A 1003812-nucleotide genomic window follows, 5' to 3' on the forward strand; every position below is an offset into this window, starting at 1 on the left:
AAAACCGTTCAAAATGTTAAAAAACGTCATTAAACCTCAAAAATTGCAAAAAAAACGAGATTTTTTGTATAATCGTCGATTAACCTGAAAAATTGTAGAAAAACCTTATTTTTGTGTTAAATTGTGGTAAAACATGAAAATATATATAGGAAAACCTTTTTTCTATGTTAAATTGCGGCAAAACATTAAAAATTGTCTTAAACATCGTAAATCGTCGTAAAACACTGAAAGTTTTTGAAAAACGGTTCAAAATGTGTAAAAACGTCATGAAACCTTAAAACATGAAAAAAAAATGTTTGTGGTTTGCCTGATTGAACTTGCCACGAAACTTGCCTGAACATTATTAAATTTGATTTATTTAAAAAAAAAATTACTTGCTTTAAGAATGTATTCCGCTAGATACTTAGTAACCGAGTTATTTGTTTCCGAGAAAAAACCCTTACGCATTTCCTAACAGGACTGTAATTCTACGGTGGGAGGACTTATCTGTCCAAATAATCGTTTTAGGGTAAGTGTCAAAATATGCTTCTAATACGAGCAAGTTTAAGTGGTAGCAATACATGTCTTTGAAATTAGTCTCGAGCAAAATCGCTTGTTTTTTTATGAATATAATTAAAACCATTTTTAAACTTATTTTAACTGACCGGCACGGATAAGTTTCAGACAATTACGTCCATCTTTAGACATTTCTTCTCCTGCTTGAAATGGCATAGTAAAAAGCGTGCTTTTAACTTTAAAATTAATAGAAAATACAATTTTCTATTGTGACCCATTTTACGATTTGGGAGGCGGGATCCAATTATTGGACAAACACCTCAAGTAGTTCGCTACGTTCTGTCACTTCGGAAGAGATGTTCGGTTTCATCGGGATATGTTTGTCCAGGTCTTGCTGGCATGTGTGATTTCGTTGCGATCCTGATTGGGAGAGACTGGCGTTCGTCACTCCTGAACACACTGAACCCCAGATTCCTACTCAGCTCTCTTAGCTTTTTTCTCACCTCAAAAAGTATCCCCAAATATGGCATAGGCTCTGAAAGAAATTATTACAGTTTTCTCGCATTCTTGCCATCTCTTTAAAAAATACCTAAGTCGATCGCTCAATAGGTAGCCATAATTACATTGAAATGTCAGTTATTTTCAACGTTTAAACGATAGGGATTTTATTTCGAAAACGTAACCACTCTTTAAATGAACTTGACGGCCTCCATGGTCGAGAGGTATGGCTCTCAACTAGCAATCCGAAGGTCACGGCGTGCGCAAGTAAATGTATAGTATAATAATCTATTAATCTATATTATACTTGCGGCACGCTCGAGAGCGGAAGACACTCTCAGTATTGCAAGGGTGTAAGACCGCTATTCAGAATTCAAAAGTTGCTCTAAATGGCTTTAGTCGTGTTTGGTGACCAGATCCGAATAGCCAGGTACTCTCCAGCCTTTATCTTCCACATATCCTTCCTCCCAACATCCCTCCATTGGCAATACCATACTCTCACTGGGTCCAGGTGGTTGGAAGCAAATTGGGATTCTTGTTCGGTATAGGTACACATAAAAAATAATTATTTTTACCACAGCTATGAATGTCAATCAAGAAGAAAGCATAAATTCAAAGGGTCAGAGGTAAAATACACAAACTTCGGGAGGCGATTCTAAGTAATGGTAGAAATAAAAATGTTAAAAAAACTTTTTTCGAAATCTTTTTTTTTTTCATGAAAAAATATTTTTACATAAAAGAATATTTATTTTTCCATACAAACAATTTAGCTTGTTTATCTTAAAACGACCTTAAAAAGTTGGAATTTATGAAAAAAAAAAATTCTGCTACCATCATGTAGAATCAACTCCCGAAGTTTGTGCACTTTACCCCCGAACACTCTGTATAATATAATAGCTTTCGATATATTCTCTTTTGTTACAAACAGCTCCCCAATAAATACCAGTAAATAGATCACCTTAGAGTATTATTGCATACTACGCGACACGCTACAATAAAGGCACGATAATACTCAATACATTACAACTACCAATTATTTATAAAAATACTAGTGGCTCCCCCGCAATGCTTCGTTATTTCTAATGTCTTTCTCGAGCGTCTCCGACTACTTACAACATTCACTACTGTATACCACAATGTTATTGTTAAAAAACTACATTACATCGACTTTAATTCGACTCCGTATCTCATTAAGGTGCAGAGATATTGAATTAAGTAATCCTGTGGTGTCCCCGACTTCTTCTGCCATTTAAATATATTTAAATAATTCTGGCACTAATAACAACAAACTTTGAAAATTTCAGCGATATCGGTCAACTACTTATCGAGTTTTGCGAGCACAAAGATACGCAGGCAGAGTTTTTATATTTTAAGATTAGAAACCAGTTAGAATTTAACTCAACCAATTGAAAATAATTTTATAAAATTATATGACTTCAAATTTGTGCTTGTATGTATTGTTACGTAATAAAGTCACCCTACATAAAAAGGATGCTCACTTTAACCCCATTTTCCCCATGCAAACGGTCGCGGCGTACGTGACGAACCACCCAGGGTGTCAACGGCTCTAAACTCATCGCTACCCGCCGCGCAGCAGTCTAAATTTGACCCCGGCCGCCACAACAGTGTGATCCGCTCGCAGAGCAAACTGCAACGCTCGCCATATTTGCCGCGCAAATTACGCATTAATAGAAACAGACGTGATCTTGTTCTAGTTTATAATTAATATCACGCGCAGCCAAGTCACAAACATGTGCCGACAACACCACTCCAGCTTCACTCGTCGGAGCTTTGCTTCCGGTAAATTCCATGTGCACCGCAATATCGACTTGACCGTTGCGTACCCCGGAGACGCAGAACATCTACAGCTCGACACGTCATGCCGCTACCCATCATCAGAACCTGGAAATCCGTAAGCTTTCTCGGCATACCCTTTATTGTGTTCAATTCCATAAACTTCATGTAAAATCCACGCTTCATCCTGTTGTTACGTTTGAGAGAGAGAGTAGAGATCCAATTTAACCCTGTGTTTCTTTAAAAGATGATTAATATACCTTGTGCCTCCTACTCTTGTGTTATTATTGTGATGGCCTTCTCCAAACTCCTGACCGATGAACGAACTAATGAATAAAGAAGTTCCCCACCCCTGATAGTATCCGAATCTCATCTGCTTACCCTTTCACTGAGCTAGCCAATTTATAACCCGGGTTCAAGTCCCGATGGGTAACCGAAACTTAGCAGTATTTATGGATGAGAAATCTGAAAAAATAATCGTTATTATTTTATTATTTAGATCTCGTCAACAGCGCCACCTATCAGGTCCAAAGCTATCACATTTTTCAAGGTGGAACAAAACATACACATTCAAAAAATTTCATTGAAATCGGTTTGGTGGTTTTGGGGATCAGCGTGTTTGAAACTACTTTACCGATTTTGCTGAATATTTCAAAATTTGTTCTTATTAGTGTCGGGAGTGTTTAGAAAATGGTTTAAATGGTAGAAGAAGTCGGAGACACACGTGGAAGACTTAACACATTATCTCAGCACTGAAATGATATTATAGTTATTTAATTGTAATAATATTTTATACAGTAGCGAATGGTAGAAAAGTTGGGGACGCCCGAGGAAGACTTATCATTATCTCTGCACTAGAATGAGATACGTAGTCGATTCAAAATCTGTAAAATGTAGTTACTACAATATCTCATACAGTAGTGAACGGTAGAAAGTGAAGAAGACATGAATCAAATAATTATTTGTTGTAAAATGTACGTAAGTTATAAACGCAGAAAGAAGTCTAGTGAGGATATACGACATAATGGTTGAAGAAATAAGTAACGCCTAAGGAAGACATGGCATGATCAAATTAATCAAATTCTTATGTGTGGTAAAATGTGGCTTTTGTGATGAACAAAGAAAGGGGTGTAAGGAGAATATAGGACGTGTGAGTGAATGGCAGGAGAAGTCGAGGATGCCCTAGGAAGACACTGCTTGTTCAAGTGAAACTAATACTTATTACAATACAATAATGTTATTTCCACATTAAAAATGCCCTCAGCTTTCAGGTACACTAGAACTCACAAACTCGCAACTTTACTCCGAACAATTCATAAAAAACGTCAGCTAATATTATAATAAAAATACCGTAATATCATGCAAGATTTTATTATTTTGTTCTATTTTCTTTGGATTTACGCCCAGCAGGGCTTTTATATCAAAACATCATATACCTAGTGAGCTAACGAAAATTATACACAAAGTTTTTAACGCATAAAATAACGTTAAACTGATAAACTAAATATGAATCAATATTAGTAAAACATGTTACAACAACATAGAAACTAGAACAATACTAAAATTACATTACCAACGCTACTCTCATGTGTAAGATTGAACCAAGTACTGGTATTGATTAGGCTTATTTCTATAAATAGAGTCAGTAAATATGTCAATAGTACCCCAAAACATTTTTCCCAGATCATGCATGCTATTGGTTAATGTCTAATACATAGTAGTTTGTATATGTATTGCAGAACATTTATTGTTACATTTTATTTTGGATTGCTAATCGGTATATGGAATTAAATAGTGGTGACGATAAGTCTAAGACAATAAGATAAGGCTGTAAGTTAAGTTGTTAATTACTCTGCGTAATAAAACCAGGTCTGTGATAATTATCCTTTCAGACAGCGTTATTAGATGCAATTGATTCATCTAACTCACAGTTAGAATTTTAAGTTTAAAATTTATGTTTCTAAAAAATGTGTGCTTAACTCGTTCTGTATTATTAGAATGAACTTTATACAAAGGGGACCAAAAACGTGAATTTTATTCCACTTGACTTCTAACAAATGAAATATAGAGCATTTTTATACAATCTAAGGACTTGAAATCAATTAATGCAAAGGAAGGTCTTATTTACTAAATCTTTAATGTGTGTAATGAAAGTCAAGTTTTCATCAAATATTACACAAAATTATAATCATTGATGTCCTCCCAAAACAAACGTAACTTTCTTGGACTAAAAAAAGGGTCCAATAACTCATCATAAGGGAATTGAAATATTTGTCTCCAAGTTTTATGAAATCCGCACTCGAGGGCCCATGTGCGGTTTAGACGAAGGCAAACATACCTACTTAACTATAAATCACATATTTTATGGAAAATTTTATTTATTATAAATAATTATACAATTTTCCAAAGAAATGTCACCATCTCAATGACAACTTTCTTCTGGCAGGTAGGTACCATAATATTGAAAAGATGCAAATAAACACGACGATTTCAAAATTGAAAAAGTATTTTTTTTTGTTTTTTAATGAGTTTTAGTATTCACAATGTACATTTGTTACGTATAAATTTTATTAATTAGCGACCGGTTTCGACACGTTCGTGTCATTAACTAGCTATTTTAAAACTAAATTTTTAAGGGCTAGACAGCAATCTCCTCACTCTAAACTCGGATAAAACTAAATTCATCTGCTTCAGCGCAACTCAAGCGGGTCAACCTAAAGAGATGCATAACATTTTTGTACACCATTGCAATGCCATAAATGTATGTAAATGTAGTACATTAGAATGTGTGGACAGTACTAAATATCTAGGAATTATCATAGACAAATTTCTGAGGTGGGATAAACATATAGACTTAACTTCCTCAAAAGTCAAGAAACTTACACATCTTTTCAGGGCTATTAGAAATATTCTCTGCATTAAAGACATGAAAAGAATTTACTTTGCCATGTGTAATTCCTTATTAGATTATGCTTCCTTAGGTTGGGGAGGTTGTACTAAAACAATACTTGATCCCTTAGCAAAAGCTCAGAAATCACTTCTTAAAGTTATACTTAAAAAACCGTTCAGATACCCTAGTGATTCATTGTTTGAAGAGTTTGGTGTTCTATATGTAAGGCAATTATACATGAGGAAAATCATATTACATACCCAAAGAACGCGTCACCAATACACTTCCGTACTCGATTATCACGATACTAGACATGCTAAGAGGAACCCAGTTGTTCCTCCCACCACTTCTTCATCCTTAGCTCAAAGAAAATTCTCATACTTAGGCCCTAAATTGCTGAATCTTATTCCCGATGCATGGAAATCAAAAAGTGCTAACATTCTCCGAAATCTGGTAAATAATTGGCTTCTGATCTTGGGGAGAGATGAATGCGAAAATATGCTAATTAACAGTCATTAACTTGCTTTTCTTAAATGTCGTTTTTTCGAACTACCCTGTATTTTATTTTATACATTTATAATAAAATACATTTCGGTTCATTTTTGAACCAGAAATTTTAACAGTTTCTGCCGTCGAACGGAAGTTCTCTCTGAGTACTTCCTTATTGACTGAGCGTAACGAAATCTTATTTTATGTCGACTTCTTGCATTTAGCCTGTCTGTAAATGTTTTATTTCCGTTTCAATATGCAGGCCGTTAGGTTTAGTAAATATTACTTTTTCAATTTTTTGTATTTCTTTGGCATTCACTATGTAACATTTTCTGGACTTTTTTTGTTTTTTAATGAGTTTTAGTATTCACAATGTACATTTGTTACGTATAAATTGTATTAATTAGCGACCGGTTTCGACACGTTCGTGTCATTGCCAAGCATATTTGTGAGATCAAAGAATTAATTATTAAAGAAAATAAAGCTGTCACAACTAAAATTGACAAAAACATTGAAGATATTAAAATAAATGCGGAAATAAAATCGTATGCGGAAATAACAAGAAATGACAAAAATAATGTGGAACCACCAAACTGCAAAAAACATGAACCAATAGTCATTGTTAAGCCGAAAGATAAACAACAAAAAAATACAGTTACAAAGGATGAAATAAAACAAAATATAGATCCAGTTAATTTCGGTGTCACCGGAATAAGAAATTTTAAACAAGGAGCAGTAATCGTAGAATGCAAAAATACAGCTGCAACAAAGAAGATGGAGGAGCAAATAATCTCAAAGATGGGAGGAAAATATGTCGTGAATACACCTAAACCTAAGAATCCTAAACTAAAAATCATTGGTTTAACAGATAAATTTACTCCGGAAGAAATTGTATCGAAAATTAAAATGCAAAATGATTACCTCGAAACAATTGAATCAAAAATTGAAATAAAATTTATAAAAGAAGTCAAAACGAAACGAGGTGACGTTAACTACATCATTTTCGCGGAAGTTGACGGAAAAACATACCATAGAATGTTACAAGAAGGCAGAGTAAATATTGGATGGGACAGATGTCGAGTATTCGACAACATTTCACTTTTAAAGTGTTACAAGTGCAATGGCTACATGCACAAATCACAAGATTGCAGAAATGAAAAAGCATGCACTCGTTGTTCCGGAATACATGACGACGACAATGAAAACTGTCAAAACGACATCCAATGCATTAACTGCAAGAAAATGAATGATCGACTAAAATTACAACTGCCAACTGACCATTTTGCTTGGAGTGATGAACGTTCTGTGCACATGAGAAAAATTGAAGCGGAAAAAAAGAAAATCGATTTTTTATGTCACTAAAGACCTGCTCTATGGTAAACAGTAACATAAAATTATCTTCGGACAACCAATCAGATAACGAAGAGAGTTTTTACATCCATAACATACAAAGTTCGCCTGCTCACCATGAAGAGTTATCCGCCAGAGCCGGAAAAACCATCAATATAATGCATCAAAATGTACAATGCATTCGAAATAAAATCTTAGAATTAGAAAATATTTTGTGTGAAAAAAATATCGACGTTTTTTGTGCTAGCGAACACTGGTTACAAAAGGGTGAAGCGACATCTATCAATTTTAAGGGCTATAAATTAGGTTCTATTTTTTGTCGAGAGAGCCATATTCATGGAGGTGTCTGCATCTACCTAAACGAAAACATTGCTTTTACAGAACTAGAAAGCGTTAAACAAATAACGAAAGAATTTGTATTTGAATGTGTTGGTATTGAAATCCCAAAGCTTAAAATGATAATTTGTACAGTTTACTATAATGACTCTGATATAAATATTTTTTTTGAACAACTTGAACTATTATTAAACAAAATTTGCAAAAACAACAAAAAACAAATAATACTCTGCGGTGACTTAAATATTGATACAAGCTACAAGAACAAAAACGCAGATTCACTCAAAAACACACTAAAATCTCACAACATACGCTTGATTATTGATAAACCTACTCGTATACAAGGAAATAAAAAAAGTATAATTGATCATATAGGTACAAATATATCAAAAAGCTCTTACACATGGGAAGTCATAGAATTAGCTGTATCAGATCATATGGCACAGTTAATGCACGTAAAAACAGAATATAATATAAACCAAACGTGGTATACAAAAAAACAATTATTTAACACAGAAAACACAAACATTTTTAACAATTACTTATCGTGTATATGTTGGGAACCACTGAAATCCTTTGAATCCATTAATGACAGCTATGAATACTTCATTAATGAAATAAATAGTGGTATGAAGCTTTGTTTCCCCTTTAAACAGTATAAATATCCCCAAAAACGCAAAATAAATTGGGTAACGACTGGTATTAAGATATCTATTAAACAAAAAAGACATCTGTACATGAAACAAAAAAACACAAATGACCTCACAATCATAAACAATTACAAACAATACAAAAAAATTCTCAGTAAAGTAAAACAGGTTGCTAAACGGAATTACAATAGTAAACGAATTCAAAACGCGCAAAATAAAACCAAAACATCGTGGAACATAATAAAAGAGAACTCAAATAATTCTAATTCTAAAAGTAAACCAAAAATCTGTCTTAAAATAAATGATAACCTGGTATCAGAACCAAAAAACATTGCAAATGAATTTAACATTTTCTTTGCACCACCGCCACCACCACAAAACACATCTCTACATCCACAATCTGCCAAAACAGTCAAAAACAAACAGTCGCGATCATTCTTTATAACGCCTGTAAACAGGGAGGAAATTATTAAAATCATCGTAAAACTGAAAAATAAAAGCAGTGTCGGCACTGACAAAATCCCTATAAAAATTATAAAAGCATGTGCAGAAGCGTTAAGTTACCCGTTGGAAATATTAATTAACAAATCTTTTGAATCAGGAACCTTCCCAGAACAATTAAAACAATCTATTATTGTACCTTTGTATAAGAAGGGTCCTAAACAGGAAATCTCAAACTACAGACCGATATCCTTATTACCAAACTTTTCAAAAATATTTGAAAGAGCCATGTACAATCGCATTTATACCTTTCTCGAAAACTTTGAGATAATATGTCCACAACAATTTGGATTCCGTAAAGGCCGTTCAACAACACAGGCAGTTTTCAATTTTTTGAACAAAATTCTAGAAAATATTAATATTAGTAAAAAAACTGTAGGTATCTTTCTCGACCTCTCAAAAGCATTCGACAATGTTGATCATGAGCTTCTTCTAACTAAACTTGAACATGTGGGTATTAGAGGTCTAGCATTAAAATGGTTTGAATCGTACTTAAAAAATCGTCAGCAGAAAGTTCAAATTTCAAATATCAATGAAAAAATGGTCCAGTACATGGTAGAATCTAAATGGAGAACAATAAACAAGGGTGTGCCACAAGGAAGCATTCTTGGGCCTCTCCTCTTCCTTATCTATATAAACGAACTTCCAATAATTGCTGGCACAGAATGTTCAATGTTTGCTGATGACACCGCTTTGTTGTTTGAATGTAATGGAGACGTTGACGAATTTAACAAACAAGTTAACGAGACTTGCCAATTAATTGCAAACTGGCTGTTATCGCAACACCTATCACTCAACACAAACAAAACCCAAATTTTAAAATTTTGTCCAGTGCAAGCTACACCGATAAATATAAATGTAAACATTAATAATAATATTATCGAACCTTCCCAAACCTGTTCACTACTGGGAATGGAATTAGATATAAACATAAACTGGAAAGAACATGTCTCAAAAATTGTAGCAAAAATCAGTAGTTTTTCTTATGTTCTGGGTACCTTAAGAAAAATATTAAACACCGAATCAGTAATAGCCGCATACTATGGTTATGTATACTCAATAATAAAATACGGTATTATTTTTTGGGGAAACTCGGTAAACGCTAAAGATGTTTTCATCATACAAAAGAGATGCATAAGAAAAATTACAAACTCTGATCGTTTAGACTCATGTAGACCTATGTTTAAAAATCTGAAAATACTGACAGTCACAGACATATATATATTGGAGTTATGCATGTTAGTGCGATCATCTACAGACAAGTTCCCACTAAAAAACTCAACACATAAATACGCTACAAGGCTCACAGAAAACTTACTAATACCAAAAGCAAACAAAACAATATTCCAAAAAGGACCATACTACATGGCCATTAAAGTATATAATAACCTTCCACATAACATTAAACAAATACAAGATACACACAAATTCAAAACGTTACTAAACACTTTCCTTGTTAATAAATGTCACTACACGTTGAGTGAATACCTCACGTAAATGAAACACCTATTTTTATTGGTATATATATTTGTATTTTTTTATTTTTTCGTTGGTATATTGTTATTTTATGTGTATAAACATTGTAATTAAATAAATGTGGTTAGCTGGAAGAAATGGGGTCTACTCATAAGCTATACCTTTTGTAATTTTAATTTTACAATAAATAATTTTTGATTTGATTTGATTTGATTAACTAGCTATTTTAAAACTAAATTTTTAAGTGCAGAAATATGGGGTTTTATTTAGTTTGGTTCTTTGGTGGGAGGGGATTTGAGGGAGGGGGAGAGGGTTGAGAGGGAAACGGAGGGAGGAGTCAACATAACGGGGAACATTGTCAATAGAGGTGATTTGCAAGGTGATATTATTTTATTAAATATATTAATGCTTGAATAAATTTTTTTGTTGATTTCTAATGTTTCTAATGCGCACAAATTAAAATATTTATTAATGTTAGAATGTTTAAACTTAGTTTTATCCCGTATACACTTTAGAGTGTAATGATTGTAACTCACAGTATGTAGGTATGACTACTAGAAATTTCAAAACCAGAATTAGGTAACACGAACTATGTTAAAAAAATAATAATTTCTCCGAGTTCGCTAATCATTTGATAGAGACAGGCCATAGCTTCAACCGGGATAAAACTAAGTTTAAACATTCTAACATTAATAAATATTTGAATTTGTGCGCATTAGAAACATTAGAAATCAACAAAAAAATTAATTCAAGCATTAATATAGTTAGTAAAATAATAGCACCTTGCAAATCACCTCTATTGACAATGTTCCCCGTTATGTTCACTCCTCCCTCCGTTTCCCTCTCAACCCCCTCCCCCTCCCGCAAATCCCCTCCCACCAAAGAACCAAACTAAATAAAACCCCATATTTCTGCACTTAAAAATTTAGTTTTAAAATAGCTAGTTAATGACACGAACGTGTCGAAACCGGTCGCTAATTAATAAAATTTATACGTAACAAATGTACATTGTGAATACTAAAACTCATTAAAAAACAAAAAATGTCTAGAAAATGTTACATAGTGAATGCCAAAGAAATACAAAAAATTGAAAAAGTAATATTTACTAAACCTAACGGCCAGCATCTTGAAACGGAAATAAAACATTTACAGTCAGGCTAAATGCAAGAAGTCGACATAAAATAAGATTTCGTTACGCTCAGTCAATAAGGAAGTACTCAGAGAGAACTTCCGTTCGACGGCAGAAACTGTTGAAATTTCTGGTTCAAAAATGATCCGAAATGTTTTAATAATGCATTTCTGAAAACGTTAGTTAGTTTTTTGTTTAAAGAATGCATTCTTTTGGTAAAAACATAGAAAGCATTGACTATTTTTTTCCTTAATGGTTTTCCAGAATATATGGTGGAGATTGTATCCCGTATCCCCCCGTGAAGAACCGCCACTGATTAATACAATTTATTAACCTCTAGATTTTATCTTTCAAATTAACACATTTCTTTAACTCAATGAATGGAAGAGAAACGCCCCCAATCTAATGTTAAAAAAGGTTGCTTAGTTTCCCTAAGGCCGTAACTTGCAAACCGTAAAAACCATTATTTAAAGTATAAAACGCTTTCGTAATCAGCAAAATGTACGGAGAAGATACTTTAACATTATTTATTAGGGCTTTCCGATGTAAATGCTCCACACTTGGAAGTTGCACAGGATGGAATACTGCCAAATTGATACATTACTGAACCAAAGTGGATAATTAGATAAATAAATACAACATATCTCTACCGTTGAAGTAAGAAGCTTATTTTGTTCATGACCAATACTAACGTTTTGGTCGTGAATTAATTCACTTCGTATTAATAATATATGAACAAAGATATAAAAATCTTAACAGTGATTCTTCGTAAAATCACACATGAAGTAAAATGGACGTTTGCCTTCACGGTAAATTAATAGGTCTTATTATTATAACATCAATTTCAGAATATTTTATCGATTTGCCTTGATCATGGCGGTACAAAAAATTTTCGTTGTAATGCTAAAATATTTTGGATATTACCATGTTCCGATGTCAAGTAAACAAAGATTTAATGGCAATTGGAGCATAATCGTGTACACAAATAAATATTTTTATGTTTTCCGGTTGTATTATAATTTAATTTTACTAACACTGAAATAATTTTCATAAATAAATCTAGAGTTTGCGGTGGCTTACGGCACATGAACAATTATGGACAATCTGTTTTATTTTTATCTCAAATGTGTCAACTATATTTTTTATCTTACACATTATATGCTACTGCAAATGTGTCAACTATATTTTTATCTTACACATCATATGCCACTGCAAATGTGTCAACTATATTTTACTCACTCATTCTGATCTCAAAACGGTCACATTATTACATTTGAGTTCAAATACAAACAAAAAATAGTAAGGCTGTCAAAAACACTAATTAAAAACCAAAAATTTCACACGTCGAAACAAACAGAGCGGACGATTATTTTGTCGGTGTTTTTTTCCTTCCTCTCTTCGAGGGGATTAAAAATCCGTAAATATTGTGAAAAAATTGCACTCATCAATTTATTTCAATATTGAAAAAGCAGTTATAAAAATGATTATGTCGGTGAAGTGTTCAATTGAAAATAAACAATTCGCAGTGAATATCATTAATTTGTCAAACCCATTCAACACAGAAATATTGATGAACAATCATTATTCCCAAATAAAATGATTGAAAAATGATGTTTGCAATTTTTAAAGGAATTCATTGCATTCCAATAATATTTTGTTCTAATATTTTTGGCTAATTTACAAAATAATGTTGTTTTGCACAGAAATTTTTCTCATTGTTTTCTCATATTATTAATTTATCGCTCTAAGTTTTTGAAAGCTGTAGAAAATAGATTTAACACATTTTCCGGTAACTGTAGACTGGAAATATATACATTGTTTGAAATTTCTACATTCTAATGTTAAATATAAGGTAGGCCTTTATTTAAAACCTTGAATATTTTGCTTCCATGTTTATAACTTTTAAATGTTTATAACTGATATGTCATATCGGAAGAAACAGGCCAAATATAAACTTTATTTTTATAAAATTTTTAATATATCATTGAATGAACTTTGTGGATATCGATTATAATTAAATGAAACGAAATAACTTTTTAATCACTTATTTTACCACTGCATTTTTATTAATGCTGACCGGTTCCGGAACAACCTTATTTATACAATTTTTACTGCCACATTTAATTAAATTTATAATAGACGAATTGATATTATAAGTAATAAATAAGTGTGCTTTAATTTAAAGACCATCCGGGCAAGATATTATACTTTTACCTAAAATTAAAGAATAATGATCGATGAAAATTACTCTTAGCCCCTTGATCCAAATTTCTTCCAAAATTAATCTACACGATACGATCGCTTAGTTTTGATTGATGAAACCGACAATCTGCTTTCTATAACAAAACAATAGAATGTTGTTGTCGTAATAATTTCAACAAATTCTTATACATAAATAGGATATATAATATATAATAATCTCACACCAAGCTTTTCTTCCCATTTCCCTCAAAGTCTCTCAGTAAAACTATTTCCTACAAAGCTCTATGATTTACAGCGTTCGAATAATGATTAGCTGTGTTTATCTTGGAAATATTCTTCTACAATAACACATTAATTCACGCGAATGTCAAAAGTTTTCTTCGATTGTCTTTCAACAAAAACTTAACAAACATTTTCATAGAAACGGGGATTGAAAATAGAAGATAACTTAGGGGCTAGCTTATTGTAGCCGACACCTACCTTACCACGGATTGAAAAAAAATTAAAATTTATCGTCTTAACATTTTTTTAACATGAAATTTTGTTACAAGCGAACGCTATTATTTTCCACACGTAATCGCTGCAAGATGGTTTTGTGGATCTTTACTAGCATGATTTTGTGGGAATTATAGGACACGTTACCAAATCAGAAGGTATGTGCTGCATGCAACAACCTTTCTAACTCCTTCCCTTGTACCATATAAAATAATTGTATTCCACTTTCCTAACTAGCTAAACTACCTAACCGTAGTGTACCGGAAAAAAAACTATCTTATTCTTGTGTAATCTAGCACGGGCTACACGAAATTCAATGAGGTTAAGAAAATCAGGGCTGTCTATATTACCATTTATAGTTTTGAACATAAATATGTGGGATTCAATTCTCCGGTCTGCTAGTTTTAAGTCATTGTAAGCTGAACCCTAGTTCGCATTGAGTATTGTGAATCATCGTGCTGTCAGGGGCAGTGGGACTATTTGAAAACTGGTCAGCGAAAAGCACCAAGAACGCTTAATTCTCTTAAGGGCCTAAACTCATTTTTAATTTTATAACGTCAGCTATTTAAGGTCAAATAAAGGGAAGAGCCGTCAGGTAAAATTCCTTTTTTTGCTAATTTACGTCACTTTCATATTTTCACAGTTTTGTTTCCAGAGTCCATTGACCATGGTTTTCGGAAAATAATTAGTGCATTTAGTAAAATAACCCAAAAATTCATTATTGGGATGAAACAAGTTCAAAGTGAAATTGTTTATCAAAATGTATACGTAACAAACAACTAATTATAATTAATTAACATCGCCTTCCTATTTTTTGACGTTATTATTTTTGAGAAATTCCAGTATTTTTTACAAATTTCCCGTTATTTTTTTGAAAAGTGGTGTTATTTAAATAAAATTTTATATAATATTCTTTTCCGTTATTTTTCAGCAAAAAGCGATCTAAAATTTGTTTTAATTGAAAAAAATGCTAGCTTGCGGCATTTTCGACATGAAATTAACTGCACCCTATTTTACTGTCAAAATCATAGACCAAGAAATATTTACAATGTTTGCTTTCTTTTTTATACAAAGGTACCAACTAAAATATTGCATATAAAATAGGAAAATTCGCATAAATTACCATCATTTAACGCGACTGATGCGCATGAAAATGCCAAAATTTCGAGCTATTGCAAACGCGAAAACTTCAGTTCTCAACAAACATTGAAGATTCATTCATCAAGATTACCAGTATTAATTATAAGCAATAATTAGTCATCCGAAATACTAATACAAATTGAAAACATCTCCCGAGTAAAAATAAATGCCGCCAAAGGGAATGCATAAAACCTTGTTTTATAAACGTTAGTTTATCATTAAAAAATAATTACCAGTATTATTAATCATCTCACCGTATCCATATATTATATGATTGTAGCAAGCAACGTTGGGAAGCTCAAATAGATCCTGAATGATTTGACGAGGTTTGGCATTTGGGAAAGCACTTTCTTAATGAGTTTAATGGATCAGCGGTGAAATGTCAATAGGGTGCCGCACCTTCTTCCTAAATATCAAATATCACATTTGATATCAATAGACTAGGCCCAGCTCGTGTTACCTACCTATAAAAACCCAAGGCAAAATATGAAAATACCTTTACTGTGTACATAAATAATACTAAAAGTTAAATAATACTTCTACAGTATCTTTGCTTATTAATACTTCTTATTACAATTATGGGTCGCTTGCGCCTAAATTATAAATATTAACGAGTAAGTAATTTGACAGGCATGAAGAAATTTTCGTGGAAGCGAACCGTGGCCTAGGTAAAAATATGGTGACAATAAATTGTTAAAATATTATAGTGATTTATTTTGGGGGTATTATGAAGTGTTGAGCTTGTTTGACGACATAATGATGTCCGAAACGTTGGCTAAAGAAGGAGGTAGGGCAACACGGCATAATACCCCAAAAATAAATCTATTTAATCATTATAATAAACAATAATTAATAGCTTGAAACACCTATATAAATTGAAAAAATCTTCCGAGGAAAAATAATAAATGACGTCGACGGGAATTGAACCCGATTGCCGGTCGAAATTCCGTTCCGTGTTAAACAGTCAAAGAATTCAATAAATACTAGTACAACAATCATTTCTTATTATATTTTATTTTTCGTTAATTTTCCACCTGGAAACCAACAACCTTATTTTAGTAGGAAAGGCATTGTTAAATACTAAATTTCGTACTAGGTGGCGTCAAGATATAAATATCTTCATTCAATGGTGAAATATTTTGACTTGTCAAATGTAATTATTTTTAGAAGTTTTTTTACAAGACATAGTAAATGTAATAAATAAATAATAATTTTAAAAATAAATAATAATGTTTGACGTAGCATAGTGGCTTAGTGGCTTAGTGTACCAGACGGGCAATCGGAAGGCTGCTAGTTCGATTTCTGTCGGCGGCATTTATTTTTTTTCCGAAATTTTTTTTCAATTTATATGGGTGTTTAAGGGTAACAATTATTGTTTTTAACAGTTTGTTATCCTTTATGCTTTGCATCAAAACTTGTAAACATGTAAGACTTGTAAACATAAATTTATCTTTAAAAAATCGTGAATCAAAACTGTCAATTATATACACGGTGTCCGGAAACTCGTAGTACAAGCGGGAAACTGGAGAATCTACACCACATGGGGAACCCAAAAAAACATAAAATTTTTTGATTTGAGCATTTTCAAAAAAAAAAAAAAAAAAACCAAAAAAAAATATTTTTCGGCTATTTTAGGGTTAAAGTTTTTTCTGGTGTTAAGGGTTGAATAACAGATGTTTTGACCCTGCAGAGCAGAAATATTTTATGATTACACCGGGTTAAATGAAGGGTGATTTCAAAATAATGCTTCAAATCCGAGTTTCTTCATTTGTTTTACTTTCAAATAGTTTTAATTAGTTGGGTACTTTGATCTTCAGTAATAATTTATAAGAATTCGATTAAAAAAAAAAAAAAAAAATCAACTTCAAACTCGATTTACTCGATAACGAAAGCTCAAATAAAAAAAAAATATACTACAAAATCGACTCCAAATGTGATGTAGATTCACCAGTTTCCCGCTTGTACTACGAGTTTCCGGACACCCTGTATATATATATATATTTTTTTAAACTATTTTCCCTAATTTCATGACGCCGCAAGAAAATGAATATTTTTCCACAAAAATATACATAATTTACCACTTTTTGATGAAAAGCATGTATACTCAAGTTTTGGTGTTTGCCAACAGCGGTCTAACTTATTATTATGTATTCCTTTTTTTTAATTCAATGCCGATAAATCGAAGTTTATCGAAACATAATTTTACATTTTCACACGACAAAAAAACGTAACAACAATATTAGTAGTTACCATAGTCAATTTTCTATATTATCATTCTTAATGATTTTTTTAATTCGTTGTTTTTTACATTTGTATTTTACAGTGTTTTACAAAACTGAGTATTATTCAAGTTGATTGTAAGAATTTAATTGGATGTTTTACATTACTCACTTCACAGGTGTAAACTGTTCTGATGTATGTGACAGGAATGAATGGTAAATATTTATTTAAGATAAGAATTAATAAAGTATGTTGTGCGTAAAAAAAGAGGAAAAACAGTACATATTTAGACATGAGGTTAAAAAGGCGACGATTAGGTAACATAAAGAAAAATAAAATAACATGAAGTGAAAATGCAAGACAGTACCTTCTATAAGAATGAAAAGTTCTATTTAATGCGGTCTTCAATATCCTTGTGATCTTTTTTCATTAGCCAATGATGTTTTTGTTAAATAAATATAAATTATTTATTGCTATGGTCTCTAGGGGCAGTTTGTTATCTCCCTCGACTAGTCTCCCGATTCGGCCCGCCATGCCGCCAAGACCTAGATAAACCACATCCTCAGTCACCAAGCGTACCGAACCACTTAGGGTGGCCTATGGCAGGGGTGTTGGTTATCAAATAAATATATATTATTTATTGCTATGGTCTCTAGGGGCAGTTTGTTATCTCCCTCGACTAGTCTCCCGATTCGACCCGCCATGCCGCCAAGACCTAGATAAACCACATCCTCAGTCACCAAACGTACCGAACCACTTGGGGTGGCCTATGGCAGGGGTGTTGGTTATCAAATAAATATATATTATTTATTGCTATGGTCTCTAGGGGCAGTTTGTTATCTCCCTCGACTAGTCTCCCGATTCGACCCGCCATGCCGCCAAGATCTAGATAAACCACATCCTCAGTCACCAAACGTACCGAACCACTTGGGGTGGCCTATGGCAGGGGTGTTGGTTATCAAATAAATATATATTATTTATTGCTATGGTCTCTAGGGGCAGTTTGTTATCTCCCTCGACTAGTCTCCCGATTCGACCCGCCATGCCGCCAAGACCTAGATAAACCACATCCTCAGTCACCAAACGTACCGAACCACTTGGGGTGGCCTCTGGCAGGGGTGTTGGTTATCAAATAAATATATATTATTTATTGCTATGGTCTCTAGGGGCAGTTTGTTATCTACCTCGACTAGTCTCCCGATTCGACCCGCCATGCCGCCAAGACCTAGATAAACCACATCCTCAGTCACCAAACGTACCGAACCACTTGGGGTGGCCTATGGCAGGGGTGTTGGTTATCAAATAAATATATATTATTTATTGCTATGGTCTCTAGGGTCAGTTTGTTATCTCCCTCGACTAGTCTCCCGATTCGACCCGCCATGCCGCCAAGACCTAGATAAACCACATCCTCAGTCACCAAACGTACCGAACCACTTGGGGTGGCCTATGGCAGGGGTGTTGGTTATCAAATAAATATATATTATTTATTGCTATGGTCTCTAGGGGCAGTTTGTTATCTCCCTCGACTAGTCTCCCGATTCGACCCGCCATGCCGCCAAGACCTAGATAAACCACATCCTCAGTCACCAAACGTACCGAACCACTTGGGGTGGCCTCTGGCAGGGGTGTTGGTTATCAAATAAATATATATTATTTATTGCTATGGTCTCTAGGGGCAGTTTGTTATCTACCTCGACTAGTCTCCCGATTCGACCCGCCATGCCGCCAAGACCTAGATAAACCACATCCTCAGTCACCAAACGTACCGAACCACTTGGGGTGGCCTATGGCAGGGGTGTTGGTTATCAAATAAATATATATTATTTATTGCTATGGTCTCTAGGGGCAGTTTGTTATCTCCCTCGACTAGTCTCCCGATTCGACCCGCCATGCCGCCAAGACCTAGATAAACCACATCCTCAGTCACCAAACGTACCGAACCACTTGGGGTGGCCTATGGCAGGGGTGTTGGTTATCAAATAAATATATATTATTTATTGCTATGGTATCTAGGGGCAGTTTGTTATCTCCCTCGACTAGTCTCCCGATTCGACCCGCCATGCCGCCAAGACCTAGATAAACCACATCCTCAGTCACCAAACGTACCGAACCACTTGGGGTGGCCTCTGGCAGGGGTGTTGGTTATCAAATAAATATATATTATTTATTGCTATGGTCTCTAGGGGCAGTTTGTTATCTACCTCGACTAGTCTCCCGATTCGACCCGCCATGCCGCCAAGACCTAGATAAACCACATCCTCAGTCACCAAACGTACCGAACCACTTGGGGTGGCCTATGGCAGGGGTGTTGGTTATCAAATAAATATATATTATTTATTGCTATGGTCTCTAGGGGCAGTTTGTTATCTCCCTCGACTAGTCTCCCGATTCGACCCGCCATGCCGCCAAGACCTAGATAAACCACATCCTCAGTCACCAAGCGTACCGAACCACTTGGGGTGGCCTATGGCAGGGGTGTTGGTTATCAAATAAATGGTGCCCGTAGCAGCCTCCCAAGTTGTAAGACTGAAGATTAACAAACTCATTAGATAGTTACTAGGCAGGAAATTTTGTGCGATATTAAATTTGGATAGAGAAAACCCCATCATAGCGTACAGCAGATGTAGTTACGAGTTAAGACATACAAGTATGTTGTACATATATTAAAATTACGGACCCATTAAAAGTTAATTAGATTATGTTACAAGGCGCGAAAAAAAACATTACAATTTATGAATAAATAAATTGTCAAGAACTTTATGCACACGAGAAATGTCTTCGGAGATGTGTAGTTATTAATCGTATTTATTAATTTCCTTCTCGTCTAACAAATCGTATTCATTCTTTTCCTTCTCATATTACAAATCGTATTCATTTATTTTCCTCTCGTATTACAAATTGTATTCATTCATTTTCCTCTCGTATTACAAATTGTATTCATTCTATTCCTTCTCGACTAACCAATCGTATTCGTTCTATTCCTTCTCGTCTAACAAATCGTATTCATTCTTTTCCTTCTCGTATTACAAATCGTATTCATTAATTTCCTTCTCGTATTACAAATCGTATTCATTAATTTCCTTCTCGTATAACAAATCGTATTCATTCATTTCCTTCTCGTATTACATTTCTTGGAAACATTTATTCGGACCGTATAAGCTTTGGAAGTTTTATTTGTTAGTAAACATTACATCAAATAATAAATATGATAATATAACGTTTCCTTAAAATTTTACGTGTGCGTATGAAAAGGAAAGAATCATATTTGATATCATAATAGGATGTCGAATATTCAATACGAGGAAGAAACTCTTTAGGGGAACATTCCACATTCCATTCCACTGAACAGAAAAACAAATAGAAGTTGGCGTTTTTGGGTGCCCGAGGAATGCGAAATTCTTCCTTACTTCGGTGGAAAATTTTTAACACATTTTTAACTGTCGAAATACTTTCTTAAGTAGATATTATAATTCATAGGACTGGGGCTTGGAAGACAAAGAGACAGAGAAAAAGAGTTTTCTTTTAGATCGGTATAGATCACACATCTAGAGAATATGTGTTTGGTGATATCGAAGATCTTTTGAGAAATGTGAGAGTTCTGGATTTGTTTCTTTGCAAGAATATTTTATTCTGCATATTTTTCGCTTTGAAATCTGATTCCCACGTTTTTTGATCAACGAGATGTTTTATCTTATTCTGTAAAATAACTTGGCCTAAGAAAGGTTGGTATCGTCTGAATCAGTGATGCAGAACCTTTCTTCCTCACTTACTAAAATAGTAACTTTTTAATAAATCAATCAGTTAACACACAAAAATAGCGCTAACCAATAAATGCTGACAGTTATTATAGAAAATTAGATGGTTATTTCGGGCGGCTGATTCAAAGCAGGAAGACAAAGGTATATCGATTTTATTTTATTTTTTATAATTAAATTCAAAATATTAAAATGCAGACATTTACAATGTATTGTTACATTGATCTCCATACTAGGCAAATGTCTGATTAATGGTGGCCAATACACTATACTTATTTTGTATAAAGTGTAAAACTAATAATCGTGTTTCAAACCCTACACAACCGATAACCAACCCTTAATGCAGAGTAATGGTTGTTTAAACATTATGAATACATGTAGTTTTGAATAGATGTAGTTTGGAATTAACATTTTAATTTCTTCATAAAGTATTGCGGGCCGTCGGTTGTACATCACTGAGCTAAACAAACTATATGAATTTACATAAAATACTGTTTTATTATGTAAATGCTAAAACCCTCTAACTATTGCGTCACTGGCAAATGTCTTTGTTAAATAAGATGATTAACGATTACTTTATATTTACATTAATCGCTCATTTCAAAGAAAACTATTCTAATGTAGACATACATCTTGCTAAAACTACACGCAATTCATGTAATTTTTTTTACCACACAAGGATCTCAACAGCCCGGAGTCTGTGGAACTATGGTATACCCAATTTCAGTATGGTGTGAGGCTGAAGATGGTGGAAGGGGAAGTTGGTGGGTGAAAGAAATGTGGGGAAGTATTCAGATCTTGTCTCTAAACACAGCTAAAGCCATTTCAAGCAACGTTTCAATTCTGAACCTTTGACCAGGGCTCTTACTCTGAGAATATATTCAACTCTCGAATGAGCTGCAAATATACAAGGAATAATATGTAATTTTAAATGAATTAATTGTGATGCAATACAAAATTAATTAAATAAGATTTGCTTGCACATGCCAGGATTTGAGTCAGAAAGCTCCGGATTGCTAGTCGAGTGTCTTATGGAGCGAACCGCGTTTGCGATAGGTTATATCCTTTCCCATGATTCGTGGTTCGACTCGCGGTTCCTTCACTAAACATTACAATTCTGAATTGTGGGCTTCCACCAAGACGGTATCTACCACTCTGGAAAATTTATAGTCAGGATTTTTAGAATTCTACAATATCAACTATACAAATCTAGGGATGTATTTTCAACTTTAGTAGGGAACATAAATTGGAAAATAAACTAGAAAGGTTTTGAATGAAATTGATTTGTAATCAATCCCACCAATCCCACATTTGCAGTCGTCCTTGAGTTGACTGCTCTAAGAAAAGGTTCTGGAGAAAAGTAAGGCCGACATAGTGTCGAAATAGCGAGTCCCTAAAAGAATATCCCATTTCACGAAAGCGAACGGAGATATAATAAAGTTGATTAGTCAATCAACTCCAGAAAGATAAACATTCACAAAATGGGAGAAAATGCCAACGGTTTCTTGCAACAAGAGTATCACCAACAAATTTACTACATGTCATTAGAGATGAAGATAATTCTAATAAATTTGAATTAAACATGAAACAAAAAAATAAAAAGGAAACGGTTTTAAGTTTAAATCGTATTTGGGATCTTTGCTTTACCAGGACAATGCCAACTAATCACTAGAAAGAGTCAATAAGTGTCACATATAAATAAAAATCGGAAATGTTCATTTGAGACACTATCTAGGATACAAACTAGTTATTATATAGTTATTGTTTTTTTCTGAATTTAAAATATGAGAGCGGCAAAAATGACATCAAATAATAAGGTCACAGTGGTCGAGTGGTTAAAGGCGTTTTCCTGGTAAGACAGAGATCCTGGGTTCGATTTCCGTTAGTTTTATTTTAATTTTTCTTTGTCTTGTTCTGTTTCTTGTTTCGTTTAGATTTATTTGTATTATCTTCTTCAATGTTTTATTACATTGATGGGTATGACCTTCAAAATTTTAAAGAAATGTTATTCTAATTATAATTGAATATATTATATTTTAAAGTGATTAACTTACGTGTTTCTACAAATCTTGCAATGTTGTCGTACCTCGGTAGATAGCTTTTCAATCCTAATTTTCAGAGATGTTTGGAGAAGGATAATTATTGCATAAGGCAAACCGGGCTACAAAAATCCTGTACTTCGTGTATAATTTTGTTGGTAACCAAAATAATGTATATCCTCTTACAAAGTATGTAACAAAGAGAACTATTTTAATCAGTATGGTTACACAACTATGGAAGGTCTAATAGGAATAGTTCATCTTCATTCGACATTCAATGTATCAACTTTGAAATATGTTGGGTACGATGACAGCAAGATGCCTGTTTTTCATTAATTTTACAGTATGGGGTAGCCATTGAAATCTTTTGACTTTTTCTTAGAATTGTTAAATGTAATTTGAAACCTTTTGGAGGGGTTTAACGGTTTTTAGCAATTATTTCGAATAGAAGGGGTTGTTTAGGGATTTCTTTGACATGTTGAACGGGGGTCGTATTTTGGCAGTGGATATTGCTGAATTTTTGGGGTTTATATTGTCATCTAGGAAATTATACTGGGCGCTATGTCATCATGTGTCATAGTTTGAAGGTGGCAGCCAGGTTTGTACACAATGTACTCTTTGCATTGATGGGACCTCAAATTTTATTACCTTAATTCTAATTTTGGGTAATTTATACTTTGTGATTGCTATAAACCACGAGTTTTAAATTATGTATTTGCCTGTCAACCTAATTTAAGACTCGTGGTTTATTATAATATATTATTTTATTTATATTTTGAAGTCAAACTTTCTTCTTCTTACCATATCTGTTTTTTCGGACTAATCTTGTTCCTTTCTGTTATTTTTTACCAAATATGTATAACATATGCAATGCAACCAACAGTTACCAATCCTTATGTGTTAACCCTTTATTATTAAGTACATGTATCTCTTACTTTATTTCTATTATTATAATTTTAACAAGTTTACTTATCAATCATCAACTCTTTAGGTTTGAATCTATTTTATTTTTTTATTCCTTCATTCATATTCTTTTCTTTTATATCTGTAGTTGTACAAAATATGTTTGTCAGTTTATTAAAATGAGATTTTCTCCTAGTTGGACAGACAAAAATCATTAAACGAAATACCATCAAGTTAATTTCCTAAAAACAATACAATAAAATAAAAATTTTAAATGTGATAAATTGACATCTAGAATTAATAAACACTGTCGTTGGAAATATTGCGGAGATAACTATTTTTACAGTATTCGCTCTTAGATAATATAATAATTTTATATAGCTCATGAACATGAAAAGCATCTTAGCAAGTCATACCAAACCCTCATCTTCCGTTATCATACAAATTCAAAAACATGACGTTCACACGCTTCCCACCTTACCTACCACTGAATATATTATAATTCCTAGAAGAAGATAACAGAATCTGTACTGATTTGAAAGAAAACTGACGTTTCCATTTTAGACGAATACGCTAATAATTTACGCTTTAATCCTCCCCTAGGTCTCAGGTAGACTACAGAAAGTCTCTGTCCAGGAAAGAATATTAGTTTGAAAAATGAATGTTTCTTTGTTTGTCCCGTACGCAAAAATGTAATATTTTAAAATGAAAGTTATTAGTGCCAGGGGTGTTTAGAATGGTAGAAGACGACGGAGACGAGCGAGAAAGTTATTATTGCCAGGGGTGTTTAGAATGGTAGAAGACAACGGAGACGCTCGAGAAAGTTATTATTGCCAGGGGTGTTTAGAATGGTAGAAGACGACGGAGACGCTCGAGAAAGTTATTATTGCCAGGGGTGTTTAGAATGGTAGAAGACGACGGAGACGCTCGAGAAAGTTATTATTGCCAGGGGTGTTTAGAATGGTAGAAGACGACGGAGACGCGCGAGAAAGTTATTATTGCCAGGGGTGTTTAGAATGGTAGAAGACGACGGAGACGCTCGAGAAAGTTATTATTGCCAGGGGTGTTTAGAATGGTAGAAGACGACGGAGACGCTCGAGAAAGTTATTATTGCCAGGGGTGTTTAGAATGGTAGAAGACGACGGAGACGCGCGAGAAAGTTATTATTGCCAGGGGTGTTTAGAATGGTAGAAGACGACGGAGACGCTCGAGAAAGTTATTATTGCCAGGGGTGTTTAGAATGGTAGAAGACGACGGAGACGCGCGAGAAAGTTATTATTGCCAGGGGTGTTTAGAATGGTAGAAGACGACGGAGACGCTCGAGAAAGTTATTATTGCCAGGGGTGTTTAGAATGGTAGAAGACGACGGAGACGCTCGAGAAAGTTATTATTGCCAGGGGTGTTTAGAATGGTAGAAGACGACGGAGACGCTCGAGAAAGTTATTATTGCCAGGGGTGTTTAGAATGGTAGAAGACGACGGAGACGCTCGAGAAAGTTATTATTGCCAGGGGTGTTTAGAATGGTAGAAGACGACGGAGACGCTCGAGAAAGTTATTATTGCCAGGGGTGTTTAGAATGGTAGAAGACGACGGAGACGCTCGAGAAAGTTATTAGTGCCAGGGGTGTTTAGAATGGTAGAAGACGACGGAGACGCTCGATAAAGTTATTAGTGCCATGGGTGTTTAGAATGGTAGAAGACGACGGAGACGCTCGAGTAAGTTATTAGTGCCAGGGGTGTTTAGAATGGTAGAAGACGACGGAGACGCTCGAGAAAGTTATTAGTGCCAGGGGTGTTTAGAATGGTAGAAGACGACGGAGACGCTCGAGAAAGTTATTAGTGCCAGGGGTGTTTAGAATGGTAGAAGACGACGGAGACGCTCGAGAAAGTTATTAGTGCCAGGGGTGTTTAGAATGGTAGAAGACGACGGAGACGCTCGAGAAAGTTATTAGTGCCAGGGGTGTTTAGAATGGTAGAAGACGACGGAGACGCTCGAGAAAGTTATTAGTGCCATGGGTGTTTAGAATGGTAGAAGACGACGGAGACGCTCGAGAAAGACTTTTAAATACGCATTATCTTTGCATTGGAATGAGATACAGAGTCTAATGAAAGTCAGCATAATGTATTTTTTTTAAAATAACATGAGGATTACATAATGGTACGTGAAGTGAGTGGTAGAAAAAGGCAGGGATTCCCGAGGAAGATATGAATCAAATAATTATTTGTGGTAAATTGAGATGTGAGTGATGAACGAACAAAGAGGTGTAAGGCTGTAAGGTGTAAGGCTATGACTTGGAAGTAAATGGTTGAAGAGGTCGAGGACGCCCGAGGTAGACATGGCACGATCAAGTGAAACAAATACTTATAACAATACAATAATATTATTTTGACATTATAAATGCACCCAGTTGCCAGATACTCTAGAATTCACCACCCTAAACCATTTATATTAATTCCCGAGCTACGCCGGGTACACGTTAGCATAAATTTCTTATTGTATTATATGTGAATACCTCACAAGAGTCTCAACTGGAACCAATGAGACTCTTCAACTAGTATGTTGTAAAGCCGAAGTGTTTTTTTTTAATTTTTTTTTTATAATATACCTATAGCTGTTTCAACGTTCAAGGCCATCATCAATCTTTGGTTATCTGCTCCATTCAGACGACTTATTTATATATTGTGTTCCTGCAACTTGCGACCTCTGGATTGATGGTCAAGAGCCTACGCCTGCACCACGGAGGCGGTCAATTTGATCAAATTCAACACAAGTACCAAAGGAAAAACTGAGACTACTTCCGTCACACGGACACGCCCAACACACAATTTCATCGGTTTATCCCTTCAGAGTTACTGACGTATGTTGTGGACGGTGCCTTAGTTCTCCACAAGCCATCGATGATTTCAGTTCTGCAGAATATCATCCTGTCAGTGTTAGACATAATAATATACGACAATATTGTAACCCAATTACGTATGGATGGTGTTCGGGACAGATGGATGATAGGCTCCGGGCCATATAGCTTGGGATGGCTTGGACAGCTTGGGTTAGCTTGGGGTTGGCTTAGGAATGACTCAAAGCTGGCTAGGAACTTGGCGCCCGCCCAACTCGATGTTCGTAATTGACAGCGAATGATAAATTGCTCGAACATTTTTAAACCGGGAATTTATTACGGCGCGGGCGGCATAATCTACGAACACCGAATTTTGAAAAAAAAGAGGTACAGTTTTGCAGATTTATTCTATACAGATCAAAGTCGCAAAAGCAAAAGAAGTGGTGACGATATGACGGTGTCAAAATATTTGTATAACATAATATTTTATAAATTATATTTAAAGGTACGTGTAAAATCGTAGTTAACGTTATTCTGAGAAAAATAGGTATTTTGTAACTTTATTGGAAAGCCAATTATTTTTCCTGGTTATAGTAATATATATTTTATATCAATATCTTACCTACGCACAATTTAACACTCGCATAATAATGATAAAAAGAATAAATAAAAAAAATATATTTTTAAAAAAGTAATTTTTTAACTTGATGGCTGCTTAAAACACAGGTAAATGCACGGCGTTTTATTGAGGTACATCTTTTAATCTTAATATCCGTATTTAAGTTAAGTCTTTTTAAAAATGAAATGTGACAGGTTTTTTAAGAACAATGTATTTTTTTAAATAAATAATAGTGAGATATCACACAAAACCTGTTTCTTTTATTTTTGTCTATATCAATTACCTCTTCCCGTTTAATGGATAATTCCTCCAAGAGCACTTATTCATAACCCATTATTAATCTCACCCAACAGATTTTCCTCCATAACCGTGATTTTCGTCCCATATCTATCCAATAGTCAAATACCTACTAGTCATAATAGTCACTTCGCAAAGTGTCTGCTTACAATTAAAATGGAAAAATACGTTTGTTCAAAATCTTAAGTCTCCAAAAGTTTTTCACGTATTTTATAATGTTGCATTCAAAAATGCGTATGTTTTAATATATTAATATGGATGTCATTTGTGACAGGTAAATTTTTTCTTATATTAATACGTTAACTTAAAAGCAAAACGAGCTATTGTTTCTCTATTTGCACAGACAGATTGAGCCACAGTAACGCTTGGCGGGGTACAGATAGTTTATTATAAAAACATTATTTTATTTCAACGTTAGCACCATCTAGCGACCGGAGATCAAACTAATTTCGTATCTTTTATTATAAATCTCAGTCAACAGATTTTCCGTCATAACCGTGTTTCCCCTTCAATATCTTTCCAAAAGTCAAATACCCACAATATTTTTTTTTATTAAGTACGATAATTAAAAAATCAATACCATACGTCACCACATCACAAGGTTTCTACTCTCTATGAATCATTAGTTTATCTTAAAAATAGCTCGATCTAGCGAAAGACGATCAAACTAATTTCATAGCTTTAACAGTAAATACAATTTATCTTTTGCAAGTAAGTATTCATAATCTTTTTTCTATCTTTCACTCACCTAAAGAATGGAATTTGTAAAAAATATTATTATTATGAGGGTGATATCTTTTCTATTCCCCACGGGGTTTAAAAATGCAAACTGTTTTAAATTATTTTCACATTCATAAGAGAACCAATATCAGGAACACCTCATCTGCACAGCCCTGGGAGCCCCATGTGGATGAGGGTCTCCAAGTCCCCCTCCTTAATGACCACATCATAAGTCTCGCGGAATCTTTTTTTTAAGGCATTCCAACCCATTCAAACCCTTCCATTAATTATCTCCCCCAGTACGACGCAAATGCCAAAACCCAGTATAAAAAACCAAAACAAATCCTACGTAAATTACCCCCTAATTGCAGCCATGTTTTATTGCAACACATTGAATGAATATTTCAGGCAGCAAAGATTTGAACCATTATAAGTTAACTAATTTGCCTGCAGATGTCACTGCTTTATAAGTAAGTTTACTTTTTACCAAAAAAAATATTTATCCGCAAAGCTCATGGATATTCGAAGTTATAGTAATGTGCTGTATCACCTATTGTCAAAATTAACAAGACCAAGAAAATGAGATAATCTTGAACTTTATGTTTCGTGGAAGAGATTAACGATTTTGTGGGCAGAGGTTGAAATGGAACGATTTTGTAAGAATCAGAATATTATATTTTTAAATTTTTTCATGTCTACCGGGTTTTACTTAGATAGGCTCTCACTTCACAATGTATAGATTGCTATATTGTATTTTATATAGCGCCACAAAATTTTCAGAAACAATTTAATTTATTTTAAGAAAAACAGACACTTCGTTTTAATCATTTTTATTATTTATATAAAACCGAATTTTTTTATAAGCATCGAGACTTACTTCAAACTAAGTTACAAATGTAGACATAAAATTACAAAAATATTGATGTAATGGGGAATGAATGTGGTGAGAGGGGCGTGGGGTTACAATGGAAACAAATTAAGCAGAGGATAAAAGGTTTTCTGACTATTTAATAATTTTTTATTTATTTTTATTTTAATTTTATTTGCTTTTTTATTTGGTTTTACGCCCAGTGGGGCTTTTACATATTTCTTCTTTACCTTATTTTTACAACTACTGAAAGTTCAGTTTATTTAAACGGATACCATTAATATTACAGTGTAATCTCTCTAAACATAATAGTATGGTTTTTTCTAATAAATGATCAGCAAATTAGGATATTTTTTTGTAAGCTATACCTTTTTTATCTAGTTTATATATGTATATTCTAAAACTAGTTATAGCTCTTAAACACCTAAGATGACCTTTTATAACAATTCCTCGAAGTTTTATCTACATAAAAAATCCACAATCTTTTCAAGAATTTAGTTTACACAGCAGATTTTTTTTCATTTAGAAGCGCATGGCTTTTTGTTTGATGTGTTAACTTTGAGTTTATTATAAACATTTTCATTTACAATATTTTCCAGGAAAGGTAACAAACTTAATGTAAGTATGATAGTTTCGTGATATTTTAAAATAATGTAAGTACGACACAAGAAACCTGACTACCTGAAGCCAGTGGGACTATGGTTTTCCCATATATTAGCGATGTTACATAATCAGTATTATTGTATGTAGTGAGGCTGAGGTAAGTAGAGTGAGAAAGGAAATGGGGAAGAAGAAGGCTAGGAAGTACTTGGCTATTCAAATATGGTAACTGAACATGGCTAAAGACATTTAAAGTAAGGGATTCGGAATGGCGGACTTTTAGTAGGGAGATGATGCTTGTGTCTGCCAATCCAAAATGTACCTACTACGTACTACATGGTATTTTCCAATAATTAGACATTTTTTATAGCTGTCGCCGGGTTTCGAGCCCTTGTCCAGTGGATCCGTAGGCGAGGATTAGTGACCTTTGAAATTAGATGGACCTCTAAAGCAGTGTGCCGTGGCACACTGGTGTGCCGTGAGCCGGATTCAAGTGTGCCGCGGTCAAATTCTATGTATTTGACATTTTACAATATTTCATTATGTATTTAATACACAATGACAAATTATTTTTCATAATATTGTCTATTTTTCAAAATGTAGTATGGAATTTTTGTAATATTGTGTACTGAAATGGGAGCCGAATATGAATCCCTATTGTTTTATACTGAAATTCGTTGGCTATCTCGAGGCAAAGTTTTGGCTAGATTGTTTGAACTTCGTCACGAGGTGCGTGAGTTTATTTTATATAAAATATACACGAACTATACCAGCGCCTCGATTATGATTACTGATTGATTAAACTTGTATACATGGCTGTATTGAACTTAATAAAAAAATACAAATTACAAGGGTTGAAAAAAAAATCTAGTTTGGCAGAAAGAGTCGAAAAAGGGATGTTTGGAAATGTACCAAAGTACAGTTGAAAACAAACATTTAATTGTGGATCTGGCCCAACAACATTTAAGTATGCTCCAGCACAAATTTGATTTGTATTTTTGTTCCATTAATACGGAACAATAAGATTGGATTTGAAATACTTTTTCAACCAATTCAATAAATTTTACGGGAGCACTGCCCCTTTATAATTCGTGAAGAATTTACAGATTTATATATAATGACATGTCTTTAAAACTTCACTTCTCCAAAGTTCCATTAGATGTTTTCTGGATTTACATTATCTTATACGAATATCCTCGCATTTTTGACAAAGCAATCTTAACAATAAATGGAATTTCAACGACATATTTATGTGAGCAAAGTTTTTCAACGTTTGTAGAAATTAAAAAATGATAAGCGGTCATGAATGTTATGAATATAAAACTTTTGTGTTCATTGAAACAAGCGCAGGCATCACATTAATTTATTATTATTTTATAATAATTAATAAATTTGCTATAGTTAGATGTATGTATACTTTTCAAATAAAAAAACAAAAAAAATGTGTATCAATTATACCTTTATATTTTAGCTTTTGGTGTGCCGCAGAATTATAGGAAGAATTTTAGTGTGTCTTAGGTGAGAAAAGGTTGCGGAGCACTGCTCTAAAGGACATGTAAGCTTTCATATATCATTAAATTTTTAAAAAGTTACATGTATATTTGTTTTTTTCATGTTACTTGTCTTAGACCTTAGACAATTATTATTTTCTAGGTATGTTTGTTTGTATCATATTACTTACCTTAGACAATTATTATTTTCTAGGTATGTTTGTTTGTATCATATTACTTACCTTAGACAATTATTATTTTCTAGGTATGTTTGTTTGTATCATATTACTTACCTTAGACAATTATTATTTTCAAGGTTTTGTTTTTCTCACGTTACTTACCTTAGTTAGACCTTAGACAAGGACTAACTGCGTCGCCAGCTTCCAAGCTGTTTTTATAGAGCTTACAGGGAAGAAACTTTGAAGTAATCAGAATAAATTAGAAATATTTACATTCAAGCTTACGTGTAACCGGCGTTGCTCGGGTTATGAAAGTAATCAAAATGTTTTTTTTTGCGTTTGGAAAGGTTAAATAAAAATTAAATGTTTTTTAATGTGTAGATTAACTCTATAGATAAAAAGGCTTTAAATAGAATTTAGAATTCCTTAGTAATCTCGGAAAGAGATGGAAACGCGCCGCAGTTGAAATTTTTGCCTTGGTATCCCCTTGGGGAAGGTATGTGGTGTGATTGAAGTCAAGGCGCAAACCATTGAATGCTTATGATATTTCGGTATTTTCTTAAATTAAAATATTTTAGTATTGTTTAAAACTGAAGCATTTAAGCATAACAGCTATGTGTACTCAATGTGTATCATTTTGGAATTTAGTCGGAGTTCAACAACATTACATTTCAACAACAGCTCCACTCCAAACCATATAATTCTAAACTAAGAAACTTGATTTGACTAGTTGTAAGTACGTACATACCTACCTTCAAATGTGAAATGACAGGCTATAGAAGTACCTGAATTTTCGGAGAGGGTAAATATAAAAAAGTTTAATTGATGGGAGGAACTATTGAAGTTCCTCCTTATAATTTAATTATTATAAGTGAACTACTAATAATCGTTTGAGAGAACTTGAAATCTGATAAAAAATATTTAAGTGACGTGGCCTTCACAAATATATGTTGCTCATTTTTGAACCCAATAAAAAAGTTTGTTGATTTTATATTTTTGAGTGAGTATCGCACATGAATACCAACCGTCAGGAACCAGTAGGACTACGGCATCCCTCATTGAGGTATGTTGTGAGGCTGAGAAAGTATTTTAAGATGTCAAAATTATTATCCATTATATATACATACATATATATTTTTTTATTTTTTATTGTTTATATAACGCCCAGAGTACCACATTAAGATGACAGATAATTTTGAAACATACGAAGAAATGATAAAAATCATATCACAAAAAACAAATGGTAGAAATTCGCAATAGGTAGAACACTTGGCTAAGTCTTTCAATATGCAGTCAATGTTTTTGGGTTCGAGTACTGAATAGTAAATTTGTCTATCTATTTATATAAACAAGAGCCTCCGTGAGCCGTGGCTGGCGGGCGGGTAGACGCGTGGCGGACACCGGGCGGACGGAGTGGATTTGATCTGTATACTAATCTGTAGTTTTATTCTGAGACAGATGAAATTTTGCTTGTTTTTAAATATAAGAGGAAGGTCACTGTCTACAATTGATTGTGTAACTGGAGCAGTCCGCTCCGGGCGTGTAATTTCCAAGGCACCAAGGAAACAAGAAGCCAATGTGCTGGTAATAAGTATGTTGTGAATCGAGTATTATGACACTAAATAATGTAATCAAATTTTCCAAAGATAAAACGTTCCCCACTAGAACGACATAACAGAATAAAGTACCACTAATCACAGTAATTACTATCACGAATCAATACAACAAGCAATTCAATAAAATATGGCGACGCTCATCTTGTTGCTACCTTGACTTAACCTTTAGCTGATACCTGCTGAGCACGATTTGAAGAATACAGACAAGTGCATCCTTGTATATAATGACGAACGTATTAACAATTACCTTATCGAACACACCTGTAGAGATCAAGCAGAAAGACACAAATAAGCATGTCTTATATGGTAACCAGGGCCGGCCCTGAACAAACGCCGCCTAACGCGATTAAAATTTTGGCACCCTTTCGCAAAACTAGTAGACGCTTAGGTAGGTGATCACTTTAATCAATAATATTCAGATGAATTGTATTTCTGTATAGCGCCGTTTTTTATGAATAATAGTCTCATTAGCTATATGTTATGACTGTTAGGTGTTAAGTATTATCAGCGCCCTGGCGCCTTATCAATTCGGCAGCCGGAGCAAACTGCTCCAATTGGTAACCATGTTTGTTAATTATTTTATTAAAGGCAGTTTAGCAGGTTTAAATTGTAAAATAAATAGTCAAAAAATATATAATTATAAACACAAACGACAATTTAAATAATTAAATCTCTATTATAAAATTAACTGAAACAAACATCCCTTGAAAGTAAGGAAGTGATTTAAAGAAAAATCTATATTTTTGTAACAATGTAAAATCCTTTGACTTACTCCAGTGCGATACTGAGAGTATCGTGCACTCCGGAACGTACCGCAAATTTACCTTTTATTGTTATTTATTTTAATTTGAATGATTAAATTGTGAAATTATGCAAATTAATCAAATTAAATTTATTTGAGCACGCTGGGATTTGAACCAACGATCTCCGAATTGCTAGTCAACAGCCTTACACCTCGACCACTGAGCCCGTCAAGTTAAGTTCTATCTTGTTTACATTGCATTTTGTCGTATGTGTTGAAATCTGAGTGTTTCCTTCGTTCTATTAGACAAATTTATTATTAATTACATTTTACATTATGCCAATACAAAATTTTCAATAAAAGAGTTCTATCTTGTCGTTCCGACTTGAAAACTCTATCATCAAATAAGACTTTTCGTATCTGTCGTCAAATATTTTATTTTGTCATCAACCCGCCCACCTCAAGTCACAGACACTATTGTGTATTAGGTACTAGAACCTATTTAAAAAAAAACATAATCTTTCTTTAAAAAGACCTTCAGATATTTCAGTTTCGTATTGCCGTATCGTCAATTTCCGTCGCAATGTTGACGATGTTTGTCAAATCATCTATTTTTGTTGAACATCAAAAATAAATTAAATATAAATGATGTAAGGAAAGGTTAATTTAATGACAATAAAAAAATTTAGAACACCCTTTGACCAAATACAACTACGTCAATGAGAACACCTCATTGAATGTAAAAAACATTATTAATGTTCCATTGAGCGAAAAATCGATTTCCAACTTTGAATACGTTTTTCTGAAAGACCCTTGTACAATAGAACTGGGGTGAAGATTAGAGTTAATTAATAAAGATTTAATTACTTTAATCACATTCAACTTGTAACCACTTCGTGGAATTCTAAGGAAGATTGTGTTAATATTGCAATTTTAATGAAGTTTTGATTTGAAGGCTGCGTTGAAAGATGAGCAAAATTATAATAATAACATTCCCACTCATAATTATAACGCATCTTGCATTATAGAATAGTTACGTACACATGCATACATTATTGTAATATAACAAACCTGAACAGGATATGTAATTCATACAACAAACACAATGCAGTCACAACTACACTGTTTACTAAGCGACTGACTGCCGATAAGTGTGGGTAATATATCATGTAATATGTAAATATCCCAGCAAAAGTAGGTAGCAATGGCGTGCATACCATAATTGCTGAAAATCTTCGCCTCCCATAAGAAAAATAAACCATAAATAGAAGACAAAAACCGCGACCAATCCCTGTTCAAAGTGTTTTTTTCCATAAATTTGTAAATATATGCTTAGTATGTAATTACGTACTGTTTCTTTCTGCAATAAAAAAAATATATATGTATATATGTAAAAATCACGTATCACTGTGTTCGAACCAGCTAATATTCGAAATCGCCCAACCGATTTCAATTATTTTTTTGTGATTGTGTATTGTTGGATCCAGCTTGAAAGATAGGATAGTTTTGGATCCGGTAGGTGAAGTTGTTGTCGAGATGAAATTTTTTTTTAATTGAAAAATACATAAATCCACGAATTTTAACTTCCTTAGATAGAAGGCGGTCTGTGGCAGGACATCGTCCGCACGGACCCTCTGGTATTTTATTTTTATTTTTTAAACTTAATGAGTAAAGCCACAAATTCTAATATTTAATGATTGAAGACAATATTTGTGACAGTATTAGTAACAGAAAAAGATTCGATCATATCTAGGAATTGAACCAAGGAACTCAGCCTTGCAGGGGCTTTGCTCTACCACTGAGCTAATTTTCCCCTTGGTCATATTTAACTGTATCGTACTTCAACTACTTCGTACTACCGACATTCAACAAAATCTTCATTTTACTAATGCATTTTTTTACTGGCTGCTATCTTTGGGTGTCATTGCAAGATTCTACCTGAATTAAATGCAATCTAGATAGGGTATTGGAAAAAATATGTTCAAGTTTTCGCTCGAGAGTCGCTAATATTGTCTTCAGTGATTTTTTTGTCACGATGACGACAAGGATAAATAGTTTCTCTTTGACAGGTGTATACTTTTAGTTGCAACCCGAATAATAACTTATAACAATGCATTGAGATACAATGAATCTTTTTATATCGTTCTATCAATTGATTGTTTTTCCAACAACTGGTAATGATTATAAGGAAATTGTTTACATATATAAAGCATCAATCACCCAACACAACTAAATTTCCAATTTGGGTGGCGCCGGTATGGGTACCGCCGCCCCAAAAACCATTTATTGGATAACAAACACCTCTGCTATGGGTCACTCCAAGTGGTTCGCTATGTTTAGTGACTTGGTGGCGTGCCATGTTTGGAGAGACTGGTTGAGGGAGATCTTTCTACCTCTCCAGCAGGTAACTCTCGACCTATCGCCCTGAACCGCAATGGGAGTGTTGAATTAGAATGTACAGATTCCTACCCACACCTCATACCTTTTTTCTCTCCTTCCTTTTCTTCAAAAACCTTCCGTTCAGCATATCCAAATATGACATAGGCCCTAAGGGAAATTATTTTCCTTCGATAAAAAGCTCTTAGCATAATTTATATCAGCAAGCAGCACAACAAATCTAATCACACAAACTGCCTAGTCCTGCATATAGGAATATGCACATAGATTAGGAAATCTACTATTTTTATATATTGCTTTGTAGAATATTTTGTTTTTTTATGATGTTGTTTATATAAATATCTTGTTAAAAGAAACATGTAAAGGCGCAGCTGGGCATGAAATTCAAAATAATTAATAAACTACCTAACACGGGGAAAGGTTTCAAATGCTAAAATATTTTGACATTTCCTTGTGTAGGTACATAAAAAATATGAAAATTTTGAAAAGTTCGATTAAAAAAAATCGACTACATATGTCCTACCATTTGTCATAGAGTAGTGCACGCCACTGGTAGGTAGATACCCTAAGGGTAGGTGGGAAAATAGCGGTTGATTAACGAATATTGAACCCCACTTTTTGTATGCTATGTCAGTACTTACAGTGATGTTTTTGCCTATCCAATAATCTGCTAGCATTTAACTGAGATAGATTAAATGCACAATTCTCCGTACTTATTTGAAATTTAAATGCTATAGGTATGCGGTATGCTAATTTAATTGGCGAAACATAATTACGAAGAATGTACGTGTTGGTTGGACTTCTAATTATTGTGTGCAAAAAATACAGCGAAGATTTTTTTAAAGATGAATCTACTTTAAGGATTTAATCCATGAAGCAGATAAAAAAATTGTACAGGTCGCCAAAATTCCAAAATAAAGGTCGTCTCGATTTTCATTAACGAAATGTTTGTTTGACATGTTTATAAAAATAAGAACTAAGGCACACTTATTAATATGGAAGATGCATTAAGATAGTGGAAAATTTCCTGATCGTTTCGGGCAATGATTCCTTCTGAAATGTGGTTTCTTTCAAGGGCGACATAGTATCTACTTATATTTGACCTCTCCAGAGTTATATTAAGGGGCCGCCAAGCAGGTCAAACAGCAAATAAATATAAAAAATCTTGGCACATAATTAACGAGTACCCTATTTCAAAACACCGAGAATAAATTAATAACTCCTTGGAAAACAAACCAACGAACATATTAAAAACAAAAGAAAAGATTTATTAGTCGTTTTACAAAGCGTCTTTCGGGTTTCATGTATCCGGCAAACCTAAAGACAAGCAATATACTCGTACATATAACAGTGCTCTAAACGTCACAGATAGAAGAGACGGATTGTATCATTGTCTTCATTACGTCGAATTGATCTATTTTTTGCTGGAGCTTCTTGGAGCTGTGTAATTTGGTTTTCACGATTTAAGACCTTATTCTAAACAGGAGAAGATAACTTTAGAAGCCTTCGAAGAAGACAAATATGTAAAAAAAAATTATATCCTCTTTGCAAATCGAACCAAATATTCAACATTCAGGTACGGAACCTTACTGAACGACTTTAGTCTAGTCTAATGTAATATCAGAACATCGTTCTGTGAACAATAGACCCATGGGTCCAAAAAAATAGGTTTCTAATTTTAGCTTTAATTTTAATTTAATTTTTTTTTTAATAAAAACAAACATTCCCGAACTACGAATGGCAATATTTGAAAAACTTCTACTATCGTTATAAAAATTTTGCTTGTAGTTTGATGGATGTAATGAACGTACATATGTCTAAAGGTGTGGAAGATTTGTTCGCGCATGAAAGAGATAGCATGATTGTGCCTTCCTTCAAGTAACTTGTACAATAGTGCAACCAAAGATATTAGAAGAACGAGATATGCTATGTTGACCGCCGGACCGTAGGCGGAGTACTACCTAATTAGGGTACTTTGAATACTATCGAGACGTGTACGCACAGAAATCTGTTCTATGTATTAGTGCGGATACCTTAGCGTAAGCGAAGGTGTGCAGTAGTATTGGTGAACAAAACCGGCGACACTGGGCAAAACAATTCCACACAGTATGAACTGCTCATAGCACATCTCGTTCTTCTAATATCTTTGAGTGCAACAGTAAACAGTGTAAATAATTGACCTACACTCTGTCAGTAGTCTACCGTCTACCCATTTTTAAAAGTACTCAAAGCTCATCCGATAATTATTAAAAAGAAGTACCTACCCCAAGTAAATTAGTAAAGTACTTGTACTACAATAATAAAATATATCATTTGATTATTGCAACGGTTCTCGTACCATGTAAAAATAGAGTGTTTGTATTGCAGAAATAGATTATCTGTCTGTACATCCGTGAAGTTGCGAATAAGGCCTCAGCAGGTTCTGTTTTGTTATTGTTTTTCAAAGCTTTATGACTAATTAGCGCCGTTCTGGAGGATGAAGCTAGCCAACAAAAAACTCCCACTTTTCTGAAAAATGATTATGATCTGGCAATATGCAGAATCACCATTAAATTGCAGGTGTTGTTAAAATTTAAAACATTGAATGATTATTTTTGAAGTGAAGCGATTTAGACGAGCAGCTCTAACAGAGTAAATAATTAACTTTTTCACAAAATATAGAGAAAATTTAAATAGATCTGGGTGCTGTGATATTGATCGGTTATGTGTGTAACCTTGTCAATGTTTTAGAATAGCTCTTTTCTGCGAAATGCATTTTTCACAGTTTTTTTTATTATTGGCCGAATCAATTTTTTTTAATAGTACCCTTACCATAATATGGACCTATTTTTATTTATAATTTTAAAATTATATATTGCGAATAACTTACAATATTTTATAAACTTCACCCAGTATCATTAGTTCATTGGAGAGGAATTGAACCCACAACGCAGCCACTAATTGGTCTAATTATTATTTTTTACATTAGCTCCACACAACAGTCCCTGAAAATAAATTCCTAGTGGCCTATGTCATCTTTGGGGATGCTGTGTCTTTTTATGGAAGGATGTTCTGGGAAGGAAAAGGTATGATGGATAGGTAGGAATCTGGGAGTCAAAGTGTTCTGGAGTGACGTACGTATGAATCCTCCCCTCCCACTGCTGTGCAAGGCGATAGGTCGAGAGAGAGTCCGGCTGAAGAGGTTAAAAGGTCTCACTCAACCAGTCTCTCCCGATTCAGCCCGCTACGCAGAAGGTGGGCAAACCAATCCTCACCCCATGAACCCGGGCTCCGCTGCTAAGTCACCAAACGTAACTAACCACTTGGGATGACCCATGGCAGGGGTGTTGGTTACCCAATAAATGATTCCCGGGGCGGCGTTACATATACCCGCAGCCCAAATTAATACTAACAAATCGTTTTGTTTAATTTTAGTATTAAGAAATTCTATCGTTCAACATGGTATGTAGGTACTAAAATACGTAATACTAAAATAGGTACTGTGAAGGCTGCGTATAAACAGGAGAATAATGCGAGAGCCAAACTACGAATTATGGGAAGGGAACGAAAGGTTTCCAGTAATTCATTGTTTATACGCAGTCTAATACAGGCTTGCAACATTTTGATATCAATGTACAGGTACATCTAACAATATGTGGTTTTATTACATCGTGTACAGTGAAATTTAGTTAAGCTTTTCTAAGAAATTTTTACAACAAGGAGGTCCTGTTTATTTATATTTGTAGGCAGAAGAAACAAGGGTGATGAATGCGATAAATACAATACGATTTTTTTTTTTTTTTTTTTATAAATTTAATTTAGATTAAATTTGATAATATTATTATTAAGAAAATGGCCTTGTAAGCCGAAACAGCTGTCACAATAATAAAAAACTAAAACACTTGCAGAACTTAATAATAATATTATCAAATTTAATCTAAATTAAATTCATAAAAAAATTAAATGGAGTTCTACGAATTAAACACAAAAACAATAAACAATACGAGTAGTCAAATAGTCGTTTGGCTAACTTAACTAACATGAGCAGGTTCTTCGAAACAACAATCTCAGATATATAAATGAAGCACCCGGCATAACGACAGGAACCGGCAGAGAATTGTTAAATATTAACTAATAAAATCTTGTTGGTTAGCAATTACTTTAAAAAAAGAGTCCTTTTAAAAATGATGACAGAAATCCAAGTTTGTTTTTCTCCAGTCTTTTGATTTCATTGAGGATGGTTTTAAAAAATGAGGCTAGGTAATACAGAACTTAGTGATGTTTTTATTTTTTACATTTAACATTTCAAATAACAGTCCCAACAAACCGCTGATTCTCGGACCGTCACCTTTTGTGCAAATAGAAAATCTAGTTGATCAAGTATTACAGCCTCTAATTGGTCTAAGGAGAGAGTAGAACAAAACTCAAAGTAAATATTGGAAAAACTACATATCTTACATTTTTATCTGAAACATTTTTGAAGGAAATTTTTGCATTTTGTGCTCCATAACTGAAAGCTCTTATAAAATAATTCGACCCCATTTACAATTATATAATTGTGCTTGAATTTTAAAAATACTTTTTAAAATTCATTCATTCTCATTTTTTTTCAATCCCAATTTAATCTGATAAAAGTCACAGCCATGATATTAGTAAAAACAATAGAACGAACGAGTATATATGAAAAAAATGTGAATACAATATTTAAATCACTTGTAAAGTGGTACGAAATATTAAATACTGTAAATTTATTATTATAAGTAGCTAGGAAAAATATGGGTAAATTTTGATAATCTGTTTTTCTCCATATTTTGATAGTAACAAGTTTTAGTGGCTTAGTTCGAGTGCCTCGTGATATCAAATGATATTGGAGCTCAGTTACTATGTCCATAATAATTTATGCTAGACACTTTGCCAAATTGACAACCATCCTCTATTCTGCCCTTGAGCCGAAATGTTTGACATTGATGTAAGATAAAACCTGCCGCTTTCACATTGGTACAACTTACAGAATATTGTTAGGACCCAGGGGAAAAGCTGTATATGAACGCGATACTAACTGGAATATATGAACCATAAAACTTTGTTACAGTGAACTCTGGTGTCATGAAATTTGGAACAATTATCACCATATACGCTAAAGTTAACAAAGTTGAACAATTATCACCATACCCGCAATACTCAAATAATTATTAAACATAGTACAAGAGAGCATCTATATTTTTTTGTAAACCATTTTTTTTTAAAATTACTATTCGGAAGCAGTTTCAGATTCAACAATCCATTTGCTGTACCTAAAATATTTCTTATGTTAACATTTGTGAAGATAGAAAACCAATGGAAAAAAGTGTTAAGGTTTTTTAAAGAGTAATTAAATACATCTAATTCTGCTTCAATTCCTCTTGTCATGCTTTTCTGTGCTAGAACATCTGTTCTGGCATGTTGTATTAAGTTGTGGTGACGACTACGGCCGGAGATTTTTTTCTTGAAGAATGTACTATCGATGGAGTTATGCACTATATTAAAAGAATGTATTGTAAGATTTGTAGAAGATCTTATTTCTAAGCTAATATATGCCAGTACAGACGTACAGAGTACAGAAATATCCTGGGCTCTGGGACCAAAAGTTGCGGTTTGAAATCCTGGCGAAGCGTTAGTTAAATGTTTAATTACCTTTGTAAATATTTAAAAAAACAAATAGAATGGTGCTTATCAAAGTGAAAATGTATTGAGAGAGCCATGCAAAAAACTTTTTTTTTCTAAGCGGTGTTCACCAGGAAGCAATAGGTTTAAAGTAGTTTTGACATTCGCGTGTAGCATTAGTTACAGATCGACGTACTTATCTCAGCACTCTAGAGGGTAGCTAATATAACTACAAATAAAATAATTCGAATTTTAAATAGTTCGTTAGTTCCTCTCTTGGTCGCCTAGTGACAAATTGTTGTAAGATTATCATTACACACCAACGGTGTTAATAAAATATGTGGTGAAATTTTTATTCAATTGATGAATGACTGTGTATGTGAAAACCTTACTAATTGAGACGTTAAATAGAAACTTTAATAAAATAGTTCATGGAAAGATACATTAGATATATACATTGCTTATCTAGTCAAAAGGGTTGATTATCTGTTGTGTAAACATGAATTAATAATAATTGCTCATTGAATATGGGAATTTTCCCTAGTTATTTTAAGCGTCCTAAATTTTTATTTATTTTGAAGATGTCTTAAAAACAAATACCATTTTAGTCACAAAGTAAAATTACATTTTATATTTAATATGGGATATTTTATTTTCAAACATGAAAAATACTGATCATAAAGAAAAATTCCACCTAACTCAAAATTCAAAATACACAGTCCAATTCTCTAATATGCAAGAATATTATCATTTCACTTTTATCTTGTTTATACAAATAAAAATTATAATAGGAAAAGCAATGAAATCAGGCGTTTTGAATTAATTTTGGCACAGTATAAACGTTGATTTTATAAACAAAGTTTTCACATACATATGCAGAAGGCATTTATGGTGTTAAAAACATTACTTTCTTAGAAGTTTTATTAAATTCACATGGTAAAACTCAATTGAAAAATAATATTTTTCAATAATTTATCTTTTAGGGTAACACGAAACTATGTTCGCAATGTGAGGTTATTAAAGTATTAAAACTGACAAAAAATAATACAAAATTCATTGAATTGTTGTAATATAATAGTGAATTCGTCATTAGAATAGAAATTCTTAACGAAAACATGTTTCAAATCACACATTACAAATCACAAATAAAAGTCATTTTTCCGTGAATAACAGGCGTATGCGTAAGTCTGCTAAAGGTCTATGTTGTCAGATCTTTCGCAGACATTTTTACTAGTAATAATTCGAATTAGAAGTTGTACGGTCTTTCTACAGTGTGCAACAAAAACACCGTTTAACGGTTGTGAAATGATTGTTTATTAGTAAGGCTGTAAGTAATTAGGTGTACATATTATTTTAGTCATGCATTAAATGCATAAAAGATATTGAACTTTTTAAAAATACAATTTGACCCCTTTTCCAGTTGTGCTAGGAGTTAATAATTTATCGAATAGCATTTGTATACAGACAAACCGATAAATCAAATAGATTGTCACTCGTTAAAAACAAAAAAGACCATCCTCTATCATAGATCTATGCAAAACGTATAAAGGCGTAGTCTTCTTGGACTTTTACAATGCTCGAAAGAATAGGCAGATATCAGCCATGTCTGTAGAGCGACAGAGTACATGAGACAGTTTGACAACAGGTTTCACATAAACTGTATCACGATCAGATATTTAATACTAAATCGCACTGGTAACGCAATGCTGTGATAACATCAAAAAAAATGTACCGCATTTTGTTTTCATCTTGGATTATACCCATGTATTATAATGTAACTGCCACTTGTTTAATGTTAGTTGTTAATTGTACGTTATTAAATATTTCTTTGGTAGTGGTAGTTATTGTGTATTGTCTTGTTCATTTTTTTATTCATTCTTCTTTCGTATGGTGGGGAGTCCGAGGGGGACATTTAGGTCTGCGAGCAAGTCTAGGGCCTCTGGCGTCGCCATATGGACCTCATCAATCCCGCCGGGGAATGAGTGGAGCGGGCATTCGTTGACCACATGTTCGGTGGTCTGCACGGCTCCACATTCACACATCTCTGGCTCTTTAAGGCCCCATCTGTGCATAATGTGGGCACAGCAGCTTTGGGAGCACCTTAACCTATTGATGGCGGACCAGGTTTTGGGAGGCAATGAGAACCCAGGCTGTCTCTCGGTGGGGTCCTGTATGAGATGGGCATTTTATTCATTAATATATTATCATTGGTTATTGGTATAAAATATTATTTGGTAACGCAAACCTCGCTGGCTGCTTTACCCTTGATGAGGCACCATTTTATAATTTTATGTGACAAAATGTGTATGTAAATCAAATTATATTAAGTTACACGAATTTACAATGAAATATTAAGAATTAAAATACAGTAAAGTAATATAAATAAAAATTTTAAGGCCGTTAAAAAAGGAAACAGTATTTATGTAACTATTGGTCCGGTTGTGTGTAATGTGTATTATGTAGGTATATTATTTTATTATTTTAAGATAGTTTTTTTTGTAATATCGCCTTTTATGTTTTTAGTCGATTTCTTAATAATTTTTGCGATTTTTTTTATGAGTCGCTTATTTTTGTGTCAACCGTAAGATTGTTGAATTCCTTAAAATGTGAACCATTGCAGCTGGTTAATTAAATCAAAGTAGAAATTGCGTAACTAAACATATGTTGTTTGAGAATTCAATACAAATAAACATTATTTGTGCTGTGAATCAATGCAAAGTTTTGTTTTTCACTTAGTCGACACAAATTACTTTTTTTACTAAATTATCAAAGAAAGAAAATGCTTTGCTGCTTGACAATCCATATTTTTTTAAATATAAACTGTTTTTATTTCTGTTGTCCTGAAGAAGGTTGAGTGCAACCGAAACCGGTTGAAAACAAAGTAAAAAGAAATCATTTATGAAAATGTTACATTACAAAGCCCATAAAACAAAATAGTGTTCTTATTATTTTTTATTTAACAGATACAAGGAATGGACACATTCTGCGGGTATTTTTTGTAATTTGTTTTTGGGGTGTTATGCCGTGTTGCGCTAACTCCGCACATGTGCCCTAATAATGGACACTGTAACGTTGTCCGAAACGTCGGCTTAAGAAGGAGTTAGCGCAACACGGCACAACACACCAAAAACAAATAACAAAAATACATTTGGCCGTGAAAATCTTAAATCATATTTGACATTCTGCGTTGTTTTTTTCTCTCACTAAAATGGCGACAATTTATACAGCTGTCGATGTAACACTTACGGTTATAAAAAGAAGAGTTAAATAATGGGAATTATGAAACATACAGAAATGTACAAATCGCAAACAGTAATTGGAAATAAGTCAGAATTATCCTGAAAAACAAGACTTTTTCAAATAATTTACTCAGCTGCACAATCAGTCTATTCAAAGAAGAGTAAAAAACTTTCAATTAATAATAGGCCACCTTTATACCTAGTGCTCTAACAGGTAACTACCTACTAACCTGATTCACTAATCAATTCGGTCATTTTATACTACACTACATGATAATGTGGCGAAAACAAAATTATGTTAAGGTAAGTACCTATTTTTGTGTGTGATAAAGACAACATTTTTTGTGAGATTAGTTTGAAGTGTAATGGATCTTCAATGATCGTCGCAGGCATTTCGTTTTTTAATTTTTTTGAAGAAGAAGATAATACTAATATATCTAAACGAAACATGCAACAGAACAAGACACAGAAAAATAAAAAAAGGTAACGGTCTCAACTGGTAATCGAAATATATTACATAGTTGGGTACTCGTATAACCTTCAAAAGTTTATAGAAAAGTCATTCCAATTAACATTAAACATTTATTTAGACTTTTATAAAAAATCAATAGGTGTCCAATATAAATAAAAATTGGATATGTTTGTCCGAGACACTATCTAGGTTATCAAACTATTCTTTAGAACTTTGTGGTCAATTAAAAATAGTTGAGGATAATATTGTTGACTATGAATTTGAAATATTCGATTACGTTCTAGTGACCAAGTGGTTAGAGGCGTTGTCCGGGTAAGACAGAGATCCGGAGTTCGATTCCCAGTTGAGACCGTCACCTTTTTATTTTTCCGTGTCTTGTTCTGTTTCATGTTTCGTTTAGTTTTATTAGTATTATCTTCTTCAATGATATTTCATTGATGAGTATAACCTTCAACACTGTCTCCACACTGTAAAGATAGAAGAACTATATCTCCCCCCTTTGGGTAGCGTTAAGGTAGGGGGAGTACGAAGGGATTTATAAATGCGGGTCTGGAAGAGGCCCGAATTATATGAAAGTGAAAAAAACAGGGAGAAACGGGAAAATATCAATAATCATTATTAGAAATGTGGTTTTCCTTGCTCAAGTAATCGCATTTTAATAAAGGCTAAACAATACTAACTACCTAGTAATTTTTAAAAAAGCAAGCTATTATCATTTGTATAACGAAATGTTTAAATAATTTGAGATATGCTTTAAATTGCAGTTGATATCTGATTATTAGGATATAAAGGTCATGAAGTGCAGAAGATGTATATAATACAAATTCAACACGAAGTTATGTATTTGTCTGCAGTATAAAGCACCTGTAACCTTGAAATAATAAACAAATAATTATTGCAGTAGCCATTATATTCACCTGAACATGCGACTCGGAGATGTAACGTGTACTTTAATTCACTGAAGCCGGTTCGGTTTAACTATTATAAGTTTCTTAATCGTTCACAATCGGTCCACGAATAAACACTTCAATTCCAGACCTCTTAATTCTCCTAACTACTGCAAAAAATATTGTTTTTAATGTACCTCTAGAATAATTCTCAAACATCATTACCCTTATGGTCAATTATATAATTGAATTATTACATAACCTTGTGATTGCATAAACTTTTGGTTATAAAAACTCAAGGAAGTGGCTTCTTGCTCAATCAACATTGTTAATATTTATCTCCCCTTGTGTTTTTAGCATTCAGTCTAAGATTTCATCGTATCTTTGGTGGATGTTCTTTCAAGTTGTTCAAATATTTAAGCAGTGTGTGAAAAAATGTTTCTAATCAATGATTTAAATGAACCTACATCTCTCAAGTGATAAACGTACGTGTTCAACCGTATAAAATTGTTGTGTTGTGCTTTGTTTTTTATTTGGTGGTTTCGTAATTTGATTTGATGTCATTAGGAAACCTAACAATACTATAAACGAATTAGTGGGTATTTCCTATAAGCTTAAATGGTTTAATAATTTCACAAATCATTAACATGGCAACTGCAAATCATAACAGCAATTCTAAAAAAAATCATTGTGATATAAACGTTCCACATGAGGAGTCAGAAAATGAAAAGATCCCAAAAGAGCCGAAGCCAAGTTTCTTAGAGAGATTAAAAATACTTCGCGGGTATGTGACCGTAGAGCCTCTCCTGGCTTGCTACATTATGCCGAGTGTTCTAGCTTCTCTGGCTGTCCAGAATATGAACTTAGAAAAGGCTTGTCGGGTGAACCAAGGTTATGGAGAAGACATTTGTGCAGATTTGATCAACCAAAGAGTGGAAAACCTTACGGAAGAAGTCCAACAGGTTCAAACGCTCGTGGCTAACATGGCAGCTTGGAAATCACCTCTGCAAACTTCTATACCAGCTCTGATGATTATATTTATAGGAGCGTGGAGTGATCGAACTGGATTAAGGAGGCCGTGTATGATGATGCCGATTGTGGGAGAATTCTTGACAAGTGTTGGTCTTCTCTTGTGTACTTTTTACTTGCTGGAGTGGCCTTTAGAAGTGGCAGGAGTTATAGAAGCTCTTCCTCCTGCAATGACCGGAGGGTGGACTACAATGTTCATGGCCGTCTTCAGCTACATTTCTGACCACACCACCATTGAAGATAGAACTTTCCGAATTGGAATAGTGAACATCTTTGTCAGTATTGGAATTCCGATCGGAACAGCATTGAGTGGAATATTAACGAAGAAACTCGGGTTTTATGGTGTTTTTTCTATATCGATGAGTATTTACGTAGTAGGATTTGCGTACGGCGCATTCTTCATAAGAGACACCAGGAAAGTGCAGGAGAAGAAGCAACATAAAGAGATGTGTGGCGGTTTCTTCAACCCAAAGCACGCGACGGATACTCTGATGGTAGCTTTCAAACCCAGAACTGGGACCCGGAGACTTCGGGTGATGCTGTTGATGTTGTTGTTCATTGTTTTAACTGGACCAATTTACGGTATGATACTATCAAGAATTTCAGTTCGTTTTAAGTTTTTTTTATTTATTTACCTATGTACTGGAAACGTGGTGGTGTTTTGTATTTACATCAATGTCTGGTACAAACCTTTTATATTATCTGATGAACGGCTGTTTGTTTTTTTTTTAATTTAGTTACTATTCTGTTATTTAAATAGTTTATTGAGGATAAGTTACAGTAACCTAAATACTCAAACATCATAAATGATCAATTTAATTCTAAACCAAAAGAAAGGACGAAAATTTTTTTCGTCCTTGTGACTTTCCAAGCTTACAAGGACGAAACCGTCCTTGTGAGCTTGTATTTTGAATCCCTGTAGCATGTACCTTTATTTTCACCGCACATCAAAAATATTTGGATTTCAAAATAACATATTTTTTCAGAATATTCGGTTTAAAAAGAAAACCATTTATCATTTTTTGTGTTATAGTTTTTTTAATTCAAAAAGACGCTCTAAAAAGTTTGCGACTATTATCAATAATCCATTTAAATTGAAATGTTTCCAAACAGGTGCTTCAATAAAAATAACAATGATTTTAAACAATTGCAACAACAAACATTGTAAAAAACACTCATTCATGATTTTTTACGTCTCGACCGAGAAACACACTTTCATTGATTTCCCACAAGACGGCTCCCAACTTCCCACACAGCGGCTCTACAAATCTACAACATTTCTACTGTTATTGTCTACCAACATTCAGTGTTTGCAAACAAACAGTGGGTGCAATCAAAGGATGACAATTGTTTGAAATTGACTGCGTTTTTACTTTTTCTAATAGAAACTGAGCTGTGCTGGAAAGTTGTATGCAAAAAGATGTCTAAAGTGTCACTCGGTCTGGGATATGGATCAGTCGTGGGAGAAAGTAGTTTAACGAGATGAATAATCGACTGATTAATTTCGAATGTGTGTCTATTAGTGCGTGAGTGAGACCTGGTAATGCGACGCAATCAAATTAATGTCCTAAGACAAAATAATTTAACGTTCCTCACCTAGTACCTACATAAAATTTTGTACGCTCAAATAATATTTATCATTTTCTTACTAAACATTTTCTGATAAAGAAGTAAAATTATGAAGAAAAAAAACAATTTTATGACCAACTAACTTGGCGGCCGAGCGATAAAGATTCTTGAATCGTGAGATTGCGGCTTTGAAACCAGGCAGATTTGCCTTAAATTTACTATTTTTTTTAATGCAACCAAACCAATAGGACGATGAAAAAAAAGGTTTAAAACAAATTACTATAACATTTTTCATTTTGAACGACAGTGAAATACTTTGTATACACTTTATTTAGCACAGAACATATTATATAACAATTATATTTAAACCAAATACATCAGAACTTTTGTTTAAAGAATTTGAAATGAGAAAACAAATTACATTACATTTCTACGATGCAACATTACAAATTTAAAAAAATGATTTTGTAAATATAACTGCACCATTTAAAAATAGTAGAAAACTTATACAAACGTCGATTCTCCCAATTTCAAAATGTAAACAAAAAACAATGGAGAAATCTTAGTATACGAGTATATATAATATTTTTTATTTTAAATTTAATAGTAGAAAGTCTCCAAAATATAAATAACAATAAACATTCCTTTAAAAAAAACACGCTTAAAATGTAAATTGAATACTTTGACATGTATAAATAAAAAAATTACACATCCCCCATACATACAAGCCGAGTTTTTTTATGGTGGTACTACATCTTGTATTAAGAGAAGTGATTACTACATTTTCTGTAAATTTTGTAAAATTATTTTCTGAATAAATGCTTAAAGATGTAGTGTAATTAAATTTAAATTTTCAAGTATAGGTAGTTACCTAAATAAATTATTCTATTATAAATAATATCGTATTGGTTGACGCTGGTTCACCATTTTCTATGTTAATTCTGGCACTTAAATTATAAATTGTGATCCCCTTCTATTGATGTTTATTGGCCTGATTGTTGTTCAAACGCAGACGGACAGAGAAAAATCTCCCACTACCTTCATCATCACAACATATCCAAACTGAGGGTGCCATAGTCTCACTGGCTGAAGAAGATTAGGAGCAGTTGGGTTGGGAATCTTGTGCGGTATTCAGATTTGAAAAAATAATAATATCGATAATTTTAAGAGGCAGAATAACATGATAGTTTAAGTACAAAAATATGAATGTGAATTATGCAAGGATTGTATGTAAAGACAAGAGTAGTGTGGCGGACCATCCTCACTGCCTACCTTCTGAGTGAAATGCATAATGACGATGGAAATACCCTATCTCGTCGGTTCGCCGGTTCACAAGGTGCAGCTAAAAATTACGTACTTATAGTTATCTTCAAAGGTGTAATACGCCAGAAAAACCCTATTCATTATTTGCATCCGTGAGAAACTCTCACGCTAAATACCATATTAAAATTATGATCAAATGATATTAAATAAATAAATCTGAATGTAGAACTTAATTGACTAGAATATGATTTGAATTGGTCAAAACAATTTTCATTTTCCGAACACTAAACATGTTTTTTATAATCCTATCAGCAAAAACATCTTTACCTGGTTCCGTGTCTTACCTTGCGTTCAGTATTTTGTTAACTTTATTCCAATTTTTGGGAGATCAGTAGTTGTGTGGAGAAAAAGTATTTTATAATTATGGTCAATGTGCTTACTTCATTGTCCTTATTATTTACAGTGTGCATTGAGTTAATATTGACAGAACTTTAAACTACCTGTCAATATTTTCGCCCTATTTGCTTTGTTGACGTCTGCGGAAACATAACCTTAAAGAATGCGAATAACGGCCGCTGTTCCCAATCCTAATAATCAAATTCTAAGCGAATCACCACTGCACTACGTAATTCCAACACACAATAATTGCTTAAGCAAGCCGCCCAGTCTAAGCCAGCCGGACAGTTGGATTAGCCATAAGCAATATTTATGGAAAAAACTAGTTACAAAAAGTGTCGACAGAGTAAAAAAATACCGCGAATCAATGGTCAAATGTCACTCTGACAGTCGCGCTCCTTCCAGTTTTTTGTGTTGCATTTGTCATTATTATTTTGTGAGAAGTTCTTCGCACGCTTTGCTTTGATCTCCATTTTAAGGTTTGTTTGGGTTTGTTTTGCTGTCGCACGGAGAAAAAACTTACGTCGATCTATCAAATCAAATGGGAAGTCCCGATTGTGGCATCACGTTCAAGTTGTCACTTTATTTTTAATATATAATATACGTTAGTTTAAAAAATATGAAATACCAGTTTATGAATAACGGTATTTAAAAGAAGTCATGTGTATTAATAAGAGCTACAATAATTAACTCTTTAATATTAATTTAACATAGAAAGTTTTTAATTTGATATCATTTTATTGTCTATGGTAATGTGCGGTAGTGTGTGGGGCTACCTAAGATTTTCAAAGATAAAATGATTGGGAACAACACAAATCGAACGTTCCCTACAAATTGCTTAAAAATCGCTTGGCTGAGCAAAAACAAAGATTTGAACTTAGATAACGATTAAAAAGTTGCGAACAGCGGCCGTAAAGCTATCATAAGTTGATTTACTTTCATAACTCTGGAAAGTCGAGATGTAATACAATTATAAGTTAAATACAATCTCATTCCGCGATGAAACTGAATTCAAGGGGCCTTGATATGTCTTTTATTATCTTCCTATTTTTTTTAACAAATAGAGATAATGATATCCTCACTGGGATATGAGATGCTGAGGATTTAATTTACATATATATTGCAATTGATCAAACGATTGTAAACCGAAACCATCATTCCTACAGCTCAACCAAGATGCACCTGCCGAGTGCTCGGCCGAGAAATGCATTCGGCCGAGTTCTCGGTACAATCACAGATCAGCACTCGGCCTAGTAGCGGTCGAGTCATTCAGGCGAGACAGTAGATAGAAGCAAGGCCCAATGATTCGGTCGAGTATGTACCCCCTCCACATGCATATTCAACTAGATGCTTCAATCGCTCTCCACTCGGTCAGTGTGATCAGGCGAGTTGGTGAAAGAAAAAAAAATGGATTGCGTGACGTTTGTTGTTGTAAAACTATCTTGATTTTCTCTTTTTGATGAGAGATCAAAAGATTTAACCGTGTTAACGACACTTTAAACTAATCTCTAAGCACTGACTCGCCCACTATCTCTTCTACGAGTAATCATATCTACTCTCCAAAAAGTTGCTCGGCCGAGCACTCCGCAGGTGTAATTCGATCTTCAATACATATATATAAATGAGTGATGTGTAGAAAGAAATAAAAACAATAGCTCGATTTTAAATTATAATTTCCATTAAAAAATTAGATATGAGCTTCATATGAAAATAAATTTTTCTTTATTTCACAGGTGAAGTGGGAGTAGCGTATCTTTTTGCGAGATACAAATTCAACTTCAACGAAGTGGATTTCAGCATTTTTTCCACATACGCCGTCATCATGAATCTACTCGGTAAGAACACATTATAGTCATTATCGATTAAGCTATATCTGTATTCAACTGCGTTATATTATGTGTGTTATCAATTGATTACATTTATGAGGATACCACTGCTTTGTAGTCGGTATATTGATTCTTAAATTATTTTGTAACGTTATTTTTAATGGGTCAGTCTTTCTGTGCAGATAGAGAAACAATAGCGCGTTTTACTTTTATGTCCAACAGATGGCGCTGTTTAAAAAAACCGTGATTTTTTCCTTTTACAAGTGAAATCTATATAATATAAGTACCTATATAGAAAAATGCGTATTTGAAAGTAAAGTTGTGTCAAAATTTCAAAGCGATCGGTGAAAAACTTTCGGAGACTTAAGATTTTGAAAAAACGAATATTTATATTTTTATTTATATAGATTACATTGAAGGAGAAATTAACGTGTAACATTATGTAGATTACATTGAAGGAGAAATTAACGTGTAACATTATGTAGATTACATTGAAGGAGAAATTAACGTGTAACATTATGTAGATTACATTGAAGGAGAAATTAACGTGTAACATTATGTAGATTACATTGAAGGAGAAATTAACGTGTAACATTATGTAGATTACATTGAAGGAGAAATTAACGTGTAACATTATGTAGATTACATTGAAGGAGAAATTAACGTGTAACATTATGTAGATTACATTGAAGGAGAAATTAACGTGTAACATTATGTAGATTACATTGAAGGAGAAATTAACGTGTAACATTATGTAGATTACATTGAAGGAGAAATTAACGTGTAACATTATGTAGATTACATTGAAGGAGAAATTAACGTGTAACATTATGTAGATTACATTGAAGGAGAAATTAACGTGTAACATTATGTAGATTACATTGAAGGAGAAATTAACGTGTAACATTATGTAGATTACATTGAAGGAGAAATTAACGTGTAACATTATGTAGATTACATTGAAGGAGAAATTAACGTGTAACATTATGTAGATTACATTGAAGGAGAAATTAACGTGTAACATTATGTAGATTACATTGAAGGAGAAATTAACGTGTAACATTATGTAGATTACATTGAAGGAGAAATTAACGTGTAACATTATGTAGATTACATTGAAGGAGAAATTAACGTGTAACATTATGTAGATTACATTGAAGGAGAAATTAACGTGTAACATTATGTAGATTACATTGAAGGAGAAATTAACGTGTAACATTATGTAGATTACATTGAAGGAGAAATTAACGTGTAACATTATGTAGATTACATTGAAGGAGAAATTAACGTGTAACATTATGTAGATTACATTGAAGGAGAAATTAACGTGTAACATTATGTAGATTACATTGAAGGAGAAATTAACGTGTAACATTATGTAGATTACATTGAAGGAGAAATTAACGTGTAACATTATGTAGATTACATTGAAGGAGAAATTAACGTGTAACATTATGTAGATTACATTGAAGGAGAAATTAACGTGTAACATTATGTAGATTACATTGAAGGAGAAATTAACGTGTAACATTATGTAGATTACATTGAAGGAGAAATTAACGTGTAACATTATGTAGATTACATTGAAGGAGAAATTAACGTGTAACATTATGTAGATTACATTGAAGGAGAAATTAACGTGTAACATTATGTAGATTACATTGAAGGAGAAATTAACGTGTAACATTATGTAGATTACATTGAAGGAGAAATTAACGTGTAACATTATGTAGATTACATTGAAGGAGAAATTAACGTGTAACATTATGTAGATTACATTGAAGGAGAAATTAACGTGTAACATTATGTAGATTACATTGAAGGAGAAATTAACGTGTAACATTATGTAGATTACATTGAAGGAGAAATTAACGTGTAACATTATGTAGATTACATTGAAGGAGAAATTAACGTGTAACATTATGTAGATTACATTGAAGGAGAAATTAACGTGTAACATTATGTAGATTACATTGAAGGAGAAATTAACGTGTAACATTATGTAGATTACATTGAAGGAGAAATTAACGTGTAACATTATGTAGATTACATTGAAGGAGAAATTAACGTGTAACATTATGTAGATTACATTGAAGGAGAAATTAACGTGTAACATTATGTAGATTACATTGAAGGAGAAATTAACGTGTAACATTATGTAGATTACATTGAAGGAGAAATTAACGTGTAACATTATGTAGATTACATTGAAGGAGAAATTAACGTGTAACATTATGTAGATTACATTGAAGGAGAAATTAACGTGTAACATTATGTAGATTACATTGAAGGAGAAATTAACGTGTAACATTATGTAGATTACATTGAAGGAGAAATTAACGTGTAACATTATGTAGATTACATTGAAGGAGAAATTAACGTGTAACATTATGTAGATTACATTGAAGGAGAAATTAACGTGTAACATTATGTAGATTACATTGAAGGAGAAATTAACGTGTAACATTATGTAGATTACATTGAAGGAGAAATTAACGTGTAACATTATGTAGATTACATTGAAGGAGAAATTAACGTGTAACATTATGTAGATTACATTGAAGGAGAAATTAACGTGTAACATTATGTAGATTACATTGAAGGAGAAATTAACGTGTAACATTATGTAGATTACATTGAAGGAGAAATTAACGTGTAACATTATGTAGATTACATTGAAGGAGAAATTAACGTGTAACAATTTTATGTAGGCACCAAAAACTTTAATGAATGAACACAACATGATAGGCTAAATTATTACTTAAACCATTGGTGTTGAAACATGTCGATCTTTTTTGATGAAATAGTGATGTATACAACGTTGTTTTATTTTATTTTATTTAGGCTTTAACCCAATATCTAATGTTCACACCATGTACAATTAATTAATTAAAAAAATTTTAATACTTATGTACGTACTATAAAAACAAATAAACATACGCAAAAATACAAGCAATATACAGTGTTCCAGTTAAGTTGCTAGGATATAAGAAAAAAACAAAGAAAAGTTAAACAGAAAACAAATTTAATTATTATAAGGCTATTTTAAAATGTATAAAAGATTCTGAAGTGGGCCCGAAAAGATTATCAGCGTCAATGAATTTTTTCATAACGACTGCAAGCTTAATCAGAAATTTTGCTTCAATCCTCTTCCACGCAGTCTATCCACCTCTTCGTAGGCCTAGACTTCTGGATCTCTTTCACTGTGCTGTTCTAACCCACACAATCTTTCCCGTCCTGCTCCAATCCTCTTCCACGCAGTCTATCCACCTCTTCCTAGGCCTAGACTTCTGGATCTCTTTCACTGTGCAGTTCTAACCCACACAATCTTTCCCGTCCTGCTCCAATCCTCTTCCACGCAGTCTATCCACCTCTTCCTAGGCCTAGACTTCTGGATCTCTTTCGCTGTGCAGTTCTAACCCACACAATCTTTCCCGTCCTGCTCCAATCCTCTTCCACGCAGTCTATCCACCTCTTCCTAGGCCTAGACTTCTGGATCTCTTTCACTGTGCTGTTCTAACCCACACAATCTTTCCCGTCCTGCTCCAATCCTCTTCCACGCAGTCTATCCACCTCTTCCTAGGCCTAGACTTCTGGATCTCTTTCACTGTGCTGTTCTAACCCACACAATCTTTCCCGTCCTGCTCCAATCCTCTTCCTAATAAATCTTAAAATTTGAGTAATACTTAAATACTCAAGAATGGCAAATCGAATTCCAGGTACTATAGTAGCAATCACCGTATTCAGCCGTATCTTCAAGATGAACGACGCTATGATAGGAGTTCTGGCGGGCCTCAGCAAGATATCGTCCAGCTTCGTGTACGCCTTCGCCCCCACCAGGGCCTGGTTCTACGCTGGACCGATCGTGGACTGCTTCAGTGCAACTGGCATCATAGCCATGAGGTCCATCGCCACTAAGCTTGTGGAGCCTGGAGAAAGTGGTAAGGTCCATCATATACTAATATTATATTTCAAATTAGAAACACTAAATGATCGTCATGACAAAAATTATAGTAAATTTATTTAAAAATATATAAATAACTATGTGGAATCCTCTCTTTTGTTCACAATCAAAATCAATATACCGTCTACTAAAAACTTTCGAAACTTTCTATATTCCTTTCCATAGAACTAACTTAACATTCTCCCAACCTAACTTCGATTACTGTTGACTTGAGTAGTATTGTGGTATCGTATGTTAGGTTAGGTAGGAGTTGATAAATACTTGAACATTGATGAGAAGGCCCGAAAGCAGTATTACACTAACAAACATTAATTTCATACACTTTATTTTATCCTTTAGACTGCTTAATTATTGATTTGCTAGTTTACTTAGCTTACATGCATTGTGTGAATGTAGGAAGCTAATTACACAGATGTTTTCGTTACTAGGTCTGTCACTAGAAGTGGTAACGTTCGCCAACGTTTCTTTCAATTCCTCTTTCCTGTTGAACTCATTTCAAAATATGCTAAAATGCCCGAATCTGTCTCATTTATTATAGGTTTAAGATTAAAACTTTTTTTTGAAATGATGAAAATGACATTGTTTTGAAAATAATCGATATCATCAAAACACGACACAAGATAAGTACTTCTTCTTCCTTTATTAATAACAACTCTAACTTCGATTATAATTTTATAGAATCAACCCACTAATTTCAAACTGGCATGAATTTAACGCGGGACAGTGAAATTTTCACAAACTACAATGCTGTGGAAGTTTTAAAATTTACGTTTCTCGTTCTGATCATCGTTGTGAAAAATGTGTAATTTAAATATATTCATTTATAATTACTGATTTTAAAAACGATGTTAAGTCCCACATTCCAAAACAATTTCAACTGACTACAATATCACGTGGTCGGTGTGACGTCAAATATACTTCAAAAGTGGGCGGTGAGCCAGAAAAAGTTGGGAACCTCTGCTCTAAGCGATTAAACTAGATTAATTAAGTAAGAATAGTAATTTAGAGATAATTTCAGAGAAGACAATATTCTTAAGGTAATTTTGATACCTTTTGCCTGTTTAAACAACGAATTTAAGAAAATGGTTTAAGATTTTCTCGGCTAAAAGTACCTATTATCGTGATTTATTTTTCGCTTATTATGTCGTATTACACTTTCTCCTTCTTACAGCCAACGTTTTCGTTCTTCAAATTCTTTTCCAACATTACTTTGGATTTGTTTCGGAAGTTCTGGAAAGATCGAAAAACGCTTCGAGCGCTCTTAATTACGGAGGCAATAGATATCCGGAAAAAAACCCAATTAATATGAATAGAGACAACGGGGCTAAGCTTTATAGTTATTGGTATCTAATACTTGACGGCTACATCAAAACTAAATGCCGAAAACCACATTGATTTAACTAATCATACTGAAATAACGGCCCTATGAAGATTGATGCGCGTAACAATCGCTTTTACGTACATAAAAACACATTTAACCTCAATCTACACACCTCCCCTGATTATGGACACTGCAACGCTGTCCAAAACGTTGGCTTAAGGCGAAGCTTAATGCTAAATCACTATTTTGATTAATCTATATAGCGAATAGGTGTAAATTATGATTACCAAAAAATATGCTTTAGATAAATTGAAGGTTTTCCTATCGTTTCGCTTGAATAGAATACAAATAAAATAATAAATTACTTAATAAAATATATAAATGTTAACTCTTAAAAAAAATATTTTTTCAATAGAAATGTATGAATCGTAAAGGAAACAACTTTCAAAAAAATACAGAATTATAGCTAAGATTATCTGTAACAGTTTCACTCGATTAACTTTTTCGATTTCTTATAAAATTATTTACAAAATAAATAAAAACCAGTTTTTTGCTTGAAATCGAACGCTTCTAGACTCCGTTTTGTCAAGCAATTTTAATGCCTATTACCTACAGTATAAGGTATACTAAGAATATAGACATTTTTGGCTTGTAGCTTCCTTTTAATAAAGAGGATAACATGGCATAATATCCCAAAAATAAATCACGATAAAGCAAATATCCATTTCGTAAAGACCTACCTATCTCACAGCTGAGGGTCAAACACCGTGTGGGTACATAATAATAAGTTGATAATATTGCATCGCTCACATCCTTCTTCTGTCACTTTTCCAACTAAACTTTTTGCAACAAAAAATCCAATTAGTCTTGAATAGGTAATAAAATGAACTTTTTACTGTGTAACCTTGTGAATGTTTACCTCCGTCAAGGTTACACGTCTATTAATAACGTCACTTCTTCTTTGTACGATTAATTATATTCTTTTTTATTATAACTCTAGACTGGTTTACCTACTTAATTTCATCGACAAAATAACGGGGACTTCAAAGAAACCTGTTTAACCAAATCGATCTTTTGACTGATGTTTTGCCAAACAAAAATTGTCGTACTTGACTTTTTCGAGTAATATTATATAAATATCGATGAAGTTAAAATAAACTCCAAGTTTGTAATAATACTATCCTGAAGGTTAAGGTATTAATAAAACTAATTGATTTCGTGTATAAATTTCATTACAGTGATTAAAAACAAAATAAATTGAACAAAATAAAGTGTGAATTCAAGCCACAAAATTAGTTTCTTTCTTCATTAGTTTGATAAAATTATTTTAAGTGATGTATTATGACAAAACAGAATTGCCACAAGTTTTATGATATAATGAAATTCATTGAAGACTTTTAAGTGCTCATTAAAATTGCATTACCAATCAATGGCTGATTTTTTTACTTGTGTTTTTCAGGCAAAATCCACTCTCTGTTCGGCGTGTGCGAGGCCATTGTTCCCATTATCTACAGTCCTCTCTACAGCCAAGTCTACATCCGTACTCTACACACCGCCCCCGGAGCGTTCTTCCTGTTGGGGGCGCTATTGACCGTCCCTGCTGTGGTCATCTATTTGTAAGACAATCGAAATATTAAAATATGTGTTCGATGCCATCGTGCCGATCATCTCAACAGCCCCCCCTACAGTCAGGTCTGCATCTGCATTCTACACCGCCCCGGGGCGTTTGGGGGCGCTACTGACCTGCATCTATTACCGTGGTCATCTATTAGTGAGGCAGTTGTAATATTATAATATGCGTGCGAGGCCATCGTCCCGTCATACACCGCCCCCTCTACAGCCAGATCTGCATCCGCAGTCTCCACACCGGCCCCCGGGGCCTTCTTCCTGCTGGATTACCGTGATTACTGACCATCCTTGCTGCAGTCATCTATTTGTAAGACAATTGTAATATTATAGTATGCATGCAAGGTCATCGTCCCGCTATACACCGCCCCTCTACACCCAGATCACACCGCCCCGATGCGTTTTTTCTGTTTGGAATATTGATACAAATATTTAATTTTGATATTAAACAAAAGTAAACAAGAGTTTTCTACTCTGGGACCAACTGTAATAGCGACTTCTAATAGTAAATCTTTGATTAAATAATAAGAGATTAGATCAAAAGAAGGAAATAAATGAGTTTATTCATCAAACAAATTTATGATAGAGAAAAACATAAATATTGAAGTAAATTGATTAAGGAAATTTACCTCATTTAACAACAGATTTCACGAAATAATTGTAAATTTATTCATAGCAAGATGAGTCGTTATTTTAAGATCTTACGTACCCTATTATGAATGCGAAAAATTAGTATCCAGTAGTTTAAACAGAATATAAAGTAGTCTCCAAAATGAACTGGATACAGTGTAGGGAATTGAAAAAAAAATCAACTAGTAAAAAAAAAAAATTTACCATAATACTCTATTTTAAAATGTCAGATATTAATATCCGCTTCCAATATTTGCATTCATTCATTACCGAAAACAAAAGTAAAATTAAAATAAATGTATTTGAATAAAAGTTAATATTATGACGTCTCTTAATAAAGTGAATTATTTTTCCAGTTCTATGTACATAATGCAGAAGAAGGAAGACTTTGAAGAAACTGGGACCGAAATGAAAAAGAGCAATAAAATTTCAGAAGACAAGGAAAAATATGCCTTTGATAATGAAATAACCTCCCTGTGATTTTTATATTTAGATTTCTTTGTATTAGAATTTTTTTTAGCTGAGCAGATTGAAAATAATTTATTTAAAAACCTTTTCAATGTCATAACGACCACCTGAAAATATAGGATCCATTTTATTTAAATTTAATAATGTATGCATAAATTATGTATTATAGAATAGATTATATAAAAAACTCTTTCCATTTTTTTAAAACTTGAAAGATGGGTAGATGTCTTTGTTGTTTCACATAATATAGTTTCTTAAGCAAATTAAAATATTCCTCACTTTGAATTGACTTTATACAGTAAGCATATTACTGACTCGAGAATTAACCCCTTCAGAACTGAATTAAAATTGGCAATTGTAGAACTTGTTTGATGCTTGATAATAATTGATATTGGTAATTTTGCTTCCAATAGTTTAGAAGTAATTGTTACTTTCGTGTAGGAAAGATTTTTTACTGGTTGATTTTTATATTTTGAAATATAATTTTTTGGTTTGGCTGAGGATTGAAACTTTCTTCCCTGGGACTGTCTTAAACTGCTGTAAACTTAAAAGGTTATTAAAACTTATTTTTTAAATTAACTACGTTAATTGCTGTATGTATGCTGAAACCAGTATACCTGCATTATTATTTTTCGCTCTAGATAGGGAGAAAAGAAATCGGAAATCTGTGTTTTCTAATATTCACACGGTCTGAAAGGGTTAAAATAGATTAAATAAAAAGGGAAAGTAGTGCTAACGACACCATTTAAAATTAAGTTATTTTCACGCGTTGTTTTAAGATTTGATACTTTCACAGAATTAAGGAAATTCAGCTTTTTATTGGACGTCCGCTTTATAATATTTTTCCATGCGCTGTTTGGGAAATAAGTTTTGTGATAACTGAACATATTTGTATTTAGGTCATTGAGGTATATCTACGTAATTATCGTTGACCACAATTTTGACATTATTTTGATAATATAACAGAAATTATCTTAAGTTATTTCTAAGTTAATAGTTTTATTCAAGTCTGACGACGAATTTATTTGTTTATTTATAGAAAAATCTCGATGTTTAAAAAATAATTTTAAAAAATTAAATTAAATTTTGCTCCAATTTTTTAACAAAATATTACTTTGCACAAATTGTAAGAAGAGTCATATTAATTGTTGATATTTTAAGAGTAATCGTTAATAACTTTTGGTTTAATTTTGATAAAATTACTAAGTAGGTACTTTGAATAAAGGGATTTTTATTGAAGAAGATGATAATACTAACAAATCTAAACAAAAGATGGAACACAACAAGACACAGAAAATAAAAGTATAACGGTCTCAACGGGAATCTAACCCAGAATCTCTGTCTTACCGGTATAACAATTTTATCCTGTTTCATTTAGATTTGTTGGTATTATCTTATTCTTCAGAAACTATGTGTGTCAAAAACAGAAAAGATTATGAAAATCTAAAGTAGGTACCCATGCAAATATTTATTGTGTATTAAATAGGTACCTGGATTAAAAATAATTAGAAGGATTAAAAAGTGGCTAGTTAGTATGACAGTAGATTGTTTAGTGGGCAAGCCGGCGGGGTATTTTCACAAACAAAGATACCTACGGTTAAAAACGTATAGAATAGATAATAGATTGTTTTGTGGGCAAGCCGGCGGGTTATTTTCACAAACAATGGATACCTACCTACGGTTAAAAACGTATAGAATAGATAATAGATTGTTTTGTGGGCAAGCCGGCGGGTTATTTTCACAAACAATGGATACCTACCTACGGTTAAAAACATACAAAATAGATAATAGACTGTTTAGTGGGCAAGCCGGCGGGTTATTTTCACAAACAATGGATACCTACCTACGGTTAAAAACGTATAGAATAGATAATACACAACAACAATACATATCACTGACAGCTGTCGAGTTTTTTCTGTGTCTTACTAGAAACTTATAAATAGAACAAAAAAAAACAGTGTTTTTAAACAAGTTTCAGTATACTGCAACATAATTTAGTGCACTACGTTTATTTATTAATAATCATTTCGAAATCATCGTAAATATTCACCATTATTATAAAATTTATAAATCAATTTGTTTAATAATCAATTGTGCACAGTGTTCCCTACGTCTCGCTCTAACAAGTAACAGGATAAGGTATTCTCTCCCTCGCACTTACTGGATAACACTTGTGGACGCTCCCGCTACCTACTTGAGTTAATTACCTGTACATTGCGAGCAGGGTTGTCACTCATATTATTTTCTTATAAAAAAAAAAAAAATTAAATTTAACTTTCGAAATGAATAATAATGAAGCAATTGCTTTCCTAAACAAAGCTAAGGAGGAGATTAATAGCATCCACAATGCCATTACCGATCCTGTCTTAAAAATAACAAAAGACCAAATGGCAAAAATACTCAGTAAACTTTCTAATCTATCTGGAACTATGCAAGACCTAGGAGTAACTGTTGGAGTTCTTGAAGGAAAAGTTATGACATTCGAAAAAATCATTGAAAAGAAAGTATTACCACAGGAAACAACGCCAATTTGTGAGGTGCTCGCTGAGATAGAGGAACGCAAGACCCGCTCGAAGAACATAATTTTACTCAACGTCCCCGAGTGTAATTCGAACTCAACTACAGTGAGCGTCTTGGAGGATGGAAAAAAGGTATTAGCAGCTATTAGTGAAATTAATAGCGAGTTCAATCTAGAAGATGTGAAAATTTACAGGCTCGGAAGTAAAATTCCAAACAAAACCAGGCCAATTAAATTAGAATTTGATGAAGTCAAACAGGCGAAACTAATACTCTTTAACAAAACTACTCTGTCCAATGGAATTATAATCAAACCTGACAGGACACTACAACAAAGAAATCACTTAACTGACCTCTGGAAAGAATTAGAAGAGAGGAAAGAAAAGGGCGAAGTCGATTTACGAATCAAACATTTCAACGGAATTCCCAAAATCATCAAAACCCAAGCAAAAAACTAAAAAACAAACAGAACAGATTTTCTAGACTTACAGGATATTATCAAAATGTACGGGGAATGCGTACAAAATTGCACCAACTTAAAACTAACTCCCCAATCTTCTCACACGATATTCTGTTTTTAACTGAAACATGGTTAAATGCTGATATCAGCTCGTCAGAATTAGGCCTACATCAATATACCACATATCGTTCTGATCGAAATTCTATTACGAGGAAAAAGTCTAACGGAGGAGGTGTGATGCTGTGCGTATCCAAGAATATATCATCTACTAAATTACCGGTAAAACACAAAAGTGTTGAACAAATTTTTGTATTGCTCAATATACCTAATGGAAAAATTATTATTGGCTGTGTCTATATCCCACCTGCATCGGATTTGCAAACGTATAAAAATCACAATGAGGACATAGAAGTACTCAAATTCAAATATCCTAAAGCAAAATTCATTATTGCTGGTGATTATAACCTTCCTAACTGGACCAGCCAAGATGACAACGGACCTGCTACAAACCAAGCCGATTTACAGTGTGCTAAATGTAGTGAAATTCGTGATATGTCTTTATTTTTGGGACTAACTCAATCAAACAAGATTTTCAACTTTAACAATCGAATGTTGGATTTAGTGTTTTCAAGTGATTCGAAAATAGTGGTTGAGCTATCCGACGAATTATTATTACCATTAGATCAACACCACCCACCGTTGGACATTATCATAACAAATAGGCCTTTAACATCTTCAAAAAAAACAAGTGTCCCATCGTATAACTTTTCCAAAGCTGAATACCATCATATTACGGAGTACCTTGCCCAAACAGATTGGTCCTTTTTAGATGAGGAAAATAATATAAATGATCAATTAGAATACTTTTACTCGATTTTAAATACCTCTATAGAACAATTTGTTCCCAAGGTTAGCTTTACATCATCTAATTATCCGAAATGGTTTACAAGGGAACTAACTAATTTAATTAATAAAAAAAAATGTATCCACAGAAAATATAAACATACCAGAAATTCTAACGATTATATAGCATTTACTAAACTACGAAAACAATGTAAAGAATTATCAATAAAGTGCTATAGTGACTATGTTAACGTAATTGAAAATGAGGTACATCATCACAATGTGAAAAAATTCTGGAATTTTACTAAATCTCAACGAAAAGACAACTGTGGATATCCTAATAGCATGTTCTTTAAAGAAAAATGTGCCGACAGTATTGAGGGTATAGTTAATCTTTTTGCTGACTCATTTAAAAGTGTCTACGACAAAGATATTCCCATCAAAGCAGTCTCCAGTACGTCAGTGGAAGAGTCATTAAACCTAAGTCAATGTTTCATAAAATTAGATTCCATAGAAAGAAGCATAAAAGCACTAGATAGTAATAAATCTGCTGGACCGGATGGTATTCCTCCCATATTTTTAATAACTTGCATTGATAGTTTGATATATCCCTTACATAAACTTTTTAACAAATCCTTAGCGTCTGGCTGTTTTCCGGCTCTGTGGAAAAAGAGTTATTTAACGCCCATTCATAAAAAAGGCGACAAAAGCGATATATCTAACTACAGACCTATTTGTATTATGTCTGCTTTACCCAAACTTTTCGAGTCATTAGTATTAGATACCATTGTAAAACCTATCAACAATATTATTGTTCCTAACCAACATGGCTTTATCAGAGGTCGATCTACCTTAAGTAATTTAACTATCTACAATAATTACATATCTGAATCGCTCAGTCTGAAACAACAAGTGGATTCTATATACACCGATTTCAGTAAAGCATTTGATAAGGTTCGACATCATATTCTTATATCCAAACTCCGACTGTTAGGCATCAAAGGTAGTTTATTGACATGGATTATTAGTTACCTCAGTAATAGAGTTCTTTGTGTCAGGATTAATTTTATAGAATCCTATGTATTCGAGGCCACAAGTGGTGTCCCGCAAGGGTCCCACCTTGGCCCAATATTATTCTTAATATTCATTAATGACATTGTAAACATATTTAAAGATGTACAAGTCCTACTTTTTGCAGATGATCTAAAATTGTTTAAAAGAATACGAAATATATATGATTGCCTAATTTTACAAGCTAATTTAGATAAATTTTTTAAATGGTGCGAACAAAATATGTTATTTTTGAACATTGAGAAATGTCAAGTAATACGATTTTCCAGAACTCATTCTCATATCTTACATGAATATAATTTAAATAATGTTAAATTAACACCAGTATCACAAATTCGTGACTTGGGAGTTATATTCGAATCAAACTTAACATTCACAGCGCATATAGATGATATAACTAATAAGGCTTTAAAGATTCTTGGCTTCCTTTGTAGAACCCTAACTGATTTTAAGTCCTTGGATTGCATGAAAACACTCTACATTTCACTAGTTAGAAGCCAAGTGGAATATAATTCACCTATTTGGTCTCCTTTCTATAAAGTACACTCTAACAAATTAGAACGGGTTCAACACAAATTTCTTAGGTACTTAAATTTCAAGCTTAAAATTCCAATAGAAAACATTAATTATGTAAATTTGATGAATGGACTTAATTTAATTACGCTGTCTGACAGAAGAACCATTTCAGACCTAATTTTATTATACAGAGTCATGAACAACCTTATTGACAGCCCTGCCATCGTTGCTGCTATTAAACTCTATGTACCGACAAGAAATACTAGACAAAATACAACATTCTTTTGCGACACATATAAAACCAACTATCAGTCAAACTCACTTACCAATAGGATGCATGATTTGGGCAACAAGTTTGGTGGTATTATAGATATATTCCATGATTCCCTTTATAATCTTAAATTCAAATTAAACCAACACTTTGTGGAATCATACAAATTATTGTAATAGATTTAACGATTAGATATGTTATTGTAATGTTTTATATTATATTTTGTTCTTTGTTATTGTTAAATATTATGTTGTTTAAAATGTTTCTTTACGCCATATTCTTCAAAAACTACTTGTATATTTTTTTAAAATTCTTCACTTTTATAACTCTTAGTATAAATTCTAACTCGATAACTTATGTAAAACTTATTTATAATCTATGTAAAAGCCCCTATGGGCGTATAACAACAACAATAAACAATAAACAATAGATTGTTTAGTGGGCAAGCCGGCGGGTTATTTTCACAAACAATGGATACCTACCTACGGTTAAAAACGTATAGAATAGATAATAGATTGTTTAGTGGGCAAGCCGGCGGGTTATTTTCACAAACAATGGATACCTACCTACGGTTAAAAACGTATAGAATAGATAATAGATTGTTTAGTGGGCAAGCCGGCGGGTTATTTTCACAAACAATGGATACCTACCTACGGTTAAAAACGTATAGAATAGATAATAGATTGTTTTGTGGGCAAGCCGGCGGGTTATTTTCACAAACAATGGATACCTACCTACGGTTAAAAACATACAAAATAGATAATAGACTGTTTAGTGGGCAAGCCGGCGGGTTATTTTCACAAACAATGGATACCTACTCACGGTTAAAAACGTATAGAATAGATAATAGATTGTTTTGTGGGCAAGCCGGCGGGTTATTTTCACAAACAATGGATACCTACCTACGGTTAAAAACATACAAAATAGATAATAGACTGTTTAGTGGGCAAGCCGGTGGGTTATTTTCACAAACAATGGATACCTACTCACGGTTAAAAACGTATAGAATAGATAATAGATTGTTTTGTGGGCAAGCCGGCGGGTTATTTTCACAAACAATGGATACCTACCTACGGTTAAAAACATACAAAATAGATAATAGACTGTTTAGTGGGCAAGCCGGCGGGTTATTTTCACAAACAATGGATACCTACTCACGGTTAAAAACGTATAGAATAGATAATAGATTGTTTTGTGGGCAAGCCGGCGGGTTATTTTCACAAACAATGGATACCTACCTACGGTTAAAAACATACAAAATAGATAATAGACTGTTTAGTGGGCAAGCCGGTGGGTTATTTTCACAAACAATGGATACCTACTCACGGTTAAAAACGTATAGAATAGATAATAGATTGTTTTGTGGGCAAGCCGGTGGGTTATTTTCACAAACAATGGATACCTACCTACGGTTAAAAACGTATAGAATAGATAATAGATTGTTTAGTGGGCAAGCCGGCGGGTTATTTTCACAAACAATGGATACCTACCTACGGTTAAAAACGTATAGAATAGATAATAGATTGTTTTGTGGGCAAGCCGGCGGGTTATTTTCACAAACAATGGATACCTACCTACGGTTAAAAACATACAAAATAGATAATAGACTGTTTAGTGGGCAAGCCGGCGGGTTATTTTCACAAACAATGGATACCTACTCACGGTTAAAAACGTATAGAATAGATAATAGATTGTTTTGTGGGCAAGCCGGCGGGTTATTTTCACAAACAATGGATACCTACCTACGGTTAAAAACATACAAAATAGATAATAGACTGTTTAGTGGGCAAGCCGGCGGGTTATTTTCACAAACAATGGATACCTACTCACGGTTAAAAACGTATAGAATAGATAATAGATTGTTTTGTGGGCAAGCCGGCGGGTTATTTTCACAAACAATGGATACCTACCTACGGTTAAAAACATACAAAATAGATAATAGACTGTTTAGTGGGCAAGCCGGCGGGTTATTTTCACAAACAATGGATACCTACTCACGGTTAAAAACGTATAGAATAGATAATAGATTGTTTTGTGGGCAAGCCGGCGGGTTATTTTCACAAACAATGGATACCTACTCACGGTTAAAAACATACAAAATAGATAATAGACTGTTTAGTGGGCAAGCCGGCGGGTTATTTTCACAAACAATGGATACCTACCTACTGTTAACGTATAGAATAGATAATAGATTGTTTTGTGGGCAAGCCGGCGGGTTATTTTCACAAACAATGGATACCTACCTACGGTTAAAAACATACAAAATAGATAATAGACTGTTTAGTGGGCAAGCCGGCGGGTTATTTTCACAAACAATGGATACCTACTCACGGTTAAAAACGTATAGAATAGATAATAGATTGTTTTGTGGGCAAGCCGGCGGGTTATTTTCACAAACAATGGATACCTACCTACGGTTAAAAACATACAAAATAGATAATAGACTGTTTAGTGGGCAAGCCGGCGGGTTATTTTCACAAACAATGGATACCTACTCACGGTTAAAAACGTATAGAATAGATAATAGATTGTTTTGTGGGCAAGCCGGCGGGTTATTTTCACAAACAATGGATACCTACTCACGGTTAAAAACATACAAAATAGATAATAGACTGTTTAGTGGGCAAGCCGGCGGGTTATTTTCACAAACAATGGATACCTACCTACTGTTAACGTATAGAATAGATAATAGATTGTTTTGTGGGCAAGCCGGCGGGTTATTTTCACAAACAATGGATACCTACCTACGGTTAAAAACGTATAGAATAGATAATAGATTGTTTAGTGGGCAAGCCGGCGAGTTATTTTCACAAACAAGGATAACTACGTTTAAAAACGTATAGAATAGATAATAGATTGTTTTATTGATTTTTATATTTTTACAAACAATGGATACCTACGGTTGAAAACGTATGGAATATGTAAAGTTATTTCTTATTATTTTGATCATAGTTCGAAAAATCTGTAATTTCAATATTTTCATTCACAAGTATTGATTTTAAAAACGATCTAAAACCGTCCACTCCTGAACGGTTTACGGCGATATGACTGATAGCCCAGCTACACTACTTCGTCGAAGCGTCGAAGCGAGTAGTGTAGCTGACACTGTAGAAACTGCTACTGGCTGGTAAGACGACTTGTCACTGACGCTGATCGGCGTGAAATCAACGACGCCATATTTACGATTAAAAAACGAAAATGTTATTTGGTGGCAAATCAAAAATAACGTGCCATTACATCATTCTATAAATTGTATTAATTGGATTAATATTTCATGATTTTCGTAATTGTTTCTTAAATATTTAATTTGGTTCGGGTGAAATTTTGACAGTAACATCACTTGTCTACAAAATTATATTTAAATTTTATTTATGTAATAAAATAAAACATCGAACGTTATAATCTATGCTACTATAGATTGTGTTAATTTTATTATGTTTATTAAAATACACTATATGCATGTTGAGCTTTTTATTATTACAACGAATTATTTGTTTGTGTTTGTGTCAAGTACAATATGGGATTGGATCATCGGTACTGTTGGCACCTAGCATCGTGCTACCTACCTTTATATCCTTTGTAAAATTATTGTGGCCTTTTGAAGGTACACCCACCCTGTCCCACCCCGGTATAGGTGACTTATGGTCACCCCTTCGGAGCTCTCGCATGAATCTAATTTTTTTGAATAAACGGCTCTACAATTTATATAAATGAAGCTAGGCCTTCAAAGTCCCCGCATACGGTGTTATGAAGCGGTATGCAAGCGCTTACAAGTACTAAACTAAGGACAACACAGAAAAATAAACAACTAAACAATCAAGTTCAAGTGTCAGGCAGATAGTTGGTGGAGGGGACCCACACTCCAGTACCTGTAAACACATAAAAGTAAAGTAAACAATAGAGTGACGGGGGAGTTTCGCCGAACCACGACTGGCAGTCCTGTTGAGAAATTGGTGGTGGTTGGGGCGACTGGTGCAGGTCAGGACTTCCACACCCCTTAGCCGACCACCCGGTGGTGCCCTGAAGATAAGTATTGGAAAAAGAGGGATAAAACCCTAAAGAACCTAGGGAAAAGAAGCGTCAGGAGGTCGGAGGCAGGGTGGAGGTTACCCCAGCCCGCACAGTCACCCCTCTGACCACCAACGCTCATCAGGGGTGGCGCAGGTGATTGGCGGAGTCCCCCGGTAAGAAAGAATAATAAGAAGCTCCAGTCGTGCATGCGGGGACGAGGCCCGTTATCCAACCCCTAATGGGAAAAATAAACAAAACAAAACAGACAACGGAGTTCAGTTCTCGCCTGTAAACTCGTTGCTGTTACTAAAAAAAAAAGAAAAGAAAACCGGAAAAAAAACATGTAAAAAGAAGAGAAAATAAGAGGAAAAATGAAAAACAATAATCAATCCAAAAAGTGCCACATAAGGGCAACGGTAAATAAGTAATAACAAAAGTAAAAGTGTAAAAATAAGATCTGCATGGTCTGTAAAGAGGACAGTAAGTATTGAATAAGATAACAAAGTAAAGTAAGAGAGATAATTAGTAAACACAAATATATAAGAGTGCTTACAGTGTCTGTAAAAAGAAAAACAGTGTGTTAACCTTGACAGGAAAAAAGAAACATATGAAGAGAAAACAGAAAATAAGAATTAAAAAGGACAAGACAAGTTAATTAAAAAAAACAAAATATAAACGAATGGAAATCATCTGCAACAGCTGGTACAGTAAGAAAAAGAAATAAGATAAGAATAATAAAATAAGAAAAACAGAATAGCATATACAATAATGAAAGAGTTGCAAAAGAATAAGTCATGGCGCAGGAGCAGTACACCGGGAGTTCCCAATTATTACACTAGTCAACGACTCTAAGCACAGGCCATCTCTCAACCCAGATCCTAGTAAACTTCCTCAAACATTCGAAATTCACACTGTTAGAAACAAGATCGGTGTTCCACACCGGTCTAATGGGGACATTCAGACCTTCTATCATTTCGTCTCTGGCATCCTTCAAAATCTCACAGTGCCACAGAATGTGCTCGGCCGACTGGTAATTATTGCCACAAGCGCAATTGGGGTGGGTGGACAGGGCAAAGCTGTGAAGCCTTCCCCTGAATTCCCCATGTCCTGAAAGGAGCTGCGTAACGTGATGGTCCAGTTTGAGGAAGGCCCCTTCCATTCTGAGTTTAACTGAAGGGAAGAAGGAGAAGGTCCATCTTCCCTTGCTCGACCTATCCCAACGGACCTGCCACTCTTTGAGCGACAGGTCCCTCATCGTTCGGAGCAGTCCTGGGAGAGTTCCTGGTCCACCCGGTGTCAGGACGACACCAAGGTGGTTGGCCGGGGATCCACGGATTAATCGCTGCTTCGCTAACACCTCCCTAATTTCTAGATCGATTGGTAATATACCAGCCAAAATTGGCAAAGCGTCCGAAGCAACGGTTCGATATGCCCCAGATAGTGCCAGCAGGGGAGTGCGCTGACCACCAGTGAGAGCAAGAAGTATTAAGCAGTTATCCAGGCGATGCTCCCAAACAGAGGCGGCATATGCGACTTGCGCAACATATACCCCCTTGTAGAGAGCGTGCAAAGCCGGTCTGCGAAGTCCCCACTCTGCCGTGGAGATTCTTTGAAGCTTCAGAAACAGCGACTGAGCCCTGCAGGATACATCTTTGACATGAGCCAGAAAGGAGGACGATCGATCTAGAGTGACACCTAAATATTTAACGTTATCCACAAATTTGATATTAGTGTCTCCCATACGGATGGTAGGGTTTCTTGTCTTATTGAAAGAACCCTTCATCAGGAGGCCCATAGTCTTCTGGGGAGCGAAGGTCATTTTATTCCTCTCCCCCCATTTAAGGAGGGTGTCCAAACCTTCACCAGCCTTACGTTCGACTTCTCTTCTGCTGTCCCCAGATACAAGATACATTTTATCATCCGCATAGTCGATCATGATACATCCTTCAGGTAAGGGTAACCTAGAGGAGTCATCGAAGGTTATGTTCCAAAATTTAGGACCTAGTGCGGAGCCTTGAGGACACCCCATATCGGTTTCACGTTCAATAACAGTGTCACCATGAGAAATGATAACAGTTCGGCCCGATAAATAGTTGTCTACTGACTTAAGTAGGGTTTTTGGGCAGTTCCTATTTTTAACCTTGATACGTATCATGTCCCACCATGCGAAGTCGAAGGCACCAGTTATATCGAGGAAGATTGCAACTACATACTTCTTTGTACAAACCTTCACCCAGTTAAGCGCAAATGAAATGGCGTGCACGGTGGATCTACCGGAGACGAAGCCAAATTGGAGATCACTAGACGGGGAGAGTGATTGTTCTAGATATGCCGGATAAGTTTTTCCAGGATCTTGCCAAGCGCTGGAAGTAAGGTGATGGGCCGATAGGCCTTGACATCAGTTAGTGGCTTACCGTTCCCCTTTGGTATGACCCTGAGCACGCCTCTCTTCCATTCAGAAGGGAAAATTCCTCTTCTCAAACACGTTTCCATCACTTGGAAGAGCTCCTCCCTAGCGTGGATCCAGACTTGCTTCGCTATCACGCCATTAAGTCTGTCATGCCCTGGTGCCTTCTTAGGACCCAAACCCTTAATTATTAGGTCGATTTCTGCTCTAGTGACTGGAATGACTCTATCCTCTTGGGCGAGGTCTCTAGGTGGAAGCCGTGCCAGGAGTCTAACCTGTTTATGGTGGTCACTTTCCCCAATTACTGATTCTACAGGAACTAACTTGCCCAAAAGTGTATTGAGAGTAGAGGCCACATCTATCGTCTCAGCGTTCCTACCTTCTGTGATCCCAATGAGACTAGACAAAAACCGATCCGATCCTTTTCCGGATTTTTCAATTGCGCTGTGGATTTCCCACGGGTTGGCGTTTCCCACATTATTAACCCAGTCATGCCAAGCAGCTCGTTTCGCAAGGAGAACCGCCTGTTTGAAAGTTGCCCTGGACCTCCTGAGAGCTGCCTGAAGGGTAGCTGTCTCCTCCTCCGTACAGCATCCCCTCCTGGACAGTCCCAAGGCCCTGTAGGCTCCTTTATAGGCCCTCTTCAGCGAAGTCAGCTCAGGTGACCACCACGGCGTTCTAATTTTCGTCTTTGGGTTTGATCTGCCCAGAGAGGAGTCAGCCGCAGATACAACGGCAGAATTGAAAAAGTTCCCCAAATTGTCCGGATCACTAGCTGCTACGTGGTGAAAATCCCTTAATGTATCTCGTAGCGCCTCCCCAAAGTTATCCCAATTCGCCCTAGAGGTGTTGAAATTCCAGGAGGATCTCGGAGTTTCAGTTTTCTTAACACCTATTGTAAATGTGATTAATCTATGATCCGAAACTATTGCGCATTCATGGACCCTCCATTTAGATATCCTGGCCGCAACTGATCCAGAGCAAAGAGTTAGATCAATGTTGCTCTCTCCCATTGTGTTTGAAAAGGTAAAGAACGAACTCTGTTCGTTAACGATACAAAGGCCTTGCGCAGCAATAAGGTCTTCAACGGCGTCAGTCCGTGATCGTACTGAATGGTTTTTATTATTGTCAAACCAAAGAGGAGAGCGAGCGTTAAAGTCCCCTCCGATAACTACGTTACGACCTTTAAGCGCGTTTAGGGCGCGCGTCAGACTCAGGATATGTGGTCCTACCGGATTCCCCCATTTAAAATAGACTGAGATCAGATAGATCTCAGTATCAGCAAATTTAATACATACACAGGTTTGGTACACATTAGACAGCCCTGCCAGAAGGAGGGGGCTGATCAATGATGTATTGACCAGAACACCCGCCCCCGGCGATGAGCCGACTTCGAGTACCGCTCCCGGAAATTCAATTGGTGTTTTACCTTCCCAGGTGTATTGCTCCTGTATAAGCATTATGTCAATATTCAGGTCAGACATGACCCGCTGCACATCCAGTGTGGCCAACCGGGATCGCTGCAGATTGATCTGACCTAAGGAGAGAAGATTAACAGGAGCCATAGTCAGTCATTCTGACTTGGGCGTTAATAGCGGCCAGTTGGGCAGGGCAATCCCTATCCCCAGTGGGGTGGTCAGCTGACTTCCTGAAACGGGTACAAGTAGCACAGACAGCGGGAAGTGCCTTCTTGGGGCAATCCTCATGAGAATGACCCACAGCGGCGCAGTGGCGACATGTTTCCTTTTCCTGAGAGCAGGATTTACTAATGTGTCCGTACTGTTGACACTTGAAGCATCTAGTAGCTCCAGTATAATCCCGGGTGCGGCAGGCGTTCCACCCAAGGAAGCACATTCCGCTGTCTAGAAGGACTTTGCGAGCGGCAGGATGACATGTCACCACCATGTTCATGGTGGGGATGTCGCGCTTGCCAAAAAGGGAGACTCGCCGCATGGTACGAAGATGATCTTCCAAAGACAGTGTTGTCTGGCCTGCAAGGTTGTTTGAATAGATCTCAGTAAATAATTCTGGGTCAGCGGATTGTTATTACTATTTTGGGAAGGCGGCCCAAGGGGTTGATCATCTTTAAACCACCTGCTGCGAGCCTCGCTTCTGCCTTCTTAATGTTGTCCAAACCCTTCACGTCCTTGGCTTGGAAAGCCATACCAGCCCCTTTAATCTTTCTGGATCGGACAATCTGGAAGTCATCCTTCCTGGGATTCAGGATTTTCTCCAGGGCCTTCAGTGTTTGCTCCGAAGTTTTGCCTTCAGGGGCATCTGGGTAGACCAGTACGGTCAGAGGCTTCTTGGGGATCGGGCGTTCAAAGCCGTTAATCAAGATCTTCTTGGAGGCAGGCAGGTTTGCCGCCGCATTAGCGTAGGACATAGACTCTCTGGTGGGAGCAGTACTCGAAGAAGCAGGACGCGTTTTGATGGCTTGGTCGAGTTTGGTGGACAGAGCTGATTGGGCGGACAGCATCTCGTCAATCGTCGTGCTTCTCGTAGACAGGGTGTTTAGTTCCAACATCATCCTAGTGATGTCTGACATTAGATCATCAAGTGTAGTGTTTATCAGGCTTTTATCGGCCTTGTTTAGTTTGTTAAGGCCATCCATACAAACAGACCGGATTTTCTGACATTTAATCAAGGCTGGAATTGCCTTCCACTCCTGGTTGGTCGGCGAGTCGCTATAGCGGACCCGTTTTTTGTTTTCCGCATTCGGGGTGGTAGATGGAGCAATCGAGGGCATCTCACACGCGGATGAGTCGCTGTCGGAGTCAACCGACTGTGGTTCCCTTTGTGTCTTTGGTTTCAGCCTTTTTTTAGTCTGCGACAGTGCAGAGGTGGAAGCAGTGGGGCTCAAGAGGTCTTGGATCTGCTTAACAATTTTTTCCGCGTCCCCTGGTGGTCCACTGGGTTGCCAGTGGGACCACGCGACTCGCCCGACAATTCTGAGTCGAGCGGCATTTTTTTCGAAAAAGTGGGGAAAATGCAAAAATTTACCCCAGATTTTCAATTTTCCCCAAAAATGGGGAAAAAAAATGGGGAAAATTTTATACCTAAACTTCGATCAAAAGTCCAAAAAAGTGAATAATAAGAAAGTTGGTCAATTTACCACTGAATTTAAAAAATTCCAAAAAGGGTATCAAAATAACTGTGTTCTCAAGGAGTGGACACGTCCTCCTAAAAGTTCTTTCGTCACTTTACAAGAAATCGACGTGGAATGTTCTAGAATTATTACGCACGTGGCGAGCACTTGAACACTAATAACTAGAAAAGTATTACACCCACAGAAAAAGTAAAACGGACACTAGACGCAGAAAAAATTTCTGCGTCGAGTGGTCTAGGTTTTGTTATCACTAACACTATGGATCACTCAGAATTGGGGCGATCCTCGGGTAACACCGCACAACAAAAACTTAAACTCTCAGTTTTATGCTCATAGAAAGAGTCAATCAAACTGAAAATTCGCACTAAGGGTGCGGAACCACAAACTACGCCCTGTATCAATAGTAGATACAGGGATTTTTCTTTAGCACAGCCAAGATGGCAATTAAACGTAAAAAACACCAATTTGTTTTATAATGGAATGGGTTAACACTTTTAAACACAAAAAACAATACAGGCGGATAGCCCGTAAAAAATGGCACCGACTGGCACTATTTGAGGTTTGAAAACTTTGTTCCGTAACCGGTTTGTAGAGACTTGTTGTGGAGCAAAAATTTCGCTGCGTTCTCACACGGAGGCGAGAACTGAACTGTAGTTGTAGTGTTAATAAAGGACGATCGTCTTCCACCGATGAAGTGGGTATTAGGACGAATTATCCACGTTCATCCCGGTAAGGATGGAATAGTTAGGGTAGCTACTGTTAAAACTCAATCTGGTTCGTTGGTTCGACCAGTGATAAAGCTTTGCCCGTTACCGGAAGAATAAAATTATTATTAGTGATAATTCTTAAGATATACATCTAAAATAGAATACGTTTTCATTTTCCAGTTTTGTTGTATTTTATTTTTATTTTATTTACCATTGGGATCTATATATATATTTTTTTTGTTGTTGTTTAGATGTCTATACTCTAATTCTCGTTTTGTTTCTTACTCAGATTCTAGATCAAAGGAGTTATTAGCAATTTTAAATATTTTTCAAAACCAAAATTTTTGTTATGGTCCAGGAACCATTATTCGAAAAGTTATACTTAATTTAGTAAAAGTTATTTTTGAAGTGAAACTTCTTTAGGCGCGTAATGGATTTTCGATGGACGGAGTAAAACCGAGTCAGGATCGACACGAAAATGCGGGTACCCCCACCACCGCTCACCGTTCACTGTCCCTCTCTCACCATATGCGCTTGTTGAGGTGGGGGAGCCGCTCACGAACGTTCTCTCTCTTCTCTTCTTTCCTCTCTCTCAGACACCAGCGAACTGCGCCACGCCAAGCATCAGCTGCTTGGTTAGTATACTGCGTCGTGAGTGTAATACGAGTGAAATACGTAATTGATTGTGGTTCATACGGTTTAACAAAAGAAGTTTCACTTCTGTCTTGCGTAGGCTTGACACACCCACTTTTTTTTTAATTGTTTTCTGCGAGGCATTACGGATACAACTTGAATGAACAATTTACCTATGTATATATTTAAATTTATCTTTTATTAAATTTTGTATCATAATTATTAATTCGTTCAAATTAGGTGGGCGGAAATGTTGGCACCTAGCATCGTGCTACCTACCTTTATATCCTTTGTAAAATTATTGTGGCCTATCGACCTCTCCCCTCCTCTCCTCTCCTATGCCGACGTTAGTTGATTAAAAATATTCGTCCTGTCAACATCGTTTGATTACGGAGCCCCCTTTATCGACCGTGTCGAAATCAAAGCCATCGTGAGCTCGCGCATGGTGAAATTTGTGAATTGTTGTGAACCAGCGCAAAGAAGAATTGAAAACCGTGGAAGAATAGAAAAGGGTAAGTCGGCATTCCGAACCTTTCCATTTCCTATGGTTCCGCGTTGCGACGGTGCTATATCCGTCCCCAACAGGTACAATATTGTATTTGTATGTTTATTCAAATTCATATTGCGTATGTACGGCCGCAAACAAATAATTTGTCTTAATATTGCAGAGCAATACATGGCAAACAGTTTATTTTAATAAAATAAATTAATTGACGCCAACATGAACACGTATAATATAACTAGTTTTTAACCTTTAGTCGTTTTTAAAAATTAAAGGATTACCGGAGGAAAAAGAGGGTTCGAGAGAGAAAGACAGAAGAGTTTGAAATTGGCTGGAAACTAAAAATGATTCTAAAAAGGAAAATTGCAAAAATGTCGTTAGGTATAATAATGATTTTTATGGCGCCTTTTTGTTATTATTCAAGGGCGTTGCTGAACGTTAACCAAAACAAACTTATGTATAATATAATATATAGTAATATATTGTAATAACTAATAATAGAGTGCCGTCATAATTAGTAATAGTTGTTATGAATAAGTATTTGACACAATGTTACGATACTTACTTAGCCCATAGATGTGTTAATAGGCTGTTATTGTGTGTGGTTTTTCTAAGTACATTATTGACTGTTAATATGATTGAATAGTGGGTGGCCAAGTTTGACTTTGTTGGTCTTTGAAGGCCAACGCGCCAGAGTCCCTTCCAGTGGTTGAACTGGAAAAGAGCTCGCCAAACCGACCTACCGACGGTAGAGCATAATTCTCCATTCAGGGCGGGGAAAAATATATCCCATCTACATGATGTTTGAAAGGAAGTTGCAAGGTTGTAGAATGAAAGTAATCTGGATAAACTTTGGACTGGCCGTAACAAATTATATTTGATAAATTTCACAGAGAAATACAAAAAAGGTGAAAACTTACCCCCATCGACCAGAACGTAGAATCTATCTACCCTGTCTAAAATAATAAGAACGTATTTAGTTATGAGGAACGAACACTGAGTGCCGCGAATGGCGGAGTAGATGAATCAGCCATGTAGCTAGAGGACGGCAGCATCAGGATGTGGCTGGCCGACGGCCCAGTGTGGTCCAGCCAGTAGGAGTAGACGGCATCAGAAAGGTGGCTGGCCTACGGCCCAGTGTGGTCCAGCCAAGAGGAGTAGACGGCATCAGAATGTGGCTGGCCTACGGCCCAGTGTGGTCCAGCCAAGAGGAGTAGACGGCATCAGAATGTGGCTGGCCTACGGCCCAGTGTGGTCCAGCCAAGAGGAGTAGACGGCATCAGAATGTGGCTGGCCTACGGCCCAGTGTGGTCCAGCCCTGAGTAGACGGTTAATCCGTAAGTTGCCCTTCCACGAGGCAAGGTGGAACTTAATAATGCTCTGAATCAAAATGCACACGGCGAAAACAGTTTATCGGCAGAAATAATCACCGATCGCTTGGATAAACTATGATTACCCCCACGGCCACACATGGTAAAAACGTTTTCATTATTCACGCCACCCGGGGCGAATTCCACTCGCGGGAAATATGACTAGACTTCTAATCTCGAAGCACAAACTGAACATTTCGGTATTAATCGCAAATCCATGAAATAACTTTCGATTAGGGCCTCAGACCTCCAGAAATAATAATTGACCCCCCGACCGGACAGCCTGTCTCCCCTCTCACCGGCCGGGAAGTGCCACCATCTTGAATTTTTTCTCACTTCCTGTTAAAGTTCTAAGTTGCCAGAGCATAAACAATAGACAAGATAAATCACAGATTTGACAGGTTCTTACTTAGAGTGAAAATCGTATGTTATTTTCATAACATAGTCTATAAAGGTCCTTACAGATGACTCAATTTGGTTGAGCGGTTGTTATCAATCTTGTTCGAGTCGAACCGTGAAAGGTGCGTTGTACGCGATAGAGTTAACACTCAAACACACAAAGGTTGAACCAACCAAATTGAGTGGTCTGTAGAGGGAATTACTCCTTACCTGTTCATCAAGTTTAGAAGATTATTATGTAAAGATGATGAATGAATTAAACGAACTTATATTTTGTAATAACACGTAATATAATCTCTATAAGACGGGTGGCCGTTGGGTGGTATACAAATGTACAGTTTTTTTCGAGGTTGATGAAAATTTGCACACTTGACCCACAAAACAGAGGAGGGTCACTGTCACCCTAAAGAAGTAAATTGATGATACTCAACAAATTTTCGAAGATTTGACGAAAATTAATGTCTATTTTTGATTTCGAAAAATTCGTGGATTTGATATGTATACAGTTTTATTGCAAGGTTGATGAAAATTTGCACACTTAACATTCAAAACTAGAAAAAGTTCACAGTCTACATTAGATTTAATAAAAACCCTCTGTGAGCAACCCCGGGGAGTTTAGCTAGTATAGTATAAGCATGTATAGAGAATGTGTAATAAATGGTAGTAGAATAATTTATCACGTTTATTTATTTATTTATTGGATGATTTTTATAGCGCCGCTTTTGCGAAATATCACCTCAGGGGCGCTGTACAGTTAATGCAGATATTACAAAAAAAAATAATATAAATATTACAAATTGAAATTAAGTTAAATAAAATGAAGTACAGAAACAGGTGACACGGAGATGGAGAGTCTGCTGCAAGAATCCTAGGTGGTGAGGAAACTGGACCGGCTGCTGCAGCGAGAGAGTCCACCGCGTCCACCAACAGTGCCAGCATGAGGTTCGTCATCCTTCCAGGTATGTGTCTGCTGCTAATAGAGCGCTGACACAATGTCCTCTCATGGATTCCAGACCTTGGCAGCACCGCTGTGACATTCGACGAAGGTAGAGGATGGAGACTCTGCAGCAAGAATCCCAGGTGGTGAGGAAACTGGACCAGCTACTGCAGCGAAAGAGTGCACCGCGCCACCAACAGTGCCAGCACGAGGTTCGTCATCCGTCCAGGTATGCGTCTGCTGCTAATTAAGCGCTGACACAGTATCCTCACATAAATAACAAACCTTGTGACGCTCGGAAAGTCCATCTCCTTGTACACTTGTTTCTGGTGATTATGTTAGTGGTGCATTGTTCCGAAATAAAAGGCGGCGGACGGAATAATAAATCACCTTGGGCACTTGTTAGGGCTTTCACTGTTTCCAAGAATAACATTGAAAACATCTGGCGTACAACAGTTACCGATTCTCGTCCCAAGTTCAACTTCAACTTCAGCGAATTTAGAATGTTTAAATATTGAAGACAATATTAGTGATTCTTTAACGCAAATCTGAAACAGAAAAATCAGAAAAGGAAACGGTCACATCTGGGACTCGAACCCAGGACATTATTAGTTCTTATTCGAAGTATGATACAGTTAAAAGTGACCGATGAGGATAGGGTCCCATTAGCGCAGTTGGTAGAGCATTGTCCCGGAAAGACAAGGGTCCTGGGTTCGAGTCCCAGATGTGACCGTTTCCTTTTCTGATTTTTCTGTTTCAGATTTGCGTTAAAGAATCACTAATATTGTCTTCAATATTTAAATATTATAATTTGAGGTTTAACTCAATAAGTTATTCCGAAAAATAAGAATTTAGAATGTTTTTAGCACAATTTTCGATTATTCATTTTTGAAACACTGCACTCTAGTCACATTACTATTAAGTTCTGATTACTAATTGGTAAGTTAATTTAAAATGTTGATTCACTGATTTTTTAAATAATTTCAAAGGGATGTTGCCTCGTTTCCCTTGAAAATACTAAAAAAACACAAAGCGGTTGGAGACGGCATGACGCGTCCAGCTGCCACAAAGGGCGCTATACGTTATTCGAAAAAACTTGTTAATTTTTAATTCAACTTTCATTACTTTGGGAAAACTTGAATTTTGTACTTTCATATTAGTGTGCTATTAATTCGTTGCAAAATGATTTTTCACCACCGTGAATAAATATATTTGGACAAAAATAATGTTTGTTTTTGTTCTTTTGGTGTCCTCAGGTTTTTTATATATGAGCACAGCACAAGAGTCTGAACTGCACCTAACTGTTCGTACCCAGTGAGACTATCGACATCAAAGCGGCTATTAACTCTCTCTTTGATGGCTTAGAAATGTAATAAAATACTTAAATAATTTTTAGTTTTTTTTTTTTAATTTCTTATTTGTATATTTCACTTTTCATGTAATCAAGAACGTTTTATTTGCTATGATTTAACGAACGCGTAATATACTTTACCAACTAACCTGTCAGCGTTTTTTGGTATCCCGAAAACGACTTGGAATGTTTTTGTTGTTTGTAATTATAACATCTGTAAACTGTTCATACAGAAGCTACGTTTTGGGACATTTTTATAATTATTGATCAAAACACAAATTAGAAACGTATTTACGAAATTAGTTTAATTTATTATTTGCTAGGACAAACTCGACCGTTGGTCTGTCCAGTACACCAGAGTCGCGCGTCGTTATTTGCTAGGACAAACTCGACCGTTGGTCTGTCCAGTACCTATACCAGAGCCGCGCGTCGTTATTTGCTAGGACAAACTCGATCGTTGGTCTGTCCAGTACACCAGAGCCGCGCGTCGTTTATTTTTGTACACGGCTTCTTTTCTTAGGTCTTTAAGATTCTGACTTTATTTTAGGATATTGTGTCATCTTAGTTTATGGTGGAAATTCCAGAAATTCCTATCGCTACCAATAATCAGTTTTTATTATCTTTACCGAACTGGGTAAGAAACTGAGCACTTATTATGTTGACTTAAGAATCGCAACAATGCATAGTGTCCTCACGAATCATATTGTATTCCTAGTTATATAAATAACAAAATACCTAGGTTTTTATTGTAGCTAGGAACCTACTTTAGACGCTATGTAGTTTCATTTTCAAAGAAGCAAGTCATCTTCCATGAATGTAGGAAGATTTGAATACAGTGCAACTGTGCTAGTATTAGTACAATTTGCGATTTGTCGATGGAAGCGGCATGACCAAATAGCACCGTTGAAATTTTGTAATTTATTTCTTTTTTTATATCTGAAACCTGAAAAAGTGATAAAACATTTTGGGAAAACCATTTCAGAGGGTGATTTTTTTCATATACGAACATTACACATGGTGTCTGGAAACAAGTAGTAAAAACGGAAACCCGGTGAACCTATAACACACAGAAAACCCCAAAAAACTGTATAAACATGAACTGAGAACTTAGATTTTTTTAATCTAAAGAGTTATAAAAATGGATGGTCTACGTTTTTACACAATTGAAAAAAAAAATGACAGCTAAGGTATTAATGAACGAATATTTTTTAATTTGAACACAATAAATTCCAATAAAAAGATATTAATTTGTTTTAGACTACTTTAATTTTAATTGTACTCTACCGGTTTCGGAAGCACCCTTCCTTCTTCAGGAGAATATCAATATTCATAAGTTTTAATATTCTCCTGACGAAGGAAGGGTGCTTCCGAAACCGGTAGAGTACAATTAAAATTAAAGTGGTCTAAAACAAATTTATATCTTTTATTGTAAATTATGACGAGCCACAAAGTAAATGCTTATTAAAAATGTACAATAAATTCCAACTCAAATTACTCGAAAACGTGAAGTAGATTGAACAGTTTCCCGCTTTTACCGTGAGTTTCCGAAACAACGTGTATAATCGTAACTTGTAACGTTGGTTTAGTACACACATCGATATTTTGTATTTATATTCTGTCAACATTTATAATGATATGTAAACCAACGTTCCGCATGAAGGAACAATAAATAATAATTAATTTTATTCTACGCCAATAAGGATGGATGCATGATCACATCGAACAGCTAAAAATCTCCATTCTTTACAGGGCTCGAGATTTATTTGATATATGGTTAATGAATAAATAAAATATTTTTTTTTAGGCATACACAGTACACATTATTACAAGTGCTAAAGGTGGGTATATTATTTTTTATTTTTTTTTTATTTTAGTTTATTTAGGAAACATACAGTTTTACAAAAAATAATTGAACATAAAATATAGAACATGATTTAAACCAGTTAAGTTCCATTTATAATATTTATAAAAGCTATAAATTAATAAAAAGTAATAAAGTACATAGTGTGTGTGAAAAATGATTAAAAAGAGAATACTAAACAATACAGAAGTAATATTTTTAACTTAGGTACATAATAGTACCTTTCAGTTTTGATAAATGTAATATAATACAATCTGAGATGGATGTATTGTGAACATCGTAATTTTATATAATATGTAAAGTACCTTTAAATTTTGATAAATATAATAGTATATAAGTTTAGAGAAAAATTGTAAAGAAATAGTAAAAGTGATTAGGAAAGTAGTAATGATAATAAAATAGTAAGAAGTATGGAGAAACAATTTTAAAAAGAATATGTCAAGAGATTTTTTTTTAGATCTGCCTCGCAAGAAATCCGCATCACGGGGGAACCATCATTTTTTCTTAAAAATATGTTGCCGTTTTTTGTCCATAAATATTGGAAGTGGTTTTTAGTCTTCAGATCCCTTGCTTTCTTCAGTAAAAGTTTATTAGAAGGTGTGAGGTGGTCATTGAGGAATATGCGGCTTGCTACTCCTGGAAGGCCGATGTCTGCTGTGGTCAGGGTCCGGTGGCGACGGGCAGCTGTCAATAAAGCATCCTTGCAATCCCGCCGAAGAAGACGTACGATAATAATATTGGAAGTAGTTGTGGATGTTGGTACAACTTTTGGAGTTGTAGTTGGCCATGGTCGCACTCTTTGGATAAAATCAATGTCATTTTTTTGTATTTGGAATCCAACCTTCTGGGATATATTTTCCACGATATTAAGAAGGTTTTCACTTTTAGAAGTTGGCACTCCGTGAATCTCAATATTACTCAGTCTATCAAATTGTTCTCGTTGATTATTTTTGGTATTTACTTCCTTAATAATCTCCTTTAAATTAATAATTTCACATTCGAGAGGGTCAATTTTAGCGATTTTACTGGTTAAAGTTAGTACTTTGCCGTTTAATGTTTCAACTTCCGTAGATAAGAATTCTACTGATTTTATAATGGGTTCTAATTGTTCCGTAAATTCCTTTAATTTTGTGTCAAGTCTACACATAATGTTTTTTTCTAACTCCTTAAATTTTTCAACGATGGTTTTTGTAAGTTGGTTTACGATTTCATTTAATTGTAAAGGTTCTTCAGCGCCTTTGTTTGCCCTCGTATTCTTCATTTTGGAATGTCGAGTTTATATTAAATGTATTATAATGATATGAGAATATTTTTGTTATACCTCCAAGAATTATTGAAAGATGGAGCTAAATAATATTATTATTATTAGCTTTGTGTTTGCGCCAAGAGATGTCACTGTAGAACTGTTTTTAAAAGAGTTGTTAAATTTTATTAATTTAGAATTTAAATAAATTGTTCGTTTTAATTGTAGTAATTCAGCAACTTTTTTGTTATTTAATTGGAGTTTTTATTTTATTTTTTCTTGATTACAGTTCACATTCAGTTCATTTGGTGTTTTGTTTTTTGTTTTTTATGTTATGATCACTTAACCTCACAAAATGTCGCAATGTTACGGCGTGATTTAATAATTGTTATGGTTTATTATGGTTTAGTTTAAGTTTAAATTGTTTTAATTACAGTTAACTTTCGTTGCTGTTGTTATTAATGGATTGACAACTAACATAACCTCGAAACATATAACAGAGTGTGGCGATTAGCACAAAATTATGTTTATTTTAGTTTTATCACTTTTGTTCACTGTATTGGGATAATGTATATTGTTGAATTTAATATTTTAATTCGAGTTTCACAAATAACACACTTTACATATAGTTTACTAGATTTTTGTAGGAGCGAAATTTGTGCTTGTTCACTGTTTTAGTATTGTAGTATTAATTTTTACATAGTTAAAATACATATTGCGTATGTTTTTTTTTATAAGAGACCCCGAGGAAAATAATTCTCCCTAGGGCCTATGTCATCTTTTTGGATGCTGAGTATAGGGTTGTCTTAGGAAAGGAAGTTCTTGGAAAGAACAAAGGTTTGTGGGGTGAATAGGAATATGGGGGTCAGTACTCGCTATTAATACATAATGGATCGAGAGAAGTTATTGAAGAAAAAGAGGGTTTATTGATTTCAAATATTGACCAACAACGAATGTGGCTTGACCCGAGCAGCCTGACTCGTCCTCAGTCCAGTCTTCAGTCATCGGGAGTTCCGGAGTGACCGCTGGCACACGACTTGACCTCCGTACAGGATCTTCGGTACCCGTCATCTGTCCTAACTTGTGTATTTCCCTTCATCATTGATTTAAAATACACTAGGAGGACCATTGTTCGGGCAGCATTCAACTCAATCAAATTCAAAACCGGGATCTCCAAAAGTATCAATGGAGCTTTGAAAAATTTAATTTTATATCTTCGGAAACTTTTATTATACCCCACTTATCACACCATTTAATGTTTGTTGTTTTCATTAAAACACTTATTTGTTTTGAGAAACATTTATTAAGAAGGTTACTTATTGACATAATTACAGAGTGTGTCCGATTCCGGATAAAATCATGACATAGATAATTTATATGTCATTAACATTTTCTACGCAACACAAAATACAAACAGCTAGCAAGCGCCAGATGAATAATGTTATATACATGACACTTTTATAAAACAACATAGTAAATTCAGCGTTATACGAATTTTCTGTCCTAAGTAACAAAATAAGAAATAGGGACTCCTACATTTTACACGGTTAAATAGGAATCATTCGGATAATTTATAAATATATTATACTTAGTTCAAGCAACTTTGGATTAGTTACTTATTACTTTTAGCACCAGAACGATACTGAAAGTATCACTCTGGAACATGCAGCAAATAAACTGTAAATTAATACATTTAATTGAATGAATACTGATTAAGTGTTGCATTCTCGTCATGTTACAAAGAACCCTCTTTTTAATTCCATACCAATGCCCTTTGCGGATGTCGTACATCGTAAATTATCCAAAATATTTACTTCCATAAAAACCTGCGGGTCCAATCTTCAATGATTGACAAGGAAGTGGAAAAAACACACGATACTCGGCAATCTCTGACCTGTTGTTTATTTGCAATAATGATATAAAACGTTATCAAATTGGGATTCCCTGAATCGGAGAATAACAATTTGAAAGTTTATCACTTTAGGATTAGTTTGGTCAACGGACCAAATTTTAGAAAGATATTTTCTAGAAGTCCGTTTATTTATGTTTAAAAATCTCACAAAAAAAGTCTTATTTGACACTGCTATTCATACATAGCATAAATATCCATTTTTTCATAACTTAACATCCATTTATATCTACAAACATACGTAAACAATAAACATCTCGTACATAATATATCCATAAAAAATCCTAAATAAGCATGAGATTATCTCGATGAATATCAAAAAAATCCACGAAACTCTCAGAATGCCTCATAATTTCTTATGACACTTCAGAATATTATTTTTTTTTCATAAATTTCTCATAATTTTTCTTAATTATTAACAATTTCAAGATTTTGCAATTTTTCATAACTTTTCTTTATTCAGTGTAGTAATACCCATTGCCCTTCTTAACAATAAAAATCCAAGAAAATCTGTAAATATATCCATATGGATGGGATAAACATCCACAATGCTCTTAATTATTCATTAAAATCAATTAAAACCAAAAATGTGCATGAGCCTGTGGAAATTTCCATAAATATTATCAAAACACTATAAAATAACATTCTAAAATAAAATCCATAAATATCCATAAATGTCGATAAATGTTCGTAAATGTCGCAAAATTTCCATAACATCCATAAAAATCCTTAAAATTCTATACATCCATAAATATCCGTAAAACACCATAAATATCCAAAATTTTATAAATATCTACAAACATACTATGCATATATCCATAAACATCCTCAAATCTGATTAACTACCCAACGTCTGCCGTACAAATATTTTGAAAACTGAAATTGTTCGGTCGAATTATTGTGCAAACGGACTGATTTGACGAAAATTCACACCTAGGAATCGTCTGATTTGACAAATCCTATTTGACACAGAATCGGCTGATTTGATAAAGAATTGTCCAAATTAATAAAATTGACATATTTTGCTTAGTAAATATTTGTAAATATTTGAGTACATTATCATTGGTGTTGGATTTTGGCATGTACAAAGGGCCAAAACTCTCCAATTTTCAAGACCAAAAAAATCTGCAGGGTCTAGCATTAAAAAAAACACGGCAGCGGTAATTTACCTGCCAGAAATAATATTTACGCTAAACGTACATTGATCAAACCGATTTTATAGCATTATAAAAGCTTCTTTCGAAACCGGTTAAGTGCTTACGTACGTACGGTAGCGACTGTAGCGAGTAGTTATGGGTAGTAGGTAGGTATTGTGTACGTTTGGTATTTCTTCAAACCCATACCATAGTACCTTTGGGTAACTGTTGTATGCTGCACGCAACAAAGTAAAATAAACCCAGAAAGTCTATCCATTCAATAGAAAAAGTGTTATCTTGCAAGCACATCAGAAACATCACAATTGAAATGCTCAATGTCTTTTTATGAAATGGATTTTGTCTCAAGGATTCAAGTAAGTACCTCTATTGAGCACCTCTGCTCAGTCGGATGGCAAAATATTGCTGGTTTTACACAACTCAAGATTCTTTTCAAATTTAAGTTCCATTCAAATATTACTAACCTAACTACGAGGAATCTGGTTCAAACTTTGTGAAAAGAAATTGATTTTTGAATAGGTTCTTAATAACATTAATTTTCAATAATTTTTAAGAGAATCTAAAAACCTGTTAGAATTGAAGTATGCAAGCCGCCTGTATCACGTCATCTTAACATTTTTAGTAACTTTATTTACTTTGTGATAAAAAAGGCGTAATTAATTAAAGTAATGTCCTCTTCGGACTGGTTTGGCAATGTCACATAAACCCGTTCGAAGGACAGTGCAGGAGAATCATATTATTGTTAACGACAAATAATGTGTAGATACGTGGCGCGGTGTATAATACAACATCGTTTTGGGAATAAAATTTGGAGTAAAGATATTTTTAAAACCCCATAAGGTGTTAAAGATACAATTTTCTAATATGACATTAAGCCCATGAAGACGAAAACAGGTTTGGATCCAATAAAATAATGCATTAGGTTGAAATTTACGGTTATCAGGTTTCAATATTGCACTTCTTGCTAGACGTAGAAACTTTCCAAACTTAAAGGTTTTCAATTCACATATTCCTAACCACTTCTTTTCACTATTTAACTGCACAGAATGTAGTTACAAGAAAGCTATACTATCATATCATTTCAATCAATAATAAAATAACCTAAGTCTACTTATAAGTTTTGCACGTACTTGGGAAATCTATACGGGAATAGGAAATCTCAAATATTGAAGTCATTCAAGTCTATGAACTTGTATAGAACTGAGAAAATGCGAGAATTGTTGAGAGAAAGTAAATAAGGAATACTAAGGGGAGATTGGTGGGTGATTTTTATAAGTAAACGATAAATGCATTTGAAAGATGAATGATTTTTACAATTAAAGAAAACATGATCAAGAGTCTCATTTTCCATGCCGCACTGGCAGAGTGGACTATCTAGGACCCGGATTTTAAACAAATGGGATGCAATGGAGCAATGACCAATTCTCATTCTCGAGATACAGGATATAAATCTTTTGGATTTTTTCTTGCCGTGGAACCAAGGTTTACTTAGAATATGATTTTGAATTCCAGCATAAAAAGTACCAGTTCGGGTTTTCGTATTAGTCCAATTTTCTTCCCAGGAGCGAATCATGTTGGATTTAAGAATTGGGATGACGTCAGAGATAGGAATTCTAAAATCTAAAGGATTAGAGCCAAAAATTGTTCCAAGTTTAGCTAGAGAATCGGTTTTCTCGATACCCTCAATTCCTAAATGGCCAGGGACCCAAACCAATATTGTCTCGAAATTTAATTCATTTAAAGATTTAAGGGTGTTTCTGATATTATAAATAATAAAGTCTTCTGGTTTATGGATATTTGAGGAAATTTTCAACACTGCGCTTAGTGAGTCAGTGCACAGTAAGGCTCGTCGAATATTGAAAAGCTGGATTTGACTCAAAGCTTGTTCAATTGCGAAGCATTCTGCAGTAAATATAGAAATTTCTTTAGGCAATTTATAAGACAAATCTAAATCGAATTCGGGAATGTGTACCGCAGCTCCACAATCTTTGTTATCAGACAAATGCTATCTGTGTAAATGAGTGAAAATTCTGGAAACTTAGAAGATGTAATGTTTTTAAATTTTTCCTCAGCATTTTGATTAGATGAGGTTTAAATATCAGATCGGAAGTCTGAAGTTATAACATTGGGGATATAATTGATAGAATCAAATGGGATGGTGAAAATAGGAAGGATAGGATCTTTTTGTAGATTTTGGAGGGAAGAAGACAGAGATTTGAATGAAAGAAAACTTTTTAGAAGGAAAGGAAGTCGATTTTTATCTGACGATCTTTTTTCGTTATTTAAGTTATTGAACAAATAATCAAGGCTTTGTTCTAAAGGGTGACGCGATATAGAAAAAGATTTAAAAATATATTTATCAGCCAGGAATTGTCTCCTCAAAATTAAGGGGGGATCAACACATTCTACCTGGAGAGAATTAATTGGAGAAGATTTCATAGCTCCAATAATTATTCTGAGCGCTTTGGACTGAATACTTTCAAGTTTTTTGTCCAAATATTTAGGAAGAGGATCGAAAAGAAATGTTCCATAATCCAAATGGCTTCGCACTAGAGCACCATACATTAATTTTATGGTATATTTATACCGTTTATAATAAATGAAACTCACTTAATGACAAGAGTTTTAACGTTTACTCTCAAGTTAGTAGGTAGGTCATTGAGGAATAATGTTTTCATAATTTTTGGAAAAATGTGGTTTTTACGAATGAAGAAATATGTTTTGGCGAAAATAAATAACTTTGTATACACCACTAATTACTTCCAAAAAAATTAATACTAGAATTAGGGAACACCTAAAAATAATAATTATTCTGTATTTTCCAACCACATTTTGGAAACAAATCATTCTTTTGTTTTACATACAAACAACAATGGGTTTACAATTAGATAACTTAGAAAAAGCGTTATTTAGTCGGCTAAATAAAATTATTAATGCGATGCACTACGTAGTAATGCGAAATCATGTGTTTTTGGTTTGAAAATTTGGTCACGCAGGCATAATACACAGACAAAATTGGTAAAATAGTGGTAGAAATAAAACCCCCTGAGGGGTATGTGTGGTAAAACCACACATGACCGAATTACGAATGAGTAAGGAGATCCAACGACAATGCAAGGTAACGATGTAAGCATTATGAATAATTTCAAGCAAAGACGCGTTTTGATAGTCTACACACGTACCTACCTAAGACATATTGACGGAGAGATTAGGTATATTACGACGCTCAAGTGATTGGAAGTAGAAGTTGGGGAAGTCCAAGAAAGGCTTGTTTTTATCATCGTTCCTTACTACAGTTGTAAAGCCATTTATGAAAGATCAACGAAGCCTTAAAACAACAACATCGCAACCTTTCAAATCTCAGTATAATGCGAAGTCGTCATATTATAGACATAGTGATAAGATCAAGAGAATATAATAATTATATAGAAGATGTATGAATTTGGGTGAAGCGATTTTATCTGGGCCACGAGAGTGGTTTATGGCAGTGCTCCGCAACCTTTGCTCACCCACGACACACCAAATTTTTTCCTAGAATTCCGCGGCACACCGAAAGCTAAAATATATAGGTATTAAATTGATTTCTTGTTTTTTATTTGAAAAGTATACATACATACATGTAACTATAACATATTTATTTTTACGCAATCTTAATAATTATTATAAAATAATAATAAATTAATGAGCGATTGATTGTTAAATTAACCTGTGCTTGTTTCAAGAACACAAAAGTTTTATATTCGGCTCGATTTTCGAAAGCGCAACCCGAAGTTCTTGGTCAAGACCTTTTAAGCATGACCGATTATCATTTTTAATTAATATAAAAAAAAGCGTTGAAAAACTTTGCTCACATAAATATGTCGTTGAAAATGGAATGCTTTGAAGGAAATGCGAGGATATTATTTTTTAACGTAAATCCAGAAAACATCTAATGGATCTTCGGAGAAGTGAAGTTTTAATGTCATGTCATTATTTAATTCTGTAAATTCCTCTAGAATTTGCAGAGGCAGTGCTTATGTAGAATTTATTGCATTGGTTGCAAAAGGATTTCGAATCCAATCGTATTGTTCCGTATTAATGGAATAAAAATACCGACCAAATTTCTGCTGAAGCATATTTAAATGTTGTTGGGCCAGATCCACAGTTAATTGTTTGTTTTCAATTGTACTATGGTAGGTTCTTTGGTACATTTCCAAACATCCTTTTTGCAACTCTTTCTGCTATAGTTCATTATTAAGTTCATTCAAATGCTCGAATATATCAGCCATGTATGCAAGTTTGGCTATCCAGTAATTATCATCGAGGTGCTGATATAGTTCGGGCGTATTTTGATTTAAAAGAAACTCACGCACCTCGTGAAGAAACTCAAACAATCTAGCCAAAACTTTGCCTCGAGATAGCCAACGAATTTCAGTATAAAACAATAAGGATTCATATTTGACTCCCATTCGTGCACAGAGTATTCCAAAGATTCGCGAGTTTAGGGCTCTTGATTTAATTATGTTTACGATTTTAATACATTCATTCATCGTGTTCAAAAGTTCCTCCGGTAAATTTTTGACCATCAATGCTTCGCGATGTATACAGCAGTGTGTAAATTGTAACGTTGGATTTTTTTGTTTTACACAAGAGACAAAACCCTTTTTACTATCCGTCATTGCCGCAGCGCCATCCGTGCAAACAGCAATGCAATTGCTCCATTTAAAATTATACATTTTTAAGAAATCATCGGTTACTTGAAAAATTTCTTCACCGGTAGTTCGTTTTGAACCTCCTTACAAAATAAATAATGTTCTTTAATAAAGTCCTCGTTAACGAAACGTACAATAGCTATCAACTGTGCTTTATTTTTAATATCGGTTGTTTCGTCGATCTGAAGCGCAAATTTTTCAGCCAATAACAGTTTTCTAATCAGTGTTCCTAATATATTGTGAATACGTCTTTTAACAGTATCGGCAGACAATCAAAAATAGACAATATTATGAAAAATATTTGGTCATTGTGTATTAAATACGTAATGATATATTGTAAAATGTCAAATACATTGAATTTGACCGCGGCACACCTGTGTCTGGCTCACGGCACACCAGTGTGCCACGGCACACCGGTTGCGGAGCACTGGTTTATGGCACTCTCTCCTTTCTGCCCACGCTTTAGGATAAATGCAAACTTCTCTGACAATATCGTTTTATAATATTGTAAGTAGAAACGAGTGGAGTTCAAAGAGTTCGTAGAACTGGCATGTAGCTGATATACGAGTAAATTGTTATAAGATTTTTTTAGAAAGAGAAGAATAATCAACGGAGATTATGTGACCTTTTGGACAAGAAAACTTTTAATTATTTTTTTTATTCAAGCGACTATTTAAACATTATACATACAAAGTATGATAGTGAATATATGTATATATTGATGAAACACAACCCAGAACACAGCGTAATACAATTTTGTTGCATTACGACCATGCTGCAGCTCATGCTCCAGAGCAGCCGGGGTTTTTGGTTTTTAATTTTTTTTCTCCATTTTCTTTTCTTTATTTTTCTTTTTTTTTCTTTTTCTTTTTCATTTATTGTCTTTTCTTTTCTTTTCTTTTCTTTTCTTTTCTTTTCTCCTTATTTTTCTATTTTTTTCCTTTTTTTTCCCTTTCCTTTTCTTTTTCTTTGCCTTTTTCTTTTTCTTTGTTTATATGAAATTATAATTTTTTTTCTCTTAATGTGTTTTCTTACCGTTTATAAAAAAGACTTGTTTATAATCTATGCATATCATTAAATGCATGTAAAAATTAAAAAAACTATCTTTACAATCAGCCGCTAAATGAAAATCTCTTCACTTCCAATTGGTTTTCTGTCTCAAATTCGCCAGATTAGACTTGTAGCAACTTACATTTGTTGTTACCAAAAATATTACAAATTCTACGATCTTACAAATTAAAAAAAATTATTTCTGTGTTAGGGTTTTAGACAAATGTGGAGTTTATAGATATTTTACGGTATCAGAAATAAACAACTCAATATAAATAACTGAATTTAAAAAACAGGTGTAAGTGAAGTCGATTTTAAATAGTTTGGGAAATCGAATTTAAACATTTGAACATGACATTCGAACAACGTTGGATGAAATTAATTATTGAAAGATGAAGAAAGGTTAATTTAAATAAATTAATCAAAAATACTACACTTCGGTACTACTCTTACTTTTCAGTTCTACAAACATTTTAAACTACCTACGAATGGGAACGAATCTAGATAATAACCACACAGTTGTGGTCGCAGAGAAATTCCAAATTACTTTTTTCATTTTTCCATTATTGCTAAAATACTCACTGGACTTTCCATAACAAAATTTGTAAATTTCTATAATTAGATTTTATTTATACTCGCAACTTGTATAGGTACATTTAAATTTAAAAATGATCATTAACTTTGAATAAATCATTCCTAGCGGTATGAGGTCTTCGGCATAAAAGATGGTGATTTGCTAATCTATCACTTATGTATTATACAGGGTGTCCGGGTGTAAAATGCACAAACTTAGAAGTAAAAAAGAAGGAATACTTTTTTAGAAGTTTTATGTTAGTTATCAGGTAAAAAAGTTAAAATGATTATACGGAAAAATAAATATTCTTTTATGGAAAATTATTTTTGTATGGGGGAAGAAAAAATATGCACGGAGAAAAAATAGTATTACTAATATATTAAAAATCTCTTTTGCAGGCCGTTTCCCGATAAACATATAGTAAATTCCTAATATGTCAGAAAACGTGTTCATGTACCTGCATTTATTTGCCTTGATAAATATACATAATGACGAAATGCGAAAACATTAAGATTTTTTCAAACACGTGTTCCGACATCGTCATAATACATTCCTCTTTAAATAAAAGTTTAACAGGAAACCAATCAATGCATTCGTTAAGGGCCTTCAATCCCATTTTTAACCGTATTTAGAATATTATGAAGACCTACTTAATAAATTACCAATACTCATTTTCCCGAGTGGAATTTCGAAAAATGTTTTTTTTTATCTTTTTTACTTCTACCATCATGTAGAAACACCTGCCGAAGTTTGTGCACTGTAACCCCAGACACCGTGTGTAAATAATCTGACGCGCTAGTTGATTAGTTAAAAAGTCGGTTTTATGCGTGTTGCATTACGTGTGCCTGTTTAGTGAGAGTGCTGCAGTCAACACAATACGATGTGAAACGTGAATAGTCCTACGTATAGGTTGTGTTTTCTTTTTGAATTCCTCGAACTCGCTAGTCGTGCCTTTTGTAAAACGGGCCAAGTTAATAGAAGCCAATTTTAAAGTAATAATTATATGATTGTGAATGTAGGTTCTTGTTAATAGTAGAAATTATTGATAGTTAATTATTTTAGTAAAAAAAACGTTACAGATACAACTGATATACAATATTATATGTTCATAATAGCGCAAACTCGTTATCACGAGATATTATAATTCCTATTTTGAAAAAAGACAATTGAAATGAATTTCAGTTAAACTATTACATTACACCTACCTACTTTAATCATTGAAGACAATGTTAGCGATCCTCAAACGAAAATTTGAAACAGAAAAAGATACGGTCAAGACACTAAAATATACAAGAATTGTATGACTAAAGATTTTCTGCTTAAGAAAATGCAAATTATTACAAACAAAAATATTTAAAAAATAAGACACCATTGCTACAACAAATCAATACTTAAATTATATGTCCTGTTTTCCTTCCTCTTCTTCTATTGTGTGGAGGAAAGAATGATAACTTGAATTAGAAATAACAAAAATATAACTTCACGTTAAGTGTGTTTTTGCTCAAGGTCAAAGAGCCGGTTGTCTAAATTTGAATCTCACATTTTTGTCGGTCAAGACACTAAAATATACAAGAATTGTATGACTAAAGATTTTCTGCTTAAGAAAATGCAAATTATTACAAACAAAAATATTTAAAAAATAAGACACCATTGCTACAACAAATCAATACTTAAATTATATGTCCTGTTTTCCTTCCTCTTCTTCTATTGTGTGGAGGAAAGAATGATAACTTGAATTAGAAATAACAAAAATATAACTTCACGTTAAGTGTGTTTTTGCTCAAGGTCAAAGAGCCGGTTGTCTAAATTTGAATCTCACATTTTTGTCACAGAAGCTACCACAAATTACGGGAATACAAAATCTTTCTTACAAATAACGCGCGGCCGCAGAGTCATACTGACCTTTTTAATTATTATCTTTTATATTTTATGCTCAGTAAAAATTGTAGGTAGTAATACTTTGTAAAAGAGACGATGATAATCGTACTTCACTCTACAAAAAATTATTTCTCATATTATGAGGAATTTTCATTAGCTTTCCAAACTTTCTCGAGATGAGGAAAAGAAATTTGAAATTTAATCAGTCTTGTTTTAAATAGAAGTAATGTGTTATTATTGAACTGAAACCAACCGCAGTCTTTATAATCACACTGACGCTTAATGATTACTGTGGATATTAAACTACAAAATTATGAAATATTTCTACGAAACAATGTTTATGACACTTGTGAACGTAGCTCTTTTTATAAATGAACCTCTGTGTATCGTCTTCAGTTTGTTTTGCGCACATCAGGAACTTCCACAATTCTGCGATTCAATGTTATGCTCAATTTAGCAGTTCAGTATTCAGTGTCAGTGTGCGTGCAGGTCTTGTGCATGTTGGCTGTCGGCGTCTGGTCGCGGCTGCTCGGTGTGAACGAATTTACGATGAACCGTTTATAAACATCACGAACTTGTACAGTGGATTTGATATACCTGTTAAACATAAAATGCATCGCATTCAAGTATACGCTTGAGATTTGTAGATACTAACAATACGTTATCGATAGTGTACCTGTGTTACACGTATATACGAGTGATTTAATATAATAAGCGGTAAAATGGAAGACAAAGCTGAAAAGGAACCCCAGACGCAGTTAGCTGATATGAAGAATGGGTCCAAAGACATGGAAGCCAACCCAAGTACTGCGGAACCAAAAGTATGGAAGAACTCTTCCTTTTGCGAAAGGATCGGTATTATCAGAAGATACATCACCGTGGAGCCCATGTTGGCATGCTACATCATGCCCAGTGTCATAGCAAGTATTGCGGTGCAGAATCTCAACTTGGAAAAGGCTTGCAGAGTCAATCAAAACTACTCCACCGAACTCTGTGACGATATCATAACGCAGAGACTGAATGGATCTATGGAAGAAGTCGAAGTTCAGAAGCTGGTGGCTTATATGGGGGCATGGAGACTACCCTTGCAAACGGCCCTTCCAGCCATCATGATCCTGTTCATTGGACCCTGGAGCGACCGCACAGGCAAGAGAAAGCCTTGCATGCTGGTACCTATCCTGGGAGAGTTTCTGACCGCGGTTGGCCTAATTTTATGTACATATTATTTCCTCCAATGGCCCCTGGAAGTGGCAGGGGTTATAGAAGCTCTACCGCCGTCTCTAACTGGAGGCTACGCTACCATGTTCCTGGGTATCTTCACGTATCTAGCCGACAACACGACTCCCGAAGAAAGGACATTCAGAATTGGTGTAGTGAATACATTCATATCCTTGGCACTTCCTGTGGGAATGGCTTTGAGTGGAACATTACTAAATGCTATTGGATTCTACGGGGTTTTCACAATTTCAATTGCATTCTACGGCGCAGCGTTTCTGTACGGATACTTCGGAATCCACGACAAGAAGGTCGTAAAAGAAGTTGGTACGAACCACCAGAAAGAATTGAGTTCTTGTACCCAGTTCTTCAGCTTGGTCCACGTTTGGGACACCTTCATGGTTATTTTTAAGAAGCGCGCAACAAATCGAAGACTTCAGACGATTCTTCTCGTGGTGTGCTATATAATAGTGTCGGGACCGGTTCATGGTCAGTATTACACGTTTATTTATACATAAATATTTACGGGTAAAACCAGAATTCTGTTCATCGCATTAGATGAGATAATATTAACTGCAGAGATCAAAAGGTTAACGAAATCTTATCGAAGAATATTACGAAACAGAATTTAATTAAAAATATTAAATAATTTATTAATTCTGTGACTCGCTTGTTAAGAAGGCCATTGTCAGTTTTTTGATATATTTTTTTGCGATTTCTTAAAATCTAAAAGAACCTTTCGATTTCTAGAAAGGATTTATCGATTTTCGGGGGCCAGTGGTACACAAGAAAATCGTTTATCTTCTAAAAAAAAATCTACGTAAGAACTGACATTGGCTCTTTTAGAAGCAATCCACAGAAGTATTTTAAGTATCTGGTAATATTATCCTTGTATCGAGATGTTTATTTTCAATTTATAATTATATTTCCAGGTATCGCTTTTTCTCGTTCCTTGCACAAAAAATAATTGCAGATTTTATGCATAAAAATCTTCATCTTTAACTTTTTCTTTTCGTGTATTGTCTACTATTTGAATATTGACGTTCATAGTTAAAAAAATGTATAGCGTTACGCGGTGCAGCAGAAAATTAGAAGCGCTTTTCTAGTTGTAACTTGTGCTTTTGAAACAAACTTTGATCTTATCTGAATAAAAGCAAGTGGAATAAATTGCACCATCTGTCATCTGCCATCTTCCATCTGCCACCTGGAAATAAATGAAAGCTCGACCAACCTGATCGCGAGTCTTTTGATGAATACATTGTTTAAAGGGAATCAATTTACATAATTATATAAATGTGTACAAATACAATTAGAAGGTGGGAAATATGGGAAGAATATTGGAATGTTTAAATATTACTCCAAAATTTATTCATTAAAAATAATATACGAATTACCACATGATGGATAGATTGCGTACTGTATATTTTTTACGATACATAAGAAAAATCTATTTCACACTGTATGTGTGCTAATTAACATCGACGAACATATTTTCAATAACTTTTGGCAAAATACGATTTAAAAAAAAAAACAAATAGGTTGGTACCAGCGCAGACCCATGAATAATCGCGGGATAGTATGAATTCGTGACAAATCAGTTCCAATTACGAGAATGAAACAATTAAAATATTTTTTTCGAAGGAAGCAAATACTTGGGGTGTGATAATATAGAAGTTGTCCGTGGGTAAAGTACGCTGATTCTAAATTACGGTAGAAGTAAAAAAAATAAATGATTTTTTTCTGATTTCCAACTGTTTTTCCTCCCAAAAATATTTTCCTTTAGAAAATATGTATTTTCTTCATACCTAAAATCTACCTTAAAACGTTAAAATTTCTAAATAAGTCTTGCATCTTTTTTACTTGTATTATCATGTAGAGTCACCTCTTGAAGTTTGCGCACTTTACCCCCCGAACACCTTTATTAATAAATGATTTTTGATGCACCACTTTTAATGAATCAAAACTAATCAATACATGACAGCCAACCAGGTTTCGCTTAGAATTTTTCTGTACTTTATCGCTTGTCTAAATTCTACATCAAAATCAAAGCATATTTGTTCATATTTGAATTCATTAAACCCATTAAACCAAAGTTAAACCAAAGACAACCGAAAAAAATACAGGTAAACAGGCAACACGCAAAGTCCCGCATTGAATAATTTCACCTACATAAATAATAACACATAAAAAGTAAGATTATTTTAAATGAAACCATTGTTCACACAATCAAGTTCTGATAAACGAATAGCAGTGATGCATGGAACTGGTAGAGCAGTAACGAAGGTGGGAACTCGTATATTGAATGCTGTGGAAATAAGATCCCCGAGGCACGTCACTTTTTAACAATACTTATATAGGACCGTAAAACAAATGAGGATATTCGAAATGATTCGGTACAAGGCATAGAGATAATTCAAGTTGGGGCAAAAGTAATGTCATTATGTGAATGTGCCATCATTTTTGCAAATGGAGTCAAATGTCATTGTACTTTGGTATTTATATTGTAGATAGATAGAGAATCAGCTGACAATAAGCAATAGAGCAATACACACCTGAAGAACGCAGAATTATTGTTACTGCTTATTTGACCAATTTCCGGCCAAAAATAAATTAAGTACTATAATACTTTTGGCCGTGAAAATCTCAAACAATAACCAAATTTAAGTTTATATTAAGTTCTGGAAGTATTTTCGTTTTTATTATTGTTTCGGCGTGCAAGGCCATCGTAAATCAATGGTTATGCTACATTTTTATTTGTACGATGTTTATTGTGCTGTACCGATACTTTTTGACTTACTTAGAAAACAATTGTGTGAGATACTTGTAGGTTTTAGTCCTACTTTAAAGTAAGTTAAGGTACCATTTTGTATTTAAAAAAAAGTGTTACGGCCATTAGCTAGGAAAAGGGTAGGGGGCGGCATTTTTTTTACCGGGGTGGCTCGCCACCGCTCAATATCTCGCTATCGGTCTAGCGGGAAGACACCGGGCGGCACCAGGCGGACACCGGGCGGCCACCGGGCGGGCGGCGCGGATAGTTTTTTTAATAGCCCAGCTACACTACTCGCGAAGTTGATCGAAGTTGACCGAATACGATAGTGTGGGCACGAACTTCGCTTCGCTTCGGGCAACTTCGCTTCGCTTCGCCCGACTTCCGATTGTTGTCGGTAAATGCGCCCGAGTCAAAGGACTCGAAGCGTCACGGCATAAATAAACCAATCACTGACTGGTTGGACTGAGTTACTCGCGAAGTTGCACGAGTGTGTGGGCAGGCACTTCGAACTTCGGCTAACTTCGTCGAGGACTTCGTCGAAGCGAGTAGTGTAGCGGCCGCTTAAGGCTTCATAAGAATAACGGGGTTTGCTCGACGTTCATATTTTAATTATTTCTGATGAACGTATTACTAAAATCTCATATGTTTCTAGAGGGATTTTTTATTATTTGAGATTAATAAAAACAGGACCTTACCATTAAAATATTGTTTGTAAACCGGTTGCAAAATATTACAAAACGTTTCTCAACTATAAAATCACCGATGAGCACCAGATTTTATTTTTCTAGACGATGAATTAGTAACTTCCCGAGGGATCCCTCTAGAAACATTTGACATTTTAGTAATACGTTCACCAGAAATAATTAAAATAAACCCCCCGGAAATCGATTTTCCAGGCCTGCTAGGGCAAAGTTGACCGTAGTTCAGTCCATTCGCCGGTCCGCAAACCCGAAATATTTTATGCTGTTATTGTTCGCATGTTTTACTCAGTCTCTTTTCAAATTGCATTACAATTAATATGAATGTATTAAGCCCCAGTATATGCTGTTTGGAATCGCGATTTGGTTAACACCCACCTCTTTTAGTTTTCATAACTGCGCATAGGGTTTTGATTGTCGCTAAGATAGAAATTTTAGATATTTCACTTCTTGCGTTTGCTACATCTGTTGATATTGTTGAGAACTAAAATTAATTTTACCAAAAGTTGGTCATATGATATACTCATACTCTCCATGTGACATGTAGTTAACAAAATTCGCCGTGCATTTAACGGCAACAAGTAGTAAGGGTCGACTTGAGTCCGCCGATCGTTAGGTATTTGGTATTTGATAAATAAACTTTTATTTCGGTGGACAAATACTAGCGACGTTACTTGACCTGGACACAGTGGACACGCGCGGGAATTAAAACGCCTACAATTCTCAAACTAAGGATATTACAGATTTAATTAATTAAATCTTTTTTATATTAAATTAAAATGTAACTTATGTATATACTTTTATAAAATGAATACATATTTAAAAATTTCTCCTATAAAATTAAACCCATTTTTTTAAAAAATGAATTAAGGTTTTTCTTGTAAGATTTATGCATAAATATATTAAACCTACTTTTCTATACATAACATACACTTATATATAGTATGCTTATAATAATTATATACCACAAAGATAATTTTTATTGTTTTAAGCTTTTTTATATCAACAGAGTTTGAACTCTAGATTCCTCCTAAAGACTTGTAAAACAGAAGACTTTTTTAAATTATTTATTTATTCATTTAAACAATACAATATAAAGAGTTATCTAATATGCTTGCAATATAACATTATAATAAAAATAACGCACTCGTGGCTGATCAAAGTATTAAATATATATAAAATCAACCCCATTATTATTAGCTTTTTGGAAAATATTATGTCCTTTTGGAATACCAATTTACTTTTCAATTTAAAAGGTAAGAAAATAGTAATACCGGGCATTTCAATTAAAAGAGGGATTTTTCAAGGAGACTCATTGAGTCCTTTTTGGTTTTGCCAAGCATTGAATCCTCCATCTAAAATGTTCATTAAAAGCAAGTTTGGAATAAAAATAAAAATTTCGCATTTGTTATGGATACCTATTACCATAGTACCTGTGGGTCAATCCGACGACGACAAGATAATGACATTCAGCGTAAAGGCGGTAAATGCGAAAACAGAAATCTGCAATACCGACAATTTATTGCAATTTTGTAAGCTACAAACTACCACAACACAAGCTACATAGCTTATCTCCCGTGTGCAGAGATCATGCAACATACATCGCGCAACATTCCTCACGTCTTTACAGCACTCGGTTTTTATCGATTCCTTACCGACCCGTGGGACGATTGCCTAAGTAAGAACTGAAAGTAGGTGGGTATGTACTGTACTCACACGTCACATTTCACTGAACCTAACGGCTTAGAAGGCAAGTGTGATATCATTTGATCTACATAATAATATTTGTGCAGGGGAATACCAAAGACGTGAGTGGATAATAATTGTTTCGGTTAGTCACAGATGATTAAGGTGACCTTATTAATTATTCAGCACAACGAACTGTGCTGGATTTACTTTTAAAGAACGGGGGAAAATGTGAAGTTTTTTCTTTTATACATTCAATAATATTATTATTCATCAAGTCTTAAAAAACAGTTTATTTATAGCTACAGCCATTTCCCATAGTGCTGGGAAACTAATACTTGGGTAATTAACATTGACATGTAATTGTTGAATTGAGTGGATCATATTAAAAACTTATTTCAATCCTATTCTTATCTTTGGTTGTCTCTTTGTAAACCTATCCAGGGTGTCTAGCACTGTCTATCGATAAAGGTTTATCAAAAATGTCGATAACTTGTCATCGTTCCCAAAGTCGACTGCAGCACGTCAACAAACAGACAACGACTAAGTGTTCTTACCTTATTCGTCGTGAACTGTTTGTACGTTGATGATATGCAGTCGTGCTCGGGAAAAATTTATTGAAATTATTGATAAATTCTGTGTCCATAAACTGTGCTAAGTATCGTAATCATTTTTAAAAAAATTGTTTCATGTTTTTTAATACTTATGTATTTTTAATGCTTGTAATTTTATTTCTGTTATATCTTTATCATGTTCACAATTATCTCGCAACTTAAAGTTACACTACCTATATTTATGTAAAAACCCTTTGGTTGTAAAATAAATAAACGAGTTCTGCTGTGTTTACAAGGCTTTATCAAATTGTTTGATAATGCCTTCTAAACAGAACATACATATCAAACTTTTTGATACTACCTTCAGAAATCAAAGCACCTGTGAAGCGTAATAATACTTACACTCATTAGAATAATTAAAAGCTCGTAAAATAGTTGAATTATAAAATAATATTATATTAAATTAAATACAGAAATTCCTTGATTTAAAAGTTGTACTGATTTTGTGAGGTCAGAACCGACCGTTCGATAGTTTATAAACAATAAAGAAATTTATTGCGGTCACGGGGTGTTTGGTAAATAAATAGTGCGTTTACTTATAAAATGTACATAAATCGTATAAATAAAATATCAATCAATATTTTTATTTTTTTTATTTTCAGGAGCGGGAAGCGTTCAATACTATTATGCTAGAAGAGCTTACCAGTTCAATGAGGTTGACTTCAGTATATTTTCATCATATACTATCATAGTGAACTTCTTTGGTAAGTTACCATTATTTACATTCATATTGTAGGTACTAGGATATGATTGCAGTTTAAAAAAATTTTAAACTGTGCACTGTTGTAAAATATATAATAAGAAATTTAAAAAAAATCAAGTTTCCTTTTTCATATTATACACGGGGTCCTGAAACTAATGGAACAATCCGGAAACTGGTGAATCTACATCACAGAGAGAACCTAGAAGAATATATATTGATTAAAAAAAGTATAATTGAATGTTTTTCCAGGTGTGATGTTCGCGCTATCAGTATTAAGCAAATACTTCCAGATGAATGACTGCCTGCTAGCCGCCATAGCCTGCCTCTCTAAGGTGATGGGAAGCTTTGTGTACGCCTTCGCCCCTTCAAAGGAGTGGCTGTACCTTGCTCCCATAGTGGAACTGATGGGGGGAACTGCAGTCATTGCCATGAGGTCCATGGCAACTAAAGTAGTAGACAATAACGAAGTTGGTAAGTACTTCACAATCTTTGCATGGTGTCATGAAAGTGCGTCAAGTACGACGTTTTTTGTTACACATTGTACAAATATTGTAAACTGTTTATTTACCTAAGATTATTACCAATAAAAACGTCTCGCATCATTGTTTTCATACCTATGCGCTTGTGCTACTTTGCGTACATGCGCGTCATGCACGTCAGTCTCCCCGCTAATGATGTGTTTGTTCATCACTAGTATATAAGTATAATTCAATATATATTTACCATAGTTATTTCTGAGTTTAATCCATTAATAATGAAATCTGGTGAATAATATAGTTTCGTCTTATCGGAAAAAACGGGGTTATTTCCTACTGATTATTTTTTAACCCCTTCAGGATAATTTGTCCGGTTTAACGAACCAACAGCTGGTAGCCGTAGTCTATTTGTTCGCTTTTTTAACAGCTCATATGGTCTCATGGAACTCGTTGTATCTCCCTTACTATATTGGTAAAAAATATAATCTTAACGGTTTTAGAAAGTAAAAATACGCCGCTACATATTTATATAGAAGTTAACCACATAATAATTAAAATGTACACCTTATATGAAACCAAATCTTCCTACCGCAATTTGAGATAAATTTATGAATTTCAATATCAATTTTTATTAATTATTTTTGTATAAAACGATAAAAAAGTGCAGTGACAATAATATGTATAATACATTTGAGTATTAAAATATAAGTTTGTTTCGTTATCAGTTATTTTAGTTCTGTTTTAATAGGAGCAAGGTTAGCCATTTTTAAAACTTTTTATGCTTGCATAAAAAAATATATTTCAAAAACAATTTAAAAGCCTATTTCATCACCTTTCAAAAACAGTTTTCATTTTTTGGATGGGTAAATACAAAGTTTAAAAAAAATCAAATTTATATTGATGACAAAATGTTTAATTTTTTGGTTATTCTCTGGGAATTGTTATTATAATATTTAATAATTTTTAATTGTATGAACGAGATAAAAAGTGAAGTGACATTAATCTTGCAAAATCTTTAAATAAAAGGACTGTTTTCTTTGAAATTATAATTCTTTGAAATTTTTCGATGTTTTCATTAAAAACGACAGATTTTTTTTTTCAACATTATTCATGTTTGAAATTAAAATATTGCAATATTTAAACGTCAAAGTATTTTTCAAATACAAAAAACTAAAAGGTAATTTTATCTAGTTTCTTAAATAGTATTTGTTTTTACGACATCTTTAAAATGAATAAAAATATATAACATTTAACATACCGACCGGATAAATCATCAAAATGATAATTCATCACAACTTTAAAAAGTTGTATAAAGTCATGGAAAGTGATGAAACAGAAACTTTATTAACTGGATTAAGTAGGTTAGGTTTAATTTATTTTTTTCATCGTTTCTAATGACTTTATATCACTTTTTAAAAGTGTGTTGAATTGTCATTGTGTTGATTTGTCATGAAACCGAAATATGTATATCTTGTGTACCATCTTTACATTAACTATTTTACGTTTCAATTAATAAGGTTTTATCAATTAAATTAAATTTTCAGCACGTTTTTTAGTTAAGACCATAAATGTGAAGTTGCTAAGTAGGTTAATAACTTGGTATAGTGTCATTGATGTATTATACTTAAGTCAATGTATAAGAGTGTGATGAAAATGGGTTAGGAACTTGGTGCTTAGTAGATTTTCGTAAAAAAATGAATGTGTTTAATTTATGTGAAATAAACAAAAGCAAACGAGTCACTTTGACAGATGGATTTTTGGAGGAAAAACAGAATTTAGGGGAGAAAAAAATAGGAAAACAATGGGATTAAAAAGAGTTTATTAATAATTTAAATTAGACGAAGGCTTGAGTAATAGGGTGAAGATGTGAGTGGTTGCTCTATGGTGAAGATTGACCTGATGATACCCAACCTCTGATAAGAGAGGGTACCATAAGAAGATGAGTAAATTTTTGTAGAAATTTTGCAGTAATAGCGTAATTAGAATATTATTAATCAACCAACCATCTATTGAAACATGTTTGTGCATATAAGACATGCTAGGATAATCTTTTTCTGTCATATACCTGAGAATGTATATTTTCTTTTAAAAAAAATTTGAGTCACTTCATTCAAAATGTAATTTTATAATAATTATTAAAAAATATAATTTCGGATGTGAGTACATAAAATTATATACAATATAACTTGTGAATAGGCACGTAAAACACATAAAATACTTATTTTCAGTGCATTTTTTATTAATATATGTAGACATTCTTTCAATAATTTGTGGTGTAATTGTCAGCATTGTTGCCTTCGAAGCTTTGTTCGTGGTTTTATTCTTAGCCGTGGGCCTCTTTAAAAAACTTTTATTTCTTTTTAAACATAAATTTATTTTTTTATTTAATTTAATTTTAATTATATCCCTTATTTTTCACGAGCCTGCGCTGGTAACATCATAAACATTGACCAAAAATATACACATAAATGAACAAAATTTTGTTAATGAGTAAACATTTCACCGACTGAAACCTGTTTTCAACCAACGAATGCTGAAGGATTATTTTTATTATTTCGACCCACAAACATGTTTTGTTATTCAAGCATATTTTTTCGAATTCTTGGTGTAGATTTCTGTCAAGTTCTTCAATACATTTTTGTTTAAGAAAAACACTTTCATGCTATCTGTTGAAGCATTGAATGTTCACCTTTGAGTTCATAAGCAGACGGGGCATCTCAGACTACCTTGAATTTATTGCAGGTCATTGTACAGATACATTATAATTACAATTAATTAAATCCTTTGTAAGTGAAGCTAAAGACACAAGCATTAATAAATCTTAAACAAAATCATTATTGACTGAAATAAAAGAAAATAAATTATTTTTAATAAAACGGAATACGGGTTAACACATTAACTCCCTTCTTTATATACAATGTTTCCACAACACAAATATTTGCTTTTTTAACCTTTGAAACTTGATTCTTAAATCAAAAATGCCCTGATTTGAAACACGGTAGTGATATGGCAAATGGTTATAAATGCAGTTTTGGTCATTTGTTCATTTTTAAATTTCTTCCATAGAAATGTTCCAAATAAACTTATCTATAATTTAACGTGACAAAAGTATGTATCTATAGAGCTGCAATTTTAATCTTTATGAAGTTTTGAAAATATGTCACTTAATGTCATCGGAAAAATGCGTTTAACGTGATGTGGCAAAAGAACAAAAGTGTTTGTGTATTTTTTCAATACAACAGATATCTACATTTTGTGTGTGACTAAACTAATGTTTAATGAAAAATGATTATTATTTTTGTTATTTTCTTTTAAGAAAAACTACACGAAAAAGTATGATATGGCAAAAAAATGTATGTGCTTAAAATGTCATATAATAATAAAACCCTAATATGATTAAGAAAAATAATAAGGAGATTGTGTTGGGATGCTAATTATGCATCTTTTTATATGTTAGGTTTGAAATAACCTTTGATAAAAACTTTGTTTTTGCTCTCCTATAAAATTGTGTCAGCAGCAAATATGTATAACTCTTTGCCATATCACTGCTGATTTACATTGTATAATGTTTTCCAATACTTATGTGAAGTTTTTTTTCCTCCCTTCTTATAAGTGAGAACGTTAAAAAACATACATAGTACGTACAAAATTAATAGTATATACATTTTTAATATTACCGCTCTGAAGAAGGTTATCGAAACCTGTAAATGACAAACATTTTCATATTAGGGAAGTGATAATTATCACCAATAATTAAAATTAAAAATGTTTTCAGAAATTTTAAATTAGTCACACATACAAAGTGATTGATTTCTACAAAAAATATGAAATATTCAATGTGAACTTGTGAAAGAGTTTAAAATAATTGTGTATTTGATTTGAATTTTAATATGAAATGAGCTATTGTAAATTTTTTCAGGTAAAATCAACTCTGTCTTTGGAGTCTGTGAGGCCCTCGTAAACACCGTCTATGGACCAATCTTTGCAGCGTTTTACGCACAAACTGTTGAGACGTTTCCGGGAGCATTTTGCATTCTTTCTGCATTTTTGCTAGCACCCTCCGTCGCCATATTCCTGTAAGTACCAACTAATCTTGTTAGCGACATCATATGTTGCACATCAATGACCTTTTGACATGTGCACCGATTCATTGTTACGCGGATGACAGTACAGTTCATGATAGCTTTTTGTTTGATAAGCCCCCAAAGGGCACACAAACTCCAACGGCTCGGAGGGCTTTGAAGCAGAGAATGGACGGTTATCTCGAGAGTATTTCCTCCTGGGGTAAAAATAATCTCGTCGAATTTAATGTTTCAAAGACCCAATCCTGTCTGATTACGTCTAAAAGGGATCCAAATGATAATCTAGTCTCCTTCAACGGAAGCAATCTTCCGAACAGGCCTTCCATTGATATGCTTGGTGTAACTATAAGTGACCAGCTCAGGTACGGGGGCTCCATCGAAGCCAGAGTAAAGTTGGCCTCTCAGAAGCTGGGCGTACTGTACAGGGCCCGCAGATACTTTAATAGTACACAACTGCTCACCCTGTACAAATCGCAAGTGCGCCCTACGGTCGAATTTGGCAGCCATCTCTGGTCTGGAGCCCCTAAATACCTGAAAAAAACCCTTGACTCTGTGCAGAAACGGGCGGTCCGTTTGATAGATTCCCCAATCTTAACAAACGGACTGCAATCTTTAGAGCACAGGCGTCAGGTAGGTATGCTGTCCTTGTTTTATCGGTATTACAATGGAAGATGCTCTGAGGAACTAGCGTCATTGATCCCTTCGGCACCGGTGCGTAGTCGGGATACACGCCAAACGCGCGCCCAACATTTGTACACAGTTGACACTTGTCACATGAGAACGGGTCGCTTCTACGATTCGTTCTTAAGTTTAACAGCTCGGCTGTGGAACGAACTGCCGGCCTCTGTGTTTCCTCCCTCCTACAACATGGGACTCTTCAAGACCCATGTTCACTCCTTCCTCTCCACAAAAAGACCCTCCACACAGCATCCCCAAAGATGACATAGGCCCTGAGGGAAATTATTTTCTTCAGGGCCTCCTGTGTGGAGTAAATATAAAAAAAAAAAAAAAAAAAAAAATATGATGCGCGTATTAATAAGTCCTGATTGTGCGCTATGCACATCAATTTACATAAACATTGGAGTAGTATTTTATTATTACTATCGAAAATACTGTAGACGTATTTTATTGTATTTATATTATGTAGCGTGTTTTTGTGATTTATATAATTTTATGCAATTTATGATTTGATAATTAGCATTAATATTAAAACCAAATCAAAAATAATTGAAGTTTATAACTGTGAAAGGGAAAATAACGCCTAACTAATTATGTATAAAGGTTTTTGTCTCCGAACTCATTCTGTCTCAGTTATTCATATAAGAAATTACCCTAAAATATTGATAATAAGTCCAACATCACTAAAATATTGGCAATATTTACTTGTATTGACTGGCATCTCTGGCCACAAGAGGCGCTAGTTTAACGTGGCGTAATCGTTCATAAAATCCATTAAAATGTATTAAAATGAACCAAACCTCAGAAGTCATGTCGCTGGGAGACGCTAGTGTAGAATACTGCCATCAGAATGTATGAGATATGTCAGAACTTGGAGGTATTACAACTGTTCAACAGTATTTAATATGAGTAATTCAGTCAGCCGTGAGGATTATTAACTAATGAAATTATCATAATACAACATTTCTTAATCTGCCTTCTGGCAACAGCACAAGAATAAATAAACACCTAATGAAAATAAATATGTATACCAAGACTTGCAAATAAATTGCAAGTTTAGAAGAGAATTGAAATTGTACAGCAATATAATTTAATATGAACTTGACTGATGAAGACTGATCTGGTTGACATATTCATTTTCAAACGTCTTTGGATGTACCCATGGTAGGAAAAGAGAAACAGAGCTCACTCGCAGATGAAATGGGTTGACGACTTAAAGAAAGCCACCAGCTTCTGATGGATGAGAGAAGAAGAAGAAAAGGGAGCAAAACTGGAGACATCTGAGTCAAAATGTCGACATCTGAGTTCAAAACTGGAGACATCTGAGTCAAAATGTCGACATCTGAGTTCAAAACTGGAGACATCTGAGTCAAAATGTCGACATCTGAGTTCAAAACTGGAGATATCTGAGTCAAAATGTCTATTTCAGAAAGATGATGAAGAGGGCATTGACTGATAGAGACCTGTATTCTTATTTGCGATTACACGAAATTCAACATTTTTATACGATTTTTGCAATTTTCACGAGAGCAAAGTGAAATTTCAAATTTTGCAAATTTCAGGCAAATAATGGAAATTATCTTCTTTTGGAAATTTTTGATGTGTATTTAAAAATAATAAAAAAGTAATAAAAATTATGTTTTCAAAATATTTCTTGTAAATATGAATAGACATAAAATTGAACAAAGCTAACTTCACATCGAAAACGCCGAGTAACTGCTATTCATGTTCAGATTTGAGAAAAAACAAATAACGATGTTCAGCCACTTTTTGTAATAAAATAGTTACATAGTATAAAACCACTTTTTTGCAAAATACCACAGGTTTTAACAGAAATAATTCGAAATTTCCAGGTCCCTATCGACAGATAATAGTTGTTTATTTTAATTTCAGGTACATGTATAAGCTGCAGAAGGTGGATGACTTCAACGGTGATAAAGAAAAGGACGCTAAAGACAATCCTGGATTTGAAAGAGAAATGAGCCATTTGTAAACAATTCTAAGACACAATATGTAATTACATACAACTAGATTTCTTCCAACTGTGACATTGAAAGATAACTAATCAAATGTGAAATTAACAGAATTCAAAGACATTATTGTTGTACTTCTTTAAAGTGTTTATGGACTCGAGCGATGTAGATTTCCAGGCGTTTGGTTTTAAATTCAGCCGCACTCTTTCCAAGCATCATACCTCCGAATATTAATACAGAAACGTATAAACTTTGTTACTGTGGTAAGCCAATAAATACACTTATATAAATAAATATTATATCATATTTTTAGATTTCATAAAACAAAAATAAATTATTCTTTAAAAGTGCGAATTCTGTATAATATTTATAACTTATAGTTATTTGGGATAATATTGAATATTACTATCTCTGTATGTTGTCTATGGTCTACTGGAAATGTCTAGAATCACAGATATTTAAAATATTCAATTATCAAAACAAATTATCCAAAATTCAAATCATGTAAACAGATGTTGGATTTTTAAAAAACAATACAAAATTATGTTTGCATGAGACTTCACAGTACAACACATTGTGTAGAATATTCAATGGGATGTACATTAGTGAAATCTTTTGGTATTCCATAGAAGCTTAATCAAGCTAGCGACTAAACGTATTCACAGATAGCAGGAAGTTCAAAATAAATTAATTTTTATTCATATAAACCACCTATAGCTACTCAATTTTGGAAAGCTATCTCTAAATAATGTGAAGCGAAGCTTAATCAAGCTATAAGTGGTTATGTACATACATGTCAGGTTTTCACCAATGTCAATTTAATACAAAGCAATTAGATTTTAGGATCGAACCTTGAAATAAAATATATATAAGAATAAAATAAATAAACTGTTCAAAAGGTTTATTTCATTTCTTAAAAAATACAAAACTAATTTATTTAAAACAATCTAAAAACGTAATAAACAAACAACTGTGATTTAAACCTACAATTCATTGATAAATATGAATGTGTAATACAAAAGTTGTATTCCAGTAAGTAATATAATATTATAAGTAATATGAAAAACAAAAATATTTTAATATGCATATTGTTAATTTCAATATATTATGTAGCTTTAATATAAGTTAAGAATGCAAAGTATGTAAAAAAAATATCTAGATAATTTAAAAAATTGTTTCAGGTTTATTAGGATGTAGGTTGGCCATATCCTTGCGAAATGATTTTTTTTTAAATAAAAAATATATATAAATATTTTTTTACGGGTTTGTTTCATTTATTACAACATAGTTTGCAGTTAACACTTTAGCTAAAGTCAAAAACTGAGCCCATCTGCTGAAAAACAACTTTATTGCAATAACGCTATTTTTTTTCAAATCTATTAAAACTATAAGTCATTTTTTCACACCAAAAATCTTTTTTAAATCTCAACCACAGAAGGTAGTCCAAGCCTAGAGTGATAGCACTTCATTTCCGTACAACGGTCAAGTCAAGTCAATTTGAAACAGAAGGCTTATGTGGTCGGCGCTGGGAATATTTGTCATTATTTTAACTTTTTATGTGGACATGACAATACAACACACCTTTAAAAAGTCATTAAAAGTGATGAACAAAAAAAACTACAATATAAACCTTACCTACGGAACCTATTTAACCTAGTTTTTTTAATCACTTTTTATAACTTTATATCACTTTTTAAAGGTGTTTTGAATTGTCATGTTGATGAGTTATCCAGTCACCATTGAAAATGGTCCTAATAAACTCAGGAGTGAAACTGACACTTGATAACTGATTTTATTGAAACACAATGTTAAGAAAATACAAATTTGTTGATTTACAGAAAAAAAGCATTATTTTTTATTGAAGAAAAAGATAATAATGATAAATCTAAACGAAACATGAAACAGAACAAGACAAGGAAAAATAAAAAGATAACGGTCTCGACTGGGAATCGATTCAGGATCTTTGTCTTACTGGGACAACATCTTTAACCACTCGACCATTGGGATTAATTATTATATATCATTTTTGTCAATCTCATATTTCAAATTCAGAATTAAAAATATTATAACGCAACTAATTTTTCCCATATTTTTGACAGCTATCTTTTTGAATGATTACAAAATTTTAAAGACTTGGTTTGTAATCTAGATAGTGTCTTGGATAAACATATCCGATTTTTATTTATATGGAATATTTTTGGTTTGTTTTTGTTTTACCTTTATTGTATTCAAAAATTTTTAATAAATTGATTAAAAACCATAAAATTATTTCCTATAAGTATTTGAAATACCTTCTCGCATATAAATTTATTTGATTTTCAATATGTACAGGTATGCTCACTACAATGTATAGTCAAATGAAATGTTTAACAGCCAATTTCAGAACAGACATTTTTCAAATAACGCTATTTTTCTGCAGGTGGGCTCAATTGCAATTATTTTGGCAGTACATAAATACACGGAATAGATAATCCCTAAACGTGCAATCTATGCTGGTTTGAAATTTTATAATCTATTGAAAGAAATAATTTCTATACTTGAAAACGTTTGATCGAAAATTATTGGGCTCACTTCACACACACAGGCATGCCCACAACACACATATTTCAGTTTAAGTCTTCAGTATGGTAGTATTATAATAAATTGAAAACAATTTATTAGTAGCATTTGCACACCAAGAGTTGACTAGTTGAATCAAAAAATATCAATCCATACAGTTGGTAAGTACATTCTTAAAACAAGCTTTCACCGTGTGAAATAATCTGTTGTTTAAGTTTTATAGGGTTTAGAAAAACAAAGCACAGAGGTCAGGTACAGTTCTCAAGTGCAATCACTTGACATTCATTCTTTCACAATATCTAAAACATATTCAGTCTAATATACAAAAGCACTATCTACATATTATTAAATATTTACAAATGAACAATTCCAAAAACAAAACAAAAAAACATCAAGCCACATACTCATCAAGGAGCTTACAACAACAGCTTATAACAGTAACCAGAATCTAGTGTGTGCGTTAGGACTATTATACAAGCGTCAGCTCGGTTTTTTTTATATGTGAAACCACACAAGAATCCCAACTGCTCCTAACCGTCTGGAGCCAGTGAGACTATGGCATCTCCAATTGGGGTATGTTGTGAGGCTGAAGTTAATGGCGAGAGGAAGAAAATGGGGAAGAGGAATGTGAGGAAATACCTGGCTATTCAGATCTGGTAACAAAAACGGCCAAAGCTATTTTAAGCAACGTTTCGATTCTGAATGGTGGTCTAACACCAAGGCAATACTGAGAGTATATGTAAATGTATGCTCTGGAACGTACCGCAAATATACTATATATATTTTTTTTTAATGAGTAAATGAGAAATAAGACAAATTAATCAAATAAATTAACTTGCACACGCCGGGATTTGAACCTGCATTCTGCGGCTTGCTAGTTGAGAGTCTCTCTAGACCACGGAGGTCGTCATGCGCAAGTCACACTATGATTGGTGGTTACAGTTAACGTGTTACTGTTACAGCTCACTGATGAATATGCAGCTTAGCATATTGAATACACAATTCGTTTCAAAGTCCTTTGTGACAATTTACAAAAAAAAATTTTTATGTGCAAATTGGATATAAAAATCGTATCAAAAATGTAATACTGTCAGATTACGAAAGTATATTACATATATTTAATTTTATAACCAAGTCAAAGGAATTAAGGCAAATAGAAATGGGTGAAGTGAACACAGACACTTATGAACCAATAGTAATCCAAGAAACAACTGCGCAATTCCAGAGTGAACAGATACATTTAGGTAGAGGAGATTCAAACAACACTACATTATTTGATGATCATTGAATCGTATCAATATGTGCAAAATCTTGAGTTTTTTACATTTGAATAGTCCCCGTTACATCGAATCTAGGATCGTTTCAGCTTTTGATCAAATTGTGATCAGCTAACAAGCATAACATGATGTTTGTGCTTAACAAATGATTGAACTTAAGTAACATGAACCTAACAGATGATTTAACTTAAGTAACATAATATGCCATCTTCCATTCAGGCAAAACACAATCACTGGCGATATCAAGTTCAGTGATTAGTATTTTTGTATAGTGCAGTTCAAAACATAGAGCTGTTGAACTATTTGTAGTACTTGAAGAGTTTTTATTAAGAGACAAACACTCACAGGCCACAAGTAACTTGACAACATTTGATTTGCTCCTACTTCCATTATTATTAGCGAATAATATTGCTTGTGCAATGATGGATGAGGTAAGCTAGCAGAGAATTGAACAGGTGATGCCTGGGTGGGGTGGGAACCCGCAGCCTTGGACAACTTGGCAAATAATTATATTGATCACACACAAACTCAGTCATTGGACAGAAAAATACTCTAGATATAAATCCATTTCCTTCATGGTGAACTATTCATTTCATATAACAAATCACAAAATGAGTCTATAAAATGTAATATTAGGCTCTCCTTTAAAAGAAATATGCAAGTATCCGATTGTATACAAAGAATCTTGACGCCTTCGCCATACTTCTGCAAGGTTAGTACACAGGCACACGTTACTAACATTTTATGAGCTCATCGGAGACACCAGTCTCCCGCGACCAACTGGTCTAAGTCATTACCACTCACGTCGTCAAGACTTTAAACATTGCGGAGCAATTAATAAATATTTTATCCACTCGAATGATTGATGTCAGTGAAAGTGTGTTAAGGGTCGTACTTGACTGACTTTCACCAGTGATTCCTGACATTATTTAGAGTAGAAAATGTAAATTAAATTTTGATCTCCGGTGACTTTCTGGATGTTTTTTTTTCAAATTTTTTTTATTTTTTTTATTTTCCACATTTCGACACCGGTCACTCAGCCGAGAAAATACCCACCACCTCACATCTACCCCAGTTGTCCAATTCCTACTGATTTTCTATGTTTTTATCGAAAAACAAAAAACATCAAAAAAGTCACCAGAGTTACACCAGAGTCACCGTCAGATAAAATTTCATTTCCATTTTTTACTCCAAATAATGTCAGGAATCACTTGTTAAAGTAAGTCAAGTACGTCCATTGACACCCTGTGTACATTTACCATATTATTTAATTAATACCATTCCTCAAAATATTAATATGGAAACACATGAAACTGCTTACTGCGGTTTAAAGCCAATGCATCCACCTATATTTCACAGTTTATCCCATATTTTTATGTTCTATAAATTTGGCACGAAAACGTTTTTGCAAACTTGCCATAATATGCCATAAATCGCTTGAGTGGATATAGTAATATATTTAGCATCATCGTCACTTGTGTCAGACATGTTGTAACAATGCGTGTGCTTTAGATCAAGGCTAGGAACAAAACAATGACAGCTACAGCAGTTGTGAGTGAGGTTATGAAAGCAAGTTTTGAAGTAAGGTGGTGGCGACGCCTGCCTCATGATTTCGAGTGTGCGCGACAATTTGACAAGCGATGAGAATACACAACATCAGTATCGGATACTTGCCAATTCCTGTGGAAGAAGGGCCTTAGCAAACTTAAATGGTTTAAAATTTATAGGGCACGGTTTTATTATTATATATTGTCTTGATGACTGTTGGAGGACATTTGAGTCCATTGGCAATCAGTAGATTGAGGAACCTTTCGTCTTGCACCGCCGTGAGTTTGATCTTCAGGGCAATGCAGTTCTGCATTATTTCCACGCAGCCACGGAAGTCACGTTGTCTCACTGGAAACAGAAATTCTTCAGTATTAATTTTGTTTGAAGTTGACTGATTACCTTGGACCAAAGAGTTCAGAGAGTTAACACAATGCAGCACACATTCACAACCACAAGTAAATAATTAAGCTGTAAAAGGAGGAAAAGATCGTATAAAATCAATCAGGTTGTGTCCTATTATATATCTATGAATATATTATATTTAAAGAGTTAACAATGATGGTGAAATTAGATTTGGATTTCTCTAAAAATGATGAAGTAATTAGCTTTCAAAGTTAGCATTGGTAAAATGTAAGCAATTGTACACACACACTATAATTCATGATTCAAATGGCAATGCTGCAGTACCGCGGTGCTACCATGATGTCAAACGATTCAAATGGCAATGCTGCAGTACCGCGGTGCTACCATGATGTCAAATGGCAATGCTGCAGTACCGCGGTGCTACCATGATGTCAAATGGCAATGCTGCAGTACCGCGGTGCTACCATGATGTCAAATGGCAATGCTGCAGTACCGCGGTGCTACCATGATGTCAATTGGCAATGCTGCAGTACCGCGGTGCTACCATGATGTCAAATGGCAATGCTGCAGTACCGCGGTGCTACCATGATGTCAAATGGCAATGCTGCAGTACCGCGGTGCTACCATGATGTCAAATGGCAATGCTGCAGTACCGCGGTGCTACCATGATGTCAATTGGCAATGCTGCAGTACCGCGGTGCTACCATGATGTCAAATGGCAATGCTGCAGTACCGCGGTGCTACCATGATGTCAAATGGCAATGCTGCAGTACCGCGGTGCTACCATGATGTCAAATGGCAATGCTGCAGTACCGCGGTGCTACCATGATGTCAAATGGCAATGCTGCAGTACCGCGGTGCTACCATGATGTCAAATGGCAATGCTGCAGTACCGCGGTGCTACCATGATGTCAAATGGCAATGCTGCAGTACCGCGGTGCTACCATGATGTCAAATGGCAATGCTGCAGTACCGCGGTGCTACCATGATGTCAAATGGCAATGCTGCAGTACCGCGGTGCTACCATGATGTCAAACGATTTTCAGCCGGCTGCAAATATCAACGTTTTGATAGCTATTCAGTATTTTACAAAAATTTTATAAGTTCTGTTTCAGCATACTCAATTTTATTTTTTTATGATAAGCAACTATTTTATAATAAGCAACTATTTTAAGAACTACAAAGTATTCTCAGTCCTCCTCACTAGTACTCCTGTACCGAGGCGGACTGTAGCTTGTTGTATGGGTGTTACATCATGATTTCCTCACTGTCTACTACATAATTTTTATGATTTCCTCATCTTCATGTTTAGTCAGCTATATTTTGATGTCCTTTTTAAACTCTTTTATCTGTATGTTGTTTTTAATTTCATTTGAAAGGGCATTATATAGTTTTGTAGCATGGACATTATGGTTTTTCTGGCTAAATGATGTATTTAATTTTGGGATGTTCAGTTGATTTGATGCTTTTGTCCTTGTAGGGTGTGTTGGTCAGTAAGGTCCTGATTTTGCCTTTAAATTTGAGTAGCGCATTTTTGGCGTAGAGTTTTTTAATACCAAAAACATAAAAGTTTTAAAAAATACTTTAGATGGAGTTCTTAAGGGGCGCTTCCAGGATTATTTTTACTATTACTTTTTGTGTTTTAACGAGTTACTTGCTCGTGTGGGTGTTTCAGACAATTAATATGAAACATTTGTAAATATGGTGAAATTTCGTTGTAGGAGACAACCTCATCGTAACTATAATAATACCATATCTGGGCTGTTCCGTCAATGTTCAATCTATTGCTTGATACATGCTCGCACTTGTCTAGAATATGCGTTGTATGCCTCTGGGAATCTGGACGAGCCTATTAAAGAATCTACACAAATGTTTGAGCAAAGGGTTTATTTTTTATTATTTTTTTTTTTTTTTCTTTGTGCTATGCATAAATAAAATCTTGTCTTTAAAACATTAATTTATCAAAAAAATAATAATTAAAGGGTTTATAATAAACAAATAACTATTATTACAAAATCAACCCGTAAAAGTTTATTTCACTATAATACCTGTCTTTTAAAACTAAAACTGACATTTATTTCATATATTAACTACTGTTATGTCATCCGATTCTGAAGAAATGCGTATATGTCAGCGTGTGTGTACGCGATTGCCACTAAAGTTGATAGAATGCATCGTCATTGACAACGAGTCTATTTGCGTATATGTCAGCGTGTGTGTACGCGATTGCCACTAAAGTTGATAGAATGCATCGTCATTGACAACGAGTCCATTTGCCGTGTTTCAGCTCGATCGGATGTCGAGAAGTGGGTTGATTTTCGTTTCCAAGTTTTTTCCCGAAAACAAAAGGGAAAATAAAATAGATGTATTTAAAAGTTTAAAGAAGTTAAGCAGTGTTTTCATTTATCAAGCACAACACTACTGCGGAATTCCACCATATTTTAACTGCCAAGAATGAAGTTTTAGTTAAATACACACATTGTATTAAATACACACATTGGGATTCATTGGTTTAAACGTTAGAGCCAGTATTGCAAAGGTTAAAGAGGATTAATGGTGGTAAGATAAGATATCTGTCCTGATAATGGACACTGCAAGGCTGTCTGAAACCTCAGTCAACTCAATCTCCCAAAAACCAAACAAGTACTTACTAATAACAGCCGGATAATTGCAGTAGATGATATGGATAAACAGCACTTACGTCGATAGTCGAGCAGTGCCCCGATCACCATCTTGTAGCAATGATTCATTTCAAAACCTAGTATCATCTGCAGCAACCGCAGGATGGCATCTTCCTGGTGGTCCTTTAGGGCACTCAGGGAGATGGCGAATAAACTGTAAACAGAAATCATTTAATCAATGGACATAACTAACTAACCTGTTATATGGATAGCCCACTTCTCAGGAGGCATTTCTATTCTGAATCAAGTGACTACCGATGCGGCGAGTGGCTGTATATCCTCGGCATCCTATTATGATCTCCACGGTATGAAGAAGAAGAAAGACTAATTCATATTATATACTCTTCTGTCATACTGATTTTGGATATGACCCCGATTCATTAGATTCACTTGATTGTGCCACGTCTTTCTGGGATCAAATCTTTGCTAATTTATAGGATTAAAAAAGCAATTAAATTAAGTCAACAATAGAAATAAAGGAAGACAAATCAATCTTCAAATGGCTCTCCCAGGGCCGGCCCTATGCAAGCGCAAGTGGAGCAGTTCGCTCCAGGCACCAAGGACCCGAGGACATAAAAAGTCGCTTATATACTTAACACCTAATGCAGTGCCATTGAGGTTTTTACTAGCGCCAATGTCATCTATTGGGATGCTGTGTGGAGGGTATATTATAGGGAAAGGAAGGAGAGGAAGTTCTAGGAAGGTGAGGGTTGGGTAGGAATGTAGGGATCAGTGTGTCCAGGAGTGACGGACATCCCCCCCACTGCGGCGTAAGGCGATGGGTAGAGAGACCAACTGGAGGGGTCAAAGGGTCTCCCCAAACCAGCCTCTCCTGATCTGGCACGCCATGCAACTGGTGGCCAGGCACATCCTGAACACACCTGGCAATGGGCTTTCATTCAACATATGCAGTTCAATTCAACAAGTTGTTCAATTCAACAAGTTGTTCAATTCAACAAGTTTTCCAATTCAACAAGTTGTTCAATTTGGAGCAGTGAATAAGAAATTGTTGGAAATAATATATTAGTTATTCAATAAGAATAGTATGTACAGTGAAACCTCTATCTATCGTTCCTCGAATAATCGTTTTCCCGGATGTATCATTTATTTCTTCTAGTCCGAATTCATTTCATACAAAAATAGATCGCATCGATCGTTTCTATGTCCACCATTTTCCCGCATTCATCGTAGGAATTACGTCGCGTATTTGATATTTTTTGTCTATGTTTAAACGGCGCCAGACGGCACTCGTTACGATGCGCGAAACTTTTGAGAGAGAAAGAGAAAGAATAACAGTTTGTCGCCGCCATCAGTCGCTAGTTGTCGTCAGTTGTCGCTAGATACCCGAACTTAGTGGAGTGTTTGCAGTTATCCTTTTTGAGATTTTAAACTATTTTAGAAATGAGCCGTTTGATGAAAAAAGTACGTACTCTTCAAGAAATATTGAAAATTATCGAAGAGGTGGAAAAAAACCCCGCTGAAAAACGCATCGATATAGCCAAGCGTTTAGGAATCGCGGCATCCACGATAAATTCTATTTTCTTGAAAAAAAACGAAATTCAGGAGCAAATTCAAAAGTGCAGAAAATCTTCGAAAACTAGAAAAACCAGTAAAGAATCAAAGTTTAGCGAACTGGAGAAAATTCTTATCTCTTGGTACCAAATTTGACAAATTTTAACAATTTTGTTATACTTTCGACGACAATATCCCAACTTGTGGGATAAAAACTATCGAAAGCTTGTGTGACGCAAGATTGACGGAGACAACAAAAGAGGTCGATATTGAAGAAGAGGAGCCGCTGCCTGTACCTTCATTTTTAGAAGCATGCACCCTCTTTGAAAGATTGAAAACTTTCTACTACGCACACTCAATAACTGATGCCGAAAAGAATATCATTTGCAAAGCTGAAAATATACTGTTGACTTGCGGAAATAAAACAGTAAAAAAACAAATGTCCATGAAAGATTATGTATTTACAATGTAATAAACTTGGTTCTGTTTAGCTTTGTATTTTTTTTAAATAAATACATTTATTTACATCTAAAACTTATTTTCTTCTTATAATTTTAATCTACCAACGGTTATGCAGATTGGGAGGACGGTATCTTTACTGGATCGTATCTCCTTGTGTTTTGTCCTCTTAATCCCGCATTCATTGTTTTCCCGCAATCATCGTTTATTTCGATAGGTCCCTTTAAAACCAATAGATAGAGGTTTCACTGTAGTAAGTATTCTGCTTACAGTATGGAAGTGTAGACCCTAAACCAAGGATTTACAGTATGGAAGTCTGGACACTAAACCAAGGACTTACAAACAAGTTATTTGCTTCTGTATTCATTGCTCATAGTTCTATGTTTAACAAAAACGGCGCTCCACAAATTAACAATTTAATATTATGAGGTGAGTTTACTTACTGGTCTTGTAAGAAGTTCCTCAACGGGTCACACTCCTTGAATAATGTCTCCGCTAATTGCTGGTCTGCAAACCATTCACTCAGCCAGCAGCTTTCCCAGAAATAACTCATCAAATACCAATCATTCTTTGTGTCACCAAACTTCATAGAGTACTCCTTCAAAATAACCACAGACGCCTCGGACTGACTTGAAACTGTTTCTCTTATCAAATACTTCATCATATTCTTGATGTGCCACCTTATCATCGAGTTCTTATCATAAACATCCATAAATATTTCGAAACCTTTCTTAACATTACCTTTCATCCAGTAAGCTTTGGCCAAATAGTGATTGAAATTTGAATTGGCAAGCGACAATTCTGGTTTGAGAGTTTGGTAAAATGTTTGCAAAGACTTCACCATTTTTAGGTTACCTTTGAAAGAGTACACCGATAAAACTTCTGAAATAATTTCAACTGATGGACACTGTTCATTCTGTAAACACTGAGATATTAAATATTCCACATCGTAAAATGCATCAGAGTCCAATGCACTCAATATCATTGAATCGATTTGCTGTATTGAGAGATTGCTTGTATCAATTTTAAGTTTGTTACACTCTGATAGGTTTTTAAACTTTGTTTTGAAGTCTATTTTCCAAGGATTAGTGTATGTTGGGGTTGGAGTATTATTGTCTTCTTTGTCTTTATAAGTTTGTTTCTTTGCACTCCATTTCAACGCTTTTTCCTTTACCAACTGTACAGTAAAGTCGTCTATTATGTCTACGGTTGTCAATTTCTTATTATTAGTGTGAATATGGTACAAACTATTGTAGAAAAAACAATGAACATTATGCAATTTGTATTTTTGAAGAATTGAGGTTAGGAACATTATGTTCTTCGCGGTCACGGTACCCATTCTATAAAAACTGCATACACAATGAAATACTCTACGTCTCTTCTCGGATAAGTAACTTTCCACACCGTAATTTAGAGGAAAAACACATTTTTGGCACAATTAAGACGATGACATTGTTCACGAATTGTCGCTACAAAACTGACGTTTCGCTACAAAACAAATACTGACATCTGTGATTTTTATGGTGAAATATATATTTATGATCTTTATTATTATGATTTTATAATTTTCTTTTTCAAAATCTTATTGGGATAAATAAAATACACACAATGGTTATCGGGATAATACATAATAATAATATGTATTGATTATTGAGCTCTTCATCGTGTCTTCATTATTTTAGGTAATTTGTTTGGATCAGACCAGAAAATCAGAAAAAAACAGTTGATTTCATAGAAAATCTGCTTTGGCCTAGTCTGTAATTTCTGTGTTTTGAACAGAATAAGAAATAAATTATAGATAGTTTAGAATGCTCTTACCTGTGTTTAAAGGTGTTTTTTTTAAGTGTTTTTTTAGGTGTTTTTTTTATACTTTAATTAGCGCCATCTATGAACGAGCAGATGAATACATAATTTTATATTTATCTTTAATTATTTTTGCCGATAGATGTCAGGGGTGTAAGGATGGAAGCTTATGGATGGAAGCCGCGTTCTAAAATTTCAGTTTTGGTTATCAATTTTTATTGAACGACAAAAATTATTTGAAAAATTTGATCAACTTTGTTGAAAGAGGATTTTGTCAATATCATTCAACAGAGAGTTGATCACCTAAAAATAAAATGAGCGATGGTGAAATGATGACACGGAAAAAATACTTTATCCTACTTATACATGGAGAAATATACATCAACGTATTCATAGTGCTTCCGACAGTGGTAAAATAACTCCCTAATCAAACAGGATTGACATGTTTTCTTCGTCGGGATAAACGTATGATGAAAAATAACGTATTTAAAAATAGAAAAATAAGTACATAAAGACAAAATTATTACAATAAGCGGTGATTATGAGATATTATTATTATAAAAATACGATAAAAATAGCTTAAACTAATATAAAATAGGTAATTGTTGCATTTATATACATAACAAAAACTTTTATAAACGAACGTAACGTTCGGTTATCCGGTTTTGCATACGGAAGAAAAAGCTTATCTATTATTTTGAGCAAGGAACCAAGGCGCTGATAATACCTAACATAGCGCCTTTGGGGGTTTTTACTTGCGCCAACCCTGCCTCATTTATGTATTTATATTTGTTTATTAAAATGTAAATGTTTGTTTGTTCAAAATCCTGCATCTCCAAAAGTTCTTCACCGATTACTTTTAAATTTGGACACAACCGAATACGCGTGTGTTTGTATATACCTATATTATATAGATGTCACCTGTGACAGGTAAAAACATGTTTATTTTAAAACAGTGCCATCTGTTGGACATAAAAGCAACAGGCGCTATTGTTTCTCAATCTGTACGGCGAGACTGAGCCACAGTAACGCGTAGTGGGGTACAGCAAGTAATAAATAAAATAGTTACCTAAATAGAACAAGGTAGAAACTCCAGGAGGAACCTTATCTAAGCAATGTATCCCCGAACCAACTTGTAAAGTTTTTCGGGATACCCGTGCTCTGAAGATTTTATACTTCTCCCTGGTCCGCAGTAGGCTGGAGAGTGGTTCGCTTATCTGGAATCCTCATGAGGTGGGGTGCTCCCTCATGTTGGAGAGTAAGATTTCTCTACATGAGGGAGTACGGCCACTATCCATGGTTCTACCCGACGAACTTTCTTCTGGGCATGCTGGGACTTCACTCCCTGCAGCTCAGAAGGGAGGGGTATGCCGCTACCCACTTATTCAGACTGCTGCGAGGCTATATTGAGAACTCAGCCATTTTGGAGCGCGTGAGTCTCTATGTTCCAGATGACTATCTTAGACAACGTCATCATAGATTATTCTATCTTCCTGCCTGCAGAACTAACCTGCCAATGGTTCTCCCGGTAGGGAGGAGTATATTGCTCCTGAACCAAATCTCCTCCGAGATTGATATATTTGGCGTCAGTGAGGAGAGATTCAGAAGGGAAATTCTTCTGATTCTTGAAAGAGTCTCACCACATTGACGAGATCTTTCACCACTGCCTGAATTTTTTTTGGAAATTCCACATTTCTTGAAATTTATTTTTCTATGTATAAATACTTAAAACAATCATTTGTAAAATTTATATAACCTAATTTCTTATATGTATTAAATCCTAATTTGTAATTGTGTTAGAAATTAATAAAAAAAATATTATTATTATTATTAAAATGGGATAAAATATGCTCCAAACATGTCGTTGAAGTTCAGGAGTAGTTCGAGGTTGTAGTACCTATAATAAAGTGGCTTGGCCGATATAAAGACGTTATAAGGAGATTTATCCGACACAATTAATCAATGTCGCTCAACAATAGCTATTAATAATTGATGATACCCTGTATCCTTCGACGGGCCCTCTCTAAGCTATTTATAGGTAGGTACTCCAACTATGGTTATACACCTGTAGAAACACGACAGCGACAAAATAATCTCAGGATAAGTCCATATTTAACCTAAATGCCATAAGTTTTTGCAACTATTGGACAGTAGAAGAAATTCCTACAGACTGTTAGATACAGTATTGTCCTGGTGAAAGTCCACTAATCGGCATCGAAAAGCTGCGCGTTGTTTGAAATGATATTAGCCGGGTTTGGTGACCAGATCTGACTAGCCAGGTACTTCCCAACCATCTTCTTCGCTATCCTACTACCGTCAGCCTCATCTCATAACATTCCCCATTTGGGGATGCCAATGTCCCACTAACTCCAGATAGTTGGGGCTCTTGTATGACTATATTATATCCGTGTCAAACGACATAATATTACCACGATCAATTCGTTAGTCATTAAAGGAGAAGAAAAACAACTCTCAATGAAAATATGGAAAAGATAAAGACAACTAAAATCAAAAGGTAACGGTTGCAACTGGGTCACGAACCCCCATTCTCTAGCATTACCGGGACTGGCATCTCTACCAGTTGAGCTATTGCCACCTTAAAGGTAACGGTTGCAACTGGGTCACGAATCCCCATTCTCTAGTATTACCGGGACTGGCATCTCTACCAGTTGAGCTATTGCCACCTTAAAGGTAACGGTTGCAACTGGGTCACGAACCCACATTCTCTAGCATTACCGGGACTGGCATCTCTACCAGTTGAGCTATTGCCACCTAAAAGGTAACGGTTGCAACTGGGTCACGAACCCCCATTCTCTAGTATTACCGGGACTGGCATCTCTACCAGTTGAGCTATTGCCACCTTAAAGGTAACGGTTGCAACTGGGTCACGAATCCCCATTCTCTAGTATTACCGGGACTGGCATCTCTACCAGTTGAGCTATTGCCACCTTAAAGGTAACGGTTGCAACTGGGTCACGAACCCACATTCTCTAGCATTACCGGGACTGGCATCTCTACCAGTTGAGCTATTGTCACCTAAAAGGTAACGGTTGCAACTGGGTCACGAACCCCCATTCTCTAGTATTACCGGGACTGGCATCTCTACCAGTTGAGCTATTGCCACCTAAAAGGTAACGGTTGCAACTGGGTCACGAACCCCCATTCTCTAGTTTAACCGGACTGGCATCTCTACCAGTTGAGCTATTGCCACCTAAAAGGTAACGGTTGCAACTGGGTCACGAACCCCCATTCTCTAGTATTACCGGGACTGGCATCTCTACCAGTTGAGATATTGCCACCTAAAAGGTAACGGTTGCAACTGGGTCACGAACCCCCATTCTCTAGTATTACCGGGACTGGCATCTCTACCAGTTGAGCTATTGCCACCTAAAAGGTAACGGTTGCAACTGGGTCACGAACCCCCATTCTCTAGTATTACCAGGACTGGCATCTCAACCAGTTGAGCTATTGCCACCTAAAAGGTAACGGTTGCAACTGGGTCACGAACCCCCATTCTCTAGTATTACCGGGACTGGCATCTCTACCAGTTGAGCTATTGCCACCTAATTGCAATCTGTCATTTTTATCAATCTCATACTTCCATTTTTAAATTAATTTTTAATTACAAACTTTTTTTTAATTAAACTTTTATTTTTTTACAAGAAATTTGTTTATCCAAACACAATTGACAACAGAGTAACAATAATTCATATAAAATATTTTTTAATTTTATTTATTAGCTACTAAAAAATACAATTACAGAATAGTGAATATTTGACTGCCCAACTGGGAAAGTTTCTCGTTTCAGCACAATCAAATTGATAGGTTTAATTAATATGAAGTAGGTAATGTAATACAAATACATTTACTTTGTACATAACATTAAATTATAATATAAGAAATAAGTTAGGTAAGCATCTTAATTATTTCATTGTTTCTATGAGATATGTGTAAGAATTATTATTTTAAATAGTATACCAACATTTCTTTTTCACAATTACCAATTTATATTTTAATTTAACGACGTACCCCCCATAAAAAGCGAAGCTTGTTCGTAGGGGAGTATCTTCAATTATTTCACACATTATGGCTTTGTTTGCATATCTTTTTGTTTTGTTTGCATCTGAAAATGTTTAAAATTTAAATGGTGTCTGGATAAACTTTTTCAATTTTATTTATATGTTACATCTTTGGACATTTTTGTAAGTCTAGAATGAATATTCAATTTATCAAGATTTACTTATTTAATATTTAATCACTGAACAAGATAATTGATATCAGCAAATCGAAATGAATGATCATTAACTTTTATTTACTTTATTTAATGTTACCATTTTTGTCACAAATAAACTACAAAAATCTCTATTCTTCATGTTTTCATCACGAAATAGTTTTCCTTCCACTAACACAACGTCACTCTCTAAACAAATGAATATCCTCTCTTCTTTCAAGCCTTATCTAACTGCCTACCCTCCGTTCAACATCTCTTTTCTTCGAAGTCTGAACATGACTCCAATCCTCCATATAATTACTAAATTGGCCAATTTAAATAAAATAAATATATGTACAAAGGGTGAACGCCAGAGATATTTGGAAAAGAACACAACGTTACACATTTCTAAAAGTTTTTTCATCCTTTTTTTCGATATTTTGGACACAAGATGGCGGCAGTCTCCTGCGATTGTCACGGTGACATATCCTCGTTTCTGTCCGTGTGTATAAAAAACAACAAGTTTTTCCTTTTCCCTCAGGACTGGTTCACATCAAATGCTGGACTTAGAAGAGGATCTATTTCTTTCAGCTTTGTGCAGTGCTATTATTGAGTGATTCTGATCCTTGTGTACACTGCTCAGTGCTCACACAATCAGGCTTTTAGAGCTGGGTATCGATCTTTCGAGGGTGACCACAGTTTTAATATTTTTATATAATTAAGAAATAAGTATCGTGGTGGATTTGAAAACAGATTTAGTATTAGTCAAACTATTGGGTTCGTAGATTGTCGGCGATCAATCCACGTGTGTTCCTACTGGACAATTGAACTAACATCACCCGAATTTGACTTTTTTTGGAAGACAGATACAGACTTTTTTCAAAAATTGTGGTCTTGCCACGGACAACTCTGTTGTACGTTGGATTCTCTCTTACCACGGAGCCAAGGACATCAAATATGGCGTAGGTGTAAACAACATTTCCAATTATGCATACAGTACACCATTGTGCTGAAAAATAATAACCAGATAGATACGGGATGCGTTTTATGTTCCAGGTCTTTGTTTTTTTAATAACTTTCAAATGATATGCAATTTAATAATTTAAATTATGTTGATTTTTTTTTTTAAATTTATTATTTAATAAATGTATTCATGTTACATTTTTGAAATTTTTTTTAACTACCATACTAGGCTAATGCCCGTGTTATGGTAGTTATACATGAAATAATAATAAAAATAACATAAGAGAACTAAAAAATACTATTTTATAGAAAAATAAGTATGCAAGTATGAATCATACATGAAATAATAATAAAAATAACTTAAAAGATTGATTAAATGGTATTTAAAATTACGCGTGTATTATAATGTCGGTCAATTGGCCGCCTCTGGCCATGGCGTAAAAGTGAGCTCACATTTTTCATAACATTTTCGCAGACTTCTGACTTTATTTCAGCAATTTAGTTTCGAATCTTACCCTTGCATAGAGGTTGTGGTTGGTTTATAGGTGTACACCTTTTAAGTAAAAGCTATGTATAATACTAACCGAATAATGTCAAAGAGTGGTGATGTCGACTAGCCCCTTCGATTCCCTGATTTGAACCCTCTCGATATCTTCCTATAGGGGTACTTGAAGTCAAGTACCCCTATAGGAAGATATCGAGAGGGTTCAAATCAGGGAATCGAAGGGGCTAGTCGACATCACCACTCTTTGACATTATTCGGTTAGTCATGTAATTTTCTCCGCTTTCAAAATTGAAAAAAAAATTAAATATATATTTCAAATGATTTCAACACGTTGTTGCTGCCTAAGATGCTCCATTATATATTGTTATCAACCACTCTCTACGTCTGTCAAATGCCAACTGACAAATGTCATCCTAACCAATATGCGACCAAACAAAATCGACCTGGAACATAAATCGGATCCTGTATAAGAAAAAAATCTGACTTTTACTGACCTTTTCTAAAAAAAATAATGGGAAGTTTTTTCCGTTATCTTTTACATCCCTTGGGAAATATCTAGGAGTAATCTTGAACAGGGTTTAGGGAATAAGGTAAGTTCAAGTGACCAGTAAATTTGGGATATCCGATTTGGAAAATTCGCTCCGCTGGACGTCTCGTTCGCTCGGTCAAACTCAGTCGCAGATGGCCGATTAGTTCCATTTAAAGACGAGGCAATCGCAAATTGGTTGATTTGATCTTCTTAACTGATATAGATTTTGTTTAGGTCTCTGGACACTTCGGTAATCTGATACAGTTTCTATATAAGATTTAATAATAACTGCGAACGGGCGGTGCGATACAGCGACTGGCGGCATGGTGGGATGCGGGCTAATTCTCCCTCGATTATAATTGAACTGAACTTAATAGATACATATTGTAAGATCTGTTGCAAAACGAACAGAGTTTTTTTTCGTTCATAGGTAGGTACTAAAGGTTCGGCACAAAATCCAAAATTCATCATCAAACATCGATTTGCAAAAAAAAACACTTCTGATTTATCAATACAATATATCAGTAGTCAGAATAGAAATGGAAAATAATGCAGTTGACATATTTAGATAATTGCACGATGACAGCACGATAACATGTTTTTGTAAATATACCGGAATAAATAAATAAATAAGACCGGTCGGTGGCTGAGTTGACATCGCGTTTGGATCCCAACCAGGCTAAGTGTGTTCAATTCCTCGGCTGGCTTAGTCCTCCATCACAACACAAGCTACGTTTCCCGCTTACTGGGGTGGTAGTAGGAGATTTTCAAATATAGTCAGGTTATTCGTAACCCGGGAATGTTTGCCATTCTTAAAAAAAATATATCTTATTTAATATATATGTTAGTTGTAAGTCTCTAGTTAGCTATAGTTGTAAGTATTGTGTATTAAGATATAGCTGTATTATGTATTAAGATCCACTCGGTCATAAATATGTAATACTTTTAAATCACTAGTTATAAATCTTAGTTATAAGTCACTAGTTATAAATTTTAGTTTAAGTCACTAGTAATATATGTTAGCTGTTAGTAATTAGTTATAAGTTGTAGGTTAAATAAATTATATTATAAAGTGTCCTCAATATGATTAATCCAAAAAAATGACGCTACAGAAATAATAATGCCTCAGCACGGGCAAGCCACCCAGTGAGGCCAACATTACCGGAAAACTTTGAAATGTAAAAAATATTGTACCAAATAAAAAAAAATAAAAAAAATCCAATCATTATGGTCACAATGGTCACCTTAGTTTGCCCAAATAACCCACGCGCTGAGCAACAATTTGGACACAATGTAATCCAAATAACGCAACAATTAAACGTTTATTCAGCCCGGCCAGGACTCCTTTCATACTCCCTATGGATGTAGGTAAAGGCTATATAGTCGCTATCTATCCTTCCAACCAACCACCATCTACCCAACACCATCCATCCTTCTTTCCTCTTACTTTCAATGATATTTGAATGCACCACTGTCAGATCAAGGTGTGGGGTTAACAACATTTGGTATACCTTTACCGTAAAATCTTGATTATTTATTATCATAACAGTGTCACCTTTTACCAGAGAAGTTCGTGGTCGGGAGCACTCAAATGCGTTTATAAACTATTTTTTGTTTCCTGCTTCTACAGCGTAATCGCTTACGTAACAGTTTGTGATTTGTGTCATAATGTTGTTATAATTTCTATTTCAGTTTATGTAAATTAAAAAACGCTAAACAAAATATTGTTTACTTTATCCGCCATAACATCCCTAGCATGTAGGGTGAAATAATACAAAAAAAATCATCCCGTTAAGAACTTTTTTTTTACTCTAATACATGTATATTTATTTTAAAGTGTCTTTAAAAACATAGTTTTACTCAAGATTGAACCCTCCTACCCAGGAACTGGAGTAAACAATTCAACTCGCTAAGTACCGATCGGGTACGACCGATATTATTTTTTTATATTCACTGCTGTAATGTTATCCGATTTCAAGGGAACGCGTATATATCTGGATATGTGTACGTGATTGTCACCAAAAGATAGAATGCACTGTCATCGACAACGAACCTATCTGATGAGTTTCAGCTCGATCGGATGTCGGAAAATGGGTTATTTTCGGCTTCGTTTGTAAATTAACATGAAGCAAAAGTCATACCCTTTTTAAGTACCATTTTTTAATTTTTCCTAAATATAACGGTTTCAAAATACATACCATTCTAGAATGCGAATGGCCAAATGATACAAATACTGACATTCACCTCATTTCAGTATTTGAGTATCTCATACATATCGTGGCCTACTCTGCACTAGTCCGGAGCTAGCAGAACTATAACTTCTCCAATTAGGTCAAGAAGAAAGGTATTTAAATGAAGGTCTATTTGTGGCTTTAAAAATGTAAGTTTGTTAAATGGTTTCTGACTCCTGAGCATGACTAGCTGCTAGCCCACCTGATTTGTGGGGCTATCCGATCCATCGCCCTTTGATAGCGCACAAAGACGGTACTGATTGTCATTATCCAACCCACAATCCGACCATCTATTTACATCGTTTTTTAAACTGTTCGAACCATTGACCAAGGACTTACCTACTACGACAAATTATTATGTTATTATGCAGTTCTAGACTTTAAACGGTGCATTTGGAATGCGTTATGGAGAACAAACAATAATTATAAGAGATCTAATAATCGAAATAATTTTGTTTGGTCCTTGTCAAAATTATTGGAGGTATCAGTACCATCTTCAGCCTTTTTTATGTATCAATTTTATTTACAGAACAGTCGACGATTGGTAACATTTTGTACACTTGACGTTCAAAATAAGAGGAAAATTGCTGTCTACATCTGATTTAGAAAAATCTCTATGTGAATCCCAGCTAGAACTGGCAACGCATCTGAAGCAAGCGTCCTGTATGCATTGGAGAACGCTAGCAGGGGAGTCTGTTGGACCATTTCGACGAGCTGTTGACTAAACTAACTAAATAGTGTAACAAAATGTTAAATTTCGGAAACAACTCCGAACGCTTGTTTACTCGATTTGGTATTTGCAGTTAAATTTTACTCTGTGCGCCTTTGTTAAAAGGATAAACTAATTAGTAAGCAGATTTGATTTCCGAAGACTAAAAAATGATATTACAATGCAAGTTGCCTGTATACTTTCAGATTCATTTATTGACAAATCACAGAAAGGAAGACGGTTCCGGTTTCCCTGATGGTCTGGTCTCACAATTCGTATATACATGGTAGTAAAAAGCTATACATATAATGAGGTCTTCTCCAAACTTCAGTCCCCCTTGTCCATGCCACACCGTCGTCCAGGCCTCTAGCATTCTAATGGAATTCTAAGCATGTAGCATTGTAACACCACCAGTAATGTGAACAATACATGTGTCGCGTGTTCCAAAGCTCGGTCACAACATTTATCAAGTGTGACATGATCGTGGCATTGTGCGAGCAAAGAGCCGAGTATCTAGTACCGGGATATTAATGATGGACGAACAGAGAACAACAGACAAAGGCCAACATTGGAATAAAATTATTATGCACACCGATCTAAACCAGGTAAAGAATGTCGATATATTCAATTCATATCAAAAATACGTGTCATTTATATGGCGTAAGAATTTTCTTACGAGACCATTATAAAAGCCTACAAATTTGCTAGTTTTTTGTCTAACTATGAAGAGCTTTTTGTATAAAAATATTGTTTATTTAGCTAATATCCGTATGGCCCGTAAATAAGCTGTTTTCGATGCAAAGTTTAAATGATTTCTATTTTTTGATTAACATATATAATTATTTGTATTTCACAAAATAAAATTAGGTTTAAAATAAATATTATACAGGGTTTTCCAATAAGAGGTGTTATTTTGAATAGCCCGCTATTTCGGTAGATGTTACTTTTGAAGCTGTCATTTTTTAACATTTGACAAGTAACTAAGTCATTAATAAAAATGGAAAGATACACGCTTCAACAACGCATTGAAATTATTAAAATTCACTTGAGTGAACCAAATGCAATTCATCTTGAGTGATGAGGCCCATTTCCAACTCGGTGGCTTCGTCAACAAGCAAAATTGTCGCATTTGGGGCTCTGAAAACCCAAGAGTTATTGTTTAAAAGCCTCTCTATCTTCAACTTGTGACTTTTTAGTGCGGTTTATGGTCCGGCGGAGTCATTGGACCTTACTTTTTCGAAAATGAGGCTGGAGCAACAGTTACGGTGAATGAATTGGGCTATCGAGAGATGATTAATGATTTTTTATGTCCGGAATTGGATGGTATTGATCCGGACAGCGTTTAAATTCAACAAGACGGCGCTACGTGCCACACAAGCAACGAAACCATTGAACTTTTACGATTAAATATCAAAATAACACCTCTTATTGGAAAATCCTGTATTTTTCTATACGCAGCGCGCCGGGCGAAGAAAATGAAACCTCTTTTGAACAAGTTTTAAATTTCATGCCACGATACTATATAATGTTCTACTGTGCTCTACTAAATAAATAACAGAAATGAATACATTTAAAACCAAAGACAACTAGAAACTAAATACAAAAGTATAAAACTACCACAGACCGCCTCAGGACAGGACAGGCAGCTCTAGAGATGAGAACTGTGAACGCTTTGAATTCATTCTTAAATTATGTTTGAACTTACACTATGTACAAAACTACAAACATTGCCATAGCAACTAATAAAAATACCTAATTATTGAAGACAATATTAGCGATTCTTAAACGAAAAATCAGAAAAAGATACGGTCGCATCGGACATCTACCCTGGACCCTCGCCTTGACGGTCGTATTCAATTTAGACAGTGTTTTGGATAAAATTATTTTATTTTTATTTTAATGTACGACATCTATTTACTAGATGCGTCCGTATCTTTTTCTGATTTTTCTGTTTCAAATTTTCGTTTAAGAATTGCTAATATTGTCTTCAATAATTAAATATTTCAATTAGAGGTTTAGGTTTTCTGAATAAATACGGTCAAAGAACTCTAAAATACCTCGTTCCAATAATTTACAACATGTTACCAAACTCAATAAAAAACTGTGAATTGACTCACAGAAGGAAATGTATGTTAAAAAATGGTTATGTGAAAGAATTTTTTGTACTAATGTAATTTTGTGTATATTTTATGTACTTGTCAAAATTGTATATGTATTTAAAAAGTAATTGTTAAAAGAACCCGTTGATAAACTGATATCAATCAGTTTAACGGAACTTAATAGTAAAAATACTGTATTTTTGAAAATTAATAAAAAAATTTAAAAAATAAAACCATTGATTATTAAACTTAGTCAATGGGTCAAATCCATTAAATTATTTAACACAAAAAAAAAACTATTTGTTCATACTGCAGTATACTAAATTTTTTTTTTTTTTAATTTATTTCTGTCACTAACGATATTAAAATAATTTTAGCTCTGCGGTGATTTACGTGATCAAGACGTGGTCGATTATTCCAAAAATCGATAAAAAATGCTCGAAGGTCAATGATATCGAAATTAAGAAATCAAATTTTTTAAATCTTTTTATGTTAGACTTTGTTGTATTGGGGTATACTGTGAGGCTGAAGGTAGTGGGGGGGAAGGATATGGGAAAGAGGAAGGGGGGTACCTGGCTATCCAGATCTACTCACCAAATACAGCTAAAGCCATTTCAAGCAACGCTTCAATATTGAATGGTGGTCTTACACCAGGGCGATACTAAGAACATTTTCCACTCTGGAGTGTGCCGCAATTATACTACATATATTATTTTAAATTAATGAATTGTTAAGTAACACGAATTCATCAAATAAAATTTCCTTGCGTCGTTCTTAAAAAGAAGCTTCGTTTTCCATTATTAAAAGTTAGTGATTAATTATAAACATTATTTGACTCCCAATGTTTCGATTATGTCCATCGCTAGTTAAACAGGTACTTAAATGACAAACAACAATGGTTTAATATTGATGAACTTTAGAAAACTTCTTATGTCGAACACAGTTCTTAATCAATATTATAAGTCTGTTTTATCAATCCAGCCACGGCTAACCGACGGATAATCATGATGTGATGATTACTAAACTTAATCTTGATAAAATTGTCGTAATGCTTCATTAAGCGAATTAACTTGTTCATTTAAAACCGTTCCACAACATCTTATTTATGTTGTGCCTACGGACCGTGAAATACTAAATAAATATTTTGGTGCAATCCCCCTAACTCAGTGATGCTATAATTAAAACGTGAATTATTTCATTAGCTAACCTATGATTATCTTATTTACTTAAGTGTTTATGAACTTTTCGTTATTACGTATGTAATTAAGGTCATCGTTGAAGTAAAATAATGTACCTTTTACGCAATGATGGGCATGAAGATTGCTGTGTATTTGACAAGAATAATCTCTCATAAATTTTAATATTTTTTCTTCAAAATGTCATGTAAGGTTTTTTTGTAATTACGCCAAGAAAACATGAACAGTTTGTAGATGAGTGGTCTTTGGCAACAGGTTCACAACCAGCTATCGCGGGTTCAATCAATACAATACTTTTTTATGTGAGTACCTATTGCATACCATGGAGCCAGTGATCATGGCATCCCCAATTTGGGTATGTTGCGAGGTTGAAGGTAATGGCGGGGGGGAGAAGTATATGGAGAAAGGAAAGTTTGGCAGTACCTGACTATTCAGATCTGATCACCAAACACGGCTAAAGCCATTTCAAGCAATGTTTCTATTCTGAATGATGCTCTTTCTTCAGGGCTTTTCTATATTTATGTACGCACTCTGTTATTTGAATCCGCGACTTCCGGATTCATAGTCAAGGATCGTAACCGCTCAACCACAGAAGCCGTAAAGATTTAATTAATTGGTGAAGATTGCCCCGATGATATTTAACCTTCTATAGGAGAATCTTCGAAGAATAAGGATAATAATAATATAGAGGCAGTTAGGATGATCTTCTGTTGAACTTAGAGAGTCAGAGTATTTGTAACTTTATGTTGAAAATATCATTTAAAAAATTAAGAATTCTGCATAAATTTTTTTAAAACAAACTTCTTTATACGAAAACGATTTGATTAGCTTTTTAAATTTTATATTTCTTTTATAATTTTTTAAAACTGTTGAAAATTTAACCCCACTGGGGTATCCCGTTCTAAGGTCACATTATACATGGTAATTTGAGTGAATTATAAATTTCTTATAATTTTATAAGCGTTTAGGTTCTATAAGCGAATCAAACATTCCCTTCTCCGTCAAATCCTCTGGAGCGGGCACAAAACCGTGGTTTAACCATCGCTGTGCTGAAGCTGTCAGACTCAAAAATACGGCTTTTAATGCACTCCGGAAGATTAGCTCCATGAATAACCTTTCGGAATACCGAAAACGGGCAAGGGATTGTAAGAGAGTTCTAAATAGAGCTAAGAGCGATCACGACCAGAGAATTGCGAAAAAGCTGGCTGACTGCCCCACTGGTAGCCGTGCTTTCTGGTCACTCGCTAGCTCGATCGGAAGAAATTTCTGCAGAACCACTTTCCCACCTCTGACCAAGCCTGATGGTCGGCTGGCTAACTCGGCCCGCGAGAAAGCTGAATTATTAGGCAAAATTTTCGCGGAAAAGTCAACTCTTCAAGATAACGGAGAGACTCCCCCTTCCATTCCGCACTGCGGTTTTCAAATGGAGGAACCGAAGATCCGGAACAGAGAGGTTCTCCGAGTCTTGAACGAGCTGAAAGTCGACAAAGCCAGTGGGCCGGACGGAATACCTGCCTTGGTCCTCAAGAGGTGTTCTGCAGAAATGACTCCAGTGCTCGCGAAATTATTTAGGCTCTCTCTCAAAGGTGGAAAGGTGCGAGATCTTTGGAAAAAGGCAATCGTCCACCCAATCCCAAAAAAGGGGGACCGTTCCGACCCTTCTAACTACCGCCCCATAGCCATCACTTCCATACTCTCGAAGGCATTAGAAAGGGTGGTTAACAACAAATTGCTCACATATCTCGAGAATAACAATATCCTAAGCGATCGGCAATATGGATTTCGTCGAAACCGATCGTGTGGCGATCTACTTGGATATGTAACGCATATTTGGGGGCGGTACATGGAACGTTTTGGTGAAACCCAAACCGTTGGGTTGGATATCTCCAAAGCCTTTGACAGAGTCTGGCACCGGGCGCTTATCGGGAAATTACCATCGTATGGGATCCACCCAACCCTGCATAGTTGGATTGCGGACTTTCTGAGGGGAAGAACAATTCAAACCGTGGTTGACGGCTCTTCTTCCTCACCGCACCAAATCAATGCGGGGGTGCCACAAGGATCTGTGCTGTCTCCGACGCTGTTTTTATTGCACATCAACGATCTCGTTGAATGTGCACCAATTCACTGCTACGCTGATGACAGCACCGTTCACGAGGGTTATCTTTTTGACAGGCCCCCTTCCACCTATGATGTCCGAACAGCTCGGGAAGTTTTGAAGCGAAAAATTGACCACCACCTAGAGATGGTTCGTGCCTGGGGTAAGGCCAACTTGGTCAGTTTCAACGTCTCAAAAACCCAAGCGTGTCTGATTTCGGCAAAGAGGGAGATCAATGACTGTCTGGTGCAATTTGATGGGAGCACTCTCCCCAATAAAGACTCCATTGAAATGCTTGGAGTTACTATATCAGACCAGCTCAAGTATCGGGGATCCATAGAAGCCCGAGTAAATCAGGCCTCCAAAAAGTTGGGCGTCTTGTACAGGGCTAGGAGATTCTTCAACAGTGACCAGCTGCTGACCCTGTACAAGTCTCAAGTCCGCCCAACTATTGAATTTGGGAGCCACCTTTGGGCTGGTGCCCCAAAATACTTGATAAACCTGCTTGAGTCTGTGCAAAGGAGAGCGATCCGTCTGATTGACAATCCATTGTTAACAGACCGATTGCCTTCTCTGATGCATAGACGCAATGTAGGCATGCTGTGTCTGTTCTACAGGTATTTCAATGGAGCCTGCTCCAAGGAGCTAGCAGCATTGATTCCTGATGCACCGGTGCACGTGCGCGAAACTCGACGGACACGAACTGAACACCCGTTCACGGTTGACGTTGGCTTCATGAGAACGGGCCGTTTTTACGACTCGTTTTTGTGTAAGTCGGCTCGTATGTGGAACGAGCTACCGGCATCTGTTTTTCCTCTCTCCTATAATCCGAGCCTCTTCAAGGCCCGCATTAACAAATCCCTTCCTACAGCCCCTACCTTACTCCGCCTCACAACGCCGCCCAACCGGGTGGTGACATAGTTCCCCTGTCTGTGCACTGCACAGGCAGGGACACTCTTGTGAGGTGTCACATAAAAAAAAAAAATAAAAAAAAAATAAAAAAAAAATATAACAAGAGCTAAATAATAGAAGAAAAACATAACATTATACAAGTAAAATATATAGTGGAAAAACATAACATTATACAAGTGAAATATATAGTGGAAAAACATAAAGAAGAAAAACACAACAGCGTTAATCTTCAAGTTCAATAGGGAAAACTAATTATTTTGTAGTTAGGTACTTGATAAATCCCAGTTTATTCACTGTTAGAGTTAGGAGTGAAATGAACAGTATAAATAAAGAAATGAAAACTTATTTTGCTTCCACTTTATTACAATGTTTAATGAAAAACACGTTCAAACTAATCCAAATCAAAATGCTTGCCTTTTAAGACCGTGTTTAACATATAAAAAAAAATCTCCCCAATGAAAATATTTTCAATTGTAATGAAAATAAATACTCTCTAAAATGCATTCAAGTCGAACTAATTCAAACTATATAAACATACAAAAAGTAAATAAACTATATAAAAAGTCATAATAGATTATGTAATGATATATTAAAGAGTCTCTCTCTATGTAATATCTACCTGTTAACTGTTTAAGTATACTATGTAATGGTGTAATTATCTTAGTACTCCAAGAAGGTTACATTCTATTCGATTTTTGTAAAAAATAAAAAAAATAATAATGTTTCAATACATAATTTATGTGTATAATGAGGAAATATATACTTTGTTCCTAATTGCACATTTATAAACCAACTACATTGTACATTGTTGATTTCCCTAAAATTAAATAAATAAATAATGTCAACCTAAAAAGTGATGGCCTTGTTCGATAAGTCTAAATAATATTCTGTTTATTTATATACATACCTACCTAATGGAACGTTTACTATTACAATCATTATTTTCTCGTTTTATCAATATATTGAAGATATGATAATAAGTGTTTCGAGTTATAAATTAAAGCTAATTATTAATGAATACATAAAGCAAGAACCAAAATAACACGACAGTCCCCTCCAACACCCTTCAAGAAAGTAGATAATGGTATGCAATTACCAGTATAAATCGTACCTCACTAATAATTCCCCCCCCGAATCCAAAACATAATGAACGAAGTAAGCTTTTTGCTGAATCATTCATAGTTCTGCACCAATAACACGATATCCCGTCAAGGGGTTACACTTTACAGAATAATTAAGCAATTAAAATAGTTAACAAGTTATTAAAGCCGAGTCCTGAATTCTGAGTAGAATGTCCCGATAGTCATATAGTGCCGCATCAGTGTCAAACAGGCAACTGCTGAACTACTGAAACACGCAACCATTACCATCGGCACTAAAGCTTTTATTCTGTCCAGTGCCGGATTACCGTGAGGCAGGAATTGTCCGTGGGCCCGCAACTTTTAGGGGCAACAAGGTATGCTTTTTAGTACTAACTCCACACATTGCCTCGGTGCTTATATTATCATATTTGGGAATCGTGTTTTAACGAAAGAAAGGAATTAACCTGGGTCTCAAGAAATACCGGCAAATCATTCCGAGCTTTTGAACACGAGAACGAGTCACAGAAGTAACCCGTTCTGCGTGACAAATAATGTCTACTATATATTTGGCATGTTTCTCGACTGTGCAGTGCACCGGTGCCGAAGGGGTCGACGACGCTAATCCCTCGGAGCATCTTCCATTGAAATACCGGTAGAAAAATAACAGTATTCCCACCTGACGTCTGTGTTAAAAAGACAACAAGGGGTTTTTTTCTCAACTTATAAATCGGTTGAACGGAGAAAGAAGGATAATATGTGACGCCGAAGTAAATACTAGGAGCAGTCGTGGAGGCGCTCGAATGAATTGAACGACCGAGTGAATTAATATCGAGTGTCAGATTAATAGAAAAGTATACATATGATGATATGTCAATGTTAATGAAGGTGTGCCAGGACAGAGTTGTGCGGCTGACTATTATTATTCTCTCCGCATACTCGTCCGGGAAACGGCGTGGTTGTCAGATAGTTATGTTGTGTGATCAGAAGTGGGATGGTTTGGGGTGTGGGCTTTGAATTTTTGCCCCCCAGGTTTTAGACTAGAACTCTAGAGCCTAGTGACCTCCTAACTACTCTAGAGGACTTGATCCGGAACTGGTTCTGCCAGATGGGATAATAACTAATAACCAGCATTTCATTCGCAGCGTCGCTTAACGTATTTATTAATGAGCACGAGGAGTTATAATTGCTGGATTGGAATCCGTTCCAGGAAGGAATGAAGATCTACATAAATACTTAGTATTATAAATATACATTATTTACTACCGATACCTCAACTGCGGAGAGATGTTGAAGTGGCAAAATAAATTTATGATGGTATGTGAATTACATCATGACTTATGCAGGTACGCTAAAAGGTTGAACTCGATCAATTTACTGAGAATACTTTTTACAAAAGTCAAAGGCCCACTTTCTTAAATACTAAAAGTAATACTAAATGTTTTTTTTGGTGCAATTATTTTTGTATGTACATATTGTTGGTTATCTTACGAGATCATTTGATGAAAATAGTACAACAGTTAATTCCTCGATGCTTCGGTGTCTTCACTGTCTTTACAAGTCTGATATTATGCACATTGTTCGAATACAACACTTTATCAAGTATCATTGGATCTGTACTTTACATTGACGTATTGTATTGTGTCGCTATTTGGTTTATGTTTGTAATTTTGTACATTTGTCGTCTATTTGTTCGTTCTGAAGCAATGCTAGTCTGACCTTGGCCACCCTTCACCCCGACATTAAGACTTCCTTTCCGAAGGGGGGTAAGAAGTACACTTACCCCAAACAAGAGTAATTTTTACATCAAATACTGTATAATTTAGATAATCCTAGAATCTCTTGGTACATAATTGATAATATTAAATAATAACTATCAGAATCCGAAATTGATTTCCTTTCCCCTTGGATACCGAGTCTCTACTCAAAAAATCCTCTCAACAAACAAGCCGCGAGTGCGGTCGTAATGGGTGTATTAAAACGGTAGTTAGTATCAAATTTGAGTGATTTTGGACAGGGAAAAAATATATATGGGGGACCGCTTCGCGTCGTACGTGATTGTTTTATCTTCAGGTAGGTACGCAAAGGTTAATAAGGGTTAGAATAATCGAAATATCTCTTGACAGTATTGGTACTCATTCTATAGAATGGTAATGATGAAAAGAACAGTAAGTACAAGTACATTAAAAGCTTCAGTAGCAGGATATACTGCCTTTACAACATAAATATGTGGGTACATCAGATTGTTTGGTGAATCAATATCTTCTCCATCAAAGTGTTATGCATTGTGGGGTTTGTTATAAAAGCAGCCTTCTGTATATTCTCGTTGTCTGCTGAACTCCTGGCCGAGGATGTGTTATAAAATAATTAGATGAATACTCGATACAACATAACACCACTTTCAGACTTATGTAGTTTCCTTTGTTGATGAGACAGACATTATATTATGCCCGCATAGGTGCAGTCTGGTAATTATTATGTTACACGTATAAAAGTTTCCTCGATTTCTCAAAGTAAAAGAAGGAAGACAATACATCTATGGGAATATTTAAATAATGAAGTGAATGTGAGAAGACTAATCTATGTTGAAAGTATTCAACAACAACTTTTTTTAAGTGTTCCTTATTGTGGCGATTGTTCGTCTGGGATAATGGCGATCAATATCAAGTAAAATATATGATATTTAGAGAAATATTAATAAGAACTCTGTTGGGTATAGAATTGTTATATCTTGTCTTGTTTATTAGAAGTTACATGCTCAGAAGGTAGGTTAATAAAGAGGAGGAACACAAAAGTCATTTGGTTTTATACGTATGTTCTATACACTACCATGTATCATTCATACTTACCCATAACCTAGCCTACATTCCTTTACACTTACATCATTTGTTTGACAAACATTACAGCAACACCCGTTGAAGATTACTTAAAATTTGTATTTTTCGTAATTTTTTTGTAAGTGTTGTTTTTTTCGATGCAGGGGGATAGTTCCGGAAACCTTTCAACTCTTGTTCAATTCTGAGGTCTCCATGGATGGCATGAACCTAACGGGGCACCCGATATTCGAGATATAATAAAGGTAACGATCATATTTACCCACAGTATCTTAAAAACGAAACAACCACGTTGTTGCTAACCGGAAGAACTTCAAAGAATGGATTATTCATGTTCTGTAGCCTCCGAAAAACACCAAACACCGCAAAGGAGACGTCGATAAACAAATAACAAATTTAAAACCTTCAAAGGGAAATGTACAAAGTCTCGCCGTTCTGCAATGTAACAACAAATAAATAAAAAAGAAAGTACCCCTATAGTAGAATACGAGTATTGCATCTCCCATTCTATTGTTTGTGTTCCTTTATAAATCTCTGAAGGCTTTTGTTGCCAGGAATTTATATGTCTATATAACTGAATGATGCTATTTCCTTATGGCTATTGAAAAGGTAGGAACATGGTTCTCCCGGTCTATACGCGTCTTGTTGTGTCTGGTATTATTTGTACATGCTTCATCTCCCGATAGTTCACGTGTAACTTCGCTGTTTGGTTAGTTTCATCGCCCCCTGAGCAATTAATTCGATTTAAATTATGGGTACCGCGAGTAGTATAGTATTATAATGTTCATATGAAATGAATTTCTTACTGTTTTAAAAAATGATTAAAAGTGAGTTTGTGGATATTATTTGTAAGAATCGTTTATATTATTATCTACTAGAAAAATACAACTGACTCTGAGTACTGGGTTCAAAACAATTGGCGTAAAATACAACTGACTCTGAGTCCTGAGTGCAGGAGAATTGACGTAAAATACAACTGACTCTGAGTCCTGGGTTCAAAACAATTGGCATAAAATACAACTGACTCTGAGTCCTGAGTGCAGGAGAATTGACGTAAAATACAACTGACTCTGAGTCCTGGGTTCAAAACAATTGTCTTAAAATACAACTACCTCTGAGTCCTGTGTGCAAGACAATTGACGTAAAAATAAGAGACCACTGATTTCCACAATAAGTACCTTCAAATATAATATCATATACCAAATCGTAAATATTGGAAACCGATTTGTCTGTTCGTAGAACTTAAAACTAACGACCTATAACTAGCAAATTACAACTATCAACCATCAACCAACAACAGAAACTAATATATTATATAAATAATCTGATATGTTTTTAACTGTTAATTCTTGCTCCTTATTAAGAATAATATATTATTCACACATTACCTGCTCGTTTTATCATCTGGTTCCTCCCTCAATCAGCACAATTTTATAAGGAGTATTTTTCCTCATTGAAAAATTGAGTAGGTAGATTGATATGCAGCAATATAGCATATTCTAATAGCTAAATGAATATTCCAAAGTTCCAGAGCCCACAGTGAAAATAGCCAGATGCTTCAAGATAAGATTATGTATATGTACCGACCAGAAATACAAGGTAAAATAGACACCTTCACACACCTATAAATTTCGCATAATTTTGGTAATTCCGTTTTAATAATGAAATGAACCCTTCATTCTCTATTTTAATTTTATTTATATATATATATCATAATATTTAATTTTATAATTTATTAAATAATTTACACTGGTGGCGTATTCATTTTTATAACAGTATTTTATTTTATTTTTTAAGAAGAATTTTTTGTGTAATTTCACATAGGTATTATATGTTTAATTCGCGTGTTATGCTTTGTAACTTATTTTATAAATAAATAACATGTTCTTGCTCTACCATTGTTACTACAAGAAAAAGTTAACTCAGATGTATATTAATTTCGTCCTCTAGGACGTAAATAAATAAAGAAACTAAGAAATTAGAAACATTAAAGCTGTGCAACTTTCAATACGCCAGAGCTTTCCTTCAGAAAGTTTGCTGCTTAATGCACACAGAGATTAGAGACAGAGATTAGCAGTTAGTGCTAAGGAAGGGTATATAATATTATGATGTGTTATGAACAGGACAAAACAACAACAAAAAGTTTAAAATACATCACTATCAACCTACGCAAGTAGGTTCACTGTTGCTTCAGAGAACCTCCCTAACTGTAGGGCCAAGAGAAACATAGAGATTGTTAAAAATGATAACCATTCTAATTCTAATACTCAATCTCAATTTCTCTCCCAACAACTCCAAAACCTAGATAAAATCGTAAATTGTATAAGTTTTTTGTCGAAATGGATTACAGTTCCTCGGCAGCTAATAAATTAGCATTAAAGTTCAGTTAGAGGCCAAGGTGTTGAGGGATGAGCCAACAGGTACAATCAGCGACCTGTAATTATCCGTTTTTGATTAATAAGGTCTGTTAACTTATTAAAGCGAGCGATGAGATTTGATGAGCGGCTCCAAGGGTGTATTTTAAAAATCATCAAAATGTTGATTGAACAAGATAAACGTGTTTGTAATAAGTACAGTTATTTGTGATTGTCACAAACTAATCATTTATATAAGTAGTCTGCATTCCAGTTGACCGGGAATTTTGAACGATTACAAAATTATACATGGTGTCCAGTAACTAGAAACACGAGCGGGAAACTGGTGAATCTACGTCACATAACGTGGAGTCGAATTTGTGGTATGACTACGCGCCATACGGTCTCCGCGGTCGACGGGTAAGGCTATCGATTTTATTTGATCAATTTGTGTTATTTCACAATTTATTCATTTCAAATAAGCTCGAAGCTTAAGAATTTTAAGGTCAATTTTTTTTTAAAGTCCTCCGCTTCGGGGACTTTTGCTGCAATCTTAATTTTAATCTGCTGTTTGTTGTATTTTGAAACGCGTCGAACCAGACCCGACCCCAAAATTTCAAAAAAATATAATAATGGACACATAAAAAAAAAGTTTTTTAGGTTCCCTGCGGGATGTAGATTCACCGGTTTCCTGCTTGTAGCACTAGTTTCCGATCACCGTTTATAGATCTTGATGAAGTTGTTTTATAATGGATTCGCTAGATACTTTCTTATTGATTCACTAATACGCTATTATCACGTGGTTGCTTGGAGACCAGTGGCTTGGGCCGTCGCCGTACGTTGGGCAATTTGGCAGTAGGGTGGATCGCCTTCAAATCCCACATCGGCCACGGTCTTTCTTTTTAATTTCCAAAAATGAGCTACATTTCGTCACATAATTATTTGTACTACACATTGTGTTGAAAGTTGCCGTCCTCAAAATAAGGAAAAATATATTACTTGTATTATATAGGTGCTTTCATTATTTATTCAAAGTTATGACTTACTTATTGAATATTGTAAATATCATTGATAAGATAATTTTTAATAAATTTAAATAAAACATCAAGCAGAAAAAGACATAGAAAATACAAAGGTAAATCGTTGCAATCGTGCTGAAAAGAAATATGGGAATTAATGGAGGATAACATTAGTACGTAACTCTTAAAAAATAAAATATGAGATCGATAAAAATGACGGAAAATATTTAGAACACAATAGTTCTATTGGGAGATTATTGATTGTCCCGTTGAGATAGAGGATCTGAATTACATTCGTAGTTGTGACTTTTATCTTATGTCTTTTTTTATATTTCGTGTCTGGTTGAGATTTTATAATATTATCTTCTTTAATTATGAGTGATTACCATTTTTTTTTATTATAGGTTGAAGGAGTTTTTCTCTTTAGCCATACAAAAAAACATCAAGTGGAGGACATATAGGTATTATAAGTGCCGAGTATTTTAAATTACATAATAGATTATATATTTAGTTTCTTAACATATGCTCGTAGATAAGTGATTAGATTCAGGTGTGCTTACACAAATATCAGGTTATTTTGTGATTTTACCTGTGAAATAAAATAATTTGCTTATGAAAACAAAAATAGTTTTAGTTTGGTCTGAAGTAAGTTTTATGAGAACATTTGTGAGGTACATATTGTTGAGTGTTATATCGTCCTATTTACAATATTTAACTTCATTTCTCACCTTCCATCTATTTTAAATTAATTTTGCTTCATTTCCGTCTTTGGACCCTGTCACTTTATATTTCACGTCTGTGTTTCATTTTATCATAATCTAGATCAAAAACATTGTTATCAATTCATTGCTAAAAATTATCGCATTCTATATCTAAAGGCCCTACAATTGACACCATCTTTCCCTTATTGTGAGTTCATCTGAACTTGTTATAAGCAATATCAATGTAAAGTAATATAACACATGTGTTTTATTGGAGTTATATTCATTGACCTACAAACTCCTGTGCGAAAACCCCCTTGTTTTGGAAGACGAAAGAAGTTAACTAAGGGCTCGACTTACGACCGATTCCAAACCTCCAGAGAACAGACAAGGGACCATTTGAAAAAATATCGAGGAAGTTTACAACATGTCAGGTTGTTGTAATATCAACGAATATGTTGATAAATAAATATTATTATACAGATTAGTACCTTGAATATGTGGTACGTACAGGTGTACCTTGAAAAATAAATTCTTTAACCTGTTTAACCCAACGAAAATATCCATCGACAATATCGGTATCCAAAAGATTGGTAATAAATACGATTAACATTATATGTTTATCAGAACATCTCATCCCTTGTAAATCACTCCTAAAGTACCCGATAACATCATCTGGTGAGGCACCATCAAATGGTAATTAGGTGTTATATTATTATTAATGGATTCATTATTCCACTGCCCCGGGCTAACCCTTTGATCTTCCCTTAAACCCATCCAATAATATACATTATCCATTAAACGAGATTAAAATTACGTAAAGTGCTTTATTTTTTATCGAGACTTGGTCCTAGATGTTATCTAAACCAATTGTACATCTAGCTGTGATGTTTCATGTTTTTTAAGGTTTTTATCAAAACGATACGTTATTCTTCTATGTACCATGCGCTTTTTTATTTTATAGAATTAAGGCAGGTTTCGTAATGCACGATCAATGATGATTTACAGCATAAAATTAAAGAAAATAATCATAGCTTAGATAAGCGTAATATACTTCATCATTTAAACGGTGTCCGGAAACTAGTGGTACAATCGGGAAACTGAGGAACCCAAAATACTATTGAATATTTCGATACATATTTGATCGGTCGGTGGCTGAGTTGGCATCTCATCTGGGTCCCAGGCGTAGTGTGTTAAATTCCTCGGCTCGCTAAGTCATCCACCACGGCACAAGCAACATTTTCCGCTTACTTTGATGGTAGTAGGAGATTTTCAAATGTTATCGGGTTATTTGTAACCTGGGATTATTTATCTTCCTCTAGAAAAAAAAAATAATCTCACTCTTCAATTTTTTCTGAAATTATTGAATCCGGATCTTTGCTTCCACGCATTTTAAGAAACAATACGCAGCTGATCGTAACACCGCGTCCGTGGCGATAATTTTTTTCAAATTTGACTTAATAAATTCCAACTTCGGACTCCATCTACTCGAAAATTGAAGCTTTAATCAAAACTAGCAATGCTTAAAAATTGACTTCAAATTTAATGTAGATTTCTTTACAAGTTTCCCGCTTATACCACTAATTTCCAGACACCATGTATATGAACAAACTCCCAAGCTCCGAGCAAGTTTTACTCTTTCGTAGCGAATTCAAAGACATTTTTTTTAGAAATGGAAAAAAATAAACTGTTTTGTACAGCTACTGCACAACATCTCTCTGTCTGGAACAGTTGGTTCGTGGCATTCCCGAATTGCTGACGGAATTTTGCGTTGCAAACAGTGGCGAAGGGAAGGAGTTAGGGAAGAATAACTATAATTAATTTTCTAAAATTATCCAATCAGTTTAAATAGTTTTTCTAATCCCATCGCGAGTAAGTCCCATCACGTCCCTTCTATCTCAGAAATTTACACGTGCCGTCAAAATCAAGATCATCGAAAAATTCTCCGCTGACAAAGACTGCTTTGAGTGCCAATCTCCGCTGACAAAGACTGCTTTGAGTGCCAATTCTCCGCTGACAATGACTGCTTTGAGTGCCAATTCTCCGCTGACAATGACTGCTTTGAGTGCCAAATCTCCGCTGACAAGAACTGCTTTGAGTGCCGATTAGTCGCATTTTAATTTTCCGCTGTCGATGTCTATTTTATGATTAGTTGGCTTTTAATTCTCCACTGACAATGTCTGCTTTGAGTGCCAATTCTCCGCTGACAATGACTGCTTTGAGTGCCAATTCTCCGCTGACAATGACTGCTTTGAGTGCCAAATCTCCGCTGACAAGAACTGCTTTGAGTGCCGATTAGTCGCATTTTAATTTTCCGCTGTCGATGTCTATTTTATGATTAGTTGGCTTTTAATTCTCCACTGACAATGTCTGCTTTGAGTGCCAATTAGTCGCATTTTAATGCTCCGCTGACGATGTCTATTTTGAGTGCCAATTCTCTGCTGACAAAGACTGCTTTGAGTGCCGATTAGTCGACTTTTAATAATAATTTATAGAGCGTGTTCAAAAGGTGAAAAAATAAATTCAGTAGTTAGTTATTTAATATTAATCAATTATTATTTCTAATCGAAACTATAGTAATACGTGGAGTAATAGCTAATAATGTTAGTATTACAAATCTACTCTGAAGAAGTCACGCGTTTGTCTGAAAATTTGTGTAGTTGGCTTTACACTAAAATAAAGTGGCGTTGGTACCTATGCAAAATATATAGACAGCCTCTGTGGTAGAGGGGTAAGGCTCTCGACTAACAAGATGGAGGTCACAGGTTTAAATCCCAGCGTGCGCAAATATTTTAATTTTAATTATTTGTGTTATTTCTCAATATAATCATTTAAACTAATATACAGTATATTTGCGGCACGTTCCAGAGTGGCCGATACTCTCAGTATCGCTTTGGTGTAAGTCCCCTATCCCTGGCTGGACACTGTCCCGGGCAGTGTGTGGGGTTACGACCATTCTGACTAAATATGCTTCCAGCACAGTGCGCGTTGGGAAAGGGTTAAAGACACTGTGACCTGTCTAATTCAGAAGTCAAAATATGGATTCAGATTTTTTTTACGTCAAGGATACTTGATTAAAAATTCCTGAGCAATTTCATAGGCACTTCTAGCATTACGCCCCAGATATTATATTATTCCGTTCGCTATAAAGTAGTAGAGTTCATTGGCCCGTGTATTGGTGATACGTAAAATTAAAATAAAGAATGGATGGAGATGTCTCTTCTCAATTTGCCCCGTGAAATCGATTACCACTGGGTGGTCCATCGTGGTGGATTGTGCTACTTGAACGTGCTACAAATACCTTTCAACTTTCAATTAAATGAAATTGTATAATATTCAATACGGTGAATGACATTTGACAATATTACTTGATGATCAATGTTCACATTCAATGGCATCGGAATTATTGGGACATTGTTGTTCGGGTTGATATCGTGGGTGTCTTTTGCTTATCGAGATTCAAGTAACGTACGTTATTTGGAATTTTTTAACTTCGTTGGCTTTTCTTTAATAATCTTTCTTAGAATCAAGATTATAGTACAACACAATACATTCTTGTTGTGTTGTAATAATATTATTTTGTCATAATGGACGCTGTACTTCATGCCTTCGTTCTTTGACTGGTATACATAAGCGCAGTTCCGCAGAGTTGTTCGGGGATGCAGCCTGTAGGGTAAAGATTGTTCTGATAATACAATAATTATATTTTTATTACGCTCTTTTGTAAAAAAAGGACCCAAAGGGCGCTAACCTCCATACAAAATCTTATATTATCCACATTATCGTGGAATTTGTCAAAATATCAGAATACTTGTACATAGAAACTACTTCTAACATTACAAAAGCAATAAATCTATTTTTTAGGGAAAAAATGAATCTGTTCCAATTATTATTAATTCCAGGTAAAAACCGGATTGCAGATTATGAATAATTTTACAGGTTTCCTGATAAACTTTTTAGTAAATTATGAATATATTATCGTGATGTCGAAATATGTGTTCATGAAAATTCTTTGTATCATCATGAAGGAAAATCGATAAAACATCCTTGAAATAATGTTTTGTTAATAAGGCCTGTTCATTTATCGTGTGGGCTAAAATCGATTTATCTCCGTGTATTAACGCCCAGATAGGCTTGAACCTGATTTTTACAGTTTTACGATTTTGATACGGATAACTATATAAATAAATATATATAAACAATATGTTTTAAATAACTAAACAGTACCTACTAATTATACATATATATATAAGGGCATATAATATGTGTATATGTGAAAGATAAAAGAGAAACAAGATTTGACATAAATAAAAAAAAAAACAATATACAATAGCAGCCCGTATGCAATACTCTAATTTTATAAAATATTACAGTATTTGTCTCAAATACGGGTAAACTTTCGTTATTAAATTTGCATGAGTTACATATATTATTATTTATGACTCTCCTGATTTTATGATTATTTTTTCAAATGCAGGGAGAGATTCATTTGTCTTCAGCTGACGATTCAATGGATGTTTAGGTAAAGGTAGGTAAATGATATTGCAGCATTTCGAAACCATTCTCAATCTGATAGTATTAATACTTCAGCGTCTGGACGGTGTAGGCCCTCTGATTGGTCAAATTTAAATTGTCTGTTTCGGTTAAATTCCGCCAACTTGAAAATGACACGATTTCATACTAAAATAGGATCGCCTCATAATAATACGAGATTTCTTCAAAAGCATCGTTTCTCCTCATATAATTTTTGGATAATATCAAAGAAAATATATTTTAGAAAGTTCATAATCCATTGGATTAATTACATTACAGTGAAAATTATCCACAGTTACGTAATTATGTTTGACGTTTATAAAAAAATCACGCGATCCTTCAATGGCCGATACGCACGGCTTTAGATTAGATCGCCGACAGAGCGCACCTCTGGCGGTCTAAAAACGAACCAAATGAATGGCGCGAATATTTAAATATGCAGCTCACAATATTTGAGTACTTACGATTAACAAGCAGATTTCTTCTGGAAGTTTATCACTTTGTAATGGCATTTTTCATTATTATTTATTTTTTTTTTGTTTATTAATTATATCTGATTTTATATTGACATTTTTTTTTTTTTTTTTTTTTTTTTTTTTTTTTTTTTTTTTTTTTTTTTTTTTTTTTTTTTTTGCTATTTGTTAGCAAGGAAAGAAGGAGTTAGCGCAACACGGCATAACACCCCAAAAACAAATAGCAAAAATACTTTTGGCCGTGAAAATCTTAAATCATTTATATTGACATGTTTTCTAATTTCAAAATTATTTATTTGCGATGCTTTATATCCTGAGTGAAGTATTTTAAGACCTGAATTTTTTATCGAAAGTGTGATCATTATTCAAAAGATGATTTGCAAATTCAGATTCACTATTTCCATTTAGAGCCGTGCGATATTCTTTAGTTCTGACTTCAAAATTTCTATTGGTTCTACCTTTGTAAAAGAAATTACAATCATCCCAGTTGAGTTTTTAAACTCCTGATTTTTTTGTTCAACTGTCATTCTTATTAAGAATATATTTCTTCATTGTTATTAGTGTAAAACGCCAGTTGAATAGTATCAGGATTGTTTTTATATATAATTTTAGAAGTATCGTTATCCACAAACAGAATTCTACGCCATTGTTTATTTCTATCTTTAGAAAGACCGTTTGAAGAAAATATGTTTAATTTTTTTATTTAGTATTTCAACTATCAATTTATTAGAATAACCGTTATTAAATGCTATTTGTCTTATGGATATATTGTTTTAAGGTTGTATGCTATTTGTTTTTTTCAGGTCTTAAAATACTTCACTATAAATAATATATAAATTTTGGAAACGAGGAAACATGTTAATATAAAAGCAGATATAATTAACAAGATTTTTTTTATAAACTCTCTTTTAAATATTTTCCCACTCAACTGGTCTTTCCCGTCTAACGATATTGTAATTCCTAATTATTATAAACCCAGCCTACTCTTACCCCTCCCCCCTCCCTCCTTCCACTTCTTCTTTCCCAATTGCAATCTATATTTAATTTTTGACTTCGGTGTATACACAATAAAATGTAAACATTATATTTATTTATTTATTGGACAATTTGCATAGCGCCGCTTTTGTGAGATATCACCTCAGGGGCGCTATATTGTAATAATCTACCTTTATATATAGATTTTTACTCTCCTGATGATGTTGTATATATAATCTAACTTTAAACTTTATTAGATACAGTAACAGTTGTAGGTAAAGAATTACCACCAGTTGGAGTAAAATTAACACCTTTTAATTAAACCGACTTCTAATCTCATCGCACAATTACCCTCCTTTTATTCATAAACACGGGTACAATTAATCAATATGTAATAATCTATTATTTAAGTCAACTTTGTTATAACTATCTTTAATTGTGACAAACTAAACGATATTGATTCAACTTATAGACATTGACGGTTGTAACACATATTTAAGCACTGCAAGTCTCCTATGAGCTAATTATATTAGGTACCTAAGATAACAGTTAATATCAGTTGTAGACATGTAGTCAATAATAGTGTTTCATTTGAAATAATCCATCACAAATACGTAAAATTTAATTTATTCAAACAACTGTCATTCTTATTATGCGTAAATTTAGCATGTTATTATTAATTAACTCCTTTCTGTTCCGTGTTTTAACAATATATATACTCACCCTCTCTCTGTGAACGTCCTAATATCTATCTATTAAATGTAACTGTTGTTAATATCACTTAAAATGGGCGAAGCCCAACGAAGAGCCGCCCGCAGGGCCTAGCAGAAAAAAACCCGCGGAGCGGGTTTTTAACTGCTAGTCCATATAATAATATGAGTGGGTGAGAAAATCTCTCGGCCAACTATATAATTATTTATCACTTGTCATTTGTGGAGATTTAACACGACGTTTAGTAGCGTTTCGAAATACGCTACAGTCTTCTTTCACCATCTCCAGGCTTATATTTTAAATCCCCGTTACCATCAAACTTCACTTAGATTACTTACCAATTATTTCGTAATTGTTCAGAGCCCTTTGCCTTATAAATAATTACGAAATAAACTTAAAGGCGAGAGTACCCACTACTCACTATCTAACTACTAACTTCTCACTGCTTTGAACCATTGCCTACCCGAAGCAGTGTTATTGTAAACAGAAGGCATAATATTATTAACTTTGTATGTCCAGTGATTGAGAAGACTCTGGAGTGGCCTTGGTGATATCAAAAAGGGTCAAATTCGTTCGGTCTAGTAAATTATTTGTAAACGAGAAACAGTTTCTTCTAGCCGCAGTGAACCTTAAGGCCAAATAACCAGTTTGCGGAAATTCAATTTTCGTCAAAAGATGGTTCTAGCGTTGTAACAATCGAGAGATGTATCGTATTCGTTTCACTTTTTATCCGTATATTTTATTTTTGAAAAAATAACATATTTCCCAGTAAACTCTCGCTTGAAAACTTAGTTAATTAAACTCACGCTCCAAGCTCTCCCACATTTCTCCCAGGTGGGCAAATTCCCCGCTGCTGAGTGAAATTTAACGCGACAAATCGCTCGCTAATAACATTACCACCATCGCCATCACGGTGGGCCTTTATTAGGCCATCAGCGAGCAGCGATCAGCGATCAGCACTCGCTTTGTTGGCGGGCAAACATTATCGCAACTGGCGCCAAGACTGCTGTCGGTTTGTCGCCGCTGTCAACGGACCTGTCAGATTTGACAGCCGCTGTCAGATGGCGAAATCAGCTGATTTAGCGCGCGAGGGAATGTAACTCAAATTTAACAATTCGTTCGGGGAAGGGTTTATTACATTATTGAGATGTTTTTAATGAATGCAAATTGCAGTTTGACAGATACAATGAAATATGTGCTTTATTTGATAAATCGAGATGATTCTGTTACATTGGAAACGCGTCAGTAGTAATAATTAGATTGTTGAGATTCACGCTGAATTAATTTTATCTACTTTACCTAAGAAATTATTTTACTACACACTGTTATATCGTCTAGCAAACTGTTAGATGCTGCAGACTACAGTATACACTATCTCACATCAAAATCAGGAAATAAATTGCTAGGTTCTCACAAATAATATTTATTTTCACTAAAACGCCAGAAGCAGAAGCATTTTTAAAGCTCACCTTTTTCAACAGTAGTATTTATTCTTAAATTTTCGATGATTTATTTATTTATTCAACAGTTTAACACGGTTCCACCACTTTTCACAGTCATCCGTCTTTTGTAGTATTCAATTTGTGGTTGGTAATTACAGGGGGATCCACTTTATAATATCTGGTATTAATAATAATGATGAATATTGTTCGGGTGGTTTAATTAACTATTCCTAGATATCAACAAGAAAAAGTGCATACCTTCCATCGACATAAAATGACATAGAATGTGTGTCTAATCTGGAATGGAACTGCGAATGATTCGATTTGAACTGATTTTTATTATTTTGTGGATACAACTGATTATATTATTATTTTTTAGGTAGTTCTTAGTCGATGTATGATGACACAGTTAAATATGACCGAAGGAAATAGGGTCGGATTAGCTCAGTGGAAGAGCAGAGCCCCGGCAAGGTCCTGGGAACTTTTGCGACCGTATCTTTTTCTGATGTTTCCGTTTCAATTTTTCGTTTGATATTTGTTAATGTTGTCTTCAATTATTAGATGGTTATATTATATCGCAGAACGCTCCAGGTTACCTTCAAGTTTAAATGTTTACCGGTAATTTGAAGGGTAATTTTTTAATGATAAATTCATGTTTATGAGAAAAGGTTTGTATGCACAGCACTAAGGATAACAAATTATTATAAGCAATAATTATTTACAAGAAATACCTGTACAAATTGAATTAATCTCCCGAGAATGAAAAACTGCGCTGACGGGAATAGACTAACTGACTAACCACGAAGTTACGTCTGCTTGTACAAACCCGCTAAATAATTTAATATGTACTAGTATTGTTCATTCAACAATTATCGCTAATGCTATTAAGTTATAATTAGTACATGAAAAATCTACGTTAGTACTATAAAAATATATGTTAGTATGCATAATACGTCATTCCTAGTCGCCACTAAAGGCGAAGAATGAAATGCAGAATATGTGGTTGTGTACCTATACCACCTATCGCCTAGCAGCCCAGTGACAAACTCCAGAACTTAAATATTCGGATCCATGCACTCCCAGGAAAATTTTACTACCTGGAATAATTTCGCCAAAATGCTTGTAGCGAAAATTGTAGAAAAATAAAGTGGCGACCGTATATTCGTCGCCAAATGTCGGTGGTCGCCACATTTGCCCTACGATGGTCGTCAAATAGGCGGTGTGATATATTCAAAATAGAAGTATTATAGTAAATTAACTTGTTTTTTAATGGTTTGATTTTATAGCGATGGTCATAACGTATCTATCATTATTTTTATACCTGTCTATATTACAAATATTTACCTACCCAAACAAGTTAATTCTTAAGTGCGCGCTTTGTAATAGGTTATAGTAAACAATAGATTATTGTTTTTCTATGAATAGGTGATAATAAAAACGCTGGTTAAGCTAGGGAAAACCATGAAATTAGCAAATAAACTTTTAGTAAAATTTGTTCTTTCTAAGAACATAAAAATCTTCATTAATTTTAACAGTGAATGTGCCATTTTCAAATATTTATTGATGACAATAAAATGGATTTACCTCGTCATCAATGCTTAATGCTTATCAACTGTTGCATGGGTTGGAAGACTTTTATACTTGTATAATTCTCTTCTCGAAATGCAGGATTTATAAATCAGGGTATCTAACACGGTCAATCGATAAAACCCTATTTAAATACGATATTGACTAAATCCTTCATCTATGGTCAGTAAGCGATATTTGCGAGCACGGTCAGCATACGATTCCGTTGGTCGGTAAAATTAAGTAAATTAATATGCAAAATCATTTAATGGGAATAAATAAATAAACCTATTTACGTCATTTTATTTACCCCTCCCCTTTTTATTTGGTATAAACTTCAATATTTTCGGAAAAAACCGATTAGCTTAGAAAATCAACTGTAATAGGCACCTTCCTTATTTCTGGTTATGAATTGGCTTAAAAAGTGATCCCTGAATTACTATATTTTGGAATGATATTGTTCCAGTTTCTAGAAAATATCTTTTAAGGACATTTGGATGGATAATTTTTATTTTTATTATTTATTAGGCTTTGGATCAATAATTGTTTTTTTGTTTATCTCTTATTATTGTTTCAGTTAATTTTATATCCTTTTTTGTTTTTTTTTTTAAATCGAGAATCAAGTCAATTATGCCCCCTGCTCTTTTAAAATTGTGAATTATTATGAATAGTGCATAATTTAGTTTTTAACCTCGCAAAGGAATTTTTCCGATCGTATGAAAAAAAGATGCTTGCGGAATATGGCACCAAGAAAATAAGGAAAATAAACATTTTGTCACCAGAAAACAGCACAATTTGCTCCGATGCTTGAACTCTTGTGTTGAGTGCATACGTACCTAATTATGAATCACGTAAAACGATTAAAGTGTTTAATTTATCCTTTACTTATTTGCCACATTATTTATCATTTTGCGAATAACGTAAATTTAATCGAACTACCATTTACAAGAACATATTACCGTCTTCACTGGTCACCGTTTATCCAAGATTAAACAAATAATTGCCATAATGACAGGGTATCATAAAGGTCCTAAATAATGTAACGCCGTACCTGTGCTGTGCACCTCGTTGCCCACTCTGCCCTCCCTGCCCTCCCTGCCCTTCCTGCCCTCCCTGCCCTTCCTACCCTCCCTGCCCTCCCTCCCTGCCCTCCCTGCCCTCCCTGCCCTCCCTGCCCTCCCTGCCCTTCCTGCCCTCCCTGCCCTTCCTGCCCTCCTGGCCCTCCCTGACCTTCCTGCCCTCCCTGCCCTCCTGGCCCTCCCTGCCCTCCCTGCCCTTCCTGCCCTCTCTGCCCCTCCTGCACTCCCTGCCCTTCCTGCCCTCCCTGCCCTTCCTGCCCTCTCTGCCCCTCCTGCAATCCCTGCCCTCCCTGCCCCTCCTGCACTCCCTGCCCTCCCTGCCCTTCCTGCCCTCCCTGCCCTTCCTGCCCTCCTGGCCCTCCCTGCCCTTCCTGCCCTCCCTGCCCTCCTGGCCCTCCCTGCCCTCCCTGCCCTTCCTGCCCTCTCTGCCCCTCCTGCACTCCCTGCCCTTCCTGCCCTCCCTGCCCTTCCTGCCCTCTCTGCCCCTCCTGCAATCCCTGCCCTCCCTGCCCCTCCTGCACTCCCTGCCCTCCCTGCCCTTCCTGCCCTCCCTGCCCTTCCTGCCCTCCCTTCCCTCCCTGCCCTTCCTGCCCTCCCTGCCCTTCCTGCCCTCCTGGCCCTCCCTGCCCTTCCTGCCCTCCCTGCCCTCCTGGCCCTCCCTGCCCTTCCTGCCCTCCCTGCCCTCCTGGCCCTCCCTGCCCTCCCTGCCCTCCCTGCCCTTCCTGCCCTCTCTGCCCCTCCTGCACTCCCTGCCCTCCCTGCCCTTCCTGCCCTCTCTGCCCCTCCTGCACTCCCTGCCCTCCCTGCCCCTCCTGCACTCCCTGCCCTCCCTGCCCTTCCTGCCCTCCCTGCCCTTCCTGCCCTCCCTGCCCTCCTTGCCCTCCCTGCCCTTCCTGCCCTCCCTGCCCTTCCTGACCTCCCTTCCCTCCCTGCCCTCCTTGCCCTCCCTGCCCTCCCTGACCTCCTGCCCTCCCTGCCCTCCCTGCCCTTCCGGCCCTCCCTGCCCTTCCTGCCCTCCCTGCCCTTCCTGCCCTCCCTGCCCTCCCTGCCCTTCCTGCCCTCCCTGCCCTTCCTGCCCTCCTGGCCCTCCCTGACCTTCCTGCCCTCCCTGCCCTCCTGGCCCTCCCTGCCCTCCCTGCCCTTCCTGCCCTCTCTGCCCCTCCTGCACTCCCTGCCCTTCCTGCCCTCCCTGCCCTTCCTGCCCTCTCTGCCCCTCCTGCAATCCCTGCCCTCCTGGCCCTCCCTGCCCTTCCTGCCCTCCCTGCCCTCCTGGCCCTCCCTGCCCTCCCTGCCCTCCCTGCCCTTCCTGCCCTCTCTGCCCCTCCTGCACTCCCTGCCCTCCCTGCCCTTCCTGCCCTCTCTGCCCCTCCTGCACTCCCTGCCCTCCCTGCCCCTCCTGCACTCCCTGCCCTCCCTGCCCTTCCTGCCCTCCCTGCCCTTCCTGCCCTCCCTGCCCTCCTTGCCCTCCCTGCCCTTCCTGCCCTCCCTGCCCTTCCTGACCTCCCTTCCCTCCCTGCCCTCCTTGCCCTCCCTGCCCTCCCTGACTTCCTGCCCTCCCTGCCCTTCCTGCCCTCTCTGCCCTCCCTGCCCTTCCTGCCCTCCCTGCCCTTCCTGCCCTCCCTTCCCTCCCTGCCCTTCCTGCCCTCCCTGCCCTTCCTGCCCTCCTGGCCCTCCCTGCCCTTCCTGCCCTCCCTGCCCTCCTGGCCCTCCCTGCCCTTCCTGCCCTCCCTGCCCTTCCTGCCCTCCTGGCCCTCCCTGACCTTCCTGCCCTCCCTGCCCTCCTGGCCCTCCCTGCCCTCCCTGCCCTCCCTGCCCTCCTGGCCCTCCCTGCCCTTCCTGCCCTCCCTGCCCTCCTGGCCCTCCCTGCCCTCCCTGCCCTCCCTGCCCTTCCTGCCCTCTCTGCCCCTCCTGCACTCCCTGCCCTCCCTGCCCTTCCTGCCCTCTCTGCCCCTCCTGCACTCCCTGCCCTCCCTGCCCCTCCTGCACTCCCTGCCCTCCCTGCCCTTCCTGCCCTCCCTGCCCTTCCTGCCCTCCCTGCCCTCCTTGCCCTCCCTGCCCTTCCTGCCCTCCCTGCCCTTCCTGACCTCCCTTCCCTCCCTGCCCTCCTTGCCCTCCCTGCCCTCCCTGACTTCCTGCCCTCCCTGCCCTTCCTGCCCTCTCTGCCCTCCCTGCCCTTCCTGCCCTCCCTGCCCTTCCTGCCCTCCCTTCCCTCCCTGCCCTTCCTGCCCTCCCTGCCCTTCCTGCCCTCCTGGCCCTCCCTGCCCTTCCTGCCCTCCCTGCCCTCCTGGCCCTCCCTGCCCTTCCTGCCCTCCCTGCCCTTCCTGACCTCCCTTCCCTCCCTGCCCTCCTTGCCCTCCCTGCCCTCCCTGACCTCCTGCCCTCCCTGCCCTCCCTGCCCTTCCGGCCCTCCCTGCCCTTCCTGCCCTCCCTGCCCTTCCTGCCCTCCCTGCCCTCCCTGCCCTTCCTGCCCTCCCTGCCCTTCCTGCCCTCCTGGCCCTCCCTGACCTTCCTGCCCTCCCTGCCCTCCTGGCCCTCCCTGCCCTCCCTGCCCTTCCTGCCCTCTCTGCCCCTCCTGCACTCCCTGCCCTTCCTGCCCTCCCTGCCCTTCCTGCCCTCTCTGCCCCTCCTGCAATCCCTGCCCTCCCTGCCCTCCTGGCCCTCCCTGCCCTTCCTGCCCTCCCTGCCCTCCTGGCCCTCCCTGCCCTCCCTGCCCTCCCTGCCCTTCCTGCCCTCTCTGCCCCTCCTGCACTCCCTGCCCTCCCTGCCCTTCCTGCCCTCTCTGCCCCTCCTGCACTCCCTGCCCTCCCTGCCCCTCCTGCACTCCCTGCCCTCCCTGCCCTTCCTGCCCTCCCTGCCCTTCCTGCCCTCCCTGCCCTCCTTGCCCTCCCTGCCCTTCCTGCCCTCCCTGCCCTTCCTGACCTCCCTTCCCTCCCTGCCCTCCTTGCCCTCCCTGCCCTCCCTGACTTCCTGCCCTCCCTGCCCTTCCTGCCCTCTCTGCCCTCCCTGCCCTTCCTGCCCTCCCTGCCCTTCCTGCCCTCCCTTCCCTCCCTGCCCTTCCTGCCCTCCCTGCCCTTCCTGCCCTCCTGGCCCTCCCTGCCCTTCCTGCCCTCCCTGCCCTCCTGGCCCTCCCTGCCCTTCCTGCCCTCCCTGCCCTTCCTGCCCTCCTGGCCCTCCCTGACCTTCCTGCCCTCCCTGCCCTCCTGGCCCTCCCTGCCCTCCCTGCCCTTCCTGCCCTCCCTGCCCACCCTGCCCTCCCTGCCCTCCCTGCCCTCCCTGCCCTCCCTGCCCTCCCTGCCCTTCCTGCCCTCCCTGCCCACTCTGCCCTCCCTGCCTGCATTCACAGCCGTATTATTACCGTCATAACTATCGTTATCGTGAACTACGAGACGTAATGGCCATTTTTTTTTAATCAGTTTTTGCGATTGCTATATTTTTTCAAGAACACTTTTCAAGTGACCATCAAGGTTCTGCCATATTAGTAAAATTATATGGTTTAATAAGTGTCAACACTGAAATATGCATCATTATGATTATTATAATAACAGATTTATTTTTAGTTTCGTAATAATAATTCTCGATTTCGCACTCTGATTTTCAAATAGGTTAAAATAGATGCGTGCTTTTTATTCCTGTCTTTCCTGTCTCGAAAGTTTATCGTCTGATAAATAGCAAATATCCTGTGTATTTATAATATATTTAAAAATATATTAACTTTGGGATTGCTTTGTGTGGGTTTTTTTGAGGAAAGTAACCTAGGCTGGATATTATCGGAATAATATTACTAATAATAACTTTGTTCTACTGCAAGAATTCTTAAAAACCATTAACTAATTATTTTGTTTGGTTTTACGGCCAGCTGGGCTCTGACCTAACTTAACGTGTACGTTAACCTAACCTAACCTAACTAAATTATTATTCTTTTCAGGTGGACGGCGAAATATACTACTTAATTTAGTTTTATTCTAGGTACCAAAACGATATTTAAAAAAAACTTGTTCTTAGATTGGGTTAAAGCCATGTAATTAGTGCACTCACCTTTGTTTCAAAGTTTGATTTATATAAAATACTCCTCAGTGAAGGTGTTGTAGTTTATATTCAACCATAATAATATGATTATCTTCCTAACTAATATGTTTTCTGATCTTCTAAAGATTAAGTAGATACTGTTGAATATAGTAATTTCATCTCCCTGGAATTAACAGGCCACATCATACGTCCAATTATCTACACTCCATCAAATGAATAGGCCGGACTTTCCCTTTATTTTAAGGCACTATACATATCTATTGAGAAGAAGGGATCTTTGTCCTTTGTTGCTCTTATTATTTATTAATCCCTATCACTAACGTCAGTCCATTATGCAACACGTGCGTATTAATATGAGATGCAGGAAATGTGGGTCACACCTTGTCAATGTATTAATAGAAACTGTACATACTCTATTAGCAATCTCTAGTAGCAATAAATTCTATTCGAGCGCAGTAAAACGTTGGTCCGGTTCGTAAATTTCATGATTTCAGCGGGCTGAACAGAACTTGTCATAAAAGTTCTAAAACTCAGTCTAAATTTCAAGATTTTCATCTTATTTTGAGGAAATTTGAAGGTGTTATACTGAGCACTACCATGAGTCTAATGCCATTTCAAGCGACGTTTCAATTTTGAATGTAGGTCTTTCACCAGTTCTAAATTGATAGTGGTGATCAGAAATGTTATGACAGACTTTAAAGTCTCTAACATTTGTTACAACACAAAACGGCGAACCACTTCATATAATATAATGTCTATGGAGGTCTATTAACCCCTATGTGAAAGAGAACTGAAAAGAATGATCTGTATATCAAAAGTCGACATGAGCAAATATAAGTGACATAGACATAACGAATACCGCCAGGATAATACAGTTGGAAACATGGACACTTAGAGCAAGTGAATAGGCCCTACAAAAATGGGCTACTATGAACACGTTGCTCACCAAACTGAGGACTCCAACCTGGAGAAGTTCATGTTCAAGTGGAAGATAGTCAAATAAGACGAAGATCAGCAATTGGCTAGAGTAACCAAGTAGCACTAGGGTCTCTATAACTGCGGCGAAGGGAGGAGCCTTGTCCACCATGGGAATTGGAGTGAGGGTCAAGATACTCAGAAATGAGAAACCGACTCAAGACATATATTGACAGTACGGATCTACTAAAGCACAATTTTATTAATTTGAATACGCCGGAATTCAAACCTGTGGCCTCTGAATTCATAGCCGAGGACCTTAACCACTCGACCATGAAGGTCGTCACATCCTAATGATTTATATTCTTAAATGGTGCAAGCTGGTAGAAGTGGAACCAAAAAGTCATTGGAATAACACTTCCTATTCATCACAGAGCGGGAATCACCAAAAATCATTTCAAGCCATAAAAGTAAAAGACCCAACGCGCATCTATAATTAATTACTCACTAACAAGCCTTACAAGAATCAAATTAGGTATTTCAGGTAGTGCCCATTAGAATATTTTAATAGTTCAATATTTTACTAACGACAGGTAAGGAACACCTTCAGCCCCGCTATCAATCAGGGCTAAACGATTAAGGTGTTGATGGCTGGAGAACAAAACCGTTTATAATGCGGCGCTTTTTCTATCCCAATTAGAGAGTGGCTATATTAGTCTGTACCCAACATGGCATTCCTTCTTTTTTTTATGTTGGCCTGATCCCTGTTCCTGATTCTAGTTCCCATGGACCAAGTCTTCTGTGGTCTTCACTGCATTGAATAAAGATAACTTTGTCCTGTAAATGATGTAATATGTTTTCGGGTTTAGTTTAATTATATCCTGGTAGAAATCAGTCACTTTGTGGTTTGTCATGTTAATGAAATAGAACAATAATAAATTTCTTTATAACCACGAATTTATTTATTTATTTAAGACTGATCGGTTTCTCTTAACACAAGCATCATTGATTGAGTACAAAATTAGAATTAAATAGTTTAAATTTGTAACCCGATAATGGTTGTGTTAAGCGAAACCGGTCGGTTATTATAAATAAAATAAATTTGTGGTTAAACACCAAGGTATAATTATTTTATTTTATTAATTATTTCTGATCTGATCAATTATAGGGGGCAAAGCTAAGAAGAATTTGGTGACTGAAGAACATTTTTCAGGAGACCGCTTAGATCACAGGTGAGGGGGGGTTTTCCACACAAAATATGTTTGCTTTGTTTCCTAGAGAAAAACACCATACATAATATTATCTTCTTATTACATATTTTTCTCTGTTTCCTAGAGGAAACACCATAGATAATATTATCTTCATTTTCATATTTTTGGAATTTTTTTTAATTTAGCTTTTCTTATTTCTTGGTTTAATTCGTCTTTTATTTGGTTAAAGGCTGTTTAAAACCTTACGAAAAAAAACTGAAATTATTTTGAGATCAGTAGCGGATGAAGGATCTAAGTAGGGGAATAGAGCGTTGTATTGTTTTGAGTACCGACCTATCTGGCGACATCTATATTATGTACATAAACACAGTATTTAAGAATTTTTAAACTTTGAACCGACGATATGTCAGTATCAATATCTGAATTTTGGTAAGCTTTCCAAAGGAATATAGAAAGGCCTGTAAGTAATTAGTTAGCGGACATTATAATATCAGTAAAGCTACACTGTAAATGTACCATTCACTTCCTGTCATAAGCTTTACTTGAGATCTACGTGCATTAACCAATTATTTTTCTTACACCTAAATCCTAACGAAATTCTTTATAATTGGCTTAGTTGAAGTATTGACAACGCAACCATAATATTAACCAAAACTTAACGAATCTATTGAAACATTCATAAGGCGATATTATTTGACTTTGTTAAGGCGGTGAAAGCTCAACAGGATTTAATTATCGTTCAATAAAAGCTTTTGTACGAAGGTCGGCCGTGTTCGATTTCTTTTTAACGTTTAGTTACAAATTGAAATGTTAATCGTTGAACATCGCCGTTGTTCGAAATATTGTCTGTTAGAGGGCCTATTCTGTTTCTATTTAAATACCACATAAAATACCGTAACGAAAGAATCAAATGTTGTGAAGGGTTAAATATATTAGGGCCACAGAATTTGAATAGTTCATCAAATTTTAAATTTCTATTCAAGTTCTGTTATTATTTCAGTTCTGTAAAACAACTACCATAGTATAGTAAAATTTAGAATTAGAAAAGAACTTTCACGGAACTTTGATGAAATCATAAAATTTATACAAATATTATTCCTTTCAGAATCACTGAATCACAAAATTGGTAGATACAATTAAATAGATTTTTTCACACAGAAAATAATGATATAAAACTTATAAACTGTTTCATAACAGACTGCATCTCCCATGTAATATATTATCCCTTATAATGATATAGCCCATAAGGTTTCGTTCCTTAGTGCCCGTTACGCCACTGCGTTGTATTAAAGCTACTGCATCTCGTCGCGGCGTCGGCTTCCCTTTTGACGGTATTGTCTAAAGATAAAATATCGATTTATTCCCCCGATACTCCTCGGATATATTCGGCATCCATTGTTGCTACAAGTCCCCTGTATTATGCATTATATAAAGCAGTGGCTCCTCTCTCCCGTCTCTGTAGGAACCGAAACACGAATACTGTAAATAATGTACTGGAAGCTTAGAAGCTTCCGTGCTTTATTCATAGGGGCATATTCATAATAAATAGTATGACGCTAAACATGTAAATGATTTATCGACCTCCATTTGCAGTGAAATGGCAAACTTTAATTCAATCATTGAAATATGATCGAAAATATCTTTCAAATACACACGTCTATTATTACTTTGAATATAAACGTGTAATTCGGCAAAAGTTTTCTATAAAAATTTGTCCGCCTTTTAAGCTTCAACAATTTTCCGCTAGGGATTTTCCGGACGCTAGGGGTTGTAGTGTTTTATGAAACCTACTTTTGGCACAGCGCCCAACAGGCTCGTTGGTCTAGGGGTATGATTTTCGCTTAGGGTGCGAGAGGTCCCGGGTTCAAATCCCGGACGAGCCCAAATGTTTTTTTTTTCCAATTTAACAAAACTCACTATTTTTTTTCTTAAATACCTCGATATTTGAATTTTTTTTTCCGTTGGGGTCGATATTATATCAGTTCAATATATTCTAATGCTTTAAAAACTATTTGAGTTTCGATTGTGTTTTCGAGAATTACCAAAAGCAAATTTGGAATTGCATTCGTTCCCGACCTCCTATCGATCTGAAACTCTGCATTGTAGATACATTTTGTTAACTTGGTTTCTATCCCGCTTACACACGCGGACACATACGCATTTTAAATTATCATTATCAATCATCATACATATTAATTTCGGTTGTGCGTATTTCCTGTGTAACTCTGATTCAATGAACTTAAATTTGCTTTTAATTTAATTGTCGTTTTCAAAATTGTCTTATTGAAGATTTGTTGGGGCAATTCTCGCTGGAATTTGCTTCAATAATTTGAACTCTGACGGGATTTCGTGATGAGTTATTTGTTTATTTATTTAAGATGCAAGTACTTTTAAATAAAAAATAAAACATTTTTTACAAAAAAAAAGATTATATCTTTACGTCCTCCGTGGTTGAGCGGTAAAGTTCTTAAAGGAGGAAAGTAAATTATATTTGATCAATGTGTGCTATTTCACAATTTATTAATATAAAATAATATATAATATACTTGAAAGAGTGGAAGATACTCTCAGTATTGACCTGGTGTAAGACCACCATTCGTAGTTGAAACGTTGCTTGAAATGGCTTTAGCCGTGTTTGGTGACCAGATCTGAATGAATTTTTTATATTTACCATTTTTAAAAACGTGTTAAATGCTTTTTATTAAGTTCTTTCGGTGCTATTAAAAATATCTTGTAATTCTGTATTTTGGTTTCCCAAGCTGTGTGCGCGTGGTGGAGTTTATAAACGAATTGAAATTGACATTATCATTGCAGAGAAAAAAGAGACTCTATTAAGAAAGTGAAATGAAATCAATTGCATTAATGCAGGGCTGTCAATAAGGAAAAATGACATCAGATACAAATCTTCTGTCAAACTGCTTTATTCATTTTAGATTTTTCACGAAATTGGGCTACACAAATTAAGCTATTATTATTCATGGGTCTGCGGTAGTTAATAAATGCACTTTAACTCCAATTAAAATTCGTACCTCCACCTCACTGATGGTACCATCCCTAGAAGTTTAATCTATTCCGATTTGATTTGAAAAGGGGCGTCGCCAATTTACGTAAGACTTTTAGAACTCTCAAAAGGTCTTCATAATTGACTACCTATCGGAAAGAAACAATTTAGACATTTTAAAAATGTCACTCATAAAATGGTACCGTAATATAAAATTTCACCGTAATATAAAATAGACCTTACTTCGGGCACTTAGAAAACAGTTTCATGGGTTTATTTCTTCGGTGTGAAATGGAGACTTTCATAATAAACTTAATTCAAGAACGTTACAAATATTATTATTTATCGTCCATTTAATAATGTAGTTTCTTCCTTGCGCGGTGGACTGCGCACGGTGCTGTTTGATTTAAAAGTGCGTTGCGTGTAATGACGCTGCGTTAAACCGATAAATCATAAAATAACGACTACATAGAAAATTGAATACGAAAATTGCCATGCGATAGCTACAGGGTGCTTTAAAAACACGTTAACCATGAGTATAAATCAAACTTTTATTTCATGTCTGTTGTAGCTCATGTTCGCTTTTTTTTATAATGTGACCGCACAAGAGACCCAACTAACCGGAGACATAATATCTATGGTATCTCTAATAGAGTAAGTCGTGAAGCTGAAAGGAGTGGGTAGGTGGAGGCGATAAAAAATAAGTTTGTGAAGTACCTGGCTATTCAGATATAGTCACAAAGCACGATTAAAGCAATTTCACGCAATCACTTGATTCTGAATGGTGGTTTTTCATAGTTAAGCTAACTAGGTATGTCAAACCAATAGTCTTTTTGAAACAGCAATCACTTTCCAACGGTGGCCAGTGGCATCATGAATTATTACAGATTTTCTGACTGAAATCCAAACCAAGTAGGTAATTTTGGTTGCCAATGTCATTTCCGTCATTAGCAATGTGGCTTTGAAAAATCATTTGAAAAGAATTGTTTGTTCCATATTGTCAATAAAAAAATCTGAGAGTGGGAAGAAACCGTTATCTATTATTAAAATATCGAATGTTAGATAATCATATTAAATGGAAATCTATTATTCAAATAATAACGGCAAAATCTATTTACAACAAAGCGATCTTTTTGATTTTGAAATCACTTGACCAGCATCGCAAGAAGCCGATTCCTTTTTGAGATAAAATGTATCACATGAACTTTACTATTACAGTTAGTTGCTGCGTAAGGGACTTGATGATCTCTGCACTGTGCGTAAATAGCGGGAGGCTGCACCGCCGCCAGATGTAACGTGATAAGGGAGATGCCATGATAAGGAACGGAAGAATTCAGATGAAATCTGGACCGATAACGCACCGTATTCATGAGGTGAGATGCTGGAGTCGATATGCCAAACCCTATGGACAGGAGTAACCATTAGACCAACGCTCCGTACAATTGAATGCAATCCCAGTTGTCATATAAACCGATTTAGCAAACGTAGAATTTAATACAATATGATATTCGTTATTATTTATTATTAGATTATATCTTGTTGAAGGGAGGATTAAAATATGGTGTACAATATTCGTTGTTTCAAAACTGCGTCACATTAGGTTACAGTCATTATCTCTAGGTATAAAAATTCAGCCTGCTTATGTTTGTGCTCGCAAAACTCGAAAAGTAGTTTGTTGTGCAAAGTTTGGTCTTATTACTGCTAGGAGTGTTTACGAGAGTGGTTTGCATGGTAGAGATGTCGGGGACGCCCGAGGAATACTTTACGCAATATCTCTATAATAACATTGTGGTATACAGTAGTGAATGGTGGAAGAAGCCGGAGACGCCCGAGAAAGACATTAGCATTGCGGGGTCCATGGGGGTAATATTATATCGACTGGTAGCGCCTTTTCGAGATTTTCAAATTTGAACGATTCACGTCAAATGCCGATTTGATCAGCAGAAAAGCATAACAGCATGACCGTTACGCTCAACAAGTTATCACAATTTGCTCAAAGACTAAAATGGGCTAGGAATTAGTTTTGACTGTCAAAAAACACCTTCGTGCTTCCTTGAAGTCATAAAATAAGTAAGAATAAACTAGTCCCAGTGGGAGCTCGTACGGACATCACCGACGTTCGTCCTCTTCCTTGTCTGACGTCTTGTTTGAAAACGAAAAACGATCTCTCGGCTGTCTCTCTGTCTCTTGCTGTGACAAGTATTCAAGAAACGTGATATGGGCGGATTTAGTGGTATAAAAGTCTGGCTAATAGTGTTTGAAATTTAAAATGTAGAAATTGATTGAATGATAATGCCCGGCAAGTTTAGTGTAAAAGACTGTTCCAAATGGGCAGGAACCAAGGGAATTAATTCAGTGGCAACATTGGTTTCCATTCAAATCTACATTTTCGAGTGTGTACAATCTATTCAGTGCTTGCATATTGCACAGGAGGGTCACATTTGAACATGTGATGGACTCAAATTTTTGATATGAAATAGGACGAAAACACGTTAATTTCAATGTCATCCCTTTTTCAGAACATTTTAATATAGCATTTTTTTACAATTTAATATCAACCATATAGATTGGAATAATTTGTCATGATCACTGAACCAAAAATCCATTGAAGTCAGACCTAAGCCGAATTGAAAAAGAACTGATGACGTAAATATTTAAACAAGACTATCGGGAAGTCCTAGACTATGACAATGAAATTATTTATCTGTTCAATAAATTTTTGAAAAAGTTTAATCAATTTCACAAAAGTAGGGAAAATTTTAATTCACTTTAGGCACTAACGATTAGTTGAGATTTTGAAGGTATTTAAATTTGACTAGTTTAGACTTTCTAGTCACAGATGTCTGATAAACTTTCGATTAGTCAGGTAGGTACTTACACTTACAATTTCAACACATAAATATGGCCTCAAATGAAAACAAAGCTTTTTAATATTAATTTTAACAAAACATCGTGAGAGTGAACTGACAAAAACAACAGTTGCGAAAATAATGTGTAATTAAAAAGTTATTAATGTTCCATCTTCATCTAAATAGAGTGTTTTCAACAAGTGCCTGTCTCGAATTTAAATAAAATTAAATCTATGGATTCGTCGAGTACTAGATTTCTATATGTGGGCAGAAATTGAACCTTATAAAACAATGAGACGGATTAAATTAAAATCACCTCTGTCTAACTGCCTACCCTTTTCGAAAATGTATAGTACTATATACTTAACGGATCGTGATTGAGACATCACCTGTAATGATGCGGCCATAATTCACATTCTGTTTTAATTTCAATATATTATAAAGTACCTTCTGTTTATGATCTACGGACTGGGGCCGGAATCCACGCATTTCACTTTTCGTCCAACCCATCCTAAAATATTATGTTGTTCATTGAAAACAGAGGGGTGGTATTGCAGTGATTCTCAAAGTGTGTATCAAGCACATTGTTTAGAAATCTGTGCAGCGTTACAATCCTTTCTGCCTCTTTTTGTGAAACGACAACAAGGTTTAATCTGCCAAATGCATGAAACCATAGACTTGCCCTAACATGAAATCTGGGAAGCATTTCAACCAGCTGGAGGCAGCCACGTGATCGTATTTCTGCACCAAGAGGGTTCGAGAATGCTCTGAATAAACTACAACATTGGTCGTACATTGACCGCTGAAGAGCGCTTATTAATATAACTAGAGTTCGTTAAAGTAAGATAAAGATTATTTGCAGTTTGTGCGACTTTTCTGCGTAGGATCTGAATGTTAGTTTTTAAACGAACCGCCTGGCGTAGCGAAGCCAAAAATGAATGAAGTGGATAAATAATTACATGTTATTTGAAAGAACCTAACTGTACAAAATATTCAATTACAGAAACAAGCCCGAACATTTATTTACTGAAATTTGCGCGCCATTGTAATAAGGAGTAGTAATTCGTAAGCAGATTTTATTTTCGATAATAGTGAAGTTACAATCTGAATTGCCTGTATACTGTCAGATTCATTTATTCAGGTCACGCCCACTTGGTTTATTCCCCTTTCTCTGATTTGCTGGTCTATTAATTACTGATAAAATAAATTTAAAAACATGATATTTATGCGGAAAGTTATGCATATTTATGTTATGCAGAATTATTTTTACATTTAAGAAATTCTATTTTATAAGCGGTATTTTGTAAAAAAAAAACTCGTTTATAGCTCCTTCTCCCCTCCGGCCAAACAAATTTTAATTGGAATAAAACTTTTTGTTGAAAACTTTCCCCTTTGAGTCTTTGCGATTTTAATGTCCATTATCCAAAGTTTTTCTAAATTGCTAAGATCTTTTCAATGTTTTCTGCAAGAACTCATTAGCATTGTATCAAACAAATTTTAATTTTATGTTATTAAAAAAGTTATTTTTTATTAATTAGTTAAAGGTTTAAGAACTTTCGATATAACCGTTCCCCATCTACAAAGTAGCCCAAAACAAATTGTTTACAAACGATGAGTATTATCAATAAATAAAGGAGCGCACGCGGGCATGGTTCGGTTAGTTATTAATCCCGAGATGAAGATATTATAATTTATATTTTATTCCGGCACTGCATTAGTTCGATGAAATTATCAAGGTATTTGATTTATGGTACGCGATCATACCTACTTGGACAGGTTAATATAAACATAATAATACATTATAAGTAGTAAGATTGTTAGTTATGGTTGTGAGGTAATCCTCGGAATCTCTCTCGGATGCTGTGGAATAACAACTACTGCTACATTCCGAAATTGGTCTTGAAACGGAGAGTGGAAGAGGTTTTTATAGAACGTTGGAGGTTTGTGGCTGATGAACATCCAAAAGTGGACAAATATTCGAGGACTGGAAGAGATGCTTCATTTAACTGAGGACAGGATGGTCGTGAAAAATCCGTAAATATAATGGCAAACCGAAATGATAATATTAATGGTTTAATAATATTTAACATTAATTTTTTTTGTTGCGCTATCCTTGTAGGATAAACGGTCAACATAACTATTAGATACAATTAGTCAATATGAAGAAATGGTTAAAATTGTGACAAAAGTTTGTGGCGTAACGATAAACAAGTCCGCAATCTCTCGACAAAATGTAAGACAAATAATGTGTAACCCCCTTAACTAATAAACATGTTCGACATTTTGCATAACTGATAAACAACCATTTACCATACTTGTATGGTTATTTATCAGTTGTGTTAAGTTTAAAAAAATGTTATTAAGGCTTTAAATCGTTAACCATTGATCAGTACCTGTTCCTTACAACTGTGACTCGTCTTCCGTTACTTAGTTGGCTGATATTTTGGGTTTTAAGAAATAATTGTCAGTTCTAAAATGCCCGGTATATCCTATCTATCACCTACATCTGATCCTATATTACCCGTTGTACAACATTCTAGCTTGCCATTTGGGACTCCACATAAGAATGTTTTGTAATTGTTTGTAAACCTCCAACACAAATCAAAGCAAATAGACATGCTAAATATTTATAAATGTAATACTACTTTTTGACTGTATAATTTTCTGAAAACCCTCCATCCAAAATATTGTTCGTCTCGGCACAAGATCTCCTAGTGAGAAGACTAAGAAAAACATATTCTATTTTATCGTTCATTCATCATTTATTCAAATCAAAATTATCTGCAAAACTAACAATTCCCTAAGAGATATTGATATTTTCCTCTATACCCTTAAATTTAAAACAAATCAAATTAACCTTACAATTTACTTAAACCAAATCAATTATTTTTCATAGTTTGTCTATCCTTTTCATATTTTTTTACTTATAACTTAAATATCTACTTTCTTCCCAACCAGTAACCATAAAAAAATATTTTAAATGGTACATAACTGGTTTATTTTATACTCAATATCTTTAATTGAATAACTATATTTCTCCTAAACATACTCAAATAAAAATGAATATATTTTCTTCTAACAGGGTCAAAATTACGCAAGGTGTCCGGTGGTAAAGTTCATTAACTTCATGAGGTGATTTCTACCTGATAATATCTGGAAAAAAGATTTTTTTTAATTTCGAAATGCAATGTTTGCAGGAAAAAAGGTCTAATTGTGTGGATGGATAAAAATATTCTGCGATGAAAAAATATTTTCGTATGGGAAAAATACAATGGGATTTCGAAAAAAGTTATTTGTCTTTTTTACATCAACCATCGTGTTGTACCTCCCGAAGTTAGCGCACATTACCCCCCGGACACCCGGTATGATAATTGATAAAAAGTAGCATGTAACATTAACATAGTTTTCTCATAAGGTCATACATTTTGTACCTAAAACATTTAATAACAATAATATTTAATATGTTTATCCGAGACTTTAGAACTTTGTAATCATTAAAAAATACAGCAGCCAAAAACATGGAAAAAATTAGTCGAAAAATAATATTGTTAATTCTGAATTTGAAATGAGATCGACCATAATGAGTAGTTAAAGACGTTGTCCCGGGTAAGACAGATATTCTTAGTTCGATCCCCAGTTGAGACCGTAATCGTTTTATGCCTTGTTTTGTTTCATGTTTCGTTTATTCTTATTACTATTATCTTTTTCTCCAATGATATATTACATCGATGGGTATATCTTTCAAAAGTTTTAGCATTAAAAGAAGTGATTCCAATAAAATTCAATTACCTAATACTTCCAATTATTCCTTGAAGAAATGTTATTCTTTCGGATAATACGTTCTTCCTGTACAATATACTATGCATTCTCTTGTTAATTCATTTGTGAGTTTTATACGCCTGTTCATGTTATGTACACAATATAATAATAGGTATACGTAGCTTCAAAGAGTCAGAACTGCCGACAGGAAAAAGGGACAAAAGGTAACAGGACGTTGGTATGTTATTTCCTCATTTCTTACCTCGTATCATACAACAAAAGCTCCGGTTCATTACACGTAAGCAGATAATAAAGCCTAAAGCATAAACCAAAAGAACCAGGGATCAAGAGGCGTGTTGGTATTAATTAATTTATTCCCTGTCTTTTCTGATCGAAACTACCTACCAACATTTTATGTATTTACATAAACCGTTGGTTCTGTTTTTTTTTATACCTGTTAGTAGTAGGTTCCTAATAACTAGCGCAAAGCCGTGAAAAATTACGGGATAGTCTGAATTCTTGGCACATTAGTTCGAAATTTGAAAATAACAATTAAATTGAAAACAATTCCTAAAACGTTCAACCAGAGTTACCATCACAGACACAATATCGAAATTAGTATTTTTAGTGAATTGATTGGTATTTTGAATAAAGACGGAATAATAAAATTGTAAGATTTTTTGTGAAGCTGAAAGTATTTAAAAAAAAGTATTTGCCCCAGGATCATAGTTTTCAAAAAATGATCTAAAATTTACCTTTCGAATGTTAGTAAACATAAAAGTTACGACATCTTTAAAAAAATCCTCCTTTAGCCACTCATCAGGTCAGATCACATATCTGACCTGATGAGTGATATTTTTAAATTTTATTTACTTAAATTTAATTTTACATTATAGAAACAAACAGTACATGATTTACAGTGATGAAACAATATACAGGAGTTAGAAACTTCATGTTGGGTACCTATGATATGTTTCCTTGTAATATCTGCTAAGTGGTATGTTTATTCCTTAATTACCAGGTGACGTGTGTAGTATGTAGGTGTGTGTGTGTAATGTTAGGGTGAGGGTGTGTGTGTGTGTAATAGCCCTGTGTGCGCATTGAACAGTTTATATTATTGACATGATGCCACGAATTTGGGCAGTGGATCCGAAAAAATGTCAATGTTTGATGATGGACACTAACGCCGTCCGAAACATTGGTTAAGAAAGGGAAACGAAACACGGCATGATAACCCAAAAAATAACCAAGTTAATACCTTTGGCAATGACTCAACATCACATCCCGGAAAAGATATCCATGTAAGAAAACCGACTGACGATGTTAATTGTCAAAAGTATTAACTTGGTTGATTTTTGGGTTATTATTCCGTGTTGCGCTTCCTCCTCGTTTAGCCAACCTTATAGTGCCTATCATCAGGACAGATCACATATCTGACCTGACGAGTGATAATGGACGCTAACGCTGACCGAAATGTGTTGTTTTCCATTTCCTTACCACGATGTTGTTTTTATTTATTATTATATTATATCTCCATAATGTATTGGTGAATAACCGTTTTACGGAGAACATGAAAAATAAATAAATAAATAAATATCGCTTTATTTATATACCTACTTGTATGTAGGCAAACAATAAACCTTCGGTACAATGCTTGAATTAGGAATAAACGTCATATAAAATATGATAAATTAATAATTAAAATCAACTGGCAAAATGATTAATCAAGTCACTTTCAATTCATGAAAAAATAATCTTTAATAAAATCTATGTTTATTTTGCATTAGATATTATTAATGAACACAATGTTTGTCAACTGTTGCACGATGTTATACTTGTTATCAATGTACCATGCTTGTCATTTTAGTTTTCTCAACCAATTTATCAAATTTCCAAACTGGTTCAGAGAGAATAAAAATTCACTGATCATTTCGAGATAAAACTAATTTCAGTTTTTTTATTTCATTTGATCACCTTTATCGTTTCGTCGCTAGATGTCGTTGGTGTAAAAATAAAACTGTTCGTCACTGCTGTATATTTTATTTGACTTATTCTAGAAAGCAGGCAGAGGCGGATTTGCAGTCTTGGCCGCCCTAGGCCCCAGACCATGTAGCCGCCCCTTTCTCAGTACCCATCATATTGACCAGGAGTATCCAAACTTTTCAGTAAGTTCCTAGGGTCAAAACCGTTTTAATTTTCCTGCCATTATCATTCATAATTCATGGGGTGAGATTTGTCCAGGTCTTGACGGCGGATACGTCTGCCCACCTGCTGCGTGGCGGGCCGGAGCGAGAGAGACTGGGTGAGGGAGGCCTTTTGACCTCTCCACTCTTGACCCATCACCTTGCACCGCAGTTGGAGGGATGTATTCATACGTATGTCACTCCTGGACACACTAATCCCCGGATTCCTACCCACCCCTCATACATTTTCCTTTTCAGAACTTCCTATCCTTCCCTTCCTTAAAAAGACCCTCCACACAGCATCACCTAAGATGACATAGGTCGTGAGGGAAAATATTTTCCTCAAAGCCTCCTGTGTGGAATTAATGTAAAAAAATACGCTTGCTAAATTCGCTAGTTCAATTACTGTATAATTGTCGATTGTCGAAGGCCGGATTGATGACATTGGCGGGCCGTTGTTCGGAGACCCCTGATATAGACTATAGACTACATAATGAATTTACTTTTTTGACAACTTTTATCGAAATCGATTCAGAAATTTAGTTAACTATAATAGCTGCTATTTTGTAATACTTTCTAAGGTTTCAAGGATTTGAATAAAACATTTAAAACAGTTTTAGGTTTAATTTATTTAACTAGTTTCAGGTTTATTCTCATACAATAATATATAAGTGTTTCACAGTTACAATTAGGGTTGCCAGATACGGGCTGGATAAAAAGTTATTATTAAGTCTCCAAACAAATAAAAGAAATCAGCACCTCTTTTAAATAAAAATCAACTTAAGGTACATATTCGAATATAATAACTAAACTTAAAAGACAAATTAAAACGTTGGTAAAAATATTTACGTAAAGCATTATCTAACATTAAAAAAAAACTGAACTCAAAACAAAAATCTGGCAGTTACAATTCTCGTCTGCACTTAAGTGCAGCAAAATCATTAATTAGATCTTCCCAATCCAATTTCTTAAAAAATCTGCTTCTATGTTAAGCAAAGCAAGATTGTTCAGCCTTTGCTCCGCCATTGTTGTGCGTAAATAATTTTTTACACGTCGTAAACAAGAAAATGATCGTTCTCCAGAACAGTTACTGGCGGGAGTACACACACACATTCGAAGAGCAATATCCACGTTTGGATAAATGGTTTGAAGATCTTCAGTTCGTAACCATTTTAACAAACTGACAGCATTGTTTCGATCCTTATTTTTCACACTGCAGTGAGCACGAAAATGGAGACATTCTTCTGAAAAATGGGCTTCTAAATCACTAGAATAAATCATTTGCAATGATTTTGCCTTTTCTTCGACTTCAGACGGGCTTAGTTTTGTCAATTGAGTAATAAAATTAAATTTATTGTAAAGTGATTTGTAAGCACCCAGTCGTTTTTTTAGTTCTGCTGATAAGGAATCGATTATTACTAAAAAAGTAGGGATTCTGAAATTTTCGCGGCCGTTTTTTTGTTGCATCTCTTCACCTGTATTATTCTCGCCAGGAAGTAGCTTAGGCTTTCGATTGCGTCGAAAATCTCTTTCATATTCCTGTAAAAAGGACAGTTTTTCGGCTTGGTTTTCGAAATCATCGAAATTATTATGATGTCACAAATCCGAACTCCGTAGGCTACTTTAGAACAATGCTAAAAAGAAATAAAAATCCTTTGCCTCTTAATCCTATTCCTACGTTCCTCCACCCCCCCCCCCCCTTTTCATAGATTTTAACTAAAAATATATATATTTTTATTTTTTAAAGAAAATACCTTTATAATGTCACACTTTATTATTCACTCATCATCATCAGTGGAAAGTTCATAATTGGCATAAATAACATCTTATTATTGTATTATTTTATAATCTCTGATTTATTTATTTATTATAGCTCTGTGTGTGAACACGCTATTATGCATAACAATACCTAACGCGGTTCAGTCACTAGCGCAATTGAATCACGGTAGGGATTGGAAATACGCAAGCGGGCGAGCGACGGAGCATGATAGGTGTGGCGAGAGCGGCTGCGGGGCGTGGGGGCGCGCTGTGTGCTGTGTGTAAACACGCTCTTGCATATCGCTATTTCGTACGTCCAATATTTGGGTACTTAGGAAGTAATTTCTTGTTATCATCTGCGACTTTTTTGTCACGATTGGCCGCCCCTAATATCTGGCCGCCCTAGGCCCGGGCCTACATAGGCCTAAGGGCAAATCCGCCTCTGAAAGCAGGTAAGATATTTTTCTAAAATTTTGAGTTGTTGCCTAAAGTAATGTATTAGCTTTCAAATGGAGATGTTTTATAATCATTCAAGTCTGTCACGTTGGAAGGAAAACGTACAAAATTATTTATAACCTCAATTATTCTTGAAAAATGTTGCTTAAAGTCCCGAGGAACGATACAATAAGAAATTCTTCACATTTTTTTATTTTAAAAACATTTTTTCCTGTCTTTTTCGTTTTCTTCGTCCATTTATTATTTTAAAATTATATTTATTAGGCTTCCCGGCTTCGATCAACCTGAAGTAGGTAGGTACCTACTTTCCATTCAATTTATTGGAGTAAAATAACTTATAAACCTCATTGCCACATTTTTTTTAATTTCGAACTCCACGGAAGGTCTTATGTAAATTGGTGACATCAGCTTTCTTACCGATCGGCAATATCAAAATTCTGGTGGTCATCGTATTTTAAATTTACTCGTAAAAGAAATATACACATTTCTCTTTCTTAACTTAAAAATAAATATATAAGTATATTTTAATTTAACTCGCTGATCTGAAGAGCAAATAGTTTATTCTATTTACTGATGTCAAGGTATTGGGTAGGAGATTGTATATGTGTATGTGTACAGTGTGTACACCCTCGTGGTCTATGTTTCTTTTACCACGTTCAGTCTTTGCTGAATGTGTGTATAGTTTATTATCTTGGCTTGTGTAGTGTTCATGTATTTGTGATGTTTTTTATAAATGTTGTGTTGGTGTGTATAAATCCATTTTGGATTTTGTAAATTAATAAGGAGATAAGATTAATAGCATATGTTATATTTGTACAGTTTTCTGCTTTTCACACATTTCGTTTCTTGGTATAATTTTTTGGTTGGGGTCTGGGTTATAATTAAAACGTTATTTATAACATTATTCTGTATCGCCTAAATATGTAATGTATGTGTTTCACATTTATATTCTATTTGGGAGGCGGGTTTGGATACCGCTGACGCGGGAACCATTTGTTTGATAACCAACACATCTGCCATAGGACACCAGGAAACAACCGGGAAACTAATAAATCTACATCACAAGGAGAACACAAAAAATAAATTTATACAGCATTTATCTTTTTTTATTTTAATATCTGCTGTTTTTTAAAACTTTTACTTCGACGCATTTTATTTATTTATAAACGGTTACATGTTAACTCAACACAATGACAATTCAACACTCCTTTAAAAGTGATATAAAGTCAATAAAAAGCGATGAAAAAAACTTAAAAACCTGACCTATTTAATCTAGTTTTAGTTTCATCATATCACGTCCGGTTACCACATTCACCAGGTTCCCGCTTGTACTTACTACGAGTTTCCGGACACCGTGTATAGTCGCCTAGATTTGTTCCGTTATAAAAATGATGATTTTCGCATAACTGAGTCTTCCCAATGAATGTAATAATACTATAACAAAGGCAAGTACTATTTGCACTAATATTATTTCAGTGTCTCGAGGGGTGTGTTTAGTAAATATCGTATATCCCCAGGCGATGTGGGTCATGTTATTATAAAGTCAGTACAATACGAGTAGGTACCTAATACTTTTGGATCCCGATCATTTGTCCGGGAGCTTTTTAGACCTCTTCATTTTACCAACATTTCAATGTGATTTCAACACTTTGACACCCGGGGTCTAACGTTTGCCATTTAACATTATTTTTGTCAAAACACCAATTTTAAGAAAGGGAGATGATTTTCCATAATACTATATTTATACAACCATTCCCTAACGTGTTTTTGGAAGTATTTCATAGAGGATTTCTATGAAAGGGACATTTATCTGTTAACCTTCATCAGTCTTCTATCACAAGGAAAATGTCAAATTTGTTTTACTTTATGACATATCTATGCCAAAAATATTAATTACTTTATTTTTAGATTACTTTGCATGAGTGATCTAAAAATGTAATAAAAATCTAAAATCTGTCCCTTTCGTAAATACCTTGCTTTCTAAGGGATAATATTATACTTTGAAAGTGACGTTCATTAAAATGTACAAAGTAATTACCATAAACAAAAGTTGTAAATTTTATCATGACTTTTTATTTACATACGTCATCACCGTACATGACTCCCAACTGACCGGAGCCAGTAAGAGTCGGGGTATATTGCGAGACTGAAGAAAGTGAGAAGGGAAAGAGATGGGAAAGCGGAAGGTCGGGAAGTACCTGGCATCGTCCTGAAAGTAAAAAGGAGTTATCATTTGGCAAAGAAGTACCTATCCGTTAAATTATCAGGTTCAATTCACTGGATTAAAAATATTCCTCAATTTTATCATCGTATGTTCAAGTTTTATATTCCAATGCGTTAGGTAGGTAATCTCAATCACTCCACTTCATTTTATTTCATCTTCCTTATACCCCAGAAATCTTCCATATATCCATCCATCTCAATTCAATCGATCCTGCCATAGAACTTTTTCCCCCGTGCTCCGCGTGTTTGACAGTAGCTCACAGCTTCCCAAAGCATTGTTCCCTCGCTGACAGCTACAAGCATTAGGTACTATTCACACGGCGCATTGCGAGCAATCACAATGGCCGCCACGCCCATCCTGCGGTAATTCATGTTTTGACAACAGCAATAATTATTATTATCCCAGCTGCTTCTATACACTTGTGCACTTACTCCATTGTACCAATATGTATGTTGAGGGACCCAGCACGGGACTCTATAGCTATAGATGCCTGTGGTTTCTATTCAGTCCTAAGAAAACACTCAAAACGATTTTCAATATTATCTCATAGAGCTTTGATCATCCTTGTTACTTTCAGATTATTCAGAATTTTGGTAGGTATATAACTACTCACATGGATAAAAATGAGTATGGCTGATTTATTGAAATCCTGGTAAAAACGTGATGGTAATCCATTTTCTGATCAAATATAAGTCCATTCAAAATTTATCGGAATACGTGTTCATGCATATGTGTTTTCCTGATAAATATTTATTTATTTATTACTTCATTAACGCCCCTTTTAGGGGTTTTTACATATAAATAGTAAAACATATATATTAATACAGTACATATTTACTATACGTAACTAAACTGTCTCAGTAACAATCTTTTGTAATTGTTAAGTGATAATTAAAGATGTCCACTAACTCGGTATAATTATTTCCCTCCATAAATATTCTGGGCAATGAGGAATACATATGGTAGTTAGTAACCGAATTTCTGCTTTGAAATAATTCCCTACTTCTAGTATTACGTAGCGGAATCCGATAGCTTATCAATGCAAGCAATTCTGGACTATCAGATGCTATTTAGAAATACTAAGTAAACGAAAATCCTTCTATTAGACAATTTAAGCATATTCCTTTCATTTAAAAGAGTGCTGTAGTTCAACAAAATTGCTGGAATACTCATTTTAAAAGTAAAAAAAAAAACGTAAGAATTTATTTTGTATTCTTTAATACTTGTGCATGGATATTTTAATGTGGGTTCCAGACGGGAGAATTGTATTTAATTTGACTTCTAACAAAGGCAAAATATAACAGTTTAATACATTTCTAGTTAACCTAGTTATACATACCAACATTGGTAAGCCTTTGTTAAAGATTTCCGTTATGTGGTTGATTTTATTGAAAAGTGATACCAAAGTCTTTAATTTGTGTTAATGTCTTAAGATTATTGTTATCAATGTTACAATTAAATATCACTAGTTTTTTTTGTTCAAAAAATCTAACTATTTGACACTTTGAGATATTTAAGTAAATTCTGTTTTATTGCACCATATTAACAATTTGTTGATATTATCATGAAGAATTTTAGAAAAACAGAAATATTTTGAACAATTGTAAAAAAATGAGGTCACCAGCAAAAAGTAAAATAAATAGATGATGATTTTTTTGTAATATCTTTTATAAACAAAATAAACAATATTGGACCAAGGTGTGAACCCTGGGGGACTCCACTGGTTGCATTATTTTTTTCTGACTGTGGGGATTTTATTTTAAAATTTATTTGTCTACCAGTAAGAAAGCTCTTAAACTAGGCATATCGTGTTGCCCCGTATACCAAGCTTTTCTGGTTTCCAAATAAGAATTTGTTGGGAAACTGTATCAAAGGCTTTTCTAAAATCAGTGTAAACAGAGTCCACTTTTTTCTTTAAAAGCATTAGTTATAATTTTCATAAATCCAAACTGGTGAGGTGATTTTACAAGTTTTATTGGTATAATTTGTTTGTCTAGCATAAGGTATTCAAAGAGTTTAGGTATGGTGGATTGAATGAATATCGGTCTGTAATTACAAACATCACTTTTGTCAAATAACTATTTTTCCACTTCATTCTACTAGATAAAAAAAGATTAAAAAGTTTACTCAATGGAAGAGCAATTACTTCGATACATTCTTTGATAAATATTGTGGGGATGTTACCCGTTGGAACCTATCCAGAGATTGTTATTAGGACGAAATGCAACAGTATTAGTATTTTGACGTGCTCTGCCGTCCTTACTATACTTTTTTAGGAATTCTGTCGATTCATTCGTTAAAGGCCCGCAGTCCCGTTTTTAAAAGGAATACGAATAATTTTACCAGATTTTCAATAAATTAGCAATATTTTGTATCAGTAAGTTTTCTCTGTTAACTATTAAAAGTACCGGGAAATAGTTTAAATTAAGAAAAATAGTAGGATTTGTTTCTGAAGCCAACTGGGAAGTTATTAACCTTCATAACATAACACCCAGCCAGGTTATCTATATATATCCACTACATCTGATGGCTTTAGGACACGATGTTGCGGGTTCAAATCGTACGGTATACAAATATATGTAGATAATATTTTAAATTTCACGCTAATTTGTCCGTCGATGGGTGTCTCGAGGATTTGTTGACTTTGATAGATCTGTAAAAAACTGGGTCCATTGGATATTATACTACTATGTTGTTAGGTACATACCTACCTATGTTAAAATGGAAGTTACAAGTGGGAATATGCAATAACTAGGACTGGCTGATCAAATTTCTTCTACTTCTTTTTTTAGGATTGGCTTTATTATTTATTTTCTTTATTTATCTAATTCTAGGCTTTATTATTTTTTTTTTTGTTTATCTAATTTTCCTTTATATTCGAGGGTTGAAAAATATGCATATGGAATAATATAAGGGTTAAATAAAATCGTAGTCTCAGAGACGTAGGGAGTACGTACGTCATTGACGAAATTTTTTCCCTCTCACTCTTATATGAAAACGAAAAAGACAGAAGATACTAGAATCTAGACCTCTCTCTGGGCACTAGACACTAGACATGACTAAGTCATAGGGTCAAATTATACATGGATTGAATTATATACATGTGATTTGAATAATTAGGTAGGTAGGTACTAAGTACTCGTGGCAGGCGTATATCGACTGATTGACTTCTTAAAATGAGAATATTGCGACCAAACACCCAAATGTCAATTTGGGAAAAGTAGACAGAATTTGGGAGGCAGGTGTGAGTACATCCGCCCCAGGAACCATTTATTGGATAACCAACACCTCTGCCACCTGGTCACCTCAGGTGGTTCAATACATTTGGTGGTTTAGCAGGGGTGCCCGGGTTCATCAGGTGAGCCTACCAGCTGCGTGGCTTGCCAGATCTGGGGAGGCTGAACGCATCGTCTTGCGCCGCAGTCAGAGGGATATACATATTATGTTCGTATGTCCTTCACTCCTAGAGACCCTGATCACGAAATTTCTACCCACGCCTCGTACCCTTTTCCTTCCTAGAACTTCATCTGCTTCCTTTCCTTAGGAAAGGTCATTCACACAGCACCCCAAAAGATGACATCAGTTGAGCCTCTTGTGTGCGGTTAGTGTAAAAAAATAAAAAAATGCTGAATAAGGAATTAATAAAATTTAAAAATCAGTTTCAGTGTTTCAGTGCCGGCAACCCGGGCGTTTATTTAAGGTTGGTTCTGTACAATTTTTTTTTTTTAATTAAACTCCTCACTAGACAAAGTCTGTTCTGAGGCTGGTAATTAACAATTTATATGTATATAAACCAAATGTTTAGTAAAAAATAGTAAAATAAAAATAATAAGAAAAAATAGTTAAAAAAAATGCCGTAAAACTTTCCTTTTTTTACCAATTTCATAATACATACGTAATATTACCTTAAAAAACACAAAACTACGCTTATTAAAATCGATTAGTGATAAGTTCTTCTAATATCTTTGGTGATAATACTGTAAAAATTGTTCCAAAGGCAAGTTCAATGAATCAAGCAAATAGCATCGTCACCTTGTTGCGGTTTACCGAGTCCAAACGATCGCGGCACACTCCAAACGCACATCTCAAGCAATTCCCTACCACAAGGCCGACAGACTGTGCCGCGTATCGAGCAATGACCTGATTAAAAATTCAGCTTATCAAGCGATTGTACATTATATTTTACACTACCTACATTATTGTAGTCCGATCAACAATATCCGCAATTCACTCATCTGGCTCGTTGGTCTAGGGGTATGATTCTCGCTTTGGGTGCGAGAGGTCCCGGGTTCAAATCCCGGACGAGCCCAATTTTTTTGTTTGCAAATTGTTTTTTTTTACAATATTTTTTTTGGTCTGTCTTTGAAAACGTTATATTTGTATAAAAGATTGTTCAGTTTTCTATGACTTGAGTTATATATTATGTATTTAATTAAACACCAACCGATTTCAACTGACCTTCAATCGTTCTCGAACAAATTGGCTCATTTACATTTGTAGCATAACATATTACATAACATCATTTCAATTTATTATTTTTTCATCTAGGTCTGAATTTTTACTTTTATCTTCCGTTATGTCAATATTATTATAAATACTCGTGAAAATTCACGCGATTTTAATAAAGACAATCAAAATAACTTTCTGTTAAAAATATAGGTACCTACTCACATAATCGCTTGTTTTAATCATTTTCAGTTATTTTTGTAATGTGGATTTTTCATATTATAATTTATTCACAGTCTCTCTAATAAGCTCATGGTAGTGGAACATAGTTATAATATTATGATATAATGATCTCCTTCGTATGGGCCTGTTCGAACCTTCAGTTTGAGAACTCTGTCATAGAAAACATTTAACTGTAGAGGACTAGGGACGCATAAAGATAGCGTCGTATAAACTGCAGTCTCTTACAAAGGTTTAGTTGAATTTCTATTGTGTTTCCATTTTACATTACGAAACAACGGTTTTGTTTGCTTGCCCTTATTATGTTTTGTTCTCAGCAAATAAATGACGAAATACGATTAAGGTAGACACAAAACTGCCAGATTATACAAATATTGTTAACAAAGCGAGGAGTTTGTGTTTCAAGTGTTTAATCATATTTCCAAAATAAAATCTAATTCATATAAAAAATAAATATGCGAGTGGTTTCACTATAGTTTTGTAATGCCTTCAGAAGGAGAAACTGCTGTCACGCATAATAATAATTACACAGCACAACTTGTTCATGATTATTGCTTTATTATATAAATTAAATGATCATATTTTTGAACCTTCAAATAAAAGTTTTATTTTCAAAGTCTGCATAAAACAGCAGTAATTATTTTTTTAATTGATACATTAGAATTATTTATTTAAAAATATATTATTTGGTAATGTGAACCTATTTTACTATTTTATGGGACAAATTATGTACGTAAATAAAATGGACTGTGTTGAAATTATTTACTGCGTATTACAAAAATTACAAATGTAGAACACATAAAGGTAAATGAATAATTTTAAAAAAAATGAACAAGTAGTAGCAATTACAAATAGTAGAAATAAGAACATAAAGTATTTATATTGATTATTTAGAACAATAAGAAGAGGGTCGTGGAGGCAGTGGCACTATTTTATGACAACTGTCTTTAGTGATGTTGAAAATATGAGCGGTCACTGCAGCATCGATTATGAGTAAATAGATACTCAACTTTATTTAGTGACATTGAAAATGTCAGCGGTCACTGCAGTAAATAAAGTGATTTACAGAAAATACTAATACTAATAACGTCAAAATAATGGGGGCGAGATATTTAAAAAAAAACACAATTTATCATTGTTTGCGGAAACCCTGGAAATTGAACCGGGACCTAATATAATGTACTAAGCAATTCACTTTATCTGATAACGATTCGCCTTCTATGAAATGTTTCTTTGCCCGATTTCCAAATCCTATTTAATATTGAACGAAATACAGAAAAAAAAACTGCTCAATATTTTACCTCTTTTGCCCTTTAAATAACCTGGTTCACAATTAATAGCCAATAAGCGCTGGATATCTGATCACGATTGAACCCAGGACCTCTGGTGATTATCCTGAATACCGCAGGAATCACTTTGACCCAGGATAAGGCCTGATCCTCAATATCCAGATCGTCCTCTATCATCATGATGCACTTTGCGGATTAAAAGCACCACGAGGGATGCTATTATCCTGTCTTCCAAATTAAGGAGAGAAATTATTAATGTGATCGTGTATGAATGGATGGAAGGTTTATGGGGCGAATGCTAAAGAAGTTATAAGTGAATGCGATCCTTGCATGATTGTGTGTGTAGATGGTTGCATGAAGATATTACATAGGAAGGAATGATATACAGAAATAATTGGGAAAAATTGTAAAGAAATAAGTACCGAAAACAATTTTTTATTTATTTTTATGTTTATAAGAATCGACAAAGATAATGAACCGCCATACAACTCTCTCTTGGCACCCACTCTAAATCACATTCATACATACTCTTTTGAACATGACCTGACTCGAGTATTTGTTCATTTGCTCGAGACATGCCTTCCTCGGACGTCCCCAATTTTTCTACCATTCACCATGCACCACTTAAAAATAATATAAATATGTAGATCATTCGGACGGAGAAACTACTGTGGAGGTAGTGGGAGATTTTCAAATATTGTCAGGTTATTTGTAACCCGGAAATGTTTGTCTTTCTTATAAAACACTCCTAACGCTGATAAGAACAAGCTTTGGAAGCTTCATCGTAATCGGATAAATGGTATTGGAACGCTTAAGGGACAAACATTATATAATATTAGTTAGAAAATAAAAATAAAACTTGGAGTTCTACAAATTAAACTTTAAAACCATAAATTAATAAATTATTTTTACACCATTTCCATCACCCGCTCCACACGTCCATATCATCTAAGCGTATTTTTCTTAAGGCGATGCACTACATAGTGAAATAATATTTTGAATCGAGCCGCCATCAATAACACTCCTTACGTAGATGGCGATAAGGCTTAAATTCCCGCTTAACACCATCCAGCTGTTTTGATTTAGGCAAGAAAAAAATATGGCCAAAAAGTGCCTTTTATTTTATTTTAAACCTTTTCCGATCATTTTATAAAAAACTTAATTTTCCACTTTATACAATAAAACCATAACCGAAAATGGATTATAAGTAGGAGATTTTGAACTTTAAAGCAGTTTTCATAGGCCTTATAAATTATTTTTTTCTGGGCTTACTAAAAGACTTAGGTAAAAACTACTCGATTATTTCAAAGGCCAAGATGTATTAAACCTACTCGTGGTATTTATTTAAAGCATCTGAAACATCTCTAGGCGACCAAATTTTCAAACCAAAAGCACATGATTTTGCATTACTACGCAGTGCATTGCCTTAATCTTATGCGTAGTCTTGCATTTTTTCTGTATCTCCACATTGTAACTCGGTTATTTTATTTTTTTTTTTTAATTCCTTTATTTTTCCCAATTTTTACATTAATTACATACAATATTATATAAATCAATACGAATAATGGGAACCCACTAAGGCGCAGCCTGTGCGTGGGTAATATATTTAAATTATTATTTTATTGTACCTAGAAATAAACAATAATTATAATAAAAACAAGATTACATTTTGTCTAAGCGGTTTGTATAAAAAGTGTTTATAATAGTGTATAGTGAAGTTATAAGTGTTTAGTGTAATATATGGTGAATATTTATGAGAAACATAAATTGATACAAATTAAATAAAAAAAGTTTCAACTGCTGTATCAAAAAGCCATAATTTTAATTATTTTAAATATTGAGGAAGTTTAGTAATCACTTGAATATTTTTCGGTAAAAGATTAAAAGTACGAGGTCCAATGAAACTGCAGTGTGTTTGCATTTGTTTCGTGTTCGTTTGGGGGGTATAAAATACATTATTATTTCTAATGTTGGTTCTGTTTTCATTTATTTCGAATTTATTTTTGTTTTTAAAGATGTATTTCATAGTTTGCAAAATAAATAGTTTACGGAGACAGAATATTGAAGATTCTTTGTATAACTCATCTGTTGAAAATGTTCTTTTCCGACTATACATAACTTTGATGATATAATTTTGAATTATTTGTAAAGGTTTGATATGTGTTTGAAGCGCACCGCCCCATCCTATTATTCCGTATATAAGTGAAGATTGCACCAAAGAAAAATAAATAATTTTCAGTTTTTCAACATTGAGCACTTCTTTTAGTCTGTAAAATGTGTATGTAAGATATCTTAATTTACAGACGGTATTATTAATTTGTGACTGCCAATTTAATTTTGTATCAATAACAACACCTAAATATTTAATCTTTTAACTTTTCCGAGTTCAAAGCAAGATGAGCATATTTCTTGATTACAGTTAACGTTATGTATTCGAATTTTAAGGTTATTGGGGGGTTTATTTTTACTATTTTTAGAAAAGGTTAGGTAAAATGTTTTACTATAGTTTAAGAAGAGTCTATTACTTTTGAGCCATGATGAGACATATGTAATACATTTTGTTGCGTTCAAAAAAGTTTCAGGCCAGGATTTTCCATTCACTATTATTACTGTATCATCAGCGTAAGATACAATTTTACCAGGGATTATAACATCACACAAATCGTTTATGTATATTAGAAAGAGAATTGGGCCAAGCACAGTTCCCTGTGGTACTCCATTTTTTATTCCTGTTTCAGTACTATAAAAATCCCCTATTTTTGTTTTTTGTTTTCTGTCTTTGAGGTAGCTAGTAAGAATTTTTAGTGTATCATTTTTTAAACCTATTTGATTCATTTTTTTTATAAGTAGATTGTGATTTACCGTATCAAAAGCTTTTCTTAAGTCTAGAAATATATTGAAGACAATATTAGTGATTTCTAAACGAAAATCTGAAACAGAAAAATCAGAAAAGGAAACGGTCACATCTGGGACACGGGTTGAATCTTGCGATCATACATAAAGATAGTTGCCAATAAAAATGTGCGGTGAAAAAATGAAGACAATGTTAGTGGTTCTTATTCGAAGTATGATACAGTTAAAAGTGACCGAGGGGAATAGGGTCCCATTAGCTCAGTCGGTAGAGCACTGTCCCGGAAAGACAAGGGACTGGGTTCGAGTCCCAGATGTGACCGTTTCCTTTTCTGATTTTTCTGTTTCAGATTTTCGTTTAGAAATCACTAATATTGTCTTCAATATTTAAATATTACAATTTGAGGTTTTACTCAATAAAGTTTTTCCGAAAAATAAATATTTATTCTAGACTTGCAGAAAAGTCAACAGATGTCGCACATTAAAAATAAAAAAAAATAAGATAGGTTTATCTAAAAAGACGCTGTCTGAATTGCATTTAGTTCGGGTTGAATCTTGCGATCATACATAAAGATAGTTGCCAATAAAAATGTGCGGTGAAAAAATGAAGACAATGTTAGTGGTTCTTATTCGAAGTATGATACAGTTAAAAGTGACCGAGGGGAATAGGGTCCCATTAGCTCAGTCGGTAGAGCACTGTCCCGGAAAGACAAGGGTCCTGGGTTCGTGTCCCAGATGTGACCGTTTCCTTTTCTGATTTTTCTGTTTCAGATTTTCGTTTAGAAATCACTAATATTGTCTTCAATATTTAAATATTACAATTTGAGGTTTTACTCAATAAAGTTATTCCGAAAAATAAATATCTAGAAATATAGCTAAACTCTTTTTATTTTGATCAACAGATGTGTATAATTTTTTTAGTCAGATCGAATATTGCATCTTCAGTGCTTAGTTTTGTTCTGAAGCCATATTGATTTTGGGACAGAATTTTGTTTTGTTCTAGGTAATTCATTATTCTATTTTCGATACATTTTTCAAATATTTTTGAGAGGTTTGAGACCAAGGAAATGGGTCTGTAGTTGTCTAATATGTGCGTTTCTCCCGATTTGTGGATTGGTATTATGATAGAGGTTTTTAATTGTTCGGGAAAATTTCCCTCTTTTAAAGATATATTAAAAATATGTAGCAATGGAGTTAAAATGTAATGTTTTATTTTTTTAGTGTGTTATAGATAGTTTTATCACATATATGTCTGAGGTATCTCCTTTCTACAGCATTCAGTATGCTAAATTTTCACAGGAATCTTCCCAACTGCATAGAACACAGGATGAATTACAGCATCCTAATCTCTTCAGAAGATACCTCCTCTTCGTTTAATGAACCACTGACCATCGTAGATTAGCCACCAATTAAATGGATCTCTCAGTGGCCGCTGATTGCTGGTTTAGACGGGATCTGCATAGTGGTGTCCTCACTTGCCCCTTTATGGAACGGGTAGATATGGGTGCTCGGACAGGTCTAAAGCCGGGAATACACATGCCTGTAGCTGGGACACTTGCATGCAAGCTCCTTGCACGTGCCAGCTACTATCATGTAAATACGCTAACTTGCATGCCTGTACCTGCCTTGCAAGTAGATTGCACAACATTTGATTTACTGGCATGCAAGTTGAGGGAGGGGACGAGGGGGGCTATGAAACCGGCATGTGTGAACGTCACGACAGGTACGGGCATGCCAGTAGCTCAGTCTCTCATTAAATTAGCCACACATTGTACTGCCAATTGCAATACGATGATATTTAATTCACTTCGAATGTTTTCCATTGCCAAAAAGCTTGAGACTACTCAGTCTCAGAGTGATTTGAGACACGTACTGTCTAGTGACTGGCATGTGTATACGTCTTGCAAATACAGGCATGCAAGGACGCAACTTGCATGTAAGTTTAACTTGCATGTGTATTCTCATTGCGCCAGTAACTTGTACATGCCATTAACATGCATGCAAGCTACTGTTCCATTTTACAGGCATGTGTATCGCCGCCTTTATGGGTAACTAATAGGTAACTACACGGTGCAGCCGACTTTGCGAAAGGTAATGACGAAAAATGGCAAATTGAAAGATAATTAATAATTAAGTGGGTACTTGTTGTCTTACAGGAATGTGGACACGAAGTATGTTTTTCGCATCTTTCTTCTTTTTGTATACAAATTATATCAACTGTATTTATATCATATACGACTTGAGATGAATATTAATTTTTGTATTTTATTATTCCGGGTTGCGCATCATCCTTCTTTAGCCAACGTTTTGGACAGCTTTAGAGAGTCCATCAACAGGTCAAATACATAGATTGTGGTGAACTGTGTGTTTATGTATATAGAAGTGATAGGTATCGTGTAGGCGCGGGCCGTCCATACATGCTGTGGATCCTTAGCGACCTAATGTGATTTTTATACAAAAACGGCGCTGTGAAAAATCATACAAATTTTATTATTATAAGACATGCATATTATCTACCGTTTCTGTTTACGCACAACGAACGACACGATACAAAGAGCGCTGGCGAGTCTAAATACACATACATTCTCAAATACTGCGAAGCGCGTAAAACACACTGTGGTGTGGAAGCGATCTGTAAACCGTATCCAAGAATGCTAGAACGTAGAACGCAGGTTATTTCCGCGCATTAATAATTATAGTGAAAACCATATCAAAATCCGTTGCCCAATTTAACTAAGACTTTTTTAAGAATTAAGCAAACAGAAAGATGTGGATTATTTTATACCATTTAGAGATAATTAAAATAGCGCCATCTATAAACGAGAAATTACTTTGTTTATTGCCACGATTTTTCATTTATTTAATTTGTTAAAACCGACCGGTTTCACTTAGAACAATCTTTCACTGTGGAACGATATACAACTATACCAAATATTATGAGGTCCGGTAAGTTGCCGTTTGGTCTAAGACTAAAGGAACGGGGTTCCATCAGACTTTCCACCCAGGGATCCAGTAGGCCGGCCCTGTGCAGTCGGAGCAGTCCGCTCCAAGGAGTCAAGGAGAAAATACGCTGATAATAAACCTAAGCCTAACACCTAATAGAGGGCCCTGTAGGTTTGTACTAGCTCCAGGCAAAGCAGACTGGCCCTGGTTCCACGGGATCTCTTTGCGGCGCGGTGACGTCGCGGATTCAATCCTCTGCTAGCGAAGTCCTTATTCAAGTTACATTTTCTGCCTGAAAATAAAATGTATGGTTGTAGGAGCAATGCCAATAGCATCAAGTTATAAGATATCTAGGAATTTTAATTTACTTTTAATTTTATTTTAATTTTAAACGTTGCGAGAAAACCGAAATTAAAAAAAAAGTGAAAATAGCTAATTTGGCAGTGTGTACTTTTACTTTAAGGCTCCGTAGTAAGCGTTAAAAAAAGAAGAAGATGGTTTGAAAGGGAGATATGTAAACAAGAATGTAAATAATTTATGAATGAAAATATTTAATAAAACAAAGACTCGTTTAATAGAGCAAAAATCTCTCGACAAATGCTTAAGTTTATTGTTTCTTAACATATTTTTTTACGTTAGAATTTTTAAAGTTGCTTTTAAAGATTCAATGTCAATTTTGTTCATACGTATAACATGTTAAATAACCGAACAAAATATGTTTTTGATAATTTTCGGAGCATGCTTTGCGATTTTCAGATGTTATCTTCAAAACAACAATTTTTTTTTCAAATCTGCCTTTTACTAAGCGCCTAGCATTGTGTAAACCTTTGAATGATAAAAAGATACTTAAAATATTGTTTATGAATGCAGATTACGAGCTTTTTCAATAGTAAAATACAGCACAGTCAGTAGTTACGTACCGAAATCGTCGAGTACCTTTTAATTTACATGCAATTAGATGACAGAAGGTAGATTAAAATGACACATTTATTTAAAATTATTCGCCCATTTCACGCTTCGTTTTTTCCACCATTTCCTGTTGCATTCACCTTTCAAACCCATTCGATCAAATGTAGATAATATTATGTATGCAATACAGTTTATAAAAATAGACCCTAATTTGACCATGTTATCTGCCATTGTTGGCATTGTAGCCTGGACGTAAAATTAATCGTGCCGAAAGGGGCCGCGCCGCCCGACATAATTAGTAGGTATGTTATGGTACGATTGTATGGATAAGTTATTATATTAAATACAATTATTTGTTAGCAATTGTCTGTGTGGGATTGTACGGACTCTGCAAGCTGAAAGGACGTAAGCCTATTTTTCAGGAGGCAGGAAAGGTGAAAAGGACCTATATGAAATCATTAGCGCGATAGGTTTTGCGCACTCAGAAATGCATCAAAGACTCTGACTGTCGGTTCCCAATATTTGCATCGCTTCTCCCTAGTCGCTATCGCCTTGGTATATGGTGAAGACAAAGAAAGCATCGACTATTTTTTTCTTTTAGCAGGTTTCGGGAATATCTGGTGGGGATCTCCCCCTGTGAAGAACCGCCGCTGGGGTGAGGACATATTTGTCTCATCCTGGCTATGAATTCGATAATTGCGTTGTTACAAATAACATTCCCATCACTAGTTCATACAAGTGGATAAGAAATTTTATGACGAGACCAGGTAACATGATTCTATAATATGAATGACGGCGCCATCAGCAGAAAAGATCTCAGTCCCACGGTTATAAAATAATAAATACAATATAATGCAGCCTGAACAAGATGCAGTGGGCACTATCATGTTCCAAATAACAAGAAAGCGAAATGATGAGACAAGAAACACGGTGTCTTTTATCTGTATTAATTTGGTGATAACGATTATAATATTCATGATTCAGTTGTATGTAGCTTAAACAAGAGACTAACGCCCTATCTGCCTAATGTGCCGCTAACCGCCGATTTACAGTTAAATTACCTTTTTGCTTGAGATTTGATACTTCCATCTCATCGAACAATACATCAATGTTCCATCTTCTATCATTAATTCTCATCAAATAATGAACTTATGCACATCCCGAATGTACCTACATAATCTGAATAATTAATTGATGGACTCAGTAACATGGTTTGTTCTAAAAATTGTGTGATAGCGGAGAGACCTTAATTTTTTTCGGGTAATTTTCCCTTTTTTCTTGTTTGAATTTATATCAATAAATCAATGATTTCTAATTATATTGTTTGAACCTTCCGTTTAGGGAACAAAAAATACAAGTAACTGTAAAAATTAAGTTCGCAGAATGGTAGACTCATTTTGTTAGGAGCTCAAAGGTCGTGGGTTGAAAACAAATAGATGAAAGGAAATATTGAATGTATCTACCTAAGAACCCGCACTTTTTATGGGATGTATTAATGTATGGGTATATACTATGAATTAGAGTAGTATACTCTCAGCATGTTCCTGGTATCAGACACTTATCAGAAATTGTTAATTTTATTCCGTTTTTACTAAATTATTTTGAAACTCTTTAGTTCGGTGTCTTGGTCAGAAAAAATGATGCCTGCTACAAACCACTCCTTGCTTTTCACTTCATTTTTTTATGTTACTTTGAAAATATGTTCACTTTTCAGCAAATTACTATTATTTGTTTCCACTCATACTTTTCACTATTTCCTGTTCCTACGAGTATGTATTGCAAATGAGCGGATCGGTTGATGCGTAATAGGAACCTAATAGGCAGTTCTTGCTACTAACCTTTAATTTGATGTTGTTCATTGTGGTAAATGTTCTGAAAAAAAAATAATAAGAGATATTCGTACATTTTTTTGGGTTTTTTTAAATTTTTTTTTTTATCCTTAAGAAAGTTGGAGAATAAAAAATATTGTTAGTAACAACTCTTTTAAATATCATTCCGAAAGCAAAATGGTGGCTGCAGGCCGTCTGTTCTTATTGGCAAGGTATTTTACGTTGTTTTTTGTCTTTAAAATGAGTTTTTGTTTCAAATGTTGGTTTTAATTTGCCAAATAATAAATTACCATACTTTCATGTGATTTTAGAGTTTGTAAACAATTTTAAAGTTATCGACGATAGCAAACACTCTGTAGAGTGTTTGCTATCGTATATATATATATATATTTTCATTGTCCTGAAGAAAGTTGAGTGCAACCAAAACCGGTCGACCTATATAACTAAAAAAAATTGGTTTAAAACAAAGCTTTTTTTTTCATTTACTTTTAAGGTTGTTTGTTCATCACAATGAAAATTCCTAGAAAACAACCTACTACTCGATTTGTTCACTGTGGTCAACATAGACTATAGGGGTACATTGTGGTGCTTTAGTTATTTTTCGCCAATTGCACATTATGACATATAGACGACGGGTTACGAAAATATTAACGCTTGTACCAAGAGCACATGTGCAGTTGGAAACTGGGGATATTTCCGATACTGACAATGAAAATGAATTACATGGACCTCTCTCTTCGGCTGACTTTTCTTCTATTTCACCTCCTCTCTACTTTTTTATAGAACGTTTTCATCTACTCAATAGTTCCGACTCTGGTATTGTTCCGGATGATCAAATGAATGTTGTGAAGTTCAACATGAGCTAAAAAATCAAGCCAGAGGTGTTCCACCGACTACAATTTTAAAGAAAATTTTCCCAACGTCATGAATAACCCAATTATGATAATATTCCTTTTCTTCTCAGACTAAGACACCAGCATCAGTTATATCATCAGCGAGGAAAGCTAGGTCCAGGAAGTAGGTAATTTCGGCTGCCGAAAGGTCAAAGAAAATGAACAAGTTTGAGCTGAATATTAGATGAAGTCAGAGACGTCTAATTAAAAATGGCAATAAAAATCATGCGCAGGTTTCAGGTTGAGCAACGAGAGTTGAAATAACAAAGAGCAGGTATCCGTTCTATTACAAATTTACAATGGACCATGAAAAACATGATATGAAAACATTCAGGATAGATTAAGAACACAAGCATGTTGAAACACGTCATTGATAGTAATACGCACCTTGAAATTTGTATAACTAATCACTAAGTTCTAACAGAATAATTAATAATATTATGTAGAAATTACGACTATACCGAGTTATGTTTGACGAGCGGTTAGTTATTCAGAGTTGATAAGTAGTTATCTAATAACTGTAAATATAAAGCTCAGTTTTTCTGATTTTGTAAAAATCAATTCCCAGAATTTGTGTTTCTCCCACACAGAGAAAAGGAGTATTGCTCATTTATTAAGAATTTCTTCAAGTAACCTATTATTTTATTCATTAAAGGCTTACAATCCCGTTTTCAACCGGATTACCAATAACCTGAAGAGATTCTCCCAATTTCCCCGTGCGTAGTGCGCCTTCTAGATTTGAAATGGATTTAAACTGACTACTATGTTTTCAGATTTGAAAAGCAAAGGACTTACCAACCATTGTCGTACCCTTTGCCTTCCTTCTTCTATTATTTCAAGACTCACAACAGTTCAAAAAAGGGTTGCCGTAAATTCGGTAGTAAGAAAGTATAAATGCTTTCCCGTACCTCTAAAAAATCTAAAAATATTTTTACTTAATTCAGTTAACAGTAAACTGAGAAAAATTTAAAGAGAAACTTAAAATAATGAATAAAAACGCTTATCGGAAAAGATAGTAAAACATTTAAAGTTGATAATCCAACGAAAGAAAATAAGAAATAAAACCCGACCATTGTAAGTGATGGTTTCAACATTCCTTTTTATAATATTTCTCTGTAGCTTTTATCCGAAGATGCGACTTGTAGGTGGGTTTAGGCAAAGTGCAGACATTTTCAACTTGGTTGGCGAAACAGCTGTCAACACAGGAGAAAAGAACCCCAGCGGAATCGATAAATCACCGGGTCGCTCGTAATAATCGCGATGAAAGAATAAGCGCAGTCCCAGACTCTCAAGTCACATTGCACATCACACTGAAAAGACTTTCACCAGAAGTGTAGTCTATATGATTTGGAATTTAATTGGCAAATAAAATTTACATGAGTTGTTTCGACTTCTAGGCCACTACAACCAAGAGAAATTAAATATCTATTCAAAAAAGATTTTCGATAATTGAAAAAGATTGATCAATTTTCCCAATAGTATAGAAGAGTGGACCTTACTCCGGGCAAATCAGACACATCAATAAACCCACTTCTCTTTAGCCAAGACATTTCAACTCCTAGGCCCACACTGTCTAATGAAAAATGTTGATATCTTAAAGCATAGAAGTTGTTTAAATAATTGCTTCATTAAAATAATTAATGTCGTTATTAATTTTATATTTATTTGTAGAAAAAAATTCCCAAACAACTTTCATTGTTTTAAATTTATTTTTTTAGGTACAGGATGTCCGGGGGTAAAGTTTACAAACTTCGGGGGTGATTATGCATGATGGTAGAAGTAAAAAGGATAAATTACATTTTCGAAATTCCACTATTTTTTTATAAGATTTTCTTTTATTATTTTTTTACTTGAATTGTAGAATCACCTTCCAAAGTTGTGCCCCTCGGAATAAAAATAATTGAAAGAAAATCAGGTAAGTTTTTATCACACATCTTCGGATCTACCGGATCTGCCCTGATGATGGACACTGCAACGCTGTCCGAAACGTCGGCTAAAGAAGGAGTTAGCGCAACACGGCATAACACCCCAAAAACAAACAACAAGAAAGAAAATCAATTTGCCCTTGAAAAACGTCGAAATTTTATCGTGATGAAATTATTGTTAAAATACCTTTCATATTTTCAAATTAACAAATATGTACAAGTCTTGACGTTATTTCACATTTACATTATAAATTTTACTTTGTTTTATATTATTATCTGTAAATATTCCACTATACTAAATTAAATTACCCATGAAAAGTGTCCTCCTCGACACAGTGAACTCTTACCGCATAGAGGAGAACAATAAACGATTGCTGTAAACAAGCAATATGTTTGACAGAATAATAAAAACTTAAAATAGTAATATTTTAAAAAGTTTGATCCATTTCACTGAAAATGTGGGAAAAATTGATATTAATTCGGCAACAGACTCGTCCACACTCATCTGCAGCCCCTGCTATTTTTACCTCTTCAGTGGCGCATGAGGAGAATTGAATCCCCGGCCCTGGGCCGGTGGGGCGTCGCGCCGCGCGACCTGCAGATTTATGATTGCGCCTGCGCTCTGACAAGAACGTGGGGACCTCTGTACTCTGTACCTGTACCTGTACCTGTACTCTGTACGCCCAGAAGATAACTCGATGTCTGTCTTTAGTAGTTTGGCGAAAGCTGCAGATGGATATCGAATATCTTCATTTTCGTGACCCTTGAAATTTAATCACTTCATATGATTCTCATGAAACTCTAAAGAACGGTTAAAACTTTGCGCACGTGATTATTATACTCTGATACACGGGGTTTTTACATTTCATAACCTCCCTTGTTATAAACGCATTCCTTGAAGCCAATAACAATAAATTTAATGAAATAAATTAAAACACTTTGTTTTTACCACGGTAATCTTTATTTTTTTTAAATCGACATGTTTCGAAAACGATGTTCTCTTCATCATGTCCCGATGAAGAGAACATCGTTCTCGAAACATGTCGATTTAAAAAAATAAAGATTATCGTGTTAAAAAAAATGTTTTAATTTATTTCATTAATAAAATGGTGCCACAAAGTGAATTTGCAAAATTTGAAGAAAACAATAAATTTGTTTTAAATACACTGTACAGGTTGTCCGGTAAGTAATGGATTACTTTTCAACTGTGAAAAAATGGTACGTATGTTGGACATTTTTGAAATTGCTTAAAATTGACACCCTTGCTGTTTCAGTTTCAAGGTAAAAAAGGAAAAAAAATTCTCTACGTGTTTTAATATTTGAGTCGTGCTGTCAGAAGTAGAATAGTGTTGTTTCATTTTTTTTAATTTATTCAGTGTTTTCATTGGTTTTTACAGTTTTTAGGTGTGTTAAAATCACGAAGCCAGGCACATGCCCGTGTTGTAACATAAATAAATATGTTTTTTTGGTTTAATTGAATCTTCAAATTGCAGTGTCCCACCATGTGTTAACAAGAATAAACGTAGGAAACATGCGTGGCTCAATAAAAACGTCAAAACTTAATAATTATCAAGAGATAAGACGATCTCTATCATATTCCCAGATGCCCGTGGGCGTTAAAGAGTCAAATAGCGACCATACAAACAACTTATTAGATGAAAATACCACGCATATTTCTACCAGGTGAAAATCAATTCCCATCGAGTAGGGCTACATCGTCAAGTCGCACAGTCTACACTCTACACTCTACTTGTCACTACATAACCACCTTCACCGCCCGCAGCCTGACAGACAAAATTGATTTTAATTTCAATTTTTTTATTAAAACATCGTAACCTTACAATTATTGATAGAGTAATTGAATCCGTCAAACTAAAAAGCAATGGAATACAATATTTAAGGTTATTTTTAATAATTTACTGGAGGAAGAACCGATTATTATGCACGGTGTCCGAAAACTTCAAGTACGAGCGATAAATTGGTAATAATTGTATTTTACTATGTAACTAACTAAATAACCATCATGCCGTTTCCCGCAGGGGTAGGCAGAGAGGACGGACCGCTAAACAACTTGATCTTGGCACACACTTCTTGCCTCATTCACATGCATAGATCGTCTCACGCATACTCTTGCAAGGCCCGAATCTGGTATCTGATTCACTTGATCGCGCCATGTCTTCCTCGGGCGTCCCCGATTTCTTCTACCCTTTATATATTCTCCTTACACTCCTTTCTTCGTTCGTTCGCTCTACATGCCCAAACAAGCTAAACCTCCCTTTTTAAACTTACTCATTACGATTACATCAGCCTTGTATTCTCTGCGGATGTCCACATTTCTCACACGATCACACATGATTTTACCACACAAACGACTCGGGGATCTCATAGCTACACCATTGAATTTGCTTTCATCCTTCGTCTGCTAATTACATGCCTCACTGCCATACATCAGGGTAGGTACCAGCACTCCATTGTGTACTGCTAGCTTCGCTTCTTTGGACATTTTTTGTTTTGTTTTTAAGGAGTTTATAAGTTAGGATGAATTAAAAAAATTAATAGGCGATATTATCACCCGAGCGACCGATTTTTCACAAATTTAACAGAAATTTTATTTAAATTATTTTTTTCATTTGTATAAAGGTAAGCACTTTTTGCAAATGCATAAATAAACTAGGGACTCGATTCACTCGAAAACAAAAGCTGAAATTGAAAAAAAGTAATATCTACCCCACAATCTATTCCAAATGTGATGTGGATTCACCAGAGGTTTCCCTGATATACCAGGAATTTTCGGACACCATGTATACCTACAAGAGACTTCGCAGTACCTAGTACAAAAGAATAGCTCCAAAGTAGTATATACGTTCAGTATCGCCCTGGTGAATGACCACCATTCACGATCGAAACGTTGTTTCAAATGGTTAGCCTGGATTTGGTGACCAGATTTTAATTGTCTGTTAATTCCTCACCTTCCTCTTCCCCATCTCCTTCCCCTCCTCACTACCTTCAATTTCACAACATACCACAATTGAGAATGCCATTATCTCACAGGATCCAGGCGGTTTGAAGTAGTCGGAACTCTTGTGCGGTCCTCACATTAAAATAAATATTAACTGTAAAAAGAAGATGACTCAATTTTAATGTATTTTTTAAATTACGAGGAACGACAAATACGGGGAAACCCAATAATACATAATTCTAGGAAAGATTGACGTAATATGATAGATGTAGCATAGGAATATACCGAGCTTAAAAGTCAACGTAACTGGTGGGTACAACATCAATATCGCACTGGACGCAGCCTGTAGATGCAGGGTGAAGATTGCCCTTTAAATGTCAACCTCCGATGAGAGAACACCATAAGAAGAAGACCCAATTGTTCCATCGTCTAGGGTCAGTGCTAGATGGCAACCCTATTAATTAAAAACAAAAAAAAATATGATAAGGAAATGGGAAAGAAGGAACTTATTGGGAAGTACGAACCAAATCAAGACTAGGACTATTAATATATAGTATGCACCATACATGGATGGTATTAAATGATTATGATTAATGTACAGGGTGTATTATTAGCACCTACCCAAAAGATTAAAAAAGCTATTATGAGCCGTAGAGCTATACAAATAGAGGTGCTATTACGAGCTAATATCTCGTCGAAAAATGTTCACTATTAAACGCGATAAGCGGTGCGCCTGACCGGATCATTAGTTTTAATTAAGTGTTGGAGGTCAGTTGTAGGTAAAAAAATGGAACCTATTTTTTTCGCTTCATGTCTCATCTAAATATAATTCAGCAATGTTCCGAGAACATTTGGAGTAAAAATGTAGACATAAATTTGCTGTCCGATGATATAAGATTTCTAACCCAGTTCGCCGTTATTGGGTACTGTCAATCGATTCACAACACACTGTTTTCCAGCAGCACCGCACAGACCGTAGAGCGGTATCACGTGATCCGTTGCGATGTATGGCAGTGTGCTCAGTTCACGTGACCCGCGTTTTGTTTTTTGAAAAATTATATCTAATGTTTTACTTCAAAGATGCTAGGGAATCACAGGTTCAAATCTTACGGGTACATGGCGATACCCCCTGTGAATCGTTTTATGGGCGAATACGTCTGTGAACCAATGGATTAACTATGATTGCATTCCAATAAAATTGCATCGCCTCTTCGGATAGTTGGAAATGCAGTGAGCAAGAGGTGAGAATAAAATAATTATTACTCTCACCTTCTCGACATTACATTTCTCTCCGTTTAATTTACCAGTTAATTGTAATTACCTGCTCGGAAGTGGTATATAGTTCAATACTTGAAAATGATTTGAATGATTCCTTTCAACGACTTTACATAAATCGTTATTCGTGATACGATTCTTGTCGATTTTTCAATAATTATGATTAAATCTAGCTTTCGAATAAACACCGTTAGTAAACCTTAAAGAAAATAAAGAGTGATTGAGATTTACATCTGCTAAAAATTTGAACGTAAACAATACATATTGCAAATATAGAATTATTATTAAATAAAATTATAATGGTACCTCATCGCTTGATTCCCACGATCAGCCCCAATTTTGAAAAATAATAGATAATTTAATTTGAATAATTTAACCTTTTCCATTATATTACAATACGCGGGAAAATTTCACATCACGCACAACACAAAAACTTATATTTTTAAGCTGTCGTACCCTCAAATTAAATATACCAATCCTAAGAGAACTTATGTAATGTTAAGCGAGACTCACATAACATGCGATATTGAAGACAGCGAAGTTACTTTTCAAGGATATACAACAATACGCTGTGATTCCTACAGTAGACACACAGGGGGAGCAATAATAATTATCAAAAAAGACATATTATATGAAGTTATATCTAACACAAAATACGAAAAGAACTGCTGGATACTAGCGATCAGGATAACTTCTGGATATAAGAAAGGAGTATACGGAGTAATTTACCATTCTCCAAATGCAAGTACCAAAGACTTTTTATCATTTATAGAGAACTGGTGCACCCAAAACCTCGAAGAAGAAGAAGATAATATCCTAACTGATGACTTTAATATAAATTTCAAAAATTTGAATGATACATATACTAAAAGACTTAAAAAAATTATCCAAGCATCGGGAATGAAACAACTTGTTAAAAGTGAGACACGAATAACGGATAAATCCAGGACGTTAATTGACCTTGTCATATCCAACAGATTAGATTTGAATGTAAAAGTTCTAGATGAGCCAAAAATAACCGACCATAACCTTATCCACATTACAGATAACACAAAAAGAACTAATACGAAAACCAGCAAAGTAATAAAATACAGAAATTATAAAAAATATAACAGTGAAAGGTTAATTGAACTTCTGGGTGATATGAATGAATTTCATCAAATGGAATTTAATGAAAAGTCTAAATCATTAATAAATAACCTTTAAGAAGTAATCGACCAGCTAATACCAATCCAAACTACTAAAATAAGAGGAACAAATAAATGGTATAACATAGAACTACAATCAATACAATATGAAAGAGATAGACTGAACAAAATTGCAAAAATCTCAAGAAACTCACAAGACTGGAAAGGATTCAAAAATACAAGAAATAAATACTCAAAACAACTGAAAGTTTGTAAGAACGATTACTTCAAAAATAAAATTATCTGTGAAAAAGGAGACACTAAAAAAATGTGGAAAACCATAAAAGGAAACTGAAGATAAAGGGATGAAACATGACATTGAATTTCCGCATCAGATACAGGGTAGCATACAGAACTGCTCCAACAAATATTTTGTAAACAGCATAACGGAATTACATCAGAGTATACCAATACTGAAGGAAGACAACCGCGTGAGAAATGTTCCCCTAAACCGAGAAAAACTTGTGTTTAAAAAGATTGATGAAACATATCTTTTACTGATTCTAAACAGCACCAAATCAAAAGAGAGTCCAGATGGAATAAGTTTTACAGTTTTAAGGGATGCAATGCCAGTGATAGGACCTCATCTACTGAACATAATAAATGAATCGTTAAGAAGTGGAAAATTTCCAAACACATGGAAAACATCTATTGTGATCCCGATTCCGAAAGTTGTTAATACCAGAAAATGTGAAGAATTTAGACCTATAAATATGTTACCAAAATACGAAAAGGTACTAGAATTTGTAATAAAGAAACAACTCGTTGAGTATTTGGAAAAACATCATATATTATGTGACGAACAATCAGGATTCCATAATAATAAGTCTTGTGAAGCTGCAATAAACATTGTGATTGATACATGGAAGAAAGAAACAGATAATAAAAAAAATCACCATTGCAGCATTCTTAGATTTTAAAAGAGCATTTGAAACGATAGAAAGGAAAAAACTTTTGGAAAAATTAGAAGATATAGGTCTTTCTGAAGTAGCTCTAAATCTTTTCAAAGAATATCTCCATGAAAGAAAAAGTGGAAAGCTCAGAATCAGAACCGATAGAAAACAACCTCGGTGTTCTACAAGGGTCGGTATTAGGTCCAATTCTATTCATTATTTACATTAATGATATAATTAAAACCATAAAACATTGCAAAATTAGATTATTTGCAGACGATACATTAATCTATATTTCATGTGAAGAGTACATAGATGCAATCAATAAATTAAATGAAGACCTACAAAATATAGCGAAATGGCTGAAATTAAACAAATTAAAACTGAATGTCAACAAAACAAAATATATGGAAATAGGCAACAAAACGCATAACACAGAATTAAAATTGACAATTAATGGCGAAAAAATTGAAAAAGTAAATGAAATTAAGTACCTGGGTGTGATACTAGATTCAAAACTAACTTTCGCAGCAAATTTTGAATATGTGCTAAAGAAGGTATCTAAAAAAGTCAATTTTCTTAGAAGATTAAGAAATAAACTAAATGGAAACACTACAGAGCTGATTTATAAAACTATAGTTGCTCCACATTTAGATTATTGCTCTACTATGTTGTATTTGGCCAATGAAGGAAACTTGAACAAGCTAGATGTTATATAGAATAGAGCTATGAGATGTATACTAGGAAAAGGAAAATACGCAAGCATAGATCAAATGAGAGAACAGCTAAATTGGATTTCTATATAAAAAGAGACTATTATTTAATGTGTTAATTTTTGTACATAAAATCTTGAACAACCAAATGCCAAAATATTTTAAGGATGAAATTGTTTTTAATAGAGATGTTCATAATTACGAAACCAGAAATGTAAATAGGATTAGATTGCCACATATGAAAAAAACAAAATCACAGAACTGCCTGATGTACAAAGGACTAAAAATGTATGATGAAATGCCTGAAAGTCTGAAGAATGAATGTATTAAAAAATAAATGTTATATTTATTGTAAAAATATGTAAAATTACAAAATGAAATATGATCTTGTTTATATTAGTTTATATTCAAATGTATAAACTAACTCAATAAATAATAAAAAAAAATAAAAAAAAGAAAACCCAGTTATATTAAATTTTTCAATTAAGTCCTAAATCGTGTATCTAAATTTCGCCAATAAACAATTAGATAATGTTAATTAAGTGTTAATCTCAAGTGACCTACCAGGTAAGTATTGTACTGTATATTTTCTCCATAAATATTTAAGTGATAACATAGATCACTGTAGAAATGTATTATAAGTTTGTACAGCGCCCTTGAGGTGATTTTGCACAAAAACGGCGCTATACAAGTCATCCAATTAACGGCCCTCGCTACTAAATGTTTCTAGCGCGAATTCGAATATCTAACTCGCTGCACCTGGCAGCTGGCCGGTGCGTTCCATTCAATACAAGACACGCACAGAGCAAAACAAATTATTATTAGTTAAAGATATTGTGATTATGAAAATAATGTTAAAATATATTTTAGAATGTAATGCAATATTACAATAGCTTGATTCATGGAGGAGGTTCTCAGTAACAACATTTAATATAACTTTTTATTTGGATTTTTTTTTTGATAAATACAATTATAAAGAGTTACAAAAGGCTTCCCTTTGTTCCAGCCTGGTTTCGCAGTACGGCGGGGCACTGTTAATACTAAATTGTATAGTTTAATTTGAGGTCACGGGTTCAAAAGCCGGCGAGGACAAAACAAATTTAATTTAATTTATATAAGTATGTCATATTATAGAATTAAAATAAATTTTATTTAGTTACATATAATGAATCTGTACCTCGTTCAAAAGTGGAAGATACGTTCAGTATCACCCTGGTGAGAGACCATAATTCAGGATTGAAAGTTGCTTGAGAACGGCGTAGATATGTTTAGTGACTAGATCTGAATAGCCTGGAACTTTCCAAACCCCCATCTTCCTTATCTCTAAAAATGTAGACCACATACATAAGGAATATAAATGAAATTTCTTTTGAGGACACTTCAATGAAAATGTTATTGATCTTCTTAAAAATTCTTACATGTTTTGGTTTTAGCTGAAACCAATTTTACTTTACTTCTTTTCGGTATTATGCACTTTGAATTACTCAGGATTTATAATAGGCATGCAGCGATTATGTCCAGGATCAATGAATTCGGGTAGCATGCAAAAATTGTAAAAGCGATTCAGCTGTTCAACCATATTAGTCTGCCGAAATTCGTCATCCCGTAAAATTTTTTCGATTTTTATCCGAGTTCAGTCTATACAACAAACATACAAATAGCTTTTTTTGTTACATGTAATTGGCCCTGAACCTGGTAAAACCAATCGTGAGATGTATTTACCAGAATTTCTCCATTTTCGCTAACATAATTTTTTTGGATTTTACTGCTTCTTATATGAGCATGCTGCGTGCTGCGAAAGGACATTTAATTTCAATCACGGTGTATTCAGAAGAAATTCCATCTGGTGTCGCACCCATATACGGATACTCTTCATGTATGAAAAGACCACACTTTTTTATGGTAATGCTTTCTAGTTCTGCAAGCTCCTTGAGGACATTGTATTCATGTTTGACTTTGACTTTGGACAATACCCTCAACACTACATCACTTGTTCCTGTATTCTCTCTGAAACCAAACTGATTGCTAGAGAGTATATTATATGTTTCTAAGAATGATACCAATCTCGACATAGCTAATCTCTCTATTACTTTTGAAAGAGTATTGAGTAAGAATGTAGGTCTGTAATTATTAACATCTAGACGATCTCCATATTTAAAAAGGGGAATTACTTTAGCTTTCTTACAATGAGAAGGGAACATCCCACTCTCGAAGCTAATACAGTGTTTTCCAATAAGAGGTGTTATTTTGAATAGCCCGCTATTTCGGTAGATGTTACTTTTGAAGCTGTCATTTTTTTACATTTGACAAGTAGAAACAACGTCATTAATAAAATGGAACGATACACGCTTCAACAACGCATTGAACTTATAAAAATTCACTTGAGTGAATCAAATGCAAATCATTTTGAGTGATGAGGCCCATTTCCACCTCGGTGGCTTCGTCAACACGCAAAATCGTCGCATCTGAGGCTCGAAAAACCCAAGAGTTATTGTTAAAAAGCCTCTTCACACTCAACGTGTGACTGTTTGGTGCGGTTTATGGTCCGGCGGAGTCATTGGACCTTACTTTTTTGAAAATGAGGCTGGAGCAACAGAATGGACAACAGTGAATGGACTGCGCTACCGAAAAAAAATGAATGATGTTTTATGGCCGGAATTGGATGGTATTAATCTGGACAACGTTTACTTTCAACAAGACGGCGCTACGTGCCACACAAGCAACGAAACCATTGATATTTTACGATTAAATATCAAAATTACACCTCTTATTGGAAAACTCCTGTATTTACAAGGTGAGATATGAGACAAGCTAATTCGGATACATGCATTTTATACACCATAACACTTAAAGAATCAATACCGCACGAGAAAGACATTTTTAAATCATTTATCACATTTGTGACTTCAGAAATGCTAGTTGGTTTAAAATAAAAATTGTCCCCTGTAACGTGAAGTTCAGATTTAAAATCATTCACCAGACACATCTCAATAGTTTTATTAGCACTGCACAAATTACTAGCGAAGCTTGGACCAATGTCACTGAAGAAGTAATTTATATGATTAGTAATTATATTTGGACTCTCTTCTATTGAAGTAATAATACTATTAATTTTCAATTTTTTAAGGAAGTTTGTTTCTTTAGTTGTTTAGTGACTAGATCTGAATAGCCAGGAACTTTCCAACCCTCCTTTTCCCTATTTCTAAAAATGTGGACTACATACATTAGGAATATAAATGAAATTTCTTCTGAAGACACTTCAATGAAATAAAATGTTATTGATTTCTTCGAAACAATTCCTTTTTACATGTTTTGGTTTTAGCTGAAACCAATTTTACTTTGTTTCTTTTCGCTATTATGCACTTTTCTAAACACTCAGGATTTCTAATAGGCATGCAGCGATTGTGTCGAAGATCAATTAATTCGGGTAGCATGCAAAAATTGTAAAAGCGTTTCTTGACATTATCAAGCTCGAAGTCATTTTGGGTACGTAATTAGTGTCGACAGTATCCCGTTTGCAAAAGTATGCCCGTTCCTTGCATAGTGAGTGGTCTCCAAATACATGTTTTGGACCATTCAATATATCCAAATAAAACTGTTTTATTTTTCCTAATTCAAAGTCTTCCGGTACGTTATTGCACAACGTACAGCCGTTCTCAGGCGTAAAATACGGCTTGACACAATCTTCCTCAATGCTAAGGGATACTTCTAACAGTGATTTAAGTTTTTTGCAATAATTTCGAAGTAAGTGATTTCGGCATTCGATCTTTTCGACTGAAACATTTTTATACGATGTGCTTCTTTTATTTTATTGTAAGTGCTGGAATATTTTACATACTTTTATATTTTAAAAACATCAAATTGTTTATTACTATATTTATTAGAAACCCGAAAAAAAGTTAACAAGAAATTAATTCTTAATAATATGAAATTGTTTATTACCTAGAAACCCGAAAAAATGCTAACAATATATTAATTCTTAATAATATTAAATTGTTTATTACCTAGAAACCCAAAAAAATGTTAACAATAAATTGATTCTTAATAATACTATTTGACACTACACAGCTTCGACGGAAACGCACAGATGAAACATAAAAAAAGGCGACACACTATTATAGTCCCTACGCGCAACGCATAGAGTGGAATATTGTTGAAACGTCTCATGGAAGTGTAATAATTACGCGGAATTTCGAACTTTGAAAAAATATTGACACGACGGACCGTAGAAAGCGTGCATTCACGGCCACCTCATAGACCCGAATGAGTAGGAGAATTCTTTGATGTTCATTATATAGTATTTAACGAAAATAAATTGTTAGTAAAAACACATATCTCGACAGAAAAATGTATTTATGATAGCCTAGCGTGGCTACATTATCGATATTTTGACGATTAATAACTTAGATTGTCGTTTGAATCTGACAATTCATGATTCTTCATACAACGATTGAGATCGCTAGTAAGGAAGGCCCTTAATATTATTATATATTATTAACATCACAGATTAATATCTCCTAATGAATGCTAGTGGAATCTCCCTTCCGCGGTGGTCAGCTTTGGTAAATAATCAATTGGTTTGCTGTTGGCTACCTATTGTACGTTTGATTAATATATTTTGAATAATTGGAATCGGTGATTCGTTACGAGCCTTGCTTCGATACTTGGAGTATTGTGTGTTAATCCTAGTGGGTATCAATTCTGATGTATTTTATGGGAAGATCACTCGATTAAAAAATAAGGTACACCCACGAGGCTGGGGATGGATCCTTATTTAACCTAAAAAACTTGCTTTGACAAATTCCGGAAGAACATTAAAAAATAGGCTCTCCCTCGTTTTAACACATGAAAGAGTTTGAAAACTTAACCAGAAGCGACGTAGCAAACTAATTCAAATAAAATTAATAATAGAGCACTGCATAGATTCTTCACTATGAGTAGTAAAGTATTTATAGATCTTTATAGGTATTTATAGGTTCCCCCTCCCTCTGTCTGTCAACCTATATAATATAACCAACAACTCTGTCTTAGTATTTAGTTATTATTATATCCCGATGAAGCTTGGTTTAAGCGAAACCGGTCGATGTGTAAAATAATAAATATTCGTGGTTAAATACAAAGTGTTTGTTTTATTTTTTAAAAATATTTATAGATCGCCTACACGAGTTTCGAGTCGTTAATCTTGACAAAGGAAAACCTGTGGTTTAACGAATTAGTAATCAAATTAATAACAAGGCGTTTTTCGTAATCTTTTGTGATCTTTGGAACAGGTAATTTTATGATCAAGAAACGGATTTATTTGGCACACAATCTGTGTATGATAGCTAAAAAGGGTAATTTATGATTATTTCACAAGAACAGTGTGGAACTATCTTATCTTATCGTTATCTAAGTTACTAATTATTATGAAATGTCCTTTTCTGGGAACTTAAGTATCAACTTAGATACGATACGAATGTACAACACCAACCAGGATCACTCGTGTTCTGGTGCGACTGGTTCTCCAGGGCTACTGTTTTTATTAATTATTATTTGGAATGCGTGCCTTATGAATGAGAAGGATTCTGGAGTTCTATCGGTTTACTGTAATTTAGGATGTGCAGCAATAAAGGAATCGATTGGGCGTTGGTTTTTAGATTCCTGCATTTATTTGCTTGCCGCTTCTTTTGCAAGTTTCTTCTGTCGTCTTCGTGCCTCTTTTTGCTTTTTCTTGTCTATTCTTGGCTCTTTATCGACTGTTTTAGTCTCTTCTTGCCACTAATTTTTTGTGTGTTTTTTTGCTTTTGCTTGCTTCTTGATTCTTCTAGATTAATCTTGCTGTTAGTGTCTTGTTCCTGCATCTTCTAAGTTCTTCTGTTTTTTCTCGACTTGTCTTGGCTCCTCTAGTCCCTGCTTTCATCTTCTTGCATCTTTCAACAAATGAAATGATTAATTTAAGAGTGATGTTTAATGAGGCATTTTCTTTCGTTCTCTCATCCCATAATTACCAAATTCTCAATTTTTCATGAAATTAATTACATCAAAATATGTATTTTATGGGGATGAAACATAATAAACGTACACACTTCTGTACAACACAAATCGAAACTATTCGAAAGTTCTTTATTATAAGTGAATGGCATCTAATGTTATCGCATTTGCCCTGAAATTAAACTCTTTTATTCATCCATTCGAAATTTCCAAATAACAAATAAAAATATTTTAGTTCAACCTGGAAACAAAATTAGATACGGTTATCATTTTCTTTAATCAGGAGATCCTAATTATTTGTATAATCCAAAATTATGCCAAACCAATAAAATTAATTGAATGATTAAAACGACTTAAGTATAACTATTCCATGAAATTACATGAGCGCTTTTTAAAAAGGTTATTTGAAGTAACGGGACTATCATTCGAACGAACTTAAAGCCAAAAAGGATATCTCATTTGAAAGAAGGGATTAAAACATTATTATTAAATGCAGTTAGGAGTACGTGGCCTCTCGCCCGAGGTGTATTGTCGGAACATCTTTGCCAATAATAATATGAATGATGCAGATGCCGATTTGAAAGATGCGAGAGAAGAAATAATAATCATTTTATCTTCGCGGGGAAACAAAAGACTCGTGAATCTCGTGCTCGTTGTTTTTTCAGGGCTCTTGAATGATGCCTACGTTATTCACATCCTTACCTGCAGTATACTGGAGAGATTGGGGGTCACAACTGAACAGAAAATATATAGAATTGTGATCTTTACCGTTTTGAAAGACCTTTCACAGACCAAAGAAAATGATTTTCGGTTCATGCAACAATTTTGATAATTGATAAGTTTGATCATTTCGTGCAGAAGGAATGGAAAATCAAGCTTACTTTGGGCACACGGACTCGCCTACAACACACTTCTATCGGTTTATCTCCTCGGTGGCGGCAGAGTCTGAATAGTTTACTTTACTTATAGATCTCCCAGTATGGCTTTTCAAGATGCTATTAAAAATGTGAATAGATAATGGATGAATTCCGAAAGTATTATTAGTTTTCTGAACACTTGTTCCGACTTCCTCGTTACATATTCGTGCTTTACTGATAGTTTTCTGAACACTTGTTCCGACTTCCTCGTAACGTATTCGTTCTTTACTGATAGTTTTCTGAACACTTGTTCCGACTTCCTTGTAACATATTCGTGCTTTACTGATAGTTTTCTGAACACTTGTTCCGACTTCCTCGTAACATATTCGTGCTTTACTGATAGTTTTCTGAACACTTGTTCCGACTTCCTCGTAACATATTCGTGCTTTACTGATAGTTTTTTAAAAAGTTTGTCAAATCATTCTTTATAGCCCTCCAGTCCATTTTAACAGGAAAACGAATAATTTGACCAGATTTTCAATAAATTAACAATATTTCATATCAGTAAGTTTTGTCCGTGCACCACACAGAATTGAACCTTGCTTGAATGGCTTTAGCCGAGTTTGGTGACCAAATCTGAATAATCCGGTACTCCCCCACCTTCATTTCCCTATCTTCTTCCCTTTCCCATTACCTTCAGCCCCACCACATACCCCAATCGGGAATGCCATAGTCTCACTGGCTCCAGACGGTTTGGAGTGATTGAGACGATTGTGCTGTATTTACAAAAGATATGTAAATTAATAGTTCTGTTATTTTCGTATTGTTTGCAGAAATAGCTAATATACAGTACACAAGTACCTACTTTGTTTTGATTTCAGAACTTTGGAGAATACAAATGGTACCAGTATATTATTAAACCTATAATATTGTGTTGATACTATTAAGCGAAAGCAACCATGCGACTAACATTTACCTTCCCTGCAAAGGGCTGTAACGTAAATGGTACCTACATTTATTTCACCGCCATCAATTTTTCATGCACTTTTTAATGATTCCCAAAGGTCAAGACGTTGAAAAATGCGCGCGCAACTTTATATAAAGCAATTATGTATTTTATCTGTACTTGAATCTAGCATTTTTTTTATTCCTTTTATTGATTGAAGATGATTTAAATTTAAGTAGGTATATCGATGTTGGTCAAATTGACGCTAGACGCAATGTAATGTGGCGGATCTATTTAACTGCACTGGAGGTAGGTACAAGAAGGCTATAGGTACTATCATATCTTTTCAATCGATACTTATTTAACCTATGTCTATTTACCCATTGTATCTAGTACTTTTATATCCTTCTAGAGATTTTTATTAACTAACTAACTTACTAACCATCACCCCGTTTTCCCGAAGGGGTAGGCAGAGAGGACGGACGGCCAAACAACTCGGTCTTGGCACACAATCCTTGCCTCATTCACATTCATACATCGTCTCATACATACTCTTCTATTATTATGACTCTTGACATGGCCCGACTCAAGTATCTTGATTCACTTGGTAGTGCCACGTCTTCCTCGGGCGTCCCCGACTTCTGCTACCATTCACATTTGCATCGTATATTCTCCTTACACTCCTTTCTTCGCTCACACGCTCTACATGCCCAGACCATCTAAGCGTCCCTTTCTTGATCTTACTCATTAAACTTACATCAGCCTTGCACTCTTTGCGGATCTCGGAGGTTTTTATTCATTTTATATATTCTAATGACATTGTACGACCAAATGCCACGCTTGTTCTGCTGCAATATTACATATTATTATATGTGGCGACCTACCGTTTTTCTTCCGACCGTCTGGATCCAGTGAGATTTAGGCATCCACACTCGAAGTAATATGAGAATTGCTAATTTATTAAGAATCTCTTCAAATTATGGTAATCTGGTTAAAAACGGGATTGCATCCCTCTAACGGATGACTTAATAGGTTTCCATATTTATTATATATTATTAAGGAACATGCAGGTGATAAAAAGGATTACCAATACTTTTAAGAGATTCTCAATAAATTATCAATGCTCATTTTTCTTCGTGCAATCGGAGTATATTATGAGGCTGATAGTAGTGAGGATGGGAATGAGACCGGGAGGAGGAAGGTTAGAAAGAACCTTGCAATGTAGTTATAGTCAGGAAACACGGCTAAAGCCATTTAAAGCAATATTAAAAATTCCAAATCGTGGTCTTTCAACACGGCGATACTGATAGTATCTGCCAATCCAGAACGTTTCACGATTTTTTTATTAACACTTTGTGAAATAACACAAATTAGTCAAATAAAATTAACTTACGAAGGCTGGATTTTAAACACGTGACCTCCGGATTCGTAGTCAATGGAGGAGGACTAGACTAGATCCAGAGACTGGAAGTTCTCCAAAACTGCGAATCGAATAGTGGAAAGTCTGGTCAGGTGTAGTAAAATGTGTTTGTCCATAGTTCACGAGTCCTCGAGTGACTAATTTGCAATCTTTGAACATTTAAAAACATTTTTAATTTCTCCGGCCACCTTGGTTGACTGGTTAAGATCATTGACTACGAATCCGGAAGTCACGTGTTGTCTTACGCTTACAGGATTGGTCGTTTCAGCCAGTGAAAGTCTCAAGAAACACACGACTATGAGGCAACCCCTCCCTGCAGAACTAGAAGATGGTGCATCAACACTTTTTTATCATCAAGCATCATCTTTTAGGCATGGGTGTTGAAAAAGAAGTCCGCCTCAATTAAAGTGAGCAGGAATGCCGTACGCTATCTTTAAATAAAGGTTATCGCTTGTTTATTACTTGGGTTTATCAGGGAACAAAACTTATTAACGATCAAAGGAGCGCGGCACTTTATCTCGCTAACTATTAAGATAAACTTTATTCATTATTCCGTGTCCATAAAATTAATTCGCGAATGATATTAATAACAAAGAGGTACTAGCCTAATAATATACGTGATTCACTATGAAAACACGGAGAAATAGATTTGTTGAATAACACTATGTTTTCACAGCCTTGACGTAAGAACTTGAACTTTTATTAATTGCAGTGAAAAGAGAATAATATTTCTATAATTTACTTATGAAATAACAACTTCCTAAAATTCTATTTACATTGAAATATACCTACAGCTGGGTAAGTGATTTCAATCCAGGTAAAGTAAGGTTAAAATTTGTATCAACGACAGTAGACATTTGAATCAATATATCCATGTAAATCAAATAAAAATTCCACACCCAATTAAATACATACTAACATTAACACACCAACCGATTTGTAACGCTTTTTATAGATTTGATTGTGATTGTAAATCGATTTAATTGCCGATATAAAAACAACTGAATTATCTGTAGTCTGATCTACTGGAGATCTGGTGAATGAATACATGATTAGTATTGGTCCAGATGGCGAAAGCGCCACTAAGGAGATATATGTATGGATATTTACTTGTGTAGTGTTGGGTAATAGGTAAGAGTCGTTATAAGATTTTTCTAAAAGAAAACAAATAAAGATTCAACATAATGTTTTGGTATTTTTACAATTTAAAAAACTTATTTTTCTACGTTAACCTAGTTGTAAGCTCAGGAAAACTGGCATTGGTACTACACATGGGCAGATTTATTCTCAGAAGTGAATCAATTCAATCTTATTCCCCTGGTATTGTGAATTGATTATTTTTAAACATTCATTCCAACAATTGATTGAATGTTTAAAAGTAAGCGAAACACGTAATAAAGGAACAAAAAAATATCCTTCTCGATATCTACCTCTAAAAGTAGGTAGGTACGTGCCATTAAAAACAATATTTATACTATCAACATGTTCAGTGTTCACGCACAATATTAATATTAGTTCGAAATCGTAAGATATCGCCTATGTAGGGAAATTGATGGCTTGGCTCGCGCAGGAAACAAGGGACACCTCCGAACTGCCGAACATATTCGCTGCGGGCATTGCGGAAAAAAATGGTAACTTTTGACTAGTCCTAAGACACTTGACTTGTTTGTGATCTTCATTGAAACAAACTGGGATCTGGGATTGAATAGAACCTTGACGTCGGAACTGAAAAAGGCAAAAATGTTAGAGGACCTTAACGTCACTACTGGAAAAGACAAAACGTTTAGGCCAGCGCCACACTTGACGGAAATTCCGTCGCGGATCTTCCGCTGGAGTCAATCCGTTACCATACGTTGCAGCCACACTGAATATTCAGTGGCGGATTATCAGTCGACTGCCAACGCTTATACAGCGTGGTCGTAATGGATCCGATAGAAGTGATAGCTATTTATGAGGCATTAGAAGAAGAAAGAAAAAGAAAGCGTAAATATTGGGTTCATCCCATAAATACTCTTCGACTAGAAATTGGGCAATTTCATACCTTATATATGCAAGTAAGAAATTATCCAGATAAAGTATTCGAATATTATCGAATGTCCATACAATCATTTGATGTATTGCTGAATTTAACGAAGGACTATATTACCAAGCAAAATACAAAACTTAGAACGGCTATATCTCTCCCAAAAGCAAACTCTATTTTGCACTTCGATAATAAATCTTTCAGTGTCGAACATCCTGTGCGTTCGTCGTCGCCGCGTGTTATCCGCCGAATGTGGCGCGATGCATACAAATACTTGGAATGCGACTTTGCCGATCTTCCGCCGACGGAAGATCGGTGCGCGGAGGACGGAACAGACGCGAGTGTCGGCGGTCCGCCACGGAGCGACCGATCGTCCGCGACGGAACGACCGATCTTCCGCGTAGTGTGCCCGCTATTTGTAATTTATATGCAATTACATGTATTGGCGTTCCGTCGCGGAAGTTACGCGACGGAATTTCCGTCAAGTGTGGCGCTAGCCTTATATCCCTGTGACTAAGCGCTCATGATAGACTCGTTTCTGACAGACGAGTGACTATCGGGTGCCGCGGCTGTAGGAAGTGGGACTAGAACGGATCTATAGGATTACTCGTCACAACTGAAAGAAACGTGTTGCTCGGACTAGATAATTCGCGGCGCGGTGGTTTGTCGCTTGGGAATAACGGTGACCCGGCTTTTCGCTTGCGCCCGGGCGCATATAATCCTGAATAATTTTTAAATACCCAAGAAACATTATAAAATTTAAATCTTTTTAAACTCTTCCCTCGTGAGACCTTCAGGGAACGAACCAAGCGGGAGTGGACTCTTCCCTTGAGGGGCCTTCAGGAAACCAAGGAGGAGTGGAGAGGAGAGATGAGACCCTCTTCCCTCGTGGGGCCCTCAGGAAACCAAGGGGGAGTGTACTCTTTCATCATGGGGCCTTCGGGGAACCAACGGGGAGTAGACTCTTCCCTTGAGGGGCCTTCAGGAAACCAAGGAGGAGTGGAGAGGAGAGATGAGACCCTCTTCCCTCGTGGGGCCCAAGGAAAACCAAGGGGGAGTGTACTCTTTCATCATGGGGCCTTCGGGGAACCAACGGGGAGTAGACTCTTCCCTTGAGGGGCCTTCAGGAAACCAAGGAGGAGTGGAGAGGAGAGATGAGACCCTCTTCCCTCGTGGGGCCCAAGGAAAACCAAGGGGGAGTGTACTCTTTCATCATGGGGCCTTCGGGGAACCAACGGGGAGTAGACTCTTCCCTTGAGGGGCCTTCAGGAAACCAAGGAGGAGTGGAGAGGAGAGATGAGACCCTCTTCCCTCGTGGGGCCCTCAGGAAACCAAGGGGGAGTGTACTCTTCCCTCCATGGGGCCTTCGGGGAGCCAAGGGGGATAAGAGATTGGAGAGGAAAGATAAAACCTGGGAAGACACATTGTGGAGCCAGAAGACATTGAACTTTATAAAGGAATGAGGTAAAATGGGAGATAGCACAATGGGCCTATGGCCTAAGTGTTCACGGGAACTATATGTAAACCGTCGTCGGTCTATAAATAAATAAATAAATTGGTACCTATCTACAAATCTAATAGTCTATTTAAAAAGGTAGGAATATCTCAATATCCACCAAACGCCAGTTCAGAGTTAATTACATCGCCAGATCCCTTTTCTGTTCAAGCGTCCTATTCAACAATTTCGTTTTTTTATGCTTTACGATGTCTCTGTATCTTTTCTCCGTGTATGTATTTTGATTCTGGTTATAAAAACAATATTTCATCTTTAAAGATTCATAACTTATCGGTTTAAAATCCCGGCGTGCGCAAGTAAATTTTATTTGAATAATTTGTGTTTATGATTAACTCATTAAAAATAAAATATATTTGTGGCTCGTTCCAGAGTAGGATACTCTCAGTATCGCCCTGGTTTAGGACCACCATTCATAATCGAAACGTTGCTTGAAATGGCTTTGGCCGTGTTTTGTGACGAGATCTGAATCGTCAGGTACTTCTCCATCTTCCTCTTTCACATCTCCTTCCCCTCCCTTCTGCCTTCAGCTTCAAAAGATACCTCGAGGGATGCCATAGTCTCACTGGCTCCAGACGGTTGGGAGCAGTTGGGACTCTTGTGTGGTTTCATATTTAAAATGAAAACAAAAAACTGCTTGTTGGAATCACAGAGAACTAGAATCCATTTCTATTTGAAGACTTTTTGTTGTTGCGTTGCGTAAAATTGGTTTTTTAACTTCTCATGTTCCTTACGATAGCTGAAAAGCAATACGTATAAAGTCCATCAAGCATTAAAATCAAACCCACACTGGCAGTGCCGATGTTAAAATATAACTGATACGGCGAAATGTACTCGCAATCTCCTGTCTGAAGACACTTATTTTTGTTTATTACAATTTTGGAATGAATTATTTCACAAGTACATTAAATAATAAATCATAATGAATTGCAGGTCAAGAACGAGATATCTAGGTAACCAAACCAGATTTACTGCTCATCAACAATGTTAATTATGTTCCTAAAATAGTTTGTATTATTTATTGCAGTGGTTCTTAACCTTTTTGGCTGGCGACCCAAGGTACGAATATATTTGAAGTACGCGACCCTAATCTAATTTTTTATTTTTTTTCCATTGACAGGTTATGTAATTTTATACTATAAAATTTATACGATGTATTGGTAAAATTAGAAATAAACAAATTTATTTAAATGTTCTGTATTAAAATCAGACCAGCATTAAAACAGTTAAAAAATTTACAGCAAAATAATCAGTGACTACCCTGGTGTTGTATTTTTGAACAAAGATCATGTATACGTGGAGTTATGTTTATAGAAAGTGCACACCGCATGTCATGCTGAGGATCCAACCTATTCCTGTACTTATTCTTCATAACAGCAAGGCATGAAAATCCTGCTTCACATAAATAAGTAGTTGGGAAAGGTAGCAGGGCTTTTTCAGCTTCATTGCTCAGAACAGGCTTCCCAGATAATTGTGCCCAAAATTTTGTGAGACTCGTTCTGGCAAATCTCTCTTTTAAAAGTGCATCACCTTGCATTTCGAGCAATTCTTCTTGTAATCCAGCTGAATCGTTTTCAACGCCCATTACATCTACTTCAAATGGATTTCTTACCCAACTGTATTTCACGATATGGACATTTTGTGGAATATATCTTTCCATTTCATTTTCAAGTCTTCTCAAATGTTCTAAAAAAATAGGCATGGTCTCCACGAAAATACGGTTGCCATTAAGATTAAGATCTTCCAAAAACAAGTTTAATGTTGGAAACGCTGCCAATTGACATTGAGCAATTTTATTTTGCCAAAGTTTTGTTTTGTTTTTAAAAACAGTAATTTTTTCATAAATGTCTACTACAGTGCGATTTTGACCTTGCATTTCTGTGTTCAACTGATTCAAGTGGTGGAAAATATCACCCAAATATGCCAATTTAGCCATCTATTTGTTGTCACTGAAGCGATCAGCACATTCGTGTCTTTTATCTGTCAAAAATATTTCTATTTCTGTTTTAAGAGAAAGAACTCTAGCTAGAATCTTTCCGCGGGATAGCCAGCGAATATCCGAATGGTATAATAAATTCTGGTGTTCTGAACCCATTTCTTCGCACATCAGTCGAAATATCCGAGAGTTCATAGCGCGTGCCTTTATGAAATTTATAATTTGTATTACGTCCTGTAACACCTGATGTAGATCTGGCTGCATATCACGTGTAGCCAAGTTTTCTCGATGTAAAAAGCAGTGTATTAAAACAACCTCTGGATTTCGTTCCTTGACTTTGGCACAAAACCCGATGCGACTCCCTATCATTGCCGGTGCTCCATCTGTACAGACTGCGAGACAATTGTCCCACAGTAATTGGTGTTCCACAAAGAACTTGTCTATTAAAAGAAATATATCAGCCCCAGTTGTAGTTTCAGAGAGCTTTTCACAAAGCAGGAACTCTTCATTGAAATTTTGTGGAGTTCTGTATCTTACATCTTTCTCTTTTTCACAGTATCGTTTGAAATTGGCACCATTTCCAGCTTCTTCGCAATTTCATCTCCACAGACAGTTCTTGCCATGGCTATTGCAGCTGGTTTAATCAACTGCTCAGCAATACTATGGGGTTTTTTACATTGAGCTACTTTTAAAGCTACTTCGAAAGAAGCGTAGGTAGTTTTTTCTAACGAAACTGTTGCTGAACTTGATGGTGCATCAAGTCTCATGCGCTTTGTTTGTGTTTCTTTTTCTTTCCAAAAAGCAAGCGGTTTATTTGCGTACGTTGGATGGACTTTTTCGAGATGTCTCTTCAATTTGTTTATTTTTAGCGATTCATTTGAAAGAAGTTGCGTACAAACCACGCATTGTGGACGTGGCACACCAGAGCGATCTTTTATTTCAATAAATCCTAAGGCTAAAAATTCTTGCTTGTATGTTAACATCCGTTTCGCCATGACTGTCCACAATTCGAAAGACTTACTGAAACAAAACGACAAATTATAGAAATATACTATTCTATTCGTTCATCGGCGAATTGTAGGCTAACAATGTCATTTATTGGAAAAAAATATTTTACCTTTCGATAACAGCAATCGCGAGTTGCACTTTTAATCTTCCACAATTGATTATCACAATTTTGTAGCACTTTGTAGTTGTCAACAAAGAGTGTATTGTAGTCAAGTATAAACGTTATTCACGTAAAACAGTATGAGAACGAGCGTGCAATCGTAAACAAACTCGCTAGCAAACTGACCGAGATGAGACGAGACCGACCGACCAGCGCGGTGCGGCGGGCGGCGCGGGTGGTGACCGAGCCGAACCGAGCGATGCCGACTGCGTGAGCCGAGCGGTGGCGATGGCGCGCACTCCTCGCTTTGCGCCCCGCGCCCTTCCGCCCATTAAAACAGAACTAACATGTCGCGATTGTGAACAATAGATGTCCTTGTTCTGAGAGTAGTAATAATTGTGACTATACTAGTTTAGTGACATCGATCGGGATATCAATACGCGATTTCCGCGACCCAACCCAAAACCTCTCGCGACCCAAATATGGGTCGCGACCCGAGGTTAAGAATCGCTGATTTATTGCGTACATACTACTCACTTTTCAGTATCATAATCCGTTAACTTCTTACCTTCAAACTGACAAACGGCTGTCAAATTGATCATCTACTCGTAAAATCACGTGTCAATTAGCTTTTTCTACGTGTATTAATCACTATTTCATTTTTTGTCCTGTTTTGTCACTTATTCTGGCAATCATATAAAAACACAATAATCTTTTAATATCTCAATCACTTTACTGTAATGCCATCAAAGCGTGAAGATATGATTCCTGTCAGCGTTACTTTCAGTTTATATCAATTTGGATAATGAACGGTGAACAGCCGTTACAAATTGTGTGTATGTTTTGAAGTTGTGTAAATCAACAGATAAAATAACTAAATCAAATTAAATACTCAGACGAAATATTACTTTAGAAAGCGAAACTTAAAAATACGATTTAAAAACAATGGTTAAAGTTAACTACCAAAGAGAAACAACATAAGAAGATGCATTTTATCAACAATAAGGAAACCTAGGATATGGTTGATAGACAATTACTTTCGTGTATATCTATTGTCTAAACGTGAAAATCTAAGAGTTTGCTTTAGGAAATCTAGTCTAAAGCCACTTCTACTTTTTTCCTCTTCTTTATAAGTCTTCTATCATCCAGTTTTGGAAAAAAATGTTACCAGTTAAAGAGCTAATCTTTTTGGTTTTTACCCAGTTAAAGCCGTTTTAGTGGAATAAAAATAGGCATTGCATCCTTTGTAGCGGTAGGCCAGTTTGACTATGATTCGATCACTATATAGTATTATGATAATTATTGAACCAAGCAATATAAAATAACAGCTTTTCTAATAGTAGGTTCAAATAAAGTACATGCGTAGCAAATTCCAAGCGATTTGATCAGAAAAAAAAACTGGTTCAAATTCGGCTTCTTATTATTTGTTTGCAGTGCTTGTACCAAGACAGTAAAAATAATTATTTATCCGGCATTAATAACCGACACGCCTTTAGGTTTATTATAATTAGTCGTTAACTAATCGGTATTTGATCTTATCGACATTTCACAGATTGGTTGAACAGTTAGATGAAACAATTAATAACAAGTATAAACTAAAGTGGTTCGGTGCATAGAACTAAATATTTTCGTAAGAAAAAATACTAAGTATGCATATAGGTGCATTATATACATTCGAGGGGGATTTCATCATAATGTTTTGGAATGCGAGTCGTAGTTTCAGCTAGCTGTTTTCGTGTCGTGTTTCGTTTTAGCTGAAACTACGCATTCTGAAACTTTAACTTCCGAAAGACTTATTGTACCTAAGCATACAAATAAATATGGGCATTACGAAGTTTTAACTTTAATGAAGGACTTATTGAACCTAAGCATACAAATAAATATGGGCATTACGAAGTTTTAACTTTAATGAAGGACTTATTGAACCTAAGCATACAAATAAATATGGGCATTACGAAGTTTTAACTTTAATGAAGGACTTATTGAACCTAAGCATACAAATAAATATGGACAAAGAACCTTAAACTATATGATTCCCAGTAGTTTTAATATGTTACATGCTGAAATTAAAAACTGTGCCCAAAACAAACAATTGGTGAACTTACTGAACACTTGGCGTACTGAAAGAATTAATTTGTATTAGCTTACAATGATATATTATTCTAAAGACTTTTAAAATTGTTATTTATGTTTTTCATAATTTTCTTTTTAAATACTTCTGTAAAATTTTAATTCTCTTGTTTGATACATATAATTGTAAAAAAATAACTGTAAATTCAATATATTTATAATGGAAATAATCCGTTAGACAAACTGCTAAAAAGCAGTTTGTCGGGACTTTTTTGCCTTATATTTGTAAAGTGTGTAATATATAATAAAAAAATAATAAAAACCACTATGGTGACATTATAACACTTTATACAGACAGGAGCCCAGGTGTATTTTTTGGTCTCGCTGTCTACTCATTTTGCGACAGTGACAAATTGCGCAGATATCATTATTACATCACTGAATTTATAAAAATTATGGCATATTTTAAATTAAAATGGTCAGATTGCTAACATACCTAGGAAAGAGGAATTTCGGTGAAATTATCTCACTTAATTTGAGATCAGCAGATTAAAAGCCATCGGGAAAATTACAGCAAAGATGAAGCGATAACTTCAAGAGAAGGGGAGAGGCGACATTATTGCGATAAGCATATTGGCAGGAAAGTGATAAAACAGAGACAAAGAATATTTAGCTCGAAACGAATCGATGCATTTTAAAATAATTAACCAGTTAAGACACTCCATTTTCGATATTGATAGACAATCCCATCAATACAAGAGAGAAAGGAAAAGACAGTGGGAATATGTTCGGTTGAACTAGACTGCTAGGTATTTGAATACGTCTATTAAGATAATATGTTAGACAGGTTAGCTTGTTTAGTTTAGGGGTCGGCATTATTCCAAGACGAAATCGTATTCAATTAGGATATACGCATACTTTGCAATGTTTTCGACACTTTTGTCCGTTGAGTTACAGAAGTACATTCTCGTCTGTCGATTCTTCAATATTTCATCCTGATTAGTATCTACCGTGCCTACGCAAAAATATATTTAAGAAAAACCCTGATTCAGAAAGCGGAAAATTAGGGAATCTGATCGATTCATTTATCTGTATTGTAATCTTTGGGAGATAGGCAACAGATGGGATTTCCGACTTTGTCCTACCCCGGTTTCAACAGGATGTGAATTAGAACGAGTGTCGTTGTGTCATTGAATTTAACATTTGTGCACGGTTTACATTATACGCATGAGAAAGGGTTGTTTTACGATTCGTCCTTATTCCCGATTTCCTTTAGCCGGTATACCCCCGTCAGGAACAGAGGCGGCCCGTGACCGAATTTGACAGCAGTGCTTTTCACTAAAAAATGGCAACATGTAATACAGGTAAATTAAACGATAACGGGAACTTGAGAACTGGAAAATGAGCAATATCCTTCACTCCACGATAAACGAAACGAAAATTTAAAAACTAACCATGACGTCAACAAAGCCATGTTGCCGAAGAATAAACTTTTTTTCAAATACCATATTCACAATTTTTGTCTTAACCTTACAAACTTGTGTAATATTCAACAATTGTTTTGGCGGGTTATCATTTTTCAAAAAAAAATTAACCGCAATATTTTCAATATTAGTACTCATTTTGAAGTTTTTCTCGTGAAAACTAATACTGAATATTTTATTATTTTGTCTACTTTGAATCTTGATATTGCGATGCACTACGTCGTGTAGTATTTTAAATCGAGCCGCTATCTATAACACCCCTTACGTAAATGGCGATAAGGTTTAAATTCCCGCACACCATCCGCTTGATTTGATTTATGCAAGAAAAAAACATTGCCAAAAAGTGCCTTTTATTTTATTTTGTGGATGTTCAGGGATAAATATTTAATTTTTATCCGATCATTTTATAAATAAATTAATTAGCAACATTATAAAATAAAACCATAACCGAATATGGGTTCGCAAGTAGGAGATTTTGAACTTTAAGCAGTTTTCATAGGCCTTATAAATTTTTTTTTCTGGGTCAATAAGAAGATTTATCCAAAAAATACTCGATTATTTCAAAGGCCAAGATGTATTCTACTCGCAGTATTTAATTAAAGCATCTGAAACATTTCTAGGCGACCAAATTTTCAAACCAGATACACATGATTTTGCATTACCACGTAGTGCATCGCCTTAATTCTAAATAATTCATTCCAAACGTTTGTTATTACGCATGTGTAACAATTACCAACGATGTAACCATGTGACTTCACTTCTCTAACAAATGAATTGCGCTTTCGAGAGTAGTCTGTCTCCCTCATATCATGGATTCGGCCACTAGAAACAGTTCAAACATCGTTAGTGAGAACACGTCATGTGACGTCACGTCTTCGACATTTAAAAATATGCACAATACTTTTGCGCATGCGTGGGAATCTGGTAAAGAGGGGCTAAGGATATTGTAATAAGTTTTAAGACGAAATAAGATCCTAAAAAAATATCAGTTATGGGCGTGAACGCGATTTAAGTGGGCGAAGCAAATTAGTTTCACACGCGCTCCGCTCGAATTAAATATTATAATATTTCGGGGTGCAGGGGAATGAAGTACGTTGCAATGGGGAACACCCGACACAACGAACAGTTCGAAGTCAGAGCAGCGATGAAATCCACTAGATGGTACCCATGAGTAAGGTTTGAACATGAAATGCTTAATAATGGGCGTCTTTCAAACTATGTGAATAGTAATATTAAGTTGAATGTGCATGTTTTAGGCAAATTTCGATAGAAACGTTACCTATTGCAGAAGGAGCTCATGATTTTATGATTCTTATCAGATTTCTGTAACCATACTGCTAGACGGTAGGCAGTAACTTATGACTCGTAACCGACGTGTTCTTCATTGACAGATGTCAAAGCGATACGGTATTCAATCACGAATCATTTTCATAATATCTGATCATAATTATATCTGAATATATTGACAAGATAAATAAAATATCAGTCATTTTCAATATTTATTATTATCGTTTACAAAAAGTTACATAAAACAAATAATTATGTAATGTAAAAAGCATAAGATGCAACTTTTTTTGTATAAAGGCCATCATTTATTATAATATAAGTTAGAAATAGTAAAAATAATTTTATATAAAAAACGAAAATAATTATTCAATAAATAGCATTTCGTCGAAATCTAAACGACGATTTCCAAATTGACGTTCTTTACATACAATATCTAAGATATGTGGAGGATCACGAACATTCATAGACCTTGTGACTCCAGGATCGATAAGCTCGACAAGAATGCAATCCATTTAAAAATTAGTTAATTTAATAAGCATTTTTTCTTCCCAGAACTTGTCATCTCGAAGTATACGCTCAACTATCTCTAAGTTAGATAATTACAATCATAAAAAGAGTCGTGCTGCGAAATTCTATTTAATACAGTTAAAGAAAAAATATGTCTTCTATTCTCCTTCCTTCCAGAATAACGGGTTTCTTCTCGTCCTGTGTAAACAAAACTTTTACTTTATTTACGTCAATTTTTTTTTTTTTTTAATTTTTTTTATTAAAAGTATACAATACAGAATATAGTATATTATATAAAGCATTGTACTCCCAGGAGTTAATAAACTCATTGCGGGAATGATACGCATTACATGAAACATATAGCTGTATGTATTAAATGGACACATGATGGGACATACACAACATTATTATTTCAGATAGTCATTAATAAGATGAAGTTTGAGCATGTTAGTTTGGGTCTTTTTACATTGACTTGCACATTTGATCTCGTTGGGTAGTTGATTATATTTTGTGTGAGCTATGTATTCCAGGGATCTTAGTCCATATTTTGTTGATTTGATTTTTGGTATATGTAGTTTGTTGTGATTTCTTGTGTTGTGTTGGTGTACGTCGTAATTGTAATAGAGTGTAGTGTTGGAATGTGCCGAGTGTTGAATTACTTTTAATATAGTTTTCGTTATTTCAAAAGTGGGAATGGTATTAAAATGAAGTATTTGGGTGTTTCTGTAGATGTCTTTGACATGTGTGTCCCAAGGTAAACTGAAAATATTTCGCAGGGCTCTATTTTGGACGACTTGGACTTCTGAAATCATTTTTTTTGTAGCAAATCCCCAGATTCCGGCGAGATATATTAGATGTGAGTGAATCATAGCATGGTAAATCGATTTTAATAGAGAGGGAGGAAGTAACCCGCGAAGTCTATATAAAACACCAGTTATATGAGTAATTTTGGATAGAACATGTTTAAATTGGTGATTCCATGTGAGTTGTGAATCAATGAAAAGGCCAAGATATTTTGTAACATCAGCCCTTTCAAGGCGGTTATTATCAAGACTTATATTAAGACATACATTTTTTTATTTGCAAACAGTATGTAATGTGTTTTTTTTATGTTTAGGCTAAGTTTGTTTAATCGCAGCCAGTTTGCCAGGCAAGCTACATCACTTTCCATTTCCTTTTCAAGTTCGTTTAAATCATTATTGTGATAAAGAATCACTGTATCATCTGCATAGAGTTGTATTGTACCCTTAAGTCCCCATTTAGCAATATCATTTATATATATTAAAAATAGTAATGGTCCAAGTACGGAGCCCTGAGGCACGCCACATTTCATCGTTCCCATGCTGCTTGTCCCCTTTCCAACAAAGGTCTGACAGTGTCGGTTAGAGAGGTAGCTACACAGTAACTTCAGGGGAGTGCCTACTATGCCTAGGTGTTCTAGCTTCTTTAGTAGTATCCCATGGTCAACCGTATCGAAAGCCTTTTTTAAATCTATAAATAAGCCTGCAGCATGCTTACCCTGGTCTATATGCTTTTGGAGGGCGTATACAAAATCGAAGGCAGCACATTTTGTGTTAGATTGGTTTCTGAATCCATACTGTTGGGATGCGAGTAAATTGTTTGATAGGAGATATTTAGTGAGCCTAAGCTTAATAAACTTTTCAAAAACTTTAGAGACGACAAAGAGGATGGATATAGGACGGTAATTAGAAGGATTTTTTTTGCAATCATCTTTGTAAATCGGAATTATTTTTGCTATCTTTAGTTGATCTGGGAAGATTCCACTATTCAGGGATTGATTAATAAAAAAAACAAGGTGGTCAGCTAATATATCTTTGCAAAAGTTCAGGTACACTGGTGTAATTCCATCTAAACCTGGAGATGCATTAGACTTTAGTTGAGAGATGATACTGAGAACTTCTGTTTTATTTGTTTTGGCCATGTATAAGGACTGGATTGCTTTTTGATCCGTGTTTATAGTGATAGAATCATCTGGATATGATGCAATTGTAGCTGCTAAGTTTTCCCCAACTGATATAAAGAAGTTGTTAAAAGTTGAAGCTATCTGTGTTGGGCATGTTATTTCTTCATTCTTAATGAGAAGACATTCAATTTCATCTTTCTGGGGTGTCGAGCTATTTGTTAGAATTGCATTTATTATTTTCCATGTCTGTCGCGGATAACGCAGGTTTTCTTTAAATATAGTCGTGTAGTATTTGGTTTTAGCATATCTTCTATAGTTGGTAACTTGATTTCTTGTTTTATTTCTCAGTGCTGTGAATATATCACTTTGCTGATTTTTTTTCCAGATTTTAAACGCATTGTTGCGCTGTTTGATAAGTGCATTTAATTTTGCATCAAACCATGGAGTATTACCCCTCCGTTGGTCTCCTATGCGTAACTCAGATTTATGTTGGGATGATTTTATTGCTGTTTTGATGTATTCATTAAAATTATTATAGATTTCATTGGCATTACTGGTGGTTTCTTGTGGAAAGTTGTGGGATTCTACATATGTTTTTAACATGTTTTTATCGGTTTTGGTGTTGTTTGAAAAAGAATGTATTCTATTATTAGTGTGATGTTTCAAGCTGTTTTGGTAATCTAATATCAAAATGTTATGATCACTTAGGTAGGCATCTATATTTGCAGTAGTTGAGGAAATATTTTGTCTGTTTGAGATGATATGGTCTATTAGAGAAGTAGAGGTATCTGTTACTCGTGTAGGATAGGATGTGTTACATATGAAACAGTTGTATGAGTCTAGCGTGTTGATGTATTTAAGAGATGTATTATTTTTTTGAAGAATGTCAATGTTGAAATCACCAAAGATAAGGGTATCATCTATACAGTTATTTAAAATAGATTCATGATACATTAAGAATTCGTTAATGTTTGAGGTAGGCTTTCTGTTTATAACATAAATATTTAACGGTTTAAAATTTCTATTACGGATATATAATTGAAAACAATATGTATGGGAAATATGTATTTGAAAATTTTTTACGACTTCAATACGTTCATAATAAAATTATATGTTTAAATCAGAATTTTTCTCCGGTGAAATCGGTCCTTTCGGCATCGGATTATTGATATATTAAGTATTTTCGTGATTAAATAAAAACAATATTAGAAACATTATGTTAATTCACTTTTCAATCAAATTTTGGAATTATACACACGAGCGTATAAGTACGTATAGACGGGTATATACAAGTGTATAAATTACCTGCTGTAATATAGATAGAGGTGGTATATTGCTGAGTCTAGAAGCAAGCATTAATTGCACATTTTTCTGTGTTCTTTATTCTGCCTTTGATTTTTTTCACCCTGCTTACTAGCGGATACCTGTTCTTTTTTTCTTTGTTGCCATATGCCTTTGCCTTTGTTGTTATATGATATTGGTCGGTTTTTGTATTGATTTGTTGATTATAAACGTACCTACATGTTATCTGGGTTATAAATGTGAGAATGTTGTCGATATATTTGGGGATTCCGTATTATAGTCCAGTACACATAGCGCCAAAAAGGGGGTTGCGATCGTAATTTTTTTTTTTTTTTTTTTTTTTTTTTTTTAAAAGAAAGACAAACATTCCCAGGTTACGAATAACCCAACAATGTTTGAAAATCTCCTACTACCACCACAGAAAGCCGAAAATGTTGCTTGTGTTGTGATGGAGGACTTAGCCAGCCGAGGAATCGAACACGCGACGCTCGGGTGAGACCCAAGCGCTATGCCCACTCAACCACTGACCGGTTAAATTATTCCGGTAGTCCCAATTTTTTTATATGTTTTATAAACTGATCCCATGATGTATAATCTGAATTTCCGACCATGGCGCACCTGTGCTCGCGCCACCATTTAAAAAAAAAACGGCTGTAATCGCGCCAAAATCTAGTTTTTCCAAAATATCTCATTCTCAATGCAAATTTTGGCTAAATTAGCTAGATAATTAAAGTAAAACATAAAATTACCTACAACTTTTGTGAAAACAATTTTCTTAAATCTCTAATAGGTACCGAGGTAGAAAGTCGTAAAGGTGCGTATATTTTTGAAAAAAACAAGTTTTTTGCGCGACTAGCTTTGATTTTTTGTAAATATCTCGTTTCCAGTACAATTCTGTGTAAAAATTATTGATACTAATTTTGTAGAAAATAAAATTTCATAAAATAAATAGGTATATAATTTATGTGTTTTAATTCTAATACGTATCCAAGCTCTAATCCACCAAAACCAGGCCAAAAATTGAAACAGAGGTAGAGTGTTTTAAATTTCATTCCTTAATTTTATTTTTCTTCAACAATTATTGTTGTGAGAACATATCAGTTGACAACAATCGTCATGCCTGCGTCAGACCTAGCTATAAGGGGCTGGAAACGGCATGCACGTTAGTGTCATAAGAACTAGAGCCAGCAAATAGTGAAAACTTTTCAGGTTCATTCATCTCTGGTCCGTGCTGAAAAATAATGTCAGTTTTTGTTAATTTTTTTAGAGCGCTTATTTAATCATATAAAATTAATATTATTTACTTTATATTTACAGAAATTGTGAAAAAATTACCATGTTGAGTGTCGGTATAGTGTTTAACACAATACTCGTATTTTCTTTATTATTTGCAATATTATCTGGATGAAGTCTTGCGGAATTTTTCCTAAAATGAGAAATATTGTTAATTATTTATACTGTCTCTATTCCCTAATTATTTAGAGATGTATTAAGACATGCCCGACAAACTTTCACCAACAATTCCTGAGCTTATTTGGTGTAAAAAATGCATTTCGGTAAAAATAAAAATATGTCACCGGAAATCAAAATTAATTTACTTCTTATATTCCAAATTCAATATGCTCAGAAGTTTATCGACTGCGTATATATGTATATATCTACATATATAAAATTATTTAAGCTGACATTGTACAATTATGTTCTGTAAAAAACGTATCCCAAAGATCTATTTTTATGTGTGTATTTAAGTAGTACCTTCTCCATTCCGTTAAACATTTTCCTTGGTGCCGTAATTTTGTTCGGGATAAAACTCCTTTTGTCTTCTGTTTTCCCATATTTAACTGAAACGTAAGTATATATTAGCCAAGAGATTTATTATAAATTGGTTCAATTTTACCTTAAATTTGAAAATCATTTCAACGTAATTAAGTGCAGTAACTTGGGGAGATAATTGCACAATTCTATCTACAACAAATGATCTAACAATCTAAACTTAAAAGATTAATGACTCTTTTTAATATTCGAATGACTTTAGGTACTTTATAGGTGACATATGTCTAATTGTCTGTATGGAGAAAAACTTTCGATGTAGAGTTTTTGTTTTATGGAAAAAAACTTTCGAATTTCAAAAATTTGTTGTTGGGTAATTTAACTGGTTTTGGTGGATAAGAGCTTGGATACATATTAGAGTTAAAACACATAAATTAAATACCTATTTATTTTATGAAATTTTATTTTCTACAAAATTAGTATCAATAATTTTTTCACAAAATTGTACTGGAAACGAGATATTTACAAAAAACAAAAGCTAGTCGCGCAAAAAACTTGTTTTTTTCAAAAATATACGCACCTTTACGACTTTCTACCTCGGTACCTATTAGAGATTGAAGAAAATTGTTTACACAAAAGTAGTAAGTAATTTTATGTTCTACTTTAATTGTTTAGCTAATTTAGCCGAAATTTGCATTGGGAATGAGATATTTTGGAAAAACTAGATTTTGGAGCGATTTCGGCCGGTTTTTTTCAAAATGGCGGCGCGAGCACAGGTGTGCCAAGGTCGGAAACTCAGATTTTACATCAGGGGACCAGTTTATAAAACATATAAAAAAATTGGGACTACCGGAATAATTACGATCGCGAATCGGTAATTGCCCTGGAGTATTAGTAATGAAACGAACTCTTCACAAACACTTTATTGAAATATAAGAGAATACCACTCCTTAGTAAAAAAACTCCTTTTATTTTACCATAATTTATTAGATATTCCATTGTTACAACTAACATGACTGTATAATTAGAAATTAATGTAAAAGCCCAGTAGGGCGTAAATAAATAAAACTAGGAAAACGATTCTAGTGAAGGGGCACTCTATAACATTCTGTGCCGCTGGTTGTGACAACCGGACAGACAGCCGCGTCGCGTGAAAAAAAAGATTAATAGTAAAAAAGTCTACTTGGGCTAGAAATGATATATAATAACATAACGACAATACTTTAGTGTCACCTTTTTTCTCAAGTGCCTACACATTTACGCATTTAACAATGTATTCTTTTGTATTGGTTATTATTTATATTTATATTTATTATTTATATAAAAAACCTTTACTCACTTGAGGAAGAAGTTAAATTATAAAAAACAGAAAATTTCACTAATAGATTTCAAAGTATCGTTTGATTAAATAAAAAAATACGTAAAAGAAATGACCGGAGCGACCGGCCGGGTGACACAACCTTACAGGCCGGAACTTTCGCGGCGTCTGAATCAATACGTAGTAACTCCTTGTCAACCCGCACACAAATATACTACGCACAATAGAGAGTTTTGAAGTACTGGCGGTCGTTTTTCGTGTATCTGGCCAGAAATTGGATTTTCGCGAGTGTTTTTATTTTAATTAATTCTTATGAATACATTAATAAAATCTCTAATCTTTTGTGAGGGAGTCGTCGGGAAGTTACTAATTCATCGTCTAGAAAAATAAAATCTGGTACTTGCCGCTTATCTTACAACATTTTACATTTAATAAAATGTACTTATCGTTTTACATAATATATTTAATTGTAAGGTCCTGTTTTTATTAATCTTAAATATAAATAACTTGCATCCCTTCGAATCCCTCTAGAAACATTTAAGATTTTAGTAATAAGCTCATCAGAAATAATTAAAATGTGAGCGTCGGGGCAAATCCCCGTTATCAGGGTATTGTGTCGCCTTAAGTGACATATCATAGCGGGAATCTTTAACGCGCGGAGTGTAAGTTGATATATCGATGTTTGGTGCACATATTCTTTCGTTATTACTCGTACTATGCTAGTATAATTTGTTTCTATTACTGCTCTTATACATATAATGTTACCTTGAAAATGCGGCACAAACGCTATGATGCTATAGTACCAATGTCCCCGGATGGTGGGAAGCAGTTGAGTCTCTTGTGCATTATTCACATATAAGTAGAAGTTATTTGAAATGATTTTAGCGATGTTGTAAAAATGTTGTTTTTTTATCATGTGCACAACAGAGGGTTAAAAAAATCAAAGAAATGACGTAGAATAAATAACAACCGTCCAATAACGATATTCAACAATATGTAAGAATAAAACAATGTGGAGAGTCAGTTATTTGGAAAGGAATATTGACAGATTCGGGAGTTTTCAGTTGACATTGATTGATATTAATTTTTATTGTGGACAAGAGATAGTTTTTATAATTATGAAAAAAAGATCTTTTTGTCACGACGTTCGATTAATGTTTCTAATTTGAAATATACTAGGAATTTAATGAACACAAATCTGAATAGCCAGGAATTTCCCGACCTTCCTCTACCCATTTCATTCAATTAGTCACGTATTTTATAATAGTTACACTCATTGCACATACATACTTTCAGCCACAGTATTTCGAATTCCGACCCCTGATCCATCCTACAGACCAATTGACGTGCTGAAGAAGCCCCACTGTAATCAGATTAACAGCAGAAGCCTGATCAATCATGTTATCGTCCATCATAAGTGTTTATCCCGTTGCTACTTTCATTATGGCAATATCGGCAACATCAGCAGAGGCTGGCATAATCTACTTATTGTGGCCTTGGTGATCTTATCTTACGTTGATCTTATTTCAGAACTGACAACGGTAACAACTTTGGAAATGAAGTAATATTACGTTCCCTGTGTAATATTACTAACTGGAGTCAATGAAAGTCTGATGTCTATATTCTTGTAAAATATTTAAAAGCTGAATAGAGGAAGGAAAAGTGATCTAATTCAGTCTTCTCAGATTTCGTAATTAAACACAGCTTCAGTGATTTTTAAAGTAAAAGCGTTGGATGGTCTCTCCACGTAGGTAGGAACATAAAATGCTATTTCAAACGAATTAAACAATATTATAACTACCATGGAAATCGCGAGCAAAAGTAATTGCGGGTCAATGAATACGTCATGTGAATGCCATAAAATGAATAAACAGCCTCACCCACCAACAAGTAAATATTGGAGTATAAAATAGTAAACACCAATACTTTAACCGCAAGTGTATTTTTCACACTGGCTCTTTTGCGTTTGTTTTTCATTCGCAAATAATTTTGTCATAAACCGCGAAAAATGGGTCCCAAAATTTAACCATTAGAGCAATTTTGGTAGGTATTCCTTCCAGACATCAAAGACCCGTAAAGTCTTTTTGTGAGAAAGAACACCACGCTTTCAGTTTGCACACAAAAGTTTACCACAAACCCTCCCGAAGACATGGAAATAATTTTATGAAACGACATTTATCATTTCGATAATTATTGCCAATTTTCTTAAAGAATATTTTTGTATAAAAGTTTTATGTCACCTTTGTCTAATCAAACAGGTTTTTACTTTCATTTAAAGTGGCAATTATTACGGTTTTCACAATAAAAAACATTGATAAGCGACTTCAAACACTTCATATATCGTTAGCGTTCAATATTTAATAATTTTTTACTGCAATATAATTTTGAAATCTGAATTTATTTATCAGTATTTCATCTGCGTTTAAGAATTGTTTTTATTTTGAAATACGTTCAAAAACAACGAAATTTTCTGGAATCGAATGTAATGAGAAATATCTCCCGCGCGATCAGCTTTTTAACGGTTCACTTAAGAGAAATACAAGAGGCTTCCGGGGTTGCTAAAAAACTCCTCACTTAATTTTTTTTGTGCATACAGAAATTGTTTGGATTCATTAATTTACTCAGGGCTCGTCGAATTACGATATCTCATATCTAATCGAAACTAGATAATGTTATAAGTTGTGAAAATAAAATAAAATAAACTTGTACAAGTCACAAAGTCAATAAAAAATCGTGAATCAACACAAAATTGTTTTCTCAACTTTCTATTACAGATAATAGGTACTAACGGAGGTAGGTACTTCTGGCTTCCAATATTGATATACAAACCTAAAAGAATGTTTGGAACCCTGACGTCTACTTAAAATATTTTATGTAAAACGGTTTGAGGATTTTATAAAAAGTTTTTCAACTCTAAACGATATACTAGACGATGAATTAGTAACTTTTCGAGCGATTCCTCTAGAAATATCATAAATAATTAAAAAATAAACCCCACGGAAAGATCGATTTACTAGGCCTGCAAGTCAACCGTAGGTCCGTTCATTTAGCCGGGGAGCTAGCCGAATATTGTTTTTACGACTTCATCACTTCCGCCATTAAGATTTCCACTGTATTTTAGAGACTGTATAGGGCAAATTCAACCGCAGGTCTGTCCAATATACCAGGGCCGGGCGTAGCATATTTTTATGCACGCCTGCTTCACTTACGTCTTTAAGATTCTGGCTTTATTTTAAGGTATTGTCTTGACTTAACCATTCGTCTAAAAATTCTTCGCCAGTGCAGTTTGAAAATTGAGTGCATCCGATGAGCACTACTAGTCCGTTGCGGTAAACCTGATAAAAATTCCTCCATTCATCATCGGCACAATTGATTGACATCTCAAGAAAAATAAATAATGTATCAAGGAGTAGAAAAAGGAGAGCACATCCTGGCTGAAAGCATTAGTCGTTTAATTCAACAACCAGTTTTTGGAATTTTCAGTTTCAATCACCCATAAATTCGATGTGTCAATCTATTTTTATACCTTAACAAATCATAAATAAAATAAATACGTGTAGTTAATAAAGAATAAAAGTTTCCTCAACTTAGGTTATGTACAGCAAAAGGTTAACTAAACCGTTCAACTTTTTTATAACGGATAACATTGATTCATTAGTTCATTGATCATAATATATTATGTAGTTAAATATAATAAAATATATAATAGATTTTTTTATGTTGACGTGAAACCTTTTTGACGTGATCGACACCATTTTTTTTCATTTGTTGTCCAAGAGGTTGCATGTATTTTTTTTTTAAATTCCTAATTTCAAGTTGATAAAAAGTTGTCTACATGGACCCACATTATACCACAAAAACGTTGGAACAATTGAAAAATGCTTTTTAGAGATAAAAATAAAAATACAGTACAGGTTACAGATGTTCATCACTTGAAAACTACCTTTGACACTAATGAAATTACTTAATCTAAATTTTATAAAAATTACGCAATTTTAAGCACAGATGGAGATTTAAACATTCAGATATATAATTTTATTACATACCGGCCAGATGTTGTTTTAATTTTCAACATGGAAAAAAAATTATGGCAAAGTTACATTTTTTTAAGAAATTTTTAAACTTGAATCTTCTTTGGGGGGTCCTAAGTATTTTTCGATTGGGCCAATTTGTTTATAGTATGTGTGGTGAAGGTACACCCACATAAACTTTTTAAGACTTGAAATATTGTTTTTCAAAAATGATTTTTTTCGATTCACCCTATTGAATAATAATAATAGCGAAATTCTAGTTAAGTCTAAAAAGAGTAAAAACGTACACATTATTGAGAACTTCTTGCGGTTGTAGGCTCGATTACTCTTCCAGTGGCAAAATTTAATTTTCTAAACTTCTGATTTCATCCTGGTATAATATGAGTGAGTATGTTATCGTATAAATAATAGGTTTATAGCTGTTACAAGAAACTCATTGGTACATGAAAATACGTGGGGGTTCACCATAGCATTAGGTACATATCTACTACATATAAGATTATTCTTTTGCTCAAGATTCCCTAGATTTCTTTCCTTTTTCCCAAAAGACTGCACTATTTATACCTTGAAAATTCAAAACCCCCATATCTGAGGACCTCTCCCTAGAACTGTGTTTATCTGTGTCTGTGCTATCATCAATGCGAATTAATCACTCATATCATAATGACATGTTGGATTTTGTGTGTAAGAAAGCTGTTACCGAAACATTGGTTGAACAATAGTAGATGTTTAATTAAAGACACACTTTCGACAACAATATGACATATAAGCGTTCCCATTAAACATGCTACTTGACAAATCGTTCCTTCCGAATCGTGGTAAAAGATCGAACGCAGTCCGCGATATTATGCTAATATTGGGAAAGAATTGTATGTATCCACGTTTTCGACTGTTCATATACATTTTAAACAAAGCAGTAAAATTCTGGAGGTTCGTAATCGAAAACGAACTGCTACACACATAGGCACAGTCACTCTGCAAGTTGCCCACACTTAGTAGGAACATAGGTATTGTATGAGATCTTTGTGAGATGTATAATCAAACTGAGTTTCGTTTATTTATTGTTTTTGTGTTTAATTCGTAGAACTCCATTTCATTTTTTTTTAAATTTAATTCAAATCAAATTTAATAATATAATTATTAAGTTCTGAAAGTATTTTTTGGTTTTTGGTATTGTTACGGCTGTTTCCGCTTTCAAGGCCATTTTTCAAGGCTCATCTCATTTTGAAAATAGCCTTGAAAGCCGAAACAGCTGTAACAATAACAAAAACCAAAAAATATTTGCAGAACTTAATAATTATATTATTAAATTTGATTTTAATTAAATTTAAAAAAAAGAGTTTCGTTTAGCTATGTCCGAAATTTTGTAGGCCGTTCGGAGCTCAGGAGCACTTATTACCTTTTCCGCTACTGTTTAGAAGCCGAGTGGTCTAAGGTATTGGGTTCCCACTTCTCTCCCGAACGTTGGGGGATCAATCCTCTGCTTGCTACACTAGCAAGCATTATTATTGCAGAAGCACAATTTTTCTTTTATTTTGAAGAAAGTAAAAAAAACAATTAAAATTTTCAGCTTATTCGTAACCCGAAAATGTTGCAAAGCCTTGCTTTATATTAATTTTTTTTTTAAATAAAAATAATTTTAATACCGCAGTTTGAACATCTGCGCTGGTATCTATGATATCTGACTTGAGATGTACCTTCACTTAATCAAGTCTTTAGATAACTCAATAAGAGCAATTTTATTATTGTTCAACTTTGTGACAGGGACGCATTATAGACCGAAGTTATGTATTGCTTTCCGACGACATTTCCTGTGGACGCGACTTCAATATTTTTTAGCCCGAACAAAGCAGAATGTAATGATACTCTTGTCTATTTGAAGAAAGCACGACACACAATTGCAAAAGGTGTCAATAAGTGTCTCATTTGAAGCTGTTGCAGTTATTACCGTTTTATTGGAAAATGCAACAGCGTTTTAACATAAACCTTTACTCGTACTTCAAATAGTCAGGGCGGCTCTGAGCCAAATGTCGCGGCGCCTGGTGACATAGAGTCAAATTTTGGCGCCCTTTGTAATAACCAGTAGACGGTAGACGCCGTTTTTATGAAAAAAAACATCTCAAGGGCGATGTGTCAGGTGTTATATATTTTTAGCGCCTAGGCAATTCGGCGCCCGGAGCGGATTGCTTCAATTGCGCCCGCATAGGGCCAGCTCCGCATACAGTACCTGCATAATAAAAGTGACGGATCGAAACAAGATTTTCAGCCGAAAAGGAATTTCTTTCTCGCCTTCTGTTTTAGTCTTTTTAAAATAAGTTTAAAAAATTACCTACTCCGAAATTAGAAGTTTGCGATACTTGTAAGAGTTAATTAATTTTAGTGTTAAATAAAATGCACAATTATATTAAAAAATTATATGGTTTACTTTCAGAACTTTTGGTTTGCCATTATGTAATGTTGCATATACCTTATATATACGTAAGCAAAAAGCGCAAACCGAGCCACGAATAGTGGGAAAGGGAAGACGTGACGGAAACGCCAAACGCCGCTTGCAGTTGCTTAGTTCCTTTCCCATAATTCGTGGCTCGGCTGGCACTTCGGTTCGTACGTGTATACGCAGCATAGTTCTTTAGTGTACCAATGCTATAAGTATTTTAACTTCTGGAATTGCAAAAATACAATATACCTTGGAGCTACACTATAGTGAAGTACTTAATATTTATAGTTATCAATCTAATGTTTAATAGTCTTTTAGTCAGAGTTTTATGACCAAATGTTTATCCATACCAATAAATATTATCTAAACGATGAACAAGTTGTAAAAAAACGCTATTTATTGAAAATGTTCTTATAATTTATAGTTACTAGATGAATAAAATATGTATTTTTCTACACATGATAAAAATCCATGAATAGTTCTGTTATAAAATGATTAAAACATGATACGAAGATAAAACCTAATAACATGGAACTAAATGAATAAATTGATTAAAATGCTAAAATATAATAATTGTTTTTAAAGATCCCTTCAATTTCCATGTTCACCATTCAATGGATTTAATTGACGTACGAATGCCCAATGAAAGGGTCCGAACTCCGAACCGGTACCAGAAGCCTTCTTAACTGAACCCGGACCCCCTACTCGACAGGCAATCACTTAAAGCACAGAGCCGCGGGGTGCCCAGTTCCCATGGAGCATACATGTAATGACATTATCTTAAATCTGAATTGTAATTGTTTCATCTGCGATGCCACATGTATCTAAGGTACGTACTTCATTCAAATGCTGTTGGCTGGAAGCTACATATTATTTATTAGAAAGACCTGTTGATTTTGAGAGCAGTCGTTTAGTCACATTGTGCTTATTCTGAGTAGCTTTAAAGCTTTGATCTCGTAGAAGAATCTAAATATTATAATTCTCTGTTTAACCCTTCAGGTGCGGTATGCCGATATATCAGTACGACACTTTGTGCCTCTTGAGTGCGACGTGCCGACATACAGGGTGTATTAACTCGTACCCGAAAGTCTGTAACCAGACATTTGTTTTCAATTAAAAATAAACAAAAAATCTGCAACAAGTCGACATACTACCACACGGTCGTAACGGATCACGTGATAAAGCTCGTCTCGTCTGTACGATGTTGCTGAAACGAGACGCAGTGCGTATCACGTGATGCGCTCAGTTTTACTCAGTGATGGCATGCGCTCCTCAAGAATCTCTGGTTAAAGCATTTCGGGTACGTTTTGATACACCTCGTTTAGGCTGCACCATGGAAAACGTATCGCATTATCTACCGGTACAAAATTTGGTCACCGCAAGGAGAACACGTGCTCTCCTGACAATAACTGTTTTTGTCAATTTTTATATTTATACAATAATAAAATGACTGATTTATTTTCCCATAGAAATTTGACACTTCTCATGACACTAACAAAACGATAAACGGACATAAAGAGTTAACTTTCAAAGATGCATCACAATTTCTTGTTTAATTATTATTAGAAATTCTCGTCATCATTTTCATAATGAAAAACGAATTAATAACATAAATGCAGCGGACCAAAAGAAGGCCGTTTTCTGATTAGTAATTTGTAAATACTAAGCTTACGTAAGTGAGAAAAAAATGCGTACGTCATAAAAAGACAGTGTTTATCACGTTATGTAAATTTTTTTTCTATATTTTCGTAATACGAAACATTATCAAAGCAGCTTACTCTCCGTCTTAATCAAGAAAAAAAAGATGCCTAGTAAAATAAGCCCGTTTAAAAAAGCTTATGGTAGTTTTAAGCACGAATTGCATTTCAAATTAGCGAATGATTTTTATGTTACAGCAATACTCTATTCCAATGACAGCATGTTTAGTGTACAGTGTAGTCTTAACTCGGTACTATCATCGTTTAGATGAGTGCAGCTTCTTTTCAAGAGTGCTTCACTTGCGGTAGACCGGTTACGTCAGATCAGCGGGCATTATCATTAAAACATTTATACGGGTAAAGTACTCAGGTTATTAAGTTAGCTTGCGGCGCGCAGAAGTCTGTAATGTAATGAGTGATTGTGCCGCTGTTGTAAAATGAGTTTACAATAAAACTTTTATTCCCCAAGAATGCCGTTGAGATAGTACCTACATAATTACTTTCGGAAGAAAATGCTGTTTATTGCTTATTTGATAAAACCATTTGAAAAATCACAATGGTCGGCATGTAATGGTTGGACTTTTTTTTTTTTTTTTTCTTTTTTTTTTTCTTAGGTTTGTCAACAGTGATTCATATCAAAGCTCTCGAAATTCAATTACACAATTTAAACTTGGTTGATACTATCACTAATTACAGACAAACACAACATTGATGAACACAAAACTATAAGTAAAGAATAATGTACATGTATGCACCTACATGCATACATGTATACACAAATACATACACTTACATATACATTTCATAACGACAATAGTAATTACTTTATAGATAAACACGATAGGTAGCTTTAAGTCTTGTTTACGTTTGATTTGAAGGTGGCCAGTGATGACATTGACAAATCAATGGGATGACTTTTATATGTCTCGTTAAAATAACGGCACATTCTTGGTAAAGGTGAGTCATACCCCAGCTTAGTTTTATATTTTTTAATATGTAACGGAATATAATGTATGAGTCGGGAACCAATTCTAGGAACGTTGAACATAATTTGATAGAGTAAAAAAGGGCAGTTTATTAGAGCATTAACAATTTTGAAAAGAAAATTTAAATCGATATTTAGTCTTCTCTGTTCAAGGGTGCGTACATTGTAGAAATTTAGTCTATCGGTGTAATGAGGAAGTGATCGAGCTCGCTTATCACAATACGCTAGGTGGTACATAAAATGTTTTTGAACCCGCTCTATTCGCTGAATATGAACTTTGTAGGTTGGACTCCATATAGAACTTGCGTACTCCAACACGTTGCGGGTCAAGGAATTGTATAGCGTTATTTTTGATTTGGGATTCTGAAAATTTTTACTATTTCGTTTGATAAATCCTAGCATTTTTAGGGATCTAGAAATAATGCTGTCGATATGAGGTGTGAAAGTTAGTTTTTTATCGAATATTACGCCTAGGTCCCGAATGGTTGTGACTTCCTGGAGTTTAGTACCGTCGATAAAATATTGAGTTGAGATTGAGTTGCGTTTACGTGTAAAAGTTATGTGGACACATTTTAAAGAATTCAGAAACATTCTATTGTCAGTGCACCACTTAGAAACTCTGTTGATATCATTTTGAAGGAGTATTGAATCAAGTAATGTGTGGATAATTTTAAAAATCTTACAATCATCGGCGAACAATAAAATTTTAGAATCCAAAATAACATCGCACAAGTCATTTATAAAAACAAGGAACAAGATCGGGCCCAAATGGGACCCTTGAGGTACTCCAGACGGCACATCTAATCCTCTTGACTCATAACCATCAAATACTACTCTTTGTTCACGGTCAGTTAGATAGGAGTGAAACCAGTTTAGCAAGGTACCATGAACACCCATGCGTTTTAGTTTATGTATTAATAATCTGTGATTTACCTTATCAAAGGCCTTGCTAAAGTCAGTGTAGATGCTGTCTATCTGTTGACCTTTATCGACAGCTTCGGTTAAGGTAGTGACATAGCAAAGTAAATTGGAGGATGTTGATTTCTGGGAGAGAAATCCATGCTGTTTTGGAGTAATAAGATTTTTGAGATGATAATTCAGACTTGGACAAATTATTTTTTCGAAAATTTTAGCAAATGAACAGAGAATGGAGATGGGTCTATAGTTTGTGACGTCGTGAAGGTCGCCACTTTTAGGTATAGGTGGACTTATCGAGAGCACACATTCTACTGTTCCGAACTGTTTCAAGAACCAGATGGGTCTCTCTATCAGTTCTAGTCAGTCAAGACTAATGAACGAAGTTTCTTTTTGAAGATTCTGAACACATAAATGCATAAAAGTTTCTCTAGTGGGAAACCATAGATAGGGGTATCTCGGGTTGCGAAAGGAAATGCAAGAAATGACGACAAAACTTAATTAAGTAATTTTATTTAAATAACTTAACGCTGGATTTTAATCCAGATTAATTCTAAATGATATTTTCAAATGAATTTAATTAAAATAAACAGCCAACCAGCATGCTATGTGGGCATTAGTTTCATTTTGAAAATTGTGCTTATTTAAATTACATTTTATTTGAATAACTTTTGAAGGTTACCCATCAATGAAATATATCATTGAAGAAGAAGATAATACTAATAACAATCTAAACGTGAAACGGAACACGACACAGATAAATAAAAAGGTAACGGTCTCTCTGTCTTACCGGTATAACACCTCTAAACACTCTACTACACACTAATGATATTACATTGACGGGAATGACCTTAAAAAGTAAAGTGATTCCAATAATATTGAATATTAATTTAGACATTTAGAAAAAGTCAATAAGGTGTCCAATGTAAATAAAAATCGCACATATTTATCCGAGATACTACATAGGTTAAAAACAAATTCTTTAGAAATTTTTAATCAGTAAGAGAGCAGTGAAACACATGGGAAAAATTAGTTGAAATAGTATTGTTAATTCTGAATATGAAAAAAATGAGGCTGAGTGGTTAGAGGCGTTTGTTTTCCCGGTACGACAGATATCCAGAGTTCGATTCCCAGTTAAGACCGTTAATTTTTAATTTTTTTGTGTCTTTTTCGGTTACATCTTTCTTTTAGATTTATTAGTATTACCTCCTTCTTCAATGAAATATACTAATTTGTTTTAGTTTCGTGTTTGTTAAAACCCACAAAATATCATCAAAATATTCGTAGATAAAACAGGACTCTCTCCTGTCAATTAATTTATTATACAACAATACACACTATTTATAAACGGATAAAAGTTAAACAAGCTTTCTCAAAATACTGAGAGAGGCACAGTCAAAACTGCATTTTTTGTACCTATTATTTATTAGTTTTACTTCAACTTTTATCAGTGAAAGACATTTTTATTGCAAATTTACACGAATTCGTAACCAGATTGTGTCGTGGAGTTTTATTACCGCTTTGATCCGCCGACATATATTTTATTTGTCTAGTCAATATTATTTTAATAATAGTACATCATGCCGATATTTATTAATACGTTAGAAAAGGAGTACACATTGCAGGGCGCCGATAAGGTTAGTCGCGTCTTGCATTGTAAATACATAATATGTATTTACAATGCAAGACGCGAAAATTTCAAATGTATTGTATATGTATTACATATATAATACATTTGAAATAGAAAATTTATTTTTAATCATTTTATATATCGGTCGTTTTTTGAATTATAATAAAGGTATATAAAAGTTACACCGTTGCAAAGTCGGTAATCATTTAACGGAAGAGTGAAAAATATATAAAATGTATTATTCCGATCATCAAAAACACCTTTCTTATCTTTTATTCGTTTAACAAACATATTAAGAAGCAAAAACCATCTAATTAAAATTAAATACAGGTCCGTTTACTTTACTTGTTTTAAGTTTATTATGAAAACAGTTTATGAATATAACAAAAAATACATTTAAATAAAAACACATAGTTTAAACAGGTTTTTCGCGGACAAATGGTAAATTAATTCTGAAAAGTATCATTTAATGCAAAATAATAATGATTTCACTTTTGGGTGTTCTTTATATTTAAGAGATGTCATCTATCCGATTTAACGTCCTCCTACGTGTTTTATTGGCGTTTTAATCTGGTATCAAAATGAAAGCTGTATTATATAGGTAATGTATTATTTAGTATTATTGTAGAAAGCAATCACTTTGTGGTTTGACATATTTAAAATGAAATAAAATACTTTTTTTTTTAAAACCACGAGTTTTTAATAATTTTTAGAACCGACCGGTTTCGCTTTACTCAAGCATCTTCAGGGTACAAATTATTACCTTAATTTATTTATTATTTATATTGTGAAGGTTAGACTTATACTGCTAAAAGAATTACTTCATCGAATTAATTACTAATTTCAGTTGTGACTCTGTCTGTAACTCCGGTTCGATAAACTATTAAATGATAATTTCCAAAATTGGAACTGATTGTGGGAAAACTTCGAACAAACGATAAAGAAGGTACCAACATTATTTAATATATTTTTGTTTTTGTTTTTAATTATTGGTTGTTTTGTTTAAATTTAAAAAAAACACAATATTTTAAAATAATATTTACTTTACGTGCGCCGTGTAGGTACTAGGTTGTGTAAATTATTAAAATTAATATATGCAATATTTGCGGCACTTTCTAGATTTGAATATATTCTCAGTATCGCCCTGGAATGAAATGAAAAGCTGCTTGAAATGGCTTTAGCTTAGATTTGTTTAAGACCTGATGTGGTCAGGTACTTCCCCACCTTCCTATTCCCCATCTCCTACCCTTCGCCACTGCTTTCGGCCTCACACCGTACTCCAATAGGAGATGCCGTAGTCTTACAGCAGTCAGAACTATTGTACAGTATTCCCATAAAAAGATAAATGAATAAGACATTTCGACTCCTAGGGTTTAAATAGGCAACTTAAATGGATTTTTTGTCAAAGAATAATTACTGCAATTTGAAAAAGTTTTCCACAAGTATTAAAAAAATGAGCTTACTTCGGGAAAACGGTCACGCCCACAATACGCGTCTATCGGTTCATCTCTACGGTGCCCTCCACGAATGGAAGTTTATTTTTTCTATTTGACCGTCGACCACCTTTAGGAATTTCTCCTCGCGTGACTAATTGAACAATGTTCGTTCTAAAAATATCAACATAATATTATTACTGTGTACAATATGCAAGCGGGCTTCTCCATTTCAATAGTAGGAATTAGGAATCTCTTCATTAATGAGAGCTATTTTTCATCTTGCGAGGAATTTGTCAGGGCAAATTAGAATACGGAGGAAAAATATTATTATTATTGCAATGAAATTTATATTGTGTTTTGCTTTCTACGTATAAATCACATAATGCAGAAGTGTAAACATTAAACAATTTACTGTCCGTTATACCCATAAGCAAGGGCGGCTCTGGGAACCAGGCGTAGTAGGTCCTTTGAAAAAAATGTGTGACTATTTTTATTTGATATTGTGAAAACTGCCCTTATATTATTAACTATGTCAATTTGTAGGTGAGTACGTCATGAGTCCAATACCCTAAATACATATTATGTTCATATAGTAAATTGGAAATAATTACACAATCCATGTACTTACGGAAAATTATTACGTTTTACATTCACGACATTAAGGTAAATAGAAAATAAATATTAAAGTAAATAGTATTCCTTTGTCGGTTCAAAATTATACTTCAGAATTAAATCTCACTAAACAAATAGCATTTAATAACGGTTATTCTAATAAATTGATAGTTGAAATACTAAATAAAAAAATAAACATAATATCTTCAAACGGTATATTTACCCTATTTCTAAAGATAGAAATAAACAATGGCGAAGAATTCTATTTCCAAAATTATAAATAAACACATTCTTGGAACTATTCAACCGGCGTTTTACACCAATAGCAAAATGAAGAAATATATTCTTAATAATAAAGATAGCGATAAGCAAACAAAAAAACTAATAAATAATTTCAATGATTGCAGTTTCTTTTACATAGGTAGAACCAATAGAAACTATAAAGTTAGAACTAAAGAACATCTCAGGGGCCGTTCAAGTATTACGTAAGCAGATTTATTACAATTATTTACCCCCTCTTCCCCCTTGTCACCAAAAGTAAGCAAAGCTCTTACCCCCCCCCCTCCCATGCTTACGTAAAAATTGGTACCTATATGCATTTTTCCGTTAATGTATTCTGTTTTTTTATTGATTGCAGTGCTGACGTAATCACTATCTCGACCCCCCCACCCCCCCATGTCATCAAAAATAAGCAAAGCAAAGACCCCCCTGCCCCCCTATAGTGCTTACATAATATTTGAATGGCCCCTGACAGAGTTCTAAATGGAAATGGTGAATCCGAGTTTGCAGCTCATCTTTTGAATAACAATCACACTTTTGATAAAAACTCAAGTTTTAAAATACTGCACACAGTAATCTGTATTTAATTTTTGACTTTAATATACACTTATTCCTGATGAAGTGAAATTTTTCATGAAACATGTAGAGGTTATATATATTAAAGTGATGTAAACAAAGTTATTTGGGTTTTAATATAATAAATAATGTCGTCACAAAGTGATAAGCTTTCAAAAGAAATCTTCTTCGAAAAAAATTTATATAGAAGTGTTTGAAACACCCGTCCGCAGTATCCAAAGATATACTTGGTGCGAAGCGATTATGGTAGTTCCGTGGTGCGAAAGGAAGTGACGTTTATCAATTCCATTTAAATTGAGACATGCGATTCTATTTGACATTGATCTTTTACGTTTTTTGTTTTGTTTCATTCTACATCGATAACCTTTCCCGAACTGTCGAAAAACAACCAAATGCGACAAGCGTTTAAAATGAGAATAAGCGTCCCTAAGCTTTCTTCGGTACCTAACTTTTACTTAGACTAAAGACGTAGTGCCATCTCACACTTTTTATAACTAGTCATTTACTGAGGAAAGCTTAATCCAGTAGTTTAGCTTCCTTAAATTGGTTGATAGCTCAGTCGTCACCGGTGAAGTGTCCGTTGGAAAGAGCGTAGTTGTGTTTTTGAGCAGCGTTTAGTCAAAATTTCGGCTCAATAATTGATCAGTAGGATTGGGAACAATGCCCTTAGGTAAATTAAATTTTTTAATCTTTTTAAGCATTCGTACATTTTCTGTCTCCTAAGTAATTTGGTAACCGCAGAATACAATAGAAAAGCATTATTATTTTTTTCATTTTGTGAGGTGGCTAACGAAATAACAGAAAAGACTGACTGTGTGCTAACATCTTTGTGCAATAGGTACTAAAATAATGTTTCTTGCAATTATCCTCATGAATGCACTGTTAAACAATTGATACTTAACAAGTTGGTAATAATGACTTCTTGTTAAGTATCATATGTTAGAGATGAGACACATGTTCAGAGGCGTCATTATACTTCTCGCCCCTCTGGGCAATTCCTCTGCCACTTCGAGGAAATGAAATAAACCTAAAAACTAGGCTAGACTTTCCAAAACCTAGTTTTTTATACATCACTTTTCATGATTCTGCATCGCTTAAAAGTGTTATCTGATTTATCATCGTACCGATTTGTCTTTTTGTCAATTTTTATACAGATATTCTTACCTTTTTTATGTGAATACCGCACGAGAGACCCAACTGCTCCCAACCGTCTGGAGCCAGTGAGAATGTGGCATCCAAAATTGGGGTATGTTGTGAGGCTGAAGGTAGAAGGGAGAGGAAGGTTGCAGAGTACCGGGCTATTCAGACCATGTCACCAAAAATGGCTAAAGTCATTTAAGCAACGGTACAATTCTGAATGGTGGTTTAACGCCAGGATAATACTTAAGGCGTAATACAGGAGCATCTTCAACTCTTGAACGTACCGCAAGAATACCACATATAATTTTTTATTATTACATTGTGAAATAACACAAATTACTTGAATCAAATTTAAGGATTTGAACCCCCGATCTTCGTATTGCTAGTCATAACATAGTCGAAAGCCTTACCTTTCAATCACGGGGCCGTCATACATGTCTACGACATAACTTGCAAATAAAGCAACGACTTAGTTATCGGGGATGAACAAGGTGAAAAAATATGGTTTGGACATGTGGATCGGTTGATCGAAGAAAGAGTTTAGTGAAAATATTGTACAATATGAATGGTAGAAGAAGTAGGGTACGCCGGGGAAAGACATGATAGAAGTATCAAGTAAATCTAATAATAATGCTTGAGCGGTCGTGGTCATGTCAACAAGTACATTTCTGATTCTGATCGCTTTTTCAGACCGCATTTGAAATGTGCTTAGGGAGGTTTAACATATAAGTTATTTTATTTCTTTTACATACATTGTGTTTTATTCATTATGTCAATTTTCCGCACATGCGTGGGCCCGCGCAACTATGTAACGCTCTCACAAACGTTACGCCTATGAAAATATTCCTTTTGCAATGAAGTGTTTAAGTTTAAATTGACGCGCGTTTCACAAAGGATGAGATATTTGACACGTAAACCCTCAGTTAAAGTTAAGCGTAACGTTATGATGTTATCTTGGAGATTTCATGAAGCTTTACTGTTAGCGTTAGATGGCTCCTATTATATTTTATGTGTTACCACAAATGTTAGTATGTGAATAATTGTTTAGTTTGTATGAGCTTTTGTGTTCTTATCGGGAAGTGGGAATAGTTAAAAAAATAAGTTTTTCTAGACATTTAGAGCCTTACTAATAAAAATCACTTCCTTACCATTAAACGGTATTTTGAACACAACCTCATTGAATAAAGACGAAAATTTTTGTATCGAATTATTACTGATAAACAAATTTTTTAACTGGCTGCGAAGGAACTGGCAACGCCACATTTTGGCAAACTGACACATGAGGTTTCCGTCTTGAAAAAGTTAGATTATTTCTGACAAATTATTTTCAATTGAATGTTGTGATTTGAACTTAACAAGAATTCCACGAAAATTATGTTTTTTAAATGTCTTATGCACTTGTAGGTAAATATAAATCAAATATTTGTATTTCTTGCAGATTCTACAAGACCAAAACACGTGTTTAAACGTATGTTGTTTTTTAAAACTTTTTTCATGTTTAAAATTGATTCAAATACAAAAATCTAAAAGTTAATTTCATATAGTTTCTAAAAATGATATTTTTTTACGTCATCTTCAAAAAGAAGAAATAATGCCTATCGCATTTAAAATATCTCAGAAATATCAGATATTTCGCATTATTTTAGAAATTTACTGAATTACCACTTTCTACATTAAGTTTTTTTTTTTTTTTTTTTTTTACAGTAATACCGCACAAGAGTCCCAACTGCTCCCGTCTGGAGCGAGTGAGACTATGGCATCCCCAATTGGGGTATGTTGTGAGGCTGAGGGTATTGGGGAGGGGAGGGAGATGGGGAAGAGGAAGGTGGGGAAGTACCTGGCTATTCAGATCTGGTCACCAAACACGGCTAAAGCCATTTCAAGCAACGTTTCAATTCTGAATGGTGGTCTTACACCAGGGCGATACTGAGAGTATCTTCCACTCTGAAAATTAAGTACAAAATTCTAATATTTAACTTTGTGTAACGAACATCCTGAAAGTTTTCCGTTATTTTGTTCTTTTTGGTATGTAGGCACCTAATACATTCTAAAATTTTACGATTCTTAACTCGCATTAGCAATTGATTGAAAATTATTGTTTTTCTGTTGACTAATTTGTAGTCGTTTATCATATTTTAAGGCAAACACGTCAGAGTTTTTTGAATGGTAAAAACGAAACCACATAATATGAGTTTTAATTCTTTATGTAAACACTCAATCAGCAACTGAGTTTTTGATGAGGTTCGTTTATTTGTTTGGTTTTTGTTTGTTCGGTGTTTGATTTTGATTGAAGCTCCAGCGCTGCCTTGTTAACAAGCACAAATAAACATTGTTCCAGAAATCGGTTGTATAAAGAATTAATAATCAAAACGAAAAAAAATTATTATTTTTCTCAGAATTTTGATTACGAAAAAATAACTCAAAACAAATTTGTTTGATATCCGCAGCAGTACAAACCTAACTCGGTAAGCAAAAAAAATGAACATGAATTGCAATCAGATGGTGCAGAGGAAAAAAAATTATGAGATATGTCACCTTTGGGGATGCTGTTTGGAAATTTTGATGAGAGAAAGGAGAGAACAGTGTAGAATTTAAAAGACAGAGGCCAGAAAACCGTTCCACAGTCGAGCTGTTAAACCCATGAACGAGTCGTGCAAACGACCCATTCGTATATGACAAAAGACAACCGTGTATAAAGATTATCAAAATCGTGTTGAAATACCGAATAGAGCAAAACCAGCATTCCCACCTTACGCATTAACAACTAACTCGTGTACGTGCTTGCTAGCCTTTCTGACATGAAATGCGAAAATTTTAGAATTTTCACGAACGCGTGTTCCGATATCGTGATAATATATAGGTAATTTACTAAAAGTTTTTCAGGAAACCTGTTATTAATTCGTTAAGGCATGCAAACCCGTTTAGTTAGATTACCAATAAGTCGAAGAGATTCGCATTTTTCTCAGTGTGGAACGAGGGCCATACAACTATGTATTGGCCCACCCTTTTGCTTCATTCGCATTCATACATCGACTCATGCGTAGGTAACAACCTACTGGTCTGTTACTCAACCTGCACTGTTTTAGCAACTCTCTAGACGTGCCAAAACTTATGTCTCCTCTCTATATCCACCAGCTGTCTTAATAGTGGGAATAAACCAGCGGAAACAAGTCATAAAGGTCAAGTCATCAGTTGTTAAAATAGAAATAATTCTAATAGTGCATTAATGTACCGCAGCATGGATATAATCTACTTCCCTTAGATGCTATTATATGGGCATGTCGAGAGAATGAACGAAGAAGGGAGTGTAATGAAGACATATGACGGGAATGTGAATGATAGAAAAAGTCGGGGACGCCTTCAAGTAAACCACATACTTGAGTCGGGCCATGTCAAGAGTCGGAATAACAAACGAGTATGTATGAGACGATGTAAGAATGTGAATGAAGCAAAGAGTGTGTGCAACGACCGAGCTGTTTGGCCGTCCACCTCTCTGCCTACCCCTGAAGAAACGGCTTGATGGTTAGTTAAATCTTTCTATAACTCCTAAACACAATCGGTCATTCTGAGTTTTAATATCTTTTAATGACTGCACAGAATGCTGTAAAAAACAGTGGCGTCTTGTTATTTAAACGTTCAAGAAAATAACCTCCGGTTGATGGAGACGACCTCTCTAGTAGGAATCTAACTTAAAATTACACATAAAAAATCTAAATATGATTGTTTCCTTTTTATTAACTTACAAAAGTACATTTTAACTTAACTCGCTGATCTGAAGAGCAAATAGTTTATTCTATTTACTGATGTCAAGGTATTGGGTAGGAGATTGTATATGTGTATGTGTACGTACACCCTCGTGGTCTATGTTTCTTTTACCACTTTAAGTCTTTGCTGAATGTGTGTATATTTTATTATGGTGTCTTGTGTAGTGTTCATGTACTTGTGATGTTTTTATAAATGTTGTGTTGGTGTGTATAAATTAATTTTGGATTTCGTAGATTAATAAGGAGATAAGATTAATAGCATATTTTATATTCGTACAGTTTTCTGATTTTCAGTCATTTTGTTTCTTTATTTACTTTTGGGGGCATATTTCTTTTTGTTTTTTGGGGGTATTGTCTTATACTTTTTGGAGTATCTGGGTTATAATTAAAAAGTTTTTTTATAACTTTATTATGTTTTATTTGTAGGTCGTTTAAATATTCCCCATATTTCAATTGCGAATTTTCTAATATGTTTTCTAAGTTTTGCCAAAGTAAAATATAGCAGTATCATCTGCGTATAAGAAGATTTCGCCATTTAGGTTTAATTGACATAATATCATTTATACATATTTGAAAAAGGAGTGGCCTTTATAAGGATCCTTGAAGAACTTCATAGTTTGTGTTATTATGTTGACTCTTATTGTTATCTAAGTTGAAATATTGCATTCGTTGATCTTCTCTCGACCCGCCCTGCACCGCAGTGGGAGGGATGGATTCATTAAATACTTCTGGACACACTAACCCTCATATTCGTACCCACGCCCACGCTTCATACCGTTTTCCTTCCCAAGACCTCCTCTCCTTCCTTTCCCCTGCCCCTCCACACAGCACACCCAAAGGCGGCACAGACGTTGAGGGAAATTATATTTCTCAGGGTGTGGAGGTAATGTAAAAAAGAACTGATACGACTTAATATTATCGTTATTCGGCCTTACTAATAAAAGTGTTTAAGGGAGTTTAGTGATAAACAACCATTGATTTCTGGTAAACAGTTGCGTAAAAATTAAATCAGGTTTATGAATAGTTGAATCAGAAGTTATTAAATTAGAAGTTGTGAAAAAGTTAAATCGTTGATGTTTCCTTATTTAAATGCATTTAAGTTCACTTGTTTTTCTTATTTATTTATTTATTATAATATTGATTACATTTTATGATTTTGACTGTCCAACTAGGAATCACTATCATACTAATCTCTTTTTCAGTTTTCAATCTTGTATTTTATTATATTTTAGAATGTGATTACAAGAGTGGAAGGGATTAACTACGCCACTGCTTAACACACAGTAATAGTGAGGTCCATACTACTTGCACTTACTACTAAAATAGCTAATTAATAACCGGAAGCCGTAAACTTGATATTTTGCAAACAACTTTAGCTATAACGGTGTTATTTCAGCAAAGGAATAAAAAGTTCAATATTAAAATTTTTGATGTGGACAATTCGGTGTGGAATTCCAATATAACGATATATTGAAACAAACTTTTATTATTTACTTATTTTAGTTTAAAATTAAATGATCAATCACTAAAGTGTATTTCACTGAAACTTAACTACGTAAGTGATCACTAATTAAACAGCATTTTACTGACACTAAACTATGTAAATGAACAATAACCAAAGGGTTTTTCACTGACATTAAACTACTCGTATGTAAATGAACAATTACTAAAGGGCATTTCACTGACATTAAACTATGTAAATGAACAATTACTGAAGGGTATTTCACTGACATTAAACTATGTAAATGAACAATAACTAAAGGGTTTTTCACTGACATTAAACTATGTAAATGAACAATTACTAAAGGGTATTTCACCGACATAAAACTATATAAATGATCAACAATTAAACAGTATGTAACTGACATAAAAAAAACAGTGTGTAGCAAGCCTACGCACGACGGAAGTGAAACTTTTAGTATTCTTCTCTCTCTCTTTTCATTTCATATTATTATTATTCAGAATGCTGTACATTATAGTTTTAAAAAGCATAAATTTATTTATAGGCGTGTTGTTAACAAATGAACGTTTAACTAGATTCCTAATATTGACATATTTATAAGTAGCATGTGATAAAAAAAAATTAAGAGTTATAAAAATATGGGATTCGAACCCGGGTCCTGCATAACGAGTGTCGAACGCTCTGCCTCTAGACCGCGAGGAGAGGTATCTCGCGCGACGAGCACCGCGTATACAACGTGTACTCCTATCACATAACATCTCGTTAACGCTTTATATAGGGTCGAATCGAAGATATATCGGCAGTGTGAAGTCATATCTGTCAGTTTTCAAAATATTTCCGTATATTTGTCCGTTTTGGAAAAGATCTATCGTAGTCTCATACCCGTATGGAGTCTGAATTTGAAAAACATTTCTAAATTTTGAAAAACTCACTTACGGCTGTGTTTTTTACTAAAAAAACTTGTCACGCACGTCTGCGAGGGTAATTAGTCGCGTTATCGGCCTTGATTAGTAATTTTAATGATTCAAAATAAAAATAATTAATCAAAATACCGAGCGACTCTACAAGCTCGATGTGACCTAAACTAGGTATATAATATTAGCTAGGTTCCTATAGCGAAATGATCACGGTTTTTCGTGACAGTCATGAGTCGGTTTTACTCCGGTCCTCGAAAATGCATAACGCGCGTAAAGAAGTTTCACTTCAATATGTAAATGATCAAAAGTTGGACAGTATTTCACTGAAATAAAACTATGTAAATGATCAATAATAAAACAGAAAAAATGTATTGGTCTAAAGATGGCCATATCAGACTAAAAACGGTAATGGTAAAAAAATAAAATAAAATCTGCGTGCAAAGTTATAATGTGCTATAGGGTCATCTGCGTGCAAAATCATAGTGTATTTTAGTGTCATCTGCGTGCAAAGTCATAGTCTACTATAGTGTCGTAAATGTTTTTAATAAAAGTGTGTTTAAACGGCGCTGTTAAAATTATCCAATTCAATTATTATTTCATAAGAAATAAGGAAAAAATTAGCTTACTTCGAGCGGACGGACACGCCCACAACACACTTTTATCATTGTATCTAACCGATTCATTCAGTTGGTTTTAAATTTTTATTGAAACAACTTTTCTTTATCTTTTGAATTGAAAACGTCTTTATCCACTCGACCATTGGATAAGAAAAAAGTGGTTGTCTCGGTAAGACAGAGATAGTGGGTTCGATTCTCCGTTGAGACCGTTATCTTTTTATTTTATACTAGGCCTCAGCACGGGTAAGCCAACCAGTGAGGCCAACATTACTGGATAACTATGAAAATGTAAAAAAAATATTGTACCAAAATAAATAAAAAAAACATTACTGTGTCATGATCTATTTCATGTTTTGTTTAGATTGTGTCAACATTATCATCTTCAATGATATTTATTATATTCAATTTTTAAAAAAATGGAGTTTTACAAGTTAAACGATATAATAATAAATAAACCGTGACAGAAGTGTTGTCATCTTGGTAATGGCTTTCAGTCACTTTTCATCCCATGTTTAGAACAGATTTATCGAACTAGAATACGGGGAGTAAATCAACAGAACTGTCAAAATAAATGTTGATAAAAACACATTTTTCCATTCGAACTTTTCGAGTTATCGCTACTTTTATGACAGAACACAGCACAAAAAGTGTGTCAATACATATGGTTATTTCCAATACAATAGGCACAACTAATAACTAATAAGTGACACAAAGGGAACTTCTTCAAAGGTATTTTGGTGGCTTGTTATGCAAACAAACAAGAAACATACAAACATTTCGGTGTATTTCACAGGCGGACGTAACGAACGACAAAAGAGCACAAGGATATGTTACAATATTTCTTATATGGAAAACGATTTTTGCGAAACACATTCTACTATTACTTCCGAATTTAACGAGTGCGTTTTTTTATTGATTGCTAAAAACAACATTTTTTATGCCAGGCTTTACCAATCAAATAATTAATTAAACTTAATCATTTACATAACGTAAAAAACTTATCAGGCAAGCAATTGCCCATCCCTTATTCTATAAATCGCTATTTTTTAAGCAGTCGTAGCTGTTTGTTTGTTTTAAAAACATGTCGTGGAAAAAAGATCAAACAACGTTAAAATCGTTGAAAAACAAATTGTTTTCTAAGGAAAAGTCAAATCTACATGTTGATAGTTCAGAAGAGTGTTTTTTCAGATAATGAAAGGTCACAGAGATAATTTTTTTTTGCTTATACATAGGTATTTTTTGTTTTTTTTTAATTTTATTTATTTAATATATTTTATCACAATGAAATTTATGGTTGTGATGTGAATACGAACGCAAAATTATACAATTCAAAAAAATCATTTTGCCTTTTAAGCAGTTGATTTTTTTAATTTTGAAGTATATACCTAACGTAATTTTTTTTTTCAACAATATTTTAAGCTTTTTGTTGTTTTAAAATTTTTCCCGTGGTTCTTCACAGGTCTGCGCTAGAATTTTACTATTTTATGTGCATTATTTCTATTTGTGAGGGGTAATCAATCATAGCTAAACTCAATCACCGCCCTAACACAACGCGTAGTTTGTCCATTTTAACGTTGCGACACATTTAAACCTTCGAACATTTTCAAGAACACCATTCAGTAAAACTTTCGTAGAGAGTTGTGCAACAATAAATCATTAAAATTTTCTTAATTTCTTTATTTTCATATCTTAAGTAGGTACATTGTAAACAAGATTTGCGCTTATGATGTATCTGATAGTTTAGTAGTATTATTATTCTAGCGTCTGAACGATCTAGGCCCTCTGATTGGTCGAATTCAAATCGTGTGTTTCGAGTAAATCCCGAATAGGGGGTCTGCACGCAAAATTCGACCACTCTGCCCCTCTGGCGGTATAAGAACGAACCAAATGACTGGCGCGAATATTTAAATATGCAGCTGAGAATACGCAAAATTACTTGACGATTAACAAGCGTATAACAAGAATATTTCTTCTGGAAGCTTATCACCTTGTGATGGCATTATTTATTTTATAAAAAACATAAATAACTTTGTTTACATCACTTAATTACATACAACCTCTACATGTTACATGAACGAAATTCACCTCATCAGGAGTAAGTATACATTGAAGTCAAAAATTAAATATAGATTACAATTGGAAAGAAGAAGTGGAAGTAGGGGGGAGGAGTAAGAGTGTGCGGAGTTTATCAGAATTAAGAATTACAATATCGTTAGACGGGAAAGACCAGTTGAGTGGGAAAATATTTAAAAGACGGTTTATAATTTTTTTTTTGCTTATTAATTATATCTGATTTTATATTGACATGTAGGTATTCTTATTTCTAAAATTTCAAAATTATTTATTTTGCGATGCTTTATATCCCGTGTGAAATATTTTAAGACCTGCATTTTTATCAAGTGTGATTATTATTCAAAAGATGATCAAACTCAGATTCACTATTTCCATTTAGAGCTTCGAGATGTTCTTTAGTTCTGACTTTAAAGTTTCTATTGGTTCTTCCTTTGTAAAAGAAATTACAATCATCCCAATTGAATTTATAAACTCCCGATTTTTTGTTTGATTTTCGCTATCTTTATTACTTAGAATGTATTTCTTCATTTTGTTAGTAGTGTAAAACGCCGGTTGAATAGTACCAGAATTTTTTTATTTATAATTTTGGAAATATCTTTATCCACAAATAGAATTCTACGCCATTGTTTATTTCTATCTTTAGAAATAGGGTAAATATACCATTTGAAGAGACCACGTTTAATTTTTTTATTTAGTATTTCAACTATCAATTTATTAGAATAACCGTTATTAAATGCTATTTGTTTTATGAATATATTGTTTTATGGTTATATGCTTTTTGTGTTTTCAGGCCTTAAAATACTTAACACAGGATATAAAGATCGCAAATAAATAAATTATATTTTTAGAAATTAGAAAACATGTAAATATAAAAGCATACACATTTAAAAAGATTTTTTTTTAATAAACTCTCTTTTAAATATTTTCCCACTCAACTGGTCTTTCCCGTCTAACGATATTGTAATTCCAATTTCTGATAAACCCCGCCTCTCTAACCTCTCCCCCGTCCTTCCAATTCTTCTTTCCAATTGTAATCTATATTTAATTTTTGACCTCGGAGTATACTTACTCCTGATGAGGTGAACTTCGCCCATGAAACATGTAGGTAGTGGTTGTATATAATAAAGTGATGTAAACAAAGTTATTCGTGTTTGAAATAATGTTTAATAAGATTACATTATTTTATCTATTTCCGTTGTATATCGATGCATATGTACGCAATAAAATGTGAACATTATGTTTATTTATTTATTGGAAAATTTGTATAGCGCCGCTTTTGTGAGATATCACCTCAGGGGCGCTATATTGTAATAATCTATTAACCACATATACTCACCCTCTCTATGTGAATGACCTAATATGTACATTTTAAATGTAACTGTTATAAGTATCACTTAAACTGGGCGAAGCCCAACCAAGTGCCGCCCGCAGAGCCTAGCAGCGAAAAACCCGCGGAGCGGGTTTTAAACTGCTAGTTATAAATTATTTTTTTGGACGGTAAGGAACTATGGTGAATATTGTAAAATAATTCATGAAACATAAAATAACATATTTCATCGGTTTGTTGTGTCTCTACATTGGTGTATTCCGCTGACAAAATGACGTTATCTTCTTGTCAATTCGGTGGAAAAATACATTTCACGGTCCGGAGGGAAACTTCAATGAAATCAGGAACTGTGAGATGCTGTGCTTTACCTACATTGTGAGCCGAGCATACTACAAACGAATAAACTTCTTCCCTATCAAACCTACTTTTATTTATTGTCGAATACAGAATGTGCGGAAAAATACTTTTACTTTTCTTCTCTTGAAAGATTCGTAATTTTTTATTCTTAGAGGATAAAAGTTTAAGTTTAATGGCGGAAGTTTGTGGGTTCGATTTCCGTCATAAAAAACTACAAAAAATAGTTTATTTTCATAACACTTCCACTTTATTATTTTGGTTTTTGGGCTGGTGACTGATACGTTATGTAATTGAATATTAAGGAACATAATGTAGGTAAAATATTCAATTATTGAAGTGGTAAGTTTGTGAAATTTTAATGACAAAAAAGCGCAGTAGAAAATTTAGATTGATTTCGATTGATATTGTCTCGCCAGGGCAATAATGAGAAAATTTGCCACTCTGAAACAAATTGCAATTGAATGTAATACCTACTTATATAGACCTATCTGCCCATCATCGAATATGAATCTTCCAAATACAAAACCATAGTTCACTTCGCTATGGAGACTTTTTATTATTTACATTTAAAAAACCTTCGAACCTTTTTTTTTATTATTCCATTTTGTTGTATGAGGTACCTACATACCTACGTATTTAATAAAATATAATATTTTCCCTACCAAAGACTCCAAGCCACTTAAAATAATTTCAGCCAGTACAAAAATTGTATTAGGTACGTTCTGTTGTATTGTGGTGAACGAATATTATAACACGTTTGTATTTGATATGTTATTTATTAAACCAGCCCAGCTGGCGATCTGTTGACAAGTGGTGACAGCTAGGGTTTGTGTAGCACAGACAATATATTAGGAAATGGCCATAGATAACATTATACTGATAACACCAACATCCCTCTTTTCCTAATAAAGAAAAACAAGTCAAGACAAGATGAACATTACAAATATAAATTTTTCTTTTCAAATAAACATAATTCATGACATAGTAATAAACTGTAAGTGAAATACAATTACCAAATTTAATTATAATCAGATGGATTATATCTATCAGGTTTATTAACAATTCTGCCCGAACGAGTTCGAATGCTTGCCTCATTGTTTGTCAGCTCATCAGAAGTTGTAGGACCTGGATAGAACGGGATGGAATGAAAATCATTGTCAAAACGTACACCTTTCTCCGATGAACTATTTCCATTCAGCGGTGATGATGATTCCTGACGTGATCTGTCTAAATTTAAGTGTTTCCTATTCCTGCGATATCTTGAACCATCGGGAGTTTCAACAATATATGACCTTGGGCATCCTTTAACAATTTCTACTACAGTAGCTGGTGACCATGAACTTGACACATCTTTTTTAAAAACTACTTTATCGCCTATCTTCAACTCAGACAAGTTCCGAACCTTTTTGTCAAAATATTTTTTCATTTTGTTTTGACGACCCTTAAATTTATCTTCATATTCTTTAAATCGCACGACTTTTGGTCTAAGTTGACTGGATGTTACGGGTAAATTACATCTAAGTTGACGTGACATTAAGAGGCTTGCAGGGGATGGAAAATTATTTTTTGGACTATTTCTGTAATGTAACATAGCAAGATACGGATCAGTTTTGGATTCAAGGCATTTTCTTAAAATATTCTTTACTATTTTTACTGAACTCTCAGCTTGACCATTTGACTGAGGATAGTTTGGACTAGTGGTGATATGTTCAATATCCCACTCATATAAAAAGTTTTTAAAAATGGCTGATTGAAATGGTGGTCCATTATCACTAACAAGCGTTAACGGTATCCCATGACGTGAAAATATAGATTTTAAGTGTGTGACTACAGTTTCCGCGTTATAATTGTGTAACATTGAATTTTCGATGTATTTTGAATAATAATCAGTAACAATGAGATAATTTGAGTTGTTGAAATGCATTAAATCTACACCTACCTTTTCCCAGGGAAAATTAGTGATACCATGGGGCAAAAGAGGCTGTGACGGGTTATTAGGTTTAAATTTAGTACAAATCTGACATTGATCGACAATGTTTTTAATATCAGAGTTAATATTCGGCCAAAAAATCATATTTCTGACTAGACTTTTTGCTTTTGACATACCTAAGTGACCTTTATGTACATCTTTTAAAATTTCAGGACGTAAAATTGACGGTATAATTAAACTAGGTCCCTTAAATACCAGATCATTGACAACATGAATTTCTGCTTGAAAATTCCAGTATGGTTTAACGCAGGGTTCAATTACATTTTTATTTGACGGCCAACCGGTTTTATAATATTTCATTAAAGTTAATAAAGACTGATCTCGTTTCGTCGCCTCAGTGATTAATTTCAGTTTTTCTTCTGAAACTGCCAGACTTGACATCAGTAAATTGATATGTATGTCAATTTCTTTTTCCGCATCTGTGATTTCAGTATCAGGTAACGGCGCTCTAGATAACGTATCGGCAATATACATAAATTTACCAGGTACATACCTGACGTCTAAATGGTAGCATTGTAGAGACATCATCATTCGTTGTAACCTTGCGGGAACTTCAGAAAGTGATTTCTTAAAAAGTGTGACTAGTGGTTTATGATCTGTTTCAACATTTACTACGTGGCCATAAATATACTGATGGAATTTTTGACAACCGAATAAAATTGCATATAATTCCTTCTCTATCTGTGCATAATTTTGCTGACTGGACGTTAGTGTTTTTGACGCATAAGCAATCGGTCTACTTTCCTGCAAAATAACTGCGCCCACTGCGCTCTGCGAAGAATCTACTGATAATTTTAACGGTTTTTTAATGTCAAAATTAATAAGTACTGGAGATGAACTTATAATTTTCTTTAAATTGACAAAGGACTGATCGTGATTGGCATCCCATTGCCAGCTAACGTCTTTCTTTAGCAAAGTCCTTAAAAGTTCTGTTTCTTTTGACAAATCTTTGATAAAAGATCCCAAGTAATTAATCATACCTAAAAACCGTTGTAAGTCTTTCTTACAAGTGGGAGTAGGTAATTCTCGAATAGCTCTAATCTTTGACTCATCTGGCCTGATCCCTTGACTGCTAAAGATATGACCTAGAAAAGTAACTTCCTGTAAGCCAAAGTGACATTTATTTAGATTGAATTTTAAATTTACTTCTCTGGCTCTTTTAAAAACATTTTCTAATCTCCTTTCATGAGATTCAAGATTCTCTCCCCAAACTAAAATATCGTCAACGAAAACTATCACCCCTTCTAGATCAGCAAATATTTCCGTCATTATTCTAGAGAAGAATTCGGGAGCTGAATTAATTCCATACGGAAGTCTTAAAAATTGATACCTGCCGAAAGGTGTTTGGAAAGTGCATAAATCTGAACTTTCACTATCTAAGCGTATCATCCAAAAACCTGAAAATGCGTCTAGATTTGAAAAAAACTTCGCTCCTTTAATTTTAAACCTAATTTCGTCCATTGAAGGTGTTGGATAATGCGTTCTGCAAATAGCCCTATTTAAATTTCGTGGATCTAGACAAAGGCGTAACTGTGAATTTTTTTTTCTACGACAACTATGGAACTCACCCACGGTGTTGGTTTTGTAACCTTGACAATGACCTTCATTTCCTCCATTCTATCTAATTCTTCTTTTAATTTATCGTGCAGCTTGAATGGAATCTTTCTTGGTGCATCGATTTTAGGATGAACATCAGATCGAACTGTTAGATGACATTCGTGAGGTAAGCATCCGAGACCCTGAAAAACATCGTTAAATTTCTTTATTAAATTGTTCGAATTATACATTGACAAATCATTGTTGGGAATATTTTCAGAATTATTCGTGTTAGAATACACACGTTTTATTATTCCCATTGCATTGCAAGTAGCTAGCCCTAATATAGTTTGACATGATTTCAACTCAGTGATGACAAAGGGAATGGACATATTTTTATCATTATTATAAAAACAATTTAACTTACAAATTCCTTTTGTAGGAATGTTAGTACCACCGAATGAATTTATTTTAAATGCTGTTTCTGTGATAATTTTTTCTGACAAACCAAGTTTATTAAAATTTGTAAAAGACATAACATTTACATTGGCACCGGTATCTATAAGACATGAAATTATAACATTATTTATTCTTAAATTAATGTGCCATGAATTCAATGTTGAATTAATATTGTTACAATTTAATGTATCAATTGTATAGTCGTGGTTGGGTATTTTACTTTGTGACAATGTATTAACATTAATTTTCCTACCTTTCAATTTCCTATTAAAACAAAATTTCGAATAATGCCCAATCTTGAGACAATTAAAGCATTTAGCTAATGATGCCGGGCAGTTTGTGCGGTGAATTTGTCCACATTTGGTACAGACTCCGCCCTGACTTCCGGATTGACCTCTGGATAGACTGCTCGGACTTCCCGATGGACTTCTGGAATGATTGCTCGGGCTTCCGGATTGACTTCTGGAATGGCTTCTGGCTGATAGTGAAGATGAAGAAGGGCTTCGTAGAACTTGTTGTATAATATTCCCCTCAAGACTTCTTGTGTTTTCCCTCGATACAACAATCGCTCTTGACAAATTAATCGCTTTTTCCAAGTTTAACGACGTTTCTTGTAAAAGTCTTTCTTTCAAGTAGTAAAGATTTCGATTTAGGTTACATATGAATATGTCCTTTATTAAGGATGTTTGTAGATTGCCGAAATCACAAGTTTGACTTAGATTTTGTAGCGAAGCAATAAAATCTTCGACTGTTTCACTGTCGCCTTGTTTCCTCGTGAAGAATTTAAATCGTTCCACTGTCACATTTATTGTGGGTATGAAGTGTTTATCGTAAAGGAGTAAAATACCGTCGAGCGTACTTTTCTCAATTGTGAGGCCAAATGAGTTAAAAATTTCTACCCCTTTCGGGCCAATCGTGTGTAGAAGCCTGGCCACTTTTTGAATTTCCTTTTCTTCATTAAAATTATTAGCCATCATATAAATAAGGAATGATTGCTTAAATTTCTTCCACTCACCCGCCATATTTGGAACAATCACCATAGGCACAATATGACTCGACATTTTATTTCTTTTGACAATTTGTTTTGGATACAAATTATTGACTCTTGATGTGACTTGACTTGACTTCACTCACAATATATTTATTAAGACACACCTGACACCATGTTGTATTGTGGTGAACGAATATTATAACACGTTTGTATTTGATATGTTATTTATTAAACCAGCCCAGCTGGCGATCTGTTGACAAGTGGTGACAGCTAGGGTTTGTGTAGCACAGACAATATATTAGGAAATGGCCATAGATAACATTATACTGATAACACCAACACGTTCTAATCACGTTCACAACGAGCAGATAAAATTACACATGCACTGTAAAATTTTAAAAACCCTGACAAAATGTAAAATGCCATTTTCCAACGTAAAAAATGGCACCTAAGCTAACGGCATAAAAGCGCCAATTGTCATCAGAAAGACGCGGCAAATCGGGCGTCTAGTAATTCCTACCGCCCGAGGAGCGAGGAGCGAGAAGCGTACCTACATAGTAGTTCTAGTACCTAGCGAGTACCTACCAAAGCAGTCGACTCCGCTATCGAGGCGGTACGATAGCGGATCAGTGTTCAGTTGCTCGTCGTTCAGTACCCGACCGCACACGGTATCGGCTGCCCGCGAGCTTGCTAGTAAAGACGGGAGAAAACCTCCGAGAACTGAGAACGAAAAGCGCGCGCGATCACCCTCGAACTTTTCACGCAGCGAAAGTTTGCAATTTTCATGCCAGGACCTTAAATCAGTGTTGTTTTATCTTGTGATATATTTGCATAAATCTTTGGAAAACAATAAGTTGAAGAACCCTTTAAAGTGGAACTCGTTAGCTTTTTTTGTGATCAATAAACAGAGTGACAAAAAATTTTCCCGTGAACAATTTTTACAACATTGTAACAGTAAAAAACTAAAATTTCATTCCGAATTCATAGATTCAAATATCGTTTTTAAATTGTGTGTTTTTTCTCTCTTTCTGACTTGCTGTCAACATCACAATAGTGGTTGAAAAACCGACATCTTTTTTTCGTGTTGAATTATATCTTCTTGTGTTTTTTTGTGAAAAAAAATAACAGTGATCATTCATTGTATGAGTATTGTTTCTAACTGTGTTCGGAGGTGACTTCGTTTGTGTGGTGAGTCTAATTTAATTGTATCTTTACTGTCAAATTGATACTGTCTAAATTACATCAGGATATGTAATTAAGTGGCTAAATTTATAGCTGTTTTATAAACAATCAGTTTCTATAATGTTGTCATTGCCTGCGTCAGTTATGTATAAAAGATAACGAATCTGAGCTCATTAGCATTTCAATTGAGTAAGTATTTACATTTAGGATAAAAATATGCACCCATAGACTATCATGATAAACCATAGATAGTTACATTTATTTTGGAATTGAATTTTTCAGAGCTTTGCTTTTAGCTTTAATATTTAAAAAAAATGAGAAGAAAAGCTTTCCTTTTCGTGAAAATTGATTTTTTGTAATATTCGGTTCGAACATAGATTGATTGATGAATAATTTGGAATTGTATTTTATCGGTTGTCGTTTCATCTTTTATTTTTTTTACTTTGCGCATTATTTTGAATGTCTTCTAATCGAATGAAGGTCGGTACTATTACTGTTTCTTTTAGTGAGTTTTAAAACCATCCATCATTTCATTTTATATTATGTACAAACATTCTGTAGTATTGTAGTACCTACTATTTATAAGTGATTTTAAGTAATAAAACGAAAAAATATCCCTATAAGAGAACAAAAACTCTACGACAGTACGAAATATTCAGGAGAAGACATCGTAAAACAACGTTGATAATATAATCATGTGGGTTACGACAACTTAAATATATTTATTTTAAAAATTACTGCAAATTTTAATATTTAAAATCGTTCATTAGCAAACAGTTTCTTCTAATCGAGGCGGTTCACCGACTTGCAACATTTGGTATTAGGCGAAATCATAAGGTTGAAATTCCTCCTGTTCTGATTTATGCAACAACAAAAAACACCCCCCAAATGCGAAGTTCAGGCAAAAATAATATTTAAATGTTTTTCAATCATATCTTTATAATCATAAATTAATTTTCCACATTGAAAAATACAACCATATAAGAATCGGGTTCACAAGTAGAAGATTACATATATTTTGTTACAGGCCTTTTTATTTATTTTTATAGGCTTATATACAAAGAAGAGCGACCAATTTTTGAATCGAATCACGTGTTTTTGGATTAATTCGCATCAAATCGTCTTAATCCAGAAAAATCCCCGTTAAAATCCTAAAAAACCTTCTGGGCAAAAAATTTCTCAAAAAAATAGTTTTTTGTCAATGTTTGAAGAGATAGCGTGGAGATAATTTATTTGTTTATTAAAATTAAAAAGGTATTTATGCGATGTGAAATATAAAAAATTACATATTAAAAGGATTGTAGCCAGTTCCATATGTTTTTTTTGTATTCTGTAAGATTAGATGTTTTATATTGTGTTGGAAGTGAATTGTATAGTTTTATAGCCTGGAATCTTTAGTGTTTTTGTCCTTGTTCATTTCATTTAAGTGTGCGTTAAAAATATTAATACTTTAAATATAACTTCTGAAGGATATCGAAATAATTTCTTGAGAATATATTAACCGTTAGAGATTGTGTACAATTTTTAAAAATTGCCACCCCATCCGATTTGATTGTTAATAAGTACAAGCCATAAGTGGATTCTCCCTTCTCTTCGGCGAAATCAAATTGGTTGGTTTAGCGTGGAAACACTATCATTATACTTGCTATACGTTTGGCCCACTTCGAATTTAACGACTCTTTGGGTCATTGCTGATTGATTGGCTTGTAAAACATTAACATTTATTTATTGGTTGTAAAAGTAATTGTTTTCATTTTATTATGATGGGTTTTGTTTTAATACATAACAAATGTTAGATGGCGTATAATTAATACTAGAATGGTAAACAATAAAGGTTTCTGTATTACGAAACCGTCTTTCTTTGACCAATATATGTAGATAATTTAGGAATGTATATCGTCAACGGTAATAAAACTGTAAAATTAATTATTGTTCAATAACTTCATGAACAATGAGCCCCATAGCTGAGTGGTAAGCCTACTGACAGTAGAATGAACTGTCGCGGGTTCAAAACGCGGTGGAGGTGGTTTTTCATAATCTCATATAGACATTGACCTTTCTCCCATTTTGAAGATGAAGTGTGCAAAATTTCTTCAAACTCGAAATAAAACTGTAGATTTGTTTTTTAAAAAACCCACAAACCTACACCGTGACACTCTTTTATATATAATATACCTTTGTATAGTTGGAGACACGAACAACTTATAAAGAAAGATAAAAAAATGTAGAGAATATTCTGAATATCTATAAATAATTTTCTTTCCCGTCCAAATTGGAGAGAAGCCTTCGGATAATGTCATAATTTATACTTAAATAGTTTTCACGTCACGGCATGTGTTTGTGTTAATAAAATTACCATCCAGACTCATTCACTCCTCGACAAACAAGAGTAAGTTGTTGCAAGTTGCTAGCAGTGAACAGACTGTCGCTAGAAGTGTCATCTATACCCAACCCATGTTTGAACAAAACTTATGTCTTAGGTCTGAGAAAGGCAAATGGAATTATCTTTCTGCTCGAGAACCCTTAAATCTGTGATCTTCTCTCATGTTCTCCTGGAATGCTCTGAAGACGTTCTGAGAAACATGCTTCATTTGATCCCATACCATTGTGCGTCCAATATTTAAACACGATTGAAATGATCTGATTCCCCTCTCCCACAAAACGGATTTAATGTTTTAATTGTTCCTGTCCTCAAAATTACCAACAGATGACTTAGATTCTGATGGAAATGACTTCCCTTAAGGCCTCCTATGTGGAGTAGTCAATTAAAAAAAACTAATTTGGGGTTGTTTGTACCTCCCGCGTAAATCTGGTTTAAACAGTTCAATTGACTGTGTGAAGAATTCAGACAAGTGATAAAGTACCTACCTATAATAAGAAATTTATAACAGAAAATTATTTTGATTGGTGTCTACAAAATTGGAACTGATTTGTCAAGAATTCGAGTTATCGCGTGTCTGCGCTTGAAAATAATAAAATAAAAATTTCGGCATTTGAAAATATTAAATTTCAGCAGAAGTAAGGGAAATTTGAGCTTGCTTTGTATACACGAACAAGCCCAAAATACACATCTATCGGTCTATAATATATATTCAGCGGTTAGTGCTAGTTCTGTTGTTAGGTGTAACAACGTTTCCCATAATACAATCTTTGTAACCACAGTTGTTCAAATGTTGGCATAACCTTCGTTATTCGATTATCAGGAACCCTATTGAGCGTTTCTATGTCACTAAGCGTTTTTAACTAATTTATTTCGATAGCAAAGTTTTAATAAGAACCAATGAATATTCAAAGTTATGTTTGCAGAGTAAACGAGAAGCCACGGAAATGAGGTGAATTGCATTGCCTGTATTTACGTAAGCCATTATATTATTGGAATATTATAAAGTCGTTGAGGATATTTAAATTTTGTTATAATGAACTATATTGGTAGAATACCTACTTTCTTAAGAGTATTGTGTGACTTTTTTTATTAATTTACACAATTTTTGACTCTTGTAACTTTCTCAAATACTATATTATTATATTCATTTTCAGTGCAGATAATTTCTCAAATACTATATTATTATATTCATTTTCAGTGCAGATAAAAAGTTAATTAAAATATAAGTTTTATGGTTTTGTTTAATCAAAAATAGCAATATAATTACGTAACGTAATTAATTTTCAACACAATATGCTTTATATTACGTTCCTCACGAGGTATATGTTCTGAGGTATGTGACAAACATATTCATTAAAAAATAGTTCAGGGCAATGTTATAGTCAAATTAGATATTTGAATTGTTAAATTTAAATATTTGAAGGAGCATAATCATTATATGGAATGCGTAAAAGAATAAGAAAAACAGTACATCTTTAGAAATTGTCAAAAAGACGATTAGATAAATAAAATTTACAATGCAGACCACTGCTTCTTTCTAGTTCCCAATTATTCTTTCCTCTTCTTTTTCTGATTTAAAATACATCATAAAAATATCTACGTAATTGGAAGCACTTTTTATATTAACATCCCCTTATTTCAGAGAAGGTATTCAGTCAGTTATGTGCGCTGTTGCAGTAGATATATTAATGCCTTCAAATTAACATTTTACCAGATTAAAAAACCAACATTGACGGAGAAGAGAATACATTAGTTATTGATCAGGCAATTCACCGTTCATGCTTCTGTAATCCGAGATTCCCAATACAATATTAACTGCACATAGTCAAGTACATAATGGATAACCTAAATTGATTTGGTGACCGAAACTATAAAACAGATGAAACCAAAAGCTCATACAACTGACAAAGCTGACAGAAAATGTAAAAATGCAAATAAAGGGTATGAGTTTCACAATTACGCCTCTTAAAACTAAGGCATGAGTTCATGACACTGAAAAGTATTTAATTGTAGTTCCTAGTCATCAATATGACAACGAATAAATTTGCATTACAAAATTCTAGGATTAAGTAAATGACAATATTTGAAAATATTTTTTTTATGTCATATTATTATCTGCTGCTTTGCAATTTATCCTTTTTTAATTAAAAAAAGTAGCAAAACTACACCCAATAAATCTAAGAGTCGAACTTCTGATTGGCAATACCTTGGTGATGGCTCGGGGCGTGTGTGATAATTGAATGAAAACTCTCGTATTTTTTATTACGATAGCTTTTACTAAATAAACTGAGAGTCTGTAATAATAAATGAATGACGCGATAGTTCAGTTGTTTATTTTGTTCACCCGATACTTGTCCGATATTGATTGGGCAAACGCCAATCGTGTAAATTCCACAACGTTGTAGTTAATATTGGTTCCTACTGTAAAAAATAGCAGATATTCAGTGACAACAACATAAACAATCGTGCGTCAACAGTTAGCAAGTTGTCCCTGGTCATTCATGGATAATATTATATCGCTGTGAAATTGAACTTTGCACCGATGAATATTTTTATTATGATCATGATCAATAATATTGTACAATAATAGGTAAGTTAAAAAAATAGGCTATGAGGAGTAAGGCTACATTTAATGTAATCGACGTTTTTTGAGACCTGCAAAGGCCTTTGACATCATCTATCATAACTTGATGTGTGTAAAACTTTAAAATATTGGCGCCGACGGACCACCACACCGCTCAAATGGTTTATTAGTTGTAATAAAAATAGGAAATAAATAGTTAAATCAATCACTTGCTTCAGTGAAACGGCAGAGATAAAGTATGGAGTTCCTGAAGGTAGAGTCTTGGGTCCGATACTATTTTTAATTCATATAAATGGATTTTCTGATATTAAAATTACATCACTATATTATAAAAGTTAATCTGTTTTTATTAAAAACTACCGCTACTACTAGGAGTTGAACTCTCACAATAAGTCAGCGTTATTTTGCGGATTAGCCGACCTAAAAACGTTGTGAAATTATCAACTTTTATCAAAAATTATTGGGCAATAAAACGATTGACAGAATAAGTGTAGTATTTAGTGTATTCCGATTATGTATTTGACACCTGGAATCAAAAACATGCTGAAATGTACTAGCACAATCCGAACCCTTTCAATATCGTAATTCAGATTCGTCTTGAATAATTATCTGATTGACACTCAGTCTCCTTTTTATTGTTAAATCACGTTTAAAGGAATGTTTTGAAGATGTGTCTAGTTTGTATCGAATATATTTGCCTTGAACAAAGCATTAGTGCGATTTTGTATAAATGTCATTGAAATCAAATCTACGGTGAGGGGAAATTGCATGGCAGCCATTTTGTACGAAAAACTTTTGAAATGATTTGTACACAAAGTTATGCATATTGAAATATTATAATTTTATACATATAAACTATTCTAATATTGGTACAAGGATTTTTAGGTCTACGGTTAGACTGATTGAATTTCTCATTTTAAAATTATATTTTCGTACTTAAAACTTAGTTATGTGGGTGTACGCGTACGTAACTAGGCCCAGAAGTCATGGATTCAAAATTTTTTTAAATATTTTTCAAATAAATTTAACGGCGTTCTTTTCCATTCAGTTTAAACGATGATCGTTTTATGGATAGGAAATTTATTAAAAAAACTTTCTGTTGTGAATGTAATGGTCTACCTTCCTCCTCATCATCTCCTTTCCGTTCTCACTTGCTTCGGGCAGTTGGCAGTCTTGTGCGGTATTCAAAGAAAACTATTTATCTTTAAAATGTGGGTGCACACTCTACAATATTCCTATAAAGGTATAGTTAATTGCGCAATGTAAGCTTCGATGTTTTATGGGCGCAGTCTAAGAAATTACAAATCCAATCAAAATCACCAGCCCACGACAAATCAATCATAACATTATTTTCACCTTCACAATAAAGCATTATTTGTTTAACAATGCAATAGTTAAAACCATGTTTTATTCAGTTCGAATACGAATTACTTATTCATTTATTTAAGTGGGTCATTTCCATTTCGTATTAGTTTTACCTACCTACCGATTTATATTTTCTTTGCGTTAACTAATAATACAAATTTCATTTAGCTATCAATAAGTTTATTGAACACTACATATTATGGTATAGAAATACGCGAGTCAAATAAATTCTTTAATTTCAAAATTGAATCTCAACTAGGCTGTATTTATTGGAAAGCTTTTTTATCAGATTCTTGCAAATTATTAGATTATTTAATTTTCTGAAGCTTTTTTGACAATTCATGGTTGAAAAAGGTTAGAGGACCCTCATGGTTCTTTGATTTATTTATTGAAAAAGGGTGGGACCCTGGCTATTCCGATTTAGTCAACAAACATCGATCTGGTCATCAAGACTAAAAAATAGCATAAAATATGTGTTTTCTAGGTTAAAATTATAAATTTTAAAAATGAACTCCTCAAAACGTTTGAAGCATAAACACTTAGGGCCAGTTCGGATGTTTAGACAGGGGCCTATCTACAAAAACATAGTTTTGAGATAAACGCAATTGAAGATTGGAATGCTCATATGTATGCCCAACTGTATTTCTTAAGCCGCTGTATGTATGAGATAAAGCTTCGTGTAGTAATAAATATGATTTTGGCATTACCGAAACCAAGCCTCACTCAAAACGCCAGTTTTTGTAGCTAGGCCTCTGTGATCCTAATCCCCGAGTTGTTTCACAACATTTGAACAATTCATCAAATTTAAATGTCAATTTTCAAGTTCTGTGAAAGTTTCATTCAAGTTTTGTTATCATTACAGTTCTGCGGAACAAGATGCCCACAATGATATAATGGCAGAACTTGAATAGAATATTCAAAGAACTTGCAAATTAACTTTGGAAATTCAATAAAGAAATTTGGTGAACTGTTCAGATTCTGTGAAACAATTTGCCCTTAATGTAGCTATACTAAAAGCATCTAAATATCTATATCTTGATGACTTTCCTCTTATACTCGAATTTGTATATTACGTAGTTACAAAAAAACTGTTGAAACTGCTTTAAAATCAAGAATATCAAATGTCTCTTTGGACTCCACTTCATTGATTATTTCAGATATCTTTGTGGACACTTTCACTGTATTTGGGCACACTAGGTAGTACCCACAATAATGTATTTGGCCTCTTGAGCCCTATTTGGTAGTACGCCTAATTAATTACCGTGTTTGTTTTCTGAGGAACAATAATCGCCGTTTCGTGAACAAATTGAAATGTATCTTGTCGCGCTGGAAAAAAATGAATAGGGATGTCATTCAACGTTTATTTGTGCATCGTCGATGTTTATATTTGTTTTGAGGTATCACTTTCGATGTTCGGCCCTTGTAGTATGTGCTATATTTATATTTGTCTTTTCATTTAGAGTAGTTTTGGGTACAATTCCCGCTATACGAAAATTTATATTGAATTTTTAATCATATGAATGCTGCTATTTCAATATATATTACAATTACAACTGAGATTCAGGATGCCGAAAATGTCTTAAGCTATGTTTAGAGATCTCAATTTCAAATAACTGCTTTCCAACCTTCCCTATTGAGATTTTCAACCACTTCCTTCAGCATATTATTTTCAAAATGAGGGGATACCACACCATGTATGGCTTCGGGTAATTAAAATCCTGGTGTGTTAACGTAACCTAAATATCATTATATAATCTAAATCATCACTCAACAATAAGATTACTTGTTTTATAAACATTATAAGAATTACGATATCCTCGAAGCTCGATACATGTTTATTCTGTTTTTGGGGTGTTGGCCCTCCTTATTCTTAACCCAAGGTTTTGCACTGCCTTATAGTATTCATCAACAGGCTATGATCAGTGAAATGCTGTTATATTAATGGCCAGCGAAAAGCTGTTCCAAACATTGATTCCAGAGGAAGGAAGAAACGTAAAACAGATCATCAAACAAAAGATCATGGCATATCTTAATCTTGCTATTAATCCCCACCTTTTGGCGGTATTTGCATTAAACACGATATCGGTAAATCTGTTATTTCTTCGAGGCGAGTGAAATTTATGGCAATGAAACGTTGGCACCAGAATGTGGAGGAAGCGTGAAAAAGATCAACAACTCACAAAACAACAAACTTAAGCAGCAAAAACATCAGATCATCGTAGACATCGATGTTGTTTTAAATCCCTACCTGCCGTGGCTATTTGTACAAAACACGAGATAAATCTGTAATTTGGTCAAAGCGGAATGAAATTTATGGATGTTCGTGACCGGACAACTGTCAGGCGCTAACGAACTCACTGGCATTAGTGAAATTCGGCCCATGGGATATTATCATCATTGTCTATGCCTACTGCTTCATTATGTACATACCTATTAACTACCTAGAGTTCTGGATAGAGACAGCGAAAAATAGACACTGTTGAGTCATACTCTAGAATGAAGATGGCCGAGACAATACTCAAACAGAGATCTGATATGAGCTCTTCTCGGAAAAGTTTTTATAAATAAATTAGGTAGTTGTCCTATCCCATTTAATAGTGTTCTTATGTAATAATATGAGCTCTTCTTAAAGGACTATAACGATATATTTAACTAACATAATCAAATTGTGTTTTTGGCAGAAGTGCCAGGGCTTTGTTTTGTATTTGTATATTAGAACAATTTAATAAGTACCTATTATAGTGTAGTTTTAATAATATTTAATAAATCTTCGAGATTGAATTTAATAAAGCATTATAACTCGACAACGACTTGCTAGTATCAAAAATAGAAATGAAAAATATTATGACGTTCACGTTAATTTCATAAAGAAATTTTTTAAAGCAAAAGTTAACATACTTTTTCGTAGTTTGTGCGATCCCACTAAAATTAAACAGATTACTTCATTAAATTGATTAACTAACCGGCATCCCCAGTCATTATATATTATGAAGAAAAAATGGAAATATTGAAAGAAGAGTAGATGCAGAAAACTTCTTTAATGGAGGACTGAACGCATTTGGCGCTAACAAAACATTGTCCATAGAAGCGAAGTAACAGTCCACAGTGGAGTGCTGGTACCTACCCTGATGTATGGCAGAGAGGGTGAGTGAACTGGCAGAGGAAGGACGAAAGCAGACTGAATGCTTTATAAATGGTACCCCTGAGGCGTACGTGTGGTAAAACCATGTATGATCGTGTGAGAAATATGGATATTCAAAAATAATAAGTAAGATTAAGATAGGGACGTTTAGAAGTTTGGACATGTAGAGCGAATGAACGCATAAAGGAGTGTAAAGACAGATTATCTATGATTGTGAGTGAGGCAGCGTATTCCAAGACCGAGTTGTTGCGGGGTGGTTGTTAGTTAACTAGTTTGGTTTAGCTCTAGGAATATTTTACGCAACCGGCTCCGGCAAAACAATTTCAAGTGTTTATTATCAAAAGCACGTCTTTCGTGTTATTTCAGCGCCACTCAACAAAAAGGGCCTTATCAAAATATGATTGCTGGCGGATATCATAAATATTTAATTTGTACCTAATTAGCCCAAGGCCAATGTCGATAAATCAAATGAACGAAAGATAACTTAAAAAAACGTTCCCCGGTTGAGGTTGGTTACAGTTACTGGTGGGTACTAGTGTAGTACTAGTGACTGGTGAGTTGAACTGTTTGATAGCGTTTCGCAATGGTTTGATTATGAAAACAATAAACGCAACGCACCCGACGCGACGCGACGCGTCTCACTAATCGACTGAAATTAGACTCACAGATCGCTGGAAAAGGGTGAATTGAAATCACACAGTGAACAAAGATACCTTTTTTTCAATCAGAGCATTTAGATTTTTTAACTAATGTGTTAAAAATATTGTTGACCCGGGTCTACACTTCGACGCACTTTAAAAAAACAATAAACAGCTGATACACAGAGAAAAATGATGATTGCTAATTTATTAAGAATCTCTTCAAATTATTCGTAATCCGGTTAAAAACGGGATTGCAGGCCCTTAACGAATGAATCGTTAGGTTTCTTGATAAACTTTTAGTAAAATACGATGTATTAACACGATTTCGGAACACGTGTTCACAAAAATCCTAGTATTTTCCCATTAAGTAATTTTATATTATCAAGACAAATACAGGTGCATGAACTCGTGTTCCGATATACCTATTTGTCAGGAAAAAGCCTGCAATCCTGTTTTTAACCGGATTACCGATAACTGGAAGAGTTGTTTTCCTACTACACGGAACTCCTTAGCTACCGTTTTTCTTTTTGAAATTAAACTAAAAATTCCAACATTCGACCCCATTTGCTCAAAAACACAAATAAAAGTTGTACCAGAAATTTGAATCTAAATGTGATTTAGATTCACCAGTTTCCTGCTTGTACCATCAGTTTCCGGACATCTTGCATTTCTTCAACATTTAAAAAAAAAAATATTGGCGCAATAGTCCTAAATGCCCGAAAGGCATCTCCAATTTTGTAAATTGAACAATAAATGACAAAATAAAACTGACCAAAAGGCTGAAAAGTGTAGCAGGGAAGCACCTGACACGCCTTTAGTTATTTCGAACGGGTTTCTTTTCTAATTAAGTCACCAGGGCTATACTTAGTACCTACCACTACCACTCTCGATTGACTGATGGTTTTTTGATGCACACAAATAAATAAAAAAAAGTGTGTAAAAAATTTATACATAAACAAACAGTAATATCAGAATTGCCCAGAGCCAGTGGGTCTATAAAATTTAGGAAATGTTAAGAAAAAATGATATGGGAAGAAAATAGGGAACGTAGTTCCAGCTTATTTTGATTTGGTGGCGAAACTTAGCTAAAGATATTTCAAGTAATTTTGTGAATAACTTGTGGTCTACCTTCACCAGGGCGAAATGAAAACAGATATATTCAACTCTTTTACATAATATGTAAATTTTTTTTTTTGTTATTTGTTTTTGGGGTATTATGCCGTGTTGCGCTAACTGACACTGCAATGCTGTCCGAAACGTTGGCTAAAGAAGGAGTTAGCGCAACACGGCATAATACCCCAAAAACAAATAACAAAAATACTTTTGGCCGTGAAAATCTTAAATCATATAATATGTAAATATTTAAATAAATGCAAAAGAGAGTAAATTTATTGTATCATGGAAATACCGTTTATATAATATGTAGATTATTGACACTAATTACTTCGCCTCCAAAGGAATCAACACGGTTTATAAAAAAACTGTCATTAATTATGCATTAGTGTTATAATATTTTTAATCCTTTTGACGATAACGAGTAGTTGCGACAGTGCAATCAATTATCGAACAATTTACGATAATATCTGAAATGAAATTTTTTTAACTGAAAATGCTTTATTGACATCATTCATTCTTATTGCTTCAATCATAATTGATTCCCTAAGAACGTCTTTATTTAAATCGTGTGGATAAATTGGCGAATACAATAAGCGATCATTAAGTTTTTAAAATTCCTGCGGATACGATGAGTCGATATCGATGTCGATGTCGATGTCGATGTCGATGTCGATGTCGATGTCGATGTCGATGTCGATGTCGATGTCGATGTCGATGTCGATTTCGATGTCGATGTCGATGTCGATGTCGATGTCGATGTCGATGTCGATGTCGATGGCGATGTCGATGTATGGGGTTCATAATCATTGCAGCACAACCCCTTTTGAGTTTTCAGATTGATTACGTTATGACAGTTTTTATTTTTATTTTAATGAACTCCACACAGGAGGCCTGGGGAAAATAGTTTTTTTCTGGGCCAATGTAATCGTTGTGGATGCTGTGTGAAGTGTCTATTCAAGGAAAGGAAGAAGAGGAAGTTCTTTGAAGGAAAAAATATGAAAATACTTGTCCAGGAGTGACGGAAGTGTGAATCCATCTTTCTCACTTCGGTGCCGGGCGATGGGTCGAGAGAGTCCTGCTGAAGAAGTCAAATGGTCTCCCTCAACCAGTCTTTCCCGATCCGGATCGCTGACGAATCCGCCGCTGAAATCTAAAGAACCATCACCCCGTGAATTCGGGCACCCTTACTAAGTTGTTGGTTATCCAATAAATGGTTCTCTGGGCGGTGGTACCCATACCCGCCTCCCAAACAGTCTAGTTTTCATATAAGCATTGGTAGAAATTAATTATACCAGTACCATTATTATTACAAAGCATAGATATTGAGAGACACAAAAGATTTCCGGCTCATTCACTAACAAACCTTGCCAGGTATTCGAAATAATATTAGTAAAATGGAGCCGAGTGGGTTATCATCAGTATCTGATCAACTCTTTTGCAAGGAGACAATTTTTCTTCAAACTGTATCTCTGATTGCTCATGATCAGTTTGCGAAAGCTTCCATATAAGCTTGAGCATGATATTCTAATTTTTCTTTTTCAAATCAGTTTTTAACTTTGAAACTAAAAATTTTTTTTACTTAAACAGTTGTGCCGGAAAAATTTATGTCATATTTATTGCACGAATGAACACTGATTATTTTAGGAATGTTTCGTTAAGCTTTGGATAAACTAAAAAAATGCTGAGCACTGAACAGATATAACCCCTGGAACTGTGATCTATTTTTACCGATCTGAAAGAAAACGGATGTAGTCAATTTGTATACCACTTTTAGACTCCTAAGCCCCAGACAGGACCATGAAATTGATTGTATCTGGGTACCCTTGAGGTGTTCAGCGCCCTTGAGGTGTTTTTGCACAAAAACGGCGCTATACAAGTCATCCAAGTATTATTATTATTACCCCCACATTATGAAAAAAGAACTTGGCATCTCCCAGAAAAGTCATGAATGGTTAGAAACACACTGTAGCCATTGGTCTACCGGAAGATGTCAATTTTGTACGAAACTTAATAACTTTTTTTATAAAATCATAATTCATTTCAATTAATATTTATTGCACAACGTTGTTTGAAATGGATTAAGACGTGTTTGCAGCCAGGTACTTCCTTATTTTCTTCTTCCCCTCTCCATTACCTTCAGCCTCACAACATAACCCAATAGGGGAAGTAACAGTCACTGCTTCGGGTACGCGAGAGGCCCTTGTCCTTAAACATTAAGAATATTATATGAGTTATTATTACGAATACATGTAATAGATATATCGCGGAGTTATTGCCAAAAGTTGGTATCTCCGTTTTTTGGTTTTTTGAGTTAGCGATGATTTCAATTTTTATGCATTATAATCAATGCTGGAATAAGTTTGGGTCCCCTCTTATGTCGTTAAGTAGGGTTTTAATTACTGTTCTTTTTTAAATTATGTTTACTCCAAAACATGTTTTTGCAAGTTACCAACTTTTGGCAGTAACCCCACGATATTATTATGTCCAGCTCGTTTAGCGGAGGATGGTATTGTCAAAGGTATTTATCACCTCAAAAAGTAAACATCATTACGCATTCAACAAGTCAAGAGACTCTTTAATATTATGCGTAGGAGAATATGTAAATAATTTATTTGTCTTACAAATAATAATTTATGTCTTTGAATTATGGATTTTGTACGCACACCATCATTGTATGATTAATTGTGTAGGAAAGATTGACAGGTCGAAATATTGTATTATTTTTTCATCACCACAGAAAAAACTCACCGGATAACCTAAGAGATATCAATATTTTGCCAACTTGTATTCTTTATTACCAGGACTACCGAACTAACTGTCTTACGTTGGTGAAAATTTTATACAGTTGATAAACGACGGTTTATGTGAAAATCTTACTAATTGAAATGTAAAATAGAAACTGTCATAAAATAGCTCATGAAAAGATACATAAGATATATACATTGCCTATCCAGTCAAACAGGGATGATTAAAAAGGGGGTTGTTATATAAACTTGAAATTTCTAATCGAATTTCGGATTTTTTCCAAGATATTTTAAATCTAATATATATATTATAAAAAGAAAACCGTGTTTCCCTACCGGCATAATTTTCTTAAGAACCAGCTACTGCCACCCATCGATGGTTATGGTGTTAGATAGCCCTTGGTGTCACATCGAAAGTAAGAGAGTTTGGTGGGAGTGGGTGACGAAAATGTGCTTTGTTATGGGAAGGCCGTGAATTCTTCAGTTTATTTTAGAATGGGCCGCCGAATGTGTCAGTGAGTCTGGAAGGTTCCAGAAAGTTCAAGATGGTTCTAGAATGCTTTAGAAGGTTCCAAAGTGAGTGGAGGTTCTGGAAAGTTCCTGAAGGAGTGACAGCAAGCGTGGCAGGGTGCAGGGTGTTCTATATTTTTCTTCATTTTGAAGATGTCGTAAAAACTAATACCATTTTAGAATCTAGATTAAATTGCTATTCAGATTTTTGTATTTGTTATATACTTTCATATTTAAAAAGTTTAATATTTTAATTTCAATCATGAAAAAAGTTGAAAAGAAAGCTTGTCACAGACATTTTTTATCAAAACGTCGCAAAATTTCAGAGAAATCAAAATCCAATAAACACAGTCCCTTTATTTACGGATTTTGCAAAAAGGCTGTCACTTTACTTTTTATCTCGTTTATAAAATAAGAAATTTGAACTTGTTTTTTATTATTTTTTAATGATAAACTATCGTTTATAAGACAAAGTTTTATGCATAGCATAAAGGATAACAAATAATTATAAGCAATAATTAGTCATCCGAAATACTAATACAAATTGAAAATATCTCCCGAGCAAAAATAACAACAAAAAACTATAATTTTTAACGCATTGCTTGCACATTTTAAATCGTTTATTTCTTCGATACATGGTTACTAACATTTGCAATAGGCATTTATGTTTCAAAAAGCACTATTTTAATTTGAAGCGTGACAAATGACACAACCGTTTAACCTTACTTTTAGACATAACATGAAAGTAGATTTAACAAATGCAAGTATTATATAATTACTTGACTAAAACTCATGAAAAAATAACACAACTAAGTTATAAATGTATTGAATTACATGAATATAATAGTAAATTTATCATTTTATGATAAAAACATGATTTATGAAGATATTACAGAAGACAAATAAACAGCTGTCGTCACCACGGTTTCAGCATTTGAAGAATCTCAAAATGGGGATGCGCGAAGTCATTTCTAGATACAAAAAACATTGGTGCCGGATCTAAAAAAGGAGTTAATGATTTTTTTTATTAGTACCAACTCGAATCTAAACTTTGATAGGATTTATACAATGTCTAACAAAAACACCGTTTACTGTTGTAAAGTGTTTTATTTGCAGTAACGCTGTAAGTGGTTAAACCAAGTTTTATTTATAATATTGGTCGGATACAAGTGCATAAACTAACAAGAAGAGGAAGATGGAATAAGATGTGAGATGATCTCGATACATTCTATGCTCACGCATTAATAATTAATTTGTGATCGTACGCATTATGAACATCGGTTCGATATCTCTGTAGGTCTATACATTTAACTTGTGTTAAATGTCAGAAAAATACGGGGATTTGGGTAAATTATCCTAATGCAAGTTCTATAATTCTACAATTAATTACTATCTACGGTAATTTTTTTTAACTGAGTGCTGAAGTAAATGCTCCTAACCGTCTGGAGCCAGTGAGTCTACGGAATCTCCAAATGAGGGAGTTAGGAATTAGTTTCAAACAACTTTCTTATTTGTCCTTTATCACAATGTAACATGTAATACTTTGTATGTGTTTTGTGTAAAAAATACATATTTATATTGAACTTTTGTTTCTATCGTTTATCAAAGATTTTAAGCGCCGTTAGAGAAAGCGAGATAGTAAACGCTGCAACACTTAAGAACAAGAAGGAAAACCTACTGGCAGTAAGTAGTCTCATACAGCGTTCTGTGTTCATCTTAGTAAGCGAATAAGCGTATCTTGTCATCTCAAGCACACCCGTGATATAGAATGTAGCATTCGCCGCAACTTTTAAATACGAAATCGCCGCCCATAATATTTTGTTCGCCCGAATATTTTGTTCAAATACACATATTCTTTGAATGTCTATGTTTGTCATGCATGAAAAAAATTTAAATTCAAAATTTACTGGAATAAAAGTGGTTCTTGCCAGTCAATAACGGCTCTACATGTAATATCATTGATTGGTTAGTCTATATTTTATATTCTCAATGATGGTAAATACCAAATCCTAATGATTGTGATGTTTGTGTTTGAGGCAAGGAACTAGTAAGCAATTACCACATCATCAATTTGTACCTCGGACAAAATATCCAAAAGTCAATTGGATTATTATTTGCTCTGTTGGTCACCGTGTAAGAATGTGACTTATTGAATTTGAGGTAGGCATTGATCGACCACAAATGGGAATTGTGAATTATTGATGATGACAGGCGCAAAATACTCGTCATTATGAAATCAATCATATTAAATTTATTAGAATATTCGTGTTGCCGGAGGTGTTAAACGTGATTTTAATAAATTTATAAAACGGATTAAATTTTTTTATTTTCGCTTATAAAAGTATTTCATATTATGTTTGTTTTTGTTAGGAAGCCGAAAAATAAAACAAAAATAACATTGTCGAATTGAATCGCGGGTCTAAATTTAACGTACTACGATGAAGAAATAACAGCAAATTTACCCGTTTCTGAAAGTGTGAAAAATGTTCCCCTTTTTGTGTGGTGGGGTGCATATCTGAACGCTGCCACGGGCGCATTTTTACTACCTTCATCAACTTAGGTGTACGTGATTCGATTTAATATGAGTTATGATATATAACGTTCCGTGTTTTCATATACCATTTTAGCGATCTCTCAAGGAGTTAATGTAAGCCATTCAAATTCCATAAAGAAAATATTGCAGAATTTAACACTTTAGCTATTATTTCTTGTCTTTCCCTGAAAACGCCGAGAATCCATTATTCCTATCATACTTTGATTTCCCCAACAGAGCTACTGATTACGCACAAAAGTTCTCAGTGCTTTAGTTTCTGAGACAAAAGCTAGCGGGAGAGAGATGAACTAATCATAAAGAAGAGGTGTCACGTTCTCTACGGAATGTCCGACCAAAGAAGCAGAAATGATAAATGTAAGAGATTATAACCAAATCACGTGATGAAAAGACATAGGATGTCAAGATGGTGAACAAAAGAATCCTTAACTAAGACAATGAACAAATAACAATTTCTTTAAAAATGGACAAAGTTAATAGCTCAAGCTTCATTGGGACTTTTCCCGTTAATTTGTTCATCGGAATGATCGAGTGGGTCCGTTTGGTATTTCTTTGCTGACCTTTCAATGTTCGTTCATGACTGATGTTTTACTTAATTGACGAGGCTACTTTTCTGCTTAGTTATTAAGACATACTTTTCAAAAGGCATTCCAAGAACCGAAATAATCACAACCTCACGTTTATTGTTATCAACAGACGAAGCCTTCATGTTAAAGTTGAGCTACTGGTACCGAATAATATGATTTATTTCAGCACGTTTCACTGTTTACATTTGCATTCCGGTCTACTCCTTGATAGCATTCATCCACTTCTTCTGCTGTATTCTTAGTCACATCCATCCAAAGACCTTTCCTTTTAGGTTCAATACAAGAATTTTGTCAGGAAATATGCCCGATCTGATATTTTTGATCAAATTCTTACCGTGTAAAGATTTTTTTAAACAAATGTTGGATTTTGACAATCTATGTAGTGAGTATTTGTTGACTGGGCGAACAAAAAACTGGATTTCAATTAATTGCCTACCAACATAATCGATCCGATCAATCTTATTTCTAATAAATTCATTTCTCTTTCGGACTACATTATTTATTCTTCCTTCTTGTCTGATCGAGGTGTCGCATATCTAATTACAACCGATTTGACAATCGCGGCAAATGAGTCTCATTCATTACGATCATATTTCACTTTATTCTTAACTACGTCGTCCATATGAAGAGTCACACAAGTCTTGTTTCTTGTTAGACTACTCCAATGCCAAAACGATATCTTTTACTCTTTCTCATATTTTAACTCTTGGCGGCAGATTAAAGAAATCTTTTGGAAAATATGAAATATTGGGAACAAATTTTCAAATGGAAAGGGGTCTTGTGTGCGACTGGTTCCTGTCAGTCTTGATTTATTTTGTACTTTATTATTGACATGTGTGTATGTATATTTATAAATAACAAAGAAATATAAAGAATAAACATTTCGAGGAATTACAAAATGTTATAAAAACAATTAAAGACAGTTAGTAGTATTACAATAAAATAAACTAAGATGATAGGATTATTTCACAAAATAAAAAATCAAGTTATCAGTTTAGTAATTTGCATTTTATATGTCTTCAAGTTACACTGAAAATGTCTACATCTCTAGAGGCATAGTGAGTTTTACAGATAAGTCGTATTAAAGAGTTTTGCGCATATTTGGCTTTACAGTGTGGTGTTCAAAATAAGTCGTTCAATCTGGTGTTGTGTTCAGGGCAACGAAATGCAATATTTTCTAGCAGGTATGATGAATCAACAAGACTGTTCACGATGTATGACATTATTTTAATCGTTTCTGCAAATCATTTGAAACCGTACTTCAACTGGTTACTTTTTAAGGTCTCCCGCGGTCTATGCTGATTATTCTACACCCCTCATCTCGTCCAAGTGTATTTCTCGAACCGAGTATCTTTTTATTTGCGAATAATATTTAACACGAATGCTCTGCTCACAATGGAATTATTTACTTTCAAGTAACTATTACCATAATTTAATTGATTATGCTGAGCGATGTGATTGCATAGAAAATGGAACCCGGAGCTTCTTCTTTTCTTTTATAGATATAATTTCCAGTAATATTTATCAAAATTCGACTTCTCCAAAACAAACTTATTAAGTTGCTAAAAGAATTTCATTCAATTTTCATTAGTTGGGATTCACCTTGAGGTTGATTTTGTTTTGAAAAGATCGTGTAAACGATAGCTCTTCCTAAAAGTGTAGTATCATCATGCAAACCTTTAATGGTTTCCTTGTAAATTTAATCTAATTAGATTAACAGTAAGTGCAGCATTCTACTGACGAAGTTATTCAAATATTTTCAGCTGCCACATCCAATAATAATGATGTTGTTAAAGCTTCTAAAGCATCATAAAATCTCATGTGTGCATTATATTAAACACATCAAACACAAGTGAACACGAACACCCCTTTAAAATTTGCTGACTTGAATGAGCGTGATTTTATTGCGATAAGGTGAAAGCTTAAAATTTCCTCAGGACATTAAATCTATGAATACAAAACATTTGTCGCAAATAGGCATTTGGCATTCCAGCAGTTTAAGCATTTAAAACTATTTTGAGACTAATGAAATATTAATGTTCCCAGCTCTAAGCTTTTGGTCGTCCAAATGACTTTTTCATTACGAGGCTTTTATTAACATGTTTGTTAGTGGAAATACGCGGTCATTTGTGGAAAGAAGTTAGCCAATTCGATATTCACCAAAACAGAAAATAATGTGAGTACTTTCAAAAGTAATGAAAACCGACATTAACTAACCATAATTATAGGTATGTCATATATCATTATAATGATCCTTTATATTTGCAAAGCATGTTTGAAAAACAATAATTTGGAGATACTTCCTCTAACTTCCTCTAACTTCGTCTAACTTTTGCCAATTTTTTTTGTCAGATATTAATATATTTGATATTATGGAACTCTTACATATATATTTGTATAATACGATATCTTTTTGAACAAAAACATTTTTCAAATAATTTTTTGTTTTTGTATGTGAAAATATAATTTTGAATATGAATTTTGGTAAATGTGTATATGTTTTATACTTCTGCTATCAAGTAAAATCATCTCCGAAGTTACTGAACTTTTCCCTGGTCGTCTCGTATATTTGGATTCCATTTTTTACCCATGTCATAAACTTGCATGTTCAATTCAAAATTAGTAAATTACAAAGAGCTTAAAATTAAACAAAACAAATTTTCATGTAGGTATTATCGCGTTCCCAGAGAACCTGAAAACTTGTCATTTTAAAGTATTGTTTCTATCAAAATTGACTATTGACGGTCATTTATTAATCCGCACTATATCCAATAGACTCCTTAAGCCACACAAGTTGACACTAATCACGCATGCCGTCACAGAATGTGTCATAGATTGTTTGTTTTATCAATAAATTCCACTCCACTGAAGTTCGTGGGAATCTTCTAGTTTTACAAAATCTGACATAGATTCGCCAGAGACCTCGACTTACTCCTTCGCTTTCTGCTACCTTGTTACACGAGAGTTGAAAACTCGCCTGGGAGTCGTGTTACGTGGTTTACACGTGTCACAAATACATGCCCAGGCAGTTAGTAGATACAAAAAAATGATGGGAAAATAAAAACTTATCTTTAAATAAACAGATTCACGAGTATCAAGTTCTGCTTCAGTATCTTATTATTAATGTTTGTACACAAAATGTTTAATCATAGATATACATATTATTTTATCGCATTACTCGACGTCTCTTTACAGTTTTAGTTTCTTAATTATCTTTTAGATCCAGAATAAAACCTTGCTCAATTTAAGCGGCGGGAGTCTAACCCTCCTCGAAATTCCATATATTATCACATTTACGTAATACCGTTATTCCGAGCAGAAATAGTTTTTATTCCCACGAGAGCTGTACCCACAAACAAAACTATAAGCGCGATTTGAAATTTGCTGGACCGCGATAAAACTCCTTAGAAAAATTCAATTTTTGCGGTAAATTTGCTTGTCTAAATAAAATTTTATGATGTATTACTTGAATTGCGATGGATTCGTGAGTATTCGTATACTTAGTTCCCATCTATTTTATTGTCGCACTGTAGGAAAATTTATCAGTATTTGAAAAAAAAATGTAATTAGGTATTTATATCAAAATTGTATGCTTTTAATTATTGAAGACAATATTAGCGATTCTTGAACAAAAATTTGAAACAGAAAAAAAGATACGGTCGCAACTAGAACATCTTAGTAGAGCGGCGCCCCGGCAAGGCGAGGTCCTCGGGTCAGGTCCTAGATGCGACCGTATATTTTTTGTTTCTAATTTTCGTAACAATCGCTTATATTGGCGATAATTAAATTTTACCATTTGAGGTTTTACTTATTAAGTTTAAAAAAAAAAGTTTTTTTGTTGTCAGGTATAATATTATGTTTCTTATATAGATATTCACTGTTTATGAATGTAACTCACTTAGGAATCAAACAAAATCTTACTACCTAAGTAAAATGTATTGTCTTAATGTCAATTATCTCTGAATTAATTATTTGTAATCTAGTATGAAGTAAGAATGTAAATAATACTTGACTCAATATGCTTACCCAAACACATTCTTGTTTGTTTAGACAAACACTGTAAAATCTTACATTTTGTTTTATAAACATGCCAATTACGATTCGTGGCAAGAAAAAATCTCGAAAAAACTTCGAGTTAAATTAAAATTTAAAAAGGTTGAATTTACTGTTTTATTGTATCTTACATACCATACTGAAGACTGATCTTATAATGTTCTTTTCTAGGAAAGTTCTTGCGACAAGAGCCTACATTGTACCTAGTTTTATTTTTGAGTATATGAGCCATTTTAAAAGTCAGAATTGTTGTAATTAGATATTATTTTTTTCTCACTATATCTTGTTCTCTTTGTTTTTTTCCAAGTGACAGCCGTTTTAAAATAGTTTGATAATAGCGGTATGTTATAACATTTTATGAACATGATTCATTATAGTTTGCAACTGTTTGAAAATTCCTATCACGCGCAAAAAAAATATACCGATAAAGACATTAACTTAATTCAACAAATTCATTTTGTTTGCGTCCCCCGCACAGTTATTTTTTTAATATTAACCCCACATATTATTTTCGCGAAAATTATGTTTTATCAAATTATTAAAATTTTTATTTATTTTATTTTGATATTGCATTTAGTTACAATAGTGACGTATTTCCCATCTCACTAGGTGTGTAACGCCTGTGTTGAGATGCCAATTTGCAGAGTGGTTGTTAACTAGGTTTTAGTTTACACAATATTGTGAAATGCCAGAAAAAATAAAATCAGTATTTTTTTTATTTTATTGTTTTTTTTTTTAAATATACAATTCAAGAATGAATGTAGAAGATGAAGGCGAAGCGATAATAATTTTAAGTTATTAATTAATGAAATTTCAGTTTGACCAAAAGGCATATTATAGAGACGATTGAACAAAAGCACAGTAAAGTTGTTTCAGTTGTTTTGTATTTAAAATATCCCTAACATTTAAAAAAAAAGATGAGTTTCCTCAGTTTTGTCGTTAGGTTGGCAAAATGTACATTCCATTTAAGAAGATCGTCTATTTGAATACCAAGATATTTAATAGTATCAACTCTATTTACAGAAGGACAAGTACATGGGGTTATTACGGGGTTGCAGGTGTGCAGTTTGAGGCTTTGTTGAGACGGTAGGAGCTTATTTGATATTTTTAATGTTAAAAATTTGGTTTTGTCTGTATTCAGGGTTAATATGTGAGCATCAAGCCAAGTTTTAACAGTACGAAGGCCATTTTCTGCCGTTTTACAGACTTCATCCTAAGATTAAGCATAAAATAGCAAAACAGTATCATCGGCAAAAGTTGTGATTTGTCCACAAATTTGTAGGTTGCATAGTAATAATATTTATTAAGATATATTTTTATTAAGAATATAAACATATAAATATAAACATATCTTAATAAATATTAAGAATAATAAGGGTCCTAAGATGCTACCTTGTGGGACGCTACAGACCGTTTTTTGAGGACGACTATAGGTATTGTTTATTTTAACGCATTGCGTTTGATCTTTTAGATAACTTGCAGGACTGAGTCTGATAATCATATCCTCTTAAGTTTATCTAAAAGTATTTTACTATTCACAGTGTCAAACGCCTTTGCAAGATCTAGGAAAATTGCTAAACATTTATTTCCTTTGTCTACTTTACTTATTATGAAGTCTGTAACGTTGGCATCTGAGGGTGATAAGTTTTTTCGAAAACCAAACTGGTTTGCTGATAATATTTTACTAGAGTCAAGGTAAGTAGTCAGTTGATCTCTTAGTAGTACTTCAACAATTTTTGCGAGTGCACTTAGAACACAAATTAGTCTGTAATTGGTCATTTCAGTTTTTACCACCTAGGGCGTAAATAAATTAAAAAAATCACCTTGCACCGCATTGCAAGAAATGGATTCACACGTTCGTAATTCTTGGACACATTGACCTCCAGATTTCTACCCCTCATACCTGTTTCCTTCACTTCACAGGACTTCCTCTCTTTTCATTAAAAAAATCCACACAGCATCGTTTACAACAGCATTATTTACATTAGCTCTTGTAGGTAGCTAATGTTAAAAAAAGTCTTCAGTTTATTTATTCGTAACTGCTAGTTATATACAGTGGTAATACCTAAAGCTAATACCACAAAAACTTTTGCTTAACAATTATTAATGAACTTGTTATTGACTTTATCTAAACTTCCGGATTCTTTCAATTGGGTAGATAAAAATGAATCCCCGGATATAGATTACACTCGTACATTCCTGTAATAAGGCGGTTCGCGTAAGGCGGCTCTTATACTCGAATTCGTACAAGGTGTATCATGTAACAAGGTGTTAAAGGTATTAAAGAAGCGTGGCGCCTCCGCTGTGTATTCAGCTCATTTAGAAACGGAAAAATAGATAAAAATAGTATTTTGTGTTATCTTCGCGTCTTATCTCTCTTCATCCGATTCGATGGAACAGATATCTCTTTTGTACTATCGGTCACACACCTCGACAAATAACTTTAATTACCATCTACTCTAACATTGGGGTGGATGTGCTCTAGATAGATACATGCGTATTATATGATTCAATCAATTTTTAATCATTAGAAACTTTTGTCCACTTTAAGATAGATGCCAAAATTATGGATAATGTTAATTGCAAGTTGATGTTGTTAATTCTGAATTTGAAAAATTAGATCGACAAATATGACGTTTAATAAATTGGTCTCAATGGACAAGTTGGTTAAGATGCCTGTCCCGGTAAGACAAGAGAACCTGGGTTCAATTCCTAATAATAATAATAATAATAATTGGATGACTTGTATAGCGCCGTTTTTGTGCAAAATCACCTCAAGGGCGCTGTACAAACTTATAATCTATGTTCTTACTTAACTACTTATGGAGAAAATATACAGTACAATACTTACCTGGTAGGTCACTTGAGATTAACACTATTAACATTATCGAATTGTTTATTGGCGGAATTTAGATACAGGATTTAGGACTTTATTGAAAAATTGAATACAACTGGACTTTCTCTTAGGAATGGTATATTTAATTTAAGGGTACGACAGCTCAAAAAGGTAAGTTTTCAGTTTAGTTATAACCGTTATTTTTTTATTTTTCTTGTCTTGTTCTGTTTCATGTTTAGTTTAGATTTATTAGTATTATCGTCTTCTTCAATGAAATATGAGGCTATTTATTGCGGAAATCCATAGTATAATAGTTTTTTTTTTAGCTTGTGCATTTGAATTCAGTTCAAAGGGTCCGGGGTTGATTCCCGACGCAGCACAAAATATTTTGTTCCTTTCTTATTATACTCAGTAATACATTTTGCACCTTTCTATATCCAGTGGCTGATCTCTGGCCCCGGGCAGTTGTACACGTTGCCAGACGGTCGCTATGCAACTGATTTTATTCTTCAAGTGTTATTTTTTTTTAATTTCTAAGAATTAAATATAAAATTGTTCCATATGAAAATGACGTGACTGTGAAAAGATTTCCTCAATCTCGTTTGCCAATTTTCTCACCACAAAACACTTGTAACTTTGCAGCCAATAAAACGTTTTGCCCGAACATCTGGTAATAAAAAAATTGAATTCGCTTACGTTATTACCGTTTAACGAAATATGTTCATTAATCATATTAATTATTCTACTGGTAACAGTTTCATTATTAATTTTAATAAATCGTTCTGCGGATGACGAGGGACACCGCGAGGAAATAATATATTCGTCTGAACGCAATGGCAAGAATAATATTTGAATGTAATGGTATTTTATCTACCCAAAGAAATAGTATATTAAAGTATAAGTGGATAAACAGGTCTTTAAAACACGTGCGATTTTTCTAAATAAAGCAAGTGTTTTAAAGACCAGTTATCCACGAATACTTTACGCTATTTTTTTTATTGGTACACTTTGAAAACATAAATATTGATATTATTATTAAAAATTTGGAAATAAGAACTATTAATGAATTCGTGATGTGACATCACAATATCTTGTTGTCATGGAAATGAAAAACACAATTGACATTTAGACTTCACATTTTGTTGATTTGTTGATGTTGCCATGGTAACTTTAAAAAACGCGCGTTCCATAAAGTGCGATTTAAACACGCTAGAGTCGGCTAGAGCGTACTTTAAATGAGTAAAAAAGGGCACCAATAACAAAAAAATATTTGTTTTACGATTTGTAAAATGCCGTTTTTAAAAATTAGGAATTCGATTCATTTAATGATAGAGCAGTGAAAAACTTGTAGGGTGACAATTGCCCAGATGGTAGCCAACCTCTGATAAAAAAGGGCACTAGAAGAATATTAACTGTTGAAATAATGGAATAGTACATTTTACACATTATTAGGATTATTTCACCATGTTTCACGTAGAGACTTTTTTGTTTTTTTTTAATATATAATAATAATACAATTTTAAATTACTGCTTTTAATATAAGTAGACAAAACTAGAACGAATAAGCAATTATTGATTTTTATACAATATGTTTGACTAAGAGTTTGATGCAAAATAAAAAAAATTACATTTCTATTCGTAAATTTATGAAATCTGGGTTAACATTCACATACAAGACAGTATTAGGAGCTAGAGATGTCCAAGAGTTAATATTGGCAAAGGAGACAAAATTAGGTAATAGACATGTACAACAGTTAACATTGGCAAACAAGACAGTATTAGATAGATACCAGAGTTGTCCATAAGTTAACATTGGCAAACACGACAGTATTAGTTAGATACTAGAGGTGTCCGTCATTGGCAAAAGAGACAGTATTGGGAACTAGAGGAGTCCTAATGTTGAATATCAATCAATCGACAAAAATAAGCACTTGAACTTTAAAACAATATTGATTAAGAGTGAGGTAAATAGCTTACGTATCGTCACGAGCAAAGATATTAAAAGAACGAGATGTGCTATGCGCAGTTCGTACTGAGTGGAATTGTTTTGCCGAGTGTCGCCGGTTTTGTTCACCAATACTACTGCACACCTTCGCTTACGCTAAGGCATCGCTAAGGTATCCGCACTAATACATAGAACAGATTTCTGTGCGTACACGTCCCGATACCGTTCAAAGTACCCTAATTAGTTAGTACTCCGGCTACGGTCCGGCGGCCAACATAGCATATCTCGTTCTTCTAATATCTTTGGTCACGAGGTATCGTGTATTTTCCGAGCGCCCGAGTACTGCCAAAATATCCTAAATGGATAACGCGTACGGTATTTACGAATATGCGGCCGTATCACACAACAGAAGCATAAATTGATATGCCTTTTGTATCGATTTACTGCACCTACAGGGTTACAAACAACCGCTTTAAAATCAAATACTGAGGCACCAAAATAAAATAAAACTAGAGAATAGCAAACATTTGAAACGCAATATTTCGATTACAGCGCGATGCTCAGGTGAATTCAAAAAATCTTTTGTTCACGTGTTAAATTTCAGTTGAATTTTGTCACAATGAAATAAAACAAAATGGTGAACAAATCTATTCCATACTAAAATATTACATTAAAGCACGGGAACCTGTCACGCAGTCATAAAGCGCAGTGACAGTTCGTTAGCTGAAAAATAATGTTTTTTTTTTGTAGAACATCAAACGCAGTGACATGCACAAAAAATGAGGTTTGGTTGAAATGCACGCGATTTTTATTTCAGCTTTTTTTATTATAAATTTCACTGTATCATTTCCAAATGGGTGCTGAAGTTCTTTTTTTCATAACTCCACAAATAAGGCCCTTTGATTTTCCTCAGATTGTGTATGTGGGGATGCTAAATGGAGGGGTTTTTTAAATAGAGAAATAATTCATAAATTCTACAGCCGATATCGTTATAGAGATAAAACAGATGAGCTTGCGTTTGAAAGTTAGTATACTATACTGCATATTTATATTTTCCAAAGTAACATTATTTTCGAATCCGTGCAGTTTTGATAAAAAAATGTATGAGCGTCTTGAACATGCTTTTATTTAAATATACTTATACACGGTGTCCGGAAACTCGTATTATAAGCGGGAAACTGGCGAATATTTTGCACATTTGGGTATTGAAACTTTGTTTATTTGAGTTTGCATTTTTGAGTAAATTGAGTCCAAAGTCTAAGTTTTTGCGTCAAATTTGAAAAAAAGCTACGGGGTAGTAATACCAGCTATTTAATGTCTTACAAAATTCTTCGCTAGTAGAACAATATAAATATATCGACATTCTCTGATCAAAAAAATGTTTTCTCTATTTGACGAAGATTCTTCAGTTTCCCATTTGTCCTAAGATTTTCCGGATACCGTTTTTATTTATATTGCTATTTTATAATATTATTATATAATTTATACAACGTTTAGGTATGTAATTACATATTAAATAAAGTAAACTTGATAAAAATAAAAAGCTTATATTATTTTATTTGTACTTATCTTTAAAAATTCGAATTCAAATAAAATGTACAAATAATTTAAGTACGAGTACGTACGAATGTAACGCGGTACGAATCCTATTTTGACAAACTTAGAACCAGTTGTTTCGGAGAATTAAAACAATTCATCATATTTTAATTTTTTTTCGGGTTGTGTGAAAGTCCTATTCCAGTTCAAGTTCAGTAAATTCAAGTTGCTTGAAAGAATTAAAATAATAACAGAAGTTGAAAAAATCTAGCACAGAACTTAAAAAGTAACTTTGAAATTTGAAGAATTGTTCAAATTCTCCAGAACAACCCGTCCTAATAAGACGTATCAAATATTGCATTAATGTGTTAAGTTCAATATATATTTTTTAATTATTTGTAAACATTCATCATAGACAATAATTTCCGACGAAACGTCCCAGACTCTATGCAAATAGCGGTACATTCGGTTGTGCAAACATTGCAAACGATGTTACAAAGGTTTTTGTTAGTGATTTTCAGATAAACGGAAACAACGACATACATAATATATCTGCATTGAAAAAATAACTAAGGTTGATTAAACCGATTGAAATATAGATAAATTAAAATTAAAGACGTGATAGCGTTTTGTAAAGTTACGAAAAAACAAAATTGTTTGTGGTTGTTAAAATGAAATCTTAAAAATTATGCTTAGATGTTTAAAGATACGTCTACTTAGTTTATATATTTAATTGATCCATTTAATCATAATCAGAGAGTCTATTTTTTAGAAAGCCTCCATCGTATATAATAATCTTACCTTTCAAAATATTAAGCATTTGTTTTAAATCACAATCTAAGATAAACAATGTATAATTCCTCCATACCCTACATCAAAATTTCTAACTGACATTCCTAAAGCCTGTATTGATATTTTAACACTGAAATGTCTAGAACTGTATTCAACATTTCAACTCCAACTCCAGACAGATTGCATTACTCTGTTAACATTGTTCCGAAAGCTTTCGAATTATTTTCATTCCTGATAGTATTTCTGTTAGGCATGAGTTTACTCTAAAAATATGGATCATAGCAAAAAGGATTAGACGTTAAGATTGTAGATATAAAATTTTATATTTCGGTTCCATGATAACTCCACACAGTGACAATTCAACACACTTTTAAAAAGTGATATAAAGTTATTAGAAACGATGATAATTTTTTTTTAACCTAACCTAACCTACTTAACCCAGTTAATAAAGTTTTAGTTTCATCACTTTCCATGACTTTATATAACTTTTTAAAAATTTGATGAATTATCATTGTGATGATTTATCCGGTCACCGTATATTTCGTACCAAGCAATCAATTATACCATCACTAAATTCACATTAATCCCGATTCAGTCCTCTCCCTGTCCTGAGCTTTTGTATTTTTATTATTGCTGATTGTGGTAATTCCATAATCAGCATAACGCATACATAAAGCATTATACCATCTTAGCAACCACCTTGCTAAGGTTTCCACGGTCAAAGAAATAAGGCAGTAGGACTAACCTGACCAAGGCTAATTAGAATAGCTCCTAGGCACTTCGCGAAATCCAAAGCTGTACGAAAAAGGGGCTCTTCCTTAACCATGAAAGTCTCCGGAAAACATCATTTACCCATTCTCCATTTGTAACCAATTTACTCAGTAATCTAATGGATGCCGCTACATAATACATTTATACAGGTGTTTAGGGTCGAATCGGATTTACTAATTAGTGATTCCTGACATTATTTGGAATTTGATCTCCGGTTTGGTTGTTTTTTTTCAACGAAAATATAAAAATAAAATCAGTAGGTGTCGGGTTCGGCATCGGGCGGTTACTCGGCTGAGTTACCAGTGAGAGAAAAAAAACTCTCTTTTAAAATTAAAAAAAACCACCAAAAATTACATTGACATTTTTTTTCACCGGTCAAAGTAAATCAGCTACCTACTACGTTGATAATTTGTCTGATTATATAGTGGCATCCTTCGATTACGGAGAAAATTGCTCATGAAGGGAGAAGTGAATGACCAAAGGTATGAATTATGTTTTTAAGAGATTTTCATGGTTAAAGAATAGTCCTATGTTTGTATGAATTTATAGTATTATGTATTTATATATATCTGTTTTATTCCTCTCCAATTAGCTTCTGCCTTTTAGCTTCCCAACAAAATCCGGATGGCGAAAATTGCACCGCACTTAAATATTCTCGTTTTGAGTTCAAAATCTCGAGAGAATTACCATTTGTGTGGTTAATTGCACTCATCTTAGTTTTTCCTTTCTTCTTTCTTTAACGATACTAGAAAGGCCATGTCGCTGAGTTTTTTCGTGAATCTTCCGATATTTGCCACACTTGCTATACAATCTTGGGAAAATACCCATTATAATTGCCACCGCGTATTCCGAACACATGTTATAGCCATTTGGCAGAGAATTGACCACATTGACTATTGGCTGTTATAAACAGTTTTCACTTGGTAATCGTTCCGCCGTTACTTCTGTTCAATAACAAACGTCAAATGATATTTCGTTAAGAATAACCAGCCCGGAAATATTTGTGGGCACAGGGTGGTCATTAATAAACACAACTTTTAACGTATTGAGCCTATTGAGTTCTTGGCAATCCGAATTGAGGTATATTCAACAAAATATTGAAATCAAGACAATCAGAAGGTATAGATTTGATTTTAATTTCAACAGGGGATAGATAAAATTTTACAATAATTATTATAAAATTGGAAACATATTTGTGGCCATTGATGTAAATTGATTCGCATTTTACTTTCAGTAAAAAGTTGTGAATTCGATTATTTTCAACATTGTTTTGTCATTTTCATAATATGGGTGTAATTTTGTTGATTCTTAAGTTTGGCGTTACTTGCAAAAATGGCTTCACAACTGAAAAGTATTTATTTCTTCTAGTATTTCAAATTTTGTCAGAACCAAATCGAATAACAACAAAAGTGCCATACATTGAAACCTTTTACATTTCGCATCTGTTTTAAAAACAGTTTACAGTTATTTATCATTTCTAAGCTTTCTAAAAATAGTAAGCACTCACATGAATCATTTCACCCATCAGCAATAAAGTAGGAGCAACCTGTCTTGAACCATTAAAAGGTGATGATTTAACAATGGCTACGAGAAAATTCTATTGCGGTTTTAAAAAACAAATTTATTGTTTGTTAGGATTCAGATTTCAAAAATTTATTGTTTATGGGAGATCTTCTCGAAATAACTAACGTATTATTATAGATTACATTTTATTTGATTAATAGCGGAATGTGTGAAATATTAGTACGTGTTTCATACAAATTAAATCAATTGCTAGTTAATTCTAAGAATCAATAGTAGTTTTTTTTTTAAATCTTCTAGTCCTAAATATTAAAGTTATCGCCTGTGTGTCAAATTTCATTGTGTAAATTTCGTCATTTTGATGTTATTAGGGACCTGACAGGAGTGTACAAACGGGACTCAATAAACGCTCCCCTTCATGGATTGGTATGAAATCGATAATGCCCTCGACCAGCAAAGATGTTTGTAATGTTGGGCGATATCTTGCTACAAGGACCCGCACACTGGTCTGCAAATGCCGGTATATTCTTTTACCCAGTAAATTGTGGGTTTTGCAGATTTCTAATATACCGTACCGCAGTTAGCATTCCGTTGGGTGAGTCAAGTGACAACAAGTGATATTATTGACGTTAATTTATAAAAAAGTTGTGACAGTTCAGTGAAATGTTTTTATTAAATAAGTTACATAATCTCGGCGGTAACGCGATAATAGAGAGAAGCTACTGAAACTACGTCATTAATAAAAATGGAACGATACACGCTTCAATAACGTATTAAATTTATTAATATTCACTTGAGTGAATCAAATGCAAATTATCTTGACTGATGAGGCCCATTTCCACCTCGGTGGCTTCGTCCACAAGCAAAATTGTCACATCTGCGGCTCGGAAAACCCAAGAGTTATTGTTGAAAAGCCTATCTATCCTCAACGTGTAACTGTTTGGTGCGGTTTATGGTCCGGCGGAGTCATTGGACCTTACTTTTTCGAAAATGAGGCTGGAACAACAGTTACGGTGAATGGATGGCGCTATCGAGAAATGATTAATGATTTTTTTATGGCCAGATAAAAACTAAAAAAATGTTGCCTGGAATTGAACCAAGGAGAAGACGGTTGAACAGCGATAAGTGAAAACCTGTATTACTTACATGCGTTTGCTCCTACTTTATTATTTAAAATGATGTCGTGTACTAAAATGCAAATGTCGAAGTGATAACCGACAGAATGTACATACCAAAGGCTTAGTGCAGAATATCTTACATCCTGAACTTTACTTTCTTGTGAAGAAAAGTTTGCCAATGACCGAGGGAACTCTCCGCCGCTACCAAGCCAAATAGTTTTGGGCTCCTGGTATTTTGACGTTGCCACCGGGCCTTTCTGAGAAAATTGAACGAATTCAGCTGTTTTATAGATAGATGATATTTCACAATAATCCTCATGTCAGAAATGCGGTATTCACTGATCGTTTACAAGAACCTTCACTTAAAGCTGCAAGTAATCGCTGCGATTGCCCTTACTCTAATTAACACTTGAACTGGGCGTACGTGAGTGCACGATTACACTTGAGTACATAAACACACTCACTGTATACTGTAGATTGCCGATACTGTCTACGTGAGTACTTAACAGGAGTGTGTCTTTCTAGGATAAGATGTTCGTAGTTTGTAACATTTAAAAAATAAATTAACATCACACAAGAGGCCTAAATTTTTCCTTAATAGGTGAATGTCATTTTTGAATTTGTTGCAGAACGAAAAAATTGTTTTAGGAGGGACAAAAACGCCAAATAATTCCACCCCGAGCTAATTGAAGTAGTAAAAACGAACCGTTTTCGTGCGCGAAATACCAAATAAAACCATATCTAAAACAATATGTGTAACTTCGCAGATGTTTGTACGCAAGTTCGCAGATAATTATGCAACAAAGTTCTATTTGAAACAAACACTTTTCCTACATAAAATATTTTTTGACTGCTTGATTAATTTGCATTGTACTTCGAAATCATCTCTTGGGACAGCAAGATTCCATCTGCAATTTGCTTAAAATTGAGAAAATTAACAAAAAATGTCTAATATAAATAGTGTATATAAAAAAGTAAAATAACAGAACACGTTTAGAGCATTCTACACAAAATAAATGCAATTCAGCCAAAAAACGAATTCTAATAATCATTTAACATGAACAATAATCAAGATATCTGTTTTTACTTATTGTTTGCTAAAGGTTCATAAATGCCTCAGATGATATTATATATGGACAGACCATAAAACCATTTCGACTATTTATAGGTCAATGTTGGAACTAGGTAGGTACTTATTGATAGAGCGCATACCACAGAGTTAACGACCGCCGAATATCAAAGAATTAAGACAAATTTTGGCCAACAATTGGTGCCAATTCTGGGTCATTCAACTAACTCGTCTCCTGACAGGATGATTTATTATGGAACCGAATAGATTGCATAGTTTTATATCGCTGGGTGACAGTACAGTGTGGCCAGAAAGTGTCATGATTTTATTTATTTTAATACATACGGCACAACATGTGCTATTAACACAAATATTAAGTGTAAAAAGTATAAGTATAGATTAACTAATAAAGTATAAGTATGAGTACGAAGGATTGAATAATATATAATATAAGGTAGATACGGTAACCGGATAAAGCATCACAATGATAATTCATCTCATCTTTAAAAAGTTATATAAAGTCATAGAAAGTGATGAAACAAAAACTTTATTAAATGGGTTATGTACTCGTAGATTAGGTTAGGTTAAAACAAAATTTCATCATTTCTAATGACTTTATATCACTTTTCAAAAGTGTGTTGAATTGTCACTGTGCTGAGTTATCATGGAACCGGTAGATACAAACAGTAAGAAAGAATAATTATTAATAACATAGATTCATTAATAATATTATCCAATATAATTTGTAATTATGATGCTAAATTGTACAAACCTGTAAATGAATGTATCAAATTATAAGATGACTTAAATAATGTAGCTCTTTATTTTCAAAATCACCAGTTATTTTGAAATAATATTCTTAAATGAAAACAAAATTGTAACCAGCTCCAATATGCGCGATCGTGTTGTGATTTTAGATATTAAATACTAAAAATATCACACTAATCAAATCACAAATAAGTAGAAAAAATGTTTAGATTCAAAAGAAAAAATATGAAAATACTACAGAAACATTGTCATTATCAAACAACTGTAATTTTGCGTACGAAGCCATCCAGAGTTTGCGTGTCATTTATTAAAAAATATTAAGTTTTATACATTTCCCAAAAGTTCTCATGCAAATCATGTTCTTATTGAGGAATTTAGGAACTTATGATGATAGTTGTAGTTTTGAGTAAATCGCATTCAAGTTTAATAATGGGGCTCACAAATCACCCTTACAATCCCAAGCGATATTCTGAAATAGGCCATTTCACGAGAATATAACGTGGTTTGTCACAGGCCTTAGTTGTTATAGCATTTAGCGCATCAATTAATATGATACATTTGTTAAAAATAAGAAATTTCGTTGTATGAGACAACCTCACTGGGTATTTTATGCAGCTGAAGGGAGAGGGGAGGGGAAGAGGAATTTTGGTAAGCACCTGGTCGTTCAGATCTGGTCATCGACAAGGCTATTTCAATTTAGAGTAACACTTAATTCTGAATAGTGTTTTTGAACAAGGGCAATACTGAGAGCATCTTCTATTCTGGAATGCGAAACATTCGATTTAAAAGTATGCCTCTTAAAAAAAACTGAACTGACCTCCATTCTTATTCTATATCTATTGATCTTAGTGCCCGTTTTTTTTTTTCGACGCAAAAAAACAAATTATAGTATTACGTGTATGAGATTTCGACACTAGATAATTAACTGTTTAAATAAAGTAGGTATCATAACCAGAATGTCAGTGTCATGCATTATCATCTCAATAACGTGTCACAACTGCGTCACCCTGTAGCGGTCAACTGGAAGAAACTCACTTTGATTAATTGAATTGGTTTGAAGTCTTATTTTAGCAAGATCTGATTTTTTTTCTTATAATTTTGAAGAGCTGCCTGGAAAAAGGGAGCATGTGCAAATAATTTTAAAAAAATATTTAAAAAAAGAAAATTTCCTTTGTCCCAAAGCGATCTAGATGTTTATAACATATATGTACGCATTATGCATATACAGCGCCCTTGAGGTGATTTTTATCAAATTGTTATCCGTCAGACCTAGTCAAGCGATCCAAGTCGTCCGTTACCTACCCATGTTTCGCGAGTCCAAAACTCTACTACCTAAGTCCTCCATCATTGCACAAGAAATATTTTCCGTTTATAATGATGGAATTGTGAGGTATAGAAAATATTGTTAGGTTAGGTTTTCGTTATCCGAAAATGTTAAGTACATGTATTCCAAACAAGCATTTACTTTACTACTTTTAAGCTCCCCACAATTTATTTTATTTATTCATATTTATATTTTAAATGCATATTAACAGAATAAATAAATCCAAAACAAAGATACATTATACGAATACACAATCATAATTGCCTACTTAGCGATTTAAATTTATTAATGCTCAGGTGGAAGATTTCGATGTCAGAGGCTAGTGACTTTAGAAGGACTATCATTCTTCCTAGTTCTTCATCTCGGAATAATGAATGGTTTGAGCCTACGCGCTCTTGCGAAATTATCAGGGACGTAAAATAAAAATTTATTCAAAATTTCTGGATTGTTGATGTGACCGTTCAACAAGTTATAGGCCATCATCAGCAACGCAGCTTAAATGCTATGATATAAACACAAATATTGTTTTTAAACGACTTAATCCCCCTTATGAAGGAAGGGCACTTTGGAAAGCGGCAGAGAAATGTTATACAATCAACAGTACGCGGTTTTCTCACTCGCCCTAGCTTATGCCAAAGATAGAAAAATGAAGGGAATAGGCATCGATGAATTAAGGATAGCAAATAATTATAAGCAATAATTAGTCGCCTGAAATATCAATACAAATTGAAAATATCTCCGGAGTAAAAATAAATGCCGCCAACGGGAATTGAACCCGTACCTTCCGATGTCCCACGTTTCAATTCTGAATGGTGGTCTTACACCAGGGCGATTCTGAGAGTGTATTCCACTCTAGAACGTGCCGCAAATGTATTATATATATTTTTTAAATGAATAAATGGTCAATTAAAACAAATTAATCAAATAAAATGTACTTGCGCATTTTGGGATTTGAACCCGCGACCTTTGACTTGCTAGTCGAGAGCCTTACCCCTCGACCACCAAGGCCTTGGTATTCTAAAAAAACTAATTTCACATAATACCTACTAAATTCACTTAAGCCCCTCTAACGCACAGCTCATTATTTTTAAAATAGCTTGAACAATATATTATATTTTTGTCAAGTCATGTGATTGCCATTCCGAGTCGAAAATTCCCGAGAATGCGAGAAATACGAGTATATGCGAGATTATTTGACAGAGTGATTAATGCCGTGGATAATAATTGCAAGGTCGATAGAAGCATTCATTTTAAAAAAAGTGAATTTAAGGTCTTTTGGTCAATTAATTTGACCAGAATTCGTCATGTAATTGAAAATTTAAAAAGTAAAACCCATCAGAGTTATGAATGAGCTGACGTGTATGCTCAGAAGGTCTTGATGCGATCCCAATACTTTGAACAGCACTTTCAGAAAAATATTTTCGCTTCATTAGGTACTTCTTCATTTGTACAAGGGGAAAATTGGTAATTTATTAAGATTTGGATTGGTCGTATTTCGCCAGGGCAATACTGAGATTATCTACCACTCTGGGGATTTACGATTCTTCTCAAGATGTGTATAGATTCGGTGCTCGTGCAGTTAATTCAGTTCCATAAATAAACAGCAGACACCCAAGAACTGCTTTTATAAATTAAGAATTCTAAATATGTAATAGTACATAATGATTGAAGGCCACTTGAACGTGAATTCGTTTAAGGGCAATACATTTACGCTCCGTTCGCCAAAGAACTATGTGTGTTTTTGTTTGTCCTATACAAATTTATAATATCACGTAGGTGGCCGTCGAAATATTGTCATTTAATTTCTATCATAATTTATTATTAAATATAATTGAATCTTACATTGCATCTCATTTCCAACATATGTACACGGTTGACATTTGTCACACGAGAATGGGTCTCTTCTCCGACTGGTTCTTGAGTTCAATAGCTCGGCTGTGAAATGATTACCTCCCTCCTACAACATGGGTCTCTTCAAGTTTCTTCAAGATCCATGTTCACTCCTTCCTCTCCTCAAAAACACCCACCACACAGCATCCCCATAGATAACATAGGCCCTTAGGAAAATTATTTTCCTCCGGGCCTCGTGTGTGGAGTTAATGTAAAAAAAATCGCCAATTAACCTTCAAACATTCAAGTCTTAATTCTAACATCGATATTTTTTCGGATCACTGCCCAAATTTAAAAGTAACCCCATGTCAATGATATAAACTGTTCAATGCGCACACATATACACTCCATTCACCCAACACACATACATACACATATACACTACACACGTCACACGGTAATTACTCAATATACATACCACATTTACAATATATAAGACAATACAAGGAAACATATCTTAGGTACCCACCTTGAAATATTTAATATTTGAAAATTGTTTCATCTCTGTAACCAATAAACTGTTTATTTCTATAATATAAAATAAATTTAATTAACAAAATATCGCCGTTAATAATGATGACGAAACACCGATTTTTACTTAAGTTGGTAAATAAAGAGGGTCAGACTCATTTTAAACTTCTGTAAAAAAATTTGTACGAATTTTGTTAATCTCCTCTAATATTCATTAATTATTTTCAAACCCTCATCGAATAAAAATCAAATTACTCTAGAAATTTAACTATTAGCCACAACACTCGCTTTGTTTTTCTCTGCTTTCAAAATAAAAAGTTTTCATCAACCTGTGGCCCACAGACATAGACTAAATACTACATCAATGCCCACAGACCATAAACTTTTTCCCAATAATTCCATCCCAGTGACAACATTAATTTTTAAAGACAATGATTACTTATAACCGAATTTCAAAATGTCCATGCGCATCCAAAATGTATGACTTACTTTTGAAGACAATTTGCAAGAAGAAGTGTAACGTTTCAACAAAATTAATAAAATCCCAGCGTTGCGGTATACACATTAAAAAGTAAAATGTAACAAGATACTCGTCAGGGTGCGTCACATTAGAAAGAAGGTATCTATTACATTTGGAACACTAATTAAAATGAAATATGAACATTTGGTTATGATGATGTTTTTCGACGGACTTTCCCAAGATCACAATAAGAATATTCTACAGTCGGTGAAAATCTAACAAGCAATAAATGTTAATGTTGTAATATTATTTAGTACAGTCCAACTGAATGCGTCTTTCGATATGAACCGTGAACTTGATAATTTATTGCGTCGCTGAACTACGTAATTTATGTCGTGATATGTTTGACATGGTCAAGCTTTTTTATTCAAACCTGCAATCTGCATGTCCGAAGAAGTTATTGTTATTTTTTAAACTGGCAACACGGAAGACTGTAACATGTTGCCAGATAAACCATTTAAGTATGATATATTGAAGACATAACATTTTTATTCGCTGTCAGAGCACATTAGCATGACAAAGGTTTCTACGCTCTCTGGTTTCTGGGGAATCATTGACAAGAGATACTCAGAATGGACTATGCAGCACTGAAAATGACACCGGAGAAAACTTACTGATATAAAATATTGCTAATTTATTCAAAATCTGGTCAAATATTTCAAATTTTTGATAAAACGGGACTGCAGGCCCTAAACGAATGAATTGACTGATTTTCTAACAAACTGTCGGTAAAACACGAATATGTTATTAGGATGTCGGAACACGTGTTTATAAAAATTCTTATATTTCTAAAATTTAGTCATTATATTTATCAGAAAAAGGACACCTGCAATGAACACGTGTTCCGATATATTCTGAATAGATTAATATTTTATTAGGAAATGCGTTGCACTCGCGTTTTAAACCGGATTTCAATAACAGCTATACCCGTCTTTTACAACCAAGTTCTTGCAAGCATATATTATGTGATAGTTCTTATATCACGCTGCTTCTACAAAACATGCAATTGATATCGTTATAGCATGTCATCAGATCATCACACTATTCCAATTTGTATCTCTCTTTCCGAGTCAAGTCGGTGACCCATTGCTTAAACATAGTACTGAGGTCTGAAGCCATTCGGCACCTCATCTGGGGTTTCTTTCAGCAAAAGCAGAAAGAAAACCCCAGATGAGGAAAGTGCAACAGTTAGTTCGATGGAAGATTGCGTGTTTGAAAATGTTTTTGCACTTGCACCTAGGTTTATCCATGTCAATGGGAAGAACATTGGCCACGTTCCAAATATAATATTGTGAACATCTATCTGTAATAGGCAATCCGAAAACTTGTTCGACAAAGAAGATTGGCAGTAAAAATTATTTCTTTAGTTGGGTCAAAGTAGGAATAAAGCCTCACGACTAGTAAATTCATTCGCAATCTACAGGTTGCCTTGCCGCCGGTTTTAGGCATCGAGTTTTTTGATTTTATTAGATTTCCATATTTTCCCAGTAAAGCATGATAAAGCATTAAGGCAAATAAACTTCGATGATTTTGTAATCACTGCTGCTGTACACTGATATTATTTCTTATAGTTTCTTTAAAACTAATACTATTTAGAGAGGAATAAAAAAGTAGGTGTAATACATTTTTTGAATAGCTTTGTCATTGTTACAAAAAAAATACAGTATCGCATTACTGACATAATGTTGATACAAGGTGATAACATTGATGATCTAGAAAAAGACACCAGGGGCTTTTTGACTGTCAATGTAAACACGGCGTAAGTGTATATTATTATGTTTAAATATCTGTGCAGAAGGCATTAGCCGTCTAAACAAAATTCAATTATCTACGATCCTTGTGCATCGTAACTGCTTGTTTATTGTAATGTGCGTTCACTATCGTCGGGATAGTGTTATAAAGCCAGTGCTCAGGTTTAACAATTTTATCAGTCTGAATAATCTGATTTGCTAGAGAGCTACTCAATTTTCAAAGTAGTATTTTCTTCCTTAAATGACGGAATTAGAAGGAATTTAATATTGTCAGGTTATTTGAAGTAAACCGGGAATGATAATTTTCTTTATAGGATTTTTTTCAAACTTTCTCTTATCAAAAGTTTATTTTTTTTATATTTCAATTATCGATAAGATTTATTTTTAAATAATTCACAACCTGAGGTTTTTGAATAGTTCACAGAGAAAAATAGTTGATAGAGAAAAAAAAATCTAGAAAAGGAACTGAAATGTCAATTTGATTAGTGGAATCGCTGATTAGGTGAAGTAATGTTAGAACAGTGACGGTTACGCAGACGAAATGTACATGGAGGCTGTTTTACACCGTGCAGTTGGTATCAAAATGGCGAAATATCCACCAAAAAATTCTAAATACGCACTCACAATACCAAAATAGATGCCTAAATTTAAATAAAAACAGGAAAATAACTTTTGGAGCCCAAAAATATAAACATCGGACAAAATTTCCAGTTATTAAAAATTTTTGTGTTTTAACGGGGGGAGGGGGGGGGGGATTCGGCCAGCCACTTGCGTTTCCCGAAAAGATTAAAAAATATCACCTATTTCTAATTTAAAGAACTCACATTTTAAAGAATAACATGTCCAAACTTAATGACGAAAAATGGCTCAAATATTCACAAAATATAATGCAATCCGTAGCAGCGTTCCGGTTTGCTTCGTTGGAATCCAAGCACTGGAGTATTTTAACCGCCGGTTATCGATAACATATATTTAATAGTAATCGCTGGTTATCTCCACAATTATCTTCCCATCTTGTGCGGGATACGATAACATACCTCTCGGGTGTCTACAAACATCTTATTGCTACAGGAGCATTACAACGCTCATATTATAAATAATACTGAATCAACAAAAAAGCTGCATGCCAATATGTACTTTTTTAACCCTCTTCTAAAACTGCCATTGGCTATTAGTAGATAATATTAAATGTATTTAATCTTAACTGATGATCTTAATAGGTAAGGCCGCCCTGGATCACGAACACCCACCGTTTCGCAAGGCCCGCGGCAGCCGCTCGCCTTATTGGAAAACTGATCCCAATAAAGGTAATAAATTGCCAGTCATCTTGGATGCGATCGATCCGCTAGATCGCTCGCGTTCAGAAAAAAACATTGTGTGATCCCTAATTGTTGAACGCGCCTACTTATTATTTCCAAAAAGTAAGGAATGTGGAACTCAAATACAGACAAAGAAACTGTAGGAGGAATTTAAATATATTAAGGTTACTTTTACCTGGGAAAATTTTTCTTTCTTTCACAAATTTTCTAAGAAAAGAATTTATACAACGAAAATTGAGGAGAGCCCCGGAAAGGCTAAAGTTCTGGGTTCCACAAAAACCTCCTTCATCACATTAAATTCCTACACGGAAAAAAATGAGAATTACTAATTTATTAAGTATCTCTTCAAATTATAAGTAATCCGGTTAAAACGAGATTGCAGGCCATTTCCTGACAAACTTAAAGTAAATTCGTAATAATTTTGGAACACGTGTTCATGCACCTGCGTTTGTCTTGATAATATATAATGACGAAATGCGAAAATATTAAGATTTTTGTGAACATGTGTTCCGATACTGTGACAAAATATATTTGTATTTCACTAAGAGTTTATCAGGAAACTTATTAGTTATGGGCCTGTAATCCCGTTGCTAAGCGAATTACGAATAATTTAAAGAGATTTTTTTCCAGTAATTATTTGACTGTATCTATTTCTGATTTGTATTCTTCAAATTTTTGTGTGTGAGTCGCTAATATTGTCATCAGTGATTAAATTATATTTGCTTTATTTGTGTTATTTCCTTCCTACATAAATGTATTAATTTAAAATAAGAGAATGGAACGTATTAGCAGTAGGTTCTATAGGTATATGGATATTACCGACTGCAAGAGGCGTTACGTTTTGAAATTATCTCAGTCACTTGCTTGAAATGGCTTTAGTGTTTAGCCGGTACTTCCTTTTCCCAATCCCCTACCTTCGGCGTCACAACATACCCATACCTCACTGGCTCGAGCCGGTTGAGGAAATAACAAACATTGTCCCATAATGATAGCAGAACATTGCCAGGTCTTATAACCTTTAGGGGTAATAAGCCGTGTAGCGCTTCTTCTTTCTCCCTCTTAAGTTAAAGTTTCGGACAACCTAGTAGTAGTATTGCTGATCATATAGAATGTGTATCTAAGCATAATATTTTATAATTGTCCATGCTTTCAGAATACACACAAATTGGAGTCGAGAGCTTCAGGGACATGAACTAAACTTTTATGTCGATAGATCTTTACAAAATTAAACTCGGTAACAATAAATACGTATTTAGAGCATTATGTTGGCACACATTAATTTAATTTCAAACCATATGCTGCCATATAACATTTGATCTTACTATAATTTAAAATAGAAATAAAGAAAACGCAACGAAAGATACGATAAAATAAATAGACTTTAAAATATGATGGAATACCCTAAAAACATGATCATTGTGATCATGAAGTGCACACTACACACATTATTGTGCATTATTGGGGAATATGATTGTGTCCAATACCTTCCAGATGCTTTCCAAATAGATGAAAACCAATGTCGCCATTGACTTGACGCCCGCGACAAGCACTCCGTCTCTCTTACACTTGCCTGGCATCGTATATTGCCATCGCTTTTGGGGTATGAAATTCGCCTACATGGCATTTCTGGCATTTCATTTCTTTATTCTATGGTGATAATCGTAGACTTTATGAGCTTCAACGATATGAACTTCAACTGCAGTCTTTGGGAGGTTGTTGTCATTTTACTCGATTCTCCAAACCAGTACCATCCCCATTCCAGGGTGGTAATCGATATCGCATTCAGTAGGCATTGCGGCAACATATTCACTTCAATAGTATTCGACCCGGGTCTTCTCGCAGTCGGCTGATTATGGCCCGTGGTAAAAAGTCGATAATCTTGGCTGCCACATCTCTTTCCGACACTTATTGCACTACCGACCCGCGCGATGAACAATACAAATAACCGAAGGTCAAAAAGCGTGCGCTCACTTCGGTAGGTCACGAGATCGTAAATGATTAGAATGTGAAAACATTATAAAAATGAAGCAGATAGCAAAACATTCATTCAATCATTTTCTAGGTGCGCAATTGTATTGGCTTAAAACCATCTCCACGATATCATTAAATGCATGAATTCTTTCTGACAGGGAACTAGCAGTACTATACTGGCAGACCTACGGGAGCCTAATCTCTACACTGCTAGGTCTTTACCTAGGATAAAAGTTGACGTTTTTATTATGAAAAGAACAGATTGGAAACCATTTATATAAAGGGGAGTGTTTGTGTGTTAGCAGTGGGCGGGCCGCGTGGTGGACACCGGACGGGCGGTGTGGATTTGTTTATTATACAAATCTACAGTTTTATTCCGAGGTTGAAGAAATTTAGCACACTTAACCTTCAAAACAAGAGGAAGGTCACTGTTTATACCTTTTTACTCTGCGTAAAGCCTGGGTAACGCCAATATATATTATAAAACAGGTTTCGTAGTTTGTCGCTGTACCTCGACAAAAAAAAGACTGGCTCTTGTGCTCGGTGTGGAACTTTCAATTTGGTTATTCAATTGATTTGATAATTATTTTTTCGTTAGCTGGTGTTATTTAAAAAAAATTAGTGAATGACATTTAGATTTAAATTTAATTTAACAGCAATCAATCATATTTTGCCTGAAAACTACTTTTATTAAAATTTAAATACATAGTAACATTTGAGTAAAAGTGCATTTTAAAGCCATGCTATAATTTTTTAGGTGATTTATATATTTTGAAATTTCTATTAGTATATTATTAATTTTAAATATAAGAAGCAGTTGAAACGTTCGTAATCAGAAAATTGTTGTGCACAATTATTAAGGTTAGGAAAATGTACGCGAATGAAATCTTTCCATAGTGACCATTTTAAAGTATCGTCTACGTTTATTTAATTTTTAAAAAGTTTTCAGCTTGCCAAATTCCTACGCACAGACTTACAGACTAACAGACATCTACAGATGTCTTACAGACTAACAGACATCTACAATTGAGCATCGTTCCGCAGAATGAAGCCGGGAAATTATTCTCGTATAAATAATTAAGTATTACTTTCATTTAGTTGATGAAATCTCTGAACATTATTTCTTCTCAAAACAGAACACATTAATTCCACGTAAAAGAAAACTGAGGCCAACAAACAAATGTTTTGGGGTGTGATATTATCTTTAATACGTACCTAATTAATAATATTCTGTGGTAAGTAGTTACGATTTTCACAGATAAAATCCCCAGCATGACGTGTTTAGAAAGTTTTTTTCTATGAGTATTTATGAACGAAAGAACAAATAATTGTTCATGGGTGGCTTTACATTAAATACAGTTGGCTTTAATGTGAAAACAGTGTGTACTCCAGCCTTTATCAAACCACACATTATACCGATATACATTTATGTGAACTTTACATAACTCTTAAAATAATCAATAAATAATTTAATGAATTATCTTTCAGCTTTGCTGTTCTTTTATGAACTTTGTTTACTGATTTTCTAACTAAACAGCATATTTCAGAAAGTCGTGAAATTTTTATTACGAACATTCTTCAGATTGCATAATATCTCGTCTTGAATTATTGTGTCTTGGATAGTTTCGTTATGCGAGTAGTGGCTCAATTAATGCAATTACTTTTCAGTTGATTTACAAAGTGAGAGAGGTACTTGACTAAAGCACTATGTTCTGGGCTACTTCCCTTGCAGTGAAGTGTTTAGTGTCAGTGCATTCTGTATGCAGCTGGCTGCATTGTTGACACTTAGTGCAAGCGCAGTAGATTGCGGCTTCACCTGCAAATATGTGGAAGCTGTTTCACTCCAGGCTCGATGTTTTTACAATAGGTTTTATAGTAATAGTTAACCGACTTGCCGCAGTCATTGCTCTGGTCGCTGTTATTAGTTAAACTACAGCTAACCGTGTAATATTTTCAATTTCAACAGCATAACACTTTGGTAGACGAAGCAAATTTTTTGTTTGTTTCTTTGTCTCTTATAATTTATTTTCAAAATTATAAATAACCATGTATAATTTTCCCTCTTGTCAATATCAATCACCGTCTACTAAGCAACCCCGAAAATGTCCATATGCCTTTCCAAAGAACGCGAAAGTATGGACTATATTATTATAGCCCCGCGAACTTTACTTATTACGGCGTTTGTACAGTTAAAACGACGCTAAACCAGGCTTTAGTCCGGCTTTAACACACTAACGTTGAACTGGCTTGTAAGAATCTAATTAGTAAGACGGTTATTGTTTTAAATAAATTAAATTTTCCTTAGGGCCCACGTCATCTTTGGGAATACTGTATGGTAAGACTTTTTTGAAGAAAGGAAGTAGTGGAAGAAACCCATGTTGTGGGAGGAGATAAATAAAAAAAAATTAAATATGTTTTTTATCCCCAAGCAAATGCACATCAAAGCAAGTAATATCAAATCGGATTTATCGGAAGGTAGGTACACACATTAAAATCCACATTTTTCATTTTGTTTTGTATTGTTTTTAATGTATATAAAAATGAATTAATTAACTTTTTACTAAGTATAAGGGCAATCTTTTTGGTGTTGTAAGAATTTCAGAATATCTTAAATTTTAAATTTACTACTCCTTCTTTACAACGTTATATAATTAACTAAACATTTTAATTGTACGCAGTGTGTAGACACGTAAAAACTGAATGTTTTGATATCAAAATAAACAAAAAATTATAAATATAAATATTGCTAGACGAAGAGTCGTGTATCTCAAACAAATTCTATGATATCTCAAAAACATTCCACCAATATGAGTTGTGATCGGATTCGAAACCCGACTCTTTCGAAAGAAGGTGACAAGAGTTCCAAGTATTTGAAATGTGGATCTCTAGAGAAATTATTACAACGAAATATGATTTTTCTCGGGTTTTTAACTAACATACAAGTGTTAGGATCAGATACTTATATCATTTATGGGAAGATCTCTGAAAGAGGAGCGTCGAGAAGATAACATGAAAAGTCGATAGAAGTATTGTGGACAAGTATGCGAGCTAGTGTATACGAGTTAGCTTAGCAAAGCATGTTTTATATAACAACATTTAATAAGTTCATTTTGCTAGTAGCTCAACTTCAAGATGAAGTCGCCCCCTGAAACCGCTTTGAAATAAATGTTTACCCGTGAACTTATGATGTTGAAGTTGAACAGTTGTGATTAGTGGGAAGTACAAACACATCCTAGTACTTAGTTACGGAATCAATACATTTAATCATTCTCATCAATATTTATATTTTAGCACTATTAAACTAAACTACCGCAACGTCAAAAATCATAAAGTAAATATTGATAGTAACTAGACTTTTCTCTGCTTTCTATAAATATAATATACATGTATATATATGTATATGTGTCGTCTCATCTCGTCTCATGTGAAAACCGCATTCCATCAAACTTATCTTTCTTTAACATTTTGTCTCAATTCAATACATAACAATTCATATATTTTCTGTTTTTTACTGAATTGCTTCTCACTTCACTTATTGGGTAGGTAACCCTTTCAATTCTCAAAAGGACCTATTACGATTTAAAGACAATCATCATTTTTCCTTTGTCTACACTGTTTCAAGCTTCAATCTTTATAAATTCTGCATTTATGTTTATTTAGACTCGAGCCTAAGTTGCTCTGTAATAATTTTAAGTAGTAAAATATCTTCTGATACTGACAACTTGCCAATGCATCTTCCACTACTAATAGAAGTCAAATTAGAAATGGGCATCGTAGAAATAATATACATTTCAAGATCGATTACATAAAAACTTGAAATATTTTTATTCTTAAAATGATCGATCGATTTCGCTTCATTAATATTAGTATGATATTTGAAAGGATTGATATGCATAGGTAGGTATGTACTCTATTATTAAATCGTTTGCCATTTTGAAAGACACAAAAACAGTCATCGTCTTTTTGAAATATCCAAATCGACTTCTTTTGAGAGTTCGATTTGATTTATCATTCCATCAATAAAATGTTTAGGATATTTGAATTATGGCCATCACTGGACTTAATGTTCCGCTACTACCTTATCTATGGAATGTGAATCATCTGTCAATTACGCCTGATAATCTGTTCCTTGTTGAGTGATCCGAGCTTAGAGTGCGACTACCGTATGGCTCCGTCGAGTGCAGCATCTAAAATCTTGATGCCTTTATTAGCCAGCGTTAAATCGCGTCGTCTTTTCATCCGTCACTTTACACATCTTTATCAAATATTACTTGACGTTTGACACTTATATATATATTGACTCTCTGTACACAGATTTATAAATAATGTATTTACTACTCGATGGCTGTACGAGCCGAGTGGTTTGCCATTGTAACGTAAATTTATAACAGAATCTGTTTAATGTTTGATGATCTAAGATCTTATTATTTCACCACCAAATCAAACATGTTCAAATCTATTCGGATGTTACGGTCTTTTATAAAATAAATTGTCACTTAATTTTCCGGTTCTAAATGCTTTAATGTCATAGGATGTTATTTTTGACCATGTTACAGTCATTTTTTGTAATGTATTTATTATAATTACAATTTTCTTTGTTTAGGAAAAATATCACTATCTGCGGGTGGCTCAAATTTAAAAAAAATGGCTCAAATTTAATTATAATCCGTGAAAGCGTGTTTAGATAAATGAAAATGATAAATAAGACAAGAAGCTTTGTGGGTTCACTGCTTCGTGTCAAAGCGGTAAAAGGTGGCAGAAAGTAGAACAATAATATAAAAATACAATGAAATCCAGCGGGAAATGGAGAAAAGGCGCTATACGTAATAAATATTCTTGGGTCATGTATGAATGCGAAACGCAATATTAAAAATGTAAAAATAAAACATTTAAATTTTTTTTTCGTAGGAAGCAATCACTTTGTGGTTAGACATTATATTATATTAAATCAAATAAAACACTTTGTTTATTAACCACGACTTTTTTTATTATTACATCTACCGGTTTCGCTACAGTTGAGCTTCATCAGGATGTGGAATATAAGCTCAACTGTAGCGAAACCGGTAGATATAATAATAAAAAAGTCGTGGTTAATAAACAAAGTGTTTTATTTGATTAAATATTTAAAATTTTGTTTCTAAGGCCGTTTTCACCAATGAAAACTGAACATACTCTTAGTTTAATCACCATACTATATTGCAGTTATTATTTCGATAGGATGTCTAAATCAAGTAATGTTTTTGCACAGCGCCACAAGCAGTTCAACACTTAGAAGAGGTATACAGTGAACATTACACCTAGCAGCGTTGATGACACACGAGATTGAAAGCCAAATATGAACTTAGCGGTCACCTATTTTGACCAATGAGAGACCAAAACAATTAAAAAATAAAATCTGTTCTCCAGTGACCAAATTTTTTCAAACATTGGACCATAATATTGGGTCGGGGCCACTCTTGACTAACTTTTTAACTGATTTATATGTAAAGTGGTGCATAGTGAAATAATTTTCATTTATGTTGGTGTTGTTAACGCAGTGATGTGCTTTTGATGACTTATCTTTTTTTGTTGTATTTGATGAAACAAGGAATACTATAAGTCATTAAAAATATTAAGTAAGTTTTGGCATTTTTCATACAACTTCATATTTTCTCGAATCTCTCCGTCCAGGGCTTTTTATGTCAATGGGGTCACAAAGTTTGTTGTTTTGCACTGCCCCAATGTTTCATATTTGCGCAAACATGTGGTTGAATATTTCTGGTAATATTGTGACTGGAGACCCGTCTGACAAACATTCCCTAGTTACAAAAAATCTTACAATATTTGGAAATTTTCTACTACCTTACTAATTTATGTTGAAGTAGAGGACTTGAACCCCTTACGCCTCGGTGGGAACCAGACGCATTTGTACACTCAGGTACTCACTGTGCCTTAAAATTAGTTAAAATACAAGGCAAGTGGAAAAAATGAATTTTAGAGTAAAATTTATTTTTTTCTGTGAATACCGCTTAAGAGTTATAACACTTCCCAACCGTCAAGAGTCCGTATGACTACGGCATCTGCAATTATCATAGGGGTACATTGTGAGGCAGAAGGTAGTGGGCAGGGGAAGATGATTGGGATAAGGAAGGTAGCGATGTACCTGGCTATCAGTGGCGGCCGGTGGTCAAAATATGTGGGGGTTCACCGGATTACAACATTAAGTCATAAAATAAATTAAATAAAGGTACATACCTATTTATAAAGAAGTTCTATTCTCTGTTCATTTTGTTTAGCAAAGACCTCTATCAATGCTTAACACTGATAGTGCGTTCAGTCTGTCCTGGCTCAACGTGTTAAAAGATTTTATTCTTTTTAACGTTGAGAAACATCTTTAGCTTTCAACTGAGGTCATTCCAAAGGTCATGAATGGTGCACAAAAGTTTTAGTAATTTCACAGTCTCGGGAAAGTCTTCTAATAAACAAGTACTATAAAAAAGTTGTAAAATTGATAAAGCGCCGTTAGATTTAGAAAAATCGTCGCGGGCGTAAATTGCACAGAGTTTACCTTTTAGGTACTGAACTTTATTTAGGAAGTCATACGTTTTAAGCGTCACATTGAAATCATGTTCTGGGAAATTTGACCTGTATCGATTTTTATTAAATAGCTCATTATGGTGTTTACCTTAGGCACGGTAGCCTGAATCCAATTGCATTCTGATGTCAACTTTTCCTAAAACCTTTAAGCTCAAAACTTTTTGTAAATGTAAATGATAAGAATTATGTTTTTTGATTTTTTCAGAAAGGTGAGTTACATCAGTAACACCGCTGATTGTCCAAACTGAATCAACATCGTAAATTAAACACGTAAAACAAAATAAACTATTCAATTGATCACATGTACAGAGCTACAAGCTTTGTTATACATTGTTTTGTTAAATGATCGAGTAAACTTCTTCGATCAGATTTGCACTCTTGTTTTATTATCAGTTCAGGTTTTAGGTGGACCGGCATTTTTTATTATCACTTTGTTTTCAAAACTCGACCTATTATTCTTAATGTATTCCACATTCAAACTCATTCTTAATTTATACGTTGAACAAACACAAAAGTAATCATAAATTAGTATAACATGCAATTGATATGCCTTATTAATAATTGATATACAAGATCGATATAACCTGCAATTAAACTTCAAAACTTTCTCAGAGTAAGAAAAGTTTTAAATTCAAGAGACAATGCCTGGCAACGGCGAGTACTGACTGAACTGATAATAAGTAATCTGACCATCACTCATCTCTTAATGACAAGTTTTATCCTGTATGCTTGTATCGAAGAAGTGTAACATTCGCTGAAAAATAGCAGATGGTAAATTGAAACAACGATATCGACAATAATATCAAACATACGCGTTTTAGTTTAACTTTCTACTGAATAAACCGTTCCTTCTGATGTGGTGGTAAAACTCCGAACGCCGTTCTTGATATGGTATTATTTGCAAAGAATAGTATGTAATGGTATGGACCCACGCTTTCGACTGTTCCACAGAATATGCGACAAAGCAGTTAAATTTTGGATCGCAATCGAAAACGAACTGCTACGAACATAGGCACAAGTCAAAGTCGGTCTGCAAGTTAAGCGCGCTTAATAAGTAGGTACCTTTTGAATGAGATATTATAACCGAACCGAGTTTCGTATTGTGATTAGCCATGTCGGAAATCTTGTTGGTTGTTCGGCGCTCGGGAGCACATATTAGCTGGCCGCCACTGCTGGCTATATCTGGTCAATTAACGCCCTAAAGCCATTTCAAGCAATGTTTCAATTTTGAATGCTGGTCTTTCACCAGGGTGACTAAGACCATCTTCCACTCAGATTTATTGTGAAGCAACTATTTCTATAATTTAAGTGACGGTCTCCGTGGTCGAGAAGTAAGGCTCTCGACTAGTAAACTGGAGGTCGCGGGTTCAAATCCCGGCTTGCGCAAGTAAATTTCATTTGATTAATTTATGTTATTTCAAAAATTACTTCTATAAAATAATATATACTATATTTTGGGGCACATTCCAGGTGGAAGATACTCTTTGTATCGTCCTGGTGTAAGACCACCATTTAGAATAGAAATGGCTTTGGCTGTGTTTGGTGACCAGCTCTGAATAGCCGGGTACTTCCCCACCTTCCTTTTCCCCATCTACTTCCTCTAACCAACACCTACAGTCTCGTTAGCTCCAGACGACTGGGAGCAGTTGGGACTCTTGTGCGGTTTCAAATAAACAAATACTTTCGAACCCCGGGAATTGAACCCGACACATTATCCTCACTTACCCTTCGACCACGGAACCGTTAATTTGATGGATAAAATTTATCTTACGATTTATTTCTGAAATTCATGTTGCTTTCATTTGAGTTTGAAAACCTATTGTAGGAATACGGTGAATTGGAAGTTTTGCGCAATAGTAACTCGTAGTCATACCTTAATAGTACGAGCAGTTGCCCGAATACCAAAAGATTCCTGTGTTCAACTCCCGCTCACGGCAAATAATCATTATTGTATGTCTTTCTGACCCACTGATCATGTATGATTATTGAATATTTAAATACTAAGGTTTTTACGTGCAAGGGCTTAATCATCCATATGCCTTCTTTCCTTTTAAGGTGATAATGGGAACTGAAGAAGCGGAATTAAAAGATAAAAGCTTCCTTCCCCTACGGCGACACGACATGATTTGTGCATCGTATATCTATTTGAACATGTGCACACGATTACAGAGAAGTTTTTCCCATCGTTTAAAGCTTTAAAACACAGCAACAAATAATAATAAATACATCGAAGTACACTTTACCCACAAGTGGGAACAATCGCGTAGGCGTAACACGTTTTCGATTACTTGTACGAATTGGTCGAAATATTTAGTGCGGAGGCGAAAACGTATATTACTGGGCAATCAAAGCACGGACATAGAGCATCCATCGTTATAATTTAAAAAATATGTAATCTATTAGTACAAGGTCAGCACTATACACTTTCAGCCCAACTAGAGAAAACCTACTTCACATTCGTTAAACGGTGATTTTTTACACATTGTACATGGTTTATTTAGAATTTTTAGCAATAAAACGTCTCATTTAATTGCATTTTTTTTCCAACGCGTATGCGCGCCATGTACGCCAGTTTCCCTGCGAATTGATTGTTTAATTTGTGTTGGTTTGTCATGTGTGATTAAAATCTTGTTCTTATTAATAATTTCTATTCCAATGTATTCCAATGTTAAAAAAGGTCACGTAATAAATCGACATAGACTAATCACACACTATATACATCTTCCATTATTCTAATTATTGCTCATACACAATTGAAACATACACAACAGCTCAAATTCGACTCTATCATAAGATTGTAACGATTAAACATCACAAATTAAAACATTAATGAGATATATTATAGACATAGACAAATCACACACTTATTTTCACATATTTTTTGGTTCCTTGGAACGGGCAATTTGCCTAGTTAGGAACCAATAATTTCGACCTGATAAGGTACAATAATCTATAATCATTAAAAATATTTTAATTATATCTTATATCATATTGTACTGTATGTAAATTTAAAGGAATAAATAAATAAATGACCAATTCAATACATTTACTATTATTTAGTTATTTTTGTCTGTTTTCATCCATTAATATTGTCGTCAGTTTTGTTATTTTCGAAAAAAGCGAAGTTATTTCCAACTTACTATTTTTATTGACTTTTACCGCGTGAATTAAATCAAACTTCAATAAAAATCTTGTTATAAAATAACACAGAAAATGTCTTTTGCATGTGTAGGTAAAAACAAAGTTTTAAAAATCAACGTTTATATTGATGACAAAATGGATCCAAAATGTCTGATTTTTTTTGGTTATTCTCTGGGAATTGTTATTATAATAAACATTAATTTTTATTGTATGAACGAGATAAAAAGTGAAGTGAAAAAATCTTTGAATTAAAGGACTGTGTTCTTTGAATTTTAAATTCTCTGTAATTTTTAGATGCTATGATTAAAAGTGTTTGTGTTAAGTTTTGTTTTCAACTTTTTTAAAGTTTGAAATTGAAATATTGCTATTTTTAGTCACTAAAGTCTTAAATATCTTGTTTCTAAAATAGTTTTTGATTACTATAAAATAAAGAAAAATATTGAACATTTGACATACCTGAGAAAGTTCCATGAGAAATTATTATTAATTGAAGTTTATACCACAGATAAATAACCCGCTTTGACTAGATAAGCAATGTTTATATCGTGTTTATCTTTCCATGAACTATTTGATCACGAATAAAATATTCACCAAGTTTTTCAGTAAGACCGTTTTCATTTTTTATCACGGAAATAGGTAGTAAAGTCAATCGCCAAAAAAAACGTTACTCATTGGTATAGCTATTGAGGCGATGCACTACGTCGTGTAACATTTGGAATCGGGCCGCTAACAATAACACTCCTTATTTAGATGGCGATAAGGTTTATATTCCCGCTTAACAACAGCCGCCTGTTTTGATTTCCGCGACAAAAAAACACCGCCAAAAGTTTATTTTATTTTATTTTCATTTGATTGTTTGACTATCGTTTTCTAAAGCACAAAACTTTACACATTATACAATAAAATCATAACCGAAAATGGGTTCGTAAGCAGGAGATTTTAAACTTTAAAACAGTTTTTGTTGACCTGATGTTTTATTTTTTCTGGATTTATAATAAGATAACTTATAAAAAACACTCGATTATTTCAAAGGCCAACATGTGTTTTACTCGCAATATTTAATAAAGAGTCTAAAATAATTCTAAGCGGTCAAATTTTCAAACCAGAAACACATGATTGTGTTGCTTGAGTAGATTCTCCTCAGTAATAATTGAACTGATATGAAGTATTCTTCAAATATTTTTGTGTATAAGGAATGTTTAACGTATCGGGATATTAACGCAGATGATATCTATAGAGAAACTAAAAGATTTCTTAGATAAATTTCTTGCATATTCGCTTGTTTTCTTAATATAGGTTGTATATATCTACATGTTTACTTGCAAAAGTCAAGAGCAGTGGCGGCTCGTGGCTTTTGGGTGTACTAGAGTGCTAATATTATAACACTCAATGGTAATATTGATATTGTCACAAAGCACTCTTTTTGGGGTGAATTGCCAAATACAAAGAAAAAATTGATGTTGTAGCTGAAAAGGATTTTTTGTTTTTTTTTTCGAACGAAGATTTTTTTGTATGATGATGTTCGGGATTTTAGTTTGGTCGTGCGCTGCACGGATTTCCAGAAAATCTTCATAGAAAAAAATGTAATTTAAAAAAAAAAATCGTTTTCATCTACAACAACATCAATAATGCCATTTTTTGTAATATTAGCAATTTAGTACTCCCAAAAGTCACGAGCCGCCACAAAAGCCTGTTAATTAAACAAATTAATCGATAACCGATTACGAGATCACATAAAAAAGTTTAAAATTACTCCCACAATTAAATAATATAACTGGTTTGAAATAAGTCCAAATTTAATTAGGTAATTAAAATTGTCAACCGAAAATTGTAAGTTAATTGAAAATTAACATAACTAATCAAATAGATTAATTAAAATCGCCTCTAATGTGTGTAGTAATTAATCAAAGAAATAAACGGTCAATTTTTTAGACCAAAGCTCAAATTATTAGTATTAGTGTAATAACTTTTCTAATAAATCAATTTAATAAGTTCTGTTTAAATGAAGTACCTACTTAAGATAAATAATTTTCGACAATTATTACCAATACTATAATTTTTCATTGATATGAGAGTATGTCATGTAATGTAGAATAATTTTACTCGCGGAAATTATGAAAATGTATTTTGAAATTACTTGTCATTTTTTATTGAAACAGTATTATTGACCGGTGAAAAATCACGAAATATTACGAAAGTTTATGTAAAGAAACGGACAAATGCTGCATAATGATTAACCCTTTAAATATCAGGAACCCAAATTCGTGTGATGTTTGGGGACAAATTTGATCTCCTAAAAATTAAAGAGTTGAAAGAATATTCACGAAAATGAACTAGTTTAAAGGTAGGTAGGTATTTTATCGCTTGTATGAATTCTTGACACATCGGTTCCAATTTTGAAAATTACATTTTCTAGTAAAATATTAAATTATGGATATGGGCCTACTTTATCGCTTCTCTGAATTCTTCACACAGTTCCAGTTTTGAAAATGACACTTAAACTTAAACAAATCCGAGATCCAGAGTTACAAGGGACAGGACACGCAGAAGAAAATAGTACTTTTAATAATGAAGATTTAATTTTTTTTGTGCAGGTGATTAATTATAAATTTACTGTCTGTGCAACTAGGAAACATTCCCGTTTTACCACAGTCAAAATTGGAATAAATTGACTACATATTTTGTACAACCATAGATTAAAAGAAGAAAAAGAGAGAAAGATTAAAAAAATCAGAAATGATTAAAACATAAAGAGTTGATGTTGGATTACCAAACATAATAAAGTAAGAGATACATGTACTTAATAATAAAGGGTTAAACATAAAGATTGTAACTGTTGGTTGCTTTGCATATTGTCGTTAAGATAGTAGTTATAGGCCTTAGTCGTAAGTCACTAGATATAAGTCTTAGAGATAAGTCTTAGAGATAGTTCTAGTATAAACTATTTAAGAAATATATTTGTACAGCGCCCTTGAGGTGATTTCTCACGAAAACGGCGCTATATAAATTAGCCAAATATTATTATTATACATATTTGGTAGAACAAAAGAAGATAAAGTAAGAACAAAAACGAACAACGAACAAAACGGGTCAAAAATTGAAGTTCTGTTTTTTGTTTGTTTTTGTTATATTGTGCTTCATACATATTTTGTTAAAAATGACAAAAAGGGGAGATAAGAGATATAATAAAATAAAATAAATATGTAATTACAATATTGTGAACATCGATAACATTACCTTTACTAAATAGTAAATTGAAATTAAACTCCTGCTTAATTATATCATAATGCGTAACAACATTCAAATGTACGAGTATTATGAACCTACTTACTGACTGTAATCGCTTAATTCAATCATCAGAAACGAACTTATTTAGGCGTTTCCTCTACTTAAAACAGTACGATGGTTCAAAGCATACAGGGGTGGGTACCCACGTAAAACCCACGGGTAAACAAGGAATTCCTTTTACCTTCAGGAATTTAGGAAACGGGATCAATCTGCGGTCCTTTTGTTCTTCCTAATCCCACATCAATGGTATTATATTCAGGCGGTATTGTCACATTTCGTTTCAATAAGACCCGGGTGATACAATGTAGAATGTTAGAATATACGGTTGGTTTCATTGATATAAAATATATCAGGTTGGCTTCGCGGGTCGGACAATGACTTTACGTCGACTGTTGCTATTAAACCGAGACTCGGGTTTGTGTGCGTTACTTTATAAACTTTTTCATAACATTTTTATAAACATCCCTATTTATTATTTCAAACATACTTTTTCGACAGCGGTTAAGTCATTTATGTAAGGTCCATCAAAATTAATACGGGAAACTGATAAATTACTTTGTGAATTCGTTTAAATTCAATTATTTACCGAATATCTAGGTAGTAGGTACTCATACCTGCATGAGTTCCACTAAAAATAGTCCAAAGAAGATTCATTAAAATGACTCATACATTATTCCAAGAATTTAAAGTTTTAAAATTAAACGGAATCTATTTTAAAAAATGCATTCCTTCAAATATAACAATGGAGTCATTGAGCACCAGACCAAGAACCACGGGACAAATAATAATCTCTAAACTCAATACAACAACGGCAAAACACGATTACACTTACACTCAGCCATTAAATATTTCTACAAACTCCCTAAAGAAATACAAGTAAAAAAATATATGAAAATTTTAAGAATAAAATAAAAATAAACTTTAACTAAAACTAATTTGGTTTTGTGGTATATTATTGTTTAAAAATAGTGTTAAAAATAAAGTTATATATACCCACAGGATTTAATTTTTCAATTCGTTTTATAAATGTATAAATTTATTAAATTTTTAGCCAATAGACTTCTGCTATTCTGCACAGATATATTCATAATTTTAAAGTTTATATGTATTGTAGTATTCCTATTAGTTTACCTATGTTAAAACGAAGCTCCCTCGGTATTAATTAACACCTTGGAAAATATACTATATACTTACCCGCAGATCATTTGAAATAACATTTTGTTGTACACCGTAATCGGACGGTTGGAACATATGCTTTGTTATTACTGTATAATATTCTTAATATTAACCCTCTGTCCGCTCTACACTTGCTGATATTCTTACTTATCTTTTATCAATATGTATTATTTGTTATCACTATGTTAATAATAAAAAAAGAAAACTTGGATAAAACAAAAAAAATAATAAAAAACATTAATATTTTTTTGTATAACAGACTGCGTCCATTTACTATGCACATGAACAGTAACAACAGTACAATAAAAGTTAACTTACATGGTAAGTTCTTAAGCCTAATATGTAAAACATGTGACATGAACTAATAGACGTTGTTGTGCATATCATTTAGTAATAAAAAGTAAAAATCATTTAGAAACTAATAATTACCAGAAAAAAAAGCTTTACCGTTTTCACCCTTAAACCATAAAGGATCTTCTCTGTTTTCTTCCGAATATTTACATACCTTTTAATCTGAATTACATAATTTTGTATTAATCTTATTATTATTATTGTGATTTATTTATGAGGTATTATGCCGTTTTGCGCTACCGCCTTTAGCCAACATTTCTGACAGCATTGCAGTGTCCATCATCAGGGCAGATGTGTAAAAAATGGATTACTCATCTGCTCTGATGATGGACACTGCAATTCTTTCCGAAACGTTGGCTAAAGAAGGAGATAGTGCAACATGGAATAATACTCCAAAAATAAATCACTAAAATACTTTTGGCCGTGAAATTCTCAAATCATGTATTCTTATTGTGTGTAATAAGTAATAATATAAACGACAAATAGATTAATTTGAATTATTCCAATATTGAAATCCAATTATCTCAATAAAATCTTATCGTTTTCTCACGAGACCTTAAATATAAAAAAATAAAAAATTTAAAATTGTTTTCAGCTCATTAAAGTTTTTTAATCACTTTTCAACGTTTTTTCCTAATAGGAAATTTAAAAAAATGCATTTCTCGTAACGTATGATTACTAAAACTGGAAACTTTACTTCTGGAAAGGGCTCATCTAATGCGTTTTAAGTCATGGGGCTATTGCGCACTGTCAAAACAGCTCAAATCCATTTATGATGTCTGTATCGAATGAACCAAAATAAAATTACTATGCAGCTTTAAAATTGAACTTAAGTATGTATTTATGCATTTAAATCATGGCTTAGATCCGCCTATCAACTTAAACTTATTTAATGTTTGTTTGTTGACAGGTTTTACGAGCGGAATCGACGCTACATAAATATTTTGGATGCTTTTATTGTAATTCCAGAAATAATCCGTTTTATGATATTTTAAGGTTGTTTTTTGTGGTGAGTGGAACGCAAAATTAAATGAAGTTCGAATTCCACAATAAGTGTTGTCTAATAATTCCTTTTTAGGTCTTTTCAACGCAACTTGTGTCTAGTAAAAATGTATGTCCGTGCTTCTTATTTAACCCTTTTTAAGCCTATGGGGAATCAATTTGGGAGGCGGACATAAGTACCGCCGCCCCGGGAACCATTTATTGGATAACCAACATCTCTGCCATTGGTCACCCCAAGTTTTGCGTTACGTTTGGTGATTAGGTTTATCTATGTACCGGCGGCAGATTAGTCATCCCACCGGATCGAGAGAGATTGGTTGAGGGAGACCATTTCACCTCTCCAGCAGGACTCTCCCGATACATCGCCTTGCACTGCAGTAGGAGGGATGGATTCATACGTCACTCCTGGACCCACTTACCCCCAGATTCCTTCCCTCCTTCATACCCTTTTACTTCCAGAACATCCTCTCCTTTCTGCCATTAAAGAAACCCAGCATCCCCAAAGATAACGTAGGTCCTTAAGCTGTTACAGGTCGCTACTGGTATAAAAAAAATATATGTATTTTAAATACCATATTTTTGGTAGATACATTAAATTATATTGATTAAAAATAGAAAAAATAACGTCCACGTTCCTTTGATTAAAAACGGGAAAAAATTGTTTAAAATTCATTAATTTTGGGGATTATCTCATGAAAATATATATACAGGGTGTTAAGGTTAAGGGATGTGCTTGACTTACTTTAACTAGTGATTCCTGAGAAATATTTGGAGTAAAAAGAGTGAACGAAATTTTAGAATCCTGTGAAATTTTTAAAGTTTTTGTTAACATAAAATACCATTTAAAGTGTTAAAAAAAATCTAAAAAAAGTCACCAAAAATTAATTTACAATTTTTTCTCCAAATAAAATCAGGAAACACTTGTTAGAGTAAGTCAAGAATGTACGTTACTTGACACTCTTTATATATCGACTAACATCTCTAGTTGATTGGTAGGTTACTTCTTTTTTATATATTATATTTTAAAGATTTAGTAATTGCTATAAAAATGTATAAATATAATATAATATTAATACGAATTTTTGGCGTAATTTTACCCACTCACCGGAAACCTGACCACGTGGTTCTAATCAAATTGTGTTAATAATATGTCAAAGTTTTATCTTTCTTCTCATGGCCTTTTTTGAACAAAACAAATTTTACGCAAGATACTGTATGATTTTATTGTTAGCGTAACGCTTTATCTTATCTGACTTTACTCAGGGATTCTATTCGAATTGTAGTGTTTCCCAACATTAACCTAATTAAAGTTTATAGTTCATAGCCCGAGGAATGGTTTCTAAAGGATCTACCGAAATATGAAAAAAGGAAAATAACATCATCATATTTGATGACAGATGTGATAGACAGTGTCATTGTGTATGGTCCCAGGTAAACTTTGGTTTTCAGCCCATTTTAGCTTTGATCACATTTTTATTAAAAGCTGAATCGGAATTGAACGGGAATCATTCAAAATTGCACTCATCAGTCATTAAATGTGGTAAAGTTTGATTCACATCAACCATAAAAAATATAACTAAATACAAATAGTTACCTAATTTATTGGAACCATCTGTAAAAACCACATTTTTATATCAATTAAATTTGCGCAACTGACGTTAATGTAGGTAGGTACTATGAAGACTTTTCACTACACGGAAAAAATGAGTATGGCATTTATTAAGAATTTCTTAAAATTATTGGTGACCCGGTTAAAAAAACGGGATCGTGACTAAATGCGAAAATATTCGGATTTTTGTGAACATATGTTCCGACATCGTGATTCATCAGGAAACCTGTTAATTCATCTGTTATTCTTTATCAGAGATTCTTAATAAAACAGCAATACCCAATATTGACAGTTCATTCGTTGGTTGGATATTAAGGTTTGAATATGAAATAATAATTTATCTGCTTGTTTGTATGCAAGCAAGTAAGTTCAGTTGAACAGATGGTAAATCCTGTGGTTAGATGGTGAGGAGTTTCGCCTCGCGGCGTCTTCGGACCACACAGCGCGAACTGCATCTCAAATGAGTTTTTCTGTCTCTGCACGATTATTATTTTTTCCCATTTAATAAGCCCCCTGTCAATATGTCTCCACTTTGTAAAATAAACATAGTGATACGATAAAACTGCACTATGTTGGCCGTTCAAATTTGGAATATTTGTGAAGTGATATCATAATTATTTGTGTGCTTTATCTACGCTCCACGAAAATGTGTTTGATCTTCATATTTTCTGTGAGAGATTTTATTATTATTTAGACATAATTTTTAATTCGTTTTTTTTGAGAAGTTTTTTTTTGCATCATCTTCTATTTTCAAAAACATTTTTTGAAGTTGAAATTTAAAAACCCAATTTCGTGTATATTTCTAACGCCGCAAATTTCTGAAAAATTTCAAATTTCTGGCAACACCAAGTTTGTGACAAAACTACTAGCAGCTCGCAGGGCCTAGTAGCAAAAAACTGAGCGGGTTTTTAACAACCAGTTTTTTTCAAATATTCAAGTGCCTGATATATATATTAGAAAACGCACTAATTTCACATCGAGATTTGGCTAAAGCTGTTCGTATGATGAAGACATAATATAGTTATTTAACTTCTCGATTGTCGACTCGATGTGCGCCAGCTTATTCAGTTTTCGTAATAACTTACTTGTTTTTTTCAAAATGAGTTTCTTGTACCGTTTTACCAGATGTATTGTATTTATATAAATTGTGTACAACCTATTATAAGTAGTTTCCCCAGAATAGCTACATACTTGTGTATTCTGAGAATAGAATTTTTCTAAATATATTTTGTAGTTTTTAATGTAATGGCACACAAGAGGTTAACGACTTTCAATTAAGAGTGTTCAATTAAATACAATATTATAGTGCAAACCTCGTTAGCTAGGGGTCACATTAAACGTGTTTAACAAATTAACAATTTTTTTTCATTTTATTTTTCGGAATAACTTTTTGAGTAAAACCTCAAATTGTAATATTTAAATATTGTAGACAATATTAGTGATTTCTAAACGAAAATCTGAAACAGAAAAATCAGAAAAGGAAACGGTCACATCTGGGACTCGAACCCAGGACCCTTGTCTTTCCGGGACAGTGCTCTGAATCTTGCGATCATACATAAAGATAGTTGCCAATAAAAATGTGCGGTGAAAAAATGAAGACAATGTTGGTGGTTCTTATTCGAAGTTTGATACAGTTAAAAGTGACCGAGGGGAATAGGGTCCCATTAGCTCAGTTGGTAGAGCATTGTCCCGGAAAGACAAGGGTCCTGGGTTCGAGTCCCAGATGTGACCGTTTCCTTTTCTGATTTTTCTGTTTCAGATTTTCGTTTAGAAATCACTAATATTGTCTACAATATTTAAAAAATTTTTCAATCTATATAAAAAATTTACAAAAAAATCGCTTTGATATACTTAAAATACGTAAATAAAGTGGTGTTTAGTAAAGTAGAATTATTTTAATTTTATAATGTGCAATCATCTGAACACAATGTCAGTGGCTGAGTTGGCATCGCGTTTGGGTCCCCCCCCCCAGGCGTCGCACATTCAATTCCTCGACTGGCTCTGTCCTCCGTTACGACCCAAGCAAAATTTTCCTCTTAATGTGGTGGTAGTAGGAGATTTTCAAATATTGTCAGGTTATTCGTAACCCGGGAATGTTTGTTTATCTTTTTACAAAAAAATATTTGCCATTCTTCACAATTCAATGATAGATTAAAACTTCCAGTGCCATTTGTTGCAGACACATAATTATCCCAAAGTTCTAGCATGTATTAAAAAAACTTTTCTGAATATATAATATAATTTTCAAGTGGTTATTTGTGAACTTTAGTCCGTTTTCGCGTATTATAATTCTTAGGCTTTTAGCATCAAAACGTTTTCATACAATGAGATTATATAAATAAATCAATTAACATAAATCCGTCAATAATGGTATTACCGTAACGTTCACGGGTAAAAGGCAAAGAAATCTATATTTCCATCTGTTAACGTTTCCGTTACGGGGAATGCAACCACGTGCTCGTACTACTGGTGGCACTACTGGTGGAACTACGTGGCGGTGGTAAGAGTAGGTGGATGGGCCTCCCATCGGGAAGTGGAGCCGATATGATAAAACCCCAATTAAAATCGTATAATGCTGTGAAATATTGGGCGTGGGCGGGCAAGCTTATCTCTCACTGTACCTACTTCTTCTAGAATATCCAATGGACGAAAAACTTCAGAGAATAGGTATCGCGTACGAGAAACTAAAGGCCAAATAAATTCAGCTTTCTGTTAGTTTCCGGGGTTTCCTCACAAACTGTTTTTATTAAATAAAACTCCTGCTTCAATCCGGACTTTTTATCCGGATTTTAATGGACTACCATTTTTGATAATGGACTCTGATATTATCTGATTATAATAATCTGATAATCTGATTTTATTATTTTTTATTTAAAATTAAAAAAAAAAAAAAAATTGTGGTAAATTAAAAAAAATCAGATTTAATAATTAGCAGGTGGTAGGAATAAACTGGACCCCGACTTTGAGGTCCACACCTTATTTACTATCCGATTGGTTTCTACAAAATTTGACAGCTAACGCCATCAATGGGTATCATAATAGACTACACTAGTGCCATCAGCTCATACACTAATATTAACAATGACACTCTTTCTTTATATTATTTTCATTTTTTCCTAAAGATTTAAAAATAAAAACAAATTAGCAAAATAATTAACAAAAAATTAAAAAAAACTCATTATGGTTTTCAGTTTCTTTCTAAACCTGTATTTACCTAATGCAGCCTTCATTTTTGTGACGCAAATCCTGATCGCTTATTCTCTCATCATTGAACGTTATCAAGCCTGATGAAACAGGCTCCTAAAAAAACAAATTTCTCCTGTTGTTGAGAGCTTGTAGCATCATTGTTCTGGACTCTTATGAGACTAGGAAGATCATTAATACCCTAAAGCTGTACTGTACACTCGTCCAGTGATTCAGTTCAGTTGAAGGATCTTCCTTTGTTTCTCTCTTTCTGTCATTTAATTACCACTGACAAGAAACTTTCCCAGGCCCTAGTTATCTATTTGACGAGGAACGTGTCCAAAATATGTCAGAATGCGACTGAATTCATTATTGAATCCCCTCAAGGAAAAATGTTTTCGTTTTCAATTTCAACCTTTTAGTTTCTGGTTTCACATATTTTTGCTCAATGTTGACGATTTCTTTCCACGCTTCTTATTCCATGTTTATTTTTATTTCATCATTGCTCTCCGTCCTCAATACTCATCTAGAACATGATCCTAGATAATACAGTATACACACACAGAAAGGTTACTCTGGGGAGATTAAACACTAATTAAACACTTTTATATCTCCGTGTGCACAAAACTAGGCTGCGGGCATTAAGATGATTAAATGCCTCATCTCTTCTCTTCTCCTTCCCTTCTGTTCTTTTGATTCTTCTTACTTCCTAACTCTTGCTCCAATGTCTCATGCGAGATTGTAAGATGTGAATAAGAGAAAAGGAATTACGGACTGAATGCATTTCTCGCTACTCAATCAAATGCTTGATGCAATATTGTTTGTATTTATAAATGCTTGTTTGTTCGTAATGTGTGTGAGTGTTGGAACAGAATGAATCTAAGCTTATTTTTAATACGAGTAAATAAATGGCTTGTGGTATGTATGTTATTTGTCTGTATAACTGAATTTGAATGTAACTATGGTCTACTTTGACGGCTTCTGATTTATATAACATTTATTGCATTAATTTGATTTTGTTTTCATGATTCATAATATAACATACTTGTTTCACCAGGCCCTTTCAAGGGGCAGGTAGCACGTATCTTATTTCCGTTTATAAATATGATGATTTATACCTACAAAGAGATCCACCGTCAAGGTGACGAGAAAGGCAATTAAGCTGAATTAGTTTGCAATACCTCTTGAAGAGTTACAGAGAAGGAACCGTAAAATAAAACTTCTAAAAGACCACAGTGGCGATTAATAAACTAGTAGTTCTGGGAACAGTAGAGCTCGCGACCAGAAAAGTATGTTTCTAATTTTCTCTTGTAATAAATATAAGATTTAGGTAGGTACTTAAATTCTTGACTACTTAATTATATACCATAACTATCCAAGGGCATCGATAATTACAACAAATAAAATGTGCATATAATTTAATTAAATACACATTTTCATTAAGTACAATTTTACTTTATTTTTTATTAAATCGAAAATGCCATAATTTGATACTGAAATGTGAACTGCCATCAAAATGACGGTCACGGTCTTTATTGATATCGAATAGTATACCCAGTCGTGTTCCCGTGGCGATGACAATCCTTGCTATGGCGATGGTAATCGATTTGGTGGTCTTGAAATGTGAAGGAGTTTTAAACACCCCAACCACAGCCATTGTATAAGCAGCACCGTAAAGGCGTGTAGGTACTTACTTACTGTGTGTGCGATGTTTTTACTTTGCACGGAATCCAGTCATGAACCATCAAATAAAATATACCCGCTGCCTCGTCTCGGTGCACTTTTCTTGTTGTAACTTTCGTTCTTATCAAACACGTTACAGGCTCCGTCACCTGGACTGAGTCTGATTCTGATGCGTGACAATGGACGACAACTGGTTTCAACTACTTTTCCCTGACAAGTTGTAGTTTTCTCATTTCTAACCAGATCTATGTCGTTTTTGATTTAAATAAAGAAAACCTTAAAGTGAGAGACAAACTTAATTAACAGGTCTCGGATTATTTTCTTCACTTACATAGAAAATTATTTTAATGAAACTGTTAACAGAACTAAAGGCTATGGTGGCTTACTAAATTATTGGTAAAATGCTGGATTTCAATGGTTGAGGGCAGTGGCGTGCATAAAGGCTGAAAAGCTATGCCTACCTTAAAAACTATCCACAAAAAAAATTAAATATCGATAGATACCTACATTTCTAAGAAATAGGTCAGAATGTATACGCTAATGCATTCAGATGCTCACAAAAATCAGCGGAAGATGACAGTAAAAAAATACTTATCTATACAATTTTGTTATACTTGTACACCAAATTTTATGTGTTTTTCTAGCTTTTTGTTTATCATAATCATTAATCCTATATACTTACCTATTTAATCTGCCATGGGTAAAACCACAGAATCCACCTTGAGAATCTCAAGGACGGCGCTGTGTTTTTACTTATGACTTTACCTCTAACATGCAAACACCTCAGCACAGGTTCTATTAGTTCACAAAATACTAAAACTACTAAACTACTAGCCTATTATCATTTTTTTATGATTGATACTTATGAGATTATCAGAATATAAGAGATTATTTATTTATTTATTGCATCTCACTATACATAAAACACCTTTTTTCACATAAAAATCAACCTCACTAGGACTAAGCCTGTATCGAGGTTAACAATTGACATTTGAGTGAAGCAAACATAAGAGTAATCACAAACATAATGTAATTCTACATACACACACAAAATATTTCAAAATTAAAGAAAAAATAAGTATTAGATGTGTTACCAGATGGGTTATTTGACAGTATATTGTAACAATATTTGAACCATAACTAATCATTAATTATTATTCAAAAGAAGAAGCAAAGTAGATAATAAAGACAGATAGGGTGATATTCAGTTTTTAGCAAATGGGACTTACATAAAATCTTATTATTTAAGAAAGGACAAGGATGAAAAAATATTAAGACAATCGTCTGTCAATACAAAAACCTTAATTAACTTTTTAAATTTGACTAAGGAATTGGTAGACTAAATGTGATTTGGAAGAATATTAAACATAAGTGGTGCCTGATATAAATAATTTCTTTGACCAAAATAATTTTTAGTATGTACCGCCACAAAGTTCAATGCAGAGCTAATTCTAGTTGTCCGCATTTGTTGTGTTCTTTCAGCAAATTTAATATTGATGAAAAATCGACAAAGTATTTGAGTGTTATATAGCTGTTTTATGCACATAACATTACATTCCTTATAAAGTAGGTTGGATGGATAACAGTATTTTTTTTGTACATCACTTTAAGGATCAATTTTTGAGTAATATTTAGTGGTTCGACATTGGACTTTAGACATGATCCCCAGCATACTATGTTATAAGAAAGTCGAGATTGGACTGAGGCAAAATAGAAAGTTTTAAATTTCTCTTTGTCCAATATGTGTCAAAGATCTTTAAAAATAAATTTAAGTCTCCTGATATTCTTTGATATCGATATGATCATTCCATCTTAAAAATTTATCAATCTTTACGCCTAGATACATGATACAATCTACACTTCCCAAGGGGTAGCAATAACAATTTGACAAAAAATTATGTATAATTAGATTATGAGTGTCAGAAGGCTGACTTTTTGATGATATACTAAATGTCACATATTTAGTTTTTATTGTATTCAAAGTTAAGATAATTATTCAGCCAACTCTTTAGTGCTCTTAATCCTAAGTCACATTTGTTAAAAGCATCTCTCCAGGTTTTACCCTCAAATATTAAAGCAGTATCGTCTGCAAAACTAACAATGTTACCTGGAATATCTAAATTACACAAATCATTAATTTAGATTAAAAACAATGTTGGTCCAAGCACACTACCTTACGGAACCCCAAAATAGATTGGATTGCTATTACTTAAATGATTATTTATCTCTACTTGTTGCGTTCTATCACTTAGATAGGATGTGAACAAGCCTAGAGCTGTACTATGAATGCCAAGAAAAGATAATATTTTGAGGAGTAATCCATGGGACACCGTATCAAATGCCTTTGATAGATCTAAGAATACAACCAAAGCTTTGTTTCCATAGTCTAACGCACTAGTTAGTGACTTTGGAAAATACCCTCAACACTGCATCACTTGTTCCTATATTCTCTCTGAAACCAAACTGATTGCTAGAGAGTATATTATATGTTTCTAAGAATGATACCAATCTTGACGTAGCCAATCTATCTATTACTTTTGAAAGATTATTGAGTAAGGATATAGGTCTGTAATTATTGACATCTAGACGATCTCCACCTTTAAAAAGAGGAATTACTTTAGCTTTCTTACAATGAGAAGGGAACATCCCGCTCTCGAAGCTTATATTTACAAGGTGAGATATGGGACCAGCTAATTCGGATACTTTATACACCATAACACATAGAATCAATACCGCACGAGAAAGAGATTCTTAAATCATTTATCACATTTGTGACTTCAGAAATGCTAGTTGGTTTAAAATAAAAATTGTCACCTGTAACGTGAAGTTCAGATTAAAAATTATTCAAAAGACACATCTCACTATTTTTATTAGCACTGCACAAATTACTAGCGAAGATTGGACCAATGTCACTGAAGAAGTTATTTATATGATTAGTAATTATATTTGGACTCTCTTCCATTGAAGTAATCATATTATTAATTTTCAATTTTTTCGTGGTAGTTTGTTCCTTTTGTAGGTTGATAGCCTGCTTTATAATCTTCCAATGTTGTTTAATGTTACCATTGACTTCATCCAATTTTATTCTGTAGTATGCTTGTTTTGTTGTTCGTATTAATTTTGTACACCAATTCCGAAATCTTTTATAGTATTCCAACAGTTCTTTGTTATAGATTTCTCTTCTACATTTATTGTGCAATTTATCACGTGTTCTGAGGCATTTGATTATTCCAACATTTATCCATGGTTTTAGATATTTTCTGTAATGTTTCTCAATTCGTATTGATGTATTATTACTTTATTATTATTATTATTACTTTGCACATGAGTTTTCAAACATTTAATGAAATTATCTGTTGCCAGATTGACGTCGTTCATCGATAGTACTGTATCCCAGGATTCCTCCTTTAATTTTGTCTTCAAAAGATTGTTGTCAACAACAAGTTTTGGTTTTAAATTATTATTTGAAATATTTTTGAGAGTTAAGCTCACAAATTTCATCAAAATTGCAAAATGGTCTGTTATGCCAGTAGTAAAGGCCGCTCCCTGTGGTTTTAATTTTGATTTCACCATAATATGATCAATGCAGCTTAATTTGTTAGGAGTTACTCTTGTTGGTGAGTTTATTATGGGCTTAATACCAGTGGCGGCCGGTGGTCAAAATATGTGGCGGTTCACCGGATTACAACATTAAGTCAGAAAATAAATTAAATAAAGGTACATACCTATTTATAAAGAAGTTCTATTCTCCGCTCCTTTTGTTTAGCGAAGACCTCTATGACTCTCGTGTTGAAATCAGGCATAGACTGAATAAACCTTTTTTCAATGCTTAACACTGATAGAGCGTTCAGTCTGTCCTGGCTAAACGTGTTTCTTAAAAAGGATTTTATTCTTTTTAACGTTGAGAAACATCTTTCGCTTTCAACTGAAGTCATTGGAATGGTGCACACAAGTTTTAGTAACTTCACAGTCTCGGAAAAGTCTTCTAATAAACAAGTACTATAAAAAAGTTGTAAAATTGATAAAGCTCCGTCAGCTTTTGAAAAATCGTCGCGGGCGTAAATTGCACAGAGTTCACCTTTTAACTGAATTTTATTTAGGAAGTCATATGTTTTAAGAGTCACATTGAAATCATGTTCTGGGAAATTTGACCTGTACACGGTGAATTTTTCGCAATCGAGTAATGTTGCTGCAGAAAGATGTTTACTGAATTCAAAGCGTTGTTTCATTTCGGACAGAATTGTATCGCAGACCTCTTTACAAATAATTGATTTGGCGGTTTTTAGTCGTTTAGTAGGTGGCTCAGGAAAATTGTCTGTAGAATTGCGTACATTTTGAACAGATTTTTCAAACTCATTGAGGTTATTTCGGATTATAACGGGATCTAAGTTTTTTAACTGCAATTGTCGGAATAAAATATCACAATGCGGCATAATTTTTTGGAAAAAATTCAACCAATAAATAAATGTTTCATCTTTGAGGTAGCGTAAGAGCATATCAGCTTGATTGATGGTATTGCTGTCATTGTCGGATTCCAAAATCGCCTCCATGCACTCAATTAGGGATTCGCGATTAGTACCAACGGTTTTAATTGTCCTTATATTAAAATTCCACCTCGTCTGAGAAACTGAGGGAATTTTGCGTTTCACTATTTCATTTAAAATATCTGTTCGTTTCGACGACCGCGAAAAAAACTTGGGGAATGTGTGCAAATTCGAAAAAAACATTTTCACTTCTTTACTTTGGGACACACTTTTTTCTACAATTAAATTTAGTTGATGGGCGTAGCAGTGGATGTAATGCGCATACGGAAACACATTTTGAATTTTGGCCTTAACCCCGCCAATTTTCCCACTCATTACAGAAGCACCGTCGTAGCACTGAGCAATGAATTGCTTCGGAGATATATTTAAAATGCCAAGTTCTTGAAACAGCGAATCTGATAATCCAACGGCACAGTGGGATTTTGGTGTTAAATACTTCCAAAACCGTTCGCAGATTTCGCCATTCCGTTCGTAACGAATGATCATTACCATTTGCATAACTGTGGATACATCAGTCGTTTCATCCGCTTGAATCGCTACAAATTCACACTTTGAAATTTGTGATTTTACTTCGCTGTGATACACTTCCAAAATTGCATCTAATATTTCATTTTGTATTGTCTTTGAAGTACCCTTGAATATAGAGTCTGATTCCATATGCTGCTTCATTGCCATATCAAGTTCGACCACAAAATCAATTAAACCACGATACACTCCGGGATTAACCGAGTCTCTTTTTTCGTCATGTCCACGCATAGCTAATTCAAATGCACCACAAAATTTTACGCAATCAATAAGTTTGGACAGGATGTATCGATTTTTATTAACTAGCTCATTATGGTGTTTAACTTGGGCACGGTAGCCTGAATCCAATTGCATTCTGATGTCAACTTTTCCTAAAACCTTTAAGCTTAAAACTTTTTGCAAATGTAAATGACAAGAATTATGTTTTTTGATTTTTTCAGAAAGGTGAGTTAAATCAGTAACACCGCTAATTGTCCAAACTGAATCAACATCGTAAATTAAACACGGAAAACAAAATAAACTATTCAATTGATCACATCCACAGAGCCAAGAAGCTTTGTTATACATTGTTTTGTTAAATGATCGAGTAAACTTCTTCGATCCAGATTTGCATTCTTGTTTTATTATCAGTTCAGGTTTAGGTGGACCGGCATTTTTTATTATCACTTTGTTTTCAAAACTCGACCTATTGTTCTTAATATATTCCACATTCAAACTCATTCTTAATTTATGCGTTGAACAAACACAAAAGTAAACATATATTGGTATAACCTGCAATTGATATGCCTTATTAATAAAATTGATATACAAGATCGATATAACCTGCAACTTCAAAACTTTCGCAGAGTAAGAAAAGTTTTAAATTCAACAGACAGTGTCCGGCAAAGGCGACGGCTGACTGAACTGATATAATAATAAATGAACTGATATAATAAGTAATCTGACCATCATTCATATCTTAATGACAAATTTTATCTTAAATGCTTGTATCGAAGAAGCGAAACATTCGCTGAAAATAGCAGATGGTTAATTGAAACCACGATATCGACAATAACATCAAAAATATGCGTTTTAGTTTAACTTTCTACTGAATAAACCGTTCCTTCTGATGTGGTGGTAAAACCCCGAACGCCGTTCATGATATGGTATTATTTGCAAAGAATAGTATGAACTGGTATGTACCCACGCTTTCGACTGTTCCACAGAATATGCGACAAAGCAGTTAAATTTTGGATCGCAATCGAAAACGAACTGCTACGAACATAGGCACAAGTCGGTCTGCAAGTTGCGCGCTAAGTAGGTACCTTTTGAATGAGATATTATAACCGAACCGAGTTTCGTATTGTGATTAGCCATGTCGGAAATATTGTTGGTTGTTCGGCGCTCGGGAGCACATATTAGCTGGCCGCCACTGCTTAATACCATGAAATGCCAGAAGTGATAGACATTTTTGTGTTTTTATGTTCTTCAAATCTAGAGTATCAATATTTAAATCCCCACATAGTATAATCTCCTTATATTGCAAGGATACAGAGTCAAGCAATTTATCCAATGAATCGAGAAATTTATCTTTATTAATCTGAGATGGAGATCGATATATAGCTATTAAAGACATTGTATTGGGAAATTGTATTATTAAGCAGTTGGCATTGGGGAGTGAAATTTCCTCAACAGTTAACTGAATTTTTTGCTTTATATAGATAGATACTCCATCTTTTTGCAAATAGTTAATCTATGTTTTGTAGACTCCATACTCAGGAATGATAGGCATATTAATCAAACTGCCCAGCCAAGCTTCTGTGAAGACTAGTACTTCTAGACGATGATTAATGCAATCAAGCATAGTAACAGTTTCATCAAAAATTTTGCTTAAACTTCTAATATTCATGCACAATAAAGAAAATTTTGCAAGAATGTGAATCTTCTAATGTTATGTTAGATTCATTATTGTCAGCCAAATCAATTATATTGTAAATATCATCCAGTGATGATTAAGACAATTGATTCAAGTCATCCGCGTGTTTAATGATTAGAACTCTTGAGGATTGTTCCGGGTTCTTTTTCACACAAATTTTATTGTTACGAAACCATACATTGAATTGAAACTTAGCTTCTTTAGCTTTTTGTTTGTTTTTTCAAAGAAGATTTTTTGAATAAGAGGATAAAACTTCACCAATGAATACGTTACAGTCCTTCAATTGCTTAATTTTTTTGCGTGCGTTAAGAAATTCAGATTGGGACTTGCATCTTTGAAAATAATGATCATCCTCTGAGCTCCAGGTTTATTGATAGATTTATCAGGATATTGAGTAACTTTATTGATTCTATCTGGTTCAATCGGAATGTCAAGTTGTTTTATAATTCTTTAAACGGTTTCCACAGAACTTTCACCCATCAATGTTTCTACCCAAACAATTCAGCACAATTAAGCTTATGTTTTGTTGTTCCATTTCCGACACACGAATTTCAAATTTTTTTATTTTTAAATCTTTGATAGAATTTTCGTTTTCTAAGTAATCAACATTTTTTTTATTACATCATGTTTCCAATATTCATAGTGATTTCATTATATTGTCGACTGATAAATTCAATACTTTTCTCATATCGGATATCTCCGATTCAAGATTTTTTTTCAAAGTAGTCGATTCGAGTTCAATTTTGGCAAAAACTTGTTGCTTAAAATCGTCCATTTTTTTATCCATGTATTTAACAATTTTTCCAAATTGATCCTCATTAGATGGAGAATCCAATGCTTTTGATCTATACTAGTTTGTACTAGATTCTGATTGCTAGGCATTGTATATAATTATAATAATGTGACTCACAACTGGCAAATTAAAGATGGTCACCCCACAGACTTTATGCTCACTGGTAAACAAAGTGTAATATAGTAGGTACAAATTTATTGTTGTGAATACTAAAAGTAGTAAATAGTGGAATATCACAGAGCAGACGTCTTCACTCAACAACAGTATTGTCGCAACTCATTAGAAATAAATGAACTAGTAAATTGGTGTAATTTCAATTTAAGGTTATTCTACTTAGATTGTAAGTCTATATTACTTAGTAGGTAGTACGTAATTTACAAAATATATATATAATTGATCCTATTAAATGTTATCATTTTTGCTTGTATTAATTACCCAAACACATGCAGTGTCACAGTGGGTTCCCATTACTTATATTTTATATATGTTTTATGTTTATGTAGGTATTACATTTATACGTAGGTATGTAAAACAGAAAATTTAAAAACGCCATACATTTGAAAAAATAAAATAAAATGGCCATTTATAAATATTCAATGAGCAATCATTATTCAAACCCGAACTTGAAAAACTGCAGAGGGATACCTTTGGTCACTAAGCAATGTACGCCACTGGTTGATAAAACTATATTTTTAATCTCGTAGCTATAAAACTATAGTTTGCAAAAAGTCATCAGATTATTATTTCAGTGTGATGAGTGTTATTGGAAACAATACATCCACCTTTACTTCTGGAGTTGACCCTGTTTTTTAAATAATTATAAGAATTTAATAATAATTATAAGAATTCAAAAATTATAATAATAATTTTTCCCAATTTCCAATTGCTTCATCACTAGACACAATCGGCGTAAATTAAAATACGTAATAACTTCAATGAAAAATACAATATACACGAACCGACATCATTATACCTTGTTCAACAAACTGAAGTCAATACAATTTGTCTCAGTAAACAATAAAAATAGTTCATAATGTGTAATTAGTAAAAACTTTTTTCAAAAGCGCTAATCTAAAATTACTGAAACGCAAAACGAAAGCCAAAAAATATGTAACCCTCGCAGTAAATTCGCCTTATTTTATAAGCCGTAAATTAAATTGTATTCAATTTCTTTTCGGCGGCTGCCGTATCGGTCCATTTGCATCTTCATTCGTGTTTAAGTATGATTTACTGTTTTATTATTCTGATTTGGCTTACCGATGCCAGTGAAAATACGTAATAGACCAGTGATAAATGGATAAATGGAAATAGTTGGTGAGATTGCCGCCAGTCTAAATCTTAATTATGACCTGGTTCAGAAAAAAACCAATAAATTATCCAAATCCGGAGAATTAATAGGTAGTCTTGCGTTTAAAGAAATTTAAAACATAATATACAGGATGCAATTTATTCAGTGTTAGAAGGGTGCAATATATGGTTTGAGCAAAATAAACACCCCGGGATGGGGTTGCAACAAAAAATAAAGCTTGCAATCAATCACGATTAAAATTGTTATGCAATTACGTTATTTTATATTTATGGTAAACTAGCGTAGACCCGTGAAAAATCACGGGATATTATGAGTGTACAATTTGTGAAGCTGAAAGTATTTTAAAAATATGTGCCTCAGGATTCTTCATTGTCTTAAAAAAATAAGTATTGTCAATTTTCTTTACAATATAATTGTGTTATTTAAAAAAAAATAGAGTGACAATCTTAATATTTATTTTTATAAAAAAGGCCGCGCAGTCATTTTAAATCTAAAACTATTTTCTTTTGTTATTCGTATATCCAGGCCTCAAGTTTTTTCTATGGAGGGAAAAACTCTTACTCTAAATAGCTTTAACACGTCAATATTTACGTTAGTGTGAAACTGAAAATATATACCAGTCAACAGGCCAGGCTCAAAACAATGAATGTGCACAAAGGAATAAATCTATTTGGTGGTCCACCGTCCCCCATTGGCGGTCGCTTATTCCTCACTAGGCCGCCCGATGTTGCGTAACATTAGCGTTAACACTTAGATCGTATTCGATATATTATACTCGATACGCATTCTGGACACTCTAGCCACCAGAGTAGCGAAGGTTGCAATACGCGCAATAATTGGCCCGCTGTCAACTGGTGATTTATCAATTAATTATTGTAATAAATTCACATTTGATTGCTGGATGACCACTACAAATATGCTTTGATTTCGTCATTTGGCTAATTTAAAAAATATTTATTTATTCATATTCTCCATAAAACGGTTGTGTACCAATATATTACGCTAAGAACATCACAAATTTGATGTACATGTGAGTATAAAAGGTCATATGGGCAGTTTTACTATTTTGTGACATACCTATGTCAAAAGAAAGTTGCTGAACTGTCTGTAAGTGAAGATGAAAATATCGATGGTCAATGCGCTGTTCAGTCGCTTTATTAATCGGTTCGTTTTTCTAGGCAGAAGTCCTCGCTTTCGGAATGTGAAAAACTGCATGGGATCTCCCATGACTACACTTGCAAGGTACATTAAAGTTAATCTCTTTTTATATAAGTGGATTATGTTTAGTTATATAGATATATTTCTAATGAATTTCTCAAGCTGTTACTATTTGTTGCGAGAAATAAATATGTGGTACGTTTGATATTATTGTTAATTAGGCCATTTTTATATGAATTATTGTTAGGTACCGTTACTGACGTTTTGAAATGAATAGCTTTCTAATAAACAGTTTATATGTTATAACTAACTAACTAACTAACCATCACGCCGTTGCCGGCAGAGAGGACGGACCGCCAAACAACTCGGTCACACCACACACTTCATGCCTCATTCACATTCATACATACTCTTCTGTTATTCTGACTATTGACATGGCCCTACTCGAGTATCTGATTCACTTGATCGTGCCATGTCTTCCTATGTGTTATCACATATAAAAATACTCAAAGAGAGAGTAAAGAAACCAACATACATCTTTAGATGTCTAATACATATTCTCAATAAAGATTTACTTAAAATGACGTACTTTGCCTGCTGCCAATCAGTAATAAAATATGGCATTATAAAGTGACCAGATAATTCATCAAAATGGCAATTCAACAAAACAGTGACGTTAAGACTTGAAAAGCGATGAAACTAAAACTAGATTTAATTGGTTAGTTTTTTTTTGCTTTTAATGATTTTATATCGCTTTTTAAAAGTATATTGAATTGTCATTATGTTGAGTTATCACGGAACCCCATTATATGATGGGGTGTAACTTACCACTGATTTAAATAACACAAAAAATAATCCCAAAAACGATTCTAAGTACTTACCGTATTACTGCTTAAAGAATTTAATGTCAGAAAACTAAATACAATAAACTTCTGCCATGCATCATTATAAATTTACGAATAAATTTACTGAATTAAACTGCAATATTTAAAAAGAATAGACATCTTAGACGTCTATTCTCCCGTTTATAGTCCAGAACGTAATAAAACAATGGGATAATCCAATGGTAAATCTTAGAGTAAAATTTTTCAGACAGATTTTAAAATTAATTATATCAATTGAAAAGATTTTAAATATCACTTTAAAACACACCCTGAAAATGTAAACATGCGAAATAAACAATTAACGATAGTATAATAACACAACCCCCCAACCTCAACACAAACACAAGCTCTCCTCAATATGGGGGTATAAATCATTTTTTTAGATTCCCAACTTCTCAGAGTCAACGGGGCTACGGCATTTAATTTGTGGTATGTCTTGAGGCTTAAGGGATCGGGGAGTGAAAGGAGGTGTGAAAGAGGAAGGTTGGGGAGTATTTGATTCAGATCCTTTACCAGGACGATACGAATATCTGCCGCTCTAGGTACTAAGATTCCAGCAAGCACGGAAATACAAGAATAGACTTTCTGATGGCAGATAGTTTTCTTTGCCAAGGTTGCATTGGCAGAGGCCGATGTCGAGTGCTTTATCAATGGATCCATTTCTAGTTTCGCCTCGAGTGTTCAGTGGGTTGGGTGTTCGTCTTTATTGCCATTTTATTTTAAAATAAGCATGATCAGTATGATCACTGGTCGTAGACACTTTAGTGAAAACTTATTTAACAAAAGATGAATCTTAAATACGACATTTAAATTTCTTCTTGTATTCTACTGAAATCTTATCATTTTTTATTTAATCACTAAACAAGGTAACCTTTTTTTTCGTCTGAATTTTTTTCAAAATATAATGTAGTTATTATACTTCAATGACTGTCTATTTATTGTTTTTAATTCGTAGAACTCCATTTAATTATTTTAAAAATTTAATTAAAATCAAATTTAATAATATCTATAAATCATAAAGTTTTGCAAGTATTTTTTGGTTTTTATTATTGTTACAGCTGTTTCGGCTTTCAATGCCATTTTCAAACTGATAAAAACCAAAAAAAACTTGCAGAAATGAATAATTATGTTATTAAATTTGATTTTAATTATTTAAAAAAAAATTATTACTGTCGTTAATAAAGCATAATTACAGTATATCATAGATTTTTAATTCACCATTCATTGCTAATTAAAGTTAATAAAAAATCGCCAGAAAACATTTTTCAAATCACAAATACAAAAATATAAAACTAACAATTTATAAAAAAGGAACCAAAAAAGTCCCTTTCATATAGTTACGCCCACTTGGACGTTAATACTCCCGGCAATGAGGTATTCAATTTAAACGCTTCAATGCCGTATCTCGTCCCTTCCTCTGAGCAGTGAGCAGAGAAGTGATCTGCCCCACAATTAGCCGTGTAATCACTGTACGGTGTCCAGCCGGGTCCAGTCATCCAGCATCTCCATCCGCTGCAAGATGCTGTACCTTTGGTATAAATCGCACAGGAGGGGTCTTGCGCTCGTCATTAGCCATTGTAAATGTCCCAATTCGCACAGATACATAGTCAAACACAGAAAACTAAACAATATACAACGTGCTACGAGACAGAGTACAAATACAGAGTCAAACACAGAAAACTAAAAAAAGTAGTTGAACATTGGTGAATTCTACTGATCGAGCCCTTGCCAATGCACTCTTATATTGTGTACAACCTGTGTTGTGATTATGTAGTATTGTACATATACATTATGTTGGTAAATTAAAGTAATGCATTGCTATGTAGGTGACCCGACCCTTGATCTCTCGAACACTTGATCCCAAAAGGAATATTTTGTTGTACCGGGTTCTTCCCTGGTAACGTATAGTAATAAAAATAATGTCATGTCGCCGAAGGAGTATGCAGAAATGATATACCGTCGAATAACAAAAGTAAGTGATAGTATAAAAATATTTCCATAAAACGGATTTCCACTCAAGACGCCTGCAGCTATAAGTACCAATATCGGCTCTTGTTATGCGACCGTATATTCTCGCTGCATATGTTACTAGTGAGGAAGTACAACAGAAGTAATCCCTTAAAAGCTATATTTAAAGAAAAATTGATTCACAGTATTATTAGCTAATTATTATAGTAAGTAACTTGATAAATATTTTAAAAATATTTTCCTTTTATCTTTTTAGCAATCAAAAGGGTTTTATTGTTCTATTTTGTACTTACATTGGAACCTTTTTTATTCCTTGCAACAGGTCATTTTTTACATTTGTCGTACCTAACTAGTTTGCTCCGCATCATTGTCCAGTGCGGTGTGCAAGGCAGTGTGCGGTGCATTGTACATTGCGTGTCAGTAAACGGAGGAGTGAGCACTGCCGATGCAGTTCGGCTTCTTGTTCCTCGGCAGCAGACTGTGCCAATTAGCGGGGATCATTTCAATATATACAGGGTGGCTGGGAGGTGCTTCGAATTATCTAATCAGGAAATATACTAGGGACATATTGTTATTTAGATGTTGAAAGTGTAGGTTTTAAAATAGGCACTTCAGTTTACGACAACTTTGTTGAAAGCACTATAATAGTAGCAATTGAATACAGCGAATGAACTGGTGAAGAGCTGATGGACTTCTGGTGGAGTTCTGGGAAGCAAGAGATAATGAGGGAGCATTCACTGCTGTGTATAAAACATTCTCTATTGTCTCACTCTATCACTGTAGTCGTTAAATTAAAAACTTTATTTGCCCATTACATATATAAACCTTTAAGGCAAGTGGTGAATTAATTGTAAAATAAATAAACAAAATACTTTTGAAGGCCGAGAATCGAAAACGTCACCTCCGGATTCGTTGCTTCTTCTTAACTTCTTAACCACAGAGGCCGATAGGTAGAAATTTCCATTTGCTCATGATGATCTCCATACGAGCTTACGATGGTTAGCTTACTTAATCCAAACTCAAAAGAATTTTTATTAAAATAATACTATTTTATTATTATGATACTGTTCTGGTATTAGTTTAAGGGTGAGGTTTATCCGGATACTGAGTGGCAGGTCAGATCGGGAGAGGCTGGTTTGGGGAGATCCTTGGATCTCTCCGATATATTCATACATCCGTCACTCCAGGACACACTGATCCCTAAATTCCTACCCAACCTTTTATCTTCCCAATCTTTCCCTTAAAAATGATCCTCCACACATCATCTCCAAAGGAGAAAAAATAATTATTTTCCTGGGGGCCTCCTGTGCGGGATTTCATATGCTTCTTTTAAAAATAAAGCTTATGCGGAACTGATTAATTATTTATTAATCGAAAACACTGATTTAGGTTGTGCGAGTGTCTATCTACCTATGTGGGTACCTATCCCTTTATGCTTTGAACAATCGTAATCGTCTACCCTACACAGTAAATAAGTAAGTTAGGTACTTTGCTAGTATTTTAGCTGGTGTTTCAATTTACTATTTAGTTATGTAGTGTAGGTGATGTTTTGGATGTTCAAAATATTGTAAAATCTAGTTTCATCACCAATTTTAGCTGCGTGACTATCCTTATACAAAATAAACAGAGAATTATATCAACTGATTGAAACTGATTTGTTAAATTTCATAATTAGTCCCCCTGTACCTATAATACTGAACAAGTAGCTACTCAACAGCGGCCTCACAAGAAGAGATATTGTCTGGATACTTAAAACAGTCAGCTGAAGATAACTGGGGCGCATTATGTATGCTGGATTAAAGTGAACTAAATTAAATTCTTTTCGCTTAAACAATTATTGAATTGCGCTTTTTTGTTGTTGAATTTGTTTATTAAAATTTTGAATCGCATTCCAAAATAATTTCTGACCAAGTCTCAATGAATTGTTTTTAGCAGTTTGTCAAACGGGTTTTCTAAACATTTAAAATAATTCACATACAAATTGCGTATAATAATGTTTTCAGTTTAGTCAAATTAAACTACAAAAAACGAAATTTATGTGATAAATAGAGGAGAATAACATTTTCGCTTTATAGCCAACAAGTAAAAACTTAGTATATCAGTAGTGAAAACAAGCAAATCCAAACATTTATTTCTACGTTCGTGGATCATTTGCTTCCACTGAATAGATAAACACACTACAAATGCCTTCCTTTTAGATTTAAATGGAATGCAATATCGCCACTGTCTCAATGCCTTTTGGTTATAGCCCATTTAGCACGCGCTCTGTTTCTCTTACTTGCCTGACATCGTTTATCGCCATCCAATGAATTTTAATAAATTAATTGCTTAGTATCAGTAATTTCAGGAGAGACCGAATTTATTTCACCAAATTTAACATCTTCCGTTACCATATGTTTTCTTATTTACCTTTTGTATTATGAATTATTTCATTACTTACCAGAAAATGACGAAGCTCAAATAGTTCAATCATGAACGAAAATAATAGTTGTTCTTTATAAAATATGTATTTTTTTTATATTTACAGAACTTTCCGAGGTTCATGCACCATGTGGACTCACTTAAGGCATTTTACTTGAAGATATATTTAGTCTTGAAACCAGACATTATTTAAATATTGAAATACTTAATTTTAAAGATATATAGTGCTAACTCTATTGAAATCTCATTTCCCTTGGAATGCTATGGCGTAAACTTGCCTGAAAACTTCTACCGAGTCGTCTTCACCGCTTGTTCAAGATACCACACACCATAAATGTTCTAGCACAGTACAGCTTGACAAGAGGAATGGTGCTGTTGAATGAAGTTTCTAAAACAGTAGATACATTTAACTACTCTGTAAATATCCTACTTTTGTGTAGATACAAACTTATCTTCCGAAATGTTAAGAATGATAAAATACGAAATGAATAATCTGTTCTACAAAAATAAATTAAAACTGAGAAAATGGACCCACAAGTTGGTACAAATTAATTGTTTGGTATAAGGCAACTAATTTTTACCTGAATGCGGTCATTAAATGCCTTCGTGGTGGTCTATTATACTTGGCTGTAGTTGACCTAGAAACATGCTAAATGCATAGCATTATCATTATTGATACTAATTTCATTATTTTCTTCATTAAATACTTACCGCACGGCCGCGGCAGTACAACTTTTTTGAACGACTTTAAAGTTCATGAATAGTAAAAGCTCTGATAAAAAATATAAACTAAACAAAAGTGTACTTACATTAATACAATGTATTTGCTTCAATTCTTTTTATTAAGTTGCCGTATATATTTTAGCGTCAGGAATACCAATTCGGTATTCAATAATTGTCTTTCCTTGATATTGGCAATGCATGAACATGTTGTTAATGATTTGACTCTTTTTACTAAATGCGTTAAATATATTGGACATGAAGTTGCATGAAACGGTTGCAAAATGATCTACACTCGATACTGACAAAATAACTAACACCGCCCAGCTTAATGCATTTCAACAGCAAATTATCAAGGTGAGTGCAGTTGGATTCGAAAAGAGCTTTCGTTGAAGGAAAATAAAAGTTTTCTTTGAAAAATGCCGCAATTGAATGAATTTATTCATGAAAAGTTTACAAGTACCGCATCTATGTTATATTACCTAAGATATTTTCTTTGAACTGTGAATGGGAATATACTTGAAATGTAATTAAAATATAATCGGGATTGAACATATTTGACAAAATAACCGAAAAACTACCCTCTGGTATATTCCAGAGAAGTGTCTAGAAGAAGTGTTTAGTGAATCTTGTCACTAAACTAAACAAGTCGTTTCAGATTTGAATGATAAACTTTCACTAGGGCGATATTCAGTATTAATTCCATTTTTATGATTTTACTTTTGCAAAATTAATAGCTTTTTCATGGCCTACGGCAAGTCGGCGCTTTTTACGAGAAATTAGCAGGTAAAATGTACATGCATCACTTTCTCGCTTACGAATTTCGTGTAAGTGGTTCCTTGTTTCTTACACGGTTTGGTGTGAAATCACTCAAATTTATGCCATTTACCATTATATTTAATGTTTGCCTGTCCTAATTAAATTCAACAAAAGTTGTTTTACAATCGATTTCGGTAGCCAAATTTAATAATATTATTATTCTGTCTGGACACATTCTGTACTACCAATCTAAAGTTCCTGGTTCCCGGCATGTGAACATATTTGGTTATTTATATTGTGTTACGTAGATTTTCACATTTAATTAAATTTAGAATTGTAAATGCTGTCAGCATCGTTCTTCAGGTAAAAGACCACCATTTAGAAACAAATCGCATCTTAAAATGACAAGTCGTGTTTGGTGACCAGACCAAAGGACCAGACCCAGCCACTTCCCTACCTTCATCTTGCCTATCTCCTTTCTCTCCTTCACCCTTCACAACATTCTCCAATCAATTGGTCGCCATAATCCCACTGGCTCCAGACAGTTAGTACTCTTACTGTATTCACACGAAAAATAAAACAAATTAGACTAAAACGTGGTTAAAGCCGGGCTTGAACAATCGAAAATAAGCGTTTACATTTGATCCTACTATTATAAAATGCTAATATGTTTTGAACTTCCTGCAATAGATTCAAGTAACCATGTCATTTTAAAGAATAATTTCTAATCTTTACACGCGTAAAGTGACATACGTTACTGCGTATGTAAATTTAGTAAATGTGGTCCATCGTCTCATCGCGTTACCGCACAGCGTGTTGCAACTCTCCTGCAACTAAACGTACAACGTATTGTTTGTAGGTAAACAATAAACGTGAAACTTCTAAATTATTATCCATGCATTTTCAGTGCTTGTGTATTCTTTGACGCAATATCTCTGCACGTACTAGTACAGCCGACATGTATGTTTGCTGAACACAAAGTATAGGTACTGCCAGAACAATCAAAATATATTTTTCACTTAAAAGTTTGAGAATATTTTGTGAGAAGAGCAGAATTGGAAGAAAGTAGATAAAACAACTTTCGTAGTTTTGTCGCTGTACCTCACCATCAAAAGAAAATGGCTCTTGTGCTTGGTGTGGGACTTAAATAATTTAATTAAAATTCATTAGATTCGGTTATGCATCCGTTAAATTCTGTTATTTAAAAAATATATAAGTGAGTGTCATTTAAGCGGAGGACACTTGTGCGGTATTCATTGTTTTTAAATTGTCTTAATATAAAATACGAGTACATTATTTCATAAGTCGACTTGAGTAAAATTCCCCCGTCTGGAACCCACATTAAAATATTCAGGTACAAAAGCTATTGAAGGAATACAAAATAAATAAATTCTTACTTTAAATTACTTATGATTTTGTTGAATTACGATACTTAAATGAAAATAATATGATTGTCTGATAAAAGGATTTTCACTCATTGAATTCTAAATGACGCCTTTGATAGCCCAGAATTGCTTGCATTGATAAGCTTTCTCATTCTGGGACTAACTACCACACGTATTCTACTTCGTTTTCAATTGCCCAGAATACTTATGCAGGGAAGTACCGAGTCAGTGGACATCTTCAACTTATCATTTAACTAATTCTAAATACTGTACTGAGGCAGTTTAGTTATGTAAATACTGTATAACATTCACTATTCTTATGTAAAAGCCCCTAAAAAGGGCGTTAATAAATACATAAATTAATAGCAATGAGCTGGTTTAACTTGTTAATTCTTCAAATTTTTAATATTAATCACTACCTGAAGTCCCGGGCGTTTTTCGGGTTTTACAGAGTGTTTAGAAATGAGATTTAGACAATCACCTTCCTTTTGTATTAATCTCTGAATAAAACTATAGATTTGTATAAAAATCAAACAAACGCCTCTCGCCCGTGTCCACCCTCCCCCCGGCTGCCATAGACAATATTCTTTATATAAATAGATACATTTCGTATAGTTGGGATGTTTTTGTAAATATTGCCGTTGGTATTCAGTAGTTAGTGGTCATGACTGTACAGTACAATAACATTTAACTGTTAGTTCCTTTGATTTAACATAACAGAAAAATCTATTTGCATAACCCACACAGGCGAAACATCTAATTTATTCCTGTGTTCCTCACACCTGTATTGTGTACAGCAGTCTGCTGTTCCGAAGTGTTTGAGTGGACATAGTAGTCGAATATAAGAGACAATGCCTGCAACTAGAGACAGGTGAAATGATTAGACTCTAGACTAAGACAACAATATGAGAAAACAATCTTGTATGAATCGTGTAGTTTGTATTTTTGTTTCACTCGGACTTAAGAGATTATTAATTTTTGTGATATTCTTTATGTCTCAATAGTGTGAAATTTCATTTGAGAGGCGGGGCTGCTCCGGGATCCTTCCATTGAATAAACAACACCATAGGTCACCCCGAGTGATTTGCTACGTATGGTGACTTAGCAGGGGTGTCCGGGTTCCAGGAGTAAGATCCCAACTTGCCTCGCATCCCAATGGGAGGGATGGATTAATACTTCACTACAGGACTCACTGACCCCCCAATTCTTACCCTCTTCTCCACCGTTCCCTCAAAAATATCTTCCGTACAGTATCCTCAAAGGCGGCATAGGTCCCAATGGAAATTATTTTCCTCAAGGCCTGCCTCCTGGGTGGAAAAAATGGCTGTTATACACAGTTAAAAAACTTATTTACTTGATATAAAATGTCAAGTTTTATAACTAAATAAAATGTACCTACTAAAAAATCAAACCTACCGGCAAAACATTGAAATCATTCATATCACACGTTTTTGAAAACCATTCTAAAAGGGTACAGAGGTACCCTTTATTAAAAAATTAGTATTAAAAAACTTTGCACTAGTATCCAAAGAGGAAATAGGGGAATACTTTATTTCTTATAAATTAATTTTACAAATTCAATTTTTTGTTATTTTCTCTACTGCCATACTATTCACATGCCCGTAGTATGGTAGTCGTATATAGTTTAAATTAGGAAAACAACATTAAAGGAAAAAAATAATAAAATCTTACGTTAAAAATCAAGTGAAAGTCATAATAGAAATAAAAATATACGTGAGAGTCATAGTAGAAAAAAGTACACGTGAAAGTCATAATAGAAATAAAAAATACACGTGAAAGTCATAATAGAAATAAAAATACATGTGAAAGTCATCATAGAAATAAAAATACACGTGAAAGTCATAATAGAAATAAAAATACACGTGAAAGTCATAATAGAAATAAAAATAAAGATAAAATAGACATTTTACAGAAGATAAATTTTAAAGAAATAAAAATCGAAATATTAAGAAGTGAGATTAAACTAATTGTCAAATTATACCGATTATTTTACATCAGTTAATGTAGGTATGGAAGTTACCTATCTAGAAGAGTACATGTTATACATACATATATATATATATATATATATACATATATATATTTCAACTGTTAGGAACTCCTGTAGGGACAAAGCGACGCTCGCCTTTCCTTTTTAGTTCACCGCAGTGGAATTTAAAAAAAAGCCTTTTTTGCTTTTGTATTAAAAACGGGTAATTTACGTAAATATATGAGAACAAGATAAACAGTATGTAGGTACCTTGTTGTATACAACAATATACGTAAATAAAAACGATTACTTCAGTTTGTTGGTTCAGTCCCCACGTTCACAAGAATTGGTTTTCGGGGAAGGTTATCCACGAGACTGGTTGTTTGCATTTGTTTATTACTATGAGTATTTGGTGTTGATCTTAACATATACGAGTATCTTTGAATAAGAGATTCCAAATCAGAACGCCATCTCAAATTAACTTGAGCGACATACGTCATATTGCTCCAGTGCATACATTATTTCCATTGATACGGAAACTAAACCACTGTTTTCATAACTTTATAACATAACATAACTTTAATGTTAAATAGTTTCGATAAATTATACAAAACCTTCTCACTTTCTGGTAATGATGTGTAATTCTTTTGAAATTGTAATGGCAGTGTATTTTGAATAAATAAGAGCTATTTCACAGTTACAATACCAAAAAGTTTAATAAAAATAGAATTAATATTTCTAAGGAAATTGAATTTCAACAAAGAATGAAACACAAAATTGGTTTAGATTGGAAGGAAGATGATTTAATTAAAATTTTCTATTATAACTTCACAACCAAATCATTTGGTACTTCAAAGGAACTTTACAAGTCATAGAAATTTAAGTTATCATTTTCAAATTTGCCTAATACGAAAGTTTCGTTACGCTTTTGCACAAATTGATGATATTCATTATATTACTTGTAATTGAATTTGGCTTTCATTTCAATTATTATAATAATGGGTTATTGGCTCTTGGCTCTTGGCCGTCGACTGAAAGTGCGGACAAAGGGGAGGCGAATTCGTATTTAATATTGTCAAAGTGAAAATATTTTACGAACGGCTAAGACGAAATTTGTCATAAAGCTTCAAAGAAAAAAAGAGTACCTACTTAATTACCTAGTATTGTTTAGGGTAAGACCTAATACGTACAATCCGTTTAGTTAAAATCCTACCAATGCTAAAGTTTTATTAAAATTAATGTGTTGAGCGGATCTTTTTGTATTGTGACCTAGTAGACTCCGTAGCTTAGTTTAATATTGTGATAATATTCGGCCTATTGCATCTGCCTTCTATCTTTGATCATAATACGACTTTAAATTTGCTTCCACCAAATGAAGTGAATCAAATGAAAGCAAGCAACATTCTTAAGAAAAGGTGGGAGTATTTTTTTCCGCCGTATCATAATTACATGCAAAAAAAGTCGGAGATGTCGGAAAAAATCCATAAAAAATACCACTACTCTTATTAGGTATATGGTGTTGTTCTTTGCGATTGCCGTTGTCCTTATAAATATTAATTACAGTTGTATGTAGTACATGAATATTTCCCATTGACAACGCGACAGCTTATTGCCGTGTTGCTATGTTGGTAGTTGGTACCACTTGGTAATTTCGTCAGATCTGATGAACTGGTTGTAAAAACTAACAAACTTACTATGGAGGACCAGTTTTATAGCTCGCAATAAAAAATAGTGCGTAGGATGTTGCGATGACTTTCCAGAGGTTAAATACGTATCTCTTTTAATATCCGCTCTAAAAGCCGTAAAGCGGCTTCTGTGTGAGATATTTTTACTTATAATTTTGAGCCATAAATTTGAAGACTAGATCTAAATGAAATAATATCTTACCGGTTCTGGCGCCGATTTAATAAACACGACTTAGTTTACCGCAATAATTATTGATAGGTCGGTGGTAAAGGTAAAGTCAAAATACTTTTTTTTACACATTGGATTCGAAACATTTTGAAGTATACATATTTTAGATTAACAACCCGATCGGGGACAATAAATGTATAAGAGAAAACACCACAGATTTATTAATTGGTATAAAAACACAACAGCAATCGTATTTTCTTCTTCGACTAATCCGGGCCATTTCAAGACCTGCATCGGGTAATCTCTTCCTAGAGTTTTAAGCTTATCTTGAAAACAGCCATTGTGGCATTTTTAATTATTTGATATTATTTTTATTTAACAAGTAAGTTTAATAACCATTCATCACGTATCAAACGTTACTCCCTTTCACACCTGCATTATTGTTTCCACATATATAAAATATGTAAGACTTGATAATTCCTCAGAAAATTATTTAAAAAGTTTTGGTATTTCATTTTTTTTAGAAATTATTCTTTGTTAATTTGGCTTAACATTGAACGTCGAACGGGTATTTTTTGGGTATTTTTTAAATAGTGAGGTGAAATAAACATAGCACAAAAGTAATACAAATAACTCTTTCATGTCGGAAATGAACATTTACAATGTAGTGATAATCTCTAAGGTTTGAAACAAATAACATTTTAACTGGCAAATGACTGTGAACATTGAATTAAACCGATGTTATTATTATATAACACATCTTTATGCGTTAAAATATTTGTAATTCGGGTAGAAAATATTTAAATCTCACCTTGAATGAAGTAATCAATGACGACACAAAACGCACAATCAGCAGATGTCAAAGTATTTATCGTTTTTGTGGCGGGAATAAGGATTTAAACCGAGCGGAAAAAATAGACGCCACAGAAAAGATGCTTTAAGAAAAAAAACATTGATTTTCTAAATCGCTACCGTTACGGTAAAAAAATCACAAACGTGTTAATTTGAATTAAAACTGGGGCTGAAAGGGTTCAACACATTTTTTATTCACAGTCCTCCTCTCTAGGGATTCCTGTTCCGGGTCGGAATGTAGGTAGTTGTGTTGGTTATGAGTTATTTACACAGTACTGATATGTCCCAACTTGTTTCACCGTGCCATGTCTTTATAGTACTTACGTCCTCGACTTATATCCACTTGCATGTAGCATATTCTCCCGACACTCATCTTTCCGTCTGTCGATTGTAATTATCTAAGCGACCCATCGTATATATTTGTTCGGAGATGACTGAGAAATAGATGCAATGAAAACTCTAAAGCACAAAAGTTGGTGTGTTTGTCGATTGGAAAACTTTGACGTCATGAAACATGCACACAATTTCTAAATTTGTAACTACATTTCTATTAAAACTCAATTATCGTCCATCTTCTCCAATGTTTCACCTTGTACATTTGGCCGTAAACAAATGTACAAGGTGAAACATTTGGCGAGTTTTGAAGTGCCCCAGGGTAGCAATGGGTATTTGGAGATGAAGATTTTCTCCTGATTCCACTGGGTGACTCCTAGGTACTTGTTTACCACGAAGACGGGACTTCGGCACCATAGACACTGTGTGTTCTGACTAACTAACCATCACGCCATTTCTCCTCAGGAGTATGCAGAGAGGACGGTCCGTCAAACAAATCGGTATTGGTACAAACTCCTAGCCCCATTCACATTCATACATCGTCTCATACATACTCTTCTATTGTCCGACTCTTGACATGGCCTGACTCAAGTATCTGCTTCACTTGTTCGGGCCATGTCTTCCTCGGGTGTCCCCAACATATTCTACTATTCTCATTCGCATCATACGTGTGTTCTAAATTTTTTTCAAAATATTCAGTAGCCAAAAAGGTTATTCAAACGACGGGCAATACGGCCATGAAAAGCTTGACACTCGATACATATTAGCTTGCGCTCCGGGTGTTTTAACAGTTATCGAGTTTCACAATACCAGGAGAAGAGGGAGGGGAAGGGGATCATTGTTAGTATTGTTACGCACAACACCCGCATCACGTGGTTCAACGACCACAAATAAATGGCTGTTATTTTGGCGGGCCAACTTAGTATTTATTTCCATTGCAAGCGATGATGGATGGCCGCCGTATGTAAGATGATATGTAGGAAGAAATCTGTCTCGTTTGTGGTTGCCGTCGCAGATCGGCTCGATGAAAGAACTACGCACGTATTGTAGGCTGTTGATATTGACGATGTTCTTCATTGTTCAGTGTTCAAACTCAGACTTTCAAGGTAAGGTGGCTTCCAGCAGTGACGGTTTGGTCATTGCGTTTATGCAGTAAGCTCCCATAACAAAATATACAAAAATAAGGTAAACTTGTATAAAAATCATTTTAACACACTTTAAATAACACGATGTTAGAATTCCGTCTTAAAAAAATTCACCCGTCCGTGTTAATACTGCTCTAAAGCCAGCCCGAAATTAATTTCGTTCATGCATGAATTCAGCGACTTCTTCAAATAGTATAAAATATAGTCGCTATACGCGTCTGTCTGTTTATGCGCTTAGTTCTTCTAAGCTACCCAATTAATTTTGATAGGATTTTCACTTACTTTTAGAGAATTTCTTTCGGAAGGTTTATATACATAAAACATGAAAATTATATTTTTATAATGTTGAGAAAAGTCGATGTTTTGTAATCAAGTCGTAAATAAAATATGTTCGTACGCTTATATTGCTGAAGCTGGCTAAACCTTATGAGATTCATCAACACAATGTACTACGGAATTGTATATCATAAAAAGGCCCACAGAAAAGTATGCAATGGTATACGTCTATCTCCTAAAGTGTCAGCTACACTACTCGCTTCGACGCTTCGACGAAGTCCTCGACGAAGTTAGCCGAAGTTCGAAGTGCGTGCCCACACACTCGTGCAACTTCGCGAGTAACGCTTCGAGTCCTTTGACTCGGGCGCATTTACCGACAACAATCGGAAGTCGGGCGAAGCGAAGCGAAGTTGCCCGAAGCGAAGTGAAGTTCGTGCCCACACTATCGTACTCGGTCAACTTCGATCAACTTCGCGAGTAGTGTAGCTGGGCTTAAAGGACTGGACTGAGTTACTCGCGAAGTTGCACGAGTGTGGGCACGCACTTCGAACTTCGGCTAACTTCGTCGAGGACTTCGTCGAAGCGTCGAAGCGAGTAGTGTAGCTGACGCTTTAGGAATATGTTAGCTGCCCTGGTGCGCTGCGACTATGAGATTTGTTGATACCGAATGTTTTGGGCTGTCATTAAAATAAGTTCATTACTGAATGTGTTACATATTTATATCAAAAGAACAGTTTTTTCTTTTTCAAATTGGTAAATGCTTTTATTTTATAAGTGTATTACAACTTTTTATATCCTACGTCATTATAATTATTCATTAGCCAGAGACGCCAATGAACCGCCAAAATTTGTAAATATTACTAGGTCGCTAATCTCTTGTACAGTGATATGATCAAATTCATTTAAATCCAGGGAAATATATATAAATATTTCATTATGGAAAAAAAACAACATAGGATTTATAGATAAGGAAGTTTTTTTCTCCCACTTTAGATCTCGGATTGAACTCCTAATGAGACAGTCAATGAACCTGGCATTTCATATATTACAACGATGAAGGCAAGTAAACTTAAATTGTTTTCACAGATCAAGCACACACCCGCTTTTCATCAAACCTGGGACGCGTGGTCTCTAAAACTAGAACCACATTCGCTCAACGACGATTCTGGTTCATCGCTCCTAAAACACACATGCATTAAACACCGACATACTCGTAAAGTCAAATGATTCTATATCCCTTTTTACTATCCGTGGTCAACATTGGCTATTTGAAAGGGGACGAGCCTTCTTTAAAGAATACATGACTTTCTAACACTGTTTTTAAAAAATACCTTATATAGGTACATTTCTAGATATGTATGTACCACGATTAACCTGTGTTTTAAAAATAATTATATAAAATAATTTGGTATAATTTTGCATGTATTTAAATCTTACTTTTAATATTTTTATTTCTATTTTCCTTATAATATCTTTTTATCAATCAGTTTGTCAAACAATACATATTTTTTTAATTTATTTTACTAAAACATGTCCTTTTTCCTTATGCTTTATTATTTGTTGTACAAAATATTATTTTGTTATTGTTACATAAATCACGTATACGACAACCATAATAGGGGCACGAGCCTAGTATGGTAGTTGTGAAAATCACCAAAATCTTTTAAAGTTTATATAATAAAAAATATATTATAATACGGAATGATACGCTGTTGACATATCCACAGAACTTTCGTACATTAGAATTATCAAAACGTAGAGTACTGCTTATTAGTTCTTACCAAAGCAGAAGTTTTTTTCATAGAACAGTATTTGTTTTCCTAAAATAAAAGTTTTCAGTACCTGTCCATCCATTGGTAGACTTCACAGTTATATTATCCAAGGTGGTCAGTAATAATGGCCCCTCCAATCCTATACATCAATTATTACATTCGTCGCAAATAAGTTAACAACCCAAAGATGTAAATAATGAGTTATAGCCGCAACGTCGCCATTGAAATCAATTATTGCGGAGGCCATTGATGTGATAAATCAATTCTAAATCAAAAGTCAATAAGTTTAGTGTTGCTGCCCTGAATTATTGATCAAGAAGGGCCGTTGCTGTGATTCCGCGTGGAAATATTGACAAAGAATTTTTAATTTACGCTCTTGTATTACACCAATGATGATTCGATGATGATTTATTTACGATTATTGTCAAAGAATTTTAACTCAACGACTATGTAACTTGTATTTAGGACATGCTGCTTTGTTTTTTCCCCTTTTGAGATTGTAACTACGTGTAAATTGTCTTGTAGTAAGTGAATAGTTTTGCATACAGCATAAGGAAAATTTTATGCTCACCAAGTATATATAATTCCGACGCATTTCTGTAGCCAATGGGAATTGTGGCCACAATTAAGATATATCTCTGGCTGGAAAAAGACACCCGGGGGCTTTTAGACTATACAAATTGAACACGTCGAGAGACGGGAGGCTGACAAGGATATTAAGCAAAGTGTAATACATTGCAGCACTTATTTATACAAAAGAGATCCAAAGAAACGTTCAGTAGGAAGCTCAGCTACCAAGTGACCAACCCTGAAATGCCAGTAAGGCGTGGCATTGAAAGAATATAAAGTATGGCATAAATAAAATTAAAAAAATAACAGAAACAACCAAAATTGTATACATAATCCGAAAAAACTACAAAGTACTAAGTACAACTTCACGTAACAATTTTTTTTCCCTCTGAAAATTTATTTATTATAAAAAATATCGCATCAAATGATGTAGACTTGTATACAGAGTTGTGTGACTTTTCACCCTATCGAGAAAAGGCGTTATAGTGATTTATTGTAGTTAATACATATCACGAGTATTATAATATTAGGTCTCTTATTTATTGTTTGCTATGAGGTAGAGAAAAGTGACAAAAATCATTGCTTTAGCAGTATTTAGTAGGAAACAGAGGATTCCTTCGAGTCGTTTATTGTATATGTTTAGTAATTATATTTGAATTAATTATAATTTGTGATACACAATCTCCGATCTCATTTGCCCCCGCTGGATTTCATTTGCCAAACATATTCTGTGATAGGTATCCACCTACTTAAAATGTGTAATCAGCATGATGGATACTGTGTGTTGGGAGGTACTTTCTTAACCGAAACGGAAAAATGAAAACTAGGTTGGTAGGTATTATTGGACACCACCTGTTTCAGGATCCAAATTGAGATGAAACCAGGTATTACCATTACAATGGATAGCGCGTGAACAAAATCTGCTTAATTGTCAACATACGTATACATACGCGAGCGAGGATAAACAAGTGGCAAAAAATTGTAACCAGCTTCGATCCTTAGCTAGTAACTTTTACAAATTAAAATTTATTTTGCCTCATTACACTCTTAAACTCATACATTTTTCTATGTTCGAATCCATCCTTAGATATGGAATTCGAATTTGGGAACACGCAAACACTATTTACATTAAATTTATTCAAAATTTACAAACTCCCATTATAAAAAAATGGCACATCGAATATTTACATGAAGAAACTTAACTTAAAAGTACTGTATGGATCAGAGAGCCTACTTACAATAAAAGGTCTCCTTTGGTTCACTACTATTATGGATAACGTGGGGGAAAGCTCATACAAACACCCACTGGTACACAAACATACCACAAGATTTAAAGAAGGAAAGGGCCTAAAAAGCCGTACTTTTGAATAGCTAAAACCAGTGATTTTAAATAAAATCAATAAAAACTTAAAATTTGAAAAAAATGAGACTATGCCCTAAAATAATAAAGCTGTGGTTAATTAACGAAAATTTCACGTATCTTTGAATTTCTTAATGTATCTGTCTACATATCTTGTTACTAGACAAGTATATTGAGATATTTTATAGATGTTATTTAAATTATCTAATATTACTTTATGATCTATGTTTCCTTAAAACTATAAATGTATGTATCTACAAATGTTTTCTTACACATCATATTAAGAATGTGTAATTGGTAGAACCTACAGACAAGCTGCCATATGAATTGCTATGACTGTCTATATTTTGTGGGATTACCCTAAATTTGTATAAATGTTTTATTTACTAAATAAAAAAAAAACGAACTGAACCTCAACTTATGGGAAAGTTTAGTTTCTTTCCCGTAATTCGTGTTTCGGTTCGCGTTTAAGTTCGCAAATGTACACGTATCATATGACGCCAGAAGACGAACGTTCCGTTACATGGTTCATGGAATTTATTTATTATAATTCATTTATTCTGAAATAGAATTATTTATATACTAAAAACTTTTGCACACTAGGTACTATTGATAGCAGTCAAAACATGTGTATGGAAGTTATAAATATCTACAACTAATTTAGTGGATCTATATACTGTTTTTTTTTTCTAGTGTTAACCAATACTACACACAATTTTGCTGAAGACCAAGTATTTCTAAGGTTAATTTAAGTAGACGTGGTATTATTGTCTGCGTTTAATGATCGTATAATAATAAGTTCATTTCGGAAGGTATGTACCTAGTGGTAGTGCAATTTCGTATTTTATTATATATTACTAAGAAAAATAACAATTCGTAGAATGAAAAAATATCACAAATTATTCCTGGATTGGCGTAGCTTGCGTTATGAGCTTCCCGTACGGTGGCGGAGAAGTGCCCCGAAAGAGTGTAACCGAGATGGTGGACCTTGCAAATATGGCTCCACAGTTTTTAAATTATATTATATATAATTTTGATGTTAACATATAATTAAATTAAGCGAGCATTGCAGGCCAGTCCAGGGGCCCGAGGCCCCGGGGTGAATTACAAAACGCCAAGTGACAGCCCACCATTACCTATGCGTGTTATTTTTTTGTTCAATATTGGCTCAAAGTGTAATTTCGATTGTTTCAGATGGTGGTGTAAGAAAGGTCTCCAACTCGCCTAGTGATTGTTTGTTCGGTTGCATTCAGTGCACAGTGCATAGTGCATGGTGCATGTGATGGTGACAGTGTAGTTGAGTTTACTGGGTCTGAAGACCAAATGGTGAAGTGAGGATCCGGTGACTGGGTGTGGAAGGACGTTTAGCATGGCCAACATGGAGCTGGCCACCTTTCTTATTAGGTAAGTTCTTATATTATTATTTTTTTATTATTTCAGTGTGCATTTAAAAGTCCTAGAGTAGGAAAACATTTTGTGATGCAGGTAAGTATCAGTGAAGAGTTAAACCGAAAGAAGTAATGGTAAAATTTTACCTAGAACTATCATGTTTAATATGCATTAAAACAAACTTTAATTCAACCTAAGGACAATATTTTTTTAATACGTATTAAAAACGGTAGTCATAGGTAAAAAAATACCCTTTGCTTAATATCCTTGTCAGCCTCCCGTCTCTCGACGTGTTCAATTTGTATAGTCTAAAAGCACCCGGGTGTCTTTTTCCAGCTTATCTTAATTGTGGCCACAATTCCCATTGGCTACAAAATTGCGTCGGAATTATATACACTTGGTGAGCATAAAATTACCGAAGTTGTGAGCGTATCCGCGTGAGATGAAGCCATTTTTCTTACTTATGGTGAAATTGGTAATTCAATTTCAAATAACGAAATGATTTTTTGAACGGAAAGTCAATTTAACAAACCACTAGCATATATAAATTGGCGACACCAGTTTCCTTTGAAACCGACATGGATCACCCTTCTAGGATTTTTCTGTTTAGTTGTACCTATGTTTTTCATGTAAAACTGCATTGTCCGGCATATTAATTTTCGTACAGATGATATTGGAAGATTTATTTTGATGCTGGGTGAAACTAAGAACTTAAAGAAAACAGCTGTCTAAAAGTGGCCTTCGAGGCGCTGCAGTTCTTGATACTAGTTTCTGAATCTCATGCACCGTGTTCGTGTGTTTGTAAAGTATTTTGCCTGCAAAAATTGTAATAAAACGAACTTTGAGAAATGCTGCATAATGTTATCATTCACACAGTAGTAGGTGTCAGTACTGTTCACATCGTATAATTTGAATAATTGACACCACATGGGGCACCGATGATTAAAAAACTCTCGACTGCGGAAAGGTCAACTTCATTCATTGCACTAACTGAACACAAGTTCAATGTATCATGGCTACTGTATTGACTTTCCACCATACAATATAAGAAGATATTGGAATGCTCGTATAATAGTGAATTATGAATAAGGCCATTTATAATTTACAATTATTATTTTCTACAAATATAGGACATTTTTTAATTTTGTATGTAGTTAATAAGCGTATAAGTTTGAGTAATTGGTGATAAAATAAATTCAAGTACATAGAGCACTTACTTAATATTCGGCAATTATTATCAAAATCGTATATCCATTAGATTTCGTTAGTTTCGAAGTCTAATGGATAAGAGAAAGAACGAAGTAGGTACATACATACTATAACTAGGAACTAATAATGAATGGTTTTGATATTAACATTGCATCATACTTCAAATTAGATTTGAACAAAGTGATCATTTAAAGTTACTGCTAATGAGTTATTTAACAGCTTTTTAATCTGTTTATAAATATTTATTATCCAAATTACATCTTTTCACGCCTAGTTATATTTTTTAACTGCCTTTTATTGCTAGAAAAGAGTTATGGCATTTTCGCGACGCCCATTCTTCAGTCTTGTCACTGGGCGAACCGGGAACTCAAATGCCGATATTTTATTTTCAATTTAATTCGTGAATACCCATTATATAATTTCAATGTTTCGATCTTTTAATTTGAAGCGATTTAATGAATTGTCACTAAGCTGAAATCAATAGCTTACTGTGAGTGAGCCCGGATTCGATTTGCACCAAGAGGAGATTCTGCTAGCTAAATTAAAATTCCAGAGAGTTTTTCAGAAAATCGTCTTCGTATCGTATCGTAAAAGTATTTAGTCGCGAGTATTGTTAGATTTTTCGGTCTCGACGAATTTGTCAATATCTTTAAGCTAACTTCGTGGCATTGCAGTTCTGATCCCGAGTTATTTATCCTACACGCAAACAATACCAAGAAATCTATCTATACAATGTGACGAAGATAATATCATCCGTCAATATTATGGGCATAACTTGTAACCTGCTAAGTATGATTCATTATCGCGTGCCTATCCAATAAATAAACCACGAGACTCTAGGCACCATTTCATGCAGTTGCTTCTTGAACTAATTTTATGTACAATTGCTGTTCACAGAGGCTACTTCGTGTAAATAATGAAACTCGTTCTGTCGACACATTGAATTTGAATAATGTTGCCTCCCAAATCAAATTCATTAATGAAAATGCAGATATGCAATAATCTTTAACTATATCAGTTTGTTATTATGATTACCAAAAGTACCTAAATGATTATTATCAGGTATTTATAATGTACAAATATTAAATATATATTTTTATATCACCTACGTATGTGAAAGAAAGCCCTATGAGATTCTAAATAAAGTCAGTAAAAAGATAAATGTACGTATTGGATCTCGAAAGCCGTATCTAAGAATAATCCTAACCTATAACAATACTTCAATAGTAATTAGACATCGCTATGGAGATGAGAAATTAAATGTTGTTAAGAATAAGCCTAACCTATAACAATACTTCAATAGTAATTAGGCATCGCTATGGAGATGAGAAATTAAATGTTATTAAGAATTTGAGTTTGAGTCCATAGCTGATTCACCCCTCGATATTTTTTTGAAATATTATTCCACACCGCGCACATAATACACGCTGTGGGGAAGATACGATCACATTAATTAAGCTTAATTAATTAAAGCCTACATTGGATCTATAAATTACTCCGCTAATGGGTACTGAGAGGCGCTTGGAATTTCCTCCAAATGTATCTCGTGTCAAAAAATCATTTTCAAATGGAAATGAAATTGGGAAACACGTCTCTGTTACCATTAGCCACGTATGCCAGTTAAGCAAGGGTAAATTACAAATATACAGAGAAAAATGAGTATCGCTAATTAATTAAGTATCTCTTAAAATTATTTTAATTAATAATTCATTTTTATCTTATCAGGTTAAAAACGACATTGCAGGCCCTTAACGAATGAATCAATAGGTTTCCTAATAAACTTTTAGTAAAATACGATCTATTATCACGATGTCGGAACACGTGCTCATAAAGTTATTAATATTTTCGCATGTCTTGATCATATAAATTGTCAAAATTGATGCAGGTGCATGAACACGTGTTCCGACGTATTGGGAATTTACTAAAAGATCCTATCAGGAAACGCTCCCCGATCCCATTTTTAACCGGATTACCAATAATTTGAGAGGTTCTTAATAAATTAGCAATATTCATTTTTCTCTGTGTATCTACCTGAAAATGTACTTATAAATAATTCAAAACATTCACTACTAAATCCAAATGATAGTGAAATTCCTATCAAACTCCGTTGCTTAGTTTCGAAGAACTAAGCGCACAAGCAGACAGACGAGGATAGTGACTTCGTTTTATACTATTTATGGATGAACTATTTTATGTCATTTTCTAACACACAATTGTTCATCAATTGAAAACATTTTTCACCACGTTTTATTAGTAGGACCGAAAGTGTTTAGCTTATAGGTACGTCCAATTTATTATATATATAATAGAGTGATGCATGTTAGTGCGATCATCTACAGACAAGTTCCCACTAAAAAACTCTACACATAAATACGCTACAAGGCTCACAGAAAACTTACTAATACCAAAAGCAAACAAAACAATATTCCAAAAAGGACCATACTACATGGCCATTAAAGTATATAACAACCTTCCACATAACATTAAACAAATACAAGATACACACAAATTCAAATCGTTACTAAACACTTTCCTTGTTAATAAATGTCACTACACGTAAATGAAACGCCTATTTTTATTGGTATATATATTTGTATTTTTTTTATTTTTTCATTGGTACATTGTTATTATATCTGTATAAACATTGTAATTATTATAATAAAACAAATAATATTATGTAAACATTGTAATTAAATAAATGTGGTTAGCTGGAAGAAATGGGGTCTACCCATAAGCTACACCTTTTGTAATTTTTATTTTACAATAAATAATTTTTGATTTGATTTGATTTGATTTGATTACACTTGATACAATACAGAATGAACAGAAAATACATTTATGTTATTGTGGACATTATACAGTTTAAATAACGTACCTAAATCGAGAACCCAAATTTACCTTTTCCTGCTTGAGTTCTGATGCTAGTTGAAAATAATTATTATAAATGCAATATTCTTTGGTAATTAATAATATCTGATAATATTATTACTCCAGCGTCTGGACGGTGTAGGCCCTGTGATTGGTCAAATTCAAATTGTGTTTAAATAAGACTTTAAAGATTAAGACACGATTTCATACTGAAATAGAATCGCCACATGTAATATCGTTACTAAACACTTTCCTTGTTAATAAATGTCACTACACGTAAATGAAACGCCTATTTTTATTGGTATATATATTTGTATTTTTTTATTTTTTCATTGGTACATTGTTATTATATCTGTATAAACATTGTAATTATTATAATAAAACAAATAATATTATGTAAACATTGTAATTAAATAAATGTGGTTAGCTGGAAGAAATGGGGTCTACCCATAAGCTACACCTTTTGTAATTTTTATTTTACAATAAATAATTTTTGATTTGATTTGATTTGATTTGATTACACTTGATACAATACAGAATGAACAGAAAATACATTTATGTTATTGTGGACATTATACAGTTTAAATAACGTACCTAAATCGAGAACCCAAATTTACCTTTTCCTGCTTGAGTTCTGATGCTAGTTGAAAATAATTATTATAAATGCAATATTCTTTAGTAATTAATAATATAATGTATAAATATCGCTACACACCCAGTGGCTGTGTATTTGTGGGGTGATTTGAGGGGACTGCGAGAGTGTGTTCAAACAAATGCATTCAAAGGTGACGTCGATCGATTTGCCTGTAGAAAAATAAGAATAGAATTAAAATGCACACATTACTACATAAATATTATCGATGAATCTAATATTTACACGCAAAAAAAACATTTACAAAAATTTAAGCGTAATAATAACATTTGAACCGTTAAATTTTTTTCATATACCTAATTAAAATAATATATTTTCCGTACCAAACAAATAAATATTCGTTTTCTTGTGAATAAATTTCCCCTAAGAAATTCCTAAATTTATGATAAATAAGTTTTTGAAATAGTGCTATTAGATTAAATACGTGTAAAGATTTCACACCATTTTTATTGAATTAAGCAAATAAAAATTTAAATTATATTTGAAAAAAAAAGTTATTGGTGAATAAAAACGTGGGTTTAGTTACACGAGCTCCACAATTTCCACAACAAAACAAGTCATTAAACATATGATTTAATGAGGGATATTTTAATAGTGTGGTCTCACTAAAGTTTAGCAAGCTATTAAAATAAATTTAGGGTTGGATCTTAATAACGAATGGTTTTAAAACAACCTGGGAAGGCTGAAAGTTAAATAGACTTACCAAAATCATTAAACTATCAAGTTTCTAATCTAAATCTATATCTACAGTCATACATCTTCTTCTACAAACATGCGTCTTCTTAAACGTCTCTATCGCGTTATCTTATCCCATCGTCTCCATTACGATACTCGGGAATTCAATTTGAATGATGGAAATTTAAGTATTGTAATTATTTAAGATGATGTTTACATTGTTGGTGGCTGTGAGAGAAGCATCCGCCTACTTAATAGTATTATAATGTATGCAGGTGACACTTGTAGCAATAAAGTAGGTTAAAAGTTACACTTATCATAAATGCAAGAATTCTTTGCGTGTGGCGTTTCAACTGAGTTACATTTAATAATACTAATAATAACTAGCAATGTTTTAAAAGCCAATTTTTATAAAGGGCGTTTTGCAAAGCTTTGAAAGTATAGTTTTCTATTCTTTTATTTACTACGATATATTTTTTCTTCTTCTTGTGACCATATAGGATGAACATTTAGAGGTCGATTGACGATTTGTTGAAATAGCTTATTTTAACTAATTGTTGAAAATAGCTCATTTTAACTAAGTAGTTTCATGTAAATGTTGCAAGTAAAACTTTTTTTTTGAAGTGCTGATTTGGACACAGGCGACGAATTGACATATTCCTCGTGCCCTATTAAGGATAAGCCAAGTCATGTTTTGAGTGACTCTCTGAAACATGCTGAGCCTTAGTTCATGCAAGGATGTATGGTCTAATACTGAAGTGTACACCTATTGGCATACCAATTATATTTATTTGATTATGTAGTTACAACATTTAATTTGGCGTTTTCGTACTTTGCTACTTGTGTGCTTCTCCGTTTTTTTCAATTACCTGAGTAGATCAAAAGATGAAATTTTCGACTGAAACACCTAACAAACATTTATTTGAAGATAAAACTTCTTGTGCTGTCTGTTTTCTCGAAACACTCTTTCAAAAAACCTATTTTGCTTTATATACCTTTCTTGCAATAATAAAAAGAAGTGGCATATTTCGCTTCACGGAATTCATAACATTACAAACTTTATAAATGAGTTCATCAACTTTACGCTATCCGCACGAAATAAAAGGTAAAAAACAAGCGATTGGCGTCAATCTGATGATACATACCTAACTTTGACGCTTCTTTAAATTACTTTTGTGATAGAAATATACAACTTTCACCCTTTTCTTCCTGTTAGGGTTTAACTTTGACAGTTTTAACGACATGTTATTATTTTTTGTCGTGCCTCATTTTTTCTTAGATACGAAAGGAAATTGAAAATGTTAGTCTTCTTTATATCTCTTTTCCGTGCAGTTTGCGAAATTTTATTATTTTTATATTTAAAAGAAATTTTGAAAACTTTTGTGGAAAATATGTGTTGTTTTTTATTATGTTACACTGAACAAGAGCCTCACTGGGATCTAATGGCTATGGTTCCTTTCTGTTTGTAATAATTGAAGACGGAAGTGGAGGATAAGACTGTGAAGTAGATAGATACCAGTTTAACTCTAATTGGCTACACGTAGTAATAACGACTGACTTAGCACCCTTTGGTTCTAGCCCATTTAGCACTCGCTTTATCTCCCTTACACTTGCCAGTATCATATAACGCCGTCTCATTCGATCGAAATGAAAATTTAATTATGATGATAAAACACAGTTTTGTATTTAAAATTTAAGCTAATAATTAAAGAGTGGTGTCATTTTTGAACCACGAAACACGCCCACATCGCACTTGCGTTTTTTTTGTATTCTAAGTTTAGACCCGTTCCAAACAATATTTTGACTTTGAATGGTGTCCCTTACTTAATGGTTGATTAGGCTTAATATTCCAAATACATACACATACACAATAATTATATTTTATGTACTGAAGCCCGTTTTCGATCAGTGTGGTTTAATGTCATCTATTTTGTGAGATCTTAAATATTATTTTAAAAACAACATTTTTTTGGGTATGAAAACTATTACAACATTTAAAAATATTTTATTTACCCTCCTGGATTCTCAAAACGCGTTCTCCGGTTTCAGTTTCGTTATTGTGCTTCGTACCGCTTTGCCTCGGAGATCGTCGAAGGAAAAATCTAGTTGTACGAGTATTTGTCTGCAAAAAAGTTTCAAAATAAAAATCCACCCTTTAAACGGAATCCTTTTCACGGAATTGTTAACACAAATAAATTGCTTGCATTGTTCAATTGTAAAATTGTTCACTTTCTGCCAACTGCGTTTCATTGTCAAATTTGAATAACATGCCATCAAAAGAAACCGGGAAAGCACTAAAAAACTTTTCTTTTTTGTTGTGTCAAAAACCAACAAACAAAACATGCACCTGGTTCTCGTCAGTTATTTATTAACATACACATCATACAGAGAAAATACAAAAAAATACGTACCAACCGTCCAATAACGGTGAACAAACTATGTAAACATAAAAAAATACATTTGAAAAACAACAACAGTAAAAATTTAAAACAAAGATCAAATAATGTTTGAAACAGTGTGGTTAAGTTATAACAAAAGATTCAAGAAATGATCTAGGGGTTATCACTAAATAGAATCTTGCCATTACGCATAGTGGATTTTGTAAAGATGACAGATTCGCACAAGAGATTTGTGAAAGGTTAAGTTAATTCTTTGGAAAGGAATATGAAAAGTTTCGGGATTTCTTAGTAGACGATTGATATCGATATATCTACTTTTCTATTTATGGTGACGCAAAGAATGGAATTTTCACGGTAATAGTAAATGATAATATCTTCACTTCTTCGTTAGTTGAAAAATAACTTTTTGGCGTCATTTTAATTGTACCAAGATATATTCGTATAATGCACGTTGGCGATACGTCTCGCGATATCACACTTTCAATCAAATGATATGAAATATTTTAATGTCATGTTACATGTGAAAACGAAAATATTTTCCTTTGTCTGATTAGAATACTTCACCACGTGCTTATTTTTATCAAAAAATGTTGGTAAAATGTTTGAAATTCAAATCTATAAAAATATTGCTTATCAGTTAACGTGCTAATAATATTTTAGTAAATAAAACACGAAATAAAATTAATTCAGTAGCTAAACGCGTTTTCTTTGTGTTTATGTGCGCAAAAAAGTATGGCCACGTTTTTCAACTGAGTTTTTTAAAAAGTTTGCAAATAATAATAAAATAAAAACAATTAATTAACTTTAGCAGTTTCTCGTAAATTTTTTGTAGCTTATGGAAGACTCGGCAATTAACAATTAATTATATGCAGAGAAATCGATATTTAGTCACCTCCACGAAAGTTTTGTGTTCGGAATAAATTAATAAACTTACGAAACGGATGCGCAGTACATCTGCATAATTTACTTTTTCAAAGGCAGTAACTTATGAATGATTAATTAAGCGGTTCTATTGTTCGACGCCACCTGCGTTGGGGACACCTACTAAATAGTTGGTGATAATATCTAAATCACTTCCTTAGGCTGACCTGACCATTTTGAAAAATACTACGTAGTCGGACTTCAAAGTTTGGATATTCGAACCGCAATGAAATTAATTCTTCATTCATTCATTGTATCAATATTGAGAAAGTTATGAAGCGCAAGGATTAGATTGCAACATCTCGAATTCCATATTTTCGAAATGAACGTAGCCTTTTTATTATATTTTTCATGCGACATCTCATTAGAGCGTCCCTGTTTGTATAGTGTAAAGATATGGGAACTATGTCGCCACCAGTGTTAAGCTAGGAACTGTAGGATAGGGTTTATTAATGCGAGTGTTAAAGAGACCCTGATTATATGAAGGAGAAAAAACAGAAACCGGTAGCTTGTTCTACATACGAACGACTTGACTCATGTCCATCGAGTTTCATGCACGTGCACCGGTGCACCGGGGAACAATGCTGCTAGCTTCTTAGAGCAGGCTCTATTAAAATACCTGTAGAATAGACTCAGCATACCCACAATGCGTCGGTGCATTAGATATGGAAATCGGTCCTTGAGGGAAAGTATCAATGATTGTCAGTGGTGACCTTTTACCAGAACTATTCTTTCAATGTGAACAATGTGTATGCAAAATATTTACAAATTCATTTTATTGATCAACTCTATAAATTCCGCGTATTTACAGTCTGGCAAAATATTTACAAATTCATTTTATTAATCAACTCCATAAATTTCGCGTATGTACAGTCTGGCAAAAAATAGATATAGCTTTTCAAGTAGCATTGCAATGACGCTTATTCTGTCCTCATTTACATGTTGTTAGTCGAGAAATTTCTTTTGTGAGGTTTTGCAAAGCTATATTATTGCCGGTGCCATGTTCAACCAAGAACAGGTACACATATGAGTATATCTCTCACAACCCACCATTAAGCATTTTTCGAGTGGTTTGTTTGATGGCACCTTGAAAGACATCATTCACCATAAAATGGTTATTATTAATATTATTTTTCCTGTCATCGACGATTATTGTTTGTTTATCACTTTCTTACAAATTGCCATTCTGTTCTTTATACCTTGTGTTGACTTTCTTCATTATTTCTTCAACAATGTACCTACAATGTCAACCATTTTTCAACATCTACTCGTAGATAAAAGATAAGCTAAATAAGTGGAACAATTTTTTTGTGGGGCGTCCGTTTCAGAGATAAAACGAGATGTGCATAAAAACTGGTTTGGAAGATAAAACTAGAAACTTATTACGTTTTCATTAGTTATAAATATTTCTTATTATTTGAACTTAAATCTACAGGTATTAGATTAGTGATGAATATTTCTTATTATTTGAACTAACATCTACAAGTATAAGATTAGTGATGAATATTTCTTATTATTTGAACAAAAATCTTGAGGTTTAAGATTTTTGCTGTATTGCGATTGATCAAATTAATTTATACTACTTGATTATCGTTTAAATATATGGAAGATTTAGGAACAGTGGTTTTACCTAAAAATGAAGTTTTTGAATATTGAAGACTTTCTTTATTTTTTATGTCTATTGATAAATTTTAACAAACATCGTTGAAAAAATAAATCACTGACTTACGGGATGAAAGGATAGTGATTGATATTTCCAACAATAAGTAGCATTTCGGGAAGCATTCATAAGTAGCTACTTATTGTTCGTTGAACTCGAGCTATGAGAATTATAGTGAAGAAAATGGATAAACGAAAGTCAAGGAAATGTTGAAAGAATTAAATATCTTGTCATTTAAACAGATTATTTACTTCAATACTTTATTTTTAATCTATAAAATAATTATTGGCCATACATCAACTGGATTTATGAAAAAACCTAAGCTGCAGCACAAGCACATACATGAGACATGAGACGAAGAAAATAAATCAAAAAATATTCCCCTTAAGAAAAGAAGTCAAAAGTCGTAGCTTTACGGAGCAAATGAATATATTTGGTGATTTACAGGAGGAAATTAAATTAGAAGAAAATCTAAACAAGCTTAAATTAAAATAAACATAACATGTGATTAATTTAATTTGAAAAAACTATTTTTTAAATATATTTGTTTAAAATTAACTATGTTTCTATTTAAAAGTCTGTAAATAGTATAGAATAAATTCGCTCTTCGCGTCTGTCTGTTTGTGCGCTTAGTTCTTCTAAACTACGCAACGGATTGTGATACGGTTTTCACTATCCCTTATTTTTTAATGAATAATATATGTATAATAATGCATATTTTACTTATAGAAAGTAGATAAAAGCGATGTTTATACTAAAATTCACAACTTCCAAACTTAATCAAAATCATTCACAATCAAGCAACTCCGGCTACACGTCGTCAGCTAGCTACAAATAATTAAATATACATACATTACCTCGAGAACATTTCCATATGAAGTTTAGTGTACTTATTTATTAACAGTTTACAATATTATAAAGTGTCAGCTACACTACTCGCTTCGACGAAGTCCTCGACGAAGTTAGCCGAAGTTCGAAGTGCGTGCCCACACACTCGTGCAACTTCGCGAGTAACGCTGACTACTCGGGCGCATTTACCGACAACAATCGGAAGTCGGGCGAAGCGAAGCGAAGTTGCCCGAAGCGAAGTGAAGTTCGTGCCCACACTATCGTATTCAGTCAACTTCGATCAACTTCGCGAGTAGTGTAGCTGGGCTTTTACATTTGCTTACCTACTAATATATTATCACTTTGACACACACATGTGTGTATGTCAAAGTGTGAATGTATTAGTAGTTAAGGTATATACTTTTAATAACTTCTCATACAGTTTTTTTTTTAATTCTTAACTCCTTACTATCTTTTATAACGTAAACTTTTTTTATTCTTTTTAAATTCCTTTACATTTCATACTTTTGATATAAAACCCACACATATAAAATATCAACAGTTAATTTTTCTATTACATTGATTTCGTAAATTGAATTTATACATTTTAATTGTATTCTACATATTTTCTCTTAAACTCTATACCCCCTATTTTCTTTTTAATTATATACTTATTTTAATTTTTTCTAAATTTCATACTTGATTTATTATTTTAATGTACTGTATATATATAATTTACCACCACAACACGGGCATGTGCCTATCTTGGTGGTCTAAACATACCAAATAATTGTAATAACCATGTCACAAAATAAAGAAAATTATTTAAAAAAATAGAAAAATGGAAACCTTATTGTAGTTCTTCTAAGAAAATCAATTATTTTATGTATTTAACTGCCAATTTTGACATATTATTTATCCAAATAACAACTTACTTCAAAATATTGATTAGTAAACCGTCGAAGAAGAACTTGTCGCCTGTGTGAATGTTTACTACTAAAATAAATGGCGCATATCTCAGTTCGGCCGTCGGCCTTATCGTTTGAGAGTATTTTATGGGTATTTTTACACTCTTCACAGTGTTCCCTGTTCTCTTATACTCTGCGCAAGTATTTCCTCATACTGGAACTGGATTCTTTATCTCGCGGGTGAAGCAAGTTCTTCTAGGTCCTAGCCTAGATTATATAATACCATCAAATAATACATAAATGACTGAATTCATTGATTCGAAAATTGTGTTTGGTTTGAAGACGAACATTGTACCGCAAACCTTTTTTTAAATGTGGCTTAATTTTGTTAAAAAGATCTTGAAAGCCGTACCTAGAGGTTGAATTTAAATAAAATGCAAGCATAATAATCATAAAAATAACCCTTTTTACGGGGTTTTTAGTAATATTTTTACCAAAGTAGAGCCCCCCGTAATACTTATATTGTTTTATTTGCGTTCGTGCTTTATAGAGTCAAAAGTCAATGCCAGTCATTGTTTGTTTTTCCCACCTGCAAATTTTTATTTGTGTTTATTTCAAATAAACACAAATATAAATTTGTAAAATCTTCCTTTTTTTCAATTTTGCACGTTGTACTGGTAAGACTATTTTGTTTTGAAACTTTAATTCTGTAATTCTCTAGCTGCTGTCAGTAATGTTGTAAGACTATTAGATTTGATCATGCAAATCTTAAAGTTTTTGTAATTCTTTAGCTGCTGTCAGTAATGTTGTAAAACTTTTAGCTAATATCATGCAAATCTTAAAGTTTCTGTAATTCTCTAGCTGCTGTCAGTAATGTTGTAAAACTGTTAGCTAATAACATGCAAATCTTAAAGTTTCTGTAACTCTTTAGCTGCTGTCAGTAACAAAGTGTTTTTCAATTCCGTTTTTAAATCCTCTACATCTACAGTTGATTGTCCATTGTTTATTAGTCATCAATAGACATATTAAACAGACCGTCCAGGTAAGACTAATCTGGGTTCGAGTTTCAGTTGCGACCATTACTTTTTTAGTTAATGCGTCTGTCTATTTCATGTATACATTGAGAGTTGTTTGAGGTGAGGTTTGTAAGCATCGATAAGTTATCCCTAGTACTATTAAATATTTTTAAAACCGCCTTTATAGTGCGGCTTCACCACGCACGCGCAATTAATATTTTTGAAACGATTGAGTCGTCAATGTCGTCATAATGATCAATAAAATATCACAGTTTTGTATAAAATCATACAGAAAGCAGCTTACAAAGTGCTTTGGAAGCTCCATAGAAGGGAGACATCACCCATGTGTGTTGTAGCGGAATAATACATTCCTTTCCAGATTACAAGCGAGAAGGACCAGAGCTGGGAGCAGACATAGAAAGATAGTCATATTGCACAATGCGTGACTGATTTGATATCCAACCACAAAGAACACGAATGGGCGGGCCGCGATCATAATGTTATTATACCTAATAATAGGAATCACGGCGTGTAATGTCTAATGTGTAATGTGGTGTCCCTTGGCCTTTGGCCTCACTCTCGGCCCTCGGCACGTGCCCCCAAATAGTATTATCTTAATCATGTCAGAGAAATTGGAACGAATGCTATGAGAAAAAGAAAACAGATTAAGCATTTTTTATGACTACCTACTGAATATTTTTTGTTACACGGTTATTTTTATACTGATTCGAAAACTGGGCTGATGCGACGTTCGGACGCAAGGCTGGCACAATAAGGTCAAACCCTTACTGTAAAGTATTGGGAATGGTATCCCCGAGGCGTCTTTGTATTAAAATCATGTAAAATCTAAAAATAATTGGATAAATTTATGGATGCGAAAATTCTAAAAAAAAGATCAAAAGGGGTAGGCTTAGGTGATTTGGAAGCGTAGAGCGGATGAATAGTGAAAGTAGTGATTGGAGAATGAGAGAAACAGAAGACACGGAGATAAAGGAGAGAAGCCCCAGGAATAATTTAATAGATAATAATCCATACCTCATGTAATGCTATAAGTTGTTTGTTTCAAACAACTACTGCCAGGGGAAGCAAGCACAGCATGACAGGCCATGGTGCTGCTAAACATCATGTATCTTGATAGCATCGTTAACGTAAACCTTGAAGGTTTCAAGATACATGCAAATAGTGTATCTTAATTAATTTCATACTTTTGCCATATTCGTTAACTTTCATTTTTAAATATCGCATTACTGTATGTTTTTTACTGTACAATTGTATACTAAATGAACGTAGTCTGTTTAAGGTTAAAGGTACACCTGTGAATCTTTACTAAAGTCGGGACTTATCCAGAGATAAGAATTTAAAAAAAAAAACGAAATTATGCATTCGAGTAAAGTGTGAACAAGTACTAACTATGACTGTGTATCAAATCAAACTAGTGCGATAATCTATCAGTTTCGCTAACTTGTGCGGGTACATGGCGAGATGATTAATTAGTTCGTTAAAAGGAATTATGCAGCGAAGACGATATTTTGTACGACTAAAAATAAATTAATTCAAAACATTATAGCTTCAGAGGAGAGGCCAAGTAGCAAGGAGCAAGTCTCTCGGATGTCGCCAAGGAATATTTAAATGGTATAAGTTGGTATTGGAACATGGGATTGGGAGGCGCCATTCAGTGACCTATAAATCTCTCGCTCTGTTTTGGTTGGTAGAGAATGGTTGGGTGCGGATTGCCTTAGCTAATTTTAGCTCTCCAAAAGTAATGATGACCCCATCAAATGTTTCGAATAGCTTCGCAAGTAAACAAACAAAACAAAATGGTCATGATTCTAATAAAAGTTTTAATATTTCGCTCGGAACATTTTTAAGGAAAAGAACGGATTTTACATATTGCTAAACAAACTTAAAAAATTAACTATTTATAAAATATATTTTTTAAATTTACTCATTTTAAGGTTGTGGGATTCGAATCCACAACCTCGTAATAAAAAAAGGTAATTTCTTATTTCTTTATTTGGTCACTTTGTCAGAAAGGTAAAGTGTCTCACCTTCATTTATTTATTTTTTTGTCAAAATAACAAATGAGTAATTATTACTACCTAAAAAATATACCTAGTTATTACATTATTATGTACGAGAAATGCGGCATTATGTGAATGTGAGCGTGTGAAGCAAGGAGTTTGTGCCGAGACAGAGTTTAGTGGCGCTCTATTCTCTCTGCCTTCCTCTGTGGGGAAAAGCATGATGAATAGTTAGATAGACATAAACTAACCGTATTATAGCCGATTGGTTCAAAGCGAATAATTAAATACCCACACGTTCAGTGTATAAAGGTCAAGTGCTGCTATAAAACCTTTAACTTTATTTTAAGAACTCAAGTTTTGTTGTTAAAGAGTGGGTATTTTTGTGTTTTAATATTTTATTTTCATCTCATAACAGATTTTTCCGGTCGGTGAACTTTTGAGTGCGGCCGTGGTGGTGTTTTCTTAATTTTACCATTAATTTACATTCTTCATCCTCACATGAAATTATGACAAAAAAAATCGCTCAAGTGAGTTGAAGACAAATCGTTTTTACATTTGAGAGGACAACTTCGCAATGAAAAACGAATTTGCAACAACTTCTCGTTCAATTTGCTGCTTTGAAGAGTGACAATTAACTCGATTGCGTATAAATTGAAGTGACTAAAAATAATTAATGTTACTAATTTTTATTGGTTTAGGCACCTAAGTATTAAATAAAGTTTTAATATTTTTTCGTGTTTAATTGTTTAATTTTCTCTCAGAAGTTATTGTACTTTTAACATGTCAACGTTGCTTGACATGGTATAATCTACGTACAGTAACAAAATCTGTTTATATATAGACACTTCCAAAACCTTATCATCACTCTTTGCTTCTCATTCCCTCATTTATTTGGCTTAATGAAATTTGTGAATTTATTGGCTTCGGGCAGGTGCAACTCTTTAGCGGTATACCTACGTATTAAAATAGTGATTGCAAGTGGTAGGTTCTGTGGTATATCATTCATAGAATATTGCAAGTAGTAGGTTCTGTGATATCTCAGTCATAAAATATTGCAAGTAGTAGGTGCTGTGGTATGTCTGTCATAGAATAAGGAAAGGCAAGAATTGATTGAGTTATTTTCTTGTGTTTAGACTTTATTTAAGTATTTCCGTGGGTATTTGCTTTTAAACATGCTAATGTCACAATAATAATGGTCAAAACCTCTAAGTTTGATTGTTCATTCTGGTATTAGGTATTTACATTCTCAGATATTTTTTTGTGCCTATCTATCCACACTTTGAGGGAAACACGAACTAATATGTTTAACAAAATAATCATGCAATATTTCCCCCTTTTCGCTTGACTAAGTCAAAAGTTTCGAGTCCATTGTGTTTAGAGTTCGTCCATTGCTTTTAAAAATACAAATCTGTCTTCCATCTGAGTGGATCTTTATGGTTAAATACTAGCGGAGGTTAAAACGGGCCAAGATTAAAAGTTTATTTAAAGCTCCGAGACGTGTGATATTTCTTCATGTTAGCGGATGAGTAAACAAGTCGTAAGGTTCATTCGTGATTGGAAACGAATGTTTGCTTGTTATTTATACTCCCAGGTGACTTCGGGCTCATTGAAGCACATTCTCGGGATCTAAGGGTCCACTTTCGTAATGCAGTGAGTGGTCGATTAAATTAGATCAACAAGAAGAGTGTGTTAAACATTTTGGAAAAAAAAGTGTTGCTATTTGCAGTGACCTTGCGTAGGTGGTGATAATTTATTCGCAATGTTTTTGATTAATAAAAGACATTATGGGTCTTTTTTGAACAGTGTGTTTGTTGAGTAAGAGAGTTTTTTAGAGCGGGTGCAAGAAGGGACGACTTACGAAAGATAGAAACAAGTAAATTAATAATGTGAAACAATAATTGCAATAGGTATGTAGAACGCAGACCTCAGAACAGGAATTTGTTTTTATAGATGTTTGATTAATTTTTTAAACTCCTATTCAAAGTAATACAAATTATATATTATCGATATTTTAGGATTTAGCTGTTTCTCAGTCGGTTAAACGTAATATAATCTCCGTGTTCATAGATGGCGTAGATTTAATTATTTTATGAAAATACACTTTTTGCAAGTTATGCTTTAACACTGTTTTTTTATGTAATCTAAATAACTAAAAAAATAAATATGTACATTATCATATGTAAAAGCCCTATGGGCGTTTAAATAAAAAAAATATCCAGACAAATTATTTGTTTGCGCCCGTACATACCCAGTATAAATTTGAATAAATAGTTTGTCCGTATACCAACTCAATTATTTCAAGACAGGCATACAAATTCAACATCGGATTAAATTTGTATACCTTTCCTGGAAGATTTGAGTTTTTATACGGACAAAACTAGTTATTCATATTCATATTGCGTATGTACGGGTGCAAACAAATAATTCGTCTTAATATTGTAAAGCATAACTTGCAAAAAGCGTATTCTAATAAAATAATTTAATTAACGCTATCTATGAACGCGTAGATTATAACGAACCTTGCGTTTGACCTTAAGGAGCATAATTTATTATTAGAAATAGTTTGATTACCTATCTGATTAATCGATATGTTTTAGGGATTCTGGTCAGGAACTTGCTACTACTTCAATATCATCTCCGATATAGAAATTTCTAAATCACGTGTGTTTTCTGTTTTCTTATGTACTGAACCTTTTGTTTTGAGGATAAATAGCGGCCGACTATTATTATACGCCTAAACAGTCTGATATTATAGAAGTATATCTTTTACGTTTGAACATTTTCAAAAAGGGCTAATGGTAGTTATGTTACTTTATCTTGCTCATTCTTAACACACTGAGAAGAAATGTTATTAATATATCATAACAACCAAATCATAGTACACAATACACAGAATCACAAATCTCCTCAATTTAAAGCGCTATGAAAATGACGTTGATACAATCCTATCCACAAATAAACATGCGAACATAGAGAAGTCCATTCATCTTATGGACCCAGGGGCCATTAATCATTTATCTCCCAGATCCAGATGATCTCAGATCAATCCGACTCCTTTGTCCGTTCTCCGGGGCCGTACTAGTCACTGAACAGGATTACTTTTTCTGGGGTTTTCTGTTACGGAGTAAACTTCCTTCGCAACGTGTTTAAACTAACTGCCGATTTAAGTAATGAATTTGAGAGGACACTAAACTTAGTTTTAGATGTGGGTGTGGATTAAACTGCCCTAGAAATTTTTCGCAGGTTGACCATACTAACAGAGGATTCAAAAAAGGTTTGTAAATATTAAATAACAAAAGGGTATGTATGAGACGATGTATTAATGTGAATGAAGCAAGCAGTGTGTAACGACACCGAGTTTTTTGGCGGTCCATCCACTCTGCCTACGCCTGCGAAGAAACGACGTGATGGTAAGTTACCTTTTTTTAATACACACGCCGAATAATGAACGGATTATTATTTCTTCAGTAAGATACTTACGGATGTCCCTGTCTTGCTGTTCTACGGTGGCCTTGATTCATTGCAGATGTCCCGAAGATGGTTTTAATCGCCAGTCTGCCTCTGGCCCTGACGTTTGTTATTCCGTGCTCGATCAATATTGCTTGACGCCAAGACATGGCATTTTGGCGACCGACAAAGAGAGAAAGCCGGGCGGGTGATGCTGCGACCAGTGATGCCGCGCTGGTGGATGGAAGATAGTATATGGTATGCAGTTACATGGAATGAGGCATTCCTATCGCCACACTATCGGTTTCAGAGTCGGAACGCTGCGGCCGGGAATTTCACGTCAATTTTGTTCTGGAGCGAACCGAAACAATGCAATCTGAAGTGTGGACGAATAACGTGTAGACGTTTGGAATGATATCCCTTGAAGTTGTTCTTTGCGAAATACCATACGTTATGAATCATTAACAAGTTATTTTATTATCTTATATCATAAAGAAATAGCATGTGCAACCGCTTTACAGAACACCCTAACCGCGTAAAAAATTTCGCAACTTATTAAAAACCTAATATTTATAATACTATGTTAATTTGGCTGATTCGTGAATACTTTTTTTTACTTACAAATAATGCAAGCTTTTTTGCGACCAATATTCAATCAACTATACAGTAGTAATCAACTATAACTATACTAGTTCAATCAACTATACAGTAGTTTTTAAACAATGTTCGTAACTATATACACGACTTTTCAGAAATCAGAATCAGAATCCAAAAAATAGGTGCATGCATAAAATGGCAGAAGAAAAATACTATGTTAAATTAGTAAGTAAGCTTAAAAAAACTATTGGAATTATTTGCTACGTGTATATAGCATAAGAGTACTTTAAAACTTCTTTTATTTATGCCTTTTTGTGAAATACTAACTGAAGGGCATTATAAAAACTAGAAACAGTTTTTCGCGTAGATTTAATAATCGAGGTGTTATAATTTGCGATTATTGATGACGAAGGTTAAAGTTTAGGGATGCGCTTTCGATTTAAAATAAAGATTCTTTTACACCGGATGTTAAGAGACGTTCCTGACTTACCAGTGATTCCTGACGTTTTTTGGAGTAAAACGAAATGTAAATATGGTGTTTTGGTCTATGGTGACCATAGACATATTTCATATGTCTGTGATGGTGACCTTTTTCTGTGAAAAGTTTTTTCTTTATTTAAAAAAAAAAATGCTTTTTTAAATTTAATTTCAAAGGAGCTCAAAATTATTTAATGTACCTACTTTTTTATTCCACATAACTCCAGAAATCACTGGTAAAATACAGGAATATTATTTCATATACCTACTTTTTTACTTCATATTAACGCGAGGAATCATTGGTTAAAGACAGTATATTTCTAAGCCCGAAAACTATTATTCCGTCATTGAGAATGAATCTCATTTTATAGACACATTTTTTACTTTTTCCTTAAGCAAGGAATCGAACGCAAATTATATTGTACATGTGTATTTCCCCCTAACGAGCAATAAATGAACAGGCCTGAAACTAACTAAATAAGTAATCTTGGTGCTGTACTTTTTAAAAAACAATAATCATAAAGTGTGTTTTATTTTTGAGGTTTCTTCCATTGGTATTGCATGAATGTTGCTAGAAGCAATTTTAAATTGGATAGTCAAATCAGTTTATTAACAAATTAACTCATTAAAAGCACGTTTTATTGTATAGCGTGCTGCCTACGCTAACTGGATTTTGTAGTTCCTACGCAATATCCTTGCACGGCACCTTTTCTCAGCCATTCGTCCTTTAGGCATAAAAATTCTTAGTAATATATTCCGGGTTCGTCAACTTTCGACTTTCATCCTTGTTTTTGAACAAACGGGACATAACAAACGTCAAAATATCACAAAAGTAACATATGGATATATGTTAGCCTGTCTAAATTTCTTCATTTACTTACAAAACATTTTATAGTTAGAGTTTATGGCATATCTCTGTTAGATTGTTACATTGTAACGTGATTAGTTTACTATCATTGAGTTACATGTAAATTATCAGTCAACGTTTAGTTTCACTTGCGTTTACGGTTATGGTATCTTCTACGCTTGAGATCGTAAAAAATATTTAATAACGTGTTGAAGGTAGCGCGAAATTACTTGTCTAACGCGATATAAATTAGAGTAACTACTTATTTAGTAGTAGGACAGGTCAATTGGTTTATCTTTATCGTGAAATGGTGTTGGCGGGGATTGGTAATAATATGTAAATTTACTACGGAATAGGAATATAGATAAAAACAATCGTTGTAGCATTTTTTTACGTGAGACCTCTGTGTCCATAAGAATCGTAAAGCGTGTGATTATTTAACTTGTTTGTATACATTATTACTTTTAAAAATGCCCTAATACGCTGCCGCAGCGCTGGTATATCTATACAAGGAAGAGGGCCATTTACTGCTCGGGTTAAAATCGTTACTCATAATTATGTTCATATCAGATTTTTTTATGCTAGCATCACTTTATTCCGAACTTAAAAAACACGGTCATTTTTGTTCCATATTTGCTTTGGTATGTCGATATTTCGATTAAAAATATTCCTCTAATAATGTTGCAAATGGGTATTACGTTTTCGTTATGCGACATATCTATATTTGTTAAACTTTGTGAAAAAACTGTAACAAATTTGGGCATTCTTTAAATTGCCGGCGCTATCCTGACGCGATACTAGGGGGACAACGAATATAAATCTGATAGATAGTAAATGCGGCCGGTATACGCATTCACAGTGATCATGAGTAACGTTTTCCACTAGCCCGTCCATATAAGACCGTATAATATTTATACCGCGATTATAATGATTAAGACGGATTTTCGTTTTCCCCTCACTAGACCAGATTTAATTAGGAGAAGAACAATTTATTTCATTTTTGATGCTATTATAGGTGACAAACCATTTTCAAAAGTAATAATAATAATAATAACATGGCATTTATATAGCGCAGTTTAGTGTCATTTCACTTCAAGTGCGCTTAAACATATAGTTTAATATATATATAAACATTTAGCTTAAAGGTATCTACATCTATAAACTTATATAATTTATACTACAGTAAACCGTTAGACACAAACTTTTTGTGATTTTAACCACTAGTTGTATCTTGCTGTCGGTTCTGTTATAAACCTTACCACCAATAAAGTTGACAAGAAAATAATACACACCTACATTTGTCTATTAATAAATTGGGAATAAGAAGATCGAATTTTCTCTATACTGCTCCAATTATCAAAGAGATTTGAAAAAAACAATATAATTAATCTTTAAATCCTTAACCTACAAATAATTTTTAAAATCTACCCACTGTAACAAGTGTCCAGCCAAACACACGATGTAATTATTTATGTGACTACATATTGTAATATAAGTCATATTTCCTGAATCTCTTTGGACAGTTGAATCTGAGCATTAATCTACGGCCTGAAATTATTCATGTCGGCTGGGTGCTTTATTTCGCCGTTAACTTTTCTATTCTTAGACAAATATTTTTTGTCATTACATTATGAACGCGATAGAGTTTCAGACAGTCGCACTAAATTGATTTATGGATCCTTGTTCATTAAGAAGTGTGCATAACTTAGTTTATTATGTTATGGCGCTACGGAATATTATAACACTAACTTACAACCGAATAACGATTTTAGAAATATCAAAATAATATTTTAAAAACATGAAAAATATTTAATTGTAGCCTATTGCAAAACGCAATGCTAAAAACATCCACACATGGAGAAAAATTAGTATTGCAAATTTATTAACCGATCTATGGGCCTGCAATCCAGTTTTTAACCGGATTACCAATATTTTGAAGAGTTTCTTAATAAATTATCAATACTCATTTAACTCCGCGCACAATCTATTCCATCACAAAATATAAACAGTTGGTCTTTGTTAGAATGGAACCAGGGATATTATCTGCATTCCAATGGAGTATTGCAAACTGGTTGAAAACGAATTTCGAGATTTAAAAAAAAAATAATGGATGAGTTCCGTGTGTACAAGAACCTAATTATTCAGAGACTGTGGCATCCCTAAACTGGGGTTTGTTGTAAGGCTGAAGGGAGTAGGTGAGTAATGAGATTGGATAGAGAAATTTCAGGATATGTAGGTACCCGGTATTTCAGATCTGGTCAGATAATATATTTGGCCCTGAAATTCTCAAATCACCAAATCAATATTAACGTTTTTATAGTTTTATCTGTAATTATAATGATTTAAATGTTTAAAATAATATTATATGTTTCACTTCCTCCTTCTTCAGCTAACGTTTCGGAGAGCATTACAGTATCCAACAGCTTCCCTTATGATGGACACTGTAACGCTGTACGAAATGCTGGCTAAAGAAGGAGAAAGCTTAACGCGGCAAAACAACCCAAAAAATAATCACGTAAGTTGATAAGGTTCAAACTAAACTTCCTAGTACCTATTATGTAAATTTTAGATTCACATTTTTTATTTTTTTACAAATAATTTATATTCATCTTACTATAAAACTTTAAACAGTTTTCCAATTTTTTTTTTGATCGTGATAATAAAATAAACTCCTCAATTTATCAATAACACAATCTCAACAATAACTTCTGACAACACAACATCCAATGTGGGCTTTCAGGAAATATTTTTTATTTGAATCTATAATTATTTCTATAAAAAAAAATCTACGGAAGCTTGATGACATTCAATACGCCCAATTGACAAAAATATCAAAATAGCATGGAGGTCACTAGTAAAGTGATCACTTATGCAGATTTTGCGATCAAATAATAACATGGAAATAGTTTCGACGTTGATAGTCCAGTGTTTTAGTAGATTGCATTAAATCGATGAATTGCAACCTACGATGAAGCGATAAACATGAATCACTTGTTGCATTGTTGACAATCGAAGTTAAAAACGCCCACCGTTTTTAAGTATATTAATCGCGTATAGACGTAAAACTGTATTACTAATTAAAACATTAGTGCTGATTTGGTTAGGAGTGGGATATAATAATATATAATTATTACATTAATCGATAGATAATCAATGTTTTAATCTGAATTTTGTTAATTTGGAGGTTATTGAAAAGATTTCTTCCTTTACAGCTGATACATATAAATCTAATTCACTGTTGTTTGTATTCTTAATATTTACGATTCATTTCATTGTAGACTGTTTCTCTTAATGTTTTTAGTTCGTACATTTAGTTTAGTCCATAATGGAGGGCTCAACCGACCATGATTTATGGCAGTGAGTTACGGAACATTTGGCAGTGGAAGGATTAAGTAGTTGGGTTGATGTAGAATTGAGATCCTCGAGGAGTATGAGTTTTAAAACCATGGGCGAAAATCGGATGTAAGCGAAAGATGTGGGAAAGGGGCACTTAAGAGGGTTAGGTATTTAGAGCGGATTGAAGGAAAAAGAGTTGTATGAAAATGAATAGTAGAAGAAGCAGGGGAGTACCAATAACAGATGATTAAGTATTAATGCGAATGAAGCAAGGATTGGGTGACAATATGGAATTGTGGATGTTCTGTCCTCGCTGGTAATAACGCTGGATGATAAAATGGCGTAGCGATTAATTATGTTGTGTGCAGGCTTGGCAATAATGAAAACCGGTAAACTGAGTTGAGTAAACCATTGTAATATTTAGTTATCACTCGCTCTAACGATTATTCATTTCGCTGGTTCAGGCATTCAATTGAAGGATCTAATACAGTAACAGCTTTCATGGAATTCATAACAATATAATCTGTAATAACTCGGTAGGTGTTCCTTTTATCGAGACCCTTTGAACCGTGGCTCCTCACATTGTAACCCGACACTACATCAGATTGCAAAGCACAATCTGGCACCTGGCACCCTCCACCGAGTGCCATATGGCACCAAGTGCAAAATACTCACCTTGACACGCGAATGTAAGATGAGAAGATACTCCATGGTGAAATTCAAAACTCGTCTGCTAAATCATATCTGTAAGAATCCTAAGTTAGAGTCACTGAACTGGGGACCCCAAAATGTGATTCACGATGATTGGAAGCGATATTTTATTCAATGCCAAAAATAACATTTGTAATCTATTTCAATTTCATATGCTACAATAAGTAACTCCAGTGAAAAATATTATGGGTTAAAAATATTATATATTCATTACGATCAATAAACGCTGATTCTGAATATATAAGTTTTATTATATATTTTTTTGCGTAGAATTTATAAATTTTCATTTAAAAACGAATACAATACATTCATTAAACACACACTGTTTGGATGGTATTAATAAATCTGTAGATTCTGACACGTTCTGACATTACAACCAGTCTATGTGAGTAATATGCCTATGGTCCACAAGGTCCACGTCCAGATTCACAGCATGTCTATCTTTGTAATACAGGTTTTTAAACACCGGTAAATTGTTTATCTTGTGCGGTCATGGATCTATGTTTGCACTTCAATACAATAAAATTAGTGACTAAAATATATCACGCTGCCATACAAAATACAGCGACGGTTGAAAAAAACGTAGTCTTTTTGAGAACACGTCACATCCAGATTTTGGGACTAATTTTAACTATTAAAACTAACCATAACATTAAAAAACTTGTATTAGTTAGTTATTTAAGGAAATGGAGTTGTCTATTCTTAATGTTGTAGTTTAAGGATTTGCTACCACGATGATAAGGAGAGTGATAAAGAAAAATTATTGCCTTCTTAGAATGAGATCCAGAAACAAAATTACGAATGAGGATATTCAGAAGAAAATGCAATAGTGATAGACGTGATGATAGTTTAAACTAGAGATTCCCAAAATTTTGGGGCCCATTGCCAATTTTTCAAGTATATTTTCTTTTCTTCAGCGCCCACCTCTTATAGTAAAAAATACTTATCGCACACCAAATCATATAAAATCGCCCCCCAAAGCCCTTTTAACTCTTGATCGCCCCGCAATAGTGGTCACTGGTGAACGATATTGCCTCGGCTGGCAATCACTCGTTTAGACGCTTACATTGCATAAACGAATTAAGTTTCAGGTGTTATACAAGTAGATGAACGAAGGAGTCTGAGACGTATCATGAATACATGACACGATCTAGTGAATCATCACTTCAATACTTTGAATAATAGAAAAGTGCGTGCGAGAATATTTATGATTTCGATATTTACAATTTGTGTTATTATATCTACTTAATTGACCCTGCGGAGAAATGGTATATTTGGTAGTTAGCATGTATTATTCTCGATTCTGCCCTGATGGAAGATCGGTTGTGTCTTAATAAGATCCTATTCTCCAATAAATGGTGTTAGTAAGATCATTTTAACCACTAGTTAGGTATTATAATTTATCCGGTTATCGATTTCTATTGCACGTAGGTTCTATACCAATAATAAATTTGATAAGAAACCGATACATTTTTCAATTAGCTGTAATCATTCGTAAGCCGATAACTTTAAACACCTTCCACGCATTTTTCATTGATCTTTCCAATGTTTCCAACAATACAAAAGCCATAAATTATTATATGAACTTATTTACGACTGAGCATTATCAAATATTTAAGAACTTTAGAGGATACGTTTTGCTAGTGTTCGTAAACGACGTGATTCGTCGACTACGAGTTCGACGTCAGTTGCATGCCACTGAAATCGCTAGCAGTAGTAGTTGCATTTACATCTACTACTTGTTTGACAGAAATGACGTCCGAACATTATTTGAATATTAAATTTGTTCTGAAGGTTGGAACATGTCCAGATTGGTAAATCTATAATTTGGATTTTTTTAGATTGAGGTTGGCAAGAAATGTCCATTTGACATCATTCTTGTGTAGTTCCTTGGCGGTGACAAATGCCCTACATCTTATTTTTATCGTTTTTTTGTGCTTATTTTATTTTATTGCTAGTCACGTGACATCGTATTAATTCCACTGCTGCACTTGAAAAATGATCAAGTATTATTCGAGAATATTTGGGTAAGGCCGCGAACGGAGACCAGCTCTAAAGTGTAGCATATCGTTTGGCTACTTGTGGTTGCGTCACTGTCACGTAACTTGTAAGTATCTCTGGTTATGTAGGATTTTTATGTAATGTTGAGATAGGCTCGAGATAGACTATAATATGTGTGGAGATATTAAACAATATGTATATAGTAATTTTTCAAATATCGTAAGTAGTCTAAATTAAAATATTGCAAACTTATAAAGTACTTAATAAGCGTTTTGTCAAGTCAAATATATTTTTTATTAGTTAATATATATTTTTTTACATGTGTGATGGTCACTTCTACTTCATTAGCCTATTTAGTTATCTTTACAGTTATATGATCTCGGGGCATTATTAAAGCAGTTCACATAAAGTCTAGGGACGTTGTAATTCGATAGAACTACAACGGCTGACGATAAGACAGATGACCGTGGTCGCGGCCGGGGATAAATAAAACGCGAAATAGCTCTTGAATCATATTGTGGAGGTAGTATTTACGATACCAACCGAAATAGCTCTCGAATCATATTGTGGAGGTAGTATTTACGATACCAACCGAAATATCTCTCGAATCATATTGTGGAGGTAGTATTTACGATACCAACCGAAATATCTCTCGAATCATATTGTGGAGGTAGTATTTACGATTCCAACCGAAATATCTTTCGAATCATATTGTGGAGGTAGTATTTACCATACTAACCGAAATATCTCTCGAATCATATTGTGGAGGTAGTATTTAAGATACCAATCGAAATAGCTCTCGAATCATATTGTGGAGGTAGTATTTACCATACTAACCGAAATATCTCTCGAATCATATTGTGGAGGTAGTATTTACGATACCAACCGAAATATCTCTCGAATCATATTGTGGAGGTAGTATTTACGATTCCAACCGAAATATCTCTCGAATCATATTGTGGAGGTAGTATTTACGATACCAACCGAAATATCTCTCGAATCATATTGTGGAGGTAGTATTTACGATACCAACCGAAATATCTCTCGAATCATATTGTGGAGGTAGTATTTACGATACCAACCGAAATATCTCTCGAATCATATTGTGGAGGTAGTATTTACCATACTAACCGAAATATCTCTCGAATCATATTGTGGAGGTAGTATTTAAGATACCAACCGAAATAGCTCTCGAATCATATTGTGGAGGTAGTATTTACGATTCCAACCGAAATATCTCTCGAATCATATTGTGGAGGTAGTATTTACGATACCAACCGAAATATCTCTCGAATCATATTGTGGAGGTAGTATTTACGATTCCAACCGAAATATCTCTCGAATCATATTGTGGAGGTAGTATTTACGATACCAACCGAAATATCTCTCGAATCATATTGTGGAGGTAGTATTTACGAAACCAACCGAAATATCTCTCGAATCATATTGTGGAGGTAGTATTTACGATACCAACCGAAATATCTCTCGAATCATATTGTGGAGGTAGTATTTACCATACTAACCGAAATATCTCTCGAATCATATTGTGGAGGTAGTATTTAAGATACCAACCGAAATAGCTCTCGAATCATACTGTGGAGGTAGTATTTAAGATACCAACCGAAATATCTCTCGAATCATATTGTGGAGGTAGTATTTAAGATACCAACCGAAATATCTCTCGAATCATATTGTGGAGGTAGTATTTACGATACCAACCGAAATATCTCTCGAATCATATTGTGGAGGTAGTATATACGATACCAACCGAAATATCTCTCGAATCATATTGTGGAGGTAGTATTTACCATACCAACCGAAATAGCTCTCGAATCATATTGTGGAGGTAGTATTTACGATACCAACCGAAATATCTCTCGAATCATATTGTGGAGGTAGTATTTACCATACTAACCGAAATAGCTCTCGAATCATATTGTGGAGGTAGTATTTAAGATACCAACCGAAATAGCTCTCGAATCATATTGTGGAGGTAGTATTTAAGATACCAACCGAAATAGCTCTCGAATCATATTGTGGAGGTAGTATTTACGATTCCAACCGAAATATCTCTCGAATCATATTGTGGAGGTAGTATTTACCATACTAACCGAAATAGCTCTCGAATCATATTGTGGAGGTAGTATTTAAGATACCAACCGAAATAGCTCTCGAATCATATTGTGGAGGTAGTATTTACGATTCCAACCGAAATATCTCTCGAATCATATTGTGGAGGTAGTATTTACCATACTAACCGAAATAGCTCTCGAATCATATTGTGGAGGTAGTATTTAAGATACCAACCGAAATAGCTCTCGAATCATATTGTGGAGGTAGTATTTACGATTCCAACCGAAATATCTCTCGAATCATATTGTGGAGGTAGTATTTACGATACCAACCGAAATATTTCTCGAATCATATTGTGGAGGTAGTATTTACCATACTAACCGAAATAGCTCTCGAATCATATTGTGGAGGTAGTATTTACGATACTAACCGAAATATCTCTCGAATCATATTGTGGAGGTAGTATTTACGATACCAACCGAAATATTTCTCGAATCATATTGTGGAGGTAGTATTTACCATACTAACCGAAATAGCTCTCGAATCATATTGTGGAGGTAGTATTTACGATACCAACCGAAATATCTCTCGAATCATATTGTGGAGGTAGTATTTACGATACCAACCGAAATAGCTCTCGAATCATATTGTGGAGGTAGTATTTACGATACCAACCGAAATATTTCTCGAATCATATTGTGGAGGTAGTATTTACGATACCAACCGGATAAAAGCTAGAACTGCTAAATTATTGAAATGTACGTTTTTGGCGGACTGAAAATTTGAGTAAACTATTATATTTAAAGCAGTTTAAGTCTACCAAAAGGCGATCTGATTTTTAACTTAAGTCCACGTGAGATGGTTATAATTATTTATTACTTAGGAATTATTGTAAAATATTCCCTCAATATGGTTTGATAAATGAGTGTTTGTTTTTTTTTGCTAGGAACCCCATCACTATTTAAAATTTCACAAATTGGTCACTCGTTGGTGGTATCGAGCGAAAAAATAAACTTTTCAATAACGAGGTTAAATGAAAAACTTCATGAAATGCCATTGAAGAATTTGTTTTTGTGGATAATTGCTTAACAATTCTGGGATGTGGAGAAAATGGCCATCTCTGGAGGGATACAGAACAAAAATTCCAAATAGGAATTTCCTTGATAACGTTTTTTTCAATTCCGCAGATTTTTTTCTAATTACGTAATTAACAATTTTTTTTTTTCGGGTTTAAAAAAGTTAACCAAGGACCCACAGCCGACGTATCTGTACTTACCGCTCTGCAAAAGATAAAATTTTACGCGGAGATGAAATTCATATTAATGATATTTTATTTACTTAATGGACTGCCAGTTAAATTTGGATAATATTTCTCGCGTTCTAAATTTAACGAAATGTCGTTTTTACAAAGGCAAAAAGCTAAAACGAAAACGTTGTTATCTTCTCTTAGCGGAAATGACCGCCATACATTTTACTTTTGTAAGCGAGCTTTTATACTTCGAAAATTACTATAAGCAGTAATTATTGCTTTTATTCTCCTTTTAAAACAACTGAATATGCCTCTAATTTGCTTATCATAGAGGAAAATTTCGTAATTAATTTTGTAATTCACTTTGTACTGCTTTCTACCTTACTAATCAACAGTAAAACATTATAAGTTAGTCTCTGCTTATTGTATCATGTATCCTGTAGGTACATTTCCTTTCAACAAAGTATAATTACGCTTTACAAATCATGCTTTTGAGATGGTAGCCTTTGTACTATTTTATATTGTTACCTCGATAGGTTTATGACTTTTTTAATATAAGTCTTTATTTAGTGTAAGGTTTAAATCATGAACCTCAGATGAAACCAAAAATACATTTTACCCCATGTATTTTTTTACGAGTAAAAGATAATCTTTTTAACGGTCACTATTCAATAGCGCTTATAATAGATTAATTTGCGGTCAATAATTTTATAACTTAAATTATTTTCTTTATTCCTGTAATACAGCGTATTTTTAGAGTGACTCTAGCATACTGATACGCACATTCGTGGAACGGATTAAATAAGTTAAGACTTCTTTCTGAGACTAAGCATGTCTCTTTACAGTGAAACAATTTATTGTACCTAAAATCCATGATGGTATATTAATCATGTCACGTTCATTTTTCGTCAGGGGGGAGCGCCATGCCATTACTCAACCAAAGTGCACGATTATATCAACATTTGCTTTCCGGTAGTTGAATTGTCAATGAATTATTATAATATATTGAGTGCAGCACGACCACCCTATCTAATCTTTGGTTCATTTACCCGCGGAATTCTTCGTAACCGATATTTTCCACGTAATCATAAAAAAATTAAAACTATATCAACTTGTGGCATGGGTTAAAATTTTGAACTTTTACTATAAATCGCATAAATCATGGTTCTATGATCTGGAAACTGCAATAATTCAACGCCCATCTATTTCCGATGACTGTTGTTCTTGCAGGTTTCCCAAAAAGCTTTGTCATTTTGAACTCCGTAGCGTTAAATAGGTTAATTAAGACCATCCAGAAACTGATTCCAACCCTTTAGTGCTACACTGGGTCCATGCGAACCCGACCAAAAAATACATAATTCTCTCCAGCTCCTTAACCTTAACCAGAACCGTATTCGGAGCAGGACGCTGCTCGTGTTAGTTTACGAGATATTTAAAAAGTCGGGTCCGTACGTACCCCGTGTGGTACGAATTGCAAAGGTAAGTTGTATTCCCTAATTTGTGTAAGTATATTATATTTTTTATTTGTTTGTTCACAGTTTAAAAAAAAAACAGAACTTCAGAAGTTTTGATGTCAAATATTCTTCCTCTTAAAGTATCTAATTAGTATCTCTTATTATATTATAATTAAGTTTGATAATCAAACATCAAATCTTTAGGTATTAATATATTTTATTTTATATTCTTCACTTCCTTTTATGTTCTTTCTACTCTTTTGTTTTCTTTTTTTATCTTTAGTTATACAAAATATGTGTGTTAGTTTATTTAAATTTTGCCTATTCTAAAAAGAGCAGGCTTAACATTTTCAAAAAGTATATAATAACCGTGCTAAATAAAAAAAAAAAAAAGAAATATTAACTGATAAATATTGTGAGGTAATTTAGTGGGTTAGTCCATAGCTTGTAGTAATAATTTTATCTGAACAGGATGAAATTGAAGTTAACCGACCTTCAACATCTAATTTACCTATGTAAGGACGGTGTAAATTTTTGCCAAAAGATGGATAGTAAAAAATGCATAAGATGTGCATCTTCCATTGCGTCGTTGTGTAATGAGCGCCGAGTTATAACATGCACGTTATGTGTTCATAACAAATAGGTTCTATTTTATGAATTTTATAAGAAAATAAAAGATTAAGTTAGTTACCAAAGTGGGGCCGAATTGAGGCGCTTGTTCTAAAAATAATTTCTATAGAAAATGGCCAAAAATTACTTGTTTTTTAGCAAAGCCCGGTGAATAAATATGATAACTAAATAATAATAAAAAATACTTGTTTGTAACAAAGTCCGGTGAATAAGCATAATAACTAAATAACAATAAAAAAATACTTTTTTAACAAAGCCCGGTGAATAGACATTATAACTAAATAATAATAATAAAAATATATATATAATTTTTTTTTTATTGTTATTAAGTTTAATTTGTAGAACTCCATTTTATTTTTTTATTTTTTTATATATACAATAATATTATTATTGGGTTTATAAAAACAGTTTATTTTTAAACAAGTTCTGCTGTGTAATTATTATTACGCGTGACAGCTGTTTCGCCCTCTGAACAAGACAGTTTGATAATGCCTTCAGAGGGCGAAACAGCTGTCACGCGTAATAATAATTACACAGCAGAACTTGTTTAAAAATAAACTGTTTTTATAAACCCAATAATAATATTATTGTATATATAAAAAAATAAAAAATAAATATATATATTTTCTTGTATACATTACCATCAAAATCACGGGTCCGTATGGACCCAGATCACTATTGACGTTTGGTGATGAAGTGTGAAGTTCATGTATGTATCTTTTTAGTAACTTCTTTACATGTCGGAAGATGTGCTTTTTCCCCCTATCTGTTTGGTTTCATTATTGCATGTTAACATGCAAATGTGGAGTAAGGCGCGCATGCGCCGAATTTTCAAACTTTAAGTGAAAGTGGTACCAATTTTACGCTTCTATGACAATTATTATGATTTTATAAAGACTGTTGATATTCATACGAGTCAAGTGCGGCCAATCAGGCGGGTCGCAGTACTCGTGATACTTTGCCGTAATTAATTTTTAATTCTCAGAACAACAATTATTTATTTATTTTAATACAAAGTAAGCCGAATTTAATATTGTTATTATTAATTTCTTGAAGTAATTTATTTTTCATTATTGCGACAACTGTTCTGGTGTTCAAGGGCGTTTTAAAACTATGCTTATTGAGACTATTTATATGGTTTTATTTACCTTTATATTATTTTTTATATTTGGTTACTCAAAGATTTTTTAAATATTTTAGGTAAGAACCAAATTAATAAGAAAATCGATCGTGTGAGACACAAGTTTCAAGTTCAAGTTTGTGATTAAGGTTTGTCTTAATTCTTTTACAACAACATTATAATACTTTTAAGCCATTCGTCATTCCCCAGTTATGAACGTGAATTTAAAAGAGTGTGGTAAAGACCTAATAATGGCCATGAACTATGAAATAGTTGTCACAATAATAACAACAATGAAAATGCTTAATAAAAATATTAAATTCGATTTACTTTAAACAGATATAAAAATATGTCAAAATATTTGGTATTTACCTATTAATATCATGAAGTAATATATTTTTTTAAATTTTTCAAATAAACGAAATAGTCAATCCATAGCAGAGAATTATCCAGTTTTAATATGAGAGCTTAGATTTGTCGTAGTAATAAACCTATAATAATCACCGACGAAAGGCTATATTTATTATATATAAAGCAGCATAATTTTAAAATTTATATTTATGTAAGTAAATAAATTTGAAATAGAAATTTGATACGCTTAGCCATTGTCATTAAGTTATCAAAACCTGGTGATCTATGCATCTGTAATGATAGCCATAATGACAATACTATAGCGTATCTAGAAAATATCAGTCCTCGGGGCGAAATTTTGGAAGTTAACGGTCCAATTTTTTTAATGGCACAGAAGATAATTCATCATTATTTAGGACACATTTTTACAAATACTATATTATTTTTTCCTTACTGTAAAGTAGTGATGACCATATTTGAGACATCTACTTGGGAATGATCGATTACCAATCGGTAAATCGAAATGTTCAAATGCTATATAGATAAAATGCTATATAGAAGTAGTGATGACCATATTTGAGACATCTACTTGGGAATGATCGATTACCAATCGGTAAATCGAAATGTTCAAATGCTATCTTAATCCTTATCCTATATTTCCCCCTCCTCCCCCCACCCTCCTTTATTTTAATATTTTTAATATTTCCTAACTAAACAAGAAATTAATTTAAGAGAACATCTCTATGCCATTGTACACCATTTTAACACCATTAACTATTCATCAGTGGAAAGTTCATAATTGGCATAATTAATAATATTATTATTGTATCATTATATAATTACAGATTTGCTGTCAACTTTTCCAAATAAATAAATAAATAATAATATTTAGCAGGTCTCGGATCTCGATTATTATGAAATTTGTTTGGGGAGCAAAGTTTCAGTCAGTTTTTCGGTCGTCTTCGCCCATATGCGAAGCAATTTTTTTTCCGTGTTTTCATCTTAATATTATGTATCCATGCATTAGTTAAATATTTTTAACAAAATGGGTGATACAGAATCACACGGAGAAAAACTAGTATTGTTATTTTTTTGAAAATTCGGTTAAAAACGCGATTGCAGGCTGGACAAATGAATTAAGGCGATGCCATACGTAGTAATGCAAAATCATGTGTTTTTGGTTTGAAAATTTGGTCGCCTAGAAACGTTTCAGATGCTTTAATTAAATACTGCGAGTAGAATACATCTTGGCCTTTAAAACAATCGAGTAGTTAAATAATTAAGTAAGTTAATTAAGATAAGTATTTTTATAAGCCCAGAAAAAAATAATGTATAAGGCCTATGAAACCTGCAAAAGTTCAAAATTTCCTACTTACGAACCCATTTTCGGTTATGATTTTATTGTATAATGTGGAAATTAAGTTATTTATAAAATGATCGGAAAAAATTAAATATTTATGCCTTAACATCCACAAAATAAAATAAAAGGCACTTTTTCGCCATGTTTTTTTCTTGCATAAATCAAAACAGGCGGATGGTGTTAAGCGGGAATTTAAACCTTATCGCCATCTACGTAAGAGTTGTTATTGGTAGCGGCTCAATTTAAAATATTACACGACGTAATGCATCGCCTTAATCGGTCTCCTGATAAACTTTCAGGTGATTTTTCACGAAAACCGCGCGATTTAAATTAGCCAAATATTATTATTATTAGATATTATTTGAGTAAAATACAAATATATTATCACGATCATATTATCAGAACGCGTGTTCATCAAATCATTATACGTCGCATTTTGTCATTATATGACTTTTTTTCAATATTTATAGACCGGTCGGTGGCCGAGTTGACATCGCGTTTGGGTCCCACCCAGGCGTAGTGTGTTCAATTCCTCTCCTGGCTAAGTCCTCCATCACAACACAAGCAACATTTTCAGCTTACTGTGGTGGTAGTAGGAGTCTTTCAAATATTGTCAGGTTATTCGTAACCCGGGAATGTTTGTCTTTCTTTAAAAAAAAAGAATATCAAGGAAAACGCAGGTATATGAATACGTGTTCCAATATGTTAGGAATTTATTCAAAGTTTATCAGGAAACGGCCTGGAATTCCGGTTTTTACCGGATTACCAATAATTTAAAGAGATTTTTAATAAATTAGCAATACTTATTTTTTTCCGTGCATCGTTATAATACCGTGGCATCGTGTAGGCAATATCGGAGCAACGATCGATTATTAGAATGTTTCGATTATGTCCATTACCAGAGTAAGTTACGGTGTAACAATAGATTGGCGGTTTTTCAGAATGATTTACGGACGCGAAAATAAGGAACATTAAAGGTAATTTAGCCCATAGGTACGATTATCACAATTTCTTTGTACTTTGGCGTTACCGGTTCAGTAAGTTGGAGGAGTCTATAGTTAAATGATACATAACTGTGCTATTAAATTTTGAGAGCGGTTATTATGCAATTATTCTAATAGTTTGGTGCCATCATTCACTTCTGTGGCAGCTCTTTATAATAACAATAGGTAGGTACTTGTGCAGGCCTCATTTACGACCCTAGTATTTTTGCAGCGGTTGCTAGTTACTATTTTCGTGATAAGACGAAAACATTAGACATAAAATAATAATTGTATTTGACTACCACTTTATTAAGTTATTAATTATGTTTAGTTATTATTAACAGATCTCTTAACTTCTATGGATTCTTAAATATTTATCCTAATTCCAATTCCATTTTTATGTAATATTTTACTTCCAGAGGTTTTTTCAAAAGAGTGAATATACCTATTATTATTTAATTTTGACGTTTTCTAATGCCGTTTATAACGTTCTCTTATGTTTCTCCTATACCGTTTTTCTACATAAAAAAGCGGCATAAGAGAATTTGTATTCTTATAGCCGAACACTTCATTAAATCAAGCGTTTATCTTATTTTTTAGTTCCACAATGTCTTAAGTGCGGAACCCTTTTGCAATATGAGATTTCGAGTCGGCAAAACATGAAGCCAGTTTAAATCAATTTAATATTTTTTATGTTCACCTCGTCCTAATTTAATTACCCTGACTACGATTCGATATACCCACGTTCGCCTTATTCGGAGTTAGAATACGAGTTAACAACTAACATCATCCGTCATGAAATGTAATTTTTCATCTTTTGGGAGAGAACACAGAAAATACCAAGGAAATAATACGTGTATCCTTATATTAACTCTACAGCTTATTAATTTAGGAAAAGAATAGATAACAATCATTTAGTCATCAACAATCAAACCAACCTAAATAAAATCTCAATACTTAGGTTGTTCCCTATTGTTAAAGAGCATTCTCTTTCCTGGCCCCTACTCCTATTACCTCGCCCTCTGGAGCTCGGCTCAATTTTTTGCAATCTTAGATTTTAGATTTGAATACAGTATTATATCCTGAAGAAGCTAAGGTTGTAGTAGCGAAACCCGGTAGGTAGTTTATAAAATAAAAGTAGTGTTTACTAAGTTATAATTTTAGTTTAAATTACTATTTTAATAATAATTTATGTGCCAATCACGTTGACATTACTGTCGTAATATCATTGGCCAACCAGGTGTAGCTTGTGCAAAAACTTCAATAAACGGAGTAAATTAAGGACGGGTTGTTGCACAGAATTTGAAAAATACATCAAATTTCAAAGTTAAAATTCAAAGTAGGTGATAGTTCTATTAAACTTTTGTTATTATATTATCATGGGCCGTTTGTTTCACAGTTTGATAATAATATAACTTGTATAGGACTTTCACGAAATTGAATAGTAACATTGAAATTTGATGAATTGTTCAAATTCTGTGAAAGAATCAGTCTTAATAATAATTTAAAGGTTTTTTCCGGGGCTTTTTATTATTTTTTAGATTAACTCCACACAGGATCATTTTTGGAGATGCTGTGTGGAAGGGTCTTCCTGAGGAGACCCATGTTGTAGAAGGGAAGAAACACAGAAGTCGGAAAAAACAACACAAATTTTATATTATTATTTATTTTGGTAACACGATGGATTTTGATTATTGATTTTAATGGTCGGTGTTCTATCTCAAGTTTTCGCAGTTTATTTTCATTCGATTAGATCTTTTTAACTGCTTTGCAATCTTTGAAATAAAATTATTGTTCGTAAACATCCAAGATAGATGGTTTAAATATTTGTATTACGAACGTTACGCCACCTGTAGATATTTTAAAAGTGTTCTGCAAGGTTGAACTATTTTGGGCTATGTTCGTAGACTATGGTTGTCTATGGCCCAGGCTTGATGATTAAGTTATAAAAGAGTCATTATTTTCAACGATTTTGAATATATTATATAACTTAAGCAGTCCTATCACCTCAGTTTAGCGGTTAAAATGTATGCTTTTGGAGTGTACACAACGGTTATATTTTACATTTAACCACCTACCCTACCGTGAATACTAAAATGTCAAACGGTCTGTGTGTCAAATGTCCATATAAATATTTGTGTGTCCAATGCCCGTATAAATATTAGTATGTCCAATGTCCATATAAATATGTGTACGACCAATGTCCATATAAATATTTGTGTGTCCAATGTCAATATAAATATTTTTCTGAAACTTTATTTGCGAATCATTTTAAAATAACAGTAGATGAAATTTGAAGAACTCTGATTTTCATTGTTGTAAAATCAATTAAAGCTGCAGATTTTTAATCCAATACCACATAAAAGTCCCACTGCAGACTGGAAGTCAGTTAGACTACTTCACATTGATTTTGTAACAAGCAATGTTTCGATACTGAACGGTGGTATTTTTCCAAGGCAAATTTGAAGGTGTCTCATACTTTTTATTTGTAGATAATGACTACGAGAAAGAGTGGAATTGCGGAATAGAATTCAGGAATCCCACGGGATTTGCAGGTCTTATATTAACGTGTATCAAATTGAAAGAATGACGAAATTTCATAAACATATTTTAATTATTTGATATCGATTATTTTTGATACTGGTATCTTATTAAAAACATACATTGAAATTGTAACGTGGTAAGTCATTTAAGAGGACTTCTTGTATGAATCATCTCTGGTACTAGTAATATTATAAAAAGACATTGATAACGTAATTTAATAAGTATTTTAAGAAGAATGTGATAAAAATTTGATCGTAAGTAGGTATTGACTTATGAGAATTCTGACACTGTGTATCAACATTTAAAATCCTAGGTCCTTATAAATAAATTAGCTTAAGTATTCTGCCACTGTATATCAACATTCAAATCCTAGGTCCTTATAAATAAATTAGCTTAAGTGCGTTTTTTAATGGAAAAGGCGGTAAAAATGCTGGGCAATCGAATTGTTTAAACAAAGATACATATATAAAGATAAACACGCATAAATCAGTATAACCTCAATATACATTATACATTCCAAATAATGACCATTTCTGACTCAATGCATTTGGCCCAAGCGAAATCTGGTCGATGTATAATAAATTAAGAAATGCTGAAAAAAGATACTGCTTTTTAATGTTTTATTTGATGTAATAAAATTTGAAACATTTCTTTGCCTGGGCTTTATGGCATTCTGTTGAAAGTGTGGGTGGCATAACATTGAAGTGCCAAACCATGTCGATCATAAACCTTCAAGTTGTGTATTTTCAGCAATAATTGATTGGTGTCACCCATCGACCAAGTTTACCCTTAACTGTATAGTGTCCACTGTCCAGCTCAACGCACAACAGGTGTTCGTGTTCAGAGTGTATGGCGTTCAGAAGAGTAGGAGACGCAGTGAGTGAGTGTTGCCATTCTCGTAGTGCGTGGCAGGACCGGGCGCGAATTGCGTCCGTGGGAGACCCAGCGACCACGTAAACCTGTGTCTGATGTGAGAATTATCACGGCCGGCCGCAGTCGTAAATCCGTCAGACCTCAGAACCTCGCGGAAAGTTGATTCGAAGCGGAGTACATTTGCATATTCGGCAGCGACGCCCTCTGCGAAAGTGAAACAGGACTTGTGATAAATTATTATTAACTTTGTAATCGAACCTACCTACTGCCGGATGCCGAAAGCTCGGCGCTTTCAAAAACGTTTTATATTCATGTTTTGACTGAAATATAAGTACCGCATAAATGCATACATTACGTGATAGCAAAGTCACAGTGTTTCCACGGAACTAGATAGGTGTTGCTTTGTACAACTTAGGTACTAACAACAAATATAAACTGAAACCAAATCTACACAACTACATTAACTCTACATAATATTATTCTTTTAAAAACTTCAGATGATTCTTTTTTTTTAATAATTTATGAAATTATTAGCATAGGAGATCCCAGTAATGATATAATTAATTCAACTTGTTACAAAAACGTAAGAGAATAAAACATGACTATTTTTATAATATTATTATATTAATTTTCGAAGAAATATTTGGCAACCCAATCAACAGAGCGGTAAATTCTTTGGCTCTGGAACCAGTATGGGCCAAAAAATAGGAGAGTTCGAAAGTACCTGACAATTCAGACGCAACCGCCTAAATACAGCCAAAGCCGTTTCAAGGAACGTTTCCATTCTGGTTTCTGATCAGTAGCATCCTCTTTGGAAATTTTATATAAGTATTTTTCTTAGTATTCTGTTTTGAACCCTCGACTTCTGCCACGGAGGTTGTCTGATTTATTTCCCATAGGTTTAACAATCAACATATTTCCATCAAGCTTTACTTCAGCGTAGTAAGAACATCGAATTCCCCGCGTAAAAAACAGCATGTAAAAAGTGACACGTGTCTGTCTATCTGTTCCTCTGTCGGTTATAATGAGCTCTGCCTACCCACGCCTGTCGTCGGGTGCTCACTGCTCCTTCTTTCCCTGACATTGAATAAACTAATTGGACTAGTGACTATACTAGATGGTGGGGACTAAGAACTAGGGACTAGGGACTAGGCCTACTCGGTTCCCGGTATAAATAGGCACGTCTTGCTTACCTTGTGGACAGATAACTGCCAGTTAACGTGTGGGTCAATTTGTATTTTTTAATCTCTTTTTTTGGATGGTTAAATTTGGAAGTTAGATATTAGAGAACGCTTGAACGCGCAGCGGCAAAACTTAAGGAAGAAAGCGAACCAACATGTTATTGCAAATTAATACACTTACGAGGCAATGTTTATTTTGATCGATTTCATTGTTTTTTATGTATAGATTGGTAGGCAAGTTAAAACTTTAAAACTTATGCCGCCATTGCTGCCAGCAGTCGCGGTGCCACAAGGGTCACATTTAGGTTTAATTTAACTTTAAAACTTATGCCACCAATGCTGCCAGCAGTCGCGGTGCCACAAGGGTCACATTTAGGTTTAATTTAACTTAAAAACTTATGCCGCCATTGCTGCCAGCAGTCGCGGTGCCACAGGGGTCACATTTAGGTATAATTTAACTTTAACTTTTCATTAATGAGATTGTAAATATTATATTTGATGATAATCGAGCAGATTTAAAAAAACTATCATCGATGTGAGATGTCACAAGTACCGAGGCTTATATTTTATAGTAACTAAGGATTGAAGATAATCGACTACCACTAGGTTTCTTACTCTAATGATGGAGAGCGTCGAGAGGCCTAAGCTTGCTTAATGCTTGGTGCGAAGGCCAACTCGCAGATATAGGTATCGAGCTGGAGGGAGAGCAGCAGACAGGCAGGAATGGAAGAGCTTCCTACAGGCCGTCAGGACTTTACGGGGGTTGTAATGCCGATGATGTTTAACATTGGCTTGATTGGTTCTGTAAGATGCAACTAAAATACCTATAGCCGATAAATCAACTATCAATAAATTAATGCTATTAGAAATCTTTATTGGACAAATTGATTTTATTGGTGTTAGAGCATTGATTTCGACATTAAAAGCATTTGACCTGTTTTCTTAATAGCACTTAATCGATATGGCAACAGATCGTTTTGTCGCATCTGACCGTTGTTCAGACTGATCGACCGTTGTTCAGCAGAATGAAACAAGCCAACAAAATATTCACCTGTTTCTATTTGTATGTTTACTCTACTTTGTAAACAACAATGTTACGAAGCATTAAGATATTATTTCGTAATCCATAACCATGATGAATTTACGACTCCCAGTGCAGTGCAACTGGCACGTGTTAACACGTGGCTGTAGGTGGCGCTTGATACAAATATAAAACAATCGTGGCCCTATAAAAATCCATGCGTGCAGCTATTTAAGTGAAGCTATGAAAGTGTTTTACTAATTCCGGACCATAAAGCTGTCTATCTGAACCATAGAACTATTATTGTAGTCTGAACCTACTATTTTATGAATGGTGTATAATGTTAAACTTCGAATTTTATTATAGGGTTCACCGTGTGTACGTGTTTCTATAAGATTTATAAGTACGATCTAAATCGATTATTTTAAATTCAGAGTGGCAGAGCCTTCCATTATTGCCCTGGTGAAAGACCACCATTCTGAATCGAAACGTTTTGCCGTAATCGTGTGTATTGCCAGCAGGTACTGACATCAAAGTTACAATATTTATAGTATAACCAATATTTATCTGTAAAACCTATTTGTATTTTGCAAATTTTGCATGCAAAAAAATTGCTTCCTCCGTTTTCTCCGTTTTTTGATAGAATTGAAGTGTCCGTCACCTGTGATAGATAAAATTGTCATTAGCAATAACACCTTATGAAGTGTCCAGCCGCCTCTATTTAATACGCCTCTATGATATGCTTTCTCCCTTTCTCCTAATTCATTATGCCTGGGAACATTGTGTTCACCTTCATACCAATGCCCTGTAAAGTTTTTTTTTCCAGACATAAGGCATCCACTTTGGTTGCCAGCTTTTTCCTGACTAGTGGAGCAGTCTTTTTTTATTCATCGTGGTGCATCTCAAAAAAATTCTACAGCTTTTTGGAAAAACAGTTAACGTTAATTTGTTTAAATTATACATATGATTTGCATAAAAGCTGCATATGATTCTAAAGACGGTATGAAAGAAATAATGATAATGTTGCGTTCCCGTGAGAAACGATCAAACCAGTTGTTTGCTTTTGGCGTTAGGAAGAATGAATGTATTCACATGCACATAAAGGAGATTTACACGTAAGCGCTGAGCGCCATATCGGGACAGCGCCATCGTATCGGGAGTGTGCTAACTCCTGGACACACAACCGCCTAATCGTTTGCAAATATTTTGACATGGCGAAACAGCGTTTAAACGTTTACCCCGGACCGTTGTAGCAAGTTTTTTGTGGTTCATTTTAGGGAGATTATAACCGTAAAGTTGACGGAACTGGCTGATAAAATGTTATATTTTGTTTGTACTTTGTTTTTTTTTTTTTTATTATGCGTATATTTTGTTCTCAAGTATCTACGATTCTATTACAAAAAAATTCATCTTTTGCATGAAAAATTATGAAAAAAATTAAATATTTAGAATGGTTACACAATAGGCATATTGGTATATCTTGGAATCAGCGACTAACATAGGAAATCTCTTGTGAGTTATTCTCTCAGAAATGACAGTCCAGGACTTCGCAATAACCACAGTCCTTACTTATCATAAATACCTAAATTATTATTTTTTTTTTTTAATAACAATAAATAAATACCTAAATTAACACTTCAGCATAGCCTTGCCGTTGCTTCCCTCTGGTACCCGGGCACCTTTGTGCATTCAATTTATTTATTCTTCAATTCCTTTCGTTTAACATGGTCATACTGCAACGATGCTCCATTCCAACATCGTTTCTGTCATCGTATTATTTTTAATCGTATAAAAAGAAAAGTTTCATGATTCTGACATGTTTTTATATTTATTGAAAGTAGCGTAGGAAAATGATATGGAAAAGATTCTTGATGAAATATTGTGTAATTTTTTTAACGAATTTAAAAGAATCATTTGTTTGATGCAATGACAGTTTGAATAACTATTAAATTCTTTAGCCCACCTCGGATTGAACTAAAATATATTATACACATTTCATCGTGTTTTTTAATCCCGGAACACGATGTTTAGTTTTATGGGGAATCTCCGACCAGTCGTTTTAGTTTTATTTTAAAATCCTCACATATCTTTCCATAATTTAAATCGCCCTAGGAATATGTCAACTCGGCGCGGCTGGCGTTGACTTATAATGGGTCTTTTTATTTGGTAGCGGGTGACAACCAACAAATTATATCTTTAAAAAGGGGTTTACAATGTGGATCTTTATTTTTTATTCTTATTGTAAACTTCGTAACTCTCACCAACTTCCTTAAAGTATTCTGTGAATTTTGAGAAGACCTAGTTATTTGTAACTCAGTGTACTCAAAAATTTACTGAACATATACTGAATTCCTAAATAGTATAAGTCTCCGATGTTGTCGTAGGTATTTTCATTTAATTTAAAGCTAATTTATGTAACGTATATCGCTCCAGAGATGAAGTTATGTATCAGTAAACGACGCTATACAAAGTTGACCATTTTATATTGTATTACATATTAGTTACATCGGTTATATAATTTTTTGACCCTAACCTAACCTAACGTTAAAATACATTTGACTCACGTGCTCTGCTAACCTAACCTAATACAACATTATAATATACTACGTGCATCATTTCACCTCACTAAACCTACCTACCTACCTAGCAATTTCATTTCATATATTTTTTTAATGTAAATTTACGTACGTAATCTGAAATTTCTACTTGCCGATAAATACATTGTTAGTTGTTAATAAACTTTTTTTTATTTTGGTCTTTGTTAACTGTGTTAAAAAAAATTTAACCACCCTGTACCAATTTCTATTCTTACTCATATTAAAACTCGCCCTTTTTATTTACCCGCCCGCTTTAAAATCTTTAAATCATTCTTAATTAAAATCATTTGTCATTTAGTTAAGGAAAATCCATTTGGTGTCTAATAAGAATTAAGTTTCACCAAAAGTTCTGAAAGCTTTATGTTATAATGCTCTTTTCGGGAAAAATTCAAATATCAATATACAAATCACGTCCTTGTGACAAGCATTAAATAAGACAAGCGTTCAAAATTAAAATTTCCCACATAAAAAAACGATCATGTCAACGATTCGATTCGATGAGGTGATTTTAATGAATTTTGAACTTTGAAACTTAATAACTTTTTAACAAAACTATTTGTGTATAAATCCAGCAAGTGTAAAATCAAAAGTATATTTATTTGAGGAGTCAAATAAAAATACAAGTACGTTAAAATATAGCATACTAGTGGATCCCCCGCAATGCTTCGCTATTGCTAATGTATTCCTCGGGCGCCTCCGAATGTTTCCACCATTCACTACTGTATACCACATTGTTACTGTTAAAAAACTACATTACATCGAAGTTAATTCGACTCCGTATCTCATAACGGTGCGGAGATATTGCGTTAAGTATTCCTCGGGCGTACCTTGAAATGAAATTTTCAGCGATATCGGTCGACTACTTTTCGAGTTTTGCGAGCACAGAAATTCGCAGCTGAATTTTTATACATTAATGTTAGAAACCAGTTAGAATTTAACATTCAATTCAATCATTTGGAATTCATTGTATTATTTATAAAATGTTGTCCTGCCGCAGACCGCATTCTATGCGGGAAGTTAAAATTTGTTGCATGTATTTTTGGATGAGAAATACGAAGAAAAAAAAATTTCCTTCATTTTTCTTTTATTTCAACAACAGCGCCACCTATCGGGTCCGAAATCATCATATATGTATTTCTAGCTGGAACCAACCATACACATTCACAAAATTTCATTGAAATCGGTTTATATATTACAGGGCGGACTTTTATATATTAAGATTTATTTGGGGAGTCATTTGTTTTTAAACATCGCCATCAAAGTCGCCTTTCGGAATGGGGTAACTATTATTTACATCTGTTGTAAACTTTTACAACAATACGCCAATCCAAAAAACAAAGTATTTATATCTACATATCAAATAGATAGGCGTTGATATAATTTACAATATGTATAAAATGAAACTATTATAATCGTTGAGGAATTTATAAAATGTATTTACATTTTTCTCTGTCCGAAATTATCTAAAAAAACAGCTCTCTAAACCCTCGCGTCCAAAGCGTAGCGTCATTTTGTAAACGTTGCAAAAAAGAAACGATTAATTCAAAAGTCGCCCATTACTAACAAAAAACCGTAATAAAAAATCTGTTGTTGAAATTGTCAAACTTTTTTATTTTTATTCTGGTACGTACTTAGCCACTTCTTTTGGAAGTTCACCATCAATAGGGCAATCTTTACCCTACACGCTACAGGCCGGAATAACCTCTCCATTATAATTACTTCATAACAAAACCGTGAATCATCACCGTGAATTATTTAAGTTTTAAAGAAGAAAGTAAAAACCCATCTATAAACTTATCAGCTCCCTGTGTGTTATAATATCGCCCTCGTTCAACCATTTACCAGCTAATTGAGATCGTAATTCGTGAAGTGCACTTAATGCGACTAAAATGTGTTACAAAAACACTTAATTCACAACATTAACTCGAGTTATATTGGTAAGCAGCTTCAGACGCATCTCTTTCTTATCATAATGTAGTTGGGAAAGGAGTCACTGCTTCACTAATGCTTCAAATCTAAACACATCTCCATTGTCCCGCCCACTCGGAACTGGCTTTCTGAACTGTTATCTGGAACCACAAAGTTTCAAGTGACGAATCGTGATTGAAGAGTCGTCACTTAGATGTATCGGAGAGTATATCTAAGGACGGGTTGTTTCGGAGAATTTGAACAATTCATCAAATTTCAACGTTCATTTTCAAGTTCTGTGAAAGATTTTTTAAAGTTCTGTTTTTATTTCAGTTTTGTCAAGCAACTAGCCTACAATGATATAGTAACAGAACTTGAATTGGACTTTCACAGAACCCGAAAATGAACGCTGAAATTTGATGAATTGTTCAAATTCTCCGAAACAACCCGTCCTTAGACTCTGGATACTTTATTCTTTGATTGAGCTCGCGATGTGCTATATGAAAGACACAACACCCTCACATTTGCATCTTAAACGTCGGCTCTCCTTTTCGTCCTAGGACAACTTTTCGTGTTGTTCTTTGAGATGCTGCATTTCCTCCAATTTTCTCTGGTGACAGTACACCTCCCTTAGGGCACCAGCATAAAGAGAAAAGTTCCATTAGTGAAACCACAATTCCTAAAGAATATCTGAACACAGACGAATTATCTACGACTATATATATTCCCTTTTCTTTTGTTTGTATGCGCAAGTTCAATACACGACAACTGCCGGAGATCTCCCCAAGTGGTCCGCTACGTTTTGTAATTTAGCAGGGGTGCTCGGGTTTATGGTGTGAGATTATTGTTGCTGAAAGTCCTGGAAGTAGGCGCGCCTGCCCACCGGCAGCATTGAGGGCGGTTGACGGAGATCCTTTAACCTCTCCATCCCCAGCGGGATTAATATTACGTACCTGCTTGCGTAATAAACAATTTCGCTATCTCAGTCACAAATTTCATTTTTTCCCACAATTTTGTGTATAATCTGTTCGAACGCATTAGAACGGCATGGTATATATCGTAATATTTGGCTTGTATAATGAGGTCACTAGTGCAATGTTCGACATATGCCCGATTCTCGAACCGATTTAACTTATTATAGCTGGGAGATAGACGCTGGGTGTTGATTGTTTGCTCTGAAGCAATTCGGCATACAACAGCAAACTCTAGTTCGATACTAAATTTTGACAACGTGACTAATGTACGTGAACTGGAAGTTTCAATGTGTCACATTCGGTTGCAAATTTACTTACTGTTTTGTATTCATCATTATTAAAAAAAACTAATATTTAACAATGTAATGCTCGAGAAAGACAAATATTACGACCAAATGAATCAAATAGGTACTTGTGTCAGGTCATGTCAAGAGCCAGAATAACAGAAGAGTTTGTGTGAAACGATGCATGAATGTGAATGAAGCAAAGAGTGTGTGCCAATACTGAGATGTATGTCTATCCTTTCCCGAAAATCAGGTTAATTATAAAAATGTGATGAAATGAATTATTTTTTTGATGATAAACAATGTTTATGTCAAGGTTTTAATGTTTCAATGTTTATAAGACAAGGTTTTATTTATTTAATTATTATAAGCAATAATAAGTCGCGTATTTCAATTCAGTTTTGCGTTTTTCGATTCTGTCCACATATTGTGAATTAAAAAATAAAAATAATACCTACACATTTGCAAGTCTTTGATTGATCATATCAATAAATATGCACGGTGTCTTAGTAGAACAAGCGGGATATAAACTGAATAAATACCCTAATTTTTTGGATAAGAGAATTACGATTTTATTTTCATTTTATTCGGCAACTAAAGAGCCAACAGCGCTTTCTACATTTCGATGCATCTTAAAAGACATTTCAGCTGATATTAACCCCTTTGAGATTTGTTCAAATTTGACCAAAATTATCCAACTTCTGACTCGATTTATTCGAAAACGAAAGCTCAAATAAAAATATGTCTTACCACAAAATCCCGCTCACAGCTTTCCGCTTGGACTGCGAGTTTCAAATACCATACATAACAAATTGTAAATGGACACACAGTCTGTAATTCGCAACATCATTTCTATTATCAGCTTTATAGCTAGAAATAGTCATAAATCCTTAAAAATATAATAATAATTTAGTACATTAGTTGTTTCTTCCATTATTATAAATAAAATCATGTAAGACAAAAATAAATATTGGCTCCGAAAAGTTTGTATTGTGCTTTATAAAATTGAAACGAAATGAGGCTAGTAGTAAGAAACGAATTTTTAAAACCAACCCCGATGTTTTAGAATGTATAAAAATCGACGTCCCTGAGGTGTACACATTCTATACTCGGTCCAATATTAGAACAACCCGTGGACGCGCATGTCTCCGCCCCTTCGCCCCACTCCTAAAAGGACGAGCGTTAACACATTTAGACCCACTTTTTTAACAAATTAATTATTTAATTTATTTTCCTACCGATAAATAAAATAAAAAATTAAAACATTTTAATACATTCAAATAATGATGATGATAGTATTACAATACATATTGTACTTTATTAGGCCTCAGATTTATCAAATCGGCTAAGAAATCAATCCAAAGTTGAAAATAAAAAAATGCAATTAAAAAAAAAAAAATTTCATCAGATGATTTATTTGAAATTTCAAAAGCTAACGAATATCATTATTGTCCTCGAGTTCATCAACAATGTGATCGATATTCCAAAATTTTTTTTTGATAACAACAATATGTCGAACAAAGTAACTCCAATGTTCCGGTGTAACTTTTTCCATACCTTCTTGAATGAGTCGTCTTACGTCACTTATTTTGAAGGAGGTATTGTTAACTTTGACCGGTTCTTGTATACCGCAATAACGTATATTTGATGGTGTGTAGCCCAATACCCGTTTGCTCAGAAATTAAGTGAATGGCACATGTTTGTGAGATATCAGGGTCACCAGATAAAATATTTTCATACATATTTATTATCATTGTCCGTTGAGGTTTGTGCACCACCTATAAACATAAAAAAACCGATCAACACCAGCATTCACAAATTTTATACATATATTACCTATCTATATCCTTGAATTATAAAAATGCATTGTTGTAAATCGAATAGTCATACAAATAACACATAAATAATGTTTACCTGTCCTTTTTTGTTTTTCGTAATTGGTGATAATGAATTCGGACATATCGGCTGAACATCCATTTTATAGCAGGGTCTGAATGGGTTAATTTCTCTCAGCGCGGGCACTAACTAACGACTAACGAATTGTCAGCGAAGATTGCCGGAGATAGCCGAGCGATGGCGAAGGAAAGGAGCGGGGGGGTGGTATGCGCAGAACGAACCTAATTTGGTACTCCAACAGGTCGTTCTTATCGTGGACAGAGAATATAACTATGTTGGAGATCCGATCATAAAGCGAGTTCTACGTAAGCGTAATGAATAAGATTAAGATAGGAACACTTTGATGATTTAGCCTTGTAAGTCGGATGGTCGAAGAAGGGCGTGTCAGTAGAATTCACATGTTAAGCGATGTAGATGAAAGGATTCAGGGGTGCTTCAGGAGTACACGAAAACGGTCCGAAAACATATATTAAAAATTGACTATACTAACTTAGCGAATGATGGCAGAACAAAAATATATCTTATATAATTATTTTTTGACATCTCGGTTCCATTACTTATGCAGCTGTTCAGATATGGGTGGCTGATGAATTTGGATGCATGGTTGTTGGTTTGTAAGTCAGGATATATCGTGTTGCTTCAGATCCAAGTTATCTGCCTCTTCAAGGTAGAGCGGTATTCATGATGATTTTTAAAATTGTAATTTCGGAGCCTGCTGTTGCAAACTCTGGAGTCTAGTCAACATAAGAGTACCACAGGAGACACAAGGCAAAGCGAACTCGTCGATTCTCAATCGATCTCGACATTTTTAACACAACTAATTCGCTTGTTTAAAATTCTATTGGATAATTAGATAATTTTATTGTTTATCGAATTGTAAACCGATATAATTTTGTGTGCCTTTATAAAAAATTATAACCATTTCGTGTACCCAATGGAAAAGCCATATGGGAGTATAAAAAATACATATATTAAAATGAAATAATGTTTCAATGTGAAAGTAGCAATGAACGTGTACTAGGGCAGAGTTGTAAGTGACGTTCTATCCTCTTTTTCATATTAACCCACACAGGAGGCGTTGAGGAAAATAATTTTCCTCAGGGCCTGTGTCATCTTTGGGGATGCTGCGTGAAGGGAAGTTTAAGGAGAAAGGAAGTTCTGGGAAGGAAAAGGTATGAAGGGTGGGTAGGAATCTGGGATCACTGTGTCCAGAAGTATCGTATAAACATATCCCTCCCGCTGTAGTGCAAATACGTTGGAGAGGTCAAAGGGTCTCCCCAAAGTAGCCTCTCCCGATCTGGCCCGCCTCGCAGGTGGTGGGCAGGCGTTGATTGGCAGAACGTTGCTCCAAATGGCTTTAGCCGTGTTTAGTGACTAGATCTGAATAGCCAGGTACTTCCCCACCTTCCTCTTTCCCTTCCCCACTTACCTTCAGCCTCACAACATCCCCCAATTGGGGATGCCATAGTCTCACTGGCTCCAGACGGGAGCAGTTGGGACTCTTGTGAGGTATTCACTATAAAAAAAAAAAAAAAGGCGCATCCTGACCACACCTAGCCCGATGGGGTCACCTATGGTAGAAGCGTTGGTTAACCAATAAATGGTTCCCGGGGCGGTGGTTACCAAACCCGCCTCCCACCACCACCGCTCCACCCAACCCTTTGGGATGAAGGCTATATATCGTTAGTTTAATAAATAAAGCACGAAGTAGGTAGGCCCCGACAAAAACCTGAATAATATCAAATTTCTGTACGTTCCGCTGTGTTCAGGACTCTACACGTAATAAAAACTTCCTTAGTATTTTTATTGGTTCTTTTTGTTGCTTTTTTCTCATATTACATGGGGATTTAAGCGTTACTTCACAGATGAAGCGACTAAAGCCAGCCATAATAATGTAATTTGAGGTTTCTTCTTAATCGACCTCGCCCGCGGCTGGACCAGATAGACCGCTGATAAGGACGGTTCACATCTCTTCAACTTTGGGGTTCATAATAAAAAAGCGTAATTTATTTCATAGATGTTTTTTAGCTTTTTACTTGGTGGATTTCGAAGTTTGAGGTAAATTCTTCGAATGTATTGATTACCCCTGGACTACAACTTACGATTAACTGACAATAAAAACAAATTATGCTAACCTTGCGGTGTACCGCAGGGTCATTTATGGACATTATTTACATTTATATATACTAGCACAGATCCGTGAAAAACCACGAGATTTTAGATTTTAGGTCACCTAAAATAATTTTCATTTAAACATATTACGTAATAGTAAGGTATCTCTTGTTTGAATTCTCTCTCTTAATGACAATTAAATCTAAAACAAAAGTTCTCGAATTTATTGAACCGAAGTTACAGACAGACAGATGAACTCTCTAAAGAAAATTATTTTTAATGATATCCACGTGTATTTCTTTATATTTTTTGTTTAAGTAATCTGATACCTACTCAAAATCACGATTCGGAACTCAAAATAAATTGCATGTACCTATTATAATCCTAAGTAGTAGTTATACTAAAATTAGATAGATAACTCATAATAAATTGTACTTGACCTTAAGTTTGTGTACCTAGTATTTTAGTCTTAACTTTGACAGATTCTGTAAAATAACATTATTTGAAGTGGTTAGGTCAGTGAATCACAAAGTGTAAGTTTTTAGTTGATCACCCATCGCATGGGAAAAGAAGATATACCGCGCCATCTTATGTTACCTTAGGTCAGAAACAGGACACCAGAGCTCCAATTGAAACGTTATAAAATAACTTTATCCTTATTGCAGCTGTTGGAAAAAAATGCTCAATCTGGAAGTCGAATAAAAGCTTCTGAGGTTTGTAATCTTATTACAACTATTATTATTACAATAATTGTTATGAAAGGGGGTTAGATGAATATGATCGCGTAAAGCTTTTATGGTGAGAATTTTTTTATGAATGTTACAAATGGGATAACCAGGTGTCAAAAGAAAAAAAAGATAATGAACATGTTTTTGAAGTGTAATTTTATGTTCGGTTTATTTACTATCTCAAATCTGCAAAGGAATTACTAGGTAGGAGCTCATTTAGAAAACAAATAAACCGTTTAAAAGATAACCAGCTATGTTTACTCACTTAAATTAATGGGAGGAATCAAATAGACAGTTTATTAGTTAATTAATCAAAAGTATTCCAAAACTGCAGACTAAAAGAATAAATCATCAGAAAAACACCGATGTTCACCACAGTAATACAGACTTTTATTATCGCCGCGCTTAAAAGCCATCATTCATAATCTAAATGGTGCTTGAAATGACTTTATCCGTGGTTGGCAACCAGATCTGAATAGCCAATCAATCTCACATCTTCCTCTTCCCTATACCCCTCCCCGCAACTTCCTTCAGCTTCGCAACATGTTCTAATCGGGGATGTCTTAGTCTCACTATTCTCACATTTAAAAACACTGCTTCAAGTTATATAATAGCCATACGGTGTAGTGTCTTCGAATACTTCTAGGTATATTCCCCAAGAGGTCATAGGTTGTATTGTGTTTTTGTGGTCTCGTTTTAAAAACACTACTCCCGATGGGTGTATTGCCTTCCAATACTTCTAAGTATTTCCTCCAGAGGCCAGGGATCAATAGTTACGTTGTGTTTGTGTGTTTTCGTTTTAGAATAATTATTTTTAGTTTAAATTACTTCCTTATCATATCAAAAATGATTTCGAAATTGAAGTAATTCTATGAAAAACCTTTATCTTAATCACCACAATATACCTCCAGAATATGTATATGATATATTATAGATACTCATCACAAAAGCAACAAATAGCGTATTACTTCCTTGATGTATAGGTTGATAACTAATTGAAAATAATATATGGCAAATGTATCAGAAATTAAAATATTTTGTAACGGACCAAAGCAGTTTAATAATAATATAACGCTTTTTGTATCGTCGATCCAGTCTTTTGTATTACAGAACTTCTCCACTAAATACTTCTGTCCATCAAAGTTCCGCAACTGCATCTGACATAGAGTACCTACTTTCTACTCCAATATTCTCATCAGCTAGCACAAAGGGCCTCTGTCAAAACGAAACAGAAGTACGGTGGAATGATAAGTGTTCTGAGACAGATGTCTACGCACAAATTAACGGAAATAATAAAAATGCAATCACGAAACTACCAACTACTTGTAATGTACATATAATACATAAGTACCTACAATCCACAATTATAAAACGTACTAAATAATAATAGCAGACATATGTTTTTCCGTCACAAAATGCCCACAACTATAAAATATCAATTTAAAAGTAGTTAAAAAGATTGTGTGGATGTTTTATTGCTTTGGATTGTCGTAAAAAAAGTATAAAAACGTTTAAAGTGAAATTATTTAAGAGTAGGTACATCATACTGCGTATGTGTATAGTGTGTGGGTTGTAAGAACTTTACGAAATTAATCCTTAAACAATTCACGTGTTAAAGTTTAGTAATAAAATAAAACACAGTTTAACAGCAATATGTTGCAGGGTCTACTTGTACGTACCTAACGGATGCCGTCAAATTTATTCCCGTATTATTCGGTAATTATTAGCATTTTTAAATCGTATTGACCCTCGATCGTTTAGCTGTGGCTTTATTAAATGTGCACTTGTATGATAGAATTTCAAAGTGCTTACAGAAATTTTTAGCTCGCAACTTTAGAAATATTCATCAGTAAAGTAAATAAGAATATACGCAACATCGTTTGATAAAACTCGTAAAAGAAAAAAATCTATAAAATCCTTGAATCCCAATATAAGCCTGGTTGTACCCACTACTTTTAATACCTGGTTGAATCCCAATATAAGCCTGGTTGTACCCACTACTTTTAATACCTGATTGATGGTTTTTTTATCTGTCATCCATCCACTAAATTACGCGCAAAAAGTTGTACCGCTAATCAGACTAAAATTTGTTACTCAAAATGCTTTTAGTCGTTTCCAAATTTAATTCCATAAAGATGCCAGTTCCATAAGCTGCCGGCTTTACCATCAATTTGATATTCATCTTCCAAAGTTCATCTTCGGGTCATTAAAAGTTATGGTCTGAGTTATGTCTTTTTAATCTCCCACAAAAGAAGTAATGGTGTTGCATCTCATATTATCCAAAGAAGGATGTTAAGATTATCACTACAGCTTTAGGAACTGTATTAATTTTCTTTTTCTAATCCAAAATTAAGGTGTATTTAACGGTTAATAGATCCCTACCTACTCATTGTTTTAGTGCTTATTTTGTAAACCTTTATTTTAATTTTTTTTTCAGATCATTTTTAAGCCTTTCAGCTGTTTCACCTTCCCAAATTGCTATTTTGCCAAATTTCTGAGAAGCTTCCTATTTACTTCAATAGTATTATTGTTTATTATTTTTAAAATTGTCGATATTTATACTTTCTTTCCATTATATGTATTACTTGTGTGATTTCTAACTCCAGTTCATAAACACTGTTTAATCCAGTTATAAAACTCTCCAAATTATTATTCAAATCGCCTACCTACATAAAATTACAAAAAATTACTTAGTCAAAGGATGCATAATCAAAGGATACTAAGGGGGTATTTCACTATGTCGGGCTAAATATCTGACTAGCTATCCGTTGGCTGGCTTTAAAGATCAGAATAACTTCGTTATTCAACGGCGACCGTTTCACCATTGTTTCCGAGCTTCCGGATAGATAACACTCGAAATAGTCTGGCAACATCGCAAAATGTTTTCAGTTACTCCATCTACTGCCACGGCTGTCATGCGTCACATTTCGCCCACCGCAAAGTGTGCATTTTTTTGGTTATGTTTTGTTGATTATCAGGTCATTTTAGATAGATTCGTGTCGAATTAATACATTGTTTCTTATTTTGAACACAATCAAATAATTCAGGATGGATCATACAAGCATTCAAATTCATTCAACAAAATTCGACTCACTTCTCCGCTGTCAAACTCGGAATGTTTTGACGCCATCTTTGATTCGAGGAATAGCGCCTAACGTGAGGTTCGAGCACTGATTAGTCAAATCGAACTTTAACCCGAGCGTTAGCGTTATTCATATATAGTGAAAACGAAAAAATGACTAATCCGCGGATTAGTGCTTAATCAGAACATAATCAGAGATAGTGAAATACCCCCTAAATTAACTAACTAGTTAATGTTAAACTATCAATACATACTATCAATGATGCAACCATTTTAAATTCTATCAGAAACGATAGTGATTACAATAAATGAAATTATGTTTTTTTAATTACAAATACGATAATCAAAGTATTTTCATTTTTCTGGTGTCTGTGTTTTATCGCTAAATTGTCAGTTTATAAGAAAAAATCAATAGAATTTCTGGTAAATTGTTATAAATAACATCTAAATATAAAGTTGTGCAATAAATTCATTATAAAAACGTTAATCTATCTTAGTGGGTAAGCCTTCATTTTTTTGGAGAGACGATAGGTAATATGATAATTTATGAATAGGTGTAACTTGTGTAGTAGAAAATAAAGTAAACATATATTTTTTTATTTTATTTAAAAGAAAGACAAACATTCCCGGGTTGCGAATAACCTGACAATATTTGAAAATCTCCTACTACCACCACAGAAAGCGGAAAATGTTGCTTGTGTTGTGATGGAGGACTTAGCCAGCCGAGGAATTGAACACACTACGCCTGGGTCAAATGAGTATTGAATATTGAATATACATGAATATTGAAAGTGATCAGATGCTTTCCTCATCGACAGAGAATATTGAAACACTAATGAAATCATTTCAGTTTCATTCGTAAATTATTAACCGTCCCCAAACTTCACGAACATTATTTATCGTTTTTGTGTTTAATTCGTAGAACTCCATTTAATTTTTTTTTTATAAATTTAATTTAGATTAAATTTGATAATATTATTATTAAGTTCACATTCTTGAAATCATTTGTATGTAAGTATTTGTCCTTCGTTTATGCACACAAATAGTTATGTTTCAATCGGAATGAAACGGAAAACAAAGATCCCAAAGTCAGCCGTCTTTGAAAAAGTCTAAGAAAATAGATTTACTAACAGTAGTTCTTAAGTTAATGCTTACTAAGAACGGTAGTACCTATGTACGTCTGCCGGATGTGGATGTTTTCCAACATTAATATTTAGCCGCGCTCTTCGCTGCGGCATTCGGCAGTCAGCTCTTGGCCTGTTTCCGGCCGCCGGAAAAAGATTTTTTTTCCTCGATTTCTGTTTGATGTTGTCTGGGAAAAGCCTTTTCCTAATTAAACCGTTTATTTCATTTAGACTTAAGCATCTCAGTAAATAAATTATTTCTGTTGGGAAATTCAAATATTTGAACTTATACAAAGAACTGGGAAACGGAGAAACCTAATTGGAGATTGCGGCAAACAATAGATTTACTTAAATCACTTAATATTGTGCACAACATTCAATGAATAATTAATTAGGCTTTAATAATTAATTAGGCTTTAATATATCAATTTAAAAGGTAAGAAAATAGTAATACCAGGCATTTCAATTAAAAGAAGAATTTTTCAAGGAGACTCATTGAGTCCTGTTTGGTTTTGCTTAGCATTGAATCCTCTATCTAAAATGTTAATTAAAAGCAAGTTTGGAATAAAAGTTAAGGGTAATACAAGGTAGAGTAGTACCTACAATTTCGCATTCTTTATTTATGGATGATATAAAATTATTTTCGAATTCTGAACAAAATTTAGAGAAAATGATCGAGGTAGTTGAAAACTTTTCAGATGATATCAAATTGACTTTTGGTTTAGATAAATGTAGAACGATCCATATAGAGAAAGGCAAAATTGTAGATGGGGACGAGAGTATATTTAGAAATTTCCAAATTACTAGTATGAAAAGGGATGAGGTTTATAAGTATTTAGGATACCCACAATCAAATAGATTAGACCATACTTGTATTAAAAATAATATTAGAATTAAATTTCAAACTAGGATCAGGAAAATTTTAAAATGCAATCTATCTGCTAAAAATTTAGTAAAAGCAACAAATACTTGAGCAATACCTCTATTAACGTACTCATTTGGCATAGTTAAGTGGTCTAATACAGATTTAGATAACTTAGAAAGATTAATTAGAACTACGCTAACAAAGTTGAATTGCCATCATCCAAATTCAGCTATAGAACGAGTTAATTTACCTAGAAATTTAGGAGGTAAAGGTATAGTCAAAATAACTTCTTTGAAACATAATCAGGTAGAAATGCTAAGAACTTTTTTCCATAGGAAAGCTCATAGCTCAGAAATGCACAAAATAATTTGCAAGGCAGATAGAAATATTACACCTTTAAATTTATACGATGAAAATTCCAACATTTTTATAAATCCCAACCAGGAATTATTAGATTCCTGGTCAAATAAAATTTTACACACAAAACACTTCAATTATCTCATTAAATTTTCGTCAAACAAATGGTTGAGTATTGGAGAGTTGAGCGCAAAAATAGAAGGATTTATGCTTGCCATTCAGGATAGAGTCATTAATACTAAAAATTATAGGAAGCATATAATCAAAGATACAAATCAAATTGATAATTTGTGTAGAAAATGTTTGGCTTTTCCGGAAACTATAGAATATATTATATCGGGATGTTCTATTCCGAGTATACATTTAGGCACAATCAAGTTTTTAAAAAAATTCACCAAAGTTTGGTAATTAAACATAACTTGATTGATTGCCGTAATATAGTATCATATTATGAATACGAACCAAATTCATTTTTAGAAAACGAATTTTATAAAATATATTATGATAAAACCATACTAACAGACCGAACGATTAGACATAATAGACCCGATATAGTTTCATATGACAAAATTAAAAAAATAACTTATATCATTGATGTCGCTTTTCCAAATTCCTGTAATATTAAAAAATCTGTTAATGAAACATAACAAAATACACAGATTTAGGAAATGAAATAAAAATAATTTGGTATTCTCAGACTATAAAAATATTACCATTTGTTATTTCGGCTACTGGCATTATACCTAGCTCTCTCATTAAAAATTTAGGCGTATTAGATCTATCAAAAATTTATATATAAAGATGCAAAAGTCGGTCATTTTGAATACATGTAGGATAACGAAAGATTTTTTAAATATTTATGTTGAGGGATCAGTAGGATTTATAGGCCCTGTTAGAAGTTCTACCGAGCCGAACCCTCTGATATGAAAATATCTGGAGTCGGTGAATTATTTTCCCATTTGATCTCTGGTGAGTTGACGTGTTGTTCTTGTATTGTTTTGTATTTATTTTGCTTATATAATGCACTTGCATAATGTTGATTGACTAGATGATCATTTGTGGAAAAGTGTGTGGAAGGGTTTAGTTTTTCCTATGGGGAAGATATAACCCGGACATAAAAAATAATAATAAAATAAATATATTATTATTATTTAAATAAGAAGTCAATTTTTATAAATGTAAACGAAACATGGAACCATACACCGAAAATAGAAAGGTAACTGTCGCAACTGGGGATCGAACCGGGACATTTGTCTCACTGGGACAACACTTTTACTGAGCACTAAGCCATTGATACCTGATTAAGTACTTTCCTATTTTTAAGTACCAATATTATCCTCAATTGATTCGCTTTTTTCTGTATATTTCTTTATATCTTTTGTATAATTACAAGGTTCCACCCAAATATTGTCTCTGACACACCTTTTGAACTTTCCACAAATCTAGATCTAATGGTAAAAAAATATTACATTGATGGGTATTGTGTATAACCTACAGAAATTATTCCATTAAATTGAATAATTAAATATTTTGCCACAAGGTGTGGAAATTAATTTTAATGAAAGCTTGGAAGGAAGACCGCCCTTATATATTAATGTTGATTGACTTTAATGATCATGCCATTATAGGTCAAGGCTCTCTCGTATGCAGTATTGTGATAAATATATTACGGTTTCAGACTACAATTCTATTATAAATAGATTACACACAATTGATAATTGCTATAATGTGTTAGCTGATGTTTTAAATAATCCTCTAATGAAGTATAGATTTATAATTTGGGAGGTGGTCAATGGGTACCGCCGCCCCGGGAACCATACTCTGGGTTACCAACACCTCTGCCACAGGTCACCTGAAGTGGTTCGCTACGTTTGGTGACTTAGCAGGGGTGCCCGGGCTCATGGAGGGTTGTGCGTTCTGGATCACACTGATGAATGGGTCGGCCTACTCACTGCGGGGCGGGCCGGGCTGGGAGAGGCCGGTTGAGGGAGATCCAGTAAACCGGTTATCGCTGTCCGGGCCGCTGGATAGTACAGGGGCCCGACCCTTGGGCTCACGACCAAGGGTGGGCTGCCCCATCAGCCAGCGAAAAAACCCTGCCGCTGATGTTGTGCCGGTTCGTGACCGGTGAGGACCCAGCATCTAGCGTTTGGGGCGCACTGGGCGACCTCCACAGCCGGACTCTCCTGCCCATTGCCTGGAACCGCAGTCAGAAGAACATACCTTACATTTTGTGTATCCAGTTGCTCCACTCTCCAACTCCCCACCCAACCTTTTTAACCTAATCCTTCCCAACCCATCCTAAATCCCACAAACAAATAAAACAAACTTAAAAACTATGAACTCACAACAAATTAATATAAAGTCAGCGACAGCGAACAGTAGGAGTCCTCAGTGTGGACCGAGGATGAAGGTGAATTTCGCTAACATTCGCGGTCTGCACACCAACCTAACTCCCATCCACCACCACCTTCTCTCACAAAATCCCCATCTCCTCTTCCTTACGGAAACACAGATTGCCGAGCCCCCAGATACCTCCTATCTGAACTGCCCAGGATATCATCTGGAAAGCCTTTTCAGGCCCAAAGGAGGTGTCTGCCTTTACAGCCGTGCTGACATCAGCTGCGCTCGTCTCGCAAATATCGAGAGCGCAAAACACGAAGTGTTATGGGTACGTGTGGATCTCACCGGTATGATGAGAATTTATGCGTGCCTATATCGCTCACCAAACCTTGCCGAATCAGACACTGTTGAGTTGTTTAAATACTTGAGTGACACTGTAGATATTCTCTTGCCCCGTTACCCATCGGCCGAGTTTGTAATCCTGGGGGACTTCAATGTTCATAATGAACAATGGCTGAAGTTCTCGGGCCCAACAAACTCTGCCGGTAAATCTGCGGAATCCTTTGCCCTTATCCATGGACTAAGCCAACTCGTAGAATCTCCGACCAGAATACCAGACATCCCATCACATCGAGCCAACCTACTCGATTTGTTTCTCACTAGTGAGCCACTCGGGTACAGAGTGGAGGTGACAGCGCCCTTAGGATCCTCTGACCACTGCCTGATTACCACCTCTGTCCCATCCTCCATGAACCGTCAACCCGACAAACATGTAAAGAGGAAGGTATGGCACTACAGGGCAGCAAAATGGGACGGCATGCGGTCTTTCTTCGACGCCTTTCCTTGGAGTACTGTATGCTTTAGCTCCGAGGACCCATCAATTTGTGCAAAAAGGAATAATTAAAAATAATTAAATAAGGAATTACATTTTTTTATCCAAAAAAATGTCATCATTTCAATGACAGTTATTTTTTCAAACTTTCTTCAGGCCGGTAGGTATATTGATTATTCCGATTTGATAGCTCATAGTGGGAATCGTGATTATGCTACCTCTGGCGGGATAAAAATGTAGTATTCAACACGGCCACCATCTTGAACCGGAACGTAAAGAACAAATTTACAGACACACCGAATGGTCGAGTTAAAACAGGACTCCGCTGTGCTCAGTCAAAAACGTATATAGTTTTTATATTAGTATTTAACTGTTGTTAAGTTTAATTTCTTGAATTTCATTTCAATTTTAGGTTTTTCTTTATATATTTATTCAATTTATAAGAAATTGTCAAACCTTACAACACTTTTTATAATTTATAGGTTTTTGTTTCCAACAGACTTACACAAATTACGCAACCAAACCTCGTGGTTGAGTGGTAAGTGGTAGACTAGCAATCCGAAGGTCGCGGGTTCAAATCTAATTAAATTAAGTGGGTAAATTTTAATTTGTGTTATTTCACAATTTATTCATTAAAAATAATATATAGTATACTTGCGACACGTTTGTGGAAGATACTCTCAGTATCACCCTGATGTAAGACCACCATTCAGAAATGAAACGTTGACTGAAATGGTTATTAGGTATGTATAATCAGGTACTCCCCCGCCTTACTTTTCCCCATCTCCTTCTCCGCCCCACTACCTTCAGCCTCAGGTACCCCAATTGGGGATGCCATGGTCTCACTGCCCCTAGATGGTTGGGAGCTGTGGGGACTCTTATGTGGTATTCACATTAGAAAAAAAATGCAAACTTAACCGTGTTAATCCGGGTTATCATTCCATAGTCAAATAACTTGCGTTCCTTTTACGAAAACGGTCATGACGTCGGTCGCTCCTTTGCACATTGAAACAATCAGCAATCACAACCACGTGCACAAGTGCTTACGTGTAATAAAGGCATAATTGGCGCTTGTCCCCTTTACGGTACAACTTAATAAAATAAAAATGTGACAGGAATTGTGTCGCCCTAATCTGCGAGAACTCGTATTAACCTAATTCATACAACTAAACCCCCGTTCCGACATTTTTAGCGATTTGTAAAGAAGGAATTTTAGGTTTTTCTTCTGTGTTCAAGATTCTTACACAAAACTTTATATTGTGCACAGACATAGGAATTAATAGACGAGAAGATAATGGCGAGGGGTAAAATCAACTGTTGAAGAACGAAAGGAGTGAAGCTGACTGTGATTCATCAATAAATCAATCTGACAGTAAATAGGCATCTCGCATTATAATATCACCATTTACTTCTTAAAAGTAAAATCTGCTTTTGAATGAATAGACATTTCTACATGGGAGCGCAAATTACTCGCCACGTTATGAACTAATTTGCGAAGTCCAAATTCGGCAAAGTAAGGCAGCTTCTATTTTCAGAGTCGTAGTTAGTTTCAGAGTATTTAGTTAAGACACTTTTACAAATGTCTCATAATTTACTTACCCCAGTAAACAACGATGAGCACACTTGAGAATCGCTACATTGTGATGTGATAGTATATGTTTCTAAAACTGATCCATATAATACGGTGTGAATAAGCTTAAAATAAAGTAAAATAATGCTTACTTATGGAATGTAATACGACAATTGGGTTTATTCTCTTTTTCACATCTATTTTTACAAGTTTTCATATCACAAGTCAACATTTTGCCGTGTAATTTCGTAAAATGAACCGATGATGCCTCGACCATAGTTCGCACAAGAATGATGACGTCACGTTTTCAAATTTCACTTGAGGCCATATGCGAGCCCAGCCGGCTCAATGGAACCGGTATGGGGAGTGTAGGGCAGGTCTACTAATATTCATATGTCTATGGGTGAAATTATCAAAGTAGAATACAAAAAGCCACGTTAGTTTGCTAGAAATATTTTATGTTTTGTAAGCGTGTTTTCAGTTTTACGTGACTGATGAACAACCATTTACCATACATTAATGATTTTTTATCAGTTGTGAAATTTTTTAAACACGTTTATTAGTAAGGCCTGTGATGTATAAGTTTCTACGTACATTTTTGCACTTCTCTCTTTCCAAAAACTAATTATATATATTATATGTGTATATCGTTTCTGATTTTCGTAAATCTAAAAATATTCGTAATCATCGAAATCTGAAATGAATATTCTGATTAATTTAATATTCCAAAATATTTCGATAATAATTGAAGTAAACGATAATTTATATGTATATTATTATCTGAATAATTCGCATCTTTACTCGGGATTAATTGGTTAAATGGACCGCAATTTGTTAGAAGGGGCGGATGAACCATTCATTTGAAAGTTTGACTTTTCTCTCGGTCAACCCAAATACGATAAAACCCTTCGATGGAGTTGATTGCGTAATTACACTTCTCGCAAAAGGAGGAAAGAGCTATTTTAACCTGAATAATAAAATATTCAACCTAAAATAATACCGATACCTATTATAAATAGTTAAGTCCGCCACGCTGCCGCTCGACACAGGACACACACACACTCTCCTTTATATAAATTGACAAATAGATTGACTTCTTCCTTGCCTCTTCCATTGTCACGTTTCAGGGACTTATTCGTGTTCTTGTTATACCAATTATTCTTTACCAGTCATTTTATTGTGACACCTTATGAATTCTTTCTGTCCGGAGTTAACAGTGATACTTTGAAATCAGAAATATTAATGGAATAAAGTAAGGAAGAGAAGGGAATGATGGGGTGGAAGCTACCTAGCTATTTACGTTTGATTATTAATGGAATAAAGTAAGGAAGGGAAGGGAATGATGGGGTGGAAGGTACCTAGCTATTTACGTTTGATTATTAATGGAATAAAGTAATGAAGGGAAAGGAATGATGGGATGGAAGGTACCTAGCTATTTACGTTTGATTATTAAAAAATAAGTGTTTAACCGCAATGAGTTTATTAACTCCTGGGAGTACAATGCTTTATATAATATACTATATTCTGTATTGTATACTTTTAATAAAAAAAAATAATAAAAAAAATAGTTCAAATTATTTGAAGCATACAAATATACGGTACTATTATATTGATATTTTAAACAATTTATTAATATTTTTGAAAAGGTTTTCAATTTTAGGGTTATTTTGCCTTAGTCGGAAGTCAGAATCAATTTTTATTATTATTATTTAGGGTTTTGACATATTTTTTACTTCGCTTGTCCCACTAGGGATATCCTGTGTCGAGACAGGCTAGTTTACAATGATTTTATTTATTTAACGATAGGTACATTTAAGGCTAATTTCGAAAGATACGTAGGAGGTTACGGTAATGAGATTAAATAACTTATAATCCAGTAATTAGTAGCGTGAAATATCCATACAAATTGAAAATTAAAATTTAGATTTAGATTTGGGTGAGTTTACTAATTATTTCACGACCTGTGTTGATAATTCAGTGTTTAGACAAGATCTTATATTTGTTTGGATTTTTAATTGTTTTGCTTTGTCAAGTCGATTATTATAAATTTTAGTAGCAATTTATTTGAAATTTCGTTATCCAAATGTTATCAAATTTTTTTCAGATATTTGTAAGTGTTTGTGAGTTTTAAGTCATGCGTTATGTGTATGTAATTATAATTTACTTTTTTAAAGATATATGTTAAAATGGTTTTTGCGTAATCTAGTACTTTAAATTTGTTAAATTTATCTACAGTGCTTGTTATTATGAGACTTAGAGTATAACATCAATTTTTTTATTCTTCATTACAAACGTCAACTTCGCAATATCAATTATATAAATATAAATAAAGCACACATAAAAATAGAAGTCACAATATAGAAAGTAGATTAACATTTCAAGCGAATACAATACAAAGGCTTACAATGTTTACATGTAGATAAGACAGTCAACATACATCATAGGCATACACACACTCAAAGGAACTCAATATACTACATACTCATGGGCATATTTGTACAATTACATGCATACAATCAGTAGATACTAATGTATTTATAAACAAATTCAAAATTTAAAAATTATTATTTGCATTAAAAAAATGCTTTTTTTAAGTTGATCCGCTTTTTACACCTATTGGCAAATTATTAAATATTGAAAGTACAAGATAAGCGAATGTTCGTTGGCAGATAATGAAAAGATAATCCGTGGAAGTATGATCTGTAGGTATGGATTTTAAACTAAACGGATTTCGCTAGTTTACACAAACGTTTCTACTCCTTGACATCGAAAATGAATTTCTGTTACAGAATGATTTTGGATATTTTAAATCTTTTAAAAAAATGTTCACTAAATTCAAAAATAATGACGGTTCATACCAAAGATATTAGAGTTCTTCTAATATCTTTGGTTCATACCTCTCGATCTTATAAAACACTCATAAATATACAATTTATCCTAAATTTGTAACGGTATTTTACGCTCGTCAGAACCAACAATGCGTGTCTTCTTAAAACACAATAATTCATCTGGCCTATCAGCAATCTCGACATTTGAAATATTGGAAACCATACAAAAAGTTCTCAATCAACGAACAGTTTAAAAACCAATCGGTTCTGTCTATTTAAATATCGAACAAGTTCACGGTTCAATTATTTCCAAATGAGCTCCGGAATGGTTGTTATTTCAAACCAAGAAATTTCCAATATTTTATATTGTCCCTTCAATAAATTTTAATCTTCGCCTTCTGAAAGGGGGACAAGACAGTTAAAATGTGTTTTAATAAAATGATGAGGTGTGTTACCGTTAGGTTGACTTTACACGTTTATTTATTTGCTACGATTATTCTATATTTTTAAATCCGTAAAATGAAGTGTAGTATTAGATCTCGTACTGCAAGCAAAATTACCGATGTTCGCAATAGCTTAGAGTTTTATTACCTGCACCTACTGTTTGCGGAATATTCCCAAGTAACATACGGTGAAATATCACCATTTAGAATTGAAATAAATAGTGAAAGCTCAATAAACAAATAAACAAAAGAGTTGCTGTGTTTTGTGACAAGTTTTGAACAAGCCAGGAACTTACTACCGAACTTTCCTCTCCATCTCTTTCCTGTCCCCCCTTCCTTCACCATCACAACATAACCCAATCGAGGATGCATAGTCAGAAAAGGACCCTCGAAAGCTCTGGCAAAACATAAAGACTCTGTCTGGAGAGAGCTACATCAAGGTTGATTCCTCCCTTGAAGCAAACAGCCTCGCAACACACTTCAAAAATAAGGTTGAAAACATTCGGGCCCTCAGTGTAGTAGGATCGCCTTCTGTCGCAGCACCAAGTCCGCTCTCTGGTGACTTCACTACTTTCGCAGCGGTAACGGAAGAAGATGTCACGCGTGCTGTGATGTCTTGTCCTAATAAACAATGCACACAAGACCCCATACCTACCTGGCTCTTAAAGAAATGTCTTCCGGATATAACGCCTATAATTACCGCAATTATCCAGAAGTCACTAGTAAATTCACTTGTACCGGGAACACTCAAAAAATCAATTATAACTCCGATTCTAAAAAAACAAAATCTTGATACAGACAATACGGATAATTACAGGCCAATATCTAACCTACCATTTCTGTCAAAACTGCTTGAGAAAATCGTTGCCAAACAATTGGTGGGGTACTTGAACTCGGCCGGTCTATTTGCCAAAAATCAATCTGCTTATCGACAGTTTCATTCAACTGAAACTGTCCTTTTGCGGGTAATTTCAGATTTGATCATCGGGATGGAAGCAGGTTAGTTGGGTTTGGTATCTGTTCTTGATATGAGTGCGGCATTTGACACTGTAGATCATAGTATTTTATTAAATGTGCTTGAAACCGAATTTGGCGTTCGAGGTGATGTACTCCAATGGATGTCATCGTACCTGTCTGGACGAGTAGCTTCAGTAACATTGACCGGTCAGTGGTTGAGTGGGCATAGCGCTTGGGTCTCACCCGAGCGTCGCGTGTTCGATTCCTCGGCTGGCTAAGTCCTCCATCACAACACAAGCAACATTTTCGGCTTTCTGTGGTGGTAGTAGGAGATTTTCAAACATTGTTGGGTTATTCGTAACCCGGGAATGTTTGTCTTTCTTTTAAAAAAAAAAAAAAAAAAAAACTTTCAATAAATATACATCACCTGAAACTCCCATCGAATTTGGAGTTCCCCAGGGTTCTGTACTGGGTCCCATTCTCTTCATTCTATATACTAATCGTCTCGAACGACTCATTCACTCAGCTGGCTTTGAATCACAAGGCTACGCGGATGATCGTTTGATTTTCAAGTTTTGCTCCCCGGATGAAAAAGACGTCCTTAAAAACGAGGTGGTTAGTTTCATTGACACGGTTTCAAGTTGGATGTCTGTTAATAAACTCAAACTTAATCCGACAAAGACGGAATTTATTTGGATAGCTTCTCCTGGAAGACAAGCCCTCATCGACTCCAGTCCAATCCGTATTCAGAATACAAATATAATCCCTTCTACGGAAATAAAATTTCTAGGTTTCACTTTAGACAATTGTCTTTCTCTTGAATCGCAAATTTCAAAAACTGTAAGTGCTGGCTTTTTCCATCTAAGGCAGATAAAATCAATTAGGAGATGCCTTCCCTTTGATGGAGGAAAATCACTCATAAATTCGTTCGTTGTCTCACGTATGGACTATTGTAATAGTGCATATGCTGGCCTACCTAAAAAACAATTCAACAGAATCCAGTCCGTTTTCAATGCTGCGGCGAGAATGATTTTTGGTGAATCTAAGCATTGTCGTATAACCCCGCTTCTAAGGGATCGTCTTCATTGGCTTCGATGCCCTGAAAGAATAGAGTTCAAGATCTGCTTAATGACCTTCAAAGCATTACAGGGAATGGCGCCAGCCTATATATCGGAATTATGTGTCCGACAAAACCTAAGCGATAGACAGCTTACTCCGAGGTCAGCAGATCTAGATGTTACCAATCGTTTAATCGAACTTTCTCGGTCAAATCGAGCTGTTTACTATGATCGCTCTTTTCGTGTAGCTGGCCCACTCATTTGGAATAAACTTCCCCCAGCCCTTACCAATATACAAAATTTGGCTGAATTTAAACGGGTTTTAAAAACAAAACTATTCAAAAAATCATATTTAATAATTTAAAATCATTTATATTCTCATGAATCTAAGCTTCTTTTTTTAATATACTATAAAAAGCCAGGTTTTGAAGCTTTCCGGTAATTGTTTGGTTTCGGTTTCCTCCTTATTGTACTTTTATGTTTAATGTCCACCTATTATATAATATTTTAATGTTTTCTTGTTTTATATAATATTTTAATTTTAAAGTTCTTATTTTTCGTGCACTGTCACTGTCTTTTATTGTTGTCCTCTACTAAAATAGCACTGTTATTGTTAAATTTTACTCTCTGCTTTTGTGTAAACCGTTTATTCTTTATTTCATATTATGTAATTATTTTTTTTTTAAAGGAACACAATAGGAAATTTTATTTTAAGTTTATTATAGTTAAGCGCACTTGAAGTGAAACAACACAAAACTGCGCTATATAAATGTTATGTTATTATTATTATTATTATAGTCCCACAGGTGCCAGCTGGAACTCTGAGAGAACTCTCTACTCTTGGCCCTGGTAAAGTGCAAATCAGACTTCAAAAAGGTTACTGCGTTTTGTCAATATTGTAGTATTTTGAAATGAAGGTGTATAAAATGCATGCTTATTTCAATTGGAAAATAAATCACAAGTTACAAATACCAAAAGTTAAAGAATGTATATATTTGGTTTTGATGACGTTTTAAGGTGTGCCCTAGCTCTAGCTCATTACATGTGTCGTAAATAACATAACTTCCTTTAAGACTAAACATGAAAATAGATTAATTTACCTGCATTATTTCCTGTTTTGCCGGATTGTTTGTAAAAATAGAAACTTGTTTAAAATAAGATCGGTTTTGAGATTTGTGCATCCGCACTATACGTGAGCTGTGTATTATCCTGGCGGATGGAAATAAAACCCCCATCCGATCATCAAGTTCCTGTCCAAGCCTCGAAACTTGGCAGGATGGAGAGCTGCTGTTTGGGAGTTGAAGCGATGTTGTGATTAAACTCTATCGGCTCTGAGCGGAATTTTAAATAAGTTGCGTGGTCAATATTTCATGTCGTGACATATTGTTTAATTGAGTGAAGGGTGGCGCAGTTGATTAACCTTTGTCGCCTTAGCACAACCTCGATTCCTGTCATCTGATGTACTTTAGTATGTACATATTTTAAAAGTTTACTTCCTTTGAAAAAAGTGTTATTATAAAAGTGATATTTAGTGTTTTTGTACTTTTTTTAAAAGCTTCATAGACTTAAATTGTGTTAAAAATTTAAATACTACAGATAAATAATTCGATACTTCGGTACCAGCCAATTTCGTTTTTTCAAACGCAATATTTTTCAGTTTTCTTCGAAAAATTGGATGAAATTTGACGCGCAGCACTCGAAACATCGCTCAATCATTATGTTTCGAAAATGCTAATAACTCCTCTGTATGGAGTGTACGAGTATAGATCTTTTATCTGCGCATCTAACCTCTATTCAATTTATTTATCCCCCTTCCTGTTCTGTTCTATCCTCTTTAATAAACTTTTAAAGTCTTCATTGATTCAAGGGATAGGAGATAGGAGCTTCGAATAGAAAGTTTCCGAAGTGCTAATCGCTTTGTTGTTCGTTGAAGAGGCCCCGACAAGTAGAAGCCGTAAATAACTATTAAGATTAAAGCAACCAATCAACTTACACAATGGTTTATAAAAACTTCTCTTGGCAGTAATATCAGTTACTCAACTAGAAATTAGGGCTAGCAGAAGATGGCGTGTTTCAAAAGCGATCGATCAAGGAACAGCAACATTGATAATTAACGGCAACGATGAAAGATGATACACATGTGTCGAATTTAGACATGATACATGACTTACGTGCACTGGTTCGATTTTTCCCTGACAAAAAATTCGGATTAAAAATTATTGCCCTAACAAGAAATCCGGGTATCATTTCGACGATCTGGAGGCAAACCACGTGACCATATTTTTGACACCAGGAACGTTCGAGAACGCTTTGAATAATTTACGACATCAGTCGTACGTTAAACGCCGAAGAGCTCACATTGAATTAGCCAGACCATGCGCAGTTCCCAAGCAAAGTTCGCTTAAGGTTAAACGCAACGCTCGTTGTATTCTACGTGTTCACAGATGGCGTTAATTAATTAATTTTGTTTAAATACGCTTTTGCAAGGCATTGCTTTACAGTATTAAGACAAATTATTTGTTTGCGCCCTCATATACGCAATATGAATATGAATAAATAGTTTTGTCCATATAAAAACTCAATTCTATCGAGAAAGGCATACAAATACAATATTGGATTGAATCATCGGTAAAATATTGTATTTGTGTGCCTTTATCGAAAGAATTAAGTCTTTAAACGAACAAAACTATTGATTCATATTCATATTGCGTATATACGGGCGCAAACAAATGATTTGTCTTAATATTGTAAAGCAATACCTTGCAAAAGCGTATTTAAACAAAATTAATTCATTAACGCCATCTGTGAACACGTAGAATACAACGAGCGTTGCGTTTAACCTTAAGTAAGGCAACGGTTTTCTGCGGTTTGTGATTAAAAGCGTATTATCCCCACTCCCCATACCGGTTCCATTGGAGCCGGCTGGGCTCGCGTATGGCCTCAAGTGAAATTTGAAAACGTGACGTCATCATTCTTGTGCGAACTATGGTCGAGGCATCATCGGTTCATTTTACGAAATAACACGGCAAAATGTTGACTTGTGATATGAAAACTTGTAAAAATAGATGTGAAAAAGAGAATAAACCCAATTGTCGTATTACATTCCATAAGTAAGCATTATTTTACTTTATTTTAAGCTTATTCACACCGTATTATATGGATCAGTTTTAGAAACATATACTATCACATCACAATGTAGCGATTCTCAAGTGTGCTCATCGTTGTTTACTGGGGTAAGTAAATTATGAAACATTTGTAAAAGTGTCTTAACTAAATACTCTGAAACTAACTACGACTCTGCAAACAGAAGAAATTTACTTTGCCGAATTTGGACTTCGCAAATTAGTTCATAACGTGGCGAGTAATTTGCGCTCCCATGTAAAAATGTCTATTCATTCAAAAGCAGATTTTACTTTTAAGAACTAAATGGTGATATTATAATGCGAGATGCCTATTTACTGTCAGATTGATTTATTGACGAATCACAGTCAGCTTAACCCCCTTCGTTCTTCAACAGTTGATTTAACCCCTCACCATTATCTTCTCGTCTATTAATTCCTATGTCTGTGGGTTTGAGTCTATTCTGGTACTTTTCTGTGCAGGATCGGAATGTTTGTTAAAACGGTTAAAAAACGGAGTCGCCTTTAAATCGGTCTGCGTAGCGACGCTACAAATGAGTGAGATGGGTAAATTAAAACACATTTTTAAAGGTTTCTAACTAAATAGTGTAACAATATATTCAATTATGGAAATAAGCCCGAACTTTTGTTCACCCAATTTGAGATTTGTAGTTTTTTACGTTTTTTACGCAGGCAGCAATTTGCGCGCCATTGTAAAAATGAATAGTAATTACTAGAACCAGCAGATTTTATTTTCGCCAACTAAATAGTGATGTTACAATCCGAGTTGCCTGTACACTTTTAGATTAATTTATTGACAAATTTCAGAAAGGGTCACGCCTCTTCCGTGCAACTTGCTTTGTTCCCCTTTCACTGATGGGCTAGTCGATCAATTTGGTTGAATATTAGTTTTTTTGGTTTTTCCTTAAAAAAAATCAATAACACTATTGTTAAATTTACAACAAACAGTTTATTTATAAACAAGCTCTGCTGTGTAATTATTATTACGCGTGACATCTATGTCAATTTTGATAATGCTTTTAGACGGTGAAATAGCTATCACGCATATTAATAATTATACAGCAGAACATGTTTATAAATAAACTGTTTTTGTAAATTTTATTAATATTATTGAATACATAAAATTAAAATAGAGTTCTACAAATCAAACTAGCCAATAGTAAAAAAAAATAAAAATTAGATATATATGATACTAAACTATATATCGAATCGAACACAATTGTAACAACTTGCACTTGCAATGTTGTTTAAGAATATTTAATAATTATTTTTCCGTCACCAAAATTTTTCTCTTCCTAGCTGAATATTAATTATTTTATAAAACTTCTACAAAATTTTCGGCAAATTGTACGAAAAATCTTTGTATTATATGAATTTAAGAAAAACAGTAATTTTGAAAAAAAAAATGCATGAGCAATATTATATTAATATTAAACAAATATTATATTAAGGAATAATTTAGGAAAATGTTTAACTGCCTTTTTTATCAGACTTAGTTAGCTCTGACCTCATTTCTATGCGCATCAATAATAAGAATTTCGATGGAAAAATATACTCGGACAAAAAACGGACTATCCTGGTTTACTTCACAATGTTTTTGGGACCCTACAGCAGAATAACCAGAGACAACCAGGAACTGTAGGTAGGTACTGAGTACTATAATATGGATGATGACTTAATGCATCCATCAGCGAATAGACGGAGATGGAGATGAAGAGTGTGTGGAGTGATTAGAAATGTCCATTTGCATACAGAACTCTGATACCTTATAGGTACAGGTTGTTCGGCAATCAAGATGAGAAATTAGGTCCCAGCGGATCATGACACGCGCTGTTGTCTCTAACGAAGAGTTTTGTCCGGCTGACGGATTATTCCTAAAACTCTAATCTGTTCAAGTGGTTGGGAACCATTATATTAAAAACTAGCATAAAACCAAGTTTGTTTTATATATTTAAAACAAATGCAGTTAGACAGTGTCAGACACTGCCGCAGCTATTTTTGTGAAAATGTCAATCGTGTATAGAATATAGATGTAGATCGATAAGTGTTGTAGATCGATGTGTATAGTATATTTAAATTATACACGTTTTTTTATTATTTTTAATTGTTTCATTCATCTGCAACTTACATTCAATAAATACAAGGCAGTGGTATACGATATAGGATACATATTGTGACTTTGAAATCATTTTAATTCCTCTTGAAAACCTCAATCTATTCAAGCTTTCCCCTGCGTGGTTGGTTTGTCCGAATCAAGTTTAAACAAGTTCTAAAGGGATTCACCTAAGAGCATGCGTTGTTTTTCGGTGTCATTCTATATGATTTTACTTTGCCCCCATATATCACTACATTTTAAGAAAATCAAGAAATTTTCTCATTTTTTCATGTTAACACTTTTTGAGTTTTAATTTACACAATTGATATGATTTGTGATATATACACTCCTCTTTAAAAATTTTTTGCTCACTCGGATCGGATAGTTGTCTGTTAAGACACGATTCCGGATAGATGAAAATCTTGGGTTTAATTTACAAGCCACGAATGTCGGATTGGTACTGGCTCAAACTTTCATCCTTTCTCTTTAAAAAGAAAGTTAAAAATTAGAAAGAGGGAGAGAAAAATATAGCTATCCGAACATCTTAAATCAACTGCCACGAGACCAAAGGTTGTCCATACACGCCAAAAGAATTACCTCATTGAAATTTCATAAAACCCAGAAGAATGCATGTTCTCGTGCCTCACCCGTAGCTCAGCAATAATGTATAAGCCCGGCATTAATCACTCTTGGATTATTTTAATTTAATTACGGCGATAAGTTAATGAGCGACTCTTGTCTCCAAGTCGCCATCGTCCGACCGAAGACTGAAGATATCGTTATTTATAATGACATTTTTAACTGAAAAATCCGTTAATCTGACGCCGTATCAACAGCAGCAGTGATTAATGCATGACTTCTTATAAATATAATCGCAGCTAAATTTATTTACTCAGGTTTATAATTACATTTATTCATCCTACGATACCCATTACTACTTCCTCACACAAACAAATAACGTATGTGACATTATTGCTGAGATTAATTTATTAATTAAGAAAACAATATTATGATTTGTAACATTCCTGAAAGCGATTATTATCTCAAACAGATATTATTAATAATGATACCACCAACATAAAAAAATTATATCATTTTTGACTTGGACAACTCAACAAATTCTCTTTACCTGAAAATATTCAGAATCGGGAAAAGGGATAAAGATAAACAGAAGGAAATAAAAGTTGAGTTTCCTGAATCGAAATGGCCTAAAATCCTCGGCAAAGAACACTCTCGAAAGAACAAATCCGAATGTACCCTGGGTTTCGATTTTCCAATCTAGGCGGCCCCAATCGCCGTCGAAAGTACATACATTGGTCGAAAGTCTTATTCTTGAGTCTAGTCGAAAGTACACACTTACATACGCCATACGTCATTATTCATTCCACTCCAACAACGAGTGGGTCGAACCACTCGTTGTTCGAGTGGAATGACTTGTGGAGAATCGATGCCCAGATCTATCATTTTCCCAGAGGAACCAGTTATGTATGATATTTCAAATAAATACGTCAATAATCGTCAAATTAGCCCCAAAAAGCTGACCCACAAATATCTTTTAATTTTTTTCGTTATTATTTTAAGACTTCTTCAGTTAGCGTATTATTGACTTAACTAGTATGTTGTATTGCATGTTTTATTTATGTTATGCTTTCGTTCTTTTGAATTTACTGCTGTTAAGTTTAAGATTAAGTAACTGCTGTTCGTAATTTAATTTACTGTTGTTAAGTTTAGGTTACTGTTGTTTTTAATTTAATTTATAATTTTACTAAGGGGAAGCTTATTTTATAGATGCAATGAAACTTTATCCGCTGGAATAAAAATCTAATTAAAAGCACTTACATAATGTATGGCCATACGTGAATGAATTGTATTGTGGGCGTATCTGTGTGCACGAAGTAAGCTAAATCTTGTGTTTTTTACTGATCTGTTTATTCTACACGGAGAAAACTTACTGATTTAAACTATAGCTAATTTATTAAAAATCTACCAGAATGTGTTACGGCGATGTCGAAACAGGTGTTCGTCAAAATTCTAATATTTTCGCATTTCGTCATTGAATGCTATCAGGACAAACACAGGTGCATGAACACATGTTCCGATATATCATGAATATACTAAAAGTTTATTACTACACACCATGCTATCCCGTTTGTCACAGGATTTTAATAAATCAGCAATACTCATTTTTGTCCGTGTATTTCTGTAGTCAGAAAACGGTTATTTAGCTTTTTGCTTTGTTTTCTCGACTCAGGTATGACTTTTGATAGCTTTGAAGTTATTGAACCTGTGTGACTTCTATCTGCGTAAAAGACACTTATAATATTTAGTGACTCAATCTTTGGATTTTCTAAATAAAATCAATGTCTTGGTTTTTACCCTTAGTAATAATATTCAAATGACCTTTTCGCCTAATGGTATGAATATTCAATTCAAGCACAATTTTGACGAAATGTCAACAATATCACCTACACGCTAATGCATCACTTTCACAAAAGCTTCAATATTGTTCAATTTAATATAATAAATACCAAAAGCTGACATTTACCTCCTTTTGTACAAAATAATTGCGGAAAAAATACATCAAGTAAATGGCAAATTTGCTTGGAAAATTATTATTTCTGACATCACTCACCTATATTATTAAGCAGTAGAATTTATTAGAAATACATAATTATTGCTTTATAAAGGGTGTATCAGCACATACGCGAGAGAAATTAAACCTGCGATTTCTGAGCACATTTGGAGTAAACAATGTAGACGTCGTTTTACTTACTATCCGACAACTTTTTTAAACAACAAAAAAATCCTTCCTATGTAGCCACTTGCCTTGTAGGTACCTACAACGAACAGTATCATATGTGATGGACCTAGTCCACGCTGGCCCAACGCGTTGCCAACTCGCCAACGACGTGTGAACGCCATTGCCAACGTTGGTGCCAATGCTCTTGGCCAATTCGCGAATAAAAACGATCATGTAGTTTGGACGGCAAATCGAAAATGGCAACTTTTAAAACCTTGTAGAAAATATATTCGTCTACATAAAATAAATATACCTTCACTGTTGTAATTTTTTTTTGAGAATAAAAAACAATGAAAACCCCTTTTCTCCGTTGGCCATTTGACCGATTTCGAATAGGAATACCGCACAGGAATTTCAACTGATCTCCACCGTCTGGAGCCAGTGATACTATGGCATTTCCAATTGGGGTATGTTGTGAGGTGAAGGGAGTTGGGAGGGGAAGGAGATGCGAAGAGGAAGGTTGGGGATTCTCTGGCTATTCAGGTATGGTCACCAAACACAGCTAAAGCAATTTCAAGCAACGTTTCAATTCTGAATGGTGGTCTTGTATCAGAGTGTAGAATACTCTCAGCGATACTAAGAGTATTCTACACTCTGGAACGTGTCGCAAGTATACTATATACATAAAAAAATCTTTCGCCGCTTTTCGAACCTGCTACCTTCGGATTGCTAGTCGAGATCCTTACCCCTCGACAACGGAGGGCGTCAAATCTAGATGGATGTGGAAATTATCGTATATAATCTTCGTAATTCATAAACATAAATAAGCGCTCACGCAATTATAGCACTACCGTCTCCGCTGAATGCTTATAGCGAACTGAAGACGGGGCCAACGTGTGAACGCTGTAAGCAGGTTTGCGCCACGTTTGATGTGTGCACGAAAACCACAATAATTGGGTTGACCATGCAACGGCCAAGTCGTCCTGCACACGTTGGGCCAGTGCATTGATCCGTTGGCTCATGATACGCACTCCGTCTAGTTCCAGGAGCACTGTACAGACGTTTTTTGACTGTTTATATGTATTCAGTATAAATAAAGTATAACATTATTAAGGTCCTTTTTATGCTGTTTCGGCTTTTTGATTAATCTCTCTCTGTTATTAAAAGTTTCTAAGAGATTTTTTCTTGTGTATCTGATCACGAGACTACGTCTAATGTAAATAATGTTTATTTACTTACTGTAAAAAAAGGATATACTTTCACCAGAGTCGCAACTGTCTAACTACTGCCAGCTACTGCCAACTACTGCCAACTACTGCCAACTACTGCCAACTATTGCCAACTACTGCCAACTACTGCCAACTACTGCCAACCGTCCGGAGCTAGTGAGACTAGGACATCCCAAACTGCGGTTTGTTTTGAGGCTGAAAGAAGTGGGAAGGGGAAGGAGATGAGGAAGAGGAAGGCGGGGATGTACGTAGCTGTTCTGGTCGCCAAACATGGCAAAAGCTATTTTACGTAGGTTCAATTCTAAATGATGGTATTTCATCATGGCATATGGAAAGTACCGCAAGAAGTTACCTGTGAAGTAACGCAAATTTTTTTAAAATAAAATTTACTTGAGCACGCCCAGATTTACAGCCGAGGATCATAATATATTAACCACAGGGCAGTCCTATATGTAATCTTTTTAAAATTAAAATTAGCGATAAAAATCTTTTTGCAAAAATTTCTGTTATACTATAACAAATAAATTAACCTTGACGCCTAACAAGAAGCTTTGAAAATGTCAATGTACTGCTATTCGCCGACGATATTAAATTATATAAAGAAATAACCTCATTAAACGACTGTCAAGTTCTTCAATCTAATATAGACATGCTAAATAAGTGGTGTTCACAAAACAATTTATATTTAAATGTAGAAAAATGCAAAATTTTGACCTTTTCCAGAAAAAAAAACATCACAATTTTTTGGCTATTCAATAAATAAAACAAATTTAGAAAGAGTAAAGGAAATGCGAGATCTTGGCATAATAATGGATGAGAAACTAGACTTTACGGCCCACATTCAACAAACTGTGAATAAGGGTATGAAAACATTAGGTTTTATATTAAGAACAATTTTAAATTTTAAATCTTTACAAATCATAAAACTATTGTACATATCCCTTGTTAGAAGCCTGATAGAACATAACTCCATAGTTTGGTCGCCCTTCTACAATGTACATATTCATAATGTTGAAAGAATTCAAAGAAAATTTCTACGCTTCGTCAATTTTAAACTTAACATCCCTTTAGAACACATAAATTACCAGTCATTATTGAATCATTTAAATATTCCGACATTAGAAAACAGAAAAAAAATAAACGACCTAACCTTTTTATTAAAATTATTGAACTCTAAATTCGATTGTTGTGAACTCCTGCATTTAATAAATCTACACATACCTACACGAACAACTAGGCAAATATCAACATTTTACATACATACATCTCATTCCAACTATAGTTTTCACTCTCCAATACAACGTTTACACAGTCTTGGTAACAAATACTTAAATAATATAAATGTATTTGACAATAATTTGAACTTGGCCAACTTTAAACGGAGTATGTGCGAACTATTTTTACATACTTTGTAAACTATTGTTATCAACTAATTTTATACCTTCTTATTAACATTATCGTTGATTTGGAGGATTTTGGCAAATTTTATATTTTTTGTCGCACTTATTTGCACTCTATCATACCTAATTTTTTAAACTCTTATATTTTATGTAACCTATATTTTGCTAAATCTGACATTTTTATATGTAATCTATATTTTTTTTTTATATAAAATGTATAACTAAAAAAATAAAGATGTACATTATTATATGTAAAAGCCCTATGGGCGTTTAAATGAAATAAAAATAAAAAAAATAAAATAAAGAACTCCCCGCGTGTTCAGGTTAAGACGAACGATATGAACTATAGTATACGCCACCATATCTGAAGTACGGGTGTTGAAGAGACCCAGATAAAATACTATTGTCAGAGTTCAACAAGTTAACTTACCTAGTCAACTCAATGTGCCACACAATAGTGCAGGCTCCACTGTAATACCTGGAAAACTGACTCTGTTTAGCTACATTTCTTCAATGAATTGATTGCAATCGATCTTTCAACAGTTAGTTTTACTAGTCGAACCGCCATCCATCGCACATTCATCCCTTAACCAATCATTTGACGGCATCAGTGTTTGCGTGGCTACGATCCTTGGCTGCTAATCCGGAGGTCGCGGGTTACAATCTCCGCGCGAATGAGTAAATTTGATTTGAATTTTTTTCACAATTTATTAATCAATAAATATATTCATATTTCATTTCGTATTTGAGGCACGTTCCAGAGTGGTTGATACTTAAGTTAAAGACAACCATTCAGAATCGAAACGTAACTTAGAATAGGTTTAACCGTGTTTGGTGATCAGAACCGAATAGCGTGGTACGTTCCCACCTTCCTCTACCTCATCTCCTTTCTCTCTCCACTACATTTAACCTCACAACTTACCTCAATAATTGGGGATGCTATAGTCTCACTGTCTACATCAGCGACAATTTGGGAGGCGGGTATGGGTACCATTTATTGGTAACCAACACCTCTGCCATAGATAACCCCAAGTGGTTGCCTGCGTTTGGTGACTGAGCAGGGATTCCCGGGCTTAGGGGATGAGGTTTGTCTTTGTGAGGCCGCGGATGCGTTTGCCCACTTACTGTGGGGGCGGGCCGTATAGGGAGAGACTAGTTGAGGAAGACATTTTGAACTCTCTAGCAGGACTCTCTTGTCCCATCGCCTTGAGCGATGAATTAATTGAATTAATTCGTTCGTCACTCCTGGACCCACCAGATTCCAACCCACCCCTCATAACTTTTCCTTGCGAAAACTTCATCTCCCTTTTCTCCTTAAAAATACCCCCTGCACAGCATCCCCAAAGATGGCATAGGCTTTGAGGAAAATATTTTTATTTTTATTATAAAAAAGTAATGTTTGGAAGTTGGAAGCACTTGGGACTAGTGTAGGTAGTAATAACATAATAAAATACTAACTGACAATTTTTGAAATACCTACGGGTGTTTTATTCAAAACTCGATCGCCTAACACACATCGGTCATTGACAAATGCTGTGGCCCATGATACATGGAACCGGAATGGTACCGTGGGGCATGGGCATACGTCACTAAGTAAGCAGCGGCCACGGCTGATTGCATCGCGGTGCAGTGGCGCGTGGTTCCGCCCTCCGGATACTGACTGAATCGTCCTTGATTACATTTGTATATTCGTCACTGGCCGGATTTGCATACATAACCCGAACCCTGGGGCGACAGATGATCATGCCGCATCAATGAGTCATTCGGTAACCTACAAATAGAGGGTAAATAATACTAAGTTCATGGCAATTCTTTCATATTATGCATAAAATATGATTTGAGATTTTAACGGCCAAAAGTATTATTGTCGAGAGTAATTTTTGGGTTATTATGTCCTTGTGTTGCGTTTTCTCTTTCTGTAGCTAACGTTTCTGAGAGCATTATAGAGCCCGTTCTCAGGTTGTTTTTTTGTCTAGATTTTTATTTTTCATGAGGTGGTGAATCATTTAAATTTACTGAATTTAAAGTTAATGTTCTTTATACAAATAGAACGTCGTCACATGCGTCTCACAATTTTTACCTCAAATGGGTGGTGTGGTGAAGTGTGTTTTTATATTCTTAGGCTAGCTGTTAGTGTACCTGGCTTTCCTTGTGTTGTGTTGTGAGGTTGTGATAATCTCTCAAGGTTTAGCCAAGGTTAGCAATGTAAGAGCCGGAAAATATTTTTGAAAAACATACTTTTCTCTATTTTTTGTAAATAAAATATGCACGTATTACATATATAAACCTTTCGGAAGTAATTCTCTAAATGATGGTCAAAACCTTATCAAAATCCATGTAGTTTAGAAGAACTAAGCGCACAAACAGACAGACACGGTTACTATGCTATAATTTACTATTTAGATATGTGGTTTCGTGTTGCGTGCGTTAACGCTTTTAGGGCGGTATTTAGATATAAAATTGAAAAAAATTAATGTGATTTTTGGCGTTTAGTTTTGGTGTAGCCATCAAGTACCCACCGGATACCAACTATTAGGCTTAGCCCCGTCGTCTCAATTAATATTAACGGGGTTTGCTCGATGTATTTTGGGTCTTCCTCTTCAGGAACAAAACCAAAACAATGGCCGGGTTAAATTTAACGCTTGGCAATTGCCTATTTGTCCGGATGGCCGAGATGGAAGTTTATTGTAATTCTGTACGAAACTTTATCTAAAAAAGGAGAAAGGGCAACACGCCGTAGTAACCCGAAAATCAATCACAATTATACGTAAAATATTTATTTATTATATGTAATATATATTTATTTATAGTTTAAAAAATCACGGAATCACCGTAGTCCCTGCCTGATTACCTACCTTTTGGAATCCTCGTTTGGGGTATGTTGCGAGGTTTAACGGAATGGGGAAGAGGAAGGTGGGGAAGCATCTGGTTATTCAGACCTGGTACTGAACACGGTTAAAGCCATTTCAAGCATTGTTTTGATTCTTTCATGATGGTGATATATATATATGTAAATACCGTGCCAGATTCCCAACTGCTACCCTAGAGAGCCAGTAATAATGGCATTCCAAATTGTTGGGGGATGTAGTTAAGCTGTAGGTGGTGGTTGAGTAAAGGAGACGGGGAGAGGAAGGTGCCAATATACATGAATTAATCGTAAAACAACACAAATTAAGGAAATCAAATTTACTTGCGGACGACTCTAGATTCGTAGTTGGGATTTTTACAACTTGACCACCGACGCAATTGATTTATAAATCTAAAAATTGGCAAATCTTGTTATAATGAGTGTGACCTTACATGCAAAAAGGTTTTTTTTAATATTTAAACCTGACAATTAACAGTGCATAGTAAAATTGATTCAATAAATTTAAATTTAAGATATAGTCAGGATATTCATTGTCTTTGGAAAAAGCTCCATTATACCAGGGCTGAATAGTCATTATCAGTGTTGGACCATGTCACTCCCATCGTGTTGTACATATTTTAACACGATAATTAATTCACTGAAGACTTTTCTAAATTGGACCATTAGTCTTCATTCGGCCAAAGAGTTCCAAAACCCTGGACAAAGGTTAAACGGAATTAGCCACACAACAACTGCGACCACTATTACTATTCACAGAGGCGATCAGATTATCTCCAACATCGGGACCCATCCGCCATACATCATGTAAACACTAATCAATCAAATGATGGAACTGTTACTATTTTGGTGTACTACATTTATGGGCCAGAGCAGAGGTTAGGAACCGAAAGAATTTGCGTCTCAACAAATCCGTGGCTAGGAATTTATTACAGAGATTGATTATTTCTGAGCAAAGTTGATGAAATAATTGTCTCTTTGCGTTAAGCGCTTGAATGGACACAATCTATATTGTACTGTAATTTTTTCACGATGTGGTCAACTTCGAACTTTGATAGGTACAAGCTTGTACAATATAGATTGTAAGCTTTGATGCACAAGTAGGTACTCGATCAAGACATCAAAGATGCGAAAACTCCAATTAGGTAGGAAATAATATGTTCAGTAAAAAATCAAATATGTACCCACTGATCAAATGGTATGGTATATATAATAAGAGGCATCGCTAGCAAAATTGTATATAATATTCATATAAGTAGAGAGAAGCAACGAAAAACACGGATTTTCCATGTAAATCATTTTTTAAACCTTCGCATAAATCACGAAATCATTTCGAATCATCACACATCCGACATCACAAAATAAAGTATAATCATCATTATCAACTTTGTAATAGATCTGATTGAAAGAGGAAGCATTACCTTTATATAAAAATAAAATAAAAAAATAATATCATTTTATTCTTCGCTAAGACGTTATCCAATTCCCACGCCTTCTCGGAATCAGATAACGATTGTCTTTTGGTTTCGAAGCCGCCTCCTTATCTTCTTCAGTTTCTCAGATTTCTCACAGCTCCGAATATTTCTTGGAACAGTTTTTGCCATCGCTGGAGCTGTAATTCGGCTGACTAATAAACTGCTATGTTTTGTTTGTGTAAGCTAATCTGGTGATGCAACCAGCCTTATTATTATATCCCACTGCCACACGATTTTATGCATACCGACTGAAGTGGAACTGTTATACCAAACTCTGTAATGGCTCGTTTGTGTAAACATTGAATCGTTCTGAATGCTCAAATAGTTAACTGCCAACAGCTATGTACCTACGTTAATATGAGTTCATCATTGGAGCATACTATTGGTTATTTAGTGTGATGATACAATGATCTGCTTTTTGACCTTGAAGGAATTAATTCCTTTGAATGTTTATTACGTATTAGCTCTTCAAACATTTAACAACGCAGATTTACGATCGATACGTCCAAGCAAATAAAAAATATTGCTAATGCAGACAGTTCTGATATTCACAGTAGTTGAGCATGGAATCTGTAGAAAAAATATTAAAGAGGACTGAATACAGTAGAAATGAGATGATGGGGATGTGTGTAAAACCGATAAGATCAATAAAGGAAACTAAGATGGACCGGACAAGTACCTAGAAACGCCTAATAACAATAATACTTTCTTCGGTCTTGTCAATAATCAGAAGAGTATATTTGAGGAAATGACTGAATATAGAATATGTGCTCGAAAGAGTTATACCGGAAGGTTTTCCCCTGTGGAGATATGTCTTATACATGTAGCGTTTAATACCACAAATATTTCGTTGTGTATGTACCTGTACATATTTTACCCCCATAAGGCTTTTACAAACATAAAACATACTGAAAATGTACAAAATATCATCCAGAAATATCATATCCGTACACACACATACAAGAAATCATTACCTGAATTATTTGAAAAAAACATTTCGTTTAAGTAAACATATCTTACCTTAAGAGATGGGTAAACAATAAAGTTCTCCGTGTGGGCGAGAGAGCTGTTTTATTTGTATCTTACATTCCTCTATGGCCTGATTCAATTATATTTTGAATATCGTTTACATTTTTAAACCACAAATCTTCTCTTCCTACGTGAAATCTTCATAATATTCAATATAACCTGGTGTTAGGCTGCAGGGATCTCCCACAAACATATGATTTTATTATAATCGTGAACTCATCTAGTTTGGAATAGTTTGATTTATAAAGTGGATGAACACGAGCGAGAGATTTATATTGTGCACGTTATGACCTGTAATACGATCCATTTAGGAAGTGTGGGACATGTGGTAAGTGCATATAAATGCGGCGCCAGTGATTTATTTAATATTTTCTTTTTGCAGTTCAACTAACGCTTGTGCAAAGCATTACGCGGTGGTCCAGTATACCTACCCGTTAAACAGTTCGTTGGCTTAATATGCTGTTCTTAAATTTTCTTTTTGACAGCCTATGGTCTGATGAGAATTAAGTTTCGATCTTTTGAATAAATGGGAATATGATTTTAGATTTCCATTACCAAATTTATTAGTGATTTATTATGCGGTGCTGCACTACCTCCTTCCTTAATCAACGTTTCGGACACCTTTACAGTGTCCATCATCAGGGCAGATATGATGTGATGATGGACACTTCAATGCTGCTCGAAAAGTTGGCTAACGAATGAGGTAGTGCAACACTGCATAAAACCCAATGACAAATCACCATAAAAAGGTACATAAATATATTTTTTAAAGTTGTGTTTATAATTTCTGTTTTCATTGTTTCAGGTTCCTCACTGTTCTGACATTCGTCGGACTATCCTCTTCCAAATTAGAAATTCAAAACAGATTGCACGATAAACGAAAAGAGGTAAGACAAACAAAAATATTTATGAGGCATTAATAATGATTGTAACAACAACATGAACAAATCGTAAAGATTTAACAAGCACTGAATGCCTTAAACCAACTGACCTTTTTGTAACCAATTACCACATTGTAGATACTTTTATTAAGTTCATGTGTTTTCAGTTTTTACAAACCAAGCGTTCGTTGAAAGTAGTCCAATCCCTATACATTATTGATTTTTTCTTTCACGATTTTTCTGGGAGATGTCAACTTCTTTTTCACAATCTGTACCCAGATACCCAATGTCTGGGGGCTACGAGTCGATAAGTATTATGCAAATAGACGACTTGCAGTTTTATTTCAGATCCTTCAAAATAAATTAGAATTCTATAAGTTATATTTTCAGTGCCCAAAATATTTTCACTTCAAACCTTTATCATATGTCTCTCACCCTATTGATTATGTTTTTTTCCAGGGTTGGCCCTTGTCCCAGGCGGTGGGGTCCCGCTTCGAGGAAGGGGTGTGGGGCTCGTGGGGCGTCCGGGCCCCCTGTTCCCGGACCTGCGGGGGCGGAGCTGCTGTGCAGACCAGGCAATGTCTGCCTAAAGATTCATACGAAACAAGGTATGACCCTTAATATTTTATCTTACGAAGTATTTCAGGGAGAAGATGTCCGATTGTCGCAGAAGACAAAGTGCAATGAACGGGAGTCAATGATTTAGCTTAAGACAGTGATCAGTACAAATAGAAAGAAGAAGTGAACGACTAACGTAACCGTAAAAGAGCCCATTTTTTTTCCATTGCTACTTGAAGCGTTTCGATTCTGTTGTTTAATGTTAAATGGTCGATATTAAATTAAAATGTTGATAACAATGCATTATGAATGGGTAGCGAGTTATAAGTTAAAGGCGTTATACACCTCCCTGTGATCGGAGGCGATTTAGGGAGAGTGGTGGTGGGAGTAAAATTTGGCGTCTTCTCTACACATCCACCCCTGCCTCAATGTAAAACTGATCGTGCAGCAAAGCGCTCGTCAATGAAGATGGCACCAACACTTTCTAAATATCAGAAAATATGAATGGGTCTGGCGTTTTCTTTCCGACCTGATATCTTAAGTTATCCGGTCAAAACTTAGGAGTCAGGGCCGATTTTTCTACTCACGCGGTAATCAAGGAAGCGTTCTAGATGCTCTCCACCACTGCCATGATATTGTCTACTCACTCGGTTATCAAGGAAGTGATCTAGGATGATCCCCACCAATGCTCTGATATTGTCTACTCACGCGGTGATCAAGGAAGCTATCTAGGATGATCTCCACCACTACACTGATATTGTCTGCTCACGCGGTGATCAAGGAAGCTATCTAGGATGATCTCCACCACTACACTGATATTGTCTACTCACGCGGTGATCAAGGAAGCTATCTAGGATGATCTCCACCACTAAACTGATATTGTCTACTCACGCGGTGATCAAGGAAGCTATCTAGGATGATCTCCACCACTACACTGATATTGTCTGCTCACGCGGTGATCAAGGAAGCTATCTAGGATGATCTCCACCACTACACTGATATTGTCTGCTCACGCGGTGATCAAGGAAGCTATCTAGGATGATCTCCACCACTACACTGATATTGTCTACTCACGCGGTGATCAAGGAAGCTATCTAGGATGATCTCCACCACTACACTGATATTGTCTACTCACGCGGTGATCAAGGAAGCTATCTAGGATGATCTCCACCACTACACTGATATTGTCTGTTCACGCGGTGATCAAGGAAGCTATCTAGGATGATCTCCACCACTACACTGATATTGTCTACTCACGCGGTGATCAATGAAGCTATCTAGGATGATCTCCACCACTACACTGATATTGTCTGCTCACGCGGTGATCAAGGAAGCTATCTAGGATGATCTCCACCACTACACTGATATTGTCTACTCACGCGGTGATCAATGAAGCTATCTAGGATGATCTCCACCACTACACTGATATTGTCTGCTCACGCGGTGATCAAGGAAGCTATCTAGGATGATCTCCACTACTACACTGATATTGTCTACTCACGCGGTGATTAATGAAGCGATCTAGGATGCTCTCCACTACTGCACTGATATTGTCTACTCACGCGGTGATCAAGGAAGCTATCTAGGATGATCTCCACCACTACACTGATATTGTCTACTCACGCGGTGATCAAGGAAGCTATCTAGGATGATCTCCACGACTACACTGATATTGTCTATTCACGCGGTGATCAAGGAAGCTATCTAGGATGATCTCCACCACTACACTGATATTGTCTGCTCACGCGGTGATCAAGGAAGCTATCTAGGATGATCTCCACCACTACACTGATATTGTCTACTCACGCGGTGATCAAGGAAGCTATCTAGGATGATCTCCACTACTACACTGATATTGTCTACTCACGCGGTGATTAATGAAGCGATCTTGGATGCTCTCCACCACTACACTGATATTGTCTACTCACGCGGTGATCAAGGAAGCTATCTAGAATGATCTCCACTACTACACTGATATTGTCTATTCACGCGGTGATCAAGGAAGCTATCTAGGATGATCTCCACCACTACACTGATATTGTCTACTCACGCGGTGATTAATGAAGCGATCTAGGATGCTCTCCACTACTGCACTGATATTGCTTTGGATTTCAGGGAGGTGTGTAAGGTCTTTAACTTGCTTTATTTGTAAGATCCCGTTATAAATAAATATCGTTTACATTTTTTTCAATATAATAAAGGTAGGTATATTTGACACGATCTCGCACAAAATTCTGTTGAAAAAATTTCAGCGCATTGACATTCAGAGCCAGCTTTTCAAACGGTTGGGTAGTTATTTAGAAAACAGAAGCCAAAGTGTGCTTATTAATGATACTCTAAGCGATCCAGCTATTATCAAATTTGGTGTTCCTCAAGGAAGTACTCTAGGACCATTTTTGTTTGGTAAGTATTTAAATGAACTCTGTAACAGTTCCTTCACTGCCCAAATTATCACCATTGCCGATGATACAGTATTATTATCTGAATGCAAGAGCTGGAATGTAGTTCATAATGAAGCAGAAGTTGGTATAAACATGATAAAACAAGGGCTAGACAATAATCTCCTCATACTCAACTCCATTAAAAATATGTTCATCCTCTTCAGTGCAACTGAAGCAGGGCCAAAATAAATACACAACATTTTTATACACCATTGCCATGACCTAATTATTCGATCTAATGTTTTGATAGTATAAAATATCTAGGAATGATAATAGACAAATTTCTGAGATGTGACAAATATATAGACTCTTCTTTTACAGAGATCAAAAAACTTGCTCATCTATTCATGGCTATTATAAATATTCTCTGCGTAAAGGACCTAAAACAAATAAACTATGGCATTTGTAACTTTTTACAAGAATATGCATAGTTAGGTTTGGGCGGATGTAACAAAACAATTCTAGATTCCTTAGCAAAAACTCAAAAAATCATTTCTAAGGGTCATCCTTAAAAAAACCATTTAGGTACCCCAGTGATGAATCATTCGAAGAGATAAGAATTTTTGATGTAAGGCAACTATACATAAGAAATATTATATTACAGACACAAAACTACTACCCTTCCATCGATTATCTTCAAGACACCCATCATACAGAGAGGAATCCTGTAGTTCCACCTACTACTAAGTCATCCCTTGCTCAAAGACAATAATCTTACTTAGTGCCAAAACGTTTAACCTCATACCCGATACATAGAAATTGAAAAGTGCATTCTGCGTAAATCGGTCAACAATTGGCTTCTGCACTAAGCTGGATAAACAACTAACTTACTTAACTTAAACGTGTTGTACGTTCATATAACTACTTAATATGTTTGTCCTCTAGTCCTAAAATTCCTACCACACTTCACAAACTAAAATGATATGTACTGTAAACACGTCTTAAATCAGTTAAAATAATAATTCTTACACATATATTATCACAAATCATAGAAATAATCAAAAAAATTAAGATGCTTACCTAACTTATTTCCTATATTGTAAACATGAAAGTGATTTCCACAATGTTACCGTAATAAGTAATTTATTCAATCATATGAATTGATTGTTATGTATTTGTGTGTCATTACCTACTTCATATGAATAAAACATATCAAGTTGATTATCCTGAAACGGGAAACATTCCCAGTTGGACAGTCAAAGATTCATTATTCTGGAATAGTTTTTTTGTAACTAACAAATAAATAATAATCAAAATGACCCATCAAACTAATAATATAATTTTCACACTCCAGTGCCTAATAAATCATCATCCACTACATGTTATAATAATTAACATAGTAATATCAATGATTTAATTTTTCAATAACTCCGGGATTATTAATTGATGAAATAGCGATCTTGTTTTAATGTTATTGGCCACGCACCTGCACCTAGCAGCAGATAATACGATTAAGCAATCAATGGTTGGATATCATAATCGATGAATGGTTTCGCTGCGGGGATCTGATTGGGAATATTTCAGACCGACAGTAATCTTTGGTTCACCCGCGACCGCGCGCACGCGCAATCAAAACCACCAGCCTTTATAAATATGACCTAGATGTCAAAAATAAATAATAATAATTACGATTATTTGAGAGAAAAGCTTTTATGCATATGATAGCAGAGAGCATCGGTGGAAGGTGGTACAAATAAGTTGTTGATATAAATTATCGATGATAAGTAGTGGGAGTAGTAGGAGTAGTAGGAGTAGGAGTGCCTTGGAAAACAAAAAAATATATACGGCGCCCTTCAGGTGATTTTCACAAAAACATCGCTATACAAATCATCAAACAGTTTTATACCTATTTTCTGTATTTCGTTGGACTAGGAAAGCACCATTAAGTGTTTAATGTAAGTTTCAAATCAAGATACAAATTATCAATTAACAAAGGTACACAATATTTTATTAGTTAATGTTTTGTGCAGTTTGGTACAGATTAATTTTGAAAAAATGTATGACGCCAATATGAAATAATGTATGACACTATGTAACTTTAAATAGTGTATGACATACATTATTTCAAATTGGTGAAATGATGTATGACTCCAACTTTAAATAATGCATGTGAAGTAAGTTTTCATAAGAATATTTGCGAGTTTAATACTTTTAGCATAGACGACAATAACTTCATAATATCTCAAATACAATATTACAGGCCGAAGATGATAGGTATATATTATATTTAGAATAAGTGCTTACAGATTTATTATTTGCTATCTGCCGCTTCAATGAGTAATCATTGTGAGTGAATATTAGTCTTCCCCTCGAAATTTAAGAAAAATAATATTCCTCATCATAAAACCCGCTAAACTGACAAAAAAGGTTATTTTACAATAATTATATCATGTGAAAATGAAATACTCTGTACACCACCTTTAATTAATAATAATCCACATGTTTAAAAACCAACGCCACAAACTAATTTTCCAACATTGAAGAAATAATAAATTACAGTATAAAAAATAGAGGTAGAAAAATATCTGATGCGCATAATATTATATGCACATGTACATCATATTATAGGTACAAGTGCATAATATTGTATGCACATTTGTATAATGTTATATCTGTATCGTCTAGGTGAAAACCATAATTCAGATTTGAAGCGTCATTTCAAATGGATTTAGAGCCTCTTCCCCATTTCCTTCCCAAACTGAACCATCTCCATCTCACAACTTTGGGGGTGGCATGGTCCCACTTGGGGATGCCATAGTCCCACTTGCACCGAGCAATTTGGACTCTTGCGCGAGATTCACATTAAAATAATCCGATGTAATTTTCCCAGTGACCGTGTCATTGACATAATTTAACACATTTATTAATTTACTGTCCACTTATGTAGGTATGTTCTCTTAATGGCTTCACACAATGACATAGATTTTATGACCCTTAAGTATCCTAATACAGCATCTTAAAATGTGATATAACGACTGGATTTGTATATCATTAGCGCCTTTAGCTGTAGGGAAACCTATCAAAACACTATCCCTCAACTATTAAGTTATTTGAATGCTAAGTACTGGAAAAGATATCTGCTAATACATTTATTACAATCGTAAAAGTAGGTTTAGCACCTTGTTGATATGCTTTCCGATACAAATAACTTAAGTCGCATATTTTATATAAGGATAATAATATTGTTTTTAGTCATAACGTTGTTTTTATATGTTGTGCCAGTTGTCCTGTGGCATGGCATTCCCAATTGGTATATGTTCTGAGATTGAAGGGAGTGGGAGTGAGAAAGGAAGGAGATAAGGAAGAGGAAGGTTATGTCGGCCTCCGTTGTCGAGGGGTAAGGCTATCGGTTAGTAATACGGAGGTCGCGGGTTCAAATCTGTGTTATTTCACAATTTATTCGTTCCAGAGGGGAAGATACTTGGACGGTTGGAAGGTTTTGGGACTCTTGTGTAGTATTTGCTTGAAGATGAAGTACCTACCTATACAGATCTGATCACTAAGCCAAGCTAAAGCCATATCAAACAACACAAAATTTCAATTCTGAATGATGTTCTTTCAACATGTCAAAACGAAGGAAGGTATCTATGAAATTAAAAACTGAAAGTGTTCTAGATAAATATTTTATAAGTCTGCAGAAATTATGCGGTGGCTTAAACAACAATGGATACGTAATATTATTAAATGACAAACCTACAAATTAGAGTTATGAGCACAATTATACTGAAAAAATTTATACAAGTTGAAATTGTTAAAAATCTTATCACAACTATTTATTTCAACATTATATTTTTAATCTACAAAATGATAAAATTATTTTTTGGCGACAGCGAAAACATAACCCTTTCTTCATAAATATTTATTGTTTACCTAACCTATAAATTTTATGTGTGGGGAAAGCCATCTCGATTAGGTACATTTTCTTTATGAACTCAATGCTTCCGGAATATTATTATTGGTGTATTGCCGGTAAGGCCGGGGGAGATGAAGGTTCATCGGAAAGGTTGTCTCTCACCCTTATTTTATCTATTTTCCCTTTCCGCTAAGTTTTTAATTTTATTTCTTTCTCATCGTTGTCTTAAGCCTGAAATCATTACATTACGTATTTATACCATCTAGTACCAATTACGATTTTTGATTGAATCTGTCTTACCGATTGCATGTTCTGAAACCAGTTTGGTTTAATCATTAAATTAATACGTGTGTACGAATACAACCTACATGTAGTGTTTGCTGTGTTTTGAGAAGGGTTGCGGGTTTGATTTTCGTACGGAAGAAAATACTATTTCGTCAGTGGGTTGTTACAGTTTTGCATCAGAGAGGAAATGGTGAAATAATAGTACATTTTTACATTGTATAAACACCAGACCATTTATTTTTTGCGGTGATACAACTGTCATTATACTGTTTATATATTGTACCTAGACTGTAAAACCGTAAAGATTTCGCACATAGGTAACACAATTTCACCAAAAAGTGTACCACTGATCTTTGAATCATCTGACTTCTCAGATGCCTTCATATAATACAATAGGTTTTCATTCGTGTATTTGGCCAAATTTCATTCCTGCATAATAATGCTGTTTGTAACTTTAAAAGAGCGAAACAATTTTTAAGCTGTGGAAAGATAATGGCAGTCGTTAAGATGTTTAGGGTGAATTGCCTAATACAAGAAAAAAAAATCTTTAATTAAATTATAATTTCTTTTCACAGAGCTTGTACCAATCAATATCTGATAGTATTATTATACCAGCGTCTGGACGGTTTAGGCCCTCTGATTGGTCGAATTCAAATCGTTTGTTTCGGGCATAGACATATGAATATTAGTAGACCTGCCCTAAGTGATTAAGGTTAAACGCAACGCTCGTTGTATTCTACGTGTTCACAGATGGCGTTAATTAATTAATTTTGTTTAAATACGCTTTTGCAAGGTATTGCTTTACAGTATTAAGACAAATTATTTGTTTGCGCCCTCATATACGCAATATGAATATGAATAAATAGTTTTGTCCATATAAAAACTCAATTCTATCGAGAAAGGCATACAAATACAATATTGGATTGAAACATCGGTAAAATATTGTATTTGTGTGCCTTTCTCGAAAGAATTAAGTCTCTAAACGAACAAAACTATTGATTCATATTCATATTGCGTATATACGGGCGCAAACAAATGATTTGTCTTATTGTAAAGCAATACCTTGCAAAAGCGTATTTAAACAAAATTAATTAATTAACGCCATCTGTGAACACGTAGAATACAACGAGCGTTGCGTTTAACCTAAAAAGCGTATTATTCCCCACTCCCCATACCGGTTCTATTGGAGCCGGCTGGGCTCGCGTATGGCTTCCCGTGAATCTCATCATTCTTGTTCGAACTAGCGTCGAGCTATGGTCGAGGCATTTTATGAAATAACACGGCAAAATAGTGGCTTGTGATATGAAAACTTGTAAAAATATATGTGAAAAAGAGAATAAACCCAATTGTCGTATTACATTCCATATGTAAGCATCATTTTAAGCTTATTCACGTCGTATAATATGAATCAGTTGTAGAAATATATACTATCACATCGAGCCAACATTGGTCGAATGTAGCGATTCTCAAGTGTGCGCATCGTTGTTACTGGGAAGTAAATTATGAACACTTATAAAAGTGTCTTAACTAAATACGTAAACGAAATATTCGACTCTGAAAATAGAAGAAATTTATTTTGCCGAATTTGGACTTCGCAAATTTGTTCATAACGTGGCGAGTAATTTGCGCTCCCATGCAAAAATGTCTATTCATTCAAAAGCAGATTTTACTTTTAAGAACTAAATGGTGATATTATAATGCGAGATGCCTGTATACTGTCAGATTGATTTATTGACGAATCACAGTCAGCTTTACCCCCTTCGTTCTTCAACAGTTGATTTTACCCCTCATCTTTAATTTCTAGTCTATATATTCATATGTCTGTGGTTTCGGGTAAATTTCGGGAAAATATCACGCATTCTAGGGTTCCTTGAAAATGTCAAACCCTGCTTTACCGGCCGCTGGAGTAGTTTCCCTACTGGCCAACAGAGCGCACCTCTGGCGGAATAATAGCGAATAATTAATTTCATATACGTACAATTTCATCTATTCAAACTACCAAACTACTATATTAATACGCATTTGAAAAGAAAACAAACATTTCATTAAACTTAATGACAATTAACAAGAACTCTTTGCTTTATTGTAGAAAGCAATCACTTTGTGGTTTGACATATTTAATAAAATAAAATACTTTTTTGTTTTAAAACCACGATATTTATTAATTTAAGAACCGACCGGTTTCGCTTTACTTAAGCATCATCAGGGTACAAATTAATACTAAACAAGAAGTACATAATGTGTGTATATATATAACAAAATATAGAGGGAGACAACATGATACAAATATAAGCAACACAAAGACGGTCATAAAATACATTAACATTAGTGCACAAGTAATGGAAAAACCGCTAGATAATTATGTAGACTAATGGGTTACATCAATAAATCGGGAGAAACAAAGCATCAACTGGCATGGTGGTAAGGAGGTAAGGAGAACTGGGAATTTTTTTATGGGTTTATTGGAAACAGACCTAATATTGGACTACTTGATATGTCTAATTGATTATTAAGTATCTGACTATTGGTTTTTACAGCTTTTTTAATTTCTAGTGCCTCTAAGTTGTTTAGTCTGTTACCATGCCCGTTTTTATGTAAGATCTTAGCACCGGTGCTATGACAGAATGTATGATCTTTATCGATCAAATGATTTGCGAATTCGGAAAAGCCGTTATTATTGAGACAACGAAGATGCTCCTTTATCCTAATATTAACATTACGTGATGTCTTACCGATATAGAAAGCCGAACAATTATTGCAATTTAATTTATAAATCCCCGAATGACTTAATTTATCGTCCTTATCTTTAGAATTAATTAGAAATTTACCTATATTGTTATTAGTATAAAAGGCCGGTTTGACTTCAGAAGGAAGGTTTTTTACACTTAAGGTAGAAAAGTGATTAATAAATAAAATTCGCCGCCATTGATAATTAATATTATTATCATTGGTTTGAGGACAAGGACTAGCGAAGAGGAAGCGATTAATGGCTATTTGTTTTAGCTTTTTATTTAAGATAAAATCAATAAAATTTGATTCATAGCCATTATTTACTGCTATGTTTTTAATTAGTTTTAGTTCACTATCAAAATTACTATCGGACATTGGAATTGTGACTAAACGATGGACCATTGAATGGAATGCGGAGTGCTTATGTGAAATAGGGTGATTGGAGGTGCTGTGTATGACAACGTCAGTATAGGAGGGTTTACGAAAAATGTTAAAATTAATTCTGTTATTAACAATCGATAAGGTAAGGTCCAAAAAATTTAAGGTTGAATTTATGCCTATTTCTAATGTGAATTTAATCTTATTATGAAAAGAGTTTATAAGATTGAGGAAGGAATTCAGTTGACGCTTAGTCCCTGTCCATATACACAAAACATCATCAACGTATCTTTTCCAGTACAAGACATTTTTAATAAGATGTGAGGTACTAGATAAAATTTTTTCCTCTAAGTTATCCATGAATATATCAGCAATCAGAGGACTGGTAGGGCTCCCCATAGCTAGGCCGTCACGTTGCTGATATATAACATTATTAAATTTAAAATAATTTTGATTCAGGCATATATTAAACAAGGAAGTTAAATCTTTTATAAAATCTATAGAGAGATCGGAACTATTTAATAAATCAGAAATTAAACATTTACTCTCTTCTATGGGAACATTGGGGAACAAATTTACAACATCAAAAGAAATTAGTGTAGAATTACTAGGGAGAATCATATCTTTCAATTCTTCTACTAATGAAAAAGAGTTTTTAAGGGTATGTTTAGGTGAAAAAACATTGGTATTTTGAAACACATTAGTAATAACGGATGATATTTTAAAATTTGGGGCATTACAAGATGAAACTACTGGCCTGACGGGGCAATTATTCTTGTGTATTTTAAGGAACCCATATAATTTAGGAGTTTTGGGATTTTTAGTTAAAAATTTAACTTCCTTGTTTAATATATGCCTGAATCAAAATTATTTTAAATTTAATAATGTTATATATCAGCAACGTGACGGCCTAGCTATGGGGAGCCCTACCAGTCCTCTGATTGCTGATATATTCATGGATAACTTAGAGGAAAAAATTTTATCTAGTACCTCACATCTTATTAAAAATGTCTTGTACTGGAAAAGATACGTTGATGATGTTTTGTGTATATGGACAGGGACTAAGCGTCAACTGAATTCCTTCCTCAATCTTATAAACTCTTTTCATAATAAGATTAAATTCACATTAGAAATAGGCATAAATTCAACCTTAAATTTTTTGGACCTTACCTTATCGATTGTTAATAACAGAATTAATTTTAACATTTTTCGTAAACCCTCCTATACTGACGTTGTCATACACAGCACCTCCAATCACCCTATTTCACATAAGCACTCCGCATTCCATTCAATGGTCCATCGTTTAGTCACAATTCCAATGTCCGATAGTAATTTTGATAGTGAACTAAAACTAATTAAAAACATAGCAGTAAATAATGGCTATGAATCAAATTTTATTGATTTTATCTTAAATAAAAAGCTAAAACAAATAGCCATTAATCGCTTCCTCTTCGCTAGTCCTTGTCCTCAAACCAATGATAATAATATTAATTATCAATGGCGGCGAATTTTATTTATTAATCACTTTTCTACCTTAAGTGTAAAAAACCTTCCTTCTGAAGTCAAACCGGCCTTTTATACTAATAACAATATAGGTAAATTTCTAATTAATTCTAAAGATAAGGACGATAAATTAAGTCATTCGGGGATTTATAAATTAAATTGCAATAATTGTTCGGCTTTCTATATCGGTAAGACATCACGTAATGTTAATATTAGGATAAAGGAGCATCTTCGTTGTCTCAATAATAACGGCTTTTCCGAATTCGCAAATCATTTGATCGATAAAGATCATACATTCTGTCATAGCACCGGTGCTAAGATCTTACATAAAAACGGGCATGGTAACAGACTAAACAACTTAGAGGCACTAGAAATTAAAAAAGCTGTAAAAACCAATAGTCAGATACTTAATAATCAATTAGACATATCAAGTAGTCCAATATTAGGTCTGTTTCCAATAAACCCATAAAAAAATTCCCAGTTCTCCTTACCTCCTTACCACCATGCCAGTTGATGCTTTGTTTCTCCCGATTTATTGATGTAACCCATTAGTCTACATAATTATCTAGCGGTTTTTCCATTACTTGTGCACTAATGTTAATGTATTTTATGACCGTCTTTGTGTTGCTTATATTTGTATCATGTTGTCTCCCTCTATATTTTGTTATATATATACACACATTATGTACTTCTTGTTTAGTATTAATTTGTACCCTGATGATGCTTAAGTAAAGCGAAACCGGTCGGTTCTTAAATTAATAAATATCGTGGTTTTAAAACAAAAAAGTATTTTATTTTATTAGAACTCTTTGCATTTACGATTTAAAAAAATATTGATATTTAATATTATTTACGTAAATAATAATTTCGCACCATTTAGGCAGAACACGGATATGAAGTTCGCGAATAATATAAGTTTGTTTGTAGGAAGTGTAGGAACTGCCAACCCAATAAAAAAAACATGAAACAAAACCGGAAGCTAGAAACACTTGGTTGATTGTAAAATTAGCCGACAAATCTCTAATCTGACATTTATTTATATATATATAGTAAAACAATTATATTGCCAGGTATATATATTTATATAATATATATTAATTTACCTTTACCCATCTAGGACATTATTCGGGATCTGCCCACGCTTAAAACTATTTTTTTTTAAATAAAGCGTTTTGATTTTAGGTTAGTTTAGGGTGGGTTATTATAGCTTAGGTTAGGATAGGTTTGGTTGGGTTGGGTTATTATAGGTTAGGTTGGGTTAGGATGGGTTAGGTTAGGTTCGGTTGGGTTATTATAGGCTGGGTTATTATAGGTTTGATTAGGAAAGGTTAAGTTAGGCTAAGTTGGGTTACGATAGGTTGTTATAAGTTAGGTTGGGTTAGGTTATGTTAGGTTAGGATAGTTTAGGTTAGGTTGGGTTATGATAGGTTTTGTTAGGTTAGTTAGGGTTATTGTAGGTTAGGTAAGTTTAGGTTGGGTTAGATTATTATAGGTTAGGTTAGGTTAGGTTAGGTTAGGTTAGGTTAGGTTAGGTTAGGTTAGGTTGGGTTATTATAGGTTAGATTAGGAAAGGTTAGGTTATGTTAGGATAGGTGTGGTTGGATTAAGTTAGGATGGGTTATGTTAGGTTAAGTTGGGTTTTTTTTAAATACAATAATATGTTTAAAAACTTGCCCTAATACACTTATTTTAATAAATAACGGGTTTTTTAACACATAATATTATATATGTAACTAATAATTTCGCACCATTTTGACAGCCCAATAAAAACATGAAACACAATCGGAAGCTAGAAACGCTTCGTTTATTGTAAAATTAGCCAACAAATCTCTAATCTGATATGTACTTACATGTATAATAAAATGTACACGTTGTCTATGTATATAATAAAATGATTGGTTAGGTTAGGTTGGGTTGGGTTATTATAGGTTAACTGTTGTTAGTATCACTTAAACTGGGCGAAGCCCAACAAAGTGCCGCCCGCAGGGCCTAGTAGCAAAAAATCCGCGGAGCGGGTTTTTAACTGCTAGTTCTATTATATTATGCTAAATGAATTCGCCGATTTTACCGGTGACATATAATACTAAAATGACTTGGAGGACATTGACAATGAAAGTTTTAGAGCTTCTGCTCTTCCGGAACAATTGAATTCGAAACATAAAGCAGTTGTTCTTCCCCGATCGATGACCGCACACACTTCCTGTCGCTCCCACGCCGTACACTCATACACCTGGATAGGGATATGTAGTGCGTAGGTTTAGGTCTAGGATATAGTTGTAGGTAAAAGGAATAAGGTATCCTCACTGTTACCCAGATCGGTACCCAACAAATTGACCTATGGGCAAATGCCTACAGGGTAGTCCCGAGGAGACGTGAATAGAATATAGGTACAAGGAAGGCTAATATGACTTCTCAATCATAGAGGGCAATCAGATGTTCAAAAGCGATAATTCTACTAAGAAAAAAAAGGTTTGGATATTGAAACAAACAGGTCTGAAAATTGGTTTATCTAAAATTTCATAGAGTCAATGATCCTCTTAGTATCGCTCTGACGAGAGATTCAGTCTTGCTAACATGGTCTAAATAACTAGATATAAGCCTATCTTCGTCTTTCTCTCACTTCCTTCAGACTTACAGCATTCCTTTAACGGGGTTTCCACAATTACGCTGACAGTTGGCACTATTGTACGTTATCACCTAAAAATATAAGTATCTACATATCTGATCGTTTATTGTAAGTTACAATTTGTAACCATTTTATACCGACAGAGTACCCACAAATAAACATGCATCACTGGTCGCTTGCTATCCAGAATTCTATGCTATGTCTGCATTATTTCCGTTCCTTCATTAGACAGATATCACTGAAAATAAAGTTCTTGTTATCACAAATTTTCCTCAAATTGTTCCAGAAAGAATTTCGATGTTTGATAATGTTTCAACGTTCCATCAATTTAACCGAAGAAAGGTCAAATTGACCTCACTTCGAGCGCGCGGATACGCCCACAATACACAAACGTTTTATCTCTTCTGTGGTAAATATATGGATTCCTACCCAGGTTCACGTGACCCAGTAACGACCGTAAACAGATTGCTCGATACATTTATATGCCGGGCTCAGTGATAGTCCCATTGTCTCTAGGGCATTAACTTTCGCTAGAAGTGAGGTAGGTACCGAAACCATAATACAGTCTGTCTGTCAGACTTTGGGAGGGCCGCGTCTCTTGGAATGGATTGATATGGCATTGTTGCACGATATCCTCTTCAGAAGATGTACATTGAAAGTACCTACCAAGATTTCGTTCCGAATAAAAAATGATCACGATAATCGTCTATGGAAAAGTTAAGTGACATACCTACGGTAATTATTGAGGTTTCTAACTGTCTAACCATTTCAAGGCTTAAATTTTCAACGTTAAAATTTGAAAGACACCAAATCTGTGTTAAAGTAAACCATTTGCTAAAGACTTATTCATTTCACCATAAATTGCCAACGGGTATTAACTATTTGACTAATTGGCATGTAGTACTACTTTACTTACTGAGAAAAGTTGTTTTTTATTTAATTTTTACTGGAACAACTTTCCTTTAAATAACATTTGAATGTTATATCAATCAATTTAATGAAGACGAAGATAAAACTAATAAATCTAAACGCAACATGAAATAGAACGAGACAATAAAAAAATAAAAACATAACCGTCTCAACTGGGAATCGAACCCAGAGACACTACCCAGGTTACAAGTCAATAATTTAGAACTTAGTAATCATTCAAAAATATTGCTGCCCAAGATAATATTGTTATTTTTGAATTTGAAATATGACGTACAGTGGGTTGCCATATTAATAGGGACAGTTCCAATATTTCCTGATTTTTATGTTTACGTTATCTCTACTTCTAAATAACTTGGAATATATGGCCATTCTTTCGTTATTTTTGTTGCTGGTACTACCACTGACACTTTTAAGAAGTGGCAACACTCGCAAAGTGCAACATACCTCGATAATTTAAGGTTTTTTGCACGTGGCCAGCAATTTTGTGAAAATGCGTGATTGAAGTTCTGGTAAATAAATATACATTATAATTATATTTACGAGTTTTAACATTTTAGCTATACAAATATGTAAGTAATTATTATTTATCTATTAATTTCTATATATATTTTTTTAATATCTTATTTCAGTGAATAGTTTTTCCATATTGAGTCCAATGTTCTGTTTTTTGTATTTCTAGGTCTTCAGACACGTCCCCAAGAAAATTTCCGGAAGTGAAGACACTATTGTTAAACATTCAATATTCCCAAAGTGAAATAGCAGCCATTACAGGTATTTTAAAGTCTGTGGTTAACAGGATAAATTAGAAAATCAATCAAAACCTGCCCCTTGAATTGGATCACATTGGAAAATGTGGCAGAAAACGAATCACTACACCTCTTATTGGCCGCGAAATCAAAGAAGTCTGTCTCCAAACCCTCAAAAAGAGTGTGACTCGTCTGACCTTGACGACCAACGAAGAAGATATCGAAGTCTCCCAAAGGAGAGTCCTGAGGATATTGGCTGAGGAGAACCTCCTTGGTCATCGGCCAGCTAAAAAACCTCGCCTCACAGTAGATATGAGGAAAAAACTACTGGAATGGGCCAACGCGCACCAAAACATGACTATAGAGAACTGAAATGTGGTAATTAACATTTCTGTGGTTTTCAAGCTTTCAAAAAATTCCATTAGTTTGATTATGGCCCTTTTTTAAGGTGTGCTTCTCTGACGAGTCCATATTCCAAATTTTGTTGAATTAATCATCGTTCGTCCGATGACGCCCAGGAGAGAAATTTCATGCGGACCGCCTTGTAGAGACTATCAAACACCCCACCAGTATCATGATGTGGTCAGTCATCTCTTCCAAAGGGATGGGGCGCCTCCACATCGTGCAAGAGACTATAAGGCAGGATCAGTACAGACAAATACTGGAAAATCGATTACTGCCTCAAGTTAGAGAATGGTTCCCTGGTGGCCAGGAATACGTCTTTATGCACAACTTTGCACCCTGTCATAAAGGCAGGACTGTCACTGCATTCCTGGTTGAAAAAAAGTGCATGTTTTACCTTGGCAGGGGACTTCCCCTAACATGAACCCTATTAAAAATCTGTAGGAGCTCACTACGAGGGAGATTGCCAAGGAGGTGATCACAACGAAGCAGCAGCTCATCGAAACCCTTATCCGGGTATGGTATAATTCTCTTGACCTAAAGATTACTGCAAAATTGTACATTGAGAGTATACCACGGCGTGTACAAGCTGTTATTGCGGCTAAAGGCGAAATTACGAAATATTGACTTTTTGTTCGATATTGTTTAAAAATAATAAAAAAATAAAATAATCATAGATTAAGGACAAATACGGTGTTTAATTTTTCTAAATTCAATTTCCTTGTAAATAAATAATAATAATAACCGCACCTAAAATCATAAACATCTGTGTTTTATGAACACAAAGTGTAAAAAACACATTTTCCATAGGTGTCCCTATTAATATGGCAACCCACTGTATAATAATACGTCCCAATGGTCGAGTACGAGTAGACCTTCTCCCGGTAAGACATATATCTTGGGTTCAATTCCCAGTTGAGGCCGTTATTTTTTTTCTGTATCTTGTTCTGTTTCATGGTTCGTTTAGTTTATTGGTAATATCTTTTTTTTCTAAAATATTTTTGCAACTTATCTCGTGATATCGATGTTTGAATATTATAGGTGCCATAGTGTTCCTTGTGGAGTGTTATCACGTACAAATGAAGTATTTGGATATACCATTACAAAAGGTAGAAGATTGGAAGGATTGAACCTAATAATTTATAATGAATAACAATAATATCCATTCAACTTGACGCCGTTTGTTTACCAACGGACAGCGCATTGACCCTTAAAAAACAACGGCAGATCAAATATCCGCCTGTCTGCATTGAACATCAACATGGACCGTAACCTAAAATGACAGGGTCATGACAGTCCAAGAGTCCTGGCGTACTACAGTCAAGGACTAAGATCTCTTAGTTCATTGGGCGAGTCTCTCAACTACATATATGACTACATTTAAAAAGAGGTGGTGGTGGTGGAGAATTAATTATTATTTATTGTTTATTATACAAGTACCTACTGTTAAACATGATTAAATAAAAACAGAACTATCACATAAATTTATCGCAAAAAAAAACAAAAACATGTGCAACGTGTAAAAATGCGTATGTTCGATACTAGCATAATATCTCACCTAACCTTTATCGGCATTGGATACTAAATATATCGAACAAAAGGAAGTTACATCAAATGTACAGTTTGATGGACTCGAAGGTTCCTACCTACACACAGTATACTCACACACAACAGTACAAACCAAAGAGAACATTTACTTGTTCTCTCCAGACAATATAACCCATCCTTAGTATCACCCTGGTGAGACCACCGTAGCCATATACCTTCCTTTTATTCCCCACTTTCTTCAAAATCACATTTAACATACCTCTATTTGGTGTGCAATAAATGGGCGACACTACCCTTCAGTCGTTTTAGACTTTAAACGTTTCTTGACAAACATCTAGTTTAAACGATTAATGGTACAATCTCAATGTCAGGGGTATACTTGACATCTATTTCTTAAACTGTTAATGTGATGGCTGTGTACTTTTAGACAATCAAGCTTGACAAACATCTAGTTTAAACGATTAATGGTACAATCTCAATGTCAGGGGTATACTTGACTTCTATTTCTTAAACTGTTAATGTGATGGCTGTGTACTTTTAGACAATCAAGCTTGACAAACATCTAGTTTAAAAGATAAATGGTACAATCTCAATGTCAGGGGTATACTTGACATCTATTTCTTAAACTGTTAATGTGATGGCTGTGTACTTTTAAGTATTTTGAAATCTTATTTAATTTAATAAGTGTTAATTTAAAAAAAATAAACTATTATGTAGATAATGTTTTAGCAGATCGACATGTAAAATATACCTTTCTAAAAATAAAATTAATTAACCATACAATCTAACATAAGATTGAAACATAAATTATCGTATTGATGGCATTTTCTACAACATCTTTTCCAATCTTTTCACAGAAATGCAATAGAACGATGAAGCCATAAAATGTGTTTTCAAAGGGAGATACTGATTACATACTTAAATTTGAAGTTAATACGGCGTTAAATGACTTGCAACCTTATTTAGATACCTTCCCGAAAGGTCAGTTCTTTCCTTAAACGATTTTTTTTCGTAACTCCAAACCCACCGCGTGACTCGTGTTGTTTGTTTATTTTTATTTGTCGAAGTCCTCGTCCTTTGTGTTATGAAGGGCCGCTTGACCCACTGAGGGTGAGATCTGAGCAGGTAACCAAACATCCAATAACCGGGTGTCTGTATTTATTGGTTCAGACCTTTTGGAACCTTGCCTTTTTTATTTTTACACCTACGAAAACCAATAAGATAACACACTGAAATGAGAATTAACATTTGTCAAGTGCTGTTGGATCAAACTATTATTTGAAATAAATGACAACATGTCCTGTATAATACTACTTAGCAACTCGAGCAAAGTGTGTATATGTATATATTTGCCAAATTTTCTAATTAATTAATATCATTCCTTAAAATATTTAAAGTAAAATATGCGAACACTGCTTACTGTGTTTTAAAGCCAGTGAATCCACCTAGATCTATTTCACCGTTAATCTCACCTTTTTAGGTTCTATAAAATTGGCACATTATGGCAAGCGATCGCGCAACAAGTTTTTGCAAACTATAAATAATATGTCAAAAACAACACCGCAACAAAATAATTTGAATGCTACGAAATTCCCGTGAAAAATATTACGACTCACCAAAATATCTTTCTATTTCTTAAACTGTTAATGTGATGGCTGTGTACTTTTAGACAATCAAGCTTGACAAACATCTAGTTTAAACGAGTAATGGTACAATCTCAATGTCAGGGGTATACTTGACATCTATTTCTTAAACTGTTAATGTGATGGCTGTGTACTTTTAGACAATCAAGCTTGACAAACATCTAGTTTAAACGATTAATGGTACAATCGCAATGTCAGGGGTATACTTGACATCTATTTCTTAAACTGTTAATGTGATGGCTGTGTACTTTTAGACAATCAAGCTTGACAAACATCTAGTTTAAATATTAATGGTACAATCTAAGAGTTGTTGTGGTGAGCCGCATGGGTTTGATTTTTATAAAAATCTACAGTTTTTTTTCAAATATTGATAAAATGTTGCTTACTTGACATTGAAAACAAGAGCCGGGTCACTGTTGACACTTTTCGTTGCCATTTCGAAAAACTTGCACAAAGCCCTGGAAACGTCGGGAACTTCAAATATTTTTTTTATAAATAGCAACATACTGCGTCGATTCAGCACAATAAGTTCCAAGTTTTTTTATAAAAAAATCAACATACTGCGTTGATTCAGCATAATAAGTACTAAGTTTTTTATACTTACGTTGTAAAAAGAATATCGTCAATCAATCGATATAAAAATATGAAAAATAAAATAAAATAACACATCCAAAAGTCCTTTCAGGACGCCATGCGCCATCGCGAACTATTTCGAATAAATTTATTACAGCCATGGTGACGTAACTTGATACAAATCGTATTCAGTCTGTCACAGTCTGGTAGTATGTGGCCGTTTTTATTTATTAAAATGTGATTAAAAAAATACAACAAATATTTTCATTTTATTATTTTACTTGAATTATTCATAATTACATGAATATATCGTTTTTTAAAACATTTCTAAAGTAAGTAACATTATTAAATTGAATCATCGTTGGGTCTCTTTTCAATTTAGAATTTGCGGCATTTGGGTGATTGATAATTGATATTCAGTTCGCGTAACTTTTTATCCGCCGTCTTCAAACTATACCCAGATGATGTGGTTTTAAAGTGTTGCCCCTGACAGGTTCGCCATTAAACAAGTCATTATAATTATTGTTATTACGAAACGGTTTGTGACAAAAAGCGCAATTATCTATACCATGGTCTTCTTTACGATCCGAAATATTTCAATCAGCGAACGCGCGCTATTGCGCTAATCAAAAACCGTAGTTTTTAATTAAATTAAAATAAAAGCCTTTATAGATAAACTGTCCATTCGTGGATTGACCATTCGTCAATGTGTGAAAGAAATACCGGAAATAATATAATTTACCTACACGACGCGTCCGTCGACACTTGAAATATTTTCTTGGTTATGAGTTGTATTAGCAATTTTAACGAAACGATGTAATTGTAAGGAATTAACAATGAATAGCAATTTAAAGCATTTTAATACTTTATTTATTTTCGGCAATGACTAGAATATTTTCCGCTTTTACTACTAGTTTCCGGACAGTATAAATAACAAACATCTGATGCAAATATTTAACTTTTTATATCATTAAAATTACGATAAATGGCATTCAGATAAGGACAGTAATTATATAGGTAGCTACAGAGTTTGATGTATTTTTTTTATTGGAAAAAACAGTTGGACAACTATTTCTCCAAGATTAACATAGCAGCAGATAAATAAATAATAAACCTTTACAAATATTACAGGATTTATTTTTGGGGTACTATGCCGTGTTGCGCTATCTCCTTCTTTAGCCAACTTTCGGACAGCATTACAGTGTACATCGTCAGGGCATATGTGTAATGCAGTCCGAAACGTTGGCTAAAAAAGGAGTGTAACACGATTATGCCGTGTTGCGCTCCTTAGCCAAAAATAAATCACTTTTGGCCGTGAAAATCTGAAATCACATCATTTACAAGTATTTTTTTACATCAAAATTTATAAGAACAATTAAATACGAGGAAAAAAACTTTGTGGGTTTTTATATTTAAAACAAAAAAGTTTTCAACTTTTTACTAAAATTTCTGCTTGTATCAAAAGATATGTCGGAATCCTTCAGGTTTTTATTTTGATTAAACAATTCGCACGTTCTTCTGTTTGGATCTCTGACACCAGCATTTGGTATTCAAATACATACAAGAAAGACGAAATAATGAATGTTGGAGAAAGTGAAAACATAATCATAAAATAAATAATAATATTATGTGGCCTGGAATGTTAAACATATTGACTTGCGAATTGCAACTACTCTATACTGAAACTCTTCTAAGTAAAGTTTATTAAAACAATGATTGGTATTTTTGGATTCGCTGTTTTAAGCCATTCAAATGTGGATAGTCCCGTCAAAAGCTGGTCACCATCATCATTGAGGTTATCTACGCAACATTCCGTACCTTCAATACATTTTCTAATTACATTAAAATCCAAACCAGTTCGTCTCACGAAACATGTTTTTGTAAATACAAAAAGTAAATGTTTACCAATTGTAATTAACTGTAGCGGGTAACCAGTAACCAGTAGTAACAGTTAATTTTTATCGATTCACACGGATATATTAAAGTCGGTAATTGGCGGTTAGTTAACACGAAAAGTTAACACTAGCTAGCCCTGATTTAAATAAACCTAATCACTTTTTACGACTAAATATAGGTTCAGAAATACCTTTGCCTCTGTTATTAATACGGACACAACAAATATTATGAAAAATACATCCATTCCATCTCCATGGAGGTAGTTGATGAAAGTACATACATCATTGTACTACTTGAATGTAATAGACTTATTTTATAACGTTAGGTTTTGGGACAAAATTCGTAAAAACATACTGGTAGGATTGTTAGACCTACTCGCAGATGAAATAATATTTCCAGAGAAACATTACTGTCAAATATTATAAAGGGCAATGTTAGAAAATAGAGTTTAGTGTAGCTTTGCATAGATGTCGTTATATGTAGATACTTACCTTTCCAACAGACTGTTAAAAGTTAATAAATAAGTTGATGTTTATGTTAGGATAGTTTTTCATAGATGTCGCCATAGATTCTTCCCTGTTAAAGGTTATAAATAGGTTGATTTATCATTTTTATGTCTCTTCTGCAATAAACATTTCTGACGAAATAAGTGGGTTTATATTTCTACCTTGATCCAAAATTAAACAGGCAATGAGCTGAGAAATGTGACACAAGTCAATGATTGGTCGAAACATGCATTCACTTTTATAAATGAAATTTTCCGCTAAAATTCTTATTTGAATTCTTTTGTGAATAATAAATTATAAGGATATGACTTTTTGAAAAAAGCTAAGTTATTTTTCAGTAAGGCGATGGTATTTGAAAGTGATTGTTGAAAATGTTGACTTTTTGATATTTAGCACAAATAAAGATTATAAATTAGATAGATGCTTTCTAATTTCAAAAATAAATTATAAAATTCGTGTTATTTGCCTGAAAATAGTGAATTTCGTGATATTCTCGTTAACATGGCAAAATCACGTTTTCGCTCAAAAATTACAAATATCGTGTAAAAATGCAAATCAACGTAGAGTAGATTTCCAAAAATATGGTATTTTATTTATAAAAAGTTTAATTATTTTATAAATGTTTCTTGCATAGTTATGGAAATTGAGTTGAATGCGTATTTTTCCCTGTAAAGGGGAATATTTTAAATTTCCGACAAAACTATCTGCTTACTGAGGTAAGTTTTTAGATTTTCACGGCCAAAAGCATTTTTGTTGTTTGTTTTTGGGGTGTTATGCCGTGTTGCGCTAACTCCTTCTTTAGCCGACGTTTCGGACAGCGTTGCAGTGTCCATCATCAGGGCAGATCCGGTAGATCCGAACATCTTCGGATCTACCGGATCTGCCCTGATGATGGACACTGCAACGCTGTCCGAAACGTCGGCTAAAGAAGGAGTTAGCGCAACACGGCGTAACACCCCAAAAACAAACAACAAATATCTGCTTACTTTTCACACGTGGCGGACAAATAGTAAGGAAACCGCTGAGCTACAACTACCCAATGTTATTGAAAATTGGCTTATTGTTAAACAAGCACAACGAAGATCGTGTTGTTATTATAATAACTCCTCTGTACGTATCAATGGTCGCTACTTAATGTTAGTTTCCGAGAGGAATGTAGATTATTTTTAGAGATTAGTAAGTTGCTTCGGAATACATTCCTCTCAACGTTTAGCATAAATAAACAACAACAATTGGTAACAAAGGCTAATTAGATATGCTTTGCAGATTAACCATTGCTTGACCCCAGGCCAAAGGCCGACCCGACGATTTTCAGTATTCATAATTACATTCTAATTTATTTAGTGCAGAAGAAATTACTTACCAATATCTTAACTAGTAATATTTGACAGTTCTTGAATAGTTAATATCAACCAAATTATGGGCCAAGGTTTAATTTTACACTGAGCCTAAAAGAGAAAATGGTTTAAAATAACGTTTTTGATTACATTTTTGGTATGCAAGTTTGACGGTATCTTCGACGCGAAACGATTTTAAAATAACCATAAATACTACTTACGTAAAAATATAAGTACAAATTTTCGTGTTCTATTTTAAATCTTGCATTTTTACTATTAATTTACGTGATAGAAATAATCGTTCACGGTGGAAATAAAACAGCTTGAAAATAATTGATAGCGACGTTTTGACAAATGAAATGAATGCATGCTTGAACTGTAAATATCGTTTATCTAACTATGTTTGAAGCCTATATTCATGATCCTGAACAAGTGGAATAAATACACAATACATTACTGGAATAAATTTAAAAAAATGATTATGAACACAAACAAAACAACACGATATTTAATCCGGTCCTGTATTTCAACGGCAGTCCTTAGCAACCAAGAACAAGAGAACAGTTCAAGAAATAACAAAGAATTAAGTACTCATTAATAAAAACATTATTTAATAATCTGTTACGAAATAACTCGTATCCTTTCTCACAAAATACTTGATTACTCTTTCGATTGTTTGTGTCGTTTTTTTGATAGCAGCGCGTGGAAGCAATTAGTCAATTTATTTATAAAGGATTTATTATGTAATAATTGTTTTTTTTTGTTAATTCGTATAAATCCAATTAATTAAAAAAAATAATAATATCACGATTAAATTTAATATTATTATTAAGTTCTGCAACTATTTTTTTTTTGTTATTGTTACAGCTGTTTCCTCTTTCAAGGCTTTTTAAAATTTACAGTTTTTATTACATTTATTATTTTGCATTACTACGTAGTGCTTCGCTTAGTTGCTTGCCGGCATTATCTGTCTATATAATTAAAAATGTAAATGTTCGTTTGTTCAGAATCTCAAATCTCCGAAACTTCTTCACTTCAATATTTATAAAATAAAGTGTAATCTCTGCCAGCATTTCAAGTTCTTTTTTAATTTATATAGCACAAAGGATGACAGATTATTTGAAGCCAATTATATCATTAAGATTAACACTTTATTTTTGCTATGATGCCAATGATTCATTAAAAAATGTATGGAAATATTAAATTTAAAATAAAGGATTTATTTTTTGGGGGATTCCGCACACTGTACGCTTTTGACGTTATAAGTGGAAGTAATGCGATGATTGAAAGGATGAAATGTTTTTATCACATTATACAAGGGAATGCGATCTTTATTTTATAAGTTTCATGGAATTCAAATAATTTAAAATACGTTATTGGCTCTAGAATTAATTCCGAAGAGTAATTAATTACAAACATTGAAAGTAACCGATGTAATAATTAGTGCGTAAGTCAATCTAATGAGGAAGACTCGTTGTTCCAAGAATAGATGACTGATAGAAGAATCTCAAAAAGCTTCCAGTTTGTATTTTTCAGCGGCAAAAGATATTGAAATATAATAATTAGAATAAAATAACTCGTAATATTGTATTTAAATTGTATATTTTTTTCATATATAAAACCAACCGATTTGGTTCACCCTGAAACTTCATCATAAAAACATATACCTATATTAAAATATTATTTCTGACAACAGTTCACTGCGTTGTCAATTTTCACTGGTTAAATTGTTACATTCGCGGGAAACACAAAACTTATATAGAAACGGGAAGACACACTTTGAAAAGGATAATAGAAAGAATAGTATTCGTTTAAACTCTTACCATAATTTAACATAACATACAGTGTACCCCAAAATAAAATGGTTTCATTAAATCGCTGTAGAGTCACGTGGGGTAACCGTACGCGGAGTGTAAGTGTTCGCAGTGATGTTTCCGACGAGATTGTGCCTGTTAAGCGCCCGCGCGTTCCTTAATTCAGTAGCCTTCTGGATCGCGCCGAAGCAGGACATGTGTACAGTGGATGCTGATTTGTCAATAAAAACTGGTAGGTAAATTACTTTTTTTCGTGCTTTTCTTAAATTTTTCATCTCTGTTACCGATGTGTGCTATTGTGTAACCAGCTGTGTCAGAGCGACGTGGTCTATGATAATTTTTATTGAAATATTGTTAGTTAGACGGGTGCAAAGTGATAATTCTAATAAAGATAACCACTAATCTGATTTCTAAAGTTTATTGAATTTAGGTGTGATGGGGTAAGTGTGCTGGGGTAAGCGTTCGCAGTTGGATGAGTGCGAACACTTACCCCGATAGATAAAATTGATTTTATAGCATAATATTTCAACTCTCGTTATTTTTTTACGGTGAAATATGCCACGTGTGTACGTGAGAAAGCACCGGAGAGGTCAGTTTGCACTCAAGAGCAAAAAGAAACTGCAAAAAGGCTTATGAAAGAGGGGAAGAGTCAGCGGGCTGCTGCAGATATTGTTGAGATCAGTGAAGCCACTCTGCGTAAACGCCTAAAACTAAAATTAATAGCAACTTTAATGAGGAGATATCGTCCGACATTTACACCAGATAAAGAGGTAGATTTTTTAAGATAAATAGATACTCAATTTATCGTGCCGATATCATTTTTTTGTGAAACTATTGATCTAATAATTATTCATTTATTTTCAGGCCGATAAAGTTGATTATGGTAAAAAAACTGACAAAATATTCTACGGCCTGACTATGCAGACAAGGAAATTTTTTTTTACGAGTATGCTGAAATCAACAAGATCGAGAACAGATTTGAAAACATTACAAAAACGGCTGGCAAGGATTGGGTGTATGGATTTCTAAAACGTAACCCTGTTTTAGCTTTAAGACAGACTACTCCCACAAGTATTGCGAGAGCTATTGGGTTTAACGTTGTTCAAGTTCGGTGGTTTTACGCAAACTGAAAAATGCTTGCAAGTCTGAAATAATTATCTCAAGTCCCTATAAAAAGAAACTTCAGCAGAAGCAGACAGATGCAGATGCAAAAATCGTACGAAAACCAATATTCAAAACCATGGAAATATGACGACCACCTCTTTTCAAGAAAGTCACACCACAAAGAATCACCACAAAGCGTAAGGCGGGAGATTCCAGCGTGCATAACTGTTTAAAGAGCGCACAAAAACAGGCTTCTAAGGACTATTTTTGCCCACAATGCAAGGAGAAATATCGAGATCCACCAACAGAAGATTGGATAGAATGTATTGTGTGTAAAGCATGGTGGCATGAGAACTGCACAGACTACGATAAGGGGCAATTTAAGTGTGATAATTGCAATGGGGGGTAACTCTTTGCGGTGCGAACACTTACCCTACGGTATGCGTATAGTTACCCCGCACACGGGGTAAGTGTACGCAATCGACATGCATGTAAACTTTTTTATATAACTGTTTGATTTATGAACCATATGAGGTTTTTATGGTTGTTTGAGATGCCTTAATAATCGGTCATATTAATAAACAAAAAAATTGAGTAAAATACCTAAAGCTTTTTAATACAAAAATACCAATGTAAAAAGTGCGCACGGTTACCCCACGTGACTCTACACCTTTTTTCATGTCCTAGGTTTAGCATTGCTAGTCTCTATCCGAAATACGGAATTCCATATCTTTCCAAGCCCCAAGAAATATTAAAAGAATAAATAAACAAAGATGTTGTTTGTTGAGGTGAGACGGCTTACGTGCCGTGAACCCCGAGCCTTCCCGTTAAACCTAAAATCCAATACGGGATATATTGAAGGACTTTTTAATTCGGAGACATTCGTATTAATTTGAGTAGAGACACTTTTCAAAGGGCCGCCTGTATTGTTATCAGATTGTTCCGATAATGCCACATCTAGGTATATTACATCAAAGCCCTTCTCAGAATGAACGTGAAGGGATTCGAGATTGACGCTGAGGAATTGTAAACAAAAATGTCAGGAATGCTTCAAATTAAGCGGACAACTTCATTCGGCACGAACAATCGAAGCCGATTGATACACCTCGCTGGAGTTGGTGTGCCTTTGACACTTCATTATAAATATATTGTCTGGATAGAAGTTACCTACACGATAAATGGGAGAAATATCCCGTTACCTTTTTAAAGATATATCGAAAACCAGAAGTTAGGTAATCGATGGTGTTATTTTCGTAGATATGTTGTCTGGTATTTAATAAAAATATTAAATTATTTTATTAGTTATTAGGTAGGTACATAAAAAAAAACTTCTTCGTAAAGAAATATCAATTTTTCACGAAATTGGAAATGATAATATTATTACTTGCTCACTCTTCCAAATATTTAAAAATTCGAGGAGATTTTTTTCGAAAAATCATGAAATTGAAAAAACTGACCCCATTGGCTACCTGGTTGATTTTTCACTTTAAAAATACTTTTTGGATCGTAAACGTTTACAAATACCTTTTGAGTCTTTTTTAGTTTAAGCTTTGAAGAAGTGGCTGAAAGTGACGGCGGAACAAGAATACAAAAGCTGGTGGCCTGACTACAGAAGTGTAATTATTATTACGACAGCAATTAAGTTGAAAAATAATTTAATATATATTTGTGAAGTCTTCTGTGAATTTCAATTGAATACAGCATTTGACGATTCTACATAAATGTTATAATCTTACTTTCTTGTTGACCCTCGTAGCCAAGGCACTTTTACAGCAACATTTAATTTCTGGTAAGAAGAGCTTTAGCCGCGGGTCTAGAGAAATCGGCTTCAAAACAAAATGATTTGCAGAAAAAAATAGTAAATCATTTTCAAGAGTAGATATTTTAATTAATGAATTTAACACTTGTTTAATTAGGTTTATACTTTCAAGCTGTTGTATTACTTCAAATCTGTTTCATAATATTATATAATCTATACGGTACATAACTAAATAATAAATTTCCGATACTTCATGCTGTAATACCTATAACTTCGTTAATGTAACTACGAGGAAAAATGAAAAGTTTGTTTTACCTAATGATATTTGTATACATTCTTACAAATATTATATTTCTGATTTTAAAAAAAATGTAAAATGTGAATATAAAATTTCGACCAGCATTATCTCTAAAAGCCCTAAGGGCGTTCAATAAATTAATAAATAACGTAAAGAATTTATATTTAATTACTTGTATTACCCACACACTGATATCGCCCACGAAGGTTCCCATTGATTACAATTATTATAAAATTTAAACTACCAGACGTGTAAGTAAAAAATAATTAACGATAAATTACGCTATTTACTTGTAAAAACTATGGGAAAAAATTGTCTATTTTTTCGCTTCTTTCGAGGTTGGAAGATGTTCTAAAATTCGCGCTATGCTTGAAACGGCTTTAGCTACGCCAGTCTGACTCCATGCAATGCAACTTCTGTGTTGTACCTGACAGTGTCTTTTTCCAAGGCGATCTCTATAATTCAAGGATTCCTGTAAACGAAAATAAATCGTCTCCACACTTCCCGACAGTTTGTTTTTTTAAATAGTAAATTATCCTCTGTTTGTTCTGTACAAATATTATCTCCTCCGAGACTGGTGTTATTCTCAGGAAGACTGGAGATATACTTATTGCCAAAATAATCTGTGCTTACACTCTCTGATTTATGGTCTCCATTAGTTCAAGAGTTTCCAAATTAGGACCACCGAGCAAGAATCTTTCTTTCAGTAATTTGTTGCTTTTCGATTGTTTATTGTACCGTCTGGTACTGGTAACAATTATTATTAATATTGTTATAACTGGCATTTTCGAGGTAGGTTCTGTACACGATACGGACTAACTAATTAATGTAGAGGCTGTCCGATGTCTACTGTATTATTGTATCGTGGTAATTGAATGTGATTTGTTTTGTGAAATTAATTTTATAGTCCCCGGGCTTGGTATTTTTTCGAAGGAACAATTAATTGTAGTTAGCATTGATGATAAGGCCGGTAATAATTGCCGTTTTGGTGTGCTTAAGAATAAATGTCCTGTCAGCTTCAAGTTCTTATCAAAATTCTACCATGTATTAGAGCAATTTTAATTGTAGATCAGAACGGTGCTAACATTATGCGGGCTTGAAAATTAATATCACGCCAATAAATTAATTGACAAAAAAGCTTGTGCTGACATGGACAAAATTTTAGATCATTGAATTTGAATTTATTCGATTTATCTGCTAACCAACACCTATTTATAGCAGCAATCTATATAATATAACGACTTGGTTCAACTTATACTTTTGAACTCTATGTAAAAATACATATTTGAATACCTACCTATATAATAAATGAATGGAGGTTATTTTGTGAACAGATATTTATTTATATATATATTTTTGAATAACCATCTGGAGCCAGTGAGACTATTTCATCCTAATTGAAATCAAGTAATGTTTATTGCTCGATTAATCAAACCCCAAAGAATACCAATATATCTGGGTGATAAATTTCATTTGAAAACTAATCAGTATAAATGTTGTATATTCTCACTTTTATTCTTCTAGGCACAAATAGACCTATGTACCCATATAACTTCTCAGCTTCTACTATTTTGTTTTGTTGAATCTTTTAAATTCAATTATATGCGTGAGGATTCATTTTTGCCATTATGTTTACATTCTTCTTTATTGTATTAATTTTTGAGTGTTTACTCTGATACAAAATGCTTGTATTTTTTTTTTAAAGAAAAGCCCACTCGGGCGAGTAATAAATAAATAAATAATATCAGATCCTTGGTGTGCCCTCAATGCTGTCAATTTCTCTGGCGAAGAAAACATATTAATTCTTTAATTTACGACATATTAAAACCATCTTTGTCTTAAAAAGCTACGATGGATTGAATATATTTACGGGAAAAGCGTGAAAATAATTGAACTGATTCATGTTTTCGTGGAAGAAAGAGGTCTTTATTCCACGAATAAAGCAAATAATCAAATACTCTAGACCAGGGGAGCTCAAACTTGAACTGCTGGCGATCTACCTCAATATTATTAGATTCCGATCGATCGACTCTGAGAGGCTGCAAGTATGTGTGATGCAGGATTGTCGTCTACGTAGGTAGGGTGTATCGTGGCGCAGGTATAAGTGTATATATAGGGACGTTGCATAATTGAATGGCCACGAATCCACATAGAATTTGGAGGAACGACAGAAATTAGTTCGCAATATGCATTTTTTTTAGTCAAGGTAGGTGGAGGTCTGCACTAAAAAGTCAATGAAAAAACTTATATTTATTCAAAATTGCAAGTTTATCGGTTCTAAAAAAAACAAACGAGTTCTAGGTTCTAAACTTAACTAAATAATGACTTTGGATGTTGAAGCGTGGCACTGCATGTCCTCAGCATACTTTTCATACGATGGTACGTAATTACCGAGTGCTAATCGCAAGCACGTTGACATATATGTTCGTCAGTTAGTCAATTGCGATATTTTGACTTATGTAATTATCTTCATTTCAAAAAATGCAGACTCGCACAAGTAAGTTGACCCAAACATTGCCGTCAACTGAAGGGCGATTTGCCTTAGATTCGGATATTTATCTTCAGATATAAAATACCAGAATTTTGTATCAGATGCTTTGAGATGTATATCTGATATTATCTGCAATACCTCATTCTCAACAGAAGATGAGTCCATGTTAAACTGACTTGCTATTTCAGTAGCAGATTCCTCAATGTTTTTACACGAAAAAGGGTAACTCATAAAAGATGCGATATTTGCCAATTTACTGAAATCATAAAAACGTCTTTCGAATACACCCAAAATATTCGATAATTCTCCCTCATAAATATCAAAATTCAACTGAGGAATTCTTGCTTTCAAAGACGGAAAATGTTTCAGATCCTTTTTTTCAGTTGATCTATGATAAGTTGCAATTTACTTTTGAATACGTTTATTACGCTATTCATCTCAATAATAGTTTTTCCTTTACCTTGAAGCTCCAAGTTAATGGTGTTTAAATGCATTGATTAATATCTGTCAAAAAAGCTAAATCAGTCAGCCATTTTCCGTTTTCCAGCATCTGAGTGTCATCACCTCTTTCGTCCAGAAAAGTTATTATTTCGGGCAGTAATTCTTGAAACCTTTCTAGGAATTTTCCGCGACTCAACCACCTGACGTCCGTATGAAGAACTAAATCAGTGTGTTCAGCAGATTCACTATCTTCTAACTGTAATGTGAAGAGCCGTCGTTGCAAGCTACAGCTACTTTATTGCTATGCGCATAATCTCCTTCATGTTCTCCTCCTCTAAGTTCCCACGCTTAGGTATTGCAACTGACGCACGGCAAATGAGACAATCGCACTTATCCTTCACCATACAAAAGAAGAATTCTTCCTCCCAATCGTTATTAAAATGATACGTTTTTCTTCTCTTCACCGCACTCATTTTGTATTATTTATCAACAAAAGTCGTATCGCTTTCAAGTTACAACTCGGACTGACTGACTACTGACTCCCACTATTCTGCTCACACGGCGCAGTATATATATCGGCACTCAGTGGAAAGGTCCAGAGACAGTGCATACCCGCGCTCCGCAGTAAGTGGAACTTTCTCTGTTCCAGAAAACTCCGTTCAGTAACTCAGTCCGCTACAAGCTACAAATAAATAGTAAAAAAGAAGGCATGAAAATGGGAAATTTTTCTCGAGATCGACTCAAAAAGCAATCGCGATCGACCGTTTGAGAACCCTTGCTCTAGAACATCCGTAGGTAGTACGTAGTAGGTACTAGAAAGTGAACTTGTTGGAAGAAAGTGGTTGTTAAAACAGTAGTTGGCGACAAGCTTTAGATATGGTGTTTTCTGTCCTAAAAATCGATTCTTGTCTAGTAGTTTCATGTTTAATTTTGTAACGAAAATCTACAAAGTTTGTATCTGTTTCTAGAAGCAGGGGCGGCAGAAGAAGACGAAAACTGAACTCGGCCAACGAGGTGATCGAGAGCCCCCAAGAGCTGCAGCCCATCAGCAGTGCGAGGTCCTCGCCAGGCCACAGGACTCACACCATCGCCAAGAGCAACGGGACCATCTGGCGATGTGCCGGTCAGGACAAGAGATACCACGAGTGCAATACTCTGGTGAGTGTTTAAATACCGTTACATGTGGTTTCAGCCGATATATGTGGAAGAAGGGTTGTAGCGAGGGATTAATGCCAGAGAGTGTCTTCGTGAACGAGGTCGTTTGCTTTCTTATGTCGCTTGTGATGGTACAGCTCCTAGCTAGCGTAAGGTCAGAGGACGTAAATGAAAAACACTTTACAACTTTCCTTGTCTAAAACGACAGCTTTTCTAAAATACGAACACAATCAAATTATAAATACATCACTAACCCGGACTGCCATTGTAACCAACAGATCGCCGGTGGGTACTAGTAATAATCCATTACAAGTCATCGACCTGCAAAGGTGACTGTTCCATTAGAGCGACCTTCCCTTGCTGTGCCGAGTAATACCTCCCATAGATGGCGGGCTACGTACCATTATGTAATAATGCTAGCAATGAACATTGACCTTTGGAGAATTGACGTACTATTTATCAATAACATACAGTGTGCGGCTGACCTACTGATTTTTAATCGTAAATACTCAATTACTGTTTCGACCCACGCGTTATTGTTATTTAACATATTAGTAAAAGCGTTATAGGTGGTTAAATGAATTCTAGCAAAACTTGAGAAAATCACTGTTAAAACGTGGATTCAGTTATGTTTTTATACAAAGAAATTTATGGATTACAATTTTGTTGCTTACTTTATTTTATAAAAAAACAATGTTAGTAACACCTTCACCTACACAAAACACAACACAACACAACACAACACAACACAACACAACACAACACAACACAACACAACACAACACAACACAACACAACACAACACAACACAACACAACACAACACAACACAACACAACACAACACAACACAACACAACACAACACAACACAACACAAGACAAGACAACACAACACAACACAACACAACACAACACAACACAACACAACACAACACAACAAAACAAAACAAAACAAAACAAAACAAAACAAAACAAAACAAAACACAACACAACACAACACAACACAACACAACACAACACAACACAACACAACACAACACAACACAACACAACACAACACAACACAACACAACACAACACAACACAACACAACACAACACAACACAACACAACACAACACAACACAACACAACACAACACAACACAACACAACACAACACAACACAACACAACACAACACAACACAACACAACACAACACAACACAACACAACACAACACAACACAACACAACACAACACAACACAACACAACACAACACAACACAACACAACACAACACAACACAACACAACACAACACAACACAACACAACACAAAACCAGTAATTAAAAATAGGTTTTCTACTCTATTATTATTGAATATCAATATACTAAATAACATTAAAAGATAAAGATGAGAATTTTCATTATTCCCAGAAGATGGACGAGAATCAAATGAATATGTACACGGTGTCCGGAAACTCGTAGTACGAGAATCTATATCACGTAGATAACCCAAAAACACTTTTTTCCGATTTTTTCCACTCTTTTCGGCAACTAGAGTGTTAAAATAACTTTTTGACCGGGTCTATTAGTTTATTAGGTATAGACCTATTAGACATTTTAAATTAATTAAATGAACAGTTGATAATGTATTGTATATGTAGTTGATAGCTTTTTCAAATTTGATTTTGTAAAAATTCCTTGTTCGGATTCGATTTAATCGAAAACGAAAGTTCAAATCAAAAAAGTCATCCCACGAAAATACTCCAATTGTGATGTAGATTCACCGGTTTCCCACTTGTATTACGGTTTCCGGACACCATAATATATTATAGTAAGTTCTTAAATACCCTTTTATCTATTAATACCATTGATGTATTATACTTTAGCCAATGATCAATACAGAATGTAGAAATAGCTGTTCCGCGTATTCTATGGCAAATTAACTACTTTTCGTTTCATTTTTGTTTCACACAAAGTGTTTCGTTTTCATTTCCTGCACGGGGTTTTCATTTATTCATTATTTTAAATAGTCAATTTCGTAATATTTTAAATTTAATTTCAGGCTTGCCCAGGACCTTTTAAGGACTTCAGAGCAGAACAGTGCACCGTTTACAACAAGAGACCATTCAGAGGAAAATATTTCGTATGGCAGCCCTACGTAGATGGTAAATAATGATTTATTTTGCTTTACTCAAAATATAGCAAATACATCAAAAATCTTATAATTACCATTTTTTTTTAATTACTATATAATACACAAATATTATTATTCTTATAATATAAAAATCTTGTAATTCTTACAATACCAGTGATAAAAATTTTGTTAACCTTTGAACACTCTTTCTCCTAAAACAAAGTTAAAGTAAAATAAATAGTAAATAAGTAAAATAAATAAATAGAAATCGCACAGAAAACGATATTAAAGGTAATACTCAAAAAATATAAACTAACCGACACAGACCAAATATTTAAAAGCTGTGACGTACTTGATATACGCCAATTATATGTTAAAACACTACTAAACTACATTTTCGACCAAAAAAACAAACCCCAACAAACAAAAAATATCACTAATAGACCGGTCAGACAAGCGTACAAAGAAAACATAAAAACTCCGACGGTAAACACTACCTTTGGACAAAGACACCATAAATACCACGCCATTAAAGCATTCAACAGTCTTCCACTTGAAACGAAAATTGAGGAAAATAAAAATAAATTCAAACACAAAATAAAAAAATAAGACAATATTACCAAAATTCTATGACATAAAATAATAAAACATTTACACGCTACACAAAAAATATATATAAAACACGCAACACGCACAAACACATAAATCATTGTAAATGCCGATTTACATTCTCTTTTAATATTTTTCTTTTAGTGTGATAATTATATTTTAATTTTTAATCTTTATTTTTAGTTTAAATTTATCTTTATTTTAATGTTGTTTTTCTTTTTTTTAAATGTATAAATTCTTATATTATAAAATGGGGGCCTCAGCACGGGTAAACAACCCAGTGAGGCCAACATTACTGAATTAAAATATGAAATATTGTAAAATAATGTTTCAACAATAAAAAAAAAAGTTCGGAACAGTGAAAAACTTGATATTTTACCACGGCGTTTGTATGGTTAAAACGGCCTTAAACCACGATTAAGAACGGCTTTACCACACCTTAATCCAATTAGTAAGATAATCATTGTTTTGTTTTCTTTTCCCTTTCAGAGAAAAATCCCTGTATGCTAAACTGTCGCCCTATTGGACGAGCTTTCTACGCAACTTTGGCTCAGGCGATCGACGGAACGATATGCGACAAACCGGGATTCAGAGCCATCTGTGTGATGGGACAATGCAAGGTAAGTTTCTCCGCTAAATTAAAATAATAACAAACAAAAAATCCAAATATCTCCTATTTTTAGGATTTGTAGGGATCTAATAAACAACGTTAGTTAAATTGTGGATTTTTCATATTGGTTTTGGTTACAGTAAAACTGTAAACTTATTTGAAAGCGACTTCAACTAAAATACCAATCCGGTTCGGAAAATAGTGTTCTGATAATTTGACATAGATGGCAGTAGCGTCCAGCGATGGTCGGCAATATTTCTTGGTATTACCGACATCTCCCGTCGTGCGTCCGAACTATAATTTAATAAAAATCTTCAACAATACGACGCCTTCATAAACATTAAAATTACACCCGGGGATCTTTTCGGGCTCGGTGGTATAAGGCAGAGGTTCCCAAACTTTTTTGCCCCGTAGACCACTTACCAAAAAAATTTTTTTTACGTAGACCTCCTGCCTGCCAATATTGAATTTTCCTAAAACTATTAACGCCCCATGTGATAATCATTTATTTTTTTCGTAAAAAGATTCCCTTCCCTTACCTGTACAACAAGGGTGGCGGTATAGTTGCTCTGTCTTTACATTGTGCAGACAGGGGCACCCTTGTGAGGTATTACACCAAATGAAAATGAAGCAGGATAACCAATGGGAATTTCTTTCTGTAGCTGGTCCTACAGAACTGCCCCTTAAGTTCTTTGTCAGTGCTTTTTCCGGTCAGTTCTTCTGGTCATATGATATCCGATTCTTCAACGTTCCATTTCCATAGTCAAAATGTCATCAAACTTAGTTTTGTTGTCTGTGTGAAGTACATCTAAATGTTGAGCGTCATTATTACCTTGGACGTTTTTCAAAAACAAGTTGGGGAACTAGGAAAATTCGCGGCTTCCAATGTGCATTGTTTTGCTTGAATATATTAATGCTGACGAGAAAAAGAACGTACACTCTATTTATATACCTCAATTAACAACTTTAGGAAATATAAAAATACAATGCGGTAGGTCTATTGTGTCATTTACGGAACTCCTAAATGTTGACTTGAGGTAAATGGGGGTCCGCTCGTATGTACCCTCATTTGAATCTCGTGGACCCCAAAATTTTTTTCTCGCTGGCATAGACCCCCAGCAAGCCAATATCGACCCCTGGGGGTCCATATAGACCACTTTGGGAACCTCTAGTCTAAGGGTATGATTTTCGCTTAGGGTGCGAGAGGTCCCGGGTTCAAATCCCGGACGAGCCCCAAATATCATTTTTGAACTTTAATAACATTTAGAAAATGTTACCTCCGGACACAATGCCAATAATACAAAAAAACACCTCAATGTGCTTTTCACACAATTACACCATTCAAAGTGGTGGTGATATTATTACAAGAAAGTTCATAAATGTTACCATAATAATACACAAGAACAATAACAATTCACAAACAAAATTAAGATACATGTAAGATATTACAGAACAAAAAAGCGGTATTACAACAAAAAAAATCTGAAAGTAATAAAAAGTATATACGTGTTATACGCAACAACCAATAATAACACATTACCTAATTTTGAATTACCCCCTTTATTTTATTACTTTATTATTTTATTTATTAATATTTCATTTGATTTCGTTTAATTTAACTTAATTGCAATACAGTCCGTTTTAGATATATACATATCTGTTATCATATAAAATTTTAAAATGAGGGCCTCAGCACGGGTAAGCAGTAAAGCATTGTGGCTCACATTAACTATTAATATTACAAACATAATACTTCTAATGCATTGATAAAAAATAAAATAAAATACGCAAACATGTTAAGTTTCGTATAATAATCGCCTCTCAATGTTATTACAAAAAATATATTACTACCCATTTTTTTGTGCTTGAGTACTTTGTTTTTAAGATTGATTCATATGAAATAATGCATGGAAATTAGAAGATATAGGTAAGTTGAAAAGGGATTGTAAGTTAAAATAATAAAATTTGTTTGGTGCTGCCTTGTTTGTGAAGAGCTATGTGACCTCTCTTATGAACGAAACCAAACAGAAATCTGTGAATAAATTATACATTTCTATAATGTTAGTTATAGTTGATTACTTAACTTAAAAATAGTACTTATTTGCTGACTTATAGCGTAATTTTTTGTGAAATTAACGTCAAGGGCGCTACATAGGTAGATAATTTTATATGGTCATAAGTGATAACTTCCAATCTTAAATAAATATCCCACTTTATTTTCCGATCCTCATTTCCAATAAATCAAACCCAAATTCTTAAAAAAAGGAATTAATAGATTCGTTTTCTACCATTCAACGCTTAAAAAAGGACAACACCTGCGCATAAAGGTATGTATCCCTCGCTTGAAGCAATCGCACCTTTAGGACCTTTAGCCATAATTCACGTGGCTCCTCCCAGAGTAGGAGTTGTAACAGTATTGCCCCCAGGGAGCGTTCAGACAATGGTACCATAATACCCCGCTACCCCACGATAGCCCAAGCGAATGATTGGCGCCCCGTGGTATCTGCAAACGACTTATTATAAAATTGTATGTTATTTACATTTGTTAAGGATTGCTGGCATATTACAGATACTTACTAAGGCGATCCATCTCGACGTGTAACATTCCGAATCGGGCGAAATCATGCACTTCTTTCGCAGATGGAGATTTGGTTGAAATTGAATTATGAATGAAAACAAAGGAGGAGATTTTACTAGTAAAATCATTTTTTATTGGCCTAATACTTTATTTTGTCTAGGCTTATAAAAAGACCTGCTGAAAAAAAACCTGTTAAATCAAAGGCCAGATGTGTCAATCAAAAAGATGTGTTCTACTTGCAGTATTTAATAAACCTCTTTAATTTTTCTATGCGATCTATTTTTTAATCCAAAAACACATGTTCAATCCAAAGGAACGGGGGCTCCATCGAAGCCAAAGTCGTGTTAGCCTATCAGAAGCTGGACGTACTGTACTGGGTCCGCAGAAACTGCAGACAGGACACGTACTGTACTGGGTCCGCAGACACTGCAGACAGGACACAACTGTTGACCCTGTACAAATTGCAAGTACGTCCCACTTTTGAATTTAGCAGCTACCTCTGGCCTGGAGCCCCAAAATACCTGAAAAACCCTTAACTCTCTGCAGAAACGGGCGGTTTGTTTGATATTTAATATCAGATTGCAATCTTTAAGAGCACAGGCGACAGGTGGTAAGCTTTTTTGTGCTCTACTGGTATTACAATGGAAGTTGCTCCGAGGAATACACGTCATTGATTCCTTCGGTACCGGTGCGGAAAACACGCCAAACGCGAGCCCAATATATACTCGTACACTGTTGACGACTCGTTATTCAGCTCTTGAAGCCCTTGTTCTCTCCTTCACACAGCATCCTCAAAGATGACGGTGTGGAATCAATGTTATAAAAACATGATTTTGGATTACTTCGCATCGCATCGCCCAAAATCGATCTGTACCTATTATATACTATTGTATGTTTCTAATCTGATTGTTAGGAACAATTAGACAATGAAATGATAAAAATATTCAAAAAATTTTCATCACTACGCCGAATTCACTTTGCGTCAGAAGTTTATTATTTGCTGTAAAAATATCCGCAATAAAATCCTCAAAGTTTGGCTTTCGATAACCTTTCTACGGTCGAGGGGTACCTGGGTAGAAGTACCTGACTAGGAACCCGGAGGTCGCGGATTCGAATCCCTGCGAGCTCAAGTAAATTTAATTTTATTGATTTGTGGTATTTTAAATATAATTAATTTTAAAAATATGTAAATTTCCCTGCACAGTACTTGAGGCATGTTACCAGTGGTAGATACTCTCAGCATTGCCCTGGTGAAAAACCAGAATTCTTTTCTTCAAGCCCTTCAGCTTTGTAACGTACCGCAATTGGGGATGCCATAGTCTCACTGGCTACGGACAAGTTGGTACTCTTGTGCGATATTCACATAAAAAACGGTTCTGATCAATTATTTGTCATTATTATAATAAAACAATAATGTAAATTCTGGCGAACAAACATTTGATCAAGATATTTATGTACCAGTGAATTATTGAAGTGGCTGGAATAGCCTTGTTCAAAAATGAAGTCTGTTTTAACGCGATTTCATTTTCCTAGTCTGATTTCAATTAAATCTTACACTTTTTGCCAACAAAACTATTAAAACTTTGATTCTTTACTCAAATGGTCGAAATGTTGAAATGATTTACGTTTAAAATGTAATAAAGAGATGTTCTTCAGGTTTTTATTTCTGTTTTTCGAAATTTCGAATGCCAAACGAAGGGAAATAATTAGAACTACACGTTCATACATCATAGTGTAACAACACTAGCTCAGACCCGTGAAAAAATTACTGCATATTATAATTATTGTAGGATTTGTGGAGCTGAAAGATTACGCAAAGGACACACCAGAACAAGGAAAATTACTGCAGAATGATCAAGAAAAAATATTCACAAAAATTACTAATTTATATTTAGGTAACTACTATAACGCTTGTCTGACTTCTTCATATAAGTGTTCAGACAAGTGATCTATTCCAATTTTGAAAATAAAATTTCAAAACGAGTTGAACTACATTTAAAATCACTCACAGTCAGACCCACAACCGAAATTCGTATGTTTGATGATCCACCAGCTTTAGTTTCCTTCCTTATAGAATGAGAGTTTTCAAGATAGAAGTCCACATCTTTCTGTAAAAAAGAAATAGAGAGAATATTGTAGGTTTCGAGAGAATCCTCGCATTCATTCGCAAATCTGCGCCAATCTGGCGATCATATGCACAAGCCGGCGAGCTGTGAAATTGCTGCAGCAGTTGGTTGTGCAATAAAGACCATAAAGTGCAATCTAGATTCAGACAGTTTGCACCTTGTCTGTGAGGAATGGTCCATAATAAGATCTCCCGCGGCGCTTTTCCATCTCTTCCTCTTTATTCTCTAGTCCAGCGATTGACAACCGATTTTGTTATATCCTTCAATTTAGACTTTTTCCACAAAATTCAACATTTCAAATGTCTTTCCAACATTTTTTTTATTTTTTTTTTTTTTTTTTTTTATATTTACTCCACACAGGAGGCCCTGAAGAAAATAATTTCCCTCAGGGCCTATGTCATCTTTGGGGATGCTGTGTGGAGGGTCTTTTTGTGGAGAGGAAGGAGTGAACATGGGTCTTGAAGAGTCCCATGTTGTAGGAGGGAGGAAACACAGAGGCCGGCAGTTCGTTCCACAGCCGAGCTGTTGAACTTAAGAACGAATCGTAGAAGCGACACGTTCTCATGTGATAAGTGTCAACTGTGTACAAATGTTGGGCGCGCGTTTGGCGTGTATCCCGACTACGCACCGGTGCCGAAGGGATCAATGACGCTAGTTCCTCAGAGCATCTTCCATTGTAATACCGATAGAACAAGGACAGCATACCTACCCGACGCCTGTGCTCTAAAGATTGCAGTCCGTCTGTTAAGATTGGGGAATCTATCAAACGGACCGCCCGTTTTTGCACAGAGTCAAGGGTTTTTTTCAGGTATTTAGGGGCTCCGGACCAGAGATGGCTGCCAAATTCAACAGTAGGGCGCACTTGCGATTTGTACAGGGTCAGCAGTTGTGTATTATTAAAGTGTCTGCGGGCCCTGTACAGTACGCCCAGCTTCTGAGAGGCCAACTTTACTCTGGCTTCGATGGAGCCCCCGCACCTGAGCTGGTCGCTTACAGTTATACCAAGCATATCAATGGAAGGCCTGTTCGGAAGATTGCTTCCGTTGAAGGAGACTAGATTATCATTTGGATCCCTTTTAGACGTAATCAGACAGGATTGGGTCTTTGAAACATTAAATTCGACGAGATTATTTTTACCCCAGGAGGAAATACTCTCGAGATAACCATCCATTCTCTGCTTCAAAGCCCTCCGAGCCGTTGGAGTTTGTGTGCCCTTTGGGGGCTTGTCAAACAAAAAACTATCATGAACTGTACTGTCATCCGCGTAACAATGAATCGGTGCACATGTCAAAAGGTCATTGATGTGCAACAAAAACAAAGTCGGAGACAGAACCGATCCCTGTGGGACGCCAGCATTTATGGAGTGCGAGGAAGAGGTGAAACCGTCAGCAACCGCCTGAATCGACCTATCCCTTAAAAAGTCAGCAATCCACGTACACAGGGATGCGGAAAGTCCGTAAGAATGCAATTTGTTGACAAGTCCTCGGTGCCAGACCCGGTCAAAGGCCTTGGATATGTCTAGTGCGACCGTTTGGGTCTCACCGTGACGTTTCAGGCACCGCCCCCAAACATGCGTCACATACGCGAGAAGATCACCGCACGAGCGGTTCCGCCGGAATCCGTATTGACGGTCGTTGATAATTTTGTTCTTCTCGAGGTATGTGAGCAGTTTGTCGTTGATCACACGTTCCATCACTTTGGACAGAACTGATGTGATCGCTATGGGGCGGTAGTTGGCCGGGTTGGAGCGGTCACCTTTCTTGGGAATAGGGTGAATGACCGCTTTTTTCCATCCAGAGGGCACAGTGCCACACTTCAGGGACATTTTGAAGAGCTTTGTCAAAACTGGAACTATTTCCGCAGCACACCTCTGCAATACCAGGGCAGGTATTCCATCAGGTCCACTAGCTTTATTAACATCGAGCCCCCGTATGACGTGGAGTACATCCCGATGCCGGATCCTCAGCTTTTTCATATAGAAGCCGCAGTGAGGAACCGACGGCGGAACAGTTTAAAATTTAATCGTGTAAAAGTAGCTGGATTAAATATATCTCGTTACTAGTTGGTTTGTCGTATCTTCGTTGCTGTTTTGATATAATATGATGGTAGTGCGAAACAATATGTAAAAATATAAATGAAAAGCACAATAACAACAATGTAGCATTATAAATAATTGTAATGTTGTTTTTTGGGTTAAGATAGTTTTAAGAGTTAGTCATAGGTGGCGGTGCTTGCACTGTTGGGTTCCGAATGGTTCCAACTGAACCCAAGGGTAGCCAAGCATAGGTCGGGAGCTCATTTGTATGCATAAAACTCACAGACTCAAACAGAACGTGTGTCCAGGAAGATTTTTATTGTAATCAACTACGATAATAAACTTATTGTATTCTGGAAAGAATCAAACAATTATTGAAGAGTCCCGTACTTAGTATATGTAATACCGAGTGATAATCTTTACACTGGTAATCCAAGACATTACAATAATGTAGACATAGATACTTACGTGCTAATTAACTCAATTGTTAAACTCCCCGAATAACAACTTTACTGACGTTGTTCCAATGGTAATAATTAAAGTGGATAGGAACCTCTTGAAAAATGTGTTCATAAATTTAATCAAGCATTTATTTGTGTAATTTTGTCCTTACATTTTTACTAACATAGTGTTATGACTTGACTGTCGTCTAACTAGGAATTAAATCTATCTACTTACCAGGTAAAACTGTGTTCTAGTAATAAACTGCAACTAAATATTAACAAATGCCAAGTTATGAGGTTCCACAAAATCAAACTCCCAATAATGTAATAATCATTGTGTAATGTTGACTTAATCTCTGTAATCGAAATACTTGACCTAGGCATAACGTTTGATCAGAAACTCTGCTTTGTTTTTCACATAACTTCTATCGCTAACAGGGCTATAAAAATGTTAGGTTTTATAGTAAGAATTTCCAAGGATTTTAAAAACATCAACACACAAAAAATTCTGTTCACATCTCTCGTTAGAAGTATTCTAGAATACAACTCTACAATTTGGTCACCTGTATTTAATAATCATAATAATACATTGAAAGAGTTGTCACGAAGTAGTTCTCTCATACACATCTCAAAAGACCCGCGAATCTAATTAAACGGAGATGGTTTGCAACACTGGTGGCTTGCGCACGTCGTACTGCGCAACCCACGCCAAACTCCAACGGCTTCTTCGGCAGCCGCTAGCGCCCCCACACTCAGACTCTAGCTTTGGTCCCAACACCATGTGTGGGCAGTTTGCGACGAAGACGCTCTCGGAGAAGTGCCGGCTACATCATTAAAGTCTGATACGCGTGCAATGGCGCGTATGGACAAGCATCACCTTGGTTGTTACTTCACCATGACTGTGAGTAACGCCTCCAGTGTCTCTCAACTCCTGCATCACCCGGAACGGCTCATGTAAGCGTGTTACTTAACCATTGCCCCATAATGTGCCTTCTTGTAATGTCTGTTAAACAAGATTGGCAGCCAAAGCAAATAAGAGAGAGATTGTTTAATTCTAACAGCCAGGAAATAATTTAGGATGCTAACTGTGTCCCCATTTGTGTCATACAATGTACTTCTTGCCTGTAAATACAACCATTTATCATCGCCATAGAGGTTTCATTTGACGATAGAAGTGTAGTCTGGATTGTTGATAAGTCCCCCGTGTAAAGGCTTTTGCCGACCCTTCCTGGATAATTTGACTCTCATAACTCTACGCTGAGCTGCCTTCCTAACAATGCCGCCACATGGAGCTATAACGTCGGGAGCTCCATCGCTAACACTGGCGCCCTACGTGATCCCCCCATCCCTGACAGAGTCCAATGCAAATGTTTGAGGTGTATTAATTTTAGGCTTGGAATTCCTTTAGAAAATATGATTATGATTTATAATTAATAAAATAAATAAACTATGATTATTATTTATTTTTTAATCATAATTAATCATTTATTATGTATTCTTATTACCTACATTTATTGATATTGCTTAAGTTAAGTGATAGAAGAAAAATGTTTGATCTCATATTTTTATACAAAATTATAAATTATTAGTTGGATAGCCCTGATATATTAATGTTGTTTCAATTTCATGTACCTACCATTAGATCAAGGTTTTCTATTATGTATTATTGTGACAATTATACCACAGTCTCAGGATATAACTCAGTTATAAATAGACTGTACACACTTGGGAACTTTTATGCTAAAATCGCAGATACTTTTATTATATCCCTTTGTAAAGTACAGGGTGCGGCAGGGAGGACGGACGGTTTAAAAAGAATCATAAAATAGTTTTTACTCAAAAACAAATTTATTGATGGAATCAAGTTCGCGAGGAAATAGCATTTGAGACAGTTAAATGTGGAAAATCACATCAGGCATATGGTGGCCAAAATCGTTGATGCAGTGCTGGAGGCGTTCTTGGAAGTTCGCGTAGACTCTCTCCAACATCACTCTCTCAACTTGGGCGACTTCCACGCGAATTGCGTCCTTCAATTCGTCCAGAGTTCGGGGCTTGTTCTCGTATACTCTAGCCTTGAGGTGTCCCCATAAGAAAAAATCGCATATGGATAAATCTGGGGACCGAGGAGGCCAATGAACATCGCCAAACCTGGAAATAAGGCGATCAGGGAAGAGAGGGCGAACAACGTCCATTGATGGTCTGGCTGTGTGGGCGATCGACCCATCCTGCTGGAACCACACACGTCGGATTGGAACACGTCGCCGTCGTAATTCAGGGAAAAAGAAGTTGGTGATCATTTCGACGTAGCGCTCTGAGTTCACGTTAACAGCACGACCATTGATGCAAGTTTGCGATACAGCGCACCAAACCGTTACTTTTGGGCTGTGCAGCGATCTTTCGTGTAACTGTTACGGATTTCCACTAGTCCAATAACGTAAATTCTGCTTGTTAACCATGTTGTTTAGGTGAAAGTGGGCATCGTCACTCATGAACAAAATGAAGTTCTCATTTTTATCGATCAGTGCTTCCATCTCACGTGCGAAGTTCATTCGTTGTGCATAATCTCCAGGCTATAACTGTTGCACAGTGGCCAATTTATAGGGGTTAAAGCGGAGATCCATATGCAAAATTCGCCTTACCGAACGATGACTGAGGCGAAGTGCAGCAGCATGTTTCCGGGCAGATCGAGTCGGACTGCGAAGAAAGGCTTGTCGAACGCGTTCAACATTTTCAGGAGTTCGAACTGTTCGCGGAGCTCCTCTTGGTCTTCTGTTGATCAGTTCACCACGCCTGCGAAGTGATTCAACCCAATGAAGGATGGTGTTTCGAGAGGGGACAGCTCTATTCCGATGAATGTTGAAGTGGCGATGAAACTCACGCTGTACGACGGTGACTGACTCATTTTTTCGGACGAAACAATCATAGGCGAAAACGCGGTGCTCCACCGTCCACGGTTCCACGACGACAACTGGTAAAACAATGCTAGGAACTAACGAGTCAAGCGGCACCCCCCCTCCACCACTCTCGTAGACGGAGGGGGAGAGTACTACCCATCTCAAAAACGTCCGTCCTCTTTGCCGCACCCTGTATAAAGCAGCACTAATAACACATTTTAACGCCACTTATTTTAATGAGGTCACTACATAACAGGCTCATGTTATTGCTTCTTTCTTTACTGTTATTTTATTTGTTATGTTTTAACTAAATTTAATTCTTTAATTTTTCTCATCAAAATTTAATACTGCATTATGTATATGTAAAAAAATAAAATAAAAACTTTGTATGTAAATGGCACTTGTGCCGTAAATTCTAAATAAATAAAGTTTGATCTGCTTGAAAATTTCCGACATAAAAAAATGACACTGAAAATAATAAATAATTCACGAATGTTGCTCGTTATGTCAACAAGGAGATTTTTACATTCGAAGTAGTGCGACTGTTTCTTAAAAAATATCCCCTTGAACAATCGCATGTTTCTTCTGGAACAACGATCGCTTTCGTTTCGTCCCTCGTCCCTTCTGTTATTTCCTAACTATCTGTCCCCCGCCACGCGTTGCATTGGCTCAGTCTCTCTGTGCAGATAGACAAACAATAGCGCGTTTTGGTTTTACGTCCAACAGGTGGCGAAGTTTTTTTTGTTAAAAATGTTTTTACCTGTTACAGGTGACATCTATATAATATAGGTATATAAAAACACACGCGTATTCGAATGCAAAGATCTGTCAAAATGTCAAACCAATCGGTGAAGAACTTTTGAAGATGTAAGATTTTGTACAAACGAACATTAACATTTTTATTTATATAGATATTGCGATATTCTTCGCTCGCTCGCTCTCCGTCGGTTGCAGCCCCCTTCTCTCAAACAGTTTACCCATTTAACTCCCTCGTTCATCTCTGCAACAATGGCTCTAGTATTGGACGGGATGGGTATGTGCTGTTTGCGGTTCTTAATTCGCTGTGCGCTCTATTGCCCCGTGCTGGTCCCGTGATCAGATGAGTGCGCGAACACAACACGCGGCGGGTCGCGGAACACACGGGAAAGCCGCTCATCGCTAATTTGAGCGAAAAGCTCAGGACCCCGAGGCGCCCTATTGTGGCGATCCAACCAAATATTATGTAAAGGGTGAATTACAACACTAGTCGCTTACGTGCTTTCAAATTACGTTATTGACTACAGTGTTTTACTTAGCAAAAAGTTTAAACGCAGATTTTTCCTCGTTTTTATAATAGTTATACCTCGACTCTTGATCCCCTGACAGTTTTTTCAATTGATCACCCAGGTAGATGATCTCCGGAACGGGGAAATAAATAAACATATATATATATTTTGTTTGGAATAACTTAGTAAGAGGCGTAAAACCTCAGATGTAATATTTAATCATTGAATTTGAAAACATACACAATGAAGATGATGTTGGTATTTCTTAGTCGGAGCATGATAAAATTAAATATGACCCAAAGGGATAGGGATAGCGAATTAGCTCGGTGGTATAGCAAAGCCCCGGCAAGGCTGAAGTCCTGATTTCAATTCCTACAGGCGACCGAATCATTTTCTGATTTTTCTGTTTCAAATTTTTTCATAATATATTTATGATAAATTTTTGTGATTCTCTGTGCAAAGTATGGTGGATGTAGTTGACAAATTCCAGTTCTTCCGGTTCTCGCATACTGTAAATGATCTACTGTTTTTTAACAATTAACAAAATTAAACAATATTTCAAAATAATAATAATAATTTTTTGTCAACCTTTTAACAACAAGATAAGCGATAAGGAAAGTAATATTATTCAAATTAAGAATAAATATTTAAGACTAAAATAATGAAAATTCCTTCAACACTCGCCTACGGGTAATGCTAGCGAGTATGTACATACATATGAGTATATACACGCTGAAAATTTTTCCTTACAATAACATGCATTTTATGTTGTGTAGAACAAGAGATTGAAGAAGGAACACGGTGATCCAAGTGTTTCCAGTAGAGATGCTGTAAGTCGTGAGGACGATAGAGCCTTCTTGTTATCCCAGGAAGGTATTGTATTACAAGATCAGTCGATAATTCTCCGATAGAAGGTGGAGGATGAAAAACAGCAGAGTTAACAATATGATAACATCGGTCCCTGGTCCCTTGTTCCTGGGTGGTGGGTGGTGGGTGGTGAGCCGCGGCCGTGAGCTAATCTAGGAATTGGGACCGGACTGGGTGATTATATTATATGGTTTGTAAGGTACCTACCTTTTTCGGCACCAATGAATAGAATTCTTTTTACGCACAATTAGGGACCATAGGACTCAAAAGGGCACAAAGTACAGAACGCGTCGGAGAAGAAATCGTTCTTCATAAGTTTCCCGGAGGTACATCAGGTGACTCCCGATGCCGTCGAATGTTTGGTTCTTCATGGGAGACGTTGGTGATGATCCTCACCAGATATTATGAAAACCTCAAAATTGTTATATGTATTTCATCATTGACGAAAATATTATTAATATAAAATTATCGCTCAAACGAAAAATGTGAAACAGAAAAATTAGAAAAAGAGTAGTTTAGTCGCGTCTAGGAATTGAGCCCAGGACCTCAGTTTTGCCGGGGTTTTGCTCTACCACTGAGCTAATCCGACCCTATCGAAATGAACTGGCGTCAGCGCGCTCTCTTGTAGCGTTATAAAGTACCGATACCATTGGTAATTGCTAGCTACGTTTCAAATATAACATTTAACTGACATCTCCGACGTTGCTCGGGCTTCAACCAGACTTTTTCAAAATTTCACATGGACAGTGACTTGTTGTGGAGATCAAGAGCACCACAGGCACTCTCATAAAAAAGGGAAAAATATAGATATTTGATGTCTCACGACGACATGGCGAAACTGAAAAGTGTTCCACTCTTCCCACCCTGCTTGTCCCTCCTGCCCCTCCCGTTTCCTTTAAAGTCACTTTGATAAAGTATGTAATACAAGGAAGGTCGAGATTATAAAATGATCTTATAAGGGAATCTTGGGATAAGTATTTTTGAGACGCTCAACCTTGAATAGCTTAACAAAGCACGTTCTTGAATTACATCTTAGTACCAAAGTGCCGTGCCATGTTTGGATGGGACAAAATACAAATTAAGTTTTGGAAACATTGGTAAGTTTTCAAGGTGGAATTGATAATCACCTGGGGTTTGTACTCACCAGTATCGGTTGAATTACTGGAATGTGACAATGATTGTTTTGGTAAACGAATGATAAATTTAAAAGTTCAGATATGAAAGTGAAACTTCGAAATACTGATTGCATTTAAAATTGAGTCGGTAATATTATCTAGATTAAACCTCGGGGTAATATTGAATTGAATCATTTAAAATAATATTAACATTAACCTAATTAATATTAACCCAGATTCTATATCTTCCCGGGAACAACACCAATTGAGCCACTGAGACCTAATTAAATTTCGTCATTTTTATCTATCTCATATTTCAATTTAAGAATTAGGTAGGTAGATGCCATCATTTTCGTTTTTTTATATAACTTGAAGCAGTACATAATTATGTACACCGGTTACTTATGTGTTGTGTTTTTGTTCTTGCAAAGTGATTGTCTTTTTTGATGTTTATTAAGTTTTCGCGTAAATTTGCTTTGTTTGCCGTTAAATATTTTTTAAAGAAAAGCTATTACATTGCGTATACGATTTGTTTAAAAGACAGTACGTTTAGATCCCATAAAATGCAATAAATAATTATCCTCAAATATTGTATCGAATTGTTTTACAGGCTGCCATCCTTGAAATACTTGCTTAGTTCTGTTTTCATTGAGGGTTGATAATATTATTTTCAAAGATAAAATATCAAATATTATCTAAGTTGGATGTCAAGTTGTATTTAAGATGCCTGTAGCGTCAATTTCTAAGCTACTTAGCTCGACTGGCTCCCGAGGTATGTTCTAAGGAGATTCGGATTCCAACTGATCAGGTTTCAAAGACTATACGTACGTTTCCGCAATTAACGTATATATCGATATTTACCTGTGTCATGAGGTAGCCAACATGAATTATTATTATTTTTTTAATCGCTGAAAATCGTTGACTGATCTTGCGAAGTCCTGTTTTAACTCAAACGTTTTGAATTACGTATGTCGTCTGGAAATTTGTTTGTACGTTCGGTTTAAATTTAAAGATGGTGATCATTTCAATGAGTCAGTAAAGATTATTTTTCAAATTTGTTAATTTGGACTTTTTTTATATAATACGTGCCTAAAGAAAGTTAGTAAAAAGAATTGTCATTGAGAAAGTGACGTTCCTTTGAAAAAATTGTAAAATTCCTTGTTGAATAAAAAAAATATATCACATGCATTAATATGTTAAGTTTATAATTAAAAATGTAGGTTTTTAAGTAGCCACATATTTACATGTCTTATGATTTTAGAGAAAATATTGTTTTTTTTAATAGACAGTTAGAAACATACTTTTTGGACCCGAGGTCTACTGTTTACAAAACTGCTAGTATATTTACAGCATTCAAAGGGAAATAAGTGAGTTGATTTACCCAAATTATTAAAAAGAAATGTTTTATTCAGTCCCTGAGCTAAAAATGAAACAAGTGCCTACATCTGTCGAGCTATTACCGATTTCTTACTGAGTTTTATAAATATGTTTAAATGGGATCCGGTGATATGTTTTATAATGAGATAGTTAGTTCTGCTCTAATCTATGGACAGCATTTCAGAAAATGCTTGATTTGAGCCATAAATGTTGCTTGTGCAATGATGGAGGACTTAACTAGCATTAGGTTGAACTCTTAAGGTTAAGCTGTTAAGTTTTAAAGGCTTTTCTTTTAAAAAATAGTAAAAGATTTCCTTCTTAATATCGTTGAGACTGACTTTACTGACTTTCCAAAAATCAAAAATTGAAAGCATTTATTGGTTTGCTATGCAAAACATATTTTCATACCCAATTCAAAATAAAACCTTATATATTTCCAAATCACCATAATTCCCATTTTCCCTTTCCTTATAGGTTTATGGCATTCAAAGCCGCGCTACCGTTTCTCTAATGACATGTGAAATTTAAAAAATAAAACTCACTTTAAAAATGGACATTTTATAACCATTTATATCCATCAAATAATGTCCGCCATTTTAAACGGTACGAAAATTGTTACTAAAATAGAACACATCCTTTTTTCATCCTAAATCTATGTGAAAAGATGGTGATGTGGGAACTAGCCGAAAAACGACCAGTAGTAAGTTTTCTGGCAGATCGGGCCGACGCGACGCGACGTGACATTGCGAAGGTGTCGGGCAATAAAGGCGGAGTGGACTTAAAGCGTTTACGGAATTTACGTAGTGCCAGTCCCGGGGAGAAGGAATCTAATAATTAAACGTCAGCGGCAGCTACTGAAATGCAGCAGGAACCACTTTAAGGTTGAAGGCACTGAAAAGGAATGAAGGAGGTTACCTAAACGAGCTCGCCATAAACTTTTTTTCTACGATATCGGCAGTATAAGGTTAGTTTAGGTGAAATTGCCAGTTTGCCACCAATTTGGAGGATTTTGTAGAGATTGAGTTTGCAGTCAGTACTTTTAAGCAGGAATATTGTTTAAACACCAAGAATATGCTGAAATTAAAAACATCCGTGTGTTAATTTAATGCAGAATTTGTTGTGATACGCACCATACCATCCTCATTTTAAGTGATTTAATTTTTTAGTAATTTTAACTCATTTAAACCTCACTCCAAGTGGAAAATTCTATCAATATGTTGCAATGTTTCAGTGAATTGCTTGAAATGCCTTTGGCGTTGTTATTTTTCCAGATAGGTACTTCCCTACAATCTTTTTAACATCTCCATTTTTTTCAGCCTCATAATAATCCACTGACTCTGAAAATCTGTGACTATTGTGCGCTTTAATGAAAAAAAAATATAAGAAAGTTATGTTTATATGAAAATGGTCAGTTTGTTTTTAATTAATACCTGCTCCACATTTTACGGAAAGTGTAGCCTTTATAACGAGATGGTCCAGTGGCCATATTATCACACAGAATGGGATGTTATGGTCAGTTTTGAACACCAAAGCTTATCTGGTGTAGTTATGGTGAGAGGGGAAGTCCCTACCTCTGCACCCCACCTCCCTCTACCCGGGAATAATTCGTTGAATGCGGAAACAGATAAAGCTCCCCCGGTGCAAAATGCCGAGTGCAGAACAATTCAGTGCCGATTGCAAATAATAATTATGTTTTCCCAAAAGCTGAACCGCAGTTAGAATTCAGAATTATTATCACTCGGAAGTTAAAATACAACGCCACTGTTGGAGTTTAACGCCATCTAGTTTTCTACATCACTGTTGCTTCAGGGCAGAATAATAACGAAGTAAGACATAGGAAAAATCGCTTAAAAATATAATTTAAATATCTTTATTGTTTGTTGGAAAAACATGAAAAAACGAGCTTTTAATAAACTTTAAGAAAAATATTATAAAAAATGAAAATGATCAACAAAAAATATATAGGTATACCTACCAATACATTTTAATAAATATTAATTGTACATTAAAATATATGTACGTATAATGTTCATTCTATAGTAAAAAAATTAATGAGTATTTTTATCCGTGTATTTGCTGTGAGTTAATTGTTATTGGTCGTTGGTGGCATTGTTGTCCTGCCTACCCTAATTTAAACGAACCATTAAGAAATTAAAAAAAAAACATTGGACAAAATATGGCGAATATTTGATAAAAAAACATTTTTCCATAAATATTGTTATTTTTTGGGGGTATTATGCCGTGTTGCACTACCTCTTTCTTTAGCCAACGTTTAGTTAACAGTCTCCATCCTCAGGGCAGATGTGTAATTACACATTTGCCCTGATGATGGCACTGCAATGCTATCCAAAACGTTGGCTAAATAAGGAGGCAGCGCAACACGGCATAATACCCTAAAAATAAACCTGTAATTTTTTATTTATTTTTATCTTGCCAAAGCAATCCCAATGAGTTAAAAAACTCATTTTAGGACTGGAAGAACTTAAAACAAATAGGTGGGAGTTAATAGGTACAATTGTACATTGGTATTTTGATATCAAAACACGTTTCGCATTAAATACGGTACAAAAATAAAAAAAGAGAGGTTAACTAGAACAAATAAACTACAAACAACAACGAAAAACAAACAAGGATATATCCATAAGCACAAAGCCAATGTAGGAATTTACAAAAAGGTAAGACATTGGTGAAAATAAAATTCTATGTAAGTTTTTGCACATTATAGCCAGCGATCGCTTAAGACGTTTTGCCAACTTGCCATAATGTGCTGAAAATCTTTCGAATGGCTATGCATGATTACAAATACAGGGAAAAGAAGAGGAGAGAAAAAAATAGAAAAGGCAAAAGAAAACGCGATATTTTAATGTCACAATCGTTCTATGTCAACAAACTATTTCTATTAATAAAATGAAGTAAAATACTTCATACCCGAACATGAAAAACTAAAAACAGCCTACTTCAATCATTGAGCAATTCCCAGCCTGATCTTTACATATATGGCTTTTTTGAAAATCTAGCATTTGACAACGCAAACAATTCAATTTACACCATTGGTGTTCCAAACAAACCACAACAAAAACATTTTTTTAAGGTGATACTTCTTTCAATGAATTACTAAAACACTTCAAAATGTTTAGTTGCTAAAATCTCTATTGTTTAATATTTATCATGCTCGATACTTTATATTAAAAACAAAGTATCTTCGAGGAGTATTGATGATTCATCCGATCTATTTATTGGTGATCCCTAATTATATTTCATTTGTTGAAAAAGTTAACTATTTTTATAAATGAACGACGAATAATATTTTTTTGTCGAATAAATGAACGCTTTTCTGAAAAGAAATCACTTACGAAATGTTTCGATTTAATCCGAAATTTGTTTTCTGAAATCAAATAATGAAATTTCGCTGTTTACGATTTGGAAATTAGGTATTTCTGATTTTCGTCGAAATTCAACCTTCATTGAAGTTGTCAAATAGCCGCTTCCGCGAACCCTTTGTATTTAAATTGACTTACCAAGCAAAGTTCAATTTAAAAGGGGATTATTACATTAATATTGGGCAAAAGCATATTAATTTCGTTAATTTTTCTCTTTCTATTGAAAATGTCTTATTCTTGATGAAACTCGTTAAAACTTTTAACTTCTTATGATACTCTATCAATTTTTTTTGTATCTGAAAAATGCTTACCAAATTAAAATATAATTTTATGAAGGCTTACAAAAGAATATTTATGAATTTTTTTTTAAAGTTACACGGATTAAACTTACTCATATAAAATATTTCTAATTTGTTATTAATATCTTCAAATTATTCGTAATCCTGTTAAAAATGGGACTGCAGGCCCCAAACGAATGAATTGATCGGTTTCACGTCAAACTTCTAGTAAAAAGGGATGTACTAACGCAACGTAGGAACAGGTGTTCATAAAAATCAAATTTTGCATTTCGTCATTGTAGATTAACAAGGCAAACCTGCGTTGCTTGAACACGTGTTCCGATATATTCAAAAACTACTACAATTTTACTAAGATACAGTCTGCTCTCCCGTTTTTAACAGGATTTTAATAAATCAGCAATATAATTTTTTTCGTGTAGAAAAAAAACTTTAAATACTTCTATATTTTTTAAACTAACCCCAAACCGGAGTCCCTGAGGAAATTAATATCCCTCATGGCCTATGTCATCTTTTGGGATGCTGTGTAGAGTGTCTTCACATATTATTAATTGATTTGAAAACATTCTAAATTTTTTAACGAAATATTGTTGACGCATCAGCCAAGATAATACGATTAATTTTGTACAAGTGTAGTTTATACACCAATGAGCACAGGTAATACTTTGCACGTGGCAAGTTGTCATTGTATTTTATGTACAAATACATAAATACATACGATTTCTATGTGATATCTTACAACGGTAAACAACGGTTGGTCCCTTAGCAACCATATGAAGTATACCTCACATTTATATTTGCGGTTTGGCCGTTTGGCGGTCCACTCTAACTGCTAAAATAATCAGCACTGAAAGCAAAAAACTTTTTCAGCAAAAAGCTTTCATGCAACTTTCAGGTGCTTTCAGGCCAGTTCGTAAGTGATGAAGGATGTTAATACGATCAGCAGTCCAGGTATTCACAGAGAGCAAGGACTTATAACAAGGAAATGGACATCGCTTAGTCGCAGTAGCCAAAAAATAAATATTCCCAAATGTACGCTTAGCTATGGGGCAATGTTGTGTTGAAGAAAGGTGCTGACGTTGTAGGTACTTTTATCTTAGCTACGGGCGCTGCCAATGTTGTGTTGTAGATTTTTAAGTTCGGTGAACTTTACGAAAAATAGTAAGTGCTACTAAAAATACCGCTTTCGATTGCGTGTCTAGGCTTGGATTTGGAAGTGCCGTTTTCAAAATTGAAACATATACGAATGGGTAGATACTGCCTTTAATATGGGATTTTGAACAGGAAATGACTTTAACTGTCCTTTTTTAAATTGTAAATGATTTGTCAATAACTCAATATTTTGATTTACGCGGGGGTGCGATATGAATTAATAAAACTATAGTTACTTACATCGAACTTACATCGCTGGGCTTGGCAACATTGAATTGACTCGCTGTTTGAAACATTTCTCACGAATGTCGGCTAAAATTTATTGAATTACGAAGATCTTATATTCCATTTAAAGAAAACTAAAATATTTCATTAATTTGGGCCCCCTTCTGTCGCAGGTTAGCTACATTCAGGGATTTTCGTCTATCATTACCCTACCGGCTTCAGCCCGGAAATACTCCGAGGAACTGCACCAAATCATCTATCGTGGCTTCTATCGTGGTGTGGAGGCCCATCCGCCAGATGATTTTCTCACGAAAATGGCCCTATACAAATAATCCAACCACTATTATTATCGATATTTTTGAATTTATACGTGGTATTATTTCACGCATTTGAATAGTAAATCAATCGCATTGAAGAAGCTTTGTCATTTTGGGCTTTTAACCTGTGCCGTCGACGAAGTACCTGATAATGTGGGGAGCTGAAGGTGTAAACTTACGGAAAATACGTTTAGTCGCTAGCTTAATTGAACTTCTAATGAATACCAAAAGATGTCATTAATGTTCGTCTCATTGAATATTCGTCATAATATTTTGAACCGTGAAGTCTGCGTGCGGATGTCATTTTATGTTTTCTAAGAATTTAACATCTGTTTACAAAATATTGCATTTTTAAAATGTTTTAACTACAGAAATTGCGAGTAGATCATAGACAACCTATATAAATAGTAATATTCAATATTGCTCCAAGTAAGAGCAATTTCGGGAAGTTACATTTGGATTCGAATTATACGATTATTTAAGTTTTCATTAAACTTTAAAAGAAGTGATGAACGGTGAAAGCATTGTGTGATTTCAATTTCAAAGCAAGTAGTTTATATATTTCCTATCCGGATGTATGGTTTTGGAATGAGCGCGGCACAAATCCAGACGGAACGAACGCGAAATCTCTGTCGCCCGAGTGCAGAGTGGTTTGTAATGTAGTAGATTGAGGTTTATGCATCCCCACGATATTATCAGCCCCGTGATATCGAATGTAGTTGGCTGTGTGTGTTTAACGCTCGCGGATGTAAGTAATGGCTGTACTTTATTGTAGTGGAGTTCATCCAATCAGAAGGAGGGGAGATAAACTCACTCCATTGAGTATAAGACTCCGTATATTTGATTCCTGGAATACTCGAGCGAACGAGTGGCTGCTGCGAGTTAATACCTCGGCAGGTAGCTACTCCAGTTTCCTTAATCCATCGTATCCCAAATTCCAAGTCGAATGGAAAATATTACCAAAGCCTGCATCTTTTATTTTTCGCGCATTTTGTGCACGCGTCTTTGACCAATCTTTGGTTACAGAATTCACATGTGTTTACGTAAAATAAGTGTTAAAATATGACAGTATATGTAAAAAATATATATATGTATATGCAAATATACGGTTGTAAATAGATTACTATCTGTGAAAGCTAGAAAGTCATCATATTACCCTTGAACTCTATAGCCTTCGTAGAAACAGATTTATCGCGTCAACGGATTGATAATATTATTTTGTCAGTTAATTCTACGAAGGCACGATTCTGTCTAAAATAAGTAACGCAAATAGGTAACAACATACTGGTTGAAACCTCTGGTATTAAAAGAATGCGAAGTTTGGGGGCAGAGCAGTCATTTTTTTAGAAACTAATATAACCATTGATGACTTTATTCTTCTAGATAGTTTCCGCCGCATTTGTGTGAAAAAACTGTTTGATGTTAAAATCACATTCCGGCGTCGGACCAACTTGAAGGGAAATTCTTATTTATGTTTGAATAACTAATAAAAACAGCAAAGGGTGCACTTTCCGGCTTGTCTTTTAAATATGAAGTTTGGTAATATTGTTGTAATGTACCTACATTTCATATTTTTACTAATAATTAATTGACCATGATAATAATACCAATTGACTCAACTTATCGAACTCATCAATTCTGAAAGATGGTTCAACAAGAAGTACACTCAAGTACTATTTTTCTTTCTTATTGGGGGGGGGTCTGAGAGGAGCATCAAGGTTGAGTGAGATGTTCCTTAAATATTCAGGGACAATTTTTATAATTGTTCCCCAATATTTAGTGATTCCCCTTGGCCGTGAGATCTGTCGGTCTTCGGCCCCTTATGTAGCGGCATAATTTGTAATCGGAGGCCCACCTAAATTGAGTGCCGCATCACTCAGTGCCCTACCTACACACGCAATAACAATACTCAAGTAAAATTTAGAGAAAATTAAGCATAACTTTGTGACGCGAAATGCAAATACTATTTTGTTATATAAGATGGTGCGATTGTCTTTAATTTGCAACATTATATTTTTTTATTAGCATCATTAGTTTTGTTCAACTTTTATTGTTTTTGTGTGATTTTGGAGTGGTGCGAATGAATTTAAATTGTAACTTTTCCATTATTCTTTTCTACCTAATTTCATATTTGTCTTCGGTAAAAAAACGTACCTATTTGTGAGAGTACATTATTGAAAAATAAATACTTAGTTTTAATATAACAACTTAGATCTTTTATCGTATTTTTCGATGTATTACAAAACTTATACTTTTTTTTACCGTTCTTTCGATGAGTCCTTTGCTGTTTTTTCACCAGATAAAATAAAATAAATTTTGTTAAAAGCAGTATCTCCGAATTCCAACACATTATCCGGTTTTAAAAATTCGAATCCTTTTTGGACATTTTTACTTTGACCTCGTGCAAATCTGTTTTAAAAATCTCAGTTCTGCGGTGTTCGTAATCATTTAAATTACGGACCTTAATATGGTTTATAAATGAACAAAGTTTATGGAAAATTAAGGAAGAGACCGTACAATTTTTGTGCAGGCCATTACGGGATTATGTACGCCCTATCGGTTAGTAAGGTTTATCCTTACGACCTCTGGTAGAGGTTAAACGTCTCACTTATTTACAGCCAATCTGTTGTAGGGTGATCATCAGTCGAGGTCGCATGACCCGGGAACAATAACGTGAAAGTCTTTGTAAAATTAATACTTTACTGAAGTAAAGGCGCTTTGAAACGCCTAACTCAAAAAGGTGAAAAGTAAGCCCTTAGACATTGGTTTTTTATTAATAACATTTTCGACGGTTTCCAATTCTTGCCTCGAATTTTACAAAATCCTTTTATGTAACTAACTGCGTGGTGCGTGGTTTCGTTTTATTTTTTGATAATTAATAAAAAAATATGAATTTCGCTCTACAAAAAGATTTTTAAGCACCTACACGAATTCCAGACACATTGGTATTGGAAAACTAAAATGTTCACATTTGTTGGTGGAATATCTGGCTATTAGCTATTAGCGATGGGTATTCTAAAATAAATTCTATTCTTTTCTCTGTTTTCTTAGTTTTCATCCCTTAATAAAATTACGAAATTTGTGAAAAACAAAATTACGAACATTGATATGGTGCATCAGTACCTACTTAAATAATGCCAAAATATTTGCAGAGAATTTGGAATCAAATAAAAAATGTAAAAAATATTTATTTTATTTATGTAATCTCACCGTGCAGTGCAGTCACTGTAGGGAACATTTCAACAACAATTCAACGAGACGGTGATGCATCTTTCGCATTAAGTCGTCACATTAACCCAATCATATGTTCGGAGGAACTATATCCCAATTACCAATTCCGTAAGCGGGAATTTACTCTCAATGTCTGGAACAATGTTTTGTGGGGAGGTGCCTACTTACCCACCAATCGAGTAAGATAAACTAACTAACTAACCACCATGCTTTTTCCCCGCATGGACAGAGAGAATTTACCGCAAATAAAACGGTATTGGAACACATTCCTTGCTTCATTCACATTCATACATTAATTAATTCAACTGAAGAAAATGGTTCCCAATAGATCAGGCGATGTCGTACTCGGGCGTCTACTTCTACCATTACGACGTATATTCTCATTACAATTTTTTCTTCGTTCTAATCTAAACCATCTATCGTCATTTCTTAATCTTTCTCATTGTGATTTCATCAGATTAGAAACAGATTATTACAAATTAAATGTACATATATTAAAACTTTTTCGATAATATTTCTCGATACGTTTTATGATTTATAATAATATTTTTCAATAATAATATTGAATATATAAGATCTAGGTAGTAAATTTTTTATTCTCTTGTCATTCTCATTCACATTATTTTCTATCTTTATTTGTTCTCTTATATATTCTACATGCTCTCTCGCTCTGCCACAATATAATTAATTTCTTTAATATTGTATCTAAATTGTGGCTTATAAAATATTTATAATTATTAATAAAGAAAGAACTTAGCATTCTTTGCGAATCTTCACATGTAGGTATCACATGGTTTTAGTACATTTACGCTTCAGGGATCTAATTAATATATCAGGTATCAGGACTTCATTGTGCACTGCTAGCTTCGCTTTTTTGGAAAATTTAATAAACATATTATTCCTATCGCTTTTATTTGTTTCCATATATTATGTGACCTTGATATCAACTATTTTACACAACACAGGACTTTCACATTTCGAACGATATTAGCTGAAAGACAATCCAGGGGGGAAAGAGGCAGGTCTGAAAGAAGCTGTGTTTCCAATGATAATGATAACGTAAGATTTTTAACACCCTTAAACAATGGCATTAATAACCATACACTCGTACTATTCTAAAAACCAACGATTTCAAACCTCGGAGCTCTGTGCCAGTAGTGGCAAGAGTCGAAAATCCCACATATTGTTATATGATCAATAAATACATTTTAAAAATGATTAGCTTTTTATTTAGAATATAATTATATATGTACCTATCTTTGTTTGGACACAGATAATCCTATTTTAATTGTTATTAAAAATATTCCCAGGAAATACATTTAATCGACCTCTACCGCCGGCTTCTGACGGAGATTCGACATTATGCTAATCGTACTATAAAACGATAATATAAGACTTTCGGATCCTAACGTAATCCGGTGTACTCGTTCAAATATAGACAATGGAAGCCAATTTGGACGAAAGATATTTTTTTTCATTTCTACGATTGCAAAAGAATATTTTAAACCTCACTTTTCATTTTGTAAGCTATTGAGTGTGGGAGAAAACTTTCGATATTTTCATTGCCATGTTGCATCTAAGCATTAATTCAGAATGGTTCGTAAATCGTTACTTAACGGCCACTCTACTAGTAGCCAAAGTCGAACTGTTAAAAAATTTAAAATTTAGCCTGCTGTTCCACGGTCCCGTAAGAAATCGACATAAGCTGTAAGACCCTGTGCAATAAAGTAAAGTTGGCTACCGCTTGCGGCCTAGCTACTTTGGAACGTTTCTGCGCAGAGCCTTACGGTTTATGTCGATTCCTTACCATTTATTTACCCTTATCGACCCATGGGACGACAACCTTAATCGAATATCTGGGTAATAAAAACGTAAACACATTTCATATCAATTTCTATGTTTTAATACAATTAAATCAAGTTTTAAAAAGAAATAAATTATAGTAGTTGCCGGTTTTTTGGTTTTAGTAAATAGAAATCTATCTGCTTTTTTAATATTTTAAATTTCTACTGCCATCATATTTGGTGCATAAGTAATATAAAAACAAAACAAAATGGGCTCGTCCGTGATTTGAACCCGGGAGCTCTCGAAACGACCAACGAGCGGATCGAATGTAAACGTGTGTGTGTAGGCTGGAGGTGTGGATGTAAACGTACAAGTTTATTATCAGTGAATGTTTATAACATTTTACTACCGATAACACCGTGTTTTATTATTATTAGATACCTGGTTAAAATAAATTGGCTACAACAGCTTACACACGATTGTATAAAATTATTTTTTTTGAACGTGGCTCGTTGGTCTTGGGGTATGATTTTCGCTTTGGGTGCGAGAGGTCCCGGGTAAAATTTTTTTTTTTTAAAGAAAGACAAACATTCCCGGGTCACGAATAACCCAACAATGTTTGAAAATCTCCTACTACCACCACAGAAAGCCGAAAATGTTGCTTGTGTTGTGATGGAGGACTTAGCCAGCCGAGGAATCGAACACGCGACGCTCGGGTGAGACCCAAGCGCTATGCCCACTCAACCACTGACCGGTCAATCCCTACTATAATTCAAATTAATTCCCGGATTAATATAATTCCCGGAAGAGCCCTAATTTTGCCATTTTTTAATCGTTTTTTGAGTCGATCAGTTATAAAATTTCCTACAGTCTACAGTGTGAAGGTGGAAGAATGTTCCCTTCACCATTTAATTCCATGTAACATCTTTGCTCAATCGAGTTACTCCAGATCCAGATCCCGTCGACTGAAAGAATAACCTCATTATTCCACTTTGACCTTCACCAACTTCTTTTCATTATACAAAGAAGTGTCCCGGGAAAGCGTAACATGTATTATGTACAATTGTATCATTTTCTTGTGGGTTACTTGATAGTGAGATTTTCGTTACAAAAAGTTATCTCTTACCAAATAACTTAACCAAATCCTTGTATAATAATACATATTTAGCTCATATAATATCCATCTATCTATCTATTTAGACAAAGAAGAGTTTCTGTTACTTGTGGCGGGCAGGCTGTGTGGATTTGATTTGTAAATAAATCCACAGTTTTTTTTCCGAGGCTTATTAAATTTTGCGCACTTGACTTGAAAAATAAAGTACATTATATTCCTAAAAACTCTATGTGAAGTAAGAGTAACGCCGGGAACTTGAGCAATTAGTTATCCATAAAGATAACAATGATATTTTCCTTCTTGTAAACTACAATATACCGTACTGTTTTGGACATCTTCAAACATCAGATTGATTTTGAAGATGTTGAAGTCACAATCAGGTACTCAAATGGACTTACGACATAAAATAACTATAAAAATAGAAATCTTTTTTACAATAACCAACCCTTTTTATGTAAAGCTAGTGTGCATTTGGTGTAAATTTGTTCTTCAAAAAAATTTCCGCAGAGCGAACGCCACTTTATCGTTTGACGTAATAATATTTTAAAACACACTTTGTACGAACCGCCAATTAGTGGCTCATACAAATTTTGTTATTTCTGCAACTCGCAGTTGTAAATAAATAAAAAAAGTACGTGTCTAACGACGTTAAATAAGTTTACGAGCAAACGTAAGCAGAATTTATTATTATTGTTTGATACTTGAAACGAATGTTCCAGTTTGTTGTGAACGCCAGTTATGAATTTATGATGCACCTTTGTACTCGTCTGTGCATAATACGTGCAGTCTGAGTCTATAACTGTCTTCAGTGCAAGCAATGCAGATTTATTGCATAATGCGATGCGTTAGTGTAACGTGGACTAGATTCGCACCAGGGTGTGTGGAGACTGCAGTCATGAGTTGTAATCCTGGACAAATATATTTCATTGAATACAGGCATTATATACGGTATCGGGAAACTTATTTCACATTTGGAGACGATTTCGACAAATAATATTGATTTGTGCTTTCGTTTTCGAGTAATTCGAGTCGGTAGTTCTTAGGTAAAATTTGAAAAAAAACGGTGGCAAGAAGGTTAATATCATCTGTTTTGACTTTTAAAATGCTTTGAAGCGTATACCCGGCTCTAAAAGTTTTTTTAACGCTTTTAGTTGCCAAAAAAAGAAAATTAAAATTAAATTCGAATAGTCCAGAACGAAGAAAATAAGATGTTTTGGGATGTAAATTCACCAGTTTCCCGCTTGCACTCAAGTTTCCGAAGACCGTGTATAGATAAACAGTGTGATACGTCAGTTAAAAACAAACCACAAAATTGCGGGGGGGGGAGATATTTTGAAATCTTTTTGAAGATGGCCTATTCATAATTTTACTAAAGATAAATATTATTTTTATTTATGTATAACAGATTGATGTAATCCTATTACAATACACATGAAATATACAAAGCTTTAAATGAAACATTTTACAATAACCGGTATTTTAGAGTTCTTGCCTGAAATGACTTTTGAAATCCTCAAGGCCATTGTTGAAAATGTCGAGAGACCTAGAGGTATCATTTAGCACCATACCTCTTGTCATACTATGCTGGGCCATAACGTCCGTTCTTCCTTGTGGAATACAAAGCAAGTCGTGGCGTCGACCCTGACGGTAGTTGTTCGGTACAAACAACTTATAGCATTCCAAGAGGTATGGGCTGTCAATGTAATAAAAGAATCTAATAAGAATGTAATAAATCTCGAGTTTAATACGAATTTTAGCTAGTTCTTTTTTGTTAACAGTAAAATAAAGTAACAAGAATTTACAATAAAATCACATAAATTTGTTTTTGACCGCTATAGTTTTATTTTCACTCAACCTTAATATTAAAAACTGTTTTATTCTCCTGACGAAGGAAGGGTTCTTCCGAAACCTATAGAGTGAAAATAAAACTATAGTGGTCAAAAACAAATTTATGTGTTTTTATTGTAAATTATGATGAGCCACAAAGTGAATGCTTTTTACAATAACAAGAATTTAAATTAAATTTCAAATAAACATATTGTGTAATGTTTGATTGTATTTATGAATGTTCTGAGGATAAACTTACAATGTGTATGTGCCATGAACAATAAATACAGGCCAAGGTGTCCCCAATGTGTGGAATATTTAAACTTCATTTTTCTGATTCTGATCATAAAAATGTGTAATTTTAATTTTTTCGTTCGTAATTATTGATTTAAAAAATGATTTTAAACGGCACATTGCGAAACAGTTCGGACTGGCTACAACATCATTATGATGTAGAAAACGCCACTGGCTCGTTACATGACTGGCACCGACGGGACGTTGCCCTGCGTGGCGTCAACACCGCAATATTCACGAATAAAAGCTAACAAGCTACAAAGCTAATAATGCTAACACCTAACATTGGCGGCAAATCGAAAATATATGTACATTTTAATTGTTATAGAAAATTTATTCCTCTATATTCGATAACTTTATTACCGTAATTGTTTTCGAGAATTAAAAAATAATCTATTCCCAAAAAATGCAGTGCTAATATCAAACATTTTGAAAGCTTTGTGGTCACTCGTGTCTAGAATGAACGATGTTCGAATTCGGAATCATTTTACTCTGAACAATCCAAAGAAATGGCATTTTAAAGAGAGCTTACGAATTAATCGTCTAAACACACCAACGATCGGAAAATTGTTGAGAACGGGAATGAGTTTTTGTTCTCACAAATAATGTTCATGAGAAACGGGCAACGGGCTGGAAGATAAGAACATTGATTGGCGGAGAGAGTGGGAAATGCAATTAATGGAGGTCTGAATGCTGAAGTCTCTGAGATAAAAGGGATCAAAAGAAAAGAGACATTCGGTTCTTAACGGAGTTCTGGCACCAGCCCTAATACTTTACTGACAAGTACGGAGTTGGTAGAGAAAGAGGATGGAACATCAAAAGCACCAGAAATTATTGTTAACAAATAATATAAAATGTCAATTAATAAAACGTTTCGATTACTCTAACTAACTATCTAACCACCTCGCCGTTTCTACAGGGGTAGGAAGAGAAGACGGACCACTGAACAATTCGTTCTCTTGACAGTTGGTTCACTTGATCGTGCTATGTCTTTCTCGAGCGTCCCCGAATCCTTCTACCAGTACTCTTTTCATATATTTTCCTTACACTCCTTTCTTCGTTAATCCGCTCTACATGCTCAAACCGTTAAAGCGTTCCTTACATCTTACTCACTACACTTATATCACCCTTGCATTTTTTGCGAATCTCCACATTTTTTACACTGTCATACACGGTTTTAACCATATTCGTCTCAGGGATCCCATTTCTATAGAATTCAGTCTTGTTACTCGATTCATTCGAGTTCTCTGACTGCTAGTAAGCAGATTATGACGATTCTTCCGAATAAAATTAAAACCATTATTTTGAAATGGTATGCCGATTATAAATATACCTATCATGCACCTATATTATATACTTTGATAATAACTGTACCATCAAAAATGCAAAACTCAAGCCTTCCAAAATGATTTTTGTTATTATTTCTACAGTGTAGTGTGTAGATTTTCCATTTTGCATGAACAAAAGTGTTAGAAACATTTTTATTTCGTTTAGGTACATACCTAAAAACATATTGCACCTGAAATATATTTTTTTCCTATTCATAAGTTTTTCCTTGTATGGTAGTACAGTTAGCACAGTGAAAAGAATGCTACACTCTTCTGTCCACAATTTGAATATGATGTATGGTCGGTGTGGAACGTTTATGAAAAATGAATCTACACAGATGATCCGGCATTATATTTTTCACATTGTACGCAGAGAACTGAAGAAATAATCCTGTAAACTGAGGTAACTTGGACTAAGGTTCTTGATATTATTTGTACAACGAATTTCCTTTCTGTAAAGGATATGTGAAAACCAACTTCTTTTTTTATGTGATAACTCACAACAGCTTCCCTGACTGTACAATGTAAATGCAAGGGAGCTATGCCGCCACCCGGTTGGGTATTTTAAATAGAAAATCAAACATATACCAAATAATGCTTACACCAATAAACTTCTATAGTAATAAAGAATTAAGTCGGTTAATTTCGGTAAATCAGGGAATGGTATTAACGGTAGAGCAATCCAGTTACGCTGTGATATAAAATATGTATTTAAAAGCATAATGCAAAGAAGATAGTCGGTAATAGTCAATAAAAAAACTATTGCCAAGTTATCACAGTTTACTATTATAAAAACAAACCGAGAAAAAAATAATGTGAAATGTTCTGACACATACTCCTGCCACGTTTCATTCCCTTTTCCTTCTTCTTACGTGGCTCACGTGATTAACTTGATCGTGCCATGTCTTCTCCGGTACAAGCGTTATGTGAATTAGTTGTATTCTCATTTCAGTAACACGACCAAATTATCAGAGTATATCTATGCCTAAATTACTCCCTTGGATATATCCTTAACAAAACATACCGCCAAATGACCGAGTGTTCCATTAATTACATTTTCTCGTTGACATAAAAAACGCTAGATTATCATTCGTGTACCAACCATACATATCAGCAATGGATTCTTATTAACGCTAGATTATCATTCGTGTACCAACCATACATATCAGCAATGAATTCTTATTAACGCTAGATTATCATTCGTGTACCAACCATACATATCAGCAATGGATTCTTATTAACGCTAGATTATCATTCGTGTACCAACCATACATATCAGCAATGGATTCTTATTAACGCTAGATTATCATTCGTGTACCAACCATACATATCAGCAATGGATTATTATTAACCCTAGATTATCATTCGTGTACCAACCATACATATCAGCAATGGATTCTTATTAACGCTAGATTATCATTCGTGTACCAACCATACATATCAGCAATGGATTCTTATTAACGCTAGATTATCATTCGTGTACCAACCATATATATCAGCAATGGATTCTTATTAACGCTAGATTATCATTCGTGTACCAACCATACATATCAGCAATGGATTCTTATTAACGCTAGATTATCATTTGTGTACCAACCATACATATCAGCAATGGATTCTTATTAACGCTAGATTATCATTCGTGTACCAACCATACATATCAGCAATGGATTCTTATTAACGCTAGATTATCATTCGTGTACCAACCATACATATCAGCAATGGATTCTTATTAACGCTAGATTATCATTCGTGTACCAACCATACATATCAGCAATGGATTATTATTAACCCTAGATTATCATTCGTGTACCAACCATACATATCAGCAATGGATTCTTATTAACGCTAGATTATCATTCGTGTACCAACCATACATATCAGCAATGGATTCTTATTAACGCTAGATTATCATTCGTGTACCAACCATATATATCAGCAATGGATTCTTATTAACGCTAGATTATCATTCGTGTACCAACCATACATATCAGCAATGGATTCTTATTAACGCTAGATTATCATTTGTGTACCAACCATACATATCAGCAATGGATTCTTATTAACGCTAGATTATCATTCGTGTACCAACCATACATATCAGCAATGGATTCTTATTAACGCTAGATTATCATTCGTGTACCAACCATACATATCAGCAATGGATTCTTATTAACGCTAGATTATCATTCGTGTACCAACCATACATATCAGCAATGGATTCTTATTAACGCTAGATTATCATTCGTGTACCAACCATACATATCAGCAATGGATTCTTATTAACGCTAGATTATCATTCGTGTACCAACCATACATATCAGCAATGGATTCTTATTATTTTATTTCGACTTTGCAGATACTTTTCGTAAAGTGGGTATATGTATATAGTATAGATATTATTTTATTAAAACGTATGAAATACAAATTTATTATGCTAACCATTGCACCTCCAACTATTGTAAGAATGGCAACATAGATTCATTATAGTTATGTCCTTAAATTAAGAATTATGCATTTTAGAATGTTACTTACCAATTCACACCCGAGGTTATATTATTTGATTTCTAAACCGTGTGGTAATTTAAATAATAATAAAAATTTAAGACTCTTCATGAAAATGTGCCACCAAAAGTACGATAAATGAAAAAAAAATATTTGAGAATAATGTTAGTTATAATTCTTGTATTAAAACAGTATATGAGATCGATAAAAAATGACCGAATTAAATTAGGTCTCAGTAGATCACTTTTTTATGATAATCGATTAAATAATTTAATTGTTTTTTAAAGGATTATAAAATGGAGGCTTTTTCTCACTTTCTTACACAATAACCAAGTCATTAAGCCGTTGGCTTTTCCGTAAGAGGATATTAAAGTGACGTGAGCAGTTTCGTGATAATTTTAACGTGACTTATTTTCTTCCGCCTTGTCATAAAACTTCTCTCCCATGTGTGTGATTATGGAAAAAATCCTATTTAATTAATGTGTTTGAATATTTCAAATGATTGACACTGATTCCTAACCTGGATGTATTTTGACAGGCTAAATTATGTTGAAGCTAAAAGTATGGTTAAAAATTACTGTTTTCTGAAATGGTTTAGATTTTCTGGACTTTGTATAAATCTGGATTCCCGTTTATGTGTCTGGGAATAAATAACGAACAGCAGAAGCAAACAAATCCTTTGTTACGTGGGAAGTGCCTCCATCTTGTTGGAGTTTCAAATGTGTTGCAATTGTTGCGACCACTGTGGCTGATAATTCCTTGACTTGATATGGCAGCCCAAACGATAACCTTAGGCGAGTGAAATGGTTTTTGATGCTGTTCCAGCGGATTAGCGGAAACCTTATGTATTTACGTGGTCATTGATATGAAATTTGTATTCATCAGAGAACCCAATGTTATTCAACCAATACCATATTGTTACCAAACAAAAGAAGCGTTTGAATGAATTTTTCTCCCTTTGTTATTTATGTTAAACATTCTGAGACACCCGTTATTATCGTGATTGCATTCCATAATCTGTCATACTTTTCTTGCTGATGGACACTGCAAGGTTGTACGATACCCTAGCGCAGTGGTCGGCAAAGTGCGGCTCCGGAGCCGCATACGGCTCTTTGGCTCTTTGAGTGCGGCTCTGGCACAAATATCCACGGCCAGCAGGTATCAGCAGGTTTAAGGAGTTAAAAACAGCAGAGAGACCTTAGCATTCGTCAAAAATCCTCTTAATGCTACGATAACTGATTTGACATTTTTCCTTTTGGCATTGACATTGGTAACTTTGAAATACAATTGTAGAATTTAAAAACAAGGAAATATGGAGCTCTAAATTTCAACGTCTTTGTATTGGTTTTGAAATATTGGAGAAAAACAAATGTGATATTAGTTCATAACACAAATGGTCTGCTTTGGAAGACCTGGAGAAGGAAGACAAGATCATTCTCAACGTCTGGAATCAATCTCACGATTAGCTGAAAACACTCGCGTTTGCTTTTCTTTCCCTTTTTGGTTCTAGATATTCATGCGAGCAATCTCTTTCAAGCATGAACTTTATCAAGATTAAACTGAGAAGTCGTCTAATTGATGAGAACCTGGAATCATGCCTAAAATTAAAAACAATAACATACAAACCTGACATACTGAAAATTTCCAAGGTAATGCAATGACATTGTTCGCATTAAGTGTTAGTCAATCATTTTCATGATTTAAATTTATGGTTACCTTACTTTCATATTATTGTTTATCAACGAATAAATTTTTATTAAGTGTGAAATCAAGTTTTTTTCAGTGTACCCGTAATTTAATGAAGGTCTAAAATTATAGTAAGGGTTTACTGAATTAAAAAACAGATTTGGCTCTCATATATATTTTTTAACTTTGTAATAAACATATTTGGCTCTGTGGCCAATAAGTTTGCCGACCACTCTAGCGTAAGAAAGAAGAAGCGCAACACGACTGGTTTCTGTCTGATTTTTCACTGCCGATTATTTTCATCTTTTATAATAGTGAAAGTGCACTTTGATCATTGCGCCCAATTGTTGTAATATCTATTTCATTCTATGTCAATGCTACCATGATACATTATAACAATAACGACCTCTGTTAATTGGACACTCTGATCTTTGTTTCAGGTAAGCCTGTGAACCGAATTTCAGTTTTCAGCCGCCCGCCCGCCCAGTACAGGCCGAATGTTGAGGTTAGTGGCACCGCTACTCCCCCCCGCTCCCACTATTACCTACCCCTCGGACGGCCGACCACATTGTTATTTTGTAACTTCAAATACCTAATAGTAATATCGTATCCTGAAAACTAGTTGCCTCTCCACCGCCGCTGCTTCACGCGACTCAAACTTGTCAATCGCCTAGTAATAGTAATAATCGTAAAGGTAATATATATTATTTTATGTCTTTTAAAACTTGACTGAGTATTGATCCTTCCTAGGAACTGAAACTATTTGGATGATTTGTATAGCGCCGTTTTGGTGAAAAAATAACTCAAGAGGCAAATGAATGAATCGTGAAATAACACAATTTTGACAAATAAAATTTACTTGCGGACGTTAGGATTTGAACCCGCGACCTTCGAATTGCTAGTCGAGAGCCTTACCCCTCGATATTGAGGCCGTCATATAGTATTTCTTAAATACCTTCACTTAAAGTAAAATTTAAATTAAATTTTAAAAATTGCTTTGTTTTTTAATTTAATTTTACAAATAGTCGACTTGTTTCGGTTATAACTAACTGTCTTCAGAACCGTAATAATATAGTTTATATGTAATATGTTAATAGGACTTTTGGTTTTTACAGCTTTTATTTTTTTACAGCTTTATTCTTAATAATCAATTAGATATATCAAGTAGTCCAATACTAAGTTTGTTCCCAATAAACCATTAAAAATGTCCAAGTTCTCCTTATCACCCCATGTCAGTTGATGCTTTGTTTCTCCATATACATTATTACAATCCATTAGTCTACATAATTATCGTTCGGTTTATCCCATGTCTTTTGTACTTGTGTAAATGTATTATATGATTTCTCTGTGTTTGTTATATTTATATCATGTTGTCTCCCTCAAATTTATTTTTATATATAAGCTCACACTTTGTACTTCTTGTCTAGTAATAATTTGTACCCTGAAGATGCTTGAGTAAAGCGAAACCGGTCGGTTCAAAAATTATTAAGAACTCGTGGTTTTAAAACAAAAATTATTTTATTTCATTTTATTTTAGATCTTTCGCAGCCGTTATGAGTTATGCAAGGATTGTATTATGACAGATAACTTATTCGTAATCTCCTTTCGGCTCATTTCTCATGAATTTCTGTATATCATATGTGAATATATGGGGTTCAAAGACATTCGTACCTTGCGACGACAACAAACGAAATTACAGTCAGTCAAATCAACATTGATGAGATGTTTTCGAAGCGTCCCGATCACGTTACGTATTTTTAGAATTTTCTGGGTGAGATTCGTTTCCAATTATCCTATTTGGTATTACTTTCCATTCATTTTCCGTGTCCTACTTAAAGAGAAGTTAATTGGATAAAGGCGCTAGCAGCCGAGTCAACGGCTTTGTAAATGATCTAATACAAATGTAATTGCCAATAGATTTACAAGCTATTGAACAGAAACTGTATACTGTGAACTATTTCCAATTGAATCAAATGCCTTTTGGGTCAATGAGATAATAAGATCAACGAACAAAGAGCAGATGATAGCAACGAGATTGAAAACAAAAGAGGAAGTAGCTTTTGTTTTTCTGGGCCGTTTCAGTTCGTTATTAGATTGCAACCTTTTGTTTACGGAAGTTCGATTTAACGCGGATAATCGAAATCGATTTTTCCGGCCGTATTTATTACAGATAAGGGATTACGGATATTTCACTACATTATATTATTCAGTTATAGAAGATAAAATGACAATATCACGAAAATTTTATTTACTACCAAAATACTATTTTTAGAAATTCCCATATATCGACAGGAACGTTAAGATTGTGTGTAGAAAAAAAAACATTAATGATGAAGTCTTGCCTTATTTAACGTTTATTCTGTTGGCAAATTGTCACGTGCACAATTTTCTCAATATTCGTGAATGGTGCAAAAGCTGGTTCATGGAAAAAAACATAGGAATTAGTAGTGAACTATTATATTTGATGGCTTCTTCGATAATTTCAACATCTATTTGTGGCGTCATTCTAAATTAAATGAAAATAACCAACTGGATTAAAATAAGACCATGTGTATAAAAAAATATTGTAAATCAAACAAAAGTTGTTATTAAGGTCATTTTAAGCCACGTTGAGATGTTATGTTTATTTCAATTTTTTGATGTCTCAAATGATTATTACCGGTCCAACCGATTTATTGATAATGTATTTAGATTTTCTATTCTGTGGGGTATTTTAAAGTCCGTTTTCCCCACATTAAATGGCAAAGTATTTCTTAATTGTTTTATAATGAAGTGACTGCTATTTATTTCAACGCGTTATATTGTTTAGGTCTTGTAAATACTGAGAGCAGGGAATAAGTAATTTTCCTTACTTTATTAATTAATGTTACTCGTAAATTTGTATCATTCGTTCGTTTATTGATTTCTAATTGTTCTGCTTGCAAAAGCAATCCCGTTGAGTTCCAAAACTCATTGTAGGCCGGGAGGAACTTACAATACACGTGTGGGAGCTAATGGGTACAATTTTAAATTGGTATTTTAATATCAAAATTATAAGTTTCACAAACTTTTGTAAGTGCAAAAATAGAAAAAACGAGATTAATCAAGAAAAACAAAAAAGGAAACAGACAGGGATATACACATAAGCACAAAACGAAGGTAGGAATTTACAAGAAGGTACCCACTAATACATTGGTAAAAATAGATAATGCTCGATTACAAATATTATAAATACAGCGAATAGGAAAGGAGAGAGAAAGAAACAAGACAAAACACAACTCGACGAGAATTACGGATTTTCATTTTTGAGTGTGTGGGCAATATAGTTAAGAGATTTTATCCCATGTTTTGTAGTTTGTGTTAGAGGAATGCGGATTTTATTGTCATTTCAAGTATTATGGTTATGGATATCTTGATTGTAAAGTGGCTAGATGTAAGTGTATTGTTGGGTAATTTGTAGGATGGTGATATTAATTTGATGTTTGGGAAGGACTGCGATTGTAAGGATACCGGAAATTTAATAGATGTCCTTGACATGTGAGTCCCATGGAATACCAAGAACATTTCTGAGAGCTCAGTTTTTGACCACCTGCAGGTCAGCTATCAGTTTCTTTGAAGCAAAGCCCCAGATACAGCAGAGATATGATAGGTATGAATGTACCGTGTCAAAATTCACTGAAGTTTGTAAATTAATGATTACTAATCTTTAAAGCCTATATACGAGTATTACACCAGTTATGGGGGTAATTTTCTCCTTGATTTATATGGAGATGAGGCTGCAATTTTTCTTGGTACTGAAATGTATGTAATGCGTTTTTTGCGTTGAGCGTCAATTTGTTTATTCAAGAACCGCTAAACTGTGTGTTATAAAATAATTGTTTTTGGTTTTAGTCCAGTTTATTTTTGGTTTAGTTTAGTTTAGTTTTAAATTGTTATTTTAGCATCTTGCTTGTTCCTTGGTTCTGTTGTTTTGTTTTGTTTTTATTATTTGGGCATCTTGACTCCTTAATTCTGTCGTTTTCTTTTTGTTATTTGGGAATCTTGGTTGCTCCTTAATTCTGTTGTTTTATTTTTGTTATTTGGGCATCTTGGTTGCTACATATTCTGTTGGTTTGATTTATAAATATAAAAATAATTATTTTTTACGTCGGTTTTTTATTTTATATATATTTTTTTGTAAAAGTAACTAATTAATCACCGCTTATTAAAACATTTTTCCTTATTATTTTTTCCATTCTTATACATCTGAACTTTCAGTGTACTGTGTATCCTGACGAAAACCTTTAGATTTGAAACATGTTGATATTTTTTACTAAAAATAGTAGTGCAAATAAAGTCGTCTATTTTATTTGAATATTTTCTTAGAGTTCCTTTACCCTCGAGTGATGATAATTCCTTTAGTGAGCTTAAATTCATGAAAAGAATCTCTTCAAAATTTTGTCTGCGTTAATATAAAAACAATACGAATTGGCTGAAGTTAAGCTTTGTGACCATTCAGTATAATAATAATAATAATAATAATAGGTCTTCTTTTCTTAGTTTTTATAGAGATAATGATATCCTCTCTAGGATCTCCCGTGCTGAGGATTTCATTTACATATTATAATTTAATTAAAAGAAATTAATATTACAACAAAATAACATAATATAAATATAAATGCAGTGTCAACAGTAGTTAAAATATGAACTAACTGCCAGTTATGTAATAGCGTATAATTTATGAAGTAGAAGATAAAAGAGGAGGTATTTTTTTGGTTTACATCATATATATTTATATTGTGACTAGTTGAATTCCCGGCGGCACCTGGGTTTTGTATAGAGTTTTCGGAAAACAGATTTACATGGACAAGTATTGTTTTCTTCTTATTTTGAACATCATGTGTGAAAAATTTCGTCAAGAAGTATGAAAATTTTGCTTTAAGTGGTGATTAAAAGGTGAAAATTTTTCGAAGTTTCATGTAAACAGTGACTCCCTATTGTTTTGAAGGTCAAGTGTGCTTAATTTCATCACTATCGGAATAAAATTGTAGATTTGTATAAAATTAAAATTAATACCGCCCGCCCCTACATACACTATTCTTTATATAAATAGAAGATAGGTAAATAATGTATGATGCCTAAATTCAGTTAATATCAAAACAATGATTTTATGATCGTCATGTGGTTTGAGATTCTGCACTCAGTCTAAAAGAGTTCAAACAATACAGTAAACGTCATGTTGTTTACTAGAGATCCTGTCCTCTGTCTAAAAGAGCTCAAACAATGCAATCATATTTTTTTGGTGGAAAATTATTTTTTTTCATAAATATTGTGCGTTATTTTGTACCTACAACATAATGTAGCTCTTTTAATAACTGGCAGAATTGCGAAAAGTCTTGTAAACATCAATTAACGCCTCAGTAATGAACTCCTAGAAAGTAAAGGGTCACAGTGGATCACGAAATTGTCAATTATCGATTTTATTATTACTATTAGAATATTAATACCTTTTTTCACAATATTTTTAATTAATATAACAAGGCACTTAATTTTTTTACTATTGCTCCCGGGGCATTTCATTTATCAGTATATGTAATAGTATTTAAGTATGAATTCTAAGTGCGATATTAATCAGCAATCAGTCGCTTAATTAGCTTGAATTAGCCACTGTTTTAAAACAAATGCAGTTTGACACAGATCTTGATTGAATTCCTTTCTGGTGCATTCAGCTTTAAAAGCAATATAAATCTAATTCTGTTGATAGGAAAGTGGCCATAAAATTTCTTTAAAAGGGTGTAGGGTTCTCAAAAAAATACTTTAACCATTGTAAAGAAATATTTTTTACTGCCGTCCATATCATAAAAAATTTTTTACTGATGCATTAACGTGTATTTTCCCTTAATTAAAAAAAATAATTTAAAGTCATACGGCGCAAAGGTTGTGGGCAAAAATAGAGAGCATTAATTTCACATTGGAGGCTCTGACGAAGATTTTCCCTCAGGGCCTATGTAATCTTTGAAGATGCTGTGTGGGGGTTCTGAAAAGAAAAAGGTAGAAGGGGCGGTAGAAATCTGGTGGTCAGTTTGTCCAGGAGTGACGAAGTGATGAGTGTGTCATAAACGAAAGAATCCATCCTTTCCATTGTGGTGCAAGGCGATGGGTTGAGAGAATCCGGTTGGATAGTTTAAAGGGTCATTTTATTTTTATAATGTAATATAAGTATTTACCAAACGTCCTAGTTTCACTCTCCTCCTCACTCCCTCCAGCCTCACAACATACCATACCATATACAGATACCATACCATACACAGATACCATACCATATACAGATACCATACCATATACAGATACCATATCATATACAGATACCATACCATATACAGATACCATACCATACACAGATACCATACCATACACAGATACCATACCATATACAGATACCATACCATATACAGATACCATATCATATACAGATACCATACCATATACAGATACCATACCATATACAGATACCATACCATATACAGATACCATACCATATACAGATACCATACCATATACAGATACCATACCATATACAGATACCATACCATATACAGATACCATACCATATACAGATACCATACACCTACTCAATGGCTCCAGGCACTTTATGACGAAAAAAAGCATCACGAAAGAAAATAACGTTCGTTTGAATGGCAATTTGTATTGGTGATCACTTCAAAAGGCTTGCATTTTTAATATTACAACTTTTTATGATTGCATGTAACATGGTTGATAATATCACTAATTACAGACAAAAACAACATTGTTGAAATAATGGATAATATAATGATAACACAATGGATAATATGCTTCATAGTATATTACACCCAACAAGAAAACAGTAAGTATAGAAGTTTTTAGAACCGCACTATAGGGAGCTTTAAGTCTTGTTAACAGATAATTTGAAGGTGGCCAATGATGACATTGTAACATCAATGGAATGACTTTTTATACGTCTCGTTAAAATTACGGCACATTCTCTGTAAAGCTGAGTCATACTCCAGCTTACTTTGATATTTTTTTTAATATTTAACGGAATATAATTTATAAGTCGTTTTGAATGTTTGCGACAACCCTGCCAAGGATATTCTATAAACTTAAAGATGATGCACGCCTTTAATTAAGAAGTCACTCTCAATTACACCGAACGAGGAATAAAACGCTTCTGCAAGCAAATACATATAAATGGTGATAGCCCCAATTGGCCGATAATTATTTAATGGAAGACAGGAGTCAAGAGTAGCCGACCAGAAGTCTGTCACTCACAGAGAAGAGGCTAATTGATTGCCTGCATTACATAAAGCGCACGTAATTAACCAGAGATTCTAGAACCTTTGGACCCCGTAGATAACGTCCGATCTTTTCAAAAGGACAACTGTAAAAAGTTACTGGCAAATCACTTTAAAAAGCACACTTCTGAATGTGTTATTTTACAGCAATGGTACTGAAACTTTTCCCCACCCGCATTTTCCTCTCACACCGCAAACGCTCAAAGACAGTGAGTGCCTAGCGACGTTCATCAAATCCATTTTTTTTTCAAAAGAAGCAAACACATTGTGACTTGACATTTTAAACAAATGATATGAAAATACTTTATTTATGGTTTTAGGTCACTTTATTGATAAATTTTATTATCTACCGGTTTCAGTATCTCCGTACCATCACTTTTCATCAGTTTTCAAAATTGTGCTATTAAATACAGAATTGAACATATTTTTTTAATTTTTTTTTTTTAAATTTATTTATTACTTGTAAATTATTTAACATTATAAATGATAACAATATGCAGACTTATACATATATTTTTTTTCGTTATTATTCTACTACTCCATAAGTTGAGCTCCAGGAGCTCGTGTTTATGGGAGTAGTATTTAGCTTTAGTTCTAATGATTTTTTAAACAATAGTCAAAAACTTATGATTTAAATACAAACATAATATTAACATAGGTACACAAATTATAAAAGTGTGTTTTTAAAGATAATTAAAATAATATATCTTTTACAGATTAAGTAAGCGTGAGAAAATTAAGGGAACAATATTTCAGGTACACAAATTAGAAAATTAGTTTTTTAAAGACAATTAAAATAATATATCTTATTACAGATTAAGTAAGCGTAGCAAAATTAAGAGAACAATTAAAAAAAAATATATTTTTTTACAGATTGAGTTAGTGTAAGAAAATTAGGAGTACAATATATCACTATCCAATTTTAGGAACTTAATCAACTTTTTGAATTGTTCATAATTCACAGTTTCGGATACACTAATTTTATTTTTGGACAATAATATATTGTACCTTCTCACACCTAAATACGAATAGTGGTGCTGAGCCGTGGTCGTTCTAAGCATAGGAATGGTTATTAAGCCATTAGTTTTGAATCTATTGCTTATGCTATTTGAGGGGTGAATTTTATATATAAAATATTATTATAAATTTGATATAGGGCGATTCTCTTATACAATTCTGTGATAGATGGTACATTAAATTCCCGAAATATTTCTAAAGTAGTGGAGTCATATGGTTTCCTAACGATGATTTTTATAATTATTCTTTGAATTGTAATTATGGGCTGTAAGGAAGCCTTAAAATCCCCTCCCCACCCAATAATCCCGTACTGCAAAACGGACAATTTTGATAGTTTTCTTATTTAAAATATTTCGTATATTATAGAAAATATAGATAAGTTATTATTATTATTCTTATTCTTTCAACAGTTAGATTAATATGGTCTTTCCATTTAACATTTTTATCTATTAAGAAGATTCCAAGATATTTTATATTTGATTTATGATTTAGTTTCGCGCAGTCCGTGTATACATAAATTATTAAAGTATGTTCAAATATTCATACATACATAAATTATTATTATTTTTTAATAATTTATGTATTTATGATGACGACGACGGAGGTGCTGTTCCGCCGTCGGTTCTTCACTGCGGCTTCTATATGAAAAAGCTGAGGATCCGGCATCGGGATGTACTCCACGTTATACGGGGCTCGATGTTAACAAAGCTAGTGGACCTGATGGAATACCTGCCCTGGTATTGCAGAGGTGTGCTGCGGAAATAGTTCCAGTATTGACAAAGCTCTTCAAAATGTCCCTGAAGTGTGGCACTGTGCCCTCTGGTTGGAAAAAAGCGGTCATTCACCCTATTCCCAAGAAAGGTGACCGCTCCAACCCGGCCAACTACCGCCCCATAGCGATCACATCAGTTCTGTCCAAAGTGATGGAACGTGTGATCAACGACAAACTGCTCACATACCTCGAGAAGAACAAAATTATCAACGACCGTCAATACGGATTCCGGCGGAACCGCTCGTGCGGTGATCTTCTCGCGTATGTGTCGCATGTTTGGGGGCGGTGCCTGGAACGTCACGGTGAGACCCAAACGGTCGCACTAGACATATCCAAGGCCTTTGACCGGGTCTGGAACCGAGGACTTGTCAACAAATTGCCTTCTTACGGACTTCCCGCATCCCTGTGTACGTGGATTGCTGACTTTTTAAGGGATAGGTCGATTCAGGCAGTTGCTGACGGTTTCACCTCATCCTCACACTCTATAAATGCTGGCGTCCCACAGGGATCGGTTCTGTCTCCGACTTTGTTTTTGTTGCACATCAATGACCTTTTGACATGTGCACCGATTCATTGCTACGCGGATGACAGTACAGTTCATGATAGCTTTTTGTTTGACAAGCCCCTAAAGGGCACACAAACTCCAACGGCTCGGAGGGCTTTGAAGCAGAGAATGGACGGTTATCTCGAGAGTATTTCCTCCTGGGGTAAAAATAATCTCGTCGAATTTAATGTTTCAAAGACCCAATCCTGTCTGATTACGTCTAAAAGGGATCTAAATGATAATCTAGTCTCCTTCAACGAAAGCAATCTTCCGAACAGGCCTTCCATTGATATGCTTGGTGTAACTATAAGTGACCAGCTCAGGTATGGGGGTTCCATCGAAGCCAGAGTAAAGCTGGCCTCTCAGAAGCTGGGCGTACAGTACAGGGCCCGCAGATACTTTAATAGTACACAACTGCTGACCCTGTACAAATCACAAGTGCGCCCTACTGTCGAATTTGGAAGCCATCTCTGGTCCGGAGCCCCTAAATACCTGAAAAAAACCCTTGACTCTGCAAAAACGGGCGGTACGTTTGATAGATTCCCCAATCTTAACAAACGGACTGCAATCTTTAGAGCACAGGCGTCGGGTAGGTATGCTGTCCTTATTCTATCGGTATTACAATGGAAGATGCTCTGAGGAACTAGCGTCATTGATCCCTTCCGCACCGGTGCGTAGTCGGGATACACGCCAAACGCGCGCCCAACATTAGTACACGGTTGACATTTGTCACATGAGAACGGGTCGCTTCTACGATTCGTTCTTAAGTTCAACAGCTCGGCTGTGGAACGAACTGCCGGCCTCTGTGTTTCCTCCTTCCTACAAAATGGGACTCTTCAAGACCCATGTTCACTCCTTCCTCTCCACAAAAAGACCCGCCACACAGCATTCCCTAAGATGACATAGGCCCTGAGGGAAATTATTTTCTTCAGGGCCTCCTGTGTGGAGTTAATATAAAAAAAATATATATATATATATATATACACGTTGTCCGGAAACTCGTAGTACAAGCGGGAAACTGGAGATTCACCAGTTTCCCGCTTGTACTACGAGTTTCCGGACACCCTGTATATATACGTGTAATTCTGTATTTTTTTTAAATTCCTTTATTTTTCCCAATTTTTACATTAATTACATACAATATTCTATAAATCAATACGAATAATGGGAACCCACTAAGGCGCAGCCTGTGCGTGGGTAATATATTTAAGTTATTATATTATTGTACCTAGAAATAAACAAACTGTGGGCATATAAATCAAAAACATGATTAAATTAGTCTAAGCGGTTTGTATAAAAAGTGTTTACAATAGTGTATAGTGAAGTTATAAGTGTTTAGTGTAAAACTTGGTGAATATTTTATGAGAAACATAAATTGATACAAATTAAAGGTTGAATCTTGCGATCATACATAAAGATAGTTGCCAATAAATAATGTGGGGTGAAAAAATGAAGACATTGTTGGTAGTTCTTATTCGAAGTATGATACAGTTAAAAGTGACCGAAGCGGATAGGGTCCCATTAGCTCAATGGTAAAGCGGTGCCCCGGCAAGGTAAGCGTCTTGGGTTCGAGTCCTAGATGTGACCGAATCCTTTTCTGATTTTTCTGTTTCAGATTTTGTTTAGAAATCGTTAAAATTGTCTTCAATAATTAATTATATAATATTTTTATTTATTATAATCTCATTGACATCGGTTGATGCTTTTTTTGTTCGTGATTTCGTTAATAACATTCCACGTTATTTGGTATCATTTTTTGCACTATCAATTTGTTCACAATAATACTTCTTATTATTTGGTAAATTTTCCATACATTAAATATTTCGTTTTCATAAAAGGCATAATTCTTATGTTATTTTTTTGACAGGCTTTTTGATAATTTAACATCTCTTTGTATAGTTTATATCTTTGTTATCTAACATATATTAAGATAACAATTTAGGTTATTATTAATATGTTAATTTATAATAATCTTAGGATAACAATTTTATTTGTGCTCTTCGAAATATAAGGTTGTAGAGTTTTATAAAATAATTTTAATGCTGAATTTGGGTAAGCTATTGATAGTATGTTGTCGCATTTTTCTGATTGAAGTGAATTATTTAATATGATGTAATTAATTTCATCTATATCAACAGTGTTAGAGTATACTTTTGAATTTGTGGTTAAGATGTTGTGTCCGTAGAATGTTGGGTAGTGGTCAGTAATGTGGTCAGTAATTAGAAAACGTTGACCATATAACGTATCTGGGTTTAAAAATTGATGGAAATTTAACATGGACCAAACACGTTAGCTATTTAGATAATAAAATTAAAAGACTAATTTATTTTTTCAAAACTATCAGGAATGTGCTCATTAAAAAAGAAATTTTACATGGCTCTCTGCCAATCACTGTTAGAATACGGTATTATCGGATGGGGCAGTGCAAATAAAAATATACTAAATCCACTAATTAAATTAAAAAAGCCATAATGAAAATTATACTGAAAGTTCCTGTAATAACTAGCACTGACGAAATCTTCACCAATCTTAACATCATGTCAATTAAATAACTATATTCCAAAACCTTACTCCATTACATTAATATGTACAAAACCCAAGAAATAACAACAAACACGTACAATAGAAACACGAGATCACGACATGGTCAAAAACTTATCCAACAAATAACTACTAATACAACTTTTGGGCAAAAAAGCTTTTTATATAATAGTATTAAACTATACAGTAAAATACCACTCTCACTCAAAAACCTCAACATTATAACATTTGAATTTCAAATAAAAAGCTGGATACTTAATATAGAAAATATATTGATATCAACCACAGACTAAAACCGAATCTACTAAACTGAACTATACAAAAAAACAATATCTTACTTGTTAAATAATTATTTAAAAAAAATTATACTACATGATATATGCTTATAATTAAATTCATATTATGTTACTTTGTTGTAATATTAATTTCTTATAATTAAATTAAAATATGTAAGTGAAATCCTCAGCACGGGAGATCCCAGTGAGGATATCATTATCTCTATATGTTACTTAGAAAAGAAGAAAATAAATCATTATTATTATAACGTTTGTTTTTAGAGTTGATGATTTAGGTATAACGTGTTTGTGTGTTTTTATAAATATGTTATCTACAGTCGTGGAATTATTCAGATTTTCTCTTGTTGGTAAGTTTATGTATGATTGATATCCTGCATGTGACAAGCAATCTAAGTATTCATTTATGCATTTTGTGCTTCTGTTGTTTTTATTTATGTTTATATTAATATCACCAGTTAATATTGCAAAGTTAAAGTTATTTATGTTAGTCATTTTTAAAGGCGAATTAAGTTCATTATTGAATAGAGATTCATTTAAGGAAGGTGATCTATAGATAGCTAATAACAGATAAATACAATTACTGTGGGTAAATGTTAATTTTATTGCATTAGCTATTTTAAAGTCTAGAATTTCGAAGGCAGGTTTTTTAAGACAATGTTTTATAAATTCAGTGATTCCATCGTGACCAGTATGTTTACATTCATTTAATAGCATAATTTTTATAACTGTCCTGGTAATGGTACGGAGGTACTGAAAACGGTAGACAATAAAATTTATCAATAAAGTGACCTAAACCCAAATATTTTTATTTCATTTATTTAATTCCATTTATGTTTAGAATCGCGATTCATTTCTTCAATGTCCTTTTCATGTTTTTTTTTGTTACAAGATTCAACTACATAATAAAAGCATATCTGAAAAAATGCTTGTTGTCAATTATCAATGGCTCTTATAAAAAAGCTCAAAGGACCGGTTATTTCGCGTCTCGCATCAATAATCTTCCGAAAAATCCATTAAATAGCGCAAATGTCATCCCCAATTACATTAATGTCGTGTGGTGATTGTAAACAGAGTTCGTGTTGTGACATTATCTTACATTAATGGTGCTTGTAAGCTGTACATCTACGAACTATAAGTAACTCACGGAATCTTCCAGAAACCAGCATAACTCCAAAAGAAACAAACATCATCAACAGGTAAAGGATTCATTTTCACTCTATTTCCCTTTGATAATAACACGATCGCTTGATCTTCTCCTTTCATTAAAAATACCAATCAGGCATCAAACAACATATAAACACGTTATCTGGTGAGACAGAACAATTTACGAAAATATCATTTTGCAAAACATAAGTAAGTTATTAAGAAAGGGAATCAGAAACGACTTTCGACGAGTTAATGATTCGGTAAATATTATTGTTTTCAAGTAAGATCGATTGTCGAGTAGGTAGGTATTTAATAACCTATTCAAAAGTATTATTATTTCAGAATAAATATTGGTTTTGATTTATTAAATAAGATAAAATTAGAAATATATTTATGTGGATGCCTGGTCTGCTGTTCATAGAACTTCTAGTTAATTTGTTGTTATATTTAGTAGATACCTATAGTTATTTAAAAAAATAAAGTATTTAAAAAAAATATAATAAAACAAAATATATAATTATTAAAGAAAATAATATCGAACGCAAATAAAAAGTAAACAATAATTATTTTATATCCTTCCAGTACTGCACTATGATTTACCTAGATACAGATCTAGCATTATTAAAGCCAGTATTTCAGAAATAGGCATTAGTAAAAAAAACGCTAAAAATATATTTTTTTCTAAATATCTTACTAAAATATTATCTCTTATTTTCTCTTCCATAAGATACTTAAATAAAGTCGCTATCCGCGGATTTTGATGGAGTTTTACTATTATTTAGAACATTTTATTCCGGAAGGTTTATATGTATATAGAATTTATTTAATAGAGAAAAGTCAAGCAACGCCTGTCAGGGTCAGCTAGTATAACATAAATCGATAAATGTAATTCTTTATAATACTTGTAATTTAATTATAGTATAAGTTTTTTCATCGTTGACAGTTTTCTAAGAAATTTAAGAAATCTTCTAGCCTTTTGAATCGTTATACTATTTGAATATTGAATGATCACAACCAGCTGACTGTTATATTATTTGAATATAGGTTGATCACAACCAGCTGACTGTTATATTATTTGAATATAGGTTGATCACAACCAGCTGACTGTTATATTATTTGAATATAGGTTGATCGAAACCAGCTGAATGTTATATTATTTGAATATAGGTTGATCACAACCAGCTGACTGTTATATTATTTGAATATAGGTTGATCGAAACCAGCTGACTGTTATATTATTTGAATATAGGTTGATCACAACCAGCTGACTGTGATATTATTTGAATATAGATTGATCCCAACCAGCCGACTGTTTTTCTTACACATGTGCGCGCTCTAATGCCATGAGGCTGGATTTTTTTCCGATGCGACTTTAACTTTTATGCTTTAAAAACTGCATGACAAAATGGCTTTTGTTGAAGTCACTTTAGATTCTACGTTTCATTTCATCAATTTAACCCCAATGGTGGTTTACGGAATAACGTTATTTTTTTAAATTTTTTTTTATAGTTAATACCTCACAAGAGTCCCAACTGCTCCCGTCTGGAGCCAGTGAGACTATGGCATCCCCAATTGGGGGATGTTGTGAGGCTGAAGGTAAGTGGGGAAGGGAAAGAGGAAGGTGGGGAAGTACCTGGCTATTCAGATCTAGTCACTAAACACGGCTAAAGCCATTTGGAGCAACGTTTCAATTCTGAATGGTGGTCTTACACCAGGGCGATACTGGTAGTATCTTCCATTCTGGAACGTGCCGCAAATATACTATATATTATTTTAATTAATTAATTGTGAATTAACACAAATTAATCAAATAAAATTTATTTGCGCACGCCGGGTTCGAACCCGCGACCTTCGGAATGGCAGTCCAATGCGTTACCACTGGACTATGCCGGCCGTCAATTATGTCAATGAATGTTAAAATAAAAATATTTGAGTTTTCAAAGTATGGTATTGTATCTTTGAAAAGTATCTAATATTTGTATTTCGTCTAGAGTATGTGTTCAGGCTTATGTAGAAATAATAAAACCACTTTATATGTTGAAATAAATATTGGGAGTTTAAAAAATATATTTTTAGTTAAAATTAGCTATTCTGGGGAAACGTCTTGCGATATAAATAAGAAATTTATTTTTATATATGAATAATAAGATTTATTTTTTGGTAAAAAGAAAAAAAAAACAAAAAAAAAATGTTTTTATTCCGATATTTGAGCAAAATTCATCTAGGAAGTTTTCGCACAGTTCCGTGAATTCTCAGCTGACTTGCTTATTCAATAAGAGTGTGAATACTGATTACATTTAATGTTATTATAATGAGCGAGACTTATGTTTATTTAATTTTACAATATAATGTTTTATGAATTATTCATTATGTCAGTTACTACAGTTGGTAGAATCCACTTTCGCTGCTTTGATCATCTTATTCTGGTTATTTACGAAAACAATTTAACAGATTGATTGATGAAATAAATTATAAACGTGAAGAGGCGGCCTTGTACTAGAAACTAATTTTGGGTTAAACATAAAACAAAACGAAAAACAGTTTCCATTTCTACGACTTGGTATTAAACTACTCTGTGTATTGTAGCGCCCTTCGTGGCAGCAGGACGCGTCCTAACGCTTCCTCCAACCGCTTTGTGTTTTTTTAGTATTTTCAAGGGAAATGAGGCAACATCCCTTTGAAATTATTTTTAAAATCAATCCATCAACATTTGAACTTAAATAAAAATAAACTTAATAATTATTAGAACTTTATAATATGTGATTTGAGTGCAGTGTTTTAAAGTGAATATTCTGAAATTTGCTCAAAAATATCGGACTTTCGAAACGAACGGCGACCGGTAAATGCACTCCAGATGTTTTCAACAAAATTCTCGGAAACTGGGCAAGCTTGGACCCTGCAAGTTTTTTTACTAAGCCCAGGGTTTATTACCCCAACCGTTGCTTTTTATTGCGGACAGAATGCACCACTTTAACAATTACCAGGAACAGGATTACATGGAGATAAATGATGGACTTGCCAAACGTCACAGCGGTGCTGCCAGGGTCTCTTATCTATGTGAGGTGTCAGCGCTTTATTAGCAGCAGATACATACCTGGACGCTGTTGTTGGACACGGTGGACTCTCTTACTGCAGCAGCTGGTCCAGTTCCTTCACCACTTAGGATTCTTGCTGCAGAGTCTCCATCTTCTATCTTCGTAGAACGTCACAGCGGTGCTGCCAAGGTCTGGTATCTGTGAGAGGATAGTGTGTCAGCGCTTTATTAGCAGCAGACACATACCTGGACGGATGACGAACCTCGTGCTGGCACTGTTGGTGGACGCGGTGGACTCTTTCGCTGCAGCAGCTGGACCAGTTTCTTCACCACCTGGGATTCTTGCTGCAGAGTCTCCATCTTCTATTTTCGTGTCACCTGTTCCTTTACTACATTTTACTTAACTTAACTTCACTCTATTTTTGTAATATTTATATTTTCTGTAATACCTGCATCAACTGTAAAGCGCCCCTGAGGTGATATCTCACAAAAGCGGCGCTATACAAATTATCCAATAATAAAATAAATAAATAAAAATACTCTAACTTACATTTTAGCGTAATCTACTTGTTGGGCGTTAATATGGCCGTAGAATATATAAATAAAAATGTCCGTTTGTTCAAAATCCTATCTCCGAAAGTTCTTCATCGATTGCTTTGAAATTTTTACACTCGTCGCATTCGAATACGCGTATGTTTATATAAAGCTATTTACAGATATAATCTATGACAGGTAAAAAAACATATTTTTTTGTAAAACATAACATAAAACATAACAATATATATATTGACTAATATTTATGAAATTATAGACAGCCCTGGTTTATTGAGCCTAATCTTCTTCAAGATACCAACTAGAACTACCTACTCGATCGAAAATTCTTTTTAATTTCAACAACAATACCAGGACTGACAGGAACAAAACTTAAATACTCACTGGTACCTAGATTACATGCAGTTGGCAATCATTTCGCAGAAATTGTAGATATGTTAACATTGTACGGAATATAGTTACAAGAAGGCTATAGTAACGTGCCTAAATAATATTAACAACTAAGCTTAGTATTTTCTTATACTATTTTCTTCTGCATTTAATTTAATACGTATAATTAATAGCAAACTTTTCTTTCTTGATTACTAATGCATTAAACTATTACGTATATCAAATGTTTGTAAAAACCTATTTGGGCGTAGAATATGTAATTCAATAATAAATTCTAAACTAAGTATGTTATTACAGAATTTCATTTTTATAAAAAAAATAAGAGTTTTTTATAATGGTGACGGTTATGATTATTGGAAAAACTAGTTTCGGCTATTAGGAAAATGTGTCTTAGTGCATTAATTGTCCGGTATCCAACAATAACATAACAATCTTATCAGCACTGAACCTGAACTCTATCGCAAGTAACTATAGAGCTAAGATTACATGGGATTCTCAACTGACTGATCTTTTCCAAAATAAGAAACGAATTAAGACGGACCGAATTTCAGGGTCAAGAACAATATTCGTACAAACCTGAATTTATTCATGTGACTCTTGCAACTTATGCGCCTTGGCTGTAAGTTGGTTAACGTGTATTGAAGCTTTTAAAGACATGGAAGGGATAATGTTCCAGTGCCGCTCTAGAGCGAGGCGTCTTTCTCAATCAGACAGAAGATTACGATTACCCTCGAAACTTCGGCGTCTGATGTGTCAAGGAGGTGTGATCGTCCATGTAATCCTGCTAACTGTACGATACTATTACGTCGTGTTTAATTCGCGGTTTTCTCCGTATTAGCTGATATGAAAACATCATTAATCACCGGAAAGGTGCAAGTGGCGGCAATTGCAACTGGTTACTTTTTGAGTACCAGAAGTAAAATATTGTTAAAAAACGTCTTTTTGTCAAAATACTGCTCTATTAATAATTATTTTGGCAACAATTTCCAAGCGCAAGCTACTCAAACTCCACACAAGAAAACATGACTTAAAATGCATTGCACTGGAAGATTTCGTTTTTGGATGAACTTGCTAATAGTACTACTTTTTATGTGAATACCGCACAATAGTCCCAACTGCTCGCAACCGTTTGCAGCCAGTGTGACTTGTAGTGATTAGCCCTTTCTACTTCAAACTTTTCCTTCTCTTCTTTCTACGATAAATTTTCCTTAAGTCCCGTAGGTAACTTTTCCATAAGGCTTTGGTTATATATATATCCGGGGTAGGAAGGTCCTCCCTGCCGTCTTTTCTTTATTACACACCCCTTCAAGTGTGTACATCCTAGTTTGTCTACGTGACGTACGACCTTGAACGTACTCATTTCACGTGACGGTTCAGTATAAAAAGGCTTCACCGAACGTTGTGTTGGTTTTTTGTTTCTCGGTTTAGAAACCTAGTTATCTATGTATGTGTGGTATCCCTTGGTTCTTTTGAGATAGAGTGAGTTGAATCCATTACCGCTGTGTTTTAAAACCATTTTATAAACCTTATCTTCTAAGTCGCCTGCTCCCCCCCCCCCCACTAGCTACTCGATTCTACCTATCGTAGGGTAATGTGAATATAATAAAGTGTTAGATTTTATATATGTGATATACATACGATAAATTTATGGTGTTAGTTGTCGGCGCCATCCATGTATATATTTTAGGAGGGGAAGGAGAGGAAAGGAAATGAATTTTTTTCAAGCTAAGATTGACTCCTCCTCTTACCAAACAAAACTGATGGATGATAATTTGAGCAAGGCGATCGATATCTGCGTGTCTGGATATCACAACCGGCCGGGTCTCCCCTTGTTCCAAATCGGCAACCGTCACGCCAGAATAAAGAAAACCAGGTCTCATCACCAATTTCAGAATTGCCCCAATCTCATACACCTCCAGGAAAATCTACTTTACTGAGTGTAGAAGGGGAAAACCATGACATCCCTTGTCACGAATCTAGTCGCGAAAATGTGACACGCAAGGTCCTAAGTTACGTGCCACCTCTAGAAAACGTTGTAACTCCCACGCCGTCGGGGATTTACATCGCTTTCTAGGTCAATACATAGATAACACACGACGATCTTGTCGACATTTAGCCTGCTTTTTAACGATAGGTTGTGTGCCTACTCATTCAGCCAATTATCATGTGAGATATATGTAAGGTCTACTCGAAATGCCAAATTTAGGATGAGGACTGTCTGTATTTTAATATTCGGTTCTAGTAATTATTTTATGAGGTTACTAGCATCCTCGTGTATTAGGTATGGGTAACTCCTACTGAATACCTATCCTCTCAGGTAGGTATAAACGGATAATTGGTTTGATTTTTGCATTTAATTTAAAGAGGCTGCCTATCTCTCGAAAGGGACCTGTTGAAAAAAGTTGTTTGGTTGGTAGTTTTATCTCGGAGATTACCATCTCCCTCTTTCGATTTTAGATTTGTTTTTGTGCATCCCAATTCGTGACTTAGAAAGTCAAACAATAGATGAAAAGTATTAAATTAGAAAGTCAAATAACAGAAAAAAAGTATTCATTCTGTTTTGTCTGGTTGCATCCGATCGCTTTCTATTTGGGCGGTCATACGCTAGCAAAACTTCCCCTTTGACTGACTGTACCTGCGTCTTGTCCTATATATGAAAAGGTCATCGGCCCGTCTCCCTTTTCCAGCTGGTAGATAGTCTGATTGACACATTCCCTTTCGAAACATTATTTGGACGACAGGGGTTGTAAACTTGGATGCTGTATCCGTCCTTTAAAAAGGACTTCTGTTGTTTAATAAATAATATAAAAAACTCACCCTGTTAGTCACCTCCAAATCCTAGTGTGAAGCTTACCTGGTTACACACTATATAGCTAAATCAGTTTAATTTTCGGTCTCCTCCCTACCGGCATTCCATTACATTAATCATTTTCTCCTTTTAAGTCCTTGTAATTTGTTCCATTTTGGTCCCCTCCCTACGACTTTAAAAGGGTAATTAAATATTCCTGTAAATAAAATTGTACCTCCCTAATCTGTCAGGATTCGAACCCACAGTTAATGATATATTTGTTTCTCTGGTTTTCGGTCTCCGTGGATAAATGCCATCTCGCCAAATCAATAACCTAGCCCGATTAAACACTTCCCGCCTTTAAGTACGTTCACTCTGTTTTAAAACCGCAATCATTATTTTTATTATTTTCATGTTTTTAAGACAAGCAATCTAGTTCGAACTGTATACGAAATCACGTTTAAATCAACACAACTTTATAACACAATCGCGATTGCACAACACCTGGCGCCCCTGAGGTGGGTTTTTACAAAACGGCGCTCTACAAATTATCCAATTATTATTATTGTCATTATTATTAATTGTTTTCTCACTGAGTCCAACCACTTTCACTTCACACAAAAACCGTTCCAATAATATTTCACTTTAATTCAAAAACCAACAAAGCTTTCTAACGCCATCTGAATTCACTAATTCACTGCATTTTCAAACAACACTTCTCATTTGTATCGATTTCACGGAGCTGTCAACGTAACGTACTCAAGTTCAAAACCTCACTGCCTGTACCTGCGCCCTGTCCCGTGTGAATGTGTTTACTCCAGGCCTGTCTGTCAATAAATCTTCCGTCGTTGTCTAAACAAAAAAAATTTTTGAGCACGTTCGTTTATTATTTATCGTTTATTTATTTTCGTGATTATTCAAACCATCACAGACTATGGCATCCCCAATTGGGGTATGTTGTGAGGCTGAATGTAGTGGGGAGGGGATGGGGGTAGGGAATAATAACTGGGGAAGCACCTGGCTATTCAGATCTGGTCAGGTAATACTGCAAAGTATCTTCCACACTGTAACGTGCCGCATATTTACTATATATTATTTTATATGAATAAATTGTCAAATAATACAAGTTGATCAAATAAAATTTACTTGCGCGTGCCGGGATTTGAACCCGCGACCTCCGGTTAACCAGTCTAGAACGTTATCCTTCGTCCACGGAGGCCGTCAAACATACTGCCAACAACCATAACCTAAATGCGTATTTATTGTTATGTAGATTAATTTGTAGAGCTAAATTTTAATTTAAAGTTTATTTTTAAATTTAACAATATCGTTGTTTAATGTATTTTAAAGTTTATTGATAAACAACGACAGTTTCATATTGCCTTCGGCCACGCATAATGATAATTACATAGCTTAACATTTTTTTAAATAAATTAAATATAATATTATTAAAAACATTAGTAGTTAAATTTTAAAGAATTAAAAATTTGTAAATATATATAATTTTATTTTACAGAAAGACAAATATTCCCGGGTTACGAATAACCTGACAATATTTTAAAATTTTCTACTACCATCACAGAAAACGGAAAATTTTGCTGTGATGGAGGACTTAGCCAGCCGTGGAATTAAACGTGGAAACGCGATGTCAAGTCAGCCACCGACCGATATGAATGTCATGTTTATTTTTTTCTGTTAAAAGCTATATGCATAATATAAATATTTACTTGATATTACGATCAATCGGTCGAATACATTGACATAAGGAATTCATTAAATCTCTGACGGTAATCTGTTTCATGTATGGTGTCTGATTCCGCGTGAACGTTCCACAAACATTGGTATACAATATCGTCGCAGTAAAACCGCTGTAGGAACTGCCGTAAAAGCAATGATTGTTCGGCTGTTACAACAGTATTGTGTTTCTCTGACTTTATTGTACAATATACAGTATCCTTTTGCGGGAGCGGCAGAAGTAATGACCCGGTTTTGAGGAGGTATAAAAAAATAATAAACTTTTTCATTGTGATCTGAATATACCTAAAACGTTTTTTTCATTAAGTTTTGAATACTACTTCAGCAAGATGGTAACCTTCAACAGCAACACACTGATGTGGTCTATTTATGAAGTTTTGGGCTTATTTTCTGCATATTGCAATGAATATGGCGGAGTTTCCTCGATAATTCGTGTCTTCAGCTCTTCTACTGTGTGGGGGCAATGTTTGAAAACTTTCTCCTTTGAATAACCTCACAGAAAATAGTTGCACATGCTTAAATCTAAAAAATTTAAAACTCGTGCAGGGAACATATTCTTCAATTTGGCCATATAAATCTGAGCTGTGTGTGTTGGAACATCTTGTTGGAACCATCTGTAGCCCCATCTTGTTGGAACCACAGATTTCCCAGATTAATTTCGTCACTCAATTATTGCTGCAAGGAAAATAGCCCAGTAACCAAAATAAATAAAACGCATCCCTACAGAAGGCCGCCATCTTGCTGAATTGGTATTCAAAACTCAATGAAAAACATGTGAATATATATAGACCATAATAAAAAAGTTTCTAAATTTATCAGTTTTTATACCTCCTCAAAACCGGGTCATTACTTTTTCCCACCATCTGTATCATTTGTTACTTTGTGAAAAGTATATGATCTAGGGAAGATTAAGGATTTCTATAATCCTATGTATATATGTCTTTGAATCTTAAATCTATCATTATTTTTTAAGTTTTCGGGGTGTGGGTCGTAGAACGTTTATTCTAAACTTTCACTTTAGCCCATGTTCTTTGATTGTTTTATAAAAAAAATCCATTCGTTTTCAAAGAATGTTAAATGCACATCCCAAAAAGATGTGTCGTATTTTTGCTGATTTTTTTACGTTCTAAATTTTCTGCATATTTCTAGAATGATTAATTCTCCGCATTGTATCTATCCAAACATCACAAAAAATATGATGTTCAAGATTTTCCTAACAATTTACTTGTTTGCCAAATGTTTTTTAAAAGCACCCCAGTCAAGATAAAACTTTCTATAATACAGATTTATTCTAGTTCTAATTTATTTCTCAAAAAAAAAGTTTATGAAGCAAAGTCTACCTCTCCCGAAAATTGACATGACTCATGAAAATCGGAACTTTAATTAAAAAAAACTTTTCAGTCGGTCACAGTGATATTAACCGCACCTACACCTTACTTACTTACAGCACCTTACCAACTAGGCAGAGCTTTGAATCTTCTCCCGTTGCTTTTATTTCCTATTTAGCACCTTACCTCCTAGGCAAAGCTTTGAATCTTCTCCCGTTGCTTTTATTTCCTATTTAGCACCTTTCCTCCTAGGCAAAGCTTTTAATCTTCTTCCGTTGCTTTTATTTCCTATTTAGCACCTTACCTACTGGGCGAAGCTTTGAATCTTCTCCCGTTGCTTTTATTTCCCATTTAGCACCTTACCTACTAAGCAGAGCTTCGAATCTTATCCCGTTGCTTTCATTTCCTATTCGTTCGATTATTTTATACCCAAGATGCTTTGATGACTTGCAACAATTAGATTAGGTACTCTGTAATTTTTAGTTTGGTGGTTGTCAAGTGGTAAGTACCTTCCTTTAATAAAGCATGCATGTGAGTGATTCCCTTAAATGTTCTTAACAATGTTAATTACCTATTACTTACCTAATAACCGAACTTAATTTACGGTTTATGAGAATATTCACAAAGTAATTTTTTGTAAAACTAACTTAAATTACCTGCTATCAGTACAAAATACAAAACTCTATGGTTAAATTACTAGTTTTAAAAATATTTTTTTCGCAGATACGTAACATTTCATTGTTGTATCGAAACTTAAATATCTTGCCTGTGCTGGCCTTACTATGGGAAAATATTGATTCAGCATATTCAAACATGAACACAACACTAGGTTTACGAAGAATGAAGGCATGCTTTTTCCAAAATATAACAATAAATACGGACAGCGAACCCTAGAATATAACGTGCCCAAAATGTTAAACATGTTGCCAATTAACATAAAACATTCTAATTTCTCAAATATATTCAGATATATGCTGAAAACATGGCTCATAAGTAAAAATACTTTATACTAATCACTACAATCAGTCAATACTTGTTATTTATTAGCATGTAGATTTAGTGTTATTTTAGACTATTTGTGCCAATAATAATAATATGAATATCACATAAGTAGCAAAAATATTAAGTATTTAATTTTAATAATAATCAAATTTTATAATATTATTATTAAGTTCTGCAAGTATTTTGGTTTTTATTGTTACAGCTGTTTCGGCTTTCAACGCCATTTTCAAACACTTTTAAAACTACATAATACATATTTAAACTAATTAATATTAGTTTAAATGTATGTATTTATACTATTAAAATCAGTTTAAATATATATATTTATACTATTAAAATGAGTTTAAATATATATTATACACGGTGTCCGGAAACTCGTAGTACAAGCGGGAAACTAGAGAATCTACACTACATGGGGAATCCAAATAAACATTTTTCAATAAAGTTTTTTGATTTGAGCATTTTCACCAAAAAAAATATTTTTCGGCTATTTCAGGGTTAAAATTTTTTCGTCTTTCGATCTGAGAAACGAAAGAGAACGCTACGGATAGGAATTATTATTAGCATAGGTAGGTACTCACAATATGTAGCGATGTTCCGATGTCCAATTCAAAACACAAACACGTCAAAAAAATTATTTAAAATGTTCACCGTTAACTTCCAAGCACAGTTGGGTCCGTCTGATGATTGATTATATGTTATATGTTTTGATTTTGAGACTTATCATCGAAGGCATCGATGATAGGTCTCAAAATAAAAACATTAAAAACGTACAACTGTTTTCAAACACGTCGAAGGCATCGATGATGAATCTTAAAATATCAATATCAAAACAATAATAACGCGTTTTAAAACACACAAATTTCGACCACAATTCGCTTTTATGTTTAAATTAACGAGAAAATTTCTTAAAGCAAAATGCAATATAAACAATGTATAGGTACTGATCCCATAAATAAACCGCTCACGCTGACCCATAAGGCTGGCCGCATACATACGTTTTCCGTATTCGATTTCCGAATTCGTTTTCCGTATTCGGACATCCGAATGCACGGAATCAGTAGAAAATACATTGACTGCCGCACACGTTCGTTTTAGTTCCGAACGGAAAAAATTCCTTACGCACGTTCCGAATGCGAACCGGCGCGGCGCGTTCGGAGAAACCGAATGGAAGAAACCTAATGACGTCATGTGGAACGCAGCTCTTGCATACACTTTGTTTGTGCCGACGCAAACGTTCGGAAATTTCCGTTTAGTAATTCAGTGTTGCCAACGGATCTTGACCTAATATCGCCGTTTCTCATACATAAGGTAGCGTAAAGTAGCCGAATTTGCTGTTAGGTGGGACATATTTAAAATTGATGTTTTTACGTGAAAATAAAAATTTCGTGGGGGGGGGATGGTTAGAGAATTTCAAGAAAATATAAAATTTGTCCCCAGAAAAATAAATTTCATGGGGGGGGGGGGGGGGGTGGCTAGAGAATTTCGGGACATGTTTAAAATTGATGTCTTTGAAGTAGATTAATTGGCGACCAGTCGCCTTTTAGATTTTTTCGGCGCCGATTCTCGCTCTGAGTAGCCTAAATGGCGATATATCGCCCTTGTTGGCAACACTGGTACTGACGTTTATACATTCCGAATCAAGAAAAACGAACGTTTGCGCTAGTCTCACGGAATTCCGAATACGGAAAACGAATTCGGAAATCGAATACGGAAAACGTATGTATGCGGCCAGCCTAAATCAACACTCACCTACTTACGATTTAACAGAAATGGGACATCTGCTTAGAATACTGTTCACTTTATGCCGAACGCTAGGATTATTATTTTTTAATTTATTTTAACGTTCCAAATTTGCAGTCGCGCCGTTTTGAACTAACTTACAACAAAATTGCTTAGGTTTTGTTTAATTACACTGCTGTCTGTTTATTCACTCGTTTTTAAACAAAAACTCAAAACAAAAGATACAATTAGTAACCAACTTTCTAGTTCAAATACAGTACAACTTTTATAACTATAAGTGACCACCTCAGGTACGGGGGCTCCATCGAAGCCAGAGTAAAGTTGGCCTCTCTGAAGCTGGGCGTACTGTACAGGGCCCGCAGATACTTTAATAGTACACAACTGCTGACCCTGTACAAATCACAAGTGCGCCCTACTGTCGAATTTGGCAGCCATCTCTGGTCCGGAGCCCCTAAATACCTGAAAAAAACCCTCGACTCTGTGCAGAAACGGGCGGTCCGTTTGATAGATTCCCCAATCTTAACAAACGGACTGCAATCTTTAGAGCACAGGCGTCAGGTAGGTATGTTGTCCTTGTTCTATCGGTATTACAATGGAAGATGCTCTGAGGAACTAGCGTCATTGATCCCTTCGGCACCGGTGCGTAGTCGGGATACACGCCAAACACGCGCCCAACATTTGTACACGGTTGACATTTGTACACGGTTGACATTTGTACACGGTTGACATTTGTCACATGAGAACGGGTCGCTTCTACGATTTGTTCTTAAGTTCAACAGCTCGGATGTGGAACGAGCTGCCTTTCCTGTGTTTCCTCCCTCCTACAACATGGGACTCATCAAAACCCATGTTCACTCCTTCCTCTCCACAAAAAGACCCTCCACACAGCATCCTCAAAGATGACATAGGCCCTGAGGGAAATTATTTTCTTCAGGGCCTCCTGTGTGGAGTTAATATAAAAAAAAAACAACAACAACTTAATTTTGTCCTATAACTTATCACTTACACTTAGGCGGCCTTTTCACTCTGAGGTTAAATGTAGATACGGCTTATGTAAGTTTTTGATAAATTACTCACGAGTGCGTGTAAATACGAGTGCAACTTATGAAAATTAATAGTTTTTCGGAAGTTTACCTTACGGAAGCGCTCAATGAGACCAAAACATTGAAAACATGAAATTTTACTCTCTCCAAGATGGCTTCATGTCAACGTGTTGCCGTTAACATTGACCGACTATTTGTCAGATCGTATAAAAAGTCTACTAACTAGATTCATACAAGATGGCTTACCGCTAACAGCGTATATTCGCTAATATATCTTAGCCTCCTGCAAACTTTTTGTCGCAAAACAACAAAATTTACACAAAAAACTAAATTTTGGTTCGTAAACATAAGAACTTTTTCTGCGGAAGGTGTAAAACATTTGTCGTGTGTTTTTGTGTAGGTGTGATTGTTGCAGAGTTAATAAGTTAGTTATTGCGGACACCAATCAAAATGAGGAATACCTACCAATTTTCGGAAATCTATTTCACCGCTTGTAAAATAAACGTGACGCCGATATTGGTTGGGAACTTTGAAAGCTGATCCGTCAGTGCGTAAGTGACTAGAATTATTATTATGAAATAAATTGATGTAAATTTTAGATTCTCAGGTCCAAAAGTTTTTTGGTACAGTATTCTGTGTTGCGCTTTCTCTGTACGCGTTTTTTTTTAGCCAACGTTTCGGACAGCATTGTAGTGTTCATCATCAGGGCAGATATGTAGATTGTGGTGACACGTGTCATGATATAAACATCTTTTGGAAGATAGATTAGCTGTTGAACTTACGAAGTAGTCGTAGTGGGTTACGAAATAGTTGTAAGTAGTAGGTTTGGCAGTTTCCAACGAGGTAACGCACCTTACCACAAATCAAAAACGGATCTTTATTTTTTCAATTATGGCAATATCACCTGCTTGGATTGCAATTCTTATCCTTTAAATTCCTGAAATTGTCTGGGCAATTTGTAAGGCAACAATTGAAAAAATTCGATGATTTGTTGAGTTGAAGAAGTTATTAAAGCCAATGTTAGACAAATTTCATATGAGTTAATGTACTTTATACAAATAAATAAATTATTAAAAAAATAATATTTACCTTGTTCACGTTGGTTCGAGCACTACTGTATCTAGATATCTTAATTTCCTTGACTAATCGTATTTTTGAAAACTATCGTGCGTCTCTTTCCTTCATATGTTAATAGAACCTAACATAATAGAGAAAGCTATATTTTGCGAATATGACTGAGATAGGTATGAATATTAGAAGAACAAATGTTTTAACCCTGCAGAGCAGAAATATTTTGTAATTACACCGGATTATTTTTTTTTTTTTTAATAGAAAGACAAGCATTCCCGGGTTACAAATAACCTGACGATATTTGAAAATCTCCCACTACTACCACAGTAAGCTGAAAATGTTGCTTGTGTTGTGATGGAGGACTTAGTCAGCCGAGGAATTGAACACACTACGCCTGGGTGGGACCCAAACGCGATGTCAACTCGGCCGCCGACCGGTTAAATGAAGGGTGATTTCAAAATAATGCTTTAAATCCGGGTCTCTTTATTTGTTTTAATTTTAAATAGTTTTAATTAGTTGGGTACTTTGATCTTTAGTAATAATTTATATGAATTTGATCAAAAAAAAAAATCTGACTCGATTAACTCGAATACAAAAGCTCAAATCAAAAAAATATATACTACAAAATCGACTCCAAATGTGATGTAGATTCACCAGTTTCCCGCTTGTACTACGAGTTTCTGGAAACCGTGTATAATAGCTCGTGTATATCATTTGAAAATCTTCTTCTATCACCACAGTAAGCTGGAGATGTTGCTTGTGTTGTGATGGAGGACTTAGCCAGCCGAGGAATTGAACACACTACGCCTGGGTGGGACCCAAACGCGATGTCAACTCGGCCACCGACCGGTTAAATGAAAAGTGATTTCAAAATAATGTTTCAAATCCAGGTTTCTTTATTTGTTTTACATTTAGATAGTTTTAATTAGTTGGGTACTTTGATCTTCAGTAATAATTTATAAGAATTTGATTAAAAAAATTCAATTTCTGACTCAATTTACTGGAAAACAAAAGCTCAAATAAAAAAAAATTATACTACAAAATCGACTCCAAATGTGATGTAGATTCATCAGTTTCCCGCTTGTACTACGAGTTTCCGGACACCGTGTATAATAGCTCGTGTATATCATTCCATACACGAGCTATTCTAACGGTTAGTTCTTATTCGTCAGAAGGCAATAGTTATAGTTATCAAAGTTTATAATTCACTTTATATATAAAGATAAAATAATGCCGTATAAATAAAGATACAATTTCACATAAAGCACATTAGAGGCAGCTTCATCTTATTTTCATGAAATTTATAATCTGACCTATGTATTCTTCAAAGGTAGAGAAATCTGAGTTAGTTTTACGGGTACTTCAATGAGCAAGCAGCATTGGTCTTACCACGCTGCCCCATCGGGTGGTTATATACACAATGTTTATGGTGCTCTTGTGAGGTTTAAAATAAAAAAAAATAAAAATTAATCCGATGACCTTGATAAAGTCCTTACCTTGTTCCGTGGTCACAGTTTACATGCCGCCCAGGGAAGGCGGGTATGGTAATAGGTACTGGGTTGGTACGGGGTATCATGTTAAAACGTGCATCACTAACAGTCCAGGTCTCACTCAATTACACTCTCCCCTTTGAGCCGAGCGTTTAGTCCCGAACCGACCTCAAATGCAAGGGGAGGTTAGGTCAAAACCAACAGACCAACCAACTTTTAAATCTAAATAATTATGTAGATCGTCGAGGCACTAAGACTGCTTTGTTGTAAAGTTTATTTAAAACATGCGAAGATCACGCTTGCGTAAAACATAGCAATTCAAATAATATATTCCTACCAAGGGTTACCGAGTTTCTCGGTGGGTAATAGTTACAGTTTTATTAAGGAAAAGCGCAAATGAGATGGGATACCCCTATCGGGTATCATCATCGAGTAAGTTCGCAGCAATATTATGGTGATTTTTTTAATGTTTAATAATGATACGTTTTATTTATAGACAAAATACAATATTTTAACTAAACATGAAATCTACAGTAATAGACGCAAACTTTTTTCTTAGTCCTCACTTCACCAGAGGGTTCCGAGTTAGTAGGTTTTGAAAATATTTTTCCCCCGCTGTTGGTAAATTTATTATTATAGATTGTTGAAATTATAAATAAATGTTTTTTGTTAAAACATTACATGCGAATTAGCAGAAATGGCTGCATCCAATGGGAGGGGCTGATCTTTCGGCAGAATTTGTTTTGTTTTTTGCATTTAGTTCGGACACATTCGTCATTCCGGTTGAGGCTATTTAAGTTCTAGATTCTGCACTTTTCTTATTATTTTTATTATGTTGAATTATTTCTTCGAGGGAAATTCATGAGATTGATCAGAATATTGATGTGATTGGGAACCGCTTAACCATTAGCCTCACAGGGCTAACCAGTTGGCTATTGGCCTCTGTGGTTGAGTGGTTACGACCTTTGTCCACGAACCGGGAGGACGCGAGTTCATCTGTTTGATTAATACCTGCGTGATTTTTAACAAAATTTTCATTAAAAATAACGTCATATACCTAGTACATTTACGGCGCGTGGTTAATATTTTCAGTATCGACCACCATGCAGAATCGAAACTTTCTTGAAATGTTTGACTAAATCTGAATAGTCAAGTATTTCCCATCTTGCTCCTCTCCGTCTCCTCCATAATACATTCAGCCTCACAAAGAGGATGGAGGGGCCGAAACGGGGCTTGCGTGCGTTAGTTTCGGCCTTATTGGTGACTTGTAAAGGTTCTTTAAGTAGGTATAAATATACTATGAATGTTTTCGTAAGCCTTGTAATCAGCTCTCATGTGCCCCAGCAAAGGGTTACAAATACTAGTCTAGTACTAGAGTAGGTAAGTACATAAGGTAGGAGAGAGAGAGAGAGAGAGAGAGAGAGTAGCCCTCAAAGAAGCCGCCCGGGACCATTTGCATGCAATTTACATTGTGCTAGTTCTGAATAAATACCCGCCTCTAATTGGAGCGATTTAACACGGACCTGGGGCACGGAGAGCGCGAGACGATGCGCGGTCTGGGAACTGGGATGGGTATTAAAGTATACTTTACGTAAAAAGTCAACATTTCTTTTGTTCCTAGTACCTACTGCTTTGCTTAACTCATTGGTCTATTAGTCTTCAAGGTGGAGTAAAGTGTTCTACTTGGTCGTAATGGGGCGGTAATCGCACTTTTATTTAGTTGGCAAGTTGGGTGCTCAACTTGGGCGCAGCACTGAAAATACATAATATTGTTCAATTTTTATTTTATACTTCGGCGCAGCCAGCAAGATAAGGTTAAGTTTTACTTCAATTACCAAAAAAACCGCCGTATTATTTAAAAAATAATTATTATAATAAACAGATATCGTAAGTTTTTCAAATGTCTATTTTTTACTGCAAATTATTAGTGACACGAAATAACTTTGTCCAGTATAATCCAGTTGAATAATAATATTGAAAAACTCGACAATTTACGCAAAGTGGAACGCTTTAGTCAGTGGAACGCTTTAGTCGTCTCAAATTTCTCAAAATTAAAACTATCAAAAACTTATTTAAGTAAAACTAAAATTATTCATTTTACATTATTTACATATTTTTATAGTGCCCTTTTTGGAAATTTGTCAAATAAGCGCTTGTTACCTACCTATATGATCAAACATACTAATTTAGATTGTCGACAATGTGCGTTATTATTGCGTGGAATTATGCAAGTTTAATGAACTCAATTTTTTACCTACCTATAATAGTTAACAGAAAATTATTTTAATTTAATTTTTCACAATTGGAATTATAATATCCCGTGATTTTTCACGCTAGTATCATTTAATCGAATTCTCATCCGTTAAAAACTGTTATTGGTGTTACATTAATCTTTCAAACAAAGTAGAGACAACAGGATTCCCTTTACTCGCAAGTGTGTGAATATTCGTTTGACTTGGCTTACTGCAGCCCACATTAAACTTGTTTGGTCCATTTATCCTGTACCGTCTAAGCCGCAAATAACAATTATGCACGAACTTGTTTAATGCCACGTATTATAATATTACGGCACCTACCAGTTACTACTATGTACCCATATTAATATTGGTAATATCATCCGTATTGGAATGCAAGGAGGGAAGGAATGCTTAATCAGTTATTTATATAATGTTGACAATTTTCAAATGTGAATGAAAAGACACAGCCTAATACTCTGAGTCTTCTTTTTTCGAAAGGATGCATTAACAGTTGTGCTACTGGAACCCCCTTCCTTGCCGCAATTATTATTCTTATATATATAGAAAATATTACAAGAGTAAAATTATAAACCATTTTCTAGAACAAAAACATACAAAAAACTTTTAATGATTTCATATTGATTTTGTCCTCCCCAAAAATAACCATTTTTCAACCGGTGCAGCCATTAATGTATTTTAGTCAATGGATGCAGCATACGAAACAACTGAGAGCGAGGGCAAGCAGATATTGAACGAAAATTATGACAAACATTCGATATTTATAAAACACATTCCTATTGTGTAGGGAATTGGTAAAAAACAGTTACTTCAAAGTTGGTTATTCAATAAATCGTTACCGGGTTAACGGTACCCATACCCGCCTCCCAGATTGAACATGTATGGCTAGTAATGTACTTTGTTAAGGTATGAAGGGTTAAGAGATAGACAAGATACTTTATCTTTGTCCCCAGCAAACCTTCTACCAACAGCTCTTTCTACAGCTAAAATAGTTCGCGAGGCACAACTCATTCCAAGCCATTATCATCAGTCTTATCAAAATTTAAGGTTTTTCACTATTGCTGATGCTAACACGGCTACAGCTGGCTATTTGACTATAATTACTGTGTTCTATTTGAGGAATTTTTGGTGTTTTATTTGTCGTTACATATTAAAATACAGTTTCAAAACTAAAATTCATTTTAATTAAACAAAATTATGAACCATTCGTTATGTTGCTTTGGGGCATACGTTAAAATTTCTAAAATATTCACAAAACCGAAAACCATCATAAATTCCTTAAAAATGGGAGAAATATCAAAAACAAATTACGAAATTGCATAACAGTTTCCCGATTTCGTAGAAAAATGTTTTTTTTTAATTTTGAAGAATTTACCGATTCCTAAACGAAAATTTGAAACAAATATTATAATTTGAGGTTTTACTCATTAAATTAATCCAAAAAATAAAAATATTTTTTTCATTTGCTTAAATTTTTTCAAACTCATTTAACACACTAAAATAACATATTCAAACTGATCTCCTGAAAAAAGTAGTATATTGAGTTGTGCCAATATTATTCTCAAGGTGCGATATTTTCTATAGGAAAAAATTTTATAGGAAAAACATTCAATTAATTTTTAACGTTTTTGCATCATAAACTGATGTGCTTTTTAACATGCGATTCGATAAAAAGTCTAAATTGCCTAGATACAAACAGGCATTTCTATATAGGTACCTACCTATATTCTTTCATTCGGGGGATGTTGTTGGCTTGAAGTAGGTGGAATATTTGGAAGTTAATTATTGTGGAAATAGCTTATGCGACGTAAATATTGTACACAAATAATTAAAATTAGTTTTGTCGACCGTTTATTATAATAATTGTATTTCATTTTAATTTACGACTACCTACAGATCAAAACATGTCCTTGTTATTGTTAACACAGGGTAAAATGCAAGAGGGGTTGTTTTGTATTTTATTAAAGCCATGTTTTTTTACGAAAAGACATAAAATTAGCAATATCAAATCCAGACAACGCGACAGAAAAAGGTCTGTAAAAGGTTCAAAACTCTGCTAATTGCCTGTCTGCTTGTGTCTAATCTAATCAACAACCCAGCTCGGAAATATTTCCATCTCTTCTTGAAATTCGTAATGTTTGGTAAATCATTTTCACCATCGAAGAATTTAATAAATCGCATGCCGACGGAAAGGCCTTTGAAGCATTTACAATTAATTTTATTGAAGCTACCCCATAGCCATATAGGTTTACTCTCTTCGTGTTAAAGTGTATGCTTTTATGAAAATTCCAAATATTCACGGAGTATTTCTGATGAATTTAATTAGTCATGAAATAAAAAAATTCACATATTTTTGAGTTTGAAAGGGTTTTTTATGTGTATATTTTCGTTTATAACGTTTTCAATAAATGTTATAAATCAAGTCGCTTTTACATCTTTACATACGCGATCGGTATTGGAAGTTCTTTGTGAGTAAAATGTTATATCTCCCTCGAAGATTTTTTTTAGTAGTCATACAAAAAGTGCATAAAAAATATCATTGGGTTTAGCTTGATATATTATCAACGATGGAGTGAGTTGCATTAAAGATGAATCTATTTTTTTAGACAAAGAATGATATAAAATTCAAATGGTTCATTAATATTTTTGTTGTATGTTATTTTGAGTTTTTGACATTTTTTAAAGTTCACAGTTGCTCTTTGAAAAAATAATCGACTGGACGGATAAAGAATAGAAGGCCTACCTGGGAAAGGTTTCTAATTTTGTAATATTATCATATCATATGTAATATTATCATATCACATGTAATATTGTCATATAATATGTAATATTATCATATCACATGTAATATTGTCATATCATATGTAATATTATCATGTCATATGTAATATTGTCATCGAATTATCTGAATCTGTAAGATCTGGTGTCCTGTTCCCCATTCGAATTTGTCCTCCCATCGTCTCCCTTCATCCTTCTTCCTCCTCTAGAGGATCACGATAATTTGTCACGCGGCGATTACGTCCCTTTCCTAGATGTATTAGCCTCTTGATCCTTGAACACATTAACTTGCCACTTTGTAAAGGAGGACAGGTGTTAATGTCTACTCCGTTCTTTCACTGCCAGAAAAAGGATAACAAACACCTGCTTCTCTTTGCAAAGCAGACTGGAATTGACAGGTCATATGCTGTTCACAAATTATGGCTATTAAGGTCACGAAAACGTGAGAAATAATGAATTCAGATTCCAATAGCATCGTAATAATGAAAATATAAATATCGCATCGCAAAACTAAATTTTAACAAGAATTTTAGCTTGCCTTGAAATAGTAACCATTTTTTTATTATTCCCATCACATGAAACACCGTTTTCAATTATTCCCATCACATGAAACACCGTTTTCAATTGTTCCCATCACATGAAACACCGTTTTCTATTCCCATCACATGAAACACCGTTTTCAATTATTCCCATCACATGAAACACCGTTTTCTATTCCCATCACATGAAACACCGTTTTCAATTATTCCCTTCACATGAAACACCGTTTTCTATTCCCATCACATGAAACACCGTTTTCAATTATTCCCATCACATGAAACACCGTTTTCAATAATATATCGATGGGAATTATATCACTATCTTTTCTACTCACTTTTTATATTTTATTTTCTACATACATCGGTTAATAATAAACTTAACACTTGGTCCATCAACCAAATATGTTAAAAAAAATATTAATTTAGAGTGAACTAGCTAAAGTCCGCAGCATTTTCAATGTAGACAGTGACCTTCCTCTTGTTTAAAAGCTCAAGTGTGCACCATACTTGGAATAAAAACGTAGTTATGTTTACAAATCAAATACACGCAGCAAAAATAATTTCAGTTTTTTTAAATAACTGTAATAAAAATATTATCATCCTCTTACAATTATTGGTTGTGAGAAAGTCAAAAGATGTCGCATATCAAAAATAAAAATGTATATATTTATCCACGACACTATCTTAATTGAAATTAAATTCGGGTAGATTATTGCAATCACGTTTACAGATACCAGACAAAAAAGCATTCAGAAAATGAAGATTGTGTTTGTAGTTCTTAGCTGAAGTATGATACAGTTAAATATGGCCGCAGGGGATGGGGTCGTATTAGCTCAGTGGTCAGAGCAAAGTTTCGAGGGTTCAAGCCTAGGGGTTCGATTCCTAGATGCGACCAAATCTTTTCTGTTTCACATTTTTCGTTTGGGAGAGACTGACCGGTTAGTGGCTGAGTTGGCATCGCGTTTGGGTCCCACCCAAGCGTTGTGTGTTCAATTCCTGGACTGGCTAAGTCCTCCATCACGACACAAACAAGATTTTCAAATATTGTCAGGTGATTTGTAGCCCAGGAATGTTTTTTTGTCTTTTAAAAAGAGTTGTTGATGTTATCTTTATTGATTTAAATATTATTATTTGAGGTATTTCTCAATATTATTCCAATTTACAAATATGATGTTACCATCTGTAACCGAGAACTGATCAATTTTTTATGACATATTGATTTTCTTTAGTTAACGTAATATAAAAAAAATATGTATAATATTAATACTGTTTCTTTATTCCACGTGAACATATCGGTGAGTGCAATGTACCACCTGTCGATAATACATTAATGCAAATGTTAACATGTAATTATTTGATATTTTCGTGCACTTATATACCTAATAATGCAAGTATTATTCAAAAATGCCAAGCAAATATAAACTTTAATAAAATAATAATTACCAAGTGACATGCGATCTTCTCTTATGTAAATAATCTGCATCAACACCTTGAGCGCTATGCAAATTTGAATCCTTGGCATTAAATTAGTCCTCGCAGTCAGTATTATTTATTTAGAGCCGGATAAGACGCTGAAAGGGTTGCCTGAACTTTTCAAACACAATCCAATTAAAAAATATTTACATTAATCATCCTGCGAAATTTGCAAACCAATTATAATATTATTTTTGGGTGAGAATAAGTCTTATAAGTGAATTTTAAATTATTACTGAAGTTTCTGAACTAAAAAAAACTTACACAAAAATAAATGCCTACCTACCTGTATTGAGTTAGTTTAATAATAAGCATCACCACCGGCAAATTACTTTAACATAATAATTTATAAGCATGGTTCGACATCGTTCCAGTGAGTAGTAATTGTATAAGTAGCGTGGTTCGACATCGTGCCAGTGAATAATTATTGTATGAATAGCGTGGTTCGTCATCGTGCCAGTGAGTAATTGCATAAGTAGCATGGTCCGACATCGTGCCAGTGAGTAATTGTATAAGTAGCATGGTTCGACATCGTGCCAGTGAGTAATTGTATAAGTAGCATTGTTCGACATCGTGCCAGTGAGTAATTGTATAAGTAGCATGGTTCGACATCGTGCCAGTGAGTAATTGTATAAGTAGCATGGTTCGACATCGTGCCAGTGAGTAATTGTATAAGTAGCATGGTTCGACATCGTGCCAGGGAGTAATTGTATAAGTAGCATGGTTCGACATCGTGCCAGTGAGTAATTGTATAAGTAGCATGGTTCGACATCGTGCCAGTGAGTAATTGTATAAGTAGCATGGTTCGACATCGTGCCAGTGAGTAATTGTATAAGTAGCATGGTTCGACATCGTGCCAGTGAGTAATAGCTGAAATAAACAAATGTTTATAATACAACACGGGCACGCGCCTGGCTTGATAGTTTTAACACACCCAATAATTGTAATAACAAAAAAAACACTTAATAAAGAAAAACTTAAAAACTACATATATCTTTGTTGTTGACTACGTTTGAATTCAATTTGAAATCAAATGAATTTGTTAATCTTCTTAAATTCGGTTTGAGTTAAATAATTTTTCATTAAACTCTATCTTTTGGCTACTCACTGGCTCTTGTAAATCAACTTCCATAATGTATATTATAAAATAGTATCAACAGGAAGAGGTAGAGCACCCCTAGGGGTACCCAAATCACTCTCATGTATATCCCGCGATTTCTTGTGGTTTTCGGGTTACGATTATGAAACCTTGACTTAGAAGACATCATTGGTTACAGAAACATGAATTATTGAGATACATGCGTGATTTTATTCGAATTAGGTGAATATGTCTCGTAAACACAAAAACAATTACTGGCAGATATGATACTATTGCGCTAAAAAAATGTTGAATCCCAAAATTTGTTGAAATTCTCAGTGAAAATATTCCGACCAGATATTTAAAAACTTGCCGATTTTATCATCTGCTTACCCTGTAATTTTCATTGAGCCATTTTTACGGCGTCATACTTAAAATTTGTTCGAAAGCATATTAAATTTTAAAAAAATTTTGAAAGGGCGAGCTAAATGAAACTAAACAATAATGTTTATTGTTGAATCACACAAAATATCGACAAACGTACACAATACAAACCCTTCATCAAAGTTTTTTTTCAGACACAATATGTTTTTTGTTTCTTCCGCGTGTGTTCATTTCTTCGCAATTCCGATAAGTTTTTAATTTCTTTGGCATAAACTAACTGTTTGTAATAACCCCAGATGAAGAAACGCCCCGCATCCTTTTGTGCTCCATGCCGTTAAAAAGGTGATTTAAATAATCTTTGAGGACAAGTTTCTTCATCTAGGATTATTACAAACAGTTAGAATTTGGAAACTTAGCGGAATTACGAACAAAATGGAAATAATTTCTTTACAGACAAATCGATCTTAAAAAGTATTCGATAAACAAAATTAGGTTGACGTTGATATGTCTGAAGTCTGAAGTATAGGTGTTCCGGGGCATCTCGAGGCATTTGAAACACATTCGACTTCAATCATTTCTGCCCTGTTTCCGATTCCCCTATTCCTAGGTTAATTTTCAGTGAAACAATAGAATCATCCACTTTCCGGTAAGAAGAAACTCATGTTAAAGTAAAGTTTTACTTAAAATAACAAGCAGGTTTGGTAATTCCAAAAGTGAGAAGGGGAAATAACCCACTTCCCGAAATCCAATATGTTGACAAATTGGTGGCAAACACGTACACACACGCGGACATGCATTTTTGTAAGCGCTGTGGCAGTTTTCAACATTCTAACAACTCCACATTCTAATAACTCCACACGGGAGGCCCTGAGGAAAATTATTTCCTTGGGGATGTTTTGTAGAGATTCTTTTTTAGGAAATGATGGAATGAACCTGAAGAGACCCATGTTGTGGGAGAAGGAAACACAGAGATTGGAAAATCTTTCCACAGTCGGGTTGTTAAACTCGAGAACTAGTCTTAGAAACGACCTTTTCTCATGTGATAAATTTTAACACAATGTTGGGCTCGTGTTTTTACGATAGTTTGACGCATTTCCCGACTATGCACCGGTGTCAAAGTTGTCTAGTGTGTCTAGGGGTCTAGTTCCTCGGAGCATCACCTATCGTGTAGTTGAAATCATGAAATCTCTTGATGATTTGCCAATTTTCTGTTGATTATGTTTCTACCTGGAAAAGCGTGTTGTTATTTGTTATGGTATACTTACGATACCTTTCAGAGAAGTAGGTATTATATAGGAGGTAAGTATATAGAAATGGTTTTATTGTTTAATGCAGTTTTCACATATAATTTTATTTATTATAAAACCATACCGTCCGCTGTTTCTAAGTATCTACCGGCAATCAAGCGCCACTTGACGTATGTGTATTTTGCTCCCAGTCGTAAAGACATGATATTTATTACGTATTTCAGAAAAACACGTTTATCTACATTATCATTTCGTACCACTCTCTTTTATTGCTTGATTATTACCTACCGGCCCCCTTTGATCACTTTATTAAGACATTGCAAAACATATTATTTTTATCTCGCAATAATAACAGAAGCGCATAATAATGTGCATGCTATCGATATTATGTATAATGTGTATGTTAATATTATTAATTGATTTTAATAAATTGAGACGACCGAGTTGTTAATAGAAAAAACGTTGCTGAAAATTTAATGGCATTTAAAACCACATTTCTTTTTGTGTTTTTGGAGATATTATATTTTTAATAGATTTGTGTAAATTTTAGAAAAATTAAAAAAACGTTTTCATAAACCAAAATAAACAGAGAAATAGTATTTTATCTCTATTATTTATTAAGTTTTTAAAATAAATGTTCTATGACGATTTGAAATGTGCTATTTCGGTTTGCTGCCAAAAGGAAATATTCGTTTTTAACTTGAATTCGGCGGTGTTGACGTCACGCCGGGTGTCTTATAGACCATATTTCTATTTCACAATGACATTGTAACCAGTTGGAACCGTTCCGAATATGCGGTTTCAGATCGTTTTTAATATCAATATTTATAAATGAAAATATTAAAAGTACACATTTTTAGTACATTGATCAGAATCAGCAACGTTTAATCTTCCACGCATTTTCAACGGCATTAATACTTTTGAAAATACCCTATTGAGCAGATTTTAATCAAACCCAAAACAGAACTGAAGACAATTGTTCCAAAATAAATAGAACAAATGCAAAAAAAAACGTAACAAAACAAAATTTCTATTCATAAAGTATTTTTCTGTGCTGCCAAACAGTGAATTAATAAGAACCTGTTCGTAGACATCCCGCTGTGTATCTTCCTTACCCCACTTTGAATTAAGGAGGTGTTTACATACGTAGGTACATATTATTGTAATTTATTATTTGTACGAGCTTTAACAAGGTGGCTTTATGCTCGTGATCGCATGTTTACACTCGTCATGCTGAAATTAGTCCTAGAATTCAACGCAATGCGCTGGATCCAATGGCAATATTGAACGTTTACCTTTCTTATTTTAATTATTTGCATCCCTTGAAATATTCATTCGAGATTCATTATTTACTATTTCAATGAGTACAGTAATATAGTTAGACGTACAAATAATTTGTATCTACCCACCCCGCTGTGCTCGAGAGAAATGTGATACTATTAATTAACACGCAATACCACAGCTACGAAGATAATGGAATGTACAACATTTCGATTTAGATCACATATCTGCCAAAATTTCTGCCACGAATAAATTAATACCCTTTACCCTTATTGGATTTGATAAAATAAAACCATGAATGGTGCGAAAGAGTTTTAATTTTCATTGCGGCAAGTAGAAAGTTACGCTGATCTATTGAAAAACTCTTAAAATTATTAGTAATCCTGTTGAAAACGCGTCTGTAAGTCGCTTAATGTTAAGTGTTGGGAATTTCGTAACACGTGTTCAATCACCTGCGTTGGTCTTGTTGGTGGAATTTTTATTTTTATTTTTTTTTAAATATTTTTTTATTTAATATTTGTATGTTTTTTACAATAAATATACATATTATACAGTGTTATAAAGGTAAATAATAATAGCTTTTCCTCACCATAAAGAGACGAGGCTCTTGTGTTTGGTGAGTGAATCCTAGCTCAATTAAATGGAATCATGTAAGTAAGTAAATAATATATTTGCAAAACCAAAGGGATAAGTAAGAAATAGGGCAGATTTATCAATAATACAGTTTCAAGATTTGAAGGAAATAATAATAAGAGTAAGATATGGACTTTTATAGTAGTTTTAGGTAATTTTTTAATTTTATTTTAAATTCCTGAATATCTTCAATATTTTTTAGATATAATGGAAGGATGTTAAAATATGTTATACCTAGATAGAGAGATAGGTATTTTGTGTGTGCTTTGTATTAAGTTTTGGGATTTTGATAGTTTTTTGATATCTTGCTGATGAATTGAATTGTAAGTTATTTAACTGTATTTCTTTATATATTTGTAGAATTTAATATTTTTTATATATATTGTCTATTGTGGGTACATTGAATATTGAAAAGAGAATCTCAGTAGAAAATTTGGATGGTTTTTTCAATATTACTTTAATTATCAATCTTTGAACTATTTTAAGTGGATTTAATATATTGTTATAAGTTCCTCCCCAGCCAATAATACCATATTGTAATATAGATTGTACAGTTGCATAGTACACTCTTAATTTTTATTTTTTTTATTTACTGTACGACAGACAGGTAGGTCCAATTATGGTACAATTTTATTGTAACTAACAATACATGTACATATATTTTTTTTAACATGGTATAGTGATATTAAACACATCTATATCCGCTGGTAGGGCATTTAGCAAGGTCATACCTACTATGTTGGGCAATGACATCTGTCCGACCCTGCGGTATGCAGAATATGTCGTGGCTACGATTTCGACGGTATTTATCAGGAACGAATAAGCCACAGCATGACAGGAGATATGGACAATCGATTTGTCTCCTTTAGCAGTTCCACGTGACGCATGAATTTCGGATATATTCCGTATGATCGCATGTAAACATACCTAAAGCATTTTTTTTTAATTTGTTCAATCATATTTATGTATTTTATTTGGTAAGGTATCCAGACAGTACTGGCGTACTCCAGTTTGCTTCTGACCACTCCGTTGAACATGGCGGTCATTGCTTTTATGATATTGAATGGTTTGCAAGTTCTAATTACAAAACCAAGAGTTTTGGAGCAAGTCGAGGTAAGCTGCACTACGTGTTTGAAAATGTCAGCTTGGGATCAAAGATCACCCCAAGGTCTTTGATGATGTTTACGTGTATTAGTACTTCACCATTCATTCTATACTGGCAGAATAGCGGATTTTGTGAACGACTATAAGTCATAACAACGCATTTTTTATATTTAAATTAAGTTTATTTTCTACCGACTATATCATAATTGAATCGAGGTGGGCCTGCAGTTTTGAATAACCATCATCTGATTCGATATCCTTCATCAGTTTCATGTCATCCGCGAATAGTAGACATGAGCTGTGACGTATGCAGTCCTGAATGTCATCTATCAGAATAAGGAATAACATGGGACCGAGATTCGATCCTTGAGGAATTCCTGACAGAGCTGCGAACTTATGGGAGTCGTATCCATTTTCATTTACATACTGCTTTTTATCTTTTAAATATGACGCAAAAATGTCAGTAAGGGTTCATTGAAACCTATTTTATGCACCTTTCTTATTAGAATATCGTGATCTACTCGGTCAAATGCCTTTGCGAAGTCCATGTAGATTACGTCCGTCTGATGCCTACAGTCTAGGCCTTGTGCTACTCGTCGAGAGAAAGAGAGTAAGTTGGTTACCGTTAATTTGTAAAAATGTTAGGACTGTATGAACATGTGCTCAGACATCGAGACAAAACATTGGCATTTTACTTAAAGCTTTTTAAGAAACCTCTAAATTCATTCGTTATTCGTCATTCATACATGTAGTCAACGAATGCCCGCTCCATTCATTCCCCGGCGGGATTGATGAGGTCCACATGGCCGACGCCTGAGGCCCTAGACTGGCTCGCAGACCTAGATGTCCCCCTCTGACCCCCCCACCATACGAAAGAAGAAGAAGAATTCGTTAATGGCCTAAAATCCCGTTTTTAACGGGAATGCGAATAATTTGTAAAAAATTTCAATAAATTAGAAATATTTTATTTCCAATAAGTTTATTCCTGGGTAAGAAGGACAATCTCCATTATGTGTAAAAAAATAATGAACCCTTATAACTTCTTTCCAGTTGCTTATTTTTCACCAGACCGGTTTCACATTAAGATTTAAGTTGTAAGGTGAAACTTTTGACTTCACAAAGTAAAAAAATGATAACGGATTAGGTACATGGAAAAAATGTAATATATGTTATGCTCCCCAAACAAATTGAACATTAATCCGCAAACGCAGCTTTTTTTTAACCTTCTAACGTTTATTTTGTTATACACATAAACAAATAAGGCCTCACTATGCACAAATACATTTACCGTTCGAGGCACAAAGGTGCTTTTTAATTTATCATCTGCTTAGTTGTATTTTGTTATTACGTTAACCCGTTACCATCAAATGTTTTGTTTCCTATTGTCATGCCTGCTGTTATGATTATGTTGTCAAACAATTATTTACTAAACAAATGAAAATAAACGCTGCCAATAATAATTATTCCATAGCGATGTGCAGTGTAATAATCGGATGAAAACAGATACGTTTGAACTTTAGGTCATACTTGTATAGGTAATAATACTGTTATTTATTATTTATGAATGCATCATACATACTATTGGCAATTCTTTTAACAAAAATACCGCTGTTTTGTGATTAAAAGAAAATATTTAGATATTAAAATCGTGTTATAATACGATCGATATTCTTTGCTAAGATACTTTAGGTACAAAATATTACTTAACGATAATATGTCTTGGTTACTTTTCGTGTGGATTCAACTTTATCTAAGACATGTGTGCGTATACGTAAACAAGTCTTGGCGGTGGATGCATTTGCCCACCTACTGCATGGCGGGCCAGATCGGGAGAGACTTGTGACTTCTCCAGCCGGATTCTTTCGACCAATCGCTTTGCACAGCAGTGGGAGGAATCATACTTCCGTAGCTTCTAGACACGTTCACTCAGATTCCTCCCCTCATACCTTTTGTCCTTTCCAGAAGTTTCTCTTTTTAATTTTTCTAAAAAGACATTCCACACAGCATCTCCTAAGATGACATAGACCCTAAGGGATTTTTAACGTTAGTGTAAAAAAATGGTATCCGAACAACTCAGGACAGTGACAAATCTACACACTTTATAAAGTGATGAAAAATGTCGGTTAAATAGCATAAAAGTTAATGTTAGGTTAGTAGTCCAGTCAGTGGGGAGTTTTACCTTGCAAAAGGTTAGGTAGTAGCGATTTTGATATATGTTGTTAAGATTGGGACTCTAAGGAAAAAAAAAAGTTTTCGACCTTGGGAGGGTCGAGCTCGACCCGCCATCTTGGATTGAAGGTGCCAAAATTTGTTTTTTTCAAAATAATTGTGAAGTGGTCGTTTTTACAACCAAATTGTTGAGGGCAAACTTAAAGACAACTAAATTACCTACATTTGTTGTGGAAAGTTTTTTTTTGTAAATCTAATAGGTAACGAGTTACAGTGGCGGAAATGTGAATATTTTTCTAAAAAATGATGAAATTCCCAACTTTGTAATTTTTTCGGGTTATTCATTACATAATTATAATAATTTTGATAACTCATTTCCATACCACTATGAGGTCGAGAACATGGTGCATTTTTTATTGTGGTATCCCCAGTAGGTCTACTCCACAGATATACCAGCGATGGTAGATTTCGAAATTATGTTACATTACTATGAATTATGTTACTATAAATTATGTTACTTAATAACAGTCTTCGTCATCAATGTCATCATCTAACTCATTTCCTGTGATACTGAGATTCTGGGCTTCCATTGACAAAATCTCTTCTTCTTCGTCCTCGACATCGATGTGAACCTCTGGCGAATTTCGGCATGTTTGATCATTACAGCACCCACATACAATAGAACACTTCAATCCAGCTTTCCTGCAGCTACATGCAACGCCGCATCCTCTTTTACAATTGCATGAAATAAATTTTAATAAAGTCTCGGGTGCTGGTTTCTTTGTCATTCTTACTGGAACAAGCCCGTTGGTGTCACGTTTCCAGCCCCAGTTTTCTGATTTTTTCGGATTCCATACCATTTTTGGACTTGATGGTACGTTCTAAATGCATGGTACCGTGCAGCGTCGTTCGTTGGTGGCAAAGAGGCAAGATTGAATTTGCTTTTTGTTGTCGAATTTGCGAAACGTTTGTAGCGGACTTCTTCCAAGGTTTCCTTATCCATGTCACCCCCGTACAAAGCAACAAGACAGAGTGTTCCTGCAACTGCTATGTCTTCTGGTGTTGCATCATGTTGTTTGAAGATTCCTATCATGGCATTGAGTCTTGTTTCGTTTTGCACAAACGAACAAAATTTTGTTTTTCCTTGGTTGAAGAAGGACGATGTTGTATCGCAGCCGCTAAAGGCATGAAGAAACAGAATATTCTCAGCCGCCTCTTTGTATTTCACACTATTCGCGGAATACAGTCTTTCAAAAGTTTTACCTCTCCCGGGTTTGCGAAGATATATACTACTTTTGGGTGGTGCTAATGCTGTCAGCAGAACTAGGAGATCAACGTCTTCGCCAATAATGAAAACAGCGTCATATGATGAACACAAGGAAATCGCAGTATTGACAATCAACTCATCAGCATCTTCTTCAGCCTGCTTAACTGTAAAATCATCCTGTATAAATTGATTTGTAAGCATCGAAATCAGACGGACTTTGTTATTTTCATTGGCTAAAAATCGTTCTTGTGAAACTTGAACTGGCATTGTTTCATCGAAAAGAACATCTGCAGACATGTGCTTCTTCGATCAGCGAAGTCTTTCTGCGGTTTTCGTATTTTTTTCACCATCATCAAGCGGATATCCATCGAAAACAATGACTGCATGTGATCCATAGTGATTTCTTACATAGTGAACGTATTTCTCGCAAATTGACCCAAAATAATCATTCCGATTCCATACAACTTTATGTAAAAGATATCCTCCATCCACAACATTAATTTTGCTACCTCCAAGTTGCTCGCCTTCTGGAAGTTGTTCGAAAACACTATAAAATGATGATTTCGTACCTTTGCGCATTCCTTCTTCAGTGAAAAGCGACAAAGGAAATGGGGCGAGTTCGAATTTAAGGAAGCTTTAGACTAGGATCCCACTATAACAAATCAACGTCATCGAGCACACGGATGATGCTATATAAGTATATTGTAATGTAAAAATACGTTAAAATGATATTGTGTAATATGTTCGTACAAAATTTATCAAGAAAACTGGAGTTTTACAATTTTTTGTCAAAATTTTCTTCTTTCAACCGCTGTAACTCGTTACCTAATTAGACTTACAAAAAAAACTTTCTACAAAAAATGTAGGTAATTTAGTTGTCTTTAAGTTTGCTTTGAACAATTTGGTTGTAAAATCAACCACTTCATAATTATTTTGAAAAAACCAAATTTTGGCACCTTCAATCCAAGATGGCGGGTCGAGCTCGACCCCCCCAAGGTCGAAAACTTTTTTTTTTCTTTAGAGTCCCAATCTTAACAACATATGTGAAAATCGCTACTACCTAACCTTTTGCAAGGTGGAGCCCTTTTTTATCCCCCACTGACTGGACTATAGGTCTATAGGCTAGTTTTTTTAAATGATGTTAACTCACTTTTTGAAAGTGTATTTATTCGAAATTTTCCTGAGTCGTGCATAAAAATGTATACTTTTCTGCAGGTGCCAATATTGTCACTACCAATGAGAAATTTGTCGAATTTGCTGTTTTTTCTCACTTTTTCTGTATCAATCATAAATTTATTTAATAGAATAATAATGGTTTGAATGAAATAGGTATATGCTTGCGCCTAATATTATATTACATTAATATAAGAGGTACCTATTTATCAATGGTCTTCGGAGTAGTTTGTTTATTGTTCGTAAGACTTATATTATTTATCCTCAAAGTTGATAGTGATTCTGTAATCCGGATTCGATGTTTCCAGTCAGTAGGTAAGAACTTTAACCCGCAGTGTCTGACTGGTGATTGTTGGCGGGTGTCTAGTGCCGGGTGCCGGGTGCCGGGTGCCGGGTGCCGGGTGCCGGGTACCGGGTGCCGGGTGCCGAGTGCCGGAGAAGTGCTGTATGATCGCTTATGATAATATAATAAGACGAGGAAGGCGCCACCCGTCGCCACTATCCACTACAGGGCTATCCCACATTCTCTTCACTGAGCGCTGTATCCATAGCCTGTTTCTTCCCGGAGAGAAGGCATCGCGTTCTGAAAATGAGGAATGTATTGGGAAAATTGTGCCCAAACATACACGATATTTTTGGCAGATATTTTTATGTCTCATCGATGTATCAGGGAAAGTAATTAAGAAGTACAGATCCGATTTATAATATACACGGGCAACTGAAGACATTAAAAAATGTTATTAATTTAATAAACGGCGTACGCCCGACCAGTCACTCGTAACCCTAGAATATGCCCAGGGTTCAGAATATCACACGGGGCGTAATTTTTTTCTGAACATATTAGTTTGAATATTTGTTTTTGGAATAACTTAGTGAGTAAAAACTCTAATTGTAATATTTAAGTACTGAAGACAATATTAGCGAATCCTAAACGAACAATTTGAAACGGAATATAAAAAAAATATACGGTCACACCCAGGATATGAACCCAGGACCCTCGCCCTGCCGGGGCGCTGCTCTACCAACTGAGCTAATGGGTCCCTTTCCCATTCGGTCATATTTATTTGTATTATACTTCGAATAAGAACTACCAACATTAATTTACTCATCTCACATTTTTACTAGCCGCTGTCTTCATGTATCGCAAGATTCAACTTGAACTAAATACAATCTAGTCTTGGATAAATATATCCTATTTTTATTTTAATGTGCGACTTCAATTGACTTGTCTAGGATGAATATTTATTTTTGGAATAACTTAATGAGTAAAACCTTATATTGTAATATCAAATTATTGAAGACAATATTAGCGATTTTTCAAAGATAATTTAATGTTTTAAAAAAATATTGTTTTTTTTGGTCTTTCAAGTTAAATTTGTTTATTAAAAAATACTCAATCAACATTTAACTTAATGGAACTTAATTGGTCTAGAACATATGAATATTTATTGTTATAATTTTTTACTGTACGACTGTTTGCTTCCTAAATAAAAAGAAATAAAAAAAATATAAAATATAAATATCTTTTTATTTATTTAAAAAAATTTATTTAAAATTTTTAGTACAGGATATAACATGGAAAATGTTTTGACTGTCCAACTTGAAGCAATTCCCGTTTTAGCGCAGTCAACATTTACATAAATTAGCATACATATTTTGTAAAACTAAAGATTGAAAAAAACGACATAAAAAAGAATAATATGAAAAATTACTTAGATTAAAACATAAAGTTAGTTTATGTTTCTTTACCACTATTTAAAATATTACCGTTTGTTTAAAATAATAACAGTTTAACAGCCATCCGGTTAGGCAGCGTTGTGAGGCGGGTTATGGCACGGGCTGTAGGAAGGGCTTTATTAATGCTGGTCTTGAAGAGGCCCGGATTATATGAAGGAGGAAAAACAGATGCCGATGAACGGGTGTTCACAGTTGTCAATCAGAAGGACTGCCATCCTTTCAATCAAGTAGGTTTATCAAGTATTGTGGCGCTCCAGCCCAGAGGTGGCTCCAAACATCAATTGTTAGGCGTACTTGAGATTTGTATCGGGTTAGTAGATGGTTACTATTCAAGAATCTGCTATCCCTATTCAAGACGCCCAGTTTATTGGTAGCCAGATTTACTAGGCTTCTATAGAGCCCTGATACTTGAGCCGGTCTGATATACTTACTCCAAGCATTTAAATGGATTCTTTATTGGGGAGGTTTCTTCCATCAAATTGCACCAGACAGTCGTTGAACTCTCTCTTTGCCGAAATCAGATACGCTTGAAAACTGACCAGGTTGGCCTTACCCCAAGTATGAATCTTCTCGAGGTGGTGTTCAACTTTTTGTCTCACAACTTCCCGAGCTGTACAAAAATCAAGAGAGGAAAGAGGCTTGTCAAAAAGATGACACTCGTGGACGGTGCTATCGAACAGCGTCGGTGGTAGCACAGATCCTTGTGGCACCCCGCATTGATTCAGTGAGGAGAGGAAGAAGAGCCATCAACTACCGTTTGAATTGTTTGAGAAAGTCCGCAATCCAACTATGAATTGTACTTTATAATAAAGGATTAAAACATTAATATTGGTAACTGCTCATAATATCATGAAACAATATATAATAATTACTGTTTCGCCTTTCCAAGGCATTATCAAACTGTTAACGTAAACGCGTAAAAATTATAACACCGCAGAACTAGTTTATAATTATTAAACTTTGTAAATACCAATATTTTATCAAAATACAGGTGCTTACAAAGATATTTATTTTACTTTAATTAAAATGACGATATAAACTGAATTTGCAATTGAATTGAAAAACTTTCTTTTAAATAAAATAAAATTAAATAAAAAATATGAAATGGTGGTTTATGAAAAATACCTCAACCACGCTGTTTCCGTAGCTCAGATAATATAAACATGTGTTTAAACAGCCCTAAATAAAGTTAGCAAAAATTAAGGCAGTCATAGACATATGAATATTAGTAGACCTGCCCTAAGTGATTAAAAGCGTATTATCCCCACTCCCCATACCGGTTCCATTGAAGCCGGTTGGGCTCGCGTATGGCCTCAAGTGAAATTTGAAAACGTGACGTCATCATTCTTGTGCGAACTATGGTCGAGGCATCATCGGTTCATTTTACGAAATAACACGGCAAAATGTTGACTTGTACTATGAAAACTTGTAAAAATAGATGTGAAAAAGAGAATAAACCCAATTGTCGTATTACATTCCATATATAAGCATTATTTTACTTTATTTTAAGCATATTCACATCGTATAATATAGATCAGTTTTAGAAACATATACTATCACATCGAGAAACGTCTGGACGCGAAACACAAAGCTGGTTGGTTGCTGGGAAGTAAATTATGAACATTTATAAAAGTGTCTTAACTAAATACTTAAACGAAATATTCGACTCTGAAAATAGAACCGAATTTTTTTGCCGAATTTGGACTTCGCAAATTTGTTCATAACGTGGCGAGTAATTTGCGCTCCCATGTAAAAATGTCTATTCATTCAAAAGCAGATTTTACTTTTAAGAAGTAAATGGTGATATTATAATGCGAGATGCCTATTTACTGTCAGATTGATTTATTGACGAATCACAGTCAGCCTTACGCCCTTCGTTCTTCAACAGTTGATTTTACCCCTCGCCATTATCTTCTCGTCTATTAATTCCTATGTCTGTGGAGGCAGTGGATTTTTTCTCGTTGAATTCGTTCTCGATCTATTTTAAATTCCAATCCGGCCCTGGATATATCCCATCATCTACGCTGCCAGTTTCTCAGACGATCAAGTTTTCACGCGGATGTAATTACGGCGTTATAGTTGCAGTCCTTTGAGTGCCTCTTTCCAACTTTGTGCCCTGTCAAGTGGCCGGCATTCTGTCAAAAGTTCACTGTCCCGGATCAGGGTGAACGTCATCTTTAAATGGGAGTTATATTGACGGTGCTATACCTTTTTTACAAATTCACTACTGTGTTGCTCTTACCGATTTTGAAGCATGTTTTCCACGATCAAATATTAATTAAGAAACTACGTCAAGTCAACGCTGCAGAAGCTATTTCATATCCGTGTTTTGTATATATTACATCTTTGTTGACGTTCACTACCAATTTTCTTTTCAAAGTAAGTTTATAAAAAAATCTTTTGAGAAAGGAAACTTAAACTTAAGTGCCTTTTTAAGTTCTGATTTTTTTTTAAAATTAACTGCCACATCCCAGAAAGTGGTAAAAAATAATGTACACTTCGAACGAGCAAGAATAAACTCATTACGAGAAAATTTTGAAACAAGCGGCAAATAAATTTTTAAAAATTGACACATTTATTTATTTCTATATTGCTTATAGTGACGATGAACGAAGTTACAAATGTTGTTTTAGTTTATTTCTCAGCTAAAAAGCATTGTTATTAGCAAACCTAACCTTATTTAGAATTTAGATAAATTCGAATTCAGTTTTAGGCGCAGTTGTTTCGCAGAAATTCAAATTTAACAAAGGCGTCCAATTGCCATTTTGTTATTTTGGCATTAGTTAGGTCCCCATTATATGCTGTTTCTAGGTGCATTTCAGCTTTCTATCAAATTGTAATAAGCTGTCAAGCTTATCAACAATCATGGTAATTGTGTTGTTCTGCTGATTACGATTTGTTCAAATTCTGAAACTGACTAGGATGGGTTGAACAATTCATCAAATTTCAACGTTCATTTTCGGGTTCTGTGAAAGTCCTATTCAAGTTCTGTTACTATATCATTATAGGCTAATTGCTTGACAAAACTGAAGTAAAAACAGAACTTGAAAAAATCTTTCACAGAACTTGAAAATTAACTTTGAAATTTGAAAAATTGTTCAAATTCTCCGAAACAACTCGTCCTTAGATGTGGCGTTTAGCGGGGAACTTTCAATTGTCATAAAAAAAGGCGCAGAATGGCCCTTTGATGACGATATCATATTTTAATTTCTGTGACACAACCCGTCCTTCTAGTGTTTACTCTTGAAATATAGTTATCATATCCAACAATATTTATCTACGCGAATTGTACGCCATGCAACTGAATTGCACATTGTGGGTTTAACGTGCCATACATGAGATCATCCATATATGAAACTGGCGCCATCTCTACGCACCAACCGACACTAAAAGAAATAGGAATGCCGCGCAATTTTCCGCCACGTTAATTCCAACGAATTATATTGCTCACTGATTTCTATAATCTCCGCGGCATCCCATCATGATGGGTGAGACGCCTCGTTTATTTAGCGACATTTAATTATATTATTATTATAGCGGCTTTCGCTATAATAATATCATTAACCATCTGGTCTACGAGGCGGAATATCACGTAAAGACACCTTTTCAGGAAAATTTCCTTAACAGTGTTTTCGAATTTTTTCTAAAAAAGGAAACATAATTACGTAAATACAAAACAATTAAAGTCAACCTGACATCATTAGAAACGGGGGAAAACCAAAGAAAATAGGTTTAACTGTAAATATTAATAATATCATATAAATAAAAATAGAATAGGGGCAAATAAGTCGTCTCAGTGTGGCATAACGATAGTGTGGTAATGGCCTTAAAAGCCAGGACAGTTATTACACTAATAAAACAGTAACATAAAAACTTTTGAGAACATTTTATACAAAGAAGTTAGTAATTATATCCCACCACGGAAATACTTCAAATTCTAATATAATATAATTTAATTAACGAACTGTTAATTAAATTAAAGAAATTTCAGCCCCCTAAAAAATAATTGAAATGGAGATGGAAATTTTGATGATGGCAAGATTTAAGATAATGTTATATTGCTTTGTTTCATCAAATTTTGTCACAAACGAATGGTTTTATATTTTATAAATCAAAAAAGAAAAATTGAATATTTCATCAAATTTCAACGTTAATTTTTAAGTTCTGTAAAAGTTCTATTCAAGTTCTGTGAATCAACTTGCCCATAATGATATAATAACAGAGCTTGAAAAGGACTTTTATAGAATTTGAAAATTAATGTTTCAATTCTGAGAAACAACTCAACTTGAGAGTTAAACGAAACATATCAACTCCCGCCCTTATTTAATGAACATCCGCAATCCTTCTCCTCCTCTAGTATAGCTTTAGGCTATAGGTTTTATTTTATTTTAATAATGCACTTGACAGACAAAGGGTTCAAAAAATACAAACAATAAATACCGACCGTCCAATAACGGTGTACAACAATATATTATGTAAACATGATATGAATGAAGTTATATCAAGAGATTCAAAGATATTTGTAATATTTGGGGACTATCGCAAAATAATAAAAATATAAGACAACATGTCGGATTGCCCAGAAAGAAGCACTGTTTCAGGGAAATCCGAGAAAGGAGACACTGTTTTGTGCCCAAAGGTAGGTTTTGTGGTACTTTGGTTGAATACATTGCAAAAACCACGTTACAGTTGCGCGTTGTACACAACAAAGCGCTATATTTGTAATTGGTAACTTTTCAGTAAGAATAATGAACTCCTTATTTTAGTTTAGTTTCAATGTTTAGCACAAGCTCTGTTTCTGACGGGTGGGTATAATTCAAGAAGTTAAGTGAGGTCTGATCCTAATTAATAGCGAGTGAATAACCTCCAATGAACAAACATATCATGAGTTCACGAAGGCGAACAGTCAAAATTAACTCTAGTATTACGTCTTACGTCATTTCAAGATTAAGGTCCTTCAGAATTAGACTAGATCCCCTGGCCTGCCAACAGCAACATTCCAACTCTATAATAATTACCATCGTATATTTAGAGGAGCAGCGTTTTAACTTATAGAATTTCGATATTAAAATACTTGGGATATTTTGAATAAGTCTTGTTATTAGGGCAGTGAATTAAACGCATTTTTATTCGTCGACTGAAGTTTTCAAATTCTATCGGAATTCTTTAGACGTCGTACTATTGTTACGCATAAATCTCACCTAAAGTTTTCAAACTGATATTGATACTATATATCGTTATGTAGATAGATTAGTAGCTTTCGGGAAGTATTCGGATATACAACACGTTGATGAAAACCAGCGAGTAGCATGTGAGTTATTCTTCAATCGTAAACACCTGATCACGGAAAGTGGCCCGTACTCAGGTGTTATGTTTAACACTTGATTACAGAAAGTGGCCCTTTATTATCGTTATATCTTATGCTAAAAAGGGAATTGATCCGGAATTCTAGGTTTCTGTAAATTATATAAACTATTATATTACGACTCTCGAAGAGGAACATAAATACTTGTAATGAACTATGTAATAATTTTTATTTTATTATTTTTATTTCTCGCTAGAGCAATCCCAAGAGAGAGTTTAGAGTTACAAAACTCAGTGAAGAACGAGACGAACTAACAATACATAGATGGGAGTTAGTAGGTACAATTTTACATCGTTATTTTGATATCAAAATTATAAGTTTCACATACAAAACAGCACTCAAATAGAAAAAGGGAGGTTAAGTAGAACAAACAAGAAGAAACAAAAAAGAAAACAGACCGGGATATATACATAAGCCCAGAGCCAAGGTAAGATTTAGAGGAAGGTACTTACCCACCAATACTGTGGTAAAAATAGATTATGTTCGGTTACAAATACAGGGAATAGAACAGGAGAGAGAAAGAAACAAAATTAAGTACAACACGACAAGAATTACGTATTTTCGTTTTTAAATGTTTTTATAATCCGTTGTTTTATTTGATTGTTAATCCCATTTACGTTTACACGTTATTTTTTAATGCATTTAAGTTTGCAAAAAATACGGAAAATAGCTGCATGTTCAGTAAGTACCTAAATAAATTAAATTAAAAAAAAACTTGTGACGTTAGACCAAAAACATTCACAAGTTATGTCAATAAATAAATGTAAAACTTCGTTTACAGTTTGAAAATGGCCTTGTAAGCCGAAACAGCTGTCACAATAATAAAAAACTAAAACACTTGCAGAACTTAATAATAATATTATCAAATTTAATCTAAATTAAATTTATAAAAAAAGTAAAACTTCGCTTTTTTAAACATTTTCAAAGGGCTTATAGGCAGAGAAAATCACATTTTAACGAAGTTTCACGTAAAAAGAGATTATACTTTTTCAGAACTACGTCGTTTGTCAAGAAGTTACGGGAGTCTAACCAAGTAACAATCCAGCATCATATTTACAACCACTATTCTGCGTTTATTTCCACCGCTTTGTTCATTGTTGCAGTCAGTTGTTGCACTAGGGTACCTCCAGTAACTATTGCTCTAGGAGTGCAACATGGTGACCCTAACTTGGACTTAAGTGTTCGCAGAATTACTATTTGCAGATGGAGAACCTATCAACTTCTTCTATTTTCCTAGTATAATAACTACACAATTACCCAGCAAATGACCAAGCTTTGTGTTATCCAAACACAAATTAATGATTATTATTCTCACAGTCAATATGAATAAAATTTACACACAGGGTGTTCAAAAATTATAGCCTTCAAGTTTCTTGTTCGAAACTTTAAAAATGATTTATTGAAATAAGTTAATAATAAGTTGTATGTACGAGTACAAGAATTAGGTAAAATCAAACAAATGCCGTACTGTTTGATAGCACCAGAAATCACAACATTATTTTGTTTATCTTACCAGGGGTGAAATGGTATAAAAGGGTCAGGGGTTTGAATAATTATAAAGAAAAACATATGTACATATTTTAACACACATTTATTTATTACGTGTGCATACATTATTTTACAGTGCATTAAAAACTTTGAGTATCCAACTAGAAAAGTCCCGTTTTTGGACAGTATATAAATATAATAAAATATTATACAATTCTACATAAAAGTATATAATGGGTTATTGATTAAAAAAACTTTTAAAATAGTATCAGTGTCTATTTTTTAATTCGCCAGACGACGTTATTCGATTTTCAAAAACACGAAGTATGTATTTTTTAAAATAAACTTGTAGATTATTTTTAACATTTACAGTTAATATGTTAATAGTTTATGCTTGCCCAGTTTTGTTACATAAGTTCCCACAGATGTTATTAACAACCATTTTTAATAGACAACTTTCACGTAGTATGTCATATTTAAGACCTTTTGCACAATGAACACCATGTATGAGTTTAAGATCAATAAGTCGTGACGAATGCATGCTCGCACTGTGGCCAGTGCTAGTGCCAGTGCTGGGACAAGAAGTGATTCATTCTTCCTTTGTCAATATTTGCAGGCCTAATTGCAGTTTGATTTACGACGTGGTCTGGCATCAACTAGAACTCTACTATTACTCCTACACTCTTCTGCTACCCGGGCGCATTCTGATGAGAAAATAGCCCAATAAATTAGTATCATAAGTGTCTTTCATGATGTCATGAATAGTTAATAATTATTGATTTGTGCTTCTGTAAGCTCCATCCGTACTTTGGCATTTCATAAATATTAGTTACGTACCCATTTATGAGAAAATTTGCTGTACAAAAATAAACATTGCCTTCTACATTCTTCTACTCTTAGATAAATATGATCTTTGGGTTTCTGTTTTCGAGAGTGTTTGGGCTAAATAATAGTTTAACGAATGATTAAAGACGATTGTCGTGGTAATTAATTTATTCTATTGAGCGTATTTTTTTAAGCTCGGTGAATTGGTGATTTTCATGTTAGTCTGACATTATTAAAGGTCATATCTTAGTCACGTCTTGTTAGTATACTACTGAATCTCGCAGATTGACTGTATACGTTCATTATACGTCAATAAAGAAATGAATTATTGAGTTATAGTTTAATTTATACCTTATGCTGGCGAGTTTGTAATAATATCAATAAACAAGTACAGTAATCATTTGGATTAACTGATGAGGTCAGCTCTAGTTGTAAGGGAGCGTTTCATACTTCCCGATACCTACCTCTCATCGGGTTATTAGGTATAAGGTTATTTTATTCAATACTAGCTGGAGTCCCCGGCGTTGCCTGGGCTTCACGCAGAGTTTTATGAAATCAGACATTTATTGAAAATTACCGACTGTCCTCTTATTCTTAACGTCACATTTGCCAAGTTGCAATTTCACCAACAAGTAACATAATTCTAATTTACGGGGTGGGAAATATACATATTTATATATTACGTGTCTTGATGCCGGTCGTGTAATTCAATATTTTATTTATACAAGACGATAAACTGACAAAATAATACGTTTGTAACTTACAATATAAAACGAAATATACATGTTTATATATAACGGGTCTTGGTGCTGGTCGTCTAAATCAATATTATATTCATATAAGACGATAAATTGACAAGACAATACGTTTGTACCTTACAATATAAAACGAAATATACATATTTTTATATAAAGTGTCTTGATGTTGGTCGTGTAATTCATTATTTTTGTTTTTATTTATTTGGTTTTTAATTATTTGGTAATTGTAGTGACCATCAAATATGACGGGGATAAGTCTGAGGATATTAGTTATCTTATTAAATGAAATATCAAGGCCACTTATAACTTTTACTATGAACATGCTATAGTTTACAACCAATCTGCAAACCTCGCGTCATAAAATTATAATTCTATCGGCAACAGGAAAAGTACCAAACTTCAACAAATGACAAAATTTAAAAATAGCTTTTAAAGGTAAAAACCAATTGCATGTAAGAACTAAGAATGGCAATTTTAACAACAATAAGTACAACTGTAAAATGCCGGCGCCGTTATAAGACCAGCGCACAATGCAAACAAATTGCCACCGTTTCAAAGTTTAGACGTTTTCAGAAACTTTCTCTACGAATATTCCCAAAGTTGAACCGTAATTGCTTCAACACATTTGTAAAAGAAATTTAAAAGTATATCAACCAGCGGTGAAAATGGGTGTTATGAATCTGAGAAAATACTAAGTTTTATTGCTATTTTTCTGGTATGTGTCTGAAGTAATAAGACTATTTGTACAATTTGTAGGTACCTAATTTTGAACAAGGAAACTGTTTTTATTCTTTGCCTAAATAATACTTAGAATTAAATAGAATGTTCCCATGATAAGTATTTAATTTCAAATTACAATATGTACCGGCTGCAATACCCGGCGTTGCCCGACCTCTGCACGTAATTTTTCGATATCAGGCTTAAACATTGAACTTCTTATTGTATCTAAAATTTAATCAATCCCAGAATAAAACTACAGATTTGTATAGAAATTATACTAACACCGACCGCCTGCTACACTATATCTTCTAATAAATGTATAGATAATGCTTTCTTTGTAGATAATTTTGTGATGAACCTGGGCCAAAATGCGGGAGTAATGTTTTAATTAAATTTAAAAAAACTACATATTAAACACAGATAAATGTTGTAAGTTTGTATTTATTTTAATCCGCCAACACACTTAGGTTACTTCTAAAGAAACCCCTTGACGGTATTAAGAATAATATAATATGATTTTATTTCCACGTTAGGTATTTACACTAACAATGTTTTCCGGTTTAATTATGATTGACATGGTATTAAAATTTATTATAAATACCTAATAACTTTTTTCTTTTTTTGATAATATTCCACATTCACTAATTAGAACCCGAAAAGCCATCATGAACATTCTGAGAAATAGCACCGATGAAATCTTCAACAATATTACCATCATGTAAATTAAACAACTCTATTTGATGGGAAGAAAATGGTGCATTTGAAACACTTCATCATAAGTAAAATGGAGATTCGATAAAGGTGGGATAGATAATATGATCAAGACCGTGGAAGTTCTCTGTTATTTTGGCGCTATCGATTGCCTCTGCCGTCTGCACACTCCAGACACTGCAGTAGTCCTGAATTATCAGTTTCATTAAACATTCAGTGGATTTGTGCCTGATGCCCTGTGCCCTGTGCTAGCTGTTAGCTGTTAGCTGTTAGCTGTTAGCTACTAGCAGCATGTCTGAGAGAGCTCTCTCAACACAGGCTCTGAACACTTCACTGACTTTTACAAACACAGAAGTACATAGTTACAGTGTAGAAGGAAGAAGAAAGACGAACGCGGTCATCTTTTATTGAGATATCAAATCAAATGCGCGATTTATGACTTAAGTGGTTTGCGTGTTTTATGAATGCCTGTTTTCCGCGTAATGATAGCACTCATGGACTGTTCATTTCACTAATCTCTTATAACCACAAATATATCCTATATCATTTAATATTTTGCTTTAATGGAGAAGAATGTGTATTTTTTTTAATTAGGTGCTAATCGCAAAACGGCAAAATCGGACGGTAAATGTATATAAATTGTGTTGTTAACTTCAAATGATATATTTTGAAACAGATATCTAAATATCAAATTCCTAAGTTCACATAGTATTGGTAACGGTACCTCCTACTATTGTATCTGTAAACAGCCTTACAGTACGCCATTTTTCGGCAATTTTCTGGCTAGCGTAGTGCAGATTTATTATTTTTTGTTGAAATATTCGATTATTAAAAAATAGTTTCCAGTATTCTTTAAATCATGTGTAAAACGTAGTTTGGTATGGCTTTACTCTTGTAACGACCCGTCCAAGATAATAATCAATTTATTATTTCCGACTTTATTTTTCCTACCCACTCCTCTTTTCCTGACAAGACAACCCAAACGTTGATAGTGCCATAGTCACACTTGCTCTGGGCATTTCGTATTCACATAAAAACATGTCAAACATAACTAAAAGTCCCACATATCGCAATACTCTAATGGGTAAGTTGCCTGCTCCCTCGTTTATAATATAATTGCATAGTTTTTTCCTCAATTATCATATTTGTAAATGTAAGTTCCTACAATATTTTGACAGCATTATTATTACTGTCAGGGTTAGATATTAATGTTAATAGTATTATTACCTAGTCACACGGAGGAGTAAATGTGGATGAAAAGTGATGAAATTAATAATCTGCCTATCCCTAACCGATATGCCTCAGCGATGGCGTGATGACCTAAATACGCTGGCCACAGCTGATACTTCTCCATAATCATTGGAATGATCAATCACAATAATATATCATGATCACTCAATTGACAGTGGATGCCCGTTCTATTCAGATGTCTTTCTCATCTTTAAATTCGGATACTCGGCCAGTTGCGAAAACTACTGTGTCATTTTAGTCGGCCGTTGACACCTACCAATTATGAGCGTGATCAAAGCGAAAACTTGGTAGCGCTATTGAATATTGGTGGTATTCAGAAAAATTGCGATGTCATCAATGGGGTCAAGAGGTCATAGAGAAATTGAGGAGTTATATTTAGATACCTACCTAGGCAATTAAATGTTACAGTTTTTTATTTGGCTGGGTGACAGTAATACCGATAAAAAGGTAACCAGAACACTCAACACACTTTTAAAAAGTGATATAAAATCTTGAAAAGTGATGAAACAAAAACTAGGTTAAATAAGTTACGTAGGTTAGGTTTATAGACTATTTTTTTTTGCTCCAATTATGCTTGAATAGGACCGTCCTTGTTGTTAGGAATCAGAAAACGACTACTTTAAAGTGAAATGAAATAAAAACGATATTTTTTTATTGAAAATAGATATTCTTTTAGTTTTTGGTTTAATGATACCAAAGCGAAAATATACACTTTAATTTATTTTTTTCTTGAAAGTTATTTTTCACTATGAAAACTGGAATGAATGCTACTATCGCTCGGCGGTAATGCGATACCGACTGGAATCGCTCGGCGGAAATGAGTGCAATTGGTGCACAAATATAGTGACAAGTAAAAAGAGTAATAAACTCAAATCAAGTGTTAAAACAGCATTTTTTTAAGTTTTTTACAATAGTATTACATGGAACGGCAAAGTGGTTCATTTGGTCGAATTTTATGTACGTAAGAACTCCCAATCTCTTGCTTCTGGGACTTAACGTATACTTAACGTGTACCAAAACGCATAAGATAAATTTGAGTAAGTCCTCTCCAAAATTCCAGATTTGACAATCCTGTGAGATTTTTTCAATATAAATTTCACGAATCGTGTGCAACATTCAGTAACCATATATCATTTCTCACTGCGGATGCTAATTCGATAATTTCAAACACCTTTGTCCGTTAGATCAGTTCCACCCATGTTTTCACCGCATTGAGCAATATAATCCGGACGCTACACCTGAAAACAATGTTTATAATTTTGAGAAAACCGTTTGACGATTTCGGTACTAACAAATCCATGACTTGTATAAGTAATCATTACAACAGAGTTATCAACCCATTAGAAGTAACATCTCTGTTTGTTTTATCCAATCAAACCTCCTTCGACATCATCCACCGGATGAAGACAGCCGAAGAATCCTTACAAGATAGAATATTTGAGGAGAGTGGTAGGATAAATATATCTTCTAGTAAATTAACGGCTATATCGGTGTTTTCATTTATCATGTCAAAATGTTTCAGAAAGTGAAAATAAAATGCTGGAATTTTACAAATCAAATGTTTTTTTGTGAACGTTACTGCCCGCCAATACTATATGGTATTCTACCAATTTGAGGTCCGCGTTTTTGGGCACAACATTTAAAAATATATTTTGAGTCTCGTTCATGTTTCGCTAGCGACAAGTTGTTGAAAACAAGGTGTTCTCTTGCTGCTTGTTTTGACTCGGCTGGTGATCTGGTTTGGACATCAAAAAGCAGCCGACCGTAGTAGCTATATCGCCTTTATCGGTCTGTACCTCTGTGCCCTGCAGGTGCTTAGTTCCCCACCCACCCCTATGCACTAACACAATTAATATTTCCTATCGCTACATGGAGATGAAGGTAGTAGGTGTACTTCGGGATCGCCAAGAAACGAGTTTTATTAATAATTCCCATAATCACTGAAAATGCCAAATGAAGGTTCCAACATGTAATGACAATAGCGATATACTAAGATTAAAAAACAACAGTCGGAGCAATTTTAAATAAATTTATTTATGTAGACAATCTAAAAAGTTCGATTTTTCACAAAACCGTAGAATTCAAGTAGTATAACACGCTTTTCTTCATAAAATTTATTATAATTTATTTATTTCAAAATAATCCAAGATTTCAAAATATAACAGCATGGAAAATATATTTTTTCACATTAAATATAATTATTCTACTATTCCATAAGGTGAGCTTCAGGAGATCGTGTTTATGGGAGGACTAAGTATAAAGGCGATGTGAAAACAATATTCAAAGACTTATTAAATAACTACAAACGTTATTCAACGTAAAATTTAATATATTTCAATATTCAAATTAACTTCAAACAATATGCGCAATTTTTGAGAATTAGTACTATGACAATGGCTAAAGTTTTTTTTAAATGCTAGATAGTATAGAGTAAGGAAATGTATATTAAGATACAATTATCTCTATTTTTGAGACTGATAATTCGTGGTGGAATTCCATTATAATATATTATAATAAAACAAATAAGAAATAAATAAATAAAAAACTTTATTCCACTTGATTTGGAACTCAACTGGAAATTAACTGGAAATTACACTTAACTGGAATTACCAAATATTTAGAAATTCGACAATCTTAAACGACTTAGTAACAAATAAAATTGATTAAAACCCTATAAACTACCCCTCTCCCCCCTCCCCCATATGTTGTGTATATAAACCGTAGACTGAGAATTTTGTGTACCAGTCTGAAGATGGCTTTGACGAGCTGAAACCGGTTACGGTCAAAATAAAATTAAGTGGAATAAAGTTTTTTATTTGTTTTATTATAATATAATACAATTATCCATGTTCAGGAAGTTAATTTGCTTTTTGAATTGTTCATATTTCAAAGTTTTGGTTACCTTAATTTTGTTTTTTGACAATAATGTATTTATCATCTCACACCCAAATATAAGTAGTTGTCATTCTTAGCTTTGTGTTGGCTATTAGGCCATTGTTTTATCTTGTGCTTATGCTATATGGGGTGAATTTTATAGATGAAATATTCGTTATAAATTTGATATAAGGCGTTTCTTTTACACAATTCTGTGATAGAGTTGGTACATTAAATCCACGAAATATCTCTAAAATTTGGAATTCGTGTGGTTTCCTAGGGATAATTTTAATATTTTCTCTTTAAATTGTTATTATGGGCTGTAAAGTAGCTTTAAAGGTCTCTCTCACCCAATAATGCAATAGGGAGTGTATTAATGCAAGATAGTTTTCTTGTGTAATATGTAGAAGACATTGATCAGTTTTCTTGTTCTTTCCAATGTGAGATTGATTTGGTCTTTCCATTTAAATTTCGATAGTTTTCTTGTTTAATATGTTACGTATATTGTAGAAGACATTGATGAGTTTTCTTGTTCTTTCCACTTTGAGATTGATTTGGTCTTTCCATTTAAATTTTGATAGTTTTCTTGTTTAATATGTTACGTGTATTGTAGAAGACATTGATGAGTTTTCTTGTTCTTTCCACGGTGAGATTGATTTGGTCTTTCCATTTAATTTTTTTATCTATTAAGAATCAGAGATATTTAACATTAGATTTATGATTTAGTTTAGCGCGGTCCATATTATATTTAATGTGATTTCATATTAGATTAATTCATATTTTTTGTGCTCTATTTAATAAGAATGCTTCACATTATTAGGCTAGGAACATTTTTATACTCATTATCAATTATTTTCTAGGTACAAGCATGTTTTATAAATGTCCTGTTTGTGTATTTAAGAAATAATGTTGTACCACCAAAAAAGCACAGAATATTTTGCTCTTAAAAACGTTAATACCGCTGAATGCGCATATTTTTCTTTATTACATAAATCACTCAGATGCTATTCAGATGCATGAATTACAGATTTCTGCTTACTTACCTATGTACATAGTTGAATTTCAAATTTAAAGAACTATGCTTTAATTTCCTTTCCACGATTTCATAGAACGTGGAAGAAGCTCAATAATATTTATTTATTTATTATTTATTGCTTGCCATAAATACAATATAAAATTTTAACACCATTACCGTGAATTGTATTGTGAGAATAAAAAGTACTATGCGCACTTCTTAGAATTCATTAATTGACTCATTTGCGTTAACTTAATTGAAGTTTTTTTACGCTGGTACTATTCGCTATTCGCTTCTGCCCACTTTTATCCGTTGTGGGAGACAAATGGGGCGACTATTTAATTACAGGCGGCCGTTGTAGACGAAATAAATCATTATTACTTTTTACGCTCGTTCCAATTATTTTCTTGAAATGGACAAACTTTGAAATCGCTGCCTTGAGGAAGTCGCCAATGATTTTGCGACCATTCAGGGTTAGTGAATAGTGTTAAATGATTGGCTCAGGTAAATATTATTTCTATTAACTTATTCTTATCAATTATATTTTATTATGATAATGTCGTACTACGGGCCAGCCCCTCATAATGAAAATATATTAACAAACGTGTAAATAAATAAATATTTTCACTATTTTATTTTTGGAATAACTTAATTAGTAAAACGTCAAATTATAATATTTAATTATTGAAGACAATATTAGCGATTCCAAAACGAAAATTTGAAACAGAAAATCGGAAAAAGATACGGTTCATCTAGGACTTAAACCCAGGACCATTGCCTTTTGCATTTAGTTCCTTAATCTTGCGATCATAAATAAAGATAAGCCAGTAAAAATGTGCGGAGAGAAAATGAAGACAACGTTGGTAGTTCTTATTGCCCTGGGTCAACTACATATTATAAACCAATGGGTGCTCAATACTATGCTTATTATGCACAATTTTGAAAGGTAAACGATACATTTAAATAAGAAAATCGGGTATTAGAAAACCTGTTCATAAACTACAAAATCAACCAACTACCACCCCATTTCCCCGCAGAGAGGATAGACTGTCAACAACTTGTTCTTAGTTTCATACTCTCTGTTAGTCTGACTCTTGACATTGCCCGACTCATGTGCCGTGTCTTCCTCGACTTCTTCTAGCTCATGAAACGTGTTCATTATATCAACATGTCTATTGTCCTCTCCTCTCAGAGGTTGATCATCATCAGCCCAATCTGCAGTCAGTATTAAGCACTTACATAATACGCTCTAAGCTAAAACATTACAAAAATGGTCTTCAACCGACGGAACAGGATTGAAATAAACGGGGTTGGATTAAATGCTCAAAACTGAGTAAATTTAAAAAATGTGTTATTAAGGGGTTATACGTAAAATAAGGTGAAAAAAACTTTTGATTACTCATTTTTTATTAAATGTTCAACCAACAGAAAAAAAACTTTTTAAATTAACATTATTTTTACGGGTGTAAATGGACTACTGATGAAAACCATTGTCTTCATCATAACTTCACTAAAAATTATCCAATCTGCAAAAATAAAAAAATGAATGTAATAGTTGTACTCAGTATAATTATAGTATTTCAAACATCAGTCTGTAAATTTAAAAAATATATATTTTTAAAAAAATGTCTAACTATAAAAATAATTAAGATCGTGAAAACAACAATAATTTTTTTTTCACCACATAGCCTTTATAATAATTTTTCAAATTTACTCAGTTTTCAGCGTGCGCAGGGGTAAGTGAGCCCTTAGAGGCGTCTTACGGTGAAGAGCGTGACACTTGTCAGAAGGCAGTTGTAAGAATTGGTAAATTAAAATTAAACAAAATCATGATTATTTAATTATCGCATATTCCGCAACGTAAAAATAAATATACATTGTTTATTTTGTATGAAATGTATGAAAAAATTACGAAGAGAACCGATACAAGTTCATTTTTCACACCATTTTTTCAGTCAAGCTTCTATAATAGTTGCCTTCATGTCACTTATTTGTTGAAATAGGTCAGTATTGTTAAAGTCTGTAAGTGTTCAAGTCTGTAAATAAGTCTTTAGCCTGTTGTTGCCTTGCCCTAACCCGCCCATGTAGTGTATAGTTTCTCCCATCGGCTGTAATGCGGGGTAATCTGTGTATCTGTTGTATCTGTATCTGGTGGCGCCCGCGACTTGTGTCATCGGATTTTTGGGTGACCATCAACCCTCAAACAAAAAAAAGTTTCTTTTGGAAAAATCTAATAAATTTTTGTTTTTTGTTTTTGGGGTGTTATCCCGTGTTGCGCTAACTCCTTGTTTAGCCAACGTTTCGGACCACATTCCAGTGTCCATCATCAGGGCAGATGTGTTAACACCCCAAAAACAAATAACACAAATACTTTTGGCCGTGAAAATCTTAAATCATAATCTAATAAATTGTTTAATATACTGTTTCGTTTTCTACCGCATTTTTGTAAATTTATTTTCTTCGAATATTGTACGAACTTTTTTCTTTTAAATACGAGTTCCTGCTGCTCGGAGCCAGTGGCATTTCATGTTGGGATTTTTTGTGTGGCTAAAGAAGTTGGGGGGTGATAAGATTTTGAAAGGGAGGGAGAAAGATATAGACACGATTTGAAGTACCTAGTTTTCAGATTTGGTAACTAAACCAAACTAAAGTCATTTTTAAATTACTGTTAAAATACACAGTACAGGTGTGGACAGAAGAATTTTTTATTTCTTGCTGAGAAATCCCGATGAGTTATAAAACTCATTGTAGGCCGGGAGGAACTTACAATACATAGACGGGAGTTAATGCGTATAAATTTACATTGGTGTTTTGATATCAAAATTATAAGTTCACATGAAAAAAAAAGTACATTAATAGTAAAAGGTAGGAATTTACAAAAACACAGTAGATATATTCACAGCTGCACGTACTCCTCACTAGGGAGTAGGTATTCCTGTTCCTAGGCGGATGTTATGTCAAGATTTCCTCATCATCGTGTTTGTTGATTTCCACCATTCCATCCTCCTTCCATTTCGAGCAACAACGTGTCGATTCTGAATGATACTCTTTAACTGGCACAACACTGTCTAAGTATATCACATATACCTACTTATTCTTTTCTCAATACTTATCAAATATAATTCTACGTAATATTATGATATTTTTAGATGTCGATTGATATATTGATATATTATTTCATAATATGGTATGCCGAGGAAGATGAAAGAAGGAGATGGTTCACATGCTGAACCTTTATCCTCTTACTAAGCAAAATTTCACGCGTATATTTTTTTTATTATTTTTTTTTTTAAAAAGAAAGACAAACATTCCCGGGTTACAAATAACCTGACAATATTTGAAAATCTCCTACTACCACCACAGTAAGCGGAAAATGTTGCTTGTGTTGTGGTGGAGGACTTAGCCAGCCGAGGAATTGAACACACTACGCCTGGGTGGGACCCAAACGCGATGTCAACTCGGCCACCGACCGATAATATTATTACGATAAATTAATTAGTCACGCGGCTAGCCCATTGTTCCCACCTGTCCCATCATTTTGGCGATCTCAGAGATGTAGGAATGTTCCTTAAAGTTTTTTGTTTGTATTCTGGTACAGCTATATTTCTGCTAAACGTTTAATCATTAAATATGGAAAAACTTTTTCACGTAAAACAAAACATGATTATTTTTATAAATGTTTTTCTCGTGAGAACCAATATGTAATGGATTTTTCCTTGCTGTAGAGCTATTCTGATGAGTTGTAAAACTCATTTTAGCACGGGAGAAATTTACAATAATATAATGGGAACTATTACAATTTTACAAAGGTATTTTCATATAGATCAAAATTATTCATTTCACTTACCTACAATAGCGTACAAAAATAAAAAAGAGCAGTAATTGATATAAAGAAAAGATACAATCTTGTAGAACAAACACCAAGTAAAAATAGCAATTATAATAAACAATAGAATAACGTAAAGCACAAACCCGAAATAAGAATTTTTGATGTGGCGCTTATTCAGACACACATAGGTATACATAGTATACGGATGAATTCAAATACGGGAGAAAAGAGAGAGAAAAGTTTCGGAGCATAAAAAGTGCATGAGATCTCACACGAATATACGTACTTGTTAATATAAAACTTTAAAGTTCTTGTTCTATTCTTACTGCCATTGTAGAAGGTTATCTCTAGCAAAAGCCTAAGTTTGCATATGAAAGGTAAACATGGCAATGTGAATGGCAACTTAAACAGAAACGTGGTATTGTTGCAATGCGTCTATGATTACGCCGATTCTACTTAACCCTTTCCTTACCAGAGTTCTTCTGGAGGAACACGAAGGAAAAACATTTATTTCTCTTGATTTTACGAACCAAATAGCCCCGTATTTTGCATATCGCTTGAGGAAGATATTGCTTATAAGGAATAGAACAAATGTCGTACTGGAAACACATAATATTACTGTTATTACGAATTAAAAACGCGTGTTTTGCAGCTTTTAACGGTTTGACATTTCTCGGATTTCAACATTATTTTAAAGGTAAGATATCGCACATTTTTGTTGAAAATAATTATTATATTGTATATACATGTCTAATCTGATATGTAAATATGATTTCCATTCAAAAACATTGGTTTTTCATTTTGTTTTCGGTAATAACATTCATGTTCCTGAGCTGGCACTTTGGTCGTTCGTGGATGTTTTTCATAGAAATCTTTCTTTGGCCTTTAATATTGTTTTACTTGTTTTTATTTGATTCTTTCAAGATATTTTAATTAATTTTATTATTTTCCGGTAGATTTAACTTATTTTATTCATTTTTATAGATGGAGCATCGTGGTTTGACACATGAGGAGATCACCGTGATGCAGGAAGGAGATATTTCCGACATGGAGTTGGAGTTGGAAGATGAAGATGAAGATGAAGAGGGCTGGTCAGTTGAATATTTCCAGGATGCTGCAGAGGAAACCAATGTGGAGGCATTGAGCCAAGCTCTTGGAATGGATGTGGGAATCCATGTTAGTACTTTTGTCATTATTTCTTATTGTTATATTACAGCGATTATTGCGTTTGAAGTAGATTTAAATATGAACAAATTTGGGTTTTAAATAAAACCATAAAGTATATATTTTTAATTAAAGACTTTGGAAGAGAGGCAGCAGCCAGTGGAAGACGAGCTAGAGTCCTGCACCGTGCCTCAAGGACAGCCCAGTGAAGCCTCAGCTTCCCATGGACGGAGAACCGATCTACGGTGGATCAAGAAAGATGTCGATCATGTGGACTCCTACTGTGATGTTACTTTCTCAAAACCACCACTGGATATGTCTGCTCTACAATATTTTTTATGTTTCATAGATGAAAATATTATAAAAAATATTGTTGAGCAGACAAATTTGTATTCGCTTCAAGAAAATAGCACCAGCGTCAACACCACAACATGATGGGTATCCTTAAGTATCCGGCATTCCACCTTTACTGGGCCAATGATACGAGTATCTCTCTCATCGTTGATGTCATGCCTAGAAATTGTTTCATTAAGTTACGCTGGTGTCTTCATTTAAATCACAATAGCTCGTTGATTCCAAGAGAACAAGAGGGTTACGACAAATTATTTCAAATAAGGCCGATGGTAAATGCCCTCCTTGAAAATATGGCTAAGATCGAACCTGAGGAATTCAATTCTGTAGACGAGCTCATGATACCGTTCAAAGGAAGAAGTAATTTGAAACAATATATTAAAAACAAGCCACACAAGTGGGGCATCAAAATCTTCTCCTGAGCGGAAGCCAGTGGGCTCGTCTTTGATTTTGAAATTTACACGGGCAAAAGCACGAATGTCGGTGTGTCTCCAAAGAGAAAGAAATTGTTTTGTTTTATTTCACCACTAATATTTTTTGTTCTATTTGTTTTTCTTACGTTAATTTAGGGCAATGGTCCGTTTTTTAAAAAAATACATATATTTTGATTTTTTCTTTTTTACTAAAATTATTTTGGCATAATATTAAATTGCAATTTAATATGCTTGCCTTTACAAATTAATAGAATAGATTTTTGTGTATTTATTTTCTATTTAACCCATTAAAAACACTTTAAAATTATGTATGCTCCTTGTACTACCCGTTCTTTGACTTACACCCCCTAAGCCCCAATGTTCTTCCTCAGGAACATGAAATATTTCGAAAACCGTATGGAAACAAAAATTATTTTTTTTTGTAAAAATATTGAAAAAAATCACAGAACTCAAAAATGTAGACAAATATTGTTTTCGTTGGCTGGAAAAAGTCTGGTATTGAAAGGGTTAAATATGAATTAGGAGACTGTTGAATATTTTACTCCGATTATAGTATAGAGTTATTTTAGATTACATTTAATTATTTTATTATTCATCACTTACTTGTATTATTTCTTGAAATCATTGTCCCCTCATTTTATGCTAATTTTAAAGTGTTTTAACACATTCGCGCTTCCTTGAATCGGATTTTCTTCCTAGAAATCTCTTATCCTTCCATCTTTTATTAACTTGTCAAATAATACCAAAGAAGACTGGTCTAGACAAATACTCGGCGATAGAGTCAATATAGTTTATTATGTTGTTTTATCATTTCGTCACTTTGGTTTGACAAGGTTCTAACTGAAATTTTAGACCAAAATGACCTATGAATGGGAAAACGTTTCTTTGGCTCATATCTACATCCAAAAATTGTTGAACTCCTTCTGTTGAGTATTAACGAAGTTTGTAATGTGCCAAAGTTCTAACATCAGAAACTTATAATTTTCATTTATTTTGATAAGGTTCTTTGAACCTTGTTCAACTGATTTTTTATTCCTAACTGACATTTTGAAACAAAATTTGTTTAGTGTTAAATGGTGTGTTGTATTTTCGTTTTGTTCTCAATAAAATAAAAAATTGGGATTTTTCTGAAGGTATCCGAAAATAAAAACTATTTGAAAGCAGATAAAATACGCTTTTAAATTTTACTATTAGAAATAAACATAATTTTTAAAACATTAAAATCAAACATATAAAAGTTTTAAAAATGACTCAACTTACGTTATTTCGTCTCTAAGCACTGACCAAAATTTACTGAAACGAAATAAAAGCCACTTATTTTGTTAGACAAATGTACTAAAAACATTATGGCCACTTCATTTTTTTGTCTTTTTTATAAAAATAATTTATCAAAAATTCTAATTAAAAATTTCTAATTGCGATCGGAACCTTTGGTTTCATAGAAGTGTACATTTTATTTATTCTGTTGTTAAGTTGTGTATTTGAATACGGAGCTTGGTATTTTTATCTTCCTAACATTAAGTTAAGTTAAGTTCGTATTTCTAACAATGAGGGAAGGAAAGAATTATATAAACGATTTCTCTGAGACCAAATGAGCCTTCCTTAAAAACGAACAAATTGACAGTGAATAGGTATTGATTTGGAGGTTAGGTGTATTATTCTGTTGTGTAAATAACTGTTTTTAAATACGTCTGTAAATTCTTTAACTATTAATTAGTGTTATAAAAATAAATATAAAGGTAATTAAGCTTTCAATATGAATATATTCCATAAATAATGTGTACTTTTACTTCAATTAATACTTGCATATCAACAAAAACTATCCAAACTTGTTGAACCAGGTTCCAAGTAACGTTAGAACCTTGTAAAGTTAAGTATTGTGTTCTTGCTAGTCGAACAAAGTTCCAACTTCACAAGTAGGTATGTTCTAGAACAGAGGTTCCCAAACTTTTTTGTGTCGTAGACCCCTTGCCATGTTTTTCTGTTTTTGGTAGACCCCCTACTTACCTGATATTGATTTTTTGTAAATTTCTAACTGTAGTGAAGTTTAGTGTTAAAAACTCAAAGTAAAAACACATGTTCAGTTTTATACATTTATTAATTGATTTTAAATTAAAACTACTCAAAATAAAATATTGTATCTGTTATATAAAATAAACGTAACATAAAATAAACTAAGCAATAAGTAAATGTTTTTAGTGGGAATGATGAACCTGATGCTTTAATTATAAATTATCAACATTTGGCGTCAATTTTGTAAAGTTTAATCTTAAGTCTCCTCGGCTAATGATGTCCAGTCTGTTTCTTTTTTTCGGTAGGAGGTTGGTAACAGCGCTGAACCCCCTTTCCACTAGGTATGACGATGGAAAGGAAATTAAAAATTTCCTCGCTATATTCCATAATACGGGATAAGTAACGGGTATGTTTTTTTGCAGCCAGAAGTGCTGATATCCGTGCTTAAACTGAACCTTAAGTTCTTCGTTTGTACTTATTTCAGTCAGTTCCTCTTGTTTTATGACATTTGTTTCTTCTATGTCACCATATGGGTTAATTATCCACGGTGGTATTACCATAGTCAAAACATCCTCAAACCTAGTTTCAAAATCTGAATAGAGGGCATTTAAATGTTGAACGTATGTTGAAACGTCGTCTTCCTGGCAGTGTATATGTCTTCCTGGCAATGTATATGTCTTAATATTATAAGATAGTATAATGTAAGTAAATAGGTACTATCAGTGTATGTTGAGATCCATTATTGTGGACCCCCATTTTCATTTCATGGACCCCCAATTTTTTTTTTCGCTGACGTAGACCCCTTGCAGGTTGTCATAGACCCCTGGGGGTCGATATAGACCACTTTGGGAATCACTGTTCTAGAATCTAAAATATACATATAATTTATAAATTTCTTCGTTTATAATGAAAACTACAATACTATATATTAGACCAAACCATAAATTCAGCATTTGTTATAGACATAATGAGAAATTGACCATGTAATGTTTATAACCCCATAACTCAGAATAAGGAAATGTTCGGTTAGAACCTTGTCAAACCAAAGTAAAGATACTTATTTATGTGTTTATTGATTTGACGGCCTATTTTACGAACGAAAAGATTAATCCTAAGTGTTCCGAGCATAAAGAGACTCATTAAGATAAACTCTTATATTGACCACATCCCGTAAAATGGTATACAATGTATACAATGGTATACAATGGTCATAAAAGTATGTATAGCTTAAGTCATTAGTTAAAAGTCTTAGTTTTAAATCACTCGACATTAGTCTTAGTTATAAGTCTCTCTCTATCTATGAAACTTACTATAAACCAAAAGTAATTAAGTCTAAGTGATCAATGCATAAATTAAGTTGTTAAGCGCCCTTGAGGTGATTTTCTCACGAAAACGGCGCTATATAAATAATCCAATCATTATTAAAGTATAAACTTAAATACTTTTCAAGGATTGCTTTTAAAGTCTTTATCGAAATCTACGAGTCAATACGCTTTATTAATTGTGATTGTGTAATTTTCGCTAAAACAATGGGTTACCTTTACACAAACAAATAATACACTTTATTAATTGTGTTTGTGTCATTTTCGCTAAAACAATAGGTTACCTTTACAAAAACAATTAATACGCTTTATTATTCGTGATTGTGTCATTTTCGCTAAAACAATGGGTTACCTTTACAGAAACAGTTAATAAGCTTTATTGATCGTGATTGTGTCATTGTCGCTAAAACAATGGGTTACCTTTACATAAGCAGTTAATACGCTTTACTAATCGTGATTGTGTCATTTTCGCTAAAACAATGGGTTACCCTTACAGAAACCCGCCGAGTATTTTTTTTAACGGACCACTCGTAATTTATCACTATTTCACCTTATAAGTTATTCCAACTGTGATTTTAAAGTGGTAAACAAATATTTCCAAAACGTTAGGGATTTTTTGATAAAAAACCAAAGTTTACACAAGAACATAATTTGCTATTTGTGAAAGTGCACATAATTTAAACTTATTTTCCACTTTACTCATTCTAATCGAACCGGTAACTAACTTACTCAAAATCAAATGCATAAAATAATTAGCGACGGATGTTGACATTGAGAAATCAACCAAGTCAAAGTTAGTTCCACCGTGAAATCTCTTTAAAAGAGTACGATTTATGCAAAATAAAATAATTGATAGAAAAATTATATTACCGGTGTAATAAAATATGTATCTGTCATATTATTGGGGCAGGGAAAACACAATCTCTGTGTAAAACTTATACACAATATCAACACTATTTAATACATTCCCTTTCCATTTCCAAAAAAGGTGGTCACTTGTAGAGGGCCCTTCTATTGAAACCATCATCAATGCCTCCACGTGTTACAATCCGTTTCATGTGGTCCTAATAAATTACACCCGCATTTAACGAATTTGAACGATGATTGGCGCGTCTCTGATAAATAAGACGTCTCTGATGAGTATGACGTCTCTGATGAGTAGGACGTCTCTGATGAGTAGGACGTCTCTGATGAGTAGGACGTCTCTGATGAGTAGGACGTCTCTGATGAGTAGGACGTCTCTGATGAGTAGGACGTCTCGGATGAGTAGGATGTCTCTATAAATACTAAAACTTAGTGGGAAATATTATCAACTTTCTATGAACGCATGAAACCTTCTAATATTTCTACAGCAACGCTGAAATAACGTTTTGATTCTACACAAGTGTGCAAACTCCATTCAATTGTGTTTATTCGCGAATACATACATTTAAAACCTGCTACATATTTAGTTACATAAATAGTACATAGGTTTGTAACACAGATTATTTCTTAAAAAATCGTATACTGTAGGATAACGTCATTTAAAATTAAATTAAAATAAACAGATGTGGAAATACTAAAGACGGGTAATTTCACAGAATATGAAAAATTCATCAGATTTCAAAGTTAAAATTCAAGTTCGGTGAACGTTTCATTCGAGTTTATTTAACGCACTAGACAAAAAAAAACACCAAGGAGAAAATATATACTGTCTTCACCAAAATGACCTCAAATTCAGTCCACTAATTCTACACATGAACATTAGAAGCATACAAAAAAGTACTCAAGATGTCATTGCAAAAATCTCATCTAGTATTTAGAGTACTCTGGACAAATAAAATAAATATATAGGAATTTTCGTTGACCTAAATAAAGCATTTGAAAGCATTTTCCATGAAAGACTTGTATTAAAATTAAAGGAAAATGGCATAAACTACATAACCTTTAAATGAATAGAAAGCTACTTAACAGAGAGACCTCAAATTGTAAAATTAAACCAAACATTTATTACATCACTAACAAGTAAATTTGGCATTCCTCGAGGAACGGTTCTCGGTCCATTATTATTTCTAAGATATGTAAATGATATTTTCCAACAGAAAATTAAAGAGGAATTAATTGCTTACGCAGATGACACTGTATTATTAATGAAATGTTAAACATGGGAAATCGTTAACAATCTTGCAAATGAAGATATTAATGCTTTAAAATAATTTGATAATAACCTGCTCGCACTTAATTAAAAAAATACAATATATGTATTTAAGGTATACATGACCATATATGAACCTTAATATTATATTTTGCAAAATATGTATGTATTAATGTAACCCATATGATGTATATTAAAATAATAAAAAAAAAAAATTAAAAAAAAAAGTATTATTCTTCGTAAAGAAGATACCTAATCAGAAAGTTAGTATTATAATTCCACGACAAAAATTGTGATAATATAAACTGTAAACAACACGATTCTATTTGTACTGTAATCAACTCTTCTTCTGAAGTTAAATATCTCGGTGTGATCATTGATCAAAACCTGAAGTGGAACAGCCAAGAAGAATAAAGAACAGTAAAGAGAATAAGGAAATGTATATATATATATTATATATTTTACATTTCATTATTTATATATTTGTTAGGTTAAGAAATATTTTAAATGTGAAAACAATCAAAAATGTGTACTATACCCTTGTCCACTATTTGCTTATCTACGGAATCATAGGCTGGGGAGGATCCTATAAAAACAATCTAAACTCTGTAAAATTTCCACAAAGAATCATCATAAAAGTAATACTAAAAAAAATCTACCTTCTCAACAGAATCACTATTTAAATTCCAGTACCAAATGTCAATGACATATTTAAGCAAGCTTCCATTATAAAATGTGCCAAGAAAAAAATAACAAAGAATACCAAGTATTTTACAAACTAATGAGAAATGGAAATCAATTTATTACTCCTTAATTTAAAACAACGGAAATGCAAAACCATTATATTTACCAAGCTATAAAAAACTACAATAATCTCCCTTCTGTACTGCGCTGTATTGTCAACCAACCAGAACAAATAAATGAAATAACATTAAAAAAAAATCAAAAACAACGTAAATTAAACATTACATTGTAAAATCTATATTCTATACAAAAAATATTTTTACAACATAATACCTGTTGATAATAATATATGTAAGAATAAATGTAAGAATCGTGGCTCCCTTATCAGACACAAGAACTTCTCTTTTCTGATAAGGTATACAAAACCAATGATGATCTAAAATGTAATATTGTTAAATATTTATGTATCTATATTCCTCATATTACAATAAAAAATAAAAAAAAAATAAAAAAAAGTTCTGTTATTATTTTACCACGAGTCGGATGTTTCACAGTACATGAATAGTTACATAAGTTCAATAGGACTTTCACAGAACTTGAATATTAACTTGAAAATTTGATGAATTGTTCAAATTTTGTGAAACAACCTGTCCTTAGAACATTGTCCTAGATGTTGTTCATTCAATTTTTTTAATGAATTAAATTACTGATACAATAACACTTCAAAACCATCACAAGAAACACCTACCTTTCAACACAATCAAGCCATAATTTATTGTTTTAAATGTGCGTGAATCAATGTGTTATGTCATCTATGTATAATAAACGCTCCTGTTAATATTTCTATTGATGTACCTACTAGTATTATTATTACAACACCCATCAATAAACGTCGGAGACATTTCACTTACTAATACAAGTAATGAATCTGAAAAAATCGCAGACCATTTCAATGATTTCTTTAATTCAATCGGTCCTAACCTTTCCAATCATATCTTGTTTCAGAACATGAACTCGCTAAAAAAATATCCCTGGCCCCCTTGAGATATAGTCCATTTATTTTCACTCCCACCACAGAACTAGAAATTATAAAAATCATTTCTACATTAAAAAGTAGCTACTCAACAGGAATAGACAAAATCTCTACTAAAATTACTAAGCACCTGAAAGTTTTTATTGCGAAGCCTCTCCAGCATATTATAAACATCAGCCTCCAATCTGGCATATTCCCAAACTCTCTCAAACATGCTTCAATCATCCCCATATTCAAATCAGGTGGCAGATCCTCCCTTAATAATTACAGGCCAATATCCCTATTGAGCACAATTTCCAAAATCATTGAAAAGGTAGTAAAACTAAAACTCTTCAAGTTCCTCGGGGATAATAAAATCGTATCAAATAACCAGTATCGTTTTCGTAAGGATCGTAGTACCGCAGATGCAATTGCAACCTTTACCAAACTGATATCTGATAACCTCGATAGAGGTAATAAACCTCTTGCTGTCTTTCTAGATCTTTCTAAAGCTTTCGATACAATTTCACACCACATTCTTCTAAAAAAACTGCAACCGATTGGGATAGAAGGTTTTTTTTTTTTTTTTTTATATTTACTCCACACAGGAGGCCCTGAAGAAAATAATTTCCCTCAGGGCCTATGTCATCTTTGGGGATGCTGTGTGGAGGATCTTTTTGTGGAGAGGAAGGAGTGAACATGGGTCTTGAAGAGTCCCATGTTGTAGGAGGGAGGAAACACCGAGGCCGGCAGTTCGTTCCACAGCCGAGCTGTTGAACTTAAGAACGAATCGTAGAAGCGACCCGTTCTCATGTGACAAGTGTCAACTGTGTACAAATGTTGGGCGCGCGTTTGGCGTGTATCCCGACTACGCACCGGTGCCGAAGGGATCAATGACGCTAGTTCCTCAGAGCATCTTCCATTGTAATACCGATAGAACAAGGACAGCATACCTACCTGACGCCTGTGCTCTAAAGATTGCAGTCCGTTTGTTAAGATTGGGGAATCTATCAAACGGACTGCCCGTTTCTGCACAGAGTCAAGGGTTTTTTTCAGGTATTTTGGGGCTCCAGACCAGAGATGGCTGCCAAATTCGACAGTAGGGCGCACTTGCGATTTGTACAGGGTGAGCAGTTGTGTGCTATTAAAGTATCTGCGGGCCCTGTACAGTACGCCCAGCTTCTGAGAGGCCAACTTTTCTCTACTTTAGGTACTGCCCTGATATGGTTTAAAAACTACCTCACACAGATATCACAAACAACTGTCATTCACTCCAATCAGGAATATAGAAGTAAACGTTTACCAATCTCCTACGGTGTGCCCCAAGGAAGTATTCTAGGTCCACTGCTATTTCTCGTATATATGAACTCCTTATTGAATTTGGACATTGACAGTAATATCATATCTTTTGCAGACGATACGGTTATAATATTTACAAGTAAAAAATGAAAAAAATCAATAGAGAAAGCTAATTGTGGACTGAACAAAATAAAAAAAATTGTTAGACTATAATCTCCTCACCATAAATGTTCAAAAAACACAATTCATGCATTTCTCAATCCATAAATTTAAGCTCACAGAAAACCTTCCTAAACTAATCATTCACACTTGCTCACAAAACCTAGACACATCTCCACTTGTGCATGCCCATTTCTCAATACGTCTATTGAAATAAAGTACCTAGGTGTCATTATAGATAACCAATTTTGTTGGGATGCCCACATTAGCTCCATAACAAAGAGACTTCGGAAGTTATACTACATTTTCTACTCTCTTCGATCTATCCTTGACATAAAGACTTTGAGAAGTGTTTATTTTGCTTTATTTGAATCGAAAGCAGTTTATGGCATCATAGGACGGGGAGTTTGCACGGCATCCATTCTCTACCCCCTAGTGACTGTTCAAAAACTTGTGCTAAGGATCGTCCTCAAATGTTTCTCTTCTCATCCATCTGAACTACTTTTTAGGAAACTCACAGTCCTAGACATTCGCCAACAAGACAATTCTCATCCACATCTGGAAAAATGGTTTGATAAACTATACAGAAAAAAAATATAAATACACGCTACTCAACGCATATAAACTGCAAAATTCCTACAGAAAAAACTACCTTCTCACAGAGACAATATTCAACGCACTAAATAATGGCATCAAAACATCAAGATCAATTACTCAATTTAAAACCGGTGTCCATAAATAGATATCTGAAAAGGGACGAAATTTTTTAAGGAACAAATGAATCCATACCACCACTAAAAGTTTTTTTTAAGGGAAAAATGAATCTATACCACCATTAAAAGTTTTCATTTTTAAATTACCATAATATTGACAGAAAGATTAATTATTTTTTGCATTAATTATGTAAATTGGTTTAACACCACTGAAAGGTTTCATGTACTTTAGGATTGCTTCAGTATTTGTTAAGAACAATACTGTGACAATATTTTTTTCACTCTAGTATTATTAGCCGGAGTTCAAACAATAATCTATAATGCTGAAGAATAATGTATCCATATATGTGTCACTGTAACTCACACATACTTATCAACTTTTTACCATATTTTTACATTTGCTTACCTAGTACTCATTTTGATGCTATAGGTATATAATATTAATAACTTCTGATACTTTTTTTTTCTCCTTTAAATTCTTTACTTTTTACTGTATGTCTTATATTCCATACTTTTTTAAAAATATTTTGATATATTCTTTCAAATTATTTTAATATATTTCACAAACCATATTAAAACTATATACTCTATATTTTCTTTAAAATTGTATACTTTTATATTATTTTAATTTCTTCTATATTTCACAATTGATTTATTAATTTTTTGTACCGTTTATTTAATAAACAACCATGAAATGGGCATGTGCCTAGCTTGGTGGTTTTAACACACCTAAACACTGTAAAAACCAGTAAAAACACTGAATAAAGAAAATAAATAAATTATAATGATGATTAAATATTCAGGCTACCTGCAAACAAGTAAAGTTGCCTTGTTGTAGCGTTTTTTGGCTCCTATTTTAATATACATTCTTGCTTTATATCTATTTATAGCTCAGGTTGGAGCTATTTTTTCGGAATATTCTTTGACTATGGCAATGAAATGATGTTACTAGTACCTATATAAGTTACGCCATTGCCGGAAAATTGTAACACAACAGAGAGTATAATAATAATATTGAAGTAGTCAGGATGCTTGCGACACATTCTACAAACACGTGTAAATAGTGTAATATATGTGTGGATTTATGTATTATTGTTAAGTACAAACATTATTTTTCATTAACGTTGTATACGAATCAAACTCGTAAGTTTGTATGCTATCTATACGTACGTGTACGTACGTCAATTGGGTATGTTTGAAGTTCTTCCGAATATTGTCATTTTTTTCGAGCAATTCAATAAAACTTCAGATAAGTCTCACGAAAATTTATTAACGTTTTTTCGAAACTAATGTCATAATCATAATCAAATAGAAAAAACCTTTGTGGATTTCTTGACTACTGTGATTTTTTATGGATTTATGTTTCTCGTGAGTGGCAATACCTTCCTTCCCTCATTAAAAAGCAATAACATTTTTACTGAGAACAAAAGTAACTGATAAATGAGTATGGAGGAAACCACATTTTAATATTATTGTGATTCTCCGGCGCACGTGTCCGGCATTTGTTATAGTTGGAAAACTAGGATATCATTGGCATTTCTCACGAGCAACGTTATTTATTCACAAAACATAAATCTGTTATTACACATCGATCAGTTAGTATTAACTTTCAGTTAATTTGTTCCGCTTGAACTAACCAACAATATCCATTGTTAAAGTAAACAACCTGAACATTCTAATTGTGTATAAGTAAATGTTTGAAAATAAATCGAATCCAATCAAATACATTGGGATATCTTTGTGAAAAATGATTTTTGCCGAATCGGAATGTCATTAAAGCTGTAATTTGTTTATCAATCAAACCCGCGCAGCAATTTAACGACCGTGTGTTTAATAGCAAACCATTTATTGAACAATGGACCTAATCCACGCTTCATTTAACTAAAATAGTTATAAATTAATTTCGTCATGAAGAATTTATAGGAGGACACTTCCTGTCAAATAAACTTTAATTAATACCTAAGTAATAGGAATTTATTAGTCAGAATTATAGAAGCTTTGTGTACACTACACAGTGTACACGTCCTCAAATAAACAACTACTAAAATTCTGTAAACTGTTTGCTAGGCCCACGCAGGATTTTTAAAAATAATTCAGTATAAGTTCAACAAGACACCAATGTGTCTTAATAAATTTTCTTAGAATCTTTCATAGCTCGTAAAACTATTCATTGCTTTAATAAAATCATTGGCACAGAAATATCTTTTAAAGCTATACCTGCTTCTAGAAAACATATCCGCTACTGGTACTCTCCCGCTATCTCCCTCTAGTTCCTTAGTTATTAAGCTCGATACTTAGTTATACCTCCCTTAAACTCGATAATACTTTTAGCTGTTTAAATTTCAAACCAGTAGGTGTACTTGCTGACAGCTTTTGACACCTTTTCCGTTTAAAACCATTAACATATTTTAGAATCTTAGATTAGAGCCTTGGTTTATTTCCATTTTATTATCCATCAACTATACTTGCAACAGCAGGCAACGCCCAAAAACAGGCACCAAGGAACTACACGATATTAAACATGAACCCCCATCCTGTTCATGTTACGTTAAATGGGTAGGTGCTTTAACTTTTTAGTAGGCAAAGAAATATTGAAAGTTACATACCGAACCATCCTTTTCCCAGGTTGTGATTGGTTTTTCATCGGAACATCATTAACACATCAACGCAATTGTTTAAACTGTTCTAACTCGTCAGCCATCCCAAATATTTAACCAAATTCTAAAATATTTCTTTTAATGTCCTGTCAAGTGGTTATGTTTAATCTACCGCATAACGACATAATAGTGAATCACCCACCAGTCATATCGTATTCCCAGAAATGTGATCGTCGCTACAGATAAATTAATGATTGTTTATGTTCTAGTTTTGGCAAATCCGTGGTGACTATTTTCCGTCGTTAGAAATATCAGAATTTTTAGATTTATTTCGGTTCAGTGACTCACATATAGTGTGTATAAATAATGGCGATGGTTTGATATTTACAAAAGTTTTACCTTGATTCTTTTTATGGTTATTCTCATTACTCATTTTCTAGCCAACGTTTTGGACAGCGTTACAATGTTCATCGTCAGAGAAGATATGTAGAATTTATCCGGTATTACGACTACACCAAAACAAAATCCAGGACATGATCGTTATTCTACTTCTTTTTTAATCGTTCCTGTATTATTGTGGATCACATCCTTGCAATTTCCGCGATTAACATATTTTCACTTGATTATCGTCGATCATCATCCTTTGCTTCTTTTGCTTTCTACTTTGTAAGTGACCAAGTTTGGGTCAAATATTCAATTTTAGCTTAGGTAATTAATGTATCCAAAATATATCTGGAGTCGGTTTAGGCAAACAGTTGGCATTAAAGGCTTCTATCAAGTTACCAGAACTACAAAAAGTTGGCATTAAAGGCTTCTATCAAGTTACCAGAACTACAAAAAGTTGGCATTAAAGGCTTCTATCAAGTTACCAGAACTACAAACAGTTGGCATTAAAGGCTTCTATCAAGTTACCAGAACTACAAAAAGTTGGCATTAAAGGCTTCTATCAAGTTACCAGAACTACAAACAGTTGGCATTAAAAGCTTCTATCAAGTTATCAGAACTACAAACAGTTGGCATTAAAGGCTTCTATCAAGTTACCAGAACTACAAACAGTTGGCATTAAAAGCTTCTATCAAGTTACCAGAACTACAAACAGTTGGCATTAAAGGCTTCTATCAAGTTACCAGAACTACAAACAGTTGGCATTAAAGGCTTCTATAAAGTTACCAGAACTACAAACAGTTGGCATTAAAGGCTTCTATCAAGTTACCAGAACTACAAACAGTTGGCATTAAAAGCTTCTATCAAGTTACCAGAACTACAAACAGTTGGCATTAAAGGCTTCTATCAAGTTACCAGAACTACAAACAGTTGGCATTAAAGGCTTCTATCAAGTTACCAGAACTACAAACAGTTGGCATTAAAGGCTTCTATCAAGTTACCAGAACTACAAACAGTTGGCATTAAAGGCTTCTATCAAGTTACCAGAACTACAAAAAGTTGGCATTAAAGGCTTCTATCAAGTTACCAGAACTACAAACAGTTGGCATTAAAAGCTTCTATCAAGTTATCAGAACTACAAACAGTTGGCATTAAAGGCTTCTATCAAGTTACCAGAACTACAAAGAAGCTGTCAAATAAAGCCTTCTATGTTGGAAGAAATAAAATTAGCAAAAAACCTCTGCACCGAACATTTTATTCCATATGTCAATAAGGCATTTCATTGGGGTGGAATAGAAGTGACGTCTAATTTTGTAAAAGCCGACTTTATGTCAATTTTTTAATGATGAATCAGATACTTTGAAAAAAAAATAGATTCACCTAGTCCTGAATTCATTAATATAAAACGACCGGTCTTAAAAGCTATTGTTTTATTTTATATTATACTAAAACAGATATGAAACTTTTTTCCACTAAATTTTATTTACCGTAACCGGTTTCAGCTCGATAAAGCCATCTTCAGACTGGTAGATACTAATTATGCTTAGTTTACAGTTTATATACAAAACATATTTGGAAATACCAAAATAATTAGAAATTCGACAGTCTAAAACGACTTAGTAACAAATGTAATTAATATAATTGATTAAAAACCCTTGAAGACCACCCCTCTCCCTCCCCCATATGTTGTGTATATAAACCGTAGACAAAGAATAATTTGTACCAGTCTGAAGATGGCTTTATCGAGCTGAAACCGGTTACGGTCAGTAAAATTAAAGTGGAAAAAAGTTTCATATTTGTTTTATTGTAATATATTATAATAGAATTCCACCATGAATTGTCAGTTTCAAAAATAGAAATATTATTGTTTTATTTTGTTTAAGTTCATAAAATAGGCGGGATACCTAAAAACATAAATATATGGATGTTTTAATACATTACAAAATTGATAATAATGACAAAAATAATTAGTTGAAAGACAAACAAGCATGGGTAAAAGGTAGAAAAACAATTTATTATTGTTACCTGTACTGCTACACACTTATTTAATAGGTACAAATCCTGCGGCGGCCTAAATACTAGCTTAATTAAGGGCTTCATCGCAATATCAATTTATTGACAATGTGAGCAAAGCGATCTAAAAACCACATTTTTTGTAAAAAAAAAAAAAAAATTGGATTTTGAATAATGTAACATACACATGGCGATGAAATACTCCTATGACCCAAGTGCCTTGTAAATGGGTAAATTTATGTGCCTGTATCAAACACCGTTATTGGACCATACTAAATAAATAACTTTCTCACGTTAGCCTCCCGGTTTGTTTATTTGATTTTCCTATCATTGAACTAACGATACTGCCCCCCATTGCTATAAAATGCCCTTTATCTTAACATGTATTGTATACAGCTTAAGTGGGCATGATATCTTAATAATATTGTATTCTTATCTATTTACCGTTGATAAATAATGAACACGGAATCCACTGACCTTGATTTTTTTCAGTGGCGCCACCAAATATTATCTGACCAATCCATGGAAGTTTTACCAAATTATGTACTATTATGAAAACTTTACTATTATCATACGAAGGACAGGTTGACAAGGACTCTAAGGAGGCATGCACGTAATAATCAATAATATAATAATCCCATGCACGGTAGGCGTAAATGGGTTAAGGAACCAAAATATCGCCGCAAAATTACCACTCCTCAAAAAAAATTTCAAAAGAAACCTAGCCATTCATGACTTATATTTAATTCATGAAAATTAGTAAGCATCGTTTTGTAATTTTAAAGTTAATTGAGCATCTGATTATTTGTAAACTAATTATAATATTATCTACAATAATACTGTATCCTGTCCGAATTCTTTAAGCGCCTTACGGAGTCATCAATATACAGATCGTTGGTATACTGCCAGAAGTCAATAAGTGACATTTTTGTCAAAACTGAGTTAGATGTGACAATCTACTTATTTTTTTATGATTTGTATAGTGAATAAGTCATTATGTCGAATAACACGTTGTTTACAGCTTAGTCTAAGTACAGTTATTATTATTTTTTTTCAGTTAATATAAATAAACAAAAAATAGTTAAATTCCCAATAAAAAGCGGTTTTAGATAAATATGAATGTATTGACTTTGTTGTTGTAGTAGCTTGGATATATCTGATTAAAAGTAGCTGAAACATTAAAGTCGATTATCTCAGAATCAACATTTTGTTAGAATGACTTCTGGCAGTAAGCCGACGCAATAGAGATTTTCTGCACTGCTTGCACAGGTAAGGGTACAGACCCACGATGATACTAATAGCTACTCTCGATAACTCCGGTCAAATAACGTTATATCGCTCGCACGCAGAAAGAGTGACAAATTAATTCTATATTTCAAGACCATCCACTCCAGCGAGATTTCTGGGGGATCGTTTTTCAATTCGGCCATTAATATCACACCCACATATTTTACAACGGAAACATATCAACTGCTTATAGCGATTTAAAGCAAATTAATTCACCTAGATTTCACCCCCTACCACATATTTTTAGGATTTTTTTTAATCTTTATTTTAATTTATAAACACCACCCACCCAAATTTGGGTAGCTATCGCTCGGGTGGATAAATGAAACTACTGAATAAATTTTACTGGCTAAAATACTTTTTTTTCAATATTATTATTTTTGTGAATTTGAAGGGGTGAGGGCTGACCAATCACTGACCAGGAGGTTGGTACACCACTGGGTTTTAAATTTCCAATACGCACCTAAGTATTTCGAGATCGCTTTTTAACAGGGATAATAATTTACAGTCCAAAACTAATGCACGTGAGACCTGTTTTACAAGAAGCGTCATATATTTTGGATTTAAAGAGGCGAAACACATGCAGTAAGTTCAATACACTCTCCAAGTAGAAAACCTAATTTAATATTCACATTCATTTGCTCTTAATTACAAATTGATGGAAACAACAAATGAAAGTCTTCTTGCTGGCTGTTTTACGTTGTTAAATATCTGTATGTTATCTATGGTTTTACACATGAGTAGTGTATTATATATTAATATAATATAGTATATATATTATAATAATAATATAGTATACATGACGTAATTAATTAAAGATGAGCACAGAGTCCCGACTCCATGTTAGCAATTCTGGACTATCAAATGCATCATTTCAAATTTCGTATACAAGTACTAAGTCACAGAAAATCCTTCTGTCGGACAATTTAAAATTTCGTATACAAGTACTAAGTCACAGAAAATCCTTCTGTCGGACAATTTAAAATTTCGTATACAAGTACTAAGTTACAGAAAATCCTTCTGTCAGACAATTTAAAATTTCGTATACAAGTACTAAGTCACAGAAAATCCTTCTGTCGGACAATTTAAAATTTCTTATACAAGTACTAAGTCACAGAAAATCCTTCTGTCGGACAATTTAAGCATATTCATGTACTGAATGAATGTACTTATTTTTCTACATAAAATTAACTTAGGGATGATGTCTAAGGAACTGAAAAGAAAAATATATTACAATAACGAGATACACGGACACGGGACGAAAAATTCTAAGCAAATTAGATTGCCAACAAGAAAAAAAACAAGCACCCAAAAATCTCTGATGTACCAGGCCGTTCAACTCTATAACAAAATCCCGAAGGAAATTGCTGTGATAGAAAATATTAATAAGTTCAAAAATGAATTAAGAAAATATGTCTATCTCAATTATTAATGTTTCTTTTTTTTGTGACTTTATTGAAATATTTAAAGAAAGATTAAGTTTGCCAAACAATGTACATGTTTAAATGTTTATAAAACTATTGGCACACACGAAGATGTGAGCTAACTTAAGATTAATAAATAAAAAATAAATATTCATTTCAAAATTTCATATTAATTTAATTTAAAAGAGTGTTTTAGTTCAACGAAAATGCTGAAATATCCATTTTGAAACTTAAGAAAACGTAAAAATTTAGAAAACTGGTAGCCCATAAATCTTTTCTCAGTTTCCGATGATCAAATAATTATTTTTTTAAAGTTATTACATAGATTATGGGTAAGTAAATGCCATAACATGAAATGAAATATATCTCATGCGGGTTCGAACATCAAGAGATCTCCTGACTGCGGAAAGGTTAATTTTGAGATGCCGCAAGATTGAGGAACCGTCAGATTGTTTGATTTGTGAAAAGGAAACATAATACTAACGTCCTCTATCATAAGTGTAACCCCACGGGCGTGCATTGGTTGCGCGTTAACAAAACATTTCTTCAGCAGATAAATTTAAAAATGAATTTCAGCCGTTGTAACAACAAATTGTCTCCGTACAACAATAAATCTATGCTTCTACTTTGTGATGTGCGGAGCATGAATTAAAAATAAATTCCAATATAATATTTTTATAAACGTTACAACATTATTAATTTATCTATAGGTATACTTAAAACTGTTAATACGTGTCGGAACTGAATTGTAGGTAAAATATTATGGTATATTTAAAACTGTTAATTTGTATCGGAACTGAATTGTAGGTAATAATTTACGGTATATTAAAAAAACTGTTAATTCGTATGGGAACTGAATTCTACGTAATATATTACGGTATATTAAAATATTTTTGACACAGGTATTTATTCATTAATAACTTTGTAAAAGAGTGGAACTTTGTTTAAAATAAATAATAAATGTATGAATGAAATGGAGTTTCACTTTTGCTTTCTTGAATGTGGGAATGGACCCACTTTCCGACATCCGATCGAATAGCCTCGATGTCGATGACAATGCATTATATCAACTTTTGTTGGCAATACGCATACATACGCGGATATATACGCAATTCTCTGAAATTGGATGACATTACAGTAGTTAATAAACTAAATAAATGTTCGTCCCACCCAATTTTGATTTGGCTCAGTTGTTAGCGCGGTTGACTCCCTGGGGAGAAGCCAAAATTTTTTTAAATGCCTTTAAAAACTTTTTTGTTTGACCGAGGGTTGAACATTCCTCCCCAAGGACAAAAGTCACCCGCGTTAACAGCCGAGTTAACGGGAAGGTTTTTTTGTAATTATTTTACAACGTTAACTGCATAAACCTATTTGTATCTTGTTTGGTCATGGTACTATGATGTAGAAGCAGGCGATACTTTCGCCAGTTTAAGTAGATACACATTACACACATCATTGATAACTTGTCATAGGAAAATAAATACCTGTAGCTTACTAACAATGATTTTCTTCTTTACTAGTACTTTGTTACAGAGAAAAAAGAAAATTGTAAAATTGTGCGCACGCCCCTGGTAACTAGCAACCCCTTCGGCGATACCGCGCGATGGCAGGCTTAGCATATTAATGATCATCCGCATTAGACTAGAAGACGCAAAGATTTTGCAACGGGGATCTGAACCTGAAAGTGTGTTGTTTGTATTCGCAGCGATCAGCCGACCAGGGACCAGCGACCAGCGAACAGCGACTAGCTATCAGCTGAGCCGGCCCCGGCTGGGCAGCCGGAGAATGCATGAAATTACCCCGGAGCTAATTACGACATCCTGATAGGCAGGTTGTTGATACTCCGAAGGGGGATAATTATTATTGAATGAGGTGCGCGGTTGGGCGCAAATATTATTTTGCCTACCTACAATGATATGGAAGAATTGAATTAATTGTAATAAGTAGATTCAATGCGTGTTTCGAATTACTCGTAGCTTGAATACTGCTCAAGATTATTGAAAAAAGAAATCCTTTGCGAATGCAAAACTAGCTTAGCTTTATTTAGTAAGGTTACTCCTGTGAACCTGTGTTAGTAAGAGTTCGTATATTATTTGAAGATAGAGGTGGCTGTAATTACCTACTTGAAATGTAAAGAAATGTACGTTAAAATAACATTATTGAAAATGAAGATAATATTTGTAGAAATATTACCGGAGGAGTAAAGGTCTCTTTTATAGAGCGGCACCCCGGCAAGACGAGGGTCCTGGGTTGAAGTCCTAGAAGCGACCGTATCTTTTTCTGATTTTTCTGTTTTAAATTTTCGTTTAAGAATCGCTTATTTGTCTCCAATTATTAAAAAATATTTTTCGTTCGATTGTTTTTTTCACAGTTTATTTACATTAATTAATTTTGAAAAAAAAAATTGTGTCAAAATGATTGGAAGAATTTTAATCTAAGTGATTAATTGTTATTTCGAAAAGGACCTGCACTTATTTTTGAGCAAAGGATATTATTTGTTATTTTTTATGCCCAGATTATATCCATTGCCACAGGAAATTCCTACTATTTGTACTGCTCTTTGTTTTTCCATCTGAAGGACTGTTCGACTGTTAAATTTTGGATTTCCCCCCTCGGGTTTTTTTTTAAACTTTCTATACACTATCCTTATTGATGACATACTATTTGGCCCCGGAGAAAAACTTCGAATTTCCTGTACTGATTTATTCATTTAGGTGTCCATGGTCAACTTAAGTGAATTGGTTGGGATGATAAAAGACCCCATCAACCCACAAATTTGGTAAAGGTTTATTAACTACTCTTGTTCATAATCTTTCTTTAGCGGCGGTGAAGTGAAGTAGAATATTATAATAAGTTAAAGATTAGATATTTTGATTTATTCACCGAGATTTAAATTCGTGGTGCTCACTTCTTTATAGTCAACGAAGTAGTGTAAAAGAATAACTATTCAGATGTAATATTCATAAGTACTATGATCAGTATTTGATGACCAGGTTTGAATTGCCGGATACATCCTGTTCCCGTCACTCCTTCCCTATCATCCCTACTCCCCCCATCTCCACGAAATACCCCAATTGGCGAAGCCATAGTCCCACCGTCTGCGAGCAGATGCACAACATCTCTTGTGCAGTGTAATCATATAAAATAAAACATTAACTTAATGCTACTAACATAAACCATCACTTTATCGTAAGTGAAAAAAAATCCAAAACATGTAATACAATTCCGTTGACGCATCGAACTCTTTTGACAGTTGTTCAAACCTCTCATTCGATTAGCCGAAGCTAATCCTTGCAGATGGATGATATAACTTCCGCAAGTGTACCGATTGGTGCAAACTACATAGACTGCGTTGAAAACAGCGAGTTCGTGTGACTGGACGTGGTCTAGGCCAAACTTTAGCTAACGATCGGATCTAACAACTTAACGGACTTAACGTACGTTTTTCAGTTTCTAACTACATCGCTCGAGGTTACACAACTCGGTAAAACTTCATTCACAATCATGATCCCAGCAAACAGTGAAAGTTCACATCTATAGACACAATTAAAGTACGCTTTAAAATAATTCAAAATGAGCTGCTTCAATGTTCTGACGGCCTTCATGGTAGAGTTGTACAAGATATATTTAGCTCCAGGCCGTACTTAATATCTCAGTGGTCGTGGGTTCAAAACGTCAAATAAAAATCGAATAAATCTATTAGTGTGTTTTTAACATACAATTATGATCAATTTATTATTTTGTCCGCTCGTTCATTGAGGAAGAGACTTTCATTATCTTCATGTTAAGAGACTGTTATTCAAAATCAGTTTTTTTAGCTTTATACAAATTTATAATCTTTTCACTTTCTATGAAACCAAGTAATTCTAGCGTTAACTTCACAATCCTATCACTTTTGTCAAATGGGGTGGTATTGCTTCATTGGCTCCAGATAATGTGATTACGAGAGGTATTCACATACATTTAGTCTAAAGTTTAGTCTTAGTATTTAAAATTTCTTAAATAAAATATCCATTTTTTCCATGGATAATTTTCATTGTGTGTATTTACAGCCATATATTTATGAAATATTTTCTATTCACCTTGAAATGAAGGTTCATTTTTTGATTTACACCATAACCTATTTTTAAATAGTACCTGCATTCTACTTAGCAAAATAAACTCCATAATATATTAATTTGTAGTTTATTAAAATTTATCAAAACAAGAAGACTGAAAATTTCAACAAAAAAAGGGCAAAGCTCAAGACATGCCACTTACAGAATATAGAACAAAACCCATGCTTTAAGCTCTTGGATGGATAAAAATTAAAACATACATTCATTTTACACATTTCTCTTCTAGCCTCCTCTTCTGAAAGGGTTGAATTTGGTTCCTTTGTATATGGTCAGTAAATTAGATATTATGAGAACAAAAATACACTTTGGGTTTGAGCGAGTAATATCGTATAATATTATGAACGGAGAATAAAAGATCTACTAGTACACTGCACACACAGTATCTACGCTTACATACATTACGTGTACACTGAACATACGCTACACGGGCTGGCTTCACTCATGCCCATGGGCGGATTGCTCATGTGCTTCCGCCCAAGGCAAAGCCTAATTGCCGCCCAGTGAAGTTTACTTAATGTATAATGTATCTATATTATTACGGAATTAAGTGGTTGCCTGGACTCAAACTCGTGGATGAGAAGAGAATGTGCTTAATTTAAGTAAGTAAATAATATATCTTTCGTAGGTACCTAATAGATTATGGATACATATGTAATTTTGTAGTTTAAATATTTATTTATAATCTAAAAGATCGACGATCTCGCGAAAACTGCTGGCTTCAGATGGGTGAGAGTCGCACAGAATCGAAAAATCTGGGGAAATAATTAGGGGAGCCCATGTTCAAAGGTGGACGACACAAGTCTCGTGAAGAAGATTGTAGAATCTAACACGGTGAGAGATGAAGGGAGAGAAGAACAGAAATGTTATAGCAATACCACAAGGCTCATGAAGAAGATTGTAGAATCTTACATGGTGAGAGATGAAGGGAGAGAAGAACAGAAATGTTATAGCAATACCACAAGGCTCATGAAGAAGATTGTAGAATCTAACATGGTGAGAGATGAAGGGAGAGAAGAACAGAAATGTTATAGCAACACCACAAAGCTCATGAATAAGATTGTAGAATCTAACACGGTGAGAGATGAAGGGAGAGAAGAACAGAAATGTTATAGCAATACCACAAGGCTCATGAAGAAGATTGTAGAATCTAACACGGTGAGAGATGAAGGGAGAGGGGAACAGAAATGTTATAGCCTCGTTTGATCGGTCATCAGGGCGCTAATAAGAGTATCTTCCACTCCGGAACGAAGCGCAAATTACTAATCATAATTCAATTACAAGACATTCAGTTGCACCGCAACGTATAAACTCTTAAAAATGCAACAACTGTATTCAACAGATATCAACAGCACAAGAACGAGTCATTTACCTGCCTATTATTTGTCAAAACGATTCATCTTTAGAACTTGATATTTACAATCGTCTTTCTTCTTTCATTATTCCTTCCCTATAGCTCCATAACTCGCCGCACATTTTGTTATCACTAAACGGAGTTGAATAAGAATGATTACATCTAGACAACATGTCAGAAAGCGTTGCAGGACAGAGTTTTTTTTGCGAACAAAGTCAAATCAATAAATTATTTTTTCCATTCGGAAAGACAGCTTCAAAAAAAATTTTGTTGCGAAATAGTTTAGAATTTTCAAACGGAAACGGAATGGGATGTGAATTACTACTCTCAACAAAGTTAACGTAAATCTTAATACACAAAGTCGCAAAAGCTCAATTTCTGCATTTGGAGCAAAACTACATAATGTTGACATTGATATTATACTAAAAGTAAATAAAATGTAAAAAGGTTCAGTTATACTCGTATACCCTTCTCGGTCCGAATTCGGCCCGAAGTTTGTGAAACTAACGGGTCGCCGTCCGCTTTCTTACAAGTTATCGCAAAGAATTACGAGATAACCAATCAGTGGCGGATCCAGGGGGGGGGGGTCACGGTGGTCATGACCCCCCCCCTGGATCCCAGCCCAGGGGGGGGTCATGACTACCTAGGTCCTGGGCCCATCCAGGACCTAGGTGGACCACTAATTAAAATTGTTAAACATAATGTTTTTATATATTTTTTGTCACAATATAAATTTTATTTAAGTACTTTCAATATTTAATTAATTTAATATAATACTTTGTTTGACGGCAAACGCATTATTCGGGAACGAACGCATCGCAAATTTGAATGTTACCGCGTCACCGCGCACCGCCACCGGCGCGCGCTTCGGCCGCCACCTTTCATATTATTATGACACATTTCGTGTAACCACGTGTGACGCTTGCGCGCGCTTTGTTTCGACTAACGTCTAGCGTCTAGCAAAACCTAACCTCAATCGGAACGACTAAACTTTATTAATAAAGTGTTTACTTTTATTTGTTTACTAAGTTAAAAAAAAATAAGTTCCAATATAAGTAATAGTGTTCTTAAAAATTGTTGCTGCAAATTCAATTCATTACAAGAAATGGTAAGTAATCTAATCAGTTTCTTCATTATGCCAGTGTATGTGTGTTTAAACTCAAATGTTATTTGTTAATGTTCTAAGGCTGGGGTTAGACTCGTAAGTTTTTTTCCTGTAAATCGCTCTTGAAGGCGAGTTTGGCCAAATTCCCAATGTAAACGACACCAAAAGTCACTTAACGTAATTTTAGTAAGTTACAGAACTTATTCTTTCGGAAGTTTTTTGACAGGTCTGGACAGGTCTAACGCGCCCGCGCGAATTACCAGCCTTCCTATACTTCCTAAAGCAATTCTTAAGGCGAGACACAACCTCGTTCATCGAGGTTTTGCCCAAGGCTAACATTTTAATTTATTTCGGCGAAATTATAATTGAATTTAAAAAAAATAAAATTATGCCCCACGAGGGATGCAAGTTATTTATATTTTAGATTAATAAAACAATACCTTACAATTAATATATTTTACGTTCAACGATTTTAAAACTTTATAACCCGTGTATAACTATAAAGTTAGCGGACTTAGCGGTAAGTACCAGATTTTATTTTTCTAGATGATGAATTAATAACTTCGGAATTGGACACATTTTTAATATTTGTAACAAATTCTTCAGAATCAATTAAAATGAAGGCTAAAAGTGTGGTTAATTTTTTTACTAAGATTACGAAAACGTTAGTAATTTTTTTTAGAAATGCATAGTATTATTTTTAATGATGGATTTTGAATGATTTACATGAAAATGTTCCGTCTCCGATTATGTTCGCTTAATTTTGTAAAATTCCACACTGATTATTTTTTTTATACGGCAACACTTTGATATCCGGCGAATTTTTGAATTTGACGTTTAACGTTCACTAGATTTATTGTTTGTTCTCTGCGAACTTAACCACAACCTTACAACTTTTTGCATGAGTAGGTGATTTGGTAATGTTTGGTATATTTATGCTTTTTGCTAAAGATGGCGGTGTTTTGACAGATGTTATGAACAGAACTCCGTACAATTTCATGCCATTTTTGTGACATTCGTGTGGAAAACGTTCTTTTTTAAATGACTTTCGGCTAGTTAATTACCGTTTTTTTGCACATATAAAATTATGTCCCGTCTTTCCGGTTTATAAAAAATTGTCTGATTTTTCGAGTTGAAATTTTAAAAAAATCACCAGGGTTTCAAAAATACGATTAAAAAAAAATACGGAACGTCTTAGAATATTTGTATATATTATTATCAAAATTAAATTATAACTTCTTGTAACTGTAACTGACCGGACCTAAGTCCTCCATCACAACACAAGCAAGCATTTTCGGCTTTCTGTGGTAGTGGTAGGAGTTATTGTTGGGTTATTCGTAACCCGGGAATGTTTGTCTTTCTTTAAAAAAAAAAAAACTTGACCACGACTACGTGACCCCCCCCTGGCGCCAAAGCTGGATCCGCCCTTGTAACCAATTGTATTGTGCAACAGATTCTTAGAATAAAAATGTCCATCGGAGAAAACGTGGAAATCAAGTAAAAACAAATAAACTGAAAAGTAAGGCGAATCACACATATATGATATTTGTAACAAAGAAAGGTACTAGTTCCGCTAAATCGTATCTCAGTATTGATTCTATGCCATTCAATTTATAAAACCTTTTTATTTTCTACCTTTCCCCTCTTTACGAGGAAATATATATATGAAGTTACAAAATAAACAAGCAAAACATTAACAGTGGTTTTCGAGACATCAGAATACATATTTATTTCTATTACAAATCGAATAATTACTAATTATATCATTGAATATCTAATCGAAACAAGACACAGAAAATAAAAAAAATTACGGTCACCACTAGAAATTGAACCCAGGATGTCTTGTCTTACCGGGACCGCGTTTTAACTAATCGACCATTGGGACCACGTTATTAAACGTCATATTTGTCGATCGTATATTTCAAATTCAGAATTAACAATATCATCTTGTAACTAATTTTTTCTCATATTTTTGGCAGTTACCTTTTGAAATGATCACAAATTTCTAGTGAACTGGTTTGTAACCTAGATGGTGTTTCGATTAAACGTATCCAATTTTCAGTTTAATGGAATACTTTTTGACTTTTTCTAAAAGTCTAAATGAATATTCAGGGAAACTTTACTTCGTGACCGTTATCTTTTTATTTTCTCTTGTCTTGTTTCATTTGACTTTATTAGTACTATCCTTACGCTTCTTCACGAGCCTACGAGCTATTGCGGGACGAATTTACAAAATTAAATATTTTATGCCTATAAGTACGTTAAAAATAATCTATTTGTCACTAGCGGAATCTACAATCAGATACGGAATAACGTCCTGGGGAAACTCCTGCAAGACAAATATAGGTTACATCCAATCAATTCAAAACTCCATGACTAAGTTTTTGATAAACAAACGTATTTATGCACAAAGAAGAGATTTAAAATTATTATTTGAGTCAGTTAACGTATTATCTGTTCGAGGAATATTATGGTTTAAAATTATATGTCAAAACATAACGTCAGATTCAGTATACAAAGAAAAAGTAGATCATGCATATGACACAAGATTCAATAGAAATGAAGGTATGTCCATTCCGAAAATTATAAAATTATAAATGATATATTATGCTACGTATATATACAGGAGCTGAACTGCCGAAGTGACCCTCAACTTACTGGAAAGGAATGAAGCAATCGCAAATTGCACGAAACGCTGCCTGCAGTTGCTTCGTTCCTTTACCGTAATCCGTGGCTCGGTTTGTATACGTACCATTACATTAATGGGTAAAATAGTTGAAATGATAGAAAATTTTGTTCCTGAATGACTTGTTAAATTATGGTTAATATTATGGTCTCAGCACGTGTTAACTGTTAAGTGATGTATAACCAGATAATAAAGTTATTCACAATAATCAAACTAATTTTGTGAATAACCCTGTCTTAAACATATTTCCATTGTAATTTTTTGTCTTTGATCTTTTAAGCACCTCCCCTTTCCACCTCTCACCCCTCCCCTCAACCCCCTCCACACTACTTCCTTTTCTACCCACACCTGTCTCTATATACTTGACAATTTAGTTTTTAGTACATTAATTGTCCCGATGAAGAGAACATCGTTCTCGAAATATGTTGACTTTATATAAAAAATAAAGATTATCGTGGTAAAAACAAAGTGTTTTAATTATTTTATTAGATATTTTTTAGTACAGTAGATACAGTAGATGTGAATTATTAAATTAGCGAAGTAACAGTGAGGCAATGTGAGAAAACGTTGAACATATCAATTAATAACTTTGGAGTTTCGAAGGTGTTCGCTGTAAATACTTTGCTCATTTCATTCCAGTATACAATGGGTAGCACAACACACACGACGAGTTTATTACGTGAATTCACCAGAAGTAATATTTCGTATCCTCATTAAATTACAGCTAAGTTTTGAAAACAACTTGTAAAAGCAATAAGAAACATTCCTTGAATAAAACTTTGCAGGGAGGAATTTGAATAATGGGTATTACGTAGTGATCGCACATTGTTACAAACAGGAATTATTCTGTTCCAGAAAATTTATTTTTCCACAGAATTAAAGAGAGACGCCTTACCTTGAGTATCAATTTTAGGAGTTCTTTAGGTATTTATAATTAAACTGTGTTTTGATAAAATTATCCGTATTTTATTTTATACAAACAAAAACACACGTTAAATTGAGGAATACCTACTGATTCTGTCCGTTCTGTAGTATTTTATTTTATAAAAACAAAAACACACATTAAATTGAGGAATACCTACTGATTCTGTCTGTTCTGCAGTATTTTATTTTATAAAAACAAAAAACACATTAAATTGAGGAATACCTACTGATTCTGTCTGTTCTGCAGTATTTTATTTTATAAAAACAAAAAAACACATTAAATTGAGGAATACCTACTGATTCTGTCTGTTCTGCAGTATTTTATTTTATAAAAACAAAAAAACACATTAAATTGAGGAATACCTACTGATTCTGTCCGTTCTGCAGTATTTTCGGAGGAGTACAAAATAAAGCTTTTCGATCCACTTAAAAATTCACTATAAAATAATAGAGTTTATTAGGATAAGTAATTTAAAAAAACTTTACAGTCTTTAATGTTTAACGCTACTTTGATTTTGCATAAAAAACGTGAAAAGGGAGGAACTTTTCCTTTTCAAAATACCTTAAAATGATCGTCGATAATGATCTAGGGGATTTACTTCCATTTGCTTTGATGGAAATCCTATAAATCGTGAAGTAATTTAATTAATTTTCATGTGTCAAGGTATTTGTGTTTTCTCTTCGTAATGATTAAAGAAGTATTATCCCTATTAATCATGTGAGGGTTATTCCGCTTTGCCTTTTTACAATCTATGTATTTATGGGTGTTTTTCCATGTTACCAATTAGAGCAATTGAAATAAATCCATTTGGACTTCTTCAATCATTTTTACGACTGTTTTAGAATAAGTCCTAAAACACTTTGATTGAGCCATAATTCAGTTACCTTTTCAGAGGCATCGTAAAAGGGCTCTACAGGGTGGCCAATTAAATTAAAAATTACATTTTACACTTTTATGATACTTACACTGTTTTCTTTTTTCTTTGCAGGTAAGAAACCAGCAAATTAAAGTATTGGATCAACAGATTACAGCAGATGACATATTGGTAAGATTTACTTTCGTGAAAACTTCAACGGAACAAAAGATCAAAAATTCGATTATACTCGGTGTCCGGAAACGATTCTTAACTTCGGAAATATAACAACAAACTGAAAACTGGAAATTTTGTGGTATATCTTTTTTTATTTGAACTTTCATTTTTTCGATTAAATCTGAAGTCTAAAGTAGAAGTTTTTCGGTAAAATTTTTAAAAAATCTACGCAGTTTATTGTCGTTTAAATGCATCGTAGTGTAGACCCAGCAACAAAAGTATTTTAACCTTTTAGTTTTTAGTAGAAAAATTTAAAAAAAAGGTATAAAGGTTCTCGGATGCTGCATATGTTTAATGGCGGCGAGCAATATTTCTTCAAACGATAGATACTTTGGTTTCGATGACTTGTTGGAGGTGATGCTATTTGTATCGGTAGCATAACAAAGAAGAATTTTCATGCTCCAATGTTAGAATGGAAATAGTAATACAACACACAATGAACATGGAGAGGTTCCACCACTTTCCCAACGACACGACAGTACAAGGAAACTGATTGTTTACCTCCTTCGTCGTACGCGTCAAGACTAGTTTAATAAAATAAATCTACATTTAGTTATAGCTTTTTCTTTTATTTATCCAATAATATTATTATTAAATTTCGTTTTTATGTTCTACAATAATTAAACTTGGCTTGAATATATCTAATAATGGCGAGCGAATTATATTTTTTTGTTCATTTATCAAACATAGTTTTAGGATTAATAGAGTTTTTATTAATTTCCATTATTATCATTGAGTGAGTATTTTTTATCTTAAAGATGTTTAGCAAATTGTGACTGTATACAAATTATATAATCATAATCAATAATCACCCCTCAAAGATGAAGTTAACAGTCATAATATCTTGCTACTGCTGAGTAATGTGAATAATTGAATTATGCTTTAATTAATCGCTATCCAACATTTGACGACTGTCGATGAAAGCTTTTTTGTTAATCACCTTGCGAAAAATACATTATTTATAGTTTCTCTGGGTAAAAAAGGGCGTTGACCTCTCTCCTCGCCACAGGGTGGGGGTGGGGGGTATAAAGGTCAACAAGGCAGGTGGAGGAATCGATTTTGAAACAACCGAACTAATATGTTTTGACAAAATTGCCAATATTAATTAACATTAAGATTTTTATCAAGCAAATATACATTTTTTTGATTCGTCACTTTACATTTTCAGGATTTATTTGCAAAAAAAGAATAATGCCTTGATCACATTTGAAGTCTCAAATTGTGGAGTGGCCACGAACAGTAGTACTAAATTGTGTAATCTCGTGTGGTTCTTTTGCTATATTATTATAAGATAAAATGCTGTAGAAATAACCAGAACCATTCATTTTGAAATTTCAAAAGTGTGATACTGGTAGGTGTAAAAAAGTATGATTACATAAATCAAAACCTAAATGTCATCTAAAATCAATAGATTTGAAAGTAGGTACTGAAATACTTATCTACTTAATTATAAAACATCAATATTTTAAGTAACTTTTTTTATTTCAGGAAAGGAATTATACAATTTGTCCAGAAAAATTCGGACAAACAATCTCGATAACAATTTTTTTTTCAAAATTTTTTCAGGCCGGTAGGTACATTATTAAACATTCAGATTTGACAGCTCGTAGTAGAAACCATGATCATGCACTTTTTCTGCTAAAGCACGACAGAAACCAACCGCTCTGAGTATACTAACCATGCGTTGCTAAGTAACGAATCGTGTTTCGGTTTTTCATTATTTGCGTTATGTTGTTTCGTTACTTGCACTACTTTAAAGCGAGAAGCAGTAATAAAACTTCAACTCTAGAAAAAGAAGAATAAACAAAAAAAATGCAAACATAAAATACACATCCGTTATTTCTAATTCAGACTTTTCTATAATTTTTTGGTAGTTTTCCAGCCCTTACCGCAAGTATTTGGGTAGGGGTAGGTTCTATACCTATATACAATGGCATACGGCGGCGGCGGCAGTATTGCCTCGGGAGGCATCACGGTCCGCAATCTATCAGAGGGGAAATTCCTAAGGAGCTGGTTTGATTTAGCGCCAGAGTCAGGGCTCCACCCCTCAGAGAGCTTCAACCTCCCGTATTTTATATATTTCTGTCTAAATAAATAACCAGAATTTATTTGGGCAGTGGCTTTAGTGGGTAAGAAAAAGGATAAGTTATACATTTATATGCCTCCATCACTAAGGTTGGGTTAGGTTAAGGGTTCGGTTAGTCATCAAATTGATGATTGTCAAATGCAATAGAGATTGAAACACCCCAACCGAACTTGTAAATCAACCATTACAATTCAAATAATTATTATCGCGAGTGATAAACAATTATTATTATCACAGATTTCAAAAGCTCAGCTCAGCGGTTCAGTACGTCATTACATTAAACTTTTATCATATTGGTATATATATATAGTTTAGTACGTCATTACATTACACTTTTATCATATTTGTGTATATACTATGAGAATTTATAAAAGATAATTTAGGGAGAATTATTTGCGGTGCTATGTCTCCGATTTTTCTTTTGGCATGGGGATCAGGTGTATGTTGTAGACTCCTTAAAATGTTTCCATGCCGATTTGGCCAATAAAAATACCTGAAGCTCTTAACCTCTTACTTATATTCATCACTGCGGGTAGAATAAATGGAAATTACATTAATTAGCGATTTTCACGGCCAAAAGCATTACCATGATTTATTCTTGAGTTATTATATCGTGTCGCGCTTCTTCCTTCATAGCCGACGTTCAAACAGCACTACAGCGTCCAATTAGCATTACAGTGTGCATCTGCCCTGATGATGGACAATAAAAGGCTGTTCGAAAAGTTGGCTAAGGAAAGAGGAAGCTCAACACGGCATAATAACCCAAAAAATAATCACTATGAGGCTATCATTTCCCGCTCTGGGGTGAAAAACAAAACACACAAAATCCTTAATAGTTAGTGCGTGAAATAATCCATATCTAAAATTAATTTCCTAACAACAGCTGGCAAACACATATTTAAAAAAAATAGGGAATTCGCCCAAGAAAGCCTATTTTTATATCTCACTTCGTAAAACAGTGAACAAAGTAAGGCAAAAGTGTAAATTGAAGACAACATATACCTAAATATTCGGGATCGCTGGCCACACTTATTTCCATTTTGTTTTAAATATAACCTATTGATTCACTTTAGTCACCATAAAAGGCAACTATCTGCATTGGGGAAATTTTTAATTGTAAAATTAATATTTTTTTTTTACGTGAAAAGAAAATTCGTTTTCGCTGTATGGGGTTACAACCATTTCCAATAATTTCTGTCAACGATATATTCATATTTTGGTATTACTGATACTACACGCGGGGCTAGAAGAAATGTCATTACAATTTAGTTCATTCATATTAGGTAGGCACAATTTTACAGGCGGAGCTCTGGAAAAAATAAACTAAGGGAATTTAAGCAAGTTTTTTTAAACGACTTCTTTATAAGTTTATGAGTAAGGAAAACCTTACCTAACCTATACTAACCTACCTAACCTATACTAACCTAACCTATTCTATTTTAACCTAACCTTTACTATCCTACCCTTTAGAAAATATTTTTTTTATTTAAAAAAACATGGCTTAATGCCTTTATTTAATTTTATTTTATTTCCACAGTTCGCCAAAATAGTACCTACCTAATTTGCATAAAGTAAATGGTAATAAAATCTCTTCTAGCCACTAGTATAGTATCAGGAATACTAATAATAATAATACTCAGGAATAGTATCTACATAAGAAAATTTTATCAACAGATTTAATTATTATTTTTTAATGATAAACTAATGTTTATAAGACAAGGTTTTTTATGCATAGCACAAAGGACAACAAACTTATTACTCGCCGAAAATATACATACAAATTGAAAACATTGGAAGGTGCGGGTTCGATTCCTGTCGGCGGCATTTATTTTTACTCGGGAGATATTTTCAATTTGTATGGATATTTTAGGCGAGTAATTAATGCTTATAATATTTTGTTAACAGATTTAATGGCTGTCATTCCATATAAGTTCATTTTACGTAATTAAAAATTTGAATGCTAAAATTAAGAATCCCAAATGCAGATAGTTTCCTTTTATAGTAATTAAGGTGAATCAAAAGGTTTTATTAAATAAAATCTTACTAAGCGTGGCCAGCGTTCCCGAATAATTGTCAATAATTCAACATGAGGGACATTTTCAACACACACATGAGTAGAATAATTAGAGACCAGCCAGAGTTACAAACCACTTTCTATTAAATCTCTCTCAAAAACAAACACATTACACTCATTCCGTATCAATAAATTCCGTCGAACAAACTTCACCAAGGGTTAGTTCGCGCTTCAAAAACAGCTACACAAAGCTCACCCTGAATTCAAAATAATTCTAACCGTAACTCCCGACAAACTCGAGGAAACGGTTCCGCGTCGGGAAATGTTAGGTTTTCAAAAGTGTTTACGAAAAGTTTGATGTAAGTGACGCATGCGCGTGAGGTAGTTGAGAAATGCGCGCGAACTTAGCTGCGCACGTAGAACGGAGCGGAGCGACAGCGCTGGAGTTCTGCGTCCGACGCTCAGTCGTCCGGTACAGACGGTTGCTATCGGCCGCTTAATACGGGCGGAGCATTTTCAAAACGTTCCAAGTTCGCGATTCGAATTCGAGTTTGACGTTTGTGAGTGAACGAAAGCACATTTTCATGTTTTTTTTTTTAATTCTAGAATCTACATTAAGTATTGTTTAGTGATATTTACTTACACTTAATGCGCATGAATATATAAATATTATTTATCAAATTTTCCAGGAAAAGACTTTTCGTTTTTCCTCGACAACTTGTTGATGTATTTTAAATTATTTGTTTATTTTTATTTGCCAGATTTTCACGATAATGCATAAATTAATATTGTTTTGACGGATCAATAATAGTGTTAAAAATATATTGTTAAATATAAACTTTTTGTTGGTAAAACAAATACCATTAAATATGGGCATGCAGAGAATTCAGTGTGACATAAGTTTCACTTCTACTTTAACATACTATATCAATTAGAGAATAAATAAAAAGCGTCGTAAAAAAGATTTTATTTCATAGGTTTCATGAATCAATTAAAAATTAAAAGCCCCAGTCATAAAGCACTTATGTCATACATAGCAAAAGTAGTTTTATTGCTTTTTAAATAAAGGATTCCTTAAACGCCCGGAAAGCGTTAAGTGGCCGTTTAACGATTGCAATAATTCGTGATTGAGTGTAGGAGATGTTAAAAAGCTTCTATCGTATGACAGGTCCGTGGTCCGTCACGCAATACAGGAATCGCGGCGCGGGCGCAGGTTCAATGTCACGACAGATCAAACAAGTTTTCATCGCGAAATATGGAATATCCGACACATATTAATGGTACAAACTATCATTTAATAGCTATGCAGATAATTCATATTTGTGCAACACAAACATTTTTAAATCTTAACGCGTTTCACAACGCCACACCGCTTGGGCATATATTTGAATAAATAAATAAGACAACCTCGGTTATGTTACGACTGACTTTTGATCCGGAGGAGGCAAAAAACAACTAATTTGTTTAAATAGTGACGGAAACAATAAAAAAGTAGGAATTCAGTAAAGGCAAGAAACAATAAACTTTGTGATGTAAATTTTGATTTATTTACATTTTTCCACATTTTAAAACAAAGTACAAGAATATATTCCAGTACATTACTCCACTGCAGTCTTAGGATTAGGGATAGAATAAATTATTTCAAATACAACAAATTCTCATACTAATATTTCCTTTAAAATGTATTCATTCGTTTTTTTATGAACACATCACGGACGAATTAATTTTAGCATTTAATTGCTTTGTCAGTATGCAAACCAAAAAATCAAATTTGCTTGGAGGCGGGAAGAGGGTTATTTTTACACGAACAACAAACGCGTGAGGGTGACAGTCGGTTTGGGCTTGTTAACCCTTTTCAGGACATATACAAAACCTACTTACTGCCATTTAAATATTGTGTTATTTTCTGTACGTTACATTCATTTCCTTTTTATTAACTTCATATCTTTTGGTAAGTCATAACAGTTAATTATTAATTACATATCACTTATTATCCATAAGTTGACGTGTACTCGGCGTTGCTAGGGTTATCCTTAGAAAATAGACATATACCTTCGCTGATCATAGATTTTTGTAGGCTTTTTCTGTATGCAATTCCGTAGAATATTATTTTGATATATCTCATAAGGTTTAGCCAGCGTTAGCAATGTAAGCGTCCGAAAATATATTTTTTACGACTTGATTACAAAACATCGACTCTTTTCTACTTTCTATAAGTATAATATGCATGTATTGTATATTTAAACCTTTTGGCAAATAAGCTCTAAATGGTACTGAAAATTCTATCAAAATCCGTTGCGTAGTTTAGAAGAACTAAGCGCACAAACAGACATACTTAGATAACGAATTTATTTGATGCTATTTAGAGATGCAAGATGAGATTTATTTAGTTTGCTTTTAGATATTTACAAAAATAAGTACAGTTGATATTTCTAGTTTCCATTTTCATTTGAGAAATTTCTTAATTTAACAATTTGGGAGGCGGGTTTGGGAACCGCCGCCTAGGAAACTATGCATTGGATAACCAACCCTCTACCATAGGTCACCCCAAGTGGTTCGCTACTTTTGGTGACTAAGCAGGGGTGAGGGGTGAGGTTTGTCCATGTCTTGGTGGCGGATGCGTCAGCCTGAATCGGGGAGACTCTTTGAACTCTCGATCCCAACGCCTCACTTCGCAGTGGGAGGGATGGATTTGTACATCACTCTTGGATACACTGACCCCCACTCGTCATACCGTTTTAAACTTCTTCTCCTCCATTCCTTTAAAAAGACCCACGGGACAGCATCAATAGAAATAGCAGAACTAAAACACATTCATAAATATCAATGAACTGTCATCAAGGTTGTTGTTTAAAATTCTTTACCCTTTTTTAATATCTAGAAGTGATAATGGTTTCTTTCATGCAAAAACTATTGTTTTATTTCATTAAGAAAATTTGCCCTTCTTTTAGTATTTCGAAAAGAAATCAACACTCTAGTTTACTTGAATCAGTTCCCTTTAAAATAAAGTAAAAGATAGTATGAATTCATTAGCAACGATATACTATTACAAATGACTACAAACATATATTCAGTACCCACCCATGTCAACGTAACACTCATAATACGTAATTTCAAATATTTTTATATGCCATGTTATAAGTTCGTTCCTATAAGGAAAAAATTTCAAAAGCATTTTTTATGCGGGTTTGCGGGTGCTTGCGGAATAACGCGTATATGTCAAAAGAGAATAAAATGTTAATTCTTTACTTTAAGGCGAAGCTTAATGTCAAATCACTATTTTGATTAATCTTTATAACGAATTGGTGTACATTATGAATACCAAAAAATATGCTTTAGATAAATTGAAGATTTTCCTATCGCTTTACTTGAGTAGAATACAAATAAAAAAATAAATTACTCAATAAAAAATATAAATGCAAAATAAAAAAATAAATTTTTTTTCACTAGAAATGTGTGAACGCATAAAGAAAATCACTTAAAAAATACAGTATTATAGCTAAGATTATTTGTGACAGTTTCACTTGATTAATTTTTTTGCTTTCTTAAAAAATTATTTACAAAATAAATAAAAATCAGTTTTTTGTTTGAAATCGAACGTTTCTAGACTCCGTTTGTCAAGCGATTTGAATGCATATTACCTACAATATAAGGTACGCCAAGAATATAACTTAACTCATTAATTAACATACTTAATGTATTAATTCATCTACAAATTCGTCTACGGAAAATACATAAAACCACCAAATAATCACCTCAAGGGAACCGTTCAAATTCAATTTGCGATTTAACGAAATAACCCACACTAAATTAAATACGAATGTGATTTTCTGTTTCAAGCTTTGTAAAAAAAAAATCAATCAATCTTAACGCATTTATTCAAGTTTATTTTCACATACTACCTTGCCTCCTTTTTACATACTGCCAACTTACTATTTTCTCGTATCGACCTGGTTTTCAAATTACAAAAAAGTTTAATTTTTTATTTTATATTATCTGCCAGTCATTAGAACAGCTGCATTTTAAAGAAAAATTAAACCTTGCAGTCAGCGTACCACAAGCTCATGTCTCACAAACGGAAAAGGGTTTTCTTTGACAAAGGCTGCCTCCGGCGCCTGGTGACTGGTGACTGGTGACCATTCCCGACGGTCTTTCTTTAGCTGCTGGTCTTTATTGTTATTGTATCACAAAGCCAAGGGTAATTTTTACTCGTTAGTTCCTCATAAGCTATGATTAATTAGAAATAATAATTGTGCGGGTTTTTACACGATTGACTTTGAGATTGGAATATTCACCCTCTGAATTAACTAAAAATCTCAACGCTGTTGTGATATGTCAGCCTCACCATGTTATTTTAAAGAAAAACAGCCTAAATTCAATACGTAAACACGAGACAGACTTAATTATTTAATTTTACATGGAAATCAAGATCGTCAAGAAAATTATTACTGGCATCAAAGAAACATGAATTCCGTTATAATTGTCAACAACTTTCATAAGGAAAAATGACAAATGCATATGTAATTAATTGAAATAGTTTGAAATAAAACCAGTCTTTAAAGAATGCAAATTATTTAAAAGTATTTGTACCTGTTATTGCCTTATACGGTATGGAAATAATGCAGAAAAATGTCGACCGCATCATAATGACCAAAGAAAAGGGAAAACTTTGTTCTCTAATTGTGTTAGGCAGGTTCGGTTCTGGGATAAATTCAAAGTTTGAACCAATTGCTGTAATTTACTTCTTGATTCACTGAAGTAAACTACAGCAATTGGCTTGTGCAATCATAAAAATACCCCATAATTGAAGAAGAATAAAAAAATATTATAGCTGCGCGAGTCATGAAACCCTATTTTTTTCCTTAGGATTTATCGATTTTTATTATATCCAATACGACAACCCCTTGTATAGTAGGCATTTTTAGTAGGTTACGTAAAATCGACTACCATGCGTATTATGATGTTTACTTGCACCGCAGTATACAGAAATTTACCTATCTAATCGAAGAGATAATTTACATTGATTATACAGCAAATACGGTAGGTACCTACATATTTATATGATTTATTGTGTCAAAAATAATATGGTTTTAATGTTTTATTTATGAACATTCTATTTAGGATAGGTACTATAATTTACCGCTGCGGTGCCCATCTAGTTCAATCTCTCTCAATGTTAGAATGACTCCAACTTGATCCAATTTGCGATACGACTGTTTGCTCTGCTAGACTTGTAGCATTTTCTGTAATATTTCCACTCTCACCAAGTCGGTTGTAATACGAAATTATTGTATTTTTTCTAATTCTAATTTTTAAATATGAGATCGATAAAAATGACAGAAAATAATAATAATGTTTAATTAGCTCAGTGGTAGAGTTTTATTCCGGTAATAGAGGGGTCCTGGGTTCAATTCAGAGTGACCGTTAACTTTTTTTTTTTAATATTCTGGGTCTTTTTCTGTTTTTCGTTCAGTTAAGGTTTATTAATATTATACTAAGGGCTGCCTTTGATCGAGCATTTATTTTTTAAGCAGTTTCTCCGAGTGAAACTCATTTGTTGATCTTGTTGGCGCAGATACAGTGCGCAGCAAGAATCCCCAAGCTAAAACATTTGTTGATCTTGTTGGCGCAGATACAGTGCGCAGCAAGAATCCCCAAGCTAAAACATTTGTTGATCTTGTTGGCGCAGATACAGTGCGCAGCAAGAATCCCCAAGCTAAAACATTTGTTGATCTTGTTGGCGCAGATACAGTGCGCAGCAAGAATCCCCAAGCTAAAACAATAACTTTTTTGACCACTGCGCTATCTGGTTTCATGACGAAAGTTAGATGATAGTTCTAAGAACCTTACTATAGTAAGTTGCATGTAAAATACTGCTTCACGGTATACGGGCCTCGTGACTGGACAAAAGATTTATTTTTTTACACTATTGACTAGGCTCATATAAAAGAAATCATCGCAGCCTTTAACATTTTCCAATCTTTAAAATTTTACACACTTAATATTTTACACAATCTTGTCTCAGTTAAGTCTCTAATGATCTCTCTGTAAATGAAACAGCTTTACCTCAGAATTTCTCACTTAGAATAAAGCGAATGGCCTGGCTCACTTGTGTATTAAAAGCCATGTAAGTATTTGCATTGCACCTTGTAAAGTTTTAACTAGTTGATTGCATAATATTACTGGAAAATTGGTTTTGTATTCTGATATTTATTATTCGGTAGTTAAAGATACTCTTTGAGAGAATTGCAATTTTGTCAGAAAATTGGAATTTTGAAGTACCTGCCCATTTGTTGTTTTAATTTATTCTTTTTGTGTGGATTTTATAACCTGTTACGAACAGCTGTGTACAAATTAATATTCAATATTCAGAACATCTACCGTGAAATTTCAATTTCGATGCGAATTTGTAATTTATTTGGTTTTTTAAAGGGAAAACAAATAATGTTTTGAAATATTATACGGATTTAGAAGTTTGTTTAGGAGAGGCTGTTTTAATAACTTTTATCAAAAACTTCAAGAGTTTATGTCTTACACACTTCATTTCTTATTGCAATATTATTGAAAAACTAACTGAAACAGATATAGGTAGTTGTAACTTCTCGCTTTTACGTCAATCAGAGTTATAGTTCCCTAATAAAAATAAATTGTACAATGCTTTCCTGAGTTTCAATGTTAATGAGTATATTATGTCTAGCCGACAGTGACTTAATCCTAAAACCACCTAAAATCCGGGTAGGAACACTTCCTTTTTCCGTAGTAATAAATATGTTTAAGTTTCTTACTCCGTTTACAGCCAAATTCGCCCAATTTATTAGTAACACTTCGTTTCAACATAATTAGTACAGGAATTAACTTAGATAATAAGGTTCTTAGTTTGGGTTATTCATATAATTTGTGGGTAAATATGATTTAAGATTTTCACGGCCAAAAGTACTCTCTGTCTGTTTTTATTATTTATGCTAAAATTTAACACCCCAAAAACATATAACAAAGTAATTTGTGGGTATTTAGACTCAAGCGAAACCTTTTGGTAAACGATATTTGTATAAGATATTTGGGCACGGGAAATTATGAACTTTGCTTGAAAAAAATAGAACTTTAATGCATATTTTATTGTCTCACCCGATATAAATAGTAATTTCTTGCACTAATTTATTTAAATAGCTTGTGCGTTTTGATGTTACGAAATAAGCGAAGCAAGGAAACAACTATATTTTTACAAATAAATGAAAAACAAAAATATCCACTAATAATAACCAAATAACAATTGTATTTTGGAGACATGTTCTTTTAATTTGATATTCTGATTGATCCATGCTCTGAAAATTGCTAAAGCTATTGCAATAGATATGAAACTTACAATAACACTAGCGTTTTGAAGTCCGGTTTAAATGCTGGGCATTTAATCAATTTTGTATTTACTATAGAGAATGAAAAATATTTACCTAAAATTACTTAATATTCATCTTAACGAGAAGGTCCTCGCGTTTTACAATACGTTGATTTCCATATTAGAGTGGAGAGGTTCCAATACTGTAAATCTATATGATATTGGCACTATTACTCAGGTTATTGAATTTATCTGGTATTAAACAAATATTGGATGGTAAAAAATTTATCATAAAATAATAATGAAAGGCGACCACGATACCAGGTCAGACCATCTATAGTCAGGCAGGTGAGGGTATGAGTAGGAAACTCAGATAGTTGTACGGTTCTAAATCGAGAGTTGTACGGTTCTAGATCGATAGTCAGGTGGGTAGGGGTAGGAAGCTCAGATAGTTGCATTAGTGCTGTTCGGGATCGAATCTCACTGATAATTCCGACTTACTACGCTTTCAGAACAAGATATGCAAAGTGCAAAGTGAAAAAGTCTGTACAATACATCTAAAAAATCATATTATGCAAAGCCGGCATAAGGGTTGGCGTCCAGGGCGATTTAATCCGGGCACTTACCCCGATATATCCTAAGGGCGCCAGATTGGAAAATTGGAAATAGGTACAGCACGAAATAATAATAATAAATCATAGTCCCATGGGCGGGTATGAAAAGACATGAAAGAGTAGTTTGAAAATGACCGTTAGCTACTTGTCATAAACTACACATTCCTTTGCTATAGTTAACATTTTCCGTACATCCAAACAATTTAGAATAGTTCATATGGTAGGTATTGGTAAATCGCATTTGACGTCCGTTCTATAACATGCATCAATAATAGCCCCTTCCACATACCGCCCTCCAAGCATTCGAGGTAGTTCCCAACCAAAAGAAAATTATCCAAAAGGGCAAAATAAATCAATTTTGACTGATCGTTGATTTTTTTTTTTTTTTTTTTTTAAAAGAAAGACAAACATTCCCAGGTTACGAATAACCCAACAATGTTTGAAAATCTCCTACTACCACCACAGAAAGCCGAAAATGTTGCTTGTGTTGTGATGGAGGACTTAGCCAGCCGAGGAATCGAACACGCGACGCTCGGGTGAGACCCAAGCGCTATGCCCACTCAACCACTGACCGGTCATCAAAATATAATATATTGTAGAGGTATAATATACAGTTAGCACCCCTAGTTTTAGCTCCTCACAAACAACACTGTGTTCAACTACCTATTGAAATTGAAATAAATTGAAATTAAATAATACCTTTGTTGTACGGACAAAATTGCTCGTTCTGCACATTCAATAATTAATATAATGTGTAAATTACATAATTAACCTTTTTTACCCAAACGCTTATTCAAAGTTATTAAAATGGATTGGTTTAATTAAATTGCTACGAAACAATGTTCGAAAGTGTACATTAAAGGTACAGTTTCGCTGCTTTGTAACCATTTGAAATATGTGCAATATTGATTGATTCCTTTTTATTGTATTTTTATTAGGGAACAGTAAAAATAAAAAATAAAACAGTAAAATTTATTGTTGTCGTAAAATTCTCTAAAGCTTTCAATTTAATAGCCGTTTCAAATAATACCTATTGTTTGTTCGTATTCTAGCAAAACTGTATTTATTGGTGTACTTTTTAATCAACATCACTTTGCAGATGAAAATAATGCATCTCAATGAATTCATTAAATAAATTAATACTTGGTGTACCTAATTTTAAGTTATTTTTATTACTTGAAAATATTCGAAACAGAATGAGAGATAATTTTATGCAGATATAGGGTCATCTAAAGAGTTGACAGAGATTTTAAAATGAAATGACTAAGTTTATATTATAAACCAAAACATGTAGAAATTTATTTCATTACATACCCATATATGTATGTTGTTGCATAGTAACAAATTATAAGGATAAAAGATAATACGACAATTTCGTTTTTAGGCTTCCTAATTAGGGGTACCTGTTCCTATACAGAAGCGGACTGGCTTTTGTTTAAATACTGTTTGCTTCAGATCCTACGACGTTTTAAGTCCTCCTAACTAGGGTACCTGTTCCTATACAGAAGCGGACCGGCTTTTGTTTAAATAATGTTTGTTTCAGATCCTACGACGTTTTAAGTCCTCCTAGCTAGGAGTACCTGTTCCTGTACAGAGGCGGACCGGATTTTATCCAAATTAAACGTTTTTTTTCTAAAAATGTTGTATAACTCATCTTCTTTTACTTTTTAGTTTTTTTGAATTATCACTTTACTTTAATATTGTTGGAAGTAAATCATAGAGTTAAGTGGTCAAAAAAGTAAAGTCAAACGGAGTCACAGTCACAATTGCCAATGTTGTAGACCCCGGTTTTTTAAAATTAATCTGGGTTCTGCAAAACAAAAATTCTACGTCTTTTGGTGTATATAAATAGTAAACCTTATTATACTAAGTTAGACGGCCTCCGTGCTCTAGGGTTAAGGCCTACGACTAGCCAGTCGTACATTGTTCAACTACAAACGTGCGTACCTTATAATAAGGTAATAGTTACGTAACTTTATTTTAACTTAAGTGGCAACCTACTAACTATGCCCAACGCCATCCCCCCATAAGGTTTGGCAAAGGAGTCCTGGATCTTTGCTTATTATTTATTATTTATTCTAGTACATGCTCTTCAGTTGATTCGACTAGGAATATAGATTGTTCTTTTGGCCGTAACATGTCTGTTTGTAACCTGGAGCTAACATCAGCATTGCGTACTTTTCAGAACTTCGTTTGTAGGTTTATATAGCAGTCAGTCAACTTTCGTGTAATCTCTGTTAGTTGCACGACTTACGCTAACATCGGTTTTTGACTCATTTTTACTGCATTCCTTCCTCATTTTATTGAATTTCCCGCTTTCACCCTTCTACTTAAGTCTCTTTTTAGCTCGACCATCCCTTGAACAAACTTACTTGCCAAGTACTCACTTACTAGCCTGCTCTAACTAATCATCTTGTTCCACACAATTGTGTTAGTGTACTATTTTACCTAAAACTGCTAGTCAAAAACATGTTTTTAAAATAAAACTTAATTTTTAAAAACTTTTTTAAAAAAGATGACACCCTAGGTACGCTCTAATTAGTTAATTGTAAAAATATGTAAATCTGTTGAATATTACAAAATCGGCTCTGCATAAAAAATAGAACTAATGTTCACATGTTTTTTTGAACAATTTATCAAATCCACCGAATTACAGATATCATTTCTGTGTAAACCAGAAGCGAAGCGATCGGCGGCGGCGAGGGCAGTCCGGGTAACTGGACCTCGAACGAACTAGATAATATTGACTTCAATGCTTTAAACTTTTAGTTGAGGACAAAAGCGCGCTTGGGGCATTTTGAACCACGTCTACTAGCCAAATCATCGCTTATTTTTCCATACTCATTCGATGAAACTACGATCGTATACTATACATAAATACGGACTCACTAATAATAAACTAATTCTCATTGCAAAATTGTATAATATTTTATCTGAGACGTCAGATTCTGTTAAACCTCTATACATATTCAATTTATAATCCCTTTACTATTACAAATGCCGATACTAACCTGATTAAATTCTGTCAAATATGTTTGCTTCCATCTTATCTTAGAATTTTCCTGTCGAAATTCTTATCAAAATCCCAGATAAAAAGACATTTTAAGGATATCGATAGGGGTACATTAACTATAAATAATTTAATATTTAGTACTAACTTAATTTGTAGTAAAATGTTTTGTGAATGTCGAAACAAAATAATTAAATAAATTAAAAATACTGTCAAATTAAAATATTAGTAATATATAAATATTGATATCCACTGTGAGACAACCCCTAAAAAATGTGCGAACCCTACCTATATACGAGTAGTTGTGCCTTATAAATAAATAAATCAATTGTGCTTTCGAAAAGTACGTGTAACGTTAACAACGCATAGATACTTTATAGTGTGCATTCAGGATTAAAGTTGATGTAAACACATTTTAATTTTGACTAAAGCGCTGCCAGTCTGGCTGGTGGCTCGAGGGTACCCACCACTTTTCCGAGTCGTTTCTAAACATGACATCTGATTTATGCTTTTCGCTTGGAAGTTAATCTGTTCAGTATCAATCATTATGATATTTTTAACACATTGAATAAAATGTTCATTTAACTAAATATTTCAATCAATTCACTTCAATATCAATAAATCACCTATTCACTAAGTTAATAAATAACACTCTCTAAAACACGCGCTGATTTACATACTGAATTACATTAATTCTCGTATTATGTTCTGCGTACTAGACCACACCCAAAACAAGAAAACGAAAAGAATTATTATAAACAACTTAAAATCTAACCCATTCCAATCAATATATTAGCATTAATACGTGTTTATATAGATTGTTGATGTTTTTTTTTTTTTTTTTTTTTTTTTTTTTTTTTATATTAACTCCACACAGTAGGCCCTGAGGAAAATAATTTCCCTCGGGGCCTATGTCATCTTTGGGGATGCTGTGTGGAGGGTCTTTTTGTGGAGAGGAAGGAGTGAACATGGGTCTTGAAGAGTCCCATGTTGTAGGAGGGAGGAAACACAGAGGCCGGCAGTTCGTTCCACAGCCGAGCTGTTGAACTCAAGAACGAATCGTAGAAGCGACCCGTTCTTGTGTGACAAATGTCAACCGTGTACAAATGTTGGGCACGCGTTTGGTGTGTATAAATGATGTGTACATATGTGTATGGTAGAACGAAGAGTTATTACCATTCAATGTGAGAGTTTTTCATACTAATTTTTTTTTTTTTTTTTAAAGAAAGACAAACATTCCCGGGTCACGAATAACCCAACAATGTTTGAAAATCTCCTACTACCACCACAGAAAGCCGAAAATGTTGCTTGTGTTGTGATGGAGGACTTAGCCAGCCGAGGAATATAACACGCGACGCTCGGGTGAGACCCAAGCGCTATGCCCACTCAACCACTGACCGGTCAAACCTATAACTTTCCTAATTCCTAGTGGTCAATAAAAACTGACTAAATACGAAGTTATCTTAGTTTGGAATTAAATTGTAAGAAAATTTTAAGGTTACAAATCAATAGAAAATGTTACGGTAAGCTCCTTGAATTTTAACGTTGAAAACCAAGCAGTGACGTCATAATCTCCGGGCAGGAATTGCAGTCGCTCAGGGCCTCAGGTCTTGGGGGCAGTCTAGTTTATTAACGTTGAAAACCAAGCAGTGACGTGATAATCGCCGGGCAGGAATTGCAGTCGCTCAGGGCCTCAGGTCTTGGGGGCAGTCTAGTTTATTAACGTTGAAAACCAAGCAGTGACGTCATAATCACCGGGCAGGAATTGCAGTCGCTCAGGGCCTCAGGTCTTGGGGGCAGTCTAGTTTATTAACGTTGAAAACCAAGCAGTGACGTGATAATCGCCGGGCAGGAATTGCAGTCGCTCAGGGCCTCAGGTCTTGAGGGCAGTCTAGTTTATTAACGTTGAAAACCAAGCAGTGACGTGATAATCGCCGGGCAGGAATTGCAGTCGCTCAGGGCCTCAGGTCTTGGGGGCAGTCTAGTTTATTAACGTTGAAAACCAAGCAGTGACGTCATAATCACCGGGCAGGAATTGCAGTCGCTCAGGGCCTCAGGTCTTGGGGGCAGTCTAGTTTATTAACGTTGAAAACCAAGCAGTGACGTGATAATCGCCGGGCAGGAATTGCAGTCGCTCAGGGCCTCAGGTCTTGGGGGCAGTCTAGTTTATTAACGTTGAAAACCAAGCAGTGACGTCATAATCACCGGGCAGGAATTGCAGTCGCTCAGGGCCTCAGGTCTTGGGGGCAGTCTAGTTTATTAACGTTGAAAACCAAGCAGTGACGTCATAATCACCGGGCAGGAATTGCAGTCGCTCAGGGCCTCAGGTCTTGGGGGCAGTCTAGTTTATTAACGTTGAAAACCAAGCAGTGACGTGATAATCGCCGGGCAGGAATTGCAGTCGCTCAGGGCCTCAGGTCTTGAGGGCAGTCTAGTTTATTAACGTTGAAAACCAAGCAGTGACGTGATAATCGCCGGGCAGGAATTGCAGTCGCTCAGGGCCTCAGGTCTTGGGGGCAGTCTAGTTTATTAACGTTGAAAACCAAGCAGTGACGTGATAATCGCCGGGCAGGAATTGCAGTCGCTCAGGGCCTCAGGTCTTGGGGGCAGTCTAGTTTATTAACGTTGAAAACCAAGCAGTGACGTCATAATCACCGGGCAGGAATTGCAGTCGCTCAGGGCCTCAGGTCTTGGGGGCAGTCTAGTTTATTAACGTTGAAAACCAAGCAGTGACGTGATAATCGCCGGGCAGGAATTGCAGTCGCTCAGGGCCTCAGGTCTTGGGGGCAGTCTAGTTTATTAATTCGGCGTTATTTTTTCAATTGAATTCTCTGAATAAAATATATTTCAGAGTGTACGGATACCTTATTCGGTAGGCTAAAGCAACAGTTGACATTATGTATTGTTGCTCTCAGTTTACAAGCGCTCGGAAATACCTACTATGAAATAGTGAGAATATATATAGACTTAATATCATAACATGGCGCTAAACCAACTTGTTTTGAAATTCCTAAATTGAGTTATATATCAAACACGTGCGGTAATCTATAATAAATAATAATAATTTATTCATTAATTTCAATGGAAATAATTATTATTACACGCTTCGGAGACTAGACAAACGATACTATAAATCTCAAACAGACGTTGTGAAGTTGTCAATATTTGAGAGATTAACTAATAAATACGGGAGTTATCTAATAGTCCAAGCGTTCTGTTCCGTGAATATTTCGTGAAGTATTTAGTAGTCCAACAGAATTAATGGATACACGAACTTTATTGACGAATTTGGCGATTTGATTTTAAATTCAATTAGGCACGTTGTTTTATGCATTATTTAATTTTTCTTTAAAATTATTTCATTGAACACTAAACTTGAGTCTGAAATCATGTTCATATTTCTGAATTACACAGTAAAATATTTACTGTGTTTTTGAGTAATATGAGTTATTGCTAATTGTATCGGAAAATGAAAGTTTTCCACTGTATTTGTGTGGTTAAACAATGAGTGACCAATTACTAATGAGACTATCTAAAAATGATATGAGGCCGGAATGAAAAATAAGTTTACTCTATTTGGAATAGTGAGGGGACTGGCGGAAAAAGGGGCATCTGAAAACTTTATAGAAGAAAAAGTCGTGGACGTTCTAGCAAAATATGGCTTGGTGGATCAAAATGTAATATCGAATGGAGTCATGTTGGTATTGAAATAACAGAGAAGTATTATGACTAATGAATGTGGATAAAGCAAAGTATGCATACAGAAATACGGTGGTGCGGGTTTCATACCTTCTGAGTCGGTACCTCTGTTGGAAATTGGCGTCAAGCTTAATGTTTTTTTATTTATTTATTTAGTACAGGTGATGATACAATGATACATGTACATATACATAAAAAATACTTTGTTAATTCCGGCATTTCAAAATATTTTGTACGGTTCTTGAAAGATATTATTTATCTCTTTTTTTCCTTTCTTCCATCTCACAACAAACCCTAATTGCGAACTTCTTTGTGGTAAAATACGTATTTAAAAATGTTAAACCAACTTCCACGTAAGAAAACTTTCACTTTGCATTTTCAGACATGCTTTAATACCTTTTAGATGCATTTAATCTTAATAAGTAATAAAAAAATGTAAATTAGAATTCCATTGAAATCTATTATTTCCGAACGAGAAATTATGAATGCTTTCCAGCCCATTTCAAGCTTTTTCCTTAATGATAATATTCAAAAGACTAGATAGCTTCAGCGAAAATGCTAATTATGACTTTAAAGCCCTTTAGGTAATTTCTCAAATAAACGGCGCTGCACAAATTATCCATTTTTTTATTATTATAAAGTGTTTTGGTTGTTTTTTTCGTCTAAAAAAAAACGCTTCAAACGCCGTAGCAACCGTCACGCGAAAGCAAAACTTTTTATAAGTCATCGTTTCATCAATTATTCTTTTGCTGAGGTCAGCTAATTGATTGCACCTCTACTTATTGAGCTGTTGATCTGTGGTTCAAAACTAAATATGCAAATCTCTGCTGGCCAACGCTTTTCACCAACAAAAGAACACGGTTATCAAGAATCATGACGAAATTTGAATTGGATTATATTTATTGCCTTTTAAATTTAAATGGACGCAAATATCTTTTTCTAATTTACGATTTGAAGAAATCACCCATTACCTACATCCTGCTGCCGAGTTATTTATAATGGCTTTGTTAAACTTCATTTACCACCGAACGAAACTGTTTTAAAGAATCCCTAAATTTATGGCGTGTAATTTTTCTGAACGAGAATATTGTAATATAAATAAATCTTCATGGCTTGATTGAAGCTTAATACCTTTCTAGTGTTACCTTTGTAGTGTTGTTACCTTTGTAGTTTTGTTACCTTTGTAGTTTTGTTACCTTTAGGTCGAATCTCATAATGTATTGTCCTCACACTCGAGTGGTAGATACGTACTACCAGTATCGCCTTGGTGAAAATCCAACGTTGCTTGAAATGACTTTGGCCGTGTTTTGTGACCAGATATCCACGATTTCCGAATCAATATTTGCTAGGCCGAATCTCACCCTTATACCTACTATATAGCAGCCACAGGTACCTACCTAGTATTTTTATCGCACGGTTAAATCTTACCTCTAATCTCCTTTCCCATATTTAGGGTCGATCCAATTAGTGTAATTGCCTAATTAGCAGTTACCTATAATTTGGACCATTTCTGTATTGCTGTATTATTTTGCATTATTTCTAAGGAGAGCTCGTTTTTAGTATAGTAATATTTTTTGTTTATTTTACATTAAAATAATGATTAAAAACACAACGTCATCGCTTTAATTTTTATTTCGTTATAGTTTGTCACTATCAGTGTATATATCTCTATTACGTGGAATGTTGCAGCTTGCTTTTAATATTCGTTATAGTTTGTCACCATCAGTGTATATATCTCTATTACGTGGAATGTTGCAGCTTGCTTTTAATATTCGTTATAGTTTGTCACTATCAGTGTATATATCTCTATTACGTGGAATGTTGCAGCTTGCTTTTAATATTCGACTTACAACTAACCACCAAGATTAAAAAAATAAATTATTATTAGATACCTACCTACTTACTAAGTGAAAAGAAAAATAATTACCAAATAAATACAACAATAATGTTATCACATACACAAGTCATTTATTCTACCTATATTTTAAAACCATTTTATGAAACTCCGTCACGTTTCTTTCCTTTGTTTGCTTTAATTTCATATTTTAGTAGAGGCTATCATGAATAATAAACCCTGGAAATAATTTTCCGCGCTTGCACAATATTATCAAAACGAAATTAAAAAGCGCTTATATTCCCAAATAAAACCCTTTCACAAGTTCTGACATTTTCGATACAAATTCAAAAACAAATATCAACATTATACATGTTCGTAGGTGCGCAAAAAAACGCCTTTCAAAATCGCTTTACTGCGTAAATGGGGAGTATTTTGGTTTAAGTAATTAAAAATTCCATTAGTGGAGAAGGAAGAACAACGTATAAGGTTTTATTTTATCATCCCTGTAGACTCGAGCCCCCCCCTCTCTCTCTTTTTTTACAGGGAACATTACAAGGTGTAACAAAGTTAAATACAAACAAAATACACATTTACATGGAAGAAATTTAGCTTTTTCGTGTTTTGCGAATGGACCAGCATATGAACCGTTATAAGACCAAATTAATGCAATCAATAATATTAAGCTATGTAGATACCTACAGTAAATACAATTATGCAAAAATCTTGTTGCATACGGTTTTAATAATAACTAGCAGTTAAAAACCCACTCCGCGGGTTTTTTTCTGCTAGGCCCTGCGGGCGGCTCTTGCTTGGGCTTCGCCCATTTTAAGTGATATTAACAACAGTTACATTTAATAGATAGATATTAGGACATTCACAGAGAGAGGGTGAGTATATATATTGTTAAAACACGGAACAGGAAGGAGTTTATTAATAATAACATGCTAAATTTACGCATAATAAGAATGACAGTTGTTTGAATAAATGAAATTTTACTTATTTGTGATGGATTATTTCAAATGAAACACTATTATTGACTACATGTCTACAACTGATATTAACTGTTATCTTAGGTACCTAATATAATTAGCTCATAGGAGACTTGCAGTGCTTAAATATGTGTTACAACCGTCAATGTCTATAAGTTTAGTCAATATCGTTTAGTTTGTCACAATTAAAGATTATAACAAAGTTGACTTAAATAATAGATTATTACATATTGATTAATTGTACCCGTGTTTATGAATAAAAGGAGGGTAATTGTGCGATGAGATTAGCAGTCGGTTTAGTTAAAAGATGTTAATTTTACTCCAACTGGTGGTAATTCTTTACCTACAACTGTTACTGTATCTAATAAAGTTTAAAATTAGATTATATATTATACACCTTCATCAGGAGAGTAAAAATCTATATATAAAGGTAGATTATTACAATATAGCGCCCCTGAGGTGATATCGCACAAAAGCGGCGCTATGCAAATTGTCCAATACATAAATAAATATAATGTTTACATTTTATTGTGTATACACCGAAGTCAAAAATTAAATATAGATTGCAATTGGGAAAGAAGAAGTGGAGGGAGGGGGAGAGGTAAGAGTAGGCTGGGTGTATAATAATTAGGAATTACAATATCGTTAGACGGGAAAGACCAGTTGAGTGGGAAAATATTTAAAAGAGAGTTTATAAAATAATTCTTGTTAATTATATCTGCTTTTATATTAATATGTTTCCTCATTTCTAAAATTTCAAATTTTTTTATAGTGAAGTATTTTAAGACCTGAAAAAAACAAATAGCATATAACCATAAAACAATATATTCACAAGACAAATAGCATTTAATAACGGTTATTCTAATAAATTGATAGTTGAAATACTAAATAAAAAAATTAAACATATTCTCTTCAAACGGTCTTTCTAAAGATAGAAATAAACAATGGCGTAGAATTCTGTTTGTGGATAACGATACTTCTAAAATTATATATAAAAACAATCCTGGTACTATTCAACTGGCGTTTTACACCAATAACAATGAAGAAATATACTCTTAATAATAAAGATAGCAAAATTCAAACAAAAAAATCAGGAGTTTAAAAACTCAATTGGGATGATTGTTATTTATTTTACAAAGGTAGAACCAATAGAAACTTTAAAGTCAGAACTAAAGAATATCGCAGGGCTCTAAATGGAAATAGTGAATCTGAGTTTGCAAATCATCTTTTGAATAATGATCACACTTTCGATAAAAAAATCAGGTCTTAAAATACTTCACTCAGGATATAAAGCATCGCAAATAAATAATTTTGAAATTTTAGAAATTAGAAAACATGTCAATATAAAATCAGATATAATTAATAAACAAAAAAAATATAAATAATAATGAAAAATGCCATTACAAAGTATAAGCTTCCAGAAGAAATCTTCTTATTAAACGCTTTTTAATCGTAAGTAGTCAAATATTGTGAGCTGCATATTTAAATATTCGCGCCATTCATTTGGTTCGTTTTTATGCCGCCAGAGGTGCGCTCTGTCGGCCATCTAATCTATAGCCGTGCGTATCGGCCATTGAAGGAACGCGTGATTTTTTTTATAAACGTCAAACATAATCACGTAACTGTGGATAATTTTCACTGTAATGTAATTAATCCAATGGATTATGAACTTTCTAAAACATATTTTCTTTGATATTATCCAAAAATTATATGAGCAGAAACGATGCTTTTGAAGAAATCTCGTATTATTATGAGGCGATCCTATTTTAGTATGAAATCGTGTCTTAATTTTCAAGTTAGCTGAATTTACCCGAAACAGACAATTTTAATTTGACCAATCAGAGGGCCTACATCGTCCAGACGCTAGGACAATAATACTATCAGATTACCCAATTCACCTTCTTGACTCAAGGACACATACAGAGGAACAAATTCCCTGGGAAAATCATTGCTTTCATGGCTAATAGTCCACTGTAAGGCAACTCCTCCCGACCTCGAAATTTTCGCACAGACACACAGATAGCAGTTAAACGCCTGAAGCACGCTTTTGTTTAAACCAAATTCGAACCTCTTTACGTTTTGTCTCTCAGATAATCGAATTAATGCAACAGCTTTTATAACTTTCTGAAGTCAACAATGACAGAAGATTCACACGTGTATTTTTTCGTGATAACTCTAAATTCTGAACGTGGCGGGTCGACTTAACTTCTTAAATTTTTTTCACAAAATAATTTCAAATTTTTCATGACGTCGCGTCGCGCAGGTATGGAGCGCGGAGGTTAGTTTGAATGGGAGCTATATGCGGTTGAGTCCCCTCAGTGCAATTTTGGCTCGGCTGAATTATTGAATTTCATTCGGTCAACGGACATTACTTTGTTTCGTTGGTGAAAACTGTATATTATTTGGTAGTTACCAATGAACACATGTGCTTCAGCACCGTTGAATATGACATTTTTTTCAACAATTCGTTTGCGTCGGAAGCTTCAGTATTTTACAAGTATGATACAGTATTCCAAATAAATTTGTGAATTAAAATTCAAATTAAATACATTAATTGAAATCCACCTAACGATTGATATAAATATTTATTAGACATTGGCAGGTAGGTTCCTAAATAATTTCTTTGATAGATTCACTTAAATATTCAATAATATTTTTATTCAATTTATTAAAAAAAACGTTTATTTATAAATAAGTTCTCCTGTGTATTATGCTGCCCGTGAAGGCTGTTTCTCCTTCTAAAGGCATAATCAAACTGACAGTCAAATTGTGCAAACAGGCAAGGTTTTATTTTGAAATTTTAACTTAGATTTTTGAATGAAAGGTACTCCGATACGTTGACATTATTGACAGAATTCAACACAGCTGCACAGTTCACAGTCGGAGATTGCGGCGAACGCGTGCCGAGTGTCCGTACACGACATTCGCAGTTTGAGAACATCCCATTTTATGACTCCTTATGTTCAATAGGTCGGTCTCGGAACGTTCCGTGCGCTTTAGTGTTCTTTGAGTTCTTTCCTCTAGTCCAGTCAGTGGGGAGTTTTACCTTGCAAAAGGTTAGGTAGTAGCGATTTTGATATATGTTGTTAAGGGCCCACTATTCGAATTTCATCCAATTTCCGAGATATTTTCCTTAAAAGTTTGAAGTTTTTAAGCTCTTATAAAAATATATGTTATTCTTTAAGATAGTATCTATTTGTTCCAAAAGCCGAAACGGTAATTATTTGAAATTCCCTCGATAGAAATAAATCGCAAAGTATGCTCCGAAAAATATTATTAACACTTTTATTTCTGTTATTTTACAAGTTATATGTATGAAAAAAATCACAATGCTTCTTTTAATGCTACTCAATAGACCCCAAAAGTGATTTTTGCTATTTTTGAAATACGCCGTGATTTATTAAACATTTTCACAACAGTCGCTTACGTCTTATGATTCTAAGCATGATTATTTCAGCCCCTCTCACTTCCTTACGCGCGTACGCTATCTGCCTTTCAGTCACTGCTTAGAGAGCTTCGTGGACGGTCGTGTTGTTCTCCGTTTGAAGATCTGCTCTAATGATTCACAATGCAACGATGTCCGAAATATAATATAATATGTAATAATAATATATGGGCCACCTGTTTCAAATAACAATACTCGAACGTGGAATCCAGAAAAAAGCGTGCGAGCGAAAAAAGCTATTGAAAGTTCTGAAACTGTGGGGAATATAATTTAATAAAATAAAATATTTTTTTGTTTTAAAACCACGATATTTGTTAATTTAAGAACCGACCGGTTTCGCTTTACTTAAGCATCATCAGGGTACAAATTAATACTAAACAAGAAGTACATAATGTGTGCATATATATAAAAAAATATAGAGGGAGACAACATGATACAAATATAAGCAACACAAAGACGGTCATAAAATACATTAACATAAGTGCACAAGTAATGGAAAAACCGCTAGATAATTATGTAGACTAATGGGTTATACGAATAAATCGGGAGAAACAAAACATCAACTGGCAAGGTGGTAAGGAGGTAAGGAGAACTGGGATTTTTTTATGGGTTTATTGGAAACAGACCTAATATTGGACTACTTGATATGTCTAATTGATTATTAAGTATCTGACTTTTGGTTTTTACAGCTTTTTTAATTTCTAGTGCCTCTAAATTGTTTAGTCTGTTACCATGCCCGTTTTTATGTAAGATGTTAGCACCGGTGCTATGACAGAATGTATGATCATTATCGATCAAATGATTTGCGAATTCGGAAAAACCGTTATTATTGAGGTTTTATTGATGTTTTGTTTCTCCCGATTTATTCGTATAACCCATTAGTCTACATAATTATCTAGCGGTTTTTCCATTACTTGTGCACTTATGCTAATGTATTTTATGACCGTCTTTGTGTTGCTTATATTTGTATCATGTTGTCTCCCTCTATATTTTGTTATATATATGCACACATTATGTACTTCTTGTTTAGTATTAATTTGTACCCAGATGATGCTTAAGTAAAGCGAAACCGGTCGGTTCTTAAATTAATAAATATCGTGGTTTTAAAACATAAAAGTATTTTATTTTATTAAATATGTCAAACCACAAAGTGATTGCTTTCTACAATAATACAAGAATATAATTTAGTTCAGTGATGTTATTTTTTGTCGGAAGGAGGCCCTGAAGAAAATAATTTCTCTCAGAGCCTGTGTCATCTTTGAGAATGCTGTATAGAGGGTCTTTTTCGAGGAGGAGGGAGTGAACCTGTCCTGAATGTCAACTGTACAATTTCTTCCCAGAATTAACTTTATTGTACGTTTTTTGACTAACCGTACCTTGGTGTTCTATTTTCAATAAACTCTTTAATTATGTTTCAGATGTGAAATCTATACTCCGCTACAGAATGTTTTGCCCAAGTCTTGTGAAGATGCAAAGGCACGGACGTAATAATAACATCATTTGAGCCCTTTACTGTTATTTAAAAGGTCACTTGAAGTGCAGTTATAATCAATGATTTTATTTTTTTCTAGCTTGAACGAATAATCTGAAAAGGCATTATCTAAGGATTATACTCTTAAGGAGAATATAGAAAATGTAGAAAGGTGAAACGGATTTAAGATTTTCGATGAAATTATTGTGTTGTGAAATATTTATTTTGTTATTTATTACTTTATTTTTTTTTACAGTTTTACTGTACGCGGTCTTGTTGTAGAGTGGTATATCTAACTGTCATGGAAAGTTTTTTTCTGAGCTTTAAGAGAAAGGTTTCTTAAAGATACTGGAGTTATTCTAGGGCTATGTTAGATTTTTAACATCGATCACCGTAATGCTTGCCTTCCTGAATAAATCTAATTTTATTTAATCATTTACGGCCAAGATGTTTTTGACAATGGTGTGTTTTTATCTTTCTGTATTCCAATCATTTAGCTTTGCTTCTAGGGTTGTGCCCCAGTATTGCTTTTTGGAGACTGTAAACGGATCTCTCGGCATTTAATGAAACTGCAGCAGAACAAAGGCTGTTGCTATATTGACGTTCATGGTATGTTTTGCTCAGATTGACGATAAGGTTTCCAGATCCGCATTTCGCTCGAAGCATGTTTAGGGTAATAAGTTTATAGTTTATGGTTCTTTCACCGTATTTATGGGAACATTTCAGAACCACCAATCTTTCATTTTGAGTGAATCTTGTGTTTGTGATTAAATTATATTTGACAATTTAAACAAATAATATTTAGAGAAGTTAAAAATAAAATTGAAAGTTCACTGAAAGCTTAAACTATTAAAAGTAGTAATTTCATAAAAATGTAAATAAATAGAGCCCCTTTCACATTTTAGAATGTAATTTTATGTTGCTTACATGTTTTATTACTCTTTATAATTATTGAATTTTTTAAATGAATAAATAAATAATTACAAAAAAGTCTTCTGATTTGTAAGTCCTCAGGAAGCACTAAGGATCTTTCTATCTATCTTTATAATATAATAAATTTGATGAGCATAAAAATGTAAACGTGTATATAATTTATATAAATGTACAAAAGTAGATATTACACGTGTATAAATATTATATTGCGCATATTATACAAGATGTCGGGGGTAAAGTGCACAAACTTCGGGAGGTGATTCTAATTGATAGTACAAGTAAAAAAGAAAAAAAAACTTTTTTTGGAATTCCAACGTTTTAAGATAGTTTTCGAGTAAAAAAGTTTAATTTTTTGTATAGAAAAAAAAAACAATTTCTTCTACGGAAAATAAATTTTTGTGGAAAAAATTTGGAAATTCGAATAATTTCCATTTCATTTTTACTTCTTCTAGCATTTAGAATAACCTCCTGAAGTTTGAGCACTTTACCCCCGGACACCCTATAAAGATAACCATATAAGAAAAACCTTATTGATGTAAAAATATATTTATTGATTTTATAAAAGTTATAAATTACTTTTATAAAAGTGAGAATAGTATTTTAGTAAAGTAAAGTAATTTTTATACCTATACAAATAACTTTCGTAAATGTTTTTTGTAAAATTAAAAAAAAAAAAAATTAATTAAATCCGTAATAAAACCCATATTTTGAGAACCATCTTCATTTCGATTTCGTTCTCATTTGCTCGGTGCTAACTAAAAATGGTTCTGTTTTTCTAAAATTGCAATAGATGTCGGTAATTTAATTTCATAATCCCCAAAATTATTCCTAATACGAATTCAGACACCTCTGTCGGATTCTTTTAACACTAAATATTGTTTATTTTGTGGGTATTGCCCAAATCTAAATTCTTTACGCGGAAAGCGGGCCCTTAAGATTGGGACTCTAAGGAAAAAAAAAAAGTTTTCGACCTTGGGAGGGTCGAGCTCGACCCGCCATCTTGGATTGAAGGTGCCAAAATTTGTTTTTTTCAAAATAATTGTGAAGTGGTCATTTTTACAACCAAATTGTTGAAGGAAAACTTAAAGACAACTAAATTACCTACATTTTTTGTAGAAAGTTTTTTTTTGTAAGGCTAATAGATAACGAGTTACAGTGGCGGAAATGTGAATATTTTTCTAAAAAATGATGAAATTCCCAACATTGTAAATTTTTCGGGTTATACATTACATAATTATAATAATTTTGCTAACTCATTTCCACACCACCATGAGGTAGAGAACATGTCGAATTTTTTTTATTGTGGTATCCCCAGTAGGTCTACTTCACAGATTATTATTACTATGAATTATGTTACTATAAATTATGTTACTTAATAACAGTCTTCGTCATCAATGTCATCATCTAACTCATTGCCTGTGATACTGAGATTCTGGGCTTCCATTGACAAAATCTCTTCTTCTTCGTCCTCGACATCGATGTGAACCTCTGGCGAATTTCGGCATGTTTGACCATTACAGCACCCACATACAATAGAACACTTCAATCCAGCTTTCCTGCAGCTACATGCAACGCCGCATCCTTTTTTACAATTGCATGAAATAAATTTTAATAAAGTCTCGGGTGCTGGTTTCTTTGTCATTCTTACTGGAACAAGCCCGTTGGTGTCACGTTTCCAGCCCCAGTTTTCTGGATTTTTTTGGATTCCATACCATTTTTGGACTTGATGGTACGTTCTAAATGCATGGTACCGTGCAGCGTCGTTCGTTGGTGGCAAAGAGGCAAGATTGAATTTGCTTTTTGTTGTCGACTTTGCTAAACGTTTGTAGCGGACTTCTTCCAAGGTTTCCTTATCCATGTCACCCCCGTACAAAGCAACAAGAAAGCGTGTTCCTGCAACTGCTATGTCTTCTGGTGTTGCATCATGTTGTTTGAAGATTCCTATCATGGCATTGAGTCTTGTGTCGTTTTGCACAAGCGAACAAAATTTTGTTTTTCCTTGGTTGAAGAAGGACGATGTTGTATCGCAGCCGCTAAAGGCATGAAGAAACAGAATATTCTCAGCCGCCTCTTTGTATTTCACACTATTCGCGGAATACAGTCTTTCAAAAGTTTTGCCTCTCCCAGGTTTAAAAAGATAGATACTAATTTTGGGTGGTACATATGCTGTCAGCAGAACTAGGAGATCAACGTCTTCGCCAATAATGAAAACAGCGTCATATGATGAACACAAGGAAATCGCAGTACTGACAATCAACTCATCAGCATCTTCTTCAGCCTGCTTAACTGTAAAATCATCCTGTATAATATTGCTTTGTAAGCATCGAAATCAGACGGACTTTGTTATTTTCATTGGCTAAAAATCGTTCTTGTGAAACTTGAACTGGCATTGTTTCATCGAAAAGAACATCTGCAGACATGAGCATTAAGGCAACGTCCTGTAACCAGGACTAAATCAGTGTTGCCAAGTCAGCTGTAGACTAGGATCCCACTATAACAAATCAACGTCATCGAGCAACACGGATGATGCTATATAAGTATATTGTAACGTAGAAATACGTTAAAATGATATTGTGTAATATGTTAGTACAAAATTTATCAAGAAAACTGGAGTTTTACAATTTTTTGTCAAAATTTTCTTCTTTCAACCGCTGTAACTCGTTACCTATTAGACTTAAAAAAAAAACTTTCTACAAAAAATGTAGGTAATTTAGTTGTTTTTAAGTTTGTCTTCATCAATTTGTTTGTTAAATCAACCACTTCATAATTATTTTGAAAAAACCAAATTTTGGCACCTTCAATCCAAGATGGCGGGTCGAGCTCGACCCCCCCAAGGTCGAAAACTTTTTTTTTTCTTTAGAGTCCCAATCTTAACAACATATGTGAAAATCGCTACTACCTAACCTTTTGCAAGGTGGAGCCCTTTTTTATCCCCCACTGACTGGACTAATATGTTAGTACAAAATTTATCAAGAAAACTGGAGTTTTACAATTTTTTGTCAAAATTTTCTTCTTTCAACCGCTGTAACTCGTTACCTATTAGACTTAAAAAAAAAACTTTCTACAAAAAATGTAGGTAATTTAGTTGTTTTTAAGTTTGTCTTCATCAATTTGTTTGTTAAATCAACCACTTCATAATTATTTTGAAAAAACCAAATTTTGGCACCTTCAATCCAAGATGGCGGGTCGAGCTCGACCCCCCCAAGGTCGAAAACTTTTTTTTTTCTTTAGAGTCCCAATCTTAACAACATATGTGAAAATCGCTACTACCTAACCTTTTGCAAGGTGGAGCCCTTTTTTATCCCCCACTGACTGGACTACTCTCAAACATTCGTCTCATACATCTTCTAGGCCCGGCTTTACTCGATTCTATTCCATAGCCATGTAGCAGCCATATTCCATATAACCTCAAAGAGGAACGGCTTCGCAGACTTTTCACAAATACTTAATACCCAACCAAACTGAATAATTCGATTTAAAATAAAAGGTATAGCAAATTTCTAAATACTTATAGTTAAAATATATATATGGGTATAGTATAGCTATAAAGATATAGCAAATACGTTTTCATTGTATTTTACTATGTAAATAAATTTAAAAATGAGTTTTTTTAATGGTTGATCAAAGCATTTTGATGGGCGTAAATTTAAATTACAAACAGTCGATAAACATTGGAACATAAATATGTTGTATGTAAATGAAAATGTCAACAAAATAATAATTATTTTATTTTTCGTAATATTAACTCACTAGATATGGCAGATATTTAAAAATTACAATTAACTAAAAATTTTCTGATGATGGACACTGCAACGCTGTCCGAAACGTCGGCTAAAGAAGGAGTTAGCGCAACACGGCATAACACCCCAAAAAAAAACAACAAAAATGCTTTTGGCCGTGAAAATCTAAAAACTTACCTAACTAAAAATTTGTCTTTTTAATCATGCAAAATTGAATTCTTTAGTGGCTTATCTGTAATAATTTTTTAGCGGCTTATATAATATAATAGTTGTTCAGTGGCCTACATATAATAATTATTTAGCGGCCTATTTATAATAATTCTTCAGTGGCCTGTATATAATAATTCTTTAGTGGCCTATATATAATAATTTAAATCACCAATAAATAAAATAGTACAAAGCCGTTTTGGCCTCAAATCAAAATACATACACAAAATACAGACACATTACTTGAAAAAAGCATCAAATTAAATCGATGTAAAGCGTTATCGGAGAACTAATTAATAGAATGACTTCGCACACCCACCTTCACCTACTCGATTTCGATCACTCAATAAACAATTATTCAAAAACACCAATCTCCATCATGTCACGTTGCGCAATTGATAAAATTATTCAATGGTCAGTTCTTTTTTCGTGCAACCAAAAAAGTACCGCAAAAAGACAAGATAATAAATTGATAATGATTATCAGAAATGTGCAACCGTGCGCCGTTTATTAATGATTAGAGAATAGCAATAAATCATGATGTGAACTCCTTCTCGCCCGGCCGCGGCGCCCGCTCGTTAACTTCAGCTGAACACTTTGATGGTTTCTGTTAAACGAGTTCATCACCTTATTCAAACACTTGTCGTTTTACTGCCGAAGCGGCGCTGTTTAAAAGGCGTCGTTAAATCACTCGTACAATACAATACTATATTTAGTGAAGGCCGACATTCATTATAATAACATACCACGAACTAACATTTTGATTATATAATATGCACATTATAAAGTAAATTATTTATCTAATCATCTCGCAAAATTTTAAAATGCATTAAGCGACATTGATTTTTTAATACGTAATGTACATAATAAAATATAATAAAGGTGTAGGTATAGAGGGTAACACACTCCACTATTCATAAATTACTTAAATTTTTGTCCTATATTTGTATTCAACAAGGCCTGCTTTTTTAAAATAATTTACACATCTATGTTTAAGAATTCCATCAAAAAATAATTATTATTTTAGCTTTTTGTGACTTTAACAAAAAATAAATCACCTAAACGAAATTTAACTTTGTTATTATTAAGTTAGTTAAGCATTTTTATTTTATTTCATAAAATTGTTTAATGATAGCCTTGAACGCCTAAATAGCTGTCACAATAATAAAATAATTAAAAAAATAACTTGCAGAACTCAATAATAATATTCCTTAACTTTTGATTTACTTTAAATTAAAAAAATAAATAAAATGAGTTCTGCAAGTTACCAAATAAAAATACATGTTTTTTATTAAACATGAATTAGTAACTAAAATGAAAACATGTGTATCTAGTAAATACTATCTTCTGATACAATACGCTGCAGGAATACATTAGTATTAAATTATTGCGATATATCCACAATAGGCACATTATTATAAAATGTTTGGGTTTTGAATTTGTAAATGAAGGTTAATCGGTAACGACAATGACAGAAGCTGTCGCGTCATGTGGTGTTTTGTTGTAGAAAGACACCGCGGGGTGTAAACACAAAAAATAACATGAAATGCCAAAGCCATCGAATTAAATAAATCTCGCACTTTAAATTCAAATAATAATTATCGAGGAATAAAGTCCATAAAATATTTCAGAAAAAAAAAAAAAAACAATGGCTCTCACAGGGGGAAAATATCAACATTACATATCTTACCAATTGAATAACGCTTTTCTAATATTGACTACTTTTCTATTCAATATTAGTTACTGAACTGGCCGTACTCATATAATAATCTCGGGAGAGAGAATTTGGTTAAGTTTTTCTTTTTATACACAAAGTAAACAATAAGCATCCAATTAATATAATGGAATCGGTTAAAAGTATTTGACAAATTATTTTAAATCTTACGGCGAAATAATTACCACTAAGTTACTTAAAATATATATATTTTCTATAAATTGCTGCTAAATTCTCAAAAATGTGATCTACAAAACATAAATCACATCACAAATTCCGATAGGATTAAAATTCTAAATGCAACTTTGCGTCTCAAAGCATTTCAATAAAATGCGATTTAATTTCAAAATTATTTCTACCAAACTTTTTCAATTATTGCTCCATTTGATCCATGAAATATTTTTTTTCCAATACTGCGTTTCGAAAAAGTATCAACTAACCAGAACACTGACTCCTAGTCAATGGGGGAAAGTTTTAAATGAAAGATTGGAAACAAACAAGCGGTGGACGGACGTTAAACTTTTCTGAATGAAGGGTTAAGCAGGGTTCGGGGGTATTAGGGAAGGAGTAGATTAAACCTCACCCTTCATTAGTCGGGAGATGAATTCCTTTAAATCGCCCGCTCAGCGGTCAGCCTGTTAGCTACTCTTAATAATCTTGTCGTTTTAGTTGAAAGGTTATTGTAAAAAAGGATAAATATTAAAGCTAACGATGTTAAGCCCTCAACTTGCAAAGTCGGGTATTAAATACGAGCACTATGACATAAGTTTATCAAATATCATATTATGGGCCTTAAAACCTTCTCTACGTAACTTTTTACGAGATTTAAAAATCCAATCGACATTTAGGGTAGCTGGTGGATAAAACGCTAGACTGGTACGCCGGTGGATTAGACGCATGTTGGTAAGCCAGTGGATAAGACGCTAGGCTGGTAGGCCGGTGGATTAGACGTAGGTTGGTAGCCCAGTGGATAAGACGCTAGGCTGGTAGGCCGGTGGATTAGGCATAGGTTGGTAGGCCAGTGGATAAGACGCTAGGCTAGTAGGCCGGTGGATTAGACATAGGTTGGTAGCCCAGTGAATAAGACGCTAGGCTGGTAGGCCGGTGGATTAGGCATAGGTTGATAGGCCAGTGGATAAGACGCTAGGCTGGTAGGCCGGTGGATTAGGCATAGGTTGGTAGGCCAGTGGATAAGACGCTAGGCTAGTAGGCCGGTGGATTAGACATAGGTTGGTAGCCCAGTGAATAAGACGCTAGGCTGGTAGGCCGGTGGATTAGGCATAGGTTGATAGGCCAGTGGATAAGACGCTAGGCTGGTAGGCCGGTGGATTAGACGTAGGTTGGTAGCCCAGTGAATAAGACGCTAGGCTGGTAGGCCGGTGGATTAGGCATAGGTTGGTAGGCCAGTGGATAAGACGCTAGGCTGGTAGGCCGGTGGATTAGGCATAGGTTGATAGGCCAGTGGATAAGACGCTAGGCTGGTAGGCCGGTGGATTAGACGTAGGTTGGTAGCCCAGTGAATAAGACGCTAGGCTGGTAGGCCGGTGGATTAGGCATAGGTTGGTAGGCCAGTGGATAAGATGCTAGGTTGGTAGACCACAGTGGCAAGAACTAGGCTAGTAGTCGGGTACTTGGGTTATGTTGGCGAAGTCCCATCGCAATGATAATAGTGAAATCAATTTAAAACTTACAAAAGCACCTTATTTATATATATATAAAGATTAATAAATAAAGCTGAATAGGTTAAACCACACTAGACAAAACGTATAAAAATTAAATAACTCATTGATTTACTGCATTTGTTCGCGACTTTGCGTAGGTCTTAATGAACACCAATATATTGAAAATACCTCCCTCATCTAGAAATAACTTATTACTTGAACTGGTTTTCTGTATTTGTAGGTTGTCGCTAATTGTCACACATGATGAAAAAACTTAAAACTGCTAAAAGATTCCATTGATGTTGATATTTAAAAAAAATCCTAATTTTCTGTTAAAAAATCGTATTTCTTATTTATTTTCTTGTTATTATTAACAATATCTTCATTACCAATATGACTTTATTATTTAAGCATGAATGCCCTCACCACATACCAGACCCCTTTTCTGTTTATGGTTAGGAAAAGCTTTTATTATTATGTTTATCAAAGTGTAACATGTAACAATTTATGTATTGTAAAAAATACTAAATTGATAAAAATTATTAGATCTTAAACTTTACTCTGCCTAAATAAGGTCATGGGATATGTGTATCATAATATATTTCAATATTATGTCACCAAAATTTACATAAATTCTTAAATTAATTATCCAGCCCTGCCACAAATAATCGTAAATTTATTTAGAATTAACGGCACAAATGCCATTTACATACATGAAAGTTATTGACAGTCATGAAAGGAAAAATTATAAGAATATATAAGTAAACAAGAAAAAATTTCCCATTAAAAGTGTTTAAATAGCCGTTAACATAGCGTACTAGTTACCAGTTGTGTGTAATCTATTTATAAGATAATTGTAGCCTGAAACCGTACTATAATTGTTAAAATAATACGCACTAGGGAACCGTGATCTAATGGTAAGAACATGAAAGTGATTCAACAATATATCGGGGCTGTAACATAACTTCAACAATTTCAATGAATGAAAAAAATCATATTCATTGATTCTAAAAGAACTCCAAGTCTTAAATGACTACACCATAAAATACCATAACTTGAAGTAAAAATAACCAATCTGAAGATGAATGCAATTGTTTGATAAATAAAGTTTTTTTTTTTTATTTTTTTTTTTTATTTTTTTATTTTTTTTTTTTATATATACAATAATATTATAACCTTACTTTTTGAGTTTTACTTTTTAAGGTACTCAAATTACAAAATAGTGGCATTTATAAACTCCAGTGTGACGAATGCAACGCTGTTTATGTTGGACAAACGGGCCGGTCCTTTAACACTAGGTTTAAAGAACATATAAGATCTTTTAAAAATAATAATAAAATACAATCTCAATTTGCCAAACATCTCCTAGATGAAAATCACTCACTTAATGATAATAATAAACCAACTCCGTTACACATACAAAATAAAGGCCGTAAACTGAATCTTTTAGAGCAGTTAGAAATTAACAAAAACTCTAATAATCCAAAAGCTATTCTAATTAATGAACAAACAAATATAATTCGTTCACCCCTACTAGATATCTTCAAACCTAATGCAAATATGAGTGCACTATGAAGTACTTAATTATGCTATTAAAATAACCATATGAGTCATCGTTTGGGAATAACTAACATAAAGACATTCAGTCAAATTTAAACATTACACTAATTGGGGAAACTTTGCTGGGGTAATAACCATTAATAATTTTTGATATTTTACTTAGAAATCAATTAAGAAATCAGTAAATGAAATTAAAATACCTACCTAGAAATAATATAAATTTATCGTCAGTAAGTGGGCTACCCACAGTTTGATAATGCCTTCAGAAGGCGAAACAGCTGTCACGCGTAATAATAATTACACAGCAGAACTTGTTTAAAAATAAACTGTTTTTATAAACCCAATAATAATATTATTGTATATATAAAAAATAAAAAAATAAAATGGAGTTCTACAAATTAAACTTAATAACAATAAATAAATAAAGTTTTGAATTGGTATTAAACTCAAAAGATCCGAATATCCCGTTACTTCTCAATAATCGTATTTTCTTTCTCCTACCTCTAATCCCCGACTGATTTCATTCAGCTATAAAAGATTTGGAAACATAGAGCCACGGTCAAATGAGCTCTCGTATTATGAATTCAAGAGAATCCTCGGGCGCATATTTTTCACTGTACAAGTTTTATTTGAATTGTAACAAGTTCATCGTAGAGTACAATTTGCTAACGAATCATGCGTGTGGAAGAAGTGCGTGTACGAATATAATTGTTGTAGTGAATTCACAAAGCACACTCCGGACTACAATATATTACCGCAATTAGAACAATGTCGTAAACATTCAAAATACTGGTCAAAGTATCTCTTTGCGGTTTTTATTCTAGTATCGAATTCTGCATTGGTGCGAAATTAACTAGGTGAGCAATCCGATGCAAATTTTGATTAATGGGTGACTGGTACGGAGAATCTCTTCTGACTATCAATAATCGTGTATATATATTATACATTTATTTGGGAGGGTCAATTTATGGCGAATTTTCGGTAACCGACATTTCGGTAACGGAGCGGAACGGTAACGGAAATCGATATGTCGCGACATTTCGATATCTTTTCGGGGACGTAAATGTTGCGTAATCCATTTAGATTATAGGTAACCTCATTTGCATTTTCAGATTCAATATTTCATAATTTCACAGTTTGGGAATCTGTGAACTCAGTTCTATAACATAATATATTATGTAGGCAAATGAAGGTATTTGAAAGTAGTTATTAATCGAATGAAACTGAGTTAAAGAACATTTGTTTCCATTGTCACACATTAATGTTAATCTTTATTTTCTGTGTTTAAATGCCGAATTATAATACCGACTTATTACTACATGATATTTTCGACATATATTTAACTTACATGAATTCTTGGTAAATAATTTAACCTACAATGGGTGTGGGCAGGTAACTTATTTCAGATTTCCTAATGCAATCATTTGAATGCTGAATAGATGCGATGGCTTAAATGGTATCAGTTCCGAATTAACTATAAATCGACAATGAGCGATTTAAAGGAAATGGGTAGAAGGAATCGTTGAAAAAAAACCGCTGCTTCTTATCTTTAGTAACTTGCTTACAAACCGTATTGTCTTAAGCTAGTGGGTCTGTGGCATCCCAATTTATCAGGATGAAGAAAGTGGAAAAATGAATGTGATGAGTGATGAGGAACAATTATTTTGATTTGGTGGTAGATATTGAATACGAATGGGTAAGGAGCGGGTCGAGGAAGACCGGAAGATCCGCTATCAACGCCAAATATCGTAATATCCAATCCGCATATTGAAGGTATCCGTGTAATCCACACAACTAGCGTCATACTGTGGAAAAAACCAGCAACTAAAGTTAAAGATTATATTTTTACGAAACGTAATCGTAGTATATATTTTTTTCTGAATGGCGACTTAGATTAACGGATCAAAAATATCGTCAGGCGGAAATTAGAAAAAAGTTTAACCCATAGAATGACATTTCATTGTAAAATTGTAGAGAACTTAATATCATCAGTACCTACCTAAATGTGAACTTTTAACAAAGTTTGTAAGAGATAGTCCAATAAAATATTATTCTTAAAATGCTTAGTTAGTGGATTTGGACGAATTAAAAACAATAATAATAGTTAAATTCCAAACATTAAAAAAAACTTTTTTTTTAAAGTATTAACACTTAACAGAATCGATCGGAGTCTCGACCAGGCGTAGTGTGTTCAATTCCTCGGCTAGTCCAAGTCCTTAATCACAACAGTAGTCATATTTTCCGGTAACTATGGTGGAAGTAAGAGATTCTCATTTAATTTTTATTTTTTATTTAAGTTTTAATCCAGCAGGACTGAGAGGATAGTGCAATCCCAGTCTGCCATATTACATGAAATGCAGTAAAACAGGGAAACAATAAAATAAAGTAAAAAATTATAAAAATGGAAATAAGATAAAACAAAAATAAAAAAAATATTAGGCAGGTACCTAAACGTAAAATTAAATTATAAATCAAAAATAAAATAGTCATATAAATAGGTAATACAATAAAAACAATTAGATTAAATTAAATTAAATCGTCCATCAGGGTGGTCGCCGCATCATTTGCAAAAATAAAAATAAAAATTATCACTTTGCATGAAATTTGTATTTTCCCCTACAACAAATTTGTTCTCGGTGTGAAAATCTACCCGAAAGAGTCTGAATAATAATTAATTATTTTATGCAAGTTTTCTCTTCTACTTAAAATTTCTCCCCTTTTCCACAACCCTCCACCTCTTTCTAAGAGATATTTTCTAAAAAAAATCATTGTTTTTGACAGTAAATTTATTTTCCAAGAATGAAAATTTTATTCAGGATCTTGAGTTATCTAAAAGAGCAGATTTTTCGTAGTTGTATGAAGTTTCATCAAAGAGTGCATGTTTTATTGCAGAACAATGTATTAAGTTTCATCAAAGAGTGCATATTTTCTTGAAGAACCATTAATTTATGAAGTTTCATAAAAGAGGGCATGTTTTCTTGGAGAACAATGTATGAAGTATCATCAAAGAGTGCATGTTTTCTTGGAGAACAATGTATGAAGTATCATCAAAGAGTGCATATTTTCTTGAAGAACCATTAATTTATGAAGTTTCATAAAAGAGGGCATGTTTTCTTGGAGAACAATGTATGAAGTATCATCAAAGAGTGCATGTTTTCTTGGAGAACAATGTATGAAGTATCATCAAAGAGTGAATGTTTTCTTGGAGAACAATGTATGAAGTATCATCAAAGATTGAATGTTTTCTTGGAGAAAAATGTATTAAGTTTCATCAAAGAGTGCATATTTTCTTGAAGAACCATTAATTTATGAAGTTTCATAAAAGAGGGCATGTTTTCTTGGAGAACAATGTATGAAGTATCATCAAAGAGTGCATGTTTTCTTGGAGAACAATGTATGAAGTATCATCAAAGAGTGAATGTTTTCTTGGAGAACAATGTATGAAGTATCATCAAAGATTGAATGTTTTCTTGGAGAAAAATGTATTAAGTTTCATCAAAGAGTGCATATTTTCTTGAAGAACCATTAATTTATGAAGTTTCATAAAAGAGGGCATGTTTTCTTGGAGAACAATGTATGAAGTATCATCAAAGAGTGCATGTTTTCTTGGAGAACAATGTATGAAGTATCATCAAAGAGTGCATGTTTTCTTGGAGAACAATGTATGAAGTATCATCAAAGAGTGCATGTTTTCTTGGAGAACAATGTATGAAGTATCATCAAAGAGTGCATGTTTTCTTGGAGAACAATGTATGAAGTATCATCAAAGAGTGAATGTTTTCTTGGAGAACAATGTATGAAGTATCATCAAAGAGTGAATGTTTTCTTGGAGAACAATGTATTAAGTTTCATCAAAGAGTGCATATTTTCTTGAAGAACCATTAATTTATGAAGTTTCATAAAAGAGGGCATGTTTTCTTGGAGAACAATGTATGAAGTATCATCAAAGAGTGCATGTTTTCTTGGAGAACAATGTATGAAGTATCATCAAAGAGTGCATGTTTTCTTGGAGAACAATGTATGAAGTATCATCAAAGAGTGCATGTTTTCTTGGAGAACAATGTATGAAGTATCATCAAAGAGTGCATGTTTTCTTGGAGAACAATGTATGAAGTATCATCAAAGAGTGTACGTTTTCTTGAAGAAAAGGAGCGGTAAATCTCACGCTTCGAAACGTCAGAATCACAAGAATTCCCAGAGCGACTTCTTTATAAGCAAACCATTACTTGTATTACTTTTCCTTTGTCGTCCTGGGGCATAAATCCCGCGCTTTGAATCTCCCGGCACATCCAAGCATTAAATAGGCTTCTGCCGACGTCCTGTTATAAATTTATTGCCACATTTCGATCATAACTACTTAAATCCTTTACATTTAAACTGGAGCCCTGTTTTTTCGTTCTTCGAGCTTTATCAAATGTTCAAATTTTATCTGGGCTTCATTTAGGATTTACGCTTTTATACTGGATGCACAAACACGCACACAGAAGGAATCATTTAGGCTTTACGCTTTTATACTGGGTGCAAAAATATCTCTCATAAATTTGCATTATCTTAACAAGTGTAATTGTTATGCATAAATCTATGTAGGGGTCTGTAATATACTACTATTGCTAACAAGCCCCTTGCATCATTTTTGTGATTCAGGGTTTTTTTAACGTTTTTTTTTGAACGATGGAGATTATTTGAAAATTTCAATCCGAACAATTTAAAAAAAAAAACCGGAAGGACCGGGTACCGTGTTTTTATTATGCATGCGATTCACACAATCTGTCAAAATCCTGAAATACGGCGGACTCTTCGTTGTGTTTTACTGTTTAAATATGGATTCATTAACTACCGCAGGTAGATTCCGTGATGGTTCATAGTTTCTGTATGCAAAAATACTTTTGCTACAATACGACAGGTAAAATATATATTTTTTTATTTTACCGAGAAATGAAGCTGCCAGAAGGTGTACAGCTATGCGAAGATTAAATATACCAACAAAATGATTATGTACTACGTATTAAATAAAATTGTAATTGGCAGACAAGAAAAAATCTATTCTCGTCAAATTTTTAGATTTACTCAAACCTGTTACAACCATTTTCAAATCATTACATTTCTTATAATTTTATAAAAATAAAGATGAAAAATCGTAGATAGGACATTTTTATATATTGACGTCACGAGCTAAAAAAACGATTCATTTATTTTATTATCAAAAACTATCTGTTTCTTTTTTTTTGGTAACATTTTTGAAATCTCTGTAGAAATATATCCACACTATTTTCACATGATCAAACTCAAACTGTATAAAATGCTTGTAAGTTGTCTAATCTAATATATAGCAGTTCCTTAGTTAAATTCCAACTTTTCAATTAGACACATTGTGCGCACGGGTAGTTAAAATGAAGTGTTAATAATAATTCTACATACGATATTGTCAACAAATCACATACAATATTTACAGAAATATCTACTTAAACACTTCGGTATCTTTCAAGACATTATACCGTGAAAATTTACTATTTTTTAACGATGGAATATTATTAAAATAGTCATTTCATTAAATATAAAAATCTCAGATAATTAATTAACGATGCTCATAAAATTTCCGTAAATTACAATGGTAATAAAATATAGGAAACTTTAATTCCTCTTATTTTTAACTTCTTGTTATGATGTCTTGATTTTGCCATTTAAATTAGGTAATATCAACGATGAACGAAGTTGTACAATAAAATCGCAAAGATCACATTAAACTTTTATCGTGAATTCTTTGAAATTAGGAAATCTTAGCGATTAGGAAATTGTTATGTTTCAGAAATATATTTACATATTGCGCAAAAGGAATCCTTGGGGGGTTTATTTATAAATTAATTTGAAACTTCGACACTTTACACGGTAGCTACTCGTATAATAAAAGATAGATATTAGAGAAGAGGTTCGCTCAGTTCCCGGCATATCTGGAGTTTGAAATTGGAACAATTACACATATAAGCGCGATGGGGTACTCTTTTATGAGAGCAATAAAGCGTTCGCTCAATTCAATAGTCGGCGCCATGCTTCATTGATAACAACGAATATTCACTTTCAAAATCACAACAAATTTAGCAGTCCTACGTGTGAAAAGTAGGTTGTTAGGTTAGTTAGTACCTGCAACGTAAAAAGGCCGGATGGCTTTAACGACTGCGATAATAGGTACTTGGAGTCAAATAAATAAAAACTCCGGCTATGCAAGCTGTCATTTAGCCGGGCTCTACAAGAGTAGAGGGCTCAAGCGAGGAGTCAAGGAGCCAAGGAACTAGGGTATCTAAGCACAAGTAGCGAAGGTGGCATTATCGGGCGATCTCTTATTTCCTCTGGTTATCAGTTGTATCTGAGAATCTGCAATAAAATATCACGATGATGAGCTGAAGAGTCACGAATTCAGCTGCGTATTTTTGTAAAGGTGAATGTTTGAAAATATTGGAGTGCAAAGAGATCACGTATTATGCCTTCCGATTACCTTATTCTACCGGTATTAAACACAAGAACGCAATGAACTCGGTTTTCAGCATGTATCGCGAAGATCATGATTCATTCTGCCGGCCGTTATCTGTTGTCAGATAAGATATTAAAATAATCTTTAAGAAAAATCAGATAATCACTTTGACTAGGTTTGAATATCCTTTTTCTGGTGCAGGATTAGTATCTTTTGAAATCGTTGAAACTGGCATGTATTTGTTTTTATTCTGAATTATATCTCACTCTAAAGATTTTCCTTGAAAATTATTTATTTTTAGGAACTTTTTCTTTTTAAATTATTTTTTTAGGTTATACCCATCAATGTAATATATCATTGGAGAAGAATATAATACTAAAAAATGTAAACGAAACATGAAACAGAAGCAGGCAAATATAAAGGTAAACGGTAACTGTTCCGGTAAGACAGTAATCCTGGGTTCGATCCCTGCTTCTGACGGTTATCTGTTTATATGTCTGTATCTTCTACTGTTTCAGGTTTTGTTTAGATTTATTAGTATTATCTGATTCCTCAATGACGTTCATTTATTTTTTTATTGCACGCAACGAACAACAATAGAGTAAAATCCGCAGTTGTCTAAATTATAATCATTTTGCAAGTATACATAACAGATTGCAGAACTGGGCCAAGCCTGCCTTTACTCGATTAAAATACTTTTTTCTAAAACTCAAAAAATACATTTGAAATAATTATATATCATAAATAACCTTGATGTGACCAAAAAAACAGGCATTTGCTTCGTAAACCAGACTGACAGAAAACTGGGTAAGATTCAAGGGGAAACCAAGCAATTTTATTAAAATTGTTTCTATGAATATTGAAACAACCAATAAATTCCATGTTGTTATCAGTAAGGCCATTCATACCTATTAGGTGATATTTTTAAAGTTTGACTGATAAGGTGCATTTTTTAAGTCTTCGGGCGATTATAACAAAAACAACCCATGTTCAGAATGTGGTGCTAATGTGAATAGCGTATACGCTATTTTAATATGTTTTAATATAGGTATGTAACTCAATGCCGATTTCATACAATATTGTAGATTATGTCTTAATGATGACCACAATTATTACGTATTTATTTATTTAACAATTTAGCAGAAAAGGTGGAGGCGTGTCTAGGGATTAGTCAAGAGTGGGGGAGGGGGGAGATAGAGCGGGCGGGAATCGGAACGTTTTAAAGATTTATTCAAGATCAGATTTCACTGCCAAAAGTTTCGGAACGTATTACACTGTTTGTCATCAGGGCATTTGTGTAATCGCCTTAATGTGGGTTTTTTACGTTTAGTTATGGTGTAGCCGTCTAATTACAAATATCAACAACTGTCAAGCATTGTCCCGTAGTCCTTATTAATATATATTTTTAAATGTGGATACCAATTGCCTCCAATTAGCGATTTTAACACGGTACCATTTCTAGATACATAAATACTTCACATCTGCCCTGATGATAGTCACTTTTGACGCTGTCCGAAACTTTGGCTAATAACACAACAATAATTCAAAATTATGACGCTGTAAAAATCGCTTAAAAAATCGGCAATCCGATTTTTTAGTCTCTTCCTTTTAATTAAATATACAGCGAAAGATAAATACGGAGATAACGATGGCGCTCCGTTATCTCGGCCAGCTGTCGTAAAGTTTAGGCGACTGCAATAAAACCGCCATGTTACTGTTACTACTCGTAGAACCGGCGCGGCGCGTCCGCGGAAACACTTTTCTCTCCGTACTTCTTCAAACAAACTAACTGTCTTACTGTTGTGGAACTATTTAAATTTTAGTCTCATAACTCGGAGTAGGGCTGCGCGAAGCAACAATTTATTAAATTAATGATTTATGAACAGCCTAGTGTTCTACTTTGGTTTTGTTTATTTCAACATCGACAAGTGAAAACAAAAATATACCTGACCAAACTTTTGTTTAGATTAGTTTAAAGAGTGCGTTCTAGTTAAACTTGTGATTTTTTGTTGACTTATTCCATGTGAGTCTTTTTTTTGACTTGATAATGTATTTTTAATTGTTGACTTGTTAATAATGTAATATTTACTATTGACTTGTAAACTAGTGTTTACCAGAAAAGCTAGGAACTTTATTTTTTAATATCTTTCGATAGTTAGATTAGATCGATAATGATTGACCATTCGAATGGTTTGGCCGTTAATTTAATCTAAAAAATTAACCTAGTATTGACAGTAGAGTTGAGTCAGAAAATCTAATGCCATATACTATAAAAACGTATTGCCGTAGAATTATTGTCTTTAATCACTTGCTCTTTGTTGCATTTGACTAGTTTTTTTAAATTTTATTTATTCAAGCCGTTTGCATCCTTTTGTAAAATAAATAAATATATGTTCATAATTTTAATAATAAGGACATAAAATTGGGAACTTCTAGTTTAGTATTAATAAATTTGGCTATTGTGTACAATCTGGACTCCGATCGACTGTTGAACAACATTTGAATATGACAAGCGATCGTTAACCAGATTTGGTAGACATATTATGTACTATCGGTAAGTAATTTCTCACTATTGGATTTATTGATAGAGTGCACGTACATATCATCTACCTACAAAATACCTCTTGAATATTTTATAATTTAAAGAAAACTTTGAAAATCCTTGGCAATGTTCCTATTTTGAATTTTGTGTAAGGATATGTGGCGTTTATTTTTGGCATGTTACGCGTGGGAAGCTGTTTTATAGTAATAAATATGACTAATTAGGGGATTATTAATTTAATCGAAAATTAATTCGACGAAACATAAGACAGAATGTTGAATATAGAGCAAACCCTGTCATGGCGTCTGAGGAACACTATCTTCTGTTAACTTTAAGTCTCCGTTCGTGTTGAGATAAATCCGGATTTCATTTCCCACGTAATTTGATTATGACTAAAGTTATCATTACTATTACTAATTTCAACAAGTTTCTTAACTGATCTTAGAAATGTTCAACTTCAGTGGTGTCTTTCTATTCTTGGTAAGCAGTAAATAAAACGTTTTTCGAAGTATCCAATCGATGTACGCTTGGCAACTAATTATGGTTTTTCTTTAGGGATAGACGGAGGGGAAAAGTTCATTCTTAAGTCATTAGTATTTGCAGATCCGTAATTTTACAGAAGAAAAATGTTAAGTTTTGATAGAAATAAAAACAATGTATGAAACTAGTTTGGCGTACCTACACCGAGAAAACTTACTGAAAAACAATGTATGAAACTAGTTTGGCGTACCTACACCGAGAAAACTTACTGAATAATATTGAAATAGTTTTTATAGAAATAAAAACAATGTATGAAACTAGTTTGGCGTACCTACACCGAGAAAACTTACTGAATAATATTGAAATAGTTTTTATAGAAATAAAAATAATGTATGAAACTAGTTTGGCGTACCTACACCGAGAAAACTTACTGAATAATATTGAAACAGTTTTTATAGAAATAAAAATAATGTATGAAACTAGTTTGGCGTACCTACACCGAGAAAACTTACTGAATAATATTGAAATAGTTTTTATAGAAATAAAAATAATGTATGAAACTAGTTTGGCGTACCTACACCGAGAAAACTTACTGAATAATATTGAAATATTTTTATTAACTAGCTGTACCCTGATAGAGAAACAATAGCGCGTGTGTTTAAATTTTTTTCATGGGTACCTTTTATATTTATACAAACACACGCGTATTCGAATACAAGGTCGTGTCAAAATTTCAAAGCACTCGGTGAAGAAATTTCGGAGATTAAAGATTTTGAACAAACAGACATTAACATTTGTATTTGTATGGTTGTGGTCAAATGATTATTATTCCTGTTAAAAATGGGACTGCAGGCCTTTAATTAGTGAAACACGAATGTGTTATGAAAATGTCGGAACACGTGTTCATAAAAAATACTAATATTGTCACATTTCGTCAATATATTTTTGGGGATCTCGTGAGGAGACACGAAATGAAAGATGTTGTGAAGGTCAGAGTGTTTATTTGATGAGTCAGGTAGCCGTGATGAGATGACGTAGGACAGATGTAGTATTCTCCGGATGCAGGCGGTAATGGCAGGTCAAGCGCGGGTCTGTGAGTCGACGCCGGGCGCTGGTGACCGGACTCGTTGACTGTCAGGCACTGGCGATCTTGGCAATCAGTACTCCAGTGCTGACGGGAAGGCCGAAGGTGCGGTGGACCTTGTAGGCGGTTGAACGGGAACTGAGTAGACCAGTGAGGATGCTGCGTGTCCTCGTGGTGGTCATGGTGAGTGGATGAAGCGCTGGTCAGAGACGCTGGAACCAGGGCGCTGTAATCCATGTAGCGTTGGCCAGGGACGGCGATCTGGGCCAAAGCGCTATGATGATGTCCCGATGGAGTCCATGAGCAGAGCCGGGAAGAATGTCCTTCACGCAAGTGAGGTGCGCGGATTATCACTCGTTGAGCACCTTGTTAACTGATGGCGGATTGATGACTGACTGACTAACTAGATTCTTCATGCTGTCGCTTTTTAAAAGGTGAAGAAGCTTCTGGAACAATTTGGTTGCTATGTAGAATTTTCCAAACAAATAAATAAAAGAACATCCAAGAAGCTTGTTTGGAAAAATCGAGACTTCTAGAATTTCGTTCGAATGAAGTAGTTGCGTACCACTACATATTTATCAGAAAAAGCGCAGCAGCATTAATACTTGTTCCGGTATATTCTGAATGGACTTTCCATCACGTTTTTAAAAGGATTTTAATAATTCAGCCATATTCATTTTTTTCCGTGTACTAATGAAAAATACATACGGTATTATTTACGTATTCTAGTAAAGAATCCGCTGGCAGATAGAATGGGTACCTAGCTAAGGTTTTTCTAGTAAAGAATCCGCTGGCAGATAGAATGGGTACCTAGCTAAGGTTGTTCTAGTAAATAATCCGCTGGCAGATAGAATGGGTACCTAGCTAAGGTTGTTCTAGTAAAGAATCCGCTGGCAGATAGAATGGGTACCTAGCTAAGGTTTTTCTAGTAAAGAATCCGCTGGCAGATAGGATGGGTACCTAGCTAAGGTTGTTCTAGTAAAGAATCCGCTGGCAGATAGAATGGGTACCTAGCTAAGGTTTTTCTAGTAAAAAATCCGCTGGCAGATAGAATGGGTACCTAGCTAAGGTTGTTCTAGTAAAGAATCCGCTGGCAGATAGAATGGGTACCTAGCTAAGGTTTTTCTAGTAAAGAATCCGCTGGCAGATAGAATGGGTACCTAGCTAAGGTTTTTCTAGAAAAGAATCCGCTGGCAGATAGAATGGGTACCTAGCTAAGGTTTTTCTAGTAAAGAATCTGCTGGCAGATAAAATGGGTTTTCGTGGGGCTCCTCACAATATTCCAATTCTGATATATTTACGTATGAAAACATGACTGCATCGCAAATGGCTATTTTTATAGTTGACATTACAAGGTTTCCGTCAAACAAGTTATTTGTTATCTTATGCAATTCATATCACGGCGAAGAGAACCATTATAATGGTGAAGGCATAATATTTTCATAGTCAATCACGGTAATATTGACACCCAAGTTCAGTGTCTACGAGATACTAATAGTACTAGTACTGGTACGATAAAAATTAACTATCACAGTTAAATATGTAATTAAATATTACTTGCAATTTATGTCAAGCTCGGTAATATATTCATTTTAACTGCTATACCTACGTGAGAGCATGCGCGAGGTGAACACTATACTCAATCTACACTCACTTTACGTCGCGAGGCACTTTGCAATCATTTTATTTTTATTTTTAATGATAAACTAATAACATATTATTTTTAAGCAATAATTATTAACCTGAAATAACTATATAAATTGAAAAAAATCTTGCCAAGAAAAAATACATGGGAATTGAACCCGCAGCCTTCTGATTACCGGACAGGTTCTCTACCTAATTTTTCGTAAGATTTATTCAATTTATAAGGTTGTTTCAGGCTTACAATTGATGCTTAAAAAAATATTTTATTTTTTGGGTGTTTTATTTTCAAATTATTTTTCTCGTTGAGCATTAGAAAAAGAAATTATGTGACTTTCTTCATATTATTCAATTTGTTGCATTGTTTCTTAGGTTTGAAGACATGCATCGTAAGTCTGATATAAAGTGAAAAGATAAAAAAGTGTTTTGATTGTTATATTTTGTATAAAGTTAAAAAGTGTAAGAAGTACTATGGAAAAATCTCTAAGTAAGCAGCTTCAGAGAGCTTCGATCATCATTTTTATACTGGTAAGTCATTTTCAAAATATTTTATTACGTCTTCACATAACCAGGTAACAGTAAGCCTGCTGGTGACAGGTGAAAACATAAAATTGACACAACATATTACAGATTATCTTGGACTTGTAGCTAAAGCCGAGAAAAATAATCTTCGACGTGTCAAAATATCTTTAAGGCAAAAATGTTAGTAGCTTAGCGGCTGCTTGGATATGTGTGGAACCGCGGGTGTAGGGTGGCTTGAAATACATATATAGGTAGGCAGTGTCGGACATCGCAGCAGTTATTTGCGTGTAAAACGTAATGGATAAGTATGTGCATAGTATTATTGAAATTACATTAAAAACATGGTTGTGGCATGAGAAGTATGGCTTTGAAATGATTTATTGTGAAAGCCTCTTTAATAATATTAATCTTGCACTTTCAATCTCATCAGCACCGATGTTCACATCCATACTTGAACCAGGCTCGTCAGATGCCACCTCAGTTGTCAGAGCGCGTTTGCGTTGCTTATATTCGCGGCAGTACTTACCTAGGCACTGATAGGTATTTTTTCGCTCTGCGTTATCGTTTACCTACGATTTTTGTAATTATTGTTGTAATTTGTATATGGCAACATTTTAGGAATTCGTGATATTTTAAATAATTTTCAAATTCACAGTTTCGTGACTTTTTAGTTGTTGATATAAACTTGGAGCCCAGGATGAATTGTAACACATACCTACACTTTTCTCAGGGATATAATACCGTTTATGGATGCGTGTCGAATCCGGAAAGTTGAAAATCGAGGGATCGAGGGGTAATTGAAATCTAAATTCAACACGACAGAAACTGTCGCTCGTTTGGAAGCGAAAGCCTCCCCACAACCGGCATCGATTTTAAAGTTATTTTTACGTCAAAACATTAAATAATATTCACAATTCTTATTCATTATTCTGTACGCAAACAAATTGTCGGCCTAAGGCGCTTGTCATCGTGTTTCTCGTCTGCATGCATAAAATTATGATACAAATTTTGATGTTCAGAACGCAAACTGTGAATCGTCCAATAAAAATAAATCGTAACATTTGCTGGGGATGTAATAATTTAAGACACAAAAAGTTTGAATTAAATAATTATTTTCTAAAACCAGTACTTTTAAGGTAGAACTTGACAAATAAAAATAAAATGGAACGATGCGTGTTAAATCAGATAAAAAAAATATTTTTAAATGAATATCAAGTTATATAAAAACCTTCCACGTGACTATACAACAGATTATTTAGTTAGCCTTTCCTTGTTTGCACTTGGCAGCCGAGAGAAAATATAACCGCTTCCCGCTCAAGAAATCCGTGTGAAAATCCCATATCGATTTATTAGCACATTCGCCTTCGCACAGCGTAAACACCGCCAGTGTTTTTTCTTCCCAGGAATGCCGTGTACTGACAAACGCACCAACTATGCTAATGTTTTCCAACACATTTTGGCATTTCTAAAATGCTGCAGGTGCTTTCAACTGTTAGGGCCCGTTCCCACTTCCGTTTTCAAATCGGAGGCGTGTCCCGTTTTAAAAACGGATGGCCAATGGCCCTGTTCACACTACCGTTTTAAAAACGGACCATACTCTACGAAAAAAAAATAATTGTCGATTCAACAAAAACATGTTATTTGCTCATTCTTCAGTAATGGTGCGCAATGAACGACGATGAAGCTCTTGTTGTCATGTTGTACTTATTAAAAAGAAGGAAAAAAGTGAAAAGAAAATTTTGGGTACACCCAATCATAGCCGAATGATTTTCTGTAGGAATTTTCCAAGTGTTAATTGGTGAGTTGAGAAGTGATGAACTAAAGTTCTTTAATTATTTTAGAATAATAATGATTGGATTATTTATACAGGGTGTATCGGCACTAACCCGACAAACTTTAACCAGCTATTCCTTAGCACATTTAGAGTAAAAAATGTTATGGGCACTTTGCTGTCCGGTAGCATTTTTTTTTCAATTAAAAACAAAAAAAAATAAAATTTCCACACTACATCACTGTCATTGGCATTGCGTTTCGTGTTCAACAGCTGTTATAAGCAAGTATGTCATAAATCGTCTTCGCTCTTTCGCACACACTAAATAATAATAGTTAAAAATGCGACGAATGGTGCCGTGCCATTTCGTTGTGATTGTAGAAGTGCGCCAATATAGGTACACACGTGCATTATTCAACGGAATTCGAATAAAATATTTGCCAGATGGGTTTTCAAACTTTGACAAAGGATAAAACAGTGGTGACATGTGGTGAAAATATGAATAATAATTTTTTTATTAAAAAAAAAACGTTACCGGACAGCAAAGTGCACATAAGATTTTTTACTCCAAATATGCTAAGGAATAGCTGGTTAAAGTTTGTCGGGTACGTGCCGATACACCCTGTATAGCGCCGTTTTCACCATGAAAAATCACATCAAGGGCGCTTAATGGCTTAAGAGAATGTCTATCACTTCCTTTAACCATCTACTGGAATGAGTTTCAGAGAACTTAACATATCAAAATACAAAATTGAGAAAGTGCATTTGTCCTGAAGAAAGGCTATCGATATTTTAAAGTAAGAAAACAATAACAACTCAAATATTTTTTATTATGTGTTTATTAAAATAATAAGCTCTTCCGTGCATCTCATTAAAGCTTTAAAATTAAAAAAAAGTAAACTTAAAAAAATAAAAATAAAAATTTTTGATGTACAAAAGTTGTGTACACCAAGTGTTTTGTTTTTATTTGGTTAAAGATAAAATATTACCATACTCTTTCTTCGACCAGTGGTATTAAATTTTCGGGATTTATTTCCTTATCCATTATTGTAGTTTTGATTTATTTACTTAACAAAATAACCAAATACAAGCACGCAGCGTGCCTGCTTCCTTGCGACAGGGAGCGGGCGGGGAGGGGTCGGGGTTTGGCGGGGACTCTGCCGGAACGACTGGACGACAAGTGTGAACAGCTCCATACAACACTATGAGCGAGCGTGTTCCGACACGATTTGAAAACGGACGCGCTGCGTAGGCGAGCCATCCGACAAAAAATGTCGGATCCGTTTTCAAATCGTGTCGGACAAGTGTGAACAGCTCCATACATCCACTACAGCCACTAGGGCATCCGTTTTTAAAACGGGACCCGCCTCCGATTTGAAAACGGAAGTGGGAACGGGCCCTTAGTAATGCTTTATATCCTGATTAGTAGTAGAAATGGAATATTTAACAGTGGCGGCTGCTGATCGAAACATTCGTGACAGGTAGGCAGACACTCTTGGTCGCTAACATAATGTCGAGAACAAAATGTGAGGGGTTGGTTTTGTCCCACATTCCTCCCTGGAGTTGCCAATAACACGCGATGTATGCTCCTGCCACTGAAATGTGAGAGCTCCGTTGAAATATCTTTTTTAATTTTTTTTTTACATAAACTCCTCGCAGAGGTGTTTTTCTCCTCTCACTGAGAAAAACAAGTCCTTTATTTATTATTATTAACGGTATAAATATACCATATACCATAATTACATGTCACAGAATAACAATCAACTGTGGCATTTGATTACAAAATGACGACAGAAAGTATAAAATTAATACTACGAGGAGATAAAACTACATAAAAAATATCATCAATAAGTATGAATAGACTTACGTTATATTAGTAAAGATTTAGAAGATATGTTAATAAATCCTTCTTGTACCTAGCTTATGTGCAGTTAAACAGATCCGCTACATCTGCGTAACAATTACTAACTTCATGTAATCTCGAGTGTTTGAAATGCTCAGTCTTGGAATTGATACAATTAAACAAGGTTTTAGAACGAGTAGCTCTTATGGGTTTATGAAATTGAATTAAGTTAATTTAATCAAGGCTGTCTACACTACCATTTACAATTTTTAACATAAATATAAAGTCAGATATAATTCTTCGATCTGACCCCAACATACCCATTTTCTTGGAAGACAAGGGATAAGTGGGGGTCCAGGAATGTCAGACGTATCAATCCATCCCTCCCGAAGGCGATGGTGATGAGTCGAGATAGAGCTATTTATACAGAAATAATTGTTCGAGCTCTGACACCTTTAGAACACCATTCCTCGGTTGAACACATCTGAACCGAGTGTGGTTTCCATGTGTTACCATTTCCTTCCCACACGACACGTGATGAATTGCAAAATAAACTATACATTTATTAACGTTTTATCAAAACCACATTTGTTCGGTCAGGTTTACGACCTGGCGGCTCACTGTACCCAACTTTTTCTTTTAAATTGCATCTTAAGCTATTTGTTGGTGAATATTCATTCAAAAAGTATTTTCTGTAAAACAGACAGATGATTTGTTTTAAAAACCATACGTTATTCGTGGGCGGTTTGTTAGCCTGGTGAGAGATTCATTCATCCTTTGTTGATTTTACGGCGTAAAGTAATGTTGAGCATGCTGAGGCAATCACAATTTTATTTTTAAAGCTCGATTACTTCTGCGTTATGCCATTTCAATGTGGAGATTTACCCACCCAACGTATGCTTTTACTAGTTGTATATCAATTTGCTTACATAAATTATTTTCGGATTCATTTTTAATTATTTCACTCAACATGGCGCCTTTGGAATGTCTCGACAGCACTTAAAAAAATAATACATAATTTATACGATTCTCAAAATTAATCTCATTTGAGTAAATAAGTATCCAGTTTCATTTCCAATAAACATTTTCATATTTTGCAGTAAACTTCCTTTGCAATTGAAAAGTCCTTTAGGGATTTGAAATATTTCAAAGCCTTTTTAAGGAGTAACAATAATACCTAGCTAATTCATGTAGCGCTATTTGTGAACGAGTAAGTTTTGTGCTCGAAGTCATTATTTCTGTTTAACTACTAATAGAGTAATGCAACGTCCGGTTATTTAGATCGTGTCGCTTAAAACATACTTTATTTGCACTATTGAGTAATTAAGTAGTGGTTTAGTGTGAAAATAAATAAGTAGATATATCGTCTAATAATAGTTAATTATCGTCTAATAATAGTAGATGTATCGTCTAATAATGGTAGATTTATTGTCTAATAATAGAAAATTTGAATGAGGACCTTCAGTCAATATATTTACCTGAACCTGAACAAACCCACGCAAATTGATTAAATTTTAGATTTTTGGGTTTTTTAGTAAGAAAGAATTAAAATTCTTTATATATAAAGGCTATATCTTATACAACAATCTGATAAAAAAGCTATTTGAGCAAAGGTTTTTGTGCGAAAGTAAAATGTAATAAATTATATTATAAAAAAATAATACGATCCACGAACAATCGCTTTTCATCAAAAGGCTGTGGATATGTCGATCTGACTACAATTTCTCTAAATAATTCTGTGGGAATGAAAAACTGAGATGACTTTTTGAAAGATTACTTTTTTCTAAACTGTTTCTTATAAAAACGACGAAAATCAATTTACCATAATGGGGAAGTTATAATATAATCTATCATGGTTTACTCCCAACGGCGATGTCACAGGATGATCAGACAAAACACTTACCTGATCAGTTTGGACTTGTTTGGATTGCGATCGCTCTGAAATAATTCCCTTTTTTATCAACTTGTTGTGTTAGAAGGTTGGTTAATTCATCCAATCATTCAACCTGTCTGTATTCAATTTTAATAACTACCCACCCTTATCAATAAATCACCCTTTAAATATTTCAGAAATCGTTGATTCTTTAGATTTACGAGGATCCATTTCGAAATTGTCCCTAATATTACAACTCCCTATTGATTTTCAAAATAGACGCCTAAATGCTATAAGGGAAAGATGTTTAAGAAGTGTTGATTGAATGTATTACATTAGTATCCCGTAGGCATTCAAATGAATAGACGATCCAATTAAGGGGAAGGGGAACAAACCAAGTCGCCAAGTGGGAGGCGGCGTGTCCGTCCCACTTTCGTTGATTTGTCAATAAATTAATCTGACAGTATTCGGGCAACTCGCTTTGTAATATCATCATTTGGTCTTCGAAAATAAAATCTGCTCACGAATTACTAGTCCTTTACAATGGCGCGCAATTTGCTTGTTGTATAAAAAAACTTTGGTTATTTCAATGCGTGCTCTTCGGCGGTCAATGTACGACTGAAGCTGTAGTTTATTCAAAGCATTTTCGAACCCCCCCCCCGTGCATCTAGCACGGTTGATCATCAGACTGCAGTTTACATCGAATAAATTAAGAACGCTCAGTCGTTGTGTAATGTTTTTTATTCGTTGGCGATCTGCAGTCATGCTTGGGAAGACAAGTTACCGACATTATCGATAAAACCTTTTTGGATCGACCATTTTTATCAGACGTTTGCCCCGCGGTCGTCGAAATGTCTCGGAGGTCACGGGTTCAAATCCCGTGGTGCACAGGTATGTAAATCTTATTTAATAAATTTGTGATGTTTCACGCTGAAATCATGTAAGATAATACATAATAATACGTTTATTTGCGACATGTTCCGAATGAAAGACCACTATTCCGAATTGAAACGTTTATTGGTGACTAGATCTGAATAGCCAGGTGCTTCATCATCTGCCTCTTCCCCGTTTCTTCCCCATCCCCACTAACTTTAGTCTCATAACATACCCCAATAATCGGGGTTGCCATAGACTCACATTCTCACATCTCCAGATGGCTGGGAGCAGTTGTGATTTTACAAATTCTTTGTTTCGTCTGAATTATAAGTAATTCGGGTACCATTCGTAATTTACGATGTGCTATTTATTTCAAATGCATATTTTGCTCCATGGAACCAGCAACCTTTGGTATAAAATCATGGCTTTCGCTCGCTTCTACACCGCAAAATTATTTTTATTTCCCAAAACACTCGTTGATTCTTTTGCTGTTTGTCGTTAACCTCTCCTTCGTTAAACATTCCCAAAACGCCCAGGAAAGGTTTGATAGATTGCTGAAAATATTCATGTAGGAGCCGTTTCGTATATTACCTTTTAACCCTTAAAGCGCGATCGACCTCACATTATTTGTGGAATAATGTTAGGTACACGGGCATAATATTTCTTTAACAGCTTTCAACTTTAACCTTTCGTGTTGCCTTTGCCGTTTTTTAAGCGTTCGCGGTAAAATAATAACTGTAATGGTTCACACGAAACCGAACGAGCAGCTCCGTATTAGCATTTATAATCAACGTTGAGTGCCCGAATAAAATAACACGAAAGGAAAGCAATAAAGCAAATAATACCTTCATAGAGATTTGTCTAATAGACAAGGTATATTAATAATTTCAAATATGAGAATAACCTTGTTCTATGTTATACATTCATGTTTATTTTAAGTATTTTCTTTCATGCTTCCAAGTTTAAATTGATATGACTAAATGTTAACGTTAAACCTCCGTGAGGTGTACGTACGAGTAAATGTTTTAATCTATCTGAATTAATTACGTATTCGACGTTTTCGTATTGTACAACCTTCTATCTATCTTCTATATTATTCATTATTTATATAAATAAGAGTGTAAACAGCAGATACGGGGATGGCGGCGTGAATTTCATTTGTATACAAGTCTACGGTTTTATTCCGTAACTAGTGAAATTTTGCACATTTGACTTTCTACATGTACATGTACATTCAATTTAGAAAACCTTTGCGTAAAGACCGGCCAATCCTGGAGACTTCAGTTATTTTATAATAAAAATGTCAGCGCCCGAGGTGCAAGAGGTGGAAGATTGAGACGAAGAGAAGAGGTGATTAGTTCATTTTTTGAATTTGCCATTTATTTTTATTAGTAAGTAAAAACATTAATGCAAGTTTCTAAGCTCAAGATTCTTCGGATGTAACCGATATATATTACATCCGATCATGTGGGAATTATTAATACGAGATGGTACAGTCTATGACACCTGACGTATCTCATTCGACACAAATTTAAGCACATCATACATGGACATTAACCTCATTTTAAGTGGATTCACAAGAATAAAGATTGTTGAAATTAAATTAATCACGAAATGAATTTCAACTCACGCTTATTTCTGTATCTCTACATGAAAAATCTTTCTTTAAGTAGGCTTAAAATAGTTTTTACTTTGAAATGCAGCAGTGCAGAAGAGAGAATATTAATTTATACTTTAATGTTATACATTATATTACAAAAGCTGGTGGGTATATCAGAGCTTAGGAAGTCGAGTTTTTTTTAATACTTTTCGTAAAACATTAAACTTGTAACAGATTTTATTGAAATCATAAGAGCCCTAAATCCAGCTCTAAGTTGTCCAACTCATGTGTACTATGTGCAGTATAATAATTCGCTGAAATTGTAAGTAGCACGCGAGACCCACAAAGCTCTCCTGATGTATGATTAGATTATAACCGCTGTTAATATAAATATTCCTATTTTCACTCCACCTCTCCTCACTCACCCCACAAACACAAACACTACACGTTCAAACAGTGGTGTGGCTTCGTTGGAATTTAAATTAGGCAGTTCGTACCAATTTCTAATACACCACATATTTTATTGACAAAAAAATATTATTAAAATTTAAATTCCGATGAAATTCTCCGAATGTAGCAGCTGCCATTAAAATGTGTCAAAAGCTAGCCTCGCAGTTTTACCATTGACTTCTTAATACCCTGATGTATGTTAGTGAGGCGTGAATATGATAAAAAAGTCAATGGATATGATGAAAGCACAAATAATTCAGTAGAAATTAGATTCCGGAGGCATATATGTAGTAAAAAATGGATGGAGAAAGGATTGTGATTGAGAAAGGATGGTTGGGATTTATGAAGTGAATCAAAACTGTCAGATTCAGATCAGGTGACGAATTAGAATTCTCCTTCTTAAGCCGATTCTGCGTTAGCGCTATTCCAATTTCCATGGAGGACAAGGCTCCTTCACTCCTCGCGGTTCTGCGCTCCGTGGAGAGCCAAGGGCTTCCTAGTACCGGACGCTAGTGTTACTTGGTCACTCCAGCGCATTGGTGACCTTTCTCTGCTTCTCGTGCCAAACACTTTGCCAGTACTGTGAGTTCTTCCAATTTGGAGCCCCAAGTTTGAATTACGATACGAGACCAAATTATCTTAGATGATAAACTTGTTTATAAATACATTATTAAATAAATAAAACAAAAACATACACCGGAGACAGTTGCGGGCATAAAACTCCATTACGGGATGTGGAGTTGCCATCGAGGTGCGCGCGAGAGACTTTTTAGTTGCGGCTGCCGACAACCGCAATTTTCTCCGCGACTGAACTATTATATCCATATTCTTCGGGGACAACATATTTCTTCCAAGTACTTACTACCCATACATAAGTGATGTTGTAAAAATAGTTGACGCAACTAAAGTCTCTCGTGTGCGCACTGAATTGGATGTTTGAAGACCGCGACTGCGACGTAACGTTGGTGAAACTAAAGGCTCTTGTTTGTGGGCGCCCGTAAAATCTTAAAACACGTTCTAGACCGACAGTTGAAAGCCCACTGTGGACGTTAAGCCCATACAGAATGGATGCATTTGTGCATCTGACTGTGCAAGGAAATTTTTCTGGACACAAATCGGAATAACTGGAGAAAACGTATGAATGCGGATTAAGAATGGAATAGAGTTATCCTCTCTAACTAACTCGGTGCGATGGCATGATGATGAGATGGTTTCCGGTAATTTTTCCACCCAATGTCCAATTATTTATCTAAAATATTATTTTAATTAAGTTTTCAGCGCTGTATTCAAACCACGTAGTTTACATACTGCTGCAAATGCTGAACTTTTTGAGTTTGACCGAATTCAATTGTATTGTATATTTTCCACATGGCTGTAGACTGGAACACTAGAGTTCTGAGAATCAACGATATTGATTCTCAGAACTCGATATAAAAAATGCATTTCGCCATGTTATGTCTTTCCGATATCGTTATCTGCCGGATAAAATGGTGTCGTTGATAAAATGGTGACATTGGGAAGAGACATTGTCTTCTCTTAGTGCAAAATAAATCAGTTATCATAAAGATTTAATAATTCTTACTCGTTTTTCCTTCCAAGCTTTTCACAATTGTTTAGTTATCTTAGATGCATTAATTATTATCGTATGCTAGTTACTATGTTCTGTAACCTAAAGTGCACAATACTTGCACTAACGCTCCATAATAGCCATTTTTGTGATTACCTAAATTTAAAATGTTCGAAATATGTAGCGTAAGTCTTACAGCTGGAAATTTTTTTGATTAATGCCTATTTTTTTGTTAAAAATTTGTTAGGTAATACCTAGCCAGTTGTATACATAGCATCCAAGTATTTATCATTGATCGAGCGAATTCCCGATTGAAACGACCATTTTCCATCTCGTCTGTCTGTAAATTTGTTTTTATGTTCCTTGTCCGGTCAATCCTGTTAAGATTGTAGCCGTGTTTGATAGGTATTATGTTCCGCCAGAGCGCCTTAGCGTTGCAAACTGTTGTGAGCTGTTTTTATTTTTATTATTTTTATTACTAGTAATACATTCACAAGTAGAAACCCACTGGATGAGATGCTGAATGAATAGTCATTTTTAACTTCTTCATTACTGCAGTAAATAACTGGGATTATTATTTATATTAACGTTTCGAAAAGTAGGATCTTTATATTGCACTTCACCACAGTTCTTCGACATTTTTTTATAAATATAGTATAACGCTTTCGAGGCAGAAAGCATTATTAATCTTAATTGAACTAACTATGGTATATTTGTAACGAAAACATTAGTGTAAATACGTAAATAGTACATATGCGCGCCCTCAGTATATTCCAGATACATTCACATCACTGAAGAAGGTGGCGTCGAAATGCGTTATTTTCAGCCGTTTCATTCAGGGAATGCGAGGAGTATTGTTATATACCTGGCTCACTGGCTCCAGACATACATTAAATGAATGATCCAATTCTTTGACTTTGAAGTCAAGTTACTAGTAACAACCACTACACTTCTTATAAACGTTTATATCAAGTTTATTAGAAAATAAAATAATATCTACCTTAGTAGTTGTCAGTGTAATATTATGTGTGTAATTGGGTATTTGAGTTTTATATTTAAGTTTCAAAGTCAGAAATAGTTAGACCGTAAAAAGTGTTTGATTAACTAATTAACGAAATGAGGCCACCTACACATACACATACAGTCTAATCTCCTAATATTTTAAACTGAAATTGTAATATTCTAAGAAATACAACACAATAAACTTTATTTTAACTACTCTTTGTTAATCTCAAGGTGTCAGACACTCCTGATACTGATATCGGACTGGTGAAAGACCATCATGCAGATTTCAAGCGTTGATTGAAATGGCTTTAGCCTTGTTTAGTGACCAGATCCCAGTCTCCTCACTCCCCCTACTTTCTTCATAATACATCCCACTCGCTCCAGACATACATTAAATGTACGAAATGTTGAAAATAAACTTTATTTTAATTGAGTTCTTGATTTTTGATTCCAGTAAGTAATGGCTATAAAGCTTTGTCATTTCAGTCTCATTAAAAAATCATTTAAATAATATTTACTGCAAAGCGTGAATATCAAAAATAATCACAAATGCTTTGATGAAATTCCTGAGCGGAAATTCGCAAAATTATGGCTAATTCTTTATTAGTCTCAAATCGTGATTTTACTATAACGCTGTTATGAAAGCTGCTTTTCAATACCCGACTTAAAGTCTCGCCTGAAGATAGTAGAGAGAGGAGAGTAGAGAGAGAGGAGGCCGGAGCTATAACAGAAAACATTTCTTGAAATCTTATTAATAGCCCTTTAATATGGCCTAATAAGCCATCCTTGGAAACGCGAGGAATTTTTCATTTTACCAGAACAAAGTACCTCCCCTTGACTTGCTCCTGTACCACCCTCGCGCCTCGGCTAGACCCACTGAACAAATAATCCCAGAATGGTGATCTATAATACGTTTTCCACTCCTAAGACAGCCCCAATATATTGAGAAATCTGATATATTCTATCTATCTATCTATTTATATAAAGAAAAGATTTGAGTAATATACAAATATACAGTTTTATATTCATCTGATTTCGAAAAATTCCGATCAAATTTTGGACACTAGACCTTCAAAACAAGAGGAAAGTCACCGTCCACATGAGTTATTTTTACATTAACCCCACACAGGAGGCCCTGTGGAGAATAATTTCCCTCAGGGCCCATATTATCTTTGGGTGTGCTGTGTGGAGGTTTTATTTAAAAACTACCCCCATGATGACATAGGCCCTGAGGGAAATTATTTTCTTCAGGGCCTCCTGTGTGGAGTAAATATAAATATAAAAAATCTTCCTTTTCCGCCCCTAAAATCAGAATTTCAATATTTTTTTAGAAATTTATCGCATTTGACGTTCAAAAAAGGAGGAACATTACTGTCTACGTTTGATTTCGAAAAAATTCCAGTTTTTTTAGCAGTTTGTCTAGCGGGTTCTTTCATTATAAATCTTATTATAGTGAGTTTACAGTTACATTTTTATAATTATACGAATAAAACAAAAAATGAAATATTTTACAGAAATATAGCAAAATAAAAATGATGAAAAACATAAATAACAATTTTAAAAGTCCTTAGAATAATATATCATTGTAAGCGCTAATACAAATGAATTCTTTCAGTAAGCCAAGTGTTAAGCCTTGGACATCAGCTTGTTATGTAGAGTTGTTGGTTCACACGGATACGCCCACAATAACTTCTATAGATTTATCTCTTCAGTTCGGCCCGCTTACTGGCGTGCTGCCGCTGATGCACGGTGTACCGGGATACTTCTATAGCTATTATATAATAAGAAAGTTGAGTGAAAAATATTTTGACTTATAAAAAATATGTTCATGTAGATCAAAAAATATCGATTCTAAATATATAAATATATTTCTAAATTATTATTCTTAGAATTAGTTAAACGTTCTTGAAAAAGCATTCAATAGCAATAGACTGTATACGCTCCACGATTGGTCAAAAGAATTCTGACGTCACATGTGTCGTGACTTGTACGTACAACGGATCACCTATGGTGCATCTCTTTCTATTACATGAGAGATGGTCGGTTTAGATGAGAGAGGTGTATAGGCCAAAGGTTTATTTGGGTTTGTCAAATATATGTACGTATTTGTTGTTATTATTATATGAAATGGATTTCTAAAGATACATATTCGTATAGTGCTTTATAATAATATGTTGTTTATTGCATAACTTAGAAGTTTTTATTATTATACATGTCACATAGCATGTGATACACTTCAGGCCGCCGGCCGCCCAGAAAAGTCTCATAGTGATCTGGGCTGTAAACCGTTATTTTACTTTTGGTCTTTACTTTTCTGCGCGGTGGTCCTGAATTCGCGCGGGGAACATCAACAAGTAGCGACGGCAATACCGTACAAGTACCGCACCGGGCGGGAAAAGCAAATATTCTAACTTAAAATATTAATTTAACTATGAAATCTTAATCATTTTTTTTTCTAATAACATCAATTCTAATAGACGGTTAACATTGGTAAAAAAATTACTGGAATTCCTTGTTGAAGAATTAAAAATCTTTCCATACAAAATGCTTAAGCGACGTGGTTTTCACAGTTCGAATGACGTCACACCACACCCCGCCTCTTACCGCTCGGATTCCGCTCGTTTTGGCGGGCTTAATAAAATTTAAACTTTGAGAATTAATTTAATTATGAAAACAAACTTTACAAAAAAAAAATACCAGTATTTAAGTTTGAATGCGAACATTGATAAAAAAAAATGGACTCAACTTCCTTATTACAATTCGATTCCCGTCGGCGGCATGTATTTTTTCTCGAAAGATTTTTTTCAATTTATATAGGTGTTTCATGCTAATAATTATTGCTTAAAAATAATATTTTACAAATTTGTAAAAATATATGGTGGTTACGGTGGCATTTTGTCTTTATTAATGGGTGGTATTTTTCATGTGTCGATGTCTATGTATCGTTTCTTAATTTCGGTTTAATTTGTCTTTTTTGTGATGTAAATTTATAATTTTGGTAAATTTGTATTATGTTCAGTACTTACAGCGAAGTCCAATAACAGTATTGTCGAGAATCTAAAAGGTTACATAATATACGAGTAAAGGCTTTTTGCCCTTATTTGAACATTTTTTATTAATGTAATGTTTTATAAGATTGTTTTATAAAGTTATCAAAATTTACGTCCCGCATGTAAGATGGGATGACATTATTGTGTGAGATTTGAAAGTAAGAACCAAAACAACAGTCCTTTTTTTAATGCATGTAAGTATCTTCTGGCATATCATCAAGCATCATTTTGAGTGGTAGCGTAGCCACTGACTGGGTAGTTGGATTTGCTTATGCAAATAATATAATGCCATCGAGTATAAAACTCGAAACTTTCAGAGCAAAAATGTGATTTCCCAAAAGTTTCAACTGCATTTCGTAATGAAAAACACGTACGTACAAATATCTTTCGCAGACATGACACAAATTCCCAGGGGTTTGTTTTTTAGTTGTTCTGGGCCACCGGGTGCCCCCACCCTACTCCCCCACACTCTCGCCCCGAGCGGCAAATATTCTTTTGACTGAAATTATTCTCGGAACAAGATTAATTTTCAATTTCAAACTCATTTACATGTGAAACCGCACTTATGTCACAGAAAAGACAAGTATTTCACCCGGGAAACTGCTACCACAATTAATTGTCAATTTTATGAAATAATAGAAAATACTTCACCGTGTTCGGGTCGCTGCCTGTCTGGCAGATTATTATTTTTAAAGAAGGTACTCATGTATATACTTATGTATTACTTTAACCATTCTAATTTATGTGTTGATGATGAGATATTATTATATTATTGGTCAATTTGGAATAAATTATTATTATTTTCGTACGAGTTCGTGGATGATTTTATTAAGTTTGGCTAGCGGACTCTCATTTCGGGTCTTCACGTTAGAAATATTGGAATTGGATTGGGTATTCGAAAGCAGACCAACTTTTGGTAAATGCGACGTTTCAGATTACTTCTCCTAACCACCATTGTCCTACAAAGAACTCACTTTTTTATTTTGATTTAGTTGATCCGGATATTTCCCAGATTTATTTAGTTTGATCGCTTTTTTGTTTTTATTAAGATTAATATTTTATTCATTTTGAGAGGTCTTTTCTCTCCCATACTTATATGTAGATAAGTGGCTGTAATCTTTAAACCATGAAATAATGTTGACATTATTCGTCGTATAAATCTCTGTTGCTAAAATATGCACCTACTCGTACTATAATGTTGTTGAAACACGATTCACGTTTATTCCGAGAATTACAACTACGCATCAGATGATTATTTTACTCGTTTTGTAGCTACAATACAAATAATTTAGTCACCGATCAAGATTACCACTACAAACTAAACTCCTTACACATCACAACAGCGCAGAACGGTAGTCAACTTCAGATTCAAACAAAAAATTTGCTTTGAGTGTTTATTTGAATTGCCGCGATTTATGCAATGAGTTCAAATGGTACAGATTCACTCGATTAAACTAATTAAGGAGATTTATTATACTTCGGCCCCTGTCGTGGTGTCCTTTGATCAAGGTAGTCGAACCCAAGCCCAAAACACAATGCGTGCAATACGAATGAAAATACAGACATCTAATTCACAGACGGAATCAATAAAACAATTATTATATAAAGGAGCGGGCGGGGGGGCGGTCCGCCTTGTGGCGGATACCGGGCGGCGTGGAATAGATTTTTGTTCAAATCTACAATTTTTTCCGAAATTGATGAAATTTTGCAACCTTCAATACAAGATGGTATGTCTACATGAAATTTCACAAAATCTGCGAAAAGCCCGAGTAACGCCGGGAACTTCACCTAGTATATTATATATAAAGGGGCGCGCACGTACTTGACTTACTTAAACCAGTGATTCGTGACATTATTAGTATTATTAGTAAATAATGAAAAGGAAAAGTTGTTCTTCTGTGACTTTTTAGATATCTTCCACATTTCGCTAGAACTGAATAACCAGCCACTATGTTCAGAATAACAGATCAGCTTATCACTTTCCGCATTGTTTTCCTCTATAGGTACCATTTTATCTTTTCCATAATTAGTGTAAATACAACAACGCTTAGGTGTTTTTAAGTTGTTTTTCGTTCGGTCAATGGAAGTAGAATATTTGTGTTCCAGTTTTTGTTTTAGTTATGATAATATTTTTTATTAATAATAATGAATATTATATTATTCAATTTATTAAAAAAAAGTTTTTTTTGAACAAGTTCTGCTGTGAGAAGACGAAACAGTTGCCACGCTTAATAATTACACAGCAGAACTTTTGTATGAATAAACTGTTTTTTATAAATGGAATAATAGTATTATTGAACATAATAATATAAAAGGATAACTTACAAATAAAACATACGCATATGCTTGTTTAGCAAGCATTTATTCCTTTGTAAAATCATGAAACATAAAATGTTATTATATTGCATATGTTTATGGTATAAAACTATTTTTCGCTTTCAAACTATGTATTATCATAATGAAACACAAGGATGAAAGAACTGTGCCGTGGAAATTGGAATTTAAGAAAACGTACCGTAATATTTTTATAACCACTTCAGAATATTTTTTTACAAAATGATTCCTACGTAGGAACTTGTTTACATTTAATTATTATTAATTATTTGAAAATCTTTTCTTCCCCTTTGTATGTATAGTAGGTACTGAAAACCGTTAACTGGTAGGTTGCTCGTTCACTGTTCAGTACGAGTGATATAAACTGGTAGGTTGCTCGTTCACTGTTCAATACGAGTGATATAAACTGGTAAGTTGCTCGTTCACTGTTCAGTACGAGTGATATAAACTGGTAGATTGCTCGTTCACTGTTCAATACGAGTGATATAAACTGGTAGGTTGCTCGTTCACTGTTCAATACGAGTGATATAAACTGGTAAGTTGCTCGTTCACTGTTCAGTACGAGTGATATAAACTGGTAGGTTGCTCATTCACTGTTCAGTACGAGTGATATAAACTGGTAAGTTGCTCGTTCACTGTTCAGTACGAGTGATATAAACTGAAAGGTTGCTCATTCACTGTTCAGTACGAGTGATATAAACTGGTAGGTTGCTCATTCACTGTTCAGTACGAGTGATATAAACTGGTAGGTTGCTCATTCACTGTTCAGTACGAGTGATATAAACTGGTAGGTTGCTCATTCACTGTTCAGTACGAGTGATATAAACTGGTAGATTGCTTGTTCACTGTTCAGTACGAGTGATATAAATGTGATGACTGACGTTTATTGATTGTAGTTTTTTATCGCGAATTATAGTGATTGTTTTATGAACAAAAAATACTCGACAGTTTAAAATTTAGTAAACGCAGTTAAAACAATATTTCGCCCCCAAGCAAATCACTTGGTGACTACTTTGAAATAATGATTAGTATGTGTACCCCAAAGATAAGAGCGTAAAAATTTTTTATTGAAAAGTGATTACGATTTGTCTCTTTATTTGATTTCCGACAACAGCGTTTGATGTTTGGATGTTGATTGTCTTTCGACCATCAGTAAAAATACAATACTAACAATTCGAACAATATGGCATTGCTTAAATAATATTTATATAAAACATGACATTATTTAAATAATATTTACAGATGAACGTACCAAAGAAAGTCAGTCAGAGCAGATTCTAGAATGATGAGTGTTTCTTCTTTTAAAAAGTAGGTATTCTCAACTTTGAAATCAATTGTCGTTTTTCTGCAGTAGTTGCAATTTAAAAAAGAAACACATGATACGAAGCTCCGCACAGAGCTTAAAAACAAAAGCGCGAAATTTTTGCTTTCGTGGAAACAATAATTAAAATGGGACACCCGTGTATTAAACAATAATGTCACGGGATAACATAAGTTACTAGCTATTATGCAAATCACAATTATTTCCAAGCAGAGCACGTTTTCGCATTAATTCAGAAGTTGTGCCATACCAGGATAAAGAGAAAAAATAAAGACTAATTGCACCTTGTTGGTTTTCATTTATAAACAATAATTTTATAATGTTATTCCATTATGCAAATTATACCTGAATCTTTGTTTCTTGTTTTTTTTATTTGAATTCAATTGCTGTATCCATTTTTCTCTGCCCGCTTCTTGATGATACCTATCAACCAAAAAATATAAGACAATTATTTTTAATGATTCTATGACACCAGTTATTTAAATATATATACATGTTCTGAAGTAACGATTGAGAGTATAGAAGTTGATTTTATTAAAGTTAAAAGTAACGTATGAAATAATATGTATTTACATGCAAAAGCTTGGAGCTGCACGTTTAAAAAAATACTATTTATTGAAAAATTTCCAAAAAATGATAAACTTTATTCCTCTTAGATTTTGTTTAAATTATATATTAAATTACTATTGTTTATTAGAAAAATGTGTTTTATAAATGACTTTTTTTTTATAATTACTTCAACGTCTGCGTAATGAGGTAATGTCTAGCAGATTGTGGAAAAACCACTACGAAAGTTTATAATCACCCGATGACTAATGAATATTCTTTACAAATACATTTCATCATTATAATATAAAATCTCATAAAGTTTATAGAATATTTTTTTCGTATTTAGTTTAATTCAGTTTAACGATATTTCATGCTTTAAAAACTATAGGTATACTTACTATAGGTATTTTCTGTTCTTATAACCGATGTTCTTATAACCGCCCAGCTGGGCGTAAATCCAAATAAAATAGTGATGCAGTATTATACACATTCAAAATTAATATTCTCGTTGAATACATCTTTGAACGACTTTCCCAACGCGTCGTTTGTTACCTCCTAGAACTAATTGTTTACTTTACCAAAGTATAACGTAAGTGTTGAGGAATTTATTATTTTATAATATTAAATTTTTATAAACTCCTGTAGTTATTTTCACCAAACGGTGTATTAATTATATAATACAATTTCCACGGTTAATAAATCTTGACTACTTCCGCTCCGGTGCAATTTAGTATCATCGTTGTATTACAACTGCGTATCGGAAATACTTATAAGTCAAAACACGGAATATTAACGGAGAAGACACATTTTGTAATTCCAATAAATTAGGTAAATGATAACTTTTCGCTGCACTAAGAAAGGCATTTGCTTCGCAAAGATCAATCTTGGTAGCAGACAAATGAAATTGTTGTTAATAAACCCATTTTTTCGTACTGCAAGTCATGGAAAGATCTTAAAATAAGAAAATAAATGTGAAAGTCGAGAGAGAGAGAGAAAGAGCTGCGAATTACATTTTTTTCACATCATCTAAACGAACCTGTAATATAAAAACGTTGGAATAAAAATAACAGGTTTACATGTTTGCATCACTAGAATAAATATATTAGTTGCATGATCATAATAACTCTTTAATACTTACGGATACGGTATATGTATAATTTCCAGATATTATGATCCCATACAAAAATATGCTAAGAGCATAATTCTGTATTACTGCTATCGTGCGCCATTTATATGGTAGTTATCATTGTAAATAATTCATTTTCATGTTGTGATGATAAATGATTCAAGAAATACGTCGCTTTCATTTTTTAATAACCCGAACTACCCCCAACTTAGTAAGGCGGCTCCCATTACCAATAATTGGCAGCCCGCTGTTCGCCGGTAATAAGCCCGGACCCGGATTAACCGAACAATTAACAACACATTAAAAAAAACGGCCAAAACGATTATTTTATTTTCAGATATATTGTTCCAGATCTTTGATTGTGTGTAAATTTTTGGAAAATATATGAATTATATTAATATTATCATCAAAAAGTAAAGAGTATTATAAATCATCAAAAAAGTAAATAAGTTATAAGTTAGGTATGATTTGGGGAAAAATGATTGAATACGAAAATAGGAGAGGGATAAATGTTTTGAGGCTTAAACGTTCAACAATTATTATTGATGGAAACACGGACCAGTTAAGCCCTCGATAAGCCACCTTTTGGGAGGCCTTTTGAAGGGACAGAATAAACCTTAGACTTGAAGAAAACCACGAAGTCCAAGGAATTGAGTACATTTTTGCAGTAAAATCACACAAAAAACGTTTTAAAGTATTCTCTGCAATTTTAAATAATATCTGTAGTCAGTTAAGCAAGGTGTGGGTAATATTTTGGTACCATCCTACATCATAAGAAAAAAGAAAATAAGTTTTCTTTTGGATTGATGGCGTGTTTGCTTTTCCTGAAAATGCTACTTGTACAAGTTACGATCAAGGTACTGAATTTAAAGGTCAGGTTCTCTTATTATTATTAATGAATAATAAAATCGAAAAATTATTCGTAAGAAATTTACAATCTTTTCACACAGAATTAAAAATGTAGGTACTTGCTGTAATGAGGAATGATGGTATTGAACAATATGAATTTAATTTATTTTTGGATTCGTAATATATGATTTACATTGTAAACGTGAGTATGTCCACACTTCTCACAGAGCTTTATCAAATATTAGCATCACCGTGTACACAATGTAGGGCCTAAGTATCTACACCTTTTGCTACAAAAACAAAACAATATAATATACCATTATAAGCCGAATAGGTCGAGTAGTATTTTCCTTCCTAGGATCAAAACAACAGGTATATATTTCTATCATAAAAGGTTTACATTTGAATTCCACACAGGTACATAACTGCAGAGATAACGAGAGTAAAGTATAAACCCACCTACACATGTTATTATGCAGATATTGGAGACCAGCTCGGGTAGACCCAAACACTTAGAAATTATAAATAGGGAGAGTATGGCAAAAGAGGATATAACTGCGAAAGATGCATTGAAAATACATCCAACTTAATTTGTCGGTGGAAAAAACACTTTCTTTGTAGTATATTACATTATTATGTTTTAAACCGCTATAAAGAAAGAACTAGAGGTGAATTTATGAATTGGCTTTCATACTAAGCCAAGCCAGACAGCTCCTAATCAATATGATATTGACTGTAAAATTAACGTATTATCTGTACCGCAACGTAGAAACGAAAAAGTCATGTTATTAGTTACTAAACAATACGATATTGACTGTCAAATGAACGTATTATCTGTACCGCAACGTAGAAACGAAAAGTCATGTTATTAATTTCAAAACAATATGATATTGACTGTAAAATTAACGTATTATCTGTACCGCAATGTAGAAACGAAAAGTCATGTTATTAATTTCAAAACAATATGATATTGACTGTAAAATTAACGTATTTATTGTTATTAAGTTTAATTTGTAGAACTCCATTTTATTTTTTTATTTTTTATATATACAATAATATTATTATTGGGTTTATAAAAACAGTTTATTTTTAAACAAGTTCTGCTGTGTAATTATTATTACGCGTGACAGCTGTTTCGCCCTCTGAAGGCATTATCAAACTGTCAGTCAAAAAAAAAAAAAAAAAAAAAAAAAGTAAAATTAACGTATTATCTGTACCGCAACGTAGAAACGAAAAGTCATGTTATTAATTTCAAAACAATATGATATTGACTGTAAAATTGACGTATTATCTGTACCGCAACGTAGAAACGAAAAGTCATGTTATTAATTTCAAAACAATATGATATTGACTGTAAAATTAACGTATTATCTGTACCGCAACGTAGAAACGAAAAGTCATGTTATTAATTTCAAAACAATATGATATTGACTGTAAAATTAACGTATTATCTGTACCGCAACGTAGAAACGAAAAGTCATGTTATTAATTTCAAAACAATATGATATTGACTGTAAAATTAACGTATTATCTGTACCGCAACGTAGAAACGAAAAGTCATGTTATTAATTTCAAAACAATATGATATTGACTGTAAAATTAACGTATTATCTGTACCGCAACGTAGAAACGAAAAGTCATGTTATTAATTTCAAAACAATATGATATTGACTGTAAAATTGACGTATTATCTGTACCGCAACGTAGAAACGAAAAGTCATGTTATTAATTTCAAAACAATATGATATTGACTGTAAAATTAACGTATTATCTGTACCGCAACGTAGAAACGAAAAGTCATGTTATTAATTTCAAAACAATATGATATTGACTGTAAAATTAACGTATTATCTGTACCGTAACGTAGAAACGAAAAGTCATGTTATTAATTTCAAAACAATATGATATTGACTGTAAAATTAACGTATTATCTGTACCGCAACGTAGAAACGAAAAGTCATGTTATTAATTTCAAAACAATATGATATTGACTGTAAAATTAACGTATTATCTGTACCGCAACGTAGAAACGAAAAGTCATGTTATTAATTTCAAAACAATATGATATTGACTGTAAAATTGACGTATTATCTGTACCGCAACGTAGAAACGAAAAGTCATGTTATTAATTTCAAAACAATATGATATTGACTGTAAAATTAACGTATTATCTGTACCGCAACGTAGAAACGAAAAAGTCATGTTATTAGTTACTAAACAATACGATATTGACTGTCAAATGAACGTATTATCTGTACCGCGACGTAGAAACGAAAAGTCATGTTATTAATTTCAAAACAATATGATATTGACTGTCAAATCTTTCGTCTTCCGTAAAGTTTCGTAATTTTGATTTATAATCTCTTTAGTATTTTCGCAGTCCTTTAGGAAATTTGCATAGTTAATCGCTCCTGTCGTTATGGCTAATGATGGTCACCATCTTGATAATGCTTGTTTACACAAAAATATATTGAATAAAACTTTTACCGGAGGTTATCGTTTTGTACTGGCCGAATTTTAACAGAATAATATGGTAAATAATGTTTAAAATAGTTATTTTTTCTTCGGATATGTTTTAGCAATACAGTTAGCTGATAAATGCCTCCACAAACATAATCAAGTATTAAACATGCACATATTATAATTCCCTCAACGTCTGTAATGATGTCATTCAGAAAAAAATAAACTGTTTTGAATCTATTTTATACGCATGCAACGCAAAAACAACCCATTGCAAAATGTTATTCAATTCAAACGCATGTGCGTTTTTGTTAAAAAAATCCAATCTGGAAAGGTATCCACTGCCACGAGCGTAGCAAGTGCAAGTGCATACATTTCCACCATGAGATAAGGAGATATTCTTCCTTAAGCCTGTGACAGACCATGCTGTAAGCGCGCTATATTTTCCTGGCTTGACCTATTTCAGTATATCACTCGCTATACATTCCCATTGGTGGTGTATGACAATGTGCTATATGTTGAAATAGGCTAAGCCATGATGCGTATAGCATAATGTGTCGCCTAACTTACTTTGACAATTATTGGCTCATGATATTTTGTATTATCGAAAATAATATGAACTTGAAATTGTCTTCAATTCTTATTAAGCCTTTGACAAACCACGCTATGTTTTCAGAGCTCAGCATATTTCAGCGTAGGTATTACTCACCATACATTCCCATTGGTAGTGTATGGCGAGAGATGTGCAAAAATAAACCAAGCCATGCTGCATACAGCGTAATGTGTCGCCTACCTTATGGTTTTGATAATGTACAGGGTTTTCCAATAAGAGGTGTTAGTTTGATATTCCATCGTAAAAGATCAATGGTTTTGTTGCTTGTGTGGCACGTAGCGCCGTCTTGTTAAAAGTAAACATTGTCCAAATCAATACCATCTAATTCAAGCCATAAAAAATCATTAATCATCTCTCGATAGCGCAAACCATTCACCGTAACTGTTGCTCCAGCCTCATTTTCGAAAAAGTAAGGTCCAAGGACTCCGCTGGCCCATAAACCCCACCAAACAGTCACACGTTGAGGATAAAGAGGCTTTTCAACAATAATTTTTGGGTTTTCCGACCCCAGATGCGAAAATTTTGCTTGTTGACAAAGCCACCGAGGTGGAAATGGGCCTCATCACTCAAGATGATTTGCATTTGATTCACTCAAGTGAATTTTAATAATTTCAATGCGTTGTTGAAGCGTGTATCGTTTCATTTTTATTAATGGCGTAGTTTTTACTTGTCGAATGTCAAAAAATAACAGCTTCAAAAGTAACATCTACCGAAATAGCGGGCTATTTAAAATAACATCTCTTATTGGAAAACCTGTATAATATGATCATTTTGACAGTTTGCTATGAGGAACACCCGCCATGTGGTTATTTGAAATTATCAGTATTATTATTATTATTAAACTTTACGTACGATGCAAAGGGGGGTCACTAGGGTCCCCCACAAAATAAGGAAGCGATCGTGTCTCTTATTCCTTTTTCCCTTTCCAGTAAAACTAAGATAGATAACGAGATAATAGTTAGGTACTACCTATCACCTATCGTTTTAACCGGCCATCGTCCATCTTTGCCGGCAGTCAATAATTATTAAGTAATGCAAAATTGGCTCGGTTAAAAAGAATAATAATCAGCACTTATTCCCCGTGCATCGTCCTCCCAGTACATCACGCGGACAGAGACGAAGGTAACTACTATGTACATGTACATGTTAGGTAGGTATTGTTTGTGGTTCGGTTCAACGTTTTCTTATCAGCGCTCCAACCTTGAACATACGTTTACTGCGCTTATCTTAGCGAATACCTTTCCAGATTTATTTTTATCTTTGACCAACATAACAAAAATTCACGCATTTGATTAAGATGAAAATTTCCTTGAATTTTGAGTTGAAATAACTTGCGCATAAATCTTTATATCCGTAGTACGAATATTACCCAGAGATTTCATTTTTATGGTATCTTCTGGGCTTTTTAGAGGAATAATCATAAAATTTATGTTACAAAACGCATTCCTATAGTGTATGTACCTATAGTTTTTATATAGATTTGAACCAGCTGAATGCAAAATAATAATATATATTTATATGAACTGTCATTTTTATCGAAAAAAGAACGTTTAGTGGTTGGAAATTGGAAAAGATCTTGATATTTTTATAAAAATCAGGAAATATGGAATAAAATAAAATCAGATGGGTGAGGAAATAATTTACTAATGTCAGAAAATCAAAAACATTTATAAGGGATATAACTTTATTTGCAGTTTAGCTGAGCCCATAATAATATAATGTAGAGTTTTTTTTTAATAATGTGTTCTTTATAGCTATATCTGTACAAATTCGTAAATTAGTTAGGAATTTGAGTAGTACAAACAATTTATCAACAGCCGAACTTTAAATTTTTTTTTTTTTTAAATACATATATGGGATATGTTGGATTGCAGTAACCTCCCCACATCCTGAAATAAATACTATTATTAATGTAAATGAAATTTCGGCAGCACATAAGTAACTTTTGGTAAAAAAATCTTGAATTTTTAAATTTAACCATTTTTACGAGGTTAAAATTAGTATGGAATAATATATATGTTTACGAAATCAATATTCAATTGCGCAAATTTTAAAACCCCTGTTATATACGATCAAATTCCATGAGCAGCTAATAGGATATGCTGGGTATCCTCTACACACCTTTGGCCTTCCACCTATACGTCCTATACCTTAATAATATAGAATTTTAGCATGGTATCACTAAACTTGTTTCTTCAGGGAGAAAACTTACTGATATGAAATATTATTGTAAATTTGTTAAAAATCTGGTAAAATAATTCGTTTTCCTATTAAAAACGCGGATTGAGTCTTATAACGAATGATTTTTCAAATTTCATAACAAACTATCAATAAAGCACGAAAATGGTACGAGGAAATCGGAACACAAATAATAATATTTTCGCATCTCGTCCATTATATTTATTCGGACATGGCCACCTGCGTGAACACGTGTTCAGATATATTCTCAATGACAAATATTTTATTAGAAAATGGTCACGAAGTCACATTTTTGATAAAAATACATCTTGATAAAAAAGCCGTACTCATTTTTCGCAGTGTTCATGGTGTGAATATATGTGTTTCAACGGACCTCTTTCGTTGTGGAGTTTCCCCACCTTCTGATCGTTTGTGAGCAGTTCTGTCCTTCTGAGTAATATCCTGTTAGGTTACATTAAAAAAGGGAATTGAACTTGCTTTTGTGCTGGAGTGCGTGTGTAATGATAATTTCCCGTTTCTCATTCTCAAGTCATTTTTGTTCAGAAATTATTAATATTTTACACTATATGCATCGCTTCGTTCGGTTGTCCTCTAGGAAAAGAAAACTTAATTTATTTTTCAATAACTATTTAGTTATAAAATAATAAATTCGTAGCGAAGAACCGGGAAAAAATAAACACACCTATTTTTTTTTTTTTTTTTTTTTTTTTTTTTTTTTTTTTTTTTTTTTTACAGTATTACCGCACAAGAGTCCCAACTGCTCCCGTCTGGAGCCAGTGAGACTATGGCATCCCCAATTGGGGTATGTTGTGAGGCTGAGGGTATTGGGGAGGGGAGGGAGATGGGGAAGAGGAAGGTGGAGAAGTACCTGGCTATTCAGATCTGGTCACCAAACACGGCTAAAGCCATTTCAAGCAACGTTTCAATTCTGAATGGTGGTCTTACACCAGGGCGATACTGAGAGTATCTTCCACTCTGGAACGTGCCGCAAATATACTATATATTATTTTAAATTAATTAATTGTGAAATAACACAAATTAATCAAATAAAATTTATTTGTGCACGCCGGGTTCGAACCCGCGACCTTCGGATCTGTAGTCAAAAGCGTATACCACTAGACCACGCCGGCCGTCAAATTTATTATTATTTGATAAAATTAGATAAAACGTAAAATTGCCACAGCCGAGAATCGAACCCCGATCAACTGCTTGGAAGGCAACTATGATGACCATTACACCACCAACAAATTGCCACAGCCGAGAATCGAACCCCGATCAACTGCTTGGAAGGCAACTATGATGACCATTACACCACCAACAAATTGCCACAGCCGAGAATCGAACCCCGATCAACTGCTTGGAAGGCAACTATGATGACCATTACACCACCAACAATTTGGAGAATGGCGCCATAAATCCGTTATATTATGAAACTGCTGAAATAGGTAGGTATACAGATTTATACATACGTACTCATATTACAACCGAAAGTATATCGTTTATTAAGACTTCTTGAAGACAATATCATCTCATCTAGAAACACATGAAAGAGTTATTAAATTTGGAGACTTTAACGTAAATCTGCTTGATCCAACCAATACATATACTTGTAAATACATAAATACAATTAGATTGAATAATTACAGTTTACAAAATAAACAAAAAACACGCCACACGCATCACAGAAAATACAAACACAATAATTGATTGTATATGTATACTCACCGACATAAAACTGTGGTAATTTAATATCCGATAACAATAGGTTTTATACTTCTTGATGTAATTCACCCCGAAAATATACACATATTAATCTTGACAATCTAAAAAATGATATCATACCAAATCCCTTTCATCTTACCACTAATGACGACTCGGTATTAAACTATGACAATCTTGTAAACTACCCCACAAATAAAATTATATCATCCTATATCCCTTTCATCTTACCACTAATGACGACTCGGTATTAAACTATGACAATCTTGTAAACTACCCCACAAATAAAATTATATCATCCTAAATCCCTTTCATCTTACCACTAATGACGACTCGGTATTAAACTATGACAATCTTGTAAACTACCCCACAAATAAAATTATATCATCCTAAATCCCTTTCATCTTACCACTAATGACGACGACGAGATATGCGACCACTTTAACTTTTGTATCATTGGCTCCTCCTTAGCTGATAATATACATAACTAAATCACACACAGTCCAGCCTATGAAATAATGTTAGCGCATGATAACATTGAATCGTTATATATTCAAAGTACTACGGAATTAGAAATAAGTAAAATAATAGAATCCTTAAAACTACATGCAAGTGCTGGTTATGATACACTCAAATATAAGACAGTTGTAAGTCTCTCCACATAATTAGTTCCTTTTTTATCAAAGTTAATTAATCAGTGTTTTAAAGAGGAAACTTCTCCGGATAGTAATAACTCCAAAACGAATACCTCAAACTACAGACCCCTTTCTATCTTACCAATCTTATCTAAAATCTTTGAACGTGTAATGAACGAAGGATTAATTTACAATAAAAAAATATAAATTTGTTTCAGACCACTTTAATTTTAATTGCACTCTACCGGTTTCGGAAGCACCCTTACTTCGTCACGTCGAGTTTTAATACTCTCCTGACGAAGGAAGGGTGCTTCCGAAACCGGTAGAGTGCAATTAAAATTAAAGTGGTCTAAAACCAAATTTATATTTTTTATTGTAAATTATGACGAGCCACAAAGTAAATGCTTATTACAAATATGAAAGATTAATTCTAAAAAAAAACAATAAGGCTTTAGGAAAAAATCGAACACACTTGCGGCCGTAAATAACTTAATCAATAAACTTAGAAGCAGCGTTGATGGTGGAAATTATATTTTATCGATACTAATTGACCTTCAAAAGCCTTCGATATAGTAAACCATGACATTTTTCTCAAGAAACTAGAGAAATTTGGTGTAGTTGGTCCTGCTCTGAATCTATTCAAATGATATCTTAGCAACATAAAGCAGTTTGTTTGCATCAACCACCTTCCAATAAACTATGGAGTTCCGCAGAGATCCATAATAGGACCACTACTGTTCCAAAATTGTATAAATAATATATCTCAATTAGATACAACTGGTAAAATTTTATATATGCAGATTATACTGCAATTTTCTACTGTGGTAAATATTTCGACATCTTACCAGGAAACGCACAAAGAGACCGCACATTTAGCCGGTTATCATATCTTTTACAAAATAAAATTGAAAAAAAGTGTATATTTTATCCGCGTACATTTACATTTAAATGACTTCATTGAAATCTGGGGAAACAAATTTGAAACATGCATAAATGAATTACAGGTAACACAAAACATAGTAATCAAAAAACTATTTCACTTCAAACCCAGAACATCCATAAAAAAATATATATATGGAAACAAAACTGTCAACATTAAGAAAACTATAAGAATATTATTCATGTCTCCTTTAACGACTCTCCTATTATTGTCTTTCTCCAAATGCACACACACCTTACACGGCAATGCGATAACATACATTTAAACACCATACATACTCACTATGGAAAGCAATCCATTGGTTACCAAGGGGGTAATATATATAATTGCCTTCCAGACAACATTGAAAAAAGTGTAGGTACATTTAAAAAAAATATATATATATATCCTCAATCCGCAAAACACTGAAAGTGAATTATATTTTGTATTTATGTATAATGTAATTAAAAATATATTTATTTTAGTTATTTCTAGTTGAATAAGTGAAAATATAATTTTCTTGTATTGGAATAAAAACTTAACTTAAAAAATATAAGAATATATAACGATTTACTCGGAAAAAGCTCACGTGCATCGTCGTAATTGCTTTACTTCTCTCTCCACTTCCGTTTATTATTATCACTACAACTATAACGTATTGGTGGATTAATACGACGGATTAACTCAATAATATAAAGAACAATAAACAATTGGTAAAGTCTTAATGGATTTCACATTAAATGAGATACAACCGGGACGGTGGACTCTTGGACATACGGCACTTGTTGGAGAAAAACATCTTCTCGGACCCATTTGATAAAGTTGAGTGGTCCGATGGGTTTCTCAAACCGTATCAGATAAACGTTTTCAAAATTTAAAAAAAGTCGTTGAGTTGCTGTTTAATTTCTCGAAACCCTTTCGGAGACGATTCAAACATACATAGATAAAGCAAATTGAACAATTTAATCAATATGTTCCATTAATACACACTTTCATATAGCTTGAGTAAAAGTAAGAACCAATTACAAAAATAAATAATGTAATTATAGTATATTTTTTATGTGATTGAGTACCAGATTAATAAATTAACAACCTTATTATTTTATTTATTTTTCGGAATAACTTTATTGAGTAAAACCTCAAATTGTAATATTTAATTATTGAAGACAATATTAGCGATTTCTAAACGAAAATCTGAAACAGAAAAATCAGAAAAGGATACGGTCACATCTAGGACCTAGATGTGACCTAATCCTTTTCTGATTTTTTTGTTTCAGATTTTCGTTTAGAAATCGCTTATTATTTTAGTTTTGGTGGGAAAGCAAAGTATGTACTCCAAGGAATAAAAAGTTTTCGTACAAAACTAACTATTTGTGATAACATATTAGTAAATTAAACAAACTCTTTTAAAGCGGTTTGTGCAAAGTATTTCCTTTTTATATAAACAAATACAAATACTGTTTTAAACCAGTCATTTTCCACCAAACCACAAAGCTTATCTCTGTCTTAACTATTTCATTTTACTGTATTGTTTGTGTTTCATATATTGTCTCCATCTTGACCTATGTATATGTTTACTAAATGTATTTTTGATTAGCTTAGTAATTGTTACTCTGATGAAGCTTGAACCAAACGAAACCTTAGTGGTTTAAAAAATATTGTTTGTTTTATTTAAAAGCCTTTCATTTACAGTAGGTACATGACTAGTTCAAGTCGGAATAACGAATACGATAGTTTTGGGTAGAATGAAGTGTGTGCAGAAATGTGATTGAGGTCATTTTGATTAAGTAAGTACAAACAACAGAACAGGGTATCATTTGAGTGTTCCTATGAATCCAATTAAACATTTAAGGAAATACCTGAAATGTTTAATAGGTACCTTCTTAGGTACTCTATTGAAGAAAACCTAAGATGTGATTTGAAATATTATAGAAGTGAACCAGAATGTTATTTATTTATATATTTATACTGTTAAAATTACAAAAAAACAACTCAGTCAAAGGATGTAGGTAATCACACCTAGAATATTAAAAAAAATCTGAAACTGTTTGTAAATTATCGACGAAGATGTCTACTTATAGCACACTCTTTGTCATTTTACAGTCATGTTTTTTTAATGAATTAACTAGTATCGGCCCACAGTTAGGAAGTCCTGAGGAAACATTTCTGGGGTTGGGACTGAACGTACCCTTTTAAGTGAATCAAATAAATATTTGATCACGATTTTCGCTAGGAAGGAAGTGGTCGCTTTGGACACAATAAGCTTTTACTTTTTCATGATGCCTCAAAAAGTCGGATGAACTCTTACGGAAACAGGGTTTGCCTTGTAAAATGTACACATATAGAATAGTGCTTTCATGGGTAATTTCTCGCAAATATATATTTGTTAATTAATGTGATGCAAGTAACGAACAATCTATTACCTATTTTAAATTATACAGGTTACGAATCCACCACTTTTAAATCAGTGACCAGTGAAACTACACCAAAAAACATAGTATGCGGTATAGGTTTGTTTGGAGTATTGAGTAATTTGTTCGATTCAAGCAATGTTCCAATACTGAATGCTGCTCCTTCAACGATCAATTCATCGTCCTTTTCAAAGCACTGTGTGAAGAAAATTCTTTGTTGTATTTTGCCAATATAATTAAAATGACGCAAATGACAGATGAAAAGAGACTCACTATTGACTGGTAGAACCGTACCCACTTACGTAGGTGTAATACTTGGTTACGACCAATACAATGATCCGGCCGCTCTTAGACGGTTACGTCTCGTGACATGACCGTAAATAATTATTCTATTTATTAGTAGATCAATAGCCAGAGAAATTGTATTTAGCGTTTCCTCGCCATTCGGCCAGTGAGGTATGTCCATTTGTAAGGGTTCGGTGTAGTTTTTTCGGGATTACTTATTAATATTGTTGAGTTATATAAATCACTAAAACAGACATTTGTATAATTGCGTCAACAAGTTAAGTAGTTTAGTTGTTTTCTTTACATCAGTTTAATTTTTCGCACATTAAAACACCTTGACATTTTTAGGAAAGTAGGTACATATTATTTTTTGGGACAAGGGAGTGTTTACCAGGATGCTTAAGAATTCCAGGTGTTTGAAGAGAATTTACACAAGTGCTGGCGGGTTATTTTGACCCGATATCATGTAATGTCAACCGCTGATGAGCGATGAATATTTTAAATATATTTTTTTATGTGTGATATAGAGGTACAAATAAATTCCAATGATACGATCACTTAAATTAACTAGTCGTAATGTGACACATCCGTGCTTGTTTCTGCATCGATTGTACTGGAAATTGACTGTCTGATTGCGAAACGCTTCAAAGGATAGTGTGTCAAACGTAAAGCCTTTGTGACCAGGAACGAATGACAAACTGAGCTCTGAATGGACAACGTACTGCGAGACCGTTGTACTATTCTATTCTAAATAACAGACTGAAATGACTGCATTGGCGTTTGGCTGACTGGGTGAATGAATGAAATAGTCACGGGCTAAGTACGAAGTACGAATCTAAGCTGAAAACGCGCTAATAATTGGAAATCGTTGGCGAAGGATTTGCGCATTCAAGTGCGCAACCGGCTTTCGCTTATTGCCTAAACTAATGTTCACTGTGTTACAAAATTATTGCTTTGTTTAATGCCCAATTCTTTGCCATTCTGCCCTCGGAACCTGAACTTTTTAGGAAAAACAAGACAAATTTTATTGAAAGTTGTATTCAACTTTAAATAAATAAATAAATAGTCTATTGACTAGCCTAATTTTTTTCTGGAACTGGAAAGAGTAGATTCCAATAGATACTTGGGTGTAATAATTGACAGTGAACTTTGGTGGGAAGATCATGCAATTAATGTCTTAAACCGGCTTAAAACTGGCATATTTCTTCAAATCATTACTAAATAAAAATCAACCAAAAATAGTATACTCTTCTCTATGCCAATCAATTATATCTTGTCTGGGGAGGATGCTCTGAAACGCTACTAGATACATTAATAAAAGCTCAAAAATTGGTAATAAGGACTATGTACGGTTCCATGATAACTCATCAAAATGACAATTCAACACACCTATAAAAAGTGCTATAAATTTATGAAAAGTCATATAAAAAACTAGGTTAAATAGGTACATATGTAACCCATTTAACCTAGTTTTTGTTTCATCACTTTAAATGACTTTATAACACTTTTTATAGGTATGTTGAATTGTAATTTTGATGAGTTACCCGGTCACCATAAAACGGTTATATTATAACTCATCAAAATGACAATTCAACACACCTACAAAAAATGCTATAAAGTTATGAAAAGTGATGAAAAAAATAGGTTAAATAGTTACATATATAACATATCTTCGTATTTCAAATTCAAATTTATTAAAAAAATATTATATAATCGAACTATAATACAAGATATTCCAGCCAATCCAACTATATTATATAATCGAACTATAATACAAGATATTTCAACCAATCCAACTATATTATATAATCGAACTATAATACAAGATATTCCAACCAATCCGACTATATTATATAATTGAACTATAATACAAGATATTCCAACCAATCCAACTATATTATATAATCGAACTATAATACAAGATATTCCAACCAATCCGACTATATTATATAATTGAACTATAATACAAGATATTCCAACCAATCCAACTATATTATATAATCGAACTATAATACAAGATATTCCAACCAATCCGACTATATTATATAATTGAACTATAATACAAGATATTCCAACCAATCCAACTATATTATATAATTGAACTATAATACAAGATATTCCAACCAATCCAACTATATTATATAATCGAACCATAATACAAGATATTCCAACCAATCCAACTATATTATATAATTGAACTATAATACAAGATATTCCAACCAATCCAACTATATTATATAATCGAACTATAATACAAGATATTCCAACCAATCCAACTATATTATATAATCGAACTATAATACAAGATATTCCAACTAATCCAACTATATTATATAATCGAACTATAATACAAGATATTCCAACCAATCCAACTATATTATTCGAAAAACAAAAACTTCAACTGCCCAGTCCAGTTTAATTATCTCCCTCCAAAAAATTCAATACTTTGACAATTTTTATAAAATCATTAGCCAAATACCATGGATTCGGGAAAGCGCTTGGAGACTTTTGATGAGTGAATATGATGGTGTTAGTTGCCTGTTTCTCGTATCCATATAGAGGTACCTATATATTTGTATTTACATATTAATAATCAGTTATGGTTAAAATATCGTTACAATATACTGTCAAATTACCCATCTGGTAACTCGTCTAATGTATTTTTTTTCTTTGTTTTTGAAATATTAAGTGTTTGTATGTAGTAATACTTTATGATTGTGATTACTCTCTGTTTGCTTCACTGAAATGTAAATTGTTAACCTCGATACAAGCTTAGTCCTAGTGAGGTTAATTTTTATAAGAAAAAACATGATTTATTTATAGTGAGATGCAATAAATAAATATGCCAGCGAGAATGTGTAGATATAAAAGTGTGTATGTGTGTAGGTATGCATGTACGCGTGCACGTACACGCATATGGGTGTGCACGTATGTAGTAATATATACGTATATATGTTTGTGTGTGTTCGTCATAAAATAAACTGTAAAAGCTGGTTATTCTAAAATGGAAAGACTTTTAATATACTGACTATAATTGTAGTAAAAAAATAAAATTTGTAGTAAAAGATTAAAAGAGTCGTTAGGAAATGGTCTGTGAAGAGTTTTACTTGTTAAAAAGCGTAAAAGTAAGGTCTTCTGCCTAATCCAAAAAGTTTGTAAAAAAAAAAAACATAAAACATTATTCATTTAAAAATGAATAATGTTTTATGGTTGAATTTGAAGTAGCAGTACCTTAGCGTGTCCGTAAGCTAAACATGATGAGCAGTGCACATCCTGTTAAAATTAAACTAAAGTGAACTATTGGTGTTCAAAGACTTACTTACAAATGGAAATGGAAATAAAGCTCTATTTAATCTCCTAAGGTCATTTGATTAATTATATTGGACAATATGTAGGTATTTATGATGAACCACAAATAACCCCATAAGCTTTTCCTACCCCTTATAGCGTAATTTTGATACTTCTTGACGAAATTTTGCACAATCGATGTTCAATCGATGGAAAATTACCTAATTTCGAACAACTCCATGTAAAGCCCGGGCAACGCCGGTAACTTCAGCTAGTATGGTAATAAACTGTCTTATAATATGACAATGTTAGGTTCACAATCATTATTGGTTGAACTTTAACTTGAACATTTCGGCGGTCAAGTGTAACTATCGGCTTTTGTAAGACGACTTCACAATGTTGTTGGTTTATTCGTTTAACGACGTTATCATAATTTTAGTTTAGTCCCCTGAAAGACCTAACAATGTTGATCTTTTCGATGATAACGACCTCCCGCATTGATTTTTATTTTATATTGGCTTCAGATTTGTTGGCCCTCAGTTTCAGGTATAGAGCTTTGAAATGACAGACAATAATCATTGCGATACTGACTAAACTGTACCGGAATTGTTCCAGGCAGCACATTCCTAGGAAAACTCGCCCATGTCGTTAGAAGATGCACATAATCATGCCATTCAACGCCAGATAAAAGTTGACGTTGTGTTTTCGCATCCATTGTGAGTCGGGCGGCATTTAAAAATAAATGAGATCTCCGAGTTAGATAATTTGGCACATAGCGCGGAGTCGTTGGACGGTGACAAATCATGAATGGGCTCTGATGACCTCAAATACCGCCCCGATACTGGATTGATTCCGTCATCGAGGAGTGGAACCGAGGAATTCCAATGCCGTGGGTATATTCCCACAATTCGGGGAAAAATCCCCACAAATGTTTTATTTCGGGAAAATGGAAAGTTTACTAAATATTATTCCAATTAATTTCGCTCAAAGTTTATATTTCGTACTCCCTCGCTACTTGAGTTATTATTAATAAGAGACTTATTAATAAACATCAAGAAAAATATATTATGTAAATACCCTTTGTTAAAATAATTTTTAAAAATTATTCGAAAATATGTAAACAATCTAATGTATATATATTATTTAATAAAAAAATAAATAAAAATATGTACTTGTAGAAGTATAAGTAACGATTACAGAACGTTTTGGCAATGGGTGTAACGGAGTAATTTAATTAAAATTGCAAAAAACGTTCGAACTTTATTGATAAATTATATACTATCCAAATTTTTTTCAAAATTATAAAACAATGATATTACTGGAACTTTATTATAAAACATTGATATTATTTGAATTTTATTATAAAACGTTGATATAACTAGAATTTTACTATAAAACATTGATATTACTACAATTTTACTCTAAAACATTGATTTTACTAGAATTTTATTGTGAAAAATTGATATTACTAGAATTTTATTATAAAGCAATGATATTACTACAATTTTAGTGATGACAAAAAAGTAGCAGTGAGTAAACTAATTGATATTAAATATTGTTAATTTATTAGAAATCTGGTCAATTTATCCGTTTTCCTGTTAAAAAAGGTACTGGAGGCCTGCAACAAATGATGAGATAAATTTCATAACAATAAATCAGTTAAGCATATCAATACTATTTATCTGTAATTTTATAAACATAACACAATATAATCATTTGGTTCGTAAATTTAGTTACATTTAATCTCGCGACAACGTCTATCCGTAGGTGCTTACTTTATTATGTTTCCAATATGGAATTATTATTATTCCCCTGGATTATTATTTGGATAATTTTTTTTAAAACGTTGAAATTTTTTTAACAGTACTTATTAAATAAAATGTTTCCATTATTGACAAACTTATTTTTCTTTGTTTCAGGTAAGCCATCGTTTGTTTTTGATCACATGAAGTATTTCCTCCAGTTATGAAATAGTGCACCCATCACAGGTAATTGAAAATTTACTAAAATATTTAATAATTTTATTTCCCTTGCGGAAATTTTTGAAACCATTTACTAGAGCTCTTATAGCTCCCTTAAATGAATAACGTATGATATTTTTAACCTACATATTTTGTAAACCAAAAAGTTCTACAGTATTTTTTATTTGTTTCGTTTCCACCGATAAGCAACTAATTGACTGGGTAGAACTTTTACTATAAAAATAAGATTAAATCATTGTCCTTCGAAATCAACTTTGCTACTATCAAAATCTAAAACAACACTACAAAAATTACCAAAGAGTAAGACCACACAAGTTTCGGCTTCCTTAGAAGTTATAATTGCTTCGTAAGTACCTACATATCTCCTTTCCCAGACATCGATAAATTTTGACATTAGTTGTGAAATGATAATATTTTTGACCAGATACGGGATAGGTATTATACGAAAATGAATTGTTGCCCGGAGGTATTTCCACATAGAATTAAAGCTCGTAAATTAGCATAGAGAACTTGATCTCTTCATTATTTATTGAAGCGTTTATGTACCGCATTAATATATTTTTCAGACAGGGTTTACTTATACGGTTTGGTTTTTCAAAACATTGTAGCAATCGACATAATAGAGATTAAAATTATATTGTTTTAAGAAATAACTTCGATTCTTACATTAAAATTTTTCGTTTGGGGGGTGATTTAATCATGAAAAACTGAGCAAAAAATATAGACTTTTTTATAATTTTTTTATTAAAAAGTTGTGAGTAATGTCTTATGTTTGTGGAGTCTTACAACTAACGGATTACAAAGTGTTTCTTCCCACTCGGTCAGCTGTTCTATTTAGATTTGAAATGTGAGAGTGGTCTTTTTGTTTTCCGAACATGTTCATTACCCGTTAAAGTAAAGCTACGAATAAAGTGAACAATTTTTGTACTGGAAAACCAGATAAAAATCAGATTTTTTTGCACTTCATCAATTACAAATAATTTAAAGAGATTCTTAAAAATTAGCAATAGTATTTTTCTGCACGTTTAAAAATATATTTTTAAATATTTAAGAATATTCTTTAAATGGATCGATATCCAAGTATAATTCCTTGATATGTGTCGATTCATACCATCAAGTGTTATAAACAAAAAATCAAATTAGGTCCAACCTCTTCATTTAGATTTGATCACTGTAGGTAACACCCAAGTACTCAAATTAGCATTTATTAATAATAAAGTTTAAAGCAATTATTGAAACTCGTCGATTTTGACCGCCCTTCTTTCACCCTTTCACTTTTGTTTGCCTGCTGCCATCTCTGAGCGAGGTAAAACATTTATGAACCTATGACATAATATTGCACAATGTGGGTAGGGGGTAGTGGGTAGACGGTAGGTACCCTGTCATGTCATGAATATTAAACACTTTCTTAATTTGCCACTATATGTTGCTACCACAGGCAATAATCATAACAATGTGTTATTTTATTTACTATTATTTTATTTGGTTTACTTTATTGATTTTACGATCATTTTATTTTCATTAAAATAACAATATGTGTGTATTTGTAAACGGTTATGTCATGTACGTTAGTTGTAAGTCTCTTTTTTTAAGCCATAGATGTAAGTCATATGACACTATTGTGCATTAATGCCCACTCGGTCATAAATATGTCAATAATTTAGTTGTCAGCCACTAGCTATAGGTATTAGATGTAAGATGTAAGGGATGTAGTCCCAGCTGTTAATTGCTGGCTATAAATCTCAGTAATTAGTAATTAATATCTGTTTATTTGTTTATTAGTTGTAACCACTAGTAATATATCTTGGCTGTAAGTTATTGTGAAGTTATAAACCCAAGTGATAAGTTATAGGTAAATAAATTAAGCGTCCTTGAGGTGATTTTTCCGCAAAAACGGCACTATTCAAATAATCCCATCATTAATCAAAAATGAAATTTTGAAAAATTTTAGTGAATGAAAAATTACAATTTTTTTATTGTAATCTTTAATGAAATGCAAATCAACTTCTAAAGTGACCACCCATCCAAGAAACGACGTTTACAAACTAAATGACGCTCCTTTACCTTCGTGTTGATGATGATATAATCAGTAATGTGCCCAACTCCTAAATGGTTGTGCACATCCCAGTTAATCAATGCCTTGTAGGTGGGAGCACGTATTGTGATAATAGTTTTGTGCTGTTAAATTTCCTAATTTCTACGTGAACTTATAATAATGTGTTTGTAAAAGCATTAAATTAATTAACTTTTAAAACGAAGCAAACACCTTACGGATTTATGACGCGTGAAGTAAATCACCAAAGAGAAAACAAATATTAAATTATTTGATGAATAAAGTGATGGTTTTATTAAATAGTATCTAATTGAATTGCTTCATTTAGGTCGATCCTACCTGAATAACTGACTAACTTACAATCACACCGTTCCTGAGAGATTAGACCTCTACGAAACTATGTCTTGGCACACAATCATTGCTTCATTCACATTCATACATCTCTTGACTCTTGATATTATGACCCAAGCCAAGTACCTTCTTCTACCAATCACATGCGTCATAAATATTATCTTTGCGTCATTTCTACGTTCATCTCTTCTAACCGTCTAACCATCCCTTTTATATTTTAATCTTATTCATTGAGGTCTACTACACTACTACACCTTGCATTATTTCTGGATATCCACGCGTGTAATATGATGATAGATGGTTCGACCACTTTGACATTTTATTTTATTTGGTTTTTCGTTCAACATAAAATAAAACAATATTAGTAAAACATGTAACAGTGACGGAGTAAGGATTGACGGACATATGAACATATCCCTCCCACTGCGGCGATGGGTCGAGAAACCAGTTGGAGAGGTCAAAAGATCTCTCACTCATCCAGTGGTTATGTGTATTACATTTAGTCTTGTGTTCTCCGTCGGTACATGGAACGTTCAGTATTCACGCGCTCGGATATACCTATATCCTACTGCTTTTAGCCGTCCTGTTTTCATAAGTGCATGATGATGAGGATTGGTGATCAGTATATCCTGAATCCGGATAGTTGCTTGCCCTTGAGGGCGCATGTAAGCAATTTGTATACATTATCTGATATTATGTACTTGCTTTACTACTTTACTGCCTTTCCGTTGACATTGCATTGGTAGCACGCAGATCTGAACTATGTCCTAATGGAGTCAATTCGCTGCACGTTTAAACATGTCGCTAATACTCGTCCATTTACGATTTTACTTTGTTTTTAAGGATTAACTTACTCAATATGAAATTTGAACGTTTCAAACAATTATGATAAAATTCTCACGTTTACAAAATTTAACTAATATATTTTGTTTAATATTTATAAAACTTTTGGCAATGCTTTTGGTAAATAATTGGACATTTTTTATACTTTATTTATTGTTATTAAGTTTAATTTGTAGAACTCCATTTTATTTTTTTATTTTTTATATATTCAATAATATTGTTATTGGGTTTATAAAAACAGTTTATTTTTAAACAAGTTCTGCTGTGTAATGATTATTACGCGTGACAGCTGTTTCGCCCTCTGAAGGCATTATCAAACTGTTTGATAATGCCTTCAGAGGGCGAAACAGCTGTCACGCGTAATAATAATTACACAGCAGAACTTGTTTAAAAATAAACTGTTTTTATAAACCCAATAACAATATTATTGAATATATAAAAAATAAAAATAAATAATAATAAATAAAAAAAATGTTTTATACTATTCACACGAGTTTGGTTTATTACTAAATATCTGCACTTTCTTAAATTAATTAAAAATGTTACGACAGTTTCCGAAGTTGGATAAAAATAATTGTCAGTTTGTATTTCCCAATTTATATTTTCTGAATTGCAAATTATACAGAGTTGTCATGAACAACCTAGATTATTTTCTTAAAAAAACGACTAGCTTCATTCTGCAGAATGAGACTCTTAATTTTTTTATTCTTGCTAAATACAATTTGTTTTCTCCTAATCCAAAAACGTTTAAATCATTTTATATTATTAAAGTGATTTTCTTTCTTCGTCTTCACTTATTGGTTTTAAAAAAACAACATAGCAACTTTGTACATACGTAAATATTGCACGTCCGTAATTTAGAAAGTATATTTAGTTTATTTATTGGTGTGATTAAGGTTTTGAGCATTTTACTGATCCGTGAAGAATGATAATTTATTACAAACAGCTTTCAAAAGCTGATATCTAATTTACGAGTTCTCGATCAAAGGGTGTATTACAACATAATATACTATTTTTATACTATATTACTACAAATATTAAATGTGTATTTTCTTCATTGTTATGATTTATATTCCTATAAATTATTTGGGCGGCTTAAACCCTTTGTTTTTAACAACATAATTTATACAAAATTATATATAATTTAAATGTAAGTATGTAGTTTCTAAAATAGTACAGCACGGGAGAACTAAGGCATACCTACTAGTACTAGGGCTGTCTGATGAATAATTAGCCTAAGGTAGTAAAAGTCAACCGATTCCAAATATAGTTTGTGTTTTTTTTTAAATGTAATCTCTTTAAACTTCTCCTTGCACTTCTCAAATCGCTGAGACAACATCTCACAATCAAATAATGCAGTTTGCTGCACGAAAGGGTATTGACAGCATCCTTCATCTCATCTTCATTGGTAAATCTTACCCCTTAAATGTTTTTTCAAATTTAAAAATAAATAATAAATTAAAAAATCAGGGTAGCAGGCTGGGTAAAAAATTAAATTATTTGATCCTTGTCTCAATTAAAGGGTTATATACAGTTAGAATTTTCAAAAAAAAAGATTTTTTAATTTTATTTTCGTAATGAACATTTATTTAAGTACACACACAGAAAATTTCAAGTCGATCCGGCTATTATTTTCGAAGTTACACGCATATTTGTAAAGACGTGTCAGAGCGGAGACGGTGACTCCAAAATGTATTCGGGGGTTTTAAAAGTTGCACCTTACGGCCGGCGATCAAGAAGTTATGAAGAAATAGTGTATTGGACAAGTACAGAAGAGAATGGGCACGAGACACCGAGATTGTGTGAATAAAAATGTGGAAACAGTTCATAGTAAAAATGAAAAAAAAAAAAAAAAAATGTGTAATAGGCAAACTTAGTGGTAAAATTATCGACAAGTTGACAGTTTATTATGGATTATGAATTAGTGCTATCCGGGCCACATATTATCGTTATTGCTCAACGGACAAAAACACGACAAGTGCCCGATCGGACCAGAGTCATGGTGCAGTTGGCAACGGGCAGTAGCTGCAAATGAATTACCCACTTTCAAGCATCATCATCCGTCATTACCACTACATTTTGCTGAGGCTATACTTCCCATTTATACAGATCTCAGCAATGAGAAATTATTAGAAAGATGTGTGGGTGGTTTCACCCAAAACAACAACGAGAGCTACTATCAACTGATATGGAAAATCTCTCCAAAAATAGTTCAGGCCGGTTCCAAAACTGTAGAAATGGCTGCATGCATAGCTGCTGGCATATTTAATGAAGGTACAACATCATTATTATATTATATGAATGCAATAGGGTTTTTACTTGGGCCCAAAGCGCATTCGTACGCCGAAAGAGAGGATAAACAGCGCGTTGCCGTCTCCGACAGCAGAGCATATGATAGCACACGAGAGCGAAGAATGGTCCGCAGACAACACCAACTCGAGTTATTAGAAGCTGCCGAAGGGGCGGAGGGTGTATTATATGGAACCGGAATAGACGACTTGATGTAAGTTGTAAAAATATATTTTTTAACCTATGTAAAGTGCTTTTCAAACTTTAAATGCGTTTTTCTCAAAACTGTGTTTTGAAAGTCGGTGACCGATTACCGATTACTCAGAAACGGCTCAACCGATCAGTCTCAAATTTTAACACAAGCTTTTTAAGTATATTTTAGAGTTATTAATCGAAGGCCTGCTCTCACTGATAAATATATATTTTTTTATAAACAATATTAGGCCAAAATTTTTGTAAAAAGTCGATTTTTTTTTGAGCAGCCGCCATTTTGTCAAAAAAATTATTTTACTCTGTCTTTCGATCAATTAGAAGAATATTTATTATTATAAAGAAATCCGTTTGGTTTTTTCATTTTAGTCCAGAGATATGATGGTCACCGCAAGATACCTTTTTTTAGAGGAGCTTCTGGAGATCACCTATAGCAGCTTTAAAAAATGTTATTTTTACAAAAAAAAATTCTTAAAATACTGTTTAAAGTTACCACTATACATGTACGAATTTTTATTTTAATAAATTGAAAATTCTTCTCAGAAAAAAATCTTGAAAAATCCCTTTTTTTGGGCCTCCTGACTGTATATAACCCCTTAGAACACGCTCCGCGACTTGCCCCTTCTGTCCAACTGCCCAGGTGCAATGTTCTGAAGAAAATTCACAATGCATACTTCCTCTTTCTCTTCAAACATGACGTTGTCGATCAAATGAGATTAACATTCTAGACATCCAACGCGCGCACACCTGTCTTGTGACGTTTAAATGGTTATGGGCGATCATCTCTCAAACTCTTGTACGAATGTTCACTTTATTGATTATCCATTGAATACAAACTCTCCAGTGTGCGAGTCACTACCGATTTTGTGGACCTGGGGTAGTCATCATCTTCAATGAACTTTCTTCCTCGCGTCCGTCTTTTGACTATTGCCTAAGATAGAAAATAGTCACTATTCAATTCGGCATCAATGTTCTTGGTGCACCTTTCTTCAAATGCTATTTATCACCGACCACTTCTCAAGTTGGGCATTTCAATTTGAGTGCGCGCCGCTTTTTACTGTAAATATTGTTTTTGTATCAGCAAAGCGAGAAATGTATTGATATTTCAAAAGATTTCATTGAAATATTAAAAAATTAAATAAGATGACTTCAATACCCCAGGCTCATTTTATATCACCCAGGCTCATTTTACTGCCGTAAATATTTCGAGTTGGAAATGAAAAAGTTATCTGACTCCTGAGAGTGTCCTTTGAGTGAAATCCAATCAACGAATGAATTAAATCACCAAATGTCGATTCAAAAATTAAACATTATTGTTTGATTAACTGCATAATTTTAGTAACAAAACAATATTTAATTATTCTTAAAAATGATTATTTGGGTATTTCTTATATAATAAAGACAAACAATTATTTTCAATAAAGAATTTCACCGCCGTGTTTTTATAACATTATCGAAAAAAGAGTACGGCGTGTCCGAAGTGAAGATAACTTTTTATGGCTGTTCGTGTTCACTCATTAAAACCATACAAAGAAATATATTGGTTATAACATTATTTTTTTTATTTAAACACCGGAAAATCGCACTAAAATTACGAAAATTCGCGTTATTTGCCCGAAAATGGCGAATTTTGCAAATAAATTTTTAAAACCTAAAATTCGAATTTTTCGCTTAAAATGGCGATTTTCGCTAATTTTCAGGATCCTACTAATAATATATAACAAAATATCTACGTGCGCGATATTGGGATAGTTCTAATCTGTGACTGATATAGTATTGTAAGGGATTAGTTTTGAAGCAAATGCTTTAAGTTTTGCCATAGTTAAACATTACACGATAAACTTATAATTATTATTTGAATGTTAAGTCAACCAAAGGCAAGATTTCTGAGAGCATGAAGGATTCGGAATAAGGGATTACGATTCAAAATCAAATCAGTCTCCGTTCTGGCAGAAAACATGACCATACCGTGGTTTACTTGATGGTGGCTGTGTTGTCTAATGCGACTAATTGTAAAATCTTTTTTCTTTCCCCAAACTGATTCTGTATAACCTTTATATTTTACAAAAATTAATAATAAATTATTTTTGTGAATGTTTGAAAACAAAAACTAAATCTTACTTTACCATTTAATATATCTTCAAATTAAAGGTCACATTCACTTTGTTTTGTAAATGAGTTTTTTCTATTTTATTTTTATGCAAAGTTCCACAGTATTCTCCGCTAAATAATTCAGGAAGGAAATGAATATTTATAGGGGGTAAAGTATTTCAATTGGTGAGCCGCAAAATATTAAATTTAAATATTTTATCTCTAAAATAATAGTATAAATCAAAGTTGCTATCCGCATCTGTCTGTTTGTGAGCTTAGTTTTTCTAAACTAAGTAACGGATTTGGATAGTATTTTTATTAGCATTTAGAGAATTTTTCTCCGGAATGTTTATAAATACAAAACATGCATATTATATAATGGAAAGTAGAGAAAAGTCGATGTTTGGTAATCAAGTCGTAAAAACAATATTTACGCGCGCTTAAATTGCTAACGCTCGCTTAACCTTCTGAAATCATCACAACCTCAAAACTTTACCCCAAACCATTCATAAGTCCTCGAGTACACGTCATCCAGTTTTGTATATAACGGCTTGGAATGATACAGATATTTTATAACTAAATTCAATCTAGAAAATAACTTACGTATTTTGTAAGCTTGGAAATCACTTAAAACGATTATACATTTTTTAAACTTATTAGAGTGGCATACAAACATTCAATTTCATAATTAAATTATTTAAGGGCATCTTTAGTCCTTTTTTTATTTAATTCAAAATATTGTTCCCCATTTTATATTTTAAGGAGTGGCAAAAAAAAACTGTCGTTGGAGGGAGGAGACAGGAGGTTTGGAAACCATCCCACAAACTAATCTTCACGAAATATGGCGCTGTTTAAATTATTAAAGTATTTGATTAGGAGGTAAACCACTACCACTACCGCTATAGCACGGCGCGGGCGCGAGCGATCGTCAGTTAACACTCAAATCCTATTTTCGGTACAAATAATAACAACGTTATAATAATATTACCATTTGTTTGTAAATACAACTAAAATGAATTCCTCGACCGTCTTGGTAATTTACCTTAATAAATTATACGTATCCCCGTTACCACCCGGATACTACTATCGCTCTGTATACGTGTTACATTACAAGTTCCCTTGCATCTTGGTGAACGTGATACATAAATTAAGGGTGAAATTAAGTTTTTTCCTGCCCTTAGCGGGAATTCTGTTAACGAATTCTCCCGAAACACCTGCCACCTTCTGCGATGCGAAGAATTTAATAAAACGGATGTTACATGTAAGACGCTCCAAGAATAACTGTTTCATTAAGGGTACATTTATGCAATTTAACTCGTCTAAGTACATTTTTTTTTTAAATTAAGGACTAACTAGACGTTTTGTGTTTTTTTTTAATTCATGATCGATTTGTTAAAATAACTATTTATATTTACTCTGTGTATTGTGATTATAGTCTATAATCAACAGATCGATTTTTCAAAGAATTTAAATAATATATACCTACACCCCTAGAGAATAGTTTTGTATTTGTAAAGTTAGATAGTTTCATAAACGCTGTCAGAACAAGGTCTGATACAGTAAAATTAACTCCGGTGTCCAAGGAAAATGTAACTTTACTTTTCTGTCAGTCTTGTCAAATTTGCACACAAAGGGGTTATTTATTTATTTATTAGGGTGTCTTATTTCATATTGAATAAAAAAATAATCCTACTAAAATCACTCGGAGGCATACATTTAACACCACTAAAAGAATAAAACCTTATAGAAGTCCTCCATCACAACGCAAGCAACATTTTCCTCTTAATGTGGTGGTAGTAGGAAATTTTGAATTTCTAATATTTTTAACATTGTCAGGTTATTCGTAACCCGGGAATGTTTGTCTTTCTTAAAAAAAACAGAGATATTATTATGTATGTTATTTTTAAATTTCATAGTGATTTACAGCATATTCGATTAATGAAATAGTATTGTTTACATAATTTTAGTCTTGTATATTGTAGTCATAAATGCTTGGAGCTGTTATATTATTATTTTTTAACATTTTGGAATTCGTTTATCCGTAGCATGTTTCCGCCACATGGTTTGTACTTAGATCACAATCAAAGCGATATACATATATTTTCGTAATTTACTTAGAGCATTTTCAACATGATTTTTATTATTTTCCGTAATGTGTCTTTCATTAAATAATGTAATGTGGTTAGGTACATATATTTTTTACAAATAATGTGACGTTGCATGTTTATTGTAGTTTTAAAGCAGTTGTGGATTTTTATTTCTTTATAATCAACCTAGAGACCAATCAAGATTTGTCTAGGCCAGGTCAATCTCTGAGGGTATTTTAGTTAAGTGTCTCTTTTATACCGTCTTATACAAGACTACATTAATATGTTGATTAAAAAGTTTTGTAGTGTCTCGTGGTGCTCTGGGGAATCTCAACTAACCCGCCAAATACGGAAATATATCAATATTATTGTTATATTATTATGCTGTCGTGAGAACCGCTTGCAACTTAACATAAGCAAATGTCAAATTATGAGGTTTTATCGAATAAAGAATCCAATATTTTTGGATAATTCCACTAACAATTATGTCGTTAGTATCTGTATCGGAAATTAATCACTTAGGTATTTTGTTTGAAACGAAATTTAACTCTATCAAGCATATAGAAATAATAACCAATAAAGCTTTGAAAATGTAGGGATTTATTTTAAGGGTATCTAGTGATTTCAATAATGTCAATACTGTAAAAATATTATATATGTCACTAGTAAGGAGTCACGTAGAATACAATTCCACGGTTTGGTCCACATGCGATTGAAAGAATTCTAGAATTCCTAGAGAAAACATGAATTACGATAACGCACTTTGTTCATTAAATTTAATAAAATTATCTGATCGTAGAATCAATTCCGATTTAACCTGTTTGTATAAAATCATTAATTCAATGTTTGATACCTCTGATTTATTATATATAATCTCTTTTCATATTCCAAGCAGGTCGGTTACAAGACAGTACCTACCAACCTCCTCAGGTCCCGTGTCTCCTGGGGGCGACATAAAAAAGGTCCACAAAAGTGGTGTGATTCCAAGGATAATGTCAATTACAAACTAGTTTCGAGTTTGCAGTGTTGCTCATAGATGTCAGTAATTGTTTTAAATTGACATATTTTTCAAAAAAATGTTTACACAACGGTTTATTGACAGTTTAAAAATAGCAGGTCTGGGGAAAAGATGTTTCGCTGGTTCAGAAATTGGTAAGTGTGTTATATTTACTCAAATGTTACTAAGTGCACTTTTTGGTGTTCTATTATGTTTATTTTATAATATCAAATTGATAGATTTTAAATGTTTTGTCATTCATGTCTGTGAAAAATGGCCAAAGTTGTATGTCTCCAGGAAGAGACATCGGGTCTTAGTGTCAAAAATTTTCAGACCTTAACCATTTAGATATATTTGGTATTATTCATGCATTTTTTTCATAAATATTTAATAACTTTTACAAGTTAGTTGAGAAAAAAATTCAGATAACACGTTTTTAAACACAATTTCGTATGCTAATTCATATGATGTTTTCTATTTCCAGATTCTGATGCGTTTATTAATTTTGTCAATTTAGAGGTGGATGGAAATATTTCTGAATGAGACCTCAGTGATGATGAGAGTAACAACCCTGACTTCAATGAAACTACTGCGGATGACGTGATGGTATCTAATGATAAAGAGTTAGTCAAAAATATTGAGGAAATTAATATAACGGAATCCACGACCCCCAGCAGGCGTGAATTTTGGAAGAAATCTGAAGATTTTTTTCCGCTTCCTCCAGCACCAGAGTACGAAGAATTGCCTTCCAATGCTGTAAATTTGCCTCCATTCGAATACTTCAGTAAGTACATTCCCCACAATATGTATACTGACTTGCAAATACATACAAATCAACGGTTTTTGGCTGAAAGGGGAAGAGCATTGAATTGCTCTGTGGCTGAAATGAAAACATTTTTTGGGGTAACCTTAATAATGTCATACCTAAAATATCCCAGAATTAGAATGTGTTAGGCAGCTAAGACAAGAGTTCCAATTATAGCCGATAACATGACAAGGATTAGGTATTTTTATATCCGAAATAATTTAAAAATACCTGATGACGCATTAGCGTTGCCAGAAGAAAAGGAAAGTAATACATTTTGGAAAGTTCAACCATTAATTAAAACTATCCAAAATGGATGTAGACTGAATCCACGCTCATCAGCGGTATCCATTGATGAACATATGATACTGTTTTTGGGGCACACATCAGCAAGGCAGTTTATGAGAAATAAACCGAACCCATGTGATTTTAAAAATATGGTGGTAACTGCTCCTGATGGTCTACCATTTGATTTTTTTTATTTATCAAGGTAAAGGAGATTCAATCACTGTCGGCGATGAATATGATAAATTGGATATAGGAGGCAAGACGCCTTTCTGAGACCCTTCCACCAGGAGTTACCATATACTATACATGGACCGTTATTTTACTTCCATCAGACTTTTGGATTTACTTCACATTAAAGCTGAATGTCAAGGAACTGGTACTATTCAGGTGAACAGAATTCCGAAAGACTGCAAATTAAAAACAAACAATAAAATGAAAAAAGAAAATCGAGGGTCCATTGACCAGTCCGTGAGAAATGATGGCCAAATAGCTATTATTAAATGGTTTGACAACCGCCCAGTTACATTGATTTCTAGTAAAGAGGGGAAAATTCCTACCGATCTATGTCGCCGGTGGTCGAAAAAAGACGGTCGATATATAATGGTCAATAGACCAGCACTCGTGAAAGCCTACAACACAAACATGGGCGGTGTTGACATGTTAGATCGGATAATAAGCACCTACAGAATAAATGCACGAACCAAAAAATGGACAGTCCGATTATTGATGCATTTATTTGATTTTTCCATAGCTGCATCTTGGATAGAATACAGACGAGATCAGATAGCATTGAAAACTCCGAAGAAAGATATTTTGGATAACTTAGATTTCAGAGTTCAAATCGAAGAGCATTTAATCAACAATGACAAGCACCTGATCCTAACTCTGATTCCGAATGGGAGCATGAACCAGCATCAACATGTTCCAAAGCTGCTGTTCCACACCCGCCAGATTCTCTAAGGAAGAAAAATGTACTTCACATGCCAATTTTCCCGCATCCACCAATCAGCTCTAATGCAGCCCGCGTACAGTGTTCAACATGCAAAGTTTTTTATGTTTGCAGGATAAAAGAAATTGTTACCAACTGCACCATGAAATTTATATTATTTTTAACCTTCAAATTTATTACTTTATTTTGCTTAGGGAGGTAGGTATTCACTAGGATAACTAATTAAAAGCTTTTTTTAAATATATATATTTTTAAATATAACATACTTATAATATGTCCCTCAACTTTAATAAACGTTTTGCAAATTCATAATAATGTTGTTTTATTAGATTTGTATCAAATAAAAAAAAATAAAACAAATTTTACATGCTCGAGACCCCGCGTCTCCTAAAGGAGACATACGATTTTGGTAAAACTATGCATAGATTTTTTTATTTTTTTTTATTTTATACATTTCCGTTATTTTTTTGAAATACAAATACACAAAAAAGGAGGTTTATTGTACCAATTCTATATCAACGTCCCAATATCACACTCCTATGCGACGGATTCAACAGCCAGGAAACAAATACTCAATTTCATTATATAAGCATACCTTATTGAAGTTTTTTTCATCAAGTAGGGGAATATTTTGATAAAGCTATTTAAATTGACAGTAGTAAAGTATTTTGCACGTTAACAGTATTTTGTCGACTGAAAGAAAAAAAATATTTTGGATTTTTTTTAGCTCTGAAGGACCTTATATTATAATGTACAAGCCTAAATCATTGAGTTGTGATAATATCAAACGTCCTTGAAAAACAAGTGCGCGATGTATAAACAGTTACTTAGTTGCCGCAAGATGAGTTACCCGCAACCTGAACTTTACAATATTTTGTGCGAGTTAAATATTGTTCACTTTCTTCCTATTCCTATGCTTTGCCTCTCCTGCCGGATGTTGAACCATCACGGCTGTGTTTACTTTAGAAGCAGTAGATCTAATCTGTAAGCAATGATGTCGATCTACAACTGTCAACTGTGGCATAGGTTCTACAGGAAGACAATCTTTGCGTTGCGCTGCTTCAATGTCACTTTCAACAAAGATTTGTAGTTTCACTATATTTTTATTAATACGCCTTAAGCGCTAGTAGTATATCCGAAAATATTGAACTTTATATTTCGCAGTTCTGAAAAATTTAACGTAAAACTGTGTATCATTATCTTTCACTAAGAAATACCATAATTAATAACTTTTCTTGTGAAAATGCTTTTAAATCTACGTGGTGCAAAGAGAGTAGGTACTCAACGATAAAGATTATTTTTTTTTAAAACACGTGTTCCGCTTCTGATACCAAATTACTCTGTTGATGACAGCGAGCCACCGCTAAAATGGACTCGTTGCATGCAATTAGATCAATTGACATGGAAAATGTAAGTTTAGTGTAATCAATATACAGAAAGCATATCATTTTTAAAATGTTTTGTCAATGTTACGTACCGGAATTTAGTTAGGTGTAATTTTGTCAGTCAAAATATGGAAAAATTTCAAGTAAAAGTTTTTTCAGATATTCTAATTCTGTAGAGGCTAAAAATAATCAGTATGTAATTAACATTAAAGTTGCATAAAGAATACGATTTGTATGCATCACTGAAACAAAACCTTTGGTGCTCGGCTTCCAGAAGCAGACAATAAGCGTGCAGAACACAAACCGCACACAAGCGCTCCGCGAAACTAGCTTTTTCATTTTAGAGACTAAATATGCCAATGGCGAAAGGCCTATCTGGAGCGGAATTATCATCGCGTTACAAGCTGTGGGCTGTTATCTGTTAGCTATAGCGTCATGCCATGTAGCTGTTATGCCATGTGACTAACAAAGGGGCTGTTTTGACTGAAATGATGATGTTTTCACATTGCATACCTGTTTTTGGTGAATACATACCTATATTATGTGGTCAACAAACTGTCCAGAGCTGATTTAGTCAAACCATGTTATTTTATTCAACTTCGATGAAGATTTCGAGTTAAAAAGGAATAATAACAGAATGATCATTCTTCTGAAGTGTCCCGTTTTGCATCTCGAAACAATCATATTATATAATTATAAGAAAACGATATTAAAGGTAATACTAAAAAAACATAGACTGACTGATACAGACCGAATATTCAACAGTTGTAACGTACTAGATAGACGCCAATTATACGTTAAAACACTACTAAACTACATTTTTTACCAAAAAAAAATTTAAACATAAACAAAATATCACTCACTTACAGACAAGACAAGCGTATAAAGAAACTAAAAAAACTCCGACAGTAAATTACAAGCTTTGGACAAAGACACTATCAATACCATGCTATAAAAACCATTCTACAGTCTAACACTTGAAAATAACATTGAGGAAAACAAAAATAAATTAAATAATAAAAAGACACAAACTCACAGAATACAGATTAAAGAACAAAAATAACAATATTACCAAAATTTCATAACATAAAATAATTAAACCTACACGTAACACACAAAACCAATATAAAACACACATCACTCACAAATACACAAGATTATATTTATTTCTCTTTAAATGTGTTTTTATATTATAAAATGAAGGCCTCAGCACGGGTAAGCCACCCAGTGAGGCCAACATTACTGGATAATTAAAATAATATTGTGTACCATGCGCTCTCTTATAATTATTTACTTTTTCATGAAATATTGATTTTGACACACACAACAATCTCACCGCCCTCGTGTTGTTATACGGAAAGAATGGAAAACTCTTGACTTTCCAGTAACTATATCTAATTTTTTAACGTTTTGTTTCTGAATTGTGATTTCTCATTACAATTATGCTCTGCTTTGGAAGTAATCTTAATTTGGTTTTTACTAATTCTGAAAATGATTTATTGTTCAGAACACTTACTTTAAATTACTTCCAATATTATGTATCCATTAGATGCGTTATTCCGCATTATTTATTTATTATTGATCTATTACCGCCCAAAAATTCTTAATATCGATGCAATATACACCACAAATTTTAATGATCATAGGGACTAATGTGGTGATGATAAATTTGTTTTTGTGCAAACTATACTTAATGAAAATAGGTCATTTCGCGGCCTTAACTCCCAATCTAATGTCATAATACGAACTGTTCCAGTTGCTACAGAGAAGATGCAGATTCTCGGAGGCGGCTATATATAACAGCTCAATAACAATTACAATCTACGGCCAACTGTGAACCAGCCAGATTTTAGATGTACACTCATTGCCTGTTGTTGTTCGAGGACAAGTGTTTTGCAATTTATGCAAGTACATACTATGCGATGTAAAGTCAAAACAGCCACAGTTCATACTGTAGATTATAGACTTAATCCACTTATTAGAACCATGGCAGAACTTCATATCCTTCAGATAAATGTTGATAAAAATACAAGTAAGGTAATAACGAATTTGGTTTTTCTAATCAGAAATCGTCAAATCAAGGCAAGCAATATTCATAACTGAGTTTTGATACCAACTCGGATAGCTGTACATAATATGGCATTAAAGATGCTACGGAAGTGACAGTGGAAAGATGAACGTAGACCAACTGCACTCGTACTTCATTTTTACATATAATGGTAAAACCACGCAAGTTTCACTCGCGAATGAGAAGTTCTGAACATAATCATTTGAGATCGCGCAAAGAACACACGATAGACACAAACAAAATTGAAATATATAAAATGTACGTCTGTGCAAGTGAGTGTTCAATTTTGGGAACATGAACAAGACATGACAAATGAAAAACCTACCTAACACTCAGTCAGAATATAGGAATACTACGCAAACATCCCGTAAATTGATGGTTTTATTATCAATAAAACTCGGTCTTGACAAACTCCTTCCCTCATTCACATGCATACATCGTGGTCGGAAGAAGAAAGTATTTCTGTAATTAGTACATGTATATGTGCTGTAGAAAGTATATTGCACTTAGACAATTTTTCGAATAAGCGCAATGTTTGGTAGTCGGGAGGTTTTTTAATATAGATTTTATTATTTTAGAGATTCTTTTGCATTTGTTGATAAGTGAAATAATGGGTGCCAACGTATTTAAGTAAACATAAGCATCAAAGTGACAGTAATATCTCTTAGTAAACCTTTAAATGATTTGAACAACATTCTAGCGGGTGGGGGAGGGTACCGGAAACACGCGAACTACTGCGGTGGCGGTGGGTAGTATCTAATACTACCCTTTCAATCAGGATCCGGATGCGTTAGTCACAGTGGCCGCGTTTATTCTTTAGGTAGGGAAAACTGGAGTTCCAAAGCCTTAACTTAAGAAAATCACTCAGTTAAATCGAACCATTCGTCAACTCAAAATCAACAAGTCGAAAAGATACATATGCGTTTTGAAAATAACTTAAATAGTTCAATCATCACGCAGAGAGCTTATTTAATTTGTTCATAGATTTCGGCGAATATTGATGAAACCATCCCCTGTTCCGCCGACACTCAGACCGTGTAAAATAAAACTTACGACTAGAAAGTTCAATGCATATATTTGTTTCGCAACTTAATTCCATCGTGAGTTATAACCATTTAACAGTAAAAAATAAGACCAAATAGCATGTTTTCAGTTGTTCGTTATGAAAAACGATTTCGAAGAAAGTGTCTTGAAAATCGGGAGATGCCGAGCACAGACTGAATGTATCTTCAAATGTTTAAAAATAATATTTATATAAACAGGATGTTAAGATAAGTACTTGACTTACTTTAACCAGCGATTCCTAGCATTATTTAGAGTTAAAAAATGGTTTTATAAAACAAAAACAAACAAAAATATTCTTTCACATGTCAACACTGGCCGACGTGTATCCTAGTAACCGTACAAATCCCCACCCTTACCTTTACTGTCCAGTTTCTATTGTTTTTTTTTTGTCTTCTGTTATTAGTTAAAAACAACAACAAAAACAGTCATCAGTCACTAAATCAAACTAAGTCACTAAATCAGAAAAATGAAATCGGGGGAAGCCGGGTACTAACGGGTAGAAGCATGCATAAAGCAAGGAATGGGAATTCCTGCCACGTCCCCGCAGCAGCTATTTCGGCCAGTGGAGTGTCCTATAAGGCGCAGTGGACCATTAAAGGGACAAGTAAGCCCTCACGGATTCAATGGAATCTATTCTAAAGATTCGATGCTCTTCCGGTCGAATGGGTTCTTCCATTTTGAAGCGAAGACAGCGCTGATCGCAGTAATGGACCTCCATTGTACATTGTACTATGTACTGTCTTTCAGATTTATCTTTATTTTAACATTTCTAATGCATTCTGTTATATTGTATTTATGTTCATCGTAATTATTTACTCCCAAGTTTTTCTTTGAATTTTTCACATCTGTCGGAACGAGAATAGGTATAGGCTGTTTAGAGATTTACTTCGATTCCCGGATTTATTTGAAGTAAAAAAAAATCAGTAACGTTTTGGTCTCCGGTAATTTTATTTTAATTTTTTTTGTATAGTAAAAAAATCAAAAATCTGAGACAGTTAAGGTCAGAATGGTAGGTTAGGCGGTTCCTACGCTTAGTGACCAAGTGAAATAATTTTTCTTGTTTTTTGTTTTGGAAAACACCACAAAAAATAAAAATAATTTAATTCACATTTTTTTACTCCAATATTTTGAGGAATGTCTCTTCACGTCTTGCATGATGATTATAATATGTCCTAAATCGAAATAACACAGTAAAGGCACATTTCTCTAAAAATGCTAAACTTTGTAGTGGTTCAAAATACAACGTATTTCAATAAAAAGATTTGCTTTGATTTTTGGTGTTATTATTACACTGATTATATACATTACATTTTTGGTGTTATTATTGGTGTATAATTATTATTTTTAGATTGGCCAAAATATAGAGAGTGCGTTCCTCCAACGCTCCTTAGCGCTAGCCGCCACTGCGTGCATTCAGTACCTACACCTAATTGTTGAATTTATTTCACAAGATTATTTTCTAATCATAAAGCAATAAATAACCAAAGCCCTGTTGTACTACTACTAATAATAATAATATTTGGGTGATTTGTATAGCGTCGTTTTAGTGCAAAATCACCTCAAGGGCGCTGTACAAATACATTTCTACAAATTTTATTATTCTAATTTATGTATATTTTGTACAGGAAGATAATATAAAGTAGATACAATACTTGCATGGTAGGTCACATGACATTAACACGGTTTTTTTGTTTATTAGAGAAATTTAGATGTGGTTCAAACGCACAGGACATAATTGGACACTCACAGGACACAATTGGTATTTAATAATATGTGTTTTTTCAATGATTTAAAAATGTCAGTCGTGTGTCATATCATAAGTCACGTAGTGCGAGCGGATTCCATATCGCTCATCTTGAAATGGGAATGGAAATCACCTGTGAACTCAATAAACTATCTATAAGCGCAGAGCGTGGATGTTGACCATAGTAACCTACTGAAATTTCTCCGAAATATGAACAATACATTTATATATATATGTCAAATCCATGCCCTAACCTTACCCTTAACCCTCCGATGGGCATTGTGGTCTGGCCAGGCCATAATGATTTTCGACGGTGATATTTTTTCCGACTTTTTGGCCAGCGGTATCAATATACTATACCTACAACTCGGCGAGCTGCATCGAATGGTGCTTTTGCCAATGAGTTTGCGTTTAGGTGGTAGAATAACAAAACTTCAAGGACACCTGGCATCAAAGTCTGGTGGGTCTGAGATTCGGATATTACTACCCGCCCAGGAAACTTCCAGATGCTACTCGTGAAGTGAATCAAGGCGCACGCGTGGTGTTGGATTTAGTTGACAAGAATCGCTATACCGGCTGAACAGTAAGTTTAGGTTCTGTGATAGCTTTTTTACGTACTTGACTTGACCAAAATTCCGATGGAAAAATAACAGGGTGTCCCGTTATATACACTTATATTATACAACATATTGAAACATTCATACACACTATTTGCACACCGCCTTTATCTAAAAATTGCGGGTCGTATATGACGCAGTTCTATTTCTTTAAAGAACGTTATCTTTAAATTATTCACCACTTCATGGAAAATAAGAATACAGAAAATGAAAAGAATACTCCTCCGTGGTATGGTCTCTTCAAGCGGATGTGATTGTGTTCTGGATGTTATAGAAAAAGTATCTATATAATGTAAATAGCCACTTGCCTATATTATTTCATACTACGCTAATCTTTATAACTAAATTACCTCTTTTAGTAACCCGTATTATATGATTTTAGTCCAAAAGTTGGAGTAGTTCACTCAATGGTGACATCGATCATAGAACTCGGCTGACTAGGCGTGGCTCGGATCGGTAGTGTCTGTCCCTCTAATTTGGACCGTTTCAAAATGGCACCGAGCCGGATGGCTCCGCCCCGTTGTCGGGTTCGGTTGGGAGTGTTTTGTTGTCATTTTGTGAAAAAAATGTTTTGTATCGACGTTTTCACACTTTTCAATTCCAACTGTCATCACATTGATCACGATATCGCGTGCTGCCTCTTAATGACGGTTGAATGTTTTAGCCATTAACCAGTGTTTTATCGTAGTCCTCTATGTAACCAACCAATGTAATGCTAGGCATCGCAATAAATGTTTTGTATCGACGTTTTCACACTTTTCAATTCCAACTGTCATCACATTGATCACGATATCACGTGCTACCTCTTAATGATGGTTGAATTTTTTAGCGTTTAATCAGTGTTTTATCGTAGTCCACTATGTAACCAACCAATGTAATGCTAGGCATCGCAATAAATGGTTTGAATATTATTTAAAGGTTCTCGTAAATGTATAATGTAGTATAAAAACTGCCAGCTCGTAGGTAGCTTCAAGAATAATTGTATTTGATATAAAGTTAAGCAGAACACAATAGTGTCACACAAATAGTTTGATAATTGAATTATAATGTTTCAAGAGTTTGAAATTCTTTGGCAAACTTTGCAACCGAATCCGGCTTTGCGAATAATTAATTGAATAAAGCTTGCATCCCTCCGACAAGGAAGTTTCCGCATGATCTCGTTTCTTAGAACACTATTTAACAATGCTTACAGACTATTATGCAATAATAATACAGTACACAGCGCGTGTTATAACACAAACTAAGAAACAGTCGAAATTAAAGGAGAATATGGTAAGTACCTACCTATAAACAACTCCACCTGAATAAAAATAACAAATCACATAGCACTCTCTTTAGGGTGAATTGCCTAATACAAAAAAAAAAAAATAACTAATTGCACAACAACTTACATTAGTAATACGGTTTCTTAACATGCTTATTTTTATGGAATACTTTTGAAAACTGTTTACAGTTAGTTCTATCTACCTACTTGGAAATAATGGCTTGCGAAAATGAGCCATCATAATACACAGTACAGGTAATGTTCTCTTGGTAATGGTTAGCGAAAAAAATACCTTTACCTAAACAACCTATTTACATGTTACATCTATTGTGAAATTACCTGTGGGATATCCTCATGTTACGGTGAACGAAAGTTCACATTAAATATTTTCAAAAATAATATTCGTAGGTACCTTATTAAACCTACTTATAATAATACGACCGGATAAAAAGAGAACAGCTGCTATTGATGTATTGGCTGTAAAAGTTTATTTATCTTCCCAAGAAGTGGTCACAAGTACCTACCTACACATTCATAATAATATTCATAATATTCTGCTGTCAAAATGTTTTTTTATGTGAATACCGTTCAATAGTCCCAACTGCTCCCAAAGGACTACGGTATATGGAAGAGGAAGGTTGGGAAGCACCTACCTGGCTATTCAGATTTGTTCACTAAACACGCAAAGTTTGAAGTTTGTCACAACAAAAATGATTTGATCATAATCCTGACTTTATAATAGAATATTCACGATTAGTTAAGTCTCGATTAGTAGATATACGAATCAAGATAAACGTGGAGCTAATCGATCAATTAATCTCTTTCTTTGACCTTCCGTGAATATTTTTACCGTAGCAATATCAGTAACTTTCTCAAGCATTCTGCATAAATGAATAATTAATCAAGAGAGTTTATCTTTCTAATCCAATTTCTTACATTTATCTTTGGCCAATATTTCACTCACTGTCAATATAAATATAGACACAATCTCTAACGGCGTTATCTTGTTGTAGGTACCTAGTACCTGTAGCATATTCTGTCTGAAATTTCTTTACACGCATTCCTCATAAAATAATAAGTATGTTGATGTAAGATAAAAACTGATCAAAGACGATGAAAATCGCGAACAAACTTATTTAAATTCTTTTGAGCACGTAACGGTAGGACTCGAAAATAGTGTTTGATTTATTTTGGAATGCAGATTACAGGAATAGGCAGGTATGTACTGATTCATAGACTATATACTAAAATCTGCACTTCCAAGAGGGCTAATTTCAGAAACCCGGGTAGCTTTCAGAAGTCTACGGGTATTTAACTCGCTCTTATATCGGTATACAGATTTGATAAATTGAGAGTTAATTTAAAACTCTGCACGTTACCTATTTAATGATTTTATAGTACCTATATGCGAGATGTTTAGAACGACCTCCGAGTTGTTACGAATCTTAGCTGGTTATAGTCGTACGCTTGTTCGATGATGGTAGAGAATAGAGATCCCAATGAACAAACAAACGAGCTTGCGACTGACAACGTTGTGCTCTTCTTTTTATACGCATTTTACAAACGAGAGGTATTCATTTTGACCGCCACCGTGGTCGAGGAGCAATGCTCTGGACTGTGAATCCGGAGGTCGCGGACTCTCCCGGCGTGCCCAAATTAATTTCATATTTTCTACCGTCTGGAGCCAGTGAGACTAGGACTTACAAATTGGGGTATGTTGCGAGGCTGAAGTTAATTGGGAGAGGAAAAAGATGGCAAGAGGAAGATGGGGTTATTACCTGGCTATTCAGATTGAACACTTTTGTGTTCATCATCGTTTAGATTCTGAATGGTAATCTTTCACTAGGGCGCTACTGAAATTATCTAGTATCTACTCATCCTGCCGCAATAACACAAACACCCGCCACCTCCGGAATCGTAGTCAAGCAGAGTAGCCACTCTACACTCTCCACCCTGTTGATGAGAAAATTAAATGTCATTAGTTGTCAATAATGTTAATAAATTATGGAAATACAAATTACTTACGCAAACATATATTTTTACGTTTCCTGCGATATAATATTGTGATACTCCGCAGTTTTAACATTTCCTAACGGTAAGACCGTGCTGTGGTTAAATTATATTGCAGATCGAATGCACAGGTTCCTTAACGATTAGTACTTAAATGTATGTTACGTTCGTTCTAAATTTAAATGACGCATTCGGAATTAATGCATTGAAGGAATTTCAGTATATATTTTTTCAAATTTGTTCGCTCAGATAAATTAATACCGTTAGGTTTTTAAATCTTAAAAGTACGGAATTTTTAAATTACATAACGTGACGTCTTTACCTAGTTGTCAATCTAGTGTGCAATGGCTAACTATAATGTCGGGGGCATTCAGATATGCAGATATGGACTGATTGTGTCCACACCTATACAACATGTCACGTGAAACACCCATGAAGTCGTATGCATGAAGCGTATTATTGGTGCGTAGCTAGCATGCTTTGATAAACGCGTATAGACGTTCTCGATAGCCGAGCGAAAGGAAGTTTGCCTCAGCATGCGTTTAATTCAGGATGACTGAATGTGTCCACACCTTTATAACATGTCACATGAAACACCTATAAAGTCGTACGCATGAAGCGTATTATACAACTCAATACATCTTGCCCCGGCGCCAGTTAACATAAAGTGACACAAAGGCCGACGACACGTTTAACACACTGCCATTTATTAATAACTTCACACCACACTGTCTCCGGTTAATAACTTCACACATGTCGGTCCTGATTGTAAATCAATCAAAGCCATTGAGCAATTGAACTGCTATTGAGAAGCGTGAACCCGCGACTTCAATTATTCTCCATCGATTCATGTGACAACTACTGACGACCGATATTCTGGTTCTGATCTTTGGCTATTTTTAACATAGTCACGCACGCGTCACTTTCCATAGAAACAAAGCACTAGTATAGAGTCATTCTGCTTTTGTTTGTGAAACGTGTGGACTGTGAAATTCAATGGAGCTATGTTAATTGAAAGAAATTTTATTTTGTGCAGATTTGATGGATAAGATTTCCATCTCACATATTTATTTTGTGCAGATTTGATGGATAAGATTTCCATCTCACATATTTATTTTGTGCAGATTTGATGGATAAGATTTCCATCTCACATATTTAATAAAATGAGTGTAATTTGGGCAGATCAACGATTTTCGTTTATTTAATTTATTCCTTTGTTAGAAAACTGAAGATTGAGTATATTGTAGGTAAATTCGTGAAAATCCATGACTCTTTTATGAAATTTAATATTTTTTGCGAAACGGATGGAAAACGATGTTAATCGAATGATTAATATAATTTATTATTATTATAATTTATAATTAAATTAAATGTTTGCTGCCTTCGTCATCTATTTTATGTTAGTATTGTAGATAGTCATCTAGTCATCATACACGTAATGGTATTCAACTAAACATAAGAATTAAAGCGATGTATATATTTATCCACCTTAGTATGAAATGACTTTTCATCATTCTAGAGCATGGTCCAGACATTTTAGAATATTTTGATGAATTGAAACGCCATTGATTTGTTTAGTTGACAAAGGTCTGCCCATCAATTATCAATCGATTCTGTCAAAGCCAAATCAACGTCAATAGTTTCCATGTTAAATGGCTTATGAATCTGTTAGCACTTCATCAACTTAACTTCCTTAAGTGACCGACTTGCCGGAGGTCACCAAACTTCGTGATGACGAAGTTGAAGACAGACAATCATCAACTGACTGCCGGCTAGAGGCTAGAGGACTTGACGCATGCCACCGTGGACTATATCAAAACAAACGAAACTCAAAAAGAAACTTTTATGAGTAACTCTGTTTCTGCGAATCGAAATCCGAGGAGAAAGAACTCTTTACTCCGAATAGCACAAGAAGAAAAAACTGTTTACACGAGGAATGAGACTCACCAGGAGTGTTTATTTTTCAAATGGATAAAATCTTAAGAAAAAAATTGTTTTATCTTCTCGGATTCGATGTGACTGCCAGGAGTCAAAGGGTAAGAAGAAGGAATTGCGGTCTGGTAACTACCTTGTGCTATTCGGAGTAAAGAGATTGGTAGTTGCTTACCCATTTCGATTTTGTCAACATAATTTTTTTTTTTTGAAAGTAAGATTGTGTTCATTGAATATATTTGGCTCTGACCATGATTTGAACCAGCGACCTCTGGGTCTAGATCAGAAGTGTGTGCGTTTCTTTCGGGTTCCTACATAGGTCGTTGTTTTGTGGAATTATACAACTACGAATTAGAGAGATACGCAGAGATGATTGAAGGTAAAACATAATATTTATGTTGGCAAGATATTTGCACTAATTATTTCCACAAATCTACCGAAGACTTGATGACTTCTGACATTATCTGTCGTAATTAGCATTTTATCACATTTCATCATTCCACGATAAAATTTTAGTTTTTGGTAAAAGTATCATAAAGTATTTTTTGGATCCTGTTTCAAATAAAATCATGTCTTAATTATTTGCCTTCCCGTTTCAAATGTAAATATAGGCGAAACTAACCGGCCAAACAAGAAAAAATACTTTTGAAAGTATATTTGCGCAAATCACTTAATATTTTACTACATTTTAATGGAACCACTTCTCACCGAGGTTTCACTAAATCTGTTAAATATTGTTTATTTGGATAAGAACATATTTGTTCTGATGTTCCAGCATTTTGATACTCGCGTCTGGTTTCTGGTTTGACGTCGTAAAAATGCCGCCGCCCACGTGATCGTAAAATGGTTCTATAATTTTGTGTCCGTTTCCCGCCAAATCTGTTTCAAATGTTCAGACCTCATGTTTACTCTACCGTTGACATTTCCATTTCGCGATGAATTGTTTTTTTCTGTACATTTTTTGACCTGGATTAAACTACATATATCTAGCATTTAAGCAGACCTAAATAAATAATATGTTTTAATTCGTCTTGGATCTTCTTTCCCTATGTCGTGTCGAAAAACATTTTTATATAAATGGTTATCTTACAAGTAGGTCTGGCTTACAAGTCTATTCTTGTATACTAAAAAATATCCGAAAATATTTTAGAACTTCGTGAGAAACATACTTCTAAATAACCACGCGACTTTTAAATTATATAAATGAACTTAGCTAAAGTTCACGGCAGTACGCGGGCTTTACGCATTGTTTTTCGATATCAGACGTAGACAGTGGCCTTCCTCAAAAAAATCATCAGCCTCGGGATAAAACTGTCGATTTGTATTTTGTAGACCATCATTCTACGGAGGTTGTTGATCTAACGCGTTTTATGAAAAACCTAATTTTAAATACATTACCACCGTCAGTTTTCTCTTTATTGTGATTTAAATAAAATCCTCTTACTTTCCAAAGATGTCGTAAAGATTAATTTCTCCTCAAACGTACTCAACTTATTTCTAACGCTTCTTTGTAGGAAACTTTAACATTTCATCGGAGTGAAGTGTGTCAATTTCCTTTGAAACACAACATAATATAGTATGTTAACTGCTTTAGGTTTTGGCAACGTCTTGAAATCAACAATAAAAAAAAACCCCATTTATATTACGGTTTTCCAAAAATTCGATTCCAAAATAGGTACTGACAGTCGGACGATAATATACAAATTCGGTTTCTTAAATAAACGCCGATTGTTTTGTTCTGAAATGATAATTTATTTTTTTAAATTTCAGCCAATTATTTTTCGGTTTTCGTCTTTGTAAATCTTATTACTTCAAACTCTTTTTATCGAGTTGTTAGAGAAATGATCGAATGAGTTTTTGTTTATAGATGTTATTAGGAAATTGACGTCTTAGGTATATGATGCGCCTTTGAGCCCCCGCATACCCAATTTCTACAGATTTACAACACGTTTTGTTCTGTTATTTAATAATGTTATAGGCATGATCAAAAGTTACAGTGTATGTTTAAATGATACGTATCAACTAAATCATTTGTAGAGAGGTTTTTGGTCTATTTCAAACGAGTCGTGTTTTATTAAATATGTTCACAATTTTCGCTTAGTTATTATCGTTTTTCAAACCATCTTTAAACGCTTTCTATGGGGCCTTAAGGTTATTATGTACCTATTCACCGATCACGATTGGTTGTATGACAAACTTACATAGGCGTGAAGTTCATATACCGATAATTACCTATACTGCCAGAATTTCACATGGACGGAATAACGAATGGACTTCTGGAATTATCTAACTTTTTTTGTTTTCTTTTAATGTTTGAAATTTACTTGGCACACACTTAAACGCTCTAAAATTTAAATCAACTGAAAACAGATTTTTGACATGTTTTTAATTCCTGTAACTGTAATATAATTTGGTGTAATTCTCTCCTCTGTAATTTCTTCCATGTGTAATTTATTCACGCCCGTGTGTAATCCACGCCGATGTAATTTCGTCCTTCACACAAGATAAGAAACAATATATCAAATCCGATTCAAAATAAGCTGGGTGTACCGCAAGGATCTGTATTGGGTCCGATATTGTTTATACTCTACATAAATGATATGGTAAAAATATTAAAACATTGCAAAATAAGACTGTTTGCAGACGACGCACTAATTTATATTGCAGAAGATAATTATGAGAAAGCAATCAAAAAGATAAATAGTGACTTAGAAACATTGTCAAAATGGCTCAAACTAAATAAATTAAAACTGTAATGTTAATGTTAACTGTAATGTATTGTAAATGTAAATAAGACAAAATACATGCATATAGGCTGAACAAATACGCATGAGGAACCAAAGGTTTCTATAAATGGAGAAATCATAAAAAAAGTGGAAGAAATTAAATATCTAGGTGTTATTATAGACTCAAAATTGAACTTCTCAAAAAATGCAGACTATACAATTAAAAAAATTGCAAAAAAATATCATTTCTTGGTAGAATCAGAAACAAAGTAAATAAAGAAACATGCCAGATAATATACAATACAATTATATCACCACACTTGAATTACTGTTCAAGTATTCTTTTTCTCTGCAATAAAGAGAAAATGAAAAAAATGCAAATACTGCAAAATAAAGCAATGCGAATAATACTTAAGCGCAACATATACACACGGATAAGAGACATGTTAAAGGAGCTGAATATTTTGACGGTGAAGCAAACTGTGTATTTGAATGTACTTATTTTTAAACATAAAATTAACATAGGGATGATGTCTAAGGAACTGAAAAGAAAAATAAATTACAATAACGAGATACACGGACACGGGACGAGAAATTCTAAGCAAATTAGATTACCAACAAGAAAAAAAACAAGCACCCAAAAATCTCTGATGTACCAGGCCGTTCAACTCTATAACAAAATCCCGAAGGAAATTGCTGTGATAGAAAATATTAATAAGTTCAAAAATGAATTAAGAAAATATGTCTATCGCAATTATTAATGTTTCTTTTTTGTGACTTTATTGAAATATTTAAAGAAAGATTATGTTTTCCAAACAATGTACATGTTTATATGTTTATAAAACTATTAGCACACACGAAGATGTGAGCTAACTTAAGATTAATAAAAAATAAAACATAATAGACACCTACGTCCTGATACATAATCAATATTTCAAGCTGCTGTCTATTTTAATGACGTCCTTCCCCTGGAGTCAAATCATCCTTATTAAAAAACTAATTCATTTGATTAATTAAAAGGCGGTAAAGCCGTATGTTACCGAGCCGAGATGACAAGCCTGTGAGAAGAGAGGGAGGGGAATTAAATTTCAGATAGTTTATATCTTTTCTACTGTTCGTTTCGACTGGGTATTCTGCTTTAGCACGAAGAATCGGAATTTCTTATGAATCAATCTCGTTAATGTCAAGAGTATTTTAAGACGAAAAAAACATGTGTGGTGAATTTAAATGATACAAAACCGAGGCAGTAAAAAAAATGTTCTACTCCGATCTATTCTCGTTTTACAATAGATTATAATGCCGTGCACCTGCTTCCTTTAAGAGTATAATAAACAACTCTGACAAAAAATAATTATATTTTCAGTATCGCCCTGGTAAATTACAATAAAGTTAAAAACTATTCGTTAGATTTTCATACACAATCGATATTATCTCGATATGTTTTCCATTGTCGTGGAAGTAAGCGCGTGTTTTATTACAGCGGGCATAATTCGACGTTCGTAGAGTTTTGTTACACCTCGCTTACGACTACTTCAAAGAGAGTGAAGTATCGGAAGTTCATAATGGATAACTCGCTTTGAAACTTTTTGTAAATAAGAACATTAAATTTATTATTAAACAATTTTTTATCAATGATTCACGTTCTGTGCATATGAAGGAATATACGAATATTATTATGGATTGTTTTTAAGGACGCGTTGTAAAAGCCTTTAGATAAGGTTTGTTTCATTTCAAAGATCTGTTAAATCAGGTGACTCGTGGAAAGGAGCGGTCCAAATCTTTGCTCTCAAACAGAGACCCAAATACCAAATCACACCAATAAACTTATAAATATATAATTTTTGTATTATTTATTTATAGTTCAATAGTCCATTAATTAGCAACATATTCATAATATAGTTTACATTTTTAAACTTTCGGTTGTCAGATCACTACAATTGTCAGATCACTATAATTGTCAGATCACTATAATTGTCAGATTACTACAATTGTCAGATCACTACAATTGTCAGATTACTACAATTGTCAGATCACTACAATTGTCAGATTACTACAGTTGTCAGATCACTACAATTGTCAGATCACTACAATTGTCAGATCACTATAATTGTCAGATCACTACAATTGTCAGATCACTATAATTGTCAGATCACTACAATTGTCAGATCACTACAATTGTCAGATCACTACAATTGTCAGATCACTATAATTGTCAGATTACTACAATTGTCAGATCACTACAATTGTCAGATTACTACAATTGTCAGATCACTACAATTGTCAGATTACTACAGTTGTCAGATCACTACAATTGTCAGATCACTACAATTGTCAGATCACTATAATTGTCAGATCACTACAATTGTCAGATTACTACAATTGTCAGATCACTACAATTGTCAGATCACTATAATTGTCAGATCACTACAATTGTCAGATCACTATAATTGTCAGATCACTACAATTGTCAGATCACTACAATTGTCAGATCACTACAATTGTCAGATCACTACAATTGTCAGATCACTATAATTGTCAGATCACTACATTTGTCAGATTACTACAATTGTCAGATCACTACAATTGTCAGATCACTACAATTGTCAGATCACTATAATTGTCAGATCACTACAATTGTCAGATCACTATAATTGTCAGATCACTACAATTGTCAGATTACTACAATTGTCAGATCACTATAATTGTCAGATCACTACAATTGTCAGATTACTGCAATTGTCAGATCACTACAATTGTCAGATCACTATAACTGTCAGATCACTACAATTGTCAGATCACTACAATTGTCAGATCACTATAATTGTCAGATCACTACAATTGTCAGATTACTACAATTGTCAGATCACTACAATTGTCAGATTACTACAAAGCATCACCGCAACTAACAAATCGTCATATAAATCGGGTTTGAACAACATTCAGAGAGATACAATCATTTTCAATACAAATTAATAAATTGCATAGATAAATGAAACGGAGTTTGGTGTGCATCAAAGATATTAGAAGAACGTGTGCATACGGTGCTATTCTAAGTACTTAGCACTATTCATTTATCTGTCTATCCGCCATTGGCGCCAGCAATGTTTTCATAAATAATTATAGTAATCTCGTCATACAAACTGTATGAACGATTAAGTATATGAATGCCTAAGGTATAGGTGTATTCCCTCAACTTTTTATTATTTGTTTTAAAAAAAATTCTGTCTTTTCGGTGAATAAAGAATGGTTAAATCTTTGCGAATGTTGTTTAATGTACTGAGCGCCTCTTCATTACCCCAACTTTTCAAACCTTTTCATTTCTTTTCATAACTTTAGAATTATAAAATGTAAAATATATTTTATATATACATTGTTAAATATATTTTAGTGACTATCAATTCTAGTTTTTCTCTTTTCTCCTTTGAGCAGAAAATAATTGTACTCCTTATGTGCATATATCACAACGTTATGTGGTTACTTACTATGATTACGTGATTCAATGTTTCAATGGAATTCCTTAGAATTTCATATCGGGGTAAAAAAGCGTTCCTCTTTGTTTCATATATCTAATTTGGCTCTCTCCCAACGATCCCAGTATCCAGTGTAAGTATAGGTAAGTGTAGATGTGAGTGTGTAGTGTACGGTGTATGTCCCCGAGACACGTTGGCATCATTAATCTTAATACATACATATATATATTTATTTAGAGTTTTTTGTTTAGTGAAAATCTCTCAGAGCGCGTGGCGGCGGATTTTTTATAGAAAAATCCTGCTGAATAAAATGATCACGAGAAAACCGGTTGAACGAAAAGGAAAAAAAACTAAATAAATAACTTCGCATAGTCGTCGAGAATAAGGGCTTGTTTACATTTCGCATTATGAAGCTCGCTAACTATTATACGTATTGTGTTATTTCTTATCATCTTTAATTTATAATCTATCTATAATATTTAATAGCTTTATTCTGTAAAACAGTCAACCGTGCTTAAGCTTGCTAATTACAAACACGCTTTACTACAAACTGTTCATGTATATATTTATAATAATAACAACAAAGTTACTGCACATTGCTCTGCAACTACTTTCACAGTACCTACCTACTACTTAATTTAACTAGTACTTAATTTGTACTCTTGTTATTATACGCCCTTATTGAACTCCTTTTTACGACTTTTTATGTATTTTCTTATATCTTCCATGCTCTGTTTATTATGTTGTACCGTACACTTATTGTCATAATCCATTGTACACCTTACCTACAATAATGAAGACATGTAAAAGCATTCAAGGTGTGAATTTTTTTTTTTTAATTGCATGGTTCTACGTAATTCAGAATTAGAATTTTTTTAGTCAGTTTTCAACAAGTATTGACTAAATGAGTTTTATAACGCTGGCATGTAGCAAGATATAAAATAATGCAAAAAATTAAAATATCACGGCAGGTCCATCCATTAAACGGGCCCAACTAATGGAATTTAACAATAAAACCCGACCGGCGCGGCGCCGGCGTCTCATTATACACTTGACACAAGTTTAGCGAAATAAATGCAGATTATGTTATTATTAATTCACTGCACAACTTATTTTGTAAAATAGTTAACGTTCTTTTAGAATACATCAGATAAAATCAAAGTGGAATTCTTTCAAATGAATTGATAAAAGTGGCGGCAGCTTTGACTTTAGAAAATTTTGCTTTTTCTGAAAAAAGTACTATTTATATCAAAACATTTTCTGAAACTAAAAGCATTCAGCTGACTAATTTATGACAAGAGATGAATTACTAATTTTGGGATACGGATTATACAACTGTAATTGTAATACACCAATAAAAACAAATTATTATCAACATAAAAATAATGTTTAAAATTAAATTTTTCCTTCTCGACCATTTTGGTAAGACCAACGAATGAAAAATGATAGCATTTGCCATTTTTTCTCACTTTTAGCACATTCTTGTATAGCGATTTGTGAAACAGACTGTGGTAATGGCGCCCGGTAAGTTTTTTTGCAAACACTCTGTAAATCTTTTCGCCGGCCCCGGGCGAGCCGTAAAAACAGTATAAAGTCCACGCTAATTACTTGCGTAAGTATGTTTTATGGAATTTCCTTTAAGCCCCGCGACATTGACATCATAATAGACTTGTTAAATCTTGTGCAAATACCATAAAGGTTGTGTAATTGTTATTACATAGATAATTACATCAACATAAAGCGGCCTATTCTGACGATGATATGAACAATATGGAGTTAAAACGGAAACTAATCAGCAAATATGGCTGTCAAAAATCAAAGTAAGTGATTTTTCCAAAAAGCTTCGAGAGAAGGGTATTAGAATATGTAGGTTCTCACTTCAAACCTTTCAGTTAGTTTTCACAATGTTCAAGGTGATGCTAAGTGTACTAGGGTGGCATAGCGTCTAAGCAAACCTATTGGGAAATATAAATATTTTTCATCACATTTATCCCAGTCATCAACGTGGTAGCACGTTAATTTTTGCTACCAAAAACGGGCAGATGATTTATGTAAACCACAATATGTCACTAATTAATATGTTGTCTATTATATTTCTATAAGATGAAAATAATACAAAATTTAAATGTACTTATTTTAATGATTTATTCCTTAATTGAATAATAAAAATGTGCTCGGCCTGGGGGCCTGAATGACCTGACTGGCCTGACTCGTAACGCACGAAACGGAATTGCCCTACGCCTTTTAAATATGAATATATTCAACGAAACGCAGTCGCGAAAGTGTACTCGGCATGGGGGCCTGAATGACCTGACTGGCCTTACTGGCCTGACTGGCCTGACTCGTATACACGAAACGGAATTGCCCTACGCCTTTTAAATATGAATATATTCAACGAAACACAGTCGCGAAAGAAGCATCTAAGATACTTGACTTTTAATATTTTTTATAGTCAAATTAAAAATGGATTATGTACCATATCATAATATTAGCTCTGCTACGTAATTACTACTACGCGCACGTAGAAAAGTCAGCATTTTATTACTATTTTATTTTATTTATTTTTATTTTATTTTATTTATTGCTAATTTATTAAAAATCTCTTCAAATTATTTGCAATCCAGTTAAAAACAGGATTGCAGGCCGTTTACTGACATACTTTTAGTAAATTCCTAACATTTCAGAATACGTGTTCATGCACACGCATTTTAAAATAATATATTGCTTTAATATACAATGACGAAATAAGGAAATATTAAGATTTTTATGAACACGTGTTCCAACATCGTGAATGGAGAAATATGGCTGATTTATTCAACTTAACTTTTAACTCTTTTAAAAACGGGATGACAAGCATTTCCTATTAAAATATTAGAAAAGCCACAATATCAAAAAAAAATTAACACGTGTTCTGACATCCTGTTGTGATAGTTTGTTAAGAAATCTTTCGATTTATTCGTTAAGGGCCTGCAATCCCGTTTTTAACCCGATTACCAATAATTTGAAGAGATTCTTAATAAATTAGCGATATTCAATATGAGTATTTTTTCTGAATTCTTCTTGCTTCTGAATTAATTAATCTTCTTGCTTCTGAATTAATTAATTATTTTTTCCTTTTTTTATAAATACACCGTCTTTTTTTTCTAATATGCAATCATAAAAAAAAGGTTTTCTACGAATTAAATTTAAAAACAATAAATTAACTGTTATGTTAATAAACATCCAAAAGTGGATTTAATTTTTTCTTCGATTATTCAAAGCACGTCCAAATCGTTCATTCGTCTTTTGTTTTTAACCATTCTTGGTGTAGATTTTACTATCGGTTATAAATTTGATTAATGGATATGGAGTATATTTTAGAGATAACTTATTTATTGGTAAAGCATAATATGGTTTACAGTTTATTGAGTATGTGTATTGTAGTGGAACATTCAATGGTCTGGCGCTGGTAACCTAGAAGCTCAGATTAGCATGATAATGAACCACAGAATAATCAAATTTAGATCATTCATTGCATTTGGTACGTTGAACTGCATACATAATTGTTCCTCGGATTTGAATAGTACTTACGTAATATCACGGAAGCATGAGTCACGATACTGCAAACTAGTGCATACTGATACTTATCTCTTATTATGATGTCACGGACAGCAAAATTTGCTGTCAAAAATACAGCTCTTGCAAGTGCATGCACACAATACACACATGATTGTCAGGTGGACAGACCTAGACAATTTTCCATCTATCCATACTTTTTTCTCTGTAATATTACCTACTTCAATGATTGATTAGTATTTATTAGGATTAGCGACCTTCGGATTTTTAGTGTATCTATCAGTGTTTTACCGCCTTCACGCCGGCTCCGATTGCCCGAAAAAAGGCTACATGGTATTTCACTGCATTTAGTCCAGATATCACCAAAGTAACAAACATTCAAGACAGATAGGTAATTAAATTAATTCGACTCACGCAGGTTTTCGTATGTGTAACTAAAAACTACCGATGCACATCAGAAGTAAAATATTGATTATGCTACTAATATAATTAATAGATTTGGAAGTAACTTCTCCATAACAGGGGAGTCCTTAATGAAGCCGTTTATTACTGAGCACATGTCAATCATTGCATTACTAACAAGGTTGCTGCTAATTAGTTTCTGAGTAATTCTGTGCTATCGTTAGGAGGAAAACGCAAGGGAATTCGAACCGCGAGACCAGGTATTAATAGTGATTCCTCGTCAAAGCTTATGTTCCATCAATGGCAATTGCCAGAGGCGGTTCTTCCCTTAGGTCAATTGGTTTTTGACCCCAAAGATTTGATGTTTTAAGACAACGAAAATTAAAAATTATATGCATCGAAACAATAAATTGGTCTTATTCTTAATTTATTTAAATGTACGTGTAGTGACGAGCAGTGACATCTGTTTTCTCTAATAGAAGTTTACATTCGCAAGTACTTACGATTCGCTGAGTCAATTTAAACATTGTCTACGGCTTTGGTATCTTCTGTCCCTATGCGCGCCATAGAATACACGAGATGACACTATATCTTTCGTCTGAAGTAAAAATTAGGCACTGAAGAGAGCTTAGGGACGCTTAGGTCATGGCCGTGAGGGAGACAGCAGGATGAATAATGTATGTTTTAAAGAGATGGCGACATAAACATGGATCAGTTTTTCATTTGACATGCTTGTTGTGTGTGGTACAATGGTTTTTTTTCAATCGGACAGGTCGGGAAAGGTATGTATTTTCACATTTAGTTTGATGGCACAGATATAGATGATTTAAATAATTATTGTGATCACTTTTCAACGGATATAGAAAAAAAGACATCAATTTATAACGATGTTTGTTGTTGTTGTTTTTTTAAATATTTTGTTTTGTACCTAACCTAAACAGTTGCTATGCTATGCTATACAATTAAATCGTAATGTACGAGTAGTTACAGGTAAATCGTTTTAAAGGGACTCTTGCTTGTTTAGTGTTGTACTGGTTGGATAAAAAATATCTAATATAATTTAAAATTTGAATATATTTTTTTTTAGGAAGTTGAAGAATGAAACAAAAAAAAACGTAAACGATCATTGTTAAATAGAATGGCAAGTCTTAATTTACATAATGGAATTTATAAACGTGCGTCGATTCGCTTCGCACCATGGAACTACCACACTTTCTTTTTTTTGTTTTATTTTTTATTTTTTTTATTTGTTTTTGGGGTGTTATGCCGTGTTTCGCTAACTCCTTCTTTGGCCAACGTTTCGTACAGCATTGCAGTGTCCATCATCAGGGCAGATTTGTTAAATAACACATCTTCACTGATGATGGACACTGCAATGCTGTCCGAAACGTTAGCTAAAGAAGGAGTTAGCGAAACACGGCATAACACCCCAAAAACAATTAACAAAAATACTTTTGGCCGTGAAAATCTTAAATCATATTTACCACACTTTCGCTTCGCACTCAGTATCTTTGGGCATTTGCGGATACTGCGGATGGGTGTTTCAAACTCTTCATTTTTTATCAAGTTTTGTTTGTGAAACTTTTAACACTATCGTTGTCCCCAACTGCATTCAAACGTATCCTCTTTTAAATGATTTGCCTGTAAGTAGTGGTTTCCAATTTACTATATAATTTGAGTCGCGTACTCTTTGAAACTTAAGTGTCTGAATTTCGTCTTTCCAAGTTCGAACGGTTTTAATTGATCGCATAAATAACGCCTTTTAATCCTACGAGCTTCGTTAATATGCCTCCGTTCATTAATAAACCAGTTATTTTGCATGATATTATTAAAAAAAAGTTACATCAACAGTCACCCAAATTTAACTGACAGCCAAGAAGATTTGGTCTTTTTGGCTTTATTTCTCGTTGTAATCAATCGTTGGCCGTGCTAGGGAATGTAGCTAACTGACCATAAATCACGCATCTAGTCAATATCGTATTGACAAAGGGCTTTATCTTGTCCTCCAAAACGGAAAGTCGCTATCCCGCCAGTTGGGAAATTCTCTCCCACATCTGGTCAGACTAAAAATACAATTACTAAAGCTCATTACAATGACGTCTACTTCTACTCACCAATATTCTGCAACCATGAAGAGAAATTCTCTCCCACATCTGGTCAGACTAAAAACACAATTACTAAAGCTCATTACAATGACGTAAACTTCAACTCACCAATATTCTGCAACAATGAAGAGAAATTCTCTCCCACATCTGGTCAGACTAAAAACACAATTACTAAAGCTCATTACAATGACGTAAACTTCTACTCACCAATATTCTGCAACAATGAAGAGAAATTCTCTCCCACATCTGGTCAGACTAAAAACACAATTACTAAAGCTCATCACAATGACGTAAACTTCTACTCACCAATATTCTGCAACCATGAAGAGAAATTCTCTCCCACATCTGGTCAGACTAAAAACACAATTACTAAAGCTCTTTACAATGACGTCTACTTCTACTCACCAATATTCTGCAACCATGAAGAGAAATTCTCTCCCACATCTGGTCAGACTAAAAATACAATTACTAAAGCTCATTACAATGACGTCTACTTCTACTCACAAATATTCTGCAACCATGAAGAGAAATTCTCTCCCACATCTGGTCAGACTAAAAACACAATTACTAAAGCTCATTACAATGACGTAAACTTCAACTCACCAATATTCTGCAACAATGAAGAGAAATTCTCTCCCACATCTGGTCAGACTAAAAACACAATTACTAAAGCTCATTACAATGACGTAAACTTCTACTCACCAATATTCTGCAACAATGAAGAGAAATTCTCTCCCACATCTGGTCAGACTAAAAACACAATTACTAAAGCTCATCACAATGACGTAAACTTCTACTCACCAATATTCTGCAACCATGAAGAGAAATTCTCTCCCACATCTGGTCAGACTAAAAACACAATTACTAAAGCTCTTTACAATGACGTCTACTTCTACTCACCAATATTCTGCAACCATGAAGAGAAATTTCATTGAAAAATAACATGAGATATTATTAAACTCCAAGAGACTGTTATTTTGTCAGCAGTTTGGCGGGTTTAGTTATTGAAATTTTTAATAACCCTTGAGATAAAGTTAACGTCTCAGTTAAAAGCGGGAAACCAAGAAATATTATAGGCATTGTTCATGTGCAAGTAGTTTTCAGCTTTTAACCTATTTAAAAGCTTCCTAAATATAATATATCGATGGCCAAAACGTCAAAAATTTAAATACCAACGTGACAATATTTTTTTTCGCTTTAGTTTGAAAATGTCCCGATAAACCTTATTATGTAATCATTAAGTGAATAATTAATATTGTATTACAAATAGCATTTCATTTATTATAGTATATTTCGCTAACGTCATGTTGTTCACAAAACTTTACATGTTAACTTACTAAATATATTTACACCCCAATGGCGTCACTTAGCATAATTCGTGTAGGTACTTCTGTTCAAGAGTAGTTTTACAACCAAATAAAACTTACTAATTTCGGTTGTTTGTGCGTTAGTCCTATCTGAATGTTAAATCTGGTTCAATGAACTAAAATTTGCTCAGAATTTAAGTTTATTTTTTAAAATTGGAATTCATTTTGTGAAGAATTCAGACAAGCAATAAGTTAGGGACCTACCAATAAAATAATATATTTAACGCATTTTCAAATCTGAAACAGATTTTTGAAGATTTCAAACAATCTCGTGATTTTTCGTCGGTCTGCAAGAAATTGAGTTTAAAATACAAATTATTCTAATATGTTATAGTTAAATATCACTGGAAGGATAAACACGTCCACTTGAAGCAAATTTTAACCTAATGCAAGTAGCTTCATGATTTCGGCCTTTAAACTTTGATAACTGTCGATGTAATCTGTAGGTAGATGGTAAAAATATTTGTGTTTTTAACTCAATGTACGACATCCCACGATGATTAACTGCGCACTTCTAATCCTGACTCATGATGAAGTGAGTTATTTGTGCAAGAAGTAGTTAATTCGCTATCAATTAAATGGTAAGATCTCCCCCAGACGTCAAGTGACGGCCTCCACCTTCCACTGGCCGCGGCAGAGAACCAGGGGCAAGCAAGCAGGTCCTGTCAATTGCAGGCTCGGGCTTCTACTAAAGTGTGGAGTCATTACACTCAAGTAGACTTGGTATAGGTATATCTTTTATAAAGTGAATTTTTATTAAAGTTAGGGCACATTTCCTTATTGTTCTTTCATTGTTTTTATCCTGACACTGGTTTTATTAGTCAGATAATATCCTCTGATCATAGTTCAACCAATTTATGTTGGGCAATGCAACCAACCTCGAATAAATATCTGTTCAATTTGGCTTTCATAAATCAGTCATATGCCGCTTTCCCATTCTTGACATAATTTAAAATTTTCGTTTATTTGTGAAAAATATTTACGAAATAAATTATTCTTTTCGCATTCTCGCAAAATTGCCCTATTAAGGGACAATTTTCTGTATTGAAGGTTACTTGCTGTATTTTCTAACACACCAACACACCAACATACCAACATATAGCTATTTAACAGAAAATCTCTACAAGTCTGATCAATACTGAAATATAGCTGCTGTTAATAATAAATAATAATAATACTTGGATGACTTGTATAGCGCCGTTTTTGTGCAAAAACACCTCAAGGGCGCTGTGTTCTCGATTTACATAAGAATCATGAGATATTTCGACACATAGATCTCTAACAGACTAATAAAATTGATTTTATTTATTTGTACTCATGTCTATGACAACAAGCTACATCCATTTACGACTATAAAAGCTACTGAAACATTATCGGTTAACCTGTTCAGCGCATAGAGCCGTCTCATTCCCAATGTCCAAAGACAACGGTACTCTTCTGCTTTTAAGTTTGGCGTTGTCTAATCTCGAGTCTATCACAACAAGCTACGTCAACTTTTCTTTCCTTCTCATTTTTTAACCCTAGTTAACGTTCTAACGCTCGTTTTAACGTTCGTCAAAATGACATGCATAAAGTGAATAGTATAGCTATGCGAAAAGTTGTATTTTTTCTATTTGTTTTTAATTTTATGTATTTATTATGTTTATATTTTTGCCATTTAATATGTTGTGTAGGTAAAAAATACTAAATCAACATTTAAACTCAATGGAACTTAATTGGTCTAAATTGCTTCCTAAATAAAAAGAAATAAAATAAAAATAAAATGAAAATAAAATTCTGATTTACTTGTCCCTTTTGAACGCTTCTACCGAGTATTTATGGTAGTCACCTATCAACTTAGTGGCCTCTAGACTCCACGCACGCCGCGGCGGTTATGTATAATTAGTCGGTAAGCTATTTTTTGAGTTACCTATTGACAACTCGACCTTTTGTCGAATTAGGTAATTTTAATGGATTTTATAAAAAGTATAAGTTATACAACTGTCATCGTTGATTTACATATTAGTCGAAGAAAAGAAAAGCATTTTTCCCCAATTTTGCTTCTGTATTTAGTGTTGAATGGTGATATTAGGGTAAAGGTGGAATTTATATTTTTAAAAGTTCCATCGTAGATTTGTGATTTATTACTTAAAACTTGACTAAAAGAATGTTTTTGTTATGGTGTCGTTTAATTTATATTATCAGTCCATACTTTTCTACTCAAAATAAAAATGGGATAGGACTTCAAAAAAATTTTTTTTTTTTTTTAACTTCTAAAAGTTACATTTACTTACATGTTTAATTTCTGTACTAACTGTTGAATCAGGAGAAAGCTTTCATAGATTTGCCATATTTACACTCCATGGGAAAAATCTGAGTTTTTTTTTGCAATACTTAAAAAATACATCCATCTTACACATACAACGATTTACTTGTGAAGATTTAAAAAAAATATCGCTAAACGTTGATTTTCAAACACAGTCTAATGAAAATATCTACGCGTGTAAAAAACGATTTGAATTAGATCATATAGACAGTGTGAAAAAACAGGGGAATCTACAACAAATAGAGAACCAAAAAAATAACCCGGCTCCAATAGCTTTTTAACTTTGGTTAAGAAACTATTGAAACCGGGTGGTCTACGCTTCGACTTATTCAAAAAGACAACAAACAGATCATTGTAACTTCGTAGCAACAGATTTTTAAAATTTTCCCAAAAAAATTTCTAACTTCAGACTCGAAAAAAAAAGTTATTACAAAATCGAATCAAAGATTCACAAGTTTCTCGCTTGGACCACCAGTTTCCGGATACCATGTATCTTTAGCAATGCATGGCTTAGGTATTTTCACTTTGTTTGTCTTCTATAAGCGGTACAGAAAATATTTTTGAAAAATACCTGTAATAATGTTTTTTGCCAATGTCATTCGAACCGGACAGCGTTATTAATGCTTTTAAAAAAAATTGGAGCTAGTTGATGATTTTACTGTCTTGAATGTGTCAGATAAATTAGTCAAACTTACTTTGTTTTCGTAGAACCTAATTTCTATTTTATTTGTTACAGGTAAGGACAATGTACTTTGCTGAAACAACTCTGTGTGGTTTTGTGTTTTGGTAAGCAATCAAATTTTCAAGGAATATTCACTAACTAAATGTGGAGTTAAGAAATATTGTGGCCTAAAACGAATTTTTAAGTTAGTAATCATTCTGAATATATATTTTCGAATAACTGACGATGAAATAAGTTAAGCGTAAATTAGCGGGGTTTTGGGTCTAAACAATTAAACGATAATTATCAGAAGTACCGATTAAAGCAGCAAACATCTCTTGGTTGGTAAGCGCATTACTCCCGATGTAATCAGCCGCCTCGCGGGGAGAAATTACTCCCGATGTAATCAGCCGCCTCGCGGGGAGAAATTACTCCCGATGTAATCTGCTGGCATCTATTGCAGCTGCACGCGCCAACCTCACGGGGAGAAATTACTCCCGATGTAATCTGCTGGCATCTATTGCAGCTGCACGCGCCGACCTCACGGGGAGAAATTACTCCCGATGTAATCTGCTGGCATCTCTCTCAGCCACCCGCACCGACCTCGCGGGAAGAAATTAACGGGATGAGTGAATTCCGATGACGCTACTTTTTTTAACCAGAGCCAGGGGCGGATGGTCTGTAGGAGGATTAGAAGTACTGTTTGCCATCATGCATTTATTTGCGATCGTTTTATTTAAAATTATTATAATATTATTCTTTTTTATTATAACATTACTCTACATCAACTGTCACACTTATCAGCGAATTACCCCCAGTCAATGCACTTTACCTCAAATGTCTAGAAGCAATTTAACAAGCCCAGAAGCTAGCTGGACCAGAAGCTAGCTAGTAAGTGCAAAAACAAGCTAGCAATCCCAGACTTTCGTGCTTCTGTGGCTAGGTCAGCGACCAACGTGGAAGAGAAATCCTCAATAGATAATTCATTAATGAACTAAAATAAATTAATAAAAATCTTTTTTATAACAGTAAACACTGATTTTAAAAGTACGGTAATTCTTTGTTACTTAACCAAATATCACAAATGTCATCAGAGTTTAGTAGCTGCACATACACATTTCAAACAGAAGTAAGTCACTACTACTACCATATATATAATCACACTACTAAATACGAAGTTTCTATAATTGTTGGTGTTAGTGAAGTCCCCATTTACCTCTCGGCAAAGACAACTCAATAACAGGGTTGTCACCTCGCTTTCCAATATAAACTTCCAAGATGAGCGCCTCCGATGCACTATCATATATAAACAAGGCCAAGGAAGAAATAAGTGCATTACATAGTACTATTACGGAGAAAAGCTAACTAAAGATCAAAATGGCTAAATTACTCAAAAAGCTTTCCAACCTCCCTGGCACCATGTCGGATGTCGGTGTAAAAGTTGGGATTCTCAAGGGACAGATTAAGTCTAATGAACACATGATCTCAAAATTGATAGAATCAAACTCACCTCAAGAATCTTCAAATGCATGAGTTCGAAGAGAGGTAAAAAAGGTCGGAAAATATAATATAATAATATTTAACTTTTTAGCCTGTTCCCAGATCGACAAAATTACTGATGATACACGAGAATCTCGACTACGGTAGCAGCTCTCAACCCATCCATTGCACAAGCCAACATTATAACCTCCCACCTGGTGATAAAAAAACGGATAAACCAAGACCTCCAAAAGTTATGCTTGACAATTCCACCCAAGTTATAGACATACTGAAGAAAAAGAACAACATAACCGAGTACCCGAGTACTAAAATTTATTCTGACCAAACTCCAGCCTAAATAAATTATATCACCAATCTACGATTAACTGTGAATCAAAGAACTCTAGATGGTGAACTCGGACTTACAATGGAATACAAAAACAATAAGGCTGTAATTTTTAATATTAATCGAAAAAACTAAAACTCAGTATGGGTTACTACCAAAATATTAGGAGCTGCCGCACAAAACTTAATGAGCTAAAATCGTAGCTTCAAATCCATCCCTTTCAAATATATTTCATGAATGAAACTTGGTTCGATCCGTCTTTCATTGCAGAGGAATTAGACTTCACTTATCACAACACATACCGATTGAAGATGTTAAAGCCCTTTGCAGAAATATCCAGAAGCTAGAATGCCACTAATGGTGATTACAATACTCCAAATATAGACTGGAGTACCCAAATTAATAATCTAACAAATCATTTTGATATGTCTGCTAATGCTCGTCAAATTATAAATATGTCAAATTTCCTAGGACTTGGTCAAATTAATAATGTAGTTAATTCTAATTACCACATTTTTTTGGACCTGCATTTACTAGCGATCCTTCAGTAAAATTATATAAATCAATCGACTCCCTTCTCTCCGTAGATTCCCAACATCACCATTACGAACAATTACTTTAAAACACACTCTAACGTTGTTCCTAACTACTCATGTAATTCTGTCCAAACAGAATATCTGCTGATAATATGGGATCATCTGACCACTGCCTAGTGACGACATCAATCCCCGTTAGCCTCAGACCAACCAATGAGAGGCTGAGGAGAAAAGTGTGGCACTATAAGTCAGCAGATTGGTTCGGTATGTGGGCCCATTTCAACGCTTTTCCGTGGTCAGCTGTTTGTTTTCGGACTTCGGACCCTTCAAGATGTGCCCAAGAGATTGGTGAAGTCATCAAATCGGCGATGGATGGCTTCATACAATCGACTACTAAAGAAACTGGTGTGGGCTCAAAGCTGTGGTTCAGTCGACAATGCTCCGAAGCAGTTCGACGAAAAAACGCGGCTTACCGAGCCTACAACACATCTCGAACGCCCGAAAGCAGATCAGCATACAACAAATCGGCAAAGGAATGCAAGAAAATCATTAATAGGTCAAAATTCGAACACGACCTGCAGATCATTCTGGTCGCTTGCGGGCTCAATAGGTTGGAATTTTTGCAAACCCAGTTTGCCACCTCTTACCAGACCTGACGGCTCACTAGCAAACACCGCCACCGAAAAGGCTAACCTATTAGGGAAAATGTTTGCGGAAAACTCGACCCTCGACGACGGAGGTGCTGTTCCGCCGTCGGTTCCTCACTGCGGCTTCTATATGAAAAAGCTGAGGATCCGGCATCGGGATGTACTCCACGTCATACGGGGGCTCGATGTTAACAAAGCTAGTGGACCTGATGGAATACCTGCCCTGGTATTGCAGAGGTGTGCTGCGGAAATAGTTCCAGTTTTGACAAAGCTCTTCAAAATGTCCCTGAAGTGTGGCACTGTGCCCTCTGGTTGGAAAAAAGCGGTCATTCACCCTATTCCCAAGAAAGGTGACCGCTCCAACCCGGCCAACTACCGCCCCATAGCGATCACATCAGTTCTGTCCAAAGTGATGGAACGTGTGATCAACGACAAACTGCTCACATACCTCGAGAAGAACAAAATTATCAACGACCGTCAATACGGATTCCGGCGGAACCGCTCGTGCGGTGATCTTCTCGCGTATGTGACGCATGTTTGGGGGCGGTGCCTGGAACGTCACGGTGAGACCCAACCGGTCGCACTAGACATATCCAAGGCCTTTGACCGGGTCTGGCACCGAGGACTTGTCAACAAATTGCATTCTTACGGACTTCCCGCATCCCTGTGTACGTGGATTACTGACTTTTTAAGGGATAGGTCGATTCAGGCGGTTGCTGACGGTTTCACCTCTTCCTCGCACTCCATAAATGCTGGCGTCCCACAGGGATCGGTTCTGTCTCCGACTTTGTTTTTGTTGCACATCAATGACCTTTTGACATGTGCACCGATTCATTGCTACGCGGATGACAGTACAGTTCATGATTGCTTTTTGTTTGACAAGCCCCCAAAGGGCGCACAAACTCCAACGGCTCGGAGGGCTTTGAAGCAGAGAATGGACGGTTATCTCGAGAGTATTTCCTCCTGGGGTAAAAATAATCTCGTCGAATTTAATGTTTCAAAGACCCAATCCTGTCTGATTACGTCTAAAAGGGATCCAAATGATAATCTAGTCTCCTTCAACGGAAGCAATCTTCCGAACAGGCCTTCCATTGATATGCTTGGTATAACTATAAGTGACCAGCTCAGGTACGGGGGCTCCATCGAAGCCAGAGTAAAGTTGGCCTCTCAGAAGCTGGGCGTACTGTACAGGGCCCGCAGATACTTTAATAATACACAACTGCTGACCCTGTACAAATCGCAAGTGCGCCCTACTGTCAAATTTGGCAGCCATCTCTGGTCCGGAGCCCCTAAATACCTGAAAAAACCCTAGACTCTGTGCAAAAACGGGCGGTCCGTTTGATAGATTCCCCAATCTTAACAAACGGACTGCAATCTTTAGAGCACAGGCGTCAGGTAGGTATGCTGTCCTTGTTCTATCGGTATTACAATGGAAGATGCTCTGAGGAACTAGCTTCATTGATCCTGTTTAGTATTGAAACAGCTTTTTGAATTACCTACCATTTTTCCTACTATCCATCTCCTTCCCTATAAACAGTCCTACCCACATTGGACCTTATGAACATTGTTGCACTAATTGTCGCAAATGTCAGTCGAGCTCGTGTCGTACATCAAGAAGGTGCCACCTAAAATTTCGTCGTCGTATCATATGTGTAAATACCGAAATAAATTCATTGGTTGTTCGTCTCGTTTGTGGAGGAAAATTCACCAGTGCAAAGTGCATCGAGAACCCGTATTTTGCCCGGATTCATGGGAGTTCAGGTAGGCTGTTTTCCTTCTTCCAATTATTCCCGTGCTATTTACAAACCAATTGAATGAGCTTTAGTTATCGTTTTTTTACAGTTCACTCAAAGTGTTATAGAACACGCTACATTGTTTGGTCCTCTCCCCGGATATCGATCTGGTTGGATATTGAACATCGGTTCAATTAGCCATTCAATTGTTTTTTTGAATATCACAACCTTGTCATCCATTCTCCTGTCTAAAAGCTGTTTCAACAATTTAGAATCATTATTCAATAATAGAAGCATAAATTTAGTACCTAGAATATTGTCAATATTGTTTGCAAATTCGGTGGGTAATCTTAAATTTGTTACCTTCAAATTTGAAGTAGGTAGGTGCAATTATTTTTTGAATATTGTCGAGTCGGTAAAACAGATTGTTTCAATAATCAGAAAGTGGCTGGTTTTTAAGTTGGTACTACTGAGTAGTCAGCTGTCAATTGGACGGCCATATTGGAATACATTGTTTACAAATTATCTAGCTGTCAAAATAGTTTGTTGTTGTTTTTCGGAATTTTGTTTACTAAAATACTTTTCTTAAATCTGCAAATATGGCATCGAATGCAATTAAATATAAATTGGCAATTTTAGATCTAGAAAGTATTCGCGCGTCGGCGGTTAAGGCTTTAAAAACATCGGATTTATCAGATAAGAAGATTTTTAAAGCACGTTTTTCGGATATAACAACAGTTAGAGATAATTTCGTACAGTGTCATATGCTTTTGGAAACTTCGAAAAAGGAGGAGTCTGAAATTGCAACTTTGCAAACAAAATATTCTGAATTTCAAGATATTTATTACGAAATACAGTCACATCACAGTGAATTGTTTCCGGAAAACTTCGAAAATGATTTTGAAAGTAAAAATGTTACTAAGAATTCAAATATTTCACTTCCGAAAATTAAATTGATAAATTTTTCTGGAATTTCAACAGAATGGGTAAATTACATAAATACTTTTGATTCGTTAATACATTCAAATAATACGTTAAATCCTGTACAAAAAATGCATTATTTAATTAGTAGTTTATCTGGAGAAGCATTTATTTGTGTTAAACATCCTCCTATTTCGGAAGAAAATTATATTGTTGCCTACAATTTGTTAAAGGCAAGATTCGAAAACATTCGGTTAATAGCAGATACCCATATAGAGTTAATATTGTCATGTCAAATTGTCAAAGCCAATGATAACTTGAGGAAATTTATTTCAATATTGAAGGAAAACGTAGCGGCTTTAATGGCATTACATTTTCCAGTACATGAATGGAGTTTCCTATTATTACATATTGTTTTACGTAAATTACCAAAAGAATTACGTATTGAATTTGAAATTCAAAATAAATTGGAAAAAGTGCCTACATTTGACCAATTATTACATTTTTTGGAGCAACAATGTCTAGCTAAAGAGACCGCGTTGGGCGTTTTTCCGGAAAGTCTGTCACAAAGGGAAATCTTTAATAAAAGCCCCTCGAAAGCATATAACATTAAAAATCGTTCGAATAATAATAATAATAATGTTAGTTCTTTTGTGTCGAATGTCGTAAATAAATGTCTTGTGTGTAAATCGTCACATTATCTGAATAAATGTGAAAAATTCTTACGTCTGTCACCAAAGGACAGATTTTCATTCGCCAAGGAGCACAAGCTCTGTCTCAACTGTTTACAAAATAAACATAATGCAAAAAATTGTCAGTCTCGTTTCTCTTGTAATGAGTGTCAAGCTAGACATCACAGTCTGTTGCATTTTCCAAAGAAAATGTTTGAAAATACTGAAAATCAGGAAAATTCTGAAAATCAAGAAAATTCTGAACCACTTGCGTTAACAACGTTCTACAATAAAAATAGTAAATCGGTACTGTTGTCCACAGCCTACGTGGAAATATTAGGAAAAAATGGCGTTTTTCAAAAAGCAAGAATTCTTTTGGACTCGGCGAGTCAGGCTAATTTCATTTCGGAGGAGTGTGCAAAACGCCTCGGCTTTTCTCGTTCAAGTAAACATTCATTTTCTATCGTCGGTATTGGTGGCACTCGCACAATTGGATCAAACGGATTAGTAAAAACAAATTTTCGTCCTGTCGCCTCGAAGGAGTCTGGTATTACAACAGATTTCCTTATTATCAATAACATTTCATCGTACTTGCCGTCGTCTCATATCGTTGAACATGACTGGCAACATATTAGAGGACTCAAATTAGGAGACCCAACCTTCTACTTGCCATCAGCAATTGACATTCTACTCGGAAGTAATATTTTTGCCTCATTATTAGGCCCAGGTAAATTGGTCGGCAAAGCAAATGAACCTATTGCCATCGAAACAACATTAGGATGGGTTTTAATGGGAAATGTCGGATCGTCAAATGATTCGATAAATTCATTTTTTACTTCAATGGATGACTCAATTGAGGATAAACTTAAATGTTTTTGGGAAATCGAAAATGTCCCCTCTTTGAAAGAAATTCGATCCCCTGATGAAATTCGGTGTGAAAAGTTGTATATTGAAAATACCTACCGTAACAAAGACGGGAGGTATGTCGTAGCTTTACCATTTAAGGAAAGCCCAGAAAAATTGGGAAAGTCATATGACACCGCATTGTCGCGCTTTATGCATTTAGAAAAGAGGCTGGATTCAAATCCTGATCTCAAATCGCAATATATTTCTTTTATGAGAGAGTATTTAACTTTGGAACATATGATTGAAATACCATCTCGGTCACCAGTTGGAAACTATTTCATACCACATCACGGCGTAATCAAGGAGACAAGTTCTACAACTCGTTTGAGAGTCGTTTTTGATGCAAGTACCAAAACATCATCGGGTATTGCATTGAATGATATACTTTTCGTGGGTTCAAAATTACAAAAGGACATAGTCGAATTGATGTGTAATTTTCGTATACACAAAGTCGTTTTTACAGCTGACATACGTCAAATGTATCGACAAATCCTCATGGATTCAAACTCATGTAATTATCAACATATATTATGGCGGGAGTCGCGCAATCATCCCGTAAAAGAATTTGAATTACAAACGGTCACATATGGGACAGCAAGTGCCCCTTTCTTAGCTATTCGAACATTGCATCAATTAGCAGCTGATGAAATTACTAACTATTCAAAGGCTGCAAGCATATTAATTAATGACACATATGTAGATGACATTGTCAGTGGTGCGCAAACTTTGGAAAGCGCTCGATTTTACATCATGGAGTTGAATGCATTACTTCAAAAGGGTGGTTTTGAATTACGAAAATGGACTAGCAACTATCCTGAAGTTTTAGAAGACATTCCTCTCAATTATCGGGAAGTACCATTAAGTTTTGAATTTGACGGTGATAAGAAAAATATTAATATATTAGGTATTCAATGGATCCCGTCGCTCGATAAATTTACATATAAAATTAATAATGCTTTTAGTGACCACTGCACAAAACGTACAATGCTATCTACCATAGCACGATTATATGATCCATTGGGATTCATTAACCCTGTCGTTTTTGTCGCTAAATATTTCATGCAAGAATTGTGGAAGTTGCAACTTGGTTGGGATGAGGTAATCCCCATGGAAATGAGTTTGAAGTGGAAGAAATATATAACGGAACTTCCTTCCCTATCAAAGTTAAGAATTGATCGCTTTGTTACTACGTCTCAAAAAAGTCGTTGTATACTGGTTGGTTTTTCTGACGCCTCTGAACGAGGATATTGTGGAGTTGTATATTTGATTGTAATCAATAATCGAGAAATTTCAAGCCACATTTTACTATCTAAATCAAAAGTTGCACCCATTAAGGTGATATCTATTCCACGGCTTGAACTGCTTGGAGCAGTTTTGTTGGCAAAGCTGTTAACCTATTGTAAAGAAGTATATAAAGATCGACTTCAAATAGAAAACATTATAGCTTTCACCGATTCCACTATTGTTTTGGCGTGGTTAAAAACACCTACGTTTCGTTTGCAAACTTTCGTTGCAAATCGTATTGAAACCATCATTCAAAGTCTACCTTATGAACATTGGTTTCACATTTCGTCGCAAGAAAATCCTGCAGATTTGGGGTCACGAGGAGTTTTTCCAAGTGAAATTGCCGAATCTTCCTTATGGTGGTATGGTCCACGCTTTATATCGTCACCCGTAGAGGAGTGGTCCTTTGTTAAACCTCAAGATATTCCGGTAGAACAAATACCAGAGTATAAATCGAAGAATCTAATTTCATTTTCAACTAATGTGTCGACTCGTGACCAAGAGTTTCTATTGAAATTTTCATCACTATCGAAATTATTACGAGTTATAGCTTGGTGTCGTCGATTTATTAATAGATTAAGTTTGAAATCAAAGATAAGTTGCAACACACTCTCGTTGAAAGAAATTAATTTATCTTTGACCTGTTGCATTAAATTCGTTCAAAATATTTATTTTAAACAAGATATAGATAATATAATCTCGCATAATGTGTGTTCACCGCAACTGCAAAGACTTGCTCCCTTTATCGATGAATTTGGAATATTAAGGGTGGGCGGACGTCTTCGCTTTGCACAAGTAGTATCGGAAACCTCTAGACATCCTATTATTTTACCAAAGCAATGTCATTTAACAACTCTAATAATAGATTATTACCATCGTTTGTACCTTCATCCTGGTCCGCGTGCATTGCAATCTATACTATCATTAAAATATTGGATAATTTCGGCTCGTAACGTAATTCGACATCGTTTGAGCAAATGTATCTCTTGTTTTAAAAACAACCCGCGTGGTAGTTTACCCTTGATGGGTAACTTGCCCGCTTCCCGTTTTCGAGAAGGTCGTCCATTTTTAAATGTAGGAACTGATTATGGAGGTCCGTTTGTAGTCCGCGAAAGTAGGCGTCGCGGCGCTAAAACCTATAAAGCCTATTTATGTCTATTCGTTTGTTTATCGACCAAAGCCGTTCATTTGGAATTAGTGTCAGATCTATCCACTGAAGCATTTATAGCAGCATTAGATCGATTCATTTCTCGTCGTGGACTTTGCCAAAACATTTATAGCGATTGTGGTACCAACTTTGTCGGTGCCAATAGATATCATATAGGTCTTTCTAAATTTTTAAGATTACCTGAAAACAATAACACACTTATAGACGCTACTGCCATTCGTTCAATTATCTGGCACTTTAATCCTCCCTCCGCCCCACACTTTAACGGAGTATCGGAGGCTGGAATTAAATCAACTAAACATCATTTGAAAAGGGTATTGGGAAATCAAGTACTCACTTTTGAAGAGCTAGCCACTGTTTTGACTCGTATCGAAGCAATCTTAAATTCTCGTCCTATTGGCGCGATGTCAACGGATCCGTCTGAAATGGACGCCCTGACTCCAGCACATTTTTTGATTGGAGCTCCTCTAGTTTCTGTTGTTGAAGAAGATTTTGTGGACGTACCAATGAACCGTCTATCGCGCTGGCAATTATTGAAACACATGTCTCAACATTTTTGGAATCGTTGGCGAAAAGAATATTTACACACTCTTCAACAACGGAACAAGTGGTCATCATCATCACCCAATCTGAAAGTCGACGACCTAGTAATGATTGACGACTCACATTCTGCGCCCATGCGTTGGCCCGTTGGGCGAGTTATTGAATTATTTCCTGGCGCTGATAAAATTGTTCGTGTCGTTTCAGTTCGTACGCCACAGGGTGTTTTTAAACGTCCCGTGGTGAAACTATATCGATTACCTATCGAATAAATTTTGTTCTATTTAGTTTCTAATTTTAGTTTTCGTTACATTAACTTAAGTTTATATATATATATATATATTTTGTTCATCTTCTTTTTTATGTCGATTGTTGAGAAAATTTGTACATTTCCTCAAGGCGGGCGGAATGTTTAGTATTGAAACAGCTTTTTGAATTACCTACCATTTTTCCTACTATCCATCTCCTTCCCTATAAACAGTCCTACCCACATTGGACCTTATGAACATTGTTGCACTAATTGTCGCAAATGTCAGTCGAGCTCGTGTCGTACATCAAGAAGGTGCCACCTAAAATTTCGTCGTCGTATCATATGTGTAAATACCGAAATAAATTCATTGGTTGTTCGTCTCGTTTGTGGAGGAAAATTCACCAGTGCAAAGTGCATCGAGAACCCGTATTTTGCCCGGATTCATGGGAGTTCAGGTAGGCTGTTTTCCTTCTTCCAATTATTCCCGTGCTATTTACAAACCAATTGAATGAGCTTTAGTTATCGTTTTTTTACAGTTCACTCAAAGTGTTATAGAACACGCTACAGATCCCTTTGGCACCGGTGCGTAGTCAGGATACACGCCAAACGCGTGCCCAACATTTGTACACGGTTGACACTTGTCGCATGAGAACGGGTCGCTTCTACGATTCGTTCTTAAGTTCAACAGCTCGGCTATGGAATGAACTGCCGGCCTCTGTGTTTTCTCCCTCCTACAACATGGGACTCTTCAAGACCCATATTCACTCTTTCCTCTCCACAAAAAGACCCTCCACACAGCATCCCCAAAGATGACATAGGCCCTGAGGGAAATTATTTTCTTCAGGGTCTCCTGTGTGGAGTTAATATAAAAAAAAAATAAAAAAATATATATAACGATTTTTAGACATTAAAATAAAAATATGCTAAAAATAATCTTGAGTCTTATTACCCCATCATCTTTATGGCTATCGATAAATACCTACCCTCAACTCAAATCAAATTATCAAAGTTTCCCAAATGGTTTAATAATAACTTAAAACCCTTGATGAAAAACAAAAAAAAAAATCGGGTACAAAAATTTCACGGACAGCAAAATACTCGACAATAATTATATCAAACATACATACTTAACACGGAAAAGTCTATTTCTTCAGATGTCACAAACTTTTTTAAGCACATAAATTCATTAAGAAAAATAAACCCTGCCTACCAACCATACATGTATTTCGAAGGAAAAGTAGTAGTGTCCCTAATGATATTGTTAATTTCTTTGCTGATTTCTTTAAAAATGTTTACGAAGACGATAACGCAAATGATCAAATTCCACCCTTTCATCCAAAGGAATCGGTTCATATTCCTGCTTTTCATATAAATTTTCTGATGTTATAAGCAAAATAAAATCACTCGACATAAAGAAAAAAGCGGGCCCTGACAAAGTTATTCCGGCTTTTTTAATTAACTGTGTATCTATACTAGCCAAACCAATATGTCGAATATTTAACCAATCAGTGTATTCTGGCTGCTTACTTGATTTAGGAAAAACTGTTATCTAACACCTCTATTTAAAAAGAGCGATACTCGTGATGTTATAAATTATCTACCCATTTGCACGCTCTCCACAAACCCAAAATTGTTTGAAAAACTTGTAGGTACTTGATAGAATCTCAGTACATATTAATAACATCATTGTACCTAATCAACATGGTTTTATGCCGGGCAGATCCATTCTTTCAACAAATCTTTCTTAATACGAACATTCTATATCATGTTTACTTAAAAATAAATCCCGTGAATGAAAATAAAGAAAGTCGAAACAATTAATGCAGACTTCGTAAAAGCATTTGACAAAGTAAACCTTATAATTATTCTCAATAAACAGCAAAATCGTAATAGAGGTGAAATTATTGGAATGGATAAAGAGCTACCTTACTAATAGAATTCTATAAGTAAGAACTAATTCTTTTCATTCATACCTGTCATATGAATTGCGTATTTGGCCACAAGTGGTGTACCTCAAGGGTCGCATTTAGGTACTTTTTTTACTGTTTTAGTAATGATATCGTTACTGTTTTCGATAATAATGTTAAGGTGTTGCTTTTCGCCGACGATTTAAAGCTCTTAAAACAAATAAAAACGATAGATGATTAAAATAATAATTACACAGCAGAACTTGTTTAAAAATAAACTATTTTTATAAACCCAATAACAATATTATTGAATATATAAAAAAAAAGATTATACCTATAAAACTTTATTTAAACATTAGTAAATGCCAAATAATAATTTTTTTTAGAATAAATCAAGTTTTCAACTTCCAACATAAAATTAACAATGTTTCTCTCACACGAAATTAGTGATCTTGGCATAATTTTAGATTCCAACTTTTATTTTAATCAATACAGTGAAAAAAGAGTTAATATGCTTGGCTTCATTCTCCGTAATGGAAGAAAATTAAAATTTCAAAACTTATTTGCGATAGAGATATTAACATTAAACTCGGTCTGCTAATAGATTCTATAAATTACAACCACAAACAAAGAATAAAAAAAATTAAAACTCGTAGATAGAAGTAAGTCTCTTTCCGACTTAATTTTTATTTATAAAATTGTTAATGATATTATAGAAAGCACTAATTTAGAAACTTAAACATACCAACTAGAACTTCTACATTAAAAATTATTTTTAATTACAACAACAATATTAGGACTGAGTCATTTAAATACTCACTTGTTCCTAGATTACATGCTGTTGGCAACAATTTCGCACAAATTGTAGATGTGTTCAACTGCACAGAATATAGTTACAAGAAGGCTATAGTAACATACCTCGATATAATACTATTCTTTCGGTATATCAATTTTAAAATGAATATTTCCATCGAATTTATAAATTATAATAACTTACTTACCGAAACCAGACTTCTCAAACTATCAGGTAAAAGAGTTTTAACTGATATATTATTTTTATTTAAAATTATTAAATCACTAATTAACAACCATGAATTTTTGGCGTTAATTTATATAAATGTACCTGTCAGACAAACTCGAAGCAGACACTTTTAAATGTAACAATAACCTCAATTGTAACTAGGTACTCTATTTATTCACCAAATCCAATAATTCGTCCCCTTGCAAACAAACGATGTGAATATATTGATATATTCGTGTTTTAATAATATTGTGGATTTGAAAAGGCAACTAATTTTAGACATATCTGCTAGTTTAACTTTTATTATTTCTGTTTTTTTTTTAAATGTTGTTCTATACCTTCTTACGAGTACATCGCATACTCTTTTTTAGTTATATTTGTTTTAACACAAATTAATGACTGTATGCATATAGGAATATACTTGCTTTATACATTTTACTTTGTTTTATATAACATTTCAGATCCAATTATATTTTGCCATTCCTTAAATTTTTTTTCTTGTAAATAATTTAATTTTAGTATATACCTTACAAGTAAATGATTTTCCTGTGTTCAGTTTTACTGTTTTGCAACAAACATGAATAATTCTATACATATACGAATGTACAATCTACGAGTACATACTTACGTTTATATTGAAGCTTTGCTTTATGTACTCGTACAATATCAGGTTTCATTATTTGGATTTGATGTCAATCATATTAGGTATTAGTATTTGATTTTTTTTTATTGCGTTACGCTATTATCCACGTATTTTGTTACACTTACTTACATGACTTTTCGATTTTATTTGTAAAACCCGATAAGGCGTTAGTGAATGATACACAAATATTTACATCGAAAAACCGTTCGGCTTCGTGTTGCGCCTCCTTCCCTCCGGCCATTTCAAAGAAACTTGCAAAGCTCAGTAGCTCACCGCCCGCCCCTGGTTTTAACGTTATCATTGGTTAGGACCATTCGACAAAGTGGTTGACTCCATGTTATAAAATATGAAGGTGACTTTATTTAGAATTTATTACCCCCGCTGGCTGTGTTCTGTTTTCACCGATTGAACTAAACCAGAGATGCCGCAATATTAAAATTTGAAGTTATGAAATTATTTAAAAACGGACTGATTTTGTGTTTACCAGAATTCGTATCGGTGAGACAACGATTCTGCCTCTGGTGATTATATATTGGTAGACAAATCCGATTATTGAATAAAATTTAAGCTGACAATTAACGCTTTTGTTAGTTTGTTATTATCAATATTGACAATCACCACATCGTACTGAATTCCAAGGAACAAGTAGGCAGAAGTTAAACAAACACATGGCAAATACTTGAGTCAGAATAACAGACCAGTATTTATGATACGATACATGAATGCTAATGAAGCATGGAGTACTTTTTTAATGAAGCATGGAGTACTTTTCTGGGGAGAAGAGTCCCAACTGCTCTCAATCAGGGCACGTTGTGAGGCTGAAGGTAGTGAAGTAGGGAAGGGGATGGGAAAGAGAAAGGTTTGGGAAGTTTTTTTTTAAAATTATATTATCCCACACAGGAGGCCCTGAGGAAAATAATTTCCATCCAGGTTCTATGTCATATTTGGGGATGCTGTCTGGAGGGTTTTTTTAAGAAAAGGAAGGAGAGGAAGTTCTGTGAAGAAAAAAGATATGAAAGGGGAGGAATCTAGGGATTAGTGTGTTCAAGAGGTGTTCAAGGCGACCCATCGCAAGACACATCAAGAGCGATCAGTTGGAGAGGTCAAAGGGTCTCCCCAAACCAACCTCCCCTGATCCGGCACGCCGCATAGCTGCTGGGTAGGCGCATCCTGAACACACCTCACCCGATGAACCCGGGCATTCCTGGTAAGTCACCAAACGTAGCGAAAGACTTGGGGTGGCTTATGGCAGAGGTGTTGGCTATCCAATAAATGGTTCCCGGAGCGGCGGTGTCCAAACAGAGAGAGAGTTGCGGTATATCCTCTCTGCCTCTTCTTGTGAGGAAACAGTATGATGGTTAGTTGGTTAGATAAAAACCTGAACCGTATTCCAAGGGCGTAGGATCACACATTCCTGTCTTTGTTTATGCAAAATAAGCGGAGTGATTGGAGCGAGATCTTTATACTATTTGCTAGTTATAGGTACCTAAATATTTTATTTTATTGGCGGTTCGATAAAATGTTTCCTTGGTCTAAAAACTTCTAAAACCATTCATACATTGTTTTCATGTGGTGCAATGCAACCTCGCTATCAGATGTGCCTACTTATATAAAAGACATGGCTAGCGAATTTGCAAAATAAGGTTCTTCCATCCTGTGGTATTATCGGAACACATCGTTGTTTCCAATGCAACCCTGCTTTCAGATGTGCCTACTTATATAAAAAGACATTGCTAGCGAATTTGCAAAATAAGGTTCTTCCATCCTGTGGTATTATCGGAACACATCGTTGTTTCCAATGCAACCCTGCTTTCAGATGTGCCTACTTATATAAAAAGACATTGCTAGCGAATTTGCAAAATAAGGTTCTTCCATCCTGTGGTATTATCGGAACACATCGTTGTTTCCAATGCAACCCTGCTTTCAGATGTGCCTACTTATATAAAAGACATTGCTAGCGAATTTGCAAAATAAGGTTCTTCCATCCTGTGGGATTATCGGAACACATCGTTGTTTCCAATGCAACCCTGCTTTCAGATGTGCCTACTTATATAAAAAGACATTGCTAGCGAATTTGCAAAATAAGGTTCTTCCATCCTGTGGTATTATCGGAACACATCGTTGTTTCCAATGCAACCCTGCTTTCAGATGTGCCTACTTATATAAAAGACATTGCTAGCGAATTTGCAAAATAAGGTTCTTCCATCCTGTGGGATTATCGGAACACATCGTTGTTTCCAATGCAACCCTGCTTTCAGATGTGCCTACTTATATAAAAGATATTGCTAGCGAATTTGCAAAATAAGGTTCTTCCATCCTGTGGTATTATCGGAACACATCGTTGTTTCCAATGCAACCCTGCTTTCAGATGTGCCTACTTATATAAAAGATATTGCTAGCGAATTTGCAAAATAAGGTTCTTCCATCCTGTGGGATTATCGGAACACATCGTTGTTTCCAATGCAACCCTGCTTTCAGATGTGCCTACTTATATAAAAGATATTGCTAGCGAATTTGCAAAATAAGGTTCTTCCATCCTGTGGTATTATCGGAACACATCGTTGTTTCCAATGCAACCCTGCTTTCAGATGTGCCTACTTATATAAAAAGACATTGCTAGCGAATTTGCAAAATAAGGTTCTTCCATCCTGTGGTATTATCGGAACACATCGTTGTTTCCAATGCAACTTTGCTTTCAGATGTGCCTACTTATATAAAAGACATTGCTAGCGAATTTGCAAAATAAGGTTCTTCCATCCTGTGGGATTATCGGAACACATCGTTGTTTCCAATGCAACCCTGCTTTCAGATGTGCCTACTTATATAAAAGATATTGCTAGCGAATTTGCAAAATAAGGTTCTTCCATCCTGTGGGATTATCGGAACACATCGTTGTTTCCAATGCAACCCTGCTTTCAGATGTGCCTACTTATATAAAAGACATTGCTAGCGAATTTGCAAAATAAGGTTCTTCCATCCTGTGGGATTATCGGAACACATCGTTGTTTCCAATGCAACCCTGCTTTCAGATGTGCCTACTTATATAAAAGATATTGCTAGCGAATTTGCAAAATAAGGTTCTTCCATCCTGTGGTATTATCGGAACACATCGTTGTTTCCAATGCAACCCTGCTTTCAGATGTGCCTACTTATATAAAAGACATTGCTAGCGAATTTGCAAAATAAGGTTCTTCCATCCTGTGGGATTATCGGAACACATCGTTGTTTCCAATGCAACCCTGCTTTCAGATGTGCCTACTTATATAAAAGATATTGCTAGCGAATTTGCAAAATAAGGTTCTTCCATCCTGTGGGATTATCGGAACACATCGTTGTTTCCAATGCAACCCTGCTTTCAGATGTGCCTACTTATATAAAAGATATTGCTAGCGAATTTGCAAAATAAGGTTCTTCCATCCTGTGGGATTATCGGAACACATCGTTGTTTCCAATGCAACCCTGCTTTCAGATGTGCCTACTTATATAAAAGACATTGCTAGCGAATTTGCAAAATAAGGTTCTTCCATCCTGTGGGATTATCGGAACACATCGTTGTTTCCAACATAAGAAATCAAAACAAAACTTGTACGATGGAATATAATATTATATTAGTTACGTTAATCATACCTTACACAGTCTTGTTACCTGGGGTTACGATTCATCGGAATAAAAAAAATGTAAAATATAAAAACATCGTCAACACTTGTGTGTAGATATGTTATGTTATAAATGATAACATAAATTATCATCTCGTTAATATTCGACATCACTTAATTTGAGTTGTAGTAAATTTATATGGTTAAATTATTCCGTAAAGCCCATTAGACTCAGACCTGCAAGAGCTGCCGAAAAAGCTATTTAGAGTGTTACTTTAACTGGGGTAAATTTACGGGTAAACCGATCAGATTACCAAGTAGGCAAATCGTAGCTGTAATTAGTAAAGCGCTCCGATGGCGCGGATGATAACATGTAATAATAATAACGTATGTATTTCCATGTCCGATGTCTGTGTGTGTGGTCCACCGGTCTCCACTCTCCTGGATCTCTAGTTGTAGCTCAGTCGACATCGACTGTTCTTTATCTTTTATCTATGTCGGTAGAGAAGCGTGAAGCAATTAACAGAGATGGTATCAAATAGTTGGCCGAGCCGAAGTTGTTGGCTGGGCTATTGACAGCGTCGTTATTAAGAAGAGCTGTTGAAATACTTTTTACAAGATTTATTTAAAAAGGTCACCGCTATTTTATGATTTGGTAAAATAACATCATTTTATTAAGTAAATTATTATTAGATGTAAGTTTAGAGAACAAAATCTCAATGAGCGGCTATGGAAATTCTCTGTACGTACCTAGATTTTATTTTGGTAAATTTTGGATAGGGCCTGACACGCTTATTACGAATAATTTTTAGAAAAAAACTTTATATTCGCCTTAATTACAATAAAAGAAAACTTTTTGCATTTCGGGCGGCGGAAAATTATGCATTTTGATTTTCAATTGCGTAAAACCAAAATTCACTCCGCGAATCGATGTGGCGACATTAGGAACGCACTGTTATGTTGGTATCACTGATGCATTAAAAAGAGCTAAATACGACCGTTGCTATCTTCGTGGTATACCTAGGTTTGTGTAACATGGTTTGTGATACAAAGGAAAGTGCCCCTTAATAACGCCTGCTCGCGTCAAGGCAAGAAAAACATCCCAGTTTTCAACTAGTTTACCGGCTACGCTAGGTTTGTGTAACATGGTTTGTGATACAAATCAATGTATCAGGGATACCAACATAACAGTGACGTACCTAATGGCAGCTGATTGCCGCCGCATCGATTCGCGAAGTGAATTTTGGTTAACGCAATTGAAAATTTAAATTCATAATTTTCCGCCGCCCGAAATGCAAAAAGTTTTCTTTTATAGTAATTAAGGCGAATGTAAAGTTTTTTTCTAAAAAATATTCGTAATAAGCGTGTCAGGCCTTATCCAAAAATTACCTTTATTTTAAATATAAAACTAATAAAACGGAGGAATTAGCAAAGAACTGAAAATTATGCGTTATTTTTTGGGCGAAAGTTTTGGAAAAGCGGTGTTATTTTCCAAATCATGTTAATTAAGTAAACTTTTAAGTATTTTGTGTCAACTAAAATGTCGAAACGATGTTTTTGACGATAAGCTGGGTTCCATTTATAAAATACCAGAACATATGTTGAAAATTCGCGTTATTCCCCGGAAAATTTCGAATTTGGCTTACACCAAATTCTTACGATTTATGCATTTGCGTCGCCTTAAAAAATCGTCTTATCGCAATGGGAAATTTCTTGGTTTCTTAGTAAATAGAACTTAAGTAATAATGATGGCCAAAAATTTTTTTATAATACATATATCATCTACTCAAATGTAGCGATATGTGTAGAACTGAAATAGTGGGTTTATCGCTTGCCTGATTGCCAAAAATTAAATTTATCCATCACAGACACCTTTTAAAAGTTTAGTATTATCATCACATGGTTTGACGTTTTACTTACTTTTACAAAGGAAAGCAATGTGATGTCACGTTAATAAATCAACCTTTCTTATACATCGAAATCTATCTCAGTTCCACCCTTCACGGTGGAAAGGGGGCATATTAATGATAACGTTTATCCGTTACATATCAACGAATGTAGTTTTTTCTGCGTGGCTGTGTTTTGCCGACGCCGATGATTCTAATTTATAGTATTTAAGCTGAATAGTTTTTCCTGAACATTTCCAGTTCCAAAAAAATAAGTAGGTACAAACGATTCTTTTGTAAACATCCAAATATGCTTTGAACTGGGCGGTTCAAGAAATCACTTTAGAAACTGCGAATTATTCAGGGTTCAAGTGATCCTTACGTCTCATTTAATTGGTATACAACATAAATAACAATATAATTCTTTAAATATAAATTAGCCAACAAAGATTTTTGCTAGATAATCAATCTTTATATTAATTAATATATACTTACTATTCCTAAAAAAATCCTCAATACCGAATCTCCAAAGTAACATTAGCGCTGAGCTTTTCCCGAGGAGCCTCCCGGTTTGAAGTTAATATTTATAAAACAGAGCTTTTGATTTGAGTGACCACCCTTATTATAAACAGTTTATAAAGTAAAGTTTGCACAGTATCAAGTAAAGTGTTGGCTCAGTTAGATTAGTGATGAAGAGGCCCTGACCGCTAAGCCAAACTAATGACCATTTAGCGGAGATTGGAAACAAAGAAAATTAGAGCAAAGACGCAATCAATCAACAACTGGTTATGTTTCTGACCTCACCCCGCCCTCCTCCTCCTTCCTACCAACGGTTAGCTAGATCGACTTAATTTCCAAGTGTAATAATTGGGCGTCGTTAAAATGAGGCCAGAAAACGGTAAGGAAAATACTAAACACAAAAATCACGAATACCTTGTTTATCTGACCCACCCCTCATTGATTCCTTGATCTTCATAATAGTTGATGACTTTTCACAGCGATTCTAAGACGCCATCGATGTATTATGTCACTAATTTATGAGCGACGCTTATTATTACCTACCATTGTTGAAGCCCTGTCACGTTTAAAACATTTTTTCTAAATTTATGCGCATACATGTTATCAGAAAATCTTGGATAGTAATTTGTAATAAACAACATATTTTTATTTAAAATACCGAACGATGTGGTCGGAATAATGGCTTTTTTTAGCAAAATATAATTATCCTGAATGCGCATTGCTAAAATCAGCTATTACATTCATCATCTCGAGTTAATGATTTAGAAAAGGTGTAATTTTTAAACTGGGGTTACATTTTATCTCTCTTACGAAAAAGTTATCCCTGTTGTGTTGTAACAATCGACTTGTGTAGAGCGTTGCTCAATATTAGTCGATTATTATCACGGTTATGTCAGGGTTATCAGAAACTTTCTAAATTGCATTTTGCTAATTTATATAAATTGAAAGCGTTAAAAAAAAAAAAACAAAATCAATTTGCTAAGCCCTTCTCATTTGGCGATCTGTTCTTTTAAGGTAATATCATGTCTTTTCATCGTCAGTCAGTAAGGCAGTGATGAAAGATGTAAGATATTTCATCGTCAGTCAGTAAGGCAGTGATGAATTATGTAAGATATTTCATAAGCAGTCAGTAAAACAGTGATGAATAATGTAGGATATATCATCAGCAGTCAGTAAGGCAGTGATGAATGATGTAAGATATTTCATCAGCAGTCAGTAAGGCAGTGATGAATGATGTAAGATATTTCATCAGCAGTCAGTAAGGCAGTGATGAATGATGTAAGATATTTTAATTTTTCGACATTAATCCGTACAAAACATCTTTTAAAGAAATAAAAATATAGCCTTCTGGTAACTATATTCCGTGCAGTTGAATATATATACAATTTCTGCGAAATTATTGCCAGCTGCATGTGATCTAGGTGATTATCTAAATGACTCAGTCCTGATATTGTTCTTGTAATTAAAAAAAAAAATTTAGTTGACATGTTGAAGGTGATAGGCTCAATAAATCTGTAAAAATAAAGATGGAATCTTATTTTGGAGTCTTATCCCTTCAACCTAAAGTGAGTGCCTTCGAACGACGAGTTCTGTTACAAATCACAGTGAATATTCAACAAAACTGTGTTCGTGTTTAGAGTACACAGATAGGTGGTGTATAGACTTACGATGACAGACTAATACACAAATAGTTATGATTTGAGATTTTCACGGCTAAAAGTATTATAGTGTTTTTTTTGGTTGATTACACGTGTTGATTACACATCTGCCCTGATGATGAACAAAACTCCCAATGACAATGTAGTCTGAAACGTTGACTAAAGAAGGAGGTAGTGCAACACGGCAAAGTATCCCAAAAACAAATCACTATAAAATACACAGATATATGGTGTGTAGAATGTAGTTGCAATGACATACGAATACACAATAAATGGGTGGTGTGTAGACTGTAGTTACAATGACAGACTAATACACAGATAGATGGTGTAAAGGCTGTAGTTGCAATGAAAGACTAATGCACAGATAGATGGTGTGTTGACTGTAGTTGCAATGACAGACTAATGCACAGATAGATGGTGTGTAGACTGTAGTTGCAATGACAAATACACAGGTAAATGGTGTATAGACTGTAGTTGCAATGAAAGACTAATGCACAGATAGATGGTGTGTAGACTGTAGTTGCAATGACAGACTAATACACAGATATATGTAAAGACTGTAGTTGCAATGAAAGACTAATGCAGAGATAGATGGTGTGTAGACTGTTGTTGCAATGACAGACTAATGCACAGATAGATGGTGTGTAGACTGTAGTTGCAATGACAAATACACAGGTAGATGGTGTATAGACTGTAGTTGCAATGAAAGACTAATGTACAGATAGATGGTGTATAGACTGTAGTTGCAATGACGGACTATTGCACAGGTAGATGGTGTGTAGACTGTAGTTGCAATGACAAATACACAGGTAAATGGTGTATAGACTGTAGTTGCAATGAAAGACTAATGCACAAATAGATGGTGTGTAGACTGTAGTTGCAATGACAGACTAATACACAGATATATGTAAAGACTGTAGTTGCAATGAAAGACTAATGCAGAGATAGATGGTGTGTAGACTGTTGTTGCAATGACAGACTAATGCACAGATAGATGGTGTGTAGACTGTAGTTGCAATGACAAATACACAGGTAGATGGTGTATAGACTGTAGTTGCAATGAAAGACTAATGTACAGATAGATGGTGTATAGACTGTAGTTGCAATGACGGACTATTGCACAGGTAGATGGTGTATATACTGTAGTTGCAATGGTGTATATACTGTAGATGGTGTATAGACTGTAGTTGCAATGAAAGACTAATGCACAGATAGATGGTGTGTAGACTGTAGTTGCAATGACAGACTACTACACAGATATATGTAAAGACTGTAGTTGCAATGAAAGACTAATGCACAGATAAATGGTGTGTAGACTGTAGTTGCAATGACAAATACACAGGTAGATGGTGTTTAGACTGTAGTTGCAATGAAAGACTAATACACAGATAGATGGTGTAAAGACTGTAGTTGCAATGAAAGACTAATGCACAGATAGATGATGTGTTGACTGTAGTTGCAATGACTGACTCATGCACAGATAGATGGTGTGGAGACTGTAGTTGCAATGACAAATACACAGGTAAATGGTGTATAGACTGTAGTTGCAATGAAAGACTAATGCACAGATAGATGGTGTGTAGACTGTTGTTGCAATGACAGACTAATACACAGATATATGTAAAGACTGTAGTTGCAATGAAAGAATAATGCACAGATAGATTGTGTATAGACTGTAGTTGCAATGACAAACTAATGCACAGGTAGATGGTGTATAGACTGTAGTTGCAATGACAGACTAATGCACAGGTAGATGGTGTATAGACTGTAGTTGCAATGACAGACTAACGCACAGATAGATGGTGTGTTGACTGTAGTTGCAATGACAGACTAATGCACAGGTAGATGGTGTGTAGACTGTAGTTGCAATGACAGACGAATACACAATAAATGGGTGGTGTGCAGACTGTAGTTACAATTACAGACTAATATGACTTCAATTTTGACGACCGGCTCGACTGAAACTTAGAGGGAAGTTTAATTAGATAAGATAATTAAGATCCTAAATTTAAAAATAGTTTTAAAGGGTCTAAATAAAGATTACTTAGTCCACAAAATGTTTTATAATAGAAAACAAACCAATAAAATGAAGATTCTTATTTCAAAAAACCTCTGAAATGGCGGATTTACTAACAATATTACGTAACGACGTTGTTAACATATCACGTGTACATAATGCGTCGTAAATAAACCACTGGGTTTTAAGTTAATAAAGCAAAGTATATTCATGAGAATCTGAAAATAGAGAGATATAACGTGGGGAGAGGATTAAATCCGTCTCAGGGGACGGGGCACTTTGAAAAACAGACAATAATCTGCCGTCGGGGAAATCAAGGGAAATAATAATATTAGAGCGGGAAAACTCCAAACTTTTTGTTACTTAGTTATCTAGTTTATGTAGGTTTCTATTGGGTGCTCTCTTATATTTACTTCTGTCTCCAGTAGAGGGAATGTAGGTACCTACCGGGTGTCCCTCCTCTGTTTACTTTTGTCTCCAGCAGAGGGAATATAAATACCTACCCGGTGTCCCTCCTCTGTTTACTTCTGTCTCCAGCAGAGGAAATGTAGGTACGTACCGGGTGTGCCTCCTCTGTTTACTTCTGTCTCTAGCAGAGGGAATGTAGATACCTACCGGGTGCTCTCTTCTGTTTAATTTTGTCTCCAGCAGAGGGAATGTAGGTACCTACCGGGTGCTCTCTTCTGTTTAATTCTGTCTCCAGCAGAGGGAATGTAGGTACCTATCCGTTGCTCTCTTCTGTTTACTTCTGTCTCTAGCAGAGGGAATGTAGATACCTACCGGGTGAACTCTTCTGTTTACTTCTGTCTCCAGCAGAGAGAATATGGTACCTAACGGGTGCTCTCTTCTATTTACTTCTGTCTCCTTCAGAGGGGATGTGGGTACCTACCGGGTGCTCTCTTCTGTTTACTTCTATCTCCATCAAAGGGGATGTGGGTACCTACCGGGTGCTCTCTTCTGTTTAATTCTGTCTCCATCAGAGGGGATGTGGTTACCTACCGGGTGCTCTCTTCTGTTTACTTAAATAAAATTTTTTTTTAAAATTTTTTCATTCAGTGTTTTTTTTTTGGTTTTTTTACAATTTTTGGGTGTGTTAAGAATACCAAACTAGGCACATGCCCGTGTTGTGGTGGTCGATTTTATATACAGTAGGCCAGGGCTTCCCTAACTGTGAGTCGTGACGCCCCGGGGCGCCACGGGGGCGTCGTGAGGCAATCTTTATAGCGAGAATATCGTTCCATCAGCACTGCAGCGTTAAGGGTTTTATTACCGTTTACGACAACATACTTGTGTGAGACAGGTTTCTCTGCAGTTGCAGTTATTAAGAATAAGTACAGATCAAAAATAAATTTAGAGGCAGAGACGAGAGTGGCGATTTCGAAACTTCAACCTCGTTTTGAGAAACTATGCTCAGAAAAGCAAGCACATCTCATTAATACCAAAGAAAAAAATGCTTTTTTTAATCTTTTTTGTTTGCTTCCATTTTTGGTTTTTGTTGTGTTCTTTATTTTCAAATAAAAAATTTAGATACTATTTGGAGTTTTTCTGACAAATTGTTATTAGGTAACGTACCCATACTACGTGACCCGTTCAGGGGGGGGGGCTTCAAAATACTACGCTTGGTACAAATGAGCGGCGGGGGGCTTAGATTTTTAGTTCCCCGGGGGGGGGAGGGGCGTCGCAAAAATATGGCAACTTCCCAAGGGCGTCACAGTTGAAAAAAGTTTGGGAAGCCCTGCAGTAGGCATTAAAATAATAAATCAAGTGAGAAATATAGAAGAAATTAAAATTAGTACAAAAGTATATAATTTAAAATAAAATAAAGAGTATATAGGTTAAGATAATATATGTTATACTTGCAGTTAAAAACCCGCTAGGCCCTGCGGGCGGCACTTGATTGGGCTTTGCCCAGTTTAAGTGATACTAACAACAGTTACATTTAATAGATAGATATTAGGTCATTCACAGAGAGAGGGTGAGTATATATTGTTAAAACACGGAACAGGAAGGAGTTAATGAATAATAACATGCTCAATTTAGGCATAATAAGAATGACAGTTGTTTGAATAAATGAAATTTTACGTATTTGTGATAGATTTCAAATGAAACACTATTATTGACTACATGTCTACAACTGATATTAACTGTTATGGTAATATAATATAATTTGCTCATAGGAGACTTGCAGTGCTTAAATATGTGTTACAACTGTCAATGTCTATAAGTTGAATCAATATCGTATAGTTTTTCACAACAATTAAAGATAGTTATAACAAAGTTGACTGAAATAATAGATTATTACATATTGATTAATTGTACCCGTGTTTATGGATAAAAGGAGGGTAATTGTGCGATGTGATTAGCAGTCGGTTAAATTAAAAGGTGTCAATTTTACTCCAACTGGTGGTAATTCTTTACATAAAACTGTTACTGTATCTAATAAAGTTAAAAGTTAGATTTTATATACACCTTCATCAGGAGAGTAAAAATCTATATATAAAGGTAGATTATTACAATATAGCGCCCCTGAGGTGATATCTCACAAAAGCGGCGCTATGCAAATTGTCCAATTAATAAATAAATATAATGTTTACATTTTATTATGTATGTATGCATTGATATACAATGGAAATACATAAAATAATGTTATCCGATTAAACTTTATTTTATTAAAAAACAAATAACTTTTTTAACTTCACTTAATTACAACCAATACATGTTTCATGAACGAAGTATACACCGAAGTCAAAAATTAAATATAGATTACAATTGGAAAACAGAAGTGTAAGGAGGGGGGAGGGGTAAGAGTAGGCTGGGTTTATAAGAATTAGGAATTACAATATGAAAGACCAGTTAAGTGGGAAAATATTTAAAAGAGAGTTTGGAAAAAAAAATTCTTGTTAATTACATATACTTTTATAAACATGTTCTCTTATTTCTAAAATTTCGAAATTATTTATTTTATGATGCTTTATATCCTGTGTGAAGTATTTCAAGACCTGAAAAAAAAATTGCATATAACCATAAAACAATATATTCATAAGACAAATAACATTTAATAACGGTTATTCTAATAAATTGATAGTTGAAATACTAAACAAAAAAAAATAAACATATTCTCTTCAAACGTTATTTTTACCCTATTTCTTAAGATATAAATAAACAATGGCGTAGAATTCTGTTTGTGGATAGCGACACTTCTAAAATTATATATATAAACATTCCTGGTAGGTACTATTCCACCGGCGTTTTACACTAATAACAGAATGAATAAATATATTCTTAATAATAAAGATGGCGAAAATCAAACAAAAAAATCAGGAGTTTATAAACTCAATTGGGCTGGATTGTAATTTATTTTACAAAGGTAGAACCAATAGAAACTTTGAAGTCAGAACTAAAAAACATCTCAGGGTTCTAAATGGAAATAGTGAATCTGAGTTTGCAAATAATCTTTTGAATCACACTTTCGATAAAAATTCAGGTCTTAAAATACTTCACTCAGGATTAAAGCATCGCAAATAAATAATTTTGAAATTTTAGAAATTAGAAAACATGTCAATATAAAATCAAATATAATTAATAAGCAAAAAAAAAATATAAATAATAATGAAAAATGCCATTGCAAAGTTTAAATTAACTTCCAGAAGAAATCTTATTATTAAACGCTTGATGTTCAAGTAATTTTGCATATTTAAATATACGCGCCAGTCATTTGGTTAGTTATAACACCGCCAGAGGTGCGCTCTGTCGGCCACCTATTGCCACGGTGCGTATCGGGTATCGGCCATATTGAATTAACGCGTGCTTTTTTCGTCAAACGTCAAACGTAATCACGTAATTGTGGATAATTTTCACTGTAATGTAATTAATCCAATGGATTATGAACTTTCTAAGACATATTTTCTTCGATATTATCCAAAAATTGTATGAGCAGAAACGATATTTTTGAAGAAATATCGTATTACATGTGGCGATTCTATTTCAGTATGAATTCGTGTAATTTTTAATGTCTTATTTAAACACAATTTGAATTTGACCAATCACAGGGCCTACATCGTCCAGACGCTGGGACATTAATACTATCAGATACAATTAAATATATTTATGGATATACACATAAATTCAATTTCAGAAATCAATGTACTAATAGCAAAAAAATTAACTGTTGATATTTTATATTTGCGAGTTAGTGTTGAAAAATAAGAGAATTTAAGAAGTAAAGAATGTAAAACATTGTGAAAAGTAAAGAAATTAAATTATTTTTAATAATTGAAAAGAATATATCAAAAGATTGAGGTATAATAGAATTTAAAAAGAAAAAAAAAGCATAGAATATAAGACAAGGTAAAAAGTTAAGAATTTAAAGAAAATCATATTTATAAGAAGTTATTAAAATTATATACATATATCATCAAAGTGAGTATGTATTACTAGGTAAGCAAATGTAAAAATACGGTAAACTGTTGATATTTAGTATGTCTCATAATAATATCTTCTACTTTGATAATGTCATTCCGGACAATGGCGGAGCATGTAAAATCTGAACACCGCTCTTTCAGCGCCTGCTTTCCGTCTTTCCGGACTTTCCGAGTACGACACAAAAGTGTATTGATAGCCTTTGAAACACGACAATATTTTCCAATTAGCCTTACAAGAAACCGTTTGAGCCAAAGTACCTACCGCTCTGCCGGTTCCGAGAATTCATTAAATGGATGGAAAAGGCGACGACATACGTTTTTTGGGATGTTAGACCAATATTACATAGGACGGGTCCTTTAATTTCATGAACAAAACTAGCGCCCTTGGCGTATTTTCATTTTGTAAAGTCTTTGAAAGAGAGTTGCTCGAAAGCACCTTTTCGTTTTTATGTGTCATCGCTATCAAGATCTATCCTACACAGGCTGAAGGCCAATGAAGCTTATTCACAAACTGAATTCAACATCACCAAAGGTCAGCATAGTCAAACACAAAACATGGGAATGATCAAACAAAAGCATGACTTCATAAATTGCATTTATCCTTAGACTATACAAAATCATTTAGTAATTACATAACTACACATTGATGTTATTTATTGGCAGACATGTCACTTCGTATGTTTCCCAAGTAGCAACCACAAGGAATACCTACGTATTTGCATTTTGAAATTCATCTCCATTATCTATAATAATTTATATTTTATGACTCTCTGCTTTCATTTCCGTCATTTTTATTGAGTTATGACTTTTTTAAACGACAAATGGCGCCTCTTAGACAGAAGTGATAATAGTCTCGTTTTCTATTCAATTAACCACTAACAGCTTCGACATGTTGTATGGGATGACATGCAACTGTGAGAAATCTCAGAAATAGACGAAAGGGACACATAGAGTGATAAAACAAATGTTCGCGGTTCGACCTTTCTTTTTGTAAATCTTTCTAAAGTTAAAACTTGCTTAATTAATTCAATTTTGACATTCAATTTCGAAAGCTACTAAAAATAACTTCCAAGGCGCCTCGAAGCAAACATATTATATTTTCAATGGAAACAATCACTTCTAGTTTTGCAAATGACTGAAATAATTTGTTTTTTGTGTGGAACACTCTTATAAAATATGATATATTTTACTCTAGTTATATTTATTTCGTGGCGGTTTAGCTTACCTAAGCTAACAAAGCGGTTCATGCAATAAATGGACACCCGACAATGTAGCCACTGTAGGCACTGTAGGCACTGTAGGCACTAGTTGTCGTCTAGTTAACTAGTTACCGTGTAGCCAGTGGTCAGTGAGCAGTAGCCAGCGCAGGTGTGGAGCAGCACGCCCGCACCCAGTGGGCACTGTGCGTGTGCATTGCGCAATGATATGCAGATGTCGCTACAGATGCTTGGTACCGAGCCAAGGCACGCGTCACGCGACAGCTTCATTACACCGCAAGAGAAAGTGTTGCTTACTTACAATTATTAATCGGTACAGAATAAAGGTGCTCACAAGAGAGAATATAAATTTAGTTTAGTTTTCATTGGGCCACCCGGCAGTGACATTTCACCTATATTCAAATTACTGTAAGAAGCGGTGGCGGCTACAAACCTTTTTTCCTATTTTTGTTAAATTTTGTGAGAAGAATAGATTTAAAAATGTGTTTAAAACAAGCTTCATAGTTTGTTGCTATATCTCACCAAAACAGAGACTGGCTCTTACGCTTTACGATTTACATCGTACCCAATAAATACAACACGAGACTTGACATGCTCCATTATTGAATGTAGTTGCTACTCGCACTAATTTGATGTACATTTCATCTATGTAAAAGCCCAATTGGCGGCTAAATTATTAAATACTCAATTTGTACTTACATCTTCAGGATTCTAGTGTCGCACTCATAATACCGTAAACCAATTAATTATACGAAAAAGCTTTTCATCTAAAATGTTATTTTAATAATCGTTTTCCATCTTGTTCGGAATACTGATAAAATTTTGTCGAATACCAATATATAACTATTCTACCATATTATCTAGTTAAAAATTGTTCTTAATCCCTACTGAGTAATGATAACAAATAAGAAGAATGTGTGCGAAGTACAGAAGCTCACGAATTGTAATGAAAAGACATAATTTTTCTCGTAGTTTTATTTATTCTTTCACAAGTGTTTGCGGAAATTTCACCGTTTGACGGTAACAACTTTTAGAATGCGTTTGAATTTGTACGTGTTCAGTAGGCTAGACGTGTAAGCATAGTACTCTCAGTACCGCCCTAGCGGCACTGCGAAATGAAATAGCCTATGTAGAATCACTATATTCCGGCATTCCCCATATATTAACCAAGGAAAGAGTTCATCTATTCATTTGTGGCTTTAGCTTCGTCCCTTTATAATAGAACGAACGGATGTAATAATACTACATAATGTTTATGATAATCCTTCATCTCCAAATAAAATGAACATTTGGCGAGGTGAAATAAAATAGTAAACAGACACTATTGCAATAAACCCTATCATCTATATGACATAATGAAATAGGATTCACAATGAAAGCAAACAATATACGAGTTCGAGAACGCATGGGATGTAGCTATTGATGTATTATACTAGTCAATGGATGCAGCGGTTTAAGAAATATAAATGTTCCACTTGCGTTCCACGTTGTATAAGCCATATCTCTTAAAACAGAACCCCGCGTTTTATCACTCGTTCGAACGGCCTTGCACCAAATTGAATGGAGATATAAACTTCGATAGATTATTTATTCAAGACAAATAAACTAAATGGTTTGTTTGGCAGCGGCAGATTGAATGCACATTCCTGGGCCTCTGTGGGCGCGCTGTGTGCACTGTAAGTGTGCTTTGCATAATGAATCGCACGGGCACACGCCTGATAGGCACCAATAAAAAGCTTATTTATTTCATTCAAAACTAAATAATTCTCATTCTTTTCAGTACATATGTACCTAATGAATTTATTTATGCCGCCTTTCTTATAACCTCCCCAGTCACTATACTTCGTTTGATACATAGCACGGGACACCCAGTATACAATAAGAGAGAAATTACGAAATATTGTCCGGAACCAGCGGAAAATTTGTATTTTGCGAGGAATGATTTGATGCTGAATTATAAATATACTATTGAGATGAACCGGTGCTTAAAATGGCGTTAGTCGTGTTTGGTGACCAGGTACTCCCCACTTTCCTCTACCTTCAGCCTCACAACAACATACCCCAATTGGAGACGCAATAGTCTCACGGTTGGGAGCAGTTGGGAACCTAGTGCCCTATTCACTTATTTATTTATTTATGCTAACAATTGGGAGAATGGAATGATCAGAGGAAGATCCGAAAGTACCTGACATAACAATGATCTGGTTACCCTAGTTGCCCGCTCCATTCATTCCCCGGCATGATTGATGAGGTTCACATGGCGACGCCTGAGGCCCTAGAATGGCTCGCAGACCTAGATTTCTCCCATCTGACCCCCACCATACGAAAGAAGAAGAAGAAGTTACTTAACAAAGCAAAAGCTATTGTAAGTAAAGCCAACGTTTGGAATCAGAATTGTGAGTAATTTTTAATAATTAACATATTACAATTTTTAATTAAGTAAAAAAAAAATGCCTGAACTAATGGCACCCCAATTTGGGGTATGTTGGCTTTTTGGATAAAAATAAGAACAATATAAATGAAGTACCTGGCTGTTCAGATGTAACAAAACAAAGTAACAAAAGTGACAACTAATATCGTTTTCACGTTTCAATTCTGAAAAGTGGTCTATTTCCCAAGGGTGATAAGGGTCATAAGGGTGAGAGTATCTACCACTTGTTATTTAAAGGTATTCCGTTTTATTTTGTAAGCAATTGTATTACTCTTATTTGGTCGGTGCAGATTTATTGAAGAAATTAATTTAACGTTCTGGAATAACCGAATCGTATTTAAATTGGCTCTGAGGAGACCGGCACCGCCAGCACCTTCGATTCCGCGCCGTTTGGCAAGAATTCAATTCCGACCAATTTATTGGCAATAATATTCCATTACTATACTATTCCCTGATGTAAAACTAACGTGGATTGAAACACATGAAATCAAAAATATAAATGGCTCGGCAAATAGCTTCGACCGACGCTTTCAGAAAAATCATTCATGTTTTTCAATATCATAATGTGTAGGGGACCCGTACACGGTTGCTCACACGCCACACGTCATAGTGTGTGTAGGGGACCCGTACACGGTTGCTCACTATGCTCACACGCCACACGTCATTTTCTAACCAATTTTTCATTCAAATTTGTTCTATTTATGAACGTGGGTAATTTTTCATAAAATATATGAATATATGTTCATAAACGGTAGTCGCCTTGGCGAATTTTCACATGTTAATGAGTATTTTGGTATTTTTTTTATTTTTATTGAAAACATTCTAGAATCGCGACATATTTTGAACTAAACTACTCGCTTATATGTATTCCATTCCGTTATCAAGTAGTACTACAGTATTTGAGTTGGTAGTTTTAAAACAGTCTATAATTCATGATATTGTGCACCTGAATTATTTTTGTTAATCGTTTAAAAGTTGTAAGTAACAGATAATAACGAAAAAAATATGACAGAATACAGTAAATCAACTACTCGAGCAATTAGTATCATCTATATACATTCACCATATTATTTAATTAATGCCATTACTCAAAATATGAATATATACATCCCATATTTTTAGGTTCTATACATTTTTCAAACGATCGCTCAAAACATTTTTTTGCAAGCTTGTCATAGTATGCCAAAAATCGCTCTGGTGGTTGATTTAGATCAAATCAAGAGATGGATTAATAGAGGAGGACCTGCCTATATTTGGGATGATGTATGAATGCGAATGATACATGGAGTGTATCTATACTATCCTATAGACATTCCATCCTCCCTTCCTACGAAGATGGCTAGTTCAATTATGATGGAATCGTTGTTTCAATAGGCAAAATCCCTGCTATGAAGTAGGTAATTGCATTGAAGGTACTATAGTTTATCTAATCTTTAGGGACGAAACACACCGAGCGTATATTGCACCGCGTATTGCAAAATACGCTGAAGTATGGTTGTAGCCGCTGAAAATACGCTGAATACATATTAAGTCGCTTAAAAAGGCCAGCCAGTGTGCATGAGTTATTACTTAGGCCCTATTCCGGCATAATACGCGTGGTGAGGGCGTGCAGGAGAATTTGTATGTGGCACGATGTATACGCGTAACGCAAAATGAGCTGCACAAGATACGCTTGGTGTGTCTCGGCCCTTAACCGTTAATAATTATTCTGCTCGACTAGAAATTTTTCTTCATATCAATCATTTGGAGAAAAATGTTGAGGGAGTTGGCCTTAGCCATTAATTCGGCATGCGATATTATTCAATTTTATTTTACGACCTTACTTATCTAGACCTTAGACCTTAGCAATATAATAATATATTGTAATTTACTGCAAAAAACATCTACATTCAACTTTAACGGAGGTAGATATCACAGACGCAAACGGCTTTGAAATAATCATAAATAATGACATATGTATTTTAGCTATGTATCGATCACCTTCTATAAAAAACATATTTCCCTTTCTGAGGTCCCTAGACAGTCAACTTATCAAAATGAAAAAACAAAAAAATATCTGCTTAATAGGAGATATGAATATAAACATTTTAGAAAATAAAAAACATCCACAAAGTGACGATTACTTAAACCTTTTGTTATTCCATGGACTCTTTAGCACCATAAATGAACCCACAAGAGTCAACTTTAAACAAAATAACCTATTACCCACGCAAACTTGTATTGACCACATTATGTTAAAAACAAAAAGATCATACAAATCCACAATCCATCACTCGACAATTACAGACCACTATACACTTATCCTGGAAATAAACACTACAAACAATTCACAAGAAATACACTCCAAAACCACAAAAACCCACAATACAACTGATATTTTAAAATTAAATGACATACTACTTAATAAAAAATGGGAAGAACTCGTAGAAAATAATAAAATTAATGAAGCATGGTCACTTTTTATAGAATGTATTCAAGACGAATTTAAAAAAAATACCATCACGTCCGAAAAAAGTTCTCCAACTAAACATAAACTTCTAAAACCGTGGATATCAAAAGGACTCATAACAAGTTTCAGTAAAAGAGACAAACTCCACAAACAATGCAAATCTAACCCATATGACATCTATCTCATAAATTTCTATAAACGATATCGAAACTTATGCACACGACTTGCACGTATATCGAAAGAAATATATTATAAAAATAAATTAGATAAATGCAACAAGGACCCCAAAAAAATTTGGCAAATCCTAAAAGAAATATCCCACACATCTTCAAAGAAAAGCGATTCCATAACCGAGATTAAAATAGATAACGAGATTATTAAGACATCAGAACAACCACTAAAAGTATGTAATTTTGTGAATAACTATTTCGCTAACGTCGGCAAGGTATTAGCAAACAGAATCACTACAAATGACGATATCCCAGAATTCTCAAACCACTATACACACACTAGTGTTTCTTCCTTTAAAATTCCATACATTACCCAAATACAAACACTAAAACTTATAAACGAACTAAAAAACACAAACTCTCAGGGTAGCGACAAAATATCACCGATAACACTAAAAATAATAAAGTCAGCACTTCTTATCCCACTTACTATACTTATAAATCGGTCCATTAAAGAAGGAGTGTTCCCAACTATTTTGAAAACGGGCAAAGTAATTCCAATCCACAAAAAAGGAAACAAGGAAGAAATTAATAATTACAGACCAATTACAATTCTAAACACGCTCTCAAAAATTCTCGAGAAACATATCAAAAACCACCTTTTAATTTTTCTTAACAAAAACAATATACTATCACCAAATCAATTTGGATTCAGGGAAAATATGAGTACCTCACATGCCATAGCCTCAGTAACAGACTTCCTCAAAACAAATATAGATCAGGGTAAAAAATGCCTTGGAATATTCCTAGACCTGGCAAAAGCGTTTGACACAATTCACCACCAAAACCTGTTCAATAAACTTAAATATTTCGGAATCACGGGAACAGAACTCAAATTAATTGAAAGCTACATGGAAAATCGCACCCAATATACCTCAATAGAAAACACATGTAGTGACAAGGAACAAGTATCCTACGGAGTACCACAAGGCAGCGTACTTGGCCCAATCCTATTTCTTATTTATATTAACGATCTTTGTCACCTCGAAATAGACGGGGAAATTATAAGCTTTGCTGATGACACTGTGTTACTTTTTAAGGCCACTGACTGGAACACACTAATCACAAAAGCTGAAGTTGGCCTAAATATTACAAAAAAATGGCTTGACTCTAACTTATTAACTTTAAATATAGATAAGACTAAATTCATAACCTTTAGCATAAACTCGAGAGGCCAACCCGCCAAAAACATCTACCTTAAAATACATTCCTGTCACTCAGCGAGCATCCCATGCAATTGTCCTCCAATCACACAAACCAAAAATATAAAATATCTTGGTATATACTTCGACCGATATTTAAAATGGGACAGACATATTGAATCGGTTAAAGGAAAGATAAATAAGTTGATTTACTTTTTCAAAAACGTGAGAAATATACTGAACATATTTGATATTAAGAATATATACCTCGCAATAGCACAATCTATAATGGAATACGGCATTATTGCCTGGGGCTATGCCAGTAAAAAATACATAGACTCACTATTTAAAGCTCAGAAAACCTTAATAAAAGTAATACTTAAAGTACCAATACTAACACCCACTTCAACCATATTTAAACAATTCCCAGTGTTGAAGATTCAAAAACTATATTCAAAACAAATACTTACTTTCCTTTACAAGAACCTAAACACATTTAAAACTTCACAAACTTCTCGCAATACCAGAACAAGACATGCACACCAACTACTAATACCAAAAACCAACACATCCTTTGGACAAAAACACTACAGATTCCAGGCTATAAAACTATTCAATTCACTTCCAACACAATATAAAACATCTAATCTTACAGAATACAAAAAACACATATGGAACTGGCTACAATCCTGTTAATATTTAATTTTTTATATTTCACTTTTTTGGAATAACTATGGAAAAACTACTGTTATAACTATGGAAAAATCGATTTTATATTTTAATTTTTAATGTTTCTCTGTGTAACCAACTCCACTGTATTGTTTTAGAATTATATAACTTTACAATTGAAAAAGTCCTCCACAACACAGGTGAACTCCTAGCGTGGAGGACAATATACTATACCATTGTTTAACAAATATATTAAAGCATAAATAAAAAAAAAAAAAAAAAAAAAAAAAAATAAGCCCAAACCAAAAGTGGGTTAATTTTGATCGATGTGAAAATTATGTATGGCGCAAAAAACATTAGAAAAGGTGCTATTTGGAATCGAATTCTAACTTTTGTAGGGGACTTATTTAATAATTCGCATGTCTTTCGCTTACTTTGTACTAGTACCTCAATCAAAAATTACTGCTAATTGTTGATTGAGGTACTAGTACATATTGAATCACTTGGCGGGTTGGAAATAAGCCGACATAGCTCAGTGGATACAGAGCACCTGACCGGACATCAGAAGGCACGGGTTCAATTCCCGTTGGCGGCATTTATTTTTACTCGGGAGATGTTTTCAATTTGTATTAGTATTTCGGATGACTAATTATTGCTTATAATTATATATTATGTGTATTTTCTAAAATATAATATTTCATTATAATATATCGAATCCCATTGAAAGTAAGACGATTGAAATATCGACATTGTGCCACAAATAAACATTCACTTTTTGAATCAGGGCTTCGAGGAAGTGTGGCTTCTTTTAAAACAAATGAATAAATACCTAATTTCGAAGGCCCAGTTAATAAATAGCTACGTAATTTAGAATACCCGACTAAATTAAAGTATAATTCGACAAAATTTGTGATTTGTTAATTGACTTGACTCTGAAGAGGAACAGAGATCCTGGAAACTTATGTTCACAATTAACTTACTTACCTTCATATTAACTTGTTAGATAGGCTAGATTTCTCTCTCTCTGGTTTCAATCCTGGGATTGGTTTGCAGCAATTTCATCTTCCATTCTTCCCTGTCTTGTGCGGCTCTTTTGACTTCTGCATATGATGAGCAGCGCACGTCCACCAGCAGGTCCTCCAGGTACTCTCGGCGTGGACGTCCCCTAGAGTTGGTCCCCTCGGTCATACCCTCCATTATGACATGCAAGAGGCCTTCTTGTCGTATAACATGGCCGATCCATCTTGCACGCCTTTCGGACAAGGTCCTGAGCAGATGCCTTCCTCCTTCGATTCTTTGGAGAACCTCCTCATTTGTAATATGGTCTCTCCAGGAAATTCCTAACAGTCTTCTATAAGACCACATCTCAAAAGCCTCTAGTCTCCGTTTATCTCTTTCGGATAGGCACCATGATTCGCAGCCGTACATCATGATACTCCATACATAGGTCTTGATGAGGAGTATTCTCAGTTTTAGGTCTATATTATTCGATTCTATTATTTTCGACCTTTTATTGAATGCAAGCCTAGCCTGATGTATACGGCTGTCGACTTCGCTCTTAGACCGACCGTCCCATGTTATTTTGCTCCCGAGGTAGACAAACTCCTTGGTGTTCTTTATTGGAACTCCTGCCATCTCTACTCTCATCTGATGTTGCGTTCGGCCTACAGTCAGCAGCTTTGTTTTGTCTTTATTTATCTTCATGTTGTAGTTGTTTTGAAGAATGTTTTGCATGGTTGTTAAGGCCTCTTGCAGTTCTTCTTCGCTTTCAGCAGCCAAAGCAATATCGTCAGCAAACCTTATCATATCCACCTTTTGCCCGAGTATCTTTACACCTTTTCTGTGACTCATTCTCTCTCTCAAGTCATCAATCGCACTCTGTATATAAACATTAAAAAGAACAGGTGACAGAGAGCATAGAGCATAGCTAGATTTAATAATACTTAAATTAAAACCAGATATGCAATGAACAACCTACCCTTTGTTCAAAGCGAACTCTTAGGACGGGTTGTTTCGGAGAATTGTTCAAATTTCAAAGTCAATTTTCGAATTCTGTGAAAGATTTTTTCAAGTTCTGTTATAATTTCAGTTTTGGAAAATTAGAATTAATCTATTATTAATTAATCTAAAATAATTTAATATATAACGTTGAAATTAACCCGTCCTTAGAAAATAAACGGCAAGTTACACAGTAACGTATAATTCAATGTAGACCATAAAAATTTAATAAAAAACAAATACATGTTTCCCAGGCACATAACAAAAGTTCTTTATTTGAACTTACATAGTAATTAGTTACCTCACGTTAAATTTAAAATGGCTTATTTCAACGTAAAGCAACTAAGTGATAAAACGCCTTGCAAGGACAGGTGTTACATTTTGTTTTATTCCTACTTATTTTACGGTATATAATCACCTCGATATTTTTTTACAATTTAAGAAGAAGTCATTTTTTTATCCAGCTTCTTGTCTGTTTATTTATGTCTGAAATTATTTCGTAATGACCTTAAAGAATTTTATACCAAACAACTGTACAATTGCTTTCGTTATTATTTCATCACGCAGTAAATAAAACCAACCAAACAAAGCAGTTTTTCGCCGAATTCTGAAGAATTAAATTATTGTATCGAATTAATTCCTCCTACTTTTTTTGCGTGCTTCAAACCGATTATCATTTTTATAACGCCAATAAATTATGTATGCGCAATTAGGCACACTGTACCTATGGTATTAAAACAGATAGAGATCGGAATAGGTTGATGTTAGCGTTTTATAATGGCCAAATCAACATCTATTATTTAATTTATTTAGCTTTTTTTAAATTATGATATCAAAAAAATGCCTTAATAGCTTGTCGCCAGGAGCGTTTTTAAACATTGAAATAAATGTAGGAAAGACCATAATACATAAGACAACATGATGTTGTATTTTATAAAATGAAATAACAAAATTAAAAGTGGCAGGAAATAAAAGTAACAAATTCTTCAATGAAGGCAATTTTTTAAATTGGTTTTCGAAACTTGTCGATAATTTTCATTGAATAGTGGTATAAACCTAAAAAATTATTTATATGCGTTAAATTACAAAAAGTTAAAATAAGTACTCGTATGGCATATTGTTACTGTGGGTAAAAAATATTTTAAAAAGACCGCAAAATATATTTTATATTCTATGTTGATAGTAATTTGAATGCATTATTATTTACTTGGAGAAAAAAATGTGCTGTACTAAAAGTATTTTAAAAACTATTAATCATGTAGGAAACTGAAACGAAAATTATATTACAGTCGTGAGGGAATCGATACAATTGCCGGCAAAAGGTTTCGCACGATCGATGTAAATAATTTCGTACCTATTCATTTTTTTTAAATTGTTTAAGATTTGTTCTTAAGGGTAGGCACCTGGACATATCATTGTATATTTATTAGAATAGATTTATTTGAAATTGGAGTTTGATTTGTTTGAGTTGCAGTTTGACTACTTTACTTTACTTTACTACTTGCATAGATTTATACTGTAATTAAAAGCAATTAAAAATTGATAAAATTGATGGTTTACATATATACATTTTGCCCAATGCGTTATGATGTCACTGCAGACAGTTGTGTAAAATGTAACATGATGTGTTATTGCTCTATTAACAGGAGCTATCTTGACTCTAGATCTGCAATTAACTTATTTGCGATTCAATAACTTATTATCACCGCTAATTGCGGAGGCTGAACATATTGCGATGTTTATTGCGATAGTTTCATACTTATTATGGCCTGTAAAACAAAGAACGGATAACAACGAACGAACTTGAAACTGATAAATGGTTTCTTCGTCAGGACAAACAAATCATTTAAAAAAAATTAAAATGTACGTTTATCCTGAGGAAGAAAACATTCTTTTTGAAACATATTATTTTGATTAAATGGTGGTGTAGCTATGCAAAGTTATTTATTTTAAATTATTTAATAGTTCATGATCATATTGATTAACAACTACAAAATGTTGTCCTTTATTGACACAATATTATCGGCATATCGGAAGTAGCTCAGCGTCATAATATTTTGTACATCAAATATTTTCTAATATATTGTAATTGTATCTGTCCGCTATAGAGACATCTGCAGAATATAATATATTGTAATTGTATCTGTCCGCTATAGAGACATCTGCAGAATATAATATATTGTAATTGTATCTGTCCGCTTTAGAGACATCTGCAGAATATAATATATTGTAATTGTATCTGTCCGCTATAGAGACATCTGCAGAATATAATATATTGTAATTGTATCTGTCCGCTATAGAGACATCTGCAGAATATAATATATTGTAATTGTATCTGTCCGCTATAGAGACATCTGCAGAATATAATATATTGTAATTGTATCTGTCCGCTATAGAGACATCTGCAGAATATAATATATTGTAATTGTATCTGTCCGCTATAGAGACATCTGCAGAATATAATATATTGTAATTGTATCTGTCCGCTATAGAGACATCTGCAGAATATAATATATTGTAGGTTTCGGAGAAATGTCAAGTAAAATCTGTTCTTATCAGGAATGCCTTTCCCTTGCCTTTACTTGTTACTTGTATGAAAAATAATTTGTATCATTAAAAATAATCATTATAAATTGAACTAAAACGAACATACTAAAATTGAACATTTTATGAGGTCAGTTATTGACCACCCTATTGCAATATTTAAATGAAAGCATTTGAAGAAAATCCCTGCAATGTTTGCCGCAATTAAATGTTTGCTCTGAAGCATCTGTTTTCAGGTCTTCCCCTTGAAGGGCATGACCACATTAAATGAGCTTTACGTTCCGAGATAATTGAGATGCATTCGCGGATTGTGAAATAACTTTTTAGGATGTGTCGCATTACCCACTACTAATTGCCAGCGGGTAATTTTCATTCGGTGGTTTAGCTAAATTAAGATTTTAAAAGTTACCTATTTCGAATCTATCATTCAAAATAATTATTTCAATTGTTGTTGTTTTTTATGTATACCCGACACTCGTCATGGATGTTGTGAAAATGATGATTATATTCATCCAGTTAGTGACTGAGTTGGCATAGCGTCTGGTTCCCACCCAGGCATCGTGGGTTCAATAGTTCCTCGGCTGTTCTCCATTACGAAACAAGCAACATGTTTCGCTTTCCGTGATGATATTAGTAGGTTTCCAAATACTCTCAGGTTATTCGTAACGCAGGAATGTTTCGCTTTCTTTAAATATATGCCTATATAATAATAATATTAATTATGCATGATGTTAATTTTGCTAAACCACGGCTAAACAAAGAAACAGACGAACCTTGTAATAACTTATTTTATCATGAATGGTTACAATTTACATATTATCATGACAAATGACTCTCAGTACAAATGTATAGTCTGTAGAGAAGAATAAATGTCAGCATTGAGATGTGAGGTCTGGTAGTATCATATCCCATCGTGTGTCTGCCGCTCGCGCAGTTGCATCACCGGCCGTGTGCAGTGTGCAGTGCAGGGCACTCGCGGCCGTGTGCAGTGCAGGGTGTGATGGCCGTGTGCAGTGCAGGGTGTGATGGCCGTGTGACAGGCAGCGTGTGATGGCCGGTACGAATACACGGTACCACAACCGCAAATAATGCACTAAAAGCTAATACGAATAACCAGTTCGCTGTAAACAGCATTTAACCGTTTTTGCATCGCCGCGTCGGATGCACAAAAACTGCACCTGAAAAATACTTCCGTGTAAAAAATAATACATACAAAATACATTTTGTTGCTCTTGTGCTTTCGTATTTTTTTTTTTTCATTTTTCTTATATATTGTGTTTTTGACAGCCATCTCTGAAATTAAAACGAAATTTTGTTTTTAACTTCTGCATCCAAAAATTAAAATGTTTATTTAGCTTAGCGGATAGGTAACCGTTTTCCCAGGAAAATCCCTTTTCTGTAAATATTATTCAAAATCCTACAAATTTGGTGCAATGTTTGGTTGAAGTTTTTCCATAACAATCTTCCCGTATTAGGTGGAGAATCTACTCAGTGTCACCCTACCTTATCTGAATAATCGAACACTTTACAACCATCTAATTTCTGTTCAATCTCGCATTTTCTACTATCTCGCGCTGCAGTGATATAATTCCACTAGGTCCGAGAAGTAGGAACCTAGTGGAATTAATAAAGGCACAAATGAAAAGAAAGACATTATATATTGTTGCATTATAGCTAGAGCGCGGTCGATACCGAAAATTCTCCTTCCCCATTTCCATTAAACAACCATCGCTCCCTAATGCATCGGTGTCGTGTTACTCGGTGCAACGGACAACACGAATTTAAACAAATTGTTGTTTTGTAAATTATACATGCCGCTGCAGTGAACGGTCAATACCTACCGCAAATTTACAATATTCGCAACCCTTAAAATGCAATCTTATTGAAAATGAAGCAAAGTAATGATAATGTTAGGCCCCTGCAAATAGTGGGTACGTCAATGGATGTGACAATTCGATTCAATGCTGAATACTAACTATCCATTATTCCATTATTACAAGATATTTACAACCAATATAGACCGGTCAGTAGCTGAGTTGGCATCGCGTTTGGGTTCTACCCAGGCGTAGTGTGTTCAATTCATTGACTGGCTAATTCCTCCATTACAAGACAAGCAACATTTTCCGCTTACTGTGGTGGTAGTAGGAGATTTTCAAATATTGTCAGGTTATTCGTAATCCGGAAATATGTAACTTTCAAAAAAAAAAACAAATGATATCTTTTCTGTATTATGTCACTGGTTTCGAACCCGCGATATTTGGATTTAAGAGCTAGGTTAGATTTAGGTGGTCGATAGATCGTTAGCCCGTGGGTAGGACGCTAGATTTAGGTGGTCGATAGCCCGTTAGCCCGTGGGTAGGACCTTAGATTTAGGTGTTCGATAGCTCATGGGTAGGACGCTAGATTTAGGTGGTCGATAGCTCGTTAGCCCGTGGGTAGGACCTTAGATTTAGGTGTTCGATAGCTCATGGGTAGGACGCTAGATTTAGGTGGTCGATAGCTCGTTAGCCCGTAGGCAGGACGTTAGATTTAGGTGTTCGATAGCTCATGGGTAGGACGCTAGTTTTAGGTGGTCGATAGCTCGTTAGCCCGTGGGTAGGACGTTAGATTTAGGTTTTCGATAGCTCATGGGTAGGACGCTAGATTTAGGTGGTCGATAGCCCGTTAGCCCGTGGGTAGGACCTTAGATTTAGGTGTTCGATAGCTCATGGGTAGGACGCTAGATTTAGGTGGTCGATAGCTCGTTAGCCCGTGGGTAGGACCTTAGATTTAGGTGTTCGATAGCTCATGGGTAGGACGCTAGATTTAGGTGGTCGATAGCTCGTTAGCCCGTAGGCAGGACGTTAGATTTAGGTGTTCGATAGCTCATGGGTAGGACGCTAGTTTTAGGTGGTCGATAGCTCGTTAGCCCGTGGGTAGGACGTTAGATTTAGGTTTTCGATAGCTCATGGGTAGGACGCTAGATTTAGGTGGTCGATAGCTCGTTAGCCCGTAGGTAGGACGTTAGATTTAAGTGTTCGATAGCTCATGGGTAGGACGCTAGATTTATGTGGTCGATAGCTCGTTAGCCAGTGGGTAGGACGTTAGATTTATGTGTTCAATAGCTCATGGGTAGGACGCTAGTTTTAGGTGGTCGATAGCCCGTGGATTACCCTACCTGATTTAGCTACTCCATTTTTTTGTCATGCTTAGTAAAATGGCTTACTTACGGGAATGATAAAAAATAAATAAGTTCACCTGCAATCGAAATTTCGCATTTTAGTTTTGAAATTAATGTAATTTTAATTTTAATTGAAACTTTCCAGTGGAAATTTGCAGGCTCTGCAAAATCGCACTTTTGAAAAAAGAGATTAAAATTGTTTCAATATATCATTATTGTACGAATTATTGAGATGCTATAACATTTTACATACATTATTGTTATTATCGGTGTCATTCGCATTCCATCCAATAATGTTTTCTAAAATCAACGGTTATGTACATATCGTGATTTATTTTTGGGGTATTATGCTTTGCTGCTTTTCCTCATTCTTTAGTCAGAAGTTTCGGACAGCGTTACATGACATCGAGGCAGATGTGATGATGATGATTGGCTGAAGGAATATGTGCAACACGGCATAAAACCCTAAAAATAAATCACGATAGTATAATACTTTTTGCTGTGAAAATCTCACAGCAGGATAGTCTTTTTTGGATGACAATTGGAAAACTTTTTGTTAAACAAAATATTTTACAATGTACTTCAATAATTGCTAATTTACTTTGTGATTGTGGTCAAATTAAATAGTGGTGTTTACAAAGTGATTTATTTAATTTAAATATGTTCTATTAGAATTTAACCTAAAACTGTACAATTACCTGCCTTTTGGGATAAAATGGGAAAACCGTAATAATTTTATAAATGTAGTGTCGAAATCATGTCACCGAATTTTAAAATAATATTGTATTTGTAAATCAAAGCCCATTATTCTGTCTTCGTGGCCTAGCATCAGTGAGTTTTTTGCACTCATTGCAAACAGGAATATAAAAGCGTTCCGGGTAAAAGAACGAAGATCAGTAGATGGTAGAGTTATGGGCTATGTATGTACATAGTATCTGTATGCAGCGCAGACGTAAGCCGCCGGTAAGCCGCCGGTAAGCCGCCGGTAGACCGCCGGTAAGCCGGCGTGTCGCTGTCGCTCGCCGCTCGTACGAGGTAAAAAGGTTTATTTTCTGTTATCTGCTTGCAATTTTTGCAAAAAAAATACATTCACGCCACTGGTAGATCGGCACTGACGGGTTGTAAAGCGAGCCTGTATTTCTTTGTGCTGTTCCTGTGATTCGGGCTGCAGTATGTCCACAAATACCCAGGGGTGGGTTAAACAGTAGCTTCGCGTCACTTCAACCCTCCTGGCCTCCGGCATATTGACCGTTATATTCTTAATGATGCTGTCAGAAAGTCGGAGAATTTGTGTATATTTCTGTTCCTCAGTAAAATCCAAATAAATGGCATATTTCTGAACGTATCTGAAAAGTAAAAACTGTTTTAGAAATGTGATAAAATACGCTAACAATTTTTACTAATGTAGGGGAAAGTGGTCACCATTCGTACGCGGGGCACATTCGTACAGTTAGTATAACAGAAAAACTAAACGGCACACAAACACGCCTTTGCTTGTGTACATAGACATACCGGCCGCCATGTTGCTAGCGGAGTGTCGCGTCAGTCGCACTACGGTGTATCAGCTGACAAGGCGTAATGTGTTTTTGCGCGCCTCCAGTACATTTTTTACCTAAGTTTAGTTCGTAATTGTAAGTAGGATTGTTATGTTTTTGACAAAATGGTGATGATTGATTAATGTTAACATTGTTTATTTTGAGCTTTAATTGTTAAATTTCTCAAACTAAATTAGAATTTGTATAAAGTTGTATTTTAATTTTGTGCAAAGGCATGGGGTGCATTCGGACACCCAGAAAGGGGGCACATTCGTACGCGTACGAATGCTCCCCTTTACATTTTATTAACCACCAGTATATCGAAATTCAATTTTTATGAAATAAAATATAGTATTACCTTTTAAAATTATTGTGCAGACAGCACAATAACATATTTTTCCTCTTATGACGTATTTTACTTCTAACAAAATGAAATATTTTTATTAAGTCAACTTTATAATTAATATTTTATTGCAGAATTATGGTGCGAAAATATAAAAAAGGGTACGCGTACTCAATAAGTGGATGAAGAGTCCATGAATTTAGCAATTAAGGATGTAATACAAGGACGGTTGTCGTATAGGAAAGCCGCGTTAAACAAAACTTCCATATTTCGAACCTCTTACTGCAAAAAATATTACAAGTGTATTTGAAAAGCAAGGTATATAGCCGTTCAATGAAATGGCCTTCAGCAATGAAGATTTCGCTCCCATTGACGTGTACGCTTCAAATAATTCGGTAAATGTGTCACATAATCTGGAAACAATAACTGTCGCTCTAGAACTACAACCTTCCACCAGCGTGTCATCGACTGATATGAATGAGTCAGATATTCGTGCCATCTTCAGCCTTCTTTGCTCCAAAATCCTCAAGACATTGTTACCGGAACTGGCGAACCTTCCACCTCTGCGGCTGAGGCACAATCTGAACCGAGTTCTTATCTCCCCATAACACCAGAAGTGATAAGATCTTATCCTACAGCCGTTAGAAATAGAAAAACCAATAAAGGAAGAAAAGCAGGTAAATCCCGTATATATACAGACACACCATAAAAAACTGAACTAAAAGAGAGACATAGACGGAAAGAATTGAAAAATAGAACAGTAAAGGAAAGCCAGAGCCAAAGCAGTGAAACGTAGTTTGACGGAACTACTAAATCCAAGACAAAAGAAAATAGAAAGCGATGAAGATTCAGAGAAATCTGAAGGATCACAATTTAGCTTGCGGGTGAGTTCAACATCTCCAGTTGATTTAGAAATGGACGAAGAGACTGATGATCGTGGTATCAATAATAATTTAAATGTAACACCAGCGAAAATCAAAGATAATTGTAATGTTTTGGTAAAGTTTAAAAAAAAGACCTCTGTTGTTTATTACGTCGAAAAAGTTCTGTCATTATTCGGGTACAGAGATGAAAATATCTTATCTTCGGAAGCAACCGGGATAATCATGGTCATTTGTTTTCCCTGATATAGAAGACATACCTTCTGTATATCAGCGATGTCGGCATGATCCTCCCTGATCCTCAACCACGAACGGGCTGATTTATTTCATTTAGACTGATTGTAAAGCTTAGAATTATCAATAAGTAAACTACTGTAAAAATAACAGAAATACTTGCAGAACTTAATAATTATTATAACATTATTAAATTTGATTTATTATAAATTTATTTAAAAAAAAAAAAAAATAAAATAAAGTAAACTAAAGATGAACGAGTTTATTTTTTGTTATTTTTCTAAAGAAAGATTTATCGTCTATGAGTCAAGTCACTTATTATTAAATTAGTTCCTTGATAAATAAATATTTCTATAATAATTAATAAAAATTTAACGACTTTAATTGGCTTTTTAATTACCCTGTATGAATCTACCCCATGGCGTACGATAGTACCCCACCTACTGTACAAATGTACCCCGTACGTGGGGTACGTTCGTACAAATATCTTATCGTAGAAAAATGGCTATAACCCTTTAACCTTTTGACATAATAGTTTCGGACTTTTTTGTAACAAACTATAATATATTTGTTACACTTGGGTACATAAATTAGATAAATTCGACAATTAATCACAAAGTAAAAAAATAAAATCTAAAAAGTGTACGAAGGGTGACCACTTTCCCCTACTTTTGAATATTAAATTATGAAATCCAAGAAAAGTTTTAAACACTGAACTAAGATTACTGATACAAAAAAAAACAAAAAAAAAATATTACACAAAAGTATTATAAACATTATTGCGACCTCTGTGGTTGTGGTCTGAATTGTGGTCGGAACTTTGGTTTCATAGACGTGTACATTTTTATTCTATGGTGGACTACGATACATGAATTTAAAGTTTGCTGTTTTTTTTTATAAGGCCGTTCAGTTCATATTTCTAACTATGACGGTAAGGGAGATTTCTTTGAGTGCTGTGCTGTTCCGAAAAGCTGGTTTTCATTGTTTTAATAAATAAGCGCGAATAAATCGTAATCTACCACCACTTCCATGTATTATACTCCCTGTGCTACGATTTCTTTGTTGTAATAAATAAGCGCGAATAAATCGTAATCTACCACCACTTCCATGAATTATACTCCCTGTGAAACGATTTCATTGTTGTAATAAACAAGCGTGAATAAATCATAATCTTCCACCAATTCCATGTATTATACTCCCTGTGCAACGATTTCATTGTTGTAGTAAATAAGCGCGAATAAATCATAATCTACCACCCTTTCCATGTATTATACTCCCTGTGCAATGATTTCATTGGTGTAGTAAATAAGCGCGAATAAATCATAATCTACCACCCTTTCCATGTATTATACTCCCTGTGCAATGATTTCATTGTTGTAGTAAATAAGCGCGAATAAATCATAATCTACCACCCTTTCCATGTATTATACTCCCTGTGCAATGATTTCATTGTTGTAGTAAATAATCGCGAATAAATCATAATCTACCACCCTTTCCATGTATTCTCCCTGTGCAATGATTTTTGAATTCTAAGAAAACAAGATTTCTTAGTTTAATTAAAATTTATTTTCATAAACTATATTACACTAGGAGTGAAAGAATTATCGAGATCTTTAACACCTAGGACGGGTTGTGAATTTGAACAATTTATCAAATTTCAATGTTGATTTTCAAGTTCTGTAAGGCTTTAATCAAGTTCTTTTATTATTTCATTAGTGGCCAGTTTTTTCACAAAACTTAAATTATGAAAGATGTTGAACAGAACATGAAAATAAACTTCGAACTTTGATGAATTGTTCAAATTCCGACCTTAACCCATCCTTAATTTATAACACGAATGGTCAAAATTATTTTACAAGCAATAATTATTTTACGCCAACTGGCGTCATGTATCTTTTATCAGGAGATTTTTCAATGTGGATGAGTGTTTCAGGCGGATAATTATTGTTTGTAAAATAATTGTTACCCTTTGTGCTATGCATAAAAAATCTTGTCTTAAACATTAGTTTACAAAAAAATAATATAACACGAATCACCGTGTTATTTCACAAGCGTTTAATATAATTATTTACCATTACTTATAGAGTAAATGTGACACCGTTTTTCATTATTTATTGCCTAAAAGCTGGAATGTGATGACAAATGAATAATGATATCATTTCCTCTACCTACTTACTTAGCTACAGGTGCCGTACAACTACACGACTTCCACCGCACTATCACTACACTACACTGCCCGGAGCCCAAATGTTATCAATCATCATCGTCACCAATTTGGGCATGCTGATTCTTTGTATGATGCACCAGTGCAATAAATACGTACATATTTGTCAATAATTATAGCCATACCTCACCGCCATGCTCAAATTATTCACCTATTTTTTATGAATAACAAGGCACAACAACTGTCTAATAAATAAAGATTATCTTGTCAGAGAGAAGACCTCCCTACAAACGTTCATAAAACTGCCTGGGATGTAATATGAAAACGAAAGGGAAAATATAATATGACGCAAAAATCTCTTGTTCCGATTAAGAACTCTGTGTTTTATCTGTAAATTGTGGATATTTTGAGTTTATTTTACAAAAATCTTATTTTCGCTTTGTTTTATGGATGATTTTAACGTTGATACTGTTAATCCATGTGAGATAAAATAAGCTAATCCGTCAGGTCCGTGTCCGTGGATGAGGAGTGATTTAGTCGTATTGTCGTTCACGTGGTGTATACAATTTCACTTCGATACGAAATATACTTCGTTGCTCCATTTGGTGGAGATTTATGTACGCGGGTAGCCTGCAGCCTGCAGCGGGCAGCGGGCGAAATGTGTTGTCGAATGTTCTTTACTGCAGCTGTGCTTTATTTAGCATTATTTCTTTTATTTAGCATTCCCTGACCGCTGAAACATGGAAACTATGATAATATGCAATATTTATCTGAGTCTTTAATACCGGATACTTCTCAAGATTCTGGGGCACGCCAGTCGTTCCATCAATATTATTAGATTCAAAATTATTTATTTAAACTCTTTGCTTCCTTTCTTTTAAGTAAGAATTAAAGAAGGATAATAATAGTTTTCTTTTACCGATGGCATGTAGTTTGGCCATAAGGATTGAGTGGTTAAATTTATAAAAGGCTTTATAAAAGTCAGTGTAAAGAACATCTACCTGAGAGTTGTCTTCGAGAGCTTTGACAGTGGCATTAGTAGAGGAAAGTAAATTAGTTGTGGTAGATTTAGTAGATTTAAATCCATGCTGTTCCTCAATCAAAACAGTTTTGAAAGCAGAAGTGATTTTCTTTGTAACGATAGACTCTAAAATAAGAATAAAATATGATATATAATCGATATCGGTCTGTTGTTTCCAACGTCTGAATTGTTTCCTGATGTGTAAATAGGCCTGAAATAGTAAATTTTCCAAGAATCAGGATGATTTTGATTATCCGCCCTATACCAATTATAACGCTTAACAGGGACTTTACTGTACCCGCTTATCCCTTTCACGGAAGCGGAAAAAGAAAAGTAATACAAAATATCTTCCGGGGACATTACCAAGATTATCTCCGCCATCCATCACCCCTGAAACTGTGAGCCAGGCCCGAGCAGTGAGCAGCGAGCACTGAGCAAGGTGTTTGTCTCCATCATGGAGAACAGATGGACAAATAAATATCATACCATTCAAAATTGTCAAAAATGCTATAAGCGAAATGCCAAGCAAATATTTCAACTGGCGCAGCGCGTGGCGGCTCTATTCTTGCGACTCTTGTTCCGTAGCGCGAAGTTTTCCAAAACGGTTTTGTAAAAGTTTAATGTTCATTTTAGATATTAAACAATAAGAAACTTCAATGTAAAACATTATGCCAAGGGGGTTTTACATTGGGTACATATGGTTACAATATATTACTAAACGGTAGTGAAGGATGGTAAACTAAGTCTTCCAGATCAACAGAATAAACAGTGGCAGAATCTCATTTTCGCCCTGGTGGAAAACTACCTGTCCGAATCGAAATGTTGATCGAAATAGCTTCAGCATGCTTAATGTCAGATCTGAATAGCCATATACTTCCCCTTCTTCAACCCCATCTCCTTCCCCTCCCCACTCCCTCCAATCTCACACTGGAATTTTCCTACTGGTTCCTGACAGTTGGGAATATTTTAAACTTAGTTAGTTAGGAAAAGTTTTAAAAAACCGACATAACCACACAATGATGCTGGGCATATCATCAAACTATGCATTGGCGTTAACTAACTAACTAACCACTACGCCGTTTCACCGCAGTGGTAGGCAGAGAGAATGGGTCGCCAAACAACTTAGTTTTGGAGCACATTCCTAGCTTCACTCACCGTTTACTCACTCATTCTTGTTAGACATCTCCCGACTCAAGTATTTGTTGATTTACTAGATCGTGTCCTGTCTTCCTCGGGCACACTCCACTTCTTCTACCATTGGGGCGTAATGGCACTCAAAAGCGTTATGATATTCACGAAGATTATTATCAATCCGTCCGCTTCTCCATTTTATCGGGTCTGCTCATTTATAATTCGGTCGTGTATATAGTTTTTACTATTATATATTAAGATCTTTACGATAGCTTATAGATAGATATCTGTACCAACTCGATAAAGATGAAATTATCAGGTGAATGCATTACAATCGCATTAATTGCCGCAGTTTATAGGCGCCAATGAACGCGAGCCTCCACGCGGATAAGGTAATGCAATAACTCATGGGAATCAGGGAAGCTCGTGGCTCTAACGAAGTTGGATGCGATGGAACAACATGTTACCACCCAAGTTGGGGCGGAACGGAGGGGTTGGGGGGCTTGCAATGCGCCCACTAGTAACTATTTAACTGCCTTATCCCTTTCAATACCGATGCATTATCTTAGTAAAAATGTAAACAAACTTTTTCGATATGAATATATTTTTTATTTCACTACGTGGGGATAAAATCATAAAATAGATGCTTAGCATTAGTCAGCATTTCAGACGCACTTATAGATCGGTAAATTCCTTTAGCCCTCAATCAAGAGGTGGCGGTTCGAATCGCGCGAGGAAAAAAAATGTTTTTTATGGATTTTAATGATATATGGAATGAACATGAAATTTTAACGTTTTTTGCACCCTGATTCAGTAAAATATACTGAGTGAAATAAAGTTTAGAGGGATTACACTTTTTTCTGAATTTTTAAAACATGATTATCAAATTTAAAACATGATTATCAAATTTAAAATTTGTCTCTCAAATATTTTCAACGTACAAAAACATTATTATTTTTCTTTATTTAAACATAATCGAATACTCCACTGTCCAACTTAAATATTCATTCAGGGCAATAAGCCAAAATATAACGATTATTCCCAATTTGCATAAAAATTTTGGACAGAGAAATATTCAATTTCATGGTGCGAAACTATACTTTTTGGGCTGCCTGCCCTATTAAAACAAACTAAAAATAACAAAATTTAATATATAAAACTAAAGTAAAAACATGGGAACAGAGTAATAGAGTGAATGCAAACGCGCCCTTGAGGTGTTTTTGCACAAAAACGGCGCTATACAAGTCACCCAAGTATTATTATTATTATTATTGTGAATAATAATATTTGACTAATTTATATAGCGCCGTTTTCGCGAGAAATCACCTAAAAGGCGCTGTACAATATAAAAACTACAAACTCATTACAGAAATATTAAAACACTGTAGGGCGCCTGAGTACAGGAAACCCTGGTGAAAACGTGACAATATTCTTGTAATATTATTCTCTAAACTTACATCATGTACGAGCTTTGCAATAAAAACTCATTAAAATATATTTTTTAAATACACAATACATTTAGCCATTTGACAGATATGAAAAACTCCAACCTTTCCCTTCCTCACAACTTTCCCCTTCCCATCAGTCTTACAATATTACCAAAACGACTGATTTGGTAATATTGCAACGTCAGTTGGGACTCTTGTGCGGTATTAAACATAGAGGCGGTATTAAAGCACACGGGTGACAAATACAAACTTGACCATATATTATTTTCCAGTGTAAATTTAATTTATCGCGTACCTTTAGAAAAGTGTTTTTGTAAAGGGTTAACGTATAGCAGTTACCAGTGTACCCACCTCGGTTAAAAGTAATTTACGCGAATCTATCATTACAATAATAACTGCCACTGGCTTACTGTTTACTTTTTGTCAAACCGTTTTTAATTGTTGGTTATTATCCTGACTACCAGGACCGTTTTCATAATATTGTTTGTTTAACCAGACAAGATGACGGATTTCACTGCTGGAAATGAAAAGACCAAAGCGTAAATAATTTATTTTTTCTTTTGATCAATATTTTAAGAAAGGGCAAAATTTGTTAAAAAATTTAAATTTAAAGGTCCCACGTTTTTTTTGATGAACCAGCATTCACATCACATCAATGTCACATTTTTTAATAATTTCTGATATGTTAACGCACTAATAACATAAATTATAGTTGTATTAATATTTAATGAAATAAAATACTTTTTTGTTTTAAAACCACGATATTTATTAATTTAAGAACCGACCGGTTTCGCTTTACCATCATCAGGGTACAAATTAATACTACGGGTATTAATTTGTACCCTGATGATGCTTAAGTAAAGCGAAACCGGTCGGTTCTTAAATTAATAAATATCGTGGTTTTAAAACAAAAAAGTATTTTATTTTATTAAATATGTCAAACCACAAAGTGATTGCTTTCTACAATAATATGTATTAATATTTGCTATAATGACGATGAATTATAAAAATCTTTTCTTTTCGCAGTCAAAATATACATTTACGATATTTGACGGCCGGCATAGTCCAGTGGTAACGCATTGGACTGCCATTCCGAAGGTCGCGGGTTCGAACCCGGCGTGCGCAAATAAATTTTATTTCATTAATTTGTGTTATTTCACAATTAATTAATTAAAGTAATATATAGTATATTTGCGGCACGTTCCAGAGTGGAAGATACTACCAGTATCGCCCTGGTGTAAGACCACCATTCAGAATTGAAACGTTGCTCCAAATGGCTTTAGCCGTGTTTAGTGACTAGATCTGAATAGCCAGGTACTTCCCCACCTTCCTCTTTCCCTTCCCCACTTACCTTCAGCCTCACAACATCCCCCAATCGGGGATGCCATAGTCTCACTGGCTCCAGACGGGAGCAGTTGGGACTCTTGTGAGGTATTCACTATAAAAAAAAAAATTAAAAAAACCATCTTACACACAGTGTATGAAAGCTCCGTTCTGGTAGTTGGTATGCAGTACCTATTCACGAGTACGTGGTTATGGCAATCAGCAATCAAGAGTTCAAGAATAAATTCAAAGTCACATTTCTCCTGGTATCAACGGTGGCATCTCCTCGAAAGCGTAATTATAATCCTGCGCGCGTCGAGTCCCGATTCCATACAAAGGCTCGCTGCGGGGTACCACAGGGATCTGTTATAGCGCTTTATACCCTCACACAGAGAAAGCACAGATTTACATGATTTATTCACAGATTATCATGACCGTGAAATGTTATGATGATGGAAATATTAGAGGTGTTTACGCCTTCGTATTTAAAAAGGAAGCAGCACAGCGACCAGTTATCAAAACCTTTCAACCAACACGGGCTCTTCTTTATCTGTTCTAAGTCATTTTTATCAATCTCAGCCTTTTCCTTGCGTCCAGCTTTGAAATTGATCATGAACCTCGAGTCCCCAGCTTTCCAATGCTTGGTTGTTGGCACACCTCCGAAGCCGGCAGCTATCACACCTAATTATTTGTGGATTGTCAATACGGATTACGGCGGAACCGTTCGTGCGGTGATCTTCTCGCGTACGTGACGCATGTCTCACGCGTTTGAGACCCAAACGGTTGCGCTTGAAATTTCCAAGGCCTTTGACTGGGTTTGGCACCAATGACTTGTCAACAAACTGCCTTCTTACGGACTTCCCGCATCCTTGTATGCGTGGATTGCCGAATGTTTGAGGGAAAGGTCGATTCAGACGGTTGCTGATGGTTTCATCTCTTCCTCGCATTCAACAAATGACGGCGTTCCACAGGGATCGGTTCTGTCCTAGGACTTTGTTTTTGTTGCACATCAATGACCTCTTGCCATCAAATAAATATTGAATGGCAGACTGGACGCCATTGATTTAACAAGCGTTATTTCGTTGCGAGTACCTACACGGGACACTCGACTGAATGCCCTGTATTCCAAAATCTGCTAACAATTATTTCGTTAACTCGCCTATTCAAAGATTACACAGACTTGGTAGTAAGTATAGTTCAATCGATGTTTACCTCTTCCAATCAGTGTCAAAACTTAAACTCAATTTAATGGAATGTTTACATTGATGTAAATGTTTTTCAGTTAGACCTTTTGTCGATTCTTATCCTAATCTTGCGTAAAAAAGATTGTTAATTAAAGCTACATCGTTTATAGGCTAATGTGAACAACAATTTTGTCCTTTTTATTCAATTGATTTGGAGGATATTAGCAGATCATCTATTTTTATTTCACTTACTTAAATTCCATGTTACCTACGTTTCGTAAACTCTTATGTTTCATGTAACCTATATTTTGCTAGTATTTTATGTAATCTGTATATTCTAATATATTATCTAAACTCTTTATTTTTATTGCATATGAAAAAAAAGATTGCATTGTATTTAAAAGACCTATGGGCGTTTAAATGAAATAAATAAATAAAATATTTGTGCCCTAATACATTGATACGCGGATGACATTACACTCCATGATAGCTTTTTCTTTGACAGGCCCACAAAGGATATACTAACTCTAACAGTTCGGAGCGCTTTGAACCAGAGAATGGACGGTTACCTCGAGAAGGTTTCATCTTGAGATAAGAATAACCTGGTCGAATTTAATGTTTCAAAGACCCAATCACGTCTGATAATATCTAAAAGGGGTCAAATGATAATCTCTTCACCTCCGACGGAAGCAATCTTCCTAACATGCCTTCCATTGATATGCTTGGTGAAACTCTAAGCGACAAGCCCAGGCACTGAGGCCCCATCGAAGCCAGAGTCAAGTTAGTCTCTCAGAAGCTGGGCGAACTGTACAGGGCCCGCAGATACTTTACTAGTAAACAACTGACCCAGTACAAATCGCAAGTGCTTTCTACTGTTGAATTTGGTCTGCATCCCCAAAATACCCAAAAAAACCCTTGACTCTGTTCAGAAACGAACGGTCCGTTCGATGGATTCCCCTTTCTTCACAAGCGGATTTCAATATTCAGATCACCGGACCAGATCCACCGGCATTATAATGGCAGATGCTCTGAGGAACTAGCGTCATTGATCCTCTCGGCACCAATGCATATCGTATGCACTGCGCTCAACATATGAACACGGTTGAAATTTGTCACATGAGAACGGTTTGCTTCTACGACTCATTCTTGAGTTCAAAATCTCGGCTGTGGAAAGATTTTCCGGCCTCTATGTTTCCTTCCTCCTACAACATGGGTAGCTTTAAGACATATGTTCATTCCTTCCTCTTATAAAAAAGACCCTCTACACAGCATCCCCAGAGATGACATAGGCATAGGAGATGTGTGGAGGTAATGTAAAAAAAATAAATTATTCCATGTATTTAAAAATATGAAAAACATTCGTTTTTGTTTAGCTGAGAATTGAACCTTCCTCACTAGGAACTGGTTGTTAAACGCTGTGAACTTTTAAAATGTCTTTAAAAACCTTTTTTTGACTGAGGATTGAACCTTCATCCCCAGGGACTGGAGTCATCCGCACTAGCAACTCAGCTGAATCCCAATTGGGAAGGACTGATATCTATTTACGTACACGTCCGCGTGTATGTGCGTGATTGCCACCAAACGATTAGTGTATTGTCATCGACAATATCTGCCGTTGATGACGGGAAGTGAGTTAATTTCTACTTTTAAAATTTGCATTCATTCATTCGCGAAAACAAATTGAAATTCAAATAGATGTGAAATTAAACAATAATGACTTTGTATATAAGTACGAATTTATTTGATTTATTACGATCGACAAATTTCGCGTAACACAAGCATCATTAGGGTACAGAATTAAACCAATAAAAATACGTAATGTGCGCTTATATATGGCTTAATATGTTGTGTAAGACAAAATATAACAGAATAAAGGAACAAAAACAGAGGGATCTGCAGTGAACTATTGTTTTATTTCATTAGTATGTCAACCCACGAAGTGACTGATTTCTACCAAAATATCAGACAGATGTATTTCAAAACAAGAATGAAATAATATTTGTGACTAATGACGCGGAATCAACCAGTTTAAGCCGTGCCAACCAAAGAGGGTTCGTTTAACGCGATGATTTTTAATTCATTTATAGGACGATATAAATTCTACCTTCTTACAATTATATAAAATAAAATTTATGTATTTAGAACCAGCGTTTGTTGATCTATATGAATATATTTTTAAAAACCATGATAATTTTCACCGGAGATCCTAATTAAATTGTTTTAAACGATCATTGCAACAGTTTCTCTTAGTTTTTACTTCATTGCCCGTATCATGAAATAAGAGATATCTTCAGAGCCTAATAACGTAAGTTTGTCTTCCCTACGGGCGGCGCCATGATCGCTTCTCATACAGTTCAATTAGACATTACGAAAGATTTCTTTCAGATCATGGTTTATTCCGTGTATCTACATAATATGACAAAGTCCTAGTTGATTGTTGGGTAGTTTGCAGAGAATGCACAATAAAGACATTCTTCAGAAGATCTTAGTAAGCTTCTAAGTAAACACTCATCTCCCGTAACAGGATTACACGGAGATGAAGATGTACCACAATCTCGAGGATGGATGCAGAGTTATAAGTAGTTGCAGCTTTCAGCCGCTCTGAAGATCAGATGGTAATCATTGTGATGCACTCAAAGGAAGGTTCTTACTATAAGTACTTTTGAATGTATCTAGCATGTGTACAGGGGTGAATCAATTCATTGGAAAATAATTTTAAAAGCCGGTCGTGTCGTACATTTTTAAAATTAAAAAAAAAACAAATGTAAATCAAAAACATAGTCCGTCCATTAATGAACTTTTGAAATGATACTTTTCAGCTATGCATTGAAAATATTTTCCTAAAACATATTATTGTTTGCACCGTGGAAGGACAAGGATGACAGCGTTTTTTTAAAGAATTTAAGATTGCTTAAATGTACGAATATGTTTATACGAGCAAATAGTGAACTCGAGTTTGCATAGCAAGTGTCATTGCTGAATCGCATTTAACATGCAGCACTCTGAGTAATTCCCTGTTTTCAAGAAAACACCGTGACTTCTACCCTGTACTTAATAAAGATTATAATCGAAACAGATTCCTATGCAATTATGTGGTATAAAGGACAACAGAGATTACCTTTAGCAGAACTTAATTTGCCTCGGATACTTAGTTACGGAATAATATATAATTAAGTAGATGGGTCTAGTTTGTGATGGAACTTAGGAATAATATTATAAAGTAAAACGTCCAGCTAATAGTTCACTTATCGCTATATAATACGTGCTTGATTCCTGATGGAACAGACTTAAGACTACAGACTCAACATTAGAGAGATGCGCGTCTATTCGAATATTCAATCATTTAATTTGTTTAATGTGAATACCGGAAAAGGGTTCCAGCTGCTCCCAACCGTCTAGAACCAGTGAGAATATGGCAACCCCGATTCGGGGTTTTTTGTGAGGCGAGGGTATAGTATAGGCAGGCTTTGGGGAAAAGGAAGGTGGGGAAATACCTGGTCAATTTTGAATGGTGGTTTTCACCAGGGCAATACCGAGAGTACTACATCACAATTCCTTAAATAAAGATTCCTTAGAGAACGATTAAATCAAACCCAAAACACGTCTTCACATTACTGGGTGGAATCAACAAGTTAAGGAAATACTACAAAAATTCCAGATTAGCGTTGATGGAGTGGATTAAAAAGAGGAGAACATTATAGTCCAAGCGATGACCGTAAAAATCCCATCCCATAGGCCACATGAACCAAATTAATACTGGGCTTTAACCCCAAATAAGATTAGTTAAAAAAATGCATTCATCCAGATTTCGGCCCGGGAGGAGTCCTGGAAAGCGACGTCTTCCGGTGTCATTTTTGAGATGAAAATATCCGACGTGCCACATTACCAAAACTAACGGCAAAAGTTGATTGCAAATTTGTTATGAAAAAAAAATCCTTCCGTCAACTTTTGTGTGGGGAGAAGTACCTAACAAATGACATTGTAGGTATCCTCCAGATGCGGCAAAATATTTCATCGGCTGATGCTCCTTACGCGGGTAATTCAAAAATGTTGCTTGAAGAAAGGTATTTTTCGCTCGAATAATCGCGTAGACCACAAGGTTCTCCTCGGCCGAATTTCGGCCGATCGACATATTGGTAAACAGGGAATTTTTATCTAAATTCTGACATCGATTTCATTCGTGTGGCCGATGAGATATTTTGCCGCATCTGGAGGATATCTACAATGTCATTTGTTAGGTACTTTTCCCCACACAAAAGCTGGCCGAACGATTTTTTTTTCATAAAAAATTTGCAATCAACTTTTGCCGTTAGTTTTGGTAATGTGGCACGTCGGATATTTTCATCCCAAAAATGACAACGGAAGTCGTCGCTTTCCAGGACTCCTCCCGGGCCGAAATCTGGATGAATGCGTTTTTTTAACTAATCTTATTTGGGGTTAAAGCCCAGTACTAATTTGGTTCATGTGGCCTATGGGATGGGATTTTTACGGTCATCGCTTGGACTATTACGTGGTCCCATTACGGATGGAGGAAAACGAAAAAGGAAGGAAAAATAGCTCTTAAACACTGCCAAAGCTCTACCGAACAAACAAAGATGGATGATATCATAAAATCGCCTGACACAATGCAGTTCCCCCAATTTTGGAAGAAAGGCAATAACCTATCAAACCAAAAACTTGAATCGCCAGCCAAATTGATGGGTCCAAAAACACGGAGGAAATTGCCAAAAATTTCAGAAGAACCTTTGCAGATATTTCCGGAAATAAAGTACCGACTGTCGCTGATATTATAGAATATGATAGACAAAACGTTTTCTTCACTGAAAGTAATATAATAAGACCATTACAGCTACTAAGGCCGGTAAACCTCCGGGACATGATGGTCTAAGTATTGAACATATTCAACGCAATCCTTAAACATAACCATCTACCGGGTACAATGACAAAAAAAATTATATCTCCAATCCTGAAATCGGGACAGTCCGACACTACCAATTCCAGCGAATACCGCCCAATATCCTTAGCAACTATAACTGCAAGGTTATTTGAAAGGGTAATTCTAAATTAAATACCAAATAACTTAATGTCTAAAGATAACCAGATGGGCTTTAAATGTTGACTATCCACTAATATGGCAATATACAATGAAAATCAAATAATAGAATTCTACAAGAAACGAAAACTACCATATACGGGTGTTTCTCAGATCTAAGTAAAACATTGACAGGGTCTGTCATAAAACATGATGGAAGAAATTGAATGCTAGGAATATAGCTACCATATATGTATAAACGTAGTATCCCGATGGCACTTCCAGTAGGAAAATTTTGTACGGTGGGCAAGTACATCCTCCCAGCAGATATACTTGCGGTCACGAGTATTGCAAGTAGGGTGTATTTCCCCCATCCTGTTTATAGTATACATGGACAAGTTGTCAAGTCGTCTGGAAATCGGAGCGGGAAATCGTTATTAACAATGTATGCATAAACCACATAAACTACGCGGACAACATGATCCTCCTAGCTCCATCGATAAAGAAATTGAGATTACTGCTAAATATTTGTGAAGAATATAGAAAACAGCACAATTTGATGTACAACCTAAATAAATAAACTGTGTGAATTGTCATCCTTCGGTCCAAAAATAACAAAATGGTTATTAGATCTAGGCAGGACTAATTCCGAAATATTACTAAAAAATGTAATCTGATAATTATTTATCACGAACGCCTTTTATGTATCTTTTTATGGATCTTTTTATGTATCTATTTATGATACACGGCGATATCGAACGACTAAGGAGAAACCTAAGCACAATGTCTAATATGATTGCCTGCAGATTTTGAAAATGCAGCAATGCTGTTATAAAAACACTGCTAAACGAATTCTGTACGGGCTTGTATACGTGTGAGACATGGTGTCACTATTGAACTTGCTCGATGGAACGACTTAATGGATTTGCCGGCCTGATGAGACACCGGGTCACTGGAGCCAGGATGCGGCTAATGGCCTCCGCCAACACGGTGGTGGCAGCCTACCAGCACCAAGCGCCACTACTGAGTGAGCGCTAGCCCCAAGCTTACTCAAGACCACACCCTACATAGTCCTTAATTGTTCATTTATTTTTCTTTGTCTATTTTTGCATTTCCACATTCATCTATTCTACATAAATGTGTATATCTATGTGGGACGTGTGGGATTGTACTAAACTCCCCATATCCTGGAATAAAATATTATTATTATAATTTTGTAGTAAAAATCAAATAATGACAAAAAGACTGTAAAAGTCCTTTATTATAATGACTTTTACAAAGAAATACTTTTCACATTCCCGAAAACAACAAAATGGTCACTTTTTTTTACCATAAAGCAAAACTAAAGTAGGAAATTATATTAATTTGCCTAATTTGGCAATTGGCCAGTGGAATAGGTAAAAATCATAAAAAAATATTAAATTTGCATGTCATCTCTATGTACAATTTTTTAAGGCAACTCTCCCTTACCGAGTTTCTCACTGCACCCTAAACAAATATGCTTCATATACTCCTATGTAAAACTATCGTGATACGTATCACACTTTTGTTTTTTAGTACATCTTTCGTCAAAGTTTATTTTTTTTACTGCTTTTAATAATTTTCTTCTATACAATGTGTAACGTTAACAGCAGTTAACCCAGTTGCGGTCACCGTTATTTTATGTCATATATATAAATGCATATCACACGGAAAAGATTGTATGTATTTCCTCATATAATATTAGTCCATTCAGAATAAATCGGAACACGTGTTCATGCAAGCATCCTTTTCCTGATCAATATAATGACGAAATTTTACAATATTAGAATTTTTATGAACACTTGTTCCGACATCTATACGTAAGATATGAAAAATATGTTTACGGCCTGCAGTCCCGTCTTTAACAGGAATACGAATAATTTTTAACAATTTTTTAATAAATTAGCCATATTGTATATCGGTAACTTTTCTCCGTAAAGATATAATGTTTCATTATTGACTACTTTTATATGATTAATTTTGGCTGAAAAACATCTTACCCTTGTTAAAGATATCCAATAATATTGAAAGGAATGACAGCATGTATTAAAAACCCCTTGACACAATTTAAAGCGATAGCTTCCCACTACCCTCACCTTAACAAGGCAATACCGGCACCGGAGCACCCTCATCGCATTACAGAGCTGTCAATATGTCAAATATAATTTGACTTTGGTATTCAAGAACAACGATAACATATCTTTCAGAACCATATTCTGGAATGACTCGCATTTTTAGACAAACATTTTGTACTTTGGTAACATAAAGGGACAACTTTAAGTATATTGATAAACTTGATGTCAGGTATTTATCCACATCGGATGCAAATAATAAGTTGGATATTTTGGTAAAGGTGTCTTTTGTGACCAGAAATGTATTATTTCAATTTTATTTCGTTATTGCAATTTTCATTGTTTTCAAAGCACAATAAAATGCCGAAAAAAAGTTAAAATTTCGGAGGTAGCAAGATCCCAGTACCTACATTTTATTGAGGAATGTAATGATTTAGAAACGAGTGGAGAAAGGTTTAAGTGGGAAAAGGCCATTAAGATTTAGCTATCATATTTAATGAAAGTGAAACTTAGATTCCAAATGAGCATTTCTACAGCCGATTTAAATTCAGTATTGGACAAAGGTTCAATACCGAATTCAAATTGATGCGATTGCGACAACTTGTTGAATGCTCTCAGATCAGCCAATACTTAGTTACAACTCGTTCCCCTCTTCTCTTGTACTGTCGTTCAATCGAGCAATGTACCCCAATGGATCTGGAAGTTAAACTTGGAAAGTTAAAGTTATGTTTTGGAAACATAATATCTTGAAAAACAATTTATATCAAGCGTTGTTCTGATCAGTTGAGATCTGGGCTCAGAGCAACTCGTAATGTAATATTGTTGATTGAATTCTGTAATTATCTCAAACTATGGAAACATTAAGTATTGGACCTACATCATCAATCAAAAACTTATTTGTTAAATAATTATGAAAGCCGAGTTCTACACACTTCTTGCCCACTCGGGAAAATTACCGCTCGAACATTGTTTATTTACATTTGAGAAGGGTTTTCGTAATGCGTAATGTGGAAAAGTTAATGAAACGTTAAATACGTTGGTTAGTTTTTTACATCTGAATACCGGCCACATTAACAAAAGTTTAAACTGCAGGAAGCCAGTGAAGAAATATTAAATTTAAGCCTGAATGAAGTATTAAATTTAAGTGAATGTTGTCGGGCTGAATGGAGTATTAAGAGGATAGATTGTTCAAAGTTGCTTGTAATATATACTTTCATAGACGAAATTGAACATACTGGTTGGCTCCTTGCGAACTAGAAATAATAATGACCTACGAATTACATGTTCTTTCGAGAGGCCCACCGAAGTTCCTAGTTCGAGTATTTCAAAGTTGCTTGTAATATATACTTTCATAGACGAAATTGAACATACTGATTGGCTCTTTGCGAACTAAAAATAATAATGACCTATGAATTCCGTGTTCATTCAAAAGGCCCACCGGGGCTCCTCGTTCGATTGTTTCTTTCGATTTAGTTCCTGGTTTGAATTCATTGAGCATTTAGTTAAATGGATTTAAAAAGCCCTATCTATAACTATCTTCTAATATATAAAGGAGAGGGTATGTTTGTGGCGGGCTAGCGGTTTTATTTGTATACAAATTCACAGTTTTATTTCGAGGTTGATGAATTCTACATATTTGTAGAACATATTTCAATAAATTAAGGTAACTAAATTTCACAAAAGATTTGCAACATAATACTACATTACAAATAACTAGTTTACCGATAATTATTATTTATTAATGATAACCAGATTAACATTCCCAATATTGATAAATGATCTCTCTGTCTATGATGCGTGAAAAGGATAAGTAAAACTAAAAAGAATTGCTCATGAAATAATTTCACGTCATGGAATTTTAAATCTCTCAGTTTTTTCTGTTACGTTGAAATGTGTCAATGTTGAAGTGAAAAACACTCCCTGCGGCCGCTTTATGATTGATGTGTTCCACATAAATTATAAAATTAATTTGATTTAACGACGGATAGGAATAGACCTTTCTCACCGCCGCTAAATGGCGCTCCACGGCGGTCAGACATATTTACATCATCGCTATTAGCTATTAGTTGCACGCCGAGAGTGGTCGGCCGCTTGGATATTTTCCCAGAATCCTAAATTCAATAAGTGGTTGCAGGGTAACGAGAATAATACAGTGCGCGCGCTCAAGGTTGCGGGGGATGTCTCACACTCTAAAGCTTCTTTGTATTTTAATCAGGACCAAATAATAGACAATTCGGCAACACATCAAAATCTTGTGAAATCAGTTTGATATATTTCTCCATCTTTGGACGGATTGCAGTCTTTCAACAACTAATACCTAGACATTGTAATTGGTTCAAATTCATATGAAAAATGACGTGCGTACTCTGACTTCATTTGTGTAAATTTCAAAGTCAATGTTATTTTAAAAACTCGACCGGGAAATATCTTTGTCGAAAATGCGTGTAGGTATGTATTACATGTTAGGTTATCGAAAGCTACCGAAATAACCAACCTTGATCTCCTTTGGAGTATAGTTTACAGAATGCCTACAGTTTGCATACTTTACCATTTCACAATGTAATGATTGGCTTTTAGAATCCAATAAAGCCGGCCGAGGCGTGCAAAGCTGAGGGAGGGAGTCTTCTGACGTGGGACTGGGAACATCTCGCGCGCGCTTCCACAGTTCATACAAACACCAGCGAGATATTAGACTATTGAAACTGCTCTAATAGCAAACATTTCTTCAATGACACTGATGACTGTGACCTCAGGGCTTAGGTCGCGTTGTCGGTTCAAAATCCATCAAATTTCATAACGGCGTTTTGATGATAATTAAATGTTTGTTTATTAAACATGGCTGTATATTTATATAATGGCGGGATTATCTCTTTGAGTTTTATTTATCAACCTACCAAGTTAAGCAATGGAGAGATTATTCAAGACTTCTGTGGTAGATCGGTGCTGGAACTTGATTTGGAACCTGGTGCTCTCGAACCCGCATATAAGAAATGTGTTTTCTAAGTTGATTTTAAAGTAGGATTTGTGAGGGCCCCTTAGATACATTACTTGCAATAGCTTTAACTATGTATAGTGAATAAATTTGAGCAAGAGGGTACATGACAACCTTCTCTTTCCTCTTCTCCTCCTTCAAACAATCTTCAGCCTTATAACCATTTCCAAATTGTTACTGGCTCCGGGCAACTTGGACATTTGTGCAGCTGATATCTAATCAGATATTAATGCTGCTTTCACAGTGAAGAAACAAATAAATAGTAAAAACAATAGACATTGACTTTTTTATGTCACATAATGGTCACTGTTCTTTAGTTATTAAATATATTATACCCGTAGATATAATCTCTCATTGGCAGGCGTATGTCCGACTAGGTCGCAACTATTTGAATTTGGCACCAGAGATTTGAAATAATTCATCCTTAGCAAAGTTTTCGATTCAATTCTCAGTATTTGTGGAAGAGAAATCTTTCGAAAAGTCACAACAAAAGAAATGTTTGATTTTCTTTTCAGCCGCGCGAGCCAATTCGGGTATAAACCCACCGTAGAATAAATAAGAAAACTAGAAGTGCCTTCCCTTCAAATTTGAATGGAAACAAACGTTCCATTTAGCCCAATTGCCCAGCGCTCTGACTCACTTATGCTAGCCTGACACAGTTTTTTTATTGGAAATTTAATTTATCAACACGTTTATATTATTTTTTTATCTTTCTACTCCCGTTAAATAGACTTATATATAAGTCTCAATATTCACAATCATAAACGAGAAAAAAATTAAGAAATATTTTTAATTAATCTGATATCAATCAACTTCATTTTACACACCCAGAGTCAAAACATTTAACTAAATAATTCCGCTTAATTTGAAGACAAGAAGCGTATTAAAGCCAACTTATACTGCCATGTTATTGAATTTAAATATTATAGATATTAAACAACTTAAAATAATTGTATTTAAGATTATTACTATCATTTAGTTTTAAATAAATATCGCTATCGTATCTTTAATTTTATTTGTGTTATTTCATAATTTATTATTATCGAGGCTCGGCTCGCGTTTCGGTTGCCAAATGCATCCGTACCTTAAGACCACCATTCAGAATTGAAACGTTGCTTGAAATTTCTTTAGCCGTATTTGGTGAGCAGATCTGAATAACCAGGTACTTCCCCTCATTCCTGTCTCCCATCTCTTTCTCCTCCCCAAAAACCTTTTTTCGTATTTTTTTTTTTTAATTTATCACCGCTAATTTAGATCTCAAAAAGTTATTGCCTTTATAAACTACATACAAGTTGGTTTTTATCCTAAGTTTGTTACATAAAATATCATACACGTTTTAACAGACCTCACAAAAATCATTTTACTGAAATCTTTAGGAATATTGATTTATGGATGGATTCCAATTATTTGGTCACGATTTTATCTAGCGCAATAATATATTTTTATGAGAAAACAAATACAGGCATAGAGTACCTGGTAAACAAGACAATAGAAAACATAGATACAAACCTAGAGTACTAAATAAACGATACAGTAAAACAAAGATATAAACAAATAGTACCTTATAAACAAGACAAAAGAAAACAGATATAGAGTACCTAATAAACAACAATATAAAATACAGATACAGACATAGAGTACCTTATAAACAAGATAATAAAACACAGATATAAACATATAGTACCTAATAGACAAGACAATAAAAAACATTAACCGGGAATTCGCATCCTAACTATTTCTGACAGATTAACATAGCAGCGGATAAAAAAACATTCATAAATATTTTTAACTTAAATTTAAGAGAAAAAATACAAATTTATATTATCTCACATGTGAGAAAAATGCGATAAGGGGCACAAAATCAATTACTAAACATTTACAAATATTTTTGTAGGGTATTCCCTAAATAAATTAATAGAGAAAATAAATTAATTCGATTATGTTGTTAAAAAGAAATGAGAAAAGTACATAATACACATACGAAGTATATGGAAGTTAATGTTGTTTTTATTTTTTTTTAATGGAAAACAGATTTAATTTTTCATTAACATTTATAATATTAATAAATGTAGGAACGTATGTAGGATTCTCTACTACATAAGATGTTGCCTCATAAATCTACAAATTTGATTTTCTTAATTTTTTTATTTTTTATTTTTTACATGTTTTAAACACAGGGTCTAAATCATTGTTACAATAGTACCGAAGTCTAATGTTCGACAGTACTTAAATATTACTCTTAATGGGCCATTAGTTAAAACAAATGTACATTTTTATTATTGAATCAAGCAGATGACATCGGGCTCAGGGCTGTGATCTATTATAGACTATAATACTACAAATATTTATAGTGGAATTATGTAGCCATCAGAAACATACGTCGTTAAGCAGTGAAGTTAGTTCGGCTTCCTTGAGCCATTAACGGGACGCAAAAAATTGATTAGCTTGATAAACCGACCAGGAGATTTATTGTATCACTTACATTAGTGAACAACACGACACTGACAAGGGAATAGTCGTTTTGGTTTTATTCGTTTCGTAGAACATTTTCGTGTTCACTTTACATGCACAAATGACCGGTTAGTAGTCATGGATGAGATGCGTCGAGTTCTCACAGAAGTATCGCCAGTTCAACCCTCTGCTAGATAAGCCCTCCATCTTTCACAAGCAAGATTGTCCGCTTATAATGATGGTAATAGGTAAGTTTTCATGTTGGTCATTCATTTACACAAATGAAAAATATGGGAATAAAGTTTTTTTTTTTAAATATTGAAACTAATAAGCCTAAACAATATTGGTGTATAAGAAATTGTTATAAAGGAATATCAGTGATGGTAACTTGGCAATCAAAATTGTAAGCGTTTATATACAATAAAAAATCAGAACATACTTGAATATTTGACTATTTTTGTAATTTATAAATAGTTGATTTGATTAAAGAACATGGGTACCCTAGTCTTATATTGTTGAATGTTACAGAATTTTTCGATTTTATTAAATTTGAAAAATTAGCACTCTACAAGCATTATCTAACATCTGTAATAATGCACTTCTGGCACCCGACCGGCGCGGCGGGTATTTCGGGTTATGACATGACGTTAAGTTGAATTCTTTGAGATTATTTTCAATGATTCTTCTCAAGAAGCTTGTGCAGTTTGTAAATTCATATCTGTGACTCCGTACCAAAGACATTGAGAAGTGTATCCCATTTATTTACACTGTCTCTAAAAACAGCTACAAGGTTATTTTTTTCCTAAAACCACAATAAAAAACACAACCTAACTATGCATCAAGTAATATTTTTCAAATTTAATTTTCTGCTTTCCTAAGCAAGTTGTATAAATGAATTTTACAAATAAAATAGCGCATCTGAGTTAGCAACTAGATAAAATACAGTTTTCACCATTTTCACCAACCATTTTTTAAAACTCGGGCAATAGTTTTTTATTACTTTTAACGACGTTCTACTTAGTACTTTTGACAAGATTGGTTTCGCCATAATGGGGGAATCTCGAGTTTCTCAATCTGATAATGCCAGATTCAGAGTGAAACTTGTCTTAGGGCCAATTTTTTTCACAGAATTTGAATTCTTAGTATAATTTAAAATCCAACGATTTTTCAAGTTTTGTAAAGTTTCTATCCGAGTTCTGTAATTAAAGCATTATTAGCCAGTTGTATCACGTAAATGAAATTATAATAGAACTTGAATAGAACTTTTATTTTTTTATATTTTGACTATACCTCTACCTCCTAAATTTCTAGGTAAATTAATTCGTTCTATAGCTGAATTTGGATGATGGCAATTAAACTCTGTTAGCGTAATAATAATATTATTGAAATAAATATTTATTAGATTTTTTAAATATTTATGCTGAGGGATCAGTAGGATTTATAGGCCCTGTTAGGAGTTCTACCGAGCCGAACCCTCTGATATGAAAATATCTGGAGTCGGTGAATTATTTTCCCATTTAATCCTTGGTGAGTTGACGTGTTGTTCTTGTATTGTTTTGTATTTATTTTGCTTATATAATGCACTTGCATAATGTTGATTGACTGTTTTTTTTTTTTTTTTTTTTTTTTTAAATTTAATTAAAATCAAATTTAATAATATAATTATTAAGTTCTGCAAGTATTTTTTGGTTTTTGTTATTGTTACAGCTGTTTCGGCTTTCAAGGCCATTTTCAAACTTCGGCCTTGAAAGCCGAAACAGCTGTAACAATAACAAAAACCAAAAAATACTTGCAGAACTTAATAATTATATTATTAAATTTGATTTTAATTAAATTTAAAAAAAAATTAAATGGAGTTCTACCAACTAAACACAAAAACAATAAATAATTACTTGATTGACTGGATGATCATTTGTGGAAAAGTGTGTGGAAGGGTTTAGTTTTTCCAATGGGGAATATTTAACCCGGACATAAAATCGGAAAAATATAAAAAATAAAAATAAAAATGAAGTTCTATAAATTAAACTTGATAACAATTAATAAATTGAAGAGAACTTTTACAGAACAGAAAAAAAATACTTTGAAATTCTATGAAGTGTTCAAGTTGTATAAAAAAACTGGCCTTAGTATTGCTTTAATCGAATAATGTTATACCTACGTATTGTATCGTCTAGCGCTATGCATTGCGTTACCCTTCATGAACTTGTGGATTGAACTTGTTGAATGTATTCGACTGAAACCTTTGATGTAATAATACGATTTGACCCCACTTGTCAATTTGTCAGCAATCGTAAAACAAAACTACATTTTCATTAATACAACTGGGTCTTGGGCCGAATTTTGTCAACTCTCCAAATTAGGATTCATTGAATAATCATTTTTTAATCAAGTTAACTATAAACTCCAAAGTTTATGTGTATTTGAATATTCTTTATGAAGCCTAGTAAATATTAACGACTTATGAAATTGGGTTGCAAAAGCAAAGAACAGAATACCTACTGGGGAATTTCCAATTTGCTTTATTATTTGGTACTTTCTTTGACCGCCTACGCAATTAAGTTTATGAAGCCATACAGATACTCTACATAGGTAGGTACTCTACTCAGCATTGCAATAAGGTTACTAATCTATACAGATACTCTACATAGGTAGATACTCTACTCAGCAATGCAATAAGCTTATAAATCTATAGAGATACTCTACATAGCTAGGTATTCTACTCAGCAATGCAATAAGCTTATAAATCTATAAAGATACTCTACATAGCTAGGTATTCTACTCAGCAATGCAATAAGCTTATAAATCTATAAAGATACTCTACATAGCTAGGTATTCTACTCAGCAATGCAATAAGCTTATAAATCTATAAAGATACTCTACATAGCTAGGTATTCTACTCAGCAATGCAATAAGCTTATAAATCTATAAAGATACTCTACATAGCTAGGTATTCTACTCAGCAATGCAATAAGCTTATAAATCTATAAAGATACTCTACATAGCTAGGTATTCTACTCAGCAATGCAATAAGTTTATAAATCTATAAAGATAATCTACATAGCTAGGTATTCTACTCAGCAATGCAATAAGCTTATAAATCTATAAAGATACTCTACATAGCTAGGTATTCTACTCAGCAATGCAATAAGCTTATAAATCTATAAAGATACTCTACATAGCTAGGTATTCTACTCAGCAATGCAATAAGCTTATAAATCTATAAAGATACTCTACATAGCTAGGTATTCTACTCAGCAATGCAATAAGCTTATAAATCTATAAAGATACTCTACATAGCTAGGTATTCTACTCAGCAGTGCAATAAGCTTATAAATCTATAAAGATACTCTACATAGGTAGGTACTCTACTCAGAAATGCAATAAGCTTATAAATCTATAAAGATACTCTACATAGCTAGGTATTCTACTCAGCAATGCAATAAGCTTATAAATCTATAAAGATACTCTACATAGCTAGGTATTCTACTCAGCAATGCAATAAGCTTATAAATCTATAAAGATACTCTACATAGCTAGGTATTCTACTCAGCAATGCAATAAGCTTATAAATCTATAAAGATACTCTACATAGCTAGGTATTCTACTCAGCAATGCAATAAGCTTATAAATCTATAAAGATACTCTACATAGCTAGGTATTCTACTCAGCAATGCAATAAGCTTATAAATCTATAAAGATACTCTACATAGCTAGGTATTCTACTCAGCAATGCAATAAGCTTATAAATCTATAAAGATACTCTACATAGGTAGGTACTCTACTCAGAAATGCAGCCAGAGGAATCGCTGCCATAGTCCATACCACAGTCTCACTAGCTCCAGACCATTGGGAACAGTTGGGACTCTTTTCTATTGTTTTTCAAAGAAAGGCTATCGAGAACACTTTTCGTTTTGCAACTAGCGTCATATCAGTGAGAATAACCAAGTTTTGCAACTCGCGTCATATCAGAGAAAAAAGCCAAGTTTTATGGAACATAATGAAAATTTTCGGATTATAATAATCCCTCTTATATGGGTAAGAGATTTTTCCCATTGATCGCCGATATTGGAGTTGTATGGGAGTTAGCCGTGGAAGTAACGCCCCACTAAGTGCTCCCAGAACAGCCCAATTGCATCACCCTTTTTAAATTCTTTTTTTAAGCATATGTTGCTGCCCCGCGCCCTGATTAAACTGGGAAATTCTCGGGAAATAGAAATTTTAATTTATTCTTTAAAAAAACCTAAGAATGTGCATTTTACTTCGCTACCTGTATTATGTATTAAAGGCAAAAAATGTAGCAGGCCGCATTTTACTCCACTACCTGTATTATAACACACGAAATATAGCAGGCCGCTAAAAATAATGTAGCAGGCCGCAAATAATAATTTTATTCCACTACGTGTATTATATATATATATAACACACGAAATGTAGCAGGCCGCTAATAATAATTTTACTCCACTTCCTGTATTATAACAAAAGAAATTAGCAGGCCGCTAATAGTAATTATGTTACTAGGTTAATTGGCAATAAATAGAGGAATGATTATTATTTCACTCTTGACATTTGCCTACAAACCTACACCTATTAATTTAGCCAGTTTCTACTTTCTTTATTATCATTTCAACCAGCTAAAATACGTTTGTAAAAAATAAATGAAGATATTTGAGAATGCCTATGTTAATAAGCGAAAGATTATGACTGATAATGTGTTATGTTATATAGTTATGCATCGAACATTGTAAAATACTTCAGACCAGAGTTTAAATTACTTTCAGAGTTTCTCTCATAATAATGTCCTTACTTATTTTGAACTAGCGCGGATGCGTGAAAAATCACAGGATATTGTACCTAATTGTGTAGCTGAAAGTATTCACGACCGGCTGATTTAACATCGCGTTTGGGTTCCACCCAGGCGTAGTGTGTTCAATTCCTCGGCTGGCTAAATCCCCCATCACAAAACAAGAAATATTTTCCACTTACTTTGGTGGTAGTAGGAGATTTTCAAATATTGTCAAGTTATTCGTAACCCGGGAATATTTGTCTTTCTTTTAGAAAAATTGTCTCTGGATGCACTATCTTTCAAAATTAAATATTGTCAGTTTTCTAAGGACGGGTTGTTTTGGAGAATTTGAACAATTCATCAAATTTCAACGTTCATTTTCGGGTTCTGTGAAAGACTTATTCAAGTTCTGTTTTATATCATTGTAGGCTAGTTGCTTGACAAAACTGAAATAAAAACAGAACTTGAAAAAGTCTTTCACAGAACTTGAAAATGAACGTTTAAATTTGATGAATTGTTCAGATTCTCCGAAACAACCCGTCCTAAAACAATTCATCTAATTTTTTTGTTATGATTTATCAACATCATCTATTCAAAACTTTTAACAAACGTTCCAAACTGATACAGTGTACATTGACCTTAGCAAGGCATTTTATAATGAATCACATGAAAATTTTATTAAAAAACTAGGTATTTATGTAACTATGTTAAAATGGTTCGAAGGTTATTTGAAATCCAAAAAAAAATCTGTTCAAATTAAAAATAATAATAATAATATTTGAATGATTTGTATATAACCTCAAGGCGCTTGCTATAGATTACATTTCAAAGCAATTTGAGGCTTCCAGAGTTCCAATGAGTTCTTTCTTGGGACCTACATTATTTTAAATATTTATCAACGGTATTGTAAAAATATTTGAAGGAGTACTCTTGTTTGCCGACGACCTCAAGATTTACAAAACAATTACCACCATCAAGGATTTTAATATTCTTCAATGTAAACCTGATCCCTTTAAAGTAGTAGTGTAATTATAATAAACTCTTTTTAAATCTTGACAAGGTCAATTACTATCATTCTCCAAAAAATCCTATAATGTATCATAATAGCAACAACAATGTTTCCATAAAGCACGGTAAATGAAAATTGAGAGATCACAACACAAAATTTTAAGGTTCGTCAATTTCAAACTATCCATACCCATTGACCAAATTAATTATATTCATTTTATGAAATAACTTGATTTAACCGACTTGCAAAAGAACCATGAGCGATTTGCTACTTGTATTCAAATTAGTTAATGACTTAATGGATGCACCTGACATAACTAAACTAATAACGTTCCGAGTACCAAATCGTAACACGACACTTTCTGAGTTTTTCTTTGTTCATTAAATTAAAACCAACTATTTTATCAATTCTCCAATCCAAAGGCTACATAGGCTCGGAAATAAATTCAGTTCCGTTGATATTTTCAATTTATTCCTTACTAAAATTTATATCTGAAATGTCTAAAATTTTGTATCTCGTATTATATAATCTATAACTTACTTTTTATGTAAATATTTGACTTATAATTTAGTTTTTCATTAATTTTATTTTCTCCAGGTAGGTATTAATACCCTTTTTCTCTTTTATCTCGATTTTGTGTGTGTTCTATTGATGTGTTTATTACGTTAATTCATTTTGTCCTTATCTTATTTTTTAATGTTATACTTCGATGCTATGCTCATATTATTATTTATTTTAATATTATTATTATGTTATGATTATTATGACTGCACTTTGTAATTTTATTATAAAAAAAATCTCTGTATAAATGAATATTAAATAAATAAATAAAATGATTTAGGTACACACTTTATCGCTTCTCGATTACTAATTAAAAGTTCATTAAGCGGAAATGATTTAACGTTGGAATATTTTACATCACTTCATGCAAGCACTAACAACCAAAATTATTATTTTTAATTATAATAATCTTATACTAACCTATTTATTATATTATAGTTCTGTTAAAGAAAAGCCCTCTTTGACAAAATATTGAAGTTTCTTAAATGCAAAAGAAAGCAACATTCATTTATTTTATCTTCTTTCTAATAGATGTACATTTCTATGCAGGTGATGTAAATGACTTGCCTGAATCTTGGCACCTGTATTTAGTAGTTTGATTAAGATTCTCCCCGACCCGAGTCAGAACAAAGCTTTCCAATCACCATATTCATGTAGCTTTGTATAATGCGGTACAAAACAGATAGGTATTTCACTAGAATAGATCAGAATTTGACCTGGCGTAGAACCAGTGGCGGCTCTTCTGCGGGGGTATTTTGGTCAATGTCCTCCCACATATGCTGCAATAGTAATATAAAAAAAAGGATTTAAGGTTAAACGCAACGCTCGTTGTATTCTACGTGTTCACAGCAATACCTTGCAAAAACGTATTTAAACAAAATTAATTAATTAACGCCATCTGTGAACACGTAGAATACAACGAGCGTTGCGTTTAACCTTAACAAACTACCCAATTATTCATTTAGTTTTAATATTCGTGCATATTCGTACGGTAATAGTGGGTTACAGTGCCATCTAGCGTCCAAATGAGAAGCTAATGTATGTACCTACCGTGGGTCACTCCAAGTTTTATCCCCAAGCTATCTCCTTTCTTACTCTTTGCTATACAGACAAAGGAGGTAAACATCATTTCTGACGTATGCTTAGTATCATGCAAAATTTATTTTAATAGATTTTATCTATGAGGTAGATTTATCTATGACTTAAGCTTATTAAGGTATTAGAGGGAGATGTGAAAAAATATCAGTCGAAAGTTTTTGTGAGATGATAGCCATCTTGAACTATAATATTAGTTCGCGAAATTATATTTATCAATGTTGACATAATTTTCATGGAATAATTTAAAATGTCAAATTCTGTGGAAAGCAAACAATTCATTGAATCATGACAAACGTTCAAACATTCAAATAAAGTAACAATTAGCTTATATTACAAGAAAGACAAAGGTTAAAATAAAAGTTATAATTTTTATCAGTGCATTAGCGGGTTTAATAAAATTAACGTATTTCTTCAATTTACTGATAAACAATGTACTGAGTTTGGAGTTAGGACTGGTTGTTTCACAGAATATGAAGAATTCGTCAAATTTCAAAGTTGATTTTTAAGATCTGTGAAGGTTCTATTGGCCAGTTATTTCACAAAATTGAAATTACAACAGAATTTTAATAGTACCTACCTTCACAGAACTTAAAAATTAGCTTTCAACTTTGATGAATTATTCAAATTCTGAGTTTGAGAACTCAGGAATTTGATAATGCCTTCAGAGGGCAAAACAGCTGTCACGCTTAATAATAATTACACAGCAGAACTTGTTTAACCCTAGATTCATAACCTTATCTAAGAGGAACATTATTCATAAACATTCGTCTCACAGACGACTAAATTTAAGTGACGAGTTTTGGGGTACTTGTAAATAAAATAAATAAATTAAGTATGGCACTCTTTAATGTGTTTAATTAGGTAACAAAAAAAATAATAAACGAGTTAAAATTAAATTTCATCGCTACATTCCACACACATGAGACCGCGATGGTCCATGCACATATACTTTTTGCATTGCTTGCATTGGAACCTTGTCATATGCCGTAAAACCTTTTTTTGAGTACCACTTAGACCAGGTGTGGCAATGGTAGGCATTTCATCTAAAACTTCGGCCATTTTCCTTTTTAGGCATCTCTTCAAAGTTAGCATTTCGTGTCTTTTACGTAACCATGTCGTTATCACTGTCGGAATCTGTCGGGACCATTTCATCTAATTCAACATGATCTTCGACATCACTGATTTCTACGCCCTTTTGCTGACTGGTAAAATCATCATCACCAGAATCAGGTAAACGATTCAAATGGTCATCAATTTGCCGATCATCCATTCTAAAATAAAATAAAGATTTGATGTAAAATACACACAATAATACATTTTGAATGATAAAATAAGATGTAACTATAAATAATATGTCATATAGAATAATATCATATACTTACTTTTACTCTGTATAACCAGAACTCATCAAAAACAATGTTTTCAAAATAACTTGCAGTCTCGTCAAAAGTTACACTATTCATAAACATTCGTCTCTCAGACGTTCAAAGGTCTATAACTTGTCCACAAAACTTCACTGCAAGGCAAACGCACCCCCGTTACTAATGAACAAGCGATCTACGAAGGTACTTGAGAGGTCATCATTCTATCTCTTTCACTCGAGACACTAGAAACAAATTTACGTTTTGAGCGGTCTGTGGGACGAATGGTTATGAATCTAGTGTTAAAATAAACCGTTTTTATAAACCTAATAACAATATAATTGAAAATAAATGAAACTTAAAATTAAAATGGAGTTCTACAAATTAAACCCGATAACAATAAATAAAAACATTTAATAGGGAAAGATCTTTGAATGAAAAAAAAAATGATTAGTGAAATGTGTAAATCTTAAGTAAGACAATATTGTACTACCGGCTTCCCAATAGGTGGGTACTGGCAAATTAATTACATACATTGGCGTTTTTACAATATTCACGACGCATTAGCAATATGTATTGAAATTTCATTTCATTATAGTCAGATTTCAGATTACCATTACATATATATATAAGAGATATATATCACGACAGCACTCCGAATTAAACATGATACTTCCGGTAGCTCTGGGTAGGCTAAATAGTATGGCCCTTGTGGTCAATAGAAATGTATGGCAAATACTTACGATACAGCTTTATTTCGGACTGACACCTTTTTTAAACTTTTGTGTACAAATGTAGTAGAACATCACCATTCGTCTTCTGAGGGCTAAGGAGTGCCGACGGAACCTCTTGTATTCCCACAGCACCCGTTCTCATATCATAACAAATGACATTGTTTCACGCTCAATGTCCGTCCCCGATAGTTAGGTGCCTGGCGCGTCAGGTGGAATTACGAAACAGACGGCCAACACGATCGTGATTTCTGTAAATTGATTATGTTGTTCCTACTTTGTTAATTGATCTCAAGACAAATCCAATCTAGAATGGCAATGCAATCACTATTATTTCAGAGAGAGCTTGGATTCTATAACTTTACAGGATGCAGCGTGAATCATGATAGATTTTATTACAAAGTAGGAAACCATTAACTTTAGTACTTAGATGTTTTGTAATCAAGTCGTAAAATATATTTTCGGGCGCTTCCATTGCTAACGCTGGCTAAACCTTATACGGGATTGTATATGTTTAAAAGGCCTACAGAAAAGTAGGCGACTATGTCTACAACCTAAGGATAACCCCTAGCAACGCCGGGTACAATAAAAGGTTGTTTTTATAATAATTCTCGAATAAAAGAAAGGATATATTTGATAATCTTACAGTTTAATAATGTATATAATTTGTGTGTTCCCTAATGCGGCCATCTATAAAAGCTCTGCCTAACGACGCGTCTTTTTGAATGATCTTAACTCGTCCTCTGTAGCTATGTCATGATGCAGAGAGATGAATTAGGGCAGCATAATAACACTACGGATAGTAAATAAATCAAATTGACTTACCTACAATTTGCATAATAATACCATGAAACGGGCATTCGTGGTTTACATTCATAAGTCAATGGAAATTTGGTAGGGAGACAAGACTGGATGTGGAGTAAGTTAATTGAATTGCACGAAATATCATACCATTAATCTATGGAACTTTTGTTAAAAGCATAATATGCTAAATTTGCATATTTGATTTTGTTTTCTACTGTTCTGGAAGATTTGCGATCTTGGCATGTTTTTTTTCTTTTACTTCAATGTTGTATTTACATATTTATTTCAGAGTTGTCGCCCCAAATAGCTTACCTTGGTGTACTGAAAAAATGGTCAAGTTATAATATTCCTTCTTAGATGAAATATCTAACTTTTTCAGTGAACCTTATAACGGATACATTCTTAATACTTTTTTATGGTTACCTAATTCACCACTTACCAATTTAAGACTTATCCTTGGCTAGGTACATTTAGGTACGCTGACAATGTGTCGCTCACAAACTGTATTTGTAAACTAATTCGATATATCTATGTTAATGTAATGTGGTATGTAACTACTTCTAATATCGTTCATATCGATAAATGTCAAATTATTATGGCTGACTATTAAAATTCAAAGGAAACAATTTAGGGCAAAAAGCAGTAGTTTACTTTTCTTTTAAATTTTAAAATTCTCCGAAAATAATTATTCAGCTTTTAACCTTCATGCGGGCACACTTATTTTTTATCACTTGTGGGCGCGGGCGGTAATCTACCGCCACCTCTTTTTTACTTATTTTACAGCTCATTCTCTCCATAAACCTTTGTAATCTGGGTTATTTATAAAAGAATCATCAAAGCACATGTTTAAACAAAGAAAGCATTGTATTATATTATTAAAACTTGAACAATATATAAAATAGGTTTACAATAAATAGTCTCATGAAAGTTGGGTAATCAAGTAACATAATATTTCTGTACTAGGTATATCAAAATAGTAACGCATTCATTACATTATCCCTTTAATAAATACGTATCTCTATGAAGCATAAAATAAAGAAGATAAAAATTATGAGAGAAAAACATAAAATATACTACTCATATTTTCGTCGGATAGTCGAAGAAATTAGTCACACCACCGGGCGCCCTCGGGGATAAATTACCGACAACCCTACTTGTTCTACTCTTGATGATGACTGGCACGCGTGACCTGCAGTCCTGCCATCTTCTGTCATACATAGTAACTAGAGAATACACGCCCCTCCCGAGCTTCTGGACACCCGTAGGCATCCGTTTTTCTGCCGCGGGCGGTAGACTACCGCCTACGCCCCCGCATGAAGGTTAAATTGGTTTTAGATAACAAATTACTCCCATCCTCAATCCTGAGTTAAGTTATTCTGATTAAGACGTCGAGTTAAATTTCTAGTTTAGTCGCTCTAGTGAAGTAATTAAGTGTTAAACACACAGCCTGACTGTTTAATTTGCGGTTGGTCGATTATTGTACGTCATTTAATTGGATAATTCACAAGATTATTAGGAATGAATACATATTAACAGCTCGATGGAATATTATGGACTAATACCATTAAAAACTAGAAGAGACTCCGCAGATATAATATATCTCTATAAAATTATCAGTGGCCTTGTTGATTGTTCGCCCCTTTTGTCTGAGATTAATTTTAGAGTCCCGAGCTTTAGAACTAGAGATAAGTCACTTTTTCATCTTCAAAAATGCTCTACTAATCTCAGACAAAACGCTTTTATTTTCAGAGCTTGTACCCTATACAATAAATTTTTTAATTATATTGACATATTTTCATGTAGTTTAGGAACATTTAAAAAAGATACCTTAGCTATTATTAAATAATAATTAATATCACACTGCAAGTTATCATGTTGTTGATATGAACCCTGTCCAGTTACAAGTGACTCATTTTATAAACATCTGTTCAGTTTAGTTGTAGGTATATACATATATTGGTGATTATTGGTGTTGTGTGAGGATAAAATTGTTATATTGTAATTTACTTGTGTTCTTATATCCGATGTTATGTTTACTTTATTTAGTATTTTGTATTTTCTGTAAATATTTTTTGCCCACGGGTACTGGACCCTTAGTTAGCGTTAAAAAAATTTAGCACGTTATTATAATTATTTTTTTAAGTGAAAACCTATCATTAGATATTATTTGTATTTTTTATAAGTTAATTATTTAAAGATGTAAAAAATCTGTTGGCTTTCCTAAATAAATAAAAATAAAAAAAAATAAAATATTAAAAGAGAATATGGCAAAAAATTAAATCGTAGGTACTAAAATTAATAATAGTTTAAAGACTAAAATTAATAAGATTAAGTTTAAATTTTGATAGATTTTACTTTATTACTTTTTGTAACAACTTTTTCTCATTGGAATAGCTTTGTAAGTGTCTCGATGAGCTAGCACTATTTATTGCTCTCTCGGCAGCGGTGAAACACCTTAGGGGTTTTTCACCGATTCTACATACATATAATATATAGATGTCAGATAATATACAGCTAGTTTTGTGTAAAGCAAAATATAAAACAATAAATAATACTATCATGGAATATTTGTTCAGCTTTTGTGTTTCCACTTTGCTACTACACGGGTGCCTTTCTTTTCTGTAAAGATCCTTAACACAGTTTGCGTAAAGATGATCAAGGTGCTGAGGTTTCCTTATTGTGGATTTAAAATAAAAATGGAAAAAATGATACTTTAATTTTGAATAAATACTTTAATTATTTTCAACTGCTTTGCAGATACTCTCTGTCTTCCTGTTTAATAATTTTAAGATCAGAGCATTTGAAGTCTAAGTATTTTAGTCCGAAATAAAATGTATTGTATATTATTGATGTTTAAGCTTCATTTTCACAACTTAATGATATTAAGACTTCGATTAATACTTGATTGGGCTTGATTAATATTCGATTAATGCTTGGGACCATTATGGATGGCGCCACTAGAGACTGCATAGAGATTATCGACAATTCTGACGGCATTTGCATTTTTGTGAGTTATAATGATTTTTTTTTTTTTTTTAATAACAATATAAAGTTTTTTACAGGTTTTTTTCGATGTCTGTCTCACTAGGAAAAACCTGTGTCGAGACAGACGTACGACCCTGATATTGATGGGATTTACCTTGTGTGGGAGATTTCAACAGGTGGACCTTGATTTGCTTACAGCACATGAAGACTAATACGAAGTTTTAGGAGTCAGGTTTATACTATTTTACGAGGAAGTGGATATGAGAAGGCTAATCTGGAACGTCCCAAGAAGTTACGGCATGATCAAGTGAATCGGATTCTAAAGGCGGATCATGTCAAGATTCAGAATAATAGAAAATAATGTTATAAATAACTGACGACGGGCGGCCGCTCCACCCCTGTCCCTCACTCGCTCTCGCAACAGTCCGCAGGTAACTACAAGCATATCCGGCTTCACCCGCGGCTTGAGCTCACAATCATCAGCTAACCAGGTCTACCATACCTTTGGCTGATTTCACACTGGAGTGCCAGGAAGACTTCACCAATGATACACATCGTCAGCAAGTCTGGTCTCCACAGACTTCATAGTCGTGATCATGGACCACGGATTTACATCCCACTGTGATGTGACCTACATGAATCCCATCGTGATGCACATCAACTACCATGACGACATCGTCATTTATCGACGGCAATAACGGTGACTACTCTGGCTACTCTATTGGACTCTAATCTGACTACCTCAATAAAGCTGCTGCTAGAATACACACCTTTCATTCGTCTCCTTACCAGATTCCTAAATATTCATCCTTTTATTATTTGTCGTTTATGAAATTATACATATTGCATTGCACTAATTTTGCATACCATCTGGAAAAAATCATATTATTTTACTATTTACCTTTAAATAATAATTAGTGATGTCAATTGCTTCCATTTGTTTGCATCTCGAGGACTTGTAACTTTTTGCTTCGTGATTAGATAAAAAATGTATACTTTTTTATCTTATTACAATAATTATGGTGCAGCAAATAATGTGAACATGTTTTTTAATCGTGTTCTAACGCCGCTCTTTAGTCGACAATCACCTTCAATCCACAATCACCTGAACAGTCGTCCGATCACCGGTAATTTAGACATTACAGAATAATTATGACAATGTCGACAGTTAGACAGGAATGCACTTATAATTTATCATCGGAAACATGATCATACACCATTCAGAACATTTAAATATTCTGAATAAGATAAATCAGCCTACAACAAACTACTAGTAATAATTAAAGTGAAGCGATCCACACATTTTACCATCAATATATTGTATACACTTACAAACTAAATTGTTGTTGATATTAGCAATATAATGTATGATTCACGTAACTGGTACGGCACGTGTAATTTGTTTAAGCGGAGCATTAAGTATCGATTAATTACCTAATAATAACCTACCTACCTAATCTTAAGGGAGACATTATTCAAAATGGAATATGTCGAATATCGACCAAAAACGAGCTTTATCAAACTGTTATTAAAATGTTGGTCTATACAATATTTTTTTTATTTACCGTATCAGGTAACTACATGTCAACTGACCAGATTTTCAAATCAGCTATAAAAAGAAACAACAATTTACAATTTGTAGTTTCATGATAATATAAAATTCCATCTCAAGCAACATAGGTAGGTATATTATGTAGTATTTTGGTAATCAATCTTTATTGTATTTTCCAACATTATTCGTGTTATTTTTGATAAGTAATTTTACAATTCAGGCAAATTTTAAAGTATGTATGTACCTACCTACTTATATAACATCAAATAAAATATTTATATTACATATGTTAAGCAAGTCAAAACATCAATCTATTGTTGATATTGTATTTAAGATACAAAATTAAATTATTTTTTAGGTAACTACTTCATTCTAATTACTTACAGGCGAATCATTTTAAAGAAGAGACGTTTGAATGTGTCTGTGCACACCGATATTATTAAAAAAATCCAAACAAGTATGGAACACCAGCCCACAATCCCCTCCTACTCCGAAAATGCTCAAAGATACTGGATTCGTAGATACGTAGCGAAGTTTATAGATTCTGTTTAAATTTAGATTCAGTTCCCTTCTTCAGCTTCCTAATGAAAATTAAGTCATTATTAAATTTAAATATTTTTTTATCCGTCCAGTACACCACTACACAAGCGAGGAAGGGTCTCTTTAAAATGATTTTTCTGCAAGTGCAAATCAAAAATGCATAATATTTCCTTATAGTAACCAGTTGTACATAGAGAGGTATCCTTGAGGAATATCGCAGAAGATATGAATCGACTGCGAGTTCATTGTCAATTAAACATAATGTCTATGGATCGAGAACATTGCTCAACAATAATAATTACGGACACGAGTAGGTACCTACTGAGAATTTGTGCATTATGACCTGTGCAGTGCGCACAGCGCGCACTGCTCGCCGAAGTCCATAGGCCAATTCAATTGCAATGATGTAAGAAGTGCAAGTGATTCATTGGTGAATTGAAACTTTGCATACAAGTTTATCGGCTGATTGTGTTGAAAGCAATCGACAATGTGACAAACTTAAGAAAGGACAAAAGTATTGATCTATCGAATCACCTTTTGTATCATTTGTGTGTTTACTTAAGGAGAATTGCAAAGTTATAGGTGAAAAAAGTCATCGAATACTTCCTTTTCTAACATTATTTCTTGATACAGGACTACAATTGAAATTATATGCCTTGTTTTAGCAACCAATTCTGCACATTTATGTAATTCGAATTTTTTTTTCATTCTAGCAGTTATATGTAGAAAGAAACTTTAAAAATCCCTCCAAAGATTAGTCCGTAAATATTTCATTCCCGAGACAAAGAATTATAAAATGCACTTGAGGTGAAATGTCACGGAATTGCGCATGCAAATGTAATTTTGATTTCATTACTATATTATTTAATGTATTTGACTGTAAGCCACATAATAGTATAAGATCAGCATTTGTTACTTAGTAGACGAGTTATAGTGATTTTACTATCAATTTTGATTTTCAAAAAACACTTTATTCCAACAAAACTCCGAACAATTTTTCAGACTTAATTTTCAATTAACTTTTGATAGGAAAACAGCATTTTATTATCGAATTTATCAATATTTAATTTGTCGCTTCTAAAATGGCTTCTTTTCATTCTATATTCAAATTCATATTATTATTTACACCAAACAAGGTACCTAATCTCAAGACGTCGTAATTTGCATAAACTTTTAATCTGTTTTTCTTTTACGAATTTGCTGGGTTTTTTGTATCGGTTTTCTGAATAATATTTGTTTGGCGGATATTATACAATATTTTATACTAAGGTTTCGATAACAACAATTTGCATAAAAGAATAAGTTAACTTAAATTAAGAAATTTTTGATAGATCATAGAATAAGTTATTTAACTTCTTTAGAAAATATTTATACGCAAAGATGAGAAAGCATTCGGATCATAGAATAAAGATGAACAGTAGAACGGCCTTCTATACGAATTTGAACGGAAACAAATGTGTCTCTGACTTAGCACCTTTTGGATCTAGACCATTTTGCACGCTCTGTCTCTCTTACATTTGCCTGAAATTGTACATCGCCATCCCATTTGAATTTCGTGGTCATGGTGAAACCTAAGATGAATTAAAAGGGAAGATAGATTACTGAGACAACACGTGGACAAACTGGTGATTTACTGCGTTCAGTATCGCACATAAGCCCGTCGGTGAGACAAGCTGTCACCGGCTGCCACAAACATGTCGCTCTAGGCACTTTTGTGAAAAAATGCCTTCCTGTGTTTTTGAGATGTGCACAAATCATTCTCGAGCAAAAACCAAATCTGACTGAGTTTTTTTCAAGCACAATCTAGTGATAGCATAAGCATATCGTATTCTACTACTCTGCTCGCTCGATTGTTCTTCACAAATGAGGGTAAAAGCAGTCCACTGATGTCCGAGCATGTGCGCGGCGAGCAGTCGGAGCACGACGGCGATACAAAAATGCTCGTCGTTCAACTTGACGTCATGCTTGCCGCGGGCATGCTCGCCTGTCAATGGGCCTGTCAATGGAAACATAAAACGAGGGGTGTTCATAAAACGAGGGGGTTTCATAATAATATAGCCGTTTTCCGGAATACAATATTATAGTTTTAAAACTGTTTTTTCAATATTATAGTTTTAAATCTTTTCTATGTGGGACCGAATCCGTTTCACCCTACTGCGGGCATCTTCAGACTGTTCTACAAAATCCCCAGCCATTATAGAGATTCCAGTCAGGGTGGCCATGTGGCTGGCTGAAACCAGCACGTTTACATATAATTAATATTAGTTTTCGTTTATTGGGTTAAGTTAAATATAACCTTAAAATTTAACTTTAAATATTTAAATGTTTTGTCGGTTTTTTTGTACGTGTTTATTTTTCATGTTTTGAAAAAGTGACAATCGGTATCGTATCATTGGAAATAAACACTTATAAACAGGTTTTAATAAATATACAAAATACATATAAATAATAAAAACACATAAAGAAATAATGTTTTCATTCGCTTACTGCTTAAAAAGCTTCAACAGGTCGGAATAACAGGAGTAGCCTATACATGGTGTGAAAACTATCTAACGAACCGATTGCAACAAACTCTTATCCACTCTGATAAAATACATATGAGTAAAAATATATGTCCTACGGCGTACCCTAAGGCAGTGTACTAGGCCCATTTTTATTTCTTATGTGCATCAACATACTGAGGACCATGATATTGGAGGTAAGAAATTATAATTTGCAGTTGATACAGTCTTAATACTTGAAGATTTTATGGCAAACAGAAACTCACAAAACTAATAATGACAAAATAAAAGTAAAGCATCGGCTAGGAACAAACTTTTTCACACTTAATATCGACAAAATACAATACATGACATTTTATATACGCAAACATAATTCTTCCAATAACTGTCCTGAACCAATCATCGACTCGTGTTCACTCAATCTAAATACTCTTGAAATCTCACCTAATATCCATTGTACCTACATGTTCCACCCTAAAATCATCCAAGGAAGTTAAATATTTAACAATAATCATAGACGACCAACTACCCTGTGATACCATATAAATGACACCGTAAAAAGACTCCTTAAGCTCTGCCATATATTCTGCTCTCTTGGGTCCAACTTAGACTTGGAGACTCTACTAAGAAGCGTCAATTTTGTCCTTTAAACCGAAAGTCAAATAATTCTAAATATATTTTTACTAAACATATTTAACATTGGCTGTTTAAGAATACATGAGTTCCTTACACTGTTTAAAAAAAGGTTTTCACTACATCATTTAATTGTTTATGTCACTAAATTCAAATGTGATAATGTGACCGTAAATAGGTACATTTGTAAATTAGTACGTACCATGATTAACCTGTGTTTTAAATGTATTTTAATTTTACTTTAGTTACTTTGATTTTCATTTCTATTTTCTTTAAAATATCTTTTTAGGAATCATTTAAATCTTTATTTTTATTTCTAATTTGGTTTTTATAATAATATGTATTTTATTATTTTTCTTTTACCATAACATGTTCTTTTGTTTTATAATTTGTTCTACACAACATTATTTTGTTATTTTTACGTAAATGAGCCTAGTATGGTAGTTGAGAAAATCACCAAAATAGTAATTTTTTAAAATTTATAAAATAAAATGAATAAAAAAAATCATTCAGAAATTAAATTATTTTACGTGCATACTGTAAAATAATTAAATATGTATAATGAATAGTTTTGGTCGAAGATATATAATATTTTAAAATATATGACTTATATCATTTAAAAAAAATATGTTTGAAGGGAATAAATGAAAAATAAATTTAAATGTACGAGGACCGATAAGAATCCCATACGTTTGCATTTTTGTGGGAGTTTGGAAGGTATGAAATATAAATATGCCTTATTTTGTTAAAAATACAATACATTTATATTTCATGTCCATGCTTCATGCCCCATTCATCAATTGTTCACCTCTGTCAGAAAAGTTATATCATTTGGGTGAGTAAGGCGTCGAATAAGCTGATTCCGGTAGAATGGTTGGCGATTCTCCAAGCGGTAGTTAAATTAATTTACTGCACAACTACCGCCACCGCATAACCAGGTTACAACCTGCTTACCTGGGCTTAATAAGAAATAGTTTTCCGTAGAATCGCCAAACAGGGTAGTTAGCATCGTTAACATACTGATTGTCAGGTTTTACATACAAACAAAATGCAGGCGCGCTCTATCTGCTTTACAGGTATAACACATGAGACTGCACAAAGGAGCTAACGGCATTGATGGCCTATACGCAGGTACACTGGTGAAATTTTTTTTTCTTTCGTTCTTCATTTATTTCTTCCAGGGCTTTGTTACTCGCTAAATAACACTCTAGGTAGGGTAGAAAAGTTGCAGTTAGTTGAGATCGTGCACTACGGTAGAGAATTTCTCCGAATACCGCCTATTCTGGAATTATGTTCTGCTATAGGTAGGCAGTATAACTTACATCCTTTCCTGACAATTAACCCAACAGTAGGATAACCAGTTTCCCTAACGTGACCATAATTCGACTTTGTAGGTACACGGGAACTACGCAATTTCGTGTTTACACAAAACATTTCTCATGGCGGGAATCTAATCAAACAAACGCTTAATCAAGCTATCAATACAACCGTCAACAACCCACCTGTTGTAATTAAATCCGCCAGCAATTGATCTACATCCACCAGCGATAATAATTATTATTCATGCCCCTCCATTCATATCTATCATCACCCAAACCCACTGACCCATTTACCTGCTGGTAGGATCATTAAGTCACTTATCTTTTACTATAAAATCTCTTTATGAAGCAAAGAGACGCCCCATGATTCAGAATGCAGAATTGTGGTTCGGGACGTCAGATTTGTATTGAATTAATTTATAATATGATATTATTGTCTAGTCAAACTCTGTTGCGAAAAAAAAACATTTTGCAAATCAAATAATGAGGAGGTTTCATAAAAAAATAAATCGTAGACAGGAGATGTCGGACACTGCCGCAGTTATTTTCGTGAAAACATCAATCGTCATGTATAAATATATTAATGTGTAGAGTATATTGAAAAAATTTAAAATATTTGTATAAAATTGTTTAATTCGTTTAACTTACATTTATTGAATACATAGTAGTGGTATGAGAAGTAGGATGCATAATGTGGCTATGAAATTATTTGAATACTTACTATTGATATTGATCTTTTCCATCTCATCAGCACCGTAACTCACATTCGTACTTGACCCTGGCTCCTCAGATGCGTTTGAGCGCGTTTCCGTTGGGCTGTATTCAGCTGTATTCGTGGCAGTAGGTAGGTAGGGTTTCCGTTGGCTGTATTCAGCTGTATTCGTGGCAGTAGGTAGGTAGGGTTTCCGTTGGCTGTATTCAGCTGTATTCGTGGCAGTAGGTAGGTAGGGTTTCCGTTGGCTGTATTCAGCTGTATTCGTGGCAGTAGGTAGGTAGGGTTTCCGTTGGCTGTATTCAGCTGTATTCGTGGCAGTAGGTAGGTAGGGTTTCTTCGCATTACTTTTGTGTTCGGTGTCATTTTATTTCGAATTTTGTGCTCTGCGCTTTTTTGTACGATTTTTGTAATTCTGGTTGAACTTTGCCCTCATGCATCGGCGACATTTTAAGAAAATCGAGAAAATTCACAGTCTCGCTTCTTTAGTGTTCGAGAAACATAGGTAGTTGGAACACAGAATGAATTAAATTTTAAAATAATATTGATATTATCGTCAGCAGGGAAGTACTAGATTACTCATGAAGACAACCTCTAGGTAATGAATATAGTTCAATCGATGTTTCCGCTACTATTTAATGTCTAAAATAAAATCTGTTAGAATATTTGTAACAGATCAACTTTTTTTTTTCATGCACATTTTATCTTTATATTAATTTTTCAATGTTCTGTAAAACATTCAATCGGGCGTAATAAATGTTTGTTAATTACAAATATGCTTTACACCAAACTTGTCATGTTTATTTTTTATAATTAGGTTACAAACTTACTTTAAACATGTTATTATATTACTTTAATACAGAATAAAACTTAAGGTATGTTCTGTAAAATACCTAATCTGGCGTAATAAAGGTTTGCTAAATACAAACATGCTTTACAAGAAATATTTCATGTTTATTTTCACTAATATCAACAAAGTTACTGCATTTTGCTCCGTAACTACTGACATAGTAACTTTAGTGGTATCTTGTACTCTGGTTATTATAAGTAATTATTAAACTCCTGTCTTCAACAGAACTATCTATGATAACTTGTAATGTACTTGCTTATATTGTTGATAAACGGCTAATTATGTTATGTAACATACACTTATTATTGTATTCTTGAATAATTTATATTAAACAAAGTATACATGTAAAAGCCTTTGTGGCGTAAATAAATAAATAATAAACGAAGTCTTTTTATTTTTTTAGAATATTTTATATACACAATGTTTATTTAAAAGTAAGTGATAAGTAATAATATAGGTCCCTACGTAGGTACATAAAATAGGAATTTATGTTTTAAAACATCCAGAACAAAATCCAGTCCGCTTGAAGAGGCCATACTTAGGAGGAATATTTCTTCCGTAAGCCATATTGTCTAACTCGATATCTGAATTCATACTGATTATTAAGAGGAAGGTAAATGCTAAATCACTATTTAGATTAATCTTTGCTACGAATCGGTATACATTATGAATACCAAAAAATATATTATGCATAAATTGAAGCTTTTTCTTTCTTTATTATTGATCGGAATTAAAATAAAATTATTGGTTGCGTTACAAAAAATATAAACGTAAACCACTGATAATTTTGTTTTTTCTTGAGGTAACTAAGAACTCATATAAGAAACACCTTTAAAAAAATACAGTTTTATGGCTAAGATTATTTTTTATAATTATTATTGACTAACTTTTTTTCATTCATATAAAAATATTCAACAAATAAATAAAACTCACTTTGGCGCTTACGTCAAATATATCCAGACACCGCTGGTCAAGCAATTGTCGCCTCTATTCGTGGTGATATAAGACGCAAACATTCTAGCATCTGTACAGAAGTCCGCGGAACGTGGCACGGAACGGAAGTCGGTTTGTGACAGTTTTTTTGACGGTTTGTTCTTGTCGGCATTATTTTGGTTACGAGTATTATTAGTTCTCAAACGGTGAGGGAGTTTTGTGTGATATGTAATACTTTTGAATGTATAGTTTTATTCATTATAACAAAATTAATGACTTACTTCTTACGGAAAAAAATGCTTTCCGTTTGCATTTATGTTGACTAATAATGCGTTTTTACAGGTCCATAATTTATTGAAGATGAGGAATAAAACGAAATAATGTTGAAGAAAGGTTTAACGGAATAATAGCCAAATTTTTAGGTGGAAAAAGGATAAATTATTCCAATAAGCAATCTTATCAAGGGCTATGCTATGCAGCGGTTGTATCCCACAACTCTCGAAAACCACTGTATACATTACATAAACAGCTTTTAGGGAAAACTCCTGGAGGCAGACTAAAAAAATCAGAAGAAAACAGACTATCGAAATGTCGTCTTACTTTGCGATATTTTCAAAAGAAAAATCGAATTCAGCGACACATGAATCGAAAAGATGCTGAGTATGGAGAGTTCTGCATAAAACCAGATATTTCTGAATCTATTTTCGAGGCGGAGAAAGAAATACTTTTGGATGAGTTGAGAGAAAAACAAAAAGATAGGAATAAAATAGAACGGGAAACAATTTTACAGTTACAATTACAATTTTACAGAGTAACTGCAGTGAATGGATGAAGTTGCGGCGTAAAATGATCACAGCATATTCATTTGGAAAAGTTGTTCGTAGAAGAGACAATATAAGCTGTGCAGCTCTTGTAAAATCGTTACTGTACAAAGTCAATATCTCTCATGTATCTTCAATAAGTCACGGAAGAAAATATGAGAAAGAAGCTTTACATCAGGCTAGCGTTGAACACGATATTGAAATTCAACCGTGTGGGCTATTTATTGACAAGAAATTTCCATTTCTAGGAGCTTCTCCGGACGGTCTTAGCGGCGATATGCTAGTAGAAGTAAAATGTCCTTTAACCTCCTTCAAACTTGGCTTAGAAAGAGCTATTCAAGAGAAGAAAGTTACTTTTTGGAGGATAAACAAAGATGGAAGTATGAGCATAAATACAAATCATGATTGGTATTTTCAGGTACAAGGGCAACTTCACATTACGGAAAAAAATGTCTGTTTATTTGTTGTATGGAGTGGACGAAAATATCCTTTAAAAACTGAATACATTTATAAAGACGACGATTTCTGGAAAATAAAAATGGAACCCAAATTTGTCCGATTTTATTTACATTGCTTACTTCCTGAAATTATTGATCCAAGAAATAACAGGAATATGCCAATTAGGAATCATCCTTTTATAGTCGATGCAATCAATGACAAACTAAAAAAAACACTCTCTCAACCTCCAACAAAGCGTTAATTAACATATTCAGAAAAAATACAAGATTCGTGTGATGTTGTAGAAGTTACGCCTATAACGCAATCATCATCAATGGAGTTACAAAATGGTATAATTACAGACGATGTGTCATCAACAATTGTTCCTGATTTCAACTCTATTGATATTGAGAATGTTATATCATTTGAGAAATTTTAGGTTTATGAATATGCTACATAAATTCACAATATAAGTATTTTTTGTTTTTCCAATTTTTTTACATTATAATAAAAGCAGGTATAAGTAAATTTTTTTTAAATACATGTAAAGCTAATATGTTCTAATTAGTGGTAATAATACCTCCCTAGTTGAGAAATTATCGTGATTAGAGAGGGAGTACTATCACGAGTAAGTTCACATCGTCCACCAGTTAAAAAGGTATTAGTAGGTATACGGAAGCATTGGCAAACGGGGAGGCCTGGTCGGGCGCTTCCTACGTATTGCAGGTACATAGTACGCGGCTACTGCAATTACTTGTCTCGTGCAGAAAAGACCAAAAAATGTGCACATTTTATATTCTGTTGGAAGGGGTAGAAACCCAAATATGTTTGGCGTTTATATTCGCCTTAAGCGGATTTTAGCTAGGTGATTACACCCACACGACAGAGCCGTCGAGCCATTGGCTATGGTATTTGTCACATACGGCCGAACCGTGCCTTTTGGCTCGGCTCCGTGGATTCTGGACTTGCCGAATATCAAAAAGAAGCTGCCAAGGCAAAAACAACCTCAGCTTACCCACACACAATGTGTTTTGGCTAGGAACGGGTCTATTTGGCTCGCTGGCTCGGCCGTATGAGTCCAGCTTAAATTTCGTTCGATCATCGAATACTATATATTATGCGTATTGCATAGGCAAGCTCGAGGTATCTGGTGACCAAGAAGAGGAAGAAAACATAATGTTCAGCAGACCCGTAACTTTTACGGCATCTAGTTGAAACAATATTAACCATTTATAGGGCAGGATTTATAAGCAACACAAAAAGGCTCAAATATAACGAACCCATGCATATTGCGCATTTCGGTTAGCGAAATATGTTACTCGAAATTTAGAGAGTGAAAAATAAGGTTGGATTTACTCTATTCCATCTAGGTTTTAATTTGGAATGGAGAGTAAAAAAAAATATTTGAAAATGACATAACATCTAGACATTTTGTAATTTTCTAATGTGTGGTTATCTGCTTAAATTACTAACTTCTTTTATTTACACTATATTATTACTAAACAGGGAAATTAACATGAAAAACACGCGCTATCTATTCTGGTTAGCTTTGGTACATTCTTACATTGTATGTACAAGTATTAACGAAATGTAAAGATGTTATTAAACCTAATATATAGCTGATTAAGTCTTGCTCTGGAATCCTAAATTATGTGTATTGTTGTTTATCAAACACCAACAAATATTTGATGTTTTTAAAAGGACAAAAATAAATTCACCAAAAAATATTAATTTCTAACTCCATATGAAAATATATACATTTTGAGCAACCGTACTTATATATATATATATATATTATTACTGTAGACCAGTGTTCCGCAAAGTGTGCTCCGCGGCACACTGGTGTACCGTGGCCATTTGTAAGTGTGCCGCGAGTCCCGCGTCACTTCTCACAAAGTGCTCTGTAAATCGGTCTTTGCTTTTCTGTGCGGCGCGGCGGCCGGAGGTGGCGTGGGTGGGACTCGATCGCTGCGAAGTGGCCGTGTGCTACGCCGCTACGTTACATTATCACGTGTGCTACACTACATAAGTGGGGTGCTATTGCTACATTATCACGTGATTGCGCACGAGCTATCGGGGTGCATGCGCGTGACAACATAACATTACGAATTACGACGGCGACGTTGCGCCCGCTTGTTTAGTAGTCATTCGTTAATGCTAGTGTTTGGTTGTGTCGTCGCGAACTTAATTGACTTTATTAATTGCAAATCTATTTAAAAAAGAAGAATGGGTAGCAAAACTTGCATATCTGGCGGACATATTCGCTCAATTAAATGAGCTGAACAAAAAAATGCAAGGAAGAAATTGTAACATTTGAACGTCTTCGGACAAGATTGAAAGCTTTCGCGCTAAGTTGGTGCTATGGATCAGCCACGCTACCAATGGTAGTAACAAAATGTTTCCAAATGTCATGGCTGCCGATTCAGAAAAAAATGCAGGCTTTGATAGTGAAACACTTAGAGCTGTTAGCAGAAAAAATGAACTCATATTTTCCTAAGTGTGACCTGCAACCTATGGACTGGGTAAGAAATCCATTTTCGGAAAGCATTTCCCTTGGACATTTACCAATAAACGAGCAGGAAGAATTCATGGAGCTTAAAACTGATCGGACACTAAAATTAAAATTTTCTGAAACAGAGTTAGCTCATTTTGACTCCACGTAAAAAAATGAGTATCCACTGCTGTCAAAGCGAGCTATTGCAATTCTATTACCATTTGCCACGACCTATTTATGCAAATTGGGGTTTTTAACTCTCACTACGATAAAGTCAAAAAAAGAGAACGCCTGAGGACGATCGACGAAGAGATGCGAGCAGCGTTATCAACGATTGTTCCAAATTTTGATCGTCTGTGTTCAGTTAAACAGGCTCACATTTCGCATTAAACATCTTTTCATGTTATATTGATTTTAATAATAAATATTAATAAAATATTGTTTTTGGTAAATTTTGGTTCGGAGTGGCCACGCTTATTACGAATAATTTTTAGAAAAAAACTTTAGATATGCCGTAATTACTATAAAAGGAAACTTTTTGGCTTGGTGGCGGCGGAAAAATATGCATTTTAATTATCAATTGGGTAAAATTAAAATTCACTTCTCGAACCGATTCGGTGACAGTTCGCGGTCATTCTGTCACTGTTATGTGATAAATATCAATCATAATTACACAAACCCGGCTAGACAAACCCTGCTTTGCCAAACAAACCATTCAAAACCTGGGATGTTTTTTTAAATTATGATGACATGCAGCTTTCGTAGTTGAACCTCAAAGTTCGCCGTTATTCGTAATAAGCCTAGCCAATCTTATCCAAAATTTACCTTGTTTTTTTTTCTTTGGTGTACCGTTAAAATTTCTTGATTAGTTAGGTGTACCGTGAACATAAAAAGTTTGCGGAACACTGCTATAGACTATAACAAATAATTTCATTCTCTTTTACGGCATGATTAAATCACCGATTAACGAATTAAATGTATTTATAAAACCAACCTTCCTTGCCGCCACTCGTATGAAATTAAAATCAATAAGAGTTCACGTGTTTGAGTTTAAGAATAATTTTAATTCACCCAATTTATGAACCCATTCGCGATTTTTGTTCGCAAGTTCGAGTTGTTCACTCGATGGTAAGCTAGATAGTGATGCCATTCCTAAAATATTCTGTGGAAATTCTTTCCACCAGAAATATACCAACTAGCCCATATAAATATTTAACAACCTACCGATTATCATTGATTATCACTGAGGTAATATCCGATATTCCTTACAATATTAGTGGAAATGGTATTTTCTAAGATAAAAGCAGGAGAAAGGGAATATCTTGATATTGTGGATGTATCTATTTTATAAGTGATGTGTTTTCCATATCCAGAAGCAGGTTTATTGGCTCATTGTTCTGAGATTATTTTACGATGGTTCATAGCTAAGTGGTTGTGTTTCAGTTTTGTACTTTGACTTTGCTTTTGTGGAGATTCTATATGAGTTTTGACTCTCATTTAAAGCAAATTTAGTAACTAAGCGATTGGCTTGTTACTATAATAACCAAGTGCGAAACTTTAAAAAGGTGATTGTGTGGAAGAACATGTTTATAATAACCCAGAGTGGTTTACTTGCTACATTGAACTCTCGCCTCTAAATCCCAACCGCAATCTGTATGTGCTCATCCTCCTGGTTTCTTGACAGTGTTTTTGTTTTCCCAGGCTGTGGGACTTGACGGAGTGGTGTCCGCATGGGGGCCCAACCCGCCGGGACAGAGCGCCTGCGGATCCCGCCTGGTGTCGGGCCTGTTCACGCGGCCGCAGATGCCCCTGGGGTACACGCTGCTGACCACCATCCCCCAGGGAGCGTGCAGGATCAATGTCACTGAGATGCACCATTCCAACAATTATCTAGGTAAGATTTTCAAATACATAATATTTATATGTAATAATTTGTGGTGATCAGGATACGTGATCTGGAATAATAATAAGTGGTCCAACTTAAATAGTTAGTCCCGTTAAAAAAGGGATTTAAGTAGAAAACATTTGAATAAAAGAAAATGGGAAATTTTGAAACAAGACGCCAAATTATTTCTGCTATTTATAACATTTTTATGTTAGAAAAAAAAATCGGATCTCCATATGAAATAACATAGAAGATAAATCTAATACCTACAAAGCCATTTCCGCTATATTTTATTATTGTTATTCTTACATTAACCTTCCAGCGGGCGCGTTGAGAAATTTCCCTTGAGCTTGTCGTAAATTTTACGTCATCAAGTTTTCTCCATGTAAAAGGTGTTTTCTTTATACAAACGTTAGGGAATTTCTTTAAGGATATGAAAAATCATAATAGGCAGTACTTAAAAAAAAATTGACTTTCTTAAAAAAACGAAGCAAAACTCTAAAAATGTTGATATTTCAAAACTAAATATTTTATCGACCTATTTAGTCAGAATCAATATTCTCATCCTTACAATTGTTACAAACCACCTCAACTGAAGAATGGTTCTTGCATGTAAAGGACTGGCAACGGCAACACTTCATTGATGCTGAGGATCTTTTCTTATCCAGTGCACATAACCGACAAACACCGCGTTTTGGAAAGCTTCTGTTTTATTCTTCTGTTATCGGTTCAACTGCCCTCCCGTAATTCACTTTGAGAAAAGCATTTATATCTTGCGGTAAATGTTTGACATTTGATTTGACTCTAGCATAGCTCGAAGCTCGATGCTTACAACTAAGTCGCAAGAGTTGGGGAAGCGATAAGGCGCGTTTGTCGTAAATTTTACGACAGCGCGCCCGCTGGAAGGTTAATCATGTCGACTGCCATAATACGGGCATGAGCCTAGTGTGGTAGTTAAGCAAGTTATCAATATTGTAAATTTTTAATATTGGTAAAATTTTAAATTAAAAAAAAAACTACAACCACTGCTTGTCTCGTATTCGCAACTATAATTTATCACCGCAGTGTTGTACCTTTTCTTATTTTGGTATTCCGACCATTAAAACCGATTCTCGAGCGGTGATTCAATTTCCCAAATTGATTTCGCGTCCGCCTCTACAAACCGATCCTCCATTCAATTAGTCAATTTGGCGAAAGCCACCCGGCAAGATTTATATTATTTAAATCGCCCAACAGACAATGACAAAAGGAGTGTTGCCAACCTAACAAGCAGAACTAAAGAGTTCGTATTTTATTATTTTAATTCCGTGTCTATGGAACACAGATGAAATAACTATTGAAGATATAGCATATCTCTATAGAATATCTCAGAAAGGCTAACAATATTTTAGAACTGCATAACATTTGTGGACAAACTTCTTGGCGCTTCTGGGTTCAGGAATTGAACATGAAAATACCCCAATTCCCAAGTTTTTGATGATTCTCTGCAATATTTGTTTCAAATATTTATGTTTATATTGTTTTTTATCTACAGTTTTGGGATAGTGTAATTTGACGGAAAATAACGATCGTTCGTTTTTTTTAATATTTCAATCACATCATTAAATTCTACTGATATACTACAAATCTTAAGTTTTGTGTTTATAGTATCTTCACATGGTACATGTATTGTTTACATTTGAATGTAAACATCACTGGGACCAAGCCTGTGTTATCAAGTTTTTAATTTAATGAAAATAAAATAAATATGCACTTTAAAAGAACAGTACTTTGAAAAAAATGTTTTTCCAAAATATGTGTTAATGGAATATTTTTTAATATTTCCGTTTGGAGGGTGCGTCAAGTGTGAATTGTGAAGGTTGCTAGGCTAATGCTAAAGAATCGTCATGCAGCATCCTCCGTCTGCTCACAATATAAGACGGACACGACAATAGCGCCGACTGTCAAGCGAAGAGCGGCGAACGCGTCGAGTCTAATGCCGAGACAATGGCGGGAGTTTCTGTATTATGGACTCGAGACTCGGGATTCCGATTTACGGCCGCTCGGCTCGCCGGCCGTGTTTCGGTCTTTCGGTGACTTACCGGAGGATTATCATGAAAAATGTTAATGCCGCGTCCGGGAAGGACAGGATACAACAGCTGGCTATACGCTATAATACGTGTAACACGGAGCAGTTACATTCATTTGCCGTGGACCGTATCCGTGGAGGACCGATACGCTTTATAGCTCACCAATCAGGGGCGGATCAGTGATGTCATTTTTAGTGAAGGGTTGATTTCAGATAACTTAAATCCCCAGACCTGCTGCTTTTCTTCAGAAGGGTGCACTCTTAATATGTTTATAAAGTAGTATGCGGTTTTCTCTGATATGTTTTATAAATTTATACTTTTCGGGTAATTGGCCGTAAATCGACTTACATTGACAGGTTGGGTTCAGTTTGTACATCAATCAGTTTATATGCGGAAACTTTAAGCGTGTTTGCATGAGCAGTGAGCGCGCCTTTGGTGTGGCTCCAGTGCCGGTAGGATCACTGACCTCTATCTATATAGAATTACCTGTCATAGTACCTACATGTCAAATAGACAGGTCACTGGCTGAGTTGGCATCGCGTTCAGTTCCCACCCCGTATCCTACCGTATATTTGACGCATTCTCACCTCTACTTACGATCCGTAGAAGAAAGACTAGATATAATTTCATGCATATATAACCTTGGTGATCTACCGTATATTTAACGTATACTTTACCTTTGAAAATCTTTTGTTGGAACACAAAGAAACAACCTTTTTGCAATTAGCGCTGTTGTTATCAGCGCCCTTGAGGCGATTCATTCACGAAAACGGCGCTATATAAATTAGTCAAATATTATTAATATTGTTGCCGGTCCTAGACCCTGTTCAATATATAAGCAGTTAAAATTTCACCAAATGTGACATGTTGCAATAAATTAATCGCCACCGTTATATTCGTTACTTGGGTCGACTTAAAACTTTCAGCGAGTAGTAATATACTGAAAATACTTAAACACAGTTATACAAAGAAACAGATACGTATGAAAACTATATAAAATATTATATATTTCAATAAAAATAAAAATAAATTGTCATTTTCTCTCTCTCATTACTACGCAGGCAGTTGTTTGGCCATTTTGGAGAAATTTATACTAAATTACAACTTTAGGATAACTTATCATAATTAATAGTGCATCTCAATCATCCGAAGGACAAATCATTTACTAAAAGAGCTGGCACTAAAATATTAGCGAACGGCCAACGGCAGTAGAATAATTAATGTCTTATTCAAAACTCCATTAGTTTTCCCATCAGAAGCTGTGAAGACGGTGTTCACATTCGTGTTATTTGTAAAAACAAAATCTACATTTGACTGTGCAGCTTCTATCAGTTTCTTTTTAAACAAAGTAAAATTTAATTCTTGCTGACATTAAAGCGAAGACACCATGCAAACTTGTATTGCGTTTTTTAAAATTATGCGTTTGTGTATGTATGTATTATATGGTACTTCATTTATTCATCAATATAATAATATATAGATATTATTGATGGTCCTCCATTATCTTTACCTCTGTATGTGTATGTATGTATGTATTATATGGTACTTCATTTATTCATCAATATAATAATATTGGTTGATGATCTGGCGTGTAAATAACACAGACCATCCAGGGAATATTTTATTTCCCTATGAAAATAATTTGATTGATTAATAAATTCACTCTGCAGGGAGAAAACAACTTAAACCAGTCACCAAAAATGCATATGAACTGAAAGACTCACCAGAAAATGGCACTCGCAAATTGAGGTCTTCTCCTTGGTCTTTAGATTCGGTGGCAGGCAGCAATTAGCACAATAACTTTGCATTTGCACTATAAGGTTATAATATCAACCAGCTCACAAGAGAGTAGAAATATTAATGATAAGATGAATCAGCACATTGATTGTAATAATACGCACTGCCATGATTTGTGACATTTATTGTGACAAAAAATATATTTTAATCATTTTTGTCTTAAATAGACCTCTTTTGACAAAATGACACAATTCCAGATGAATCCACTGATCAAATGCAAAAGGCGACTGTAATTTGTTTATCATTCACCTGCAGAAAAAAGTCTATCCTAATCTGATCAGAGATGTCTCTTTTGTCTTTATATATTAAAAAATTAATTAATTCATGTACTATGTTTGTTTATTAAAAAAAATAATTCCCATTAATTATAAAGTAAATTTTAAATCGACTGCCTCTCCAAATATATATATATATATATAGATATTATTGATGGTCCTCCATTATCTTTACATCTGTACGTGAATGTATGTGTGTATTATATGGTATTTCATTTATTCATCAATATAATAATATATATAGATATTATTGATGGTCCTCCATCTTTACATCTGTACGTGAATGTTTGTGTGTATTATATTGTATATCATTTATTCATCAATATAATAATACATAGATATTATTGATGGTCCTCCATTATCTTTCCCTCTGGTTCACGAATTGTTCTTTTGCTCAGCAGCTCATTTCTTCGTTGAATCCTTCAAACGATATTTTACAAAGATCAGATGTGTTTACTGAAAACTTTATTATGGTAATATTTATAAAATTAGTTTCTTTGTTCTATTACATAACCGAAACTGGCTATTTACAGTATTATGTATGGATGTTAACACCTGGAATCTAACTTATTTCTTTTATGGTCTAAATAACCTTATCCCGTCCCTTGTTCTGTTGTACTGGATATTTTTGTATCTGAAATACTGGATGTTTTTGTATATGTTTTTATCTGAAACTATAAAATTATCGAATTTTTATTTCAAACCACAGCTATTATTATTTACCTCTAAGTTTTTTGGCTTTATTCTTAACACTTTGAGTTTCCCGTTAATAATAATTATTATAAAATAAAATAATTATGTGCATATGTCAGTAAAATTATAAATATGTAAAATTAAAGCTTTTACTTGGCTATGAAGCACAATTAATACTATGAGACTATTAATACCTTTACAATCATGTTTTATGTTACCTGTTACCTGCCAGACCATAAAACAGAAAAATATTTGTTCAGCCTTCAGAGCGGTGCCATTTATAAAAATCAAAAATGAAGCCTAAAGTTTTATTACCCTAAATGATGCCGATTTTGTTTTCAATACATTCTTCGAAGCGCTAAGGTCAAAATGGCATCGCAAATTTCTCTTCAAGGATAATATTAGAATGCTCGCATGTTCTCCGGAGACCCATCGGCAGTCCACAGATTAATTAGCTATGCATAACTTAATGTTTTCTTGGAAGTGGTTTGTCATTTTGATTCCTTCTTTCTCTTCCAGGCGTTTCTTTCGTTCTTTCACTCCAACTCTTACTTTTTTCTTACATCCCTTATACACTTGTTTCGCTCGATCCTTCTCTTCGCTGGAAGCACTGCCAGCCGCAATCAGACTATGCTTTCTTCTTCTCTGAGACCAGTGCTTCATCAAGGGCCGAAGGATTGACTACATCTATTATCATTATTACATCTGGTGAATGTTCAATATGCTGGTCTCTTCATCAAGGGCCGAAGGATTGACTACATCTATTATCATTATTACATCTGGTGAATGTTCAATATGCTGGTCTCTTCATCAAGGGCCGAAGGATTGACTACATCTATTATCATTATTACATCTGGTGAATGTTCAATATGCTGGTCTCTTCATCAAGGGCCGAAAAATTGACTACATCTATTATCTATTTATTGTTATTAAGTTTAATTTGTAGAACTCCATTTTATTTTTTTTATTTTTTTATATATACAATAATATTATTATTGGGTTTATAAAAACAGTTTATTTTTAAACAAGTTCTGCTGTGTAATTATTATTACGCGTGACAGCTGTTTCGCCCTCTAAAGGCATTATCAAACTGTTTGATAGTGATAGTGAAATAGATATAGTGATAGTGAAATGTTTGACAGTTTGATAATGCCTTTAGAGGGCGAAACAGCTGTCACGCGTAATAATAATTACACAACAGAACTTGTTTAAAAATAAACTGTTTTTATAAACCCAATAATAATATTATTGAATATATAAAAAAAAAAAAAAAAACATCTATTATCATTATTACATCTGGTGAATGTTCAATATGCTGGTCTCTTCATCAAGGACCGAAGGATTGACTACATTTATTATCATTATTACATCTGGTGAATGTTCAATATGCTGGTCTCATGTTATGAACACTGAATTCTAACTTAGGATTAACTATATTATTTATTACCTATTCTTAAAATCGTTCTACGTCCAGTAAAAAAAATAATTGTACCCTTATGCAACTTAAACACTGTACGGAATATTTATTGACACTGTTAAGGGAGGAATATATGAAATATCCCTCGTAATTATCGAAGATAGAGGAGACCGAGCAAAACGCGTCAGGCCACTCCAAAAAGCCCGAAAAAATAACCTAATAATAAGTACGTAATACTTAATTACAAGTAAACATAATATGTATACCTTAACCCGTGTAAATAAAATAATATATATATAAATCTTATTTAACCTGAGTCAACCAAAGTAGCTTAATATACCTATATGTTAATTAATTTATATTTTAAAATTAGGAATTTTTTTAGGAAAAGAGGCGCTGGCGATCGGAATCAAGAGATTAAAAGAGCGCTCAATGCAGAAAATTTCACTAAAAGTTTCAGCGCTAATTTAAAAGAAAACTCTTTAAACCGAGTTGGTAATTAAAATTTAATTAAGTTTATACCTCTTTACGGGGTAAAGTCGACATTTTTCCCTACGGAGTAGATATAGTAGGTGTATACCGAAATATACTATAGGTACCTTCGATTTATACGGATTTTTACCATTCTAACAAATTGTAATTTGCTTTACTGTGTACGCCTGTATACTGTGTTTTTTTCTGATAAGTGATAAGTATGTTGTTTCATTCAGTTTCAGTGTTCTTCAGTTTGGTATAAATATGACGAGATTACTATTTAATGAACACATGGTGCAAACCATATCACCTCAGAAGTAATACTTTGGCGGCAGTAGACATAATATAATAACATAATATTCTCCACTAACCAAAGCTGGAATTCCGTACGACTGACCGTACTCCGTCAGAAAGCGCGCGCCTGACCGTCAAGTTCATAGGAACGACCCTTGCAGCTTTACATATTTGAGAAAACAATGGCGGGGAACTTTCTGTTTCGCAACGCCTACATGATTCTCAAAAACATTTCTAACCCTTTTAGAGGACTAAGTAATCAGGGGTTTACATTTTTCGAACATTTGCTCCCCAGGGTTCCATGATATTTCATCAAAATGAAAATTCAATACACCTTTAAAAAGTGATATAGGGTCATTAAAAGTGATGAAGCAAAAACTAGGTTTAATAGTTACCTATTTAACCTAGTTTTCGTTTCATCACTTTTCATGACTTTATATCACTTTTTGTAGGTGTGTTGTATTGTCATTTTGATGACATACCCGGTCACCGCTCCCCAGACAACCAATATATTGCTGTAAAATAGTTTTACGTGTGGGTTATAATTCAGGAAAGATATACGAGTTAGTGTACTTCACACCTTCATACGTAAACGGGTGGCGACACAGTTTCCCGTATTTACACCGTCCAGCCAGGGACGTTTACTTCACACCTTCATACGTAAACGGGTGGCGACACAGTTTCCCGTATTTACACCATCCAGCCAGGGACGTTTACTTCACACCTTCATACGTAAACGGGTGGCGACACAGTTTCCCGTATTTACACCGTCCAGCCAGGGACGTTTACTTCACACCTTCATACGTAAACGGGTGGCGACACAGTTTCCCGTATTTACACCGTCCAGCCAGGGACGTTTACTTCACACCTTCATACGTAAACGGGTGGCGACACAGTTTCCCGTATTTACACCGTCCAGCCAGGGACGTTTACTTCACACCTTCATACGTAAACGGGTGGCGACACAGTTTCCCGTATTTACACCGTCCAGCCAGGGACGTTTACTTCACACCTTCATACGTAAACGGGTGGCGACACAGTTTCCCGTATTTACACCGTACAGCCAGGGACGTTTACTTCACACCTTCATACGTAAACGGGTGGCGACACAGTTTCCCGTATTTACACCGTCCAGCCAGGGACGTTTACTTCACACCTTCATACGTAAACGGGTGGCGACACAGTTTCCCGTATTTACACCGTCCAGCCAGGGACGTTTACTTCACACCTTCATACGTAAACGGGTGGCGACACAGTTTCCCGTATTTACACCGTCCAGCCAGGGACGTTTACTTCACACCTTCATACGTAAACGGGTGGCGACACAGTTTCCCGTATTTACACCGTCCAGCCAGGGACGTTTACTTCACACCTTCATACGTAAACGGGTGGCGACACAGTTTCCCGTATTTACACCGTACAGCCAGGGACGTTTACTTCACACCTTCATACGTAAACGGGTGGCGACACAGTTTCCCGTATTTACACCGTACAGCCAGGGACGTTTTTTGAGTTGTAAAAAGAATATAAATGTACAAATATAATATAGTATTTTTATAATAATACTATGACAGAAGGCGTCCGTATGTTGTACATATGTATATAGAAATACCGTCTCAATAATAATGCCCTTATTAAGCAAATTTGTCTGCGATTCGGCGGGAATCGAGTCCACAACTTTCCTACTCGAATGCGAATTTATTTATTTCTATGCTGGTGCATATAAACTTTATAAGTAGGTATTAACCGTTTGAGTGCCAATCGTCGATTTTCGTCGATTCGTGTTTTAACGAAGATTGCCGATCGTCGATTTCCGTCGATTGCGTCAGTCGTGTTCTGATTCGCGCGTACGTCGGTACGTAAAATGCTCATTTTTTCGAAACGCCTGGACTTTGGGAACCTCCTCCGCGTGATTCTAAACCAATATTCTTTAATAAAACACCGAAAGAAATCCTTGAAAATTCAAAGAATTTATGGGGTTTTAAAAAAATATATAGTTTCATAAAAAAGATTTTTTTTTGGTGGCATTTTACAAGCAACTGTATGAATTTTTTTGGCACTCAAACGGTTAAGTGCAAGTAACATTTTTTTCTATAATTTGTAATGCCTCAAATATGACATTACAGTCTACATTTAAAGATAAAAAACTTCTATTTAACTTCAACCTTAATTTTTTTATTAAAACTCCAGTAAAATCATATTAATCTATCTATAGGTACTATATTTTTTCTTTCTTTAACCACCACTGTTTTGAATACATAACTAATAATACTCACGCACAGGCTTCACCTTTGTGGGATTTTTTTTGTTACTGTCTTATGTTTTGTATAATTATATATGTACCTACCTTTATGTATGAAATAAAAAATTGGTAATAAAAAAATAAAAATAAATGTTCCTAATACTATTTACAAAAATCTTATTGAGCAAGGTTCGTAGAAAATAAATACGTACTTTACATCTTTAAGAAGCTCATTAATTAGAGTGTAAAATAATCAGTAACTGAATTTACGAGTAGGATGTCACCTCACTAGGAAAACTTATGCTCATGTGTTCGCATGTTTTAGATAAAGTAATATTGTATATTAGGTTGGTAGCAGTTAAAGTACATTATATATAAATATCGCAGTATATTTTTCGGAGGTCTTTGAAGAAGAGCCGCCATTGAGTACGACGTAGAAACATCTCAATTCGGAAATTACCAATCATTTTTGAAAAACGCTTGGTTTTAAGTCAAATACATTTACAATTGAACTTTTAAAATTTACATTGATTTTCTTACAATCTTGGCATTTAATAACTTTTTAGCGGCGCCAATATTTTTTTTCTGCTATTAAATGTCTGAATGTACATACTATTTAATGGAAGGTACTTAGGTAGGTATCTTGTAAATGTAAATGTTCGTTCGTTTCAAAATCTAAAATCTTCGAAAGTTCTTCACCAATAGCTTTGAAATTTTTCATTCAAATACGTGTGTGTTTTTAAAACCTATACTATATAGATGTTGCCTGTGACAGTTAAAAACCAGTTAAAAAAGATCTGTTGGACATAAAAGCAACAGGCGCTATTGTTTCTCTATCTGCACAGACAGACTGAGCCATAGCAACGAGTGGCGAAATAGTAGAAATAGTAGAAATAAAAAGCACACTCTTCATAAACTCTAAATTAATAAAAATAGTAGTATTATTTTCACCAAAACACGACTCCATAGCAAATCTCAATGGATTTAAAATTCAATCATTAATTCGCACTAATAAAAATATGACTTAATTGGGTTAGGTTTCCTTAAATTGTATGTTTTAAGTGTAAGTAGGCGTTCCTAGTACCCGCCCAGTGAAGAAATAATGAACCTTCCCACTTGGTCTGTAATTTTCAAAAATATCTTTTTTCGTCTGTCAACCATCCACCACCAATGGTAATAAGAGCCATTAAAAACGCCCCAAATGCGTTCGTAAAATTTGTGGTCATGCGTTCCTAGTTGGAGTCTCCGGAGAGCTAAATAGAATTATTTTCCTTTTATGAACTTATTTTTATATCGTAAATCACCCATTGCTTGGGCAAGCCGCATAAAGGACACATAAAACCTTTCAAGCAGTTACCCGCCTAACGCTTTTATGGTTTATCGGTTTGATAATCCTGTCAAAATCTACTACCGCTTTTCTTCATTTATCGTTTTTCATTCCATCATTTTATTTCTGAAAATCTGGATATGAGATACATCTACCATTGTATCTTTGATAACTGAACGTTAGTCTAGTGAGTTAAATAATATGGTGTTAATCCAAAGGACATTCGACTTCAGTTGCCCGTCATATGGTGAAACTGGTCCGGTAACTATTTATAAAAAACTAGATGAATGTTATACATTTGTTTTAATACACGAAAAAGTGATTTAAAAGTTTCTAAATTAGAAATAACCGCATTATAAGTATTTACATTGTATTCAGACCAAAATTAACTTTTACGTAATTCCAAATGAAATGTACCTAAAAATTTAAATTAAAATTTTACTGTTTCACAGAAAACGTTAAACGTTTCAGACTTTACTAGCTTGGTGAAATATTCTGTATTCCCGCAAGTCTCACAATTTCTACCAAACATGCATTTAACGTTATAGCTTTTAGCGTGATGAGATTTCTAATTATTAATTTTAATACTCAGTTGGTACTCAAATTCCAATGACGCCCGGCTGTCTACCGCTACAACTTATATTTAAAAAAAACACTGGAGAATTTATATGTATGAATGTTTGCCTTTTATAATTTTATACCAACACACTAAAAGTGATTTTTGGAAAAATTCACGGAAATAATGGACTTTGGAAGGAAAACAGCAATGCATAACATTTTGGAAAATGACCGATTTTTATGAGAATTGAAGTCACCAAATGCATTTCGGTGCAAAATAGTTTAAAAATCTAGTTCTCTACCCTCGAATTATAAAGGATCGTTCCAATTGGAAATTGGTACAGGAAGCCTTGAACATATCTTTGCTGTCGGTCAGTATTCGTGTTATTAGCATTATTCTTGGCGATCCAATTTCGAATACATTCATCATTAATTTGAATAGATACTAATTTCAGTGACTATTGTCATAAATCTGTTTGCAGTAAATAATATGATTTTCCAGTCTGTCCCAACTTTGTGACCACTTGTTCTATTGTATGAATGTGTTATTGCACCATTGCCACAGATATTACATTATAAGCGTAGACTACAGCGTGCGAGAACAGAAACTGACGTATTGTGTATTATGTGGGTAATTTGTCACTTAGACCGGTCTTCTTACTTGTTAATTATGAATTCGCGTACAGGGTGATAAGTGATAACACTTCAACGATGTCGAAAATAAACGATTCTCTGAAGCTGAATATTATTATCAATTGGGTAGTGTTTCTTGTTAGAATCTGGTTGATGCAAAGGCAGACAGAAGGATGATAATGAGCGAAGGATAATAACTAATTCACTATAGGGCCATTTCAAAAGACCGCAACCTTTCTGGGTAAGCAAATGTATTAATTGTTTTATCTGTAAAAATAAAGCATTCTTCAAGTAATAATACAGCTTATTCCTATTCCATATTTATAAAGCTCACTTTTTGTGAAATGTCACCTCAAGAATCAGTACATTTTTACTCTTATGACGTTCCTACAAACAAGATTTATGATTATAAAATGGATGTGAATACCCTGATTTTGAATGATTTTAAATTAGACAGGTAAATATTACATAAGGTGCCCACGAGTGTCCTCACTTGTCCACACTTTCAGGTCGTGGATTACCACGATGATATAATTATATAATTATTATATATAATTATTAAAAAAAACTATTTGCAAACATTCTCTTCAGTTACATCTCATTGGATGATTCACTTGGTCATGCCATTTCTCAATGGGTTTCGACGATTTATTGTATTCAGTAGCGCCTAATTTATTTTCTCGATAGTCCTTTCTCGTTCTATCCGCTGTGCATTTTCAAACCTACCAGATACGCCATTATTAATCTTTCACTATCCCACATTCAAATTATCACTATAGTATTCAAATATCTAACATGAATTATAACTATCCACACCTCAGGGAACTCATTTCTACTGTTATTTATGTAGATACTTCAGTTCTTCGATAGCCGCATCTGTGCTAGGTAACTACTATCTAAAAACGCACCGGAATTAGTGGATCCAACATTTGAACGTTTTACCTACTCAAGGATGTACAACGATAAATATACAACCTGCGTGTTATGTGCTCACCGTGCTTTTCTTTTGGAGTTTTTCAGCCTTTTGGGGTCTTCCACGTTTGGGCGTTTTATGTTTTTTTATTGTTTCTTCTTTTTACTCATCTTAAAAAAATACATTATCATGAGTGATCTACTGTGTATATATATATATCTTTAGTATATACTGTGTTGGGAGCAGGTATTTATTGCCGTGCTCTTGCTATTACTAGATATATATATATACACAATAGGTCACCATTATCATGGGTGATCTACTGTGTATATATTTCTTGTAAATACTGTGTTGGTAGCAGGTATGTATTGCCGTGCTCCTGCTAGATCACCATTATCATTGGTAATCTACTGTGTATATATTTCTTGTAAATACTGTGTTGGTAGCAGGTATGTATTGCCGTGCTCCTGCTAGATCACCATTATCATTGGTAATCTACTGTGTATATATTTCTTGTAAATACTGTGTTGGAAGCAGGTATGTATTGCCGTGCTCCTGCTAGATCACCATTATCATTGGTAATCTACTGTGTATATATTTCTTGTAAATACTGTGTTGAAAGCAGGTATGTATTGCCGTGCTCCTGCTAGTACCGTGGAATCAGAAACAAGATCGAAGAAATTTGAAACTTTTTTTCTCAATGTGTTAAGAATATAACACATTTAAAGCGCAGCGTAGTTGCGTAGTTGTTGCAATCTGGGACGGTGTGGCTACAAAGCTCCGAGGTCGTACGTCAAATTGATTTCTGGCCGTTTGTTTTGGAAAATCTGTAAATCGGGGTTAACGTGTGACGCGCAATGCTGTGATCCCATACGAGACTTGGGACAATTATGTTTGGAATCAGGAATATCTCACAAATAATTACATTTCTACAGGTTAGTTTACAACTTCATGGTGCTCATTTAAAAAAATCATCTGAAATAATCACAGGTAACGATGAGCAAGGTCATTAAACATGATGCATTATATTATTGGAAAAACGCATCCCCAATCAGTCTTTTAGAAAAGCTCAGAGTGTGAGCTTCATTAGAGAGTCATTAGTTCATCATCTAGTTCATCATCTAGTTCGTTATCTAGTTCATCATCTAGTTCATCAACTTTTTCGTCATCTAGTTCATTATCTAGTTCATCATTTAGTTTTTTTTCATCATTGTGTTTTTTCAAGATTGTGGGTACTATTTTAAGACATCCATATTACTTTTTGTACAATATTTGTTGCTGTCAATGATGTGGCTGCTGTTGATAAAGTGCCAGCATAAAATTAAATATTTTAAATTTTAGTAGGACTGAATTAAAAAATTGTGAGTTTGATAAAACTTGTTTGATAAGTAAAGGATTTTTATTGGTTTCTTGATTCTTGAATTTGTCTATATTATTGAACCGTCATGTAAGGTTATCGTGATTTATTTTTAAGGTGTTATTCTTAAGTGAACTTTTCAGACAGCGTTACATTAATAACATATGATAATACTTTTGGAAGGGAAAATCTCAAATCATATAAGGTTGTATAAAGTAAACATTCAGGCCAGGAAACTTTTGTCAACGACATCAATAACTCTTTATATACCCAGCAATAGTCCCTTTTTTTAAACAATAATGACCATGTAAATTATTTATCAATACGTTCATGGGTAAGGGTGCTAACTTCAGTAGGTTATTGTACATGTTGGTAGAAGTAAAAAAAGATAAATGACTTTTTTAGAAATTGCAATTCAATTATCATACAAAAATATTTTCCCATGGAAGAGTATTTATTTTCCCTTACAGAGAATTCAACGTTTTACCTAAAAATTACCTCGAAACATTGGAATTTTGTAAAAAAACTTATTTATCTATCTTGCTTCTAAAATCCTCGAAGTTAACACACTTTACCTCCGGGCTCGCTGTATTTTTTAATTGCTATAGTTAGTTTTAATAGTTTTAACCGTTTTTAATATTAAGGAACAAAGTGCAAAAATACATCAATGAACGCATCTGATAAACAATTTATAGTGTTCCAGAACAGGCACTACCACGAAAAAAATCATCTTATTACGTATAAACAACTTGCTAATATTTTCAAATGGGTTATAATCATAACCTCAAACAGTTTGAAACTTTCTACCACACAATAATAATAATATTGTTTTTTAAATAAAACTATAACCTAAATTGTGTTCCAATTCCATCAAAACTGAGTTCCGTGACTGGTGACGTCAGCATCAACATACTCAAAAAGCGGTTCAAAGCGTGCGTTTTAATGTGTTGGTTTTTCATGACCATTTATAAAATCTACTTACAATAATTTGTAGTAAAACTTATATTATTCAGAATCAGCTTTTGTTGATTTATATGATAAAATATATGTTTTTAAGCCATCGGAGTTCCGTGATAAACATTATTATGCTAAAATAATTTTGGAACCTACATACCTTGGTTGGAAGACTTCACAATAGAAACAAACACGAAAAATCTAAATATACGTTTGGTAGACAACTAATTGAATTTGATTTTTTTAAACTTAAAGAATGCATCACGTCTAACTACCTTGTTCATCGTAATTTTTAATTAATTTTGATAACGTTTTTTTGCTAATAAGTGCCATGAATTATTCATCCAATCTGTTGGATTGTAAATTATTTTGCTACCATTGTTAATTGTTTTTCTTATTTTTTCCCCTAGTCTTGTATGGGACCATAGTACTGTGCGACGAGACGGTGCGACGGTTTGACCATACTCTCTGCGACTAATCAGATGATCAAGTGTGTGTGACATTATTAATTTGTCGGTAAAATTGTCACTTTATGCTTAATCTCGGAGCGCTTACAAAAGCAGCTGGCCACCCCTAGACCGCCTTATACCTTCTAACTGTGGGTGGCTAACTATATCGACCAGATATGTAAATTCACCCAGTCCTTGTCTTTCAAATTCTGGGATACTTTTTGACTGCTTGCGAAGAATGATTGTATTTCTTGCTTCAAATCAATCACTTTTTCAACATTTTGGCACGGTTCAGCCATCTTACTTTTGCATAAAATGTAACGTCATTATACTGTGAATCCAAAGACTTGAGAAAATCTTGAAAATGAAGGTGATTCAACCCGACCTTAACCTCGACTTAATGAAGGTGATTCAACCCGACCTTAACCTCGAGTTAATGAAGGTGATTCAACCCGACCTTAACCTCGACTTAATGAAGGTGATTCAACCCGACCTTAACCTCGACTTAATGAAGGTGATTCAACCCGACCTTTACCTCGACTTAATAAAGTTCACTGTTTTGATGATCGCCTTCATGATATGATCCATTTTAAGGGACTTGGAATATAAATTCTACTTTGCATGTATCAATTTTAATAAAACTTCGTGTTTCCCAACCATTGTTGGAGCACCATCTGTTGAAAAGCCCGATAGGTTGTTGAGTTGTAACGAAAAGCGATTCAATATCGATTTTTACACTGATACTAACAAATCTCGTGAGCAAGTAGTATCCTTAAGCTGATACAGTGTCGCTAATTCTTCTATTTTGTTAAAGAAGGCATCAACACCTCGATAAAAATCGCCACTAGGGCGCTATCTCTAAGGTCTGTGCTTTCATCCAATGCTAGAGCAAAAAATATGAACTTGGATGCTTGATTTATAAAATTATTTTCAATATGTTTTCCAATGTCTTTGACAAGTCTAGTAATAGTTTGACGAGACAGGTTTATTTTTGAGAAATCGGTTTTCTAGTATGGTTACAGAATTTCAATGACACTCTCCAAACATTACTTACCATTATTACCATTTCACAATCTGAATATGGATTCGATTTTTTTACAAGTATCATGGCTACTGCATAAATAGCTTTTACATAGCATGTTAACTCTTGAGCCGCTCTAGTAAATATCCAACGTTATGCAGAAAGTTTCCTTTTTAATTCATTTACTTGGTCTTGTCTTATTTAAACTTATTTGCATGTTTAGCCTCGTAATGCCGTATAATGTTACACTATTTCAATACATAAACAGAGTTTAGGCTTTGTTTTAAATCCACAAATAAATTGTTTATAGTCCATCTGTCTTGAAAACTTCTCGGTTTTTCTGTGACTCTTCTTTTCTTTAGTCCAACGTCTTTACTACTTGACGCCATTGTGGGTCAAAAAATAAATAAAATGACTTCAGTATTACATAAATTTCTGACAAAAGGATAAGGTGCTTATGGTGAATTGTAAAAAATCTGTAATGCCATTAAGGATCTGATTCGGGCTAATACTAGTGACAGTTTTAGTAGAAGCTGTTTTGACAGTGTTTCGCTTTCGAAGTTCCAGGTAAAGTTGCGTCGCAGTCCAAGATCAAGTTCGAGAGTTAGGCTGCCATAGATAGCGATGGTGCTGCTATTCGCGGCTGCCAGCTCGTAAACCTATTTAGAAGGTCGTCCCTGGACCAGGCGTCGTGGAAAGACGCATAGATCCGCACCTGTGTCCACAAAGTATGGTGTATGTAATACCTTGTCTGTGATGATGTGGCGACTTACTTCGGGTGGGCTGCTAGCGCTGGTCGCCATCAGTTCTCACTGATGGCGATGGGACTCTCGCCCCGGGCGTTTTCCTGCTCAAAATTGCAGGGTTTCCTGCACACCCGTGCGTTGGTCGCATACTTCCTGTGGTACCAGCATATGCCTTCAAGTCTGGGATTTATAGAGCGAGGGGGATAGCGATGTTTCCTTGAATCACGGCTGGAACTCTTGGATTGCCAGTCTCTGGAGCGTAGAGTAGTTAAATCATGCCGCAAGGAAGCCAGTTCTTGTTTTATCTCCTCATGTTAATTTATTTATCATGAGAAAATTTATTTATTTATCTAAAGGAAAAAAAGTTTTTAAAGCAAAGGTTACGCACTTACAAGATTTCGCCAGAATTCAACATAAATCTCACTTTGTCGTGGAAAGTGACTTTACTGTGTTTTAGCTGAAACGATGAATGGAATTTCGTTTGTTCATTGAACAGTGTTAGTACACATAAAAATACTTTTACTATTCAATATGCATGTAAATAGAACTAGAGCATAATAGTTACTAATGTTACCATACGTTGACTATAATAAAACGTTAAGTTTGACTTGTGCATTGAATATCATATATTTGTACAATATTTTTTTTGTCAATTATGAAAATTGTACATACTGTGTAAAATTGAGTAAAATTAAAATTTTATAAATGAACACCTTGGTAAAAACCAGCTTTAGGTAGGGCTCCAAACTTATTGCAAACATAGATCGCATGTTTTTATATAACCACTAAAATCATCGCTAACTCCAACGTATCCAAAACGTTGAGTTACCAGCTTTATTTTGGCAGTAGCCCCACTTTATTGTAAAAAAAAATTAACTTCTGGGTTGCCAGCAACCAAATGGAAAAATGCAATAAAATTATTTTCGGATAAAGTTAAGTAGACACCTATACAGATTTTTTGATACATAAATATTCCATGGAAATAAGCGGGAAGTTGGGTGATTTCGGATGAAAAATATGATGAATTGCTCTCCTAATTTATGTAAAATTAATGACTTCACTAAGCGCACATGTTTCGCATAGCAGCTGTGATGTATCTATGTGTCTTACCATCTTGTTTATTTCGAGAAATGTTTTTAAAATATGTTTTTGAAATAATGATCGATCACTATATAATCGCTTCACCCTCTTCGAGATTCTCAAAGAAGACAGAATTACATTTAATGATTAGCTAGTGAGGAATAATAATTTAATAGAAATACCTCACAGCTGTTAAGCCAATGGTATGCGCTAAGTAAAGCCATTAATTTTACATATTTAGGAGAGAAATTCATCATGTTTTGCCTCATTAATCACGTATTAGTATATATGCTAGTGATGAACAGTTAACATAAGTATCTATTAATTGAAGACCGGAAATACAATAGGGCCCATGTTCTGAAAACATTATTATTTTATTATTTTTTGGTAAACTAATGTTTAAGACAAGATTTTTTATGCATAGCACAAAGGATAACAATTATTTTATAAGCATAATTATCCGCCTGAAACACTCATCCACATTGAAAAATCTCCTGATAAAAGATACATGACGCCAACGGGACTTGAACCCGTGTCCTTTCGATTTCCGGTCGACAGCTCTGACCACTGAGCTATGGCGGCTTATCTCTTATCCGCGAAATAATTCAATATATACTAGTGTTTCATTCAACAATTACAAACGGGACTCGAACCCACGGGTTCAAAACCACGGGTTCGAGTCCCGTTGGCGTCATGTATCTTTTATCAGGAGATTTTTCAATGTGGATGAGTGTTTCAGGCGGATAATTATGCTTATAAAATAATTGTTATCCTTTGTGCTATGCATAAAAAATCTTGTCTTAAACATTAGTTTACCAAAAAATAATAAAATAATAATGTTTTCAGAACATGGGCCCTATTGTATTTCCGGTCTTCAATTAATAGATACTTATGTTAACTGTTCATCACTAGCATATATACTAATACGTGATTAATGAGGCAAAACATGATGAATTTCTCTCCTAAATATGTAATATGTGTTTCAGGCGAATAATTATTGCTTGTAAAATAATTGTTACCCTTTGTGCTATGCATAAAAAAATCTTGTCTTAAACATTAGTTTACCAAAAAAATAATAATTAATATTTGACAAGTTCTAGTATTTCACCTAAAAATGTAGACAATTTGTCTCGACGCCATCTAGTGAGAGAGTTAGCACTTACAATGCCTTTCTCATATAAAATAAAGTTGGTTGTTTTCAAGTGAAAAAATGTAACAAGCAGTAATTGTTGAATGAAACACTAGTATATATTGAATTATTTCGCGGATAAGAGATAAGCCGCCATAGCTCAGTGGTCAGAGCTGTCGACCGGAAATCGAAGGGACACGGGTTCGAGTCCCGTTGGCGTCATGTATCTTTTATCATGAGATTTTTCAATGTGGATGAGTGTTTCAGGCGAATAATTATTGCTTGTAAAATAATTATTATTTTAGTTAAAAAAGTTATATGCCTTCACCAATAACCATATAAGTAATAATTGGGTACTAGCAGTTAAACACCCGCTCCGCGGGTTTTTTGCTGCTAGGCCCTGCGGGCGGCACTTGGATGGGCTTCGCCCAGTTTAAGTGATAATAACAACAGTTACATTTAATAGATAGATATTAGGTTATTCACAGAGAGAAGGTGAGTATATATTGTTAAAACACGGAACAGGAAGGAGTTAATTAATAATAACATGCTCAATTTAGGCATAATAAGAATGACAGTTGTTTGAATAGATGAAATTTTACGTATTTGTGATGGATTATTTCAAATGAAACACTATTATTGATTACATGTCTACAACTGATATTAACTGTTATCGTACCTAATATAATTTGCTCATAGGAGACTTGCAGTGCTTAAATGTGTGTTACAACCGTCAATAAATTGATAGTTGCAATACTAAATAAAAAAATAATTTTGACATTTTAGAAATTAGAAAACATGTCAATATAAAATCAGATTTAATTAAAAAACCTAAGAAAAATTAGAAATAATAATGAAAAATGCCATTACAAAGTGATAAGCTTCCAGAAGAAATCTAATTAGAAATTACACGCTTGTTAATGGTCAAGTTATTTTGCACAACTATGTGTATTGTGAGCTGCATATTTAAATATTCGCGCTAGTCATTTGGTTCGTTCTTATACCGCCAGAGGGGCAGAGTGGTCGAATTTTGCCTGCAGACCCCTTATTCGGGATTTCCCCGAAACATACGATTTGAATTCGACCAATCAGAGTGCCTAGACCGTCCAGACGCTAGCGTAATAATACTATCAGATTTAGTAACAAAAATGGCTACGTCTAATCAAGGTGGTTGGTTATATGGGATGGGATCCACATATTAAACATCCCTCATTGTAATACTAACTCAAAACCAAATACATACTGTTGTATTGTGGTGAACGAATATTATAACACGTTTGTATTTGATATGTTATTTATTAAACCAGCCCAGCTGGCGATCTGTTGACAAGTGGTGACAGCTAGGGTTTGTGTAGCACACACAATATATTAGGAAATGGCCATAGATAACATTATACTGATAACACCAACATCCCTCTTTTCCTAATAAAGAAAAACAAGTCAAGACAAGATGAACATTACAAATATAAATTTTTCTTTTCAAATAAACATAATTCATGACATAGTAATAAACTGTAAGTGAAATACAATTACCAAATTTAATTATAATCAGATGGATTATATCTATCAGGTTTTTTAACAATTCTGCCCGAACGAGTTCGAATGCTTGCCTCATTGTTTGTCAGCTCATCAGAAGTTGTAGGACCTGGATAGAACGGGATGGAATGAAAATCATTGTCAAAACGTACACCTTTCTCCGATGAACTATTTCCATTCAGCGGTGATGATGATTCCTGACGTGATCTGTCTAAATTTAAGTGTTTCCTATTCCTGCGATATCTTGAACCATCGGGAGTTTCAACAATATATGACCTTGGGCATCCTTTAACAATTTCTACTACAGTAGCTGGTGACCATGAACTTGACACATCTTTTTTAAAAACTACTTTATCGCCTATCTTCAACTCAGACAAGTTCCGAACCTTTTTGTCAAAATATTTTTTCATTTTGTTTTGACGACCCTTAAATTTATCTTCATATTCTTTAAATCGCACGACTTTTGGTCTAAGTTGACTGGATGTTACGGGTAAATTACATCTAAGTTGACGTGACATTAAGAGGCTTGCAGGGGATGGAAAATTATTTTTTGGACTATTTCTGTAATGTAACATAGCAAGATACGGATCAGTTTTGGATTCAAGGCATTTTCTTAAAATATTCTTTACTATTTTTACTGAACTCTCAGCTTGACCATTTGACTGAGGATAGTTTGGACTAGTGGTGATATGTTCAATATCCCACTCATATAAAAAGTTTTTTTAAAATGGCTGATTGAAATGGTGGTCCATTATCACTAACAAGCGTTAACGGTATCCCATGACGTGAAAATATAGATTTTAAGTGTGTGACTACAGTTTCCGCGTTATAATTGTGTAACATTGAATTTTCGATGTATTTTGAATAATAATCAGTAACAATGAGATAATTTGAGTTGTTGAAATGCATTAAATCTACACCTACCTTTTCCCAGGGAAAATTAGTGATACCATGGGGCAAAAGAGGCTGTGACGGGTTATTAGGTTTAAATTTAGTACAAATCTGACATTGATCGACAATGTTTTTAATATCAGAGTTAATATTCGGCCAAAAAATCATATTCCTGACTAGACTTTTTGCTTTTGACATACCTAAGTGACCTTTATGTACATCTTTTAAAATTTCAGGACGTAAAATTGACGGTATAATTAAACTAGGTCCCTTAAATACCAGATCATTGACAACATGAATTTCTGCTTGAAAATTCCAGTATGGTTTAACGCAGGGTTCAATTACATTTTTATTTGACGGCCAACCGGTTTTATAATATTTCATTAAAGTTAATAAAGACTGATCTTGTTTCGTCGCCTCAGTGATTAATTTCAGTTTTTCTTCTGAAACTGCCAGACTTGACATCAGTAAATTGATATGTATGTCAATTTCTTTTTCCGCATCTGTTATTTCTGTATCAGGTAACGGCGCTCTAGATAACGTATCGGCAATATACATAAATTTACCAGGTACATATCTGACGTCTAAATGGTAGCATTGTAGAGACATCATCATTCGTTGTAACCTTGCGGGAACTTCAGAAAGTGATTTCTTAAAAAGTGTGACTAGTGGTTTATGATCTGTTTCAACATTTACTACGTGGCCATAAATATACTGATGGAATTTCCGACAACCGAATAAAATTGCATATAATTCCTTCTCTATCTGTGCATAGTTTTGCTGACTGGACGTTAGTGTTTTTGACGCATAAGCAATCGGTCTACTTTCCTGCAAAATAACTGCGCCCACTGCGCTCTGCGAAGAATCTACTGATAATTTTAACGGTTTTTTAATGTCAAAATTAATAAGTACTGGAGATGAACTTATAATTTTCTTTAAATTGACAAAGGACTGATCGTGATTGGCATCCCATTGCCAGCTGACGTCTTTCTTTAGCAAAGTCCTTAAAAGTTCTGTTTCTTTTGAAAAATCTTTGATAAAAGATCCCAAGTAATTAATCATACCTAAAAACCGTTGTAAGTCTTTCTTACAAGTGGGAGTAGGTAATTCTCGAATAGCTCTAATCTTTGACTCATCTGGCCTGATCCCTTGACTGCTAAAGATATGACCTAGAAAAGTAACTTCCTGTAAGCCAAAGTGACATTTATTTAGATTGAATTTTAAATTTACTTCTCTGGCTCTTTTATAAACATTTTCTAATCTCCTTTCATGAGATTCAAGATTCTCTCCCCATACTAAAATATCGTCAACGAAAACTATCACCCCTTCTAGATCAGCAAATATTTCCGTCATTATTCTAGAGAAGAATTCGGGAGCTGAATTAATTCCATACGGAAGTCTTAAAAATTGATACCTGCCGAAAGGTGTTTGGAAAGTGCATAAATCTGAACTTTCACTATCTAAGCGTATCATCCAAAAACCTGAAAATGCGTCTAGATTTGAAAAAAACTTCGCTCCTTTAATTTTAAACCTAATTTCGTCCATTGAAGGTGTTGGATAATGCGTTCTGCAAATAGCCCTATTTAAATTTCGTGGATCTAGACAAATGCGTAACTGTGAATTTTTTTTTTCTACGACAACTATGGAACTCACCCACGGTGTTGGTTTTGTAACCTTGACAATGACCTTCATTTCCTCCATTCTATCTAATTCTTCTTTTAATTTATCGTGCAGCTTGAATGGAATCTTTCTTGGTGCATCGATTTTAGGATGAACATCAGATCGAACTGTTAGATGACATTCGTGAGGTAAGCATCCGAGACCCTGAAAAACATCGTTAAATTTCTTTATTAAATTGTTCGAATTATACATTGACAAATCATTGTTGGGAATATTTTCAGAATTATTCGTGTTAGAATACACACTTTTTATTATTCCCATTGCATTGCAAGTAGCTAGCCCTAATATAGTTTGACATGATTTCAACTCAGTGATGACAAAGGGAATGGACATATTTTTATCATTATTATAAAAAACAATTTAACTTACAAATTCCTTTTGTAGGAATGTTAGTACCACCGAATGAATTTATTTTAAATGCTGTTTCTGTGATAATTTTTTCTGACAAACCAAGTTTATTAAAATTTGTAAAAGACATAACATTTACATTGGCACCGGTATCTATAAGACATGAAATTATAACATTATTTATTCTTAAATTAATGTGCCATGAATTCAATGTTGAATTAATATTGTTACAATTTAATGTATCAATTGTATAGTCGTGGTTGGGTATTTTACTTTGTGACAATGTATTAACATTAATTTTCCTACCTTTCAATTTCCTATTTAAACAAAATTTCGAATAATGCCCAATCTTGAGACAATTAAAGCATTTAGCTAATGATGCCGGGCAGTTTGTGCGGTGAATTTGTCCACATTTGGTACAGACTCCGCCCTGACTTCCGGATTGACCTCTGGATAGACTGCTCGGACTTCCCGATGGACTTCTGGAATGATTGCTCGGACTTCCGGATTGACTTCTGGAATGGCTTCTGGCTGATAGTGAAGATGAAGAAGGGCTTCGTAGAACTTGTTGTATAATATTCCCCTCAAGACTTCTTGTGTTTTCCCTCGATACAACAATCGATCTTGACAAATTAATCGCTTTTTCCAAGTTTAACGACGTTTCTTGTAAAAGTCTTTCTTTCAAGTAGTAAAGATTTCGATTTAGGTTACATATGAATATGTCCTTTATTAAGGATGTTTGTAGATTGCCGAAATCACAAGTTTGACTTAGATTTTGTAGCGAAGCAATAAAATCTTCGACTGTTTCACTATCGCCTTGCTTCCTCGTGAAGAATTTAAATTGTTCCACTGTCACATTTATTGTGGGTATGAAGTGTTTATCGTAAAGGAGTAAAATACCGTCGAGCGTACTTTTCTCAATTGTGAGGCCAAATGAGTTAAAAATTTCTACCCCTTTCGGGCCAATCGTGTGTAGAAGCCTGGCCACTTTTTGAATTTCCTTTTCTTCATTAAAATTATTAGCCATCATATAAATAAGAAATGATTGCTTAAATTTCTTCCACTCACCCGCCATATTTGGAACAATCACCATAGGCACAATATGACTCGACATTTTATTTCTTTTGACAATTTGTTTTGGATACAAATTATTGACTCTTGATGTGACTTGACTTGACTTCACTCACAATATATTTATTAAGACACACCTGACACCATGTTGTATTATGGTGAACGAATATTATAACACGTTTGTATTTGATATGTTATTTATTAAACCAGCCCAGCTGGCGATCTGTTGACAAGTGGTGACAGCTAGGGTTTGTGTAGCACACACAATATATTAGGAAATGGCCATAGATAACATTATCCTGATAACACCAACACATACATTCACCGGGCTTCCCATCCTTTCAACAATTCGTACAACACATTTGACTTATTTAACACAACACCTCGCATTTTTAAATCTAAAATCGAAAAATAACATTTACATTAGCATATTACTCATCACATAGAGTAGATCCATCCCCCCATACCCCTCCCTTCCTCCATCACATCCCATTCCTATTGGCAAATGTAACTTTTTCTCTTTTATATTCACTAAATAATTAAGATACATCAGTGGAAACCTATTATTGGTTGTATTTTACATTACTTGTATCGCTATACATAATAAAATATTGTAACTGTTGGTTTTCCAAATAGAACAAAAAAAAATAGTACTAACACTTAGTACTGCATTTGGCACACTAAAAACTATGAGTATTTCTTTAAACCCTTGTGTACTTTTATCGTTTTGGCGCTAATTACCTATTTTATTATTGTCCTTATATCATCTTGCCCATAAAATATTATTATTTAATTTCGGACTTTATGTCCGGGTTAAATCTTCCCCACAGGATAAACTAAACCCTTCCACACACTTATCTACAAATGATCATCTATTCAATCCACATTATGCAAGTGCATTATATAAGCAGAATAAATACAAAACAATACAAGAACAACACGTCAACCCACCAGAGATCAAATGGGAAAATAATTCACAATAATTCAGCATTGATAACACATATATCCTGATGATGGACACTGCAATGCTGTCCGAAACGTTGGCTAAAGAAGGAGTTAGCACAACACGGCATAACACCTTAAAAACAAATAACAAAAATATTTTTGGCCGCGAAAATCTTAAATCACATTTTTAGTATGGTCTAATCTATTTGATTGTGGGTATCCTAAATATTTATAAACCTCATCCCTTTTCATACTAGTAATTTGGAAATTTCTAAATATACTTTCGTATATACATCTCCCTATCTAAAATTTTGCCTTTCTCTAATATGGATCGTTCTAGATTTATCTAAACCAAAAATCATTTTAATATCATCTGAATAGTTTTTAACTGCCTTAAACATTTTCTCTAAATTTTGTAGAGAATACTTTTTTTTATATAAACCATAATTAATAAATGGAAAATTGTACTCTACTCTCCCTTAGTTTTTATTCCAAACTTACTTTTTACTAACATTTTAGATAGAGGATTTATGCTAAGCAAAACCAAAGAGGACTCAATGAATCTCCTTGAAAAATCCCTCTTCTAATTGAAATGCCCGGTACTACTATTTTCTTACCTTTTAAGTTGATAGGTAAATTGGTATTCCAAAAGGACATGTTTTTTGTTTTTTTTGTTTGACAATGTTTTCCAAAAAGTTAATAATAATGCTAAAAAAATCTGAATAAATAATAATAATCTAATAAATCTGAAAAAATAAGAAAAACACAGATATAGGAAATGAAATTAAAAGAATTTGGCATTCTCAAACTTTAAAAATATAACCATTTGTTATTTCGGCTACTAACTGGCATTATACCTAGCTCTCTCATTCAAAATTTGGGCGTATTAGATCTGTCAAAGAATTTATACATAAAAATATAAAAATCAGTCATTTTAAATACATGTAGGATTACGAAAGATTTTTTAAATATTTATATTGAGGGATCAGTAGGATTTATAGGTCCAATTAGAAGTTTTTTTTTTTTTTTTTTGTATTAGGCAATTCACCCTAAAAAGAGTGCTATGTGCTGTTAAAGTTAGGGGAGATGGTTATAATTTTATGGAAAATCTATACGGGAATAGGAAATCTCAAATATTGAAGTCATTCAAGTCTATGAACTTGTATAGAACTGAGAAAATGCGAGAATTGTTAAGAGAAAGTAAATAAGGAATACTAAGGGGAGTTTGGTGGGTGATTTTTATAAGTAAACGATAAATGCCTTTGAAAGATGAATGATTTTTACAATTAAAGAAAACATGATCAAGAGTCTCATTTTCCAGGCCGCACTGGCAGAGTGGACTATCTAGGACCCGGATTTTAAACAAATGGGATGCAATGGAGCAATGACCAATTCTCATTCTCGAGATACAGGAAATAAATCTTTTGGATTTTTTCTTGCCGTGGAACCAAGGTTTACTTGGTATATGATTTTGTATTCCAGCATAAAAAGCACCAGTTCGGGTTTTCGTATTAGACCAATTTTCTTCCCAGGAGCGAATCATATTGGATTTAAGAATTGGGATGACGTCAGAGATAGGAATTCTAAAATGTAAAGGATTAGAGCCAGAAATTGTTCCAAGTTTAGCTAGAGAATCGGCTTTCTCGCTACCCTCAATTCCCAAATGGCCAGGGACCCAAACCAATATTGTCTCGAAATTTAATTCATTTAAAGATTTAAGGGTGTTTCTGATATTATAAATAATATAGTCTTCTGGTTTATGGATATTTGAGGAAATTTTCAACACTGCGCTTAGTGAGTCAGTGCACAGTAAGGCTCGTCGAATATTGAAAAGCTGGATTTGGCTCAAAGCTTGTTCAATTGCGAAGCATTCTGCAGTAAATATAGAAATTTCTTTAGGCAATTTATAAGACAAATCTAAATCGAATTCGGAAATGTGTACCGCAGCTCCACAATCTTTGTTATCAGACTTAGAACCATCTGTGTAAATGAGTGAAAATTCTGGAAACTTAGAAGATGTAATGTTTTTAAATTTTTCCTCAACATTTTGATTAGATGAGGTTAAAATATCAGTTCGGAAGTCTGAAGTTATAACATTGGGGATATAATTGATAGAATCAAATGGGATAGTGAAAATAGGAAGGATAGGATCTTTTTGTAGATTTTGGAGGGAAGAGGACAGAGATTTGAATGAAAGTAAACTTTTTAGAAGGAGAGGAAGTCGATTTTTATCTGTCGATCTTTTTTCGTTATTTAAGTTACTGAACAAATAATCAAGGCTTTTTTCTAAAGGGTGACGCGATACAGAAAAAGATTTAAAAATATATTTATCAGCCAGGAATTGTCTCCTCAAAATTAAGGGGGGGGATCAACACATTCTACCTGGAGAAAATTAATTGGAGAAGATTTCATCGCTCCAATAATTATTCTGAGCGCTTTCGACTGAATCCTTTCAAGTTTTTTGTCCAAATATTTAGGAAGAGGATCGAAAAGAAATGTTCCATAATCCAAATGGCTTCGCACTAGAGCACCATACATTAATTTAAGAGTAGTAGGATGAGATCCCCACCACACTCTGGAAACAGCTCGCATAATATTTAGCCCCTTTTCACACTTAGCCGAAATGTTCTGAATATGCGGGAGCCAGGAAAGTTTATGATCCAAACGTAGTCCAAGAAATTTAATTTGCTTAACGATTTGAAGAGGGACATTATCAAAGCAGACAGAAAAGGGGGGTATTTTTCTTTTGTGCGTAAAAGCCACTACTTTGGTTTTAGACGTAGCTAAATTCATCCCATTTGTCAACAACCAAACTTTAATATTATGTAAAGCCAAATTCAATTCCTTCGCAGCGCGCGATAGATTTTTGTGTGATAAATATATAAGGAAATCATCAGCAAAATAAAGTCGCTTGATAGATGAAGGAATTAAATCGTCTAAATCACTTATATATATATATTAAATAATAATGGACTGATTACGGACCCCTGAGGTAACCCCTTCCATAGTTTGCGATTTATCGTTTTTGAGGAAAAGTGGATAATAATGGATCTGTTTGTTAGTAAATTAATAATAAATTGAACTAGTTTTAAGGGAATTTTTATTTTAATTAATTTTTCTTTCAAAATGTTAATTAATACATCGTCGTAAGCTGACGAAAGATCAAGAAATGTGGCCAGAGTGCAAGAATTAAGGGACTGAGATATACGGATGTCTGTTGTTAATACACTTAAATTATCCATGGTTGATTTCTTTTTCCGGAAGCCATATTGATTAGGAGAGATAATTCTGTTATTTTCAACAAACCATTCCAATCTGTTCTTTATCAAGTGTTCTGCTACTTTCATTAAACACGGCGAAAGAGCAATAGGACGATAGGATGAGATTTCAGATGAATTTTTGCCAGGTTTTAAAATCGGAAGAATTTTTTGAACTTTCCAGACTTCAGGAATAAATCCCGTTTCGAACATGTAATTAATTAGGGATAAAAAATATTCAACCGACATGTCTGAGAATGCTTTAATGAAACTATATAAGATTCCATCAGGGCCAGGAGAAGAGTCTGGAAGGGAATTGATTACTCGATTTAATTCACTTACTGAGAAAGGAAAGTCCAGCCAGCTAGAGTGAGATGGATAAGAAATAAAGGAAGGCATTTCCTCAGATCTGGCAACTGACGGAGGAGCTATCTTATCAGCAAAACCTATAATAATTTCTTCTGGAATATGTTTGGAACGCTGGGGAGTATATGACGAACCGAATTTTTTTAAATTTGACCATACGGATGACTGGGGAGATTCAGGAGACAAGCGTTCACAGAATTTTCGCCATCCAGACCGCTTTTTGTTTTTCAAAACGCGTTTCGCTTCTGCCTGGGCGCGTTTCACAGAAAGGTAATTTTCGAAAGACATACATTTACGGAAAATGGAAATTGCTTCTCTTCTGGATTTAACGACACTAGTGCATTCTTCATCCCACCATGGGGTGGAATGTTTTATCTTAATGTTTACATTACGTTTTTTAAGTGTTTTTTCTGCAGCTTTTATTATCATGTTAGGAAATAATTCACATTGTAAACTAGTGTTGACAAGGGAAGACTTAGATGCTTGAACAATGGAGTCTAATTCTGAAGAAAAATTTCTCCAATTCGCGTCTTTCGTTTTAAATTTAAAACTATTGTTTATCGAAAAGGAATGCGTGGAAGATAGATGGTGGAAGGTAATTATTATAGGAAAATGGTCACTGGAAAGTGGATCTTTAAGAATGTTCCAAGAACATATGGGAATCACCGAAGATGAGCAAAGAGATAAATCGACTGCACTTTTCCGATGTTGAGGGGCAGTGAAACGAGTTGGAGATCCATCATTTAGAATACATAAATTAAAGGTATCCATAAATTCTAATAGATTATGGCCAGAACGGTTTGTTAACTCACTGCCTCAAGAAGGAGAATGAGCATTGAAGTCCCCAAGTATCATATACGGGGGACGAATCTGGGATATAAATGTTGACCATTCGTTTTCAACAAAAATTGTAGAGGGAGGGATATATATTGATAGTAATGTAATATCAGATACAACAGCTGCAACTATCTGAAAATTATTGGGGAGAGTGTTGAAAATAATTTGTTTAAAAGGGATAGAATTATGTATAATAAGAGCAGTGCCACCTTTGCCATCCAGTCTATCATGTCTTAGACAATGATATTCAGTAATCTTAAATTGGTATGAGGGTTTTAACCAGGTTTCGGAGATGGCAGCAACTGAAATATTATGTTCATCAAGTAACTGTACAAGATCAATTTTGTTGGCGAATAGACTTCTACTATTCCATTGAAGTATTTTGCTCAGTTGCGGATACATCGGGAAGGCTAGAGAGTAAAGATTTCATATAATCGGCAGCGTTGGACGGTACTTTATTGTTATTTGAAAGGATCGTAATTAATAGGGTAATTAAAGTTTGAATAAAAGAAGAATTTTCAATCATGACTTTAGGTAAGATATCGGAAGTGGAACAGTTTTTTAAGGCAGTCCCATTGGGAGCCTGGGATTTATTATTCCCATTCGGGTTTAGTAAAAGATCATTATGTAGTTTTTTATCGAAAGAAGGAATAAATTTTGGATTAGATTTTATGGGTTTGAAAATTGTTTCTTTGTGGGAAGATGATAGAGGGGATTTAGGGGAAGAAAAATGATAGATAGAAGCGTTAGACGTTATCTCTGCAAAAGATTTTTTCGTAGGAGAGAATAATTTAGAAGCCTGAAAGTAGGAAATGTTGTCTGCAGCTATTGACTGTTTGATATTTCTCTGTCTAGATAACTCTGGACAGGCCACACTAACAGCAGTATGGTTGCCCTTACAATTAATACAAATAGGGTTATTCGTTGTATTTTGACACTGTTCAAAGAGATGATCCTCTCCGCAATGGAAACAACGAGAAGGGGAACGACAAATAGGTTTTGAATGGCCAAAACGGCAACAGTTAAAACATTGGATCGTCGGGAATCTGTATACTTCAACGGGAAGAGCGTTATAATAAATAAATACACGGGATGGTAATGTTTGACCTTCAAAAGTGATAACAACGGATTGGGAAGGTTTCCATATAGTGGTGCCGGTGGAAGTATCCTTGAAACTCAAACGACGTGCTTTTAAAACTTTTGGAGTTAATTGAGAGTCATTAAGAGCGTCTACTATTTCTGTTTCTGATAGATCGGTTGGGATACCTCTTACTCTGCCCATTCTGGTTAAATTGAAAGTAGGTATGAAAGATTTAAATTTATTATTTGAAAGAGAACTTATTTTTTTAACAAAATCATTAGCTAATGTGGCGGATTTAAATTCTATGGATAGTTTGTATCGACCTTCCGGTTTTATTGATCCATTTATAATACCGAGGTTATTGAGTTTTGAGCTAAAAATAAATTTACCGAAATCCAGGGGATGAATTATTTTCCCCTGTTCAGTCCTTTGGACATTAACAATAAATGGAGCTGAAGATGAAATAGAATACATAAGCTCAATGGCTTTTGCTTCTGTAGGAATGGTATCATTATAACTTCCATGAGAGATTGGGGATTCGTTTGTTTGTGAAAGAGATTTAATTTTAGGAGGTACATTAAGACAAAGCGGAGGTCGTCGTTTTCGGGAAGGAATGGTTACAGAAGCTTGGGAATCATCAGAATCGTAGACGTCTGCAATATTAGAAATGGACTCAGGGTCAGGAGGTCGATTTTCATCCTCCTCCATTTCAACAAATTAAAAAAAAATGAAACAATAAATACTATTTAAGAAATAATAAATGATAGAAATAATACACGCAACTGCGTCGCAAACCAACAATAGAAACAAAAATAATGAATACGAGAATGTAACAATAAATAAATCTTATCTGTACGCCGCGCCGCCGTCAGTCAGCCGTCAAACACAGAGCACTGGAAGTAAACACGACTGCACACTACCGAGGTTCGGTGACTACTCCAATTAGAAGTTCTACCGAGCCGAACCCTCTGATATGATAATATCTGGAGTCGGTGAATTATTTTCCCATTTGATCTCTGGTGAGTATAATGTGGCTACTGTGTGTGCGCTACTTGCATAATGTGAATTGACTAGATGATCATTTGTGGAAAAATGTGTGGAAGGGTTTAGTTTTTCCTGTTGAGAAGATTTAACCCGGACATAATGCCGGAAATTAAAAAAATATATATATTACTATTACTGGAATTATTAATACATAAATAATATGTTAGATAACACATAAAAAATGGCACGAATTAGAAAAGAACAATTATTTATTACTTTATTAACGCCCTTTTTAGGGGTATTTACAAAGTAAAAGTTATATTAAACTGCCCCAGTAACAATCTGATTAAGTAAATTTTCCACTGACTCGGTATAATTATTTCCCTCCATAAGTATCATGGGCAATGAGGAATACAAATGTAGATATTTGCATTGAAATAAATCCTGAATATAATATTAAATAGTGGAATAACTAATATTATATAGTGGAATAACTAATATTATATAGTGGAATCCGAAAGCTTATCAATGCAAGCGATTATGAACTATGAAATGAAAAATTTAGAATTTTGTATAGACATACAAAGTCAGTGACAATCCTTCTGTCGGACAACTTAAGCATATTCATTTAATTTAAAAGAGTGTTTTAGTTAACAAAATTGCTGGAATACCCATTTTTAAAACTATTGTGTGTTCATTGTATTCTTTCAATATCTTAAATGAATAAATATTGTAATGTGGGTTCCAGACGGGAAAGTTATACTCAAGTTGACTTAAAACAAAGGATAAATATGGCAGTTTAATACACTTAATATTTTTTAATTTCTATTTATTTATAAATTCTAACATTTGTAAGCCTTTGTTAGAGATTTCCGTTGTGTGGTTAACAAAAGAAAGATTTGATTTAATGTGTCTTAATGTTTCAAGAGTATTTTTATCAATGTTGTAATTCTGTAAAAAGTCTGTTTTCATTGCGTTAACATTTTTTTTGATATTATCTTGAAGAATATTACAATAATACATATTTTGAACAATATTACAATAATAAATAAACAATTCTAAAAATGTTGAGGTCATCAGGAAAAAGTTACATAAATAAATCGTGAAATATTTTTGTAATATCATGTTTAAACAATATTGGACCGATTTGTGAACCCTGTGGGACTTCACTTTTTGCATTCATTTTTTCTTTTAGTTATTACATCTTAGAGACACTGTTAAATATCAAGAGTTACACCCTGAGTCATTGTTGGTATAGAAGCATTATTTGGTCAGTTGAATAAACACTTTCAAAATGTCCACGACAGCACGTCATGGACATTTTTTAAATTTTGAATCTTTTTTTAAAATATTTTTTATTTATAAAACATGTCTTAATACCTTTATTTTATTTTCCGAGTTCAGCCAAAATAGTACCTACCTAATTTGCATATGGTAAATGGTAACTCTAGCCACTCGAATGGTATCAGGAATAACTAACATAAGAAAATGTCATCAACAGACATAATTTTTGGTGTCATCCCATACAACGAAAGCGAATTTTCATTTTAAGTAATTAAAGTTTAAAATACAAAAATCTAAAAATTTCCAAATGTAGTCAGTTTCCTTTGTAGTAATTAAGGTAAATCAAAAGTAAGACTTAATTTACCACCCGTTGGTAACTGGATTATCAATAATTTTAAAAGATTTTAAATATATTAGCAATGCAGAGCACGCATGACAAATGGAGAATATCATGAAAATCCCCGTCTTGGTTTCCCCCAAAGATCTCGACCGTCGCGATTTGGAGTAGACATTAGACACCTAATACCTATTAATTTTCATCTTAACTTAACAATAGTTATTATTATATCCTGATGAGCTTCTTTAAGCGAAATCTTCATAAATTTTCATATTTCTTTTATTATAATATATTATAATGGAATTTCACCATGAATTATCAGTTTCTAAAATAGAAATATTGAAATTATTAGATATATAAAATTATAAAAGGTTCGTGATTATATACAAAGTGTTTGTTTCATTTAAAAAAATAATGCCTAACCAAAAAGTAATTAATGAAAAAAAGGTATGTTTCTATGTATAGTTTTAAGTGCCGTTTGTAGAACCAAAAGTATTTCCAAGATAAATTTATTACTATTTATTCCTTCGACTCACTCGACCGCCTTTATGGAGGCAAGTTAAATTTTGGGTTTGTGTGTATTTTTAGATGAGAAATCTGAAAATTAATATTGTGGTTGAAAAAATATTTTTAGATCTCGACAACAGCGCCACATATCGGGTCTAAACTAACTTACTAACTAACCATCACGCCGTTTCCCCGTAGGGGTAGGCAGAGAGGATGGACCGCCAAACAACTCGGTGTTGGAACACACTTCTTGCCTCATTCACATTCATGCATCGTCTCATACATACTCTTCCATTTTGTGCATGGCTGCTCAAGTTTTAACACATCATGGACGTGCTAAAATTAATCGAAAACATTAAAAGTGACCTAAAAAATATAACTACCGTAAAAGATTCGAAAGTGCGAAATAACCCCGAATTAACCATAAACCTCTTAGAAGAAACCTGGAAACAAGAGAGAGACAATTTCCAGGAACAAATAATAGATCTTCAAAAAAAAGTTATCACCAAACTCGAAAAAAATTATGAACCAAAATCGTACGCAATGGTACTAAAAGAACGAACAGTACAAATCGAAGAACTCAAATATGCCGTTATGATTGCTGCAGAAGGCAAAGAAACATCTGAGGACATAAAGAAAATTATTACTAAAACAATCAAAGCACCTAACCTAGGAATTGGTAAATAAATGGGATCAAAAAAGCATCAAACAATAAAATAATTATGACTTGCTCGAAAAAAGAAGACGCAGACAAACTAAAAACAGAAATAAATAAAAATAAAAACGGAATATCTGCTACAGAATTAAAAAAGAAGAGACCGTGCATGGTCATTAAAGGTGTGGGAGGGGAGTATAGTGAAGATAATTTTCTTAACGACTTTTTGTTGCAATGAACTAAGTGATGCCCCAAATGATTCAATTAAAGAAACTAAAATATTAAAAAACAAGAAAAGTAACCAACTGTGCAATGTAATAATAGAAACAACAGGCCAAATCCGAAAGATAGTACTTGATAAACAAAGAATCAATATTGGTTTTGTCCAAGCGCACATAGAAGATTGCAATCCCTTAATGCAATGTTACCACTGCCTTGGTTTCGGACATACATCACTAAAATGCCTGAACAAAATGAATAAGCCTAGATGCATACACTGTGCAAAAAACCACAAATTTAGTGAATGCGAAAAAACCAAAGATATAGTCAAATGCTACAACTGCGACAAAAACAACAATTTATTCGGAACAAAAAACAATACTGAACACAGTGCAAATAGCGAAAAATGTACTTACCGAAAACGAATGGTTATCATAGCTCAACAGAGAATCGATTATGAATAAGTGATGGATGATTTTCTAAGCGAGGAAATTGACAAATTAACAGATGTTTCACAGCACATTTGCGAAGATTCACAACATTGTAGAGATCTGCTAAAAAAAGTCCCAAGTGCTTTAATTTTTCTGCACCAAAACATCCGAAGTTTAAAAAAAAACCTAGATGAGTTTGTAGTAACACTAAACCTTTTTGAAACATTACCGGACCTCATTGTTTTAACAGAAGCGCACTTAAATATAAATAACGCTGACACACTGTACAGTATTCCAAATTACACATACTTTTCGTCAACTACCTATATTAATAAAACCAGTGGTATAGCTGTGTTCATTCTAAATAAATATAACAATGTCACTGTCACAGAAATTAAAATGCAATAAGCAAACTTTTACAACTGAGTGTAAAAGTGAACGACAGTATGTACCATATTATTGCCATCTACTGGACGCACGGATCGAATCCCACAAATTTCATTATGGAAATCGAAAAATTATTACTGAGTCAAAAAAGTACATTTAATATTATTGTTGGTGACATTAACATAAATATCGGACACTGGGTACAAAACAAAACGAAAGATGATTATATAAATGTAATGACTTCACTAAACTATAAATCATATATAAATAATGCAACCCAAAATATCAGCGGACAAATCCCTTCCTGTATCGATTTCATATGGTGCAACTCAAATAACACTGAAAAAAACATGTCGATATTATGGAAAACCAGCATAACTGACCACTACACCTGTATATTCGTTAACAACATAGACAAAAAAGTACCAACCCCAACAAAACTGACAAAAAAACAAGAAAAAATATATTTATATATGAAAACTTTAGAAACAAATCTTAAGATGGAAACCTGGACATCAATAATTGAATCGGAAAATCCAAATACTTGTGCGGAGAATTTCGAAACTGTTTTCCTAAATCACATAAACCTTTCTACACAAATACTTATTTCTAAAACAAAATCTAAACACAGATTAATAAAACCATGGATAACCCATGGATTAGTGATTTCAATCAGAAATAAGGAAAAATACTATCACCAGTCTAAAAAATTCCCTAACGACGAAAACATCGCTACTTTCTTCAAGAAATATCGAAACAAACTTACGCTTTTAATTAGACTGACTAAAAAAAAGTATTTTCGTGATAAATTAAAAAATGTTGGTCAAGACAGCAAAGAGTTCTGGAAAATTATCAAAACAATAACCAACAAAAGCACAAAAAAAAAATTTCAAAAAGAAGTTACTCATCAAGGAATCAATACTGACACAGAAAAAACCCAAAACTTTGTGGTGATATCTTTAACGATTATTTTGTTAATGTCGGCGCTAATCTTGCTAGTAATATTATCCTAGACAAAAAAACAAACTCAACAACCAGAGCCAAACCCAACTTTTGAAGAAGGTTTCCACACATTTGCTTCAGTAACTGATAAAGAAGTTGAAAACGCTATAATAAGTCTACGAGGATCAGCGAGCCCTGGCTACGACAACATAACTGTAAAAACATTAAAAACTGTACGTGAGATAATCAGCAAACCAATTGCTCATATAATAAATGTTAGGGTGAAGAAGGGCATATTCCCGAACAACTATACGAAGACTTTTGTGACCCCTGTTTTTAAAACTGGTGACGAAAAAAACACTTCTAACTATCGTCCCATAGCACTCACATCAAATATAGCGAAAATATATGAAAAAAATGTTAAAAAAACAACTCAACAACTACATAAAAGATAAGAAGATAATGAGCCCAAACCAGTACGGATTTAGGGAAAATCTCACTACACAGGATGCGATTGCTAAATTTACATCAACAATAATGCAAAAATTAGATAATGGAGAAAAGTGTCTTGGAATCTCCATTGATCTCCGCAAAGCATTTGATAGCATATCACACTCAAAACTCACTGAGAAACTAAAACAAATTGGATTGGACGGAATAGTACTATCATGGTTCCAAAGTTATCTAAAATAGAGATTCCAATATGTCAAAATCAATAATACCCTTAGTGAACCCAAAACCTCATCTTTTGGCATACCGCAAGGAACTGTCATCGGTCCAATCCTTTTTATTATATATGTAAATCAAATGTTCACTCTTCCCATTGTTGGAGATATCATATCGTACGCAGACGACACTGTAGTTATCACAAAAGGAAAATCATGGGAGGAAACAATGAGGATAGCCAATATCAATATAAACATACTCAAAACATGGTTCGACCTAAATTGTCTCTCACTAAATACCGAGAAAACATATTTCATTCCATTCTCTTTGCAAGAAAAAAAAATGAAAACAATATTACCATTAAAATCCATTCATCACAATGTGAAAATAAAAAAAGAATGCGGGAATGTAAATTGTTTACCAATAACATGCAAAAATAGTATAAAGTATCAGGGTATCATAGTAGATAGACACTTAATGGAACGAACAAGTCCAAAATACGGCAACCAGAGTAAGAAAACTTATCTACTTATTCATTAGATTGAGAAACATCCTTTCATATAATATGATTAAAATTATATATTTTTCTCTTGCCCAATCCATATTACAATATGGTATAATCGGTTGGGGAGGGACTTTCAAAACTAACCTTTCACCTGTAGAAAAGGTTCAGAGGTTAATTTTGAAAGTCATCCTAAGAAAACCATCGATATTTCCAACCACGGAGCTGTTTGACTCGTTTAGGGTTCTTAGCTTAAACAAATTTTTAAAAAGAATGCACTGTTACAAATTCATAAAGACCATTTCAATTCAACAATTTCTACAAAAATAAGTAACCGATCTAGATCACGTGGTAACTTAGAAATTCCTAAATGTAATACTAGTGCTGGTCAACACCATTATACTTATCAAGGTATAAAATTGTTTAATGCCTTTCCGGATAAAATTAAAACTGAAAAAAATTACAAAACTTTCAAATCACAAATCAAACAACTTTTAGATAAACCCAACGGTAATCACAAGTTTTAATTTCATTGGATACATTTTTCAAATAATTGTTTATATGAACTCATTTGTAATGTTTATTGATTAAATTTTCCTAAATTCACGTTATGAATTTAGGAAAATTGATTAATGATTTATTAAAAATAATATATATAAACAAAATTTAATATTTAAAAAAAATACATATCCTCTAAAGTATATTATCCGCTTCCTAATATGTGCTAATATGCGTTTATTGTTGTTGTATTTAATTAAGTACCCATTTCATACAAGATTGCCAGCTCGGTCTTTGAACAATTTACTACCAGTACTGTACCTACCTACTATTATTTCATACCAGTAAGTACATTTTTATTTTTATATCTTATTTTTTCTAAGTTTCATAACTGTTATATTATTTAAGTTATATTTTTTATTTTTTAGTTTGTAATTAAATTTCTTATGTTCTTAATTATATAGTGTTATCAAATTTATCATCTAGTTTTATAGCTATTTGTTAATTTTTAGCTACATCAACTAGTGAAATTTTCAACATATAAACCACAATGACTCACAACACACTCCCCAACTCAAACACGAGAAATAATTTCTCAATTGAGTTGGGCAATTTTTTGTTAAAAATTTCTAATTTTTTCCCAATCAGCCTCGAAATATCCACATTTGTAAATTATTGTAATGTGTTTGTATAATCAATAAAAAAAATAATAAAAAAATATTCTGATCTTGACATGGCCCGACTCGAGTATCTGATTCACTTGATCGTGCCATTTCTTCCTCGGGCGTCCTCGACTTCTGCTACCATTCTCATTTGCATCATATATCCTCCTTACATTCCTATCTTCGCTCATTCGCTCTGCATGCCCAAACCATCTAAGCGTCCCTTTCTTAATCTTACTCATTACGCTTACATCAGCCTTGCACTCTTTGCGGATCTCCACATTCCTCACACGATCAAACATGGTTTACCACACATACGCCTCAGGGATCTCATTTCAACAGCATTAAATCTACTTTCATCCTTTTTTTGCCAGTTCCATGCCTCCTTTCCATACATCAAGATAGGTACCAGCACTCCGTTGTGGACTGCTAACTTCGCTTCTTTGGACAATTTTTTTTTTAGCGCCAACTGCGTTCAGTTCTCCATTAACGGAATTACCTCCATTTACCCTTCTTTCAATATCTCTGTCAGCCTTCGCATCTCTCGTAAACATACTTCCTAAATACACAAACTCACCCACCTGCTCCAAGTATTCCTCATTCACAACTATATTGCACACTGTTTTCGTACTCTCTCTTTCAAACACCATTACAGACTTACTTACATTCATCATTAACTTATTCTTCATGCATACTTCGTTCATCCTAGACACGAGAGACTGTAGATCATCTATACTATTGGCAATCAGCACTGCATCATCAGCATACAACAGGCAACATACTTTCAAATTACTCAAATTCGCGCCCAATCCCACCTCTTTCAATTCTTGCATACAATTATCCATATATAGATTGAATAACACCTTTTGTGATACCAAACCACCCCGTAAAACCACTGTTTACCCTAACACATGAAACGCTTCCCTCATACAGAGACGAAATTGCCTGAGTCAGATTTGTATTTACACAACATAGGTATGATTTAAGATACTCGTGTGATTGAATATTCTAGTGGTATTTTATACCACGGAAGAAATTACGAAATTAATCAGGAAATCCCGGAAAGTTTTATTTCATTAAGATAATTTAATCATCAATTCCTAAATGTCCCTCTTCATCCTTTTCAAATCGATCTCGGGTATTTATATTGTTTGGTGTTCAATATTGCTCCGTCCCAAAATTCTCGAGTTTTGCACCAGTAGCGGCAGATTCCGCTATTTACGTCGAATCATTCATCTGACTGGCAACTATTTCAGGAGCCAACATTCCTCATCAGTTGGAGTCAGGCAGGTACAAGTAGTTACTAGTAACCCTCGCACTCATATTTACTAATCAATCTAAAACGACGGGGCCACCGCTAAAATTACACAGGAATCCGAAACGACGGCCGTTCGATCAGAATTACAGAAATTCCCCTGTAGTTTATTTATAAAACTTTGGTTATTTGTTGATACGTAAGCAACGGGAGATTCAGAATAGAAACTGAAGTGAGAAATAGCTAATTCTGTATGAATGCGCATGGATCGATAGCTCTTATGTAACTCAGTAATGCCATTACACTTTCTGCGGTCCATTGCACGTCGCTCCCAACAATGTTTCTCTCAAAGCCTCACCAGTACGTCTTTGATCTGCTAAAAGGTGGTTTAGAATCAAACACCGTCATTAAAACTGACCAATTTTTATAAAAAAAATGTTGTCAAGTTTGTTGGTCGAATGATTCTAAATTATATGACGAGTATATAAAATAATTGAGTAGATAGAATAATTTTAAATTAAAATGAAGTTCTACCATTGAACTTTTTTTGTTTTATTTCATATTATTTATTATGGTTAAAAAATATTAATATTTGACTTTCTAACTAAAAATGTAAATAGAAGCTCTATTATCATATTAACAAATATATTAATACACATAACAACAATATTTTTACATTAAAGGGCATTATAATTTTGTTCAATCATCTTAAGATTGAACAGTTTAGATTCAAAATAATTTATTCTATTCTCAGTTATCAGATAACTTGATAACTATAGTAAAATAGTTGTGAAGTGAATATATTTTATAAATACTGTATTCTTGGAAGAAAAATGATTCCTCGAAGACTGTATTATAAAGGTATAAATCTACAGTGAAATGCATCAATTCTCCAAGTATAAAAAAGCCAATACAAAGAGTTTATTTCTGGTGCCTTTGTATTTTTATACTTTGGCTTTTGACACCACTTTAATTGAATATATTAAAGAAATAACTATTCCTGAACCTTCACCCTATATTATAGAAAGTTGAATATATCTTTGTTTTTTTTCACTGATTTAAAACTTTCTTAGATTTCTATTACCTAAGCAAATGTGAGACATTTTTTATTATATTTAATTTTTTTCTTAATTTTACACACTTTACAAATATAAGGCAAAAAAGGCCCGATAAACTACTTTATAGCTGTTTGTCTAACGGGTTCTTTACGTTATAAATCTTATTATAGTGAGTTTATAGCTACATTTTAACAATTTTATAAAAAAAAAAATTTAAAATTTTACAGAAATATAGCAAAAGAAAATTATGAAAACACGTTTTTATTTAATATGCAGTGGGTGCAGTGATGTTATATAAGTACATATGGTTACAAATAAAAGATTTATATTTTTTGTAATACCTACATCAACTGTAAAGCGCCCTTGAGGTGATATCTCACAAAAGCGGCGCTATGCAAATTGTCCAATATTATTATTATTATAAGATTATGTATGAGACGATGTTCTGGTTCTTGTGCTTGGTGAACGAGTTACACTAATTATAAGTAAAATAGAATAACATTATGCAATAGGTAAGTATATATATTTGATAGGAACAATTGAAACTTCTGGATTATCAATATATGTTGTTGTACATATATAGGATTCTGTTACATACTAATTATTGAGTAATTAGGAACATCGAAATACAGTGGAGATGAGTATTGAGTATAGAGTGATAATAAATATAAATAGAGGGAAAACAGGCAATTATTTAGTTAATTATTTCTGAAAGTGAAACTTCAGTTTTAGTTTAAGTATGTTAATATCCTTTAATTTCTTTATTTAAATCCGAAGGTTGTTGAAATACTTTATTCGTAAATAGGTATAGTTATTTTGCATTTGTTTAATATTGTATTGATATCGTTTTGATAGGTGGGTTTCAAAGTTTTTTATTATATTATCTTTATAAATTTGGATAATAGCATTTTTCTTGAAGATATTCTCTACTCGCGGCACCCTGAAATCTGCAAATAGCGTTTCTGTTGGATATGTGAAGGGTTTCTTGAGGATTACTTTGAGGATCAGTTTCTGGACCACTTTGATCAGGGTTAGAATCTTATTGTATGACCCCCCATCCAATAATTCCATATTGAATTAACGACTGGATTAGTGCGCAGTATACTCTTTTTAAGTTACTTCGTTTTAAAATATTTTTTAATCTTATGAATATATATACCCTCTTTCTGTTACGCTTAACCAATTCACAGATATGTCTCTTCCACTTCATATGTTGTTCTATTATCACTCCGAGATATTTAATTTCTGAAACTGAGTTCAATATTGAACAGCCTTGGATACATGTGTTTTTATTTAATTTGTTATTGTGAATAATTATTTTAGTGTTAGGGAGTGTTTTTAGTTTGTTAATTGAGAAATGTATATAGTATGTCTTGTTAGTGTTCAATGAGAGAAGATTTGTATCAAACCATTGTTTCAATGTGTTCATGCTATTATTTGCTTGTTCGTTTACTATATTCCAGTCGATCTCATCCACTATGATAGCTGTGTCGTCAGCATATGATATTATGTTTGCGTTAAGTGGTAGTTTGAAAATATCGTTGACATGAATTATAAATAGTAGGGGGCCTAGGACTGTGCCTTGCGGTATCCCGAAATTACTTGTTAGTGGTAGACTATTGTTTACATTGACTACTTGATATCTTTAATAACATATAACAACTTTTTATCCATTTTAGAGCTTTATTGTTTATCCCTACACAATTCAATTTTTGGATTAGTTTATCATGAGAAATTCTATCGAAAGCTTTTTTAAGATCTATGAAGATTCCGAGGCATATCAAAGATTTCTCTAATGTGTCCCAAATTATGATCGATTATGTGGCAATCGCATCTTTTTAAAAGTCTTTAGAATAATATATCATTGTAAGATATCAATTACAACAACAAAGTCAATGACAGACGTCAAGTATAATTTTGCTCCGTATAAAATAGTGGAATAAAGCGCAAAAGTTTAATGTAAACATTATATAACTTGTGTATCTGTGCATCATAGTGCGGCGGAAATTCTGGAACTAATTTTATGTATGTACTGAATCGCATTCTTAAGAGAAACTCATTACAAAAAAATTAAAAACTGAGATTTTAACATATTATTTGGATGCACTACCTACATATGGCATATTTAATCTACTAGTCAATAGACGTCAGTAAATACCTACATACATTAAAATTATAAAATAAACTGAGTTACGCCTACGAATCAATAGATAGCAACGCTTGCAAACTTGTGAAGGAAAATATTTGTAATTCAACTATTGCCCAATAGATGGTGACAGTGTTTATAAACATCATAATAATATATATTTTTTTATAAATAAAAGAAATCAAAGTTTTTAGTGCACAATGGATCATTTACTGACCCAATATAAAAGTGAATTTAGTTCAGTTGCGGGCAGCGGTCTTCACTACTACTCAATAAATTAAGTTGTTAAGCGCCCTTGAGGTGATTTTCTCACGAAAACGGCGCTATATAAATAACACAGGTCTGCAAATTGACATTTTCGAATTTTTTTAAAATGGTAATGGTTGAATTATATGTATTTTGGAATGCTGAATTCGAGAATGCCATCCATTTTGACCCATCACGTAAGGATTTTCCGCAAAGTGGAAATTAAAATATAGGCAAAACCCGCCTTACACTACTTCTGTAGGGAATGTTCAAAAGAAAAAATCATTAAATTATACAAATTTAATTAATTTTAAGTCATAATATATTTTATTTACATCATATGCAATTATAAATCTTTATAAAATATGCTTTTTTTAGTTTGGAAGCTTCGTTTTGTGCTTTTTCGTTTGTGGGACGTTATATTTTCCCTATGCAGCATCCAGCAGTAGTCGCCCATCATATTTATATCCCATCGACCTTGATACCTTCTCTCCATTTCCTTGATATCTTGGTGAAACCTCTCACCTTGCTTCTCACTAACTGCACCAAGATTTTAAATCTCGGATCAGGTCATTTAATTCAACTTGAGAAAATTGTTGAGGTCCACTGGAGTCGCCTACTTGAAATTCGTCACTAGAACTTTCTTCTGATTCACTTTCTGATGATGGCAAATCGTCCAGGCTTTGGGGTTCTTGTGGTGTAGGAATGCCAGGTCCGTGAGGGACTGGGCGGAGTGCTGAATCTATGTTTGGGTAGCGAATTTGTTTTTTATTTTTGGTATTATACCCTTGCACATTGCACGAACAAAAGTAGCAGTCATCGCTGTGGTTTCGAGGCTCTCTCCCAATATATATGATTCAAAGCTGACTAATTTTATCGTCATGAGTTACTAAATGTTTTTTTCAGTCTATAAAACTTAATATTATCTTATAATAAGTTGTAAATAATAAAAAATGTATATTTCCGCAATAAACCCCGTTTTGCGACTTAAGATAGGCAATCCCACAGTATTTTGCGTTTTGCGGAAAAACCTTACGTGATGGAATTTTTTTGATAATTTTCCCGAATTTAGCAACCAAAAATACATGGGAATTACCTCTTATTTTAAAGAAAAAAAAACGTTACAGACCTGTGTAATCCAATCATTATTTAATTTCCCAATACAATAACAACTATCAACATGAATAACTGCAATGCGTGTGCGGAACCTACCCTCTCCGCTGAGTCCTTGTTCATGTGCAATGCATGCAAAGGGACATTTCACCTACACTGCGGCGGAGTTGCTGAGAGCTCATTTCGACGCCATAGCAAGGAACGGCGCGCCTAATATGCTTAGCTGCCGTGCCTACCGCTAATCCCAACGTAGTGGGTAGTTCGTCTTTGGACAGTGAGCTACTGACAAAACAAAACCTAATTCTTGATCAGAATACACAAATTCTCAACACAGTGGCACTAATGAACAATATGAAGAAATCTTACTACGAGTACACGAATTAGAAGTTACAAATAAAAAATTAGAAGAAAAAAACGCTGTTCTTGAAGTTCGCATTGAACAATTAGAAGGCCAATTTGAGCAAATTGATAGAGAAAGCAGAGCAAAGAACGTTGAAATCAGCGGAATACCTCATATAAACGGTGAAAATTTGTTAAACATTATTTCCAACGTTAAAAAAATAACAAGTGCCAACGCAGATAACGTGGAAACGGCATACCGTCTCGCTCAAAGAAATAACAGAGACCAGCAAAGGCCCACAATCCTTAAATTTAAAACAAATAACGACCGCGACAACTTCTTAAGGCGATGCCATACGTAGTAATCCAAAATCATGTGTTTTTGGTTTGAAAATTTGATCACCTAGAAATGTTTCAGATGCTTTAATTAAATACTGTGAGTAGAATACATCTTGGCCTTTGAAATAATCGAGTATTTTTTAGATAAGTCTCTTTATAAGCCCAGATAAAAATAATGTATAAGGCCTATGAAAACTGCTTTAATGTTCAAAATCTCCTACTTACGAACCCATTGTCGGTTATGATTTTATTGTATAATGTGGCAAATTAAGTTATTTATAAAATGATCGAAAAAAAATTAAATATTTATGCCTGAACATCCACAAAATAAAAAAGGCACTTTTTGGCCATGTTTTTTTCTTGCATAAATCAAAACAGGCGGATGGTGTTAAGCGGGAATTTAAACCTTATCGCCATTTACGTAAGGGTTTTTATTGATAGCGGCTCAATTTAAAATATTACACAACGTAGTGCATCGCCTTAAATGATATAAAAACATATTATAACAAACAAGCTCAAAATAGAGATGACAAACTCAATACGACTCTGATAGGAATTTCAGGAACTCGCACCCAGATTTATATCAAGGAACACCTAACATTTCGTGCAAAACATCTGTGGTATCTTGCACGGAAGGCAACACGTGACAACACCTTCAAATTCGCCTGGATCAGAGAGGGAAAGGTGTATGTGCGAAAACACATTGGAACGCCTGTTCTTCTCATCAACGAAAAAAATAAACATCTTCTTTCTCCCACACCCAATAACTCTTAAACTATACTGGACCTACTATGTTACAAACTTATTTCTTTTTAATCTATATTTTTTTAGTATTACCTATATTATCAACTCATTTACTTCTCTCATAATCCATAAGGCCACAATCATTGAATATAATTACAATGTAGCTTTCTTGTTTTCAAAAAATCTTATGATTATAAGATTTCATAATACTACTCTGTACTTAAATATTAAATGTTGTTTCAGTATTAAAAAATATATAAATCATACTTTTGATATAGATTATTGGATACTTTTGAACTTTTGGAAATATTTTTTTCCAACATTGCTTAACCATAGTGTATTTCTATCCACCAACTTTATTCTTATCAACATCACCTTATCTCTTATCACCAAATCTTTACTTGAAATTCATTTAAAAATTGCATATAGCTATAGTTTTACTACATATAAATCTTGTATTTATGATATTGACTGTAAGTGCCAGAATTTTTATACTATAAAAATTATAAATGCCACTGTTATTGCTTATTATATAACTGTAATCGTTATAAAGGTCACTGTCATTGCTTATTTTGTTATTGCTTTTAATAACTGGCAAACTCCTTCTCAACTATTGCCAACAACAGAAACCAGTGGTACAACTTATTTTAATAATATTCGACATATTGATACGATTACCCTTAAATGCAATATTACTTTAATTACTAACAAGAGTGAAATTAACTTTTTAAATTTTATTGTTTTTAGTTTTGCGAACAATAAGAATTTTTCGAAATATTTTTTTCTTACATTACTTAACCGTGCGTTATTTTTACCTACAAACAAGATTTTTATCTCAAAATCATTATTTCAAATCTCATGTATACCACATATTCATAATACCATTGCTTTCGATTCTTATTTCTATAATCCTTCTAATTTCAAAATGACCAAGTATAAATTATATTCTTATGTTATATCTTCACAACAACTCAATACCTATATTACTAACAAAGATATCACTGTCACTACATCTTTACTATTAATAATAAACGCAATGCAAAAAACCAAAAAATGGAAGACTTAGCAGATCTACTAGATAATACAACACCTATCCCATGTTCATCAACCAACGATTCTGAAGTTGTACGTCAATTATTAATTAATTCTACCCTTACGATATTTTCAATGAACATTAGAAGTATTAACAAAAATTTTGATGAATTATCCATTCTTCTTACTGACCTTGCCTTAGATTTCGATGTAATTGTCTTGACCGAATGCTGGATTCAAAAAAATTTCCTTCCTAAAACGATAAAAAACTACAATCACTATAACACACTACATAACCAAACTCAAAACGATGGCGTTATTGTATACCTCAAAAATCACATCCCACACTCAGTCAAAGAAGTCAGAATTAAAAACGCCAACTGCCTTCAAATACAACTCGATAACCTCATAACAATCCTTACTATATACAGATCTCCGAATACACATAATATAACCCCATTCTTATACTCACTACAAGAAATACTAACAAAAATAGAACACTGCCAAAACAACTTCATAATTGGCGACCTTAACATAAATATAATCAACAGAACGCATCCTCAAGCCAACCAATACCTAAATGCACTAACTTTATTAGGATATTTGCCAGCTGTCACTACTCCAACAAGAGAATCAGACATAAACAATAGTAGTTGTATAGATCATGTGTTCGTTAAGAGTAAACTAGACAACAAATCCATTTTATATCAATCAACTATAACAGACCACTATGCAATCATTACTTCCATTACCAAAAAAATTCACAAACCAACTCAGAATGCTCCACCCCAAGTAATGATTTCTTATGAAATTCTCCTAGATCATGTCTCGAAAGAAAACTGGGAACTCATCTATTCTTGTACTGATGCCAACTCTGCATGCGATTTATTTATAAATACTTTACATAACCACTTGGCCAAAGCAACATCATATTCAAAAACTAAAACAAACCGAACGCAAACAAAAATTAAACCATGGATCACTGCTGGTATTCTCCACTGTATCAGAAAGTGTGATAAGATCCATAACTTCTGTAGGAAAAACCCTAGCGACTATGCATCTCTCATATTCTACGAACGTTATAGAAATAACTGCAAAAAAATAATTGACAATGTTAAAAGGGATTATTACAAATAAAAAATCAGTGAGGCTACGGATGGTAAAAAAAATTTGGAATATCATAAAAGATATAGCCAACATTAATAAAACTGACACACGTATTGTTAAAATTAATATCGAAGACCAAACAATACATGTAAATTCTGAACCTGAAAAAATATCTGACCATTTCAATCAATTTTTTTGCAATATCGGTCCCAACTTAGCAAAAAAAAATTTAATCAGAAAAAACGTCTCAGAGAAAAATTTTGCAAATAGTATACCTATCAGTACCCTGAGCTACAACCCGTTTCACATCACTCCCACCTCTGAAACAGAAATTATGGAACTAATAGCATCTCTCAAAAATAATAACTCCACCGGAATAGATCACATCTCGGCAAAAATTATTAAACACCTCCAAAAATTTATCGCCCCCCCTCTTAAACACATAATTAACTCAAGCTTCAAAACTGGCACTTTTCCTAACTCCTTAAAACAGGCTAAAATAATCCCAATCTTCAAAGCAGGTGACAAATTATCTGTAAATAACTACCGACCGATATCCTTACTAAGCACAATATCTAAAATTGTAGAAAAAGCTGTGAAACATTGACTCTGTAAGTTCCTCGAAGATAACAACATATTATCAGACAACCAATATGGCTTTCGCAAAGGTAGGAGTACATCTGATGCAATAGCTGCCCTCACAAAAATCGTTTCCTATAATCTTGACATTGGTCACAAACCACTGGCTACCTTTCTCGATCTTGCAAAAGCATTTGATACGGTCTCTCATTCCTTACTGCTAAAAAAACTACATCAGGTTGGAATAACAGGAGTAGCCTACACATGGTTTGAAAACTATCTTATAAACCGAACACAACAAACTCTCATCCACTCTGACAAAACACATATAAGCGAAAAATTACCTGTGTCCTTTGGTGTACCTCAAGGCAGTATACTAGGACCAATTTTATTTCTTGTATACATAAACTCACTTTGTGCCATGAATATTGGAGGTAAAATATTATCATTTGCCGATGACACTGTTCTTATATTCGAAGATGTAACATGGGAATCAGTCACTAACAAAGCTAATAATGGTCTATTAAAATTAAAACATTGGCTGGACACAAACCTCCTCACACTTAACATCGACAAAACCCAATATATGACATTTTCCATCCGCAAACATAATGTACCCAACAACTGCCCTAAACCTATCATTCACTCGTGTTCAATTTTATTCAATTTAAACACTCACGAAATCACACCTAATATAAATTGCACGTGTTCTACCCTTAAATCATCAAATGCAGTTAAATATTTGGGAACAATCATAGACAACCAACTACGGTGGGAAGCCCATATCAGTGACACAGTAAACAAACTTCGTAAACTCTGCCATGTATTCTGCTCTCTTGATTTACAGACTTTAAGAAGCGTATATTTTACCCTTTTCCAATCTATAGCAACATATGGTATAGTGGGATGGGGTGGTTGTGCTGAATCCATTATTAATCGTATTATTACAGTTCAAAAAACTAATTTTAAGAAATATATTTAAATTCCAACCTACCCATCCCTCTAATGAACTCTTTGCTAAAATCAGGGTCTTAGATATACGACAGTTATTTACTAAGGTAAGCATTTGTTACATACGAAAAAATAACCTACTGGTGGCTCCATAACACCAAGCTCACACCCGCTTTTCATCAAACCTGGGTTGCGTGGTTCCTCAAACTAAAACCTCATTCGCTCAACGGGAATTCTGGTTCATCGCGCCTCAAATATACAATGCATTGAGTACCGACTTAAAGTCAAGTAATTCTATATCCATATTTACTGCTCGTGTACATCAATGGATATTTGAAAGGGGACGACCTTTAAGATTATATTAGTTCCTAACACAAAAACAAAAAAAAAATTTAAAAACTTCTCTCCAACTTGTCTCATATCACGAAAATTAAAATTAAGTGTTGAACATAAACGTGTTGTCTTATAGATAATACCTACGATAAATAAACTTGCACACAAACAATTATATGCATTCAACAATCTATATTAATTATGTTTATATTTAAATCTTAATGTTTAATATTTATTTGTATCTTTTTAAATATACATATACTTTTTCTTTATTTTTCAGTTTACTTTTAATTTTAATATATTTGTTTTTCGTTTTATTTATCATTAAATTTGTTTTTGTTTTCTTTACTTCTTTCTTATGTTTCTATAAAATAGTATTTTTAGTTCTTCTAGTTATTTTTATTATTACTTCATTATGATTTATACTTACATACTTATGTTACTATAAAATAGTCTTTTTTAATTCTTCTATGTCATTGTTATTATTATTTCATGTATAACTAACAACACGGGCATTAACCTAGTATTATAGTTTTTTTTTTTTTTTTATAGTGAATACCTCGCAAGAGTCCCAACTGCTCCCGTCTGGAGCCAGTGAGACTATGGCATCCCCAATTGGGGGATGTTGTGAGGCTGAAGGTAAGTGGGGAAGGGAAAGAGGAAGGTGGGGAAGTACTTGGCTATTCAGATCTAGTCACTGAACACGGCTAAAGCCATTTGAAGCAACGTTTCAATTCTGAATGGTGGTCTTACACCAGGGCGATACTGGTAGTATCTTCCACTCAGTTAAAAAATGTCTAAAAATGTAACTTGTAAACATTTATTAAATGCAAATAAGCCATAGTTACGGACTCCCTGAATGCCGGATAAAACCCTACCAGTTTTTAGTTCCAACATGTGACGCTCGAACGCGGCACAAACGAGGCACGCGGCCATGAACAAAGCCAACGTTCCTAGGCACGCGAATTGTGTTGCCGAGGCCCCCCCGCATCGCGGAGGTCTCATCTAAATAAGATAGGCATCTTATTTGAATAAACCAGACGACAGGTAGTCCATTTTTACCTGCCTGGCCGACTCAAGGGATGGCCTAATTCTCAACCGACGCAATACTCAAGATCCACGTGAGTCCTTTATTAACCTGTATTTTCCCTGCTGTGTTGTGTCTTGCCATAACGTTAACTTAAAGTACCTACCGTCAACGTCATTGTGCCGCACTGGAAAGTGCGACTATCGACCAGAGTTGTTGGTTTTGCTAATATTTTACTGGAGTGTGAAGTATTATCAGTACTAAAGGGTGGGATATTTTCTTTGTAAATATTCTAAATATGATTTTTAATTATTAATTAAAAATAGTTTTCCATTAAGGGCCTTCCTTACTAGCGATCTCAATCGTTGTATGAAGAATCATGAATTGTCAGATTCAAACGACAATCTAAGTTATTAATCGTCAAAATATCGATAATGTAGCCACGCTTGGCTATCGTAAATACATTTTTCTGTCGAGATATATGTTTTACTAACAATTTATTTTCGTTAAATACTATATAATGAACATCTAAGAATTCTCCTACTCATTCGGCTCTATGAGGTGGCCGTGAATGCACGCTTTCTACGGTCCGTCGTGTCAATATTTTTTCAAAGTTCGAAATTCCGCGTAATTATTACACTTCCATGAGACGTTTCAACAATATTCCACTCTATGCGTTGCGCGTAGGGACTATAATAGTGTGTCGCCTTTTTTATGTTTCATCTGTGCGTTTCCGTCGAAGCTGTGTAGTGTCAAATAGTATTATTAAGAATCAATTTATTTTATTTATTTTTGTCCCGTTGGCGTCATGTATTTTTTATCAGGAGATTTTTTCAATGTGGATGAGTGTTTCAGGCGAACAATTATTGCTTATAAAAATAATTGTTATCCTTTGTGCTATGCATAAATAAAAATCTTGTCTTTAAAACATTAATTTATCAAAAAAATAATAATCAATTTATTGTTAACATTTTTTTGGGTTTCTAGGTAATAAACAATTTAATATTATTAAGAATTAATATATTGTTAACATTTTTTCGGGTTTATAGGTAATAAACAATTTTATATTATTAAGAATTAATTTATTGTTAACTTTTTTTCGGGTTTCTAATAAATATAGTAATAAACAATTTGATATTTTTAAAATATAAAAGTATATAAAATATTCCAGCACTTACAATAAAATAAAAGAAGCACATCGTATAAAAATGTTTCAGTCGAAAAGATCGAATGCCGAAATCACTTACTTCGAAATTATTGCAAAAAACTTAAATCACTGTTAGAAGTATCCCTTAGCATTGAGGAAGATTGTGTCAAGCCGTATTTTACGCCTGAGAACGGCTGTACGTTGTGCAATAACGTACCGGAAGACTATGAATTAGGAAAAATAAAACAGTTTTATTTGAATATATTGAATGGTCCAAAACATGTATTTGGAGACCACTCACTATGCAAGGAACGGGCATACTTTTGCAAACGGGATACTGGCGACACTAATTACGTACCCAATATGACTTCGAGCTTGATAATGTCAAGAAACGCTTTTACAATTTTTGCATGCTACCCGAATTAATTGATCCTCGACATAATCGCTGCATGCCTATTAGAAATCCTGAGTATTTAGAAAAGTGCATAATAGCGAAAAGAAACAAAGTAAAATTGGTTTCAGCTAAAACCAAAACATGTAAAAAGGAATTGTTTCGAAGAAATCAATAACATTTTATTTCATTGAAGTGTCTTCAGAAGAAATTTCATTTATATTCCTAATGTATGTAGTCCACATTTTTAGAAATAGGGAAAAGGAGGGTTGGAAAGTTCCTGGCTATTCAGATCTAGTCACTAAACATATCTACGCCGTTCTCAAGCAACTTTCAATCCTGAATTATGGTCTCTCACCAGGGTGATACTGAACGTATCTTCCACTTTTGAACGAGGTACAGATTCATTATATGTAACTATATAAAATTTATTTTAATTCTATAATATGACATACTTATATAAATTAAATTAAATTTGTTTTGTCCTCGCCGGCTTTTGAACCCGTGACCTCAAATTAAACTATACAATTTAGTATTAACAGTGCCCCGCCGCACTGCGAAACCAGTCTGGAACAAAGGGAAGCCTTTTGTAACTCTTTATAATTGTATTTATCAAAAAAAAAATCCAAATAAAAAGTTATATTAAATGTTGTTACTGACAACCTCCTCCATGAATCAAGCTATTGTAATATTGCATTACATTCTAAAATATATTTTAACATAATTTTCATAATCACAATATCTTTAATTAATAATAATTTGTTTTGCTCTGTGCGTGTCTTGTATTGAATGGAACGCACCGGCCAGCTGCCAGGTGCAGCGAGTTAGATATTCGAATTCGCGCTAGAAACATTTAGTAGCGAGGGCCGTTAAAGGCGGGTAGGTAAGATCTTTGTAATAGTTTTCCATTAAGGGTGGGTAAGTACGATCTTTGTTATTAGTTATTTAATTGATCCGATAGTGGTTTAAAATGTTTTAATTAAAACACCAAAGAAAGAGTCTCCTGTTGGGTTGTTTTTGAATGTTTATTAGTAGTCCAACGTAGTTCTACCAATGTATTTGGGACAACCAGCTTCAAAGTATGAACATTCTCAATAAATGGATATTAGAAATTTCACTTTGCGAGTGACTGTAAATTAATGATATTATTATTATCCTGGTTTGAATTGCCGAAATGTGTATTCTAAATGAAAATTCGAGGCAAATAATTTAATTCCTCTTGAAATAATAAGGATATTGCAGAACAAAACACCGTTGAAGGAGCGAAATGAACAAAGTTGTTAATTATCGCCTCAAGTTACGAGCACCGCTCTGACGTAAAGAGTATCCACCGCAATTATTGAAGGAATTCATTTTATTCTGAATGTTTCACTATGCGCTATTGTCGTGGCACACAACGCGAGCATTCGTTAGCAGGTTAGTCCGGAATGCATTAATTCTTTTAGGTGCTTGCACAAATTTGTTGGTACAACTATTATTTGAAACATTTCCAAATACCTAAGCATTGATTTTTTAAACTTTCTGTCAACCATCGGTGGTAAGGCATTCTAATCTTCAAAGCTTTCTCAACGCTCCTTGGATGAAAATTTATTGGCCAACATTCTGCACATGCGGGAATTCAACCCTAAACCTATCATATCTGAACCTAAAATATACCACAAGACCAATGCGCCACATGGACAGAGTGGCGAAATGACTTAATTATTTCTGAGTTAACCTTCGCAGTAGTACTCGTAGTACCTGTGTGGCCACACTCTATTATCTTTGGGTCGCATTAACTTGTGTAGGATTAGTTTTAATATCTACGATTTATACCGTTTCTAGGTGAAATTCGTTAGTATTTGAATGTACATAATAATTATAATCAGCGCATCTCGAACGCGCATGTCGGCAATTTGATGGCCGTTCGAACAGCTGGCACGTTGGTCTAGGGCAGTGGTCGTCAAATTTATTGGCCAAAGAGCCAAATATGTACATTACAACGATTCAAAAAAATTCAGAAAGCCAAATCTGTTTTTTTTTTTTAAATTTAGTAAACCTTTATTATAATTTTAGACCTTCATTAAATTATGGGTACACTAAATAAAACTTGACTTCACACTTAATAATTTATTCGTTGATAAACAATAATATGAAAGTAAATTTAAATCATGACAATGAATGACAAACACTTAATGCGAACAATGTCTTTGCATCTCCTTGGAAAGTTTCAGAAGTCAGGTTTGTATGTAGTTGTTTTTAGTTTTAGGCATGATTCCACGTTCTCGCGCAAAATCCGAAGGTAAGGTAACGATTTTACAGCGCAGTTCATTGTGAGACTTTTCTGCGCGGCAGCTTGAAGCGGCGCGTGATACCGTCGCTCCGAATTATACGTGTGTGGGGGTCTATTCCGTTTATATATATCCGCTTGCCCGAGCCCGTGGATATTTGGGCCAGAGCCGCACTCAAGGTGCCATAGAGCGTCATGCGGCTCTGGAGCCGCACTTTGCCGACCACTGGTCAAGGGGTATGATGCTCGAGTTAAAATCCCAGAGGAGCCCAAATTTTATAATGTTTTATTTCAGATTTATAAATATTTTAATTTATTGCTTCAATTTTACATTGCCGCAAGCGCTACATTTTTACAGTGCGAATTTGTATGAATGGCATTGAAGCCAAATCTAGGGTAAGGGGAAATTGCCTGGCAGCCATCTTGTATGACTTACTTTTGAACTTATTTGTATGCAAAGTGGAGCATGATGAACTATTATTATTTAATTTTTGTATTGTTAACGACATATGATTTTTTGGGGTATTTTATGAGACAAGGAATGGATCAAGTCATCAAAAAAATTAAAGTAGGATTTTCGTTTTCATGCATTTCCCCCTCACCCCTTGGCTTCAAATATTTGCTTGAATCACTCCGTCCAGGAACGTTTAAGTCCACGCCAAAAATGCACCGATATGGAGTCGCCTCGTTGAAAAAAAGACCACAGGTCAACGATTTCAATATATTATTTTTAATTTCCCGAATAAAATTTAGTGTCTGATTTCTCTCTCTCGGTGACCTAGGCATTTATTATAGAAGTACAGGGATCAATCGCTCCTGAACAAAATCTCTTCTGATATCGACAGGTTTTGTTTTAGTGAGGGGAGATTTAAAATGATAAAACTATGGATTTATGAAATCATTCTCTCCTTATTATTGCGATTTTCACAACTGTTTTAATTTTTTTGTGTGTGTACAAATTATCAATTTAAAAATAAATATTTTTTATAATTAACATTTTGGTGACACAGGTACACTTTGATTAAAGCCTTAGGTGCGTGTTTCGCTTCCCACGAGTCTCAATAAAGTAATTTATTGTAAGTTCCGCGTTTCTCAACATTTTCAACCGTCGTCGTGCCGTTTGCCTATCTGTAGAGGCAGACAGAGATCAATCTTAACACTTACTCGTCTTCACACTTCTCATGCACACTCTGCTGTTATATCGAGTCTTGATATGACTCGACTTAAATAATAATACTTTTAATTTCTCGCTCGTTCCACATAGTTTATTATATTGTCACATAGTTTGACCCTAAGTGACGTGAACTTTGTGCACGGCTGCTCAAGTTTTAACACATAATGAACGTGCTAAAATTAATCTAAAACATTAAAAGTGACGTAAAAAATATAACTACCGTAAAAGATTCGAAAGTGCGAAATAACCTCGAATTAACCATAAACCTCTTAAAAGAAACCTGGAAACAAGAGAGAAACAATTTCCAGGAACAAATAATAGATCTTCAAAAAAAAGTTATCACCAAACTCGAAAAAAATTATGAACCAAAATCGTACGCAATGGTACTAAAAGAACGAACAGTACAAATCGAAGGAACAGGAACAGGAACTTACCCGCCTCGGAACAGACTTTGTCTAGTGAGGCGGGTAAAAGAAAAGAAAACAATGTAAACAACCATGAAATTAAATAAACGCCCGGGTTGCCGGCACTGAAACTGAAACTGAAGAACCCAAATATGCCGTTATGATTGCTGCAGAAGGCAAAGAAACATCTGAGGACATAAAGAAAATTATTACTAAAACAATCAAAGCACCTAACCTAGGAATTGGTATAAATGGGATCAAAAAAACATCAAACAATAAAATAATTATGATTTGCTCGAAAAAAGAAGACGCAGACAAACTAAAAACAAAAATAAATAAAAATAAAAACGGAATATCTACTACAGAATTAAAAAAGAAAAAACCGTGCATGGTCATTAAAGGTGTGGGAGGGGAGTATAGTGAAGATAATTTTCTTAACGACTTTTTGTTGCAAAACACGTGATGCCCCAAATGATTTAATTAAAGTAACTAAAATATTAAAGAACAAGAAAAGTGACCAACTGCGCAATGTAATAATATAAACAACAGGCCAAATCCGAAAGATATTACTTGATAAACAAAGGGTCAATATTGGTTTTGTCTGAGCGCACATAGAAGATTGCAATCCCTTAATGCAATGTTACTTGGTTTCGGACATACATCACTAAAATGCCTGAACAAAATGAGTAAGCCTAGATGCATACACTGTGCAAAAAACCACAAATTTAGTGAATGCGAAAAAGATAAAGTCAAATGCTACAACTGCGACAAAAACAATAATTTATTCGGAACAAAAAACAATACTGAACACAGTGCAAATAGCGAAAAATGTACTTACCGAAAACGAATGGTTATCATAGCTCAACAGAGAATCGATTATGAATAAGTGATGGATGATTTTCTAAGCGAGGAAATTGACAAATTAACAGATGTTTCACAGCACATTTTCGAAGATTCACAACATTGTAGAGATCTGCTAAAAAAAGTCGCAAGTGTTTTCATTGTTCTGCACCAAAACATCCGAAGTTTAAAAAAAACCTAGATGAGTTTGTAGTAACACTACACCTTCTTTAAACATTACCGGACCTCATTGTTTTAACAGAAGCGCACTTAAATATAAATAAAGCTGACACACTGTACAGTATTCCAAATTACACATACTTTTCGTCAACTACCTATATTAATAAAACCAGTGGTATAGCGGTGTTTATTCTAACTAAATAAAACAATGTCACTGTCACAGAAATTAAAATGCAATTAGCAAACTGTTTACAACTGAGTGTAAAATTAAACGACATTATGTACCATATTATTGCCACCTACCGGACGCACGGATCGAATCCCACAAATTTCATTATAGAAATCGAAAAATTATTACTGAGTCAAAAAAGTACATTTAATATTATTGTTGGTAACATTAACATAAATATCGGACACTGGGTACAAAGCAAAACGAAAGATGATTATATAAATGTAATGACTTTGCTAAACTATAAATCATATATAAATAATGAAACACGAAATATCAGCGGACAAATCGCTCCCTGTATCGATCACATATGGTGCAACTCAAATAACACTGAAAAAAACATCTCGATATTATGGAAAACCAGCATAACTGACCACTACAACTGTATATTCGTTAACAACATAGACAAAAAAGTACCAACTCCAACAAAACTGACAAAAAAAAACAAGAAAAAAATATTTAAATATGAAAACTTTAGAAACAAATCTTAAGATGGAAACCTGGGCATCAATAATTGAATCGGAAAATCCAAATACTTGTGCGGAGAATTTCGAAACTGTTTTCCTAAATCACATAAACCTTTCTACACAAATACTTATTTCTAAAACAAAATCTAAACACAGATTAATAAAACCATGGATAACCCATGGATTAGTGATTTCAATCAGAAATAAGGAAAAATACTATCACCAGTCTAAAAAATTCCCTAACGAAAAAAAAATCCCTACTTTCTTCAAGAAGTATCGAAACAAACTTACGCTTTTAATTAGACTGACTAAAGAAAATTATTTTCGTGATAAATTAAAAAATGCTGGTCAAGACAGCAAAGAGTTCTGGAAAATTATCAAAAAAATAACCAACAAAAGCATAAAACAAAAATTTCCAAAAGAAGTTACTCATCAAGGAATCAATACTGACACAGAAAAAAACCAAAAACTTTGTGGTGATATATTTAACGATTATTTTGTTAATGTCGGCGCTAATCTTGCTAGTAATATTATCCTAGACAAAAAAACAAACTCAACAACCAGAGCCAAACCCAACTTTTGAAGAAGGTTTCCACACATTTGCTTCAGTAACTGATAAAGAAGTTGAAAACGCCATAATAAGTCTACGAGGATCAGCGAGCCCTGGCTACGACAACATAACTGTAAAAACATTAAAAACTGTACGTGAGATAATCAGCAAACCAATTGCTCATATAATAAATGTTAGGGTGAAGAAGGGCATATTCCCAAACAACTATACGAAGACTTTTGTGACCCCTGTTTTTAAAACTGGTGACGAAAAAAACACTTCTAACTATCGTCCCATAGCACTCACATCAAATATAGCGAAAATATATGAAAAAAGTGGGTGTGTCAAGCCTACGCAAGACAGAAGTGAAACTTCTAGTATTCTTCTCTCTTATTATTAGGGCTTTTTTATACTAATTTTCATATATTTATTGGCAGGTAGAGTAGAAATTAATATTGTTTAGCGTTTGCCAACGACCATACCATGTTGAACACACCGGTTCTCGTCCGATCACCGAAGTTAAGCAACATTGGGCGCGGTCAGTACTTGGATGGGTGACCGCTTGGGAACACCGCGTGCCGTTGGCCCATTTTTTATGGTAATTTCATGTTTTTTTTTATTTTTTTATCGTTACTATCATTAATAATATCATAAAATTCTTTAACTTTTCAAGTATGCTACAGGCCTAAAATATTACTTAGTGGATTGATATTATGGTCAACCATTGAAAAAAAAAATTCCTGCAAAGTTATGGATGTAATTACGATCTTTTTCAAGCGCGTATGTAATGATTATTTTTATCAACGTCGCACACACCTTGCTAATGTTTTCAGTATTATTAGGGCTTTTTTATACTAATTTTCATATATTTATTGGCAGGTAGAGTAGAAATTAATATTGTTTAGCGTTTGCCAACGACCATACCATGTTGAACACACCGGTTCTCGTCCGATCACCGAAGTTAAGCAACATTGGGCGCGGTCAGTACTTGGATGGGTGACCGCTTGGGAACACCGCGTGCCGTTGGCCCATTTTTTATGGTAATTTCATGTTTTTTTTTATTTTTTTATCGTTACTATCATTAATAATATCATAAAATTCTTTAACTTTTCAAGTATGCTACAGGCCTAAAATATTACTTAGTGGATTGATATTATGGTCAACCATTGAAAAAAAAAATTCCTGCAAAGTTATGGATGTAATTACGATCTTTTTCAAGCGCGTATGTAATGATTATTTTTATCAACGTCGCACACACCTTGCTAATGTTTTCAGTATTATTAGGGCTTTTTTATACTAATTTTCATATATTTATTGGCAGGTAGAATAGAAATTAATATTGTTTAGCGTTTGCCAACGACCATACCATGTTGAACACACCGGTTCTCGTCCGATCACCGAAGTTAAGCAACATTGGGCGCGGTCAGTACTTGGATGGGTGACCGCTTGGGAACACCGCGTGCCGTTGGCCCATTTTTTATGGTAATTTTATGTTTTTTTTTATTTTTTTATCGTTAACATCATAAAAAATTTTATATCATTCTTTAACTTTTCAAGTATGCTACAGGCCTAAAATATTACTTAGTGGATTGATATTATGGTCAACCATTGAAAAAAAAAAAGGCGTTAAAAACAAAAAAATTATGTGCGATGGCCGAGAATCGAACTCGGATCAACTGCTTGGAAAGCAACTACGCTGACCATTACACCACCAACGCCAATTGTCGAGATGAGCTAAGAAGCATTTATATTTTACTTCAAAACTTTGACTAGATCAAATGAACTTTAATCGGTCCCGCATTTTCGTTTCGGTCATGAGTTGGTTTTACTCCGGTACTCGAAATTGCATGACGCGGGTAAAGAAGTTTCACTTCAAAAAAAATGTTAAAAAACAACTCAACAACTACATAAAAGATAAGAAGATAATGAGCCCAAACCAGTACGGATTTAGGGAAAATCTCAGCACACAGGATGCGATTGCTAAATTTACATCAACAATAATGCAAAAATTAGATAATGGAGAAAAGTGTCTTGGAATCTCCATTGATCTCCGCAAAGCATTTGATAGCATATCACACTCAAAACTCACTGAGAAACTAAAACAAATTGGATTGGACGGAATAGTACTATCATGGTTCCAAAGTTACCTAAAATAGAGATTCCAATATGTCAAAATCAATAATACCCTTAGTGAACCCAAAACCTCATCTTTTGGCATACCGCAAGGAACTGTCATCGGTCCAATCCTTTTTATTATATATGTAAATCAAATGATCACTCTTCCCATTGTTGGAGATATCATATCGTACGCAGACGACACTGTAGTTATCACAAAAGGAAAATCATGGGAGGAAACAATGAGGATAGCCAATATCAATATAAACATACTCAAAACATGGTTCGACCTAAATTATCTCTCACTAAATACCGAGAAAACATATTTCATCCCATTCTCTTTGCAAGAAAAAAAATGAAAACAATATTACCATTAAAATCCATTCATCACAATGTGAAAATAAAAAAAGAATGCGGGAACGTAAATTGTTTACCAATAACATGCAAAAATAGTATAAAGTATCTGGGTATCATAGTAGATAGACACTTAATGGAACGAACAAGTCCAAAATACGGCAACCAGAGTAAGAAAACTTATCTACTTATTCATTAGATTGAGAAACATCCTTTCATATAATATGATTAAAATTATATATTTTTCTCTTGCCCAATCCATATTACAATATGGTATAATCGGTTGGAGAGGGACTTTCAAAACTAACCTTTCACCTGTAGAAAAGGTTCAGAGGTTAATTTTGAAAGTCATCCTAAGAAAACCATCGATATTTCCAACCACGGAGCTGTTTGACTCGTTTAGGGTTCTTAGCTTAAACAAATTTTTAAAAAGAATGCACTGTTACAAATTCATAAAGACCATTTCAATTCAACAATTTCTACAAAAATAAGTAACCAATCTAGATCACGTGGTAACTTAGAAATTCCTAAATGTAATACTAGTGCTGGTCAACACCATTATACTTATCAAGGTATAAAATTGTTTAATGCCCTTCCGGATAAAATTAAAACTGAAAAAAATTACAAAACGTTCAAATCACAAATCAAACAACTTTTAGATAAACCCAACGGTAATCACAAGTTTTAATTTCATTGGATACATTTTTCAAATAAATGTTTATATGAACTCATTTGTAATTTTTATTGATTAATTTTTTTCTAAATTCACGTTATGACTTTAGGAAAATTGATTAATGATTTATAAAAAATAATATACCTATATAAACAAAATTTAATATTTAAAAAAAAAATACATATCCTCTAAAGTTATATTATCCGCTTCCTAATATGTGCTAATATGTGTTTATTGTTGTTGCATTTAATTAAGTACCCATTTCATACAAGATTGCCAGCTCGGTTTTTGAACAGTTTACTACCAGTATTGTACCTACCTACTATTATTTCGTACCTGATAATTACATTTTTATTTTTATATCTTATTTTGTCTAAGTTTAATAACTATTATATTATTTAAGTTATATTTTTTTTATTTTTTAGTTTGTAATTAAATTTCTTATTTTCTTAATTATATAATGTTATCAATTTCATTATCTAGTTTTATAGCTATTTGTTAATTTTTAGCTACATCAACTAGTGAAATTTTACAACCTATAAATCATAATGACTCACAACACTCCCCAACTCAAACACGGGAAATAATTTCTCAATTGAGTTGGGCAATTTTTTGTTTTGTTAAAAAAAAGTACTTATTTTTCTATTCACTTCGCGTCCTAACATATTCTCCAGACACTCCTCCATCCACCCTCATCTAAGCATCCTTTATTAAGCTTAATTCAATGGATTTGTATTTATTTTAACCGTTCGTATACATGAATACAATTACCTGCGTTTGAATTTATTTGAACGCAGTGCTTGCTGTCGAGTGTAGACCAGAATAATATTATAAATTAATCATTAGCTTGTCCTGGTTTTTCATTTTGCCCGATGCGCTTCGTCGAAATATTGTACAGTAAACTTACACTCACACGCCTGACATTATGACTTCAATACAGTAAAAAACCAGGAAACTGCTCCGTGTCTGTTTTCTGTCAAAAAACCTCGGATCGGCAACCGCAGTACCAGCACTCAGCACTCAACAGCCGTTAGCACGGGTGGGAATTATTACTGCTTGCTTTTTCATCCACATACATTTCCGCGAGTATCGAAAGGAAAGTGTTTCCCGTTTTGTGTTAGGTTTGAGAAGATAAATTAGTGCCGGGAGAATATAATATGACGCAAAAGTCAATGGGGGAAGAAGAGGAAATGGCTGAGAATTATTTGAGCGGGATCTTCAAGGGTCGGAATAAAATATCAATATGTATGAGATAATGTATTAAAAGCAAGGAGTGTGTGCAAATAGAGAGTTGTTTGGCTACACAATTGTCTGCCAGGAGGGCTTTTCTATCAGATGACGCCATTTAATCACTTAGTTGTCATTATCGTCAGCGATGGAGTTTCTGGCAGAGTACAATTGTCTGCCGGGAAGGCTTTTCTATCAGATGACGCCATTTAATCACTTAGTTGTCATTATCGTCAGCGATGGAGTTTCTGGCAGAGTACAATTGTCTGCCGGGAAGGCTTTTCTATCAGATGACGCCATTTAATCACTTAGTTGTCATTATCGTCAGCGATGGAGTTTCTGGCAGAGTAAAATTGTCTGCCGGGAAGGCTTTTCTATCAGATGACGCCATTTAATCACTTAGTTGTCATTATCGTCAGCGATGGAGTTTCTTGCAGAGTACAATTGTCTGCCGGGAAGGCTTTTCTATCAGATGACGCCATTTAATCACTTAGTTGTCATTATCGTCAGCGATGGAGTTTCTGGCAGAGTACAATTGTCTGCCGGGAAGGCTTTTCTATCAGATGACGCCATTTAATCACTTAGTTGTCATTATCGTCAGCGATGGAGTTTCTGGCAGAGTAAAATTGTCTGCCGGGAAGGCTTTTCTATCACTTAGTCACTTAGTTGTCGTCAGCGATGGCGTTTCTGGCAGAATTAAATTATCTGCCGGGAAGGGTTTTTTATCAGATGACGTCACTTTGTCACAGTTGTCATTATCGTCAGCGATAGCGTTTCGGGCAGATTCTATGACTTTAGAGCGGATTTGATATTTATTTAATACACATTTATTTTTTATTTTAAAAAAATATATAAACATAAAAATATGTACGAATGACCACACAAATTACATTTTAAAATAATTCAGATCGCCGTCAGAATAGTCCTATGTGAATATAGATTTCCTCGAAAGAAGAAACAGTTTACTTTCTTGTTTCCAAATTTGTAGATGACTCTATGCCAGTCTAATTAACCTACAATATATATAAGAATATCTGTATTGGCTATTGAACGGCTAATGTTGCGATGCGAGTACCTAGGCCTTTTGGCGTGCGCGTGCAATGCATGTCTGTTGGCATATGGGCCATGTGGTTTGGCATAGTTTTACGAGAGTTGAATTTATAACCGCAGTGAGATTTTGCTACCAGTGCGTACTTCTGTTATATGTTAGTTTATTGGTCATATCGTCTAAAGAAAGTATGCTGGGAGAGAATCTGTCAACTAATCCGCATTACATATTTTTGAAAAACATAGAGAATCATTTCAAAGTACTGCGTACCTACGGTAACTGTATCTAGAGAGATATGCAAGCAAGTCCAAAATAACTATTGCCATTTCTGAACAAATCATAACAGGCATGTTTCAATTTCACGATCTGAAGCTGAATTGCTTATTGCTTATGGGTACCATAAAATAAGCAATTGCGTTACATCAAGCCATTGGTTTAAGATTTATGAAGAGATGCGCTCTATTATGAGCAGTGTAATAATTAATAAATAATAATATTATCACTCGCTGGCTGTTTGGAGACTGTAAATATCTCATTGCAATGACAACATATTATCTGCTCTACCCAAGCCTCTCTGTAGTTCCCCGCGAGCTCTTTATCCAAATGGTTATTGTAATTAATACTGTCCCCTAATTCCAAAGAGCGCCGTCATCACTATATTAGATTATGCCATTTCTGCATCATTGACTACCAATGCAAATAAATCCATTTATGTCTTTAAGCCCATGTGTCTGATATACTTGAAAAACAACAGCTCTGCAAAACAATGAACCGGTAGATGCATTATTGTTGCACACTATTAACTCATTTATTAATCCCACCTATTACCTCGGTACTCGGTGGGATAAATAAATGATTAATAAACAAATTAAAACAAAAACAAAAATATCAATACATCAAATCTTGGCTTAAGGAATTAACGGAAAAGTTATGTTTAGTATAACCGGTCAGCGCTCTTCGGTTATAGCTGGAAGTACCTTAACAAAACGGAGAGAGAAAACAAAAAATAATTTACGCATTAGCTTCGCATAGTTGCACTCTTCTTTTGCCATCGCGCATTCCTTGTTAGACAGAGACTAGAATAGTTTAATTGCTTCTGTTATTTAATAAAGAAGTTGGCAAGTTAATTGGCAGTACAGTTTTTAAAACTGCACTGCTAAATTTCAATTGTTTGTCCGGTAATACGTAGTGACGCCATTTTTGATATACTATTTCTTTCAAACTGTCAGTTGACTAATTATAAAATATTAATTTTTTTTTTTTGATAAATATATAAATATAAAATATTAGCTTAAAAAACAATATAAAGCGTAATGAATAAACATTCAAGATGTCGCGAAGTGTTCAACCAACGAGTATAAAGTTTATTCGAATAAAAAAAGGCAAGAGTATTATTAGTAGTATTTAACAGGTAAATGGAAGGTTAGGAAGCATTCCTGTCAAACATTAGTAGTATTTTACAGGTAAGTGGAAGGTTAGGAAGCATTCCTATCAAACATTAATAGTATTTTACAGGTAAGTGGAAGGTTAGGAAGCATTCCTATCAAACATCAATAGTATTTTACAGGTAAGTGGAAGGTTAGGAAGCATTCCTGTCAAACATTTATCAATTTATTTGATCGTTTTAACATCTTTTGGCGTACGCAATTTAAGTATGTTATTAGTTAATATCGAATTAGATTATTCTTTATGACAATACAACTGGCCAAATTTTATATTTCACCTATTAAACTGACAGCTGTGATACAAATATTTGCAGTGAACAACAAAAATACAGAGGCTCAGCGAAAATGTGGCGCGGCCCTGGGCTAAAATATTTTGGTTTAGTAATTTATTTTTAATTATATCAATGAAAATATTTATTATCAACTTGATATTCATTTAAATATTACTAAGCAGCTTTCAATGATTTATTTTATACCGGAGATTAATCTTTAAGAACTTAGCTAAACACTGAAAAGTATTTTTTTCTCTTTGTTAAAATTTAAGAATGAAATATTAGGATATCACTATTCTAACCGTTTGGTAAATGTTTCTACCTATGTTGCGTTACGATTAATTTTTTTATTAAATATACAAATACAATACAATAATTTACAAATGTTGATATTTTGAGGCAGATTGCGAAATAAATGATATTTTTTTAACAAAAGTGCCCAACTCAATTGAGAAATTATTCCTCGTGTTTGAGTTGCGGAGTGGCGTCATTATGGTTTACAAGTTGTAAAATTTCATTAATTGATGTAGCTAAAAATTAACATATAGTTATAAAACTAGATGATAAATTTGATAAAAAATAAAATTAAGAAAATAAGAAATTTAATTACAAACCAAAAAAAAATATAACTTAAATGCCATAATACTTATTAAACTTAGGAAAAAAATAAGATATACAAATAAAAATGTACTTATTAGATAAGAAATAGTTGTAAATTGTTCAAAGACCGAGCTTGCAATATTGTATGAAATGGGTACCTAATAAAATGCAACAACAATAAACGCATATTTGGGAGTTCATAAAATAACTTTAGAGGATATGCAAAAAAAATATATAGCGTTTTTTTTTTAAATATTACATTTTGTTTATATTTTTTTTAATTAATCAATAATCAATTATCCTTAATTCATAAAACGATTCAATCAATAATAATTACAAATGGGTTCATATAATCAATTATGTGAAAAATGTATTCAATAAAATTAAAACTTGTGATAACTGTTGTGTTTATCTAAAAGTTGTTTGATTTGTGATTTGAAAGAAATTAAAATTAAAAAATTAAAACTGAAATTTTGTTCAGATTTAATTTTATCCGGAAGGGCATTAAAAGATTTTATACCATAATGAGTATAAAGGTGTTGACAAACACTAGTTCAGTACCTTCCGTGTTCACAGGTATGTACAAAATGTTTATGATATAAATGCACTTTTCAGATTTCCAAGCGGTGCCCGTAGCAGGTTGACGTTAAGGTTGGAAGTCAACCAAGAACTCTTCTGTGTTCAAAACATTTTGAATAACGTTCAATCAACAGAACAAAGAATATAACTCGATGAATGAAGCAGTGCCCACAATATAACATGTCGGTATAATTATGTTTAGTAGGTTATGGAGTAAAAAAATACATATAGTATGAAAAATTGTGAATTCACGTTTTGAAAATTGATTATTTTTATGATTTCCTTGACAGAGTTCTAGGCTTTTCAGAAAAAAAAATTATATTTAAATACAGTATTGCACTTGCGTTTTATTTAAATGGAATGGGTTTCCCCATATATCAAACCACTGAATAATAACCTTAGTCTGGCGTTGTCGCCATCTGGGCAGCCATTTTATTGCTACCGTTTGGACAGATTTTATTTATTGGTATTTTCTTTAGTCATACCTGAAGTGATACCTTTCAAAACCGTCCAAGTCTCTTTAGTCTTAATAAAAACCAGAGTTATTCCGCACTTCACGTAAACCCCTCTGCGCTAAGATAGGGGTGCATATTCTCAGAGCTTTATAAGTGTTACTAATACTTTTACACTATCCCACGCAAGGGATGAGTTTTGCGACGTGACACAAGATATTGCTCCTCCAGTTATATTACATTATATAGCTCCTTGGAATCTCCTTAATTAATCTCAAGATTAATAATACGAAGCGCAATGAAAAACCCTTGAGCGGATAATACGTTAAACGTTATACATGCGGTTATGTATTCGCATACCTTCACATAGTTGAATGGTACGTATCGAAGCTTTTTCCCTTTTTCAACTAGTTAATAGCTATACATAACTTTACTATAAAAACCCTTATTTTTACAAATAAAGGGGAAACTTAACATTAACATTCTTCTCAAAATTTCGGCAAACTCGTTCTTATGTTCTTGTCTGGCATTTAACCTAGATTAAATAGGAATTAATTAATGGCTTCATCCAGACACTTCACGCAATGCAAGTTCCGCTAGCCCCTTCCCAACTAGCAAATTAATAAGTAAGCGACTTCTTGACTAAAAGGATAAAATAATCAATTGTGACTGTAATAATGTATGTTCCGACCTTCTGATCCAATTTTCAAGTATTTATAAAAGCAGTTGCTAGTTGGGAACGGCTCATATGCATTGTGTGCAGTGTCTGGAGCAAGCTAATGAGTATGAGACATCTTTGTTAGAGTTCAAAGCCAACTTCCCAAATATTACCATTTGAGGTAATTTCGGATTAAGGTATTTTAAATTAACTAAATATTTCTTAATTTTGAAGATGTCGTAAAAAAATGCCAATTTGGAAATTAGATAAAATTCATTGAATTGCTTTAGAAAAACATGATAAAATTACGTTTTAGATTTTTATATTTGATGTTTTTAATGTTTAAAAATATTTTAATTGCGAAAAATTTCAGATAATTAAGAAAAAAAAACAAAAACCCAATCCATTATTTAAGGAATTTTGCAAGATTACTTCCCTTTTTATCTTGTTCGTTCAATTAAAAATTAACAATTTTTCGAAGAAAACTTCTTCTAACTGCTTTTCACTTTGTGATGGCATTATTTATTTTTTATTAAAACACAAATAACATTGTTTACATCACTTTATTTCGATACAAAATCTCAACATGTTTCATGAACCAAGTTCACTTCATCAGGAGCACAAGTATACTAAAGTTATAATTAAAATTAGGTCTAGAAAGAAGAGGTAGAAGGAGTGGGGAGGGGTAAGAGTGGGGGAGGGTTATTCAAAGTAGGAATTAAAATGTCATTAGACGGGAAAGACCGGGTAATTGGGAAAATATTTAAAATGGGGTTTATAAAAATTTTTTGTTTATTAATAATATCTGCTTTCATATTCACGTGTTTTCTTATTTCTAGGATTTCAAAATTATTGATTTGAGATACCTTGTAACCAGAATGTAGTATTTTAAAACCTGAATTAATATCGAAAGTATGGTCGTTATTTAATAAATGATCCGCAAATTCTGATTCACAGTTTCCCTTTAAAGCCCTAAGATGTTCTTTAATTCTGATCTCAAAGTTTCTATTAGTTTTTCCTATATAAAAGGAATTACAATCATTACAGTTGAGTTTATAAACACCTGATTTTTTAGTTTGACTATCAATATCTTTATTATTAAGAATATATTTTTTTAATTTGTTATTCGTATAAAACGCCGGTTGAATAGTGAAGGGGATGTTTTTATTTATAATTTTGGAAGTATCATTATCTACAAATAGAATTCTACGCCATTGTTTGTTTGTATCTTTATAAATAGGATAAATATAAAGTTTAAAGAATATTATAGATATTGTCATTCATAATTCATCAAATCATCCCTTTTCTCAAAAAGTCGCAGCTTTCCATTCTATGCTTAATAGATTAATTTCGATTCCTTTGTCGGATCCTAATTATATCTCAGAATTAAATATCATAAAACAAATAGCATCTAATAACGGCTATCCTAATAAATTGATAGATGAAATACTAAATAAAAAAATTAAACATAAATTCTTTAAACTTTATATTTATCCTATTTATAAAGATACAAACAAACAATGGCGTAGAATTCTATTTGTAGATAATGATACTTCCAAAATTATAAATAAAAACATCCCCTTCACTATTCAACCGGCGTTTTATACGAATAACAAATTAAAAAAATATATTCTTAATAATAAATATATTGATAGTCAAACTAAATAATCAGGTGTTTATAAACTCAACTGTAATGATTGTAATTCCTTTTATATAGGAAAAACTAATAGAAACTTTGAGATCAGAATTAAAGAACATCTTAGGGCTTTAAAGGGAAACTGTGAATCAGAATTTGCGGATCATTTATTAAATAACGACCATACTTTCGATATTAATTCAGGTTTTAAAATACTACATTCTGGTTACAAGGTATCTCAAATCAATAATTTTGAAATCCTAGAAATAAGAAAACACGTGAATATGAAAGCAGATATTATTAATAAACAAAATTTTTTTATAAACCCCATTTTAAATATTTTCCCAATTACCCGGTCTTTCCCGTCTAATGACATTTTAATTCCTACTTTGAATAACCCTCCCCCACTCTTACCCCTCCCCACTCCTTCTACCTCTTCTTTCTAGACCTAATTTTAATTATAACTTTAGTATACTTGTGCTCCTGATGAAGTGAAATCTTGGTTCATGAAACATGTTGAGATTTTGTATCGAAATAAAGTGATGTAAACAATGTTATTTGTGTTTTAATAAAAAAAAAATAAAAAAATTAACATTATAATTCTCAGAGAATAACAAAAAAAAATCAAAGACTTAGGAACCATTTTGTCACAGTATATTATTAAAAAAATAGTATTTATGTACACATGCATTAGACATTAATATTAATAAACAACATCATTTCAAATTAAGTTTTATTAAATTCGTTTTTCGCTTTTCCGATGCCATAAGACTTTATTCACAATATGACATTGCCAATGGATTAAAACTGACTATAAATAACACAAATAATAATAAATGTATTCAATTATACTAATACAAGCTGTATTAAGTAATACAAATACAAGCTGTATTAAGTAATACAAATACAAGCTGTATTAAGTAATACAAATACAAAGTGTACCTGGCGTTGCTCGGAGGTTTTTCTTTACTTTCTATAAAAATAATATACATATATAAACCTTTCGAAAGAAAATTTCTAAATAATAGTAAAAAAAAACTATTAATATCCTGGTAATTATACTTAAAAACTGGTAATTATAATATTAGGTATACCTCAAAGAAATTATTTAAATTAATTTTTGAATTAAATAAAATAATTTTACCAAAAATCATATTTGACGAAATTAGTTTTTTAGATCTTCATACAATAGTATATGCTAGTTCTATTACTGTTTGTAATAAGTTAGGAATTAAATTATCATCTTCTGATGATAGATCATATAGTTATAGTAAACCAGAATGGCAGATCAGATTAGAAAATGAAACATAGCTAGAGTAATAGAATATAAAAATGGAAAAAGGAGTAGAAAAATTTTGAGACATGTAGATGAAATTGTTAGAATATTTGGTTATAACATTGATAGTCATAATAATGAAAATATAATCAATAATTTATTAAATGAAAAATTAGGCATAAAAGCTAGTAGATTTAAAATATATAATTATATAATAAAAAAAATAATTACAGATTATTCCAGAAAAATTAAAAAATATTTTATTCCAAACTTAATATTATTTCGAAACCATAAACAAAATATTATTTCGAAAAATAATATTCCGTTTCCATCTGGACTAAAATTTGGAGTAAAGATATAAAACATAACGAGTCAAGTCCCTGGATAGAAAATGAAGAACTCAATTTTTCAGGCATTGAACAAATAAGTTTTTCTAATATATCGGTTGAATTGTTAACCAAAATTATGAAAAATACTCATAATTGGAAAGCCACGGGTTGCGATTGGATACATAATTTTTGGTACAAATGTCTGACTACTTTACATCCTTGTTCGCGCAATATATAGGGGATTGTTAGGTATGCATCCACAGGCTTGATTGTTTTCGAACCTGATTGTTTTCGATTTATGATATGTCCGACGGAGGAGGGGCGTTGTTGACCTAACAATCCCCTATATATTGCGCGAACAATCCTCTTTTGGCAAAAAATCTTTAAAAAATTTTCAGTCAACCTCAAAATTATCCAAATTTTCTAACTAAGGACATTACTTATATGTTACCCAAAATCGAAAATATTGATAATCCCTCTCAGTACAGACCCATTACATGTTTACCGACAGTATACAAAATTTTAACCTCTTGCTTGACAGATTTAATATTCATTTCATTTAGATGAAAAAAATATTTCATCTGAACAACAAAAAGGTTGTCGCAGAAAACATATGGGATGTAAAGAACAATTAGTTATTGATTCTGTAATTCTAAAACAGATTCAAACTCGAAAACTTAATTTACATACTTGCTATAAAGATTACCAAAAGGCTTTCGATAGTGTCCCGCACTCGTGGCTGATCAAAGTATTAAATATATATAAAATTAACCCTATTATTATTAGCTTTTTTGAAAATATTATGTCCTTTTGGAGTACCAATTTACTTATAAATTTAAAAGGTAAGAAAACAGTAAGCCGGGCATTTCAATTAAAATAGGGATTTTTCAAGGAGACTCATCGAGTCCTTTTTGGTTTTGCTTAGCATTGAATCCTCTATCTAAAATGTTAATTAAAAGCAAGTTTGGAATAAAAATTAAAGGTAATACAAGGAAGAGTAGTACGATTTCGCATTTATTGTTTATGTATGATATAAAGTTATTTTCAAATTCTGAACAAAATTTAGAGAAAATGATCGAGGTAGTTAAAAACTTTTCAGATGATATCAAAATGACTTTTGGTTTAGATAAATGTAGAACTATCCATATAGAGAAAGGCAAAATTGTAGATGGGGACGAGAGTATATATAGAAATTTCTAAATTACTAGTATGAAAAGGGATGAGGTTTATAAGTATTTAGGATACCCACAATCAAATAGATTAGACCATACTAGTATTAAAAATGATATTAGGATTAAATTTCAAACTAGGATCAGGAAAATTTTAAAATGCAATCTATCTGCTAAAAATTTAGTAAAAGCAATAAATACTTGGGCAATACCTCTATTAACGTACTCATTTGGCATAATTAAATGGTCCAATACAGATTTAGATAACTTAGAAAGATTAATTAGAACTACGCTATGAAAGTTTAATTGCCATCATCCAAATTCAGCTATAGAACGTTAATTTACCTAGAAATTTAGGAGGTAGAGGTATAGTCAAAAGAATTTCTTTAAAACATAATCAGGTGCTAAGAAAATTTTTCCATAGGAAAGCTCATAGCACAGAAATGCACAAAATAATTTGCAAGGCAGATAGAAACATAGGGTTAGATAGTTAGGCAGATAGGGTTCGAACCCGGCGTGCGCAAATAAATTTTATTTGATTAATTTGTGTTATTTCACAATTAATTAATTAAAATAATATATAGTATATTTGCGGCACGTTCCAAAGTGGAAGATACTACCAGTATCGCCCTGGTGTAAGACCACCATTCAGAATTGAAACGTTGCTCCAAATAGCTTTAGCCGTGTTTAGTGACTAGATCTGAATAGCCAGGTACTTCCCCACTTACCTTCAGCCTCACAACACCCCCCAATTGGGGATGCCATAGTCTCACTGGCTCCAGACGGGAGCAGTTGGGACTCTTGTGAGGTATTATCTATAAAAAAATAAATTACACCTTTAAATTTATACGACGATAATGCCAACATTTTTATTAATCCCAACCAGGAATTATTAGATTCCTGGTAAAATAAAATTTTACACGCAAAACACTTCAATTATCTCAACCAAACGTATGTTGACAAATTTTCGTCACACAAATGGTTGAGTATTGGAGAGTTGAGCGCAGAAATAGAAAGATTTATGCTTGCCATTCAGGATAGAGTCATTAATACTAAAAATTATAGGAAGCATATAATCAAAGATACAAATCAAATTGATGATTTATGTAGAAAATGTTTGGTTTTTCCGGAAACTATAGAACATAATATATCGGGATGTTCTATATTAGCACCGTCCGAGTATACATTTAGGCACAATCAAGTTTTAAAAATAATTCACCAAAGTTTGGTAATTAAACATAACTTGATTGACTGCCGTAATATAATACCATATTATGAATACGAACCAATTTCATTTTTAGAAAACGAAATATATTATGATAAAACTATACTAACAGACCGAACGATTAGTCATAATAGACCCGATATAGTTTTTCATGACAAAATTAAAAAAAACAACTTATATCATTGATGTCGCTTTTCCAAATTCCTGTTATATTCAAAAATCTATTAATGAAAAAATAAGAAAATATACAGATTTAGGAAAAAAGATTAAAAGAATTTGGCATTCTCAGACTATAAAAATATTACCATTCGTTATTTCGGCTACTGGCATTATACCTAGCTCTCTCATTAAAAATTTAGGCGTATTAGATCTATCAAAAAAATTATATATAAAGATGCAAAAGTCGGTCATTTTGAATACATGTAGTATAACGAAAGTTTTTTTAAATATTTATGTTGAGGGATCAGTAGGATTTATAGTCCGTGTTAGGAGTTCTACCGAGCCGAACCCTCTGATATGAAAATATCTGGAGTCGGTGAATTATTTTCCCATTTGATCTCTGGTGGGTTGACGTGTTGTTCTTGTATTGTTTTGTATTTATTTTGCTTATATAATGCACTTGCATAATGTTGATTGACTAGATGATCATTTGTGAAAAAGTGTGTGGAAGGGTTTAGTTTTTCCTATGGGGAAGATTTAACCCGGACATAAAATCGGAAAAAGAAAAAAAAATTACCTTATTATTTGTCAGAAGATTTAGAAGCGTCAGCACAGAGGACAATAATATTATGCAACCCTGTCATCTGTCATACGTCATCTTAGTACATTTACAATTACCTGATAAAACTAACAAATTGATCACTTTTTTAATGTTGACGCTTTCTGGAATTTATATGTTGGCATTTTTTATTTTTTTTATTTTTTTATTATTTTTTATTATTTTTTTTTTTATTGTACAACAGAACATTCGTTCCAGTTACAGTACAATTTTACAAACAGTATAATTTTACATCATATCAGCATTTGGGTAAGTGACTCTTCAATAATTGTTTTAGGTCGTTTAAAGAACAGTCATTTACATCCAAATTCTTTGCTAGTTCGTTCAACAGCACCACTCCCCTCGTCATGCTATGCTTTGCCAGGACGTCGGTTTTGCCTTTTGGTACTCTAAATAAGTCATGGTATCGACTTCGGCTGTAGTGGTCTGGTACATATAAATCATAGCATCCCAAGAGGAATGGGCTATCAATAAAATTGTTCCAAATTTTGAAAGATATAGTGGCTAGGCTTGCTTTCCGCCTAGTTTCCAGACTCACAGAATTGGTTTCCTCAAGTAAGTCGATATGGTGCATGAATCTGGGATAGGTTCCATGCGTCCGCATATAGACATACCTGAGGAATTTCTTCTGGATTTGCTCTATCATTTCAATGTACTTCTGGTGATACGGTGCCCAAACATCGCTCGCATACTCCAGCTTGCTTCTCAGTATGCCATCGAACAATGATAACATAGCATCTTGGTTATTGAACTGCTTGCATGTCCTAATGACGAACCCAAGAAGTTTGTAGCAAGACTGAGTGAGCTGCGATATATGGCCAGAGAATTTCAGTTCGGGCTCAAAGACGACACCGAGATCCTTTACGGAATTTACACGTGATAGTGTTTCGCCCTTTATCTTATAATCGTAAAGTATAGTGTTTAAAGAGCGAGTGTAAGACATAGTGACACATTTTTTTGTATTGAAATCTAATTAGTTTATCAACGACCATTCAGATAGTGCATCCAGATCAGCTTGCATTTTAAGACAGTCTTGTTGGGAGCTTATTTCCATTAGAATGTTAAGGTCATCTGCAAACAGTAGACATTTACTATTCTTAACATAGTTTTGGATGTCATTTATTAGTATTAGAAACAACAGCGGTCCGAGGTTAGACCCTTGAGGAATTCCAGATTTCGCTGAGAATTTTTTTGAATTATGTCCATTTACCGAAACAAATTGTTTTCTGGATTTTAAATATGATGAGAAAAAGTTTAGTGTTGGTAGGTCGAAGCCTAGATTAAACATTTTCCTCAGTAAGATATCATGGTTAACACGGTCAAATGCTTTGGCAAAGTCGGTGTAAACTACATCTGTTCGGTGCCTTGAGTCTAAACCGGTGGTAATTTATTTAATATACGAGAACTGTCTCCGTTTTAACATCTCAAAGGACGCTTGTTAGAAAAAAACGCAGTGCTGTCATGTGACTAAAATCCATAATTTACGAAAAAATATGGCCGAATAGAAAATAAATTAAAATTCCTAAGTAATTAATATTTTTAATTAATGTTAATATTTTTTTTATTTTTTTTATAAGCAGGACAAAAATATATACTACAGTAAATAATAAAATAAAATACAGAAAAAACAGAAAAGTTTCAATAAACTACTTTTCAGTAGTTTGTCGATGGCAACTTTTCACATAAAAAATATTAAAAAAGATAAAAACTTATTTTACTTAATGAAAACAGTGATAACAATAAAAAAATAACAATTTGTTTTAAAAATTTAAAAACATATACACAACAGTGATAGTATCTACCTATAGTTTGTATTAGACTCTAATACAAACTATTTCTTTCAGCGAGCCAATTTTTCAACATAATATTTGTTTTTAAATTTGTAAATTTTTTTATTTCAGCAGGTAACATATTTAAGCAACTAGGTATCATGTAGTCCAGTGTTCTTTGTCCATATTTGTTTAAATGTTTAGGTACAATTAGTCCTTCATTTATCGTAAAACGAGTATTGTAAGTGTGGTCCAGTCTATTTATGTATATAGGGCTATTCATATGCTGAAATATAATTTTATACCACAGAATTGATCTTACTGAGAAAATTTTAAGATTCTGATAAAGGTATGGAACAATATGCCTTTTTTCGTATAAACTTTTATTAGGTAATAATTTAACTAGTAAATTTTGAACTGATTGAACATGGTTTATATTTGTTTTATATGAAAGTCCCCAAGCTGTGATTCCATACCTTATAATGGATTCAGCTAGTGATAAATAAATTATTTTAAGTGTGCGTATTGGAACATAGAATTTTAATTGATATAATCTATTAACGATAGATCTCAGACGTTCACAGACTTTATTTATTTGTAAGTCCCATTTAAAAAAACAATCAATAATAATACCTAAATATACATACTCTGTGACCAGTTCAATATTTTCACATGTACATATTGCAGGAATACCAACATGTAAGCAATTTGAAGTGTGTGTCTTTATTTCAGGTGTAATAATATTTGCCTTAGCATTGGGTGATCTAATATGTATCAATTAAGTTTTTTTGGCATTTATAATTAAACCAGAGTCGTGAGACCATTTCAAGTTCAATGTAATCTTTTTGTAATAGTTCAATACATATCTAATTGCAAATCACTGCGAGAAATCACCAATGCAGTATCGTCCGCATATACAAAGTGTTTTTCATGTTTAAAAATGAACTTAACAAAAGATACATAAATAATATATAAAATTGGGCCTAATATGGAACCTTGAGGAACGCCTGCTAATATTTTCCTTTGTTTACTTAAGGTGTTCAAAAGTTTTATTTTCATGCATCGGTTGTTTAAGTAATTTTCAAAGAGTTTTAGAAGTTTCCCTCTTATTCCTATGATTTCTAATATTTTCAATATTTTTTTATGATAAATAGTGTCAAATGCCTTGGAATAATCTATAAATAAGACTAATACATGATTTTTACTATTAAATTCATTATTTATTAGGCTAGCAAACTTCTGAATTAGAATTTCAGTGCCCTTTTTTCTGGAAACCGTTTTGATTTGTATCAATAATAGAATAATCTTCTAAATATTTAATCAATTTCAGCTGAATGTATTTTTCAAGGATTTTTTCGAGTGTGATCACCGCCTTTATAAATGCATCGGATGATACTACATTTTAAGTCATCTGGAATTTTTGCCTCAAATATGATTCTATTAACAAAATGAGTTATAATTGGACCTAAGGTAGATATGTGTTTTTTAATATCGCTCATTCTGATATTATTAATTCCAGGAGAAGAGTTTTTAAGTTGTCTTACAATGCTTTCTATATCAGCAATTTTGGCCCTTGGTAGGTACATACTTTGAGGCATCTCCTCTGGTTCAAACTCAGTTGTCCTATAATTACATTTATGTAACATATTGCAAACACTATCAGAGAAATAATTAACAAAATCATTATTTACATATTCTTTGGTCTGATCTTTCATCAAATATTTGGAAGCAACTTGGTCACAATTATTTTTACATTTCTTTCCTAAATTTTGATTACACTCGTCCCATGTTTTTTTTTTAATCTTGAAAAAGGTTTTTGAATTTATCATTATAGTATGTGGTTTTTAATTTAAGTAACAATTTATTTAAAACATTCCGGTAACACTTATATTCTTTTTCATAGTATTTGTTTGTTGGAGCATTTTTCCAACGTTTATATAAATAATCTCTTTTTTTAATTTTATATAGTGCATCCGTAGATATCCAGTCATTTATGGCATGAGGTCTGCTTTTAGATTTTTTGCTTATTTAAATCGTGCTGTTTATGTACAAGTCATCAAAATAATTTTTAATTTTTAAATAAACAACAGAACATTCGGTTTCCTTTAGAAGCGATTTCCAATCATAATTACAAATATTTTTATCGATCAGTTTTTGTGAAAGAATTTTCACGTAATTAGAATCGGAAGATTTGAAATTATCTATCGAGTTATAGTGTATACTAACATCCGTTGTATTGTGGTCTGCGATGTTATAGTCACACACGCATGCAGATATTGTACTGGATAATCCAGCTGGTAGCTTTCCACTTAAACGCACATAAAAATGATCGATACATGAGCGGTTTATTTTCTGAAGAACTATTACTTCCCTAGTAGCAACATCTATAATTTTTTTTAATAGTTATTAGTAAGGATATTTTCATAATTTATTATGATAGCATCATTTTTATTTAATAAATTTAAATTTATATCGCCGAAAAATATAACACTTTCATTTTATTTAATATTGTTATCAAACACAGAGGATATTTCTGACAAGAATGCTTGCTTATTTAAATTCGGAGGTCGGTATATTGCTAAGACATTTAAAGTGCTGTTATTTGGAAGTGTCAATATTCCGAAAACATTCTCAAAATATTTTGTGTCCAGAACTATTTGCGAGAAGGAGAGGTTATTCTTCACATATAACAAAATTCCTCCACCGGACTTATGGCTTCTACAATAGTGATATGAATTGTATCCGGGAATATCATACAGATTAACAAGTTCCGAACGAATTGCAATTTCGCAAAGCACGAGTATATCAATTTGATTTAAACTGTCTTTAAAATAAACATGAAATAGGTCCCAATACTTACATATTGATCTAATGTTTAGTTCCACAAAATTAAGTTTACTCGTTTTACATTTTATTGTATCTTGTTTTTGAAACCATTCATGCAGGTTATTTACCTTACAAAAATTAATATCATTTTCATCATCTATGTAACTAAAAGACATAATGTTTGTGAAGAAAGTACTTAATAACTAAAAAAAAATTTTCACAAGTATTTGTATCTCATGTCGGTACAAGCCATTGTTACAACTAATTGTCAAAACTGAATTTGATTTTGATGACAAACTATAAATTAGTAGCATATGTACACGGATAATATCAAGGTTGACTTGAAATAGTTTTGGTGACAATATTGAACAACTTAGCATTATATTACTAGTGATAATATTATAAAAATGAGACATACTATGTAGCATATTAATTTTGTTTTGTATAAATAATATTTTACAAACATTAACACTTTGAGAGTAGGCTAATATTTTAATGCTTTGTTTTTGTCTTAAAATTTTACAGAAATAGATAGTTAAATATTTGTTGGATATTTCTGATAAATCGTTTTAAAGTTTTAATATTTATAGCTAAATTGTGGGTAATGTCAGAAAACAAGCGTATTTGAAACAAAAAAATATATTTTGGTATTGAGTTTTTAATATTTTTAAGAATTTTAAAGTTAGTTATTAAGAATGTTAAAGTAGGTACATACCTATTCATAATTTATACGCCCTTGGGCAATAGTCATCATTTTTTTTAAATACGTACAATTTTTGCTATTTGCTTTATGATTCGTATCGTTTGTTGACTTAAAAGTGTTGTTTTGGAAATCACAATTTTTGCATTTTTCTTCTTTGTTTTTATTGGGACAGTCTTTCCAAGGATGATCCATGGCACAGTGCAGGCACGAAGCATTATTGTCCTTATTAAAGCAGTTGACAGCTGAATGACCAAATCTCAGGCAATGGAAGCTTTGCATTATTGGATTAGCATCCTCCACCCGCACTCTGTGGTATCCAATATTAATTTTCTCTTTAGATATGAGATATTTCCTAAGTTTTCCAATCGTTTCAATTATATAATTTGTAAGATTATTTTGTCCTTTTGGTTTAAGCATTTTTACTAATTTTACTGAGTTTTTTGGATTTTCATCCCTGATGATTTTAATTCCATCATTTTGGGTTTTTAATGATTCTATTATTTCTTCTTCTGATAGGTCGATAGGTTAGTTTTTTTGCGTGATCCTTATTGGGGCAAGAGATGATTAGTTTCTTATTTGATGCTTTTTGCACTCCAATTTTTTTAACTATCATGTCTCGAATATCATCAGATGTTGTATTAGTATTTTCACTTGCATTAATGAGTATTTGGCCTCTGGTATAGGTATTGAGAGGGCATTATGCATTTTATTATATGGTATGCATTTTATTTCTCTTACCAACGTTAACATTATTTTGAAATTAAAATTAAACACATGTATAATATAATTATAGATGTTTATTTATGAATTGTATCGAATGGAACAGTGAACATTGAACAGTGTACAGTGAACAGTGAAGGCTGCGGGGATGTTTAGTGTTTACGCCTTGTTAGCGAGCTCTGCTTCTCCCCTGTACCATTCATAGCCTTGATGAGAGAGTAGTCGGGAATAATACGAGACATAATGGCTGTTTGGGAATCCCCATACATTTTAGTAAATTTCCTCCAAATTAATTAAGAGCGGGTTGTTGGTAAATAAATTCCCGCACACGCGCCAATGTGATAGAGTTCAAAGTTATGTTAGACTGGGGGAAGTAAATTCATGAGCCCTAGTTTATGCACGCATTATGTATATAATAACTAGAATGACGTGTAAAATAGAATTATTGACCATTCGTAGAGCAATAGAGTTACTCTTAGCAAGGATTCTGAAAAAACTTGCTTCTTTCTTGTATCATTTAATTCTACAATGCTAACCATTTAACGCTTGTTTAATGATCTGCCTTTTGGAAGGTTGAAATGAAATTTCTCTCTGTGAATCGTGTGAAGCAGGATTTAGGAGCTACAGTTGTTAAAAACTCTCAGAATGATTGAATCCAGACTTTACAAATGCAAAAGAGTACCAAATAGGTTCTTGTAAAATGGGTTTTAATTTTATAACACGTTTTACGAAAACATTTAACCACGTATCCATTTTTGTTATTGTGTTTAATTCGTAGAACTCCATTTTTTTTTCATTCGATCTAAATCAAATCATTAATTATTAACTAATGATTTTCGGTAGTAAGTCTTTTAAATATCATGGAAATAAAAATAGGGTGCGGGAATTAAATGAAATCACATAAAAAAGTATTTGAATAAGTCATTTCGATGTGGAGTAACCACAATATGATATTGGCCTTGTAGGCCGAAACAGCTTTCACAATAACAAAAATTACTTGAAGAACTTACTAATTATTTGACATAATAATTCAAATGACACTCATATGTATATAAAATATTTGAAATTCTAATTATTTTTCAAAGGTTTCGATCGAATCTTGTCCCCCTATATGACCTTTAATAAAGTAGGACATAAAATATATTTTCTTTGTTACCTTGAAAAACTTTAACATTGCTATTGTGGTCCAGGTTATTTGAATTTCCAAACTGTATGCCAGGTAACATTTGAAAAAAAATATTTCCATTTAATCATTGACCATTAATTCAACGTCTTTGAATACCTTTTCGTCCTTCATTTTGAAGGGGAATGTCATTAATTACAAAAGTGTCACCCTTAAGTTGAACTAAAACAATGATTTGTAAAGGAATGTTGAGTGATCTTTCGAGGCTTCCATAAGTTGTGACATTATCCCTTTCGTATTATTAACGACTTTCAGGCTCAACACTAAGACAACTTGTAAAGCGATCAAAGTGGGAACCAGAGGTATGTGGTGTATCTACTATCTACCTTTATCATTTATTGTAAGTACAGTACTTTCGGTATTAGGAATGTCGGCCTTAGCAGGGAGGCAATTTTACGCCCTTGAAGGGAATGTTCTAAGTTTTGATGGCCGGAATATTTAATATTTGTTCTATTATTTATTGAAAAAGTAATTAAAATTCAGCAATATTCTTTATTTTTATTTCTTGCTTTTGACCCAAATAATGATCAATCACTACACTCTCTACCACAGCAGAACTGAGGGTGAATGCAAATGATTGCAAAATAATATTGAAGGCAATCTGCATCTGTAAAGCTTTAAGTGCAGTTAGTACAGTTCTTGGATAGTGACAGAAATACAATACTGAGCTAAACTAGCCCTAGCGAGAGGTTGTACAGACGTCATCGACGTTCGCCCTATTTCTTCTCACGCGTATTGTTTGAAAACGAGAAAGACTGAAGATACTACTGAAGAACAATTACGTCATGTACGATTTTTCGCTGGTACTAGTGAAGTGTACTTCCAAGCACCAGCCTATTGAAAGACAATACTGAGTTTTCATATTATTTGTTTAATTTTTTTATTGTTAAATTTGAAAGGGTTCGCACATTGCATAATTTAATTTCAATACTACTCTTCACTTGCATTCTTGTAAAGAGAAGCGGAGTGTACATTAGGGTGGAACACTTTTATGTGATTTTTTTTTCGAAAATCGAATTGGAATACTAGGTAAAAGTTGCTTTATATAATAGGGAATTCTCGTGCATTTTGTAAATAATTTATTTCAATAAAGATAAATATTTTATTATGTGCCTCTTTTTTTTCTTTTTTTTTAAATGCATTTTCAATTTTTAATTTAGTTGTTTTAAAAATTGCGTGCTATTTCGACTCTGAAAACGGTCATGCGCCATTTTGACCGCTACGTCACAAGTGCTACGTCACACCTTTGCCGCCGCCGACGCCATCGGTAGGCAGGATCTACTCAGGCCGGTCAACGGTGACGTCATCGTTCGCCCTTGAACGCTTGATCAATCACCGGGTGTTTTTAGCTGCATTGAAATATTTCGTTCGCGCCTGTTTTTAAAGTCATTATAACTTTAATAAATGATTTTTGAAAATTATAAAAACTATGTATTCTTGTGTCTGAAGTGTTTCTACATGTGAATAATTAATAATAAGTGATTTTTTGGTGTGAAGAGAATTCCCTATTGTAAATAACACTTCTCAATTTGGAAGTTCTAGCTCGACAGCTTAAGTTCCCGCCATACACTTAAAATTTTATTTTTAATTTTTTTATAGACGCTTTGTATTAAACACCCTATAAACAAAATAATAATTAAATATAATATATTATGCATTGAATGATAAAATAAAAGTAGATTTTATTTAATAAACTTATTTATTTCCAAAGTAAACACATTAGAAATGCTTCTGTCACAACTTTTACAGATCTTTCCACAGTCTGGGTGTGGCAAGGCATATCTTCTCCATTTTCAATAAGATCTTGTAACTGCTCATCGGAGATATTCATCAGTATTTGGGGTTCGTATATATTTTGTTGAGAGTCAATCATGTTTATGTAAGAACATGCATTAAAGTCCACTTTTGGCACCTCAAACATGCCCGAAACAGAATTTTTATTAACTCGACGAGCCTTTAAAATTTGTCTTGTCTTGAATTATAACATGGTATACTATCTATTGCTGTTAATTGGACAAATATCTATTGCTGTTAATGAGCTTCCATAAATGATTTGAACCATCTTTGCAGGATGAATGTGTTTTGATAGCAAACCAGACAGGATCTATGATTTTACGACAAACGTTTGCTAAAGTCACAAGATTTTGTTGTGGATTTTCTGTAGAAATATACAAACGCAGTATTCGATTAGCTTCTGTCAACTAGCGGGCATTGGGTAGTTTACCTGGACTTATCTGTAATAAATCGGGTGACAGGATCCATTTATGACAGCAGTAGTAATTTTTTGTAAATATTTCTTGTCTGTACTGAGATCTGCGGATATTTGTGGAGGTAGTTCACCTTCTCAAATTCGGCCAACAAAAGCGTCTCGCATATATCCTTAATCTTACCAATTTGACCTGCAAATGATTTAGGTCCTGCAGTAGGGCCATACAAATAGGTAAAAAAATGCCTCAATGGTAACTTATTGGCGTGTAAGAGAAAAAATATTATTGCAATGGTCACAATGGTTGCATTGGAACATTGCAATGGTTGAAATGGTCTGTTTTCCAAAAGACAAATCACGCTTCCCACTTTCCCTGTATTTGTGTTTGTTCCATCACAACCAACCGACATTAAACCTTCAAGCGATATCTTTTCAGTCCTTAAAAAGCTATGGATAGTTCTTTCAATATTTTTTGCACTGCCCGATGTTGGAACCACATACCCAACATAAACAGTACCTGGTTCTTTTATAATAAAAATATGTTCCTCTTGTCAAATCACTCTAAACCTCTTGGATCCCTTTAAAACTGTTATAGTCTTTCCTTCTATCGAAATATAATGCAGGAATTTCTGTTAATCTTTCTTCGGTCAAAATTTGCTCGCTTACTTTCTGTCTTATTCTTCTTAGTTTCATCCTATCTATTATGCCTCATTTCTTGTTTTAGAGCACGTTATCTTCTATTCAGCAATTTTCTACTCTGGATAAGATCCGTTCTTCCTAAAGCCATAAGTCAGTTAGTACGTTGGTCTTCTAAAAACATTTGTTCCTCTTTTGGCACTTTTTTGTCACTCAAACAAGTAAAGCTCACAAATTCTTTACATTCATATAAGTTTTAAGTTTCCTTTTTTTATATTAAATCCACACAGGAGGCCCTGAAGAAAATAATTTCCCTCAGGGCCTATGTCATCTTTGGGGATGCTGTGTGGAGGGTCTTTTTGTGGAGAGGAAGGAATGAACACGGGTCTTGAAGAGTCCCATGTTGTAGGTGGGAGGAAACATAGAGACCGGCAGTTCGTTCCACAGCCGAGCTGTTGAACTTGAGAACGAATCGTAGAAGCGACCCGTTCTCATGTGACAAATGTCAACTGTGTACAAATGTTGAGCGCGCGTTTGGCGTGTATCCCGACTACGCACCGGTGTCGAAGGGATCAATGACGCTAGTTCTTCAGAGCATCTTCCATTGTAATACCGATAGAACAAGGACAGCATACCTACCTGACGCCTGTGCTCTAAAGATTGCAGTCCGTTTGTTAAGATTGGGGAATCTATCAAACGGACCGCCCGTTTTTGCACAGAGTCAAGGATTTTTTTCAGGTATTTTGGGGCTCCGGACCAGAGATGACTGCCAAATTTGACAGTAAGGCGCACTTGCGATTTGTACAGAGTCAGCAGTTGTGTATTTTTAAAGTATCTGCGGGCCCTGTACAGTACGCCCAGCTTCTGAGAGGCCAACTTTACTCTGGCTTCGATGGAGTCCCCGTACCTGAGCTGGTCACTTATAGTTATACCAAGCATATCAATGGAAGGCCTGTTCGGAAGATTGCTTCCGTTGAAGCAGACTAGATTTTCATTTGGATCCCTTTTAGACGTAATCAGACAGGATTGGATCTTTGAAACATTATATTCGATGAGATTATTTTTACCCCAGGAGGAAATACTCTCGAGATAACCGTACATTCTCTGCTTCAAAGCCCTCCAAGCCGTTGGAGTTTGTGTGCCTTTTGGGGCTAGTCAAACAAAAAGCTATCATGAACTGTACTGTCATCCGCGTAACAATGAATCGGTCAAAAGGTCATTGTCAAAAGGTCATTGATGTGCAACAAAAACAAAGTCGGAGACAGAACCGACCCCTGTGGGACGCCAGCATTTATGGAGTGCAAAGAAGAGGTGAAACCGTCAGCAACCGCCTGAATCGACCTATCCCTTAAAAAGTCAGCAAACCACGTACACAGGGATACGGGAAGTCCGTAAGAAGGCAATTTGTTGACAAGTCCTCGGTGCCAGACCCGGTCAAAGGCCTTGGATATGTCTAGTGTGACCGTTTGGGTCTCACCGTGACGTTCCAGGCATCGCCCCCAAACATGCGTCACATACGCGAGAAGATCACCGCAAGAGCGGTTCCGCCGGAATCCGTATTGACGGTCGTTGATAATTTTGTTCTTCTCGAGGTATGTGAGCAGTTTGTCGTTGATCACACGTTCCATCACTTTGGACAGAACTGATGTGATCGCTATGGGGCGGTAGTTGGCCGGGTTGGAGCGGTCACCTTTCTTGGGAATAGGGTGAATGACCGCTTTTTTCCAACCAGAGGGCACAGTGCCACACTTCAGGGACATTTTGAAGAGCTTTGTCAAAACTGGAACTATTTCCGCAGCACACCTCTGCAATACCAGGGCAGGTATTCCATCAGGTCCACTAGCTTTGTTAATATCGAACCCCCGTATGACGTGGAGTACATCCCGATGCCGGATCCTCAGCTTTTTCATATAGAAGCCGCAGTGAGGAACCGACGGCGGAACAGCACCTCCTTCGTTGAGGGTCGAGTTTTCCGTAAACATTTTTCCTAATGGGTTAGCCTTTTCGGTGGCGGTGTTTGCTAGTGAGCCGTCAGGTCTGGTAAGTGGTGGCAAACTGGGTTTGCGAAAATTTCGACCTATTGAGTCCGCAAGCGACCAGAATGCTCCGCTGCCATGCGGGCAGGCAGCCAGCTTTTTGCTGATCTGCAGGTCGTGTTCGAATTTTGACCTATTAATGATTTTTTTGCATTTCTTTGCCGATTTGTTGTATGCTGATCTGCTTTCGGGCGTTCGAGATGTGTTGTAGGCTCGGTAAGCCGCGTTTTTTCGTCGAACTGCTTCGGAGCATTGTCGACTGAACCACGGCTTTGAGCCCACACCAGTTTCTTTAGTAGTCGATTGTATGAAGCCATCCATCGCCGATTTGATGACTTCACCAATCTCCTGGGCACATCTTGAAGGGTCCGAAGTCCGAAAACAAACAGCTAACCACGGAAAAGCGTTGAAATGGGCCCGCATACCGAACCAATCTGCTGACCTATAGTGCCACACTTTTCTCCTCAGCTTCTCATTGGTTGGTCTGAGGTTTACGGGGATTGATGTCGTTACTAGGCAGTGGTCGGATGATCCCAGAGGCGCTGCGATGTCAATCTTATAACCGTATGGCACAGTAGTTAAGAATAGGTCTAACCGATTGGAGCGGTGAGTCTGGACATCAGGAACCCTTGTAGGCTCCTGAACCAATTGCTCTAATCCGTAGCAAATGGCAAAGGATTCCGCCTGTCGGCCAGCCGAGTCCGTTGGGCCTGAAAACTTCAACCATGGTTCGTTATGAACATTGAAGTCCCCCAGAACAATAAACTCGGCCGAAAGGTAGCGGGGCAAGAGATCATCAATAGTATCGCTCAAATGTTTAAGTTTTAAACGCTTTAGTTTTTCAAAGACCTTTTCAAATTATAACACTTCACCACGGTGATAACTTTTTAGTAACTGTAAGATTTGTCTGTGAGTGACAATTGGAATAGAAGATTTTATCCACAATTCTTCAACTTTCGTTGATACTATTTCGGCAATTTCCAAAAACGTAGGTTCTTTTGTTATGTTATTCCTAATTTTTAAGTCTTGTCGAACCCATTCGTAGAATTTCGTCACATTTTCATACGTAGGTAGGATATTTTCTTTCAACTCTGCGCTCTCACGCTCTCACACGAAGTCATGTTAATTCACTCAAAAAACGTTTTTCAATAAGTACTCGTGAATATAATTGATGCGCGACCTTTCACCTTGAGACAATTATCGACACTAGTTTAAACAAAATTCTGCATTTCGTAGATTGTCACGTGCCGCCCCCCGCTTCGTCCCGCACTTTGCTCCTCTGTCACTTCGTCAAAGTATATTAAAATAATGAAATATTTGATTCCAAGAGCTAGTTAACTATATTTGAATATGATATTAAATAAAATAAACCTATTTTAATAAATTCTGTACTATTCTGTAGGCCGCGCAAATAGCCCCTAAACTGTCGTTTTTGTAAATGTTCGATGTCTTGGCGGGGGCTTTTACCGTTGTCTGATATTATTTATATTTTAATTGAGGTGATTGACGGCAATTGGCAACGTAATACAACTATTCCAAATAAAAATTAGAAAAAAAAAATTCCGTTCGGCACAAGTGTAGGTACATGTTGAATATTTTAGTTTACCTAAAAAGTTTCTTGAAAAAGGATTTCGAAATGTTTGCATGATAATAATAATAATACTTTTTCGGACCGATAAACATTAAATTTCATCTACGAAACTATAAACTACCAAATCAAACAAAAAACAACAGAAAATAATATATTTATATACTTATACTATGCTTTATTCTTACATTGCGTATAAATTTTGTCAGAGAAACGAAAAAATATATTTTTTAAGCAATAATTATTAGCCTAAAACACTCATCCACATTGAAAAATCTCCTGATAAAAGATACATGACGCCAACGGGACATTGAATTTGCATATAAACTAATTGTTACCCTTTGTGCTTTGCATAAAAAAATCTTGGCTTAAATATTAGTTTACCAAAAAAAATAATAATTAAAAAATATATATTTAAAAAAATGTTGCTTACTGAAAAAATAAAAAAAATACCTATACATAATCTACTTCAATATTTATAAAATCGATTAAATTCATGGGCACCAGGTATTTCGGAAGAGTACCTACCTACTTTTTTGTTGAATTGTTCGATTGAATACAAAACATCGTTGAAGAAGATAATGTTAACAAATCTCACTGAAACATGAAACAGAAAATGTGAATCGAACACAGATCCCAGTTGCGACCGTTACCTTTTGATTTTGTGTTTTCTGTTTCGTAGATATTTGTTAATATTCTTCAATGATTAAGAATTACAATAAGTTTTACTAGCCTCAATAAGTTATTCAAGAAAATTAATTATAAAACATCGTGACTCTTAAAAAATAATCAAAGATGTTATAGTAATTTGGTTCATCAGTGATGGTTTGTGATATCACTGACTGTGAGACAGGTGATGACGATGTATGAATGTGAATGAGGCAAGGAATGTGTGCCAAGACCGAGTTGTTAGGCAGTCCGTCCTCTCTGCCTACCCCTGCGGGGAAACGGCGTGATGGTTAGTTAGTTAGTTAGTGAGACAGGTTATATAATGTTTAATAAATGAGCGCGGTTTTGTGGTGAAAGAGCGTTTACTTAACGATCTTCCCTTGAGCCTAATTTCAACATGGTTCATGAATAACAAGTAGGCACGATTTGGTAGCTGAAACTGACTACCAACAATTCATATTTTGCTCATAATATTAAGTATTATGTATCCCCTACCAATTAGTATTTGCGTCCATCGTTCAACTAGCTAAATATATTTTGGGGCAATCCGGTCTATTCAAGAATAAAGCAGACAAGATTTAGAATAGAAAAAATAATGATAGATAAATTAAAGTGGTGTAAAAAAAATGTTTTTGTAATATTTACAGTGTTTCAATTATATCAATTTTGCTGAACCATCCTTTGCTTCTAATTTACATTCGTCTTCTTCTTTTGTATTACTTTTTTCGTAAATCGGGGCTAAAGTCCATCAACAAGTAAATAATGGGTATTGTTTTATGGAATTTAAAAGCAAAAATTATATTAGATTGTAAGGTTTTACAAATATATGAAAACAATAAAAATAACTGTAACATCTCCGACACAGAAACTTTCTGGATTTAAGGCAAGTAGGAAGCATATCTACAGCTTTCTTTACTATATACATTCATGAATTAATTCAAAGACTGGATAACACAAACATATATGATGTCAAATATTTTTGGGATTTTATTAAATCTCAAAAAGCAAATCCTCATACCCAAATAAACTTAAGCGACGGAACGGCGACTATTTATTACAGCCAGACAGCCCCTCTACTAAATCTAGACTTTACTCGAACAGAGGAGCCCTGGAATATCGGAAAAATCAGTCTTGGGCTAACCTGTGCAGAGGAAGTAGATGCCTGTACTCGGACTTTAAAGCTCGATAAGGCGGCAGGCCCAGACGGAATACCCCCTAATACAATTGCTTATATGTCAAAAATCATAAGTCATCCACTGAGTTATATATATAATCTAAGCATTTCTACTGGTTGTTTCCCCCATTCCTGGAAACTCACGCGTGTGAGCCCAATTTTCAAAGCTGGAGACAAGGCTGATATTAAGAATTACAGACCTGTTGCCATTCTGTCAACTATACCCAAAATATTTGAAATGATTATTTATAAGAAATTACATCACCAAATTATGCCGTTTCTAGGAGAAAACCAACACGGTTTCATGCCAAGAAAATCCACGGTATCAAATTTGTTAACATTTTCGCGATTGGTGGCCGTCGGACTGGACTCGAGACACCAAACCGATGTAGTGTATACGGATTTTGCCAAGGCTTTTGATCGAGTTGATCATGATATTTTATTACTTAAAATGTTTAAACTTGGCTTCGATCAACTGACACTTATCTTCTTCGCGTCATATCTAAAATCCAGAAGACAATATGTATCAATAAATGGACAGGAATCTAAACAATTCCCCGCCTTGTCAGGTATTCCCCAAGGGTCAAACCTTGGTTCTCTGTTGTTCCTAATACTTATAGACGACATCCAGGTCTGTGTAAAATATAGCAGATGTCTTTTATTTGCGGATGATCTCAAACTTTTGATGGAAATAATATTTTACCAAGACTGCTTAAAAATACAATCTGACCTTGATGCTATAGCAGAATGATCAGATAAAAACAAATTAGAATTTAATATAAAAAAATGCGTAACAATGACATATACCCGCTCTCAGAAGCCCGTAGTTTTTGATTACACCATTAAAGAGAAAAAAATTATGCCGAGTCAATAGCTATAAAGATCTCGGTATCGTCTTTTATCCCAAACTAACATTCTCGGACCACATATCACGACTTACTACAGCATGCTACAAACTCCTGGGGTTTATCACCAGAACATGTAAACAATTTCACGACCCAGATGCAATGAAAGCCATGTTTGATGGCGTCATACGAAGTAAGCTGGAGTATGCTAGTGGTGTGTGGACTCCGCACCAAACTAAGTATATTAATATGCTGGAACAAATCCAAAAAAAATTCCTCATGTATGTCTATATGCGGATGCGTGGAACTTATCCAAGGTTCATGCACCATGTGGATTTACTTGAGGCAACAAATAGATTTAGCTTGGAAACTAGACGTCATGCAAATCTTGCAATACTTAGTTTTAACATAATCCATAACTATATTGATAGCCCGTTCCTCTTGGAATGCTATGGTTTATACGTGCCCGAAAACTTCAGCCGTAGTCGTCGACACGATTTATTCAAAATACCATACGGCAGAACAGATATTCTAGCACAACATAGCATGACAAGAGGAATGGTTTGACGGCCGGCATAGTCCAGTGGTAACGCATTGGACTGCCATTCCGAAGGTCGCGGGTTCGAACCCGGCGTGCGCAAATAAATTTTATTTGATTAATTTGTGTTATTTCACAATTAATTAATTAAAATAATATATAGTATATTTGCGGCACGTTCCAGAGTGGAAGATACTACCAGTATCGCCCTGGTGTAAGACCACCATTCAGAATTGAAACGTTGCTCCAAATGGCTTTAGCCGTGTTTAGTGACTAGATCTGAATAGCCAGGTACTTCTCCACCTTCCTCTTTCCCTTCCCCACTTACCTTCAGCCTCACAACATCCCCCAATTGGGGATGCCATAGTCTCACTGGCTCCAGACGGGAGCAGTTGGGACTCTTGTGAGATATTCACTATAAAAAAAAAAAAAAAATTGAATGAAATCTCAGAAGCACTAGATATATATAACTCTTCTTTAAATAGCCTAAAGTTTTTTTGTATAATAATTATCTTCATAGGTGTTAAGATTGTCAAATTGAGAATTGTACAGTAATTGGATAATCTATCTGTTGTGAAATAAAATAAAAATAAAAATAAAATAATAAAAATAAAAAAAATATGTTCAAGAAGTATGTGTAAATAATATCAATTACGCAGATGATATGGTTCTTCTAGCACCGTCACCGTCACCGGCAATAATGAAATTACTTTAAATATGTGAAGATTTTGCAAAAAATCATAACATTGTATATAATAGGTCAAAATTAATCGTTATAGTTTTCAAATGTAAGAACGAACTCATGCAAACAGCCTCAGTGTGGATAGACGGAAGGAAAATGGATGTTAGTCGTAGCGTCAAATACTTTATATAGAACTGTGGGTAGATTACGCTTTCAATAATGCTTATCGCCAACTATTCCGCTTACGGAGATACTGTAGGGCTACGAAAATGTTACTGGAGGGACGAGTGCACTCTTTCAGAGCACTTCTCCGCCACCACATGGGAAGCTTATGGATCAGACTCCGCCAATCAAATAATACAATCATCACTGCCATGGTTGCCTGGATGGAGTCTCCCCTGATGGCCATCTGGAGACGGAGACGATCAAATATCCTCCATAAACGGCGCTTGCATTCATTTTTCACTTCTTTTCCGCAGTTTTAATTTTTTGGATTTATTTATTTTATTTTTCTTTTGTGGAATCCAGGAATGTTTATATTTAATGTATCTTTGTTTCGTTATTTTGCCTAATTTATTTTTCTTATAATTATTTATCTGATATATATTTTTTTCTTATTTCAAAAATATGGAATGTATTGTATTGCGCTACCCCTGCATGTATTCCGGAATTATGCTATTCTATTATTATTAATAATTTTCCATTATATATTTCAAGGGATCTGTGCCAATTTAGAAGTCGTTTATTTGTATAGCTGATTTAATTAAATCACTATTAATGAAGGTGAGTAATTCTAACGTGAACGGTGTAAACGGAAACATAAAGAATCATGCTGTATCAAACAACTATCATGCCGTTGTCATCACTAACTTTACTTCTGGTCTTTTGGAAATACCTGAGAGTTAAAACGTGTGTCTAACGTTTGTTGAATCGCCTCGCCTTGCGTTTTGTTTCTTTTAACAGTACTTTGTAGAAGTTAATGAATTTGTAAAAGCGTCGAGAAACTCTAGCGCAGCGTCCTTTGTCGGATACAGTTTGAAATGAGATGTTCATTACTTGTTGGAATGAGAATGCATTTTGAACAAACCATTCCAAGCCATATCCCCTATGTCTCATCGGTTAAAAGCGTATTGAGAAACGATCAAATACTCAATATTTTATAATCAATATAAGTCTTACAGGTATTTTTCGATATCTGTCTCACTAGGATAAACCTGTGTCAAGACAGATGTATTGGATACATGCATGTATAAATATAACTAAAATATAAAGTTGTATACCTTTTATGTGAAGACACAATAGAAAGTGTAGGTTATCCTACAGGGATGACAATATTATAAATATGTATGGATAAGTTACGAAAAAATAGTTAATTAAATAATAAATGGAAGTTAATAAAAGCAGTATAACCTAATATAACAAAATATATAACAATATTTCAGAGTACAAACTTATAAAGGGGTTTTAAAAAAAAGTTTTATCTTAGATCTGTCTTGGCTGATGATTCAAGACTTGGTGTCAGTTTTATGGTGACCGGATAAATCACCAAAATGATAATTCATCACATCTTTAAAAAGTTATATAAAGTCATGGAAAGTGATGAAACAAAAACTTTATTAACAGGGTTAAGTAGGTTAGGTTAGGTAAGGTTAGGTTAAGTTAAAAAAATATATTTGTTAATCGTTTTTAATGACTTTATATCATTTTCAATATGTGTGTTGAATAGTCACTGTGTTGAGTTAGCGTGGAACCCTGTTTTATATTTCAAAAAAATTGTGTTCAGTCTAATGGCTATTGGAAGAGCATTGTAAAGCTTTGTTGCGAAATATCTAAAATTTCTCTGGCCAAAAGTTGTTTTAGCGAAAGGGATAGGTAAGAGTGTTAGATTGATAAAACAAAACTAATATGTGTGACTAACTCCATCTATGATGTATCTATAAACTAAATAAACGTTAGTTGATCTCCACCAGCCTTGCCGTTTCATTAGGTTGTGGGTCCAGGGCTATAATTCGCGTTAAATCAGCGTTAAATCAAAGTTTTCCTGCGTAAAATACTATTTAGTTGGACAATCAGTGACCGTTATATCATATACTCTATAAAAACAGTGTAAATCGCCGAAATAATAACTGTTTTTTGTGATCGACAATCTGTTACCGCGTTCTCGGTGTGCGTTTTTTTTCAATATGGCGGGAAGTTACATAGTGAATGTACCTAAATTGAAGGGACGTGAAAATTATGATGAGTGGGCGTTTGCAGCTGAACATTTTTTGATGTTGGATGGTGTGGATATTCACAAGCCAGAATCATCTGATTGTACAAGTTTGGATGGTAAAAAGGCAAAAGCTAAACTTATTATGACGATTGATTCTTCAATTTATGTTCACATAAAAAATGAGCAAATGATGTATGGAAGCGTTTGAAGGCCCTATATGATGATTGTGGCTTCACTCGTTGCACCAGTCTACTTCGTCAGCTAATATCTATTCGACTAGAAGACTCCGAGTCAATGGGTGCCTATGTAACGCAAATGGTTGATACCGCACAGAAACTTAAAGGTACCTGCTTCAGGATCACTGACAAGTGGATCGGGTCATTATTACTGGCGGGGCTAACAGACAGGTTCGCTCCTTTAGTAATGGCCATAGAGCATAGTGGATTGCACATCAGCACGGGTGTTATAAAGTCGAAATTGTTGGACATGAGTTCGGAAGTTAGCAGCTCTGGAACAAATAGTGCTTTTTTGTCAAAAGGTTGGCAGCTCCGAAATAGCAAGAAAAATGGCAACCCTGTTTATATGTCAAAATCGAAAGAGTCACCGCTGCCATCTTTGAATTCTGTCAAAACAATCTGCTGCTATAAATGTAAGCAACTCGGACATTATATGAATAAGTCCCATAATAATTCACAGCATAAAAGTGAAAGTAATGCATTTAGTGCGATATTTTTGAATGGAACATTCAAAGATTCCGATTGGTACATAGATTCGGGTGCAAGTTCACACATGATTACTGATAAGAATTGTTAACAAAATGTGTCGTACTGACACAAAGTAAAAGATATAGTAGTTGCAAATCAAAACAAAATAACAAACAAACCAGTTATATGCTCAGGAAACACGATGATTACGACCGTAGTGGACAAAAGTTGGAGTTTGATATCCCTGTTAAACATGTTTTATGTGTGCCTAACCTATCAAATGATTTGCCATCAGTAAATCAGCTGATTCAAAGTGGAAACAAGGTTAACTTTGAATCGGAAGTTTGCTATATACGCAATCGACAGAATTTGCTGGTAGGAATAGCAAATCTAGTAAATGGAGTGTACAGATTGAATATTAAGTCAGAAAATTTTTTTGCGTGCTCAGCGACAAATGTGACTAGTGAAATATGGCATCGAAGGTTGGGACACATTAACAGTAAAAATTTGAATTCTATGAAGGATGGTGCTGTGTAAGGAATTTTATATCCGGATAAGGCTGACTTTGATAAGTCCAACTGCATCACATGTTGTGAAGGGAAGCAGTTGAGATTGCCATTTTCACACAAAAGGTCAAGGTGTGAAAATTCATCAGGATTACAAAAAACACCTTATGAGCTATGGAGGGGTAAAAAATCAGATCTCGGCCATATTCGGATATTCGGCAGTCCTGTAATGGTCCACGTTTCGAAAGCAAAGAGGACTAAATGGGACAGAAAGGCTGAAGAACATATCCTGATTGGTAACCCAGAGAACATTAAGGGTTACAGGCTTTAAAATCCGAAGACCAATCGTATTATGACCAGCAGAGATGTTGTAGTGATGGAAAATATTAATGACAGTTCATCAACAAATATTTTCGTAGAAGAAAACCAGCAACCAAAAAACACAGATAAAAGTCAGCTGAATAGCACATATATCTAAGAAGAAGATGATGTGAATGATGTTACATATGTTCCTGCTGAATCGACAAGTGAGTCAGATTACAGTCTTTATGAGACTTTGACCCCGGCTGACACAAATGTTGTTCCCGCTGATGCAAATGTTGTTCCTGAAAAACGAGCTAAACGTAAACCAGACTATTACGGTTACATGAACATGTGTATAGAAGACGTGTCAAGTGAACAGATTTTTCTCGCTGAGGCTATAACTGGACCCGAGAATGTGCAATGGCAAATTGCAATAAAGGAGGAGTTAAAATCCTTTAGTGATAGTGAGACTTGGGAGCTAGTGGACAGGCCAAAGGACGGCACAGTGGTAAAAAATAAGTGGGTTCTTAAAAAGAAATATAACAGTGATGGTGAAGTGCGTTTCAGAGCAAGACTTGTTGCAAAAGATTTTTCTTATAAGAAGGATATAGATTTTACCGAAACCTTCTCACCATTGTTAAGATATTCCACTCTTAGATTATTTTTTGCCTTGAGTGTACAACTTGATCTCAATATGAACCACTTTGATGTACCAACAGCATTCTTAAATGGTTTTCTTAAGGAAAATGTTTTTATAGAAATACCAGAATACTCTCATTTTGTTGATTGTAAAAATAAAGTATTGAAATTAAAAAAAGCCATTTATGGTCTCAAACAGTCTGCTAGGAAAATATGATTTAAGATTTTCACGGCCAAAAGTATTTTTGTTATTTGTTTTTGGGGTATTATGCCGTGTTGCGCTAACTCCTTCTTTAGCTAACGTTTCGGACAGCATTGCAGTGTCCATCATCAGGGCAGATGTGTTATTTGAGGTTGTGTTAAGCTCACATTTTAACACAACCTCAAATAACACATCTGCCCTGATGATGGACACTGCAATGCTGTCCGAAACGTTGGCTAAAGAAGGAGTTAGCGCAACACGGCATAATACCCCAAAAACAAATAACAAAAAAAAAAAAGTCTGCTAGGAGTTGGTATATTAGAGTAGAAGAATGTTTATTGAACTTTGGATTAAAAAAAAACAAATATGAGCCTTGTCTTTTCATAAAGATTAATAATAATAATGTTAAAATATTTGTTGCATTATTTGTGGATGATTTCTTTGTTATAGAATACAGAAAATTATTATGAACAGTTAAAGAATGAACTTATCGATCAATTTAAGATAAAAAATTTAGGTGAGATTAAACAGTGTCTAGGGATGAGAGTGAATGCTCAAAAAGATTGTATTACTGTTGATCAAGAGCTTTTTGTAAACAATATTTTAAATAAGTTCAATATGTCAGATTGTCATACTTCAGATACCCCTATGGAAGTTAATTTAAAGTTAGAGAAAGATGTAAATAAAAATGATGATATTATAAAATATCCATGTAGGATCTTTGTAGTGTGACAATGAAAGATAAGGATGTTGTTGTTGTCACAGTGTTTATTGAGATTCGGAATAACAAATCGGTTGAGTTGTGCAGTTGAGAAATGGCTCTGGATAGATGATGGTGATGAAGCAGGCTTAGACGACGATGGCGGCGATGGCGGCGATGGAGCCGTGGGGACCGGCCTTGTTGCTGCGTTCAGCACTGATGAAGACGTGGGGTCTTCCGGATACTCCAGTGTGAACGAGGTAGGCGAAGGTGGGACGGACTGGTCTGCAGATGAGTGGAAGATGCTGACCGGGAATACCACGGGGCCGAGGCGTAGACTCTCGGTATGCCAAGTCGGACTTGTGACTGGAGTGATGTGGTATGAAGACCGATGATGACTGACTGATGTACTCAGGTCCTCTACCGCTTAAATAGCTGCTGATTCCTTTGTTCTCGTCTTGCCACGGGTTGGAGTAGCGTCTGGACTTCGAACCCGCAGGACCGCTGACTCGGTTTATTGTCTGGGCGTTTGCATCATCCTATATGCAAGTCAGCAGTCTACGTATGGCGGTACTGATATTATTATTGAAGTCTCGAAAGAATAATTGCTGTCTCGGCTGTTTAGCACATGCCGTCTGGTTATGATTTTGATGACTCTAGGAGCGGTGACATAACCGCTACATCCATACCAACAGTTAATAGGGAGTCATAATAGCTGTTATAATGAAACTCATTGGAAACATTTAAAAAGATTGTTAAAATATCTACAAAAAACCAAAAGCTATGCTTTGGTTTATAAGAAAAGTGATTATTCTTTACATGGTTTTGTAGATGCTGATTGGGCATCATGTACCTTTTAGATAGAAGGTCATATACTGGGTTCTGCTTCATAATGTCAGGATGTGTTATATCTTATGAATCTAGAAAGCAAAGAACAGTTGCCTTGTCTAGTACAGAAGCAGAATATATGGCTTTATCCGAAGCTTGCAACGAGGCTATTTACTTAAATAACTTATTATCTGATATGATAGAAATACATAAAAATACACCGGTATGTTTATATAGTGACAGCCACAGTTTTATTAATTTTTCTGTTAATCCACTGTTTCATAAACGCACCAAGCACATCGATGCACGACATCACTTTGTCAGAGAATGTGTATTTGATAATAAAGTTAAGCTTGAATATGTGTCAACTTCCAATATGCCAGCTGACTTCTTAACAAAAAGTCTTTATTCGAATAAACATCAAAATTTTTTAAGTTCAATGGGCATTTCGGAAATTTAAATCCATTTTCATAATATTGTTTTGTTAGAATGGTATTTAGTTTATTTTGTTACGAGAGGGTGTTAGAATGATATAACAAAATTAATATGTGTGACTAGCTCCATCTATGATGTATCTATAAACTAAATAAACGTTTGTCGATCTCCACCAGCCTTGCCGTTTCATTAATTATTTATACTTAGAGTATGTTCAGTTTTCAAAAATCCACAAACATTTAAGATTCTCTACATATCTTACGTTTGAAGCCACCTAGAGTATGCATCAACAGTGTGGAACCCTCATAGTTCTACATATAAATCAAACATAGAAAGAGTTCAGAAAAAGTTTTTGAAATATGTCTCTTATCGCATGCGAAATGATGAAAACAATGTGTCCATGAACCTTAAAACTCTTGATCAACGCCGAGATAGCAGAGACCTAGTAATGCTATATAAGATAATCCACTATTTTATTGATAGCCCATACCTTTTACAAAATATTCATTTCAGATGTCCATTAAGAGTAACTCGATCTCCGGACACATTTTATATTCCCAAGAGCAATACTAATTATCTTGAAAATGTATTTATAAGAAGAAGCTGTAGCACCTTTAATAGATTATGCACAAATATCGATGTGTTCAATACGAGCCTCGCAGGATTCATAGCATTCCTAAGAGAGTAGCGTTCGATCGTTGCGGGAAACTTAGTAGTGTTAATGTGTGTATTGTTTTTGTATGGGTTGAATGTTGAATCTGTAGTTTTTTTTTTGGAGATTTTCTTTTTCTACTAGTTAGTATTTATATTGTATTGTATTATTTATATTCATATGTTTTTCTACCTTTATATAAAATTAATCTTCTGTGGAAACTTTACTGGTTTATGCAACTTGGTAAAAATGATTTGTATTAAAATATATTTGTATAACTGTTTGTTTCCCAAATAAAATAAAATAAAATTAAAGCGATTATGTCCTTTGGTTCTAGAATCACGAGCAGTTTTGACATTCGTTTGAAGAGGTATGCTAGTATGTTTTTGGGATAAAGTTGCCTAATGTCCATAACACAGATTTTCCTAAAGATTTCTTCCGAGCTGCTTGTGATCGGTAGTTTGAGGATAAAGCATCTACCTTTTTAATGTGAGCGAACCCAACGGGTATAACTAATCTGTAATCATTTATTATATTCAAGTTTAATTTGTAGAACTCCAATTAAAATTTTGGTTTTTCTTTTATATATTATTATCAAATTTTCAAAAGTAAACCTTTTATTATTGTGGTGATCATCTTCCGTGCCGATCATCCAGATTTCTTTTTAGTAAAAAAAATGTGGGTTCTCTGTTACTATTCCTTATTGTTCAGGTAGCTACAAGTATTGATTCAATGGAAAATATAAGAGCTTGCTATTAAAAAGAGGACGAGATACAACAGACATGCCTTTTTATACGTCCCGGTCATGCTGTCTCACTCCGATATGCCTGTCTCTTTCATACCGACAGACATACGTTCACCAAAATTATTGAACAAGTTTTTCTGCTTAATTGTAATTACGCGTGACAAGCATTTTGCCATCTGAAACCATTATTAATAGTTTGATAGAAGGAGAAATTAATATATTTAATAAAATATGATTTCAATTGAAAAAACTATGGAGCGTATTTGTTATAAATTAGGGTCCTTTTAAATTATACTCCATTATTTTTGAGAGCAAACTGAATCACTTTATTTCATAATAAATATACACAATCACATGATGTGACTAGGCACTTGTTACAGTAAAATACAGGCCAGTTCCTGTGATTCTTTAGGAAAGATGAAACCTTCGAGTGTTTTTGAGCAAGAGAGAGTTTTTAAGGACACCCAACCTTTTATATGAAAGAGACTGTTGATAACAAACATTGACAGTCCTCAATACAGGAATCGGCCTTGCCGACGCGACTTAATTAAAAACAAAAAGCAGAGGCAAGAACCTTTCATAAACAATATAATCTAACTTTCACGGGTGGCACTAGTGGAATATAATTGATCCAAAAATAATACATGCACCCGCCCCGAAAGAAACTTAATTCACTATTTAAAATAAATTCTTAGTAAAAAACCAAAATATATATATATACAAATAGACATTAATTAACTAAAATAAAAATTCTAAAATCATTAAAAGAAGAAAAAAAAAATATATATATAAAGCATTCAGTTTTTAACACAACACAAATCTTGATTGGCTTGATCTTCTATTTTCATCTGGATGGGGTCCTTGTTTTAATTTCCATGAGAATAACCTTGTGCACGAGGGGTCATCAGTTTTGCACGAGGATTTGAGCACGGGTCATCAATTTGGTTTCATCAGGTTTGTTACATCAGTTTGTCGAGTGCAACAAAAACATAAATTGCACGTATTTCTTCACATCGCCTTTTTGTTAAATGAGGAAGTCACTGGCGTTCAAGGTTGTCCTCTATGGGTAGCAGACAGATTTTTTTAATCGGTCGCACGAACGTCCCTTGTGATGTCCGGAGGGTGACTACCCTTATGATCCCATCAGCTCTAGGATGGCAGGATAGAATGCGAGCCATTTTCTATAGAGTGGGGGGGGGGATAAGTTATCTTCCTTCAAAATAACCAGATCATCTTTCTGGGGGGACTTCTGGTTGCTGGTTTGCCAGTTGTTTCTTCGTTGAAGTTCTCCCAGATAATTATTTTTCCACCTGAACCAAAAGGATTGAATTAGTTCGGTCATTTTTTGATATTGATTAAGTCTGTTTTATGGTAAATCTCGGACACCTTCTTCTGGAATAACAGATGCATTTGTAACAATTATTTTATTAGCAATAATTATTAGCCTGAAACACTCATCCACATTGAAAAATCTACTGATAAAAGATACATGACGCCAACGGGACTTGAAAACGTGTCCTTTCGATTTCCGGTCGACAGCTCTGATCACAGCTCTGAAACACAGTGACCATATTATAAATTAGTGTCCTTTCAAATTAAACTCCGTTATTTTTGAGAGCAAACTGAATCACATTATTTAACAATAAATAAACACTATCACATGATATGACTAGGCATTTTGGTAGGTGGGAATGGGTACCGCCGCCCTGGGAACCATTTATTGGATGACCAACACCTCTGCCACAGATCACCTCAAGTGGTTCGCTACGTTTGGTGACTTAGCAGGGGTGCCCGGGTTCATGGGTTAAGGTTTGCCTAGGTCTTGGTGGCGGGTGCGCCAGCCCGCCTTCTGCGTGGCGGGCTGGTTGGGAGATGCTGGTTGAGGGAGACCCTTTACAACCGGTTACCGCTGTCTGGGCTGCTTGATAGTACAGGGGCCCGGCCCTCAGGCTCACGACTAAGGGTGGGCTGCCACATCAGCGAGTGAAAAAACCCCGCCACTGCTGTTGTGCCGGTTCGTGACCGGAGGGGACCCAGCAGCAGCGTTTGGGGCGCATTGGATGCCCTCTCCAGCCGGACTCTCCCAGCCTATCGCCTAGCACCGCAGTGGGTGGGCTGGAACCAAACGCTCATCACTCCTGGATAGCCTGAACCCCAGATTCCTACCCACCCCTCATACCCGTCCTTTCCAGACCTTCCTTTCACCTCATACCCTTACAAAACAAAAACAAAAAACTTAAAATCGTGAACACACAACAAAACAAATTTAACATATTTACAGCGGCGAGTAGCAGGCGTCCCCGGTGCGGGCCGAAACAGTTGGTAAATTTTGCCAACATTCGCGGCCTGCACACAATTTTTTTAAGTCTCCGGCAGTTAAACTATGTCTACAATGTTAACGCTCGTCTTCTCGATCTAGTGTTTTCCAATTCTTCTTCTGTAAAAGTATCCGCATCTGCTGAAGATATTCTCCCAATCGACAAGTATCACCCTCCTTTAACGATCGTATGCTACAGTTCAAAAATAGAAAAAAATCCATCTCCATCAACAAAATTAAACTTTTTCAAAGCTGATTTTAAGCAAATCACAAATCTTCTATTGTCTACTGACTGGAACTTTCTTGACTTTGAAGAAAACCTAAATGTAATGGTAGACAAATTTTACTTAATTTTAAATAATGCAATTGAATTGTTTGTACCCGTCACTAAAATCACTGTGCACAACTACCCAAAATGGTTTAGCAACGACCTTATTAAAATAATTAGAGACAAAAAAATTGCTCATAAAGTTTATAAATCGTCACGTGATCCTAAAGATTATGTAAAATTTTGTGAACTAAGAAAGACAACTAAAAATATGTCCAAGTTATGTTACAAAAGGTGTATCGAAAACTGCGAAGAGTTGGCAGCAGCTAATCCTCAGAACATTTATAAATTTGCGAACATGCTCAATAATAATGACTCTAGTATTCCGTCAAACATGTATTTAGATAATAAAATGGCCGATACCCCCCAAGAAGTCGTCAATCTGTTTGCTGAATTTTTCAGCAAAGTCTATGATACTGCAAACAACTCTCCATTATTCGATACAACTACAGCTAACAATGACAACAAGATCGATTTTAGCCAATGTATATTCAAAGAAAGCGATATTAGAACTAAATTAAAATCCCTTGATATTAATAAATCGGCTGGTCCCGATAACATTCCTCCAATTTTCTTATCAAAATGCTTATCAGTTTTAACATTACCTCTAACTAAACTTTTTAACTTGTCTCTAAAAATTGGTACCTTTCCACAAAAATGGAAAACCAGTTTTCTATTTCCAATCTTTAAGAAAGGAAATAGATCAGATATCTCTAACTATAGACCTATATGTATCCAATCGTCAATCCCTAAACTATTTGAATCTGCTCTGCTTTCTAAACTCTCGCCTGAGATTAACAAAGTTATTTCACATCGTCAACATGGTTTCATGGCAAAAAGATCTACTTTTACAAACTTGATGATCTATCAGGAATACCTATTTAATACAATGCAAAAGCGTCTTCAAACAGACGTAGTGTATACTGACTTTAGTAAGGCATTCGACAAAGTCTCACATAAAATTCTCATACATAAACTTAGTGCCCTTGGAATAACAGGGAATATTTTGAGATGGTTTGAGAGTTATCTGCATAAAAGAAAAATATGTGTTAAACTCAACTCACACTATTCACACCAGTTCGAAGTCTTTACCGGCGTCCCACAGGGGTCTCATTTAGGACCAGTACTATTTTTATTGTTTATCAATGATATAACTACGGTTTTTGATGGAGTCATGATTCTCTTATTTGCAGATGATCTCAAAATTTATAAAACCATTACAAATATTCATGACTGTTACGTACTACAATTTAATCTTGTGAGGCTACAAGAGTGGTGCACCCACAATGAACTATTTCTCAATATTGATAAATGTCAAACGATAACTTTTGCCCGAATCAAAAATCCCATTACGCATCAATATAGCATCAACAACATTTTCCTAAAAAGAGTTGAGAATATTAAGGATCTTGGTATTATTTTTGACAGGCAACTAACATTTGTTCCTCATATAAACGAAATAACCAACAAGGCCATGAAATGTTTGGGTTTTATATTAAGGACAGCGAAAGATTTTAAATTAATAAATTCCTTCAAACTGCTATTCACTGGTTTAGTTAGAAGTAATCTAGAGTATAACTCAACAATCTGGTTTCCATTTTATAAGATTCACCAATTAAAAATTGAAAGAGTGCAACATAAATTTCTGCGATTTATTAATTATAAATTAGGAATTCCAAACGAATATCTTAATTACACTTTCCTCATGAACTTACTAAATTTAACCGATTTATCATTGAGACGCACAGTGTGCGACTTAGTATCTCTTTTCAAAATTTCGAATGGCAGACTGGACGCCATTGATTTGACGAGTCTTATATCGCTCCGTGTACCTACGCGTGACACTCGACAGACCGCTCTATATAATGTTCCCATATCTGCTAACAATTATTTTCAAAACTCACCTATTCAAAGACTTCACATACTCGGTAATAAGTATAGCTCAATTGATGTTTATCATCACCAATCAGTATACAAACTAAAATACAGTATACTAGAATGTTTGTAACAGATTCATAATTTTTTTTTCAAACGCATATTTTATTGTTTCATTAACTAAGCTTTGTTTTGTAAAATTCCCAATCGGGCAAAATAAAGATTGATGATTACAAAGATGGTTTACAACCAACTGTAGTGTTTATCTTTATAATAATAATAACAAACTTACTTGTCTTGTGTGTATTACCTACTTACATTATTGTACTCTTGTAACTACACTACATTTATATAAACTTATCGAACTCATTGTCCAAATTCCAATAACACCGTAACTATATACTTGAATTGTATCTACTTAACTACCTACCTATATCTGTTATATTTTTCTCAAGTTTATGTATTAGTTTAACCTATGTTCTGTAAAATATTCAACCGACGTACTTTGTACAATAAACTTTGCTTGCTTATGTTTATAAAATAATAAAACCATAACAATAACCCTACACATTGTTATGTAAGTTCATACTCAATTTATTATGCTATGTAATTAAAATATTTTATAATGCTACTGAACAACAAAACCCATAACATGTATATGTAAAAGCCTTCTAGGCGTTAATAAAATGAAATAAATAAATAATAAAATAAATAAATTTAAATTCCGTTCATCACCATCTTTTGTCCCAACGTCCCAACCTTCTTTTCCTATCTGAAACTCAAATAGCCGAGCCGCCAGACTCCTCCTATCTTGACTGCTCGGGCTTTACCCTTGCAAGCAAGTTCCGACTCAAAGGAGGAGTCTGCCTCTATCGTCGAGCTGACGTCAACTGTGTACGACTATTGAGTCTGGAAAACTCCAGATTCGACGTAATGTGGATGCGCGTCAATCTTGCCAGTACAACAAGATTCTACGCATGTCTATACCGCTCACCGAACCATAGCGAATCAGACACTTCCGAACTCTTCAAACATTTGAGCGATACTATTAATGATCTCTTGCCCCGCTACCCTTCGGCCGAGTTTATTGTTCTGGGGGACTTCAATGTTCATAACGAACCATGGTTGAAGTTCTCAGGTCCAACGGACTCGGCTGGCCGACAGGCGGAATCCTTTGCCATTTGCTACAGCAACTGGTTCAGGAGCCTACAAGGGTTCTTGATATCCAGACTCACCGCTCTAATCTGTTAGACCTATTCTTAACTACTGTGCCACACGGTTATAAGATTGACGTCACAGCGCCTCTGGGATCATCCGACCACTGCCTAGTGACGACATCAATCCCCGTTAACCTCAGACCAACCAATGAGAGGCTGAGGAGAAAAGTGTGGCACTATAGGTCAGCAGATTGGTTTGGTATGCGGGCACATTTCAACGCTTTTCCGTGGTCAGCTGTTTATTTTCGGACATCGGACCCTTCAAGATGTGCCCAGGAGATTGGTGAAGTCATCGAATTGGCGATGGATGGTTTTATACAATCGACTACTAAAGAAACTGGTGTGGGCTCAAAGCCGTGGTTCAGTCGACAATGCTCCGAAGCAGTTCGACAGAAAAACGCGGCTTACCGAGCCAACAACACATCTCGAACGCCCGAAAGCAGATCAGCATACAACAAATCGCAAAGGAATGCAAGAGAATCATTAATAGGTCAAAATTCGAACACGACCTGCAGAGCAGCAAAAAGCTGGCTACCTGCTCGCATGGCAGCAGAGCATTCTGGTCGCTTGCGGGCTCAATAGGTCGGAATTTTCGCAAACCCAGTTTGCCTCCTCTTACCAGACCTGACGGCTCACTAGCAAACACCGCCACCGAAAAGATTAACCTATTAGGGAAAATGTTTGCGGAAAACTCGACCCCCGATAACGGGGGTGCTGTTCCGCTGTCGGTTCCTCACTGCGGCTTCTATATGAAAAAGCTGAAGATCCGGCATCGGGATGTACTCCACGTTATACGAGGGCTCGATGTTAACAAAGCTAGTAGACCTGATGGAATACCTGCCCTGGTATTGCAGAGGTTGCAGAGGGCTATACCTATATCAGCTTCGCGGTCGACCGCGGTCTACCGGTCGACCGCGAAGCTGATATAGGTAGCCCGCGAGAATAAAATAAAGTGAATAGGAAAATAACATTATTTTGAGATATTTTCGCGCGAAAAACTGAATACGGTACCTACTCACACGCTTCGGTCGCATCGCAACAACGCAATGGCAGTATCGTTGCGTGCGTGTGCGTGAGTCAGTCAACTAAATGCGGCTCGCCTCGCTCCGCGCTTAGGCCTCTTTTCTTTTCATTTTGCATTGTTTTCTCGTGGCTTTGTTTCGTGGGTAGCTAGCCTAGTCAGTACCTACTAGTATCGACTTGAGTACGCACGGATCACATTGAACTTGTTATGTGGCGATAATAAAAATAACGTATGGACTTGGACTGAAATTGTGGCTTAGTTTTTTATTGACTATTCACTATTTTAAATATCAGAATGAGTGGGCCATCTGTTCGAGTGCTAAAAAAAGTAAGACTTACCATTATCACAGTGAGTGAGAAGAGGATTTTTTTATTATGGTCATGGACAAATGTGTGTGTCTAATTTGCAACTCAAGTGTAGCGTTACCGAAAAGAGCAAATGTTGAAAGGCATTTTAAAACTACACATTCCAAATACGCCACTGATTTTCCATTTGGCAGTGAAAACCGAAAGATAAAAGTACGCAAATTAAAAAGCAAGTTAAGTACACAAAAAAAAAACAACAAAAATAAAACGTAAAGCTGAGTGAAAATTTGTTATATTTTACATTGCATTAATAAATTCTTACGAATTTATCACAAAATAGTTTTATTTTGACACTTTTAAATTATTTTTAACGCAAGTAGACCAAACGGGTCAAAAGTTTGGCAACCCCAGCACTAGTGGTATTTAATTGATCCAAAAATAATACAGTATTGAAAAATACCTTACTGCTACTAAGCTCGATGACACCGGGTGATGATTTGGTGAGACCGGGTCACTGGAGCCAGGATGCGGCTAATGGCCTCCGCCAACACGGTGGTGACCGCAGCCTACTCACTCAAGCTCACCCAAGACCACGCCCTACATAGTTTTCCTTGATTGCTTTTTTTAATCTATTTTCTGATTTTCTTGTACCTCGTAAAGTTCATTGTATTCATGTAATTGTTGTTTATTTCTAGATCTCTTGTACGTCTTAAATTGCTTTATTCACATAATTACTGTGTATTTTTACGAATTATCAAATTTATATTTCAAAATAAATAATCGTTATATTCACATGTTTATTGTCCAATCAATGTGTATATATCTTCAACTAATTTAATTGCTCACAAATTGATCACAATTACTACCCTGATTTATTATTAAAAAAAAGTATTATATAAAACACAAGAATTGAATTTTACCGATTTTAAATTTTTTTTTTGTCCAATAGCCCTCAAGATTACCAACGGTACCTTCGTCATCAACGGGAACTTCGCGATCAGCTGGTCAGGAGAGTACGAGGCCGCCGGGACGAAGTTCTTCTACCGGAGGCAGAGCGGCACTATGGTGGAGGCGCTGTCCGCCCCAGGACCCTTGTCGCACTCTGTGGACATCATGGTAACGACAATATGCCACTTGTAGTAACATAAATGAACAAAGTTAGACCTGTCAACTATATTAAGGATACCGGTGTCCTCCATATTCAAAATCATGATTTTTTAAAAGCTATTTCAACCCTCATGTTTAAAGGTACAGTGCGAAGGACCAGGTTAGAATTGCTTGCGCTAAATCTCAATTTAGAAACTTTTTGTTTTATGAATGCAGCTTCTCTGGCGGCTTTGAAATGAATTATGAATGATATTTCTGAGCGCAATTTCTTTCTCAAGGTCCTCGAAGTACCACAGTCAACAGGTGTCTTAAAAAACCTCTGAAAAGGGCGGCATTTGCCATAAATATCTAAAAAAGATATATAAATAGCCGAAGCTTAATAATTATTGTTGCAGAATGTGAAAAAATACATCATACAATACCAATAATTTTTGAGGTGTATTTATTGTTTTCAGAGAATGTCGTTAACCTTCTTGGTATAGGAAAAATAGATTACATTCTCATAAGAAGCAATTACTTTGTGGTTAGACATTATATTTTTTTAAATAAAACAAACACTTTGTATTTAACCACGAATATTTATTATTTTACACATCGACCGGTTTCGCTTAAACCAAGCTTCATGAGGATAAAATAATAGCTAGTTATTATTTAACCACGAATATTTATTATTTTACAGTATTTTTTTTTTTTTTTTTAAATTTTAATATAGATCATAGTTACATTAATACATACATATTTTGCAATATATCATATTTAGGTACATAGTTGGTCATGTATACCTTATCAAAAAAGAGGAGCTCTTGTGCCTGATGAGGGAGCCACGATTCTTACTTAGATTCAATGTTATGTGTAAAATATAAATATAATATATATATAAATATAATATATATTATATATATACATATTTTTTTTAATATAAGTTTTTTTGGAAAAAAAGTTTGATTTTATTTATTTGTTCTTGTTGGTTCGTAATACAGCGCAATTCGGAAGGGAGATTATTGTAGTTTTTTATGGCTTGGTAAATATAATGGTTTTGCATTTGAGTTGTTTTAAAGATTGGCGTAATAAATTGATTTCCATTTCTCATCAGTTTGTAAAATTCTTGATATTCTGTGTTATTTTTTTCTTTACACATTTTTATAATTGAAGTTTGCTTAAATATATCATCAATATTTGGTACTGGAAACAATTTAAAAAGCAATTTTATTGGGAAAGTAGAGTTTTTTTAAAGTATTACCTTTATAATATTTTTTTGTGAGACTTTAACTGAGTGTAGGTTGTTTTTATAAGATCCTCCCCAACCTATGATTCCGTAAATAAGCAGGGAGTGGACAAGAGCATAATATACATTTTTTAGTATTTTCACATTTAAAATATTTCTTAACCTAACAAATATATATATACATTTCCTTATTCTCTTTACTTACTCCGTAATATGGCTTTTCCATTTCAACTTTTCATCGATGATCACACCAAGATATTTAATTTCAGAAGAAGAGTTGATTACAGTACAAATAGGATTAAGTAGTTTACAGTTGACATTGTCACAATTTTCATTATGGATTATGATATTTACTTTGTGTTTAGGTATTTTTTGTAGTGAAAATTTAAAAAAAAATTAACCACGAATATTTATTATTTTACACATCGACCGGTTTCGCTTAAACCAAGTGTCACGTAACGAATCGACACGTTCAAAACTCATGTGAATTCAAATTACCTAGCTATCAGTTGTCACCTTTGTTCGCTGTACGCATGCGTCGCATTGCGCAGGGTTAAGTTGGCAACTACGCAATGCGCGCGCACGCTGGCTGACGAAATCAACGGCCACTTACAATTCAACCTCGGCCTTGACAACATGTGTGCCTTGCAATTAACAAAGACGCTCCCTGTAGCGCGCTTAAATTAACGGTTATTTTTGTACAAATACTTTAAATAACCAATATATAATTCAGTGCCAATTTACAATGGAGAACTGCACGCGCATTGGCGCGTACAGTACAGAAGATATCCCGCCATATTAGAGATTCAACATGCACGGTTGTTTCTCCTGCAATTCATGTAAGCTGATTAATAACCATTTCGCCTTATGTGCCTTTTATGATTTGAATCGTGTTAACATTCAGGCTTGCCAGCCAGAACCTTAAATACAGAGAGAGATTGTTCCTAACAAACAGCTAGAAATATTTAGGATGTTAATAACCCTTTTCATCTGTGTATCTGTAATGTAAGTGTGCTTTGTGAATATACTCTCAAACTCTTATTTTTTGTTTCTTTTGACGAATATGCAGTGGTCGAATTGGCATTTGTCCCCCGTGTAAAAGCCCATTGGCTGGCCTAACACCTGAAGATACGGAACTCAATTCTCTACCACCTGAGCTAAAACCGAAATGTACACTGGTAAGTCTCCGTACAAAGGCACCTTTTCACACTGTCGCCCACGTTAGTAAAACTGCCCCTTCTTACACTGGCGCCTTACACAAGCTTCATCAGGATATAAAGGTAAAAAATGTGCGGGTATATTTATTGACCTTAGAAAGGCATTCGATAGCATATCCCATGAGATACTATAAAAAAATTGAATAATATCGGCATAAAAGGCAACGCGATTAAATGGATCACCGACTACTTAAAAAACCGTCCTCAAGTAGTAAAAATCAATCGTGTTAATAGTGATCAAGAGATTACAAGCTTTGGAATCCCCCAAGGTACAGTGCTTGGACCAATTCTATTTACTATATATGTAAACGATATTTTTTTTCAACCTTTACATGGTCAAATTACGTCATACGCCGATGATACAGTATTAATAATAAGTGATAAGACTTGGGAAAAAGTAGAATTAAAGGCCACAAAAGACATCGACACGCCCAAGAATTTTTTCGACACTAATTTACTGTCACTTAATAATGAAAAGACATTTGTAATTCCATTTGCAATCCATACAAATGATACTCCTAAACATTTTAACATTGTCATACATAATAATACTAAAATTCACAGCCAAAACTATTTCAAATCAAACTGTACAGTACTAAAAACAACAAATAAAATTAAATATCTATATAATTATTGATAAAAATCTGAAATGGAAGGAACAAATAGGTCAAGTAGTAAACAAAATTATAAAATTAATATATATATTTTTAAGAATTAGAAACTTTCTGTCGATAAAAAATCTATATTTAATTTACTATGCCTTAGTTCAATCCACTTTACAATACGCTATTATTAGCTGGAGATCCGCGTATAAATGTAACCTTCTTCCAATTGAAATTATACAAAGAACAATTATTAAAATTATATTAAAAAATCCTTTGACTACCCAGCAGAACGCCTGTTTGAAGAATTTCAAGTACCTACATTTAAACACCTATATATTAAAAACTCATTAATCCAAATTATAAAAGAAAAAGATAAATATCATTTTTTAAATGAAAACAGAACGCGACTTAGACATGTTTTTCTATGCCCAAAACTAAATACGTCTTTTGCACAACATCATTATACTTACCAGGGAAGAACTTTTTTCAATCGTCTACCAGAAGAAATCAGAAGCATTAATGATAAAACCCGAATACTGCTCTCTGTCAAGAGACACTTTAAAAATATTCTGAAAAAAAAAACTACTGTCACTTAATTAATCTCATAAATATCCTTAGTTTTCCATAACTTCCTTTCTTTTTAAAAATTTATTATATTAATATATTATCCTTCACTACTATCAAAAAAAATACTACAGCAAACATACATTTATGTACAATGAATTATTTAAGTACTAACTAACAACAACATTTATGTACACTCCCCTTCCATACACAAGCAAATGCTTTCAATGGAAGAGTAGTAAAAAGACCCAAGATGTAAAATGAATTATGTACCATGTAAACATATTATTAAAAATAAAAAATAATTACTAATAAAAAATAAAAATAAAATAATAGCTAGTTATTATTATATCCTGATGAAGCTTGGTTTAAGCGAAACCGGTCGATGTGTAAAATAATAAATATTCGTGGTTAAATACAATGTGTTTGTTTAATTTTAAAAAAATAATAATAAAAAATAAAAAAATAGATTACGCTAAAATATCTATGATATTTTTTCAGATCTTATATCAACATCCCAACCCTGGCATAAAATACGAGTATACCATCCAGATCCCAGCTGATGAAGACACTCCGGCAGCTCCGGTAGCCAGACCGGCGATTGCTCCAGTACTAGTGCATGTCAACTCCTCGTCTTCCCGGCACCAAGGGCCACCAAACCGTCAACAGCACCGTCCGAGAACAGACCAAGATGATAATTCTATTTCAGCCCCAGGCCAGAATCAGAGTCCGCCGAAAAATGTGAATGAAATGGTGGATAATGGGATAGATCAGAAATCAAAACCAGATCAAGAGAAGTTTCCGTTTGGCCCGGAAGTTCTGGCGACGGAATCCGAGAAGCCGCATCAGCCCCACGGAAGCCCGAGACATCGAAGGAGGAGGTTCTTGTGGCAGATCGTCAAATACACTCCCTGCACTAAACCTTGCGCGGGTAACTTTTTAACATTATTATATCGTATAACCCGTATGAAACGTTATTTTCCATAAGTACTTGAATTCTTTCATTCGGAAAACTAACAAAACTAACGACTTATAAAATATATAGGTATTTTTATTTTTGAAGATAAACTAATGTTTGAAAGACAAGGTTTCTCTACAAAGCACAAAGGATAACATATTATTTTTAAGCAATAATTATTAGTCTGAAGCACCCATATAAATTAAAAAAATCTTCTGAGAAAAAAAACCATGTCGCCGACGGGAATTGAACCCGCAGCCTTCTGATTGCCAGTCAGGAGGTTTACCAATTTTGCTGCGTCGCGTCGGCTTATTCAAAACTCGCCAAATTATTCAATATGTAATGGTATTTTACATTAAAAAAATATTTTCATTTAAGATTTTTGCTAGAAAACAACCAACTTTATTTTGTAGGAAAAGCATTGATAATGCTAAATCGCGTCGAGATTAATTTGGCGGGTTTTGACTTTGACCGAGACAAAAAAAGGGCGTCAGGCCGATAATACATCTTTTCCTCCCAATGCTTCATTTGTTTGAAGTAAAGACGAGAAAATAGTATTTGAGTCTGAATAGAACATAATTTTGTAGTTATACTGTTTAGTAAGCAATTCAACTTTATTAACAACCTGTTTAGTAAAAGATCATCAAGTGCATGCAAGAACATCAGCATCAATAAATTTTATAGTATACATAAAGCTTGCAAGTTACCTCACATGTCTTTTGAAGTTCAAGTGATATAAACATTTTCTTTGGACAGCTTCTATGTGCTTTTTCTGCTTTTCATACAGAGAATTCGATTTAGGAGAATCATTTTACAAAGACTGACTGAAAAGTGACTACGAACATTGGAAAAACGGGACACCGTCTCAGGAGATACATGCAGTTTTTGGGAGTGGAAAACACCAATAGATGCAGGAAATGTGAAGAGGATGAAGAAACTCCAATTCACCTATGGTGACAATGTCCCGATAGTTGGGAACAAGGCTCGTAATGAAAATCGTAATATTCTTAGCGATTTCTTAATAAAATAATATTGTTATCATCACAATCGTCACGGCACAGCATACCAGTTGGTTTCCTCCACAAATGCTCTCCACAGGCTACGGTACCTAGTAACAATTTGCCTCAAGTCCTTTCTCGTTCTGCTCCAATCCTCCGTACCTAGTCTATCCGCTTCTTCCTTGATCTTATTTTAAGTTGTTGGGGTACCCACTACCACATTATTTCCGAATCCTTTCTCTTGCTTTATTTCAAAATTTTCAGTCCACCGCAGTGTATGGTACCAACTTCTATGACAAGAAAACATTTATTAACTAAGGTGGATTCCCTATTTTCCTTCCTCACATGACAGTTTAAATTTAATTGAATTCCCCAGGTGTCCAAAGCCCGGTGTACTCGTGTGTACGCGACGCCGGGCAGCTGGCCGTACCCGAGCGGCGCTGCGGCCCCCGTCCCGTGGGCGCGCCCCGCTCCTGCGGTGGCCCGTGCGCGCCACGCTGGGCCCCCACCACATGGGGCCCCTGCTCCGGCCCCTGTGGCACGCAGACCCGCGTCGTGCACTGTCGGCAGGACGTAGCGCACAGCGCGCTCAATGTCAAGGTAGGCCTTATTGGCCGCATTATAATTATTATTACAACCATTATTGCACAAGTCAAAAATAAAAAAGTCATAATACCTAGTGATAGGCCATCAGAATTAATTAATCTTTTATTTAACCGGGGGCCTACTCAAACATATTGAAATAAGATAATAATGGATCTTTTGATATTTTACAGCTACCTTGTTATTTCGCTTTTATATCGATGTATGTGCATAGATGTTTCATTTTGTAAAATTCTGTAATTATTATTTATTGGACGTAAAGCAGGTTTTACTTTTTTAAATCTGAATTAACCATTTCGTAGACACGTACATAGAGAATAAGAATACAAATAAAAATAAACGAATTCATTCATGAGCTTTTCTGAAAACGCTCCTCAATTAACGGATCGTCTCTCAAATTGATTATAACGTTTGTTGACGGATTTTTCGGGCTTCGAGCTTCGAATTTTGGGCATTGAAATTTGAGATTTTAGCTTACACCTTCGAGTTTTGAGCTACAAACTTTGAACTTTGTGTTTTGAGCTCTGGGGTATAAGCTATAAGCTTTGAGGTTTGGGCTTTTAGATTTTAGATCAGAGTTTTGAGTTTTGAGCTTTTAACTTTGAACTTTGAGATTTTAGAATCGAGTTTTGTGCTTTGGGCTATTAGATTTTAGATTTTGGCTCCGAGCTTTTAGTTTTGAGCTCGCAGCTTTGAACTTCGAAATTAAGGCTTTTAGCTTCGAGCTTTGAGCTATGAGCTTTGGGATTTGAACTCTGAGCTTTGATATATAATTATACCACGCCCTGCATAGTTGTACTCTGTTGTTAATTTATTCTTCTTCATATATTTTTTTTCATTTTTCACATACCTATTTTATAAAAAATATGTATACATGTTTGTGGGACGTGTGGGATTGCACTCACCTCCCCACATCCTGGAATACAAATTATTATATCTTTACTGGGATATAATTATAGTAAGGTATAATTAGATTTCATTTGAATTTCAAGTATTTAAAATTTCGTCAATCGCGGAATGAAATTGTAGGTTCATATATAAATCAAAACCACACCGAGACTTTACTTTATGAATATATGGAAATTAATACATTATTTATAGCTGATCTGTTTAGTGAAGAATTTTGTAAAATTTTTGTAGACAGTTATTTTCGTCTTATTTTTCACGAAAAATTTTCATTTAATTCATCAAGTTGCATCAAAATACTGCTTAAGGGGGTAGGAAAGGGGATGGGGGGTGGTTTTTCGAAATCTCATGTAGACAGTGAGCTTCTTCTTGTTTCGAAGGTCAAGTCTGCAATTTTTCATTAGCCTCGAAATAAAACTAGATTTGCATACAAATCAAATCCACGCCGTCCGCCCGTCCGCCACAAACACACAATCAACTTAAATATTAGAATAGATTATGAATCTATCAAAACTTAGTTGAATTTGTTCAAAGAGCCTTCACTTACGGGCGTTTCACGCGTTTCTTTTTTCACATACATCCCCATATTTTATTATTTTTTTTTTATTTGCCTGCAACCCGGGCGTTAATTGTAATAACATGATCAATATTACAAACATGAAAGTAACCCACTTCACCAGAAGATTTCTGTTCTGAGGCGAAACTATATACCCATAACTACCCATATGAATAATATTTGCTTTACCGCGATCACTATTTTCATACATGACAGTGAAGCAAATTAACCAAACTGCGGTATGATGGCGTAAATGTGAAAATAATATTTTGTTTATATGTTCGGAGATGTATTTGCTGGTGAGTTTAAAATGTTTGCTGATTCTTTTGTTTGTAAACATGCCTCGTTGGTCTTGGGGTTATTCTTGCTTTTGTTTCGAGAGGTCCAGGGGTCAAATCCCGGACAAGTGCAATTTTTTTTCTATTATTTATTTATTGTTCAAATATTTTCAATGGATCAAGATCGTGTATAAGACATACATACTGCCATGTGGTTATTTCACACAGTGTATTCAAATAAATCAAATATTTATAAATTGTATACATTATAAACACATTCATAATTTTTTTCATGAACACGGGCGTCTTATCCATAGTTATATTCACGTGAGCACGTGCGCAATGAATTGAGATAAGTAGTTGATATTTAATAGTGCATTAGTCATCATTTTATTTGTGTAATATACATTAGTGTTTTGACGCATCACGTTAAAACTGATAGGAAGCTGCCATTACGACTTCTTCTTAGATACGAACTGAAGTGCATCCAATTTAGCTTTTGTTTGATCCGTTCCTTTGGGATAAGTTTGTTGAACTTATTATGAAATAGACGAATTATTATTTTTAATCAAACTGTTATATTAACTATTTTAATCAAAGTTAAATGTGATCTCGTGATGAAAATGAAATGTGATGAAAGAGGTCATTGGGTTAGGTTAGGTTTTTTTATAAATCTTGCTCTAATCTTTCGTAGCAAAAATATAAAATGTCTATCTACGTCCAACCCAAATTTAAGGGTCGCCATTTAGATTGTTCATTTTTCATACAAATGCATAACATACTGTTTTATAATAATATATAAATGTTTGTTTTATAGGTCAGCGACCTTCTTTGCCTGGACAAACAATTGTCTTTGGTTCAGAAATGCCAACAGTCTGAATGCCCCGGCAATCCTGAGACGGCAGTTAACACCAACGAGATAAACCCATCGAACAGGCAATATGACCCGTCGATTAGGCAATACGACCGAACAAATCGAAACTATGACTCAGCCAATAGGCAATACGAACCGTCAATCAGACAACCCGTATCCGGAAACAACAGGCAGTATGATTCATCGTCAGGAAGTAGGCATCCTGAATCGGGAAGGAACCAATATGATTCAAATAAGCAACCGGAATCTGAAAGTCGTCAGTTCGACCCTTCGATTAGGCAATCCGATCCTGAAGTCAACCAAGTGAGAGGACAAGAACCAATTCTTCGAGTTGGATCTCGTTCAAGAAGTTTCCGCGACAAAGACGATGTTGACAGATTCACAGATGGATCCGGAACCTCGATTATTACCAGGGTATCGAATGAAACTAGACTGAAACCATCTGAGGTCGGTGATAGAACTGACGATTTGAGCAATGAGATCGGAGGTGTAAACGGTTTCAGGAATGGGGGACATTGGAAGGCAGGAAACGCTTGGATCTATTCGGAGTGGACACAGGAGGTAAATAATACAATAGTAATAACAACCGCTTTCATTTTGTATTCGTACAACAACATTTTGTAATTAACATGTTACACGAGTTAACCAAAATCTCGAATTTCCATTAAATAGTGGCTATAATGTTTTTTTTTAACTGAAAGTTTTGCATTGATATAACATTTTGTCAACTAAATATATTTTATTTAAGTCTACTATTGTACTGCATTCAGTTGGTTTTTACGGTTCCATGATAACTCAACACGGTGACAATTCAACACACCTTTAAAAAGTGATATAAAGTCATTAGAAACGATGAGATTTTTTTTAACCTAACCTAACCTACTTAACCCAGTTAATAAAGTTTTTGTTTCATCACTTTCCATGACTTTATATAACTTTTTAAAGATGCGATGAATTATCATTTTGTGAGTGATTGTAACCGTTCTGGTTCAATGAATTCAGATTCGTTATGAATTAAATATTTTAAATAGTTAAGTGTCATTTTAAAATTATGGCACAAATTGTGTTTACAATTTTTTTTAGGCAAGCGATAAAGTATATTTATATAATTTAGAATTTTTTTATCGGAAAATTATTTGAATTCTTTTTTTGAAAAGAGCTTTTTTGTTTAAATTTCTTAGGGTTAATCTTGACAATCAAAGAGAAATTTAGTGATTTTTCGAAGGTCTGTACTTTTTCCATTTTCGAGAAAGCGTTATTTTCTAACATAATCCCGTGATTTCTCGCGGATTATTAAAGGTTACTGTTCAATTTTAAATAAATATCTGGAGGAATTGTGTAACAATATATTTTTTTGCAAATTGCAATGAATTATATGCTATAATTTTGTATTTAGCGACGAGCCGGAGGCAAACCACGTGACCACATTTTTGGCACAAGGAGTATTCTAGAATGCTTTGAATAACCTTAAGAGCGGGAGCACACAGAGAGCGGTCAGAGTTCTGCGTTCTAGTGACCGTTGACCGCTCAAGAGTTCTAAAGCACACAAGCGGCGTTCAAATTCTCGCGTTCTAGTTTCGTTTGGGGCTTTGCATTATGCAACATGTCACTAGAAAGTTCATCATCCGATGAAGAATTATTTCTCTTGTTGAGCATAGCAGCTTCTAAAAAGAAAAGGAAGTATTGGGTGCACCCAATCAACACAAGCCGAATTTACTAGTATTTTTCAGTATTTACTTAAAGATGAACAACGATTATATATTTATTTTCGAATGTCGATTAAAAGTTTTAATGAATTGTATATATATATATATATATATATATTATCATACAAGCCGATATCTAAAAACAAAATACTAACTGGAGGAACTGTGTTTCATCAAAAGAAAGGCTGGTTGTATTTTTAAGGTATGTATTTATTTATTAAGGATAAGAAAATACATTAGAATATTTAGAATTATGTAACGAATACGATTTGTTTTCATAATATTCTGTTAGGTTTTCAGTCGGCTTTGGTGTACTAATTGTTTGAAATGTTGGAGTTGATTGTGGTGAAAGGACGTAAACCACCCTATTTTCTTGATTAGATGAATTAGCAGGTTCCGGAAACTGTTGAGAAACAGGGCTAGGAACGGCCCACGAACTTGAACTCTGATCATAGGGACTTGGAACCGACTCCGAATTTGGTGTAGAACTGCAAGACATTTGATTGACTGATGCCTCACTCCCTTCTGCCACTTGTAGCTCGTACTAGGCAAATAGAGTAGCCATTTCAAGCTTTACCACACTTTGCATTCTAGGTGGGAATGTCTTAAAAGTTTGCGCATAACTTAAAAAAATGATCGACTCCATCCATTTTGGCTTTTTTTTCATATTTATTTTTCAAAAAATCTAGCATTTTATCACTATCATAAATTTTATCATAAAAGTTTTTATAATTTACATCACTTAAATCGTATAATAAACTCCTTTCCCTAACCAATTCAATTAACTTTTCCGTGTTTGTAACCTCAGACATCGCGGCGTTCTGGCGTTCTGCGCCTCGGCGAGAAAAGAACTCTTAGAACGCGACGTTCCGTTTCGACCGCCGCGGTCTGACTGCGCGCTGTGTGCGTTGTTGTTGTAGTATCAGTACATTCTAATGAACGTCGAACGCGGAACTCGGAACTCCTGACCGCTCTCTGTGTGCTCCCGCTCACGTTGAACGCTAAAGAGTTGAAATAAAAAAACATTGAAATAACCAGATCTTGCGCAGAAAATTAAAGTTTATAAGGCAACAGTTTTCAGTGCAGTCCATTGTGGGACTTTTCTGTTCACGATCGGAATTTTCGTAAAAGTGACACTAAAAATGAGTAAGGTAACAAACTATTAAGCTCTGGAAGCAAGTAACCGAGCTTTTGTTCACTGTATTTGGGATTTTTTACTCAGTCATCAATTTGCGTGCCATTGTAAAAAGGAGAGGTGATTCGTAAGCAGATTTTATTTTCGCGGACTAAATGGTGATACTGGTGAGTTGCCTGTATACTGTCAGATTAATTATCAACAAATTACAAAAAGTGAAATGGTCATGCCCCTTTGCGCAACTTGGTTAGTTCGACTTTCGCTGATGGCCTAGTCTATCAATTTGAATGCATATGGTTAGTGCAGTTTTCAAATTTTGTTTTGTAATTACAGAATAAAGTTAACAAATTTTCTAACGCAGATTATTAAATTTTAATTTCATCGTCTACATCCACCAATGACGGTAACGTCATTAACATCTTGAAGATTTGAAACCCTTCGGATTATCATGTGATTGCTTAGAATGTTCGGTGTAACGTTCACAGTGTTCTGAGGAGTGCGGGAGGGGCGTGCAGACGCGCATGGTGCGCTGCGCAGACCCCTCGGGCTGCGACGAGAAGAAGAAGCCAGTGGACTCCAGGGCCTGCTCCAGCGACAGAAAGTGCGCCACACAGTCCTTCAAGTGGTTCACAGGTCCGTGGTCGCCCTGCTCCGATCCGTGCGCCATCAACGGCAAGATGAGCCGCGAGGTGGTGTGCCTGGTGTACAACCGGGGCCAGCACCGCGTCGGGTCGGGCTGCCCGGCCCGCGAGAGGCCCGACCCGGAGCGGCCCTGCCCACCCAACCTGCTCAGAGCCGACTGCCAGCCGCAGTGGTTCGTGAGCGATTGGTCACAAGTTAGTATTTATTTCATTTAAAACCGTTTAATTCGTTGGACTCGTTAAATGGAAATAGTATAGCTCTCTAACCGATTTGGTTGAAAATTGCTGTCAAAAATGCACAATTTCGCTAGAAATCGACATAAACTGATTGCTTGCTTAAGATTCTGCGCAGAAAAGTTCCACACTGAACAGACCGACTTACTTACCGACCCGTGAGATAACGGGCTTAGTAGAAATTAGTTTTCATTCGTCCAGTGAATTTCAAATGAACAAAGTTATACAACATACGTACATTACGTGAGCATTCACAAATGTTTTTATTTGGGTAGAAAAATGAACAGATGACTATGTGACAAGTAAATTTTTGCACACATTCTAATAACTGCTGTTGTAACATACAAAGGGGCAAAACTTCTACTATGGAAACTTGACTAAAATGCAAGATTGTTAATATTATTGTATCAGCTGCTGTTTCGACGTTCAAAATCGAAATGAGTTTATCATTTATTACGGTATATAATAATATTATTCTGGGAACAATAATCCCTAGTGAGAAGGACAATCAGTGTGCTACTGTACTTTGTGTTTTAGTAGCCATTAATATTTTTATACATCTTAAATCTCGAACTCCAGTCAACACAAAGCCTCGTTCTATTGCAGTGCGCGGGGAATTGCGGCAGTACGCAGCAGGGCCGCCTGGTGACCTGCCAGGGGTCTGCCGGGGCCCCCGGGGCCACCTGCCAGGGACTGCGACCCGCAGCCAACAGGGATTGCGTTCCCTCGCACTGTCATCAAGTTGGAAGTTTCAGTAAGTGTGAATATCATAATAATAAGACAATTTTATAATTTAAAAACTTCATGTTGCATGTAAATGACGTCGTAACCTTTATTAAACAACTCAATATTAGGTTAGGTTAGGTCCCCTCAACTTAACTCTACTTAAAAACTGTGACAAAGAAGCGAAGTTAGCAGTCCACAATGGAGTGCTGGTACCTACCCTGATGTGAGTGAGGCATGAAACTTGCAGAGAAAGGATGAAAGTAGATTAAATGCTGTTGAAATGAGATCCCTAAGTCGTATGTGTGGTAAAACCATTTATGATCGTGTGAGGAATGTTGAGATCCGCAAAGAGTGCAGGGCGGATGTAAGCGTAATGAGTAAGATTAAGAAAGGGACGCTTAGATGGTTTGGGCATATAGAGCGAATGAGCGAAGAAAGGAGTGTAATTGATTGATGCATTGATTATAATTCATGCATTTGGTTTCCACATTTTCACTCTCTTTGCTTACAAATCGAAATAATTCAAAAATATATTTGTATGCTTTAATTTCAAAATTGGTATTCCTATAAATGAAATCAATTTTGTAAATTTACGAATTAAACACAAATTATCAAAATTATCTGAAAGGCGAAAAATGATTATTTTATCTGATGTTTAATTAAAGATTTAGAATGTATTATTGATTGGCTAGACGAGAATGACCTTACAAATCGAAACAGCTGTAACTAAAATACAAAATAAAATACTTGCAGAACTTGAAAATTAAAATTAATTTTAGTAACATTTTTCAAAAATAAATGGAGTTCTTCGAATTAAACACAAAAACAACAAATAAAACTTTTGTTATTTCTTAGACTGTTTTGGTTTATAATGTCAATAAACTATTGTAAATTAGACAAAGCATACTCGTATGTAAAGCATATCATCAACATAAAAAAGTTTTTTTTCAACTAAGAGGATTTTTTTTTAAAAAAAGCGCAAGTTGCGCCACAATACGAAGTATGTCAAAAACATACAAATAAATAGTAGTGTATCTGTGCGTAAGGATATAATGGCCAACCTTATGATTCCAGAGATAGCCTCATTTTTAATATCAGTGCCATACAATTTTTTTTAAAGAAATGATAACTCCTTCATTTGTACATGCTTTATACGAAATTTTATAGCATAGTAATGATTAGCAGAATCCATTTCTAGCCAAAAAAATACCCTTGAAAATTCAAGTCTCTATGTCTATGAAAGGCGATTTTCAGCCCACTGTGCGCCGTGAACAAGCATACGAGACATTCCAAAACATCGAAATCAATTTAACATTTTCTTAGTTTTGCAATGCAACTTACTGGCTGTCAGAATAAATCAGAATGCCTGCAAGCATTCCTTCCTTACATCCTGGAGGTCGAAGTTTATATCCGTATCTCACCTCCACCCTCTTCCTGGGACCCCTTGATGGAAGCACTCACTGACTAAATATTATATCTGGGGTGGAAGATCCAAGGCCTTCTGTGACATTACTTTTGCCGCACCTGTGTTAAAACAACAGACCGGAAATTGGTCAAATAAGCACTAAAAATAATTCTGCGTTCTTCGTGTGTGTGTCGCGCCATTGCTTGTTCTCATATATTTCTCTCTCTGTCTACAACATCGATGCCAAAGCACAATAATATTTGACGACATTTGCAAAAATTATGGCACATTCATATTATAACATTTCTTTTGCCATCACCTTGTATTAAATCCTGAACAGCATTGATTTATAACCGGAAAATCAACACTTACTTATCATTTATGCTCTATAAATATTTCATTTACGATTGAATATCAAAGAAGCTTGAATTTGCACTGACTTCAGCAAAACGTTCGGTAAGATTTGTCATGCTATTCTTGTAGAAAAACTGTATAAAGCTGGAGTTGGTGGAAATGGTAAGATTTGTCATGCTATTCTTGTAGAAAAACTGTATAAAGCTGGAGTTGGTGGAAATGGGTTGCACTGGTTAAAAGTTATCTTTCAAACAGAACTGAAATTAAAAAAAGTGGGTGTGTCAAGCCTACGCAAGACAGAAGTGAAACTTCTAGTTTCAGCTGATGCTTGGCGTGGCGCAGTTCGCTGGTGTCTGAGAGAGAGGAAAGAAGAGAAGAGAGAGAACGTTCGTGAGCGGCTCCCCCACCTCAACAAGGTTTCACTTCAAAAATGCCACAGCCGAGAATCGAACCTCGCTTAACTGATTGAAAGCCAACCACGCTGAGCACCAACTGTAAGCAAAGCCGCATAAATTGATTATATTATGTAGGTTCTGAAAATATGAGAGCTTGTTATGTTTTATAATGTTACCTACATCACACCCAAAATATAATATATTTTTAAAAATAATGTACAATGTACAGAAATAGAATCCCACACAAGATCGCGTAGTGCGCTCTAGCGAACGGATATTTTATCAGAGGGAGATAGTTTTAATTTTTTTTTCTGTAAATTATTACATATTATCAAAATAAATAAATTAATTAAATAAATGTAATACAATTATCATAATATACGGATTAGATAATAATTTTAATCCAACACAATAACGCAAAGCGCGCTCTAGCGGAGTAATGTTTTATCACAGTGAGATAAGTGTTTTTATTATTTTGCAATATTATTTTCTTTTAAAAAATGTTCTGACCTACTAAAAAATAAGATATTGAATGAAAAAGGCGTTAAAAACAAAAAAATAATGTGCGATGGCCGAGAATCGAACTCGGATCAACTGCTTGGAAGGCAACTATGCTGACCATTACACCACCAACGCCAGTTGTCGGGATGAGCTAAGAAGCATTTATATGTTACTTCAAAACTTTGACTAGATCAAATGAACTTTAATCGGTGGTGGGGGTACCCGCATTTTCGTTTCGGTCATGAGTCGGTTTTACTCCGGTCCTCGAAATTGCATGACGCGCGTAAAGAAGTTTCACTTCAAAAAGAAGTGTTGAACTAAATGGCCGGTCGGTGGCTGAGTTGACATCGCGTTTGGGTCCCACCCAGGAGTAGTGTGTTAAATTCCTCGGCTGGCTTACAAGCAACATTTACCGCTTACTGTGGTGTTAGTAGGAGATTTTCAAATATTGTCAGGTTATTCGTAACCCGGGAATGATTGTATTTCTTTTATTTAAAAAAAGGGGGTATCGACATATTATTTTTTGGCATTCGTTAGTGTAGGTACTGTTCTATTACCTTTTTTATGAACGACATTTGCAATATTTTTAACGACAGTTAGTTAGTTACTTAAGTTTTTGCAGACGATCTTAAACTATTTAAAGTAATTTAAAGCCTGGACGCATCCGCCGCCAAAACCTAGACAAAACTCGCCCCATGAACCCGGGCACCCCTGCAAAGTCACGAAACTTAGCGAACCGTAGCAGAGGTGTTGTTTATTCAATGAATGGTTCCCGGGGGGGCGGTACACAAACCTGCCTCCCAAATTCCCGCTTTATCCCCGATGAAGCTTAACTAAATCAAAACGGGTAGGATATTAAAATGGTGTTGTTAAAGTGAAAGCATTTGTTTAATCATGTGTTATTGCGTCGAGCGACAAAGTGATGATTGCTTTCCACGAAAATAAAATAAATATCCAACTATTTTCCAATTTCTAGCTCCAGCTCCGAAGTCAGAACGAGAACGAGAACGAGAACGAGAAAACGAAAATTCGCTGGACGATACACCTTCATCAGGTAAAATAATTGAATTAGCGCCATCTATGAATACCAGATTGCGAATTCTTTTAAGTATACCCTTATTAATTGTATTTTGGTGTGTTCTTCTTAGGCGAATGCATCGACAAGATAACGAGCTGCCACCTGGCGGTACAGGCGCGGCTCTGCCCCTACAAGTACTACGCGACGTCGTGCTGCGCGGCGTGCCAGCGCGCGCTCTCGCTATCATAACGCGCTCCGTCCCGGGGTCCTAGACACTACTAGAACTTACTACTAAACTGACTGCTGACACCTGCACCTCCTGTGGACAGTGGACAGTGGACAGAACACACGCACGCATTCATTCACCATTGCGAGGTCTTAGATGGGTAGTGACATAAGTAGAGCCATTTCGAAGGTCCATAAACACATAGAAAATATTAATAATCTTATCTCGTTCATTTTGTCAAGCTTTAGTGAAATTGAATTTAAGCTATCTGTCAATACGCGGTTGGTATATTTGGCCTGATAGGCGATAGTTACATTTTTCGGTTATTATAAATGCCACTGCACTTTTAAAATTGGCTTTTTTGAATTTGTGATAAAAATGTGTAATTATTTTCTGTTTATAGTAACACGTTTACACGTAACAGCATATTAGAATGTGTACATTTAACATATAAGCTAATAACAAGTTCTAAAGAACAAAGAAAAATAATACTAAACAAGGTAATATTAAAAATGGTTTATTATTACTCTCGAAGGACTGTTCATCGTTACGTGTAAAAGGGGGATGAAATTCCTTGTATTTGTTCAAAAGAAAGCAAACACTTTGTGGTTTGACAATATAATAAATTAAAATAATAATTCTTTAACGCAATTTCATTACTTGCAAAAGATAGCTGGTTTTGGTTGTTCTCAACTTTCCAACGAACCTGATGAGATAATTTAACTACGGATACCAATATATGGAATAAAGAGTATTATTTAACTAATTAGTTAATGTTTATGCAATGACGTATATCCGATCCGTTTTCACCTTGAACAAGGAGATGTATTTTTAATTTGAAATATGAAGAAAAAATTGTCGATTGGTTCCTTCGTCCCAACAAATTTCACCTGAATATTTTTCCAATGTTGATTGCGTTAAATGTGTTTTAAATAATAAAGGGCATGATGTATAAATTCTAGATTCTCATAGTAAACTTGCCTGCAAATTTGATTTCGTAAAATTGCATATTAAGACGCCAAGAATTTCACAAAATCATTATGTTTTAAAACAAAACAATTTTATCTCTAAATAGTATAAAATAAAGTCACTATCCGCGTCTGTCTGTACGCTTCGAGTTCTTCTAAACTATGCAACGGATTTTGATATGATTTTACCAATCATTTAGAGAATTTCTTCCGAAAGGTTTATATATATATATATATATATATAAACCTTTAAAACCCAAAAATAATATATATATATATATATATATATATATTATTTTTATAAAGAGTAGAGAAAAGTCGATTTTTTGTAATTAAGTCATAAAAAAAATATTTTCGAGCGCTTCCATTGCTAACGCTGGCTAAAGTTTACGAGATACATGAAAATAATATTTTATTTTTTGGAATAAATTGTGAATAAAACCTCAAATTGTAATATTTAATTATTGAAGACTATATTAGCAATTCCTAAACGAATATTTTAAAGAGAAAAATCAGAAAAAGATACGGTAACATCTAGGACTCGAACCCAGGACCCTTGTCTTGCCTTGCGCGGTGAGAAAAATGAAGGCAATGCCGATAGTTCTTATTCGAAGTATGATACAGTTAAATATGACCCAAGGAGAAAGGGTCCCATTAGCTCAGTTGATAGAGCGGGTCCCGGCAAGGCAAGGGGTATATCTTTAAAAGGCCTACAGTAAAGTCCACGATAGTAGATATATGTCTATCTCCTGCGGATAACCCCAAGCAACGCCGGGAACACGTCTGCTGGTATTTGATATTCAAACAACAACAAAAAACAGACGATTTTTCACCAAAAATATAATAATTCGTAACACTATTTTATAAAATGGAAGGTTGAAACTTAATAATTTATTTTCCGGGAAGTTGTTTGAATTCTTGGTGTTAAATTAATAAAAACATTTATTGTAATGCTTGCTTTAGGATAGGTTTAGTGCTATGATACTAGTTCTAGTTAATATTGTGTATAGATAACATTGCCATCGTATTTAAAATGTGACGTGTAAGTTTTTTATAGTATTTTTGTGTTTTTACTCTTTTTTACATATTGCTTCAAATTATTTTTCAACAAAGAAACAATCTCACGTGTGTTAGGATAAAATTGTAAATGGGCTTTTTTCTTGGTTTTTTTCCGATGACAATATTTTATCATTCATTTTTAATATTCTAATTCTCTTTAATCTGGTTTATTATATAAATGTGAAATTTTATCAATTATAAAAGCATATTTTTTTAGGTCTCGAAACAGGTCAATATATAATATTAAAAATTAATATACACTATATTAAAATGCTCATCTGTAAAAACATTTTTTGTTAAAAGCAAAATGAAACTTCACTATATTGAAGTCAAATTTATTGCTATTGTAGTGGAAAAAGTGCATTGTTTTTCGACCCACGCCTTTCTTTCAACTATTTAACTGTTTATAATTAAAACCACGTTTATTCTCTATTACACTCTTTTTAAAAGTATAATACGTATGCGTAATTCCTGAACTCTTTGGTCATAACCAGAAAATGGGTGCCCTGATTCTCAGTGCTTTGTATGTAAATGTGACATGCTTAATTTATCATAGGGATGAGATTGAGCAATAAGCATGCTTATTTAAAACATTGTGTTTATTTTTATTATCGTATTCAATATTCTTCGTGCAAAATGCATCTCTCATTTTATTATAATTATACTTTATTTCGTTTCGTTTGACGATTTTTTACATTAAAAACTAAGGAAATTATGTATAATTTATGCTAAATGCTAGTCTTCGTATAAATATGTTTTTTCAAAAAAAATACACTTTAGAAGGCAACACTTTGTATTTGATGTAAGTTATTTAGAGAATTTAGATAAATAATTTGAAAAGATGAATTGTTTAATTTAAAAAAAAATTGTGAATATTTTTTGACTCGATTACAGAAAATCAACAGAAATATCGATTTCTTACACGATTCAAATGAAATCGATTATTTTGATCCGGAAATAATTTACTTTCCCGTATTAAAGATGAACTTAATTTATGTGCTAAACACAACATGTATATTTATAATAAATAGATTGTAATATTTTAAATATGTAATGATAAAATTGAAATAAACACCGTGAAACTTATTGAATTTTAATTATTTCAATACGAGTTGAAGGAAATAATGCATTACCAGCAGATAAAAACGCTTCTGCCGTTGTTAGGATCTGCAGGTGGCTTTTTGTTGCAATTTAAGTTCAACGAGTTGCAAGATACCTGTTAGTAGAGTTTTATCCCTTTATTTGTAGGTATAACAGCAATCAAATGGTAAAAAAATGGCCTGACACTGACTTTCAACCATTGAATAATGAATTGAATTATTCTAAATTCAACCTAAACCTAACAAAAAACCAACGAATTTTGAAAATAACCGAAATTCAATTGAACCATATCAAATATTTAGGACTCAAACCTAAATTTAAAACTAAATTTTTAAAAATGCATCTAATAAAATTTGTAAATAATATCCCCTTTTTAATAAACACGCAATTGCCTTATAATCTTAAGCATTTAAAATTAGTTCAGTACTCACTATGCCAATCAAAAAATAATATTTGTTGGCGCACTCATTTGTGGCATTTGACAGAGATGAACCAGAGATGAATTGGAGTTTATGAGTAGTGAGTTATGTTGTTGCCGATCGTAACCAAGTAACTCATTAGAATAAGTGAAGAAATTTATTTTTCGGAAAAATGGGGAATTGTTGAAATCACGATTTGATGGGATAGTCCTTTGTATTGAGTCATAGCAGGCTCCCTTGGATTGACTAACAATGTGCCAATACTCTGTCTTAACATTGCGGGATCTATCTTTGATGATGGAAAAAATGTCCGATAGGGGAATGTAGTTTACGAGGGTAATGGGACGCTCCTTGGTTTGCCAAGTCATCCGCAATATCATTACCCATGATGCCAACAGGAATCAAATGAGAGTTATTTTTTTCCAGAGCTTTCAATAGATGCTATCATCATTCGAATAAGGCATACAAAGTGATCGTCAGGATGAAGAAGGGGACTGGATTTAAGTTTTTGGAGGGAACTGAGAGAGTCAGAGAGAACGAGGGAATGTTCAAAATTATTTTTGATTGTATATTTGAGAAATTTTATTATTATAATGCAATCGGCTGAAAATATTGAAAATTAATTTGAAATTCAATGAGATATTCTGTCATTAGAATTATTATGGTTAGTTTAAATACCTATACCACAGTTAGGAGAGTCGGGAGATTTGGATCCATCAGTAAATAAAAGAGAAGAGTTGGGCCATTTAGATGAAATAATGTCATTGAACATTGTTTAAAATTAAGACTTGAGAACAAAAGGCTAGATTCCTCTTTTTTTTAAATGAAACACTTTGTAGAAGTTGAAATTACACCGATTTTATTGTTGTTTTGGTAAAGGTTACGAATTCCGCTTCACGGTAAATATGAAATGTTTACTTTGAATTAATACTTGAATTTAGTTATATTATTACTAAAAGTTATTATAAATGTTGGGGAAAACCAAAAATAAACACTTCAAATTTTAATTTCGTTTAAATTATTTACATACATAATAATTTAATTTCACATACACGATATACACCGGTCGTCAAGATCATAACGCCATGATACATTTTTGTTCACGAGATTTCAAAGAACAAAATAATGTGACATTTGCCGGAAATACTAACCTCACAAAATAAATTATTATCAAAATAAAAACAAACGTACCTAATTCAAATCATTCCCGGCACTACTGGTACTGGGTTGGGGTTCGAACTGTTGCTGCGTTTCATCGGTACTAATTTCAAGCCGATGTTGCGTGTCATCATATGGATTGTACACCGTGCTCACCATGTTAAAAAATGAATGAAGTCGGTCGTGGGGGTTCGGAAGGGACCTTTTCCGAAGGAATTCGCACAGACAGCCCTCATAATGTTTTTCTGACCTTCCATATCTTGGCACACTGCTTCGAACTTCTCTCCAACAACGTTCAATATGTTGCGTATGTGCTCCAGTTTCCGGATCCACAAAATGTAAACTGTGGTTAACACAATAATGTTCAAAACCTTCGTCTTTGAGGCAGTCGTAAGCTTTCCAGCAATCCAAAATTATTGTGGTCCCTGGCAAAATATATTCTTTGATTAATCTTAAGAGAGTTTCTTTTGTTCTGTCCTCTACTGCACGCACAAACGAACTTTTTTTTGATCCCCGCTCGTAACCACCGAAAAATCACTGTCCCTTTACAATTCTACCCCTATTGTATTTTCGTTTTCCTATTTTGGCCTCATCTATTTCCACCATAACACCTACACCTCCGATTTGTTGTTTATTTTTATAACACCATTGTACACACACTTCTCAAATGACGACCAGTCAACTACAGTATTGTTTCCTAATTCTAATTTCATAAGCGATGTTCTGGGTGGTTGCAAAATTGCCCAAAATAGCACAAATTTACAAATATTTTCTAAAGATAAGTTTGATTTAGAAAAGAAAGTATTTTTTCTGACCGAAACACTAAAATTACACCTCTTTTTAATACGTTTGTGACCAACACTTATTGTAGAAGTTGTTTGGCAAACATATCTAAAATCCGATTTTAATATACACACATTTATACAATTATCACATATTTTTTCATTGCGTATAACGCCGTGATTCTTTAACCACTGTAACAGTTCATCAATCTTATCAACAATTCTCAAAAAGCCTGTCAAACCAATTACGCACGAAGCACACGACATTGCAAATTTTGGGAAAAACCGGAAAAATCTACCGAAAACTAAACCGGCAAAAAACAACAGAAACAATATATATTTTTTTAATGTGCATATTCCTGATACAACTAGTTATTTACCTAGCCAGTGCGCGGGTTAGGTACAGTACCTACCTACAAACTAATTCAGTTAAAGAAAATAAAATCTTGAAAATATTAAATAAATATATATATAACCTAACCTAATCTAACTGTGATTTTCTATAGCAAAAAAATGCCCCTTTAATAACGCCTGCTCGCGTCCCCTTTAGATTTGTATCCCAGTTTTCAAGTAGTTTGTGGGCTACGCTAGGTTTGTATAGACTGGTTTGTGATTTAATTCTAATACCTTTTCCCATGTTTTAACCTAACACCTAAACGGAATACGTTTAATCACATTTTATTCTATTTGGTTGTTATTCGGGTTATTTTATTTAATTATCTGTTGATTATTTGTTATAAATAATACATTATTTATTTATTAATTTTTAAAAAACATGACATTTTACATATTAGAGTGATCATTGGCTGTCCAACTAGGAGATTACCTGTTTTAGGACAGTCAGAAATAGGCAGATTTATTAAATGCGATTCTTGTTTAGTCTAGTGTATTGACTTTTACTTAGTTATTGCACTTTATAAATAATATGAAAAGTTTTCTTGGTTGATATAAGAAGTTGCTAACTATATATTTTAAATAATATAAACGTAGAGAATAGACTAAAAGAATATTCAAGTATGATAATTCAAAAATAGCAATATAGTAAAAAAATTATTGACATGTGAGTTTATCAAATTGAAATTTTACTTTTTATATAGATGAAATTAATAAGCTAGAGAATCAAAAATGGATAAAAGAAAGAAAGGAGATAAGAAGAAAATAGAGAATAAAAATAAGCCAAAAAAAATATAAATAGGGAATTAAAAAATATGCAAAAAGAAAAAAGTATATGTATAAATAAATATAAAAAAAGAAGCATGAATCATGTAAGCTTTTCAATCATTCCGTGAAATCTTACTTTTAATTTGGTGAAATTAATGCGCCAGAGAATCCAAAATATATAAAAAAGAAAAGGAATTGAAAGGAAGAGTAGAAATATAGAAGATTTAAAAATAAGTAAATATTAAATTAATATTAAAAAAAGAAAAAAAAACATGTCTGCTTTTTCTCCATTCCATGAAATTTTGTTGAATTAATGCTCTAGAGCAGTGTTCCGCAAACTTTTTATGTTCACGGTACACCTAACTAATCAAGAAATTTTAACGGTACACCAAAGAAAAAAAAACAAGGTAAATTTTGGATAGGATTGACTAGGCTTATTACGAATAACGGCGAACTTTGAGGTTAAACTACAAAAGCTGCATGTCATCATAATTTAAAAAAACATCCCAGAGAATCCCCAACATCATCAGAGAATGAGGTTTCTTCGATTTAACCAGCATATTAGCGATCACGTAGCTTGCTTTTTGCGCTTTGCTTGATGTATTGAAAGACGAACTCATGAGAGTTACCTGTTTCTTAGACTGGTCTTTCATACGTTGAAGGAAGGCGTTATCTTCGTGAGACACCGATGGGTGTTTAGTTGTTAAATGTCGTGAAAGTTTACTGGGCACCATCGAATTATTAGCCAAAGTTTCTCCACAAACAAGACATTTTGGGATTGGGCACGATTCGTCACCGCAATATATAAAGCCATAACGCACATAGCTCTCATCGTATTTCCGATCAAAAAGCTTAGGTTTTTTTCTTTGTTGACTCTGCTTCTTCTTGGGAATCATTAGTTTCACTTGACAAACTTGCGGTACGTTTAAAGAATTTATCCATTATATACACGTAATATGGGATATTTTTTTGCAATTAAAAAAGTCAATTAACACTAGCATTAACGAATGACTACTAAACAAGCGGGCGCAACGTTGCCGTCGTAATTCGTAATGTTATGTTGTCACGCGCATGCACCCCGATAGCTCGTGCGCAATCACGTGATAATGTAGCAATAGCACCCCACTTATGTAGTGTAGCACACGTGATAATGTAGCGTAGCGGCGTAGCACACGGCCACTTCGCAGCGATCGAGTCCCACCCACGCCACCTCCGGCCGCCGCGCCGCACAGAAAATTAAAGACCAATTTACAGAGCACTTTGTGAGAAGTGACGCGGGACTCGCGGCACACTTACAAATGGCCACGGCACACCAGTGTGCCGCGGAGCACACTTTGCGGAACACTGCTCTAGAGAATCAATATTAACCCGGCGGCGGTACTCGCTAGGTATTTACGAACATGAACACTCGCTACCGGGTAATAAATACCACAGAGTTTAATTGCCGTTATTTTCAAAAAGAAGTTTGAGTTTCAATGTTTGACAATGTATTTGTGTTATTGGTACTATTGCTCATAAATAAAACTACAAATGCAAGTTTTAATGTTTATTTTTTTGTATTTAGAGTTTATCCTAAAAAACAATAAAAAATTTTAAAAAATTCTTAGTTATCTTACGAAAATCAACAATAATATTTTTTTCTTACAAATTTGGCAAAATTGAGATCGGTATCGAAAATAAACTAGGTACACTCCTAAAATAATAAAAAATAATGATACCTTTATACTGAGTGAACATTGAGATAATCAACACTAAACAAACTGTTTCAAATATTTTGCGAAAAACGAAACTACTTCACTCTATCATAGCAATCCTCACAAATTGGGGTTGTATGCTCGCGGCATATCTTTTTGAAGCACAATTCGCAAACCGTCTTCGTTTTCCGATCCTTCTTCCATTCACAAACAGTACAGCGAGAAGCAGATATAGGCGGACGTGACCTGGATGAGTCAGCATTGGCGGATGTGTGTTCGTCATTCGAGTCGTCACTGACCAAAAACTTTATTTTGGTTTTTATATATGATGACAAATTAGGTAACGATGATCGATTTTTTATCTGCGGCATCACAAGACTCAAAGCCAGATCTTTCAAGACAATTCTTCTCTGGACCATAACCAATCCGCTATGTTCTTTATTTTCTTTCACTACAACGTACGCATTGATGCCACTGACGTTCAGAAGACCATAAAAGAGTACTAATGGCCATCTTTTGGTTGCCCGTGACACTGAGTAGGTAGCACACATCTCATCTACAACATCGACACCACATTTTGTTCTGTTGTAGTCCATAATCATTTCCGGCTTTTTGTTTTCTTCAGAACTTTTCTTGCCGTCATGGTGCATAGTTGAAGCCAAGAGCACTACTTTATTTTTTTTGGGACATACGAGACTACAGTACAGTCTTTCTGAAACCCAAAAATGGAGCTGTGAATATCTCGGCCCTTAGTTGTCATAAAAACGGGTGGGATTTCAGCTTTATTCTTCCTAAAAGTGCCGAGTGCTGTCAATCCATAATCATTGAGCAAGTCACTCAATAGGGGCAAACTGGTGAACCAGTTATCCATCACAACGTTTCGGTGGCTGTTTCTTATAGTTTCTACCAAACGCTTGACAAGGTCTCTTGGTGAATTGCTGTGATCATATGGACCGTCATTTTTTCCAACGTAGACTTCCATGTTATTGGTATAAAAGGTTCGCGCGTCAGCCATCACTAAAATTTTTATGCCATATTTACCTGGCTTGCTGGGTATATATACTATATATTGCCTGAATGGGCACCGACCACGAGTCTTCTCCAACTTTTCATCAATCGTTACATCGTTGCCAACGCTGTAATATTTTTTGAAATTGTCAACGATCTCTTATAAAATCTCGCGAAAAGGCGCCAGTTTATCCGTTTGTCTTCTTTCAACCCTTGTTCGAATATCGTCGAAACGCAAATTTCGCAGTAAAAAATGGAACCTCTCTCGTGACATGGTGGCAATGCATACATCGCAACCACTTCCATCCTTTTCACAACTCCGACAACAACTTCCTGTGGATACATATAAACATACTTAATTTAAACATAGGTGTAGTGTATAAAAAGCCTAGTACTAATTATCCAGACTTTTTGGATAAACTTAGCCCCCAACTTGAAGCACACAAAAGATGTATTATTTGTGGAGATTTTAATATAAATCTACTTGACTCAACAAATACTCAAACACGTAAGTACACAACACAATAAAATTAAATAATTATATCATCCTGAACAAAATAAACAACAAACACGCGACACGCATTACAGATAATACTAACACAATCATTGATCATATACTCACCGACATAAAACTAGAATACTCATTAACGAACTGTGATAATTCAATATCCGTCCACAATATTTTACTCCTTGATGTAATTCACACATTATACTAAAAACACATCTATAAAGTCGCCCCGAAAATATACACATATTGATTTTGATAATGTAAAGAATGATATCATCCAAAATCCCTTTCATCTTAACATGAATAACGACTCGGTATTAAACTATGACAATCTTGTAAACTACATCAAAAATAAAATTAATTATAATAGCATTACTAAAAATAACACAAAAAACATAAATAACCCAGACTGGATAACCAAAGACCTTATAAAATTAATCAACAAAAGAAACAGATTACACCTGAAACTAAAAAAACAACCAAACAACACGTTATTGAAAACAGAATTCCTAGTAGTAAGAAATAATATTACTAAGAAAAAACGAAACTTAAAACAAAAACACTACGGTGATCTTTTTAAAAAATGCGAAAATAACAGTAAAAAAACCTGGAAGTTTTTAAACAACATCATACAGAACCAATCGAATACTTTGAATACTTTTTGTAATAAATTAATCATTAACAACGAAATAATCACAAACAACGTAGAGATATGCGACCACTTTAACAATTTCTTTTGTAACATTGGTTCCTCCTTAGCTAATAATATACACAACAAAATCACACACAATCTAGCCAATGAAATAACATTAGTGCATGATAGCATGGAATCATTATATCTTCAACCTACCACGGAATTAGAAATAAGTAAAATAATAAAATCCTTAAAACTAAATGCAAGCGCTGGTTATGATACACTCAAATGTAAGACAGTTCTAAGTCTTTCCACAGAATTGGTTCCTATTTTATCAAAGTTAATTAATCAGTGTCTTAAAGAGGGAATTTTTCCAGATAGTTGCAAAATTGCTAAGGTAATACCAATTCACAAAGGTGGGTCCAAAACGGATACCTCAAATTACAGACCCATTTTTATCTTACCAATCTTATCTAAAATCTTTGAACGTGTAATCTACCATAGATTAAACAACTTTCTATCAAAAAAATCGTTCTTATATAAAAAAAAAACAATATGGCTTTAGGAAAAAATCAAACACACTTGCGGCAGTAAATGACTTAATCAGTAAACTTAGAAGCAGCATTGATGGTGGAAATTATATTTTATCTATACTAATTGACCTTCAAAAAGCCTTCGATACAGTAAGCCATTACATACTTCTCAAGAAACTCGAGAAAATTGGTGTAGTTGGTCCTGCTCTTAATCTATTCAAATCATATCTTAGCAACAGAAAGCAATTCGTTAGCATCAATAATCAAAATAGCAACCACCTACCAATAAACTACGGATTTCCGCAAGGATCCATACTAGGACCACTTCTGTTCCAAATTTATATAAATGATATCTCCCAATTAGATTTAAACGGTGATATTTTTTTATAAACAGATGATACTGCAATTTTCTACTGGGGTAAAGATTTAAAAATCTTACTAGAAAATGCACAGAGTGACTTAGACAAAATTAACAGTTGGCTCCAATCAAATATATTAACAATGAATGTTAAAAAAACAGGATACGTGATTTTAAGCTCAACTCGTAAAATAATTCCTCCTCATGTACCCTTAAAAATTTAAAATAACAACCTGCAAATCCTGATACAGGAAAAATATCTTGGACTGTGCATTGATAAACACCTAACTTTTAAACAGCATATTCAAGATATTAAAGATAAAATCACCCCCTTAACTAGCGTATTCAGCCGGATATCATATCTGTTACCAAATAAAATTAAAAAAAGGTTTATATTATAGCCTCGTACACTCACATTTAAACTACTTGGTTGAAATCTGGGGAAATACATGTGAAACATATATAAACGAACTACAGGTAACACAAAACAAAGTAATAAAAAAACTATTTCACTTCAAATCTAGAACATCAACAAAAAAATTATATATGGAAACAAAACTATTAAAATTAAGAAAATTATTCTAAAAAATTAAAGGTCTGCAAAGGAACTATTACATAACTCATTTATATAGACATGTTGTAATCTTCTGTGTTTATTAAATTAAAACATATAACACTTTTTAATAACTGGTTTTATTGACGATGTACGTATTACAAGAAATATGACAGCAGTGTACAGAGCATAGATAAAAAGAAACGAAATCCAAATGGGTTGCCACACACAAGATGTTGCCAACTTTTAAACTAACATTATTATTATAGAAAATAATGTATTACATTGTATGTTTTAACACCCCCGCTCAATGTAACACATTCTTACATTATCTATATCTATAACTTTTAACCACCTATGTTATAACTGAGAGATTTTACATTAGGCCACATTGAGTAACAAATTTAAACAATAGGTTTTTGTTTAATGACTTAGTAAACATATCAGCTATTTGATCCTCAGTCTTAACATACACTAAACATATCTTACATTCCTTAATTAAATCTTTGACAAAATGATAACGTATATCAATATGTTTTAGTCTTTTAATATTATCAGTATTTGCAACCATTATGGCAGACTGGTTATCACAGTATATAGGTACAGGACAAACATTTATGTTATTAAAGTCTTTCAATAAACTTGACAGCCAACAAGATTCACTAGCCGCCATACTGACTGCAACATATTCTGCCTCGGTTGATGATAAGCTTACGGAACACTGTTTCTTAGAACACCACGATATAATACAATTGGAGAACTTGAAACAGTAGCCAGTGGTAGACTTTCTATCTCGTGTGTCACCACCCCAATCTGCATCACGATGCCCAACAAGTCCATCATCATTACATTTGAAAATCAGCTTATAATCTAGAGTATATTTTATATATCTTAAAATTCTTTTTAAATGAGTCAACAAAACATCACTTGCATTATTTTGGTACCTACTTAATATAGATACCGCTACACAAAGGTCTGGCCTAGTACCTGAGACCGCATACATTAAACTTCCAATAATTTTCCTACAAGTATTTTCAATATCCTTGTCAGACTTACATTCTTTGGATTCTAAGATTTTTACATTAAAATTTTGATCAATAGGGGTATACATGGGTTTGCAATTTTCCATGTTAAATCTTTTTAATACATTTTCTAAATAAGATCTTTGACATAATTCAGTTACACCATCTTTCAAATTCTGTTTAACACTGATACCAAGAAAATTTGAAATTAGTCCCAAATCTTTCATCTTAAACGCATTGTGTAATTTTAATTTAAGATCACTTAATTCCTGTTCATTATTACTAAACATCAAAAGGTCATCGACGTAAAGTAAGACATAAGTTTGGTTTTCTCCATTACATTTAGTAAACAAACAAGGATCATTTTTTGACTTTACATAGCCTGCTTTACTTATTCCATGGTTAAATTTTTCATTCCAATATTTAGGGGATTTTTTTAGCCCATACAATGATTTATTTAGTTTTACAATATTATCACAACCATTATATGCCCCTTCCGGTAATTTAATAAACACAGTTTCCTTTATATCCCCATATAAAAAAGCCCCAGTGACATCCATCTGATGTATTGATAGTTTTAATTTTGTAGCAACTGAAACAAATAATCTAAATGTTGACAATTTGGCAACAGGTGAGTAAATTTCATATAAATCTTTTGTATCATTCTGTTCAAAATCTCTGGCAACCAATCTTGCTTTATATTGAATAATATTATCAACTTTCTTTATTTTGAATACCCACTTACTACTAATAATTTTTTGTTTTTCAGGTACAGCGCAAACTGTCCAAGTATTATTTTCTTTGAGAGTATCCAGTTCTTTTTTTACAGCTTCTTCCCACTGACAGGCATCACTCCTCTGCATAGCTTCCTTATAGGTGCCTGGTTCTGTCTCTGCAGTGTACACATTTTGGCAAATATAGAATTGTGGCGCCTTTCTGACACGTTTGGTTTGACGAGGAGAAGCTGGCTGTAATGTACTATCACTATCGCGTTCACTATCTTCATCACTTGTTTCTTCAGGTTCATATAAGCTTGCTCTTGGTTATTGTCGGTTTCATCATTGTATTCTTCTGTTACAGACTCTAGGTTTAAGCTATTACATTTCCCAATAACAGGTTCCAGAAAAATGACATCCCTCTTTATTAGAACATCATTTTTATCAGGATAAAAAATTCTATACCCTTTCACATTTTCTCCGTACCCTACCATGATTCCATTTTCTCCTTTAGAATCCCATTTTCTTCGTTTTTCTTTTGGAATATGAACAGCTACGGGCGTACCAAAGATATGTAGGTTACTGAGATCAAAATGTTTGCCTGTCCATAATTCATAGGGTGTTTTTCCTGGTTCATTACTTCTACTGGTTCTGTTGAGAACATAGGCTGCAGTGTTGACTGCTTCTGCCCATAATTTTTTTTGAAGGTTTTTGGCACACAGCATTGACCTTGCTGCTTCTGTTAAGGTTCTTATCTTCCGTTCCGCCTTGCCATTCTGTTGTGGCGTGTATGGTACAGTAGTTTGGTGTACTATACCCCGGTTTGAGAACAAAGTTGACACAGCCTTATTAATGAATTCTAAGCCGTTGTCACTTCTAAAAGTGATTATTTTGTTACCCGTGACATTTTCAGCTTTGTTTACAAAATCTTTAATACAATTAATCACTTCGTCCTTATTTTTAATAAAATATACAGTTCTATAGCAAGAGTAATCATCTTTTAAAATCAAGAAGTACCTCGCCCCGCCGACAGATACTGCATCCATCGGCCCGCAAACATCGGCATGTATCAGTTCACATGTTTTAACAGTTTTTGTCTCAGAGTTCATAAAGGGCAGCCGGTGTGATTTACCCTGTAAGCAGCCTTGACACTTCTGAAGAGAATTACTTGAGACTTTAATATTATTGTTCTCTAACACGTCTTTCACCTGCTGATATTCTGGTGAACAAGTTTCTCATGCCACTCACTCAAACTTGATTTAACTGTAGTTACATTTGCAAAGCAGTTTTTATATTTATAACGAACATCCATAATATACATATTTCCAACACGATTTGCTACCGCACATACTTTATTATTCTTGGAAAATTTGCAAATGTTTTGATCTGTCAACATGACATAACCTTTGTCAGCCGCACAATTTACAGAGAACAAGTTTATTTTTAAGTCTGGCACACACAGTACATTATATATGGTTGTCTCGACCCACCGGTGTCCATTGAATACTTCTAGTTCCACTTGTCCGCAACCAATAACATTTATTTGAGTACCATCACCTATTATCACAGACTTTTGTGACACTTCTGGTGAAAATGTCGAAAACAGATTTTTGTCTTGACACATATGTTCGCTGGCTCCTGTGTCCACCAACCACTTTGACTGTTGATACAGTTCTTTAGGTATTTTTTGTACTACAAACGCATTTTTCTCCTTTCCTTTCTTATGCCAGCACTCACTCTTGATGTGCCCAATTTTGTTGCAATAAAAACACTTTTTTTCACTTTTGTTTGGAAAGTTACGATGGTTATTATTCACATGACTCATACACTCAGATTGATAATGTCCCATCTTATTACATTTGAAACACTTTATATTTCTTTTAATTGGAGCAGTTTTCTTTACCATAAACGCAGATGACGGCGATGCGAGTTTTTCCCTTACTCTCTCCTCTTCCACTAACAAACGAGCGACAAGGTTATCATAGGTTTGTTTGTTATCTGGCGCAGACTCCCATGCTGATATGAAGTGTTTGTAAATATCTGGCAATGACATCAATACCTTCGTAATTATGAATTTTTCCGAAATTTCTTCACCCATTTGTTTGAGTTGATTTTGTAACTCCTGTATTTTTGACAGGAAGACTGACATCTCCATTTCTTCTTCATATTTATATTGGAAGAATCTTTGTTTTTTTTTTCCATTATTTCTGGCTTTCACCCTTCAAGGGTGTTCTTGGCCATCATTTAAAATTATTGAGAAAGGTGTATTGAAAGGTGAATTTAAATATTAATTTTATTTAAATAGGCAAATTTCAAAATTATAATGAAAATTGGAGTCGAGTTCAGACTTAAAAGAGATGAAATGTTGAATGGAGGGGAGGCAATTTTAGTTAAGGCTTGATAGAAGAGAGGATATTTGTTTAGAGAGGGACAACCAAAAAATATGTGATCTAAAGTTCCCACTTCTAGACCACAGAATGTACAATCTGGGGAGTCAAGGACGTGAATTTTAAAAAGATGGGAAGGAACGGAACAATGACCGATCCTCATTCGAATGAGTGAAGAAATTTCTTTTTTGGAAAAATGAGGGAATTGCTGAAACCACGGTTTTGATGGTATAGTCCTTTGTATTGAGGCATAGCAGGCTCCCTTGGATTGACTAGCAATGTGCCAATACTCTGACCAAACATTGCGGGATCTTTCTTTGATGATGGAAAAAATGTCAGATAAGGGAATGTGGTTTACGAGGGTAACAACAGGGTTGGACGCTCCTTGTTTTGCCAAGGCATCCGCAATATCATTACCCATGATACCAACATGTCCAGGAATCCAAATCAGAGTTACAGATTTACCAGAGCTTTGAATGGATGCTATCATCACTCGAATAAGGCATACAAAATGATCATCAGGATGAAGAAGAGGACTGGATTTAAGTTTTTGGAGGGAACTGAGAGAGTCAGAGAGAACGAGGGAATGTTCAAAATTATTTTTGATTATATATTTGAGAGATTCTATTATTGCAATGCACTCAGCTGAAAATATTGAAAATTGATTTGAAATTGAATGAAATATTCTATCATTAGAATTATTGTGGTAAACGTTAATACCTATACCACAGTTAGGAGAGTCGGGAGATTTGGATCCATCAGTAAATAAAAGAGAAAAGTTGGGCCATTTAGATAAAATAATGTCATTGAACATATTATTGACAGTTCGGGCCGGGAGATTGGAATGACTTTTAAAGATTCCGATCCCTTCTAATATTGTCGGGGATAGGGTGACGTGACTATATTTTAGTTTGTATAAGGGAAGTAGATCATTTTGGATGATGTGGAGCTCTGAGAGAGACTTAAAATTTTTACAGATGTCAGGAATAGGTTTAGTTGAAGCTCTGATTGTAGATGAATGGTTTGAGTCAATGAACAACGAGACGCTGGGGATAACCTGATGACATTTAGAATTTAAACATTTAAGAACAAATTTGTCAGCAAATAGTTGACGCCTTAAATAAAGAGGAGGATCAGAACATTCTACTTGAAGGGAATTGATGGGTGACGATTGCATCGCTCCAGTTATTATTCGCAAAGATTTAGATTGAATTTTGTCTAATTTATTAAGTACATTTTTTGAGGCAGTACTAAAAAGTGGGCAGGCATAGTCGAGATGGCTTCGAATAAGTGCATTGTAAAGCAACTTAATGCAAGTAGGGTGAGCTCCCCACCAAACGCCAGATAATGATCTGATGATATTTAAATTTTTTTCGCATTTAGTAACTAAATTATTAATATGGGAAGACCATTTAAGTTTCCTATCAAATGTTACTCCCAAAAATTTTACTTCAGAAGCGTTGGAGATTGGAGAATTTTTAAATAAAATTTGAACGGGGGGGTTTTTATGGCGGTTTGAGAAGGTGACACACTGAGTCTTTTGGATTGAAAGTTCAAGACCATGTAACGTGAGCCATGTGCAAAGGGCATTCATGGCTTCGTTAAGATATTTGACGGCAAGAGGGATGATTTTGGATGATAAGAAGAAAGCTATGTCATCTGCGAACTCGATAATTTTTATTTGTGGGGGAATAGTGGCATGCATATCATATGTGTATATATTATACAGTAAGGGGGACAATACATCGCCTTGTGGTAAACCCTTCCAAATAGACCTACTTTGAGGAGAAATATCTGGAAGTTCAATGAAAATTTTTCTATCTAGAAATAGATTAATAATTGATTGGACAAACATGGGGGGAAGGCCAAGGCCTAGAAGTTTTTTTTTCAGGATTGGGATGGAAACATTGTCAAAGGCGCCTTCTATATCTATAAAGACGGCAAGACAAACTTCCTGTTTGGAAATTGATAAATTAATATCAGTGCTGATGATGGCAAGGTTATCCTGAGTGGATTTTTTTTTCCTAAACCCAAATTGAGATGGAGAGAGAAGCTGTTTACTCTCGACAAAAAATTCTAATCGGTTTTTAATTAATTTTTCATAAAGTTTACTGAGGGTGGATGAAAGAGCGATTGGCCTGTAGTTGGATCCAAAATTTGGAGATTTGTTTGTTTTTAAAATAGGGATGATTATTTGAGAACTCCAGTCATCAGGCATTATACCAGTCTGGAAGATTTTATTTAAGATGCTTAAGAAGTGGTTTAGAACATTATCATTACTATTTTTGATTATGCTGTAAGGTATACCATCTCTGCCTGGAGATGAGTCCTTGACTGTTGATAAACCATTTTTTAGCTCAATTAAGGTGAATGGAGAGTCTAGCCAATGATTAGACATGGGAGTATTATAAATGGGCGTTATTTCATCTAAGTTAGGAACAGAAGGGGGGGCAATTTTGTCCAAGAATTCATCTATCCATTTAGAATGGGACGCTCGAGGAGATGGTGAACTGAAGGAGGATCGAAATCTTCGGATCATAGACCAAACTTCCGAAATTGGAGTGTTCGGAGATACTGAACTGCAAAAGTTGTACCACCCGGATCTTTTTTTTGACCTCAATACCCTTTTGGCATTGGATTCAGCGTTTTTGTATATAAGATAGTTCTCCATAGTCATATTGTAACGATAGGAAAGAGATTTAGCTTTCCGAATTCTTACTACTTTGGAACATTCCTCATCCCACCAGGGAGTTGGAGGGAGTTTTTTGAGAGATTTAGTTTTAGGGGGAGGATTTGATTTATTTATTGCAGTTATGAGCATTGATTTGAAGTTATTATAATCATCTTTGACGGAAAATATATCGGTGGCGGGTGAATTTAGTAGGAACTTGTCCATATGAGAGTTAAATTCATCCCATTTGGTGTGTTTCGTTTTAATCTTTGTCGAAATATGAGACTTGTCCGATTGGAAAGAAGTTTGATAAGTAATGATGATCGGGAAATGATCACTGGAGCAAGGGTCGGGGGACACCACCCACGAGGAGAGAGAAGCCAGACTAGTAGAACATATCGAGAGATCCACTGCACTGGGGTTTGTGCTGGGGCGTGAGATCCTAGTAGGAGATCCGTCATTCAAAAGGAAAAGGTTGGATTGATCTAGGAAATCCATCACACTTCGACCATCTCGGTCGGAGAAAGCAGAACCCCAGACGGGGGAATGGGCATTAAAATCGCCTAATATAAAGAAAGGAGGGCTTAGTTGACTTACAATTTGCAACCAAGTTTGTTTATTGAAGTGGGCTGTTGGGGGAAGATAGACTGAAATAAAGGATGTGTCCTTTATTTTAGCTGCAACCATTTGGAAGTCAGCATTGGGGGGTTTGATATTATTTATTGGGGAAAATGATATGGATTTTTTAATAAAAAGGGCAGCACCGCCGCCCGAACCTTCCGGGCGATCGTCGCGGAGACAGGAATACCCTCCCACATTAAAGTGGGTGGATGGAGTAAACCAAGTCTCCGAGATAGCAGCCAAAGAAATAAAGTTGGAATTTAATAGGTTAAGGAGATCAGATTTGTTAGAAATAGCACTTCGGCTATTCCACTGAAGTATTCTGACATCCTGAAGAGCCATTTTGAATAAATGATTTTAATGTGGAAATAATAGTAGCAGCGTTGGACGGTAGATTAGTTTGAGAAGAAATAAGGTCAATTAGAAGAATAATAAGAGTTTGGATAAATGAAGAATTGTCTTGGGAGAGTTTTTCAGAAAGTTTAAGAGAGTTCATTGAGGACGGATTATAATTATTTGCACACCCATTTGTGGCATTTGAAAGAGGTGAACCATTGGGATTTAAGAGCAGTGAGTTGTGTTGTTGCTGATCGTATCCAGGAGCCGGTTTAGAGATAGCGTTTTTGTATGTGAATTTAGTTGAACGAGAAGAAGTTGTTGTAGTGGAGGGAAGAGGGTTGGATGAGGAGTTGCTGGATAAAGCCTCAGCAAATGATTTTTTGACAGGCGGGAATAATTTAGAAGCCTGCAGAAAAGACAAGTTCTGAGAGGCCATAGAAATTTTAATATTTTTTTGGCGAGATTGTTCTGGGCAAGATGTGTTGATAGCTGTATGTGAGCCTGAGCAGTTAAAACATTTAGGTGAGGAGGAAGAAGGACATTGGTCAGCTGCGTGGTTTTCTCCACATTTAAAACATCTGGGTTGAGATCTGCATGCAGCTTTGGTATGACCAAAACGGCAGCAATTGAAACATTGAGTGGTGGGATATGTATACATTTCAACTGGTAATGAGTTGAAGAATAAATATATATGGGAGGGAAGAGATTGACCTTCAAAGGTGATAACAACAGATTGGGAGGGCTTCCAGGTAATTATACCCTCAGAGGAGTCCTTGTAATTTAGCCTCCTGGCTTTTATGGGATTGCCAATGTGTTGGGGGGTTGAAAGTGAAGACAGAATTTCTTCGATGGACAGATCGGTCGAGATACCTCTGACCAGGCCCATGCGAGTGACATTGAAAGTAGGGATATATGCCTTGAACTTTGAATTAGATGAAATGAAGATATTTTTGATGAAACTGTTGGCAGCTGGCCCTGAGAGGAATTCGACGGAGATTCGGAAGCGACCCTCGGCTTTTACACCTCCAGGTTTGATTGAAAGATTCTTGCTATTTGATAGGAATTTGCCAAATTCAAGAGGGTGGATGGTTTTTCCTTGCTCAGTTTTTTGGGCGTATGCTATGAATGGGCCACGGGAATGAGGAGAATAAAAGTTTGTTGGAGGAAGTTGAGAAAGTGCTGGTGGGGACAGTGAAGTCGAAGGCGAGTCAAGTTTTATTGGGGAAGAAGGAGTAAATTTCCTTTTTTTGGTAGAAGTCAAGATGACAGAATCACTGTCAGAAATTTCTACATTTTCCCCGTCTGGGGGGTCTGGAGAGGGATCTGGGGGCTTTGTAGGGGGTCCAGGAGGGAAATCTTCCTCCATTATTCACAACAGTAAACAACTACAATAATAGTATGAAAAATGACAGAAAAAAAAAAGTTTATAAATATCTGGAAATCAGCAGCGAAAAGTGACTCCTGGAAGATCAGGAGGGAGAAGAAACCTCAAGGCACAACACACTACACTTTTTTTTTGCCAGAAAACAAAAAAGAATGGTAAAAAATTAATTTTAGATGGAGCAAAACAAAACAACTGATGACAGCCAAATGTTATTCAAGAATCTTTGTTGGATTATGTGAATACTTGTTTCACTTTTTTGTTCAAAAATGCTCGTTAACTTTCGCCACATCTCTGCAGCAGTAGTGCAAGATAATATATGTAATATCACTTCCTCGGTCATCCTGGTCACTAACATTGTTTGAGCCTTAGCATCTTGTGTCTCCCATGCTTTCTGTTCCTCGGAGCCTTGCCCTTTTACGCCTTCAACGACATTAATTAAATTTTGACCCCGTAACAACACCATTGTTTGAAACTTCCAAACATTCCAGTTTTTTATTCCTTCCAGTTTGATAACTGTATTATTTCCGTCCATCGTGTCTTTCAATTCCTTTATTACTAGTATTTCCTTCCTTGCAGCCGAATGTAGCAAGTATTTTTCTCCTTCCCGGCAACTTAACCTCCAACGCCAACACGGTGTGAGGTTTATTTGCGTTTCTCCGGTAATTGTTTTCAACTAGTCACTTCACTGTACTTTATTTTTGATAGGTATGTGGCCTGTGGTGATCTGGGCCCATAACCTGTTGTAATCTTCTGTGTTTATTAAATTAAAACATATAACACTTTTTAATAACTGGTTTTATTGACGATGTACGTATTACAAGAAAGATGACAGCAGTGTACAGAGCATAGATAAAAAGAAACGAAATCCAAATGGGTTGCCACACACAAGATGTTGCCAACTTTTAAACTAACATTATTATTATAGAAAATAATGTATTACATTGTATGTTTTAACAAGACACTAAACAAAAGTGGTCCTAGCGTGCTTCCTTGAGGTACACCGAATTTTATATTTGCTGGATCGCTTAGAGTACCGTTAATTTCCACTGACTTACATAATATTAATATGGATTAATTATACACGATGATATTATTTATTTTATATGGCAATACTAATTTTATTTTGGTTGGCAGCAGTGTCTATGAAATATTTTGTAGGTATGAATTACGATATTATGAATTTAATCCAACTCTTGATATGAACATAGTCGCCGTCGGCTGCGACTATAACGGCGCAGCATACCAATCGACATATCGCGTAAGTGACTTAATAAACGAAATTAAAATTAAAAGTGCGTATTTTTCCGTCTCCCCCAACATAATAAATCATGTTTTGAATTAATAAAGCTAAATCCATTTATTTGAAAGTGAAATATTGCGTATTAAGAGTGAAGCGGAATAAGAGAAAAATAATGTTGTTTTTTCCAAAGTTTATAATGCTACCGACACTCTATGCAGATCACTCCACCAACGGAGGGCGAAATATAATTGTCATTTTGGGTTCCTTAAGCTAGAAACTATCGAAGAAAAGTGAGTTCCCTAATCAAAATTGGAACTTTAATAACCTAGTTTCGCTGCCTTTAAAGAAGGTGCAAAATAGTGACATCTATTTTCTAAATCAAACTCTTTTTAATTATAATTGGTTTGAAACTCGGAGCAATTTCCAACAAACACGTTATTGACAGTACGGGCCGGGAGATTGAAATGACTTTTAAGAATTCCTATCCCTTCTAAAATTGTTGGGGATAGGGTGACGTGACAATATTTTAATTTATATAAGGAAAGCAGATCATTTTGGATGATTTGAAACCCTGAGAGAGACTTAAAATATTAAGAGATGGCAGGAAGAGGTTTAGTTGAAGCTCTGATTGTAGATTAATCGGTTGAGTCAATGAACAACGAGACTCTGGGGATAACCTGATGACATTTAGAATTTAAACATTTAACCCTTTAAATGCCAGTAGATAGAAGGGTTGCTGTACACAGCAGGCCGTAAATTTTTAGTCAAAATAAATCATTCTTATAACTTATTCTTATAATTTAAAAACATTACACCTTGGAAGGATATTTAAATGAATTACCAAATTTATTCAATGTGCGATGTATTTGCCGCCCTTCACTTAGATAAACAAATTTTAATTTTTCAGAAAATTTCATGGTTGTCACAACTTGTCACAGAAATATGGGAATTTGAATTAGAAAAATATTAACAATTAATCAAAAAGAGCAATGATTTAGATCGATTGTTATTTAATTTTAAACAGAAATATTTTTATTTTTCTTGTTTAAATAAAATTAAAAATTTGTTTTTGTTTTTGATTGTTTCGCATAAGTATCAAAAAGTATTTATTTACGTAAAACAAAAACAAAATTTTAAACAAAACAGTAAACAATGAAGCGTGAAAGAGATCGACAAAAGAGGCGCGAAAGTTGACAGCCCTATTCCAGTGACGCTGTTGTCTGTCAAACGAAGTTTCTGGGTAGATCTTTGTAAAATCAATAATATCAGAAAACGGTAAATTAAGTTTGTTTGGTTAAGTACTACAAAATCATTCCAATAGATTTTTCTGTGTATTCCATATTTTAAATAAATAAAAAAAATGACATATGTATGCTACAGAGACTCAAAGAAGAGCGCGAATACGCGCTATTTTTCTATGGACGGCCTGCTGAGCTCGGCCAAGAATGCGCGAATACGCACTTTTCGCACAGAAGCGTTTAAGAACAATTTTTTCAGCAAATAGTTTTACTCCTTAAATAAGGAGGAGGATCAAAACATTCTTCTGGAAGGGAATTGATGGGCGACGATTGCATCGTTTCAGTTACTATTCGCAAAGGTTTAGATTGAATTTTGTCTAATTTATCAAATACATTTTTGAAGCAGTGCTAAAAAGTGGGCAGGCATAGTTGAGATACAGCAACTTTGTGCAAGAAGGGTGAGCTCCCCACCAAACGCCAGATAATGATCTGAAGATATTAAAAAATCGCATTGTAAGTAAATTATTAATATGGGAAGACCATTGAAGTTTCCTATCAAACGTTACTCCCTAAAATTTAACTTTTTTTTTTTTTGGTTTTAGTCATTTCACCTTGAAAAGAGTGCTTTGTGCCGGTAACAGTGTAATGGACCTGTTTGGGGCAAAAGAACGTAAAGAATTTTTTTCATAAATTAAAATACGTTCAGAGAATAGGGAGAAACGAACAGACTATGGACATCTTTGGGACATACTAGAAGCTTTATTGTAGAAACCTACGTCGGTAATAGGTGTTAACCACGTAATAATTGAAAAGAGGCGTGATGGAGCTCAACGAATCAGATCATTCCCAAAATCAATTAAATAATTTTTCGCCAATCACGGAGATTAAGGGCGGTCTAAGACACGATACACTCGAGGTTGATTTACTGTTGAGTTAACCTTGGGATCCGGTCTCACGACACGTGCAAAGGCACTTGGGATTCGACGATAAATTTGCATTCTAAGGCAGAAACGAAGCGATACCCAACCATCGATAACGAAAAAAGGGGGTGACGGTCTGGTGGAAGAAGAGGGTGTTTTAGAATGTTTTGGTCCAGAAGACATATTACGAGTTGATCCTCGTAGAGAGAATTGTTTACGTTCTCTGAACTTCTGAGTGCTATTTCAAGTGGCGATAGCGAACACAAATTTAAACTTAAGATAGGACGTTTGGCCGAAATTGCCTAATTATATTAACACGGGGGAGATGCAAGTTGGGTAATTAAGAAAAGACATAAAAGTTAATGGGTCACGAAGTCTTTGATTAACGATCAAAATTTTACGACCTTTTTTGCGCGTAAACAAAGTTACGAGGATAATATATTGAAATTCCTAGATGAAGCGAGAAAAGAGTATATGGGTTGGGCTAAAACTAGACGCAAAAAACTGTAAAAACAGGGATGTACTGGGCGTAGATCGCCGAAAAGAAAGGACCGGAAATCGAAAAGAAACCCGAAAAGTAGTTTAGCTCATGATGGAAGGGGTTTCAACGGCTCGGGTAGTGGACAGCGTTGGGTTACGAAAGATTACCAGAAGATATGCGGCGGATATCACGAAAAGAGTCAAAAGAGGTAGGCGAAATTACAAAAACGTGTCGGATCAAATTTTGGAACGAATGCCTACGTATGTCATCACCGAGGGGGAGGTATATGTGTCCTGGGATCACCCACGGATCGTGTAGACACCAATCAAATGCTAGAAGGCAGCACACAAGGAAGGATACTGTATGCGCAAGCGCTGGACATAATGGGTGAAAAACTTCCGGTAGTTGGGATAATTTATCGATTATATTATCGATATCAATAGCGAATTTCTCGGAAAGATTTCAAAAACAACGATATAGAAATGAGCTACACCTAGTCTATAGGCCGGAAATCAACCAATATTACAGACACAACACGTGTACGAGGAAAAATAATCAAATAATTTTGCGCAATAATCTACATCGCCGAAAATCATTTACGGGAGGGCGCCCGAAAGTCAGGTCACCGAGTGCGGGCCTGCACCCGTCTCGGCAGGTTAGGAGGTGTTTACCTCAAATCGGGAGGCGGGAACCAAAAACCCTGAAACGGGATTATGCAATTCTAAACTTAACAGGAAGTGAAACCTCGAATTCATAAAGGCGAAAGTCGCACAAATTTTAAGTCGATTTATTCGAAAAAACATTATTAAATAGCGTTGTTTGGAGGAAATCGGGGCTTTTTTCGTTTTAACTTGGTTGGAGTCGGTTTTCGAGATCTTTTACGTCGCGACAGTTTTTGGTGTGCTATTTTTAAACTAAACTGATAGAGTTTAAATGCAGTGAAGTTGTGTATTTAGAAAATCAAGGTATTTTCACGAAGTTAGAGTGCTTTTAATATTAATTGGAATAATTGAAGTGTTTTAAAATTTAATTAGATTCAACCAAAAAAAAGGGTAGACTCATAATTAGACAATACTAAATTCACGGGTTGGAGTCTCTTGGTTTAGACTTTAGACTAATATAAGACGATGAAACTCAACTGCAGTAATGTTTAATAATAACGCGTGTGCCATTAGAGGGAAAAAAAATAGAGAGCCATAATAATTATCAAATGATCTGACGAAAACGGCTAAGACAAGGTTCTAAATTTATTGTGAAATTGAAGAGACAGTGTTTTCCTTGCGAGCACGGGAAGGATTTTAACGGTTTACACGATAAGAACTTAGTGAAAAAATCGAAGTGAACGCGGCTAATAATGTATGAAAGGTTCTAGGGAGGGGGAGGGGGTTTTGGGTAGATCTCGGCAAATACTTACTTAGATACTCTAAAATAATCGATAGGGAGAGATATCTAGACTAGGTACAGTGGAGGCCAACAAATACCTATGCATGTCAACTATCAACTTACGGTTAGGGAGGAAGAGATCTTCTATTGAAAGAAATGATCCGCTTAAACATTCCGAATTCTAGTATCCGGTAATTTATGTGCTATCTACGGGGCGGCGTATGAAAGTAGAAATTTTAGCTAGAAAAATTAGATCCAATATGGTTATAGTTTCTACTGGCGAGTAGACGGGTGACATAGAGAATCGATTTCGAATTTAATACGAACCCTTAACGGCTTAGGGGCTTCTACTCATACCTACAGTTCCTGGACGCGGATTAATGTACATGTCGTCGATATCCTGACTGGATTGGTAACATTACGATTTTGGGTAAGTGAAATTGCATGAATATATATTTCCAGAACATTAAAATTGCGACGAAGATGGGGCTGCAACCAGCAGCTCGGACAGGGCTGCGATACTGATAAGTATCACATTTAGAACTGTTTGCTTGCTCCTAACAGCTGTGTTTAGCACGAGGCCAATGACCTACTTATTTGTAAGCAGTTAGTGTCGACGCACGACCTAAAATGGAAGAAAAGGGACACCCATAAATCACTCGACGACCGTGTCTGACGACAAAAGTCGTACACTCTACCGAGTTGGCAGCCGCGCAGAGGCACCTCAAATCAACATGGAAGCGACTAGCTGCAACCAACTCATGCTCAAAACAAATAAAAAAATAAAATTAATAATATTTGTATAACCTTATATGTTCACTAACAAATTCCTAAATACCTTTGGCCTCGGCTTAGAACTCACCGTTGGAGTATGTTGTCCGTAAGCTGTCTTGGGAAAGCACACAACTTCCTCGGCTCAGAAGATTTTCTACTTTCCTCATCACGCGATTTCGGGGCGTCAACGTTGTATGGAGAATCACGAAGAGTTCGGAAGGTCATCCCTTTTCGCGGAACCGGGTCGGGTGAGAGGACACGAGAGGCAGTATGAAAATTAATGTCAGGTTGGAATGTTTGGGCCTTGGTTCGCTGCGAAGGCGTTTAATTGAACGGGCTCCAAGTCTTTCAAAATCGCGTGGAGGGGACGTCGGCGTGATGAACGAGGGTTCAAAATCGGAGGACGAACACATACTAAAGCGGGGTTTACCCGGAGGTTGATGCAACTCGACTGGAAATCCCTCGAGATCCTTTGCAGCAGCCTTCGTGAGGTGGATAGTAGGCCTGGCGGCTAGTGGACGTTGAAAGCCCCACCAGAACAAACCTATTTGAAACATGCACGCGTTTAGCATCATGAGAAGGGACGCAATGAAATCCCCCTTTTACAGTCAGTAACGTAGTCCGTCGGAGGAAGCGGGGCGGGGTGATTTGGGATATTCCAACAGGTGCATTACCTCTCCCTCTGACGTGAGCGGTCCGGAGGTGTCAAGGCGACTATAAGAAGAAGTTAGACCAGACCTCGGGGAAAGCCAGACACGTATTGGTTCTTGGGGTTGTGCATTTGGAAGAATAGCGACCATTTCATTTGGGGCAGTGAGGTGCCGACCCAGTTTGCAAAAAAAACCTCGTCATTCAATCCGTTCCCATCTCCTTTTCTCTCTCGTTTCCACTTCCATTCGCAACACCCAAAGTTTACTAACCACAGCTAAATCCATCTATCTAGTTTCAGTACACCATTTCAGTACACCATTATTTTCGGTTAATCTATTGGGAGAATAATAAAACAAATTAAATATTGGACTCATTTAGATCACTAAAACAAAATAAATGTTGAATTCATTCAGGTTAATAAACTTACATAAAGCTGTATAAACACGAGAATTGTTAAGAGATAAAATGTATGAAATGTTAAGGGGGGACTGGTGTGTGATTTTAATAAGCCGGCGGTATATGTTCTTGAAAGATGAATGATTTTTACAGTTAAAGAAAACGTGGTCGAGGGTTTCCTCTTCTACACCGCACTGGCAGACCGGATCATCCAAAACTGTAATTCTAGCCAAGTGAGATGCAATTGAACAGTGACCAATTCTCATTCTCGAAATACATGAAATGAATCGTTTTGAAAGTTTTTTACCGTGAAACCATGGCTTAGCAGGGATATGGTTTTGAATTCCAGCATAAAAAGATCCAGTTCTTATTTTGGAGACTGCCCAATTTTCTTCCCAGGCACGAGTCATGTTGGATTTAAGAATCGGGAAGACATCGGAGATAGGAATTCTAAAATTAAGTGGGATAGTTCCGGAATCTGAACCAGATTTGGTGAGAGAATCGGCCATCTCATTACCCTCGATACCCAAATGGGCAGGGCCCCAGGCCAATATCGTCTTAAACCCAGATTCACTTAGAGAATTGAGAAGATTTTTTATTTTACATATAGTATTGTCTTCCGGATAACATAGAATATTTGACGTAATTTTAGTTAGAGCACTTAGCGAATCAGTACATAGTAAGGTTCGATGAATTTTGATAACCTGGATTTGATTTAGCGCTTGTTCAATTGCAAAGCATTCAGCTGTAAATATGGAAACTTCTTTCGGTAATTTATAAGTGAGATTGATGTTGAATTCTGGACTATATATCGATGCTCCACAACTTTTATTTTCAAATTTGGAATCATCTGTGTAAAGGATGGAAAATCCAGGGAATTTTGAAGCCACAATGCTTTTAAAACAGTCATCCACATTTTGAAATTTATTTGGGGAAGATAAAATATTCTTCCGAAAGTCTGATGTTATTGTGTTCGGCATAAAAATGATTGCTTTAAATGGAATATTGTATATAGGGAGATTGGAAACTTCTTGAAGATATTAGAGGGAAGACGACAGAGAATTATAAAAATGAAAACTTTTAATTAGGAGAGGAAAACATTTTTTTCTATCAATCTTTTGTTAGAATTCAAATTAACACTTAACCGATTAAGACTTTGTTTAATAGTATGATGTGATAACGATAAAGCCTGTTATGAAAATAGTTAATTTAAACATAACAATTGTAATCAGGTACTGATTATCACTTCAATTATTGTCTATGGGTTTTTTTCGACGGCCACATATGAGCGCAACATAGGAGGAAAGGAATTATTCTTGCAGGTTTTGGCACTTACCCACAGGGCCCAGTTGGGCTCGGACTCTGTGGGAATGTCAAAGTGCCAAGTTGATAACGATTGTGAATTTTAAAAGTCGAGCGGAGCAAATGCTCGAATAATTTGATCCAGGCATCCGATCCTGAAACGCGGATTATTGCGTTCATGTGCAACATCGCGAGCAAATACGATTAATGCGCGATTTAAATCTGAACCCGGGACAGTGAAACGCGGTCAATGGACACCGGGGTGCGAGATTCCGTTTCGAAAGTAATCCTCAAAAAAGGGCGGCAATCCTCACTCGCTTCGCACGTAATACCTGACAGGAGCAGGCAGTAATTGACAATTTATCGGATGGGTATCACATTTGAGAGCGGAATCGCCTATTTCCCGCCTTACCACACACGCCTTGCGGTCTTCACGAATACTCGGACGGATGGTAACCGGAGGCCATTGCAGAGGAACTGATAGTCCCTGGGCTGGGACTGAACGAGAGACGGAGCTGGCGGGCTGGTCGCCCGCGCTGAAGCAGTCGCGGACCCTTGAAGGAAGGCGTCTCCATCCATCCACAGCATAGCTAGTTAGATAGGGTTTTGGTATACGGTCTGTGATGAAGAGTAAGTTGTAAATAATATATTTTCTGTAAAAACCACTTATGAATGAAATAGAGATTATTGGTCCTATTTAAGAAATTGGCTTTCATTAATACTCATCAGATCTGCTTGCGAATAAGCACCCTATGCTCATCCCTGAGGGAGGGTTTCATGTGTCTACCATAGCGCTCGGCATATTTTGTCACTCAAAGTTTGGCGTCCTAAGTTTCCTACGGAAACCAAGCTGACCACTGTGTTGGTTGTAAATCACTATGTAAGTACCCACGTATCAGATGGCGCACCAATGGTTTGGTCTCGTAATAACTTATTCACAGGTAGATCTGCTTGTTACAAAATATTATGTTAAAATTCCATGTGCTAGCATCCATCAACTTCATAATACTACAAGTGTCACCATCACTTTGCTGTTGTGATGTCCATAACCTCAATTTATTGTTGACATTATAAATAATGCTCAGAAAATACATAACGGTCGTAGACAGTGTATTAGGTACTGATTTATTTGAAACTAATCAACAGCGATTACTGTTTAGCTAGCAAATTATCTATGATAATTATCTCGTTCAAGTTTATCTTTGATAAAATTCAAGTGTTGTGCCGTCAAATATTTTACACGTGATAATTATGTGCTTAAAATACCCACACAAGGTTAATAATAATTTAATTTCTTTATAATTTGAACATCATCAAAACAAACAATTTGCTTTTGGTTCAAATAAGTACCTACAACATTGCCTCAACCGCTTGTCAAACTGTACGTTTTTATCTGACGTGTTGAAATCAATTCATGCAAGTAAACTTGATTATTAAGTGATTACAAATGACTGTTTGTATTAAATGATCATTCTTATGATACATCATCATTTCGTACTTTTAAATACTTACGTGACACGAAATGTATTTTAATAACAGCTGACAGCTGTCACAAATATTCTATCGTCGGTTGTTTAAAATCAAATGTCAAATTTGTTTATAGACGAAGTAGCATGCGGTCTACTTTTTTTTTTGTATTAGGCAATTCACCCTAAAAAGAGTGCAATGTGCCGTTAAAGATGGTTATAATTTTATGGGAAATCTATACGGAAATATGAAATCTCAAATATTGAAGTCATTCAAGTTTATGAACTTGTATAGAACTGAGAAAATGCGAGTATTATTGAGAGAAAGTAAATAAAGAGTACTAAGGGGAGATTGGTGGGTGATTTTTATAAGTAAACAATAAATGCCTTTGAAAGATGAATGATTTTTACAATTAAAGAAAACATGATCAAGAGTCTCATTTTCCATGCCGCACTGGCAAAGTGGACTATCTAGGACCCGGATTTTAAACAAATGGGATGCAATGGAGCAATGACCAATTCTCATTCTCGAGATACAGGATATAAATCTTTTGGGTTTTTTCTTTCCGTGGAACCAAGGTTTACTTGGAATATGATTTTGTATTCCAGCACAAAAAGCACCAGTTCGGGTTTTCGTATCAGTCCAATTTTCTTCCCAGGAGCGAATCATGTTAGATTTAAGAATTGGGATGACGTCAGAGATAGGAATTCTAAAATCTAAAGGATTAGAGCCAGAAATTGTTCCAAGTTTAGCTAGAGAATCAGCTTTCTCGTTACCCTCAATTCCTAAATGGCCAGGGACCCAAACCAATATTGTCTCGAAATTTAATTCATTCAAAGATTTAAGGGTGTTTCTGATATTATAAATAATATAGTCTTCTGGTTTATGGATATTTGAGGAAATTTTCAACACTGCGCTTAGTGAGTCAGTGCACAGTAAGGCTCGTCGAATATTGAAAAGCTGGATTTGACTCAAAGCTTGTTCAATTGCGAAGCATTCATAAGACAAATCTAAATTGAATTCGGGAATGTGTACCGCAGCTCCACAATCTTTGTTATCAGACTTAGAACCATCTGTGTAAATGAGTGAAAATTCTGGAAACTCTTTTTTTTTCTTTTAATTTTTCCTCAACATTTTGATTAGATGAGGTTAAAATATCAGTTCAGAAGTCTGAAGTTATAACGTTGGGGATATAATTGATAGAATCAAATGGGATGGTGAAAATAGGAAGGATAGGATCTTTTTGTAGATTTTGGAGGGAAAAAGACAAGCTCAATGGCTTTTGCTTCTGAAGGAATGGTATCATTATAACTTCCATGAGAGATTGGGGCTTCGTTTGATTGTGAAAGAGATTTGATTTTCAGAGGTACATTAAGGCAAAGCGAAGGTCGTCGTTTTCGGGAAGGAATGGTTACAGAAGTCTGGGTATCATCAGAATCGTAGCCGTCTACAATATTAGAAATGGACTCAGGGTCCGGAGGTCGATTTTCGTCCTCCTCCATTTCAACAAATTAAAAAAAAAAATTAAACAAAATTTTTTATTTTAGAAATAATAAATGATAGAAATAATACACGCAAACCAATAACACAAACAAAAATAATGAATACAAAAAGGTAACAATAAATAAATCTTATCTGTACGCCGCGCCGTCAGCAAGCCGTCAAACACAGAGCACTGGATGTAAACACAACTGCACACTTCCGAGGTTTGGTGACTCGTTCTTTTACTTCATATATTATATTATCTTACAATCTTTATTTTTACTTTGATTTATTGTTAATATGCACCTCTTGCACAATCTTTTAGACTAACTTTAATTATATTCCTACCGTTTTTTTATATGCTTACTGTTATTTTTAGATACAAAAATATAATGTATATTACCCACGCACAGGCTGCGCCTTAGTGGGTTCCCTTTCTTATCATTATAAAACTGTAATGTCAAATGTATAAATTGGGAAAAAATAAATGAAATAAAAAAAATAAAATAAAATAAACCACAGTCAAAATCTAGAACACAGTCCAATTCTACTCAATCATTATAATTCACAAAATCACTCCGAGTCAAACTCATTCTCACTTGAAACGGTTGACGAAACGACAATAACAAAACACATTCATAATATTAAATCAAACGCCATCGGTTGCGATAACATAAGTATCACAATGATTAAACTAATCCTTCCCTTTGCACTCAGCACCATAAAAACAATTATTAACCAATAATTATGGACAGGTACAGTCCCAGCAGTGTGGAAAAGTGGTTTAGTAACACCAATTCCTAAAAAGCAACCAATTTCTTGTCTTAGCGATCTCAGACCGATCAGTATATTACCAGCATTATCCAAGGTACTCGAAAAAGTTGTATTTGACCAAACAGTAGTCTACACTGAAACATGCGGGATTATACCATGGCATCAATCGGGGTTTCGCAAAGGCCACAACACTACGACAGCTCTGCAATGTATTTCAGACGATATTATTGACTTCACCGATGAAGGCAAAGCCCCGATATTAGTTCTTCTGGATTTCTCTAAAGCATTTGACTTACTGAGCATTCCATTGGTTGTTTCATAGTTACGATACTTCGGTTTCAATGATGAAGCAATAAAATGGTTTCAGAGTTTTGGTTGTTTGTTTTTGGGGTGTTATGCCGTGTTGCGCTAACACTGCAACGCTGTCCGAAACGTCGGCTAAAGAAGGAGTTAGCGCAACACGGCATAACACCCCAAAAACAAACAACCAAAATGCTTTTGGCCGTGAGAATCTAAAAAATTACCTGGTTTCAGAGTTATTTCAAAGATAGAACTCAGCGTACAGTCTGCAGGGATATCAATGGGGCTCTAAAATATTCATTTGATGTTAAAATAACGCGAGAGGTACCACAGGAATCGATAATAGGGCCATTGCTTTTTGCCATATATACCGCTGACATGATGCAATCTATTAGACACTGTATGTCGCACATGTATGCAGATTAAACACAACTATATTTACCATTTGAAGTATGTAACGCTCAACTAGCGGTGGAAATGATAAATAGTAATCCACGTAGAGTTTGCGCTTGGGCACAAGAGCATGCACTTCTTCTCAATCCCCAAAAAACTGTTGCTATGTTAATGGGAACTAAATAAAAAAATATCATGTGTAAGACATAGAGGACATGATGTAAAAATAGGTGAAACCACTATTCCCTTTGTTGAATCTGCGCGCAATCTTGGAATAGTGGTGGACGGTAAATTGAGGTATGAGGAACATATTAAAAATTAGTCACAGTGGTGCTATTCGAGACTTCGTCTGCTGTATAATATAAGAGATCATATATCAATGAAATTACGAAAGATTATTACTGACAGTCTTGTTATCTCAATATTGGACTATGGAGACACAGTTTTTTTTTTAAAGAAAGACAAATATTCCCGGGTTACAAATAATCTGACAATATTTGAAAATCTCCTACTACCACCACAGTAAGCTGAAAATATTGCTTGTGTTGTGATGGAGGACTTAGCCAGCCGAGGAATTGAACACACTACGCCCGAGTGGGATCCAAGCGCGATGTCGACTCGGCCACCGACCGGTCAAACCGGTCAAAATCAAACCGGTCAAAAAAATGGTCCCTCTTTACTGAAAAAAGCCCAAAAACAAGTACAACGAGTCCAAAATGCATGTGTCCGATATTGTTATAATGTCCCGAGACGGGATCATATCTCGCCTTACCTCGATCAGATTCTAAATATTTCAAACAGAAGGTGTTACAGTAATGGCCTCGTTAAATTAATGATACCAAGAAATATAATTGATAAGTTTTATTCTTTAAAACACACATCACTGGTAACAAAAAACAACGACCCTCGAATTCCTTAATTATTTCATGGTTGTTATTGATCCGTTATTTAGAGAGAGAAGAGGAAGAAAATGGGCTTGCAAGCCTATTTATAACCTAATTAATTTGAATGTATTGGTATATATAATCACAATTATTGCCCTTAGGGGAGACATCTGTCGGATATTTCAATTACTCAATACAGATACAGGTGGCATTTTCGTTTGGTTTGATTCTTGGCTAAAGTCTGAACAGAAGGAAATTACACCAATTGTGTCAAATGTTCAATTTGATGAATTCAAAGGTTCCTGCCTATCTGTTTGACAGATTGCAGTGGTCCCGTGACTCTCACAACATAGTACGGGTCAAAAAAACCACTAACTCGCTCTCCCCAAACATAAAACTACTGTGTTTGAGGGTAGTTATAGCTATTCTTCGTCAAAACTCTCGAACGAAGTACCACTGTCAATTTGAATATCGACATCATTGCATTGCTCCAAAAAACTTTGCTGCCAATAGTTGCTATCGTTACAATGAATGAGATACTTACATAGGTACATGTGGTTGCGATTATTGTTTATTTTGAATTGTTGTTGACTATATTATTAATTTGCCCTGATTTGTATACCTACTATTTCAATTTTTTTTATTTGTTTGTGTTGATTATATTTTTTATTGTTAATATTATTTCATTGTTCATTATTATACCTTAATATGCATATATTATTATAATATTGGAGGCAGTGCTCAAAACCAGCTGCATTCCCGGAGAGATACGGAATGCATAGCTGAGCAGTGCCCTTTTTGTCAATAGAATTTATGTTAAAAAATATGTAAAATTTATCTATTGGCAAATAAATGTTTTTATTATTATTATTATTTTGTGACATCCCCCTTCTTAATTTATACAATAAAATAAAACTTAAAATTCATTAACATTTGATATATATATATATATATTTTTTTTCTTAGGTTTGTCAACAGTGATTCATATCAAAGCTCTCGAAATTCAATTTCACTAATTAAACTTGGTTGATACTATCACTAATTACAGACAAACACAACATTGATGAACACAAAACTGTAAGTGAATAATAATGTACATGTATGCACCTACATGCATACATGTATACACAAATACATATACTTACATATATATTTCATAACAGCAACAGTAATTATTTTATAGATCAACACGATAGGTAGCTTTAAGTCTTGTTTACGTTTGATTTGAAGGTGGCCAGTGATGAAATTGACAAATCAATGGGATGACTTTTATATGTCTCGTTAAAATAACGGCACATTCTTGGTAAAGGTGAGTCATACCCCAGCTTAGTTTTATATTTTTTAATATGTAACGGAATATAATGTATGAGTCGGGAACCAATTCTAGGAACGTTGAACATAATTTGATAGAGAAAAAAAGGGCAGTTTATTAGAGCATTAACAATTTTGAAAAGAAAATTTAAATCAATATTTAGTCTTCTCTGTTCAGGGGTGCGTACATTGTAGAAATTTAGTCTATCGGTGTAATGAGGAAGTGATCGAGCTCGTTTATCACAACACGCTAGGTGGTACATAAAATTTTTTTGAACCCGCTCTATTGGCTGAATATGAACTTTGTAGGTTGGACTCCATATAGAACTTGCGTACTCCAAAACGTTGCGGGTGAAGGAATTGTATAGCGTTATTTTTGATTTGGGATTCTGAAAATTTTTACTATTTCGTTTGATAAATCCTAGCATTTTTAGGGATCTAGAAATTTCATATAATATAACAATACCTATCCGGTTGTTTGACAACTCTTCCTTATCTTGTAATATATGTGTAGTGGTACGCCACTACTTGATTCGAATGTTACTAAAGAAGTTTCAGCTTTTGCCAAACAAGCTTCTTGGATTTTTTTAAATATTTATTACTCTAGCAACTGAAATGCTCGAGATTGTTTTATTTTCCACCTATATAAGCGACAACGTGAACGAAATAGTCAGTACATTAACAGCAACCGTGACATTGAAATCGAATTGTTTTGCCTACGTGACGCGCTAGGAAATATTATCAAACCTTCCTTTCGCAAATCATTCTGTTGTATTTTCTACGTTTATTTATTTTTCGGATATGTTATAATAAACCGCTTAAGCCAAATCAATAGTTATTTTTTAATATCTAAAATACAGAATAAAACTACAGTGGTGACCCCGACGAACACACGTAACATTGCCTTCATCATCAGCAAAATAAACCAACAGCAGAAAATATGAAGCAGCCCAAACAAGATACAAACGTGGCTGACAAAATAAACAGAGTGGCGGTGATCCCGCCGTTTTGCCCAGATGACCCGGAGATGTGATTCTGCATGGCAGAGAGGAGTTTTGAAGCATCAGGCATCGTCGCAGACCAGAACAGATTTGGCTACATCCTGGGAGCCTTGGATCCAAGATAAAAAACCTCAAACTGCCCGCAACAGGTGCCTATCTCCTGCTGAAGATTTAAATGACCCGCCAGTTAAGTTAAACTCAGGAATAGAAGACGAGGCGGCTCCTGGAATACGAAAAGATTGGGGACAGGAAGCCGTCTCAATTCCTGCGCTACCTACGCACCCTGGCCGGGGTAGCAATACCAGATGACGTTCTCAGAACGCTGTGAATGGGCCGTCTTCCTCACACCATGCAGATAAATCCTGATGACACAAAAATACGTCATCCTGGACAAAGTGGCTGACCTGGCAGATGCAATTGCAGAGCCCAAATAGCGGAGATAACGCCCGGACTTGACGCGCAGTTACAAGAACAACTTCATGAACTAACGATAACATTAAAAACATAAATACAAGATCTACGGGCTGCGCTATGGAACGAGATTCAGGGCATCAATATTGGCGAGTCCACATACAGAAGACACTGTGGCAGCGTGTGTTGTGCGTATGAGGGCTATGTTTATTTGTAATTTATGGTGGCTGCCCGAACCAAAAATTGGGTTCAGGAGATGGGAGATCGAAATGAGTGTCTGCAAAATTAATTTAATTTATTCGTGAGGACGAATATTTAAATTTTATAGAACGCGGAGAGACGGTGGCAGAAAGAGTAGAGAGAGTGGCGGTAGGATCGAAGGTTGAAACAGGAATGGAGATTTCTATTCTCCAGCTCGCTTGCGTCTAGCAGCGGATTAATTCACGATAGTATTGCCACATGTGGGAGGAAATAAAGTAGTCCCACATACCTCCCTACCAGCGTCTCCACGCGATACAAATAAACGCAACACATATTTACAATATTTATGAACACTTTTGATTTTGTCACAAAGTATGATGTTCACATAAAAATGTTTTTTATAATGTGATGAAAAATTATAAAATAAAAGTTCAGTTCTATTTACTATATTGTACATTAATCAAACCTTTTCCCTATAACATACTAGAAATGAAAGTAAAGATTTTATTTAACTAGGATTATAGTATAAAGTACATACTGTGCATTATTATTGCGCTCAGTTTACAAAAGGTAAATAATAGGGAAACAAATAATAACGGAAAAGAGCAGAGTCACGACGACGATCTAATTATGGCGCATGAGAACTCCTCCCTCGTCTTGCGGAAAATGATGATTCCCGACACTGACGAATTATTATGGTGCGATATCTCCACTGGTCGTGTGAGACCTTTTGTTCCTTGAGACATGAGAGAACAAGTAATAGCCAACGTACACAACATATGCCATCCAGGCGCCTCCGGCACCTCCAACAGCAATACGTCAAAGATTCGTCTCGCCCAAAATGGCAAAGGACATCAAAACCTTCGTCAAACAGTGTGTCGCTTGCCAGAAAGCCAAAGTGTCACGACGCACAACTGCACATATATCCTGCCTGAAGACCGAATCCGAAACGTCCACATCGACTTGGTCGGCCCTCTACCAGCTTGTAATGAGTATAAATACATCCTAGACATAGACAAAGACAGATACACTTGCTGGCCAGAAGCAGTACCATTAAAAGATATGTCTGCAGAGAACGTAGCTACAGCCTTAATGTCACAATGGATAGCTTGACATGGCGTCCCAGAAACAATCACCACAGACCAGGGACGACAGTTTGAATCGTGTCTTTTCAGGAGCCTTACTCAAAAATTCGGTATCAAACATAACCGAACCACCGCCTACCACCCACAATCTAATGGAATTATTGAAAGGTGGCACAGGACCCTTAAGGTTAGGTTAGGTTAGGTTAGGTTAGGTTAGGTTAGGTTAGGTTAGGTTAGGTTAGGTTAGGTTAGGTTAGGTTAGGTTAGGTTAGGTTAGGTTAGGTTAGGTTAGGTTAGGTTAGGTTAGGTTAGGTTAGGTTAGGTTAGGTTAGGTTAGGTTAGGTTAGGTTAGGTTAGGTTAGGTTAGGTTAGGTTAGGTTAGGTTAGGTTAGGTTAGGTTAGGTTAGGTTAGGTTAGGTTAGGTTAGGTTAGGTTAGGTTAGGTTAGGTTAGGTTAGGTTAGGTTAGGTTAGGTTAGGTTAGGTTAGGTTAGGTTAGGTTAGGTTAGGTTAGGTTAGGTTAGGTTAGGTTAGGTTAGGTTAGGTTAGGTTAGGTTAGGTTAGGTTAGGTTAGGTTAGGTTAGGTTAGGTTAGGTTAGGTTAGGTTAGGTTAGGTTAGGTTAGGTTAGGTTAGGTTAGGTTAGGTTAGGTTAGGTTAGGTTAGGTTAGGTTAGGTTAGGTTAGGTTAGGTTAGGTTAGGTTAGGTTAGGTTAGGTTAGGTTAGGTTAGGTTAGGTTAGGTTAGGTTAGGTTAGGTTAGGTTAGGTTAGGTTAGGTTAGGTTAGGTTAGGTTAGGTTAGGTTAGGTTAGGTTAGGTTAGGTTAGGTTAGGTTAGGTTAGGTTAGGTTAGGTTAGGTTAGGTTAGGTTAGGTTAGGTTAGGTTAGGTTAGGTTAGGTTAGGTTAGGTTAGGTTAGGTTAGGTTAGGTTAGGTTAGGTTAGGTTAGGTTAGGTTAGGTTAGGTTAGGTTAGGTTAGGTTAGGTTAGGTTAGGTTAGGTTAGGTTAGGTTAGGTTAGGTTAGGTTAGGTTAGGTTAGGTTAGGTTAGGTTAGGTTAGGTTAGGTTAGGTTAGGTTAGGTTAGGTTAGGTTAGGTTAGGTTAGGTTAGGTTAGGTTAGGTTAGGTTAGGTTAGTGGTTAGGTTAGGTTAGGTTAGGTTAGGTTAGGTTAGGTTAGGTTAGGTTAGGTTAGGTTAGGTTAGGTTAGGTTAGGTTAGGTTAGGTTAGGTTAGGTTAGGTTAGGTTAGGTTAGGTTAGGTTAGGTTAGGTTAGGTTAGGTTAGGTTAGGTTAGGTTAGGTTAGGTTAGGTTAGGTTAGGTTAGGTTAGGTTAGGTTAGGTTAGGTTAGGTTAGGTTAGGTTAGGTTAGGTTAGGTTAGGTTAGGTTAGGTTAGGTTAGGTTAGGTTAGGTTAGGTTAGGTTAGGTTAGGTTAGGTTAGGTTAGGTTAGGTTAGGTTAGGTTAGGTTAGGTTAGGTTAGGTTAGGTTAGGTTAGGTTAGGTTAGGTAAGGTTAGGTTAGGTTAGGTTAGGTTAGGTTAGGTTAGGTTAGGTTAGGTTAGGTTAGGTTAGGTTAGGTTAGGTTAGGTTAGGTTAGGTTAGGTTAGGTTAGGTTAGGTTAGGTTAGGTTAGGTTAGGTTAGGTTAGGTTAGGTTAGGTTAGGTTAGGTTAGGTTAGGTTAGGTTAGGTTAGGTTAGGTTAGGTTAGGTTAGGTTAGGTTAGGTTAGGTTAGGTTAGGTTAGGTTAGGTTAGGTTAGGTTAGGTTAGGTTAGGTTAGGTTAGGTTAGGTTAGGTTAGGTTAGGTTAGGTTAGGTTAGGTTAGGTTAGGTTAGGTTAGGTTAGGTTAGGTTAGGTTAGGTTAGGTTAGGTTAGGTTAGGTTAGGTTAGGTTGGTTAGGTTAGGTTAGGTTAGGTTAGGTTAGGTTAGGTTAGGTTAGGTTAGGTTAGGTTAGGTTAGGTTAGGTTAGGTTAGGTTAGGTTAGGTTAGGTTAGGTTAGGTTAGGTTAGGTTAGGTTAGGTTAGGTTAGGTTAGGTTAGGTTAGGTTAGGTTAGGTTAGGTTAGGTTAGGTTAGGTTAGGTTAGGTTAGGTTAGGTTAGGTTAGGTTAGGTTAGGTTAGGTTAGGTTAGGTTAGGTTAGGTTAGGTTAGGTTAGGTTAGGTTAGGTTAGGTTAGGTAGGTTAGGTTAGGTTAGGTTAGGTTAGGTTAGGTTAGGTTAGGTTAGGTTAGGTTAGGTTAGGTTAGGTTAGGTTAGGTTAGGTTAGGTTAGGTTAGGTTAGGTTAGGTTAGGTTAGGTTAGGTTAGGTTAGGTTAGGTTAGGTTAGGTTAGGTTAGGTTAGGTTAGGTTAGGTTAGGTTAGGTTAGGTTAGGTTAGGTTAGGTTAGGTTAGGTTAGGTTAGGTTAGGTTAGGTTAGGTTAGGTTAGGTTAGGTTAGGTTAGGTTAGGTTAGGTTAGGTAGGTTAGGTTAGGTTAGGTTAGGTTAGGTTAGGTTAGGTTAGGTTAGGTTAGGTTAGGTTAGGTTAGGTTAGGTTAGGTTAGGTTAGGTTAGGTTAGGTTAGGTTAGGTTAGGTTAGGTTAGGTTAGGTTAGGTTAGGTTAGGTTAGGTTAGGTTAGGTTAGGTTAGGTTAGGTTAGGTTAGGTTAGGTTAGGTTAGGTTAGGTTAGGTTAGGTAGGTTAGGTTAGGTTAGGTTAGGTTAGGTTAGGTTAGGTTAGGTTAGGTTAGGTTAGGTTAGGTTAGGTTAGGTTAGGTTAGGTTAGGTTAGGTTAGGTTAGGTTAGGTTAGGTTAGGTTAGGTTAGGTTAGGTTAGGTTAGGTTGTTAGGTTAGGTTAGGTTAGGTTAGGTTAGGTTAGGTTAGGTTAGGTTAGGTTAGGTTAGGTTAGGTTAGGTTAGGTTAGGTTAGGTTAGGTTAGGTTAGGTTAGGTTAGGTTAGGTTAGGTTAGGTTAGGTTAGGTTAGGTTAGGTTAGGTTAGGTTAGGTTAGGTTAGGTTAGGTTAGGTTAGGTTAGGTTAGGTTAGGTTAGGTTAGGTTAGGTTAGGTTAGGTTAGGTTAGGTTAGGTTAGGTTAGGTTAGGTTAGGTTAGGTTAGGTTAGGTTAGGTTAGGTTAGGTTAGGTTAGGTTAGGTTAGGTTAGGTTAGGTTAGGTTAGGTTAGGTTAGGTTAGGTTAGGTTAGGTTAGGTTAGGTTAGGTTAGGTTAGGTTAGGTTAGGTTAGGTTAGGTTAGGTTAGGTTAGGTTAGGTTAGGTTAGGTTAGGTTAGGTTAGGTTAGGTTAGGTTAGGTTAGGTTAGGTTAGGTTAGGTTAGGTTAGGTTAGGTTAGGTTAGGTTAGGTTAGGTTAGGTTAGGTTAGGTTAGGTTAGGTTAGGTTAGGTTAGGTTAGGTTAGGTTAGGTTAGGTTAGGTTAGGTTAGGTTAGGTTAGGTTAGGTTAGGTTAGGTTAGGTTAGGTTAGGTTAGGTTAGGTTAGGTTAGGTTAGGTTAGGTTAGGTTAGGTTAGGTTAGGTTAGGTTAGGTTAGGTTAGGTTAGGTTAGGTTAGGTTAGGTTAGGTTAGGTTAGGTTAGGTTAGGTTAGGTTAGGTTAGGTTAGGTTAGGTTAGGTTAGGTTAGGTTAGGTTAGGTTAGGTTAGGTTAGGTTAGGTTAGGTTAGGTTAGGTTAGGTTAGGTTAGGTTAGGTTAGGTTAGGTTAGGTTAGGTTAGGTTA

General features: G+C 34.2%; 4 protein-coding genes, 1 long non-coding RNA gene and 5 other non-coding genes across 11 annotated transcripts; 8 read left to right on the forward strand and 2 right to left on the reverse strand.

Moving 5' to 3' along the window:
* Positions 1–47079: 47079 nt before the first annotated feature.
* LOC149418933 (putative peptidoglycan muropeptide transporter SLC46) lies at positions 47080–63304 on the forward strand. Its single transcript, XM_089638721.1, has 5 exons — positions 47080–48557; positions 52937–53038; positions 56749–56970; positions 59774–59930; positions 60927–63304. The coding sequence occupies exons 1-5, from the start codon at positions 47594–47596 to the stop codon at positions 61048–61050; spliced, it is 1569 nt and encodes a 522-aa protein (XP_089494847.1). The 5' UTR covers positions 47080–47593; the 3' UTR covers positions 61051–63304.
* A 33635-nt stretch (positions 63305–96939) lies between these two features.
* Positions 96940–113586, forward strand: LOC149418934 (lysosomal proton-coupled steroid conjugate and bile acid symporter SLC46A3-like). Its single transcript, XM_089639092.1, has 5 exons — positions 96940–98206; positions 104088–104189; positions 104438–104659; positions 108584–108740; positions 111318–113586. The coding sequence occupies exons 1-5, from the start codon at positions 97225–97227 to the stop codon at positions 111415–111417; spliced, it is 1563 nt and encodes a 520-aa protein (XP_089495218.1). The 5' UTR covers positions 96940–97224; the 3' UTR covers positions 111418–113586.
* A 183-nt stretch (positions 113587–113769) lies between these two features.
* Positions 113770–123272, reverse strand: LOC149418935 (uncharacterized). Its single transcript, XM_089639093.1, has 3 exons — positions 122240–123272; positions 119846–119979; positions 113770–117129 (listed from the first exon to the last, which is right to left on the reverse strand). The coding sequence occupies exons 1-3, from the start codon at positions 123133–123135 to the stop codon at positions 116948–116950; spliced, it is 1212 nt and encodes a 403-aa protein (XP_089495219.1). The 5' UTR covers positions 123136–123272; the 3' UTR covers positions 113770–116947.
* A 42508-nt stretch (positions 123273–165780) lies between these two features.
* On the forward strand, positions 165781–165852 carry TRNAP-AGG (transfer RNA proline (anticodon AGG)). Its single transcript has one exon. It is a non-coding gene; the product is annotated as a tRNA-Pro (tRNA).
* Positions 165853–184436: 18584 nt separating this feature from the next.
* Positions 184437–184508, forward strand: TRNAP-UGG (transfer RNA proline (anticodon UGG)). The gene has a single exon. It is a non-coding gene; the product is annotated as a tRNA-Pro (tRNA).
* A 45603-nt stretch (positions 184509–230111) lies between these two features.
* LOC149418938 (uncharacterized) lies at positions 230112–232433 on the reverse strand. Its single transcript, XR_016302999.1, has 3 exons — positions 232007–232433; positions 230653–230738; positions 230112–230323 (listed from the first exon to the last, which is right to left on the reverse strand). It is a non-coding gene; the product is annotated as an uncharacterized LOC149418938 (long non-coding RNA).
* Positions 232434–263882: 31449 nt separating this feature from the next.
* loh (thrombospondin type 1 domain containing lonely heart) lies at positions 263883–964267 on the forward strand. 2 transcript variants are annotated; one of them, XM_089639095.1, is made up of 16 exons: positions 263883–264404; positions 359413–359622; positions 443760–443841; positions 444295–444443; positions 476666–476855; positions 478900–479002; positions 480070–480200; positions 835113–835305; positions 944083–944249; positions 948353–948782; positions 950184–950407; positions 952968–953585; positions 956351–956701; positions 957347–957494; positions 961098–961175; positions 961270–964267. In XM_089639095.1, exons 2-16 carry the CDS (start codon positions 359588–359590, stop codon positions 961386–961388), a joined length of 3018 nt encoding a protein of 1005 aa, XP_089495221.1. In that variant the 5' UTR covers positions 263883–264404; positions 359413–359587; the 3' UTR covers positions 961389–964267. The 2 variants fall into 2 exon arrangements, with proteins under 2 accessions (XP_089495221.1, XP_089495223.1); XM_089639097.1 differs by lacking the exon at positions 263883–264404 and adding an exon at positions 305611–305693.
* LOC149418940 (5S ribosomal RNA) lies at positions 895199–895317 on the forward strand. Its single transcript, XR_016303024.1, has one exon. It is a non-coding gene; the product is annotated as a 5S ribosomal RNA (ribosomal RNA).
* Positions 895641–895759, forward strand: LOC149418941 (5S ribosomal RNA). Its single transcript, XR_016303025.1, has one exon. It is a non-coding gene; the product is annotated as a 5S ribosomal RNA (ribosomal RNA).
* Positions 896083–896201, forward strand: LOC149418942 (5S ribosomal RNA). Its single transcript, XR_016303026.1, has one exon. It is a non-coding gene; the product is annotated as a 5S ribosomal RNA (ribosomal RNA).
* Positions 964268–1003812: the final 39545 nt, after the last annotated feature.

Source organism: Hesperophylax consimilis, chromosome 13 (genome assembly GCF_061612785.1).
Source record: "Hesperophylax consimilis isolate HC1 chromosome 13, BYU_Hcon_1.0, whole genome shotgun sequence".
Lineage (NCBI taxonomy): Eukaryota > Metazoa > Arthropoda > Insecta > Trichoptera > Limnephilidae > Hesperophylax > Hesperophylax consimilis.

Excerpts from the sequence above, each read along its gene's own strand:
- LOC149418935 (XM_089639093.1), bottom strand. The coding sequence starts at position 123,135 with ATGGGTACCGTGACCGCGAAGAACATAATGTTCCTAACCTCAATTCTT. Across the intron at positions 119,980-122,239 it reads AGGAACTTCTTACAAGACCA|TTTATTCGCCATCTCCCTGA; the intron begins GTAAGTAAACTC and ends TTCTGTTTACAG. Across the intron at positions 117,130-119,845 it reads GGCACTGCTCGACTATCGAC|TGAGACAACGTGACTTCCGT; the intron begins GTAAGTGCTGTT and ends TTCTGTTTCCAG.
- LOC149418934 (XM_089639092.1), top strand. The coding sequence starts at position 97,225 with ATGGAAGACAAAGCTGAAAAGGAACCCCAGACGCAGTTAGCTGATATG. Across the intron at positions 98,207-104,087 it reads AGTGTCGGGACCGGTTCATG|GAGCGGGAAGCGTTCAATAC; the intron begins GTCAGTATTACA and ends TTTTATTTTCAG. Across the intron at positions 104,190-104,437 it reads TATCATAGTGAACTTCTTTG|GTGTGATGTTCGCGCTATCA; the intron begins GTAAGTTACCAT and ends ATGTTTTTCCAG.
- loh (XM_089639095.1), top strand. The coding sequence starts at position 359,588 with ATGGCCAACATGGAGCTGGCCACCTTTCTTATTAG. Across the intron at positions 479,003-480,069 it reads ATGGCAGCCCTACGTAGATG|AGAAAAATCCCTGTATGCTA; the intron begins GTAAATAATGAT and ends TTTCCCTTTCAG. Across the intron at positions 953,586-956,350 it reads ATTCGGAGTGGACACAGGAG|TGTTCTGAGGAGTGCGGGAG; the intron begins GTAAATAATACA and ends TAACGTTCACAG.
- LOC149418933 (XM_089638721.1), top strand. The coding sequence starts at position 47,594 with ATGGCAACTGCAAATCATAACAGCAATTCTAAAAAAAATCATTGTGAT. Across the intron at positions 48,558-52,936 it reads TTTAACTGGACCAATTTACG|GTGAAGTGGGAGTAGCGTAT; the intron begins GTATGATACTAT and ends TTTATTTCACAG. Across the intron at positions 56,971-59,773 it reads TGTGGAGCCTGGAGAAAGTG|GCAAAATCCACTCTCTGTTC; the intron begins GTAAGGTCCATC and ends TGTGTTTTTCAG.